The sequence below is a fragment of the Canis lupus genome, chromosome 2, assembly GCF_003254725.2.
Source record: "Canis lupus dingo isolate Sandy chromosome 2, ASM325472v2, whole genome shotgun sequence".
Taxonomy (NCBI): Eukaryota; Metazoa; Chordata; class Mammalia; order Carnivora; family Canidae; genus Canis; species Canis lupus.
Window position 1 is genome coordinate 41,626,480 of NC_064244.1, and position 1,153,433 is coordinate 42,779,912.

General features: G+C 38.9%; 7 protein-coding genes, 6 long non-coding RNA genes and 4 pseudogenes across 38 annotated transcripts; 9 read left to right on the plus strand and 8 right to left on the minus strand.

Moving 5' to 3' along the window:
* Positions 1–14,225: 14,225 nt before the first annotated feature.
* Positions 14,226–97,369, plus strand: DDX4 (DEAD-box helicase 4). 4 transcript variants are annotated; one of them, XM_025448173.3, is made up of 22 exons: positions 14,226–14,359; positions 15,158–15,251; positions 24,558–24,618; positions 46,833–46,910; positions 53,477–53,554; positions 54,967–55,014; positions 59,356–59,415; positions 68,905–69,006; positions 69,951–70,031; positions 71,545–71,592; positions 73,289–73,336; positions 73,435–73,482; positions 73,705–73,847; positions 74,471–74,623; positions 75,951–76,105; positions 79,902–80,031; positions 81,552–81,718; positions 85,256–85,401; positions 94,988–95,087; positions 95,839–96,109; positions 96,265–96,375; positions 97,051–97,369. In XM_025448173.3, the coding sequence occupies exons 2-22, from the start codon at positions 15,180–15,182 to the stop codon at positions 97,135–97,137; spliced, it is 2,187 nt and encodes a 728-aa protein (XP_025303958.1). In that variant the 5' UTR covers positions 14,226–14,359; positions 15,158–15,179; the 3' UTR covers positions 97,138–97,369. The 4 variants fall into 4 exon arrangements, with proteins under 4 accessions (XP_025303958.1, XP_025303959.1, XP_025303962.1 ...); XM_025448174.3 differs by lacking the exon at positions 53,477–53,554; XM_025448175.3 differs by lacking the exon at positions 68,905–69,006 and having other exon boundaries at positions 14,227–14,359.
* A 3,953-nt stretch (positions 97,370–101,322) lies between these two features.
* IL31RA (interleukin 31 receptor A) lies at positions 101,323–186,295 on the plus strand. 6 transcript variants are annotated; one of them, XM_049102719.1, is made up of 16 exons: positions 101,323–101,578; positions 125,217–125,278; positions 132,171–132,261; positions 145,141–145,258; positions 148,990–149,171; positions 151,688–151,839; positions 156,108–156,273; positions 162,199–162,278; positions 164,709–164,925; positions 170,702–170,884; positions 171,770–171,871; positions 172,698–172,844; positions 174,811–174,951; positions 177,005–177,098; positions 178,217–178,298; positions 179,924–186,295. In XM_049102719.1, the coding sequence occupies exons 3-16, from the start codon at positions 132,204–132,206 to the stop codon at positions 180,386–180,388; spliced, it is 2,187 nt and encodes a 728-aa protein (XP_048958676.1). In that variant the 5' UTR covers positions 101,323–101,578; positions 125,217–125,278; positions 132,171–132,203; the 3' UTR covers positions 180,389–186,295. The 6 variants fall into 6 exon arrangements, with proteins under 6 accessions (XP_048958676.1, XP_048958688.1, XP_048958677.1 ...); XM_049102731.1 differs by having other exon boundaries at positions 132,183–132,261; XM_049102720.1 differs by lacking the exon at positions 125,217–125,278.
* Positions 186,296–193,612: 7,317 nt separating this feature from the next.
* Positions 193,613–194,317, minus strand: LOC112660545 (60S ribosomal protein L19-like; annotated as a pseudogene).
* A 7,828-nt stretch (positions 194,318–202,145) lies between these two features.
* IL6ST (interleukin 6 cytokine family signal transducer) lies at positions 202,146–236,166 on the minus strand. The gene is given in 16 exon segments (XM_035713538.2): positions 202,146–207,234; positions 208,012–208,093; positions 211,007–211,103; positions 214,372–214,512; positions 214,828–214,974; positions 215,407–215,508; positions 217,222–217,404; positions 218,081–218,291; positions 219,083–219,165; positions 221,086–221,245; positions 223,156–223,310; positions 223,896–224,062; positions 229,788–229,860; positions 229,863–229,907; positions 230,780–231,085; positions 236,045–236,166. Coding segments are annotated over 16 exon segments (2,754 nt in total). The 5' UTR covers positions 236,109–236,166; the 3' UTR covers positions 202,146–206,496.
* Positions 236,167–264,539: 28,373 nt separating this feature from the next.
* LOC112660357 (uncharacterized) lies at positions 264,540–298,329 on the minus strand. 6 transcript variants are annotated; one of them, XR_007406533.1, is made up of 6 exons: positions 298,182–298,329; positions 295,748–295,894; positions 291,053–291,165; positions 273,140–273,425; positions 267,902–268,055; positions 264,540–264,809 (listed from the first exon to the last, which is right to left on the minus strand). It is a non-coding gene; the product is annotated as an uncharacterized LOC112660357 (long non-coding RNA). The 6 variants fall into 6 exon arrangements; XR_004813859.2 differs by lacking the exon at positions 267,902–268,055 and having other exon boundaries at positions 264,544–264,809; XR_003136873.2 differs by lacking the exons at positions 264,540–264,809; positions 267,902–268,055; positions 273,140–273,425 and adding an exon at positions 276,308–276,430.
* A 152-nt stretch (positions 298,330–298,481) lies between these two features.
* On the plus strand, positions 298,482–312,210 carry LOC112660586 (uncharacterized). Of its 2 annotated transcripts, none has more exons than XR_004813860.2 (4): positions 298,482–298,826; positions 298,917–299,034; positions 308,622–308,707; positions 311,924–312,210. It is a non-coding gene; the product is annotated as an uncharacterized LOC112660586 (long non-coding RNA). The 2 variants fall into 2 exon arrangements; XR_004813861.2 differs by having other exon boundaries at positions 298,482–298,821.
* Positions 312,211–326,071: 13,861 nt separating this feature from the next.
* ANKRD55 (ankyrin repeat domain 55) lies at positions 326,072–894,138 on the minus strand. Of its 3 annotated transcripts, XM_049102766.1 has the most exons (28): positions 893,939–894,138; positions 864,273–864,338; positions 841,599–841,718; positions 836,526–836,649; positions 835,546–835,660; positions 667,991–668,158; positions 667,255–667,456; positions 643,628–643,873; positions 640,020–640,125; positions 603,299–603,392; positions 601,505–602,536; positions 600,699–600,745; positions 594,663–594,750; positions 591,325–591,395; positions 576,467–576,623; positions 507,373–507,475; positions 501,792–501,912; positions 410,560–410,650; positions 389,325–389,447; positions 375,742–375,872; positions 372,098–372,207; positions 362,297–362,357; positions 352,120–352,248; positions 345,100–345,284; positions 341,272–341,439; positions 337,446–338,107; positions 329,819–329,911; positions 326,072–327,796 (listed from the first exon to the last, which is right to left on the minus strand). In XM_049102766.1, the coding sequence occupies exons 18-28, from the start codon at positions 410,615–410,617 to the stop codon at positions 327,675–327,677; spliced, it is 1,842 nt and encodes a 613-aa protein (XP_048958723.1). In that variant the 5' UTR covers positions 410,618–410,650; positions 501,792–501,912; positions 507,373–507,475; positions 576,467–576,623; positions 591,325–591,395; positions 594,663–594,750; positions 600,699–600,745; positions 601,505–602,536; positions 603,299–603,392; positions 640,020–640,125; positions 643,628–643,873; positions 667,255–667,456; positions 667,991–668,158; positions 835,546–835,660; positions 836,526–836,649; positions 841,599–841,718; positions 864,273–864,338; positions 893,939–894,138; the 3' UTR covers positions 326,072–327,674. The 3 variants fall into 3 exon arrangements, with proteins under 3 accessions (XP_048958723.1, XP_035569434.2, XP_025302997.2); XM_035713541.2 differs by lacking the exons at positions 501,792–501,912; positions 507,373–507,475; positions 576,467–576,623; ... (12 more) ...; positions 864,273–864,338; positions 893,939–894,138 and adding an exon at positions 441,219–441,273; XM_025447212.3 differs by lacking the exons at positions 501,792–501,912; positions 507,373–507,475; positions 576,467–576,623; ... (12 more) ...; positions 864,273–864,338; positions 893,939–894,138 and adding an exon at positions 410,809–411,033.
* LOC112659964 (heterogeneous nuclear ribonucleoprotein F-like) lies at positions 521,929–523,593 on the plus strand (annotated as a pseudogene).
* LOC112659965 (uncharacterized) lies at positions 540,939–554,997 on the plus strand. Its single transcript, XR_003136616.3, has 3 exons — positions 540,939–541,052; positions 546,338–546,464; positions 553,078–554,997. It is a non-coding gene; the product is annotated as an uncharacterized LOC112659965 (long non-coding RNA).
* On the minus strand, positions 708,397–709,570 carry LOC112660342 (cyclin-dependent kinase 2-associated protein 1-like; annotated as a pseudogene).
* Positions 894,139–922,146: 28,008 nt separating the features above from the next.
* On the plus strand, positions 922,147–1,000,740 carry MAP3K1 (mitogen-activated protein kinase kinase kinase 1). 2 transcript variants are annotated; one of them, XM_025447150.3, is made up of 20 exons: positions 922,147–922,647; positions 966,050–966,200; positions 969,823–970,023; positions 973,853–974,053; positions 974,400–974,516; positions 974,883–975,031; positions 980,710–980,831; positions 981,422–981,503; positions 981,620–981,803; positions 983,839–984,117; positions 987,099–987,220; positions 988,767–988,858; positions 989,500–989,689; positions 990,012–991,290; positions 991,654–991,806; positions 993,303–993,465; positions 994,915–995,046; positions 995,908–996,050; positions 996,779–996,910; positions 998,127–1,000,740. In XM_025447150.3, the coding sequence occupies exons 1-20, from the start codon at positions 922,166–922,168 to the stop codon at positions 998,274–998,276; spliced, it is 4,524 nt and encodes a 1,507-aa protein (XP_025302935.1). In that variant the 5' UTR covers positions 922,147–922,165; the 3' UTR covers positions 998,277–1,000,740. The 2 variants fall into 2 exon arrangements, with proteins under 2 accessions (XP_025302935.1, XP_048958742.1); XM_049102785.1 differs by lacking the exon at positions 922,147–922,647 and adding an exon at positions 923,644–923,668.
* On the minus strand, positions 987,434–1,050,447 carry LOC112659923 (uncharacterized). Of its 3 annotated transcripts, XR_003136579.3 has the most exons (6): positions 1,050,172–1,050,447; positions 1,002,634–1,002,730; positions 997,668–997,752; positions 997,315–997,422; positions 988,893–988,984; positions 987,434–988,062 (listed from the first exon to the last, which is right to left on the minus strand). It is a non-coding gene; the product is annotated as an uncharacterized LOC112659923 (long non-coding RNA). The 3 variants fall into 3 exon arrangements; XR_003136578.3 differs by lacking the exon at positions 997,668–997,752; XR_003136580.3 differs by lacking the exon at positions 997,315–997,422.
* Positions 992,036–992,217, minus strand: LOC112660695 (small nucleolar RNA U3; annotated as a pseudogene).
* An 18-nt stretch (positions 1,050,448–1,050,465) lies between the features above and the next one.
* On the plus strand, positions 1,050,466–1,077,708 carry SETD9 (SET domain containing 9). Of its 3 annotated transcripts, none has more exons than XM_049102812.1 (6): positions 1,050,466–1,050,632; positions 1,052,048–1,052,415; positions 1,053,856–1,053,979; positions 1,054,228–1,054,343; positions 1,055,231–1,055,336; positions 1,055,878–1,057,007. In XM_049102812.1, the coding sequence occupies exons 1-6, from the start codon at positions 1,050,535–1,050,537 to the stop codon at positions 1,055,990–1,055,992; spliced, it is 927 nt and encodes a 308-aa protein (XP_048958769.1). In that variant the 5' UTR covers positions 1,050,466–1,050,534; the 3' UTR covers positions 1,055,993–1,057,007. The 3 variants fall into 3 exon arrangements, with proteins under 3 accessions (XP_048958769.1, XP_025302940.1, XP_025302939.1); XM_025447155.3 differs by lacking the exon at positions 1,055,878–1,057,007 and adding an exon at positions 1,077,441–1,077,708 and having other exon boundaries at positions 1,050,467–1,050,632; XM_025447154.3 differs by lacking the exon at positions 1,055,878–1,057,007 and adding an exon at positions 1,057,220–1,057,658 and having other exon boundaries at positions 1,050,473–1,050,632.
* MIER3 (MIER family member 3) lies at positions 1,061,092–1,139,140 on the minus strand. Of its 5 annotated transcripts, XM_035713543.2 has the most exons (15): positions 1,138,880–1,139,140; positions 1,136,204–1,136,299; positions 1,125,617–1,125,667; positions 1,112,182–1,112,247; positions 1,087,719–1,087,864; positions 1,079,033–1,079,167; positions 1,077,512–1,077,632; positions 1,076,514–1,076,599; positions 1,076,234–1,076,306; positions 1,073,879–1,074,030; positions 1,072,229–1,072,310; positions 1,070,738–1,070,832; positions 1,065,441–1,065,568; positions 1,065,215–1,065,357; positions 1,061,092–1,065,109 (listed from the first exon to the last, which is right to left on the minus strand). In XM_035713543.2, the coding sequence occupies exons 3-15, from the start codon at positions 1,125,621–1,125,623 to the stop codon at positions 1,064,652–1,064,654; spliced, it is 1,692 nt and encodes a 563-aa protein (XP_035569436.1). In that variant the 5' UTR covers positions 1,125,624–1,125,667; positions 1,136,204–1,136,299; positions 1,138,880–1,139,140; the 3' UTR covers positions 1,061,092–1,064,651. The 5 variants fall into 5 exon arrangements, with proteins under 5 accessions (XP_035569436.1, XP_035569437.1, XP_025302938.1 ...); XM_035713544.2 differs by lacking the exon at positions 1,125,617–1,125,667; XM_025447153.3 differs by lacking the exons at positions 1,112,182–1,112,247; positions 1,125,617–1,125,667.
* LOC118354015 (uncharacterized) lies at positions 1,109,328–1,112,476 on the plus strand. The gene is made up of 3 exons (XR_004813864.2): positions 1,109,328–1,109,833; positions 1,111,542–1,111,624; positions 1,111,776–1,112,476. It is a non-coding gene; the product is annotated as an uncharacterized LOC118354015 (long non-coding RNA).
* A 48-nt stretch (positions 1,139,141–1,139,188) lies between the features above and the next one.
* On the plus strand, positions 1,139,189–1,139,729 carry LOC112660629 (uncharacterized). The gene is made up of 2 exons (XR_003137103.1): positions 1,139,189–1,139,281; positions 1,139,471–1,139,729. It is a non-coding gene; the product is annotated as an uncharacterized LOC112660629 (long non-coding RNA).
* Positions 1,139,730–1,153,433: the final 13,704 nt, after the last annotated feature.

Genomic DNA, 1,153,433 nt, shown 5'->3' on the forward strand with positions numbered 1-1,153,433 from the left:
CCATGCCCTCCTTAATGCCTGTCCGTTAATGCCAGTTAATGCCCACCTCTCCTTCAGCAACCCTCAGTTTGTTTCCCAGAGTTAAGAGTCTCACATGATTTGTCTCCCTCTCTGATTTTATCCCATTCAGTTTTCCTTCTCTTCCCTTATGGTCCTCTATACTATTTCTTATATTCTGCATATGAGCCAAACCATATGATAATTATCTTTATCTGACTGATTTATATCACTTAGCAAAATACCTTCAAGTTCCATCCACATCGATGTAATGGTACGTATTCATTCTTTCTGATGACTGAGTAGTATTCCATTGTATTTATATACCAAATCTTAATCCATTCATCTGCCAGAGGACATCTCAGCTCCTTCTGCAGTTCGGCTATTGTGGACATTGCTGCTATGAACATTGGGGTGCAGGTGCCCCTTCGTTTCATCGCATCTGTATCTTTGGGGTAAATACCGAGTTGTGCAATTGCTAGGGCATAGGGTAGCTCTATTTTTAACTTCTTGAGGAACCTCCACATTGTTTTCCAGAGTGGCTGTACCAGCTTCATTCCTACCAACATTGTAAGAGCGTTCCCCTTTCTCCACATCCTTGCCAACTCTTGTTTTTTCTTGTCTTGTTAATTTTAGCCATTCTCACTGGTAAAGTGGTATCTCATTGTGGTTTTGATTTGTATTCATGATGCCCCCACCTTTGGTTTTCTTTTCCAACATTCCTCTGGCTATTAGAGGTCTTGTCTGGTTGCATACAAATTTTAGGATCATTTGTTCTAGCTCTTTGAAAAATGTCAGTGGGATTTTGATAGGGATTGCATAGACAATTCCGATTGATAGGGTGGCAGACATTTTAAATATTTATTCTTCCAATCCATGAGCATGGAATGTTTTCCATCTTTTTGTGTCTCCCTCAATTTTTCATAAGTGTTCTGTAGTTTTAGAGTACAGATCCTTTACCTCTTTGGTTAGGTTTATTCCTAGGCATCTTATGGTTTTTGGTGCAATTGTAAATGGAATCAATTTTTTAATATCTCTTTCTTTAGCCTCATTGTTAGTATATAGAAATGCAACTGATTTCTGTGCATTGATTTTGTATCCTGCTATGTCGCTGAATTGCTATGTGGGTTCTAGCAATTTTGGAGTGAAGTCTCTGGGTTCTCCACATAAGGTATGTCATCTACAAAGAGTGAGAGTTTGATTTGTTCTTTGCCAATCGGAATGCCTTTTCTTTCTTTTTGCTGTCTGATTGCTGAGGCTAGGACTTGCAGCAATCAGACAGCAAAAAGAAATGGCTATGTTGAACAGTAGTGGGTAGAGTGGCCATCCCTGTTGTGTTCCTGACCTTAGGGGAGAAGCTCTCAGTTTTTCTCCATTGAGAATGATATTCACTGTGGGTTTGTTTTTTGTTGATGGCTTTTATGATATTGAGGTATGTTCCCTTTATACCTACTCTTTTTTTAAAGAGTTTATTTATTTATTCATGGGAGACACAGAGACAGAGAGGCAGACACAGGCAGAGGGAGGAGAAGTAGGCTCCATGCAAAGAGCCCGATGTGCGACTCAATCCTGGAAATCCGGGATCAGGCCCTGAGCCAAAGGCAGACACTCAATTGCTGAGCCATCCAGGAGTCCCACTATCCCCACTCTTTGAAAAGTTTTAATCAAGAAAGGATGCTGTGTTTTGTGAAATGCTTTTTCTGTATCAGTTGAGAGGATCATCTGGTTTTTGTCTTTTCTTTTATTAATGTGATCTATTTTTGATTTTTTAAAAAAGATTTAATTTATTTATTCATGAGAGACAAAGAGATAGATGATAGATAGATAGATAGATAGATAGATAGATAGATAGATAGATAGAGGGGTAGGGCAGAGATACAGGCAGAGGGAGAAGCAGGCCCCATGCAGGGAGCCCGACCTGGGACTTGATCCTGGGTCTCCAGGATCAGGCCCTGGACTGAAGGTGGCGCTAAACCACTGAGCCCCCCAGGCTGCCCTGTATTTTTGATTTGTAAATGTTGAACCACCTTTGCATCCTAGGGGTAAATCCCACTTGGTCGTCCCACATAATCCTTATAATGTACTGTTGGATCCTATTAGCTAGTATCTTAGTGAATATTTTGACATCTAAGTTAATCAGGGATATTGGTCTGTAATTCTCCTTTTTGATGGGGTCTTTGTCTGGTTTAGGGATCAAGGTAATTTTGGCATCATAGAACAAGTTTGGAAGTTTTCCTTCCATTTGTATTTTTTGAAACAGCTCAGTAGAATAGATATTATTTCTTCTTTATTTTTTACTTATTATTATTATCATTATCATTACTATTATTATTTCTTCTTTAAATGTTTGGTAGAATTCCTCTGGGAAGCCACCTGGCCCTGGACTCTTGTTTTTTGGGAGGTTTTTGATGACTACTTCAAATTCCTTGTTGGTTATTGGTCTGTTTAGGTTTTCAATTTCTTCCTATTTCAGTTTTGGTAATGTATAAGTTTCCAGGAATGCATCCATTTCTTCCAGATTGCCTAATGTGCTGGTATAGTTGTTCATAATATGTATAATATGTTCTTTTTTGTTTCTTTTTTTTTTATTGGAGTTCAATTTGCCAACATATAGCATAACCCCCAGTGCTCATCCCATCAAGTGCCCCCATCAGTGCCCGTCATCCAGTCACCCCCACCCATCTCCCTTTCTACCACCCCTTGTTCGTTTCCCAGAGTTAGGAGTCTCTCACATTCCTTCTCCCTTTCTGATATTTCCCACTCATTTTTTCTCCTTTCCCCTTTATTCCCTTTCACTATTTTTTATATTCCCCAAATGAATAATACCATATAATGTTTGTCCTTCTCCAATTGACTTATTTCACTCAGCATCATACCCTTCAGTTGCATCCACGTTGAAGCAAACGGTGGGTATTTGTCCTTTCTGATGGCTGAGTAATATTCCATTGTATACATAAACCACATCTTCTTTATCCATTCATCTTTCGATGGACACAGAGGCTCCTTCTACAGTTTGGCTATTGTGGACATTGCTGCTATAAACATCGGGGTGCAGGTGTCCTGGCATTTCACTGCATCTGTATCTTTGGGATAAATCCCCAGCAGTGCAATTGCTGGGTCATAGGGCAGATCTATTTTTAACTCTTTGAGGAACCTCCACACAGTTTTCCGGATAATATGTTATTAAAATTGTTTGTATATCCTTGGTGCTAATCGTGATCTCCTCTTTCTCTCTCTCTCTTTTTCTTTCTTTCTTTCTTTCTTTCTTTCTTTCTTTCTTTCTTTCTTCTTTCTTCTTTCCTTTTTTTTTGATTTCTTTTGCATTCATGATTTTATTAATTTGGATCATTTCTCTTTTCTTTTTGATAAGTCTGACTAGGGTTTTATCTATTTTATTAATTCTTTCAAAGAACCAGCTCCTAGTTTTGTTGACCTGTTCCTATTATTCTTCTGGTTTCTATTTCATTGATTTCTGTTCTAATCTTTATTATTTCTCTTCTCCTCTATGGTTTAGGCATTATTTGCTGTTCTTTCTCCAGGTCCTTTAGGTGTAAGATCGGGTTGTGTATTTGAGATTTTTCTAATTTTTGAGAGGGGTTTGTATTGAGAAGCATTCCTTCTTAGGACTGCCTTTGCTGTATCCCAAAGGTTATAAACAGTTGTGCTTTCATTTTTATTAGTTTGCATGAATCTTTTAAATTCTTCTTTAATTTCCTGGTTGACCCATTCATTCTTTAGTAGAATCCTTTTTAATTTGCAAGTGTTTGAGTTCTTTCCAAATTTCCTCTTGTGATAGAGTTCAAGTTTCAAAGCATTGTGGTCTGAAAATATGCAGGGAATAATCCCAATCTTTTGGTATTGGTTGAGACCTGATTTGTGAACCAGTATGGGATCTATTCTGGAGAAATTTCCATGTGCAGTTGCTTTAGAATGGAATGTTCTGTATATGTTTGTGAAGTCCATCTGGTCCAGTGTGTCATTCAAAGCTCTTGTTTCTTTGCTGATCTTCTCTTAGGTGCTCTGCCCATTGCTGTGAGTAGGGTGTTGTAGTCTCCTACTATTAATATATTATTATCTATGTGTTTCTTTACTTTGGTTGTTAATTGGCTGATATAGTTGTCTGCTCCCACAGTAGGAACATAAATATTTATAAATGTTAGATCTTCTTATTAACAAGAAGTATGAGATAGTGTCCCTCTTCATCTCTTACCACAGTCTTTGGTTAAAATCTAATTTGTCTGATATGAGGATTGCTACCTCAGCATTCTTTTGAGGTCCATTTACATGGTAAATGTTTCTCCACCCCTCATTTTCAGTCTAGAGGTATTTTGAGGTCTAAAATTAGTCTCTTGTAGACAGGATATGGATGGGTCTTGCTTTTTTATCCAATCTGATATCCTGTGTCTTGGTTGGAACATTCAGTCCATTTACATTCAGACTAACTATTGAAAGAGATGCATTTACTGCCATTGTATTACCTGTAAAGTCACTGTTTCTGTAGACTGTCTCTGTTTTTTCCTGGTCTATGTTACTCTTGGGCTCTCTCTTCACTTACAGGATCCCCCTTAATATTTCTCGCAGGGCAGGCCTGGTGGTCGCATATTTTTTCAGTTTCTGTCTGCCTTGGAAGCTCTTTATCTCTCCTTCCATTTTGAATGACTGCCTTGCTGGATAAAGTATTCTTGGCTGCATGTTTTTCTCATTGAGTACCCTGGATATATCATGCCAGCCCTTTCTGGCCTGGTAGGTTTCTGTGGATAGGTCTGCTGTCATTCTAATGTTTCTCCCTCTGTATGTTAAGAATCTCTTGTTTTGAGCTGCTTTCAGGTTTTTCTCTTTATCTCTGAAATTTGCAAGCTTCACTATTACATGTTGGGGTGTTGATCGATTTTTATTTATTTTTGGAGAGGTCCTCTCTGCCTCTTGGCCGTGAATCCCTGTTTCTTTCCCCATAGGGAAATTCTCAGCTATGATTTACTCAAATATACCTTCTGTTTGCACCCCTCCACCCTCAGGCACTCCAATAATTCTGATGTTGGTTCTTTTCATAGAATCACTGATTTCTCAAAGTCTCTCCTCATGAATGGTTTTCTCTTTTCCTCAGCTTCCTTCCTTTCCATCTATTTGTATTCTATGTCTCTTACTTTCTCTTCTGCCTTATTTACCCTAGCTGTTAGAGCATCCAATTTAGACTGCATTTCAGTTCGAACATTTTAATTTTGACTTGATTAGATCTCATTTCTGCACTAAGAGATTTTCTAGTGTCTTTATGCATTTTTCAAGCCCCACTAGTAACTTTAATTGTTATCCTGAATTCCATCTCTGACATTTTGCTTAAATCCATATTGATTAGATCTGTGGCAGAGGGTATTACCTCTAGTTCTTTCTTTTGTTGTGAATTCCTCCTTCTAGTCATTTTGTCCAGAGAAGAATGAATCAACAAGTAAGAAGAATAAAAAATATCAACCATGACGCAAGTAAAATATACACTAGATAAATGTGATGAAATCAGAGAGCAAAACAGAAAAACAAAAGAAAAAGCAAAAGAAAAAAGTGGAGGGGAGAGAGAATATAATATCACAAGGTGGACAAAGCAGGGTAATCCACTTGTTTCTGAGTATATTTTGATCTCTGTATTAGAAGACACTAAATCCCAAAATTATAAAGAAAGTATATATAAATATACTGGAATGGAATTGAATAAAGTGAAAGGAAGACAAAAATGAAGTATATATCTATAAGATGTAAATATAAAAAATGAAAGTTAAAAAGAGACTTAAACAGTAAATAAAAAACTAGTTGAAAATGGAAAAGGGGGAAAAAGAAATAGAAAATTTAAAATTGAAAGATAAATGATTAATCATGAGAAAAAACCTCTAATTCTTTTCTTCTTCTTCTTTTTTTTTTTTTTTTTAGATTTTTATTTATTTATTCATGAGAGACACAGAGACAGAGGCAGAGACAGAGGCAGAGGGAGAAGCAGGCTCCATGCAGGGAGCCCAATGTGGGACTCCATCCCTGGACTGTTGGATCATGTCCTGAGCTGAAGGCAGATGCTCAACAGCTGAGCCACCCAGGCATCCCCAAACCCCAAATTCTATATACTATTTCCCCCTGGAGTTTTATAGTCCTGTGGGGTCTATAAGTTTGCTGTTCCTTGTTCTTCCTGCTGGTCTTACGGGGGAGGGGCCTGCTGCGCTGCTCCTCAGGTGTCTTTGCCTGAGTAGAGTAGCCCTGCCCCTTGCCAGGGGGCCAAGATTCAGTGTAAGCTGGTCCTCAGTGTGGCTTTTGTTCCCTGAAGGCTTTCCACGCCCCTTTAGAGGATCCAAATAAAAATGGCTGTGCCCTGATCTCCAGCCCCAGAACGAAAGATCATGGTCCCTTGTCTTCGGGGAAACCCTCAGAGATAATGATCTTCACTTTGGTGTTTGCCACAGTCCGCTGACTCCTACAGTGCGTGCAACACTGATCCTCCGAGGGGAAGGCAGAGCGTCTCACCCCACTGCACTTCGTAGGGCACTGGCACTGAGAGCGGCAGCCAGATTGTGTTCACATCTGCTCCACCCCTCTGGGGGAAGTCAGAGTGTTGCCCAGGATTATCTTTTGTAAGGGCTTTGCCCTGACAGCTGTTGTCGGGTTGTGAGCGCATCTGCTCTGCCCCTCCCAGGGGAGGGCAGAGGGTCTCCACATTCTAGTCCTTTGCAGGTTCCCCAGGGAGAGAGCAGTCCCTTGATTACTAGTGGTCTGTGGCAAACCAAGTTGAGAGCGACCTCCTGGGCTCGCTGACCCCAACCAGTTTCCCCATTCCACTGCTTGGGAACTCCACTGGCTCAGGCCCTCGTTAATTCTGTGACTCTGGGGATCCTGAGACTACGCTGTCCCACCTAGAACTGAGCACTGTTCAAGCAGGGATGTCTCACAGTGGAGCAGATTTCTAAGGGTTCTGATTTTGTCCTCCAGGGCTATAACACTTTCCACTAGTGGAGCCCCCCTGCCCCACTTATCTTCCGATGTCTCCCCTTAGGTTCACTTGTCCACATCTCCTACCTTTCAAAAAGTCATTGCTTTTTTACTTGTAGAGTTCCAGATATTCTTTTTTTTATAACCCTTGTTGAATTTATGGATGTTCAGAACGCTTTCATAGTTATCTAGCTAAATTCAAGGAACCAGATGAAGAGTCCCCCACTCTCCCATCGTCTTGCCTCTCTCCTGGCATACTATTTCGAATTAAATGTACTCGAGAAGCAGCTGCTGGAGGAAGGACTCTCCGAGCTTCTTTTGTGTCCCCAAAAACATATGAAATGTTATCCACCACCCTCATACTGGGAAGGAAGAATGGATCCTTATCACCAAAGATAGGGAACTTAGGGCTGAGAAGGCTATATAAGCAGCGTTTGTTATTTCTTCATCAATTTACTACCTTAGGTCCAAATATTTTTGTCTTGTCAGTGCTTCACAGATTTATTGCTTATCTAAAAGGTATAAAAGCTTTCTGCTTTGATCATTTCTTTGAATCTCTTATTTTTATGGGGTCTTCTCTACATATGAAATTAACTTGTTTTTTCTCCTGTTAATCAGTCTTATGTCAATTTAATTGTTAGACCAGCCAAAGAACCTAGAAAATAAGTGGGAAAAATTTTCCACTCTGCAACTACATGGGTGGTATTCATCTTGTTAATTAGAGACTTTTGAGTTTTTCAGTCTTTACCTTTTAGTTCTTCAATTAATAACTTTGTGTATATACCCTTTTTACCCTTTTATATTTTCTGACAGTGTGTGTTTGAGATAAATTCCAGGAATAGGATTACTGGATCCGAGGGCAAATGTGCATGTAATTTTGATAGATATTGACAAATTACCTTCCCTCAGGACTAGGCCATGATGCATCACCAGCAGCAATGCATAACGGTTTCCTTGCAGCCTGTCTGATACAGTACATTATCAAATATTTGTCATTTTAATAGGTGAAAAATTGTATTTTAGTGTAGTTTTAATTTGCATCATTATTGAAAGAAATCAAGCATCTCTCTGTATTGTAGATATTAATCCTTTTTCTGGATTATGTTGGAAATAATTTTTCCCAGTTTGCATGTGCTTTTTGCTTTTCCTTTAATTTTTTTGTAATGAAAAGTTTTATTTGTAATATTTATGTAGTTACATTATATAAAATTATTGCTTCTGGATTTTGAATTGTAAGTAGAATGTTTTTCCAAGTATAGAAGAATTCACAAAGGACAGCCTGGGTGGCTCAGCGGTTTAGTGCCTGCCTTTGGCCCAGGGCATGATCCTGAGACCCGGGATCAAGTCCCAGATCAGGCCCCCTGCGTGGACCCTGCTTCTCCCTTTGCCTGTGTCTCTGCCTCTCTCTCTCTCTCTGTGTCTCTCATGAATAAATAAAATCTTTAAAAAAGAAGAAGAAGAATTCATTAAAATTTTCTTCTAGTATTTGCAAGGTTTTATTGCTTTTACATTTGAGTTTCTTATCCTGTTATATGGTGTGAAGAACAGGTCCACTTTTATCTGTTTCCATATGGTTATCCAATTATATAGGGAGTATTTTTGTAAAGAAGAAGTAGTCAACAGTGTCAAGGATTGATGAAAGATCTGTTAGGTTAAGAATTGAAAACTTTAAGTTGGTTTTAGAAACAAAGGCGTCAGTGCTGCTATGACCTTGCCAATACTGGTGAAGCAATGGAGCAAAAGCCAGATTGCAATGTGTTCAGGAATGAAAGATGAGTAGGTGGAATAAGCAAGTATAGATAACTCCATGTGAGTTCATAACAAATAAAGTCTTTTTATTAAGCACCACTTAACAGAGTTACAATTCTAAAATATAGATTTCGGGGTATACAGATGCTTTTGTGCAGGGCCTAAACCTACATAACTCTATCTGTTGGCTCTAGTTATCCTCATTTTACAGAGTGATAAAATAACTTACCCATGTAGTTAATGAATGACAACTAGAGATTATCAATACTGACTTCTCAATCAAATGCTAGAAATTTCTTCCTTCCTGTTTGAAAGCTCCAACCCTTTTATCTTAGTAGTGGTAGGTAGAAAGAGATTTATCCCTGGCTGAGGTTCATTGACAGGACCTGGTTGCTACTTCTCTTGAGTTGAAATACTTCCCTCTTTTATACCCAGGAAGAGTGAGTGATAGTGATGACTTTTACAAATCACAGTTCTTTTGCCATTTGGGACACAGAAAAGCCAGTTTTTTTTTTCTTTGTTGTTGTTGTTGTTAGGTATAGCTAACATCTAATGGGAATGGAAAAGACTAGACTTTGGAATACTAACTTTCCTCATGATTGTTTACCATGTTCTAAAATTCACTGGTGAAACACTGTCTTACAGTGAAGGGTCAAGAAGATCCCTTAGTCTAAGAAAGGATTGTCTAAGGTACTCTGACACAGTATTTGACTTGTATCCTACAATTACTTTTAGCTCTCCTTAAACACACTTGTGAAAGTACTTAGGGACTACTGAGTGAATTATGTCCTCTAGGAGGTCTGGTTGATTACAGTCAGGATCTTTCAGGAACACTATTTAAACAAGACTGATAGCTAAACTGGATTGTCATTGTTTTCATAAAAGGGAGCAAATGAGGCTTATATGTTTTATAACTGCACCTCCTTTCTTAGTATCAAAATATTTGGGAAAGCTTAATTATTGATTAGAAAGTTGCTAAGTGAGCATAGAGTCAGAACAGGTGCTGATGAAATATCTTTACCTCACAATAGAGGAAACCTGTCTAGTGACCAGTGCCCATATCCAATGTCTTTCTTATTTGCACCAATGTTTTCCCAATGTTTGTCATTTGAATACCACTTTCATGAGTTTTGTCAGTCCTGCATGCTATTAATATTTAGTTTTTCTTTAATTGGATACATTTTTTATCTTAACTCTTTAGCCTCATTCTAAGCAATTATATTTCTGAAATACTAGGTTTGATATGATTGTTAGTTTTCTAAAACATTAAAATAAATATTAAGTATAAACACTCAAATAATTATTATAATGAAAGTTGCCTATAATTGCCTGAAATTGGTGGTATGTGTACCACACTTCGGTAAATACTGCTTATTTTTTTTAAATTTTTATTTATTTATGATAGGCACACAGTGAGAGAGAGAGAGAGAGAGAGAGAGGCAGAGACACAGGCAGAGGGAGAAGCAGGCTCCATGCACCGGGAGCCCGACGTGGGAATCGATCCCGGGTCTCCAGGATCGCGCCCTGGGCCAAAGGCAGGCACCAAACCGTTGTGCCACCCAGGGATCCCTAAATACTGCTTTAATACATTATTGGAAAAATAGAGATTTTCATTTCTCTGAATCCTGCTTAATATGCTGAAAACCCCTCTTTAGTGACTTTCTTCCTTAGATGTGTTACAAGCACCATAGTATCTTGGAGAGGCTATTAACCTACCCCCTCCTCCATTTTGTGTTGATTTACAGGGCTCCAATCTGTAATATTTATTTTTAAAAAAATCTTTTGTGTGGTTATGTGTGTAGTAAGAGATTCTAAATATTTTTAGTACCTAGGAATGAATATCTATTCTCCCCTATTTGCTGTGACCCCTTTTTGTCCTATTGATAGTTTAAAAGAATAATTTAACAGCCTTGACATGATACTAGTCATAGTTTACATCAATTAAAAAATCATTATTTGAATAATGCGGAGATCATACTGAAAACATAAGAAGTCTAAAATATCAGTTCTCTTCAGAGAATTTAATGCCTCTTTCCAAAGTGTAAAGGATCTTAATAGCAAACTTTGATTCTAAACTGTGAAACATCTTTGAGGAAGCCTTGTTACGTGGGATATATAGATTTTGGATAAACTGTAAATAAGCTTTACAGTGAAGCTTCTGAGACAGAAATCTTAAGGTTTTATATTCCATTAGCTATTGCCATTCTTTTCCCTAGATTGTTCCTTGAGAAATTGGCTAGTTTTACTTGCAGCACTTAGCATAGTACCTGGCACACACCAGGTGTTCATTTAAAACCTATTTAATAACTAAATGAATAATTAAATGAATTCCTCCATTTTCCCTATGTTGCAATTTAGTACTGTCACTATTTTAAGATCTGTCAGAGGGAACATGGAAAATAGAACATATGGGTGTTCTCCACTATCTGAAAGTGGAGTATTCTTGTAAAACCTTCCACAAGTCACAATAATGTAAAGTGAAGAAACAATTACCATGAATCTATATGAAAAAATTTTGACCCTTCTCAAACCAAAAAATTACCTCTTTTAGACTCTTCTGATACCTGATGATGGATCTTGCTAATGGATGCACAAAATAAATTGAGCTAAAACAAAGATGCTCACAGATATAATTCAAAGCTGTAGTAGCTTAATGCTGAGATGCTTAGTTCTTGCAGAAGGAACTTGGTGCTACTCACTGCCTCTATAATGCATCACTGCAGAAAAAACACTGAATGCTATTTTTTTTTCTTTTTCTTTTCTGTAAAAGTAGAAATCCTCTGGATTTTTCTGTTAGTGAGGACAGGCCCAAATGTAGGTCTTTCATAGAACCAAAATGGCAGAATGTGAGCTTTCAAAACACTGAAGATACTTATACTGGCTTTACTTTCTTGACACACACATCATGGAGCAAGTTTTTACTTAACTGTTTGTCTTTTTTCACTCTTTATGTTCAATTTTTGAATAATATTATTTTCATCCATTGCTCATTTATCCTTTCCTTAACATTGAACTTAAGTTCTAATTAGAATTTACTTTTTCTTAACCAGGGATAGCTCTCAAAAATTATGTAGAATGTTTCATAAACAACTCTTTCATTGCAATACCTGAAAGCAATAACAATCTAAGACTGAATAGCAGAAAATGTTTGTTTTCTTTAACTCAAAGAAAAAACACTAATTCATAAAGATATATGTACCTTTCTGTTTATTGAAGCATTATTTACAATAGTCAAGATATGGAAACAACCTAAATGTCTACTGATAGAAAAATGGATAAGGAAGATGTGGTATTCCAATGCACAATGGAATATTATGCATCCATGAAAAAGGATAAGACTGTGTCATTTGAGACAACATAGATGGACCTAGAGAGTATTATGTTAAGTGAAGTAAGTCAGATTGAAAAAGACAAATATCAAACAATTTCACTCATATGTAGAATCTAAAAGGAAAAGAAACAACAACAAAAAGCAGAATCAGATCTTTAAATACAGTGAACAAACTGATGGTTGCCAGAAAGGAAGAGGTTGCAGGGGATGAGCAAAATGGGTAAAGGGGAGTGGGAGATACAAGTTTCCAGCTATGGAATGAATGTCATAGGAAGGAATAAAAGGCATAGCATAAGGATAATTAATATTATTATAGTGATATATGGTGACAGATGGTAACTTTACTTGTGAACATAGCATAATGTATAAACTTGTTGAATCACTATATTGTACATCTGAAACTGTGACAGTGTGTGTCAACTATTCTACAATTAGAAAGTTATTATCTTTAGATCAATTACAAAAAAAGTTCAGTTTAGAAAATCTCTCTCCAAGTTTTCTTTTTTTAAAAAAATATTTTAATTATTTATTCATGAGAGACACAGAGGGAGAGGCAGAGACATAGGCAGAGGGAGAAGCAGGCTCCCTGCAGGGGAACTCGATCCTGGAGTTCTGGGATCATGCCCTGAGCCGAAGGCAGATGCACAACCACTAAGCCACCCAGGTGCCCCTCTACCAAGTTTTCTATATCTAAAAAAGATTCTACTTGGTTATCATTCTATCTATACAATTTCATATCTTGCTCTTTTCACTTAATATTTTCCCATGACATAAAACATTTTGAGAGAACAACATTCAATGCAAAGTGAGTTAAAATACCTCAGAGGACCCCTTCTATGAATTCAGGGCACTGGGAGTACTTGGTGGCTCTCCACTACATACACAGTGATTTAAGGTACTAGCCTCCTCAAGGATATGATGTGAAAATTTGGCTTAAAAATGGAAATTATCAAAAATGACAGTTATGTTAAAATGTATCCTGGTTTGATCTTTGTTAAATATAATCTTTTAAAAACAATTCACCTTGGGGCAGCCCGGGTGGCTCAGCGGTTTAGCGCCGCCTTCAGCCCAGGGTGTGATCCTGGAGACCTGGGATCAAGTCCCATGTCTGGCTCCCTGCATGGAGCCTGCTTCTCCCTCTGTGTCTCTGACTCTCTCTCTCTCTGTGTCTCTCATGAATAAATAAATAAAATCTTAAAAAAAAAAACAATTTACCTTGAAAACAGTGCTAACTAGATAGTGGCATATTCTTGGTGGAAGAGACAGAAACAATAATGGTAGTTCTAAAGATGAAAAACTATGAAGCTGAACCCATAAAGTGCATCATCCTCTATGCCTGAGTGTCAGACTATGCTGGGATTTTTATTACCCAATGAAATATTCAGGAATTTCTTCAAAAATTCAGAGAACAGAGAATGATGAAAATAAAACATGGAAACTATACTTTCAAACAGTCCACTGTTAGGCTTTTTGGTGGAATAGGAAAACACCGAGGAATTTACTTTTTGTGAGGCAAAACCAGAATATCTGATTGGTGAGAGCATTAAACATGGAAATGACCCTTGGTTACTCTTAGGTATGGCCAGTACCCTTAGGGGTATAGACAGGTGGACCATCATTTCAAGCCTTGTTGAAAGACCTACTCTAGCACAATATCTGTGTTCCTTGTGCACCAGAGGGCATCTCTTTCCCAAAGAGGTGGATCCTTGAGTCTACACGACAGGCTTTCTTTACCACAGCGAGACAGAACCTTCTTCCAAAGGTCACTGGAAGGAAAAGATCTGCCGGCTCCAAGGGCCTACGCTCCGTGTTGAAGCAGCAGGAATCCTTAGATGTGACATAAGCACCACAGGAATAAAGAACCAGATGGGGCCAACTGCCAGGGCCTGCAGTGGGAAAACTGGAAGAGAAAGCTCAAGAGGTTGGGGCGTTACCCCTTTTCCCTTTTATTTTTGGTGTTAGGAAAAGGAAGGTGGACGTCCTGGGCTTGAGGTACCCGCAGAGAGGAAAATCGAGGGCATCCCCAGATCAAAGACCCCCCACCCAAGACCCTAGAGAGAAGCGGCTCACACCAGCCGCATACCGCCCAGGCCCAACGGGCCGCCGCGCCAACTAGAGAGCGGGTCTGACTCAGGGAACGCGCGGCTGGAGGTGGGCGGGGCGACGCCGACTGTCCGAGCGCTGATTGGCTGGTGGCGCTCGTCGCCTGGTGCCATTTGTTGCTGAAGCCGCGCACCTGACGCAGTCCCGGCGTCCCGCACGTGCAGCCGTTTAAGCGGCGTCGGCGCCTGTGAGGACCCCGGGAGAACAGGCGGCGGAGAGGTGAGTGGCCTGGCCCCTCTCTTCGCAGCGCGGGCCTTGACCTGCCGGTGTGGGCTCCCCGGCGGCGGCGGTTTGGCCCAGAGAACAGATGGGGCAGGCGAGGCTAGGCCGTCCTTTGGGGCTTTCCCCTCTCTACCTGTGTAGGTCGTAAAGCCCGGCGGACGCCCGGAGGGCTCAAGGCCCGTGGAGGAGACGAAGGAGCGTTTTTGCGCAGCCCCTGTGAGGCCTTTTCTCTGAACAGGAACGGTGGTAGTGTGATTTATGTGCCCACGCCCCGCGGAGAAACTGGTTGTCCATTGTTGGGAGGCCGTGGGCCGCCTAGCCCGTGTCCCCTCTCCTGCCTCGGCCTCAGCTCCCACTCTCTCAACAAACTATCAAAGATTCCAAATCAAACATCTTTACCTTTGAAGGGAGGTGCGGGAAGAGAGTAACTTTGGGTAGTGGTTGAAAATTTTCCCTTACCCTTAATATCCAAGAAGCTGCTTGGGGACCCTTGGAAGGAGAGGATAAATTCAATGGATAGGTTTTGGGGGGAAAATCCTAGACATCAGTAGGGACATGGTGATTGCTAGAATGATCAATTAAGTTGTTCAACTCATTTTTAAAGGAAAAAAAAAAGATATAAGGTAAGAAAACTTCCCTCTTTTTGAAAACGCTTTTGGGGAAGACCAGTTATTTCAGTAGTTTCAGGAGGTGTATGTGACATTATGATAGTTTATGCTTTGAGATCTAGGATTCTGATCTAACAGAGGCCAAATGTGTCTGTCTGTTGTTTGCTTCTCCTTTTTTTTTTTTTAGATAAAAACAACTGGAAGCCACCATGGGAGATGAAGATTGGGAAGCAGAAATAATCAAACCTCATATGCCTTCGTATGTTCCTGTATTTGAGAAGGTAGTAACATTGAAAGTTTGTGGTTATTAAATGCTACAGATTTTATCAAAGTTGAAAATCACTGTGGTGGAAAAGTTAAAAATTACAGTCTGTTTCAGTATGCTGTGCCTACCTCCATCTATCTGATTGTTATTAACTATCTTAAGGGCTGTGAGAAAGAGGCACTCTGGGCTTCAAATGGAATAAAATCGGTAATTTGATAATTAGAATAAATGTAATACTATTACATACTTACTGTGGGTGGAAGCAGGCTGGTACAAATGTGGTTGGATATGTCTGAGAGACACATATTAAAAATTGAAAATACTGTTTGGTTTTGGGTGATGTTTTGAATTCTTAAAATTGCTTTAATACATCTTATCTCAAGATGAACATGGTAGGCTTATCAGTGCTCTGCTTTTGAAACGTGCGAATAATCAGATCTTTTTCCTTAGTGGTGTCAGATCTTTTTCCTTAGTGGCATTTGGAGAATTACATTGTAATTCAAAAGAAGAGGCCTTGGAGTTGGTTTTTGGCTTTCGGTTCTGACTTGAAAATGGACTTAAACACACACACACACACACATATTTAGAAGTTAATATATTTTAAGGGATTTTTTTTTTTTTGTGTGTGTGTTAACCTACTTGAAATTTCTCCAAAAGTTGACTTTCTTTTCTTTTAGAATTTTTTTAAAGATTTATTTATTTATTAGAGACAGAGAAGAGAGAGAGCCAGAGACACAGACACAGGCAGAGGGAGAGAGCAGGCTCCATGTAGGGAGCCCAACATGGGACTCAATCCAGGGTCTCCAGGATAAGGCCCTGGGCTGAAGGCGATGCCAAACCGCTGAGCCACCGGGGCTGCCCAATTCTTTTAGAGTTTCTTTTTTTTTTTTTTTTAATTGGAGTTCAATTTGCCAACATATAGCATAACACCCAGTGCTCATTCCGTCAAGTGCCCCCCCCTCAGTGCCTGTCACCCAACCCCCCCAACCCCCCTTCACCCACCTCCCTTTCCACTACCCCTTGTTCATTTCCCAGAGTTAGGTGTCTCTCCTGTTTTTTCACCCTCACTGATGTTTTCACTCATTTTCTCTTCTTGCCCCTTTATTCCCTTTCACTAATTTTTATATTACCCAAATGGATGAGACCATATAATGTTTGTCCTTCTCCAGTTGACTTATTTCAGCCTAATACCCTCCAGTTCCATCCACGTCGAAGCAAATGGTGTTTTTTTTGTCATTTCTAATAGCTGAGTAATATTCTTTTAGAATTTCTTGTTTGCATTTATGTTGGTCCATTTTGTTACTTCAGATGATATCTTGGAAGTTCTTATATCACACAAAAATATAAAATATGTAGTCCTTTATTTGTTTTAGTTGGATTTGATATGTATGTAAAGTTTATTTCAAAATACAAGATGATAATATGAATTTATCATTTTTTTTGGAACTGACATCTTTCATGTGTTACTTTTTTTATACTCCTTTATCATAAAAATTTCATTACAACATTGGGAAAAGAAGAGAAATATTGCTTAACAGTCTTGCTTATTAGTACACTTTTGTAAATTTTTAATAGATTTTCTTCTTTTTTCTCCAATGGTAGTACATAAAAGTGTTTTTGATTGCAGCTTTTCATTCTTCAGCACTAACTATTCTGTATTACTCCTAATTTCCTAGAAGTAATTTCTTGCTGTTGCATAATATGTCATGGAATGGATCTACCATAATATAATTGATTTCTGTTGGTGGAAATTTAAGATGTTAGCTTTTCACTGTAATGTCAAGAATATCTACAGTTTTTTTTTTTTTTAAGATTTTATTTATTTATCTGACAGCACAAGCAGGGGGAGTGACAGGCAGAGGCAGAGGGAGAGGGAGAAGCAGACTCCCCACTGAGCAAGGGACTTGACTCAGGGCTTGATTCCAGGATCCTGGGATCATAACTGAGCTGAAGGCAGATGCCTGACTGAGCCACCCAGGCATCCCTACAGTTTATATTTTGATTTAATTTGGGAGTATTTTTTTTCAAAAATGGAATTACATGGTCAAAAGGCATTTTATGGTCCTTTTTACCCCTGGTTCTCAATAGACTCATTTTATTACAAAGTTTAATTCACAGATAAAGATTTTTCAGTTGAACTTTAATAGTTACCTAATTTTTATTTCTTCTTGGTCTGAGATTTTTATCTTCATTAAGTTTTCTTCAAATAGTACACTAGACTGTAGCATGTTGTGTATATTTATTGCATAGGATGTCTGAAATTGGGGATGGTTGACTGTGAGAGCTTTCATATTTACTTTTCTTGAAATATTTTTGCTATTTAGTAACAAACCTTGTTTCTTAGAATTTAGGAATTCTAAATTGAGGATACCTTATGATTCCTAATACATATTTATGTGGGGCCAATTTGTAAATTTTTTGCATCGTCTGCAAATAAGTTTAGAATTAAGATTCTTCGTGCTGGTTGTGCAATTAGTTATCTGACCCTGTTGACTTGAAGGAACATAGTGCAATAAATGACTGTGTGCCTTGGTTGAAAAAAAAAGTGCAGAAAATGAGGATGAATACATGATATGTATGTGTGGGAGAGATGAGGTCTTTTGTTCAGCCTAGTTTCTTTTAAAGGCACTTCTTTGGTTAGCTGTTCTGAATTTCTGTTTCAAGAGACAGCCTGACTTTTGTTTTTTAAAATTTGTCCTGGCTCTGCAGCTGTCTTGGATTGATACTATCTTTAAAAATATCTGATCATCCTGAATATTTTTCAGGATCTTTTTTTTTTGAAATTTAATATTTACCCATGCTTATATAATTATGAACTAATATGCTGAGTTTCTGATAGCTGTTGGAACTTCCTAAATATAGGCTTTTGAAGTTGGTATACCACCTGGGTGTCAAACAGTGAAAGATGTGAGGTTAAGAAAAATTTGATTATCTAGTAATTATGTAGTCCAGACATCTCGGTTGTTAGGCATTTGCATATTGCATATAAGCTTGTTGGGATGAGTATTGGAGTGGATGAGTATGGTGAATGTAACAAGTTAGTGGGTTTGCTTACTAGCTGTGTAATGAATGCTTCTTGTTAGATGACCATGGGAGTAAGTCTCCATATTGATTGCTTCTGTCTCATCCTTTTGCCTTTTGGTAGCACATTTCAGAACACAAATACTCTTGTGGTTAAAGTGGACATAGCTTGAGATAATTGGTTCATACACAATAACAATTTTTAAGTAGGCCCCACACCAAATGTGGAGCTCAGCACAGGGCTTGGGCTCATGACTCTGAGATCAAAACCTGAGCTGAAATCAAGAGTCAGATGCTTGGAGGAGGGCGGGGGTGGTGGGGATGTGGTGGGTGGGGGTGAATGGGTGACAGGCACTGAGGGGAGGGCACTTGATGGGATGAGCACTGGGTGTTATTCTGTATGTTGGCAAATTGAACACCAATAAAAAATAAATTTATTATTAAAAAGAGTCAGATGCTTAACTGCCTGAGCCACCCAGGCATCCCCACAGTAATAATTTTAATAAGCAGTGCTAGCAACGTTTATAATTGTCTAGATAAGAAAATAAAGTTTGGGACTTCTCTGTTCACATTCATAGTATGATTCTGAAGTAACAGGAAGAAATGTGGCCCTTGGACATCATTGAGTTGGCAGCCTCCAGAAGTTGAAATGCTACAGCCTGTAGAAGATTATGAGCAATTTCTGCTTATAATCATCACTGGGATGTGGGAGGATACTGTGTCCCTTATTAGAAAGCAGGGAAATTCTTATATGCTAAATACGTGCAACTTGTGGAAGCCAGTTAAAATGGTTCCAAATAAAAGCCCAGATGGCAAGCTTGGAGGAAAGAGCTGTGACATCTTTGAAATCGAAATAATAGAGTTGAGGATACAGTGCTAAAAAAAAGGTATGAGAAGGTGGAGAGAAGGCTAAAGAGATGGCAGAGATGTTGATGGACCAGGTCTGGAAGAGAGAAAAGTGAATCCTTTTGAAGATCAACAGTTTACAGCCAGTGGATTCTAGTCAACTGATAGATATTGTGTGATGCCAGAGAGAAGGTGAAACCTAGAGAGTTTTTTGCTTTCTTTTTTTTCCCTCTGTACTTTGTCCTTATTGCACTAGGTTTCTCTCGTAGTATAGGATAGATGATTTCACTATGAGTTTTGATTGTTAAATTTCTTTTTGAAATAACTTTTATTTGGAAGATGCTGTCATGTACAGAAATTAGGGCCTAGATTGTATGCTTTTGCAGCAGTCACATTGGTTCCTGGCTTTGGTTGTTATTTCTAAATTTTGAGGTGCTTTGCTCTTTCTTGTGATATGCTGGCTAGCTCTCTTGAACTTTGGGTATGTGTGTGATACATGAGACTCAAAGTTGGAGTTGTCGAGCCATGCAATTGCTGACGTAGCTGCAGGAATTTAGAAGATGTCTCCATGTAGCAATTGCTGAAGAAAGAGAAGTAAAGGACCAGACTTTAACTGAGGATATGAATGTGGCTGATCTGGCTAGAACTGATCAATCAGAAGAAGGGATAGAGGATAATATTGTTTGTATTTTGGAACTTTAATTTCTACATTAGACCAAAGGAAGTGACATTGTTTGAAATTTAAATTTTATGCAGCACACTATCTGATATAAGCTGTCAGTCAGTTTATTTGGACAACCTATCTCAGCTATATGTGGCATGGAACCTAGAATAGGAAGTGAGATCTTGGTATTCTGTATAAATTGATACAATACTCTGATGCATTTCAGGAGATTCTGGGTATAAAAATGAAAGGGCAGCCTGGGTGGCTCAGCGGTTTAGCGCTGCCTTCAGCCCAGGGCGTGATCCTGGGGACCTGGGATGGAGTCCCACGTCGGGCTCCCCGCATGGAGCCTGCTTCTCCCTCTGCCTGTGTCTCTGCCTCTCTCTCTGTGTCTCTCATGAATAAATAAATACAATCTTAAAATAAAATGAAAGAGATATTTGTTAAGGACTTAAAGGGGCTGGGGAAAAAAACATGGAGCTGTCTGCATTAGACTCGAAGGGGCTGGGGAAAGAAAACAGGAAACTATCTGCATTGGACCCCTATTGGACAGGGAGGAGGCATCTTCAGGGTTCATAAACTGTCCAGCTAGAAGTTCATTTGAATAGCAGATCTGACAAGTTTTTGAGGTCAAAACCTTAATACAGTAAAATGAGAAAAACAAAAACAAACTTCCCATGTTGATAGAGGAATTCATTTGCTTAAAAAAACAAAAGACCTGAAAAGAAATTGTGATATTCCAGAATTGAAAATATTAAGAGTACATACAAGGTCAAAAGAAATGTGCTCGCCAAAATGCAAATGGATTATTTGCAGCTGCATATGGGAACTCTTAAGTGTAAAAACATTTTGAAATTTCTAAATTGGCTTATTTGGATAGTTAAAGAGGTTATAAATGGTTTACACCCAAATGTTCTACAAGTAAGCAAATGACAAGATCTATGAATCATCCAGTGAATTTTTATTGAGGCCTATTAGGTACTGGGGATAGTGATGAACATGATAGATAAAATACAGCAAGGTATTAGTTTGCCAAGGCCAGAAGTTAGCAATCTAGGCGTCATCAGGGCTGTCTTCCTTCTCGAGGCTCTAGGAGAGAATCCATGCCTCCTCCAGCATTCTGGTAGCTATAGCATTCTTTGTCTTTTGGCTGCAACTGTCTCTGCTCTGTCTTCCTGTGGCTGCCATGTGTGTCTTTTTTTTTTTTTTTTTTGCCTCGCATAAGGACCTTTGTGGTGACATTTAGGGCCTACACAGGTGATCCAGAGTAATCTCCTCATTTCAGAATCCTTAATTATATTCGCAACAACTCTTTTCCAATAAGGCAACATTTGCAAGTTCCAGAGTTTATTACTTAATATATTTAGGTGGCCGTATATCAGCCTACTATAGGTAGTATGCCTAAAGTACAGTGAGATAAGACAAGAGTGGTGAAAGATGAAGTCACAGAGGGAAAGGGGAGAGAAAAGGGAGAGAAGACTGAAGATAGTTGTGGACTTAGAGTTAATAGGACGGGTTTGATTGGATATGGGGAGTGAAAGTAATCAAAGATGATAGCTAGAGTTTTAAGTTTTATTTATTGATGTTATTGAAGTATACTTGAAACACAATGTAACATTAGTTTCAGGTGTACAACAGTGATTTGACAAGCCTGTATGTTATGGTGTGCTCATGCTAGTATAGCTACCATCTGTAACCATCCAGTGGTATTATAATGCTATTCACTGTATTCCCTATACTGTAGGGAAACAACCACAGGTTGTTTAAGCAACTAGATGGTTGGTGGTGCCATCTGCTGAAATGGAGAATCTGTTTAAGATCTACAAGCTTGGGAGGGGTCAAAACAAAGAATGTTTATTTAGTTTGTTGTGTTCAACTTGAGATGCCTATGAAAACATGTAAGATACCAGTCAGTAGGTTATAGGACTTTATTGCCTAGAAGAGGGATCAGGACTATAGATATAAATTTGATAATTATCTGTATATTAATGGATTTAAAGCTTTGAGATTGGGTAAAGTTGCATGGTGTAAAACAGACTTAGAGGGCTTTATTCTGAGTATTCTCGATTTCAGTACCTTAAAGGAAAAAAAATGGGATATAAGAAAGAAGAGGCAGCAACTGTAGACATTTTGTTTCAAGAGGAGCAGAGAAGTGGTGCAGTAGCAGAAAGGAATATGAAATTAATTTAGTTTTAAGGAAATGAAAAAGGTTAAGAATTTTTAATGTATTTTTTAAGATTTTATTTATTCATTCATGAGAGACAGAGAGGCAGAGACATACGCAGTGGGAGAAGCAGTCTCCTTTGTACGAAGCCTGAAGCAGGACTCAGTCCCCGGACTCTGAGATCACAACCTGAGTCACCTAGGCACCTCTGCCCTGAATTTTTTATGTTTTACTTCAGAATTTGCCTTGGAATTTTAAAATTCAGTGTATGTGGGATATTAAATTCCACAACTTGAAAATCATCTAATACTAATAGTTTTTAAATTCTTGAATGCTACAGTGTCTCATTACCTTTATTAGCTTTATAGCACTGAAATCAGCCTTTTTTTGGATTTTCTTTATCCAATAATACTTTGGCCACTAGAAAAGAAAAAAAAAGTCTTCAGAATTTCACTTTAAAGAAGAATAATTCTTCTCCTCCTCCTCCTCCTTCTTCTTTTAAAAGATTTTTTTAAATTTATTTTGAGAGAGAGAACACAAGCAGGGGAGAGGCAGAGGGAGAAGCAGACTCCTCACTGAGTAGGGAGCCTGATGTGGGGCTCGATCCCAGGACCCCAGAATCGTGACTTGAGCCGAAGGCAGATGCTTCACCAACTGAGCTACCCAGGCACCCCTGAAGTGCTCTTAATTGTTTTAATGTCTGTGGTAATGATAAATTGGAACTTTTAGCTGTAGTAATTATCAAAAGCTCAGGGCATTTCAAGGATGGTATATTGCCTTTCTGTTCTTAATAACTCAGAAAATAATTAAATGACTCTTGAGCTTTATAAAAGTAGTTTTTAAAATCACTTAGTGTCTTTTGTTAAATTTTAGGAAGTATTACTAATGCACTCCCTCTAGCTTTCGTTTTATTTAAAGTAATTCGTTTGAAGGAATGTTGTGACTATTCTAATGTAGTCAGTTAACTAAGATATCATCTGTAAGTTTTAGGTCACCTTTCTTTTTAAATTATGAAATTCTGCTTTTCATGTACAGGAATTTGAGAGCTCTCTTCTCTGAGTTATTTCCTAAGTAGAGGAAGATTATGGAAGGGGAAATTAAGGGAGTCGGTTAACAATAATAAGGACACCCTGGGAGTTCCAAGTGAGAAAAAATTACTCAAGTTTTCATTTACAGAGATGCCCTGAGAAATGTTGGAAGATTCCTAGATTAATTTGACATTTAGCTGTTCATTTAATAACAAAAGTTGGATTTTCTGAGCCCATCAAAAATGCAGATATACCACTGCAAATGTAATACATACGCATTAATAACGAATGCATATTTTTGAGACCAAGGTAGGGAAAATGGGACAGTCAGTGTTTGAGAGCATCAGTGACAGTCTTCAACTGTTGCTGTGACAACTTTGATTAAAATTAACTATGAATAGGGATGCCTGGGTGGCTCAGCGGTTGCATGTCTGTCTTGGGCTCAGGGTATGATCCTGGAGTTCTGGGATCGAGTCCCACTCAGGATCCTTGCATGGAGTCTGCTTCTCCCTCTGCCTATATCTTTGCCTCTCTCTTTCTCTCATGAATAAATAAATAAAATCTTAAAAAAAATAATTATGAATATTCTGTAGCTGACATGAGCCACTTCTTTGTACTACTTGCAATGTACATTTATAGGATATTGTTTTTAGTGCATCAGTGATGTTAGTCTTTATTTTAGAGTGAGTTCCTTTTTACAAATTGTGAACACATTTGTTTCCCTTAATATGAGCATAACTGAAGTTATAACAATAAAATCCTGTAGTACTTTTATGCAGAAACTGTTATCTATTACTCTCCTTTTGTGTTCTATTTTATACAGTATTGATGAGTATATTGTAAAATACTGAACTTTTGAAAATATACTGTATATTGGTAGGCATTGATTTATTCATGTGTTACTTTGGTCAGATTTTATTTATGTAATAATAGTTCTTAATTATAACTGGGTGCCTGGGTGGCTCAGTCAGTTAAATGTGTGCCTTCGGCTCAGGTCATGATCCCCAGGGTCCTAGAACTATGCCCCACATTGGGCTCCCTGCTTGGCAGCATGCTTCTCCTCCCTCTGCTGTTCCTTGCTTGTGCTTGCTCATTCGTTCTCTCTGTCAAATAAATAAATACAATAAAAAATAGTACTTAATTATACTTTTCAAGTATATGGATGGGTAAACTTTTAAGTCTAATGTCTGCAGATTCTTTCCATAAAGGGCTAGATAGTAAATATTTTAGACTTTGTGGGCTTAATTATTCTCTGTTGCAACTTGACTGTTGTGGTGGGAAAGCTGCCATAGACATATCTAGATGAATGAGGGTAGCTTTGTTCCAGTAAAACGTTATTTACAAAAACTGGTGGCCCACCAGGTTTGGCTCATGGCTGCAGTTTGCTGATCACTGTTTTAAGTGATATATAAATATGCTATGCATTCAGTGTTAAAGTGAAGAGGTTTTAAAGTAATAAAGGAACGAATGATCCAGAAAATCTTTGAATCTGCTATTGTTTTGTTTGGAACAAAGCCTGGTTGTTAAAATTTTCTGGTATTTGTGATGACACATTTTTATTTTCAAAGTAGAAAATGAGTCTTTTCTTCCCTCTTACAGGATAGGTATTCTTCTGGAGCAAATGGAGACACTTTTAACAGGACTACAGCTTCATCATCGGGTATGTGTTAAAGGAAAAAGTTATAACCCTTTTTAGGTTAAGGGCTTCATCTAGTGAATGAAGGGCAGACTAGTAGACATCTTGTAGAGTGTTAAATTTCTGTGAGAATTTATTGTTTGGATGTCTTAGGATGAGGGCCACTTCTAGATAGAGGAAAGGAAAGAAGAGAGGTGTAATGCTATATTATTTGATTTTGTGGGTTTCCCGTAGAACCTTTGCCCAACCTGGAAGTTGCATATTTGGCTTTCAGGCTGCTAGAGAATTGTCAGGGTTCCTGACATAAGGGAGTAGGAGATAGAATTGTAAGACTGTTGTTTGTTTTTTACAGTGTAAATATTAACACTACTGTACAAGCAGTGGACCAAATAAGAAATCAAATGGCAAATCAAAATATGTCTCAAAACAAAAGAAAAAGAGGGATGCTTGGGTGCCTCAGTGGTTAAGCATCTGGCTTTGGCTCAGGTTGTGATCCTGGGGTGCTAGGAATGAGTCCTGCATCAGGCTCCCCATAGGGAGCCTGCTTCTCCCTCTGCTTATGTCTCTACTTCTCTGTGTCTCTCATGAATACATAAATAAAATCTTAAAAAAAAAACCAATGAAATATTCCAAAACCTATGGGGTGAAGGAAAAGCAGATATGAGAGTGAAATTTATGCTGTAAATGCTTGCATTAGAGAAAAAGTTCAGGGAACCTGGGTGACTCAGTTAGTTATATGTCCAGCTCTTGATTTGGGCTCAGGTCATGATCTCAGGGTTGTGAGATCAGGCCCTGCAAATCATGAAGCCTGCTTGAGATTTGTCCCCTATCCCCATGCTTTCTCTTTCATAAATAAATAAATAAAATCTTTTAAAAAAGAAAAAATTTAAATAAACATTACATTACAAAGAACTAGAAAAAAGAAGAAACTGAAGTTTAGTAGAGGAAGGAAATAACAAAGAAAATCAGAAATAAGTAAAATAGAGACCAGGGTAAACAATAATATAATGTTGAAAGTAATGATCAGTTTTAAAAAAAGGAAAGAAATTGGCAATGTTTAGCTATGCTGTTAACAAAGAAAACTACTCAAAAATCAAAATGAGAACTATAACAGATAACCACAGAAATATGTAGTGTGATAACCGATTACTATATAAACAGTTAAATACTAACAAATCAGATAAGTTGGTAAACAAAACAGATAACTCTTAAAAACCACACAAGTTACCACGATTGAATCATGAAACTTGAATCCAAGAAATAGGAGATCTTCTTAGACCAGTAAGAAGAATTAAAGTTAGGAATCAGAAATCTCCCAGCCCAGAAAAGCCCAAGACCACATGGTTTCCTTGGTGAATTCTAGCATTGAAAAAAAAGTTAGTGATACTCTTTATCGAAATTTTACAAATCATGAAATAGAGGGAGTGTATTCAGAATCATTCCATGAAGCCAGTATTACCCTGATGCCAAAGCAAGATAAAAACAATACAAGAACAAAAAAGTCTAGTCTGTCTTATATAAGTATTGCTACTCTGACTTTGTTTTGACATTCATTTGTGTGGTAAATGTTTCTACATCCCTTCACTTTCAATCTGTACGTGTCTTTAGGTCTAAAATGGATCTCTTATAGGCTATAAGATTGTTGAAGCAAGTTGCAGTAGTGGTAACATGTTAGGATAATAATTGTCCTGGTCTAACTAATCTGCTCTAACATCAGGATATCATGAGTTTCTTTGGGATCTGAAAATTAATTTAGGAAAGGTCATAGAAGAATAAGAGAAACAAGTCAAGGTAAGGGAGCCACTGTTTTTTTCCCCTACCACTTATTTCTAGCTAGGTTGCCTAAATATTTCATAGAGTAGATGCAGATGAAGGGCACAAGTGATAGGACTTAGGTTAGGAAAAACTCATGGCGGTAGTCTTTGATTTTTGTTGAAATCCAAAGCTGGCTGAAGTGCTATTTCTGATGTATCTTTTTCAGTTATTGTGGTAAAATACATGTAACATAAAGTTTACCACTTTCACTATTTTTAAAAAGATTTTATTTATCTTAAAGCAAGAGAGTGAGAGAGAGCAAGCAAGCATGAGAGGGGCAGAATGAAAGGGAGAAGCAGTTTGAGGGCTCTGTCCCAGGATCCTGGGATCATGACCTAAGCCAAAGGCAGATAGTTAACTGACTGAGCCACCCAGACACCCCTCACCATTTTTTTTTAAAGGTTGATTGATTGATTGTTTGATTTATGAGAGAGAGAGAGAGAGGCAGAGACAGAGACAAGCAGAGGGAGAAGCAGGCTCCATGCAGGAGCCGATGTGGGACTCAATCCCGGGTCTCCAGGATCACACCCTGGGCTGAAGGTGGTGCTAAACCGCTGAGCTACCTGGGCTGCCCTCCTCCTCACCATTTTTAAGTGTACATTTCAGTGGCATTGATAAGTACATTCACATTGCCATGCAGCCGTCACCACCACCCACCTCTCGAACTTTTTCATGTTCCTAAACTGAAACTTCATTCTCGCTAAACAGTAACTCCCCTGTCCCTTTTCTCCTCAGTTCCTGACAACCGGTGTGGTACTTCCTGTGCCATTTCAGTTACTATGAATTTACTGAGTCTCTGAATTTGTGTAACTATCACTTTTAAGTTTTGCTGTAGTACAAGAGAGAGGGACTAATGGCACCAGATAGTTTCATTGTTTATTTCTTCAAAAGTTAGTGGAAGAGGTAAAACATTTTATAGTCAAGGTAGCTGCCTGGTCACTGAGGCCTGTTCTAAAGTGAAAAAAATGTGGAAAGATAGTTTCTAAAATGTAAAGGAGAATATGAGAGAGAGTTCATCGGGGTAAAGCAAATTTAATTCCCCTGTTCATCTTCAGTTCAGAGTAATTATCTTGATAGAAGTTAAGTTTAGAAGAGATGCTTTTGCTATTGTCAAGATCCATTTATCTTTCATAAACATTTAAATGCAGCGATTTAACATAGAATATTCAGATTATGAAAACTTGATTAAACTGCTGCCTGCTAAAACCCCAGCAGAAGACTAACTTTGCTTCCATCCTATGAATCACATGCATTCATGTGTACTTGAAATATACAAAAAAGTTGAATAGGTAAAACTAATCTGTGTCTATTTGGATAAATTACTTTGTAATCAGGAGAAACCTTGTTCTTTGAATTGTTGAAAGCTAGTTTTTGTAAAGGAAATAAAATTTACATCTATAGTATATCAAAGCAGAACATTGTTTTGTGGTGAAATCTTCAAGAAGCTAGATTGAAATAGCCACCAACCAAAAACAAGGACTTCTTTTAGCATGTGATCTCTGAATGTTTAGGCAAAGGAAATGAAATTAGGGGGCAGCCCTGGTGGCTTAGTGGTTTAATGCCCCCTTCAGCCCAGGGTGTGCTCCTGGAGACCCGGGATCGAGTCCCATGTCGGGCTACCTGCATGGAGCCTGCTTCTCCCTCTGCCTGTGTCTCTGGCTCTCTCTCTCTGTGTCTCTCATGAATAAACAAAATATTTTTTAAAAATGTAATTAGGTAATGGAATATGTTGTTCAGAGGAAGGTAAGCAGACAATTTACAGGTACTTTTGTAGCTCTTTTTAAATTAAAAAATTTTTTTTCATAGAAATAGCCTTTCTAAATTGCAGAAATGCTTATCAGGCTAATGAATATATCTAAGCCAATACCAAAATATGCATTTTAAAGAAAAAACAACTTAAGTTGCAGAGACAAAAAGAAAGAAAATGATTTGAAACTTTGGGCCCTGAATTAAGCCCCCATTGGTAGTATGTTGTTGAGTCTGATGTTTTAATCTTTGCATATATTCCCACATACATAATTATATTGCAGTGGCATATTATATACATGTTTTGCTTTTTTATTGAAATACTGTTGACATACAGTGTTTCATTAGTTTCATGTATGCAGTAGAGTGATTCCACAAGTTTATACGTTATACTGTGCTCACAAATACAGCTACCATCTGTCACCATATAATGCTATTACAGTACCATTGACTATATTCCTTCTGTTCTACCTTTTATATCTGTGATTTATGCATTCCGTAACTGGAAATCAATTACATCTGTAATAATCTTACTTCTAACTAAGGTCGCAGTTTGAAGTTGCAGAAAGGACATGAATTTTGGAGAGACATTGTTCTGGATTCTCCTTCGATTTCCAGTGCTCCATGTGTCTGTCTCTGCACAAAATAATACTGTACTAATTCTTTGGGCTTATAATAAGTTTTATTATCTGCTAGGGCAATTCCCCTTTCATTCTTTTTTCAGAATCATATTTTTGACCTTTATTTTTCCAAGTGAAATTTAGCATCTGTTTAAAGTCACAAAAATCTTACATTTTCATAAAACTGCAGTAAATTTATATATTTTGGAAGAAAAGTATCTTTATTGTGCTTAGTCTTTCCATCTATGGGCCTCATTGTCTCCTGTTTATTTATAATTTCTCCATAAAGATGTTAAATATCTTTTAATATTTAATTCTAGGAATTATGTTTTCTTGGTTGAGAATGCTATTTCAAAATTAACCTCATTATTTAGTAATGAGTAAAAATGCTCAATATGAAAGTTTGTTATTAAAAAAGACATAATAAATGACCATTCCCTCTAAACCTCAATTACAACAAAACATTAAATATTCCAATAATGCGTACTCTGCTTAGGTTCTTATATCCTGTTCTGTTCCTTCCAACCTGTCTTCATTCCTTTCTTAACACAAACTGTAACACTTTAGTGTCTGAATTATATTTAGGCCTTTGCCAGACATTTCAACCAAAGTCTTAAATCTTTTAAAACACTTGTTCTGAGTTCAGTAACTGTGATGTAAAATTGACTGAGCTATAATACCCATCACAGGCACCAGACCAATTTCTCTCCTTTCCCTTTTCCACGCCTGCCACCTCTGGGCACCCCTGGCCCAGGCTAGGCCCACCTGCTGACAAGTTGGCCTGATCCACACTTGATTTGTTCAGGAGTGCAGCCACCAGCTCTCTCCAGGGTACAGATCCTACACTTGGGGTCTAGCATGGCCCCCAGACTCTGTTCCACCTATTCTCTGTGTCCAGAGAGGGCCCTTGATGGGTGTCTGCCATGCTGGAGCCCTGAAGACCCACCTTAAGCCCTGAATCTGGGTGTCTGCTTGGGGAGCCTTTCTTACCAGAGCAATAAGAGCGCTGTCCAGCCCAAACCCGGCCTAGTCTGTCTTTTTTATGGGTGGCTTTCTTCAAAAGCGTGGTTATACTTGGGTGCCTTTTTGTATTTGAGTGAAACATTAAAAATGCTGATGAGAAATCAACTTTGTGTGCATAGTCACAGCTTGTTGACTGATTGGCTCTATTGTGGAGTATTTGGGCCCGGGCCAGGCCGTCTTGTTGGGCAGAGCTGTTTCCCTAGAGAGGAATCCAGCCAGTGTATATCTAGAGGATTTAAGTTTTTTGAACTGGTTTCTGTGTCATTTTTCTATTATGTTCTTTCTTCCTCCTTCATTGTATTGCATGGATCTTGTACTGCCTTTGCTGATTTTTTTCATTACCCGTTTTTGAATGATTTGAATTATTCCTAGACCAGCTATTTATGTGAGGCAGTGTCAGGGGCTTCTCATTCTGTTTTTTTCCCAAAGGAACTATTTGTGTGTGTGTGTGTGTGTGTGTGTGTGTGTGTGTTTTAAGATTTTATTTATTTATTCATGAGAGACACAGAGAAAGAGGCAGAGACATAGGCAGAGGGAGAAGCAGGCTCCATCCAGGAAGCCCGATGTGGGACTCGATCCCGGGACTCCAGATCATGCCCTGGGCTGAAGGCAGGTGCTCAACTGCTGAGCCACCCAGGCGTCCCTATGTGTGTGTTTTAAAACATGTTTTGTGGGACACCTGGGTGGCTCAGCGGTTGAGCATCAGCCTTTAGCTCAGGGCGTGATCCTAGTCCCGGATTGAGTCCTGCATTGGGCTCCCTGTGAGGAGCCTGCTTCTCTCTCTGCCTGTGTCTCTCTCTGTGTGTGTCTCTCATGAATAAATAAATAAAATCTTTAAAAAAAATATTTTGTGTACCAGTTTTTTCTGTGTGCACATATATTTTTAACTTAGAAAAATGTAACAGATAAATATCTCATTCTCATCCACCCACTGCTACCTTTAAGATCTGTTTCTAATTGATAATTGACATCGTTATTTATTACTAGTGCAAGGTATCTCATACACTGTATCATGAAGTTTTATTTACCCTTATACTACCATGATGGACACTAAGAAGACCTCCTATTACCTTCCACTACCACAAGGAAGAACATTTCTGTATATACCCTTTCATAGGCTGGAGTGTTTTTGGGTAATGGGCTCAGGAAAGGAGTTACAGTGTTGAGTGTATATGTACTTAGTTTGACTAAATGTTTAACAATTATTCTCTGGAATAACTATACCAGTCTATATTCCCATCAGTTGGACATGAGGGTTTTTATATCTCAATTTATATTGGATGTTATTGAGTCTTTTAATTTTAGCCAGTCTTTTGGCTTTAAAGTAAAATCTCATGTTTTAAAAGCATTTATCTGATTTTTAAGAGCTTACCTGTCTCTTCATGTGCTGTTATTATTGTAGGTTTCCACTTCTATAAGTTGCCTTTTCATATTTTTAGAGCATTTTTCTATTATTCATGCTCTGTTTCTCTTGTTGATTGGTAGGCACTCCAGTATTTTAGATTTTATGCTCTTCTGTCATCTTTGTCCATGATTTGCCTTACTGATCAAAAACTTTCTTTTGAAGTGCTTAAATATTTTTGCTTTCTGATTTGCTTTTGCAGTTTTAATTAAGAAGCTCTTCCTCACCTCTATGTCAGAAGTAATCTCCTATGTTATGCTTAGAGTTTTACCTTTCACATTTAGCTTTTAATCATCCGAATGTTTTTTTTTTTAATTCATGGTAACCATATTTATTTGAGTGCTAGCCAAATCAGAATGTAATGCATATAGTATGAATGAAGGTTTTTTATGGTAAAATAAACATAACATAAAATTTACCATTTTAACCATTTTTTAAAATTAAAAAATTTTAAGTAAGACTTCATTTTTTAAAAGCAGTTCTAGGCTCATAGCAAAATTGAGGAGAAAGCATAGAGATTTCCCATATGCACTTATCCCACATCTGCATGGCCTCCCACATTATCAACATCCCCAGCCAGAATGGTACATTTGTTAGAATTGAGGAACCTACAGCAATACATTATAATCACCCAAAGTCTGTAGTTTACCGTTAGGGCTCACTCTTGGTATTGTATAGTCTGTGGGTTTGGATGAATGTTTCCATCATTATGGTATCAGAAAGAGGATTTTCATTGCCTTAAAAATCCTCTGTTCTCTGCCTATCTCTCCCCCTTCTCTTTCCCCTAGTAACCAATAATCTTTTTTTTTTTTAATTTTTTTTCTTTATTTATTTATGATAGTCACACACACACACACAGAGAGAGAGAGAGAGAGAGAGAGAGAGGCAGAGACACAGGCAGAGGGAGAAGCAGGTTCCATGCACCGGGAGCCCAACGTGGAATTCGATCCCGGGTCTCCAGGATCGCGCCCTGGGCCAAAGGCAGGCGCCAAACCACTGCGCCACCCAGGGATCCCACCAATAATCTTTTTATTGTCTGCATCGTTTCACCTTTTCCAGAATGTCATACATTTGGAATCATATAGTATATATAGGCTTTTAAGATTGGGCTCTTTCACTTAGTAATATGCATTAAGTTTCCTCCATGTCTTTCCATGGCTTGATAGCTCAGTTTTTTTAAAAAAGATTTTATTTATTTATTCATGGGAGACAGAGAGGGGCAGAGACACAGGCAGAGGGAGAAGCAGGCTCCACACAGGGAGCCCGATGTGGGACTCCATCCTGGGACTCCAGTCCAGGATCACGCCCTGGCCCGAAGGCAGGTGCCAAACTGCTGAGCCACTCAGGGACCCCCAGTTGTTTGTTTCTCAAAGCAATGAATAATATGCTGTTGTCTGGATGTACAACAGTTGTTAATTCATTTGTCTCAGTAAGTATCTTGGTTGCTTCCAAGTTTTGGTGATTAGAAACAAAGCTACTAGAAACACACCCATGTGCAGGTTTTTGTGTGGATATAAGTTTTCACCCCATTTGGGTAAATACCAATGAGGATACTTTGCTGGATGATGTGGTAGGAGTATATTTAGTTTTGTTGGAAACTACCAAACTGCTTTGCAAGATATTCATACCATTTTACATTCCCATCAGAAATAAATAGGAATTCCTGTTGCTAAATGGCCTTGCTAGTATTTGATATTGTCAGTGTTAGAGACTTTGGCCATTCAGAAAGGCAAATTGTGGTACTTTATTGTTTTAATTTGCATTTTTCCGATGTTAAGGTCTTGACCGTTTTTAATTAGGTTTGTTTTCTTATTGTTGAGTTTTTAAGAATTCCTTTTGTGTTTTAGCTAATAATCCTTTATCAGATGTGTCTTACAAAAATATTTTCTCCTAGTGTGTGGCTTGTTTTCTCATTATTTTGACATTGTCTTTTGCAGAGTAGAAGTTGTTTTTGTTTTTTGTTTTAAAGATTATATTTACTTGAGAGAGAGAGGGAGCAAGTGAGCAAGCAAGAGCAGGGGAAAGAGCAGAGGGAGAGGCACAAGCTGACTCCATGCTGAGAGCAGAGCCTGAGGTTGGGCTGGATCCCCTAACTTTGAGGTAATGAGCTGAGCCAAAAATCAAGTCTGACACTTAACCAACTAAGCCACCCAGGCACTAACCTCCTCACTCTCTCTCTCTTTTTAAGATTTTAGTGAGTGGGAGTTTTTAGCTTCAGTGAAGCTTAGCTTATCAGTTATTTCTTTAATGGATTATGTTCTTGGTGTTGTATCTAAAAAGTCATCTTCATACCCCAGGTCATTTAGAGTTTCTCTTACGTTATCTTCCAGGGGTTTTATAGTTTTACATGTGTATTTAGATCTGTGATCCATTTTCTTTTCTTTCGATCTGTGATCATTTTGAGTTAATTTTTGTGAAGGGTGTAAGGTTGGTTCTATGTTCTTTCTTCCCCCCTCATGTGGATGTTTAGTTTTAGCACCATTCATTGAAAAGACTGTGTTTGCTCTTTGTATTGCCTTTGCTACTTTGTCAAAGATCAGTTGACCATACTTACATGGGTCTTGGTTCTCTATTCTGTTTCATTGATTTGTTTATTCTTTTGCCAATACTATACTGTCTTGATCATAATGGCTTTAGAGTAAGTATTTAAATTGGGTAGTGCCAGCCATTCAACTTTGTTCTTTTCCTTCAATATTATGTTGGCTATTCAAGGTATAGAATGTAAACTCTCCATGTAAACTTTAGAATCAATTGGTCAATATCCACAAAATAACTTGGTAGGATTTTGATTGGGTTAGCTTTGAATCTAGAGATAAAAGAATTGATATCTTGACAATAAAGAGTTTTCCTATCTATGAGTGTGAAATATCTTTCCATTTATTTAATCCTTTGATTTTCATGACAGTTTTATAGTTGTCCTCAAATAGATCTTCTGTACATTTTGTTAGATTAATACCCACCTATTTCATTTTTGAGTGCTAGTATAAATGGTAATATATTTTTATTTTCAAAGTAAATTTGTTTGTTATTGGTGCACAGGAAAGCAATTGGTTTTGTCTACTAATCTGGTATCGTGCACTTTTGCTATAGTTGCTTATTAGTTCCAGGAGTTTTTTTGTCATTATTTTGGATTTTCTACATAGGTGATCAGTTATTTGTGAAACAAGACAGTTTTATTTCTTTCTTCCCAATATGTGAACCTTTCATTTTCTTGCCTTATTTCTTTAGCTAGAACTTGCAGTATGATAATGAAGTGATGAGAAGGCACATCTTTGACCTGTACTTGATTTTAGTGGAAACACTTTGTGTTTCTCACTATTAAGTATGATGTTAGTTGTAGGTTTTTGTAAATAGTCTTTAAGAAGTTGAAGTTGTTTTCCCTGCTTAACCATTGTTTAAGGAAAGATTTATTTATTTTTAGAGAGCATGTGCTTGCATGTGAGCAGGGGTTGGGGGAAGGGAGGAGTGGCAGAGGAAGAGAGAGAGAGAGAGTCAGGAGCAGACTACTCTCCTAGCTCGATGCAGGGCTCTATCTCACTACCCTGAGATCAGGACCTAAGCTGAAATCAAGAGTCAGCTTCTAGACCGGACTGAGACACCCAGCTGCCCCCTCTTTAACCATTTTTAAGTAGACAGTTGAATCCATTTTTTGAATATGATGTAAAATAACCTATTTTCTTCCCACATAAAATAACCCAATTTTCCCCGCACTCTCTGTTAAATACTGTCCTTTCCCTATTGATATGTGATGCAAATTTCATCTCTTACACAATTTTGTCATTTTTTGGTCTTTTTTAAAAAAAGATTTTATTTATTTATTCATGCGAGACACCGAGAAAGAGAGGCAGAGACATAGGCAGAGGGAGAAGCAGGCTCTGTGGGGAATATGATGCAGGATTGATCCCAGGACTCTGGGATCACGCCTTGAGCTGAAGGCAGAAGCTGAACCACTGAGCCACCCAGGTGCCCCTTGTTCTTTTTTTTGTCTTAAAGCAATGGATAAAACCTACCATTCACTAAATAATAGTAAAAATAACAAGCATTTAGACTTTTCTTCGCTTCAATGAGAATGCTCCAAAATTTTTAGAATTAAAATATAATGTTTGCTTTAGGCTTATTTTAGTTGATTTTTTAAATTGTGCTAAGGAATTTTCTTTCTATTTCTGCTCAAATACTTGTTTTGTTTAGAAATGGCAGTGAAGGGGGTGCCTGGATGGTTCAGTTGGTTAAATGTCTGACTGGATCTTGGCTCAGGATATGATCTCAGGGTTGTGAAATCGAGCCTCATGTCAAGCTTTGTGCTCAGTGGGGAAAGCCTGCTTGAGATTTTCTCTCCTCTCCCTGTGCCATTCCTCCTCTCTTTCTCTCAATATAAAAAAAGAAAAGGCAGTTGAATGTTAACAAATGCCCTTTTTTTGAATTCCAGATTTCTGTTGTTCCTTTAAATCTCCTAATATTCTTTAAACATGAACTAATTTTGTGTTCCTAGGATAAGCCCTGCATAGCTATTTTATTGCAGTATTCAATGAAATGAGATATCTTATTTAGTACTTTTATTTAAAGGAGCCAGATCTCTCTCTTTTAGGGGGGAAAAAAAAGGAGTGTGCAGGCCAGGGGTAGGGTGATCCAGGACAGAGGGAGAGGGAGAAGGAGAATCTCAAGAAGGCTTCATGCTCAGTGCTGAACCCAGTCTCACGACCCTGAGATCATGACCTCAGCTGAAATCAAGAGTCAGACGCTTAACTGACAGAGCCACCCAGGAACCCCTTTTTAGTGCTTTTGAATTAAGTAAGATTGGCCTCTAGTTTTCTTTTCTCATGTTCTAATTCAATTTTCGTTTTATGCTTTTTATCTTTTTTAAAGAATAAACTTTGGAACATGTAAATCACCTGTTTATTACAAGTTTAGTTGCCTTTGTCTACATATCTCTCTAGGCCAGGTTCTTCTTATTTTTTTAAAAAGAAAAAAAATTTTTTTGAAGCATGGTGCACACACAGTTTCAATATATATTTTTTAAGATATATTTATTCATGAGAGACAGAGAGAGGCAGAGACATAGAGGGAGAAGCAGGCTTCCCGTAGGGAGCCTGATGTGGGACTTGATCTCAGGATCCCAGGATCCCAGGATCATACCCTGAGCTGATAGCAGACGTTCAACCTCTGAGCCACCCAGGTGTCCCCAGATTGAGTATTTTTATTTTTATATTTATTTATTTATTTATTTATTTAATTTTATTTTTTTATTGGAGTTCAATTTGTCAACATACAGCATAACACCCAGTGCTCATCCCTCCAACTGCCCCCCTCAGTGCCCGTCACCCAGTCACCCCAACCCCCTGCCCACCTCCCTTTTCCACTACCCCTTGTTCATTTCCCAGAGTTGGGTGAGTCTCATGTTTTGTCACCCTCACTGATATTTTCACTCATTTTCTCTCCTTTCCCTTTATTCCCTTTCATTAATTTTTATATTCCCCAAATGAATGACACAATATAATGTTTGTCCTTCTCCAATTGACTTATTTCACTCAGCATAATACCCTCCAGTTCCATCCACGTTGAAGTAAATGTTGAGTATTTGTCGTTTCTAATGGCTAATATCCCATTGTATACATATACCACATCTTCTTTATCCATTCATCTTTTGATGGACGCTGAGGCTCCTTCCACAGTTTGGGTATTGTGGACATTGCTGCTATAAACATTGGGGTACGGGGTTCCAGCGTTGCACTGCATCTGTATCTTTGGGGTAAATCCCTAGCAGTGCAATTGCTGGGTTGTAGGGCAGATCTATTTTTATTTTATTTTATTTTATTTTATTTTATTTTATTTTATTTTATTTTATTTTATTTTATTTATTTTATTTTATTTATTTTCAGATCTATTTTTAACTCTTTGAGGAATCTCCACACAGATTGGCACACAGGTGGCAGGAAGTTCACACTCCCACCAACAGTGCAAGAGGGTTCCCCTTTCTACACATCCTCTCCAACCTTTGTTGTTTCCTGTCTTGCTAATTTTCCCCATTCTCACTGGTGTGAGGTGGTATGTCATTGTGGTTTTGATTTGTATTTCCCTGATGGCCAGTGATGCGGAGCATTTTCTCATATGCTTGTTGGCCATGTCTATGTCTTCCTCCGTGATATTTCTGTTCATGTCTTTTGCCCATTTCATGATTGGATTGTTTGTTTCTTTGATGTTGAGTTTAATAAGTTCTTTATAGATCTTGGATACTAGCCCTTTATCTGATAGGTCATTTGCAAATATCTTCTCCCATTCTGTAGGTTGTCTTTTAGTTTTGTTGACTGTGTCCTTTGCTGTGCAAACGCTTTTTATCTTGATTAAGTCCCAATAATTCATTTTTGCTTTTATTTCTCTTGCCTTCATGGATGTATCTTGCAAGAAGTTACTGTGGCCAAGTTCAAAAAGGGTGTTGCCTGTGTTCTCCTCTAGGATTTTGATGGAATCTTGTCTCATATTTAGATCTTCATTCCATTTTGAGTTTATCTGTGTGTATGGTGTAAGAGAATGGTCTAGTTTCATTCTTCTGCATGTGGATGTCCAATTTTCCCAGCACCATTTATTGAAGAGACTGTCTTTTTTCCAGTAGATGGTCTTTCCTGCTTTGTTGAATATTAGTTTACCATAAAGTTGACCATAAAATCTTGTCTCATATTTAGATCTTCATTCCATTTTGAGTTTATCTGTGTGTATGGTGTAAGAGAATGGTCTAGTTTATTCTTCTGCGTGTGGATGTCCAATTTTCCCAGCCCATTTATTGAAGAGACTGTCTTTCTTCCAATGGACAGTCTTTCCTGCTTTGTTGAATATTAGTTGACCATAAAGTTGAGGGTCCACTTCTGGATTCTCTATTCTGTTCCGTTGATCTATGTGTCTGTTTTTGTGCCAGTACCACACTGTCTTGATGACCACAGCTTTGTTGTATAACCTGAAATCTGGCATTGTGATGCCCCCAGCTGTGGTTTTCTTTTTTAATATTCCCCTGGATATTCGGGGTCTTTTTTGATTCCACACAAATATTAAGATGATTTGTTCCAACTCTCTGAAGATAGTCCATGGTATTTTGATAGGGATTGCATTAAATGTGTAAATTGCCCTGGGTAACATTGACATTTTCACAATATTAATTCTTCCAATCCATGAGCATGGAATATTTTTCCATCTCTTTGTGTCTTCTCCATTTCTTTCAGAAGCGTCCTGTAGTTTTTAGGGTATAGATCCTTTACCTCTTTGGTTAGGTTTATTCCTAGGTCTCTCATGCTTTTGGGTGCAATTGTAAATGGGATTGACTCTTTAATTTCTCTTTCTTCAGTCTCATTGTTAGTGTATAGAAATGCCACTGATTTCTGGGCATTGATTTTGTATCCTGCCACACCCCCGATTTGCTGTATGAGTTCTAGCAATCTTGGAGTGGAGTCTTTTGGGTTTTGTATGTAGAGTATCATGTCATCTGGGAAGAGGGAGAGTTTGACTTCTTCTTTCCCAATTTGAATTCCTTTTATTTTTGCTGCTCAATTGCTGAGCCTAGGATTTCTAGTACTATGTTGAATAGCAGTGGTGAGAGTAGACATTTCTGTCATGTTCCTGTAGGGGAAAGGCTCCCAGTGTTTCCCCATTGAGAACGTTATTTGCTGTGGGCTTTTCATAGATGGCTTTTAAGATGCTAAGGAATGTTCCCTCTATCCCTACACTCTGAAGAGTTTTGATCAGGAATGGATGCTGTGTTTTGTCAAATGCTTTCTCTGCATCTATTGAGAGGATCATATGGTTCTTGTTTTTTCTCTTGTTGATATGATCTATCACATTGATGGCTTTACGCTTGTTGAACCAGCCTTGCATCCTGGGGATAAATCCCACTTGGTCATGGTGAATGATCTTAATGTACTGTTGGATCCTATTGGCTAGTATCTTGTTGAGAATTTTTGCATCTATGTTCATCAGGGATATTGGTCTATAATTCTCCTTTTTGGTGGCTTTGTCTGGTTTTGGAATTAGGGCGATGCTGGTCTCATAGAACGAGTTTGGAAGTATTCCATCTCTTTTTATCTTCCTGAACAGCTTTAGTAGAATAGGTATGGTTTCTTCTTTAAACGTTTGATAGAATTCCCCTGGGAAGCCATCTGGCCTGGACTTTTGTGTCTTGGGAGGTTTTTGATGACTGCTTCAATTTCCTTTCGGGTTATCAGCCTGTTCAGATTTTCTATTTCTTCCTGTTCCAATTTTGGTAGTTTGTGGTTTTCCAGAAATGCGTCCATTTCTTCTAGATTGCCTAATTTATTGGCATTTAGCTGTTCATAATAAGTTTATAAAATCGTTTGTATTTCCTTGATATTGGTGGTGATCTTTCCTTTCTCATTTGTGATTTTATTAATTTGAGTCTTTTCTCTCTTCTTTTTAATAAGGCTGGATAATGGCTTATCTATCTTATTAATTCTTTTAAAGAACCAACTCCTGGTTTTGTTGATCTGTTCCACAGTTCTTCTGGTCTCTATTTCGTTGAGTTCTGCTCAAATCTTTATTAATTCTCTTCTTCTGCTAGGTGAAGGTTTTATTTGCTGTTCCTTCTTCAGCTCCTTTAGGTACAAGGTTAGCTTTTTTTTTTTTTTTTTTTTTTAAGGTTAGCTTTTGTATTTGAATTCTTTCTAGTTTTTGGATGGATGCTTGTATTGCAATGTATATCCCCCTCATGACTGCTTTTGCTGTATCCCAAAGATTTTGAACAGTTGTATCTTCATTCTCATTAGTTTCAATGAATATTTTTAATTCTTCTCTAATTTCCTGGTTGACCCTTTCATCTTTTAGCAGGATGGTCTTTAACCTCCATGTGTTTGAAATCCTCCCAAACTTCTTGTGGTTTAGTTCTGGTTTCAAAGCATTATGGTCTGAAAATATGCATGGGACGATCCCAGTCTTTTGGTATCGGTTAAGACCTGATTTGTGACCCAGTATGTGGTCTATTCTGGAGAAAGTTCCATGTGCACTTGAGAAGAATGTGCATTCAGTTGCGTTTGGATGTAAAGTTCTGTAAATATCTGTGAAATCCATCGTGTCCTGTGTATCATTTAAAGCTCTTGTTTCTTTGGATATGTTGTGCTTAGAAGATCTATCAATTGTAGAAAGCACCGTGTTCAAGTCTCCCAAGTATAAGTGTATTATTATCTAAGTATGTCTTAACTTTGGTTATTAACTGATTGATATACTTGGCAGCTCCCACATTCGGGGCATAAATATTCACAATTGTTAGGTCCTCTTGTTGGATAGATCCTTTAAGTATGATATAGTGTCCCTCTTCATCTCTTACTACAGTCTTTGGGATAAACTTTAATTTACCTGATATGAGGATGGCTACCCCTGCTTTCTTTTGAGGACCATTTGAATGGTAAATGGTTCTCCAGCCTTTTATTTTCAGGCTGTAGGTGTCCTTATGTCTAAAATGAGTCCCTTGGGATCCCTGGGTGGCGCAGCAGTTTAGTGCCTGCCTTTGGCCCAGGGCGCGATCCTGGAGATCCGGGATTGAATCCCACGTTGGGCTCCTGGTGCATGGAGCCTGCTTCTCCATCTGCCTATGTCTCTGCCTCTCTCTCTCTCTCTCTGTGACTATCATAAATAAAAAAAAATAAAAAAAAATAAAATGAGTCTCTTGTAGATCTGCCTCTCTCTCTCTCTCTCTGTGACTATCATAAATAAAAAAAAATAAAAAAAAATAAAATGAGTCTCTTGTAGACAGCAAATAGATGGGTCTTGCTTTTTTGTCCAGTCTAAAACCCTGTACCTTTTGATGGGATCATTAAGCCCATTCACGTTCAGAGTTACTATTAAAAGATATGAATTTAGTGTCATCATAATACCTATTCAGTCCCTGTTTTTGTGGATTGTTTCTTTGGACTTCCTCTTTCTTTTACGGAGTTCTCCCTTAATATTTCTTGCAGAGCTGGTTTGGTGGTCACATATTTTTTTTCAGTTTCTGCCTATCTTGGAAGCTCTTTATCTCTCCTTCTATTCTGAATGAGAGCCTTGCTGGATAAAGTATTATTGGCTGCAGGTTCTTCTCATTTAGGACCCTGAGTATATCCTGCCAACCCTTTCTGGCCTGCCAGGTCTCTGGAGAGGTCTGCTGTTAACCTAATACTTCTCCCCATAAAGGTTAGGGATCTCTTGTCTCTTGCTGTTTTAAGGATCTTCTCTTTATCTTTGGAATTTGCAAGTTTCACTATTAAATGTCGGGGTGTTGAACGGTTTTCCTTGATTTTTTTTTTTTTTTTTTTGAGGGGGGAATCTTTCTATCTCCTGGATCCGAATGCCTGTTTTCCTTCCCAAGTTAGGGAAGTTCTCAGCTATGATTTGTTCAAATACATATTCTGGCCCTCTGGCCCTTTTGGTGCCCTCGGGAACCCCAATTAAACATAGGTTTTTCTTCCTCAGGCTGTCCTTTATTTCCTTTAATCTATCTTCATGGTCTTTTAATTGTTTGTCTCTTTTTTCCTCAGTTTCCCTCTTTGCCATCAACTTGTCTTCTATGTCACTCACTTGTTCTTCTACCTCGTTAACCCTTGTCTTTAGGACCTCCAGTTTGGATTGCATCTCATTTAACTGATTTTTAATTTCGGCCTGATTAGATCTAAATTCTGTAGTCATGAAGTCTCTTGAATCCTTTATGCTTTTTTCTAGAGCCACCAGTAGCTTTATAATTGTGCTTCTGAATTGGCTTTCTGATATTGAATTGTAATCCAAATTCTGTAACTCTGTGGGAGAGAGGAGTATTTCTGATTCTTTTGTGGTGAATTCTTCCTTGTCATTTTGCTCAGTGCAGAGTGACTAAAAACAAGTTGTACTGGAAAAAGAAAAAGAGAAAGAAAAAAAGGGGGGGAACAAACAAAAACAAAAGGTGGGGTATCCTGTGATTCTATATACTGTAAGTCCCTAGACTTCCCCTGGAACTTTCCAGCACTGCTTGGTCAAGAACTTGCTCTTCCCCTGTCCTTTAAGCTGGTCTTCTGGGGGAGGGGCTGCTGTGCTGATTCTCAGGTGTGTGCACCTGGGGGAGCTGCCCCGCCCCCTGCCAGGTGCACTGCTCAGTGGGAGCTGTTTATCCTGCGAGGTCCCTGCTCCCTGGCGGCCCTGCTCAGTCCCAGGCACAAGGTGACACCAGGAGGAACAACAACAGTGGCAGCGGCCAGCTCTCCAGCTCTAGAGTCCGCTCCTGCAGTAACTACCACAGTCTCCCAGTCCACAGGGTCCTGAATGCTCCGGGGGCGCCGATCTGCACAGCTTGGGGGGTCTGGGGGCAGGAGCGTCCTTGCTGTCCTGGGTCCTCCCTGCCCCCGCGTGTCCCGGGGGGAGCGCTGGATATTGGGCTGTGTCCCCTGGTGCCCTGGGCTATGGGGTCTGCGCCCGCCCCTGGAATCGGGCTCCCGGGGCCATGCAGCCCCCTTCGTGCAGAGCCTCCACTTGAGCTGTCCCTGGGCCCCCTGGGGCGCACACTCCAGCCCTGTAGGGAGCTCAGCCCGGGGAATGTGGCGCACTCTCCCCAGGGGCACATCTCCTCTGTTAGTGACCCAGGGGACCTGGGGGGCTCCACTGCCCTTCCTGGGATCCTGCCCGAGTTCCCTGCAAGCGCCTTTCCGTCCGGGAAGGCTGGTAAAGCTCCTGCTTCTCTGGGACTGGGGTTTTGACCCGCTCCTTGCAGGGCCCCTCCCCCTTGGATGCTTTTTTATTTATTTTTTTCCGTCTTCCTACTTTGATAGAAGCGGGAACTCTTCTCACTGTAGCATTCCAGCTGTTCTCTCTTTAAATCTCAGGCCAAATTCGTAGGTTTTCAGGATGATTTGAAAGTTATCTAGGTAATTTGGTGGGGACAGGTGACTTGGGGACCCTACTCTTCTACCTTCTTTCCCTGCCAGATTCAGTATTTTTTTTATTTTTATTTATTTATGATAGAGAGAGAGAGAGAGGCAGAGACACAGGCAGAGGAAGAAGCAGGCTCCACGCACCGGGAGCCTGATGTGGGATTCGATCCCGGGTCTCCAGGATCGCGCCCTGGGCCAAAGGCAGGCGCTAAACCGCTGCGCCACCCAGGGATCCCAGATTCAGTATTTTTAAGGTATACATCATAAATGTACAGGTCGCTGGATTTGAACAAGGTGAATACACCTTCGTGTTCACCCATATCAAGAACAGAGCATTAGTGGAACTCTAAAAACCCTTGTTCAAGGCAACCATCACTCTGACTAGGAGTAACTGCTATTCTAATTTCTAGCAGCATAAAGTTTTTCCTGTATATACAAATTATATAGAATTGGAACCATACATTAAATTCTCTTGTGTTTAAGCTTCTCTCCATTTCTCCATGGAAATAGTTGTAGGTTATTTATGGATATAACATAGGACATTGTATTAATGGGCATGTGGATAGTTTACAGTATTTTCCTATTTTGTAAACTTCTGTTATGTCTTTTGGTGGATGTAAGAATATTGTTGGCAGACCAGTAGCATTGGTGTTACCTGTGAACTTAGAAATGCAGAATCTAGAGGTGGCTAAGTTGGTTGAACATCTGTCTGCCTTCAGCTTAAGTTATGGTCTCAGAGTCATGGGATAGACCTCTATGCCAGGCTCCCTGCTCACCGGGGAGTCTGCTTTTCTCTATGCCCTTCATCATCCCTCATCCCCCTGCTTGTATGGACTTTCTATCTCAAATTAAAAAAAAAAACTTGGAAAAAAAATGCAGACTCTAATGTTTCACCCACAACTACTATATCATAATCTACATTTTAACCAGATTTCCAGGCAATTTTTGTGCACATTACTTTTATAATTACATGATCTCTGGTTGGAAGACTGAAGGTTGATGATTTATAAATGTGTAGTCCTTGAGCTACTTGAGATAATGAAGGGCATTAGAGATTAATACAGCTGGCAGCCCTAAATACTGAGAAGTTGTTTCAGAACTTTTTGCCACTGAGTCTTTTTCATCTTCTCTTACCCTTTTCACTTTGGGTTAAGCAGATGACGCTGGATGAAGATTGGAAGATTACAGGTGGATTAGAGCTCGAACTAAAGTCTTCTAGTTCTTGTTCTTTTTCTTGGTGGTTAAATATGTGGATTTTTTTTTAAGTTGTTCATAATTTGCTCCTTCTTTCTGAATCTGGTCTGATGTAATTACATGTCATTTGGTGGGAATTGCTTCCATTAATCTAATTTCGTTTTAAATGGAGTTTCTTTTCATTTCTTTTGTTTTGTTTTGATAGGCTTCAGAGCACCAAAGGTAAATAGCTATACTCTATCATTTATTAGTATCATGGACTTCTTTACTGATATTTTTCCAACTATGTATTTATTATGATGGGGATTGAACCTGATAAAATTCAGTGATGGTATATCATTAAATTAATGAAAGTGAGAGCAGCAATCCCTAAAACTACTAAAAAAAAAAGTAAAGAGAGTAATTGCCTATTTCCTTTTGACTGCGTGCTAAAAGCAAAGAAGACAAGATGAATTAATTCTTTATTAGAACCTTCAGTTTTTGGACCATCATTTTTAGACTATACCTTGGGATTTTTAAAAATTTTGCATGCTGTTTCCTTTAACTCTTAAAAATATTTGTATCTTTCCTGTGTTTTACTTTTCAGATTTGAATGACTAATGGGGTGTTGTCCAAGATTATTTTTAAGTTTGTCCTTTGATTTACCATCTAGAGATGTTAAGGTGCTTCTCTTATAGATGTACTGTGGAGAATGTATACAGGTCTCCAACAAGTAGGGCTTTAAGTCTGATGATTGGATTCAAATTGAAGTCCAGTCTTCATACTGGCTGGATGACCTTGGTGAAGTTGCTTCTCTAAACTTTAGGTTCTCTAAACTTTAGGTTCTCTAAACTTTGTTTTCTCATTTTAAAAATGAGGATAATAGCTCTTACATTTTTAAGTGTTAAATAAGCTAGTTAATATATACAAAGGCCTAATATAGTGTAGTGCCTGATATCTGTGGTGCTCAAATGATGATTTTCTTGTGCACATGTGATAACAATTATCTATCTTGAATTTGACCACTTGTTTTAGTTGTCAACTAATTTTATTTTGATGGTAATAAACTACTTGAATCTTAAGTTTTTTCTTTTTGGGTGTTAGCTTTTTTTTCTTCTTATGTCTGCTGCTAGTTCAGATCATTTAAATTGTTTTTGCAGTGGGTATAATTAAGCACAGTTTTGGGATGGAAATCCTGCTTTCTAGGCCTAGCACATATAGGTTCTGTTATTTTGGGGTTTTAATTTTTTCTAAAAACAAACTCAGCAATACCTACCCTCATTCCTAACAGGGTTATTATAAGGATAAAGATCAAATGAGGTGATGAATGTAATTTTGTAAAGTGTAAAGTTGTATACCATGTAGAGTGCTTTTTTTGAAGGAGACAGTACTTTGTTTTGTTTAATTAGATCTATTATACTTTAATTTTTTTGGCTAAACAGGTCATACTATATGTTTATTTTCTTCTTGACTCACATTTGAATTATTTCCTTTTTGCTAGTATGAATAGAGCTGCCATGAAAACCTCTTAGTTTGCTAATATATATTTTTGTCATAAATCATGTTATTTTTAGAGTGCTTTTTAAAATATTTACTTGAGATAGAGGAAGGGGGGGGAAAGAGAGAGAAAGAGAAAAAAAGAAGCAGACTTCCTGCTGAGTAGAGGACACAGACCTCGATCCCAGGATTCTGAGATCATGATCTGAGCCCAAGGCAGGTGCTTAACTGGACTGAACCACCAAAGTGCCCCCATGTTGAGTTACTTCATGTACTTTTATCTGTAGAGATAGTTTTTTTCATTTTGATATGTTAATGTTGTTACTTACCTTTTTAAGATGCTCTGTTGTTTAAAATATCCTTGCATACTGGAATAAACCCCAGTTGGTCATAATGTTCTATTTAATTTCCTATTGGATTTGTTTTGCTAATAATTTTTATGGAGATTTTGCATCTACTTGTGAGTCAAAGAGATTTTCTTCTGTCCTTGACTTGTTAACGTTGTGTTGACTTGGTAGAAATGAGTGGGGAAATATTTCCTCTTTATGTTTCCTGGGACGGTTATATGTCATTGGAATGATTTGTTCTTTGAGAGTTTGGTAGAGCTCGCCTGTTAAAAAAAAAAAAAATAAAGAAAAAACAACTAGGCCATGATGCAGAGATTTAAGTACTGATTTAATTTCTGTGTGACAATTTGGTTTGTTTATCCAGAGAAGAAATGAATATACATTCAAAAAGCATGTTCTTTTAAAGCTAGGATCAAGATCTAATTTGTAGCTTTACTATAGTATATGATTTGTGCTTGTTTCCCTATGCCCTTAACTGTTTTTGGTATTAGCAAACTTAAAACTATTTTCCAGTCAGTCATATGATTGAAAAAAGCTGTCTTCTTCCTTTGATTTCCATTTTGTTTAACTGAGTAAGATTTAGTCATCATTTATTTTTCCTTTGGAGAACTACCTATCTAAAGCTACTAGGCTGTTTGTCTTTATTGATTTATAGAATTCTTCCTTTATCATGGGGGATGGCACATTGAAAAGGTTTAATGTTTGTACCACAAGATACCTTTTTGACTTGCTTTAAATTTACTTGATTCAGAAATGAATGATGGACCTTCTCGAAGAGATCATTTCATGAGAGGTGGATTTCTCTCAGGGAGGAGTATGGGAAACAGAGGTAAGTATATTTGTCTTTCCATAATCTTACTAACTGCTCAGTGGTGGAAAGAATAGAAACTATTATAGCTGTTTAGTGCAAAGCTAAGTCTGTTGTAACTCACTGCACAGTAGACTTTGGAATAATGAGTTTATTGTTTTTTCACTTAGCAGTTTCCTTTTTGCTTTTTCCTTTGGGATAGTAGGAGTTAAATTGATAAACTACATTGGTTAAGGATGGCTTTATAGGGATATTTCTTGATGTGTTTATGATTATTGATATCCCACAATTGGCAGGAGAATGTTTGTAAAAACTTCAGAGATTAGGGTAGGAAGGGCCTCTTTTTTAAACTTTTATTTCTCAAAAAAAGGCAATATAGAAACATTTCTGTAAGTTTATTAGTATTAAGAGGTTATTTCCCCAAACTTGGAACTTTTTATTTTTAGAACAAGTACTTGATTTGACAGGTAATGATATAGCAAAATACCTTCCTACAGTCCATTTTTAGATTTGATATTACAATGCTGAAAGTATTTTACTTTATGTTTTAGTATAGTGCCATAAAATATTAAAACTTAAAATTTATTTAAAAATCCACATGACTGTTTATTTCTTTTACAGGGTATCATAAGTTAGGGCTAATTGGTAGTTTTAAATACACGTAGTGCTTAATCTTGAATTCATTGGATGTTAATTGAAAAACTTTATTTCTAGGTATTTTTATTCATTGGAGACATTAAAGATTGTTGTATGGTATTTCCTTTGATACTTGGAAAACTTTATTTCTTGTTTAGATTCAGTTAAGATTTTATTTATTTGAGAGAGAAGAGAGTACAGTGAATATACAAGAGGGGTAAGGGGCAGAGGGAGAGGACAAGCAGACTGCTGCTGAGCAGGGAGCCCAATACAGGGCTGGGCTCAATCCTAGGACCTTAAGATCATGACCTGAGTCCTAGGCAGATGCTTAACCAGCTGAGCTGCCCCAAGAAATAATTTCTTTAAATATGCATTTTTATTGTGTTTTTAAAGCCTGCATAGTAAGAGACATTGATGATTTGCTAAAAGGTTCAAGTGGGGGTTTTGTTGGTTACTAATAACATTAGAGATAATAAATACCTGAAAATTATTACACTTAGAGGAACATTTAATACTTAAATGTATTCTAAAAAATATATTTTAGAGTAGATGTTTTAAAATCTAATTTTAGAATTTAATTTAGGTGACACTTTTTTGTTTTTGTTTTTGTTTTTTTTTAAAATATTTTATTTATTTATTCATGAGAGACACAGAGAGAGGCAGAGACATAGGCAGAGAGAAAAACAGGCTCCACGCTGGGAGCCTGACGTGGGACTCGATCCCGGGACTCCAGGATCACGCCCTGGGCCAAAGGCAGGCACCAACTGCTGAGCCACCCAGGGATCCCCTAGGTGACACTTTTTGATGCGGATTTCAAAATACTAATGAATAAAGCCTTTAAAATTTTTTTTATTTTTTAGAGATGAAGTGGGGGGGAGGGGCAGAGGGCGTGCAAGAGAGAGAATCTCAAGCAGGCTCCATGCCCAGCACAGAGAAAGCTCCATCTCAAAACCCTGAGATAATCACCTGAACTGAAATCAAGAGTTGGATGGATGCTTAACCTAGTGAACCACCCAGGCTCCCCAGAAATGTTTTAATTAGGTATTTTTAAATTTTCAAATTCAGAAAGTATATTCATATATCTTGTTAAAGTTTTGCATTAATTGAATGCTTTTTCCTTTTTTTTCTTTTTTAAATTGAAGTGTAGTTGATGCACAATGCATTACATTAGTTTCAGATATACAACGTAGCGATTCCACAACTATACTCATCACTGGTATAGCTACCATCTGTCACCATGCAAAATTATTAACAATACCAACGACTATATCTTCTATGATATATCTTTTATCTGTGTGACTTATTCATTCTGTAACTGGAAGCCTGTATCTTTGAATAAAGGCTTTTTTTTTAAATTTTCTATTTATTTATTTATTTAAATAAAGGCTTTTTAAATGAGAAAACCGTCACTGAGACCGATTTTACTACACACTGTTAATTTCATATGTGTTAGGTTGAAAAACACATTAATCTTCTGATCAAAACTCTTGGCTGAATGTTAATACTTTAAAAAGTTATCATTGTACTACGAATAATCTTAGAAATTCATAGACCAATGAATATAACTCCTTTCCCTTATTGTTAATGGAATACTTTAGTTTCAACCTCTATATTTTTTCTCAGAGCTTGTGTAGCTAGCAATTTGTTTTTGAAAATGACCCTTCCTTAAAAAAAAAAAAAAAAGGATGTATCTTGCAAGAAGTTACTATGGCCGAGTTCAAAAAGGGTGTTGCCTGTGTTCTTCTCTAGGATTTTGATGGAATCTTGTCTCACATTTAGATCTTTCATCCATTTTGAGTTTATCTTTGTGTATGGTGAAAGAGAGTGGTCTAGTTTCATTCTTCTGCATGTGGATGTCCAATTTTCCCAGCACCATTTATTGAAGAGACTGTCTTTCTTCCAATGGGTAGTCTTTCCTCCTTTATCGAATATTAGTTGCCCATAAAGTTCAGGGTCCACTTCTGGATTCTCTATTCTGTTCCACTGATCTATGTGTCTGTTTTTGTGCCAGTACCACACTGTCTTGATGACCACAGCTTTGTAGTACAACCTGAAATCTGGCATTGTGATGCCCCCAGATATGGTTTTCTTTTTTAAAATTCCCCTGGCTATTCGGGGTCTTTTCTGATTCCACACAAATCTTAAAATAATTTGTTCTAACTCTCTGAAGAAAGTCCATGGTATTTTGATAGGGATTGCATTAAACGTGTATATTGCCCTGGGTAACATTGACATTTTCACAATATTAATTCTGCCAATCCATGAGCATGGAATATTTTTCCATCTCTTTGTGTCTTCCTCAATTTCTTTCAGAAATGTTCTATAGTTTTGAGGGTATAGATCCTTTACCTCTTTGGTGAGGTTTATTCCTAGGTATCTTATGCTTTTGGGTGCAATTGTAAATGGGATTGACTCCTTAATTTCTCTTTCTTCAGTCTCATTGTTAGTGTGTAGAAATGCCACTGACTTCTGGGCATTGATTTTGTATCCTGCCACGCTACCGAATTGCTGTATGAGTTCTAGCAATCTTGGGGTGGAGACTTTTGGGTTTTCTATGTAGAGTATCATGTCATCGGCGAAGAGGGAGAGTTTGACTTCTTCTTTGCCAATTTGAATGCCTTTAATGTCTTTTTGTTGTCTGATTGCTGAGGCTAGGACTTCCAGTACTATGTTGAATAGCAGTGGTGAGAGTGGACATCCCTGTCTTGTTCCTGATCTTAGGGGAAAGGCTCCCAGTGCTTCCCCATTGAGAATGATATTTGCTGTGGGCTTTTCATAGATGGCTTTTAAGATGTTGAGGAATGTTCCCTCTATCCCGACACTCTGAAGAGTTTTGATCAGGAATGGATGCTGTATTTTGTCAAATGCTTTCTCTGCATCCAATGAGAGGATCATATGGTTCTTGGTTTTTCTCTTGCTGATATGATGAATCACATTGATTGTTTTACGGGTGTTGAACCAGCCTTGTGTCCCAGGGATAAATCCTACTTGGTCATGGTGAATAATTTTCTTAATGTACTGTTGGATCCTATTGGCCAGTATCTTGTTGAGAATTTTTGCATCCATGTTCATCAGGGATATTGGTCTGTAATTCTCCTTTTTGGCGGGGTCTTTGTCTGGCTTTGGAATTAAGGTGATGCTGGCTTCATCAAGATAAGAAGCTTTTGCACAGCAAAGGATACAGTCAACAAAACTCAAAGACAACCTACAGAATGGGAGAAGATATTTGCAAATGACATATCAGATAAAGGGCTAGTTTTCAAGATCTATAAAGAACTTATTAAACTCAACACCAAAGAAACAAACAATCCAATCATGAAATGGGCAAAAGACATGAACAGAAATCTCACAGAGGAAGACATAGACATGGCCAACATGCATATGAGAAAATGCTCTGCATCACTTGCCATCAGGGAAATACAAATCAAAACTACAATGAGATACCACCTCACACCAGTGAGAATGGGGAAAATTAACAAGGCAGGAAACAACAAATGTTGGAGAGGATGCGGAGAAAAGGGAACCCTCTTACACTGTTGGTGGGACTGTGAACTGGTGCAGCCACTCTGGAAAACTGTGTGGAGGTTCCTCAAACAGTTAAAAATATACCTGCCCTACGACCCAGCAATTGCACTGTTGGGGATTTACCCCAAAGATACAAATGCAATGAAACGCCGGGACACCTGCACCCCGATGTTTCTAGCAGCAATGGCCACGATAGCCAAACTGTGGAAGGAGCCTCGGTGTCCAACGAAAGATGAATGGATAAAGAAGATGTGGTTTATGTATACAATGGAATATTACTCAGCTATTAGAAATGACAAATACCCACCATTTGCTTCAACGTGGATGGAACTGGAGGGTATTATGCTGAGTGAAGTAAGTCAGTCGGAGAAGGACAAACATTATATGTTCTCATTCATTTGGGGAATGTAAATAATAGTGAAAGGGAAAATAAGGGAAGGGAGAAGAAATGTGTGGGAAATATCAGAAAGGGAGACAGAACGTAAAGACTGCTAACTCTGGGAAACGAACTAGGGGTGGTAGAAGGGGAGGAGGGCGGGGGGTGGGAGTGAATGGGTGACGGGCACTGGGTGTTATTCTGTATGTTAGTAAATTGAACACCAATAAAAAATAAATAAATAAATTAAAAAAAAAAAGAAAGAAAATGAAAAAAAAAAAAAAAAAGGAAAGAAAGAAACTGACCCTTAATTGCTCATAATAGAGTATTGATCACTTTTCATGTTCTGTGAAGTATGACCTAAATAGCTTTATTTATTTTTTTTTAATTTTTTATTTATTTATGATAGTCACACAGAGAGAGGGGGAGAGGCAGAGACACAGGCAGAGGGAGAAGCAGGCTCCATGCACCGGGAGCCCGACGTGGGATTCGATCCCGGGTCTCCAGGATCGTGCCCTGGGCCAAAGGCAGGCGCTAAACTGCTGCGCCACCCAGGGATCCCCTAAATAGCTTTAACTTCTTGAATCATACACATCTTTAGAATCTGATGAAAATACGGATAATTGCTCATACACAATTTTGCACGTGGCTTGAGGAGTTTTGTAGATCTTTAACTTCCCTGTATTAGGTTATTGTATAGTTAGGTAAGACACAATTTATGAAGACCACAAGAAAATGCTTTAAATTTTTCTAGTGATAGTTTAAAGTGTCAGTTTATATTAGTTTGTATGTCTTTTGTCCAGTTTTTTGGCTTAAATAGCTATGCTTCTTGCCATAGCAACTCTGTCTTCAAAATTCTTAACTGGTGGTAGAGAAACACAAAGAAAGTAAGTGATAGTATGTTGTGGGAATGTGGAGGAAGGATTGATTATGACTGAAGTCTGAAAGAAGACTTCATAGAGGAGGTGGCCTTTGAAATGGGGTTTTGCAGAGTGAAAAGAATTTTGATAGGAAAAATAGAAAAGCAGGGAATGCCTTGCTTAAGGACCAGTGTGTAGGAAGGTAGAAAATATTAGAAGTTAACAATGTGGATTATGGCAAATAGTTTGGTATGAGTTAAAATGTTGGATGCTCATCATTGTGAGGATAAAGTTCACAGGATAATATAAGGAAAGACCCGGAGTGGTAGAGATGTGACTCAGGAAGTGGTAGTTCAGCTTTTATTTCTTTATTGTGTAGTTCCTTCCTAATTTGAGTTTTAAAAGTAGAAAGATTGAGAGCAATTTAAATGCTAACAAAATGATTAAGTAATAATAATTTTAAAAAAGGTCAAGAGGAGCACCTGGGTGGCTCTCTGGTGGGGCACATGGGTGGCTCTGTGGTTGAGCATCTACCTTTGGCTCAGGTGGTGATCCCAGAGTCCTGGGAGCCCGCTGGGAGCCTGCTTCTCCCTCTGCCTATGTCTCTGCCTCTCTCTCTGTGTCTCTCATGAATAAATAAATAAAATCTTAAAAAAAACCACAACAGGATAAGAGTATAAAATTTTCAATAGCAGGACTTCCATGCAGAAGCATAAATAAGTGGCTTTCTTCAGGGTGAGGTTTCAATATACAGAAAATCACAGAGTTGAATTTCCTGATAAAAAGTTAAGTAACAAGTAGTAGTAGAAAGCTGTATTTCACCAGTAGTATGTTTATGTTTTTACTTTGGTATTATAATTCAAGAGTTTTTAAATAAAAGTTGCAGGATATTTTATTTTTATAAGTTTCTGTACTACTTTCTCCCTATCCTTGGAAGTCCCTTTACAGAAAAGATTGATTCATTCTTTCATTTTAAGATTTTATTTTTAAGTAATTTCTACACCCAACATGGGGCTTAAATTTACCATCCTGAGATAGAGTTGCATGCTCTACCAGCTGAGCCAGACAGGTGCCCCGCCTCCCCCTTAAAAAATTTTATTTTTAAGTAATCCCAAAGATTCATTTAATTCCTAGTTTTTGATGACAGTTAATTTTATGTTCTAAAGAGTTTTAACTCTGAACATTTTCAGATGCTGGTGAGTCTAATAAAAGAGAGAATACATCTACAATGGGTGGTTTTGGAGTTGGAAAGAGTTTTGGAAACAGAGGTAAACTGCTTATGATACTTTATAATCACAATTTTAGTGAACCCTAGTTTTTTTTTTCTGTACTCAAGACTCCCTTCCCCTGTGCCTCCCAGTAAGAGATCCATCTTACATACTTCCAAAGGTAAATTTGAATCTTCATCTAGTTGAACAAAGAACGAGTAGAAGCTTTGAAGTTCTTTTCTTCCTTAAAAACTTTAAAAACTGTATATCAGAACTGATGCAGAATTTAAGATCAAGACCAGTACTGTGTAGGTGGAAGACTTCTGAAGCATTTTGGAAACCCAGCAGTTAAAGAGGATAGAATGGAGGGAAGGGGCAGTTGTAGAGGGAAGTAGATAGAATAATCCTTTTCTGAACCAACTTGAAAGATTGCAAATCTTGAAATGGATTAAATAACTCAAAATTTAGGTTTCATGGTAATATACTCTTTCTGTACAGATTGTTTTTATTTTGAAATTATTTATCTTTTCAAGGAAAACCTTTTTTGTCACCTAATCCTATTGGTACTTATTTTTGTATCATAATTATGTATTAAATTTCTGTGCTAAAAGCGATGTTAGATTTATGAACCTGAGATATTAAGTAGCTTTATGTATACATTCTGCATATAAATTTAATATGTCAGACAGTAATTGGTTTCTGTATTGCAGAAACCATGATTTAATACATTTAATATTTTATAATTTAGCTTAAATACTGATTGACAGCCATCTTATAGGGACATTTAATTTTAATGAATATTACTCTGAATATCTTTGCACTAAAGATCATTTTTTAAGATCCAACATTTAATACTTTTGTGAAATACTACTGATAATGCATTTAAAATTAATTTTAGAGATGTATCTGTATGCTCCAGAGACACATAAATCTAGATACAGGTTTTTATTATATGAAAAATTTGAAAGCAGAGATAAATGAAAGATGTAAAAAAAATTTTTTTAACAAAAAATGTTGGAAGAATTTCCTTATTATTGAGATGGGAAGGATTATTAAAGATTAGATTATAATTTGGTATTGTCCACTGGTGGATCAAGAGATTGAGTTAATTTATAAGGTTTTAAAAACTTTGATCTTTTGAATAGAAAATATATAGTGTTTATGTTGATATATATACCCCTATTCTGACCATCTGTATATAGAAGCATATGACATTTGAGGTAATATAACATTGGCTGGACATTTTACCTTCATTAATTGACACAAGGCAGAAGTCATAATCCAACCTGTGTTGGTTTTCTTTCAGTGTTTATATATAGTTCTTTGTGGTTTATCCTATTTTAAAGGGTCATCATAACTAATAACTAGCAGTCCCTTTTTTGTTTGTTGTTTTTTTTTTTTTTTTTTTTGGTTTACCATAGAGGTATAGGTATTGTCAGAAGTTTACAAGTTTAATTTTCTCTTTTGTATAGGTTTTTCAAATAAGTTTGAAGAAGGTGATAGCTCTGGTTTCTGGAGAGGTGAGTTCAATGTTTTTTGTAGTAGCTTTTAAAATGTAATGTTCAAAGTACATGCTAAAGAGAAACTAAGATTAAGTGTCATAGTCTTTTTCAATTCTAATTTATTTAAACCTGATTTTACAAAGCAGCTGTAGGGGCATTTGGGTGGCTCAATTGGTTAAGCATCTTTCTCTGACTTAGGTCATGATCCCAGAGTCCTGGGATCGAGCCCAACACTGGGCTCCCTGCTTGGTGGGAACCCTTTTTCTCCCTTTACATGCTTGTTCTCTCTCTCTCTCTCTCTCTCTGTCAAATAAATAAAAATCTTTAAAAAAATATATAAAGCAGCTATAGCCAGAGCCTTAACCAAGGATTCAGGTGTCCTAGTTTGACCTTTTGCAACCTGCCTTAGTTAATCTATGAGGTGCAACTTTTTTTTTTTAAACTTTATTTTTTTTTTAAGATTTTATTTATTCATGAGAGAGAGAGAGAGAGAGGCAGAGACACAGGCAGAGGGAGAAACAGGCTCTATGCAGGGAGCCTGACATGGGACTCGATCCCGGGTCTCCAGGATCAGGCCCTGGGCTCGAGACGGTGCTAAACCGCTGAGCCACCCGGGCTGCCCGAGGTGCAACTTTTGAATGGTTTCTTTCCTTAAGAAAAAGTGGATAATGGAAAGAACAAAACTCCATGTCCATATATACATACAATTTAGGACATGCAGGTCCCTCTTCAGCCTCACGTAATTTTTAACAGTGGGAAAAGATTCATGAGAATGTGGATTACTGCTGAAATCAGGACATTTCTGGCAAAGGTACTAACCAACTGGTTTGGAGGAATACAGAGAATGATGAAAGTAGAGTAATGTTATCAGAAGATAGATTATTGTAAGTAATAGTGCTTTTAAGTAGATTTAAGTAGATTTGGGTGAGAGTGCTTTTAAGTAGATTAAGTAGATTTGGGTGAGACCTTGGAACCTATATTTAAAAAGCATCACTGGTGATTCTGATGTCTTCTTATTGGTAATCACTTATCTGTGGAATGTTTTTTCTTTTTTTTAAAAAAAGAGGAAGAGGGTGGGTGGGCAGAAGGGGAGAGAGAGAGAAAGAATCTTAAGCAGTCTCCATGCCCAGTGCAGAGCCCATGTGGGGCTCTGTCTCATGACCTAAGCTGAAATCAGTAGTCGGACACTTAACTGACTAAGCCACTCAGGTGCCCTTATCTGTAGACTCTTAATAACATAATATACTTTGGAGCTGCAGACTTTGTTTCCTGTCCCTGCTATGTGAATGACTAAGAGCAAGTTGCTTAATTTCTCAGAGCCACAGTTTGTATTCTGCAGAATGGAGGACGTCTGTATTATAGGTTGTTAGGCAGGCTTAATGAAAATATGAAGTTTAATACCAGACACATTCATGGTAAATGCCATCTATCTTCATTAAATATTTGAGAGTTAATCTCATTGTACTTTTAACAGTGATTCTCAAAATCAAAACCAAGCCTAGACTGATCACCATAAAACCCTTTGGAATTAGATAGGGTTTTAATATACCTATAAGACTGTTTCTTTCCCTAAGCCATTGTCAGTCTCATTCTTCCTGATTTTCTGTGCTTTTTTCATCTTATTCAAATGAAAATATACCTAACATAGAACAAATATTTGATGGAAGGAAAAAATGACCATTTTAATTCTTTTCCATTTCTATTTTACTTAATCTTCCTTTTTAAAATCATTGAATATTCAAGATCATTTTCACTTAGCCCAGACCTTCTTCCCTTGTTGATTTTTATCAGTGGTAGGCCAGAGCACTTTTGAACGCAAATTCTAGTTTCTCATGGAACCTGAAAGAACTTTCCTCCAAAATAGTCTTTCTTCTTTCTCAAGCTTACTTCCCCTAAAAATAAAAAAAAAATGTATATGGATTGAGTTCTTTCATTCTTAAAATTGTTGTTGATACGATGAGGAACAGATTCTGATATCATGATAGAGCTTTTATTCTACACACAAATAGCATCTTTTGTGGTTATTTTCCCTGCAGTCTCATTTCTTCCAGCTGGTTTAGTTAGTGATAAAGACCTTTAATTTTGGATTTAGACACTGTAGGTTTAAGACCCAAATTCTCCTCTTCTCAGTTATGTTACCTTGAAAAAACATATTAAGCTTCTCTGTATTTCATTTTTTCTATTTATAGAAAGAATAATACCTATTTTACAAGGTTTTTGTGAAGATTTAAAAAGTACATGTTATTCCTTTAGAACAGTGCTAAACCATACTGAATTCTGCATTACTATTTTAAAAATTATGTGTATAAATATGTTTATATTGGATATCTAATATATTTACATACTAAATATATATTTAATATACTTAATGTATCGTTATTTCTGTTTATATGTTTAAGTATTTATACTTTACATGTTATGTATATTTTGCATGTTTTCTATAATTAATTTTCATGTAATATATGGTCATAGCTAATCTTGGGATGATATTTCTTTTTTGTTTGTGCTTGGCTTTATTTCCTAACTTTACAGAAATTCTTTTTTTTTAATAACTATTTTGAAATAGTATGAGCCTCATTACAAGTTAGAAAAATAGTAGAGAGTTTCCTTCCCCTTCTCCTATTGCAATTGTACTCTTCACCCAACTTCACCTGATGTCATTTGCCTATTATAATTTCCAGTGGGGTCAAAATACAGGTTTGTTTTAGGGGAATAACTGGACAAAGACACTGTGAGACCCCTTTGTCCTTGTCAGATCTCAAATTAATTTGTAGATTTTTCTTATATAAGGCAATAAATGTTAGCTGTCCTCATTATTCCAGGGATGGCCAAGCTTTCCAAAATTCTTTCCTTCCTGTTAAGCTCCCTTGTAGTGTTAAAGCCTCCTTCCTGGAAAGTTGTCAATATTAAAAGGCTCTTTAGGAAATATTTGGTATTTGTTGACTTCATTTCAAGTAGGAGCCTACAACAAGAGCCCTGGGTTATTTCTTTAAAATAATATTAATTGTTAAGTAGATTAGTACTTTTGCATAGGAACTTAACTGATATCTTCTAAGCTTTCTAGATACTTGATGTCATTACTATGACATAAAGGTCTCGGATTTTAAACAGTAATGACATGTAGCAAGGTCTCTTGAAACTGTTTCTGTAATCCCCAAATGTGGCTTTGTTGGAATCTTCCAGAAAGCTTAAAGTTATTACTTAAAGTCATATTACTAACATATTTTTAAACTTTGAAAAATTATTTATTTGTTGCTGATAAACATCTCTGGGTGTGGATTCTAGGAATTAGTTAATTTATTTTATTTTTTTCTAGGAATTTATTTTTAACAAACTTTCTAGCTAATCCTTAGGCAGCCTTCACTGTAGTGATTCTTATTCCACTGGTTAGAAAATGGTAATGTTACTTGATAATGTCATTAAAAACAGAAAAAACAAGATATCCCCCAATTGTTTCATTAGGATGATTGGGGAAAAGTTTGCATATGTTTAAAAAAAACCACTAATGCCTAAGATTTAGTAAGAAAGGCAAATTACAGACATATTGATAGCATTTTAAAAAGAATTGTCGGGGATCCCTGGGTGGCTCAGTGGTTTAGTGTCTTGCCTTTGGCCTAGGGCGTGGTCCTAGAGTCCTGGGATCTAGTTCTGCATCAGGTTCCCTGCATGGAACCTGCTTCTCCCTCTGCCTGTGTCTCTGCCCCCCACCCCACCCCCCATGTGTCTCATGAATAAATAAAATCTTAAAAAAAAATTGTCATGTATTTCTCATGGTGTATGGCCTACATTTAAGAACCACTTGACTGCTTTAATAGTTTAGATATTTCTTTTTTTAAAATAAATTTTATTTATTCATGAGAGACACACAGAGGCAGAGACATAGGCAGAGGGGAGAAACAGGCTTCTCTCAAGGATCCTGATGTGGAATTCGATCCCAGGACTGGGATCATGCCCTAAGCCAAAGGCAGATGCTCAACCTCTGAGCCACTCAGGTGTCCCTTGTTTAGATAATTCTGAAACCATTTTCAATCGTATCAATATTGATGACATTCTTATTTTTTTACTTGTGTGGAGCACTTGGGAAATAGTGAGTTCTCAGTTATACACTTAACATTTAACATTTAGATACGTGAAATGATTTGTATAGTTGACTGAATAATGTCTTTTTCTGTTGCTAAAATTATTTCAAGCATTAAAATGTTCAAAAAAATAAAACTAAAAAAAGAATTAAAATGTTCATATTTTAACTTAATACTCATTTTCCTCACTAATTTATACTGTGATAGTGCTTTTCTTTAGGTATTACAACTTTAAAGTTAATTATTTAGATCCTATTCACATGTTAAATTTTTATTCAAGAATCTAATAATGACTGTGAAGATAATCAAACACGGAACAGAGGATTTTCCAAAAGAGGCGGTAAGGACCACATTTTGGAATGATTTGTACTTAGACTTTCTAAGGTCACTGGATTTTTTTTTCCCTAAAGATCCCCAGAATGTGCTGTGAAGTACAGAATAGGGACTGTGAGTTCTGGTCAGTCACAATATCTATGAACTGGGATGTCTCTCTGAATAGAATATTTGGATTTGTGGGAGAGTGAAGACCCCCATTTTGTTCGGGTCTGGCAGTGCTCTACCATACTCTGCTGATTCGGCCTCTAATGAAGTTGAGGTGAGATGGTATAAACATTACTATATTTAATTCTTGATAATTTCTGGGTAGACATGTTAAAATAGCAACAATAAAACCCATGAAAACATAGTGAACTTATAAAATTTTTAAAGTTGTGCAAACCTACTTATGATAAAAGAGTTTATTCTTAGGAACAATATATGATAATCAGATACATCATTTTACTGTATTGAGAACATCATTTTCTTTTGCCCATTAGATAGCCCATTGAACACCAGGCCCTTCCTAGTACAGCTAGGACTCGTATGCCCTTCAAAATAGCCTTCTTAGGGCTGTGAGGTGGGGAAGAATTTGGTGAATGAGGGTTAACTATTTGTCATAAATTGGGATGTTTTTTAATGATTGCAGGGGGATGTGTAATGACGAGGAGAAAGTTTAGCTAAGAAAAAGCCAGATTCTTCTTTTAGAATTGCCTTTTTCCCCCTTTAACAAGCAATTTTTAACATTTAATGTTCCTCAGACATTGTTCTTAGTTTTAAATATTTGGTTGTTTTCTGCAGCCCAGTATCTTCCTCAATATTTTCTTTCTTTCTTTTTTTAATATTTTCTTTAAATTAGTCTAATTCATATTTAAGTGAGGTAATCAAAAGTCAGTTGCAGATCTTTATGCTTAATCCTGGCTTAATGACTAATATAGAATGACTGGCAGGGAATCGTTCATTTTTGCACATCTCTGATGGCTATTCTATTTAATTATATATATTTGGAGGTAGAAAATTTGCACATAGTGGTCACTCAGTAAATTACCAATATGTATGCATTAATATAAGCATATTTAAGTTTATATTGAAATATGACATATATATATATAGCACCAGACATGTGCATACCTCATTCGTACCTGTGTAGCTCAATGATTTCTCATTAACTGAACACACTTGGGCTTAGTGTGTTTATAAGCATCCAAATCAAGAAATAGAAATTACTGGCACCTCCAGAAGTCCCTTTAATGCTCATTTTCATTCACTCCCACTCCATGGTTAACTTTTATTGTGACTTATAGCAACTTAGGTTAATTTTCTGTTTTTGTACTTGATATAAATGGAATCATGCAACATACTCTTCTCTGTCCATCTTCTGCTTAATGTATTTGTGAGATGCATTCATAGTGTTGTTTGCAGTTGTAGATCATTATTGCTATAAGGTTCTTTGGTTCTACTGTTATGCTAATGATGGCTGTTTGGATGTCTTTCAGTTTTAGGCTATTTTGAAGCTGCTGCTGTGGATGTTCTAGTACATTTCTTTTGGTACTATTGGTATATATTCAGAAGTAGAATTGCTGGCTCATAGATTTTGTATATTTTTTGCTTTAATAGCTATTGTCAAATGTTTTCAAGATAGGTGTACTAAGGTATACTCCCACATCTTCACCAACGCCTGGTATTTTCTTTTTAAGTTTAACCATTCTACTAAGTTTGTGGTGATATATCTTATTGTGGTTATAATTTGCCTTTTCTTGATGGACTAATGAAATATGCAGTGCTTCATATGTTCACTGGCCATTGCACATCATCTTTTGTGTAGTGCTGACTCAAATCTTCTGCCACCTTTTCTGTTGGGTGTTTGTTTTTACCTTTTCATTGGCAAATAATTTAAAACTTAGAGAAAGTTTGTAAAGTAGTAAAAATAACTCTTGGATGACATTTATATTGGGAGTCTCTTTGCTTCCTCTAAAGTCATGAAGAGAACTCTCTTCTATTTTTCTTTTAGAATTTTATCTTTTTAGGGATCCCTGGGTGGCTCAGTGGTTTAGCGTCTGCCTTTGGCCCAGGGCATGATCCTGGAGACCCGGGATCGAGTTCTGCATCAGGCTCCCTGCATGGAGCCTGCTTCTCCCTCTGCCTGTGTCTCTGCCCCTCTCTCTCTCTGCTTCTCTCATGAATAAATAAATAAAAATCTTTTAAAAATAATAGAATTTTATCTTTTTAACTTCCACATTCAGATTGTAATTCATCTGGACTTTATTTTTGTATATGGTGTAAATAAGGATCAAGGTACATTTTTTTTTTTCTCCATGAGGGCATCCGTTTGATCCCATATCACATACTGAAACACTTTTCCTTCCACTCTAAACTACAAGGCCTTCTTTGCCCTAAATCAGGGGACAGTATATATGCATGACTGTTCCTGGACTTGGTTCCTTTCCACTAGTTAGTTACTATATTTTGGCATCTTTGCTATATAGCCTGATTAGTGCAATTCATAATAGATCTCAGTATCTGGTAGGCTAAGTCTTCCAAGTTCATTGTTCTTCAGTATTCTGGGTTATTCTTAGGTTTTTGTTTTTGTTTTTTTTTTTTTTTGTATTTCCTTGTGATTTTTAGAATCAGTTTATCAATTTTCAGGAAAAAAACCTAATGACGTATTTTGGGGATTGCATTGAATTTGAGTGGAATGACCATCTTTACAGTATTGAGTTTTAATCCATGAATATCCCCGTTCGAGTAAATCTTTAGTTTTTCCTAGTTGTGTTTTGCAGTTTCCGCTAGAGAGTTATTAAACATCTTTCTTTAAGTATCTGATATTTTGTGATGCATATGTTTTTTATTTATCTATTACTCCATATAACATAGGTTTCACCATTTCAGAGATATACCTCAGTAGTTTTAAATATATTTACTGTTGTATGCCCATCTCATCATTTAATTCCTGAACATTTCCTTTCTCCACCCCCCCCCCCCCCAAACCCTGTGTCTATCAGCAGTTATTCCCATTTCCCTTTTTTTCTCCATTCTTTGACAACCATTAATCGACTTTCTGTAGATATGGATTTGCTGATTCTGGACTTTTCATATAAATGGAATTATGTAATATGTGGTCTCTTGTGTTTTCTTTCACCTAGGATGATCTTTTCAAGGTTTGTCCGTCCATGTTGTAACATGTGATAGTACTTAATTACTTGTGATGGCTGAGTAATATTTCACTATACAGTTATACAACATTCTGTTTATCAGTTGATTGATTACTGGGTTGTTTCTATTTTTGGGTTATTATGACTAATACTGTTATCAACTTCTGTGTACAAGTTTTATGTGAACATATGTTTTCACTTTTCTGGTACATATACCCAGGAGTGAAAATGCCAGATTATTTTTCACAGCAGCTTCACCAATTTATATTCCTTCCAACAGGGTATAGGTGTCCCAGTTTCTCTGTACCCTCACTGATCTGTGTTACTGTATGTCTTGTTGGCAGTAGTGATTTTTGTGGGTGTAAAATGGTATCTCATTGTCATTTCGATTTGTGTTTCCTGATGGCTGGCTGTATGTTGAACAGCTTTTCATATGTGTATTGGCTATTTGTATCTCTTTTGAAGAAAGGTGTATCCAGATCATTTGCTTATTTAAAAAATTGGTTTGTCTTTTAAAGAATTCTTTTTATCTTCTTGATACATGTTCTGTCAGATATATGGTTTGCAGATATATTCTCCTGTTACCTTTTTGTTTTCTTGATGGTGTTCTCTGAAGCACAGAAGTTTTAAATTTTGATGCTGTCTAGTTTATTTTTTCATTTGTTGGTTGTGCTTTTCTTGTATCTAGAAAACCTTTGCCTCTTACGGGGTCATGTAGATTTCACCTATGTTTCCTTCTAATACTTTTATTATTTTGCTCTTTAGTCCCTTCTGAGTTCATTTTTGTATGTGATATGAGGGAGGGTTCCTACTTCATTCTTTTGCAAGTGACTATCCCAGTACCATTTGTTCATGTTTTATATTGTTAGGTATAGGTGTAAATCTCTTTAAATTTATCCTATTAGGAGTTGATTAAGCTTCTTGGATGTGGGAATTAATATTTTTTGTCAAATTTGAGAAAATAACTATGACATAAAATCTGCTATTTTAATTAAATTTAACTGTATAATTAAATGTCATTAAGTACATTTACAGTGTTGTACAATTGTCACCACAGTTTCCAAAATTGAAACAGAAACATAAGCAGAAATCTGTATCCATTATATAGTCCCTTTATTTTCTTCCTCTGAGTTCCTGGTAAACTCTATGTTTTCCTTGAATTTGCCTCTATTCTAGGTATTTTATACAAGTGGAATCATACATTTTCTCTTTTGTGTCTGGCTTAATTCACTTAGCATGTTTTCAGTGATTGTTCATGTTTGTAGCATGTATTTGAACAAAGAACATTTCTTTTTATGGCTGAATAATTATCCCTTGTATGTATAATACCACATTTTATCCATTCATCTATCGATGAACATTTGGGGTTTTTACTTACTTTGGCTATTGTGAATAATGCTCCTGTGAACATTCATATATATGTGTCTGTTTGAGTCCTTGTCTTTGCATCTTTTGATATATGCCTAGAAGTGGAATTGCCAGGAGATGGAACTGAAGTAAGTTGAAATATGCCACAGAGTTCACTGTTTCTTGCTGAGAATCAGCTTTTATTTTATTTTATTTTATTTTATTATTTATTTATTTATTTTTTTGAGAGAATCAGCTTTTAAAAAATAGTCTCTGGATTACTGCAAGCCTGATTAGTTTTCATTTTGGAAAATGTTAATTCTGATAGTTTTTGTTCATTTTTTTTTTCTTTTTTGGAGAAGCAGAATTTGGAGTTTCTCACTTTGCAGTTTTTGCTGATGTTAGTGATCTATATCATTTAAAATTTTTCATTTTGTTTGCTAGTATATAGAAATAAAATTGAATTTTGTATATTGAAGGTTGAGTGACCTCGCTAAATTTATGGTAAGTACTTTTTGAAATGAAATATTCATGTTTCTTTTACACAAAGTTTAAATGATTTATAAAATTACTCTTTAAGAGCTGCAAGAGATTGTCAGTTGTCACTTCTGAAATGCAGAATATACTTCATGGAAGGACTAATGTCACCTTTAAAAATATATTAATGTTATTTTATGAAAAGTGACATTTAAAGTAAATTTTGAAATATTTCAAGAACTCAGAAAAGCACAGAATATTCTAAACACTTGTATACCACTACCTGGATTTAACAGGAACTTTTTGTCATATGTTACTTCATATATAGAAAAAAAAATCCACAATTGTTGGAAGACCCACCTTCCCTCTGTATTTTATATATCATTTTCCCAGAGGTAACTTTTTAAAAACATTGGTGTGTAGAGTATACTCCTATTCATACTTTTAAAAAGTTTATTATACCTAGTTTTTGTGATTTTTTTTTTAAAGATTTTAAGTAGTCTCTGTACCCAGTAGGGCTCAAACTTATAACTCCGAGGTCGAGTGTTGCATGCTCTACTGATGAAGGCAGCCAGGCACCCCAACCCCCATTTTTGTGACCTTTTTATTCCAAGTTTTTAAAGATTTATATGTTGAAGTATAGTTCTAATTCATTTATTTTAACTTTTATAATGTTTTACTTACCTTGTCAATTTATTATTTTCTATTCTTAAAAAATATTTTATTTACTTATTCATGAGAGACACTATCGGGAGCCTAATGTGGGACTTGATCCCAGGACCCCAGGATCATGACCTGAGCCAAAGGCAGATGCTCAATCACTGAGCCACCCAGGCGTCCAAAAACAAATTATTTTTAAAACCATGTAGAATATGTAAAGTTTCTATCCCTACCTTCTAACCAGAAAGTCATGCAGAATTTTAATTCTGTAGGATATCCATGTTCTTTTTACCTCTAATTATTAGGCTCCTTATATAATTAGAAACTGGCATAAGCTTTGGGGAAAAAAAGAGAATGTTCATTTAAATGTGTATCTCCTGTGTATGGAATTAAAAGCTATAGATACTGGAGATAGGGAGTCATTATATAGTCATTTGCTTAGTAGAGAAACTATTTTTGAAAAGGCACCAAATTGAATTTACAGAAAGCAGTAGTTATTGATTGAAAACATAATAGATTAAACAGATTAAACGAAGATGAGTAGAATAAATGAATCCAAAGATAGATCTGAGGAAATTCTGTTTGAGAATGGAAAACACGAAAGCATTTAATTGATATGGGAGATAAAATAAGAAGCTCTGTTATTCTAACAAATGTCTAAGTATCACTTGAAGAGAGAACAGAGAAAATGGGAGGAGGTGAAGCAGGAAAAAGAAGGCTATTCAGAGACTAGTTGAGAGACTTTTCCAGAGTTAAGGAGGTACAAGAATCTTGAGCAAATGAAAAAAAAAATTCCACCCTTATCTGTATATTGACATTGCAAAATTACTAAGATAAAAATAATTAGAACTAACAGAGAAAAAAGACAGATACACCTGTAAAGGAACAACAGAGAGCAGAATTTTTTCCCCATAAAGGTGGAGAACATAATAGAGTAGAATTTAGAATCCTGAGGGAGAGTAGTTCTGAATCCAAACTGCTATATCCAGATAATTTAGGTGTCAGAAAACACCCAGATAAAGATGATGTTGAGTACTGTCAGGCCACTGAGGAAAGAACTACTTAATTATGGTATTAGCAGGAAAGAAACAATGCAACAAGAAAGAAGTAGGAAGCAATGATGAGCAAAACTAAATAAACACACATTTTAAAATTGATAAACATATTGGTAAACAAGTAAGTCTGACTCTAGAAGATTGTAGTAATGTAAATTAATTTAGGGGTTTTAGAAATAACTAAAATACTAGCAAATGAAAATACTTTAGTTCTTTGTCAACTCAGTAGGAAAGAGAACAGATTGAAACTAATTTCAGAATTTCTTAAAAATGGTAAAATTGAAGGATAATAAGAAAAAGGATGTAATATATAACCTACTAGTGGAAGAAATCCAGTAGAATAGAAGGCTAGGACTTTGAGGAAGGAGACAAGGCTGAAAATAAATACTTCTTATTTATACTGAAATTGAGAATAAAGCAAAAACATAAAATGCAGCGTTTGGAAAATCGATTGGACAGAAAGGAGAACAAAATACATTAAAAAACTCAGGGTAAGGAGAACACAAAATAGGGTGATAGAAGTAAAAAATGGATATGTAAGTAATCATAATATATGTTAACAGTAAATGTAATTTCAATGTAGAGTTGAAAATAGAAAAAAATGTCAGTCCAAGATTAACCCCAATAAACTGACATAGAAATGGGAGACAAAATAGACTCTAAAGCAGACATATTAAGAATAAAGAAATAATTACTTAGTGATAAAAGTCAAGTTTACTGGGAAGTTATTATAGTTTGGAACATGGCTTGAAATCTAACAACATATTTTTAAGTATTTAAAGTAAAAGTAAACATAATTATATGGAAAAATTTGCAAATTCTAGTTAAACCTCTAATCCTGGATTTAAATAATTTTTCCCTTAGAATTGACAGAATAAGCAGACCAGACTGATTAAGACTGTGAGATCTATGAAGTTTTGAATACCATTTATTAAGCTTGATTTAATATTTGTGCTTGGAATAATATGCCCCATATCATAAATTACACATTTTTTTGCAGCATATGGAAAATACTATAATTTTACCATCAGTTAAGGCGAAGAGGTAGCCCCAAAATATAACAGAATTTATCACAAACTGTGTCCTCTTGTTAAAGTATCATGAAAGTAGAAATCCATAATGAAAAGCCTAACCCTTGAGATTTGGAAACTGAAAATTTCAATTTATGAATTAAAATTCATATGGCAGTAATAATGTATTTAGAACTGAATTGGCAGTAAAAACATCAAAACCTATTAAGCAGCTAACTTTTTAAGGAAAGTTTATAGTCTTAAATATATGGAGTAGAAAAGAAGTGAGCTAAGTGTTCAACTTAAGTAATTAAAAACTTAGTAGAAGCCACTTAAAAAGATAATAAACATGAATGAAACAGAAACAATGAAGTATTATTCAACAGTAAAAGTGAAGTACATTTTTACAAATCAACAACAACAACAAAGGTGGATAAAAGAAGCAGGACCAAGAATATATTCTGTATAATTCCATTACATAAAGCTCAAACACAAAACTGACCAATATGTTGCATAAAGATATGTACATGGTTGCTAAAATTAAGAGCAAGGAAATTAAAAATAATTTAGGATATTGGTTGAGAAAGAAAGGGAAATATTATAGAGAAAAAGACTATCCATGGCTCCAGAGGTATTGAAAATTTTTTGTTTTAAGCTGGGTAGTGAGTCCATAGGTTTTGATTTTATTTTTTAAACTTGTGTGTGTGTGTGTGTGTATATATATATATGTATATATATACACACACACACACACACACATATATATATACATATGTTTTATATATTTTATTTATTCATGTTCACACACCAAAGTAACATACCTTAAAAAGAAGTGGATCAAAAAGATAAACTGTCTCTTGAAAAGAGATAAACCCCAACAAAGTTTATTCAAAGATAAAGAGGCACAAATAAATTAGAATTAAAAGGTGGATATAATTATTGACAAAAAGATTATTGCCAGATTGAGGAATCTAAGTTTTAAGTAGTAGATGTATAACTCTGAATTTACCTTACATTAAGTCTGCCCTTAAGGTTTTAAAAACACATGTACTTCAATAGCAAGAAATATATGGAGAATTTTTACCTTTATTGATCAGTTTCTTTGGGTGTAAAATAGTGACAGATTCATAAACTAAATCTCAGTTTCCTTATTTTCTGCCCAGTTGACATTTTGGTTTTGAATTGATCTTGTTTTGCTGCAGGTGGGATCAAATTTTACTTGAGCTGTTTATTCTGATTTTTGGTATTCAGTTGAATTAATACATTATAGCAGGAAATCAGACTTTATATATGCCTATATATCTGTGCTTTAAGATGTTTTACTATTTTCTGTAAAGAATAAATAGAAGTATAGATTTATCTAATCCTTCTCTACATTGTAAAAATCTTGTTAATGATCCAACTGTGGCAACTTTCATTGTTTTACAAGTGACACTTTTTCCTTTTAGTCATTTTTAGTTTTTTTTTTTTTTTAAGTAAACTCTACCCTCAACATGGGTTTAAACTCAAGACCCTGAAGCCAGGAGTCACATATTCTACCAACTAAGCCAGCCAGCCACCCCTAGTCAGTTTTAGTTTTTTCAAAGCAAGCATTGTGTTTTTTTTTTCCTAAATTGTAGCTATGTTTGTTTATGTTAGTTAAGTTGAACCCTTATAGGTCAAATATGGCAGTTCTTTTTAATAACTATTAATGTCTTAAAATGTTTAAGGTCATTGAAATATCCAGGGCTTAAATTAAATTTGGCCACCATTTCTCCAAGATTTTTGTTGTTGTTTTGTATTGTTTTTTTGTGTGTGTGTTTTAATACTATAGGCTTTCAAGATGGAAATGATTCAGAAGCTTCAGGGTCATCTAGAAGAGGTGGAAGAGGTAGTTTCCGAGGTTGCCGTGGAGGATTTGGTCTAGGAAATCCAAGTTAGTAGTGAATTGCAAACGGTGTGCTTTATCTATTAGGTTTTATTTTTCATCATTTCCTCCTTAACACATAATATTGTTGAGAGGATTATATGAGAATAGCTTTTCAGACTGGTACATAATCACTACATTGTATATAACATTATTTTTTAGATCCATATCTAATTGCATACTTGTTAGTTGGAATATATGAATCTTTCTAGAAGTTTGTGTGACTCAGCTCTTTAATCTTATTTAAGTGTTTTAGAGCTCTGATGATAATGACCAAGCTTAGAAAGAGATGGCCTTCTCTAAGTTTCTACCCCTCATTGTACATTTACTAATGTGGCTTTCTCCCTTAAATTACTCCAGCCATCATTCTTTGGAGCTAGGGGTATTGACTTCAGAAGTCACTGTTGGATTGCATTTGTCTCTTAATGGTTAGATTAGTGGTTTTGGAAGTTAAATTTGTAATAATGATTTAATAAATGTGTAAGAGATTAGTGAATTGTCACATTTAAAAAAGAGTAGGGGTCTAGGGGTTGTTGTTCAGGACTTGAAAGCTTTCATTTGGCAACAGTGGGAATAAGGGGGTGCTATTCTGGAGAGTAAGTAATGAGATTATGTAATTCTGAAATTTTGGGGGCAGTAACAGTTTACTTTTTGGAGGTTCTTTAACTTTTGCTTATATGCTATTTTAACATAGCATTGGCCCTAGCTTCTTTTATAAAATAATTTTAATAAAATAAAACTTTGAGGACGTAATTTATAATTGAAAGAAATAGTTTGTGGAGAAGTCCTTTGTATGGTACTTAGAAGAATGCTTATTTTGATTCCTGTAAAATTTAAACTGTTTTGCCTCACATCTTTAATTTCTGGCACTATAATTTGATTTTCTTTTCTTTGCTGTATGGTTTTAAAACTTCTTAAAAGTAACAATCTCATTTTATTATGTACAAATATAGATCGTGAATATGAACAAGATGAGGGGACACAGCGCACTGGTGGCCCTTTTGGTTCTAGAAGACCAGTATTAAGTGGTGCAGGTAAGAAATAGAATTTCTTATTGAATGTTAATAATTTATATATGATTTTAGCTCTACAGTTAGTAACCTAATATGTTTAAGTATACTAGGTTAGCTCATGATTTTCTCTGCTTTTTAGACCAGCAGGCAAAAATTCATGGGCAAGTTTGCCTTCCTTACAAAATTGTGCATTGTGAATTACTTCTTCTCTCTTATCTACCAGTTAATTTGAGGTGTAAATTATAGCTTTAATTGGGGGAAGGAAAATTAAATTTGCAATAGTTTCTAGTTTCTTTTTTTTAAAGATTTTATTTATTCATGAGACACACACACACACACACACACACACACACACACAGATACACAGGCAGAGGGAGAAGCAAGCTCCATGAAGGAAGCCTGATGTGGGACTTGATCTGGGACTCTGGGATCACGCCCTGAGCCGAAGGCAGAAGCTCAACCGCTGAGCCACCCAGGTGTCCCTGCAATAGTTTCAAAGACAGAACTCTGAGTTAGGGGATTTGAAGAGAAAATGAAAACCAACCAAACAAACAAACCACAGTTGTTGATAAAAATGTGCAAATGTGGATAAACTGGTATATCAAGACAATAGAATATTATTGAGCACTAAAAGGAAATGAGCTTTCGAAGTATGAAAAGATAAGGAGGAACCCTAAATGCATGTTATTAAGTGAAGGAAGCCAATATGGATAGGCTACATACTGTATAAGTTCTAACTTTACGAAGTTCTGGAAAAGGAACAACTCTGGAGAAGGGTAAAAACATCAGTGGTTGCCAGGGGTTGTGGGGAGGGATGAATAGCATGAGGATTTTTTAGGATAGTGAAAATACTTTATATGATACATTAATGGTGGATACATGTCATTTTATATTTGTCCAAATGCATAGAATGTACAACATCAAGAGTGAGCCTTAATGTAAACTTGGATTATGCCATGTCAGCTTGAGTTCATCAGCTGTAACAAATGTACTACTCTGATGGGGGATATTGATGATGAGGGAGGCTCTTCAAATGTGGGGGCAGGAGGAGGTATATGGGAAATCTCTGTTCCTTTCCTTCAATTTTTCTGTAAACTCGAAACTCTCAAAAAAAAAAAACAAAACCAGGAAGTCTTTGAACAATGTTCAAATGAAGAAAAGTTTTAAAATAAATGTAGAATTAAGAGATGGATAAATGAAGGGACCAGGAATCCTCAACACTTAATACTTGAATAGAAATAGCTATATGGTTTACATGTTCAAGGAAGAGACCCAATAGGGGCACCTGGGTGGCTCAGTCAGTTAAGCATCTGCCTTCAGCTCAGGTCATGATCCTGAGGTCCCAGGGTAGAGCCCCATGTTGGGCTTCCTGCTCAGCGGGGAGTCTGCTGCTCCCTCTGCCCCTCTACTCACTTGTGCTTGCACGCTCTCTCTCTCTAATAAATAGGTAAAATATTTAAATAAAAAAGGAGAACTGTGTTTAAAAAAATGAGCTGAGTTTTCTCAAAATAATCTGCAAAAAAATGCATTACAGGTAATGGTGACACTTACCAAAGCAGAAGTGGCAGTGGAAGTAGACGAGGTGAGTTCTTACTTGGTTTACCTATAAATGGTTAACATTATGGAATCTCAACTTAATTTTTAAAGTTAAAGGTAACTGTTACTGCTTTTATATACTTTGAGAAGTAGACATTTGTTCCACCTGTTTTGGAGAGTTATTTAATACTTCTCAGTGTAACAGTTCCATTATAGGAATTATATACCATAGATGTATTTGCTCAATGTATGCACAAGGGTGTTGTTCACCGAAGCTTCATTTATAATAAATAAAACCTGAAAAGCAACCAAAATTCATTGACAAATAATGGTTTAATAAATAATATAACCATAAAACGGGATACTGTCCAGATGTTGAAGATTGAAATATGTCTATATGTACATGTTCTTATAATAAAACAATGCTTTTTCATGAGATAGTTATTTAATTTGGCATAAGGCATAAAGTTTCAGTATACATGATTTTGTACTATGAAAAAATTTTTCAGAGTTACAAATGTTTAGATTTCATAATATAAAAGTTAAAATGCTTTCCAGACTAGGAAAATAATAAAACTTGTTTGATGTCTCTGAAAAATCCTCAGTGATCTTTAGTAGTCTGAGAGCATTCAAATAGATGACTCCCTGGAACTGTCTTTATTTCTCCCCTTGATTCTTAGATTCTTCATTATAGAAGGAGGTTATTAATGGCTAGTTAAACTATATCTACAAATGCTCAAATCTTGTTGGGAAAAGGATTTCAAGACCTGTGGATGTTCAGGACAAGGAAGTTAGAGAGCTTGCATGTAAATATATATCCAGTTAGATTTTCAAATAGAATGCAGTTCTTACTCTTTTCTGTGATAATACCAGAAAGTGACTTTAATAGATAACTAGTTATCTAAAACCATGAAGGTAGTATATGGAAAAGAGTTAACGTGACAGGGCTGACTGCTATTCTTCTAATGTCCTGCTTACAAGGTTGTTTTTTGCTTGGCATCTGGGAAATTGGATTTGGGAAGTGTTCTCATCACCCAACTAGTTTTAAGAGTGGCTTACTGTGTCTGGAGTATTTGTACAACAATGTAGTTTTAATACATGCTTTTCATTCAGGAGTGTGGAATATTAGTATGTGCCAACCAGAAAATGTCTACATTTTCAACCTCTAATAAAAACCATGAGTACTGTGTCTCTAATGAGCTTCTCAGGTGGGCAACAGTTTTAACATGTTGTCACAACTTGTTGCTTGGGAAATTAACTGTATCCTGTATGACACCAGTGGGAGAGGACTCTTGGAAACTTGTGTCTAGTTAACTCTGGACTTTGCCCCATGCTGGTTCTCCCTTTCCTTTCACTGTAATAAATCATAGCTGTGCGTATGACTATTCTGAGTCCTGCTGAATCATACAACCTGGGAATGGTAGTGGGGATACCCAATACAGATGGACTTTTAGTTCATTTAAAAAAATGCATTCCTTTGCTGAGGAATATAGAAATGAGGAAAGGGACAGAGCAGCTTAAGTAAAAACTAGTAGTATGAAACAGTATAATTTACATAAAATCAGCATTTTGAATATTAAAGAAACTTAAAATAGTTAAGAATTCTGTCTTGTCTTATTTGTATGAAGGACTTTAAAAATGTCCATTTTTAGAACTTGTTCTCTTTGAAGATAAGCAATGAAAATAAAGAGGTGCATAGCCTTGTATCTTGATTAATTGTCAATATGGATTTCTTTAATTAGGTGGTTACAAAGGTTTAAATGAAGAAGTAATAACAAGCTCTGGAAAAAGTAAGTTTTATTTTAGATAAGGTATTTGATTTTTACAGTGAAAGTTCTTTCACCCCTCAAATAAAAATATATTTATCTCTGGTTTGATTCCCTTTAAGATTCTTGGAAATCGGAAGCTGAAGGAGGAGAAAGTGGTGACACTCAAGGTATATTAATTTTTGTGTGAACCACATGAACGTCTGTTGCATTATAATAAAAATGAAAAATAAGAACAGAGTTAACCTTTTTTTTTATTTGAAGTGAAAACTTTAATGGTAAACATTGGGAAGTTCTTCAGTATTTAAAATTTGATTTTCAGGTTTTGTTTTCCCTCTTAATTTTCTTCTGATCATTGTAATGTAAGCTCTATCTTTTATTTGAATTCTAAGGACCAAAGGTTACCTACATACCACCTCCTCCACCTGAGGATGAGGACTCCATCTTTGCACATTATCAAACAGGCATAAACTTTGACAAATATGATACTATTCTTGTAGAAGTATCTGGACATGATGCACCACCAGCAATTCTGGTCAGTATAATAATTATGTATTGAATATATAGCAAACTTTATGTATAAAATATATAGTATATTTTTGTAAGTTGATATTAATACAAAAATTTCATTTTTCACATATAATGGTTTAGATTAAAAATTGAGACATATCTACCATGTATTACTTATGGAATTAAGGGCTATGTTGAAAGAGTATTAAATTTCATCCCACATTCCCAAACTAGTAAGAGAACTTCCTTTAAATTTACTAAAAAGGGTGTTTTTCCTAGAGATTGAAGATTTCTGCTTCCTAAGTATATAAGAAAAGTCTCCCTTAGGAGAATGATATTCTAAGGAGTTGGTTGGTGCCTTCAGTAGTCTCTGGTTAATGATCATTGTGTTTGTATTTCACAGGTTCTAAGAGGCCAGAAAAAAATGTCTTTAGAACTAGTATCTACAGAGAATATTCTTTAATTCCATCAAGAAATAGTATACAGGCTCTAGATAGTACTTTTGTGCAGGGGCGTATTGGTAAAGTAACTTTAGTAGATAAAGTGGAATTAACAAAAACTTGAGACTAACTCAAATGAAAGAAGTTTATGGAATGATCTGCATAGGATATATGGAATTTAATCATATTCCTCCCCTTTTTGTTTTAGACTTTTGAGGAAGCTAATCTCTGTCAGACACTGAATAACAACATTGCTAAAGCCGGTTATACTAAGCTTACTCCTGTGCAAAAATACAGTATTCCTATTATATTAGCAGGACGAGATTTGATGGCTTGTGCTCAGACAGGATCTGGAAAGACTGTAAGTCCTTTTCCCACATGTATTCTGCCCCATAATCAAACTATTAGCAGTTTTTGAACTTTAGTTCTTATGAAGTAGTTTGAATATTTTTTGTTGGATGGAAGGCTGATGATTTTGATGTCCTGTCATACTGAGTTTTGCTTCTGAATTCTGGTTTTATTGGGGTTTGTGTACTTCTCAAAAAAGAATTTTGAATTGTTTCTGGAGCAATGTTGAAGTTCATAGATGTTTAGTCTGTTTTAAAACAACTCCTTCTGGAACATGGTAGTATCTAAAACAAAACAATTGAGGGGTGCCTGGGTGGCTCAGTTGGTTAAGTGTCTGACTTTTGATTTTAGCTCAGGTCATGATCTCAAGGTTATGAGATTGAGCCCCCTCACTGGACTCTGTGTTGGGCATGGAGCCTGCTTGGAGTTCTCTCTCCCTCTGTCTTTGCCCCTCCCCCCTCAAAAAAAAAAATGATTGAGGGTCAAGGCACCAGAGGTTAGGAAATGCAGAGAAAGAGAGAAAATAAGTTACATAATAAAGTGGATAAAATTTTGGAGTCAAAAGAATGAGAAATAGCAATATGCATTGCACCTGGTCTTTAATATGAAGTAACTTCAGGTTATGCTATCTAAAAGACTGATGAGATCAGGTTGCTCTTAGGACTTACCTCTGGAATCTGTCTGTTAAGTAGGGCTCTTGAGATGAGTCTTAATGACAGACTGTCGTTTCTGAATCATAGAACTGTAGTTCATGCTCTTTTGGTTTTAATCAGCCTCTGTAGTAGAGTTGAAGGGATAATAAATGAGTTGTATAATACAGCAGCTGATGTATGACTTACACATGATTTTGGAGGTAGATTTTAGTGTCTAATTTGCTTAATGAGAAAAACTATAGCACAAAATTTCTTCTGCCACAGTAACTTGACTAAGTGTGGGTAATCCAAATGATTGATTTCCCAATTTTTGTTGTTTGTGTACCACTTTTGGCAGGCAGTCTGAGAATTTTATCTCTACTCCAAAAGGAATTCATTTAGAATAATTGCTAAGTGCAGTGATTTGTATCAGGTTATGTGTACATTATCCTCTGTAAATAAGTTAAAGTTAATTATTTAGAATTGGTGGGTATGATGTGCTTTTCAATTAACGGAAAAAATACCAGCATAAAAGCTAAAGTGTTAAATATTCACTGAAATAAAAATTGTTTTCCTCTCTAATTTTAAATTTATTAGCAAGGTGTAAGAAGAATATAGAGGCTGTAAGGGAGTAAGGAATACATTTACTTCTACAGGGAGAAGGATGATGTATTAAAAAATTTGTAAATTATGTAATTCAACTTCTAGGCAGCTTTTCTCTTGCCAATTTTGGCACATATGATGCATGATGGAATAACAGCCAGTCGTTTTAAAGAGCTGCAGGAACCAGAGTGTATTATTGTAGCACCAACTCGAGAATTGATCAATCAGATTTATCTGGAAGCCAGAAAATTTTCTTTTGGGTATGTACATCTGGAATGCCACTCAAAAGTTTTTCTGTAGAGACTTTTTTCACATATTTTGGGAAGAACTCAGTGTAATCGTGTAATTAGTGTTACTTGATTTAAGTGTACTTCTTCATAGTTTTCTTTATGGAATTCCCTATTTATTTTTATTATAAGAAGCATGCTTATATTTTAAAATAAATATGCATATTAAAAATCAGTGGTAGGAATGCCTGCATGGCTCAGCGGTTAAGCATCTGCCTTTGGCTCATGGCGTGATCCTGTGGTCCTGGGATTGAGTCCCGCATTGGGCTTGTGCATGGAACCTGCTTCTCCCTCTGCCTGTGTCTCTGCCTCTCTCTCTGTGTCTCTCATGAATAAATAAATACAATCTTAAAAAAAAAATCAATGGTAATAGAAGGTTGATAAAGTAGTGAACATATTGGTGGCATATTTTCTGGTATTTTGAATGTATGTATAATGCACTTTGGGTGTTCCTAATAATAATGTTTACATACAACTTCGTGATATATAAAAGGCTTATAATCACCCAAATTTTTTATCATTTTAAGATTGTTTATGTGTGTGTATTTTATTTCTCTCTTTTGTGGCATTTAGGTTTCTAGTTTGGGACCTACTAGAAATAAAATTATAATGAATAGCTGGCTAAATAAACTCTATTTTTATGTTTTAAGTATTTCCTTAGAGTAGGTTTTTAAAAGTTTAATGTTAAAGGGTATGAACTCAAAACTTTCACCAATATATACCTTTCTATCAGCAGTATATAAGAATGCCAATTTCACTACACATTTTGTCAACATTTTGTATTATGTTATCTATTGCTGCCTAATAAATTACCTAAAACCTAGTTGCTCAAAATGATAAATATTACCTAATAGTTACTGGGGATTAGGAATTGGGGAACAGTTCAGCTGAGTGCTTTTGCTTGAGGGTCTCTCATGAGACTGCATACAAGGTACCAGCCACAGTTGTAGTCATCTGAAGGCTTCACTGTACCGCTCCTATGAGGATCCTTGGTTGTCCTTAGGAAGTGACAGCTGGCTTGCTTAGAGAATGAATGAGAAAGAGCAAGGAGGAAGCTATAAGTGGCTCTTATAAAACAGTCTCAGTCACTTCTGCCATATTGTATTCATCACTCAGCAAATTACTAAGTCTACCCCATACTCAGGATTACCTATGTCACTTGCTGGAACCAGTGCAAAATGAAAATGCAGAGTCCATTCTGGACTTAAAATTCATAAGAATTAAAGCATTAAATCAAGCTAAGGGCTCTTCTTATCTTGGGACCCTACGTGACTGCACAGGTTGCTCACCTATGAAGCCAGCCTTGCACACACTTAAGGGGAAAGAGAGGATATTTATTTGAAGAAAGGAAAGAATATGGAAGAACTTCGTGTATATATTTTAAAACCACCACAGCATCTTCGTTTTTTCCATTTATTTGATTATTAAGAGTTGAACTACTTTTGGAATGCTTAATAAATTTTTCTTTGTTAATTAAACATTGTTATTTACCACTTTATCTGATAGGATCTTAATGTTTTCGCAGTTTTTTCTTTAGAGCTTTCTATGTAGGAATTGTTTACATTTTATTTTCTGTGAATCTGTTTTATTTTATTTGGAGCCCATTATGACAGCTTGAACTCATGACTTTGAGATCAAGACATGAGGTGAGGTCAAAAGTTGGATACTCAACTGAGCCACTCAGGTGCCCCTTGAATCAGTTTATTTTATTTTACTTTTTATGTTATTAAAAATATTTAAATTCAATTTGCCAACATATAGTATAACACCCAGTGCTCATCCCATCATGTGCCCTCCTTAGTGCCCATCACCAAGTTAGAATCAGTTTATTTTAAAATGAGAAGAAAAACTAAAGTTATTAAAAATCTAATGTCAAGCTTAACAGACTTTTTTGGAAAAGGTGGATGATATGTATTGCTTCAGCCAGTGTTTTTTCTTGATAGTCCTTGTGTACTATGTTGCTTTTAGGCTTTTAAATCAAGTAAAAAAATACCATATTTTAAAAGAAATGAAAACATGTGCATGGTAAATTCAAATAATATGTATGCACAAAATGAATATTTGTACATGGAAATTTGTTGTAATGTTGTGGCAGAAGACTGAAAAGTATCAAAATGTCTATCATTCAAGACCTAGTTAAGTTATGGTACCCTTAGAATAATAATGGTAATAACTAAGTTATTGAAGCCTTAGCATTTGCTAAGTTACAAGTATTTTATATGTACTACCTTATTTAGGCCTAGAAATAGGAGAAAAGAAAGAATTCTTTTTTTTTTTCAAAGAATTCTTTTAGAGTAATGAGTTTATTTAATAAAAATAAAGTTTTGGGGGTCCCTGGCTGGCTCATTGAGTGGAGCATGCAACTTTTTTTTTTTTTTAAAGATTTATTTATTCACTTGAGAGAGAGCAAGCACACACATGCTAGTGTACAGTAGAGGGGAGAGGGGCAGAGGTGGAGGGGGAGAGAGAATCTCAGGCAGACTCCACGCTCAATGCAAGCCTGATGTAGGGCTTGATCTCATGACCCATGAGATCATAATCTGAGCCAGATTACAAATTGGACACGTAGCCAACTAAGCCACCCATGAGCCCCACGCATACAATTCTTGATCTCAGTGTCAAAAACTCGAGCCCCATGTTGGGTGTAGAGATTACTTAAATAAATAAATAAACTTAAAAAAAAACCATAAAATTGTCCTGTACTCTTTTCCCTTCACTTATTTAATTCTCCTCTTTAAAGTGAACTCTTTATAATTTTGTGTGATTTAGTGTAGAAATAGCTGGTGCACATGTATGCACTTTAATACTCTTCTTAGCAGATGGTAGCATACTAAGCTATTGTTATTCTTTTTTTTTTCAATAGTAAATATTGGAGATAATGCTTAATCTGGAACTATACCCCTTTTCTTTTTATGAATGCATGGTATCCCTTTGGATGGGTGGACTATAATTAGAGTTTTTCTACTATTAGACACTTAATTTTCAGTCTCTTGAGGCTATAAATAAAGGTGGCAGGGAATATTACTGTAAAGTCAACCTTCCCCTTTGTGGGGACATATCTGAATGGTAAATTCATACGTATGAGTTTATTGGGACAGAGAAGTTTTTAAATTTTATTTTCTTTTAAAAAGGATTTTATTTATTTATTTATGAGAGACACAGAAAGAGAGGCAGAGACATAGAGGGAGAAGCAGGCTTCCTGCAGGGAGCCCGATGTGGGACTCAATCCTAGGACCTGGGATCACAACCTGAGCTGAAGGCAGATGCTCAACCAGTGAGCCACCTAGACATACTGAGAAGTTTTTAAAGTTTAAAAGAGATTAAAATTGTGAAAGAGCCTGTTTCAGTTTATCCATTTGAGTGCCACTTTTCCCACACCATGGTTAACATGGCATTACTACAGTTCAGGAAAAATGTGTTAGTCTTCATTTGTCTTCATTTTTAAAATAATGTTGACTTTAAACAAATGTTTAAAAGCCATTTATATTTTTTATTAACCACTTGTTAATGTCTTTGGCCAATTTGTATGTGGGTGCTATTGGTGTTTACTATTGTTTTTGAAGAGCCCTTTATTGGATAGATTTTAGGGTTTTTTTTTTCCCCATCATTTATCATTTGCTTTTCAGCTTCTTCCGAGGAATAATTTAATTTTTTAGATACTTGAATGTATTAGTTTTTTACTTTAATAGATTTGTTTTCATATTTTGTTAGAAACAAATATATAATTTTCACATAACTAGAAAATAACATGAATTTTTCTTGTTAATAGGACCTGTGTAAGAGCTGTTGTTATATACGGAGGAACCCAGTTGGGGTATTCAATTCGACAAATAGTACAAGGCTGTAATATATTGTGCGCTACTCCTGGGAGACTGATGGATATCATAGGTAAAGAAAAGGTAGGCTCTATACAAGTAATACAATTATGGATTGATTAATAATTTTTTTGTATGGGACAGGAAAGAATGATGCAAAGAGAGATATATTTATTAGAGCATAATTTATGTTAGCCTCCATCAGATTCTTTGAATGCATTCTTTTTTTTTTTTTTTTTAAGATTTATTTATTTTAGAGCATGAGCATGGGATGGGAGGGGCAGAAGGAGAGGGAAAGACAGTCTTAAGTAGACTCCACGCTGGGCAAGGGGCTTCATCTCACAAACCTGAATCCATGAGCTGAGCAAAAACCAAGAGCTGGATGCTTAACCAACTGCACCACCCAGGAACCACTCTTTGAATGCATTCTAACATAATTCTTAAAATAATTCCAATAGGAGATAAATAGTATTTCCTATTTTTGTATTTGAAAAGACAATGATAAATAGTATTTCCTATTTTTGTATTTGAAAAGACAATGAGATTATATAATTTATTTGAAGTCCCTCAGGTACCTCTAGCAGTAGAGCTAGGATTAGAATCTGGATCTGACTCAGGTTGGTATCTTATACTCCACCATAGTAGGAAAAATGGAGTAAATGATTCTATATAGTTTCATATAAGTTGTGATATGTTTTCTTCCTGAAAGAAAGCCTGGTGGTATTAGCAGTTTTGTCTCCTGTTAAAGCCCGGGAATGATGTTAGCCAGGATTATTAAACTTCTGAGTCTTTAAAAAGACATTTTAGGCTTATGTACTTATTTTAGGTATTCATATACCTATTCATTAAATCAGTGCTTTAAGTCTACTTTGATGAACCTCATTTGCTTTTTTTTTAGGCTCTTCTCTAAAGAGATTACTCAAAACATGGTCTGTCTTCATAAAAGCACTTTTCTTAGAATACTTATTCAGACTATCCAGAGAAATTCACCTTGATTTTTCACTAGATAACTTTACATGGTTGTGCCAAATTCATTTGTTTTCCTTGAAAATGTCTGCTTCTCTTTCTAGTAATAAGTGTTCATGCACAAGTGACAGAAGTTTTTCATTTGTTCGTAAGTGATTAGAGAAATGGAGAATTTTTTTTTGAGAAATGGAGAATTTATGAAGAGTTTAAGTGTTAGAGCTTAATTTACCACTTAAAAGACATTTGAATATGTTATGCTGTTAGGAAATTTCAAGTCTGACTTTATCAGATAATATGATCTATTATCTATGTAGTCTAGTATGGTAGTCAGTAGCCACATGTGGCTATACAAATTTTAAAATGATATAAAAAATTGTTCTTTAGGCATACTAGCTATGGTTCAAGTACTTAATAGTTACATATGGCTAATGGCTAACATGTTAGTGAAGATCAAAGATCCATCAATACTGAGATTAAGAGTATGTTGTTATCTAAGCATAACGGTTCTCCTTTTATGCATTGATTTCTAATCTTCATGCCTATGAATAAATTAGTAGTTGGAATGGTTGAGAACATTGTAGTTTAATATATTGACTAGTATGCATTTTCTGCTCTAACTCTTGCAAATATTCTTAAAGATTGGTCTCAGACAAGTCAAATACTTAGTTTTGGATGAAGCTGATCGCATGCTGGATATGGGTTTTGGGCCAGAAATGAAGAAGTTAATTTCCTGCCCTGGAATGCCATCAAAGGAACAACGTCAAACCCTTATGTTTAGTGCAACTTTTCCAGAAGAAATTCAAAGGTGACATTTTTTTCTTCTTAAAAATAATTGTTTTGTATATAAATGGTTTAGTGAAAGGAAAAGCAATTCAAATATATTATTTTTAAGAGTTTTTTTTACTTTAAGATTTTAACATAGTTTTAAAAAGTGGATGTATTCCTAAAATATGTACTATATTTTTCATTGTTTTTTGCCTTTATCTCTGGCTGTCCGTTAGTGTCACATTTTATTAAAATGTGTATGTGTGTGTGATTACACAGCACCTACCTAGGATTTAATTAGTGCTTACTAAATGAAGTTATTTTTATATTTATGCCTTCTCTTCAAAATCATAGGGCTTGGGAGAATTGGGCCTTTTTTAGAAAATTCATGTACCAATTGTTGACATGTATTGAGTATCTTACTATATATACTCTATGGCTTGGTGAATTCTCAGATTAGGATGACACACCCTTTCTAGAATTGTGACTCTTCTTCCTGCTTGCTGCTCCCTTGGCCACAAGGTGCCTCAAGTGACCAGACAGCAGCTTGAGCTTGTAATTCACTAATACTCCTGCCTTTGACTCTGACAGAACTTTTCTCTCTTGGGGAACCACGACCTCCATACTTCCATACCTATAGCTTAGTGGGGAACAGATTTCTTATGTGAGTCACTGGGAGGGATGGTAAGGGGGCCACTCTTGCTTGCACCCCTTGGCTCTCAGACCAAATGCATGATATAAAGATTTCTGATTGAAAGTCACTGTGCCTTGTTGAATGATGTGCTGTCCTTGTAAAGAAACACTAAGTTGGCCTTTGAGCTGTTCTTTAAGAGTATATTCCACTTTCTGTGAGGCTGACAGCTTCTGGGTGTTGTGATATGATACGACCTATAAACCAACCTTATGGTTATGGGCATGCTCAGTTATCTCTTTTGCTGTAAACTGCCTCCTTGTCTGATACAGTGTTACATGGGATCAATACTTCTCAAGTCATCAGATAGTGGGGGCTGGCTATTGATTTGGTTTACTTAAGGGATGTTATAAAAAGTCTTTTTGTAATATTAAAAAGCTGTTTTTTGGAGGAGAAAGTCTAAATTATAAGGAAGAATTATCAGGACTTTTTGTTTTTAGTAGCACATAAAATAATAGCTTATATTAAATGATGTCTTAAATTTGAAAAGTGTTATCTACATTTCCATCATCATATTTGACAATTAATAGTGGGTAGATAATTACCTATCTAAATAGCAGGTAATATTCTGCTGCCTGTCTGTTTTTTGATTTGCCCTGAAATAGGAAAGTATTTGGATATTGGCCAAAGTGACTAATGTGTGCTCTCATCACTAATATTTGTTGAGGGTTTTTTATGAGCCATATTTGATTATAAGTCCTGGGGATATATGATAAACAGAATAGAGGACCTGAGCTGAGGACTCCTCACTTGCTTTACTCTCTGCTTTTAAATGTTACAGGCTGCCCATTATCGTATTGAAAGTACACTTTTGTCATTGTGCATATTGACTAAATCTTTGCAGCATCCATTTCTTCGGCTTATGTTTCTTTCTGTAACTGTCTGAAATTTATTACTTGTGTCCCTAATCTCTCTCCTGAGTGCCAGACTTAAGAATTTAACTCTTTAAGAGTATTTTCTTAGAAGAATTACTAGTAACTAATGTTCATTGTGTCTAAAGTAGAAGCTATTCTTTGGTACCCTCTTTCCTATCCAGTTTTCCTTATTGGCAGCATGGTCTTTCTAAGCCAAAATCCTTTGAATCGTATTGATTCCTTCCTCACATTGCTTTAACTTTCTGCCCTTCAAAAATAGTCATTTTGGTAGTTACCTCTAAAATATTTCAAAACTGTTCATTTCTCCTCTGTTTCCCACCTTAATTTAAGTCCTTTTAGGTTTTCCTTTGCTCATATTAGTAGCTTTCTAACCTGTCTCCCTTGACTCTAATCTCAATTTTGTGTTAGTAATTCCAAAATAAAGTCTAGGATTTTTAGACATTTATTCAATATAAACCTTACCGTGTTTTCACATCTCCACAGACTAACCAGCTTTCAAACTCTAAACGTGATGTAATCTGCTTCATCTGCTACTTTATTACTTGGAATCATATATTTCTTGTTGGCTAATCAGGCCAAATTCTGTCCCTCCTCATTATCTGTTCTTGTTTCTTCTTTCTTTCTGCTTAGAATGCTTTTCCCTGATCACCACCATTCTACATTCTTGCTTGCTGTTGCTCAGATCCAGGTTCATACTTTGAAGATTCTTCTAAATATACCTCATCTCATCCATCTCCTGCCCTTATATTTGTGAAACTATTTTAAACACTGAACATTTTTGGGAATATAGTATGTGTTCAGTAGATGTTAATTATTAAAACTAAAGTATTGAATATATTAAATATTAAAATGTTTAATATGATTATGCAAATATTAAAACGTTAAACACTTTAAAATACAGTAATTATTTTTATATAACTGTTTATCCTGTTGATGCAAGCATCTCAGTGGCAGAGACCATCATATCCATCTTTGTCCTTGCAGTACCTTACGCCATATGTGCCTGCCACAGATACTCACTGAATGGTTTATCAAATGAAAAGGATGATGTATAATAAAGAATTGCAGATGATTTTGAGATTTGTGCTTGAGAAGGTGCTTGACTCTAGAAGGAGGGATGTCAAAAAGAAGCTTTTCTTTTTCTTTTATTGTAAGAGCAGATGCGAAAGAAGCAGCAGTGATTTATTAAAATTCTGGAAATGATGAGTTTGAACTATTTTTATGATATTTTAGGAGACAGCTAGAAAGTAAGGAACTGCTAAATGGGAGAGAAGAGGAGTGATGATAGATTTAGATCTCCTCCTTATTCTCAGAAAGCTAAACTATTTGATTGGCTGTTCCCTTTCTCCCTTTCCTATGTTTCTAGATGATCTAAAGCAGACCTTAATTGTTTGCTGTCAGTGAATCACGTGTGTGTCTACATGCTGATACCCTTAACCTTTTGAGTGAGCATCAGCCCAAGGACCCTTCACCTCCTGTCTGACTTTTTTGCTCAGTTATGCTCTATAAATATTATCATTTTTTATATGTGTCATGACACAAAAAGCACTGACCTAGGATTGGTTTGCTCATAATTGTTCAAAGTATAGTAATTTAACAAATAATATTATAAGAAAATAAGCTCTTAGCAGTAATATACGTAGAAGCATTTGTGAAGAACAGAATTTTTGCTCTAGGCTTGCATTTTAGTTTTTTAACAAAAATTCTTGTTTGTTGTAGCCTGATACTTAAGCATACTTTTATTATAACGTACACATTTTATATAGTTTTGCATGACTACCACATCGACTTGAAATGACTGTATCCATAATTTGATGCAAACTTTTTCACTAACAGTTATTGAATATTTTATAAAATCTTAACATTTTATACTGATCTTTGGAATTAGTACTTGGATGACATAAGTTACTTTCTTATTATAATTGTTACAATCTAATATTGAAGTAACACTTGCAGAAATTCAGTATTAATGGAAGAAGATAAGTTAAGGAATAATCTTTTGTCTTTGAAGGTTGGCTGGGGAGTTTTTAAAGTCGAATTATTTGTTTGTTGCTGTTGGACAAGTGGGTGGAGCATGTAGAGATGTTCAGCAGACCATTCTCCAAGTTGGCCAGTACTCAAAAAGAGAAAAACTTGTCGAAATTCTACGAAGCATAGGTATCTTACATTGATATAATTATTTTTTGTTATGGTTTTGATTTTTTAAAAATGACAATTTAAAAAAATTACTCTAAAATTGTTTGGTATGAGGTTTTGCATAACTGTTTTCATTGCTCTTTCTCTAAAGCTCTCTTTATAAAAGGTTTTATGATTCAATTTCCTGTGTAAATTATGTAGCAGTATAGTCTTTTCTTCATAAAGATTAAAAATAGAAAGTATCTGAGACTTAAACAGTATTTGGCTAAAAACTATTCCATAAGAAATACATATTTTTTGATTTAAGAAATAAAAAAGCCACTAATATATCTTTATATCAAACTGTATTTACTCCAACACAAGTGAATTCTTTGTTTTTATTTCCCAGTTTTTGCTTCCTAAGGCTTCCCATAATCATAGATTCAATGAATTTTAGAGCTGAAGGGAACTTTAAAGATGTAGTTGTGTTTCTTCACAATACCCATGAGAAATTTCTCTCCCCCCGACCCCCCCAAAAACCACAATTTTTAGAGGAAGTCCTATTTCTTTGTTTGATTGAGATAGACTTAGTTTGTGCCTGGAAATAAAACTTTTTAATATCACCATTTTATTTTTATTTTTTTAAAAGATTTTATTCATTTATTCATGAGAGACACAGAGAGAGAGGCAGAGACACAGGCAGAGGGAGAAGCAGGCTCCATTCAGGGAGCCTGATGCAGGACTGGATCCTGGGACTCCAGGATCACGCCCTGGGCCAAAGGCAGGCGCTAGACCACTGAGCCACCCAGGGATCCCCCTAATATTACCATTTTAATACCTTCTTACTACATCACAGACTAAGTAAGTGTACTTATATGCTGTACATTCCTTCGCCCCTCTTTCATTATAGTAATTGTTTCAATTTTTTAAAAAAATATTTATTTATTCATGAGAGAGAGAGAGAGAGAGAGAGAGGGGCAGAGACACAGGCAGAGGGAGAAGCAGGCTCCATGCAGGGAGCCTGACATGGGACTCAATACAGAGTCTCCAGGATCACACCCCAGGCTGAAGGCAGCGCTAAACCACTGGGCCACCAGAGCTGCCCGTAATTGTTTCAATTTGGATGTTGCTGTTGGTATGGAAGAATAAGGGAAGGCCGGAAACTATATAATTTCTGACAATGAGAGGGAAAAAGAGGAAGTTGATTTAGAAAGCACTTTTAAAGGCGTCTAGCCTTTAGGTTTTGCTGAGCCTTTTTTTTTTTTAAAGCCAAACATCTTGAGTTTGAGGAATATTACTGGTTTTCTTCATCTCATGTTTCGTAATATACCCAACAGGGCATATAAAATTAAAATGATAACTTCTATTGGCTACGTACTGTTCTGATCATTTTACATGTGCTAACTCATTTAATTCTCAAAACAGCCTTCTGAGGTAGGTTTTGTTACTACATTTTAACATTGATGACACAAATACAGAGAGGTCAAATAACTTGCCCAGTAGTAAATTGAAATTCCGTATGTGGAATGAGCAATATGTAGTTTTGCTGGAGTTAAAGCACATTTCTAATATAATAACCTTAAGATTATTTTATTTGTGAATTGTGAAATAAAGATAATTTTAAGAATAATCCCAATGATAATTTTTCAGAAGTGCAGTTTTGCCTTTGAGAAACCTTTGAGGTCATTGTATGAGCATTATCGCTATATTCTGTATTATTTAAACTGTTAAATGTTTTGTAGTTTAGAGTTCATTGTTCTTGTAGTTTATATATATATGTATATATTTAAAAATCTGCATAGAATTCAGTACATCCCCAAATTTTACATATTTTTTCTACTCTTTAAGTTAAATCTGCTAGCCAGTCCCCTGCACCTTTAAATTGTATAGGTATCATTATTTTATAATAGTATAACCAACTGCCTTTTTAATAATTTAATTTTATTTGAACATTTATCAGAGATTTAATAGAACTAGTAAGATGTTACAGCCAGTTCGAAGAATTCAGAGAACCAAGTGTATGTGGGGGCTATTAGGAAGGCTCAAATAAATTCACACTTAAATATAAAATTGATAAATATCCACAAAGCAATATTCAGCTGCTTTTGAGGGGAAAACTTTATCAGTATTTTTATTCATAAGAATCATTGGCATTGCTATCAGTTGCAATAGAGGTATAACAGAAAAAAGACAGTAAAAGATGTATAACCATGAAACGTGCTAGAGAGTAATCTTTTTTGCTTGTTTCAAAGTTTTTTACAGTTTTTCCTGATGACATATATCCTCTCATGATCACAACAATCTTAGAGATTATTCTTGATCACAAGAAAGATTGTTTCATTATGTTGGGCTTATTTGCATGGATGCAGCAAGACTGTTAATTAACAATATAGGCCTCTTTGAGTTTGTCTTGCAAATCTAGAGCCACACACTATTGCATAATTATTAAGATTACACACTTCTTTTTGGAAGTTTGCTTAAGAAATCTGACATTGACCTTTTAAAAGCCTCTATTATTTGCTTAGATAGGAAAGTGAGTCTGGGAAACTCAGTCAAATTATATCTGTAGTACATAGAAATTTGAATGAACTCCTGTTTTCTAAAGGTCCCCCTGTGATATTTCATGTAATTCTTGTTCCATTGCACCTGTTAGCAATATGCCTTCATGATTCTGTCTGCTTCTGAACTAGTCTAGAAATTCTGCTTGTCCAGTGATAGGATCTGAAAGTTATTAAAGTCATGTCAACATAGAACCTTCTATCCAAGACTATTCTTTTGAAATATAGGTAGTTTGAAGTGCCTGATACAGTTTTTATTTTCTCCACAAGGCCTGGAGTCTATCCTTTGTGAAGATACAAACTGTGCTATCTAGTTTATAGCACAGCCTTTCGGAAAACACCAAAAGAAAACAAAAACCGTGTATAGTTGACAGACTTAGTGATCATGGTTAATTTATTACTGATAATTGTTAAACATGGAAGATTTGATGAGGGTTCATAATAAAAATAATGCTACTTATAAGGAAATGTGGTTGCTTGTCTGGCATGTAAAATAAAGGTAATACGTTATTTTGGAATATTTAGCATACCAAAGAAATTTTAGAAGAAATGTCTCTAATGATGATTAAGCTTGTTTTCAAAGAAGTATATGAATGTCATATTTGATTTATAAAAATGGGTAGGCCTGATTTTTCATACCAAAAATATCCGGTAAATATTTGACACAAAAAGTGTCAAATAGAATCTGGTTATGTGTATGTTTACAAAATGCTATGATTAAGTCTGGGATATATCCCCATTTGAGAACCACTAGCCTAGAATGTGCTAGATTCAAATGAAGAAAGAAGTATAGTCATAACCAAATATAAATGTCTTAAGTAATAAGTGAAATGATGACTAGCGACATTATGTTGTTATATTAGACACTGTACTTCTAGGCCTCTGGTGAATATAGAAAAACTTTACTTATTTTATAAGTGTTTTACTCAGTTTCTCCTGAAGGTACAAACATAATATATATATTAAGGGAATTTATACACCTCCAGGGATTTCCCATGAAGTATACATTTTGAAAGTATTACCATAAAGTATATATCTTACCTATACCTTTTAACTAAGGGAAAGCTTAGTATCTCTTTGATTTGATATCTCTTACTATGCAACTTTAAAATAGTAACGCATCAGACAAGCCTAGTTATTTTTAGCCTCTCTTTTATAAGGTGAGATAACAAAACTTTGTGCTCCTCCTGAGGTTCTCTGAGAAGTCTCAAAGGTAGTTTGGGTGTATTTCTTTTTCTGAATTTATTTATTTATTTATTAAAAAAATTTTTTTAAAAAAAATTTTTATTTATTTATGATAGTCACAGAGAGAGAGAGAGAGGCGCAGAGACCAGGCAGAGGGAGAAGCAGGCTCCATGCACCGGGAGCCCGATGTGGGATTCGATCCCGGGTCTCCAGGATCACGCACTGGGCCAAAGGCAGGCACCAAACCGCTGCGCCACCCAGGGATCCCATCTTTTTCTGAATTTATGAGTGTACTCTTAGAAAGGCAAAATTTGAGTTGTCAAAGGAGAATTAAATACTTGATTAGTGTAGGATCATTGGTGCCTGAGAAACAATACTTGGTTACCAATTTAATTGAAGTGACAATAAAATATTTAAAAGTAAATATAGGGGCAGCCCGGTGGCTCAGCGGTTTAGCGCTGCCTTCAGCCCAGGGCAGGATCCTGGAGACCTGGGATCGAGTTCCAAGTTCCGTGTCGGGCTCTCTGCATGGAGCCTGCTTCTCCCTCTGCCTGTGTCCCTGCCTCTCTGTCTCTCTCATGAATAAATAAATAAAATCTTAAAAAAAAAAAAAAAGTAAATATAGAAGGCAACATGACTGTAAAGAACTGTAGCTCTTTCATAAATATGGGACCTTTGCTCTTTTTTCCTTTAAATAATCAAAAACATAATAAAGTCAGAACAGTCTCTGCTGTATAAACTGATTAGAAGGAAAAGAAAGAATAACCTTTCATATTATAAGTATTAATCATCAATAGTAAATCAAGAAGTAGTTACTTCCCAGTTGATTGAATTTTGCTAAGTTTTTAATATACTTCATAGCTCTCTTTAAAAGACTCACATAGTATAAATCAACACAAATAAAACTCATTTTCCAGATTTTGTCCTTTACTGTGCTTTTTAAAATTTTCTGGAGTAAGCTGTCAATTCAGTTTAAGACAAAATGAGCCTTCTCCAGGGCCCCTGAGACCTTCTCATGGGGTATATGAGGTAAAATAACTTTATTATTACACTAAGAATTATTTACTTTAGCATAATACATTTAAACAAATATTTAATTTTTTTATTGGTTTTAAGTTTTAATATGGCAAATTTCAGTAGTTATAACCCACTTAATCGTAAGTCTTTGGGATTGTCAATAATTTTTTAAGAATTTAAAGGGGCCATAGACCAAAATTTTGAGAGCTACTCCTTTGAGGGAAAAACTACTCCTTTTTTTTTTCCTTGAAAAACAAAAGCACATATAGTTTTTATTTCTCTGTCAATATTACTTCTCCTGTAGGGGCACTTGGATGGCTGAGTTGGTTAAGCTTCTGCCTTTGGGTCATAATCTCAGAGTTTGGGGATTGAGCTCCATGACCCACTCCTTGTTCAGTGGGGAGTCTGTCTCTGCCTCTCCTCCTGCTCATGCTCGCTCTTTCTCTTTTTCTCTTTCAAATGAATAAATAAAAAATTTTAAAAATTATTACTTCTCTGGTAGTCTCAACTAGTCATGTTAAATATAACTTAGAATCATAGTTTTTCTTTTTCATAGAAGAAACTGGAGGCAGGACTGAACATTTGAGAGATGTTAGACACAAGCACTGTAGCTATTAGAGCTCATGAACTTTTTATACTACTTTCTATGGCACATTTTGTTAAAATATAAAAGTGTAAAGTGTTAAATTGGCAAAAATGATCATGTTCATTAACATTACTGAAAGATACTGCATATGAGAAATAGGCAAAAGAATATAAACTCAAATTTAATAATTAATGTGTGAGAACTGTGTTCATTGATAATTAATTTACTCAATATAGTCTGCTGTTTTAAGTTACCTAAAGCTAAAGACCTTGGAAATTATCTTCCAAATTATGCAAAAGGAAAATACTGTTGAATAATGAATCAGTTTATTTAAACATAGATTTACTTTTTTATACTCTTAAACATTATAGAGAATATTAGGTTATTTTAGTTGCAAACCTATATATGCTTAGAAAAACTCAAGGTGTCTGTACTAAACACTGATAAATCAGAGAAGAGATAGGGCTATCTTTTTAAACCAAAGTTATTAAATTACTCTTGAGTTTATCAAAGATTCAACTTATATGTACTTGGAATCTTAAGTGTTTCAGATTTAGTTCCTGTAGGAAGAATTTTTATCAAAACATTTAATACAGTAAAAGTTTTAGGAATTCAATTTCTTTATTTTCTGGAAATTTTAGGAATGCTTACCTCTATAAATTATTGTTATTATTATTTAACTCAACAAACCAAATTAGAATTTATTTAATAGGGATCCCTGGGTGGCGCAGCGGTTTGGCGCCTGCCTTTGGCCCAGGGCGCGATCCTGGAGACCCGGGATCGAATCCCACATCGGGCTCCCGGTACACGGAGCCTGCTTCTCCCTCTGCCTGTGTCTCTGCCTCTCTCTCTCTCTCTCTCTGTGACTATCATAAATAAAAAATAAAAAAAAAATCTACAATTTATTTAATAGAACTTTAAGAGACTTTTCTAAAGACGCTCTAAGAGACTTTAGCATTTTTTTCCTAGTTCTGCATTTCCCCTGTTCCATTATATTCTTCACATTAATTAGATAATGCTAGATCTTCTTATTCCATTATCTGTATTTATTAACCTTATTTTCATATTTTCCACTTGTTCTGTGCTGCATTCTAGATAGTCTGGGTAGTTCTTCAGATTTACCTTCACTTTTACAGAAACAGATACTTGTATAATGTGTGTATAGTTCTTTGCCATTTTGCTTCATGGTTGGTAGATTTGTGTCATTAGCACCAACATCAAGATACAGAACTACTACATCACCACACAGATACTCCTTGTGCTGTTTTTATAGTCAGACCTGCCATTCCTACCCTTACTCCCCATCTCTATCCCCTCAAAACAACTAATCTCTTTTCCATTTTTATAATATTATAATTTCAAAAATGTTATATAAATGGAGTCATACATTTGTGACCTTTGAAATAGGCTTTTCCCTTTCATTATAATGCCCTTAAGTTCATCCAGGTTTTTGTGTGTATCAAAAGTAGATTTCTTTGTATTGCTGAGAAGTATTCCATGGCATGGATGTACTTGTATTTTTTTTTTTAGCCACTCTGCCAATTTTTTGCCTTTTAATTGTTAAATTTATACCATTTACATTCAGTGCACTTATTAGAGGTTAGGACCTAACCATTTCATTTTTATTTTCTTTTTGTTCCTTCTGTTTTTCTTTTTTTCCCCCTTTTTCTGTCTTGAACATTTTTTAGAATTCAGTTTTGATTTTCCTTTTTTTTTTTTTTTTTTAGTTTTGGAGTATATCTTGGCATAGCTTTGTTAGTGATCATTTGAGGCATTGCATTACACATTCATAATTTATCACAGTGTGTCAGTACTGATGTCAGTATCTTACTAGTTTGAAATGTAGAAACTTTACCTCCTTTTATGGCTTTTCATCTTCTCCCATGTATTTTATTCATGGGATAAAGTGAATATTCATGATAAGTGTACCCTTTAATCCCCATTACCTGTTTAATCTGTCCTCCCACCTATCTCCCCTCTGGTAACCATCAGTTTGTTCTTTGTAGTTCAGAGTCTTTCTTGATTTGTGTCTCTCTCTTTTTCCTTTGTTTTGTTTCTTAAATTCCACATATGAGTGAGATCCCATGGTATTTATCTTTCTCTGACTGATTTTGCTTAGCTTTATAGTTACTAGCTCCATCCATGTTGTTGCAAATGGCAAGATTTCATTCTTTTTTTATAGCTAAATACTATTCCATGATGTGTGTGTGTACACACATACACACGCGCACACACACACCCCACATCATCTTTATCCATTCATCAATCGATGGACACTTGGGCTACTTCCAGAATTTGGTTATTGTAAATAATGCTTCAGTAAGCATAGGGGTGCATGTATCCTTTTCAATGACCGTTTTTGTATTTTTTGGGTGAATACTCGGTAGTGCGATTTTTGGATTGTAGGGTGGTCCTGTTAATTTTTTTGAGAAACCCTCATACTATTTTCTACAGTGGCTACACCAGTTTGCATTCCTACCAACAATGTAAGAAGGTTCCTTTTTCTCCACATCCTTGCCAAGACTTGTTGATTGTTTTATTTTAGCCATTCTGACAGGGGTGAGGCTTTTTAAAGAGGCATTAAGAGACTTTATAATTTAATTTGTTAATATTATCCATAAGGTATTAACATAATGATTACACATGATAAAAAAGCCCTTTCTAAATTACATATGCATAAAGAGCTTATAGCTTCAGTCCTACCACTTCAGCCACAGTTCAAGAATTCACACAAATACAAAAAACTACAATCTAGCAGAATTCTTTTTAGATTTTTAATTGATTTTATTTAGATCACAGTGGGCTAATAGAGACTAACAAAATGTATTCTTTATCACTTCTCACCCAACAGAATAGAGAATTAAAATTCATCAATTTATAGAGATCACTGAATGGTCTAATCATAAAGCGACATTTGCAGTTATTGCTGACACCAGTGATAGTATGGCTTATTGTCTGAACTAGAACAAATACAAAATCAATAGGAAAAATTTTAGAGCAAGAGAGACAAAGTTAAATTTTTATTGCCACTTCGGTTCATATTGAGAACCAGGAAAAGAGAACAGGGCTTAAGCTGCTCAAGAGTGTTATGTACTTTGTACTTGGCTCTTTTCTGTTTGTTTTTGTTTTCTGTTTAGCACATCAAGAACACCTGTACCTCAGAACCTTTATATTTTTCCTGCCCTATGCCTTGTAATGTGCTTCCCCAGTTATCTCAGGAGTTTGTTATTTTATTCTTATTTATACTCAGATATCATCTGATAAGGGTATATCTGAAGTAACTCTCTTGAGACTCTTTATCCTTGTGGGGTTTTTTTTTTCCTTTTTAGGACTTAATGTGTAACATTAGTTTATTATTTGCTTCTTCACAATGAGAGCCAGGGCTTTATTTTATTGCAGTATTTCCAACACCTGGAATATAGTGACTGAAATCTCTTACGCACTATATATTTGTTGAATAAATGAAGCTAACTAATAGGGAGATGGGGGAGAGGGATTATGAACAGTAATACAATCTTCTTTCCATTTCTGTAAATTATCCTCTTTCCTCTCTAACATAGGGAAATGTGTGAAATAATCTCTGTGGCCTAATAATTTTCTTAATATATGATACTTTGAATTAAGAGAGAATGTTGGAACATAGAATATTGTAGAATATGTCAACCCTAGGTTGGATGCCTTATGAATATCTAGGGCAATCAAGGCAAAATGAATGATTTGATTATCTTGGGAGTTAAGGAGCAAAGGCATTTATTGAACTAGAGAGGGAAATTAAGGTCTTGAGATGAATTTGTAACTGTTTAGAGTTGGCAGATAGATACCATTTATCTTGCCCTAAGTCTCTACCATGGTGTTGGCCTGGGAGGGCAATAGGCAAGCTAATTTTCTTTTTTGTCTCTAAAGTAGGAGAATAGTCCTTGATTCTTTAACTTTGACATTCATTCATTCAGGAAATATTTAACTTTCGGGGCACCTGGGTGGCTCAGTGGTTGAGTGTCTGCCTTTGACTCAGGTCATGATCCCAGGATCCTGGGATCAAATTTTGCATCTGGCTCCCCGCAGGGAGTTTGCTTCTGCCTTTGCTATGTCTCTGCCTCTCTCTGTGTGTCTCTCAGGAGTAAATAAATAAATAAAATCTTAAAAAAAAAAAAAAAAGGAAATAAATCATGGTCTTGGGAATACAGTGGTGAATGAGATCATTTCCTATTAACACCTCCCTGCCGCCTTTTCTTTTCCCTAATTTTGTAGTTTGAATGTTAATCATTGTTTCATTGTTTTGTAGGTGACGAAAGAACTATGGTTTTTGTTGAGACTAAGAAAAAAGCAGATTTTATTGCTACTTTTCTTTGTCAAGAAAAAATATCAACAACAAGTATTCATGGGTGAGTAGATTAATAGGATTTCACAGTAGGGAGGACACTTGCATTTCTCATTTGTTAAGAAATACCAGTGTATATAACTAACATCACATAATCCTAGGATTAGGATTCAGAGTTCTCAAGATCTAAACTGTTATTTTTTGTTTTGAGTTTTTACAAGAGTTAGGTGTTAGGAGTAGGTGAGTTAAAGGTCTGTGTTAGACTCCTCATGAGGACTGGTAACTACTCAGAGTTCGCTTAAGGCTCTCTGATCCTTTGGTGTTAAGTTGTTGTTCTGAATCCAGTCTTTCTCTTGCTTGACAATTTTTTTTATTGAGTTGCATGAAAATGTCATATTAATACAACTTTATTGGTAGATCTAAAATATTAATCAATCTGAGATTATATGTTAAAAATTTTTGAGGAGATATTCTAATCAAATAGTTGTATATTATTTGTCAGAACGAGAAAGAGATTATTAATAGATTTGATGTTTATCATACTGAAGTCTGTGTTTTAGCTCTATGTACTACCTGTTTGTTACCTTACTTCCATATGCAAATAGGGATAACTGTTCCACCCTCAAAGTATTGTCAGAATGAAATGATGGCTTGAAAAGAATTAGTATAACTAGTATGTAAGAAGTAGATAGCAATGTTAAATGCTGTTATTTTTTACTAAACTATTAAAAATAAATATATATGTTGAACTTCAGTGGTTCACTGTAATAATTTTCTTAAGAGCTGTCCTAACACATGCTTGCTTTTATTTCTAGTGACCGAGAACAGAGAGAGAGAGAGCAAGCTCTTGGAGATTTTCGCTGTGGGAAGTGTCCAGTTCTTGTTGCTACTTCAGTAGCTGCCAGGGGGCTAGATATTGAAAATGTTCAACACGTTATCAATTTTGATCTTCCTTCTACTATTGATGAATATGTTCATCGAATTGGACGTACTGGTCGTTGTGGAAATACTGGCAGAGCTATTTCCTTTTTTGATCCTGAATCAGATAACCATTTGGCACAACCTTTAGTGAAAGTACTGTCAGATGTAAGTTTTAAACGTTTAAAACCAAATGGATAGTATTCTGACCTTATCGTTGAAAGTAGATATTAAATATATTTATGTATATTCAGGATAAGTAAACTGTTCCAATCTTTGAGACTTGCTGCATGTTGTATATGAAGTTAATTTCTTTTTTAAAGGCTCAACAGGATGTTCCTGCATGGTTGGAAGAAATTGCCTTTAGTACATATGTTCCTGGCTTCAGTGGTAGTTCAAGAGGAAATGTATTTGCATCAGTTGATACTAGAAAGGTTAGTTGAGGGGAAAAATTCCAAACTTGGCTTCCAGTTTACTCTTGGTGAATGTGAGTTACTCTTGGTTAATAATGTAAAATAACTAACATTCAATAATTATCTAAACCATTTTTTCTCATCTAGGAGATTAATATTTCTTAAAATTTTATGTATGTATATATTTTTGGTTGTAAAAGTGAGCAGTTAACAGTATTTATGCTCAAACATCCTTTCCCAAACTTGCTGGCATTTAACATTCTAATTTGGATTCTTTTAAGCCTTCTATTAAGAATTCTTTGTTTTTAGAATTCTGATGGTATTATTAAGACAAAAATACTAGAAATGAGTGTCTTTTTTGATGTGTCATTTTATAGGCAGCACCACTTTTATTCAGAAACATTGAGTGTACTAATCATTAAATATTATGCTTATTTATGAAATACAGAACTTTCAGTTCCATTTGCCAAAACTACTGGTGTAAGAAAGCTTTTTCTTGAAATATTTTGTGCAATTTAGATTTCAGGTTGATATGGGCCTTTTTTCCCCAATGGATTAAATTTAGTGAGAATCAAGTTTTTTTATTATCTATTTGGGGAAAACATGGTGGGAAGCTTGAGTCCCTTCTCTGAGTCTGGGCAATGTAACTTTAGAGATAACATAAAATTAAATGTGTCTTTCTTTTTTCTTTTTAAGAATTACCAGGGCAAGAGCACTTTGAACACAGCAGGGTTTTCTTCTTCACAAGCTCCCAATCCAGTAGACGATGAGTCATGGGATTAAAGCTAAAACATCCTTCAAGTCTGTGGTATAGTTTTGATGCAGAGAAGAAAATAGTTTTGATTTTTGAGTTTTTAACAGAAGTGTGAAACTTGACACTCTCGTATCTTCTGTTCTTCTGTTCTCCCACCCTTAAAAAAAATTCTTACTAGTTATGTGAAATGCTAAAAATTACAACATTGCAGTTACTGATACACATGGTGTTAACTGGAAAGATTAAAGCATTCTAAATGTCTTGCTTATTTCTAGTGCATTCTTCAGGGGTTTTAGACATGTTTCATGTCTAAGTGCTTAATCTTAGTGTGGTGTTTATTTGACCCTATAACAAGCAGTAAGATTTATGACAAACTTGTTTAGAAATAATTGAGTCTCATTTTTTACTTAAAAGGAGCCTTTAAAGCAATAGTATGTCACTGAAACAAGGTAACATTTTCAGGTAGCAGACGGTGAAAGACATAAGCCTCTTAAGGTGACTTTTATTTTAGATCATTAGATATATAATGCAAATGGAAATGCAATGTGAGCTCTGTACTCAACAACATAACAAATGTTTGTTTTTATTCTATATAGACTTTACTTGAAAATAAAGGATGAAACACGTTTCCCCCCCTTAGTTTTCCAACAGTACTTTTAATTTTTCTTTATTGGCATATCATAGATCTGTATTTCGAAATTTTGAGACTTGTAAAACCAATGAAATGAACAAGGTCTTACGTAAATATGTATAGTATACATTACTACACAGATGTAATGGTGAAAATCATTCTTTGAACTCAAACTATATCAACAAAATACAATGCTGTTCACTCTTGCCATAATTAATTTTCTGGTATTTTAAGATTAGTGAGGGAAAGAATCCTTTTTTCATTTACTAGTGTATATCTTACATTCTTGACATACTAAGGTTAAGTAGTTCTTAATAAATCATTAATGAACCGAGGTACGCGTGGGTGCCTCAGCAGTTGAGCATCTGCCTTTGGTTCAGGGCGTGATCCTGGAATCTTGGGATTGAGTCCCACATTGGGCTCCCTGCATGGAGCCTGCTTCTCCCTCTGCCTATGTCTCTGCCTCTCTCTCTCTCTATGTCTCTCATGAATAAATAAATAAAATCTTTAAAAAAATTAACCAAAACATTAAGACATGAAACAAGTGAGATATAAATATTAGGGAGACAAAAAATGATCAATTATCAATGTTTGTTATTGTTAATTTAAAAAAAATCCAAAACAACATGTCCCCAAAATATATCTTGTTACATGAATTTGGTTAATAAAGGAGGCATCACATATGAAAAGAGAGGGTCATTCAACAGATGTTAGGACTAATTAGATGCCTGCCCCAGCCATATTCAAAATCTGTTCCGCATGTATTATTAAACTACAAAAAACATGGCTAAATATGAAACCTTTGAATTGGGATTGAGAGTTGATTTTAATCTCAAGGGTCAGAAGTCATGAAGGAAACAACAAATTCAGGCCCAAAAAGGGAATTTATTACAAGGAAAAATATTACTGTGACTATAATGGATTATCCATGTGTAGTTTTTTATATGTGGGTATATAGGAATACCAGTAGAAGAATGCACAAAGAACAGACAACTTCAAAGGGAAGTTCAAGTAATGAAAACACGGGAAATATTTAACCTGTATTCTGTAATCTCAATTCTGGGAAAGGTTAAATGAAGAAAGCGTTTGGGTCGTTACTTGCAGGACCTGTGTGTCTTAATTTTCTCCTCCACTTTGTTTTGTTTATAAAGAATATTTACAGCCCATTTGTCTCCCTCACCTTTCCCCATTTCTTTTTTTTTTTTTTTTTTTTTTTTTTTTTTTTTTTTTTTTTTAATTTTTATTTATTTATGATAGTCACAGAGAGAGAAGGAGAGGCAGAGACACAGGCAGAGGGAGAAGCAGGCTCCATGCACCGGGAGCCCGATGTGGGAATCGATCCTGGGTCTCCAGGATCGCGCCCTAGGCCAAAGGCAGGCGCCAAACCGCTGCGCCACCCAGGGATCCCACCTTTCCCCATTTCTTAAAGAGCTTTTTGGTCATAGCTGCCTAATTACTTTTAAAAATTTTTTGAATTTGCATGATATGTCAAATTACCATAATAGCATTACTGAATCAAATATAAAAAAGGAAAGAACATTGTACCAAATATCACTGTCATTACAAACCAACTGTAAATGTTCCTATGTTCACTTACGTTCTGCATTTCTAGGTATACATGTGAATGATTTCTTTAAAAAATATTAAAGTAACAGATATAGGTATGATTAGAAAATAAAATGCCACAGAAGAGTTTATAATAGGAAGCAGTAGTCTGTGTCTCCCTTTCCTAATTGCTCATCCACATCCCACATTCAACATCCACAACCCACTTTCACCATTTCTGGTAGTTGATATTGTATGTTTTATTTTTGTCTCACCAAATTTAGATTTCTCTCGGCTTTCTATATAATAGGTAAAGATTTAACTTATTCTCACTTCCTTGATAACTTTATTAAAGTTAGAAGTATACTTTATGAGATGATGATAAAAGCACCCTTTCTCCTCTCTTTTACGACTTTTATACTACATCATCTGTAAACTGTACATTTATATTTCCAGAGCTAAAAATGTGCATTCTATTCTATAACCATAAAGTCTCTCTTCTTTTATTTATATGTTGATTCTAAAATTGGCAATCAGTAGAAAGGGTTTACATTACATAAATATTGTTTGCTGAATGGACCAATTAACAGCCTGATTTCCTTTCTTCTACTCACTTATCCAATTTTGTGATCTGTGTTTCCAGAGAATTATACATGTCAGGGTCAAATGAAAATTGATCAAAACCATTCCACATACTATTTTGTTTTTTTTTTTTTTTTTTTTTTTTTTCCACATACTATTTTGATTTAAACTTGCATCATACTCTTTTTGAGTAATTTGTTTACCCTGTAGTTTGTATATTTTTTTTTCTAGGAGAAGAAACATGCTCTTTTTACCTTATTATTACCTTTCTAGGTTCAGTGTTACTGTATTGATCCCAAAAGATCTTGATGTTTTTAAATTTTATGAGTGGACTTTTTAAGTCTGGCTAGTATTCGCTTAGGACTTTAAGAATATTTTTTTTAATGTTAAGTATTTGTTTTTCTGCTGCTTGGCTTCAGAATCAGAAGGCTTTATCAATTTATGAATTATAGGTCCCTTGAATGCTAGCCTCACTCAGATTCAGCAATCTGAATTTACATGGAAGCCCTTATCGTCTAAGTGCTCCTTTGTCTCTCTAACTCTACATCAAAGCTTTCTCTCAAGGCATAGGGTTGAGATGTGAATAATGAAGCTTAGTTTCTCTTTCCTAGAGGCTTCTGCATTTTTTAATGAGCCAAAAGCTCTGGACTAAGCCAAAGTAGGAAGCTCAAAATGTGGAATATCAAGCATCCTGGGAAGGTTTGGGAATAATGGTGATGTAATACCAAATAAAGGTGAGGAGAGGTCCTGATTCCACTTAGGGTAGATTTACCTAGGTACTCCCGTCTGTTCCTAAGTTCTGGGAGTAGAGGAGTTACGGTTTTTCAGATTTTTTTCAGCATTGATAACATTTCTATGTAGAAATGCAGCAGCACTGGTCAGAAGTTTGCCCCTCCCACCCTACCCTTGACTTTACCCAGTTTGCATTGTTATTTTATTGATCCTCTGATTTGGGAGAAGGCAGCTTTTCATTTTGTTTGGTTTGTATGCTCGTCATAGATTTATTAAATGTGTTGAAAACAGGGCACCTCTCTAGTCTTTGATTGCTGAGCCCCTTTCTCAGTCGCTTAGCAGCGTGTGGCTGCTATGTGTGTGGTTGGCCGACGCTGCTCCTGCTCACTGTCGGCTCGGTTCCTCCACCGTGCCCCACGCCGAACTGCGTGCTTAGAAAAAAAAAAAAAAATTAGTAAACATGAGTTCGTGAGGAATCTCACTGTGTCCGAGGCAGCGGCAGGGAGGGCGGGCGCGCTCTCAGATCCGGCCGGGAGATAGCTGAGCCTGGGCAGTGCGGCGCGGCGGCGGCGGCGGCCGCGGGGAAGCAGATGCCGCCGGCGTCCGGCCTCCGGGGCTGCTCCCGGGCGGCCCCCACCGCGGTCCCTCCGCTGCCCCGGACCTGGCGGAGCTCACCCCGCCGCGAAGCCGGGAAGCCAGCCCACAGGCGCTGGGGCGGAGCGGGAGGTGGGCCCGGGGGACCCCGGAGTCAGCGTGCCGCACCACGGGAATGACGGAGCCCACGTGTGCCCTCGGTCCCACGGGTCTTGTCAGCCGCTCTGAAGCCCACTCGGGCCCACCGCGGGGGCTCGGAACCGCACACTGACTCCCCCCTGGGCAGAGGCGCGCGCCCCTAGCCGGGCCGGGGAGCTGGGACCCGCGGTCGTTGGCGGTCCGAGAGAGCAAACGGACGTCCTCTAGTTTGGGGACAGGTGGTTCAGGTAAATTCCTTAATCTTTTAAGTGATTCTTTAATTGTTTTGCTGTAATTTAGGGGATGATTGCGAATTGTTGCAGCAGAGTATTGGATTTGCATTTTCTGTGTGAGAATTCCTCGAAGGAATTTTTTTTTTCTTTTTTCTTTTTTTTGGTCTCCATTAGTTAGTGTTTACCGCATTTGGAGTCCAATGTATTTGTGGGATTCTTTTTCACTATTCAGGAACAAAAACCAGCTTTGCTTCTTCTGAATAGATGAACTTATTATCCCAAAGTCTTGGATATTTAAATTTGATTTTTGTCTTAGTTTTGGGAGGGGAGGTTACCATGTGGGGTATTAAGACATTCTCAACAGAAATCCAAACACTTTATTAAAAAACTTTTATGTATAGGAGGGGAAGCTCCTGTGTAACACGGTGGGCATGATGCTATATAATAAATAACTAGTTGGAGTAACCTTAACTTTGGCTTTATTGACTTGTGTGATGCCTAGGACAATCGGTGATCTGCTTTAGGCCTTGGTTGGCTTATATATAAAAAGAAGGCAGTAACTGGATTTTTCTCCCTGTTCATCTCCAGCTGATGAAGAAGTCACACAATGCATACAGTACGATATATTTTTTTTTTTAAAAAGGCAGCCTTGTTTAAGAATGCAGAGTATCATAGCTAAATATTGGTACACTTATAATGTTCTTATTCTAGTATTGCACTAGCTGCTTTATCAATGTTAAATGAGTAGTTGAGAAACTAGTCAGATCACATTTACAACTATAGTGGCTGAATCTCTTGTAAATATCACATGGGCATGAGTGATGCTTGTTAACTGACGATTTTGGCATCTTACTGTGTACCTCATCTGTTATTTTTTTCATCATTCTTAAGATGTTCCATCCCTGGAGATTTATTCATGATTGTTCACATGTGGTAATCAGTCAGTGTGTTCTTGCCAAGTAAATGCAGTGCAGGTTCTGACCGTTTCATCCTAGTATGTTTGTTCTTCTGAACTATCTTACTGTGTTGCAGTCATCTGGAATTCTAGAAGACTTAGTTCCAGTGATTTACTTCAATTTTGTAAACAGAAGTACTGTTGTACAGTGCCACAAATATGAGCATTTGAAGTAGAATGCAGTGCCAAAATAAGTATAGTTTATCGTAGTGTGGATATAGGAATAAAATAGAGTGATGCTAGTCACCTATTTAAACCAAGTGGTAACAGAGGGTTGTAGTTTTCTCCTCTGTGTATATAATATGGTAGGAAAATGAATACTACCATAATGAAAAGATTCAAGTTGACCTAAGTTGGAACCCCATCTCAACTTCTTGCTAATAGTTGTGTGCTCTGGGACGAGTTAGCTTTTTAATTTCTGTATTTGAAATAAAATTTACATATAATAAATGCATAAATCTTAAGAGCATAGCTTAAATTTTTACCTGTGTATACTTCTAACCATCACCCAAATCAAGATATGTAACACTTTTCTCACCTGCTTTCCCCCTTCCAGTCAAATCCCTGCCTAGAGATAATTACTATTCTGATTTTTATTACAATGATTAGATTTGCCTGTTTTTGAGCTTTATATAAACAATTATAGAGTATGCCATTCCTTAGTGTTTGGCTTTAGGCCAACATAAAATATGTGAAATTTATCCATGTTGTGTTTTGTGTATCAGTAGTTCATTCATTTTTTTGTTGTGTAGTATTGTGTCATGAATATATTACAAAATTGTTTTTCTGATTTCCTATTGATGGGCACTTGGGTTGTTTCTAGTTTTTTTTTATGAATAAAGCTCCTATAAATATTCTTTTACAAGTCTTTTGGTGAACATAAGCACTCAATTGTCCTAGGAGTGAAACTGCTGGGTCATAGGGTAGGTGTGTAGGTTTAACTTTGTTAGAAACAGCTAAAGAGTTTTCCATAGTGGTTGTACCATTTAACACAGCCGCCAGTGTTTTAAGAGTATTTAATTTGTTCCATATATTCACCGTTACTTCGTACTGCCAGTATTATTAATTCTAGCTATTTACTGTGGTTTTAATTTATATTTACCTGGTGATCAGTGACGTTGAGTGCCTTTTCATATGCATGCAGGGCATTTTTGTCTTTCTACATCTGTTTTTCATATTTACCTAGTCAGGTTGTGCAGACTGTACATCTTGAGTGGTAAAATTTAGTGTGAGATAGAATCAAGACATGGGGTGCTACCTTGCTGCTCAGTGGTGACACCAATAGCTGTGAGAATCTCTTCTCATATTCCACTGTTTAGAACTCAGATGAATCTAACCATAAAGGAGGCTGGAAAAAGTAGCCTTATCTGTGTGCCCAAGAAGCTTGCAATTAGCCAGCAGTTTTCCAATAGTGATAAAATGTTATGTTTTCAGGAATAGTAAATAGATTTCTGTATTAAATTGAGTCAGGAAAAGACTAACTTCTTTGTTAGCTTCAAATAGCAATGAATCTGTATAAACTGCTAAGGAAGACACCTACCATTCTCTTTGTGTGGCCTGAAAATGCTGTAGGAGTTGGAGAAGGGACTATTAGAAGTACAGATAATGATAACTTAATGAGTCCATTCTGTGATGGCTAAAATGCTTTGCTGAAAGATCTTTTCCATTATAATTTTATTTTTTAATATCTGATATATTTATAAAATAAATGTAGTTTAGAATAAGCTAATTACCTTATCTTTTATTAATATGTTAGGACATTGTGATTTTAAAACTTATTTTTTTTAATCTTAAAACTCAAAAGTGTTTAAGAGGTTTTTAGTGGCTTATTTGAAAATGACTTCTGATACTGTCCATGGGGAAATGCGAAGCTTGTTTCTTTGACACCTTTCCTGAAAGTTCCTAAGATCCTCTTAATATGTTAGAGTTGCTAAGTCATTCCACTGTTTCTCTCTCTTTTTTTATTTTTTTAAGATTTTATTTATTCATTAGAGACAGGCAGAGATATAGAGAGAAGCAGGCTCCCTGCGGAGAGCCTGATGCCCAGGACTCCGGGATCACACTCTGGGCCAAAGACGCTCAACCACTGAGCCACCCAGGTGTCACTCCATTGTTTCTTATCGTTAATAAATTTCGAATCAGGGCAGCCCTGGTGGCTCAGTGGTTTAGTGCCACTTTCAGCCAGGGGCATGATCCTGGAGACCTGGGATCGAGTCCCACATCAGGCTCCCTGCATAAAGCCTGCTTCTCCCTCTGCCTGTGTCTCTGTCTCTCTTTCCCTGTGTCTCTCATGAATAAATAAATGAAATCTTAAAAAAAAAATAAATTTTGGATCAGTAAGAGATGGATTGCCTTGAATCCTCTAAACCCTAGGTGAGCAGTCTGTAGCTCTTAAGAGTCCAGTGCATGTCACTGTTGGAGGAGGAAGAAGCAAACAAGGGGAAAAAAGAAGAAAGGGAACAGAACAAAAAGGAGCAGGAGTTGAGGTACACGTAGTAGAGCTTCCTAAATAGCCCTGTGTTTAAGATTTCTATGGGCAAAGCTTGATTTAGAGCTGTGCTGTACTTTAGTAACACAGTGTGAGTCATATATGTAAACAATGCATCCCAAATATTTCAACATGTAATCAATATAAAAATTAATGAGATATATTTTACTTTTTTTTGTACTAAGTCTTTGAAATCAACTGCACATTTTATAATTACTTCACATCTCGTTTTGTACGTGGTTTTCATTGGAAATACTTCAATAGTAGTTGAAGTAAAATATACATAATACATAGTGATTCACATATCCAGTATAGGTTCACATACTCAATTTGTGCCAAACATATTTAAAAGTTTTCCAATAACTAAAGCAAGTCTGTTTTAAAATTTAAATTTAGATTAATAAAATTAAAAATTTCTCAGTTGCACTAGCTATGTTAGGAGTGTCCTGTAGCCACATGTGGTCACTGGCTTCTGTATCAACAGTGCAGTTCTAGAATTCTAGACTGAATTTGAAATCTAGGCTCTAGGGAAAGCACAAACTTTTTTCTGGCATCAAGAAAGTACTCAAATATTTGTGGTTTGAAAATAATATCAAAACTATTTTCAATTAAGTGGAGTTGAAAGTGAGGCAAATTGAATAAGCTAATTTAATTGAACAGCTGGAGGGAAGCCAGGCTTCTTTTCCAAAACTCTGTTATTCCTAGTTAGCTTTCGAAGTGCAGCTATTTAGACCAGAGTGGCTACACCTTATTGGAGGATGCCTCTTTCCAACCCAATGGCTGGTAACTGGTCAGATTGCGTATTAAATGCCACATAATGGATTAGGTAAACAACTATGGCAAAATATTCAAGATACACTTTCTGTAATCCACTACTTTGGGTTTGGAGTATACAAATCAAAGGAAAATGTATGTAGTCAAAATAATTTTAAGACTGCAAATATGAAAAATAATCATATATCCCATTCCGTGTCCCTCTGTAGAGGAAAATACTTTGTTGTTAATTTACAAAAAGAAAAAAATCTAACCTGGAAAAATTTCCTCAATGTTAGAAAAGGACCTTTATATTCTTTGAAAATGGGAATATTAGGGATCCCTGGGTGGCGCAGCGGTTTGGCGCCTGCCTTTGGCCCAGGGCGTGATCCTGGAGACCCGGGATCGAATCCCACATCAGGCTCCCGGTGCATGGAGCCTGCTTCTCCCTCTGCCTATGTCTCTGCCTCTCTATCTCTCTCTCTCTCTGTGACTATCATAAATAAATAAAAATTAAAAAAAAAAAAAAGAAAATGGGAATATTATATTCTAATATGTATATGTTTTGTCCACTAATTACCCAAATTGTACTAGTTCAGTGCTCTACCAAAGATGCATTTCTTCCACAAAGCCTTCCTTGATTACCATAGTTGAGGTAACTTTCTTCTTCCCTTGAATTCCTTTCTCATGAGAATCAAGTAGTTTGTCATCCAAATACTGATTTACGGAGTTGTGAATTGTTTCCATTTGATTAATAAGTTTTATCATGTGTAGCAATCCAACTCAGTGTTTTAATAAGTAGCAGTTGATCAACATTAGCTTGAGTACACAGAAAATGAGAAGAATCTGGGAATTCTGGCTAATAAACTTCTTAGGAACCTCTGACTGTTGCCATGCTTTGTGTTCAAATTACTTTCCTGCATTCTACATGACTGATCCACAGAAGCTCAGCTGAGCTGCCATGTGCCAGAGTACTGGATTAAACAAGCCAAAATAAAAGTGACAGTCAAGTTTTATTGGAGTTCGATTTGCCAACATATAGTATAACACTGTAACACCCAGTGCTCATCCCATCGAGTGCCCCCCTCAGTGCCCATCACCCAGTCACCCATCCGCCTGCCCACCTCCCCTTCCACTACCTCTTGTTTCCCAGTTAGGAGTCTCGTGTTCTGTCACCCTCTCTAATTTTTCCCACTCATTTTCTCTCCTTTTGCTTATGATTCCTTTCACTATTGTATTCCCCATATGAGTGAAACCATATGGTTGTCCTTTTCCGATTGACTTACTTCACTCAACATAATACCCTCCAGTTCTATCCACTACAGTCAAGTTCTCACTTACTGTAATTGTATAAACAGTCTACACCAGAGAAAGACTCCCCCGTTACACTTCTCCCTATGAATTGGCCTACTAATTGGAGGTCATTAGCATCCGCATGAATATGAGGTGTTGGCTCACTGTTGAGTAAGCCACAAAAAGGCTTCTGCAGATTTACAGACTACAGTGGAAGGAAGAGGAAAAGGGAGGATTAGGAGTGGGAAAGTATTAAGTCAAAATGGAAAAGTATTAAGTCTTCCAGTTTTCCCCCATATGGAGACCTCCAAATGGAGTCACCTAGGTCTGAGTCTTGCAGCAACTTGGAGAAATTGCAGTGGGCTGGCTTTATACCATATCTGAGTGGAGAGGAGGACAGCTTTCTCCTGTGAGCCCTGCCAGGTAAAGTGTTTGTAATTGCCTTTGGTCAGTCCTGAAATGTCATAGAAGTTTTGTTTTGTTTTGTTTTTTAAATTTGGACAGAAGCTGGACTCCTCAAGTACAAAATCACTGCTGAAGACTTGAAATTACTTTGATCTATTGCAGGATGTACATTTTCCTAGGTTTTAGTATCTTTGAAATCAGGATGCATTTTATAGTTGATGTCAGCCAGATAACAGTTGGGATCTAATTGTGTGAAACCTTTCATTGACACTTTTGGGTAGAATCAAAAGTATCAGCATCATAAAGTCTTTGGTTTCAGTGTCTTTTCCCCCTTGTATATTATTGCCTCCTGTATTGTAGATTAATTGATTGTATAAACATGGGTTTATTTCTGGACCTTCTTTTCCATTAATCTTTATGTCATTTTTTTTGTGCCAGTACCATCTTGTTTTTATTACCACAGCCTTGTAGTAAGTATATCTTGAAATCTGGGATTGTGATACCTTCAGTTTTGTTCTTTTTTCTCGAGATCTCTTAGACTATTTGGGGATTTTTGTGATTCCTTATAAATTTTAGTTACTATTTTTTGTTCTGTGAAAAAAGCTGCTGGTATTTTGATAGAGATTGCATTGAATCTGTAGATCGCTTTGGGTAATGTGGACATTTTAACAATAGTAGTCCTTCCAATCCATGAGCATGAATATCTTTCCATTTGTTAGTGTCATCTTAAATTTCTTTAATTAGTGTTTTATATTTTTCAGAGTACAAGTCTTTCACCCCCTTGGTTAAGTTTATTCCTAGGCATTTTATTCTTTTTGATGCAGCTATAAATGGAATTGTTTGAAGAGATGTGGTATCTTTTTATATTGTCTTATCTTCATAAACTACCTATATCAGGTCATGAATTTGGCATTTTATGTCTTTGGCATCTACATTTTAGACCTTCCTAACATGTTCTGATGAGATAGATTTTAAATATAGGGTATAGATTAAGAAGGGCATATAATGGGAAATTCTGAAGCAGAGAGGTTAATATCTGAATGATTGTTCTTTTTTTTTTTTTTAAAGATTTTATTTATTTGAGAGAGAGAGAGAGAGAGAGAGAAAGAGAGGCAGAGACATAGGCAGAGGGAGAAGCAGGCTCCATGCAGGGAGCCTGACGTGGGACCTGATCCCAGGTCTCCAGGATCACGCCCTGGGCTGAAGGTGACACTAAACCGCTGAGCCACCCGAGCTGCCTTGAATGATTGTTCTTTAATGGTTGTTACCACATATTTAAGTATGAGAGCTTCCCATAATTGAGTAAAGTATTTCTTAGCTACCTGAGAAGAGTAAGTTTTCTGATATTTTTTTCTGACAAAAGGCCTTTAGATCCTATAAAGGTCACCAATAGACTAAAAACACCTATCTATCAAATTTATGTTGTTTTTTTTCCCCTCACTGAGGTTTATTTACCTTTTGTAGGGATTGTTTGAACCTAAGTATGCCAGCCTTTTCTGGAAATAACTTGAAATCTTGCTTAGTACTTTTGGGAAATATGACATGACTGAAAATGAAACTTGCCTCATTTGGTAGCTCATGATCCTGAGGGAGTTAGTTGTAAAGATACTACACACATGAAGTGATATCTCTTTGTACTGTGTCAGGATTGCTGTGAGCTGTTGCATAAGCTTTGCCAGGATAGAATAAATGAATTAAACAAGGAATGTTCTATGAGCTTTTGTAGGATCACTTCGAGCCATTTCCTAAAATCTGACTGCTAAAGCTGTCCCAAAATAAGGTCTAGGGATAAGATTCTGATGATATCTTAGTGGAATCCTTCTTCACTCTGATTTGTCTTCCATGCAGCATAGAAACCAAATCCAGGGCAGCGGTTTAGCGCCACCTTCAGCCCAGGGCCTGATCCTGGAGACCTGGGATCAAGTCCCATGTTGGGTTCCCTGCATGGAGCCTGCTTCTCCCTCTGCCTGTGTCTCTGCTTCTCTCTCTCTCTCTCTCTCAACCCTCTGTGTGTGTGTCTCATGGATAAATAAGTAAAATATTAAAAAAAAAAAAAGAAAGAAATAAACCAAATCCAAATGGGAGATAGGAACAGGGAACCAAGGAATCTTAAGGGACCATTTAAGGAATGTCCTAAGCCAGGGCCCTTTAACAAGGAGATCATTGTCCTGGGACAATGGCTCTGACAGCCTCAGCTGCCTTCGACTGAACTGAGGCATTGGAATCTCATTGGAACAAAGTGGACTTTGTCTTCCCTTTTTCTGTTACCTCCACTTTGCTTTTCTTCTATATTTCACCATTCCTACATTCCCCTTAGCCCTGCCTTATTCTGATATGCACCCTTGCTTAAGAACTACTGGCCAACTCTGGAAAACGGTATGGAGGTTCCTCAAAAAGTTATACAAATAGAGCTAACCTGTGACCTGGTAATTGCACTACTGGGTATTTATCCCAAAGATACAAATATAGTAACCCGAAGGGGCACCTGCAACTCCAATATTTATAGCAGCAATGTCCACGATAGCCAACCTATGGAAAAAGCTGAGATGTCCATTGACAGATGAATGGATAAAGAAAATGTGGTGTATATATACAATGGAATATTACTCAGCCATCAAAAAAAGAAATCTTGCCATTTGCAATGACGTGGTTGGAACTAGAGGATCTTATGCTCAGCAAAATAAGAGAAAGACAATTATATGATTTCACTCCTATGTAGAATTTAAGAAACAACAGTTATGTAGGGGAGGAAAAAGTAAAACAAGATGAAATCAGAGACGGAGACAAACCATAAGAGATTCTTAAGCATAAGAAACAATCTGAGGGTTGCTAGAGGAGACGGGGTGGGGGAATGGGGTAACTGGACAATGGACATTAAGGAGGACATGTGACATAATCAGCCCTGGGTTAAGTAAGTAAGTAAAAAAAAAAAAATACTGGACAGGACTCCTGGGTGGCTCAGTTGGTTAAACATCTGTCTTCAGCTCAGGTCATGTTCCCAGGGTCCTAGGTTTGAGCACTGCCTCAGGCTCCCCACTCAGCGGGGAACTTGCTTCCTCTCCCTCTACCCCCGCCCCATTCATGCTTTCTCTTTTTCTCTCTCAAATAAAATTTAAAAAAGAACTACTGTCCAGACCTACTTTAGAAAGAAATACTATGTGTAGATAGATGTTTACTAATAACTTTCCTACTTGAAATCTGTTTTAGTTACTACTGCATAATAAATTACCTCCAGGGCAGCCCAGGTGGCTCAGCGGTTCAGTGCTGCCTTCAGCCCAGGATGTGATCCTGGAGACCCAGGATTGAGTCCCATGTCAGGCTCCCTGAATGGAGCCTGCTTCTCCCTCTGCCTGTGTCTGTGCTTCTCTCTCTCTCTCTCTGTGTCCCTCATGAATAAATAAATAAAATCTTTAAAAAAAATAAATTAGGGCAGCCTAGGTGGCTCAGCGGTTTAGTGTCACCTTCAGCCCAGGGCGTGATCCTGGAGACCTGGGATCAGGTCCCACGTCAGGCTCCCTGCATGGAGCCTGCTTCTCCCTCTGCCTGTGTCTCTGCCTCTCTCTCTCTCTCTCAATCTGAATAAATAAATAAATCTTAAAAAAAATAAATTACCTCCAATTGAGTGCCATAAAGCCACATTATTTCACTGTTTCAGTGAGTTGAGAATCTGTGGCTTAGCTAAGGCCTCTGTTTCTGGGTGTTTAACAAAGCTGTAGTCAAGGTATTGGCTGGGATTTAGTCATCTCAGGACTTGGCAAAGATCTGCTACAAAGCTAGCTCAAATTATTGTTCACAAGATTTAGTTCCTCTCAGACTGTTGGCCTGCCTGAAGGCCTCCATTTCTCACAACCTGTTGATCAAAGGCTGCCCTGTGAGTTCTTTGCCATGTGTGCATCTCTGTAGCACAGTTTACAACATAGCTGCTGGCTTCTTTAGGACAAGTGAATGAGCAAGAGAATGTGGGAAAGAAGTTAAAAACGTGATCTCAAAAGTGACATCCCATCATCACCTGTACTGTTCTCTATTAATTAGAAATGAGTTACTAGTTCCAACCTGAACTCAACAGAGCATTACAGAGAGTGTGAATAACAAAAGGCAAGATCAGTGGGAGACCTTTTAGAAGCTGTGTACCACAGAATATATATTATTACATAATGATAAAATTGAAAACAAGGATAGGAATCCTGTTCTATACTCTTGAATGTAATATCACAAATTAAAAATTCATTTTGAATCTTTCATTTATCTGATTGGACTAGTAGGAACCTTATCTCAGTCATTATTGGGGATCACTCTCACCCAACACATAAACTTAGAGTTGGCTGAGATTCTAGGTCATGAGCACCACCAAAGCCCTGGGCAGGCCCTTCACATCAAGCTCATAGAGCCTACAAATTCTTTTTTTTTTTTTTTTTTTTTTTTTGAGCCTACAAATTCTTAATCTATTCTCAGTCTGAGGATGGGTAGGAGCTTTCTTACCCTTACTCTCTGCTGCTCATCAAGGCACTCCCTCTCCTTTCCCTGAGGTACCTTTTCTATTAATCTGGGCTCTCCCTAAAGACGAAGAGTCCTGTACTTCAGGTGGACATTTCTAGTTTGTTGACATTCTTAAGTCAAAGAAATAACAGTGGTCCTGGTTTCTTGCCAGTAATATGGAAGAATGGAAAGATAAGAGAGTGGAATATTAACATCTCAAAACTATCCTGTTGGATGACATATAAAAAAAACTCCGTAGACATGATTTAAATATTTTTCACCAAGCTGTTCATATAATTATTAAAGTTTCCATTTGATAGCTCCAATATCTGAGTTATATGTTAGTTTAATTCTGCTAACTATATCTTGACACATTTTGCTCAAATTCCAGTTATGTGTAGAGACTCAGGTAAATACTTTTTATATCTGAAAATAGACGTACTTGTTCTGGCAGGCCATCAATGTGTCTTGAGTACTGGGTGAAAGGATTTCCTGCCCTCTTCCACATTATTTCACTGTTTCAGTGAGTTGAGAATCTGTGTGTGGCTTGTGTAGCAAGACATTAACCCCAATTTAGGGACTTTTTAGCAAAATCCAGAGGGTTTGCTTTTATTCCTCCTACAGAGGCAGTGGAGTTTTGTCTGTGCCCTGTGGTGAGAGTGTTCTTTGTCCTATGATGCCGATAACTGAGGATACCTTGCCATTTGCTTCACTGAGGAGGGGTTGGGTGTGTGTGAGATCAGTTTCCTGCCCCATCCCCAGTCTTTCTTGTGAATACTCAGTGGAGCACTCTCTGATAAAGAGCTTGTTTGTGGCTGGCTTCTCCAACTATTTGAAAAAGACAAGCTAGCCCACACTTGGCATTAAGGATTTGTTTCAAGTCTTGCTTGTAGGGTGGCCAGTTCTTTCTCCTGTTCTTGTTTAAGGTAAAGCAATTTGTCTGTTCTGCCTCTCCTTGCAGGAACTTGTCCCTCTTTAGAATTCCTTTTATTGGTTGCCTTAGGGTCTCAGCTCCTTTATGGGCTCAAGAAAAATTTTTGTGTATCATCTGGCTGTTTTTGTTGTTGTTAAGGTGGAAGTGACATTTTCTTGCAATTTTCTACATTCTAAGCTTGAGGCTAAATTCAGTGTTCTATAACATTGAATTAGCAATAATACTTTCCACAAACACAAGTCATCTCAGAAGCAGAGGTCATGTTACAAAAATAACACAAAAGTCTCCCCACTTTAATGTAGAATTTCATAGAGTGCTGCTGCAAAAATAAAAGTAGCAGCAGCAACACACATCTTGTAATAAGATGAGGAGTATACATAAATCTGTCAGGAAAGAAACCTTTATCCCAACTTGGTTATAATGTTTCTATTTGTAATGTCTTTGCAATACCTATTATCTACATAAATATTTTTCAGTTTTTTGGTTTGGTTTATCCATCATATAAGATGCTATCTGTGTCAAATATTTTTCCATTTTTCTGAATACTTAATTAAATTGCAGAGGATTCCTGTGGTCTCTGGCTTCACCTTTAACTTGCCCAAAGCTGATTTGCTGACATGAAATAAAATAAGCATGCCAATAATAGTACAAGTTGTATGGATCCTATGCTTCTCTAGTGCCTAGACTTTTATTTATTTTTATCTGCTCCTCTGGGCCCTTAAAATAAATGCACAGTGTGTACATAATGTGAATCAGCTCTCATTTCCAGATTATGACAGGACCTTTTGGGTAACAAATTTTTTCTTCTTCCCTTTCCCCTCACATATACTGCACACTTCCAGAACATAGATCCTAGAATTGGAAGAAAAATCCAGAAATTAATCAATGAAAAAAATGATACTTTGATTCAGTAGAATAAGAAGTGGAAGAATGCAAAGTAAATTCTGTTAAGTTTTTTAGTAACTAGATGGAAATGAGACCGCCAAGGCAAGCGAGGGTCCAAGAACAGATTTTATTGCAGGCACCCTCGGGCGAGGTTCCACGACTCACAGGGGAAAGAGAGTGAGTCGAGGAAGTCGCGCCAAGACAAGGTGGTAGGGGGTTTACATAACGTTGTAAGGAAGGATTGCAATCCAACCAGTCAGAGTGACCCTCACTATGCAAAGGAAGGATTGCAATTCGACCAGTCAAAGGTGACTTCCTCCTCTGGGGTTTGAAGGGCATTGGGTTCGGTTGGGGAAGTCCAAAGGAGAGGTGTAAGGGTCTGCTCAAGCTGTCGTCCCAAGTGGAGGTGGTGACAGGAACCTCAGCCATTTTGGCGTATCCGCCATATTGAGGAGTTTCCCTTCCCGCCTGGCCCCAACAAATTCCATATGGAGTAGGTATTTAAATATATAAAGATTTAAATGTATAAAAAAATCTCAAAACGTCTCAATCAATATTGTAAATAAAGAAGCTATAAAAGAAAAATTGAAGGGGTTTAAGAGTGCTTTTATTATGATGAGTACTTGATACTTTATAGAATAGTTGACTCATTATTTTGTATGCCCGAAACAAAGGTAACACTGTAAATTATTGTAATTGAATAAAAAGGAAAAAAATAAATTGAAATATTTAGTAAATAAGGTTTCAAATAGAAAAACCATAATGTTTTATATGATAAACTACGTTGTTATAAATAACTGATATCCATAGATGATGGTTGAGACCTCTGAGGAATGAGATGTAGAGAAAGAAGAAAAGGCCTAGGACAAAACCCCCAAAGGAGTCAATATTTAGTGGATGAGTAGACAGATTTCCCAGGACGTAGAAACAATTAGAGCTTGGAGTGATCAATTACTAATACTATGAGTGACCAAGTAATGCCTTTCCTACTTAAAAGCCATCAGGAGCTTTTTTGTTTTGTTTTGTTTTTTTGAGTAGAACTTATTTAAAGCAATGTGATTAGTTATGAGGTAGAATTTGTACCATGGACTTTTTCTTAAATATGTGTGTCTTAAGAATTATACATGTACAGATCCCACCCCATACCTCTTAAATCAGAATTTCGGGAGGTGGGGCCCTGTTATATATATTTGGGGAAGAATGTCTTTCACTGATGATTTTGATTGCTACCCCCTCATTAAGAACCAAATCTGCCGATGAGACTAGCTTACATAATTCACAGGGCTTTATGCAAAATGAAAATGCGGGGACCCTTGTTGCAAAATAATCAAGAATGTCAAGACAGTAGTAGCAAGACATTAACCCTAATTTAGGGACTTTTTAAGAGCAGGGCCCTCTGTGATGGAATTATGTAAGTGGCATGCCTTGTCTAAAGAAAATGAACAAGTAAGAGATGAAAGGTTACAAAATAACTGGCTGAAGAAAAAGATTCATTTATTTAAAACTAAAAAGAAGACTATTATTTTCATGATACAGATTACAGAAATAAATTTAGACCAAATTTTCTTGGCCTCGTGGGATATACAGAGAGGATTGATGATATCTTCGATATGTGAGATTTTCAACTAGAGGAGTCACTGTGCTGTTTCTACAAAGGAGAGTGAATTACTTTTTTTTTTTTTTAATCAAAAGTGAGGGTGGATTTGTAAATTTGGAAAACACTACTATAGAAAATACATAATTTGGTTATGAAAGATTGCTCTGAGATTTCCAAGGCAGACAGCTGTATCCACTTGTTCAACTAATAATCTATGCAGTACCTAATATACTGCCAGGTGCCAAGCTGCACATAAACATGGAAATTTTGTCTTTATTGTGGGAATTTACTGTGATTGCTTTACCTTGGGCATGGCATGTTTATCAATGCTTCTGAAAGGAAGGGATAGGAAGCAGGATTTGGCAGAGGGATAATTGGAGCTGAGATGATGCAGGCCTAACAAATCCTGATGATTTGCATTTCTAAACAAGCTAGTTAATACTCACATGGCTAATTCCTAGACTCTACTTGGAAAAACCAGGTTCTGGCACACACTGACTAGTTCTCAGCTGATACTAACACAGAAAAGAAAGCATGACTATTATCTGTGTACATCATTTCTTCTTTTGTATAATGATTTAGATGTAATGATGTGGAAAAATGATTTGGTATTTGTGAGACATATTTAGTTATATGAAAATACAAATAATGTTTTCTTTTATTCATGGATCTTAAACATTTTTGAAGATTAATTAATGAGGTAAATTCTTGAAAGGCTTGTAGAATTTCGCAGAAAGCACAATACTGCATTAACTCTTGGCATGATAATGTAATGGATCCATTTCTAAGAGTCTCCTTTAAAGTTATATGATTCTATTTCAGAAAAATAGATTTTAAAACTCCACTTTATTTTGTATTTTTTAATTTTTTTAAAATTCCAGTATAGTTAGCATATAGTGTTATATTAGTTCAGGTGTACAATATAGTGATTCAACAATTCTGTACATTATTATATTCAACAATATTACCATCTCCTGTTTTTTTTTTTTTTTTCCTTTGCTCATTTGTTTTGTTTCTTAAGTTCCACATTAGAGTGAGATCATAGGTATTTGTCTTTCTCTGACTGGCTTAGTATTTCACTTAGGATTATAATCTCTAGTTCCATGGATATTGTTGCAAATAGCAAAATTTCACTCTTTTTATGGCTGTGAATATTATTCCATTGTGAATATACCACATTTTCTTTATTTATTCATTAATCAGTGGATACTTGGGATGTTTCCATAGTTTGGCTATTGTAAATAATGTGGCATTAAATAAAGAGGTGCCTGTATCCCTTTGAATTTGTATTTTTTCTAATCATAGGGTACTTCCATTTTTAACTTTCTGAGTTAACTCCATACTGTTTTCCATAGTGGCTGCACAGTTTGTACTCCACCAAGAGTATATGAGGGTTCCTGTTTCTCCACATCCTCTTTTTTTCTTGTGTTTTTGATTTTAGCCATTCTTTTTTTTTTTTTTTTTTTTTTTTTAGCCGTTCTGACAAGTGTGACTTGATTTCTCACTGAAGTTTTGATTTGCATTTCCTGATGATGAGTGATAATGAGCATCTTTTCATCTGTTGGCCATCTGGAGGTCTTCTTTGGAGAAATACCTGCTCATGTCTTGTGCCTATTTTTAAAATGAATTATTTTCATTTTGCTGAGTTATAGAAGTTCTTAATATATTTTAGATATTTACCCTTTATTGAGATGTCATTTGCAGATGTCTTCTCCCATTCAGTGGGTTGTCTTTGAGTTTTGTTGATTGTTTCTTTCGCTGTGTTGAAGCCTTTTATTTTGGTGAAGTCCCAATAATTTATTTTAGCTTTTGTTTCCCTCACCCCAGGAAACATATGTAGAAAAAAGTTGCTATAATCAATGTCAGAGAAATTACTGCCTGTGCTCTTTTCTAGGATTTGTATGGTTTCAGGTCTCATAGTTAGGTCTTTAATCCATTTTGAATTTATTTTTGTGTATGGTGTGAGAAAGTGGCCCGGTTTCATAGTTTTGTATGCAACTGTCCAGTTTTCCCAACACCATTTGTTGGGAGAGGCTATATTTTTCCCATTGCATATTCTTGCCTCCTTTGTCAAAAGAAAATTTCTCCCTGTTTCAATTTTGGGAGGTTATATGTTTCTAGGAATTTATCTATTTCCTTTAGATTGTCTAATTTGTTGCCATTTAATTTTTCCTAATAGTCTCATAACGTTTTGTATTTATGTGTGTTGATATTTCTCCTCTTTTATTTCTGACTTTATTTATTTGATTCCTCTCTTTTTTTGATGAGTCTAGCTAAAGTTTTATTGATTTTGTTGATCTTTTCAAAGAACTGGTTGCTGGTTTCATTGATCTATTTTTTTTAGTTTCTATTTTGTTTTTTTCTGCTCTGATCTTTATTATTATCTTTTTCCTTCTACTGGTTGTGGATTTTGTTATTCTTTTTCTAGTTCCTTTGATGTAGGTTAGGTTGTTTATATGAGATTTTTCTTGCTTCTTGAGGTAGGCCTGTATAGCTGGATTCCTTATTTTTTTGCCATCTATTACTTTTTATTTTTTATTTGTGATTGCCATTTGGTTTATATGTAACAACTTCTGCATATAGCAGTCTATATTAAGCTGTTGGTCACTTATTTTACAACTCACTCTTTACTACACTCCCCTCCATGTTTTGATACCATATTTTACTTCCTTTTACTTTATGTTTCTCTTGACTGATTTTTACAGATAAATTTAAATTTTGCTTTTGTGCCTCTGATATTTATTACTCTGTGATTTTTGTTTTCCACTTAAAATTTTCTGCTTAACATATCTTGTAGGGCTAGTTAGTATCAGAAATCCACTTTAAAGTGCCTCATTCACATCATCATTCCTCTGGAAGTGAGATTGTGCACACAGCAGTTTTGGAGTTTTACTATAGTTTTCCTTTGTTAAATTAGTGGAATTATACACCATTCCTTCATTAGCGGATTAAAATCCCAAACCCTGGAAATGGGATCATTGCTTCTTGCAGGTATAGAGTTAAGAACTATAGAAAGGGGGTGTGCCTGCATGACACAGTTAAGCATCCATCTCTTGGTTTCCACTCAGGTCATGATCTCAGGATTGTGAGATTGAACCTTACATCAGTCTTGCACTCAGCTCAAAGTCTGCTTAAGGTTCTCTCTCCCTCTCCCCCTGCCCTTCCTACTTGTGCTTTCTCTCTGTCTCTCAAATAAACAAACACATCTTTTTTAAAAAAAGAACTATGGAAAGTATAACTATGCAATTTAGGAATTTATTTTGAAAATCAGAATTTATTAATCTAAAGGAGTGTTAATTCTTCAGGGTGTCAATTTATAAGATCACCAATGTATTTTAAGAATACTGTAATTGAAAAAAAAGAATACTGTAATTGCTCAAAATTCAGTAATTCCAGCTACCTTTTTGGATATCCACCTCAGTTGGTCTTTCTCAGCTGGAGTTCTGTGAGAGAATTAAGCTAATACCCTGAAGGCATCAATTGTATGTAATATTATATTGTACATCTTGTAAGTGAAGTTCTCTTCTGTCATCTGGATTGGTACTAATTATTTTCATTCTTTGTGAAGTGAAATAGTCATTTAAATTCTGGTTTGCAGTTCAGATGAGGAGCCTAGATGAGAAAGGCTGCCAGAGATTCTTATAGTTTTAATAGAGTTAATTTGCAGATTACTATGTAATTATCTCGTTATAATTATTAAAACAGGAAGAGGGAATGAGTCAAGAGTTTATTAAAGGAAACAGTAATGGAAACAGAAACCTTCCTTTGATCTGTGCCTGGAACATATTCCTTGATTTTACACTATAGTTCTTTTCTCTTGAAATAATAAAGAACTGAAGTCTTCAGATAAGTGCCACAGAAATCTGAGGATGTTTTTTACCAGTTCTCATTCTTCAGCCATGTAGATCCTGAGTGCCACTTAGTTATCCTTGTCCTCAGCAGGATCTGGCCCCTGGTGTGCTCCTTTCATGAGGTAAATGAGATCCTTAAATCCTTTTCTTAGCAAATGGCTGTTTCTCCTATTTTGATGGGGAAGATTGAGGCTGTCCGGTGGAAAGGACTCCAATCTACAGATACATCCAGTCAAGCCCATTCTTAATTCTGGGAGGACAAATAAACACATGCCCTCTCCTCTCCCTTGCATCCTACCAATGTGTCCTCGTCACAATGTTTATTTCAGAATTAAGCTTTTCAGGAGATGTGCTGCTTCCTCACTTCCTGTGCACTCCTCCTGTTGCATCCACCTCCTACTGCCAATACCTCATTGTAGCTGGTTCCAATATGCTTCATAAGGAAAATGGATTTATTTAAAAAAATATATGATGAAAAATTTGGATGATTTTAGTATGAGGTGAAGGTGTAGGTTCCTCATATCACTAAGAAAAGAGAAAATAATAACTTCAGGAAAAAGAAAAAGCTCTAGTAGAAAGTCATTGTCCAAATAGGAGGAATAAATGTGCCATAATTTTGAGGAATAGAGTTTAGGAAAAGGTAATGCAGTTGACTTTGATTCTTGAAATATACTCAATCGAGCAAGACCATTTGAGGGACATGGAATTACATTTATTTTTTCTATCTGTGCAAAACACTACTTGATTCTTCTGTGATTACCAATCATATAATCATAATATTGGATTATTTTATTAATGTTTAAGTTTTAAGATCAAGGTAAAGGAAAAGCATGGATTACTTAATGGAAAATTTACAAACTTTGAGAGTATAAAAATATAGTTGATTTTCAGAAGAGTGGGGGAGGAGAGAGGCTGAGGCAAGGCTGGATTAGAACTAGAGCAGCTATAGTTAACAAATATAATGCAAGCCTTGTTTTAAAAAGTAAAAGAAAGTAGTGGCACCTGGGTGGCAGGCTTAGTTGTTTAGGGTCCAACTTTTGATCTCATTTCAGGTCTTGATCTTGGGGTTGTAAGTACAAGCCCCTCATTGGGCTCCATGCTGGGCGTGGAGACTACCAAAAGAAAAAAAAAGTACAATTATAATATATTTAACTCAATGCATTTAAGATGTTATTTTAATATTTTAATATATAATCAATAGAAATATTGTTAATAAGAATATTACTTTCTTTTTGTAGTAAGTCTTCGAAATCTGGTGTTTATAGTACACTTCTAGCACATCTCAGTTTGGAATTGCACTTTGCTTGCTTAGCAGCCACCTGTAGCTAGTGGCTACCACGCTGGACCTACCACAGTCCTTGGCACATAGTACATACTAATAGATGTTCAGAGACTGAAAGAATTGAGCAATTGGCATATCAGATATTGAGAACTAATCCAAGGCAGAAGGACCACAAGACCTACCCTGGGGAAGGATGTGAACTGTGGTTAGTAGACCTGTATTTGTTTCAGTCTTTGTTTGGATATTCTCTCTTTTTCCAACTTCTCCCCTGATGTGAATATTTACTCTGGGGCCTGAAACCATCAACATTGTCTTTATGAAAGAAAACTTGCTTGCTTTCTTTTCAGTGTGCCTTTTTATTGGTAAAATTTCCCAACTGTTAACCTTTTCTTTCCTAATCAGTTTACACTTTGAAATAGCTCATTTGTTTAGTAACTGCCATTTTATTTCCACCTCCTTTTATTTTCTTAAAACCAAGTTACTCCCAAGCATCCTTGTTATATTGGGGATCATTTGGTTGCAAGGAACAAAAACAGATTGAAATATAACTTAGCAGCATAGTATTGGAATGACATAGCAGGTAGTGTCATGGATATCCACAGGCAGAGAATGCACCGGAATCCCATGTGTTCCACATAAGCAGCTGGGAAGTTGGGTACTGAACTTCCCTCACATGATCTTTCTCCTTTGCTTATCTCTTTTCTTCACTGTCTTCCTAACCTTCATTCTTTTCTTACATGTCTAGAACATATCTGCCAGCACTTACGACCTGAGAGCCTCATTGTCCACCGCAATCTAGCTGATTCAGTTTCATATTCTTAGATGAAAGAATTTGATGGGCCAGACTTGCCCTTGCCTTGGGTTAGAGGAGTATGTTAGTTTCCTTGAGCTATCTAATAAATGACCACAAATATGGTGGCTAAAAATAGGCATTTGTTCTCTCACATTTCTGGAAGTCCAAAATCAAGGTGTTAGCAGGGTTGGTTCCTTCTGGAGGCCCTGAGGGAGAATCTGTACCATGCCTTTTTTGCTTCTGGTGTCTTGGCAGTCTTAGGCTTCCTTGATTTGCAGATGTATCACTTTGATCACTTTGACTGTCTTTCTAGTCACATAGCTTTCCCCTGTGTCTCTCTGTGTTTTCTGTCTCTTCTAAGGACACTGGTCCTTGGTTTTAGGATCTACCTAATCCAGGATGATTACATCTAGAGATCTGTATCTTAATTATATCTGCAAAGACCTTTAATCCAAATAAGAGCATATTCTGAGGTTCTGGTTGGATACATCTTCTGGGGGTCCAACAGTCAACCTGCTTCAAGAGGTATAGTGAAGGGATACCAGTATGTCTTCTAGATCTCATCCCAGATGTCAGCAAATATCTATTACACATCTTTGTCCCAGAAATGTTTATAATACATCCATGTATTGTATTCCACTAAAAAGTCCCTTTTTTATGGTTAAAGTTATTTTTTTAACTTAAATTAATTAACATATAATGTATTATTATTGGTTTTAGAAGTAGAGGTCAGTGATTCATCAATTTTGTATAACACCCAGTGCTCATTACATCACATGCCCTCCTTAATGTCCATCACCCAGTTACCCCATCCGTCTCCTCTCCAGTAACCCTCAGTTTGTTTTCTATGATTAAGAGTCTCTTGTGGTTTGTCTCCATCTCTGATTTCATCTTGTTTTATTTTTTCCTGTCTTCCCCTATGATCCTCTGTTGTGTTTGTTAAATTCCACATAGAAGTGAGATCGTATGATAATTATCTTTCTCTGATTGACCAAAAAAGTCCCTTTTTCTTATTTATTTTCTGGGATCCACTTCCCTTAGCATAGAATTAATGGCTGGCTCCCTTTTGTCATTTTCTTTTTTTTCTTTTTTTTTTTTTTTTAAGGTTTTATTTATTTATTCATGAGAGACACAGAGAGAGAGCAACAGAGGCAGAGACACAGGCAGAAGGCTCCATGCAGGGAGCCTGACATGGGACTCGATCCCAGGACTCCACGATCATGCCCTGGGCTGAAGGCAGGTGCTAAACTCGCTGAGCCACTCAGAGATCTCCCTTTTTTCATTTTCTGTAGCACTTTATACATGTCTCTTTGGCACCCCTTGCCATATTGGTTTACAGCATTGTGTTTACATGTCTCTTTTCCCAGTTAAGTTGTGAACTTTTTCTGAGTGGGGCCTCTTTTCATTTCCACAGTGCCAGCACAGGACCTGATGTCAAATTAAGTTTGTGGAATTGGGTTGAAAGGCTGGAGTGTGTGGATTGAGTCTCTTCTCCAACCTCAGTGTTACTTTATTCAAGCTTAATTAATGATCTGTTCTAGTCACTTATGATATTGTCCTCTGTTGTGGTCTGGTACATGCTCAGATTTGTCCATGTTTTCCTCTTATGTGGCTACCGCATCCTTTAACCCTTGTCATCATACTTCTGCTGCCATAATGTCAGTGAGCCTTGCAGATAGGTTACTCTCCTGCCTCCATTTACATTAATCTTCATTGTGGCACAGATGTTATTTATGATAATTATGTTCTGTGAACTCTCTGACAACACTAAATTATTGAATAAGGAACCGTTCTCTCTGGGGGGAGGTACACAGTTGAGTTCATGCAAGCCTCTGGTTACAATGATTTCATCAGTTGATCATTATATAATCTTGTTTTATGTGTGTTTTGGCCTAAAGATACCTTATTTAATATGTATAGTTGATGCATTAACCTTGAACTTAAAACCAGTAGCCATGTAATTCATGCCTAAGGTCAGTAAATACAGGTATTTTCTTTGTAAGGCACATTACTTCTTCCACTTGGGGACACTAATGAGTGCTTTAGCATTGTTCTTAGGGATCATTTTAAACAACAAAACCAGCAACAAAAATGCAGAAAACATGGCTCTCAATAGATTATGAAAAGGATATTTGTGTACAAGGATGAGAGCAGAGTGCTCCACCTCCGCTGGAAGTATGTGCATCAGGTGGTTCTGGTGTTTTGCCAGTGCACATATTTGCAAATGACTGTGAAAGCACCTAGAGTATTAATTTTGGGGGTACAGATTAGAGAGTAGATCTGCAAACAGAATCCATGAATAACAAGGATAGGTTATGCCCATCTCGTGTCTCAAATTTGTGAGCCATTATGAAATTCCATGACATAATTCTTGTTGGCATAATTCTTCTCTTAGGCATTTTTAGCTTTCAGCTCTCTCATTTTTACCAGCTCAGTTACCACTTGATTCATTTCTCATTTTCCAAAAACTTGTTGACATCTTTGATTTCATGTGTAATTGTCTCTGCTCCCATTTGTTTTGTTCTGTGGCTCTATACCTTTCCTATAATTTTTGTGGGTTTTCCTGAGAGAATACAGATAACTGTATATGTTTAATCAATAAATTCTTAACCAGAATTTAATTTCACACACATCTTTAGGCAGATGTGACACATATAATAGGGGTTTATTAAGTACTGGTTGAACAAACTAAAGAAGTGCTATTTTATGCATAAGTTTAGCTATGCTAGATAATACTTTACAGTGGGGTTTTTAATATGTCATAATCTACTAGGTAAGAGACTACCTCTCTTCTTATTTTTGCTAAACTCTTTTATTTAGTGGAACATTGCCTGAGGAAGGTAGGGAATGGGTTTAAAGTAAAACATGAGGTTGGAAAACATATCATGTTTTAAAACTTCCATTTCTGAGGTGCCTGGGCGGCTGCGTTGATTGGGTGTCTGACTGTTGGTTTCATGATCTCAGGGTCCTGGGATCAAGTCCTATGTTTCTGGCTTGGAGCTCAGAAAGGATTCTCCTTGTCCCTCCCCCTCCTTTTGCTCCTCCTCCCCACTCACACACATTCTCTCGCTCTCAAATAAATAAAAATCTAAAGATAAAATCTTATGTTTCTTTCTCTTTGCATCATAATCTTTTCCTTAGTCTATGTCCTTTATGATTTTGTTCATTGCAAAAGAACGTAGAACTATAGTGCTCACAGGAACCCCAGAGATCATGTAACTTAAACTTTCAATTTGTAGGAAACTGCAGATCAGGCTGCCTTGGCTCATTTCTTGGCTCTACTACTAACTTTGGACAAGTTTCTCAATTGTTTGGACCTCAGTTTCCTCCTCTGTAAAATGGGAATAAAAATATTATCAATGTTTTAGGAATGTTGGAAAATCCAAGGAGGTAAAGTTTTTAGTACTGTGCCTGACACACCATAAGAACTCCACATATTATTAATCATTATTGTCATAATAAACTGCTAAATAGGAATCTTAGGTGGCTTAGTTTGGGCTTTAGACATAAAAAAGAATTATAAAGAATTATAAATCTCTTTTCTGAGCTCCTATTATTTTCTTCCCTTCATCTCTCTCTTCGTTTAAAGCCAATCACATGATTACATATTTCTCTTTTTCAGTTAAAGATATTCTCAGCATTTCACCCATTACAACATTTGTAAGGACTTCCTGAATAGAAAATTTCAAATTTAGTAGTTCCTTTTAATTGTTTATGACACTTTCAGATGGCATTTTTCCTGTAAAGTTGAGTAATCTCACAGAAGCAGATTTTTTTTTCCAGTTACAATAATGCATCTCACTTCCCAGCATAAATGGGTTAAGTGCCACCCGTCTTGGGTTTTGCTTAAAAGCAAAGAGAAAGCTTCCAGACAACCAGAGAGGAAATACACATCTCTAGATAAATTCCAAATTCCCTCTCTGTCCTGACTTGTGCTGTAGGGAACAGAGCACCTTTGATGGGGATCCTTTGAACCAGCAGGACATCTGGACACCACAGGGAGGTGAGTGCCATACTCCTTTAGAGAAGTTTGATAAACCCTTGCAAATTAGGCCTCTTTTTCAATTATGTGAGGGTCTTTTCTCCTTAATGAAATTATGGGTCAGAACCCACCATATGAATTACTCCTTAGATTGGTTTTTGATAATTATGGGAATATGACCCACTTTTAAATTGCTGAGGTAAGGCTGGGGAATCATGGGGATCAAAGGTCAGGGGCTGGTGGAAATATATGAATATATATAATGGATTTCTCTTTCTGGAAACTCTAGGCTAGAGAAAATTAGGAGCTTCAGGGGAAGATCCTTTTGTGTATTAGTGTTTCGTGGCAGGAGATCTGAGGGACAGAAAATCATTAATAGCTACTGTTTGATTTTTGTGGAAAGAGTCTAGGCTTTGGGATAAGACAGTCATGGGTTAGAATCCCAGCTATGCCATAAATGGTTTTTGGACTGGTTGTATAATATCACTGAGCCTCAACTTCCATATCTGTGAAGTGGAGTTAATAATACCAAGTCCACAGGGATTTTTAGAAGGGCAGGATATGGGGTGCCAGGGTGGCTCAGTCAGGTAAACGTCTGCCTGGAACTCAGGTCAGGATCCCAGGGTTCTGGGATCAAACCTGTTGCTCCCTCTCTTTCTGCCCCTCCCTCCTGTTTGTACATGCTCTCAAATAAATAAAAATCTATTTTTTTTAAAGGCAAGGTACCATTTTTTGTAATGTGTCAGTGCTTTGTAGACTCTCACTATCACATCACAATTCTGATTTTGCCTATCTTGATGCTGGCATCTCAAAATGTTCTTTGTGTAAAGGCATCCTGCACCTCAAGTGGGTTTACAGACTTTGTGGGTTTTTTGACAGCTTTTTTCCCCACATTTATATATAATTGCATATAACATTATATTAGTTTTAGGTGTACAACATAATGATTTGATACTTGAAAATATTGTGAAATAATCACCACAACAAGTCTAGTTAACGTTCACTACCATGCATTGTTAAGGAATGTGGGGGTACTGAATGAGGCTGGGTAGCTCCCTGTTTGCTTCCTCTCTCCCATCAGTAGAGTTCATAGATTCTTAATTAAACTTGTGGCCAGAGTTCTGTACTTAAAATTTATTTCTTCTTTGCCCATCCTTTAATAACCCAATTCCATAGTATGCACGGGTCCTGGCAGAGAATGAGTATCAACATACATTAGTTGAGTGAATGTATGAATAAATGAATGAATGAAAGTAGGACCAGCCCTGGGAAAAATCACATAGTGGTACTTTTTTGTACAAATATATTCACATGAAACTTTGTATCCAGGATGCAGCCTTGGCTGGGAATTGTTGAAAGGCCAAAGGATAGTGTGTGTGTGTGTGTGTGTGTGCGTGCACGTGCGTGCCTTCGGTCAGGGGTGTGATCCTGGAGACCGGGGATCGGGTCCCGAGTTGGGTTCCCTGCGTGGAGCCTGCTTCTCCCTCTGCCTGTGTCTCTGCCTCTCTCTTTCTCTCATGAATAAATGAATAAATAAAATCTTTAAAAAAACACAGGTTACTTAAGTGGTATCACTATATATTTTCAGAGTCCTATAGTCCAATGTGGAATATTCATAGTTGTTTGAGATTTCTGGGTCTCCATTAAATGCTGTATTCAAATGAGGTCCCTCTAATGAGAAACTGTATTTCTAGGAAGTGACCTTTTACTGAAGATAGTTGTTCAAAGCTGCTGCATTTAGATGTTAGGGATGATGACCCAGAGAATGCAGGAAATTGTTTGATTTCCTCCAGAACATGGCATAATATTTGTGAATTTCCTGTGGCCCAGGGTCTTGAATACCCCCCAGAAATTGCTCAGATTTTGTGAGGCTACTTTACCTCATTTAAGACTGCAAGGAGACTGATGTGTTGTTTTTTTTAACACGAATTTTCACAAAGTTACTCTTGTGCCCAAATTCACATATTTGCTTAGAAAAGGTAGCATAAAAAAAAAAGCAATACATGAATCTGTCTTCACTTAAGTACATACCTTCAAGCAAATTTTAGAAGAAAAGTGGAATTAGGGTCTCCAGAGCTTTAGGAGTCCATCTTCCCTTTAAGTAGCAATCACGTTCTAATGAGAGTGATGTGCGATACCAATCATGTCCTTCTGGTAAACTGTCCAAGTTCTCTCCAGTTTGCCAATAACTGTGCTAATACACTAAAGCACAAAGTCCCCTGCTACACAGTAGATCCATTCACCACAGGCAATTAGGGTGCAGCAAACAAAATCACCACCACCTCTCTTACCAGAGCTGAAGCTTCTGATCTGCCCCCTGCATGTTCATGATGACCATTATATTTCATCTTTTGCACACCACAAAGTGCTCTGGGATTTTGGGAAGCAGGATCACACTGTTGACAGTGGTATCTCCCCTCAGTGCTGCTTGGGATTTAAAGGTATTTGAACATTCTGTAGTCTTCATATTCTAGATTTCCTCAGTGCTATCAGATGGCCCACTAATAAAAAGTCCATCTCATGTAAAAGTTGCTTCATTAACAAAGGAGGAATGGCCACAGAATTCCTTCAGGGTTTTCCCAGATTTTAAACCATTAATTCTAATGGTCTTGTCAAAGGAGGCACTAAGGATATGACTGCTTTCAAGAAAAGCTTCGACAGGTGACACCTTTACGGTGCCCAAAGGGAGTGGGGAGGATTTTTTTTCTTTTTTTTAAAGATTTATTTATTTCAGAAAGAAGGGAGCATGGGTGGGAAGAGAGGCAGAGGGAAAGAATCCTCAAGCAGATTTCTTGCTGAGTGTGGACGCCACCCCACCCCCGGCAACTTGGGGCTTTATCTCACACCCTGAGATCATTACCTGAGCCCAAATCAAGAGTCAGTCGTTCAACTGACTGAGCTACTAAGGTGCTCTGAGGATAGTCTTCATGTCCTTGTTCAGGGTCTCTTCCCTTAAATTAATCATCATAGAAGTCTTCGCAGAATCATAGCAATGGTGGAAATCTTTGGTTTTGAGTTTTCTTTCATCAAGACTGTGGTTAGGTCTGATGAGTTGCCTTGTTCAGTACAAGGAAATTTCATCATTTCCTCCAGGAGATAGTACGGGATAAACTCTGCCAACTTCTCCCTTCTTTAACCATCAATATTTTAAAGTCTGAGGGGACCTGTCCTTTGTGTTCTCAAAGTCTCCTCCCACTTAAGATACAACTAGTTGAGTAGTTTCTTGCAACTAAATGATGATAATGATTTTCCAGATCCACTTGTCTGAGAATATGCCCAGATTTCCTCGGCGGGAGTTTAGAGTAAACTCAAGTTCTTCAACTGCATTTGACCTCTACCCACTGATTTACACTCACAGATAACTAGATTGGCCTTTGTGCACAGATTTTGCTATTGAACTCCCAATTGAACTTATTTCTAAGTCCCTGGGAGGCACCTCAAATTTGTTCATGTTTACTCCCCATAAACAATCACTTTGTGGTGGTCCTTTGGTGTGTGTGGGGAAAGTGGAAAAGGCACTGGAAGACGGGCAAGTGGTAGAATGAGGAGTATCATCATTTAGAACCACTTGTTGACTTTCTATAGTCATTGGCTCATTTCTCTCCTTAGATCCTCTGTGCTCTTTGTTGCACTATTATAATTACAGCACTTACCATGTGGTATTTGCTATTAGTGTCTGTGCTTCTGTCTCTGCAAGTGATCCATGGTTCTCAACTCTTTTTCCTGTTTTCTTAAACCCATTTGGAGGAATATGATATGGACCCATCAGTCATAGTAGCTCACTCTGGATTTTAGCATCCTCTCCATCCTCTGACTCCCTTTTCCTTGTTAAAAAAACAAACAAACACTGAACTAGAGTGAAGTTAAGGACAGGATTATCTTTTATTCCACACACCTAATGTGTGGCTAGGACACTGCTGAATGAATATGAGAATACCTGAGGGGGCACCTGAGTGGCTCAGTGGTTGAGCATCTGCCTTTGGCTCAGCTTGTGAACCCTGGGTCCTGGGATTGAGTCCTGCGTCAGGCTCCCTGTAAGAAGCCTGCTTCTCCCTCTGCCTATGTCTCTGCCTCTCTCTCTGTGTCTCTCATGAGTAAATTTCTTTTTTTTTTAAAGGGAATACCTGGGGTCACCAGATGATTCAAAGGAGTGCCAGGGCTAGAACTCAGGCTGTGTCAAGTCCTAGAATACCACTCTCTTCAACTACTGCAATTTTTCTAGTTTTGTCTCTGAGTATGTTTTGGTACTGCTGATTGTTTTGAGGATTTTTTTATAATAAATTTATTTTTTATTGGTGTTCAATTTACCAACATACAGAATAACACCCAGTGCTCATCCGTCAAGTGCCCCCCAGTGCCCGTCACCCATTCACCCCCACCCCCGCCCCCCTCCCTTTCCACCACCCCTAGTTCGTTTCCCAGAGTTAGGAGTCTTTATGTTCTGTCTCTCTTTCTGATATTTCCCACTCATTTCTTCTTCCTTCCCTTATATTCCCTTTCACTATTATTTATATTCCCCAAATGAATGAGAACATATAATGTTTGTCCTTCTCTGATTGACTTACTTCACTCAGCATAATACCCTCCAGTTCCAACCACGTTGAAGCAAATGGTGGGTATTTGTCGTTTCTAATGGCTGAGGAATATTCCATTGTATACATAAACCACATCTTCTTTATCCATTCATCTTTCGATGGACACCGAGGCTCCTTCCACAGTTTGGCTATTGTGGACATTGCTGCTATAAACATCGGGGTGCAGATGTCCCGGCGTTTCACTTCATCTGTATCTTTGGGGTAAATCCCCAGCAGTGCAATTGCTGGGTCATAGGGCAGGTCTATTTTTAACTCTTTGAGGAACCTCCACACAGTTTTCCAGAGTGGCTGCACCAGTTCACATTCCCACCAATTGTTTTGAGGATTTTTTTAATTCACAAATAATATATGAGTATTCTCATTTTATTTTTTATTTTTTATAATATTTTATTTATTTATGATAGACAGAGAGAGAGAGGCAGAGACACAGGCAGAGGGAGAAGCAGGCTCCATGCCAGGAGCCTGACGCGGGACTCAATCCCAGGACTCCAGGATCGCACCTGGGCCAAAGACAGGTGCCAAACCGCTGAGCCACTCAGGGATCCCCGATTAGTCTCATTTTAAAGGAGAAAGCAGTAATTACCATAAATTTTAAAATGTTTTATTCAACAGTTAATATTGATAAGATTTTAAAAACATAAAACCCCATGTCAGAATAACAATTTTAACTTTCACATCCATAATTATTCATTTGTTGATAATTTGAGCACCGTAGTTTTTATAGAGTTTTCATGGTTGGGCCTCTATCCTTTTCCAGAATGCTTTTAGGACCAGTATAAAGGCATGTCTCCTAGCTACAAAATGGAGAAAATTAAGACAATGTTATGAATAATTAGGCACTGACAAATACTATTAGTATTACAACTAATTTTAAAGAACACATTCCTCATTTTAAAAAGTTAAAAATTTCCCTTTGATTTGACTCCTTTAAATCAAAACCGTTATTTCCTAAGAGAGTAGCTACTGCTGTTGAGTTAACAGGTGGTTACTATTGCTGTTATGTAACCAGTCTCATACTGTTTCCTGATGGCATTTTTACCACTATAGACTCAAATTTTCATTCTGCTTTATTGCCGTAGGCATTTTCAATTAGTAAGACTTCATTTAGTTTGTATATGAGAAAATTTTATTCTGGTGTTTTTTTCCAGAAATGATGCATATGAATTTTTCTCAAATGGTTTATTTTGTTGAGAACTCTTTCTTTTTCTTTTTTTTCCCCCTCTAATGATCTGTCAGATGAAATGTGGCATCCTTTATTTCTTCCAAAAATGAGTTACTGCTTTTCCATTTGCTTCATCCTTAGATTATCCCACCATCTCTCTGTGGGATGAGATGAAGAGTCAGCAAACTTTTTGTTCTAATTAATTCCATTAACAGTATTTTATGTCTATCATGTACCAGTAGGTACTTAAATTCTTAGCTTCAAAGAGGAATAAGAGAAGCTTCACTATTCAGAAGCTCTCTCTACATAGAGAAGCCAACTGGTAACACCATTCTGTCTGGCACATGCAATAGGATATGTTGCAGGGTGAGGGGTTGGTGCACAACTCCATCTCTGGGGTAGGGAGAAGTATAGAGGTTAGCCTTAAGGATAAGTCTGGAAGACTGAATTAATTTGCCAAGAATGAGGGGAAAAGGACATTGTAGGCAGAAGGAACCACATGAGCAAAACATGGGGATGTTGAAATACCGTGGCACTTTTGGGAGATTAGGAGTCATTCCATTTGGCTGCAGGGCTTAGGGCCTGAGGCAGAGACAAGATGATGGTCTCAGATCTCTACAACTCACAGTACTTTTTTTTTTTTGGTGGCTGGTATTCTTTTCAAGTTATAGAGTGGAATGAATTATGGACAAATTAAATATTGAGTGGGATTGATGAAGTAATTGTGAAGGGTCTATGTGATAACTAAAAGTATAAAATAAGAAAAAAAAATAAAGGACTCTTCCTTAAAAACCCCAGAATATGCTTGTCACTGGAAATAGAGTTGTTTAAAGGAGAGGAGGATCATAGGGGAAGAGAGGAAAAAATAAAACAAGACAGAATCAGGAAGGGAGACAAACCATAAGAGACTTTTAATCATAGCAAACAAACTGAGGATCACTGGAGGGGAGTGGAGTGGGAATATGGGGTCCCTGGGTGATGGACATTAAGGAGCGCATGTGATGTAATGAACCCTCGGTGTTATGTAAAACTGATGGATCACTGACCTCTATCTCTGAAATAAATAAAACATTATAGTTAATTAATTAAATTTAAATACAACTTAAAAAAATAAAAACAAAAGAGGAAACTAACTTTTGACCAGTGACATTTTCAGTTCTCTTCTCAGCCTTCCTGCATTAACTTGGGGATGATGTGGGCCAAGGTACTATGGATGCTCCTTCTACTCTGTAAACTCAGCCTGGCAGGTAGGTTGACTTTTTCCCTTTTATAGATTATCTGATTTTTATTAACTTCTTTGTACAAGAACTATTAATTTGAGTGCAAAGGGACACCTGGACCATGGGCATAAGTAGATGAGCAACAAGAGGTTTTTGAACTCCCTGAATTTGTGTGGATAGGTGTGTGCATGTTGATGTACACATATCTGTGTGCAAATTTGGCAAGATGGCCTATCATATTTTCAGAGGATAATATGACCCCCCCAAAAGGTTGAGATCCACTGTTTTAGCATGATAGTAAGTTCTTATCTCAATAGTTTTTGTGTTAGGAGGAGTGGTTTCATGTAAAACACACACATAAAAACAAAAATATAATTTTCACAGTATTTTCAATAATTCCCAAGGACATAAAGGGAAATGATGAAATAACACATTTTCACAATGGTCTAACTCAAGACTACAGGCCTAATATCCATAGAGTACATAATGGATTTAATATCCATTAGTTTGATTGCATCTAAGTATTAACAGCAGAGAAGAAAAGTGGGGACTGGGGACTGGGAACATAGAAAAGGCATCATGTCATGTACCAGTTTACACACTGAATGGCTTAAAAGGCAGAAATTTATTTTCTCATAGTTCTGGAGGCTGGAAGTCAAAGTGCCCACAGGGTTGATTTTCTGACACCTCTCTCCTTGGTACATAAGTAGCATTCCTTTCCATGGCTTTTCATATGGTCATCCCTCTGTGTGTTCTAATCTCTTAGGATTTTAAAGAACACCAATCAATTTGGATTAGGGAATACCCTAATGGCCTCATGTTAACTAATACCTCCTTAAAAACCCTATCTCCAAATAGAATCATTTTCTGAGGTAATGGGGGTTAGGGCCTCAACATATGCATTTGGGTGTATATAATTAAGACTGTAACATTTGGTAATTGAAGGTGACCAAGGGGCAGTAGTGATCCACAGAAAATATCTTCCAGACGTCTTCTCTGGGACGGCCTGCCTTATAGCCACCCCTGGGGTATACCTGTGGTGCTTAGGAGTTTTATAGACACTATAGGCATGTAGGCCTGTATCTCTCAGTCTCATCTAGCCTCTCCTCACCAGCTTAGAAACCAAAAATTTGCCCCACTTATCCAATTTACAGTTCAAAATATGTGTATCATGGCTTTCATCAACTCACCCTTCCCCTTATCTTTTTCTTCTATCTCTGGCTTCTTCTCTTCTTATTACCTTTTACTTAAACCATGTTCTGTGCAATTGGTCCAGTTTCCACCTGACTTCCCTTCTAGAATATCTTTCCCTAGGTTTCTGATCAGCCCTGTTCTTCTTCTTTTTCGAGACATTTTTCAAAACACTAACTTGCAACAGTGCATCAGGAGCATATAGGGAAGAAGGGAGATCAAAGATATTTAATTTTGAAAAATATTCTTTTTTCATGTGGGAAATTCTCTGATAAACATGAATATTCTTCTCATCTTTCTTAGAGGAAAGCTAATGAATATTTCCCCTTAGTTCTAGACATAGGAGAAATAGATAGTCTTAGAAACATAGGAATATAGTTAAAGCTTCTTTTTTGAACATGTTGGGGAAGGATAGATATGCAAAATGGCAAATCTAGCCTTCAGATGCCCATTTTTAAAAAATAAAAATTCTGGCTTTTTAAAAAAAATGTTTTATTTACTTATTCATGAGAGACAGAGAGAGAGAGAGAGAGAGAGGCAGAGACATAGGCAGAGGGAGAAGCAGGCTCCATGAAAGAAGCCCGACATAGGGTCTCCAGGATCACACCCTGGGCCAAAGGCGACACTAAACCGCTGAGCCACCCGGGCTGCCCAAAATTCTGTTTTTGAATAGTCTTAGATTGATAGAAAACTTGTGAAGATAGTACAATTTTTGTATACCCCTCAACCAACTGCCCCCATTGTTAATACCTTATAATACATTTGCCAAAACTAAGGAAGTGATATTGACACATTATTATAGACTAAATTCCAGACTTTATTTGGATTTCACTAGTTTTTTCATTAATGTTCTTTCTGTTCCAGGATTGAATTCAGGGTACTATATTGCATTGCATTGTCACATCTCTCTGATCTCTTGTGGTCTGTGACAGTTTCTTAGTTTTTCCTTACTTCTCATGATCTTATTAAAACTTTTGAGTACTTGCCAGTACTCCTGAGCTTTTATAAAAAGTATAACAGAGGTGAAGTGCCCTTTGTGCCCTATCACATGTTTGTAACAGTTTTCAGATATAGAGTTGATACTAGAATTAGGGATAGTGGATAAGACTTAAAATCAGTACCCTGTATGCCAGTAAGGGGAAAGGGAGGATGATAGAGATGTAGGCTCTGTGAATACTGGTGGTTCTACTACATACATAAAGTAAAAGCTGTTAGGATATGCGGGATCACACCAGGTAACTGGCAAAAATGTAATTGTAAGTAAAGCAAGTATGTTAAAGTGAAGCCTAACATTATTTGTTATCTGGTTCCTTATTCCAGTTCTTCCCATCCCCAAATGGTGATAAAACTAATCTCAAATGGCCTAAGATACATGTGTAGAACTTGAATTCATGAGGACACATGAAGAGAAGAAAGAAAACTACTGATTAAATGAATTATTCTCCCAAGTCTTAGCATCCTGGATTTTTAAAGCAGACTGTCTCTTTTTTCACATTACTCAGGGAAGTCGTTCATGCTGTGAAAATCTCAGTGTTTAAAATGGCAAATTCTATATGTCTATCAGAAGTAGGCAGGAGCCCAGGGTGATGAAGGCTCTACCATCTTAAGACACTATCATCTCAGCATGAATTTGCAGAGTGTGCAGGAACAGAGGAAGGAGAGAAAGGAGAATCATACACCAGAACTTAAACGCTCCTCTTATGTCACTGGCCAGAGCAAGTCATATGGCCACACCTAATTTCAAGGAGGCAAGAAAATAAAATCTTGCCATATGTCCAAGAAGGGGAGATATTGATAAACATTGGAAACACAACTGAACATATATTTTATTCATCACAGATCTTTTCTGTAATACCTGGGTAGGGGATCAGAATATTCCCTTGCAAAATATGCCACTTTGACGTGAGGATTATTTTGATATGGAAACACATGATGAGAATCAACAGATTCAGAAATGAAGGCTACTCCATGAGTTTCCTACCTGTATTTACCTTCCTGTAGTTTACTACCCTTAAAAACCTAAATTCCAGGGATCCCTGGGTGGCTCAGTGGTTTAGCACCTGCCTTCAGCCCAGGGTGTGGTCCTGGAGTCCTGGGATCGAGTCCCACATCGGGCTCCCTGCATGGAGCCTGCTTCTCCCTTTGCCTGTATCTCTGTCTCTCTCTTTTCCTCTCTCTGTCTCTCATGAATAAATAAATAAAAATATTTTAAAAAGACTAAATTCCTTTTCCTTTGTTTTGTCTCTTCTGCACAAATTTATTGTATTTTTGTTAAGATACTGTGTGAGCCTGTGATCTAACCACCTCTTTGAGTTACTCTTCATTGACGTTTCTCCTGTATGAATTGTGCTTCATGCATTAATAAACTGTTTTTCTTTTTTTTAATCTGTCTTTTGTTAATCTCATCTTTAAGGTTCCAGCTGCAGAACCTAGGAGGGTAGAAGAAATAAGATTTTTTTCTTCTTAAATTCCAATATCTTTATAAGTATATTGCTTTCTGGTGCTTGCTTTGGCAGCACATATACTGAAAAAGAATATTGTTTTCTGGGATGCCTGGGTGGCTCAGCGGTTTGGCACCTGCCTTTGGCTCAGGGTGTGATCCCACAGTACTGGGGTCAAGTCCCGCATTGGGCTCCCTGCATGGAGCCTGCTTCTCCCTCTGCCTATGTCTCTGCCCCACCCCTCTCTGTGTCTCTCATGAATAAATAAATAAAATATTAAAAAAGAATATTGCTTTCTTGTCCTATTCCAAGCAGTAAGGATAAGACAAATGTAGTTTCATTTATAATAAGCTCACGTAGAGTAGAATATCATTCTTTTTTTTTAAGATTTTATTTATTCATGATAGACATAGAGAGAGAGAGGCAGAGACACAGGCAGAGGGAGAAGCAGGCTCCATGCCAGGAGCCTGACGTGGGACTCGATCCTGAGACTCCAGGATAGCACCCTGGACCAAAGGCAGGTGCCAAACCGCTGAGCCACCCAGGGATCCCCTACAATATCATTCTTAAAACAATTTTTTCCTGATACCCATGGAACCAGATGTTTGACTGAGATGCAGTAAAAAAATGGAGGCTCTAATTGCTAGGATAAACAAGGCAGAAGAGACAGTGATATAGAAGACAAAATGATGGGAAGTAAGGAAGCTGAGAAAAAGAGAGAAAAACAACTAGTGGATCATGAGTGGAGAAATCAGTGATTCTGTAAAGCACAATAATATTCTAATAGGGGTCCCAGAAGATAAGCGAAGATAAGGGAGTGGGGGGGTGGAGGAGGTGGGGTCGGGGCAGAAGGCTTATTTGAACAAATTATAGCTGAGAACTTCCCTAATCTGGGGAAGGAAATAGGCATTTAAGTCCACAAGGCACTCAAAATCAATAAAAATGGTCAACACTCTGACATATAATAATGAAGCTTGCAAATTTCAGAGATAAAAAGAAAATCCTGAAAGCAGCTCCAGGACAAGAGGTCCTTAACCTATAAGGGTAGAAACATAAGGCTGGCAGCAGACCTGTCCACAGAGACCTGGCAGGCCGAAAAAGACTGGCATGATATATTCAAGGTGCTAAATGAGAAAAATATGCAGCCAAGAATCCTTTATTCAGCAAGGCTGTCATTCATAATGGAAGGAGAGATAAAGAGCTTCCAGGACAAACAGAAACTAAAAGAATTTGTGATCACTAAACCATCCCTGCAAGAAATATTAAAGGGGATCATTTGAACAAAGAGCCCAAAAATCACAAAGACCAAAAAAGAACAGAGTCAGTCTACAGAAACAGTGGCTTTGCAGGTAATACAATGGCACTAAATTCATATCTTTCAATAATAATTCTGAATGTATATGGGCTAAAAATGCTCCAATCCAAAGCCAGAGTATCATACTGGATTAAAAACAAAACCTATCAATATACTGTCTACAAGAGACTCATTTTAGACACACAGACACCTCCATATTGAAGGTGAGGTCATGGAGAATGACTTATCATGCTAATGGTACCTCGGTCTTTTTAAGCATTTGGACTTAGAGATCACTGTCTTTGTCATGGTTTTTAGCATGCATGCAGTAAAGACAGAAAATCTTTTTAAAAATTTGTTGTATTTTAATTACAATCTAGTTACCATACAGTTATATTAGTTTCAGGTGTACTGTATAGTGATTCAACAATTCCATATATCACCCAGTGTTCATCATGACAAGTGCCTTCTTTAATCCCTATCACCTATTTCACCCATTCACCCACCCACCTCTCCTCAGGTAATCATTAGTTTATTTTTTAAGAGTCTGCTTTTTGGTTTATTTCTCTCTCTTTGTTCCCTTTGCTCATATGTTTTGTTTCTTGAATTCCACATATGAGTGAAATCATATAGTATTTGTCTTTCTATGACTTATTTTTCTTAGGATTATACTCTATACCTCCATCCATGTTATTACAAATGGCAAGATTATTTTTTATGGCTGAATATTATTGTATTTATTTATTTATATCACACTTTATCTATCATTGGACACGAGCTGCTTCATATCTTGGCTATTATAAATCTGCAATAAACATAGGGGTGCATGAATACTTTTGAATTAGTGTTTTGTATTTTTTTGGGTAAATATCCAATAGTGTGATTACTGGATTAGAGGGTACTTCTATTTTTAACTTTTTGAGGAAGCTCCATACTATTTTCCACAGTGGCATTCCTAGTTTGCATTTCCACCAACAACAGTACAAGAGGGCTCCTTTTTCTCTACATCCTCACCAACACTTATTCTTTATTGTTTTTGATTTAGCCATTTTGACAGGTGTGATGATAAGTGATGTTGAACATCTTTTTATGTATTAGTTGACCATCTGGATGCCTTCTTTGGAGAAATGTCCGTTCATGTCTTCTGCCAATTTTTTTTCTGCCAATTTTTTAATTGAATTATTTTCTTTTTGAGTGTTGAATTGTATCAGTTCTTTATATATTTCAGATAAGAACCTTTTATCAGAGATGTCATTTGCAAATATATTATCCCATTCAGTGGATTGTCTTTTGGTTTTGTTGATTGTTTCCTTTGCTGTGCTGAAGCATTTTATTTTGATGAAGTCTCAACAGTTTATTTTTGCTTTTATTTCCCTTGCTTCAGGAGACCTATCTAGAAAAATATTGCTACAACCAATGTCATAGAAATTACCACCTATGCTCTCTTCTAGGATTTTTATGGTTTCAGGTCTCACATTTAGGTCTTCAATCCATTTTGAATTTATTTTTGTGTATGGTGTAAGAAAATGGTCCAGTTTCATTCTTTTGCATGTTGCTGTTTAGTTTTCCCAACACCATTTGTTGAAGAGACTGTCTTTTTCCCATTGGATATTTGTTCCTGCTTTGTTGAAGAATCCCTGACCATATAATTGTGGGTTTATTTCTAAGTTTTCTTTTTTTTTTAAGTCTTTATTTAGTTCAGAGAGAGAGAGAGAGAGCACCAGTGGAGAGGAGGGTCAGAGGGAGAGGGAAAAGTAGACTCCCCACAGAGCAGGAAGTCCAATATAGGGTTCGATCCCAGGACCCTGAGATCACAACCTGAGCTGAAGGCAAAGCTCAACCAACTGAGCCATGCAGGTACTCCTATTTTTAAGTTTCCTATTCTGTTCTGATTTATGTGTCTATATTTATGTCAGTACCATACTATTTTGATTACTACAGCTTTGTAGTGTAACTAGAACTCTGGAATTGTGATGCCTCCAGCTTTGCTTTTCTTTTCCAAACAAAATTGCTTTGACTCTTTGAGGTCTTTTGTGGTTCCATACAAATTTTAGGATTGTTTGTTTTGGTTCTATGAAAAATGTTGTTATTTTGATAGGGATTGTATTAAATGTGTATATTGCTTTGGGTAGGATAGACATTTTAGTGGTATTTTTTCTTCCAGTCTTCCATTTTTTTGTGTCATCTTCAATTTCTTTCATTAATGTTATATAGTTTTCAGAATACAGGTCTTTCACCTCCTTGGTTAAGCTTATTCCTAGGTACTTTATTATTTTTGGTGTAATTGTAAATGGGATTGCTTTCTTAATTTCTCTTTCTGTGGCTTCATTATTAGTGTATAGAAATGCAACAGATTTTTGTACATTGATTCTGTCTCCTGAGACTTCAGTGAATTCATTGATCAATACTAGTAGTTTTTTTGTGTAGTCTTTAGCATTTTCTTTTTTTTTTTTAAAGATTTTATTTATTTACTCATGAGAGACACAGAGAGAAAGAGGCAGAGACACAGGCAGAGGGAGAAGTAGGCTCCGTGCGGGGAGACCCATCCCGGGTCTCCAGGATCATGCCCTGGGCTGAAGGCAGGCGCTAAACTGCTCAGCCACCCGGGCTGCCCTCTTTAGCATTTTCTATATATAGTATCATGTCATCTGCAAATAGTGAAAGTTTTACTTCTTCCTTACCAATTTGGATACCTTTTATTTCTTTTTATTATCTGTTTTCTGTGGTTAGGATTCCCAGTATTATGTTGAATAAAAGTGGTGAGAGTGGACATCTTTGTCTTGTTCCTGATCGTAGGGGAAAAGTTCTCAGTTTTTTCCCATTGAATAGGATGTTGGCTGTGGGTTTTTCCATATAAGGCCTTGTTATAATGAGGTATGTTCCCTCTATATCTACTTTGTTGAGAGTTTTTATCATAAATGGGTTATACTTTGTTAAATGGTTTTTCTGCATCTATTGAAATGATCATATGGTTTTTATCATTTCTCTTTAAATATGATGTGTATCACATTGATTGATTTGAGAATATTCAATCACCCCTGCAATCTTGGGATAAATCCTACTGGATTGTGGTGAACGATTTCTTTTAATGTATCATTGGATTCAATTTGCTGGTATCCCATTGAGGATTTTTACATCTATATTCATCAAAGATATTGGCCTGTAGTTCTCTTTTTTTTGGTGGATTTGTCTGGTTTTGGTATTAGGGTGGTTCTTGCCTCATAGAATGAATTTGGAAATTTACCTTCCTTTTCTATTTTTTGGAATAGTTTGAGAAGAATACATATTAACTCTTGTGTAAATGTTTGTTAGAATTCACCTGTGGAGCCATCTGATTCTGGACTTTTGTTTCCTTGGAGTTTTTTGATTACTAACTCAATTTCCTTTCTAGTAATGAATCTGTTCAGATTTTCTATTTCTTCCTATTTCAGTTTTGATAATTTTATGTTTCTAGGAATTTATCCATTTCTTCTAGGTTGTCCAGTTTGTTGGCACATAATTTTTCGTAACATTCTCTTACATTTGTTTGTCTTTCTGTGGTGTGGGTTGTTATTTCTCCTTTTACATTTGTGATTCTGTTGAGCGCTCTCTCTCTCTCTCTCTCTCTCTCTCTCTTTTGATGAGTCTGGCTAGACATTTATCAATTTTATTGACCTTTTCAAAGAACCATCTCCTGGTCATTGATCTGTTGGATTGTTTTTTAGTTCCTTTATCATTTATTTCTGTTCTAATCTTTATTATTTCCTTCCTTCTGCTGGTTTTGGATTTTATTTGTTATTTTTCTAGCTCCTAATTTAGGTGTAAGTTTAGATTGTTTATTTGAGACATTTTTTGCTTCTTGAAATAGGCCTGTATTGCTATAAACTTCCCTCTTAGATCCCATTTTTCTATGTCCCAAATATTTGGACTGTTCTATTTGTAACTTTTTTTCTCTTGCCGCTTTTATGATATTTTTCTTCATCACGACTTTTTACGATTTTAATTACTATGTGTCTTGTGTGGATCTCCTGCATTGATTTTTTTTGGGGGAAGTGGGGTGGTTCTCTGTGCCTCTTGGACCTGGATATATGTTTCTTTTCCCAGATTAGGGAATTTTTTCAGCTATTATTTCTTCAGATAAATTTTTGCCCCCCTTTCTACTCTTTTCTTCCCTGCTATTCCTATAATGCAAGTGTTAATCAGACTTGATGGAGTCACTGAATTCCCTAAGACTGTTCTCAAATTGCATAGTTTTTTCCCTCTCATTTGCTCAGTTTGGTTACTTTCTATTACTCTGTCTTCTAGGTCATTAATTCATTCCTCTCTTTCATTTAGCCTTCTATTTATTACATTAAGTGTATTTTTAATTTCATTTATTGTGGTCTTTATCTCTGATTTATTCTTTTTTTTAATCTTTTTGTTAAGTGTCTCACTGATACCCTCTACTCTTTTCTAAAGTCCAATGAGTATCTTTATGGTCATTACTATAGATTCTCTATCAGGCATATTATGTCTGTTTTGCTTAGGTCTCTTGCTGTGTATTGGTCCAATTCTTTCACTTGGATATATTTCTCTGTCTTCTCATTTTTTGTAATTGTCTGTGTCTTTCTATGTGTAAGGTAAGTCAGCTATAGCTCCTGTTCTTAAAGGTAATGGCCATATGAAAAAGAGGTCCTAAAGTGCCTTGCAATGCACCATTCCCTGCTCCCCAGGACCTAGCTCTTTAGGGAGTTTCTCCTGTGGGTATTGCATTTGCCTTGTTGCATTCTTATCTTTTTTTGCATCAGTTTAGTTGTCTGAAGTGGCTCTCTCTGCCTGTTGTGAGTAGTGTTTGGTTCCTGGCAGGTGTAGCCTGCATTTAAACAAAGTACATGCTGGTCTGCCTTCTACTTTAGACCTGGAGCTGCTGCTATTGGTACTGGCCAGCCTAAGCAGATCTGCAAAGGACACTGTCTGAAGGTCTTGGACTTTTAATAAGGTGTGCCTTAGGCTTTTTCAGAGTCTGCCGCCATCATGACCAAGGCTCTGCAAAAGGCACAGGTTAAGAGATGTAGCACTAGTGAGGTTTATATTGATCTTTTGTGGGAGGGGCTCCACAGTGCTGGGACTGAGGCAAGTGTGACTGGAAAGGGCAGATCCATTGAAGCATGGGGTGGGGGACTTGTTGCAAGCAAGTTAGGTAGGGAGTGTGGGCAAATTACTGGTTCCCATAGGTGGCTATGAGTTTATGCTGGGAGGCAGGGGTGTGAAATGGTGCCTACCAACTCCTTTGTTACTGGAGGAGTCTTTCTGAAGTCCCTAACTAATAGGTGCTTCAAGGATGGAGTGTAGCATTCAGAGGAAAGCAGCTTCTCAAGAAACAGCTGGGAGTATTGACACAATATGCAGTCACCAAGCTCTCCCTCATTCTTATTTATTATTCCCAGGGGCTACTTTACCCATGTGGACAATTCTCATTTCATAGAACAAATATATGAATAAATATACAAATTCAAAAATCCTAGACTTAAACAAAACAGTGAATGCCATCCATTCTGGAACCATTTATTGCTTGCTACCTTTTTGTTAGAAGTTAATGCCTCTGACAGAGGTGAAATAAATATAGTGTGGGTTAGGTGTGCAAAGAAAATAAAACATCCTTATAGTCTATGATCAAACTAATCAATTCCAAAAGTTCCTTCTACCCTGGAAAGCCAGGCAGAGTTGAGAGGAGGAGGGGAGAGTGGGCAGCACTCTTATTTGTTAACTTGGCTCAGTTTCTTCTGGTTTGTAGTGTCTTTCAGCTAATTTAGTCTCTCTGGTGCAAATGCTCACTTTCCAGAGTTCCTGCCTTTCCCCTGCTCCTCTTTAAGATGGTATCTGGGTATATGATCAGAGTTTATATGACTGACTGCAGAGCGTCTGGTAAGGGATTGTGAATCTATGTAAGAAAGTCTTTGTGTTGCCTTCTGGTCTTCTCTGGACTGCCTGCTTTGGTCTCATGCTTTCTCTGCTATCTATTGCAGGACAGGTGGCTTTGTCTAGACTTTGAGGCATCAAATTAGCACCTGTTCCTGAAGCTCATGTCCCATTTGTTTTCCTGTGCTCCTGAAGTCTTCCGTGTGCAGAAGTTTCTTCATCTAAATCCCAGGCCTGGACCAACATCACACATCTATACCCACTCCCCACCCTGAGATACCAGGGACTTCAGGATCTCTGCATGCCCTTGCCTGTATAGAGCTGCTGCCTCAGCTTACACTGTGCCATTGCAGTGTTAGGACTTCTGCATTATGCTGGAGTTGAAGCTGAGTGGAGCATAAGTCTTCTTTTATTTATTTTTTATTTTTTTATTTTTAAAATATTTTATTTATACATAAGAGACACACAGAGAGAGAGAAAGAGAAAGACAGAGACACAGGCAGAGGGAGAAGCAGGCCCCATACAGGGAGCCCGATGTGGGACTCGATCCCGAGTCTCCAAGATCATACCCTGGGCCGAAGGCAGTGCTAACCTCTGAGCCACCCAGGGATCCAATAAGGCTTCTTTTAGATTAAAGGCTTGTGACCTGCCCCAGGCTGTGCCTGATGAAGTAGGTCACCAGCCCAGATGATCTTGTTTCACAGATCCATCTGTGTGTTTCTACTGCTCCACCAAGAACACTGACATCTGAGCTCCTTGCTCTACCTTACTTTCATTGTCTCTCCACCCATCCCCATGAGTATTTTACTTGCTAGAAGTGATGGGCTTTTTCCTATTTCTTGTCTTGCGAGGACTTCTTCCTAGATGCACTGAAGCTTTACTTTGATATGAAAAGGTAACCTAAGTTGTCTTCCTCTCCCAAAAATGCCTGCTTCTTAAAATTGGTTTTACTAAAGACTCAAAAAGAAGTTAGTTTCAGTCTCAGAACTGAACATTGCCCTTAGTTTAGATTTGCCTTTGTTCTTAATTATGTATGTGTATATGTCCATGGATGAGTGTGTAGATTAACCCCTTGTCATTTGGTGAAATGTCTGGACCACTTCTCAAAATAATATGTGGGCAGCCCGGGTGGCTCAGCGGTTTAGCACTGTCTTCAGCCCAGGGCCTGATTCTGAAGACCCGGGATCGAGTCCCACGTCAGGCTCCCTGCATGGAGCCTGCTTCTCCCTCTGCCTATGTCTCTGCCTCTCTCTCTCTCTCTCTCTCTCTCTCTCTCTCTTTATGTGTCTCTCATGAATCAATCAATCAAAAGAAAAGAAATAAGAAGGCCTAATAATTACTTTAATTATTAGTAATAGTTACAGTAGTATTTGATATTTTCAAGGTATTTGCAATAAATATAAATATAGTATGAAAATACTCTTTTGATGGTGACATCACAAGTAATGATTCAACTATAGATTGTTGACCACATTCATGATGAAAGGAAATTATTAATTTCAACAATAAACTAGTGAAAATATTTTCCTCTTTAAGTTCATGTACCCATAGATTGTATCTCTGGACCCTTGCAGGGTCTAGATCCATATTCTAGATTGTATCTGATTTTCCTATGAAGGAATAGGTATTACTAGGTGAGAAACTACAAGGAGCAAGATTTATAAGCTATGAAAATACAGATAAGGATATTTTAGAAATTTTCTCTATTAATGCAGTCCTTTAGGGAAAAATTATTGATACATAAGTTTGAAGTGTGGTATAGTTGAATGTTTTGTGTTTTTCTCTTTTCCACATATCATCCATTGCCTAATTACCCGGACCGGTTCTAGCATATGATGCTTTATTTAGTATTTAACTAACACTTTATATTTACCTGGTATTTTAATATGAGTTTTGCTTCTCAAATATTATTTTTGAGTAAGATATAAAAAGTGTTTTTTAAAAAGTAGAAATCTAGTTCTTTGAGGGGGATATTTGAAGAGAGGGAGTTAGATTCTTTCGTTGGCCCTGAATGGGAGAATCTATTATCAACTAATCAAAAAAGACCAGCTTTGATCTGCCTATTTTCATGAAATGATTGTGTGTGTCTTTGTATTTATTTAGTTCTGCCAGCTAAGCCTGAGAACATTTCCTGTATCTTCTACTATGAGGAAAATTTTACTTGCACCTGGAGTCCAGAGAAAGAAGCCAGTTATACATGGTACAAAGTGAAGAGAACTTAGTAAGTATGGGAGCTTGTGTGCTATCAGTGGGAGTAAGGGAAGGAGGCAGAGACTCCTGGTTCATTCTTGGTTCTAGTCAATTATGAAGTGAAGTTTTTTCTCCATTACAGCTTCTTGATGACCCCTATTTGCGTTCATTGTCTGGGGTGACATCTTGGCTACTGTAGCCATGCTGACAGGATCTGTAGCTACAGAGGGAGAGGAGGTGTAACTTTATGATGACCTCCTCTGAGAAGCCCTGAATCGGCTGAGAGTAGTCACCAGTGGAAAAAAATCTGTTTGTTTACTATATTCAGCTATATTTGTCCTCTTTCCATAACGTGTCATAAAACTGTTCCTTTTTTATGGATCTAATTATAGTAAGTGAGGTTACAAACCCAGAACTAAGAGGCAAATTTTTCTCAGTTTGCCACTTATTTGCTTGTGACACTTGTCAAAAAGTATTCCACCCGGACAGTGATTCACACATTTGTCACTACCTCAAGCATCCCTTTTTATTCTAATTCTATTAGGATAAAAATTATAAAATTTTTATTATAATTCTAGCCAAAAGCTAGATGTTTTAGTGAGCATTTGCAGAGAATTTTTTGAAAATTTAAAAATAGCTCATAAAACCCTTTATGTCCTTCATGTTCCCCTAAGAATAAGGAAGCCCATGTTAGGAAATATTGAAAGATGATCTTTAAATTTTTTATGTTTCAAAAAGAAAGTCTGTAATTCCAAGTTTCTGTTTTGTTTTGTTTTTCAATACAAGATCTTATTTATATGTATTTTCCCTCTACCCCTTGGAAATTGGTAACTAGTGTTGTACGGAAAGTATACGTCATTTTTTATGGTAGGATAAAAGGAAAAAAGCAAACACTATCCTTTGCAGTACTCATATATCAATGATATGTCAGAGAGATGATTTAAAACAGAGGTCAGGAAACTTTTTCTATAAAGGGACAGATAGTAAATATTTTAGACCTAGAGGAGATTGTGTCTCTGTGAAAATATTTAACACTCCTGCTATAGCAGGAAAGCTGCCATAGACAATGTGTAAACCAATGGACCAGACTATTGTCCAGTAAAACTATTTGTGAACACTGAAATTTGAATTTCAAATAATTTTTACATGCCACAAAGTCTTTTCTTTTTATGTATTTTCCCCAACCATTTAACAATATAAAGCCTGTTTTTTTTTTTTAAAGATTTTATTTGTTTATTCATGAGAGACACAGAGAGAGAGGCAGAGACATAGGCAGAGGGAGAAGCAGGTTCTCTGTGGGGAGCCTGACATGGGACTCGATCCCAGGACCCCAGGATCACGACCTGAGCCAAAGGCAGACGCTCAACCACTGAGCCACCATATGTCCCTATAAAACCTGTTTTTAACCTGTGGGCCATACAAGAACAGGAAGTAGGCTATACTTGGCCTGCAGGCCTACTTTGCTGAGCCCTGCTTCTGAAAATGAGTGATAAAGGCCCAATAATCCATGGTCCAAGTGTTTTTATCTTCCCCCAGATTTATTAGTTCTAGGCCCAGTATTGAATAGAAAGTACCTGTAGAATGAAAATCTGGAACCTTAGTAAGTGTACTCCTGTTTTTTCTTTTAAGGAGTCATTCGACCTCTTCCATCACTCCCTGTGCATTATCATTCTCACCCATTGGTCATGTAAAAGTAGGAAGCACCTGGTTGTGTTTTCCTTAAGATTTTATTTATTTATTTCAGAGAGAGACAGAACACGAGCAGGTGGGGTGGCGGGAAGGGGCAGAGAGAGAGAGGGCCTAGCTGACTCCTCGCTGAGCAGGGAGCCCAATGTGGGGCTCAGTCCCACTACCCTGAGATCATGACCTGAGCTGAAGTCAGGTGCTTAACCAACTGAGCCACCCAGGTGCCCCAGGCCTTGGTGTTCTTAGGCCTGTATACAACCCTTATTGATGGCTCAGGCCTGCTGGGATCTCCAGGACTCCCAGACTGTTTGTACTTTTCTAAGCTTATCACTGAGAATATCTCTTCAAGGTAGAATGGGAAGATTTCTTGTGGATGGGATGATGTTGGGTCAGTGGTATGAACAAAAAAACCTACTGATGATCAGAAATGATAGGAATGGCTTTTTCCTTGGGAAAGAATAAGAGGAGTTGGGATGCCTTTCTGGAGGTAGTGACTTTTGAACTGAGAGGTAAAGGAGCTCTAGAGGTGCAGAAAAGGGAAGAAAGGGTATTTCTTAAAGGTTATAGCATGAATAGATGCAAAAATATTCAATTATAGTAATAGTACTAATAACAATGATAGTAACATCTCACTTTTTGACTAAGTGGCTGACATTTTAAAAGTACTTTATGTATATCAGCTTATTTCATCCTTCTAACAGTGCTATGTTATAGATATATTACTATTCTCATTTTAAAGATGAGTAAACTCAGGCATGGAGAGGTTAGGAAACTTGCCCAAGGCATAGGATTCAAACCTGGCCAGCTTTCAGAGCTTGTGCTTTTAACCACAAACCAATATTACTCTGGAGGCCATTTTTACACTGCACAATAACCATAGAAAGCCTTTAAAGTCTTTTTTACTTTCAAAATTTTATTATTCTATATATTTAAGCTCTGCTCCTTTGCCCTCAACCCCAGCCAACATTGGCATCTTGCAAAGTGGGGCCTTTTCTATTCTCTGCCTATTTCATCTCTGATATCATTCCCATAGCCATGGAGACTCTGACTATACCCACCCATCTGATTCCTACCAATCTTTGTACTTGTGTTCATTAAGTTGTAGTTTGATAGGATTTAAGTTACCTGTATGTCTAAGGAAAAAAATTTAATGAGTTGTCTGAAAACAATATATGCCAATGGTAAAAAATTCAATCTGAAAAATAAAAAGAATGTAAAAAAAACCTTGAAATTCCATCACTAAAGGTAATAACTTTAACATTTTGATGAATACTTTTCCAGACATCTCTAAGAATAGTTACTTTTTTTAAATGACTTCATTTTTTTAAAGATTTTATTTATTTAATCACAAAAGACACACACACACACAGAGAGAGAGAGAGAGAGAGAGAGAGAGAGAGAGAGAGGCACAGGCACAGGCAGAGGGAGAAGCAGGCTCCATGTAGGGAGCCCGACGTGGGACTTGATGCCGGGTCTCCAGGATCACACCCTGGGCCAAAAGTGGCGCTAAGCCACTGAGCCACCTGGGCTGCCCTAAGAATAGTTATATAAATATATAAGTTTATATATATAAATGTGATTATTCAATACTTAATATGCATCCTTTTTTTTCTTCTACCACCAGTAAGTGTACGGGCATCTTTCCATATCAATAACTATAGATGTGTTAAAAACTATATTTTAAATTCTGTTTATATATCTACCACTCTTTATTTAACAAATGCTCTTTGATTTTTCTTTTTAAGAATAACTTCTCAAGGCTAGAATCTGGGGTTTTCAGGATCCTAGTCAGTATTTCTTACCATTAGGAGATGTATTACAAGCATAGATTTTGGTGGACTTACAGAGTTGCAAGGAAGTCTCCATGGCTCATAGCATCTCAGGCAAAAAGCAGGTAACTGATCTCTCCTGGGAAGAGATGAGGAAGCAATTTGGAGAGAGGCATCATATTTGGGTCGATATAGTCCTCAGAGAAACCCAGAATGAAACTAATAAATACATGCTTAATATGTTACGTATGACTTTGTTTCCAAACTGCTGTACTAAACTCATGTTGAATTGCTTTTTCCTTCAAAGCTCTTATGGATATAAAAGTGATATTTGCTCAACTGATAATTCTACAAGGGGAAATCATGCTTCTTGCTCCTTTCTTCCTCCAACAATAACAAACCCAGATAATTACACCATTCAAGTAGAAGCTCAAAATGCAGATGGTATAATGAAATCTGATATAACATATTGGAACTTAGATGCCATAAGTAAGTATCATTTTTATTCTTATATACTCATTTTTTTTTCTCAAAGAGGTGAAGACCCAAAAGTGATTCAAAACTCAAGGATATGGTAGGTATGTGTTAGGGGTATACCTAGAGTTATGGATATGTATGAGGGTTCCTTTTTCTTCACATCTTCACCAATGCTTGTTATTTCTTTTTCTCATACCATTCTGACTAGTATGAGGTGGTATCTTATTGGGGTTTTGATTTGCATTTCTCTGATTATTAGTGATGTTGAGCATCTTTACATGTATCTCTTCACCCTCTCTTTGTCTTTGGAAAATGTCTTTTTCAGGTCCTCTGCCCATTTTTTAATTCAAATTGTGTGTGGGTTTTTTGTTTGTTTTGTTTTGTTTTGGCGTTGAGTTGTATGACTTTATATATTTTGGATATTAGCCCCTTTTTGGATATATCATTTGCAGATTTCTTTTTCCACTCAGTAAATTGCCTTTTCAATTTGATGATGATTTTCTTCACTGTGCAAAAGCTTTTTATTTTGATGAGGTCCTGATAGCTTATTTTTGCTTTTATTTCCCTTGCCTGAGGAGATATATCTAGAAAAATGTTCCTAAGGCCAATGTCCAAGAGGTTGCTGCCTGTGTTTCCTTTAGGAGTTTTATGGTTTCAGGACTCATATTTAAGTCTTTAATCTATTTTGAGTTTATTTTTGTGCATAGTGTGAGAAAGTGGTCCACTTTTATTCTTTTGAAGTACTATCCAGTTTTCCCAGCACCATTTATTGAAGAGATTCTTTTTCCCCAGTGTATATTCTCGCCACCTTTGTGATATATTAATTGATGATATGTTTATGTTTATTTCTGGACTCTCAATCCTGTTCCACTGATTTATGTGTCTGTTTTTATGCCAGTACCATGCTGTTTTGATTGCTCTAGCTCTGAAGTGTAGCTTGAAATCTTGGATTGTGATACTTGAAGCTTTATTCTTGTTTTTCAAGATTTCTTTGATTATTTGGAGTCTGTTGTTGTGGTTCCATACATATTTTAGCATTATTTTTTTCTAGTTCTGTGAAAAATGTTGTCATTTTGATAGGGATTGTACTGAATCTGTATATTGCTTTGGGCATCATGGGCATTTAAAATTTTTTAATTCTTCCAATCTATGAGCATGGTATATCTTTTCATTTGTTTCTGTTGTCTTCAGTTTCTTTCACCAGTGTCATAGGTTTCAGAGTACAGGTCTTTTACTTCCTTGTTTAAGTGTATTCCTAGGCATTTTATTCTTTTTGATGCAAATGTGAATGGGATTGTTTTCTTAATTTTCCTTTCTCCTACTCTGTTACTAGTGTATAGAAATGCAACAGATTGCTGTATATTAGTTTTATATCCTGCAACCTTATTAAATTCATTGTTTGGAAGAATTTTAATGCTAGACAGTACATACTGATTGAATAATGTTATTTAAGAAGACAAAGGTTTTAGTTAGCATAATATCAACTTTGTTTAACAAATAGACAAATAAGGATCCCTGGGTGGCGCAGCAGTTTGGCACCTGCCTTTGGCCCAGGGCGCTATCCTGGAGACCCGGGATCGAATCCCACATCGGGCTCCCGGTGCATGGAGCCTGCTTCTCCCTCTGCCTGTGTCTCTGCCTCTCTCTCTCTCTCTCTCTCTGTGACTATCATAAATAAATAAAAATTAAAAAAAAAGCAAATAGACAAATATTTACATAGAAAAGCCTGGAAATACACTAGAATGTTATAATGGCTCTGGTTGATGGAAGTATGGATGATTTAAACTTTTTCTTTGTATTTTTCTATATTTAATATTTTTTGGAATAAGCATATGCTACTTTGAAAACCAGAAAAATGTTACGTATTTTGAAAGAGAGAGACTTAGGGTGAGAATATTCATAGTGTTCAAGGGAAATGAGAGGTGCTTTCTACTAGACACTTTTGGGAGTCTAGGAAAGAGAGGTTGAGGGGTGTGGAGAGTAAATAAGGGAAACAACACATTTTCTAGTCATGTAGTCTCTTCATTTGACCTCCTTTCTTGTTGGCATAAGATCTGGAACCAATCAGTAAAAGGTACATTTGTAGAAAAATCAGAGGAATGTTCTCCTCACTGGCCATTCCTTTTTATGGTGGGGTGGGGGAGTGGGAGAAGCAAGGGTGGCACCATTCCTTTTGTACTGCCTTCCTCTTTCTTTTTTTAAAAGATGTTATTTATTTATTCATGAGAGATGCAGAGAGAGGCAGAGACATAGACAGAGGAAGAAGCAGGCTTCCTGCAGGAAGCCTGAGGAGGGACTCCATCCCAGGACCTCAGGATCCCTACATGAGCCAAAGGTAGACGCTCAGCCACTAAGCCACTCAGGTGTCCCTTGTACTGCTTTCCTAATGCCATCTACATATAACAGATTACAAAATACGCATTATGATTTCCTTTCTAGTTTTCTTTTTTTTTTCAATTTTAGGTGGATGTTATTGGCACCTTCTGGTCTTTTTGCAAATATGAGAAATTTATGACTTTTATTTTCAGTGAAAATTGAACCACCTGAGATTTTCAGTGTGAAATCAGTTTTGGGCATCAAACGAATGCTTCAAATAAAATGGATAAGGCCTGTGTTGGCTCCTCATTCATCTACTTTAAAATACACTCTTCGATTCAGAACAATAAATAGTGCCTACTGGGTAAGTTATGCCTTTACAATGTTTCTATTAGTGAGCCCAAATAAGAGAATTATTGATAACTAATTTTTTCCTTTTTCTACCTTGAAAAAACAGAAGACAGACCATAGTAATACTTTTCTTGCCAATTTCCTATTTGGGCCTTTTAGATCAGACAAGTGTTTCACTTGCATTCTGGGTACAGGGACATATTAAAGAGTGAGAAATTTACTTTTGCATTCCACTCTGGTTGTGTCTAGATGTGTTGGTGGTCAAAGAGTCTATGGCTTGGCTATTTCCTTTTTTATTTTTCCAACCTTTTATGAAATTGTGATATATGACTTGTACTTAGAAAAGTGAACAAAACATAAATATTACATTTAATAAATTATAGTAAGTCAGCACTTATGTTAGAATCAGTGAGGTCTAAAATAGTATACCAAGGTTCCCTGCCTGCATTTTCCTAATGACAACCCTCATACCTCCTTAAAGCTGTTATCTTGATTTTTCATGGTAAATAATCCTTCACTTTTTATTATGGATTTACCATTTAAACCTGCATCCCTGAACAGCATGGCTTGAGACATTATGTAATAGAAATCCATACATTTTGTATTTTTTAAGTATTTGGCTTCTTTCAGTATTGTACTTTTAAGGTTCATTCATGTTATATAATGCTGGAGTTTATACATTTTCATTGTTGTATAATTTTACATTATACAAACACAGTGGAATCATGGCTTTAATTTGCATTTACCTGACTTTTAATGAGCTCATGTACCTTTTCATGTGTTTATTGTCTGTTTAGAGTCCTTCTTGTGAAGTGTTGATTTAAGCCTTTTGCACATTTTTTTTTCTAGTGGGTGGTCTGAATTTTAAATGGACTTGTAGGGGTTTCTTATATATTTCATTTCTGAGTTTTTGTTTGTTATGTGTGTTGTAAACATATCTCACTATGTGGTTTGCCTTTTCACTTTCCTAATGGTTACTTTGGATGAACAGAACTTCTTTATTTTAATATTATCACATTTTATCAAATTTTATCTATTGCATCCTTTCTTAACCTAAACCTTTTCAGAAAGGAAAGTTGGTTAAATTTCACTTGTCTGTGTTTAAGACAAAAGAAATAAAGATGTTCACTCTTCCTCTTGGTTTTCTTTCTATGCCAGCTTTGGAACCATACTCCTAGTACCTGACTACATGTAATGTAAGATTACTAATTTGTAGTTTTCGAAACCCAGAAGGTAACCCTTAAGCAAGGTAATTCCTGGCACAACATAAGCTCATCTTCCTTCACACCACATTTATTGTTTAAGTAAAGCTAAGGACTTGCTAGGGTGATCTGCCCTTGATTTATTCTGTTTGTCTGAGCCCAGAGTCCTATGGCTGCTGAATAGGATTCAACAAGAAAAATAAACCAGAATCTCTTCCTCTAGAAAATTAATAAGCCATGTACAACAGTGAGGGCAGCAGGTGTAAACTACCCCAGCATTCAGCATTCTCTACACCACCTCTTTGACAAACTCACCTACATCTTCACGTATCTTTGCTCTATTCCTTCCAGTGTCTGAGGTAAGAGGTCCTTCTTCTTCTCTCCTGAAGGAAATGAGAAGGGAAGTGGAATATGTATTTAGTATCTCTCTGCTTTCAGCTTTCAAATACAATCAATTCTAAATCCAACTATAACAACCCAACTTTTCTACAGAAAAGGTCCAGATCCTTACCCCTCCAAGATGTGGCCCCTACCAAACTCTCCAACCTCATCTTTCATCCTGCCCTTGTTTCTCTAATGGCTCTAAATTGCTGGTTTCCCTTATGTCATGTCATTTCACTATTCTGTCTCTCTGCTTTGTACCTCTCCTCCTTCCCACAAACTTGTTAAGTCTATTCATGTCTCAGAACTCAGTTCTGACATACTTCCTTCTGAGAACTTGAGAGAGGTACTCCTCCTCTGTCACTGCACTTAATAATACTCAGCACTGTCATTTAAAGTCATCTCTCCATGCATTAGACTATAAAAAAATCCCAATATGTCCATATCAGGGAGACTTACATTTGTATGATGCTGTATGGGTTGCACAGTGCTTTCTTAATACTCCAGGCTATTTAATCCTTGCATATACCTTTCAATGAGGCATCACTATTATTATTTTTACAGATTAGTAAATTGTGATGTATAGAGCTTAAATCCCTTGTCCAAGATTTAAAGTTTTATAAGTTGCAAAGGTTTTCTGACTCCAAGTTGTCATTCACTTGACCATATTTTAGCAACCTCCAGACCATCTTCCTGTTGCCTATTCTAAGGAGTTTCCACTTTTATAAAATGAAACCATATGAGCACTCTGCCAAAGGATCTCAAGACTGTTTTAAGAGTTTAATTTAGGATTTGTACCAATAGTTTTGACTCATCTCTTAAAACATAAACACTTTGGGCGAGCTAGAATTTGGCATAAAGTATAGGTTGTTAGAAACAAACCTGATGAAGTTAACCTAATGAAGTTAATTAGTATTTTGTTAGGAGTCCTTGTCTGTGTTGAGCTGGGGAAGTTTTAGTTAAGCATGTATAGGGAGGATCAATTGAGGGCCAATTGATCTTGGACTTGCCTGGACAAAAAGCCAAACTAAAAGAAGCCTTTCTGGCAGGCACATTGTTTAAAAGACTGAGCAGATTTTTCTTTTTCTTTTTCTTTATTTCTTTTTGCTTTGGGAGTAGGGCTGGAAAGAACATGCTTGCATAGTTACATTAGAGCTCTCTAAGCATGAATCCGAGGATCCCCAACATATAGGCCAAGTGTGTGCTTGAGGATACTAGTAAAGCAAGAGAAAACTTTGAAAGATTATTTTAAAAGAATATTACATATTTAAATGAGCATAAAAGGAAAATAGAACTTTATTAGACTTCTTTGCATCTATTTTTTTGGTTAATATGGTTTTTATTTTGATTCACATAAGGAAGGCACCATATGTATGATTGGCTTTCTTCTAAAGGTCTTAATCTTGCTTCAACTCTCCCCGTAACTAGGCTCAGTTGGGGAGGCTACACTCCCAGAGATGATGGATTATCCTAGTGACCCTGTTCTGCCATTGCACATTTCCAGAGGCTGTTGGAGGAGGGTGATCAGGGAACTTTGGATTTAGCTGTGAAACCTCTAGTTCCTACCTCCTTTTCCCAGCACCATTTTACTAGCCCGGCAGTACAGAAGTGTCTATCTGCAGCTGGGATGCTCAGCTTTTTGCCACATATACACATTCTCATTTTGCTCAATTTCCTTTAGGCCCAATACCTATAATTATGTACTTATTTTCACAGCTGTTATATACACATAAGAAATGTCATGACTTCCCTCTCTCATAAGGTTTTATGGGACTAGTGGGCATACTCTCAAAATAGACATGCCTATTAGTGCAGTTTATTAATCAACTGAATATGAGTTTATATAAACGAACACCTAAAAGTTCTTATAGCAGCAACAGTAACCATGCTCAAAAATAAATATCCGAATTTTTAGTTTTCTTGGAAATTTGGATCCACAAGGGACTTTAGAGATTATATAAGGCAATTTTACCAATAAGGAAACTGAGGTCTAGAAAGGAAAAGTGATTTGTTTACTTTATTTATTTATTTATTTATTTATTTATTTATTTATTTACCTCTCCCCCTCCACTCTTTCAAGAGAACGTCAAAATGAATTCATGCTGAGATCCTTAGCAGCCCTATTGGTCACCCAAAGACCAGTAATTTGCTGTGGAAGATTTTGGTAAAGGGAAAGTGTCTAGGAGGGAGGAAATCTATGTTCTGATCCCAGTGTTGCCTATAACAAACCCTGATGTAGTCCATGGTCACTTAACTTTGTGAGGTCTTGCCCATGACCTGAGGTTGAACTTAATGCCACTAAGATCTCTGTTGCCTATTATTCCGTATTTCGAAGTGTTAGAGTCACCTGCCATGTTTAAACTGAGGCCCAGGTTGCCCTGTGTCCCAGGACTCCACCTTGTATTTTCCAAAACAAGACTGCTCATTCACACCCAGCCCAGGGGCAGGAATCTCTGCTCTCCAAACTTGGAGACAGGAAACCGGGAGGGTGGTGGATGACTCACATCTGTTTAGGTGCAAATAATTCCTAGGCATGCATGGAGGTTTATTTATGAAAATTATACTTTTTTAAACTTAAGGTACAATGCTTCTAGTTCTGAAAAGGTAAGATAGGGTTGGGGAGTGGAGAAGAAAAATAGAAAGATAACAGGTGGTCTCCCATCCAACTCAGAAACTCAGGGTCATCTCTGTCTTTTAGATGGAAGTCAACTTCACCAAAGAAGATATTGATAGAGATGAGACCTACAACCTCACAGAGCTACAGGCTTTTACAGAGTACGTCATGACTCTGCGATGTGCCCCGGCGGAGTCTATGTTCTGGAGTGGCTGGAGCCAAGAGAAAGTGGGAACAACTGAGGAAGAAGGCAAGCTGGTCCCCTGCAATTCCTTCTCTGCCTAGCGCTTTTGGGTGGCCTGGGCCAAGCCTGAGTGGGTTTTGTCAAGCTCTGTACTTGAGAATCATGCGCTCTCACAGTCTGTACATTCCCTCTCCTCAGGGCACTCACTGTGCCCACCTGAGCCCACACGGTAAGCCAGCCCTCCTCAAAGGCAGAAGATCACATCTTTAATATTCTTAAAACTTCTTATACTATATGTGAAGCGGTGTAATATTATTCAAAGGTATCCTATGATAAAGCTATATATTGTAAGCATAAGCCATGGAACTGCTACTAAGAGATAAATAAAGGTATAATTAATAAGAAAAAAAAATTCAGATTCTTAATGATAGTGATGGAAAGAAAAAGGACCGTACAATGAATGAGCGCTCATTGTGACTCAGGAATGGTCATTTAGAGCAGTACTTTAACTCTGTGGGCTTGGCGAAATCCCAGCCTGGCTGTGGAGTGACTTTGGGTAGACACCTAATCTCTAAGCCTCAGTTTTCTCATTATTTATTCCCCTTTTCCATAATGGAATATAATTTATAAAATTGAGTTAAAAGTAGTCCCTACTGTTTAGTGTTATTTTAAAAATTAAATGAAAGAATGTACTTAGCTCGCAATAAACATTCAATACATGCCAGGCTTTCTGTTTTATTAAATCTCCTAGGAGCCCCATAAAATATGTGGAACCACCCCCATTTATTTGGAGGTGAAGGATCTGGGTTTCTTAAGTATTAGCAGATTGCTCAGGATCACTCAGCCTGTGTTACCATTTTTTGTAAATCAAGAGTCTTCCCAATGCCTGTCCCTCAGTAGTCAATAAATGTTTGCTGAATGTATCAGTTTCTTATGGCCACTGTGACAAATTATCACAAATTTAATGACTTAAAACAACAAAGTTTTTTCTCTTACAGTTCTGGAAGTCAGGAGTCCAAAATTAGTTTCACTGGACTAGAGTCAAGTTGTTGGCAGGGTTGTTACCTTTTGGAGACTATGAGGGTAGAATATATTTTCTTGCCATTTCCAGCTCCCGTGGTTGCCTGTATTCCTTGGTTCGTGGGCCCCTTCCCGCATTTACTAAACACATCACTCTGGTATCTGCAACCATCATTACATTACTCTTTTTTTCTCCTCTTCTGTGTCAGATTTCTTTGTTCCACTCTTATAATGACCTTTGTGAAAACATTTAGGGCCCACCCAGATAATCCAGGATAATCTCTCCAATTCAAGATCCTAATGTAATCACATCTGGGCAAAATCCCTTTGGCCATATAAGGTAACCTTTACAAATGGCAAGGATTAGGATTTAGATCTTTGGGGTACATTTTTCAGCCTGATACCATGAATGAATGAATGAATGGGTAGTCGAATACTTGGTATGTCCACACATCTTTTGAAATAAGGAGAAGAAATGCAAAATGCTAATCCTTCTAACTTTCTGAGGCTTTACTGTCATTTGTTTGTAAGACACACAGGTTCTAGACCTTAAATTTCCCCCACTCACACATTCAGCCATAATTTCAGTCATATTCTTGTAAGTCTTATTCAGTCTTACAGCCAAGTATCATAGAGATCTCAGATAACATTTGCAGTCAATTTCTGTGCTCCTTGGTCCATATGACAATTTATTCCTCTGGATCTTGGGTGAGTTTCCTATGAGACCAAGTTGGTATTAACAGATGTTCAGCACATTTGCCCAGATGGTCAGATGTCTGGAAATAATCCAGTGTCTTCTGAGTTTTGTAGCCCCCACTGGAGATGTCCATGCTAGTTCAATCTAAACTACCCTTTGATGGATGTGGTTGCACAACAGTGGTTCATGAAGCACATGGGAAACTAGGCTAGATGACTTCCTGTTTTCTTTTCTTTTTAAATTCACTTATTTGAGGGAAATATATATATATATATAGAAAGAGTGAGTGCAGAGGCAGAGGAAGAGGGAGAAGCAGACTCCCCATTGAGCAGAGAACCTGATATGGGACTTGATCCCAGGACCCTAAGATCATGACCTAAGGGGAAGGCAGATACTTGCCCAACTGAGCCACTCAAGCACCCCAGGCTGAGAAGACCCTTTTCACCCCAAGACTCCATTCATCAATGTCATTCAGGCATCTAGTTTTCTATGCCAGGCTCCAGCAGTACAAGAAAAAGTCGTAGAGAATCCCAAATCATTATGTCTTTATGTACTTCTAACAGTACTACAAATGATAAGGCTATTTAAATTTTACATCAATAGAAATACAGAAATGATTAAAACAAAACTAGTCAGATTGGTTGGTTGGTTCTTATGTAAGAGTTACATAAGTTACATAAGTTACATAAGTTCTTATGTAACTTTTGATTAAAATTACATACAATTTTTGAGAACTTATTTGCATTCTACAGACATCACCTCAAAGTGTCAAATGAGTACAGATACAATAGTTTATAAATACAAAACAGCACATAAGTTACCCAGCAAAAAAGAGCCCATTGGTTATAATCTATTGGAGTAGTCGTTGTATTTTAACTGAGCCCTCCCTTTTAAAAGATTAGAAGGCAACGCACGCAGTGTCATTGAGCAAAGTGTCCTCTGCCTTTGCTACACCTTTCAGCAGGCAGTCTAGGAGGTTAAGTTCCACTTCAGGTTTTGCACTTCCCTTCTCTGCACTGTAGCTGGCAGTCTTCTCTCCAGTGACCTTCTGAGGCCACTATGGCTCCGGGTCTTCAGTCAGCACATGACAGCCCAGCCACTCTCTCATGTCAGCTTCAGTTCCATCCACTTGTTTTATTGCCAGAAACAAGATTTACCATTTCAGCTGATGTATTATTTTGGCTAACTAGGCTAGGATTTGTTAGCAGAACACTAGATGCCTGTCTGATAAAGCAAACCACTTGTTTATCAAAGTCATCACTATAGAACTTTTGTTTTTGTTTCTCTTCATTTTTTCAGGATCCCAGTGAAAATCGATGAAGATGCACCCCCTGGCCCTTAGCAAATCCTGATTTCCCCTTTTCCAATTCATAAACAATTTGTTTCTCTATTTCACAATGAAATGCCAGTTGTTGAATACGCATCACCTCAAACCATTTCTAACTGAAATTTTCTCTTCTAAGTTAAATGTGAAAATTATTTATTTTCATTTGGATTTCCATAGATTGATTGTTAGGGTTATTTGCCCACATTTAAGCATATAAGTATCTACTATATGACACAGATGTAATTATATTCTGATCCTGGCTTTATTACCTAAAAGCTTATAACACTGAAAGAGGCTTCTCTGTGTTTCAGAAATAGTAATGATGATAGTACTGTACCTAATTGTAAGAGTGTCAAGGTTAAATGAGATAAATCAGGTAAAGTGCTTAGTAGAGCAACTATATACTATAAAATGCTAAAAGTTAACTATTCCTGTTACTGGTTTTCAGCAAGGGCACCAGGATGTGCCTGAGGTGTCTGACTGGTGGTGGTTGTCAGTCTGGATTGTAATGGAAGATTGTAATGGAAGCAAAATAGTATCAAATTGTTGCTAATGGGTTCAAAGAATTGATGCCTTTGAATATGTAGCTGTAATTTTTATGGACTTGGAAAAATTTAATTTTGCTCTTTTACAATACAGAATTAGTACTTTTCTAACTTTGGTTATACTGCAAAGCCATTACTAGCGCATGGCTAATGGAAAATTGCTGTTAATTGTAGAAGGTTTCCGTGCTACTCAGGCAGTGGTTTCAGTAAAAGCTGCATCTGTGGGAAGTCAGTAGCGAGAAGACTGTTCCTCTTTGGACTTTATCTACAGGAAATAGTGGCTTCAAGTGAAAGGAGAAAATATCTGATTAAATTTCTTTACCGTCATCATCTACTATAACTAAATGGCTGCCTGTGGGATAAATATAAGGAGAATTTCACTCATATTTCTAACCAAGTACCTGGAATGATTGATTATCTAATAATCAATTTATTTTGCCTTTGTCCATCAGATGACTATTTGGAGCTGGATTGTAATACACACTTTGCCTTTAGATTTTTTTCTTTTTTACCCTCAGTGCTATTATCCCTGAGTCTGACTGAACATAACTGGAACGGAGAGACTCTGCAAGTGAGAGATGGAGTGAGAGTCCTTCCGATTCTGTGGGTTACCTTTGAAGATCTTGTGACTTTGGAGCTTTGTGCTAAAGCTATCTGCTGGGAGGAACCCTGTGTTCACATCTTATTGGTTTGTAGACGGGTGGAAACCAGCCTCTTGTTCTCTGTCTGAGAATGGTAGCTACAGGCTGTCTTCTGATTTCTTTATTGAAGAATCAATTTGAAGATACTGATATTGAAGAATATCGATTTCTTTGGGAAATCAGAAAACTTCTGACAGAGCACATAAGACAGTAAGACAACATCTTAGTGGAGCACAAATGAAGTTATGTTAAAAGTCTAAACAGTTCTAATTTCTTGATATGCAACTTAACATAGAGTTACAGTAGATCTCATTAAGATTGGGTCCTACCAGTTAAGCTGTTTTACCCGCACTTTAGCTTCTGCATGAGTAGTTGTAGAAATGTGGCTCTCCATTTATGATAAAACAGGCTACTGACTTAATTACCCTTTGGCTCATTTTTCTACGTTATGAAGTTGTTTTCAGTTGAAGTTCAGCAATTTCACCTTAAGACACCCCATCTCCCAAAGTGTGATTTCAGATACTTGAAAACAGTCTGGCAGTACTAAAATAGCTCAGATCTTGGCCTGAGTGGTTGACCCCATTCTCTGCAGACCTACTTACCTTATCTTCAGCCATGTGGTTTCCTCAAGAAAAATTCAGAACTCATCAGCTGCATCTTCAATTAGAGGCATTTGATTCCTTCTCTAAGTTACAGGCAGTGCACTAGCTTTCTGGACAGTTCTTTAGAATTCTCTGCTTTCTTCTCATTGCTAAAGTGCATAGGTCATTCTTAAACCAGAAACTCAGGATTTTGAAATTATCTCTGTGTGGTTAAATCATCAGAAGCTAATACAACTTGAACTGTATTGTCTTGGATTATGTTATTCACTGGAGAAATGTACAAATCAGGTTTAACATCATGCCCTTGCATTTTATGGAACATAAATATGAAAAATACATATGCCATTTTTTGTGCTTTTGCTCAACTCTGATAGCAGACATTGAACTTTATGTTACCCATTTTTTGAGAAGATCCCCATTATAAATTCCATTTATTAATTCATTCCCCTAGCCAGAAAATACTTGCTCCTTCATATGGTTGCTTTTTATCAGCCTATGAGAAACGTGCAATTCAATATGATCTTTTTGGCTTTTTCTGCCACGAAGATCGGCATTGAATTTAAAGCTCAGGGAATGACCTAGTAAAGATTATTTCTTGGCTCCTTTCTTCTTTAATTCTTTCTTATATTTTATAACATTTTAAGTATACAGTTTTATCCTTATTTGGAATCAATCTTGGTCTCTCTTTCTCCCTTCCTCCCTCTCCTACTCTCTCTTTTCCCCACCCTGAAATAGCATATATAATATAATATATCTCTATCTATGTGTCTATCTCATCAGTTATTTCTGTTATTCTTAGCTTTAGCATATGTAGATGTTTTATCTTAGAGGACATGAGATGTTACATTTCAATCCGGATTTCAGTGATAAGTTATATTACAGTAGTACCTATTGTATTTTTCTTTTACCTTACATTAAGTCATCAGATCTGAGAGCAATTTTATTTTTTACTTTTGGTTGATGTCAATCTTTTGGCCACAAAAGAAGACATCATTGGTTGTTGCAATGCTGCCTTCCCTCCACCAATCACTTTTCTCCTACTGCATTTCAGCAAATCCTTCCCAACTGCATTTCTAACAGGCAGCCCAGCTAATTTCCCCATATTTTGTTTCAGCTCCCTTCTGTCTTATGTTGACACCCCACTCTTGTTTCCTTACAGCTCCATATGGCCTGGATCTGTGGAGAGTCCTGAAGCCAGCCATGGTTGATGGAAGAAGGCCAGTGCAGTTGATGTGGAAGGTGACTTGCTTATATATATATTTTTCTGTTTAAAAACCCTTGGCCTTGGGATGCCTGGGTGGCTCAGTGGTTAAGCGTCTGCCTTCAGCTCAGGGTGTGATCCTGGAGTCCTGGGATTGAGTCCCGTGTCGGGCTCCCTGCACAGAGCCTGGTTCTCCCTCTACGTCTCTGCCTCTCTCTCTCTCTCTGTCTCTCATGAATAAATAAATAAAATATTTAAAAAAACAAACTCTTGGCCTTTACACCTCTAAGAACTAATTCTTGAAATTTACCTCCTGAATTTCCTTCCCTCAAGGCTTTATAATGCCCCAAATCTTACTATGGTTTTTCCATTTCCGAAAGCCACATAGGTCATCTTATAGATGGCCTAAATGTGCATTATAGACCCTGTCTCCTCTCTTCTTTGGTCTTAAAAATTAACATTTAGGACAGGTACAAAGTTCAAATGCAGGCAGCACCTTGACCTTCTGGGAACACCCCCCCCCCCACCCACCCCTGCAACCTGCTGGCTACATTAGAAGGCAGTGTAAAATTGTATAGTACCCACCCCGACATGGGAGAAGAACACTGACTTGTGGTCAGCTCACGTCCTCATGTCATTGAAAACATATATTGTATATATGTCCCTTTGAGCACTGGTATAGTGGGGTACAAGGACAGAACAGGGGCCAAATGGTCCTTTCTAGGTTGGAGGCCTGGGATGGAGGAGCAAAGGAGAAGGTGGGGGCATCATGCAGAGAAAAGAAAAAGAGGTAGGATAAAGGACAGAAAAGGAGGGGAAGAAACAATAAACAGGAAAGGAAAGGGACAAATATGAGAAAAAAACAACCCAGCCAGGAGCCAGCAGATTAAAAACGGGAGAGTTTGGGAGAGGAGAAGAGAGGAAGGAGAGCAGCAAGATGTCAGAATTCTTTAGTAGTGTCCAGAGTTCTCAGGGGATACTCATCATATTATTTCACACTTGCTAAAGTCCAGGCAAGTTTAAAATCCTTCTGGAAATGGAGAAATCACCTGCTTTATAAAATGATATTCTATTTCCAATTATGTCCTCTACTTTCCCCACTCGCGTCAAACCCTAGGGCTATGGGACGCCCTCTGGTTGCAGAGGCAGCAGGCCAGGGAGCACACAAACAGGGACACTGGGAAACCTTTGAAAATCAAGATTGTGAGAATCCCAGATGTTGTGTTTTCTTTCTCAGTGATTAAGTGTGGAAACAAATCACTCAGTCAACATATTTTGGGAGAAGGAGAGCAAACAGTGGCACATATTCCATCTGTGGTCAGCCACAGAGTGTTGGGTCAAGTAGGCTAACATGTGAGGCTGGTGAAATGGACTTGAATACCTTCCTCTTTCTCCCCCTCACCTGGGGAGGTCTTTCTTTTTGCCTCAGTAAGAGATTTTTCTAAGAATTAAAGTTAGTTAAAAAGATTGGACCAAAACTGAATGGTGGTTATGATTGCGCAGGTCTGAGAATATACTAAAAAAAAAAAAAAAAAAAAAAAATCCCTAATTGTATACTTTAAAATAGTGAATTTTATGGCATCTGAATTATATCTTAATAAAGCTGTTGTTTACAAAAGAGAATGCATTGTCCTAAGAGGTAAAAACCTCCCAGTCATTAGGAAGTTTCAGTCAATTCCTGAACTGGAAAGGCAAAGGGACAAAGTGACTTCTAAAGTCCTGTTTGACCTTACATTCATTCTATTCCATCTGTGTGTGTTATCAGTAACATAAAGTGAACAACTGGAAAGCCTTATAGTTCCTGGGAAATACTCAGTGTGCTGATCCCTAAGCAAAACATAAGGTTAGTAGGTTCAGGTTCAAGGCTGAAAAGAAGAGTTTGGCTTGGAGTCCCTGGGGTCACCTTAGGCTTCTCACCACAGATTTAGATTGACAGGGCAACCCTGAATATTTTAGGACTCTTAGCTGGGATTTCTGGTATGCCTGGTCCAGAGAAGCTAATTCCTTTCTCAAAGAAGGAGGCATGCTGCTTTTTATGCAGTAGCACAAGTACTTTTCAGCCCTTGGAAGCTTCTAGACAGGAGATGACCCAAGGCCAGAACAGAATTGGGATTCTTAGAGTGAATGACTCACATTTTTAGCTTATACTGTCCTATGCATGTGGGAGAAGGAAAAAAAAAGATAAGCATCAAAAGGTTATGAGGGTGACTTGCTTACATTGGCTTGGACATTCTCCTAGTTAAAACTGCCTCATGGAATTAGACTATTTATCAAATCTCTTTTGGCCCTTGAAGGGTTAATATCACAGCACAGATTGTACTGTTCATCCCAGAAGGGTGATAACCTAATTGTAGTTTAGCACCTAATAATTAACATTACCCCGCACCCCTCATCCTCACCATTTATCACTGTCTCAATGCTTGTCTTTTCTTGTTTCTGGCAACATGTTTTGTTTCCTTTGGGTTCAGAAAGCAACTGGAGCCCCAGTCCTGGAGAAGGCACTTGGCTACAACATATGGTACTTTCCAGAAAACAACACTAATCTCACAGAGACAGTGAACACCACTAACCAGACACATGAACTGTATCTGGGAGGCAAGACCTATTGGGTGTATGTGGTTTCTTATAATTCTCTTGGAGAATCTCCGGTGGCTACCCTGAGGATTCCAGCTCTTAATGAAAAGAGTAAGTACAGTGTAAACTTCTTACTTAGATGCCCTGTCCCAACTAGTTGGCCAGGAAGTCCACTCAAGGATGGCTATTTCCCTCAAGTCAAAATGCAAATGAAGTGGAAACCTTTTAGGTTATGGTGAGGAAACCAAAATCTTGTGGTAATTAATGAACTCATGAGATACAATTCCTTTAGAACAAAGCCTGTGTTAAAATCTGAGACTTCATAAAGTCATATGAGACAAAGTCATACACCTAGAAGTTTTACAAGCAGTTCATATTTGTTTTGGTCTGAGTGAGCCATATAAAACTGTCAGATAAATCATGTTTGTCCTCAGTGGCAGAAACTTCTCTTTTGAGCTCTCCTTCTCACAGTATTGACCATATCCCAGCCTTTGTCTGCTCACTCTTCTGTGTTCTTTTTTTTCCCTTTTCCATGTGACTACTCAGTTGGGAAAATTTCTGATGTTTGTACTTGTCAATTAAATGCTCATTATTGCACTGGGTGTTATGCTATATGTTGGCAAATTGAACTCCAATAAAAAAAATACAAAAAAACAAATAAAAATAAAACCATTCAATTTAATTGAAAAAAAAATGCTCATTATACTTTTGGTTAAGCAGTTTTAAACATTTTACTGCTCCCAGGCAAACACATATTTTATATTGCATATTGGAATAAAATACCTTCTTTGATTCTTATTCAAGGAATTGCAGGCAAGGGATTTCTTCTTTCTTTTTGTCTATAAATCTTACTGTTTCTTATTCTATAGATTTTCTCATTTATTTTGTTTATTATCTATCTCTCTGTCAGTTGGATGTAACTTCCTGAGCACAGAGATTTTTGTCTGTTTTTCTTTTCCTCCTCTTTCTCTTTCTCATATCACTTCCCCCATCTGCAACACCTAGAACAGGCATAGAGCAGTTGGCATTGAAAAGGTACTCAGTAACTATTTGTTGAAACACATCATAGTTAGATAATGTACTCTCCAGTTTCTTACCTCTCTTTATATAGACGTAGACCTCTCTTTACATAGACCTAGACTGATTCAGTCCTTTGTATTATCAGCCCTAGACTTGTTTGTCTATACTCCCTTCTTTCTCTTCACCTCAGACTTAACCCATTTCTTCCCTTTTGCCTCATTTTAGAACTCCTATATACAGTTGACCCTTGAACAACATGGGTTTGAACTGAGTGAGTCCACTTAAATGTCAGTTATTTACAGTACAATACTGTAAATGTGTTTTCTCTTACAACTTTCTAAATAACATTTTATTTTCTCTAGCATACTTTATTGTAAAAATATAATATGTAATACATGTAACATACAAAATATGTGTTAATCCATTATTATTAGTAAGGCTTCCAGTCAATAGTAGGCTATTAGTAGTTAAGTTTTGGGGGTGTCAAAAGTTATACACAGGTTTTCAATTGTACATGGGGTTGGTGCTCCTAACCCCCATGTTGTTCAAGGGTCAGTTATATACAAAATCTGTGTTTTGAGCTACAGAAATCTAGATACCATTAAACTTGGGCAAGTTATCTAACGTCTCTAAACCTCAGCTACTTGTGAAATGGAACTATTATATAGTAACACCTCCTTCACAGAGCTGTTGTGAGGTTGAAATGAGAGTGTGTATTTAAAATAATTTGCCTAATTCTAATTATTACTATTTTCATTCCTTTTTAAAAAAGGATTTTATTTGTTTGTTTGTTTATTTGAAAGAGAGAGCGAGAGCGAGGGGGAGGCCGAGGAAGAGGGAGAGAGAATGTGAAACTGACTCTGTTGAGCACAGCCCAGTGCAGGGCTCATTCTCATAACTGCAAGATTATGGCCTAAGCCAAAACCAAGATTTGAATGCTCAATGGACTGAGTCACTCAGGCACCCCACTATTGTCATTCTTAATAAGATGTCTGATTGATTAAATTTTTATTAGAGAGGGATTATCAACTTAAAAAATACTACAAAATCTGATTTTAACTAAAATTAGGCTAAATTCCCATAGAGTTTTTAATTTTTCCCAATTCAGAAGGTACTTGCTTTGTGGCAGAAGCATCAGTGTGATCCTCAGTTATAATGGTCCCAGACCAGAAGTGGGCAAGTTACAGTTTATGGATGAAACCTAGCCTGACATCTGTTTTAGTAAATAAAGTTTTATTGAAACACAGCCACACCTGTTTGTTTACATTTTTTTATGTCTCCCTTTGTGCAACAGTGGCAGAGTTGAATAGTTGTGACAAAGACCATGTGTCCTATAAAACCTAAAATATTTACTATTTGGCTTCATACAGAGACTGTTTGAAGACTACTGTTTTAGACATATAAGAAAGTAATGCTTTACAGAACTTTGGTTAATAAGGTAGGTAGAGTCAACTAGAGAATAGTTATAATAATAATTATTATTATAACAATCACTAAGAACACTAAGTGTTCACTAAGAACAATCACTAAGTAAGTGTAATTATCATATACTGTCTATTAGTATATGTCATACATTGTGCTAAGATGACATAGGTTTATTTAATGTTAGCTGTGAAGTGGTCCATGAGGTAGATGCTATTAGAACCATTTCATAGATGATGAAGCTGAGATTCAGGAAAGCTTAGGAATCTGTCCATGACCACTCAGGTAGAATTCAAACCCAGGTCTGCAGGTTCCAAGCTTGTACAATATACTTTATTCAGAATCTTGGACTTGATGCTATTTGACACTGAACATATACCTCTGAAGGCCTCCATTTTTACCATCTTTAAAATAAGGGTTTGGAATAGATAGACCTTCAGATTCCTTCCAGCCTGAACCTCCTTTAAGTTTTAAAGGACCTTAGCCAGCAGGTGGCTCTGGAGTGATCTGAGGCAGGGCCCAGAAGAGCACAGCCACTGTGTGGTGGGGGATGAGAGGTGGTCAGGATTCTTGGGGCAGAGCTGAGGGTAGGCTCAGACAGCTAAGGTGAGGCACTGAAGCACCCAGGGCTGTCCTTGATGGTCCACAGTGACTGCCTTCATGTAAACCACAAGAACTTCAAGGTGTTAGCAGTCAAAGCTCCTCCCTCTTTCAGGAAGAATATGGATTTTTCTACTGCACCTGGGGGTATGTTGTATTTGGAGAAATTGTTTAGAATGTTCTCTTTTTAAAGATTTTATTTATTTATTCATGAGAGACAGAGAGAGAGGCAGAAACATAGGCAGAGGGAGAAGCAGGCTCCCTGCAGGGAGCATGATGTGGAACTCCATCCCAGGACCCCAGGATCATGACCTGAGCCAAAGGCAAGTGCCCAACTGCTGAGCCACCCAGGCATCCCAAAATACTCTTGTTGAATAATAGAAGGATTCAGGAGTTACTTTACATAAAGTGGAGTGATGATTTGGAAACTTCTCTTTCAGCACCCTTGACAGTTATGGCTTAATTGAGCCTTTTCCACACCTCCCATGGCCTAGAGACTGGGCTAGTCCCTTCATTCCTGCAGCATGTTTGGCTCTTTCAACCTGACTCCTGATCCTCAGACAGCTAGTGTTGGTAAAGTAAAGGAGTGTGGGCTTAGGAACCAACACTCACTCCTGTGTTCAGGTCAGGATTTGTGTGCAAGAAATTATTACGAAAGTGCCTCCAGGGAGTCCAGAAGAGGATGTAAAGGAAACAAGGCCGGGGAAGGGGAGTTGGCCAAGCCAAATGTGCTATGTGATTTTCCCAGGGCTGCTGTAACAATGTACCATAGACTGAGTGGTTTCTCAACAGAAATTTATTGTCTCATTGTTTGGAGGCTAGAAGTCTAAGGTACTGGTAGGGCCGTGGCCCAAGGGAGGATCCTTCCTTCCTTCTTCCAGCTTTTGACAGCCATAGGCTTAGGCTTCGACAGTATAACTTCAGTCTCTGCTTTGATCTTCACAGGGCCATCTTCCTATGTCTTTCGGTCTCTGTGTTCACATTCCACTTTGGAGGACACCAGTCCTATTGGGTTAACTACTGACATCTGCAACAACCTGATTTCCTGATAAGCTTAAATTCTGCAGTACTGAGGATATCTTTTTTTTTTTGTGAGGGACACAGTTCAACCCATAATGGGTACAATCTGTAATAAAAATCTTAGGGAGGGTGGTTCCAGCATGACCTGCAAGGGGACTCTGGAGTGTGGAGTTACATCACACAGTTCTTCCAACCAAAGAGAACACACAAAAACAGTCAGAAGGAATTGAGAAGATCAGGGAGCATGAACAACACCTGCTACAGGAGGCTAGGGAGGGTTCCAGAAGCCTTTTAGTCTGACTGGAATGGTAACTAAGGATACTTAGAGGTTATGAGCAGATGTAGGGGTGATAGAAGCTCTAGGGATCACGTGGGGTTGATACCCTGGCCCCCGCCCCTCCTCCACCTCACATTTCCTTTATGCCTCAGGTGCATTTCCTGACCCTTTCAGGCTGACAAATTACCTGGCCTTGTTCTTGGGACTAGCAGTTGGAGTGTCTCATAAAGGCCCAGTTTGGGAAAAGATTCATAAAGTGTAGCCTTCAAGAATAGAAGCTTCAAAATACGCACACAGCTATTGAGGCATGTTGCCTAGCAATAGCAGGATTCAGCACTCCTAGACCCCTCCCAAATTCCTATACTTGGCCTAGGCTTCTAGCTTCAGAAGCTCTCTGATTTGTTTTTGTTTTTGTTTTTGAAAGACACTGTCTACTGTCTTTATCCAGGACTATCTTTAATGTTCATTGAAGTATACTTTCTGTTAATTCCAAGTTTGAAGCCTTAGGCATGTGGCAAGGAGCAGAGAAAAGGGGAGAGTGGCATCCTGTGATCTTCTGGGCCCCACCCCTTTGTGCCATGCTTCCGTACCACACTGCCCTCCAGTAGTTCTCCTCAATTTTGCTTATTTAGAACATTTTTAGTAAGATAGCTCTCTGGGCAGCACCTGGGTGGCTCAATTGGTTAGGCATCTGCCTTCAGCTCAGGTCATGATCCCGGAATCCTGGAATTGAGCCCTGCATCAGGCTCCCTGCTCAGTGAGGAGTCTGCTTCTCCCTCTCTCTCTGCCTCTCCCCCTGCTTTGCTCTCTCTTGCTCATTCTGCTCTCTCTCTCTCTCAAACAAATAAAAAAATCTTAAAAAGATAGTTCTCTGATTCTAATTAAATCCTAGGTATTGTATTTAAACCCCCATGTTCAAATTTCTAGTAAAGGAGTCCTTGTTGCCCGTTTCCAGACATGAGGGTTTTTTTTTTTTTTTTTTGTTATGCTTGTAGAAAATGTTGTCATTTGCATATCAGTCCATACCTAGGTGCTTTGGAGAGTGTGTATGCATCTTTCTGGTACAGATACAATTCTTACCACGTTGGGGATAGGAATCCATAGCCAGGTTGTGTGGGGCCAGCCTAGACAGTCAAAATTTGAAGCCACCTCCCAGGTATGACTGTAGGGACACCATCTCCCAGTTCCCAGACGTAGAATTACTGATACCTGAAATTTTGTGAAGATTCACTCGTTTCAGACTTGCTTCCTTTTACTTGCACTGACATATGTGGAAGGGAAGTCTTGTGAGTCTAGTGAGATCCTTTCTTGGAAACAGGTAAATTGTGGGGATATAAGGAAAGATTAAGAAGGTAATTAATCATCAAAGGTGAGGCGCAAGGAAAAGTGATACAATACAAAGGATGGAAACAGCACCATAAGGGAGACTGCACTGGAGATCTTGAACTTTGACCTTCTTTGATTTGGGCAGTGAATGGATGCCAGTGTGGTTATTGCATTTGGAGAATGAGTTGAGCAGCTTTCTCTTTTCTTTTTTCCTTCCCTTAGCATTTCAGTGCATTGAGGCCATGCAGGCCTGCCTCACTCAGGACCAGCTGGTGGTGGAATGGCAAAGCTCTGCTCCAGAGGTGGACACATGGATGGTTGAGTGGTTCCCAGATGTGGACTCAGAGCCCTCCAGTTTTTCCTGGGAATCTGTGTCTCAGGCCAGGAACTGGACAATCCAGAAAGGTAGCCATTGTGGATCCCATAGTCTCCCTGTGTATAGGATTCGGTTTCATTTCCATTAGTTTTAAAGTCTTTAACTTTGACTTCAAAGGTGTAGATGTGGTTAATAGTGTTTGGCACAATGAGTGCAAGCTTAGTGAAGTGACATACTTCTTGGCATTTCCCTTAGGCTGGGTTGGGAAGCCATGGGTATCAGACCAGGTATTTGTCCCATTTCCAGGTGGAAACCACCATCAGAGAGTCCTTCCTGGATTCTTGATCATATAGATAACACTAGAGTTTGTATCCCACCTGTTCTGTCCAGGCTACCCTTTTAGTTGTGGTTTCCTGTTTAAGATCTATGTCCCTTCTCCAGGAAATAGCCTTCTTTTTCAAAAAAGTCCCTGCTCCTTGAAAGACAGATGAGTGAGGCTTCACCCTCCCAATCCTGTCAGCCCAACCATTTCTTAATACTTGATAGCATCTATATAAAGAGTTACACTCTTGCAGAGATTCAGGCAGACAGAGGAGCTGGAATTCATGGTATCTGAGTTCTCAGGGTGACATGTTGTTAACAGAAGGATTACATTTTATTCTGCTGTGCTTCCAAATCGTGTAACAAAATCCACGATGGAAGAGGGACTGGATCTCTTACGTTTCCCTTCCTTGATGGCTCTGTCATCTCATCAGAGTGGCACAGACTTAATTCTAAGAATTAATTTTAAAAGCTTAGAACTGGAATAGGCATTGGAGACCATCCAACCTAATCTCTTTATTTTCCAAATGTGGTACCTGTAGAGAAATAGAGTATCTTCCCTAAGTCATAGCTGTAACTGGGTCTAGTGGTTCTTCTCCTTTGCCAGGCTCTGAGCTTAAGACTTGTTCTCTCTCTCTCTCTCTCTCTTACAGATGAATTAAAACCCTTATGGTGCTATAACATCTCTGTGTATCCAGTGTTGCGAGACCGAGTGGGTCAGCCATATTCCACCCAGGCTTACGTCCAAGAAGGCAGTATGTATGGAAAAGCCATGTGGAGCGAGTAAACACTGGGGCCTGTCAAACATCCAGATGAGGCTATGAATGTCTGTAGCCTATTCACAGTTGCCTCAGTGCTTAGCTGTGCTGCACCTTCAGCTTGTAAACTACATATTCTTGACACAGTGTGGGCAGGCTGTAGGTTCACTGAATTTCAAAGCTGGGGTAGAAGTTAAAGACCATCAAGTCCAAGTCCCTCATTTTACAAATGGAATATCAAGGCTCAGAGAGGTGAGATAGTTTGCCCAGCCTCACAAAGGAACTTTGTGCAAATAGCCCTATAAGCAGAAATAACGTTTATTTAAGACCAAGTTAGGGACTTTACAGATTTAAATCATAAGTCGGAGATGCTAAAAAATTTTTTTAATTGTGCGGCAGTAATCAAGGTTTGTACTGATGAACTGCTCACGCTTTATTTTTATCTTTTAGTAGTTAACTTTTTCCAGATTCAATGTGAGAAAATAAATCCTGTCACTCAGATGTAACCCATGGGGACATGTCCTTCAGCTATATTTGATAATAGTGATTAGTGATATGAATGAAAGCTGAATGCCAACTGACAGTGAGGGCTCTGCAAGAAAGTACTTTTTTGTAGGCCTTTAATAGTGCTTTTATTCTGTTCAAGATGGATACTGCCAGAAAACTGTGTTCCCAAACAAGGTGATACATCGTGTCCCTACTCTGCCCCTATCTTCCACCTCTGGCACCGGTTTTGCTTTGAGTACTAGCCACAACCTTTGTGGAGAAAGGATCTACTCAGCTGTGATTCAGTGTTTATTGGTTTTCTCCCTGTCCTGTAAAGTTCCATCAGCAGGTCCTGTGACCCAGGCAGACAGCATTGGTGTGAAGACAGTCACAATCACATGGAAAGAGATTCCCAAGAGTAAGAGAAATGGTTTTATCAAAAACTACACCATATTTTACCAAGCTGAAGATGGAAAGGAATTTTGTAAGTGTGCTTGTAGACAAGTCGGAAAACCTCCAAATCCCAAGTAGATGCTATGGATACACCTGCCATAAGGGCTGGTGCTCTACAGTCTGCATCAGTCACTTCGCTTCTTTGACTCTCTCTGATAATGAGACCAAGAGCACCTACCTCTTGAGTTCTTTTGGAGTCAAATGAGAGTGAAGTGATAGTATTTAAGCATCCTGTAGGAACCACAGGAGTTGATACAGTTTGTCTTTGTTAGGCTGTAAACAAGTTGGCCTCCTGGGAGCTTCCCAATCATTAATGCAGAGTGGGGTTATCCTGGATTAAAGAGTAGAGTGGTGGCACTTACCTCAGTGCAGGACCCATTATCCTGACTCCTGCTGCCCACTGCTAAGTCATACTTTTGTCTTGATCCACAATAACTACTCACATCCTAAATTCTGGACAAGGCTTGGATTCCTATTTAGGCTAACATTTTGTTGTTGTTGCTGTTGTTATGGTAAAATACATATAACAAAATTTACCACTTGAAACATTTGAAAGTGTATAATTTAGTGGCATTAAGTGTATCAGGAATGTTTTGTGACCATCATCTCTATCTGTTTCCACCCCGAATAGAAACCCCATACCTATTCATCAATCACTTCTCATTGTCTTCTTCCCACAGTCCCTGGAAACCACACAATTGCTATTTGTCTTTTTGGTTTTACCTAATTCTGGCTATCTCCAATAAATGGAATCATACAATCTAAGGCTTTTTGCATCTGGCATCATGTTTTCAGAGTTTATCCATCATGTAGATTGTATTAGTATCTCATTCCTTTTTATTGCTGAAGAATATTCTATTATTCTACATTTTCATTCATCAGTTGATGGGCATTTGGGTTGTTTGCACTTTTTGGCTACTGTAATTAGTACTGCTATGAACATCAGTGTGCAAATACTGTTTGAATCTCTGCTTTTAATTCTTTGGGGCATATGCCTATGAGTAGAATTGCTGGTCATATGATAATTCTAGTTTAACTTTTTGAGAAGCTACCCAACTATTTTCCATAGTGGCTGCCCCATGTTACATGCCTACCAGCAATGGATGAGAGTTATAATTCCTCAACATTCTTACCAACACTTATTATCTGTTAAAAAAGTTATTATGGCTATTCTAGTGGGTATGAAATGGTTTATCAGTGTGGATGGTTTGTTTTGTATTTCCTTAATAACTAATGATGTTGAGCATCTTTGCATGTGCTTATTGGCTATTTGTATATCTTCTTTGAAAAAATCTTTTCAATTTCTTTGCCCTTTTTACAATTTGGATTGTCTTTTCAGTTGTTGAGTCATAAGAATTTTTTAAATATATATTCTGGATAGAAGTTCCATATAATATACATGATTTGTAAATATTTTTTCTCATTCTGTGGTTTGTCGTTTCACTCTCTTGATATGTCTCTTGAATGTCTTTTTTTTTTTTAAAGATTTTATATACTTATTCATGAGAGACACACAGGCACAGAGGCAGAGACACAGAGGGAGAGTCAGGCTCCTCGCAGGGAGCCTGATGTGGGACTTGATCCCCAGGCCCAGGATCATGCCCTGAGTCAAAGGCAAATGCTCAACTGCTGAGCCACCCGGGCATCCCTCTTGATAATGTCTTTTGATGCACAAAACCTTTTAATTTTGGTGAAGTCCAGATTAATCTATTTTCTTTTGTTACTTATGTATTTGGCATCATATAGAAACCACTGCCAAATTCAAGGCCACCATTTACCCTATGTTGACTTTTAAGAGTTTTATAGTGGTAGCTTTTATGTTTAGGTCTTTGGTATATGTTTATAGAGTAATTTTAAGCAGAACATGGATAGAGAGATTGGGATATGTGATGGACTGGCTTGGGAGTACAGGTTCCATTACTCTTATTTTACTGTTCTAAAGCACAGTTTTTACTTGGGCTTGGCTATTGTATTTGACTTCTATATTTTTCCTTTAGCCAAGACAGTCAATTCCAACATCCTGCAGTACAGACTGGAGTCCCTGACACGAAGAACCTCTTATAGTCTCCAAGTCATGGCCAGCACCAATGCTGGGGGAACTAATGGCACCAAGATAAACTTCAAGACATTATCCATTAGTGAGTATTTCCTTTACACCTTGGCTAGGTCTTCCTGGCATTTCCATTAGGCCAGTTAAAGATGATATTTGCCAAAGGCAGGGGGAAGCCTAACATAGAGGAAGTATATAAGTGAGAAGAACCATCTGCCCTCTGGCTCATTGACCTTTCTGGAAGGCATATGGGTGAGGAGAGAGCAGGCACACTGAGAAGTGATTTTGAAAAGACAGGTCCTTTTGCTCCTTCTTCATGGATACTACCATGTCCTCTTGAGGAGAGGGGATCAAATTAATTCCAACTTCACTCTCAGTCCAAACCAGCCCCTGCTTCACAGCTGTCCCCAAGGTCATAGTCACCAGTTTCTGTGTGTCAGAGGTTACTGCACAGTGGGGCCTTGGAGGGAAAGCCTTGGTTGAACAAGCACTGTTGTCCCACAGGAAGGAACTTAACCTCCATCACTTGTGAAGATTTTTGAGCAAAAAAAGTACATACTATGTTCTACTTACCAGCTTTTACATGAAAAAATAGAAATAAAAATTTAGTAAATAACAAAATATGAAATATAATATAGTGTTATAGGATGGTTATGGGAAATAATCAAGAAGAAAAGAAGAATGAGAAGAGAGATGAAGAGAGAAAGAAGGGGAATGAGAGAAACAGAAATATGTTAATTTTTTCAAGTCTTTGAGGGGCAGAGGTTTGGTGTTAAGCATATACTAGAACTGTTTTAAGAACTATTTATATTAAAAGTGAAGAGACATTGCCAATTTTTGCAGTAAAAACTGAAAATAATCTGGTTTAAGTTCTTTCTCTCTCTCTTTTTTAAAGAGAAAGTGTAGGTGGAGGGTGGGGAAGAGCAGAGAGAGACAGAGAGAGAGGGAGAAAGAGAATCTTAAGCAGGCTCCATGCTCAGCATGGAGCCCGACGTGGGGCTTAGCTTCATGACCCTGAGATCATGACCTGACCGGAAATCAAGACACCCATCCCACTGAGCCATCCAGGTACCCGTGGTTCAAGTACTTTGGAAAGCCTCTTACTCAACATATTTTCAAAAGAAAAATATCTTTAAGGTTCTGGAAACTATAAGTATAGTATGTGTATTTACACAGAAAACATGTTCTGTCTTTAAGGACTAATACTGCCTTTTCGGAGTTCTTTTTGATATTATTCTTTAGAATCTTTTAAAATCATACTGTATTTTCATAGCACTAGGCACAGATTACATTATCTGCTAGAATTTTCTCCATGGGTCAAATTTAGGCAAGAGCCTACCTTGGAGCCTCAATATTTCTTACACTTGTCTGCAGATTGCAGATCTCTCTGCTCCTATCTTTATTCCTCTGCAGTCTATTCTCCACACGGCAGTCAGAGTTTAAAACTCTAGCCTTCTGCTTGAAACCCACCAGTAGCTTCTGTTGGGTTTTAAATAAAATGCAAATACCTACCCATAGCCTTCAGGATCCTTCATGAGCTTTGGTTTATTGAACTCACCTCCTACTGCTTTCTGCTTCCATCTGTGCTCTCTGACTTCTTCCTGCTTCAAGGCTTTTGCATCTGCTTTTCCTTCTGTCAGGAATCCTTTCTCCATATTTTTGCATGAGTGGTTTCTTTTTATTATTAACATTAGCTCAAATTTCACCTCTCAGAGAAATCTTCCTTTGCCAATATGGAAAGTTACTAACTGTCCTTCCACATTACATTTGATCATCCTGTTATATTTGAAATAACCTTTTTTTATTGTCTGACTCCTTGTACCAGAATGTAGAGTAGGGATCTTGTATTTCTTGCTTATTGCTGTTTGTTTTATTACCCAGAATAGTGGTTGATAAATGGTAAGTGCTCAGTAAATATGTACTAAATGAACAAGTTGGAGAATAAACTTGGTATTATTCAGGCAGAAGAGAACTGGATGAGGAGCCACAAATACCATGTTTCTTTTTATAAATAAATTTTAATTGAACTGAAAACTCCTAAGCAATGTGTTGCTGAAACTACTGGAAGAAAAAAGATTAATTTTTGTCAAGAAAGTGAGGAGGCCATCCTTTTACTGACTTTTGTTCTCCTATTCCCAAAGGTGTCCTTGAGATTTTCTTCATAACTTCTTTGGTTGGAGGTGGCTTTCTCATTCTCATCATGTTGACAGTGGCATATGGTCTCAAAAAACCCAAGTGAGTTTATAGGCAACAGCACATACCCTCAAAATCAGGGATCGAAAGGGGTGGGAGATGTCATAAGTGGAGAGGGTACTCTGTTATTAAGAGGGTATTGATTCATTTATTAATCTGGTACATATATACTGAGTTTATTATATTGCCATAGCCTGCTTATCAGAATTCTGACCAAACAAGATGACTTTCACTTCTCGCAGCCCCATGCAGCAGGCTTACGCCAGGGGATTACCAGCTGCCCCATAGGCTTTATCTTCTGTATCTGGCATCTGAAACTAAAGTTAGGGAGAAGGTCCTTTCTCCCAGTGTCTGGCAGCAGCAAGAGGCCTTAGGCCACTAGCTGCTTTTCTGGGTAGAGAGGGAACATACCCATGGAATTAGAGCACTGGCCAGTACTATGCCCAGCATAGACTTGCTCCTTGCTCGTGGTGCAGTGTTGGAGGCCTGGCTGCAAGGACATTTGTCCTGCCTGCCCTGGCCACTGTGGAAAAGGAAGCTCATCTTCAGAGTCTTGTGCTTTCTCTCCCCAGAGAGCCTCATGCTATCCTGCTGGTCAAGGGCTCCCTCCCCAGTAGACCTCTCTCTCCAGAACTGCATAGTTCTGGGCCTACTCTGCCACACAGCTGTGCTTGGTTATAGTTAAAGGAATGTCAACCTTATTTCCCAACTATAGGTAGAAACCAAGTGACCAACCAAACTCTTGTTTGGCTGACAAACTCCCAGGTGATGCTGCTGCTGGTTGAAGCCACACTTTGAGAATCACTGCACTAAAGTGTGGGTATTGTATCAGGCTTCGAGTGGTACTCTTCCTGGAGAACACATCTCAAAGACATGGTTCCGTGATGGTGTGATTTCCAGCATCAGGACCAGTGGTAGAGATGCAGGGGCAGGGGAAGGTAGAAAAGGTGTCTTTCCATCACATCCCATTGATGACTTGCAGTTTCACTCCCCAGACTATGTGTTCTCAGTTTCTGTCAGGAGGTCAGAAGCCTGCCATTGTTTAACAGGGAGCCATACAATTCCCCGGAGCAAAGCTTCCCTCTTCTAGCATAGCCAGGCAGTGTAAGTAACATACTTCTTGAATTCGCTTCATATTTTAAAATCTCATTTCTTATTAGCAAATTGAAGCACTTATGCTGGCCTGATGTCCCCAACCCTGCTGAAAGCAGTATAGCCACATGGCGTGGAGATGATTTCAAGGTAAATGCATCTGTTTTTGTTAAGGAAATCATTGAGCAGGCTGGTTGCAGAAGACAAGGAAGGGCGATGGAGGTGGGGAGGAGTCAGTCCAGGGCTGAGATTTGTACAGGGTTCACATAAACAGAACTTGAGGTATGGCTGGCATGACAGGTGGAACCAGCCTTCCTGAATCCACTTTGGCCTTAGTCCTCTTGGACGAGCAGAAAGGACTTCACTAGGCTCAGAGGACCTAGTGTGTGCTGGGGATGGAGCTGGTCTACTGGGGATGGTACTGAAGGACACTGGCCCTACCCTGAAGGACCTGACTGCCTAATTGGGGAGCAAAAGAAAGCCTGGCTATAAGATTCAAGACTATTTAAAAAGCAGTCAAGAGCAAGCTAATCTAAAGACCACCAGAAACTGTTAGGGAATGTTGACATATGAAGCTGTCCAAAGGCTCACAAGGCTGCCTCCAGTTTTCCCCAGTTTGGAGGAGTTACAGCCAGATTTTAACTGGCAATCGGGTTTTTTAGTGAGTTATCCATAAGTAGAAAACTTCCTTTCTTATAAGTTTAAATTGAAAACTGTTTTGGAATTTTTAAGGTATAATTTCTTAGTAAAAATAAGCCCTTTCAAATATAACCATTAATTTAATTATTGAAAAGTCTTTCAATAATTATATTATATTATATAATATATTAATTATATTATATATATTAATTATATTATAATTATATAATTTATAGTATTTCTTTTATTTTTAAAAAAATTTCATTTATTTATTCCTGAGAGACAGAGAGAGAGAGGCAGAGACACAGGCAAAGGGAGAAGTAGGTTCCCTCTGGGAGCCTGGTATGGACTCAATCCCAGGACCCTGGGATCATGACCTGAGCCGAAGGCAGACGCTCAACCACTGAGCCATTCAGGTGCCCCTGTTTCTAGTACTTCTTGATGCAGGAATTTTTAGTATTAGCGCTTGTTTCAACTCAGAAATATTTTCTAAACATGGACATTTTAATTTATCTTAATATTTGTTATTTGTTTTCTTCTCTCCTTTATCATCTGTGTGTTACTCTATTTGCTACTTATTAAAAGTCGTGAAGAGAGTAAGTGAATTTATAGGTAATATTGTCTGATGTTTAAAATGCTTTTTTGTATAATATAGGGCTGACTTCCATAGCAAGCACTTATTAATCACTCACTGAATGCCAAGCATTGAGTTAGGCTCTGGGGACACAAAGATGACAAAGACACTGCCCCTGCCCACCTTTGATTTTCTGGTAATGTTGGGTAAGGTCACTTGTCTTCATGATTATAATTTTTCATCTGTAAGAATTCTAATTTTGATGCTCCCATCTCAACTAGAGTTTTGTGAGCTTATGATTGTGTAGAAAATATCCTTGAGCTCTCTAGAAGAAAAAAGTTGTTTGAATATCATATGCTGTTTCTCAGGAGATGGGCCAGTCTTGCCAGGCTTCTATGGAAGGGCATATGGAGGTGATTGGCCATCACTTCTGGTCTCTAGAAGGAATGTAGGGGGAGCTGGTCAAGAGGTTAGACATTGGTAATCCCTAACCTAATGAACTGTAGAATACTTCATGTGTAGCTCCCAAATGATCATAGGGGGTGTCCCTTTCTTTTTTCAGGATAAGCTAAATCTGAAGGAGTCTGATGACCCTGTGAACATGGAAGAAGATCAGGTTCTAAAACCATACTCTGCCCCCACTGACTTTATTGACAAGTTGGTGGTGAACTTTGAGAATTTTTTGGAAGAGGTTTCCACAGAGGAACTTGGAAAGAGTCAGGAAAACATTTTGAAAGAGGAAAAGAATAAGCATGTGACTTCTCCATATTGCCTTCATCATCCTCCCATTTCAACCGAGATTCCACAGAGAAAACCCCAGCAGCTGTGTTCTAGAATACCAGAGGGGACCTGCTCAGAAACCAAAGAGCAACTTTTCTCTTCTGTTCAGAGTTTAGGGCCAGACCATCTCTGTGAGGAAGGAGAACCAAATCCATACTTGAAAAATTCAGTGACAACCAGAGAATTTGTCTGTCTGAAAAACTTCAAGACCAAGCCTAAAGAGAAGTTTAGTGTTGCTGTGGCTTGAATCTCTATGGGTCTCAGTGTGGGTGACTCTTGCAGAGAGAATGTATCATGACTTGCCAGAAGAGCTTCTTTGGCTGTCTCCCCACCCTTGCTTGTGTTAGAGAAACTCTCACATACCCCCAAGGGGCTTCTTGAGCTTGGTTGGCACAGACATGTAACTTGCCTGAGAAGGGGTGATGATATGTCTGAGCACGTTGCCCAGGAAAAAGCAGTTTATTTTTTTCAATTTCACCCTGAGGCCTCTGAAACTGACTTTAAGGAACAGTGGGGCTTCTAAGATGGATATATCTGGCCTTCCCTAGGAATGAGGTCATTGTCACAGCTTTTGCTGGAGCTACTCCTCAGAGTTCCAGCAGACTTTCCCAGTTGTAAGAGGACAGAGGTCTGGTAGGAAGTGAGAGTCTCTCCTTATACCTTGATCTCCCCTGAGCTCTGGCCTCCACCTCCAAGGCAGCACTGAAATCTCACTTTTGAGATTTTGTTTGTCCCTCAATATAGAGGTAGGGGAAATGGAGTGGCCTTTCCTGATGGTGTGCCTGCCTGAGGTTTCTTATTAACCTCATAACATCTCAAGTGTTCTGCAGCAGTACCTCCACTCAGGATTCTTGCCAGTAGCTCACAGCACATTGGCTGCTGGTTAATCAAGGAATGTGGGGAGGTCTCAGCAGGGCACTGGGGAGTAGACTCTAGGCTGGGCCAGAAGGTCCACCCCAATCTTAACATTGCCCAGCCCTGGAAACAATTCCTGGAGGCCTTTGCTGCCACTTTCTCTTGCACCCAAGCCTGGGAGTAGGAAGGCACCAAACACTGCCTGCTTTTAGACAGCGACTCTGGGCCCTCACACTGGCTCGAGCCTGGGAATGCTTCCTGAGCACAACCTTCAGGGCCTCTTCCCGGAACGACCTGAGTAGGGTGTGGAAACATGCTGCTAAAATTTTGCTGCTCCGTCACCAGGACTCCTCTCTCCTTTGCCTTGGCTGAACACAGAACTTATGATAGTCAAGGGAGCCTTTAGGCCAAGTGCTAAGGGCAGGCAGGATTCAGTTGTCAAGACCTGGCATCTTGACCCCAGTGGTGCCAGACGACTTCCTAGTGTGGGCTTTGATTCATCTGGTGGTTCAGGGAGGTGGCAAGAGCCTGGTGAGATCGGGGGAGGCCAGGCAACAAGCGAGCAGCCAAGGGGCTGTGAATCTGGCATTTACCGGCCAGAAAGGCTGACGGTATTTTTTTTTTATAAGAGAGCATAAGAAGTCAGTACTTAGGTAGCAGGCATGCACTTCACAAGCCACCAGTTCAGATGTGCAAAAATATCACTTTACTTTCCAGGATGCTGGAATTATAACTGAAATTAATTTCTGGCCCAAGCCCTTGATATTTGGAAATAACCAATTTGGTGATTTTTGAGTGGCTTTGGGTTTGAACTCAGTCACATTCAGGATTTTGACTCCCCTGTCCAACCTGGGGCTGATTGTGAGTGCCACAGGGTTATTCAGTGGGACCGCAGGGTTTTCTCTCCCGTTTGGTGTCTGCCTAACTCTGGTCTGGGGATGTGCCTATGCCCCCACCTGTTGGGTCACCTGCTGCTTTCCTCAGCCAATTGCTGCATCCTTACCCTGGGCACAAGCAGATAGTGCTGTTCTCCATGAGTTTTCTCCTCATGAAATCTCCAGTGTCTGCAGCACCCTTCCACACACTACGCTGCCCCCCACCTGGAACTCTTCACGCCTAGTGTACTGAACAGTGGCTGCTGAGAAGGCAAGGAGTGAGGGAGGCCTGGGGCAGGAGGCCTCACTGGGGAACCTGCCCCTTTGTACTGGGAGTAGAACAGAGCCAAACAAAAGGGATACCCCAGATCCAGCTGTGGTAGGCTCTCTCTGCTATCTTCCCACCCTATCTGTGGTGACTCAGGCACTTCTATGGACCCCTGCCCTCCAGAGTTTCAGATGGAGACCTTTCCACCTGTGCCTTTGGACTTGTGCACTTATAGGGAGACGCTGGCCTTGTACCCCACAACTGTCCTCTTTCCCGTGGCCATCTGCCCACTCCCACTGAGAGATCTTCACAAATTTTGTAGGGGCAAAGTGGAGGAGGAGGGGAGTGCCTGGAATGAGTTCCCCTAATCTTGTCTGTTTCACACCTAGATGAGATTTTTTTTTAATGTTTGTTTAAATTCAGTTTGCCAATATACAGTACAATACCCAGTGTTTTGTTTTTTTTTTTCCAAGACTTTTAAAATTTATTAGAGCAAGTGAGCACAAGCAGGGGGAGCAGCAGAGGGAGAGGGAGAAGCAGGCTCTCTGCTGAGCAGGGAGCCCAATGCGGGGCTTGATCCCAGGACCCTGGGATTATGACCTGAACTGACGGGAGATGCCCCTGGATGAAGTTTTTTAACCTAAAACTCAAGAATGAGATGTCTGAGGAGAAAGGAGAGGCCCCAGATGGCTCCTGTGAGTGGGTCTCAGAGACGAAGACATTCCCCTCTGCTCCTCCTCCCTTATTCATTAAAGCCTGAAGTGTCTTCTGGTGGACAGTTGGCATATGCCACGCTCCTGGTCCTTCCTCTGCTTCATGCCTCCCTCCCTTCTTGCCTCCTGTCTTTGGCTTTCCTGTCTCTCCCAGGAGCTGTTCATATTTTTAACAGTTACTCTTTTTTTCTTTCTTTTTTTAAAATGCATTTTATTTAAATTCAGTTTTTTCTTTCTTCTATCTTCTCTTTTTTTCTTCCTTTTCCACTAGCCTCCTTTTATCATTTTTCATACTGACTTTTGCTGTCTTGAGGGCTAGGGAAACGGGCTCTTTGTTGTGTTCTAGATGGCCTGAGATAGGTCATGGGAGTCAGTGTTTCCTGCCATAAGGGGAGCAGGAACCCCAAAAGCTTCTTCAGCAGGCCACACACTGCTCTCCAGAGCAGATTCATAGGACGCAGGCCTAAAAGCTACAAGGCCACAGTGGCCTTTCTTTCCTTGGATTGAGTCACAAATTGTCCCCACTCCCAGCCTCCTGGGCTGACTCTGGCCTGAAAAAGCCATCTGCATTTTCTCTGTTATATCAAAGAGACAGAACACAAGCAGGAAAACTTGTGTTTCAGTAAGGTCATTAAAAACTGTTAACATTCCCAATGAAGTTTTCTGGGGCTCTGGGAATCATGTAAACCGCTATGTCCGTGCCTTATTAATGGCTTTTCTAATAATGCCAGAAAATGTTAAAAGATTGGCAGAAAAGCCACTGTGTGGCTGGGGAAAAAAAAAAAAAAAGTGATACTCTCATTGTGGTTTTTCTGGAGGCAGCAAAAACCACACCCAGTACAGACACTATGGGGCCGGGAGGTAGGTTTTGAAAAGAGACAGCAGATGGGGAGAGGGAGTTGGGAACGGAGAGGCATCTGGTGTGGGTCGCAAGATGCCCACTGCTGTTCCTCCCTTGTGTGGAGGAAGCCTGTGCCCGGCTGCCCAGACACCCTGAGGGCTTTCTAGCACCCTCTCCTGGCACACCCCTAGTTGTTGCCTACTGTCTGCAGATTGGCCCTCGGGCTAAAGCTGGGCCTTGTTTTTCTAAGGCCCATGACCCAGAAATGATGTTGATATTTTTAAAGGCTGGATAACAAAACCAAAGGAAAAATAATGTTTAATGACATGTGAAAATTGTATGGAATTCTAATTTCAGGGTCCATAAATAAAGTTTAATTGGAAAAGAGCCATGCCCATCCTTTACGTATCCTCCGTGTCAGCTTTCCTCCCACAAAGGCAGACCTGAGTTAGTTGTGAGAGAGAATTTCTCCCACAAAGCCTAAAATATTCACCACCTGGCCCCGTACAGGTAAAGTTCGCTCACCGCTGGGTAGCCCACAGACAGGAGGCTCGGACCGCACAGTGTTGGCCCACAGAACGTTTTAACTTTGAATTAGCTGCTAATTAAACAAAATGGTCATGATCATTCTGGATTTCTGAGCAGGGGCTGCTTCTGTAGGAAGGGCACACACTCTGCTCCCAGCCCAGGCTTCATAACTGCCCACAGCTCAGGTGGAGAGTTGGTGGTTGCCTATCACTCACCCCAGTGGTTCTTGATACAGTTTATTTGGTTTCCCTCCAACTCAAGGTATTTGGCAATGCCTTGAGGTATTTTGGGGAGTGTGCTGCTGGCATCTAGTGGGTAGGAGTGAGCAATGCTGGTAGAGACCCTGCAATGCACCAAATAGCCTCCACAACAAAGAATTATCTGGCCCAAAACCTCAGTAGTGTTGAGATTTAGAAATCCAGGTTGAGCTACCTCTGCCCGCTTGCACGGGTGCTACTCATTGTCCATAGCTGATCCCCTCCCCGCTTTTTGAATTTAAAATTTGTTTTGGACTCTCCTGTAACAATACCACCATCAACAACAAAAATCTCTAAACACCAATAATTTGTATCATTTTTTTGTCCCTTCCTGATATGATCTGTGTGTACTTATATACGTGTTCATCTCACTGCGTGTTATATATTGATTCTATTGTATTTTACCTTTACTTTCACTTACTATTTCATGTTTAAAATTTCACGCGGGAACATAGTCCATCATGGTAGCATTATGAATGGGCACTCAGGACTCCACGGTGTCCCTGCATACTATGGCTTGCTAAGGCCCCGTATTTGATAGGATTGTTTTAAACATCATCTTTGTATAGAGAGCAACTTCAGTAGATGTTGTTCTTTGCACACTTCCCTTTCCTACCTTTGTCCTAATTCCTCGGGGGCTCTTTCTTAAGGTAGATTTACTGGATCAAACTTTTATAGTTGTTGTCACCTATTGCATAACTCTGTTCCCCAAGAAAGCTACAATGGTTTGCAATATCGCCTGGGGTATCTGGGGTATCCTTTGACTTTGCTATTGATAATCAACCATTTACTGCTGTACACTGGATTTTGTCAATTTATTGGATATGGTTAATGACACTTCATAGTTATTTGTGTTAAGTCATTGTGAAGACAAAGTTTTCCCGTGTGTATTTTACAGTCTGCTTGTCCACCTGCTGACATTACAGAATGTTCTACCTCCAAGCCATTGGGGCATTGAGAGACCAGCTGAGCTGCTAGGCATTTGAAGCCCTCAGCCAAACTTTACAACAATGGGTTGACTTTGTCATTTGGTTGACTACTTAAAATAATGTGGGTTTTGTAGGGCATTCAAAAGGAAATTTCACACTGATGTGTTTCCTATTAGTGACAAGGCCTATTTGTAATTGTAATACGGGACATTATCTGTGTCTTGTGCTTTTGGGGGGTGGACCAAGTATGACAATGCCATTAGCAGTTCTTGTCATGTTGCAGCTTTTACTCAACGCTGGGGTCAGCGGGGAGCGAGTTTGCTCAGAAGCGCAAACTGCCCCAGTCCATGTTGGTGAAAGCCTGGAGGTGCATGGCCCTTGCTGCTGAGAATGGTGTGAGAGAAGGCAAGGGGAGGAAGCCCACGAGAGTGCAAAGGCAGCAGTCACAAGCCTCAGATGGTCATTCAAGGGAATCTAGGCGCACATACTACCGATTTCATTTTTAGGAACGGGATTCTCTGTTCTGCCCAACCTCACTGTGTGTGTGAGCTAAAATGCCAGGAAAGTAGCCTGCGGCCTGGACTTTGAAATAGAAGTCAAAATGGGCGAAGCAGAATGGACACGCAGAATGTTCTGAATGATTGTAATGCAGAAGGCCGGACCTGTGTGCCAAGAGGACCACTCTCTCTAGGCTCTGCATGCTGTCTTTCCCACGTATTGTTCAGAAATCGATACCGTATGTAATGCATGTGTGTGACAGTTCGTCCTCCTAAGCAGAGTATGAAAAGGGGGTGCTATAATTCGAATAGCCTTTAAAATCCTTTACGGTAAGCACATCTGTATTTCAATCTTTCAGGCAATAAAACTGTAATAACATTTTCATGTAAAGCTATGCTACTGTTTTAAAGTTTTACCTACTCCGGTGTTTAAAATGAGACTTCAAAATGTAAATATCCACCTTTGTTAAAGATCAAGGGAGTCTCTTGATGACGGACCCACAGAGGAGCAGGAATCAGACATAGGGAATTGCTCCTGCCAGCATACCTCCCGCCGGGGATTCGGCTGCGCCTCACCCTGCTTCTACTTGATTCCCAGGGGCAGCATTTTCAATCCTAGCTCCTGAAGTTCCCTCAGCATCTCCCCTCACGGCTCTCAGCAGATGATGTGTTTCCCCTACTCCACAGGGGATGCACCAGCCCATCTGTCCTCCCCTCAGGCCAGACTTCTGGGAAGGTCTCCGAGGCAGAGGGGGCCCTGCTTGTATACCTCCCTCCCTCTGGCTCTCGTTACTTTCAACTTCTCTCTCTCTCTCTCTCTTTTTAAAGATTTTATGTATTTATTAGAGACACAGAAAGAGAGGCAGAGGGAGAAATAGGCTGCAGGCAGGGAGCCCAGAGTAGGACTCGATCCCACAACCCTGGGATCACGCCCTAAGCCAAAGGCAGACGCTCAGCCACTGAGCTGCCCAGGCGTCCCCCAACTTCCCTATCTTGAGTGAGTCCTTCCCATCAGTTTCCATAAACATTGCTCAGGTCACTTCTGTGTTAAAAGACAACAGAGTGTGCATCTGCTCTGCACCTCTGGCTGCCTGCCGGTTCTCTCCAGGGGTCAGCCCGTGGTTTCGGGGGAGATCAGGCCATGTCCCACGTAGCTGCCCGGGGGGGCGATGACCGACGGTAGAGGCTCTGGGGCATTGGCACGCTGGCACCCCAGCTTCGCCAGGCCACATTCCGGTGGGATTCGGACAGAGGCCGATAACACAGCAGGGATTCTCTGGCTTATTCTCACCACCAGGGCTCCAGAACCAAGCAACAAAGCCCTCTTTTGTAGGGTTACATGGCTACCTGGTCGTCCCTCGTGCCCAGGGCTGCCCCCGGCTCCTGAAGGGCTGTGCGGAGCCGGGGCTGTGGTAGGAGCCCAGCTGAGTGGGACCGAGGCGTCTGCCCGGGCGTGGGTCCTGCCGCGACAGAACCCCCAAGTCCCAGTAAACCCGGGTAGTGTGATCCTCTCCTGTAGCAACTCGGGCCTCTTGCCTCGTTTAAAGTTCTGTGCTTGTGCGGGTGTTACCTTCCGTTTGCCGGTGCGCTTGCTCCCAGAGCCTCAGGCGGCTTGTGCTCTGTGACAGCACCCTCGGGGAGCCCATCCTCCAACCGGGGCATAAGCTGGTGTGGTGCGCGGGGCGCTCCTGGTCCGCTTGCTCCTGAGGCTCATCGGCCTCCAGTAAGGCTCCAGTGTCCCTCCCTGTTGCCATGATGCTCCTTGTGACCGCAGCTGGCCCCGTCAGCACATCTGGTCATGTCACAGAAAATTGCCCCGTGACACATTCAGTCCTTTTTTTTTTTTTTTAAACCAGCAACAAAATGGGATCTCCTCTCGCTTCACTCCTATAGCCAGGGTCCATTCTAACCTGCTTTTGCCACTGATCCAGCTGGGCGTGGGACCACAGACCTCAGGATTTGCTCTGTTCCATTTCCTAGGATGACCTAGGCCCCCATCCTTCCTGAGCGGCACTGGTGTCCTAGAAGCATCTGCTCTTCCCAACAGACCACAGCCCTGCCACGCCATTGGCAAAGCCTGCTGTGAGCAAGCTTGTACTCCCCTTGGGGCTGTGATGAGCCCCCTCAGATTAGATCGGTCAAATCCCTTCCCCTGCAGCATGATGACAAATAGGTTCATTTCTGGCTGGCCTGCCAGCATTGTGCTTCAGCAGTTGGGGCCTGTTGGTTGGGGTTAATACATATCCTAAAACCTGGGCCTCCTGAGCTTGCAGAGACGTTAGGGAGCCTGCATACTGTCAACTATATCGAAGCTTCCACTCACATTACATTTTTTTCCATAAACATTTTGTAAGGGTTTTTATGTTTTGCTTTTGAAATTACTTGACTATATGTAATTTTATTATATGATTACATTTCTCAGCAATCATCCTGTATCTATAGGGATTCTTTTTTAAAAATTTTTATTTATTTATTCATGATAGAGGGAGAGAGGCAGAGACACAGGCAGAGGGAGAAGCAGGCTCCATTCCATGCAGGGAGCCTGACGGGGGACTCGATCCTGGGTCTCCAGGACCACACCCGGACTGAAGGTGGCGCTAAGCCACTGAGCCACCTGGGCTTCCCTCTATAGGGAACAACATAACATTTTTATAACTTCTAAAATAATGAAGTTGATATTTTGTTTTATAACCACTTACTCAAATACCCTTCAATTTTCAACTTAGCAATGCTCTTTTCTTGCTAAGGATGTGTATGTTTTCGTAGATCCTTGAAAAACTCCCCGGCCTTGGATACTGTATCTCTGGTGATCAGAGTATAGACTATCTCTGCCTGAGTGTTGTAAATGAAGATACACAACTGGCATCTAATTAGAAACTGCTGTGGACGCCAACATCTTAAAAATGGAACCTGAAACAAAATGGGGCACCATTGTTTCCTTGGGGCAGGGTGGTTCCTGGTGGAGGGCCTTGGGGTCAGGAGTCAGCTCGTGTTGTGGGTGGGGAAGCAGGAGAGTACTGCGCGGCTGATGGGATCCAGGTGTAGGTTCTCTTCCGTCCACATTTCTAAGTGAAGCCTGGCTGTTAAATGGTTGCATAAACAAGTTATGCTGATGGGCCCTTTCTGAGTTGGATAAACTGGGGCCTGGTGAGCGAGTGTGAGCCTTTGTGTGAGTCTGCCTCCGCCCATCACCTGGGCCCCCCTATCTCTCTCTTATTTGGGGCTCACTCTCACCCCAAATTAAGGCCACACCCATATGGTTAGAGTACTGAAGCCTGCATCTGTGCAGGGTGTGGGTTGGGGTGGTATCTGAGATTAATTCCCCAGAAGCAAACACTGAGACACAAGTTCAGGTGACTAATTTACTAGGGGCACATTCCCAGGAAAAACTGGTCAAGGAGTGAGGGAAGGCTTAGAGGGAAGGGGAAGAAACCAAATATGGTGGGATTTCAAATGCCAGTGGAGGGCAGAGTCCTCCCCCCCACACCCACCCTGATTCTGGGGGGACATTAGAGGTAAGTAACTGGGTTCCTGGAGTGTGTCGCCAGTCAAGGCAAGGGACTTGAGTTTTCACACTCCTAAACCCCTCAGTCACTGCTAAGGGCTTCTTCACTGGATGTGTAACTTTTAGGCACTTTTGGCTCCATATAGAGGTGGAGGAGGCCAGCCACCCAATGGGAGCTTCGGGGCCAGGTGACAGAAAAAAGCTCTCAGATGTTGGATGCTGGTAGGTTGGGAGGTATCCTGGTAAGGCTGTCAGATTTAGCGACTAAAAATGCATATGTTTTGTTTTTAAAGAAAGAACACGCTCACAGGAGCATGGGGGAGGAGCAGAGAGGGGGAGAGAGGGAAAGGGGAGTGGGAGAGAGAGAGAATCTTAAGCAGGCTTCAGGTCCAGCCTGGAGTCCCACATGGGGCTTGATATCAAGACCCTGTGATCATAATCTGAGCCGAAATCACGAGTTGGATGCTTAATGGACTGAGGCATCCAGGAGCCCCCAGGATGTGTTTTCTAACATGCAGCAGATTCTTTGGTCTGTGTGTGTTGGTCAAAGCTTGTGTTATTTAATATTCCCATGGCAGTCCTGTAAGAGCAACCCTCTATTGTTAAGATAGAGTTCGCAGCAGAAGCATTTCCGTTAAACTGCCTCAGCTTTGCTGCTTGCTCATCTGTCTGTGGTCTGGCACGAGCCCCTCAACCTCAGCTTCTTTAATCTATAAACTGTTGGGGGGGGGGGGATAGTAGTAACACTGCATACAGTTAAGGAGAGATGAAATGAAGAAATGATTGGAGCTTAATGGAGGGCATGGCACACAGTACGTCCCCGGTGAATAACATATGGTTATTGTTGTTTTTCAAAATAATAAGCTTCTGCATAGTGAAAGAAACAACAATGCTAAAAGGCAGCCTATGGAATGGGAGAAAATATTTGCAGATGGCATACTTCATAAAGGATTAGTATCCAAAATATATAAAGAACTGACACGACTCAACACCCCAAAACCAAATAATCCAATTTAAGAAAGGGCAGAAGACACGAAAAGACATTCCAAAGAAGACATTCAATGGCCTCAATACCTCTTAACATAAGGGAAATGCAAATCAAAACTGCAATGAGATAATCACTTTACACCTGTCGGAGTGTCTAAAAAAACACAAGAAACATCAAGTGTTGGTGAGGATGTGCAGAAAAAGGAGTCCTCTTGCACTGTTGGTGGGAAGGCAAACTGATGCAGTCACCGTAGAAAAGTGTGGAGGTTCCTCAAAAAGTTAAAAAGAGAACTACCCTATGATCCAGCAATGGCACTCCTGGCTATTTATCCAAAGAATGCAAAAAACACAAATTCAAACTTGACACACTTGAGGCAAATATGTTGTACGTTAACCAGTCTTCAATTAGAAAATGTTCAGAGGGAGCTGGGTAGCTCAGTTTGTAGTGCATCTGGCTCTTAGTTTCGGCTCAGGTCACGATCTCCTGGGTCCTGGTGATAGCCTACTTTTGTTGAATTTAATGCGAGTTCTCTGTGCTTCTTGGATTTTGATGTCTGTTTCCTTTCCCAGATTTGGGAAGTTTTCAGCTATAATTTGTTCAAACAAGTTTTTATTTCTTTTCTTTTTCTGGGACTCCTAGGATATGAATGTTACTAATTTTTAAGGAGCTGCTGAGTTCCCTAAGTCTACATTCATGATCCAAAATCTTTCTTTCCCCTCTTTTCAGCTCTATTATTTTCCATAATTTTATCTTCTATATCACTGATTTGTTCCTCTGCTCCATCCATCTTCCTTGTTATTGCATCCAGTTGGCTTTGCATCTCAATTATAGCATTTTTTATTTCAGCCTGACTAGTTTTTAATTCTTTTATTTCTGCAGTAAGGGGTTCTCTAGTGTATTCTATGCTTTTTTCAAGTCCACCCAGTATCCTTATTATTGTCATTTCAAATTCTGGTTCAGGTATTTTACTTATATGTGTATTGATAAAATCTCTGGCTGTTACTTCTTCCTTTTCTTTTTTGGGGGGGTGATTTCCTCCATCCTGTTATTTTGTCTAGGTCACTGTTTTTGGGTCATAGTAAGGAAAGCCTGTTCTAGTCCTGCTTCTGAGACTGACTATAGTAGGAAAGGCCCTAGCTGGTCTTGGGCCTGGTGCTTCAGGAGGTGTTCAAGAGTGTGCACTGCTGAGCCACCCAGGTGCCCTGGGAGGTCTTGCTGTGCTGTGGCCAGTGCACCCCAGAAAATGGTCTGTGACCACACGGTGGTTTGTAGTTTATATGCAGCAAGAAGCCAAGGTGTCTTTGTTACTTTGCTAGGGAACAGGGTGACATGTTGGCACCACCAGTTCTTTTGTCCCCAGAGAAGCCATGTCACCACTCCCAAAAGCACTCCAGGAAGAGGAAATCTGTTTCCCCATGTGATCCAGTGGATTCTCTGCCCACACTGTCCACTCCCAGGTCTCCCCTCTCCTTCACACTGGAACATTACTACCCCACCAGGCATGACTCTGGCCATGGACAGACTTTAAAACTTTAGACTGCTCTCTGCTGCTTATAAAAACTTGCTGCAGTCAGTTCCTCTCCTTATCCCAGCCAGTAGTTTTGAGGAAGCCAAACTAGTAGTTTCCTAGCACAATCTCCTGCTCATGCTTTCCCTCTCTCTCTCTCTCTCTCTCTCTCTCTCTCTCCTTTCTGTGATCAAGGCTGCCTCCCCTCTGCAGCACCTGCAGCTCTTTTCTCCCCTAAATCAACTCCACAGCTCCTCCCTTCAAGGGAGGAGAAACCTGTGTTTCTCCCTTGAATTGTGCAGTTTGTTTTGTTCTCTCAGTCCTCAGGTCAATTTCTTGGGTGTTTAGAATGATTTGATGTTTATCTAGCTGTGCTCAAGGAATGGGGCAAGCTTAGGGTTCATCTACTGCTGTGCCATCTTAACTCGTCCTCTTCAGTCTGTTTTTTTTTTTTTTTTAAGATTTTATTTATTTATTCATGAGAGACACACACACACAGAGAGAGAGAGAGAGAGAGAGAGAGAGAGAGAGAGAGACATGCAGAGACACAGGCAGAGGGAGAAGCAGGCTCCATGCAGGGAACCCGACGTGGGACTGGATCCCGGGTCTCCAGGATCACGCCCTGGGCCGAAGGCGGTGCTAAATCGCTGAGTCACCCGGGCTGCCCTCCTCAGTCTGTTTTAAAGTCAATTTTATCTGATACAAGTCTTGGTACCACAGCTTTTTCTTTTTTTTTTCCATTTCAATTTGAGTTTAAATATCTTTTTCCTTTCCTTCAGTCTGTTTTTGTCTTTAGGTCTACAGTGAATTTCTTGTAGGCAGCATATAGATGGGTCTTGTTTTATTTTTTTTACTTCATTACATCAACCTGTGTCTTTTGACTAGAGTATTTACACCATTTACATTTAAAGAAATTATTGATTGTTATGCACTTACAGCCATTTTGTTAATTGGTTTCTGGTTGTTTTTGTAGTTCTGCACTATTTCACTCTTGCTCTCCTTCTTTGGGATTGATTGCTTTCTGTAATGTTACTCTTGGCTTTATTCTGTGTATCGGTAATAGGTTGGTTTTGTGGTTACTCTGCACCTATGTTACATCCTAAGTACACAGACACCTCTATTAAGTTGATAGTCACTTAAATTGAAACACATTATAAAAGCAATACATTTTTAATTTTTCTTCTCCACATAATTTGCATAGTATATTACATTACATACTTCTGTTTTGTTGAATCCTCTATTTTTTGATAAAATTGAACTTTTACTATTTTTGTCTTTGAACCTTCACACTAGCTTTGTAAGTGATTGATCTTCTACCTTTATTGTATATTTGCAATTACCAGTGAGATTTCTCCCTTTCTAATTTCCTTAAATCTAGGTAGGACTTATTTTGGTTAAAGAAGTTCCTGATAAGTTCTTATAAGACTTGTTCAGTGGTGATGACCTCCTTTAATTTTTTTTTTGTCTGGGAAACTCTTCTTCAGTTTGGAATGACCATCTTGCCGGGTAGGGTATTTTTGGCTGTCAGTTTTTTCCATTTTGCATTTTGAATGTATCCTGCTTCTCTCTTCTGGCCTGCAAAATTTCTGCTGAAAAATCAACTGATAGCTTTATGAGGTGTCCCTTGTGCACAACCAGTTATTTTCTCTTGCTGATTTTAAGATTCTCTTTTTAAAATTTGTGCCATTTTATTTTATTTTATTTTTTTATTTATTTTGGGGGGGTACATAAAGATGTGTTTTATCGAATAACTGATTTTTTTTTTCGAATAACTGATCTGATTAATGCTGAGGCCACTACGTACAGACAAGAGAGAGGGAGTTTTATTTCTTGGTCTCTTCCTCCTTGGACAGAATCTTGATGATCTCCTCCTTTGTGGCCTGAAGCCACTCTTCACGGTGCTTGCGGGCCTCCTTGGCCTTAGATCTGCAGGCTTCAGTCTGGTCAGCCAGAAGCTTCTTGCGATCCTTGTCTGCCTTCAGCTTGTGGATGTGTTCCATGAGAATCCACTTGTTTTTGAACATGTTACCCTTCACTTTCAGGTACAGGCTGTGACACATGTGGTGGTCAATCTTCCTAGATTCCCGGTATCTTCTGAGCAGCCTGTGCAGAATTCTCATCCTCCTCATCCATGTTGCCTTCTCAGGCATTCGAGCATTGGCAATACCTTTTCTCTTACCAATGCCCATATGCCTCCCCGGTGGGCCAGAGTGTTTTTCTGGCCCCGAGCCTGGGAATGGACAGTCGCAGGCTTTCAGATGATCAGCCCACCTTTGATCAGTTTTCGTATCTGCTGATGGGAGTTTGCATTGGTGATTTCATTGGTCTCATTGGGGTCCAACCAGAGCTTCTTTTTGCCACAGTGGAGGTCCCTGGAGGCAAGCCTCTTCTGAAGCCTGAGCATACTCATGGCTGTGGCCGTAGTGCTGAAAGGGAAATTTGTGCCATTTTAATTATTATGTGTCTTGGTGTGGCTCTCCTTGGGTTCATATTTTTGGGGGCTCTCTGTGCTTCTTGGATCTGGATATCTGTTTCATTCCCTAGATCAGGGCAGTTTTCAGCTATTATTTCTCCAATTAAGTTTTTTCCCCTTAGTCTTTCCCCTCTCCTTCCGGGACCCCTATAATGTGAGTGTTCACATGCTCGATATTGTCCCAGAGTTCCCTTACCCTATCATTATTTTTAAAAATTCTTTTTCTTTTTACCATTCAGCTTAGGTGCTTCCCTCTACTTCCTGTTTTCCACATTGCTGATCTGTTCTGCATCCTCTAATCTGCTGTTGATTCCCTTTGGCATGTTTTTAAAATTTCAGTTGTTGTATTCTTTAACACTGACTGGTTGTTTTTTATATTTTCTGTCTCTTTTTTAAAATTCTCACTGAGTTCATGTACTCTTCTCTCATGCTGAGTGAGCATCTTTATGACCATACTTTGAACTCTTTATCAGGTTAATTGTTTATCTTCATTTTAAAAATTGTTCTTCTGCAATTTTGTGTTGTTCTTTTGTGACCTATTCCTCTGCCTTTTCATTTTGTTTGACTTTGTTCCTATGAAATGGGTGAAACATCTACTTTTCTGTCTTAAAGGAGTGGGCTTGTATAGGAATTTCCTTGTGTGGACTACATATGCCTGGCAGCTTTGACTAGTTGGTTGGATCTGGGCATGTGTAGGCCAGGGTTCCGGGCCTTTCCATGCTGGAGCCACCCTGCTGCGATGACTAGAGCTTCAGGAAGCATGAGCTGGGGCATTCCTCACAGAGGGTGTCATGTTGAGATGGCTGGAGCTGAAGTGGGTATGGCCTGGCAGATTCTAGGGTGCTCCATGCCAGGGCCACCCTGGCAGGATGGCTGGAGCCAGGAGAGACACTGGCCAGTGGTCACCTGGCAGAATGGATGGGGTTGTAGTGGGCATAGGCTGAAGATTCCCTGGTGTGCATTGCACCACGGCAGCCTTGGTGGGATGGCTGTAGCTCAGCACAGGCGGGGGCGTGTGTTGAGATGATGATGGGCTGGTGTGGGCTAGGTGCCTGGGGCCCATGGAGGCAGCAAGTCAGCTAAAATGCCCGCACCCTGCTTCCACCTGTTCTGTCAAGGTGGAGGGGAAATGCAAACCTACCACTCATCAGCACCTCCAACCCTGGAGAAAGTTGAAGCAGCTCTCCCACCGTTTAGGGGATGGTCTAGGGTTTGTTAAACAGGTTTCCTTTACTGACAGTCTAGTTGCCCTTTAAACAACTGGGGTTTTGTTTTGTTTTGTTTGCTCTGCCCCAGGTCAAGTGAATCTGTACGTGGGCCCCTCGGTGATATCCTTTCCTGCTGAAATTTGTAGCACTGGGGCTGGGGTTCCTGTCATAACTGTCTCCATGTCTCCTGCTGTTCTCTTTGTGATCCCTCTATCCTTTGTTGGGCAGAGGTGGTTTAGTCAGCTGTGAGTTCTTCAGGAAGAGTTGCTCTAAATGTAGGTAGATTTGGTGAGTCCATTGGAGGAGGTCAGGGTCTTGTTACACTGCCATCCTGGACCCCTCTTAGTAAGGGCTTTTAGCAATATTTTTCCAATCTATGAGCATGGAATACCTTCCCATTTACTTGTGTCATCTTTATCTTTCATCAGTGTCTTATAGTTTTTAGAGCCCAGGTCTTTCACCTCTTGAGTTCAATTTATTTATGGCAATTGTAAATGGGATTGTTTTCTTAATTTCTCTTCCAGTTTGTTACTAGCATATGGGAATGCAAGAGGGTTTTTTTATATTGATTTTCATATCTTGCAGCTTTACTAAATTTGTTTATTCTAACAATTTTCTGATAGTCTTCGGACTTTCTACATACAGAACTATGTCATCTGAAAATAGTGACATTTCTACTTCTTCCTGTCTGATTTAGGTGCTTTTTACTTCTTTTTCTTGGCCTAATTGCCCTGGCTAGGACTTCCAATACTTTGTTGAATAAAACTGGCAAGAGTAGACATCCTTGTCTTATTCCTGAAGAAAAAAAGATTTCAGATTTTCACTGTTGAGTATGATATTAGCTAGGCGCTTGTCATATACAGTCTTAATTATATTGAGGTATGTTTCCTCTGTCCCATTTTGTTGAGAGTTTCTTGTTGTCAGTGGATGTTGACTTTTGTGAAAATGTTGATCCTTTCTGGCATCTCTGGAATAAATCCTGTTCAGTCATGGTGTATGATTTTTTAGAACATTATTAAATTCAATTTGGTAATATTTTATTGAGGACTTTAAGAGTTTTTATTTAAATTCCAATTATGTAACATACTGTGTAATGTTAGTTTAATTCAACACTTCTCCTATCCAAGTACTAACCAGGCCTGACCCTGCTCTGCTTCTGAGATCAGACAAGATTGGGCATGTTCAGGGTGATATGGCTGTAGAGCTGTTGAAGATTTTTGCATCTATGTTCATCAGGGATATTGGCCTCTAATTTTCATGTAGTGTCATTATCTGGTTTTGGTTTCAGGGTAATACTGGCTTAATGATATAAGTTTGGAAATGCTCCTTCCTCTTCTATTGTTTTGGAAGAGTTTGAGAAAGATTGGTATGATTTCTGCTTTGAATGACTGATAGAACTTACTAGAGAAGTCATTTGGTCCTGGACTTCTGTGTTTTGGGAGGTTTTTGATTACCAATTCAATCTTCTTACTAGTAATCAGTCTGTTAAGATTTTCCATGCATGATTCAATCTTGGTAAATTGTGTGTTTCTAGGAATTTATCCATGTCCGGTTGTCCAGTTGGTTGGTGTATGCTTATTGTTGTTATTAAAATGAGGGTCAGAGAAGTGGTACCAAGTTAGTGTGCCTTCAAAGTCCCTGCTGATTCTAATGGGTAATCTTGCAGTTTGTTCATTTCTATGTGGGTCAGAGTGTGTAATTGCGGATGGCTAAATTCTGGGGTGGGGGGAGGGGGTGTGAACTTGGCTGTTACTGAAAACCTGGGGAGCAGCTGGGGCAGGAGTTCCACATTTTCCTACCCCCTTCTCTACCATTTTTCTTGATGCTTTCCACAAACAGAATCTCAGCTGAGGCCTGTAGTCTCAGGGCTGTGCTCTCAAAGGCTAGTCAGTGGATGCTGGAACATAGGAAGGAGGGATACAGGTAGATATTGATTGGGCAGGGGTATTGACTACAATTGTCTTAAAAAGGGAAATGAGCTCTTTCTCAGCTCCTGGCCATTAGTGATTGCATGGAGATACCCTTGTGAGGTTTCCTATCTAGTCACATCCAGGAAACGCTTCCTTCTTGTTGGCTTCACCCTCTCCAGCTAGTGGGCACAGCCAGAGGCATAGCATAGACAGGAGCCCCTGCAATCAATAAAATGGCCTCCCCAAGACAGAAACCTGCCAGTACTACTACGGAGGGGAGATAGGGCCTGGTGTCATAAGCCAGGGACCTAGATCCTTAGGCTTCACTCATTATCTGCAAGATGTCTCTCCTTGGGCACATTATCCACAGCATCAAAAGAAGTATAGCCTGTGTCTCACCTTGTGGCTCATTTACCTCTTTCCTGTTGGGCAGTGTGGTTTCTGGGATGTCTAGTGAGCTGTCTTTGCCTTCCTGTGTCACCCTTCATCAGCATCAACAAAGCTTTTTGTAACATTTGTCCTCCCCCAGGCTTTACTCTCTCTTGTCCATTCCTTAACCAGAATCTCACGGTCACCCCACTTGCCCAGCTAGAGAACCTGGAATACTCCCAGTCTCATGAGTTGACAGAAATCCCAGAGCTACACCTTCTCCAAGCAAGATGGGAACAAGGGAGGCACCTGCTTACCCTTAAGGCCATGCACATGCACCCAGAGTGCCTCTTTTACTGACATATCCTGAGTGTCAGGATGGCCTCAAGCCAGGCCTGTCACCAAGCTCCGTCTGTCCTGCTCATTCTTTTTTCTAACTATTCCCTTTGTGCTATGACAGGTCCTAGGGAGGCTGTCTGACATTATCAAATCCTGACACTTGGATTATCATGGGGTCAGGAGAGACTCTCACCTGCAGGATTATTTGCATAGAGCCTTGTTGCTTAGAAATGGGACTGGTTTGCTTTCCATGATTCTTTAGGAGAGGAGAGAATCCTGTTCAAATGTTGCCTCAAAATCAGTAAAAAGCTTGCAATTGGATATTTGTCTTGAACCTTCCTCAACTGTGGTCAGAGATCCATGATTAGAAGGCCTTCCTATTTCTGTCCTGGGTGAAGAAAAAGTGCAGGATGCTCTCTGCCTTGCACAGGACTGTGGATTGCAGATCAGCCTGACCGTGGCCAGCCTGAGAGTAGTAGTGTTAGGACACTTAGGGTCCTTGCTTGAGAAAGTCGCACTTTTGGCTGTGGGCCGGAAGTAGGGCTGGTAACATCTGGGTGTTGCTAGAAAGGTCAACAAAATTCCTTTGAAATTTTGATCTCCTATTACAGTTTTGGAATTTTAATATCCTACTACAAAAAAAGAATTTTTATTTTTATTTTTATATTTTTTTTACAAAAAAAGAATTATGGTTGACTTAGTTTTGAAATTTAAATCTCATATTATAAAAAGAATTACAGTTGAATCTGACCCAGAGAAGAAAGGCAGCATTAAGTTGAGAACAGTGTGCACATACTGATCTCTCTTCTTTGATCCATCCATGCCCATCACTTCTTCAAAGTTTTATAGAAAGTTCTTTTCTTCCAGGAAGGCATGCCTAATGAACAGATTTTTGCCTGAATATGAAATGAGTACTTTCCTTAAAATCATTTCCAGGGAAAGGAGGAGTCACCTAAAAATAAATTCCCTGCAAAGTTGCTCTTATTACATGCTCTTTTTCAGTTTGAAAATAGGAGTGTTTGGGAAAGACTCATAAATGGAAAAGACCTCAATTAGGCTTAGTTTGGAAGTTTTAGTGGAGATCACCAGAAGAATTGCCATAAACAGAGCCAAAGGCAAACCCCACAGATTTAGTAATCACTCCCATGGTATGAGCTCACTATTAAATATATATGATTTCATTTTAAGGAAGTTTTTTTTTTTTTTTTAAAGACTCTCTTAAAAAGCAAAATGGTAAGCAGTTACCTTATGGGGATAATGCATATCCACTTCGGAGGCAGTTGGGGAAACTGTCAATATTACACAAGTGGGTACTCAGGACTGGGAGTCTGTTTCCCGACAGCTGCATCACTCTGTGTCTCAGCTGTGTGGCAGTGACACGGATGAGCTCTGGAAAACTGTGCTAATACTTCAAAAAGAGGAACTGGTGATGACAAGGGAAAACCCTGTTGTCCATGAGCACAGAAAGATTTGGATAGAATTATTTCATGAGTGAAAAATCAGTACTTTGTCCTGGTGTATTGGATATTGTCTGATTTAAAATAGCAACTAGAGGCAGACATGCAGCTATTTAATCAACATTTATAAAAGGTACACATTCGTGTTCAAAAATTTTCTTCAGGTTTTTCTTAAGGGAAAATTGGGAGATGTCTCTTTATTTGGGGCTGCCTTATATTCAAGCCCTGAGGTAACCGAGAACCTGGGTTCCCTAGTCTGCACTTAATGTTCCTTTTCTGATGTACTCTTTTTTTTTAAGGCTAAGGCTCATCCAAAGTGTTTATTTCATCTTCCTCTCCAGAATAACTTCTGAGGACAGGGCTGTTGTCTTTTTCTGGTGTAATCACCCCCAAATTGAGTTTTGCCCTCCTGTGGTGTGGCAATGTTTGTTGGATTGTCTTCTCATGGTCCTTGTCTGAGGGATGAGGAGATGGAACAAGAAGCTGTAAGGATCCATCCCGGCTTTAAATTTTTTTGGGGGGGAGGGGGGAAGTTGTTTTTTGACACATCGAGTATCTGTGTTGCTTTAGAAAAGCCTTTAAGCCCTTGCTGGTTAGAGGTGGGAATCAGGGGGTGCTTTCATGTTGGAGGTGGAGGAGAGGCAAGGCCCTGACTGCCTGGGTACCACGCACCCTTGGGCAAAAAGAAACATGACACCTGTGCTAAAAAAGAATTTGACTAACGAATTTGGAAATCTGCTCTGATACTCACGCTTTGATTTCTTCCTCTAAGCAAGATCTACCAAGCACCTACATCCACCTGACATACTAGGTGCCAGGGACTCGGAGATGAAACAGGGAACCTGCCTCCAGGGGTGTGGCTCCTAGGTTGGAGGCAAGCACTGGCCATCAGTGTGGTCTCGGGACGCGGAAGGCCATCAAGCCTGGGGAGAAAGAGGAGTGAAAGATCCCACCCAGGAGGATCTAGGGGAGTCTCTCCTTCATCAATACGTGAGAAATTTTCTAGCTAAACAAGAGACTGGGCCTAGGAGAACATTTTAGAAGAAAAAAAAAATCATGTGTGTAGCCTGGGAGGTAGGAGAAAACTGTGTTCCAGCAACTGGAGGGTATAGATCTGGAAAGGAGGCTACACAAGCATGGAAAGAGAGGCACAGCCCGACCAGGAAAGGTGATTGAACCGAAAAAGCCAGTGTTTGGCCCTAGGCTGCGAGTCGTTGGACAGCGGCAGGCCTTTCACGCCGCCAGTGCTGCCCCCTAGCGGCTCGGTAGGAGCCGGGCGGGGCCAAGCCGGGCGGGTGCGAGCCCGGGGCGCCGGCGTGGGCGTGGGCGGCCTGGCAGGACGGCGGGGACAGGACGTGTGGGACCTGGGCCCTCAGGAAAGGGCTCCTGCCCCCAGAGCCTCTTGTCACGAGCTGCTGTGCGCCGGGTTCCACCTCCCCTCGAGGCCCAAGAGGGAGCAGGCGTTGGGTTAAAATGCATTCTGCTGAGGAAGGAAGGACCCTTTTGCTTCCCTTTCCTCCTCTCTCCCTTCCTTCCTGTTTCTGTTTCTTTTTCTTGTTTTTATTTAAGTTCCAGTACATTTACCTCCCTTTGGGGTGCTGCTGTGTGTGCTAAGAGCAAATGCAGGGGCTGGCGGGGGAAGGCAGGCTTCTGAGCTAAATCATTACAGACAGCTCAAAGTTGTCTCTGCCCCTGAGCTAGGGGAACGGAATGCTGAGGGAAGTCTGTAATCTTCCTGGAAGCAGGTATTGGATGCATAATATAAATGACATAAATGACAAGAAGTGCTACTAAGAAGTCAGACTGAGCCTGTTAGGGTCAAATGAGGGATTTTAAAACAGGAACACTTAGCCCAAAGCCAGATTATTATTTTTGTAACCTGTAGTACGTATGTGAGGCGATGAAGTTAACTTGGTTTGTGGATTTAACTCCCTGCATATTTTAGACAAAATCACAATGAGAAGATGTGCAAATCTAATAGCGTAGGATTTTCCAAGTGGAACTGTTGACTTAGATTTACATACTACTACTCAGCAACCTCAGGGTAGCAGTGGGATGCTGCGTCTTCAGTTGGCTTCATGCCTCTGCCAGTAAGGAGACTCTAGAAGTGTGGCTTCGGCCAGCCACTAGATGGCGCAGTACCTCTGCACTTGGCTGGTCCGCCGGCAGCCCAACAGAAAAACCAAAACCAAAAAATAAAACCTACGGGGAGGCGGTATGATGGTTGGATTCCAGAACTCAACTTCGGCAAATTCATTTAACAGTTTTCCAGATTTACAAGCTCTCAGTCCATTCCATGTTACTAAGACCAAGATAATGTACTAATTTTCTTCTAAAACCCATTCCATTATGCTAAATGAACATTTAAAAAGCCAAAGAAACCTCTAAAAGCATCTAGTTTACAGTAAGACCCAACAACAGTAGTGACAAATAAGTTTTCTCAAACATTACATGCAGTTACATCACATTAGTGATCACGCAGAAAAAAATTTAAACAAGAATTTATTTCTTAAATTTACTTGAAAGATTAGAGCTGATACATTTACAGTAACATTTAGACTTGTTAACATAAGACTGATAACTACGGTAACAATTGGCACATGCAATTCACTACACAAGTGAAAATACGTACAATACTCTCTAGGCAAGCCTTCTACGTGAAGGTAGACTAGGTGGGGGTAAAATAGCAAGTGAACTTGAAAGGATTGCACTTACAAGTAAAAGGGACACAGCTGGGATATAAAGAGGATACATACCTAATGCTAATCACTGTATTGTAATACTAGCAAATTGCACACTTATTTAGAGTATATTCAATAAACATATATTAAGACAAGAATTTTCAAATATCTGCTTTTAAAATACCCATTTGACATCACATTTTGGTATTCATGTTATAGCACTTGAAACATGTAGTTACCATCCAGACGAAGCTTGTTTTTAAGGGATAAGAGATCTAGGACATGTATCTCCATTGGTCTTCAATGCATTTTCATTATAATCAACTTTAAAGCATTGGGTAATGAAGTGAAACTAACCCACTTGTAGGAGCTGCTGACTGCAAAAAGCCCTTAAAAATTTACGAAAAAAATGGACACCAATTGAGCTCACACTAAGTTCCCTTCTTTCCTTTTTAATGCAGTGTAGACCAAAATACCACGCTAATGCATACTAGGAGCACGTGTGACAAAAAAAGATTGAAAAGATGGTACGTTTGGCTCTGGAAAGTCTGTTTTGACTTACATCTGAATTCTGTTTAGAAGTAGTCAGCAGTTCTGAAAAGGAACTGCTATCAAAAGACCAGCCAAAAGAATTAGGCTCTAAGTTGTTAGTTTATACCATTTTCGAAATCCATGAGGATGACCAATTTTATTTACTTTATTATTTTTTTTAGTAATCTCTACACCCAGCGTGGGGCTTGAACCTACGACACTGAGATCAAGAGTCGCATGCTCTTCTGACTGAGCCAGCCAGGTGCCCCAACAATGAACAATTTTACATTAAACAGCTTGCCATTTTATGGCTCCATAGTCTCAATACATAGAAAAGTGCAATGAATTTTTTAAAGCAGTATTACTCAGGCAACAGAACTGAACACGACCTGCAACAGGAAGCTATCCCAGTAACTTTTAACAGTTGAATTTTAAAAATTTTATATAGCTTATTACATTGACATACTACCCCTCTCAATGAAGTAACATATATATATGGTTTAAAAACTTCTTAAAACCAAACATAGGAGAATGATGTGGAATATAACAGAAGGGAGGAAGAGCTCTCCTACTTATACTTGGTTGATACATGCCAGTTAACAAGTTTTAGAGAATTGTATGTATGATTATCCTACTTGTACATTCTCTGCCATGATTTTAACTAGTTAACCCTGTGGAGAGAACACAGACATTTTAAAAAATTTGATTTCTACTTATGAAACTATTTAAGATGTTCTACTTAAAGGATGAGCTTTCATAAATAAATGTTTTACAAGTATATTTCTACTTCATGAACCATGAACTTCACAGTACGCCAGGAAGATTAGGTAACTTCATGTGTAAGGTTGAAATTAAATGAACAGACAGGTAGAGAACTGATATGAACACATAACATGTGAATTGTTTTGCTTTTCCCCCTGCTTCTACTTCCATGTTGGGTATGTTCCTGGGTGCTGACCTACTGATCCAAGTTTTAAAAAAAAAGTTTTAGATTTTAATGGGTTTGAGGTTTGGGTGTTTCCCCATAGTTGCTCAGCATCATGCCTTTATAAGGGGATGGGATACCCAACACGCCAGGAACAGTCAAACTACAGTGGCAATACATGTGACACACTTGTATTTTTTTAATCCCATCCGAGGGCAAGTGCATCAGAAGCAGTGCATTAGTTTTGTCCATTGAGAGGCTCTGCCAGCATTACTTTACAGGAAATTTTTAGATACTCAAGAGTTAGTAACACAGCCACTAACTCATAGACTCATTTTCATATAAACCAGATTTGTTTCTATGCCTACCTAAGATACAATTTCATGCCTCAAAACAAATTACCCTGAAACTTGAAGAAACCGCCCCTAACCCCAATTTATCCTAAGACCTGGCTTAGGAAAGTAGTTTTGTACTGTAAACAAGCTTGATGAATGCTTTTCTCTTGTCGGGCAAAGATGTATATCACATATTATAAACGAATCTAGGGCTATTTCCTGAATGGATTATTTGTATAGCAACTATTTAGTATGTCTAAAGTGGCCTGGCAGCTGGGGGACACCCAGGGCACCATGTTCTAGACCAGTTTCAGCAGATTTGCTTATACAGTGTTCTTTCTTCAATGATTTCATTCTCATTCCCTTAGATTATGAGTTAACATTTTCTAACTGCTCCTATGCTGCCGAGTACATGTCACACTGGAATTCTTCCTAATGCTGCTGTTTATCATGAGGAAGGGTAGAGCTGACCATGATTATAATAACATGACTACTTACTTGGAGGAAATGAAAAATAAAATTGATAGAAATTTCTTGACAGACTCCTAGCAAGATCAGTGAAATCCTGGTTTGGACCAGGCTTTGACCAACCTAAATGGTGGTGGTGCCATTATCCTGTAGTGTGACTTTGGGGTCCTTCTGTCCCTATTTGGCTTCTCTGTGCCCAGTCTTCATCATGTGCTTCCTTGCCAATCTCATGATGCCTCTGCCCCATCTCACCAAGACCATGTACGTGAAAGCGCTCTGAAACATAGCAGGCAAGAATACACAGGATATCTTGTAAACAGGAGGTCTAATATGGACAATAGTCTCATAGTACTGAATAAAATTAGATTTCAATTGTCAATGTATAGCAACTTTTCTTAGCCTTTTATTATTGAGTAACTTCTACAAATTATCTGAAGTTGGCCTGGTCTTTGTGAGTTAAATACGACAGAAAACCAAAACATACTTTCTGCAAATCTACTCGATAGCACTAGTCAACCACTAATGATTAATGAAAATTTCTTCATACTTCTTGTTCCTGTCTTTTGCCTGCCTCCTCGTCAAATGTGGTGGGTAGGTAGAGTATGGCATAAATGTGAAAGTGGAGTTAGTGCTAACTCTGGAGTCCTGGCTAACTTCTCTCTGGGAAGAACAGAACATGTGGGGAGACGCTTAAAATCTAAATCACAATGGGGAACTAAGTTCCACCTACCTCAGAACTGGCAGACACTAAAATACTATCCCTTCATTAAGTGCCTTTACAACAAGGGTATGCACTGTGATATTTACGAACATCAACACGTACATTTTTGGATGGTGCTTTATTTTGATAAGTAGTGCCCATGTCCTCTTAGTTTGCTTCACACAATTAGAGAAAAAAACAACAACCTTCAAATCTTGGCCTACTTAAAATCAAAACCAAAACCTATTAAATTAAAACACATTTTAAGGTGAAGATTCATTGTATAAAGTGCTTCATCAACCAAATTCTCTAGCCTTTTAACAAAAAGGGTCAATAATGTTTATAGAAAAATGTTAATAAATAAATTTTCATAAATGGCAAAGAATTTTTTAAATGGTTAACACAGTTTGGCATTCACTGCTACCTCCAAACTGGGCAGTCTGCTGAGTTTGTAATAATGTAATAATGACAGAAAGCAAATTTTGAAAATTTAGTTAGATTATTTATGATTATATAATGTTCAAAAATATTTTTTTTAATTTGCAAAATTCAGACTCTAGAATTCCATTTTCTAGTTACTGGCAGCATCATTACCAATGGAAGAGAGGAAGAGAATGTCCACTACTTTCTGTTGATAAGATTATAATTAAGCCCACTTTTTGGGGTGGGGGGGTTTGAGTTTGGTCAGACATCAAAAACTGGGTTTGTAAAATTATGCCACCTGCATCTCTTTAAGCTGTCAGCCGAAGTAGAGTCTAGATCTTGCTCAGACTAAGTTATTTTTTATCTTAACTCTATCTCAGCCAATGTGTTTGGTGACTATTCTCATTAAAATCAGTATAGCTGTGCTAAGTATATCACTGCTTATTATTTAAATACCCTCTGTTTTCTAGCTACCAAAACAAAGTTTTACTTTATAAATTTCAGACAAGCTTTCTGTTTTTCTTCAGTGCAAACATCCTGAAACAGCACAAAATCATTCAGCTATTCAGAGGATGAAGTCAGTTTATGTAGTGCTTGAAAGTAGAATCCCAGATATTCTGGAAGAGAAATAGCCCATGTGGGAGGACAGTTTATTGTTGTCCTCAAGGGCAAATGATCATCTTCAGTGAGTGAAGATTATTTTTATCTGAAATAACAGATAAAATTAGCTTTAGTTTACAGGTACTGCTGAAGTTGTAACAGGAACTAGTCTTTCACTGAGGCATGTAGCCACCTCTTCTGACAGTCTGTGGTAGGTAACTTTTAGGCATTCCTTCATCAATTGCGGCCTCCATCCCAACTGTTTCAAATCTCTCTACCTGTCCCTCAGTACGTGGGCCAAAAGCATCTGCTACAGAAATTTCCTGAAACATTTTCATTTGCCCAGATCCATAGGGCTGTGAAATATCTGAAATCTGCTGTTTGAGTCTAACAAAATCTTCTTCATTGACTGATGAAACTTGCTTTGACCTTTCAAAATGTGAAATATCTGGACTGGTTTCATGTTGACTGCAGTTCTGTTTGAAATACTGTTGCCTGGGCAAATTGCCAACACTGCTATCTATGTTATCTACCAGCTGTAGATCTTCTGGCCGCTCCTCAGAATCTAACAAAGGCTGGGTGGACTCGGATCTTGAGAAGACTTGGACCGATGGAACCTGGTGTCTGTAGCCACTGTGCACCACTGTGGAATACTGAACAGTGCCCGAGGTGTTTTGTGCAGACTCATTTTCATCGCTGCTAGAAATGCTTGGCCTAGAGGAGGACATGCATGAAGACCCTCCAATACCACTGCTGTGTCCTTCAGTACTAATTTTTTCCTTCTTGAACAGATCCAATGATTTCAGATCTTCTGGAAAAGGCTTTTTGTCATTTGCTGCTTCTATTTCCACAACACTTACATCAGTGAAATTACCATCTGAATACATTTGATCTTTTGAATTAAAATTATGCTAAGAAAGAAAGAAAGAAGAAGGTATTATCATCTATGGCATATGTTCATTTAGAAACTCTGAAGCACATATGTCAAATTCTAGTTAAAGCCACAGAGAAATGCATCTCTGAAACTTCTCAGTAATTCCCATGGTGCAGAGATAATCTATCAGTAAGCCCTGTCAACTAGATGAACTGCAGATACTGTTGGAAATGATTCTGAGAAATAAGAATCAGTCTGTATTTCATCAGAATTCCAAATCAACACTGTTGTTAAATTTTGATAAGCTACTGGTGTACAGAGTATTTCATTGCTAGAGTACAGAGCCTAGGATTAACAGGACAGAAAAACTAGAAAACATGAGAAATCAAACTCAAATGACTTAAGTCTTACAGAAGATTAAAATGTGTTACACAGTTTAACATAAAATTCAAGAATTATTAGAAGGTAATATAGTTCAGTTATTGTGGCTTTAGAGAATTTCAAAGAATTTAATCTAGGTTTCTAGAAATTATTTCAACAGTATTAAATTGGATTTAAATTTGGTTTTAATATCCAGTCCAAATGCTTGCCTTCTAACACAGTTGCCATATAGTAGTATTTACACATGAACTTTTCTATTTGCAAGTTCAATCAAGTACTTTTCATGTTTACTGACTAGACTAAGGAATATCAGAATATGCTGTGATAATATCTTACTATCATTTACTTTTCAATTTGGTCTCATCATTTGGTCAACTCCTTAAATGTACCCTTAACATGCCTGTGTATAAACAAGTCAGAAATATTATCTTACCCTTGGAGGTGTATGAGGTGACCATTGGGCAATATGACTCTTTGAAGGATCTGGAACATTAGGCCAGATATGTTTCTTAATGCTGGAGAAAAAAGAAATATAATGTCTGTAGAATTACATGCAATAAATAATAGTCCCTAATTCTAAACATGAGCTTAATCTAGTCATAATAAAAATCTGTTAAATATTCAATGTAAAAAAACTGAAATAAAATTCTGCAATAAAAACCAATTCAAAGTTGAGCCAAGTCACAAAACTTTATAGTACACCCCTTCCCAACAACAAAAAAAGCAAAAGTGTTCCATTTCCAACTAAAATCAAATAATAAATTATCACATAGTTACCAGATAAAACATGATAAATTTGGTTTTTCACAAGATTATTTCCCTTAATATAATTCCTAGCCCAAAGTTAAAGGTCCCTAAGTGTATACTAAGTATACAGGAAGTGAGTCATCTTGAGAATAGGTTCAAATATAAAAATAAAAATGAGTAATAAGATCCTAACAGACTAGACTGACTGTCCTGTGGAAACTACTATAACAATCTGGGTGTAACATAAAAAGCAATAAAGTTAACAACCTAAACAAAAAGACCAACCTGTCAATAGGTGAATTCCTGGAAACGGACTGAAAGAAAATCTGAGTTAAATTAACCTTCCTCCCATAGGAAAATTTCAGGCTCAAATGGATTGGTAAATTCTAGCAAACACTTAAAGAGAAATAATATGAATCCTATGTAAACTCTCCCAGAAAACAGAGAAGGCAATGTGTCCCCATTAATTTGATGAGGCTATTCATTTTATGAGGTAATTACTATTACCCTGATTTCAAAAGTAGATAAAGACACCACAAAAGAGACCAGACTAACATCACTCATGAAACATAAATGCAAAAATTAACACAATGAATCCAGAAAAGTCTAAGAAATGCAAGGATGGTTTAGTACATGAAAAAAAAACAACGAATAAAATTCACCATATGTGTAGGAAGGAGAAAAATAGTATGATCATCTCAGCAGATGCCAAAAAAACACCTGACAAAATGTAGCACTTACTGATGACAAAAACTCTCAGCAAAATAGAAATATAAGAGAACTTTCTCTATTTATTTATTTATTTATTTATTTATTTATTTATTTATTTATGATAGTCACACAGAGAGAGAAAGAGAGAGAGAGAGGCAGAGACATAGGCAGAGGGAGAAGCAGGCTCCATGCACCAGGAGCCCGATGTGGGATTCGATCCCGGGTCTCCAGGATCACGCCCTGTGCAGGCGCCAAACCGCTGCGCCACCCAGGGATCCCAACTTTCTCAATTTAAAACCACATCACATATAATGATCAAGACTGAATGCTTTTTCCCTTAAAATTGGGGATAATGAAAAGTTACTACTCAATCAGTATAATAAAAGTAAATGAAAACATAAACATCAGAATAACCATCTTTACTGGTGAGCATTGAAAATGCTAAGAAATCCAAAAAGGTATAGAGTAGATGAATGTACCCAGGTCTTAGTATATAAGGACAATATATTTTTAAAAATTGCATTTCTAGCAATGAGTGACTAGAAAATAAAAATTTCTCAAAATGCCATTTACAATTATATAAAAAATATTTAGGAATAAATTTAACATAAGATGTATAAGGCTCATTATCCACTGGAAACCACAACACACTACAAAAGAAAATTAAAGAAAATCTAAAGAATTAACATGTTCCTGGACTGAAAGGGTGACTTATAAAGATGCAAACTCCTGTTCAGATTACATTTCTTTCTCTGAACTGATTTACAGATTCAATAAAATCTCAGTTTTTAAAGGAAATTCCTTTCCATAAATATTATAAGCTTATGAAAGAACCTAGCCAAAATAATTTTGAAAAATATTTTAAGAATTCTACTAGCTACTTTCAAGCTTATTATAGAGTAGTAAAAATCAAGACAGTATGGTATTGGGATGAATAGACATATAGATCAATTGAATAGAATTGAGAATCCACAAATCCAGACTTACATGGATAATTGATTTTGGCAAAGATATCTAGGCAATACAAGTATTTTCAGCACGTAAGGCTGGAGCAACTAACTAGTTATCTATGACAAAAAAAGAACTTTGACCCTGATCTCATGAAATTCTGATTAGATCACAGATATATGGCTAAAATGATTATAGTTCTAGAGGAGAACAAAGAACGTATTCGTGACACTGACTTAGGAAAAGATTTCCTACACAGGACATAAAACAAGAATCACAAAAAAATTGATAAAATGGACTTCATGACAATTAAAAACCTTGTTTTTCTAAAGTCACAGTGAAGAAAATGAGAAAAGCCACAAGACCAGACTTTCCAAAATACATTTGACAATAATTTTGTACTCAGAATACATAAAGAAGTCCTAAGTTCAATATTAAGGCAAATAACCCAATGTAAAAATGGCATTAACACCAATAAGAAACTAGCTAAAATTAAAAACCCTGACTGTACCAAGTGTTGATAATATGAAACTGTAACTCACAGAGCTGGTGAGACTACAAGATGGTATATCTGCTTTGAAAAATAGTTTGACAGTTTCTTATAAAGTTAAATAGGCACTTACTATATGACCCAGCAATCCCACTACTAGCTTTTTCACAAGATAAATTATAAGATATGTCCACACAAAGCTCTGTAGGTGAATGTTCATGGCAACACTATTCACAATAGCCCCAATTCAAAGAAACAACCCGAATTTCCATACCAGATATATGAACAAACTTTGATAAATCTATAGATTACTATTCAATAAATAGAAAAATAGGAGTATATGCAACAATGAGTCTCAGAAACACTATATAAAAATAAGACTACATATTATTTGACTCTCTATGAAATCCTAGAAAAGGCAAATCTACAGTCACAGAAAGCAGATCAGTGATTATATGGGGCTAGGGGTTGAGGGAGAGAACAGAGCATAAACCCAGGAAAAAACACCAAAAATAAAAATAGGGGTACTTACAGGTCTCGCTTATTAAAGCAGAACAATACTCCCAAAAGGGTAGTCAACAGGAATGCTAAGCAAACAGGTACAACTATGGCTTCAATTTCTCCTTGAGCTAAAAAACAGAGATAAGAAGGAAAAAAAAAAAAAAAAGAAAATAATTGTCAGCACATGTACTAACACAAATAATGAAACTTCCCAGCCAGAGAGGACTGTTGAAAAGACAAAATACCATCCTGTTTTTATAGCCCTTTCAAACTTAGAGGCTATTTTCTCCCCTTCTTTCCTTGGTAAATGATATCCTAGCCCCTTATACCTTACACAGTAACCTGGCCACAGGGTAAGATAAACTGTATGTTGGTTAGGGGAATAAAATGACTAGTTTATCTTACTGGACAATCTACCAATAAGTTAAAGCTTCCAAACCTATTTATTACATTTATGATTTCCCCTCAGCAGAGCCTTAACAAAACCTTATCTTTGAGGTCTGTTTGAGTTCTGTGGAGAAGTGGAAAAGTTGCACTGTGATTCTCTATAAGAAATAAAGGTTCAAGCAAAATTTTTAGTAGTTATTTACTATTTTGAAATAGATGTCATTGGGGCACCTGGGTGGCTCAGTTGGTTAAGCGTCTAACTCTTGATTTTGGCTGAGGTCATGATCTCAGGGTGGTGGAACTGAGTCCTGCATCAGGCTCTGCACTCAGCAAGGGGTCTGCAGGAGATTCTCTCCCTCTTTCTGCTCCTCCCTCTCCCCCACCACATGCTCGCTCATGTGTGCTCTCTCTCTCTCAAATAAGTAAGTAAATCTTAAAAAAAAAAAAAAAAAAAAGATGGCATATCTGATAAACGGCTAAGGATTTATAAGAATCTTTTTTTTCTTTAATTTAAGACATTACTTATTTGAGAGACAGAAGAGAGCACAGGAGGTGAGGAGGAGCAGGAGAGAGAGAAACAGGCTTCTTGCTTAGTGGGGAGCGCTAGACAGGGCTCGATCCCAGGGCTCCAGGATCATGACCCAAGCCAAAGGCAGATGCTTAACCAACTGAGCCACCCAGGTGCCCCAGAATTTTTAAGAATCTTAAGCACCAGGAGTGGAAGCACCTAAAAACCAGTAAGCATAAGATTTCTAAATAGCAGATGATCCCTAATCTGCATTTAAAAGAGGGCTGACTTAATCAAATGAATCACTAATTGGATAGTTTATATTGTGGAGATATTTTTTAATGATTTATCTTCTGGTTGTCTCAGGTTAACTCCTCCAGTCTCCTTCTAATTAGTATTTTATTGGAAAAATTTATAAAATATTGGAGTCACATACTATTCATTTACTCTAATCTTTGCACCACACATATCCCTTTGTAGGGAACTTGATTTTCTATGAAGCCTAACACAAATCAGTAAATCAGATCAACAGACTATAGACCGGCATATACTAACTCTTGTACACTCAGGTTTCATATATATACCAAATTGAATTCAGGCAGAACCTTTCTTTACTGCTGCTCAATTTACTATGTTCTTATGTCTTGGACCTTTGCTCATTCTGTCCTAAGATGCCCTTCTCCTCCTATTTGTCCACATCCTAATCTTGAGGCTCAAGTACTCTCTCCTTTCTTTGAAGATGAAACTCCTCCCCTTTAAATTCCTACTCTATCTACTGCCTACACAGCCCAAATGCTTTTCCATTTAATTATTTTACTTATGCTGTATTTCTTCAAATAAGCTGTAAGGTCCTTTGGGAGCATGTTATATGACGTCATAATAGATCCATAAAACAATAAACAGATCAGAGAAAACAGCAGATGATGAAGTAATCCTAACACATATGCTCTAATTTTTAGAAAAAAATGTATGCATAGAAAATACTAGAAGAATATACAAATATGTTAAGAGATTATTCTAGATGAGGGATTAGAAGTGATTTTTCTTTTCTGTATTTTATGGTATAGTTTAGAGGACAATATAGGATGCAGTCTACTCCCATTAATGAATGTTACTTTCATAATTTGGATAATATTTTAAAAGTTTATTTTTTTTCTAAAGATCAATTTCAAATATTACTTGTTACATATATATTTTGTTAATATGTCACCACAAATCTTATTCAGAAATTATATTAATTACTGGCTATCCCAGCAAAGCTCAGGATCTTTTATCATCTATTTTATGTAATTATTCATTCATTTTCTCTTTCAGCAACCATTCAATCAACAAGGGATATGGAGTTTCTATTTATCAATTGCTGTGCTGGTACTTGGGGGTGGGGGTTACAATTATAATAAAATAAGGTAATTTCTGTAATGATTAAAAATGTAGTAGGACTAAAGAATGCAGCTTCAGTCTGCCTTAGGGATGCTACAGGAACAGGCAAAACAAGAGAAGGTGAGTAGGAAAAGACAAAAAGATGGAGAAAATCATGAGAAGCTTAGGGTCAAGGAAAGAGACTATGAAAGGGCATGCAAAAGCAGTAATTAGAAGACATGATCAACAGGACTTTATACTTGGCTTATGTAAGCACAAAGAAAGGAAGAAATTTACTATATCCTTATCTAAATTTCTGGCTTTGGCAAAGACTTGAATGTGGCAGGGAAAAGAGAAATGTATTCGGGAAGGAGAGAAAGGATGGCTGAAGTCATGGACAGGGAGTGTGAACAGGTAGATAATAAAATAGGATTGAGAACAGAGTTCTGGAAAATACAAACCATTTTTAAAAAGAGCGAAAAGGAGGCCAAGAAGGAAGTAGAGAGGGAGAAGACTCAGGAGAAGGAGAATAAATTTGCTATTACAAAAAGAAGTTAGAAGAACCAAGGGAAGAGGCAGTTTCAAGGATGGAGAAGCCAAGAGTCAAATGCTGAGAAGTACAGAAAAAAGAAGACTAAAAACATGCTCTGGAGATCATAACTAGGAGGTCTTCCCTGAGTGACATTAGGGAGATTTCAGTGGAGTGGTGGGTTGGAGTCCTGTTTTTAGCAAGTTAAAGACTGAGTGGAGGAATGGAAGTGGAGCCTGCAAGGGTGGACTCATCTTTCCAGCAGCCTGCCTATAAAAAGAAGCAATAAGAGAAGGAGGAAAGAGACCACAGTTGACTTTAGCCAGTGAATATATGAACCACTTAGAAAGAAACACAAATTCTTTTGGCATTTATAGAGTATAGATGAAATCAGTCAGAAGCAGTTCATGAAATAACAGAGGTGAGTTTTGACAGTTTAAAGAAACAACCAAAATCAGATAAACAGTACAAAGACCATTATTTATGGACAGTGCATTTCTATGAATCCAAAGACGCACTTTTAACAAAATTTTAGCTTATTAACTAAGCTGGTTTTTAGTCTGATTAAATTTTAAAAAGAAAAAAGAAAAGAACAAACATCATTATTTCTTACCAAACTTTGGTGTAGTAAAAGTGAATTCTGGGCCATCCTTTCCACCTTCATCTGTGTATGCTGCCATTCGTACCATGTACAAAGTGTCACTGGTCAAAGAGGACAGTGTATATTCTGTGTGGGAAGAATCCACATTCACAGCTAGAAGAAATCAAGAAGTGTGCTTTATTACTACTCAATGTTTCTGTTTGATTTGGCTTTTATTTGACATTGCAAAAGTATTAAAAAGGAATAAAAATATATTTTTCAGAAAACTTTTGTATCTGACAATATTTTACAATCACAACACAGTATGTCTTCAATATAACCATGAAAGCCACCACAAGGCATGTTCTCAGGTGTCTCTTTTCTGAGGATAATATACCCTACTAAGATGTATAACATAAGGTGAGACTTAATATCTAAAAGCTTAAGAAAAACCCCCCAGTAATTCTTAATAACTGATAGTTTCATTACCAGTTTCATTTCCAATGATTGTTCTATAAAATATAGTATAATTTCGGATAAATCCATTCTGAACATCAACAGGAAGTTGGTCCCACTCTAAGACAGCTTCATTTTTCCCCACTTTTTTTGTCCGAACAGTAGGTCCTTTGGAAGGTGCTAGAACAGAATAAAAGTATTTGATAACTGAAAATCATTACGATTCAGTCTATCACTAAAATTTGCCAAAATTTCATTATGATATTTGAACATTATGAGACACCCCCTTATTTTAAAAAGATAAAATGTCTTTGTTAACAGAAATTTCAACACATTTCATTTTTTTTAAAGATTTTATATATTCCTGAGATATATATATATATATATATATATATATATATATATAGAGAGAGAGAGAGAGAGAGAGAGAGAGAGAAAGAGATAGGCAGAGACACAGGCAGAGGGAGAAGCAGACTCCATGCAGGGAGCCTGATGTAGGATTCAAACCCGGGTTTCCAGGATCACGCCCTGGGCCGAAGAAGGCAGGCGCCAAACCGCTGAGCCACCCAGGGATCCCTCAACACGATTCAAAGAAAATGAGTTTGGACTTACGAGCTTGCTTAAGGTAAGCTTTTATGGACTCAGTGCTTCCTGGCCCATCAGCATACACTGGAGTAACTGTTATCAAATAACATTTGCTCTCTGCTAGGTTTCCTAAAGAAAGAATAGGAGAGTAAGCATTTTTTCCCCCCATAAGAAAAGAGTCTAATTCCATTATTTATTTTTACATTATAATTTCATGGTTATTGAACTTTCTTTTCTAACTGCAGTTTTTAAAGTAAGCATTGCTTTTTGTGTAATGGATTCAAGCTTAATAGAGTAAAGCTGTTTATGAAAGTAAAAGCTTACTTTTATTGCCAATATGATGTATATAAAAAATATACTGTCAGTAAAAGTAATTATATTTATATCCAGAACTTCTAAAATACTGATTTCGAATTATCCTTGGCCTTATAGCTTGACAGTGTTTGTATATATTAACTAATTATCTGAGAACTGCCTAAAGACTCACTGGTAAGAGCTAGGAAAATGGTCCTGGTTTGTCAGGCAACTGGGAAAAAAAGAATTCATGTAATTTCCCCCAGAAAGTAAAAAAAGTTTCAGAATAAAAAGTTATCTTGAATATCTCTTTATAATCTCTTCAAATTAACAAAGTATCTATTCCTTTAATATACAATAGTAAAATCTTTTTTAATCTTTCTTTTTATATAGAATTTTATCTGTCCATAACAGAAAATAAGGTATTTGTTATACTGAAGCTTATACATTCAACAAGAACTTTTATTTCCTTAAGTATTATTCATAAAGTTATATATGCTCTTTTGCTTTCTTAAACAGAGTAATTTTACTTTTTCTTGACTCAATATTATCAGGAAGATAATGATTAAGTGTTATATTCTGTGATGTTGTAAGAGCTATTGAGCTTTGGGGCTCCCTGTGCAACCTGAAGGTCTCTGGAGATTATGCCATGCTTTCTTAAAAACATTTCTATTGTCCAGTTACTATCAACATGTATCTTCTCTCTAGCTCCACCTGGTTTTTAATTTGATAAGGCTGATAAACAATAAAATTTATTAAAATTGTTTAATAAATAAGAGGTTAATGAGGGCCAAATAGCCTATTTTATAAATAAAACTCACAAACTTTATGGCAGATATGTTCTTGTTTTACAACTTTTCTCTAATTAATCCTGTTATTCATTGCTGAATTCTAATGTTTATCCTTCTTCACTAAAAAAACCCCAAAAAACCAAAAACCCAGATTCAAGCAGAATGTTTTCTCTTTAAAGTTGTTTTATCACTTTAAAATTATGTAGTAAGTTGTACCTTAAAACAAAGAGCAATCCACCATTTTGGAGCTCTACAACATCATTACTTTCTGTCCTCCATTACAACTTACAGTTAAAAGACATAAGAAAATCTGAGTTCTAGTTCTGGTTCCCCTATTCAACATTTTTAAGAGGTTAACAAGTCATTCAGATGCTACAAGAAATTATTTTCTCACTGCAGGAGGAGGGAGTTAAATCAGGTACAGAAAACATGCAACTAAGTACCATCAGAGGTCAGATTAGATTTCTCTTCCTTTACCATTAAGTGTTTCTTTGATGATCAAAATACTTAGTTATAAAAAGAAGATACTACTAACCCCATTTTGTTGATAAACAGACCCTACAATTGAGAGAGGTTAAATGTGACAATGTGAGAGTCACACATCTAGAAAACTAGATGTAACCAGTAACTGCCATAAATTGACAATCTTTTCAATGGACCACAACATCTATAAAGCATGAAAAAATATGTAAAAGAAAAATCTATCTGAAGAGTTACACAAAGGATATCAATTTAAATTTCTTCTAGCCGGGTATACCTCTTAAATAGGTGCGGTGTACAGTACCATCTTCTTGTTGCCAGTCTTGGATACAAGGTGCTTTATCTGATAATACACACCACTCAAGTATGTATTTGTTTACAGATTCATTTGGAGCAGTCCATTCTACCCAAAGCATATTATCTTTGGGAAATGCTTTAAGATCCGTTACAGGGCGAGTAGCTTTAAAACAAAGTTTGAATACTGATATGATAAATGAACATTTAAAAATTTAAATTTTGATATTTTACATTTGCTTGACCATGTAACCTTGCTATCAAATTTTGTAGCCTATAGTATTACTATGTATTTTCATGAATAAAAGCACTTTATTATAATTTACACATATAATTTATTTTGAAACGAAAGTTTTCTCAAAATTCTTCAAATCTTTTCTATAGGTAAATGGCAATTTTTCTTCTTTAAAGCAATAAACAATATATCTCAGTGATATTCGTCTATGGCTCCCAGAGCCTTAAAGTAATATTTAAAAAACCAGATAAGAAATCAGAAAATTACTTCAAAGTTTAAGTGAGGTGCATAATAATGGAACAAACTATGTGGCTGTTGACTTAGAATCATTATGTATTATGTCTTAGAATATCTTATATATATATATATTTTTAAAGATTTTATTTATTTATTCATAAGAGACACAGAGAGAGACAGAGACACAGGGAGAGGGAGAAGCAGGCTCCAGGCAGGGAGCCAGATGTGGGACTCGATCCCAGGTCTCCAGGATCATGCCCTGGGCCGAAGGCGATGCTAAACTGCTGAGCCACCCGGGGTTGCCCCGTCTTATATATGATCAACTGCCATTTTCCACCCATAAGTCCGACTCCATCTCACAGACACAAACCTTGAAAGTCATAGGCAGGGATAGTTAAAACAGCTGCATTTGATTTGCCAACCAGATTTCTTGCTGTCAGAGTCGCTATATAACGATCATTTGTGATGTTTACTGTCCATTTTGTGTCATTAACTGTGTAATTCTGCAAACGTGATTTCCATCTTGTGAGAGTCACTTCATAATCCAAAATTTTTCCATTAGCTTCAAAAGGAGGCAATGTCTATAATAAGATAGTTTATTTTTTAAAATATGTTTAACAACTCTTTAATAAAGCTAATCATTTTTCTCGATGTTCACAAATTTTGTTATGTCAAACCTCTAAATGTTTAACTGAAAGGTACTGGCAACCTTATTTACAACTCACTATCCTAAGTAAAACTATTACATAGTAAATGAGTAAACCTATGACTTTGACTAGGCAGGAAAGTAGCACCATTTTGTTAGCTTTTAGTTCTATATAGGTTTCTGCACTGTGACTATCTGGCCCTAAATTATTTTATGTTTGAGTATTTTTTTTTCTTTTCTTTTCTTTTTTCTTTCTTTCTTTCTTTCTTTCTTTCTTTCTTTCTTTCTTTCTTTCTTTCTCTTTTTCTTTGTATGATACACTTGCATTTATGGAGTTGACAATAATTCTTTATTTCCTATTACTGGCATAATTTTATATTTCCTATTACTTGCATACATATTATATTTCCTATTACTGGCATACATTTTGATTACTCAAAACCTCTAATAATTATTTTCTATGAAACTGAGGAAAGTTCAATGATAGACAAGATCCTTCTTATAAAACTTCCATAGAATTGTCCTAAATTATCTATGAGATATAACCTGCAGCTTATGCTCTTTTATGTAGTAGTACACATGAAGCTTTGTGTTTGTATGTTATCAAATGTTTTCCTGATATTAAGATGAATAAAAATTGAAGTTAAAAAACTATACTCATAATGCCATATAAAATGTATTTATGTAAGTGAAAAAGAATATAAACATGCAATTTTTGTTTTTTACCTTCCATATGAGTTGTACAGATCTATAGCCATGAGTATGAGATGGCTCTATCTTATACCAGAAACTTGGTGCCTTGGATGGTCCTAAAGAAATGATATAAACTTTTTAAAATAAAAGTTTTTAACATTAAAATATAATCCCGGAGATTATTCTCATTTTGTTCTTAATATTCTTGCTCTTCAGTCACATGGTATCTCTCTTTGTTTAAACTAGCATTTTTCCGCACCCTAGCATGCTATGTATGCCTGGGTCTTCCTTTAGTCAGAATGACAGATAGCTTGATAATTTAATTATGCTGGAATGCTTTTCTAATCTTAAAATTGTAAAGCTACAAATATATCCTAAGGTATAACCAAAGATGCATCACCATTTCTTACTGCTAAAAATCAAGTTGAAAAATTATATTTAGATATATACTTAAAACTCCTGAATTCATATATGTAAGAATACAAAACAAAATAAATGGGGTAAATGTGGGCCAAGTTTATTACCTTATGTTGGGATGATTGTTTATAGGATATAATAAAGATGAATTCACAGCATTTTCTGATAATCACCAACCAATGTGAAAAATGAAAGTCCACTTTATAAAACCAAGTATCAAATGCTAGTAATTAGGTTTTAAAAATTCCTATGGAATCAAGTGATTTTTCAAAATTTTTATAAATGCAATTATAAGATATGGCACTCAACAGAATAAAAAAGGATCTGAACAAAATCTAAGCAGTGATATGCTGATTATAAAAAGGTAATTATGGAGGACAAAATAGAGAAAAAAGGCAAGGCAGATGAGGGAGGCTGGGGCCAAGGCTGCCAGTACAGGTGGGTCAAACAGATATACATACATGAGTATACAAAATAAAGACCAAGAAACTCTAAGAAATGTTACAGGCCAGAAAGACTTCCTAACATAAGAAGAACCTAGAGGCATCATTCATTAAGTTGAAGAAATGCTTACTTAATTTAATGGTTCATCATTTTCCAAGTATCTCTTTGATAAAGATTATGTAGTACCATCTCTCCAGAAAATACATATAGGCACTAACCATAACATTTTGTCTACACTTTAAAGTAGTTCTGGAACCCACCCCTCACACTCCCCAGACTGACCCACTAACTTTCAACGCCCCAATGATTCCAGTAAGAATTCCTGGCCAAGACAAAGAAATCCGGTTGAGAACTCCCAAATCAGCAATAGCAGAATTGCTTTCTTTCATGTCATTTACGAGAATAAAAGAAAATTCTTTGTGAAGAAGGGCACTTTACTTTTCTACCTTTCACATGTTGACTTCACTATCTAGTGGAGCTGGAAATGAAAGAATAGAGGTGGTTATAGGAGGATTTACAGACATAGCTGTTGCCATTGACACATGAAAGGTGAGACTATTAAAGAAAAATGTTCAAAAAGGAAAATCTTTATGCCACAGGACTATTTCTTGACTGCTACAAAAGAACTCAGTGATGTTAACTGCTCTGGGCAGGGAATCTTACCTTAGACCCTATACCCTTTAGGATTCTGTACTATATGCCCTATATGATCATGGAGGGAAAAAAGGAAAATGAAAATAAACCAACCAAAACTCCAGGGTCCTTTTCAAGGGGTTTAAGTGCTGGTAGAAAAAAACATAATAGTATAAACATATTTATGATAGTGAGGGACTATGGTACATTTTGTTAGTATGATTTTAATGACTCAGGATATGATTCTCTATATAGGGACATCTCTGAACCACTGTCCTTTAATAAAATGTTCTATACTTAACTGTTAGGTCAACAGTTTTCTCATGGTCATTCCATGATAATTTTCTTTATTAAAAATCAAATAGATTTATACTATCAATGTACATTTTATATCTTGATGCCCTTAAAATAAAACTGTAACATGTAAATTTGAATAAAATAATCACAAAAATAAAGCAATGAGGTCTTAATTATTAAAGCCAGGCACAATGCATAGCCGCAATTCCAAAACCTTTATTTCTTCATATATCTTAATTACTTACTATCTTCATATGTGATACCACTTGCTTCTTCACTCCAGTCACTCCAGAATCCTTTACCATCTTCCTTCATACAACGAATCCTAAACACATATTCTGTAAAAGGTTTAAGGTCCTGGACAGTGAATGAATATCGGGTGGATGCTGTATCTTCAGGAGGAATCTGAAATCAAAGCACATCAGCCAACAAAAAATCCAGTGGTATTTATTGTAAGGGTCCTAAATTCCCTAAGATTTTAGAAAGTGATTTAATGAAATGAGAATAAACTCAAGCTCTAGAAAGAAATAAGTGCAAGTCCAAAAGCAGTCTAAATTAGTGAAGTTAATAGATTTAGGAAGTATGGAAGTATCTATTATTAATCATTTATTTTTATTTCTTTCTTCCATGGGGCCTCTACCACTTAGCAGGAAAAAGATGGTATGTTCCAATTAGAATTTAATTCAAGAAGAGTTTACTAAAGGAAGTATGGGCAGAATGGAGGGAAACCTTAGACAGTGGTAAGGACTTTGGGGCTTGTAGCTATTATCACCCATAGGCCCAAATGAGGCGAGGTACCCGAAACTGGAAGAGGGTCAGTTGGGATTAACTTGAGAGGAGCAGTGGCCTTAGGTTGAAAGACATGGGCAGCTCCAGGAAGGAAGCAGGGAAAATAAATATGCTGATCTCACTTTTCTTCCCTCCTCTTTCATCAGACCCTCTGGCTCTCATTAACCATATTCATGAGGAAACCAGAGAGAATGTGAATCCACAGATGAAATTCATACGGATCAGCATTCCAAGACAGAGTAAAGTAGGGAAGAACAGAGTACAGCTCTGGATAGGCAAAAGGAAGATATCCAGCTCAATCAAGAAAAGCAAAAGGTATCATTGTATATAAACTTGGTTTTCAGGAAAAGAGAATATATAGATAACTGATTGTACTACTCTGAGATTTCAATATTGAATACAAAATAGGTATATCAACTTTTTTGTATCAAAGAATTAAGATTCTATGATATTAAAAAATATTTTGAAGTTCAGGTATGTATACTCTCTGTAAAACAAGAGGCATTGAGCCATTTTCATTTGTTGCTTTTTCTAATTTTATTTTGAGTAGCCTTTTAGATAAGTGGAATGGAGAGCAGAAGTATTAAGGTCATGGGCTCAAATCCCTTATGAGCTCATTATTGCAACCAGAGAAAGCAAAAGCATACTGTTAGTTACAAATGAAGCTATAACAAAGAATATCGTTGGGGAGCACAAAGCTATGGTGATCATCTTTTAAATAGTTCCAAGCACTTCTTTTGATGACAGCATCATCTTTGGTTCACTGTTCCTTTTCAGTCCTATAAGTTCCCAACAACTCCTTCCTTTACTAAGAGCTTGACAAATTTTCTAAAAATGGCTAGATAGTAAATACTTTAGGCTATGGGTCAGATGGTCTCTGCTCTAACTACTCAACTTGTGCACTGTAGCACAAAATAGCCAAAGACAATATTAAAAAAAAAGAGTGTGGCTGTGTTCCAATAACATTTTATTTATAAAAACAAAGCAGGCTGAAATTGGCTTGCAGATATAGTTTGCCAACCTCTGCTCTACTTGAGTTATATAATCTCTTCATATATTCCCCCACTTAATATGCTTATTTTTTATGTTCCTTTAACCTTCCATCAAAAGTATTATTTCTGGGGTACCTGGGTGGCTGAGTCAAAGGGTCTGCCTCTGGCTCAGGTGAGGACCTCGGAGTCCTGGGATCAAGCACCACCTTGGGTTCCCTGCTCAGTGGGGAGTCTGCTTCTCCCTCTGCCCCTCCCCCCCAGCCCATATGTTTTCTCTCTCAAATAAATATATAAAACCTTAAAAAAAAATACTATTCCTTATCACCTTGTATCGCTTCCATACTTCACTTAAAAGCTACTGTACTCAGTAAAACTCTATTTTTTATCTGAAAGTCCTCCTGTTTGCCCTTATGAAATATAGAACAAGAGGAGATGTCAAGCAAAATATTTCATATAACCACAATCTTAGGACACTGAGACTTTTAGGTTAGAGGGATGCAAGACTATTTGCATAAACAGTAACTTGCAATTTACCTGGCTCCAAGTTGAGGCATCTCTGGTCCTATACTGAATGTTATATTTCAGTCCTATAAAACCCTGAATACTTGAGTTGATCCATGTCAATTTTAAGATACTGGACAGTTCCTCTGAGTTGCTTACTGACAAATTATGTGGTGGACTGGGCTTCACTAAAGAAAAAAAATAAATCTGAATGTTTATCGTGGTTTATTTTTACAACTTCTTACATAAAATCAAACATACTCCTTATATTTTCTTTATTTCACAATATTCATTCTTACCAAATGAACTAATTTTTTTGAAAACAATGCAATGTCATACTAATATAATGAAGAGCAAAGGTTTCTAAAGAAATCTTACTTTTCTTTGTCAATTTATTATATGCTCGTTAATCTTTTTAGGTTCAGTTATCAAAAGTATTTATGATATATGTATAGAAAAAGACAATAAAAATCAAACATGTATACTATGATTACTATGTTATAAAATGTTTGAAAATTGCATAAATACTAACAGGTAACATTCAAAGTGAAAACTACTATAAGTACAGTTAGATTATTGAGATTTTTCCAGATTATTTTTAATGTTGTTGATAAAATGAATTTTTAGAAGTCACTAAGATAGTAAGTGCTTGTTTCTATATTAATTAAAATCTAAAAACCACTTTATTTATTTATTTATTGGATAAAAACCACTTTAATTAATAAGCCACTCTATATATCCTAATAAGTTCTAAAATTCAGGTTTATAACTACCTTTATCTACAGGATCAAAATTTATATGATCTGACGTAACCTTCCCAAGGGCATTCTCTGCTTCTACCCAGACTTCAATGTTGACAAAATACACAGGAGAATAATCAACAGTGCATGAGGTGGGTGTGTCACGTTTTGTTTTACAATCAGCAAACTTCTCTGTTGCCCTAAATACAAAAATGGAAGAATCAGTCATTAAAAATAGATTCTAAAAAATTAGAGTGAAAAAGGTTACTTGATGAGACCCAGATTATTACAACTTGAAATAAAATTTCTTAAAAATATGCTTTCCTTTAAAACTGAGTTTGATCTATATTTTAAAACACATTATTTTTGAATTTTTACTCCAAGAACACTATTACATTTAGAATACTGTGCTCTATCCCCAATGATACTTCTCTAAAAATCATCTATTTCCTGTAATCTTACTACTATTTCTTTCCATTCCAGAAAACTACCTGCAATGCCTTTCTTTAAGTACAATATGTTTTTTCTAAACACAATATGCTAGGGGGACAGGGATAAAAATTTCTGTCAACCCCAGAAAAATCCCATTAGCCTCTTTGCAGTCAAACCAAGGCAAAAGCTTCCTGATTTCTATCACCAAAAAAGTTTCAAGTGATACTACTATTTACTCATTCATATTTAAATTATGCATCAGTTAAAAAAAATACACATAGTCTTTAAATAAAAGAGCAAGTCAAAACCACAAAACAGGAAACTTTTATGAATCACTATGATGTACACACACCTGAAACAAATAAAATATTGTATATCAATTATATCTTAATTTAAAAATTCCTAAAAATCAAAAGTAAAATGAACAAATGAACTCTTCCATTGAGTTGGTACTATAACACATAGGAAACTATTTTAAGTATATTTAAAACAGTAATTTAACTATATCCTTAGTGGAATAAAAACAATCTTAAAATTCTTTTTAGTATTCATATTGTTGGTGCTGTTACTGGCATTACTATTCTGCAGCTGTTATGTTTACTATGAGATAAAGCAAATGAATTATATTGGTGCTGTTGGAGAGGTTTTCAGCATAGAAAAAAAGAGATGTAGATGTTAGATGGATGAAATTAAGTAAAAACAGTCCAGATTTTAAACTAGAAACATCAGTATTAGTACATGACATATTTTACCTTAAAAACATTTTCTAGGTTTTTCTGCTGAAAAAGCTCAGAAAGAACAACCCAGTAGCAGTAAGCTCCCCTTGCACCCAGACAATAGATAGTCTCTAAATAGTATTTCATATTAAATGGAATCATGGCTACTTGGGAAATGGTTGATTTTAGGTCTGGGGCAAGACATATATACGAAGATGAAACTGGAAAATCATGTCATATCAGAAATGAAGGAAGCTGTCAAGACTAATGACTGAAGTCAAAAGGAAAAGCCAATCTGAGTAAGTTCCTACAAACCAAAGATGGGACAATATAAGTATCAATAAAAATAATGGTAATGGACTGAAACACCTCAAATATATCTTAATAGGAATTCAAAATGAAGGGAATAACCATCATCTACCTGTGGAGGATGCTAACTCATTATAAAACTGGTTAGAAAGGGAAAACATTAATACCATTTTGCTTCTCTATATGAATGTACCTCAGGATAACCAACAGGTAATAAAAGAAAGTTTTAAGTATATCAGGTTTTAAAAAAAAGAAAAAAAAATAAAAAAAATAAAAAAAAATAAAAAAAAGAATACCACTATTTTGTACCTCATATACAAATAATGATCACTGATGATCTCAAACCTTTAAGTGAAAAACTAATGGGAAGCAATATAGTTAAATCCCCAAAACGTTTTGCTGAGTCATAACCTTGCACAGAAGAGTATATACTGTGTGATTACATTACAGGACATTCAAAACAAGCAAAAATCTACAGTGAAGAAAATCATTTCAGTAGTTGTCTTGTGGGATGACGTGAGATGGGGGTGGATTCGACTGGGAAGGAACAGGAAGGAACTTTCTGGGGGTATGAATAATGTTTTATACCTTGGTAAGGGTCTGAGTTACATAACTGTACTAGTCAAAAGTTACTGACTGATACACATAAGGTATGTAAGTATATTTTAAGATACACATAAATTTTACCAAAAACCAAAAATGTACATGTAAATATCTAGTTAATTACATCTAATTAGTGATGTAAACACCAAAGTGTTTAAGGATGAATTATACTAATGCCTGCAAATCACTTTAAAATACAGTTAAAAAAAAAAAAAAAAAGATGGATAGGTGGGGAGAAGGATGCATAGATAAACATATATATGATACAGCAAATATAGTAAAATGTTGTATGACATATGTGATGGATCTGTGTAAACATTCACTAAAAAGTTCTTCCAGCTTTTATATTTGATAAAAATTGTGCCAAGAACTGTTTGTTTATGATCAATTTGTACTAGGGTATGCAGAATGTGTCACTCATGTCAAAGCCAAGTCCAGGGACACTTGAGTGGCTCAGTGGTTGAGCATCTGTCTTTGGCTCAGGGTGTGATCCCATGGTCCTCAGATCTAGTCCTGCATTGGGTGTCCCACACTGGGCTCCCTGCAAGGAGCCTACTTCTCCTCTGCCTATGAATCTGCCCCTCTCTCTGTGTCTCTCATGAATAAATAAATAAAATCTTAAAAAAAAAAAAGCCAAGTCCAATAAACAGAAACTGTCCTTGCAAAAAAAAAAGAGAAATTTTATAACAAATGGATCAAGCTGACAACTGAAACCAGTGCTCAATCTTAGTACCAGAAAAACAAAAAATATCAACCAAAAGATTTGTTAGAAATAGGAATAAATCGGCAGCCCAGGTGGCTCAGCAGTTTAGCACCGCCTTCAGCCAGGGGTCTGATCCTGGAAACCCAGGATCGAGTCCCACATCGGGCTCCCTGCGTGGAGCCTGCTTCTCCCTCTGCCTGTGTCTCTGCCTCTCTCTCTCTCTGTCTCATGAATAAATAAATAAAATCTTAAAAAAAAATAGGAATAAATTTAACTAGGGAGGTAAAAGATCTCTACTCTGAAAACTAAGACACTGATGAAAGAAATCATCAAAGATGCAATAAATGCAAAGGTGCCCTGTGTTAATGAATTCAAAGAATTGATATTGTTAAAGTGTTACTACCACCAAAAGCCATGTATAGATTCAATGCAGTCCTTACCAAGATTCCAATTTTTTACAAAAATAGAGAAAAACACTCTGAAAACTTATGTGGAAACGCAAAAGACTGAATAGTCAAAAAAAATCCTGATAAAAATAAATGCCAGAGATATCACACTACCTGATTTCAAGCTATACTACACAGTTAAAGTCATCAAAACAGTATGGTACTATCATAAAAACAAATGGACCAACGGAACAGGACTGAGAGAAATAAATCCAAGCATACTTCAACTAATTAAGCCAATTAATATTTGACAAGGGAGCCAAGAGGAATACTTGTGGAAAAGAGCCTCTTTTCAATAACTAGTGCTGGGATAATTGGATATTCACATATAAAAGAATGAAATATACCCCTATCTCATACCATTCACAAAAACGAACTCAAAATGGATTAAAGACTTAAATGTATGATCTCAAACCATGAAACTCCTAGAAGAAAACACAGGAATAAAGCTCTGTGACATGGGTCTTTGTACTGATTTTTTGAATACAGCACTCAAAGCACAAGCAAAAATAAAAATAGACAAGTAGAACTACATGAAACTAAAAATCCACATAGAAACCATCAACAAAGAGAAAAGGCAACCTATAGAATAGGAAAAAATATTTGGAAGCCCTAGACCTAATAAGGGGTTAATATTCATAATATATTAAGAGCTCATGCAACTAACAGCAAAAAAACAAATAATTCAAATAAATAATTGGCAAAAGACTTGAACAGACATTTCTCCAAAGATCTACGAAAGGGCAATAGGTACATGAAAAGACACTCAACATCACCTGTCATGGGAAGAATATTAATTAAAACCATAATGATGTATCACCTCAAGCCTATTAGACTGGTCATCATGAAAAAGATAACAAATGTTGGTCTGCATGTGGAGCATAACGGTTCCCTTATGCTCTGTTGGTGAAACTGTAAAGTGCTATAGCCAGTATGAAAAACAGTATGGAAGATCCTAAAAAAATTAAAAATACAGTGGCCATGATCCAGGAATTCCACTTCTGGGGAATACATTCAAATGAATCAAAACTGCTAACTCAAAAAGGTATCAGCACCACCACCACCACCTCCCCCACCGCAAGCCCCATTCATAGCAACATTACTTCCAACAGCCAAGACATGAAAACAACCTGAAGCGTCCATCAATAGATAAATGGATAAAAAAGTGGTAACAATGTACTATTTATTCAGCCATTAAAAAATGAGGAAATCCTACATTTGCATTAACAGAGATATACTTTGAAGACATTATGCTAAGTGAAAGAAGAGAAAGCTACTGTACAATACATAGGAAAGATGTTAAGGGAATAAATCCTATGAGTTATAACAAGGAAAAAGTTTTCCCTTCTTTTTTTTTTTATTATGTCTATACGAAAAGATGGATGTTAGATTAAACCTACTGTGGTAATCTCTTCACAATTTAGGTAAATCAAACCACCATTCTCTATGCCTTAAACTTATACAGTAATGTATATCAAGGATTTCACAATAAAACTAGAAAAGATTAAAATGACTGACAAAAATAGTAGACATACATTGTCTAATTGCTTATTATTACTCCACTTTAAATTGTGATAAAATATGGTGTGCGCCTAAAAAAAAAAAAAAAAAAAAGGCAGCAAAAGGGGAGAAAAAAGAATCAAACACTATGTCGTGTTCCTGATTAGAAGTATACACCACCCCTATGAATTATTTTTGGGGAAAAAAAGAATCCCAAATCTGATCAAGTGTCTAGATCTAATAGCAATTTCTAGGAAAAAAAAAAAAAAGAGGAGTATGTTAAACAATGTATAACTGTTACTTGAACAACTGAATTGTAAAGAAAAAGAAAGAGAAATGCATGGAGATTACTTAGATTTACATTATCAATTTGCAACGCATGGAGATTATTTAGACTGTGATTTGGTAACTTGTAAAAATATATACATATATTCATGATACAGCATAAGGAATAGAGTCAATAATATTTTTTTTTAATTTTTTTTTTTTATTTATTTATGATAGTCACACACAGAGAGAGAGAGAGAGGCAGAGACACAGGCAGAGGGAGAAGCAGGCTCCATGCACCGGGAGCCCGACGTGGGATTCGATCCCGTGTCTCCAGGATCGCGCCCTGGGCCAAAGGCAGGCGCCAAACCGCTGCGCCACCCAGGGATCCCGAGTCAATAATATTTTAATAGTGTTATATGATGGCAGAAGCTATGTTGTGGTATTGCCTAAGACATAGAAAAGTTGAATCATTACATTGTACAGCTGAAACTATTATAACATTGTCAACTACAGCCAAAGAAAAAAATTTAAAAATATGTATATACATCTATTCATGAAACATCTGAGGAAAGAGGAGTACTAAATGAAATGCAACAATTAAAGTATCTTCAATTATATTTTGGTATAATGGTATATAGTTATGTGTTTTAAAAAAGTATCCCTATCTTTTAGAGATATAAACTAAAATATTTATGGATGAGATGATATTTTTTAAGATAATTTGGGGTGGGGTATATAAGACTGGTCATGAGCGGATTGTTACTGAAGCTGGATGATGAACCCATGGGAATTTATTATACTTTCTATTTTTATATGTTTCAGATGTTCTAAAATAAAAGCTTAAACAAAAATATGCATTTAATATTTCCACTTGAAGAAAAAGAAACTCCAGCACAAATTACTAACTTTATAAGTTTAACACACACAAAAATAAAAAACAACTTGCCATTCAGATTTTAAAGTGAAGTTTGTTTCCAGGTATGTTTCCCTTCCAGGATCCCACTGACACATCATTTTCTTCCTTCATTCACAATGCAACTCAAATTTGTAGGTTTTTCTGGTGGCACTAAAAGGGAAAAATGAGCAATTTTCAAAAAGCTTTATATCCACAAATAATATGCAATTTATATACTACCCAAGACATTTGTAACCTAAATTAGATGAAAAAACCAAACATGAGCAAAACGTATGGACACAAAGAAAGATTAGTGATTAAAAACTTAATCTTTTCTATTTTTAGGTTAATACACATTTTCTATAACTATCACTAACTAGCATGTTTCAAATTAATTTTCTACATAAAATCAGCTTTCATTTATAAGTAAGAATATTTACTGATTCTCAATGAAGTGTATTTTAAAAAGTAATATACTGCATGTTAGTAAGAGGCAATTAAATGGAAATATATGATTCACTTATACTTCGCTTCCTATTGTTTTCTGAAACTCTGCTGGAGGAAAAGCAAATACCAAATTATGGTTTTGGGGATCCAAAAATTTGACAGTCCACTCTTGGATCATATTATTTATTCTGACACAGAAGGACTTTGTCCAGTATTTATTCACTTTCTTCAGATAGTTGCTTTAAATGTGAATCTTCTCAGCAATTGAAGGATACTAAAAGTTACTATGAATACACTCAGAAGTTTCAATTTAACACTGCTTTTTTGCAGGTCTCATGTAAAAACATTTTTCTAGAAAACTGACAGATACTTGGCTTTCAGGAAAGATACAAATCTTATGTTACTCTTCAGGCTTTCTGTATATTAGTGATGCAAATGGAGTCCTACTTCAAAACGTATTTTTTTTAAAACAAGTATGTACAAAAGCCAATGAATCAACAAATAAATGCATTACCTAAAGACCAACCAGACATTACAAACGCAATTCAGTAGTCATAACAAAGTTTGAAATGAGACAAAAACAAAATAAAACTTACAGCCTGAAATTATTCTGATTCCATAAACATTCTGATCAATCTGTCCAAACGTACGAATGTTGCAAGTGAGCTGAATATTTAATAAAGATATATCTGTAAATGTGACACTAGATGCTGTTTTGTTTATGATGGTATATTGTTCTTTGGGAATAGTAACATGGTTTGTTTTCCAGAAAATATAATTAGCATTCACATGAAAATAATCCATACATTTTTCTTTTAGCACACAAACTGCAGTGAAATTAGAACCAAGTTGTACAATTGGAGATTCAGGTTTGATATAGCCACATGGATCCAGAAGTTCACCTGAAAAGGAACAAGAGAAAATATAAAAATGGACTGAATTATTCTGGTATAAAATGATACTTCATATCAATGCAGTCCCTTAATCTTCACTAAACTACCTCTGAAAGACAGGGAAAAAGAAATACACAGTGAAAAAATAATACGGCCAGAATTCAGTGCCTTGATTTGTAAAGAAATATACAAATTATAAGGCTGATGAAAAAAAATCTATCCTAGCTTTAGCCCTCTTTATAATATCTAACTTTACTTTAAGGAAACACAGACTGTCTACAGCATGATTCATACTTACTCCACCACCAATCCTGTTCCTGTCCCAGGGTCTAAATTAAACCCACCCCCAGCAAACAGGCAGTGGTAGGCTCTGTTCCTCTCTGGTCCTGAATGCTGTTGGATGTGGATGGCGCCAGGGAAGATATTATACATTGTTCATTTATCAAAATTCAGACAACAAAGGAAACAGCAAGGGAGCAACAAAAAAAACATAAGAGAACAAGATGGTCAAATATATTAGTTTTAACAATAAATGAATGGGGTAAAATCCCATATTAAAAATCAAAAAATCAGCCTGTATAAAAAATAAGTATACCACAACTATATGCTTTAACTATCACCTAACTCCATGCTGATGATAACTATATTCCTATCTCCAGCTCTAACTTCCTACTGCTTTCAATAACCTGTGAGACACATCTATCTGAGATAAACCCTAAGTACTTTAAGATGAACACATCTAAAGGGTGCCTAGGTGGCCCAGCTGGTTGAACATCAGGCTGGTTTTGACTCAGGCTTTCATCTCCTGGGTGGTCGGATTGAGCTCCACATCAGGCTCTGTGCTCAGTGGGAAGTCTGTTTGAGATTCCCCCTTTGCCCCTCCCCCCACTCACCCATCCACTCTCAAATATTAAAAAAAAAAAAAAAAAGGATAAATACATTTAAAACTACAAGCATCACAGTCCCTTTCAAACTTATTCTTATTTCGCTACCTCTGCTAACAGCACTATTTATATCCAGTCATCTAGGCCAGATATCTTGCAGTCACCTTCTACATCTCTTCCAACTTCCAACTTAACAATATCACTTGAAATCTTGTTGGTTCTATATTCTTAATATGTCTATCAACTTCTTTACCCCCAACCATATTTTGCTTACTGAAGTTCAAGCCATTATATTGCAGTCTGACCTCCTTCCAGTTTACCCTATATACTGCTATCAGAATTACTGTTCAAAATGATCATGCCATTTCCCTATTTTAAATTATTTAATGGCTACCTACTACCATCAAGATAAAATCCTAAGTACTTGGCATGATTCTAGCCTCACTGCCCAGAAGTGTAAGGCAGCTTTCCCTAGCGAACCCTATTTGCCAATGGGTTCTTCGGTGATTACCCATTCTAACTGAGGTTCGGTTTTTTCACTTGGAAAATGAAGTTAATAAAAGCTATCTTAAAGAGTTTTGAGATTAAAAATTACTTATGTAAAGCATCTATAACAATGCCTGGTATTCAGCAGTCTACCAATAATAAATGGTAGCCTATCATCATTATTATTACTCTCCAGAGACAATCAAGTCACACTGATTGGGTCTGGAAGGTTCTCTCAAAATCAGCAGGAAGAATTAAAAACAGTTTTTTAGGTCAAAACTATACTCTCAAATGGAATCCCAGAACCTCTCATAAAACCTATAATGCCCAGAGTAGGAATGTGTATTTCTCTATTTCAAAACTTATGGGCTGTTTATATGACCTTACTATTATTTACATATGTCTACACTAAATCCCAGTGTACATATTACTCTACACAGCCAAATGTATGCAACTTCATCTTATGGTAAACTAATAAGTTACCCTGTAATACTGAGCCGGTCCTTACAACTCCCTAGACCTCACTTTATTCCTTGGTAAAATCACTCTTATGATTTAGAGAAAGTAATAAGGAACAGTAAATATGAAATATAGTTTAAAATACTAAAGAACATAAGATGTAACTACAGACTTAGTCATTTTTAATCACACAGAATAAGAGAAATACTAGAAATGAGCAAATGTTCCAAAGTGAAACACAGGCTCATTAATCATCCTATGCCAAATTTATCTAATTTTTACAGGGCTATCAGGCTATTTGAGATTAAATTATAAAAAGAGCATTTTAATTTTATTGATTGATTGATTGATTTTATTTATTCATGAGACACACACACACACACACACACACACAGAGAGAGAGAGGCAAAGACATAGGCAGAGGAAGAAGCAGGCTCCACGCAGGGAGCCTGATGTGGGACTCAATCCTAGAACTCCAGGATTTCACCCTGAGCCAAAGGCAGACGCTTAACCGCTAAGCCCACCCAGGCGTCCTGAGAGCATTTTAATTTTAAAAAAGCATTTGATAAAGTTAGTTGGGGTAATTATTCAGACAAGATGAAGAAATATAGGTTAGTATATACCATAACAGATAACAGCTGAACATTACAAAACTGCTGATATCTGGCTGTCCTTGGTCTACAAAAATAGAAATTTCATGGGTTTCGGATGCCTGGGTGGCTAAGGGGTTGAGTGCCTGCCAATGGCTCAGGGCGTGATCCTGAAGCCCCAAGATTGAGTCCTGCATCTGGCTTCCTATGGGGAGCCTGCTTCTCCCTCCACCTATGTCTCTGCCTCTCTCTGTGTCTCTCATGAATGAATGAATGAATGAATGAATGAATGAATGAATAAATCCTTAAAAAAAAGAAATTTCATAGGTTCAAACTAAGAGATTCTTAATTGGTTGATAACTCATATATAAAAAATACTACCAAAAAAAGTCAGAGAGGTCTTAAGTAGAATATGCTGAAGTCCTTGCAGTAGACTATATTTTCCAGACATGGTCATACCTATGTATTTACTCCATACCACATGCTCTTCTTACAATGTGACCGATACCCCCAATACAAAGAAATAGGGTCAATATTCCCCTTCTGCCCTCAGATCTGTGTGGGTGCTTATGTCTGCCTCAGCCAATGAAATGTGCTATGTGACTAGCCAGACTATGAAAAGAACACAACTTTCGACTACCGTTCTTTTTCTCTTGGGACATCTGTCCTTGGAACCTACCCACGTTACAGGGAAGCCAAGGCCACAAGGGGAGACCACATGTAGTGTTCTGGCCAACAAGCCTAGCAAAGCCCTCAGCCTACAGCCAGCATTAATACTAGACATGTAAATGAATGTGCCTTCAGATAATTCTAGTCACCAATCTCTGAATATTCCAGCTGAGGCCTCGGACATCACAAAGCAAAGATGAAACAGTCCAGTTGTGCCCAACTTTATTTCTGACACACACAAACCCTGAGAAATAATTACTATCATTTTAAGCCATGAAGTTTTTGAGTAATTTGTGAGGCAGCAATAATGTAGTCCTGCTATTCTGAACATGTTTTTAATAATTTGGCAGAAAACAGACACATATACACACACACACATCAAATTAGCAAAGGACAAGACTATGAAGAATTGCCAACACTTTGGATGGTAATACTAGAATTAAAATTATTTTAAAAGATTAGACCAACAGGCCAAAACTAATATAATGAAACTTGCTAGAGAGGATAATATCTCTTACTCAAGCTGAGATTAAATAAACATACAGTAAGGGAGAAATGGCTTAAAAGTAATCCATGTGAAAACCTAAGAATTTTCACTGACCAGTAGCTTACCATGAAACTATGGTCTATCTTAGCTAGCAAAAACTATGCTGATTAAATAAAAATGATGTTCAGATCAAAGTAAATAATAAAATCACTATATTCAGACCATGTCCAGTTCTGGTATATTAAATTCATTTTTTTCTTAAGTGCATTTTATTCAAACCTCAATAATAATCAGATAATTACTATCCTTTTTATAATGTTTACTGTGGGCCAGGCACTGTCCAGATGTCTTCAGTATAGTAACTCATATAATTTTCACAATATCCATAGGAGTCAGGAACCATTATTATCTCCATCTTATAGATCAGGAAACTGACACAAATCAAGCAACTGGCCTAGTCCTACAGCTGGTAAGTGTGAGAGGTGTGATGGTCTATTTCAAATGGGCTATGGGCAACCAAGAGAAGAATCAGGAAGGGTAATCAGCATATATAGGGTTAGAAGTCAAGTCCTATAAAGAATAATTAGGACACTGGGTAAGTTTAGTTTGGGCAGGAGATGCCTCAGAGACACATGAAAGCAGTCCTTCAATATTTTTCAAGAGCTGAACAGTGGGAAGAGAAAGTGGGACTACTCTAGAATTAAGGATAATGGGAAAAAATTACAAGAAGGAAAATTTGGGCTCAAGAATGAGGAAAAAATTTCTAAATAACAAAACTTTTCAAAATAAGTTTTATGTCACTTGAAGTGTTCAAAAAGAAGCTGCGTTCCCGGATTTAGAAAGGGTTGATTTATGGCAGTGCTTTTCAAGCTATCTGTGATGAAAGATCAGTTTGGTTTTTTATCCTCAATGTTTCACAGACTTATACTTTCGCTCTATACCATGTTTGATGAGATAAGTCCAATGATCACATGTTTGGATGTCACCGCTATGTCAAACTGTTAAGAGTGTCTAAACATTTTTTCTTAATTTCTGTACTTATCTCATTGTGAAGTAGTAATAAAGGAATCATCAGGCTGTGGACCAGTCTGAGCAGTACTGCTTCAGACCTTTTTATTCTGCTAAAGGTGTCACTGAGCACTGAACAGCAGTGACACCTTTGGCCATTAAAAAACAAAGCGCTAAAGGTTAACAGATTTTCTCCTATATATTAAACAACCAAAAAACCAACAACATATTTTCCCCCTCCCACCTTAAAGTTATTTTTAGTATACCTAGACAGAATTTAGGATTACTGGGTGACTTTTCATGTCAAATTATAATTACATAATTATATAAAAATATATAAACCTAATTTGTGAGGTTGGGAGGTAGGGTATTTCATGAGCCTTACCTACAGATTCAGTGGTGAAGAAAATAAACAATGCTTGCACTATCCAAATCTTCAATGTCAACATCTTGCAGTAGGATATTTCTGTAAAAGACACATATAATATTATTTTTATTAATTTTTCTCTTATTACACAAAGTAAGTAAAGACTCGATTTCTAAAGCTCTTGTTTCCATTGTATAAGCTATCTTCTAAAAGGTGGTAAAATTTTAGAGAATGCAGAAAACACATTTAACTCTTCAGAATATTTTTCTTTATTCTCACTGGAATTATGGTTACATAAAATAGTGATGAAACACAACTTATACTCTAAGGTTAATTAAAAGAGCAATCCTGTTTCTTTATCATGTGAGGACTTATGCTATTAGCAAGTACTTCAGAGAGACAAATTTCTTTTAGTAGGCAAAACCTACCAAAAGCAACCTCAAAAGCTACTTGCCAAAATGTAAAAAAAAAAAAAAAAAAGTTTGTAATTCATACCATGACCAAAAACATCCCATCATATGAAGAATGCCTACAAATCACTAAAAATCTCCAACACCTAAGAGAAAAACCAGCAAGATGAGCTGAATAGGCAATTTATAGAAAAGGAAATACAAATAATTTAAACATATGGATTGATACTTTCAACCCTACTCATAATGAAAGATGCAAATTAAAACTACCCCAGAAAGGAATGCAAGAGGATACAAATACTTTGGAAAACAATTTGACAGTTCTTTACCAAGTTAAATGAACATAATAATAAGCTGCAAGAATGTATTCAAGAGAACTAAAAAAACATGTCCACATGAAGACTTATACTCAAATGTTCACAGCAGCTTTATTCATCATAGTTCCAAACTATAATCAACTAAAATGTCTTTTAACTGGAGAAAGAATAAACAAATACTCAATATCTAAACAATAACATCCATATAGTAGAATACCACTCAGCAATAAAAGGGAATGACCTAGTGATACATGCAAGGGCATGAATGAATCTCCAAAGCATTAAGCTGAATGAAGGAAGCCATGCATAAAAGGCTATGTACTATATAATTCCATTTATGGGATATTCAATAAATGACACAACCAGGGTGACAGAAAGCAGATCAGGGGCTGGCTGGGGCTGAAGTGGAAAAGGGAAATAAATGTAAAAAGGTACAAAAGAACTTTCTAAGGGTGGTAAGAATGTTCTATGACCTCATTGTGGCAGTGATAAAACTCTAAATATTTGTCAAAATTCACTGAATTGTATCAAGAATTGTGAAAGCACTGAGATTTTACCCTATTTGCAAGCTAACAATTTAGCCTGCTAGTTCCATGGATATTGGCCGAAGACACAAGACTCTTGTGTCAGAGACAGAAGACTTTATCACTCATACCAGGAGCAGCATTTTCAGAGTATTAGCATTTTCTTGTGCTGGCTGCCTGGGCCCGTTTCTGACAAAGCGCTGTGAAGAGAGACTGGTAACACCTGTACACCCAGTGGGTCATGTTACAGGGATGAAGACTGAGCTTAGGAAACCAGGCCTTTTAAAATGGGCGTAAGCATGTCTGTCTTTTACTCTAGAGAGAGACATTATCTCTATTTTCTAAGCCTCTAAGAAAATCTTCAAGAGCCCTATGAGGAATTGTTCCCTAAAAACTGCACACTAAAAATGATAGATTTTATTCTTTATAAATTAAATGCTAATTAGATTAGATATTAAATCAACCAAATCTACCCGACGTATGGAGTCAAAAGAAATGAGTGCTTCACTCCTCCAAAAGACATGTACAAGAATGTACATACAAGTTTTATTTCTAAGTACTGAAAAGTAGAAGCAACCAAAACCACAAATATAGTAAAACAGAAAAATTCAAGTAACTCAATTACAGCAATGAAAATGAACTACAGGTACTTACAACATGACTGAATTTCATATATAACAGAGAAGAAAGAAATGAGACACAAAAAAATTATACATGATTCCCTCTATATAAAGTTCAAAATCAGGCAAATGTCATCTGTGGTGATAGAGATCAGAACAGTGGTTATCTTTTTGGGGGGTTGGGGAAGAGGGCAGAAGGGAGCCTTCTGGGACGCTGGACATGTTCTATACTTTGAACTAGATGGTGATTAAAACTTACTGCGATTGGGATGCCTGAGTGGCTCAGTGGTCGAGCATCTGCCTTCGGCTCAGGGTGTGATCCCAGGGTCCTGGGATTGAGTTCTGCATCGAGTTCCCCACAGGGAGCTTGCTTCTCCCTCTATGTCTTTTACCCTCTCACTGTGTCTCTCATGAATAAATAAATAAAACCTTAAAAAAACCCAAACTTACTGAGCTGTAAACTTGTGATCTGTGGACTTTATTGTATATTAAGTTGTACTTAGTAAAAACACTAAACAAAAACTACCCCAGTATCATTTCTAGTTTTGGCAAAAATATAAAAACTAAAAAATTATCAACACAGTATTATGAGACTATGACATAAAGGCATTCTTATACACTGCACAGTATGGTGTAAAATGGCATAACCTTCCCAACAAACTGTGGGAATTTATTATTATTTTTTTTATTTTTTTATTTTTTTAAATTTTTTTATTTATTTATGATAGTCACAGAGAGAGAGAGAGAGGCAGAGACACAGGCAGAGGGAGAAGCAGGCTCCATGCACCGGGAGCCCGACATGGGATTCGATCCCGGGTCTCCAGGATCGCGCCCCGGGCCAAAGGCAGGCGCCAAACCGCTGCGCCACCCAGGGTTCCCCAAACTGTGGGAATTTAAAAGTGAATTTCATTGTTTGTAAATTAAAACTCAATTATAAACAAAGAACTACCCAGACAAGGTTTATGTCCAGTTTTACATTATCAATCAAAATTAAAATATATATACACATTTGAATCCAATGATTCTACTTCTAGTATTTTATCCTATAGATATGAGCAAAACAATACATACAAGGTTATTCACTACAGCACTGTTTTTGTTTTTTTTTTAAAGATTTTATTTATTCATTTGAGAGAGAGAGAGAGAGAGAGAGAAAGAGAAAGCACAGGGAGGGACAAAGGGAAAGGCAGAGGAAGAAGCAGGCTCCCCACTGAGCAGAGAGCTTGATCCTGTGACCCTGGGATCATGACCTCAACGGAAGACAGACACTTAACTGACTGAGCCACCCAGGCGCCCCCGTAGCATTGTTTTTAATAATAAAAGGTTGACACGTGAATAGGGGACCAGTTAAATTATGGTATATCCAAGTATAGCATACGTGTAGCTACAAAAAAACCGAGGAAGCTCTAGATCTCTACCTAGAGGTGTGTAATGATATCTAAAATAAAATATTATTAAGGCAGAGAACAGTATATTTGTTATTTGTGGGGAGAAGCCCAAAAGGAGCTAAAACACACACTCATTTCCTTATATAAGCATAAAATACCTCTAGCAGGATAAAAATAAAGACTGGCTGCCACTGGGTGAGATGCCAGGGTAGAAGGAAAATCCTCTACATATACTCTTTGCATCTTTCCAATGTTGTACCATGTGACTTCAGTACTTAGTCAAACCTAAATTTAAATTAAAAAATACTTGAGATGTAACTTCTTTAGTACTTTACAAAACTATGAACTTCTTGATGAGGGCTTCACAGTACTACATCTGGAATATGGTATTCTTTTATTAAATATCAATACTAACTTGACCCGCTAACCATGCAACAATCACTCTATAAATTATTTGCTCATCACAAACTGTTCAGACTATTCCAGGATAAAGGATTAAAGAATTAAGTTGCAGGACTATTTTTCTCCACCTGTTTTATTTCTTAGTTCCTAACTTTAAATAGTCCCATATTAGAAAAATCCACATAATTCAACTGCTCATCAAGACAAAAAGAAGAAAACATCTGAGCATACTGGGAGAGTACTATGTGGTCATGCCATCCAGACCACCTACACCAATGAGTTTGTTCACAGTGTAGGGAAGATTCTCTGTGGTTCCTAGAGACTGGCAATCTTTCTCTTGCTGCACTATAATCTTGTAACAAAACTCGGATACAAAGAGATCCCATAAAAGTATTTATAGTTACCACAAAGCAATTAAATTTATCTAAGCAGGGCTGTGAAACAAAGTATGTAAAAGAAAAACAGGCAAAGGTAGGTTTCACATTTTAATAGTTAGTAATGTTTCCTGGGGCACCTGAGTGCCTCAGCTGGTAAAGCAACTGCCTTCAGCTCAGGGCATGATCCCAGGGTCCTGGGATGGTGTCCCTGTGTTGGGCTCTGCACTTAGCAGGGTCTGCTTCTCCCTCTTCCTCTGCCCACCTTGCTTGTGCTCTCTCTCTCAAATAAATAAAATCTTAAAAAAAAAAAAAAAAGCAAGCAAGCAGGGGTGCCTGCGTGGCTCAGTCAGTTAAGCATCTGCCTTTGGTTCAGGTCATGATCTCCAGGTCCTGGGACTGAGCCCACATGGGACTCCCTGCTCAGCAGGAGTCTGCTTCTCTCTCTCTGTCTCTCTCTCCACTTCTGTCCCTCTCCCTGCTCATTTTCTGTCACTCAAATAAATAAAATCTTTTTAAAAAAGTAATGTTTCCTGATTTTTAAAAGATTGTCATTGAGATGTGAAGAAACATCTATTAAGGAACTTAATTTCATAGTCCCAACCTAAGATATGGAAACACAGTAGCACTACCTAAAATATTAAATGCAATACAGTCAACTTCATTTTGGGGCTTGTTTTAAAATGGACCAAATTGACAGTATACTGCTTACTGTTCCTCTCCTTTCATTTTGTTGGCAATACATATTCAACTTAAATTTCTATTATTAGCCTTATCCTCCTTCATCTCTGGCAGAATTTTTCACGTATATATTTCCATGCATATAACCACATATTGCATACAATGATTTTCCTTGAATTCTGCATATATCTTACAAGATTCTATAAAACCAAAATATAATTATTAACCACATATACAGAAGGTTTATTCCAAGCACTGAGTGGTTCTTCTAGAGTGACAATTCCCCAACTACGGTGGTTCAACAAGGTAATGTGTTGAAAGGTGCTATAAGATGCATCACAAGTGGAGGAGGAGGGGCAAGATGGCGGAAGAGTAGGGTCTCTAAATCACCTGTCTCCACCAAATTACCTAGAAAACCTTCAAATTATCCTGAAAATCTATGAATTCGGCCTGAGAATTAAAGAGAGAACACCTGGAATGCTACAGTGAGAAGAGTTTGCGCTTCTATCAAGGTAGGAAGACGGGGAAAAAGAAATAAAGAAACAAAGGCCTCCAAGGGGGAGGGGCCCCGCGAGGAGCCGGGCTGAGGCTGGGGCGAGTGTCCCCAGGACAGGAGAGCCCCGTCCCGGAGAAGCAGGAGCTGCACCGACCTTCCCGGGCGGAAAGGGGTTCGCAGGGAGTTGGAGTAGGACCCAGAAGGGCGAGGATGCCCTCGGGCTCCCGGGGACACTAACAGAGCAACTGCGTGCCCAGGAGAGTGCGCCGAGCTCCCTAAGGGCTGCAGCGCGCACGGCAGGACCTGGCGGGACCCGGAGCAGCTCAGAGGGGCTCGGGCGGCGGCTCCGCGGAGGGGGCTGCGGCCCGGGAGCGCGAATCCAACAGCGCAGGCCCCGGAGCACAGGGCGCCGGGACACAGCCCAGGATCCGGCCTCCCCCCGGGACAGGCAGAGGCCCAGAGGGCCCAGGACAGCGAGGACGCTCCTGCCCCGAGCTGAGCAGATCAGCGGCCCGCCCCGGAGCCTCCAGGCCCTACAGACGGAGAGCTCCGGAGTTACTGCAGGGGCTGACTCCAGGGCTCCAGAGCTGGCCCCGCCACTAGGGCTGTTGCTCCTGGGGCCTCACGGGGTAAACAACCCCCACTGAGCCCTGCACCAGGCAGGGGCACAGCAGCTCCCCCAACTGCTAACACCTGAAAATCAGCACAACAGGCCCCTCCCCCAGAAGACCAGCTAGACGGACAACTTCCAGGAGAAGCCAAGGGACTTAAAGTACACAGAATCAGAAGATACTCCCCCGTGGTTCTTTTTTTGTTGTTGTTGTGTTGTTTTGTTTTGTTTTGCTTTTTGATTTGTTTCCTTCCCCCACCCCCCTTTTTTCTTTCTTTCTTTTTCTTCTTTTTTTTTTCATTTTTTTTCTTCCTTTTTTTTCTCTTTCTCTTTTCTTTCCTTCTTTCTCTCCTCTCTTTTTCTCCTTTTCCCAAAACAACTTGCTTTTGGCCACTCTGCACTGAGCAAAATGACTAGAAGGAAAACCTCACCTCAAAAGAAAGAATCAGAAACAGTCCTCTCTCCCACAGAATTACAAAATCTGGATTACAATTCAATGTCAGAAAGCCAATTCAGAAGCACTATTATACAGCTACTGGTGGCTCTAGAAAAAAGCATAAAGGACTCAAGAGACTTCATGACTGCAGAGTTTAGAGCTAATCAGGCAGAAATTAAAAATCAATGGAATGAGATGCAATCCAAACTAGAAGTCCTAACGACGAGGGTTAACGAGGTGGAAGAACGAGTGAGTGACATAGAAGACAAGTTGATAGCAGAGGGAAACTGAGGAAAAAAGAGACAAACAATTAAAAGACCATGAAGATAGATTAAGGGAAAGATAGATTAAGGGAAATAAACGAGCCTGAGGAAGAAAAACTTACGTTTAATTGGTGTTCCCGAGGGCGCCAAAAGGGACAGAGGGCCAGATATGTATTTGAACAAATTCTAGCTGAAAACTTTCCTAATCTGGGAAGGGAAACAGGCATTCAGATCCAGGAAATAGAGAGATCCCCCCCTAAAATCAATAAAAACCGTTCAATACCTCGACATTTAATAGTGAAGCTTGCAAATTCCAAAGATAAAGAGAAGATCCTTAAAGCAGCAAGAGACAAGAAATCCCTGACTTTTATGGGGAGGAGTATTAGGGTAACAGCAGACCTCTCCACAGAGACCTGGCAGGCCAGAAAGGGCTGGCAGGATATATTCAGGGTCCTAAATGAGAAAAACATGCAACCAAGAATACTTTATCCAGCAAGGCTCTCATTCAAAATGGAAGGAGAGATAAAGAGCTTCCAAGACAGGCAGCAACTAAAAGAATATGTGACCTCCAAACCAGCTCTGCAAGAAATTTTAAGGGGGACTCTTAAAATTCCCCTTTAAGAAGTTCAGTGGAACATTGCACAAAAACAAGGACTGAATAGATATCATGATGACACTAAACTCATATCTCTCAATAGTAACTCTGAATGTGAATGGGCTTAATGACCCCATCAAAAGGTGCAGGGTTTCAGACTGGATAAAAAAGCAGGACCCATCTATTTGCTGTCTACAAGAGACTCATTTTAGACAGAAGGACACCTACAGCCTGAAAATAAAAGGTTGGAGAACCATTTACCATTCGAATGGTCCTCAAAAGAAAGCAGGGGTAGCCATCCTTATATCAGATAAACTAAAATTTACCCCGAAGACTGTAGTGAGAGATGAAGAGGGACACTATATCATACTTAAAGGATCTATTCAACAAGAGGACTTAACAATCCTCAATATATATGCCCCGAATGTGGGAGCTGCCAAATATATAAATCAATTATTAACCAAAGTGAAGAAATACTTAGATAATAATACACTTATACTTGGTGACTTCAATCTAGCTCTTTCTATACTCGATAGGTCTTCTAAGCACAACATCTCCAAAGAAACGAGAGCTTTAAATGATACACTGGACCAGATGGATTTCACAGATATCTACAGAACTTTACATCCAAACTCAACTGAATACACATTCTTCTCAAGTGCACATGGAACTTTCTCCAGAATAGACCACATATTGGGTCACAAATCGGGTCTGAACTGATACCAAAAGACTGGGATCGTCCCCTGCATATTCTCAGACCATAATGCCTTGAAATTAGAACTAAATCACAACAAGAAGTTTGGAAGGACCTCAAACACGTGGAGGTTAAGGACCATCCTGCTAAAAGATGAAAGGGTCAACCAGGAAATTAAGGAAGAATTAAAAAGATTCATGGAAACTAATGAGAATGAAGATACAACCGTTCAAAATCTTTGGGATGCAGCAAAAGCAGTCCTAAGGGGGAAATACATCGCAATACAAGCATCCATTCAAAAACTGGAAAGAACTCAAATACAAAAGCTAACCTTACACATAAAGGAGCTAGAGAAAAAACAGCAAATAGATCCTACACCCAAGAGAAGAAGGGAGTTAATAAAGATTCGAGCAGAACTCAACGAAATCGAGACCAGAAGAACTGTGGAACAGATCAACAGAACCAGGAGTTGGTTCTTTGAAAGAATTAATAAGATAGATAAACCATTAGCCAGCCTTATTAAAAAGAAGAGAGAGAAGACTCAAATTAATAAAATCATGAATGAGAAAGGAGAGATCACTAGCAACACCAAGGAAATACAAACGATTTTAAAAACATATTATGAACAGCTATACGCCAATAAATTAGGCAATCTAGAAGAAATGGACGCATTCCTGGAAAGCCACAAACTACCAAAACTGGAACAGGAAGAAATAGAAAAACTTAACAGGCCAATAACCAGGGAGGAAATTGAAGCAGTCATCAAAAACCTCCCAAGACACAAAAGTCCAGGGCCAGATGGCTTCCCAGGGGAATTTTATCAAACGTTTAAAGAAGAAACCATACCTATTCTCCTAAAGCTGTTTGGAAAGATAGAAAGAGACGGAGTACTTCCAAATTCGTTCTATGAGGCCAGCATCACCTTAATTCCAAAACCAGACAAAGACCCCACCAAAAAGGAGAATTACAGACCAATATCCCTGATGAACATGGATGCAAAAATTCTCAACAAGATACTGGCCAGTAGGATCCAACAGTACCTTACGAAAATTATTCACCATGACCAAGTAGGATTTATCCCTGGGACACAAGGCTGGTTCAACACCCGTAAAACAATCAATGTGATTCATCATATCAGCAAGAGAAAAACCAAGAACCATATGATCCTCTCATTAGATGCAGAGAAAGCATTTGACAAAATACAGCATCCATTTCTGATCAAAACTCTTCAGAGTGTACGGATAGAGGGAACATTCCTCGACATCTTAAAAGCCATCTATGAAAAGCCCACAGCAAATATCATTCTCAATGGGGAAGCACTGGGAGCCTTTCCCCTAAGATCAGGAACAAGACAGGGATGTCCACTCTCACCACTGCTATTCAACATAGTATTGGAAGTCCTAGCCTCAGCAATCAGACAACAAAGAGACATTAAAGGCATTCAAATTGGCAAAGAAGTCAAACTCTCCCTCTTCACCGATGACATGATACTCTACATAGAAAACCCAAAAGTCTCCACCCCAAGATTGCTAGAACTCATACAGCAATTTGGTAGCGTGGCAGGATACAAAATCAAAGCCCAGAAATCAGTGGCATTTCTATACACTAACAATGAGACTGAAGAAAGAGAAATTAAGGAGTCAATCCCATTTACAATTGCACCCAAAAGCATAAGATACCTAGGAATAAACCTAACCAAAGATGTAAAGGATCTATACCCTAAAAACTATAGAACATTTCTGAAAGAAATTGAGGAAGACACAAAGAGATGGAAAAATATTCCATGCTCATGGATTGGCAGAATTAATATTGTGAAAATGTCAATGTTACCCAGGGCAATATACACGTTTAATGCAATCCCTATCAAAATACCATGGACTTTCTTCAGAGAGTTAGAACAAATTATTTTAAGATTTGTGTGGAATCAGAAAAGACCCTGAATAGCCAGGGGAATTTTAAAAAAGAAAACCATATCTGGGGGCATCACAATGCCGGATTTCAGGTTGTACTACAAAGCTGTGGTCATCAAGACAGTGTGGTACTGGCACAAAAACAGACACATAGATCAGTGGAACAGAATAGAGAACCCAGAAGTGGACCCTGAACTTTATGCTCAACTAATATTTGATAAAGGAGGAAAGACTATCCATTGGAAGAAAGACAGTCTCTTCAATAAATGGTGCTGGGAAAATTGGACATCCACATGCAGAAGAATGAAACTAGACCACTCTCTTTCACCATACACAAAGATAAACTCAAAATGGATGAAAGATCTAAATGTGAGACAAGATTCCATCAAAATCCTAGAGAAGAACACAGGCAACACCCTTTTTGAACTCGGCCACAGTAACTTCTTGCAAGATACATCCACGAAGGCAAAAGAAACAAAAGCAAAAATGAACTATTGGGACTTCATCAAGATAAGAAGCTTTTGCACAGCAAAGGATACAGTCAACAAAACTAAAAGACGACCACAGAATGGGAGAAGATATTTGCAAAGGACTTATCAGATAAAGGGCTAGTTTCCAAGATCTATAAAGAACTTATTAAACTCAACACCAAAGAAACAAACAATCCAATCATGAAATGGGCAAAAGACATGAAGAGAAATCTCACAGAGGAAGACATAGACATGGCCAACATGCATATGAGAAAATGCTCTGCATCACTTGCCATCAGGGAAATACAAATCAAAACCACAATGAGATACCACCTCACACCAGTGAGAATGGGGCAAATTAACAAGGCAGGAAACAACAAATGTTGGAGAGGATGTGGTGAAAAGGGAACCCTCTTACACTGTTGGTGGGAATGTGAACTGGTGCAGCCACTCTGGAAAACTGTGTGGAGGTTCCTCAAAGAGTTAAAAATAGACCTGCCCTACGACCCAGCAATTGCACTGTTGGGGATTTACCCCAAAGATACAAATGCAATGAAACGCCGGGACACCTGCACCCCGATGTTTATAGCATCAATGGCCACAATAGCCAAACTGTGGAAGGAGCCTCGGTGTCCAACGAAAGATGAATGGATAAAGAAGATGTGGTTTATGTATACAATGGAATATTACTCAGCTATTAGAAATGACAAATACCATTTGCTTCAACGTGGATGGAACTGGAGGGTATTATGCTGAGTGAAGTAAGTCAGTCGGAGAAGGACAAACATTATATGTTCTCATTCATTTGGGGAATATAAATAATAGTGAAAGGGAATATAAGGGAAGGGAGAAGAAGTGTGTGGGAAATATCAGAAAGGGAGACAGAACGTAAAGACTGCTAACTCTGGGAAATGAACTAGGGGTGGCAGAAGGGGAGGAGGGCGGGGGGTGGGAGTGAATGTGTGACAGGCACTGGGGGTTATTCTGTATGTTAGTAAATTGAACACCAATAAAAAATAAATTAAAAAAAATAAATAAAGCTAATTGGAGGAAAAAAAGATGCATCACAAGTAATTGACTATTAAAGCAATAAAGTCTATAAATGGTTTTTAAAAATTAGAACACATTCAAGATTATCCCTATAGTTGATCACTCTTATTCATTTTCATTCTCATGGATTTTCTTAAGTGGGAATTATAATTAATAAATATTTAATAGTTATGCCCTTTATAAATTATTTTTGTTACTTATGGATTGATTTTTGAGTCTCTTTTTCTTTTTGACGGAAGGACAGAAGAAAAAGTATGAATAATACATTTAGATACAGATTTCATGGGAGGAAGAATGTCAATATAAACTTAGTTACTATAGTAACGTTACTCCTATAATTGTAGAATGGTAGATGAAGTACAATTGCCAAAAAAGAAGGCAAAGTAATGTTTGTTGAATGAGTAAGCTGGGCAGGGATAAGGATGGGGACAATTTAAATATGGTATCATATATACACATTACAGTGTTACTTTGAATAAATATGCAAAGAGTCAGTCATACCCTACATTATACTAATTATTATCTTAAAAATTATCCAACTCTGCTCTATTCCATTATTACTAATTATTAATTCATACTAACACTTACATACTATGACACATTACACAAGTGCTTTTATGTAAATTACTTCAGTTGATTCTCCTAATATCCTAGAAAAGGAGGTGGGTAGGGCAGGAATCATTATTTCATTATTTTAAAAGTTTATATTTTTAGAACAGCTTTAGGTTTAAATGAAATTGAGAGGAAGGTACAGAGAATTCCCATAACTCTCTGCCCCTACACATGCATAGCTTCTGCTATGGTCAGTATCACTCACCAGAATAGTACATTTTACCAAGGATGAACTTATACTGACACACTTGAATTACCCTAAGTCTACAGTTTACCTTAAGGGCTTGATGGTGTTGTACATTCAATGGGTTTCCATTGCAAGGATTAATTACTGGAACTTTACAAAAGAAAAATTCTGACAGTTTAAGTTACGTACCCAAATCACAAAATTAAGAAGTGAAGAAACAGGGACTTGAAACTAAGTCTTCTGTCTCCAAAGGTCATGCTCTTTTCATCAGGTCTCACTATAAAGAGAGGAGAGCCTTGTTCAGAAAGCTGGCTTTGATAATATTTATTATAAGCATTCTTCTTAAATCTTTGCCTGCTATAAGCATTTCTGAAAGTATCCCATTTTACATACCCTTGGATCTTCAGTAGAAAACAATCCTATAAACACCTATATAACAATATTTAAGCATCCTAGTCCTGTTTTGAAAAATACTTGGAAACATTATCAGCCCTCCATGTCCAGTCCAAACTTCCCTGATGTTGACATAATGTCACAGAGACATGAAAGGGATATTTTGTTGAATGTGACAAAGGGAGTAAAAGCAAATTATTAACAGAATCACACCTTTTACCCTTTCACTAGCAGTTAAAGGCTACTGACTCTTCAACTGCCATACTATTTTGTGCACACAGACATAAAAATTCAGTTTAAAATTCAGTTCCAGGTTAAATTCTAGTGTGAGTGATGGTGGTTCCTCTTTGAAATATAAAAGATAACTTCAAACTTGGGCAAGAAGTTGAATCCTCCATTACTATTTCACACGTATTAAGCCTTTGATGTAATTTAATAATACATAAGAAATTAAATTTATATCAATGAGATATTAAAATGCAAAGGAAAAATTATTTTTAAAATTTCAAATGAACAGAAGTTGAAAATACATCATATACAAGTCTTTTTTCCAAAAGTATCCACCAAATTGTTCACATTAGTTATCTTGGTGGGATTATAAAAGACTTTTTCAATTTGTATATTACAACATTATATTGTATAAATATATGCATTCTTTTTTTTTAAGATTTTATTTATTTATTAATGAGAGACATACAGAGAGAGTGAGTCAGAGAAATACACAGAGGGAGAAGCAGGCTCCATGCAGGGAGCCTGACGTGGGACTCGATCCCGGGTCTCCAGGATCAGGCCCTGGGCTGAAGGTGGCGCTAAACCGCTGAGCCACCCGGGTCGCCCAAGTATATGCATTCTTATTATACAAAAATGGGATCACAAAAATGTTCTGTAACATGCATTTTTCACTTATATTTGGACACCTTTCTAAGTCAATACATAAAGATTAATTCCTTATAGCATTTTCTTAAATTCACCTTCTCAAACAGGTCTTCCCTGAGCACCCAGGATTGCTTTTCCCCCTTTCCTATTTTTTTTAAATTTATTTTTATTGGTGTTCAATTTACCAACATACAGAATAACCCCCAGTGCCCGTCACCCATTCACTCCCACCCCCTGCCCTCCTCCCCTTCTACCACCCCTAGTTCGTTTCCCAGAGTTAGCAGTCTTTACGTTCTGTCTCCCTTTCTGATATTTCCCACACATTTCTTCTCCCTTCCCTTATATTCCCTTTCACTATTATTTATATTCCCCAAATGAATGAGAACATATAATGTTTGTCCTTCTCCGACTGACTTACTTCACTCAGCATAATACCCTCCAGGTCCATCCACGTTGAAGCAAATGGTGGGTATTTGTCATTTCTAATAGCTGAGTAATATTCCATTGTATACATAAACCACATCTTCTTTATCCACTCATCTTTCGATGGACACCGAGGCTCCTTCCACAGTAACTCTGAACGTGAACGGGCTTAATGACCCCATCAAAAGGTGCAGGGTTTCAGACTGGATAAAAAAGCAGGACCCATCTATCTGCTGTCTACAAGAGACTCATTTTAGACAGAAGGACACCCCTTTCCTATTTTTTTTCTCAATGGCACTTAACACTTTCTAAAATGATTTGGCAAACATTTCTTGTAAAGGGCCAGACAATAAATATTTTAGGTTTTGTAGGTATTAAGGTCTCTGTTGCAATTTTTCAACTTTGTTATAGATAGTAAACAAATGGGCATGGGTAAATTCTAATAAAATTATTTATTACGATAGGATGCACACTAGATTTGGTCTGCAGACCATAGTATGCCAACCCCTGCTCTAAAATAATATTTAATTTACTTATTTTATTGGCTGTTATGGATTGAATTGTGTTTTCCTCTTGAAAGATATGTTGATGTCCTAACCCCCCAGTATCTCATCATGTGACCCTGTTTGGAAATAGGGCTGTGACTGATGTAATTAGTTAAGATGTGATAAAGGAGTAGGGTGGGTCCTTAATACAATATGATTGGCTATCCTTATGAAACACACAGGCACAATGCCATGTGACAACACAGGCAAGCATTGGAGTGATAGAGCTATAAGCTAAGAAATGTCAAGGGCTAACTAAGAACCACCATCAGAAGTAATGAAAAGGCAAGGAAAGATTCTATCAAGAGTTTCAGAAGGACTTCTGGCCTCCAGAACCTTTTTTTTTTTTAATTTTTTTTAAACTTTTATTTATTTATGATAGGCACACATGAGAGAGAGAGAGAGGCAGAGACACAGGCAGAGGGAGAAGCAGGCTCCATGCACCGGGAGCCCGACGTGGGATTCGATCCCGGGTCTCCAGGACCGCGCCCTGGGCCAAAGGCAGGCGCCAAACCGCTGGGCCACCCAGGGATCCCCCTGGCCTCCAGAACCTTAAGAGAATAAACTCCTGTTATTTTAAGTCATCCAGTTTGTGGCACTTTGTTACAGCCACTCTGGGAAACTAATACATTGTCTGTGCACCTAAAACAGAATGCTAGCAAATTAGGCAAGAAATTTTGTTGTTTTGTTCTCTACTGTATTCCTAGCATCAAGAATCATACCGGGCATAGTAAGCACCCCAATATATTTGTTGGATAAACTGACTTCCTTGTTATAAGTAGGTGCATAATGTATTAGTGGAATAAATACACTATATTAGTCCCAAGTCTTTGCATGGACATAGCTTTCATTTCTCTTGGTAAAATACTGAATAGCTAGGTACTATATATGGTAAGTATTTATTCATATTCTTCTTTGGTGATGTGTCCAAATACTTCGCTCATTTTTAAATTGGGTGTGTTGTTTTCTCATTAATATGTTTAGAAAGTTTAAAAAAAATAGAATGCTAGATATAAGGTCTTTATTAGAAAATCCTTCGTAATTTCTCCCTGTGGCTTATCTTCCCATTCTTTTAACTGTGCTTTCTAAAGAGGAGACATTTTCATTTTAATGGAGTCCAATCTATGAATTAATACTTTTAGTACTGTATCTGAGAAATCCTTGCCTAACCCAAAGTCTCAAAAGTTTTCTATGTTTTCTCGTTGTAAGTTTTATAGTTTTAGGTTATATACTCAGGTCTATCAACTATTTTGAGATAATTTTTATATATGGTGTAAAGTAGGTATTCGAGTTCATTTTGTTACATACGGATAGTATCTAAACTATTTGTAGAAAAACTATCCTTTCTCAAGCGAATTGCCTTTACACTTTCATCAAAAATCAGTTGTCCATATATGTGTGGGTCTATTTAGTACTCTATTCCACGGCTGGGCAAACTTTTTATGTAAAGAGCCAGAGAATAAATGTTTTAGGCTTTGCAGACCATAATGTCTGTTGGAACTATCCCATCTGCTGTTTGTAGCACAAAAGCAGCCATAGATAATACATAAACAAATGAATGTGGTTGTGTTCTAACAATACTTTATAAAAACAGGAGGCACCCTGGATTTCACCTGTGAGCTCTAATTACCCAATTCCTGCTCTATTCTGTTTCATTGATCTATCTGCTTATAAGTCTTGAAATCAGTGTTCTGTGTGTACTTAAAAAACATGGCTGTTGCAGGAGTGTTATATAAATGTCAATCGGGCCAATCTGGTTGACAGTGTTATTCAAATCTTTTTTTTTTTTTTCCAAATCTTTATCTTTAGTCATTTTCTGTCTATTTCCTCTACCAATTATTGAAAAGGAGGTATTGATATTCCCAAATAGAACTGTGGCTTTATTTCTTCTTCCACTTCTTTTAGATTTTGCCCTGTTTTGAAGCTATGTTATTAGGCACATAAATATAAGGTCTTGATGAAGTGGCTCTTCTACTATAGTGTAATGATGTTCTTTACCAATGGTAATATTCTTTGCTCTGAAATCTATTTTGACATTATTACAGACATCTAATCTTCTCTTCCATTAGTGTTATCATGGTTTATCTTTCTCCATTCTTTTATATTTTATCTGTTTATTTCTTCAGATTTAAAGAGCACTGTGTTTTTTGTTGTGTTTTGTTTTGGTAGGTAGCATATAGTTGTATCTAATCGGACAAAGTCTGCTTTTTTTGGGTGTCTAGGCCACTAATATATTATTATTGATACAGTTAGGTTTAAAGCTATCATCTTTTTGCTTTCTACTTATCTAATCTCTGCTCCTCCTTTTCTTCTATTTCTGCCATTTGTGTTGAGTATGTTTTAGGATTTCTATTTTGCCTTCCTTCCTGACTTATAAGCTATTAATTCTTTATTTTGTTATCTTAGTAATTTAAGGTTTATAGTATGTATCTTAAACTTTTCAGTCTACAAGTGATGTTATAGCACCTCATGCACAGGAGTAGACATCTATTTCTCTCCTCTTAATCTTTTTTTTTTCCTCCTCTTGATCTTTATGCTATTTTCGGCATACAAGTTACTTTTACATATTTTATAAACTTCAGATGTACTTTATATATGTTGTAAACCATACTGTTACTGTTTTGGTTTAAACAATTATTTTAAAAGAGATTTCTGGGGGATCCCTGGGTGGCTCAGTGGTTTAGCACCTGCCTTCAGTCCAGGGTGTGATCCTGGAGTCCCGGGATTGAGTCCCACGTCAGGCTCCCTGCATGGAGCCTACTTCTCCCTCTGCCTGTGTCTCTGCCTCTCTCTCTCTCTCTCTGTTTCTCATGAATAAATAAATAAAAGAGATTTCTATAATATAAATATCTTATGTATATATATATACATGTCAGTAACATTTCCAGAGTTTCAAATCCTTTGTTTAAGGTCTATATTTCCATCTAATATTTTCTTTGCCTGAAGGATGATGATGATGATGATGATTATGATGGATTATTATTTGCAGTGTGGTTCTGCTAGTGATGAATTCTTTAAGTTTTTACATACCTAAAAATATTTAGGTTATTTATCCAAAGAATACAAAAATATTAATATAAAGGGATACATGCACTTGATGCTTATAGCAGTGCTATCTACAATAGTCAAATTATGTAAATAGCCCAAATTATGGAAACAGCCATTGACTGATGAATGGATAAAGATGATGTGTTATATATACACAATGGATTATTACTCAGCCATCAAAAAAGAATGAAATCTTGGCATTTGCAATGATGTGGATGGAACTAGAGAATCCTATGCTAAGTGAAACAAGTCAGGGACAAATATCATATGATTTCACTCATATTTGGAGTTTAAGAAATAAAACAAGCAAAGGGGAAAAAAAGAAAGGCAAACCAAGAAAGACTAAAGAAAATGAACTGATGGTTACCAGAGGGGAGATGGGTGAAACAGGTGATGGGGATTAAGGAGTGCACTTGTGATGAGCACTGGGTGTAATAAAGAATCACTATATTATACACCTGAAATTAATATCATACTGTATGTTAACTAACTGGAATTAAAATTAAAACTCAAAAAAAAAAAAAAAGGTACACTGGGTGAGGTTGGAGCAGTGCTTATTCTAGGGTGATTTATTTATTCCCTACTACTGAGGCAGGATTCTTCTGTACCTCTATCAGTGTCCCATGAGTCAAACAGTTCCCACCCTGGCTGGTGAGGACAAGTACCTTTCCTGACCCTATGCAACCACCAAGTACTGTTATCTTTACCCCTCCAGGAGGTTCTTTCTCTGGCCTATAGTAATTTCTTTATATGCATGCACTGGTCAGTATTCAGCTGAATCGTTTAGGGGACCTTTGAAGCTTTCAAGAGTCCTCTAGTATTCTGTTCTGTGAACTCTAGCTCTTTTGATATTGCCAGCCATCTCCACAGGTCAAAGAGAATCCACGGAGCTTACCCTGGATTCCCACTACCTGTGTCATGGCCTGGAAACTTTTTCAAAATAGTAGGCTAGTGCAATCATATGTTTCATCTTACTTGTTTCCCACCTATCAAGACTAGTGCCTTTCATTATCCAGTGTGAAGTATCTTGATTATATTGTCTCATGTGTTTGTTTTATGGTTGTTTCAGGCAGGAGAGTAAATCCTATCCTTATTATCTCATTTTGGCCCTAAGTGCAAGTTGCATAGTCATTTGGATACCAAATCAAACAAGGAGTACATAATAAAACCATTGTCAAACTGTTATGCATACTGGTGTGAAATATCCTAATTAAAGCATTTGCAAATTAATTTTAGCAGAATACATGAAAACAACAACAAAAAGCCCATAAATTCTAACAAGTATTTAGCCTAAAAATACAAGTATGGTCCAGTAAGCAAAAAGATAACAATATTAAATATTACCCACTCTATTTATTAAGATAAGAGAACTATAAAATCATTCCAATAGATGCTTGAGAATCATATGACAATGATAATATTCAACAACTATTCAATTCAAATTAAAAAATAACAACAAAGTGTCAGAAAACTAAGACTGAAAGAGACCGTCCTTATCTTGATGAAGTACAACAAAGAAGAGGATGGATTATGAAATCAGATTGCCTATGTTCAAACCCGGACTCCTTAATTTTTTTGTAAAACATCTTAGCTAAGTTATTTGATATCCCTCACTTTCATTTTCCTTATCTATAAAATGAGCATAACAGCACCACCTACCCACTTATTACCTAGGACTTGTGTGAAGATTAAATAAGTCAATAAACATAAAGCACTTGGAATCTACCTGCTCATATTATGTACACAATACATGGTAACCTGTTGTTACCAACACAGCTTTTGCTGTTGCTGCCATAGTCCTTTATCAGAAACCTAGCGTAAATGTCATATTCAAAAATAAAAATTAGAAGCATTCCTATTCAAGTCATAATTCAAACAAGGTGCTTGGAGTTATCACTTATTCAACACTGTTCCAGAGGGCTTAACCAAAAATAGAACAAACAAGTAATATAAAAATGGAAAAAGAAAAACTTGTAGATGATATTATCTATGAAAAAAAAAGAGAGAATCAAATGACAAACTACTACAACTACTGAAAATTTAACATTAGATTTAAGCAAAAGACCATCAAAATATAGAGCTCTCCTATATACCAGAATCAATTAGAAATGTAAAAGAAAAAATTCTATTCATAATAGCATCAAAAACTGTAACAGCTAAGAAAAAATCTAATCAGAACTACGTAATAACTTTATACAGAAAACTATAAACCTTTACTAAATAGCTCATCATTTAAGACTTAAATGCCATGGAATGAAAAACAAACTATATGTAGAGACACAAATTATACGTAGACACAAACTATACGTAGTTCTTCACAAATTAATATAGTAATGCAATATAATTTTAATCCAAATTGCAAAGTGGTTTATTATAGAACTTTACAAACCAATTTAAAATTTCATATAAAATATTAGATAATAGCCAAAAGCCAATTTTCAAAAGGAATAAAGAGAATACTTGCCCTATCATCTATGAAGATGTACTAAAACATTATAGTAATTAAAACATGACATTGCATATGAATAATTCGATCAATGGTATAAAACCAAAAATCCAGAAAGAGATCCATATATACTTAAGAATGTAATCATCTGATTAAAAAAAAAAAAAAAAAGCACTGCATATCACCGGGGAAATAAAGCAGCATTTAATAAACAGTACTGGGACAACTGGCTCCACAAACAAAGTTGAAGAGCTCTATTTCATTACAGATAAATATACTCCTGATTAAGGATCTTCAGATTAAGAGTATTAGAAGAAAATACAGTTAGGTTTATGACCTTAGAGTTAGATAAGTCCCCCTACATATTATGACCAACTGTTTTAGACCTATGAAAAAGGTTTAAGGAGTATTTTTGATACCACCCACATTCTCAGTACAGCTTCAATAAAATATAACAAACACAGTTGAGCCAAATAAACACATCTTGCTCTCAAGAAGTTCAAAGTTCAGAAAGGTAGAATATGCACAGAATGCTACAGAGGCTTGGAGAATAGCCCAAGTCCCAAAGGGCCCAGGAAGGCCCAGAAATGAAAATACACATAAAGATTTTTTCTAAAGAGAGAAAATAGCATACACCTGAGCTATATGTTATCTTTGACTCTAAATGCCAAATGAAGATTATATTATCAATGGCAAAATCCCAGCACATACCAGTGTATAAACCAGAGCTGTGCTCTCTGACACACAGCTCTGATGAGTTTACTTTGTGTTAGGGAATGGAGGTGAGGGCATACATACAACAGAACATACAAACAAAAACAGGTTGTGTAGACAACCAATACAAATGCCTCAGAGCACAGGATGAAACCGATTGGTTTGAGTAAAGAGAAAAAGAAAGTCTGGAGGCAGAACATCTAAATTTTAAGAGGGCAACAGATTTATTGTGCTGAAAGGAATAAAACTCCGGCTCTGGATATGTATACAGACAGCTTTAAAATAATAATCTACACTGCAGCCACATTTCAACACATAGAGCTCTCTTAGTCATGATCCATTAGCTAACTAGTATCTCATTAAATCTCACTGAGCTATACTAAACAGACATAGAAAAAGAGACTGTAGCCATTGTAACAATATCACAAATGTTTCTGAAACATTGTTGACCATGTTTGCTTCTTGAATTTTCTCTCCTGGTTTCTATGTAATGGTTTCATGTGGTTGAATTCTTTTACCTACTTTATTGTCTTCTTCACTGAATTCTCTGCTAGGTTTTACCTCTCGGCTATGAATGTACCTGAGTATTTGGAACCTACTATTTTTTAAAAACTTTAAATTTTTTTTTTTAAATAACAACTTCTTTGAAGACATATGACTTGAACTATCACTATTTCAAACAAAATACTTTCAAGAACTCTGGTTGGGACCTTTCTTTTGATTCCAGTTACGTATCATTGTCTTGGATATTCTGCCTCTAACTCAAATAGAAAGGTCTAAAAACAATACACACATGTATATATATATATATGTAACCGCATGCGCTTCTAAAAAAAGTCACAGTACTTATCTTTCCCCCATCTAAGACCACCTTTTTTGAATTGCTAAAGTCAATGGGATCCATTAAATTCTAGCTTATCCAATCTTCTTTTATGCTGTCTTTCCCATTTGTCTCTTCTTTTCTACCCTCTACCATGACAAATGTGATTTAGGCACTGATCATCTTAATACTTATCTGCCTTCCTGCTTCCAGTCTCTTTCCATCCTCCAAATCATTCTGACATTATAGGTGAATGAATACACCTAAAACACTACCTTAAACTTGTCACTCTTAAGCTCAAAAGTTTTTCCAAGGGGCAGTAACAATGCCAAATATTTTAGCTATTTAAGAACCTAAAAGTTTGGCTTCATGTGCCTGTCCAAATTATCTTTTCCAGTATTTAAAATCTATTCTAGAGGAGCCTGGCTGGCTTAGCTGGTAAAGCAAGTAACTCTTGATCTAAGAGTTTTGAGTTCAAGCCCCACGTTGGGTGTAGAGATTACTTACAACAAACAAACAAATACTAAAGACGACTCTAAAAAGCTCTCTACTCAAACTGTTCCCTAAGCTACCACTTGTAGCTGTACATCTAAAGAGAATAGTGAACAATCTGTTGAAATTATTAATGTAGTTTCCCAAATGCAAAGCAAATATCTTAAGCTTTCATTTTTCTTTGACCTCATCACGCCATTCATATTTTGGTCTACTTTTTATCATTTCCTACTCCTACAGACTAAGCTCACTCCCACAGACCAAGCTCAAGACACAGCAAACTACCAGACTTTCTCTAACACATTTTGTTATTTAAGAGTTTGTACTTCTACATATGCCATCCCCTAACTCTACAATGTCTTTCCCCAGACTCTGATTTGCCCCGTGTGTAACTCAGATGAAACATCATGTCTCCTAAGGAAATCCCCCCCATTCCCACAAACATCTTTGCTCCCAATGCACTTGCGTACAATTCCATAATAGGAGTTCAAGCCCTGTAATATAACTGTTTCTATGTCTCAATATCCTCAGAATCCAAGATACTTTGAGGCATGACGAGGGCAATTAAGAGTGGGTTTTAAAAGACCTCCTGGTATGGCCATATTATTTTAGTCACTGCCTTTCAAATATACTATATGAAGAGGGAATATATGCATCACAGTTAAAAGCTCAGATTCTGAAGCCAGGCTATCTATGTATGAATTCTAGATCTACCCCTTATTCAGCGTGGCACTAGACAAATTAACCTCTCTTTGCTTTGGTTTCCTTCTTTGTAAAAGGAAGATGGTAACATTTACCTCCTAAGGTTATGAGGATTAAAAGAATTAATACAGGCAAAGTGCTCAGAACAGTGACTGGCACAAATAAGCATTATTTTTGTACTGGCTATTGTAATTAATATTTTTTTTTCCTGACTCTTTCTACATAGACCTCTATTTGGAATGGGCTTCTTTCATTTTTCTCTTTATCCAGGTCTCACAAAGGTTTCAGGTCTGACCTCTGCTCAATCCTTTGATTATTCCAACTCTTTAATAATCACTCCTAATTTATTATTTTTTATCACTCCTAATTTAGATATCTATAGCAGTTTCTGCATCATTCTACACTTAATTAAAGCTGCCTTGCATCCTTGCAATTTTTCATACATTTGTCAGCCCAATTTCTATAAGCTCTATACATGTCCTAACAATATCTCATGCATATTTGTGAATTCCTGTAGCCAGCAGTAAGTGGTTACTATTTATTATGTAAAATAACAGAGTAGAAACTTCAAATCTGATCATACAGCCTTTGCAATCAAAGAAATGGAGAAGACTGTGAGAACATTCCACACTTCTCTAGGAGCCAAGCTGCAAATATATTAGAGCCAGGGAGTCCTGACTCCTGTTAAAATAAGAAGCTCTAAAATAGCTTCTGTGGAGGAAAAAAGCCCTCCCTGCAGATCAGTTATGGGGAGTCCATAAGTGGCCAAACTAAACTGTAGTAGTGGATCCTCCATGAGAAGTGTGTCAGTATAACAGAAAGACCAAGTGAGAGTACAGGGGTTGGAATTACACAGATCTACGGTTCAAAAGGACCCTGAGCCTCAGTTTCCTTCTCTGTAAAGTGGATACTGAGACATTTTACTTCAAATGTATATAATAATCGACATTCACCCTAACATTTAACTGCAGTGCAAATGCCCTTGGGAAAACCTATAAATAAACTGAAAACACTGCAAGTCATAAATAAAAATGAGGACACTGTGCACATTTTTCATTACATAAGAAAATATGTCCGCAGTATTTAGAATATTCCAAATTACCTATGAGAAAACTAAACATGTTGTAGCACTGTCAATTATACAGACTTGAAAAGAGGGGAAAATTCCACCATGAAACTTACTCCCCTTTTCTCACACTTTCTCCATCCTGTAACTTTCTTCTTTCACTTGTAATTAAAAACAAGTGTTCAAAAACTATCCCCCGAAAGAAATAACTGGAAAACAGGATTTAACTTAGTATCCAGTTGGCTTTATAAACGTAGAGTTCTATTTACAGTTCAAAAATACTTCAAAATGGGAATTACCATGAATTTAAGAAATTAAGATAATGGCGAACAGCTCCTAGGATGATCTGAGTCAGGAATTTCAAATTAAGAGTTGTTCCAACTTGAAGCTGGCAGTCACACGGTCTAAAGGGTTTGTTTACAGCTCCGACTTAACCAAAGACTCCAATCTTTTAGAAGAGTCACCCTGGCATTCTAATCACTAATTATTTTAAAGCTTAGTGTAACTGCTGAAATGCCCATGACTACACAAATTAAGCCGAAATGGGTGTTCTGAAGTGGGGGGGGGGGGGGAGGGGGGGACACGACAAAACCCCAACAACCTCCAAGTGGCAAGTCTTATTTCTAATCTGATATTTTTTTCATTTGGAGTTATGAATAAAATGCTGTTCATCTACTGAAAAACAGAACCTTGCCGCTTGGAATAACCTTTAAGCTTGGGGGAGGGGTGAAGTTTTAAAGATGGATTTGGTACTTTTCAGATACAGCGTTAAGGTGGGATTCTTTAAGGGCGGATACATGTGAGAGAGAAAAAGAAGAAAGAAGAGGCTGTGAGTTGAAAATGTTTGAATTAAGGTGAACTTTCAACAGGGTTGAGACATTATGATTTCAGGATGGAAAGATGGCTTTGCTGAGGAGCTGCTAACTTCCAGGGAGAAAGTGAAGAGTCAAGTGCGGGGCCGGCGGAATTGAAGGGGAGACGGAAAGGAGCGAAAAGTGGGGCCTGGGGGGCGTGGGCCTAAGAAGGGTGTGTGTGTGTGTGCGCGCGCGCGTGTGTACCGGAGAAATATAGGTGACAAAGTTGTGGGAATCAGATTCCGGGCTGTGTGAACACGGAATGGAAGGAGGAATGCGGGGGTTTCCAGGCTGGAACTAGCAAGCTGGGGACGCGCGGCGCTGGGGCGCCCCTCTCCCGCGGCAGGGCGGCCCCCTGGAGGGCCCGGCCCCAGGCCCGAACGCCCCGACCTAGCCCTCGTCCTCGCGCTACGCGGCCCTTCACTCGGTCGCGGTACCTCCTCACCTCAGGCCTCGGCGCTTCACTCAACCGCATCCGTACAACGCAGGACTCCCCCGGCGCCAGGCCGGGCCGGTCGGCCGCACAGTCGCGGCCTCCAGCTCAGCTGCGCCCGGGCGTTCCCCTCGCGGCTCCGCCGGCCTCTCAGCTCTCAGCTCCGGCTCCGGCTCGCTCCCGGTTCCTTCCCGCAGACGCGGCACGCGGCCCTCCTCCCACCGCGGGGCGCTGCGCCCCCTGACCCCGCCTCGCAGCGCCCTCGCCGCGCCCCGCCTCCGGATTTAGGGGCTGTATGCTGATTGGCTCCGGCGAGACCCGGCGCGCCCGGGCATTGGTCGGGAGGCCGCCCGACGGCGAAGGGGCGGGACTCCGGGCAGCTGCGATTCCCGTAACGCGGCTCCTGGCGTCCGGGATTCCGGCGGCTGCGCCCGCGTCGCCTTTCCTAGACCAGATCGAAGGGTTCCCCCCGCCTCTCCTCTGCGGGCGGAAGGAGCGGAATGTTCCATTTTTCCGTGGAATAACAGGCTCGTGAACTGAAGCCCGGTGCTTCCTACGCCCGCCGCCGTCCCGTCTCGCTGCGGTGCCCCGGGCCTGCCCTCGCGGCCTTCCCCGAGGGACCGCCGGCTCCCCTGGGGACAGGGCAGGCGTGGGAGTTTCTCAGGGAAAGTGAAGGACTCGATGGTCGTGACTCGACACGAGGTGACCGCAGACCGTGGCGGCGGCGGCCTCGGTGCGAGTCTACCATAAACGAACCTTGCCACGATATGTATTTCCAAGTTTGGCTGCGATTGATCGGTGAACCCCCCCAGAGCTGGCGTGACCTGCCAAGAAACTAGTTCTTCCTTGCGGTTTGTACCTCTCAAGCTGTGATAAAAAAATACCTAGCAAAAACTAATTTCGTTACATGCCTCCCCCGCCTGAGAAATGGACCTTCAGGCTCGCTGTGATTTTTTTTTTTTTTTTTACTCCCCCACCGAGGGCATGGAGAAACTTGTAGGATAAGCCGTGTGCGCGTGCGCGTGCGCGTGTCAAGAAACACCCAGAGGCCAGGGCCTTTTGTGGAAGAACGGCAGGCCAGGCCGTAGGAGGGCAACAAGGGTTTAACAGACTTAGAACACATTATACCCCTAAATGAAAAATTACAAAGTTTGTCATTATATTGAGGATTCAGATGCAGAGAGAATAAAACACAGGACAAGTTACAATCTCTTAGTTGTTGATCAGATAATTTTGAAGAGACACGGAAAAGCAGATCTAGGGCTAAGGGACTCCCAAGCAAACCCGGCGACGGTGCTGTAAGAGACGCAGAGCTCCACCGTGTTCAGCTCTCGCTCCTCCCTGTCAGGCTACAGCTAACCTACAGGGTATGATGGAATTGTATCCTAGTCCTGCCATTTATAGGGGTGCTGAAAACAAACGTAGAAAAGATTTAAATTAAAATGTTTATTTAGAGCTAGCAAACATTTATTTAGAGGCAATGGATAGTGGTTAAGTGTACTTTCTGGTTCCAAATCACCTGAGTTGGCATCCTGTTGCTGCCATTTCCTGTGTCTGTGACAGTTGGTTGGCAAGTTATCTCAGTTTCTTTATCTGCAAAATCAGAATAATAGTACCGACCTAATAGGATTGCTGCAAAGGTGAAGTAAATTATATACCAGACATGAAGTGTTTGGTATACAGTAGGTGCTCAATATATGCCAACTGCTTTTGAATGTCTTCTATGTCGGTGCTTCCCAAACCTTTTGCGTTGACGCATATATTGAAAATGATGATATTTCACTGGTACAGGGAATAAAGATGGAAGGAATCAATATCTCATAGCACACTAGTCTGCCTTGTGCACTGGTCAAGAGAGCAAAAGACTGAGTCCTTTCGTGGGTATCTCTGTATTGGCTTAAACCAGCCCTAATGTCTCAGAAACTCACATTTTATGGGGATGGTTGAAGTCCTGGGCTAAAAGAATAGATCAATATTGGAGAAAGATTTTTCAAAACAGGAAGAGCCTCCTTCCCTTCCCGGGCTGGAATTCCATGACTTTGCAGACACCTCTTTAGGGTATTGGCCCTGCAATGACCACTTTTTGGTTAAGGATTTGTCAGGAGAAAACTCTGTCAAAATGCAACAATAAGTGGAAAAAGTGACATAGCCATCGAGAACTTTCCATGTATGCCTTAGGATCATTTGGGATTTCACATATGTCAAAAGCAGAGGAAGTGTACAGTGAGAGCAACATGAGGATAATGAGGTTAGTCGAGAGTAGGTGAACAAAACTAGAAAAAAAATGCTACACAACAAAGGTAATATATGCCAAAGACAAATTTGGCCTGCTTGTATTTTCATATAGTTGGCTGTGACCAAGATAGCCATTTACTTCCTTGCCTGTGCCCAACGTGCTTCTGAAACTCTGTGTCAGCCTTGGAACTATCTGCATGTCCCGTCCCAGCCCAATGATTCTAGCATCCATGATAATGACTCACTTAGAACCCTGACCTCCCAGTTTCTCATCGTTCTTTTCCAATCATCTCTTTTTTCATCTATATCAAAACCCACAGATGTAGTCACTCCTTGAATCCAGTCATCAGATGAAATTACAACACCTGCAAATTTTTCTATTGTAAGTTTCTCTCTACCCAACACCACCTACTCTTGTACCTCTCTTACTGGCTCACTCCTATTGAGTCTACAGTTTGTCCTCAGCATGACCTCCAGTCTTTGTTCTCAAAGTTTATCAGTTATTTCCTACCTTTGCTTATCTCCCTAAACTGTGGGAACCCTTTTATTGACTTTTTAAACCACACTCTCACTAGTATCCTCAATTCCCTTGACTTTCAGCCACGTTTACCTTATCAATGCTATTTCTCATTTCCCTTGTCCTTGAACTACTAGCCCTAACCCAACATTCTATTCCTAGTACAGAACCTTGTTTCATTATTCCCTGGAAAAAAATCAGTACCATCCTCATTTGTGTGCAATCTTAACTTTTCTCCAATTTAGGAGGAAACTGTATACCCTTCTTTTCCCATTGCCTTACTCTTTTAAAGTTTTCCTCCTTCTGCATTCTTGGTCCTACTCTTACCAATTTCAGTCCCCTAGTTTTATATTTTTCATTATTAGCCTAAAATACCTTAAGAAAATTTTAAAAATGAAATATTTAATCAATGGTGAGTTGGGGACGGCTTTTCTGTATGTGTTAAAATCTTTGTAACCTAATAGCATCTAATTCACCAAGCAGAATGAAAAGTAATTCAAAATAAATTTCAAAATGAAGCAGTTTCAGCCACATTATAACCTGCTTAATAAGTTTGGGATGAAGTATGAACTTAAATCAAGTTGTACCTAATTTAAAAACTCAAATACATGACAAATTCATTTCATAGCAACAAAACTAGGCAACAATGTGACTCTATTTCAAAAATTTTACATTATATCTGGGCATACTGTAAGAGCACAGCTTGAAAGTTTTTCACAAACTGAACAAAGCCATATAATCAGCATCTAGATCAAGAAAAAGAGCAACACCCCCCAAAGGCCCCTCTTGCTTCCTTCTAGTTATTGGAAAGCCACTGGTGACCCCTATTGTGACTTCTAACATCATAGTTTTATGGCTATCGTTTTAAAAATGAGAATTTAGCAGAAACTTTTTCATGTTATTAGTATTTGCTTATTTTATTGCATTGTAATGGATAACTATAGTAGAGTGTTCTGCTCTATATAAAATGAATACTGCTCTCTATAAAAATTAAACACAGATGCAAATTGACTTTGTTGAAGCAGAGGGCATCTAGCTTCTCGTTACTCTAGACCTCTGGGAAACCCTGTCAAATGGCCCTGGGCTTGTCAATGATCTTGAATTCCCTCATTCACAGGGAGCAGGAAAGGCCAGTGTAGAAGTGTGAGCAGCAATGAGGTGGCATCTTATTCTTAGACACCTGCATAGATAGGATAAGGAAGTCAGGTATTGGGACACTAACTTTGCAACAGCCTAGACTAGCTTCAGAATATCATCTTGATGATTTTTACCATAATTTGCTTTTTGTTAACTCTGACACAACTCTTGAGAGAAGCAAAAGTTTTTCTTTTGTTGACCTTCATATGCGAGAATACTGTTTAGTTACAAAATAGATTCCTTGGCTCCAAGTCTGATACTTACCAGATAAATAAGAAAGTACCAACATGAATGTTTTAAAAAATATATTTTATTTTGTGGGCTTGTATGGCCAAGAATTCCCAGCCTTTTGCCTAGAATTTGGATAAAGATTTGGTACTAACTGTATTAAATACTGGCTTAGGCAAATGTGAGTCTGTCTCCTCAAGGGAAGCTGGCGGTACCTACCAAAAAGGCAAACGTTAAGTGAAGATACTTCTTCAGACAGCTGAAATTTCTTGAAAATGGTCCTTTCTGATTTTTCTGTAGAATTTTAGGGTTTGATCATTTTCCAGGATCAACAAATAATAAAGGGAATTTAGTGTCAGAGTCAAATGAAACTCAGAATGAAGCTAATCTAGCTCATATTTCAAATTATGAGAATCATTATTTTGCTCTAAGTGGGCATGATAGACTTTTAATGTAAATTCTTTGACCTCTTGCTTCTCCGTGTTCTTTGTGTGGTTTTCTCTTCATGATAGAAGAGATGCAGAGGACTACGTGATGAAAGATTACGGTGCCCATCTTGCTAGTGTCTGTTGTGGCTTTGAAAAATCAAATAGCCATGTTGTAGCCTCTAAGTTATATGAAATTGTAATGCTTGTCTGGTGAGGAGACTCTCTTCCTTGCTGGCTTTGATGAAGCAACCTGCCATACTGAGAGCTGGCATATGGAGAGATCTAATGAAGGGTGGCCTCTGGCTAACAGCTGATTAGAAACTGAAGCCTTCAGTCTTACAACTCAAGGAACTGAATTCTGCCAACAAAAGCAGATCCTGCCCAAGTCAAGCCTCGGATTAGACAACATCCTCAGCCAACAAACTGACTGTAGTCCTGTGAGACCCCAAAGCAGAGAACCCAGTCAACCTGTGCTCAGACTCTTGACCCACAGAAACTATGAGATAATAAATGTGTGTCATTTTAAGATGCTAAGTTTGTAGTAACTTGTTCTGCAGCAATAGAGAACTAACACAGCGGGCAAAAGTCAAAAGCTATTTACATATATGTTCATGCAGACTGTTATTTGTACACATTCAAATCCAGCATTTCTTAAGTCAATAAGAAGATCTAGATCTGGGAAAGGGAATTATATCAAATAGGAACTTGCTCTGGTGTTCCAAAGAACCAGGAATTAAGGGGACCCCAATTGTTCCAATTTATTCAGTTCATTTATTCCATAAACAATTACTGAACATCCACTATGTGCCAGGCCCTTAGATATGGATCTGAATTAGACATGTGTTGATCTTGAGAATCTCAGGGATGCCTGGGTGGCTCAGCGGTTGAGTGTCTGCCTTGGGCTCAGGGTGTGATCCTGGGGTCCTGAGATCGAGTCCCACATCAGGCTCCCTGAAGGGAGCCTGCTTCTCCCTCTGCCTATGTCTCTGCTTCTCTCTCTCTCTCTCTCTCTCTGTCTCTTATGAATAAATAGAAAAAAATTTTTAAAAATCTTGAAAATCTCAAAGTGTAATGAGATAGCCAGACAAGTATGGCCATGTCATAGTGCCATGAGAAAGGTGTTAAGAGAACATTTGCAAGTGCTTGTGCAAGAATACTTAAGGAACTAGGGGTTATAAGAGTTATGAACTTCTCTCTACCTCCAATCTCACATCTTCTCACTCTGTGGTGGGTTAAAGATGGCCACAAATTCTTTGATACTTCTCTGTGGAGGGGTGAGGTTTATTTCCCTTCCTGGTGAATTTAGCTAAGCTTGAGTATGGCGCTGATCCATATGGTACAGAAAGTGACTCTATGCCTAACATTTAAATCTTTTTTTTTTTAATTTTTTAAAATTTATTTATGATAGAGAGAGAGAGAGGCAGAGACATAGGCAGAGGGAGAAGCAGGCTCCATGCACCGGGAGCCCGTCGTGGGATTCGATCCCGGGTCTCCAGGATCGTGCCCTGGGCCAAAGGCAGGCGCTAAACTGCTGCGCCACCCAGGGATCCCTATGCCTAACATTTAAGAGAAGTTTTCACCTTGGTCTCTGGAAGTCCTGGGCCACCATGAATAAGTCCAACACTCTTGTTAGACCATATGGAAAGGGTTGAGATGACACAGAGAGGAACAGTGACTTGACTGCCCAGTTACCAGGCATGAGTGTAAAACCATCTTATAACATCCATACCAGATCAACTGGCAGATGAATACTACTGGGGTGCCAACCAGTGCATATAGAGCAGAAGAATTGCCTAGCTGAGCCCTGCCCAAATTCCTGACCTCCAAAACTGTAACATGTAAAAAAATGTTATTTGAAATCACTAAGTTTTGTTAGGAATAAACAACCAGAATTAAACCCTCAGATCCATCATGCACAATGTTGAAAATCCAACCCTTTCAATGCCTTTATGTCACGTAAGCCACTTTTGTGTGTCATGAAAGTCCTCCAAAAGTCCTGACCTCTACTTACTTCTCCAACCATATCTTCATCATAACCTCCAACTCCAGGCTGTCATATTACCAATTTGCTAATGGTTCCTGGGCTAGCTTCCAATATACTGTTTCCTACTTCCATGCCAAGAAAACACAGCTTTACACTGTTCCCTTGGCCTATCATTGCCTCCTTCACTTTCTTCGCCTATCTTGATTACCGTCTTTCAATATTCGTCTTAGGAGTTATTTCCTTCTCCCAGAAATATATCTGATTTCTCCCTGCTCTAGGCCATGAGAAACACACAACAAAAGAATGCAAATGATTCCAGATGACCTCCTCTATTTTCTTCTCTCCAGAGAGCTAACTTCTGGGGGCAGTGGGAAAGGGCTTCTGTCCCCAGTCTTGACATGGCCTGGCTTCTGCTGAGATGACCAACAGCCCACTGTGGTTCCTGGGTGTCACGGCTGCCACATTAGGTTACCTGTGGAGATGTTCTTGACTCACCTGGACTCGTGATGTGCACATTCCATGCCACTTCTCACTTTTATGACTCACTGTTATGATGATAAGACCACGTGGGCTCTTTGTCAGCTAAATTCTGTGCCCTTCTTGGTGTCTAGGGGCCATTCAGCACTTCACCTGTGCCTCTCTGGGGCTGCTAGAGATTCAGAGGGGCTGTGTTAAGCTTTTCCTACTCACGGCACTCCATGTGGCCATCTTTAACTTACTACTGTCAGAGCATTGTGTGCTAGGAAACACTGAGAGGCTATTGCTTCCCAAGATTTCACATGGTAACAGATCCCCAATATCATCATGAGCCTCCATCATCCTTCCCCACCGTAGAGCTAACCTCAAGGTAAAGGACATGGTAGACGATCCTTTCTTTTTTTTTTTTTTCTTCACTACTTCTACTTCTTTTGCTTACACTCATTTATCTACTTCTGCTCTCCCCAGCTTGGGAAGGCTTTCTCTGGCCTGGAGGTGGGTGTGGGTGGGAGGCTGATGTTTGCAGGAGGGGCAACAAAAACTGGCCAGCAAACACTCTTCCCAAGTCCTTCTTACACCTGACCAAGTCTTTTGAATTTGAAGGCCAAGAGTTTTATACCTTTATTCCTGACTAATGCTGTGATAATTTTTCTAAAGAAATGGGGGAAAGTTAGTAAAGGGGAAGTGCAAAGAGAAAAAACTTAATTTGGAATGAACTTCACTAAAATACTTGTCATACCAGAAGAAACTTTTTAGCTCTTCCAAACCTGTGCTCTCTCCTCTCACATCTGCCAAGACAGTCAGAGGTAAGAAGCCCCAAGTTAGAATAAAGAGTATCTGCTGTCCTAAATGTGATTTTTGCTACGGAGGGAATGAGAAGAGGGGAGAGATCAACCCGGTGAAAACTCACTTTCAAGTACCCGGGGCCAGAGTTTAAAACAAGGCTTTTTCCCAAGGGTTGACTGGCTTGGGAACTGAGCCTCAGAGGTCATGTAGAAAATTTCCAGGGACATTCAGGGCAGCTCACACTCTTGATTGTGGTAAATAAAGGGAACAACTAAAAAAGCTGTGTGGCATTGCACTTTTTGTGTCCAGCTCTGGTTCTGCTTGTGGATCTGTGCGAGAGAGGGTGGCCAATGTCCCAGTGTGCCGCCACACATCATACACTACCTTTTTCTGCATGCATGAAAGCAGAACAGGAAATGAAAGAATGGACAATTCCTCTCATGTGTTTACCTGTAACGGTAGGAGGTAGGGAGAAAGGAAACCCAGTATATCTTTACATCTCTAGCATCTAGCTACCAATGGACTAAATGATCCAACCTTATATACAGAAAACTGTTCTAAATAATGTAGGCTGTGATTTTGATTTTAAAAAGAAGATAAAGTGATTTTTCTTGCAAGTAGGATTAAGTCATGCTGTTTTCTCTAACTGATCAGAGACAAACATCCAATGCCTAAATAACTAGTCATTAGGCCACCCTTCCTTGAGTGCCAGCTGTGTGACAAGATTGGGCACTCACTATATTAATCTTTGCAATGAACCAGTGTGGGAAGTGTTGTCATTCCCATTTTATATATGGGGAAGCCAAAGCTCTGAAAGTTTAAACAACCACTCAAGGTCACACAGCTGGAAATTTGTTTATGGGGACTGGGGCCTAAGTCTTTATCGTTCTCAAAAATCATGCTCTTTCATGATGCCACATTATCACTTCACCATGTTTCACAAATACCTTCTAATGATTTTCATTATTTTGAGCTTTGTCAAAAATGTAATGGGACAGAGAGGATTGGAAGAAAAATCTTTTCTATCCACAATGCTCTGTCACACTGCTGCCTCTGGGGATTACTGTGTGAAAATCAGGGTGATAACAAACACTAGTGTTTACCACAGGCTGGACACTTTTCTAAGTGTTTTATATCTTAATTATCAATTTTCACAACAATTCTGTGCAATGAGTATTATTATCCTCCTTTTAAATCTCAGAGTGGTAAAGCTACTATCCCAAAGTCTCATTGCTACTAAATGGGAACTCTGGGATTTGAATCCTGAGACTGCTCTTAAATACTATGGGAAAAGCTACTCATAAATTACAGAGTAAAAAGTTACTTTTATAATTTAAAATACAGTCAGTATCAATTTCTGTATCAACCAGGGCTTCTTATACTGCAAGCAACAAAATAACCCGATACCACTTCTGAGAAGTCCAGAGGCTCCAGGCAAGCTTTGGTCCAAGGGCTCAAATGATGCCACCAAGAACCTGGCTTCTCTGTCTTTACTCAGAGTTGACAGTATGGCTGGAGCTTTGGGCTCTACTCAGTGGTCACCGGAGTCATTACCATGCTTTCACTCTGACAAAATGACTGCTGCAGTTTGAAACTTAGCATCACATGCCATTTCAATAGGAGAAGAGTGAAATCTGCCTTTCCTTCAAATTCTAGCAAACATTTCCTCATGTCTCATCGGCTCAAATTTGGCTAAATGTCCATGCACAGACCATGGTAGGAAGGATGAGATGACTAGCTTTAATCCACTGGGTCCCACCCCTGCAACTTACCCAAGATACTTGTCTGAGAAAAAGGGGAAGGTGGTTCAACAAGGCAAACATAGGGGATAATTTCCTGGAGGGAGAATGTGTACTGGGCAGGATACAGCAGTAGTCCACAGTATTTCCAGCCTAGTAGTGTTAATATTTTGTGTATTTTCTTCAAATTTTATTGTCTAAGAATATTTTTTACTTACATATTCCTTTTGTTTTATTTCTTCATTTACCATTATGGCTTAAGCAATTTCCCACATTGTTAAAAGCTCATTTTACTGAATACACTTATAAAGCTTTTATTAGCTCAATGAAATCTTCCAATAGATTTCCCATATATAGATCTTGGCAGTAGACATGGCCGGAGGGTGTGATTACTTCAAGTGAGCCTGGGTCTGGTCTTGGAAGGGGCAGATACCAGACTGCTCCTCGGTACTCTTGCCTCTCCTACAGCCATGCCTCAAGCCCCTCTTTGCAAGGCTTCTGGGGCTTGGCTTGTGAGGGAGAGGATGAGGGGAAGGAAGGCTCACATGTGCCAGAAGCATCTGGCCCAGTTTGCTCGAGCCCCACATTCTCCAACATAAAAACATTAGATACCAACACACACCCCCTCATGACCTGGGAAACTTGCTACCCTGGGTAAAAAGACCAAACAATGGGAAAAAATTAATTAGAAGTATGGCAGATCATGGGTAGAAAGAGCTGCCATTGCATGACTCTGAAAACCCTCATCATGGCTCTGGCATCATCTCTAAAAACATATGGTATTGCCTCTGTGCAAGGTGTTTTTCATTTTGGTTAGAATTTTCACTTTTAAGAGGGCCAATTTCTTTAGGATTTGGTCAGAAGACTTTAGATCCTGAATTTTTGAAAGATATTATTTATTTATTCATGAGAGACACACAGGAAGAAGTAGAGACATAGGTAGAGGGAGAAGCAGGCTCCCTGCGAGGAGTTCCATGCAGAACTTGATCCCAGGACCCCGGGATCATGACTTGAGCCAAAGGCAGATGCTAAACCACTGAACCACGCAGGGGCCCCTGATCCTGAATTTGTGCATCTAAACTCATCTGTGCTTATTCTAAGTAGAACAGTCAGGTTGAACTTGTAGATCAACAATCAACATTGTGCCAAACAAAATATTTTCTTCTTTGAGGCAAGTAGTGAGTTCCAATATTTTTGAGCCTTTCTCACACAAGGAAATGGATCACATCATTGAAGCTGCCCTAAAGGAAAATCTACAGTAGCATTTGTAAAGCTATAACATTGTAGAAGAAAGGGGAAAACATCAATATAGAGAATTATTAATTGCTGTTTTGTGCCTTCCGATGACTTCACGTTTTGTGTTGGTCTCTCAGTAGAGATCCCAATCATCACATTACACGTAAGGGTGCAAGGCCCTGATCGTGGGGTGGGGTGGCTGCTGGTTCTGCTTTCTGTTCTGTCAGGCTTTGGTGGAAGCAACCAGTCAGGCAGCTAGAGGCGGGCACAACCCCATGTACGTGCTGAACAGTTGGAAATGATTTGCTATTTAAGATGATGGGGTGGAGAGGAAGCACAGGGTGAGGAGACTGAAGGCCACATGGTTCTAGCATGTATTTGCTCTATGATTTTAGGGGAGTTAAATGTCTCATCTAAGTCTCCAGTTCTTATCTTAATATGGGAATACAATTTAGTTCAGCAAGTTATTATGAAATCAAAACATGTAAAGTTGCTTTTTATGGAAAAATAATATAAATGGGAAGGTGTGTTATTATTGCTTTATGATTATTTTTAACTATTAAGCTCAATCATGGAAAGACCTATATACTGACTAGTGAACTGTGATAGCTTCGTAGAAGTCTGTAGTTTAAGGTCCCAAAATAAAACGAAAACATAAATGTCAGATCTTTACACACACACACAGAGCAATTTGTTTAGTTGGTGAGCTTGGTAAAGATGAGATAGGTTTTTAAATTTTTTTATTTTTATTTTCTAGTTCCTGCTACCTATTCACCAAGCAGTGAAGGCAGGATTCTTTCTAGATTCCAGAATCACAGCTTTAAGGAATTAATGGGTAGAGACTGTAGAAAATATACTCTATGTCCAAACTTTTTTGCCGATGAAGAAATTGGGACTTGTCAATTAGTTCCAATTAGTACTTGCATGAAACAAATAGTTAACGGCAGAAGTGGGATGACATCAGACTGATGACATCAAATAAATATGCTACAAGAATGAATGACTTAGAACAGCCTAGATCTGATGTTAAACCCTAAAGTGATCTCGTCACATGCAGACGCAGGATCTTATGTCTGCAAATAATTGAGGTTCCTGAGTAACTGGCTGCACCTGATGGAGGCCAGAGAGGGATTGAGGACAACCAATGGATTTTTGCCATTTTTCTGATTATCATTAAATTATATTATCTGTAAAGATACTGTTTAGAAAACACTGCCATGGTATAATTCCTGTGAATTGCTTAAAATAAGAAGTCATACCTACCATTTATCAATCACCCAGTATGTGCCAGGTACTTCACTTAAATTGGATAACTTAATCCTCCCCCTCTCCCCCCAGTCTGGAAGGTTGGTACCACTCTCCCATTTTACAGATGAAAGCAAAGTTCAGAGAGGCTAGGGAAGTTACTTAAGGTCACAGAACTGGTAAACTTCAAGAGTAGGATTCTACATCAGGTCTGTAAGATCCTGAAGTCCAGGCTCTTTATGTCACTTACCGTGGTGGGTATGGATGGCTCAGAGACTAAGGCTGGCCGATACATTCTTGGCCATGTTTTCAGTTCTTTGCCACTCTTACAACAAGACTTCTGCACCACAATCAGCTGTCCCACACTGGAGTTGCTTGCTTAATGTGATTTACACTAAGATTCTCTGTTTCAGACAAGTGCTTAGAATCCTTCCCTTTGGGCAGTGATTTCACACTGTTTTGACCCCAGATCTCTAAATCTTTCCAACTGATTTTGTCCTCTTCTTGCAATTTCCATAAGCACTTCAGGTTCCTTCCTTGAATAAGAAGGGAAAGCAAAGAATCACAATAGATAGGCAAATATGGGAACCTTTTTTGCATTAACAAAAGTAGAGCTTTGGGTAAACACTCAAGTGAAATAGGATTTGGGTCCTGCTTGCTTAGGGTTCAGGCATGACAGTATATACTTTTTTTTTTTTTTGAAGGTTTTATTTATTCATGAGAGACACAGAGAGGCAGAGACATAGACAGAGGGAGAAGCAGGCTCCCTGCGGGGAGGCCAATGCAGGGCTCCATCCCAGGACCCTGGGATCATGCCCTGAGCCAAAGGCAGATGCTCAACCACTGAGCCACCCAGGCATCCCTTATAGTAAATACTTTCTGCATAACAAATTGAAAGCAGACCTGTGGTCTCTTTTTCTTGGGAATCATATACATACTTGAACATTAAGCAAAGGATCCTGGAGAGAGAGGTGAAAAGTTTTTCACTATTTGACATTTGGCCGAATAATCTTACATGTAGAACATATGAATTATGCTTTTCTTTGGAAAACCTTATTCCATGTACAGGGCATATGGGTCATGAAGGAGGCGGGCAGATGACTAAGAGTGAGAATATCTCTGAGTCCTGGCTCTGTAACTTCCTGACTCTGAAGTCTTTGGCAAGTCACACAATTGCTCTGATTCCTAATGGGTAAAATGGGGCCAACAGGGGTGATCCCTGGCTATGGCACAAGGATGGTACGAGGGCCAAATGAGAGAAACGATGGGAAAGGGCTTTCTAAACTGTAAAGTGCTGGGTAAATGCAAGGAGTTAATATCAACCACAGAACATCCCTGCTTTGCCTGTGACTCCCTGTGAGGGTGGTGGCTCTTGAAGGTGGTGCGAGAAAGTGTTCTGCTGAGGAGGATATGGGTCAGTTTTATATTCAGATGCTAAACCACAGCTGCTGGGCAGGCAGAAAGCCAGGGCAAAGACTGCTCTCTCTAGCTGCATTGAGATTCCAGTTTCCTCCCTTTACTATTCACTCACTGCCCTGCCTACGAACAGGGAAGTGCCAGCCACCCCCCTCCTCCCACATCCACAGGGAGGAGGGAGGCCAGCACAGAGCCACAGAGAGGTTGGGTCACTAACAAGAACTACTATTTATTGAGTGCTTACTGTATACCAGGCATGATGCTAAGTGTCTTACATACATGATCTTATTTATTTCTCATGTCAGAAAATGAGGTATAATTAGTACCCCCATTTTACAGATGAGGAAACTGAGAGTCAGAAAAGTCAAATAACTTGTCTAAGATTATAAGTAGACAGTAGACTCTATGAAGAGTCAAATCCAGGTGGTCTGATTCTATTTTTAGTATATGTGCTGCTGAAGCGAGCACCAGGTGGTCTGATTTTGAAGCTCACATCCTCAAACAGCCTTCTTAGGAGCCAGAGTAATCTCTTCACTCTCAGCTTCCTGCCACCAGCACAACTCTGTTGGTGTATCCAGTTTCTGAAGAGAGCAAATGCCGAGAAGGGTGCTAATGATGGTCTGGCAACTCCATTTCCTACTCACTGCATAGACCTGCTTCAGTGCCATCAAGTCCTGTTCTGTACAGGTGGCCGAGCATTAACCTGGTAACCTATCTCTTTTTGCTCTTGGAGTTTCTGTCTCATAGATGTCATAAAGGTGTCTAATTTTAGGCCAAGGCAGAATTAGAGTTGTAATTAAGGCAGGGTTTGATGTGGTGGTCATAGCCAAGGAACACCTGTGACCTGGGAATGGCAGTTGCTAACAGTGGCAGCAACGGGTGCCACACCGAATCCCTCATCTCCATGGACCAGTGGAATCACCATCTATACCAAATAGTTCCTGATATCCTGGTACATGGATCCCTATGCCAGGTGCCATGTACTCGCACATGACAAGGCACTTAGGAGACAAAGCAGTAGGAGGTAGGATATGATGAAAACAGACCAGTGCTTCAGAAAGCAAGTGAAACTGAATTCTGAAGAAGAGACAAATTGGGGCAGAGCCTTTATGAGGGAGGCAGTGAACTAGACTTTGAAGGAGGGGTAGGATCTGACTAGGAGACAAGGAGTGGGGATAGGAGGGAGAAAAGAGAGGATGGCATTGTGGGAGAAGATAATGGTGTGAAGGCAGGTTCAAGACAAGTGGGAATGGGTGCTGGCATAGAAGGATGCTTTCAGTTGGTTGAAATAGAAATGGCTTCAACAAATAAATTCTTTCACATAGTCCAGAGGTTGGATAGACGTCTGGATTGCTTGATCCAATAGCCAAACAGTGCCAGTGTCTTTTCAAGTGTCTGCTCTACAGTTCACAGAGAAAAAAAAAAGTCATTTGTCTTCAATCAGTAAGGCAATATATCTCCTTGTTCAACAAGAGAGAGATTGACTGATCTTTCCCAGAAATCCCCAGCTAGCCTCTTTTTATATTTCATTGGCTCAAACTGGCTTTAGGCTTTCCTGTTTTTAAACCCATCGGTGATGAAGGAAATAAATATTATGATTGGCTTACACCAGTAGATCTCAAACTTTAGCCTTCCTTGGAATCAACAGGAGGGCTTCTAAAACCCACATACTGCTGCCCTGCCTACCTCAGAGTTTCTGATTCCATAGGTCTGGGGGTCAGAAGTTACATTTCTAATAAGTTGCCATGTGATGCTGGCACTGCTGGTCTGGGACCAGACTTTGAGGACTACCATCCTCGAATATCATTTGGGGTGAAATGGAGGTTGGAGCATCAACTGTAATGTGTCCGATGATATGGCCACCAAATATCCTGGTTTGCCTGGGACAGTTTCTGTTTATGCCTATTAAGCTAATATAATTATGCTCCCTTTCACTTTCAAAAGTGCCTTGGTCATCTTCACATATAAATTACATGATTATCTTACTATAGTAAACTATGAGTTCAAGTCAAAGACTCCTCTTTATAAGTCAGCACAGGCTTATAAATCCTAGTTCATACTAAGATTCATCAATAAAATATGTGGACCAACTTGGAGATCTCTTCTTTGTCCTGTGTTCAAGGACCTAAAATAAAGGAAGAAAGAAAGAGAGAGAGAGAGAGAGAGAGAGAGAGAGCAAGCCATCACTACGAACCATATTTTATGCTGTTGGATCTTGACTGTTGTCTTTTGGAAGCACTGCTCTTAATTTGTATGGAAACTATTCTCTACTAATCATAAATACAGCTTTTGATATTCTTTTTGCTAAGCATTTGTAAGAGTATAACTCATTTTACTAAATAGTAAGGCATCAACTGCAACTAACTCCTTTTGTCTTAGGCTCATTGACATAATTTTTAGGAAAATTCAAAGCATATTTTGTATTAAACTAAACTATCATATTTTTAAAACTTTGACCATAATGCAACTCACAATAAGAGAGAGTTCAGAATTAATAAACAGTGTTGGTTGCCAAGCAGTTTTGGTTCATCCAGAACTAAAAGTTTTTATTGAATATTTACTACATCTGGCAGTCATGCTAGGATGCCATGTAATTTCTGGAAGAAAAGTAGTGAAAAAATATTCCTATTTTTCTTTCTTAATCTAGTTTCTTTTTCTTGGCTTTTTCTACCTAAAGGTTACCAAACACTAGGTATGAAATGATCTTACATATTAGACACCTCCAATCTTGTTCATGGAATCCAGTCTGACCTCTCCGAGTTTCTTAAGAAAGCAACTGAAAACTAGCAGTGTTTGGGATGCAGTTTAAGAATTTTCTTAAACCACTTCCTCCCAACCCCACACAAAATCATAACCCCGAGCAAGTCCAGATGAGAATCATAGATATATCGTTGCTCTCTGCAAAACCAAGAATTGTGAAATTTTACTTAATCCAAAATTGTTTGAATTTTGTTGTTTTAAGCCTTTTACTGAACTTCTCTTCTTATGCCAAAATAACCACATATGGTTTCAATCCTTTGAGAGAAGGACAAATAAGGGTGTATCCAGTAAAATAGCAACATTTTAAAAGTTTAAATATGGTAGAATTTTTGAGCTGCAGAGACCCTAGTAATCTTCTGTTCTAAACTTCCATTCACAGTAGGAATCTCCGCTCCAACATCACTGAGAGATGGTTCTTTGAGCTGAATTATGACTTCCAGTGATAGGAAGACCGCAGTTTCAGAGGGTTGGCAATTGGCTTCATGGTTGAACAGCTTCAGCTAGAAAGTTTTTTTACACTGGTTACAATATGCCTCCAAATATATTTACTTTATTTATTTATTTTTTAAAGATTTATTTTTATTTATTCATGATAGACACAGAGAGAGAGAGGGAGAGGCAGAGACACAGGCAGAGGGAGAAGCAGGCCCCATGCCAGGAGCCCGACACAGGACTCGATCCCGGGACTCCAGGATCACGCCCTGAGCCAAAGGCAGGCGCGAAACCGCTGAGCCACCCAGGGATCCCCCTCCCAATATATTTACTTTAGAGGGCTACAGACTACTGTGGATTAAATTGTGTCCTCCCAAAATTTGTATGTTTGAGCCCTAACCCCCAATGTGACTGAATTTGGAGAGAGGGGTTTTGGGAGGTTAATTAAGGTTAAATGAGGTTATACAGGTGGGGTCCTAATCTGATAGGGTTGATGTCCTTATAAGAAAAGGAAGAGAGGGAGCAAGCCCTGCAAGCACTGAGAAAAGGCCATGTGAGCACACAGTGAGCACTCTGCAAGCCAGGGAGAGAATGCTGCAGAAACTGAATAGGCTGGCACCTTGATGTTGGACTTCTGGCCTCTGGAACTGTGAGAAATAAATTTCTGTTAATTAAGCCATCTAATCTATGATATTTTGTTCTAGAAGCCTGAGCTAAGAATATGTGTACTGACTTTTCTATACCAGAACTGTCAACTATTATGAGCACTCTAACACTTAGTCTTTAAAATGAAAATTCACAGTGAGTTCCATTTTTCTTTATCTGATAAAATTTCCAGATCACTGTCTAGCCCCCCCCCCCATTTTTTAAAAAAGATTTTATTTACTCATGAGAGACAAAGAGAAAGAGGCAGAGACACAGGCAGATGGAGAAGCAGGTTCTTTGCAGGGAGCCCAAGACAGGACTCAATCCCAGGACCCCAGGATCATGACCTGAGCCGAAGACAGACACTCAACCACTGAGCCACCCATGTGCCCTTAGCCTGCCCATTTTGAGATCACTCCAGCATGTGCCTGTCTCATCAAAATAATGTTGTCTAGAACAGAGCATAGAATATCCTAAGTTCATTCAGACCAATGCAGAATACATTGAGACATTATTTTCTGTGAGCTGGATTCTATATGTCCTTGTAGGCCACATGGAATATAATATTGGCTTTGGTTTTTCAGAAACACATTGTATGCCAGTTAAACTTGAGGTCCTCTAAAATCTGCATTTTTTTCTTTTTAGATGAGCTTCTTTCCAGGTCCTGTAATCCAGAAGACTTTTAAGTTACCAAATATGAAATCATATGGAAAAATGTAGAATAATAAAGAAATAATGATATTTCACTATACAAATGTGAACTTGAAGCATTGGTTGGCTTACATAATATAAAGTCAGCTATATATATACTATATTGGCAGGTGCTAAATGCTATGAAAATCAAGAAAAAGTAAAGCAGGATAGGGGGTGCTGGGACTACATTCTTCTGGTCACAACATGGCAGGAATCACTGATCTCATTAACATGGTTGTCCCTTCTTTGATTTCTGCTGTCTCAACTCTAAGTACCTCACCCTGTTTTAGCCTAGCCATGAGTAAACTGATTAACTTGGAAATTTACTACATATTTTACATATTTAATATCTCTAATGTAGAATCATTGTAGACCATGGTGATTAATTCAGCTTAGGAAGTATTCATTGAGTTATTCATTTAGAATAACAGCTTGTGATTTTATTAGTGGTACATCTGATTTTGAAAATGCCTTCATTTAATCAATTGATTCATCACCTGTCATTTAGTCAACAAATATTTATGAACTGCTCTCTGTGCAGAAGTCTGAATCATATGTACATGTATTAAAGTATTGCTACAGAATTATGAACTCTAGAATTCCTCGGTGTTTATAAAGGTGGAATTAGATATGCGGAAATACCATGGAGTGAAAATGGCAGTATTTTCTAATCCAAAGAATACAGCATGAGCATTTTTCTTTTCTCTTCTTTCTTTTCTTCTCTCTTTTTTTTTTTTTTGCTTTATGATTATATAAGAACATGTAGTTGGTCTGACAAGACTTCTCTATTAGATAACTTAGCATGTTTTCTAACTGTATACGTGGGGGAATTGAGATTCTGGGAAGATCAATGGCTTATCCTTAGTCACTGATGGAGTGTTAATACTAGAATGGAAACTTTTGGCTCCAGGCCTTCTTGTGAGCCAGGAGGCTTTCACTGTAACACCCACTCAGATCTCACCTGTTTCTGGGGTCCACATCCTTGATGTCAAAAGGACTCAGCTGTGAGTTCTCAGGGTGCTATCGGCTTGTCTTTGCTATTGGGGTTCAGCCCTCCCTCTGGTCCAGGTATCAGCAGGTACAAAGGAGGGTATATGGGTAAAAGTGGGGGCAGGAGAAGAGGCCAAAGAAGGAATCAACCATGTTTATTTCAGCTCCTTTACCTTACTGTGGCTCTCAACTTGCTATGTGGCCATCTCCTATGTGATTATACGGAGGGGTGGGGGAAGGAAAATGATAATCACAAAAGAATTCTAGATATGTGACCCTGACCATTTCACTTTTAGGAATGTCATGTGGACATTTTGTCTGGAGATTTTCAACCTGGTTACAAAACAGGCAGAAGGAGTCTTACCCTATAGAAATGTATCAAAACTATGTGCGAGGAGGGTGTTAAACCATGAATCTCTGCCTAGACCCTCACACCCCCGCCCCTGCCCCCACCAAAGGATCTCACCTGAGCAAAGGTTCTTAACCCTGACTACACATTAAAATTATCTGTGGAGGGGCACCTGGGTGGCTCAGTGGGTTAAGCATCTGCATTTGTCATGACACCAGCATCCTGGGACTAGCCCAGTGTTAGACCCTTTGCTCACTGGGAAGTCTACTTCTCCCTCTCCCTCTGCCCCCCACTGTTAGTGCTCTTTCTCTCAAATAAATAAACAAACAAACAAATAAATAAATCTTTTTAAAAATAATAAAATAAAATTACTTGTGGAATTTTTAGAAATTACCCAGACCCGGGTCCCACCTCTAGGCATTCTTAATTTTTTGGTCTGAGGTACAATCCTGATTGATATATTTTTTTAAAAACCCCATGTGCTTTAATTTTTTTAAAATTTTTTTTAATTTTCAATTTTTATTTTTTAAAGATTTATTTATTTATTTATGATAGACAGAGAGAGAGACAGAGAGGCAGAGACACAGGCAGAGGGAGAAGCAGGCTCCATGCCGGGAGCCCAACGTGGGACTCGATCCTGGGACTCCAGGATCGCACTCTGGGCCAAAGGCAGGTGCCAAACCGCTGAGCCACCCAGGGATCCCCCCGTGTGCTTTTAATATGCAGCTAGGATCACTGCCCTGGTGATCCCCTATTACTGACAGGACAGCATCCCACCATCCCCAGTGTCCTACCACCAGTAGTGTTAATGTGGCGAAGAAAGCATGAGAACCATCAGTCCAGTCATTCTCAAGGTGTTTCACACACCAGCAGCATCAGTATCACCTGGGAACTTATTAGAAATTCAAATTCTCTAATATTGTGAAAATGTCAATGTTACCCAGGGCAATATACACATTTAATGCAATCCCTATCAAAATACCATGGACTTTCTTCAGAGAGTTAGAACAAATTATTTTAAGATTTGTGTGGAATCAGAAAAGACCCCGAATAGCCAGGGGAATTTTTTTTTTAAAGATTTATTTATTTATTCATTCAGAGAGAGAGAAGAGAGAGGCAGAGACACAGGCAGAGGGAGAAGCAAGCAGGCTCCATGCAGGAAGCCGGATGCGGGACTCGATCCCCGGTCTCCAGGATCACATCCCGGGCTGCAGGCAGCGCCAAACCACTGCGCCACCAGGGCTGCCCAGCCAGGGGAATTTTAAAAAAGAAAACCATATCTGGGGGCATCACAATGCCAGATTTCAGGTTGTACTACAAAGCTGTGGTCATCAAGACAGTGTGGTACTGGCACAAAAACAGACACATAGATCAGTGGAACAGAATAGAGAACCCAGAAGTGGACCCTGAACTTTATGGTCAACTAATATTCGATAAAGGAGGAAAAACTATCCATTGGAAGAAAGACAGTCTCTTCAACAAATGGTGCTGGGAAAATTGGACATCCACATGCAGAAGAATGAAACCAGACCATTCTCTTACACCATACACAAAGATAAACTCAAAATGGATGAAAGATCTAAATGTGAGACAAGATTCCATCAAAATCCTAGAGAAGAACACAGGCAACACCCTTTTTGAACTCGGCCACAGTAACTTCTTGCAAGATACATCCACGAAGGCAAAAGAAACAAAAGCAAAAATGAACTATTGGAACTTCATCAAGATAAGAAGCTTTTGCACAGCAAAGGATACAGTCAACAAAACTAAAAGACAACCTACAGAATGGGAGAAGATATTTGCAAATGACGTATCAGATAAGGGCTAGTTTCCAAGATCTATAAAGAACTTCTTAAACTCAACACCAAAGAAACAAACAATCCAATCATGAAATGGGCAAAAGACATGAACAGAAATCTCACAAAGGAAGACACAGACATGGCCAACACGCACATGAGAAAATGCTCTGCATCGCTTGCCATCAGGGAAATACAAATCAAAACCACAATGAGATACCACCTCACACCAGTGAGAATGGGGAAAATTAACAAGGCAGGAAACCACAAATGTTGGAGGGGATGCAGAGAAAAGGGAACCCTCTTACACTGTTGGTGGGAATGTGAACTGGTGCAGCCACTCTGAAAACTGTGTGGAGGTTCCTCAAAGAGTTAAAAATAGACCTGCCCTACGACCCAGCAAATGCACTGTTGGGGATTTACCCCAAAGATACAGATGCAATGAAACGCCAGGACACCTGCACCCCAATGTTTATAGCAGCAATGTCCACAATAGCCAAACTGTGGAAGGAGACTCGGTGTCCATCGAAAGATGAATGGATAAAGAAGATGTGGTTTATGTATACAATGGAATATTCCTCAGCCATTAGAAACGACAAATACCCACCATTTGCTTCAACGTGGATGGAACTGGAGGGTATTATGCTGAGTGAAGTAAGTCAGTCGGAGAAGGACAAATATTATATGTTCTCATTCATTTGGGGAATATAAATAATAGTGAAAGGGAATATAAGGGAAGGGAGAAGAAGTGTGTGGGAAATATCAGAAAGGGAGACAGAACATAAAGACCCCTAACTCTGGGAAACGAACTAGGGGTGGTGGAAGGGGAGGAGGGCGGGGGATGGGGGTGAATGGGTGACGGGCACTGAGGGGGGCACTTGATGGGATGAGCACTGGGAGTTATTCTGTATGTTGGTAAATTGAACACCAATAAAAAAATAAATTTATTAAAAAAAAAGAAATTCAAATTCTCAAAAAAAAAAAAAAAGAAATTCAAATTCTCAGGCCTAACTCTAGACATACTCTCAAGGGTATAGTCCACAAACCTGTTTTAAAAAGCCCTCCAGGGGCAGCCTGGGTGGCTCAGCGGTTTAGCACCTGCCTTCGGCCCAAGGTGTGTTCCTGGAGTCTTGGGATTGAGTCCCAAGTCAGGTTCCCTGCAGGGAGCCTGCCTCTCCTTCTGCTTGTGTCTCTGCCTCTCTCTCTCCCTCTCTCTCTCTCTCTCTGTGTGTGTGTGTCTCATGAATAAATAAATAAAATATTTTTTAAAGCCCTCCAGGTGATTCTGATGCATAGTAAAATATGCAATCCTAACTTAATGTATAGCATTCTAAACTTGTAACTTGAATATAACTGAGTTAGATACTTGTCCTTTCTGATGAAGAGAACATTCTAGTTATAAACATGAGCATAGGGAGGGCTCCATTTAGCTTAAAATGTTAAGTGTGGCAACAGAAATGTCAGACATTAACTAGGGGGGACTCTAGGTGTGAGAGCAGAAGTTGTATTTTTTTTTTTTTTTTTTTGAGATATAGGCTCCTTCTCAGGAAATCATATCTTATGGGCAGCCATCTTTTCCCATTGAGCTAAAGCTCTTTTTGTATTGCCTAGGAGTTTATATTTTAACCTACTATAGGCAGGCTCTTCCCCATAATCAAATAATGTTCTCAAAGACAATGAAGATCAATAAGGCCCTACACTAGACAAAGGGGCTGAAAAACATCCAAAGCCACCTGACCCAAGACGCCTGCTAGGAATCTGTTGGGTTCTCAATTACAACAATAACAGATGATGTCATGCCAGACCACTGTGGTCATGAGAGTTGGGGCAGAAGAGTGAGGTGTTGCTACCCATTTTGTCCCTCAATGACCCCTGTGGCTTTGAGAGAACCTTTAGATATGAGTCTATGAAGGAGGGATGACAATGTGGTTTTGGACATTCTTCATATCATCTTATTTCCAGCTTTCGAGCACATCAATGAGGATGTGAACAATGTCCCAAAGTAGAGCTGAGATGTCATAAGAAAAGCCTTGTAGTTGACAAACCCAAACGTAGATTCAAAATTCTTCCTTGTGGAGAAAGCCAGTTTACTATCAGAAACCCAAAGGTGAGGTTGCTTCAGAGCCCACCTCTTTCAAGTTGCTCATAAATTCCTGAGGAATAAATCACTGTTACTGGGACTAAAGACATGCTTAAAGTCAGAATGTGATGGTAATGATTCACTCTGAGATTTCATATCAAAGCCACAGGAACTAAAAATGCAAGTATATTTCCCAATGTTTAACATGACCTGCAATCTGAATCCATTTAACTTCCTCAAACCCTATTACTCAAAACACCCTATTTCTTTGTTGAGTAGAGATGGATTTCCTCTGTGGTAACCGTCACCATTTGACCCAGTGATATGTCCAGGCTCACCACCTGTGTGTTCTCCTTCAAGGAAAGGTCATCAAGCAAGCAGAATGGGTCTAGTTAAGGGCATGTGCTTGGGACCAGAATACCCATGTTCAAGTCAACCAACATATCTTGTTAGGAGTGTATATCTGGATGCATTTTTTTTTACCTTCCTAAAGTACAGTTTCTTTACCTATAAAATGGGGAAATAATAGTACCAACCTCATAGTACTAGTACAGGGTCTGGTCTACAGGGAGTGCTCACTAAATATTAGTTTTTATTTGAGGAGGCTATAGCATAATGGTTAGGAGCAGGATTTTTTTTTTTTTTTTTTTTTTTTTTATGATAGTCACACACAGAGAGAGAGAGGCAGAGACATAGGCAGAGGGAGAAGCAGGCTCCATGCACCGGGAGACTGACGTGGGATTCGATCCTGGGTCTCCAGGATCGCGCCCTGGGCCAAAGGCAGGCGCTAAACCGCTGCGCCACCCAGGGATCCCTAGGAGCAGGATTTTAAGGCCAAACTGTCGGTTCAAATCTTTAGAGGCAAGTTTCCTAATCCCTCTGTGTTTCTATGTCTTTGTGTGTAAAATGAAGATAATAACATTATTTTATAATTTGTCAGATCAAGTGAGTTAATATATATAAAGGGCTTAGAACAATAACTGGCACATGGCAAGTCTGGATTAAGTAAGTATTAGTTAATATTATGATGTAAGAATCATTAACAGAATTCCTGTCAGGAATAGTAGTGAGTCAAGAACCTGATCTCAGGTAGAATTAGACTAATATTACTCTCCTTAACTTCATTACCTGATTAACACTGGCTAATTCATCAGAGTAGGAGTTGAAAAGAGAGTCCAAAGAAACTGGGACAACCTGCCACCAGGTCTGCACTCACATTTGGAGGGTACTGGGAGAGAATGTAATAAATGTAGCCCACCTACCATATTTTAAATATTTAGAAGTTATATATCAAGTTAAAATCTGTTAAACGTTTTCTATCCTCCTATCTTGACAAATACACCTCTCAACAACCTGGAAATTCAGGTTGGGATGCAGAATTCTCAGAGTTGCATGCCAGAAGAAGCTGGAGGGACAGAGAGAGCCAGTGTCCAGCCCCTGGTCTCCAGGCCCTGGCCTCTACCCTCTTCCCTTCTTGCCTTCTTCTTCTTCCTGCTTCAGTGTCCAAGGTCAAGCCCAGAACTCCCACCCCATATACATCCCAGTGATGGCAATGTGCCACCTCGCTCAGGGAAATCTCAGGCAGATATTGTGCAATGTGGCCTGAGCTCTTTGGGCAGAAAATTCCATTGTCTTGGGTACCATGAACTATTCAGGAAGGGGAGTGTTATACACTGAATATCTGTGTCCTCTGCCTCCAACTCCCAAATTCATTTATTGAAGTTCTAACTCCCAATATGGCTTATTTAGAAATGGGACCTCTAAGAAAATAAGTAAGGTTGAATAAGGTTAGTGGGCTGGGTCCCTGATCCGATGGGATTGGTGTCCTTATGAAAAGAGACAACAGAGAGCTTGCTCTCTCCCTGTCTTTGCACGGAGGAAAGGCCATGTGAAGACAGAAGGTGCCCATCTGCAAGCAAGAAATAGAGTTCTCACCAGAAATTGTCCTTATTGGCACACTACTGATTGCAGAATTCTAGTCTCTAGAGCTGTGAAAAAATAAATTTCTGTTGTTTAAGCACCCCTGAGTCTGTAGTATTCTGTTACAATAGTCCAAGCTGATAGTCCAAGTCCCTTGGATAGTCCAAGTCCCTAATACAGGGAGTGTAGAGTGGGCTCCTGGTGGGCATATCCCTTGGCCTGCTGACTCCTTGATCTGTGTGGAGCAAGGCATCCAGAGAAAAGCTAGAGTCCCTCTAAAGAGACATCCTTGGGGCAAGGATCCCCTTGAGCTCCAAGGATGGTCACCTTTCCCCAAAGGAACTCAGGAAAAAGTGGAGAAATTGAAATTTTTTGTAGTACTGGTCCAGATAGAGAGATTTGGTGTGGGGAATTTAGGTCCCTAAGGGTTACCTAACCCTCATTTTACAGTTGGAGAAACTGAGGTCTACAGACTTTCCACAGGTTACATAAAACTTTGCTGAAACCTTGGCTGTCTAAAATCTTGGGCATATACCCTTTTATTAGTTAGGTTAATATGTCTCCCAATTTGTGGATTAATTGCTGGAGGCCTCCTGAATGTGCCAGGACAACTCTGGAGAATGCTTTAGGAATTCTTGCCTCAGTGCAGCCTCGATCTTGCTCTGCCTGGCTTATAAGGCACAAACCTTTGGTTAAAAAACACACATAGCCGCCTTGTAGGTATGTTTCTCTTCACACTTAGTAACTAAAGAAGAAGTGCACAATAACACTTGTAGGGTGAAGCTTTAGATATTTACAGGCTGTTATTCACCCCAATGAGACAAACATATGACTAACAGCAAATACAGTCCTCTGAGGCTCAAACACAATGTTTATTTGCCTTAAAAGTCTATTCAGGTCACATGAAGGAAGCACTTTGAAACCAGGCAAAAGTGACCAAACTGTGGCTCAGGAATGGAGCTCATATGCTCTCACATCCCTGAGGGCCTACGGCTCCGGGAGAAGGGCTGGTGGGCTTCACAAGATCAGCCCACGGACGCGGTGTTGCTCTCTAGCACACCTGTACTTCCCTGCGGCTTCTGTGCGTCCTGGGACAATGGACTAGCAGTTCCACAGTGATAGTCCTTCCAGGCACAGACCACGGTCTAATTATATCAGAATTTCCCTCTCTCTGGCTATTTTCAATTTCAAATGACTCCTACACATTGGAGCACATTTGAGTCGACTTGCCATGCACTTTTATTAATCCTATTTGAAAAGCGACCATATTAAGATTCAGAGAGCCTAATTAAACGCTTGGCCTAAAGTCATAAAGCTGATAAAAGAAGAGTTGAATTCATGTCTTCTGGCTCCAATTCCTCTGTAGCATGCGTTAAAAATAAAACAGCCAGAATATAAATCTATCTTACTTGGGCTTGGCTGCACTAAGGAAGTAAAACTACTTTGTTTTCTCTCAAAAGGGCTGTAAGTGTGGACATCCCTTGCTCACGGTTTGGGCAGTTTAGGTGGTCCTCGGCTGTCTTTCTTTAATTTCCAGAAGAACAGAGGTGTGGTCCCTTTCTTAGGAATTCCAGAAGGTTTCTGGTTTCTGGTTGAGTCAACTGGGTACCTAATCAGATCCATTGGAAGTAATGTTAATCTTCTCCAAATAAATTTATCTCTTATTTCTATTTCACGGATACTGTCAGTTGCTGAAAATATGTGGAAGATGCCAAAGTCTAAAGCAATCTGTCCTTCCTTGTTCCCTCCGCTCTGACAACAACCAGAGCAGAGGCCAAGTGGAGGTAGGGAGTGGAGAGTGGAGAGAGATGATGCTTATCTAAGAACAGGTGAAGGAGGGCTCTGGGTAATGGTTTCTGTAGCTCTGAGTGCTGGCTCTGGCTGGGTTGTGGTCAATCGTCTGCAACCTTCCTTCTTTCCTTTTCCTCTGCCCGAGTCCTGATCCTTTCCCTTCCTCCTCCCTCCTTGAGGACATGGCAGTGGCCAAAGCCTCTACACTGAGGAGAGAAGTTGCTAACATGCTTCTTGTTCCAGTAGGAACTTGTCGGTCTTTGGTCAAAAGATGGGACCTCGTATCACATGCAGAGGCCCTTAGTACATCTTGCCTGTACTAGATGAATGAAGATGAATCTCCTCCCTCCTCTTCATCTTTTCTGCTCCCACCTTCCTCAGAGCCGCCAGCAATGCCCACTTTGATTCCTACCATAGCTTTCAAAATGCCGCCACTCCCCGCCCCGCCAATCCGTTCTCACAGGCTACTCAATCTTCAGAAAATCCCTCTATGGTATTATAGTCTGAGTGTGAAACATTTGGGATGACTTAGTTCAAGTGGTATCAATATTTTATAGTGAGGTTGGTCATGTGGTAGTGACTAGCTCTCAAACCCCAAACACCTACTCAGCCTCAAAAACCCTAACTATGATGACTCCTTTTTATCACTTGCAAGAAAATAAGAGTTAATCTTTTGATTTTCATCTTCTGAGCTTTATTCCCCAGCAAGTGAAACCAGCCATAGTGTTGTCAACCACTGAGACTTCTTTAAATATTCAGTGGCTAGCTGAGGGACAGTTTAATTCATTATTCTTCAAGGACTAAAAAGTGTGCTCACTAAACAAAGCAAAAAAGTGTACACACTAATTGAACAAATTTGTAAAACACTGTTACTGTGGGCTACATATAAGTGTATGTCCTTTAAGCATTAGCACCATTTTCTAACTATTCCTAGAGAGCATCTCCGTCCAACAGAACTTTCTGAAATGATGAGAATGTCCTAGGTCTGCGCTATCCAATAGAGTAGCCAACAGTACATGGGACTACCAAGCACTTAAAATGCAAGAAATTGCATTTTTTATTTCATTTAGTTTTTTAAAAAGCTTACTTATTTATTCTTAGTAAGTTCTACATCCAATGTGGGGCTCAAAATCATGACCCTAAGATCAAGAGTCTCACGCTCTTATGACTGAGCCAGCCAAGCACCCCAATTTTCATTTAGTTTTAATGAATTCAAATTGCCATGTCTTGCTAGTGGCTCCTGGTTTGCACAGGGCAGTTATTGGCAGTAAATGACATCTGGATACTCTACCAATGTTTAGAGTCATCAAAAGTTCACTTATGTGCAGCGTCTCTGTGAACTTCACTAATTCAGTAAATTATTCTGAGCTTGTTTATTGTACCCAAGGTGACAGGGATAATAGATCATGGCATTTTCTTCCTCTCTAAGCTTAGAAGTGGCTTTATAATCTTTCTCACTACTAGGCTCTAGAAAGTCACTGAGAGAAGTAAGCAGTATGCTAATATTTACTGTGGACTAACTATGTGCTGAACATCCAATCAAGTGTCACCTCAGAATTAAATCCTAGTCATTCTAACAACAGATCTGCATTTTCTTCTTTGTCTCAGGAACCAAGATATTCTTCTTCATTTTTTTCCTACCATTCTGAGAAAGAATCTCAGGGACATATTGTCAGAATGAAGGAATAAAGAAAATCAGTAGGTATTTGCCAAATCTGCCCCAATAAGCTTATAAGCAAATGATGAAAAAGAGGTAAGTATATATTCGACATAAATATGCACAAAATGATTAAAACCTCCTAAAAGGGTGTGAAGGTTGAAGTTTCGACTTTGCATTCCAGTGGCTGGGAGAGGGTGGGAAATGGTGAGGAAAAGCATAATTATGAGTTTAAGCTGTACTGTGTGAGGAAGAACTGCCAGAGGCATACAAAGTCATCAGGGGGGGAAAAAAAAGGATACCACTATGCTCTTTCAATATCTTGTTCTTAAAAAACAAAAGTAATCATTCCTGGAACTCTGATAAGAAAGGTTCCAGTAGGCAGGTCAGCTGAGGTTCAGCCAGGAAGGCTATTTACTTAACAGTGTGCTGCCGGGATTGAAGGGAAAGAGACACTCTTATTTTGAAACTCAACCGAAACTATAACCCATGGGAAAAGGATTCACACATTTTCTAGGGAGAAGCAGATGTCATCAATAATAATAACAACCCTACATAGCTACTGGGGTTATAAGATTCACGGATGAGAACTCCTACCATATTCATATATGATAAATGCCATCTTTCTCTTTACATAAAGGTAATAATGCATTTTCAAATCATCAGATAGCTAAGAAATATATGATCTTTCAAACCTAAGTTAGGAGATGAATTCTCTGAGGCTAAAAGGTGCTCATGTGAGGCTCTCACAGGTACAGATTTCATTTTGTTGCAACAAATATGCATGAAGTGGGTGCCAGGCACTATGCCAGATGCCGGGTGTAAATTGGGGGATGAAAGAGACACAGTCCTTGTCCTCATTGAGCTTAGATTCTAGCAGGGGGGACACATCTAAAAAATAAATGCCATAATAAATATCTAATTAATGCCTTAAAGGGAAACCACAGCATGCTATGGGAGACAAAAAATGGGGAGAATGTAATTTAGGCTGGACAGCCAGGGGAAGTATAGATCTCCTAGTTTCTCTCTCACTGCCAGTTAAACAGATTCCATTCAGCTGTCTATCAAGGATTTCTCCAAGCAAAATAATTCTGTAAGCATCCAAGTCATTTAAGTATTATTTAAGGATTTTGTGGTCAGAAGCATTATTCAATTTCCATCCTTGACATGTGAGTCAAAAACTTTTTTCACTCCTAGCACTCTGTACCACAAAAAAATAACAACGCAATCCATATGCCATTCCCTTCAGATCTTGATAAGGTTCCTGAAACCTCCCTTATTCCATGCTCTGCAGAAGCCAAAGTCCATTCCAACACTTTGCAAATTCCCAAGGAGTTTATGGCCTCATGGTCACCTCTGGCCTCAAACTCCTGCTTTTGCCGTCGGTTTAGATTATTGAATATATTACTCCCTGTAAATGTGGTTTCTGTTCCACGCCATGTGAACCCAGCTGTGGAATTCAGCCTCCTTTATGATTGCTACAGGACTCCCACTCTCACAGGACATTTGTGTGTATTTTGAAGATCTGAGGGGGTAGGGGTGAAAAAGTTTGCATTTGTCAGCATAAGTCAACTGCTATAACAATCAAGCCTCAACGGCAATAACTTAGCAATAGCAAAAGGATATTCTCTTACTCATATCATTGTCCCATGGAGGTGGCAAGGGGACAGACAGAGCCTTCGTGCATCTGGTGGCTCTAAGTTCAGCTGGGGTCATGGCGCCCTCCACTTGGTCTTCTACGGCCAGCCTGCAGGAGAGGGAAGAGAGTGGAGGTTACAGGGGTAGCTGTGTAAGCCAGGCCTGGAGGGGGCGGCCCCACCCCTGCCGGATCCCATTGGCTAGAACTAGCCACGTGACTGTACCTAACTGCAAGGGACGCTGGGAAACGTAGTCCAGTTTCCAGCCCATGAAGAAAACGGGTTTGGTAGAGCACCTGATCTGTCCCTGTCACAGGACCTGCGCCGCGGAAACACAACTTCAAATTTAATGTTACATCGCCTAAGTTTAGGAATTCCTTGGCCTTTTCACTACTGGGGAGTTTTTAATGTAACGTCGAGCCTCACGCTGACATTCTTCTCTCTCCCTTCCTTCCTTCTACCCTTTTCTCTCATCCCTAACCCAACACTAATTAATTAATTTTTTTTTCTAAAAAAGTTTTGTAACTCTTTCTCATCGCCTCGATCTCCCACAGATTCCTGAAGCTCTCACCAACCATCAAATGTCCTATCGGAGAAAGAAGTGTTTCACTGGGGAACTCCATGGGCCATCGAATTCGAAGCATCTGAGATACCACATGTGTGTCTGCTTTTCAAACGGACTTAAATGTATTCTGGAGAATATGAAGCCTCAAGATAAAAATAATCTACTTCTGGCTCAGGACAATTCCCACAGGAGCCACCTCTGTGCTCTCCTTCTTCTTTTGGGGGAAGAGTTCCTTTGTACCCCATTTCTCCAATATGCTGCCTAAATCCTACAAATATGATTGGTGTGTGTGTGTGTACAAGCATGTTACATTCTTTCTTTTCTCTTTGCTGGTGAAACTGAACTGTGGGTCCCCAAATCCTGCCATGTCCTCCACTTGCAGACAGAAGCAGAAGCAAGAGGCAGAGAGGAAAAGTGAACTAGGGGTTTGGGGCCCCTCAGTCACTCTTTTCCTGGTCCTTCCTGGTTATATGAGCCAATAGGTGCCCTTCCCTCTCTGACCTAGTGCACATATATCTGTCACTTACAGACCATATGTGGCAATTTTCCTGAAGAGTCATTGTTTGCTATCAAATTTGTACAACCGGGCAGCCCAGGTGGCTCAGCGGTTTAGCCCCTGCCTTCAGCCCAGGGCCTAATCCCGGAGACCTGGGATCGAGTCCCACGTCAGGCTCCCTGCATGGAGCCTGCTTCTCCCTCTGCCTGTATCTCTGCCTCTCTCTCTCTCTCTCTCTCTGTATCTCTCATGAATAAATAAATAAAATCTAAAAAAAAAAAAAAAGGACAAATTTGTACAACCCCCCAAACATTATTTTTATTTTAAATCATATATATATAAATATGTAATATATATAATATATTATATACGTGTGTAAAATTGGATAGAACCCTGCCTAGGGATGCCTGGGTGGCTCAGTGGTTGAGCGTCTGCCTTTGGCTCAGGGCATGATCCTGGGGTCCTGGGACTGAGTCCGCCATCGGGCTCCCAGCATGGAGCCTGCTTCTCCCTCTGCCTGTGTCTCTGCCTCTCTTTCTGTGTCTCTGATGAATAAATAAATAAAATCTTGAAAAAAAAAAAAGAACACCTGCCTATAGCTAGATGCCCAGTTCTGTACATACTCCTCCTCACTTAGAGGTGCTTAGATAGCAAAGATGAAGAACACACCCTATTCTCAGTTTGAGGAAGGGTCTAACTCCTTCATGGAAGAAGTTTTGCCTGGGGACCCATGACATAATGAGCCTTTAATGCGCTTTCTAGCTGGATGGACTTTTGGGGAGTGGGGCAATAGAAGCTGGGATATACAATGGAGTATACATCTGAAAAGTCTGCTGAGCCATGTGGCGTCAGGAAAACTGGTCCTGTTTGCTTCCTGGAGGTTGTGATAAAATTTATAAATAATTTACAACACAAGGACTTCAAGAGAGGCTTATAGGAAAGAAAACTCAGTGCTATCTCAAGCTGCTGGGAGCAAGCTGCTAGTTCTCAGCTACCTACCTCCCCCACTACAAGTGCCAGTCTTGAATGGAAAGGAAACACTTGTAGCTCCATTTCCTCCCTCTTGGGCACAAGCAGCTCTAAAAAAAGAAGCAATGTGAACAGAATGCCTGAGAGAGAGCTGTAGCTAGGGTTTGCAAACTGATGAGGAAGCAATAGTGTTAGAAATAGTTTGAGATTAGGGCAAGCAAAGAGATTGGCAAATTAGAAAATATATTCTACAGGGACAGAAACATCAGATAGGATCTACCTCACTACATGTTTTGTTTTGTGATGTTTTTCCTTCCTTTGTCTCACAGTTGAAATTAGCATTATCTTTGCATCTAACCATTGCCTGCTTCTTGCTTTTTTCTTCTTATACCTGGGAGTTTCTATTTGTATTTTAGCCACCTTGTTTGAGTAGATAGATGATCAGCCACAGCAGGATATGGGTGGTTTTTTTTTTTTTTTTCAAGTGAGACTGAGCACAAGTCTAGCCCCATAACCAAGGGGGGCTGGTGTCCCACATAAACATCTGCCCATGATTTTCATTTGTTTTCCACAGATTTTCACAAATAAAGGGATCCAGGGCTCTGTGAGGAGGCTACTGTCAAATATGTCAGTCTTATTTTCCTCTATGTGAAATTTGAAAATCAAATTTTAGGAAAATAACCAAAATGACTTACATTGGTGTTGGTTAGGATCATTGGGTTTATCATATAAAAACTTGTTTTTGGTTTCTGATTTGGGATTGATTTTAAAAATAAATTGTTAAACATGATGTTTCAGCTGTTACATGTGATGTTTTTGGAAATTCATAGGTTGTATTCTAATCTCCATCACTGTAAATGATTTCCATATTACTCTGATTATAATTAATCTAAGAGAGAAAGTAGAACTCATATTTTTAAAGAAAGCTCTAAAGTCACCACATTTGCTGTGGTGGTTTTAGTTTGGCAAACACTGTTATAAAATCACTGCATAGCCCGTGTCCTGTGATCTGCTAATACTCAGATATATACCATACTCCTGGGCATGGCGACTTACTCCTGTACTTTTAGTCTGTGCAAAATCCAAATACTGTGATAATAACCAGAGAAATAGTAATGGTAAGTTGGCTGGTCCCAGGTGTCCAAAGTGCAACTCAACTGGGTTATAGAATAACTAGGTTGTCCAGCATTATCTATGTACTCATTTCCCAAACAGGCTACACATCATAAACACCTAGAGAGGTTTAAAATGTTTAAAATGTTTCCTAGAAAAAAAATAAAATAAAATGTTTCCCAGTTTATTTTTAAATTTAAATGGAGTAAGGGGCACCTGGGTGGTTCTGTCGGTTAAGTGTACAACTTGTGATTTCAGCTCAGGTCATGATCTCAGAGTCATGGGATCCAGCTTCACATGGGATTCTGAGCTCTGCAGTGGAGACTGCTTGGGATTTTCTCTCTCCATCTGCCCTGTCCCTCCCCCTGCTCATGTGTATGCTCCTGCACAGAGTTCTCTCTCTCTCTCTCAAAAATAAATAAATAAATAAAAATCTTTAAGTAGAGTAAAAGTCACTTTTCAGTGTCAAGTTCTATGCATTGGGACAAAGGCTCGTTACTGTCATCACAGTCAAGATCCAAAACTGTTTCATCACGCCTCCCCAAATTCCCTGTGCTATTTTCCCCCCCCTTCTTTTTTTTAAAAGAAGATTTTATTTTTTTAATTCATGAGAGACACAGAGACATAGGCAGAGGGAGAAGCAGGCTCCCTATGGGGAACCTGAAGCAAGACTTGATCCCAAGACCCAGGACTCATGCCCTGAGCCAAAGGCAGATGCTCAATAACTAAGTCACTCCAGCACCCTATGCTATCTCTTTTTACCCAAAACTACCTACCCTCCGCCCTTACACTCTAAAAAACAATGAATCTGCATTTTCCAGAATGTCATATAAGTGGAATACAGTATGGAAAGTGGATTCCTCCACTAAAGGTTCATCCTTGTTTTTTTTGTTTTTGTTTTTGAGAAAACATGTGTGAGCAGGGGGAAGGGCAGAGGGAGAGAGAGAAGCTTGAGCAAACCCCATGCTCAGCATGCAGCCCAACATGGGACTTGATCTCATGACTATGAGATTCTGACATGAGCCAAAATCAAGAATTGGGCACTTAATGCCCTGAGCCACCCAGAAGCCCCTCATCCTCATTTTTGTTCAAAAACTTATCCCATTTTAATTGCTGAGTACCATTCCATTATAGGGATTTATCACAGTTTGTTTTATATCTCCAACTGAGAGATACTTCAGTTATTCCCAAGTTTGGATGATTATGAGTAAAGCTGCTATAATCATTCATATATAGATCTCTGGTGGACACACATTATCATTTCTTCTGGGAACAGAATATCTAGGAATGGGATACCTGGAAACTTGTAGAAAACATTTCTATACTCACTGAATTACAATCACTTGGGTGTGAGGCCTTGGAATATATACTTTTAAAATGCTCCGCAGGTATGAATTCTTAATGGGTGCAGAGTGTCCTTTCAGGGTGATGAAAAGGTCTTAGAAAGAGATATAGGTTATGGATACACAGCACTGTGAATGTATGAAATGCCACTGAACTGTACGCTTTAAAATGATTAATAGTTAATATTATAGTATATAAATTTTACCTCAACTAAAAGCGATGCTTCCCAGGTGATTCTGATGTTGGGAAGTCCTGATCTTAGGAGGCTTTCATATTCAAGTTGTCTGTATTTGTTAGACGCTGGCCTCAAGATAACAGCCTCGGAAGTGGGCCCTATCTTCAACTCATGGATCTGTAACAAAAGGAATTTTCTTTAGAAAGTTTGGGGAGTCTTAATAACTTTTGGTGGTTAGAAGGTAAACCTGTAGTTTAAGTGCTCTTGGAGGGTGCTCCTGGTTGGAACGGATCTAGAATTCTAGGTCACCACAATTCTGCTTTGGTGTAAGCAGAGCTCTAAGGAATTGGCATTAAGCCCGGGTCCAGCTTCTCCTGGAGCAGAGCTGTGTGGCTGGCATTCTTCTCACGGAAGGTTACCAGGGACATGCCAGCTCTAGAGTCTGTTGAGACATTTTACAGAATAACTGTGGATGCTTGCGATTGGCTGCCTATCAATTCCCATCCCCCTGGGGTTTTTACTTTTCATCAGCAGAGATAGAGCTGCTTACTGCAACAGATGAATAGACCACACCTCATTACACTGGCACAAGATAACCTTACATTCATAGCCCTGACTGTGCTCGAGTATGTCTAGCCCTGCAGATATGAGCCAAACCAGTCAGACAGGGTATGAGATTAAAAAAAAAAAAAAAAAAAAAAAAAGCATAGGACAATGAAATGAGTGACCTTAGTCTTAGTTCTGGATTTTTCTTTTGCTGGAAAGACTGAAGTGGAGGGACAAAGAATAGATTCTCTGGGTCTCTTGGGTCCTCCATTTCCTATTCAAATCCAGAGTCTACAGACTCTGTTTCCCTCAAAATCCCTATATCCTTATGCTTTCTGTTTTTGTTTTTCTGTATCACTTGTGTTTCTAGCCACCTTTGAAACCAGAGGATCATCCTACATGAACATCTTCTTCTGGGATTTGTGTGTTCCCAGCTGTTTCGTCAATGAGGGGACAAGCAGAGAGAGAAGATAGTTGGGAACTGGAGCTCAGAGTCGAACTCAATCCCTCAGGGTTTCCCTAAGCCCCAGTGAACTGTGGAAAGTCCTTCCGAAAGGCAGGCGTCATCCCAAGCTCCATGCATCTCTGGGAGGACTGAATCTTAGAATCTGAAAAAGACACACTTTGGCCTTTTTCTTACTAGCTCCAAAGAACCCTGTCTAGTATGTCAGGGGAGTCCTTTCTCTACCTTTTCCTTTCTCCCTGAAATAGAAAGATAGATTGGATAGAATGGATAGATAGATTGGTCTCAATACTGCAGAATTTTTGACACTTGTCTTTTACTCGTCTGGCCATCATTGCCTTTTCCCTATTAAGTTTCATGAGCTGAAACATGAAGGGGAGAAAGGCAGATAAGACTGTACTTGAGATAAAGCAGAGGTGGAAGGATGGCCTGGAGAAGGGGGTGCTTTGTATGATGTGGGGGAAGGAAAAAGAGAGATTGGGAGGGGGGGTAGTATCACAAGGAGGTCACAGTTCAGTCTGGAACCGGTGAGGAAGAGATCACTGACTCAGCTTCCTGTCTACCTAGACTGCATCTGATCATGAGAAAAAATGAATTTACAGCCCTCCCCCGCCCCCACACCTTGACTTTCTTGCCCGGGAGCGGTTACTACAGATTGGTCATGGGGATGAGGGACAATCAGGAAAACTTGTAGGCAAGACCATTTGTTTGGCTGACTTTTTATCTTCCTTCCTGGACTTCTTCCCCCAGAACTCAGTGTCTTTAGAGACTCCTAGGGTGGAGAGCTCTGGGGCTGTCTACCTCAGCAAGACTTTAGGTACTTCACCATTTCTGATCACTCTTCTTTCCTCAATCTTATTTTTCTTGTATCATCTCTTCCCTTTAGAACTGGTATGAAATTGGGCTGAAGGTGTGGCAAATGGCACAATCTTAAGATGTTCACTCTCTCTCTGCTTCCACGTGATATTTTCTTCTACCCTCACTATTACCCGAAGAAACAAGCAGGGCAGAAGTGTGAGGAAACATGGTAGTGATTTTGGTGGAGATATATTTTTGGATGCGGGAACATAATGTGTATTACATAGGAAACTGACTTGACTCTATCGACTTGTATACATGAAAGGTCAAAATTCTGGAGTATTTATATGGAAGCATAAAGTTAACACGCTTATACATCCGTCTATGCATTCAATAAATATTTATGGAGCCTTCCTATGCACCCACTATTGTTCTATATGATTACTATACCATATGCTGGAAAGGAGAGGAGGAAGAGACAAAGAGAAGGGAGATAAATAACTGCCTTAAGGTAGTTAACATCTGGGATTCATGCGAGAGAGATTGAACATCTTGTCTGGTGCACACAATGATGATCCCTAAGGAAAACAATACAAGTGCTTCACTGCCTATAAGGGAGACCAAGAGAGTACATAATGACATCTTGGCAAATCATACCTCAAGGAACATTTCCCACAAGGTTGTGGTTATCTGGGTCCACACCCCCCCTTGGTTGTAACGGTGGTGAGCAGACCATGTTCTGTCATTAGTAAAAGCTCTTTTTGTGGGAACAGTGGTGTACTTGTGGACAGAAGTTCACGGTGAGTTCTATTTATAGCTTCTGATGACTCATTAATATGTTACCTTAGCAAAGGCTAGCTCCAGAGCCAGGCTTCTATTACCTCTGAGTCAAAAACATTCTCACTGGAATATTCTGATGACATAAAAAGCAAATTGTCTGTAAAAAGCCCCAAGCAATTTGCGCGTCAGCCTTTTTAAGTTGGTGTAATATTAGCCACACTTACACTCAGTATTGTAAACTACAGTTGTCAAAGGCACCTGCGTCTCCCAGCGTTTACCAACATTTAGATTTTGTGTTAAAGAAAAAAGAAAAAAAGAATTCACTGGTAATCTTCTGAGGAGTTAAACCAGAAGTAGATCTGGAAAATATGTTAACCAGTCTTCAAAAGTATTTCCGTTCCCGGAAGTCTTCACACCCTTTGTGACTATGCCTTTTGTGACATTTCCACACATGTGACCTTCACACTCACCACGTTGATTCCAACAGACAAGTCGTGGTCAGGGTTTTATAGAGATGGTAAGGTAAGACTTTGAAGCTGCTGTACATCATCAATTCAGTCTGAAAAACAATCTCTGTGGTTAAGCATGTTAAATCCCCTTGTGCTTTCACAGCAGCTTGGCTAAAGGTTACTACTATGAAGGCTCAGAGGGGGAGACCGAGTGCTCTCGCTGAAGCGAATTCAGAGGAGTTACTCATCTTGTATGCATTTCCGTGGAACCTCATCATCAGGTATCATTCTATGCTTTATTAAAAATATAGCATATAACAAAGGCTACCAATGCCAAGTGCTAGCAAGGACTTGAAGCAACTGGAACCTTCATACGTTGCTCTACATTCCTGGTACAGCTACTTTGGAAAACAACTGGGTGGTTTCTTACAAAGTTAAACACACACTTAGCATAGAAAATAACAATCTCATTCTTAGGTATTTACCTAAGGGAAATGAAAACACATACCCCTGGTGGGGAGTGGTACCTGTGGTGGAAACAGAGCATTCAGGCAGATGAAATGGCACCTTCAAGAGCATGATAGGTTGGAAGACTGAGGATGTGGAGCAGCGAGGGCAGGAGAAGGCAACGAGACGAGGCTAGAGGCATATTCAGTGCTGGGTTTTGTGGGCCATGGTAGGCATTTTACTCTTCTGAGACTGATGAGAGACTATTAAAATGTTTTATGCAGGAGAGGGGCATACTCAGATAGGACCTTTAAAGAGAAGTCTGGCTGCAGGGTGGAGAAGGCACCAGAGGGAGGCATGTATGACTGTGGGAAGCCAGTTGGATTGCCATGGGCTGGTCTGTAGGCTTGAAGATATTCTCTTTTCTTTTTTTTTTTTTTAAGATTTTATTTATTTATTCATGAGAGACACAAAAAGAGAGAGGCAGAGAGACATAGACAGAGGGAGAAACAGGCTCCCTGCAGGGGGCCTGATGCATGATTCTATCCCCAGACCCAGAATCACGCCTGAGCCAAAGGCAGATGCTCAACCACTGAGCCACCCAGGTGTCCTGAAGATATTCTCTTTTATCCCGAGATAGTTTGCACTGATGCCTTTTATATAACAATATTTCTAATAGAAACAAGAATGATGAATGGTTCCTCTTAAAATTTGTTGTTATAAAAATACTCAATAGATAAAAAAGAATTCATGTAACATTAAATTATAAGGAAAAATCCACAGGCATCTCCTTATTTCAGGACTAGAACATTATCATTATGAAAACCCTCTTTAAACAAGGACCACAACTCTAGTTAATTTAACAAAATAACTGTGTGCTCAATTTTAAAAGGGGATTCAAACTTTCCTTGGAATGCAGTGATATCAGGATTTTCTAATAATCAGAGCTTTTACACAATAGGAGAGGCTGCCTTGGGAGGCCATGGAAGGCCCAGGGAGGCCAAGGGGCAGCCTGTGTCAGGGTGTGGGGGAAAGTGTCCAGGGAGGGTAGGAAAGCTGGTAGTGACTTGGCAAAGGTGCCAATCCTAAAATATTCAAATTCTAAGAATCCTAAAAATTTCAATGCCAATGAATAGAATAAATATATTAGGAGCAAAGCTTTCAAGGGAGCATTTAAAAACCTTGGGTGTGGCTTCTTAGAGTAAATGTGGAAGTACGGCTGTTTTTTGGATAATTCCTTGATATTTGAAATAAGATGGAACCATGTGCATACATAAATTCAAATACATAGCAATTTATGTGGCTGAGGTATTTTGAGTTCTTGAGCCCTTGAAGTAGTGAGTTAGGAGCAGAATGAGGGGTTAGTGTTTTGAATTCAAAGAAACAGTGGCAATAACTCCAATTCCTATTCTGTAGCATGGATTGGCACATGACTGCTTTTGGGCCAAATGATGATTGTTTTTGTTCCATGAGCTAAGGATGGCTTGTACATTTTGTGTTTTGTTTTGTTTTTTAAAAGATTTAATTTATTTATTCATGAGAGACACAGAGAGAGAGGCAGAGACACACAGGCAGAGGGAGAAGCAAGCTCCAGGCAGGGAGCCCCATGCGGGACTCAATCCCAGGACTCCAAGATCATGCCCTGGGCCAAAGGCAGGCACCAAAATACTGAGCCATCCAGGGATCCCCTGGTGTGTACCTTTTGTCTGACTGACTCAACTTTTAAATTTGAGATAGTTGTAGATTTGCACACAGTTATAAGAATACAGAAAAAAGTTGATAAACTGGATTTATTTAAATTTAAAATTTTTGTGCATTAAAGGACTATCAAAAGTGTGAAAAGGCAACTCACAGAAATGGGGAAAATACTTGCAAATCATATACTTGATAAGTGATTAATATCTAAAATATACGTTCTTACTCAACAACAAAAATCCCCAGACAATCCTATTAAAAACATGGGCAAAAGATGGGGCATCTGGGTGGCTTGGTCAGTTGAGTATTCAACTCTTGATTTCAGCTTAGGTTATGATTTCAGGGTAGGAAGATTGAACACCTCCCCCCATCCAGCTCCGTGCTGGGGGTTAAGCCTGCTTGGGATTCTCTCTCTCCTTCTACCCCTCTCCCACTCCTTCTCTCTAAAAAAGGGGAGGGGGGCAAGGACTTCAATAAACATTTCTCCAAAGAAGATATAAAATGGCTAATAAGCCCTTGAAAAGATGGCCAACATCAATAATCATTAGGGAAATGCAAATCAAAACCACACCAAGAAAAAAAAAAAAAACAGCAAGAGACCACCTACAATCATTAGGATGGCTATGAGAAATCAGGGAAAAAAAAAACTTCAGAAGATAGCAAATGCTGGCAAGAATGTGGAGAAACTGAAACTCTTACACACTGCCGGTAACAATGTAGGATAGTGTAGCTGCCATGGAAAACATTATGGTGGCTGTTCTAAAAATTAAAAACAGGGACTCCTGGGTGGTTCAGCAATTAAGTGTCTGCCTTTGGCTCAGGGCATGATCCCAGGGTCTGGGATGGAGTCCCACAATAGGCTTCTGCAGAGAGCCTGCTTTTCCCCCTGCCTGTGTCTCTGCCTCTCTCTCTCTCTCCGTCTCTCATGAATAAATAAAATCTTAAAAACAAACAAACAAACAAAAATCCAGAGCTACCATATGATCCAGCAATTGCACTTTTAGTTATATATACAAAAGGATGAGAAGCAAGGACTTAACCATATATAAGTACACTTAGGATCACAGCAGTATTATTCACAATAGCCAAGACAGCTCAAATGTCCATTAAATGGATAAAAAGATAAGCAAAATGTGGTATATACATACCATGGACCATTATTCAGCTTTACAAAGGAATGAAATTCTGGGAGTACCTGGGTAGCTCAATCGGTTAAGCATCGGACTCTTAGTTTCAACTCAGGTCATGATCTCAGGGTCATGGGATCAAGCTCTGTGTTAGCTCTGTGTACAACACAGAGTATGCTTGGGATTCTCTGCTTCTTCCTCTGCTCTGCTCCTTTCCCCACTCATGCACTCTCTCTCTCTCTCTCTTTCTCTCATAAATAAATAAATAAAATCTTTATTTTATTATTATTTTTTTAAATGGCATTTATTTATTTATTTATTTATTTATTTATTTATGATAGTCACAGAGAGAGAGAAAGAGAGGCGGAGACACAGGCAGAGGGAGAAGCAGGCTCCATGCAGGGAGCCTGATGTAGGATTCGATCCCGGGTCTCCAGGATCGCGCCCTGGGCCAAAGGCAGGTGCCAAACCGCTGCGCCACCCAGGGATCCCCAATAAAATCTTTAAAAGGGAATGAAATTCTCATACATGGTAAAACACAAATGAACCTAAAAAAATATGCTAAGCAAAATTAACCAGACACTAAAGGACAAATACTGCGTGATACCACTTATTCTAAGGTATCTAGAATAGTCACATTCATAAAGACTGAAAGAGAGTTGCAGGAAAAGAAGAATGAGGAATTGTTTTTAAGTGGCTACTGTTTCATTTTGGAATGATAACGTTCTGGAGATGGGTAGTGGTGATAGCTATATAACTCTATAATGCCACTAAACTCCATTAAATAATAAACTTAAAAATGGTTAAAATGATACATTTTATGTTATGTGTATTTTACCAAGATTTGAAAAAAAGGAATACAAAGAGATCCCATGTATACTCCAGTTTCTTCTGAGGTAAGTGTGGTATCATCTTAAAAACTATACATCAAAAAAAAAAAAAACTATACATCATATAACCAGGAAGTTGACATTGGTATAATCCACTGATTTTGTTCAGATTTGCCCTGTTTTCCATGTACTCATTTGTGCAGTTTTTACGTTTTTTAAATGTTTGAAAACAATCAAAAGAATAATAATGTGTGACAAGTGAAAAGTATACATAATTCAAATTTCAGCATCCATAAATACAGTTTGATTGGAACACAGCCACACTCATGGATTTGCATAATGTCTATATCTACTTTTATAGCTACGGTGGCAGAGTTAAGGAGTTGGGACAAAGACATATGGCCCACAAAGCATAAAATATTTACTACCTGGCCCTTCACAGAAAAACTTACTGACTCCTGTTCTAGAGTGTAATTAGCTGCCCCCACCTCCAAAAAAAAAAAAAAAAAAAAAGCAGTGAGTGTAAAATAACTTGGGAGAAAGCCACTGAATAATATGCATAACTTTAGGCAAATGAATCATAATGAAAATGATAAATTGTCAAGGTTGTATTTATAAAATGTAAGTTGGTGTTATTTGGCCTTGCTGGGAATCTTAATTGTTCCCAACATACATACTCTTAGCTCTTCTCACCAGGGTGAGTGTTGAGTACTGGTATTTTTTTTTATTGGTTCTTATATTTTTTGTCATTATACCAATGAATATGCTTTTGATTTAAGTAACAGAAAACAGAACTGAATGTAGTTTAAATAATAGGAAAATTGTATTATCTTTCATTAAAATGTGAGAAACACAGGGACTCCAGAGTTGACTAGTTCAAAGGCTTTAAGATGTAATCAAGGAGCCAGGTTCTTTCCACTTTTCTGTTCTGCCATCCTCAGTTTATTTTCAGGCACACCCCCTCATGTTCTCAACATGGCTGCCATAGCTCACTGTGTCCTAAGGTTGGAAGAGGGGAAGAGGCATGTCCCTTCCATGTGCCATTGTAAGGATGATGTAAACTCTTGCAGAAGTCCCCTGACAGACTCCCTTCCTCAGTTGCTTCATAATCCTACACTAGCCTTGGTAAGAAGAGAATACCATGACTAGCCTAGACTAATCAGAATTCATCCCTGGGATGGAGAAGAGTCCTGTGTTTCTGAAACATGTGGTCATCTAATATGTGGACCAAAGGGGACTTCATCAGCAAAGGGAGTGTGGGAGTGTGGGAGTGTGAATACTGGGAGGTAACAGATATGTCTGTCATTTAGTTCGGGTGTCTACAACCTTCGTTGTGGAGTGGATGAACCAGGAAGTGGGATTTCACCAGACATCAGATCTGCCAACACCTTGATCTTGGACTTTCCAGTCTCCAGAACTATGAGAAATGAATTCCTGTTGTTTATAAGCCACTGCATCTATGGCTTAGCAGCCCAAAGTGACCAAGACATCATTCAACATTGCTCACCATCTCAGTCTTAGAGTACTTTTGAATGGTGACTTCCTTTCTTAGGTGACAGAACTCAGTACTAGTCATCTCAATTTGTGGGTGGAAATAAAACACTTACATCATCCTGATTCATGAAGACTTTCAAATTTACCCACAGTCAACCCACCCCCTTTTTAGGAATAGGAGGAAAAGTCTGAGAAAGGTATGTCTGATTGAAACAGAGGAAAGAGGTCAGTGTTATCAATGAGATGGGTGGGGGATGCTGCAGGAGGGGGATCTGAAAGCTGAATACCTATATGGTGGGTACACTTGGGGCAAAGGCCATCAGAACAGGAAATCTGGAGTAACGGTTATGCCTCTCTCTCCTTTAGATTCAGTGGACACTCTCAGCTGAATCTGAAATCCTGAGTGATTAGAAGTTTCAGATGGAAGCTATTGGGGGTGTCTGGGTGGCTCAGCTGGTTAAGCTTCCGACTCGTGATTTCGGTTCAGGTCATGATCTCAGGGTCATGAGCTCAAGATCCATGTTGGGCTCTGGGCTGGGTATGGAGCCTGCTGATACTCCTCTGCCCCTCCCCACCTGCTCTCTCTTTCTCTCAAAAAAAAAAAAATTAAAAATTAAAAAAAGAAAAAGAAAAAGAAATAGAAAAGAAAAAGATGGAGACTACTAAATTCTTCAGACTGGTCCAGAGGAAGACTGTCCTGGCCTGGGTTAACCCTAGCAGACTTAACTCCCGTCCTTGTCAAGCAGCAGCTCTCTCCACCTTCAGGCCACCAGGGTGTATCAATCTTTGCCTGCATCTTCCAGGAGGGCCAGCATGTCTACAACAGTAGCTAAAGTCTTGCAGGGAGTTGTAGGAGGTTGGGCCTACCGGTCCCTCAGTCAGATCTCTTTCCTGTCTGGTTTATTTGTGATGTTCTTCCTAGAGCCAGAATGCCCTCACACCCTTTTTCAGACTTTGGAGAACTTTCCCTGAAACTTCTTTTGTATCCATCTGCTCTGAGTACATTTGATTGATATCGTGGGTACAATTTGGATCTTGGTAACTACTCTCGAAGCATCAGGGAGCTTCCAGGAATGGGATGGTGCGCCTGGGGGGGGGGGGGGGCAGGAATAAATTCTGAGTGTGGCAAGGAGGAATCAGAAAAAGTGCCACCATTAGTGCCCCTGGATGTTCAATAACAGAACACTGGGATGATGCAAAAAGCACACCTGCCACTCTTGGTGAGCAAGCAGAAGTATGAATGAGCAGAGGTGGAAGTGGGAACAAACGAGAAGAATGCTTCATATCTCAATTACTTTCCCTTTGAAATCCTTGTATTTTCTGGTGTGGTTAGTAAAGAATTTTTGCTTCAAATTCATATACCTGTACCAAAACTGTAACCAGAATGCTTTGGAGAGAATCTTTTATTAATTCATATCCCTATTCTCTAGAGAAAGGAGATAGAAAATCCAATTGTATAGCATGAATAATTATTGGAAATAAAGGGGGGAAAGACAACATTAAACAGAGACAAGAACATGATTATAAAAGCATGTCATAAGCACTAGGCATGATTCAGCTGCAAAGTGAACTCCAGGCTTCCCAGCAACCAACTCAGATTGGAGAGTACTGCTGGTTATACATACAGTTCATGTAGCTGATAAGATGAACAGGTCAGTGGCCCCAAACAAGTAAATCATTCTTGGTACTAAGACTAGACAAATGCTTTAGAGAGTCCCCTGTAACAGGACAGTGAAATGCTGAACACTGTGGTCAACCATATCTTTACAGGAGATCCAATGATAAGTTCTTTCTAATAGCATCTTTCTTTATAGCAAATCTACTGAGGGGAAGGGTGGGTGGTGGTTGTTTCTTTGAAACGTCAGTGTGTGTTCATAACTTTGGAAAGCCAGAAACATATTGGCAAGTTAAGAAATTTCGATGTTTCAGTGAGAACAAAACCTAAGAGTCTACCTTCTAGAAGAAAAAGAAAGTCCTGTCTTCAGAAGCCCTCCTCTCACTGTTCCCCTCCTCCATCAACACACACACAAACACATGCACACACACAGACTTCTCTAAATTCTCATTCCATGGCTTGGCTGGATGAAAGAAAGATAATACTATAATAACTCTTTTTAAAATTAAAAAGAAGCTACCAATTAAGGAAACCAGGCAATAAATTATAGTGAAAAGTGATTCACTCTTATATAATAGTAAATCAGATTTTGTGGGTCCTGGAGCTTATACAATGTTGGGGAGCTCTCTTTAAGGAAAATAATACAAAATTATGAATATAAAATTGTGTGAAAATAAATATACGTAAAATGAAAATAAATCACAACAAATTACTGGCGCCATGGAGATTTGAATCCTTTTCTTCTGAGATTAGGTAATTTACCAGAAATGCTTACAAAGAAAAGCTTCCTGATTGCAAACTGCCCTCCCCTTCCCACAAGCAATGAACTCCCAGCACTTGCAGGGGCCTGGGCAAGTGAGGGGCCCTGCAGCTTAACCTTCATTAATTCATGGCTTTATAGAAAAGTCTTCAGAGTTCCCATCACTAAGTCTACCAGCTTTTCCTAGAAGAGGAAGCTTCTCTCCTCCTCTGATAATGCAAACTGTGAACTGTTATTGACAAGACCCCAAAGAAATCAATGCCTTTATTTCTTTAAAAATGACTCCCTATCCATCTGGAAGAAATAATAGCTCTAGTCTTGCTCTTTTTAAACTGATCATTTGCCCTTAATCACATGTCAGGCTCTAAATATGGGGTATCCTTGGCTCTCATGCAGCAGAATTTCCAGAGAAGTGTTTGGGGCCAAAGAGGAGGAATGTGAGATCTGTTCTCCTCTGTGAGGCAAACAGCAGGAAGTTGGGAAAGTCTGATATTTCCAAGCGTATTTTCTGTACGTCTTGTCCTCTGTTCAAATCAATTTTACTTTTTTTTCTTGGATGAAGAGCTATAATCAAGCTGCCACTGCAGAGCTGTGAGAATTTTGACTTCAGCTTTGTTCCTGATGAATTTTCTAAGTGGAAAAGCCAGATGGAAAAACAATCTCCAATCTAAAATCTAAAATCTACTTCAAGACAAATATTGCCTATGACTCAGAAAAATTAGAATTCAAAAATGAAACCTCAAGGACACAGGTTTTGCTGAGATTGTTTCCTCTTTGCTTCTTGTACTTTTAATCTGGAATTTAAGCACTGTTAGCATATTTGCTACACAATAGATTTCCGGTAGTAAGAGGAAAGAGTCATAGGTTGAGTTTAACTGAAGGAAGACACAGGCCCTCTAATGATTAACACAAAATGTAAAGTGGTCGGATTTTTAGAAAGTCAACAAATGGTTTAACACAGGAAGGTTCTCTTACATGCATGTGTGGCGCCTTTGAGTAACTGGGCTCCTGGCCGTCGCTGAATGTCAGTGATTCCCTACAGATCCTCTGCAGGTGTGTGTGATGGGAAACTGGGTGAGTGTGAGTGCCCAGGGGGAGGCCGGGCTCTGAGCCAAGCCTGGAAAGCAAAGCCTGGGGTTCTCAGAGCTCATTAGTCAACCTCCTGGCCCAGGGGGCTTTGGAGAAATTAGGGAAGCCTTTTAGAATTGACGTCTTTGCTTAAAAGGCTGTAGAGCTGCCAAGGAGAACCTACCAAGCTGATCCACAGGATCTCTGTGCACGGGGAAAAGAATGGGAAATGAGGCATAAGAAGGAAAAAGAGGCAGGAAAAGGAAGCAAATAGAAGTTCAAGCCAAAGCTGGAGAAGAAATACTGATGGACAGCTCTGGAGCATACAGTGAGCTCTCAGTAACTCAGAATAGCGTCAAAGAAGTCTGATGTGGATAAAAACATAAATTATGTGTTAATTTTTAAAATAAACATAAAGTTATTATTTTAAGGCATGTTCTTTAGGAGTTAAAGAGCTGAGGAAGCAAGTAGAAATCCTCCAGGGAGTGTTTATCTGCTGGGGGTGGGGGATGCAATTGGGTCAATTAAGTGTTATAAAATAGATGTTAAAATCACTTTAAGTACTTGAGCACAGTTTGTTTCCTTCAGGAGGCTAAACATGATTTTAGCATTTGTTTTGCAAATCTTGTTTTTCAAAATATTGCTTTGATGGAGTCTATCTCTTGAGCTTTTTCTGCACTTTTTCTTTTTTGCAGGTGAGGAAGAATGTGGTTTTGTCCCATGTGGAGTATGTTAGTATTGCAGCAGTAATCGCATAATGCTGGTTCCCGTTTTGTACTTACTATAGACCAGGCTCCTTATTGATGATCTCTTTTTGCATCTGCTTTTTGAGGTTTTCTTAAGAATTGGCAGTCTCCATCCACTAAAACACTGAACACTGAAAAGAAACTGGAGTGCACAGAGTGAGACGTCCATAAGGTAAGTCTTCCATTTGTGTTCCCGAAACATTCTGCCCAGAGTCACCGCAGCTCACCAGTCCCCAGTGTTTGTTTGCCTTCCAAGGTGGTGTGCTGAGCATTTAAAGAGCATCACCACAGTTAATCCTCACTACAACCTTACACGGCGACTACGATTACTCTCTTCGTTAATCGACGAGGAAGCTGTGGCACAGAGCGTACTTGCCCCAGATCACAAGAAAATAGGAGAACCGGGATGAGAACTCACATCCGTTTTATCACGGCTGTACTTCCTTCCCATTATCCTCACTGCAGATGGCCTCAAAGCCTGGACTTTCCCCTCTCCCCCATCTGCTTGTCCAAATCCTAGCCATCCTTCAGGGCCCTGCTCAGGATAACCCTACAAGCATTTATTGAGTGCTTACTGTGTGCCAGGCTCTCACATACTCCATCTTCTCTAATCCTCATGAAAGTTCTACGAGGTATGCACTATCGTTGTCCTCGTTAACAGAAGTGAAACTGAGACTTCGAAAGTCACACAGCTAGTAAGTGGCAGAGGCAGCGCTCAGCCAGGACACCCTCATCTGAGGCCCTTGCCTCCCTGCTGGGACACACGCACACCACAAAGCCCTCCTATATCCCCAGCTTGTAGTGATTTCACTCCTCTGGGGACGGCCTTAACACTTCTCATCATGAACCAAGAGGTATCTGCTTGCAAGTATTCTAGAATCTTCTCTTCCAATGTTGCTGTCACTGGCAGAGAGCAAAGACGCTATTTTTAATGCTTGGTCATAATGCCTGGCAAACATTAAGTGTGCAATAAACAATTGGTTTATTATTAAAAAAAAAAAGTTTTAGCTCCATGAGAGTGGTTGTAGGGATCCTACAATCCTACAATTTCTTGTAGTAGAACAAGAAATTGGACTAATGCAAATCAAACTCTTTAAACCTCTGCCTGGAATTATGTCATCAGCATTTTTAACTTCTCAAAAATCAAATATTTGATTTGTGCCCTAGAAAAAAGTGAGAGAGGAGAAGGGGCGACTGAACAGTGGGGTGATTCGGCCCACCACTGTTCTCCTGGCACCCTGGCCTCCATGTGGGCATGCCCCAGGGGGTGTGCACCTTCCAATCAGGCAGGGAACCTGCACAGCTCCCTCTATAGCTGCCAGCACAGCCACATGAAGACCCAGAGTCCATAAAACATGCTGAGGACAGAGTCCTTGACCTTGGGGCTCTGAGTCTTCATTATGGGTAGCAGCACTCAGGGGCCACCGTTTTTAAATGAAATTAAATTCTCTCCTCCTAACTTCCATGAACTCAATGGCCTCTCAAATCCATCCCTCGTTTCCTTTTTTTTTTTTTTTAAAGATTGTATTTATTTATTCACAAGAGACACACAGAGAGAGGCAGAGACATAGACAGAGGGAGAAGCAGGCTCCATCAGGAACCTGATGTGGGACTCGATCCCAGTACCCCGGGATCACGCCCTGAGCCAAAGGCAGACGCTCAACCACTGAGCCATCCAGGCACCCCCATCCCTGTTTCCTAAGTGATATAAGGTCCAGCAGCGCCACCCCCGACCCTCTTGCTCCAGACAGATGGTCTGTCTCCAGGCAGTAAATCATTCACACTGGCTGCTCCTGGCGGAAAAGAAAAAGTAGAAGAAAAGAAAAAAGACATTTCCATTGATTGAACTGAGAAATAGGAGGGGTTTTGTCCATAGTCTCCGCCATAATGTCTGCAGGGAATTGTCTTGGCTGAGACACTCCAGCAAATCATCCAGGAAGAACAGGATCTACTTTTCATTTCAGAGGAAGAGGAAGAGGTGGGCTGCTTGGGGAAGGGAGAGAATTGAGTTGGTGGGAAGTTTTGGGACAGCTGGGTGTTTAAGAGTCCCTGGGCCAAAGGCAGCCAGAGAACGTGAACATTTCAGGCTTTCAACAGAGAGGAATCCTAAGACTGTTGACCCCTCTTTAGGCAAAGAGGGAATTGGACAAGGAGTCATGAAAGCAGGGCATGTGAGCTGGAAATCCTGAGGGGACAGTCTTCTCCACTCTGATATGAACATCTGTTGGCTTTGGCTCCATTTGTGTTTTAGGGTTTTGGGCTTTGTTTTGTTTTTTTAACAAGGAAAATCTCTCCAACAGCTACATTTCTAGTGCTGCAGTAGGTCACATTTCATTCTTCCCGAACAGGGTTGATAGGCAACAAAGGGGAGAAAAGAGACGACTTTAGACTTCTATCCAAAATTCTTAATGTAGGGGTCGGTTAAACCGTTTTATTATTTGGTTCTTCCTCTGAAGAATTCTGTTTCCTGTTTTCCCTGTTGGCAGTGGTGCTCTTCCTTCTGCCCTTCTGCTTCCCACTCCCCTCCACTCCCTTTCTCTACTTTCATTTCAGTGGCTGGCAAAATCAGAACGTTATTTGGTTTTGAAATCGTCACTGCGGAAATTTATGAAATCTCTTTATCCACAGGTTTTACTAAAGCGGGTGGGAGCCTCTCTTTTTTTTGGCAACAGTTTGTGGAGCCTATGTGTGTTGGGGGAGGGGTTGGTGCTGGAGACAGACCAGGGGACCTCTCAAGGACTCCCCTCCTTGTGGTAGAGAAAAAACCCTGATCCTCAGAGTAAGAGCAGAGCATGGACATGGGAAAAGCTCCTCTGCTTCCTCCCCAGGAGCCAGCAGGAGGCCTGGTCATTTTGGCAAATAATGGTGGCTCATCGCCACCACTTTATTATGTGGCTGATCTGGAAAGCAGATTGCAGAGAGTGTCAAAGGCGGGCAGAGCCTTGAAAACAGCTTTTAGGTGTCCTGACGACACTCCCGGATGGGGTCTCGGGCACCTGTGCCCGCAGGGGTACCTGGTCTTCTGGGATCAGCTGTGTGGGGTGGACAGTCCCCTTCCTGTGGAAAGCTGCACTGGTGGGGGGACGGTGGGGGGGTGGATCTCAGGTGGCTCCGGCTTTCTGAGACCATATTATGAAAGCAACTAAATGACATGAAATAATCACTTGAGCTGTACAGCAGATTGGCGCTTGATTGAAGCCACTAAGTGCAGAAAATGGTCTCAAGGATCCTAAAACAAACAGAAAGCTGAGGGAGGAGGAGGGAGAGAGAAAAGCAAGCGTGCATCTTCAAAATCTGGACGCACCGCACCGCTTGACTGTGCAGGTCTGAGAGCGGACTGCACCGCTGCTGCACTTCTACCGCTAGGTTCTTTCTTCCTTCCCCTTAGCCTCTGCTTCCCGAGCTCCAGGACCTGAGGCGGCGCCAGGACTGGTCCCCGGGGCCCCAGGCGGGGGGCTGGCCCGGTCCTCCAGTGGGTGGCTGGGAGCTAAGACCCACCTTTTAAAGGAAGGAAAGAGGATGACTGGATGACAAGGTCTGTTTTGTCATGTTTTCTACTTATAAGTGAAACCACGTTCGGAGAAAATTTGTGACCGTAAAGTTGGCATCTATCTATCTGGGTTTTTTTAGTCAGTGGCCTGTTGGGGGATTTTCTCTCTACTTTTTAAGAGAAAATAAAAGCCATTGGAGAGAAACTCCCTCAGGTTCTTGCCACACACCTTTCTTCCGCCCTTCCCTTCGTCTGCTCCCTCCACCGCAGCTGAAGAGATTGCTCATTGCCACGGTCAGTTTCCCTGGTAGCCTGATGGATTTGGCTCCCTTCTAGTCCCTTCCCCTTCCTGCTGCCTCTTGCTACTGCTTCATTTCATCAGCATTTAAACCAGCTTAAGTTTCTCCCAGCCCCCAAACAATGCCCTCCTTTGTGGCCACATTCCTTTCCAGTGTATTAACTATATTTTTGTAATTCTGCATTCTTGATGCTCTAGGATCTGAGGCCTTGTTGACCAGAGGGGCGGGGGTTTGCCTCTCTTCAGCTTAGCTAACTCCTAGAGACATAAAACAACTCACCTGAGAGTGTGTCTGTCCTGTGCAAACTAGCCAGTTAGGAACCCATACCCTAACCACCTCTTTTATGTAGCTCTCACAGAACCACTGTACTTGGCCCACTTCTTCCTACCCTAACCATCCCAGGGCCAGATATCAGACAACTACAGACAGCCCCTCTGCCCAGAGCCTGCGGGAATCATTCCCACTAGCCAATCCTAAGCCTGTTCACCCCACCTTGCCTTTGGTCCCTGTAAAATCCACAATCAAGTCTTCTGTCCATGTTTCCCCCCACCACCGCCCTGCCTCCTGGTGCTCCCCCCAAGTGGCCCTGTGTGGCCCGGTGTGCCCCTCCTCTTGGGAACTGTAACAAACTATGTATTCCATGTTTCCATCTCCTGATCTGCTAACTCCCCATTACTGGAATAATAATGAAACTTCATTTTCTAATTTTAAAATATCAGCCTGCTTCCTTATCTGTTTATTTTTGGTTTCTGTCAAGTATATTGAAACAGGTGTCTATACTCACCTTCACCACCTCCTTACCCTCTGCTCTGAAAATCTCCTGAAGTTTAGCTTCTCTTCCAGCACTCCTCTAATACTGCTCCTGTCAAGATCACGAATAATCGTGTTGCTAAAATGTAAGGTAACTTTTCTGGCATTGTTTGATTTAAGCTCTAAGCAGCATCTGATACGGGTAATCACTGTTCTCTTGAAACTGCTTTCCTTTGGCTTTAGTGATATCTATCTTTTTTACCACAGTTTCTTAGAATCTTTTGTGGGTTCCATTTCTGTTTATCTGTTTACTGCAGAATCCATAGAGAATTCAATAGTATACTTGTCATCTCCACGTGGATATCTACTGCATTTTAGAATGGGGACATCCTAAACTGAGATCACAGCTCCACCCCACGCCCCCTCCCCACTGTACTCCCTTTCTCAGTGAAGGGCACTGTCCTCCCTGTTGTGGTTCCAGACAGAGTCTCGATGGCGTCCCTGGCTCCTCCCTCTGCCACATTCCCCACATCTAGTTAGTCACTGAGGCCTATCAGTTTTACTTCTTCAGTTTTTCCAATCTATTTATTTCCGTCTATCTCCATGGTCGCTAATAGTTTCTCTGACTCCAGTTTTGTCCCTTTCTTCCATTTTTCACATTGCAGCCAGCGCGCTCTCTATACATGTGCATCAGAATACACAACCGCTTTGTGGAGACTTTGTACCCCTTTGATTGTGCCTCATTACCCTTGGGATAAAGGCCACATTTCTCCACATGACCGCCAAGGACTTTCTTCTTGAGTTCTTCTCAAGAAGAGTGCTTCTCTTGTCTCATTTCCTATCATCCCTGCTGTTACCCCATCATATGGAACTGTTGGCAGTGTCTTAAATGCCCTTTCTCATCTCTTAGCCTTTGTCTGTGCAGTTCCATGGATTCTCTTTCCTTCTCCTGTTCCTGGCGCACTCTAGCTCATTATCAGATCCCAGGTTAGAGATATGAATCCCACCTCTTAAAGCCTTTTCTGATTTTTAGGTGGCTCCAGAGCCAACAGAGTACCTCAAAGATCAAAAGTCTTACCACATTCCTGTCAGTGTCTGATAGTGGTAAGCACCTTGAGGGCAAGCCCATCTCTGGCTGACTATACCATTTCTAACACCTTGCACAGTGCTGACAAAAATGCTTGCTTAATAAATGACTGTGATTCCAACCAATGCTTGTGGGCAAGAGTGGTTCAGTGAGATGGCCTGTCCTGAGAACACTAACATTATTGTTCTCATGCTCCTTTCGTCATCAAAAATAATATTCACTGAACGCTAAATACAGGTCATGCTATTTTCCAAGGGCAGGGAAAATAGCCAGACGACTTCCTTATTTATTCCATTGAAATGGTATTTAAATAAAGTCACTTTCATTTTTTATTTCAGTGGTGATTACAACTGAGATCATCCTTGTAGGGGCCAGTGTATGGAAGCCCAAAGAACTAATCACTGACCTTAAGCAACACTAACCTCAGGGGGATAGATTTCCCAGCTATCCATGATATTTTGACCATGTACATCTAACTATTTAGGAGAAGCTGAGAAATGCTAAGGCCAAATCATCACCTCTTAAAAATATACTTGTTTAGGGTTTGTTTTTCAACTGTTTGACCTGGACCACATGTTTCCCATCTCTCATTCTCATAAATAATTAATAAACCAAAGCCATCTTTTGGTTTGCTTGTAGAAATGCAGTTGCTAACATGATATGCTAATATTAATGGCTAATATGGGAAAAAGGAGGTCATTGTGAAGCACAATGAGGTCACTATTTATGAGTTAGTGGAATTTCTGATGATCTCCTAGAGCAAAGAGACATTCCTACATCTGAAGCTTTGAGCATATCTGGCAGAAACCATAAATAGTATTGTAACTTACACATCTGCTCCTGGCTGGCGATTGCCATCTCCAGAGTCTTCACCCACATTTGTTATAAAACAGTTGCAACGCCCTAACAGGGAAAGCCAGGCCATTCCTGGATGAAATTATTCCATTTCATCTTCAGAGAGGAGAAATTGTTATATTTCAGGCTTCCTTATACTACTATTCAGACTGGGAGGAGAGGTGTTGTCTTCACCCAATTGGGCTCCTATACCAAGTCCCAGAGACTGTTAGAACAACAGAAATCTATTTCTTACACCTTTCTTGGTCTGAACAGACTAAGACAAATGGATCTTGCCGAAGAGAACTTCTTAGAGTAGAGAGGGGACCCCAAAAGAAAGGTGGGCAGTTAGGATCTTTGCTCCCTCCTCTCTCCATAAGGTGACCCTGAGTGGTCCAATACATGGGCCAGGAGGTTGGAGAAGAGATAGATAAAGGAGGAGGGAAGAAGCTAACGGCATCTACTTCTCCACAGCAGGCCTCCAAACCTAAAGCCAACTTGCACTAGAACTTCAGATGAGGATTAGGTTGGAGTTAAGATGTTAAACTGCTCTGATCCTTGAACATGACAGACTGTTCTTACGCCTGAAAACCTATGGGACCTGCCAGAGATTTTATCTAGAGCCTAGAAAAATGGTCTCTGTCTACTAGGAAGTGATGGGCAACATTAAAATTGATTTCATATTCACTGTTGATTGAGACTTACTTTTTTTTTTTTAAATTTTATTTCTTCTACAGAGAGAGAGAGAGAGTGAGAGAGCACAAGCAAGGGGCATGGCAGAGGGAGAGGGAGAAGCATCTGGACTTGATCCCAGGACCCTGGGAATCATGACCTGAGTTGAAGGCAGATGCTTAACTGACTGAGCCCACCCAGGCACCCTGAGACTTCTTAAAAGAAATGGGTCTCAAAGGCATTTGGGAATCTTTGCTAAAAAAAAAAAAAAAATCAATTTGATACTTAATGGCTTCTTTTTATGTGGATGTGGGTATGTATGTATATACATATCATACATACATAATCATAGACTTCTACAGTTGGAAGTATATTTAAGGATGTTCTAGTCTAACATGCTCATTTCATAAATCAGGAAAATTAAATTTCGTTAAGATCTCTTTCAGTTCCAAGGTTCTGATTTTACAATATTGACAGCCACTTACAGAAGTTATTGAAATAAACCAAACTTTTTTTCTTACGGATATGGATAGACTATCTTAAAACAGAGTGAAGTAATCTCTGGTGTCGGAGAGGCACTCCAGACACCAGCTGGTTCACTGCTTCTGCAGGAGATGCAAGGATGCTTGCTTTTTCTTTTTCTTTTTCTTTTAATAGACTAGGGATCTGTCAGCCTATGAATAACTGCAATATCTGACCAACAGCCAAGCCTGGGCATCCAAAAACAGAGTCCAAAATTGCCCTTGTTTTAGATAAGATCAGTTGACCCAAGTATTCAGAGAGCATTTGGGTCCTGCCTGCTTAGAGATTTAGGCTTGCTGGCTTATAAGATGGCAGTCTTTCCACAGAATGTTGCTTCTGCATCCCTGAGGTTTTCTCCCCACTCCAATTGCAGAGGCAAAGGTGGAAAGATATTTCAAAGATCTTTAGGAAAACAGAAGAGCAGACAATGACCATAGTTCATTAATCTCATTCCTTCTGAGTTGTCCCTTTAATATCAGCAAATTCTCTCCTTTACCACTCATGAACCACCACTTACCATGTGTACTATGGTGATTGGCGGGATTGGGAAGATACGAGTACCTTCTTTTGTAGCTTGGCAAGCATTCTGTGGTTGCCAAAGCACCAAAAATCCCAACCCCACTTTCCTTCTTAGGTCTGGAAGGTCTAGAAGTAGATGCAGTGATTGAGTGGTTAAAATATCAGAGGAAAGAGGCAATTGTTGGTAGCTGTGTGTCAGGACCTTGGATATTCAGAAAAATACTGAGGGTAGTGAGGAATGTGTGGAACTTTCCCTGAGAAACCTCTTGGGCAATGCACAGATAGAACCCAACGGTGTCTCAATGACCTGGCAGACTGTAAGAGGAGGAGGCCTGAACTGCAAGACTTCTCTTTTGGCCTTGGGGATCCTCTGGCACCAGTTCAGGTTGACTCTCTTAAAAGATGCAGGTACCAGCTCTGGCTAACAAGCCTCCTTGGCCTCCCAGAGTGTACAGGTTTCCAGAGTATATTTCCCGGGTTGTTGGTCACCAAGAATTCTGAAGTGTTAGCTCTACAAGCAAAGCCAACAGCCAGTCCGCTAGTTTGTTGAGATTCCCTATTCAAGATGACAAAGAGCTTTTCCGTGAAATAAAAGGAGTCTTCACAGCAAAAAGCCACTATTGTAGCAACTCCCAAATCTCAGTGATTTAAGACTAGACAAGTTATTTCTTGAAAACACTGAAGTCCCTTTGGGTCTTTGGCATTTGGACTCAGACCACTTCCAGGGAGTGGTTTCACCATCTTCTATGGCCTCAGAGTTCTCCACTGGGTCCTCCACATCTTAGTCTCAGCGAGAACATGAATGGACCCATGAGAGGTTTTAGGGAGTTCAAACACATCACAGCCACTCACTTTCAGAACTACCCCATGCCTCACTCTGCTGCAAGGGCACGGGACAGGTAGTTTTGCAGTTGACAACTGTAAGGCAGAGTAATGGTCCTTGTCTACTGGGATTGTTGGGAGGGTTACCCAAGAGGCTTCCCATGAGTTCTGGACTTAGGACAGTGGCTATACCATAGTAGGGACTAATGGGTAGTAGCTATTTATGAATGGGAAGCACTTTAAACCAGGCCTAACAGAAGAACATGAGCTGCCATTGTTTCTCCTCTCTCTTATTGACAGCTTCAACTAAAAATGTTTTCTTTTTTTTCTTTCTGTTTTTAAAGTAGGTTCCATGCCCAGTATGGAGCCCACATGGGGCTTGAACTCACGACCCTGAGCAGAGATCAAGAGTGAGGTGCTTAGCCCACTGAACTACCTGGGCTCCCCTAAAAATATTCTTTTCTAATCTTTGAGATCCTTCACTGACTTCCATCTACTTCTCCTTTTCTTTCCTCTTTTCTTCTTTGCTGCTGCTTTGGATGGCTGTTTCTGTTCGGGATTCTTATCTCCTCCATCAGGCACCCTCCGGCTGCAAAAGCCCCCTTTGCTTCAACTCCATCCTCTGGCCTCCAGTTCCCTCCCCACTATCAAATACCTCCTGAAAACCTCCTCTTAATGGAACTTTGTCTTTATTGCCTGTTTAAAGAAATGCAACGTTTTAGAGAAAGAGAAGCTTTCTAAATTAAGTGGCGTAGTCCCCACTGGTTTTCTACTTTTCTCCCTGTATATTTTGTCAATTTGCACAGGCAATATACCCCAGGAGGAATAGGGCTATTGGCAGCAGCTATGCCAGTATTTGGCAATCAGATTTGGTGGATTTCCTTGGACACTGATGGGACAAAGTCAGAAAACAGAACCTGAGATAATTAACAGTCTTTGTCACCGTCTTGCCCATATAAATGCAATCTGGGGAATTTTGGTTGGCATCCTCATTGACAATGAGCTTTACAAAAAGCAGCCATTTTGTTTTATTCACAACTGTAGCTTCCTCACCCTAGAATGATGTGCATAATGAGTGTGCACAACGTTTTTTGCTGAAATAATCAATCTTTGTCTGGAGAAGGGAGAGTTAGCAGCAGAAGGTAACTGGTAAATGAAAACAAGGAGGCATTTATAAAAGACTGCATAGTTTCTTCTGATATTCTCTGCCACAACTTTTTATGGAATTCTTAATTACAAGACCAAAGTCATTACTAAGAAGTAATCTTCTTTGTATCAAAAAATATATTAGTAGTGTTAGAAGGGCCAGCACATTTTATAAAAATGTATGTCTTAGGATCTAAATGGCCATTCTTCTTCATCACATTATTCATATTCTCTTAAAAGCTGTCAAAAAGACACCTACTCCAGATTCACTTTAATTGAAAAAAGGCAATTACCCATATGTTCTTACCAGGAAGATTATAAAGTAAAAAAAAAAAAAAAAAAAAAAAAAACCCTCAGAGCAAAGCATTATGTTCTATTAGGTTTAATCCTGATTTTAAAATGGTTTGTACAGTTAGCTTTCAAATGTTGATGATAAAACACACTTGAGAAGCTTCCTGACATTTTGTTCTAAGTTTCTTTTCTCAAAAGAACCAGCATCACATTGAAAACACAGAAGAGGCAGATGATTTTTAACTTTATGCTTGATGTCTATATGTACACATACTTGGGTCTATGCTACTCAGAGCCAGTTCTCTATCATCGGGGGACTGCTTTGGACGTTGACAGGTCTTGCAGGCCTCTTTCCTTCTCTTTCCCATAGTTTATGAACGCACCCACAGAATGGCTAAGAGGTTAAGAGAAATGGGATCACAGAAATCAGTTGTTTGCCTCTTGCGAGAGCAGCTGTGTTAAAACAGTTTGCTTCGAGAGAGAGATAATGGATAAACCATTAAAAAAGTGGGCCTCAGGAGTATCAGAAACACCTCCCTACTCTTTGCTGGGGTAACTACCATTGCTTCTCCTATCCCTCACCTGGAGAATCTCATCTTGGCCCTTGGGTTAGGCTGGGCATGGCAGAGACGGGATGGTGAAAGCATTAGCTTCAAAGTCCACCCCCACCCCCTCCACCATCCTTTTCTCACTTCCTACAGAGTCTCAGCAGTTGGCTATCCTTTCCTGAATAGATCTACTGATGAGGAAATGAGGTCAAATTAGCTCGAAGTATCATTCTGAGAAAGAAATACTTGGCAATGCCAACACTTTTCAGAGCAGCACAGCTTTATCAAGTATGTCAGGTTTTTTTCTTTCTTTCTTTTTTTCCTAGCCAGTAAGGTTACCATTTTATAAGATCCGGTTCAGATTTCCTATACTCTGACCTTGTACCAGCTTTACAAAAAGACTCTGGCTTTCATCTTTGGGATCTTGAAGAGGTACAGCATTAATACTCTGGATTATCATTTCATTAAATTGTTACTTTCCCACTATGGGAATCTTTAACATGAAAATGTATTCTATGAACATAAACATTTTCTTAAAAAAACTAAAATGCTATAGAGGAACCCAGCTGGCTCTGACAGTGGAGCGTGCGACTCTCGATCTGGGAGCTGTGAGTTCGAGCCCCATGTTGGGTGTAGAGCTTACTTAATAATAAAATCTTTAAAATAAATGAATAGGGGATGCCTGGGTGGCTCAGCGGTTAAGCATCTGCCTTCGGTTCAGGGCAGGATCATGGGACTCCAGGATCAAGTCCTGCATCGGGCTCCCCACATGGAGCTTGCTTCTGTGTCTCTGCCTCTCTATCTCTGTGTCTCTCATGAATAAATAAATAAAATCTTTAAAAAAATAATAAATAGGTAGATAAATAAATAAATAACATGCTATATATTAATTAAAAAATAAAAGTAGAAAAGCAATTTAAGAGATAACATTTGGTTTTACTTGTGAAAAGAATAAAGGACACCTCATTTAAACTGGAGTTGGGAAACCCTGAAGGGGGAGCTGTCACACACTACCACTTGCCCCTGTTTGCAGACCCCACTAGAAGCAAGCATGGCTGAAGCTTACTTTACCACCCTGTAGGAAGAAGGAAGTTTTATCCTGGCCCAGAACAGTCCAGTCAGTGACAACTATAGCAATTTAGCCAATGAGAAGCTGCCCCAACCGGGAACTCTTGCCCTCTTCCAATGGACTTTTATTCCTGACAGGTCTTCCCAACACCCTACCCATTCCTACAAAAGAACCCTCCTCTCCTTAGTTCCCTGGACTTGCCTATGGTTGCCATAGTTTTTATGTTCAGAACTGCAATTCTTCTATTCCCAAATAAACTCTTTTTACTGCTAAACTGGATAGTTTTTTTTAAGGTTCACATATTAAGAGATAATGTATTGGCTCCAAAGTTTTAAAATGAGCAAAACAGAGAGTGCACAGTTTAAATGGCTTTTTTCTTCTAACAAATGCAGGAAAATCCTCATAACTTAACCTCATATAAATCTGCTTTAGCCTTTATACTTTATACATTTTTTTCCTACAGCATCTACTACAGGGCAAACAGTCCATAAATGCTCGCTGAGAGCATGAATGACAGCATAAACGCGTTACAAGCATCTGCTTCTGATCCAAAACAAGCTAAGGCAAGAACAGAGAATAGGTGCTGGAAATGGAGATAATTTCCAGGTGTTGATATTAGAACTGAATACAGGAGAGGCCTTCCTGCCTCTGAGTGATGTCTGAGTTCTCAGGTCACATGGTTCAAACTAACCTTTCTCTTTACCAACAAAAGTGACGGGTTATGCAACCAGCCAAACAATTCAGACCCATGTATATCCATTTCTTCACAAAAGATGGATAATTTGCCTGGCGCACATATATAAGGAGAACCTTGTTTATTCCCTTGATTCTAGGAGAGGTGGCCTAAGGAAAGGCACGGTCACATTCATTTCCTACCTGCCTTTCACCCCTTACCTTGGCTAGTATTGATCTCTGAGCTAGGAGGGCAGTTAAGGGGGAAACTATGCATTTCTCGAGGATTATAGGGGGTAACTATAAGATCAGACATGAAGTTATAGAGAGTTGCTGCCTACATTACCACAGGCTACGCACCTTGAATAGAAAAATGGACTAAATTGAGCTGTGAACTGTTAATAGGCTCACAAGGTAGGGCGGAGAAACAGCATTCGCCCATGAATACTCATAAAGGTGTGCTCGGGCTCAGGAGGAGCTCTCAGAGGAAATCCCATTTTGGTGCAGTGTTGAGTCATGCATACACGTATTACACGGGTTTCATTAGCCCCTGGATTATATCCTATCCCATAAAATATTACAATTTAATACAGTAAAACCTAGGCATGATTCCCGTGCCTCAGCATCAGTGTTTGCAAAGGGATATATTTTAAAAATATCGCAGTCTGCTGCACAGGTCCAGGTATGTCTCTCGCTTCAACAGTGTTTGGAAGGAACAGGCCCGGGACGCCCCTTCCTCCGGCTTCCCACACCCTGCAACCTCCTTTCCCGTGGCAACCTTCTCGGGGTGCCCCGCCTCCCGGAGCGCCACCCTGTGTCCCCAGCACTAACCCCGGCGGCCCGCAGAGCGGGGCTCCCGTGGCCCGCGGTTACTCCCCCCCGGGGGCAGGCCGCGCCCCCCTCTCGCCCCGGGCCGGCCGCAGCCCCCACCCTGCGGGCCCCTCGCCAGGCCCACCTGGCCCCGCGCCCCCGCACACCCCCATGGCAGCCCAGTCTCTCACCACCCCCCCCGCCCCCCGGCCCCGCCCCCTCCCCGCCCCCCCACGGCCGCCCAGCCCCTCACTCCCCGCCCCACCCCGTCCATCTGGCCCCTCCCCCCTCCTCCCCACCCGGCCCACCTGGCCCGGGGACCCCTCGCCCCACCCCCTGCCACCTGGCCCCTCACCACCCTCTGCCTCCCCTGGCCCCTCACCCCTCCCGGCCCACCTGGCCCCGCGCCTCCCCCCCCACAGCCGCCCAGCCCCTCCCCCCCTGGGGACCCATGCCCTGCCACCGGCCCCTCACCCCCTCTGCCCCACCTGGCCCATCCCCTCCCCGCCACTGCCACCTGCCCCCCCCCACTCTCCACCTCGCCTCCCCCCCTGCCCTCCCCCCCCCAGTCTCGGGGCCGCCCTTCCCCGGGAGCACGTGCTCCGCCGCCACCGGGAAGCCCCGGGTCCCCCGCGCCCTTGAAGGTGCGCACCGAGCGGGCGGCCGCGCCGGGGGGAGCCCGAGGCAGGTCCCCCATCCCCCCCCGGGGTGCAAGCCTGGCCCCCGCCCACGCCGACACCCCCCCCCCCCCCCCCGGGCGCCCGGAGCTCGCCTCGCGCAGGTGCCGCCCGGAGGAGCCGGTGGCCTGGCGACCCCGCGGGCGGCCCGGGCGGGGCGGGACGGCGTCTCCTCGGCCCCTCAGGCCCCTCGGGGCTCCGGCCTGAGCCCCTTCCCCGGCCTACCGGGAGCCCCCTCGCAGGCCACAGGCCAAATGGAAACAGTGAAGCTTTTGCAGAAAGCAAAATTGAAGTGCTCTTAAATCTGGAAGATTACCCCCCAGAATGTTACACCCAGTGGTATGCTTGTAAACCAGATCTCAAATAAAAGCCCTGATTTGCAGTGTTTTCCAGTTTCCATGGTGGAAATGTTCCTACCAGGGCCAATATCAAGCCATCAACGGTTGAACAACCAGTTCACAGAATTCTTGAATTCTGGATTTAACAATCAACTCTTACAGGCTGGTAAGAGCTGGCTCCAGCATATCCAAGGAAGCAAAATCTTATTTATTACATAAGTCTTTGTTAGAACAGTACAAAGGGCTTTATGGAAATTTGACTCTTCATCCTTCACTGGTGCAGTGTGGCAGCTCCACTAATGGAGACTGAATGGCCTGGCTCTCAGAAACTCAGGAACTCAACATTCAGTGGAAGGGAGATTCTTTAAATCTTTTCCCTTTTCTTTGCATTTCTATTTTTTCCTCCTCAAAGTCACTTATTCAGAGAACATGGGGGTAGATATCTTAGAGCGAGCTATTTTGACACAGGAGAACATTAACTTCTCTGGAATTCAAAGGCTTGCTTGGCTTTGTCATAGATACTTGAGAAAACTCCTCTGGTAGCCTCTGTTTCGCTGTAAACCACAATGCTGATTATCCTCACCATCTATTTGTTATTCTCTTACATACTTTCAAGATACTTTTTCTTGTCTAGCTTTGCAGCTTGAATAAGTTATACTTTCAAACATGGTTAGTGTTTGGCTCAATAGTGATGCTCCTGAGCTTTTGATATTATTTCTTCATTGACTTTTCGTATTTGGACTTTGGGGATTTCTTGGAGCTCAGCTGCCTAAAAGACCAAGATTGGATGGATTAAAATCGAGGTTGGAATGGGAAAGCATTTTCTTTGAAAAGAATAGTTTTGATGGAAACGTTTGTTGACAGTCTTCACCTATCAGTATTAATATTTCTATGCCAATATCTAGGAAACATGTGAATCTGATAGAATTTCCTGATTTTATTTTATTTTTTTAAAAAAAGATTTTATTGATTTGAGAGAGAGCACAGGCAAGTGTGCACTAAGGGAAGAGTAGAGGGAGAGAGACAAGCAGACTCCATGCTGAGTGTGGAGCCCAATGCGGAACTCAATCCCAGGACCCTGAGATCATAACCTGAGCAGAAATCAAGTTGGTTGCTTATCCCAGCTGAGCCACCCAGGTGCCCCTAAGGAGAAAGATCATTTTCCCTGAAGGCAGTAAGAGAGGCTAACTACTACATGTGATAGCTGCTTTCATGTTTTTTATTTATTATTAATTTGATTTTTAACTTGAGTGTTGTATTTTATGGTAAGGTCAAATATGTTCCTTCTTAATTACCCCCATTTGAGCCCTATGGTAGATTCCAAGGGGTTGTTTTCAAAAGACTACCTTTAAAATGCCAGGATACCCTTGCTTAGAGACATGCGTTGGTAAACTTCAAAGAGTAGGGGCAAAAGCAAAATCACTAGTTATGTTTGTCTTTCTGGGAGGCACTGTTTCTAATTGGTCACTTGGTGAGGCTTTCTAAAATTTTGTATCAAGCTGTGATTTAATAGAGTTGGAAAGGATAATAAGCTAGAGCCACAGAAAGCTATTTATGTTGGCTGAATCTATGAAATGAGAACATTAGCGTTTAGTGTTTATGGGGAGAAAGAACACCTGTGTTACACCAGGTGATCACCAAAAGGAAGTAAGAAAAATGGGGGGGAAACCCTACCTTCCAACAACTCTAATTGGTTAGCACAAATTACTGAACTGGTGGACTCTTGCCACAAATATTAATATTAGCTCCATTATGCCTCTACAGCTTTTAGGCTGAATGAATAAATTCAGAAAGTGACACTTTGCCAAAGGTGTATCACACCATTGAAACTTGTGGAACAGGAAAACAAGATATGGGAATTATGTATGTGGACTATGTGACTAGAAAGACTGCCATTAGCTGTGTGACTTCAGGCAAATTAGTTAACTTCTTTCTTTGCCCTGGATTCCTTGTCTGTACTTGGAGAATATAAATTGATGTAATAGTCCCGATGAAATAATGAATGAAAAGTTATGATTCGTGTGTAAATAAATGATATGTTCTTAGCAGGGAAGGGGAATATAAGAGGTCAAATAAGAGAACTGTCATTTTAGAAGAAAAACTCGCTTGACATTTTTTTAAGTTGGGCACAAATCAGTGATTACCTAATATCTGATTTCATCAGTAAAATATTGGCTTGAGGATAAATCCACCCCAAACAAGCAACTTTTCTTGGTGGCAAAAGGGTAACTGCTCTAATTTTAAAAGGTGGTGATTGGTAGAAATTACTTCTTCATATCTAACAAAAGATCCTTAAATCCACTTCAGGGGAAAGGCCTAACACTAGAAAACGCTATGTGTGGGGGCACCTGAGTGGCTTAGTTGGTTGAGTGTCCAACTCGGTTTCAGCTCAGGTCATGATCTTAGGGTCATGGGATTGAGCCCCACATCAGGCTCCCTGCTCAGCAGAGTCTGCTCATGATTTTTTTTTTCTCTCTCTCTCTCCCTCCCCCTCTGTCCCTCCTCCCTGTGCTCTCTCTCCCACTCTCTAAAATAAAATAAATAAATCTTAAAAAAAAAAAAAAAAGAAAAGAAAAGAAGTACAAGTGCTGGGGGATGGTGGGTTTTTCCCCTAGCTATAACAGGTATGGTTTGCTTATTTGTCTTTTTAATTGCTTTGGCCTCTTAGCTATCTACTTGGTAAAGGGACCTTAAATGATCACTTAGGGACTGAGCTTTGGTTAGTGTGGTAATCTTTTGGATAATTCATAAATATTCCAATTCTCCCCTTTCCTGCCCATGGAAGGATTGCATTTGCTTACCTCATTTGGACTTAGGCATGTCCATACGACTTGATTTGGCAAATGAAATGTGAAAGGTAGTGTGAGACTTACCTTGCACTTCCTCTGTTCTCGTCACCAAGGAGGTGGATGCTGAAGTAGAATCTACATCAGCCAACTCTGCCAGCTGGTGTGGGACATGTATTGTGAATGAGAACTGTCAGCCGGTGAGATTTTTGGGGTTGTTTATTATTGAAGTAGAGGCTGTCCTATCCTGATTAAGCCAAACAGTAGATGGCCAGGTATCTCCTGCAGGTGAACAGAGATTCAGAAGTAACCAGGTGACATAATAGAACCACCTAATTAATATGATTATGAATGATTCACCTAAATCATTCTCACAGGGAATGATTTTTCAAATATGCAGTGCACAAACAAAAGAAAAGAGAACAAAACAAAACATAACAGAAAACCCCTCAGAATCTATGTCCTGAGAGCTCTCCCATTTGCACCAGGATTTGTCCTCCCTACCAGCTACTGTCTAGCTTGGATGACTGGCCATGGGCTTTCTCTTCTATAATCTTTAATTCAGACTACTATCATTGTCAAAATGAGACTGTGGACCTCTTTACTATCACTTCCTATGTCTCTCTACCTTGCCACCTTCCTCTCTACATCCCTACTTTCTTCCCTTCCTTCTTTCCTGGAAAAAAAAAAAAAAAAGACTGAGTGCCTGTTATGTGCCAGGCACTGTACACATTTCTGGAAGTGCAAAGCCAAAGAACTATGATTTGGGCTCAGAGGAGCTTCTATTTAGTTAATGGCACAGTCTGATCTCTCTCAACAAATAATGCTAATACAAAATGCTAAGTGTTGTACTTGAGATAATTACAGAATGACATATAGGCTTAGAAATAACACAGAATGACTATGATCTTATACATCTAGGCCTTGAAATTTAAATCAGTCCAAATAACACATAAACATCTTAGTGACTTAAGATCTACAGTTAGTAGTAGTCTTTTGAACTTTACTACATCATAAGTTTGGGAATGTCTTGAGTAGGCGGAGACCATTATTTCAAACAGAAAAAAGAATGATTAAACACACAGAGTATTTGAGGAATGTATGAGAAATGCCTATCTCATTCTGTTAGGCCAGGATGTAGATGCTTCCAACTTACATGATCTTCTCACTATTAGAACAACCACATCTGGAAATGACAATAAGTGGAAATAATCAAATAACAAAGAAGATACATAAACATTGGCAAATAATTTGGGCTGTAGCCAGAATCAGAAGATGTTGGAAAATACTTTACAGAAGCTTATACATTTAAAAGCTATTAACTGTGACTGATTAAAGGAATTTGCTACTTTAATTTTACTTAAGTTTCATGAACCTAGGGTAGAATTATAATAAATGTGAAGAGAAAGTATGGAATATGCTTTTCTGTTGTTTTTTTTATTCAGCTAAGCATACATTTTTTAAGACAAAATCATTCAGGAAAAACAAAACAAAACAAAGACAAAAACCTCTGTTGATGTCACAACGCAAACCAAACATAGCAGAGTTTCCCTGCTGATAACAAATCCTGACTTTTTATTTTGGCATGGAGACGTTACAGAAACTCACAGACTTAAAATATATATACAATCAAAGATTCTAAGTGCTTATTTGGGAAATATCATTGGAATAAGGAGTTATAAAACCGTGAATGGCTTCTATAATGCAATTTACTAAATCAGTCTTGGTTCTCACAAACTAGAGTACTCTCATCCTTTGACAGTTGAAAATATATATAATCTATATTTTTACAGTCAGCGACCCACAGTTAATTTTCTTCATTGGTGGGATTGGCAAAGTTTTCACTGTCTTCAGCTGGCATGCTCTGCCCCCGTTGGCTTGGAATAGCAGGAAGCACTCGGTTTGTCCGCAGAGGTCCTCCAGATAGAACTGGGGAGAAAGAACAGAATGAAAGCCTTTCAAGGGTTGCTTCTCTCAGAGTCCCAGGAGGAATGGTGTTGGGAGAATGATGTTATCTCTAAAGGAGTGGAGGCATTTCTACGGAGCTTGTCTTGGTGAGAGCTCAGCTGCAGGAAAAAGTTGTGTCTGTATCTACTCAGGCTTATCACATGTCATCAGGATGTCAAATACGCACAAATACAAGACGGGGCCAAGTTTGATCAAAACATGATTGGACTATGCTTGCCTGGCACAGCTCTCTTTTCCTGGGGTGGAGTAGCTGTTGATGGCCAAGTCAGCACAGTGCTCTAAATGAGCCCCAAGACATCTGTACTGCCTTTTTATGCGATCCTCAAAAGGCAATTGAGTTTCTTTTAGGAAAAGCCCTGTGTACCTTCGCATTTCTTTTTCATAGAGCTAAAGTTGATCAAAGATCTTTATCTTCCCTTCTCTCCTTAAATTTAGTTGTGAAGAGCAAAGCTCCTGGGCTCTGCCTATGAAAATCCCCTCTCTGGCTTCTCCAAACCCCACCAGGATTCAAGGCTGAGAAACTACTTCATTAGATAACTTTGTGAGTCATTTCTGCTTAAAGACAGGGTCGGGCTTGAATTTCATCAGTGATTGAATTCACACCATCCCAAACTCTCACTTTATACAAATCAGTAAAAGCAGAGGAATGGATCTGTTAAGGAAGAGATTTTGTTTTTTGCTACTAATTCCTTGTGTGAGTTTGGAAATAAATCTGCATCTCTCCCTTTCCTTATTTGCAAAATGACAGGGTTATACTAAGACCCTGTGATTCACTGTTTTTACCTAAGAAATCCTAGAACTCTTGATTGGTCCCTTCCACACTACAGCCTGGGGCTGAAAAGACATACTGGGTATTTATTCTGTGCAAACAGTTGCCAGTGTTTTCCATATATTACCTATATTGGATGTATAAATATATTTCCATATATTACCATGTAATCCTTCAAACAACCTTTTTAGGCTGGCACTGTTCTTATAGGCTAAGGGAGGAAACTGAAGGTTAAGAAACTTGTCTGAAACCAGGCAGCTCCTAAATCATTCAACCTCTGCAATTAAGGGGATATGGAGAGAGAGAGAGAGAGAGAGAGAGAGAGAGAGAGAATGAGAGAGTATGTGCATGCTTACATACATGTTATAAATGACAGGGCTGGGATAGAAAGAGAAGGATGGAAGGAAATTAGAATCCAGTAAGAATTGCTTGTTTCCATGAGGCAGCTGACTCAGTGTCTTATAGTTTTGCTCCTGGCTCTGCTACTTACTACCCAAGTAATGCTGGGCAAATCATGCAACCTCTGTGAGATCAGTTTTCTCATCTGTACAATGGAAATAATAATAAAATCTGCCTCCTAGCACAGATATGAGGATATGCAAACTCGGAATTTCTGGGTGTGGAGCCCAGAAATCTACTTTATAACAATCACCCCAGGTAATACTTGAAGTACACTCAAACTTAAAGATCACTGACTAATAGAATATATTTAATATTTTATGTTGTGAGAAATTTTTGTACAAAATATTATTTAATAAATCAATAATGTCAAAAGTAACATGGGTGAACAGCATCTACATAATTATTCCTTTCCGTTTAGGGATGCATAGCCTCTGAGTAGAGGGATGACACATATTTGTACCTGTTCATCATAGTCAGGAAACCAACGTCAAAAGACCAATCTTAAGAGAAAAAATTTTAAAGCACTTTCTTACACACATTAAATAGAACATAACAAAATAAACATTGGTTATTGTTTTTATAATCCAAACACAAAAATTCCTCAAGGGAGGGAGTATTTTTTTTTTTTACCCTAAACAAGCATTACCAAGTTGGACAAAACTTTAAAGACTGTCTCTATTCTATTTTCCTGTAATTTACAAGTTTTGGCGCCTGATGTTCCCTTGAAAAATGAAAGTAAACTGAAATAACAGTTAGTTGTGTCTAGACATGTTAACTTGCAAAGGAAGCTGAAGAAGATTCATAATACTTACATTTTTGGTCTGGTAGGGGAGCTAGGTTGTTCCGGGTGAAAGGAAGATCCCTGATCTGGGGTCTATTTGGGGAGACATGCTGAAAATTTTGTCCTAGGGACAAACAAAATTGTGTCAATTATCTGAGCATAACCAAGTGCAAATTATAAAATCCAGTGGATAAGAGAATCATAAAGTTGTTAGAGATCACTCAGTTTAAGATGCTAACAACAACAAAAATCATAATAGCTACACTTCTTTGAGTTTCTATTATATACCAGTCACTGTTTTAATGAAATAAAAAGACATCGGAAGTCATTTCTTGAATAAATGAGTTGAAATAAAATTTTATAAACAAGCACAGTTGGCCACTCACTCTATAAAACTTAAAAGTTTGAGGGATGCCTGGGTGGCTCAGGGGCTGAGCATCTGCCTTCGGCTCAGGGCATGATCCCGGAGTTCGGAATCGAGTCCCACATCGGGCTCCCTGCAAGGAGCCTGCTTCTCCCTCTGCCTGTGTCTCTATCTTCTCTCTGTGTCTCTCATGAATAAATAAAATCTTTAAAAAAACCAACTTAAAAGTTTGAAAAAGTAAAATAGGGTATACAATAAAATATATCAGTCAAATCTGTGGTGAATGACACATAAGTAGGATATATTCTTCTCGATCAGTGTTTTTCAATGCTGGTTGCACATAGGAATTGAATTATCTCAGGAGTTTAAAAAAAACACTGTAGCCCAGCCAAACTCCAGATCAATTAAAAGAGAATCTCTGGGGCTGGAATAGGGCATCAGATTTTTATCACTTCCCAAGGTATTCTAATGTGCTGTAGGATTGAGTATCATTGACCTAGAAGATGGGATCTGGGTGAAGTCACCTGGCATGTGGCTATTCTCTAATTTAGGCTATAAGCAGTGCTATGCTGGAGCCATGTGTACTGGCTCTTGGGAACTGATGGTTAAAATTTCAGGAATTTAGTGAGCTCTTGACATCACAGTGGTGGCTTGGCGTCGGTCATAGAAGTATTTACACCATGGAAATCAGCAAGCACTGAGTCAGCGGTTAAATATTTATCAATATACCACCAATTACAAGAGATAGACCTAAATGTCTGAAAATAGAAAGGAATACCCAAGTTATTTATGTCCCTTTAAATAGTTGACCATTTGGTCAACTCCTGGGACAGGAGTAGACTTGTCTGCCAACTTGGGTAAGAGATGCTCCCTCTCTAAACCTCAATTTCCTGAAATACAAAATGGTGAAAGTAATTGTATCTGTCCTTTTCACTTGTCATAAAAATTAAATAAGAGACCAAATGTAAAGCATTTAGCTTACAAGGTGAACACCTAATAAACATTAGTTATTATGACAGTTTTATTCTGTGGAGTGTTTAACACAATCTCCCAGAGAGTGGGGAAAGTATTCATTTGATCTTTTGCCTCATAATTTTGTAAGAATCAGAACAACTATAGGAACTGCTGATAGGCTTAATTCTTCTGCTTGGGCCAGACAGTCCTTAGAATAAGGGAGAAAAAAAGATTAGCCAAGATCCACTGTCTATCTGCATAGGGCATTATAAGGGCAGCCCTCTGAGCATTGCCATTTGATGAAAATTGAGCAAAATTTACAGTCTCTCTGGTGGATATTATGTTTTTATTCCTTTGTATTCTAAAGGTCAAATAACCTCATAAGCTACTATTTAAAAAGAAAACATCCCTGAGTAGAATAACAGTAAGTAATTACAGTAAGTACCCATATCAACTCATACCTTATTTATCCATGAACATTTGAGCAGAAATTTGCAAAACCAAGAAATGAGATAATGATAATTATGGCTAAAGTTTACTGAGAACTTACTATTGTAGGGACTGGGCTGGATGCTATGGGCATAATTTCATTTAATCTTAACAATCACTTTTCCTTGTGACATAGATGCCATTATCATCCACATTATGCAAATGAAGACACTGGCTTGGAAGAGTTCTCAAATGTGCTCAAGGTTACATAATGGAAAGTGACAGAGCTTGGGCTCCAACTTTGGTCTGACATAAAACTCATCCTGCCTCCCTAGCAGTCAAAGCAATTTTGACAAGATGAGACATGGGCAGAAAGGGGTGGGTGGTGATTTGGGAGATGGGAGGAGAGCCCAACTTCATTCTGCACTGGCATTGGGCTCAGTTTTGAAGGACAAGGTGGATCTGTGCGCAGCCCAAAGCTCTGTTATGTGTGCTGCAGGCATCTCAGGGAGTGTCAGCCCATCAGGATAGGATCAAGGACCACTGTCCTAGATTCAAAGGCGGAAGGGTTTTCACAGTTCAACAATGGAATTCAGTCAAGCAATTAAATAAATTCAGCATTCATCTATTGTGTATCACCGTATTCCTGAGCCTAGAGCGCAAAGAGGACAAGGCAAGGTGCTCAGGAAGGGATAACTGTATGTTGGAGGAAAAACAGGTTAACTTCTATTTTGAAGCCTAAGAGCAGTGGTGTGAGGGTATCACATAGGAAAGGGATGTGGAGAGGTGTGTCTTGAATCCCACAGCACTCGAACTTCTGCTTCATCACTTCCTGCCCAGCTCTGTGACCTTAAGCAGGTGGTATAATCTCTCTATGCCTCAATTTCCTCATTTCCAGAATAGGGATTAAAAACTCCTCTCCAGCAGTGCTGGCAAAAGGGAAGTACGCGCTTTGTTATCTGCCTCTCAGGAGGCTCAGCAAGTGGAGCCATTCTATGGTTCACAGTAAGAAAGAGTCTCAGCTCCTAGAGAAGTCAGGGGGACTTCCAGGCAAGGTGGCTTTTGAGCTGGTTCTCAAAAGATTGTACAAATCTGCCAAGCACACAGTAGACAGAAGGTAAAAATAACACGGGCACTGATGCCATAGAGCGAAAGGTATGGGGTGTTGGGGCCCTGAGACATATTCAAGGAAGTGTTCAAGGGGATGGGGGAAAGGATTGGAGATGTAAGGCCCAGATGCTGAGAATGGAGCCCAGCCATGCTGGGAGCATTTTGAGGCCCAGCCATGTGGGAGCATTTTGTTTATCAGCTCAGGAGTCTGGTCTTTGTCCTGGAAAAGATGTAGCACCTCTGATGAGTTTAATCAGAGGGGTCACAGGATCAGACCTACACAGGAAGGAGAGCACATTGCTGCTGGGATAGTCTAGCAAATTGGGGAGAAGGGAGTTCTCTCTTGAGGAAGAAGGGAAGCGAGCACTTTCTTACTTTTGTGATGGCTTGAAAATAACCAGGCTGGTTGCAAACACCACAGAGCTTTCTGTTCCATTTTCTCTGAAAGCTGCTCGCAATGAATTAAGCTGATGTGCTCCAAATTTCCTCATTAGGTTAAGTGCCTCATCCCGCATCTCTCCATCTAGCCCACTGACAGGTCTCAATGAATGTTAAGCAATAATCATTACGGCTAAATGTTCAGGGTTGCTGATGTAAGCACAGGATATTGGCTGCCAGGAATTCAAACAGTAGTACTGCTAGCCCTATTATTTCTACTAAACCCAGGGCAGGAAAAGAGAAAATCCACTGCTAAAGGGACTATCCAAGTTCAGACCAGCAGTGCTGTGGTATGATTTGCAGTATCTAATTGCTTTACCGTATTATACTTCCATATCAAATATGGGCGCTCAATCTAGAAATCTGCTAGACTAACAACTTAAACCACTTAAATGAACCCTCCTAATTGTAGTCCAGAAGCCTCAGTAGTTCTAAAAACATTTCAAATTGGGTTAAAAATGTCCACAAAAATAAAATCTATAAGGCAGGGAAATCTTTTTGTTTTGGGAAGGACAATGTCATTTCTAAGAAAATTGCAGTGTGGGTAATTGGTAAGTATACTAACAAACTTGACTTTGAGATTTAAGGAGAGAAACACATTGCCACAGTGATACCTTGCTATTTAGGGGATGTGGGTTGGAGTGCTGAGAATGTCACTAATTAGTTGTAAGACTTTGAGTAAACCATTTTAACTATTCTAGGCCATGTGAATTATAACTGAAAAGGGCCTCATGAGACATAATGGCCCCAGCCTCTGCGTGAGTAAGAAACTGGCTCAGAGAGACGACATGTCTTGCTTTATCAATCAGGGCTCATCCAAGAAAAAAAGAGACCTCTCTTGGTCTTTCAAACAGAGGGAATTCCCTACATATATTTGTGATAGAAAAGCTAAGAAGCCAAAACTAAGAGAGAGTAGGACAATCCAGAGATTAGCTGTTGCAAAAAAAAAAAAAAAAAAAAAAAAAAAAAAGGCAACCACCCCTAGGCTGGAGAGATAAGAGGAAGAGATGGTGTTATGAAGGCCTACAAGCTAGTAAAAGCCAGAGCCACAGTGAGCAGCTGTGTGAAGAAGTGGGAGGAGTTAGAAGCACTGTTGGGGCTTCCAGAAGAAGCAGAGGGACACTGTGTACAACTACACAGCTTTCCTTCGTTCTCCTACTCTTCCTCTTCTGCCAAGTGCCTCCTGGTACTTGGCCTAAAGTACCTGGAAGCAGCTGCAAGGGAGCCTAAGAAGTGTCGTTTCCTTAGAGACAGAATGGACCTGGGGGGAAAAGAGGAGATGTGAGAGCAAGCAAGCAGTTGACTAGCAACAGGTACTTAAATTTCGTCTTTAAAGCAAGGTCACTTCTAGTTTCTGTCTAAAGCATACAGCCTGGCACATGGTTCTTTAAAAAAAAAAAAAACAAAACTTTTGTATGTGTATAACATTGTGTTCGAACCACTGTTCTAAGTACTCTGCATGTATCACCTCTTTAAATCTTAACGGCAACTCACAATCCTATGAGTTAGATATTTCCTCTCAGTTTTTTTTTCAGGTGAAGAAACAAAAACCCAGAGAGATTAAGCAACAGCAAATAAGTGGGAGAGCCAGAATCTGAATCCCGGTGTCTTAACCGCTGGATGATTCTGCGTCTTGACAGATTCCAAAGACCCTCTAACCATTTAATGAATGACTGGATTGCTAAAGTCCTCTCTATTTAAAGACCCTATAATCTTGTATCTAAACATGAGAAGAAAGTTGCTTTAAAGTCAGTTGCAGAATCATTCGAGCAAATCTATATCTTTAAAAAGTTCATTTATAGGCTGAAGATTCTTGGGAGATTTATCTTATCACAACTCAGTTGCCTAGGATGGCTCCTAGTTATTATCAGCGCTTAAAAACATTGGTTGGAAAAAGAAATGCTTTGATGTGCCACAGCTAATTATTCAAGGTTTTCTTGGAGAATTTTGCTTCTTCTTTTCTGCCACCCCAGGACTGACTATTCAAATTATTTCACTGGCAAATGAAGCAAAATTTCAAATGAAGCAAGTTTATTGAGTTTCCTTTTATTTCCAGTAATATAGCAAGTTTAGATGGTTCCAGTGACAGAGCGTACTAGTTCTTCATCCAATATCTACTCTCTTAGAAACAAAAATTCTTCTCTCTTAGAAACAAAAATTCAATTTTTGAGGGACAGCTATGTGCTGAGATTTAAAATACTACAATTCACAGTCTCCCTTGTAGTGAGGCATGACCATGTGACTAGAGTTCTGGCCAATGAGATGTAAGAGAGACATGGGTACTTAGTGGAGATGACATCTTAATGGGAGCTGACTCAGCTGGGGCATATCCATTTTTTTGGCCTCTCTGTGCTCCTTTCCTCCTTGTCTGTTAGCCATAATGCACTGTGAACTAAGCTGAACAATGTTATCATATGGTGAGCTGTGGAGCACACAAATGGAAGGAACCTAAGTCTTTGGTGATGCTGGAGCTACCAAGCACCTGGGAACTACCTACTTCAGACTTCTTTCCTACAGCAGCACTGAATTTCAATGTTGTTCGAGCCATTGTTGCTTTGCTTTCTGTCATAGGCAGCTGAACTCAATCGTAACTGATGGAGAAGAGACAGACTAAGACTGTTTTGGGAAAAGAAAAAGAAGGAGATTTTCACAAATTTCAAAAGATTTTCAGAAGAGAAGGTATTAGCCAGGACAGGACCAAATCCAGAAAGAAGACTGCTTTGAGGCCCTGGAGGCCACTAAAATTAAAAAAAAAAAAAAGAAGATTAATATCTTTCCTTCCTTTATCCTTCTGTTGAATAAAAGCAAAAACACTACCTATGCCACTGACCACACACTTTAGTGCTTTGCGGGGGAAGTAAATGTTGGGTGGAGTTATTCTCAGACACCGGGAAATAGCCTTCCTGTGCTTATCCATATTTATCCTGTGCTTAAATACATATAAATTTATACGCGGGGAGCCATACTCACATGTTTCAGACACCAGGCAAACAGAAATGGGGGAAGAGAGCCAGATTCATGCTGTTTTAAACAGGAAGGAATACTCTACCTTTTCAAATACATATATTCCTCCTCCACTTCTTACCATACACATAGCTCTCTTGGTCTTTCATTCTGTGTTTGACAGAAATAGGGGTTCAAGATACATCATTCCCCCCCCCCCTTAACCCTACCATAAGAAAAACAACAGAAACACATTGATCACAAACAACTGACATGACACAGAGAGACACTGGAAAGTGTTGTGGATGGCGTTGACCTGGGGACCGTGATGTCCAACTGGCGTCAAGGGGGCTGTGGTTATTCCTAACCAGTCCATTATTACCAAGTAGAATTTGGGTTCAGTGCTGCCAGGAGTTTTAATTTCTCAAGAGAAGCTGAATCTTCCATTTTTTTGTAAAACTTCATGATTTTTAAATATTAGCAATTAACTCGCTTGAAGACAAAACAAGATACTATGGTAATGAACTGATTCTGGAAGCTGTTTTGTAACCTCTGTTTTAGAACAATAGTTCCCATTCTCTGGGGTGCATCAGAACTACCTGTGGGACATTTAAAAAATGAAAAACAAGTTTTAGTGTGATACATTTATTTAAAAAGGGGGAATCAGATACATATATATTGCTTGTATGTGTATAAAAACAAATTCTTTAGTGAGATACATTTATTTTAAATGGGGGATATTTGTTGGTGTATATATATTTCATGTGAGTGTGTGTGTGTGTGTGTACATACATGTGCATAAAACATCACTGGAAGAATAAATAAAAAATAACATCAGTAGATTTGGATGAGTGGCGGCGCTGTGTATCTGGGAGAAGAAACAGGAGGGAGAAATGTAGTGTAAGCCTTTGGAATGTGTGGAAACTCGAACCATTAATGTGTGAATATATTTCCTTCCTACGCATATACATAGAAGGCATTGCCATTCTCCTGTCTCCCTCACCAAGATTTTGTTTCGGTATGTTTGGAGTAGGGATTGAACACCTGATTTTAAAAACAAGCCATCACATAAACATTTTGACCCTTTCTCATATTGCCACTTACCCCGGTTAAGAATCTTTGCTACCGGAAATACCAATGTTCCTGCGCTAATCTGCCAGTCACTGCACATATTTGCTAGGTAGATGAGAAGGCACATACTTTAACTTGATGATTGCTTTCAGGGTGGAAAAGCCGAATGTTTCCACAGGCTGGAGATCTTGAATCCACTAGATTCAAGGGAAATAATGGGCCTTAATCATCCATTTTGTTCTGGCCCTGCCCTCTGGGCTACTGCCGCTCCAGTTCCTCATCTAGAACCCTATGAAACATTTCTCATACAGAGCCTGCCCAGAATGAGAGAAGGAAGCAAGGACAATACCTGATGAAGGATTGTGTAGATGAGGAAGATGGGGCAGCCCCAAGCCCTCCTGGTGCCCAGACCTGCTGGTGAGCAATCTGTCCAGCAGCTTATCAGAAGAAGAAACAGTCCAAGCCTTGCAGAACACCTGGTTGGAATCACCTCTCCAGGGGTTATCTAGCAATGCTTGGCAGCCAGTTCTGTTATGCAGTAAGTCCTGCTCACTTCGGCTTTTCTGAGATCGATGGGCCATATGATGGGTACCGGAGCTCAGGCCGGCATGGGAAGTGGCCCCCTGGGAAGCCGTCAGGAAGTTATTGCCCAGGGTGATGGGTGGGAGGCTCTGCGTTCTGATTGGTGGAAGCCCCTTATGGGCCACAGGCTTCTTTTCTGGCAAGAGATATTTTGAATTGTCTGAGGTCCGCTTCTTAAAGTCAATCATAGCCACCTGGTCACCAGGCTCTTCTTGGCAGTTGGTATCCACGATGCTGTCAAAGGTGGTGATGATGTCATCGACTTCCGAGGTGCGCTCTCCTCTAGGTCGGTCCTTGCTGGGATCCTTGTGATAGGCCCCCTGCTCTTCCTTTTTGTTTTTGCAGAAGATTTGGTTGAGCATGCTGAATCGTCCCTCCTTCTTCTGGGGTCTGCTGTTCTGGGAAGGAAGGGGTCGAGTAGGCTCTGTCCTATGGGAATATAAAATAACAAGGATGCTATGAGAGGATAGGAAATGGAGACGATCCCCAACCTCTCCCTCCCCTAAAAAAAGACTTCCTTGTGTTCTATCTGCTTGAGAAGGTTGTCTGAGGTCATCCAAAGACACCCCAAAGCTGTCTCAAGTCAAAGGATGTAGAGGAACTTCCAACACCCTTTGTGACTCCCTTCCTTGCTATGGTCAACTCTTTGTCCAGGTAGACTATTTCTTAGATCCCTCTTGGCCCCACAGGAGCTGTCCTTTCAAAATTTACCTCTAGATAATCTATTTTCACCAAGGGTTTAGTAAACTAAACTAAAATAGCTTAAAACACTGTTCTCACTTCTCAAGGACAGTCAGTAGGCCTGTAAGTTTTATTATGTCACAGAGATGAAGGCCAAGAGTGAGGTGAGGCTTCAACTAGAAGTAGGGTGGTGCTTGTAGAGGTGGGGGATGTGTGGTTTCAGGCTTTCTCTGAAAGAGATCCCAGCAGATCCCGGCAGAGCTCGGACATTATCTACGTCGGGAAGCCGGCCTATTTTTTGCTACTTGAATGTTCTTCACTTCCCTTTTAATTTTTACTAAATCTCCCATTGAAAAAAATGCTTTTAAAAAAAATTGTACTAAAGGAAACCAAGGGAAGAAGCTTCAGTCTGGGCTTCAGCTGCACAAGAGGAAGTGTGTATGCCAGAGATCGGGCGTGGCAGCGCAAGAAAAGCGAGCAGTGCCCAATGGGCAGGCAAATTCTAAAGAAATAAAGGTCAGCAGTTGTCCGGCTAGCTCCTCTTGTGTGGAGAGTTTCCCTGAGGCACCATTCTGTTTTTGTTCCTTGGAAAATTCTGTTATTCCCTTTTGAGGCCAAAATTGACTTTGCTTTCTGTGGTAACGAGTTAATGATGAAACCTGATGAAACCTGACCCATGTGCGCGTCCTAAAAGCCAGATTGCAACATTCCTCTTCGGAGTGAGATATTGTCATCTGTAATTTGAAAAACATCACCACTTGACGGCCTATAATTAATGTTGTTCTTCACAGGCCACACAGTGTGTAACTGAATAAGATTCAGTGATGTATTTCCGTGATGTATTTTTATCTTCCTTCTTTCACCTTTCAATAGGCTTTCTGAACTACTGAACACAACTTCTGAATCCCTGATACTACCAGAGAGCCCCAGGGGAATCTCTAACATTCTTTCAAGTTGACCTGTATAGGATATGCCCTGGTGTGATTTAATCCTACTTGAGTACTTCTACAATCTCTCATCCTTCTGTTACACATTGTGATTTAGGCCAGTGGGTTCTCAGAGTGTGGCCCATTGAACCCTGCAGGTGGGGCCCCTAACGGTGTTCAGCGGTTCCATGAGGTTAAAACTATATTAATAACAATAATATCAAGATGTCTTTTTCACTGTGCTGCTTTTTGCTCTAAGGGTACAATAGAGATAGTGGGGTGAATATGGCCCCTTGGTACAAATCACGATAGCAGCATCAATGGACTTACATTTAAAAAATTGTCATCTGACTTATTAATGCCCAGTAAATGTTATTAATTTTGTTAAATATTAACCTTTGAGTATACATTTTTTGACAAAACAGGAAATACTCATAAGCACTTCCACTATATAATGAGGGTTGACAGTTGTCTTCAGGCAAAACACTTGTGTAATTGTTTGAGTTGCCAGCTAACTCAGACATTTTTTTCCCCACAGAACACAATTTTTATGACTCACAGACAAACTATGGTAATTTGGTTAAAGTTAGATATTTGCAGAAATTTTCACGAAAATGAATAAAATAAACCTGTCATTTCAAGGTAAACAATTGACAGTAACTGCTGCCAATGACAAAAGTCCAGTTCTCAAGCAAAATTAAAAGTTTGAAAAACCTGTATACCATAAGCTTGACTACTTCCTGATACATAAAGGCTTTTCTGATAGGATCAGTGGTGATATTAGCAAATGCAATTTTAAGAAATTGTATAATGAGATGTGTCATTTGGAAAATATTCATAACTGAATGAACCAGTATTTTCCGAATGATTATGCACAGGTATGAAACTCATTTAAAGTGCAATAGACTGGGATGCCTGGGTGGCTCAGTGGTTGAGTGTCTGCCTTTGACTCAGGGCGTGATCCTGGAGTCCCAGGATCAAGTCCCACATCGGGCTCCGTACATGGAGCCTGCTTCTCCCTCTGCCTATGTCTCTGCCTCCTTTCTGTGTCTCTCATGAATAAATAAATAAAATCTTAAAAGAAATAAAGTGCAATAGACCAATTGATTTTAATACAACAGGGTAAAAAAAGTTCATTGATATGCTGATAGTCCACATTGCAACTAACTTTTAGGAAATTAACACTTGTCAAGTTTTGGTGTAATATCAAAGGAAACGTATTCATAATAATCTGAAAATGTTACTGAAATATTCCCTTCTCCAACTACATGTCTATGCAAAGCAAGATTTTTTCAAACACTTCCATCAAAATAATGTATTGCAACAGACTGAATGCAAGAGCAGATGTGAGAATTCAGCTGTATTTATTGTAGTAGGTTCCTATGAAGATATCAAAGAGATTTGCAAAAATAATGTAGAGCTATGCTGTTCTTCTCATTACAACTTTTTTTGGTTTCAGAGAATAGGTTATTCTTAACTAAAACTATGGTACTTGTGTCAACATGTAAATGTCATGGGTTATTGTTGCTTTAAAGGAATAACTAATTAAATATTTTATTAAAATTTTGTTTTAACTTCTAATGCCATAAATATTGATAGGGGTAGCTCACATACACAGAAGCACTTTGGGTTTCGTGAGTTCTGAAAGTGTAAAACAGCACTGAGCATAAAAAGTTTGAGAATTGTTGATTATGGAAAAAAAGGAAAAAAGATTAAGAGAACATGGCATAAAGGGAAGAAGAAAAGAAGAAGAAAACAGAAAGCAGAAATGAAAGTCCAGTGGACGTTAGGCTGATGGATTTGGGCTCACTACTACCATTTTGCTCCACAAGGTAGAGAGAACATGTCCCATTAGATACACTAGACAACGGCAAACACAATATTAAGTTAGTGCTGGCTTTGTGTATCAGTAAGTTAAAGAATGTCAACTGATTTTATAAATTCCCTGAGAGGAAGAAAACAATGAGTGCCTCCTGGTACACTCACCTGCTCTCTTGGGAGAGGAGTCTGATGCAGGCTGCGTGGCCGCAGTACAGGGCGTAGGCCAGGGGTGTGCTCTCCTTGGTGTCTCGCAGGTTGCTGTCTATGCCCAGCTCCAACAGTGACTGCACACAGTCTGCCTTCCCTGCAGCTGCAGCCCAGTGCAGAGGGGTCCTGGGGCACCACAGGGGAACAACACAAGGGTCAGAGCACAGAAATGGCCCAGGTTGCTTAGCCAGTGACAGCTCCCACTCAAAGTCTGGGCCTGGCCTGCAAAACATGTTGCTATTTACACTGTGAAGGTGGTAAGTATTAGACGGGGCTTTGGGGGTGATGGTGGAGCCTCATTGGAGCCTGTCCTCTAAGCTCTAAGCATTCCTTGACCTTTTGCCTTCTCTGGACTTCCTGAGAATGTCCTAGAAGAGGAAGTAGTGGGGCAAAGGCTATGGATAATTTTAAGGCTCTTTATTCTTAGTGCCAAACTGTCTTCTAAGAACACTGACTCAATTTATCCACCTACCAGCTGTGTCCCTATTCCTTCCCTCAACTGAGTGTTATTATCACCTTTAAAAATCTCTGCCAATCTGGTAGGCAAAATGATACTCCAGTGTTGTTTTCTTTTGCATTTCTTTAATAGCAAGGCTGAACTTTTGAAATATATTTTTGCCATTGGAGTCTCCTCACTGAAATGACTCTTAATGCCGTCTCTTAATGCTATTTTTCTTTTAGATTGTTAGTGTTTCTTACTAATTTATATAGGCTCTTTAGAAATTAAAGGTATCGATCTTTTTGCAAATATTTTCTCTAATTTGTTACTTGACTTTTAATGTTTTAGTGATTTTCCATAAAAGTTTTTTAAAAATTACCACATTTAATTATCTCTTCACTTTTCTTTCATAATTTTATGTGTAGAAAGTCCTTCATCAGCCAGAAGGTAGATACATATTCATCAGTACCTAAGCCTTTATTAAATTGTAAAACCAGGATTTTCTCAGGAAAAGAAAGCAAGAGACTGGGAGAAAATACTGTAATTTGTAAATTGTCCTGGGAAAGGCTTGATCCTGAGGCAGGAAAGGAGGGCACGGAAAGCTCTTGGCTTTATGCTGGGGCCTCAACCTTGGGCAGAAAGAAGGGCAGCCAAGTAGTCTCTCAGGAGGCAGCTAAGGGGCTGCACAGATGAGGGCTCAGTTGGGGTTATCTGTCCTTAATATTTGCAGAGTAGCCTTGTCCCCATTGTGGCCAGCACCCCGATGTATGGATTGTGTCTCTGGTCAATCAAGCATTCTTCTCCTCAGGTTACGCTATGGGCAGCAATTTGAGAACACTTACTAGGACCATGTCTTTTTTTTTCAATATAGTGATCAATCACGGTGCTTATTTGAATATGTGTCAGATGTGATTCATTCCACTCTCCTTGAGAGAGGTCTCCAGACAATATTTATTATGAAACAGGACGAGGCACCAGTCAGATTATGCCATCCTGTTGAGAGGATATATTGCCAATAAATTCAGTAGATGAAGGGCTGGACATCAATTTTGTCAGGTTTACTAACACATGACAACCCACTTTGGAGCAGTGTGAAATATTTCTTCACAACAATTGTGAAGACTGTTTTAATTCTTCTGACTACCAACATGGAAAAAAGAGGTCCAGAAGAACAGGAGGGAAACTTAAATTGTTTTGCAGAGAAACAAGGGGGAATATATGAGTAATTCTTAACTAGTATACATAGAGCCTTTGTGGACAATCTGTAGTATCCAATCTCAAATTATCTTGGCTATAATTCCTTTCTTTATCTTTAAAGATAAAGAAACACAGCAAACACAGCAGATTGGTTTCAGCTATCACAGTTCAGGGTTCAGGGGTAGGAGTTTATGATTCAAAGAAATTCATTAGAGATGGCTGAGGAGGTAGTCTCTGAATGGCAGAAAATGATGAGTATAAGCATGCGGCAATGGTTGAGGTATCCATAGCTAAGAAATGATTTATAGGACATGTAAACATTCCCTAGAGAATTCCCAGAACTATGTAGGGAGGAGAACTTGATAAAAGACTGTATTTCCTGAAGATGGAATGGGTTGGATATTAAAGTCAAGTCTGACTTCACGGGCTGATGAAACTTGGGATATTTACACTACTTCTGGGTTTCGTGTGCTGTGCCATCCATCTTAGGCTAATTTACACCATGTTTTGAACATCATAGATCTACAAAGTACTTTAATACCTAGGAGGACTAGGGCCCCCACATTTTCCCTCTACTCCTCTCTCTCTCTCTTTTTTACCATTGCCTTATTTTCTTTCTTTCTTTGCTTTAAGTGCTTTCTCTCCACTAAGAAAGAAAAGATAGGAAATCAGTTACTATAAATTCTCAAAGCACTTACACCTATGAAAATTTTGAAGAATTCTACTACTAAGACAAGCTCACAGTTTCAGTGTAAAGGCACAGGTGCATGAAGCAGGAAACGTGAAACAAAACGGAGGACAGAATTTGTCAGTGCAGGCAACTGGTGAGCTGAGCTTTGGAGTAGGAACTAGATTCTTCTTGATTTACTTCAATTTGAACTCTCCTAGGACCTTATCTTCTGTATTTTTATTTTTCTCTCCCCTTGATCTTACTTCCTTCCCTGAGGCTTGTGGAACGGGATTTTCTTTGCTAAGTGTGTGATCATGCAGAATGGGAAACAGCCCATTCAGAGTTGGTTCTAAAAGTATTTTGAATTAGGCAAACTTTTCACCTGGCCTCCTTTTTAAAAATGTGTTGCTTTTTTTTTTTTTCTTACTCTTTTTGGATTATTCACCTTTTCTCTTCATGTAACTTTAGTCTTGCTACTGTCTTACCTGCTAAGGATCAACATCTGCTGTTAGGAAAAGGTCTACTTTCAAGGATCTATACTTTAATTTTAATTACAGTCATCAGGTTAACCATCTCCAGCTCCTGAGACTAATGAGCAACACAAGATTCTCCCCCTGTGTTATTAGGATTTCAGGTATCAGGGAGTAGGAGGTGCTTCTTGGAGTTTATCTAAAGTTAGGAATAATAGGTGGCTAATTTTGCACCTCAACAGAAGAGAGTTTAAAAAAAAAAACATACGTAGTGTGTAAGCCTTTTACTTATTTTCAATAGTCTTGTTTGTTGTTATATTATTCTTGTATTTCCATTGAATCAATGCCTAACCTAAACTAAGATTAGATATACAGTATAATTGAAAAACTCCAATAGTTGATTATGGGTGAAAAGCAATTTAGATGAAAAGTTCTATGTTTGGAGGACAAGGGTACAAGTCTTCCTCTAATTGCTAACTACCTCTGAGATAACTCTCTTCCCCTTTCTGAATCCACCCTCCTTTTCTATGCTGATATATTTTTAATGATTGGGTAAAAAACCTTGATAAAGTCATATCTAGTTCTGAATACAAAACCTCTATTATACTCTTGTCTGGATAACAAGAAATTGTTGACTTTATGATATAATCCAGGAATGAAGAAAAAAATAAGAGTTACTGTTAAGAATAAAAGTGCGTATAAAAAAAAAACCAAAAAAAAAAGTGCGTATAGCAGGAAGTTGACATACAGAAAGCCTTCTGAGAATGTTTAGCAAAAAGTGGAAAATCTGACAATACTGTACAGTCACAGCGTGTCTCTCCATAACAATGATTTTTCCTGCCCTGACTAAAATAGAGTAGTTTTTATTGTCACAAGTACATGTGTAAACATTACTAGCAGTAAGGATATAGTCATATAGGATAACCCCTTAACCATGTTCTTTATCTTAAGACTAACTTTCGGAGAAGAGGTCTGGTAGTCCCCAACGCTTTTAGAGTCGCCATGAGTACCTGTCATCCACATCCAGAGCCTGCAGGTTACATTCAGGCACTCTTGCTAACTCGTTAATAATGTCACTGAAGCCCGCTGCTGCAGCGATGTGCACGCACGTCTTCCCACTCTCGTCATCATAGTTGATTATGGACGGACCCTGGTGGTGGCTCAGGATGATCGAACACAGAATTCTATTTCCACTCTGGAGAAGAGGGGTCAAAGGAAGCTCATTATGTACAGCCCAGGACTCCTCCCTGTCTATGCAGGTTGAGATAAAATACAAGGGGGAAAAAATCCAAAAGAGAAAAAGGAAGTAACCACATTTTATCAAACCCTCTGACAAATTCCCATTTGTCTCTTGTCACTGCAGGGATCTTTGTTTCCCAGAAGAGCTAAATTGTCTTCTATGATTAACCAACTAAGGAGGACTTAAGTTAAATACAGGTATAGTTGATCAACATTGGAGCTGGCACACGCAGAGTTTACCTACACAGTAGCTTGCTGATCACATCTCTGTACTTTCCTTCCCTGACTGCTCCAGAGGCTGACCACTGAGAAGCTGAACTGAATTTTAATGTTAACAAAATGACCATGATAAGTACTCAGTGGTGGCATAATGATGAACAAGATGACCTGGTAATGGTCAAATGCCTATAAATTACATGAAATGTAATCTTCAAAAATCTTTGGTGACAGGAGATGGATCATAATTTAGTAGCTAATCAATAAAAAAATCAACAAATACGTGAAAGAAAGAACTTCAGACAACCACATAAACTGGGTCTATCTCTCTGTGTAGATCTGTAACAAACTTTTCATCTTATCTTTGAAAGGAGGCTTTCTTTTAAAAAAATTTTTTATTTATTTATGATAGTCACAGAGAGAGAGAGAGAGAGAGAGAGAGTCAGAGACACAGGCAGAGGGAGAAGCAGGCTCCATGCACCAGGAGCCCGATGTGGGACTCGATCCTGGGTCTCCAGGATCACGCCCTGGGCCAAAGGCAGGCGCCAAACCGCTGCACCACCCAGGGATCCCGAAAGGAGGCTTTTCTATCTACACTCTGTCCCAGCCTTAAAAGCCACCAATTCTTCCCTGAATGTCCTATATCTCTTCAACTTGCCCAAATAGGTGAGTAAAATCTGTGTGTATTACTGGTGTGGAATATCTTTTATTGACCTGAAGGAAAACCCAACAAACCCCCCAAAACCATTGCATGAACATTTGCAATGTAAGATGGCAATAAATCTTTAGGAGTAAAAGAAATTCTCATTTTATAACACACAACAGGTAGTCTTATCTTTCAGATTCTCCTGATATCTCTGGGAAGATCATAAAACAATCCAAATAATCCACTAACATTTTAATTTTCTCAGTGAATCCACAGAGAGACCCTGTAACTCTATGCACTAGGACTCATGGGTGGAATGGAGGTCCCTCAGAGGCATGCAGAGCAAGTTAAGGAAATAGGAGAAGCAGGTTGTTGTTCTGGAAGCCGAGTGTTGGGCCACGTGCTAGGGTCAGAGACCTGGGCAAGATAGTTGGATTTTTACAAAGCTGCAATTCTGACATGCTTCAAATGCTGTTCAACAGCTACCTCCTGATACATTTTTCCATGTAAAATTTCCTGTTGGTCTTCTTCCCACTGTGTTACCCTGTTTATGTGACCCCAGGGTTGTGTTCTAGGACTTGAGTCAGTTTTACACAATTCCATGGAACAGCACTTATGTATTTCACCTTTCTTCTTCCTTTCCCTCCCTTGCCTCTGTTTGTACCCTTGGCTCTCTGGCTCTCCGGATTTCCCATTACTCAGCTTGCTGCTGGCTTCACAATGAGCCATTGCACAGTGAACCCTGGGGTGTGCTTCCAGGGCATGAGGGGACAGCAGCTGATACCAGTTCTGAAACCTCTTGCAGGACCAAGAGCCAGGAGCCCTCACAGCTCTCAACTTTGAGGTGTAGGAAGACTGCCGAGTGGGTGTTAAACATTACAACCAGGGCCAGATATAAAATGTCTGAGGCTCAGGACAAAATGAAAATGTGAGAGGGCCCCTATTTTTTTTAACATTCTATTTATTCATGAGAGACACATAGAGAGAGGCAGAGACACAGGCAGAGGGAGAAGCAGGCTCCCTGTGGGGAGCCTGATGTGGAACTCGATCATGACCTGAGCCAAAGGCAGAAATACTCACCCACTTGGCCACCCAGGTGCCTCTGGAGCCCCCTATTTACATGCCAGGAAACAAGCTTATTCCCTTCCTTGTTTTTCTTGACACATCACGGTGATTTTTATTTGTTATTTAGGGCTGTGCTCCTTTGGGCCGGAGAGTCTCACCACTAGCGAAACCCTCACGGGTCCCTGGGGCCCCTCTTGCAACCAGGCACATGCTTGATGCTGGCCCTCGCCAGGTTTGTGCCCAGATCCCTTGTCTGTGGGCCGAGAATTTTCCTAAGGAGGGAGGGAGGCAGGACTGTGTGGGCCATGGTGCCATTGTCCTATCCGACTTTACTCATGAAATAAAAATTCAAAGATAAAATTAATGAGAATTTCCAGATGGCGACCACAGAGCATTATACCCCATGTACAGGTCTCCCTTTGGGCATGGGGCTCACTGGTCCCATGCCCATTAAGCGGTTCCTACCCACAAGCTTCTCCCTTCTTTTCCACTCGCAGCCCCTCTTTCTGCTTCCACCCTCCATCCTTCCTTTGCCTAATGACTTTTAAATTATTTGGATCAATTGGTGAAGTTCTTTGGCATGCCTTTTACCAGAAGTCTGCTACACTGAACACATCCAAGCTTTTGTGCTTGCTCTATCAACTTTTCTAAAATTCTTTCAGCTGCTGTTACCTAAACATTTCGAAGGAGTCTAAAGTACACTTGAAACAATCAAGAGCCGTCCACCTGCATTGCCAACACACACACCTCTTAAAAAGCTACCAACCATATGAGAAGGAAAACAGAAGCAAAGAGTTGTCAGTTCAATGAATTTATTCTGTTTACAATTTCCTGGAAAAGCAAAGGAATTCGGGTTGCCAAGGTGATTCAAAGGGCAAAATGCCCTGTGACGATTCTCCCTTTGAGTGGAAGAGTGAGCATTAAGGACAGATAGAAGAAACAAAACCCATCTCCTCATTCCTTGTCCTCTTCCCTCTCCGCCTGACCCTCGGAGCAGCCATGTGGAAGTGGCACACAGAAACCCGGGTGGCTTCCTGGGACCTCTGCACCTGCCAATAACCCACTCAGCAGTTTCGCCTGGGGGCTGAAGTGTCACACACTCCAGAACTCCAGCCCCTTATCCTTTTGCTCCCAAATGCCCTCTGTATTGAGTTTTCCAGGCAACTTGTCTCCATACCCAGCTCTCACTTATACAACATTGTCACTGTATTTCTTTTTCTCTGATAAGAAGATACTCCAAGGAATAATGGGGACAGCTACCTTCCCTAAGTGAACATCGTGTGCCTGGCACTGTTCCAAGCATTTTCACTTACCAGTTCATTTAATCTTGACAACAACCCTGTGGGGTAGATACTCCTATGATCCCCATATTGTACAGCAGAATATGCTCTTCCAGGTTTACTCTTTCATCTTTTTCCATCCTGCTCTTCAAGCGTTAACCTGTATAAATTGCATCAAATGGGCTCCCTTGCTCTTTGGCTTCTGAGTGGCACTGACAGGAGATGGGTGTGGGAGGACAGAGATAAGAGTGTTTATAGTTCAGTCTTTTCCATGCTAGCTATGGTTTGGTCATTCCACCAAAGGCGACACCTACTGTCGTGGGCCCTCTCCTACAGCTCCAGCTTTTGCTGTCTTTGTAACTCCCCCTTCCCATGCCCTCTTAGGCCCAGATGCCCTAGTGGCAACCTGCTATGGTGTGTTAATAGCCTCTTCATAAATCTCTGCCCAATTTATCACATCATGAATAGGCTATGTTTCCTGCTGTGACCCTGACCTGTACTGGTGGGGATAGAGAGGAGATGACAGAGATGTGAAAGCTGAGCAGATAGAATTGAGGGATCTCAATAACCAACTAGACATGAAAGGTGATAAGGAAGGAGTGTTATCATGCAGAGGCTTTTGGCTTGGGCTATGAGGAGGACAGGAATGTGATGGGAAGGGAAGGCCATGGGCTGAGTTTGGACATGTCCAGTTTGAAGTGTCTGAGAAATGATGTGGAGATGCCCAGAAAGGCCAGAAATATGAGTCCAGAACTCCAGAGATCAGATCTGAGAATCTTCTCGATAGAATGATAGTTGAAGTAATGGACTTTTTGAGGCAGAGAGGAAGAAAAAGCCTGGGGACTGAACTTCTGCAGGGTCTCATGGACAGATGAGGGAGGTGAATGAGGGCAATAGGTCCACAGGAGGCTACCACCAGCTAGCTACCAAGGCACCTGAGAGATGGGGAGAAGCCCAGTTTCAAATCACTTCAAGAGCCAAATGTTTCCAATCTTTCCTGCCTTAGTTATCTGGGTCAAATACAGAGGCTTTATTATTTTAAAGTGCTATAGCTTTAAACATGGTCTCATGTGGTCCAAGAGAAAAGCAGGAAGTTTGGGAAAAGGAATAAATGACACCAGGAAATAGACTCATTCATGTGGAAAAACTGTAAAGGGAGCATAATGCTGGTGCTGTGCCATAAATGAACACGAAGGCTAAAGGCGGCAAGCATAATCATGGTTTCAGCTGACATTTGGAATTACCTAGTCTTCTCTGCAAAGTAAAGGGCAGGACACACCACTTCTGAAGTGTATTGCTAACCACAAGGACAGAGAGGGTGCACGGTTCTTCCATTTTTTAGAGGTTGTTACCGATCCTCACTGAGGAATTGAAGAAACTCATGGATGACTTTTTCAGAAAAATGTATGCTAACATATTCACACACTCACACATAGCATATTTCATACAATTGTAGGGGTTTTAGAAGGGGCCTGTCTTGTTAATCCTCTTTACCCCCAATGCCAGATACTCAAGAAATGTATATTAAGCAGTTGAGTAAATAAATGAATGACATAGTAGGCTTATGCCAAATCATGGTCAAAATGCAAATATGTTTAGGTAGGAGTAGATAAGGTTTTAGCACCCATTGATATGAATTCATTGATCATAGCAGTTTTCAACTCTTGCCGCACATTACAATCTCCTGGGGTGAAGGAAGCTTTAAAAAATATGGATGCCTGGGCTCTACCCCAGAATAGATGGCTGAAATCTAAGGGTGTGGGGCCTGTGTATCAGTACTATTTAAAAGCTCTTCAGATGGTTTTAAAGTGCAGACAGGACTGAAATCAATGTCGCAGGTTAAAAGCCCTATTTAGTGGAGAGAAAGAATAAGAAGATGTGGGTATGATAACTCAGCTGTTGTGGAGGAAATCAGGAACCATAATAAAAATGGTTATCTATGCTAATTACCTAGCACATGACATATTGCTGTCATATGCACACTTCATTCATCCACCAAAGATACATTGATAGTTAAGCCAAGAAGAGATTGGTGATTTTTCTCAGATCAAAACCAGGTCTGTCAATGCAAACAGATATTCTGAGTTGAGTACTGAGTGTTCTTTTCATTTTGCCAAATGACCTCTTGGAGGATAAGGGCAGGTGTTCCCACCCCTGAAGAGTCCAAACTGGTAGGTCTGGAGCGGGGTCTGGGAACCTAGCACTTTATAAGCACTGTGGCTGATTTCATTGCAAAGTCAGGATTAGAGCAGCAGCTCAAAACTGGGGGTGGGGTGGAGGATGTGTGAACAGAGACGTGAGCCCCATCCCAGATCTGTGCAAACAGAATGCAAGGGTGATGAGGGTGAAAACAAGAAATGCCTGATTTGGATTCCACTCCCACCTCCACTGAGCACCAACACACATGGTTGTCCAGCCAGAGGACTGGGCAGGGACTGGCATCTGGGAGGCAGAAGCAGAGATTAGATACTGAAAGTACATAGGAGGATGCTACAGGCAGGTGGGGAAGACAAAACAAGTTTTGCTCACTTCATGGTTTTGCTCAGGGCTAGTTCTGATACAGAGTAACTGAAGTCAAAGAGGCACAAAACCAGAGCAGTTTCCAAATCACTTCTGTTACAATTTTACCTCAGGCCTGAAAGTGCCAGGTGCCCGTCTCTGGTATACTCTGCACGTGAAACAAGTGGGCGAAACCGCCAGCAGGGCAGGCAGGAACCTCTTACAAGGATCCTGGCAGCAGTTCAGCAAGGATGCCTTTACTGGGGTGATAAAGATCAACAGTGGAGGTGTCTGTGCTTGGCTCTCAAAAGACAGAATGGGCTAGCAAGCTTGATGCATAGTAGCACTCTCCTCTGAAGGATGTAGTAGATGTCTCTTAATTAATCATTCCTCCCGAAAATAGAAAGCCTGTCAATCGACGTTAGCTATGGGCATTCTTTCACCTTGTCCTCACTTTCCTTCTCTTGGGGCTAGAGATTTCTTGGGCCTATTCTGACTTATTTGGTCATGTATACAGACAGAGACTCCCGTCTGTGATCATGGGATCATGATTTTCAGTGTTCAGCACAGAACTCATGGTCACCCGGAAGAACTCTGTTTTGCAGGATTTGGAAGAAGAGAAGTATGGTCCAAAGACTTTAAAGGTATTTTCATAGTAAAACTTTGAAGGTTTATCCTGGTGCACCATGAGCTACTTGGCAAGCATGGGGACAGAGAGAGAAAGAGAGCAATCGAGAGAAGTGTTATGTGTGTGTGCGCGCTCCCGGGTGCATGCACGTGTGCATGCGTGTATGACAGCCAAAGCAGGCTCTCTTCCCCCTCTGTATCTTGGCAGGGTTTCCTTCTCCACAACTGATGTACCCAAAACCTCCGAAGTGACAGATTTGCTGTTGCCCTTTGGATGTGAAGGGACCAGAGGAGGGCAGTGTGAATCTTATTTGCTCTAGCACACATAGCATCTCCATATCAGTGCAAGTGGCTACACCTTTGATAATTCCATCTTTCAGGTCTGATACACTCAGAGAACTTGTAACATTGCTTTATGCCATCTACACTTAAGACAAGTTTACTGACCAATTTCTCACCTGGACTGCCCAGTGGAGAGCTGTCTTAAAGTCTTTATCCACAAGGGTGGGGTCTGCTCCCTTCTTCAGCAGCATTTGAGTGTGTTGAGGCCGGTTGTGGAACGCTGCCCAGTGGAGTGGTGTCATTCCCTACAAAACCAGTAGGAAAGGGGAGAGGTGAACACAGGCTATCAGGAAGGAAAATGGAGCTCACTCTCCCCCAGACCCGAGGGTCATCACCAGATACGTTGGTCGCTGCCTGTCAGTTCATTTATTCCTTAAGCCATTCAATTAACAGACATCCATTGAGGTTCCGCTTTGTGCCAGGAAAATAGGTATGGAGAATACTGTAGAGAATTAGATAAACAAGATCCTTGCCCTCATGGGAACTGCAGTGTGGTAGAGGAAGACAGATAACAAATGCAAATGAGCAAAAGGATTTTCCAGATTGTGCGATGCTATAAAGAATGCATTCGGGGTGCTGTGAGAGAGAAATTGTGGGTTTAATCACTATTCTACATGGGCCTCCCTGAGCCGGCTGGGGGAACAGGGCAGCAAGTGCCAAGCCACAGAGGCAACCACTTGTGACTGGGGTCACGCTAAGCTGCCATATCCCACCACGAGGGGAGATGCATTGTCCACAGTATCCCCAGCGACTACAACAGAGACTAGATAAATAGCTGTTGAAAGAAAGAATGAATGCAGAGGGAGAGAGTGCCATGTGAGATGAGTCTGGAGAGGAAAGCAGGGCTGATCCTGAGAATGTGGGATGGAGGGATACAAACTCTGAATAAAGCATTTAGATTTTATTCTAAAGTCAATGGAAAGAGAGTGAAGGGTTTTAAGTAGATGTTGACACAATCTAAAGTGTGTGACCTTAAACTCTGAAAGAAGTTGGGTTTCACCAGACGGACTCATTCAAGCGGCCACAGCTTTAGGCATCATTCAATAATAAAATGAGCTTATGCTGGGAAACAGTAACCACGAAGACCCAGCATTATTTGGGAGTGTACTATGAAAGGGTGGCCTCTTCTCCTTGCTCACACCTCTCAATTACACAAAATATCTCTAAAATGACTCTAGATTAAGATGACTCTAGATTAAGATGTAAAGAGTATGGGCAGCTTTAAAGTTGTTTTCATAGTCCTCTCTGCAGATAACATAAAGGTAAGAGTCTAATATTGATCAATCCAATGAGTTGAGTTATGAGTTGTTATGTAGATTATTTGACGGAATCCTCCAAACAGTCTTCTGAACAAGGTACTGTGTTGAAGTCCACTATGAGTTCACCAAACTCTATTTCCTCTTCCTCCAGGGCATACAGGGTACATTTCCTAGCCTCCCAGCAGAGAGATGTGGTCAGGAGACTGACCACATTGTAGACATGAGGCGTGGAAGCCCCTAGCAGGCCTGCCTAGAAAACAAAACCCACATGGTCTTTCACACCTTCTCTCTTTCCTCATCCAACAAGTGAATGCAGAGAACAAGACTGAAGAAGATGCTGGAACCATGTAATTATGAAGCCTGGGACTCTGACTGATGAAGATAAGGCTACTCCATCAACAAATATTGGACTATGACTCTAGTAAGATATAAGCTTTTACTGTGTCAGGCCACTGAGATTTTGAGTTGATTGCTATAACAGTTGGCCAATTCTGACAGGTACTGCTGTCCTTCTTTTTATAGAAGAGGAAGCTGAGCTCTAGAGAAACTCCCAAGTCTGTGAGTGAGCACAGAACTGAATCTAGGGTTTGAGGTTTATGAGGCACTGGGATTAGAATGTTAATTCCTTTGACTAGTTTGAAAATTCTAAATCATTATATTATGGTCTGCTTTCAAGTTGGAAGTGTCATATAAGTGAGATATACTCTTGGGTATATTTTAAGAAATTGGTTCCATATGGAAAATAATGCTGATACAACATCTTATTCTGACAGCTGAATATTTACTGGGGATTCAGAATAACTCAATGTATTTCAATAAGTCCTCTTCATTACAAATTTGGCCCATTGGAACTAGAAATCTGGACTCAAGGGAATCAGATTCTTTTAATTATGTATGGATTTCCCCTTCCCAATGCTGAGTCCCATTTGCTTCAGACTCACTGGCTTCATCATGGAGTGCTACCAGTATCCAGGGTTAAAGACATCAAAGAAAATCTGAAGTCACTGCCATGTAAACTTCATGAAGGTAGGTTCTTGTTTGCTGTCTGAAGCCGTGGAGCTTAGAACAGTGCCAGGAACACTATAGGTGCTAAGTAAGTAGTTACTAAAAATGAATAACTTCTTAACTATCCTTGATTGAACTTTTTTGCTTTTGTAAAATCTAGCTTCACTTTTTAAAAAAACACATAAATTTAAAAAAAGGCAAAACATGACTTCTCCTTTATAGAAAATCAATTTGTCAGATATGGTCATTACTAGCAACTCTTCAACTGAAACCTGAAAGAAATTTTGATGAGTTCTCCAAATAGGTATATGGCAATACTATATGCCTAGGTATGATTTACTGATATGAGAACTCAGTGTGAAAATATGTTTATGAATTAAATTATGATTATGCACTGCTAATCCTTATCTCCTAAACACAACCACTAAGCTTCAAGAGCTATTTCCTTAAAACAACCCCACCCCCTACCAAATCCAACTTCTGTATGCTTTGGTGAAGTGGTGGGGTGGGGGAGGAGCACTATCATTTTTTGTATACCTACTTTCTGTCAATAAATTTATATATATATATATATCATCTCATTGAATATTTATATACCTACACAATCTTAAGTGGCAGGCATTTTTAGGCCCATTTTTAGGCCCATACAGATAGGGAAACTGAAACACAGGTTAAGTAATTTGCCTGAGGCCAAGGATACATGCCATAGTTGAGATTCAAGTCCAGGTCTCTCCAGCACTGGAGAATAACATTCTTCCCAGACATCATGCTGGTAGGCTTTCATTTTGGAAATGAGCTCAAATGCTGGAGAATTCTTTGTGATTTTAACTAGATTCAGGTCCTCTAACTCTCATGGAATGGTAGTTTTTATTAGTGTAAGGGTTGCCATCCTATATTATTATTTGTTTTATTTGGCATTGCCTCTAGGCTTTCACTAAAAACACAGCTGGCAAGTATTTATTTTTGTAAGGTATTGAACTATATATTTCCTCCCACCCCGCACCCTAGAATTTGGGTGATCATGTGTTCCTAAATCAAGACTTGAATCATTCATTCTTTCTTGAAATAATAATTATAAACACACACACATTGTTTATATTACACTAGAGCAGGTTGCAAACCATCAGTCAAGTCAAGGGAACTTTAATGTTGCTGTTTTTTCAATTGGGCTAGTGAGAAATAAAAATAAATCCCCTTAGGGTTAGTAATATGAAAACCAAAACTTTCAAAATCAGCTTCAGTGCAGCCGCTGGTATTGCACAACATACTTTGTTTAGGAAATTAGACTTTTTTTTCAAGTGTCTCCTTCTCTTTCCTCCAGCTTCTGTGGAGCCGGAAGGCATCCTAGTTGTGTTATGTTAAGACCAGTGGCCATTTAAGGGGCTGACTTCGGGCTCTGAGACTGGTATCTGCCACTGAGTGGTGGCAGGTATTCAGCTGTGATGCACTTAAAGGTAGACACTGTGACTTATTTGACGTGGTATGTCCACAGCAGTGAGCGCACAGTAAGTGTTCAAGAAATACTCACAGGAAGAATTCGTGAATTACAGGTTATCAGGGCTCCCCTGGACTCATGGAGAGTATAAACTACCAGAGTCTGTCCAATGCAGGGCAGCCCTCTGTGTCCAAACTGTGGAGATCTTTTCTACCAGCTTACTCCCTGAAATTTCATTTAGGACTCAATTGGGCCTTTGAAGCATCGAGGGGCTGAAACCCTAAGAGTCATTTGCAGACATGTTGCAGCAAACACTCAGATGGCCCTGGTGACAGAACTCCACCTTTTTGGAAAACAAAAAATACTGGTTCAAGACTGAAAAGTAACCCACATTCAGTTAAGACCACAGCTCTCCAGAATGTTTTGAAGGGAAATGTTCAGTTTTAGCTGGCTTAGAATCCATTTCAAGATTGCTGATGGGACTAAGTGTATGTCATAACTGTTGGGTGCCTATCAGGGTTGCTTTGAAACAGCGGTCTTATTCAGATGAGTAATTCTGTGCCTTGAGTCTGTGTCGACGAAATTTTAAGGGCATACAAGACCCATCAATGTCTCAGAACTCCCCACCCCACACCAGCCAAACCACTGTAACTTGTGTGTTTTATGAACCAGAAATCTGGTTAAGTGCTCAGAATGGGAACTTTAGATTGGCTCCAGCAGACACTGAAAGGCAGAGAGAAATGTGTGATATGGCCAGGTGCTTGCTGCATCCCTCATTTTGGTACCCTGGAGGATAAAATTATAGCAAGTGCTGAAATGTCAGCAAGGAAATCTTGATCTTCTAAAGGATTTAGAATTTCAGAGAAGTCCAGCTTGGCTCTCATTGACATTTTAGAATTCACATACTACTATTAATCTCCCAATCACATATGACTACTTCCACAAACGTTGTCTCCTCTAGACAAAAAATAGGAATACACGATGTGCTTTAAAAGATTTTTTAAAAATAGATGGTTAGAAGTGCAGGAATGAAAGCTATTTTCTTTAATTTTTATTTTGGAAATATTTTACAATCATAGATCAAAAAGATTAACAAATTATTTCATTGTCTTTGTTTTAGAGTTTTCCAATCCAGACAAGTTGTGCACATAGTAACAGCCAAAGATTATAACTGAAGACTAAAAATAATTAGATGTTGGATTTTAGGATGGTAAGAATGGCCACTAATGATGAAATACTTTAAAAATGCTCACTCTCTTCCTGTAATAAAGATAAAAACAATGTATCTAACAAAAACAAAAATCTTTAGGGTGGAGATTTTTATAATTTAAATGAGATACTAACACAAGAAAAGCAATATAGATTAATTTAGGCCATGGAAGTAGAAGAGCAAATTTTAACAAGAACAAACTTCTAAACAAAGCCTTTGGAATAGAGACCTAAGTTGTATTTATTTTTCAACTAAACAGAACATCTACATTCTGCATTAAATTGTGAACTATTTGAGCAAGAATCCAGCCTATATGAGACAAGGTAGGTACTTAAATATTTTTTAATGAATAAAATGACTATTTTCCCATTTCAAGGAGATCACCTTGGGAGACCTATAATTATTTCATTTGTTGATGAAAAGGTTTTGGAAGATCCTTTTTTCGAATTACCACTACAGCAGGGGTTCTAGCCACTGACAGAAAACAAGCTTTGTGTGAGCTTAGATCAGAGAAATAAATTACATCTTTACTGTCACTAACTTCAAAGTGAAATTTAGCATCTTCTTTAAATATGAATTTAGGCAACAACACACAGTACTGTTAACAATACCTGTGACTTTGCCAATGATATAAATCACAGATATTTTCATATTGCATTAATTAGTGCAGATACCTCAAAATATTGTTTGTATGTGTCACTAGCACAGTAGTTACTGGTCCTACCACTAAATCTTATTTAATGCATTAGCAAACAAGCTTGCATATTACCTTTACAAACCTGATCTTTATAATATTTTGGTAATTGTCAAAATACTGGTTTCTTTTGTAATCCTACGTATTTTATTTTGTTTCAAACATTTTTCTGCAGAGGGATCCATTGGCTTCGCCAGCACATCAGAGGTGTCCATGTCATAAAAATGAATGAGGGATCCTGGCCTAGAATCTAGAGTACATTTTTTGAAGATCCCAAATAATATAAAATCTTTTTTTTTTTTGAGAGTAGATTTTGGCAATAATTAAAAGTCACCTGCAGAGCCAAGTCTGATAAATAAAATGGGTAACTGAGTTGGATCAACAAAACAAAGAGAAAGGGCCAAAAAAATAAAATAGGACTTTTCCTGAAATTTAGTAATTCTCTAACTATAATATATACACATATACACAAGTCTATATTTGGAGTGAGGCCTCTACTATGTGCAAGTTACTGAGCTAGAGTATAGGGATCCAAAGATAAAAAAGATATGGTCTGCCTCTAGACATTCACAGGGAAAGGGGAACGTGAAGGTTCCCTAAGTAGCAGTGACTCTACTCCATTTTTTTTAAGGTGTTCATTTTTAGGATAAAAATTCTAGAGCATTAAAAAATTTTTACTTCATAATTTTACCTTTTGCTAACTATAAGGTAAAATGATTTCTAGAGTCAGGCACTGTTTCTATTGATTTTGCCTTTACAGTGCACCGTCTCTACTTACGGTTATCTTAGGGATGCTGTAAGAGAATTTAGTGTTAAGAATTATATCCAAAGGTTCATATCTGTTTTCACAACTTGGATTTATTTTCTCACAGTACTGTAATAATGAAAGTTTAGTTGTCAGGTCACTCACATAAATCTACTTATATCAGAATTTGCATTCAATATAGGATCAACAATATATCCTAAATACAATAAAAAACAGTGCTTCTCTGGGTAAATGTGTTCAAAGTTCTAACCCAGATGCCATTAGTTTATAGCCCCTTTTGATGGGACAATCTTTCTGTCAAAGCTAAAATGCCAGCAAGAGAGGTTAGATTCTAGGAGTTTAGCAACTTCTTAACTCCCTGTAACTATAATAGACTGCTTCTCTCTATGTCAGTGATTCCTCTGAGGTCCGGAAGAACAAAGGCACAAAGGACAATCTGACCCATTTTGCCTTTCCCACAGTATTAAACTCTGTAGTGTGGATAGCTTGTAAATAAGTCACTTTACAATTAAGCTCTGTAGTCAATGAAACAGGAAAAATAAACAGATCGTTAGAACAGAACAATTAAAAGAAAACTTAGCATAATGTAGTTATGTCTTGTGGGGTTAGGGAGGGCCTTCTTTAAAAAGACATCAAAGGCAAAAGCAGTAAGGAACAAGAATGATCACTTTGATTATATCATATTTTAAAATTTCCGTACTAGAAAAGACATCACAAGCAGCTCTAAAATGAGCAATGGACTGTGAAAAACTATTTGTGACCCAACAGCAGACAAAGGATTAATGTTCAGAATGGAAAATAAACTATGAATCCATACAAAAATGACAAAGTAAACCCATAGATGAATGGACAAAAGATCTATATAGGCAAGTCACAAAAGGAAGATATAAAAATGGCCATTATGCCTGTGAAATGGTGCTCAATCTCATTAGCTATCAGGGAAATGCAAATTAAAACAAGAAAACATGACCAGCACACTATTCAACTGCAGGTGGAGCTATAAATTGATATAGCCATCTTAGAGAAGCACCAGGCATGTGTATTAAAAATTAAAATGTACACCCTGGTGCCCAACATTGGTTTTCTAGAGAAATGATTGTATAAAATACTCAAGGAGGCTTGTGTAAGAACACTCTTTAGAGGAGTGTTTGTGATGATGAAAAACTGGAGACAACCTAAATATACATTCACAGGAGAACAGCAAACTAAAGGGAGGTATTTCCATTGTGTGAAACATCATGAACCCATTAAAAGAAATAAGCCAAATCTATATGTATCGACATGAATAGAGCTCTAAGACATACTGTTAGGTGAAAAAACAAAGTTGTAGAGCAACATATGGAGTGTGATACCTTCTACGGTACAGTCCACAGTGTCTGTGAATATATACAAGACATTGGGAAGGAGACGCATCAGTAATTAGCTGGGGGCTAAGGTGGGAGGGTGGAAGTAATCAAGGACTTACTATCATTACTTGTAATATTTACATTTTTTAAAAGCAAATGTGTTCACATATTACTCATACAAGTAAAAACTAATAATGTAAAAACATTGTTTTAAGTCCCTGAGCTCGGATCAGGACAGGTGCTAAAGCGATAATCACTTCCCTGATACAAAGTACTACATCATGTTTTATTTTACTTGAATAGTTATAGGAGACAGGCTTTCTTTCTTCTTTCTCTATTCTGTAGTTTCAATTATAATCTAATCTATCTTTTAACAAAGTTAGATTTCTACTCATTGATCCTCTAATCTTTAATCAATATTGTGATAAGCTTGGGAGTCCTTCAGTTATTCTGGGAATATAATTTATTCAGACTATGTAGAGGTATGCCTTGCTCTTTCCTCTTGTATTAGAAAACCCTAATGCTTCACTAGCAGCATTAACTTACCTTTTCCCTCATTTCTTTTGCCTTTGATCTTTTCTCTTTCCTGTTTTTAGCAGACACAGGGTGTGTGCCTATGCCTACACTTTGTTATTCCATCATACATAATGGAAACTGCATTGTGCCTGGAGCTTATTGGCAAAGTGATTAAGGAAGGGGGAGAGCAGGCCATCGCTTGCTCAGAACACTCAGAAGTCGTAGGCAGGAAATCTACCAAGGTGGTGAATGAAAAAAACGCCTTGGCTGTGTTCTTTCCATGTCCGAATTATCCTTATTTCCCAGGGGTAAAGGGCTTCTAGCCCCTATACATTTATACTGATTGACTCATACTAGCAATGATATCTACATCATTGTTGTGTGTGTGTGTATTTTAAAAACACAGGCAAGTATTAGCAGTAGGCTTAGGTGGGTTTCAGACGAGCTGTGACATGTCCCCAAGAGGAAGCTGCAACATTGTATGTAAGTGTCCTATTTGAGGTCCTGCTCTCTGCACACAAAAGTCACTGGGCCACAACGCTGGTGTAAGAGTGGGAACAATCTCCTCTGAGAGGCTACTTTGCATGCGAAGGAACTGGAGACATTTCTAATATTCAGTGCATATTATCTGAAAAGTGTAACAATCAGCACTGTTAGATCTGGGTCTACTTTCACTGTCCCCAGCAGCCAGGGGCCTCCCAGGGTGAGGAAGAACAAGGAACTATCACTTTGGTGGAGCATATTCTTTCAGCTGAAGGCTGAACAGAGTTAGAGGTCTATAAGAGGAGTCAAGCTTTCGGGTATAAATGACTAAATTTGTGCCCTTTCTGGGTGAGGGTGGGAGTTGGAGGTGGATGAAGCATTTGTCAACTTTGCCAAACTCTAAGGAGTTTGTGATCTGTTGACATAAACTGCACCACTAAAGCTCCTTTTTTTCACACTATGGGCAGAGTGGTCAGAGTGTGCGCTCTCATCACTGGTTCTCATTTTTAAAGCAGAAGTTTAAAACAGTGCAATTCTCTCTTTCCTCTCTTTGCTTTAAACCCCTGAAGACATGGAGAGTGAAAGCAGCGTGTGACCACTGAGTCAGGGTGGTGTCCAACCTCAGATTGAGGTTGTGAAGAAGGGGCTTTTTCAGTGTGGTCATTAATGCCAAGCTAGCTGGGAGGAACCAGAAAGCTCAAGAAACAAGGGGCCCAGCCCTTGTTAGGGGACTTCCTCCCACACTGTTGTCTATGGCTACCTGGCTTCCTTGAAAACACTGTAATCTGGGATTTGGGTGCATATGCATTTTCAATGCTATCACACTTTGTCAAAGTGACCAGACATGCTTAGTAAAGTGCAGCCAAACCAAGCACATAATTATATATTAAAAAAAAAAAAAAAAAAAGCTAAAAAACCAGGTATTTAAATCAGTTTAAAGAAGCTTGCTAAAGAAAACAGGCTAGGTAATGAAAATCAGTCCTGCTTTTTAAAAGAGTTAAGTAGCTAGAATAAGATCCTAAGTTATTCTGGGGCAGCTCTGCCTGGTATCTGGTAACACTCCTGCAGGAATTTTGTTTGAGAGTGCTGTATTGTCTTCTTGGAGGCCTTATGTTGTCTCTGCAGCATGGAAGAAACAGCAATTGGGATCACTGGTGTTAATAATGTGGCCTCCGGAGCATGGAGCCTGGAATTATCACCTATCATCTTTCCCTCAAAAGAAGAGCAGTGGCAGTAACAGCTTGCCCTTGAAGTTTCTGGGACTCAAGAAGACAGGAAAGAACAACAATTTGTTTCTCAATATCCAGAGGGAAATTACAAAATTTCAGTGGTATGATAGACACTTAAGTACTTAATCCAAGAAATTATTCCCTAGTTGAAGCTACCCATACCCAGGGTGGGGATAAATTTCTGCCTGAGGGTCAATAGTAAAGACACAGCTCCCCTGTCAGGATAGGAGCCCCAAAATGTGCTCCATCCCTTTCTGAACCTTTATGATAGGAAGCGCTGGTTGAGAAAAGCCCTTCCTCCTACCCTAACAGGTGCAATGGCCAACCATTCCTTGAAAGGGCAGGCTCACCTCATTGTCCTGGTGATTAATCTCGCTGAGGTTTGACTGTTGCACCAAGACTGTTAGAAGCCTGTGAAGAAAAATTGGAGAAGAGGCTCAAAGGAACAGAATCCGTATGAAAAAATAACATTAGAAAGATAGTATCTTGAAGGACTCCAAATGAAGACGGGCCCTTTCTGTTTATCTAGGGGAAAGAGTCATAGAAAAGAAGACAGTGTGATCCATGAGAAGTCACCTGGCAGGGTTGCTCTATCTCTTCTTCCACCTCCTCTCCATCTCAGTGCCTCGGGTGCGGGTGAGCACAAAGGGAATGGAGAAAGTGTGTCTTTAGGCTCATCTGATTCACCAGATCTGTGTATCTATGATTGCACTTAAAGAACTGAAGTCCTCTAGTACTTATTCTTTATTCTTTCACATAAATGTATGCGATGCTTTCGAATTGCTTCACCGCTCAGTACACGTGTCACACTTTTTAAATGTATAGCTTATATTAGGAGACAGCATTTACAACTTGGCTTATTTTTTTTTTTTTTGTAAAACATACAAATATCTAAGCATGAAATGATACTCATCAGTGTGAAGCAACTATCAATGATTCTCAAATTCAAGTTCTTTATCTCACTTGGGTCCCACACTTGGTTGACGGAAGTCAACACTGTGGGAGAGAAGTGGTTGAGTGTAGTGGTTAGGAAGCGAGACTGCATGGGTTCACATCCCAGCCTTGCTGCTAAGCAGCTTTGTGACGGAAGGCAAGTACCTTAATCTCTCTGTGCCTACATCTTCTCATCTGTAAAATGGGGGTAGTAAAAAGTGCTCACCTTATAGCTCAGTATGAGGATTAAAGCGTAACACAGCAAATGTTATTTGTAGAACACTTAACCCTAGAAGTTTTAACCCTGGCTCCATCCCAGAATGTCCAGGGGAATTTTTTTTTTTAAACCACAAATACCTGGATCCTTTATTCAGTGTTTCTGACTCAGTAGGTCTGGAGAGAAGCTCAGCTTTCACAGTTTAAAAGGGCTGTTCAGGAAATTCTGGTAAACAGGTCTGAAAACCACTGAGAAAGGTATTGAATAAATTAACTAGTGGATACTCATTGCTATGAACTAACTTGTGTCCACCCCCTCCAACCTCCAAATTCATATGACTCTGGTCTCCAGAGCTTTAGAATGTGACTATATTTGGAGACTAAGCCTTTAAAGAGGTAAAGAGGTAATTAAGTTAAAATGAGCCATTAGGGCGAGCCCTAACCCAATTTGACTGATGTTCTCAGAAGAAATTAGGGCACACATGAACATACCACAGGTGCAGGCTTCCAGAGGAAAGACCATGTGAAAAGGCAGCAAGAAGGTGACCATCTGCAAGCCCAGGACTGAAGACTCAGAGGAAACCAATCCTACTGACACCTTGCTTGTGAACTTCTAGCCTCCAGAAATTTGAAAAAATAAATTGTTGTTGCTTAAGCCATCCAGTCTGTGCTATTTTGTTATGGCAGCCCTCGCAAACTAATATACTCATCAAGATGATAAAGGATTGTCTATGGGGCGACAATGAAGGAAATTATTTTTGGGAAGAATTATTTGAAAAAAATGAAATGGCTTAGCCTTTCCCCCAGACAGATCATTGTCTCTCAGCTTAGATGACCTGTAGTCCTGAGTGTTAAACTGCTACCTACGATAGAAGAAAAGAAAGTGGGACAATAGAAGAAAAGAAAGTGGTCATGTGGCATTAGTGGTAAATGTAACACAAAGAGAGCTTAACTAAGGAAGCACTTTGGTTATTTGCTGTGGAGGTAAAATAACCAGGAAGCCAAAGGTTTAAATCTAGTTTTTTTTTTTTTAATCTAGTTTTATCACTGTCCTTTGGGGAGCCAGGATAATGCTCGGATTTCATTCTGCCCTCACTGCTGTGTGACCTCTCTGAGCTTCTGTATCCTTACATTTCTCATGGGTGTAACAGGATGGGGTAACAGGTGGTAAGAACGGAATACCATAGCAGGCGTAAAGCTCCTAGCACACAGACTTGAAAAGAACAGTGGCTCTGAATGCAAGCTTTCTGAATTCTAAAATTCCTCCATCTAGAGGGAGGAGGCTATAAAAATAATTGCACTTTTGGATAACACTGTTTTTATCTTTGTAATTATATTTCGCTACTGGATATATTTGCCCTTAGAGTTGTTTTATAAGGCTGGAGCGCAACTGGCAACTGACTTTCTTCTCTCTCTTTACTGGCCACTGTTTAATCTCAAGGCTCATTTGGTCTGAAATATGGAGGGAGTGGGAGGCAAAGGCAAGAGGTCAGTTGTGGTCCAATCTGGTTATCCTCGGCTAACCCTGAGTAGACTGAGATCATATGTAGCCAGACAGCATCTTCTGGGGGCTGCTCTAGGGCAGTGATCACATTGAGGGAAGTCGGGCTCTGACCAGATGGGAATGAGGGAGGAAGAGCAAGACCTCTTGTCACATCCTGCGGATGCCTTCAAATGGTCATGGGATGAATCCTGTATCTGGATATTTATTTTCTTCTCAAATCCATTCACTGCCCTGCAATGTTCTGCTTTGAGGTTGACCCACAATATCTTTATCATGCAGGCTCCCTTGCCCTCTGACTTCTTTCTGGGTTTGGCCAGGAGAACTGGCAGGAGAACGGAGGGAAGCCACTTCCTTTTCTGACTATGACTTTTACCAAAGGCCATGGCTCCTGCAGGTGGATCCTCTTCTACAGCCAGAGCTCTCAACAAGTTCCAATAATAGCTCCCTTCCTTGCCCCTCCAGCCTAGGGGTGGAACATTTTCCTGTTTTGTTTTTTCTTTTTAAGGTGGGGGAGTGGATGTGGGAAATTATTTCACCATCTCTTATTAATTTTCAATAGTCTTCCATTAAGCTTGCTACAGTTATCTTCTATTATTCCATTAGTTCCCTGTTATGACCCTGATTGATATATGCCAATCGATACTCCTTGATTCCCTTTGATTCTTGTGTCTCAGATTTGTCAGTCTCCAAAGATAGACACAAATTTACAGATAAATATGATCTCTCTCTTTTTCTCTTTATTCTCTTTCTTCACGTCAGCAAATGACGTGAACCACTATCTTGCTTGCAGGGCCATCATGTATTGCCTTGGTGGTGATCCAGACTGGACTAGAAAGCAGGTGTTTGGATTCTAGGCTGGGACTTCCATGCTGTTCCATGGTACATGACTAACCTGCCAGATGCTTGTTCCCCATCTGTCTTAATTACCAAGGGACTTGCAAACCTCTTAGTTTTGTTTTTTCACAGTCCTTGTTCTGTGCTGAGGTGGCTCAGTAGTATTTCTTCCACAACCTCCAGCTTAGTCTCTTTTTAGCATCAGCTCTGTCCTGTTCTCAGCTCTCTAGGCACAAAGCCTACCTTATCCCAAGTAGCAGGACAGCAGGCACAGATGCCCAGCAGGAGCATTCACAGACAGGCAGCATGGTGAGTGGTAAGACAACAGATGCTGGGGCCCGACTACTTCCATTAGAATCCCTGCTTCATTACCAACCAGCCAGTAAGCTAAGGCAAGCTAGGAAACTCAGTGCCCCTATTTTCTTATCTTTGAAATAGAAATAATAATAGCAGCTATTTATTAAAGATCTGTTGTGATTTTAAATGTGTTAATACATACAAAGCAATTAGAATGACATTTATATGTCACAGTAAGTTCTGTGTAATTTAATAATTTTTCTTTTAGACAGAGAGCATGGGGGCAGAGGTGGGGAGGGGGAGGAGGAGACAGAAAATCTCAAGCAGGCTCCACACCCAATGCAAAGCCCAATATGGGGCTCAATCTTATGACCCTGAGATCATGACCTGCACCAAAACCAAGAGTAGGATTCTTTTTTTTTAATTTTTAAGATTCTATTTATTTATTCATGAGAGACACACAGACAGGCAGAGACATAGGCAGAGGGAGAGGCAGGCACCCCGAGGGGAGCCTGATGTGAGACTTGATTCCAGGACCCTGGGATCATGATCTGAGCCAAAGACAGATGCTCAACTGCTGAGCCACCCAGGTGCCCCAAGAGTCAGACTCTTAACCAACTGAGCTGCCCAGGCATCCCTAATTTAATATTTTTTTTAAAAAAGCTCTTACTCTTTATATTTGGAGATTCCCTGATCTCCATAAGGTGATTGGTAGGTCAGAGAGAGAGAGAGAGAGAGATCAGCTAGATGTGTGCTGGGGGGTAGAGTGGAGGGGAGTTTGTTTCTGTTGGCTTCTCAGTTTTACTGGCTCCTTGGGCTCACAGCCTTGGATCTGGCCAGCACAGTGATGGTTGGGGAAAAGGGTCCCTAAGCTAGTTGTCTGCCCTTCTATTCCTGAAGCTGCTGATGTGAGAGTATCCTGTAATACTGTAATATAACATCCATACACAGGTTAGAATACATCACCTGGTAACTAGAGAGCAGAACCTCAAAGAAATAAAATTTCCTTCCCCACTCTGTCATTAAAAGCCATGAAAAGAGGCAGATCCACTGGCACTCTGGCAGGGGGAAAAAAAAAAGAATCTGCCAGTAACTATGGAGACTATGAAAAAGATCTGCAGAGAGCCCGGTGGCTGCCTTCAGAAGAAATCGCTGCTCGCCTTCCAATGCTAGCATGTGAAGCATTGTACAAACACAACTCCTTCCTCTTTGGAGCTTCATCGTAATGATCATGTCCCCTCTTTCACACTGGTGCCCCCTGAATGTCCAAGCCAAGGAAGCAAGAAATGCCATGAGGAACTGAAAGGGAGACAACCTAGACCTGCTGAGAAGCTGAGGGTTCAAAGCAGAAAGGGAAACCTGTGCACTTTCCTTTTGTACATCCAACTTGCTTTCCTGTTCATAATAAGAAATCCTTTATTCTTGTATCAGCTTAAGTCCCCACTGAGCTGCAGCTTAGCTTAGGCTGTGTATTGGAACTGGCTAGTTTGTCTGTGAGTTGTTTCCATCACAGAATCTTGCTGGGTGCAAAGGGCTAATTGAGGTGTCCCCTTGGCTTGTTTTTAAGCAGCTACAGTTTGGGGCTTCACTCTTAAAACCCCCCAGTTGAGCCCTGAGTAGAAGGAGCATACTATTCAGAAATACAAGAGTTAGTAGATTTTAAAATGAGTATGAATACCCAAGTACAGGGATACAATGTGGCCTTATAATTATAATTAGGGGACAAGTAGAGATTTTTTTGCACTAGCAAGGTAGGGAAGGAAGTTTCAGGGGAACTGAACGGTCGAGTTTGATGTTCATTGGATTCTAAAGTCTAGCAACAGTCTTGTAGGGGCCAATGGCAGGCCACCCCAAGATGGGCTGCTTTGGTATGGAATTATTTTGAGTTAAAAGTAATCAAAACTTAGTAGATTCAGAAAAAGCTTTTTATCTCCCCCTCAACTGCCTGCCTCTACCAGGAAGAGAACTATTAACAGAGATTCCCTTTTACCTAAGAAACTTACCTGCCTAATAGGGTAATCTTTGTTTTTCAAACATCTCCTCTCACCTTCCTTCTAATGGCCTTCCTCCCCTTGGTATTCTCAGACCCCAACCCTTCTCCTTAGCCCAGATAAGCCTCATGTTACCTTACTATGTCTGGAATTTCCATGTCTGTGTGGGTTCCCAGTACATACGCTACTAAATTTAATTTTTTTCCTGTGAATTGTCTCCTGTCTCATGTCAATTTGCTGCTTAGACCATCCAGAAGAATCTTGAAGCTTAGAGGAAACTCCTCCTCCCCAACACATCTGTATGGGTGACATATTTTTTCTAGACTTGTGTATGCTAAAGTGAGGAAAGCTGGGGTGAGAGTTGGTGCGGTGGTAGGAGCAGGGATTCATTCTTTAGCACTGATCTGTGGTATTTTTTTTTTTAATTTCTATCTACCTTCCATCATAATCACTACTACTGCCATCATTATCACCAACATTTATTGAACACTGATGATTAGCAGTGTTCCATGCTTTTCACATGTTTTCTCATTTACTTCTGCCTATTTATTCTGAGATAAATACTGTATTATTCATACTTTGTAGAGAATGAAAGCTAGCTGAGCTTTGACAAGTTAATATGGTCATTAAGAGGAAGACCAGACTCAAATCCAGTTGGTCTGACTCCAGAGCTGGCACTCCTGGCCACCCTTTACCTCAATCCAAAAAGAAGTTTCATTAGTTTTCAGGTACATATAGTAAAACAAGGTTACAAGTGAAGAAACCAGGCAAAGAAAACAAGGGCAGGACAAAGAAGATGTGATTATGATCCTTCCTACATGTGTACCAAAGGTGGGACATAAGTTGGGCTTTGAGTTTTATACAGAGAGAAAAACATAATCCTAAGTCACAGTGTTCACATAGTACAAATAAATAATTATCAGGAGCAGCACAGCAATTCCTCCTTTAGGAGAAATATTTTTTTGCTGTTTCTCATTTTTTAGATGCTGTGACGAAGTATTTTCTGACAATGAGACAGTAAGGAGTTTTGTAAAGGTAGGGCTTAATGACAGAATGTGGCCATTAAAGTACATCCTATAGGGTCCACAACAGTGGATCCTAGGAGCATATCAGGCCCACAGGGCAGGTTACTTATCCTCACACATGCACCAGGGCAGTAAGTTATCTTTTTGGTACCTCAGCTTCCTTATCTGTAAAATGGGGATAGAAATACCTATCACATAAACATGTGGTCAAGATTAGATAATACATGGAAAGCACTCAGAACTCTGTGTAGAACATGGTAAATTATGTGCTGTGTGTTCTCCTTTTCCTCATCATTGCAAATGCTGCTTATATACTTTGTGGTTAGCCAAACCAGCCTAAAGTTGTATCCATTTAGGAAAATTAAACAGACAAGTTTTCATGGCCTAATGGAAGGTCACTCCCTCTGCATTATGCCTATCAGGTTAAGAGTACCCACAAGCGAGACATATATATATATATTTTAATATATTTATATATATATTAAAAAAAATATATATATATATATATTTTAGAAAACTATTACAATTACAATTCCACAAACAAGTGGAATAAAGAAGGCCAACATTTGTGCCAGAGAGCATGGCTTAACTACTTTCTGCTTAAAACACTGAATGCAGATGCTATCAAACACTGCCATGGCTATAACATTTCTCATAAAACAATGATAAAATATCTAATTTTAAGCAATGTAATTCCATAGGGAATTCTTTAAGGCAAGCTAGTTTCTAAACGTTCTCTAGGTAACAAAGCCAATTGCTTTGCTATATGGGTTGTTGAGGTTTAACCCAATTCATTTCTGGAGAACATTTATCAGAAATGATTATTTTGATTTTGGAATACTTAACATTAACCTTTGGGTTTTCCTAGTTACCACAGTTAGTATTATCATAACTCAAGCAGAATATTATCTTCCAGAATCAGCTAAGTGTCCATTTAGGACAATAAAACTATATCATCAGCACATAGAAGGATGTTTATTTTTCTGGCTTCAGCTCTTCCGAAGGTGGTGGCTGGGTCACTAGGTATAATTTCAAGAGAAGGGGAAACTGCAACTCTGTGTTATCTCTGTTATAGTGATGTAATGTAGATCCTAGAGAGTCTAGGGCCACTGCTGGGAGTAATAAGCAATATTAATATGTCCACAAAAGAGGAAGTACAATTGGATTGGTTTTCAATTTATTACTGCAGTGATTCGAGATGATGAGCCTAATCAACTGACCAAATTGACCTTGAGTGTGATTTTGACTGACAAAGCTTAGTTTACCCGTCGGTTGCAATGGCATGACAGAGTCAGCTTTCCACCAAAATTCATTACCCCATTTCTTGTATTGGAGCCATTGCCAGGAGATGGATTCTATATTCCCAAGTGTTCCTTATACCCAGGTGTGGCATAGGACCAGTGTGGTAAGAGACTAGTCCTTATTAAAAGAATATGATCTAAAGTGAATGATATCAAAGGCTGAGATTTTAAAGAAACAAGGAGGGCTTCTCCACACTACTATTTCCACGTTTCCAGGCTGAACAAAGAGGATTCTGTGATCCTAGAGGATGGTGGAGCCATAAGATGGAAGAAACTTAGATCCCTGAGTTACCATGTGGAGGGGAGCCACCCCAAACCAGGAACACCTACATTGGACAAAGAATTTCTTGTGTTAAAATATGGAAGCTTTGGGTTTAATTTGTTACAAATGCTATAATCACCACAAGAAAGGCATTTATCTTCTAGAATCAGGCAAATTTTGAAATGACCGCTCAGTGAGGCAAGTAAGACCAAATAGAGCCAATCAAGGCAGAACAGTCTTAAAGTTACATTTTAAATATATTTTTAAAAGATTATTCTTGGGAAAACAGTGTGATTTTGTGACTATTTTTGTGGATTGTCCAGAAAATTCATTCTTTCTTTTTCCCAGTTCATCAAAAGAGAGTCATCCCTTTATGATGTCTATTGATTGTTAGCTCTGAGCTTGCTATTTCTTCTCCAAACTTCCTTGTTTTGTTGGCTTTGAGTAAATCCTAGTTTTTTATTATTCCTGGATATAATCCAATGATAATAAGAGGCAATGCTTAGTTGGGAATAGTTCTGGAATTTCCCAGAGCCTTTTAGTGTAAAACAGAGTGAAATGAAGAAATCAAGTTACCTCTCAACCTTGGTCTCATGAACCCCCGCAGAGCCTTAGGTTTAGTTTTGGACACAGGGTCTAGAGGATGAGGCTCCCAGAATGCACCCCTGTGGTACTGGCCTGCACCAAGCTCTGGGGAATCCTAAATTCCTATCAGAGGCATGTTCTGTGCTACAGAGATTAAGGAAGTGCCCAGAATGTTGCTGATGCCACAGTGGGAAATGCTGTTATTAGGTGCTCCAAGGGGCTTTTGAAAGATTGTAGACTGAGGCCTTTTAGATACAGAATTGGGGAAGCTACACTTAGTCTGGACAAAACTTTTTCCTATATTGCTCAATTGTCTTACAAAAATGTGACCCTCTTGATCATCTAACTTACTTGAATATATTTCTTCATACAGCTCCCTGCAACTCACTGACCTGGTTTTCTTTCTAACTCACTCATTTCCCTGTATCACTCTACTTTGCTGGGTCCCTTGCCTCCTTCCAACCAACAAATATTGGCATGACTTTAGGGCATCTGGGTGCCTCAGTTGGTTAAGCATCCAACTCTTGATTTTGAGGTCATGATCTCAGGGTCCTGGCATAAGCCCTACATCAGGCTCCATACTCAGTGGAGAGTCTCCTTGGGGGTTCTCTCCTTCTCTCTCTGCCTCTTCCTCTGCTCACTCTCTCTAAAATAAATAAATGAATATTAAAAATGAATGTTGGCATGACTCTGACTTCAGAGTCCAGTCAGTGTTCTTCCACTCCCCTCCTCACTATTTGAAATTATCCTATTCATTTTGAGATTATCCTATTTATTTGTTTACTAGTGTGCCACTCAGCTCCTTCACTAGAATGTAAGCTCTGTGAGGTCAGAGATGCTATAATGCTTACTGGGAACCCCTAGGGCATACAATAGCAGTTGGTCCATGATAAGCACTCAACATTAATTGAATCAATAAATGCCTGATTAAATGAATGAATATAAGAATTCAGATGATGAAAAATAGGATTTCTTAAATCAGAGATTAGAAGAAAAGGGTTTTATTCAATAGGAGGGGAATGAGAGTAGAGCTTAAGAATCTTCCAGGGTATTTTGATTTACCGAGATGTGGTCCTGTCCACTACAATGTCAATAAAACTGGATGGGTTTTGTTTTTATTCACTGCAGAGGGTTGATTAAGTGACATTTTAATCCAAGTTAAGTCCCTCCCAATGTGAACATTGTGTGAACCTGGCTACTTACCTCACATCAGGCTCAGCAGTGGCAGCGTGCAGTGGCAGACGGCCATTTTTATCTGGGATATTGTGCTTGGCACCATTTCTAAGCAGACTCACACAGCCTTCCAGCCAACCCTGAAATACAAGAGCAACTGTGTCATTATATAACACAGCTTGGTATAACATAGACCAACAAGCTTTCTCTAATTTTCTTTCTCTTTTTTCTTTGGTATGGCTAAAAACATATTTTATTTTATTTGAGGTGGCTCAGGATCACAACAATTCCAATTTAGGCACTTCAACAGAGGACTAACGGTCTTGAGGTGTGGATTCCTGAGTTTCCTAGATTCCCTTATCTGTCTCCCATTCCCCATTTCTTACTTGCTGTTTTTCACTTTTATACTGAGTTGCTGGGGCTAAATGTGGCACATGGTACCTCTAGCCTTCTCATTCTATGGGTTTAGCTCCAAATGATGCTTGTCAATGGTCTGACACAGGTGCCATGATCCAATTCCAAAAATTGGGCTCCTATGTCATTCTTGAGTTCTAGCCTTTACTCTGTGCCTCAGTTTATCTATATCTGATAAACAAGCTTTGGTCCACTTTTCCAAGTTCCCTTTCTATTAACCACAAGCATAATATTTTGCTTATTCTAGTATGTCTTTTCCCAATGTCTAGAATCCTAACCTGAGCCCTAGTTCAATGGCTGGGACCCTGCCATCTTGTTGACCAATTTTTCTGATGCTGAATATGGGGGTATCACCAGGATCCTTTAAGGGTTCCCTATTGCTGTGTTTCACTCACTATGAATTTCTCAAGAAACTTTATGCGAACTCTCTTCTGTCCACTAATTCTCCAGATTGAGAATAGTATTACTGCACCTCATGCTTGTCTCATTTCAAAGAGCAGGTAAAATGGCAGGCTAGTTCTCACTCTCTTTCTGTTCTTTACTACCTTAATGGACTCAACCCTACTGATAACCAACTTGGCCAAGAAGTATGCCTCCTACATTCATCTAGAGCCATTGGAGTTACTTATTCAATTGTAAGTAGACATATTAAGTAGATGAGGCTATTATTATGAAGAATAATATATTATCTCTCTCTCCTGCCATTCTCCATTCCTATATAGTTAAGCATCAAGACTACGCAGTCAGATGAAAAAAATTACTGATTTTCCCTCACAATACCGGAAACAATGAAAGTGTTACTAAATTAACGGAGAAGAGAGATAGTAAGAAAAGAAACTTATGGTTCTGGAAAGTCTGGAAAACAAATCTTTCAGTAAAAGCACATTCTCATAGGTTCTAATATTGAATATTGTTTTAAATTGGCTAATAATATCTAGGTCTTAAATAGAAGCAAATGTTTTTCAGCCTTGAGTTACAGTTCAATAATGTATTAAATCTGGTTTTAGTTTCTAAGGTCCGAGTCATCAAGATCTCTGATTAAAAGGAAAAAATATGACCCGGAGACCCACAAGAAAGGCATGCTGGACAAATTTGAGAGTTGCCTAAGTTTTACAGTTTTTGAAAAACAGATCTTCTCATGGGGGAGGGTTTGAAACATTTTAATCATTTTGCAACATTTCCTGGAACTATGTGTATGTGGTTTTCTTTTTTTCTTCAGAAATCAGAAAATCACTGAATACAATTGAAACCAATGGTCACTGTTCAGAACCAACAAGTACATTTTTTACTCACTGTGTGCTGGGTAGTTCCACATGTGTTTCTCTTTCTCTTGTGATAAATGTGGGATATTATTTTTACTACATTTTACAAATGAGGAAGGAGGTACAAGGAAGTGAAGTGATTTGCCTAAGCTTACACATCCACGGTAAGTATATTTGTATACTAAGTTTGGAGCTGTGACAGACAATTTCTAAGTGCCCTTTTTGCCAAGTTTCTCTTTAATACTTGAATTCAAACGCTGCTAGAAGGGAGTGGTGGGCTCCATGGTGCAATCCTCAGGACCAACCCTCACCCTTCCCAGGGAGCCACAGAAGAAACAGGGTGGGGTCCTTCCTTGGGTTACCACAAAGAAGAGGGGGCATCATTAAGAGAGTGATACTACATCCTGTCGTGCAGGCATACTTCCCTCAGGTAGCTCCTTAGAAAGAGTTGTCTGCAAAGGTAGCACCTCTCTCTTTAGGCTCACTACAGATCTAGGCGATCTACAGGATACCTCTTCTCAGTCCTGAAACTTCAGAATTTTGAATGAAGTGCACCTTGGTTTCAGTCTATTCTCTACACAAGTAGCAGTCAACTCTAGAAACCATCACTATTCTCTTTCTCCATGCTTGATCCAAAATTTGTCTTTCCTCAGCTCAGATACCAGGAAAACAACAAACAAATAAAATCCATAGCAGGAGCAGTTATTAGGGCATGCTGGGCTATTGGGAAAGGGGCTGAGAGGGCATTCCTGTGTCTCTCTGAGATATGAGATTCCATCTAATACTCATAGGCCAGTGGCTTTCAAACTTGATTGGGTATAAAAATACCCAGGGAGGTTTGTTTAACTTGCAGACACCTCCTTCCCACCCTCTACCCATGTCTGCTCACGGTGTCTGACTCAGGAAGTCTACGGTGTACTCCTGGAAAGTGTATTTGAAACAAGTATTGCAATACTTTGAAAAATTCTTCCCAGTTTCATGTCTAAGTCCTGGAGAAAGGGGACATGCAAATAGAAAAAGAAAAAGTAGTTTCTAAAGAAAGTCTCTGTAAGAATTAGGCAATGGCTCAATGTAATCTATGCTACATCATGGCAGGAAGGTGTGGCGTATGGGGAAAGGACATGTGCCTACTTCAGCAGGGCAGCTGCAGGACACAGTGGGGCTTGTCCAGGGCAAACCCACCACTGTCAATGGGAAGCAATAGCAAATCCAAGAATCTGCTTTGGTAGCAACAATAGTTATGGCAAGGGTTTCCAGGAGCCTCACTGGAGGTGAAGGAGAATGATGATCCATGTGTGGTGCTAAGAACTTGCTTGCCCTAGACTTAATGTAGCCATGGAGTTCCCTAGAATGATTGCACGGAGGATCTGAAAAGAGAGGGGCTTGAAGATTTCCAGCAAGGATTACCAAGCTTGCTCTAATGTTGGGAAATGCTGAACTGAAATCTCTTGATGAAGACACACTCTATACAATTTTCATAGTGAGTACTGATTGTAGATGGAGTCCTATGCTTGGTATTGCCCCTTAATAGTCTGATATTTCTCCCCTACTGCCACCCCTCACTTTTCCCAGCTCTCAATATCCCCATATTCTCCAGCTACCACTCAACTCATCTTACTCTGCAATGTTACTTCAGCTTCAAGGGCCACCACTCACTCTGCGTATTAGCAGACTGCATTCTTAGAAGTAGTACCAAGTAGGTCCAGAAATGCCCCAAGGCAAATTCTGATGCAATCAAGATGGAAAATAATAATATATCCGTAATGGCAATGTCACCTCTATCTTGAAGGATTGTTAGGAAGATCCAAAATGACTGAGATCCACAAAACCAAATCTTTGTAGTGCTGTAATTGTCAGAAATGATTGGAGCAAAGCTTCAACTTCTACTTCCGCTGGCTAGGTGCATAAATCCAAGAATACTTTTCTGCAAAGGGGGACCCCATAACAACACATTCTGCCCTCCCCACTCCTTGACCACCACAGAAACATTGTGGGTACCAGATAGGTTGCCAGGCATAGACTCGTGCGGCCATAAGCATCCTGCATGTTAATATTGGCACCCATCTTCAACAGCAGCTTCACTGTGTCCACTTGACGTCCAGAAACTGCATGCATCAAGGGTGTACATCCTGGAATGAGATATTTCATCAGCTTTTAATATTTGATTTGTGAAATTTATGGGCAAACTTTATTTACCTGTTCACTTATTATGTTCTTTATAGATAAATGAGCTGTCCTCAACACAAACCCAGCTGTTGAGCTACACGGGACTCGGGAGAAATGAAAATCATTGTTGCTACATTTATAAAAACTATGTATTTTTTTCTGGCTCTATTAAATCTTCCATAATTTTGCAGTAATCGGTTGATTAAAACATTTTGTACCAATGATTTAAAAAATTCCTCTTTACTACCTTGAGAATTAGCACAATTTGGGACATAACAGGCAGTTTTATCCTGGCTTGGCCTGAACAATGTAGAATCTGAAAGTATCTAGAAAGCAACTCCAGCCAGGCAGACAGGTCCAACAGACTTTTATTAGAGGTGGTGGATGATAAAGGGCAGTGATGGCAGTCTAGCTTTGGCTTGTACACATTATTGAGAAAAGGGTCTACCTTTGTTGAAATACTTCTGTTTTGGTTATTAATATAGGCCAAAGCATTTGGTTCCTCATGTGTTTTCTTTATGAATAAAAACAGAGCTGAAATTACACATTCTGATTAACTCGTAGGCCTGCCTGATGAGACAGAATCCAGGGGCTTCCCACTCTTTCAGGTGAAGAAACCAAATCTCACACACAGTCCCTTGCTAAGCTGAGACTTGTTTACGTGTCTTATCATTGGTGGTTCCACCTTCTTCCAGTGAACTGCAAGCTAGGACCCTAGGAGATCCCTGAAAATGGACAAATGGCAGGACTGCTGTTTTCCCCGAAAGACTAATCCAGTTTATCTGCAAATCGCCCCCTTCTAATGCTCTTTGAGTAAAAGCAGCAGTGAAACTTTTGTCTTAAAAAGTTGTGACAGTTCCTTCTTTATTTCTTCCTCTCCTTTTTCCCCCTTTCCTCCCTCTCTCCCACCCTCCCTCCTTCTCTCTCTCTCTTTCTTTTTTTTTTTTTTTTTTTGTTTGCCAGTGTTGAATTGCTCTAGCACCATTTGTTGAAGAGGCTTTCTTCCACTCTGAATTACATCTGCACTGTTGTCAGTAATCAGTTGAGTATATTTGTATGAGTTTATTTCTGATTTTTTCTTCTTTTCCATTAATCTATGTGTGTATCCCTCAGCCATTACCACATAGTCTTGATTCCTTAGCTATATAATAAGTCTTGAAATTTGGCAGACTGATTTCTCCTGCTTTATTCTTTTTTTAAAAAAAATTTTTTTATTTTAATTCCAGCTAGTTAAGATACAGTGTGATATTAGACGCAGGTGTATAGTATAGTGATTCAACACTTCACTTGGTGCCCATCACAATCAGTGCATCCTTAATCATCATCACCTTTTTAACCCATCCCCCCACCCAGCTCTCCTCTGGTAACCATCAGTGTATTCTCTGTATTTAAGAGTCTGTTTCTTGATTTGTCTCTCTTTTCCCCCCCTTTGCTCATTTCTTTTGTTTCTTAAATTCCACATATGAGTGAAATCATATGGTATTAGTCTTTCTCTAACTGACTTATTTCACTTAGCATTATATTCTCTAGCTCTGTCCATATTGTTGCAAATGGCAAGATTTCATTCTTTTTTACAGCTGAATAATATTCATATATATACATATTATATATACAGAGATGAATGGGTAGAGAAGATGTGACATATATATATATATATATATATATATATATATATATATATACATACATAGTATTAGGCTGAGTGAAGTAAGTCAATTGGAGAAGGACAATCATTATATGGTTTCACTCATACGGGGAATATAAGAAATAGTGAAAGGGATTATAAGGGAAAGGAGAGAAAATGAGTGGGAAAAATTAGAGAGGGTGGCAAAACATGAGAGATTCCTAACTCTGGGAAATGAACAAAGGGTAGTGGAAGGGGAGGCGGGTAGGGGGATGGGGTAACTGGGTGATGGGCACTGAAGAGGGCACTTGATGGGATGAGCACTGGGTGTTATATGTTGGCAAATCAAAATTCAATAATAAAAAATATATATATATATACACATATATATGTGTATACACACACACACACACACAAACACACCACATCTTCTCTATCCATTCATCTATTGATGGAAACTTGGGCTGCTTCCATATCTTGGCTACTGTAATAATGTTGCTATAAACATAGGGGCATGTATTCCTTTGAATTAGTGTTTTTGCATTTTTGCAGATCATAGGGTAGTTCTAATTTTAACTTTTTTGAGGGACAAATGAACCGAAAAAGGCCTAGAATGAACCAACCTCCATACTTTGCTTCATAGTGGCTGCATCACTTTGCATTTCTACCAACAGTACATGAGAGTCCTTTTTCTCCACATCCTCACCAATATCTGTTGTATCTTCTGTTGTTGATTTTAGCCATTCTGAAAGGTGTGAGGTGATATTGCATTGTAGTTTTGGTTTGTATTTCCCTGATGATAAGCGAAGATGAACAGCTTTTCATCTGTCAGTTGGCCATGTCTAAGTCTTCTTTGGAGAAATGTCTGTTCATGTCTTCTTCTCGTTTTTAAATTGGATTATTTCTTTTTTAGGTGCTGAGTTTTATAAGTTCTTTATATATTTTGTATACTAACCCTTTATCAGATATGTCATTTGCAAATATCTTTCCCATTCATAGGCTTCCTTTCAGTTTTGTTGATTCACTGTGCAAAAGTTTTTATTTTGATATGGTCCTAATAGTTTATTTTTGCTTTTGTTTCCCTTGTCAAAGGAGACCTACCTAGGAAAAAGTTGCTACAGCCAATGTCAAAAAGGTTATTGCCTATCTTCAACAATTTACATTTTGGTTTTTAATCCATTTTGAATATATTTTTGTGTATGGTATAAGAAAGTGATCCAGCTTCTTTCTTTTGCGTGTTACTATCTAGTGTTTCCAACACCATTTGGTTTTTTATTTTTAAAAGAATTTATTTATTTATTCATGAGAGACACACAGAGAGAGGCAGAAACATAGGAAGAGAGAGGAGAAGCAGGCTCCATGCAGGGAACCTGATGTGGGACTCTATCCCGGGACCCCGGGGTCATGCCCTGAGCCAAAGGCAGACGCTCAACTGCTGAGCCATCCAGGCGTTCCTCCAATACCATTTGTTGAAGAGACTATCCCATTCCCATTGGATATTCTTTCCTGCTTTGTCAAAGATTAACTGACCACATAGTTGTGGGTCCATTTCTGGATTTTCTATTCTGTTCTGTTGAGATATATATCTATTTTTGTGCCAGTACCAGACTATTTTGATGACTATAGCTTTGTAATATAACTTGAAGTCAAGAATTATGATGCCTCCAGCTTTGTTTTTTCGTTTTCCAGATTGCTTTGGCTATTCAGGGTCTTTTGTGGTTCCATATAAATTTTAGAATTATTTGTTCTAGTTCTGTGAAAAATGCTGTTGCTATTTTGATAAGGATTGCATTAAATGTGTAGACTGTATTGGGTAGTGTGAACATTTAAACAATATTTTTTCTTCCCATCCATGAGCATGGAATGGCTTTCCATTTCTATGTGTCATCTTCAATTTCCTTCATCAGTGTTTAACGGTTTTCAGACCACAGGTCTTTTACTTCTTTGGTTAGGTTTATTCCTAGGTATCTCACTGTTTTTGGTACAATTGTAAATGGGACTGCTACCTTAATTTCTCTTTCTGGGTGTTTCATTATTGGTGTAGAGAAATGCACCAGATTTCTGTCCATTGATTTTGTACTCTGCAACTTTACTGAATTCATGTAACAGTTTTGACAGTTTTTTTGGTGGAGTCTTTGGTAGAGCTTTCTATATATACTATGATGTCATCTGCAAATAGGGAACATTTTTACTTCTTCCTTACTGATTTGGATAACCTACATTCCTTTTTCTCATATGATTGCTGTAGTTGAGACTTTTAGTACTGTGTGCAAGAGAAGTGGTGAGAATGGACATACTTGTCTTATTTCTGACCTTAGAGGAAAAACTCAGCTTTTCCCCATTGAAGATGATGTTTAGGATTTCCCATAGATGGCCTTTATTATGTTGAGGTATGTTCCCTCTAAACCTACTTTTTTGAGGATTTTTATCATGAATGGTACTTTGTCAAATGCTTTTTCTGCATCTAATGAAATGATCATATGGTTCTTATACTTTCTCTTATTGACGTGATGTATCACATTGATTGATTTGTGAATATTGAACCACCCTTGCAACCCAGGAATAAATCCACTTAATTGTGGATGATTTTTTAAAATATTGTTGAATTTGGTTTACTAGTATTTTTTTTTTAAGATTTTACTTATCCATGAGAGACACAGAGAGAGAGGCAGAGACACAGGCAGAGGGAGGAACAGGGTCCCCACAGGGAGCCCATCTGGGACTCAATCCCAGGACTCCAGGATCAAGCACTGAGCTGAAGGCAGAAACACTCAACCACTGAGCTACCCAGGTACCCTTGGTTTACTGTATTTTATTGAGGATTTTTGCATCTATGTTTATCAGGGATTTTGGCCTGTAGTTCTCTTTTTTAGTGGTGTCTTTATCAGGTTTTGGTATCAGGATAATGCTGGCTTCATAGAATGAATTTGGAAGTTTTCCTTCCTTTTCTAGTTTTTGGAATAGTTTGAGGAGAATAGGTATTTTTTTAGTTTATTTTGTTATAAATTTATTTTTTATTGGTGTTCAATTTGCCAACATATAGAATAATATCCAGTGTTCATCTCATCACGTGCCCCCCTCAGTGCCCGTCACCCAGTCACCCCCACCCCTCGCCCACCTCCCCTTCCACCACCCCTAGTTTGTTTCCTAGAGTTAGGAGTCTCTCATGTTCTGTCTCCCTTTCTGATATTTCCCACTCATTTTTAGGAGAATAGGTATTAACTCTTTTTTAAATGTTTGGTAGAATTCACTTGTGAAGCCATCTGGTCCTGGATTTTTGTTTCTTGGGAATTTTTTGAATACTGATTCAATTTCTTTTCTGGTTTATTGGTCTGTTCAAATTTTCTATTTCTTCTTGTTTCAGTTTTTGTAGTTTATATGTTTCTAGGAATCTATCCACTTCTTCCAAGTTGTCCAATTTGTTGACATATAGTTTTTCATAATATTCTTTTATAATTGTTTGTATTTCTGTGGTGTTGGCTGTTATTTCTCCTCTCTCATTTGTGATTTTATTTATTTGAGTCCTTTTTCTTTTTTTCTTGATAAGTCTGGCTAGAGGTTTATCAATTTTATTGATTTTTTCCCCCAAAGAACCAGCTCCTAGTTTCATTGATCTATTCTGTTAGTTTTTTTTTTTTAGTTTCTATATCATTTATTTTTGCTCTAATATTTATTATTTTCTTCTTTCTGCTGACTTTAGGTTTTGTTTTTTGTTCTTTTTCTAGCTCCTTCAGGCGTAAGGTTAGGTTGTTTATTTGAGATTTTTCTTGCTTCTTGAGGTAGGCCTACATTGCTCTAAGCTTCCCTCTTTGAGCCACTTTTGTTGCATCACAAAAGTTTCGGCCCATTGTGTTTTCATTTTTATTTGTTTCCATGTCCTTTTTAATTTTTCACTTATTTCCTGGTTGGCACATTTATTGTTTAATACTGTGTTACTTAACTTCCAATTATTTGTGGTCTTTCCAGATGTCTTCTTCTAGTTTCATGGCATTGTGGTCAGAAAAGATGCATAGTACAGAGAATGTTCCATGTGCACTTGAAGAAGAATGGGTATTCTGCTGTTTTAGGATGGAATGTTCTAAATATATCTGTTAAATCCTTCTGGTCCAGTATGTCATTCAAAGCCATTGTTGATTTTCTGTTTAAATAATCTAATCACTGATGTAAGTGGGGTGTTAAAGTTCCTTCCTATTATTATATTATTGATCATTTCCTTTCAGTTTGTTATTAATAGGTGCTTCTATGGTGGGTGCATAAATATTTATAATTGTTGAATCTTCTTGCTGGACTGTACCCTTTATTATTATATAGTTTCCTTCTTTGTTGTTAACAGTCTTTGTTTCAAAGTCTCATTTGTCTGATATATATATATATATATATATATATATATATATATATATAGCTATTTTGGCCTTTTTTGAAAAAGATTTTATTTATCTGAGAGAAAGGGAGAGCAAAGAAGGAGAGTGAGAGGGAGAAGCAGACTGCCTACTGAGCAGAGTCTGATGCAGGGCTCTATCCCAGGACCCTGAGATCATGACCTGAGCCAAAGGCAGATGCTTAACCAACTGAGGTACCCAGATGCTCCTCTGGCTTTCTTTTGATGTCAGTTTGCATGATAGATGTTTCTCCATCCCCTCACTTTCAAACTTCAGATTTCTTTAGGTATGAAATGAGTCTCTCAGAGGAAGCATATAGATGGGTCTTATTTTTTTTTAAAAGATTTATTTATTTATTTATTTATTTATTTATTTATTTATTTATGTGTGTGTGTGTGAGAGAGAGAGAGAGAGAGAGAGAGAGGCAGAGACACAGGAGGAGGGAGAAACAGGCTCCATGCCGGGAGCCTAACACGGGACTCGATCCTGGGACTCCAGGATCACACCCTGGGCCGAAGGCAGGTGCCAAACCACTGAGCCACCCAGGGATCCCCGGGTCTTATTTTTTTATCCATTCTGTCACCTTATGCCTTTTGATTGGAGTGTTTAGTCCATTTACATTCAAAGTTATTATTGATAGATATGCATTTATTGCCATTTCATTACTTGTTTTGTGGTTGTTTCTGAAGATTTTCTCTGATCCTTTCTTGTCTTTCATGTTTTGCTGATTTTCTTTATACTATATTTGGATTTCTTTCTCTTTATTCTTTGCATGTTTATTAGTGGTTTTTGACATATGGTTTGACATCTAGGTTTGTATATAACCTCTTCTGCATATAGCAGTATATATTAAGTTGATGGTCATTTCAGTTTGAACCTATTCCTTTCTCTTCTTCTCTCCACATTTTATTATGTTTTACATCTTTTTTTTATGAGTTTGTTGACTGATTTTTTTTAATAGAAATATTCATTTTTACTGCTTTTGTGTTTCCTGTCATTATAGTGTCACTTTTGGTCTCTCCTTTTCATACAGAGTCCCCTTTAATATTTCTTTTTTTTCCCTTTAATATTTCTTACAGGGGAAAAATCTTTATCTCTCCTTCTATTCTGAATGATAACTTTGCTGGATAGAGCATTCTTGGCTGCAGCTTTTTCGCATTCAATACTGAATATATCATGCCACTCCCTTCTGGAAGTTGCTGTTGAAAAATTTCCTGATAGCCTTATAGGCTTTCACTTGTAAGTTACTGGCTTCTTTTGTCTTACTGCTTTTAAGATTTTTTCTTTATCACTATATCTTGCAAGTTTATTTACAATATGTTTAGGTGTGGGTCTGCTTTTCTTGATTTTGTTGGGAGTTCTCTGTCTGTCCTGGATCTGGATATCTGTTCCTCAGAGAAGTTTTCAGCTATTATTTCTTCAAATAAAATTTCTGCCCCCTTTTCTCTCTCTTCTGGGACTCCTGTAGTACAAATGTTACTTATGTTTAATGGAGTCACTGAGTTCCTATGCCTATTTATGTTTTGTTCAATTCTTTTTTCTCTCTTTTGTTCAGCTTGATTACTTTTAATTACTGTCTTCTAGGTCACTAATTACTTCCTCTGTTTTTTCCATTCTGCTATTCATTCCATTAAGAGCATTTTTCATTTCATTTAATGAGTCCTTTATGTCTGTGATTTATTCCTTATCTTTGTATTAAGGGTCTCACTCATGTCTTACACTCTTTTCTCAAGTTCAGTGAGTCTCCTTATGATCATTGCTTTAAACTATCAGTCATGTTACTTAAATTTGTTTCACTTAGATCTCTGGCCATAGCTTTTTCCTATTCTTTCAGTTAGGATAAATTTCTGTCTTTGTTTTGTCTGCCTGTGTCTGTCTCTCTGTGTTAAGAAAGTCAGCTATGTTTTTTGTTTTTAAAAGTAGTTAACTTTGGGCAGCCCAGGTGGCTCAGTGGTTTAGCGCTGCCTTCAGCCCAGGGCCTGATCCTGGAGACCAGGGATCAAATCCCACGTTGGGTTCCCTGCTTCTCCCTCTGCCTGTATCTCTGCCTCTCTCTCTCTCTCTCTCTCTCTCTCTCTGTGTCTCATAAGTAAATAATAAAATTAAAAAATCTTAAAAAAAAAAAGAAACTAGTAACTTTATGAAAAGGAGATCCTGGAGTGCCCTGCAGTGTAGTGTCCCCTGTTACCACTATCCTGTGTGTGCTCTTCATACCTTGAGTATTGTGTCTGAGTTAATTTTCCTTTCAGTACCGTTGTCTGCAATGACTCTCTGTGGTATTAGTGGGACCCAGGCAGGGTAGCCCTGAGGGGGCATGCCCATTGGGGAACTTGGGAGTGGGGTGACAGTGTTAGCAAAATTCGTGTTGGGCCATTAGTCATATCTGGATGTCCTGAAGTGCTGTGGTGGCTGGAAGCTGTGCCCTGGCACCAGGAGGCAAGTGGCTGGCTGGGTGTAGTGCTGTGGCTGGGTGGGGCACAGGGTGGCAGTTGTGTACCTGGCCACTGGGCAGAGCATGTGCACAACTTTAACAAAATTTGCCTTGAGCTCTGGGCCAAGGCTACAAGTGTCTATGTAGCCCCACCTCCCACAGGTGGCTCTGTGTTTATACTGAGGGGCGGGGCGGGGGGGTGGGGAATGGTGCTGCCAGTTTTCTCATTTTCAGAAATCACTATGAACTGATCTTTCACTTGCGCCTGCTGTTATGTAAAGTGCCGTTTTTGTTGTTGTTGTTGTTCCTTCTCCATATAATCTGCTGATTCTTTAAGGGTGGCAACCCAGCTATCACTCACCCTCCTGGCTCACCCAGAGCTGAGTCAGCTGACTTTTAAAGCTTTAGGCTCCAAGACCCACTGGTTTTAAAAACTCGCAGAATCCAGTCCCTCTGGTTTTTAAGGAAAAAATGTTATGGGGATCAGACTTCCATGAGTGGCTCCCCGTGTAAGGGCCTGTTTCTCTGTCCTCTCCATGTGCAGCTCCCTCCCTCCTGCAGGTAGGCTCCATCTGCCTTTCTGACCTTCCTAACCTTTCAGACGCAGTTTCTCTATATTTAGTTGTGGAGTTTGTTATGCCAGCCTTTGGATCACTCTCCAGTTTATTGACTTGGATGTGGATGATATCTAGTTGTAAACATGCGATGCATGAACTAAGGTTCCTTTACTCTTCCATCTTCCTAAATTCTCCTTTCCACTTTATTCTTTTTCAAAATTGATTTAACTCTACTAATTCTTTGGCCTTTCTATATACATTTTAGATAATTTTGTGTATATCTACACAAAAATCTTGCTGGGGTTTGATAGAAATTGAATTAAACCTGTATATGAATTTGAAAAGCACTGAATATTTACTACCTTGAGCCTTCTAATCCATGAGCATGATATGTCTCTCCATTTATTTAGATCTCTTTTGATTTCTGTCATCAGCATTTTATAGTTTTTGGTATAAAATCTGGTACATATTTTGTTATATTCACACTTAAGTATTCTTTGGTTGAGCAATTTTAAATGGTATTGTAGTTTTTTTTGTTTTGTTTTGGGGGGGGGCAGAGGGAGAGAAAGAGAAAAACTTAAGTAGGCTCCACACTGAGTGTGAACCCAGATGCAGAGCTTGATCCTGTGACCCTAAGATAATGCCCTAAGCTGAAATCAAGAATTGGACGCTTAACCAACTGAGCCACCCAGGCATCCCAAACTGTATTATAGTTTTAATTGTGATATCCATGTATTCACTTCTAGTATACAGGAATATAATTTGTTTTTCTGGATTGATCTTACACACTGTGACCTTGCTGAACTCATTGAGTTGTAGACGTTTTTTTGGTAGCTTCTCAGGATTTTCTACGTGGAAAATCAAGCTGTGCAAAAGGGGAAAGTTTTGTTTTTTTTCATTTTCAATAGATATGCTTTTTATTTCATTTTCTTGCCTTTTTTTTTGCACTGGCTAGAACTTCCATTATTATGCTGAATATAATTAAGAGTGGACATCTTTGCTTTGTTCCTGATTTTAGAGGCAAAGTATTCAGTCTTTTTTACCACTAAATAAAATGTTAATTCTAGGGGTTTTATCTTCTTTTGTAGATCAAATGGGGGAAGTGCCCCTTTATTCCCATTTTTCTGAGTTTTTGATCATCAATGTGTGTAAAATTTTTTCAAATGCTTTTCTGCATTCATTGATATGATCATATGATTTTTCTTCTTTAGCTAGTTAATATGATGGGTTACATCGATTGATTTTGAAATACCAAATCACACATTCATATAACAAATCCCACTTGGTCATGGTATATAATTCTAGTTCTAAATTACTGACTTAAATTTGCTAACATTTTGCTAAGGTTTTTTATATCTACATTCATAAGGAGTATTGGTCTTTAGGTTCATTTTTTTATATCATCTTTTTATATCACCTGTTTTCAATGTCAGGGTAATAATTAGCTTCATAAATGTAACTGAGAAGAGTTTCCTTCTCATTTTTTCTGGAAGAGGTTATTTAAAATCAATATTAATTATTATTTAAAAGTTTGAAGTTTCCAGAGAAACCATCTAGGCCTAAACCTTTCTTTTTCTGGGAATTTAAAAATTATGAATATACTTTCCTTAATAGTTATAGGGACATTCAAATAGTCTATTTCCTACAGGATGAATTGTGGTTGTTTACCTTTTTTGAGGAATCGAGCCATTCATCTAAATAGTCAAATTTATGTGCGTAGAGTTTTTTTTTGTTGTTGTAGTTTCTTTTTATTGGTTAGATGTCCACAGGGTCTATAGTGATATCTTTGGTTTCACTCTTGATAGTGGTAGTTTGTGACTTTTTTCATTTTGTGTCAGTACTGCTAGAATTTTGTCAATTTTATTGATTTTTTTCAAAGAATCAGTTCCTTCATTGATATTCTTTATTGTTTTCTGTTTTTAATTCCATTGATTTCTATTCTTTCTTTATTCTTTCTTTCTTTGGGTTTATTTTGTTGTTTTTCTAAATTCTTGGGGTAAGAACTTAGATTATTGACTGATACTTTTCCTTTTTTCTAATGAATATATTCAATGCCATACACTGCTTTAGCTGTGCCCCACAAATTTTAAGATTTCATACATTCATTTCTACTCAAGGGCCACAAGCTAGGATTGAACCCAGAGTCTGGATCTTGCATTATCATACAAGTGGTAACATTCATCTCTCCTCATTTTCCATTTCTAGCCCCAAAACATATGTACAAGTAAGTCTGATTTAAAAACAAACAAACAAATAAAACTACTATGGATAATTAGGGGCAACTACTCACTTTATAAAACATTTTATATACATTTATGAAACATTTTGCTGTCATTTTAAGGGACTCCCAGCTCTTATTGGTACAAGTACACTGGTTAAAAATCGTTAATGACTTTCCACAAGTACTAGGACAGAAAAAACAATGAGAGAACTTTTGTTACAGTCCCACGGGTTCTTGATATTCTTTTTTTTTTTTTAAAGCCCATTTTCTTTCAATTGTTCATTCAGACTGGCTGATTCCTGTCATTCTATTTTCAAGTTTCTTGATCCTTTCCTCTGCTTCCTCATTCTGCTGCTGAGCTTATCTATTGAATTTTTTTAAAATTTTTATTTATTTATGATAGTCACAGAGAGAGAGAGAGAGGCAGAGACACAGGCAGAGGGAGAAGCAGGCTCCATGCACCGGGAGCCCGACGTGGGATTCGATTCCGGGTCTCCAGAATCGCGCCCTGGGCCAAAGGCAGGCGCCAAACCTCTGCGCCACCCAGGGATCCCATCTATTGAATTTTTAATTATAATTATTGTATTTCTTAGTTTCAAAATATTCCAATTTGTTCTTCTTTATGTCTGTTATTTCTTTGTTGAGGATTCCTTTTTTTTCATTTGGTTCAAGCACATTTGTAATTGCTCGTCGAAGCATTTCTTTTTTCATAGCCTCTTCAAAATCTTTCAGATAATTCTAACATCTGTTATTTCAGTATTGGTAGGTATTGTCTTTTTTCATTCATTCCTGTTTCTTTTTTTTTTAAATAATAAATTTATTTTTTATTGGTGTTCAATTTGCCAACATACAGAATAACACCCAGTGCTCCTTGATATGACAAATGATTTGCTATTGAAACCTGGACATTTGGGGGTATTGTGTGGAGTTGCCTAATCTTACTTAAACCTTCTATTTTATCTGACATTCTCTGACACTGCTCCAAAGGGGAAGTAGGGGTGCATGTGTCACCTTATTATTGCTAGGTGGGATCAGAAGTTCAGGTGCCCTATTTGGCTACCATTGACATCTAAGGGAGAAGACTCTTCATTACTGGGTGGTGGTAAAAATACTAATTTGTAGAAAGGCTTCCTCTGACACCACCCCGACAGGTATGGGGATGGAGGCTCAGTAGTTGGAGTGGAGGTCCAAGATCTCTACTTGGTCTTTGTTGGAATGGTAGGGCTAGGACCATAAGTTTTTATTTGCTTGTTTGTATTTGTGTGATGTTTGGTTGGAGCGGACTCATTATTGTCTAAAAGTTTTCGGTCTTGCTATGTGGTCCCATTCCTGGTTCTTTGGCTAGAGAGCAGGCTTTTGTTGGGGGCTGTGTGTGTGTGTGTGTGTGTGACTATTGGCCTTTCTGAGCTGTTAGATTCTTCAACTCCAAGTACGAGATATAAGAAGCAATAAAAAAAACCGAGGAAACTTACCAACATGTCATTCCTTAGGTCCCATGGTCCTAGCCAGTCTGTCATTTTCTTTCCACTTTCCAGTGTGTTCTTATGTTTATATTATATACAACATCCAAGATTTTTAGTTATATTTAGCAGTAGGAACAGTACATCTACTCCACCTTCTGAGAAGCAAATCTTTGCTTTCTGGCTTTAATAGTAACACTTTCCCAACATCCAATGCTACCAAAAATAGCCCTCTTTCCATACTTCTTTTTTTAACTACTTGGCCTATCTACTTTAGTCATTCATACAAAGAAGTTGAAAGAAAACCAAACCAACTGGCTTCATTATACAAGTGATATAGAAGAATTAGAAGATTTATGTCCAAGACCATCGTTTAAAAAACTACTAAGAGGGGATCCCTGGGTGGCTCAGTGGTTTAGCGCCTGCCTTTGGCCCAGGGTGTGATCCTGGAGTCCTGGGATCGAGTCCCGCATCGGGCTTCCTGCACGGAGCCTGCTTCTCCCTCTGCCTGTGTCTCTGCTCCCCTCTCTCTCTCTCTGTCTCTCATGAATAAATAAATCTTAAAAAAAAAAAAACTACTAAGGGACCTTCAGCCTCAGGCAGGATACTCCTTGGCCCTCTAGTATCAAAATGATTTGTCATATGCAATTTTATAAATATTGCTCACCTCTGAAGGCCATCTCTAAAAGAATAGAGCAGAACCTTCAGGAACCTGCAGGATTCAAAATGCATAAATAGCTCACCTTCACTGTCACAGCATTCCAGGATGGAAGGGTCTTCCCGAATTACTGAAGTCAGAGCATTGACATCTCCATTAGAAGCTGCTTGATAAACCATAGTCAGGTCAACTTCCTCAGATGAGTCACCTTCATGAATCAAACAGAGATACTCTTAGTGTGTGTACCAAATTCGCTGAAAGAATAACACCCATAACATCACCCATACAAGTGACTCATGACTTCTCTGATGAATCTGGGCAGGAGGCTGAGTCATCCTCCTCACAAGCACCCTAAATGCTTCTTAAGAAAGGTGGACCCCTGTGGGCCATGTTGTAACATCACCATTTATTACGAAGAAATTGGAAGGACTAGATGTCCTCTGAGATTTTATGAATCTGTGTAGGCTTTCAGGCTACTCAAAATTGGTGAGACCAGAGTGGAAAATGGGACCCTTATGTTGGTTTTAGGTTTCCCTCTTTGGTCTGAAATATATTAAACTTTTCCTCTCAGTGACTCAGTTTACTTAACTCTGATAGAGATATTGCGTTATTTTCTGTTCTCCTGATGTATTCTCCACCCTATTCCCTCCTGCTGTGTACTAGTAGGAACTTTGGCTGCATTATTTGTTTAGTAAACAGACTGAAAGAGGTGATAGGCCTTTTCTGTTCTTAACTGGTCAGTGTCATGTTGAGGTCTATGGCCTGCAGATTTAATGGGCTCTCAGTGGCTGGAGAACACTCAGAGAGACCAGGATAGATCCCATTTGTGTCACCTGAGGAACAACTGAAGAAATAGATGTGTTAACTCCAGAGATTATTCTATGGGACCATGATAGCAGCAGCCTTCAGATATTTGAAGACCCTTTTTTTTTTTTAATTAAAAACTTGTAATGAAATGTATACAACATAAACTTTACCATTTCAACCCTTTTTAAGTATATAGTTCAGGGGCATTTTATACAATCACCTTGTTGTGCAATCATCACCATCAATCATTTCCAGAACTCTTTATCTTCCAGAGCTCAAACTCTGTACCTACTAGATAGTAACTGTCCATTATTCCCTCCTACAGTCCCTAGAAATCACTATACCACTTTCAGCCTCTATGAATTTGACTACTCTAAGGAATGTTATGTAAGTGGAATTAACAGTGTGCTTTGGTCTTATTTTACTTAGCATAATGTCCTAAGGTTCATTCATGTTGTGGCATTTGTCACAATTTCATTCCTTTTTAAGGTTGAATAATATCCTATTGTATGTTTATACCACATGTGGTTTATCTATTCATCCAGTGATAGATACTTGGGCTGTTTCTACCTTTTGTCAATTTTGAATAATGTTATCATGAACATGGTACTCAAAAACTGCTTTGAGCTTGGAGGAATGCCTCGATGGCTCAGTGATTGAGCATCTGCCTTTGGCCCAGGGTGTGATCCCGGGATCCTGGATTGAGTCCCACATCAGCCTCCTTGTAGGGAGCCTGCTTCTCCCTCAGCCTGTGTCTCTGTCTCTCTCTCTCTTTCTGTCTCTCATGAATAAATAAATTAAAAAAAAACTGCTTTGATACCCTGCTTTTAATTCTTTTTGCTATAAACTTAAAAGTGGAATTCCTGGATCATACAATAATAATAAATAATTCTATTTTTAATTGTTTAAGAGCCACCAAAATGTTTCCCATAGCAGTTGCACCATTTTATATTCCTGCCAACAGCACATGAGGGTTCCAATATTTCCATGTCCTTACAGATACTTGTTATTTCCTGTTATTGTTTCATGTGTTTGTTCTAATAATAGGTGGTAGTTTAATAGATGTGAAGTGGTATCTCATGGTTTTGATTCCCATGGCTCAATGATTAGGCATGTTGAGTATCTTTTCATGTACTTACTGGCTAGTTATATATCATCTTAAGAGAAATATCTCCTTAAGTCCTTTAACCATTTTTAAACAGGTGGTTTGATTTTTGGTGTTAAGTTATAGAAATTCTTTATATACTCTGGATATTAGCCCTCTATTAGATAGACATATGATTTACCTATATTTTCTCCCATTCTGTGGGCTGCCTTTTCATTCTGCTGGTACACAAAAGATTTTAACTCTGATGTAGCTCAATTTGCCAATTTTTCCTTTTGTTGTCTGTCCTTTTGTCATCAAGTCCAAGAAATCATTGTCAAATTTAATGTCACAAAGCTTCTCTCCTAGGTTTCTTCTAGGAGTTTTATAGTTTTAGGTCTTTGGCTTAGATCTTTGATCCATCTTGAGTTAATTTTTATATATGGTGTTAAGGTAAGGGTCTGATTTTTATTCTTTTGCACATGGCTATCTAATTGTTCCATCAGTATTCTTCCCCGTTGAATGGTCATAGCACTCTTGTTGAAAATCAGTTGATTTACATTTATGGAATGTAATGTATTATAGAAGGAATTCACACAGCACAGGGCAGAGCATAGCGGGACCAGAAGATGAGTGAGGCAGAACAAAATCTACTTCAGAGTTCCTACTAGTCCTTAGCTATTATACTAAACAATGGGGCCATTAAGATATAAGAAACAGAGGACTTTGTGGATCTTTCTTAGACTGTTTCTTGCAGTGGAACCGATTGCCTGTGAAGAGCTGAAGTTTAACGATTCATCCATTTACTCAACATCTACTGTATGCTAGTGAAATTGTGAGGGCAAAAGTTGCAGAGTCTCTGTCTTTAAGAAAGACATACCCTAGTGGGAAGACAAAATGTGTATTGACAATTGAAATATACCAGGGAGGGGTCCTTGGGTGGCGCAGCGGTTTGGCGCCTGCCTTTGGCCCAAGGCGCGATCCTGGCGACCCGGGATCGAATCCCACATCGGGCTCCCGGTGCATGGAGCCTGCTTCTCCCTCTGCCTATGTCTCTGACTCTCTCTCTCTCTCTGTGACTATCATAAATAAATAAAAAAATTAAAAAAAAAAAAAGAAATATACCAGGGATATGGCAGGGCAGAGGAAGAATCACTTAAATGAATAGTTCCCTGGGTATTCTCTTAATTCTGATCTCTCTGTCCTCCCCCAGGATTATCCTAGGTGTCTCAGAGACAGTAGAGAAATTCCATTTCAGGGGTTGCTTGGAATGACCTCTCCATAAGGTAGCGAGGCCTTCTACTTTTAGGGAGGATACCAAGCCTACACTGTACCTTGATGGCACCATGTGACAATATTGCCACCCGCTGGTGATGAAGAGTCCCTGTGGGCCTTGACTTGGTCCCCAGACCAGGATGGTACCAGTTCTGCTGGTTAGGATTAAAAGCCAGTCTGGAAGTCTCTGGCAGTGCAGAAACAAGTTTAAGGTCATTGATACAGTTGGCTGGCATTGAAACAAAAGTCGTTTCATATGATCCATCATGTGACACATTGCATACATACTTGGAGGCAATGTAGAAAAATGCTAAGAGCATAGACGCAACATCCAGCGTTTGAATCCTGGCACTGCCACTTACCTGGTAGCTGTGTGATCCTGGGTGAGTTATTTAACTTCTCTATTCCTTTTCATCACTTGTCAAATAGGATAAGAACAGTAACTACCTAGGGCTGTTTTGAGAGCTAAATGAGTTAATCCATGAAAAGTGCTTAGAGTAATGCCTGTACAGAGTAAGTATTCAAACCAAGCCAATTATTATGAATATTACTTCTTTGACATAGATAGGGCTCTCTGTCTTTGTCCTTAATGAGACCCCCTTTGCATTGCTGAGCAGGCTACGGAGATCTTGTGAGCTGAAACATTTTGCTATTTCTCCTGTTTTCTCCTCCAGTCCCTCAGGGTATATTGGCTGAGGCTTTAAGAGTATTTTATAAAGTGCTAGTCATATGTGAGGAGGAAAAAGAGTTTCTTTCTAACATTTTAAAGAGAAAAATAGCTCCAAGCTTTCTGCATATACCAGCTGAGAGAACAAGTACTCAAAGGAACTTTCATGCCCTGGGAGTGGAAAAGGGGATTTCATTCTCTGGGGAAGAAGTCTTGCAACAATATTATCTCTGGGTAAATATCTGGCCACAATCAGACCTTTCTTAATAACTGGATTTGTGATGTAGCACATGTTGTATTTCTTTGAATCTCAGCATCACTGTGTTCCTCAGGGGGCTTCTTCTGATTTGTGAATGCCATTCCACAGTTGGCATCTCTACTGGACATCAGGTGGTAGTGGGGTGGGGGGTGAGGGTGCTGGGAAATGGAATTTGCCATTTTAAGAAGCATGTCTATGTTGAACTTCAGTAATGATGCCACTCTAGAATGTATTTTCATAAAATGAACTTCATTTTAATAATACTAATTCTTTTTTTTAGATTTTATTTATTTCTTCATGTGAGACACAGAGAGAGAGAGAGGCAGAGGCACAGGCAGAGGGAGAAGCAGGCTCCATGCAGGGAGCCTGATGTAGGACTCGATCCTGGGACCAGGATCACACCCTGGGCTGAAGGCAGGTGCTAAACCACTGAGCCACCCAGGGATCCCCGAGATCTCAATATTTAATGCATAGGGCTTTGAGTATATGTACAATGAATGGATTGATTGATTTAGCATGCATGTTCAATGGGCTTTCTCATCCACTGGAATCTTGTGGAAATCTCTTGATGTTAAAATACTGTGTCAATAAGTTCTTTGGCAATTAGGCAGGTATAAATTTTAAATGAATTTTATGAAGGGCTGTACTAGCCTAGTTGGTCTTTGGAAATTGCAAAGGAAGCCAAGTGTTGTTATTTCAACCACACTTCTTCCAATCTTCCTAACTTTCTTCTGGATCAAATATATCACTCCACCTTCATCTTACACTTCCCAGAACTGACAGATTTCCACATCAAGTATTTGCTATTTTAACTGGGGACTCTAGAAGCTGAGGAACAGGTGAGGAGATAGGATTTGTTAGCTAGGAGAAGACATGAAAACTGTTTTCAAATACTGGAAAAACTGGAAGACAGTTTGGACTTGTTTTCTGTAGATGCACAGGGAAAACTAGTCCTGATGGGTAGAAATTGAATTAATTAAGACTTTAAATGACTAGAGTTATTTAGAACTTGAAGAGATTATCTTGTGAGCTAAGTGTGCTTCTTATCACTGCTGATGTTTGATCCTGGATCCTGGATCCTCTATTGATCTGAATGGGTTCTGACCAAACATAGCTTGGGATGCTGTTGATTAAACAACTGTGTTGAGTAGAAAGTTGACCTCTAAGATTCCTTTCATGACTGATATTCTACGTGTCTTTCTCACATCTGTGGAGAACCAAATAACCTTTTGTTGATGAATAATGACTATTGGGCTAGAAGGGATCTGGAGAAGGGGATTTTCCTTGGGTCCTCTAAAAGGCATGCTTTGAATGGCCCTCTACTGTGGCCACTTATAAAAATGCTCCTAGTGCCTTGATCCACTGAGAAAAGTTTAAGAAAACAAATATAGTTTGAGTGGCTGGTCCATTGCCAAAGACCAAACAAGTCAATCATTCCCTTTGCTATGTATTTCTCCTGAAGCCCTGCTGCAGACACATTCTGTCAGCTGGCCTACCACGGCTGTTCTTGTTGTCTTGATTCTGTTTTCTCCCCCTTTATCAATAATTCCCAGATTGGATATGATTCCTTACTTCTTTAAATTTTCTTTAAAATTGCATTGTCCCGGGATGGCTGGGTGGCTCAGCGGTTTAGCACCTGCCTTCAGCCCAGGGCATGATCCTGGAGCCCCAGGATCGAGTCCCACATCAGGCACCCTGTGTGAAGCCTGCTTCTCCCTCTGCCTGTGTCTCTGCTTCTCTCTCTCTCTCTCTCTCTGTGTGTGTGTGTCTCTCATGAATAAATAAATAAAATCTTTTTTAAAAATTGCACTGTCCCTGAAAATGTCCATACTTGCTTTCAGTCCACAGTCACAGATGGACAATAAGTTCCTCAATAGCTGCCTCATTTGTTTCTAAAGATATTTGAAGGAATGGAAATGGAAGAGTGGCAGAGTTCCTGCCATAGTTTCATTACTACTTTATAAAAGGCAGAGAATAAGACCAAACCTAGTGAATAATCACTCTTCATGTGATTGCATTAGAATTTTGGCTGTATAGCTTTGTCTTCATTATAGGAAAAAGAATCTCTCACATTATATAGTAGAAGCTAGAGTAGCATTGGATATATTGTAGATACTTGATAAATACATGCTTACTGATTTAATCAGCATATTCTTTTCCAATTGGCAAATTGAAGAGAGTAGATATACAAACTGAAGTCTCATTTTTCATAATCCCTGGGAACAGAGTTAGGAAAAATGGTAGAAGAAGGAGTCTTCCACTCCTTTAAACAATTTTATAAGACATATCACTAAGATTTTAAGTAGAGTTGAGGTAAATGAACAGCTTCCATCAACTGTCATATATTATGGATATATGGTTAAAGTAAGAGTGTTTAAACTATATTATTAGAACTTTGCAGCATGTAATACTATGAGGTCTAAAAGACTGACAGCAGAAATGACTTCTCAGTAATTAAGAGATCTGACTTCTCAGTTAAATCTAAATCTCATAAAGAATCCTCTTTTTGAACAATGAGCATATTAGCCAAGTATGTTATGGTGAACCACTATGGGTTCAGCTGTGTATTTTGTAAAATGAGAGGTTGACTATATACCTGGATCTCAACACTGGCTATACATTAGAATCACCTTGGTAGCTTAAAACACACACACACACACACACACACACACGGATGCCCAAATACTATCCCCAGATATTTTAAGTCATTGGATTTGTCATTTTATATGTTATTTTATTTATAATTCTTGCTCTATAAAAATTACAAAAATAGAGATAAAAAGAGGAAAATATATCCTCAAAGATAATCACTGTTAAGATGTTGGTGTGTTGTATGTACTTAACTTATGTGGCACCATGGGCTTCCTCCCCACCTGCTTCCTTCCTGGAACATCTGTTCCTCTACCTGTCTATGTAAAGTAATAAGGAAGCATGGAAAAAATGCTAGCAGTTGAAACCTGGAAGCCTGAAGGATCTGGTTGCTTCAGAATGAGCAGTTGTGAACCTCTGCCCTTTCCACCTTATTCTTCAAAATCTGAACTGTCTCCTGCCCTCCATTCTGTACTCAAAATGGAGGTGACTGAAAATGAGTGGTAACTCACAGGCTGTATAAATGAGAAGGCAAGTTTCTGAGGAGCAAGCAGAGGGGATAAAAGATCCAAAAAGCTGTGAGGAGGCAAAAATCAGGAGGGAAAAAGTTCTGGAAGGTGCAACAGCACCCTGAGGTGCTGAGCCTCAGGGATAAGGCCAGTGGCTTTGTGCCTGGGGCTGCTGGTGCAGCAAGACTAGCTGACCAAGCTACTGATGCAAATCTTAAATCTCTCACACTGTGATCTTTCCATGGATTAGAATACAATGATAGAACCTGAAAAAAATGACTAAACTTTTCGAAGATCCAGCATGAGTTTGGTTAATAGTAAGGGCATTTTGTTGCTTTTTACTAAGTGAATCTCTGTATCTCACCCCACCCCAAAGTCCCCTTCCATGATAAAGGACCAGGTCAAGGGTGATATTAAGAAGATCTAACAACTGGTTTATCAGAGCTTCCATCAGTGGAGGCATGCCCCACAACTGGAGTGGTATCTGTAACTTTTCAGCTACTAAATTGTTCATAATATGCATGTGTTCCTGGGGAATGACTGATACAGGAGGATGGGTGGTCTCTATTGATCTGAAGATATAGAAACGTTTTAATATTGTAACAATAAATGATTAACAGTTCTGAGTATAGTGCTGGAATTATACATATCTATTTATTCTTTACAAAAATAAGATCATGTTGTACACATAATTTTTATTTTTGCCCTTTTTCATTTAATATATGATCATAAATGTCTTCCCAAGCCGTAAGGTAAGATTTTTAAAATGTTATTTATAAAAGGTGGCATAAAATCCCATTGACTGAACTTATTAGCACAACTGATTTCATCATTTTCTTATTACCAGACATTTACATGTTTTCTCTCTTTTTTTTTTTTTTTTTTTTTGGAGAATCACAAGTTTTGTGGCTATTCTAAATAATGCTATAATATTGCATATATTTTTCCACATTTTTGGCTGTTTCCTGTGGATGTATTCCTAGAAGTGAATATGGGAGTCAATGCATTTGACTCTTTGTCAAGTTGGCCTCCAGAAAGTTTAAACCATTATAATCTCCCCAAGCAGGCCTTGTGAGCATATACTTCAACTTTCTTAATGATACCATACATCATTTTTTTAAATTAATGTTGTTGTGAAAGCAAGAAAATAGTATATACTTTTCAATGGCTATTTCTTTTATTCTTCCTAAAAGTTTTTTTCATCTGTTTATGGCCATTTTATGAATTACTTATTAGTCTCCTTATATCTTCTTATTTCAAGGCATTTATTTTTTTCTGATTGATTTGAAATACCTTTATATACAGTAGGTACACCAATTTTCCACCTGTTATCTGTGTTTCAGTTATTTTCCCTGTTTGCCACTTAAGTTTTCAGGTATTTTGTTGGTTTTTGAAAACCACATCTTCAAAATTTATGGATATTGCTTTTACAAAATTTATTTCATTACTTTTATGATTAGAGAGGTCAGAATTTGTGGGACCTTTGGCTTATATATATTTAAATTATATTTAACACTTAAGTATAACTAATAAGAAATTTCTTTTTTTTTTAAAGCATGGGTTTTCATTTTTTTTTATTTTATTTTATTTATTTATTCATGAGAGACACAGAGAGAGAGAGAGAGGCAGAGACACAGACAGAGGGAGAAGCAGGCTCCATGCAGGGAGCCTGATGTGGGACTCGATTCTGGGTCTTCAGGTCACACCCCAGGCTGCAGGCAGTGCTAAACCACTGAGCCACCGGGGCTGCCCTAATAAGGAATTTCTAAACTTTATTTTTATATGCTACAGGTTTTCCCCCCAATAGCCAATTATTGAATAATTTTCTCTTTCCTTGCTAATTTGTAATGGCAACCTTATCATACACTAAATCATTACTAACTCCCTACAGGAGGCTCTTCCTACCTCCTATTCACTGAAATGGTGGCTTGGAAAGCAGGAATCCAGAACTGCCCTCTCTGCAAGTGGTGTACACATGAACTTGGGGATATAGCCAAAGTGCACCTCAGGCACATTCCACAGAGTCTTGTGGTTAGTCCACAGTCAAAGTTCTGAGCTTTTTTGTGTTTCCAGCAGAGTTTTGAATTCTAGAATTTTTGAAGGAATTAAAAAACTTAGAGCAACCCTAGAGTTAGCAAAACCTATGCTACAATCACTTCTACAGGACAACAATGTCTCCCAGTCCCTATGATAGTATCCACTGTCAATGTACTCTTCATGTCTCTGTCACTGTCTGAAGAACAATCATAATGATGGTTAATAACTATTAACCTATTAACTAATAACTAGTTACATCATTTTTATTATGTATCAGGCAATGTACTAAACCCTTTCTAGAAATCAATTAATTTAACTTTCACCTTATGAAGTAGGTACTACAAATTATCCCCATTTTACAGATGGGGAAACTGAGACATAGGGCAGGAAAGTGATTTACCCAAAGTCATGCAAGTAGTAACTGGTGAAACTCAGAAAAGGCTGCAGGCTGTCAGGCCTCAGATTCCACTGTCTGATCCATGTGCACTATTGTATATAACTGCCCTTTGACTCAGAAGGCAAAGCTCTCACGTATTCCAGCAAACGAACTTGTGACCTTTCTTTGGCACTAGATGGTCATTCTATGTTCCATTCTCTCTAACAGAGCCTATGCCTGGCTCTCCACTCTGCTGTACAAGCTGCATGGCTCAGCATTCTAACAGACACCACTGTCCTGGAGTTTAAATTCATTTGTAGCAAAAATAAAATTTACACATTAACTGAAAATTGGAAATGTATCTAGTTGGTTGTACACCAGGGAGAGAACTAAAGTTTGTGGTAATAGCATAAAGATTCTAAAGTGATGTTGACTGAATTCTTTTATCATGTTAAGATAAATATCAAATGATCAAGGAAAAATAATTCTTAAACTGAAACACAGAAAAAGCATGAAATTTTGCTAATTTCTTTTTTTAAAAAATATTTTATTTTTAAATAACCTCTACACCCAACATGGGACTTGAACTCATGCCCCAAGATCAAGAATTGGATGCTCTACCAATTGAGCCAGTCAGGTACCCCCTCTAATTTATTTTCTAATGCCAGCAAAACCAATAACACACACACACACACACACATACATACACACACAGAGGCACCTACAGAAGAATTCAATTTGTGAATACAGAGTTCTAAGTTTTAAATTAAATTTTACCAGATCAACTTCAGTTGGATATTGAAAGAATAATGCATCATGATCAAATAGTTTATCATTTATAAAGATGTTTTGATTTCTTGACATCTATTAATAAAATATATCACACCACTAGAACAAAGGAGAAATACATGATAATGTGAGTAAAGAATCTAAAAAAATGCTTAACAGCTAAAGGTTTACATTCCAAGTATGGTTAAGCACTTTATTTCTAATCAATTCTAAATATCATATTTAACAGTAAAACAGTAGAGGATGAAAGAGGACAAACTTTACCTAATGCAATAAGTATGAAGCAAAAGACAGAGAGAGAGATAGAGATAATAATCACAAAGGGAGAGCAAAATTATCATAATTTTAATAATAGCTAACTTTTACAGATGATTCATGTTCCATGTACTGTCCTAACAGTATCATTTGAATTAGGCTATTTATTTGCCTCAACAATTTTATGAAGTCATATCTTTATTCCAATTTATAGAAGAGGAAATTGAAACATAGAGAAGTTTAATTATTTCCCCATAGTTGCACAGCTATTAAGTAGCAGAACAGAATTTGAAAACACTCCATCTGGTTTTATCCTGTGCACAATGATGGCATAAAAGAATTAATGACAAACTCATTAGAAGTAGTAAGATTTGATTAAGTTAGATTTTAAAAGAAAAATAAAACTAGATAGTTCTCTGTAATAAATAATATAAACAGAAAATAACTCATTACAATGAAAATATAAAATGCTCAGGAATAAATATTTAAAATCTGAGGAAAACTACGGATTTTTAAAAAAGATTTTATTTATTTATTTATTAGAGACAGAGAGAGAGAGAGAGAGAGACAGGCAGAAGGAGAAGCAGGCTCCATGCAGGGCGCCTGACGTGGGACTCAATCCTGGGTCTCCAGGATCATGCCCTGGGCTGAAGACAGCACTAAACTGTTGAGCTACCCGGGCTGCCCCCAGATTTTTGTTGAGCAATATAACAGAAAAGTTGAATTGATGGAGATATCTGTCATAGTCCCAGAAAGAACAACTAAATAGAATAATACATTTTAATTATTACACAGATTCTTTTGTATGTTTAATGTGATTTTAATAAACATTTCAATAGTTTTCTGGGAGGTGGGATTTTTACAAATGATTCAACTTTTTATTTGTAAAAACAAATGGGTAACTTTATACTTTAAAGAAGAAAAAAATATTAAACTATTTGCTTATCTATACATAGAATCTCTCTGGAAGAGTACATAAGAAACTGCTTACATTGTTTTGCTTCCAGGGAGGGGAATTGGATGGCTAGAGAGTATGGCAGGGTGGGAGATTATTTATTGGATATTGTTTTACATCTTGAACACATATTAATGTATTGTCTTTCAAAAGCAAAAATTTAAAAAAAGGAAACAGAAAAATGACTAAGGAGATCCAATAAAATTGAAAAAAAAGTACTGAGGCAATTTTCCTCTATCAAATAGTAAAATATGATAAAATTATTAAATTTTTAAAAATGAGATTCTGTCTAGATTCCCAGAACCTTATAGAGAGCCTAGAAGCCTGCCCGGCACCAGCATGGACACTGAAAGCTAAAAGGTAGACTGGGCTTTTGAGCAAAGGGAAGAGTTTTATCTGGAAGGCAAGTCTTAAAGGACAGAACACCAGAAACAGAGGACAGGCAAAGTAGAAGTACTCCAGGTTGTGTGAGCTTTCCTGGAGAATTCATTTCCTTCTGACGTGGTTTTCCTGCCCCTTCCAATTTCCACAAAAAAACAGTGGTGATATGCCATGTATTCATTACCAAGGAGGATCCAACTTAAAGGGTAGATGTTTTCTTGACCTGGGAAGACCAGTTGTCCATGTGACATTATGTGAATCATGTTAAGAATCATCGGTATTCACTGAGTGATTACTCTGGGCCATGCATAGTTCCAACTGCTTTGTATGTATTACTTCATTAAATCTTTACAATAATCCTTGTTATAACTATCTTTATAACAATCCTATAACCACAATTAGCACTCACTGAATTATGAGCCAGGCATGGTTGCAGGGGCTTTGTATGTAATCATTAATTCCATCTATATAAGCAATCCTTTAGAGTAGCTTCATCTTAGTTTACAAGGTAGGAAAGTAAGGTGTAGAGATGTTAAACAGCTGGGTCACACAGTAAGAGGTGGAACTGGCATTGAACTCTTCAGTTTGGCTCCACTGGCCATTACAGCATTACACTCTATCCCCTTCAATACCTCTGTGTTTCAGTCTTCACATGTAAAAAGTGAGGGAATTGGATTACACACTCAGTGAGGTGCCTTCTAATTCCAAAATACTGCTATTCTAAGTCAAAACACTTGCAGGATCTATCCTGAAATTGTTTTCTGCTCTGACTACCTGAAATCAGAAGCTTGTGAACCTATCTTAACTCTTCCTTAGATCAGTGGTCATGTGTTGGCCAAGTTGTGGCCAAAACTCTAGAACACTATTTTTAAATAGCACTAAGTAATCAGAAGGACAAAAGTGTCAATTCAGATGAATTTCAGGTGTCCCTCTCACAGTTCTTAAAAATAAGATTTGTTTGTTTTTGTTTTTTTTTTCTAAAAAAAAAAAAAAAACAGCAGACTGTGCTCTGATTTACTATGGTGAGTTACAGAACAGAGAAATGGTCTCAAGGTTACTCACAATCAAACCATAGGGTATCGATGTCAAAATAATTCTTTTTTTGTTTTTATCAAATGCTGTTTATGAGTGGCCTTGTTTATTGGCCTGAGCTCCCTAAATGGTCTTTTGGAGAAAACATTCACAGGTTGCTGCACAGAACAAATGTGTTCAGTAGGAGTATAATAAAGAACCTGGCTTCTGAAGCTTCTGTGATGAAACCCAAGCCTGGACCTTGCGAATGATACCCAGCTTCTATCATATCAGCTCCGCAGGTCACATTTCAATGTAACCCCAACCTGTTAGCCACTGACTCCTCTCCTAGGATCCTAGTGCCCTTCTCTGCTCCAAAGGCAGCCTGCATTCGAGACTGGATCCATCACTACCCAGGAAGAGGTCAGGCTGTCACCATGAGTAGACTCACTGGGCAGAGCTCATTGCAACTGAAAGTTCAGTGTGGGGTAGCCACTTCAGGGTTATCAGTTCCTGCCAGTCCCACTTGAGGTGTCACTACCTCTCTTTTCCTTCTTGTGCTAGGATTCATGAGTGGTAGATGGGGTAGGCTATCAGAACCCACAAAGTATAACTGTGGGGAAGGAGAGTATGAGAAGGGCTTGGGTTTTAGAAGCTAGAGTTAAAATGGCAGCTGCTCTTGTCCTATGTGGCCCTGGACAGGTCGTGTAACCTCAGACAACTAAAGATGCAACGTATCTCATAGGTTCTGTTGAGGTTTAAGTGACATAACAGGAGTAAAAAGTTTAACACAGCGCCATCACATGGGAACTGCTTAATAAACCATTTATTGCTCTTCTGATTAATGATACTGGTTAATACTCTTGGCTTGATCTCCTTTATTTCCTTTTGGAAGCTACTGCTCAGACTCCACATGGAGAGTGATTTTATTATAAGTCCATCTTGGTGGCTGACAAGCTGAGGACAGGCTAGGCTCACAGACTGAAGAACAGGCCATTTGCTAGCTATACAACACTCATTTTGCTAGAATACAACAGTTTTATGCTGAAATCCTTTTTGTATTGCTTGACTACTTTGAAGAAGGTGATATTAATTTTACAATAGGAAAAAATCTCAATATATTTTAAAAAACATTGTAAGAACTGGTTGATATGTAATAGTATAACACCTGTCACTTCAAATTACCATTTAAAAAGATTTAAATGATATTATGATAACCTGAGATGGAGACATCACCCTATGGTACCTTGGCTGGGAATGTATTGTCTAAATCTAATCATGAGGGAGCATCAGACAAACTCAGAAAGAGGAACTCAGTATTAAAAGAGAGAGAGATAGAGAGAGACTGTAATTTCAAAATGTCAACGTCATAAAAGACAAAGAAAGTGTGCAGAAATGTTCCAGAAGAAAGGAGACTAAAGACACATGACAACTAAATGTAATACCTAACTTAGACTGGATCAAGTACTGGAGGAAATGCTATGAAAGATGCTACTGGCTCACTAGACAAAATCGGAATGCAGACAGATTAGATAAAAATACACACACACACACACATATATACATATACAGAGAGAGGCAGAGATAAGGAGACACAGGACAGAGAGAAACAGAAGAAAGCCAACAATAAAGTAAATGGGGCAAAACGTTAACATTAGGTGAATCTGAGTAAAAAGACAGTCAAGTGTTCTTTATACCATTTTTACAACATTTCATTAAATTTGAAATTATTTTCAAACAAAAAGTTTACAAAGGATTAGAATGCTATTAAATATTGTACATGTGTATTTTTAAATTCTGAGGAACATTTAGAAATAGAAATATTTCTATGTAAAAGGACAGCCTTCCCGTTTTTTTCCTCCCCAACAGATCCGATAAAACAAGATCACTGATGAGCAAGTGACATTTTTAAGTTTTAAAAAGAGAAAACTGGGATCCCTGGGTGGCGCAGCGGTTTGGCGCCTGCCTTTGGCCCAGGGCGCGATCCTGGAGACCCGGGATCGAATCCCACGTCGGGCTCCCGGTGCATGGAGCCTGCTTCTCCCTCTGCCTGTGTCTCTGCCTCTCTCTCTCTCTCTCTGTGACTATCATAAAATAAAAAAATAAAAAAAAAAAATTTTTTTTTAAAAAAAATAAAAATAAAAATAAAAAGAGAAAACTAAGGGCCCTTACTAAACATACAATCTATTTATTAGTTGAAAGCTAATAAGTCTGAGGTAAAACCACTATGATTTTAAGAGATAAATCAGAAAAGCTAAGATGTAGGTCATTCTTGATGTGAGTGGATTCTCAGAATCAGCTAACACTTTGCACTGACTGCTTGATGGGCTTCCTGATAGTTACAAGTACTAAATATGACTCCTGGTTGGATGTGGTCTTTCTGCAAGATGGTATATAACTATATACATCTTTTACACCAACCTTGCATGTATGTGCAGCTAGACCCTCATCTTCTCATCTTGTCTTCTCTGTCTTGGCGACAGGTGAAATGTTTGTTTCGTATGTGTCTGGTAATAAACATAGCTACACAGGTAGTAATTTTTCTTTCAGATTCCATTAAAATATCCTTGCATCCAAATGGTTGGATCAAAGAGAAGATACATGAATATCAATTACTCAACACAGTTGCTTAATAATTGTTAAGGAAATGTGGAGTTAATCAATAGAGGTGGCAAGAAAAGCTCAGTGTGGTGACCCAGACGATTTCTGAATAAGGGGTTGAACAGAGGGTTGGCTTCCTGAAATTGATCTGGCTAAGTTGCCAGACATAACATTAGGGTTGACTCAGGAGACCTATGGGACCCTGTGTACCTCCATTCCCTCTGGCTACCACTCCTGGATTCTCCTTGGAATATATACTAGGGCAAGAGGCCCCATTCCCAAGGGCAGTAGGGCTGTTCTATGGTGGAGAATAGTGATAATGACACCACTCTCCTAATCCCCAACCCACTGAATCACTTGCATTTTCATGCCTAAAACTGTGAATGGTAATTGTTTGGGTAAGTTAGTCGAGGGCTTCCCTTCAGCTAGACTCACAAGAGGAGCCAGGAGTGGACTGCTTTGTCACAACCTTTCCCAGGAGTTTGGTTGATGGGAAGGACTTTCCTGTGCCAAAGAGACAACAAGGAAGCAAGTAAGGTTGAGGGGTAGGCTTCCAGAAAACTTGTTTGACTAAACTTGGTCTTGAGAGGGCACTGGAAAAAAAAATTCTCTCATCTCTCATTTTCCCTCCTCTTCTCTTTCTTTTTTTTTTTATTTTTTTATTTTTTATTTTTATTTTTTATTTTTTCGCTTCTCTTTCTTTACAAAAAGAGAGAGAAAGACCAAGCATTTCTCAGAGGCAACAGATATTCTGCTTCTAAACCTGCAGATTGGTGATTTACCAGCTAATCTTCCTTTATCTGGACCATCAATCTGAGAACTAATTACAGTATTCTCCTCAGTGTTCCTGAGTTTCATTCTAGGTACCCCTTCAAGGTTTTTCAACCTAAAATCATCAAATGAGCCCAAATTATTCCCTCTCCAATTTGTCTCTCCTTTGCCTGACTTTTCTCTGTTCTCTTCCCAAACCTCTTCGAAAATTTGCTTATTCTTCCTTTGGAGGCATCTGGTTGTCACACAGAATTTTCACTTTTGCTTTTTCAGCAAAGTGCAAATATGCACACGCTTAATTCTTTTTGTTTTATGTTCCCATTTTAGATGAAAAGTTAGAAATTAAAACCATCACATCTGTGTGTATGACATTTAAAAATTCACAACACAATAGAAGAACAGCTGGATTGTGAAAATACCACTTCATTAATTTGAATTTTCATTAATCTCTACTTCTTCATTAAAATATATGATTGATGAAGGAATAGTACTGTCTAGATCGAACATGGCTTTTGAAGTCGAGCAGATTTATACTTGAATCTCAGCATTGCCATTTTGTCTGTGGTAACCTTGAGTCAGTCATAACCTTTTAAAATTCCCTCATTGGTAAATGGAGGGAAAATAACAGTGGGGCAGTTGTGAGGATTAAATGATCTAGTCTGGGGATCCCTGGGTGGCGCAGCAGTTTGGTGCCTGCCTTTGGCCCATGGCGCGATCCTGATCGGGCTCCAGATGCATGGAGCCTGCTTCTCCCTCTGCCTATGTCTCTGCCTCTCTCTCTCTGTGTGACTATCATAAATAAAAAAAAATTTAAAAATAAAATAAATAAATAAATAAATAAATAAATAAATAAATAAATAAGCTAGTCTGTATTCAGTCCTGGGCACAGAGCCTGGCTCTGCTAAATGCTCAAAAAACATTTATTCCTATCAAATGTGATCTATGTAAAGTACCTGCAGAGTCTGTATCAAATAGATGTCCTTCCCATCTTTCCCTCCCAAAGACTAAATATCCCTCTACCTTAAATAAGAATGGATTTTACCCAAACCCCAGTCATTATACTTTCTGTCAAGGGACTTGAGATTTGATACCTTTTCATGCCATGTAGCAGGCTGAATGGTGGCCCTGAAGATACATTCATGTCCTAATCTCTGGAACCTGTGAATTTTACTGTATATGGCCAAAAAGGTAGATGTCGCCTTATACATCAAAAGATGTGATCAGGTTAAGGATGTTGAGAATAGACGTTTCTTCCTAGATTATGTAGGTGGCCCTAGATGTGATATATGCATTGTTACCATGAGAGAGAGGCAGAGAGAATTCTAAGACAGATGCACACAAGAGAGACACAGGCAGAGGACAAGGCCATGTGAAGATGGGGCACAGACCAGAGTGGAGGCACAAGCAGCCAGAAGCTGGAAAAACTAAGGAAGGATTTTTCCCCTAGAGAGTCCAGAATGAGCAGGTGTCAACATTTTGATTTCATACTTCTGCCCTCCAGAACTGTGAAACAATGCATTTCTGTTGTTTTAAGTCACCCAACCTATGGTACTTTGTTATGCAGCCCTACGACACTACTGCAGTGATTTAATCTGCACTGAAAGGCCCGGCCCTCCACTTACTGTCTCAGCAACTCTACCAGTAAAAAAGCCTGTGGGGTGGGCCCCAGCCCCCTCAGGTGCCCACAAACACACTGCTCATCAAACATGTTGCCTCCTAGACCCCAGGCAGGGCCAGGTGTGGGCAACATCCTTGGGACCACTTGTCTAGCTCCCATTCTCTCTCTGAGGTCTTGGGTTCCTCCTTCAGGCACAGCAAAGCTTTTCTTCCCACAATTAGAGACAAAGCTTAAAATGCAAATATCTTCAGTTACATAACATCTCCACTGCAGTAGGAACCTTTGTGTTCTGTAGTAAGTGAGTTTACTACAGGTCCCTTCCTGCATGTGGGCTTTGAGAGGGAAGACAGCCAGGAAGAGCACGTGGGACCAGAAGCAATGTTGCTATGGTGAAAGCAAAGAGCACAAAGCAGGAGTGGAGAGCTCTGCAGACCCAGGCTTCCTGCGTCACAATTTCACAAAGCAAGCCAGAAACACAGCTCTAATGCCTTTGGCCAGTCAGATAACCAGATCTTTAAGGCTCCCAGCAACCCTGCACATTTTACAGACAGAGATCAGCTTGCCCAGGTGCATACAAATGGCAAGAAAACTGAGACAGAATATGAGCAAATGCCATCCTTCCCTATGCCCCTAGCATAAGGATGCCTCATTACCCATACCAAAGAGAAATAAAGAAAAATGCCAGTGGAGGGATTCAGACTTAGCACATCTACATCATTTGAGCCCTGATGGTCATTCTGTGTCATATTTTTCAAGTGCATAATGCTAACCATTCTCTGGGAACTCATAAACCAGAGTTGCTTGAGTCCTACCACCACTCCATTGTAGCTATGGAGGCCAGAGACCACCCATGAAAAGAAGTTTCTCATTGTTCTGTTGTCTAGATAGAGAACACCTGGGCCTCACTCCCCTCTATGACTTGTTAGCTGGGTGTATTAGTACAAACAGGGTCCATCTTTTAACTTCTCGGTGCTTTACTCTTCCCATCTGAGACTTTAGGGAGATGGGTTGGATGCATGCTACTCAGTTTATGTTGTACATGGGATCTTCCTGGGGAGATTCTGTTAGGCCACACCCATACCAATTAAACTGGAGATCTAAGCATAAGCATTTTCAAAACCCGTCCATGTGATTCTCATGTGCAGCTAAGCTTGAGAACCAATGGGTTACATGACTTCTAAGATCCTTCCAGATATCATGTCTTTCCTAAACATCTGCATCTACTAGAATTTTGATTTTCTAAATATTCAGGATTCATGGAAAGCCTTCAAATAAAGCCCACATTTAACTTTTAGAGAGAAAGTCAGTTTGTCATGGTTTGCCCAACACCACCATATTGGTATTTAAAATCTATATAATGGTCTAAACCATTATGGCCTTTCATGCTTTTAAGAGGATGGAAGGGTTAATGTGATAATAGAACTATTCAGGTATCATTTAATTAATTACTATTCTAGGGGATGCTCTGAATGGTACACTGGAATTCTGAAAAAAAATAAAGTTTTCTAGTCAACTAGTATTAACTAAATTATTTGTTCTGAGGACTGCTAAATTCAAGCTGGAGATAGAGAAGTGAAGAGCCTTTTACATTCGAAGAACTCATAGTCCCCATAGTAATAATTATAATAGCAATAATAGTAACAAAAGCAGCCACAATTTTGAAGTACTTATGGCACGTTAGGCAATGTGACTGCTGCTTTTTGTATATTATTTTATATTCTCAAAGCAACTTTGCTAAGCCAGCATCATTTCCTCCATTTTATTGCTGAGGAAAGTAAGGCCCAGAGAGGTTAGGTAATGTTCTAAGGTCACTTCGCTAAGAAGTCGATCTGCCATTCCAACCTATGCTATTTCCACCATACCACAGCATCTCTTAAAGAAAGGATTGAGAACTAGAGATAGAGATGGTAGGGAGAAGGTTAACTTCGATGAGGGAGAGTTAGGACTGGGATGGAGGAAATGCTGTGAATTGTTCACATGAAAGGTACTATAAGAAAATAAATATTACAAATTAATATGTTAACAGTCTTATTTTGCATAACTCAACAATGTCATTTTTTAGACAGTATTAGGTCTTGGATTTAGGCATATTTTCACTTTTGGATGGCAGTAGGCATAGCGTAACAATCACTTTCTCTACGGTGTTCATCTTCAAATGCAGTTTGAACCAACACATTCTGAAGGTACACACATACACACACACACACACACACACACACATACACACACATTTCAAAGTGAGTTAAGATGTGGAGATCAATCTACCTGTGTGTGTGTGTGTGTGTGTGTCCCTGTACATACAGTTACTCAGAGATGTAAATGTAGATCTAATATTTGAGAAAGCACTGAACTAAAATAATTCACCCATGAAACCAGATGTAGCTTGAAGGATAGTAAACACAGTATGGCCTAGAGCAGGAAAAGGGAAAAAGAGAGAAGCAGTGAATTTTCTTAATGAGGCTTTCACAAATCACCATTTTCATGCTGTAGCCAAAACAAGTAAATGACCAAAGGACTTGAAGATCCTGAAGAATACTCACAGATGACAGAAAGTGGTTTAGATAGCAGGTATTTTTAAAAATATTCTAAAAAATATTTATGACATTTACAGAGTGGAAATTTCCTGTACATCCACAGAAAAGATGCACAGTTGCACAAAAGTATTATGAATATGTAAACACTTCACAGGCAAAATGTCTACATGTAAACTATCTGGCTGAATACATGCTTTTTATGAGGATGAGTTGATTTCACAGCAATCTTTTCACGTGGAAAATGACCTCTACTCTGCAAATTATGAGTAGGAAATCTATCCTGTCATTACAAATAATAACATAGTGATAAATCATACAACCCCAGATGAGATAATAATCTACTAGAGCATAAATCTAGGTAACATCTATTCTTAAAAGGGAATCAAGAAGTATTTATAAAACTGTAGCAATGAGATATTGGGTTAATAGATTGAAAAGAGACATGTAATTTGTTCTTTTTATATTACTTACTATAACATTATTTTAGAAGATCTGAAAAAAATCAAATGAGAATAAAGATGATTGTATTTGAAATAGCTGGTGTGCTCGGAACCCAGTTCTTAAAATTTGTAGATTAAAATATTTTAACAAGACAAGCAAACCATAAGCTTATTTTTCCCTTCCAAATGCTTATCAAATGAGAAGTGAACGTTTAGAACAGGTTTGTTTTCTATGTGAAATTTTCTTTCCATATTACACACACACCCAAACACACACATCTCTCTTTTCCCTTAGAATTGCAAAATCTCTACTACTGAGATGAAGATGCGAAGAACCAAAGGATGAATTAAAGCATTTTTACCTTTCTGCTGATCAAACACAGATGGAGTGCTGAAATCCATGGTTGCCTGTCTCATCATTTACCATCAGAATGGCAAAAAGCATCCAGGTTTCTAGAGAGGAAAAAAACACCATCTCACATGCTACAGTCAACACATCAGTCAGATACAGCATCACTTGCCAAGACCTCTGTTTGAGAATGAAACATGCATGAGAGCTGCAGGTTGTTGTCAAGGCAAATGATGGCAATAGGTAAACGTTATTCCTATACCTGCCAGAAAAAGAGTTACTTCTTGTGGCTCCATTCATCAGCTATGCTTGTGGGTATTTATTATATACCTTCCGACCCCCAACAAATAAACAAAAAAGCTCAAATTCTAAAATAAACACCATTTGCAGGGGGCCACCTGCCTTGGATTTGAGCCAGGAAAACACTGGAGGTCACGGAGCTTCAGCAGCTGGAATGTTGCTTTAAACCTACAGAAATCTCAATGGGTGAGTGAGGATTCACAGGGCTAGACGGAGCATGTGCAAAGCTGCCAATGCAGTTGGATTCAGCTGTTCTTGGTGGAGTGAGAGCTGCATTTGGGTCATGTGAGCAGAGAGTGCCATCTCAATGGAATAGGATGTAAATAGTGTAGCAGGAAGCTGCTGGCCATGTGCTGTATGGAGTGATTATTGGCTCTCCTAGCTCATCTGCAGTCTCCCCCTTCAGCTTCATTCTCCAAATGACAGGGAGGATAAGGGGAAGCAAGTAGCATTTGAAAGGTTAGATTTCAAGGCTCAGATACCGAAGACAATGAAATTCAAACAGTCTGCAATCACAAGGGCGTTCAGTGCAGTATTATATGTGGTGGACGATAAAACCAGAAAAGAGCAGAATGTGTATCATTTGAGGTACAGCTGAATAAAAGATAGTCCATTCATACTCAAGATTTTAAAAATGTGAGGTAAATCTCTATATTCACCTGGTGGGATGTCTCTCATCTATTGTTAAATGAAAAAACAGTTATATACTTCATTTGTTCACATTTTTATAAAACCGAAAACCACCCACTCTATATGTAAATATGTTTATATATGTTCTAAGGAACATCAAGGAAGATGTAGAAAGATATCCACTAAACTGTTAATATTGATTACCTCAAGGGGTTAAAGTAGTAGATTTCTAACTCCATCCACCTTTGTAGTTTTAGTCTTATTATAACAAACGCCTATTATTTTATTTTTGTCATTAAAAATCTGATGTAATAAATTCAAAGCAAACTAAGAGAACTCTATACTCAATCAGATTTTTGGGTAAGTCACACAGCCATATACCAGATGCTCACATAAATGCTCTTAATAATGATAGTATTTTCTTTTTAACCTTGTGTGTGCATCTGGAAATGAAAGCAGAAACCGTTTTCCTTCATATGTATGACCATAATTTGTTTTGTTAATGGACTGATATAATTTAGGACATGTGTTCTTCGATAAGCAAGTTTCTTTCTTATTTTTTGCTCCGCCTATTTTCTTACTGCCTTACCATTTGTTTTCCATTAAATGCATCATCTGGCCTCAATTCCCTGTGGCAATACTGCTACTCATTTACCTTCCCCACTTTAGTCCCTCTCCCCAAAATGTCCTGCATTCTTTTTATTTAAAACATGGGCAGAACCTACTTCCTATAAATCGTTATGCAAAATGTGCTCCATAGGTAAATCTCTTATATTTCCTGATGCTGTTTTTTTGTTTTGTTTTGTTTTGTTTGTTTTTGTTTTGCATTAGCCATAAAAGCTGAAACAAGAAGGCTCAGTGGATTGGCAAATAAAGTGACTCATGCTAGCAAATACTCAGCTAGAGAAAGATGGCTCAAGCTTGCCCAAATGAGGCAAAAGGATTTAGATTAACTTCCTTCTCATTCATTTGCTCATTGATTCATCAATTGCTGTGGAAGGATTACCACACTCCAGTCATTCCTATAGGCTCTGATGATGCAGATGTGAGCAAGTTCTCTACACTCAATGAACTTAACACTCTTGGGTGCAGCATCTGCTTCTGGCCATGCTGGAGTCATAGGAACTGAATTTACCTCCTATGTAAACAACTAGAAAACTGGGCAAAATATCTGAAACAATGGTTTTCAGATATTGGTTAAAGATCCCTGGTAGTCCACAAATAAGCAGAGTCTGGTAAGTCCCCAGCAGACTGCCTAGAGTTCTAAGGTTAAATGCAGGGAAGGTATAGTAGGCTCAATGGTGGGCCCCCAAAGACACATCCACATCTTATTCCTCAGAACCCGTGAAAGTGACCTTATTTGGAAAAGGGGTTTCTGCATATGTAATTAAGCTAAGGATCTCAAGTAGAAATCATCCTACTGAGTGGGCCCCAAGTCTAACAATAAGCGTCCTTAGTAGAGCCACACAAAGAGAAGTCATATGACTAGAGATTGGAATGATGCAGCCACAAACCAGGTATACTTGGAGCCGCTAGAAATTGCAAGAGGCAAGAAACAGATTGTCCCCTGGGACTTCAGAGGGAGTTCAATACATTCACTGATGATTGATTTTGAACTTCTGGCCTCCAGAAATGTGGGAGAATAATTTCTGTGTTTTCAGGCAAGTTTGTGCTAATTTGTCACAGCAGCTTCAAGAAATGAACACAGAGGAGGAACTCTCAAAATAAATGCAAAATCTCTATAATTGTTACATTCTTGCACCCATTTATAACATTACCAAAAACCAAATTCAAATATAAACAATTTCATGTGGGTAAAAGGGCTATTTGGGGCTCATTTTGAAGAAGGGCAGTCAAATAGAGTGAAAGGATATGACTTTGAGCTTGCTTCTCCTGAGCTGTAATTTAAGCAAGTTATAGAACTTTCTGAGCCTCAGTGTCTTAATCTGTGGCAAGAAAACTCCACCCCCTAGCTTCTTATGAAACCTATTATAGTTAAGTCTGCTTCCCGGGCTTCAAATATAGAGAAAATTCTTGCTATCCAACTAAAGCCAAGAGTAAGATAACAGTTGGTTCTTTCTTCAAGTATATTTCAAATAAGGCCCTTATTCAGACATATGGGGTGCCTGTGGTTCATTAACTATTATCTATTCTGTAGGAGGGGAAGAGAGAAGAGGTCTCTATGATTGCAAAACCTGGCTGCTGGCTTCCCCTGCAGCTCATCTCTCTCCACTTTTCTCAGTTCTCACATCCAGCCACACCGTTCTCCTTTCTGGTCCCTGAACATGCCAGGTCTTCCCCTAACCTTGCAAAACTGCCATTGTGCCCCTCCATTTGGAATGGCTTTCTCTAGCTCAAATGTCACCATTTCAGAGAGACTTTGCCTGAACACATTATCTAAAATAGTCCTCTAGTCCTTCACCCTACCAGTTACTTCCTTCTCCAGAATGCTATTCAGTGGATTTATGATGAGAAATACCCCTGTTAGGGGGATTGGGCCACAGTGTTTCTCAGACTACCTGTGCCAAAGGGCCAAGTTTTTAAATTTCCAAAGCATCATGGGTTGATACATTAGTAAAATATGATAGTTAATAATAGAAAAATAAAAAGAAAAGTTTACAGAATGCCAGCCCAAATTTTTATTATTAGATTCAGCAGGTATAAGGTTATATGTCAATAAGAGATCATTGAAACAGGGATGCCTGGGTGGCTCAGTTGGTTAAGTGTCTGCCTTTGGCTCAGGTCATGATCACAGGGTCCTGGGATGGAGCCCCACATTGGGCTCCCTGATCAGTGGGGAGTTTGCTCCTCCCTCTGCACCCTCTCTCACGCTCTCTCTCATTCTCTGTCAAATAAATATATATATAAATAAATCTTTAAAAAATTAATCAAAACAAACATAGAATAAAAAAAGAATTATAAAAAGTGTACCCACTGTTCACTGAAAGTACATTTAGGTATCAATACACTGCACTGTCCATTAATTATGGTAGCCCCTAGCCATATGTGGCTGCATAAATTTAATAACAATTAAAATGAAAAATCTATTTCTTCAATCACTATGGCCACTGGATTGTATCTTGCCATAATTAAAAACTTCTGCTCTTTGAGAAATGCCTGTAAGAAAATGAAAAGACAAACCACAGAGAGGGAGAAAATATTTATAAAATATACCTGTTAAAGGACTTGTATCAAGAATACACAAAGAAGTCTCAAAACTTAGTAATAAAAGATAATCCGATTTTAAAAAGGGCAAAAATTTGAAAAGGCATGTCACCAAAGAAGAGACACGGATGGCAAATAAATACACGGGAAGTGGGGATCCCTGGGTGGCGCAGCGGTTTAGCGCCTGCCTTTGGCCCAGGGCGTGATCCTGGAGACCCCGGATCGAATCCCACGTCGGGCTCCTGGTGCATGGAGCCTGCTTCTCCCTCTGCCTGTGTCTCTGCCTCTCTCTCTCTCTGTGTGACTATCATAAATAAATAAAAATTTAAATAAATAAATAAACAAATAAATAAATACACGGGAAGCTGCTCAACATTATCAATTATTAGAAAAGTGTAAATTAAAATCACAAAGAAATATCACCACATACCTATTGGAATAGCTTTAAGAAAGCTAACAATAGACAAGGGTGGGGAGTCTGGAGGACTGCAGATGGCCACCTTGGAAAACAGGTCACCCATTCCTTAGACAGTTCAACATAAATATGGCCCAGTGATCCAACTGCCTGGCATTCACTGAAGAAAAATGGAAACATCTGTTTTCATAATACGAAAGAATGTTTATGAATGTTTATAGCAGCCTCATTATCACTCAAAACTGGCAACAGTTTGCATGTTCATCGCTGGTGAAGGAACAGACCGTGGTGCACATGATGACGGAACACTACTCAGCAATACAAAGGAAAGACAGACATACTGCTGCCTGGAGCATGTGGATGAATCTTCATGGCGTTAGGCGAGGGAAAGAAGCCGGGCACAAAACCCTACACGCTGCATGGCTCCACTGATAAGGCATTCTTGCAAAAAATACAGAGATAGAAATCGAGGGAGTGCTTTCCAGGAGGCAGGGAATGGACTATCAAGGGAATGGAGAGAACTTTCGTGGTGATAGAAATACTCTATATCTTGATCATGGTAATGGTTACCTGCTCTATATTCCCTTGTCAAATTCCTATAACCTAACACCTCAAAGGGGTGATTATGTATATCCTACCTCAATAAAACTGAAAGAGTTAACAATACAAATTTACCTCTATAGTTTAATAATGTCATCCTAAATTATGAAACATATTTGTCAAAAATTAAACTGAAAATAGCAAGTTTTATAAATAAGCGTTTCTATTAGATATTTGTACACTTTTAGATTATAGTTGATGAACTAACCTTAAAATGTCACATGTGTAACATTATCCAACGGTGCATAACTTTCCATGCAAGCTTGACAATGCCCAAACAAGTCTGCACAATGTTCAATGAGACAAATCCATCATCTTAGGCTTAGAAGTTGTGGCAACATCGAACTGTTATATCCAATTCTAAATGGTTACATTTAAAAGTGCTCTCAATTTTTGTACTTACCTTGTCTCCAACTGATGACAAGCAGTTCCTGGACTGGCACTAGCCATGCCCCATATTTTGCCTAGGGCTGGTCTAATTTCTCTTCCCCTGACCCTTCCATAGCGGGCTTCTTCTTATCCTAAGGTCTTAGCTCAGAGGCCTTACTGACTTCCATATTTTACCTAAAGTAGCAGCCACATCCCTGCACCATCCCAGTTACAATTAATACAACGAGCTCATTTTCCCTTTTATAATTATCACTACCTGTAATTAACTTATACTTCAGTATGTCTTCATTATCTATCTCCCTGGAGCTGATCCTGTCAGTCCCCAGACTTTTCAATGTGCTTCAGTTTCAAATTTCAAATGCCCATTTCTGTATTTTTGGTCAGAGGGAATTTTCTGGGATTCAGAAGGCCGCCCTGCCAGCTCTCAGGGTAGGTCAGAAGTTCCAGGGCCTTAATCACGCCCTCCCCCAACCAATAGTGGCCCTTGACCAATGACTCTTGGGAGCTGGTGTACACCTACCAGCTGTGTTGCCTTTGGATATAGTGATCCTGAGGCCTGCTGTTTTATGCCATTTTCCTGAGTTTCCCTTTTAGGACTAAGCTCCGTTGCTTCTTGTGTTAATTGGTTTAACAACACACTTTTTATGGGCTCCTGGTCCCTCCCCATATGACTTCCTCATTTTCCTACTGGTATTTCCTATGCTTTTCAGTAAGCCACTTGCATTGGAATCATTGTCTTTGGGTCTGCTCCTAAGGAAACCCAAAATAAGACATTTCACCACTAGAGGGTAAACTTCATAAGGGCAGGGCCCTTGTCTGCTTTGTCCATTTTGTGTCCCTATAGTCTAACACAGAGCAGGACACAGAGGAGGTGCTCAATAAACATTTAGTGAACGAAGGACTTCACTGAATACACTTTGAGAATGAAGAACATCATCAAATGACTCTCCCTGCCAAAGCTGATAATGTTATAATAAAACCCAATTAACAATCACTCATTGGGGGAAATTCCATAATAAGTACTTTTATTGATTTTAATGATTTCTGATTGTGTTGTAAACCAAAGGTGAACTCTCAGAAAAATATTAGATAGTTCTACATTTTATCCAGGCAAAACCAGAGCTTCCCCTGCAACGTGCTCAGGTTTGGGAAGTGAGAGCTGTAACGGTAGCAGCACAGGCAGGCTTTAGGGCCTTGGGCGTCAGCCAGCCTCGAGTTTAGGTCCCAGTTCAAGCACATTTCTAGCTCATTTGTGATACTGAGCAAATCATTTAATCAATGAGGATTAAAAAAAATACCCAGTGTTGTAAGAATTAGGACCCAATAATGTATGTAAAATAATATTATGGGAAATAGAAATCATGCCCTGGTTGTAAAGAAATTTGTTTAAGTCACTTACCTATATTACTAAAAAATGCCTTTAGGTTTGTTTCTGATTTTAGAAGAATACACATAATCTTTTTTTCCTGGTTGGGTTAATTAAAACTAGGCCAAAGAAATCCATTAGTAGGTTAATTATTCCTAAGTCTGATGAAAAATTAACCTCTCAAAATGAACATGGTTTTAACTTTAAATGAGCAATTACAGCTCTCCACCATAAACTTGCTAAATCCTGCAGTTTCTTGTAACAAATAAAATGTTATGAAGTCAAAAATCCTTGGATCTTTTAAATAAAACTTTCAATAATGTATCTCTTTCTCCCCTTAGTAAGCAAATTCAACTTTATAATGCCAATATGACACCTAAGTGTAGATTAAACTTAAATTTTATGAAAATTGGCACATAATTTTTTTGACCTTGTTATTTTAAAATCTACTTAGAGGTGAAAACTAACTAGCACTTGCATTCTTTTTTTTTTTTTTTTTTTTTTTAAGATTTTATTTATTTATTCATGAGAGACACAGAAGAGAGAGGCAGAGACACAGGCAGAGGGAGAAGCAGGCTCCATGCAGGGAGCCCAATGTGGGACTCGACCCTGGGACTCCAGGATCACGCCCTGGGCTGAAGGCAGATGCCCAACCACTAAGCCACCCAGGCGTCCCATGGCACTTGCATTCTTAAAGTACTCAGGTCAACAACTTCTTTAAAACTTTCCATTATGACTCATGGTGTGTAGTTTCAATTATAATTTTAATTAATACTGACTTAAATAATTCAAATTTCTTTCATAATTTTTTCCACAGTACTCATTGTAGATGAATGTGGGTTTTTTTCCCCCAAATTCATGTGTTGAAATCTAGTCCCCAGTATGATGGCATTTGGAGGTAGGGGGCTTTTGGGACATGATTAGGTCATGAGAGTGGAGGTGTCAGGAGTAGGACTAATGTTCTTGTAAGGACTTTTTTTTTTGAGATTTTAATGGATCCTTATAAGCAATCATTTCAGAGCTTCTAGAGCTTCAGTGTCCAATACAGTAGCTATCAGCTAATACATCTGGCTATTTAGCACTTGAAATATGGCTAGTCCAAAGTGAGATGTATTGGAAGTCTACAATTTTGAAGCCTTATCTGAAAAAGATAATCTAAAATGTCTCCTTAATAATTTTTGTAAAAGATTTTATTTATTTATTTGACAGAGAGAGAGAGAGAGAGAAAGCACGCACAAGCAGGCGGTGTGGCAGGCAGAGGGAGAGGGAGAAGGAAGCTCCCTACCTAACAGAGAGTCTGATGTGGGACTGGATCCCAGGACCTTGGGATCATGACCTAAGCCAAAGGCAGACACTTAACCAACTGAGCCACCCAGGTGAGCCAATAATTTTTATAAAACTTTACATTATGATAATATTTTAGACACACTGGATTAGACATAGTATATCATTAACTTAATTTCACCTGTTTCTGTTTACTTATATTTGAATATGCCTACCAGAAAATTAATATTACACATGTGGCTTGCATTTTATTTCTACCAGACATTGCTATTTTATAGGGCTCCATATAATCTTAAGGAAAAGCTGTTTAACCGACTGGCTCAGCTATATCACTGATTTCCAGCAGGACTGAAGGGGCACAGTTTGGAAGAGGGTAGAGGAGGAGAAGAAATAGAACTACACTGAAGAACACGGAGCACTGAAGAGCCCCAAGAAGCTATCATCATTTTCATTAGTACCATTATAGTTATATAACATGAGCATTACCTTCCTATGGTATCAGTCTACAGGCTGCTTTAGTTTATGTCCCTGTGGAATTGGGGTTGCTTCTTGGTGTTTCTCTTTACCACTCCCAGATGCTCCCTTCCCACCCCCACCACTCCCATCCTGCACCACTTCTCTCCCTGATATCACTCCCCTGCTGGATCCTTGATTAGATGCTTCTGTGAACCAGCAGAGTTGGGGATGAAGAAGCAGTGGCTGCTCAAGAATATTATCAGCTTGGGGATCCCTGGGTGGCGCAGTGGTTTGGCGCCTGCCTTTGGCCCGGGGCGTGATCCTGGAGACCCGGGATCGAATCCCACGTCGGGCTCCCAGTGCATGGAGCCTGCTTCTCCCTCTGCCTGTGTCTCTGCCTCTCTCTCTCTCTCTCTCTCTCTCTGTGTGACTATCATAAATAAATAAAAATTTTAAAAAAAGAAATTAAAAAAAAAGAATATTATCAGCTGTGGAAAAGAACTGTGGACCATAGGACAAAAGAGTCTTTGCTGCTATCCCTGGAGTCAAGGGGTTTCTTACACTACTTCTGAAATCAGTAGATACTGTCTTAGTATCTAGAAGCTTATCTAACCTTTCCTAAGGATAATCATACACTTAAGAGTTCCCAGTGTTTTACTCAGAACTATATTCTTGTCTGAAATCCTGGAAGAACTGAAAATTGATGCTTTCTATCACTTTGGGTCTCCAACTATTTATTTATACTCTACCTACTCATTTCATGAAGCTGTAATATGAACTTTGTCCTTATAAAATATGCAGTATACTTTATATATATATACTTTATATGTATATATACATTATTCTTAAAACAATTTTCATGTTACTTTGATCTTATAACTTGTACCTTTTAACACTCATCTTCTTATTCATCCATACAAATAAACATTTAGCACTTACTAAGTGCCTGGGACTCTTAGAGCTTAAATTATATCTCCCTTGCAAAGACTTCTTTGATCATTTAACATTCATTACCCTAATTTGCACTTAATCATAAAAGACTGATATTTTGCACTGCATTAGAAAATTTGTTATATAATCATGTTAGACTTACTTTCACAACTAAATTCTAAGTTCCCAGAAGGTTTGAGCTGAGTGATAGGTCTTTCGTCGCTCTTCTGGTTTGTTAAATGCCAAATGCTAAATGCCCAAATGGACAAATCCAACTTTGGGCAAAATGATGAGTTAGGTGATGGAGCCTTCTGACCCCACAGTGGGTGCCCCTATTCTCCAGAGACAGAGAAAGCACAAGCAGGAGGAGGGGCAGAGGTAAAGGTAGAAGCAGACTCCCTGCTGAGCCTGAGCAAGGGGGCGGGGCTAATGGCAGGCTTGATCCCAGGACCCTGAGATCACGACCTGAACTGAAATCAAGCATCGCATGTTTAACCAACTGAGTCACCCAGGTGTTCCAGGTTACCTAACATTTTACCTTCATACATATCATGATGGGAAGTTGCTGAGTATATACCTGTCATTTCTAGCATTACCTGGAGGCTAATCTGGAGAAACAGCTTTATTCATTCACCCATCATATGATAAATATTTAATGAACACTAATTATGTGCCAGGCAATGGTGCTGGTGCCAGGGGCATGGTGGTGACCAAAATAGGCATGTGGTTCCCATTCGTAAAAAGCTTTCAGTTTAGGGATGATTTAGGAGGCTACCTTTCATGGCTTCCTGGCACCTCAGAGTCCATGGATGCTATTCTTAGTCACTAGAAGCCTGAAGAAATATCTCTGAATGACCACCTTCTGAAAAACACAGTAACCCTCCCCACAGCAGACAGAATGCTTTTCCTTCTATCCTTCTGTTGAATAATGCCGCTCTTCTGGCCTCTAGAAAGCATGTTTGCTACTGTTCTTTGGCCAGATGAAAAATGCTAAAGGATTTTTCACCTTAGTATTCCAGTTGGATATATTTAGCCTAGTACTCGATGATAAGCACTCATATTACCACGGATGTCCACAGATTAGAATAATCTTGGCCTTTATTTTAAAATCCCAAATAGATGTTTTTAATTTTTTTTCCTCTGAACTGCATTTGTTTCATTTAGATTTCCATCTCAACTGGAAACCGTGGGGATTTACCTTCAATTACATCTGGGTTGTGACCATTTCCTCAGCAACTTGATGGTTTGGGAAAATACAGAAAACAAAACATAACAGGAACCCAAACCATGATGCTTTGTAAATGTCTGTGCAGGGGATCCCTGGGTGGCGCAGCAGTTTGGCGCCTGCCTTTGGCTCAGGGCGCGATCCTGAAGACCCGGGATCGAATCCCACGTCGGGCTCCCGGTGCATGGAGCCTGCTTCTCCCTCTGCCTGTGTCTCTGCCTCTCTCTCTCTCTCTCTGTGACTATCATAAATAAATAAAAATTTATAAAAAATAAAAAAAATTTAAAAAATGAATGTCTGTGCAGATGGAGAATTTACTGAACATCTCAAAAATGTTTTTAAAAGTTCTAACTTTGGCCACATATCCTTCCCTTCTATTTTCAACTCATGAATGATTGGCCAAGTTCAAATGAAGTCCTGTGGTTTGAATTAAGTTAGCATGTCAAAGAGGTCTGGCTCCAGCAAGCTCACTCCTCCCCACCACTTCCTGACAAACTCTCAAGTGTTTAGAAGTTATTTTTCTTTGCATTAATTTTTCTGAGAGGAAATCCTTGTGAGGAATCTAGTTGAACTTGGCTCTCCAAAGTTTCTTGTAGAATTAGAAAAACAAAATTTGAGGTTACTAAGCTGGTTAATGGAAGAGAACCCTGTCGCTGTTTGCTCAGAATAGTTGCTAATGGGACAAGTCTCACTCTGTAGAGTCACTCTGTTTTGTGACCACAGACTTTACCCTTAACAACCACAAAGGGGATGGGATATGACAGAGTGTGTTATATCAGTGCCAGTCACTGCCAACTGCAAAAACAACATATAACATGACACATTCTTGGTACATGAAAGCCCCAATATCATCGTTGTAGGCTAAGGCAAAGCTTCTTGAATTTTAATGAGCATATATATCACCTGGGGATCATCTTATGGAGCAGATTCTGACTTAGTAGATCTGGGCAAAAAAAAAAAAAAAAAAAGAAAAAAAGAATCTAGATTTCTACCAAGTTCCCAGATGGTGCTGCTAGCTGGTCCATTCCTTACATGGCAAGGGGCCAGAACATATTTCAAAGACTAAGTAAAATATACACTTAGTGGACTTTTACACCAAGGTTCTCTACTGGACAGTAAAGACCTAGAAACAGTAACTAAGACCCAAGGGGCAGCAGAAAAATGCATTTGTAAAAGAAGCCAGCCAGAGGCAGGAATGGTTACCACCTTGAATATCTGTGGCTGTTTTTTTTTTTTAATTTTTATTTATTTATGATAGTCACAGAGAGAGAGAGAGAGAGAGAGAGAGAGAGAGAGAGAGAGGCAGAGACATAGGCAGAGGGAGAAGCAAGCTCCAAGCACTGGGAGCCCGACGTGGAATTCGATCCCGGGTCTCCAGGATCACGCCCTGGGCCAAAGGCAGGTGCTAAACCACTGCACCACCCAGGGATCCCTCTGTGGCTGTTTTTTAGGTTAAAGAGGTATACAGGCCTATAGCTAGATGTTATTAGGGTCATATAGGGTCATGTTATTAGGGCCTCAGATTCCTTCAGAGTTCTGTCCCCATTCTAGTTCTGTGCTCTTAGGCAAATTATATTTCTCCTAATATGTACACTGGAGATAATAGTGGTCCTCACCTTAAAAGGCTGTTGGATGAAATGGGGTAACCAAACACAGTGGTGTGCTGAAGTCAGCACATACTGGCTCTCTAGAGCTAACCATTAGGTACCAAGGAATTTTGTGAGGTGCTTTGGTACCTTGAAATTAGCAATGGTGGGAATATTTACACCATGGAAACTGGCACATGCTACTAGTAGAGGCTATTTTTTGTTTTTTTGAGAGCTGCTTTACCAACATATCACTTTGTGTAAATTACCTAGTGCCTAAAGAGCTTGATAAATATGAATACTATCTTAGCTACCTTATCTGAATTCTAGCACTTGTGGTTTGAAACACATCATTTAGCACTGGATATTTTATAACAGTTTCCTTTTCAGCAAACTCTATAATTGGGTTCTTCTAAGACTGGGTCTTTTGAAACTGGAGGCTTCAGAGGTATGACCATACTCTGCCATATGCCATGATTGGTCAATGCCTTGCTTTTTGACTTCTCCAAGGAAACTACTGAGCATAAGTTCAGAATTTTTGGAGTTCATTACTCCAACAGCTTTGATTCCTTTCACAGGAAAAATCAGAGTCCAAGCTGTATGGTGTCAGGATAGATCCCAAGAATATTAATGTTTCTTCAAAGTTCGTCCAACAATAAGTGAAAGTTAAAACAGGGAGAAACAGAGTGCTATAAAATAGGTCTGTGTCCCAGTCACAAGTTTTCACACATTTGTTAAGATAATCATAGCTGGTAGACTAACTGGGAAATGGAACCTGCCACAGTAAATAGAGAGGTAATGTCCCTCTGTGTATTTGTGCCAACAACATAGATCTGAACGTAAGAGGTCTTAAGAATCAGCCGAGTTATCTAATGTGAATGCCCTCAGCTATCCTCTCTTATTCCTCCAAATTTCTCTATTCCTCCCTCTAGCCTCTTGTCAATTCCTTCTGCTATAAAGAAAGAAGTGTCTTTTCTCTGTGAGAATGTGAGGCCACCCTTAGTGTATCTCATCCTATGTAAAAACTTTCCCTAGAGAGCAGATGTGCACAACCATTAAGAGCTTGACTGGAGCCTGACTAGCTGGGTTCAAGTCTTGCAACATGATGCTGTTTAAGCTATGCCTTATTTTCCTCATCTACAAAGTCAGAATCATAATAGTTACTTCCCATAAGGTTTCTGAGTGAATTAAAATAATTTAAATATGCAATTCTTATAATGTATATAAGCAATATACATTATAAATATATATAAGCAATTCTTATATACATTTACTATTATTTCCACCCATTATTCCATCCCTTTTACAACTTCATCCTTTTCCCTCAAGATCCTTTTCCTTAGTCTTACATGTAGGCTCACATCTTTCCATCCTTACAAAACAAACTGCAACAATATGAAACAGAACTGTGATGTTTCTTCCAACAGGTTTACTTTTTCTTTCCCACTGTACCTTGCGGGGGGGGGGCGGGGAATAAAGCCTTTTTCCTTCCTGACCACCCAATCTTTCCTTGGTCTGTTTAAATTTCAGTTCCATAGCTGCTCAGCATAGGCCCTAATGTGCAGGTACTCTGTTGACTGGATACGGGTTCTGATGGAACTGTAAAGATTCGCTTTACCTAGGGCTGCACCTATGACTGGTGGAGATGATCGGTAATGCCTGCTATGAAAAACAGGCTTAAATAATATTTTCCACACATCTCTAGGCTTCTACCACTTAAGTATCCAGGATTATTTTGGGGGTAGAGGCAGGCTCTTGGCAGTTTAGCCTAGGCAATGTGGTATGGTGGAAAGAAGGATGAACTTTGTTATCACAAGACCTGGGCTCAAGTTCTCATTCTGTTCTACACATTGTAAATCATTATAGCTGCTGCAGTGAATTATTTCCAGCGAATCACTCAGGACTCTTGCCTTCCTATTTTTATGCTAATGTATCAGTTATCCAGGTTGGGTCTGACTCTGACAGAGCCTGAACGGAGGCTGTGTGTCTGAGCCTATAAGTCAGGCTTCTATGCGCAAGAGTGAATAAACCCAGGGGCTTTGAAAGGATTTTCTCTCTGAAGGAAGATTAAGGCAGGAAGATGAAATTGGTCACAGGACCCAGATCTGACCCTTTAAATAAAGAAATGGGGCTCAGATGAAATCCTCTCCTGCTTGAAGCCAGTCTGGTCTTTCTCTGGTATATCATTTCTAATGTACCTTCTCTCTTTCTAGCTCTGCCTCTAATCTCTTTTTTTCCTCTCAGGAGAATCTTAACCCTAGAATTCCTCCTGTCACATGTCTTGAAAAAAATTCTGAATGTTCAGAGAATCAGAAAATACAGTAGAGCAAAAAGTTATCTTAACCATCCTCATTTTACAAACAGACTCAGAGAATTGATAACTAAACCAATAATCATCGAGAAAATAATTTTCTTGCATTTGTAGGAAGAAAAATAAGGAAGTTTGGGTTATTGCTCAGCCAGTTGAGGCGACACTCCCATTGCATGAATACAGCATCAACAATTTAATGACATCAAGGATTTGGGGGTTTCCTTTACACATAGTCCAAAAGGATGTTTTCACATGAGCTTGTGCCAGATAACAGTTTTGAAATGCTGAGCTGATATCCAGCAATCCTTTTTTTGATTTCACAACATTTTTGTAAGACACATCTGTTTTCTTCTCCACTGAAAGTGGCATTGGAGCAAATAGATTTATATTAAGCTTATAAAGCAGAAAATTAAAACTTTAGCCAAACCATCATGTATTTTATTTGGTCTAAATTATGCTAAGTAACTAGTTTGATAGGCTTTGAGTCCCTAAAGTAACCATCTTTTTGGTATTGTATAGATCTAGGCTGCATGTTTCTGCTTGAAACAATGCCCGAGTCCTTCTTTGGCCTTATTTGTCCTATTTGTCAGTGAGAGACGTGCTGTTGAAGTTATACAGGCAGCAATATATCAGCCTTTAGGCAACTTTTGCTTAGTGGAACATTTCATCTGCTTGCAATATTGAAGCTTCCAGAGCTTATATTCTGACATTTCCCCTTCCTTCCCTCAGGGAAAGAAATTCTATTGAAATCCAAATAGAGAAATAGGAGGAAAAAAAGATCTTAATTTGCAGCATGGGATTTTAGGCACGATCAGGTTTAAGGAAGCAAAACAATAATTTTTAAGAGCTAAATCTGAATTAATCTCTGAATCTCCAATCAGACAACAGGCTTAACCTTTCTTTCATCCAGTTAAGCAAACAAACTGAAATTCTACGGGCATAGGAATACAATTGTCATTTGATTATATACTCTCTTTGTTATAACTTAAGATACAAAGAACATATAGGGAGAGACTCTAGCTTTCTGCTTGATAGACTGAGATGTGAGAAAAGTGATTTTCATTATCAGGCAACTAATAATTGATGGGAATAAGAGGTGGCTATGATGATCTCTGAATCCTTCTCTGGCAATGATGGGCTCCACAAGAGGAAATCAGCCTGTTTAAGTGCTATTCATGTAATTTTCTGTTTGCATGGAAACATACTTCTGGGTGTTAAATGCTATGCTTACTATGCACAAATAGAGATCCAAATCAGAATTCTTAAGTTTTTTGAGTTAAAAACCAAACAGCTGAATTAGAATGATGTACTAGAAAAAATCATTCATTGACTACTGATCAAGAAGTATGTATTGGATACTCACTGAGTGCCTGGCCTGATGTTTGGTGCCATTACTATCTCAACATACTTCATCAATGAGCTGCCTATTCTCAGACCTACTATACCCCTAAACTCCTAACAATCAAAATAAATAAATAAATAAATAAATAAATAAATAAATAAATAAATAAATAAACTCCTAACAATCAGAAAGAAGTATTTTTAAGTCCACTTTTCTCGGCATGGATAGGTATAAACTAAGTATACATTTTGTCCCTTCTGCTGGCTCAGGAGTCTCACATATGACCCCTTTAGACCACTTTCCAGAGCAAGTCCTGTGTGTTCAAAACCTCTCTTGCCCCTTGGTTGGTTATACTTACTGTTCAAGGCCAGCCTCTGTGAGTCAGGTGCCAGGATTATCTAGTCTAAGACCCAGCTCTATGGTTACAATATATTCACCCTCCCAAATAAACAGATTCTTTCAGATAGCCTGACACCAGGAAGACATCCAGTCAAACATCCTGATTTTACAAAAGAGAAAACCAAGGCCACAGAGCTGTGTTGACCCAGGCCAGCACTTTCTCCACTGCTCCATGCTGCCTCTTGCTTTGTGAAATCAACATTGATTTACTATCACAGGTGGCTTCTGGGGATGATCTCCTAGCCAAGGACTTGCAACTTGAATGGGCAATGTGAGGGACAAGGATAATTTATCATACTTTTCAACACAAAGATAGGTCACTACTAGGTCTGGGTCAGCCCTGATTATCTCATTGGGCCCCTAAGTCTGAATTTGCCTTGAAGGGGCTAAACTGACCCTTTGACTCTCCCACCACCTTTTCAATTCCCTTTAACTCCCATGATCCCTAGTTGCTATCTGGCCACAGTGTTTCACTCAAAACTTTCATGGATAATAATATGTTCACAATTAACAGATAATCTGCATTAACAGTTCATTATGGGGCAGATGCTATGGCAAGCTCTTTATGTGTATTTTCTTCTTTTAATTCTCACAGGAGCCCAATGAGGTAGGTAGTATTGATAGCTTCACTTGCAGATGAGAAAATTCAGGTTCGGAGAGGTTAAGTCACTTGCCCAAAGTCGAAGAGCTAGATTTTGAATAGAGGTAGTCTAACTTCAGGCCTAAGCACTGACTTATACTATTAATAAACCAACTCAATACTTTGAACATTGACTATATGCAAACCATTCAGCAAGGGTCTATGAAGGATGAGGCTTCTAGCCTAGATGAGGTGGTCTGGACATATGAAAACATGTTTAGCAACATATTATGTGATAATACATAGTAAGTAATAAGCCAATAATAAGCTAGGTAGGATGGGAGCTTAATCTTTGTTTTCAGTGTGTGTGTGCCAGGGACCTCTTTGGCAGTCTGGTAAAACCTATGGACTCCTTATCAGGAGAAATGCATAAAATAAAAAAGGACAGATTGCAAAAGACACTAGTTACGTAACAACATAGCACAGAAAGTATTAAAATGTTGTCATGTAATGGTATATAAGCTTCTATACTAATACATCATAAACATCATCATTTTGAGAACCAGTGACATGGAGGGGCCAGAGCTAGAGGAAACCAAGTGGATGTGGGTCCAAACTGCTTTTCATATCTCTAACAGCTCACCTAACCCTATGCTTCATTCCCAGAGATTGTAAACTGTATTTTCATTTTGCTATGCATGTCCACGTGTTTTTCTCACCAGTCTATAACAGATTTTCTCACAGCTCACTAAGTAGACACATTCTTGCCCTGTTATCACATCTATTGATGCTAAAGTCCCACAACTCAGAGAGGGATTTTAAAAGATGGTGTAGCTAGGTTTCTCCAATGTTTTCTTCATCAAAAAGCAATTTTAAAACCACAGTTTTAAGTATCAAGAAATGAACTTGGAAAGATTTCAGTAATTGCAAACAGTCACATTTAATTCCAAGAGTGAGGTTTCTGTTACAGGTTTTCACTTTTTGTACTAGGCTGGCAAAAGTTTATGTAATTACAATGGGGAATTAAAATTCATTTCACTGCAACATGAAAACCTTTTAGAGAAACCTCACTCTTTGAATTAAACTAGGCTGTTTATAACTGTTAACGCTTATTCTAATTCACTTTCTGGTATTTAGAGCGATGGTTTTGCAATTGTTTTTTCAAGGAGAAATACTGGTGTTTCTGGACTATGAGCAACATATGGTATCAAGATGTGGTTTTAATTTGCATTTCCCTTGTGAGTCATGATGCGGAGCACCTTTTCATTTGCTATTTGACCATTTTGATACCCTCTTTTGCATAGTGCCTGGTCAGGATTCTTGTCCAGTTTTTAAAACTGTGCTATTGTTTTCTTATGGATTTATAGAATGTTTAAAAAGATATTTATTTTTTAAGGTTTTATTTATTTATTTGAGATAGAGAGAATGAGAAAGAGAGAGCACAAGCAGGGAGAGCTGCAGCAGGAGAGGGAGAAGCAGGCTCTCCACTTGAGCAGGGAGCCCGATGCAGGGCTTGATTCCAGGACCCTGGGATCATAAACTGAGCCGAAGGCAGACGCTTAACTGACTAAACCACCCAGGCACCCCTAACAAGATGTTCTTGATATAAATCCTTTGTTAGATGTATGTGAGTGAGTGTGTGTGTGTGTGTGTGTGTACACGCCAATCTAAGGTTTCATTTTCCATTTTCTTAACAGCATCATTTATTGAATGGGATTTCTTAATTTAATTAAATAAAATTTATCAGCATTGCCTATGTCCTATTTAAGCTGTGGCCTCCCCTGAGGTCCTGAAACTATTTTTTATGTTTTCTTTTATAAGTTTTGTTGTTCTACATTTTCACCTTTAGGATGAACCATCTTGTATTAATTTTTGTGTATGGTTTGAAATAAGGGCCAAGCTTCTTTTTTTTTTCCACTTGAGCCAGCACTGTTTATTGAAAAGACCATCCATCTTTCTTCCACTGAATTGCTGTGGTGGTGTCATGAATGAAATGACTAATCATATGGGTGTGGATCTATTAAACTCTATTCTATTCCACTGTCTACTGTCTATTCTTATATTAATACCACACTTTTAATCACTCTAACTCTAACTTTGATATCTGGTTTTGTTTTTCTCCTTCAAGATTGCCTCAGTTCTTCTAGATCCTTTGTATTTCCAAATACAGATTACAAGTAGCTTGTCAATGTTCACCAATTTAAAAAAGCTGCTAAGGTGTTTACTGGGATTGCACTGACTCCAGAGATGAATATGAGAGAGAATATCTTAACAATGTTACATCCTTGAGTCATATGTTAATGTTATATTCCTTCATCGATTTAGGTTTTCTTTTACTTATCTTTTTTTCTTTTACTTTTCTCAGTACTTTTTTTTGTAGTTTTAAGTGTAGAAGTATTGTATATCGTTCATTAGAGCTATACTATAATTGATGTTTTTGGTGCTTTAAAAATTTTATTGTCTAATTGTTTGCTTCTATTTATTTATTTATATATTTTAAAAAGATTTTATTTATTTATTCATGAGAGACACACAGAGAGAGGTAGAGACATAGGCAGAGGGAGAAGCAGGCTCCCTGTGAAAAGCCTATGTGGAACTCAATCCCAGACCCTGGGATCATGCCCTCAGTCAACGGCAGACACTCAAGCACTGAGCCACTAGGCATGCCTGTTTGCTTCTTTTTATTATTTATTTATTTATTTATTTATTTTATGATAGACATAGTGAGAGAGATTGAGGCAGAGACACAGGAGGAGGGAGAAGCAGGCTCCATGCCAGGAGCCTGAGGCGGGATTCGATCCCGGGATTCCAGGATAGTGCCCTGGGCCAAAGGCAGGTGCCAAACCGCTGAGCCACCCAGGGATCCCCCCTTTGCTTCTTTTTAAAAATAGATTTATTTCTCTGTTGAAATTCTCCAATTTCTCTTCTGGCTGCCATTTCCTACATTTTCTTGAACATATTAATAATCATGATTATTTTAAATTACCTGTGGGCTAATGTGAATATCTGAATCACCTATAATTCTTTTCCTATTATCTATATTTTTTACTTGGTTTCGGTAGTTTGATCCCTTTTATTTCTTATATTTTCACGAGCATAATAATTTTTGGTTAAATGTCAGATGTCATCAATGAAAAATCATAAAGACTTGAGATGATTATCAAGTTATCCTCCTCCAAAGTTAAGTTTTCTTCTGGCAGTAGATAGTTAAGATCTTGAGAAAACTTGATTTTATGCTTTTTGGGGCTAGTAGACTAGATTTCAGGGTTTTTTTTCCCTACTTATGGATTGGTCCTTATTCCTATAAGTATGGCTCTTATTCTTAGGACATGACTTTTCTAGGGTATTAGTTCAAAGCCTGGGATTTGTACCAAGCTATCTCCACCTTCGTAGGCTTTAATTATGACTTTTGGCTCCCTAGTTGTACTGAAATCTCTGATCAGCTCTTTAGGTCACCAGCTTAAGGTAATGTGTATGCAGAATTTCAGTGTCCTTCTCTACTGACCTCCTTCCTCCAGACTTTGCTCCCTAAGTAACAAAATCCAAGCTACTTCAGACTCTGACATCTGCCTCTTCAGTCCAATGAGACAACGGTTGTATGCCCTTGTTCTGCAATTTGTAAATGTCTTTAGAAAAATACCTGGGAGGAATGTGGACCTCACATCATGGGCTTTCCTTCAAGTCTGGTCTGTATTTGTTGTATCCCGTGCCTTCAGACAATTGCTTTAAATATTTTGTGCAATATTTAAGTTGATTTTGAAGACCCTATTAGTATGATGCCAGCTATTTTTGCAGGAAAACAAAACAAAACTTGTGCTAATTCCCTTTCTCAGATGGTACCAACTCATCTAAGATTGGAGGTCGGGGTGGGATGTAGGGAGAAATAAGAAAGATCAATTGTTATTCATTCAGGATGAACTGTGCTGGAAAATGGAGATTAGATAATGCATAAATAGCTTCCTAACCTTTGAAAACATGTCGTAAATTATATTTAAAGGATTAACCCTGATGACTTTAATGAATCAAAACTCATGCTTCTTCATACTCGTTTTCAAAGGAAAAAATGATGAGGCCATATATGGCTCCAGAACTTTCCTCTGAAAATTGTTTTTAGAAATAAGTTGTCATGTTTTTATTTCTTAGTTGGGCATATCCACAGTGTTCAGTGTTGGTCAAAAGTAAAAGCATTTATAACCATAATTGTCTTAGAATTTTTGTGATAAAAGTAATTCACAACAGTCAACTCGTAAGAATTCATGGCAAGATGATTTTATAAGCAATGCAGGGAGGAAGAATCAGAGGGAAAAAAAGCAGATAAGAAATTCTTTTTAAAAAATTATTTTAAAGACTTTATTTCTTTATTTGAGAGAGAGAGAGAGAGCATGAGCAAATGAGAGCGTGAGCAGTGGAGAAGGGCAGAGGGAGAGAGCCCGATGAGGGCTCTGTGGAGCTTGATCCCAGGACCCCAAGATCATGACCTGAGCTGAAGGCAGACACTTAACCAACTGAGCCACCCCCAGGTATCCCAAGAGTAGATAGAAAATTCTTAAGGAGGTGGGCTTCTCAGATCTGGAAGAGCACTGGTATAAGGAATAGGCATGGCTATAAGAGTTATCTCAGGAATGATCCAATTCAGTTTTCTGTGTCTCCTCCTCTTCTAGTCAGTGACTCTTCAGAGGTATCAGGGTCCTGATGTCACCCAGGGTTCCCACTCCTGTGTCCCCAGGCCTGTCCAGAGGACCTGAACTGGGGATGAGGATGGGGTAGGAGGTGGGGAAATTAAGAGGTAGATCTGCTATTTGCTGGATGTGTGAAGTTCACCAAGTTATTTAATCAAACTGTTAAGAAGCTTTTTACTGCAAACAATAGGAATCTAAGCCTCAAGGGCTTAGAAAGAAGAGTAACTCGCTATCTCATATATTAAGAAGTCTGGGATAGAACTCCTTTAGGATTGGTTGATTTAATAGCTTGAAAATGTCAGGAAGAACCCAGGTTCTGTCCATCTTTCTACTCAGCCATCTTATGTATTGGTATTGCCTTTAGCTATTTGGTTTCCTGAGTTACATCCAGGCACAATAACTGAAGGAAAAAAATGGTAAATTTCCTTCCTGTGAATCTCTTTTTATTAGCTAGTGATCTTTTCCCAGGATCCCCGCCCCCCCCCCCCGGCAGACATCATTTCATGATTTATTGAACATAACTAGGTCTCTTGTTCCTGCCTAAGCTAATCTCCAGAAGAAGAATGTGATTCCTGTGACTGGCCTCCAGAATCTGTACACAAGCCAAAGCCACCTGGGGAGAGATGGGCATTTGAATAAAAGTGAACTCTACCCACAAGGAAGGAGGGTATTAGGTAGATAACCACTGGTGTCCACTATACTTGAATTTGCTGAGCCTTATTTACTTTATCTGCAACATGAAGAGATAATAGTATTTGGCTTTTAGGACTGTTATAAAGATTAAATGTAAGAACCCGGGCAGCCCGAGTGGCTCAGCGGTTTAGCAACGCCTTCGGCCCAGGGCGTGATCCTGGAGTCCCGGGATCAAGTCCCGTGTCGGGCTCTCTGCATGGAGCCTGCTTCTCCCTCTGCCTGCCTTCTCCCTCTGTCTCTGCCTCTCTCTCTCTCTCTCTCTCATGAATAAATGAATAAAATAATAAATAAAATAATAAGAAAGTAAGTAAGTAAGTAAATATAAGAACCCATGGGTTATTGCTCCAAAAATTCCCACTAGACTTGTGGGGATATAGTATATATATCCTATATAACTTCTGAAACCATGCCCCATAGAGTTTTAAGGAGGTCGAGACTAACAAAATTTAAGGCTTGTTTTTCTGAGATTTGTTTCTTCTTAATCAGCTACTGTTTCTTTTCAGATCCCACTAACAAATCCACTAGCTGTCTCCACAGAGGCCTGGTCTGCCACAAATGAAGGTCACTGATACAGTTCTAGCCTATGAACAAGCTAGGCTCTGCATTCCTTCCCAGAAATAAGGAGCCCTAGGTCCCATCCAGTTTATACTAACTTGTGGAGGCATGTACACAGCCCTCTCCTTGTCTTACAGATCACCTCCTGATGTCAGGAGCCAAATTTTGCCTCATTTTAATGTTAAATCTCTACCTCAAAGTGAACATGGGAGGTATGTTTTCTTTCCTCATGAATAGTATTAAATTTCCCTCACCCTTTTCTTTAATATGTATATAATCCCAACCCTTATGATTGTAAAACTTGTTCTAGTCTCAGTCAGGGGAGGATTTGAGGCTTGCCCTTCCATCTTCTCATATGGCTTGTTTCTCGAGATAACCCTTGCCTTGCTGCATACTTGATGTCTCAGCGATTAGCTTTGCTGCATGTCAGGCATATTAACTTAGGTTTGGTTACAATTCTGCTCTATCCGTAATATTTCCTAGCTACCATTAATTTTTGTCTTGGTGTCAGATGCTACACTAGGTGCTTTATATATATTTTTTCTAATCCAACCACCAAATATGTATTCATGCATTCTCTTTATTCATTCATTCAACACATATGTGATTGCCAAGAATCTCATCTTACAGACAATGCAACCGGTTTAGAGAAGCTGACTAGTATCTTTAAAAATGACACAGCAAGTGGCCAAGTTAGATACGTGTTAGGTCTGTCTGACTCCACAGTTTGAAAAACCTCTATGACTTCCTTTCCCATAAGCCTCCTCAGAGTCTCATGTCACCAAGCTTAACCTATTAACGAGGGGTGGCTGGGATCAACTATGGCGTGTCAACTCACACTCTAATGTCTAAAGAAGAGAACAATCTTGTTAAGACTGCCCACTCCAGCTGCTTCCCTGGAACTTCAGGTTAGTTCTGCTTGGCTCCAGCAGGTGGCGGGGTGGTATCAGCACTTGCCTCCTCCACTTGGAAGAGACTGAAGCGGTGAGAAAGACTTTCTTGGCGAACTGTACAAATCAGACTCATCACTTTTTGATCCTACTCTGTAGGAAGGGCAGCTGGCCTTTTTCAGCTATTTCCAGGCATGAAGTGAGAGATGAAATAAACTGCATGTGAATTAACCTTTTTACTTTTAAAAAGTGCTCTCATTTTTATATACACATTCTTGCCAATTATGAATGTTGAGATGCTTAGAACAGACTTTCTCACTATCATTATCAATTGTATTGCTTTATTTACTTAAATGCTGTGAGGTCCCTAACGTGGTGGATAGAGTGACTTATCTCTGGACAACCAACATGAGGCACACGGTGTCCTGTGACTACTCAGTCAATATTTGCAGTGTGTGTTTGTGAATGTCCTGGAGTGGGGTGATCTGGGTTTGAGCTTTGTCTTGGTTATTTCCTATTTGGGAGATTCTCAATCATGTGCTCTCTGAGCCTCATTTCCCCCATCAGTAACATGGTGGTGATGATGATGAGGAGGAGGAGAACGACGATGAGATGATGATGATGATGATGATGATAATTCCTAAGCTCATTTGTTTGACAGTGACAGGTATATGAAAAAGACCTAATAAAGTACCTGTCAGAAATACTTTAGTTTTTTTAGGTGAATGTGCCAAGGTTGTAAAATATACTAGTGGTTGATACTTCCTGATAGGGTTAGAATATAAAGTGCCTGGGCCAGAATTTAGCCAGGTCCCACTGGGGACATCTCATCTCTGGTTGTCATTTCCTGCCCACAGCTCAAGAACTTACCTTCATAACCTCACATGGAGAATCACTGAAGTTATCTACTTATTGTCTGTCTTGGCTCCAATTCTACCTTTTTCAACCCGTTTCTAAAAGTGTTATTCAAAGAAGTCCTTCCATTACCTGCCTTCAATCTGTTTTTCCCAAGGGACCATTTGCCACTCATGTACCTGCACAAAGCATCTATAGCAGGTGGCAGGTTTACTCCTGGAAACCCGACCTGCCTTGAGCATCTTCAGTTCTCTGCCTGTGTATACTCTCACTCCCTCTCCTTCTCCACGATGTCCTCCCGAACCACACTCGTCACTCTTGCTGACTCTTCCTCCAAAAAGCCTCCTCTCGCCCATATTGATCTCCTACCTTAGAACTCCCATTGCTCTCATGAGGCAGTATAGATCGCTGGATAGCTAAAGGCATGGTATTGGGTGTCAGACAGGCTGGAATCAAATCTTGGCAAGTTACTTAAACTTTGTGTGCCTCAGTTACTTTATCCTTAAAATGAAAATAATAATAATACCTACCTCATAAAGATGTTTTGAGGATTTAATTAGAAAACATATAAAGCATTTAGCAAAATGACTGGAAGAGTAAGCACTCAATATACAGTGGTTAGTATTACTACCATCATTATCATTAGATTATTTGATACTTCGTTGTTGGTTTTTGCCTCTTCCAAGTAGCCTGTTGTGTTCAAGGACCATATTTTGTGTTTATTTATAGCCCTTGCCATTGCCTTGTGCACTCCCTGAACATGGTATGTATATTACAGCTTTTTATTCCTCAGTCTTACCCAGTATTAAGAACCAAAACTGACCCACAAGTTAATTTTTAGCAAAGCTATATAAGACACTGGTGGAAGACGCCACTGCAACATGCCAGGAAACTTTATAGTTTTCTGATCATTGGATGCTGGCCATTCAAAACTCACAGAGTAGTTTGTATGACTATAATACACATTTTGTTAAGTTGAAGAGAATACTTTTATACAATTTGGGGATTATCTACAGGATAGGAAGAAACAGAACAGCGAAAAATGTGACAGGTGACCAAATAACATCCATATAAAGTTTATCAACCACCATGAGCTTGAGTTGGTCCCTGATCTCCTGAATATCTCTGCTCCCCACACCCCAGCCCTGAATTTTGTGATGATGATGATGATAAATAATGGCCCAGGTCCAGTGTTCTGCTGTTTTCTCTTTTCATTTTTACGATTCTCAAAAGAAGCACTAACCTGCTTTCTCTCACCTTGCCAGGGGTGGATACGGTTGCAAAGCTCTTCTCGGCCCCAAATCAAGAGTACTTTACCCATGGTTCCAGGAGATGCGGCTCTATTTCTCAAGCCTTTTGTTGTATGCTGGGAAACCCTCTGGTGAAATGTCAATTCTCTGGAGAGGTAGGGGATCTTTCACCACTTCAGAGTAGCCTAATCTCACACACTTACCCTGGGGCCCTCTGCTGGTCAGCCATGAGAAATAAGACAGAAAGCAGTTCTTAGGATAAGAAGTCATTAATTTTGTCTTTGAGAGTAATACACACAGAGACCAGAATATTGCTGTTCAGCAGGAATAGTCACATTTGGATTATGATATAAAACAGCGAGAGAAGACTAAGCTAGAAAGAGCAGTAAAAACCTCCTTCTAGAAAGAGGATTAACAACCAGATTCAGGTGTCAATTCAAAAATCAAAATTAATTTAATACAGAGTAATAAAAAATATCCTATTGGGGATACATGTAATGTACGATTGTTTTGTTTTTAGTACAGAGTCAGCAATCAGTAGAGTTTGCTAAATTGGTTTGAGTAAATCTACTGGAAAGTATGCTCCTTACCCACCAACACTCTGCCTTTCCCTGGGCTTGCTTTAACGCATGCATTAGATTACCAAGGTATCACAGTGACAGATGCCATAGAAATACCAAAATGAATAGATGGAATCAGACACTCAAATGTGCTTAGTAGGTGAGGCACCCTGATTACAGACTGGGCTCTGTGGCCCTCTGACCCCAGCTTTTGTTAACCACCCTTGCCCTGGCTCTCTACAGAGATTTAGCGAGTGTTTTGTGTCTGTGGCCAGTGCTTTCGCTCTCCCACAGGGAGCACAAGAGAGCAATGGGCTCAGGACTGACCCAGCCAAAGGGCTTCTCACAAAGAAGCAATACCTGGTGTCTGTCACCCAAAGGACCAAAACAAGAAAACCCAAAACCAAATGTAACAACCTCAAACCTTCTCTTGGCTCATTTTATGATCATGTGGAATGAAATCTATATACAATATAATGATAGCAGACATTACATACCACTCCAGAGGAGATACAGATGAAGAGTTTTAAAAATTTAAAGAAAACCGATGAGAAAAAGATAGCACCATGTAAGAAATACTGACAATAGAGCCAAAAATAAATCAGTTTGGCAACATGAGGAGAACTCATGCTACTGCTCCTTCATCTGCATGTGTAGTTAGGGAACCAGCAGTATTCTCAAGAGACCTGGCCATCCCCCAAGATGCAACACTTGCCAGCAGCCAGTGGGGGTCAGAGGTGCTCTATGTCTGAGACAGAGTCCAGGCTGAGTCTACAGTGTGGCACCTTTAACCTCAAGACCTACAAATCCTGCTAACAGGAACCTGGCTGGAACTCCCTCTGAGTTCACACTTGTCTTCAGGAGGAACAGAACCATGAAAACATAGGAGGCAGCTGATTTCAGATGCTTCACCATACAGATTAATTTTGACCTCAAAGCAATTTGCTTATTTTGGTTTTTTTTGCATTTGTTCTCTTCCGACCCTGCTTCTTCCAGCAACAACCCTTCTGCTGGACACGGACAAAGGGCGGTCATCTCTCAGAGTCAAGCATGTAAACACACTGAAGCATTGCCTCTAGTCTACATCCCTAACCCGTATCTTTTCAGAGCACAGAACTTTCCTTCTAAGAACTTTTCCTTCCACAGCAGTTTGAAGACTGCTTAAGTGGATGGGTAGATCTAACTGGTTTATAGGCTACACAGACACCAGACTGGAGGTGCTTACTCATGAGAGCCAACTGTGTACATCTCTTCCTACCACTTACTTAATGATGTCATGTTGGTAGCTTCATAGTGGCCATGGTGAGAGTATTTATACCACAGAAAAGAGCAAATACTGCAAATCAGGGCTTTTTCTCCTGGAAAGCTGACTTTGTTAAACATATAAGCACATCAATGATTCCAGGGCAGGTTTAAGAGTAAATCATTTAGCACTATCTAATCTATCATGCTCAGACCAGAATGCATGTAGTAAAGAGAAAAAGGAACAATATCTGATTAGCTAGACGATCTTCCAGTATGAGCCATTCCTGAAACTATGGTCAACAATTCTAATGAAGATATCTTTCCTATCAAGGGCTAGCAAGAAATTAAATAACATATTCCTAAATAGTTTTTAACATTGAATTGCAATGCCAAGAGGTGCACCCATGACCACATGTATGCTTTTTCCCTTTCTAACTTTGGTCCTTGGGGAAAATGTGAGCCTCGTTAGAAAGTCGATAATATCCAACTTTGTTTCTACAAACTGAAAATCTGGAAGAAAACTGTCTCTCTTTTGTGGCACACCAGGAGCCACTGAACCATGGGTCGTATTATACATTCACTGTACAAATCACAGATTTATTTAAAAAAATTTTTTAAAGATTTTATTTATTTATTCATGAGAGACACAGGCAGAGGGAGAAGCAGGCTCCATGCAGGGAGTCCGATGTGGAATTTGATCTGGAACCCCAGGATCACGCCCTGAGCCGAAGGCAGATGCTCATCCGCGGAGCCACCCAGGCATTCCACAACTCACAGATTTAAACCCACAAAGTAGGGACACCTGAGTGACTCAGTGGTTGGGTGCCTGCCTTCAGCCAGGGTGTGATCCCGGGATCAAGGATCGAGTCCCGCATCAGGCTCCCTGCATGGAGTCTGCTTCTCCCTCTGCCTGTGTCTCTGCCTCTCTCTCTCTCTGTGTCTGTCATGAATAAATAAATAAAATCTTAAAAAAAAAACCCACAAAGTAGTCAGCTTTTCTTAGAGAAAACACTTTTCAGAGCCACAAGGCTTTCACCTTAACCCATCAATCAAAATTACCTGAAGAAACAAACATATTCAGACTCTGTAGTACCATAATTTTTGTAGCATTTTCTACAAAGGAAATGTGTTCAGGCTATTAGTGCACAGCCTATATTATTATCATTGTAATCGAATGTTTAAATGAGAGTAGTGGTCTGCTAGAACTCTGGCAACCCAAAGAGGATGCCCAAACAGGGGTAGCAGCTCATTGGGTTTGGGAGACAGATTAAAAACAGAGGATAAAGAGGATTTTAGAAAATAAGTCAATATAATAAGGTGATGAGAACTAGGTTTCTCACTAGAGAAGGGGGTAATAAATTAAGGGAGAGAGCTGGAATGAACTATGTGGCTTAGAATTACAATTGGAAGTTCTGTATAAGTAGAGTTCTCAATATGCAGAATTAGATACAGGAACAATACTGATCTACATTTCTGTGTATGCATGCAAACACATCTGTATCTCCATATGTATGCATATGCATACACATGTACATCACACATAAATACATTTATTTCCTAGCTCTATCCCTGAGAGAGCTTGGGAGTAATGAAACCCCAATAATGAAGAGTCTACCTAGAGCCCAGACCTTGGTTTCTCAACATCAGCCTCCATTAAAAGGGAACAGTATTGATTTCAGGGCTGAAACAGGAAAAAAATAAGACATGTTTAGAACATCTCATAATTCCAGAATAAGCAAGTAATCAAAGAGTGATGGAGACATATCCAAAGGACACAGAAGATTGCTCAAAGTGGTGCCAAGTGGTCCATTTTGGAATGATTTAATATGAATGAAATCATAGCATCAGATTAAATATCACTGACTGAAATGGGCATCCATTAGATTTTCCTGATATTAATAAGTAAATGAGTATGTAAGGGAAAAATAATAATCTTCCCTATAGTATAATGCCAGCTAACAAATGTTCAAGAACTTATGGAATTAGAAAAGCATAGCTTGAGATCCATAGTGATCATTATTTTAGGCAAAAAGTATCAATAGATTCTAAAACTAGTGGATAAAAGTTGGAGTATTTACATGACCTCAAAATAACTGCCCATAAAACCTTTATTAATTTCAAAAGAGAAAAAGAGTAACTGTACAATAGAGAGCCCTGGTAGATATGATGCTATTTCAAGAGCTCAAAGTCTACATCACCAGTAATGGGATAAAACCAACATCATATGTTATGTTATGGGATGCCATGAAAACACTACATCTGTGGTATTCCTGTCCAGAATGCATAAATTTCACTTTAATTTAATCATGAGGAAGTATAAAACAAGAGCCATTTCTTGAAATAAATCTCCTTAAGAGGGTGCACATGTACACACACACACGCGCGCGCGCGCACACACACACACTATTAGTTCTGTTTCTCTGGAAAATCCTTCCTGATAACAGTAACAAGTTTGGATTCAGAAGCTTTTGATCATTCAGTTTGCTTATTTTAAGTTTCTGCTCAAATGTCACATTCTCATAGAGGTCTATCACTGTATTGAAAATGAAAATTAATTATCTCTGCATTCCATATTCTTTTTTTTTCATTCCATATTCTTGACCCCACTGTACTTTCTTCCATAGCAATGTCACTTTCCACACACTGTGCTACTATTTATTGTGTTTATTTCCTATCTCCCTTTTCTAGTATATAAGCAGGTGTAGGACAAGTTCCTTGGGAAAAACCTCTGGAGATTTGTGTGCAGGATGCTTATGGGGGTGGGTGGTGCTCCCAGGAAGAGCAGCCATAATGGACTGAGGAAACAGGGCTGGGTAGAGAATATAGTTCTCAGCAGATCCCCAGGGGAGCTCTGAAGCTGGGGTAGGGCTTCTGGCTATCCTGAACTGAAACAAAAGGGGCTGGGCCTTTGCACCCCCATAGCAATCAGTCATTGGAAGCAGGGTGCATCAGCGAAGGGGAATTACCTTGGGTAACACAGTTCCCTTTGGCCAAGGGCAATTCCTAGGAGGAGTCAGTCATGGATCAGCAGCTGGAAACACTCCTGGAACCTAGGAAATGAGCAGTGTGATCCTGAATGGGGAATCTGGGCAGTGCACCCTAACAGTAGCTACTACAGCAGGATCTTTGTCTATTACTACTGTATCCCCAGCTCCCAGAAGAGGGCCAGAATTGTTGACCAGATGGGTGAGTACATGAATAAATGAACAAATGAATGAATGAATTCCTTACCCAAAAGGTCAGCATGCACAGACAGGATGTGGCCACTAGTCTCAGTTGACAAGCAGAATGACAACAGTGTAAAAAGAGAAAATAGGCCAATGTGAACAGAGAAACCTTTAAGACAATCAGTATAAAACAAAACCAGCAAATGGGAGAAGAGATGCATAGGACTTCTGGAAAGAATGGTAAGGCTGGATATGGCATCGAAGACATTTATATTTCAGGGAGTTTCCAAATCTTCCATGTAGATTCTGAGCAGTTATTGTAGGACCTGGGTGTGCTGTTGAAGGCCTGAGGGGCCCAGGGTTAAAGAAAGCATCCTGCTAACACAAGGAGCAACTGGCTCCCGTGACAGAACTTTTAACAAGCCTTTTCTCATATCTGTTGACTTAACGCAGACCAGGGAATTCTTTGAAAGGCAACATGGCTATAAATCAGCAAGTCCCGTAACGTGCATTCCAGGGTCTTGGAGGAAAAAGCGCACACAAAGGCACCTCTTCTAAGTCTTTAGGAATGCTGTGGTGAGTGGCCCTGGGAGTCTTGGGGTTAGACTGGGGCTGGGAATGGAAAACATCCAGAAGGGAGGAGCAGGGAAGCACCAGTGACAGTAACACCACAGCATGTTTTTACTAAAACATTGGGCACCCAAGCACCTAGCTCAGGGCCTAATACTAGTGGATAATTAGCACTCAAGGAATTTCTGTTGAATGACACTAAATCATAGTCAGTTGTCTTGTTTCTGGCCCTGGTTCTGTCATTCACTAGCTGTATGACCTTGAGGAACTCCCTTCTCTGAACTTTGGTCATCCTGTGAATAAAACGTTGGGTTTGAATACAAATGGAATCTTTGGGAGTGAATGGCCCATCAGTTCCTGAGTTTTAAAGAGCCCTGAAAGAGGTTCGTGAAGCTGTGAAAAGGAAAAAAATACAAAAAACCTACATGTCAGAGAACACTGCAGCTTCCTGAGCTAGCTTGACCACCTGAGATGGTCAGAACCTGCTAAAGGAAGTAAACAATTCCTGCCAGGGCTGCTCCTCTCACCCCCACCCCCACCCACCCCAGGGGAATCTGCAGGGGCAGCAGGAGACTGCAGCGTTCACCACTCCAGGAGAAGTGCCTCTTCCACAGCTAGCTCAAACACAACAGATCCCCCGAAACACACACACAAAAAATCCCCTTTGGAGCAGTCTGATGCCAGGTCAAGGGGTAAGAGCAGATGTTTCTGATGCCCACTGGAACCTCCATTATATCTGGGGCAGACCATCTCCTAAAGGCCCCAAGGCAGGCAGATTCAATTTTAGTCAATTGCCTGCTTACTTCCATCAGTAGCCTGATGTGGTGGGAAGGACAACAGGCTCCCACTAAGAATACAGGAGTTCAAATTCTAGCTTTCCTGACACTTACAAACTTGACAAGTGACTTGATTTCTCTGGATCTGTAAAATCGGAATGATCAAATAGTTGATTTATTAAATCAGCATATTTATTTCCCCTCCCAACCTGTCCTCTCTCCCTCCTTCCTTCTCTCCTTCTCTTTTGTGCAAGTCAGCCTAGTTAGAGCAGAGTACAAAACAAGGCCAAGGGCATGATAAGTGTGATGCTTATATAGGGCCACATTCCTGCTCCTTGTCTTTGCCCTGTCAGTTCTAAAGAGTCAACTTGCTAATTGTGTGCTTATACCTTCTCATCACAGAGCAAAGGCAGTTTGCCACTGACCAGTATCACTGTGGACAAATACTATTTACTCAGCAAGGATGCCAAGCATTTTTAATCCCTGACTCATCAGGAAGAGGAATTTGGCAAAAGCAGGATTGGGGTGGGGAATGAATGAGATGAAACTGAGTGAGGCCAGAATGTAATTATGAGGGTCAGATTCCACCATTCTGGAGCACAGAGGAAGAGGGGAGGAGATGGTCCTTTCCCTTAGAAGAGCTGAAGCGACCTCAGTTCTCCCTTTGGAAAACTAAAGAAGAGATGACTATAAAAGATGTTTGGGGTTCTTCTTCTCTCTTTCAGAGTTGGACCTTATGCTGAACCAGGGCCTCTGAATCCTTGGGCAGGCTGCTGACATCATTGAAAGGGGCCCTCAAAATCTACATTTCTACTCAGCAGTATTTGTGTACTATGGAACTTTAAGTTCAAGTGCTTTCAAAGAGGACTTTTGACTTACTATCTGGGTCCTTGTATTCAAATCAGTTGGATTCAGACCCACTGCAGCCAGGCCTAATCGCTGAGTCTCCATTTCTCCAGACATCTCTCTCCATCTCTCCATCTCTGGAGAGATGCCCCATCTCTCTCCACACTTGGGATTCAGCAGCCTAGCTGTGGGAACAAACCACAGAGCAGCTTCCTCCCCTCTGCCTAGGGCCTACCAGCAGTAGGCAGATATGGCCTGCCTGGGCCTTCCCCCTCAATGTTAATCCTCTTGGAGCTGAATCTGAAGCAGTACTTGGCTTCTCTGGGTATCAAGGGACAGTGACTCACAGTGACAGTCCATTTGCTTACTCCACTTTGACTGATGGTCTTGCTAGACCTACTCCTTTTATTGTTTCTAGCCCTTTCTTCCCGTTACTTGACTCTTCATCATCTCTTCCTCCCCCTTTTAAGATCCTAAAGACAGCCTTGTTGTCCCTTTGCACCTATCTTCCTTTCCCAAGATCCTTGCCTTCTCTTCTAAGTCTTTCCTCTGTAGGTAAGCCATGAGGATTTCCTCCTCTGTGGTGCCATAGGATGCTCTGAATACCAGATTGTACTCCGGTGGGCACAGCGAATCACCCAAGGTGAGTGGATATCGAGAAAAACTGAACAAGTCTCAAGAAAGAAAGAATGGCATCAATTGAGCCCTGACTGCAGGCCAGGGAATTTATATGCAATGTATATGTAGTCCTCACAGTACTCTTATGAGATCCTTTTACTCCTATTGTACTGGTGAGCAAATTATGGCTCAGAGAAGTTAAGTACCTAAGCTAAAGACTCAGTTAGCAAATGACAGTCATAACCTTCCCCACATTTGTCTGAATCTGGAGCTCACTCTTGTTTCCACACTTTGGCATCTTACTGACTCCACAGTAATCTTCACATCCACCTCTGGCTGATGCAATGTCATCTTGATGCTCAAGGAAATCTGATGTGTCAGGTTCAAATTTAATCACAACATCCTATAAATTATAGTTAGAGAAGCAGAAATAAATGTGTCAAGATGATTTATAGGATGAGACATAAGCTCTGATAATTTGACCTGAGTTGAAAGATGTTAAGTCTGTGTGAGTGTATGAGAGACAGAAATAAACAAGCTCAGCACATTAATAAAAGCATCAGTGTAGGGCGAGTGGTCCCAAATGCTGGAGCACAGTGAGAGAGCAGCTCAGGGAATGATTTTAATAAACAGAGACTCTGGCCTCAAAGGAATACCCAGAATTAGGAAAACCCTAAACTTTTCTCATTTCATGTTTTATTGTAAAGAAATACTGTATAGAATTTATTATTAGTAAGAATTATTGAATAAGGGGTCTTTAAACAAAACACACATAAAACAAGACTATGTATTGATCAGTTGACAAAAATGTGAACAGAGGCTTGTAGGAATCTGACCCTGAATTTCCTCAAGGAGCCATAGCTTAATACTTGCTGATTCAGCGTTTGTAGTGACTTTATAGAACATAATGACCGTGAATCATGAGAACTGACTGTATGGGTTTTTTGTTTTTGGCTTTTTGTTTTTTGTTTTTGCCTATTTATATTGTCCCTCTCACTGGACAGTATACTCCATGAAGGTAGGCATCATGTTTTCCTCACTTCTTGATTCTTGCAATCCCCTGGATTAATCCCACTATGGCATGTACCAAATAAATGTTTTTTTGGAATGAATACATGGATTAGTGAAAGTTAGGAAAAGAATCATGGAAGTTTAGAATCACAGAAGTCAAGAGAGTTTTGAGGAGTGAGTAATCATCCATGTAGCCAAAGCAGAGGGATTGGATGGGTAGGGAGGAGCAAGTATCCACTGGGTTGGCAGGCAGGAGGTCACTGATGGCCTGGGAGATCTGTTTAAGTTGTGAAAGAAGGACAGAAGGCATATTGCAGTGGGCTAAGGAACTGGGAGTGAAGAAAGAGGTAGGCTACATTTTTTAGAAGTTTAGGTAATAAGGGGAAGAAATAGATTCAACAGAAGCTAGAGGAGCCCCTGCTCAAGGAGTGGGTCTTTCAGGATTGGAGAAGTGTTTTCATAGTCAGAAGCTGAGGGGAAGTAGCCCAGAGAGAGGGAGAGGTTAAGGGTATAGCAGAGAGAGGTGGGAAGAATAGTATGTCATTCATGGCAGAAGTCAAACTTTGAACAAGAAGAGGGAGATCTCAGCCTTACAAGTTAGAGAAAAGGAAAAAAGGATGAATGCAGATACTAATATATTGATAGTGAAGGGGGCAGGAAGTTGAAGGAGATCATTCCTGATTACCTTGATTTCTCTCTGTCCAGTAGGAGGCCAGTTAGGACATAAGGGAAGGAGAAAGAAGACATCTGTACACTGAGCTGGGGCTTAGAGATTGTGAAGGAGCATAGTCCCAGATAAATCCAAGGACTGATGGGTAAAGGAGCACTGGAAACCATGATGCTGCAGTGGCATTAGCAGTCAGGGTAAAAAGAGCCCCCAAGGCAGATTGTTGTGTTTCTGGTCAACTCTTGGGTTTTGCTAGGCAAGTGCAATGGAAATACTACAGAGCCAGGGAGCTGAGGAGTCTATGAGAGAAGAGTTCAGACTGGAACAGACTGATGGATGTGAAAAAAAGGCAGAAGATGAAGGATTTATGGTCCCCATGAAGTGGAAGAACAGGTATGTCAGGATAAGGATGGGAGTGGTCAAGATCAGAGGTTCATGAGGGAAGTTCTAGGTAATGACTGAGCCTAAAGTACTGCCATGTGAGTGGGCAGCTGAAGATCACTAGAGTTCTGGCTTTAAGGATATCCAGGGGTTGCAAGATCAATGATTCAACTAGTCTTGTATTAATTTAGCAAGTTGTTTCCTGAATAAGCTTCTTCAAGTAAGCTTTTGCTTCAAGCAGCTTTTCGGCCTTAGCAAGGTGACAGTGAAGCAAAATATGATGAGCATAACATAAATGAGGAAAATGGAAATATTAATCTCATAAAGTTAGACAAATCAAATCCTCCCTTCCTCTACACATATCACAAAACCTAATGGATTATTTATTTGAAAGAAAGTTGAAAAAGGTTTTACTGATATGGAAATAGTATGGTAATAAAGAAAAAACTCTGGGCCCCAAATTAAGGTAATCATATATTTCTTGATTCTAGATTCCCCATTACCAAATGGATCACTAAACGGTGATTGAGTGGACTTATTAACTGTTCTTAATCTTCTTGACTTTGGGAAGAATGGCATCTGGCACTGTGGGCCATCCCCTCCCCAGATTTTGCCTTCAGCAACACCACTTTTGAGATTGCCCTACTTCTCCTCTCTATGTCCTTCTCTGGATCCCCTACCATAAGGATCTACACTTAGCGGCCTCCCCTTCCTCTTTCCACACTTCGTCTCTTGGCATTCTCTTTCCTTTGCATAGTTTCAATCAGGGGATTTAGTTCTTTATCTTTAGCTTTGACTTTTGTCCCTTGCTTTAGACTAACTTTCCAAATACCTGTGGACATACCTACCAACATATCAAGTTTATATCAAAATGGAATGCTAACATGGAGAAGACTGAAACTGTACCACTTCCTTACAGCATACACACAAATTAATTCAAAATGGATAAAAGACCTAATGCGAGACAGGAAAACATCAATCCTAGAAGAAAACACAGGCAGAAACCTCTTTGACCTCAGCTATTAGCAACTTCTTACTAGACATGTCTCTGGAGGCAAGGGAAATAAAAGCAAAGATGAACTACTGGGACTTCATCAAGATAAAAAGCTCTGCACAGTAAAGGAAACAATCAACAAAACTAAAAGGCAGCACATAGAATGAAAGAAGATATTTGCAAATGACATATTTGATAAAGGGTTTGTATGTGGAATCTAAAAAGAACTCATCAAACTCAACACCTAAAAAACAACATTCAAGATAAGAAATGGGCAGACAACACAATAGGCATTTTTCCAAAAAAGACATCCAGATGGCCAACCCACACCTGAAAAGATGCTCAACATCACTCATCATCAGGGAAATACAAATCAAAACCAGGATAAGATGCCACCTCACACCTGTCAGAATATCTGAAACTAATAACATAGGAAACAACAGATGTTGGCGAGGATGTGGAGAAAATGAAACTAATAACATAGGAAACAACAGATGTTGGCGAGGATGTGGAGAAAGGGGAACCATTCACACTGTTGGTAGGAATGCAAACTGGTGCAGTCACTTGGAAAACAGTATGAAGGCTCCTCAAAAAGTTAAAAATCAAAATATCTTATAACCCAGAAATTGCCCTACTAGGTATTTACCCAAAAGATACAAAAATACTGATTCAAATGGGGCACATGCACCCAATGTTTATAGCAGTAATTATCAACAATAGGCAAATTATGGAAAGGGCCCAAATGTCCATGACTAATGAATGGATAAAGAAAGAATACTACTCAGCCATCAAAAAGAATGAAATCTTGCCATTTGCAACGATATGGATGGAGCTAGAGAGTATTATGCTAAGTGAAACAAGTCAGTCAAAAAAAGAAAAATACCACATGATTTCACTCATATGTGGAATTTTGGAAACAAAACAGATAGGGCTGCTTGGATGGCTCAGCGTTTAAGCGTGCGCCTTTGGCTCAGGGCATGATCCTGGAGTCCCAGGACTGAATCCCACATTGGGCTCCCTGCATGGAGCCTGCTTCTCCCTCTGCCTGTGTCTCTCATGAATAAATAAATAAAATCTTTTAAAAAAACCAGATAAACACAGGGGAAGAAAATAAGAGAGGGACGCAAATCATAAGAGACTCTTAGCTATTGGAAACAAACTGAGGGCTGATGGAGGGGAGGTGGGCAGGAGGTGGGCTAAATGGGTGATGGGTATTAAGGAGGGTACTCGTGTTGAGCATTGGTTATATGTAATTTATGAACAAAACTAAAAGGCAGCACATGGAATGAAAGAGGATATTTGCAAATGACATATCTGATAAGAATCCTGTTCTTCCACTTCCTTTAAAATGGAAGCAGGTATGGTCTTTGGACTGGAATGGATCTGTATTTGAATACTGGCTTAGTCTTTTGCTTGCTGAGTGACCTTTGGGGAGTTACTTAACTCCTCTTTGCCTTGGTTACCTTTAAAAGTTATTGTTAGCATCACTTAGATGATGGGTGTAATGTTATTAGTCAAGGACTTAGCACTTATTAAATGCTCAGTGAATGGTAATTATTATCAAGAATTCCACCTCTTTATTTTTCAGATGGTGAAACTAAGGACCAGAAAGGTAAAAGTGATTAAATAATACTTGAAAGAGTTGGAACTAGGAACCAGTCTGATAACTTTAAGACCTGTGTGTCTTCATGAATCTTAAGGCTCTTTATACATAAGCTAAGGGAGTAATAGAAACAGTAAGAAAACTGTCTTTGGAGAAGCCTATTTTTACATCATTACTGGGGGAAGGCACTATGTCTCTTTTGCTTGCTGTCAAATCTTAATTATGTATGCTAGTTGGGACCAAGGAAACTTGGTTAAATGGAAGGAACTCATAGTGTCCAAAGACCATTTAAATAACAGCTTTAGCTTTTTCCTCAATTACTGTCTATCAATTCATTGGAGGTACTACATTAAATGTGGAAACCGAACATGAAAACCAGCTTGAATCACGGGTTTCTGAGTTTCAAAATAGAGGCATAGAATCACATAAATAACTTCATCTCCAAAGAAATCTTGAAGGAGATTTTGAAAAACAGAAATGGAATGAGGGCATTGTGGTAAATAAAAATAGACAAATTAAATTTCTTATCTATTGTTATCAATGTCTGCAAGAGCTCCATGCTTGGGAGGAAATTATTCCCTGCTTCCTAATGCTGTTTTTCATTTTACTTATCTTGTTAACTTTATTAAACCCAACAGGAAATAATTTTAGCATAACAGCTAATTTGTTTTGACGTGTCTCAAGAGACCTATTTTTTTCTTTTAAATAATGCCTGCTGCTTTGTATCAAACCATGCCCCAACTGAAGGGGCATCTGTTATTGGAATGTCTTTTCAAAAATAACAGTGGAGTCTGAACGTCTGGAAGGTTTACAATAAAATCTTCTATTTGGAGCCCACATTTGTGATGGGATGCCTGAGTACATTTTATTTTATTTTTTAAGTCCTTCCAGACTTTTAAGAAAGTAATCATGTATAATCATGTTTCTTCAGCTGAACTCCATCGATTAAATCTGACTCAGTGAGGGTGGGATGGCATTAACAGCATATTCTGGATGGATCTAAAACCTACAGGCTGGGATGTAAGTTGAGATCCATGATTTTTAAAGAAATATCCTCACTTATAGTCAATTTCCAATGGCACCTATTTTGAACAGACATAAACCAGTTTGATCATCAGCAAATTATCTAATGTTCTTTTGATATACATTCATGTTATTATAGCATCCAGTGTAAGACGCAAGTATAGGAAGAAGTATATAATCCCTTACTGACAACCCCACTACCAGAGAGTATGGTATGTTAAAATGATAGTGATCCAATTCTGGGAGATACATTACTATTTAATTCATAAGTCTGAAAAACAAATGCAGAGATATTTCAAAGGCAGAATGGGCCAGCCTTGTAAGAGGGTCATGCTCTTTATGAAGTTAAAAGATGCATCTTAAATCTTTTTGATTTGAGATATGACACTGGGCATGTGTCAGACTCTTACTCCTAACTGATCCCCTATCTTTTAATGCTAAGTAAGAAACCCACTGGGGTAGATTAAGACAAATTATATGAACTGCTAAGCAATAGTTCTGAAAGGTATTGATTCCCAGCTGGGGTCCTCAAATGTTTTAACTACCTCTAAAGGGTATAGTGCTCATTAGTTACTTGAATGTTAACCAGATGCTGCTAAATTGCTAAACTTAAATATATATACATCACACTATTTGCAGCCAAATACAGCATCGCTATTCTCCCCACCTCCCAACCTAGACACCACAGAGGCATGCGTGTCATGCCCAACTGCCTTGCCCATCAACAGATTCTGACAAGCCTAACTGATTAATCATCTCTCCAATTTGCCTTCTTCTGTTATCTGCAGAGGCACTGGCTTAGTTTCAGTCCTTATCGGGAACTCTCCTTGAACGACTTTAACAGCCGTCCAACGACTCATTTTAAGCTTTTTCTCTCCCTATGGTTCATCCTTTCTCACCCTAAAAACAAGTCTGACCTTGTCACTCCCCAGCATAAAACCTTCTGAGGACCCACACTGCTTATTGTGTAATATCCAACCTACCTAGAAGACCTCAAGCCACTACCCACATGGACCCCTGTGGTCAAGCTTTCATAAACTTTTCACAATTTCCCATGCATTTGACCTGACTTATTCTTTAAGCCACTGGTAGATGCAGGTCCTCCCTGGTTTTGTTACCTGGCGAATGTTTTTCCTTATTTGAAGGTCTCCTTTATGTCACCTCCTCTATAAACGTTTTAGATGTTTGTTCAGGCCTTTGGGCTTCCACAGCCCTTCCTGCTTACATTCATCGACAGCAGCTATTGTGTTGTGGATGCTGGGGCTATCAAATACAAGACAGGATGCCCAGTTACATTTGACTTTCAGATAAATAATAAAGAATTCATAGGTCCCATACAATATTCCATAACAATTATTTGTTACTTACTGAATTTCAAATTGAACTCTGCATCTTGATGTTTGTTTGCTGAGTCTGGAAAGCCTAGCTGTGCTGTAATTCAACTGTGTACAACTTTCTTTCCTTATTCTGCCCCATGAGCTCCTTTGAGGCATTTGTATCTAAGTGAGAAGCTAGACTCCAGGCCTGGCACCAAGCTCCTATTCAATAAATGTTACTTGAATAAAGAAGAAAAAGAAAGGTCAAAAAAGAAATGTCACTGCTTGTCTTTTCCCACTTAGGAAAATTAAAAACAACAACCACTACCACCACCACCACCACCACCACCACCTTTGGGTGACTTGATTAGTACAGATCATAGGGCTCCTTGTACTTAGCAGTGTTTCAGAAGTCAAAAACTGTTCCAAAATGAGGCATGAAAAAAATAGGGACAGGGTGGATAGATATTTTCTAGCATGGAAGCCAGAAGTTATGCCTAATGTACAGATGTAAAAATAATAATGATGACTAAATAATGTTAGTTATATGGAACACATGCCAATATACTTCCTGGGCATCCCCAATGAATTCTCACAGATCCTATGAGGCAAGTGGTCACTGTGAGGGGCTGGACCCTTTTGCTTTCAAGTTTAGTGCCCCGTTAGCTCTGGTACCAAACACTGTTTCACTTCCTTCCCAAAGACACCCAGGGGAACTGATTCAGTAGGAGAAGTGTTCAAAGCCCCACCTTATAAACGGAAAATAATGCATGAAGTTGCCAGGTTTCTGTGAGGGATTTGGACTGAGTCCCATTTCTTCTTTGGGAAGCTTTCTTTGCCTATAAAGGATTCTCAGACTTACACTTTTGTTTCAGTCTTGTGGTCATAAAACTGCCTTGACGAAAAGTTTGTTTTAAGGGCTTATGACTTGAGGACATAAAGAAATGTTTGAAGAAGGAAAAGGGATAACAGCATGTGAGTTTCTTTATGGAATGGACGATATGGAGCCCCCTCCACTTCCTTTCGTTGAGCCCATGGTGGGAGAACATTCAAAAAGCCAACAAACTTGGGTAACAGCCTTTAAATCGACATTGTTTGAGTATGAATGGATCCAATTGGCTTCAGATGTTTTGTTCCTCACATAATTCCTATTTTAGGCAGATTGGTTACTATAGAGACTAGAGCCACCTTAATTATGGATGGTCAAGAGAGGACATGTTGACTAATGGTTAGAGCAGAGGTCTAAGGTCCAAGGTCCTAATCTTAGCCCAACCACACACTCACTGTGAGCCTGTCTCACTTAGGCTCTGTGCTACAATCTTGCCTAACTAAGCAGGAGTGAAAAATATCTTTGCTGGAACTCTCTGAGGACTGATATATATATATATAAAATTTTTTTTTTTTTTTAGATTTTATTTATTTATTCATGAGAGACACAGAGAGAGAGAGGAAGAGACACAGGCAGAGGGAGAAGCAGTCTCCATGTAGGGAGCCCAATGTAGGATTTGATCCCGGGTCTCCAGGATCTCGACCTGGACTGAAGGCGGCGCTAAACCGCTGAGCCACCTGGGCTGCCCTATATATTTTGTTTTTAGAGGAGTGGGTGAAATAGAAGAATTGGGAATGAGAGAGAGAGAGAGAGATTCTGACATAAAATAGATTTAAGAAAATATTGAACTTGGAAGGCTTTGTTGACCTGCTAAGTAATCCACTGACAAATGGGAAGTGACTACTTATCACAGTATCACCTCTGGGCATGAAATGTGGGCAACAGTGTTTTGGGTATTTAAAAAAAGTATGTGTATGTGTACTTCAATTTCTTAAAACTAAGACATAAAAGCTACAATTTACAAATCTATATAAATGATGATTTGTCCCTTTAGAATTATTTTATTTTCAAGCACCCCTTTGTATGTATTTTAATTTTTAAAAATAACTTCTTATTATGAAGATTTTGAGACACAAAGCGGAGATGCTACTAATGTAAAGAATACCCACATATATATTATCCAGCTTTGACTCTTATCCACATTCTGTCAGTGTTCTTTCATCTCACTTAGCTCTATTTTTTTTTTTTCCCTTTTCTGGATTATGTTAGAGAAAATCCCAGACAACATATCATTTCACTTGTAAAAGATGAAGGTTTACTTTCTTCAACAGAAAAAGGCTTTTTGTCCCCTATAACCATACTGCAGCATTATCTCCAACAGAATTAACAATTCCTTAACATTATCTAATACCCAATCCATTTTCAATGCTCCAGATTATCTTTAAAATATCCTTTTTTATAGCTGGTTTGTTCCAATTAAGATTAAGACACTGCACAGACATTACATTTATGTCTCTTAAGCATGTTTTAATCTATAACAATTTCCTTGTCATCTCCCTCCTTATTTTATTTGGAAATGAAACAGAAAAGTTGCGAAACAAAAAGCAATGAAGATTCATTCACCTTTATGTTTGATATATTTGCTTAATTCTCTCTTTCTTTTATGTGTATGTTAGGTTGTTTGTTTGTTTGTTTGTTTGTTTTTTGTGCTGAACCATTACTGAGGTGCAGACATCATGACACTTTATCTTTAAATATTTCAATGCTTTTCCCATAAGAATAAAGTCATTCTCCTACAAAGTTACATTATAAATGTCACATGGAAGAAATTTGACACTAACACAGTATTATCTATTATTCATTCTATATTCAGATTTCTCCACTTGTCCTAGTACTGTGCTAATAGTGTCCTAATAATAATGTAGCTTCTTGGGGCACCTGGGTGGCTCAGTCAGTTAAGCATCTGCCTTCAACTCAGGTCATGATCCTGTGGTCCTGGGATTGAGCCCGATGTCGGGCTCTCTGCTCAGCAGGTTCCCTGCTTCTCCCTCTTCTTCTACTCACCACCCCCTGCTCATTCTCTCACTTTCTCTCTCTCTCTCAAATAAATAAAATCTTTTTAAAAATACTGTAGCTCCGGGCAACCCCGGTGGCCCAGCAGTTTAGCACCGCCTTCGGCCAAGGGCATGATCCTGGAGACCCAGGATCGAGTCCAACATCGGGCTCCCTGCATGGTGCCTGCTTCTCCCTCTGCCTGTGTCTCTGCCTCTCTCTCTCTGTGTTTCTCATGAATAAATAAATAAAATCTAAAAAAAATACTGTACCTTCTTCTTTTTTTAATCCAGGAGCAAGTACAGAACCAAGTATGGCATTTAGTCATCATGTTCTTTGGTTCCTCTAATCTAGGATACTCTTCAGCTGTCTTTCATGACACTGAAATTTTTTAAGTGTTTTGGCTAATTGTTGGGCAAAATGACTCTCAGCTTGATTTGCCCAATTATTTTTATTTTCTGTGCATTCCCTACTCATTATTTTACTTTGGAAATGTCTGTCCTCAGACGGGCATTTATGTCTTATAATTTTTATCTCCCTAAATAGATTAAGACTAAAGTTTATTTTCAGGGGCTTCTGTGGGGTTCTAAGGATGCATCTGAAGCATTATTCTTTGTCTTGTTCTTGAGACTCTCCTTTTTTTCAATTCAGAGAACAGCAGATATGTGTTCAACTGCAGTATGGAAAAGACAGAAGGTAGGCACCAGACATTAATCTCCTTGAAACAAAGCCTAGCCTCTCCCACCTGGAAATTTGGAGCTTTCCATACTTCCTACAATGTGGGAACAGAAGGCACAGGATCCTGTTCCAGCCAGCGGTGCTGTGTCTGCATGTGTCCTTTGGTCTTTGGTGTAAACTCTGTCCTAGCCAAAGTAACTGGCTTGTCTTGGTCCTCGTAGCTACATATCGCTTGTGTGGGTGAACCATGGAGGAGCTGTGTATTTTCTGGCCAGATGTTCTAGAGCTGCTTTTTGATATTGAATTCAGAGTCCCTAAAAGTGGCTGGCAGTGGGGCACACCCTGGTAAGGTCTGACACCTCCACAAGATCCTCTGTGTCTGTGCCAGCAGCCTCTCTCCTTTCTTTGCCATGGGTGTGGATTCTGTGGGACCCTCTCTCCCCATCACCAAGGAGACTGCTAGTGCTGGGCTGGAAAAGTGTAGAGGGTGCTTTAAGCTCAGTTCCTAGTCCAAGTCCCTTTGTTTCTTGACCACAGAACTGTACCTCACCTTTCAGGCCATTTAGTGGAACGATATGGGAAGGAGGAGGTTGGGACAGGAAAAAATGCTTTCTGATAGCATTACCAGTGAACAGTTTTGAATCCCTAGGAGATCCCTCCTTCCCATCCACTCTTGATCAAGTATCTCCTGTACCAGACTTAGACAGCTATGCAGATATTGCTTTGCTCTCTCAAAGGTAAACTGGGTACCTACCATGGGACCCAAAGGCAAAGCTGCATTGTTTCTGTTTTTGAAAGCTTTACTGGGGTTATGTCCACATAGAGTCAGAAGATGGAATTGAAAGGGAGGTAACATAAGAAAGGAGAAGGATGGTCCCAAGTATGTGAGAGGCAGCTAGTGGACAAAGGCCTGTCAGTTCCCAGTTTTGTAACTCCCAGCCCAGTAGAGCTCCAGCTTTTGGCCTTTATGCAGGAGGAAGGACCCTGAAGCTGGGCCAGAGGTCTGGCCAGATTAGAGACTGCATCTCTCAAATGCTAAGGAAAAGGGATTTTTAGAGTTTCAAGCCTGGGAAGTTGATTTAGATGGACTTTAGCATACCATAGGTATCTCCATGGCTATCTTCATTCATCTTAGTCCTATGTGTTCCTGGATATTATATTCCTATGCTCTAATCTTTGTGGCCAAAGGATTGAAATGCTATGTCTTGGCTTTCTACAGCATGTTTGGGCAGTGGTTTTATCCCAGTGACCATCATCTATGTGTTATTGCTGGGGAGACACAGACAATTTGAAATCTGTAGCAGAAATAGCAGGATGGAGTCTCTCTTTTTCATGCCTTTTCTAAAAGTGTCCTCTGTGGCCAAAACATCAAATTGTTATGGCAAGAGGCTCAGGACTCAGAGAGATTATTCAAATCCCCTATTTTCCATTTACAATTTGTCCTTGGCCAAATTTCACAGCCTCTGTGAGCCTCAACATCCTTATCTTGTAAAATGTGAAAAATAATGCCTCCTTCCCAGGCTTGTGAGGCTGAAATGATAGAATGTGTGCCAAAATGGCTCGATTTGTTCCTAGGAGTGTGAGAGTTGGTTTCCTTCCCCTTCTCTGTCCTCTGCATACTCATTCCTTCTTTTTCCCTTTTGTTATAGTTCAAATTAGCACTGTGAAAAAAAAAAAAAAAAGCAACAGAGAAACAAAAGGCATTATCTGCTTTTTATTTCTCCTGAAAAGGCTGTGTAAATTTAGCATCTTAAGTTGATGATGCTTAGGAGATAAATGCTTATGAGAACCATACCAAGGAATAGGACAGCCTCTTCCTATCCAAACACTTGTTTACCAGAAAAGGAGATAGACAGCTTGGCCCAGCGAAATGCAGGCCAAGGAAGAGAAAAGACACTAACAGAAGCCTCAGGATTTCCTCACCAGGTAGAACCAAGAGGTTAAAAGAGCAGGACGTTTCCTAGACATCCGTTTCTCTTGGGGCCACAGCGCTGATCTTTGCTTCAAGGATCTGAATGCCTCATTGCTGGAGGCAACTCAAAAGAAATTCAGTCAGTAGAAGGCAGAAACAAATCAGTAGACAAGCTGGCTCAACGGAAATGCCCTCCACTAGAATTCTCTAGTTGCCTGAGTTGGATTTCCATCAGAACAGATATTTAGTAAGATAGTGGAAAGCTTTTTATATCTGGACTGAATAGAAATCCAGTGCAGGAAAACTACTAGAAAATCAAGGAAGGCAAATAAAATGCTGAAATTTTAATGTAGTCCTCGAGTGAATATTTTTGTTTCTGTTCCAAAATTCTGTGTTTCCTTCAATAAATCTGTAATGATTTTGTAACAGAAAGACAATAACAATGACTGGTGGAGCAGAGACAGAGGCAGAGAGGAGAAGTAAGATGTGTTCTGAGTTAGAGCTGTATATTTAATACCGTAGATTTGGAACTTCAGAGTTTTGAGATATAATTACATGAAAGTAATACCGTTTTTTTCTCTCTGTGTGTGGTACATGTGGCAGGGGTATAACGGCTTTTGCAGCAAAGCAGAGCCTTTAAACAAGATGATAAAACCACTCTGGGTGAGACCCTCACGTGAATGTCTAAGCTGTGGTGAGAGGGTTCACAGCTTTGGAATCAGAAAGCCCTTTGGAATCCCAAATCTTCCAATGACAAACTATGTGGATTTGGGCAAGATTCTTAGTTTCTCTCAGTTCTGATCTTTAAAATGTGTGATCTTTAAAGGATTTAAAAGTAAATCCTTACTTCACAGGATTGTTTTGAGATGTAAATAAAATAATGTTTTTATTAGAAGTTTTGTTTCATTCAAAGAACTAGACCCATTTCTTCTGAGCATCTTTTTCCAGGTCTCTCTCAACACCTCAAATTATTCTTCTACCATTTCCTTTTTGACCAACCAGCAAATATTGACTAAGAACCCATGATACATTCTGTAGCCCCCCAGCCTTCCTGAACTCAAGGTAAACAAACCAATGTTTGTCGGGGGAGATATCAGGGGGTGGGTGCTAGGACTGTACTTGGCTCAAAGCGATGTACAACTGGAAATGGTCTTTGGCATTCTGCTGTCTCCCTTATAAATATGAGCTTCTTTCTTCCCAGGGAAGGTATTCATAGTCTATTCAGTGCCATTCACTCCACATTTCACTACCTGATTTTTGTAGTAGGTGAATTTGCTTTGTTATTATGAAGGGTAGGCCTCCTCTAACCTCAGAAGAATGAGTCATGGTTACTCTAAACATAGGGTAACCTTATTCCCCTCTGTCAGTGATTGGCTTAAGGGAAGGGAAATTATCCAGTTCTGACAATAAGATGCAAGGAAAGGTCTTTTTGCAGCTTCTGCTAAGAATTTCACTTTCCGAGTAAAAGGCACAGACAAGGCTTGTGAAGCTCATTCATTTTCCTTCCATTTTCAAAGTGGGAATGATGCCTGAAATTGCAGCAGCCAGCTTGGGGCCATGAGGCAATAAGCACAAGAATAAAAAGCCAATAACCAAAGATGGAGATTGCAGGGATAGGACAGAAAGAAGACAGAAAGAATCTGGGTTCTCCATGATATTATAGAGCTGTGAACTGCTAAACTTCTTATTAGGAGAGATGAATAAATATTTTTATTGCTTAAATCACTTTAATTGAGTTTTCTGATGCTTGCAACTAGAAGCATTCTTATTTAATATTCCTTTCTTTTGAACAGTATTCTTTTCTGAAGGGTCATACTGCAACCCTCCTTATAGCCCAACTGCCATTTTTGTTTCTAAACGGCTTCTAAGGAACCCTGCTAATTCCTGAAGATCATGGTATTAGCTGGGCATGGCATGATTTCATCAAAGATATTTGCATTTTAACAAAGAATTCCTGGGATGAGAAAAATTTCCAGAAAAAAAGCATAAAACCATGATGGTAGAATGACAGGCTGTGGAACTGATACTTTGCAAAGGACGGGGAGCCCTGATTTCTGCCCCTTCAAGCCTAGGGTATAAGTGGTCACCTGGTCTACTTAGGCATGTTTCCCAGAGCTTTTAACTCAAAATGTGGCCTACCAGCAGGACTAGTAGCGCTTGTGGACTTGGAAAAATGCAAAAATCTCATGCCCTGGCCTATATCTACTCAATCAGAACCTTTATCTTAACTAAGATCTCCAAGTGATTCATAAGCACATTCAGGTTTGAGAAGCACGGCTCCAGAGGACACGGAATTGCTAGAGTTAGAAAAAAAGCTCAATTTTCTCCTATTAGATGACAAAGCAAGGCATAATGTTATAAGAAAAACATCTCATATCGTCATTTTATCTGACAGAGATTTGGAGTAGACTAGATTTATTGAATAAATAAATATAATTCTTTCAGAGTCATCTGAAAACAGAGACCAGAACTATTTAGCACAACTCACCTCACATGTTTCAAGATTATACTATTTTTTCTTTTTTAGTAAACTTTACACCCTATGTGAGGCTCGAACTCATGACCCTGAGATCAAGAGTCACATGCCCTAGGGACTGAGCCAGCCAGACGTCCTAAGACTATAGCTTCTATATCTTATTTCTATAAGAGACATGAGTTATACAGAGATAGTGGTATGGTCTAAGGAAGGGTCCACTGCATTTAGATACCTCCTCACATTACAGGCCTTCAATTAGATCACTTCATGCGAGGGTCCATCCATTTCCCTGAAGACTCAGAATCATTATTGGCAGTGCCTGGTAATCAAGCTTTAAGAGTTATCCATACCAGGAGCACTTGGGTGGCTCAGTCAGTCAAGTGTTTGTCTTTAGCTCAGGTTATGATCCCAGGGTCCTGGGATAGAGACCCATATCAGGCTCCTTGCTTATCAGGGAGCCTGCTTCTCCCTTGCCCTCTGCCTGCTGCTCCCCCTGCTTGTGCTCTCTTTCTCTGTCAAGTAAATAAAATCTTTAAAAAAATTTTAAAAGCGTTATCCATGCCAGTAAAAATAAACATTAGTTTGCATGAGACTCAAGGATGTCAAAAAATGTATTTAAATGAAATAATGTATAGATATCAAATGGACAAGAAAGCTCTCGTTGGCGTGGTCCAGAGAAATTCTTCCTTGTAAGAAGCTTCCTGGGAACCCAAGTCATAATCAGAAGTCATCTCACTGATTTATCAGGAGACCTCCCTATTTCAGGAACCAAAACACTTGAAAGTCCCTAAAATAAGTTCATTTTGCCCCCTAAAAAACATGGCAGACACAATTAAAATGAGAAGGATGCTTAGAAGATTTAGATAAATGTATACTAACAGCATCAGGCTGAGATAGCTGGGCATATCCATCTCACTACTGGCAGAGTCCTGATAAAGGGAGGAATGGAAGTCTAAAAACAAAGTCCTTCCATCCCTAACTAGTCTTTGCTGATATCCATTCCACCATTTTTCAGATTTCTTTGCTGATGATTATTTCTTTATATCTCCTGTTCTTAGTCAAGTTATAATCAACAATGTACCTGGGCAACATGTTATTTTTTTCAAATGATTGTATATCCTTCTTCTGGCCTAATACAAATTTATCTTAACATTTAATGTGCAGAAGGCAATATCATTTCACGTATTTCTCAATTCTTAGCAGGCATCTCATGGTCATCTGTTAAGTACTAGCATGGTATAGACAACAAGGTATAGCTGCAGTTCTACCCACTGCCATTAATGGGTGTAGTGGGATACAGCATCACAGTCCTCAACTTGTGTGTCTCCACCGGAATGAGTTACATGTGTGCCCAAGTAATTGACTGTCAAAACTCTTGGGAATACAGGCATGTCCTGGGTGCCTGGAGCCATTGGGTTGTTCTCTTCCCACAGCACTCTATTATAAACTATTATAATTTTCATATGTGTCAAAATATCAAAAAGGCTGGGAACCCATAGTGCAGTGTAATGGTCCTGAAATCAGGGCACCACTAGCTGTGTGAGTAGCCCCAGGCAGGTCACTACCCACTACTTCCTAATCTCTCTCAGTAGCCTAATATCTGACTAAAAATTTACTTGATGCTAAACTAACAAGGTTACTTACACTCACTTGGTGTCTTAGTCTGTTCAGGCTATTGTAACAAAAATACCATAAACTGAGTGACTTCTGAACATCAGAAGCTTGTTTCTCACAGTTTTTGAAGCTGGGAAGTCCAAGATCAAGGTTGCTTATAGATCTAGGTTCCAGTTCTTGGTTTATACACAGTCATCTTTTCACTATAACTTCACAAAGGAGAAGGGAATTAAGGTGATCTGTAGGGTCTTTTTATAAGAGCACTAATTCCAGGGATGCCTGGGTGGCTCAGCGGTTGAGCACCTGCCCCTGGCAGTCCCCAGTCTCAGGATCGAGTCCCACATCAGGCTCCCTGCCTGGAGCCTGCTTCTCCCTCTGCCTATGTCTCTGTCTCTGTCTCTCTCTGTCTTTCATGAATAAATAAAATCTTAAAAAAAAAAAAGAGCACTAATTCCATTCATGAAGGCTGTACCCTCCAAAGACTCCACCTCCTAATAACATCACATTGGGCATTAGGTTTCGACATAAGGGTTTGTTGGAGACCACAAGAATTCAGACCAGAGCACCTGAGCCCGAAATAGGCTTCACCCTTGAGTGAGGGCAGTGCTGAGCCTGTAGGTCGAAGCTAAGTGGTTCCAGCTGTGGGCCTGCTGACTACAGAGGCAGAAGCCAAGGCCTCTTGTGGGATTACAATGTGGGTGGCTTCCTCAGTGCTATCCTATATTTCTGTCAAAAACTTTCTAGAAAGTTTTATTTTAATATAACTATATTGGTTTGCTAGAGCTGCCACAATAATGTATCATATACTGGGTGGCTTAAGCAACAGAGATTTATTTACTTTCTCATAATTCTGGAGGCTAGATATCTGTGACCTAGGTGTTGACGAGGGTTGGTTTCTTCTGAGGCCTGTGTCCTTGGCTTGCAGATGACCATCTTCTCATTGGGTCCATACATGCTCTTGCCCCAGTCTATGTATGTTTCCTAATCTCCTCTCCTTCTCTAAGGAAACCCATCATAGTGGATTGGCCTCATTTTATCTTAAGCACATCTTTAAAGGCCTCATTTTATCTTAAGCACATCTTTAAAGGCTTTACCTCTAAATATAGTCATATTCAGAGGTATTGGGGGTTAGGGCCTCCATATATGAATTTGGGAGTAGGGGGACACATGTCAGCCCATAACATTCACAAATACAACTAAGATGAATCTGTGGCTGGCTCAGTGCTGTAGGGCTAAAAAAAGAAAAGAACGATGTAGGTCACAAGATTTAATTACACAAATAGCACACAGTATTTTAGAATAGAACAGGTCCTCTGGAAGTTCATGTTATGCTATCATTTGACAGATTAAGAAACTAAGGCCCAAGTTGTGATATGACATCCCCAAATCTGTATAATTATGAGACAACATAATAAATAACCCAAGGGTGAGGCATATAGTCAGAAGTTTGTCAGAACTGACTTTGCATACATATTCTTGTTTATAAAATCAGAATAAAACACACTGTCTGCCTTGTGGCCAGAAAATACACTCATGGAAGAAGGCCTACTTATGGTCCTGCCAATTGGTCATTCACCTCTGGTGACTTCTTTCCTTGAATCCTGGAGCGTCCATCTGATATATTCATTTCTAACACTGATGTGGCTGTCTGCTGAGATGCTCTCTGCTTGCTCCAGGGCCAGCAGCAATTTCCCGATCTTGGCTTCCAGGTTGACAGCCACACTGCTTCTTAAGACTTAAGAGAGCTGGTGACAAAATCACAGAATGCTGGCTGAATCCAGTGCCTCAACTATTCTGACACATCCCCAGAACCTGCTTCCCAACAGGATTAGCAGCAGGGAGATAGCTTCTCTCTCACCTCTGTGGTTCAGATTTTGTCCACATGTGTCCAGCTGGTGAAAACTAGTTTGCATCTAGAACCCTAGATGCAAGAGTCTGGAAAATACAGCTTTTAGTGTTCCAACTGTCCAGTACAGGAAGGCACATAGAAAGAGGTGGAATCAATTCAAAGTGCCAATAAACCATATCTAGCACCATTATGCCTTGGGTTTTATGGATCTTAACCAGGAGAATGAATCAGCTGAAGACCACTGGAAACTCTGAGCAGAGAAGATTGTCATGTTTCTTTAGTATGGAGCTGAACTCAGGCCAAGGGGAGACTATTTTTTAAAAAGGGTAAATGGGTCACTTTTTCCAACACACGTAACTTTTGCAACAAGAGTAGGCATGCAATACACATCAACACATAAATCAAAGATAACTATTTTCAAGACTTGCCTGGGCACAAAAAGTATTTGTGTCAGAGACTGACACCCTACCCCCTTCCCATCCATCCTCTTTTTTCCTTCTTTTTAATAATAGGAACACCTATCGTTAAACATAAATACGTAAACAGACACATGGCCATCCAGCTAGTGAAGGAGTTGGCAAATGATAGCCAATGGGTCAAACCAGACACTGCCTCATCATGTAAATGCAGTTCTATTGCAACATAGCCACTCTCACTTATTTCCATATTGTCTAGGGCCACTTTCACACTCCACTGACAGGTAATTGCGCCAGAAACTATGCAGCTCTCAAAGCTGAAAAGATTTCCTACTTGGCTCTTTATAGAAAAATCTTGCAGACTCCTGAGTGGAAGATGGTATTTTCTGGCCTCCCTTGTAGCTAGGTAAGATCATGTCATCCGAGGAGCTATGAGTGAAAGTGACACATACCACTGTTATGCTTGGCTTTAAAATATCAACTGTGTATTCTTCCAATACTCTTTCCTCTTCCTGTCAGCTTAACAAACTTTTTCAGTGAAGGGCCAGAGTGTAAATACTTTAGAATTTGTGGGCCATCAAGTCTCTGTTGCCACTACTCAGCTCTGCTCTTGGAGCACAAAAGCAGCGGTAGACAACACATAAAGAAGTGAGCATGGCTGTATTCCAATAAGACTCTGTTTACTAAAGTAGGTGGCAGGACAGGGTTGACCTAAGGGCTGTAAGTTGCTGACCTCTGCCTTAGGAGATGGCTAAGTAACACAGAAAAGGAACTTGAATGACCACATGGGGAAAAACCACAACCTGGACTGTTTACCTCAAGCCTGGTTTATGAGGAAAACAAACAGTGTGACTTACTTAAGCCACTGTATATTTGAGTCCCTTTGTTATGCAGTTTAGTCTTATATAGTGATTCTTGGGCTTGTGAATGACATACAAACTAGGGAGATACTTTCTAATATTTGCTCAACATGTTGCTCTTAATGTTTACAATTCAATGTTATCTGAGTACCTGCTGTAAGCTTGCACTTGTGCAAAGCATAACAGGGGATGAAACAATGAGGAAGACACATTCCCTCCCCTCACAAAGTACAATCCTTGTGTTAGGATTTGGTGGTGGGTTGTAATCAGTTATGAAGTCATCACTAACAATTGATAACTTCAAAATTAAAGTTCTGAAGTATGTGAATGATGTGTTGTGTGAGGGGTCCCCAAGATTACTCCAAGGCTTCATGAAGTCTGTTAGGACTCACAAAGCTCAGAAACTGTTATGCTCACAGTTATGGTTTATTAAAGTGAAAGGACACAGATTAAAATCAGCAAAGGGAAAGAAGCATAGAGTAAAGGCAAGGCGAAACCAGGTACAAGCTGCCAGACGTCCCCTCCCAGTGGAGTCACATGGATGTGTGCTTCATTTTCTAGCAATGATGTGTGAGAACACAAAGTGCTGCCAGCAGGGAAGCTCCCCAAGCCTTGGTATCTAGGTATGAATGGTGTTTGAAGTAGGATCTCCAGCAACCAAGCTGTTATGAGACAAAAATTAGTGAGAGCCTAAACTATGGTTGTGGATGTGGAAAGAAGAGACTTACTAGAAACAATTCAGACAAAGAATCTATAAGAATGAACTCTAAGAATTTGGTAAATAGTGACACGCCACAGAGAGGAATGGAAAAGAGGTTAGGAGTCACATTCCAGGATTTAGAAACAAGGTGGTCGGGATGATTCTGGGGTTACTGTAGGAAATGGGAAAATGGAAAATTAGCACTGGAGTTTATTTGAAGAGGAGCTGGAGACAAGATATATAGTCTATTAGATTTGGAAATGGCAAATGAATACCAATAAAAAGTCCAAATGATGTCCATCAGGGCATTTAAGAAATGTGTTTATAGCCTGGGAGAGGGCTGTGGGCTTTAGAGCCCTTGGCATCAAATTCTGTGGAAATAAATGACATTGTCAGGGAAGATGATACAAAAGGAAAAAAGCGTCTGATTGGAGAACGGAGTTTGAGGATGCCAAGAGTTAAATGACAGGCAAGGAAGAGGCATGTGAGAAAATTAGAGGAGCACAGAGGTGAATCAGGTTGGAAGGCAAGGCAGCACAGAGAATCCAGCAGTCTGACAAGCTCTTGAGAAGCTGAGCAGAATACATGAGAGACAGACTGCTAAGGCTGGCTGGCAGCAAAGAAAGGTAATGTTCCATGACCTTGAGGGGGGCATTGGCCCAATTTCAGAGATTAGGGAATAAGTGAGTACTGGTAAAGTAGAAGAGAGAATCTCACTTCCCCATGCCTCTGGCAGAAGCAGGAGCTCCTGTGGATGGGAAGAGAAGGGCCTGGATAGGACATAGGGGTAGGCAACTAAAAGCAAAATGCTGACTGAGTGAGCACCGCAAAGCTTTGAAGCAGGCTTGAAAAGCAAGTTGCCCCAAAGGCCACAGATGATGACAAGCTGTTTTTTCTCATGAAGTTGGAGCAGCTACGTTGATAAGGCCCCTTTAAATGCTAGTGGTACTGTGAATGTCCCTCAGAGACCACAGGGAAAATGGCCCCACAATCAATTATCATCCGGGTGCTCTGCACTAGTCAGGGAAATTGGTGGGCACTTGGGTGTTGTTTTCCAGCTCAGGATCTCTACTCTTCAGATTAAAGAGTCATAAGTCTGTTTATTTTAGAAAAGATTAATGGCTCCCCCTCCTCACTTCTCAAGAACAGACTTTCGTCTGTCTAGAGTGAGTCATTAAATATATCAGCTCAACTGCTCTGCCTGCAAGATTACAGATATAAAATCATCTGATTTTGACAAAAAACAGCCACAGCTTTTCTTATTCAGTCTACAATCATTTGTGGATAGAGATAGATAGGAAATGTTCCATAATAGTAAGAGTGATACAAGCCCTCCATCCTATCAGCAATCTTCCCAAGACCCTCTAACTTGTCACCTTCACCAAGATGTCTCTCCGTTAATTCATGTCAAGTCAATTTAACTCAACTCTACCAACTCTCACGAGCTACACACATGGATATTGTGGATTACAAAAGATGAACTAAGAAGGAATATTTATGCTCAGGAATTTTATAGTCTATATGGTGAGCTAAACAAAAACCTCCAAGAACTAAGACTGGTTGTGGTTAAGTGTTGTGGTAGAGGTGTTTGAAGAAAGAAATTCTAGAAAGGCAAGCTCAGCCCTCAGGCAAGCTTTTCTGGAGGACGTGGTGCTGGAGGTGATCTTGCAGGACCTTGACTTGTATGTTTGCGCGTGCATGTGTGCATGTACACACAGGTTTACAGGGGTAAACTAGAAGGAAAGTGAAACATTCCAGGAAAAGATATGTTAAAACACATGGAGACACAGAATTGCAGTGCATGGGGAATGTGTGGGAAAATCAGAGTTGGAGGGAGTTTTAGGTCCAGATGTTCACAAACTTTGATGTGTGTTGGATCCACCTGGGCAGCCTGTGAACAATTCATCAGTTTAGGCCTCACCCCTGGATTTTACAAGCCAGGCTCCCAGGGCTTGGAGATGTTAATGATTAACCAGGGTCACACTGCTCATTAATTTTAGCAGTTGAACCAGCTGGAGAACCTCTTTTCAGGGAAGAACAAGCATTTTTTCCCCCCTGAAGGGACCTGAAGGTGTAAGATTTGTGAAGGGAGTTATAAAAGAGAGGACTTGAAAAGTAGGTTGCACTTAGATTATGGATACATTATAGATTATGGATGAAAGGTTAAGAAAACTAAGATTCCTATCAGCACACAAAACCATCAAAAGCTTCAGAGGGAGAAGTGACATGGTCAAACTAATCAGACATGTGATCTAAGAACAAAAACTTAAGGTTGAGCCCATTGACTGGAAGTGGAATTACAACTAGCTTACAGGTTCTGAATTCCCAGCCAGTTAGGCCCTCTCACCTTCATCTGAAGCACATTCCTTTTAAGCCCTTAAAAACAAGGTTATGCCTTCTGCTTACATAAATGACAAAATATCCATGAAGAAGTATCAGTTCATCAAACATCCTCCAAAGCAGCTCATCAAACCAACAGATGCAGAGTCAGTGAGACGAATGCAAATACTCATCTAGCTCCTGGCCCAAGGATGACACATGCCAATTCTCCTCTCCCTGCTCTTGTGTTCTGCCCCCAAGTCGCCAAGTAAAGAAAAAGGGAGAGTACAGATGGGTCACCATGGCCAGAGCAGCACATTAGGAGCCTGCTCTACAGATGTTGGAACTCCCAGAGAACCTATCACCTTGGAACAAAGATAATGGTAAAATAATCCAGAATGAGGAAAACCTTTTTTAAAGAATTATCTATGCCATGTATACATCCATCTGTATTTTGTGTGAAAGGCAGATCAGAGGTAACATAGCTTTGCTTATGCTGTGCTCAAAAAACAGTGTTTCTCCATAGGGCTGCTACTGCTAATGTGACAGTCCTGTGTTATGCAGAATGTCCCCACACTGCAGGAAGGCCAGCATTCCTAAATGCCAACAGCACTGCTCAGTTGTGTCAAGTTAAAAATGTCCTGAGAACCATTGCTCTAATATTTCAGAGTGCATGGCAAAATCATTTTCTTGGATCAGTATAAAGATGTAAAATATTAATTAGCACCATCTTTACTCTTTAGATGATGAACTGAGAGTCCAAATGGATTGCTAGCTTTTTCATGTGACTAGTGAGGGGAGTTACTGGCTCGAAACCCCAATGGGCTGACTCTAAATTCAGCTCCTTTTCTAAAATATCATGCTGCCTTTTAATGAAGGCAGAGACTCAGCCTTGATTTCAATCAACTAATAGATACATGCAACTGAATTTCCATATTTCTAGCTATTTTCTCAGGAGCATGGATCTCATTATATAGAGGACACTTAGTTCTGTAAGGTCACTGATAGAAGGGTACAGGTAGGAGTCAAGGGAACTGCGTTCATTTGCTTAACAGAGGGAAAGGATCATGGAGCTCCCAAGGACAATAAGGGAGGCTGGGGAACAGGATAGAGAGGCAATAGGACCTTGTGCGTCCTTGTTATGTGATAAGACCCATCCAAATACTCTGACCCTTGGGTTGCAAGCCTTCAGTACAATGTATTATTCATGAAACACAGAGTGATTTGTGTGTGTGTGTGTGTGTGTGTGTGTGTGTATATATAACATATATATATATATATATATATATATATATATATATATATATATGGCAATTGCAACTGGATTGACAGAGGCTGATGCAGGGAGAGCAAACATGGTCCCAGAAGTCAGAGATAGGAAGGTCCACGAGAGTGTACTGATTCTCCTTCAAGAATCAGCAGAAATCTAGGGCCGGGTGTAGGTTCTTCACAGATGTAGAACTGGTGAATTTACACAGACAACTGATACCATGGGAGTACCAGTTCACATCTGAAATATTGGCAGCTCAAGTGAGGGCAGAAACATTGCTAGGTTCTAGAATAGTTTTCAGGTACTGCAGGGAGAAGAACCAGTTTGTCAGAAATAACCCAACTTGAAGCTTTATCAAAGGCAATCTAAAGATTCATCTTCTTATTTAAAATTCACACAATATTTTAAGTGACTGATGATTTATTTCTCAGTCTAGTCAGGACCGTGACAATCATTCTTTGAATACAGTTAAAACTGGTCAGTGTGGGATGTGACAGAGACCCAGAAATAAATGGCTTATAGCTATATTCAGCTAGTGGCCCTAGAACTGTCACTTCCATAAGCAGGGAGAAGCCAACCATTCCAGGTCATGATCTGTAATAAAAACAAGATGGTTATAGAACTCCAGATGACATGAAAGTAATAAAATCACAGAGAATTACTGAATCCCCATATGAAATGAGGACCAAATGTTAAGCATAATTATCTAGTTATGATTATTATACCTTAGGATTCTCATATAAACATCCAGTTTGTTCTCAATAAAAATTTGGTGAAACCTGGCTTGTATTCCTTTGGACACACCAGTCTGTTCTTGTTTCATGCTGATGTGCTCTGGCTCACTGCTTTCTTGTATTCAAGACAAAAATATTATTACTGCTTGGAAAATGTTCCTTATCTTTTGCCTGTGCACTTTCCGTGAGAGGCAGGACAGAGTGGCCCCTGGATGCCTGCCCAAGGTTGCAGCTGGGAGTCTCACTAAGATCTGTACCGAGTGCTGCCCCCCAGGGGCTCCCTGCTGCATAGCCTTGCAGCCCTCTGGAGTGTGCTGACCCACTCTAGGCCAACCGGTTGCCTCCATGGCTCCCAGGGGTTCAAATAGTTCAGAGAGCAGAATAAAAGAAAATCCATTACTAATACCAAATTTTGCTATCTTTTTCTACCCTGATGCTTCCATGGTGGGGTGGGGGGGGTGTGTGTCTCTCAATTTCCCCTCATGGTCCCAATCATCTTGTCTAACTTTTTCCATTAAGACAGATTCTGGCCTGACAGGTTCCAGACACAATTAGTCAGTGGTCGACTCTCATTCAAACAATATTTTTAAAAAAATCAGATGGGCATTGTGTTCTTTGAAGGTGAACTTGATAGGCATTAAATCTCAAAGGAAATCCTGCGGCATGAAGCCTAGGGTCCTCAGCGGGTCTCTCCCTGACTGCTGGGCAGTGCTTGCCTATCACAGCCAGCACAAGATGAAGGAACATTCTACCAAGCTTGTACCCTTGCCTTAGTGGCTTTGGATTTGCAACCTGTTCAGGATCCAGTGTTTTATAACGAAATGCCACAGAAAAGGAGCATAATTACTGCTCAAGAAGCAAACTGGCAGGGCCCCAGAATTTAAAGGAGTTCAGAAAGTATCCCAGAAATCACAGAAACATAGTGATTAGCAACAAGTATAAAGGCCCCCAAGCAGTTCTAACAATTGAGAAAGGGATATTTACGGAATACAATCAGAGTCCCAAAATTCCAAGGAAAAAATACAACCTTACGCTAAACATCTTTATCTAAATAAACCTTTCATATCTTTAAGTGAGTCCTTTCTGGACTTTGGAATATAGATTTGAAATTTGCATGCCACAGCAAATCACCCAAGCCAAACTGGCTTTCTGGGAAATATAAAGTTTTTCTAGTTATTGTCAATAGCCTCCAGCCATTTAGAAGGGTGGAAGACTGGGGGAGCTTATATGTTCTTTTCCCCACAGTCGTGCTACCAGGAGTTGTAATTTAATGAAAACAAGTTTTAGACATTATTCTGACAACACCTAGATGGGCTCAAAAATACTCTGAAGCCTGCTGTGTAGCTGAGAAGTCCCACCCTTTACCCTCGGGCCCTCTCTTACCTGGGCCTTCTATTTAGCCTTTCCCATAAAAAGGCTTAACTGAATTTGAGGCAAGCATATTCTGATGGCAGGTTTGGCCAGCTTTGTGCTGTGTCAGGCACAAGGTGCTCTGGGAAGGGGAGGAATGCAGGGCCAATTCAGAGGTCTAGACCTCAAGTCTGAACCATTTGTATTCATTCACATAAGGGCGGTGGTTACTTCATGACGCTACTATCCAACCACCCTTTTTGAATACTTTTTTCACCAATTAAAAACTATTTTAAACATCCCTTATGCTAATTGGTAAGCCTTCGAACATAGGTTTGCCTAATTATATTTACAATGCTAAGTGACCATCTTAGAAGATGTGCGTTTTAGCTAGGGTACTTCGTCTGTTGGTTAACCACTTCCACAGGGTAGCTCCCTGATAGCTTCTATAAAGGCTGGCTAACTGCACTTGGAGGATAGGCTAGAGTTAACCTGTAAGTACGACTACCTCACTATGTTCATATTGAAATATTTTATTTATTTTTTATTATTTATTTATTTTTTTTAAAAAGATTGTATTTATTCATGAAAGACAGAGAGAGAGAGAGAGAGAGAGAGAGAGGCAGAGACACAGGCAGAGGGAGAAGCAGGCTCCACGCAGGGAGCCCAACGTGGGACTCAATCCCAGGTCTCCAGGATCACACCCTGGGCTGAAGGCGGCGCTAAATCACTGAGCCACCTGGGCTGCCCTGAATATTTTAAAATAAAATGCCACACAGACAGTAGAACACGTGAGAATAGTAACAGGGCAACGGACAGTAGGCTAGAATTGGAAGCAAGAGAAACATTCTTGACTAGCTGACTCTCTCCTTTGTTTTTAAGAGCATGAATCTGTTTCAGTAGATGATGAGTCTCATGTAAGCACAGGGTTTTCTTTGCTGAAGTTTGATTTATTTGATAAGAAATAGACCTTAATTGGCCTGAATTTTTTTTATTTTGAAGATGAGAATTCCACTGGCCCAGCACTATTCAGAATAAATCAGATAACTGTATTTAGAGCTTTCAGAAATTTAGAAAGAGAATGTGAGACAAAGGTCACGGAAATGAGTCTGTTCTAACCAATTGGGCATCACTACTCTCCCCTGTTGCTTCTGAAAAGCAATTTTTAAAAACTCTAGTAGAAAGACATCTCAAGATGAAGTAGCAAGTTTCAACTGTGTTATCAAAATTCCACTGATAAATAGAAAAATGTTACTAGTGAATCCTGGTTGAAAGGTAACACTTTGCCAGTATTTTAAGACATTTACCTTAATCTGTAAAACCAGTGTTCTTGCTGCCTCAAATCCTTTGTATGGTAATTCAAATCCTTATGGAACATGGAATATAAATGAAAAACACACATGGTCACATGCACACACACATTCTTGTAACTGTCACTGATATGCTATTTTAATATAAGGTCTAAGATGAAAATCAGGCAATGAAAGTTCTACAATAATTTCACATTAAACCATGATAGTTTTGAAATTATGTACCATCAAGTGCCAAGTACCTGAAATTTGAGATGAAATCTCTTCTACCAGAACACAATTCAATGAATCTTTCCCAATTTGAGTCCTTTTTGGAACAAAGTGGGGTGGAAATAGATACTATGAAAACTATAAAATAATAGTAAATAGATCAATGCCTCAGGCTTAGGAAATAGCTCGGCCAACCTATAAACACTTTGTCTTGCTCGGCTTTCTTTCAGCAGCTTTGATCTCCTAGATGCTGTATGGCTTCTGAAAAGTGGCGGAAATAAATGAAAATGCAATACAAAAGGTACCAAAGACAAGAACAGTGATTGTGTCTTTGATTTCACTGAATTAAGACACTAGTATGCTCTGGCATTAATCTACCTGCTGGTGCTGGGATAACCTTTTCAAGCATCAGAGTTTCTAATTTTTAAATTTTTTTCTTAAGATTTATTTATTCATTTGAGAGAGAGGGAGAGTGCAGCACACACAAGCAGGAGGGACAGAATGAGAGAAAGAAGCCTAAGCAGACTCTGTGCTGAATTCAGAGTCCAATGTGGGGCTTGATCCCACACCCTGAGATCATAGCCTGAGCCAAAACCAAGAGTTGGATGCTCAACTGCCTAAGCCACCCAGACACCCCTTGCATCACAGTTTTTAAAGAAACAAAACCTCTGTAACCAGAGGGGCAAGATATCCACAGATCATGTGCAGGGCCTGCCTACATGGAGGTCTGTGTGGAGTAAACTTTATTGCCTGAATGATATGATTTCTATCATATCAGCCCCCAGAAAACCCCTGTCTTCAGAATATCTTCCTCTGTTATGGTTGCTTGAGCTTCTACCATGAAAGATTTTATTTGTTGGATAAAATAGTGATTTTCTAACCCCTTTACATTGTCAACCCTCTTCCTTTCCATAAAATTGTATTCAGAGGGCTCATAAATAAAACATAAAAGCAGAGATGCTGTAGTTGAAGTAGAAGACCTTTTGAATCATGCCTACTCACTTTCTGAGACACATCTGCAGACTGCTACAGCTCACTGAAGCTCATTTGCAAAAGCGCTGGGTTAAGACAAAGTTTCCAACTGATGTGCACAGAAGGATTCTACAAGTCGAGAAATATTGATCCCTTTGAGCCCTCTGTGGCCTATTGCCTCTCTCTTTCATGTATTACAGTGTATGGAAAGCTTTGCTCTATGTGCCAGACATGAAAATAGGTTGGGGAGAACTAAGCTAGAACAGTGTGCTCTGATGGAGGTTGTCATACTAAATACTACTGGTTATTAATCCTTTAAGTGTGAACTCCCCCCGCCCACTCCCCCCCCAGTTCTCAAAGTAAAGGAAATCTTGGTAGGGAAAATAAGGGAAATATGGGTCATAAACCACACTCTTAGGAAGGAAAGAATTGAGTGGGAGGCCATAGGAGAAGACCAGAAACAAGAATCCGGATAGCCTGAAAGCCAAAGGTATGACATAAAGACATGAGAAAAGGACACTCTGAGGAATGAAGAGGGCTCTGAATGAAAGCCCTGCTCTCCCTCCTGTCAAGGATCTGCCCTGCTCCGGGTCTGTGGGATCATGTACACACACACATATTTTACTTCTAAGAGAGATTTTTCACATTGGAAGCACTCATTTGGGAGACCCGTAGAAGTGACTTATTCACCTGGAGGAAGGCAGACTGGAGTTTCGAAAGGGTCGATGAGTAATTTCCAGTGGAGACCCGTCACAGAAGAAGACAGGCCCTGACAACCTCCAACTGACGAAACAAAGCTGCTTCCCACCTCCTCCCTCCCCAGCATCCTGTCCTCTTCCTCTGTTTCTCAACCTCTTTTCCCATCGTTGTGACTCACAAGTGTCAGCCACTGGAGCGGCTCCCCATTTCCCAGCCCTCAGAGATCTCATTGTGAGCCGTTTCTTCTCATCCCCATCCACTTAATGTTGGGCAGTGATCCAGACACGATCCCCTTTTCCAAAGGCGCCCCCTGAGGTGCAGCTTCCTGGCAGGCACCTTCCACAGGCAAAAATGATTTGCCTCTGAGGACTGATGCGCCAGACGGACAATCTGAGGTTTATGGTTTTCCAGCAAGGGGTTTCACAAAGCCTTGCCAATTCCCCTTTTGCCATTGGCCAATTCCCTTTCACTGGCTCTCCCTGCCTGTCATCTGCTTTGTCAGCCAAATCCCTTTTCATTTTTCTCAGCTTCATCTTGGACTCAGGCCTAGGAAGGCCTGTCAAGAAGATTCCTGACGTATGAAGTTTTATGACTCTTCCACCACCGTCCTGAGAGGCACCATTTGTTCATCACCTCCAAATGTTTCAGGGGAGTGCATTCTCACGTCCTCCGTAGAGCATGTTTGACCAAAACACCAAATGAATAATAGCACACGTATTATTTTCAAACAAGAATTGAAATCCAAACATGTAACAAAACGATGGAAGTAGAATCCTCGAGAGATTTGGGGGAAGGGAGAAACAAGTGGAGGAAATACTAAAATAGGGAACGTCCTTGTAAAAAACTGAAAATCTTTAGGGAGAAAAAAAATTATACCAGAAATGCCGCAGTTGTTTTCGATTCAGGATGCCTTGATTCTTGTCTGAGTCCACTCATCATCCAAGCCCTTCTTCTGCCTGCTCTGGGCCTGTCCCAAACTAACTTGCCCTTTTCTTACCAAATTGCTCGTGATTTCTCAGCACAATCTCTCCGTCTTAGCAAAGTATACTGCTCGCCGTTGTTCACACACAACTTGCTATATCCATCCGAGATGCTTGCCAAATGCAGTTCTCTTCCCATGGAATGGGCCTGGGGCCTATTTGGTCTTTGTTTAATTGAACATTTATTGAGGTTTATAGGTGCCAAGCATGTTACATGTGTTATCTCATTTAATTTTCATAACAACTCTATGAGATAGGCATCATTAGTGTCCCCATTTGAAAATAAGAATACATGGGAAATGAGCTGAGGAAATTTAAGCCAAAGGCTTGAGGACTGAGTGACAGAAGCAGCCCTCTAACTCAGGTGTGTGTGACCTCAGAGCCCCAGCTCAGAGCTATGGCATTCTCACCATCTCCTCCTTTGCTGATTGAGTTTAATGTTTAATGAGTTTAAGTTTAAACTATTTTGCAATTTGGGGACAGAAATGATCGCCACCCAGTTTGCCTTGGAAAATACAACTCTCAAGCCCACTGCCATTCGGATCAGCAGGAAAACCAATCTCTTTTCTTAGCTGAGCCCCTCATGCAGAACAAACACCTTTCCAGCTGCTTCTATGGAAGCTGGAGGCAGCTGAATGAAGCCCAGTGAGCTGTGGGTCTGCAGAGTCTTCCTGAACACAGCCAAGAGTGCTTCCTGGTGGTGGCGTGGCTGGGCTCTGCTGCCCATCCCCCATAATTCAATGCAGTCTTCTTCAGAGATCAGCTGCAACAGTTCTTCAGGAGGAAAAGAAGATAATTCCTCATCCCCACCCTTTGGTGCTACTCTCGGTCAAGAGGTTTCCACACCAACCCTGGCCTGACTTGAAGTTTGAAACTGGCTCAGATTCACTCCCAGTCATGTCCTGAGGCTCCAGTCTGCCCCATGGAGAACAGGTTCCTCCGCTGCTCTCCTTTCAACCAGCTGGCTCATGGCAGGACCCAGCCCCTCCCTCTCATCTCTTTTTTTTTTTTTTTAATTTATTTTTTATTGGTGTTCAATTTACTAACATACAGAATAACCCCCAGTGCCCGTCACCCATTCACTCCCACCCCCCGCCCTCCTCCCCTTCTACCACCCCTAGTTCGTTTCCCAGAGTTAGCAGTCTTTACGTTCTGTCTCCCTTTCTGATATTTCCCACACATTTCTTCTTCCTTCCCTTATATTCCCTTTCACTATTATTTATATTCCCCAAATGAATGAGAACATATAATGTTTGTCCTTCTCCGACTGACTTACTTCACTCAGCATAATACCCTCCAGTTCCATCCACGTTGAAGCAAATGGTGGGTATTTGTCGTTTCTAATGGCTGAGTAATATTCCATTGTATACATAGACCACATCTTCTTTATCCATTCATCTTTCGTTGGACACCGAGGCTCCTTCCACAGTTTGGCTATTGTGGCCATTGCTGCTATAAACATCGGGGTGCAGGTGTCCCGGCGTTTCATTGCATCTGTATCTTTGGGGTAAATCCCCAGCAGTGCAATTGCTGGGTCGTAGGGCAGGTATATTTTTAACTGTTTGAGGAACCTCCACACAGTTTTCCAGAGTGGCTGCACCAGTTCACATTCCCACCAACAGTGTAAGAGGGTTCCCTTTTCACCACATCCTCTCCAACATTTGTTGTTTCCTGCCTTGTTAATTTTCCCCATTCTCACTGGTGTCCTCCCTCTCATCTCATTCTTCCCTCAAAGTAGTTTTATTTCAGGGATTTCCTTTCCTTTCTTGTTTCCAAGTGGTGGCCATGCTCACCGACTGACCTTTAGTTCACCTCAAGAGATTTCAGTCACTTTGAATCATATGGAAGAGGGATTGGGGCTTTAGTTTCTTCCCCCACAGAAGATCCCTGGACTTCTCAGGCAAATTTGCTTCCACCACTCTCACTTCACAACGGTCTTTTTTAAAAAATCAAACTTCACCTCACCCTGCTACAATCAAAACTCGATTCTCAGGGGGAACTACTTCACTGTTCCTTCACTTCTGCCACTTAGCTCTTACACTAATTTTGGCCCCACAAACAACTTGAAGTTTGTGAGGCCCTCCACGGCTGTTAGTACTCCTGAGAGCCCAATAAACTGGTGTTCACTGACTAGGGCCCTGGAACAGTCGTTCTGTTCCTTTTGTCCCTTTTCCTTTTCTTAGCAATGTTGGGAGCAAGGATGAGTTTATTATTGGCAAGGCTGTTTGGACTCTTCAAAGAAGGTATGTCAAAGGCAGGATCCTGTGGGGGTAATTATTTTATTCTCAACCATCCTTTCGTATGTAATATTATAATGTAGCTGAGTCATATTTCTAACAATTTTATCTTCATCTGCATCCCCATAGGGAGCACAGACTAAAGACTCAGGATGAGCCTGGGAAGGTTCAGGGGCTTTAAAAGTTGCTGATTAGCATAGCATTTGGGAGAGATTCTCTTCCCCTCTTTGCTTTTCTTTTCATCTGATCCCAGTTGGCCTCAGAAGGCCAGCCAGCTCCCAGCCTCCTGGCCCAGCTGTTGCCCCCATTTGGATAAGTAGGGGCATTGTATAGGGGAGGGGTATATACTATTTCTCTCTTACCTCTGCATCCATCCTGCCTGATTACCATATCCACTGGTGGTAGGCTTTGCATTGCCAAGGCTAGAATGTATCCAGATGTACTTTCCCCTTTGGTTATACTATGTTTTGAAAACAATGAACTGTCAGGAGAAAGCACAGGTAATAAAAATTACTTATTTTTTAACTAACTTCTGTTGCCAGGAACTTTACATACAGGGTCTTATTTATAATCCTTATAAAAACACTGCAAAGGAGATTTTATTCCATTTCTCTAGGAAATTAAGGATGAGCAAGGATGTCTAGCATAGGCTGCAGCAAATTTTTCTAGATATGTATCCTAAAGCAAGGGAAATGAAACCAAAAATACTGAGACCACATCAAAATGAAAAGCTTCTGCAGAGTGAAGGAAACAATCAACAAAACTGAAAGGCAACCTACTGAATGGAAGAAGATATTTGCAAATGGCATAACCAATAAAGGGTTAGTATCCAAAGTATATAAAGAATTGATACAATTCAACATTCAAATAATCCAATTAAAAATGAGCAGAAGACATGAACAGACATTTCTCCAAAGAAGACATACAAATGACAAACAGACACATGAAAGATGCTTAACATCATTCATCATCAGGGAAATGCAAATGAAAATCACAATGAGATATCACCTCATACCTTTCAGAATGGCTAAAATAAAAAACCACAGAAACAGCAAGTGTTGGTGAGGATGTGGAGAAAAAGGAACCTTTGTACACTGTTGGTGAAAATGCAAACTGGTACAGCCACTCTGGAAAACAGCATGGAGATTCCTCAAAAAGTTAAAATAGAACTACCCTACGATCCAGTAACTGCACTTATGGATAGTTACCCAAAGAATACAAAAACATGAACTCAAAGGGATACATCCACCACTATGTGTATAGCAGCATTATTTACTATAGCCAAATTATGGAAACAGCCCCAGTGTCCAAAGATAGATGAATGGATAAAGAAGATGTGGTACATATACAATGGAATATTATTCAGCCATAAAAAGAATGAAATCTTGCCATTTCCAACGGCATGGATGGAGCTAGAGAGTAAAATGCTAAGTGAAACAAGCCAGAGAAAGACAAATACCATGTGATTTCACTTATATGTAGAATTTAAGAAATAAAAGAGCAAAGGAAAATAAAAAGAGACAAACAGACTTTTAAAACTCTTTCTTAGATACAGACTCTTAACTACAGAGAACGAAGTGACAGTCACCAGAGGGGAGGTGGGTGGCGAGATGGGGGAAATAGGTGATGGGGATGAAAGAGGGCACTAGTCATGATAACCCTGGGTGATGTATGAAATTGTTGAATCACTATACTGTACACCTAAAACTAATGTAACACTGTAGGTTAACTATACTGGAATTAAAAACAAAAAAAATTTTTAATAAATTTTTTTTTAAAGATAAATAAGGAGCACCTAGTAAAGACCTTAGCTAGCTAGCTAGCTAGCAAATAGTGTAGCAGGAATTAGAATCTGAAGTCCCACAGTCTTCCCACTGCTTGACTCTCCCTAGTAGGTGGGAGCCTCTCATCTGAGCTATGGCCTTCCCTTGGGAGAGTTCACTGAGTCAAAATCAGGCTAGACTTCTCTAGTGGACTGTTTTTCAATCATAAAATATAAAAGAGAGTAAACCTAAGTATTATATAATATTACAATGTCACTTCAGTGGATGACTAATTTTAAAACAAAATGAAACATTTCCCAGTGTCATTAATTCAACTCAATTTCTCTAAGTAGGATAATGTCTCACAGTTTAATAGCTTCTGAATTTCCCACTCACTTGCAGATTTTCAATTTGGAATCTCCTCCAGTTTCTCTTCATCACTAGAATGTTCTGCAGCTTTGGTATCACCATCACACTGTCAGCATCTCTACAGTTCTTCTAAGGTGGTTAATCTCCTAAGTGGAATATTTTCAGGATTAAATAAGTAACTAGATTCAAAGTATTTAGATTGAAAGATCTCAGTTAATTGTAAGTATTATTATTAATAATGTTTTCAGCTGTCCTAGAAAAAGAGATGCATCTATGACTCCCTTCTAGGACTGCTGTTCAGTTGGCAGAAGACAATCCACATAGCCCCTTGAGCTATCCACTCAAGGGGTTATGTGGAACTGAGGACAGTTGCACAGTCCCGTTTTGGGGCAGAAGACAGAATTAGTGTGGACAACTGGGCACTCCTTGTCACTATAATGAGATAGGATTCGAAGGAGAAGGAGACTCTTTTGATCCATCCCTAACTTTATAATACAAGTTATCACCTTGTTATAATAAAAAAGGATCAAAATACTGTCTTTCTAGAGAGGAGGAGCATTTTTAATTTCAGTAGCATGGTTCCAACCATGGAAAGAAAACTGTATCTTATATTGGAAGAAAATAAATAAAAATATTAGTAGTATTTATCTCTGGATCGTAAAACTACTGCAAATAGTTTTATTTAGTTTTGGGGGGCACTTCTCTACAGTTTCCAAAATTTTTGATGAATATACTTGCACAATGAAAGAGTTTTAAAAATAAATTTATGGGAATTATATAAATTAATACCCAAGGTTCCTTCCAGCTTGTCTATTCTCTGTGAACATTTATTTTTATGACAGTGCTTAGGTTCCCCCATCATTTTCTGTTGGATACACTAATGAGATGCCAAACTTAATGCTTGTCTTGGTAAGCCTAGTTTCAGGAGCAAAATATCATTCTTTACTTCTCTTCTGACATTATGCCTCTGGCTGAGACTAAAGTAGGAGAAACTGGGCAAATTCTAGGAAAAACAATAGAGTTTATTATAAATAAAAGCCAAAAGAAGCACAATAGTACTCAGCTCTAGTCCAGGAAACCTAACATTATTTGTTTGGGTTGAAGCTACACAAGTGAGTCAATCTAACATCATCCCAATTTGTAACCTTTTGCTCAAACATTTAATCCTTCCTAAAAACAAACTGCATTCTATTAAATGTCTCTATCTAATATTTTAAGGACATGTCAGCCTGCAGAACTCTTCCAAATCCTAGTAAGACAAACTGAAGTTTTTGATTGAATAATGAGCTCAAAAGACATCAGAACCTTCAGGATCAAATGAGAAGCTAATGTAAGACTTTAAACAATGATCCCAGGATGCCTGGGTGGCTCAGCAGTTGAGCATCTGCCTTTGGCTCAGGTATGATCCTGGATCCACAACTGAGTGCCACATCAGGCTCCCTGCTTCTCCTGCCTGTGTCTCTGCCTCTCTGTGTCTCTCATGAATAAATAAAATCTTAAATAAATACATACATACATACATACAACAATGATCCCTTCTCATTACATTTAGGTTTTTTTTCTACACTTAATCTAGAATGTTCCTGTTTAGAAAACATACCCAGAGGGCAGCCCCGGTGGCGCAGCGGTTTAGCACCGCCTGCAGCCTGTGGCGTGATCCTGGAGACCGGGATCGAGTCCCACATCAGGCTCCCTGCATAGGACCTGCTTCTCCCTCTGCCTGTGTCTCTGCCTCTCTCTCTTGCTCTGTGTCTCTCATGAATAAATAAAAAATCAAATCCTAAAAAAAAAAAAAAAAGAAAACATACCCAGAAATGCTCAGAATCAGTGACTGATTAAAAAATGCTTCTCTAGAGGAGCAAGTTCATTATTTACCCAAATCATTACTAAATGATAAACAAGTGAGGTGAGAGTAGTTACCATGAGTCATAGTGCCACCTCAGGAATAATTATAGGTAACATTTCTGTAGTGTAGACACTAGTCTAAGCACTTTACACATAATTAAATCATCTGGTCTTTGCAACAACCTTGTGAGAAAAGACTTTGTTGCCTTCCTGTTACAGGGGAAGAAAAGGAGACCCAGAGAGATTGAGGAAGCTGTTCAATGTCACAAAATCATCAAGTGGTAGAACTAGGATTTGAACCTTAGGCAGGCTGGCTCTAGAGTCTGTGTTCTTAACTACTAGGTTATGTTGCCTCGACTTGATTGTCAAAGATGGAAAAGGGGATATCTGGACTACTGGACAGTGCCAGGGCTCTGACACATCCCCAGCAGCTACCACCACCGCCACCACCAGCAACAGTCCTAAATACTGTATACATATCCATGTCCTAATTGCTGAACTATGAATGTTACTCTGTTTGGAAAAAAAAGGTCTTTGCAAATGGAATTAAATGAGGGATCTTGAGATGAGGAGAGCACCCTGGATTAGAGAGTAGAGTCTAAATTCAATAACAAGTATCCTTCTAAGAGAAAGGCAGAGGAAGATTTGAGACAAGGAGAACACAAAGAGACCTGAAAGAGGGAACACAGCCATGCAGGTAGAGGTTGGAGCAAAGTGGCCTCAAGTAAAGAAATGGTGACAACCACCAGAAGCTGAAAGCAGCAAAGAACAGATTTCCCCTAAAGCTCCCCAGGGGAGGAGAGGTCCTGCTGGATTTCAGACTTCTAGCCTTCAGAGCTGTGAGAGAAGAAGTTTGTTATTTTAAACCACTCATTTTGTGGTAATTTATTACTGCGGCCTCCAGAAATGAATACAAATATATAGTGCTTTCCAGCTTTCAAAGTGCTTTGGTATATGTGATCTCATTTAATCCACATGCCCCTACACTTCATAATGGTTGAGTTTGGTGAGCCAGCTCCACCAGCAAATGACTGTAGGACCTCGTGCAAGTCACCAGCCTCTGTCCTCTATCCCTTTATTTGTAAAATGGGGCTAATAACAATGCCTACCCTGTGCCCTTCACAAGGTGTTACAACGATCAAAAGGAAATAACTCATGTGATTGTACTTTCTATACTGAGAAGTTCCCTTTGACTCGGAGCTATTTTTACTTAAGAAGTCTTCATGTGACAGCTCAATCACTGCCTGGATAAGGATGTGGGCGCTGTGAACATATACCTGCTGGGCATGGGCATGCTACTGCCACTTCGTTCTCCAAGACCATCAGCAGTTTGAATCCTCTCAAGGCAGGGAAGGGAGAGAATGGAAATCATGGGGAAACTAGGACAGGGCCAGAAATGCAGCAAGACAGAGTTCAGTCATTGCGTGAGCTGAAGATTAGCGTCATAAGGCTGGCTGGCTTCTCAAGAGACATTTGCTGTAAGAGCAGAAAGGCAGAGACCCTGTTCCCCCAAAGCCCATGCTCTCTGCATGATCAGAAGCCAGGGGCTACCACAGAAGGTGTGAGTGGAGGTTCATTTTCCTGCTGATCTTTCATTTCTGAGCCTTTGGGTGATGATGGCTCTGAAAGGTGGTAATTAGTACCAATCGGGGTGATGTTTTTGTGAAGCTGACACCTCTCCATTAGGAAATGGGCTACAGCCAGGGGACCAGCCACTCAAGCAGGGCACAAAAAGCTAAATGATCAATGTGTGGCCAAACCCTGCACAATTAAGTGTCTTCCCCCAACCATGCTCTACTGCACAATGGAAACCCTTGCAAGGATGGAAAATGGGAGCTATAAGGTTGAATGGCACCCTAAGCCTTGGAATAGAAATATAAACAATGACAAGGAAGAAGAAACACAATGGGGGAGAGAATAGGAATGGGGGCAGGGCAACTCGGTGTGCTTGTATGGGAACAGAATAAGCCCAGATGGGAGAGAAGAGCATGTAAATCAAAGGCACTACTCTAAATTCAGTACAAAGCAAATTCATGATTTTTAATAAATTCTGTCACTTGCATTATGTCAAACTTCTTGCCTCTGTTTCTTCCACTCTTTATTCAGTCTCTGCAGGTACCTAGAATTCTACTTAAACTTGGCATCATTAAGGAACAAAAACTTCACTCAGGTTATTACAGTATCTTCTAACTTTCTCCTCTTTTCTCTTTAGCTCCAACCAAACCTTCCTCCATACCTCCATACTTCCATACCTTTTTTAAAAGACAAATTTCAATGCGTAACTTTCCTGCCTAAAATCATCACTGGCTTGCTATTGCTAGTGCATACTTAAATAAAATCTAAGATCCTCAGTACAACCCACCATATGTTCCAGTCGCTGCTGACCTCCCCAAGGCCAACCTTGTGCAGCACTCCCTGTCACTTTGTCTTGTCCTTTGCACTTTTCTTTTCTGGCTCAGGGTCTTCAAATAGGTTATTTTTTTGTACATATAGGAATATGTCTGTGTGTCTATGTATATTTATGCATATGTAATGGAAACAGACAACCAAATGTAATATGTATCTAACCAAGTGAGATATATTCTCTTTGCCTAGGGAGCTCTTTCTCTTGCCCTGCGCATGACCAACACCCACTTCCTGTTCTTCCAACACACAGTAAGATCTTCCCAGACCCCTCCTCCTCTATTTTAATCATGTTCTCTCTGTTACTCTGTCTTGAAATAACATTATTCTTTCTCCTTTTCACCACAAGTGTGAGATATATATATATATATATGAAATATAAGTGTTCCATATACATTTTTTATATATAAATGCATATGATTTCTGTTTGCCTTTTTGCTCTCCCACTAAATTGTTAGCTCAAAGAGGTAGGGACATATATACTTTGTTCCCAGCAATAAAGCCAGATACTTTACCCCAACTGCTGATATTCTAAGATTCAGTTAGTCAGAAATAAGGGCAGAGACAGGGTTGGGACTGGCAGTTTTTCAAAGTTCATCAGGTAATTCTAGTGTGCAGCTAAGGTGGGGACTGTTTACCCATCCTTTTAAGAAGGAAGGAACTGAAGCCCAGAGAGGTCATGTGACTTGTCCAAGGTCTTTTGGCTGCTATTAGCAGTGGAACTGAGGACTCAGTGGAGTGCTTTGTCTCTCTCTCTCTCTCTCTTTTTTTTAAGATTTTATTTATTTATTCATTAGAGACACAGAGCGAGAGAGAGAAAGGCAGAGACACAGGCAGAGGGAGAAGCAGGCTCCATGCAGGGAGCCTGACGTGGGACTCGATCCGGGGTCTCCAGGATCACGCCCTGGGCGGAAGGCAGTGCTAAACTGCAGAGCTACCTGGGCTGCCTGCTTTGTCTCTTTATACACTATAATGTTCCTTCACCTAACTTGGAGAAGCTTTCTGAAAGAGAAGAGAAAGATTCTTTCTTTCTTTTCTTTCTTTCTTTCTTTCTTTCTTTCTTTCTTTCTTTCTTTCTTTCTTTTCTTTTCTTTCTTTCTTTTTCTTTCTTTCTTTCTTCTTTCTTTCTTTCTTTCTTTCTTTCTTTCTTTCTTTCTTTCTTCTTCTTTCTTCTTTCTTTCTTTCTTTCTTTCTTTCTTCTTCTTCTTCTTCTTCTTCTTCTTCTTCTTCTTCTTCTTCTTCTTCTTCTATTCTTGTAAAGTAACTTTTGTACCTTTTTCCTTGAATTTCTCTGGTTTTAGCACTTAAAAAAAGGAGAAATCATGCTTCACGCACCATTGTGAAGGTTAAATAAGCTAGTATTTGTAAAGCACTGAGCACAAAGCCTGGCGAGTTTTAAGAGATCAATTACTGTTAGCTTTTAAAGTGTTATAGGAATCTTTGGGAAAAGGCATGCAAGGTAGAAATACCTTTTCTTCCTTCCTTCTTCTTTGCTTTGTCTTTTTTCTTCATACAGGTGTAAAGAATAGAGATGTTTCAGGAGGTCTACCAATTGCTAGAGCAATAAAATACATTTTTTTTTTTTAAAACCAGCACTCATTACTGCCTGTTAGCTTTAAATGCCCCCCAGACGTCTCTAGGTAGTATAATTTCACCCTGCCAAGTGAAAGCATTTCAAGGTGCTCAATCATTAAACAGCTACTTAAAACAACTCTTTCAGGGCTTCTCCTTCCCTTGGGCATCCATGCTTGTTACTCTGTCAAAGTGCCTATTTCCTGGAATTAGGCTTCAGCTGACTGCCTAGATGTTGGTATGCCAGACTAATTATTTTTCCAAGACAGCACTGGAATCCTTGGGATACCAATTGAATTTGCTCCATATGGTAGCCCTGAGAATCACAAAATGATGGTTATGTGGAACTTAGTCTCCTGCTATTTACTTACTAGTTTATTTTCTGCATGGGCCAACCAAAAGATGAATGTGGGGGGCAACTCCAAACATGGTAACTGGAGTGTTCACTTAGTCTTATCTTACCAGCACTGGCTTTGTGTCCTTAGCAAATCCATATTAGAAATGATGGTTCATTTGTAGGATCATGTACTAAGGCAGAAATGTAGCAAAATTAGAGAATTTTTCAGAATGGGACTTTTGAGGATTACCTCATCCAACCCCCTTGAGAATATTATTCATTTAATATTACATTAATGCAACATTTTGCAATCTACCAAGAAATCCCTCTACAATTATCATTGCCCATCAAACGGTGACAAGAAGATTTCGGAAAGCTGCAGATTTTGATATGGTAGGGCAGTGGGTAGGTGAGGGAAAGGGGGATAAATCTTGTGTGGTGACAATCCAGGGAGCCAATCAGCAAGGAAGGGACAGTCTAGGGCAACTGGCAATCAATAAAACTTTATATCTACAAAGCTATAAAAAAGAACTACTTTTATATATAATAGGGATGAATATCAAAATAATTATATAGAGACAAAGAAGTCAGGCAAAAAGACTACATACTGTATTCCATTTACATACAGTTCTCCATATCTAAGAGTAAAAATTAAAAGTAAAAATTAATCTTTTGTGATAGGAAGCAGATCAGAAGTTGCTTGTGACTGGAGGACCACCATTCATCTGTTTCCTCTAGTAAGTGACTTGGCATCACCCTTGAACCCCAAGCAATCAACTCAGTTACAGGTCCCATAGATTCCACCTTTTTTTTTTCTTTAAGATTTTATGTATTTATTTGAGAGAGAGAGAGAGAGAGAGAGAGAGAGAATGAGTAGGGGGGAAGGCAGAGGGAAAAGGAGAAGCAGGCTCCCCAGTGAGCAGAAAGCCTGACATGGGGTTTGATCCCAGGACCCTGGGATCATGACCTGAGCTGAAGGCAGACATTTAATGGATTGAGCCACCCAGGCGCCCCCAGATTCCACCTTTTAGAGTTATTCATAATCACTCTTTCCTTGCTATTCTCGTGGTCCCTCTCTTAGGCTAAATCTTCAAACATCTTATCTATTTTTAGTAGTCTCCAACTGATCTCTTTATCTCTGTTTCCTGCCTGTTCTAATCTATCCTCTGTACTTTTATCAGAGTAACTATTAAATGTTTTCTCTTTTTATATTGAAAACATAAAATATGAAACATTTAAAAAATGATTTTAAAACATGAAATTATAAACACCTATGAGTCTATCACTCAGAATTAAGAACTGTTCACATTTTGGAATTTCTACTTGGTATATTATTTAAAAAGAAAACTTACTATGAAAACATGTTTGTTTTTCCCCCTATCTTCTACCCCACTGATGCTTTCCCGTTTTTAACACTGTCATATATCTGTATGGATCTATTTAGTCATGTCTTTATATTCTTACTAAATATCTGTATTCTTATGTTAAAAATTAAATAAATGGTACCCGCAACTTGCTTTATTACAAGTCTTTGAGATCTATGTGTTTTGATATAAAGAGGAAATGGACCATATATTGTTATATAATATCCTATCATATTAACAAATCACACTTTATCCATTATCTTATTGGTAGGGCATTAATGTTTCTTTCCTTTTTTTTTTTTGCTATTAACAGCAATTCCTAATAAACATCATTGTCTATGTCTCTGTAGTGAGATGAATGATATTCCCAAATATTTGTTCATGTCCTAATCCCTTGAATCTGTGAACATTACATTATATGGCAAAATATGTGTTTAAGTTAATGACTTGAGAGGAAGCTCTTATCCTGGATTATCCAGGTGGGCTCTAAATTCAATTATATGTATCCTTGTAACAGAGAGGCAGAGGGAAATTCAACAGCACACATAGAGGTGAGGGTGATGTGAAGACAGAGCAGAAAGAGACATAAACACACACAGCCACAAGCCAAGGAAGAGCAACAGCCACCAGAACCTGGAAGAGGCAAGGAAGAAATTCTCCCCGGGCCTCTGAAGGGAGCACAATGCTGCCTCCACCTTGATTTCCAAATTCTGGCCTCCAGAACTGTGAGAGAACAAATTTCCGTTATTTTAAGTCATCAAGTTTGTGGTAATTTGTTATAGCTGCTATGGGAAACTAATAATGTACTATGCATAATCATTTTCTAGCATTTACACTTAGGAGTCGTAGAATATGTATATTTTATACCTTATTTAGGAGTTTGGAGAGGATTCTAATTTATATTCTCCACAGCAATACATAATATTTTCCATTTCCCACATCCTTGCCAGTTGCTGATATTGTTGGAGTTCAAAATCTTGGTTATTACAAAAGCTATAAAAGAGTATTTCATTATTATTTCATTTGCACCTCCCTGATTACTTGTGAGGTTGAGAAAATGTTTGTATGATTCTTGGTCACTTGAATTTCCACCTCAGTGAGTTTCCTATTCATAATCTTCATACACGTTCATTGGTTTGTTTATATTTTTCTTATTATTTCAGTAGTCCTTTACATTTCTGAATACTAATCCTCAGTCTCTTACCGATAGTTCAAATATTTTCCATAAGTCCTTGTATCTCTTAACAATGATATATTCTGAAGGAGAGGAGCTTTACAATTTAAAGATTTAGCAGATTTGTTCTTTATGAGTCATATTTTTTGTGTCTTGCCTAAGAAATCTTTCTCTACTTTCAAGTCAAAGGCTTTCCTATCCATTTTTTTTTTACATTTGTCTTAAAGTTTAGTTTTCCACATTTGATGTTCAACCTAATAGGAACCCATTTTTAAGAATAGTTTAAGCAGTAATATAATTTCATTTTTTTCCTTTATAAAAGTCACTTACACCATTTTCCCACTGGTTTGTAATACTACCTTGATCACATAAAAATCACATAACCTGTCATTTCTGGGTCTCTAGTGTCCCAACCTGCAGATCTATATGCCTATATCAATGCCAGTGTCACTGTTGAATTCCTAAGGGCTCAGGAAGGAGCTGCATATGACCTCCAGAATAGAGATGCATCTGCCTGAGTCAAGAGAACACAGGAAGGATGTAAGCTCTAAAGGAACTCATGATAAGTTCCCATGGAGAGAGATCCATTTTGAGCATCTACTGAACCCAAAAGTGCAATGTTACCTGGTAAACTAAGAATTGCCTTCTTCTTTTACTTCTCTCTCTCACATCCTTTTCAATCCTGGCTGGGTCAGAAAGAAGAGCTAGTAAATGGGGGAGCAAGTGGGGACGCAGAGAGAACTGAATCAATCACACCCATATTGCCAGAGGCAGGCAACCATTAACTAGGTCTTAGCACAGTGAGTGGGGAGAAGTCCTACCTCTCAATGAATCTGAAAGCCCCTGTACTGGACTGGACATTCTAGAAATATGCAGGCAATGAAATCATGATTTCAGACCTTATGTCCTTTGTAGGCAGGTGAAAATTATCCCATTAAATAAATTGGAAGGGTCATTGGTAGGGAAAAATAAAGTTGTATCCAATCACCTCTCCTAAGTCATGCAGTCAACCCCTTAGTTACATGTTATTCTCATCTCCATCCACTCCTTAAACCTCTCTTCATTCAGTTGTTGAGTCACTACAGTTCCTCAAATCAACCCACTGGTTGATGCCTCCAGAATTTTGCACATGCTGGTCTCCCAGCCTATAATGTCCTCTGTCCCTCCTCCTTCTTCTCTACCTGGGTAATTCCTAGTTATCTTTCACAACATTGTCTCTCCAACATCACCTTCTCTGAGATACATTCCTCTAACCTCCTCTTTCCCAGCCATATTTAGATGCATACTCCTATATAAAACCTCATCACATTATAGTTGTTGAAATTATGATATATTGTTGATTTCATGTATGCCTCCCCACCCCCAAATATGTCTTATAATATCCTTTATGCTTAGCATAATGCCTCCAACATAGTAGGCAGTCAGTAAACAACTGCCAATGGCACGTGGTAAGAGTAAAGAATAGATTAAGAGCCCACACCCAAGATTCTTTTGGGAAATCCCCAAGCTTTTGGAGAAGAGTAAAAGACCTCTGGAAGGTATACAGCAGGCAGGAATTAGAAGAAATTAAACTGGTAGCAGAAAACAGGAGAAGGTAGATCTATTCATAGACAACATGGGCATAGCATGCTTAGAAGGATCATCTTTGAAATCTGAAGGATTTTTCCTCCCGTGTGGACCTTGAAATTACCCCCCCTTTTTTTTCAGGTTCCCTGGAAGTTTGAGTTGGAGAGGGAAGTATGGAAAAAGCTAGCATTCATAGGCATTATCAAGATTTTTGTTCAGTTGAACTTGAGTATTGTGAGATGAAACGATGTGGATACCAAAAAGATATATTCCCAAGGTTCCTAGAGAGACACTCAAGTGAACATAATTAAATGAAAGGAAATTGAAATAAATGTGTAGGATGTGTCTGGCACTGTTCTTGGCATACTACTTCACTCAAGAAAGAATTCTGAGGATCCTGAAGAAAACAACAAACATTTCTTTTTTTTTTTTTTAAGATTTTATTTATTTATTCATGAGAGACATACACAGAGAGAGAGAGAGAGAGAGAGGCAGAGATACAGGCAGAGGGAGAAGTAGGCTCTATGCAGGGAACTTGACATGGGACTCGATCCCGGGTCTCCAGGATCCCACCCTGGGCTGAAGGCGGCGCTAAATCGCTAAGCCACCTGGGCTGCCCAATAACAAACATTTCTGATAGAAATTCTACATGAGGAAATCCCTTAGCTTAGAACATGGAAAGACAGACAAAAAGAGATATGAAAATCTGCATACATGCACACACACATTTGTATCAGCATTTCATCACTGCCTCTCATGAGTAAGTGCTACTTTCTTGACTCTTTTCCCTGTAAATGATCCTGCTCATGATGTTTATAATAAAATGCAGCAGTAATAAAATATGGTGAAAGATGAATGGATGTATTTAAAAAGTAGTTATACAAAAGACTGTTTATGTTGCGTGGCAGACCATTTTTCATACTAAAAGTGGCTAAATTTATCTACATAAATCATGATCATGTTCACTGCTTTTTCCTGTAAAGACTTACTGAAAATGGACTGACTTCTCTAAACTCTTCCAGATTTAACCTCTAGTCTTTGTATGTTGAGCACTGGATATCAACAGTTAGCTTATTGTTGGTCTTACCTGAAGGTGAACCACTTCTCTCTGGGGAAATCCTAATTCCTGAGAAGCCCACTAGCTGCAATTTTTTTTTTAACTCTTAGTATTCATTTTCAGCTTTGACATAAAACAGAATAGTGGATTTGGGAGCCAAAAGACCAGAAGTGAAGACTCTTAAGAGATTCTGTTTCTTCCTATTGTTATGGAATAAAAAGAGCGTCAGGACTGGCCTTTGCTCCTTTCTAGGCCTTCCTTTCTCAGGTTGAAGTCCAGTGAGGAGGAATTACTGTTTGTTTGCTTCTATACCATCAATCTCTCTCATCTTTTCACATCCCCACCCCTCTCCAGCTGACTACTGAAATCTGAAGACATTTGTCAGAGATTTTTCTTGCTTGTATTAAGGTTTTTGGTGGGGGAAATCAGAACAAATTTGTCATATATGTAAGTTTTATAATAATTGTCATCATCATCATCATCATCATCATCATGGATTCCAACATCTTCATAAATAAGAACATTATAATAGTCTCTATCTCTTATTGATCATTTACTACATTCTTGGAAATGTCTAAGAATGTTTCACAAATTATCTCATACAATATTCACCACTACTTCATGGAGTAGGTAATGATATTATTTTCATTTTATACATGAGGAAGTTCGAACTCAGAATTTTTAAATGACTTGCCCAACGTCTCAGAGAGTGAGAGTAGCAGAGCCAGGACTGAAATCAGGGCTCTCTGATTCCAAACTCATGTTCTTTACCACTGTACCATATGTATGCACACAGCACAAAGTACTCTTCATTGTTTATGGCTTTTTACTTTGGGAATTTTTTCCCAAAGATGTTGTTTTGGCAACATCTTAATCCCAGTCCTAACTTTATAGCCACCCAAAAGCATATACATATCCTACAAACTCATCTTAAGGTTGTTCTAAGCAAAATATAATTACAAATTATATTGTGGTAAGTAATTTTTTAAAAGTAGTTATTCAAAATAAAATATGCAGCAGTTCTCATGCTCTCTAAGGGTGACTTGTGGAAAGTTGATTCTTTATAATTTTAATTCTATATTTTCTGTTCCTCGGTTCCTTTTCTAAAAAGTCTTTTTAAGAAGGACTAAATCAGAGGGAAAAATTAATGTGATTTTAAGGGCAGATTGGTTTATGCTGATTTTTAATTTTATTCCATTTCCATATTTGAACATCACTTAGTAAGCAAAATAGTAGTAATATTTTTCTTGACAAGGCATAAATTATAAATTCCCATATTCCCTAAAAGAGACTTTACAGAAAGAAATTTCACTGATATGAAGTTAATTTGAATCCATTTACAAAAAAATTCATGAGGTTTGCATATATTTGACAAAAATGTACAGAACTTGTACAATGAGAACAATAAAACATTGCTGAATTAAAGTACAGAAGATCTAATTCAGTAGGAGAGATATACTATGTCTACGGATTAGAAAACATTGTTCAAAGGCACTATAGTGAAGAAAGAGGTTCAGAGTATGCCACTCCAAAATATGCCACTCTGGAATAAAGATTATTTTGAGCTAAATGCAATTAAGAAAAAGTAGACACAGGATGAGCTCTCTGCCCCCTTCCTATTGTGTGAAAGCAAAACATAAATTCCCATTGTGGAGGTGTCCTCCTCTCACTTCCTTACCAGGATGGGAGAACAACCTTATATTTTGAGATGAGATGCCACTAGAAGTCTACAACAAACAAAACTTACTAACTAGCCCTCATCATCCATTAGCTTCTCTCTATATTTACCTTCCCACAGTATGTCACCCCTAAATGCCTAAACTTCTTTTCCTGTCTTGTCACTTCTCTACAAATTTATTTTCTTTTGTTAAAATTCTATCTAAACCCCATGGTCTAACCACTCCTTCCATTTATTCATCACTAAGTTTCTCCCACATGTATATGCACTACTTGTTTGTTAATAAACTTGTTTGTTTTTCTGTTGTTAGTCTATCTTAGTCTTATCAGTTACTTTTCATGGTCACAGATGTGGAACCCAGAAGAGTAGAAGGAAAATTTTTTTTCTCTGCTATAGGGTCAAAAACCTATGGTCCATGGACCAAAGCTGCCTGCTTTTGTAAGCAGTTTTATTGGAACATGGCCATGCCTATTCATTTATCTATTGTATGGCTGTTTTTGCCCTCCCACCTTGCCAAATTTAAAATATTTACCATCTAACCCTTTAGAGAAAAAGTTTGCCAACTCCTGAATTGTAGATTTAGCATAATCTCAACTAAAATCCATCAGATATTTTTGGTATGTAAAAACTGAAAAGCTAATTCTAAAATTTGCATGGAAATGCAAAAGACCTAAATTGACAATCTTGAAAAAATGACAATATTAGAAGACTGACAGCAACTGATTTTAAAGTCAATTTGGACTGCTTAGGGCTCTGCCACCTGGCTGGCATTTTTCCTAAACTTTGGACCTCCTCTTTCTTGATTCTGACTTTTAAGGAAGTCTCTTCTTGAAAGGACCCATTTCCTTGATGGGTTTGTACAGGGAAAGAGATGATCTTCATTCCACAGCTTGTGTGACATATGCAGTTCTGATGAAAGGCTGAGTGTGTATGAAGGTAAAAGAAAACAACTTCACCTACTAAACTCAATGCGCTTCACGGCTGGTACACATGAGTGCCACTCCAAGGGAAAAGTCTTTCATGGAATGATTTCTGAGTCAAGCAGTCCCTTGACTTGAGTGTCTCCCACTCCGTGGGATTCTACTTTGACCTTTTCTGCTATAACCACTTATGAATCCACTATTTTTTTAAAGATTTTGTTTATTTATTTATGAGAGACACAGAGACAGAGACACAGGCAGGGGGAGGAGCAGGCTCCATGCAGGGAGCCTGATGTGGGACTCAATCCTGAGTCTCCAGGATCAGGCCCTGGGCTGAAGGCAGCGCTAAACCACTGAGCCACCCGGGCTGCCCTGAATCCACTATTTCTCCCTCTAGAGTTCAAGTGTGGGCAAAACCAAAATCCTCTTCTTTTTCTTATTCCTTTTACCTCATGCATCATCTAGGGTCCTCTACCCCTTAGCCTCAAAACAAGCCAGTTAAATAATGTTCTTATTTTTAATTGGCAAAAGACTTCTAAAAGCTATGAAAACCAAAAGCAGAATAATCAAGAAAATAATGAATCCCACAACTGTCCGATTTATAAAGCTTGGCTTGTCGGTCTGATAGGACTAAAATTATGTTTAGGATACTCAATTTTGGTTTGGTTTCATGCTTTGTCTCAGATCTTTGTCATCCTCAGGTCATTTCCTAATATTCAGAAACTGATCTAGATCTTCTTGGACAATCCTTCATATTTTGCTCAGTCTAAAGACTGGCAACCAATGCCTTAAAACAATTTTTTCATGTTTCTGCCACCTGTATTTCCTAGGGGTCTCTAATTCAACGTCTGCTTGGAGATATGAGCCTAGTTCAAAAGTGACTTAAAATGCGGTGGTGGTTGATGCTTTCCATTCCCAATAATTATGTAGCATTGTTAATATGGTCTCATAGTTAAGACAAAATGATTTTAAAATCACACTGTCTGGTTTTAACTCCTATTTCCACTTTTGCTAGCTCTATAACTTCGGGCAGGTCACTTAACCTCTCCATGCTTCCATTTCCTCATCAGTAAAGTGAGGATGATAGTGCTTACCTAGAAGCCCTATTTTGTAAGGTTATGTTGGGTATACATTGGGATGATAAACAAAATAGACTAAGGAATCACAACTATTTGTCTCTACTTTATCACTAATTTTTTCCAGGCCTCAGGTATCAGTTTTGCTCACCTCTGAGTTAACATTGAATAGGTGAGGAGGCAACTCATTTTTCATGATGCCCACAGATATAGGGAGGGTGCATATCCCTAAAAGAAATAGACAATAATCTAAATTAGGTGGTAGACAGTGTGATGAGCAGAGCAGTAGAGTGATATTAGTAGAGATATACTCTTCAGATGTGAGCAAGAATGCTACAGGAATGCCCCTCTAGCACTGGCCAGCCCACTGTCTAACTCAAATTTCCAAAAAGTGAAAATTAAGCTCATTTCTTTCTTTCTTTCTTTCTTTCTTTTTAAAATTCTTATTGGGGGATACCTGGGTGGCTCAGTCAGTTAAGTGTCCAACTCTTGATCTCAGCTCAGGATTTGATCTCAGGGTTGTGAGATCAAGCTCTCCATTGGGCTTACAGTAGGAATGGAGCCTACTTAAAATTTTTAAAATATTTTTAATTTGAGTATAGTTGACACACAATGTTACATTGGTTTCAGGCATACAATATAGTGTTTCTCTTCTCCATATGTTATACTACGCTTACCAAAAGGATAGCTACTATCTGTCATCATACAACATCATTGACTATATTCCCTATGCTGTGCCTTTTATATCAATGACTTATTCATTCCATAACCAAAAGCTTGGATCTCCCACTCCACTTCACCTATTTTGCTCATCCTTTAATCCCCTTTCCCTCTGACAGTCATCAGTTTGTTCTCTGAATATATAGGTCTGATTCTGATGTTTTTGTTTTGTTTTTTTAAAGATTTATTTATTTATTCATGAGAGACACAGAGAGAGAGGCAGAGACACAGGCAGAGGGAGGAGCAGGCTCCATGCTGGGAACCTGATGTGGGACTTGATCCCCAGCCTGGGATTATGCCCTGAGTCAAAGGCAGCCTCTTAACCACTGAGTCACCCAAGCATCCCTGATCCTGATTTTTTATTGTCTGCTTATTCATTTCTTCTTTTTTTTAAAAAAAATTCCACATATAAGTGAAATCATATTGTATTTGTCTTTCTCTGATTTATTTCACTTGGTATAATACCCACTAAGTCCATCCATATTGTTACAAATAACAAGATCTCATCCTTTTTTTATGGCACATGGTGTGTGTGTGTGTGTGTGTGTGTGTGTGTGTGTGTGACCATTTTTTTTGGTCTTTTTTATTTTTATTTTTTTATTTCTTCTTTATTGGAGTTCAATTTGCCAACATATAGCATAACACCCAGTGCTCTATTCATTTGTTTATTAATGGATACTTAGGTTGCTTCCATATTTTAGCTACCATAAATAATACTGTAATAAACATAGCGGTGCATGTATCTTTTCAATTAAGTGTTTTTGTTTTTTGAGGGGTAAATACCTCATAGTGAAATTATTGGATCATATGGTATTTTTTCTTTTCTTTCTTTCTTCTTTCTTTCTTTCTTTTACCTCCGTACTGTTTTCCATAGTGGCTGTATCAATTTACATTTCCCACCAACAGCATATGATGGTTCTTTTATCTCTAGATCCTCACCAACACTTATAATTTCTAGTCTTTTTGATTTTAGCCATTCTGACGGGTGTGAGGTGACATCTCATTGTGGTTTTGATTTGCATTTCTCTGATGATTAGTGATGGTAAGCATCTTTTCTGATGCCTATTGGCCATCTGTATCTCCTGGTGTCCATTTTTTTCTTGTATGTTTTTCCCTTTCCAAAGAAAGGAAGCAAAGCCCTTCATACAGGTGGAAACTGTGGCTTAAGTTTTATTTCTTCAGGTAGATCCTGTTATCATTCTCTTAATCAGATTTGTGAGTCTCCTCTAAACTTTCACCAAGTACTGCATTTTCTTCTGCACTATGAACCACAGCTGGATATGACATTCTACCAAGGTCTGACTTATGGTGATTATAAAAAGATTAGCACTGCTCTATGGTGCTCTCTTACTACCCCATTTGGTGCCCAATGTAATCACAAAACTACATCACTACTTTCTGAGTCTACAAGTATTTTATTTAGATATAATATGTACATGCCCAGTATACTAATTCATTTGAAAATGTCTATCATTGGGATGCCTGGGTGACTCAGTTGGTTGAGTCTCTGACTCTTGATTTTGGTTCAAGTCATGACCTCAGAGCCCTGAGACTGAATCCCACATTGGGCTCTGCACTCAGCAGGGAAGCTGCATGAGATCCTCTCTCTCGCTCTCATTCCCTCTACCCCTCCCCTTGGTTGTGCACACACACCACACACAGAATTAAATAAATAAGTCTTTAAAAAAAAAAAGAAAATGTCTATCATTATTACAAAGGCTACTTTGCTGAGGTTTTTTCTCTCACTATGTTCCAGTGGATAATGGAATTCTTCATTCTGACAATGAAGCAGAGAGGGGTCATAAAACTTCATTCTGCAATATTTTCCCTATTTGCTATGTGTGCATTCCTTACTGATTTAGAAATTACTCAAGTTTCCAAAAGAAGGAATGATTTTAAATAGGAATCGTTAAAACATTCTGATGCATTAGTATTTCTCTCTGGGATGAATGTTAAAAATAAGAGTTATGTAGGTGGAGACAGAAAAACCAAATGTAGGAGGGAGAGGGAGGACGGACTATAATTTCTACTCGACACATGGCTATTCTGGCTATTCAAGAAGTGATGAGATTTTAGGTCAGCCAAAAATGCAAAAGATAACCTGAAGAAGAAAAGGGCTTACAGATATGGTTGTAGAATGCAGTTATCTCTAACTCACCCTGTCTTTGCTCCAGAGCATTTTATACAGAGAGAAGGCTTATTATATCTACCAGTGAAGTTTCTTAATGAAAGCAGTTTGGTTATGAAGACATACTCCCATTTGTGATCTCAAAAAACACCAAAGTAGACTTAAAATATTAGCATTATTTCTTCATGTACTATGTCAGCACACAAAAAATATTTCATTACTTTTGAGGTTTTGCTGCTTAAAGAACAAATTGGGCTAACAGTTCCCCCTTATTGACACATAATGGAGAAATTCTTAAACTATATCAAAATCAGCTAAATGAAAAAAAAAAAAAGAAAAAATCAGCTAAATGTTGTAAAACCCCCAATATTTCAAGGGCTTTTAAAAAGGTTTATTTCTTCTCTCACAGTCCAATGCAAGGTTCTTTGAAGTGGAGGAATGGAGCAGGAAAGTCTCCTCCTTGTGGGTGTTTGGGTCCTTACATCTGGAAGTTATGCCATTTTCTGGGACCCTGGGGTCACCCTGGATCCTCAGGCATGGGCTGGCAGAGAAGAGAGGGAAGGAGTGGAGGACAAAGCCTAATAGTAATAGCCATTGCTTCCACCCACATTCTTTTAGGCAGACTATAAGGGAGACTGAGAAATATAATTTAGCTGTGTGCTCAGAAAGGAGAAGAAACAAGTTTGGTCAGCATTCAGCAAGTGTCTGCGATATAAATTTAAATTAAAGATCACATATTAACAGGACGGAAGCTGAATGTTGCCCCCAGTTCTGAAGTTCCTTCAGGCTTGTAGCCAATCCTTTAAAAAATCGAATGAGTTTAAAGATTTGAATATGAGTAGAGTTCACACTTAAAAAAAAACTATTATTTTGGGGTTCTCTTGAAAAATCAAAAGATTGAACAGACTTCTGAACCTACATTTCTACTTGACATGAAATGGCTGGAATGAAGTAGCAGCTGCCCCCTTAGCCAGAGGCCAGCTCTCCAGTTTATCCTTCAGCCTGCTTCACTCACCCAGCTGCCTGGCCTCCTTGCTTTCTCTGGTCTGCATAATGATTTCATCTTGTTGATATTTTATATCTTGTCATTAATACATTAATAACAACAATTTACTTCAATAGATTGATTTGGGTGAGCAATTGTTAGACTGTGTTTTATTTTTTTTAAAGATTTTATTTATTTATTCATGAGAGACACAGAGACAGAGAGAGAGGCAGAGACAAAGGCAGAGGGAGAAGCAGGCTCCATGCAGGGAGCCTGATGTGGGACTCGATCCCTGGTCTCCAGGATCAGGCCCTAGGGTGAAGCCAGTGCTAAACCACTGAGCTACCTGGGCTGCCCTAGACTGTGCTTTAATTGTGGTGAAAACTGCTAGTCAACTCTATCTGAAACCCCCTTTCTCCACAGAGATCATGGTCCAATTAAGAAAGAATTGAGATACATATTTTATTTTTAGCTTAATCATTTGTTTAGTCATAATTCATATTCTGAATAGGATGATAATCTATCACGAGCACAGTTTGTTGAATGTGAACACTTTGCTTTCCTATTTCTTCTGGATCAATGCTTGCTGGGCTTGTGATTTCCAATTCCTTTTTATGGATTAAGAGCACTTTACAGACACACAGGTCTCAGGCAACACAACAAGCCTTGGGTTGATAGCAGAACAGTTTACAGAAATATAACCTACTTTACGGTTGTTGATCATTTGCTATTTGGGGGAGAGGAGTGAAGTAAGGTAGATTTGGTGTGTAGCTATGAAAAAAGAAAACAACAAACCTACCTTAAATAGAAGATTGATCCCAATATAGCTCCTTTGTGCTTCTTTTAAGATGAACATAAAATTGTTCCACAATTGATGTTTGGAATATTAACTACTTTGAAGGAGGAGATTGTTGGGTGAATTTTAAATGACAATTATAAATGAATTGTTTCTTTGGAGAACTCTGCACAAATATCTAAGGGTTGACTGTCAGAAGTCTGTATATCATTCTAAAAAGAAGGAAATAAGTTATCAAACTTAAAATGGATCAAACTGTCTACAAGAAATTATCTCTTAACACCCTGAACAGGTGAAAAAAATAAATATAAACATACCTAAGGCCAATTAACACTCACAAAATAAAAGCACATTATATTGAGAGCTTTATCTTTTTTGTTTGCTTTTTTCTTAATGGAGCAGAGATTAAAGTATTATTTTTTAGAGTCACCTGAAGGTTTTAATGTTCCTGGGAAATTTACTTATGTATGTAATGGCAGCCTTTCTATTGCTTTTCAGTTTACATGTTTGCATTTACATAGAATTTACATAAATTCTGAGCAAGAGAAGTTTTAAGTGGATTTATAAAAACACCAACAGAAGTACTGACATCATTTTTAATTTTTATTATTGATTTGGATGAGAGGAATAAGCTATAAGCTACTTGCTCAATTTTAGGCTTAAGTCAGCTCTTGGTATCAGGAAATAAACAGTAGCATAATTACAAATCCTAGTGAAGACAGAAAAAAATCTCTCTCCTGAGATAAAATATGAGAGGAATTTTTTTTTAATCACCTTGAAGGACTATCAAGGGAAGCTGTCCCTGGAGAAAAATAAGTTATTGAATGATGTGGGCTGCAAGAAGCCCACTGGAGAGGATCAGCATTGTCCTCACTCACCCAGCTACAGATTCCCACCCAATGTTAGGAAATGGGAATTATCCTCTTGTCCCAGATCAGGAAACTAAGGCTCAAACAGGTTGATCGACTTGCCCAAAGTCCATAAGCTAAATAATTAGGGCTGTAGGAATTCAAGTTCAAGGTCTCCAAACACCAAAATCTGAATTGAGAAAAGCAGACATGAATATAGAGAATAGCACACCAAGAGAGAGACTCAGATTGCACAAAAATGGACAGCAGCTTAGGTTTTAAATGTGGTTTGCCAACTAGATGACTAAAAGGAAGAAGTTTCAAAAGACCTGAGGCTAAGTGGGCTGAGGGATATAGTAATTCTCTCTCCAACTCCCAGAGACCGAAGACCGAAGCCTTAACCAGGGCACTTTGGTACCAGAAGGATACATGCTGGACAAATTCCAATAGAGCAATAAAAACAATAATGGGAACAGAGATTTATCTGTTGGAAAAATACACAAATCTAAGTGCCTCAAGCTTGCTCAAAAGGGCAGGAGGGTACTATGGACGGCAACCCTTTGAAGTGTGCATAGTACTAAGGAGAGAGTGTTCTGCTGTGGGGGTGTACTTGGGGGTTGGAAGAGATGAAACATGGACAAGAAACCTCTAAGCTGATAGCAGTAAATGTTTTTTTGGAAAAGTTACAGGGTAACTCCTTCAGGCTCTGATGTTTAACTTTCCCTGACTCACTCCTTTTCTGAGATTCCAATGTCTCCTGAAGAAACTCCTGTCCTATGCAGCCCCCACTGCTGCATGAGGAGCGCTGGCTGGATTGGCCCTCAGGGATGCTGCTCCCAGGGGTATGGCCACGGGAAGATTCAGATGGGCTGGGCAAGGTGACTCATTTGCTTTTCCTTCCATGGTCATTTCTATGAGTCACATACTTTTATCCAGTCCAAAATACAGGAAAGTAACATCAAAAAGCCTAACATGTTGTTATCAAACGTTTAATGAAAAAGAAAAATCCCCTCTCATATGATCCTTAAAGAAATGTTTATTTAGTCTTTCCATGTTGTTGCTATTTCTTTGATTTATCAGCATCCAGGAGGCAGGGTGAGGAGAAGGGAAGTTCTAAGACAGAGAAAGATTAAGGCAACTCTGCACTGCTGCTCTGAGGCAGTGACCAAGCTGCTGACCCTTGAAAAGAAAGGTCCAGCTCTTTTTCAATAAAAAAGGATTCCTTTTCTGAGCAAGATAGGAGTTCTAGTCAACTGAGTATTCTTCAGCTCTGTGTTTGTAAGAGCACGATGCCCACATCTAGTTAGCTGGAGACAGGGTAAGGTGGCAGGCATGTAGAGCATGGACATGGACATCAGATGGATCTGGATTTGAATCTTGGATCTGTCATTTACTAGCTATGTGATCTCAGGCATGATCCTTGACTACTCTGAGACTTACTTAGCTTTCAGATCTATAAAATAACCATTATACTAAAAACAATAGTAATGATAACACTAACATGTCTATCACTGCTGGAACTTGTATTGAGCAGGTATTCTTCTACAGACTTTACATATATTATCTCATGTAATTTTTACAACAACCTTACAGAAAGGTATTAATATTATCCCCATTTTCCAAATGCAGAAACTGAAGCAAAACCAGTTTTCTTTCTTTAAAAGAACTTGCCCAAGGGAATAGAAAGTGGTAAAGGCAACATATCTGCCTCCTCGGGTTGTTGTGAGGCTTACTAGAGGTAAAGCAGCTAAAGGTATTAGTTCTAACTAAACAACAATATACATGCTTTTTAAAAACCAAAAACAGGGACGCCTGGGTGGCTCAGAGGTTGAGTGTCTGCCTTCGGCTCAGGGTGTGATCCTGGGGTCCTGGGATCGAGTCCCATATCGGGCTCCCTGCATGGAGCCTGCTTCTCCCTCTGCCTCTCTCTTTCTGTGTCTCTCATGAATAAAGAAATAAAATCTTTAAAAAAAAAAAAAAAAAACAAGGAAAGGAGAACTCCCTTTCTAAATGCCCCAATTGTTACCTCTTTCTTTTTAAAATAAATGAATGAGCCTCTTTACTATCAACATCCTATGTAAGAGTAACCCACAGTATTCCTTATATTTGAACCCAAATTATCTATAAGTTGATGTAGATTATTTGCAAAAAAAAAGGTGTGAGCAACATTTGATACTAGGCTAGTACTTACTTCCCAGCTTTATTCAAGAAACCACTGTGTTCTTCCAATCAATCAAAATAAACATGCAGAAAACACTGGAAATTTACTCTTAGTAAACATGTTTACAAATCCAGGAGCATACTTCAGAGCAAAATAAAATGTCTTCTCTACACACACACACACACACACACACACACACCTCTAATATGGTGTTCAAGACCGTCTTTGAAGATGATGCTGAATAAAACTTTCTTATCCTGCATGTTAATCGGTGTATTAGTCTGGCTGCCATAAAACACCACAGGCTGGATTGGCTTGAAAAACAGAAATGTACTTACTCACAGTTCTAGAGGCTGGAAAGTTCAAGATCAAGGTTCTAGCAGGGTTTGGTTTCTGGTGAAGGCTTTCTTCCTGGCTTGTAGATGGCTGCCTTCTCACCATGTTCTCACAGGGCCTTTCCTTGACACATGTGGAAGGGATGAAGAGAGCCTTATAAGGCTATATAAATCTTATCAGATTAGGACCCCTATCCTTATGGCCTCATTTAACCTTAATCACCTCCTAAAAGCCCTATCTCCAATTACAGTCACATTGGGAGTTAGGATTTCCACGTAGGAATTTGATGGGGGACACAATTTAGCCCATGGCAGTTGGTTAGTCTAATCTGAATTTTGTGTAGAGGCCTACATATTTCAGAGACTCATTCATGACTCATTAAAATTTTCTATAGATTGTGGTCACCACTAGACCAGTAATGGTCAAAGGGCTGTGAATCAGGTGTTTGTGTAGTACATGAACAGATTAAACGTAATAGATAAGATCTCTTAGTAAAGCAGAATGAAAAGAGTCTCAGAATATAGGGTGGTGGTGTTCTTTCTAAAAATAAGTCTTGATGGCTATTGTGCTCCTAACACTGAGGGTTTTTTGGAACATAAACAAGTTACCTAAAAGCAAAAGTTAGATCTGGAAAGGAAAGGGCCCATTCTGCAGAAGGAACATGTTCTTTCCAAATGGTTTGCATAATTTCCTATGTAGCTTTCATGTTACAGAAAACAAACAGGTGTTTTGGATGACTATATAGACCAAGTTTCCATGTCTCTGAAATCTTACTGGGGCCAGATTAGTTTAAGAAGTCTTGTTAACTTTCCTTTCACATGTCATTTTAAACTCCAGAAGATATAAATGGGCTATTTTCTTGCTTTTAGACTTATTTTCTCCTTTTGACCAGGCATGCTCAAAAGTGGTGGTATCTTTGTGCACGGGTCTCAGTGGGGTAGTAGGGAAATGGGAGGGGTTGGATAAAAAACAAAACAAAACAGACTTTTCCAATTATGAAAATCCAGATAATAGCTTCTGGTACTCAAAACAGAACCTATTCTTAAGGCTATTGTCTTGAGAGTAGATTTTCAAGAATAAAAATTTATATTTCTCCCTTTAAAAGCCAAGATTTGGAGACTTGTCTTCCCATGGGGTAGAAAAGAATCATTCTTCCAGGACATCGAGGCCATGAATTTGCTGTTTTATGGTGGAGGAGTGATAGGATGCAGAGGGCATAAGTGAGAGCCCTGTTCCATATAGGGGGTGGGGCCCAGGGAAGAGTCAGATAAAAAGACCTCTGTAGCCTTGGTGGTATTTGAATAGGTACAGGGAGGAATGATGGCAAAGAAAGCTGGCTTTCACTTTCTTAGGATCCCAGAAAGAAACTAAATTTCCATCTGCCACGAAACCAGGCTATAGCATAAAGGATCAGACAGTGGAGGCCCTGAGGTTTTGTGCCTCCGTTTCTGTGTGGAAAGACTGTGAGCCTCCTGGGGCCCTCTCTGGTGCCATGAAGGTGATGAAGCAGAGGCTAGGTTTGGATGGAAGGTGCTACAGAGGCTCAGAGGGCTCTGGGGTGGCAGGCAGTGCTTGCTGAGGAGAGTCTGGGCCAGCCTTGGAGCACACCAGGCCTTGATCAACTTGAGAGAGAGACCAGATCACCAGATCACCTGCTCCTTAGACCAGAGCAGCCAAGTGACCCCCACCACTAAGCTCTGTCTCTTCTTTTCCACCTTACCCAAATTTTGTTTAGGCTGTTGTAAAGACATGTTACGTTCAGCAGTGCTTGCTGCCTAGAACACTGGTCTGCTCTCCAGCTCACTCTTTTAATCATTCATTAAATCCCAGAAATGTGTCCACTCTCTGTAAATTTTCCAGACCTCTTTGACTCCCATTCATTCTTCTCTCTTGGGGACCCCACAACACCCACTGAGTGAGCAACTAGTTTTGGCATTTAATCGTGTGCCACCTGGACTACTATTTCCACGTTTGGATCTTTTCTCTTTTCAAAAGCAAGATACCCAGTTTCTGGCATGAAAGTACTTTTGTTTTCTCATATATAAGACTTCAAAGGAAGAAGATATTTAATAAATTCATATTGAACAAATGAAGGCACTTGACTGCCTCAAAGGGATGGCCCCAGAGTTAATTTGATTCAAAAGAAAAGTACAGGTCAAAGGAATGCTTCTTGTTTTGCCATTTTCTTGGAGTGGAAAGTCCCAGCCAGTTATCAATTAATAGTGAGTATCAACACAATTAATCTAGTGTTTAACAGAGGGTGACTTCTGAAGATAACTCCACAGACAGAGCCTATTGTGAAACAGGCTAAATTCTGCCACAATTTATTTCCCTCTCTGGTGATTAGTCTGAGGACTAATCACTTAACTCCTGTAATGCCACACATGGAAAATGTACTCTGTCCTCAGTCTCATATGAATTAACAAGCCTGTGTTCCACCTTCCAGAAACAGAGCAGGTTGATACAGGGCTCCTGGCTTTGTGAGTTTATGGGCTGAAGGATTTTTGGGTGAAAAGCAATGGTACAAACACAAAGGAACCATTATTAGGGTCATCATATTGATGTTCTTGTATTATATCAGGTCAGGGGAGGATGAAACAAGGGCAGGACTTGGGCAAGTGACAAGACAGACTAGCAGTGGGAGCAACAGTGCTAGGTAAACAGTTGTAAATCCCCAAGGCTGGACCTTGTTAACATTTTACAGAATGCTTTGTCTCTTTTAAGCAAACTACAAAGCAAGAATAAATTCACACAACTTCTTTGGAGGTCAGTGAGATTTCTCTGTTTCTGTGGGAGATCACTAATTAATGACAAACTAATTTGTAGCTTGAGGTTCACCAAGTTGGATTTAGAAACCACACACCATTTTGCTTAGTAGCTTGGAGGAGACAGCTTAGGTAGAGGTGGCACACACATAAAAATGGTTTGCCCAGTGCCTGAAAGGCAACCCCACAGTTGGGTCAAGAGAAGCTACCCATCTCTCTTTCTGGTGCCCTTTTGGTGATTTGTTTCTGTTCTCCCTGCCTATTTGGCACCTTGGCACCAAGATTTCCAAGGTTCTGAAGAGCAGCATATCATGGGTCATTTCTCCATGGGGGTAACTGAGGAAGGAAGGAAGCTTATTCTCAAAGTACATGTAGCAAGGGTGTGATTTGGGAAAGAATAAAAAATATTACTATTTTGTTGAACATAAATGGTCAAGGAGCTAATTTCAGTAAGAAATTCCAGGCAGAAGTTTCAAACTGTCATGGCTGCCAAGTATTACGGGGCAAGATATCACTAATTATCAGTGGACCAAAAACACTGTTAATTTTTCTTAGGAACATTTCAACTTTGGAAAGGGTATCAATTTAAAAATACAAATTAAAATGCTGTTTTTGAGATGAAATGAAGCCATAAGGAATTAAACAATTGGTCAATAAGTGGTATTTTTCTCAAATAATTGTTGAACTGTCTGTTCTAGAAAGGACTACGTGTACAGCAGAGAGGGAGAAGGATAAGGAGGACAGCAGTTGAGGAGGAGGATACGTCTGAGGAATGTGGCCTCAGGACATTGAGGAAAATTGCTACAAAGGAAAAATCTGACAGAAACTGAAGAAGTGAACTTTAATCTCTTGAGGTGTCTGGGCCAAAACACATTTTATGACTTTGATGATAAAAAAAAATCTATATATTTTGAATGTTAAGATAATGAAGATCAAAGCTACAAAATTTGGATGAAAAGAGGATTGATTACTGTCATGTTTCACATTTTGGAAAAGAAATGATAGGATAACCTTTGGATCAGAGTGGCTGAAAAGTGGATATTTGGTGCCTGAAAAAAAAAAATCTTGCAAACATTCACATAGAAAATTCATCATAAGAATGTTGAAAAACACATGAATTCATGCTCCATGGAATGAAGCTTAACGCAGGAGTCTGCCATTAATGAAATAGCTACTATAAGTAGGATTATTTATCCATTGTTTATAAATCCATAAGATTATTAGATTTAAAAAAATCCCACCTTAAATAATAAGACTCTTTCCCATCTAGTTACTTAAGGAACTACTTTAATATTTATTGTCTAATTAGATTCACATCAATCCTGAGAAATGGGTTAGAGCAGGTTTTATCCCCATTTTATATAGTTGGGAAGTCAGGGCACAGGGAGATTATGTAGCTTCATAAGGTCAAGTATAGTTGATAGCATTTCCCAGACCTTGGTCTCTGGACCCGTTAACTGGGACTCTCCACCAGACTATAAGTTGCCCCCAAACCAATTCCTTTGAAGTGCTCAAACCTACCGATGAATGAATATCAAAACAAAACTTGAAAGGGCCTCAAGTACAAAGATCACCAAGAAATACTAACTACAGCCACGCTCAAGTCTTCTCCAGGCTGTCTTCAGGATGTTCGAATGAATTTCTATGAATGGAGAGGAATTTCTATGAACTACCTGGGGTCTGAGACAGGTAACTCATTGACTCACTGTCTGCTGGGATGTCTTTTTGAGAAGTCATTCGACTTCAGAAAGCAGGGCCTTTAGGGTATAGGATGAAAGCTTTGGGGAACCATGGGTAAGACACCTCCAACATGTCAGACTACTGAGACCAAGCAACTGAGTGAGATTCTAGAGAGCTCATGGGCTCCTGAGGTAGTGCTTAGAGTTTGATGGAGAGAAGCACCTCAAAATGGGGATGGGCACAGAAAGAGGCAGTTAGAGAAACCCTGAAGAGGGTTTTTGTTTGTTTTGACTTCTGCCAGTCCTTGGGAACCATGGGACTGTAATAGCATAGGTCTTGAGGACAATCCATGCTGGGATTTGGAAGACCTGTGTGATTCTAGACAAGGCATATGATCTTCCTGGGCATTCACATCTTCATTATAAAAAGAAGAAATTGGACTCAATGATGTCTTTTCCACTTTAATGTGTTAAGTCTTAATTTAGCACTTAGAAAGATCTTCGGCTCACACAAAGTAACCCCATCCAGAAGGAAATTGCCTTTACAGTCTGTTTCAGGACTTGTGGAGGGATTTACAACAGTTAGTGATGGCCTTTGTTGGCTGCCAAATGTCTGGAGAATCCTAGAGCACATGCTGGCATTGTCCTAAGTTGGATAAGTCAGGAAAGAGCTGCAGAGGCAAAGGAGGGACACTGTGGGAGAAAAGTGATTCAGAAATGAGACTGTTCTCTCCATCCAACTCTCAGTCCCCAAACTGGGCTCCTATTGTGGAAATTAGACCTTTGAGCAGTGTTCCATGTGTTTATTCTACTTGTATCAAAGAGGCTTTCATCTCCCTAGAGCAAATTATTAACACATTCCACCAAAGATGTGAGGGTGGAGGCCTGGCCTTGGGAAAAAAAAAAATCACATCATAATAAAAAGCTGCCCGAAACATGAACTTAAGAAAAACTAACATAAAAGCCCCCACTTTTAATGACAGTGGTTGGCTAGATGCCAAGGTCCTTGTGCCCAGAGGAGCATGGCTGGCTGATTCCTTGTCTGTAGGCTGACCCTTCTGTGCCCAGGAATTTTCCATGCCACGGCCAGTGGTATGGGAGGTGGGGCCTTTGCAGGTTCAACAGGTTGAGGCACTCACAGTCAGTTGCCTTCAACGTTAGCTGGAGACCAGATTTTGTTGGCTGAATGAACAGTGACTTTCAGTTCCAGGCAGTAAATCTTTGCTTTTTGAGATTATCTGGCTGCGGGGTGGGGAGAGAAAAATAAAGAGTCAAACAAAAAACACACAAAAAGACCAACAACTTTCAGGTACATCCAAGAGGAGAAACGGACTTAAACTAAAGAGCAATGCCAGTTTCACTAATTATTATTCCCCAAGGCAAAAGGCTGTGGGGAATAGTTTCTAGATAGAGATTATACCATTTTCTACAGCAAGTTCCTTGATTTACAGGAGCCACTTGGTCCTGAGGCACATCCTTTAAGATATAGCTCAACTATATGTGGAAAAGGGCCTCGTGTGAAAGAGAATAGAGGGAATTATTTACTGCTGTTGAAAACCAGGACCCAGGGTCTGACTTTGTTTTTGTTTGCCTTTTTAAAAATGTTTCCTAGTAACACCAAGATATATGATATCACAAATCTCTTGTTCAACAATTATGACAACCAAGATTATGAACAGCCACAGACATGTTGTCTGACATTAGCATTAGCTTCCCCTATTGGGGATAGAGGAGGAGCAGAAAGAATTGAGAAGCTGAGAATCAAGAGGGATCTGAAATACTTCATCTAGTTCAACAGCCAGAGCAACCTTGGGTAAAAGTAGTCTAGGATTTGGAGCTTGGCTTCACCATCTGAAATTGAGCATTTGTGTGTGGGGTGAGGAAGACCTGCCGACCCTAGTGAAGATGGATGAATATCCTTTGTTAATGATCCAAACCACTTCTATAACAAGAAAGGCTCTAAAAAATCCCACAATTTCACCTATAATACACAAGGACTTTTTAACTTGGTTAATCATAAGAAATACCATTTGCTCAGCACTTGACTGCTTCAGAATGCCTCTTAAAACAATATGTTACTGCGATGATTTTTTGCAATTAATATATTCAGAAACTGAATATAATTTTCCCAAGTGTCCCCCTCCATCATCATTACTCTATAACCTGAGGTTCTCAATGAGGGACCCTTCTCCACCACTTTCCCTGCCCTGGGGCTAGGGGAGAGCTTTGGTGATATCTGGAGCCATCCTTTTTTGTTGATGAAGGGAAAAAGAGCCATTGGCATCTAGTGGGTGGAGGCCAGGGATATTGCTCAACATCCTAGAATGTACAGGCTAGCCTCCCTCCTCCCCAAATTATAAAGAATTAGCCACCCCAAAATGTTAATAGCACCAAAACTGAGAAAACTCGCTCTACGTATTCTCATCTTATAGTTCCTTTTTTGACTTCAATGACCATTTCTGTACTGACAAATGTCAAATTCATTATTTTTATTATTTTTCAAACTTAATATTCCTATTTTTTTTAAGATTTTATTCGTTCATTTATGAGAGAGAGAGAGAGAGGCAGAGACAGAGGCAGAGGGAGAAGCAGGCTTCATGCAGGGAGCCCAACGCGGGACTCGATCCTGGGTCCCCAGGATCACACCCTGGGCTGAAGGCAGGCGCTGGACCACCAAGCCACCCAGGGATCCCTATTACTTATTTTCTAATTGAGAAACTTTACCTGGTTATTATGTGGGAACCTTAAACACAACATGTCAAAAACAGATCTCCAACTTCTATATTCTGATCTCAATCACAGGCCCTACCATCTAGGGTTTCTCAAGTTAAAAACATGATTGCCATTCTTGACCTTTTCCTTCCTGTTCTATTCTTCACTTGCTCCATTCCAATCATTTGGTAAGCCTTTTAAATATACCTGAGAAACATCTCTTGCAATTGGCCTTTCCTTCCCATTGACATCATTTTAACATTAGTCCTTACCATCTCAGGATAAACTGTTGCCTTAATTTGAAAATCATGCCAGGCACTATTCTCAGCATCCATGAAATATTGTTATCATCTTCATTTTGCAGATGAGGGGAAAAGGTAGAGAGTAAAGCTACCTGGTTAAGAGAACAGGGGTTGATCTCAGACAGACTCTTTGCTGTCAACTACTACACTCTGCTGCCTTCTGATTCATCATCTTAAACTTGTCTTCCATCTTTTCCTACGTGAATAAAATGTTCCAATTACCCTGAAGATCTCCTTCCTCTTGGAACTTTCTAGAGCTTTTCATATTTCTGTGTCATTGAATATATTTCCCCCACCTGGCCTACCTTTTCTTCTTTCCTACTGGCTAGCTCCTGCCCATGCTCCAAGGGCCAGCTCAGGTAAAAGATCTTCAAAGCCATATATCATGACTTATACATATCTTCAATCTCTAGCACTGTATCTGTTTCATAATAGGTACCCAAATATTTGCAAAATAAAATTACTTTTTCTTTCTACTACTTCCAAAGCAAAGTTACCTTGAAAATGTTGTCTAGTGAAAACAACTCCATCAGTATCCCATCCCCCCTCAAGGCAACTTAGAAGTTAATGCTTACATATAGGTATATACAAAGGTGAGCTTCTTTAAAATATATTCACTCTATGAGTTGGATATATATATATATATTTTATTGACTATATGAGTTTAAAGAGATGGCATCAAATGTTCTGAAAGGCATTAAACACTTGTAAGTTTTGTTTATGACCCCAAACTTCTGCTCCAGTTTGAAAATAAATCTCTTGTCTTTGACCTGATAAAACAAAAAATTTGTTACAACAGAGTGCTGTGTTTCAAATAATTCATTTCAGAGTAAAGAAGAAATTCAAAAGATATTTACATTGGAAAGTCTACCCCAAGTTCACGTTATTTTAACAACTTTCCTCTCCCTCTCCCCTGTCCCCTGATACCATGAAAGCTTGAAGTAAAGACACAATATGGTGCAAGGATTTAAGGTCATTCTAATTTCTGTTTCCCTCATGACTAGCATAAGGCATATGGGAAGACAAATATTTCCTGCAAGCACCATTTTTGTCATCAGCAGAAGAGGGAATTATATAGTGTAGAAAAAAATTCTTTAGCAAGACCATAAAGCCTTTATGCTTAGAAACAAAACCTGTTTATCCCTTGGGCCATTAATTCTCCCAAACCATTAGCAATTGGAAGACAAGAACAAAATGGAAAATAAACAAAAAATGTTTAGAACTAGGGGAGTGGAGATTTGAACACCAATCAAATTAGGCCCCAGACATGATTAGAGTATGAACAAAACTTTCTTCAGAGGCTGTGAGGGTTAAAATGATTACTGAGATATGGCCTTCAGAAGATAGGGGGAAATGTAATAAAGGTCATTTTTTTTCCTGTAGCTTTTAGTAATATTAGAGTCAAATCCTGCATTTTTTTTGTTAGCATGACATTTTTTACCTCTTTTCTCACCAAATAGGGTAACAATTCAGGATGAGCACCTTTTTATGGATAGTTTCAGTATCCTCTCCATAGCATCTTTGTCTCTGAAAACTCATAATCAAGGTGGAATTATATTCATTAGTACCCCTTTTGAGGGCTCCTGAGGTATCAATCCCAAACACATTAGTTACATGTGCAAGAATCGCAAATTAAATCTGTATATACTCAGGGAAGTGAAAGGTTGTTATGTACATACCCAATCAGTCACAGGGCAGTACCAGCTTTGTATGAAGGTGTGTTTTCTTTAGGTCATTTCCTATACGGCTTTGTGGGAAATTAGGAATGTTCTTCTTTTGGGCATAACTCCTTCACTCTAAAGAACAACTAAAATGGTTGTAGAGGCTGCTCTTAGCTTTCTAAAACCAGGATTTCCATATTAACTTGTTTTTCATGGCTATTCTCATTGCCCAGAATGTTCCCTCACATCCTTCTGTTTCTCACTTCATCTAGTTCATTATCACTTCAATCTCAACTTAAAATCACTGCATTTTGTTGGCCTAAAAGATAAACTAGGTTATAGTTTTTGTTTAGACCATCCATTGTTAACCTCGGCTACACATAAAAACAACCTGGGGGAGCTTCTAAAAACTACTTATTACCAGGCCCACCCTGGATCAATTAAATTTGATTATCTAGGATGGGCATGGATAGCAGTACTTTAAAAAATAGCTCTGGTGGTATTATGTAGCTCATGCTGAGAACTTCTGTCTTAGAGCATAACTCTCTTTGTATCTCCATAGGAGTTCTAAACTATTTGCAAATATTGGTTCACTGTCTTCGTCACTATATCATATAATAAAGTGGGGAATTTTGTTCACCAGGAAATCCCAATGTGAGAGAAAGAACTCATTTTCCAGGTGTGTGGTCCCCTCTCTAGGAGCAGGAGGGGGAAACTAGGTGGTGAGATGCTTCATGGATCTTCTGGGTCTTCTCTAATCAGACCACAAGAGACTATTAACTCTAGGAAACAAACTGAAGTTGCTGGAGAGGAGGATGGTGGGAGGATGGGGTAACTGAGTGATCAGCATTAAGAAGGGCACTTGATGGAATGAGCACTGGGTACTATATGCAACTGATGAATCACTAAATTCTACCTCTGAAACTAATTATACACTATATGTTAATCAAACTGAATTTTTTTTTAAAAAGCAAAGATCATTTTTAAGTTTAGTTTGAGTTGCTAACTGTGTTTGTTTGAAGGTTACTCCATGAAGAGACTGTATAACACGGATATTGAGTCAATAAATGAGTGAATAAGTGAGGGAGGAGGGAGTAATTGAGAAAGAAATACTTTTTACATCTGATTCAACCTCAAGTTTCCACATATAGGCTCTCATCATTAATACATTTTTTTTAAAGATTTTATTTATTTATTTGAGAGAGAGAGGGAGAGAGCAAGAGTGAAGGGGAGGGGCAGAGCAAAAAGCAAATTCACCACTAAGCAGGGAGCCTGATGCAGGACTTGATCCTAGGACCCTGAGATCATCACCTGAGCCGAAGGCAGATGCTTAACCAACTGAGCCACCCAGGCGGCCCTCCTTAAGACTCTTTTAACAGACCTTTTTTTTTTTTTTTCATTCCTCACAGACATTGGCACATGTATCTAACTGCATATTGAACCTCTCCACTTGGAAGTTTAAAAGATGTTTTAGACTTGAAGTTCAAAACTAAGGAGGATTGGAAGCTCAGTTTTAGATGGATTTATTTGGGTATTTGTTATGGACTTTCAAAATACTGAATCCCAAATCTCAATTTTGGCTTCTCAAATAGGCAAGTTCTAACATGAGCTAAGAATGGCAGACAGACAAATAAGCTTAAGACACAGAAGAGTGGATTTGCCACTAGAGAAATGTAGTGTTATGTAATATGAGGTATACTTCTAATCCAAGGACTACCCTTGCAGACTGCCACTGGAATGTGGTCCCTCCTTCTGCCACTTCCAAGAAATATCAGGTATAAGAAATAAGTAGCAAATGTAAGCTAAGAAGGGAATGAGACTGAGGAATGAGGGAAGGAAAGCGTATACTGCTCTATACCTCTGTACTTCCTGCAAGAAAGAACTTGCTATTCCTCGTTTCATTAATCCAGTTAAATAGTTCTCAGGGCCTTCCAAACGTCAGACTATGTTCTAAGCATTGGGGACATCATAGCAAAAAAAAAAAACAAACAAAATTCCTTACCTTATTCTCATTGATCAAACATTCTAATTGGGGCAGGAGGAAAACAAATGCAGCACATGGTGTAATGGAAGAATTATGGAGGATGTACAGCAGGGACAAGGGATAGAGAACGTAGGAGGCACTGCCATTTCAAGTTGGGTTGCCAGGATAGGCCCAAATGAGAAGGTGACAGTAGAGTAAATTCCCAGGGAGGTAAGGAAGTAAGTTATGTGGACATTTGGCATAAAATGTAGGAGCAGAGAAAACAGACAAGTCCAAAGGTCTTGAGGTAGGAATCTTAAAAGCTCTAGAAGGTAGGTGTTTGGTTTCTATTCTGAGTGAAATAGGGGGCTTTGGTGGGTGAGTGATGTGATCTGACTCACACTTTATTGGGATCGCTCTGACTGCAAAGTTGAGAACTGAGTGATGGGGATAGGAGTAAAAAGACCAAATGGCGAGGCTGGTACAATATTGCAGGTGAGAGATGAAGATTAGGGGGATGAAGGTGGTCAGAAGTGTTTAGATATGGGATACACTTTAAAGGTGGAGCTGACAGCATCAGCAGCTGGATTAGACAAAGGGTGTGTGTGTGTTGGGTGTGTGTGTGTGAGAGAGAGAGAAAGAGAGAGGGATCAAGGATGGCTTCAATGTCTGAGGCCTGAGCAGCTAAAGTGGGGAAAGCTCTGGTAGGAGCTGGTACTAGCTCCGAAGCTGAGTACTTTCTGAATGTCATGGGACACATGATGTGCAAAGAACTTCTCAGCCAATTTAGGCCAACCTCTTCACTGAGGGAACTGAGGTCCTAAATAGCAGGAGGTAGCTGGGTAGCATGATAGGCACTGAAATCAAATGTCTTGTGAGTATTGCTCAGGGACAGTTGGTCTAGAGTAGAGACAACATGCCCCCTTAGGTGAATACAGGGTTAGCAGATGCTATTGTGGTGGGACCACAGAAGCCTGGCAGGCAAACCACTTCAGGGAAAGCAGAAACCACATATTTTAGGGGGCTCTGAGTAAGTCTTCTCCAAGTGAAGCTGTCAGCATGTCCTGGGCTACAGTTCCCCTCCTTAAGGGCTGAGAATAAGAATAAGTGCATGATGGTGAGATTCTGGGTAGGGAGAAGAGGTTGAAGACCTTTAGGTGAAACAATGGATTGGGTGGAATCTTCCTGAAAGTCAGAACTGCTTGTTGTTCCTGTTCCTGTTGCAGTTGTTCTAGACAACGGTACTAAAGAGCTGAGTGTGGGTGTGTTCTTTCTTGATATTGACAATGAAAATGGCCCTCTTTTTAAATGTTTTGGACTGCTTCATCATTCCTTGCACATAAGCATTTTGAATCTTCTATTTTTGGTGACCTCTAGCCAACCTAAGCCCTCCCATTTTTGCACAGTTGCTTCCTGGCTTGGGTTGGAATCCAACATAGCAGAGGCAGGGAAGAGACTTGCTTCACAAGGCTAATCTTCTGTCCTTGAAGCTCCCTTCAGTCCTCCCCCATGGTCTTGCCTCTCTGCCACTCCAGCTTCCTGGTTAGGCACACTGCTTTGTCTGGGGTTCTTTGCTGACACAGGACAAACAATAAGGGCACTGAGGCCTTATGGATGAGGGAAGGTGAATGCTTTATTAAGAGAGTGTCTCCCTGTGTCCATGCCTCCTCGTGTCACCATTCTCTTTTGCAGCTCAATGACTTTCAAGGTCCAAAGCCATCAAGAGGCTTCTCCAGGAAGCCAAAGCAAGCCTGTGCAAGCTCAGGATGAGCACACACAGATTTGGCATTCTTGGGATGTTCTTCAGTAACACAACAGGATCTGAGCTGGATTTGATACCTCATCCCATAGTATTCTTATCTTCAAGGGTCTCAAATGAAGGCAACACAGCAACAAAGAAGAAATGCTGGTAGTGGGCTTCAGAACCATATATTACCATCTTCTTTTTGGATTGATTGTGGCAGATTCCAAGGGAAACTCAAAGGGACTGAAAAAATGAAAGGCTAGGTTTATTGTTTTGTTCTGTTTTTAAAGATTTATGTATTTGAGAGAGAGAGTGCATGTGTGTGGGGGGAGGGGCAGAGGGAGAAAATCTCAAGCAGAATCCCTGCTGAGTGCAGAGCCCAACTCTGGGCTTGATCTCATGAGCCATGACATCACAACCTGAGCCAAAATCAAGAGCTGGACATTAACTGACTGAGCCATCCAGGTGCCCTTGAAAGGCTAGGTTTTTAATGAAGTATGTAAGTAACTAAGATAAATAATGTCAAATGAAAAAGATGTAAGTCTGTTTTTAGTATTTTTTAAATTCATTAAAGGGATTACCCAGAGTTTAAGAACAAAGTAAAAAGAGAATGGCTTGTATTAGTAAAATGAACAAATATGAAAGGGTATGTTTAGTATTTATAGAAGTTTCTAGGAGAGACTTCTGGATTTATATCTTTAGTGATATACTGATATATAGATTTAATGCAATCCCAACTATCTTGAAAAAGAACAAAGTTAGAGGATTCACATTTCCCAATTTTAAAACTTACTACAAAGCTACAGTAATCAAGACCATGTGGTACCAGCGTAAGGACAGAGATATAAACCAATAGAATAGAACTGAGAGCCCAGAAACTGTTATGTTTATAGCACAATTCGTGCATCCATCCATTTGTTCATGATATTTGGGTGGTTTCTGGCGTCTGGATGTTACAAACAAGGCTGCTATGAACATTTTTATATAAGTCTTTGTATGGACAAGTCCTGTCATTTCTCATGAGTAAATACCTAGGAGTGGAATGACTATATCACATAGTAAGTATGTTTAATTTTTTCTTCATTTTTATGGTTAAGAATACACAACATAAAATTTGCCATCTTAACCACTTTTGAGTGCAGAGTTTAGCAGTGTTAAGTATAGTCACACATTGTGAAACAGATCTCCAGAACTTTATCTCGCAAATCTCAAATTCTGTATTCACTAGACAACTCCCTTTTCCCCCTGGCCTCAATCCCTGGTAACCACCATTCCACTTTCTGTTTCTATGAATTTGACTATTTTTAGATAAGCAAAATCTTAAGTATTTGTCCTTGTGTGACTAGCTTATCTCACTCAGCACAATATCCTCAAGTTTCTTTCATGTTGTAGCATGTGACAGGATTCCCTTCCTTTTTAGGGTTGAGTAATATTCCATTGTGTGCATAGACTGCACTTTGTTTATCTATTTACCTGCCGAGGACATGTGTGTTGCTACCACTTTTGGCTACTGTGAATAGTGTTATGAACATGGGTATGAAAATATCTCCCAGTATTTTTTAGCTTTTTAAGTAACTGCCAAAGTATTTCCTAGAATGATTGTCCCAAATTACATCCCAAGGAACAGTGCATGACAGTTTCCATTCTTCTACATTCTCATCAACATTTGTTATGGTCAGTCTTATTAATTTTAGCCATTCTTATAGATATGTAGTGGTATTTCACTGTAGTTTTAATTTGCACTTTCTTAATGACTAATGATGTTGGATATTTTTCCATGTGCTTATTTCTATCTTTGTATCTTCTTTGGAAAGGTTGAGAACCTTTAGGTAAAACAATGGATTGGGTGGAAACTCTCCCCAAATCAGAGCTGCTCGTCATTACTATTCCTGCTGCAGCTGTTCTAGACAATAGTACTAAAGGGCTGAGTGTGGGCGTGTTTTCTCTTGACACTGATTGTGATAATGGTCTTCTTTTTAAATGTTTTGGACTTCATCTATTCAAATCTTCTATGCATTTTGCAATTATTTATTTTCTTATTATTGACTCTAAGTGTTCTTGACATGTTTCTAATGCAAATCCTTTAAGAGAAATGTATTTTAAACATTTTCTCCCAATTTGTATCTGATCTGATCATTCTGTTAATGATATCTTTAAAGAGCATAGGCTTTAATTTTTATGAAGTTTAACTTGGCAGTGTTTTCTTTTATTGATCAAAATTTTTGCCTAACCTAAGGTCACAAACATTTTCTCCTGTGTTTTACTCTAGATGTTTTGTACTCTTGTAGGTTTAAACTTTAAGTCTATGATCCATTTGAGTTAACTTTTGCATATGGTGCAAAATGTGGATCAAGATTCATATTTTTGCATCTGGATATCCAATTATTCCAGCAGTCTTTGCTATCTACTGAACTAGCTTTGTAACTTTGTTGAAAGTCAGCTGCCCATATGTGAGTGGGTCTATTTCAAGGTTCTCTATTCTATTCTACTGATCTATCTTTATACCACTGCCACAATATCTTCATATAGTAGCTTTCTAAGTCTTGAAATCAGGTAGCATTAGCCCTCCAACTTCTCCAACTTTCTTCTTCTTTTTCAAAGTTGCTTGGTTATTTTAGGTCTTTGCATTTTAGGATCAATGCATTAACTTCTCCAAAGATATCTGCTGGTATTTTGATTAGGACTGCTCTGAGTCTATAGATCATTTTACAGAGAATTGGTATGTTTACAAATTGAATCATCTGATTCATGAATATGATGTATGTTTCCATTTATTCTGGTCTTCTTTAATATCTCTCAGTTTTTAATTTTACTTAGCTTTTTTTTTGTTTTTGCACAGATCTTACACATCTTTTGCCAGACTTATCCCTATTTTTTCATATTTTTGGATGGTATTTTTAAAAATTTTCGCTTTCCAATTATTCATTGTTAAGCTGGTCTGGTTTTTACCTTTAACATTTATCTTATCAGATTCTCCAGTCTCTTTTCTCGTTGCTGAATGGGTGAGCAGCTCAAAGTTGCTTGTGTATTTTGAGAGATTTGTTGACTAAATCTTACTTGCACAGGTCTGAGAAAGGAACGATTTGCCCTGAGCTGCTTCTCATTACCTTTGTATAGTCAGAATCCTTACTCTGCATCTTTGGATGAGGAGAAAACTTCTCTGTAGTTCTTTTCTGGAACTTCCTGATTCTCTGTCACAGTGAACAAAACCCACAGAGACCAAGGTCCTGGCACAAATGCTACCAGTTTTCTAATCACTTGGCATTGGCCACTGAAGGTCACAGAGCTTCCTGGCAGGAAGTGGGGCACAGACGGCAGGTGGCCCTGCCAGAGCAGCTGAAAAAAAAGCTCTATTCATGGCAGATTGTATATCACCAACTCGCTGTGACAGCACCACATACCTGCCAGCCCCAGAGCAGGCTGATTAGGGTAATTTAGGTTTTGTCTTCAAGCATAATCATTAGAGCTGTCAACAGCCTCTGTGATACTAAAAGGAAGAATCATGTCCACAGACTGAGAAGATGCAATGGGTGCGCAAGCAGGCATGGAAGGCTAAGAGGCTACAGATTCATTTCAACCTCAGGACAATACGGTTTGGGAATAAGAAAATGCAACCATGTTCAGTGGAGTTCGTGGTGCTCTGAAGTTATATAAGGATGAACACTCAGAGGTGATCTTAGGAGTCCTGCAGGCGAGACTCAAAGAAAGTGTCTATTTTCTAAAAGCATCTGACTGTTTAAGAACAGAACACATTGAGGCTTAATTACTAATGTGCTGGGCACAGTGGCTGCCCACAGAAGCCCCCAGGCTTAGCAGAGAGTTTCACAGAGGGCATAATTGGCTTTGTAAAACCTCAGACCTAGGACTAGAATCCTTATTTTAGGTAAAACTGCAGTTGTTAACTTAGTGTAATTTCAGGAGCAACGCTGACATTTCATGAATTCCTTTGCTTTCTTTTCAACTACTGAGATGCTAACACCTTTGGTGGGAGAGTAAGTCATTAGGCCTAATTAGTCATTTACATTGGGGTGTAAGCTCTTTCTTTTTTTCTGGTCCTCAGAAGGTATAGATAAGAGAAAGGAAGACAATAGAAGAGAGTGAAGAAAAATGAAAAGGGGCAAGACAGAAGAGAGAAACACTGATTGACTAAAGATATTCCTTCAAATTTCACATGGGGCAACTTTGTAAAACTTTAAAACTCACACAGATGTAGCAAAGGACACTGTCCATAAAGTGAAAAGACAACACACAGAAAGGGAGAAAATGTTTGCAAATCATGTATCTGATAAGGGCCTAGTATCTGGAATATATAAAGAACATTTACAACTCAACAACAGAAGAACTAAAACTCCATCTAAAAATGGGTAAAGGGGATCCCTGGGTGGCTCAGCAGTTTGGCGCCAGCCTTTGGCTCAGGGCACAATCCTGGAGTCCCAGGATTGAGTCCCACGTCAGGCTTCCGGCATGGAGCCTGCTTCTCCCTCCTCCTGTGTCTCTGCCTCTCTCTCTCTCTCTCTCTCTATATATATATATATATATATATAACAAATAAATAAATAAATCTTTAAAAAATAAATAAAAATGGGTAAAAAAATGGACATTTGGCCTGGGTGCATTTAAAAATATGATAAAAGTGGGTGCACCTAGGTGACTCAGTCACTTAAGTGTCTGCCTTCAGCTCAGGTCATGATCCCAGGGTTCTGGGAGGAATCCCAGGAGCCTGCTTCTCCCTCTCCCTCTGCAGCTCCCCCTGCTTGTGCATGCTCTCTCTCTGTCTAATAAGTAAATAAAATCTTTAAAAATAAATTAAAATGGGTAAAAGGGCTTGAAGAGACATTTCTCCAAGAAGATACACACAAAGTCAATAAGCACATGAAAAAAAATTAACATTGTTAATCATTAAGAAATGCAAGTCAAAAGCACAATAAAATACTTTACATCCACTAGGATGTCTATAATAAAAAAAATTGGAAATTAACAAAGTTTTGGTAAGCATACAGAGAAAATGGCACCCTCATACATTGCTAGTAGGACTGTAAAATAGTGCACCTGCTGCTGAAAAAAGTTTGGAGGTTCCTCAGAGAGTTAAACAGAATTACCATATGACACAACAATTCTATTCCTAGGTATAGACACAAAGGAAATGAAAACAGATGTTCAAACAAAAGCTGGCGTGTGAATATTCACAGCAGCACCACAGTATTCAAAAGAGCTAAACAGCCCAAATGTCCATCAACTAATGAACGGATAAACAAGACTAGTATATCCTTATAATGCAATATAATACAGCCATGAAAAGGAATGAAGTACCACTATATGTTACAATATGAATTCACCTTGAAAACATTATGGCAAGTGAAAAAAGCCAGACAAAAGGCCACATTTTATGTAATTGCATTTATCTGAAATATCTAGAATAGGCAAGTCCATAAAAACAGAAAGGAGATTAGTGGTTGCTAGGTGTTAGGGGAAGGGGAAGTTACAGCCTAAGGGGCTTGGAGTTTCCTTATGGAGTGATGAAAATATTCTAGAACTAGACAGTGGTGATGATTGCACAATATAGTGAATGTACTAAAAACCACTGAATTGCACACTTTCAGATGGTTAAAATTCAGATGGTGAATTTTATGAATATGAATTTTACCCAAATAAAAAAATAAATAAGCTACATAGAAACTCCATAAACCTTTTGGCTAATTCTAGGCAGACTCAATCTTTGCAAGTGACCATTCACAGCGAGACAATCCTGTGTTATGAGTGATGTCTAGAGAACACCCCACCAGCCCAGCTTCTGCAAAGCCTAGTTAAGCAGCAGCGCTTCAAAAGTGTAACTCTTTTTATTTTATCTTCTGTACTGACTGTCAAGCTGCAACATAGGAATTAGAAACAGATTGAAGTGGAAGGGGAGGTGGTCAGGGGAATGGGGTGACTGGGTGATGGGCACTGAGGGGGGCACTTGATGGTATGAGCACTGGGTGTTATACAATATGTTGGCAAATGGAACTCCAATAAAAAAATATATATATAAAAAATAAATTTAAAAAAAGAACCAGATTGAGGGAAGATGGGCAAGGGAAACAGATTTCCAACACTAGATACGTGAAAGTTCTGAAGTAAAATCAAAGCCTGAGCCATCAGAATTTGTCATAGTTGAGGTAAGTGCCAGGAACAGACCTCAATACAGGATAAGCAGAGAAAGCATTGTTGACCATCCCTGAAACAAATGCTTTCTTTTCTGTCATCACCTCCTCCAAGTTCTCAGGCATTAATGTATACACACACACTACTTCCACAGAATTCAACTATATATAGGAGTATATATAGTTATAACCCGAAAAGATGAGGTTTGTCCAGATATTGGAAAGGTTCAGTGGTTGATTTCCCCCTCTCTTTCCTTTTCTAGTCATGGTTGAGACATTTTGTTTAATTGGGAAAAACAAAATAAAATTCAGTACTGCTGAATCAGAAAGAAAGTTCATTGCAAATGCTTTGACTAAATTTGGTAATGCAGCTAGTGGTTCCATAATTTAATCTCTACCGATAAACCACAGTTAAAGGCACTGCATAAAAAAGTTGTGTTTTTTTACATGAAAACTGATTGGCTGGATCATGATGAATCAGTCAAAAAAGGTCAGGTCAGGTGGCTGTATGGATCACTCTTTTCTCTCTTTCACGGCCTCAAACTGCCATCTTGAAAACAATACCACATCGGTTTACCATTGAGGCTAGAAGAAAGAAAGTTTTAGATCTTGATGACAGACTAATAACTGTCATCTTTATATGTTAAGAAAGCATGAATTTCCAGGCAGCAAATGTTAGGTTCTCAACATATTTGTGAGATGAATGATTCGGGCTGTGAAGACAGGATGAAGGATGTTGGAAGAGGATGCTGCAAATTCTCCATTTGAGATAAAATTATTTTTCCCCCAAATCAGCCCAGTACTTTAGTCCACTTCTGCCATAAAGACATTTTGAATAGCAGCAGGATCAATTTAAAGTTGAGAGTACAAGCTTAATTTGATGGAAGTTGAAAAAAATGGTGTGCAAATATTGGTTTAAATGTTTAACTATGTTGGGAAAACTTCCCCCTCAAGTCAATTGAGATATCTTGGAGTGCACCATGTCTTCCTGGAAAAGAAGGGGCTCAGAGGGATAACTGAGGTGCGAGATGTGAAAAAGAGCGGGAGCATGGAGACTTGGAGCCCAAAGTTAGTAACAAAAGGAGATGCTCCAGGACTTTCCACAGAGTTCTCTGTGTTTTTAAGTGTCAGATGGAACTGGGGGTCCTTTGGCCATAAATTGTGCTTGTTTGATGAAATTATAAATTGGTCCGGCTCCCTTCAGTGTACAATTTGTTAGCTACCAGAAGTGTCTCTGACTGTGTGCATCCCCCTCCCCACTTCCCTGGGTTGTCTTTAATCCACAAAAGTTGCACCCAAGCTTGTTTGACGTCTGTCCTCTCAAGTGTTCATGATGCTGGGTCTCAAGGGAGGTGTAGGTTTTGCGGCCAAGCTCTATAGCCTGCCCTGGTCCTGCTCTGTTGAATTTCCTTTCTGACTGGACAATTCATGATGGGGATGCAGGCATCCATTTCATCAACACTTGAGAAGGCAAACAGGAGTGGTAAAGCTTTTGTTGAACTTGAATCAGAAGAGATGATGTAAAAATGACCCTTAAGAAAGACAAGGAAAGCATGGGATACCAGTACATTGAGGTATTCAAGTTCCACAGAACCAAGATGGATTGGTGTTGAAGCACAGTGTACCAAATAGTGTCTAATGTTGGCTTTGTGTGGCTTTGAGGACTCCCATTTGGATGCACCAAGGAAGAAATTCTTCAGTTTTTCCTGAGGTTGGAAATTGTGCCAGGCAGGATCACACTGCCTGTGGACCCCAAGGGCAAGATTACAGGGAAATTCTTTGTGCAGTTTGCCTCACAGGAATTACGTGAGAAGGCCCTAGGGAAGCAGAAGGGAAGAAAAGGGCATAGGTATACTGAAGTGTTCAAAAGCAGTCAGGAAGAAGTTAGGCCATACTCAGATCCTCTGAAGTTCATGTCTGTATAGTGACTAGGCCTTATTACCACCCTGGTACAGCCAGGAGGTATATTGGTACTGTCAAGCAAGTGGGCCTAGAAAGGAGGAGGTAGGGTGTTTATAGTACAGGGTATGGGGGCTACGAGGAGTACAGCAGCCACCACTCATCTGTTTGGGAAAGACTTCAGTTACTGTCTCTCGGACATGTATGATCACAGATATGGAGACAGAGACTTTACTGTCCAGAGTACCACTAGATACTATGTCCACATAAGAGAGCTGCCACAAAAAGCCACAGAAAACAACACTTACAACTTCTCTCCACTCAACCCTGTGACAGTCTATCTTGAGTGAGATTAGCCCTGATGGAAGAGTGACAGGCGAAGCCAATGTTGAGTTTGCCATTAATAAAGAAGCTGTGCCAGCTATAACCAAAGACCTGGCCAACAAGCAACACAGATACATAGAACTTTTCCTGAATTCCACAAATGGGGCCAGAAGCAGGGAATACGCAGCCAGATGATGCAAGGCATGGGGGTGTCAGCCCAGTCCACTTACAGTGGCCTGGAGAGCCAGTTTGTGAGTCACTGTTACAGGGCTGGCTATGGTGGTCAGAACAGCATGGGTGGATATGACTAGTTTTGTAGAGTTATTGCAATAAAATTTCCACAGGCAGCCAACAAGCAATGAAAAACAATTATTACTCTAGAGGAAGCTGTGGGACCCATTTGCACCATGAGTTTGTGAAATCTGTATCTAAAAATTACTTCTTCAGTGTTTTCTCATGCAAACATTCTTCTAACATATGATATTGAGTAAACTAAAACCATTTTCAGCTTTTCTCAGTTAATATTTTGGTAGTGTACTTCAGAGAGATGTTATCTGAGTCAAGGTAGTTTTAAATACATTAAATGGATCTTTTATACCACCTCACCATAATACATTGGGGAGATGTGTTTTTTTTTTTTTTTAAACTCAAGGTCCTAGATCCCTAATTCAAAGAGGATCATTTCTTATGTTTGTTCATTCTAGTTTATTTTCATTTAAAATCTTTCAGCTTAGGATGCCTGGGCAGCACAGTGGTTGAGTGTCTGCTTCCAGCTAATGATGTGATCCTGGTCCAGGGATCTGCATCGGGCTCCCTGCGAGGAGCCTGTTTCTTCCCCTATGTCTCTGCCTCTCTGTGTGTCTCTCATGAATAAATAAATAAAATCTTAAGAAAAAAATCTTTCAGATTAAGTTTAAGCTTTTAAAAATAAGTTCATTTTGAAAATTGAGACACATTACTAATGCTATAGGAATTAGTGAGGCCTTGTATTAAACTTTCTTTAAAAAAATAAAAATAAAACTTTCTCTGTTGAAGACATTGTTCTCAATAAATGGTACTGGGAAAATTGGACAGTCACATGCAGAAGAAGGAAACTGGACCACTTTCTTATACCACACACAAAAATAAACTTAAAATGGATGAAAGACATAAATATGAGACAGGAATCCATCACAATCCTAGAGAAGAACACAGGCACCAATCTCTTTGACCTCAGCTGCAGCAACTTCTTTCTAGACATATCTCCAAATGCAGGCAAAACAAAAGCAAAAATGAACCAGTGAGACTTCATCAAGATGAAAAGCTTCTGCACAGCAAAAGAAACAATCAACAAAAATAAAAGGCAACCTACTGAATGGGAGAAAATATTTGCAAATGCCTTATCAGATAAAGGGCTAGTATCCAAAATCTATAAAGAACTTATCAAACTCAACACCCAAAAAGACAAAAAATCCAGGCAAGAACTGAGCTGAAGACACGAACAGACATTTTTCCAAAGAAGACATACAAATGGCAAATAAACATACGAAAAGACTCTACATCACTTGGCATCAGGGAAATATAAATCAAAACCACAAAGAGATATAACCTCACACCTGTCCAAACGGCTAAAATTAGTAACTCAGGAACAAGAAATGCTGGTAAGGATGCAGAGAAAGGGAAACTCTTTGTTACCATTTGCATCAACGTGGATGGAACTAGTGGTATTATGCTGAGAAAAATAAATCAGAGAAAGACAATTATCACATGGTCACTCATTTGTGGGATATAAGAAACAGCACAGAGGGGAAGGGGGGAAAACTTAATGGGAAATAATCAGAGAGGAAGACAAACCATGAGAGACTCTTAACTATGGGAAACAGACTAAGAGTCACTGAAGGGGAGGTAGGTGGGGGGATGGGTAATTGGGTGATGTGCATTAAGGAGGTCATATGGTATTATACACAACTGAGGAATTATTGAGCTTTGCATCTGAAACTAATGGTGTACTACTGTATGTTGGTTAACTGAATTTAAATTTTAAAAAAAGTTAGAAATAGAGCTACCCTGCAACCCAGCAATTGCACTACTAGGTATTTATCCAAAGGATACAAACATAGTGATTTGAAGGGGCACATGCACCCCTTTCCGTTAAAGTTGTGGCAACTTTTTTTAGTTCTGGGCCCAGTACATGATTCTGGTTCTACAATTACCTGAATTCTAATTTTCTCATCAATGAAACAGGCTTCAAATTTATTCTTCCTTCTCAATTCTGTGACTTTTGACATTTACAAAAATAAAAAATACAGGACAGTTGTGAATTATTTCCAAAAACGGGAATTGCACTTGTCAAATGAGTTCCAAACCAGGAAACCTAGCAAGAACACTCCTAGGTGTCCCCTGTATCCAGCCTACCTAACATCACACACAAATAATCCAAAGCTATAGCTTCCTCCCAGAGAAGGCTATGTCCAGCCAAAAGGCAAGAAAATTCTTCAGGTCTTTACAAAACTTTTTCACAGACAATACATACAGGACAACTCATTGTGAAGTTACATTAGTGTAAATTAATCTTGACTCTCAATGAAATCTCAAAATACCGTCCTTAGAATCACGTTTATTTGCTTATTGTTGATTTGATGGTCAATAAGAAAGTTCAAGAGATCCTAGGAAAACCTTCGCATTTTTCTTTGCATTTAGCCACAAAAAGTCTAATTAATTTAAAACTGTACTTTGAAAGCAAAATAAATAAAGCTAAATAAAACATTTAAAGGGTTATATATGATGATTTCAGAGAGGACTAGATATGGAATCCATAAAGACAGTGATACATTGCTAACGACTTTGTCTTTCCTAGTCTTCCCATGCATTTGTTGAATGAATGGCAATGTCTGGCAGTACAGAACTCCTTAGGCACTGAGTGATGCTAAGGAAAACTACAGTTTCTTGGGTGAGAAAATTGCTGCGATTTGGGAAGATTTGAGAATATGAGGGTTTAAAAAATGTAAACACAGCCCCAGAGACTTTCCAGAGTTAACTTTTTAAATGGGAGGAGGGGCAAGACAGCGGAAGAGTAGGGTCCCCAAGTCACCTGTCCCCACCAAATTACCTAGCTAACCTTCAAATCATCCTGAAATTCTACGAATTCGGCCTGAGATTTAAAGAGAGAACAGCTGAAACGCTACAGTGAGAAGAGTTCACGCTTCTCTCAAGGTAGGAAGACGGGGGAAAAAAGAAATAAAGAAACAAAAGGCCTCCAAGGGGGAGGGGCCCCGCGAGGAGCCGGGCTGAGGCCGGGGCGAGTGTCCCCAGGACAGGAGAGCCCCCCCGGAGACACAGGAGCTGCACCGACCTTCCCGGGCGGAAAGGGGCTCGCAGGGAGTTGGAGCAGGACTCAGGAGGGTGGGGATGCCCTCGGGCTCCCTGGGACACTAACAGACACCTGCGCCCCGGGGAGAGTGCGCCGAGCTCCCTAAGGGCTGCAGCGCGCACGGCGGGACCCAGAGCAGCTCGGAGGGGCTCGGGCAGAGGAAGAGGCTCCGAGCGGAGGGGGCTGCGCGGCTCCGGGAGCAGCTCGGCGGGGCTCGGGCGGCAGCTCCGTGGAGGGGGCTGCGGGCCGGAGCGCGAATCCAACAGCGCAGGCCGGGAGCACAGGGCGCCCGGACACAGCCCAGGATCCGGCCTCCCCTGGGACAGGCAGAGGCCAGGAGGGCCCAGGACCGCAAGGACGCTCCTGCCCCGAGCTGAGCAGATCAGCGGCCCCGCCCGGAGCCTCCAGGCCCTGCAGACAGAGAGCTCCGGAGTTACTGCGGGGGCTGAACCCAGGGCTCCAGAGCTGGCCCCGCCACTGGGGCTGTTCCTCCTGGGGCCTCACGGGGTAAACATCCCCCACTGAGCCCTGCACCAGGCAGGGGGCAGAGCAGCTCCCCCAAGGGCTAACACCTGAAAATCAGCACAACAGGCCCCACCCCCAGAAGACCAGCTAGACGGACAAGTTCCAGGCTAAGTCAAGGGACTTAAAGTACACAGAATCAGAAGATACTCCCCCGTGTTTTTTTTTTTTCTTTTTGATTTCTGATTGCTTCCCCCACCCTTTTTTTCCCCTTTCTTTCTTTATCTTTCTCTTTTTCTTCTCTTTTTTCCTTTTTTTCTTCCTTTATTCTTTTTTTCTTTTTCTATTTTCTTTCCTTCTTTCTCTCTCTTTTTCTCCTTTTCCCAATACAACTTGTTTTTGGCCACTCTGCACTGAGCAAAATGACTAGAAGGAAAACCTCACCTCAAAAGAAAGAATCAGAAACAGTCCTCTCTCCCACAGAGTTACAAAATCTGGATTACAATTCAATGTCAGAAAGCCAATTCAGAAGCACTATTATACAGCTACTGGTGGCTCTAGAAAAAAGCATAAAGGACTCAAGAGACTTCATGACTGCAGAATTTAGATCCAATCAGGCAGAAATTAAAAATCAATTGAATGAGATGCAATCCAAACTAGAAGTCCTAACGACGAGGGTTAACGAGGTGGAAGAACGAGTGAGTGACATAGAAGACAAGTTGATGGCAAAGAGGGAAACTGAGGAAAAAAGAGGCAGACTATTAAAAGACCATGAAGACAGATTAAGGGAAATAAACGACAGCCTGAGGAAGAAAAACCTACGTTTAATTGGGGTTCCTGAGGGCGCCAAAAGGGCCAGGGGGCCAGAATATGTATTTGAACAAATCATAGCTGAAAACTTTCCTAATCTGGGAAAGGAAACAGGCATTCAGATCCAGGAAATAGAGAGATTTCCCCCCCCAAAAAAATCAATAAAAACCGTTCAACACCTCGATATTTAATAGTGAAGCTTGCAAATTCCAAAGATAAAGAGAAGATCCTTAAAGCAGCAAGAGACAAGAAATCCCTGACCTTTATGGGGAGGAATATTAGGGTAACAGCAGACCTCTCCACAGAGACCTGGCAGGCCAGAAAGGGCTGGCAGGATATATTCAGGGTCCTAAATGAGAAGAACATGCAACCAAGAAGACTTTATCCAGCAAGGCTCTCATTCAAAATGGAAGGAGAGATAAAGAACTTCCAAGACAGGCAGGAACTGAAAGAATATGTGACCTCCAAACCAGCTCTGCAAGAAATTTTAAGGGGGACTCTTAAAATTCCCCTTTAAGAAGAAGTCCAGTGGAACAATCCACAAAAACAAGGACTGAATAGATATCATGATGACACTAAACTCCTATCTGTCAATAGTAACTCTGAACATGAATGGGCTTAATGACCCCATCAAAAGGTGCAGGGTTTCAGACTGGATAAAAAAGCAGGACCCATCTATTTGCTGTCTACAAGAGACTCATTTTAGACAGAAGGACACCTACAACCTGAAAATAAAAGGTTGGAGAACCATTTACCATTCAAATGATCCTCAAAAGAAAGCAGGGGTAGCCATCCTCATATCAGATAAACTAAAATTTACCCCGAAGACTTTAGTGAGAGATGAAGAGGGACACTATCTCATACTTAAAGGATCTATCCACAAGAGAACTTTACAATCCTCAATATATATGCCCCGAATGTGGGAGCTGCCAAATATTTAAACCAATTAATAACCAAAGTAAAGAAATACTTAGATAATAATACACTTATACTTGGTGACTTCAATCTAGCTCTTTCTACCCTCGATAGGTCTTCAAAGCACAACATCTCCAAAGAAACGAGAGCTTTAAATGATACACTGGACCCGATGGATTTCACAGATATCTACAGAACTTTACATCCAAACTCAACTGAATACACATTCTTCTCAAGTGCACATGGAACTTTCTCCAGAATAGACCACATACTGGGTCACAAATCGGGTCTGAACCGATACCAAAAGATTGGGATCGTCCCCTGCATATTCTCAGACCATAATGCCTTGAAATTAGAACTAAATCACAACAAGAAGTTTGGAAGGACCTCAAACACGTGGAGGTTAAGGACCATCCTGCTAAAAGATGAAAGGGTCAACCAGGAAATTAAGGAAGAATTAGAAAGATTCATGGAAACTAATGAGAATGAAGATACAACCATTCAAAATCTTTGGGATGAAGCAAAAGCAGTCCTAAGGGGGAAATACATTGCAATACAAGCATCCATTCAAAAACTGGAAAGCACTAAAATACAAAAGCTAACCTTACACATAAAGGAGCTAGAGAAAAAACAGCAGATGGACCCTACACCCAGCAGAAGAGAGTTAATTAAAATTCAAGCAGAACTCAATGAAATCGAGACCAGAAGAACTGTGGAACAGATCAACAGAACCAGGAGTTGGTTCTTTGAAAGAATTAATAAGATAGATAAACCATTAGCTAACCTTATTAAAAAGAAGAGAGAGAAGACTCAATTAATAAAATCATGAATGAGAAAGGAGAGATCACTACCAACACCAAGGAAATACAAACGATTTTAAAAACATATTATGAACAGCTATATGCCAATAAATTAGGCAATCTAGAAGAAATGGACGCATTCCTGGAAAGCCACAAACTACCAAAACTGGAACAGGAAGAAATAGAAAACCTGAATAGGCCAATAACCAGGGAGGAAATTGAAGCAGTCATCAAAAACCTCCCAAGACACAAAAGTCCAGGGCCAGATGGCTTCCCAGGGGAATTCTATCAAACGTTTAAAGAAGAAACCATACCTATTCTACTAAAGCTGTTTGGAAAGATAGAAAGAGATGGAGTACTTCCAAATTTGTTCTGTGAGGCCAGCATCACCTTAATTCCAAAATTTCTCACCAAAAAGGAGAATTACAGACCAATATCCCTGATGAACATGGATGCAAAAATTCTCAACAAGATACTGGCCAATAGGATCCAACAGCACATTAAGAAAATTATTCACCACGACCAAGTAGGATTTATCCCCGGGACACAAGGCTGGTTCAACACTCATAAAACAATCAATGTGATTCATCATATCAGCAAGAGAAAAACCAAGAACCATATGATCCTCTCATTAGATGCAGAGAAAGCATTTGACAAAATACAGCATCCATTCCTGATCAAAACTCTTCAGAGTGTAGGGATAGAGGGAACTTTCCTCGACATCTTAAAAGCCATCTATGAAAAGCCCACAGCAAATATCTTTCTCAATGGGGAAGCATTGGGAGCCTTTCCCCTAAGATCAGGAACAAGACAGGGATGTCCACTCTCACCACTGCTATTCAACATAGTATTGGAAGTCCTAACCTCAGCAATCAGACAACATAAAGACATTAAAGGCATTCAAATTGGCAAAGAAGTCAAACTCTCCCTCTTCGCCGATGACATGATACTCTACATAGAAAACCCAAAAGTCTCCACCCCAAGATTGCTAGAACTCATACAGCAATTTGGTAGTGTGGCAGGATACAAAATCAATGCCCAGAAATCAATGGCATTTCTATACACTAACAATGAGACTGAAGAAAGAGAAATTAAGGAGTCAATCCCATTTACAATTGCACCCCAAAGCATAAGATACCTAGGAATAAACCTAACCAAAGAGGTAAAGGATCTATACCCTAAAAACTATAGAACACTTCTGAAAGAAATTGAGAAAGACACAAAGAGATGGAAAAATATTCCATGCTCATGGATTGGCAGAATTAATATTGTGAAAATGTCAATGTTACCCAGGGAAATTTACACGTTTAATGCAATCCCTATCAAAATACCATGGACTTTCTTCAGAGAGTTAGAACAAATTATTTTAAGATTTGTGTGGAATCAGAAAAGACCCCGAATAGCCAGGGGAATTTTAAAAAAGAAAACCATATCTGGGGGCATCACAATGCCGGATTTCAGGTTGTACTACAAAGCTGTGGTCATCAAGACAGTGTGGTACTGGCACAAAAACAGACACATAGATCAATGGAACAGAATAGAGAACCCAGAAGTGGACCCTGAACTTTATGGTCAACTAATATTCGATAAAGGAGGAAAGACTGTCCATTGGAAGAAAGACAGTCTCTTCAAAAAATAGTGCTGGGAAAATGGGACATCCACATGCAGAAGAATGAAACTAGACCACTCTCTTTCACCATACACAAAGATAAACTCAAAATGGATGAAAGATCTAAATGTGAGACAAGATTCCATCAAAATCCTAGAGGAGAATACAGGCAACACCTTTTTTGAACTCAGCCACAGTAACTTCTTGCAAGATACATCCACGAAGGCAAAAGAAACAAAAGCAAAAATGAACTATTGGGACTTTATCAAGATTAGAAGCTTTTGCACAGCAAAGGATACAGTCAACAAAACTAAAAGACAACCTACAGAATGGGAGAAGATACTTGCAAATGACGTATCAGATAAAGGGCTAGTATCCAAGATCTATAAAGAACTTATTAAACTCAACACCAATCCAATCATAAAATGGGCAAAAGACATGAACAGAAATCTCACAGAGGAAGACATAGACATGGCCAACATGCACATGAGAAAATGCTCTGCATCACTTGCCATCAGGGAAATACAAATCAAAACCACAATGAGATACCACCTCACACCAGTGAGAATGGGGAAAATTAACAAGGCAGGAAACCACAAATGTTGGAGAGGATGCGGAGAAAAGGGAACCCTCTTGCACTGTTGGTGGGAATGTGAACTGGTGCAGCCACTCTGGAAAACTGTGTGGAGGTTCCTCAAAGAGTTAAAAATAGACCTGCCCTACGACCCAGCAATTGCACTGTTGGGGATTTACCCCAAAGATTCAGATGCAATGAAACGCCGGGACACCTGCACCCCGATGTTTCTAGCAGCAATGTCCACAATAGCCAAACTGTGGAAGGAGCCTCGGTGTCCATCGAAAGATGAATGGATAAAGAAGATGTGATTTATGGATACAATGGAATATTCCTCAGCCATTAGAAACGACAAATACCCGCCATTTGCTTCAACGTGGATGGAACTGGAGGGTATTATGCTGAGTGAAGTAAGTCAATCGGAGAAGGACAGTGTATGTTCTCATTCATTTGGGGAATATAAATAATAGTGAAAGGGAATATAAGGGAAGGGAGAAGAAATGTGTGGGAAATATCAGAAAGGGAGACAGAACATAAAGACTCCTAACTCTGGGAAACGGACTAGGGGTGGTGGAAAGGGAGGAGGGCGGGGGGTGGGGGTGAATGGGTGACGGGCACTGAGGGGGGCACTTGACGGGATGAGCACTGGGTGTTATTCTGTATGTTGGTAAATTGAACACCAATAAAAAATTAATTTATTAAAAAAAAACTTTTTAAATGGAAGAAAAAGGGTATTTATAAGAAGCTCTGTTGGAGAAAACACTATGAGTTAGGAAAAATGGTCTTGGATGTTCTCATCGCCCGCTGGGAGTTCCTCAGCATTTATTGTTCTGAAGATTACTCTAATCTTTCCTGTCAAAGTCTAATTTCAGAAAAAGATTTGACAACTTCATTTTCCCTGAGTTTCAGTAACTGAGTTTACTGTGAAACATTAATCTATTTTTAACATACTGTAATAGCTCTTTACTTTCTATAGAGATTAATGCCTTAACCCAATATATTTCTTTTTTTTAACCCAATATATTTCTAATGTAGAATTAAAGACATCAGTTTGATGGAAAGAGGTAATTTTATAAACAAAAAATACTTTCTAGCAGAATTAGACTGCTTACTTCACTGCTTTTTACTTAAGGCCCAGTAATCATTTAGTAGTACTGCAGTCATGTTACATATCAAGAATACCTATCACTAAGCAAGGAGATAGATGCCTGTCATCGAAATAGACAATCCCTAATGTACCAACAAATTTCACCTGGCAAATCTTATAACACCTTGCCGAGAACTTAAGCTAAGCCAGTTATGCCAATACCAACTAACATACAATTATGTTAGTTTCAGGTTTACAATATAATGATACAACATTTATACTGGTACTTTTTAGAATACTGTTTATAGTATTATGGATACATTTTCAATGTTCCATGTTTATGGATACATTTCCTATCTCTTCAAATTGCTTGTATCTAAGCAACTTAAGCAACTTAATGCCCCGTCAATGTATGTTTCATTTCAAAATATGTCCAGAAATGTGTGTGTTAGAAGCAGACTGGTCCTTTGAATACTGTAAACGGGCCCCATTTCTGCAAATCTTTCCTTGCAGTGCCTTGTGCATAAACTGTGTTGCAGACTCACAAACTGCCTGCCATATATAAGCCTGATCTCCTCATTTTGTTTTAGATTCAAAATTCCCAACAGGGAAGTAACCATTACAGTAACCAACCTCAGAGGCTTGTTTGCTTTGCTTTATAAATTCCTAACCTTTTCCTGATGTAGCAGAAAAGTATGCAAGGCTCAGGTTAGGTCAACAACAGAGTCAAGGTTAACTGTGGGAGAGTTAAAATATCAACAGGCATCTTAGACCAACATTAAAGTTAGCCATCACCTCAGTACATGTGCACTTAGTATATTTTGTAAATAGATTCTAAAACTCTTAATGTCTGTTTTTTCCTTTTGCTACAGAGAGGGGATTTCATTGCTCTTAAAGTGCTATGGCTTCTGATGGGGACAATTCTGTTCTTGGCCTCTGGAATAGTTCATAAATTATATCTTCAGAATTATAGAGTACAATAGTTAACAAAATGACTTCCTATTCCCATAGGCAACCCAGTTAGGAATAGCTACTTACAGGAGTGACTAAGTGTAAAACTTGCTGTAGGCACAGGGCAGCAGTGGACTCATGACTCATGACCTTTTTTGTTTACATTTGGAGTTTTGTTTATTTTGGCTCTATGAATTCATACATCTGAGAAAAATGCAGCCCCAAGCTTATGTCACCAAGGTTCACTGTAGAAAAGAGAGATGGGGGCAAGCTTAGGGATCACAGTCTCTCTTGGCCATATGTCCATCTGACAGAGCCACTGTGCTATTCCAACCCTACTCTTGTACTTAAAGGAAGAATACCTTCATATGTGGGATAGAATCATAAGAACACACTTGGCTTCACTCTCACACAGATTTCCGGCTCAATGTTTGTCAGGTTAACTTAAGCTCAGAGGATTCCAGTGTGTTCAAGGTAGGAAAAAATGTTTATAATCAAATAATTTGGGGAACCACTGGACTGAACAAAATGGCAAATAATTTTCTTTATTGAAGAGCCATTAATAAATACGCTAGTAGCCACTGTGACTCTTCAAGAGTATATGATTATCTTCTAAAAATATTTAACCTTGGAAGACTTTTCTTTATGCAGATATCTCTCAAGGAATCAAGCTAGTCAAATTTTAATAGAAATCTCGTTTCAGTCACACATACTCACTCTAGCACAAATCAACCAACCTTGCTTTTGGTTAGTTGGTTGAATTCCATGACTGATGTCAATACGGACCAGATTCATAGCTAGTTCTAGTATCCTATTACACATAAGGCTGTCATCAGGCTAGGAGATAAGGTGCACACATGAGCTTGTTAAAATCTAAAGCTCATAAAAAACCTCAGAAAACTTGTTATTTGATAACTAAAAGCTTCAAGCTGCAGCAAAACTGAAGATTCATGGGAGAAAGAGGAGTCTATGGGAAAGCAAAGCATTTATAGTGACAAATTCCTTGAAATATTAAGAATGAACTCTTATTTCCTGGCTTCCCTAAAGAGCCCCTTATGAATATGTCACCCAGGCATTTACCTAAGTTTTTATACCACATCTCAGGGATACTACAGCGTGAATACTATAATGGTAAAAAAAATTATTTTGCTTATTTGAATGAAAATGATATTATTAATCTTGAAGAGATACCAAATTATTGTGGTTAATGTTTTCTGGGATAAAGAAGTTCAAATTAGAAGAGAATAATGGATCAGGATGCCTCCTGATAGACTCCAGGAGGCAAGAGTTAGAGGCTGCTTCCTCTTCTGCACCCACAGGGCTGGAAGAGAAAAAAAAGTAATAGAAAGGTGGGACAACTCACCAGTCTAACCAGGTCAGGCCAATTCTAGCCACAGGTTAGCTGAATTAGAACTGGCAACTTAAAGGACAATGGCGTGCATACTTTGGTCAATTTTATCAACTCAGTTATCCTCCTTTAAGAGGATCGAGAGCTACCTATATCTGAATTTAGAACTGGAAGATATTTAGAGATAATTTAGTGCAAACTCCCATATTAGAAACTAGGAGACGGTGACCTAGAAAGTTTGTGAGATGTCCTAAGGGTAGCTTCTGGACTAAAGTACAGTATCTTTGAAAGTAGACATTCCATGTGTTTTTCCACTATAACAATAAACATGTTTCCTAAAATAAATAAATTTATTTATTTATTTATTTATTTATTTATTTATTTGAAAGAGAGAGCAAGAGTAGGGGGGCAGAGCAAGAAGGAGAGAGAGAATCCCAAACAGACTCCCTGCTATGTGGGGAGCCCAATGCAGACTGGATCTCATGACCTAGAGATCAAGACCTGACCCAAAATCATGAGTCAGAGGGTTAACCAGCTGAGTCACCCAGGCACCCCCCTGATAGCAGAACACAGATCTACAGATTTCCTATGGGTTTTTATAGCTAAGACAAACCTATGTATTTACTACAAATCATCTTACTTTAAGAGTCAGAGAATGGCTAGATGAAGGAAAAATGTGAAAAGATATAAGGAGTAGCTTTGGCCAGAGATGCAAACAATACAAGAAAAAGCTGACAGTAGTACTATGATTTGTACACAGACTCAATAGCTTCCTGCTAAAAGTAGGTGGTCTTCCCAAACGAGTGTCTCTCAGACACTTGGGTTAATAACAATCTCCTTTGAGATTTCTGCTTCTGGTCAGGATGTAGAAGGACGCTAAAGAGTATCCCTCCTTTAGTAACAACAAACAAGTCCCAGAAAAAATAAAAATTATACTTTTCTATGGGGCAGGGGAAGGAGGATGCATTCAATGAAGGCTTGATGAAGTTAATTCCAAGGGAAATAAGCTTTTCATAGGTAAGTAGAAAGCTGTGACAGCTTCTATATCTACGGATACCTGGTATAAGTATAGACAGAAACTGGGTGCAGTTGGAGAGATCTTCCAGGGATGGAGGGAAATTGGCCAAGCATTATAAAACAATGTGTGCTGGCTAGAGGGTCTGGAATCTGAAGAATCCCAAAGGCAAGAACAGAACACTTGGATCAAAAATTCTTCTTCCGATACCACCACAATCCACCATAAAGTTTGCTGAGAAAAATAGCAATTGGGGGAGTGACTGTTAAACAAAGAGAAATTGTACAACTCTGCACATTCTGGAGCCCTGCCAAAGTTTTGTCCAAAGGTAAACAAACTAAAAATATCTGAAACTTCAGCCAATCCTCACCCACCTTAACTACCAACAATATCAAATAGCAATTTGGGAAGAGTTAAATACAGGTGAACTTGATACAGTTAAAGCTGTGAGCCAGCATAAGAACATTCATATACAGTGTCCCAAAATCAGAATTATATTCATGCAAGAAAGCAAAACAAAATAAAACAAAAAAACCACCAAACTACATTTAAGAAAAAACAGCCATTAGAAACAGATTTGCAGATGACAGTTATTGGAATAGGCAGAGAAGGACTTTAAAACAACTATTATAAATATATTAAATCATTAACTTAAAGGTGATTATGTTGAATAAAAAATGGATAAAAATACTTTTAAAATACAAAAAAAGGATAAAAATTAAAATTCTAAAAAAAGAATCAAGTGGAATTCTAGAGCCAAAAATCTAGAATCTTTAAAGGTTAAAAATCACTGGGTAAAATTAACACTAAATGGGAAACTGCCCAAGAAAGGATCAGTAAACTTAAAAACTGGTCAAAAGAAATTATTCAAAGTAAAAATGAAAGAGGAAAATTTTAAGGAAAAAAGAGGATGTCAATAATTTGTGGGATAACACCAAAAGATCTATAAGCAATTAGAGTCCTTGCAAGAGTGGAGAAAAAGAATTAAGCAGAAAAAAAATTTGAGGAAATATGGCTGAAAACTTTTAAATTTTTGAAAATTATCAACCCACAGATTTAAGAATGTGGTCCAAGAAACTCAAAAAGTCTCTAAAGGAATGATGCAAAGGAAACTATATCTAGGTATATTATAGTCAAACTTCTGAAAACCACAGAGAAAATTTATAAAGCATTAAGAAAAGAAAAAAAAAAGACACATTACATACAAGGTAATAGCAACGTAAATGACAGTTAATGTCTCATTATAAATAATGCAATTTAGAATACAATACAAAGAAATAACATCTTTAAAGTATTGAAAAGAAAAAAATAAAACAAAACCTGTCAACCTAGCATTTTATATCCAGGAATATATCATTTTAAGATGATGGTGAAATTGAAGGTATTTTTGGATACATGAAACCTGATATAACTTGTCACAGTATACCTGCACTATAATATATATATATATATATATATATATATATATATATATATATATATATATAAATTAGAGAAAGATCTTTAGGCCAAAGGGAAATGATACCAAATAAAAATTCAGATCTACAGAAAGGAATGGAAAATGACAGAAATGATGATTACATGAGTAAATATAAATGATGTCAGTTTTCTCTTAGTTTATTTGAAAGACGATCTTTGAAAACAAAAATTTTTTAAATGCATCATAGGGTTTATAAAATAGGCAGAAGTTAAGTGACAAGAGCAATAAAAAATTGGAAGAAATAAGTCAAGTATACTGTTGTAAATTCTTATATGCAAAGTAACATTATAGTAATTCAAGGCAGACTGGCAGATGTTATTTTTTTCCATTTCATATATAAGAAAGCTGAAGCTCAAAGATGATCTCCTACTTGACCAAGGTAATAGAGTTAGTGGCCAAGTGTAGCCTAAGAATGAGGTTTGCAAACTCTAGTCTATTGCTCTTAAAGCGAAGTTGGGATTAAGCTTGGATGCCTGGTAGTTAATCCAAGGCTTTACATAACTAATGGAATCTTATTTCTTAGTTCCCAAGATTTTTCTCTGTAACGGCTCATTTTATTTATCTAAGATTCCCCTTCTTTCTCTATACCTGGCATATTACTTATGAAATGTATAAATAAAAGGAAAATATGCATAGTTCTGTTTCCTTTCCAGTTTCCCTTCTCTGCTTAGTCTCTCTCCAAAGCAATTTAACTCCCCCAACTAAGTCCAGTTATCACTTCCCATGTCAATCAAGAACAAATGAAAAAAAGTAATGTAGGCATAGGAGAAATCAAGCATAGGGCCTTTAAAGGTGTATTCACACAGATGCTGTAAAAAGTAATGAAAGCTCTTTTAGAGTAAGAAAACTGTGCTCCTTCATGTTTCATTGTAATAATGTGTTTTCACCTCTGGGTTTGCATCTAGTGTATCTTGACTTTGATAGCTGATTATGACATCCCATCTCATCAAGTCAGAGCTTAGCATAGAATAGGATGACTTTCGGCAACCAATGGCAAAGTATGAATAATAGTGACATTTATTCCATCCTTGCTGCTATTCCAGATGCTCTCTGCTTGTCCATTAGCAAAAAGCACTCCAGCTGATAGCTCATTTCCAAAGCAAAGAACATGGCAGAGCCATCCTTACTAGTTCTCAGCTCTTGGCATGAGCCAAGAGGAATCCTTTGAAACCTAGGCTGCAAGAAGAGCCTATTCTGATCTCAAATCCACCCATATCAAATGGCACCTTTGACATAACGAGGGCTTCCAGGGCAGAAAAACTGTAAATAGCTCCTCCACAAATTTGAGGGAAAGCAGCTCCATTTTTGTCTTAGCATAGAGTGCACCTTCTTTGTGGGTCATTTACAGGCAGGGCAGCCTGGTAGACAGATCAGTCCTTCCAGCTGGGCTGATAGAAGAATTTAGAAGGCATGAGGAGTTTAGTGGCAGGGATATTTCAAATGTGTTAATGAACTGCATCTAAGAACTGGGGTTCAAGTGATTCCTATGTCCATACAAGATAATAGGAAAGGACCACAGAGAGTTCTTGGTTCACCTTGATTTAAGAATCAGAGCAGCATTCAAAAAGAACTATGGTAGAATAGCCAAATTCATAGAGACAGGAAGTAGAATCGTGGGTGCCAAGGCCTCAGAGAAAAGGAAATGAAGAGCTATTATTTAATGGGGATGAACTTTTAGTTTGGGAAGATGAGAAAAGTTCTGGAGATGGATGAGGGTGGTAGATGTACAACAATGCAAATATACCTAATGCCACTGAACTGTATGCTTCAAAATAGTTAAAAAGGTAAACTTTATATTATGTAGGTTTTACTATAATTTTTTTTAAATGAAAAAAAAAAAACATGATGAGTGAGTTAATTAGCTGTTGGCCCAAATTTGTTTGGAGAAATTTATAGGTCAATATTGGTTGTAGCATCTGGTAAACCTCATACACTTCCCTAGGGCATCACCCAGATTCTTTCAGCCACTATAAATATAAAGGATCTACATCTGTTTGAGGGGGGAGAAGGGAAGATTGGGAGATCAAAAGATCAGTAAAACTAAATATGAAATTAGTATTAATATTCTGTGCCAGGCCTCATACTACCATTTTATTTATGCAGATACCTACTAGTCTGATTTTAAGAAGAATTCACATGTAATACCTGAAACCCTTGCAATCAACTTGATTAACATGCTTCAGGAGTAGCAGATATGTGTTGGTGAGACTTTGGGTCAGCTGGTTGTGAAAAAGGTAATTAAAAGTGTAGGTCACGTTCTCAAATTTTGAAGTGTAAGGATTTTTTTAAAAGAATAAAATTTTTCTCCTACCCCTGAGAATAAATCCATAGACCCTAGTTTGATGAACACTAATTTATTTATTTATTTATTTATTTTATTTTATTTTATTTTTTTTAAAGATTTATTGATTTATTTATTTGTTTGTTTGTTTGTTTGTTTTAGACAAAGAGAGAGAGAGAGCAGGGGGAGGGGTATAGGGAGAGGAAGAGAGGGAATCTCAAGCAGACTCCATGCTGAGCACAGAACCTGATGTGGATCTCAATCCCAGGACCCTGAGATCATGACCTGAGCCAAAATCGAGTCAGCCACTTAACACACTGAACCTCCCAGACACCCCAAGAAAACTCAACATTTAATTAATCAAAAGAAAAATGTGATGAACACTAATTTAAACAACTGAAGCCTTCTTTCATGAAACTGCTGTGCAATTGCAAATTACCAGGCAGAAAGGACGTTTCGTCTGATAAAGACAAAATTTTAAATTACCATTGTAATGAAAATACAAAATTTAATTCAAAAAAAATTTATAATTCATGGACAACCCACTCCAACTCTGCTCAAGAACATGTTTAGGGACCTACCACTGTTTAAGAGATACTTCTAAAAAGTTTTGGGAGTATCTGACAGCCATGATTGATGGGGGGGAAAAAGCAGAGAAAAGAATTAAAGGTTTTGGTAGTGATGGTGATTCTCAACCAAAACACATTATTTTTAAAATGAATTTATGTCTTGAAATGGGAAGTAGGGTGAGGAAATAGATATGAGTATATATAGAGGGTGAAATAATTTTTAAGTGGTTATTTTATTTTCAGTAGATAGTAGGTGGCTTGATTTAGCACATTCAGCTATTTTACAAAAATGGTACCACTGAAAATATTCTTTAGCAACAAAACTTGGGGTATCTCCATCTCAGCACCTCCATTCTTCTCAAAAAATTTGATTTGTGGCGACTTGTTTTGGAAATTTAGAGAAAACTGCCTTGTAAGTATTTATATGAGCAGATTTTGTTTTCCCCTTGGGCTGTACAGCTGCCAGCCATTTATTATTGCCTCCTGGTCCATGGGCAGGTTTTTTTTTTTTTCTTTCCCTTTCCCTTCTTGTGGTTCCTACAATAGAAATAATCATTTTTTAAAATGGAAAGGAACCCACTCCCTTTTCATAATCTCAGCTACAGATCTGCTTTTGATTTTGCATGCTTCATTTTGTTCCCTGAAGGATAATTTGGAGGTTTGAGTAATTAACCCAAGACTCATAGGAGGCCGTCTTTCCAAGGCGGGCAATTTTGCTGTGGTGGAGTCGGCTGCTGTCAAGCATTAACTTCTTAATAATAAAGCCTTTCAGACCCTCGACTATCTGCACAAAGATGCACTTGAAGCTAGTGGCTTGGCAGAGTGTAAGCGGACTACTTCTATTCTTTCTTTGGACAAAATAGTCCTCTTGATCTCTGGGTTGGAGCTATTTTTATTTTACTTCGGTTCTTTTCTGCTTTTTAACTTGGTGGGCAAGTCTTTCACTTATATTTTGATCCACTGCTTAATCTGTTGCCTTTTTTTCAAAAAGACCTGCAAAAAGACACCCTTTCTGATATCCAGTGACTAGCTCCCTCTTTCAGTATATTTAGATTCCTCCCTTTTTAGAAGAGCAGTGACTCAACTCCTGAACCAAATAAGAGTTTGCTTCTCTGATCACAGTACACTTCCTGCTATTAACATGAAATGGCTCTGGTGCAGCACTGGGGACCATCACACCTGCAATTAACAACCAAATTAGGATGTATCTTTTCTTGGCAAACGGATCCACCAGAAATTTGAGGACAGCAGCTGCTCTCCCTCCCATTCCTACTCTCCTTTTAGTGCCCTCTCTCAAGCTCTTAGCAGAGAAGTGAACCAGAAATTTTTGTATTCTATTTGATAAATCAGTGTATTTTAACTGATTTGGCAAATACCTACTGAGTGCTTACTATGTAACACTGTGGCAGGCAGTGATCTTTTATTCACTTGTCCTCAGGGGTACTGTGCCTGGGACTTCTGAGCTTTGCAAAAGATTATGAAAATACTAAACCTAGTATATTTATATTATATTGTATATAGCAATTACTTATATACATATATATAACAAAATTAATAAAACAGTTAATTAAATGTCCACCAGTAACATCAACCTAAAACATTAAAAAATCCCATTACATTCAAAAGCAGTTTATAGGTAGATTTCAGTTTATAGATATTTTTTCTCACTTTTCTTTTTTTAAGATTTTATTTATTTGAGAGAGAGAGAGAGAGGGAGGGAAGGAGGGAGCTCCAGCAGGGGGAGGAACAGAGGGAGAGGGACAAGCAGACTCTGCACTGAGCTCAGAGCCCTATGTTGAGATTTGATTTTAGACCCTGAGATCAGGACCTGAGCCACAATCAAGAGTTGTACACTTAACTGACTAAGCCACCCAGGCACTCCTAGATTTCTCTCACTCTTCAAAGATTCCCAAATATTCTACTTGTAAAGAAAATTAATTTTTCATGGCCGAATAATTTTATAAGCATATTTATTTTATTTTTAAAACTATTTCCAAAAAATTGTTTAAATTATAGTTACTGTGAGATGTATAGGTATCAAAATGCTCAATTTGGTAAAAGTTGCTAAAGGCTTTAAAGAAGCCCAGTGAGAGCCTAGGTGAGCTTCAGGGGTGTCAAAATAGGAGGCCTCTGCCACTCAGACGTTTTTAATCCCAGGTGGACAGACATGGCTAGTGCACTAGTAAAGGGAAATACAAAAGATGTATTCTACTTGAGGTCCTAGTATTGTCTGTACAACTTGATATCCTTTGGAATATTTGAAGACAACTGTCATGCCAACCCAAAAGGCCTTTCTTTTCCCTTCTTTCTGTTCCTTATATAATATCATTCTGGTTACTTCCTCTTGATCATACCCCAGCTTGTATCTCATGTAATTCGGTGCCCAAAAAGGAAAACCACACTCCAGATGTGGTAAAAACAAGTACAAAGTATGTGGGAGTCTTGCCACCTCATTCAAGTTTTATTCTTATATTAATTCAGCCACAGTGTGTTTTGCATGAATACTGGGTTTGTCCGCAACTGAAACACAACAGCTCCCAGGTCCTTTTCACATCAGTGGTGCCAGGCAGATTATCCTCAACAGGTATTTGTGAAGGTGGCTTTCTAAAGGTTTTTGCATTTATACTTGCTAATTCCTCCTCCCCTCAAAAAAACAAACTTTGATTTTGTTATCTGGCATAGTTATTCTCCCTCTCAACTTTGTGCCAGCTTAAATCTGGTAAGCTTGCCTTCTGTACTGGAGAAGACAGAGATGATTGAGTATAGAATAAGGGACTATACCTTAGGGATCACCCAAAAATTATGTCAGTCCCTGTGGTTAGCTTGTACTGTCAGCTACAAAATTGAACAATGGTACAATTCTCTATTTTGGCAATGGAGATACCAAAAATTATTTCTTTAATGCTTGACTGAAATAACAACATTCTGACTTTCAAAAACTATCCAAGCAGGAATATTGCTTCTGTAGTTTTGATCTGCAGTTTAGTGTTCTACATCACATATAATTTTAACATTACATGATCCAGAACTCATAGGTACTGACTCATTATTACATTTCTTTATAGAGACAAAATGTCTGAGTCTAGGATGATGAATTAAAATTTATGTGATGCCAAAAAATGGATCAGTATAGATAATGGCACTATACCACTCATGGTATAGAGCTGGATGGGACTTAAACAGGTCATTTCATCATCCCTGTGCCCCTGATTAAGTCAAACCCCAAGTCTGTCTTCATCTCCCTTAGGTATTTGTTTTTCTATCTCCTTCAAAATTCTGTGTAAATGACACCATTTTCAGAGTGGTCACAGACATCCTAATTTTTAAAGTTTTAAGAATAGTGTCCAATTCAATACTCCTTGTCTGGCTTTGCCTTTTGACCTGGATCTAAAGTAATTGGATCTCTGATAAATACTTAATGGCTTTGGGGACATGCAAAGAAGTGTGGGTCCTGCTCTGGATTAAAGGGCTCAGGAATCCAGGGAAGGCGCCACATTCCCTGGCTGTGTTAATTAGCCATGCCTGTTGCTAATAAGTGTCTGGGGATATTTTACAGGATCACAGAAGCAATTTATGATGCCCCGAGTGGGAGGGAGAAACATCCTGGCTTTATGAATCTCATAGAAAAGAACTTTGCCTTCTCTACAGAATCATTCTTCTTATAATTTAGATTTTTTTTAAACCAGAACAGCAGAATACAGAAATCAAACCTCTGTAATTCAGAATGAATTATGAAAATGTATTTCTCTTTCCCCAGTTGTGTAATTCAATTTAGTGTCCTTATCCTTCAACAAAACCCTGACTATTATTAGCTGAAAGCATGAGTTTATAATCATTTTTTAAAATTCTGTGGACCTCATCCATGGAATTTATTTGCTCTTCAATACTATCTTTCCCCTGAGGGATTCATTACTCATTTACACATCTAGAAAATAAATAATGTGCCATTAACTGGGGGAAAAAATGTGGCCTCCAATTCAAGGCACCAGGATATGCTTTTTTTCCTTCTCTTTCTTCTACCCCCCCCCCAGCTTTTTTTTTTTAACAAGACAAGCATTTGGAAACAGAATACTTTAAAAGGAAAAGATCAGAACTTGTTTTTCAATGAGTTGGGAACAACAGGCACCATTGTAGCCCAAAGCAAGGGTCCCATATTCAATTCAGGGGGGGAAAATCCATAACGAACTATTATGTGTAAGCTTCAAGATTTAGATTAAATATTCTTAGGTTCCAGATGGATTCCAATTTCTTTCTTCAGGGTATATCTATTTCCAAATTTAATCATGACTTTTTTTTTTTTTTAAGATGTTGGTATTCTGATAAATTAAAAACATTGGTAGTAATCATTTAAGGAGAAATAAGGGCATACATCCACAACAGCTATTTGTCTGTGGCCCAGTTGGCACCATAGGGAACATTCTTCCCAGCATTCTCTGGGTTGGGGAGAACAGGACGTAATCTGCTTTCATCAAAGGATCAGGATCTAGCTTATCATAAACTACAGCATGAATTCTGTCTGTGTATGGCCTCTATATCAAAGGACAGGCATTCCCAGACATATAATCATTAATCTTGTAGGCATCTCAGGAGTGCAAATGATTGATTCCATCTGTGTTGATTGAAGTGGCTACCCTGGGCCTCCCTGGAGACAAGGGTAGAACTACTGAAGCTGTCAAGTTTTGTTCTCACAGAGGACCAGGGATGATGTTAAAAATAATAATATCTAACATTTAGGGAAAATTTATTTCATGCCAGGCACTGCTTTCAACACTTTATGGATATGAACACACTTATTCCTAACAATGTGTTAGGAGGCACATGAATATTCCTATTTTATGGACAAGGGAACAGAGACACAAAGAAGTTAGACTACTTCCCAAAAGCAAGAGATTAGCGAGAGCCCAGGTGGTCTGACTTTAGAGCAGCATTATTCAAAAGGTACATGTGAGGCACATATGTCATTTTAAATGATCTTGGGCACATTAAAAAAAAAAAGTAAACTGACATTGATGAAATTAATTTTAATAATATGTTTTCTTTAGTTCCGGGTATCCCAAATATTATCATTTCAACATGTAACAACAGAAAAATTATTAATGAGATATTTTATATTTTTAAACTAATTCCTTGAAGCCCCCTGTGTATTTTACACTTACAGCACATCTCAGTTTGAACTAGCCATGTTTCAAGTGCTTGATGCCACATGTGGCTGGCGTCCACGGATCTTGAGCCAACTTTCTAAATATCCTCTTTTTACTGCAAGTAATGTATGTTGCCCTGCAGTATTACTCTTCTCTTTAGTTGGAGGCAGCTTCTAAATGTGTGGTTTCTGGGAGAACTGGAAGAATCAGACCCCTTCTATCTATTTGGAGTCTCTATGGATGTTAGAAGAAGGCCTGGCTCTAGGATGACAAAGCCCCTCTGGTTGATAGAAGCAGTTTCCACTCACCCCTCAGGCCACAAATTCCACACCCACACATGATGGCCCTGCATTTCCTTCTCAAACTCTTTGTGGGCTCCCTGGGAACATAGGGCACACAGGAGAGACTGACCCTACACGCAGTTCTTGGTTGTGTGCACTTGGCAAGGTCAGGTGGGCTCAGCCTGGGTGTTTCTGTCAGAAGGGAAGTGAGAACAGGACCTTCAGGAGGTGTGTCCTGGGTGGTCCTGTGCCAGCCGGAGACTGTTCTGGACAGAGAATGATGTTCCATGTGCTCATCACTGCTAGCATAAAAAAGGCAGAGAGGCAGTCTCTAGTCCTTAGTTCCGTGGGTGGTATGAGTTATATTTTTCTCTCTGTTTCTCCTCTTTTTCTGAAGATAGTCTTCTCTGGGACTCATTGGTTTGCCTTCAGGTGGTAGTCTCTATAACTGGATGTCTTACTCCTGGAAGGAGAGGGCTGCAGGGAAGTGAGTGCTCTGATGGACCAGGTGGGCTTTTGAGGACAGGACACTAGGCAGTGGTCAGGGGACCAGGGTAGTCTCCCGAAGTGTCCTAGGTGGCTGACGGTTAACTAGTAGGGGAAGGTCAAAGAAGTGTCAAGAGGGTTCCTTCCAGTCAGAGAGAGCAGAACCTGTTACTGGATCACCGGCTCTTTTACACCTAACAGGTGCACACTCGTTCTGTTATGCTCTGAAGCTGTTTCAGAAGCTGTGGTTTCTGCCCCTACCCTGACCTTCTCAGCCCTGCTCACAGCTGTACATGGAGGATACAACAGGAAGGAAAAGATGATCGGGGTAGGTAAATGTATTATTTCTGTATTTGTATCTGGAAAAGTATTTTCAAACTTCTTTGACTATAATTCACTGTAAGCAACATTTAAATTGGTACAACAATTTTGAAGAAACTGTTAGACAGTGTCTACTAATGCTGAAGCTTCATAAACCCAATGACCCAGCAATTTCATTCCTCACTAGATCCCCTGGCCAACAGAGACATGGACATATGTCTACCAAAAGACACATCGTAGTAAGTTCATAGTAGTACTCTGTAATAGTAAAAAAAAAAAAAAAAAAAGTGGACACGACCCAAAGATCACCCACAAGAAACTGGTTTGAACAATTATGTGTGGTCATACATTATGCAATATGTATATTGTATACAATTCACTACTGAGAATGAGCAAATCACAGCTATGTTATATATTATATGATTATATATCTCAAAAATAGAGCTGAGCAAAAGAAGGTAGACACCAAAGACACAACAGAACACATATGACATCATTTCATTTACACAAAGTTCAAAAGAGGCAACTACTCTGTCACATATCAGGCTACAATACTGCAATCAACAAGTAACATATATAAATGAATTGAAAGGATAAAGAATTCCTATTTCTACTTTATGTAGTATACGCTGATTTTTTTTCCGAAAACCTAGTTGCTACCCACTCAATGGATTTTATAATCTTTAATGGACTGTCACTTGTAGTTTAGAAAACACTGGTATTAATGTAGGTTAGGGTCTCAGACTAGCCCAGAGGCTACCTAATTTCTCTATGCTTCGGTTTCCTCCTCTATAAAATGAGGATAATAATGGTACCCTCTCATGGGGTAGCTGTGAGGATTGGATGAGTTAATGCACATTAAGAGCTTAGCACAATGCCTGGATGAGTTAATGCACATTAAGAGCTTAGCACAATGCCTGGCACATGTTTACACACATGCTTTTATTAGTGGTTTTATTTCTAATACTTTCAGGTGTTTCCTCAGGCAAGTAAACTTTTCAAATCCCTGCTCCATACTGATAATGTAAACTAAACTAACTTCCAGCAGAGACTTAGATATGACTCTTTGCTCCAAGGAAGCCAGGTTCCCAGTGATTAGGACTTCTAGGATTTCCATCTAGAAGTGGGCTTCTTTAAAAAATTGTTTCTGTGTTCCCACATCACTTTCCACTGGGCTGCTTTCTTGTCTGCTCTGATCTTTTAGGCAGAGCCTGAGATCATTTGAGCATGTACAGTGCAACTGTATTTGCACAACTCTTGTTTTTTAAGAAGTCATCTTAGCTTGGGAAGTGTTGGCGACAGCTAAGAGCAACCCTCCTATTTGGCCAGGGGATCTGACCAGCCCCCATCGCTTCCTTCAACAACAAGCGCTTTATGCTCCATGCAAAGACCAGCTGTCAGTTTAAATTTCCCTAATCCAGCCAGATCCCAACTCGGCCAATCAACAGTCGCTATCTGGGGGAAGCCCATCTGTGAAATGCAGCAGTGCCCTTACTGGAATGACATGTCATAAAAATTAGTTTGGGCACTAATCTAAGGAAGCTTTGTGCTGAGTGGAGGGACTGCAAGGTCCCGGCTGGTGTCCTTCCCTTTGCCAAAAAGCTGGACCCAGATGAGGAGTGCAGAGCTTGAAAATAAAGCAAGAGCCTTCACCTCCTGCCCCATCCCATTTGATGTCTTCAGTGATAAAGGAGAAACCTTAACCACTCCCTCAAGTGTTCTCTCCCAGGCAGCCCATACTCTGTCATGCAAGGGGGTTGGCTAAAAGGATGAGTGGATGGAAATGTATCAGCATTGCTAGGTTTCATTTTTTTGGGGGTGGAGGGGTGTTGTTGTGGCTCTCCGTTGTTTTCTAGCTGCATGGTTACACATGCCAACACATGTTGGCCCAATTTGTTTAAAAAGGACACACAATTTCATCCTAAGAAAGATTCTTCTGGTGTGACTTTCCCTTCTCACCTCTGGAAGAACAGTTGTTCCCAAAATATGTTTTCTCAACTATTGAAAAAAATAAAGACTTTCATTTTGCTATATCTTAACGGTCCAGGTAACTTTTTCCTCCTGAGACCACCTCTCCTAACCTGTTTGCTTTCTCTCAATTTATACCACACCCTGCCTTTACTTCTTCCCCTTTTTAAAAAATTTCCTGGACTCTTTCCTCCTTTCAGCCTCCATCACACAACCATAGAGAGACTTTGGGGATGGGTGGCCAATGGCTTGGCAGGGGGCAGAACCAAACTTGATATGCCAGGTTTACCAGTTCTGGTCCAGGCATGCTGGGCATGGCCAGAAATGAGAGGAGCCCCACTTCAAAGATCCTGCAAAAGGGGGTGGTGGTGAAGACTGAGGAGATAGGAAATGGTTTGCACATGTGAAATGCTGCTATTCATGGCAGAGTATGAATGCATATACATAGAGGGCACCAGCATAGCAAAGGCATGGAATTGGCATACAACTCCACATGCAGTGTTTGGGAATCTTCTTTCTACTACTTCTCCATGTTTGAATCACATGTATTCAGTTTTCCCAAGATGTTTATCGAGGGTGTCCTACATTGTCTGCATTGTTCCAGGTGTCTAGGGATACGTTTCGTCAAAGACAATTCATCAGTTAGGCTGCCTGGAAGTGTGCACAAGGCTGACTCTGACCAATTAAAACGTAAACTTTATAGAAAGGAGCTCAAAGGATCTGGAGCAGGCCTCTTTACATCCTTAATTGACTGAATAATGTGCTTCATCTGTGCCATTTTAAAAAATCACCACGCCATGAATCACAAATTTTGAATTGTATTTTCAGACAATCACATGAGCATTTTCACACTTGCCCATTTTTATGTAGTTTAACTCCCACTTTAAGAGATTTGGGGACCTTTCCTGAAAGTACAGATCTTGTCCAAGAAGTTTAGATATATGAGTTTTAGAGTAAAACTAGAAAAAAAAGAAAAAGTTTATCACATTCTTATATTAAAAATAAAAACTTACAGATTTTCTTAGACATCTTTTCCTCATAATATTCAGAACATTTTCTAACTTATTTTTTTATTTTAAATTAAGCTTTGGAATAAAGAGAACTAAACAATGTTTTGGCCGCGTCTTTTCTCTAAGGCGAGGTAATTAATCAGATTGCCATTTTAGGTCAGCCAACTCTGGGCAGCCAGCTTTATAGTTTGAGGGATCCAGAGAGTATTTTCTAAGAACTCTGTACACACATTACATATTAGACCAAAAGACAAGCAATCAATCTGTGAGTTAAAACCATATGCTAATGCAATTTTACATGGTGAAATTTGTTTGTTTATTATGTTAAACTAAAACTTTCATGACATTTTAGAAATAGATTATAACATCATCTAAAGCAAGACTGAAATGAATTAAAGCCAACGGGTGGGAGGAGCAGGGGAGAAAGGAGAAAGAGAGGCGATAGACACAATGTTTAATCTCAGGGTGGAAATCTAGTGAGCTTGGGGGAAGACTAGATTAAAAAACCTTTTTATTCATTCATTCATTCATTCATTCACTCACTCATTTGCTTCTTCACTAAACACCACTAAGGCCTCATTAACACAGTACCAGACAGTGTATGCTCAAGTAATGTAAGCCTAATATTTCTCCTAATCTCATGTGATCCCTTTCAAGCTACCCTTCCATCCCTTCCACTACAGCTGACTCTCTCTCTCCTTGGATGCGGTCCTTTTCTCAACACTCCACTCAGTTGCTCCTAACCTCCTCTACGTACGCTACCTCTCTAACCTTTGCTTCATTATTTTCAGTTCATTTTTCCAGACTTCACACTTCTTTTCCCAGCCCTAGCCACAAATAAATAATTTGTATTGAGCTCCTAATCTTATACCTAAAAGTAGGAATCTTGAGGAATGCAGAGCTCCCTCTAGCTTATATGTGGTAACCCACATGAAGTTCACTGGTTTCCTTGCAGGAAGAGTGTTCCCTCCCCAAATGTAAGACAGAATATCAGAAACAAAGTACAATCTCTGGGGTGTTGGTTTTGGAAATAAAATGATAGGTTTGTTTTTTAATTTGTTTAGTGTTGGTTTCATTTATTTTTATACAATAATGTATTTCTAATAATATACTGGCCTTTAATGGAGAATTTGATTTCAATAAACTTTGCTTCTTAGATATTTTTACAGCAAGGCTTACAGTCATCCAACAAGAGATACATATATCCATTCACTCATGCACATCCTACTTTCAAACTAATCTTCTCCAATGTATTTTTCAAATGCTTGAATTGTGTTTCTTTCTATTCAGGAACTTATGTGATGTCTAGTGTATAAGAAGAAGTATAAGATGCAACCAGGAGCTATGATTCATGGAGGGAATTTAGACAACATATCACAGTGCACAGTGCATAGTACCAGTTGGCTGACCCATGCAATGAAAGCTACAGGAGTTTGTGGGATGAAAAACCACTGGAAGTTTTTTTAAGGAACTGAGATTTAAGTCTTGAGACCAAGACTCAGGTAGTTATAAAAGAGAGCAGAGACAGTCTGGATGAATGTGAAAAGCTACCCACCTCAGGAAAGCCCGCCCCAGTGGTTGTTGATTACTTGTAGTTCTGTGAGTACGTCCTGGGCTTAAACAGTCTCTATGTCGGCGACTTGAATGCATGTTCTTTAGCACAGGCTTATAAAAACAAAGATGAGCCAAGGTATGTTTTCAACTTTTTGAAACTGATTGACAACTCTTAGAAGTCTGACTTGGTATTACAGGTTTAATGTACTCATTAACAAACACGTAGGTAGTGATTTATCTCTGGTAATATTAAGAACTCCTGAATCTTGTAATTATCATCAATAATTTTACATAGGGTATTTTATCTATCTTGATACACAGTAACCTTGGAAAAGATAACCAGAAAGAAGTGACATTTGTAAACCATTGAATTTTGAATAGGGTTAGCAACAGAAACAAATAATTTTCTAATTTGCAAGAAATGTTGTTCCACTATTCTGCAGAACTAGTCTTTCTTACACCCATGGGATTGTGAAATTCTTGCAAGCCGTCGAGTCAGGAAGCATTTCAAATAGAAAGAGGAACTTAAAAAAATGTATCCCTGGGGAAAGTTTTTTTCCCTCCCCCTGCTCCGAAAGGACACATAATTCATTTCAGCTGCTCTGTATTTTCATGGCATCATCAAATAAAAAAGTAAAGAAAAACTGAGATTTTAGGGAAAGGCATCAACTGTAGAGGCAAAAGTAATTTTGCTTTGGTGAGGTCTAATGAACCTTCAGTGTAAGATAAACAAGATTTTATTAGTCACCAATATTTTGTGGGAATCTTGAAACATCTGAATTAATTTTTTTCTTAAAATTAACCTGAAGCTAGCCAATGAACTGATTACTTTAAAAGATTTTGACAATATTGAATTAAGTCTTCCAAACTTTTCCTATATCCAATTAGTCTTTCTTTATAGAATATGGTACATGTTTTATGGTTTGAAATCACTACATAAAGCAATTTTGAATTTGTCACACCTATGAAAAAAGATTATTGAGTTCCCACCATATACAAGAGTCCTGATAAAAAGACTACCCAAAAGGAATTAACAATTTAGTTGGAGAGGAAATAACCAAATAAAATCCCTGTATAAAGGACATAAGGGTACATTTTTGGTGTGGTTAGAATATAGTTTCTGTCTTAGCAGATCTTGATCATCTTTGGGCTATAGCCAGATAAAATATGGTATGGCTTCTCTTACCTAGGATAAGGCATAGCTTCTGAGTGTTTGGGGGCATGAGGTTAGGATTCCTACGCTAGGATTGATTTTTCATAGGGACCATTTGAAAGACAGACTGAAAAACGGCCAAAGGGAATAGGCTGAGATTGGTCACATATCTCACTTGTTCATTCATTTAGCAACCATATTCCACGAACTGATGGGTCTTATAAAAGAGGCAGAGCACCAACTAAGTGCCTAGTATATAACAGGTATTCAATAAACATTCACTAAATTGAGTTAAAGATTCATTTTTTGAGTTTCATCCAAAAATGAGCCTTGCCTTCAGAGAGTTTATAATCTATGAGAGAGGCTGCATTTAGTCAAATAATTGTAATACAAAGAAGAAAGTGGATTCCATGAAAGAGATACGGATAGAGAACTTGGTGGATACTGGGAGAGCCAATGTTGCTTCTAGTTGGTACATCAGGCTACACTTTGGGGACAAAGAGATATGTGAGTTGGACATGGAAGGAGGGGTTGGATGTTGATATACAGTGACGAAGGGAGGGACTCTGTAGGTAGAAGAAGAACATGAGCCGAGGCTCAGAGGTAAAACAATGTGGGACTTGAATAGGGAAGCTCACTTTGGGTATTAAAAGAATGGAAAAAAAAAAAAAGCTTGAAAATGTATAGTAAGTTCAAATACTGATAGCTCCTAATACCATACAAAGAGTTTGAACCCAGAACTGAAGACAAAGAAACATTACTCAAGATCATTTTCTATCTCTATGTAATAGCTTTCTATTTCTAACAGAGAAAAAGTTTGTATTGTATATTGAGTTTCTTTAAGCATCCCTATAAGAAATCTCAGTATGTTGGTTGTATTAGGTTTTTTGGGAAAAATCTTGTCTTAGAATCCTGTGGTTTCTGTGTTCCCTTAGAATCACCTTTGGCCCTAAGGAGTTCCAGCTTCAGCCTACTCTGCTCACAAGGGATCTAAGGGATCTACCATTCACTCTTCCAAGAAAATTGCTGCTAATGTTTTGACTATAAAAGATATGGGTGTCAATCATCATTCAATGTCTCTAGCAGATGAGAGACTTCAATTCTAGTGTAAGTCTTTATACTAGGTTCCCTGACCAGAAGTGGTTCTTCAGTAATGAAGGTGAATTGCCTTTTGCTCATGGTTGGTCACTGTGGACCTTTGTCTGCAGTGCTATTGGAGAACCTCTGATGCTCTTCAGTCACTGTGCCACTCTGATATATTCTCCTGCTTTTAAAGCTGACTCTCCTCAACCTGATAGTAATTATATGTTGATTACCTATATATTATTGAATTGTGGCAGCAGCTACATCAATATTAAATAACTACTGTTTACTAAGCATTCACTGTATCCTAGGTTGCTGACAGGGCATAATCACCCAACAAGACAGAGACAAGACTATAACCATTATCCACATTTATCAAGGACAAAAGCAAGGCTCTAAGACTGATGAAATGTGCCCATAGTCCTACAGAAGAAAGCAGCAATTAGGCCATGGCATTCTGATGGGAAAATCTGGGCAAACTACCTCTCTGTAGACAGAGAGATCTTCCAACTGCTATCTCTAACCTTCCCACCTCCAATTCACTTCTACAGAGAAGTAGATTGTGCAACTAGAACACTGGCCTGGGCCTTTGGTCCCACTTCTTATCTGACAGCCAGTTATCATCTACTTCTCAGGAATGTCTTTCTATACCACTGCTTTCAACATTTCACAACCAAAAAGCAATGGAGTTTCTGTGATGCCTACTCCTGGGACCTAGAGACCACAAATCAAGGCTGAACTTTGCCTGATTGTTACTGTCAATTCACTATTTTCTTTATAATCTACTAGCTTTGGGGGACTTTAAAATCTTAAGATATATCTTAACCCTTTTTCCGGAGCATTTAATTTTTTCAGACCTTTAAAATAGTTTTGTTCTTTCTTTGTCCTTGATTATCTAAACTTGTACAACTAGAAATGTTTTCCCAGCCTCAATCCTTATCCTTCCTAGGACTTCATTGCTTTAGTGGTTACTTTCTGAAATCACCTAATCTTTCTATATATCTCTACAATTTGGGGGACTAATACCCAGTAATGACTATAACTATTCTAGTGGAGATTCCAGCAACTGTGTCCAAAAAGGGATCTCTGTCTTCATATCTAAATTCCTCATATATGGCTATCACTTGGCAAATCCAACCTTTCTTGAGGCTTTTCTTCGTATCATCATCCCTAAGTATCACTGTCATTCTCATCTTTCTTCTTTTGCCAAAATAAGATGATATTCCTCTAGATTTATTTATTGAACTAATCAAATATTTCTATGCACAGTGAATGGAAAACACATTTAATTAGATACCTAAGACACAAAAACAACAAGAAGAAATAAAATATCAGAAGTATTTTCCCAAAAAGATCAGATGAAAAAGTTGTCTTTTATCAGTTCTTTTTTTTTCTTCTTTTATCAGTTCTGAAGGTAATTTACCATACCTACCATAAAGTCTCTGCTTGATACATAAAACATTTGGAGTAATCATAATGGAGCTTCACTTCTTCTCATCAGATTATGGGCCCAAGAGAGCAGGAAAAGCTCTGCCATGCATATTTACACTCAACAAAACTCCATGGCCATTTCTGCCTTCCTTTAATCCATCCCATCTGTTTCTTACTCAATCATGCCTTCTTTTAGTCATTCAACAAAAAATACATGTGTATTATGATCCAGAAACTATATGCTAGTTTGTGGTATTACTCTAATAATGCAAGATGGCCATCCTTCCACTGGGTAGAATCACACAGGATCTTAGGAATCTGAAACCTCTTTTAAAAGGATTAAGGGGGAGAGGGATTAAGGATAAAAGACCACAAAATAACCTTTTGATTAATAAAGAGATTTTTAAAAGTGTTTCATGGTTATTTTCCATTCATTCTGGAATTTAAAATGCCTTAATATGTGCATAGCATTTTTATAGGCTTCAAAGGACTTTCATTAAGCACTCTATAGTTAAAGATCTACTTACAGAGTTTGGGTAAGTTTATAAAGGTCTTCCTCACTATGAGAAGGTCTTCCTCATAATGAACTCCTTGAGTGGAGACAGTTTTTTTTTTTTTTTGAGACAGTTTTATTAATATTTATATCTCTAGAATCTGGCTCAGGGCTAGGTATGGCATTGGCAATCAGTAAGTGATTTTTGAATGAATGTCTTCACATTACATGTATTAAATTATTTCCCCTACTGGTCTGTAATTGGAGGCTGTTTCTACTATTCCCTTTTCATGTGCCCAGCACTGTTCTCATTAGACAAGGCACTTGGCTGAATCTCACCAAGGAAAAAAAGTCAGGATGGATTAAAGCATGAACTGGGACAATGCCATGTTATGTAGCCACATCATTATTCCTTGAAGCCATAACCCAGGAGGCTTCCTGCTAGGTGGGGCAAATTGGAGAACTAAGTTTCATGTTGGGGGTGGCAGTTTCATAATGACTATGATGAGGGTTTCAGAAATATTAAAACATATTTAAACAGAAACCCTAAGATGGCACCTACAGCAAGCACTTAATCAACATGCCTTCTTGGACTGTGCCCTTTCATAGGGGACTTAGGAATTATTTTCTCATCTACATGCCAAATGCATGGCTGCTGGTTAAAAACACTAATCCAGGGATCCCTGGGTGGCGCAGCAGTTTAGCGCCTGTCTTTGGCCCAGGGCGCGATCCTGGAGACCCGGGATCGAATCCCACATCGGGCTCCCGGTGCATGGAGCCTGCTTCTCCCTCCTCCTGTGTCTCTGCCTCTCTCTCTCTCTCTCTCTCTCTGCCTATCATGGATAAAAATAAATAAATAAGTCTTTAAATCACTTACAAAAAATTTAAAAAAAAAAAAAAAAAAACACTAATCCATCTAATGAGCATAATGTAAGATACAACAGGAATAACTAGCATTTTGGTTTCTGGAAGAAAGCAAGATAACAAGGCTGTAAGTTACCCATATTAGAAGCAAAGGACAGATATGAATTTCAAGAGTGTTAAGGTCTTAGTTCTGACCTTGTGGTAAGATAATTTCTTGCTATTTCCATCTTTCCCCATCAGAGATCTTAAATAGCCTGATTTTTAAAGGCCCTATATATGAAAACAAAACATTAATAGGAGATAACCCAAGACTAAGAGGTTGAAAATGTAGCAGTACTTGGGTGGCTCAGTTGGTTGGGGGAGAGTTTGACTCATGATTTCAGCTCAGGTAATGATCTCAGGGTGTGAGACTGAGCCCTGAGTTGGCTCCCTGGTGAACATAAAGCCTGACTGGGATTCTCTCTCTCTGCCCTTCTCCTCCCTATACTCATGTGCTTACTTTTTTTTAAAAAAAAAGTATGTCAATAAGATGAATATTGGCAAAAAAAAATGTTGAGATAATTTTAAATACCTAAAACTTAGATATTTTCCTACTGATCTTGGAAAAGTCACCTAACCTCTCTAAACCTAAGTTTTCAAACTTTGATAGAAATATTTTAAAATTGTTTTATGAACGTTGTAGGAATAGAGCTAATATAGATAAAATACTTGCAAAAATTAAGAGACCTATTCAAATGTCTACCATTTTATTTAAATGGTTTATTTTTCCTTTTTTGGTCCAAAGTCAGCTCTAAGTAGAAAAAGTGGCCATTAAGAAAAGACCGAGGGGCACCTGGGTGGCTTAGCGGTTGAGGATCTGCCTTTGGCTCAGGTCATGATCCTGGTGTCCAGGGATCAAGTCCCACATTAGGCTCCAGACAGGAATCCTGCTTCTCCCTCTGCCTAAGTCTCTGCCTCTCTCTGTGTCTGTTATGAATAAATGAATAAAATATTTTTTTTAAAAAAAAGGTAAAGTAAAAAGAAGAAAAGGAAAGAAAAAAGACAAGACTGAACGAGTCAAATCTAGAAAAGTTAGCTCCAAATCTAAGAGAAGTCTGAGTCTGTCATCAGTCAGGCAGTAAATTTAAAACAAATTAACCGCATAACCTCAGCTTCCTATTCCCTTTTCTGTTTGATTTTGATGAGTATCTATGTGGATGGGGTAAACTTATGTGTCTTCCTTGGTAATAATATTGTGAAAATATGTAAAGAATGAGTTGCTTCAGTAAATGTGAACTGAGTTTTTCAGTCTTGGCAGAGGCCAGTAATTCTTGAAACTTCAGTGTTTCTTTTACATACATGCACACACATGCACATTTTAAATACAATGTGTATATATATGTTGAACTCCCACGATGTTCCAGATAACTCTCAAAACAATGAGATTATGCTGTTGGATGAGAAATACATATGTACTGCTTTCAGAATGCTTACATTCTAGTGTAAGAAATAATATAATGAAGTAGCAGGAACCAGATCATATGTAGTTTTTTACTCTCTGAACTCAGAGTTTATTCCCCGGGGTAATAAGAAACACTTAGTGGATTTTGAAATACTCTTTTATTTGTGGGTCAATGTCTTTCAGCAATTTCAGACAATTTTTAGCCATTATATCTATAAGTGTTTCTTCTGCCCCTTATCTCTTTCCAATCCTTCTGTGACACAATTTGGTAGTGTCTCACATACCTAGAACATTCTAGTCAGTGGTGGCACTATTTTTTTCAATCTTTTTCTTTGTGGGTTCAGTTTGGATCATTCTATTGGCCTGTCTTCAAATTCATTGATTCTTTCTTCTTCTGTGTCCAGTCATATAGTTAAACACATTGAACTCCTTCTTCATTTCTGATACTGTAGTTTACAGCTCTAAAATTTCTACTTGATTCTTTCACAGAGTTTTTATTTCTATGCCAAAGTTCCCCATCTCACAAAAAGTAGTTTTCTAAAAAATGTTTGCTATGTGAATGAACTGGTTTTGTTCACCCTGTCAATAAGAAAAGTATTTGGGGATCCCCGGGTTGCTCAGTGGTTTGGCGCCTGCCTTTGGCCCAGGGCACGATCCTCGAGTCCCAGGACCGAGTCCCGCATCGGGCTCCCAGCATGGAGCTTGCTTCTCCCTCTGCCTATGTCTCTGCCTCTCTCTTTTTGTATCGTTCATGAATAAATAAAGAAAATCTTAAAAAAGTAAAAGAATTTTTAAAATATAGGGAAAAATCATATTTAGAACACACATTTTATCACAAATTAGCTGTCTTCCATAACCAGGTGATAGCCATCCTCACTGGCATACTTTGCAAATTTAACCTTACTTTAGGGACAGCTAATGTTTTTTTTTTTTTTAATTTTTTTTTAATTTTTTATTTTTTTATTTATGATAGTCACACAGAGAGAGACAGAGAGAGAGGCAGAGACATAGGCAGAGGGAGAAGCAGGCTCCATGCACTGGGAGCCCGACGTGGGATTTGATCCCGGGTCTCCAGGATCACGCCCTGGGCCAAAGGCAGGCGCTAAACCGCTGCGCCACCCAGGGATCCCGGGACAGCTAATGTTATAATGCACTTTCATATTTAGTTTCCTTTGGAAGCTCATGAGACTACACCCACAAGCATATGAACACTAAAGCACTTTGCTCAATAATGCAGAACTATAGCAACTATAATAAATGTCTCCCTTTTGCAAATTCTTTGAATAAAGCCAGAATGTCTTAGTTTGTTTTTCCTATAGAAAAAAAGACAAGTCATTCTACTAGCATGATATAGAATATGCCCCTTGGAACAGATTGCACATGACTTAAATTCCTTCTGTCCAGAGAACAGCTTTGGCAAATCTCTCTATGTGCAAAGGTGAAAGGAAGATAGGCTTTTCACCTGGAGAAGAAAACCCTGGAAGTCTGTCCTGCAAAGAACAGACAACTAGAATTGCAAGAAACCCAGAATTTAACAGTTATGATTTTTTTAAGTGAAAATGAAAAGAGGAAGTTTCCAGTAGTCCATTAAATATTTCTGGACCAGACAAAACAAAATAATAAGGCAAGGCTGTGGAACTCTACAGTAAGAAAAACAGGAATGTACATTTTTCAGAAAGCACTGGACTCCCACATAAACTTGAAGAGACTGATGCCTCTGGCAGGAGATTATGCATAAGTTAAAATCGTTGTTTTATTAGTGCTTATTGTTATTGTGGCCTAACATAATGCTACCTGCTGCTCTGAGCATGTTTCAAGGGTAGGCAAAAATCCAGATTTCCTTAATGAGGTGCATACTGATCTATATTACAACTTTATTACAGTGTTCATACATGCACATGTATACATACACATGTGCACACACACACATACACACATACTCAAAGCAGCCACTTAATATCTCAGTAGAAATTTAGACTCTTTCATATTCACTTGTACTTTCTAAACATTATGCAGAGAGACAGATATCTGAATTTGGCCGGTGGGAGAGTTGCCCAGTGATTAATTAGATCAGTGCATAGGCTGGATATGCTGACCTTTTCTGTCCCTGCTAAGCCTAAGGCCTCTGTTTCTGATTGGTTCCCTCTCTACGAACTGTAACAGCAGTGTTCCTTTCCACATGCTTCACAGACTTTACTTCCCATTGCCCCAAGGAGAGGCCATTATTAGTCTCTTTGCTTTGCTGACTGGAGTGAACTGACCTGCTTAGGGTCCAGTGGGAATTAGTATCTAAACTGGAATTACAACTTTGGTGCCTTTAGACCAATCCCATGCACTGACTACCTAGGACAAGTCTGTTGCGCCTCTTTTCTCCCCTTGCCCTATCTCTGTGGAGGTAACCTACACTAAGGGCTCATTCTAATCTGTGAATTTTGGTTTTGTCATATATATGGTATTTTTGATGTTGTGAAGTTTATATGTGCTATTTATGATGCTGACAAAGGTTTATTGGTGATTAAAACTAAGGAACTGGTCTGTGTCAGGATCTATACATCTTAGGACTTGAAAAAACCAGACAGATGGGTAATGCTGGATATTAGTGAATGGGTTATGGAGACTTAAAAAAAATCCTCATGAATAGCTGATGAGAGAGATATTTTTCTACTCACATCTCACAGACCAGAACTTAATCCCATGGCCACTTAACTGCAAGGGGGCTTTTGAATGTCATCTTTATTTCAGATAGCCACATGTTCTATAATAATGCTATAATAAAGGGCACTTTTACTATAGAAGAATAAATCATACTAGAAGAGAGCTAAAGTGCTGTCTCCCATGTTGGATTTTTTTCAAAGTATTACTAATAAGCAAATAACTAAGGAGAGGGAGCATTTAATAAATCTGTCATCAAATATTTACCTTTTCTATACTCCTTAAAGTGAATATTTGAGATCTTTCATTGGTTATTTTTATTATATTTTTTAATTTTACACACTTGTATTGGATCTTAGATATGGAGGGCTGGTTGAATCAGCCTCATTTCATGACATATTAATCCCATTACTCATGCCACGTTCCACTCTTGTTTCATTTTAAAATGCATTCTAGGTAGTCCTTAACTACCTCAATCCCCATTCCTACATTAACCTATACCTTCAATGGATTTGACACCTAACTTTGAAATTTTTTCCATGTAAATTGTCCAGTATTTTTTGCATGTGTGTATTTTTGCTTTAGTTAAATTATATAAATAAAACTTTGTTCTTTTTTTTATTTTTGCAACCTTCATTATGTTTTCATCATTTATTTGTGTCTCTAGTTTGTTGCTTCTAAATACATAATGTATTCCATAATTCACTACTCTTTTATCATTTCCCTGTTATGTTACAGATTCCTAATTTGCCCCTCAACTCCCCATGCCCCAACACATGTTATTTATATGCTTAAGGACTTGTGTGAGAATTTTTCAAGAGCAAAGAGTAAGATACATACTACACATTAACTGACTAAGCAAAGCCACATTCTTCTCCAGAATGTCTGAACTGGGCTATATTCTCACCAGCAGTATACAAAAGTTCGTGTCACCATATTCTACTTTCCCCTACAATATGAAATTTCTAATTTATGATTTATGATTTGATGGAAATACAGTAGTATATCATGGCTGCTTTAATATGCATTACCCTGATTACTATTCATTTAATCATGTCTTCACATATGTGGTAGCCATTTGAGTTTCTTCTTATATGACATACTTTTTATATTTTATACCTTGCCTATTTTTCTATTGAATTTTTTGTCTTCTTATTGACTTGCAGGAACATTTGTATACTCTCCATATAAACCCATTGTTGATTAAGTCATTATAAATATTTTGTTGATGATGGTAATCCTTCCCCCGATCTGCTATCCATATCTACTCATTGTGGTTGAAGGTTTTGGGTCTTTTTAGAACCCCTTCATTCTGAGCCACAAAAATATTCTATGGTTTATTTTACTAGCTGTATAGTTTTGCGTCCATATTTAGATATTTGATCCAGCTGAAGTCTTCTTTTATATTGGCATGAAGTATTGATCCTGTTTTATTTTTTAATGTAGTGACCTAGATTTCCTAACACCATCACTAAACAATCTGTCCTTTTTATTGATTTGGATTAGCACGATTTTCATAGGTCAAGTTCCCCAATATAGGGTCTATAATCTCTCTGATGTCTCCATTCCATTCCATTTGTCTATTTACCTTAGAATCTTGAATCAGTTCCATATTTTTAACAGTATATAAAGTATGTCTACTCTCTCTCTCTCTCTCTCCTGTATATTTATAATGAAGCATTATCCTAAAGGCTGATTTAACTGGACAAGCTGGAAAGTGTGGGATTTGAGAAGCAACTCTGTATGCCACATAAATGGCAAGAAAATGGGAAACCAAAAATAAACCAGGATTCCTGTATCTATCTTTGACCCCAAGGGTGATGTCTATGGTGTCTATATCCAGCTTGCATTCAGAAAGGGGCTTGCTTCTCTGCTCTAGATTTCTTCTTACTCCTTGTCCACAAATGTATTTTCTTTTCTCCTATTTCATTCAATCTCAACAAAACATTGGGAATGTCTTATATAAATGCAATTAACCAAGCAAAATATAATATTACTAAAAGAGGTAAGAAAAAGAAGCCAAGAGAAAAACAAAAATTGTGACTGATTTCATTTGAAGCCCAAGCTAGTTTATAGCAATGTCAGCTCACCCTGATCTTTTATCCATTTGTAGTTTCTCTCTTTCTAAGTTTCACAACGCTGTTCAATCTTTTGGTTTTATCATTATGTTATTTGGAAGAGGGAATGAAAACCTCCAAAGCTCCACATTTTAAAAGGGTCCTGGAAGAAAGAAGTCTATGTACATGGGGATTTCCTAGACCCTGTACAGTTACCTGATATGGGTAAAAAGAGTCTGAAATAAAGAGCAGAGGCTCTGATCTAGGGGACCAGGGCTCTTGTCTCTGTTCTGCCAGTGACTGACTGTGACTTCAACTCAAACACAAATCCTTCTTAAGTTTATAGTCCTCAGTTGCCAGAGGAGAAGGCTGCCCTCCATGGTCTCAAGGTTCCATCCAGGACCAGCTCTGATTCTGCATGGCAGCTTTTACCTCTGGGGACATCAATCAGTGGCTGTCCCTGAACACATTTTACAACTAATAGCTATTACTCTTGTAACTAAGAGAGGTCACTCTTAGAAGGTTAATTAGCCTCCTCTTCTGGCTCAGAATAATTACTCCACAACATTCACATCATTTTCTTACACCAGGAACTCCTTTCCATGAACATACCTTAAAAAAAATATTTTATTTATTTATTCCTGAGAGACATAGAGAGAGAGGCAAAGACATAGGCAGAGAGAGAAGCAGGCTCCCTGTGAGGAGCTCCATGTGGGACTCGATCCTGGAATCCCGGGATCATGCCCTGAGCTGAAGGCAGGTGCTCAACAACTGGGCCACCCAGGCCTCCAGATATATAGCTTATGCTTAAAAGAGAAGGAAGGCCAAATGTATACCACTGCCCTGCCAAGAGGAAATAACTCCTATAAACTGTATATTTCAGCAAATACCAAAAACAGTCAGTCACAGAATCAAAGAAACTAAACTATTGTCATTCAACTCTCTTTTGGTCTTCTGGCCTTCTTTTATTACCTCTTTTTTTCAGTAATCAAATGAACCAATTCTGGCCCCCATTCTACACTGACTGGTGGAATTCAGTCACCTCCCATTTATATCTGAGATCCACTGGGAAAGAGATTCTGATAATTACCTGACATTTCTGCAGCTCCTTGTCTGGATACTTGGGTCATCCCAGCCATTTCATAACTTGTTGTCCCATTCAACTCTGGCCTTACTCAAGGTAACCTTATATGTTGTAGTTAATAACACACCCTTACTCACTCACATCCCGAGGGAAATTCATGCCCAGCACATAGGAAACAATTCAAAATTGGATTTTAGGCCTACAACCACCCTGAGAATCCACTGACCAAATATTTTAATATGGATTCCTTTATTGGCTATTATGGACTGACTTGTATACCACCACCTCAAATTCACATGTTGAAGCCCTAACCCCAAATATGACTATATTTGGAGATACGGCATATAAGGAGGTAATTAAATTTAAATGAGATCATATGGGTGGAGTCCTGATCTGATAGGATTAGTGTCCTTAAAAGAAGAGACACCAGAAAGTACTCCACATGATCTGATCCCTGCACCCTCATCCCCTACTTCTCTCTTCTCAGTCCAACACTACAGACACCCAGGCTTTAGGTAATCCCTGAAGAAGCACTCTGCCCTCTCCTACCACAGGACTTTCACACATGCTGTTCATTCTGTCAGCAATGCCTCTTTCCTCCCCACTCTACCCATTGCTTGTTCAACTTCCTTACTTCTTTAGATCTCACCTCAGGTATCACTTCTGAAGGAAGCCTTCCGGTCCTCAGTGCCTAGGTCAGATTCCATTGTTACACACATGCACAGAACCATGTTCCTTTCCTTCCACAACTTTAGCAACACATAGAGGTAATAGAGACTATGGTTTTCTCAATGGCCTCATAGGTCTCTAGTTAAATTCTAAAGATTTTATTTATGTATTCATGAGAGATGCAGAGACATAGGTAGAGGGAGAAGCAGACTCCCCACGGGGAGCCCATGTGGGACTCAATCCCAGAACTCTGGGATCATGCCCTGAGCCAAAGACAGAGACTCAACTACTGAGCCACCCAGCATGCCTCAAGTTAAATTCTAAATCAGGCTTTGAAACTTGGATTCCTTTGCTTCCCCCTCCCAACCCAACCAAACCAGAATAGTGAATGTTTTTCCCATTCATACCCACCTATCAAATTTAGAATGGGATAAAAAAAAATTACACTGTAAAAAACAATAAGCTCAAATATTAAAGGTCTGTTATCAGTCAAAATGTCAAGGATTCCCATCCAAATGGATTAAGTATACTTCCTGGTAAAGTTTGTGATGCTTCTCTTTTAAGAGGAAAAGTAAATTTGAGTGGGATATTTAACCTTATGAAAACATTTTATACAATTTCCCTTAAAATTGCTTTGTGGCAAGATAATTCAAGTCTTCCTGTAAATTCTATAAATGTATTGATTAAAAATAATAATACAGTCTTGGGTCTCTTAAAGTCTCCTTCTTCTCTATTAACTGGCTATCTACCTTGAGAGGTAGCCAATTTGGATTTATATCTGCAGAAAAAAGCCTGAGAGGAATATTGCTATGATTGAGTCTGGGCTGACACTTTTGGTTGTTTAACCAGGAAAGCATTCCCCCTCTGTCCACTGGGCTCAGGTACTGGGGTCAAAGTGGTCAGGGAAGAGCAACTGCTCCCCTGGGCCAAAAACATTGAAAATGTTTTCAGGGAGCCCCTGAGGGGGATGTCTAGAGTCACTTCCATTCAATTTACTAAGCACCTATGTGCCAGGCTGTATGCTAGGTACTGGGAACTTGAACATGAAAAAGAAATAGTTTCTTATCTACAATTCCTGGGTAGTAAAATTTAAGGGAAAGGCCTGAAACTTCAGAAGTTATTGTATTTTGTTGGAGAAATAGGATTGCTCTGCCCCAAACTGCTAGATTTAATGTGCTAGGGTTGGGAAGGATGCTTGAGAAGCCATAAATAATAAAGACCCCATAATAATACCTATAAGGAAGGATTGGCTGTAAAATAAGCTGACTGGCAGGCACCTAAATGGCATTACTTTGGAAGCTCTAAAAATTTTTTTACACCAGAAAAATCCCCCCTGATACCTAAACCCTACTTCTTGAGAATCATTCCTATGGCTTATGGATTTATCCCTTGCTAAATTCCAAGTACCACTTAAAAGCAATACATTATTTTTTCCCCATCAGTTAAGAGGAAAATTAGTGCTATCATGAAGGTTCTGAGGACCTGAAGAAAGGTGGGTAGAAATGGAAGAAGAACTGGGGACCCATAGGAGTTTGGGGGGATACTGAGGTGATTCACATTTTAGCTTAGGGTCAGTAGTCCCTAAAAGGGCACGTGATCTGTAATTTTTCTGACTATTCCTTTTGTGGCTTGGCTTTTCTTGGGATTTTGCTAAATTAAGACTTCATCCCAAAGAGTATAGATGTTTTCAGATTAAGATTGAATTGGCCACTCTGGTGTGGAAATCAAGTAGAGGAAGGTCAGGGGAGAGAAGCCTATCCTGCTATTCATAGCTCTTCCAAATAACCCCCCAGGGAAACAATAGGGAGAGGAGAAGCCCTTGGCATTCCAGCCCCTTAACTGGAAATACAAAATTATGCAATAAAGGTAAACAAAAAATTACTCAACTGAGAGGGAGGCCAGAGAGTGGTTTTACTGTGGCTTGAAGGTTCAGGTTAGACATTTCTAACTGTCTCAAGACTCCACTTGCAGAGCATTACAATACTATCCCCCTATCTACACTTCCTCACCCTGACCTTTCTCCCCTTGTCTGCAACCCTAACATCCTTGCATTTCCCTATGTTTCCCAATGAATCTCTGCCCAGTGTCTGTATGGTGGTTTCCTCCTAGATGGTCTGTCTATAAAGGGATTCAGCTTCTGATCTAATCATTGCAGTCAAACTGAAGCATAGAATAGAAAAAATGTCATGTGCAGATATGAACAGTACTGACTTGTCTAGGTTAAATGCAAGTTTTCCCTTAATTATCTAAAGAAGGCATTTTCCTTCTTCTGTTAGTCAAGATGCACTGATTCTTCATTATTCATTTCCTTCTCTAAGCATTTTTTGGGCTCCTACTATGAGTTAGGGAGCAAGGTAGGCATGCAGGTAAGCTCTGTAGGCAGTCTCCTCTCTTGAGAAGTTTTCACTCTCCAGAGAAGCCCCTGAAAAAAGTGTAATAAGCGTTAGAAATTAGGATTCTTGGAATGTATATCAGGGAAACCATAGAGAATGGAGATGTGTAGTTTTCTCAAAGGAGCAGCAGGTGATGTCATCAGGAGAGGAGGTAAGGGACATCAGACAAATAAAACAGCAGCCAGTAGCTGTTTACCTTAATCAGGGGCTCAGATATATGCATGGACTGACTTAGCTAAGAGAGCATCCAGTGGGGGAAATGAGCTGGGAAGCAGGTTGGAGTCAAGGCAAGGCTTGGCTGGGCCAGAGGCAAAGAAGAGATGGGGTGCTCATTCCAGGCAGGAGAGAGAGGCCTGAAGGAAGGCAGAGAGAACAAGCACATTGCAGCAATGGATAGCAACGGGGCCTGCCCAAGAGAACCCCGGGGCCAACAAGAGGGAGCAGTGGGAAAGAAAGTGGCGTGGGCAAGTACAACCTGTAAAAAAAGTGTTTCGAATTCAATTACCTATAAAAAGTCTATCTTTTTTCTAACCACAATGTCTCAAATGTCGGATATAGGGGCATTAGCTTTTTACTTATGATGACTACAGGTACCTATGGATGATTTCATCCCCGTATGCCATGTGTACCTCTTCACTAGGTGAATAGGTAAATAATCTCCCACTTCTCCTTACTCATCTGGACAGTAGAGGGAAAGGGAGATGGAGGATCCCAGGAATAAAAGACCAATTCCTCACCTCTTGCATGGAGTCCTGCAGCCACTCCCTCCAGCCTACTCTCTGGCTTTAATTAGCAAAAACCTGTCTTTAATTAGCGAAACCGTCTTTCAGGGATATGCCTCTTAAAGGAACACAAGAAAACGCTACTGAAGCGTTAATGTATTTTTAAAGAGCTGAAAACACATAAAATCTGCAAATTTTACAAAAACTGAGAAAAACATGATGAGAACCAGAACTTCCAGTAAGAAAATCTGCTCAAACCCAGTGCTAGGCTGCCGTTCTAAGAATTATTAGCTTTGCCAGTGGAAAAGTTTGTGAAGTCCATGTGCATTTTCCTGCCATACACTTCAGGTCCATTTCACCTGCAGCTGTTCATGAGTTGACATGCCTTAGAGGTACCAAGCAAGAGGGGGAATCTGGCTCTTTAAAAAAAGGAATACCCTCTCCCAATGTTCTAGTCGCAAAGAGAATTTTATGATTAAATTACACAGAGATGTAAGTTCACCACCTGGAGTACTAGGTTGGCTGGCACTTGGTTTTGTCCCTGCCCATGACTTCTTTGCGGACCAGGGATTTTCTAGACCTCTTGGTATTGGGGTTTAAAGCCAGTGGTATTCTCTAATGAGATGGAAGTGGCTTGGGGCACTGCAAGGGGGTGAGGACAGTGGGAGGATATGAGGATCTGACAGGGAGGACAGGAATCTGCCATTCTCCTGAAGGATTTCTCCCAGATACTCTCTCTCTGGACACGAGGACAAGGCATCCAGCACAAGACTGAGTCTGCAGCTAGTTTGGAAGCTGGCTCTTCCAGTGACTAGTTTAGCAAGTCATTTTTCCTATCTGGGCCTTACTTTCTCATTTGCAAAATTATTCCTCTGACCAAAGAATGCAGCTCTAACATACTCTGATATCATGACTTGGAGGCAAATTCTAGAGCTACTGGTACAAAGGAACAGTCAATATCCTTCCACCTAGAGTGTGTTCACAGGGCTCAGAGCATGTGGCATTTATGATGGAAAGGCACTTGGAGGCAGCAAGAGCTGATAAGGCAATGAAGGGTTTGTAAAGTATTACCAGATGGGGAAGGCTTAAGAGGGCATATTACTTTCCTCCCTTAGAATGCCCACCAGGTGTTCTTTTGCGCTAAGGCCCACCTGTGCATATCCAGTGTCCAAAGCAGCTACCCTTGATGAAGTGATCATCAAAGGTGCTGTACATAGCACTGGGGCTCCTTTAGTATCTTGAAAACGTGCCGCTGTTTTCTATCAGCCTGAAGAGCCTGAGTTGACAAATGCTTTCTTTTCAAAAGCCCATGAACATCTACCTCTCTGCCCAACTCTGACATTATTCTAATAACAAGCCTCTCTTTTCCTAATTATCTCCTCTTGTCCTCTCTGAAAACCAAGGAAACACTGAAAGCCTAGGTCTGAAAGGGTAGCTGTCACTCCAAAATCTCAACCCAGTTTAATTTAGACTGGAATAGGGCAATCATTTTCATCAGTCACCAGGCTGAGTCTCACTACACCCCAAAACAGTTGCTAAAGAAGCAGTACAAGTAGATAAATTAAATCATAAATCCTGGTCAACCTTCATTATAAACCCACCTCACTCATTATTTCCTTATTCAATTTTTAAATCTGCTTAGCTTAGGGCCGGGTCTCAATGTTTGGGGTACAGAAGGTGTTTGCTTTACTCTTGGGACTGTGTGTTTGTTCCCTGAATGTGAAACCTCCTGAAAAATCTCCAGCAAGCCACATACACCAAAGATATATTCATTCAAAGGTACACATATGCACAAGTTTGGGAATGGTGGAATAAATAGTTTCCATTTGGTCATTTCTCAAAATCACTGGGGGAAGTTATTTTCTACGTGCCTATTATGATTGGTCTTATAAAGGGGCAAACCAATTGCAACCTGCAGGATAGTAATGGGTGGATGCCTTCCAGTGGGGAAAAGGCCACTGCTTTTAAAAATATTTCCCACTGTCTCCAACATTGCTCAGTTAGGTGAATCTCCTCCTTTTAAATTTTTGTTCCTATTACACATGGTTACACTCAGGGCAGCAATGAACAAATTTTTGTACAAGGGCCAATTCAAGATAAATAAGATGCTTAGGAGTTAATTACTTTAAAAACCTACAATAGGAATGAAAGTTGTGTTTTTTTTTAATCAGGGAAATTCAATAGCTGCAAATGTACTGAAGCATTTTAGAGTTTCATCTTATAGCTAAAAGCTCAAGAACCATATGATTAGTCTGCACTGCAGAATCTGACTTCAATGTACTTTTGAATAAATTTTATGCTGAGTAAGACCATTTGGAGTGGATTTATCTTGCCTTTCTAGAGTGAGTTCATAAGTTACTTAGTTCCTTTCTTTTACCTCTAAATTTTGTCATCTTTAGTTGTTAAATGCAAAGGACTACATAGCAGTGCCTTCACTTCCAAAGAAGTTTTTCTCATGCCCATTTATTCTGAAACACATCATTTTAATTAGTTGCCTTTCTCTTCTTGTTGGCAGGCATAGCAGGTACTTAAAAAGTTATTCAGAAAAACAATCCTCTCCACTTGTCTCAATGTAAATATCTTTAAAAAAAATAAAACCAAAAACTTCTCAGATTAAGTCAGTTGGTCACTTGGTATTCACCAACTACCTCCCTTCTGCAGATAGGTGAAAGAGATGGTATGTACATCTTCAGCTTTATTAGATACTACCAGATTTCTCTCCACAATGGATTTCTCTCCAATGTATGCCCCACCCACATGCATAAGTCTTTCTGTTTCCTGACATCTTTGCCAATTTTTGTTGTTTGCAACTTCACAATTACTTGTGAAGTGGAGCATCTTTTCACATGTTTATCAACCACTTATATTGCCTCCTATGTGAACTGTTAATATCCTTTCTAATTGTATTGACTATCATTTTCTTATTAAGTTACAAGATTCCTTTTTATATAGGGTGCAAGTATCCTCCTCAGACTATTTTTTTCTTCCTTTGTTGTTTGTGGTATTTTTTTTCCACGGAATTTTTTTCATTTTAATAAAGCTTGAATTTATCCATCTTTCTTCTATGGTTTTTTATTTTTGTGTCCTTTACTTGAAAATCTACCCCCATGGTGAAAATTCCCCTATGTTTTCTTCTAAAAGTTTTAAAGTTTGCTTTTCACACTTAAATCCCAATATATCTGGAATTTATTTTGTATACAGAGTGAGGTAGGGATCTAATTTTGTCTTTTCCATTCTGCTCACTCTTTCTTTTTGTAAGTGTCATTTCTTTTCTAATAGTTTGGGGTTTTTTCTTTGTCAGTCCTTAATCACAAAATGATTCAGGTTAATCCAGTTATTAATCAAATTATTAGGTTATATGAAGTTTTTATTTTCTAATCCTACTGTATGTTTTGTGCCTAATTCTATCCCTTGGAGGACTGTCGCCTGACAACTTGTAATTTTAGAATGTGAACTCATCTTCAGAAGGACTTTGAAGGTATATCTTGTTTTATTGTGCTTCATTTTACTATACTTTACAGATAATTGTGCTTATAAATTGAAGGCTTACAGTTATCCTATGTTGAACAAATCTTATTGGCACCATTTTTTTTCAATAGTATTTGCTCACTTTGTGTCTCTGTGTCACATTTTGGTAATTCTAATATTTCAAACTTTTTCATTAATATTACATTTATTATGGTATCTGTGATCACTGACCTTTGATGTTACTATTGTAACTTTTTTTTTGCAGTGCCACTTTTTTTTTGCAGTGCCAAACTTAATAAATATTGTGTATGTTCTGATATCTCCACTGACCAACAATTCCTCTCCTCAGGGGCTCCCTATGCCCTGAGACACCACAATATCGAAATCAGGCCAATTAATAACCCTACAATGGCCTCTAAGTGTTTGAGTGAAAGGAAAAGTTGCATGTTTCTCACTCTAAGTCAAAAGCTAGAAATGATTATGCTTAGTGAGGAAGGCATGACACAAGCCAAGAAAAGCTGAAAGCTAGACCTCTTGCTCCAGTTAGCCAAAGTGTGAATGCAAAAAGTTCTTGAAGATAATTAAAAGTGCTACTCCAGTACATACATAAATGATAAGAAACCAAAACAGCCCTATTGCTGAGATGAATAAAGTTTTAGTGGTCTGGATAGAAAATCAAGGCAGGCACAACTTTCCCTTAAACCAAAGTCTAATCCAGAGAAGGATCTGACTCTTTATAATTCTATGAAGGCTAAGAGAAGTGAGGAAGCTGCAGAAGAAAACTTTGAAGCTAGCAGAGATTGGTTCATGAAGTTTGAAGAAAGAAGCCATCTCTACAACAAAAAAAGTACGAGGTGAAGCAGTAAGTACTCATGTAGAAACTGCAGCAAGTTATCTAGAAGATCTGGCTAAGATAATCCATGAAAGTGATTACACTAAACAGCAGATTTTCAGTGTAAATGAAACAGCTTTCTATTGGAAGAAGATGCCATCTAGAACTTCCATACCTAGAGAAGAAAGGTCAATGCCTGGCTTCAAAGCTTGAAAGAACAGGCTGACTCTCTTAGGGGCTAATGTGGCTGATAACTTTTAAGTTAAAACCAGTGCTCATTTATCATTCTGAAAATTCGAAGGCCCTTAAGGAACTATGTTAAGTCTACTCTGCATTCTATAAGTGGGACAACAAAACCTGGATGGCACTACATCTGTTTAAAACAGCTTACTGAATATTTTAAGGCCATTGTGAAGACCTACTGCTCAGAAAAAAAATCCCTTTAAAATATTATTGCTCATTGATAATACGCCTTGTTACCTAAGACATCGGATGAAGATGTGCAATGAGATGAATATTGTTTCCATGTGTGCTCACATAAGATTTATTCTGAAGCTTGCAGATCAAGGAGTAATTTCTGCTTTCAAGAATTATTATTATATAAATACACTCCACAAGTATATTTTCCACAAGTACATTTGATTATCTGTGCAAAGTAAATTAAACACCTCTGGAAAGGATTCATCATTCTAGATACCATTAAGGAACATTTCCAATTCATGGGAAGAGGTGAAAATAACTTTAACAGACTTTGGAAGAAGGTGATTCCAGCTTTCATGGATGACTTCGAGGGGTTTAGGACTTTAGTTGAGGAAGTAATTGCAGATGTAATAAGAAACCCCCAGAGAACGAGAATTAGAAGCAGAGCTTGAAAATGTGATTGAATTGCTGCAATGTCATGATAAAACTTGAATGGATGAGGAGTTGTTTCTTATGGATAAACAAAAGAAAGTGGTTTCTTGAGATAGAATTTACTCCTAGTGAAGATGCTGTGAAGATTGTTGAAATGATTACAAAGGATTTAGAATCTTATATAAACTTAGTTGATAAAGCAGTGGCAGTGTTTGAGAGGACTGACTCCAATTTTCAAAGAAGTACTACTGTGGGTAAAATGCTAACAAGCAGCATTTTATGCTAGAGAAATCAGTCATGAAAAGAGTCCACTGATGCAACAAACTTTATTGTTCTCTTATTTTAAGAAATTACCTCAGCCACCGTACCTTCAGCAGCCACCACCCTGATCAGTCCTTCCACCAGCAAAGACCTTGCACAGCAAAAAAAGATTATGACTTGCTGAAAACTCAGGTGATGGTTAGCCTTTTTTTTTTTTAGCAATAAAGTATTTTTAAATTAGGATATGTATATTGTTTTTTAAAGACATAATGCTATTGCACACTTAATCAACTACAGTACAGTAAACATAACTTTTACTTGCACTGGGAAACCAAAAAATTCATTTGACTTGCTTTATTGTGCTTTATTGTAGTGGTCTGAACCAAACTCTCAATATCTCCAAAGTATGCCTGTACCTCTGTAAGGTAATATCAGTGTACCATAGACCCAAGACCAATATTTAACATAATATTTCACTTAGAGTTTCTAAGACTATATGATATAAAAATAGTTAACCTCAAAGGGTGGAGGTTTGTGAATATAAATTATCAGGAAAACTTTTGTTTCCACATATACCTCTGGCAGACACAGAGAAGCTTCCCTGTGCTGGTCAGTGTGATTTCTTTTCCTGGTTCATTTTTTCACAAGCCCTTTGGAGTTCAAACTACACACCACTGAGGATATTTACAGGAAAAAGACAACCACTTGGTAAAAAGATGGGTATGTAATTAAAGTTACTCAAGGGCAACCTTACTTTATGAGCAATGAGCTAAACAAAGATTTTCTGTCTCATAAATTAAAAACCAGTAATTGTATTGTCAAGTGCCACATCCCAGGGCTTGCTGCTAAATTCAGAAGATCCTTGTCTGTTGGTTTAAAAAAGATACCAAAACTCACTTTATTCTTGAAGAATATTTTATGGTCCAATAGAGTCTTTTTCACTCCCTTTGCCATCCTCCAAGAACCTTCCACACACCTAACCTTACCATTATGCAACTGCTACGGGAAACACTTAGCAAGAGGTTGCTTAGGAGAAACCTGTGTGAGAACACGTCCTCTTGTTTAGGTATAAGAATGTCTACAAGTAGGGACACCCATCTAACAATCTCTTCTAGAGATGTACTCCCTGTTCTTTTAGGAGCATATTAATCACTTTTACTCTCTCCTGACTCCTAATCACAGGCGTTTTCAGTGTTGTCAAAACAGTGCCTGCCTACTTCTGTTTTCTACTATTGGCATGGGTTCCAGGAAGTGTTTATGAAAGAGGAACAGAACAAAAGATTGACAGCCTTGCGTTGACATTTTGGGGCTGTTTGGAAATGAAAATAATCCAGGTTTGATGTTGTAATTCCTCCTTTTAAGGGCAAAAGTAATGTCTCAGCATGAATGAGCATAACTAAATACACTGGGACACACCCCAGACACAGTATGCACTCCCGGAACACTCACTGTGCTTTTTTGGTGTTGCTGTTGTATGACAAAAGGCAGCAGACAATTTTTGCTTCCCCACTTCCAAATCTCCTACTCCAATGAAATGAATAAAACATCAGACTTAAAGGGAAAAAATTCCCTGATTCATGTGTATCTCTTTTTTCTCTCTTTCCCAAGCTACACAATCCTAGTCACCACTCATCATAATAATGAATTTTTAATTACATAATAGATTCTCATTGATAAAATTAAAACAATACAGGCAAAACAAAACTTCTCTGTGCCTACTCACCTACTTTGTTCCTCAATTGTGTATACTTATCATCCATTCACTGTGTATCCTTTTAGAATTTTTCTAACCACATTCACATATATATTAAAAGATGAGAAAGCATACAGTTTGTTTGGTAAGAATTTCTGTTTAATGCTTAAATTGTGCCATATTCTGTACGGTATACTACAACTAGTTTTTCTTAAGTTGGACATATTTTTATATTAGTACACATTTATTGGTCTCATTCTTTTTAATGGAAGCATAGTCTTCTACAGAACTGATATATAGTAGAGTTTACTTGATTATTTCTAAAAAATGGAAATGTAGATAGATTATTTAAATTTTTTTCAGTATTACAAATAATGCTATGATGAATCCTCTTTGTAATACTTTTTTGACCACCTGTGCTAATGTTTTGTCCAGCATCGGTCTGTGAAGTGAAATTTGGAGGCTTAAGGGTAATAGTTGCTCCTTTAAAGCAATAATCAAATCTATCTATCTATCTATCTATCTATCTATCTATCTATCTATCTATCATAACAAATACTATACTGAGTGGTTTAAACAGCAGACATTTATTTCTCACAGTTCTGGGGGCTGGAAACTCCAAAATCAAGGTGCTGATAAGATTCAATTCCTGCTGAGAGTCCTCTTTCTGGCTTGCTGATTGTCACCTTCTCACTGTGTCCTTACATAATAGAGAGAGAGTAAGCTCTGGACTCTCCTCCTCTTTTTACAAGGACATTAATTCCACCATGGAGGCTCTACTCTCATGACTCATCTAACCTAATTACCTCCCCAAAGATGCCACCTCCAAATACCTCCAAAATATTGGGGGTTAAATCTTCAACATATGAATGGGCAGGGCACAAGTATTCATTCTATTATCTATCAATCTACCTACCTACCTATATCTATCTATCTAAATAGGTAATAAGGCCTATGGTTAAAAAAAAATCAAAGCCAGGATAAAGTGGCATCATAAATCCAAAAGCAGGCACGAAAAAAAAATATGATGGATTTTTTAATTCGATCATATCAATAATCACATTGTAGGTGAATGCTCTAAACATACCAATTAAAAAACAGTGTCAGTTTGGATTAAAAGAACAAAGCAAGATTCAACTATATGTTACCTAGAAGAAATCCACTTTAAGTTTAAAAAGACAGGTAAATTAAAAGTAGAGAGAAATAAACACTAATCAAACAATAAAAAGAAAGCCAAAGTGCCTATATTAATATCAAAATAAACTTAAGAACAAAGAATTATTACCAACGATGAATGGACATTACATTATGATAAAGAGGTAGATTCATAAAAAAGACATAATAATCCCAGATGTATATGCAATTAACAAGACAGCTTCAAAATACATGAAGCAAAAATTGACAACTGAAAGGACAAAGAGGCAAATCCACAATTACAGTTAGAGTCTTTAGTATTTTTTTTCTCAGTGACATTGGTCACTGAACAAATAGAGAATTAGTAAGGATGTAGGTGACCTAAACAGCACTATCAACCAACTTAACCTAATTGACATTTATAGAACACTTGGCTCAACAACAGTATCTCAAAAATATTAAGATTTCTGTTCATAATAATATTAAAGAAGAAATCAATAATAAAATATCTTTAAGATCCTCAAATATTTGACAATTAAGCAATATTTTTTAAATAACTCATGAGTCAAAGAGGGAGTTACAGAGAAAATTGGAAAATATCTTGAATGGAAAGAAAATGAAAAAAACAATAGACCAAAATTCATAAATATAGCTAAAGCAGTGCTTAGGGGGAAATGTATAGCATTAAATGCTTATATTAGAAAGGTTACTGGGAAACCCAGAAATAGAAAGGAAGAAACAGAATCATGACATGCAAAAACAAAGGATGAAGCTTGTAACGAGGCCCAGAGCCAATGTCACATCTCCCTCTTGTCCTTCAAGAGTGCCACTGCATCAGCTGAAGGCCACATCCCATGCTGCCCAAAAGTGTCTAATGGCTCTGGAAATTGGCTTTTATCATTCCAGCTGCTGCCACCCATAGAATGTTTCTTAATCTTTTTGTTTGTTTGTTTGTTTGTTTGTTTCTTAATCTTTTTTCTTACTTTCTAGTATCACTAACTCCCTTTTCAAAGCCCATGGCTTATGAATCTGATTGGCAGGACCATATATCTCTACCCTAGCTGCAAAAGTAATTGGGACAGTAACTGTCTTAAGTGTTCAGTTTCTATGATAAAAAAGTAGGCTATTTCTCCCATAAAAAATTTGGATCTGGAAATCATTAGGAAAATGAGCTAAGCTTTTCCTGATACCATACCTCTGGTCAAAAAAATCCAGACTTGAGAACAAAGGGTCCTCTGCATTTAAGGAAGATTTCTAGATACCTCTCTTGGGATTTTTCAAGAGGCTAAAATACTGGATCTTCTGCTGCAACCATCATCCTAGCTCCACTCTTCCCAGTCTATACAAAACAGCTGGTGAGGAAAGAAAATGAAAGAAATTAGAGTTCTACTTCTGCTGAGAGGGGACAAATGGATGCTCTATGTCTCGCCTTTTTAAATAACAGTTCTAAATCAAAATCTTTGCAGGTATATCTTACTTATGGACACTATATTATATGACCTCTCACTTGGGATATGGAAATTGCAATACAGTACTGTTTATTATTCTACATGGAAAACATTTAAATTGTGGGAAAATATTAAAATGTAAAAAAAATTTTAATAGATATAGAGCAATGCAAATGAGAGTATCTACCACTATAGCTATTATTGGAAAAAATGATTTTATATTAAATCACATGGAGCTGAGACTGTAAAAAACTGGTTAAAGGAATATATAGCATTGATCTAAATCTTTATTTTCTCACTTAAAATACACCTATATCAATTACACATAAATCTGTTTCATTTTGTTAATGGCTGTATTATATTCCACTGTATGGATGGACTCTAATATATACAGTTCTCTAATGACAGAAATTGAGGTTGTTTCCTAAATTTTTCTGTTATTTTTTAAAAGCCACAGTGCAGATCCTGGAAGATGGGTAACAATCCTTCATGATCAGGTCCCTTCCAAATGACAAACTGGCATTTCTTTGCTTTATTGTTGTTGTTTTCCTAAATTAAATAGAAGAGGATTTTTCCCCTTTCAAGTGAATGTACTATTTACTCTAAAATCAATTTTTGAATAAAGTTACAGCCATATAAACAGATTCATGGGAGAGGTAGCTTTCACACCAGCTATCTTTGTGACCTCCAGCAAGCGACAAACTCTTTTGGGATTAATTTCATTATTTGTGAACTTCAAGGGTTAAACAATGTGATCTCTTAGGTGTGGCTATTAAACTCTGTAGTCCTGAGTAGTGTCATTGAGATATCTTATGTTGCTTTAACCTTTTAGACAAAAACTATTTGAAAGACCTAGAGAAATGAGACCCATGACTGTTTTTTTCTCGTGTCTCCATCCTTCTCATTCTCCCAGCAACAAAAGCAGCACTCCAAATACAGTAGATACTTACTAAATTAATTACAGAGTAATAGGGCACTACCACTGAATGAAGTGCTCATGACAGATGTGAAATAATCATTTTTATGCCTTGATCACATTTAACTTCTTGAATGTTCATGTCCTAAGAAGCTCAATACTTCTTATGGTTAAGGAACTGACATACCCCTTCCTGATTCCATTCTCTGTGAAGGAACTATGTGCCTTTTATTAATCAACTGGATTATTTTGTATTGTAAAGTATTTTTATGAGATAAGTAATATGCTCTTGGGCAGCCCTGGTGGCTGAGTGGTTTAGCGCCGCCTTCATCCCAAGGTGTGATCCTGGAGACCCGGGATGGAGTCCCATGTCAGGCTCCCTGCATGGAGCTTGCTTCTCCCTCTCCCTGTGTCTCTGCCTCTCTCTTTCTCTCTCTGTCTCTCATGAATAAATAAATAAAATCTTAAAAAAATAAGTAATACGATCCTTAAATTTGTTTTGTCAATATATACTTTTTAGTCCTTTGGAAACTTTGGAACCCTAAGGGACTCAATTTCCTTCATGGAAATCAGGTAAAACATGTTTGGAAGAATTTGTCTTTAGTGTATATGAAAGTATTTTATAAATGTCATACTTTTTTCTGCTCTATGACTGTGGACAAAATGCAGAACCCTGGAATATGACTGGACAATGGGTTATAATGAAGTGGATTACCTTGCAACACGTCAAAAACAGCATATAGGCTTTGTCAGGTGGTCCAGGATGTAAATTGGCTCAGCCTCACTGGCTATGTAGCCTTAGGGTAGTCATTTGACCTCTCTGGGCCTCAAGTTAGTTATACTTTCTTTGCAGTGCTATTACAAAATTTAAAAGAGTATATGTAATATGTTTGTCATATGCTAATTCCCAACTACGGCCATTGTTAGTATTATTACCTATGCAGTGATGTTGAGAATATAAAAGACATTCAAATGGTGTACTGAACACAAAGCCACATGGAAGGAGGCAAGCACAGCCTGGGCTAGATATTAGGGCTACCCTCTGGTTTCCACAAAGCTAGTGATGTGGAATCACCTGCTAAGCAGACATAATCTCCAAAGGCTTATATCAAAACCAGTCATACTTTAATATAGTCCATAAAAAGACCAGTTACTGCCTCTTGGTGTAATCTCTATGCCAAAAATATTACCTGGCTATTCTTGCAGAGGTACGTGCAGTATGTTGGTCATTCTGGATTGTCTCCTTATCTTTTACCACATACAAACTACCAGCTCTGCATTCCTTCCTCTCTATGCCAACCCTACCTTGGCTCCGGCTGTACTGCTTGTTTGCTGGATTCCTGCACTTGCCTATTCTCCAGTCTCACTCCCTTATAAACACTTGTTAATCCTGCTGCCAGAGTGATAGCTCCACTGCCTCCTTGTTGTCTAAAGGATAAATCATATTCCTCCATAGCCCATACAAAGTCCTCCATCATCTCTCCCATCCACCTCCAGCCTAATCTTCCATCACTTCTTGCCATCATGTCCCCCATGCCAAACTCTAGTCCCCTAAGAATACTGACCTATTTAGAGGTCTCAAACACTCCATGTTCTATATTGCACATGAGGTTGGTTCTTTCTGGCTGTAATGCCCTCCACTAACTTGATAACCTGGGGAACACTTGCTGAGCTTTCGTGAAGCCTTCTCTTCACTTGGCTAAGGTGCCCTCCTATCTACCCTATGTTCACCCCACCTTCTACAAAAATTTTGCTAAAGAAATTGCCTTATTGCATTATAACATTTGCCCATTAGTTCTCCCAGAATTGGAGTATAAGGACCTTACAAGGCTTTTTGATAATAAGAACTACAAATATTTTCATATTTGTGCCCCTAGGACCTAGTACAACATCTGACACATAGTAGGTATTCACAAACTATGGTAATTGTCTGTATCAGTTAGAAATAAGTTTGGCTGCAAGTGATAGAATAGTTGACTAGAAGTAGCTTGAAAAAATAATGAATTATTTTCCATAGATAACAAGACTTCTGGAAGCAGGCAATTACCAGTGTTGGCTTAGTGTTCACAGATGCCCGTGGAGACCTTGACTCTATCTTTCTTCTTTCAATCTATCCTCAACACAATAGCCAGAGTGATTTTCTTAAAATATGTCAGACCATATTACATCTCTATTCACAACTCTACAATGATTTGCTCAGAGGAATATCAAAGCCCTTATGTAAGCATCTGAGGCCCCACCCAGTGTATGTCTGCTTTTCTGTTCTCTATAGCACTTATCACTATGTGACATACTATATCTTTCACTTATTATATAGTAAATATTATCTTTCTCTCCTATCACCACTAAAATGCAAACTTCAAGGAAGCAAAAGATTTTGTATGCTTTGTTCACTTTTATATCTCTAGCAACTAAAACAGAGTAGACACTTAATAAATATTAGCTAAATAAATGAATGGATCCTCAAGTAAAACCACAAATGACAAAGGAGAAATAACAACCAACACCACAGAAATACAAACAATTATAAGAAAGTATTATGTTGATGGGATGAGCACTGGGTGATATGATAGATGTTGGCAAATTGAACCCCAATTTAAATAAATAAATAAATAAATAAATAAATAAATAAATATTAAAAAAGAAAGTATTATGAAAAACTATATGCCAACAAACTGGACAATGTAGAAGAAACGGATAAATTCCTAGAAATATAATCTTCCAGAACTCAAACAGGAAGAAACAGAAAATTTGAACAGACTGATAACCAGCAAAGAAATTGAATCAGTAATCAAAAAACTCCCAACAAATAAAAGTCCAGGACCAAGGGCTTCACAGGCAAATTCTACCAAATATTCGAAGAGTTAATATCTATTTTTATCAAACTACTCCAAAAAACAAAAAATGAAGGAAAACTTCCAAACTCATTCTATGAGGCCAGCCTTTCCCTGATACCGAAACCAAATAAAAACACCACAAAAAAAGGAGAACCATAGGCCAGTATTTCTGAACATAGATGCAAAAATCCTCAGCAAAATCCAACAATGCATTAAAAAAAAATTCACCATGATCAAGTGGGATTTATTTCTGGGTTGCAAAGATGGTTCGATATTTTCAAATCAATCAATGTGATACTTCACATCAATAAGAGAAAGAATAAGAACCATATGGTCATCAATAGATGCAGAAAAAGCATTTGACAAAGTACAACACCAGTTCATGATAAAAGTCCTCAACAAAGTAGGTTTAGAGGGAACATACCTCCACATAATAAAGGCCAACTATGAAAAACCAACAGCTAATACTATTCTTAATGGGAAAAAACTGAGAGCTTTTCTCCTACAGTCAGGAAAAAGACTGGGATGTCCAATATCATCATTTTTACTCAAATAGCAGAAAAATAAAAGTACTGGAAGTCTTAGCCACAACGATTAGACAACAAAAAGAAATAAAAACTGATGCACGAATTCAGGAAAGGTCACAGGATACAATCAATATACAGAAATCTGTGCCCTTTTTCTCTTTCTTTCTTTCTTTCTTTCTTTCTTTCTTTCTTTCTTTCTTTCTTTCTTCTTCCTTCCTTCCTTCCTTCCTTCTTTCTTTCTGTTCCATTTCTATACATTAACAGTGAGGCACAGGAAGAGAAATTAAGGAATCAATCCCAATTACAACTGCACCAAAAATAATAAGATATCTAGGAATAAACCTAACCAAACAGGTGAAAGACCTATACTCTGAAAACTGTAAAACACTGATGAAAGAAACTGAAGAAGACACACAGAAATGGAAAGGTATTCATGCTTATGGATTGGAAGAAACCCAAAGTAATCTACATATTTAATGCAATCCCTATCAAAATACCAAAATACCAACAGCATTTTTCACAGAGCTAGAATGAACAATCCTAAAATCCTATAGAACTACAAAAGACTCCAAATAGCCAAGGGAACCTTGACAAAGAAAAGAAAAGCTAGAGGCATCACAATTCCAGACTTCAAATGATATTATAAAGCTGTTATAATCAAAACAGTATGGTACTGGCAAAAAAAAATAGACATACAGCTCAAAAGAACAGAATAAAAACCCAGAAATAAACCCACAATGATGTGGCCAATTAAACAAGAAAGAATATCCAATGGAAAAAAGATAGTCTCTTCAACAAATGGTGCTGGGAACTGGACAGCCACATACAAAAGAATGAAACTGTACTACTTTCTTAAAACATACACAAAAATAAATTCAAAGTGGATTACAGACATAAATATGAGACATGAAATCATAAGAATCTCAGAAGAGAACACAGGCAGTAACTTCTCTGACATTGACTGTAGCAACTTTTTTCTAGATAGGTCTCCCGAGGCAAGGAAAACAAAGATAAAAATAAACTATTGGGACAACATCAAAATACAAGGCTTTGGCAGAGTAAAGGAGATAATCAACAAAACTGAAAGGCAATGTATGGAATGGGAGAAGATATTTGCAAATGATATATCCAGTCAAGGGTTAGTATCCAAAATATACAAAGAACTGGTACAACCTAGCACCCAAAAAACAATCCAATAAAAAATGAGTAGAAGACACGAACAGATATATCTCCAAAGAAGACATCCACATGGCCCACAGACATATGAAAAGATGCACAACATAACTCATTGTCAGAGAAATGCAAAGCAAAACTACAGTGAGATATCACCTCACACCTGTTAGAAAAGCTAAAATCAACAACGCAGGAAACAAGTGTTGGTGAGGATGTGGAGGAAAAGGAACCCTTGCATACTGTTGATGGGAATGCAAACTTATGCGGGCAATGTGGAAAACAGTATGGAGATTCCTTACAAAGTTAGAAATAGAACAACCCTATGATCCAGCAATAGCACTGCTGAGTATTTACCCAAAGAATACAAAAACACAAATTCAAAGGAATACATTCACCCCAATGTTTATAGCAGCATTATCTACAATAGCCAAGATATAGAAGCAGTCTATGTGTCCACTGATAGATGAATAAGGAAGATGTGGTATATGTGTACAATGGAATATTATTCAGCCATAAAGAAGAATGAACTCTTGCCATTTGCAACGACATGGATGGAGCTAGGTATAATAATGCTGAGTAAAATAAGTCAACCAGAGAAAGACAAATACCATATGATTTCACACATGTGGAATTTAAGAAACAAAAAAGCAAAGGGAAAAAGAGAGACAAACCAAGAAACAGACTCTTAACTATAGAGAACAAGTAGATGGTTACCAGAGAGGAGGTAGGTGGGAGGCAGGTGGGGGGGATAGGTGAAATAGGTGATTCCCATTTCGCCATTAAGGAGGGCACTTGTGATGAATACTGGGTGATGTATGAATTGTTGAATTGTTATATTATACACCTGAAACTAATATTATGCTGTATATTAACTAACTGGAATTAATTTTTAAAAAATATATATATAAGTACACACATAAATGGATCTTCCTGTTCACTTTGCTTAGAGTCTTGTCTTTGTCTTCATCTTTGTTGCCTCTTGGTTACATAATGGCTGTTGCTTTCCTGACATCATGCCCATGTCTAAGGCAGAAAGAAGATGAGATGGGAAGAGTGATGCCAAACACACGGGTCCCTTCTTAGCAGGAAAACAAAACCTTTTCAAAAGTTCCAGTCTCACTTCAGCTTATATCTTACTGGCTCAGGTAACATCATAAGCTTCTTCCAGCAGTAAGAGAGGCTAGAAAAGCAAGGCAATAAGTGGGCATATTGCTTCTCTGAAGAAACCTGGGAAGAGTGCAGGGTTGAGTATAGAATAAGTAATTAATAGAGTCTGCTATGAAACTGCTGAAGGAAGACCCCAAGCCTTAGTATCAGAGTGGAAACACACCACCTTCTCCTTGAATCATCTCTGTGTCTCATCCGTTCTTTTCCCAGATGGCCTGGCCCCAGGCCACTGGATTAACATGAAAGGGGCAGGCAGTCTGTGGTCAGGGGCATGGAGTTCACCGGAGATACTAGTGTCTGCTTCCTCAAAGCTTACCAGATAGCCAGCATATTATAGTGTTCAAATAATTATGTCTCTCAGGCTCATAAGCACGCTTGGCCTTGTGCAGGCAAATAACACCTTCAGAGCCTCTGAACTCAGTCACCAATGATCAGCACTGTCCAGCCTCTGGGTCCCCATACTGCACATTGATGAAGAAACTCTGGCAAAAATTAAAGTGCCTAAGATGGGTCTAGTCAAATATTAGTAGAAATATTAATGCAATGTTCTCCAAGCCTGCTGTGTGGTTTTTCTAGAAATAAGTGCCTTTCTCTGACCAGCCTACCTGTGTTGCTCTACATCCTCCAGGAGGTGACTGAAACTCATCTGAACTAGGAGAGAACCGTGTAATGCAATTTTGGGCCATGGTTCTCACGATATGTGTAGCAAAAGGCATTCCAGAGAGAAAAGTCAAGTCAACAGAGGTGCCAGGACCTTGAATGTTTAGGCCTGCAGCAGGGCATCATGATGGAATTCCCTTCGGTGATTCCAGGTCTCACCTGGATTCTGTCAACACTCGTAACTTTGTTCTTCACAAGGTTAGGGGCTCCATAAGGACAGTGACTGTGCCTGGTATTTCTTTTACCTCTAGCACTGTTGAGTACATGGTGGGTGCTCTACAAATGGGCACTGATGAATGGATGACAGATTGTCTAGAAACAGAATGTGCCTGGAGGGGAGGAAGAAGGGGTTCAAGGGAACCTCAAATACATGTACGCTGTGGGCTGCACAGCATTCCTCCACAGCCTCTGCTTAAAACCAAAAGATTATACCCAACTTCAAACTTAGACACTTAGATTTTCTTTTCTACTTTTGCTGACCTAAGCTCATTAACTTCAAGATTTTTTGTCCATGGTTGCCATTGAAAAGAAAGGAAAAAAATGTCAGATTGTCCATGGAATTTGAGAAGTTATCAAATAGTTTTATATCAAGGTATATCATTCACAGTTCAAAAATTCCATTATTCTGTGATTCCTCCTAAGCTTTTTATTTTTTAAAAAAATTTTTAAAAGATTTTATTTATTTATTCATGAGAGAAACAGAGAGAGAGAGGCAGAGACACAGGTAGATGGACAAGCAGGCTCCATGTAGGGAGCCCAATGCAGGACTTGATCCCCAGACTCCAGGATCACATCCTGGGCCAAAGGCAGGTGCTCAACCACTGAGCCACCCAGGTGTCCCCTTCCTAAGCTTTTTAATGTGAGAATATTTACCATTCAGGGGAAGAACCTTGATGGGAGAGAGCTTGTTAGTATAATTTCCAAATATCTCTAATTAAACATGATTTCTTTTAAAAAGTAATAGTAGTATCTTCAGTAGCTAATCTTCCTTTTACTTAAAATATCTGTCATTTTCTTAAATGTGACATCTGAGCCTAGAGCCCCAAGCCTTGCTAAAAGGGGTACCCAGGTGGCACAGTCAGCTGAATGTCTGGCTCTTGATTTTGGCTAAGGTCACGATCTCAGTGTTGTGAGATCAAGCCTGCCTTAGGCTCGATGCTCAGCAAGGAGTCTGCTTGAGATTCTCTCTCCCTCCCTCCGCCCCCCCCCCACCAAAATACATAAATAAATCGAAAGAAGAAAGAAAGAAAGAAAGAAAGAAAGAAAGAAAGAAAGAAGAGAGAGAGAGAGAGAAAGAAAGGAAAGAAAGAAAGAAAGAAAGAAAGAAAGAAAGAAAGAAAGAAAGAAAGAAAGAAAGAAAGAAAGAAAGAAAGGCATTTTCCCTGTATCATAGTATCATGTCCTGGAGTATTTCTAGGGCTTATAATGGTAGAAAGAAGATCCTTTCCTGTCTACTATGTCAGCCAGTGGCATTCTGTCCAGACTGTTCCTACACACTCCCACTCAAATGGACTGTATTTAAAGAGAATAGGTTCTTAACCTGAACACTCCATTTGATTTATAACTTTCTTTCCTGGCCCCAAATTAAGTGAGCAAGCAAGAAAGCAAACAAATAAAAGAAAAGCTATGATTATAATCCTTCACAATCATGACCATCCTTAGCCTTGAGAAGTTTTTTTAGTGTGGTAGAAGAAGAGAATTGCTTTTCAATTGCTGCCATGTTAGATATCCAGGTGGCCACTGTCTCTGCCAGCTTCCTGCTGGAAGAGGTGCGGGAAGGAAAAGGTGCATGCGAAGTCACCAGCTACACAGGATTGTCCTATGTGATGCGATGCCATGATCTGGCTGCCTCTTACAGTACAGCTTTTCATTCCAGGATAGCCCATTGTGCTGGCTGTTTTGGATGCAGCTTGGCATGAGCACAGAAAGTCCATACAGCCACCCACAACTTGATCTACTAGTTGTGAACGGAAACTTTTGAACACGTTCCACCAGCTGCACAATGGTACCATTTATTACTTTATTCTCAGGGGAAAACATTTGCTGTGTGAATAATGCCAGAGACTTATGTAAGCCTCTTCATTTTCAGGGAGCTTTATGGGTGTCAGCAAATTCACACAACACCGTGGTAAGGTAGCAAGGTATTGTTATGCCTTCTTTACAGAGAGAGAAACCAGATCACAGCATCAGATTTTCCCAAGACCACATGGACAATAAAGGGCATGGACTCATTTCCAGAGAGACCCAAACTCTTCTGCTAGAGAGCAAAACTTCCCACTTACAGAAAGACTCCTCAGGGTTCTATTCTGGATCTAACACTTGAGGATAACTACTCCGACTTTTGATACTTCTAATGTTGCCTCATTCTTTGGTTTTGTCCAGATGTACAAAAAGGGAAAGACAAGATGGGGCACCCATATAGGATAGTGTGGAGGTTTGTCATCTCTCATATACCTTATCATTGAGGAATTGTCCAATGTATAATCACAGGATCATGGTGGGGCAGGTGTGGACTATTCATAAAGCTCCCTGAGGAAAAAAAGGAACTTTTCTACAATATAGGATGGATTTATTGATTTTAATTGCTACCTTTGAGATTGAGAAAGAGTCTTCCTTATCAGCTCTGGGAACATGTTAAATACCTCTGGACTAGATTGAATTGTGGCTTCCAAAAAAGTACGTACAAGTCCTAACCCTTATACCTGTGATTGTGACCTTATTTGGCAAATGGATCTTTGCAGGTATAATTAAGTTAAGGATCTCAAGATGAGATCATCCTGGATTTGGGGTAGGCCTAAATCCAATGACAGGTGTCCTCATAAGATAAAAGCAGAGAGAGATCTGAGATACAAACACACAGAAGAGAAGGCAATGTGAATACAGAGGCATAAACTGGAGTTATTCAGTTAAAAGCCAAGGGAATTTTGAGAGTTGCCAGCAGCTACCAGAAGCTAGGAGAAAGGCATGGAACGGATTCTCCCTTTGAGCCTACAGAAAAACCAACTCTGCCAATACCTTGATTTCAGGCTCTAGCCTCCAAAACTGTAAGAATAAATTTCTGTCTTTAAGCCACTTAGTTTGTGATAATTTGTAACAGCAGCCAACCCTAGGACACTAACTAATACATCCTCTTCAGCTTCTTCTTCCAATCCTCAGAATCATGTGAGTTTTAATTCAATCCAAAGCTAAAAGGTAGGGGTGCCTGGGTGGCTTAGTCAGTTAAGCATCTAACTCTTGATTTCAGCTCAGGTCATGATCCTAGAGATTGAGCCCCATGTTGGGCTCTGTGCTGGGCATGGAGCCTATTTAAGATTCTCTTTCTCTCTCTGCCCCATGCACATGGTTGCTCCCTCTCTCTAAAAAAAACAAAAACAAAAACGAAACACACATACACACAAAAAAAGAAAAAACAAACAAACAAAAAACCCAATACATACAACAAATCTTTTAATGTGGGTGCACCAGTGTTAGAGGGTATTAAAATTTTTAAATGGCTGAAAATTAGTCTCCTAGATAACCAATATTAGTAGATGAAGAATTGAATTGTCTTGATTTGCTCCACTGTGAATGTAAAAGGGACATCATGAAGAAACGAAAAATCAAGAACCAATGGAGTGAATTCAATTTCTGATCACCAAGTAATAGTTTTCATTCCTTATCTTCTCTAGGCCACTTGCCCCAAGGAACACAAAGCAAAGCATGGTACAGCCTTTAAAAATAACAAGGTTATAATTATTATTAATTTAATAAAAACTTACTACACAAATTCAACTATTACAGAAATTCATAATGTAGAAAATGACAATCTCCAATATGGTCCAACTTCCGCTAACTTTTTTCTCTCTAAATACATAAACAGTCTCTGTCTCTCTCTCCAGCCTTTTAAAAACTGGAATGGAGAATGTGTCTGCAGGATAGCCTCATGTTTACTAGATTTGGGGCCTAATTAAGTCAGATGAAAGGAAGGCTTGCTAAGTGGTCCTGAATGTAAGTCCTATTTCTTGTCAACCTTGGGTCAGGCACAAAACTCTGGGTAAACATATCTGATGTGACATTATATTTTTGATTAGAACACAGGTTGATATACTTTTCCAATAAAGAGCTAGGTTGTAATTATTTTAGGTTTTGTGGGTCATATGGTCTCTGTTGCAACTAAAGACTGCTAATACAGTAGAAAAGCAGTTATAAATAATATGCATGTGAATGATCATGGCTGTTTTATTACTGTTTTATTGCTGCATAGCAAATGACCACAAACTTAGTGACATAAAACATTTATTTATTATTTCTAGTTCTAAAGGTCAGAAGGCTAGGTGGGCTTGGCTGAGTGCTCTACTTAGGGTCTGACAAGCCTGACAGGAAGGTGTTGGCCAGAAGGGCTCTCATCTGTAAGCTCTGGGGAAGAATTTGCTTCTAAGCTCACTCAGAGTATTGGGAAAATCCTGGCCCTTGAGGTTTTAAAATCATTATCCCAGCTTCCTTGCTGCATGTCGGGGAGAGGGGGGCATTCTCAGTTTTTAGAAGTCTTTCTCAGGTCTCTCATAGGCTGTTCATAGTATGAATGTTTGCTCTCTTCCAGACCAGCTGGAGGACATCTCTCAAACTTCCTCTTTTACTCCTCGTCATGAAGAACTCTTTACTTTGAAAGTGCTCATGTGATTAGCTTAGGCCCATCTGAGTAACTTCCCAAAGACTAACCCAAAGTCAATTGATTAGTAAGTAACCTTAATTACAACTGCAAAAATCCCTCTTATCATATGTAACATAATCACCAGAGTGAAACCTCATTGTATTCACAGGTTTTGCCTGCACTTAATGGGAGGAGATCTTACAAGAAGGAATGCCATTGGGGGTCATTTTGGAGTCTGCCTACCACAACTGTGTTCTCCAGCTTTATCTACAGACACTGAAGTCTGAATCGAGTAAAATGTTCACATCTCTCAAATATTACACCTTTAAATTCTTTTCCAACCATTTAAATATGTAGAAACTATTCTTAACTTGTAAGGTTGCATAAAAACAGGCAGAGGGCTGCATGTGGTACAGGACCTCTGGTTTGCTGACCTCTGGGTTAGAGGGTCAGATAAACCTTATAGGAACACTAAAAGATTAATTTTCATAATATTCCACAAAGTGCCTTCTTCACAGTAAGTATTCAGTGAGGGCATGAATGAACAAATACTGGGTTCTAGAAAAGACTGAGGAAATAAAGTACACCCCCAAAATTCTGGTATGGAGTCCACTGCTGTGAGTAGAATAAAAACAGTTATGCTTTTGATTATGAGACTAGGCATGGCCTAGGGGAGGCCTAGGTGGCCCAGCGCTCAGCCAGAGCACCATATCCCTTGGGCTCCAAAGTGAAACCCTGTAATTACAAGGGTTATGTAACAGTTAAAGTCTATCCAGCACATTTTATCTGATCACTGGACTAAAAAGCCAAGCAAAACTCAGCAGTCTCTCTCTGAAATGCTGGGCTTTGTATCAAGGTTTGGGTCTCCTTAATGACTGGTTGGCTTATCTGGCTAAGCAACAGTGCCATAGTCCAACTGAATGTCATTGCATTTCTTGGTAAATGAATAAGGTGGGAATGGCTTGGACCATGCTGAGAGTCAAATGCATTGAAAACACAGGGCGGAGGAGAAAACTTGGCACTGCTCGGTGAGATCTCTTACCCAGTACTAAAGGATCCATCCCCGGTATTTTCTAAGTTCCCTGGGATGATGGGAAGAGTCAGAGTATTGGCTGAGGCCATATCAGAGGAATAGTATTCATTATGGAAAATCTGGGAGAGTGTTCTAGTCTGTAAACTACCCAGAATCCCAGATTCACAGAATGTCACGATGAGAAGGGATCCCAGGGACCACTTGCTTCAACTCTCATGTGCGGGAAGAAACCAAGTCTTAAGACATTAAATTACTTTCCCAAATGTCCCAAGCTAGTTAGTAAGAACTTAGGAGAAGCCTATTTATTGTGATTCTCAATAGAATACTATTTGTGTTCCATTTTCTCTTCTTCATTTGTCCCAGGCTCTTGCATATTTGTGCTGGTTATAGCATTTTGGCCAGAATTATGCCAGAGATTATTGTTCTTTCCTGCTCCTCCCACTGTCACAACACCACCCTGGGATGTTGTCACTTTTTACCTTGTATTTTAGAACACTGAAGAATGTGCTCCCTACCTAGATTTTCATAGGTCCTTCTTGCCTGGTTGGTATTTTACATAACATATCCAGGTTGCTGGTAAAGAATCAGAGCCTTAGAAGCAGCCTGTTTTGGTTTATAGGCAGTCTACAAACTGGTCAGAGCAATCCTTCCATTAAATATCAACATCCAAGGAAGGTGGGAAGAGGTTTCTAAAGTATTTATTTGTATTTATAATTTGTAGCTGTTTTCCTTAAAAGGGAGAAGTCTGACTGCTCTGTGCCAACTTAGCAATACCCTAAGTCTTTGGAGAATATGCTTCTTGTTGGATCCCCTGGCAGTGAACATCTTTCCTTGTCGAAATTGTCCCCAATGTCTTAGGAACCCCCATCCCCATGGTTTCTCCCCTATTCCATGTACTTAGCCCTATCACCAGGTCTCTTGCACCCTGGGCCGGAGGCAGGCGCCAAACTGCTGAGCCACCCAGGGATCCCCCTCTCTTCCTTTTAATGTTAAAACTCACTTGTTAGATCTGCCTAGGGCAGCCCGGGTGGCTCAGAGGTTTAGCGCCACCTTTGGCCCAGAGCCTGATTCTGGAGACCCAGGATGGAGTCCCATGTTGGGCTCCCTGCATGGAGACCACTCCCACTGCCTCATGAATAAATAAATAAATAAATAAAATCTTTAAAAAAAATCTGCCTCGCTATGATTCTGATATAGTCTCCTATGTCCCCACTCTTACCCAACTCACTCTTTTTGTTCCCTAGAGCCACTGCTCATGAAAACTGTGGGACTAGCATGCTTGGATAGGTTCAGAAGGCTCTGTACAATTGATACCATAAAGTCACCTACAGAGAGCACTCTCTCTGCTAAGAGTTTCAGGAATGAACTCAGGTGGGGCCTCTGCCCCCATCATCTATGCAGGACACTATCAATGGAGATTAGGAAGCAGTCTCTGTCCCCCATCCCTCCCCACATGCATCACAGATGTTTCTTGAGGAAAACTACTGTAGCTTCATAGCTACCAGCTCTGAAGATCCTAGGACCCCCATTCTGAGGCTCCTTGCCGGACTCCCTGACCTCAATCCTCCTTCTCTTTACATTTTCCAAGGACAACTGCATTCATGCAATTGAAAGCAATGCCTGTATTTGTTGAAACCATGGCTATCTTCATACAACACTTACCTTTCTCTTCCAGATTCTATAACATGGGTCCTGAATATACCTTAGCAAGGGGACTCCTGTCTCAGTTCATCCTACAGGAGAAATAAGGCATTTCCTGTTATTATTTTTGCCCAGAGCCTTTAAAAAAGGCTTTGGTTTTTAAAGGTTGAGGCTTTAAAAAAAATCCTTTTACTCTGTTATATACAAAAATGATATGCTCAACCACCCAGAAAAATCTTGACATGACCTTCCTAGGGAGATGAGACCCTGTCCCAATCAGGCACACCCTTTGAAGGCTCACTCACTGATGCAGATTCTCTCCGGCTGCATTTGTCAAACTTTACTTTGTTCACTTATATTACAGGTATAGTAGATTTATCCTGTTTACCAAGTTATGAATTCTACTATAACATGAAACACCTTTTTTCCCCAAAGTATACATACATGTCCTTCTAGAAATGCTGATACACATCCATAGGAACCTTACCCATTTGAAAATCAACACTATAAAATGTCAGGGAACAAAGGAAAGGTGTGAAGGTCACACAAAGAACAACTCTGTGGGACCCAAAGAGAAAAAGAAGAGTCTCATCATGAAACTACCTTTCAGAATGCTTTTCTGGCCAGAGTGTTCTCAGAAATGGGTATATGTTCTGTCTTAACATGCACATCATACTCATTAGGTGATACAGCCCAAATGAAAATATTTTTCGCCCCAACTCCAAAAAAGTCCTGCTTTATAAATTTCTTGTTTCTCATGCAATGTGTTCTCTCCTATACCAGCTCATCAGTTTTGTGATTTGCCATTAATAGATCCTTGAAAAGCAATGCAAAAACCTCTAATCCATACAGCCCAGCTACAGGCATATGTATGAACTCAGAGCCCCCAGCTAGGAGCAAGGAAGGGCTATATGTGTGTATTCTGGATGTAGGGAGTGGAATCCCAGAGATCACGGGTTGCAGGACTCTCTTTGAACATGATCATTTTTAAACTTTGCCTCTCCCTGAGCAATAATGAGGTCCAAGATACAACATAATCCCAGGATATGACTAGGCATGAGACTTCAATTGCTCCAACTAGCGGAGGCAAGAAAAGAATACCAATAGGACAACTCCATAGACATAAGGTATAAGGGATCATTACACAAGCTGGTCAACTCTGTATGGTCTTATCTGCCTTAGCGCCATAAACTACCAGTGTGTGATTTAACATAGCTGGACCCACTCTTCAGAAACACACTGCAGTGGCTAAAGTTGTGCTGAATGAAAGAAAAGAAAAATAGATGGTATTAATGGCTCCCTTTCATATCAACAGGATTTAATGAAAAAGGAGGCTTACTCATTTTTTAATGCCCCCAGGATGTGGGGCAGGATATTTTGGGTTCTATTTAATATTTGACTTGAGTTTTAATTATTTTAGCAGCAAAGTAAAAGCTGAGTAAATCACATGCAAGAAAATCCTGAAAACCTTACCAAACCTAAAGATAAGAATCAATAACTTTTAGCCTACATTTTTCATCAGGAAAAACAAATGTTTCAAGAAAGTGTCCCAAATTCTTAGACAATTCAGAGATAAGAAGCTCCCACCAGCAACTTCAGTGTTACTGGCCCAATTTAGCAGTTTGGGCCTTGGCAGCAGTCCCACTGACAGGACAGAGGACTCTTTGGGAAGACAGGCGATTTAAAATGCAAGTGTTATTTATAAATTATCTCCAGATGGTCCAGTTCCTACAATTCCTAAATTGCTCAGATTTTCAGAGTGGAAATTTTAATCACAGACATTTGAGGTTGATTTGGTCTAAGCTGGGGACAATTTTGAGAACTCAAATGACAAAAAGAAGGCAAAAGAATCTCTCCTGGGATTGCTCAGGAGACTTGCCCTTGCTTGTGATGTCTTAGTTAATCACCATTTGCATTCTGTTTTACAGTTCACAAAGCCCTTTTCTAACACTCTCAGAGAGGGCTTGCCTTTTGCACCTGGGAGGAACTGCTGAAAACATCTTCTAGGGAAGGAACCAAACTGAATAGTCAGTTGACTGTTAGAGCATATCCTTCTGTCTAGCAAAGGATAGGTATTAGAGTTCCAATGCTACCTGTTCCTCTTAAGTACTTCCTCATAGCAGGAGCTAGGTCTGATCTATACTTGGCCATTTCTACTACTTTATTCTCACACCTCCCTCACTCTCCTTCCTCCTTTCATTCCTCCCTCTTTTAATCCCTTCTCGTTCCCTTTTCTCCCTTCCTTTCTCCTTTCTATCCTTCCACTGTTCTTTCCATTATTTTTTTCACTTATCCAGTAATTGTTTATTAAGCCCTTACTATGTGCCAGGCATGGGGTTGGATACTGATCAGAGGTCAAAACACACATTCTTCAGATGCCAGGACAAAAAATAGGACCTGAGTCCACTCTCACCATAGAGCTTTGTAGGATCACATAAATTTCAGCACATGAGAGTCCATGGATGCAAAGAAAAAAAAAATCTTACCATTTCTACTTCTACCAATGATGAATTCAAGACTCTGAGGAAAGCTGATCTGCCCAAGAGAATAAAATTACAAGTGAAGATGGTGGGGGTGGGGAGCAGTTCTCTTAGGCCTCCAGACACACTGGCTGTGACTATTCTGTGTATGTTTTTGGTTTAGCTGAGGAAGAAAGAAGAAACAGAGGGATGGTGATGTGTTACCAGGCCTATTCAATGGACCACAGCTGAAGGAATAGCTTTGAATTACAGACAATGCTGGGCACAAAGCAGGCATTTGATGACTTTAGAATAAGTGATCCAGAGGATCGTTAAGAAGGAATGTCATTATTGCCCAGGTTCATTGATTTGTATGGATAAAATACATAAAAACCAGATAAGAACAGTTTACCTAAAGAAAAAAAATGGCTGATATAGCAAGGACATCATAAGAATATAGATATGTTACTTGTTGGAAGGCATCATACACACCTGTATAATTGATTTACAAATTAATTCTCTAGGAAGAATAATACAGTGGTTATTTTAGCAATGATGGTCGCCAAGAATGCAATAATGAAGAAAGTAGGACAAAGAGAGGTAGCCCAGGGGCTTTCAAACTCTAGTACACATCAAAATTACCAAGAAGGCTTGTTTTTTTTTTTTTTTAATTTTTTTTTATTTTTATTTATTTATGATAGTCACACAGAGAGAGAGAGAGAGAGAGGCAGAGACACAGGCAGAGGGAGAAGCAGGCTCCATGCACTGGGAGCCCGACGTGGGATTCGATCCGGGGTCTCCAGGATCGTGCCCTGGGCCAAAGGCAGGCGCCAAACTGCTGCGCCACCCAGGGATCCCCCAAGAAGGCTTGTTAAGACATGCATCAGTAAATAGGCTCACCTCCAGAGTGTCTGAATCAGTAGGTGTGCGGTGGGTCCTGGGAATTTGCGTTTCTACTTAGTTCCTAGGTGAAACTGATGCTGCCCCTCTGTGGGAATACAGTGAGAATCCTGAGTTAGACAACAGCTTGGGGAAGAGCATGAAAAGGCATGGCATAGGCAAAGATGGGTGCAAGAGGCCCATGGCTGAATGTAGTGGACATCCTGTGTCAGGGACTTGGAAAAAGGATGATGTGGATGACATAGAGAACTCTGAGCCAAGGAAGGAAGAGGAGAAGGAAGGAAGGAAGGAAGGAAGGAAGGAAGGAAGGAAGGAAGGAAGGAAGGAAGGAAGGGAGGAAGGAAGGGAAGGAGGGAGGAGAGGGAAGAAGGGAAGAAGGAAGGAAAAACTTTTTAAAGCAAGAGAGAGACATTAAACGTTTTGATGAGAAGCAAAGTGGATGTCACAACCTGTGTTTCAGAAAGGTAACTAATGACAAGGTGAGAGGTTTGGGTCACTATGAAAGCAAAAAATTTGTCTGGGCAGGATCTGTGGCTATTCTGTATAATTTCATGATAGAGTAAATTGAGAGAGAAATTTAGTGAAATGATACAAAATAAATGGAAATAATTTTTTAACTCTAGGATTATAATCTAACAATATAATGCTATTGATTTATTTTTAAAATATATTTTAATTTAAGCAATATATATATACTTTTTATTAAGATTTTAGAAATAACAAAAAAGAAGAGGAAAAAATCAGTTATCCATATTCCTATCACCTCCACACAATGTCTAATAATTTTTTAAAATTTTATTTCTTTTTAAGTCTTTTTTTTTTTTAGCAATCTTTACACTCAAAGTGGGGCCTGAACTCATGACCCCAAGATGAAGAGTCACATGCTCTTTCAACTGAGCGAGCAAGGAACCTCAACCCATAGTAATTTTTTAGTGTATTGTTTCTATTGTCTCTTCATCATTTTTATGTACAAGAGTATTTTGCTGTATTGTGACCATTCTATAGATAAAAGTTTTCTCCTACCTTGTTTTATACAAATTATTTTCCGAAGTCATTGTAAGCTTTTGCCAAACACAAGAATTGCCAAACACATATGCCATAGCACATACTGCTGTTTGCCTATCTAATAATCAGTCTTATTCCAGATTTACCCAGCTGGCTAAATCCAGTACTTTTTGGTTCAAACCTCCCCTATTTTATGTAAGTAAATCTTCATTAATATAAAACAATCAAAGTAGTTTTCTCTTACCAATAATTAACTTAATGGGTTTCTTTCCGAAAGCGTCAAAGTTTTTTACTTTAACAAAGTTTTCTGTGACTATAGTAAGTTGAACAGTGGGCCTAGGGCTATGTGGTCCTAATCCCTGAACCTGTAAATGTCACCTTATTTTAAAAATGGGTCTTTCCAGGAGTGATTAAATTATGGATCTTGCTGGATTATCTGGGTGGCCCTAACCACCATGATCAGTATCCTTGTAAGAGAGAGGCTTCCACAGCACACATACTAAAAATGGAATACTGTAGAGAAGACAGCATGGTCCCATAAAAAAATGATAAGCAAATTTGTGAAAAGTTCCACATTTAAAAGAGAGAGAGAGAGGCAAAGGGAGATTTCACATAGGCACACAACGAAGAAGGCAATATGAAAATGGAGGAGAGACATTTGAAGACTGGACTGAGGTGGCCAATGCCAAGGAACATCAACAGCCCCCAGAAGGTAGAAGAGACAAGGAATGAGTTCTCTCCTAGAATTTCCAGAGGGAGCACAGCCATATCAATGCCCTAATTTTAGCCCAGTGACACTGATTTTGGACTTGTGGACTCCAGAACTGTGACAGAACAAACTTCCATTGTTTTATATCATCAAGTTTGATGTTTTAGAAGCTTCGGACAACTAACACAGAGACCCAAGTCCAAACACTTCTTGAAATGCTCTGTCCCAGTTCTGGTCAATAAGACATTGTCTATGGGGACGCCTGGGTGGCTCAGTGGTTAAGCATCCACCCTAGGCTCAGGGTGTGATCCTGGAGTCCTGGAATTGAGACCCACAACAGGCTACCTGCATGGAGCCTGCTTCTGCCTATGTCTCTGTCTCTCTCTCTCTCTCTCTGTCTCTCATGAATAAATAAATAATATCTAAAAAAAAAAAAAAAGGAAAGAAAGAAGAAGAAGAAGACCTGGTCTGTGAAATGGAAGGCTCTTCTTGGAAAGGTTTTCTTGCTCTTAGAAAAAGAGATGTGGGGGACGGGTCTAATTTTTCTACTGCATGTTGTTGCATCTACCTATAACATTAGAACTGTGGCAGCCACCTTGTGACTATGAGTTAGGTCAACCTGAGAACAAGCCAATGTGCCAAAGGTGGGAGAGCAGAAAGATGGAAAAAAACCTTAAGCCTTTGATGATATCATCAAACTGCTTTAACTAACCAGCCTTGGGACTTTCCTATCATGAGATGTCTTGTTATGCAATATAATCTTCTTACGTGAGGTTAATGTGATTTTTAGGCTATCTTTAGTTGGGTTTTTCCTTACTTCTGGCTGAAAGCAACATACCAGATGTGTGCATCAAATAGATTAGACCATAATTAAGAAATTTGCATACTACGGGCCTGAAGCCTACTGCCTGGCTTTGTAAATAAAGTTTTATTGAAACACAGTTGCATAGACTACTGTTGTCTTTTGTACTACATGAATAAAATTGAGTCATTTGATGGAGACTGAGACCTACAAACTTAAAATTATGCTGCCAGGTTCTATCAAAAAAAGTTTGGAAACTTGCCATTCTTGAATATGTCCATTCCTTTATTGTTGCATATTGTTTTTTCTAGATTCTCTGAAAACTGTCTTTACATAAAAATTTTAAAACCTGTCATTTGACCATACACAACAAGTGTTATATATAAAGGGTTCAATAAGAAAGTAAATAACACACTCACGGAAACAATTTATAATCATCTCCCACTTCATTTGTGATCTTACCAGAGTCTGCCAAAGGTTAGGATCAACACATGAGACTGCATTTTCTGCATAGGTGATTACAACAACTAATACAAAACTGAAGCCTAATCTAGAAGAAAAACAAGGAAAAAAGCTTTTCTCTCCCTTTTTTAAGTTTAAATCAGCCAAACTAAACTTCCTCCAGGGCTGAATGAGGTTGATGGGATGCACATCACAGTGAATGTTATTACAGCTGGAAGAGAAGGGCCTAAGCAGTCTGCTGTAGGCCAGCCTGAAGCATCCCACTTTATGGTTCCATCCCATGCAGGGAGAAAGCTCTTATTCAGTGACTAAGGCAAGACTCAAAGCTTGTCATATAAATGCAGCCAATTGTATATTTAATTGATGTTTTGACTCCATGCCACACTCTCTCCCTCTCTCTTTAAGAAGAAAAAAAAAATCACTTCTTTTTAGAAAGTTCCCTACAAAGCACTGCACTCTGAAGGCACCTTCCTTTAAATGATCTGGGTGGCAGGCAGTCCTGCTGTTAAAATTGTGGCTGCATACAAGCGGGTTGCAGGAGGGAGTCACTGACCAAATAACCTTTTGAACTTTGTGGGGAGGTCAAGCTGTAGCTGCCCCAGCCATTTCTACTTGCTTCCTTAGAAGCTGCTCAGGAGGCTCTCTTTGGGCACTGAAAGAGCAAAATGTTCACATCTCCTAAATTCTTCTGGGGGCTTGCAGGATGCCCCTTGGGGCAAAACGCAAATAAACTGGCAAGGTGCATAATCTGAATAATCTTTGAGGATGAGCCAAGCCTTGTCCTTTTGTCATGAGGAATCATCTAGAAGGCGTCTGGCATCCTGGAGGGAGTCCAGAGTAAACAGCCCCTGAAGGCAATGCTCTATAAATGCCCAGGATCTGGCTGTGCTCTAACATACACACACACACACAACACTCACTCACTCACTCACTCACTCACTCACTCACTCACTCACACAATGCAACATGCAGCAAAAATGCCACCACCAAATCCTCAGGAAAACAACCAGAAAACCATTGGCTGCAGTGTGCCAGACACAGAGAATGGACAATCAGAGGCAGAAAGTTTCAAGTCCATGAATATTCAACAAGAATCACTGTAAGTGCTTTTGGAAAGCTCCTCATTGGCACTTTCAGCCTATTCCACAGTTACCTTCTTTCCAAAACATCTGATAGGGAAGCCTTCTACTTCCTTTCCCAAAGAATGCTGGATGTGTGCTACATATTCCATATCAACTGTGCAAAACAGTGACCCCCCCTTCCAACCCTGCTTCTTAACTGAGACAGATATTAAAATCAATGACTGAGAAAGCACTCCTTTTATTGAAAGACGTTAGCTCTTATAAGATTTAAAATAATAATGATAGTTAATAAATAACTAAAGAAAATAAAAATTTTTATTTAAGAAGTGAGGATAAGAGCACATAAAACTTGAGTATTTTTGCTTTTATAACTTCAAAAAGTTTGATACATGTCTGCTATTGCACATAAATTTCAATATAGAGCCCTATAAAGTGAGAGGGATGGGGTTATTTATTCAATTGCAATGGAAGCTCAGTGAGTAAAAGACTTAGAAAGTTTGGATTGTTTTCTTTTAACCAGGTTTATGATCATTATTAAAATCATCTATGCTTCTTCTTCTTCTTCTTATTTTTTTTAAAGATTTTATGAGACACGGAGAGAGGCAGAGACAAAAGCAGAAAGAGAAGCAGGCTCCATGCAGGGAGCCCGATGTGGGACTTGATCCCAGTACACTGGGATCATGTCCTCAGTCAAAAGCAGACACTCAACCACTGAGCCACCCAGATGTCCCTAATCATCTATGCTTCTAAGTAAACATAAAAACTTAGAAAAATTTAGAAAATTGCTCTCATCATTAAATAACAAAACAGAACTTCCAACCAAGGAAAAGAGACTGTTTGGCAGGAAAGTACTATCAGGCAGATGTACATAACTAGCCGGGGCTTTGGAAAAGCCACCTGGCTCTCTCAGTCTCATTTCATCATCTGTAAAATAGGCATAACAATACCTGCCATGCAGGATTGTTATGAGAATTAGAGATAAAATATTCAAAGCCCTTGAAATATGGTGGAGCCATAATAAATTATAATTATTCACATTTGGAGTATTTTCTTTCAAGAGTAGCATTAATGCATCAGTCATTTGGATTTTATATGTAATTAAAAGTATTTTTTATATATAATGTCCTATAACATCTACAGACATATACTCTTTATACACAAACTCTTTATAGATGTACACTGCGTAATAGAAAGTGCATATATCTTCTTCCACCTAAACAATTCCCACTGTCAGACATATATACATAGTCTACCACTTCCACTCCTACAAATAACATGGTGATTAAAATTTTCATGCTAAAGTTTCATCTGCACTGAATTCTCAGGATCAATTTCCAGAAGTAGAATTACTAAGTCAAAGGCCAATGATCCTTGTGTTCTAATTGCTTTCTAAAAGGATTATAGCAATGCTCACAATAAAGAGCAGTGGAAAAGAGGGTCTGCTCACCTCACTCTTACTAGTTTCTGCCTCCATTACTATGGAAATCTGTGAAAATGTGATCACAGAGAACAACTTTCTGGTTCTGATTTATAGTTCCTTGAGTATTAGTGAGGTTGAATTTTTCCAAATATTTCTTAACTTCATTTGCAAATTATTTATTCTTTTCTTTCTCCATTTTTAATTTTTTTAAATTTATTTATGATAGTCACACAGAGAGAGAGAGAGAGAGAGGCAGAGACATAGGCAGAGGGAGAAACAGGCTCCATGCACTGGGAGCCTGATGTGGGATTCGATCCCGGGTCTCCAGGATCGCGCCCTGGGCCAAAGGCAGGCGCTAAACTGCTGTGCCACCCAGGGATCCCCTCTTTCTCCATTTTTAAAGTCTTACTGTTTTCCCTACAGATTTGTAGGAGTTCCTTACTTATATGAAAAATGCTAACCCTGTCGAGTGCCACCTCAACCAAATGGGCAGGGACAAACAAGGCAGAAATGACTGTAAAAGAAAGACCATATTATAGGTCAATGACAAACCTACTAGGTTCTCAGTAGAACTGGTCACATGATTTCTTCAACTCTCTGAGACTGTACAGCATCCAGAAAGTAAGAAAATAGGAAGACAAGTCACTAACATGTTTTGAATACTAAATGTGACTCTTCAATCTTTTATGCACCAAATATTTACTGAGCAACTACTCCATGTCAGGCTTTGCACTAAATTCCAGGGGTACTATAATAAAGAAAAGAGACAGGGTCTCCACTTTCACAGAGCTTCCTTATTGAATGGTTCCTAAATGTCAAGTATATTTCTAGAGGCCTTCTCATCTCTGGCCTCAAGAACTCTATGCAGTAAATACAATTATTTTGTTTTTCAAATAAGCACACTAAATCTCAGATAGGTTGGTGTATTTGACCAGCAGTGGACAGCAAGCAGTTCAGTGTTAGTTTAAGGATGGCAACCCCAGCACACAGGATCTGAAGCCCAGGTGGTTTTCATGTTCCTAACAAGATAAAACCTCAAGTGCACAGTCCTTGCACTGTAGTGCAGTACTGTAAAAATGACGTGCAAGCTGAAATTATAAAATGATCTTAATAATTGCTGGGGAAAATTACAATTGGTCCATGACTTTCAAAAATTTTTCTCAAAATAGTTAAAGCTGTCGATTATAAATGTATAGGGAAATGAAGAAAACAATAAAACAAATATTTATTTAACACACTGTAATTTACCTGGTTTGAAATACTGAGAATTAAAGTGTTTTTATTTCCTGGTAAAAACTTATCTAGAGTTATTAGAGTAGTGCCTGCCTTCTTATCATATAACTTACCATACAGAGCAAGTACCTTTTCCATGCTTTGGTAAATTGTCAGTCTCCTTCCTAAATTTGGGTTAGCTTCACCATTTTATGCTTTTTATTTTCAATGCTGTGAAATATCTATGTGTCCCTTTAATGTGAATTTTTTTTTCTGGCATCAGGTCCTCTGGAACATCTTCATTTTTTGGCAATTTTCCTCATTTATAGTGGTAAGTTCACAAAGTTCCTTTTGTTGCTTATCTCGAATCTTTAAAATGGCTCTGAAGTCAACCTTTGCAGGCTCAGTTATATTTCCTACACCCTATTTACATTCAATTTGAATTTTACTTCCTACATTATCACTTTCCATTTCTTTTTTCTCTTCCATTTTTGTTGGCCAGTTCATTCCACTGATTACCTGTAAACTATCACATGGGTTATCACTAAGACAAGGAGGCAACACAACTATGTAATTTGCTGTCTGTGGGTGGGTAAACTGAATAATAGATGATCAGTGACCAATCACCAATTGTGTTTGAAAGAAGTGACATAATTGATAAATAACTAATCATGATGACATATTTAAGAAGTGATTTGTATACTGACAAGTTAGCAGCAAAGCTCATACTCTATGCCAGTACTTACTCACAGTTCACATGCCATGATAACTGAAATTTTAACTGTGTTGTTGAAGGAAGCTGCTTTTGTTTCACTACACTAACTAAACTGTATGACTGAAATCCACACATATTGGAATCCTGCAAAATAAGTATTACCTGTATTATCTTTTTGGCCTCTTGGAACTGGGTCCTGCATAAATTTAACAGTGAAATGATAGCACATTTTTAAAAAGGCAACATTGATTTTATCTTGCCAGGTAGTCTCCCCAACACCTTGTGTAAAATAGCAGGATATGGCCAGAGAGAGCACTGTTGTTTAATCATTCAGTTGAAAATCCAGCCCACATATCTTCTCTCCCTGCTCCAATGGGCCTGCTTTTTAGGATTATTCCATCTAGTTCACAAAGCATAGTAAAGATATTTCCTGTCTTCATGAAAAACATTTCCATCCTCTCCTTGCCCTAGGGAGGAAATGGGAAGAGAATGCTTATCCATCACAACAGGATGTAGAGCTGTGTACCTGGGTCCACCCCCATATCTCAGATTTAATGTGCAATCATAACCCAGGCACAGATCTAAGCAGTATGCCATATGTGCAGACCCCAAGAGAAATCAGAACAAGCCTGAAGGAAGTTAGGCAGGGCAGCTAGCCCCAAAGACATTGAATATTTTTTACCACAACATTCCATTTCCTTTGTGGCCTGGTTTTTTTGGGACTCTATATATGACAGTGTGGGGCAAGGGGAGGACAGCAGTTGATGGGCAGAGGAGTCTTCCTTTGTCTCATTCTAGTACAGATGTAATTGTTAAAGTGAGAAGAGGGAAACCACAGATGGAGGTGCATGAAAATGGAAGGGTTAGGGCTGCCAGGATCAGAGTTCATCCTAAGACCACTGCAGTTGGACAAAAGTATGTAGTAATGGCAAAATGTCTTAGATGGTGTTTCCCAGAGGCCAATTCTGAATATAGGTAGTTAATTTGGGTGGTAATGCCAGGAAAGTCAGGAGAGTGGGAAAATGAACCAGGGAAAGCAAGGAAGCAATACAGAATATGCCAATGAGCAGGTAGCTAATGTGAGGAGTCACGACTCAGTTGTCCTGGGACCTCTATTGGGTGACAGCCTCAGAGCTGTCTCACCCAAGGAACAAGAAAGCCATTGAGGATTGTTCAACCTCCTGATTGAGGGCTACTTGCTATCTTGTAACAGATACAACAGATCTTACCCAACAGATACAGGTAAGGCATCAACAGTATTTGCTACGGTTGAAGTGTTGTTCCAAGCACTTTGCATGTCTTAACTCATTCATACATGTAAGCCTACAACAAGAAAAAAAGGTAGGTACTATTATCATCTTTTTACAAATTAGGCACAGAGAGGTTAAGTAACCTGCCCAAGCTCACAGGCTAGCAGGCACCAGAGGAAAAATTGTAAAGGCTCCATGTAACCTCTATATCATACTTCCAACTCCCACTGTGATACATGCTTGATCTTCTCTACTTCCTTTGTTTTTCCATAAACTCTCTCAGACATTTAAGACTTACTGTATGGCTGTGGAACAGGTTCATTTTTTAAATAGGTCAACTGAAGAATATTTAGAGGATCAAGGCACTTTACATGAGCAGGGTCCCCAATATAATAAGGCACCAGCCAACTCTGGACAGGACACCTGAGCTTCCATGTAAGAAAGGAACACTCTTATGTAGGCCACTGTGTTTGGGAATATTGTCATTACAATGGCCCAATCTATATACTCATTAATATATAGGATAATGTTGGAGCTTTAGTGACAGCTCCCAGACACCAAACACAAAAGATACGTGTAACTAGCCCCACCACAACACTAAGATGTTATACAGGAGGTGCTGAGTTAGCATCCATATACCTGCATTCCCGCCCCAGTCATGCATGTTTCTTCTCTTGTTTCAACTAAAAGAAGGGCCCAGCCCCTTCTAGAATTTCCTTTCCTTGTACAGGTTGCTGGTACAAGAGATGACATGACTGAGTCCTTTGGCTCCTTCACGAGTCACTGCTTGATTCTGAGTCTGTCTCACCGAACCAGTCCTGAGGTCTCAGGGCCCAGAGCTGTCAGCAAACCTCCCACTCTCTGTTTGTGTTGGCCTGTGTCACTGTGACACGCTGGTGGTGCCGGCTAAAGCTGTTTACTGGCTTAATTGAAAAACACCTTGAGGTGTTCTTAAAATTCTGCTTTACACAGCAATATGGACAGGAATGGCAATGAAGCAAAAAAAAAAATAATGAAGGTAAATAGAATGTGACAGAATTGTGTTGAAATGACATGGAATAGCATGAAGGAACTTTTGAAAAAGTGATAGGTTATTTAGATCCAATCTCTCTCACACTCACAGGTGTATATGTACATACACACATATATGTACATGTACACACATATATAATTTCAGAAGATCTTATCATTTGTATGGAACTCAGCCATCCATACCACACACCATGTCTCACTCAGGCTACGTGCCACTCTGTAGCATATTCCTCTAGGTTAAGAAAACAACCAAAAAACAGACTCAAAATATGAGTTTGATGTGCTTGAAAAACAATAGTATCTAAAATCAGATTCCTGTTGCAAAAGCCATCACATAAGCTTCCCTGCTGACTTTTGTAGGGTCAAGGACCATCAGAGAGTGAGATGTGGGCAGAACCAGACCATACAAAGTGAAGAGCTAAAAACCTGCTGATGGAGAATACCAACTGCCCAAGTTAGAAAACTGTCCAATCTCCGGGGAACAGGCTCAAAAAGATCACACACTAGCCAGCAGCAGAATCAGGGCCCAGATCTCCTCTCTTCAACATTCCACAATGCTTTCTGGTCTCCCTATTCTCACTCTTACTTTACGACGGTGCACTGCAATACCACATGAGGGTAAACTCCTGAGACATAATCCCTCTCTCTCTACCACTGTTTTAAAATTTCCTAGTCATGCTGCCCTGCCACCTGCCTTACCCAACTCTGACCCACAGGGCCTGGTCACATGTCCTGGTCCTTGCAGGTTGAGATTAGTAAGAAGAAGTTAAAAGGGATGTCAGGAGAGGAGTGGGGGTGTGCTCTTCTTTGCAAGTGGGGAGGCTGAAGCAACAGTGACTGGGGCACTGCTGCCCTTCCACAGCCCAAGAGCAACATCCAGGTGTCCACATCTCAACCTCCCTCTCACGTGCTGACATAGGGTCTCTTTGTCTTGGATTGAAGCTCTCAGCACTAAAACCCATCATCTATGTCATCTTTTCCCCACAAATTGAAAGAATCTAGGAAGTGTTTCTAAGAGTCACCTGAAGAGAGGCTTATGACCCAAACAGAGGAATGCTTTCTGGGTTTTGTTCTTTCTCTGGAGTGACTCCAGGAGAGGAACCTGCTGGAACCAAGGCACTGACATTCTCCAGTGCCTAGGTTGGCACAAGTTGTCTAATCAGAGTGACCCCCACAATGCCAGTATTGATGAGACAAGAGTTCTTTCTACTTGGAAAAGAAGGGCTTTACCCCCAATAAGCTAGAAAGGGACTGACAAATTTGGAAGATATAAAATGGGTACTATATCTGTGCAAGTCTGAATTTAATTCATTCATTATTAAAAGGGGAAGATTAAAGAAATAAAGTATATTGGGTGATTACTATGTGCCAAGCACAGTATAACTTATTTGATAATCACAACAATCTCATGTGCTAGGTGCTATTATTAATCCCATTTTGCAAACTGGAATGACTAGCCAGGTTTGGTACTGGCTTGAGGTCACTGAAGTACTTACGTGGCAGAGTCAAGAAGTGACTCAAGAAAGTCTGACTCTGGACTGTAATCTCTGAACCAGTATGTGATATTGCCTCTCAATGTCTAAAATATTCTTAAACATAGCATTTTTGAAATGTGTTCATTCATATGTATTTAGTGATGGCGTGTCTGTGCCAAGCATTTCACGCCAGTTGCTGAGGATACAAACAGTTGAAAATGACCAAGTTTCTGCCCCTTGGAGTCTACATTCTAAATATATAGAATCCGGATTTCATAAAACAAAGAATAATTGTAGAAATAAATAAAATTAATATAAGTTGTTATAAATGCTGCAGAAATAAAATGAAGACCCTAAGATATTAAATAATGTAGATGACTCTTGATACCTAAGTTCTCCTTGAGAAGCTTGGCCAAGGATTGCATGCAGGTAATTTATTCTGGGAAATGACCCCAGGGAAAAGAATTGGGGACTAGGGAAAGGAAAAGAAGGAAAGAAGGAAAGCTGAAACCAGGATAGAGTTTCAAGTTGGTCACTGCTGCAGTCCATGGAGTTGATCCTGCTGGGACACTATGAAACTGTAGAAAACTCCTCAGAGCTGTCCATGTGAGGGACAGAAAAGAGAAGCCTTGGCCCATCAGCTTCTATTGCTCAGAGGTTGTCAATTCCCTCCTATTCCCAGGCTGCATATGTGAAGATCCTACTGCAGCATCAGAAAAAACCTGGAGTCTCTGGAACCCTGGAGCAGAAACTGAAAGAAGCTGAGTATAGCTGAGGCTATCAGGTGACACCTGAACAAGGCTGTTGCCACCACAATAGCTAGAGTAAGAGGTGGGTTGAGGGGGTCTGAGGTATGCACAGAGATGATCTGCTAGGTGGGTGAGTCAGAGTAGGCCTCTTGGGGGAAGAGGCTTCAAGCCTGAAATCTTAGGAACAGAGGAGCTGGGAGGAGAGCAAATCTAGGCACAGGAAACAGCATGTAAAAAGGCCCTGAGAAAGAGCTTGTGTCTTTCAGCAACTAAAAAACCAAGGTAGTTAGGGTAAGAGGATGAAGCAGCCCAAGATGTGATAGTAAAAAGGTCACAGACTAGATCATGCAGAACCTTGGAGGGCATGATAAGGATTTTATTCCAAAATCACTTATATTTTATTCTAAGTGAATATGAACTCAATAAAAGGTCATAAAAATGTACCCTCCTAATCTCCAAGAACCACAGGTATGAAGCTGAGAAGGACAAACTGGTTGATAGTACGACCGACCAAAGATCCATACTAGGGCCAAAAGTGAGGGTATGGGTGACAGTTTGTCTTGGGCTATACTGCCAAACTCAACAGGCAAGATCCAGTCATCAACACATTGTCCATGAGAACAACTTAGAACCAAAGCTGAGATAGGACCAGGAGCAGGATGGACAAATACTGTTTGGGGAACTCTTAGGAGTCAGGGTGTCTTAATTTCCTTTGTCTGGTATAAGTATTGATCATCATTTTAGAAAAAAGTCTTAAATTCCCAAGACCTAGAGGAACAAGAATTCTGAAAGGAACTCTGAGGAACCTGGGGGGCTTGGTCAGTTAAGCATCCAACTCTCGATTTTGGCTTAGGTCATGATCTCAAGGTTGTGGGACTAAGCCCTGTGTGGGGCTTCTCGCTCAGCAGGTAGTCTGCTGGAGATTCTCTCTCCTCTCCTTCTGCCCCTCCCCCCAACTAAAATAAATAAATAAATAAATAAATCTTTTTAAAAAAAGAGAAAGAGAGAGAAATAAAAGAAAGAATTCTGTACTGGGAGCTCCTGACTCTCTCCCTTTGAGGTGCATTTTCATCCTCCCTTGACAAGTCTTTCTGATTTCTGTTGCAACTGCTATGCTCGGCCCAAAAGGAGGCATTAACTATTCTGATCCAAGCCTCAGAGACAAAACCTCTTTCCCTTGAGATATTTGTTGAACAGGAATTGCTTGTCTATGTTTATTTAAACATATTTGCCACATGATTAATGAGTAACATGAAATGCTTACACCTGGGAATCATTAAACATTTCATTTCCATTTACCTTGCCTGTCTGACCTTTCCTTAGCTTACAGGTACAGCACTACATATCCTATCCTGTCTCTGCAATACCTTTTATGGTTGTGTTACTCAGAGTAGGCTAATTGCTAAAAAGAGTAAAATTCCAGTGGCTTAACCAACACAGTTCCAGGCAAGATTGCAATAAGTTCCATGCAGTCATTTAGGGATCCAGGCTCATTTCTTCTTACAATTCCACTTTTCTCTAAGTCTTTGGAATCATCTCCATTTGGCCAGCAGAGAAGCAAGGACAGCTTGTGGAAAAGCTGCTTGGTCTTCAGTGAGGCACATTAACTCTAGTCTCATCTCCCAGCCCTGCTTTTGCCCTGATGCATAGGGATTAAGAAGCATCATGAATGGGAAATCTAAGAAGAAGGGACCTTGGATACGACTGGGCACCAGCAGCCTCCACCATAGTGATGAAGGAAAACAAAGCACCTTCTAACTTCTGTGACAAATATGGAAACTGTAAATGTGCTTTATCATATAATAAAGGGCAGGAACAAAGAAATATGGTTGGCTTCATAAAATGCATATAGCAACAATACAGAATACTCAAGTACATTTAAGTATCTTTTTTTTCCCTCCATGACACTATAGTTGTGAAAGTTCTGAGCCTACAAAGGTTTTTTTAACTAACTTTTATTTTTAATTGTGGTAAAATACACATAACACAAAATTTACCATCTTAGTCATTAATTGTACAGTTCAAAAACTACTAATCTCAAAAATTCAGGGTAATAAATTAACATTCAAGAAAACTAATAAGGTCTATGCTTGTGATTCCCCACATAGACTGTAAACATTTTTTAAGAGTTCTGTGACAATACTGTTATTTTAAGATCAATTTATAGTATATTGATCATTAGAGTATTACTTAATCTTTTGGGTCTTTTTAAGATTTTATTTTATTTATTTGACACACACACACACACACACAGAGCATGCACACAAGCAGGGGGAGAGGCAGGGAGAGGAAGAGGGAGAAGCAGCCCCCCTGCTCAGCTGGGAGCCCAATGCAGGGCTCTATCCCAGGACCCCAATATCATGACCTGAGCAGAAGGGAGACATGTAACGAATGGAGCCATCCAGGTGCTCCTTGTTTGTTTTTTAATTGTGATAAAATATATGACTCAAGAACCAGCCTCAGGTGAGGCCAGAGGACCTGCATAGACTGGAGAGGATGTAGAAAGCTCCATAACTGAATCGATCTCTGTTACGCCACCTGAATAAATTCTTCCCTGACTTTTCCATAGTTCTTGTTTCATAGCATGATAAACTATTTGAATTGAAAGGGACCTTAACTCATCCAGCTTCTGCAAAGACCACCATAGGTTTCTCTCATACTGCCTTGAATTCAGGTTTGTACATAATCCTTTACTGGGCTGCACAAGCCTGTGGGTACAATGGAACTACCACCCACTGCAATCATCTGAATTTACTCGCTCTTTGTCCACAGCTTACCTCCAAGTGTCACCTTACAGGGAGTAAGCAAGCAGTCCCTCAGGCAGGCTCCCCATTCTCCTGCTCTAGACCTTAGGTAGGCTCCTCTGGAGCCTCTCCAGTGACTTCACTGCTGCTACCTGGACCTGCGGACAATACTAAGATCCATGTCCTGGAGGGCCATCACCTAGGATATGCTCCCCAGGCTGTGACTCTTCCTAGCCAACAGGCTGTTCTTCCCTGGAATCAAAGCCTGACCATGATCTGGCCATAACTGCAGAGCGGGGCTCCTTTCCATATCTCCTAGAAGCTAGAGAGCCTTCTCCCCATAGGACTAATTTCCACCCCATGTGGGAAGCCTGGAGAATAGCCACTGGCTTGATCTCTTTATCCTTCCTTCACCCCCATCAACTCCCAAGTACTGAACACAAACCACACCCTTGTTTGCTCTCTTCCCCCAAAGCAAAGAAGCTCAGGCAGAGAGTTCCCTATGCTTCCAGCCCCATCAGTCCTTCATGCAGCCTCTGACATTTCTGAGTCTTAAGTTCATGTGCTTTTTGATCTTTTCTGGACATCATAAGTTCTCTGAGGACAGATGAGATTGTGTCTTCTGTGTGCACAGCACAGAAAGCACCACAGCTATTAACTGCCTGACAATGAATGAATAAAGGAACAAAGATGCACACTACAGTTTCCTTGGTGACCTAATCATTCCACAAGTAGTAGGAAGGTGTCATATTTGTTTCTAAAGCAATCATTTTTATACATATAGGGGTTTTATTTATAAGACTTTTTATGTTTCTGATCTCTCCAAATCTGACATATTCCACTTAACAACTAACTAGGTTAATATTTACCAGCACTAGGATGAAAAACATTATCGGATTTCACCAGAATGATTATGTTTTCTACTATAATAATAATAATAATAATAATAATAATAATAATAATATTCTTTTTTTAAAAGTTCAACCAAGATTGCTCCTTCTATGTACTGTGGCCCAAGCAACAATTGAGAGCCTAGTAATCAGACACCTTGAGCTCTTCACAATGTAGCAGTGAATGATTCTTTTCTTTCTCTGTTTGCTGGTCTTTTCTAGTCTTGCTTTCCATTTCACAGCTTTGTTAAACATTCAGGTCAAGGTCAGAGCAAGGAACTATTTCAGGGTGGGAGGAACTGAATTTGGCTATCAGGGCCTCTCCTCACTGAAAACACTTAGCACCCAGCCAAGGAGTCTTGTCTCTAGATTCCAGCAGAGAAAAAACAAAAACAAAAACAAAAAACAAAAACAAAAACAAAAACAAAAAAATCTCCCCCAAGAAGATGTCAATTTTGCTTTGTTTTGCCCCAAGCTAATCCTGTTTCAGGTTACAAAGCTGCAGTTCCTTGCAGAGGGGAAAGTACTAAACCTGAATTCTATTTCTAGCACTCACTCCAATGCTCTGTGACCTTATCCTGGCCACTCCATCAGCTTTGCGCCGCCCTCTGCCCCATCCCGGCTCCAAACTGCCACCCTCAGGCATTCTCTCCTTACTGTAATGTTGTGTGTGAGTGGGTAAGACTCAGGAAGATTCTCTAAAACTTCAAACCCAAGTGGTCTTTATTATAAGGAGCCACTATACCAACCAGCCTAGAGGGGTCTCTGGGAATGAGCCTCAAAAGTGTGGCTTTCAGCACTTGTGGCATTAAAAGTCTAAAACTGACTGGTAAGTAGTGTGGACATGGGAATACATAGTCTTCCATGGAGGTAGAACTCACCCCTTACCTGGGAGGGAGGAAAATACCCACAAAATCTCCTACAGGAATCCATGGCAAACCACTCTGTACCCAGCCCACATTTTTGAGGGATTTCCTCTGGTCTTATGGAAGCCATTTGTATCAATAGGCTATCAGGGCCTAACAAATAAGTCTGATCCTACTAGTGAGGATAGGAAAGAAAAATTCCCTTTTGAAGAGGTTGTTGAAACAAATAAGTTTGATCCTACCAGCATCAATAGGTTGTTGAAACAAGTCTGATCCTACTAGTGAGGATAGGGGAAAAAATTCCCTTTTGGAGATGCCAGTCCCAGTGTATTTTATGAAAAGAAAAGCAATCATGAGAAATAGTAGAGGCCATTTTTCCAATACTTTGCACCAACCATGATTACATATGGTGTCACAGCCACGTTGTTGGAGGCAGTGCAGGCTTCCTTGAGAAAGCATACTTTCGAGAACAGCTGAATCAAATAGCTACTTTACCTCTTAGGCACTGTAGGACCTTGAGCACACATATCATGTCTTGGCCTCAGTTACTCCTATACAATGGAGTTTCTGCATGGACCTAACTGATCATATTTTGGGACAAATGAGAAAATGCCTAGACAATGTTTTTACTCTGTATCTGAACATGCCAATTACTTTATGAATGTTTCCTATTAACAATAATAAGGCTCATGAAGAAAAATGTCATACCCAGGGAACTCATGAATGATGAGCAGAAGAACTGACCCTATTAAGTCCTTTTGTCCCTAAAACATCCTAATAGATACTTCTAACTTAGCACCTATAATATGTCACTGTATACTTTGTTTACTTGTTTATATCCCCACTATTCTGAAAGAACCTCCTCTCTTTCATCATCTTATTACAATATCTAAGTACATGTCCTATAGAATCTTTGTTGAATGGAAAATCAAGTCATAAATTAATGACTGAAGGAGTAAACAAATGAAAGAATATTCTTTGGAAGGGAAAAATTTGTCTCATTAAGCCAAAACAATTGTTTCTTACACAAACTATTTCTAGAAAAATAGCATATTTTGTTTACTTATTGTGAACTGTTTTCCCTTTTCCTCCTCTGTCTATCAGGAACACCAAGTCCCAGATTCAGAGCAATTTCCCAAGAGTTGTTTAGGTGCTAAAAGTGTTAAACACAGCATCCAAATCCATGAAAAGTTTTTGATGAGATGAGTCCATTTTCAACTCTGTTGTGTGGCCTGCAGATGTGGAAGCTAGGTATTTCAAAGTGGATAAAAGAAAGAGAGGCAGTGACTCCACAAATGAGCATCTTACTATGGAAATATCTGGGTCTTTGAGGGGTGAACATCCTCAGCTTTCTAAAGGAAGGACTATTAGCAAGCAGAGAAAAACAAGTCCTGCCTGGATGCTTGCTCCTGTTCTGGCAGTGGGTTGTTGAAGCTCACTACAGATGTGATGCCAGGGGGTACAGTTTAGTTTGTAGAACACTGTCTAATCCATCAGAACAATTGCAGTGCATATATTGAAAAGTAAGAGAATCAACTTTAGCGGTTTATCAACTAACGGCAGACCATTATCTCAAATTGGAACTTAAGAACTTATTCAAACCTTTATTCAAGACTATTCAAACGAAAGTGAGCTACTACACTAACAGGACTAGCTATGTAATTTGCAAATCCAAATGCAAAATGAAAATGCAGAATTCTTCAAAACTTATTAATAAGCCTTGTCAGCAGAATAGTAGCCCAAGCATTGGTCCCCCTCTGAGTAAGGGATCTGTGCAATTGCATAGGTCAGAGGCTCTAAAACCAGCCTTGCCTGCTAATGACTACTTAATAAGTCAAGCACCAGCTATGTACAACTCCTCCCCAGTAGGCCAGCTGCTGCAGGAGAAAAGCAAAAAACTGACACCATTAACACCTCAGTGGCATCCCTCTCTAAAACTACCACACTGCCCCAGGGCCTCCATCAGATGCCAGTTTCCAGTAGTGTTTCCCCTTGCAAGACTTCAGTGTTCATACAGCAATTAAAAAATATCAAACACACACACACACACACACACGCAACACACACGCAACACACACACACACACACACACACACACACACACACACACACACACACTGGATCTAAAGCCCTATAGAATTACCTCCCCAATATTTGCAGTTGGTGTAGAATGATGCACTGAAGTGGGAGTGTCAAATAAAATCATCACACATCAAAGCCAAAGAGGCTAAATTCAAGGTTGCAAACCCAAATCCCAAGGAAACACTGTGAGGAGACACGCGCCTCCCCCCCCCCCCAAGTCGGTCTCACACAGTCCGCTGCACAAGTAAACTGCTTTCTGAATATTCCCTTCAAAACTGGGGAGGGGGGAGTGTATGTGGGGGGATAAACCCTGAAATGGCTGTAATTGCAGAGAGTGAAAAGAGAAGCTGAGATAACAGGCAGCAGGGGCGGAACTGCATTCTCGCTGGTGGATAATTTGATAAGAAACCTGGATTCTGAGCGGCCGCACAATGGCCCATTTATCCAGCTCTCACGCACCGCCCGCAGCCCGGGCTGGGAATCACGGGGGTGGCAGCCGTCCCCGGAAAACGGCGGCGCTCCGGCACAGGAAAGCCAGCTGATAAACTGATCTGCAGACAACGCTTCTTCCTTCCTGGGAAGCAGCCACAAAGGCAGCCAGCTGACCTCGGCTGAAAGCGGTTCCTGGGCAGCGGAGGGCGGGAGGTGGGAGGAGGGAGAGCGGCGGGGGGGGGGGGGGGGGGCAGGGAAGCGCCGACCGCCCCCGGCTGCCCAAAGTTTCCCTTGGCAGGAGCTTCGCTCGGCGTGACTCCGGCAGGGCCCGCGCCAGCCCAGCTCGGCCCGAGCCTCTCGGACCCGGACCGGGACCCGGACCCGGCGGGCGGGCGGCGGCCGCGTCCCCGCCCCCACCCCCACCCCCACCCCCCTGCCCGGCCCCTCCGCGTGGGCTGCGGCCCTCAGGCCCTTCCGGCGGGCTGGCTCGGGCTGGCTCGGCCCCGGCTGGGAACGAGTTTGGTGCGGGGAACGGGAACCAATTGGCAAGGCCCTCCCCGACAGTTCCCTGGGGTGGCCCCTCCCTACAGCCCTTGGTCAAAAGCGAAAAGAAACACAGACATTTGTGTCACCCTATTAAGCACACAGGGCTTTGAGTGGTGCACCAGGCGCAAAGAGTTCTCATCCTCTCCTTGGCAGGGTGGCTGGGTAAATACAATAAAAAAGCAGGCAGAAAGTTCCTAAAATTTCCCCCTGAACTTCCCTGGAGACAGAGAACCTTAATAGTTAATTTTTTCCCTTTTCTTCTTTCTTTCTTTCTTTTTCTTTTTTCAAGTGAAAACATCTTATTTTCATGCAATTTTTTAAAAGACAATTAGAAACATGGGCAGGAGGTCAGATGGAGGATTTTGAGATGCTCCAGGCACTCCCCAGGAAGCTCTGTTTTGGGGAGAGTTGACCCAGCAGCTGGTCCCTGCTGCTCTAAGATGTGTCCTTTCACTTTTTCACTCCCCAAACAATTTGGTTTGGAGTCTTGAGAGCCTTGGAAAGAGCTGCCTACAGAGGAAAAGGTCTGGAAAGGGCAGTCCCCCAGAGAGAAGAAACCCAGGGGAAGAGGAACTAGCTCTGTGAACTTGGGACCTCTGCCTGCTGGCTTGGGATGGGGGGTCTTCAGGCCTCCAGACCTTCAGGCTGCAAGTGGGGTGGTCAGCTGGGAGCCAGGATGCCCTTGATCTACTTTCCAAATTGTACATAACTCCCACAGGGGAATTAAGGCATGGAAGGCGTCAGATCTTTAGCTGTTTGTATGCCCTGCAGCAGGAGGCACTATTTATTATCAGTTCACTGAAGCCCTACTCCAGAGGACTCCAAGGAGTCCACATCTCTTCCCTCCAGGAAGGATCCTGGACCGCACATTCCATCTCCTAAACTTCTCTTACTCAGTAGACTACCATCTGGGCTTGAGCTCTGGAAGGAATTTCCTCCAATTTAGTGCCTGCAAGGAAGTGCTTTGGAGAGCAGGATAAGGTATTCCACACCTAAGAGCACAAGGTCTCTAAGCTGACTCTTCCTTGAACATTGCTCCTTTCCAAGGGACAGAGTTATCTCTTCACCTAGAGAAACAAATAAGTTACAGTAAAGACCCCTGACGTTCTATGATGTTTAGGAGACCTAAATTCATTAGCCCTACTAAGTAAGGCTTTCATTACCTACCACGAACTGCCTTCCAGTGAGCCTGAAGGTCCTGGGACCCTTCCAGATCCCCCACACAATTTCCCACATCTTGGGGCGTGGTAGAGCTTGTAGCAGAGAAAGATGTGAGAGCAGCAAGCAGTGGTCACTTTTGGCCTGAAATGAACTTCTTGAGGTTTTTATATCCATCTATCCACAATGGGGTATCATACTTAAGGAAAATATGGAAAAGGAAGTATGGTATCATACTTCAGGAAAATGAGAAGTACCTCTTTCCAGAATAAACTGAGAACCTTGTTCGAGATCTAGTTACTCATATTATAGTTTTGGACAATAGAGAAAAGAATATGAACTATGGTGACTATTTTCAGATGAAGGAGACTCTGCATTTGCAGGTCATAAGTTTTATGATTTATTCTTGGTATCAGTATCTTTGCAAAGACATCTGGGTAAAAAAAATCATTCCCTGAACACTTGTTTAGTAAGCTCTCACGGGAACCTGTTGAGAAAGTCTGTTCTTTGCCTCCCAGGCTCTACCTTTGACTGCGGGGGTGTGTCCTCACACCCCCAATGGGACAATCTCTAAGAAGAACGAGCTCTAAGCATTCCAATTCCATCCATAGCCAGTGCCTCCATCCAGTACCCTTGTCTTTGCCTTTATTGGATTGCAGACCTGACCCCTGACTCCCAATATGTCTCCTGCTCCCACTCTGCCCTTAACCCTCAGTTCTAATGGCAGACATGCAACTTACCTGGCTTTGTCCCTCCACAGTCTCCCTCAAGTCCTGCTCTTCTTAGTAACTCCCATGCTATACCATTGGCCTCTATGGTAGGTGCACCTAGAAGGCCTGATATGCTTCTGCCCCGCATCAGGGGGTTCTGACACATGCTGCCCTTCAAGCTGCTTATAATACAACATCAGACAGCAAATACCTAAGAGACTTCAAGGTTGAGGTCAATTACTACTATGAATAAATTATACAAGAATACCACAGTTCTCTTACAAGAAAGTGATTAAAACCATCTGCAGAGGATCCCTGGTGGCTCAGTGTTTTAGTGCCTGCCTTTGGCCCAGGGTGTGATCCTGGAGACCTGGGATCAAGTCCTGCATCGGGCTCCCTGCATGAAGCCTGCTTCTCTCACTGTCTGTGTCTCTGTCTCTGTCTCTCTCTCATGAATAAATAAAAAATCTTTAAAGAATGCATATGATATCTCTATAGAATGGCCTCTTGTTTAGAGTTGGTCATCTTCAGTCTTCTATACAGTCATCTACTCTTTCCCCTCCCATTTCCCCAAATTTAGTACAGCGAGCTTTTGCAAAGGGCAGTTAGTGCCTTCTTACAACTAAGGTTTAAAAAGGCAGCAGAAGGACACTTGGGTGGCTCAGTGGTTGAGCCTCTGCCTTCAGCTCAGGGTGTGATCCTAGAGTCCTATGATCAAGTCCTCATTGGGCTCCTACCTATGTCTCTGTCTCTGTCTCTCTCTCTCTCTCTCTGTGTATCTCTCATGAGTAAATAAATAGTATCTTAAATTTTTTTAAAAAAAGGCAAGCAGAGAGGTCCAGTTCTCAACCTATTGTCCCTCCAACCCACTGGTCAGTCTCTTCACTCAACTGGCCAATCTGCATCAGAAAGAGTAGAATTCCAGCCACCAGGAGTATTTTTCAACATCAAAGTCCTCCTACTGAATACAAAGTAGTGTAGCAGCATGGAAAACATTCTGATAACTTCTCAGGTATTCAAATGCAATGTTCACATCAGTGCTATTCACAGTAGCCAAAAAGTACAAACAACCATAATGTCCATCAATGGATGAATGGATAAACAAAATGTAGAGTATTATTCAGCCTTAAAAAAGGGAATGAAGTACATGCTAACAACATGGAAAAAATTCCAAAATATGCTAAGTGAAAGAAGACAGAAACAAAAAGATTATATTACATGATCCCATTTATATGAAAGGTCCACTTCAGTCCAAAGAGACAGAAAGTAGATTAATGGCTGTCAGGGGCTGAGGGAAAGGGAAGAATGGGGAGTGATTGCTTAATGAATATGGAGTCACTCAGGAGGTGATGAAAATGTTTTGGAACTAGATAGAAGTGATAGTTGCACAACATCTGAATGTAGTAAATGGTACTGCATCGATCACTTTAAAATGGTTAATTTTGTGTTATGTGAATTTTATCTCCATTAAAAAAAATCCTCCACTTTTGAAGGATCAGTTTATTCACATCCTTCCCATCCTAACGGGCACTCTTTGGGTAATGGAAGACCGAACGGGGAGAAGTTAGGAGGAGGAAAATGACAGATGTCCACTTTTATCATTTGATCATTGTCATGATGATGACAATGATTGTAATGGTAATTTATGATGAAAATGAAGAAAGGAGGCTTAAAAGGGGTCCCACAAGTGTGAGCAATATAGTATCCACAGCTTGCCTGGAGCAGGGCCATACTCCTAAGCATTCCTAAACCTTGAGCCACTGTGCTTCCATTGTTTCTGCAGCCTTGCCCAGAGTCAGGACTGGTAACCAGGATCTGCATCTGTGTCTGTCCAGTAACAGAGCCAAAACTACTTTGACTATACTACTTGCAACTCCTAAAGTGGTGGGAGATAATTGTAACAATAGCTCTGGGATTATTAGAAGACCTTTTCCCTAGACCACCGTAGCCCTGTGAGCTAGGCACTATTAGTATCTCCATTTCATAGATGAAGAAACTGAGGAGCAGAGAGATTACAATCATGCCCCAGATCCCATAGCTATCAGGCAGTGGTGTCTGGACTGATGCTCAAAGAAAAGGCTGTTGACTACGTGGCCTCTATAAGAGCTTGCTGTATGGGCACCTGAATGATTACTCCTGGCTCTTCTTCTCCCTAGTGGAATTCCAACATAGTTTTCCTTTGTTCTTTTCAGGAGGATCATGTCCTCTAACATCTGGCTATGCTGCCTTTGGCACCAAATCTATATACATACCCTGGAGCAGAGACTTACTGAGTTTCCTTAACAATATTTTCATGCTGTTTCCTACCTTTGGGATATAAATATAAATGTTTCCTACATTTGTCTTTCGTTTGCCTTTGCTATTGTTTGTGTGATGAGCTCTCAGTGAAACGGCATTGAGACAGTAAACAAATAGCTTTGGCTCCGAAATTAAAGGCTTTTCTTTGCTGCTGCAGGAATCTCTCTATTAAAAAGATTCATTCTTTTTCTTGGGGACTGGATGCAGGAGGCTGATTAATGATTTTGTTTTATTAGTGAGTTCATAAAGGCCTGGGAAACTCATTTTAGTGTGCCATTTTGCTTTTCTCTTCCTCCCCTTCACTATCCCCCCAAAAGCAGTAATACTGTGCCATGGAGCCATGAATCTCCCAATGAATTCAGGGTATTGAGAATCTATTTGGGGAAAGAGACTATGAGCCTGAGTAGGAGCCAGATGTGGCCTCAGTAATATCTGCTCTGATACAGTCCCCTTCACAGTTGATAGATAAGGAACTTGAGCCACAAATAACAAAAGAGATGGTCACATTACTAACTCCTGGAGCAGGGCCACAGAACTTAAACACTGGCCAACCTTCTAGTTCCACATCCAAAGTTCTTCCCTGCTTTGCCACCTTTCTCTTGAAGCTGCCCCTGAAAGCAGCAGAGCACTGTTAAAGGAGTCCATGGATGCCAGGTTTGCAACCTGGCAGAGGTTAGGTTAGCAGCAGATATCAGAGGTGTTAGAAGTCTCAGGAGGGCCAGGAGCAAGGTTCAAGGCAGAGATAATAAAGCAAAGTGTCTGGTCTTCAATCCAGTGGGTCACCACTTTCAGGGCCAAGTGGTCCCAAGTTCTTGATGGTTTCTTAAAAGAATAATTGCTCTGGATATCATATGAGATAGCTGAAGGTACAAAGTATGATGCTCTCTCACTGAGTACCCAGAGTATTCCTTGGACTGGACAGGGAGCTTTCTGTGTATCATCTTATTTAATTCCCCAAAGAATACTAAGATGTATGTTTTATTAATCTTCTTCTTCTCTCACAGATGAGTAAACTAAGGCTCAGAGAGGTTACACAGCCCCCAAATATCATATACCCACAGAGTTTGACCCTAAGGCTAGGAGACTTTCCACTAAGCCACAGAGCCACCCCAAAATGAGCCTGGGGGTTCTTATCTCAGAATCCTGAACTTCTGTAGTGGGCTCTGTCTTCCAAAAGGAACTTTTAAATTGTTACTGGCATAGTATCCACTTTATTAGATTTAGTCCCAATAGGACCAATCAGAAATCCCTATGGGAGGGCATGGCTCTTCCTCTGACCTCATTTAAGACACTCTGGAGCCATGTCTATGTTCTTAAGGCACTTAGCAGACCATTTGGAGGGCAAAGTGGTGGGCTTGTCCTCTCTTTCACTGAATGGATCATCCAAAAGAGACACTCTGGTAGAGAGGCTAGGAGCAGGAACTCTGGCATCACACTACCTGAGATGAATATTAGCTATCATTTACCAGATATGGATTCTTGGACAGGACACTTAACCTTTCTATGCCTCATTTCCCTTATCTGTAAAGTGGGGTAGTAATATCACCTGCAATATCATAGGATCATTGAGAGAACTAAATTACTTAATATATACAAAGGGCACAGAGGATTTCCTGGTGCACCATATGTGAGTATTAACTACTAATATGCTTTGGGGAGTCATTTCCTCTAAGTCTTGGGTAGGCCTGAATAACAATCAGAATCCTGGAATCAGCTACCACTTTTGAGAACCTAATATCTTCACTAGGCATGCTTTTTATATACTCTAACTCTTACAGAAACCTTATTAGATAAGCATTATTATATCCATTCTACAAATGAGGAAACCATGACTGTGGATTATTATATCCATTCTTATATCCATTCTACAAATGAGGAAACCATATCAACTGATTTGTACCAGAAAAGTGGCCTAGCTGGTGTCTAAATATATGTCAGTTAGACTACTGGGTCTTTCCACCAGCTCAGCGGTTTCCCTAAGATTGGGTTGGTGGTCTCAAGCAAAAGCCATCTTTAAACATAGTGTCTTTTATTATTTTTCATTTTATTTTTAATTTTTGGTGATAAGGAGAGTTAGATTAGTGAAAATTCAACAGAGTATGAGCAAATGTACCCTAACAAGCCTCTTTGAAAACAAAATTAAGGAAAGAAAACATTATCATTTACCAGCTGCTGAGGCCAAAGAGTAGCCATGCTGGACTGTACACCCTCTTGTTGTGAGTTTATCCTTGACTGACCTAACCTCAACCCACATCTATGGTAATTAAGCGGAATGAGATCCTTGACCAAGTAAATATATTTTCATGGATTCAGGACCCACCCCCTCAGAGAAGAGGTTCAAAATGATCTTTACCCAAACCTCTTTGTTCTAAATGTTCTGGTATAGGGAGCTGGCAATAACAACAACAACAAATGGTTACTAGAGCTTGTGAAGTGCTGGGCACAGTGTTAAGTACTTTAAATATATTATCCCATCGAATCCTCACAACTGTCTTTGATAGCCCTCTTTCATGGAGGAGGAAATCAAGAGTTGAATATGCAAAATCCCCCCCCCCCCCCCAATAAAAGAAAGAAAAGAAAAACCTGTAGTTCAAGATCACATAGTAAGACATGGAATCAGGATTCAATTTCTGCCTGACTCCTGTTCTAAAATCCTAATAGGCCATATGACCACTGTGCTCTTTGGAAGGGCTTGACTACTGCAGGGCCTATTTATCAGAGGCTAGGTGTGAGACAGGTCTCTCATCTAGATTAAAAGGGACAAGCAAGACTCTAGTTCTTCCAAAAGGAGATGAAGCTATTTATTACCTCTATTCTACCCTGAACTTTTTTTTTTTTTTTTAAGATTTATTTACTTATTTGAGAGAGGAAGAGCAGAAACAGGAGAGGAATGAGATTCTCATTCCCTCTGCAGATTCCCCACTAAGCACAGAGCCCAGTGAGGGGCTTGATCTTATAACCCTGACAGACCTGAGTTGAAATCAAGAGTCCAACACTCAACCATCTGTACCACCCAGGTGCCCCTGTGCCCTGAATTCCTGAACTATGGTGGAGATGGCAGGTTCTACCTGAATCTCCCAAGTCCTTTAGAATGGAAGAACTGGGACTTCAAGTACTAGGGTGCCTGGCTAGCTCAGTCAGTGAAGCATGTGATTCTTGATCTCAGGATCGTGAGTTTGAGCCCCACATTGGGCATAGACAAATATTAATCAGATGACAAACATTTACGGACCTAGTATTTTCCTAGTACTGTGTTAGGGGATGCTGAGAAGGAAGAGAGAAAAATAAATGACAGTCCTGTCCTCAAGTTGCTTGCAAATTTGCACGTACTGGTCATAGATCTGATTCTGCCAAATCCAAAGAAAAAACCCTTCCTCTAGATCCCCAAACTAAGATCAGAAGAAATGCAGTGGCATGATTTTATTATTTGTAGAGCTTTCAGGGTATGAAAAACAGGAAGAGCAATTGCCACAACTGTAGGGTTCTGTTAAGGCATGAATCATAAACCAGATCAACAGGTACAGCGAAGGGCTTGTCAGCTGAACAGTTGTCTCTACAAAAAGACAGCTGGTTGGTCAGAAAGAAATGTGAATGATCTCCCCCCACCTCAACCTTCTTCCACATGAAGCCCAACCTCTCTGAGCATCCCTAAAAGGGTTCTCCAGTTTGTTTTGATTCCCGGTCCCTCCCTCCCTAGCTCACCCTTGCAGGGAGAATGAAGCCTGCCATTTTGCACACAGTTTTGCCTTTTCTATTGTTTATTTTGTTAAGACTCTTAAACCTGTCAGCGAAGCGGTTTCTAGCCTAGTCTGTGTGGTAATAATCTCCCTTTCTAAGAGATAAGCACCCTGAGTAAGGCATATTGGAAGACAGACTAACACACCAAAATTGCTGAGTACACACAACTCTTTGAAGATGCCTCACCACTCAGGCTTTATTAACTTCAGAGAAAAAGAAAAAAAAATCTGGCTTGAAGGTTTCAGAAACTCATTTAGAAATTACTAGAAACTGCTTGGAGAAAAATGCCAATACATATTAGTGTGCCCAAGTCAAATGTACACTTCTTGCTGCAGAGGAGCAGATGGAAAAAGACAAGAAGGGAGAGCCTACTGGAGACTTACAGAGGAAAGGAACTTTCTGTCAAGGCTAAAGTTTACTCAGATGTCCCAATTTCTAACATGTATACCAAACTTCTACCTTTAGGACAGGAAGATATGAATTTTACTGCCCGAAAATTAAACAAAACACTCAGATGAAAATGTCACGTTTTTATTTTCTAAAGTCAAATTAACTCCTATGCTCCAGGATAGGACATTTAATCTTATCGTTCAGAAGGAACTTCCTATCAAAGATAATGTGCAAGATCTCTGTGATAGGGATCTTGTCATCAGTCCATGGCCTGTTCAGCAGCCATATATATCATGCTTCCTCTTTGTTGACAGAACCCAAATTTTATACCAGGGTTGGACAATAATATACTCAAGGAAGTGGACCCTTCCCCAAAACCCAGGTGAATGGAAAGTAATTAGTCTAAGTCTATCCCAGCAGAACTACTCCCCCTCCCTATTTATATAGTGTGGGATGGGCAGGTGACAGTGAATTCTACGATCTTCAGGGGAACAGTTTCCACCTAAATCAAAATAAAGGCATGTAAAGCAAAGCTCCATTCTGTCTTCCCTTTGAACCTGTCCATGTGAAGCATGGTGCGTGGATCTACAGCAGTCATCTTATTTTCCTGAGAGAGGAGCAAGAGCATCACCAAGCCAGTTGGTCCTCAGAATTACCATTGATTCTGCCTACCTCGAAACCTCTTGACATATGCAATAATAAAACTCTTCTCCAAAACTGGATTCTGTTCCCAATTCATTCACTCAGAGAGAAACCAGGGCCTTCGGCAATGAAGAGGACAGGCTTTAAAATGATACCTGAAATTCAAAGTAATGTCTAAAGGACTCAGTTCACCTTTCCAGTGCCTGTAACAACTCTACTCGTTTCAGGATCTATACAAAACTGTTACTGATGCATCTGCAGTGCTCCCTTGTTCTAGCACAAAACATCTGCCCTCCAAGGACTTGCTGAGTGGCCCAGAACTTTTTGTAGAAAATTGAATAAAGTGCCTATTTATCTTGAAAAACTAACCAGTGAGTGAACTGAAGGGAGGCCAAAAGACCTGTACAGGTGGATCATAGGGTGAAGATTCTATCCCTCCAGAAGTTTTCTCATGCTACAGCTTGGTTGTACACAGCCCAAGGACCTTTCTAGTTCTTCAAAATGCTGTTTTTAAAAGTGGAGTTTTCAAATGTCAATAAGCATAACATTCACAATAGCCAAACTGTGGAAGGAGCCTCGGTGTCCATCGAAAGATGAATGGATAAAGAAGATGTGGTTTATGTATACAATGGAATATTCCTCAGCCATTAGAAACGACAAATACCCACCATTTGCTTCAACGTGGATGGAACTGGAGGGTATTATGTTGAGTGAAGTAAGTCAATCGGAGAAGGACAAACATTGTATGTTCTCATTCATTTGGGGAATATAAATAATAGTGAAAGGGAATATAAGGGAAGGGAGAAGAAATGTGTGGGAAATATCAGAAAGGGAGACAGAACATAAAGACTCCTAACTCTGGGAAACGAACTAGGGGTGATGGAAGGGGAGGAGGGCGGGGGGTGGGGGTGAATGGGTGACGGGCACTGAGGGGGGCACTTGACGGGATGAGCACTGGGTGTTATTCTCTATGTTGGTAAATTGAACACCAATAAAAATAAATTTATTATTTAAAAAATGATAAAAAAATAAAGAGTTAAAAAAAATAAACATAACATTCTCCCAAATTGTGTGTGTGTGTGTGTATGTGTGTGTGTGTGTGGTTGTATCGTTTTGTTTATTTGTTTTTAGCATATTTCTGGAGCCAAACTTCTTGCAGTTCCAATTTCTCAGCCCTGGGCAACCTCCTTTGGACTAAGCCCAGGTGATTCTGACATGGAGAGTTCACAGGTCCACTCTGAGATGCACTGCTGTGGACTCAGAGCTGGGCACTTCATCTCTCAAAAAGCAGCTTCCATCTTCTTCTAAGTAGTCTGGACTAGTGTTCTCTAGATGTTTTTGGCTGCTTTATAAACCTTGTCTCACATTTCACAGTTCTCCCAGCCTGGCAGGGAATGACCTAGGGGAGCGCCTCTATGCAAATGAATAGCCTGCCTTATCTGGTCCTCAGAAGTTCCCTTTTCAATGAAAACCACTCTAAAGTTGGTTACAGACCAGGGTCTGCATTAGAGGCCCAGCTGGGCAAGTACCTCTAAGTAAACAGAATGGGTCACATGATTTATCGGGTGATGAGTGTTTGCTGGAAGGCATGCGGTGTGAGGTTACTGCCCAGTCAGAGGAAGAGGAGAGGGGGGATAAAAACCAGAAAACTCCTACTTGCTTTTGTTTTTAAGGGAAATTCCCCTCCTGTGTGTATACTCCCTGGGAGATTCTTTCTGAACCAGTGCCTGCAGGCCAAGAGTGGCCTGCAAGCCAAGAGTGTTTGATGTGGTGGCTGAGCTAAACTAGACAAGGTACTCTGGTAACCCACTGGTCAGGTAGTCATCCATGAGTGGCAGCTCCCTGGTCAGTGGGGAGTCTGCTTCCCCCTCTCCCTCTGCTCCTTCTCCTACTCATGCTTTCTCTCTCTTTCTCTCTCAAATAAATAAATGAAATCTTAAAAAATAAAATAAAATAAAAAGATGGTCACTTTTCATTTATAATGAGAGAAAAACAGAGAAGCAAAAATTGCACAAACTGGAAGGAAGTATAAAGGGGGCTTCTGGGCTATAGATTCTGTGTGTTTCTTGAAATGGGTGTTCATTATAGAGTGTGTTTAATTTGTGAAGATTTATTGAGCTGGACACTTTCATTAAATATACTTTTATTAGTATATGATAAATTAATTAAAAAATTTAAAATTACATAGGGATTCTATTTTTTACCTAATAAAGATAAAAATGTTTGATAACACGTGTTGACAAGATACAGAGAAACAGACATGCTCACATATTGTTAACAGAAATATAAAATGATAAGTGTCTCTGGAGGGCAAATAGGCAATATCCATCAAATATGCAAATGTACATACCCTGTGACATAGCAATTCAACTTGAAAATTTATCCTACTCACCCTGTACATAATGATATGGATACAATGTCATTCTCTATAATAATGTTTATAATAGCAAAAGATTAGTAACAACCTAGATGTCCACTTTAGGAAACATGTTAAATAAATCAGTGTACACCTATAAAATAGAATATTATCAATTATAAAGGACGGATTAGAAATCTTGATGTACTACAACCGAATACTCTCCAAAGTATACTGTTGCATCAAAGGAAAAGTATGTGCAGTAATTCTATCATTTGAATAAATAAGGGGGTAATTAACTACATTCACGCTGACATATAAATAAACCATCTTTATAAAAATATGAAAGAAAATGGTAACATGACTTCCAGGTAGGAGAACTGGGCAGATGGGAGACAGAAAGAGACTTTTGATGTATTCTTTTTGTACCTTTTAAATTGTGAATTATATGAAGGTATGAGCTAGAAAAAATAAATAACATTAAAAATTCCAAGCATGTGTTTTCTGCTGTATGTAATATACTGATTTAAATTGTTACTTGGACTCCACTTCCATAGTTTCTTTCTCTTCCACCTTTTCAGTTTTAAGCTAACCTATCAAATCAATTACTTCTCCTTGGGGAACAGGGAAAATTCAACTACATCAGATCTACACACTGATTATTAAAAGACCCATTTTGACTTCAGAAATGTTCAGGTGGGAAAAGCACATACCATCCAGGAATGAGGAAGCTGATTAAACTGCTTTGCTAAATACTCACTTACCAGGCCCTAGACCATGAACTATGATCAAAAGGCAATCATTGACATTTTTTTCATGTTCAAAAGTACAGCCATTCCCAAAAACATTAGGAAATACCTAATGAGAATGAGTTCTAGCAAGGGAAATCTATCTGGAGATGATGCTAAATCACCAAGGAAGAGTGAGAGTTGACTCCAGAGGGAAGGAACTGCCAGAAAGCTAAATGCAGAGGGGACCCCAAATGTCCCACTTTGGCTGAAGGCCAGAGCTAAGGAAGCCACTCCCAAAAATAGGACTAAAGGAACCATTCTAGGGCCTTGATGGTTTAGAGGAGTTCCTTTCCTCTCAGTTTAGAGTTAACCCTGCAGAAGCATTTCAAAGAACAACTTCCACCAATGAACTCCACCCTTGGCTGTACATTATTTTCTAATCAGTGGCTGATGGAAGGCACAGCACTTTACTCATGTTGAAATCGCTGCAGAGTAGGATATATAAAAGCCACTCCTGATTGGATATATTCCAGTCCAGCATGTAGAATAGTGCTTGCACCATCTTTCAGGAGGTCAGAAGAATCTTACTTGGGGAATAATAAAACCTTGGCTGCTCTCAGGTCCCTCCTGGTGCTGGCAGCAATATAGGCTGGTTACGGCACCTCCTTTGCTGGCCAGTTGAACTCCAAGGCTCAGCTGCGAGTCAGAAGGACCACAGATACTGGCCTAACCCTTTACAAGGAAGGATCTTGTGAGTAAGACATGACCATGTCTTGCAAAGTAAAAACATAGCACCACTCAAATTTAGAGCCTTGTTTTGTGGGATTTCTCTTTGTTCTGTGAAAGGATTTCAATCTAAAATGGAACCAGAGGATATGAAACAGAGAATCTCATGTATGTGCCCTTAGAAGAATAGAATGTAAGATCTAAGAGACTGATTTCACATAAATGCCTGCTTTACAGAAGACAGAGACTAACTCCTGACCAATGAGACATTATCTGCCGAGAATGTATCCTAATCTCAAGCCAATGAACTTACTGCTTGAACTCTGACTAGACTTCTCCCTTTTTGCACTCCTTGGCCATAAATACAGCTTGCCTCAAGCTCTCTGCAGATTCACCTGCAGTTTTCTACAGAATATTTTCCAAAGTGCACTTCTACTGCTATTCCCAAATAATTTCAATTTCTGGTCATTTGAGCTTGCCTCAGTTTACCTTAAGTTGACATACCATCTCCTGTTTGTTTACAGGGACAATAAATCAACACTTTTGGATTTGGATTTTGTTTCCCTCCTGTTAGGGGCTGGTCATTGGGAAAGTCTCCTTCAAAAGATGACAATAAAATATTTTTACTTTCTTAGATGACTAGAAGAAACCTCAAACATGTCTCTTGGTCTATCTCTTAACCCTCAAAGAGATGGGCTCTACTTGAACTTTAAAAACCTCTAAGGATGCAGTTTCCAAAATTTCATAAATTCCACTAGAAGTTTATTTAATAAATAAATTAATCATCCTTATGTTAATCAAGAAGGTTTTCATGTTCTAGAACTTTCTGGATTGTGAAGATAGAGAGTCACTGAACATTTTCCTAGAACTATCTCGCTAAATTCTGGAACTGGGGGCTAAGATCTGACCAGTCATCTTAATCTGAACTATTCATTTTATGAGCAAGCAAAGTGAGGCTCAGAGCAGAAGGACAAAGACGACCCAGGTCTAGAACCTGGGTTTCCTGAGTCCCACTCAGTCCAGCACTTTTAGTTACAACTATGCTATGGTGTTTCTTACACATAAAAAGCTGTTAAGTTCCTACTCTCTTCTCCAGGCTAAAAACTTTTATTCCCTAAACTCTTGTAATACTTTTTTTCTCATCAGTATCACTTTGTAAGTAGCAGTTACATATAGCTATCCCACTAGCTTTTGGTCTACTATGACTATCATTTTCTGCTATTCTCCCTTGCTTCCTGAATAGGCTCTTACTTCCTTATTTCTGGGTAGTATGTTTATTCTCTCCTCCATTGTACTATCTCCTGTGTCTCACTAATGAGCCTCATCCTGTTTTTGACAGACCATTCTGTTTTGACAAGGTATAAAATTGATCAGTGAATTAAACACATGTGAAACATCTTTAAATACAAACTCACTGCAGGGGAAGATTTGAATGCTGTCCATTTCCTTGTAGATAATAACTTGGAAGGCGATTTTCATAGCCAGATGAATTCTGAATGGAGAGCTCTGTTTAAACTTTGTGTTCCATAAATAGAAACAAAGTGCAGACATCCTGCCTCTTGACTTCTTTAGTCATTTAAAGCTTTCAGAAGTACGTTTTTGTTTTCTTGATTCTTTTCTTCTGCACATTAGACTGTAGCCAAGGAATGTCCACACCACACCGAGGGCTGGAATAATCTCTTACCTCCCTCCTGCATGCAGATCCCCTAATGAGACTGAAGTCAACCTTTCACTGCCTTTTGAAGCTAAGCCAGGTGAACCTTTCATTCCTGTCACCCACATAATCATGGATTTTATAGCTTAACCCCAAAGTGAAATATTCTATTCATCCAAATGGACATTCTGTATGAGCCAGGGTAGGAATTCAGGTGATGCAAGATTCTGAAATTGTATTATTAAGTTCGACTCATAAATTTTCAGAAAGGCTTTAATATTTTCAAATTTGGGATTGATGGTTAGGGATCCTTAGAAAGCTCCAGCATCCATGGGTAGATTCAGGGACTGTATTAATCAGGATGGGCTAAATAATGCTATGGTAACAAACAATTCCAAATACCTCAATGGCTGAAAACAACAAAGGCTTATTTTTTTCTCACGTCACACAATAATCCAAGGTAGGCTGCAGACTTAACTGCTGTACCACTGTCATTCTCATTCCTGGACCTGGTGAAGAAGCCACTATAAAGAACATTACTGGTTTTAGTGCAGAAAGAAAAGAAAGCACTGCTCTTAAATCCTTAACCCAGAAATGCCACTCAGAACTTCTCACATTTGATTAGCCCATGCCTGAGTTAAATGGGTGAAGAAGTGTAATCCTCCTGCAAGGAAAACTGTATTAGAGAACTGTTTACTGAAGGGTCCATGAATCTTTGAAATTATATGCAAAATTACATGTGAACAGGCATAGGTGCTTATTTCTGGAGAGTAGCTCTACAGTTTTCATCCTATTCTGACAAGGAGACTTTGACCACCAGCCCTCACCAGCGCCTACCCCCACCCCACGCCATCACCACCGAAGTTAAGAACAAGTGTCGTAGTCCAAACTTCTCGTTTTACAGATGGAAGAACTTGAAAGCTTATCTTTCAACAACTTGCCAAAAAACCAAAACAACTTCCTTGAACTAGCCAAAATAACATTTAATTGGGAGCACAACCAGCCCCTAAGACTGCATTAGGGAGAGGCCACAATTCCAGGCACAGCAAAAGGCTCCAGCTTCTGCTTAACCAGCTTTTTGCATCCAAAGTTAATTTAGGGAGGAAGAAAGAGGTCATGGGAAGGGGCTTCATTTCCTGTAGGTTTCAAATCCCAAATGGAAGTTGGAAACTGGTAGAGGATCCTCCTTGGAAACTTCTGAAAAATAACTCAGTTGAAAATACTTCAATGCCAAGAAAAACGTGACCCCTGGTCCTTCTCCCACACTGTTTGTCTTTCCCTTTAGCCCTCTTTCCTCTTGTCAGGTAACCTGGGCGCCCATCGTATCCTTCCAGCTTCCTCAAATGAGTTTCCCACTAGGGCCCAACAAAAGGCATTATCCTGGAAGAACTGGTTTTCTCATCTCTTTTCATAACTCCATTTCCTTTTCGGAAGACCATGTGTTTTCCTTAATTCATTTCAACTCACCATCCTGTTACCTCCCTTTTTACTTTACCCCACTTCATCTCAGGATGGAACATCACTTAGCTTCCCAACCAGCATGGCAATGTTTTATTTCAGCTGTTAAAACAAACTTATTGGGGATCTCCTTCTCTGAATCTCTAGGCATAAAGACCATTACTAAGATGTATGAGATAACTTGGCAATTTAACTATCTTTTCAATCTTTTTTTCTCTTCCTCTTCACATAATTTAATATTTTCTCGTTTTCCCCATTTCCCCCTTTTCGGGGTTCAATTTGTGTCAGGTTGTGGTAAGGGACCAGGAAAATCAGCTTTTGTATGAAACCTAGAAATTACTGAATATCAGGATGGGAGGAAAATTTTAAATGAGATTAAGAATTATGTGAGAGGTAATTTCAGGAGGATTAAAATCCAGGGGTACCTGCCCAGGTTTTGCAGAGCCTGAAGAATATGGGGACTTCCAATAAGAAAAATAATTTTGAATTGCAGCTCGTTTTCTAAGTAAATATTTATTTAGAAGTGAATTCAATTACAAGTGAATATTTATTTAGAACTCCCCAACCTCACCCCAACCTCAACCTCTACAAAAAGACAGTTATAAGAGAGGGGATATTAGAGTTAGAAACAGAAGCTATATCAGCCAATTAAAGTAGAAACATCTCACATAAGATATCTTGCAAAACATACAAACATGGGAGCACATTAGTAGGGCAACCTCCCAAAGCTTTGGAAGGGGCCTCAGGAAAGGTACATTGCCTCTGAGAATCAAAATTCCTTAGAGACCCACTCAGCTAGACTATCTGAAATGTGAGTCAAATCAAGGAACCAGTAATCAGGCAGCCTGGGTGGCTCAGTGGTTTAGCACTGCCTTCAGCCCAGGGCCTGATCCTGGAGATCCGGGATCGAGTCCCACGTTGGGCTCCCTGCATGGAGCCTGCTTCTCCCTCTGCCTATGTCTCTTCTTTGCCTCTCTCTCTCTCTCTCTCTCTGTGTGTGTGTCTCTCATGAGTAAATAAAATCTTAAAAAAAAAAAAAAGGAACAGTAATCAGTAGCTCAAGTCTGAAGGAAGGTCTATACATATACATTTTAAGAAAGGCCCTATGAATTTTTCTAGACCTCAACCTCTAAAAAAAAGTTTACTGTTTATGGTTTAATACTCTGGACTTCTAAGGATTTACTTTTTGACAAGAGATAACCCAGCTGAATAGAATCCTCTCCAAAGAGGTGATTTTAGGTATCACCAATATTGAAGGAGTCTTTTTCAGAGTTCTTCCAGTCACACTATGGCACCCTGGAGATAGGATGAGGAGGGTTAATGAGGCTCTGCGTACAGAGTCTTGGATAACCATTAGATAAATTAAGAGCATGGAAGCCTCCGTTGGGGTGGGGAGGAAAAAAGGACAAATTCCATTCTTTGCCTGCTGGTTGATGAATGGCCCTGAAAACATTTTACAGATGCTTCCTTTTCATTCCATATTTTGATCTATTCTACTCTGAATCATTACGTGGATCTTCCCATTCATAAGGTTAGACAAAGGGATGTCCTTTCCTTTCTCTACAAGAATGGGTGAGAGTAGGAAGGATCTTAGAAGAATCTTATTCAGTGAAAATGGTATAAAGAAGGAAAAAATAATAACTCCTTTAAGCCAGCAAGGAGAAATATTAAAAATATTTGGGTTAGACATCCATTAGAATCCATGATTCTTTCTAATTCATAGATTTTTTTTCTAAACCTGATATCAGACTTTGATTCTTATCTAGAACAGATAATTCTTTAGTACCTGCTCTTTAAAATTATGTTAGAGCTGTTACACTATATTTATTTTTTTAAAAATTTATTTATTTATTTATGAGAGAGAGATAGAGAGAGAGAGAGGCAGAAACACAGGCAGAGGGAGAAGCAGGCTCCATGCAGGGAGCCCGATGTGGGACTTGATCCCGGGTCTTCAGGACCACAACCTGGGCCGAAGCCGGTGCTAAACCGCTGAGCCACCCGGGGTGCCCTACACTATGTTTAGAACACTCTTCCTGACTAAAATGGACCAGCATTCTTATTAGCACACAACAATGGTGCTTGCTACCACCTACAAGCACCCAAGCTCCCCTCCCGTCCTACCTCTATAGCCTGCTCTAATATATAAGAGTGTATGTAAGCATCCATATGCCTATAATCTGACCATCAAAGTCATGGTTATTCCACCAGCTAACAACTTCTACACCTCATAAGCTTTTAGCACCTATTCCTTCACAGCAAGAAGACATCAACTACATTTGGTATTCCCCTGTAAGAGATTCATTAACTCACTTAAAAACAGTCTCGTTGCTAGGCAATGGAAAGAGGTTTCCCCCTCCAATCTAAATATAGACACAAATGAGAAATGAAACTATGGACTGATAACAATACTGTGGTTAATTCTTTTAAAGAGGCTATCAGCAGTAAGAACCAATGGGAGTGTCTAGTGGAGTGAGAGTGAGAGAGGGAGAGTGTCAGAGAATGAAGGAAGTAGCTAGGTCTCAAAGCCAGAGGCATTTTTTAACATTAATCCTGTTCTGGAAACTGACTGACTTCTAAATAAGGTCCATTTTTATTCTGGAACAAAATTACTCTTGTTCCTTTGGGAAAATATTTTTTATAAATTAGTTAAATAGATTATCAGTTTCTGAATAATCCTTAAATTTGAAATGCTATGGTAGTTTATGAAAACAGACAGGTGGAGAGTATATTAAAAATAGATCTAATCCTAGGCTAAAAGTCACTCAGGACTCTGCCAGTGGATGAGGAAGGATATCTCCTTTTCCTCACACCAACTCATTCCTCACATCTTAAGCCAATCTTTTGTGTCTGGCTGAGCCCTATTCATTGCAAAGACTGCCAGATGAGGGGCCTTTATAGTATCCTGGGACTGGGAACAAAGTCAGGGAAGAGGGAATTAAACTATTTCCTGTATTAATAACAGAAGCCAAGACCATAAACTAGACCTACTTTCCACTATTTGTCCTGGGGTATCTCTGAACAAATTTGCTAGTTCATGCTATTCAACATCCCTACAAACACAGGCAACCAGATGAGCAGACCTGGATATAACCTGGGGGTAAAGAGGGGCTGGCTGACCTGCCAAATTAGAAGCCCAGACAGGGTGAGTGTCAGGGGATTGTAGTTTAGATACAAACTCTGTTACTCATTAGCTGTGACACCTGAGACAACCAATGCCTCGTTCTAGACCTGTTTCTCACTTTGAGGGTAGCACCAACAAGCTAGATAATGTTGAAAGGATGCTCCAGCTCTAAGGTTTTGACTCTGATCAGAAAGGTCCAGATGGAAGGATATTTAATGCTGAGATGTTTGTTTAGACCGTAAGACCAGTGGACTGTGAGATGTTGTAGAAAAGGATTAAATAATAGATCATGAATTAGGAGCTATTGTTATTGTGATTACAGCTATTCTAAATCCTTCCTGTGTCCTCAGGGTATATATATATATATATATATATATATATATATATATATATATATATATATATATTCACAAGTACAGATAAAACTCCAGTAAGTGTTAGAGGCGATGAACTGAATGGATGGATGGCCTTGTCTAACCATCCATCAGGACCATTCCCCATGGTTCCAGGATTCTCCCCCAAGAAAATGTAAACAAGGTAAGGTTAAGGATCTTCAAGAAAAGGGTATCTTTGTTTCTCTTTCTTTTTTCCCCTCTTCATTTTAAAAATTTAGATTCTCTGGGGAATTTGTACAGTCCTATTGGATTAGGGCCCTACCCTTAGGAACTCATTTAACCTAATTACCTTCTTGAGGCCCTATCTCAAAATACAGTAACATTGGAAGTTAGGGCTTCAATATATAGATTTAGGTGGGGGGACACAATTCAGTCCATTAGACACTAATTCCCAGTCTAAGGTTACTTCCATAACAACACACTGCATGCTACCAGCAAGAAAAATGCAAGAATGATGTGAGTATAGGGAAAAGTAATTTGTTATCAAGTTGTGAAAAATGGTTCATCAGTGTTTTTGAAGAGATTTCAAATAATTATGACAGTCTTGAGGATTCAGAAGCATTCAATAAAAGGTAATAAGTGAATAGATAAAATGTTTTCCCTTGCTGTGATTTTAAGCCCATTTTAAGGATGGCTCAAGGACCCATTTTTTGGCAATTTACAGAATTAACAGATTTCAGTATTTCTACAAGATACTTTAGCCTAGAAGAGAGGAGGCTGAGATATAAAATATTAGATATTTGAAGGACTGTCATGAGAAAATCAGAAATGGATTACATATCACAAATATTTGGCCCGTGACATTATTTCCCCTTCTTCTACCCTTGGCAGACATTACTTACCAATCATGGCACTCACTAAACAAAGCCTCACAATATATTCAGTACAGTGCTCCAAAAAAGCACTTAAAAATAATTTGTATATAAGATGAAATAATAAAAATAAAATTGTCAATAGCTAACATTCATTGAGTGCCTACCAAATACCAGACATTGCTCTAAATTTTTTCACACACAAACTCATTTCTTCCTGATGACCACCTTATGAGGTAGGCACTGATAGAATTCACATTTTTCAGGTAAGGACACTGAAACACAGGCACTCAGTGAAGATGGTAAGAAACTTGGATTTGAACTAAGGCCATGTGGCTACAGAGCCATGATCATCATTACTATTACTCTCCTATGGTGTTCACCCATCCTGAGTTGGATTTATTGTATATAACTAAAGAGGCAGAATAAGAGCCAGTGCGGGAGATGTTGCTTTCAAGTTGCATCGACATAAAAAAATAAATTTTTAAAAATTAAATTATTCTAATAATGATATCATAGTCACCTGTAATATTGAGTACCATATCACTGGAGACATCTAAGCAGAGTTACATAGCTACCTATTAGAATTGCTGTGCAATAGATCGCATGAATGAGAGGGTGGGTCGGATGAAAGCATTTCAACTTCCCATCTAGTTCTAAAACTCAAGGATTCCTTGACTTAAGCAGTGCCAACAAAACTAGAAGGAATCCACAAGTGACATCCTTCCTCATTCTTTCTTTTTTGCCATCTCCTTTAACGTCCAACATTGTCAAGCAGAAAGAATGTCCAGGATTTGAATAAATCACACTGAATTTTAAAAATAGACACTCAATAGATGGCATATAAAGCCTACACAGCCCCAAGATATAAACAGTAGTCTTGGAAAGACTACTGAATTCTATAAAACCATTGTTTTTTAATGGTCTTAGCAGGCGTATTCCACTTCTTATCATCACTTTCTGGGAAGGGAAACAAAGTTACAGCAACAGTGAAAGATATGTAAGTTTGTTAGCTGTTAATGAAGTTGACAATATCTTCAAACATTAACTCTCTATCTCTCCCCAGGAATGGTATGCCTTGCAAGGCAAGTATCCTTTTCTGGAATGTGACCTTGGCCATTCCTAGCAGCAGCAGAGAAAAATGCCATCCCTATGAGGTTACCATTTACTGATGGGAAAGAGAATTAATGGCAGGTGCCAAATCATTTCACATGAAAATTCACATAGGTCAAATACTAAGAAGTCCTTTAATTTATTATGTATCATTCCTTCCAAGCTTTTTACCTGAAAGATTCTTCTATGCTTCTGCAAGTCTGTGCCATTACACTTAAGCCAGGTATGAATGGCCTATGTTATTTTTGCACAGGTCTCAAGACCTCCTGTTTTAAGACAAAGCATGACCCTCCCCTTGGACTAGCCTCAATACAGACTACAGATTTACCTCCTGAAACTTAAAAAAACAAAACTCAAAGAAGAAGTCTCTTCTTATTGACTCTCCAGTGTACTTCAGTGGATTGGCTACCAGAATCAGCTTTAGTTCAAACTCTACTACTGAACCAAAATGTATAAGTTGGACAAATCACTTATGACTTCACCATCTTTGTCTCTTAGTTTTTGATATCTGAAGTGGAACTAGTGATCTTTGATCCTGGCTAAATCACCAAAAATTCAGATAAAAGAAAACTCATTAATGCATTAAGCATTAAGCATTAAGGCTGATTAGCAATATAGCCATTACATACACCCAAGGGCAACAGAGCATTCTTTCAAACGTGTCTCTGGTAAGTCCACAGTAGGTGTAGTTATAACCAATAGCTGCTATTATTTACACAGGAATGGTCAAGACCTATCCTCTGGATTTAAATATACCACAGTATTTAGACAATATCCAGGTTTGGGTGACTATGAGAAAGAGATGCAGAGTTCCATTTAGGGGAAAAGGTTTATGCTTTCTTCTAATATTTTTCCAAACATATGCTCTGAGAAAGATTTGACAAATGAGTATAGAAGGAGCTAGCAATCTTCTACTTAATATGTAAACCTAAACCATTTAAAAAATAGTATCATTCTAAAAAAAATAGTATCATTCTGAATGTTGGAGTTTGGATCTTAAGAGAATTTGGAGGGATAGTAAGAAAGATGTTAGAGAAATGTGTCTCCTGATTAAAAAAATTATGAGTTAATACATAATAATAATAAGAATGACAGCTAATATTTCTGAGTACTTGTGCGTGCCTTTTTAAAGCCCTTTACACTTATTCAGTCACTTATTTCTCATAGTAACCTTCTAAGGAGGTCACATCATCATCACTATTTTATAATAAGTGAAGGCCACAATCATTCTTGTCCTGCTCTTGTCAACCATTATCCCTCACACTTAAGATAAGCCTGTGAGATATACATTATACATTCTCTAGGTAGTTGGTTAAGGAAATTGAGGTTCAGCAAAGCTAGTTACAGACTGGCAGTATCAGAACATGATTCTGATCTTCTAACTTGGAGAACTCTCTCTCCTACCTTGGGATACCTCACATTTGAGTCACAACAACATCATGAAAACCCTTCTCTAAAGCCTTGCTGAAATGCGATTTGCTGTAATGCATCACTTAGTGCCTTGGTTCTACACTCATCTTGTCAAGTCAGTCACATCTGGAAGTGGCCAATCCTAAGCCCAACTCTAAGCAAAATGTTAGGTAAAGACATGGCACAGGGCCAGGATTAGGTCTCCTTGATATTCCCTGTCATTTTCCCCCTTTCTTTTCAAGTATCCAGGTACTATTGAGCCCTGAACTGTCCAGATTACTGTCCTATTATTCTTGAGGATAACTTGAGCTATCCAAAATAAATTTCAAAGAAGCAACTAGATAAAACGGCTTATTGGCAAATTGCTATTTGTATAGCAATGAGTAATGTATTTTCTTTCTTTTCTTTCTTTCTTTCTTTCTTTCTTTCTTTCTTTCTTTCTTTCTTTCTTTCTCTTTCTTTCTTTCTTTCTTTCTTTCTTTCTTTCTTTCTTTCTTTCTTTCTTTCTTTCTTTCTTTCTTCCCTCTCTCTCTTTCATTTTTACAGATTTTTTTTTAACTGAGGAAATGCTGACACCCTTTTCTGGTTCTCTGATCCAATATATTCATGCTCTCAGGTTTTCTATTAGACTAACAAGTAAATAAGGTATGCCCACAGATTTGATAACTTAGAAGAAATTGAACAATTTTTTGAAAAATACGACTTACCAAAACTCATGTAAGAAATAGACAATCCAGGGCAGCCTGGGTGGCTTAGCGGTTTAGCACTGCCTTCAGCCCAGGGCCTGATCCTGGAGACCCAGCATCAAGTCCTACGTCAGGGTCCCTGCATGGAGCCTGCTTCTCCCTCTGCCTGTGTCTCTGCCTCTCTCTCTCCTCTGTGTCTCTCATGGATAAATAAATAAAATCTTAAGAAAAAAAAAAATAGAAATCCATATAGACCTATATCTATTAAAAAATTGAATCAATAATTAATAACCTCCCAAAACAGAAAGTACCAGGCCACAATGGATTTGCTGGTAATTTCTGCCAAACATTAAGGAAGAGGCCAGAATTACCTTAATACCAGAACCAGATAATGACATTACAAGAAACAAAAATTACAGAACAATATCTCTCATGAATAAGGCTATAAAAATCCTAAACAAATTATTATTAAATAAAATTTAAAAAAATATAAAGGGATTGTATACCACAACCAAGTGGGACTTATCCCAGGTATATAACACTGATTCAACATTAGAAAATACATTAATACAATCCATCACATTAGTATACTAAGAAGAAAAATCATGTAATACTATCAGTAGATGCAGAAAAAGCACTTGATAAAATCTAACACTATTCATGATAAAAACTCTCAGTAAACTAGGAATAGTAAGTAACTTTCTCAACTTGATAAAGTTACCAAAAAACCTGCAAGTAATATCATACCTAACAGTGAGGAACTCCCAAGTTTTCTCACTAAGATCAGGAACAAGGTAAGGATATCCTCTTTCACCACTGCTTTTCAACATTGTACTAGAAGTCTTAGGTAATGCAATAACACAAGAAAAAAATATACATATATACAGCTTGGAAAGGAAGGAAAAAACACAGGTGCCATGATAATCTTTGTAAAAAATCTAAAAGAACTGACCAAAACAAAACAAAACAAAACACCTGCTGGAACTAATAAGTAAGTTCATTTATAGTAAGTAATAGCAAGGTTGCAGGTTACAAGGTTAACATACAAAGATGAGTTGCTTTCTTACATATCAGCAATGAAAAACTAGATATTAAAAACATGATACATTTACATTAGAATCCCCAAAAATGAAATACTTAGGCATAAACCTAATAAAAAATGTGTAAGATCTATATAAGGAAAACTACAAACCTCTAATGAATGAAATCAAAGAATTAAATAAATTAAGATATATTCCATGTTCATGGATAGGAAGATTCATTATTGACAAGATATCATTTATTCCTAACTTCATCTTTAAATCCAGTACAACCCCAATCAAAGTCCCAGAAAATTATTTTACAGATATTAACAAACTGATTCTAAAGTTTATATGGAGAGGCAAATGACCCATAATAGACAACACAATATTGAAAAAGAACAAAACTGGAAGATTGGCACTACCTGACTTTAAGCAACAGCAATTGAGATATTGTGGTATTGGCAAAAGACTAGACAAATATATCAGTGGAATACAAGAGCCTAGAAATATACCCACATAAATATAGTCAACTAATCTTTAACAAAGGAGTAAAGTAAGTCTTTTTCCATAGATGATGCTGGCACAACTAAAAATCCAAGTGTAAAAAAAAATGTAGGGATAGAATGTATACTTTTACAAAAAAAAAAAAAAAAAAAAAAAAGGATCACAAGAGCAACTGGGTGGCTCAGTTGGTTAAAAGTCTGACTCTTGGTTTCAGCTCAGGTCATTATCTCAGGGTCCGTGGAGTAAGCTTGAGAGGGTCTCTTTCTCCCTCTCCCTCCCCCTTGGCCCTAACCCCTGCTTGTGCTTTCTCACACTCTCTCTCTCTCTCTCTCTCTGTAAAATATATAAATAAGATCTTTTTTAAAAAAAAGGATCACAGACCTAAATGTAAAACACAAAAATATAAAACTCCTAGAAGATAGGAGAGAAAATCTTGATGACCCTATGCATAGTAATGACTTTTAGATACAATACCAAAGGCCTGATCCATGTAAGAAATATTTGGTAAAAGATGAAGTGGACTTCATTAAAATTGAAAACTTCTGTAAAACATAATATCAAGAGAATGAAGACAAGCCACAGAGCGAGAAAATATTTGCAAAAGACACTTCTGAGAAGGACTGTTATCCAAAATATACAAGGAAGTTTTAATTATAAACAAACAACCTGATTTTAAAAATGGGCCAAAGACTTTCTCAGATACCTCACCAAAGAAAACCTAGATGGCAAATAACCATATGAAAAGATGCTACACATCATATGTCATCAGGGAAATACAAATTAAAACAATAATGAGGGACTACTATGTACCTATTGGAGTGGCCAAAGTCAAGAATACTGACCACCGAATGCTGACAAGGATGTGGAACAAGAGGGAATCTCATTAATTGTTGGTGGGAATGCTAAACGATACAGCTACTTTGGAAAACAGTTTGCCAACAAAACTAAACATATACTTACCATACAATTCAACAATTGCACTCCTTGGTATTTACCTCAAGGGAGTTGAAAACTTATGTTCCCCCAAAAATCTTCACATGAATGTTTACAGCAGCTTTATTCATGACTGTCAAAAGAAGCAACCAAGATGTCCTTCAGAATGGAAATGGATAAATAAACTGTGGTATACCAAGAAAATGAAGTATTAGGATAAAAAGAATGATCTATCAAACCAAGAAGACATGGAGAAAACTTAAGTGCGTATCACTAAGTAGAAGCCAATTAAAGGGCAAATATATGATTCCAGCTATATGACATTCTGGAAAAGGCAAAACTATGGAGATAGTAAAGAGATGAATGGTTATCAGGGTTTGGGAGTGAGAGGAGAGAAGAACAGACAGAGCATAGAGAATGTTTACTGCAGTGGTAATATTCTATATGATACTATAATGATGGATACATGCCATTAAGCATCCAACTCCACAGAATGTAAATGGAAAGAAGGAACCATAATATAAACTATGGACTTGGTTGATTATGATATAACAATGTAGGTTCATCATTTGTAACAAATATACTACTCTGTCAAAGGATGTTGATAATGGGGGAGATTATGAATATAGGGAAACAGGGATACATGGGAATCTCTGTACCTTCCTCTCTGTGAACCTAAAAACTGTCCAAAAAATTAAATCTTTAAAAAATATATAATTAATACTCATACACTTGCCAAGTTTTTTCCTTTATTAAAGCAGTTAGCTGACCACTATACACCCCTGAGATAGTCACTGTGATAGTATGCCAACCTTGAGGTCATAAAGCGTTTGGGAACAGGGCAGCCCGGGTGGCTCAGCAGTTTAGCGCTGCCTTCAGCCCAGGGCCTGATCCTGGGGACCCGGGATCGGGTCCCACGTTGGGCTCCCTCCATGGAGCCTGCTTCTCCCTTGGCCTGTGTCTCTGCCTCTCTCTCTCTCTCTCTCTCTGTGTCTCTCTCTCTCCCTGTCGCTCATGAATAAATAAATAAAATCTTTTAAAAAATAACCTTAAAGCATTTAGGAACACTTTAAGCAAAAGAGGAACTCAGGCCAGGATGTGGCCACAAGAAGAAGCAATAATCAGGACTTAAAGTTTTATCCATTCAGCTTAATTGTTCTTCATCTGGATTTATAAAAAGTTCATTCAAATAAGTGATTTGATTGATAATAGAAACCAAGCCTCTTTCCCTTCAACATTTTTAGTTGGGTCAAATTTATATTCAATTAAGTTTGAGAAGCGCTGCTTACTGAATACTCCCTCTTTGAAATTCATACTGTTAAGAGACTAAAGAAATCTTTTGAATTTCAATTGATCCACTATACCAAATACATGACTACAGATCCTTTATTCTTTGTTAATATTCTATATATTCAGGTTCTACACATCATATTTTGAGAATATTATGCTAAAGGCACTCTTAAGTTAAAAAAAGCTACTATTTCAATTTCTCACACAAACCCCAAACCTGGAGTCTAATCCCAAACTCTTTAGTCTGGCTTTTTAAGGTCCTCCACAACATTTTCTGAATCTAGTTTTGCAGCCTCATTTCCCATTATTCTTCTCATGAATTTTCTGCTCTAACAAAACTCTCTTATTCTTTGTTCCCTAAATAGTCTGTGTCCAATTCTGCCTCCCTATTTATATACATATTCTTTAGGAGGGTCTTGAATTTCATTAGAACTGGAGGAGATGTCAGAAGTTCTTAATTAGTCATTTAACAAATATTTATTGAGTGTTTGCTTTAACACTGTATCTCTTGGGATGCTCTGTTGCAAGCAACAGAAATAGGCTCTAGCTAATTTAAGAAGAAGAGGAATTTATTGAAAGGACATTCGGTAACTCAAAGAATTTCTGGGGGTCTAGAGAATAAGGCTTGAAGACTGTGCAGCCAGAAACACTACAGTAAGTCCACTGCACGATACATCCAGGGAAGATAGCATACTTGCTATCCTGTGTCCAAAAACTATACCTTGCACTACCAGTACCAGCAACGCTGGTCCCTGCTACCTCTGGAAACTGAAGTAGTTGCCTCTGTGTCAAACACTCGTTGGCAGCATGGGTTCTGTATATTCTCTTCTTTCTACCAATAGCAGATTCAAGGACTGTCTGATGGTGGAACTTGGACATTTGTCCATGTCCTAACTTTAAGGAAGACTGGGAAATCTGGCATCTGGCATTTTCATCTTCAATAGAAGGACCTGAGCTCTGCCTTCTAAGATAAGGGATTCCCCAAAGCAAGGAAGAAACTGTAGATGATGGGTGGTCAAAAAAAAATGACAATTGTTAGCTATGGCTATAAGATAGATTACTGGGAAACACAAGAGTCTTTTCTATAACCTCCAAAAGAGTTTACCTAAGTGCACAAGAAAACAGATGAGATGATCAGAAAATAAGATAATTTAAAATAACGTAATAAATTAGACTGCTTAATTAAAAAATACTAAAATTATTTTGAATATAACCAATTGTTAGAGACAAGTGTATTTGTACTTTATAGCTCCAAACCCTTCCTTTCTCAAGAGATTTGTTTCTAGAGCAAAATTTATGTAAATAAGCTCTGTTTCTCCCTGGAATCTTTCCACACATCCTCCCAGCTCCATTTTCCAAGTTTATCTGCTCAAAGACAAGCTCCTTGGTCACCAACAGGAATGATGCCCAGAATCGAACCCTTTATAAATAAATATATATATATATATATATATATATATATATATAGACTTGGTTATATATATATATATATTTGATATATTTGATATATTTGATATATTTGATTACGCAGAAATACCAACTCTATTTCTCTCCCCTGGGAAGACAGACAGACCTTAAGGCTAAAGAACCAGAAAATAGTGGCAGAAACTTAGGAATGGTTGTAAGTTCTTGACCTGGAGTCAGACAGGAAGAAAATGTGCCTGGAGTCCTGGGAAATGCAACAGCACTCTTCTGCATTGTGTTTTTGCCTCCTTTCCTAAGGAAGGGCAGTGCTAGGCTGCACTGGGGAAAATTCATTGCAGAGCCAAGAGTTGAGTGCTTTTCCAGTGCTATGTCAAGGTCATTGCTCTACAGTGCGTTTGGAGCTCTGCTCCAGCGGTCAGCCAATGGCTACTCAGACTTAACAATGGAAGCCATGTGGGCAGAACTGGGGAAAAAAATGGGTCATTTAACTGCTTAAGGGACATCCAAAGTCAGTTTTCAGGGCCTCCACCCTCAGCAGCCACCCGGTCCCCAGGCCTTGCTGAATCTCCATTTTCTTTTTGATGCCATACAGCCTTCTTATTCTTCACCATCCTAGGAGTCAATTAGGCACCCAGAAAGAGGGGGAAAGTGAAGATAAAAACAGACAGAAATAATTGAGTGACAGCCTCACTCCTTCAAGGAAGAAAGGCCTGTGCAATATGACAGAAAATTGACTTAAAAAAAAAAAAAAAACTAACTTAACAGATTTTTCCATTTACTAGCTGGGTGACATTTGGTAAGTCACTCTTCTTCCCTATCAACATCAGTAAAATGGGGTAATGTGAGACAACTAGTACAAAATTACAACAAACTGAAAACACCAGTGATCCCTCTACCTACAACTAGGTTAGTTCAAATACCATTTACGTTCTCTGTTTGGGAGTGCTTGCAGTTAAAGCTGCAGGTGATGAACAGTCGAAGGCCTTTTGCTCTGGCTCTTGTCTTTGCTTGCACCCATGAAGGTTCTTGAAGAAAAGTTCTTCTTTCCTCATGTTAGAGGGTATGGTGGAGCAAGAGGAGCTGTCCTGTAGTCTGGGATTCTACTTCACCTGCTTGGATTCCCTCCTTTCCACATCACACACATTCTCTCTTCCATCCACTCATCCCTGAGAAAACATGATGATAGAGTAATAACTAATATTCTAACAAGTGCAATATAAGAGTATGCTCAGAATAGAGACCCTGAATGTAGATTCCCAGATGTGGAAATCCTAATTCTGTAATGTGCTTGCCCTATGACCTTAGACACATTATTTTACCTTTCATTACCCCAGTTTCCACATCTATAAAATAGGATAATCATAAACCTAACATAGAGGGTTGCTGTGAGGGTTAAATAAATTAATATACATAAAGCACTTAGAACAGGATCCAGCATAGAGCTGTTATTTTACATCATTAGCTAATATTACTATTATGTTCACACACCAAAATGAATGTGGTTATATACAAAGTATCAATAAAAAAGAGGAAAAGTTATTGTGTATATGTATGCATGTGTACATAAACATGGTTTTGTTGAGTCCTTACCTTAACTTTCAATCTCAGCACTATTACTGACTGATGGTCAGACAGGTTAGGTAAGATATCCAAGCACTAAGAAGTGGAGAGTTGAGATTCAAACTCAGGTCTCCTGGCCCCCAAACCCCTACAATGCATATTTTCCCTCTCCTGGGAAACCACCACTATTACTCAAAATATTCAGAATTCCTCTTTGAGACTTTCTTTCAGAGATCAATGAACTTGTTTTGAATTTCCTCAGCACTGGGAAATCTTCTTTTGAAAAAGATTATCAGAAGGTTATCAGAAATTTTCAAAAGTCATTTATTGCTAAGGTGAATAGCCCAAATAGGTCATAATGTTTTGTTTTGTTTTTTTTTTTAAGATTTTATTTATTTATTCATGACAGACATGGGGGGTGGGGGCAGGACAGAGATACAGGCAGAGGGAGAAGCAGGCTCCATGCTGGGAGCCTGATGTGGGACTCTATCCTGGTACTCCAGGATCACGCCCTGGGCCAAAGTCAGGCGCTGAACCACTGAGCCACCCAGGGATCCCCAGGTCATAATGTTTTGAGCTAAAAATAAGGTATAATTAATGTCGTTAGGTGTCTGGTAAATTGACTCTAGAGACTATCCCCAGAGAAAAGTTCTAAAATGATTCTGAAAAATTCAGTATTATAGGAAAACTGCATTTCCCAACCCTCATGTGGTTACTTTGGTTCTGATATGCTTCTGTAGATGGGGTTTTTAACAGCTTGGTTGTAAGTTCTTGTATGCAAAAGAACATAGAGTAAGACAGTCTTACAGACTGTAAGATCTGAGGTCTGTGTTGCCATAGTGATGACTTCCTCTGTGGTCCCTGAAATATTCTTATGTCTCCAAGGTTCTACAAGGCCCAGGATCATTGTGGAGGTCAGAATGATAGTGGAAGAGGTACAACATTAAGAGTGGCTCTTCTGGGCAGCCCTGGTGGCTCAGCGGTTTAGCGCCTGCCTTCAGCCCAGGGCCTGATCCTGGAGACCTGGGATCGAGTCCCATGTCAGACTCCCCGCATGGGGCCTGCTTCTTCCTCTGCCTGTGTCTCAGACTCTCTCTCTCTCTCAATCTCATGAATAAATAAATAAAATCTTAAAAAAAAAAAAAAAAAAAAAGATTGGCACTTCCTCAAACATTTGAGTGAAGTGTTATCCCACTTAGTCCTTGCACCAGCTTGTTTCACTGAGAGGAAACCTAAGGCCCAAAATGGGTCCACAACCTACTGCATGTCCCACAGCTAGATGCATGGCCCTTGTGTCCAGATTCCCCTTCTTCCCTATCTGTGGCTGAAGCAGTGTTCTAAAAGCTCAGCCACAAATGCCTCTGTACTGGGTCCTTCAAAGCAGACTAGATTCATGGGCAGAGCAGTATAAGCAGGGGTATAATTAAGTAATTACTGAAGCTGTTCAAGGCAGAGCCAGGCCTCCTCACCCACTTGTTCCTGGCTCCAGCAACCTGTAAGATACCGAGAGATCATCCCCTTTCTGGAAGTGGTTTACTCAGAGGCCTGCACTCCAATGAGATGGAGCCCTTTGCCACCTCCTCCAGCCTCCAGGGCTTATGCTTCAGAGACTCTATCCCCACTTCTCCAGAAGTAGGCTGCCATGGAGAAGCTGCTGGCTGTGTTTATGCCCTTGATAAAATACACATTAATTTCAAGCTCAGCCAAATGGGCAAATTAAAAAGGGAACCATCCTCTTCTCAGATTCCATTTTATTTTATATCTTATTTACCACAGATGAACTTATACAGAGAAATGAGGAAAGAGAGGTGTGGGGGAGGAAGAGAAAAAGGGTAGCCAAGTTTTTACTTTAAAAATCACAATTATTCCAAGAAAAAAATATTTGTAGATAAGAGCACATGTTCAAAAACTAGTTTGTTCCAAACCACATTAACTATTAAATTTGTTATCTGTCCACCTAACCTCTAGATTCTTGACTTATTTCGTTCCGCAGACTCTTTCCACCTTATAACTATTATAATTCACCTGTTAAAAGAAGAGCTTTGAAGTCCTGTTAATATGTGACTCTAGGAAAATCTAAGGTAGAGAGAAAACTTCAAGTCCTCAACCACTCTGGGGAACTTGGCTCTCTAAGGAGACATTGTTTTAAAATCAAGAACAAGCCAGAGATCACCAAGATTAAGTTTCACCCTTTGATTTCCAAATCCTGATCAGTAATCCATTAGAGCTAATTTTCCATACTCTTTTTTCAGTATATACTGGGGCATGAGGTGGGTTTCTCTTAGATGGAAGAAGAATCAGGGCATTGGTCATGAGGAAGGAAAAAGAGACCCATTTCATGAAGCTGTCAAAAAAAGGTCATGCCAGTAATAGCACGTATGATACAAACATGCTCCTGCATGCAGAATCATCATCTGTATGGGAAGTTGCTTATAAAGATGATGACATTTAATGTTTGGCATCTCAGCAGTTTTTACTTTTGATTTTGGAAAATTGCCCAAAGTAAATAAGTCATTCACTATCTGGCTTGCTTGCCATTTTAATTATTGGGGGGTGGGGCAGGGGGAGCACTTCGCCTCCTATGTATGTGGTACCAGAGGCCTACTTAATGATCTAAAACTAACAAAATTGGTAGAACCCCAAAAATCTGTGATTAAACAATAACAGTCCACAGTGACCTTTTTTAAATTCCATATACAAGCCGGCAGCATACTCAGTTTGACAAATTTTAAACCTCTTAAAATGAAGTCTGAAACAGAAATTCAATAGGCTCTTAATTACATTTGCCCCGAAGGCAAAATGAACATTGTTCTGTTCCTCACACAGCTCCAGTTAAAGCTGGATTCTCACTACGCTGAGCCATTCTGACTTGAAGTGACGGCTGGCAGCAGCTCAGGTTTCTCTCACCTCCACTCAGAGGCTCTGAAGGTGAGCTGAGGGGAGAAGGAAAGCGGCTGGAGTTCTAGAACAGCAGTTCCAGGGGGTAAATAGGGCCCTTTTGTTCTGGGTAATTGAGTGGGTGATAGGAGGCAGAGGACAGAAGCCCAGGTAGCTGGGATAAGTAAGTGGAGACAAGGAAGTTAGGAGGACTTGGAGGAGATACTATGAGGACAACTAAATGTTTCCTCTGCTCTTCCTTTCCTTCTGAAAAGGAAGTAATGCACATTGCTCCTTGTTGCACATTCGGGCTTGGGCAGTAACACTGTCACTGAGAAGAGCAGCTCAATCTAGATGCAGAGTTTGACCTATGGCTCCAACAACCATGACACCTAGTGAAAGATGATAGATCAAATCTTTGCTGATACAAAAAGAAGATTTTAACTTTTTGATGAAACTTCAAAAAAATTTCTTAAATTGTTGGACAATCTTGAAACCAAAAGCATGAAAAATATAGCTTTAGTTTTCCCCCATCGGACAGGGAATCATGCATCTAATAATAGCTGGATATCGAGCATAAAAGCCTACTCCCCTTTGCTTTGACTCTGGAAAACTCTGAAGCAGCTGCCTGGCTTTAGAGTGCCCCATGAGCTCAGCTGAGGCCTTCAGTGCTGGTGCATGACAGCCAACTTCTCCCTCCACCCCTGCCTCCTTCCTCCCCTTCCTTACATAGGTACCAGTTCCAAGAGCATTGCCTAATAAACCTCTAGTCTGTCTACTTCCCAGGGAACCCCATCTGCACAGGGACTTCTTTCACTGAGTTCCCCTCTGTTTCTCACATCTTTGAACTTCCATTCTCATTTCTCTTTCCTCCTCAGCATATTCTATGCTCTCCCATGTTTAAAAGAAACTCAGCCAAAAAACATATTAAGCATTCCTAAATTCTGTGTCATCCTCAAGTTAGGGCTGTTTTTTTCCTACATCCAAATTTCTTGTAGAACTAAATTGACATTGCCTCCACTTTGCTTTCTAAGTATAACACAGTGTGCCTTCATCCATCATTTCTTCTCTAAAATATATTTTTACTGAGGTCACCAGTGACATCCTATTTTTTAAAACCCCATGGTCACTCTTTAGCCTTCCCATACTTGACTTGGCTGTTGGCAGTGTGACTTTCTCCATCCTCCTTTGAAACTGTTGCCTGGCTACAATAGCATTCATGATTCTCTTTGCCCTGGACTTCCATGTCTCTCTTTGGCTATTCCTTTTCAGTCTTCTTCATGGGCCTTTGTCAGTGAGTGAAGCCTCTTTTCAGTCTACACTCTTAGGGCAAGTTGGCCATATCTACAGTTCCATCTACCACCTATGTGCTGATGACTCCCAAATCCATATTCCCAAACTCTACTTCTGTCTTGGGCTCTGAACCCTATATTTCTAACTATTGAGTGTTTCCCCATTTATTTATTGCCTTATCTAACACTGATTCCCTCTCACAGAAGTTCCTTCTTTCTGAGCTGATACCACAACACCATTCTTCCCACCAACAGAGCCTATGATGATCCTCTACTCTTCTTTCTAACCCATACTGCCCATTGCTCATCAGTGGTTTCTTTTTTGTAAATAGTGAATTCTTAAAAATATCCCTACTTTTCCTATTTTACTATTTTATTTCATACTTTTACTATCTCATATATTTCACAGAATGATGAATAGTACCTACCTGGAAGCTGAATCACCTAGACTACACATTTCAAAGGCCTCTGCTTTGTCCTTTCTCTGGTCACATCCCTAATCCCATGTCAAGAAGTACCCAGGGCTAAGGAGACATTGCTGCCATGGGCCCACAAACCCTAATTCTAGGCCAAGTTTCTGTACCCAGGCCTGTAGATTCCCTATCCAAATGACCCAAGCCAACTTACGAAGGATTATTCCATAGATCCACCCTCCCAAGAGTATACTGCATCACTGGAGTACACATCTTAAAGCCTGAAGATGGCCAAGATATACCTGCCTCTAGTGGAGTAGGGAAAGAGGTGGAGGTTGTCTACAGGGGCTGGATTATCCACGTACACATATGTGAAAAATTCCTGTGGTTCTAGGCTGAGGGAGCTATGAGCTTGAGGCCTCTGATTATACCTTCTCCCCCAGTTCTATAAATGTTGGCAGGAGGATGCTGGTTATGAATGATGTTTTATATGTATCAAGCAAAATGATGGGAACCAAAGATGAACTAGACATAATAACCACCTTCAAGAAGCTCAGAAACAAGGTGCCTTGGTGACTCTGTCAGTTAAACATCTGAGTTTAGCTCAGGTCATGATCTCAGAGTCCTGGAATGGACCCCTGCTTGGGCTCTCCCATTCAGCAGAGAGTCTGCTTATCCCTCCCTGTCTGCCCCACCCCCATTCATGCTCAATCTCTCTTTCATATAAAAAAATAAAATCTTTAAAAAAGAGAGAGAGAGAGTTAAGAAACATACAAGAGGGGAACATTATAAAACTAGATGAAGTCCATTTTACCAAATTCATGTTTAAGAAGTGGTGTAAGGAGGGAAAATCAAGCTCTGCAAGGTAACATGGGAAGACTTCCCATTTGGGATCGCATATGAACTAGAAATTAAAGCTTGAGAATAAGTTTTTCAAGCTTGAGGAAGCCTACTATAGCAAAGGAAACAGCAAATATTCAAGAAATAATATGAACTGAGTGAGCTGGAAGCATGGAGTGCGGAGATGGCTGGAAAGGTAGCAAGGACAATCATGAAAAGTATTTCTCAAAGAGCTTCTTACTCATTCCAGAAGGTAGTAGGGAATCTAATGACTTAAGGCAGGGGACTGATATGCTCCTGCCCTTACATTTTGAAAGACTTATTTTCTAGACTAGCCTCTTAAGGGGTCTCCTGTTCCCCCCCACTTCTATTACTCCTTGAGAATCTAGCCACTATGCTGCTGCCAAAATGATCCTCCTAAAAATACATTTTGGGTGCTATCACTCTTCTACTTCTTCCCATTGCCTACCGGTTAGAGTCCAAACTCTTTAATGCAGTTTCCAAGGCCCTTAATGTCCTACCTCTGCTTGCCCTTCCAGTCTAATCTCATAGCACTCTCCCACATGCTTCTTCTATCATAGACATATCCAATGACTTGCGCCATCCAAAAAACACCTTGATCTCTGGTTACTTTGCAACTATGCCCTTCCCCAACTTACTGGCCTGAACAACTGCTTACCTTTTGAGCAGCAAGGTATAGAGAAAAGAACACAGACTTTGATGTAGATTGATCAGGACTATATCCTGGCTCTACCACTTCCTGGCTCTACAATCTTGGGTAGATCATTTAAATTCTGAGCCTTGGCTGCCTTGCCTCTTTTATGGATGTAAAACCCATTTCCTAAGACTACTGTGAATATTAAATGTAGTAACATAGGTAAGTACCTGACATGAACACAGCAGGCTCCCCTTGGACTAAGCCCTCTGGATGCCCATGTTCATTAAACTACAGTCTTTTCCTACAAGTTATGCTTGCCTATTTTACATACCTGAAGTGTGCCTTGGTCCTTTGCTCTGACCCCAGCCTCATTCCTGTCAATATTCTTCATTCCAAAGGAGATCCTTTTCCCTCAAGCCCCAGCCACTGGCTAATGTCCTGCTCCAAACTCAGGGGATCCCCTGAAAGCACAATTCTGCCATTTGCCCAATGACCAGCTGGATCCCCCTCCTGAGGATCCACCATCTCCACTATCACACCAGCCCCTGCTTGGAGGCATACGATAACACCATTATAAAGGAACTTATTGCACCCTTTGGGTATGATTTTGATTTGGTTACTATTCACCTAATAAATTGTCTTACCTCCTAGTCCCAAATTCTGCCTACTTTCACCTTATTTCTATCCCCCCACCAACCAGCAAAAGATAAATTCCATGCTTTATGTCCATAAATAAAGTATAATTTATCTTTCAAATCACTATGATTGTGAGACTAAAAAGGCACAGTAGGGGTTAATTAGATGTGTATTCACCAATACATAAACCAAATAGCATCAGTCCTTTTTTGGGGGAGATGCAACAGAAACCAGGAAAGAAATTTCCTTCTTTATCCCATTTCCTCCATGGACTGTGGTTATATTGCCTTCAGCTGTAAAGATGTCTATCCTAATTTTAGTTTGTTTTACTCAGCTCCGTCTGTTGTTGTGGTTCACCCAGAGGAGCATCCAGTCACTAAAAGAGAGAAAGAAAAACAGTGTTCTGCTGCCTGAAGTGCCCAAGGCAAAGAGAAGCTTCTGGCTGCTTCTGCCAAGGAGCTCTGCTGTGACATGGTACCAATGCTAGATGTGGGTGGAAGGTGAGGCAGCTGCATTTTGTGGTGCTTGTCATTCTTATTTGACAACTGTTTGGGTTTTAGAAACTCCTGGCATTGGGTTACAACACCCCACCCACTCTGTGTTGGTAACTACCACTTGTCCTCCCTATAAGAGGTCATGCCAACTCTGAGATGAGGCAAGGCCATGCTCAGCAGCCCTGGATGGCTCCTGCTCTGGCATGTGAAGGGCTTTCTCTTGCATCTGGCCAAATCCACAGCTTCCTGTGGTCCTCAGAATCAAGCACTTATGAGGGGGTTCAGGGGTCAGAATGCTGACTCTTCAGAGCCTGGCAACAGGAACAAAAACTTCCTTCTGCTTTTAACAAGTATATTGAATGTTAAAATGATCCTAAGTCATGTGCATTGCTGTGAGAGTCTATGTGTGTGCACTAGAGAGTGTGAACATATTTCTTCTGGCATTTGATAATGCATCACCATTTAAAGGAAATTCCCTTCAGCCTTTTTATTTCGCCATCATATAAGGCCTTCAGCCAGCTCACCGCATGAATCTCTCATGAGTAGGGTGAAATAGAAAAAAGGAACCAGGCCCACTTTCCCCTAGAAACATGACAATAATCAGAGAGAAAGGGTACAAAAATGCCCCGAGGGGCTCAAATATACTCACTAATATGTCTCCTCATGTTTTGCCTTAACCTCAACTTTGAGAATTATCCCTATTATCTGCTTAACATCTAAAAAAAATTAGTAATCACGAAGAGCTGCTGTGTGCCAACAGTTTCTAATGTACACAGTCACCCTCTAAGCCGGCACTACCATCCTAACTTTCCAGATGGGGACACTAACGCCCAGAGACGACTAAGTGGTGAGAGGCAGGACTCAAAGCTTGGTCTTTCAGCTTTGTGCCTTGTACACCATACAGCATTCCTCTCAATTTTATGCTATAGACCGCTGGCACAACAGAGAGATTCAGCCCTTTATAGTTCCTCCATTATAATGACTGGTACTATAGGCAGAACAGGCAAGGACAAAATCTCTACCTCCTACCTTTAAAAAAATACATAATTGTCTGTCCTGCGAGGTGAAATGGAGGAGAGAGTGGGAGTGTTTAAATGAAATTATGAGGATGTGACAGACTAAGGAAAAGAAATCCCAAATCTTTGGATGTTTGCTATTGACATTATTATTGAATTGTGGGACCCTAAAACATGCTTAGAGTTAATCCCAAAAAACTTGCATTAAGGAAAATGGCATTTGAATGCAATTAATGAAATGAAAAATTCTAACTCATTATTAAAAATTCTCCACCTGTTTCAAAGATATATTTTAGGCCAATTTGATATATAGGTGTCTAAGATTACAGAATTCATAAAACAAGGCATTCAGTATGGAATCTAAACTTTTCCCAATAAAATATACTTGCATTGGACAATTATACCCACATTTAGGTGTAATATTGCAGTCCTTGCTCTAGTATAAATGAAATCATAGGAATCAGTGCCAAGAGCTACTATCATCAGAGACCCTTACAAATTTGATGAAAGGCAATGGAAAAGGAAAGAGAAGGAAGGGGGGGCTCACCTTACAATACAGATTCCAAGGTCAAGAGAGGACTGTGTAACTTTCTGAGCTATGCCCTCCCCAGGCCAGGTCTCGACAGTTCTTGCCAAATGTTTTCAACCCAATGAATCAAGAACTGGCCTTTTCCGTTCCAGCCTGTGGGAATGTGCTTCTGATTTTATAACAGAAGTCAGTAGAACAATGGGATTTGCTTCTTGAAAATTTGCTTTTTGGACACCAGTCCTGCAAAAACACCTATTTCTACTGGCTCCCCCAGTGGAGCTCCAAAAATTCTTATTTTTAAAAAAACATTAGGTCCTTGGTAGATAAATATACCTAACCTCTCCATAATCAGAACCAAGGCCGCCTCCACATTTGGAACTCAAAGCCCTGGCTGAAGACTGCTGTTCTGATTTATACATGAGTAAAGGCCACATAGAAAGCATAGAAGCAAGCAAAAAGAAAAACAGAAACCATGGAAGGCAAGTTCGTCTTTGGGTGCTTGGTCCAGACCAGATAACACAATGCCTAAAAGCCTGGGCTGTGGAGGGAAACAAGTCTGGGTTCAAATTCCAAATTGAACACATAAATTACTTGAACTCTTCAAACTTCATTGTCCTCATCTGTAAAATGGGGATGTCAATTGCACTACTATTTTATTTGTGGTGAGGATTAAATGAAAAAAAAAATGCACAGAAAGTACCAGCCACAGGGAATGTGGCATACAATATACACACAATATGGTTATATTGTATACACACATAGCAATGCTAAAACAGAGAACTCTTGTGTCTATGGAATGAATGTGGTGAATGAATGTGGTACTGTGTGAGGCCAACTCCAAAGGGTTCACTCTGATAGGCTTTGTTGCTGCCTCTCAGAAGAACAGTCATGTGTCTGAGAAAGCTGGCTCCAGGAGGGCCTCTAGACATAACTGGCCAGGAAGCTAGAAAGTGATCCTTGTACATTCTCTAGACTCAGGTTTGAGGCAGGTCTGGTAATACACTCTGGCTTTGATTAGGGCAGATCAAGCTGACCAAGCTCCAGCCAGTGACTGTCACCTCCTCAGAAGAATTTGCAATCTTTTTCTAAATAATTGGCCAATTAAATTAGAAGTCCATCAATCTTTTTCTTAAACCTTATAGATTTTTATTACTATTTCAAAATATCCCGGATGTGTAAATACAATTATTTATAGCCTTGTAAAAACACGTGCCAGAAGAATAGAAAAGACTGCTGGTTTAGTTTGTTTTACTCTCACTCTGGTACCTCATGTGGTTTAGAGCTATTGCTTTCTGCCTGTTGTTAGCAACTAAGTATTTTCCAAATAACCAATTATTAGAATTGAGCCTCTTTGGTTTAATATACATGCAAAGAGAGTTGTGTATACAAATATAATTTAAAAGTCCCTCCATGGGTAAACATGAGGGTCCATCACAGTCGAAGTATTTGTTTCAATGCTTAAGTTATAGTTATGTGATCTTAGGCAGAAAATTTAGCTTTTCTGGATATCAGGTTTCTGAAATATAAATAAGTAGACTGACTTAGGTTCACAGATGTGTTTAATTTGGCCAACATTATTTTAGAAATGTGAGTGACTTTTCTAAGTATGCACTTTCCAGTTCCCACAGCTTAACCACCCCTAACATGGTCCAGCTGACTGCCTTTTCACATTTGCTTCACTTGCCCAGCTCTTGAAAGCATTTGGACTGCAGACCCTGGATGAGATGATCCAGAGGGCTTCCTCTAGCTACGAGACTCTGCTCTGCTGATTCTATCAAGTTGCTGAATTATTTAATTTCTTTGTCTGAAGAGTAAATAAAATCCTCATTCTTTTACAGTTAGGCTTGTGGACTTATCGGGAACAATTGGAGCATGGCTCAGACAAAAAGAAAAATCATTAGTTTCTGATAGGAAATTGAAGTTAAATCTCTTTGCAAATATTTTGGAAGATCCCTGCTCTTTAAGTCTAGATTGTTATCTGCAAGATATCGTATATTTCAGCCAAGCAACAACTATCTCTCTTTTTAAAGATTTGTACCTAAGACTCTCCCAAAAGTTTGTCTTTCTTCCTTTGTCTTTGGCTCTCTTATTAAGGATACTGGACAGATATCCCTGACAATTTAAGCTCTGAATGTGACAAGCAGAGATTTAATTTGTGCGATTAAGCATCATTCCACAAAAGGATAACCTGAGCTTCTAGTTGCTTTGGGCTTATAGCCAACAGAAATTGAGCCAGACCCTCCTTTCAAATAAAGGCTTGAGCACCCAAAGCTAGAACTGAGAAGGGCAAAAAGGTCTTCGCTAGTATTTTTTCTCAAAGAATGCAATACGCTTCCTGCCAAACCAAGCTTAATGGCTCTGCCATACAAAAGCCATACATTTTATTGATCCAACTGGAATCCTACTGTGAGAGCACAATCTGGCCCACTTTAATATCAAGAATAATACTCTTGAGGCAGTGATTTCAATTTTGGTTCCATTACCAAACTGCTGGAAATTGGGGGCAGTTACCTCAACTTCCTTCACCTGAATCTCATTCATCATTAATAGCAGAGCCACTGCTCTAAAACTGACAATAGCCTGGAACAATGCACCTAATCACCTAGAGATTGTATTGAAATATTGATTCTTATTCATTGGGTCTGGAAGGGAACTTGAGATTCTGCATTATGACTACTCACAGCTGATGCCCAGTTTCCTGGTCTACAACAACATTTAGAGTAGCAAGGACCTAGAGAGCTTTGTTCATTTAAATTAGATGTTTATTTGCTTCTTAATGCCAAATTCTGTTCTATGCCCTGGGAATACAAAGATGCATGTGACACAATCACTTTTCTCAAAGAATTCACCATTTAGTGGAGGAAGCAGACACATATATATCTAGCTATGATATACACAGTATTGTTGAAACAGGAATAAAGTACTCCAGAAGTCAAAGAGAATGAGAAATAAAATTATAACTACAATCAATGCACAAATACTCTTATCTCTAATGGATCTCCTTTTCTTCTTTGCCTGTGCATGCTCCAATAGGAAAAACAGACCTGTAACATAAAACCCCAGATAAAACCCCTTCTTCAACTCATATTCCCAAGAGGTCAAGCTTTGCACAAACTGCATATAAACAGACACTTTCAAAACAGTAATTTTCAAAAAGGCAAAATCATGAGTCTCAGGCAAATACAAAATTAATGTGTGTCAAATATTTCAGCAAATTAATATCACTCAAAGAACATTTGAGAAGCTATGTATTTATAAGTAATGTTAGGATAAGATTGCTGGATAGATTAAAAAAAAACTGGTCAATGTCCAACAGAGCCATTAACTGTAAGATTTTAGGTTATTTGTTCTATTAGAAATTATTTGTATCTCTAGCAGATAAAAGCCTACTAGTTAGCATCTCCTTCTCTAAAGTTGTAAAACAGCCCAAATAATAGAAAGCCAAGCCCAACTCTGAAAGAATCCCTGGTATTCTCTTTCACTTGTTTTCAAGTTTCAGATAAAATTTCTGATTGTATACGCAGCCTTTCGAAAATTAACATGAAAGAAAGATCTCCCTTCACCTCAACCACTTCAAAAATTGCTCCAGGATCTAAATCTTCCTCTAGTTTATCTTACTGGATCTCATTCCCAGATAAAATTATCTACAGTAATAATAATATCCACAACTTACTGGGGTAACAGGTTATGTGTTTTAGGTACATTATCTCTATTTTCACACCAGCACTTGAAGTAAGTAGAACTATTCCTACTTGAAGAAATAGTCTCAGGGAGGTTAGATGATTTACACAATGATACTCAACTTATGGTAGAACTAGGGTTTAAATACAATAATACAACTACAAAAACAGTAAGTATTTAGAAAACAAATGTGAAGCTATCTTGCTAGATAAGAGAAAGCTGCATTTGGGAACAATGTGATTTGAAAGATTTTTTTCCACAATGCACAACATTATCAGCATTAAAGCTAACCTTTTCAGGTAAAGGTGCTGCCCTCAGAATTCATATCAAAAATAAAATAATACTTGATAGAAAATGAGTGGATACACATGAAGAGAGTAATGCTTAGGGGACAGATACTGGGACATACTGCCACAGAGGGAACTGGTATATCAGACTTGAGAAGCCTTAACAGAGCTGAGTAAGGCAGGGTCTGCTCATATAATCTCCATCTCCAGCTGCCTCCTTGCTTCTGGCTGCATAACCGGTTCAGGTCTTCTGCCACCACTACACCTATTTCTAAGGACCTGAGATGAATTATCTAATTGACAATGATCCTACTTTCTGGAGGAGTACTTCCTGTCTGCTACCCAGCCACCTTCTCTGGATAAGGTTCCCAAGGGCCTTTAATATAGTTTTTCTTCTTAGGGTAAGTAAAGGAACTCTTAAAACAACAAAGAAACGCTGGATAGGGCAGAGGGAAAAGATAGTCTCTATCACACAAGAGCTACATGGGTCCTGGCAGAAAAGGGGATGCCACTTTGGTGGCAAAATGGTCACTCCTATTATTAGAGTTCTCTTAGACACTCGTTAAAATGCATTTTCCTGCGCCCCATTCATACTTACTAATCAGAAACTCTAGGATGGAGTTCAGAAATCTTCAATTTTTAATAGTCTCTCCTGGTCATTCAATCTGAAAACTTTTTTGTCTTCAATCACTAGTTGTTACCTGGCTTCACATGAAAATCACCTCGGCACTTCCCAAAACAGCATGCCTTTGCTTGAGATCTGCAGTTTTTAAGTTCCCTAGGAGATTCTAAAGTAAAGCTAGGATGGAAAAACCATTGTTTTAAAATTTGACACGTCTCAAACTTCAATGTGCATTCAAATCATCTGGGAATCTTGGTAAAATGCAAATTTTGTTGCAGCAGGTCTCGGGTGGTTGTGAGAGCCTACATTTCCAAAAAAATTCCCTGGTGATGCAGATACTGCTGGTCCTCGACAAACTTTGAGCACCAATGCACTACTCCATCACTGATTCTTCACTTTGGCTGATTACAAAGACTCACTTACAGAGACTATATTAGTCTCACTTACAGAGACTATATTAGCTTCCCATGACTGCTGCAACAAACTACCACAAACTTGCTGGCTGACAACAACACAAATTTATTCTTTTACAATCTAAAAGTCAGATCCAAAATCACTTTCACTGGGTCAAATGAACATGTCTGTTTGGCTGTGTTCCACCTGGAGGCTCTAAGGAAAAATCTGCCTCCTTGCCTTATTCCAACCTCAAGAGGCTGCCTATATGTTCTTTGGCTTGTGGCCCTTTCTACCATTTTCAGTCTCTGTTTTTATGTCATTCTCTCTGCTTCTGACGCTTCCTCTTTTAAGGAATTTTGTAATTATATCAAATAATCCAGGATAATCCCCTCATCTCAAGATTCCCAATCACATGTGCAAAGTCTCTTTTGCCATATAAATAACATTCACATACATACCAACTCCTCTCAAACTATTCCAAAAACAGGAAAGAAAACTTCTGAACTTATCCTGAGGCCAGCATTACCCTGATATCAAAACTAAATGAAGACTCCACTAAATAAAGAGAACTATCGGCCAATATCCCTGATGGACATGGATGCAAAAATTCACAATAAGATATTAGCAAATTGGATCCAACAGTACGTTAAAAAAAATCATTCAGCATGATCAGATGGGATTTATTCCTGGGCTACAAGGGGGTTCAAAATTCACAAATCAATCAGTGTGATATACCACATTAATAAAGGAAAGGAGAAGAACCACATGATCATGTCAATAGATGTAGAAAAAGCATTGACAAAGTGCAACATCCATTCATGATAAAAACTCTCATATGTGGAATATAAGAAATAGTGAAAGACTATAAGGGAAAGGAGGGAAACTGAGTGGGGAAAAATTCGAGAGGAAGACAAACCATGAGAGACTCCTAACTCTGGGAAACAAACAAAGGGTTGCAGAAGGGAAGGAAAGTGGGGTGGGGGGCTGGGGTAACTAGGTGATGGGCACTAAGGAGGGCCTTGATGGGATGAGCACTGGGTGTTATACTATATGTTAGCAAACTAAATTTAAATAAAATATTACAAGAAAAACTCTCAACAAAGTAGAGATAAAAATAACATACCTACAAGAATAAAGGCCATACATGAAAAAACTACAGCTAATAGCATCTTCAATGGGGGAAAACTGAGAGCTTTTCCTCCACATTCAAGAACAAAATAGAGATGTCCACACTCACCACTGTTATTTAACATAGTACTGGAAGTCCTAACCTCAGCAATTAGACAACAAAAAGAAATAAAAGGCATCCAAGTTGGCAAGGAAAAGTAAAACTTCCATTATTTGTAAATGACATGATACTGTATATAAAAATCTCCAAAAGACTCCACCAAGAAATTGCTAGACCTAATACATGAATTCAGTAAAGCTGCAGGATATAAAAGCAACATATAGGACTCTGTTGCATTTCTGTACACCAGTAGGGAAGCACAAAAAGAGAAGCTGAGGAATCAATTCCATTTATAATTGCACCAAAAATAATAAGATACTTAGTAATACACCCAACCAAAGAGGTGAAAGATCTATCTGTACTGAAACTATAAAAACTATAAACTATAAAATAATGGTGAAAGAATTTGAAAACTATAAAATAATGGTGAAAGAATTTGAAGATGACACATAGAAATGGAAAGACATCCCATGCTCATGGATTTAAAGAATAAATATCGTTAAAATGTCTATACTGTTCAAAGCCATCTACACACATAATGCGATCCCTATCAAAATACCAACAGCATTTTTCAAACAATCCTAAAATTTGTATGGAACTACAAAAGACCCCTGAATAGTCAAAAGCAACTTTGAAAAAGAAAAGCAAAGCTGGAGGCCTCACATTTCGAGACTTCAAGTTACATTACAAAGCTGTAGTGACCAAAACAATATGGTACTGACACCAAGTTCAATAGAACAGAATAGAAAACCCAGAAATGAACCCATAGCTATATGATCAATTAATCTTCAATAAAGCAGTAAAGAATATTCAATGGGAAAAAGTCTCTTCGCCAAATGATGTTAGGAAAACCAGACAGCTACATACAAAAGAACATAGAAAAGAAATGGGACCACTTTCTTATACCACACACAACAATAAATTAAAAATGGATGAAAGACCACCTAAAATGTGAGCACGAAACCACAAAAATCCTAGAGGAGTACACAGGTGTAACCACTATGACAATGGCCATAGCAATTTCTTTCTACATATGTCTCCTGAGGCAAGGGAAACAAAAGCAAAAATAAACTATTGGGACTTCATCAAAATAAAAAGTTTATGCATAGTGAGGGAAATAATAAACAAACTAAAAGGCAACCTACAGAATGGGAGAAGATATCTGCAAATGACATATCCAGTAAAGGGCTAGTATCCAAAATACAAAGAACTTAGAAAACCCAATACCCAAAAAACGAATAATCCAACTAAAAAATGGGCAGAAGACACAGACATTTCTCCAAAGAAGACATACAAATGGCCACCAGACACATGAAAAGATGCTCAGCATCACTCACCATCAGGGAAATACGAATCAAAACTACAATGAGATACACCTCACACCTGTCAGGCTAAAATCAACAATACAAGAAACAACAGGTGTTGGCAAGGATGTTGAGAAATGGGAACCCTCTTACACTGTTGGTGGCAATGCAAACTGGTGCAACTACTGGAAACGTACAGAGGTTCCTCAAATAGTTAAAAACAGAGCTACCCTACAATCCAGCAATTACACTAAGTATTCACCAAGAGCATACTAAAAACACTACTTCAAAGGGACATATGAATCCCAAATGTTTATAGCAGCAGTGTCTACAATAGCCAAATTACAGAAATAGCCCAAGTGAATGCATCAAGAAGATATGGTACATATATACAATGGAATATTACTCAGCAATAGAAAAATGGAATCTTGCTATTTGCAACAGCATTGATGAAGCTAGAGAGTATTATGCTATGTGAAATAAATCAGAGAAAGACAAATTCCATATTATTTCACTCATATATGGAATTTAAGAAACAAAACAAATGAGCAAATGGGAAAAAAGAGAAAAAGGCAAACCAAGAAACAGATTCTTAACTGTAGAGAACAAACAGAATTACCAGAGGGAGGGTGGGTAGGAAATGGTTAATTAAGGAGGGCACCTTTGTGATGAGCGCCAGGTGTTTTATGAAGTATTGTATCACTACATTTTACACTGGAAATTAATATTACGCTGGATTTAACTAACTGGAATTTAAATAAAAAATAAAATAAAATAATAAAATTACATTCACAGGCTCCAGGGATTAATATGTAGATATCTTTTAGGGGTTGGCAGGCATTATGCAGGCTATGATAGAAGATTTTTTTGTTTTTAATTCTGAAGCCTGGACCTTACAGTAAAGATTCTCATGTGTTTGGTTTAGGAATGAGGCCAAGGCGTAGGCTATTAAAAGGTGAAGATGGTGATGCAGAGGAGTTTTGACAAACACCATTCCAGGTGGGCCAGCGTGTGCTGCTGCTGGGCCTTCCATCTCTCTTTGCCACTGATTACTCCTTGGATTTCCACTCAAAGACCATGACACATAAACCTAGGCCTTGAAGGTAAGGCAAGGAAGGCAAATTTTAGTTATTCCTCCTCCTCAGGAGGCCTTTGCAACTAGAAGTCAGATTCCTGCCCTTTGTCCCAGGAAATAAAGACATGGGGTTGACTCAATGCTTTTTCCTGAACAGGTCTTGCATGTTGGTGAGTTTCTTTTTAATTTGGCATTTATGGTATTCCCAGCCACTTCTCAACCCTTCTAATTACAACCCAGATCTCACTCCATTTTTTCAGCTAGGGTTTAAAAGCTAAGAATTCTCTTGAAGCAGCCAACTATTAAAATTTCATAGCCTTTTACAAAATATCAGTTGACAGAGGTTATTATGAAATACTGCCTAGTATAATTAAAATTACACTGCAATTGTCAACACCCATGAGTCAAGAACACTGTGTGAAGTGATAGTTAGGATCGCACAGTCTGTTCCCTAGCTGGCTAACCAGGCCTGGGACTTTCCTAATCTATCTCTAAAACCTGAGGGCCTTGCCATCAGCTACAAGGTGCAAAGGCCAGCCACTCCACCAGAAATTGAGCTGGTCCCACTTGTGACTTATGCTGTAGTGTTCACATCCAACAGTAATGCTAGCTGTCTACTATACCTTCCTGGTGGACTTCAGGAACAGCTTTGAACAGGGGCCAGGTGTTCCATTTCTCCTTTATGACTTCTGCTACAGTGATGAAAACAAGCCTTTGTTTGTGACACTCAGCATGACTGTGTCTGAGATGAGCATGGTCTTGACTGTCATCCTTGAGAATATCCTATCTTTAGCCTCCTATTACCACCAAAGTTCTCCAAGAAGGGTGTCTGGATATTTCAAATCCCCCAATACTGTAGACTAACTTAAGCTGCCATCCTCACCTCTATTCTCTTGAAGATCACCAATCCTATCCTTTTGGCTGACTCCCATTATCTATTTTCTATCCATACTCTCTCTTTAAGCTCTGTTTTCAGTTTCATGCTGTTGACCTTTGCAAAATGAAATCCAAATTTCATTTTGAGGGCCTACAGCAGCATCTGGGCCCTGCCTACACTTCTAGTTTTATCTCACATGCTTTTCCTCCTCAGTCTCTAGTCTTCAGTCTCCCTGGCTACCTGCCAGCACTTCCAGCCTTCCGGGCTCTTCTTCCCTCTGACAGGAGGCTTACTCCACCCTTTTCATACAGCCAAGTTCTTCTTGCTGCTCATAATCAGCTGAAATGACACCTGGTAAAAGAGGTCTTCCCTAATCCCTCTAAAAGGACAAGTCATGGACTCTTAATATCGACTATCACAGCATCCACCTTATCTTCTTCATCAATGGCATTATTTGAAGTTACTGATTAGTTTATTTATTCACTTGCTCCATTTGTTTTTTCCAGGAGATGGTGAATTCCATGAGGGTAAGGAACATATCTTTCTTGTTTATCAAATAAGATCTAGCAACAGAAGCTGAATATATAGACTTATTGATTAGCCCACTCTGTATCACTTCTCCTCCCTTGGCTCTGAGGTGTTTTATTCTTCTGTTCTTCCCTTGAAATTCCTTCCCTTCATCTGTCTCCTTTGCCATTTCTTAAGATTTACCCTCAGCCCCCACTCTTCTCAGGAACTTGGTTCATTCATGAACAACTTCCTCTTCAGCTCTGAGAGACACATCTTGATCCCACTACTCCCTAGTGGCTGACATTCAGCTCTCAGTGTCTCCATTTTGTTGTGCTGGACATTTCTATCAGGGTGGTCAGCTTTTCCCCTAAATTAGCTTTTCTCCTGACTTCCTTATTTCTCCTCATGCTGTCTCCACCTCTTTGGTCATTTAGGCCAGAAAGCTCAGCATCATTTCTAATTTCCATCCTCTACCTCCATCCAATTAGATAAAGGGCAGCACAATAGCTACCCATTTACCTCTGCCACCGCTCCTGTTCAGATCCACATCACCTATTCCCCGTACTATAGAAATCGCCACTGAACTGATTCCCAGCAACAGCTTCTCTGCATCATGATTTATCATTCTGTAACTGGATTAATCAACATGAACTCACCTTCACTGTATGACTCCAAATCTCAAAAACTTTCAGTGGCTCCCCACTGACTGCAGTAAAGTCCAAACTCTTTGGCCTGACGATCAGGCCCCAGGTTCCCTTTCTCACTGGCTATTACTGCCCTATCTGCAGTTTCCTTGTTCTTATTAGACAGTGTAGCTTCCCATTTCTATTTCTCATTCCGTCTCCAAATTCTCCCACCTCTAATTCTTTGCTTTTCTCATTTTCTTCATCTAAAATGCCCTCTTCCATCTTCTCCTGACAGACTATTTCAAGAGGCACTTCTAAGGCTACCTTGTCAATAACAATTATTTTTCCTGATTCTGTACAGCAAAGGTGATTACCTCCACCTCCTGACTGGCACGGCTACCTTCTATGCCACATTTCTGTGAATACTAGTTATTTGAATACCTGTGTCTCTTTGGGACTATATTTACATTTTTGAGCATTAAAAAAAGCAATGACTTAAATATCATCACTCCTCTAATACACATGTGCATACACACACACACACACACACACACACACACACAGAGGCATGTTGAGAGTCCTTAATAAGAACTGTAAATAATAACCATCCTCAAAATAGTCTATAGAGAACTTACTGTCACACAAGAAAGGATGGAGCAAGTTTACATTATACGGATGTCAGAGTAATGCTGTGGTTTATTCTCTATAGAGCTTGGACTTCTAATCCTAAACTAAACTAAACCCTAAAAAGCCCATGTGATCATTTCTCCAACCATGATTTTACTACTAAATTCACCCTGAGATGAATTTATGGAAATAAGCCAGTCTAGATCTAGAAGAAAATACACTGTTTACCTAAGAGGTTAGACACAAAGCCTGAGTGAGCACAGCCTTCATCAGTACTGACCCAGTGAGGTTGTATAGGCAGCATGACATGGAGTGTTTGCCAGAGGAAGCTGAGGACTTTCATCAGCAACAAATGTTTCTCTCACCTCTGAACTCATGTGGCACTTTTCATCATTCATCTTTAGGAAGCTTAAACAGAGGACATGTCAAATAATCAGTGTTGTCCCCACTGGCTAGTGCTCACCTGATACATAATGGACGCTCAATATTTCCTTGAAGAAAGAAAGAATGAATGAACTTCTCTACCCCTTCCCACCTGGCAAAGTCCATATATTCTAATAATATAAGATACATCTTTTCTTCCCACTAGTGACATCCCACCTGCAGCCACTACTGCTCACTTGGAAGTTCTAACCAGGGACCTGGCATTATAAGGCTCTTGCTCCACATAAAAAGTTTCTCTCGACCTAAAGTTCTGTATGGGGGGTAATGAAAAGAGAAAAGAATTTAAAATCAAAGTGACCTAGTGCTACGTCCCAGTTCTGTGACCTTAGATCTATGTTGTCCAAAATGGTAGTCACTGGCCACATTGACTATTTAGATCTAAATTAATTAAAATTAGATAAAATTAAAAATTTACTTCCTCAGTAGCATGAGCCACATTTAGGTGCTCAATAGCCACATGAGTTTAGTGGTTTCCATAATGGACAGAGTAAAGAGAATATTTCTTACGTTGCTAAAAGTTCTATTGGATAGAACTCCCACTGACAAGTCACTTAACTTCTTTGGAGCCTCAATTTGCTTATTTTTGAGCAGCAATTTAGTGGGACTAGATGGCACCTCACACTCTTTATTCCTCTAAAAATTTTGGAAAGTCTAGATTCTAGGACTGTTTCTTTTGAAGCTCTAGAATACAGCTGGTTTGGAATGGAATGGAATGGAATGGAATGGAATGGAATGGAATAGAAAGAATAGAATAGAATAGAATAGAATAGAATAGAATAGAATAGAATAGAATAGAATAGAATAGAATAGAAAAAATGGCCTGAGAATAAGGGCAAAAGGAGTTTAACCAACCAACAAGCTCAGGGCAAGCCTTGGGGAAAGTGGAGAAGCTGGCTTTGGTGAAGTGCCTTGCAGCTTGCACCTCTCTCAAACCTATTCTCAGATTCAAAAATTAGATTCAGCTCTTTGGACCTGCTCTCTGCTAGGAGACAGCTGGCTAATCTGATCAACTAAATACCACTGCATTTTAGCATTGATGCCTAAAGGGTCCAAAGTCACTGCTCATATGCTGCAGGGCATGAGCAAAAGGCAGATTTAGCAGAGCTCAGAGCTAGCCCTTAATCAGTTACTGCCCATCTATGTAACTTTTGATGAATCACATGATAGGGTACAATTTACTTATGTATAACATTATGCAAGTCTATGGACTCCAAGGACATCCCCAAATCCAAGATTCCAGATTGTAGCATTAGATTTTCCAAACAAACAATAGGCCCATAGGGAAGTTGCATTTTGAAGGTAGAAGGAAAAATTTGCACTGGCTTTAGGAGAGATTAGCTAGGTTGTCCATGGAGAAATGGGGTGAGGAAAAAAGGGGTATTCTCCTTTCTGAAGCCTTAGGCTAGGTACTACAAAACAATCTGTCTTTGTTTCTGGTTGAGCTCCCTCCTGGTGATGAGTCATATGGCGGAAAAGGTGTGTTGGGTGCCTGCCTGCCATGTCTGGTTAATGCAACTCCTTATATGGTATTTGTTTTTCTGACAGGTGACATGTTCCTGGACATGGAGCTTACTTTAAGGCAGTTCTTCAGGTGACACTCAGAGAATGTCTGTCTTCTTTTATTTAGTTTCACAAATAGCCTTTCACTGGAAGTTTCCTTCTGGACATGTCCAGCTGCCAGAGCTCTTAGCACCACCAAAGTAGCTCAGATTTAGGGACCAAAGCTAGGGTCCCTTCCTCTCCCATAAACAGGCTCATGTTCTCTGAGAAGAAAGCATTATGAAGGTGGGAGTGTTTTCTATTTCATGTGTAAGGGCCAGTTATGGTGATGACCATGTTATGTTTCTTGCCACGCTGTCTCTAAGCCTTACAACTGACCTGCAAGGTAGGCATTATTACCTTCCCTACTTTACAATTGAGGGGAGTGAGGGTAAATAACTGACCTAAGGCTACTCAAGCAGACATGGCTGACCCAAGACTAGAACCAGTTCTAGGAGGCTTCAGTACCCATGATCTGGCTCCCAAAATACTGGAACCCTAATAGATGAGTGTAAGGTCTAGCCATTGGAAAGTTTGAGGAAAAGCCTATCAAAGGAATATATTAATTTCTTATGGCTGCTGTAACAAATTAAACAAATTTAGTGACTTAACAATACCAATTTATTCCCTTAGAGTTTTAGAAGCTAGAAGTCTGAAATCAGTTTCACTGAGTTAAAGTGTGGATAGAGTCAGTTTCTTCTGGAGGTTGGAGAATGAGAATCCATTTGTCTGCCTTTTCCAGCTGCATTCCTTCTGTACCTCACTTTAACCTCCTGCTTCAGTCCACAACATCTCCTGCTTGCTCCTCTGACCATCTTGCTGCCCTCTCATAAGTGCCGTTATGGCACATGTAGGGGTTATTCAGATAATCTCTTCCTCACCAGGTCCTTAATTTAATCGTATCTCCAAAGTCTCTTTTGCCAGATAAGGGAACACATTCACAAGTTGTAGGGATGAAGACATGGACATCTTTGTGGGGGGCATTTATTCACTACCACAGAGAATTTTTCATTTACCTTCACAACTAGGAATAGTTGCTGGAAGTACTTTTCGGTTTTGTCCTTCAACTCTGTTCAGTCTTTTTTGTCTCCCCTTGGATGGGAAGCAAGTCAAAACAGGTCCCAGAGGTCATGAGGGGGTAAGTAGAAAAGACCCTGGTATAGAGGTTGTGAGTAGATGCACTCAGGTCTCTTCTTGCTCTTGTGTACCACATTCTCCCTGGGGAGGAAGTAGCAGTAGAGTAGGAGGTCAGTATTATCAAGCAGTGGAGGGTAAATATATTATCTTTGTCCACCTGGAAAGACTTCTCACATGGAGGAGGCCCCATTTCCTCCAAACTGTCCCCTATCTCACACTCTGACCTGGAAAAAGATCTATTTGCTTTATCTACCTAGTGTCCCACTGCACTTGGACAATGTCCAGTTTCCTTCTGTGATCTACTCAAAGTCCCACAAGATGAAACTCCTGCCCACATTTCCCACCTCAATTCATTATCTATTCCCCTCCCATCCACTGTGTTCCAATTACATTGGCATGGTTGACAAACAGGAATGTTCATGATTTCAGCAGAACCAACCACTGTTTTTTCTAGTATTGCTTGATGATAGGACATGTCTGCAGTGGTTCAATTAGTCAACTTACATTAGAGTTGTGGTTTCTATAATGTATAGGCTTTCCTTGAAAACAGAAATCTTATCTTAGCAACCAGCCCCCTAACAGAATTAAAAAATATATATTTATGTGAACTAATACCTTTAGGCCACTCAAGTAGTAGCTAGAGAATATTTGAAAGTCTTCTTCCTTCAGAAACTAATGTATATCTTGCTAAACAATTTTTTCATCGTTATTCAATACAGTGTGTCGTCAGAGGGTGGATAATAATAATAATAATAATCTTCACTTTATAGATGGGAAGACAATCTAAAAAAAAGAAAGTCAAACCATTTTTAAATGACAGTCTTAAGAACCCATTCTTTCTGATTCAGAGTAGACTACTTTTCCCCTCATGTGCTAGGGCTCAAAGGCTTGAAGATAAATTCATATGGTACACTATAAAAAACAAAAGCAAATAGAAAGGTCCATAAAATGATAAGCAACACAAATTGGCTGTTAATTGGATGTTACTTAAACACAACTAAAAAAATATATATCACTGTAGGGTTTGGCTTGGCTGAGAGAGGTAGAAGTCAGAGAATGAGAACTTCCCATAGAATCCCAGCCTACTTGACCTACTATTTTCTGCCCATATGTGCCCTGCACCCTTCATCCGCTTCCTGACAGTTTACTTACTTCCTTTCCAACTCCTCACTCTGACTTTGAGGTGAGGAGGCAGCAGCTGAGGCCACTAGGAAATGGGATGGGCAGAAGGGTTCCTAAAACTGTCTTCTCTCCATGCTCTACCCAGTCCTGACAGCCTTCTAAAAGCAATTGATTAATCTTGGCCACGTAGTCCCTGGAATGCCAAAAGCTAGCTGGCAAGAACAGAGGCTCTTCTTCCAGGGCTTTCAATGGGACAAGCCTTCCTAAAATATTTTCAGGGGTGCCTGAATGTAAATTTTAAAACCAGGACCAGTAGCCAAATGCTATGTTTTCTGTTTCTAATGCTTAGATCATATAGGGGAACATGAACTCTGCTTTTGAACCAACAGGCTCCAAGCCCTACACCATCTTAGGCAGGTCAAAACTTACTAAGCCTTATTTTTTTAAATCTGTGTAACTAGAAGAATAGTAAAGATGAGTTAAGCTAAATGTAGAATTCAGAGCAGTTTTTTCAGTAAGCTAGAGTTATAGGATTCATCATGTCCACCATCTTGAATACAGTAATGTTCACTAGATATCTGTTCAATAATTGAATAAATGATACATAAAATCAGGATAAATCATGTCATCAACATTGCACACATGAACTCAAGTCCTGGCATTCTATTCTCCCTTCTCAGGAATAACTTTAATTTTCAGGACCCAGGTAAATGCTCACTGTGGGGATGATGTGTATTAGCAGTCAGTCTCACTAACCTTGCAGGAGGATCCAGCAGCCCTTTTTCTAACCAGGCTACAATCATTAATAGATATCAACCAATATGTAAAAAAATAGTTTTGAATAAAAGAATACCAGTAGTAAGAATATTACTCCACTAAAACTTTGTTTTCAGGGTGCCCAGGGGGCTCAGTCAGTTAAGCATCTGCCTTTTAGCTCAGGTCATGATCCTGGCATCCTGGAATCAAGCCCCACATCAGGCTCCCTGTTTCATGGGGAGTCTGCTTCTCCCTCTCCCTCTGCCCCTCCACCTTGCTCATGTGCTCGCTCTCTCAAATAAATAAAATCTTTTTTAAAATTCTCTTTCCTTTTAATGTATTTATATATATATATTCACATACGTATGTGAGTATAGCATACTGAATTTAATGCTATATAGTTCCTATTGTGGATTGTAATCCAAAAACTTTAAGAGACACTATTTTTGAATGGGCACAGCTTTTTCCCAATTTTCAAAGAGCAATAGTTACTACTGATTGTCTATTTTCCTGACTTTTTGGTTGTGTACTTTGACAAGAGGAAACAGCAACAGTGAGTGTGAATATAAGAACTCAGGGTTTGGGGAAGATTCATGTGCTCAAGCTGCCTTACCTAGGTTAGTAACCACATCCCTTCTTTAGGGAGCAGTGTTAATGGTACATTTAAACTAGTAGAACCACTGAGTGACTGATGCTTAGGCAATTAATGTCAGTGGGGATATGGTCAATGACTGCTTGCTGGCACTGCCACTGTTCATGTGTATGGCATAGGTTGGACTTCAGAGAAAGATCACAGAACACAATGTTCTCTTACATTCCTTGCCTGGCAAACTACATCTCCAGTTCAGCTCCTGACATTTCCTGAGCTGTGTAGGAATGCTTACTATGCACAAGGAAAGGCTCAAAGCAGCAAGAAAAAAACCTGTGGTGGAGCTAGAAAGCAGGCAAGCATTGGGTGATTACCTATCCTTTGCAGGAAATTAATGACCTTTCCTGGTAATGCCCATAATTATTCCATGCAGTACCCTATTTCACAGATAAGTATTTGTGCTGGTTTGCATTAGATAGACCTGAGAGAATAATAATAACACCCATCTTTCTGGGATTATAGAGAAGGCTAATTAAGTTAATATGAAGTTCAGGGTAGTTTGATGATGACAAAAGATGAGCAGCTTTCTCAGGGTAAAGCAGTAGGGCTCAGGAGAAACAGCAATGGCCCAGGAGTCAGAAGGCCTACCATGAAATCCCACTAACCAAATTGTCTCTATTACATACCATAACCTCTCTGAGTTTCAGTGTCCTCATCTGTGAAATGAAAGAATTAGTACAGGTCATGGGCCAAAGCTAGGAGAGGATGCATTATTTAAATCAAATTAAGGGGGCACCTGGGCAGCTCAGTTGTTTGGGCCTCTGACTCTCAATCTGAGCTCAGGTCATGATCACAGGGTGGTAGACTCAAGGGCTTCTTTGGGCTCTGCCCTCAGCAGGGAGTCTACTTCTCTCCTCCCTGTCTGCCCTCCTCCCCCATGCACATGCTCTTTCTCTCTCAAAAATAAGTAAATATTTAAAAAATAACTAAATAAAATTAAATTGTTTATTTGCTGAAAAATTTTACATCAAGGTACAAAATAGAAAACCCATCAAAATGAGGCAACTCTGACTAAAGCAAAATGGAGTCTAACCCCACCTACATTACTTCTATGGTACACAAAATTCTAAGATGGTCCCTAAGATTCTCAGACCTACTACATACACTTTCTCCTAGTTATTCAGTCAAACATGAACCTGAGTATTGTGTAAAGGAATTCTGAGAATATATTTAAGATTCCAAATCCATCAAACTCAAGGGAAATAATTTGAATGGGCCTGACCTAATGATATGAAACCTTCAAGAGTGAGTTTGTTCTGGTTGATGGCCAAAGAGGAAGATAGAGACCTGAAGCACAAGAAAGATTCAACACATCATGGATGGCTTGAAGACAGGGAGGTCATATGACAAGGAATACTGGTAGCCTCTATGAGCTGAGATTAGCCCCCCTGATAGTCAGCAAGGAAATGGGAGCTCAGTCCAAAGACTGTAAACAGAGTGAATTTGAAAATGGACTTTTTTCCAGAGCCCCCAGGGATCTCAGCCCAGTCAACACACTCATTTAGCCTGTGACACCCTAAACAGAGAACTCACTCATGCCATGCCAGACTTCTGACCTACAGAACCTTGAGCTACTAAAATGGACATTGTTCTAAGCTGTTAAATATATGGTAATTTGTCACATGACAACAGAATTCTAATACACTCCCCTCATCCTATGGTGGCTGACAAAGACCTTCATAGAAGGCCATCTACTTAGGAGCCCTTTGGAGACCTCTGAACTGGATTGTCCCTACATCTCTCCTAGCTCGAAGTTCCTATAATTCCCCCATACTACTGCATTCTGAGAGCATCTTTACAGAAATCATATTTGAAGCTGTGAGCTATAAGAAATCTTCATATTTTTTGGTTTAGTGATTAGGAACCATTGGAAAGAAGAGTGAATTGCTAAGCAGTAACTAACTGCATAAACATGGAGTAGGGAAATAAACATTTTTCAGGATTTGTATAGCTGATGATAATGAAAACATTGGTACTCCATAGAAGCAACTTACATATACACCTGGGTAGGCAGCTGACTATAGGAGTTAATTTACCTTCTACCTAAATATGTAATCTGAAAGTGCCAGAGGAGTTTCTCCTTTGTTATCCTGGTCATCTCATGAAGGTATTACATTGAGAGAGAGAGGAGTTGGCCCAACTAGGCCACTCACACACAGCAAGAATGAGAAGAACTTGGCCTAGGAAGCTGGTGGAGTCCATCTGTATCCGTTGGGTTGTTCCCTTTGAATGTTTTCTGATGCAAAGGAGGAAATTCATGAGTGACTTTAAATCTCACCAGTGTTCCAATGAAAACAGGAATATTGCCTGTGGAAACACTTCCTGACTTGGAAAAATAGTTATGACCTCTAAGACCCTAGTTATCATCATCACGTCTGAATACTCCTTTTGGTGGAACTCCCCTTTATCAATATGGAGAGACAGCATAATAGTAAGGGACAGAAACTTGGGTTTCAATCTTAGCTCTGCATTTAACTAGCTGTATGTCTTAGATAAGTTACATGTTTTTGAGCTTCAGTTTCCTCATCCACAGGAATGAAGAAGAGTGCCTAAGTAACAGCATTTAATTTATAAGTTCTATTGAAAATTACACAATATAACATACACAAAGGATCTCATACAGTAATCAATAAATATCAATATGGTAGGAGTAGTTATATTTTTATTATAATTCTTCCTTGAACACTTTCCATATGCAAGCTCTCCTGGAATCACTTCTTCCCTTTTGGGAAAAATTATCATCCTGCCCTTGGCCTTGTACTCATTCCTGCAGAATTTATAGAATGCCTATAATATAGCTAGGACTCTCCTAATAGCCAACATCAATGACCTATAAAAAATAATCATTATTCTCTAGCAATAATTCTCCAGTATGTTAAGAACTGAAAGGTTCTGTTGTAGCAATAAAGTTGAGAAGTTTCTGTAGGTAAAGAGAGACTGCTTTAGAAAGCCTTGACTATCACAATTGAGTGACAAGAACTTAGCAGTTAAAATAGCTAACAGAAAGCCACTTATATTGTTTAAAAAATAGAGCATGGTAGGTGGAGAGTGTTCTTTGATGACTAATCTCAGGACTCTGCAGCAGCATGCTAGGTGCTCTACTGGGAAGAGTGAAGGCAAGGAGGTAGGGGGAGGTTGCTCTCAAATGCCTTCCAACAAAGGTGAAGGCCTTTTCTAGGGCAGAGCTTCTCAAACTGCAATGTGCACTAAAACCCCCTGGGAATTTTGTAAAAATGAATATCTTGATTGAATGTCTGCATGGAATATCTCCCAAGTGATGCTGATGCAATTGGTCAGGGACTACACTTTGAGTAAACAGGACTTAGATTCCAAGAATCACAGTAGAAATGGAGAGAAAGAGGTGTACACATCAAAGGAAGATTTGATAGAAGTTAGCATTTGATGAAATACCAATACATGCTACAACATGGATGAACTTCCAAAACATTGTGTTCAGAAAGAAGCCAGACACAAAAGAATACACATTATATGATTCCATTTACATGAAATGTACAGTAAAAGCAAATGTATAAAGACAGAGAGTAAATTAGTAGTTGTCTAGGCCAAAGAGAAGAAGAGATGGCATGAGGCTTTTTAGGAGCTGATAGAAATGTTCCAAAATTAGATAGCAGTGACAGTTGTACAACTTTACACATGCACTAAAAATAATGGAATTGTGTCTTAAAATAGGTGAACTTTATGGTATGCAAATAAAGCTATTAATTTAAAAATATTTAGGGGATCCCTGGGTGGCGCAGTGGTTTAGCGCCTGCCTTTGGCCCAGGGCGCGATCCTGGAGACCTGGGATCGAGTCCCACATCGGGCTCCCGGTGCATGGAGCCTGCTTCTCCCTCTGCCTATGTCTCTGCCTCTCTCTCTCATTCTGTGTGACTATCATAAATAAATAAAAATTAAAAAATTTTTTAATTTAAAAATATTTAATAGACAAGTTTGTGTTTGAAGCATAGAAAATAACAGAAAGGATACAATACAAGAAAAAACTAGTATGTTAAACCTATGCCACAGAAAGGCTAGTCCCTACTCTCTCTTGTAGCAAGTGTGGAGGGGGCTCAGACCTGAGCTCAAAGGTAACTAGGTATTTTAGACACAAAGCTAAGAAAATCCTTTTAATGGCCCCAAGTCATACCTTGGTTAGAACTACCTTCACTGCAGGGTAATAATCTGGAACGTATCAAGGAAAAAGACATAAATCATTGGATAATTAATGTAATAATATAAATCAATAGCTTATCCATTAATTTTTAAATACTTATTCTATATCCAGATCCTAGTAATATCTGTCAGATTGGAAAACCATGTATCTTGAGGTTTCCAAGCAGAAAATTGTACACAGAAATTGCATTGCTTTTATCACAATCTGTATATTCTAAACCTTAAGATTCTAGATCAGTATGGTCCTGGGACCAGCAGCATCAATATCACCTGAGAATTTGTTAGAAATACAAATTCTTGGTCTCCTTTCTAGACTTGGAGAATGAGAAACCAAGGATGGGGCCTAGCAATGTGTTTTAATAAGCCTTCCAGGTGATTGTTTACCTGTTAATGTTTGAGAACCACTCTCCTAATAAGTACATTTATCAGCTGCACTTGGGAGATATATCAATTCAAAGACTAAAGCTACAGTGCTATAAATGCAGAAGTTATGGCATATATGAAGCATGAGGGAAACATTTCTATCTTTCCCCATGTATGCCAGTCACCACTGATCAATCCTTGGACAATGAGCAAGGGCAGCAGAAGCCTTGAAATAGTCTTTCTGTTTAAAAGTCTGGGAGGAGACAGTTCCACCAGATGCCCTGTACTAACATGAGATTGGGTGAGGGAGGCTAAAGTAGAAGGTAAGAACCTGATATGGTGTCACTGATTCTCCCAGTCTTAGGTGGCATTTAGGAGATTCAGAATGTCCTATTGCCCAAAGGGTGGACATATACTAAAAAACTGGTGGAACAAACAAAGCCTGGAGTTCAAAGAAATAAATTCACAAATTTCCAGTACCTCAAAACCAGAATTAATGGCAAAGTGTCAGATGTTAACATGAGGTCTCAAAAGTCCAGTGGAATCACCCATGTCTGTTAGAAACCAATGTAGGTTGCCAGGTGGCCAGAAAGGATAAGGCATATCTCAGGAGAGGTCAGAAAGGACCTAGAGGACTGCTCAAACCAAGGAACCATCTCCCAATGGCCATGTTCAAGAAGAGTAAGCTTCCTTCTACCAAAAGTCATGTAGGGGAAGGAAAGCTAGAAGGGGATTTCCTTGAGAAGAGAGAGAGGGTCCAGATAAGGAATTTGAACTCTGACACACCCCAGGATTTACCCAAAACAGACAGATGTAAACTGGAAGAGATTGGGTTATCTGTGAGACTGTAAGCTAGATAGCAATTTTAGATCAATTACAAGAAATAAAGTTAAAATTCTTTGGCAAGCATCTGATTTACAGCTGTTCATAAAGCTACCTATTGAAAGGTATGGATTCAAAAACTTTTATTCTTGGATGAGTGCCCCCTGGCCCAGCTAAAACAAATAGGGGTGGGAGGCAGAAGCAAAGGTTGGCCCAGGCCTTGGAGAGTTAACCAGCTCCAGGTTTCAACACGAGGTGCCCTTGTCCCATTTCAGAATGCTTTCCCTTCAGCCTAAAACGTTTCAACAGTTAGTGCCATTTGGTCCAGTCACACACTCACAGCTGGTAACTGGAGAAGTGAACATGTGCTTCCAACATTCACTTTTCATAGAATCATTAGGTCAAAGATCATCTGGCCAAATGCTCTCATTTTACAGATGAGGAAACCAAGGTCAAAGAAGCTAAACTAAGTGTAGAAAGGCTGTAGACAAGGCCAGACCTAGAATCCAAATTGCTCTGACTCCAAATCTACTTCTCTTCCTACCACATCGAACTGTTTACAAACCAGAAGTGATCAATTCCACACACTGTAGCTATATATCAAAACCCAAAGATTCAAAATAATATCTTTCTTTCAAGTACCTATTTATGTTTGCTTCCTTTCTTCCTGAATTTGTTTTGAGAGATGTTAAGAGTCTTCTGATGAAAAGCTATTCTGAGAGAAACTAAGACAAAGTGTCCATGATCTATGGCTGCCAAAGTTAGCTCCTTCACAGCTGTACCAGCACACTGGAGGCTGTGAGGCAGCCAAGCTGTCTTTGGTACTGTATTAAGAGGTGTGAGTGCCTGGAATTCTGCAATTCAAAAGGGACTTCTGGGTGGCAGCTGCCTTCTCAGAATCTTTGAAGGACCACCCTGGTTTGACTGAAGAAGACTTTGCATGTGTCATGGGGCATGACTTTCAAAGAGGGCTAGAATCCGGAGTCTTGACTAGTCTATGGGAACGTGGACAAATCTTACACAGGACTGGGTGACAATGTGGTGGATATCTTATTTCTTCCATCACCTACAGAATTTTGTCTTTAATTTGTATGGGGAAGAAAAATGGAAATCAAAGCACTACCTGGATAACTTAATCCGAAATTCTGGAATGACTATTCAAGACTCAATTCAGTTACTGTGAAATGAATGTCATGGGAACGTGCCTGGCTCAGAGCACCAGTTTGGAAGCCTCCTTGCAATTCTCATCCAAAGTAACCAGAATCTTCCCAGTTGCCCAGAGCAAAGGATCCCCAAACCCCTTCTTTGTCAGAGACAATGAGAGAACCATCTCCTTAAATTACATTTTCAATATTGGTTTTATTGTTGGCTGCTACCATTTGTATGTTTTTAAATTTTTTCTCTCCACACACAGGTTTTGTTCCTCCACAATAACTGGCAGAGTGAACAAATATGGATGATTTTTTTTTCTTTCTTTCTAAAGTATGCCTCTGACTTCTATTGGTTCTAACAGGAGGGAGGCAAATAAATTCAATATAGTTTACACTAAGTCTTGCTTGTTATCTGCTATTAACTTTAATTTTATGATTACTTTTGGCATTGAGGCCATGTGTATCTAGCTCTGCAATTAATGGCAATTCTGAAAACATCTCTACTATCAATTAACATGCTTCAGATTTTCCACATTTTAAGGTGAGAAGATGAACAGTATTATCTTTGTCTAATGGTAAAGTCTGTAGATATTTCAACATCAAAATTTCCTCAGCAAATGCGAATATTGCCTGGTTAATACCCAGAATTTCAATTTAAAATTCTTACATTGGTCTGAACAAAACTGTGAAGTCTTTCTCTCCTCTTATGTAAATATTCTTTCTTCCTTGCTGTCTAGAAATGAAAAAAAAAAAAAAAAACCCACACATGCACATATCTCAACCCTCTTCCTTTTTCTCTCCTACTGCCTAGGCCCATTACTCTATCCTGTAACACTAGGTGGGCAAGTTGACCTTAATTTCATCTTACTCCAAGTCCCTAGAAGGAAGTTTGGGAAGGTTGATCTGAGCTGGAAGTCTTAGGGAAAGCAAGCAGTATACATTTGCTCAAGAGGGCAGATTTCCTAGACACAAGTACCTTTATCTGCTCACTTGGGCTGTACTTCTCTATACAGTGTGGAAACCAATGTTTCTGGAAGGTATTGTGGAGCAGCTGACAGCTCATAGCCACCAGCAGATGGGCTTCCAGGCATATTCGTGCCTCAAGAGCTGAATCCTTGGAATAGATAGTACCATGATAAAGAGCAGAGGAAAAAAAAAAACCCCACCCCAGGATATCAGGGCCAAATCCCCAGTGGTAAAGGGTTACATACCATCATCTGCACTGGTGGCAAATAAGCAGGTGCATTTTACAGAAAGAGTAACATTTGTTTCTAAAAATTCTACTGTTTTTTTCCATAGACAATATTATTTGTACAAGTGAAGCTTTTTTACAAAAAATTTCTACTCTAAATAACTTTCATGTGAGAACCATATACTTAAAGAATTTAGAGCTAGATAAGATGTTAGCTCTCATCTAGCTGAGCACTCTCATTTTAACAAAAAGGGAAACTAGGTCTAAAAGCTTAAATGGTCTTCCCAAGTTCCCAGACTAGAGGAGCTATGTTTATAACTAACTATACCTAACTTAGAAGTACAATTTTTTAAATAATTTTAATTATCAATAAAGCAATACATTTTGAGAGAGAGGTAACAAATGATAGCATACAAAAAGGCAAAACATCATAGCAGTGTTAAAAACAATACAACAGGCCCAAGATGGAGCCCCTTATACTAAATCACTTATGTTTATGCTAAGCATCATGCTGAGACTTATAGTTTCCACTCTCCCAGATGTGGACTCTTAAACCAGTCAGTCACTCACAAATCTTCAGATCAGTACTAGTTAGGTAATCTGACTGACAGACCCCTGCCATCCTCCAGATGAAAATAACTTTGCAATAACTAATACATTTTGCACTTAAAATAACTTCCTTGTTCCTGCTCCCTCCTACCAATGAAAGTCTTCCATTTTGTTTAGCTTTTCAGAGCCCCTTTCTACCTGCTAGAGTGGACACTGCCCAATTCATGAATCACTGAATAAAACCAGTAAGATCCTCACAATTTACTCACTGAATTTTGGTTTTTAACAGTGGTTAAAGCATAGACAGGCTTTGTGTGGTAAGAAGATCTAATTTTAAAGCTCAGTTCTACTACATATTAATCATGTGTCCTTGGCGGAATTTACCAGACCTCTTTTACCATGTCTCATTTGTAAATATCTGGACAATAGTAGTATAGCAGACAATCAGTAATCTAATCCACTCCTTCCTTATTTGTAACATAACTCTGATCCTGGTGATGAAAGTAAGGGGACAATTCCCAACCTATGGTCCTTGAGGAGGCCTGAGGCAACCTCAATATGTACCAATGCAAATTCCCTAAGAATACTCTCAGTCAATTGCCCGGTCTGGGTATGGGTTTGAAAATGCTTTTCCTCTGGCTCAAAACTGCTCTCTTAACACTAAGTGATTTTTTTCCCAGTTTTCTACCTTCTTCCTCCATATGCTTCAGGGAAGCAATGAAGCTTAATTGGCCTGGAAGCCAACGATGGTGGTCCTTTTCTCCTTGCAATGGATGACTGGTTTAGGCATGGGCATATAAAGCAATTATGTGTACTATCTTGAGAAGTGGGGGCTTCTGGAGAAGATTTATAATAAAAGACTCATTGGGGAAGAAACTGGTTGTTGCCACGTGTGGATGTGATGCAACAGCCATCTCAGGAACACGAGGGGAGCTTGCTTGAGGACCTCCTGCCATGTTAACAATGGCAGAGCAAAAAGAAACATCAGATCCTAGTATCTCTGAATTTATCACCCCTGCAGCTACTCTACTATGGGATTTTTAGCAACTTAAAGTAATAAATTTCTTTGTTGTTTAAGGCAGTCTTCTGTTACTTACAGTTGAATCCATCCACATTGGCATAGCAGTACTTATCATTAGCACTTATCATATAGGGTTACTATTAATAGTAAATGAGAAATGCAGTAGGAGAAATAGTATACATAAACAAGCACCAAAAAAGTATTAAGCACTACTTTCATTGTTGTTGCAGTTATTATTATTATTATTAAAGAATATAAAGTTAAAATAAATATCTTCCATATTTACTCATCCTTTTCTCTAGTAATAAAAACTTGGTAATAATTTCTTGTGTATCATTACGTCTATTGTTAAAAAACAAAAATAAACTACTATACATTTTTTCAATTCCAAGAGATTTCCTAATAGATAAGTTAATACCCATAGTAATTTGCCAACTTAGATAAGAATTACCTCTAATCCGAAAGAGTGTGCTTCACTTAATCTTCCAAAGATTTGGAAATACTGCCTTATAGCTAAAAACATTTGGTTTTTCAAAATCCTCCTTTTAAATGCAGAAGAAAAAAAAATGGACATGTCAAAAGACATAAATAACCAGCATAGCCCTCATGCACATTAAGAGCCAGATGCTAAGAGCCTGACCACCCTGACAGGTGATTTCTGTTAGAACTGAGTTTTATAAGCAACTGAGTGGCAGTTATTATATGGGACTCAACTGAATGTCTGGATAGCAATGTCTAGATCTGTTTCCAAAGGAATGTCACACTAAGTCAAATGATCATCAGGACACAAGTTGAAGCTCTTATCCTCTAAAGGCCATGCTCTATTTCTTATGGTAACCAAGTGGGGCACAGAAATTCAACCAAAGTTCAGGAGACCCAAGAGGAAATCACCAAGCAGGGTGGGTGAGAGGAAGCTGACCATTTCTGGAGGAAATGATGGGCAGTCAGAACCATTTCTGACTGATTGAGATTCAGAAAAGTGAGGGTCTAAGAGGATCTTTTCAGATTTCTCTTCCCTTAGACTTTGTAATAACAAACATTTCCTCTGAGCTTGATAGACCATAGAAACATAAAAATGCTTGTCCACTGAAAGGAGTAAGAGAAGTGATTAAAAATTTCCTGTCCGAAAACTTTCTGTTTTTAAAATGTGGGTTGGGAAGCATTTTCTGATACCTCAATGAGAGAAAATCTACTATTTGGGTAGAAACGTGGTGTAATATGACTTTGGAGTTAAGCCAAAAGTTTTTACCCAGCTGTTCATACAAGAAGTTTTTGCCTGAAATGCTGACACCAGGACCCTAAGCAAGCTAACAATTAAATCAGAATCTCTGGGATTGGGATTATGCATATCAAAGAATGTGGTTATTTATGTATGCATATATGAGTTTTCTAAGCTTTTCTAAATCCTGGAGTGAGAATTCACTGAAGTAGGCCCAGAGTTAAATCCTGAATTCCCAAATCTAAATTGTGTGACCATGGACACATTATTTCCTCTCTAGGCCTCAGTCTCCTTTTCTGTAAAGCAGGGATTACAAGAGTATAATAGAGTAAATGATGCATGTGAAGAATTTAGCCTAAAACTCAGTAGGTCATGTCAGGTCCATCCTCCCTATATGGGACTGTCACTGCATTCCTCTGCAGAATGAGGTTAGCACTGGCAGAAAGAACCAGCAGAGTGCTGGGGAAGTTCAATGGGAAGAGAAAGTGCCACTTTCTCTTATCTTGCCCATCAACTGAGTTTGTGAATTCCTGGAAGAAAGCAAGTGTCCTGAAATAGCCACTTTAAATGAATGCATTTGAAAGAATTACACATTGAGGCAAAAAAAATTATTTCCTTCTCTTCTCCCTATTGGCAGTCGCACAAGATGATGAAAGGGCTACCATGCCCTGCTCTGGACCTTGGCCAGCCTGTCACAAATGTCTACAGGCAGTAAACAACCATCAAAGTGACCCCTGACATGAAAGATACAGAAAAGCAAGAAAGACCAGTGTTTACCTGGCATCAAACATGACCAGTGAGGTGCCACTGATAACAGGCCAGGATTTCCATGAGATTTAATGTTGTCTGTCTATCTTTACCATTTTACTTAGGATCTCTGAGAACCAGGGATGATACTTTTTTTTTTTTTTTAACAATAGCCCTTTACTGAAAGCCTTCCAAGTACCAGGCATATACATACATGTATAATCTAATTTATTGCATTTAATGTTCCCAACATTTAAGGGAGGCATTGCTGTCCCCCACCGTAAAGAGGAGAAATCTAAGGCTTAAGAAGGTGAGTAATTTGCCTAAATTAACATAAGTCTTGAAAATAGCCAACTTTGAATCTAGGTCTTTGGCTCTAAAGATTTTATATCTCAAGCTTAAAAAAGTGCTGGACATATGGTATACCCTAATGTTTGATGAATGAAGGAAGTTGTTTCCTCTGTAAGAAAAGCAGAAGAGCTGGAAGTCAGCATCCATATCACCCTTACAATCCCCACTAGCCTCTACTGATGTCTTCTGAACCATGATAAGGAATAAATCCACTGAGGGAGGAGCAAGGTTGCTATGGATTTTTGTTTGTTTGTTTTTAGTCAACTTGAAAATATCAGACTTAGTGACTCATAATTTTTTTTGTTAAAGATTTATTTATTTATTCACAAGAGACACACAGAGAGAATCAGATACAGGCAGAGGGAGGAGCAGGGTCTCCATAGAGAGCCCAATGTGGGACCTGATCCTGGGATCCAGGATCATGCCCTGAGCTGAAGGCAGATGTTCAAACACTGAGCCACCCAGGCATCCCAGTGATTCATAATTTTATTTGAAACATGAAGGTAAAACTAACACATATGTATTTGTCTTATCTCCCCAAATTGATTGCACACCCCTGAAAATAGAGTTATGCATAATACAGTTTGCATTAATCCACAACTGAGACATATGTGTCATTTTTGAAAAGAGTTCAAGGGCTGGCTAAAATTCTGCTGTGAAACTTGACCTTTTCTCAATGTTTTTTATCCATGTGGAATCAAATTAAAATGAGCATTAAGAACAGCCTAGAAGGGGAGAAGTCACAATTAGTAGCATGAGGCATGGATGTAAAAGGGCAGAGTAGCCCTGCCAACCTCTGAGCTGTGTGATGGTGGAGATTTTAATCAATTTCACATCTGAGTGTCCAGTATCTCTAGCACACCTCACTGGCTACACACCTTCTCTTTTGCTGCCTCCAAAGTCCCATCTTTAAAGTTAAGTCAGTTCTACAATAGGGAGAGGGGTAGGAAGAAGAAGCAGGTTACAGTCCATGAACATAGACAAATTTGGAAGCATTAAATCAGAGGAATTTTGCACTTAAAGTTCCTTAGAAAGTACAGAGTCAGGCCTGGTTTCATAGACAAGTGAACTAAGACTTCAAGTCAAGAACTAATATGCTCATGGTCATATAATCAAACTAGCACCAGGGCTGGAATTTGAGGCCTGGCTCCTGGCTCCTCTGCTCTTTTGACTCCCCTAGGCTACCTCTTTGCAAAGTCAGTAAGAAAACAGCCTACAGACTGGCTGGGTACAGACAAGAGGCTGCCCAGGGGCAGAGTGGCAAGGGCAGTGTGGACAAGGAAGCCAAGTGCAGGCTTGCCTAAGATGCTCCACAAGACAGTCCAGTCTGGCCCTTCTGGGATCATGATTTCCCCTGCACACACAAAGTTAGGTCAAGGTCCATTCTCACTGAGATTTCAGGAAGGAGTGGTTTCTGACCATGTGAACTTGGCTTCATTAACTACTATATGGATAAAGTAAGTTGATCAACTACAGTCAAGAAAACCCCTAAATCCAAGTTTTTAGAAATTGGAGCCCTCCTATTTCCATATAATCAAATCTAGAGAGAAAAAAAAGTTTTTCAAATTCTGGACTTCACAAACTAATCAGGAAAAGACATTTGTGATGCCAACACACGCATATAATTAATCTTCTTTACTGCCTACTACCAACAAAAGAAAAAAGAGGACAAAATTACTCATGTGTAGATGTGAAATCAATAGCTTCATAAGTCTGAAAAAGTAAGAGCTGCACAGAGTATCCAGAAGAAAAGCTTTCTTTCCTTAAGCCTCAAATACTTAAATCTTTTCTTCATGAAATTCTGTCCAATTTAAACCTTTCTTCCGTTGTCCCAGAATACCTTTCTTGGTAATCTGTGTAACCTTGTATGTGTCTTACTTTAACAAATTTCCTACTATTAGCAAACATATTTCTCACTCTAGTTCACTGCCAATGCTTCTCTCTTATCAAAGAGCATATCGTGAATAGGCTTCACTCTCTTCACTGGCATCTCTTTCTCATGGCTGTGCTGCCTTGCTGTTGAGCCATCAGCCTTCTGATGAGTTAGGCCTGAAAGGTACCAGAAAACCAAGCACATGACCAAAGTTGGCTGGCTCAATCTGCTGCTGTGATTGCATCTCACTGCTGCTATTTTGGAGAGACATGAACAACCAAGTTGAAGCCACTGTCAGTACCTGCCTGATCTTGAAAGATCTTGGCCAGTCACATGTTCTCCTGTTTTTCTTGCAATACCAACTTTCATAAATGATCTTGTAGTTTTGTTTATCTTCTGGCGCCACAGCTGTCAAGCTTTGTAGCATAAATTCATTCCTATTACAAGATCCACATACCCAGTGAAGTTGGCACTGACCACTAAACCAAGCCATCACATGTAAACTGTATGCTTGGCCTCCAGTTATAACACACTCACTCGAATCAAATCTTTGAAAAGTCCACTTGTGCAGTGGGCCACAAAGACACTAAAATGGCCCCGCTCCCAACCCACTCAAATAATTTCTATTGGAGTAGGAAGGTGGGGATTTTCCCTCAAATCATGTTCACAGAGATGTTCTCTGGGAGTTAAGGCAGTACCATATCAGGAAGCTAATGGAATTTTCATAACCTCAAGAGAAGGCAAATCATTTTGGATCTGAGACCAAACTCTTTAAATATCAGATTTTAAGTTCTTATAGATACTTTTATTTATCTATGTTGTGTTTTGAGTTTAAGCCATGATTAATGACCCTCCTTGTGTTTTCCTTCTCCAGATTACATCAATATTAGACACTTACTATGTGTGAGGCCTTTTGCTTAGAGGTTTAAAAGCTAATATTTATGTTTTGGGATCAGACTCTAACTTTCTAAGCAAGTGCTCTCCCTCTAATGGTTCCACCAAAGGGACAAAAAGTGTGGGTAGAGAAGAGTGGGACTGAGGAAAGGGATGTGTAGGGATGACCTTAGAGATACCATCCTCAGAAAAAAGAACTGGAAACTCATAGTTTCATTTCTCCTTAGAGTACCCAATGTTTTTATTGTCCTATTTTTTTTTTTAATTTATGATAGTCACAGAGAGAGAGAGAGAGAGAGAGAGGCAGAGACATAGGCAGAGGGAGAAGCAGGCTCCATGCACCGAGAGCCCGATGTGGGATTCGATCCCGGGTCTCCAGGATCGCGCCCTGGGCCAAAGGCAGGCGCTAAACCACTGCGCCACCCAGGGATCCCATATTGTCCTATTTTGAACCTAATAGTTTTGTCCTGTCACATCATAACAATTGGGGTATTCATACATGAAAAAACGCTTTTTTTTTATTGTCCAGAGTTTATTCTCTTACAAGCTTCAAGAGAATACTTTGATGAAATTGTCTGTGTACACACTATTCTAACCTGTCAGATGATACAGACTATTCTTTCACCATATATCCCAGGAATACACTCTTTTCTCCAACTTCATTTTAAGTATGAAAGGCTAATTTTTATTTAAAGGTCTTGATGATGCCACTGACACTGAGCTCCTACATGTGCCTTCATCTGCCTCTTTGCTGTGCATAGAAGTAAATGTTGTAGATTTTGCAGTCCTATTCAAAACAACACTGACCACATGATGCCTTGTATTGTCATTTATCTTTTGCATGGATATCCTCCATCTTCAACCAGATTGGAAAGATAAAGCTATCTTCCCAACTTTAGAGAAAATGGTTCTGTTCTTCTACCTCTTTGAATACTTGGTCCCTTCCTCAGAGCCCAGATGCTACTGTTCTTGATGGTCACGATGCTAGTTTAAACCAAGTATTTTCCAGATTTTAATTGCAATATCCTCTCTCAGATGTCATATGTCTAAATCTCAAATCTAAAACCTCTCAAAATATCTCCTTCAGAAAAATGATCAAAGAACTAGAATATTATTACATTGGGAGGAACCCAAATATCCACCGGGTCTATCAACTTCATCTTAGAGTTAATGACAGTGAAGTCTTCCTGAAAGGAACTTGAATAAAATCTCCTGTGACAATGCTTGGAATTGGCTATTCATCTTTGATGGAGTTAACTACCTTAGCAAAAAAATGTGGAGATGAAAAAAATTCTAGGCCTTTTCTCATGCCCTAAGGGAAAGTTTCTACACCTCACCTCACAACAAGAATAAATAAAAACCATTATCTATAATGAATGGATGTTCTTCCAAGGATCTCAGAGTGGAATGTTATTAGGGAAGAATTTTTTTTCTAGCCTTTTAATTTGGGGGCTAATAGCATCTCTATAATGATTATAGAGGAAGAAGCAAATATGCCTGCAATGTGCCTAGCACTGTACAGTATACTAAACAGCTTCACTAAAAGAGTACTTTTCTTATAAACCTCAAATATTTGATAAAGCTTTAAACAATATGGGAAATTCCTCTATTTTAAATTCAATACAATGAATGAAAAAAAGTAGATGGATTAATTATATACTAAATAGTTAACTAATAGGCTCCAGGACCAGATCCTTATTTGAAGGATTCAGGACAGAGTTCCTAGATATGAAACTGTACTCTATAATCCCATAATGAAAGTCCAGTGTGACTTTTTTAAAATTTCTAAGTATTATGGTAGTTTTAGAATACAATCTGGTTAGCAGCAACATAAATGGGTACAAATATTCTGAAAAACATTTGGAAATATGTATCAAGAGTCCTAAAAATATTCACATAACCTGACTCAGCAATTCTACTTCTGAGAAACCACTCTTAGGAAATTAAGCAAAAACTAAAATTTTAAGCAACAAAGGTTTTCAAGACAGCATTATTTATATTAGCCAAACATTAGAAACAATCTCAATGTACACTAATAGGGAAATGGCAGTAAATTATGGTATGAACACTCAATGTGCAGCACCTGGGCGGTTCAGTCAGGTAAGTGTCTGCCTTCAGCTCAGGTCATGATCTTGGGGTCCTGGAATCCAGCCTTCCAGCAGGCTCTCTGCTCAGCAGAGAACCTGCTTCTCCCTCTCTCTGCCCTTCCCCCCTTTCCAGCTCATAGTCTCTTTCACCCTCTCTCTCAAATAAATAAGCTAAAAAAACTTAAAAAAAATTTTTAAACAATTATGGTATGAACACTCACTGGTTTTCAGTAAACATGATGTTTGTATGATTTTTAATGACATGTAAAAATGTTTATGATAAAACTTTAAAAACAGCAGAACACAAAAAATATATATTGTACCTGCATATCAAGAGACTTGAAGACAACACAACAAAGAAAATACAAACAAGCAAAAATATTTACAGGCAGGATTCCTTTAATCTTTATTTTCTTTATACATTTCTATGTTTTTAAAATATTCTACCATTAGTTATATTCCTATGAATAAAAAATAATTTCAAGTTTAAAAATCAAAGAAAAGAGTAAACTCAAATGAGTGATAAAGTATACAAAGATGAGTTACAGCTATTTCTTCTTATTGATTCTACACTTATTTTATTGAATGCATGAATAAATGTATGAGTGAAGGGAACATCTGTGCTCTGGGATGAGCATGGCTGGAACAGCAAATCTGATTGTTGGGCATCAGGAGCAGACCATGCTCTCCACTTGAGCTATCCGCCACAGTATTAACAGAGAAGTTACTGCTTTAGTTGTATAAACAAGCATCTACTGTAAATACATTGATGGGCAAGTAGCTATGAAACTACAGGAGTAAGTAGACATGATTCTAGCCCTCAGTATTATGTGGGTGAGATAAACCTACTTGGGTGATCATAGTTCAACACAGGTGTGCTAATGGCTCTGGTGGAGGTAACTGGGAAAATGATGTGGGAATGCAGAAAAGAAATGAATTCAGACACACTTAGATGGCAGTGTTTTTTGTCCATGCCTATATATCTGTATAAAAGCAATCCAGTTTATTCAGGAAAACATTTTTGTCTAGTACACGGAAACTGTAATAGTCTTTTTTTGGGTGGGGGGGGACTGTAATATTCTGTAGCCCTGAGAATATTTTGCTTTTACAGTGTTCGTGATATTTTTAGAGCATCTTTTAAGGTTCTAAAAGGACTTTCTTTACCCAGACATTCACAAAAATCTCAATAGGCTCTTCATACTAGGGTAGGACCTGCCCATCATCACCAACAAGGAGACAACGACAAGGAGGTTTCTGTTGAGTCATCTTTCTCCTAACTGCTGTATACTTATCTGGAAAGTAGAGTTAGGAACTCAGTCTCTGAGCCAGAATGAGAGCCCAAGTTTGTTCCAACACTTTCCATTCACACAATTTTTCTGCTGAGGCAATTAATCTCCAAATCTATAGAGCAACTTCTGAGTCTTGATTTAAAAAATAATAATAAAGCCAGAGTTGGGGTCAGTGGGGTAGGATTCAGAAGACTATCCTAACCAATCTGTATCCCAATCTTGAAACTCTAACTCCCTCCATTCCCTGATAGTTTCCAACCTTGGAAAGAATGGAAGGAGAAGGATCATGGGAAACTTGATCTCTATCTGTCTAGGAAGAAGAGCAATAAAATCAAAAACCTGGAACATCAGACTCAACTGCTGCCTTCTTTTCCCACTGTACCCACCTTCCTCATTGCGATAACTTTTGGTATAGGGGCCCCTGAGTGGCTGTCACTTAAATGTCATCCAACTCTTGATTTTGGCTCAGGTTATGATCTCACCATTGTGAGATAGAGCCCTGTGTTGGACTCCATACTGGACATGGAACCTGCTCGGAGTGCCTGGGTGTCTCAAATTGGTTAAGCACCTGCATTTGGTTCAGGTCATGATCTGGGGTCCTAGGATTCAGCCCCATGTCAAGTACCCTGATCAGCTGGGACTCTGCTTCTGTCTCTTTCTCTGCCACTCCCACCCTCCCTCTCCTAAAAAAAAAATAAAACATTTTTTAAAAAATTGGCATAGAAAAAAGAAAGGACTTCAATGCCTTAAGGAGAGACATTCTAATAAGATAAATCTCAGGCTGTGCAATTATGCCTTATAAACCTATAGCCACAAGTACAACAGGACACAGCTGTCTGAGACACCCACGTATTTACTATGGATACAGCTAATGAAAGTTAGTCCATAGAGGCTTTTAAAAAGGTGGAAAGGTCTGGGTTTGAGCAGAGGCAAAACATCATGTTTATATTAAGTGGAAGTTAAAAATGTCTTATTCAACTTTGATTCAAAATCAAAGATTCTGAAGGTCTAGCTTTGGTTTCAAGCTAAGCCAAGTTCTGTTGTTTTAATGATGCACTTTAGAAAATAAGGGGAAAATGGAGTAAAAGAGAGGCCTCTGGTCAATTTAAACACAAGTAAGATTGTGATGCTTTAACATGGTTCACTATGTCAAAATCTGCTCCAAATATTTTAATTCTGTGTGTCCTTGAGTGTCTGGGTGGTCTGAGCTCGTAAAGTAGCTCAGTGAAGACACAGTCCCTCTTCCGTTTCTCAGGACTCAGCAGTTGCTTACCAGCCATACTGTTTGAATGACATAATGGCCAGATGAACCTTAGTGATACTGCAGAGTAATTACTTTAAAACAGTCCAATTAGTTTTAGTCTCATGTTTAGTTAAAATCATGCCCTTGGAAAGGTCATGTGAAAGACTCAGAAGAAATTAGTGGAGTATTTGATGAAGCCCAAGTTCTCAAAAAGCCATCAAGTCAAAGGAGCTGAAACCACTCCCTCCTCTCTCAAAATCGTGGGTGGACCTTCATTCACCAAAGTATTTTTAACTGCTACCTGGTCATTCCAGTATAAAACAGCATTGTGGAAAGGGTTTACATGAACAAAAAACCCAGTGAATAAACATCAAGCCTTGTATTGTGCCTTAAAAAAAGTCACCATTGAGTAACATGCCAAATCAGAGAGGGAAAAGGATTTTCACATCCTGCCATGGCACCAGCATCAGCATCAGCATCAGCTCTTACAACTGTTTTACATCTAGGCTTCATTTCCAGCCCAGGAGTCCATCCAGTGCCTTCTTCACCTACATCTCTGCTGCTTTTCCTCATTATACCCTCCATCTGGGCAAAGAAAACATATCCATTTCTCCTCCAGCCCTATTTGATCTTTCCCCTCCAGTTTCTTCCATTCTTACTCCAATTAAGACTGCTCTTCTCCGTAATGAATCATCTTTGCAAGCCTGGAGCTTATTTTCCATTCTATTGAGAAAGATAGGTGCTTTCCTTGTGGTTCTCTCCTCTAGAAGAATTCCATTATCCCAAAGACTGGAAGGTAAAACATGAATTTCTAAAAGTCCCTATGGGTTACCCTTTAGTCTTAGTAATATAAAAGTTAAGGTGATAAGCAAGTAGAAGCATACTCTTTGCTAAACAATATGGCTGCTAAGAAACTAACAGCAGAGGGCTAGAATCATCTGTAGAGATGAGTCTTCAAATTTTTAATTATATTTGTTTAATTATATTTGTTTTGTTTTGTTTTAAAGAAAGAAAGAGCACAGAGTATAAGGGCAGAAGAAGAGAGTGAGAGAGAATCTTAAGCAGGTTCCATGCCCAGCATAGAGCATGGCTCAGGGCTGGTTCACATGACCCTGAGATCATGACCTGAGCCAACATCAAGAGTCAGATGTTTAACTGACTGGGCTACCAGGTGCCCCTAATTTTTAATTATAGTTTTAAACGGTAAGTCCTAAAGTGAGTTTTGCAGATTTTCTATCCCCTCAACAAAATTATTAGAACCCTAAGACAACCAAGGCAAAGAACAGTTAAATAAAATAATAAAGAAAGAACTTTGTTCCTACTTGTATTAAAAAAGTTAATCACTGACTTAAATTATACTTTTTTACAGAAGTCAGTAGAGAAAAACCATTATTTGAGCGCTGGCCCTCAGTATGAAGTTATCATCTGCAAAACCTCAGCTAACTCATCTCCTATTCAGAGAACTGTGTTAAAAGCTAAAAGGTAGGGGTGCCTGGGTCACTCAGTTGGTTGAGCGACTGACTCTTGGTTTCTGCTCCAGTCATTATCTCAGGATCCTGGCATTGAGCACCCCACCAAGCACTGAGCAGAGGATACACTTGCACCATCTCTCTGAAAGAAATAATTAAAATCTTGAAGGAAAAGCTAAAATGTAAAATTCAAATGTAGGTAGAAATTCACATCCTACTATTTACTTGAGAAACTAACGATTTTGATAAAGCTTATCTAATGCTTAACGTTAGCTAGAGAAATATAAATGAGAATGATCTGTCAGTTTGCTAGTGGTTAAAGTGCAGCATTTGATCAGAAGAAGATACTGAACATATATTGGTGCCTCTCCTTTCTCAAGTGAGGAGGCTAAGAAGAAGGGAATGTCCTTGGGCTGAATTCCTTCTGGCCTTGATTTGATGCTCTCTCTAAAGGTCCTGCTGGCTCTCTTATCTCTCTGGGGATTTATCTATGGGATTTAACTCTAGCCTTTTCAAGACCCTTGGGCAGATTTTCTTTCTAGAAGAATTTCTCCATTATTGGAGAAATTGGCTTCCCAATATATTAATAAATCCAAACCTTATCAAAGGTGAAGGACCAAACTTTGGTTCCTTTATCTCTTTTCCTGTCCTCTATTTCCTTCTCTGGAAACAATGACTCTTGTACTCTATGTTCTTGAGATTCTGTCTCTGAACATCAAGAGGACTGAACACTACATTTACTCCCACCATCATGTTCTCTATGGCCTAAATCCAAAAGCAGTAGACACAATTTCAAACCATCAGCCCATTAGAGACATTCCAACCAGCACACCCTAAATGGCAGCCTCACATGGGTCCTTGAGGTCAATGTGCTAGTTCACACTGCTCAGTCTTTCTTACATAGAGCATCCCCCACAAAGGGCATTCCAACTTAGTCACTTCTTTTATAACCTTAGTTCCAAATCATTTGCCTTGACCCAGTTTTAGTACTCCATTTCCTTGTCTCTGGATTCTTACAACCACCATCCTTTCTATGCACACTCTTATTTGTATCGTTGATCTATCCTTTAGAATTAATGCACAGCATCATTTTCCTAACTACAACATTGGCTCAGTCCAACAATTAGGTTGGTTCTTCCTCAGCCACACTGCTTGGGTAATGCCTGTTTTGATTCTCCTGGAAGCTTGGTACCTCCTCAGGTCAGAGCCACTTTCTAGGTACAACATATTTTCTCCCTAATACAGCAAATGAAACAGAGTAAGAAAATTAAAGGATTACCAAGTTATAAAGGAACAACTGAGGCTCTTTTATTTAGCACAATCAGGATAAGGTAATAGGTCAATCAATTAAAACTCAGAGGGAGCAGAAGTACTGAGCTTTTGACTGCTAGAAGGTAAGAGTATCCTGTACAGAGAGAATAATGAGTGTCAGCTAAGCTAGTGAGCAGGTTGAATGGACGTCAGTAGATAAAGCCTCTCCACTCCAATCCTCAATTTACTCGATTTCTTTATAACACCCACCAAAATTTACCTCCTAGGCTAAAAAGAAAAGAAAAAGAAAAAAAGGAAGCATAATTTATGTTAAACAATCAATTTAATCTTGTTATATGACATTCCCTGGATCTGCAGTTCCAGGGAAGTGGCTTTTTTAAAAGCTCTGTTCCATTCACCTGTGACTCAGAATGCCTTCTAAAAATTATCAGTAAACTTGACTGGGAATTTCTGCCAAATGCAGAAGACATAAGGCACAAAAAAACTCAAATTCAAATCTCAAAGCAGATGGAATATGAATAATAAAAATCATGTTTGATTAGTAACTCAATAGCATCATATGATTGGACCAATTCACAGTGGTAATTGCAGCTTGGTACGTTATTCGTTCATTTATTTGAAATTTTGGAAGAGACTGTGCAGCACAGTTAGGAGGCTTTGAGAGGCTGGAGCCTTTTCTGTTGTCTCAATAGTGCCAGCCACAGCATGTTTAAACACTGCTGTTGCTAGCTGGGTGCCAATGTAGTTTCACTAGCAAGTATGGGCAAAGATATTTTTTTAGAAACTGAAAATAATTTCTGCCAAATCATGAAATCAATTTCTATGTCTATCAATTCCTAAAACAAACAAACACTTTTATTCATATTTAGAGATTCTGTGTAAAAACCATTCTTGTCACAAACACTTAATTCAAGGGCCTTACTGAGGAATCTCTTGGTGGGGAGCTTAGAATTATAATCAAAACAAAGTGATCTCTCCACTCTCTTTCATTCAGCTACAGCCATGGCAAGCCAACAAGATGGATTCTCTGGAGTATATTCAGATGAATCTGAGACACTGAGAGGAGATCTAAGTAAAAGTGGACTGCCTGGGAAACAGTTGTCAACTGTTTGAAGGGCATTTATCACTAAAAATGTTTGCTTTGGAGGTTTTTGTTCATAAAAAGAGAAGAAAGAGAATAAGTTTAGAGATGCATAAAGCCAAATCCATAGTATTTGCATGATTATAAATACTAAAATGTGTACATAAATCAAGTACATAGATATGCTACTCTTCCTTCACTCCCAGCCCATAACTAAATTATTGATTTCTCAAGAGCTAGGACATTGCCTTCTCATTCCTTGCCATCATGCTTAGTTTTCCCTGAGACTTTATTGATATATATACTCCACACAGGACAGCTGCTCAGTAAGTGTAATACAGTGTAGTAGGCAAGAACAAGCCAGATTGCCCGAGGTTCAAATCTCAAGCCTAATACTTGCCAGCTATGACCCTGGGCATATAACCTCTCTGGGTCTTACATTCCTTAACTAAATGTAAAGCACTTAGAGGAAATGATTGGTATTAGTAAGTGCTCAATAAACACTGGCGATTATCATAACTACAACATGTTAACCTTTGTGTGCAAGTGACTCACTGACTGCTTCCTAGAAGAAGAGACTCTAGAATGGAAATGCAACTTTCAATTACTAATAAATAGTCTTTCTTCAAACTCAAGGACATGGTATCAGAACATGGATAATCTGGAGTCATCAAAGTTGTATCCTCAGAAATAAGTGATAGATATGTTATGTCTCCTGCAAACTAACAACCAGAGAGGATGCCCTGTGGGTCCACAGGTCTTAGTGACCACATGGAAAATAAGTTAATGTACAAATTTGAAGAAATTCAAATTGTAGTATACTTCTGTCCTTAACTATCTGTGTGACTTTGGTATAATCATGTTACCTCTCTGGATTTCAATGTTTTCATGCATATAATAAGAAATTTGATCTAGCAGTGCTATTCAGTAGAACTTTCTGCTATGAAAATGTTCTGTATCTGCATGGTCAGGTATAGTAGCAACTAGTCCCACATGTGGCTATTGAGCACTTAGAGGGTAGTCAATGCAACTGAGGAAATGCATTTTTAATTTTCATTTTATTCATTTAAAATTAATTTACATTTAGTTTTATGCAGCCACAGATGGGTTGTGGCTACATATTAGATAGCACAGATAGGGTATTTTCTAAGATCTTTTCTGGTTCTAGCATTCTGTGATTCATAGAAGTTCTCTAGGTAAAAAATGTGGAAAACAAGTGTTATTATAGTGGATCATTAAACTTAATCTCTAGGGTCTGTATACTTTGGGAGGTGGTTAAAACAAAATATATAAAAAGGGACCTTTAAGGGGGGCTCTTGGAGGGATGAGCACTGGGTGTTATGCTCTATGTTGGCAAATTGAAAATAAATAAATAAATAAATAAATAAATAAATAAATAAGACCTTTAAGAACATAGGTCTTGAGAAAGTAAGAGCACTTCTGCCTGGAGAGAGTGGAGTACTCTAATGGCCTCCCTTCTCATTTTTTCCAAGTCCTTGACTGTATCTGACTTGAAAGTCTCACTTTCTAAAAAACACTCATCAATATTAATTGACATTTATTATTTATTATAGTGTAATTCATTTAATTCACAATAATCCTGTGATATAGATACATTATTATTATTATTATTGACTTACAGATGAAGAAAGTAAGGCAAAGAAATGTTAAGTAACTTGTCCCAGGCTATCCAGCTAGGAATGAATGAGTATACCAAGATATGAGCCCAGACAATTAACTCCAGAGTCTGTCTTTGTAAAAGTGAAAACAAACTTCTTAATGAATAATAACACACATATAGAACAGTGCTCAAGTCAAAAGTATACACTTGATAAATTTTCACAAAAATACCCAGATCATTGCTAGAACATTTTCAGCATCATGATCCCATTCAGTCACTGTTCACCCCACCTCAACTAAAGGATACCAACTATGCTACTTTCTAACACTATAGTTCAGTAGAACATATACTTTAACTTACTACATTGTTTATCCCTTAAGACAGTATTAGATGATCACATCTTTGTAACTAAGAGAAAAAAACAAACACACACATACAGCAAGAGTAATAGCTATTTGGTGATCTCAAACCCAACAGTAGTAAAATGGACAATCCAGAGGGAGGAAAGCTACTCACTCCATCAATATGTATTTTTTGAGCACTTATTATAAGGCAAGTACTGCACTAGTCAGCACTATTCAACACTGATCAAAACAGACAAGGTTTCTGCCTCATACAGCATTTAGTCCTTGGTCCAGCTCATCAACCAATGGTCAGTTTAGAGTGCTCAGTTTGACAGGCTCAGTGGCAGTGCCAATGGGGCTGCCAGCAGCTCAGAGAAGAGTTTCCCTGGCTTTGGTCCCTAGAATTTAAGCAGAATGCCCTTCGAGCCTCCTGGAATTTTGGAAAGGTGACAGTTGGAGCTCATTGCATGGCTTCACACTAAAAATAACTTTATAAACAATTTCTAAATACTGTCTTTATAAGCAAAAACTTGAGAAAAGTCTGCAGGCTTAATGTAACCGAGAGATTACAACATGAGATGGGAAATGTGGGAATATTGTGTGGACAGAAAAAAAAAAAGGCCACCAGGGAATTCCACTCCAGCTGATGAGGAATGATTGCTCTACAATGACAAGCAACTGAGAAACTCTCACTAATATTTTCCAGAGCAAGAAAGGGGCTGATGCAAGACAGTGAAGAGGGATACTTCCAACAAACATATTCTAGGATATCCACAAGCAAAGGGACCAGTGATAGTAAAAAAAAAAAAAAAAAAAAAAAAGTTCTCATGCATTACTGAATGTTGAGCTGTGACCTAGGCATGTGTAGTATGCCTGGGGATACTTCAGTCACTGTCCTCCTCTGGCTCAGGGAGAATGTACATGAAGTCAACTCTTAAACGCACCCGTCTTACTTTTTCCAAAGTCAATTTGATCTCCCTCTAGAAATGCATATGCTAATATGACTTTGGGGAATTGTGCAAACCTACCAACACACCACAAGTTCAGCTGTTTAGACACTGTTGGGTTTTCTTAATGCTGAGAAAATAGCATGGGAGCCCTGCAGGAACTGTGCCATCACTGTGTTTTTCTTATCCAGGCTCAGTTCTCACACTAGCTGGAGCTCTTGCATCTACTGTACAATGAAAACATACTGTGGGAACAACTGAAATTGCATCTCGGGGGAGGAGATGGGGTGCATTATCTCCTGTTACCCAACTCCATACTATCCAACCAGTGTTACCCATCCTTGCGTCAAATCCACATAGCTAATGGAGCATGACTGACCCTGAGGGCCCCAGTCTATTTATTATAAACAGTGAATGGGAGTGAGCAGTAAACAGGACTTCCCACCACAAAAAGCTGATTGGGGCTGTGCAGAGGGCTTGTAGGGAAGCCCAAGTCCAGAGAGAGCAGCTAGCGTGCAGTGAACTGAAAGAGTGGCTCCAGGTTCTTTCCTGTAAATGAGCAATAGGCAAATTCCCAGGAGCTTTGCGGTGCCAATGAGGAGCAGCCAGGATTAAGCAAGGAATTCCGCATGGCTCAGGAAGTTCTGCCTCAAAGAAACGTCTGAGCAACAGAAGTCACACTTTCAAAAAGAAAATGTTAGGACATCTAAATCCACAGCTCATAATCTCTCCTTGCATTGATCTCAGCTTGAATACAATGTGACCTGGCAATCTTCCCACTTGTGTCTTGTGCCTTGACAAACCAGAGTACAAAAACTAATGCTTTATCTTTAGACTATGTGGAGCACACCCAAGGCTACTTTGTAAAGGTCTATGCACTGACCTGCTCCCTAGAACCCATCCAATACTGGTTAGGAAGTTCCCAGAGCCTGCAAATGGTAATTTCTGCCTCTTTGGCTGACAGTCAGTGCTCTAAAGGACGGTCCTCTTGGTTTTCCCTTCCTATGGCCAAAATCTCTTTACTCTGCATCCTGTTCTTTTCTTCAAGGAACTGGGGACTAGACTCTTCTATTCATTAATTCAATCCTCAAATATTTACTGAGCATCTACTATGTGTTAGGTGCCTTTCTATGTGCTGAGGATAGAGTACACTCAAGACAGACAAAGTTGCTTATTAGATTAGATTAGATTCTAATGAGGGAAAAGATGAAAGACAAGTAAGTAAATGCATCATTTAATATTAAGCAGTGATAACCAGCATGCAGAATAAAGAAAGCAAGCTAAAGAGACACAGAGTTATAGATAGGTCAGAGAAAGTCCCTCTAAGGATATGGAATTTGAGGAGAAACCTAATGATGTAAGCAAGCCATGTGGATACCAGGGAGAAACATGGCCTAGGAATAGCATAGTAGTAGGAATAGAAAGTACAAGGACTAGAAGGTGGAACCATGCTCAGCATGTAGGAGGAACAGCAAAGAGACAGGTATGGCTAGAATACAAGAAGCAAGGGGGGAATAAAAAACATGGTATCAGTATCAGAGAGGAAGGCAAGTGCCTAATCAGGTAAGATTCAGGTAAGGATTTTGCATTTCATTCTAGGGGAAAGGGAAGTCATTTGAGCATGGCTAAGATATGATCTTTATTTCTAAACTTCGTGACTCTCAGTGGCCGCACTCAATCAGAGTGGCCCCACAGTAAGACTGAGAACCAAAGTTCTAGCTGGAGAATACACAGTGAAGGAAAGAAAGACATAATGCCACAACAGTTCCAATGGCTCAAAGCTTAGATGTGACAGTGAGACCATGAGGATTCTTCAATACAACCTCCTGTCCTCTGCTCTTCTCTTTAAAATGACCCAGTTGCTACTCTTGGGATCTGGAAACATTCTGGGTCCATCATGTCTGTACCCTGACTAGCCACAGGTCCCTGGCATGCACATGTGCCTATGCTCAGCTTTCCACTTCCATTGCCTGCTATTCTCATATGCAGCCAAATTTCCTGTCATAGTGAATTATGCATCCTCCTCGACTCTGTTATGCCTCTATGCCTGGAATGTGCCCATTCTGCCACTTCTCTGTCTAGTATATCTGAGGAAACACCCACTCATCCTTTAAGAGTCAGCTTAAATAGTATCTTTTCTGTAAAAGACACACTGTGTTTCTGTTAACATGAATCACACTACTGAAGTACAGACAGATGACCATAGATAAGATAAATTATCCAGACTTGGGAGGAAAAGTACCTATTTTGAAAGATGCTATTTCTGCTTGTTGGGGTGGAGAATGTACAATACCACTGGGGTAGAAGAGGTAGACCACTGTAAGGGAAGATATGCTGCTAGCATCCTTCATCAGAGAGGAGGTCACTTCTGGGGTAGGAATAAGCAAACCAGAAAGGGAAAGATTTCTTAGGGACTGAGGAAATTTGGTTAGATGCTCATTCGTGGAAACTCTGAACTTTTATCAGGAGCTGATCCTGGCCACTGGGGTTAAGCATGGAGCTGGCCCAATGTGCTTCTGGGTTTATGTGCAATTTCTATCCTGCACATAAATTCACCACTGAATTGATTAAAAGAACGAAGCTTCCGCTCCCTTAGGTGAGAACTATGAGGAGGGCTGCTCCTCTATCAATGAGGACAACAGAGAAAGAATTGGATGGCTATCTGTTCTAGTTTTTTTTTCCTCTCTACAGCAGTAATAAAGCACAGAAAGTAGCCTGTTTCTTGGGTATGAAACTTCCAATCTGACATCCACAGATATTTTTTGTATGTAGGGAAATAAGTACTGGATTTATTAGAAAGACTTAATAGTATCTAGTACTATCTAACCCTTTTGAAATAATAAATTCCTCAAGATTCTTGGACATCTTCAGGGCAAGAAAACTGGGAAAGGTTTGAATTCTCACTCTGAGGGACAAATAAAGGGTTAGGATTGTTGAACTTTAGGCCACCAACATCAACAGACCCAATACCTACAAGACTGGACTCACAGGTTATGTCATTTTTGGCTTCTCTGCCCCATTCCTCCAGAACAGAGAAGGCATGTTATCCATCTCTTTTCTCCTGCTTTGCATTTAGTAGATGCTAAATAGATGTGCAATGAAAACTCACATGAGTGGGTAAATAAGGCAAAGGAAAGGAGATGAAGGAGAAAGCCAGGCAAAACTGGTCATATGGGAAGGTATATATATATTCAGACCAAAGACCTGTGTGCTTTCCAACACTTTCCTGAGTCCATAAAGGCAAATGCTTCACCTGTAAAACCATATACCACCTTTGATATATGCCATAAGAGGTCTTTCTATATCATTTATAGAAGAAATGCTTGCCAACCTATTCTACTACTATAGAACCAGCTCCACAATTTACCAGTAGATAAAGAATTTGTATTCCATCAAATGAGATGTTAAATAAAGTAGCTGCCCTGCATTGTGGACAGTCTTAATTCAGGAAGAAAACAGCAATCATAGCCTATCAAATGGTAATCCATTGCTTCTCATGACTAAATTGAGATTAAATCCCAAGTAGCTCCTTGTATAAGACCAAACTTGCTGAAATTCCAGAAAGGCAACTAAATTCTGAACTTCCCATTGACTCTGCTCATCAACTAAAAAGATTATAATTATTATTTTAATAACTGGGAGGAACAATGGGTTTTGTATAAAGGACATGAGTTTGAGTCCTGATTGCCTCCATTCAACTGTGAGACATTGGCCAAATCATTTAAGCACTCTGAAATTTAGAATCCTCAACAGTAAAGGGAAGATAGTAACAGTTAACTTGCAGTGTTGCTGTGAAAACTAAACAAAACAGTGCATGTGAAATAATTGTGAAGGACTGAACACAATATGAACATAAGTCATTTTGGATACAGTTCTGTTATTAGAATAACAATGGAATGAACCAATATATTTACAACCTATTTACTTTATTGTTATAATTTAAAAATATAGTCAAGGAGGGACGTCTGGGTGGCTCAGCAGTTGAGCGTCTGCCTTTGGCTCAGAGCATGATCCCAGGATCTGGGATTGAGTCCCACTTCGGGCTCCTTGCAGGGAGCCTACTTCTCCCTCTCCCTGTGTCTCTGCCTCTCTCTCTCTGTGTCTCTCATGAATAAATAAATAAAACCTTTAAAAAAAAAAGACTATAGTCAAGAAATAACATTAAATTTTATGCAGGAATCTGTATTCTAATCAACATATATGAAAATTCTTGAGATGTTTTCTTTAGTATCATTAATCAGAGTTACAGCAAATGAAAGAGCCCCTGGGAGAAACATAAAGTCTCTAAGACTATTTTTATAATTTATTGCCTTTCATGTTTTTCTTTCCAAATCTGCCTCAAAATATTGGTTCCCTATAGCCATTCATACTTTGTAAAATTTTAACTGGGCAGAAAAAATTTATCTGGCCAGGCATAGCAAGGTCAGAAAGTATAAATACAAAGATGGACAGAAATGACATAAAAATTCTAAATGTCAACAGAGCAAGAAACCAAACAAATAAATTAAAGCACAATTGAAAGATTACAAAGTGGGGTAAAATGTAGCATGCAGAAAATAGGTTAAATTCCTGCATTTGTAAGTTTTTAATACAAAAATTATAACCAATACAATGGCAAAAATGGTCAAATGGCATAGAAAGATAATTCATATGAGGAAAACACAAATGGCCAATAAGAAGAATGTCTGAGGGGCGCCTGTGCAGCTCAGTCAGTTAAGCATCTGCCTTTGGCTTAGATCATGATCCCAGGATCCCATGTCAGGCTCTCTGCTCAGCAGGAAGTCTGCTTCTCTCTCTCCCTCTGCCTGCTGCTCTGCCTGCTTGTGCATGTGCTCTTTCTCTCTCTAATAAATAAAATCTTTAAAAAGAAAAAAAAAAGAATGCCTCATCTCCCTAGGAATTTTTTTTTTAAGATTTTTATTTGTTTATTTGAGAGAGAAGCAGTGGGGAGAGTCAAAGGGGAAGAAGGGAGAAGCAGACTCCCTGCTGAGCAGAGAGTCTAACAGAGGGCTTGGCGCTGGATTTCAGGACCCTGAGACCATGACCTGAGCTAAGGTAGACACTTAACCTACTGAGTCACCCAAGCACCCCTGATCTCCCTAGAAATTAAAAGAGTGTAAAGTAAAACAACAAGAAGCTATTTTTCACTTATCAGATGGGCAAAGGTTTAAAAGAATGCTAATACCCTTTATTGGTGAGGGTGTAGGAAGTGGGCCTCTCATTAAATGTTGGAGGGATTAATCTTGCTACAACCTTACTGAAGGGCAATTTGGCAAGACCCATAAAAATCTAAAATATGCAAACTCTTTGACCCAACTCTTCCACATCTAGATATTAATTCTAAAGAAATCCTGAGACAGATGCACAAGAAGTCTGTACAAAGTTATCTCTTGTGGAGTTGTTTATTACAGAAAACTCTGAAAGCAACTTAAATATCCAGAGGATTATTTTGAATAAATGATGAAATATACACACCATGGAAAAAAACACCATCACAAACAGTGATGTTGACCTACTTACTGATGTGGAAAAGCAATTTGTAATTAAGAGACAAAACAGTAAAAAAAAAATGAATCTGGTTATTGTCATTGGGTGAAATAGGGTTGATATCCACTCTATAATTCTCTCAAATGTTCCATTTATGTTTTTATTATACCAAGCATGTAATAACAACTACTGTTATAAGAGGTAAAAGCTATTTCCAAAATGGTTTTTGGTCAAAGCAATATAGCTATTTTCACAATAACTATTTTACATCACACAATATTTTAAGTACTTCCTTTTTTCTTGGAGTTCACAACTGAAAAATATTTGAGACCATTCCAACACAATATTCTCTCTAGGAGAGCATAATTTGTTTTCAGCCTCACAATTTGATATGCTGACGTAAAATCTAAAATAATGAATTAGCCTCTTTCTCCCCAACCCCCACCAGGAATTGTTGCCTCCTTTCCTACTTTTCTATTGCTAGGACAAACCTCAACTCCAAATCAAAGAACCCAACTGCATGCAATAACCTTCTCACACAAGGCTGTTATCACTTCTCTCGTTTTTGCTTGCCCATCTCTGAGGTGACCAAGGGCTTGGGCCTGGAGTTACTTTATTTAAGAATAGCAGTGTAATTCCATTTAAAAAAGCAGTCAGTTCAATAAAAAAAAATGTATTCAGGACCAGAGCTTAGTTGATATAGCACAGCAAATGGAACATACTGTGGTTCTAGAATAAGGCTGCACAGATTTAGATTTTACTTACTATCTGTGTGACTTTGACAAATTACACTAAGCCTCAGATCCCCCACCTACACAATATGTTCATGAATATCTTCTTCATAGGATGATTATGAAGATGAAAAGAGAAATCACATATACAACACTTAGCACAGTACTGACAAGTAGTTAACACTCATGGATGCTGATCATTAATATCATCATTTACTTTAATTATCTGTTGTTATATAATTATTCCAGTTTCGGTGGATCAGGAATCTGAGGAAGGCTTGGCTAGGTTTCCTGGCTCTGTATCTTGCACAAGGCTACAGTCAAGGTGTCAGCTGGAGTTGCAGTGATCTTACTGATAAAGGGGGGAAGGATCCACTTCCAATGGAGTCAAGGTACTGAATTCGCAAGATTTAGCACCTCGTGGGCTGCTGGACTAAGGTCCTATTTCTCAGTGAAGTGGCCCTCAGTTCCTTGCCATGTAAGCCTCTCAACAGGCCAGCTGAGAACAGGGCAGGCAGCTTACTTCATTAGACAGAGTGAGTAAAAGGGCAAGAAGGAGTGCCAGCATGAGGGAAAGTGCAAGCAAGATGGAATTCATAGACTTTGATAACCTAATATTGGATGTAACAGCTGATCACTTTTGTGATCATTTTCTATTACTTAGCAGTAAGTCACTAGTCCCAGCCTACAAACGAGGGGAAGGAATTATACAAGGGAGTAAATACAAGAGGTAGGGATCATTGATGGTCTTTAAAAACAAACAAACAAACAAACAAACAAAAAACCTACATCATTTTTCAATGTTTTTCAAGAAAATGCTAACATCTGAGAAGTATATTGTATGACTTTAGTAGACTTATACAAACCCAAACAAATTTCAAAGTGTCTAATTAGAGTTAACAGATCATTCTGTATGAACTATTATCTATTTTAACATGGCAATTTGGTAGTTCACAGAGACCTCCTAACTAATGGATAGAGTTGGTGGTACAGAGGTCTTCTCTGTTATTGATATTACAAAAACAAAAAGGTTTTTTTCCTATTTGTTTTCCAAATATAATCCAACTCTCTGCCCTTTAAGATACTCCTTAACTAAATAAAATCTTTTTTTTTTTAAGATTTTATTTATCTATTCATGAGAGACCCAGAAAGAGAGAGAGGCAGAGACACAGGCAGAGGGAGAGGCAGGCTCCATGCAGGGAGCCCAACGTGGGACTCGATCCCGGGTCTCCAGGATCACACCCTGGGCCAAAGGCAGGTGCCAAACTGCTGAGCCACCCGGGCTGCCCTTTAACTAACTTTTAAAGGGATTAGTCACCACCTCTGCTCTTGGGGTCACTTTCCTCCTAGAGTAAAGAAAGGTGGGCCCACACTTTGAATCCATCTAAGTCACAGTCTACCTCTTACTGTCTTTTGATTCCTAATGGCCCTGGGGCTGTTGTTGATCTTCACAATTCAGCCTAGTTTGTAAGTACCCCACTTTCTTTACTCCTCAAAACCCCAGAGAGACTTTATCACTTGATTTCAAAGAGCAATTCAGTTCTTCTTGGGTCTTTCAATTCTCTTTCCAGATCATACCTTATACTACAAAAACAAAAACAAAGCAATTTTCTCCCTAATTGGAATTTTATTCTCTGAGAAGCACAGCTACCTTTCAAAATTGTGTTTTCTTTTTCATCACACAAATTATACTTTAATATTAAATATTTTCTTCCTTTTACAATGACCTAAATAAATCTATCTATATATATGTGTGTGTGTAGGTGTGTGTGTCTATAAATCCATATATATATGTGTGTGTGTGTGTGTATATGTGTATATACACAATATAATATTTATGGAGTAGGAAAAATTCATTTGTCTTTCAACTGATTTATTAGATTCAATGCAATGTCAATCAAAAACTTAGTAAGCTCTTCTAAAAGAGAAACTGACAAGATAATTATAAATATAGGACACCTGAGTGGCATAGTCAGTTAAGCATCAAGCTTGAGGTTTTGGCTCAAGTTGTGGTCTCAGGGTCATGAGATGTAGCCCTGGATCTGGCTCTGTGCTCAGCTAAGAGTCTGCTTCAGATTCTTTCTCCTCTCCCTCTGCCCCTCCTGTTCATGCTCTCTCTCTCTCTCTAAAATAAATAAATATTTAGAAAAATATAATTCTAAATATATATTTATATATATAAAAAAATGAGAAATGAGTTATATATATATAAACAAAAATGAGAATAACCAAGATAATCTTTAAAGAAGAAACAAAAAGCTGGAGAACTTGAACATCCAGACTTCAGGACTTACTATAAGTTAATAAATAGTGATTAAGATGAGGTAGGGTTGTCACTAAGACAAAATAAAGAATTTGTGGGAAAGAATAAAGAGACCAGAAATAGAACCACATACATACAGATGTTTGATTTCCAATGAAGTCATCAATCAAGATCAGTACAGAAAAGAAGGATCTTATAAATGATGTGGGAACAACTGCATATCAAATGAAAAACTATAAATCTTGATCTCTACCTCACACAACACCAAAAATTAATTTGAGATGGACATTCACATGTAAGCTTAAAAATGATAAATGATAAAGCTTCTAAATAAAAACATGAAAAAACAGGGCATCTGGGTGGCTCAGTGGGTTAAGTGTCTATCTTCAGCTCAGGTCATGATCTCAGGGTCCTGGGATCCAGCCCTGAGCCCTGTGTTGGGCTCCCTGTTCAGTGAGGAGTTTGCTTCTCCCTCTCCCTCTGCCCCTTCTCCCACTTCCCCTACTCATGGTCTCTCTCTCTCTCTTAAATAAATAAAATCTTAAAAAAAACCAAATACTTGAAAATATCTTCAATAACCTGAAACAGGCAAAAAGTTCTTAGATGCCAAAAGCATTCATTATGAAAGAAAAATTGATAAATAGTTATTTTATACAAATTAGTAATTTCTACTTATCAAAAGATACTGTTAGGTGACAAGATATGACAAGTCATAGTCTAAGAAAATATGTACAATATAATATCTAATAAAAGACTCATATCTAGAATATATTTTAAAAATCAGTAATAAAAAGACAGACAACCCAACTTAAAAATGGGCAAAATACCTGAACAAGCACAGCATTTCACCAAAAAATAGCACCTAAATGACCAATAAGCATAAGAAAACATTTTCAAAATCATTATTCATGTATGAAATACAAATTAAAATCACAATAATATATCACAATATACCCATCAGAATGATGAGAGGGTAGAAAAGACAATCCCAAGTGCTGTCAAAGATGTAGAGTAACTGGAAATCTCACACACTGCTAGTGGAAATGAAAATGTTATAACTACTTTAGAAAAACAGCAATTTCTAATCAAGAAAAACATCGTTTACCCCATGACAATTCTACTATTAAGTTTATACAGATGAGAAATGAATACATACATTCACAAAAGAATGCTCATTGAGGTACAAAAACTATAAATAACAGAAATGTCTATTAAGACAAGAATGGATAAATAAATTGTAATATTACAATGGGACTACCTTCCATGTGTGGAAGAGCACACAGAAGTGAAAAGAAACTCATTGGACTGCAACAACATGGATATATTTTCAAAAAAATTACGTTGAGTAAAAGAAGACAGCCACTAAAAAGTACAACTTTAGAATTTTACATGACTTTCAAGAATAGACAAAACTAGTCCATGGAGGTAGAAGTAAGAATAAATGTTACCCTCAGAGGGGAGGTGGGATACTACTGAGTGGAGAGGGGACATGAGCTAACTTTCTGGAGAGATAGAAATGTTTTAGATCTTAATCTAGGTGATAGGCATATTGGTATATAAATATGTGAAAAAAAGTTTTTGACCTGTACACTTAAGATGTCGGCATTTTGTAATGTGCAAATCACACCTCAATAAACACTGAAAAAATTAAAATATTGAAAAAGCTTTTTTCTCATTAGGCAGAACCTCCTACTCCACTATCACAGAACAACCAGAAAAACTTCAATATCCTACCATGTCCTGTTTGGAGAAGTATTATCCTCCCATCTTTCCCTATTGGGAACTACCAAGTAATTCATTAATTCGATTGCTATTTATGCAGCATTCACTATGTTCTCTTAGAGCAGAATTGGATTTATGGAGCCACAGCTGTGGGAAGAACTAACTACTTCATCCCTAGAGTACACTTGCCCCAGTGATTGGCTCAGGGCAGGCAGTCTGGGCTCCTGAGTGGCACCGGATGAGAGCCAACTCCTAATTATACACACAAACTTCTGGTTCAACTAGAAATTCAGGGGCAGGCGCCTCACATACCAACCGGTGAGTGAGTGCAGACATGGGAGCTCCTTGCCTCCATTTAATCCCTTGTCCTTTGTCTCATGAGCATGCTAGACAAAACATGTGATGGGGGATTAAAAGAGGGGGCTAATCTTGACAAACAGAAGGTTGCCAAACCACCTTCAAAGGACTTGAGATAACTCAACAAGAATTTTTTCTTCCCTGAGGAGTACCAAGGAACTGATGGCATCTAGGGTGGTTGTCTAGTTGAGGGTGGAGTCAGAGCCAGCATTGTAGATAAAGGGAGGGAGGTTAGTAAGACAGGTTTTCCAACCACATGGGAATATGAGGTGGAGAAGTGGCTTGGTTTGTTTCCAGAGTCAGTGCCAGCTGAAGGTATTTACTACCAAAGTCTTCAGGTAAATTCTCCTAAATATCTTCCAAGTTTCTATTCTTTGAAACAGAATTAGACCAGGATTTGTTGCTAAGGCACAATTAGCATTTCACTGGTGTTCATCAAGAATTGTACTCATTTTTTTTTTCTAAATGAGCCAACAACCAAGGTTTTTTTGAAGAAGTACAAGCTTCAATGTAGAAAACCAATGTTATGTATAAAATGTGAGTGACTCCCATACTATTGTTCTTTGTTCACTGCCTCATTATCCTCAACTTCTAAGGATGCAGATATCTTCTCTTACCTTAAACATTCATAGCCTTACACCAGAAATACCAATGACTTTTAAAACATTATGTATTTGTGGCATTTTTATAATAATGCACTTTGCTGTTTAAGGCTTCTAGGAACAAACACTCATACACACAATTGTTTTTGGTCAGCTTATAATACAAGCTGTTAAAAGTATGCACATAGAATACCCTAGAGTTAGTAAAAATATGAGATAAATAAATGCATATCAATTTTAAATTAATATTGATTCCTTTAAAATAATATCTAGGAATATACTTATTCCAACAAAAACTGGCCATCCCTCCTCTCTGTAAAATAAATAAATAAATATATTTTTTTAAGTCTGGTAAGCAATGGCAGCATTATAGAAATATGTGACAAATATCCCAGGCTATTCTTTAAAGGAGACAATAGTCTTTTTTTTTTTTTTTTTGACAATAGTCATTTTTGATAATAAGACCTTTTGTGAAATTTTTAAAAAGGAGAGAAACCCACCCAATCTCATTCCAGTGCTATCATTCCTCTACTGATGAGGACATAATACATTTAAACCATGTATCTCACCATCACTATATGAATGAAACTTTTTAGATTTTTAAAATAAAATTTAAAGAACCTCCCTGTTAATAAATTAATCAAAGAGTTCACAGAAACACAGAAGAGTATAAAGAAAATATAATCACCTATTATCCCCACCACTGAGAGATTAATAATTTTAAAGGTGAGTTTTATATATTACCTTAAAAGGGATTAGGATGAAGCTGAGATTTTAGTTTATAAAAACTAAACAGTAGGAGAGAAAAATCAAGTTATAACATTGTCTCTAAAGTCAGTCCTCAAGTAATCAATGCCAAATATATAAGAGCCTTTGGTGTTAGAGATTCTTAGCCTATCATCTGAAGAAGTAGTGCCTTTTCCACCTCAGAAAGCTGTGTCTCACAGAATCGAACAAGCCAAGGGGTATTTATCTTTCCAAGCAAATTTGGCTCAGTAAGATGGAACAGGAGGTACTATTAGCTTTATTAAATACAATTGGAGCCACTGAAATCTTTTATCCATTAGCTATGGTCAAATCCAAACAATCTTGTCAATATCTGGACTCCAGAAACAAAGGGTTGTATTCTTCCCAAGGGCCTGAACTTTACCTATGAGGACCAAGGTAAGGAAAAAGGCATTCTTGACAAAGTCCTAAAGTATAAACATAAGTTTACTACCAATTATTGTAATTGTGAGCCAACAAAGATATATGGCACCTGAATTCCTCCATTTACATTTCTAGAGTCCATATAAAACCAACTGAATGAGCATTTCCTCTTTCCCATCTTCCTGTATGTCTTTGGTCAGGCTGATGTCCCTCCTCTGTGTCTCAGCCACTAAGCTGACTCCATGAATCTGGAGCAAAGTGGGAACTAGTCTGGGTTGGAGAGGCAGACCACAGTGAAGGCTGAAGTAATAGGACTAAATCACATCTCCAAAGAAGAGTATGTAAAGTAAGAAAAAGGAAAGACCACAACAGAGACCTGAGGAATCCTTAAAGTTTGGCAAGACATGGTGACTGACAAAAAGTAGGGGACAAGGAACAGGGGCATGTACAATGGTATCTGGTTTTTTGTTTGTTTGTTTGTTTAATGAAAATAAGCTTTATTACATCAAGTAATAAATACATACAAAGATGCAAACAGTTTTAGTCATTTTCTTCCAGATGTTTGGATCAACTTACAGGAAAAGCAGAACTGAAATCCACACAGTCTTAGTAGGAAAATTTTGGTGGGGGAGGAGGAGTTCTTGTTAGGTTAGGTTTGGTAGGTTGCTCTTTCTTCTGTATTTATAACTTGTGCATTTTTTAATTTGACCTCAAAGCACTAATAGTCATGCAAGCAAATGCTTAATTAAGCTCAAAAGAAGTTACATTAAGCAGAATCCACACCATGTGGCAAACTTACGCACTCAAAACAAAACCCTCAGAGTTGTATTAGCTTATGAAAGATAATGTAAAACAATCTGAGTAACTTAAGTGTACTCCAAAAAGAAGATGAAAGGAGCTGGGATATCTGCTGTGAGATAGGGATCTTTTACGTGCATCTTTTAAATCAATGCTTAAAAAAAAGAAAACAAAAAAATAAAAATGCTTAAAAAATAAAAATAAAAACAAAAACAAAAAACCCTGGGTAATTCCTATTTAAAATGTAAATCCTAGTCAACTGCAAAGTATTTCTCAATCTCAGAGCCTCATGAACCATGGGAGGGACACCGGAAGGAGAAACCAAACTGTTACCATTTTGAAAACAAGAGTTTCATCTGAACATGGGAGATGAGCTGTAACTTCTGGTCTTGGAAGAAGATGGAAAACCTTCCACGCTGATAGGCAGCTAGGACCTGGGATTCCGTTCCGTCTCAGCCAAGCACTCTCGAACCAGTCCTCTGGCGTGAATGATGCCTCGTTTTAGTCTCTCCATGGCGCTCTTGCTCCCTGCATAGGTGGGTCTAATCTCTTTCCCCAACTCTTCAATGATGGCCAGCAGCTCAGCATATTTGCTTTGGGTACCTGGCTGTTCCCAGTTCCCTGGGTATAACCTAGAGATGGTGGCCCGTAGTCACTCAGCAGCTGGCGGTACTGGGAGGATGTGGCCATTCTGGTGGAGGGCGGGTGGACGCTCCCAGCGGCGCTGAGGGAGGCGGCGGGCATGTGCGCGGCCAAGTTCGGTTTGTAAGACATCCCCGCGAGCGGCGGGGCGCGCAGGGGCGCCGGGGCCAGGCCCGCGGGGGCGGCGGCGAGGCGGCCCGGGCGTCCGTGCGCCCGTCCGTGCTCCCGCGCACTTTTTGGTGTTGACGGCTCGGGCCGCACCGGCAAATATGGCCGTCCCTCACCCTGACACCCGCTGCAGTATATCACCCATGCATCGGGCGGGCGGGCGCAGGGGCCGGTATCTGTATTTTGAACGCATACTATATCATTATCTGTTATAAAGATCTCCTTTATATTGAATATCTCAACAGCAAGAACTTTTTGCCTTATTTATCTTTGAATCTTCTTTAGCATCCAGCAGATGCTTAACTCACGACTACAGAAGAGAGAATAGGGGGAGGAAAGGGTAGAAGTAGAAAAGAAGGAAAAAATGGAACAGGAAGGAGAAAACCAGCCAAAGAGGTAATATTTCCACAAGGATTCCCTGTCCATCCTGCTGTTACAAACTTAGAATTGTGGTGACCAAGTCAGGCTTGGAACTGAAAGAAATAGAGCAAGAAGCTTAGATATACACCATTTCAATGCATATACAGCAGAATTTACTGCTGAGGAAACTCTAGGCTAACTCTAGGGAATGAGCCTCCAGAGCACAGATGAGGATCCCTGCTCCCACTCAGAGTACACAGTGCTTTTACACGTACACAGAAAAATAATGGTAACTTTAGTAAAGTCAAGGCTTCTGAAGTGAAGGTATCTTCACTGGTTCTTAAGTATGCTGAAAGAAGAAGCAGTAGAATATATCTTGGGAACCCAGTTGGCTCAATACTAAAAAGAAGGCACAAAGAACTTAATAGCAGCCAGATAAATATGTGTTTATAATTTTTCATTTACAGTGACTTGCAGGAGGTCACAAGACTACGAGGTGGCAAAGGGAGGGCAGAATGGTGGCTGGTTCAGAAGGCATTCATACTACCCTGCTGATGGATTCCCCACAAGGACAGCAAATGATAGTTCCTCAAATGGCTATGGTCTGCATCATCTAAAAACTCCAACTTATTTTCTTCCAACCAAAGTTAATCTCCATTTGACTTTGTAGGTCCTTGAAGCTAATAAATTATAGAACTACTTGCCCAGAAAAATATTTTTTATGGAAAGAATCTATTGTAATCTAGAGGAAACACTCATTGTCTGAATTCCAACAAACCTGTTCATGATATGTTTGAGTTCTCACACTCTGCTCAAAACCAAGAGACATACCATGAATAAAAACAGTTTATGGCCTATGATCCAAGACTCACACTGTACTGCAAATTCAGTATTCTAAATGGAAGGTGGGGTGAGGACAGGAAAGTTCACAAAAATCTTTTTATCTGGCCATACTTGAAACTCTTTGTTTAGTCTGAAGAAATCCAAATGATACAGTTCTTAAGATTCTTTTTTTTTTTTCACTTTGGCTTCGTTTGTGTTTGCTGCATACACCAAAAAATTATCAAAGTACAGAACTCATTTCTAGAGCAACTTAGAGTTAGCCCACACCAAACAATGAATTAAAAGAATGTGTTGGTTTTCTATAGTTTCTTCTGAGTACAATATTAATCTCCTGGGCACTTATAGGAATTTCCTTAGCAATTCAGTCAGGTAACACTTGCCCCCATTTTCCAAATGAAAAACTATTTTTGAAAAATGGCATAACATAGCCTATTCGTTTTTATGGAGTTCTCATTGCCTACTAATTTTCCCCTTCACTTACCTTCCTGTCACTCCTCTCCAAGAGAGGCATGAAACACCAACCATTTCTTTACAGCATTCATACATATACATACACACAAGCATAGATACCCACTGTGTTACTACACTTTATTTTCTATAGTCTTAATACTCTGGCATTTGAGGTATTGATCTTAGAAAGACTACCCCTCTCAGGGCTAACTAATTCCTGGAGATGACACTTTACTTCCCTGGGAGTGAGCCTTTAACAAAACCAACCAATCTAGAACCCATAACTCCCAACCATCTCCTTTATCAAATTCTCAAATATCAAGCCAATAATCCCTTTGCCTTTAATTACCCCAGGGCCAGGTACCAGCCAACTAGGAACCACCCCTATAACCCTGAGCTCACCAAATTATACAAATTATTCAATCCTAAACTTAGTGTACCTTCTCTGTCTCACCCATTTCTTCCCACAAAAATCCCAGTAAAGTCTCTGAGCCTTACTCTGCCCTCCACCTCTCTGCCTCCTGATTAATCCTGTTGTTTCCTTATATTGCTCTGCATGGCCTGATATGCTATGCCTTGTGTTCCTAGGGATCTGTGAGTATAAAATTCTTCCTCTATAACAATCATTTCTGGGTCTGTGTGTCTTACCACATCTGATAAAGAACAAATTGGGGGTACATTTTTAACTTATCCACCTTCTGAGAAAACTCAATAACCTAAGTGCTTTAAAATTCACTCACTTTTACTAGGTCACCTAAAAATAGAGGGACAAGGATGAGAAATTCTAGTTCAAGCCTCTAATAGGTAGGGAAGAAAGCATCCTCTAATCTCATTCTATCTAACTGCAAATGAGAGTCCTTACTTTAAGTGCTATGCCTATGAACACAATCGTATGTTTATTGTGTGTATTAATGTGTATATACATATGTGCTGTGAGCTTCCCAAGGCCAAACATAATGAGTCACACTTTTTTGCTTCTCCTAGCACAGGGAAGGATCACATTGTGTAAATGGTATTTTTTAGTGATTAATACATGGCCACTGAAGTTACAGTATGGATCAAATTGTGGATCTGTCACTTATTACCTTAAGTAAGAAGTTAACCTCATGGCTTAATTTCCTTAACTATAAAATGTATAAAATGATATGGCATACGTCATACAATTAAATGAATAATATACGTAATAAACTTAGCAAAATACCTAGAATATATAGAAAGCCTTTGATAGAGACACCTGAGTGGCTCAGTCAGTTAAGCATCTGACTCCCGATTTTGGCTCAGGTAGTGAGATCGAGGCCTTTGTCAGGGTCTGTGCTGGGTGTGGAGCCTGCTTAAGAATCCCACTCTTAAAAAAAAAAAAAAGAATCCCACTCTTGGGGATCCCTAGGTGGCTCAGCGGTTTGGCACCTCCCTTTGGCCCAGGGCGAGATCCTGGAGTTCCGAGATCGAGTCCCACATCGGGCTCCCGACATGGAGCCTGCTTCTCCCTCCTCCTGTGTCTCTGCCTCTCTCTCTCTCTCTCTCTCTCTCTCTATGTCTATCATAAATAAATAAATAAATAAATAAATAAATAAATAAATAAATATTCCCACTCTCCCTAGTCCTCTGACCCTCCCCCACTGCTTGCACATGCAAGCTCTAACAAAGTCATAAAAATTAAAAATTAAACAAAGAGAGCCTTTGATATATATTTTCTAATATAATTATCGTGGTCCTTTAGAGTCGCAAGTTAAACAGCATTTAAGACAAAGTCAAATCTTACTATAGTAAGATACTATATAACGTTTATACCTACTCATCAGTTTAATTAGGAAAAATAAAATAAGAGTATTTGTTAAGCATCTTCTGTAAGCCCAACACTGACCTAGACTCTTTGTTTTATTTATTTCATCTAATCCTCACACAAACACTTTGAAGTAACATCGTATCTGCTTTACAAATGAGGTGACTAAAGCTCAGAGAGACCAATCTCTTCATGATAACCCAACTTTTAAGTAGCAGAGTCTGGATTTGAATAAAAACCTATCTAATGGGATCCCTGGGCAAGGTGGGGGAGGGTTAGTCCAGGTTAGTCCTGGAATCCTGGGATTGAGTCCCTTGTCAGGCTCCCTGCATGGAGCCTGCTTCTCTCTCTGCCTGTGTCTCTGCCTCTGTGTGTGTCTCTCATGAATAAATAAATGAAATCTTAAAAAAAAAAAAAAAACCTAATTCCCAAGCCCACTGGTCCTTGTTGCCTTCCAAGTAGAACTGTAATCCAACATCCTGGGAAACTTCAATTATTATAGGAGTTCCTGGGAACTGGCAGAGAACAGAGATAATATAGTGATGTGCTTCTTAGCAGAGAAAATATCCAGGGTTGCCCCTGTAAACAAAAAACATGGAGTAGAGATACAAGCACTGAGAGGAAATATGAAAAGACAGAAGCAGATGAAGTAAGAATTGGAAGAATTTAGAAAAGAAGTGGAAAAAACATATAGCATCACAAAAATGAAGTTTACATTAAATTCAGCATAAGGAGAGTAAACACTGACACAGATACAGTAAATCACATGAAGGATGTGGTTAGAAAAGTGAGGGGGGGAAATGGAAGTAAAGAAATGTTTAAAAAAGAGTTCAGAGAAGAAGATGAAAAATATGGAAGAAACTAAGTAAGAAAACACGAGTGAAAGTGACATCCCTGAAGAAGAAAACCCAAATAATGGAATAGTAAAATATTTCAAGATACAATTCAAACTGACATCTACGCACTATCTCAGGTAGCATCCTCCCAGGACAGTTTAGTTCTTGCAGGGGAGCTCTGCCATTGTCTATAGAGTTAGATCAAATCAAGCTCTTCTTCAAATTCAGCTCTATCAGCCAATCCCAGGAGTGCAACGTTTTGAATAATAAAATTGAGTCCTCAGGTATAAAAGCTATACATTTTTTTCCAAAAAGAAAGAAAGATTGATCTACAAATTAAAATTAAAAGATAGGGCAGTCTGGGTGGCTCAGCGGTTTAGCGCCGCCTTTGGCCCAGGGCCTGATCCCGGCTGGGATCAAGTCCCATGTCAGGCTCCCTGCATGGGGCCTGCTTCTCCCTCTGCCTGTGTCTCTGCCTCTCTCTGTGTGTGTCTCTCATGAATAAATAAATAAAATCTTAAAATAAATAAATAAATAAATAAATAAATAAATAAATAAATAAATAATATGTCTCATCTCTAGGAAAAAATATCAGAACAATTGCTCAACTTCAAAGATGAAAAAGAATCCTTTTAGTAGTCCCCTCCCCCCCAAAAAAATATCAAGTAACTTCTAGAGGATGAAAAAAAAATCAGTGCTAGAAAACAATAAAGCAATGCCAACAAAGTCCTCAAGAAAATAAAGTATGATCCAAGAATTTTATTATCCACCAAGATAAGTGTAAAAACTATAGTTAAATACTTCTGAAAATGCAAGAGTGCAGTGGCTATAGTTTTTCACTTTGGAAACTACTAGTAACAAAGTATTACATAACCAAAAGAACTGAAAGGCTTCACTAAAAGAACTGTTAGTTATATTGTGCATTTCATCCAGTTAACCAAAGGAGAATAACTAGAACAAATATGGGTATTTATTTACACACAAAAAATGGTAAATGCGAAGATAAATCCTGGGAATGTATATGTGATATAATTTATAACATTTTTAAGGTAAAAAGGAAGGAAGATGTGTGGTGACTTCAGTACAACTGTGTTTGGCCCTTGTACAGTCAGAATTAAAGACCCCAAATATGAATTCAAGAGGAGGACCCTGGAAGCCAGGACACAAGGGGAAAGTTGTACATAACTTTCTCAGAAGGCTCAGTGATAACAAGAAAACTGTGGTTGGAGGGTCTCAATGAGGGAATTCTATGGAATTTTCAATAGTGTCCCAGGGAAGTGTCAGTATTTGGACATCTGCTGTCTTAGGTTGTGTTACTGAAAAGCAGACCTTAAAATGAGGGTCCATGTGCAAGTAAGTGATTTATTAAGGAAGCATCCTCAGAGAATCTAGTAAGAGGGTGAGGGGGATAGGATAAGGAAAGAGAAGAAGCCAAGGGAGAATGAGAATTTCAGCATCATCTCAGCCTCATGCTGATCTTGAAGGGAACTGTGGAGCATGAAGGGAACTGTGGAGCATAAATCGTATCTCAAGAGTTTGTCCTCTTTTGTGGCAAGGGAGTCAGGCTTTCGTTCTCCTGTTGCAGTCACTGGCTATGAGGGAAAGAAGGAAGACATAAACTCCCAGACTACCAGGCACACTTAGATCTCTACACTTATAGGTAAAGAGCCTGCAGTAGCCCAAGGACTCCCTCTAAAGAAAGTAGCAGAGGCAAAGGCAACCCCCCCAGCCCGCCAATCCTGGAAGAGCCAGAGAAATATGGTGAGTGTAGAGGAGCAGCTGAAGAGCAAGGCTGGGAAATGTGGGAAGGCAGGCTATGCCCCAAAGCACATCTGAGCCAGAGCCAGGTCCCAGCTAACTAAGAGAAGATATTTCCAATGGGAGGAAAGAATGATATTTTGATTCTATATTAATTCATACTTTTTAAATGAAAGTGAGACTATTAATACTTGGAAATGACAAGAAAAACTAAGGGATATACTAGAGAATTCTTCCATGGGTAAGCAAGAAAACAACAGAGTAAATTTCAAGAGTTGGTGATGAGCAGAAATAAAGTTACTTGTTCATACCCTCCAATTTCAACTCATTCGACCAACTGCTTACACATATGTACTATGTACTCCATAAATTTGCTTATATTCACATAGATTAGATCTAGAAAAACACACAACAAATCAGTAACAGCAGTTGCCCCTGGGGAAGCAAACCAGGTGACTTTGAGGCAGTCAATAATTTATTTAAAAAATAAAACCATCTGGGGATCTCTGGGTGCTCAGCGGTTTAGCATCTGCCTTCGGCCCGGGGTGTGATCCTGGAGACCTAGGGTTGAGTCCCGCGTTGGGCTCCCTGCATGGAGCCTGCTCCTCTCACTGCCTGTGTCTCTGCCTCTCTCTCTCTCTCTGTGTTTCTCATGAATGAATAAAATCTTTAAATAAATAAATAAATAAATAAATAAATAAATAAATAAATAAAAGTAAAACCATTTAAATTCAAAATCTTTTAAATAATAAGGAAAGGAAAGTAAACAAAATCAAATAGGAAAGTAAGCTGGAGCCAGGTATGTTAGGTTGCAAAATGAATAGCACAGAGTCTCATCAACTTGCTATGAGGGCAAATTTGGCTCTAAGTTCTTGGCTAGCAGTATGAAGAAAGGAATATCAAGATTCCTGGCATCCATCAGAGGAAAAAAAAAAAACATTTATTTGGAAAAACGTTGTTTTCAACCAAGATTAGAATTAAATTTCTCCTATGGGTCCTCTCTTTTGGTTCCTATAAAGGAGTCAACATTTTCACTCACCTCATTATTATAAACAGGGGCAAACATCATAAAGTCCCAATCTTATGATGTTAGTTATCTTTAGTAATAAGAACTAAAGGTGATATGAGCCAGGGATCATTACTGGCTTCCTAGGTGAAATAATGAAATCACAGCAATTATTAGGCTTTAGTAAGAGACATGGAAAGAAAATTAAGGGGTCTTCAGCACTGAATCATTAGGCTGCTGCTTGAAATTCACTTAATCTTCTGAGTCAGATGCAATCAAATATGTACCAAGGATTACATTTCTCAAGTGTTCATCTCCAGAAAATATTTGAGCTTTGAGTCCTATCTATGCACTACACAATAAATGAATAGTATTCTTGCACAGAACATTGACATAAATATCCTCACTACAACCCAAAGTAAATGGGAACTGCCTACCACTACACATCTATGGATAAAATTACAAAAACTGACCATACCAAGTGTTGGCAAGGGTGTGGAAGAACTGGAACTCTCAAACACTGCTGGTGAGATTATAAGATGATGCAATCACTTCAGAAAACAGTTTGACAGTTTCTTTAAAAAATTATACATTCACCTACCATATGATCTAGCCATTCTATTCCTAAGTATTTACCCAAGAGAAAAGGGAAACTATGTCCACACAAGACTTACACAAAAATAGTAGCAGCTTTATTCATAATAACCAAAAAATAGGAGCAACCCAAACATCAAATCAATAGTTGAATGGATAAATAATGGAAGAGCCATACCATGGAGTACTTATCAACAATAAAAAGAAAGGAACAATTAATACATGTAATATCGATGGTTGAGTGGGTCTTATGGGCTGGGCGCTTTACACTGTTTCATTTTCACCTCATAAGCTAAGCACTACTCAGGACCTCATAAGCTAAGCACTACTCTATAGAGTTGAGAAAACTGAAGCTTAGGGAAGTAAGCAACTTGTCTGGGCTAATACAGCTGGACACAGACCAAGTCCGTCTGACACAGAGTACTTCACACACACTTTACTCAGCAAAGAGTGCTTTGAGTTCCTTCAACCCATCAACCTCTTCAAGGTGAAGCTGTACCATCCAGGAGATGACCTCCAAAAATGAGAAGGGGTTCAGAGTTTGTGAGGAGAGGGTAACTGTGAAGGAGGAAGAGACTTTTTCTCTTTACAGATAATGCCCCAGAGGACTCACCCTTTCTTATCACTCAGCTCCGAATCCTCAAGTCTTAATCTTGATGTATCAGATCTGGGGACCCATTGGAGTCCTCCCCAGAGAGGCTGCCCTTCTGTCTCAAGACACAGGTCCATACAAGCAGCAGCTCCACCTGGGTACCTATTACTGAAGCAAGCTGCAATTTGATATTCTTTTACTGTTTACTTATGCCTTAATTACAGGGTGGGGGAAAGAGCACCTAAAGTTTGCCAAAAACTTCGGTGATTTTTTTTTTTTAAGTTCCTTCCTTTCTTTCCAGTTGTTCAACTCTGTTGGGAAAGGCAAAAGGAATGCTTTCAGAACTGAGCTCGCTGCTGAGTTGCCAAGGTTTAGAGATCTCTGTAAAGGTCATTGTTTTCTGTAAAGGTCATTGTCTTTTCATGAAAACCCCGGCAAAGCATGCCAATGCAGGAAAACTACCAGCTTGCCAAATGTCCAGTGTCCCAGTCACCTGCTCTTCCTGCCGTAGGAAGGATGTGGATGATCTCTGGAGTAAAGACATCGGGTTGGTTTTGTTCCTTTCTTGCTCTTAAATCAGCTGCAAAATGCATGAACAAAGCACACACAGTACAATTCTCAGAGCCCTGTGCAGCCTCCTCGTTAAACACCAGCAGCTGCTGGGTGTTGCATAGACCAAGATAAGCAATATGACATTTGTGGCCGTTCTACACTGCATCCTGAGTGTAGATCATTGTGCTCTCAACGGGATTTCTGGGGTTTCAAGCCTTGAAGAATACCCCACCAGTGAAAATGCAGAGCCAGGGAAGCTCTGGGCAGGGGGTCCTGGGTGGGGTGGGGGTGTACAGCAGGAGTGGCAGGCAGAATCAAGAAACCCAATCACGAGTTACTTGCTCTTTGGAAAAGCAGCTCTGTTAACAAGAGAATTAGGGCAGGATGATTTTGGCAAGCTTCATGTTATGTTAGCTGCACAAACTTTTCCTTTCCTCTCATGCAGCCTCTTAATAATTGGGTGGGAGCTTCTTTTCACATTTGACAAAGAGGCGATTCCAGTCAGATGTTTTTCAGAGGGGTTCCACCTTAGGTTTGCCAAACACACACAATTCCAGATGCAACTCTGAGTCTATTTAGTTTGAGAAGATTCAAGTTTGCAGCTTCCTTGCCATTGGCAGGGTTTTTCGCTCTTCTCACAGTTTTTTCACATTACTTCAAGGGGATCTTACCCTTATCTCCATACCAGGTCTTCATGAAAAATATAAGGGAGTGGAGAAAAGACTCAGAGAGTTACCAGAGGCAGTGGGCATCTAGCTGGAAGCTGGCACACCATATAAGAGTCTCCTAATTGGAGACATTCCCCTTCCCCACATTGGGTGACTCTAATTTACCTCTCTATAGGCAGATATTAATTTTCATACCCATGGTGGGGCTTGATAGAGGAAATTACTTCAACTACTTCCCTTCCATCTTCCTGCCTATTCCAATAGCCTCTTTGTCTCCTTCCCTTCCTCCTACAGCCCCGCCTCAACTACCCATCAGCAACAAATATAAATATAGCTCTCAGTGGTGTTCCTGCATCTAAAAGACAGGTCTCCATAAACAGTCTTCACAGACCCCATTCCAACCCCTGCACCCAGGCCACTACCCTGAGAGAGTTCTCATCACCATCTGAGGGCGAGGGCCAAGATGGGTACCTTTAAATATTATAGGGCTATTGTGGAGAAGATGCTCCCATATTGATCATGTAAAAAAAGAACAAGAAAAAAAAAATGAAAAAAAAATCTTCTCCAAAGGAAATATCTCAAGAGAAAGTTTGTTTAAAAGGTGACTAAACATATAAAAACTTCCATTTACTACAGATTATTTAAATATATGTATACATATCCTTTCCTCCATCCCATTCATTCATTCATTTAATTTATACCCATTTAGAGCATATTACATGCCAATTTTAGGCACTGGAGATTCAGCAGGAAAGAAACTAAATTCCCTGTCCTGGGATATGAATAAAAAGTAAGTAAGGAGGGGGACAGAAAGTGATGGAGACTGGGAATGATGTTTTGATGTTTTGGATAGGCAGGCAGGCCCTCACTGAGAAGGTGACAGCTGAGCAGAGACCTCAAGGAAGTGAGACATGAGCCATAAAAATATCTGAGAAAACACTCTAGGCAGAGGGGAAAGCAAGTGCAAATTCCTGGGGTGGGAGTAAGCTTGGTACATTCAAGGAACAGCAAGGAAGTCATTGTGGCTGGAGTAGAAGGAAAAAGGAGAGAGGAATAGGAAACAAAATCATAGATGAGGGAACCATGAGTAGGCTCAGAATCAAAGGTAGGCTCAGAATGAGATGGGCAAAGTCTGGCAGGTTCTGAGCAGGGGAGAGATGCCATCTAAATAATGGTCTAAAAAGATCTGTTTGGCTGCTGAGTGGTAAGAGATTGGGTGGGCAGGGACAGAAACAGGGAGCTCAGTTCAGAGGTAACTGCAGTAATCCATGCAACAGGTGATGGTGCTGGGCCAAGGTGGTAACAGTGGAGATAGGAGGAGAGGAGAGTTTTTGGATATAATGAGAAGACAAAGCTACAGGAATTGCTGATGCTCTTGGTACTGAAACATTAGAAATGGAAGCCTCCTGAATTCTGGTGCTTAGGCAAGGGGCAAAGGCTTCATTTACTGAGCACCTGCTATGTGCCAGGTGTATCCTTAGGTACTCTCACAGAAACTTCCTCCTTAGAAGTCTACAGTAGATTTAATTATTTCCATTTCACAGATGAGTAAAGGGATAGAGATATGAGCCGTGTCTGCCAGAACCCAGAGCCCATCACCCTGAGTGCCTTATAGAGGGAGAGCCCCTGGGGGTATGCAGAGCAGAAGGCTTCGTCAGTGTCTATGAGCTCAGCAGCACCGGGCACCAGAGTTAGGGAGAACTGACATCCTCCCTGGCTGTTGCAGCTTCTCATCAGAACTCCAGGGTGCAGCTGCAAGTCCAGAGTCTGACCCAGCCTTGAGCTTCCCAAAGGAGAGCCAGGATGCAATTGCTAGGGCTGCAGTTGCCAGAGGAAGGAAGGCCTACTGGGTAAAGGCAGGGGATCTTCCAAGCTCAAGGCTAACCTTCCTGTGCAGACAGGGAGGGCACTACTGGCTGCTGGCAGCAGCCCCTGTAGGCAAAGCTGCCTGAAATTCAGACTTTCCACATTTCAGTTTCCACACCCCAAAACTTCAGCTAGCCATCCTGGGAGGAGCCCAGAGGTTGCTGTCTGAAAGCCAGCAAGGGCTGTTTAGAGGAAATGGGCCCACTCAACCCGAATGCACCTGCACTGGGCGTAGTGTATTTCTCCTCTGGTTGCCAGAGCGACAAAAACAACAGTGACTACTGAAACCCCCTTAACACCACAATTCAGGCTGACCCTGATCAACGGAAGCCAAGTCTGCATCCTGGTCTCTTCCCTCTTCTCCCACCCACCTACATGTATCTGCTCTGATACCAAGAACTTACTCTGAAACTGTTCTCAAAGCTTGATCAGCTGTGCTCTTCCTGACATGCCTGGGTTTCTCTGATCCCCAGACCCCAGAGAGAGGGTGGAAGCCTGGATCCAGCTATAGATCAGAATGTCTGTCTGAGGGAGGACTCCCTGAAGGCTCCTCTTTGGAATTGCTGCACAGGCTACTTTATTCCAAACCCAAGCAGAATGTGCAATCTCCCTAGGTGTGGCCATTACTGTAGACTCCAAAGCTTGTGGCCCTACACATGTGGGTCTGGCTAGGTCCAGCCATTTTTGAGGGAATTAGTATCCTCATCCCATACAAGGAAGTTCTTACTTTCAGAAGACAAGTTATTTATGGTAATTTATGATACCAACCTATTGCTAATGAAAGTGCCTGGGGAATGGACAAGTTGCCCTGCCTGTTAATTCACAAATGGGCATCAAGAGCCACAGACATACTTCTGAAGCAAAATATACAGCCCAGGGTCAAAACCATAGTTACAGTGTGCTTAACTGGTTCACGTTTCCTCTCTCAGGCTGCAACAGAGCATCTCACGCTGCACCACGAGACTGGATATCAGGGTCCTTCCCTCCATTCTGTTAGGATCCACCACAGGAATTATCCTGAGGGTAAGGGAAAGGGATCTCTATGCTATTTCTTTGTCTCTGAAATTCCACAAGTTAGATATAGTGTTTCCTATACATTAATTACAAAAGAAAAAAAAAATCAAAGTTCAGAGAGATTAAGTGACTTGCCTCAGATCACAAACCAAGCAAACAGCAGGACCAAGACTTAAATTCAGATTTCCTCTTAAAAAAGGGGCCCTGGGTGGCGCAGCGGTTTAGCGCCTGTCTTTGGCCCAGGGCATGATCCTGGAGACCAGGGATCAAGTCCCACATCGGGATCCCTGCATGGAGCCTGCTTCTCCCTCTGCCTATGTCTCTGCTCTCTCTCTATCATGAATAAATAAATAAAATCTTTAAAAAAATAATAAATAAATAAATAAATAAATAAATAAATAAATAAATAAATAAATAAATTCAGATTTCCTATTCCACACTATACTCCAGTGGTTTATTGACGGGCTAAAATAAGGAGCTCCATTTCTTGATCATTCTACACAATAAACCACAGCATATATGCCAAGCCGTACCTTTTAAATTCCCTTTTTCAGCTCTTTATATAATGTCCTCTGTTCTTTAAAAGGCACTTCAATGAGTGACAAAATGAAAGAGGGCTCTTACTGAAAATCAACTTTCAGTTTCCATTCTTGCAAATTTTTGCAGACCATCTCTTACGTACAGAACACTTCGGCATTACAATGCCATGATTCATAGCTCCTCTACTCATCAAACTTGGAATGGGGCTGGGAAGATAAGACATGAACCCAAATAACTACCATTCCAAGCAGATTTGGTTTGGACCCCAAGAGAATGATGCCCTGTAGGGTGCTGAGAAGTCCAAGGGATGAGACATCACTTCTGTTTAACATAATCAAGAAAGGATTCCTGGAGGGGTGACTTTGAAGCTGAGCTTTAACTGTCACAGGGAATTTTCAGAGAGATTGAGGATTTTCACTTTTAAAAAACATCCAATTGCACATTATATTCAAATTTTTGCCCGCTACACCCAAAATTTTGATATAAATAATAATAATAGTATTTACAATATCATTCTGCAACATGTCCCTTGAAAAGGAACATCTCTCAAGAGAGAAAAAGTACCAGTACCCAGAGAAATAGAACCCAGCAGCCCAGTTCATATGACTCCATTCTAAGCCCGTGCAAAAATAAGTGACAGGCTTCCCCGCACATTGTACCATCCTCTCTTCCCTTCTCACTGTCTGGTGCCTGCCTGCCTGCCTCTAGCAGCCAGTAAAAAGCTTGGAACTGCTGTGGAGGGCTTTGCATTCAGCAGGGTGCTCATTTCTTAAGACAGAACAAGACAGGTCTTGTACAGACAGTTGATTCCAGGACCGTTTTCCCCAAAAAGCAAGGTTTTTCTCCCGTCTTCTACTATGACTTTGCAACGCTGATACTTTCTCTTTCATTGATCTCCAGTATCTCTCTTGCACTTTTTTTTTAAGTTTTTATTTAGCTAACCCCTACATCATATATGAAGCTCAAATTCATGACCCTGAGATCAAGAGTCATACACTCTACTAAATGAACCAGCGAGGTGCCCCTCCTGTATCTATCTTTAACGAAGCAGATGACCATTTAATCTAGAAAACCAGTTTGCTACCCTGGGAAAATAAGGTATCAACCAAGTATCTTGCTGTGTTCTCCTAAGAAAACCCTGTTCTTTTCTCTATTCAATCTAATTATTTCCTACCTAGTCACTGAACTCTAGCTCAAAGGGTACCCTTGCAGGGAAACCATTTCCCCTCCACACACCTATATCTATGTCAGGTTTCCATGTTGCAGAGTCTCATTTTAGCTCTCTTTCCTACTTTGTAGTTTTCTGTGAGTGTATATCTTCTACACTAAATCTTAATCTCCACCAAGGCAGGTATCACCTAGGATTATCATCATGTCAGACCCACAGAAGCTACTCTACAAATGACTGTGGACCAAACCACTGAGTGATAGCCTGACACAGTGATAAATGGAGTCAGACAGACCTTGGTTGGAATGTCAGCTTCAACACTTACTAGTCAATTAATTATATCATACATGTCTCAGCTTCCCCTTCTGCAAAATGAGGATTAAAATATATATTTCACACAATTATTATGAGAAAAATATATATAAGAGTATCTAGTTAGAACTTTGTAAGTGTTCACTCAGTAATATTAATTTCTTCACCTGCTTTATGAACTCAACTGGATTGCCATGGCTCCCAGGGTACTGCTGACCTCGACCCTTAGGCCACAGACCTTTCTTCATAAACCCCAAAGCCTACCCTAGAATTAAAGATTAAAAAATGTTCTCTGGGGCCATGTGAAGCTGAGTCAAGAGGTTCAATTCATCCTCTGTGTCTTTCAGGATTCTAAGCTGACATTTAGAAACCAACTCTTGTTCATTTAAGCAGAAAAGTAAGTTATGAAAAGCATGGAAACTCAGAGTTCCTAGGATAGTGAGAAACTAGGCTCAGAGGCTGAGCCTAAATTTAATTTTAAATTTAATTTTAATTTTAAATTAATTAAAATTTTAATTTAATTTTAAATTGGGCCACAAGGCTGGTCTAGTGAGGCACTGCTGTCATCACTACTTGCACGGACCCCATAACAGGTATTATGTGCATTGCTGGCACTGGACACTGGATGCTGGCTATAGAACTACAGTCCCTGTTGCCTCCAGAAACTAAATATAGTGTCACTGCTCTAGACACCAGAGCACCAGAATGAGATCCACTGGGTGCCTGTTTTTACTCTGAGTCAAAGTCTAGAAAAGATACTTTCTGATTGGTGGAACCTGGATCAACACACCAGAACCTAGCTGCAAAGTAGACTGAGAAAACATGAGTCTGTTGTGTTCAGCTTCTCTATGAGAGAAAGCTCTGCCTTACTGGGTAGGGAATTTCCCTCTAAAGGAGAGAAACTCAGTCACTGTGATCCAAAAGGAATGATAATTGCCTAGAATTTGCCCAGGCAAATTCCTGTCTCCTGAGTTTCTCCATGCCATACCCTTGCCATCCTCGTGGACTAAGGCCCCTAACAAACCAGTCCCCACATACAAGGATTTTCTAGGTGACTCCTTCCTGTTCCATATTCCTGTTGATTGAAAATATTTCTAAAATACTATATAAACTTGAAATTGTTTTCATTCTCTAAGTTATGTTTACATAGTATTTTAGGGAAGTGTTCTTTCTCTCAAGTGGTCACCTATGTCAAAGTCTGAAACAGCCAGTTTTGCTGAACATTATGGCCTTAATATGGTCCTCAAAAAAAGTGACTTTGGCTCAGATCACGATCATGAGGTCCTGGGATGGAGCCCCTGGTGGCAGGCTCCCCACTCAGTTGGGAGTGTGCTTGTACCTGTCCCTTTGCCCCAGCCCCTGCCACCCTGGCTCATGCTCGCTTTCTCTCTCTGTCTCTCAAATAAATAAATAAAATCCTTTTTTAAAAAAGTATTCTTTGGTCAGATAAATTTGAGAAAAAATGTCCCTATGAGAGGCACGACGCACATTAGCCAATCAAAGGCTCTGAGAAATCAATTAAATAAAGCAACTTGAATTTTTCAACCCAACAACCCTGAAGCTTATTTGACTACAAACCACATTTTTATGATTGTCCTTATAACACCAACATCATTTCACAACTAAATATGCTAAAAATAGAGATTCCATAAAATCTACTCACAAGATTTTTCATACTCCCCTCTTCTTGTCTGTCCTACATCCCTAAGTAAAATTATCCCAAAGCAAATTAATCTTGACTGGGCTTAGAAAAGGGGAAGAAAGACAATGTGGGGAGGCACAGCATAAGATTCTTGCTATTCAAAGGGTGCTCTATCACCCAGAGGCTTGGAAAATAGAGAATTCCAATCCCCACCCCAGGTTTTCTGGTTTTCAGAAAACCAAAATCTATATTCTACCAAGATCCCCAGGTGATTCCTCTACACAATAAAGTTTGACCCACACTGGCATAGATCATTTCTATGCCTACAAACTATAATTCCCTGTAATGAACACTAAGGAATTAAATTCATATCCAAATTCTCTTTACCAGATAAATGTGTCTATACTCCTGATTTGGTCCCTTTCCCCTTAGGATTTTACAGAGCTCAGCATTCTTTCACAGGGAGGGGCTGTGGGATTCTGGAACTTTAAGGAAACCTTAGCATTTTGTGGTTTGGCCACAAAGAAGCTGAGCCTACTTCTATGATCTTCTTTAAAACATCCTGTGGGAGCCCCTGACCCCCTGCACTGAAGGATGTGCTGTCCACACCACTGTCTCCTTGTACACCCAAGAGATACTATTAAAACTGGTTAGCCAGGATGCAACTGGGGAAGTTATTCAAGTCAGAGAGCTAAAAGCTATCAGTAAAAGGAAAGTAGGGGAAGAGTCAAAAGTGGGGAATAAATGTGCTTGGTTTTGCAGAACCAACACCAAGAAGACACTCACCTCAGTTTTTCAGTTGATAGCCCCTTATCTGAGCCAGTTCAAGCCACACTGGAGCTGAGAACCTGTCCAGAAGCCCCCCATGAGTTGTCCTGAAGTTACCTTTAGTCCACTATAATACTAAGATCTCCTATATGGTTTTTCCACCATTTTTTTGAACATACGATCTATGCACTAGCATGTTGACAAATTAGGAATGCATAACTGAACCTTAGAGTGCTGAAGAAATAGATGATGTAGAAATTCCTTAACATATATGCAAGCTCCCTGCCTCCTGCCCTCAACACACTAAATAAATGCTTCCTGTACTAACACCACAGAGAGACAATGCTTTGAGGGCTATCTCCCCATCTCCTTACTTTTCACAAGTAATTAAAAAGGTTTTTGCTCTCAACTCTTCCTTGGGTTATGTTCAGTTTAATGTACTCTAGCAGTGAACCCCTTGAGTTTGGTTACATAACTACCTGCAGGTTTGGTAGCATTTAGAAATCCAATTCTGCGGAGTACAAAAGGAATTCTAAAGAGGCACTCAGTTTTCTGCAAAAACTAGAATCACTCAACCACCAATATGAGTGTTAAGTTATGGAGGAGTTTTTTGGGGGAAAAGAAAGATATGATGGAGTCTTTAAAAATGTTAACTTAGACCTAGACCTCAATCTGCCTCCCATCTCATTCACCTGCCTTAGGTTACAAAAGGTCTTACTAGTTCCCATAATGCCCAGCTCTTCATGGTAAGCTTTCAAGGGATTTGGAGTTAGAACTAGGTTCAAATACTGGCTCTGCTACTTACCAATTTCAGTAGCATCAAACATTTTACTTTACCTCTCTTAGCTGTGGATTCTTCCACATAAAATGGAATATGAGAATTCAGCACTTCACAGAGCTGTTATAATGAGGACTCCATCAGGTAGGTGTGAGGAGCACCAGCACAGTGGTTCACTAGTATTAAAAACTCCAACCACATCAGACCCTCACATGCCCCCAAGGCCACTCCAAGCATCAGCTCAGAACTTCCCACCTGCAGGCCTCCAGGCTGAGGTGACCACCCTCCTAGTCCTGCGAGATATGGAAATGACTACCTACATCGTCCCTCACACCTCTAACACCTCACCTTTACCCTGCCACTTAACGACAGACCACAAGCTCCACAGACTGCCTGGAATTTAGCAATTTTCTTTTCGATCTCCTCAGCAGCCTTGAAGGTCTCTCCTAACCTTGGAAAGGTTTGGGGAGGAGGCAAAGGAAGGGAGTAGGGGAGGAAATGGGAAAGGAAGCACTGGGGGTGTCCCTCCTCCAGAAACCTATAATCTGGGGTTCATCCCCCCCCCCCACGTCTGAGAAATAAAGCAGAAAAGGGAAAATTCAGCATGCTTTTCTCTTAAGCAAAGGGAATAAGGTAAATAATGAACCTGATTTCTTCTACTTAAACCTGGAGGTAGGAGAAGTCGATTCTATTAACCAATTCTCACACATGGATACATGGATACAGATTCAATCTTTGTGGGGTATGATATTGTGACTTACAATAAGAAAAATACATTTGTTCTTCTTCCACTATTACTGGCTCAGAGCTTCTAAAACTCTTAGAATTTTCTAGGTGGCTAAAGCCTCAAGAGTATTTTTTGTTATGTTAACTGTGACTTTGTAGGAAGGATGGGGGCTGGTTGCTAGGAGAACCAAACATGTGACTATAAGATTAGTTGTTTCAGTTCCTCCCCACCTCCCAACCCTCCAGGGCTCCAGGGAGTGCATGGGGGCTAGAGGGCCAATGATTTAATCAATCATGCCTCTGTAATGAAGCCTCCATAAAAACCCAAAAAGACATTGTTGAGAGTTTCTGGGTTGGCCAACAGGTAGAGATATGGGAAGAGTGGCACTCAAAGAACGCACAGAAATCCTGTGTCTTTCCCACATTGACCTACATATACATCTAGCTGTTTCTCTGAGTTCTCTGAGCCACTCTAGCAAATTAACTAAACCCAAGGCAGGGTCACTGGAATCTCCAGTCAATAGCCCATTAGAAGCACAGGTGATAACCTGGGAATGTGACTGGCATCTGAAGTGGGGAGTGAAGGGCAGCCTTGCAGGACTGGAGCCCTTAATCTAGGGGATGTGATGCTATCACCAAGTAAACAGTGTTAGAATTGAGTTGAATGGTAGAACACCCATTTGGTGTCTAAGAATTGCTTGGTGGTATGGGAACCCAACACACACACACACACACACACACACACACACACACACACCAGAAATTGGAATCACTCTAGGGAGGAAAAGGGAAAATTATTTGTAAGTCAACTATCCCTTACAGATAAGAGACAGAGATATGACCATCAGATAATCAGACTCTGACATGCATGCTGAGGTCAAAAAAGACCACAGTCCACTGATTGATGCTTGTTCCAGATCCAAATGTGGGCTCACTCACCAAAGGACCATTATTGTTAACCATCACAGATATGAGTGTTTCCCAGATGAGATAACTTGTTCTGGGGACAGAGAGCACACACATTAGCAATACTAACAAGCTGAAATAATTGGCATTTCTAAATAGCAAGCCATATGCTTAAATGCATTGACGGGCAAAAATGTACAATAAGATCATCTTCTGAAATATGCTCTAAAAATCACTATAAATAGACAACAAATTATTTTTAAAATTCAGTAACAATTCTCAGTTTCCTAAAGTACTTGAAGGAAACCCAATTTCTATACCCAGGTCTAAGGATGGGCCACTAAAGGATTTAATGTAGGTCCCACAAAGAGGACGAATCCACAGCTGCATCTCATAGAGCTACTCAAAATGTGGTCCATGGACCAGAAAGTCTGACATCACTGGGCACTTGTTATAAATGTAGAGTCTCAGGCCCCACCTCAGAGCTACAGAATCAGAATCTGCATTTTAACCCAATTTGCAGGGGATCCAGGTGCTCATTACAGTTTGAGAAGGGCTATTTTAAAATACCAGAAATAAAAAGGGTTATTTTGTATCAGGTTATTCCCTAGGGGGGTAGTCAGGAGAAGACAGATTCATTCTGTCACAGCCATGAAACAACTATTAAGGGACAGTGCTTTGGCGAGGCATTACTCACCAAAGCAGGAGAATGACACCTTTGTTCAGAGATCCCCTAACACACTCCTACTTGGGTAAAGTAATGGTCCCAATTCAGTGATGGACTGTAAGGCAAGAATAATCAATTCATATGTCAATATACCCAAGGATCCACATAGCCTCTACAAGAAATCTACAATTGTGCTCAAGGACTCACAAGTCCTGGAAGGTACGCTTTTCTTATTGTTCTTGTTATCTATGGCCACACTCATTAACTTTCAGCCATCTACCATATCACATGGATGTGCTGGAAAATGCAATAGTAACAGATTATTAGCATGGAATGAAGCATGGGATAAAGAATGAGGAGGGAGTAGAAGGGGGTATTTCACAACTTCTTAAGAATCATGCCATGACCAGTATGATGTGTCGAGTTTCAGGCTTGGGATGGGGATAGAGAAAAGTAGAGAGGGGTTAACAACAAAAACTGGTTTTTGATTTTTATTTAATAAATTCAAGTGTGTTCATAAGGCCCTTTGATTTTCTGAAAACTTCTCACAATTTGTGATTAGAATGTTTGGTGAAATACTTTAAACCAAGTAAAAAAATGTCTATACCAGAACACTGTTGTCATATTTTTTAAAAGATTTTATTTATCTGTTTATTGAGAGAGAGAAAGAGAGACAGAGCATCAGTAGCAGGGAGGAGGCAGAGGAGAGGGAGAAGCAGACTCCCCACTGAGCAGGGAGCCTGACACGGGACTCAATCCCAGGACCCTAGGATCATGACCTGAACTGAAAACAGATGCTTAACTGACTGAGCCACCCAGGTGCCCCCACTTTTATCATATTTTTAAATGCACCCAAAGTTTGTGTATAACATATAAAAGTAGTCATAGTTATCTATGTGACAGCATACTAACTCAAAGTATGTCATCAACAGCCCACCTCCAGCAGTACTTCTTGGTCCCCATTTTGTCTTGCCTCTCTGAAAATAGCCAAAAAATTTATAATAGTCAAATGCATTAACACCATTCTACTTCCAACCCTACAATAAGAAATAAAACTAAACTTCCCAGAAAACTGGGAAAGAACTGAAAATTCCCTTTTAGAAAGGCTGATGGTGGTTTCTTACTCTTTTGAAGAGTCTGTTTACATGGGGAAAAGGACTTTAAGGTTTAAGATTGCCAGTTGGTGGTACTTACCCAGATTTTATCTTCCGTATGTACTCACATATCTTCGACTTCAAAATCCTGTCTCAAAATTTCCAGAAAAAATTTAATTCTCCAATTCTGCTTCATCCCCAAAGGAAAAATCAGGGTCCTAGGGCAGCAGCCCTGAAAGGTCCCTGATTTGATAAAAGGAACTGAACAATGTATAATAACATACACAATTTGCATGGCCTTTCCCCTTTATAAAGCTCTTTTAACATCCATCATCTCAATATTCTGAAGAGGTATGAATTGCGTTTAATTAAAGCCTGGGTGATAGAAGTGGAAAGAAAGTTATTTTGAGGTTGTTCACATATCTTCAGCCCCTCTTATCAAGCTTTCAGAGCTCTATTCTAAAAGGTTAGGGGGTGGCAATTATGTCTCTTCTCTAACAGCTGCCAGAGATTACTGCCATCAGAGTAATTATCACCAAATAATTGTCCCCTTTCTTCCCTGCTGACAGAGCAGAAAGGGAATAGAGACTCATCTGAAATAGATTTTGTACTTGGCTGAATACAACTTGGATAGCTCAGGTCAATGGGCACCCACTGAAGGATTTCAGCATGATGCCTGTTGACCTTGGAGAAAAATTAAAACTCATCTTATACAAAAGGAAAAATCATCAAATGTCACCTGCTTGAGGTTAACCAGATTTCTTGAAGTTGAGCAACCATGGTTTCAGACTAAAATAAGTGCTTATTTTAGCCTAAAATAAACTCTCCTCTGCTAAGGAGGTTTTCAGAAGATGGAAACAAGAGGAGTATTTTCTGGATCCCTAAACTTTGACACAAGTACTTGGTTTATCTCTGTGGTGGTAGTTGTGAAAAAGACAGCACTAACAACTCCTATTCCCTTCTTCTCTGCCTTTATGATATTCACAGATTAGTTATTAAAATCACATACATGGCTGGTCTCTAGAGCAGTCACAAAGTCCAAATTCTTCAAGGGATTCCTCAAAGTTGTCACAGGACTAAAGATAAGACAGTGTATAATATGAATGAAGGATGCCACAAATTCAGGTCAGTTAAGTTTCTGCCTTTAGCTCAGGTCATGATTTCCAGGTCCCTGGATCAAGCATGGAGTTGGGCTCCCTGCTCAGCAGGGAGTCTGCTTCTCCCTCTCCCTCTGTCCCTCTGCTAGTGCTCTCTCTCTCAAATGAATAAATAAAATCTTTAAAAAAAAAAAAAAAAGAATGCTACAAGTTCAGTAGTGTCATTTTCAGGCTACTGTCTACCCAGGAATGCCCTAGACTACTAAGAAATGAAATGTTCCATACAAATATTTATGGGCCATTCTATGCAGGTTAGTGGGCAAGAACAAAATAGAATGGATGATCCAAATCTGTAAAGATCTGTTAATGTGAAGGTAGGAAGGTGGACATTTCTTTATCTTCTCACATTGAAAGCCTTTAGTTTCACTGAATAAACCTGCATTATTGCTTAATGTGTACTAGATATTGTGCTAGGGGCTGTGGGGGCAGGGAGGCACCTGAAGTAACCAAGACAACCTCTCTACCCTCAATGAGAGAGCTCAAGCAGGGCAGAGGGGTAGAAGGAGAGGGATACGCAATTGACTCTTTCATGCCTCAGCTTCTTCTCCTATAAACTGAAGGTAATGATACTCGAACAACCTACCTCACAGGATTGTTGTGAAGACCAAATGAAACTGCGCATGCAAAATCTCTTATAAATTCCAAAGAATTATGTACATATGAGCATTATTATAATTGTGGGTCACAGTGAAAGAGCTGTTAGAGTCCTAAAAACAATGGCACCTACTATATAAACAATAACCCTACCACGCAATTCTCATTTTCTAAATCTCCTAAAAAATCAGCACATGAGAAAGGCAAGCATGCTTTCCTTCAAAGGCAGAAGGGTATTATAGACATTTGTGTGGCCCTAGTGCAAAGGGCACAGCAGATACTCAAAAAAGGTTGAAAAAACAGAACTGCTATTGCTATGGGACTCCACAGTCAGATCAAAGAAAAGGAAACCAAAGAGCCTCCCATGGCTGCTGCTAATAGGAAAACTGGGTTCAAGAACCATACATCTTCATGGTCCCAACTAATCAACTTCTCTTTTTATTTAATCATGCAAATATGTCAGTAGTAATAGTTTACCACAGACCAGTCATAAGAGATTCCTCCCCTCCTCCCTCACCACCACAAGATTCTTGTTAGGAGCTTACATTGCTGCTTAAGTTTTGCCTAGACCACAAAATCTTAGTAGGTAGCTTAGAGACAATGTTTGAGAAAACTACTGAACCGGGAATTCTTAAATAATTGGAAGTCAATTTCAAAGGTATGAAGCATTAAGTAGGAAGAGGATTGAGTGTCAAAGTCTAGGTATGTAGGAGCCAGCAAAATGCTTGAGACATATCAAATGGTGGGGCACTGATTTTTGAAAAAGATAATGCTAAGTGGAGTTGCAGTGAACATGGTTCCACTTTTGATCCTTTGACAAATAGCTTAAATATTTTCATCTACATTTTCCAAATCTGTAAAATGTATATACCACCTTTTTCAATATACTATAAACACAACAATAAACATCCTTCGAGACCATTAAAAAGGCGGGGGCGAGGGGGGAGAGTAAGAGGCTAGAAAAGATCATTTAGGTTGAGACTGAAACTGACCAGGAGGAAGGGCGTGTTGCTGACTTGGAGAAACAGTACAAGAACCTAAATGGGGGTAGTAGGAAGCTCGCCCACAATGAAATTCCCTGTGTGTAACTGTGAAACATATACCTGTAATTAGGGGATTGTGCTCAGGATAGACCAAAGTGCTCCTTATAATAAATGTTCCCACACTACTACCACCAATAGAGAGACCCAGTTACATGTGTGAAAGGATCAACCAAGAACCCCTTTTTCTTGGCCCTGCCATCTAAGCATTAAAATTGATGACAGAGATGCCAGGATGGCTCAGTGGTTAAGCTCTGCTTTCGGCTCAGGGCGTGATCCTGGAGTTCAGGGATCGAGTCCCACATCAGGCTCCCTGCGTGGAGCCTGCTTCTCCCTCTATGTCTTTGCCTCTCTCTCTCTGTGTGTCTCTCATGAATAAATAAATAAAATCTTTTAAAAAATAACATAAATAAAATAAAATTGATGACAATGTCTGAGTGGAACTCTCAAAGTGCAGAAACCTGGGGCATCAGAGTGGGTCAGGTAAAACACTTGGCCCACATAGTCCCCTTACTCTCCTTACTCAAGCACAGCTTTTACTTTTCCCCTCTGCCATTCTCCACAGGATAGAATATTGGGAAGTTCCTTTAAAAGGGAAAATTATTTTTAAAAAGGGGGAGGGATTACCTTGAAACCAATATATTCATTTAGACTTGAACAAAGGTGGTCATTTTGGAGGAATACAGGAAAAGAAACAACTTGGGAGAAGGTAAAGGAAAACAGAAATAAAGTCCGACTCCAAATAGTTTTGATCAAAAGAATTTACAGAAGGTTACATAATTTACAGCCTTATCCCTATGGAGGCAAAGACAACCAAATGTGCTGTATCCAAGCTCTGCCCTACAGAATATATAGGCATGGCCCTCCTGGCCAGCTCCTGAATCCAGCCTCTCCAAACCCAATCATCTCACCTTACATGACAGAATTCCAGGAGCTATTTGAAATGGCTTGGCACAGACCTTGTTTTACAGGTGAGGGAAGAGGTGAATGGTGAAATGATCTGCCCAAGTTATCAGCACTGGTGAGTTAAACCTGAGGTCTTGCAATACTTTCCACCAACTCCTACAGGCAAAAATCGGTGGACAAGGTTATGTTTTATTTTATTTTTGTCTTCTAGGGGAGCTGGCTTCATTTTCAAAAGAAACTTCTCCAAACTGTTAAACCCAGTAAAGGGATTTGCCATTATTTTTCAAATCTGTACACCAACAGTGCCTCTGTTACAGCACCTAACAGAGTACCTTAAACAGATCCCAGAAATGGATCTCATCATCAAACAAAACCATTCAGAAAGGGACAGGTGCATGTAGCAGATCCTCTCCACCTGCCTTCTCCTCTTTATTTATCATAGGCCCCCAGGCTCTGGGAGACTACCACACCCAGTCATAAGAGGGTGTGCTTAGAATTTGTGTTGACAAATTAGAAAAGCACTAGTTTCATATAGTGTTTTGCACTGTTTCAGTTGTGGCAGGTAACACACACACACATACACACACACACATACTCTTCAAATAAATGAATGTAAAGCAGCTAAAACCAGACAAGTTCTAAATCACTGAGGCTTGAGACTCAAATCTAAGATTGTATTCATAATTGGCTGCATTGGCATGGGGTCCCAAGCTCTTCTCCTACTCTCTGCCCCCCACCTCTCTTGGATCCTGCCCAGATATGGCCCAAGTGCCCACAATCAATCCAGGCTTTAGACACTTCTGTCCCAGGTTATCAATACCTCTTCCTCATCCCTCTCCTGAAGTTTTCTGTGGCTTTGAATCTGGAAGCCCTTTCTTCCACTACATCACATTCCCCCTCTGGTCATTTGTTCTGTCTGAAACATGGGCTCTTTCTAGTCCTCAATCAGTTCCTTCACCTACAGGTCTAAACTTACATTTCTACTTCTCTACTTTGAGCCTTTCTACAAGGCATCAGCTCCATTTCCTAGCCAGAAGTATAGTTTCATTCTACCCCCCAATTCAAAAGCTTCACAAAGCCTCAGGTTCACCCACAGAATCCTGTTTCATTTTTACACACCTCTCCAGAATATTCATTTGAAGAGCAGAGGGAACAGGTTTTGTTTATTGATTCTCATTCTCCTTGATGACCTACTTATCCTCTTCTACACTTTTTCATGTTTCAGAGTTTTTGTGTTCCCCTGTAGCACTTCTCTAAGGGAAGGGTTTAGCTGTTGGTCCCAAGAAAGTATAGAAAGGGAATGTAAAACAGGGAAGAGAGGAAAACCACTAAAGAGTGTGCTAAGAAAGGATAGATACAAAAAAAAAAAAAAGAAAGAAAGAAAGAAAAGAAACTATAGTTACTCAAAAAAAAAAAAAAACAACAAAAAACAAAAAAAAGCTAAGCTGAAAGAATCATGACCCCCAATTTTAAACTATATTAGAAAGCTACAGTAATTAAAAAGGTATGGTACTGACACAAAAACAGATACACAGATCAATGGAACAGAATAGAGAGCCCAGAAAAAAAAGAACACATGTATTTGGTCAACTTATGACAAAGTAGCCAAGAATACACAATGAGGAAAGGTATCTCTTCAATAAATGGTGCTGGGAAAACTGGACAGTAATATGCAAAAGAATGAAACTGTACATACACCATACACATAAATTAACTCAAAAGTAGATTAAAGACTTGAACATACGACTGAAACCATAAAACTCTTGGAAGAAAATACAGGCAATAAGCCCCCTTACATCCTAGCAATTTTTTTTTTTTTGGATCTGATACCAAAAGCACAAGCAATGAAAGTAAAAAGAAACAAGTGGGACTATATCAAACTAAAATGCTTCTACATAGCAAAGGAAACCACCAACAAAATACAAAGGCAGCTTACTGAATGGGAGAAAATATTTGCATATCACCTTTCTGATAAGGAGTTAGTATCTAAAATATATATAAAAAAACTCATATAACTCAATAGCAAAAAAAACTGATAAAAAAGTGGGCAGAGTATATAAATAGACATTTTTTTCAAAGAAGGCATGCAGATGGCCAACAGGTACAAGAAATGGTCAACATCACCAATCAACAAGGAAATGCAACTCAAAACCACAATGAGACACCACCTCACCCCTGTTAGAATGGTTGTTCTCAAAAATGTAAGACATGAATGGCAAGAATGTGGGAAAAAAAGGGAACCCCCAGTGCACTGTTGGTAGGAATGTAAATTGGTACAGCCATAATGGAAACATTACAGAGTTTCCTTTAAAAAATTAAAAATTGAACTACTATACAATCCAGCAATTCTACTTCTAGATATTAATTCCAAAAAAATGAAAATACCAATTCAAAAAAGTATATGCACCTCTGTATTCACTGAAGCACTATTTATAATACCCAAGAAATGGAAACAATTTCAGTTGTCCATAGATGGATGGATGGATCAAAAAACTGCAGTATATATATACAGTGAAATATTGTTTGGCCCTAAAAAAGAATGAAATCTTGCCATTTGCATCTACATGGATGGCCCTTAATTAAGGGTACTAGGCTAAGTCAATCAGACAGAGAAAAACAAAAAACATATGATCTCACTTATATGTGTGATCTAAAACCAAAACAAAAATTCAAGCTCATACATACAGAGAAGAGATTGGTGGCTGTCAAAGCCAGGAGGTCAGTGGGTAGGCAAGATGAGTAAAGAGAGCCAAATACAAACTTCCAATTATAAATTAAGTTATGGGGGTATACTGTACAGCATGGCAACTATAGTTAATAATACTGTATTGCATATTTGAAAATTGCTAAGAGAATAAATCTTAAAAGTTCTAATCATAAGAAAAAAGAAACTCTGTAACTCTGTAGTGACAGATATTAACTAGACTTACTGTGGTGATAATTTCACAGCATGTACAAAATATCACATCACTATATTGTTTACCTAAAATGAATATAATGTTGTATGTCCATTACATATCTATTAAAAGGAAAAAAAAAGAAACTGTTGGTAAGTAGAACTTATTGCAGTAGGAATTCTCTAAGAGACTGTGTAGAACATTCCTCAAAGTGAGGGCAAGGATGCTGAGTTATTTGTCCAGCTAGACCTCTACCTCCTTGCCTAAAGGTTACTCCTCAGGTAATAACTCCTTGCCACTCAAAGCTTAACCTGGGTGCCTCCAAGCTCATGTATATGACCAGAGAATGCCCTCAGACACAGAGAAGCAGGAGGCTGTCAGTTTGTACCCACAGTTGAAGCCTGTGGCATGTTTTACAAAGACGGTTGTTGTTATCACTCAGAGCCCCCCTTTGCGTGAATTCAATCTAATTTAATATATATTGAATGATTATCATATATAATGTGCTACACTAAACTCAGGTAAATAGAAACACATAAGACATAGGTCTTCCCCCTCTGTGGAATTTTAGATCTGATGTAGGAGATAACCAGAAATAAAAGTCACAATAGAATAAAGTAGACTATGGTAAGTGCTCTAATAGAGCCACACAATATGAGAGCTGGAGGAAGATGAGATTAATTTTAACTAGAGGGAAAAGGCTATCAGAGCAGTTTTCCTCAGCCAAAATATTTTAAACATATGCTACATCGACAAATATCCAATTCCCACCAAAAGCTAGCGAAGAAACATTCTTTCACAAAGCCTCAAAGCCAGAAAACAGCAAGAAAATTAGGACCATTTTATCTCAACTCATAGAAGGAAATGAGTCACATATTTCATATCACCCAGTCTTCTAGACGTAACATTTAAAATCAAATCACAAGAGCAAGTACTCCTGCTCCATTTAACCATGCATTTTAAGTCTGTTCTCAAATTTTTTCTTTTGAGTTTCTTTTTAAAAATTGTATCTCTTTTTAATTATTTAAATTCAACTTAATTAACATATAGTGTATTACTAGTTTCAGTAGAATTTAGTGATTCATCATTGCATATAACACTCAGTGTTCATTACATCAAGTGCCCTCCTTAATGCCCATCACCCAATTATCCCATGCCCCCACCTGCCTCTTCTCAAGGAACCCTCAGTTTGTTTCTTAGAGTTCAGACCTCTTATGGTTTGCCTCCCTCTCCATTTTCATCTTATTTTATTTCTCCTCCCCTTCCCCTATGTTCATCTGTTTTGTTTCTTAAATTCCACATGTGAGTGAAATCATCTGGTATTTGTCTTCTCTGACTGACTTATTTCACTTAGCATAATACCCTCTAGTTCCAACCACATAGTTGCAAATGGTAAGACTTTTTTATGATGGGCTGAGTAATACTCCATTGTATGTTTGTGTGTGCATGTGTGTGTGTGTGTGTGTGTGTAAATATATATACACCACATCTTTATCCATTCATCTGTCGAAAGGACATCTGGGCACTTTCCCTAGTTTGGCTACTGTGGACATTGCTGCTATAAACATTGGGGTGCATGTGCCTCTTCATATCACTATGTTTGTATCCTTTGGATAAATACCTAGTAGTGCAATTGCTGGGTCATCAGGTAGCTCTATTTTAGCTTTTTGAGGAACCTCCATACTGTTTTCCAAAGTGGCTGCTCAAATGAATTATTAACAGTCTTTGTGAGGCTCTCAAACTCAACCAGTATGCCCTTCTCTTGTTTCGCCTGCAACAGGCAGTTACTTTCCATGTTCCTGCTTTTGGTGGACAACTTGATAATGAGGCTTAATTAGATCTCAGCAGTTTTCCAAATCCAGGTGAAGAAAGTAGACAACTTCAGCATAAAAGACAAGGGCTCGGGAGAAAGGGCAGTGGTGGGGAGTAGAAGAAAGTTGGATGTGTCTGCCTCCATTCATGGAAAGATGAGATTTTATTAGGAGAATCTCAAGCTTTTGTTTTGTGGTTTTGGGGAGCTGAATTCCCAAGTTCTAGTTAAACGTATAAATGTCATCATGAAGGTATTTCACAATTCCTTAGATCTGGAAGAGGTTCTATGAATAACCTTTAAATGGGAGGAAGAAGGGGACAAGTGTGGAGAAGGAATAGGAAGAGAAGTGAACATCTTGGGCCTCAGGAAGCTGGCAGCTATCCAGCTGCCAGGGATTCCACCCTCCAGTTCCAAAACTGGAGTACTACAGATAGAGAGGAGTGAAAATGGAAGGGTAGGGTGGGAGCTTTTTTCCTTTTTGTCTAGGTCCTGCCTTCCTGACGCTTCTGGCCACTCAGCTCTAAACTAAAAACTTGGATATGCAGCTGTGGTTTGGGGACAGAGCTAGAAGCAGCAACTATATCTCCAAAGAACATCTCAAGTTCTAAATGGCCATGCCCCTGCCACTATCTCAGAAAGGAAATGCCAGTGGACAACCACAGGGAAGGCAAGAGTTGTGTGGGTCTATGGGAAAATGGCAGATTTAACCTACCATCTTTTGCTGTTACTTCTTCAGCTGTCAGCTGGGAATATTCAGGGAGATACTCTTTAGGCTCTTTAGGATCAAAGGAGATCCCCTACAGAGTGACTCAGGAACATTATCATGTCCAAACCAGCTACAACCCAAACACTCTACTGCCAAAAGGAGATTTTGCCAAATACCATCATGTATTGTCCAGGGGTGCTGAGGTCATGGGAAGGAATGTATGTATTCTGGAGTGAAAAAGAATGCCATATATGGGATATGGGATATCCAAGTTAGAAAGAAATTTGGGGTCTTGAGCACTTCTCAATGTTGTTCTGTGACTTAGCTGCCCACTGTTGCTTAACAATCACAACAGAATCATCCCTAAAAGAGACAAGCTAATTATTGGAGCTTGATTACCAATACAGAAAAGTTCTAGGTTACTGGAATTTAAGATCCAAGCCTGGCCTGTCTCCTTTTCTGCATTCATAAAACATTTTACAGTAAAGAGTAATAATGAAAACGATTAATACATATGATATTTGAAGACATCTAATACGCCAACTTCTCCAAAGTCACTACTCTGGATCACAATAAACTCTGAAAGGTAAATACTATCATCCTCTATCTTACATGTGGGCTCTAAAGATCAAGAATAAGGAAGCTGTCCCAAATTACACAGCCACTAAATGGTAGAGACAGCTCTGAAGCAAACTCAGACTGACTGCAAAGCCTGTGCTGCTTCTTACTCCAACACACCACCTCTTCACTGCCTTCAGTAGCACACACTACTAAATATTTGGACATTTACGTCTGAGAAGCAGAGGCGAGGCTGGTTGTCAGGCAGCCTAGCATCTCTTTCCACAGTCTGTTATGGGAATTTTGCTAAGGTATTTTGCTCCTCAGACCTCGGTTTTCTCATCTGTCAATAGGAAAGAATATATTACTACTTATGTCATAAGGGTGTTAAAAGGTCTAAATGATATGTTGTTTGTAAAACACTTAGCATGACACAAAAGCATGTAGTCATACTTAATGTGTTTTTCTCAAGATACTTGATAAATGTTAATGATTATTGTTTTTAGTGTGTGTACTCAAAAGTCCCCCAAGAGGACTTTTATTTATTTTTTACCTTGGATGTGTAAAATCAAATGAATTATAATCTTTGATATATCATTAATCAATGCACAGCCCACTTCATTAAATATTTATTTTATACTAAATACCCAGGAAACTACTATTCAACATGAAAACTATACAATTCACAATAACTTATACACTGTATATGTACAAGAGATTTCATAGTTAAACAATATGTATCTTTATGTATACCCCATACCATATTTAACAGCATTTTAAAAGTACTTGATGTTCACTAAACAGATGAAAGAATCAATATATGCAGTATTTCTTCACTTATCTTTTGAATAGTATAACCAAGTATTAAGGCAGAAATCTTTTAGTTTCATTTGGGCTGAGCAATCCCTGGGTGGCTCAGCAGTTTAGCGCCTGCCTTTGGCCCAGGGCGTGATCCTAGAGTCCCGGGATCGAGTCCTGCATCGGGCTCCCGGCATGGAGCCTGCTTCTCCCTCCTCTTGTGTCTCTGCCTCTCTCTCTCTCTCTCTCTCTATGTCTATCATAAATGGATAAATCTTTTTAAAAAAAATCGTATCATTTGGGCTGAGGGACCAGACAGTTGACACCACACTCCAAAAGAGGTATGAGAGCACAAATCACTTTTTAAAAAGCATTAGCCACCCTCCCCCCCGCAAAAAAAAATAAAAATAAAAGCATTAGCCCTTTACCACATTAAGAGTATACCCTACTAAATTAAAAGGTGAATGGGCACTTCAGAGAGGAGGGTTTTTGGAGACAGCCTTGGGGGTGCCATGAGTCCCAGTCCTTCCCCAAGGGGGAGAGGTTGTAGGTGCTTCTCCTTTAACTGAAGTCAAGGGAAGGGGGCATAAATAGTCCACTTTGAGAGAATGATACACGTGGCCTGAATATAGAAGCCACAGCAGACTGCTATCTCTTGTGGCTAAGGCATGTAAAAGGCAAGTACTAAGGAGGTTACTGTCACATGGAATAAAAGAGGGATGACTGCACCGTGACTGGATGGCACTTGCCAACAGATTAGAAGAAGCCTGAGTGTCTCCTGGGGATCAGATAGTAGCCACGCAGGACATCTGACCTGAGATTATCTTAGAGCCTAAACAAGAGGACTGTCTGGTAGGACAAAGTGATGCCATAGGAAGGTGGGTCACCAGAGTCCCAAGGGGAGAAAATCTAAGCTACCAGCAAGAGAACTGCATGAGCCATCATCAGCATGCGGAGACTATTTCTGCAGAACTCATAAGGATCCTCCCAGAAGAGCTGGCTTTAACCACCCACAGGTTCTGATAAATCTGGCAGTGTTAAGCAAGAACATCCTACTTTGTTCCCTCTTCACCTTCCCCTTGCTTCGAAACAGAAGGAGCCAGAGGCAGCCTAGAGAGTGTATGGGAAGGGATGAGAAACACAAAGGCAGCACCATGAAGAAGTCAAGTGTCCCCCTTCTCCACTGCAGGTCTGAGTTTGGGGTGGGGTGGCAGTGACAGGTCAAAACTTAAACTTACTACACTGAACTAGGCATAATTATTATTTTTAAATGTTTTATTTATTCATTTATTTGAGAGAGAGAGAGAGCACAAGCAGAGGGGAGGAGCAGAGGGAGACCGAGAAGCAGACTCCCTACTGAGCAGGGAGCCCGATGTGGGACTCGATCTCAGGACCCCAAGATCATGACCCGACCTGAAGGCAAAGGCTTCACCAGCTCAGCCACCCAGGTGCCCCATAATAATTATTAAACTCAGACTGAGTTTCTGATTAGGAGTGACCATAGCACTTTTATGAGAGCGTCCAGCCTCCAGAAAGGACTTGAAACAGAGGAGGAAATGAAATTAGCTATGTTCTGTGTAAACTCTGTGAGTCTCACTTGCTAAGAGTAATAGTTATAATTGAAGGGGTTCAACTGAAATTGTCTAAGACATACCCTAAGCTCATCAAAAATTCTCAGATCCAGAATGGAACCAGGAGCCCTATTTTGGATCTTTTCCTCTCCATCTATAGTCTCCACCCAGGGCATCCAGAGCAATCAGGGTTTGATTTGTTTCTAGAAAATGCTGGAAGACCCTCTAAATTTTCCTCAATGTGGTCAGCTCTGAGATGCTCATTAGCCACTGAAAACCACTAGCTATCCTGCTTTCATGCCAAGGCTGGAAGCCTTGATGAAAACAAGCAGCCAGTTCCCTTAGAGGTCTTACTAGCTCTCTCAGCTGCCAGGAATCACCAGAACATTGATTCTCCTACTTTGGAGATGCTCCTCAAATTCTGTTGACTCTGTGGTTTGGGGAAACCTTCATCTACTTTAATGCTTCCAAGCACACTTGCCTATTCCTCCCCTTCCAGAACTCTCTCACTGATATCCTCTCCGTGAACATTTAGGGACAAACCTGTCCTCTTCCTCCAGAACCTGCACTTGGAGGAATAAGGTGTGCAGCAAATTCTGCTCTGCTCTACCCAGATCTATGTGCTCATCCTCAGCTCTGCATGCTTTACTCCTAAATGCCCTCATTTGCAGTCTTCTCAAGAGACCTACCTGAGTTGTCAGTGTCACTTAACCTGGAAGCAGCCAGAGCCAGAAGTGGTGGGGGAGGAGGGATTTACATTCCCACCATCCAGGGACACATGGTGAATGACTGCCTGGTACAAGAGGGTGAAGGCCCAGCTCTCTTGCCTTCAACTAGGACAAATTCTGCAGTATAATTGAGACTTGAGGGCTCCTCTGGGGATCAGGCTAAGGATGGGACCTAACCCAAAGTCACAAACTTGCTTGGGTTTTTTTCCTTTTAGCTGTCCTGCTTCCTGCATTCCTTTCCTGACTTCCCCTCAGAACATTTTATTACTAAACCATTTACACTTCAATCCACTTCTTAGGGTCTACTTCCACAACTGACCTAAAGCACTAGACTCACTCAGATTAATCAGACTGACACAATTACTAACTTTATACTGCAAACTGATCCCCAAATAGCACTGGAAGAGGACAAAAAAGGTAGGAGGAAGCTAGGAGAAGCTTGGTGAGCTAGAGTACCATTTTACCTTGAAAGCACCCTCAATCTCAAACAGCAAACCTCCTAAGAAGTCAGAATGACTTCTTTACAATGCCTAAACTCAAAGACATTAGTCACAAACAAATATTTATTCAAATTTGTTTTGACTCTCCCTCTCTGTTTTTAAATCTATTTTGACTGCCAATCTTTCCTTTGGACCTGAGGAGACTGAATAAACATTCCACTTAAAAAGCATGCATTTTAATGCTGAATACCTATTCAAAGTTAAGAGACCATACAGATAAGGGTCAAGATAAGCCTAAAATGGAACTCTCAGTGAAATTCAATACACATTTCTTTCTATGGAATGGTACAAACCTAAGTTGATTGAACTGGATGATAGAGCAATCATCAACAGAAAAATCAATAGAGGAACATTGTGCACCCACTTACAGGACATTAACCCATAAAAAGACCTATATAGCAAAGTTCATAGTCCTAAAACAAATAAGGAAAGGGCAGTTACTTAGAAATCTACAAGTGGAGGACTCTAATTCCTGGATGGGCCTCACCAATTTGGATGCACCTGCTACTTCCTGATGCCCCACTGAAAGAACACTGATGAGTCACAAAGACCTCGACAGGCCCCTCTTTGACCATTTGGGACAGATCAGCCTTCTGACTGTGCACAAGAATAGTATGACCCTCAACCACTCCAAGCAACTTTATAGGAGAAGAGAGTCAATTAGGAAAAATGATGATCACAACCCATAGCTCCCCATTTAACCTTGGCCTTTTTCTCCCAGGTTGCTCACACTATCAGCAAACACCTAAATTTATTTTTTTTTCACCTCCTTTCTCTACCATCTGAGTTAAAAGTAATAGTGGGGCAAGTGCTGACGAAGACTTCAGATCTGGGTAGAAACCACAGGAAAGTATTTTTTAAATATATTTTCATCTATTGGGAAAAGCATCGATGAAAGAACATTCAGTGAGAGGCAAAACAGCTCAGTTAAAAGATTAGGTGCTGGAGGCAGACAGCCAGTCAAGTCCAACACCAATGCATACCAGCTGTGCATCCCTGAGCAAAGATCTTCAACTATATGTGCCTATTTCCTCACTTGTCAGATTAGGAGAATGACAGTAAGAGTACCTATTTCTTTGTGTGAGCATTAAAGGAGTTCATTCTTGAGCATTAAAGTAGTTAATTCCTGAAAATTACTTGGACAAATACCTAACACATGGTAAACACTCACCAAATGTACCCTGTCAACATTGCAACTGCTGCTGTTATTTATAGCATCACCGTCTTGTCATTGCCATCAGCCAACCCTTTCCTGACAAAGTTACAAACTGAAAGCAATGTCTATCAAATTGAAAATAAACAACATCTACCCTACCCTCTACTTCTCCAATATGTGAATAAATCTCACAGATTTTTCTCTACATGTGTCTCGGTCTAAAAGTCTATTTTGTAAAACTCTGAAGTCAAATATACTTACATATACATAATATGCAACTCCTCTGATGCCTCAGAAATTCAAGAGATTCAGAATAAGATTATTTACACGCAGTAAGAACAACATCAGTCCAATATATCATTTCAGTGCAGAGACTTGCTCCTACTGCTTCTTAGCTTTAAACAAAGTCAAATATTGAATACTTTTAACTGTTTTTCCCTCCTGTTTTTCCACCAAGCTAAGGTTATTTTATGTCAAATGACATAAGAAAAATGTGTCTCTCTTCTTTCATCCCTTGCCTTCTTCAGTTGATCCAACATGCAGCCTCAAATATATCAATGACCTGGGTCATCTAAATCCCCATCTTTTCAAAGTTCTGCTCAATGCAGTTTAGATGGAGCATGGCAAGGACACAAGGGGATACTCTTTCTGTTTATGTCAGGATAGCAGAGGTTGAGGTAAGACAAGGATATAGCAGAGGCATGGAATGTGCTTATGGGTGAAGCTTTCAGGTCCTATCTCAATGGACTCCCACCCCAGTATTTTCCCTATTTATTTGCACTCCCACTGCCCAGAAGATCTAGCTCTGGTGTGTAGAGCTCTGAACAGGTAGGTGAATTGTGACTGTGGCTATTTTGTTTTTACAGGCTTATCTGCCTTTACCCCATTTCTCCACCACTGAAATCTCAAGATGTAAGGAAGAAAGATTAAGCTTAGAGTTAGAGTCAATTTTAAAACCTAATCTTGGCTCTCACCGCTGCGTGACCCAGAGCAATCACTTCTACAAGCTTCAATCTCCTCACCAAAAAATGGGATAATGAATACCTGCCCTAACTACCTCACACGATTATAGCAAGTCTCAAATAAGATACAGTATATAAAATCCTTGAAGACAGACCTGTGCCACATTCACTCTTCTTCATTTTTATCTCTCTAAACATAGTACATGGTAAATATTCAAAAAATGTTCAATGAATGAAGAAAAACCAATAATCACTATAACATCAACATGTCTAAATCCTGAGGGCAAAGCCTGCATCCATTTTCTATTCTAGTATCAAAATGTTACAAAGTACCTTCCAAAGAGTATAAGACTTTTCCATTATTAACACAAATAATGATTCCTCTTTTCTTCCTTTGGGTTTCAGAATTATGAGTACAGGCACTTTAAAATTCTTTCCCATTTCCACTCTAATTACACAGTATCATGAGCCAAAAGATAGACCATGAGATCCTGATGTTGCTACAACTTGCAAGTGACGCAAATTATCATTAGCAAACTGCATCTGAAACTGAGAGCACTTCACCCAAAAAGATCCCAGGAGAAGCCGCCCACTCTAATGACAGTAAAGGCTGAGTTCACAGCTTAAGGAACACATCATGACCAACCTGTAGATGTTTTAAAAGCACTCATTACTGCTACAGCAGATCATAGGGAGACTAAACCAACTGCACTTATCTGTTATGATTAAAAAAAAAAAATGCAACCAACTAACTTCACAAGTGCTGCAAACTCCAGGCTAAATTGGTTGCAAGACATAAGCCATCAGTGCCTTCAAAGAAATAGTCTCTGCAATTATCACTAATTAACCAGCCCTAACAACCGGGAGCCAGTTGGAGAGGTTTATGCTAAAATGTAAATGAGGGAGGATGAAACTGTTGGAAAGAAATGGTGTGGTTATATTTGTTTTGTTTTGACTTCTTTCCAGACATATTTCAGTTTACATAAATATTTGAAGGTTGGATCAGACAGGTTTACAGCACAATGGTAAAAGGAATGTCTCTATAAAAACTTTTATATGGTCTAAATTAGGTTTCAAGAAGGAGGGGCAGCCGTTAGTATCTTTTTCAATACTTAACTTAATGCCCCGACCAGCACCTCATATCACTTCATAAATCACAGGTACCTCTGTCTTAGAACAAGTGTTCCCATGGCTTCAGGTTTAGGTATAGATTTTAGAAGGACTGGACACTCCCTGAAGAGAGAGCTTGCCAATCTTCTTGCTTAAGCACTTCATGTGTGACCTTTGATTGACCTTGGGTTCTGGGATTTGAGGGTTAAAGTTGTCTTTTGGCATTTGAGCCTGATTTTTTTTTTTTTCTCTGAAAGTCTTTAGAGAAATAAAAGATGGCAAGCTGTTTCCTGTAGAAGTAAGTTAGTGGCTACCTCAGTTATTGCCCCATGAAAAACACTTCTTCAGGAGAGTACTTCTTTCTCAAGAGATCTGTTTTTCTCTTTTAGCATCTAAATTGCAAAGAACTTGTGTAAAATTAGCACATTCTTCTGCATAAAGGCAGATGAAACAAAGGCAATGCATGAAATGCTAAATTCTACATGTTTTCAAGGTGAAAGTCAGACTTGAAACAGGAACCTGACAGGTTGAACCAAATGAAAAGCCCTCCCTCCCTGGAACATGAATTGTTTTAGCACAAATTCTTCCCTCCTAAAGGCAGATGGTTGAGAGACAGGTGGGAACCTTAAGCTACATAATCATCTCTTCAATAAACACATTGTTACTGAGCCTGTTGTTTGATTAGGGGTATACAATAAAATATATTAGCCTATTTCTGAGTGAAGCAAGAAAGCTTTCATAGACAGGTTTTATTGTTTACATTCAATGAAAGGAAGAGTCTGACTTGAAGTACTGAGATTTAATCTCTCTCTGAATTAAAATGGTTCTATTGTACTATAGTTGCTAGTGTTGTTAGGAAAGGTGAATCCAGGATTTTTGCCCAGCCATAGAATCCTTTTCTACAAGAGAGCTATACATGTGGTCACAAATAAACAAACATGCCTGTTTTTTTGGCAGTTGTGCTCAGTGCAAGAAGAGTTTATTTTCCTTTAGGAATCCACAGTTGAATAATGTTCTGGTGCCTTGGCTGTTTCATAACTCTCCATGTAATTAAGTAGTTGGCATGACCTTCTGTAGCAAGATAATAATAGGAGTTAAGCAAAGGTAGGGCTTGTACACAAGGACACTTTGGACTGCTCAAGCTCACAAGTAAAAGCTTTCAAATAAATGAGAAACTGTTTTTCAGATTCAAGGAGTTTTCCCACCACAGTGACAACACCCACATACACACACACATTCTGCAAGTGATCATGGCAAAACTTCCTGTACCTAAAGAACTGCAAGGTATAATTCAAAAGGGGGTTGGGGCGGAGGCTGGGGGTGGGGGTACAGGCACTGGCTATCATTTCTCACACACTGCCTCCACTATCCAGATAAGTTTAAGGATGAATACCAAAACTAGTCACTTTAGACTAGTTTGCAAAAGGCAAATCAGTATAGTATGCCAAAAGTTAAGGTGATTTTATTTTATTTTTTTAATTTTTATTTATTTATGATAGGCACACAGTGAGAGAGAGAGAGAGAGAGGCAGAGACACAGGCAGAGGGAGAAGCAGGCTCCATGCACCGGGAGCCCGACGTGGGATTCGATCCCAGGTCTCCAGGATCGCGCCCTGGGCCAAAGGCAGGCGCCAAACCGCTGCGCCACCCAGGGATCCCAAGGTGATTTTAAAAAAAGAAACTATGATTTAAAAAAAAAAAAAAAAACTGATTAGAAACACAAATTACATGGACACTGAATATCAAGTAGTTTAAAACCAAGATCCAGTAGAACATATGTGCACTTTTCAATATGAAATCTGAGGCCTGCTGTCCCTCTGAAAAGGTCAGTAAACAGGCACAAATAGGTACTCTCCAAAAGCCTTCCCCTTCTACACACACATGCTGCTTCTCCCATCAAGATGTGAAGTCTAATTCCATCTTTGAATCTGAGCTAATCTTGGTGACCAGCTGAACAATAAATATGGCAGACATAAAGCTTCATGACTTTTGCTAGTTCGTTAGAGCCTTGCAGCAACCCCTAGGTATTTTGGGACACTTGTTAGTGGGATGCTTCCTCTTGAATGCAGCCTTCATACTAGGAAAAGCCCAAACATCATGAGAAGCCATATGTGGGCACTCTGGTGAAAAGATCCAGCTGGACTGCCAACCAATAGTCAGTAGCATCTGCTGGCATGAGTGAGCCATCTTGGATGTGCAGCAGCAATCAACAACTGGCTATGACTGTTTGAAAGACCCTAACTAAAAATTGTCCAGCTGAGCCCAGTTAACCTACAGAGCAATGAGAGAGAACAATAAATTGTGTGTGTGTCTATGTGTACCAAGTGTGAAACTCCTTTGTTCACCTTTTGCTTAGCAATTTATAAGAAATTTTGTAAATTAGAGATATTAACTCAGGATATTGTCTGACATTTCAATACCATACATTTTCCCCCTTTTGCTATTTGCCTTTCCTCTGCGGCACAGTTTATTTTTTTATTTTGACGTAGTCAAATATTTCAATTATATGCTTTTATGACTTCTACTTCCACATACTATTTCATAGGCCTCCCCACACCCAAACCATACGATTTGGCCATATATGTATTAATTTAATGAATATTCACTGAGTACGTAGGTTGTGCCAGGCACACTGTGTGTTGTTAGGTATAAAATATGAATAAAATAGAATAGAACCATGCCATTATCAAGCTAAGAGTCTCCTAAGGGATGGGGAGAAGAATTTGAACACAGAACTGCTATAAAGGATGTTATCTGTAGTGATGGAGAAAGTATCAGACGCTATGGAAGCCACTAACACTTACGGGTTTCCAGGGAGCTCAAGGAAAGCTTCCTGGATAAGTAAGGTTTAAGCCAACTCCTGAGAGTTGGCTCTATCTCTTTCTCCCCTGAGAGACAGATAAACTTTACATCTAATTATTTGATCTATCAGTAGTTAATTCAAGCTCAAGTAAAAATGTACATAGGCAATATGACATAAATGTAAGCTATTGTTTTTACATACTTGAGTCTGTTTCTAGGCTCTGTATCCTGTTTTAAAAATCTGCCTCTTTTTGTCTCATAGATATTCTCCTCATAATTGGTCTTTTAATTTCATATTGGGATGATATAAAATCATCTTTTTTCTATTGATGCTTTTACTCAATTATTTTTCTTGATATGCACTTGTCTTATTGTCATTCTATTATAAAAACACTATAATCACATTTCATAGTTTTTAGTTTAACTTTTTAAAATATTTATTATTTAAAAAGAATTTATACTAAAAGTGTACATAGTATATAGACTCCACAGAATGAGGAATAATAAAATGGTAAGATAAATAAATAAATAAATAAATAAATAAATAAATAAATAAAATGGTAAGCACACACCACTAAGCTGTGGGTGTGCTCGTTCCTGGACTATCCTTTTTCCACATCCTTGAGTTAATCCTGTCCTGAATTAGCATATTAGCATTAAGCATTCTTTTACTTTTCTTTTTTATTTTTTTAAAGATTTTATTTATTTATTCATGAGAGACTCACAGAGAGAGACAGAGACATAGGCAAAGCCTATGAGCCAAAGGCAAAGCCTATAACGCTGAGCCACCCAGGTGTCCCTCTTTTACTTTTCTTTATAGTTTTACTACCTGTGTATTCCCTTAGTCTTTATTAGTCACATTCCCCTAGTCTTTGAAAGTTCCTAGTACTCCACATCCTGGCCAACACTTGATATTAAGTATCTTTTTATTTTTTGTTATTCTGGTAGATATGAAAAGAATGCCATTATGTTTTTTATTTACATTGTCTTGACACATAATGAAATTAGTATTTTCACATATTTATTGGCTATTTGTGTCTCCTCTTCTTCCAAAGTAACTGTTCATGAAGAGAATTCATCTATTCCCATCCTTAGGAATAGATAGTATTTCAGATATGAAATAATTCCACAAATTCTAATTTCAATTATTACATCCTATTTATGAAAGGGGAAGCTAACGTGCAGGGGAGGGAGCTCTCTAAAAATAGCTATATAAATAGTTCTCTTTGTATTCTGGATACTAGTCTTTTGGTTAGTGCCAAATGGTTATACAAGCAAATGTCTTCCCTTTCTTTATGAATTTTATTTTCTCTCTTTATAGCATCTAATGAGCTGAAATTATTTAATTTAATTAATTTATTTATTTCAGAGAGACAGTGTGTAAGAGAGAGAGCACAAGCAGCGTGAGGGGCAGAGGGAGAACAGACTCCCCACTTAGCAGTAAGCCTAATGAGGGGCTCCATCCCAGGACCCTGAGATCATGACCTGAGCCAAAGGCAGACACATCACTGACCGAGCCATCCAGGCACCCCACGAGCTGAAATTCTTGATTTTAATGTAATCAAATATACTAATCTTTTCCTTTATCATTAGTTTCTTTTAGTATCTCACGTACTAAATCTTTCCCTACCCCTTTTTCTTTTTCTCATCTATTGATTGTTCTTTCCTATGTCTTAGATCTTCAATGGCTATTCTTTGTATCGGTAATTTCCTTCCTAATCTCTTATAAGTCAGTACTTTTCCTTAGTTGTTTTTATGATTTTTCTCAGTCCTATCCTTCATTTCACTGATTTTGGTGCTTCACAATATCAATATTGTCCTTTTACTGCTTCTAATGTAACTTAAATTTCTGTAACAAAATGGCAGTGCTAGTCAGGCTGCAGTCATGAATACTCTACAGCATTTCGGATTTTAAATGCCTTAAAATCTTACAATTTTTTTAAACTTCTTTGAGGAGTTTAACTCAAGAAAAAGTATAACTCACTTTATTGTAAAGGGGGAAAAAGTATAAGTGTAAAAGGATAAATTGGCATGTGTAATGTCTTTACATGCTCTCATTTTGTTTCTTTTCTCCAAATGCACATTCCATTTTAAGAAAGAATTTAGGAAAATAGCCAAACGTGAGTAAGTTTGGCCACACCCAGACTGAACTGACAAATTCCCTTTCCATTCTACAATTCTATACCATATACTGTTCAGATTGTTAAAAAATTTCATCAACTCCTCTGACATATCAAGGATATTTGTATTTTTTTTCTTTTTTAATGAAATAACCACTGTTTTCTATCAAAGTCAAGACTGCCCCTCCCAATTGAATTCTGTCCAAAATATCAAAAGAAAGATATGGCAGCCATAGTGTTTTCTACCTTCAGGGTCTAAATGAAACACAAAGAAATCCCAGAAAATAAGTACCTTCTACACAGGCTGAAAGAATCAGACCAGATCACTTATCCCATCCTTAGGAATAGAATAGTATTTCAGATATGAAATAATTTTACAAATTCTAATTTCAATTATTACATCCTATTTGTGAAACAGGAAGCTAAAGTGCATGGAAGGAGCTCTTTAAAAATAGCTAGCAAAGTGAGATTTGAATAAACACTAGACTCCCTCACATATCAATATATTTTTTAAAGTGCATATGAAAATATATGTGCAAGGATACTCCTACCCCTTAAGAGTAGGTGGAACTACTATTGCAACATTGTCATTTTCAAGGGAAAATTGCGTGGGCAGCTTCCTTTATGCCTGGACAAATTAGAGCTGTGCAGGAATTTGCTAATTAGTATGTGGTGATGGCTCTACTGGGTAGCCCTGGCACAGGGCTCCAATAGGGATAACACAAGAATTTTTTAAAGTCATTTCTCCAAGTACATATTTAAAAAAAAAAAAAAGAATTAGAATTCTTTAGCTTAATAAGGAAGAATTATTTAACTTAAGAAGAGAGAATGCCAAGGACTAAATTTATTTTCAAGTACCTCAGAAGTACAATTCTTTGTGGCCTTTAAACAGGAAAACTAGATAACTGTGGCAAAAAGGGTTGAATTACATCAAAAAACAAAAAGTCTCCAATTACAACGACTAGAGAAAAAAAATCACCAAAGAAATGACAAAATAATAATAATAATAATAAAACTTACCATTTATTTAGTATAATATGTTGATTTCTATTTTAAACATTTCATAAATGTTATCTTATTTAATCCTCATAATAATGTTCTATGATAAGTATTGTTACCTTCGTTGAACAGTTATTTATTTATTTAACAATTACTTTTTTAGAGGGCCTACTCTGTACCTCTAGGGCACTATTCTTAGGCTATAGGATTAAAGGTTTGTAACACAAGCCAAAGTTCCTTGATTTATGAACCTTTTATTCTAGTGGAGAGGAGGCTTACAATAAACAAAGAAATAAACCAGAAAAGTAACTTAGGGTGAAAAGTATTATGAAGAGAATTAAAACTACAGGGATAAGATACTCACTGGGTAAATTAGGCAATCAAAGAAGGTATCTCTGAAAAGGTAAGATCTGATTGACAAGAAGGAGCCAGCTAGGAAAACAGAAGTGGCAAGAACACTAGTGACAGAGAGAGCAAGTAGAGACAAGGACCAAAGCCAGGAACAAATTATATGCTTGTGGAAGACAGAAGACCACTGTGACTTAAGTATAGCAGATACAGAAAAATGGCACAAGAAGACAACCAAGGGGAGGTCAGAAAACAGGTCATGGGGCTTTCTGAGATGTCCTGGGAGAGTTAAATAGGGGAGTGAAATAACCAGATATATCTTTTTTAAACATCACTTTGGCTTCTGTGTAGAGAATGGTATATAGGAAGGCAAGAATGGAAGCAGGGAAAAGCTTCTCCTGGGAAAATGGATGCAGAAGGGGACCTGGTCATTTATCTGTTCTATAATTTGGTCATAGGGATTAAATTCTCCTACTCCACAGTAGTTAGTGTCCATGAGAGCACCGATCTGCTAAACAACATTCCAGTTGACAAATACAGTCTTCCTTCTTTTTTAACTTTTAAGTCTTTGCAGCAGTTAACTTACCTGCCAACACACATCCCAATTCCTACCCACCCCCCAAAAGGGCAAACAAAGCGAAAAAAATTCCATTTCTGTACTGTCTTTAGTCATGTGGAAATGCCCTAAAATGTGTCTTCCATGGAATTATCTGACTGGGAACAACTGTTACCTATAATACAAGGCTGACTCTATCCAAAAAATCTTTTGTGTGTCTTTCTAATATATGGCCCAGAAGAATTAATGTAAAGGAGGTCTTAAGGGACTGACTCCTCATTACACTGAGGAAACTCACCCTGCCAAACTTTAAAGAAAAACAAGTTTTGATTAGGTTATCCCTCAAATTTCATCACATAAGGGGAAATAAATAATGTGACATACACATTTCAGTCCATTAATGAAGGGAAAAAAATCAAAGGAATCATGAACATTGATGTATCCATCATGAAATCATCTATATACATCTCTCATTCTCCTACAACTGCTCAAGTCAAAAGAATGATACCCACTGTCTATGTCCAACATATGAACCAATAATGGAAAAACAAATCCTAATTCAAGATGGCAATACAGGAGGATCTTGGGCTTACTTCCTGCTATAGAAATACTGAATCTACAGCTAAATATGGAAGAATGTTCTCTGAATAAAACCTAGAAACTGAGCAAACAAGACAAGGCCCACAATGAAACAGGTAGGAGAAACTGGGACAGTCTTGCCATAAACCCCACAGTGTGGTAGCCAACAGTCAAGAGGGAACTCAAAACCTGGAGCTTCTCCCTTAGGAGTAAAGGTTTTGAACCCCACATCAGGCAACCCAACTTTTAAGACAAGCACGAGATAAGCTCAAAACATCTAGCTTTGTAAACCAATGGGTCTCATGTCCACCAGACCCACAAGGCTACACTGATCTGAGGACCTGACCATCTAAAGGGCTCACACTGGAACTCACCTGTCCCACGGCCCAGCACAGAAACAGCTAAAAGAGCCATCCAGACTTTAAGTGAAATAGGCTCGTTTTCTAATCTTAAAGTGCTAGCCCGAGGGGCAGGCATCTAATTGAGCATACAGCTAGGTGGTGGGCACCACTTCATGCTTTCCCTCTGCCTTGCTTTAGTCAGCAGGCACCACTTTTTTTTTTTTTTTTTAATGCAAGGTTTTCTTTTTCCCTTTTTTTTTTTTTTAATCCTGCAGGTACCATTTATATGCTGTCCTCCCTCAGTTGAGAGTAGAGTGGCGTTTTTACATGTATTTGATGCCCCAGTTTTTGTGGCTACTACCCAGGAGATGCCTCTTGATTGCCTGGCTGGGGGCTGGGGCGGGGTGTGGGGGTTGGGAGGGTAATGCTTGCATTCTTGGGTCACACAGAATTTTAACAACTGGGGAGACTGTTTGTGGCAGTCTAATACACCCAGAGAACTACAGAGCAGGCAGAAATACATCCTATCTTTCTGTGAAAGAGGCTCATTCACTTGTCCTGGAGCTTTAGCTTGAGGGGCAAACTTCGGGTTTGGCACACACTGAGGTGCATGTGGAGATGCTCTCAGGGAATACAGGCCAAAAGATCCATCTATGCATTCTCCCTTACCTCACTGCAGTTCACCAGTTATCTTCCAGGAGGAAGTTTATACACTTGTCTGGAGCCCCGATTTTTGAGAATGCTGCCCAGGGACACCTCCAGATCAGCTGGCTCTGGTGGCGAGTGGGGCTTATCCTTGTGAGGCTTGTATTTGTGGCCCCACAGGACTGTATATATTTGTATACACTAAAAGCTGTTGCCTGAAGGTCAAGCTTCCAATCAGCCTGCATCCATGTGCTGACCAAGATCCTCCCCTCAGGGTAAATGACATGTCTTGACACATCCTCAACTATTGGGAGCTATTAAAAGTAAAATGGGCTGTACAGACAATCACAAAAGTTTGAGAGACAACAAAGAGTGAGGGAAGGATTGAACAATAAGGTTTATCTCCTACCAGAGGTCACACCTTCAAGACTGGGAGAGGTAGCTGTTTTATCTAATGCAAAGAAACCCAACACAGAGAGTCAAGCAAAAGGAAGAAACAGAGGAATATATTGCAAATGACAGAACAAGATAAAATCTCAGGGGAGTAAAAAAAACAAAACAAAACAAAACAGAAAATCTTAATGAAATGGAGATATGTAAGGAAAAGCACAAGTAAATAAAATCTTAAATGTCAATGATTTAAAGAAAAAGTAAAATAGAAATATTTGATCTGTTTCTTGCAACAAACAGGCTACTACTCACATCCTGTCTACTATAGGACATCGTTATGATCTGCAGACACAATGATTTGGTAGTAATAAAAAATAAAAATACCAACAATAATAACAATATTTACTGAGAGCATCCTGCAGGTCAGACACTGTGTCAATTGCTTCTAGATCTTTTCCTAAGGATGAAGATGCTTCTTATCTATTGGAGACATGTGTTGTCAGAATTGAATGAAATCTCTGCAATATTCTTTGGAACTCACTAGAAACATTTTCCCATTAGGGTAACTTGTTAAACAAAAATGATGCTTGATTATCTGCTTCTCTACCCAACAAAGAGTTGAAAGGATTTAGTCTGGATAGAAAGAAGAGCTTCCTAAAGCTAAAAATATTAAAAAAATAAAACACATGTATCATTTAAGTCACAAAGATTTCGTCTCCAAACAAAAAGAGAAGGGAAAAATATATATTAATAGAGAAAGTATTTAATTCCTTCTATTTTTATGTAAATGGTATAAATGGTGCATTTTGAACATAACAAGAATTGATGAATCATGTGCCTAAAGTCATTATCTAAGAAATCTATGAATACATTCAAAGCAACAATAGTATGCTTTCCCTCAGTACTTAAAAATTAAGGGCTTTGGGCAGCCCGGGTAGCTCAGCGGTTTGGCGCCGCCTTCAGCCCAGGGTCTGATTCTGGAGACCGGGGATCGAGTCCCATGTCGGGCTCCCTGGATGGAGCCTGCTTCTCCCTCTGCCTGTGTCTCTGCCTCTCTCTGTGTGTCTCTCATGAATAAATAAAATCTTTAAAAAAAAAAAATTAAGGGCTTTCACATGAAGGTAATCACTACAAAAAATAATGCCACTTGTTCTAGTCCTTAGTAATGGTTAAATGTCACATTTATATTATTATCATTCCACTTTTTCTGATTTTAAATGTAGAATTTGTTCATTAAAGAAAATCTGGGAAATTAAGAAGATTAGGAAAATGAAAAGAGAAATCCCCCATTATCCCAGTATCCAGAATTAATGACCTTAATTTTTTTTGTAGATTCCATTCCAGCTTTTTTCTTGAACAAACTTTATATTTTTTTTCAAACTTTATATCTTTACACAGTTAAGAAACAACTATATGTAAACTTCTTTAAACTTGCTTTTTTCATTTAGCATTGTACTATAAGCACTTTCCCATGTCATTAAAAATTCTTCATAAATATTAATAGTTACAAAATACTACATTTCTAACTCTCTATTTTTGAATATTTAGTCTGCTTCCAATGTTTTCTTATTATAAAAAAACACTGAAAAATGTAATATTAATGATATCACAACACAGCTTTAAAAAGAGTAAAATAGCTCCCATGCCATGAATAAGCAAGCAGAAGTGGTATTCTTCCCCTACGTTTTCATCCTCCAATCTGAGTCATAAAGCAACTGAAAGAAGGACAGACCAGAAAAAACTCCCTAGGTACAGCATATTGATTAACAGGGCAGGGCAGCCCTGGTGGCTCAGCGATTTACTGCCGCCTTCAGCCTGGGCCGTGATCCTAGAGACCCAAGATTGAGTCCCACATCGGGCTCCCTGTATGGAGCCTGCTTCTCCCTCTGCCTATGTCTCTGCCTCTCTCTCTCTCTGTCTCTCAGGAATAAATAAATAAGATCTTAAAAAAAAAAAAAAAATAGGGCAGAAGACCTCACCAGCAACATGAATGTTGTTCAGTACTTCTTTTGACCCATCTCTCTATCAGCCACCATTTTCCATCTCTCTAAGAAAATTCAAAGTCTACTGGCCAGAGAGGTCTGTTGAATATCCAGAAACATCTCTGTGCATTAGAACCCCCAACCAATCTCCCAGAATTCCCAGCATAGGCCTAGAATGTACCTTTTCCCAGGACTACTGGGTTGCACAACCCCAGAGGTACCACTTATATGATTTTCTATGTAAAGTTCTCCCCTGGAGTTTTTCAGCATTGCCCCAGAGTATTTCTTTATATTAATACATGAGCAAAATGAAAAACAGAAGGACAGAAGCATTCTCTGGCTTTTTAAAAAGTCTTTTTGTTGATCTTACCCCAGTGCTAATGTTGGAGTATCCTTTGGTTTTAGTGCCCAAGGCTCCACTTTTCAATTAGTTTGGACATATTTTTTCACACAAAAAGGCTTGTTCAAAGGCTCCCAGGGATGTAAGGATACAGGGCCTATCTATGACAAAAACTGAACCGGGACAACAGAGAAATCCTTGTTCCCACCACCACCACAGGCCAGCATGCACCAAGTAAAACAAGAAATGGGAGTCTGCTGTTGGTTGTAGGTCAGGAGCACAGAAAGAAACCTTCCCTGTGGCACAGGAGCACAAGAATGGTTTGAAGTTGAACATGGAGCAAAAACATTGAACCCCCCCGCCCCCAGTAATTCAGCCACCACTCTATGCACAAGATATATTAGAAGAATCCAAAGCCAGTGATATATTGAAGGTAACTATAGCAACAATAAAAAAAAACCACAGTTCTGTATTTGATTAGACTAGCTCAACACTACCACCCTCTTGCCCCACTAATGGCCTAAGAGAAGGAATGTGTACTTTTCTAGGCACAAAGATTATTTATCTCGGTCTCTACTATTCCACACATAGATTAAAGCACTCAGCTAAAAATAGAAGATCTATAAAACGTCAAGGAAAAACAATTCATTTTCAAAAGACAAAGCAACCAACAAAAAAACTCAGAGATAAAATAGATATTGTAACTATTAGAGAACTTTTAAAATAACTGATTAGCTGCCTTAAGAGAAAATGGTGGAGTAAGAAGACCCTGGCCTCACCTCATTCTACAGATACAACTAGATAACACCTACATCAGTGTAAATAATCCAGAAAATGACTCCAAGACTAGCAGAACAGATTCTTCACAGCTAAAGGCAGGAAAGAGGTCACATTGAAGAGGGTAGGAAGGATAGAAATGCAGTCAGGAAATAAAAGGATCTGCAGAACAGTCTATGAAGGAGGGATGCTGCAGGTGTGGAGAGGGGAAAGCATATCCTCAAACCAAGCAAGCACCCTTAGCACAAGGAACCAACACACACACACACACACACACACACACACACACACAAAAGGGCCATAATTTCTCTATAGTTCTTACAATCCACAGAGTTTAACACCTGGAACTTTCAAGGTCACCAGGCTAGCAGGGAGGGCAATAGGAAACCTAGCCCCTGCTCTTAGAGAGACAGCTAAACCAACAACCCTGAGGAGAGAGAAAAAAAACAAAAACAAAAACACAGAAGCAGCAGTTTGAGAAATGCCTGGAGTATGCAGGATGGAGATTTGTTTATTAATCGTAGGGCATATGCTGGAGGAGCAGAGATTGTAGGGAAACTTCTCCAGAAACAAAGGAATTGATGGCTGTCATTTCCCTCCACTGTCTTCCTGCCTAGATACATAGATGCTTACCAGAACCAGCATCATGCCAACACTCCGTATATAACTTGCCAACAGCCTGCCTGACCCCAGGTTCTCCTATGGACTTCCCCCTGCCACCCCCACCCAGCCAGGCCTCAGCCCCAGGTTCCCTCCCACAGCAGACCTGGCAAACCTCACTAAAACTATGAGCTCCCTCCCAGCAGCACCCCCTCCCAATTCTCCAGAAGATCCGTCCCCTACAATACATCCATGGCTGGAGTCCATCCAAAGCAGTGCCACAAGCCTGGCAGAGTGTGAGCAGTCACCAACCAGGGACCAGCACCACTCCAAAGTGACTCGGACCCCATAGAGTAATGAAGAAAACCACATACACCAGTCCAACTGCAGCCCCTGTAGTGGGCTGGGGGCAGACATCTAATCTGACTTCAGGCCCCACCTATGAAAGAGAGCTTCTAAGGGAAAAAACACAAGGAAAGCACCCAGAGCTACCACATCTCTAACAACCCCTTGGTCTGATTCAACTCAAGCCAAAGGCAGCCTGAGACTGACCCACTAATACTACAGGGACCAACTGCTGTCCACAACAGGCAAAGAGAACCACTGCAGATGACTGGAATGGCAAACACAGCTCATCCACAACAATAGGAAATATGCAACACACACAGGAGACACCCATGAAGCACCAGGTTTTAGTGAACAGAGGACATTGCACTGCAGGGCACTACCAGACCTCTTCTTTCAAGAGCAAAAGACATACCTGTCTTTCTTAATACATAAAAACAGATGCAAAGAGTTAGACAAAATGAGGAGACAGAGGAGTATGTCTCAAACAAAAAGCACAGGACAAAATCTCAGCAAGAGAGCTAAATGAAACAGAGGTAAGAAGTATGTCAGATAGATAATTAAAAGTAATGATCATAAACACACTCAGTGGATTTGAGAAAAGAGTTGAGAACCTCAGTGAGACTGTTAACAAAGAGATAAAAAAACATAAAAAAGAACCAGTCAGAGATGAAGAATTTAGTAACTTAAATTAAAAATACACTAGATGGAATAAATAGTGGACTACAGGAAGCAAAAAACAGAACAGCTATCTGGAAAACAGAGTAATAGGAAGCAATCAAGCCAAACAGGGGAGAGAAAAAAATAGTAATAAACCTAAGAGAACTCAGCAACACCATCAAGCATAACATTTACACTATAGGGATCCCAGCAGGAGAAGTGAGAGGAAAGGGGAGAGAAATTTTACTTGAAGAAATAATAGTTAGAAACTTCCCAAATCTGGGGAAGGAAACAGAAATCCAGATCCAAAAGGCACAGAGACTCCCCAACAAAATCAACAACTCAAGGAGGTCCACACTAAGACACATAGTAATTAATATGGCAAAAAGTAGTGATAATTTTAAAAGCAGTAAGAGAAAAGAAAATAGTTATATACAAGGGAAACCCCATAAAATTATCAGTTGATTTCCCAGCAGAAACTTGGCAGGCCAGGAAAGAGTGGCATAATATATTCAAAATGCTGGATGAGGATGGAGCACAAGCTGACACCCTGCAACCTCCCCACCCCAAACTCCTGGGTGGAATATGTGTGACATTTCTCCAGGAAACATCCAACTATCTTAATGTTGATGCCCTGCTGGAGGGGAAAACAACCTTGACTTGACAATGGCAGGGCCTCTAGTGTCTTGAAGGTCCTCTTTGGCATATGAAAGTTCTTTTGAAAACCTTCCACTTCCTTATCTCTCCCAGCTCCTGAAAGTATGATCAGCCACATCTAACAACCTCAGGGCAGGAGCTCTTTCTGCCCACAGGTCCTGTACCTGTGCTTTAGTGAAGTCACCATTTTATACCAAAAGAAAGGGTGGGGAGGTGATGCTGGGGGAAAAAAACCTTACAGCCAAGAATATTCTATCCAGCAAAGCTATCACTCAGAACAGAAGGAGAGATGGAGTTTTCCAAATAGAAATTAAAGGAATTCATCACCACTAAACCAGCCTTACCTGAAATGTTAAAGGGGACTCTCTGGAAAGGAAAAATAACACGAGTAAGAAAAACAGGAATCACAAAAGCAGTAAAATTAAGTATACTTATAAAAATCATTCAAGGGATTCGCAAAATAAATGGATGTAAAGAATGACACCATATATCTAAAACATGGAGGAGAAGGGGAGAAGAGTAAAGAATGGGTTCAAACTTCATTGATCATCAACTTCATATAAACTGTTCTATGCATAAGATATTATATATAAGCCTAACGGTAACCACAAATCAAAAACAAGTAATAAATATGCAAAAATTAAAGAGAAAGTATATCACTAAAGAGTGCCAACAAATCATGAGAGAAAAAAAAGAAATGAACAGAGAACTACAAAAACGACCATAAAGCAAGTAACAAAATATCAATAAGTATATACCTATCAATAATTACTTTAAATATAAATAGAGTAAACAATCCAATCAAAAGACATAGGGTGATAGAATGGAGAAAACAAGGAACACTCATCTATATGCTACCTACAAGGGACTCATCTCAGACTTAAAGACGCATGCATATTTAAAGTGAAGGGATTGCAAAGCATTTATCATGCAAGAGGAAGTGAAAGAAAGCTAGGATAGCAATACTTACATCACACAAAATATACTTTAAAACAAAGACAAAAAAAAAACAAAAAAAAAACAAAAAAAAACAAAAAATAAATAAAACAAAGACAAAAAAGTACAGACTATAACAAGAGACAAAGGAAACTATATAGCCAAAAAAAAAAAAAGAAAAAGAAAAGAAAACTATATAGCCATAAAGGGAACAATCCCACAAGAAGATATAGCAGTTGTAAATATTTATGCACCCAACATGGGAGAACCCAAGTACATAAAACCGATAATTACAAAAAAAAGAAATAATTAATAGTAATATAATAATAGTAGGGAATTTAACACCCCACCTACATCAATGGATAAACCATCCAAACAGAAAATCAACAAAGAAACAGTGGCTTTGAATGACGCACTGAACCAGATAGCTCTAACAAACACATTCAAAACATTCCATCCTTAAAACAGAAGAATATTCATTATTTTCAAATGCAAATGGAACATTCCCCAGAATAAACCATGTATCAGACCATGAAACAAGTCTCAACAAATTCAAAAGATGGAAGTCATACCATAATCTATTCTAATCTCAATGCTATAAAACTAGAAATCAACCACAGGAAAAAATCTGTAAAGAACACAAATACAATGAATGAGTCAACTAAGAAATCAAACAGGAAAAAAAAAAAAAAGAAAGAAAAAAAAAAGAAATCAAACAGAAAATAAAAAAAATACACAGAGAAAAATTAAATGAAAACACAACAGTCCAAAATCTTTGAGATGTAACAAAAGCTTTTCCAAGAGGTAAGTTTTTTTTTCTTGCTTATTGAGGCCTACCTTAATAAGCAAGAAAAATCTCAAACAAATAACCTTACCTTATACCTAAAAGAGTTAGAAAAGAACAAACTCTCAAACCAGTAGAAGGAAGGAAATAATAAAGATGAGAGCAGAAATAAATAAAATAGAAACTAAAAAAACAACAACACATCAATGAAACTCTGAGCTGGTTCTTTGAAAAGATCAACAAAATTGATAAACCTTTAGCCAGAATCATCGAGAGAGAGAGAGAGAGAGAGAGAGAGAGAGAGAAAGACTCAAAATAACAAAATCAGAAGTAGAAGAGAAATAACAGACACCACGGAAATACAACAGATCATAAGAGAATATTATGAAAAATTATATGCCAACAAATTGAACAACCTGGAAGTAATGTATAAATTCCTACAAATATAAAACATCCCAAAACTGAATGAGAAAGAAACAGAAAATTTGGACAGATGATTACCAGCAATGAAATTGAATTGGTAATCAAAGAACTCCCAACAAACAACAAAAATTCAGGACCAAATGGTTTATTTGAATTTACAGGTGAATTCAAATAAACATTTAAAGAGTTAATACCTATTTTTCTCAAACTTTGACAAAAAACAGAAGAGGAAGGACAACTTCCAAATTCATTATATGAGGCCAATATTACCCTGAAAAACGGAGACCTTTTCCCCTAATATCAGGAATAAGACAAAGAGTTCACTCTCACCACTTTTATTCAATATAATACTGGGAAGTCTTAGCCGCAATCAGATAACAAATAGAAATAAAAGGCATCCAGATTGGTAAGGAAGAAGTAAAACTTTCATTATTTTTTTAAAGATTTTATTTATTTATTAATGAGAGACAGAGAGAGAGAAAGAGAGAGAGAGAGAGAGAGAGGCAGAGACACAGGTAGAGGGAGAAGCAGGCTCCATGCAGGGAGCGTGAGGTGGGAGTTGATCCCAGATCTCCAGGATCAGGCCCTGGGGTAAAGGTGGCACTAAAGCACTAAGCCACCCGGGCTGCCCAAAACTTTCATTATTTGTAGATGACATGATACTATATATATAAAACCTGAGAAACTCCACCAAAAAACTACTACAACTGATAAATGAATTCAGTAAGGTTGCAGTATGCAAAATCAATATATGGAAATCCATTGCATTCCTATACACTAATAATGAAATACTACAAAGAGAAATTAAGAAAACAATCCTATTTACAATTGCACCAAAAATAATAAAATACCTAGGATTATTCCTTAACCAAGATGGTGAAAAACCCATACTCTGAAAACTATAAAACACTGATGAAAGAAACTGAAGATGACATAAACAAATAAAAAGATATTCCATGTTCACGAACTCAAAGAACAAATACTGCTAAAATGTCCATTTCTACTGAAAGCAATCTATAGATTTAATAGGATTCCTATCAAAATACCAACAGTGGGGATCACCGGGTGGCTCAGCGGTTTAGTACCTGCCTTTGGCCCAGGGCGCGATCCTGGAGCCCCAGGATCGAGTCCCGCGTGAGTTCCCAGCGTGGAGCCTGCTTCTCCCTCTGCCTGTGTCTCTGCCTCTCTCTCTCTGTCTATCATGAATGAATGAATAAAATCTTTAAAAAGAAAATACCAACAGCATTTTTCACAGAGCTAGAACAAACAATCCTAAAATTTGTTTGGAACTACAAAAGAGGCCAAATCGCCAAAATGATCTTGAACAAAAACAAAACTGAAGGTATCATAATCCCACGTTTCAAGACACACTACAAAGCTGTGGTAATTAAAACAGTATGATACTGGCACAAAAACTGACACAAAGATTCATAGAACAAAAATGAGAGCCCAGAAATAAACCCACTAGTACAGGGCCAATTAACTTTCAACAAAGGAGGCAAGAATATGCAATGGGGAAAAGGCAGTCTCTTCAGCAAATAGTATTAGAAAAACTGGGACAGCTACATGCAAAATAATGAAGCTGGACCACCTTCTTACACCATAAACAAAAATAAACTCAAAATAAACTCAAAACTTAAATTTGAGACCTGAAACCATAAAAATCCTAGAAGAGAACACAAACAATAATTTCTCTGACATTGACCATAACAATAGTTTTCTAGATGTTTCCTGAGGCAAGAGATATAAAAGCAAAAATTAGCTACTGGGACTACATCAAAATAAAAAGCTTCTGCATGGCAAAGGAAAAAATCAACAAAACCAAAAGCTTACTGAATGGGAGAAGATATTTGCCAATGACATACCTGATAAAGGGTTAGAATCCAAAATATATAAAGACCTTACACAGTTGAATAGCAAAAAACAAACAAAAAAAAACAAAAACAGTGCAATTAAAAAATGGGTAGAAGACATGAACAGATATCTCTCTAAAGAAGACATACAGAGGGCCAATCGATACATGAAAAGATGCTCAGTATCACTCATCATCAGAGAAATGCAAATCAAAACCACAATGAGATATCACCTCACACCTGTCAGAATGGCTAAAATCAAAAACACAGGAAACAACAGGCATTGTTGAGGATGTGGAGAAAAAGGAACCCTCATGCACTGTTGGGTCAGAATGGATGCAAAGCCACTGTGGAAAAAAGAATGGAGATTCCTCAAAAAGTTAAAAATAGAACGACCCTATTATCTAGCAATCACACTACTGGGTATTTACCCAAAGAATAAGAAAACACTAATCCAAAAGAACATCTGCACCCCTATATTTAATGCAACATTATTTACAAGAGCCAAACTATGGGGATCCCTGGGTGGCGCAGCGGTTTGGCGCCTGCCTTTGGCCCAGGGTGTGATCCTGGAGACCCGGGATCGAATCCCACATCGGGCTCCCGGTGCATGGAGCCTGCTTCTCCCTCTGCCTGTGTCTCTGCCTCTCTCTCTCTCTCTGTAACTATCATAAATAAATAAAAATTAAAAAAAAAAAAAAAAAAACAAGAGCCAAACTATGGAAGCAGCCCAAATGTCCATCAATAGACATTGTGTGTGTATATGTATATACACACAATGGAATATTATTCATCTATAAAAAAGAATGAAATCCGGCCATTTGCAACAACATGGATAGATCTAGAGAGTACAATGCTAAGTGAAATAAATCAAAGAAAGACAAATACTATATGATTTCACTCAAATGTGTAATTTAAGAAACAAAAGAAACAAAGAAAAAAAAACAAAAAACAGACTCTTAACTATAGAGAACAAACCGATGGCTACCAGAGGGGAGGTGGGTCGGGGATGGATGAAATAGGCGAAGAGGATTAAGAGTACACTTATCACAATGAGCACTGAATAATGTATAGAATTATTGAATCATTGTATTGTATATCTGAAATTAATATAACACTGTATGTTAACTGTACTAGAATTAAAGTTTTAAAAATTATTTTCATAAAATGACAAACTAAAAAAGTAAATAGATAAAATAACTGATTAATATCTTAAAGACTCTAGTGGAAAAGGTGAACAGCATGCAAAACAGGATAGAACATTTCAGCAGAGCAATAAATACTAGAGAGAAAAAAAATGATACAGATTTTTAAAAATCCTAACAAGGGATGCCTGGGTTGCTCAGTGGTTGAACATCTGTCTTTGGCTCAGGGCATGATCCCGGGGTCCCAGGATCGAGTCCCACATTGGGCTTCCCGTAGGGAGGCTGCTTCTCTCTCTGCCTGTGTTTCTGCCTCTCTCTCTGTGTCTCTCATGAATAAATAAATAAAATCTTTAAAAAAAAAATCCTAACAACTAAAGAATGCCTTCAATAGGCTGATCAGGAGACTCAAACAAGCCAATGGGAAAAAAATAAGTGAGAAAAAAAACAGTGCACTTGGAAACAGGTCACTAGAAACACAAAGAGAAAAACAAATGAAAAGAAGCAAAAGCTAAACAGAGCCATTAGAACTGTGGGTATAACATATGTATAGGGTAGAATAAATATTTGAAGAGATAAAATTTGAGAATTTCCCCCCATAAAATAATGATAGATATTAAGTCACAGGTCCAAAAATCTTAGAGGATTCCCAAACAGGTAACAAAATAAAGGACAATAGAGAGAAACAAAACCCACACCACAAACATATATCTAGACCCCAAATACTCAAATACCTTAAAACTAAGAGAAAATCTTGAACATAATCAAAGAAAAAAGAAATATTACATACAGAAGAACAAAACAAATGACTGTAGGCTTTTCATCTGAAACCATAAAAATCAGAAGACAGAAGAATGATACTTTCAAAATGATGTGAGGGGAGCGGAACTATTAACCCAGAATTAATGCCCAGTGAAAACATATTTCAAAAATGAAAGAGAAGACTTTTGCAAATAAATAAAACTTGAGAGAATTTGTTACTAGCAGACTTACACTACAAAAAAAAAAAAAAAAAAAAAAAAAAAAAAAAGTGCTAGGAGAGGCTCCACAGGTAGAAGCAAGATGATACTATATCAAAACTTGGAATACAAACCAGAGACCCAGAAATGGTTAAAATACAGATTTTCCTAGCTTTGGGTGAGTGAAATTCTTAATATAAAAAACTCAATCTAGTAGACTCTGTTGATGCCCTACCTAGACCCGCTTTATTCTCCCAGTTGCCCCAGCAAAAACGAGGGTGAAAAGGGCTGCTATCATCTCAAAGCTGCATTCCACTGCCTAAGAATTGCCTTTGGCAAGTGACAGGCCCTGTCCCTAAGGGGGGGCTGCATCCCGTGACTAACAGATATGGGGTACCATGAAGACTTGCCGCCTTACCTCAATGGAGAGTAACTCTGTAGTACTATTCATATTTTGGAGTTCCCTGAATCCACATCTCTGCCTTACATTTTCTCCTGTCCTAGCATGCTTCCTTTCCTTTCTTACAGATTTCACCTGAGAGCTCTCCTTTAAGAGTCCCTTTCTGAGTCCCTGTTTTTGAGGACCCTGAAGACACTCAACATCTCACCACAAATGAGACCTCAGCTATAGGTTTCTCTAAATGCTGTTTATCAAATTAAGGAATTCCTTCTATTCTTTGTTTCCTAAAGAGTTTACATCAAGAATGGATGCTACTTTTTGTAAAAATTTTTCCCCACATTTATTTATATGATCACATGATTTTTCTCCTTTATTTTGTTAATGTAGTAACTTTTGTACAGTAACTTAGAATTCTTTAAAAAATGGAACTTGATAATTTTTAAAAGAATTCCTTAATCTATTAACTTAAAACAGTTCAAACTGTAAAAAACAAGATTTTCTTATTTTTTTTTCTTTTTTACAAGAGTTCTTCCATAAAGATTAAAAAGAGAAAAACTCATTGAGACTAAGCAGGAGCAGAAGGAGAAAAACCAAATACATTTAAACCTTCCAAAGCTGCTAAGGGCAAGAGGAATATTGGCACATTTCTTATTCAATGAGTTTACACCAGGTCTGCAAAAGGAATAGTCCTGCCTGCAGGCAAGGGTGGAATGAGAGGGTCTGTGGGTACCCATCAATCTTCTGGCTTCTAAAACCACCTTTTGCTTGAAAAGCCAATAAAACTCCTCGCTTCAGCTTTGGGCAGAGCCTTTCTGAGGATCAAAACGCATGGCTCATCAATCCCACAGGATTATGGGAGTAGGGAATATAAAAGGAATCCACAAACTATCATAGAACCTTTCACAGGATAGATTTTCAATAAATACTGGCAGATTCGTAGATTTCTATCACCTACGTGTCATAGAACACCTTTCTCATCTTTGTTCCTTTAAAAGCTGGAGGTACTTGAACCCAATTGTCAATCATTTCATCACTAAATATTTATATTTATTAATGAGGAAATAAATAACCAATCAATATTCTAACTAGAAAATACAAGAGTCTTCATGTATATGGAATGAAGACACCAAAACTCCCCAAATATACAAGCTCTGGAATGATGAGATTACCCTGGCCTATATAACTCATCCACTCCCTCTTACGATCCTTATTCCTGAGATGGCTTGAATAGCTGGTGACATAGTCTTTAGTTGTTGTAAAATATAAATGTAAATGTAAAATGTTTTCCACTGTCTGCTAAACTCTACATTCCTCCAAGGCTGTGAATGTGTCTTTTTTTTTTTTTTTTTTTTTTTTTTGTCTTTCATGGCAAAGTACTAAGGACACAAGAGCTCTGGTCAATTATTATTGAATTAGATACAACTGGACCTTGACTTCACTAACATTATTCTTTAACCAGGTATGCTCCTGAAATAAGTACTCAGGATGGTACTGAAGACAGAAACACTCTACCAAAATAGAAATCCTAAAAAACTCTTAAATCATCACCTATCTTTAAATTTTTCTATCATCCTTCCATTTTTTAATGAGGCCAAGTGCTTATTGGATGTCTTTAACCTTTATGGGCTGCTAAAAGTACTTTTGAAACAGTCAGTTATGAAATAAACACTCCTGATCATCTGATAGTTGCTGACTTGTGAATTGGTTTTTCAGGGAACTCTCCTATGGCTCATTTAACCATTTCACCAAAGAGGTTGTGCCACACTGTCAGCTCAAAACACTATTATTAGGAAAAACTGGTCTCTCTCTCCCTTTACTCTCCCAGACCCAATCTGTTCCTTGCCATCCTTTATAAGCATATTTTCCTGAATAATTTTATTGATGATCCAGTTAGTATTGACTTTAAAATTGCTCCATAGCCTTAAAATTGCTCCATTTGAGGTGGCAACAATCCTTGGAAAAATGGCCACTATTCCTTACATTCTTTTTACCAGGTGCTCTGACCCTAAGTATTTTGGCTTAAATGGCATTATATCGAGTTGCACCGATTAATTTTACTACCTAGATCTCAGAGATTTTCAGAATTTTGGAGCTAGAAAGAACCTCAATAATTAACCAGTCAACTCCACTGTACTTGAATTGAGCTCCAGAATAAATGCCTTAGCCTACATCTATAGACAATTCAAGAGGAAACATCAAGTCTGGCCCCTTTCTAGTGAATACACTGTGTTACCTTAGATGTGTAAACCAAATCTGAGGAAACAAGATCATGAGTTCATGCCCAACAACATGAAAATGTTCCCAATTCTTTAGAAACAATGTGATAAATTAAGCAAGCAAGACTCCACTCCAGGTTCCCACCAAAATGAAGTAGCAGAGCTGTTCTGAACTGGGGAATTTCCTGCTATATCCCAAGAAAGGAGAGGGTCATTTTGACAGATCTTTTTCACATTCCTAATCTACATACCCTGTTATTTCCACATTTATTAGGGTTCACTGTAATAGGTCTCAAACACCTTATCAAGCAATATTTTGAATCTTTCTGGGGTATTTTTCCTGCCCATTCCAGTCTTGTACCTTCTCCTCTAAAGATGGCTGCACAAAGATGGGGGAGAGTAGAGACAAGTTACCTCTAGAGTCTAAGAAGAGAAACTGCTAAAACTGCCTCCTTCCAGTAAGAAATTGTTTTTTTCTGACCTCTGTGTGAATAGAACTTGAAAACTTGAACTTTGAATTGTGATTTGATACCTGAAATTCCTTTCATTCCACAGTTAAAGATAAGGCATTCAGGGTAAACATAGCAGAACTAAGCATTCTCTGGACTCACTAATGCACATAAAGGGATAATTGACCGACATGGGTCAATTCCTAGAGCTAATTTTGGAAAGAGAAGAGGAAAAGGAGAGGTCAAGGGGACTGAAGTGAGAATGAACACAGGAAAAAAGAAAGGATGGAGGCATCAAAGAGAAAGTCTGCGCACTTCACCATTTGCCCTGAACACTGCTATGTTTAATTGCTTCTAGATCTGCTCTTCACTTTTTTAAAAAATCCGCTTTGATGGTAAAGGCAACTAATTATTGGTTTTCAATGGATAAAGATATCTTTAGGTGGCATCTTTCTAGATGAAGATGTATGAGCAATAGATTCTTATAAACAGGCATACTAGAAAAATATGTAATACACTTTGTATACTTAACTGTATTACCTAATCAGGATAATATATTAGCATGGTTCTTTTAAATAAGTAGCTCATAGTGGAAAAGGTAGATATATAGAAAACAGAAAACTCAGCTCCCCATGTCCCCACTAGAGTGTTGTCTATATTAAAAGTCACAAAAAAATGAAAGATAAACACTCATGTTAAAAAATTTTCCATACTGGTATGACTGCTTCTATAAATGAAATACTGGAAGCAGTGATGATGTTGAGTCTCTTTTTATTTTCTAGGGGAATAAAGGCAGAGAAAGAAAAGGAAAAAATAGTAGATAGTACTCCCATTTATACACTGCCTGGGTCAATATGTAATGTTTACAACTGCTTAATAATTGCCCCTATTGTTTACCATCTGGATGGTGGCTAACGATCTTACCATTCTGCCCACCAATGAGCATGGGTTTGTATGGAATGCAGTAAGTGACAGTAGGGTCTATGTGCCAGGTGTAACCTAGCTGAAGAAGACATTCAGGAGGAAGTGCACAGGGAGATCTGCTGATGTTCTCAATGGTGAGGTATGTCTCTGTACTTGGCAAATAGTATTACTTCAAAACTGCTACGCTGAGTTGTGGCAGAACCAGAGCTAGGTTGGGCTCAACCGAACTCCTCCATTTGAGGAGACAAAAGGAAAACTCTCAAGATCCAGAGAAAGGTCTCATTTCTGTCCTCTTCAAACTGCTTTAAAAAAAAAAAAAAAAAAAAAGCAGAGCATTCCCTTGGTTGTTTCCTTGCACTGACCCAGGATGTGCTGGGAAGTACTCACCTTTTATGTTTGTTTCATGTTGCAGATTTGCAGGGATGTGAATAAACCATTCCTCCTCCTCTTTTCCTGATCCACTTTCTAAGCTCCTACCTCTTGGCCTTCACAATGTGAGACAAGCAAACAGACCAAGACTTTTAGTCATGAGCTACGGAAAGGATTTCCATGGAAAGATGCCACGAATCCAACTGCTATGGTGCTAACCTTGTCTCATCTTGCCTCTCACAAGGACCAGGATGGTTTGATATACAAAAACAAGGGCTGAGTAATTTATTCTCACATGGCCTTGTTCTGGTCTGGGTCATAAGTGTTCTTCTTGATTACCCTAACTTTCATGGGTTTCCACATTTTCTAATAAATCAAGTTCAGAAACCTGACACCTGAGGAGGCTCTCCTGGAGGCTAGTACTAATACTTCCCAACTTTCCCTTCCACTCCAACTTACACTGCTTTATTGTGTTGCTCCAACCTTTCTTCTGCTCACCTAGATATCTCCCTCTGCCCACTCCCTCTCCATTTAAATCCTGTCCCTCTGCTGCAAACCCTTCTGTATCTCCCTATGACACACTCATATACCTTGTCTTTTTCCTTCAAAACACTTATCCTTAAGGCCATAAAATACTTATATGTGTAGTCATCAGTGGGGTGACTTTCTTCCTCACTAGACAATGAGTTCCCTGAAGATAGAGACAGCATGTATTATGTTCTTTGACATACATGTAGCAGCAAATCAATAGTAGGTGTTTAGACTGTTAAGTTAATAACTATATTAATGAAGGTAAACACTAGTTGGAATTTCCACTTCCCTCATGAGCAGGACCTTTATCCTCTCCATCTGGGTATACTCTTGTTAGTCCTCATCTGAAATAATAGGTGGACTTTGTGCTTCGTGCTGGCACTATCATTTTCCATGTTTTGTCAGCATTATCTGGATCTTAGTCTTATCTCCTCTGTTATTCTAAGGCTCCTTGACAGCAGGGACTCTCATTCATTCCTTACATCATTTATAACTTCAATCACAAAAGTTACCTAGATGGGACTCAAAAACTATTGTCTGAATGATGGATATATCTTTTATGTATTCACTTATGTCTATAGTCTGATATTCTTCCTACAAAAGAGTAAAAGAAAAAAAATAACTAGTCAACAAATCTTTTCAGCATTTTAGAGTTTCAGCCATGTAGCATATGCTCCTCCCAAGGGCATTCCATTATGTTCTAAGAAGTCTTGAGTTTAAAGATATGAAGGCAGGGCATTAAGGAGTTCTAAGTCTTTGGCCAGAGACAACAGAGGCTGACGCAGTGGGAAAATACAGAGTGCAGGAGTTAAGTACTTGAGAGAGATGGTTTAGGTGGAAAAAACTGTAAACTCCAAGAAAATCAAGGGAGTGAGGGCTTTGAGCTTAAGCCTTTATTGTACATAAACTTGAGCTAAAGTCTTTATCCTATACGTACTTCATCACTTTGGGAAAATAATTTTTCTCCCTGGATCCATTTCCACATGAGTGAAATGACAAATGATACTTATCTTTCAGATTGTTTTTTTTTTTTAAGACTTTATTTATTTATTCATAGGCACAGAGAAAGAGAGAGGCAGAGACACAGGCAGAGGGAGAAGCAGGCTCCATGCAGGGAGCCAGATGTGGGACTCGATCCCCGGTCTCCAGGATCACACCCCAGGCTGCAGGCGGCGCCAAACCACTGCACCACCAGGGCTGCCATATTTCAGATTGTTTACGGGATTTATATGATAATAAGTGAGAAATTGTTCTATCAGCTCAAAAGAGTTATGCAAGTAGTATAACCTAAATGGTGCTTAGGAGTGAGACAGCTCAGAGGGCCTAGGAGCCCACAGGCAGAAGCTAATGTTTCACTGGGAGTGTAAAAGTATCATCACCCTAAAGCCCCTACAGTAACTAGTGATTAAAAAGTTAAATAGGGAGGAGATAGTCAGAATTTGAGGAAGGAATGTGGGAAGATGGGGCAGAAAGAGCAACTAAATAGAGTATGAATTGAGGCATGAAGCATATAGTGTTGAAGGTCAGACCTAAAGGGTCTTGGGGAGAGGTAAGAGGGGGATACCCAAGGAAAGGGGAGAGCTGGGCACTGAAGAAGCTGAAGTGAGAGGACAGGAAGCTTAGTATTTGTCCTGTGAGATAGAAGATACATACAATGAGGAGAGACTGAAGAGAGGGAATCCAGGATACAACAGATGCAGCATTTAGAAAAGGCTGAGTATCAAAGGGCTCCCACAGAAACTGGGCATATACATCTTAAACTTATTGATATGTCCATTATATCTCAATAAATCTTCAGAAAAAAATTAAATTCTTGCAACTACCTACTTATCAGATCCAATCACCATAATGTCATCAATGTGGTATGCCAGTGTGATGTTTTTTGGAATAAGACAAAAAAGATCAATTCATAGAGTTGGAAAGGAAAATGGTAGGGGCTAGAAGGAAGGGGAAAATAGGGAGTTACTATTTAATGGATACAAAGTTTTTGGTTTTGGCAAGATGAAAAAGACTCTGAAGATGGATGGTGGTGAAAGCAGTGTAACAATGTGATTGTGCTTAATGCCACTGGACTGTATACTTAAAAATGGTTACAATGGGAAGTTTTATGTTAGGTATATTTTACCACAGGTTTTTAAATAAGTGAGTAAATAAATAAAGAAAATGAAATTTAAGGAGAGTCAATTGTACTCTCTACTAAGATATAAGAACAGGAGCCTTAAAGGTGTCCCTGAAGAACTGAAAGGAAAAGAAACCACAGAAACCAAAGCTAGAGAAAATGTCTAACCCAGGCTATCTTCTTCCTAGACATGCAATACATTACATTTTCCAGATTTCTTTGTAGTTGGGTGTGGCCAGGTGACCAAGTTTTAGCCAAACAAACATGAACAGAATGCTATAAGCCACTTCCATAATCAGGTACATAAAAATGTTCCATTTATGTTCCTCCATGCTATTTTCCCATCTGAATGTTGGGTGCTCATGCCCAGGGTACTTTGGAAGCCACACATTAAAGATAATGAAGCCACAAGGTATAAGGAGGTCAGGCTCCTGCATCACTGGTTGGAGGATAGGACTCTAGCAATCAGGACATCTATTTTAACTATTAAGACATCTATTTTAGACTTAGCATCAGCAAGAAAAAAAAAAGAGTATTATATTCAAGCCAACGTACAATTGGGGGTGAATTTATTACAAGAACTATCATTTTCTTAATTAACACGGCATGGATGAAGCTGGGAAGGTGACCGAGGAACCCACTGGCTGCATTTTTTAATAGTGAAGTGAGAATTTTAAGAGGAGGAAGTGGAAACATCTGGGAGAAAGAAAATAATGGCAGATGGTATCTATGGATAGTCTTTGAAGCCACAGTCCAGGGGAAAAAAATAAGTCCAATTGTGGCTTTTAATGAAGCATGTGTTATTGCATATCATGACCTAGTCAGTCCATATCCATCCCTGTTTATTGGCTCTCCTCTACTCTATGACCTTAGCTATGGTACTTAACCTGTCCACTAACCTGACCAGATTTCCATAAATGTTTTTTTAGAACTCCAAGTTCCTTCTCTTGCTTTCCCTCTTTATTTCCCAAATAATTTTTAATTGTTTAATGTGGGAAAATGTTTTATGGGAATTGCATTCCTTTCTGAGCCACTGCCTGGGTCATTTAAAAATAAACAATAGACAAAAGGAAACATTAACTTGGGGGGACTTTATAATAACAACCTCCAGGGCTGATCCAGCATTAGCTAGGAAGATAAGAGGGGTTAGAAAATTTGTGGCTATCTAGGCTACATAAAAATAATATTCAGCTTTCCCTTCTCCTACTCCCCAACAGGTATGCTCCAAATGGAGATGATGCCTAATTAATTCTGTAGTCCTGTCAGTTCCTGTTATTGTTAAAATTTCTCAGGTGCTCAGATAAGTCATAGGCCAGTGAACTAATATAGTTACTAAAGGTTAAAGTTTGCAGAAACTATGAAGCCATTCAAGCAAAGACAAGGTGTAAACAGGATTTACTATAATGACCATTATTATTTTTATTATTTTAAACAGATAAGTCTATCCAGGACGTGTAAACTTAGCTTTTGAGTCTTGGTCATAAACCTTTAGGCACTTTTCTAGCCCCTGTAATAGCACCAATGAGAGATTAAACTAGAAAGCAAATCTACAAATGAGTAGCTATCTTATAATTAGTAAGCACTCTGCTTCATATAAAATTCCATGACAGTCTTTAATAGCCATACTTTATACTCACCTAGAGCCTTTCATCTGAAAAGCTCAAAGCACTTCTTTCTAATACCAGTGCCAATTCTCTCAAAATGTTTTTAAGTTAGGGAGCTAGAATTTCCACGTACAAAGTATTTCAGCAATTGCTGAGATCTGAGCCCTCTGTCTCCATCCCATGTAGTTGTGGGTGACACTCCTTCCCCAGAGCCCAACCCCACTCCCAACCCAACTAAGAGGAGAGGGATCCTATCAGGGCAGGAAATACTAGTTTCAGCTACATTAGAGGCAATGGGAGGAAAAGAAAAGCTCAGCCTTTGGAATTATACCTGACTACACACGATAGCTTTAAATCATTAAAGAAGATCAGAAGTTAAATCATTTTAACTTCTCTGCACGTCAACTTGCCCATCTATAACCAAGAATGCAAAATTCTACAGTTCTTGGCACATGGCAGGCACTCAATAAATGCCTGCTTGGGAATATAAGACCATATCATCCTCCATATCCCTAATTTCATTGGATCTTAATTTTTCCCCATTGGATCTTTAAAACTAAGCAATGTTTTATCTAGTTAATACTTGGTTGAAAGTATGCATGGGAATACTGCCCATGTAAGCACTGAATAAATGTTAGCAGAATTGTCTTGTTATGGAAGAAGTATATATCTAAGGCCCATAAAAACAAATCCAATATTATCTCATATAAATGCTAATCCCTGGGTACTAAAGATTTATACTAGTGTAGTTGTAACCCTATTTTGTACACTGGACTGATTTTCCAAGTGCCTTACATCCTCTATCTATAAAAAAGGTGAATAATGTTATGGATTTTAACACTTTTAAAAATATCAAATGGTAATGGTAAGTTATTAGTTACAGAGATTTGGTACAAAAAAAAAAACTTATGTTGTATAAACTTAACTATGCTTATTAATATGCTTTCCAGATTTCTTTGGGTTATTTTTAGAAGGCAAATACTTAGTACTATTAGCTATCTTAAGGCAAAATTGTATACCTTCCATTATAAATATCACATTTTCATTATATTCTTCATAGCTTACCAAAAGTGTAGCCAAACCATTTAGCAATCAATAACTATAAAGTCGGGACGCCTGGGTGGCTCAGTGGTTGAGTCTGCCTTCGGCTCAGGGCATGATCCCATGGTCCCTGGATCAAGTCCCACATTGGGCTCCCTGCATGGAGTCTGCTTCTCCCTCTGCCTATGTCTCTGCCTGCCTCTCTCTCTATGTCTCTCATGAATAAATAAACAAAATCTTTTAAAAAAGAAAAAAAAATAACTATAAAGTCAAAAGGAGTCCCTATTCCCTGGATTTGAAAGTATTAAAAAAAAAATCCTGGGGGCGCTTGTGTGGCTCCATGGTTGAGCGTCTGCCTTTGGATCAGGTCATGGGATCTAGTTCCATATCAGGCTCCCTGCTTCTCCCTCTGCCTATGTCTCTGCCTCTCTCTCCATGTCTCTCATGAATAAGTAAATAAAGTCTTTAAAAAAAAATTCTAGAGGGTATAATGCTAAGTGAAATAAGTCAGTCAGAAAAAAGACAAATACCATACAATTGCACTCATATGTGGAATTTAAGAAAGAAAACAAACAAGGGGGAAAAAGATTTAAAAAACAAATTCTTAATACAAACAATAAACTAGTGGTTGCTAAAACGGAGATGGGTGGGGAGATGGATAAAATAGATGAATGGGATTGAAAGTACATTTATGAGCACTGAGTAATGTACCAAATTGCTGAATCATTGTATTGTACATCTGAAACATATTAATATAACACTGTATGTTAATTATACTTTAAATTAAAAAAATAAATTATTAATTTACTTGTTAAGCCATGATATTAACATTACTACTCTGAACTTGTCTAGCAACCTCAATCAATTCAAAACGTGGTACTGATCAAACAAGGACAAAAGTTGGGAGGAGCTTCTGAGTAGGCAAAGTAGATATTAAGAACATTTGTACGTAATAGTCATGAATTTCATTCATAATAGATATTTCAAAATATCGGTGAAGGCTAAGTTACCCTTACTTTGTCCCCAATTCTAACAAATTTTCATTTGATTTCTCCTATTGTCAGGAGATAAAAAACAGCAAATCAGAAGTGTGTAGACAGTAGAAGGAAGAAGACTTCTTACAGTTGTCAGCCAATAATCCAACAAGAATGGTAACTATATTCTGGCACTTTAGTGGATTTTAAGAGACAGATAGTAGAAGTTATTATCCTTGCCCTCCATAGCTTATACTTTGGTTGTGGGTAGAAAAGAGCACCACACAGGAAACAAATAAATTATGTAGCACTGACCATAGCTTTAAAAATGTCAGAGAAGAGAGAAATCAGCATGGGAGAGAATAAAAAAGATTTCTCTGGGGCCAAATCTCTCTCTTTTTAAAATTTTTTTAAAGAACACCAAAAAAATATTAGAAAATTTAGAACAAGCCCTGTGTCTGAAAGACAAAAAACAAAATGTCTGAAAGGTGATGCATTAGAATCACTGTGGGAGACATTTAAAAGTTAAAAAAAAAAAAAAAAGTTTTGCTCAGAAGAGAAGGTAAACAGAGAATTAGGAAGTTTCAAGTATCGAACACAGTGATTTCGAAAGACAGTGTTTATATCTAGAAAACCAAATAAGGAGAAATCAACTTATAGTACAGAAGCAAAGACTTAAATAAGGCATTGGAATGTATTTATAAAAACAATTGCTTTTTAGGTTTTCTTCTTATATACTGATCTTTAAATGGTTTCAATGAAATAGCACAGAGGCAGAGTAATGGGTGCAATGACCCATTCAGTAGCACTGGGTTGCATAACCTGTGTAAGGTCAGTCTTCCCTGCTCCCCTCTACCAGCTCTGCAAACCTATAGGATCACTGACACCTTCCCAGCAGCAATGACCCTTCTTCAAGGAGTTTCACAGAGATCATAATCTGTAATCAGGATTCTGAACAAGAACTTCATAAACTGCTCTATTCATGACCCAGGTTCAGAAAGAGGGCCAAGTCTGTCTGCCAGCATCGGTGGACAACAATGATGATAAAGACCATGGGCCAAAGATTCTGAAGGAGGACAAATGTGCACACACCACACTTGCTGTCTGACTCCTTGGAGATAGACAGATGCTGGCTTGGATTTGAAGGGCATCAAGAAAACCCCCAATTAAATCTCTATTTACAAGAAAAGCAATACAGTATGGTAAAGAGAAGATAATGGTTATTTCACCCCCAAGTAACATACAGGCAATAAAAACAATAAAGTTCCTACCAGCCTGAGATAAGGAGTGACATAAATTCCAGGTAAGTGGCCATTTGCAAATCTGTCCTAGATCAAAGACAGCAGAGAATAGTCTTCAAAAAAATGAAAGAATATTTTCTCATATTCTTTGATGCCATTTACAATGTAACAAAACAGACATGACATATTTTTCCATTGGGTTTGCATTATCAACATTTTCTCTATCAATTTTTAAAGTCTAGACTCTAGACAATCAGCAAAGCATTAGATCAAGCCCCAATCTGCAACATTTGTGAATGTCTATGGTTTAAGTACTTCCCCCAAGGCCAATTTCAAGCTTCCAACATAACATCATTGAAAACAGAGTTGGGAAAGGATGAGAAACAGCCCACCACTATATAGTGTTTCTATCACAAAGATACAATAGATAGAAGAAATCTCAAGAGCACAGAAATCTCAAAATGCAGTAAAATAATTAGGAAGTGATGAGTTTTTTGGATGTATTATCTTTAAGTTTAATATAATTTTTAGTGATGAGTTTATCTAATTTAACTTTTAATAATGGCTACATATAATGGCACTTACAAAATTCCTAAAAATTGAACAATCAGCTCTCAAGAACAGTATGAGGCAGATCCAACACAGCATTGGTTCCAATCATTCCTGAGACCTACCTATATTCCCATCCTGATTCCAGGAACTGACAAATGCCCTTGTTTGTACAATCTATATAGATCAAGTTGTTTTCTGGCCACCTGCAACCAAAAGAATCTTGGCTTATTAAAGAGATCCCTGACAGCTAAAGCAGATGAGGATGACTTCATCTAAGAGGCAGGGCTGAAGCTAACACCTCTGAAGGTCAATCTTCCAGGCTGCTTAGCTTTTTCTTTCTCTCTTTTTTTTTTTTTTAACTGGGCTTCCCACCTTGTTAAATGGAATGTCCAACTATGAAAAACCTGGTCATGCCACGCAATGGTCCCTTTAAATGTCTTCTCCAGATGAAGAATGTTTAATCAGCTGAGCAGAGCCTGCAGGCCCCACAGGAGTTGGGAGGATGTTAACAGCTCACAACCACTCCTGCATTCCCAGAGGCCACAGCATCACTTTGTGAAACTGCACAGGGTGGAGTCTCGGCTTTTCCCTGGGGAGGAAGTGGCTACTGAAATGCCAGATGTGCCATTCCCACGGCAGCTGGTGGAGGGCCCATCTCTCCCAGGGTGAGAAGCAGCTTCTGCAGAGACCAAGCCCCGGAAGTCTAAGAAATTTCCACACACTTTCCGGGAGAACCCAAGCTGCATGGGGTCTGAGGCAACACAGGATGATAAATACATCATTATTCAGGACTGATGCTCCCACCCACCTCCTTTGTTTCCGTCCACCAGTGTTTGGAAAACCTGTTTAAAGAGTTATTCCAAGTGTTTTCAAACCTCTAATCTGTCTTCAAAAATATCCTTGAAGAGGAAATAAAGGTTGCTTGCTAGCAGCGAATGGGGTGAAAATGGCTAGGAAAAGTCTTTTCAGCACACCTAGATGAAAGCCACAAATTAGGGTTGAGGAGAGCTTGGACAGAAACCAGCTGTCTACCAGTCTGCTGTGCTCTGCTTATCCTGCATTTTTAGTAAGAGGGGCAACTCAAGTCCACTCCTCTCTGTGAAAGCTGGAGGTGGAAAGATGAGGGCAAAAGGGAAATGGGGGGGCAGGGGTAGAGAGGCTACAGATGATTAGAAAGGGGAAAAGGGCTAGACATGGGAAAACAGGAGGGAAATCAAGTGTGTGGTTCATCCAAAATCTTGTTTAATGTACATTTTCTCAAGGGGGTTGAACTGAACCCTTCAGCCATGCATCCAGAGTTGATTAAAAAACCTGAAATTTCCTGTAATTGGACCTCATTAATAAATTCCTCAGGGTTCCAGGAGGCTCTGAAGAGGTAAAACAAGGGTCTGGAGAGATGAGAGCAACAGGAGGTTGTAAGATCCCAGACATGGAGTTAATTCCATTTAATCAGCCTGGAAAAAGTCTGCATTCACAACAATCCCCAGGACATGCTGAGCCCTCCTGCCCATTTCAGCAAGGCGGTATTTTCTCTCACTCATTGCACCCTTACTTTTTAACCCCTATGTCCAAAATGGATAACAAACTGCCCCACAAGTTCTGCAAGTCAACTGTTAGGAAGTGATGACTCTTCTCACAAGGAACCTCACTGCTGCTATGGCGGGTGTGATTCCAGTAGCTGAAGCAGAGACGCTGCCACCTTCCAACCTCCTCTGTTCATTCCCATCCACGAGGTCCACAGCTGCTTTGCCAGAACCCATCTCCTCCCCTCTTGCCTTTCTTCCCACCTCTATCCCCAGTTGTTAGCTTGATCCCAAATTCGCACATAATCCCAAACCTTTATTGAGACATTAGCATTGGCTTGTTACCATACATTGGCTTCTTGAATGATTAATAAAGTGGCAAATGTACTTGGTGTGAAATGTACCTTCTCTGTTTCCTCTACTGGAGTGAGTCTGAGCTACAAAAAGCTCAAGGATCAGAAGTCTAGGGAAAAAAACAAGAAGCAAAGGGTAATGTCCAATTAGGAAGTCAACTTCCAAATGGGAAAGGACAGAATCAAATGCAGATTTTTGCCAGGATTCCAAAGGGCCCCTTCTTATAGTTCTCTATATCTTGCAATTTCTCCTTCCCTCTCTGGGGATTTCAGTGAGAAGTGTCATTTGGTAAGACCAGAATGGAAGAGGCATAGTAATATCACCCTCCATCCCCAAGAACCCGAACGTCACTGGTCCTCAGAGCAAGACTCATCCCAAGGCAAGGGCAGAGTATCTTCTGTAGGATGTGATTGATTTCATTGTCCAGACTAAAGTTAAGGTGCAGAGAAAAGGGATAGAGATGGAGAAGAGAGAAAAGGTCAACTTACCAGAGACAATGGATCCAGAAGAGGTGGTTAAGGCAGATTGGCAGTTACCTTCCTTTGCATCCACCCACAGACATCTTCATACCCCAAATTTGAGCTTGGGAACATAAGAACAAGTTGCTCCTTTCACTTCTAACTTAAACTCTATTTTCCTGTTCCCTTACCAGGCTGCCTTTGGAAATGTTCTTCCTCTCAACTCTTCTCCATCCCTTACTCTAACATCTCTTCACCCCCACCCCAATGTAGAAAAAAAGAAGCTTCTTTGCACTACTCTTCCTTACAATTATAGAGAAATCTCAGGTGACCCAGTGTCTCCATCATATTGACTGATAACTAAGCTGTAACTCTCCCTTTTTTTGAAAGCCATCTTTGTGTTCTTCCTCACAGCATGGAGCATTATACTCTGGCCATCATAAAGGAAAAGACTGATGAATGTGTCTACAAAAAAATAAAAATTAAAAAATAAACTTCTATAAGGCAAATATGGTGCAAATCACAAATGAAATCCAAAGACAATGGGGATCCCTGGGTGGTTCAGTGGTTCAGCACCTGACTTTGGCCCAGGGTGTGATCCTGGAGTCCTGGGATCAAGTCCCACGTCAGGCTCCCAGCATGGAGCCTGCTTCTTTCTCCTGTGTCTCTGCCTCTCTCTCTCTCTACATCTATCATAAATCAATCAATCAATCAATCAATCAATCTTAAAAAAAAGAAAGACAGAAATCCAAAGACAAAAACTGGAGAAAATTTCTTGAAATATATCTGACAAAGGTCTGGTTTCTTAATAAACAAAAAGAATCCTTACAAATCACTGGGACAAAAGAGCAAAGGAAATTAACTATCTACTCATTAAGAAAAAAAGAGATATACAATAGGTGTGCAACATCACTCAACATTAAAAAGATAAAAATCAAAACAAGCCGCTGTTTTTCCCTATCAGATTGGAAAACAGTAAAGGTGTGGTAATTCCCCAATGTTGATGAGGATGGGGAGAAACAGATAGTTACGTACTATTGGTGAGAGTCTCCATAAGAATAGCTCTGCAAAAGTAAATTTGGCAGCATCTAGCAAAGTTAAAAAATGTACATACACTCTGACCCAGAAATTCCACTATGAGAAATGTATTCTACAGATATAAAAATACCCAAAAATACTTGTACAAAGATCAAAGAAACTTAATTTGAAATTTTAAAAATTATCCATATATAGGCCATTATTATATATATTAAGATTTTATTTATTTATTCATGAGAGAGGCAGAGACATAGACAGAGAAAGAAGCAGTCTCCTCACAGGGAGCGCAATGCAGGACTCAATCCCCGACCCGGAATCACACTCAGCCACCCTGAGCCAAAGGGCAGATAGATGATCAATTGCTGAGCCACCCAGGCATCCCTATATTGTTTTCTTTTAATTCTAGGAAAGAAAATGGTAAAGGCAGGTATCTTAATCCATTCAAACTACTATAATAAAATACAGCAGATTGAGTGCTTATAAACAAAAGAAATTTGCTCACAGTTCTGGATGCTGGAAAATCCAAGATGAAGGCAGTAGCATGGTCGCCTCCCAGTGAGAGTCCCTTTCCTGGTTCACAGGACAGCAACTTCTCACTACATCCTCACACAGTAAAAGGATCTCTCTGCAACCTCTTTTACAAGGTACTGATCCCATTCATGAAGCCTCTGCTCTCATGATCTAATCAGTTCCCAAAGGCCACCTTCTAATACTATCATCTTTGGAGGTTATGACGTTGACATATGAATTTTGGGATGACACAAATATTCAGACCACAGCATTAGGACTGGAGGTAAGAAGAGAGGCTTTTATTTTTTATCCAAAATTTATCTGTCTTAATTTTTTACCAGGTGTATTTTTTTTTTTACAAAAACATTCATTTTTAAATCAAAAACCAAACAAACACACACACACACACACATACACACACAAAACCCTCCAGCTGTACCTGTTGGTTGCTAACTCCTTTCTGGTGCTCAAGAACTCCCCAAGACAAACATGTGATTCACCTAACCAGTCCCAACTAACCAACGCTTCAAATTGAGCAAAACCTTTGATGGAAACACCCTGCATCAGAACAGTTGACAAATGACCGTCCCCCCCCCCCAAAAAATTAATTTCTTGATGGTTTCTTTCCAAGTGACTGGTTCAGAAACAGTAGAAAGAGGCTAGGTTATAGACAATCAATTGGGATTTTGGAGTAAGCAGCCACCAGCTTCACCCTGCTCTCTCCTGGTGGGGGCTGGCCAGGGTGGAACTGGGAACAGATCAGCAGGGAGATGAGTAATCTCAGGGGCACCTACTGCTCTGACATCAAGTGGTCCTGCTCTCTCTACTGTACCCACTGTCAGGCAGAATCAAGGAGGCTTAGAATCCTGCCCCAAAGTATGATTCCAACCATATGACATTCCGGACAGTAAAAAAAAAAAAGATCAGTAGTTACTAGAATCTGGGATGGGGGAATGAATAGGGAGAGCACAAAGAATTTTTAGGGCAGTGAAACTATTCTGTATGACACCAAAATGGTGGCTACATGTCATTATACATTAGCATTTGCATGAAGCCACAGAATCGACAACACCAAGAGTAAACTTAATATAAACTATGGGTGATTATTAAGTATGGATGCAGGTTTAAGGACTGTAACAAAGGTACCACTCTTGTGGGGGACATTGATAATAGGGGTGGCTGTGCAGGTATGGGCACATAGGAAATCTCTGTACCTTCCTCTCAAAATCAAACAAAAAAAAATGAGAGAACAGATATTGTTTAACATAGGTTTGTTAGATGCTAAGTAAAAGCAAATCCTGCCCCAGGCATTGTTATCATAATCACTGGGAGGAAAGACAGACTCTCACCTGCTTCCTACAGCCCAGGACACTTTTCACCCTTAAGTGGACTCTTTAGGGCTTGGCCAGGTTCCACCTATAATTTCACTTATAAACATTTGGGGATAAAGTGAAGACTTTTCATTTTTCACTCCACATATATTTATAACTTGGAATTTTACAGTAATAATCATCAAGCATTGCTTCTATAAAAATAAAATACATAGGACTTTGCAATATCATATTAGTTAAGTCTCTGATTTCAATTATAAGCCAGATGTCTGCTCAAGTCTGCCTTCATTCATCTTCCTCTTTGTCTTTGCCCTGCTGCCTTCCTATGAGCTGTCTCAGTGGAATCCACACCATGATATCCTCAGTTCCCCCAAGAAGTGCATTTAGTAAGTTTAGTAACTCTTTGGGGAGTTATGAGAAGTATAGCAGGGCTCCATCCCCAAATGCTTGCTCCCTACCATTTTCAGCTGGTGGGGAGTGGAGTTCACATTATCTCACTACCTGCCTTCCTCAGTCCCCCTTTGGAACATTAATGAATCCATTTCTTTCCATTTATACAAGGATATGCACTAAGGATATAGGGAGTCTCAGGAAATTCAGATGGACTGTAAGAATTGGAAAGCCCTGGGCAGGACTGTCTCTGTATCGCCCCTCTCTGCTTATCTATGTGCTGCATTCTTCTTTATATATAATGCCTTTCCTCTGCTTGTCCATCCACATACGGATACATGGCTACACCCTGGTTACCAAGTATCCAGCTACAAAGAACAATAAACTGGCTGCCTCAGAACCCCAAGCCCAAATTCCTGGGAAAGAGTGTCAGATTGGCCCTTGCCTATTATTGTAGCCAGGAGAAAGAGGGTCTTATGGCAACAGGTCACATGAAAGGTGAATGGCTCATGGCTAGGCACCTCTCTGGTCTTTAATTTCCTTGTCTAGGAAATCAATATAATTATAAATCTAGAAGGTGGTTTTGTGTGTGGAATGCTCAAATTTACCTAAAGCATCCACTTCACAGTAGGTTCTAGGAAATGCCGACTCTCTTTTTCCTTTATTCTATTCTTGATGGAGTGAGACTAATCATTCTACACCTTAAGACTTGATGAAGTGAGACTAATCATTGATGTCGTAAGCCTTGATGTGGCTCCCCAATAAATCCTCAGAATTATGTCCTATCTCTTCAGGATAACATAAAAGGTCCTTAAAATCTCTCTCTTCTCCACACTATTCATTCCCAATCACATCTATCACACCTATGCCCCTGCCATACCAAGCCATATATAGTTCTCAGCAACCATCAAACTGTCATTGTTCCTCTTCTCCCCACTTATGCTTCCAATCTTGTCTGTCTACTTCTTCCTTGGCTGGCAAGGCTGACCTAAGACTCTCTCCCATTTACTCCTGCACAGAAACCTTCCTCTGCTTTGCTGGGAACCAGACTTCCTAGTGCTTTAACAGTTTTAAAGGCTGTGTACTTCAAGGCAGCCCATTCTACAGCTAATTTCTAGAAATTTCTACCACCTTTATCCCAAATGGCAAGAGAACTGAAAAAGCCTCCCCAGAACTCCTACTCAGTGGTCATAGCTTTTACCCTGGAATAATGTTCAAATTACTGGAAGCTTGGGTCAGTTACTCTCTCCCCCACTTCCTCAAACTTCTCTCTCCATTCCCTTCCACTTAACCTCAGGAGGTATAGTTCAGAGAACATTCATCATCCCATGACATACTCTGGTTTACCCCTATTTTTCCCAAAGCCTGGTGTTCAAAGGTGAGTTCAACCACCACCACTTCCCTCATTTTGGATTCTACAAAATTGTGCAGCCTGAGTTACTGAGGCAAGCCACTTACCTAGGTTCTGTGGAGCTTCTAGTCAACCACACATACTCCAGATCCCTATCATATATTCTGCTATCTTGCCAAGTTCCATATCTCCCCACCCCTGGACTTAACACAAGTGACTGAAGTTATCCAACAAGTCAAGGGCAGAGACCAGGAGACATCTCAAAATTTATGATTTTTAATCTAGCATGGTTCAGCAATACATCTGTTCACAATTCTTTGAACTGATGGCCATATGTTGAAAATATCAGTAAGTGTGGCCACTGAGGGTCTACCCTGTGTCAGGCTCCGAACTGACCAGTACACATCCATATTCTCATTTAACCCCCATGGCAAGTACTTAACAGATGAAGAAACTGAAGTCTACAGAGATTAATAAATGTAATCAATAGCTCTATAGAATGGAGGTCAAGTTAAACAACAAAGTAGAAAGGTCTCAGAGCATATCAAATATGGAAGCCTTAGATGCCCATATTTCTGTCCCATAATTAGGACTGTGGCAAATTCTTGTTCATATATTTAACACAATTCTGAGAGTTCTTTATATTTAATTTTTAAAAGTCAAAAATTAGTTATTATTATAGGTAAACCATGAAATGAGGAACTGACGACGATTGGGTTGATTCCAATGTAAAGAAAGGATCATAGGCCTAGTGGCCTTCTGGTGACACTGATCAACTTGACAGGCAGATAAAGAAGTCTTCAATCACATCACTTCCCTTGTAATCACTGTATAATGATGAGAGATTTGTCCACCAAACCTCTTACCCAGTTCTGGAGCTCAGGAGGACCAGAGGCTGTCAGCCAACATCCTAGGCAAGGGCTCCCCATGGAAAATTTCTGCTGGTCTAACTCAGAACTTGCCTTGCTTGTTCTGAAGCAGGATCAAACATCTGACTGCTCACTGTGTGGCTTCCCAGAAGATTCAGAAACATGCTTGATGTGGGTATGAGATGGGGACAGGGGAATTCTTGTGGCCTACAGGGTAGAGGAGGGTTCCAAACACAACACTAGGGTTTGGCAAAACCCAAGAACATCATGCCAAGACCTTTTCCCTTCACTTTTGAGCCCATGTGCATTTCAAAGGGAACTTAGTCCTTATTTCAGGAGTAACTGAACAGTTATCATCAGTATTCAGTAATTATACCACTAAGTCTTAATATGTGAAATGTCCACCTTTTTATTTCTTACCTAATTTCTGTTTATCTGTCAGAATCCAGTTACTTTCCACCAAGACTTCTCCATTAAGTCTTCAATGAATACTCTACCCCATAGTAACCACTAGCCTATGACAACATTATGCCCATAGCTAGCAGGATGTCTCTGGACCATGTGCAACCTATAGCATCTTTCAAATTGCTTTATTTGCATATACATACATGTATCCATATACGTGTTATAACTTTTAATGTACTTACTCAAAAATGGTTTACTGAGAACCTGCTACTGCCAAACCCAACTTATAACTGAGGATGCAATGGAGAACAAGATAAGCAGGCCTTGGGCCTTCCAGACCTCACAGTGGGGAATCGTATCAGTCAAAATTCAGCACAGACAAGAAAACTCGCTGTAGGTTATTTCCAACTGAAAGGGAATTAGTGTAGGGAACAGAGTGCTTATAAAACCACTGGATGGGCTAAACAGGAAGTCAAGGGACTGCTGGACAACATATTTCAAGAACATACAATTCTAACTTGGATCTTGAAGTAGGGCACATGCTACAGCTACTGATACTGTGATCTCCCCACAAGTGAATCAGTCACAGAGCTGGAGACTAGACATGGAATGCTTAGTCTATTCACCACAATTAACTCTAATGTCTACATGGCTTTGCTTACCAGCAAAAGAACTTAAGGTATTTTTTAAATTTTGGAAAGGGAAGAATGAGAAGAGTGGTTACAGATTGCTGTGTTCTGAACTGTAGAGCACACCAGTCAGGCATATGCTAAATACACAAGACTGAACTGCCTTCTCCATTCTGTAGATGATAGATTTTTAAGTCAGGCAATGTTTCATAATTGACATTCCTCTCTTCAGCTGAACTGGTTTGCTTTTCGTACATTTCATTTTAGCTACAAAACCCCCTTTCATCTTTGAAGAGACAGCTCAAGCATCACCTTTTTTATGAGGTCTTTCTCTGTGCTGCCAAGATAAGAAATGCCACTCCCTCCTTGGGCCTCATGGAAGCAGACTCTCATCATGGTATTTGCCATACTTCTTTCTACTCATACCAACTTTTCTGCTTAACTTTCAGCTCTTTAAAGCAATTCTGTAGCACACAGTATATACAGAATTAATGACTGCTGAATGAATGGGCAAGGCTAGGGTCCTTACCATAGACTCACAAGTAGGTAGTGATTCCAGTGGTGCTTGTTACCCTACTGAACCAAAGAACTGAGTGAGTGGGTCCTCCTGTTTTCATGAAGGCTGAAATTTTGGACAAGGTTAGTACATCTTAGTACAGCTCTGTTTGGGACAATTGTAAGACTCTGGGATAGTTTGAACAGGGAGTAAGAAGCAGAAAGAATGCTTAGTATCTATTAGTATTTTTTTCATTGCATTTGAAAGAGTTGAGCTAACAGAAACTAGTTGAGCTAACAGAAACTCAGCTCAAATAAAATTTTTAAAAAGGGTGCAGGGAAGGCACTCACCAGCATACCTGAAAGGTCATAATGCTGGTTTCAGGCATAGCTGGATCCAGTATATACTTTATGTCATCAGGGGTCTGTCAATGTGGCTCAGTTTTCCTCTGTGGCATATATTCTGACTCTTCCCATGTGGTGATCACCACAACTCCCAACTTATACCCTACACAGTCAGCAACCTCAGTGAAAACAGAAGGTCTCTTACCCAATACTTCCCCCCAAATTTTTCAAGATTGACTCTGATGTAGCCCAGGCTGGGTCCCAACTGTCCTGGACCCAAAGCCAGGAAAACAGAAGATGTGCCAACCCTGAAACCCAGGGGCCTTCGCAGTCTGGTTAACCTCACCAATGCCCATGGAAGGTGGTGGCCTATTTAAAAAAAAAAAAAATCAAGGTGGTGTTATGACAAAGAATGAGTACAGATAGTGGGCAGGAAAAATAATACATTTCCTGCAGTAACCATCTAGTACTTTGCTATCTCCAAAGCCTTACTCTTCATTTTAAAAGAGACTTTCAACTATTCAGAGGATCAAGAGCAACAGCAAAACTATAGCCATTCTCAGTGTGCTTCTCTGATGGGCTATCCAAGGAAACTAGTACAAAACAGAAAAATCTGACATAATTTCTAAGTTTCAGTTGAGACTGGGGAGAGAAAGGAAAAACCCATCAGTTTCAGGTCTTGAGTAGTAAAATGAGAGTGAGAAGGAAGAGGAAAAATGCTTGGGATGTAAATGTAATGAACAACAGAAAATAATTGAAAAGGAAGTGGCTTCCTCTCGTGCGTCACTTGGGCCTTGTGAAGAACAAGAGAAGTACCTTTTCTGGAGCCTCAGCTGCTCTGCTGCCTTTCCAGCCTCCTCCTTGGGAAGAATGAGGCTTTAACAACTAGCATGGTGTCAGGGCTGGCTTCCACCCAAGCCTGAACAGTGCCCCCATTGAGGGACCCCAGGGACAGCCCTGGAAGCCTCTCCCTTCTCCTGCTCCCCTCAATGGGCTATTTGTGGGACTAACAAGGACCGGGAGACACACTGCCCATCTCCTACAAGACCCCAGCAGCTGCAGGAATCCTCAGGAACTCCACAGGGTCCCTGTACATCTCTGGAAAGACATAAACAACAGGAATGTCAGATTCAGAAAGGGGTCCCCAGGGGCCTTCTGGATGAGAGAGAAAAATACTCTCCAGTCCCCTCTCCCTTCCAGGTCTTTCTTTCATTTTCTAAGATGGGAATCTTAGGAATCTTCACCCCCAAAATATTTGATTTCTTGCCTTCTTTGTGGCACTGATACCTTCTCTTTTCCACCCTCCTTGCTGACTGGGAGAGAAAAAAGAGAAGAGAAATAAGCTGAGAGTTTACAATTGCAGCCATATTCAAACACTGTACCTCTATTGTCCACTTCCAATGCTGAGATAAAGTGACCTCAAGTAGAATAGGAAGTGGTGGAAATTCTCATCAAATACAAAACTTCTGTTCTTACTGATCTTTTAATCCCACAAGAGTACAAAAGGACAGTAGACAGATTCTAATTTTTCTAATTTTTCTGTGCCCATTAGGTAATGATTGCTACTACCCTGGGAAAACAGACAAACATATGATCCAGAACATACAGGTGAGAATGCATTGTTTCTGGCTTCCTATTTCCATAGGATATAGAAGCGTGCCTATATGTTCTCATTTAAGAGGTACAAGTTGACCCCCTACCCAAATCTCTCCCTGTAGCAACTTCTTATTGCACATGAAAATCTCCCATCCTTATAACGTTCTTTTTGTTTGTAGGCTGATGAAAGTGGTGGTCTGCAAGAATAGAAACATGCTTATTTGGTGGAAATTTTCAAAAGCATAAATTTCTCTGGGCTCCAAACATCAAGTCCTATAAGTGATAAATATGATGGGATACAGGTGATCCTAAACTTTCCCAGAGTAATAGCTGGAATAAAGAGGAGAAAGGACAGCTCCAGAGACCAATTCTGACTTAGCAATGAACAGAATCTGAAGAGTAATCCAGTACAACTTCACCAACTTCATCCTTGAATTCCTCCACAACCTCCTTGACAGAAAGTTGATATCTGGTCATATTCTTCAGTATCAGGGGACTCCCACTTCCAACGCCACTCCATTCCACTTTTGGTTTTTTGTTTTTTCTTAAGATTTTATTTATTCATTCATGAGAGAGAGAGAGAGAGAGAGACGCAGAAACACAGGCAGAGGGAGAAACTCTCCATGCAGGGAGCCTGACATGGGACTTGATCCTGGGTCTCCAGGATCACACCCTGGGCTGAAGGCGGGACTAAACCACTGGGCCACCAGGGCTGCCCTCCATTCCACTTCTGAACAAACCTTATTCACCCGAGAATTTCCAATTTCATAAACAATTTCCTTACAATATCCAGACATTGACCTGGGTCCTGCCCCAGTGCTACATACTCTAATCCAGGAAATCCTCAACCCTTCAGATAAACATTTCTATGCGGCAATCCTGAGCTTTTCCTTTGTGTGCTAAATCATGGCTCCTGCAATTCCTGCAAGTTTCCTATGAGAACTGTTGCCTGATTTTTACCACCTGGTTGACTGTGCCTACACAAAATCCAATTTGTCTTGGACCCTGTAATGATAAGGAACTCAGCTGAGGCTTGGCCGAGATTAAAATACAGGACCATTACCAACCCTTGACAGGAGGATTCTACTTCCATGGATGCATTCTTGGGTTGATGCCTGTCAGAGGATACAGGGCTCACACTGAACTTCATAGTGATGAAACTCATGAGGCTTTTCACATGGACTTCTGTTAAGCCAGTCATCTCCAGTCAATTAATTGTTGTAAATCTAAGATCTAATACTGATTAAATTTTATCCCCTTACATTTCAATCCACCAATTTAATACATACAGATCTTTTAAGGATATTTATTCAGGTATTAGAACCTCCCAAATTTACATAAATATCCAAATATATTTTCTGTAATTTCATTTAAATTATTAATAAAAGTGAAGGCAAAACTGAGAAGCTGAGGTAAAGAGCATTAAAACCCAGTGTTAGAGATTTTTCAATGCCACGTTCAAAACCGTATCAATACAACAAAATGGATTCTGGCACCCTGAGAGCTCTGTCCTTCTTTCCAATCCAGAGAAACCTCACATAAAAGAATATCTGACTACTTGACATAAGGAAATATTTTTATGTTTTCCTTAAGTTGATTTTGGATAGGGGTGGTCAGTATTGTTTTTCGTATTATACAAACACAAAATTCTATGGAGATAAATCATAGAAGCAGTGGCCTTTTAACCTACCTTATGCATTAGGTAATGAGTCTCAGTCTTTAAAAAGATTGCTTTTAATCAAGAAAGGATACTATACTTTGTCAAATGCTTTTTCTGCATGTACTGAGAGGGTCATACAGTTCTTGTCCTTTCTTTTATCAATGTAGTGTATCACACTGGTTGATTTGCAGATGTTGAACCACCCCTGAAGCCCAGGAATAAGAACCCCTTGGTCATGGTAAATAATCCTTTTAATGTACTATTGGATCCTATTGACTAGTATTTTAAAATGGTGAGAATTTTAGCATCCATGTTCATCAGGGATATCAGTCTGTAATTCTCCCTTTTGGTGGGACCTTTGCCTGGTTTGGGGATCAAGGTAATGCTGGCCTCATAGAAACAGTTTAGAAGTCTTCCTTCCATTTCTGTTTTTTGAAACAGCTTCAGAAAAATAGGTATTAATTCTTTAAATGTTTGGTAGAACTCCCCTGGGAAACCATTGGACCTGGACTCTTATTTGTTAGAGGAGATTTTTTTATTACTGCTTCAATTTCTCTGCTGGTTATGGGTCTGTTTGGGTTTTCTATTTCTTCCTGTTTCAGTTTTGGTAGTTTTACATCCTAGGAATGCATCCATTTCTTTCAGATTGACTTATTTGTCAGCATACAGTTGCTCATAATATGTTATAACTGTATTTCTTCCGTGTCAGTTGTGATTTCTCCTGTTTCATTCATGATTTTATTTATTTGGGTCCTTTCTCTTCTCTTTTTGGTAAGTCTGACTAGGGATTTATCAATTTTATTAACTCAGAGAACCAGCTCTCAGTTTCAATGATCGGTTCTACTGTTCTTTGGTTTCTATTTCATTGATTTCTGCTCTAATCTTTATTATTTCTCTTCTTCTGCTGGATTTAGGCTTTCTTCATGCCAAAATCCTATATCCTCCTTTTTAAGGCCTCTAAATCAATGCTAATCCAATCAATATGACAATAAAAAACACACCAAAACCTTATCCCTTATTGTGTTGGGGTTCTCCAAAGCTGCCCCCAAGAGGCACTATGTATTCATTACTCATAGAAAAACAGAACCATTCTATACGTTATTTGCAGATAATAGCATGAATCTTATATCTGAATTTTTGCAAAGCAGATTTGAATATTCAGCTAAGGCAGCTCTAGAGCGAAAGCCTCTGTTTGAATGCAGAAACCCCGTCTGGCAAAGTCATGTGAAAAATGCAAGCATGTCTCAAATCAAATGTTTTTCCTAAGCCATTCCCTAGCTTCATGTCTCAAAGAGGTTGAGTGCGAGCTGAAAAATGAATTGGATAATAACATGAGAATAAATAAGTCACTTATTTTGGGATTCTAATGGAAAAAATTTTTGCCAAAAAAAAATTCACAGCTAAGTTCAGGTTTTGAACTAGTCTAATCCTGGGATGAACCACCAGAAAGAAAACTCAAGTAATTCTATTACTTTTTTAGTTCATAGTAATCCCTTTCCTACATGGTCCTATTACAAATAATAACTTGGATCATAGCTTACCTTGCCACAATTCAGTCTTACAAAAGGAAGTTTACCTCTCTCCAGAAGTTGTTTACCTCTCTCCCTTTCCAAAAACTGTTCAAAATATCTTGTATTCTTCTCATTTTGCAGTTCTGCTGTGATGAAATATTACTTCCTTCATGCAGTTCTAATGCCCAGCACCTTCCTACACATCTCACCAAATCCTTCCTTCACAATATCTCCTCATTCATTCTGTCCTTTGTTTTCCCTTATTACTTCCCATTAGAAGGAACTATACTTTCAAGGTGAAGGATCACCTTTTCCATCAATAACCAAATAGCAGTCTTAGAACCACAAGAAGTGTAGTACCCATTGCAGTATTTCAGAAGACCAGCCACAGGATGCTACTTCTGGGAACTGCCAGCCACCTATCTCCCTAAAACCCTTGTTCCTGGCACCTCTGAATCCATCTGCCCCACTTGTCTACTCCTTACAGTCGTTTGTCATTCACACATACTCTAATCTTGCCCCTTCCTCACACAAGGCATTACTAACATAAGGCCATACTGTATAATACTTTGGGAAATTTTGGAAAGGAATTACAGCACAGCATAAAATTTAATTCAGTCATCACTATTGTTAATGTCTACCCATAGAGTAGACAAGTTACTGGTCAAGTTACTGGGCCTGTGCTTGGAATGGAGTCCCAAGCATCATTTCCTCTTTCTCATCCACCAAGGGAAAATTCCATCTTCCTTGACATTAAAAAATACAAACAAAAAAACAAACCAGCCAAAAATCTACAATAATTCAGCAATCTTGAAGCACAAATACATCTGTAGTCAGGTTTGTTTTTTTGTTTTGTTTTGTTTTGTTTGTGTGTGTGTGTGTATGTGTGTTTGGTAGCAATTTTTTAAATTCAGCAAGCAAAAAGTATTTTTTAATGACAGAGATGCAAAATTACTGGAGCACTTTTTAAATCATAGTACATCCATATGATATAATAGCACTTTGTTCTTTAAAATTATTATGCTATCTCTAAAGGAGCAGATGTTTGTAACTTCTTTCAGTTGTGGGAAAATTGCTTATTGTGAAATGGTACAGAAAATCAGGACCCCAAACTGTAAATAGAGTATGATTTCAACTGTAAAATATCTGGAGGAAAGCATGCCAGATTATCAACAGGGATTACACGGGAATGGGTGATTCCTATGTTATTGTTTAAGCTTTCCTGTGCTTCTTAAAATCCACTGGATAATCAGTTTTTTATGACCAATGTAGACCACTGAGTTTACTTACATGGACACCTTCCTGGCTATTTTCATGCTGGGGCTTACCCTACTCCCAGGGTAATATCTTATTCTGTAAGATTCAGCTCAAACATCACCCATGAAGCCCTTTATACCCACCCATCTTCCCTTCTCACTAGGCAGGTGGTTGCTTCCCCTACTGTCAACCTCTAATACTCTGAACAATCTTTCTTAGTATTTCTCATTTCTCTATCAGTAGGGTCTCAGCAAGAAACAAATAGCACTCTTATACTGAAGACAGTTTATTACAAAGACTCTTTAAAAAGAAGCAAAGTATATGGAAATTATAAAAGATAGTGCATACCCCAGAGAAAATAAGAGGGAGTTCTGTAACCACTCTTAGCCTGAAAAAGTAATGGGAGAAAGTGGCTCCAGAGCCTGGATAAGAGATGCAGCTGCCACCATCGCTAGAGGGATGCAACTGGCCTATTACAAATCCTCAGGAAAAGAGCCAATGCTCTCTCATCCCTCCCTCCAATTATCTACTGATGCTCAATATTGGCCATTCCAGCTGGAAGCCAGGGTACAAGAGAGTCCTTTGATGTGGTCTATACAGGGCAGCCTCCCAAGAGGAAAGCAGGGAGAAGAATGGTGAATGGATCTGGAGGGGCAAATCAGAAATCCAGTACAGCAACATAACTACTGATTGACAAGTGTGGCCCTAGTGTATTGCCTGAACTTGAGGTGACATTCCATGCCCTGCAAAATCCAGACCCAACACCCTTTCCATCTACTTTCCAAAGTAGCTCAGAGGGGAGGCTTCTCTTGAGCCAGGCCTTGCTACATCCTGCCTAGTTCCTTTCCCTAGACCACTTCCTCCCATGCTGGACACCACCCATCTTCCTTCCTTTTTCTCAAATCAGCATGAATTCAAGGATTATTGTATGTATCTGACTTTTAACTAAAGGGTAGAGAGTAGAGGGGGTAGCAGCAGCACAGCATAAGGAACAACTTTAAAACCTTTATTACTTATCTCTTTCATAAATATTCATTAACCGGGATCCCTGGGTGGCGCAGCGGTTTGGCGCCTGCCTTTGACCCAGGGCGCGATCCTGGAGACCCGGGATCGAGTCCCACGTCGGGCTCCCGGTGCATGGAGCCTGCTTCTCCCTCTGCCTGTGTCTCTGCCTCTCTCTCTCTCTCTGTGACTACCATAAATAAATAAAATTTAAAAAAATATTTTAAAAAAATATTCATTAACCATTCTCTACTATGAAGAATTTCTTGACTATGCTCACCATCATCTTCCAGGGACTCCATCTTCCCAAGGGCTCTCCCCAAAGACAACCCTCCAACCCTAAACTCTTGTATACAACTCTTTGTCTAAACCTTTAGATATTTTACTGTGTTAGTATTGAAAAAATCAAAATTGGCAAATTTTATCGTTTTTTTGGAACCAGGGCCAGAATTAGGGTGAGGAAAGTAAGGCAAAATCATACATATGCAGGTTCATATCTTCTTTTTACACAAAATTTTCATAGTCCTGGCTCTGCCAGGGAGGGGAAAAAGGGGGCAGAAGCAGAAGGGAAGAGGCAGAGGCTCATCTTTCTACATTAAATATGCCCATTAAGGTGCTTTTCCAAACCAAAAGATAACTTCTTTTCCCAAGCATAGTTTTCCCTTCAAACTCTTGCCAGTTTTGAGAATAATTTTTTTCTTGCTATCCCTCCTCCACTAGACCATGAGATCCTTCAGGATAGAAAATGATGCTTCATCTAGTTCTTTTATCCCCAGTGCCTAGATTTAGATGCATTAAAAACATTTACTGAATACAAGGGTCTAGTGTAAAAATTCATAAGCAAGTTCAGTTTTTAAAATGTTGAATCTATTTAGAGCTTTTCTTTTTTGCATTAAAATCCAAAGTCCTAAAAAATTAGATGGCAAAGGCCCAAAGAGATCATCTAATCTATAATTTTTTATTTTAAACATTAGGATACTAAGGACTATGTCGATGGTTATATTTATAAGCAAGTTGCTCAGGATTTATCCAGAATAATTAATATTTCCCATGTTAGGGAGCCATCCCATATGAATAATTTTTTTAAAGATTTATTTATTTATTGGAGAGAGGGAGAGAGAGAGTGTACGCAAGCACATGCACACAAGAGGGGAAGAGGGAGAGAGGACCTCAGCTGACTCCACACTGAGTGCTGAGCCTGATGAGCCGGAGAGCCTGATGCAGGGCTCAGTCACAACCCTGAGATCACCAACCTGAGCTGAAATCAAGATTCAGACTCTTAACTGACTGTGCCACCCAGGCACCCCTGAATAATTTTGATAGTTTCCCAGTAGACAGAACAGAGTAAAATTCCCTAAACATGCTATTGTTTCTCCCAACAGAAATCTCAGGCCATGGAAAGGGGAGCTTACCAAGTGAAAACACACAAGAGATGCAAAATAAGGAAACTACTACACTCAACCAATGACCTGAGTCAGAACACAGCTTTTATCAGAGCCAGATATAGAAATACTAATATCAAGGAGAAACTGGACTTTTAAATCAAAGTCAGAAAAACGTATTTGCTAAAGGTAAAGGCATGTGTGAAAGATTTACAGAGAGAAGGACAACGATAAGGAAAGCTTGCTTCTTTACAATGAACTCATTGTATCAAACTCGTGAGACACCCAGCAAGCTGAGAAAGGTCCCTTCACCCCGTGTCCAGGACAATTTGGCCAAAGGACATTTAGGGTGACATGCCTCAAACAGTCAGCACTAATCTCTCATCCAGGAATAGACCAACAAACCAGTCGAACCTGACTGGCTGACTTTTAGAAACACCTTTGGAATTCTTTGTTCAGTCCTGCTTGGTTTACACTGGATGGCCTCTTCTGGGGCTTCTCTGATGACCTAATCTTTGCCAGGACAACTTCCCCAAGAAGTCTACCAGCCCCCCAGATCTACCCAGCAGGTGACAATAATAAGATCTAATTAAGAGCAATGCTTTCAAAGCAGATGAGGCACACATTTACACATAAGTCAGAGCTGCCAGCGTCACTTCTTCCTCACAATATTCTCCTGGCAGGAAAAAGGTCAAACTGACCTTGAAGAAGAAATATCCTTTTTTGACTCGTTACCAAGACAACACCAACTGTCTCTCTGCAGGGTACCTGCCTGTGGGGTTTGCACCTGCCAGCTGGTAGCAAAAGTGGCCCAGTAGCCTTAGTTCCCTGTCACTGGGCTCATTTCACCAACAAAGGTGCCAGCAGTGCCAGTTGGCTTCGTGAAATGGATACCTGCCCACTAAGCATTGGCCCAGAGATCGGGGACTTTCACAAAGGCCAGCCAACAGCTGGCAGGCAGGCACCGCCAGGTCATTGTCATCCTGGGCTGAATAGGAGACAAAGGCACTGTCTGTAACACGGTATCCCTCCCTCTGTATTTTATTTTCAGCTCCAGGTCCCTTCCTATGGGAAGGCCTTGTAGCTGAAGGTGCCTTTCTTGGCTTTTTGTTGTTGTTTCTTTAGCATTACCCTATCTATGCATGCTGGTGTAGAAAAGCCTTCCCCATCCCATGTCTTGTTTTATTGCCAATCAGAAAGCTCACTATAAGTCACCTAGAGCCAGTGACTTCTAATGTGGAGCTGTAACCAGAAGCTGCATCAAACTTTTTCCCCTGGCTTCCCACTAAGGCTTCTGAGGATTCCTTGTCACATGAGGTTAGTGTAGTTTCACATCCTCTAAAGCAAAGCTCTGTTGAAACTTTCTACTCTCACATGGCTTCAGCTCAAAAAAAACCGCCCCACTCAGCTGTCTTTCTGTTTCAAGCAGTGAGTCAGGAGACCTGGGTTCCAGTTTCAGCTTAATCTATATGACCCTGAGCAATCACTGGTCCTCCCACCACTTCTTAGGGAATATTAGGGGCCAACATAGCTGTCACTAGGGTCCATTTCAACTTGCATTCTTTAAAAACAGAAGAGACAAACAAAAAAACAAAATCCTTTATTTTCCTTACTGCTTTCTATAGAAGCTGCTAATTCAAGAATTTCTAAATACTAACAAGAGATTACTTTGGCTTAAAGAATAAATGGGGGAGAAGGGGCGTCTGGGTGGCTCTGTCATTTAAGAGTCTGCCTTCGGCTCAGGTCATAATCCTGAAGTCCCGGGGTTGAGCCCAATGTCAGGCTCCCTGCTCAGTGAGGAGTCTGCTTTCCTGCTCGTGTTCTCCCTCCCTCTCTCTCTGTCTCACTCTTTCTCTCTCTCAAATAAATAAATAAAATATTAAAAAAAAAAAAAGAGGGCCACCTGGGTGGTCCAGTTGGTTAAGGGTCTGACTCTTGATCTCAGCTCAGGACTTGATCTGAGGGTCATGAATTTAAGACCAGTGTTGGACTCCATGCTGCACATGGAGCCTACTTAAAAATAAAACAAGGGACACCTAGGTGGCTCAGTCAATTAAACATCTGACTCTTAATTTCAGCTCAGGTCATGATCTTGGGGTTGTGAAACCGAGTCTCCCCAAAATGGATACACACAACAAACATGGATGAATCTCAAAAATACGATTTGAGCAAAAAAAGTATCATAAGAAGTTATAAAATAGGTAAGACTAATTTACACTAAAAGAAACAGGAAAGTGATTGTCTTTGGGGGTAGGGTGATAGCAGGGATTATCTGGAAGGGTGCATGAAGGAACATTCTGATATGGATATTTTATTTTATAGCTGGATAGGGGTTTGGATCACACATATGATAGTTGCTGTCAAAACTCATAAAATGCTACTCTTAAGATGGACTGATAGAAGGCCAGAGAAATAGCTAATAAAATAATTATAGCAAAATGTTCATTGTAGAACCTAAGCAGGTATATATGTGTTCACTGTGTAATTCTTACAACTTTCCTATATGTATGAATATCTTCATAACAAAATACTGGAGGGGAAAAAAACACTCTAATCAATTGCAAAATTATTCCCTCCCTCTTTCTAGACATATGATCTTTTTTTCCCACTAAGTGAGTCAGTGGGAATGAGAATATTCATTGATTCAAGCAAACAAGTTGATGGTGCCCTGTGGTGACTAATTACTTTACCATTGCCTGTGCTCTTCAAGAGAAGAGGACACAAGTTCTGCATATCCAGAACGCACCCTTTGACCTCATATTCCTCCACATAATTACCAGAAACAGGTTTCCTGGGAGACTGGCTACCTGCCCACTTGAGTGGTTGGTCTCTCATCACCCTATGTACACCTCAGCTCTCTGATTTACCAGTATTCTTAATAACCTACAAAGAGTAGGTTCCAATTAAGACATTTAATCCAATGCCAAATGTAATGAGGAAATACATATTTAGAGCCACTCTAGGAGTAAGTCAATTACCAAGGGACATAATACAAGTGACTCTTTCACTAGACTCGTTACACTGTTACCCATGATAAATAAAAGTATCATAAAAATATGTCTCTAAAACATCGACTTTCTTAACCACTTTCTTTTAAGACTCTCAAAACATACTCTTCTTTGCTCCTCTCCAACTTGATTTCTTCTTCCTAAAAATCCTCAAGCCACACACCCACAAAGCACCTGTTACTATGGTCTACACATGAACTAGCAGACACCTAATTCACTAATTTCATCTGGGGCGGGGGGGGAATTACAGGCAAGAAGCAATTACTAGGGGCTCCCTGGGTGGCTCAGTGGTTAAATGCCTGACTTCGGCCCAGGGCATGATTCTGGAGTCCCAGGATCAAGTCCCATGTCAGGCTCCCTGCGTGGAGCCTGCTTCTCCCTCTATCTGTGTCTCTGCCTCTCTCTTTCTCTCTCTCTCTCTTTCTCTCTCTCTCTGTGTCTCTCATGAATAAATAAATAAAATCTTAAAAAAAAAAGCAATTACTAAGAAAGTAGAGTAAATCTATTTCTAGGGGCAGAATTCATGACTCTTGTCCATTTTTCTCATTGGTAATTTAATCAAATCTGATAAAAACACACATTTACTGAATACCAGGCATCTTCAAGGCCTTGAGTGATCCCAGGAATTAATTTCTTTCCCCCAAAACAGTGTGTAATCTAATCTAGCAAAGGAGATAAAATAGAAACTCACACAAAGTTAAACAATAAAATATCCAGATAATCGTTTCATATGTCTGTGGAAGAGGTATCCAAGCTCCATACACAATGAATTGATGAATGAATGGGGGAAATGCAAAGAATTTAAGAAAGGAATATAATCTCTAACAGGAGTGGGGGCAGAGGCCTCACCAGGTGAGATTTCAGCTATGTCTGGAAGAATAAGTAGAATCTGAGGAATGCAAGAAAGGGAGAGACCACTTTGGGCAGGTAAAACCAAAAACTAAAGAAGTACTATTATTCACAATGCTTCAACACTAAAGCATCATTCCATGTGTAAACACCCTATGATTCTGAGTTCCTTGAAGGAAATGGTGCCCAAATTCTCTACTCACTGTTCTGGGGAAATTCTGAAATAAAGTTGAATCCTTTAAAAATCAATCTCCATGTGCCTTAACATTTCAAAGCAAACAAGGATAGATCACTTCATCAAACTGAACCACTGAGACATTAGCTCATCACCACTCAGAAGGGTTGTCTCAATTACACCCCAAAGGACACACGTGAGAGAATATTAGTTCTAGGGGGATCCCTGGGTGGCTCAGTGGTTTGGCGCCTGCCTTTGGCCCAGGGTGTGATCCTGGAGACCGGGATCAAGTCCCGCGTCAGGCTCCTGGCATGGAGCCTGCTTCTCCCTCTGCCTGTGTCTCTGCCTCTCTCTCTCTCTCTCTCTCTCTTTCTATGTCTATCATGAATAAATAAATAAAATCTTTAAAAAAAAAGAATATTAGTTCTAAATGAGCCTTTATCCATCATTAGAAAGACGCCTATGAGCCATTTTTCATTTAGTCACATCATAGCAGGGAAAGATGAGGCCTAGTGTTCTTCACAGTTATGGTTAACTCGTTGACATAAATGCTTATTTCCAGGATAATTCTAGATTACCATAAGCCACTCCACAAAAAAGGAAAAATACAAAACCATTCTAAGCAATCAGAAAGTTTTCACTACCTTGATTTCTCACAGTTTTTATTTGACAGCAGATGATTTATACTTGTATAAAAAGCCAAATTAAATCTGCATAGGTAAAGTCAATGTATATTCAAATAAACACAGTAATTTTCCCAGATTTACTGAGATGTAATTGACATTTAATATTGTGTAAGTTTAAGGTATAATGACGATATGATAAAAAAATGTTATTATTGGGATGTTTTAATTCAACATTTTCCCCCATATCCCCATCACACCTATTGGGGAATGAGCAAAGGAGATGAAGACAGAATATGGGGGTTTAAATTCCAACTTTGAAAAATAAAAAAATTCCCACTTTTTTCTATGTGACTTTGGTACAGTCTCACAACATTTCTGAGCCTCCATTTCTTTCGATATAGGTCAGGAAAAGAATAGCTACCTCAAAAGGTTGATATGAGACTAAAATAGAACAGCAGGTGTAAAGGGCTCGGGCAGATAATGCTGACCCATCACAGACATTTGATATACAGGGCTGTCAACTAGAATTTAGAAGAACCTGTTTTGTGAAGAGAGAATCATGTTAAATTGGTCAAAAATTGGATTTGAACTCATTATTAATCAGCTATGCCATCATTTTTTTCCATTCCAATAATTCTTCCTAAAGGGTTTCCACCTATAAAAGTTTGTTAGAAAGGACTGTAGAAAAAAAAAAAAAGGACTGTAGATTTGATAAGCATCTTTCAAAACCCCTATCCCCAACCCCAACACACATATTTGCTAAAAATTAGCATTCAGTCCCTTTTGTGAAGCTTTTATCAGGAAATCTCAAATATGGTACCTTTGAAAGGAGGAAGTACATTCTATGTCCTCCATTTCTTTGTACTTATAGAAACTGAGGCACAAAATTAAGCTACAGGTGTGACCAGGCCTTTTGAGAAGTTCAGCTGACTGAATTGCTTTCAGGCCAGAATCATTCACCCAGGTACCCTAAAACAAGCCAAAGGAATGGGAAGTAAGAGAAGAGGAAATATAATTTAAAAAGATTGCAATTCCAATATAAATTGACCAGAATTAAGTTAAAGACAGCAGGTTTTTTGACACAAAAAAGGGTCATTTTCTGTCCTCTCACTGTCAAGTTTAGAGCATAAAACAAACCACAAGGATGTATGTTTGCTCCATAATCTGACTCAAGGCACCTGGTACACCAAAGGCAAAATACATACACTACATCTACAAATGTATGTGACACAGCCTCACATTGTGTGTGTGTGTGTGTGTGTGTGTGTAACCACAACCTCAAAGAAATAAAAAATGCACCCCCCCAAAAGTATTTTTAAGTTAAGAGGTTTAATTTCACCAGAGTTAGGAAAAACAAACCAAAAGTACAATGGGAGCAAAGAATGTTAGACTTAGGGAAAATCTTACAGTCCGTTTTAGCCAAACAGAATACAAATTGGACTCCAGAGAGATTTCCAATTTAAATAGAAATTACATCTGAGAGTCTGAATCTGAGACCTTTCATGGTAGTACCCAAAGATAAGATTGGAATTAACCTTATAAATAATGTATTCTGGAGCACCTGGATGGCCTTGTCAGTTGAGCGTCTGGCTCTTGATTTCAGCTCAGGTTATGATCTCAGGGTCATGAGATCAACCCTGCATTGAGCTCCGTACTCAACCGGTAGTCTGCTTGAGATTCTTTCTACCTTTCCCTCTGTCCCTTCTGCTCATGCTCTCTCTCTCTATCTCTCTCTCACATAAATAAACAAATCTTTTAAATAAATAAATAATATATTCTAAGTTCCTCTCTTCACTGGTGAGGAAACTGAGGCCCAAAGAAATGAAATACCTACTTTGAGGTCATCCAGTTCCTTGGTAGAACTAAATCTCTTATGTTTGTGCTTCTCAGGGAGAAAGCTTTGAAATTTTCCTTCCCCTATCCCAAACCCCATCCAGCAGCTTTTACCACTCTTTCATTCTATAAGATGGACAACTGATGTCTTTTACACATCAAAAATGTTTAAAGACCTACATCTCCTCTCCAACCAGGCCAGTATTTCCTTGTAGAAATTCAGGAATCGCCAGTTAAGACAAGCCCAGTGCAAACAAGGTCAGAGAGCATCCAGGCAATTTAAAGTATCTGTTTGTTTTATAACTACTCAAAGTTGGTCAGCCTTTAGGAGATCAACTAGGAGATCAACATTTTCCCATATGGCATTCTGTCTCTATTTACCAAAATAAACAATTAGGGTACTGAAAGATTACAATAAACAAAGATATTTTTACCCTCTGTTACAGTGGTTGTGTTGATCTTCTGCTCTCAGTGGTAAATACACTGAGATAATATTACCGAAATTTAATCAAATGCAGAAAGTTGTAAAAATTCTATGTGGTCCTGTAGAGAACTATTTTATTAGGAATTCAGAAAGACTCACACCTTAGAGCCATTTGTTTCATTCATTTAATAGTTTGACAAAACTGTTTAACATGTACCTAGAACTTTTGAGGTGCTAGAGATATAGCAGGGAACAAAGTTCCTGCCTTCTTGGATCTTACATTCTAATAAACAAACAAGTAAAGCCATAATAAGTTAGTTAATACATGCCACAGAGGGAATAGAAAGAAAGAGAGGTTAGGATAATGCCAGGCTGAGGTAGGGAGGGTGGTTGCTATATATTATATTTAAGACGGCCTTGCTGATAAATAGAACAAAAGAAACAAGAAAGCAAGCTTTGTGTATAACTGGAGGAAGTGCTTTCTAAAGAGAGCCAACAAAGGTAAAGGCCTAAATCAGGAGTAGCACATTCTTGGAACAGCAAGAAGGCCAGTATGGAGAGCAGAGAAGTTAGGGAGGCAGTGAAAGGAAATGATGTCTGAAAGGTGGTTGAAGTCAATTGTGTGGAGTCTTATAAGGCATGAGAGGGGCTATAACTAATATTCAAGGTAAAATGGAAAGGCAATGGAAGGTATGGAACAGAGAAGTAACATGTTCTGATTTCCACACAACAAATCACATTGCCTGTGTTTTGAAAAACAATTGTAGCCTATTACTGGCTTTTTCAATAATAGGTAAAAATTGATGGTTGCTTGGACTATGATAGTAGTGGTACAGATGGTAAGAAGTAGTAAGATTCTTTGAGGTAAAACCCACAGAATTTCTTGGTGAACTAGATATAGGTATGAAGAAAAGAGAATTTATGACTTCAGGGTTTTCCACTTGAACAACTATTGGGTCAAATGAAGAAGAATATGGGAGGAAGAGGTTTGGGTTGCAGGGAAAGAGGTTATTAATCAGAAGTTCAACCCTAACTTTGTTGGGCTGAAGATGCTTATATTAGATATCCAATTAGATACATTCTGTTACAGACACATCCTATTAGAGATGTGTCTCAAGAATACAGTTGAATATGCAGCAGCATTCAGAAAGGGGTCCAGTCTGGAGATCATAAATATTGGCATTGTTAGCATAGGAGTGATATTCAAAGCCATGAGACCAAATGAGGTAATCTAATAAAGGTAGATTAAAAAAAAAAAAAAGAAAAGAAGAATCCTGAGACACTGCAATGTTTGGAGGAAAATGGGAGGAGGAGGATCCAACAAAGAAAATGGAGAAAGGACCCACAGAGGTATATGAAGATGAGAGACCAGTATTCCCAAGTCAAGTGAGTTAGTAGTTCTATCCAGTCTTGCATATAAACTTTGGAATTCTGGATACAATCTGAATTATCATGGGAAAAGCAAAAAACAGCTTCCTGTGTCTCCTGTTATCATACCTATAGGCCTCCTGTTAATAATACTAACAAGAATAGTAATCATGGAGAACTACCACCCACTGGTTATCTTTCAAATCTCAAGGATTGTGCTTTGGCAAATCTCACATGCCAACTTTGATTGGTTGAAAGTAGTTATCTAGAGCATTGCATTGAGTAATCTGAGACTGCCTTTTAGCTTAAGGAAAAAGATTGAGTTGTGTGTGGTTTTTGTCATTGACACAGAATGAGGAATTGGCTTCATATTTACTGTGTGTTCATGATCCCTGTAGTAAGACTTTATATACATTACCAATAGGGTTCGTAGCACTTCAGTGGTAATGTAATTAGCCCCATTTTACAAATGTTGAAATCTAGTTCAGGGACATTTACTACCCACCCTGAAGTGGCACGGTTAGAGGTAGGAAAGGGGAGATGGCACAAGCCAATTGACCCTCCACATTTGTAGTTTCTCTCCCGATCCCCACAAATAAAATGCACAGAATTTCAGATTGGTAGAATGTACCTCTTCTAATTTAAACCTATGACAAAGAAAGCATATAACCTAACTCTGGGAAACGAACAAGAGGTAGTGGAAAGGGAGGTGGGGGGGGGGGGGTTGGGGTGACTGGGTGATGGGCAATGAGGGGGGGCACTTGGCAGGATGAGTACTGGATGTTATGCTATATGCTAGCAAATTGAACTCCAATTAAAAAACAAGGAAAGCATATAATCAAACATATAAACTTCAAAGGTAATAGCTTCTTTATGCTAAAAGAAAATACGGTACAACTGATTCAAAAACTGATTTAAAGAGGTATGTTTGCAAACTTCTATACAATAGAAAAAGAAAACATGAGACAAGAGTAGTCAAATGATTCAAACGAAAGTTTTGCAACCTAGGGCAGTTGAAGATGACACAGTACGAACAATCATTAAAAATATGACTATTATTTTGTCTTCATCATTCCCATGGCAACTGTGTATTAGTCCCTGCCAAAAAATTACTCTGTAGGCACCAAGAATTCTTAGCCTCTCTTTTAGCACCAAGCTCTTCCCACAGTCATTTGTATTAACATTTGCAAAAGATTTATTTCCCTTTGATTCAAATAATTTCACATTCCCAAGAATATCTAGACTGGAGCATAGCCAGCTGCCTGCAGGGCCTGCAGCCGTCTCCCTGGTCCTGGGTAGCTCCCTGGGTGCCCATGAATGGCTCATTGTTAAAGACAAACCCACTGCAGAGAACAGAGAAAACACAGAAAAGGAATCAGTGTCATGTCCTGAAGACTGGTCTGGATTTTGAGCAATGAAATGGAGTGGGAGTGGCAAGCACCTAAGGCTGTTATGAGTCAGTGATTGATGCCTCCTGGAGCAAGGTTCCTCTGAGATGCTGCCTAGGTCACCATCAACATGTTGTCAACTCACTTCAGAAGATTCTGAATCCAAATCACTCCATGTGACCCAGAAGAGGAGAGAGCAGGCCCCAAAGTGAAAATCATCTTCATTACCCCCAAGCATCTGTTAACCACTAACTATGCAGGAGTAAACACTGGGTTTCGGAGAAAAGTCTATTATCACCTTCAAATCATGTGTACAGCTTGAGCAACTGGCTAAAAATCCAAGAAAAGTGTGACCTCTAGATTCTTATATGATGAAGACTAGGAACCCATATCTTGCTCTGATTTTTGCTACCAACTTTTTGCATATGTTCTTTTTATCTATCCCAGCTAACTAGAGAAAGGTCCAGATATACACTTCAAATTCCACTCAAATCAAAGATAAAAAGTTCTATAACTTTAGCATTTCTTGGGATTAATCAACCTTTCACTAAATTCAAATTGCAGAGAGAATTAAATGTTTTCCTGATGTAAATTTAGACCACATTTATTATTTCAAAGACGTACTGATAAACCTCACAATTAATACTTAATAAGTATAATTTAGTAGCCATAAGCCTATAGTTCAGAATATGTTCATTTTCAAAAAGTTACACCTTCTGGTACTTATTCAGGTCTTTTATTGTTCTCATTTGAGCTTTTTAATAGTCAGAAAACTACTATATTTCAAGATAAAGTTCTCATTCTGCTATACTCCCAGCTCTCAAAAACCCACCAAAACATACCAGAGGAAAGTGATGAAGTGATCCAGGAACAATAGACCAATTCAATTATGGTCATAATTAACCTATCTGCAAAAACAATAGCTATATCTGCTCAAGTGAAAATATATCTGACTTTATGCCATGGAGAAAAATAAATCCAACTTGCTAGGACATGCTTTTATCCTTCAACTGCTCTACTTACCATTCTGAAAATAGGCAAAAGGCTACATAGAGTCTGAAGACACATCTTAGTCTTCATTGAGGCCATTAATATAATAAAAACACCGATGAAGGGCTATTTGTTGGGTAAAGTCATTTTTCCCTTGACATTTATTATCAGTAGAAAAGTTTTCTGTTTTAATACCCACATTCTGGCATATAATTACTGTAATAAAGTCTACTTCTTCACTCTGGGTGACTGCTGCCAGTATTATGAAATCATGGCAATGGTTGTAAAAATAAGGGAGGTCACAACCTTTCCACACACACACACACCCACTCTGCAGCTGATATTAAATAGCTTTGGTGGGAAAATGTAGACCTTTAAACTTTTTCTACCAAACTCAATGCATTCTGTATTTAACTTCTTCTTTAAAACAGTTTGTGTTGTAAGAATTCAAAAACTGCATATGGTCATGGAAAAAAAAAAAAAAGGAGCTTATACTTAATTAGCTCCTAAGTCCAACTTGGACGAAGCACAATAACAACTATTTCTTTGTACTAACCATTTTTAATGATATGCATTACATGCATTGGCCTGTCTACTGCCCAAACTGTTCCAGCATCAATCCTCCTTTACTCCTTTAGTGTTATGCTTTTTGGCAAAGGACAACATGGGGAAAAGTCTCCATTTCAATATTTTGTCAATTTGATTGGGATAATAACTCTTAACAGCATGAATTCCCTCTAAACCTTAAACCACCACCGCGGTTTCATGCCACAAGACAACTGACATCCAAATGTATCAGATGATGTATAAATATTCTCCTTACAACTCCAGCAATACTCAATATTTTGATTCATCCTCTCACTTTAAACTGCTTGAATATTTTAATCCAATTGCTTTCAGCTATTTTTTTACATAACTATTGGATATAATTCTTCTACTTCTAGCCAAAACCCAAGTCAAGCTAATTCAGGATCATAACAAGGACAGATAGGCCCAAGAGGGAGTATTTGTGCATTTAAATTTTTTTTTCTACTTCTTCACAGAATAGGAATTTCCTTAGGGAGGGTCTAAGGAAATACCTATTTTAAAAGTAAAATCTTGAGTTTCAAAAAGTAATCCTAAGTAGAGATGCTATTTGGGGGTTGGAAGGTTAGGATTTCTTCCTGCCCTTGAAATGGGGAAAATGCTGGAACCCATTATCTTCCAAAGCAACACAGAGAGTATATATAATGGAATACTGGAATGTTGGAAAACAAGGTGTGTTAGACAACACAAAAAAGTGCCAAGAGAACACCATACAGAGCAAGTCAACCCTAGGACTGCCACCCTTGTTTCAAACAGAGTAGCTAGCTCTGCTGTCATCTACTTTATTTCCTGGCCTGATGCATCAGATTTTATATTATAGCTATTATAAACACACTGGACAACAGTTTGAGGTGTACATGCCCTGTGACCAGCAATTCTGCTCCTAGGTATCTATCCTGAAGTAATTTGTATATATGTGCCCAAGATTGACTGTGTATGAATCACAGCGTTGTTGTCCATAATGGTTCCAAATCAGAAGCAACCCAATGTCCATCCTTATTACAATGGATCTATACATTGTGGTGAATTCATACAATGGGAAACTATATCATAGTAGAAGTTAATAAACCAGAAGTTTGTGCCACAACATAGATGAATCTTGCAAACACAATATTGTATATAAAAAGACACAAAAGAAAACAAAATTATCCTATTTATATAAAATTTTAAAATAATAATAAGCTATATCTGTTTTTTTCTTGCAAGATTTTATTTAAATCCAATTAGTTAATATACAGTGTAGTATTAGTTGCAGGGATAGAATGTAGTGATTCATCACTTGCATATAACACCCAGTGCTCTTTACATCAAGTGCCCTCCTTAATGCCCATTATCTATTTACCCCATCCCCCCACCCACCTCCCCTCCAGCAATCCTCAGTTTGTTTCCTATGGTTAACAGTCTTTTATGGTTTGCCTCCTCTGTTTTTATCTTGTTTTATTTTTCCTTCCCTTCCCCTATGTTCATTTGTTTTCTTAAATTCCACATATGACAGAAATCACATAGTATTTGTCTTTCCCTGACTTATTTCGCTTATCACTACACATTCCAGTTTCATCCATGTCATTACAAATGGCAAGATTTCATTATTTTTTGATGGCTGAGTAATATTCCATTATACACACACACACACACACACACACATATGACACATCTTCTTTATCTATTCATCAGTCGATGAAAATTTGGGCCCCTTCCATATTTTGGCTATTGTGGATAGTGCTGCTATAGACATTGGAGTGCACATGACTCTTCAAATCATTATTTTTGCATCCTATGGATAAATATCTAGTAGTGCAACTGCTGGGTCACAGGATAGCTAAGCTATATTGTTTAGAGATGCAAATATAGACAATAAAACTAGAAAGAAAAATAAGTATATGATTTTCCTTAAAGTATTATGAATGTGGGCAGCCTGGTGGCTCAGCAGTTTAGTGCCGCCTTCCGCCCAGGGCGTGATCCTGGAGACCCGGGATTGAGTCCCACGTCGGGCTCCCTGCATGGAGCCTGATTCTCCCTCTGCCTGTGTCTCTGTCTTCTATCTCTCAAGAATAAATAAAATCTTTAAAAAAAAAGATTTATTTATTAAAAAAATAAAAAAAATAAAGTATTATGAATGTTTCCTTTGTGGGGTAAAAGAAAGGTGGTAATCAGGATGGGAACAAGAGGAAATTTTGGGAATGCTCTTAATGCTCTTTTCTCATCCTTTAAATTTAATATTTTATCTCTTATTTCAAAATTGAAAAAAAAAAAAAAAAAAGAAAGCACCATGCCTGAAAAAAAGAAAATTTGAAAACTCACTGCTTCAATCCAACTTCTTCATGGTAAGGGTAAGGAACTGGAGGCCAGAGAGATTATATCAATTGCTCATTTCTCCTATCACTCTAATGTGTAGCTCCTGGGTCTGGGGCTATCACAGAGCTTCATCTCCAGTGCTTTAAGAGGTCTAAGTCTGGAGGCTCAGAGGGTCTGTCATTGTCCCACAGGCTCTTCAGTCCAGCTTCTAAACTGACCCATTCCTCTCCCTCCTTCACCTCACCACTCCCACCCATCATGGCCAGCCCCTAATATTTAGTCTCTCTGTGGGCCCACAGCCAAGATCCTCCTCTAAGGCCCACTGGACAGATGCACATACTATATAGGCATCTACAGATAGATACACATGCTCATTTTTATCCTGTACACTCTCTTGATTACATGTCTCCCTGGCTTTCCAATCCTATGTAGATAATATGTAATATTTAATCTATAGCCTAAAAGCTACTATACTTAATATTTTATAGATGTTAAAAACCAAAATCAAGTTTATCAACAGCAAATATTAAATATATTGCTCTACTGACACTTTTCAACCATCCTTCCAATAAAAAGTGGAAGTTGCAGTGTGAATTATAGACTTGCCACTTGTGAGGAGGCAGGGTGTCTTTTCCTGAACTACTACTCCTTGCGCTGCACAGAATATATTCCTTTTATAAGGGAGCTTTTTTAATATATATTTTTACTATCCCCTTCCTTTAAAAACAAAATCAGCTGCTGAGAAAACATCTAGCTAGAACTTTGTTTAGAAAGTAAAAGTATGACTTAAGAAATTTCACGAGACATTTGGGAAAGGCATCACATGCAGATATAAATAATATGATTAAACAGGAGTCCATTTACTAGATTTCTCCAATTCAGGGGCATTCTTGAATTTTTTTCCTATTTAAGATAAACAAGAAAGAAGTGTCATTTCAAGAAAAACTGGCCATGGAACAAAAGGCTTCTGTCAGAAAAACAGCAATATTTCTAATCTCCCACCTTATCTGTAGGAGGCCAATGTAACCAAAAACACCTGAAGAAGTAAAAATACTCTATGTGTCACATTGGTATTATGCCAGTAACAGATAAAACCAAGCAAGAAGGGTGATTATTCTTTTCTTTGAACCAACCCCCCACACAATGACTTGATTTGCCTTCTGGTGTGCATCTTCAGTGGTATGAAAGCACTTAGTTAAAATTCCAGACCTTATCACTTCTTTAAAAGTCATTCCCAGCAAATTTGCTCTCTGGTCTTTCTATGTCTGCTCAGTTGTACTCTGGTGCTGTTCAAGCATAGAAGCCCACAGCAAGAGTCTCGGGCCTCTGAATTCCTAGAACATTAGCCACGCATCACTCATTTAGACTCAATTACATAAAATACTACATAGCGGCTTGACCATTCCCCAAGTGTGCATGGTTTTTTTCCTCACCCAGATTCAAAGGTCATGGAAGACAGACCTCTTCTGTTTTCTTATCCATCCTCTATCACAGTGCTGTACTCATAGTAAGTGCTCAAACCTTCCCCAGCAGTTCATTCAATCCATGCTGCCTTCCTCTCCAGAGGTCAAGATTATCACCAGAAATAAATTCCCTTACAGCACTACCCATCATGGCAGCCAAAACTTCCCGTCTCTGTTATTTCAGTGTCTTCTCCTTCTTTATTTTGCTGTAAGCAGATGATACACAGAAACTAAAAACAAATTCAAGTCAGTGAGTGTGTATTTTATGGAAAAAATGAGTCTCTCTACACTAGAATACAGGTCAGATCACCACTGAACTTTAATATACCATGATGATAACCAAGTTAATAAACAGGTGACAAACATGGACAGGATTACTGTGAATAACATACAAATGCAGGGAAGAGAATGAAGTTTTCATAATAATTTGGAACCAGATTCTCAAAGATTTTAACAGTAGTGTTTGTTCTGCTATAATGTGATATGTAGATTCCTAAAAATAACCTGGTCTATCAAAAATTGTGATATTAAAACAGCAGTTTTAGCGAAAGGAGAAGATATTGAGTATTTCAGAGATGACAGCCAGCAAGAGAGGAATTTCATAGTTATAAGTATATGTTATTACTATATGTAATATATATGTAATATGTTATTTACTATAATCTAAAGTGTATAGATCCACTAATCAAAGTAGACAAAACAAACCCCAATGTTTCATTCTACACACTCAGGAATTTTGTAGTCTTTTCCAAGTCCTTTAGCTTTTATTTTATGATTATGTTTGTTGCCCTCTATCTTAAAATAAGGAATAAAGAAATAAAAGTCAATCTTCAGAACACCTCACCAAGAATACAAGCAGCAGCATCTTCCGAGGCTGTGCAAGGCTGTGACGTTTTCCTTGGGGTCCTAGTCCCTCAGTAATCACTAAAATCAAAAGTAGTTGCATAATGCAAATGTGATCCTTAATCAGAACACTTCATATCTCATCTCCAGTATGAAAATTCCCAATGTATGAAAAATAGTTGAACTCCAGGCTCAAAATTAAATTTCGGCTTTTCATATCAATCATTGACTTTGTGGGGCCATATCTGTGATGTTTCTCCAAGGGGGCTATGGCCATAGGTACATTAACTTTGCCCGTTCTCAACCAGTCCCTGAGATTAACTTTTTCCCACCAATGCATAACAATGGTTATTGCCCAACAAACAAAATAAAAAACCCAGTAGAGAAGGTCAGGTGTATCTTCTAAAGATATAATAGGTTCCTCTCCATAGGAACAATGATTTTGGAGATGAGATTGAGGGGGCCTCTTCATGTTATAATGGTTCATTGAGATACAGTTTCTTAAAGGAATGTCATCAACAGTGAAAACTAGCATATTTCTGAGGAAGATGAGAATAAAAATGCAATAAGAAACAAATCATCTGGTTCATCTTCTACAGAATCTACCAAATCCATCCTATATGAGTAGATGAAAAGTATGTCACCAATCAAGATCATTAATCCCTTCCAGAACTGATATGTTAGTATGATCTTACTGGGGACTTGACTACAAATCTTATACAAGTCTTCTGATGAGCTCATTCTAAGTTTTTCTGAGGCTTTAGTAGAGTCAAATTTGGATTCTAAGTGTTCTACTTAATGACATAGTCCATCCTTACTTACATTTCAAGAAAGACTTCAAAAGCCCCATTTCAAAGATGAGGGAATTAAGGCTTCAGAAGTTTAAGTATCCTACTCAAGAACATGTGTCTGGTAAACTTAGTGGAAACAGGATTCAAACAATTAACCACTACGTCACACTGCCTCTCTTGTATAAGCCACTAGGACAAAGAGTAGAATTCAACGTGGGCGATTTGTTATGCTCAAATTATATCCCCCTAGTCCATATCTGATTTCAGCCACAGTTTTTGGCAGAAAGCTCCACGAATCTCAGGTTGATATTTTTCTTTCCTGCCTCAGGATCTCTTCTGAAAGTGCAGAAGCCCATTCAGCCCATATTCAAGTGGGCTTTAAGGTCTTCAAGCAATGCGGCATGGAAACCAGGAAAAATGCCTCAGCTTTCCAGCCTTCCAAAGAACAATCCCAGAGATATCCCATATGCTTCTCAGAATACAAGTGTATGGAGCTTCTGTTGCCCACAGCAATACACCCTTCTATTGGCTTTTCTCCTTCCTGCTACTCTCTTCACATTACCTCACTCATGCTTCTGAGTCCCATTTCCCAAATAAATGACTTACACCTAAGATTTCCCCCTGCTTTGGGGGGAACCAAACTAAAATATCTGACCTTTATGGCATGACTAACTAGACAGGTTCTTGTGGCTCCTCCTTTCTAATCTATTACTCAGCAACTTTAAATCACTTCAAAAATCTTACACTTAGCCTTAAATGAAGTTCATCAAGGCAAACATTCCAGAAGAAGCTAGGGCTACTGTAGAAATGTGGAAGCATAATCATGGAACGTTCCCTCATGTTATAATTTACCAGGATGTGAACAGCTAGATCTACATTTCTATCTAGGCCTGGAAAGGCTCATTCTACTCACTAGTCTGTACAGAAGGCATAACATAATCTTGTATTAAATAATCCAGAAAAAAGAGTTCTGGTCCTCATATTTTAATCTGCATGTATCCAACCAGACAGATCTTAAAGCCCAATTAACAGGTTCTCCTCATCCAAGCAGTAATTTTTTAAGGCTAAGCCCTTCCTAATTATGTGACCAAGGGGACATATTTATGACCATAGGGACAGTCCCCAGAAATCCCTGGAAGTAAGCCTAAAGGAGTAGGGACAGGATGAGAAGAGATACAGGTTCAACTAGTACAGCCCTACCTTTTCACAGATGAGAAAAGGTAATTTCTCAAAAAATTGTTGACTTGTGTGCCATGTCCCACAAGCCAGTAAGGACTAGAAGGAGTCCAGGCCTCCCCACACTGTGCTGTCTCCTCCACAGAAAGCCAATTGCTGACAAAATCTAGCCTAAAAAATTCTTCATAGTCCCTGTCTCTAGTTGCCCTATATCAACCTTTTGAAAATATCATAAAGACTCCTATTCTACCTGTGTGAATAGTAATGAAAAGCCAGAGTTCCTCAGAAATATTCCATGCTGTCAGTGCTAAAGAAAATATCTGTATAATAATCACAGGCTTGTAGAGTGGTAGAGCTAAAAGAAGTCTAGTTGATGGTTGTTCACTGTGAAGTGCCATTAATTTGAAAAAACTATGTATTTCTATCTAAGAACTAGCAAAATGTCTTTTTTTTTTTGCAAAATGTCTTTTAAAAAAAATTTCTCTAATAGTTTATTTTTCGTGAGAGCAACAGCAATAATAATTAAGACTTATTGTGTGATTATTACACTAGCTGCTTTAAATATATTATATATTCCTTATGTTATTGTTCCCGTTAGCCTCTAAATATGCACTATAAACTTAGAGTAGTAACTTAACATTCAAGAAGAATAACAATTTCTATATTTGCAATTCCCCACATAAAAAGACAATGTAAACATTTATTTAGAGTTCTGGGACAACGTTATTTTGGCCTATTTTCAGTACATTATTCAGATCATTATTGGGAAATGTTACTTGTTTGTTGTGGTAAAATATAAATAATATAAAATTTACTGTCTTAACCATTTTTAAGAACACAGTTCAGTAGTGTTAAGTATATTTACATTGTTGTGCAAACCAATTCCACAACTTCATCTTGCAAAACTGAAACTCTGTACCATTAAACAACTCCCCTCTCCTCCCTCCCCCAGTCCTTGGCAACAGCCCTTCTATTTTCTGTTCCTATGACTCTAACTGCTTTAGATACCTCATATAAAAGGGAGTCATATTTGTGACTGGCTTATTTCAAGTAGCATAACGTCCTCGAGGTTTATTCATGTTGTAGCGTGTGTCAGAATATTCTTCAAAGTTTAATAATAATAATATTCCATTTTGTGTATATACCATATTTTGTTTATCCATTCACCCATCAATAGACACTTGGGTTCTTTCTACTTCTTGGCTACTGTGAATAATGCTGCTGTGAACACGAGTATACTAACAAATTGCTATTAAAATAAACTGAGGAGCATCTGGGTGCCTCAGTCAGTTAACCAACCGACTCTTGATTTCAGCTCAGGTCATGATCTCATGGTCCTGGGATTGAGCCCCAGGTTGGCTTCCTGCTCAACAGGGAGTCTGCTTGTCTCCCTCTCCCTCTGTCCCTCCCCCTGTCCTCTCCTCATCCCCTCCCTCTGTCTCTCTTAATACATAAATCTTAAAAAATAATAAAATAAACTGATTATATTCTGCAGTGTTTCTTCCAGCTCATAGCCTTAGATTCCTGTTCTCAAGAAAAGCTATCTCATTCTTTTTTATCCAGCTATCCACACCTGGAATAAGCTTAGCTAGTTGGCCAGAGTCCTGACCAGGTGTAGTCATTTATCTCACAGTACAGAGGAAAAGGCAATCTGCCTAGGAGGATAGGCTCACCAAACACTGGCCTTGCGAAACCCATTTCATGAAGTGGTGACAAAGTTCTTTAAGGAAATTATATAAGCATAGTAATTATAAATGTGAGTCTGGGATCAGAAATTCCAGCTCTAGCACTTACTTACTACCTGTATGATCTTGAGAAAGTTATTTAACCCCTCTAAGCCTCAACTCTTAATCTCTAAAAAAAGGCAGTGATAATAGTTCTTACATCCTAGGGTCATAGCAAGGAATAAATGAAATAATCTGTGTAAATAATTTAAATTATTTGTGTAAATAATTTCCAGCATACATTAAGTACACAATAGTTGTCACCTTTTATTCTGTGGTTATACGTCACCAGTTGCAACTACCTCAATTAGAGATCAGGATCAATAAGAGGAAGGAGCATGCACTTCTGCCAATACAGCCAAAGAGTTCTGAATAGACAAGAGACCCCTTGTCTGACATGAAAACCATAGTGATAAGGGATTTACACTATCTTTTTAATCATAAAAGCCTGGTTGATTTCAAAACTCCAATTAAAAAAAAAATCACTTAACCTAATGTTGACCTTTCTAAGCCCACAGGCTTAAAATTAGGAGCTAAGAAACAGGAACTGAAAAAGTTAAAAAATAAAATCTAAGCAAAATCAAGTAAACATCACAGACACACCTTTCTGCTAGGAAAATTCTTGACCTTGTAAGTGTGTCTTAAATTATGTTGAAAAGATATTTGATTTTCTATTGCTTTAGCATCAAATATGGACCATCACAGCCATCATGCAAAGACCACTACATTTTAAAAAGCCTCCTAGCTTCTGGGGCACCTGGGTGGCCATTGGTTTGAGTTGAAATCAAACTCTTGATTTCAGCTCGGTCATGGTCTCGAGGTTATGGGAATGAGGCCCACATTCAGCTCTACACTTAGCACAGAATCTGCTTGGGATTCTCTCTCTCTCTCTCTCTGCCACTCCCCTTGCTTGTACATGCACACTCTCTCTAAATAAATAAATAAAAATAAGTAAAATCTTTTTTAAAAATTAAGAAAAATAATAAAAAGCCTCCTAGCTCCAGTGTCCTCTCTAAGCCCCTGGACCACAGCACCTGTCAAGTACATGGTGTTTCCTCTAGCAGTCTTGGACAATTTAAGAAACCCATGTGGCCCTCCTCCTTTGATCAGATTGATATTCCACAATATCCAGGGTTCACAATGCATAGCAACATTAACAATTTTTTTCTTTTTCATACAACCCTGCTTAGCTCCTGCTCACTGTTGATACACTCAGCCCAAGAACCATCCAGCACATGAGTGGATAGCAATGCTGGCTATACATTAGAATCACCTGGATCACTTTTTATAAAAGTGTGGATGCCTAGATGTTATTATCCTGGAGCATCTAAAGCTAAAGTTCTGAGGATGGAGTACAGAATTCAGCAGTTCTCAGGAGCTGTGCAGGTGACTGTAATGTACAGTGAGGTTGAGAACCTCTGCTATAACCAAAATAGGAAGTCAAAGTACACTGTCAGGCACTGAACTCTAAGCAGGCCATGCTCAAGATGATGGTTGCCACACCAAAGATTTAAATTAGCAACCCAAATTCACCATTAAAAGGGGAAAAGTCTTTCCTCAGCCCGCCTAGAAGTCAAGCCTGCCAAACCATTTCTACCTGGGGCTACTGAGGGCCTGATCCCACACTCTAGCCAACGTCATACCCTGAGTGTTCATCTTATCTGGCTGAACTCTGCTCCCAGCCTTTCTGCAGAAGTTTCTGCAGCACAACTCAACTTTGCTGCAGAGTAAGCAAAGTTGGAGAGAACCCTCTACAGTCATGGCTCTAGAGGAGATCTCAGGAGCCACCAGCAGAGTTCTCTATAGGCAGTAGGATCAGTAACTGTGAAATTGTCAAGACCTAGAAAGCAGGCAGACCCACAGAGCTAAAGTGTCATCAACAAAAGATGGAGGCAAACATGCTGAGGGTATTCAACAGCAGGACTGAAAATAGAAGGATGTACAGGAGGCCTGTTCCTGTACAGCAAGCATGGCAGATAGAGAAACAAGGCAGAGTCTGAATGTAGAAGCAGGGCAGAGAAGCAGTGTGACATAATGCAACTGGGCTTTGGTAGTAAGCTGCCTGGATTGAACTCTGGCTCTGATTCATGATTTGAGGCAAGGGGGGAAAAATCAAAAAAACAAACAAACAACAACAAAACACCAGACTCTACAAATTGCTGGTACTCAATCAAATATTAGTCATATTATTATGAAATAAAGAGGTAGCTCCTAGGACCTAAGCAGAGGTTTAGGCAAAAGGAAATAAGATAAAGGCCAGTTACAAATCAGAGTAGACCCTAGAGTAGAGCTGAGAAACTAGTTCACCATAATAGCAATGAACTAGAACTCTTGGTTCTAGTTTCTTTATAAAAACAGGCCTTAGCACCAGAGTCTTGGGCAAACCAGGCAGCTATGGCTTTAGCTGCAAAGGTTAGAGGCCTGGAGACTGAGGGCACCAAGCCAACTACTACACTGACTGGCCTGGCACAGGTTCAAAGGCAAGTTCATCCCTGGGACTCCAAGAGTCCACTTCCCTTTCACTCAGCAGGTCCTTCCCAGGGTGGCCATTACCTTCAAGAATTACTTCTTCTTGTTATTTTCAATAACTCCTACTATTTTTTTACCTCCAACTCCAGGTCTTCATTCCTGCCCTGGCCAATGGCCTCCTTCTTCCTGTCCTCTATCCTCTAGTCATTTTGTTTTCCTTCACACTTTCCCTGTTTTGTTCAGTCTCCCCTCCAGCCTTCATTCTAGGCCCTTCAACATGCCCAGAGTCCCCATTGGCCAAAAGAAGTCTTTCTTCCCTTTTTCTCCACCCCCAATTGGTCCCACGCTCTGCCTACCATCAACCAGCAAGGGTCTCATTAGCCTCCAACTCTACCTCATAAAGCCTTCATTTAAGAATTCTCCTACATATTTTCATGTTAATAACACCCACCATCTTCCCCGGAAAGTTCCCATTAGCTTTTCCTTAAACACTGAAAATACAGTAAGACTGCACATTAACGTCCTAACACAGAAACCTCTGTCCTCCTGGCAGGAGGTTCAGCTCACTCTCACTGGGGGAAAGGAAAGCATTTGACCATACTCTGAAAATAAACCAAACTGAGAAGTGGACAAAGAAGAACATTTTCTAAACATGTTTGTTTCTGATCTTCCCTCTCCACTCTTACCCCCCATAAAGCTGATATACCCACCAGATTGGACCAGCACTCAAGAAATTCTCCCACTGCTTCTCACTGCAGCAAAGAGATCTTTGGAGTCTGTTCCCAACACAGAACATTTTTTTGTTGCTTTCCAGGGTCAAAGCTTAAGCCTTTTTTTTTTTCTTTTACAAATTCAGTTATAGATCAGTTATAAATCTGTCACAAGGGGGATCAAGAGCATGGAGGCATCCATGGGCATCAATCAGGGTGGCTGAAGATCAATAGTTCCAAGTGGCAGGGCCTAGTAGAAGAAGGCCAAGAGGTAATTATCCATCTGGCAGAAAGTAATCCTGTGTCTACAGGGTACTACCTTCTGCTTATTTTCTGCACTTGTGCAGAGGAACTGAGGGAAGAAAACTGAATGATGATATTGTAGTCAGTTGCACTGTCAGGTTAGCTAGTACTGGAGGGACATTCCCATTTTATAAAGATACCAACTATTTGACTATTTTAAATATTTGACTATTTGACCAACTATTTGAACCTCAGGAAAAATCTCTTTAACTGCTTCATCCTAGAGATGAAGAAACTGAGATCTTGAGAAGTGAATGGACCCACCAATGGTCACCAGAGCAGAACCGGCTGCTCTCTTCTGTAATGTATCCATTGCACCATACTATTCCTTGGACATCTTCATCTTGGCAACTTACAAAATGTATTTTTTAAGCGTAAATATGTGACAAGAACTGAAGAGCATATGAAGGGACTTTTCTCTTGAAAAATATTTGTCAGGCCACAATATTTTTACAGCATACATACCTAAATTGTTCTTAGAGAACAAACAACTAAGGAAAAAAGAAGTTATTTAGTGGCAGAGAAGGAAAAAAGAAGGTCAGGTGAGATAGAAAAAAATCAAGATGGGAAGTTTAAATAGTATGAAGACTAACTAGGATTGAGGAGGGAAGAATGGGGCTGAAAAAAGACATCCATGGAAGGATATGAGAGAAGAAACACCCCCAGAGAATCCTGAGAAAGTATTTTGAATGGTAAAGTGTGAGAATTCTTAAAGTCAGAGATGGAAAAGTACAATGGGGAAATGATTTCTGTTAAGCATGTGATATACATATTCTCTCATTTAATCTCACAAAAATCCCATGAGGGGTTATTAGTACACCCATCTTACAGAGGAGAAACCATGTCTCAAAGAAGTTAACTTGTTTATAGTCACAAAACTAAAATGTAGTAGAGTCAAGACTCTATTCAGGATTGATGCCAAAATTCATCTAACAATCTAGGGCATGGCTTCCTTTCCACTGGAAACAGTTACACAAGTTATGGTACAGAGATAAAACCTTTTCTTACAGCTACATTCAAAAAATAACACTGGCATGTCATAGTAGGCTTCTGATATCATAGCCTAGACTAACCTTTACTTTGGACCAGAAGAATTATCTCCGAGCATTGTAGGACATTGAACCTGGGTTTCTGGGCAATCAAAAAAGTGATGAAGATTGGGGGTTCTTTAATTTGCTCAAGTGATAAGATTGTGTCTCCATTTCAAAGAGAGACAATGTAAGTCCTCACCTAGCAACCCATAATTTATTTTTCTCCCTCATTTCAATTCAGATTAGGTTTCAGAAGTCTTAATAGATATTCAGTTTTAATTCCTTCCTTGTTACGTATTTGTTAAGTTTGATCACATTTTTAATAAAATGTAGCTCCAAAAATTCTCATAATCTTCTATTAAAATATACCACTAGATAGCCATGCTAGAGAAAGGCTCAAGAACTGATTAAAATACAGATTCATTTGCTCCTGTATTCTATTCCAAGGAAACTGGTTGGACATATGACAGTAACTTCTTTAGAAGATACATTTTGCTTTCTTTTATGACTACAATACAGATGGAAATTAATTTAAGTGATCACTTACATCAGTTTCTCCCTTTATTCTACAAATCACTTCCAAATCCTCCCTTTCTAAAAAAATACTATAACATCAAAATAACTGAACTGATATCATTTTTTAAAGTCCTAACATGAAAAAAAAAATAAAGTCCTAACATGACAAAAACATCAAATTGCCAGAAGAGTTTCTTCAGCAAGACAAGTCTTGTGAAATCTTTTTTAAACCACAGATTGAATTTGCTTTTTATTCATTTCCACATCAAATTATAAACAACATATTCTGAGGTGTTATTTTTACATGTTTTTAATTTGTCTAGTCTAATGCACAACCCCAAAATTTTCCATTTAGGGTGTGACAATGTTTAAAAACAAAACCAAACAAAACCTTTTTCCTGTTCTCTTTAAGGTGGGTGGATCAAAGAATGTCTAGGCAGATAAGAGAGCTTCAGATACTAAGCAGTCCCAGTTACTGAGAAGAGTAAAAAGGAGGGTTCTTGCAATTATCCCTGTGAATATGCCCAAAAAGACAAGAGAATTCTCCAAACAACTGTTTGTAAATGTTCCATTTAGTATGCTATATTTCATATCTTCTCAGTCTTCAAAGGCTACAAATTTGAAATTTTGGGGGGTAGGAAAGTTTTGAAATTCCAGTTCCATTTATTCTTGGCCAAATTCAGCAGTCTGATTCCTGGGATGGTGGGGGTCGGGTATCAAACTGTTGAAATAGCTTCGTAGGATTTCCCCATCACTAAAGCTCCCCAGAGAAAGAGTTAAAAATGTTTGCTGCTGTTTTTAAAGTATGAGTCTAAAATGCAACTAAAAAAAGTGTTTTGTGTTTTAGATGCCACGGAACAAGAAATTCTCATTCTGAAAAAATGAGTGGGAAATATCAGAAGGGGAGACAGAACATGAAAGAATCCTAACTCTGGGAAACGAACTAGGGGTGGTGGAAGGTGAGGTGGACAGGGGGTGCGGGTGACTGGGTGACGGGCACTTGACGGGATGAGCACTGGGTGTTATTCTATATGTTGGCAAATTGAACATCAATAAAAAATAAATTTATAAAAAAAAAAGAAATTCTCATTCTGTAGATTAAGTCCCTCTTGTCTTCTTAAGTAACTTCTCACTGAAATCAAGGGTCTTCCCCACAGTGATGGTTTAAAAAAAAAAATGTGTTCACTGTCATCTGGAACCAAGACATAAAACCTATCCTAAAGGGCCAGTTACAGCTTCAGTACCACACAAGGTAGGTACTTAAAGGGTCATTAATGTAGCTTTTTTTTTCTTTTATGATGGTTCTATCTCACAAATATGAACTTAATTTGACTTTTCATAATACAAATAAGGAAGTCACTCTGATATCTTCAGTTTGACTTCTACGTGAGCTACTCTATCACCCCCCCAGTACTCCCCAGTACCCCCCAACTCACCAGTCCTCAGGCTGCCATCACATTTGAGATAAGGCAGGTAAAAAAAATTGTCAGAAGAGAAATGTAACCTCTAGAGAAAGAACTGAACAATCTTTCTCTTGCCCCCTGCAGTGCTATATTCAACACAGGGTTGGAAGTTGATATCTCAATGAATAATAGTATTACCTCAGTTTACAAACTCTCTAGAAAGAAGCTCCTTTATGAGCAATGCATTGTGTTTAAACAAACAGAAAGTTGATAAATCACTGCCGCTGCCTAGCAAATCTGTTCTGTACCATCTTCCCTTGCCCCAAAAAGATCCCCCTTAGACAAATCCAAGCCACCTCTCGTTTTCCATCCCATCTTCAGTTTTAAAGCCCATTTCCTCCAACACTTCCTTCAGGGCCCAAAGCTCTCTTTCTTTACATCACCCTCAATCATATTAAATAATGGGTATAAAATATGTAGTACAGTGCTTGACACTGCACTTATGAAAAACAAGAGTTCATTTCCTTCTCTTTTTACACAGCTCTGATTCTCCCTACTTCCAGCTTTCAAGCTTCACCCCAATCTCCTGTAACCTTATTATTATCTCCCTTCTCCTGTTATATACACCTCATCTTTCTGTGCTGATCCTCATCTGCCTTTTTCTTGCCCTCACCAAAAAAGACCCATAAACATTTGCTTTTTTCCCACAATTCAGTTCTAAAGACATTTATTAAGGACCCATGTCAATGGTTAGCAACTGCTAACACCACCATGTTTGCCTTTTCTACATATGACCTGTGGTATCAGCCACTCAGTATCTTTATTTTAATTAACTCCACTCTTGAAAACTAAAAAAACAAAACAAAACAAAAAAACAAAAACAAAACCACTGTTCTAGGCATTTAGCCTCCAGAAGTACGAAATAATCAATTTCTATTAATTAAGTCACTCAGCCTGTGGTACTTCTCAGCCCTAGCAAACTAATCCAGTGAACTAGTTTCTTATTGCCCCCAATCAGTGTCCACATGGCCCTAGGTAAATTTACTCCCATGTTGCTCTGAGCAGACCACTAAGACCCTCCATGCCTCTCTGCTGTTCTCAACAGGATTTGCAAGCTGGCACCTGCCTTGCAGCAGGTTTAATTTTGCCTATTTATTTTTACAAAATTTTATATTAGCTCCACATATAAAGTTATGAGATTCCCCATTAAAATCTGGATCACTAACTTCTTTTGAAAAATCAGAAAATATGGCAGCAAATTCAAACTCAGTAAGATTCTAAACCACCTTTCAGCACATTAGCTTATCTACCTTTAGTTATTTTTTACCTGATTTTCCCTCTTACAAACTTAAATGAGTCTCACTTATCTATCCTTCCCCTACCACAGAGGTTCTCAAACTTCAGCAGGTATCAGAACCACCAGCAAGGCTAGTTAAAACCCAGATCAGTGGGCCCCACCCATAGTTTCTGATTTAGTAGGTCTACAGTGAGGCCAATTATTTCCATTTCTCATATTTCCCAGCTAATGCTGCAGTGGCTAAAACTAGGATCACACTTTGAGAATCACCTCAAAGTGTGCCTACCTCACATTCCCAAAAGGAAGTTTACTTTACACACCCCAGCAGGAGGAAGGAAAGAATTTCTCCTTGCCCAGGAACAGCCCACACATTGGGCATCTGCCACACTCAACCAATGAAAACCCATAACAGCCCCTTCCAGCTTCTGCCCTTGGCCTATAAAAGCAAGCCCCTCTCCTCTGTTCTCCAGACTTGCCTATGGTTCACCATGGTTTGCTTGTCTCAAATTGCAATTCTATACTATTCCCAAATAAACTCATTTTGCCCATAAAAGAGCTGGCTTTTGTTTTTTAAGGTCAACACTGTATGTCAAGAGCTATTATCAATGTTAAATGAGATAACACATGTAAAATTACTGCATTTGATAGTCCTCTGTAAACTTTGGCTGTTATTATTATTTCCAGGGTGCCTGGGTAGCTCAGTCAATTAAGCATCTGCCTTCAGCTTAGGTCCTGGGATCAGCCTCCAATCAGTAGAGCTCCCTGTTCAGTGAGGAGCCTGCTTCTCCCTCTTCCTCTGCCCCTCCCCCCAGCTCATGTACACACATTCTCCTCTCAAATAAATAAAAATACTTAAAATAAAAATTAAAAAATTCCCTCTTTTCCTAATCTGTAAATTTGAAGCCAGAGTCTTCCACTCATTTCATGTAACCACCTACCAGGATCCTCTAACACTGTGCCTCACACATAATAGGTAGTGAATAAAGATTTTTCTGAATGAATAAATGAAGAAACAAACTAATGCACATCCAAATCTCATGGATTTGAGGACAGCCAAGCTCAGAAGGACATTTTTATATAGACCTTGTAATTACAACACAAAACAATTAAAATGGGTATTTCCGGGCAGCCCCAGTGGCTCAGCAGTTTAGCACCGCCTTCAGCCCAGGGCGTGATCCTGGAGACCTGGGATCGAGTCCCACAGTAGGCTCCCTGCATGGAGCCTGCTTTTCCTTCTACCTGTGTCTCTGCCTCTTTCTCTGTGTGTGTCTCCAATAAATAAATAAAATCTTTTGAAAAAATAAAATAAAATAGGTATTTCCACATTTAGTGTAAACTCAGAGTTGATTGATAGGTCTAATGATTCCCCAAGGAGCAGTAACAGCTAGTGTCTATGCACACTTACTCCATGCCAGGCACTGTTCTCTGTCTTCTGTGTGTACTCATTGAATCAGTCTTCAGTTAATGAAAAACCTCAGGTCGATCTATCAGTTAGAAGTTGTACTTGGCTTCTCGTGACAGATAATCCAAAAATAGTGACCCAGACACAAAGGTATTTTCTCTTATAAGAAGAAAGAAAGAAAGAAAGAAAGAAAGAAAGAAAGAAAGAAAGAAAGAAAGAAAGAAAGAAAGAAAAAGAAAGAAGAAAGAAAGAAAGAAGGAGAAAGAAAGAAAGAAAGAAAGAAAGAAAGAAAGAGAAAGAAAGAAAGAAAAAAGAAAGAAAGAAAGAAAGAAAGAAAGAAAGAAAGAAAGAAAGAAAGAAAGAAAGAAAGAAAGAAAGAAAGAAAGAAATCTGGAGGAAGCAGGTCAGGGCTGGTATGATGACTCAGCAAAGTCTCCAAGGACCAAGAATCCTTCTACCTGTTCCACGTCTCAACAAATAGCTCTGTCTTCAAGGTCACCTCCACATTCAAGATGGCAAATTGGGGTGCTAGCCTCATATCAGCGTTTCAGCTAGCAGGGAGACAGGAAGTACCAAAGGCAAAAGTGCCCTCCCTCCTTTTTAAGAAGTCTTCCTGGGGACACCTGGCCGGCTCAGTCAGTGGAGCACGCAACTCTTGATTTCAGGATTGTGAGTTTGAGCCGAGATCAAGTTGGGTGCAGAGATTACTTAAAAATAAAATCTTATAAAAAAAAAAAAAAAAAAAAGCCTTTCTGGAAGTCTCACAGAGTACTCTGCCCAACTCTAGTCAGCCAAAGCCTGGTCACACAGCCACACCTACCTGAAGGGAAACCCAATCTTTGCTGAACACATTGCTGTCCTGAGAAAGCAAGCTTCTTTTGGTAATGAGAGAAGAAGAGCCTATATTGGTTTAAAGCATAAGCTATGTCTGCAACACAGGACTACACACACACATACACACAAAATCAGTCTCTCTCTTTCTCCCCAAACCCCACCAACTCCATTCTTGGCTCCCACTGAACAACAAAGAACACATTTGGAACACATTTCAATATGTGTTAAGTAAGCTACTGTGAGAGTAGACCTCACTCACACATTTTTGCTATCACATTTTTGATGAGGCAAAACATGAAACTTAACCATATCTCAGCCTTGGAGAAAGCAGCTGGCCAGACAGCAGGGCCACATGGTGCTTATATGCAGAGTGTAAATTTGGATCACACACACTGTGATGATGCTGGCAGTCAGGATAAAAATAAGTACCTCCCAACACCCTCCACATTGTGATTATAGTATTCAAACTGTGAGCGCAAGGGTAGTGAAAGCAAACAGTGGGAAAATGAACTCATTGTAAAACCTCCCTCAAGGAAAGCTGATAGGGTCTGAAAAAACTTTAGTAGAAAACTCTTCCTTCTCTCTCAGCCTGTGTGTGTGTGTCTGTGTGTGTGTGTGTGTGTGTACGTGTGTGTCTATCTCTATGTGTCTCTTTCTCTTTTACTCCCTCTTCCACCCTACCTAAGATGTATCAGGACTGCAGTGTTACTTAACTATTGTGAGCTAACTGTAAAGCACCTATATACAAACCTCCAAAGAGAGGCTCCCTCCATTAAAACACTTCAAGCCATTGACTAACCTGGATTTGCAGTTTCTCTCAGTTTGGAGCCTCACAAGGCAGACAAAAACTCCTTTATAAAGAAGCTCGGAAAGAACTGAACTCTGAAACGATAGGGTCTCTGTGTTCTTTGTGTAGGTAGGCAATTTCCCAGCAAGGTTTCGGGTTTTGCAGTTAGCTTTTGTGAATACAATAAAAGAGAGATAGTAACCTTTACAGTGAGTCGCAGCAGCACCCTAATACTAGGCTCTGTGAAAACAGATCACATTACCTGGAGCCTCACACTGCAGCCTGGGGTTATTGTGCAAAACTGGGTTCTGTTGTAGGCATCCAGGTAGTCTTTCTTCATCGAGGCAGGTCATTGTACCTCTGCAAAGCTGATTTTTTTCATTAAGGGAAAACTGTCCTTCCCCCAATTCAATTGACATTGAAAGTCACTGCTAAGTGGACTTGTGTGGGGAGCTCTGTGGGTACAGGCAGAGAGGGAGAAAATCTTGTGAGGGGCAGGAGAAATGTCCACAAGCTATGTAAACTACCAGGTAAATCACCTCAGGGGCACAACTACCATAGACAATAACTCAGAAGTATAGCTACCTTGACCAAGACACCAGACCAACAAAGTTTGGAAATTGCTGATGCCTTCCTTAGCATGAGAATGGGTGGTATTAAATTAAGACCTGTCTTCACCTCTGAAGACTTTCTTCTAACTTGGTTCATGAGGCAATAGCATTGCATACAGCTATATCCTATCTAATAAAAATCAATATTATAAATCACACCCTAAAAGAAACTTGTCCTTCAAGCTACACCTCTACTAGCAGAAGAATTTCAAAGCACTGTTCTTATCTATCACAGTTAACTGGTGTTCTCCACATTACCATAGAGAACTCAAGACTATACAGAAGAGGCAATGTGTAATGAATATTTGGTGGCAATAAAGGCTGTTCAGTTGACAAAAGACCTAGAAAATGTGAGTGAGGAAAGCATTCAATCAAAAAATCTTTGTTGGTTGCCAGCTATATGCCATTGTAAGACACTATTCTAGACTTAGACACTGTTCTAGGAACTAAACAGACCAAATACTTGCCCTGGTAGAGCTCACGTTCAACTGACAGGCCATATAGGCAAAGTTTCCCAGAAGGCACCATTGGGGCACAAAGATCAATACTTCACAGCCAATAATAAATTCTCACTTCTCTTACATCTAATGAGGGAGATACCAGTACTACATTAAGAGCTTTACCGGAATACTGTCTGGGCTCAAAGGAAGTATGCATGCATGTGAAGTGGTCTGAAACTAATAAACTTGCAAAAGAAAACCAAAACGGCCCAAATTGGGTAGTGCTAAGGAACTACAGAAGGAAGTATGGTAAGGTGAGGCCAACCCAGAAAGAAAGTTTAGATTAAGCTGATTTTGAATCAGGAGTTTAGGGCTCTTAGTCCCAGGTACCTGTTATAACTTACAATAAACTCCTGTTGGACCTAATCAGGCCATTCACTGGGGGCCAGAATGCATCATATCTGGAGCCCAAGTGGCTAAAAGTAGGTACAAGGGCTATCAGAACATTTTGGGTACATATATGTGTCCCACTCTCTATTTCAGGCTTTCTGAAGGACTGAAAAGTATATACCTCAGAGGTCACAAAGCAACCCACAGAATTATTTTGTTTAGCCTGCAAATTATTAGAAAAAAAATACATTTCTGTGTGCCAAGATGTAAAAATCAAAACATTTTGCCTGCTAAAATGGAGCTTTGCAGCTTCTTTAAAAGAAAGGTGAGGGGATCCCTGGATGGCTCAGTGGTTTAGTGCCTGCCTTCGGCCCAGGGCATGCTCCTGGAGACCTGGGATCAAGTCCCAAGTCGGGCTGCTCCCTGCATGGAGCCTGCTTCTCTCTGTCTGTGTCTCTGCCTCTCTCTCTCTCTCATGAATAAATAAATAAAATCTTGAAAACAAAGAAGAAAAGAAAGAAAAGAAAAGAAAGAAAAGAAGGAAAGGAAAGGAAAGGAAAGGAAAGGAAAGGAAAGGAAAGGAAAGGAAAGGAAAGAAAAAAAAGAAAAGAAGAAAAGAAAAGAAAAAAAAGAAAGAAAAGAAAAGAAAAGAAAAAAGAAAAGAAAAGAAAGAAAAGAAAAGAAAAGAAAAGAAAAGGCTAAGGGGGCACCTAAGTGGCTCAGTCAGTTAAGTGTCTGACTCTTGGTTTCAGTTCAGGTCATGATCTCAGGATCCCTGCTCAGCAGGGAATCTGCTGAAGATTTTCTCTCTCTCCCTCTCCTTTTGTCCCTTTTCCGCTGTTCATGTGCACTCATACTCTCTCTTTTACTCTCTCAAAAAATAAAAATAAACAAATAAAAGAAAGAAGAATATATGGCAACATTGGGCTTACACTACTGAAATACAATAAGAGGCCAGAGCTGGAGAGTTTTCTGACCCCCACTCCATCCTTCTGGGTACATGGGCCTTACACCCCCACACACAGAGTCCCTACAACTTCCCGTGGCCTTCCCTAATCTAAATAAACCCATCAGTTGCCTTTTTTTTTTTTTTAGATTTTATTTATTTATATATGAGAGAGAGCACAAGCAGAGGGAGAAGCAGACTCCCCATTGAGAGTGGAGCTGGACATGGGACCCAATCCCAGGACCCTGAACTGAGATCATGACCTGAGCCAAAATCAGATGCTTAACCAACTGAGCCACCCAGGCACCCCCCAGTTGCCATTTTTAATGGCATTACAATATTCATAATTCACAATCAAAAAACAACTTCTTCCCATGTCATTATCAAGTATGGGGACATGAAAGACCTGAGCAACTATATATCTTTCATGAAAAAAAAATCACTTTCCTTCATTCTACAAGTACTAATTGACAGCCTATTAGAAGCCACATACTGTTTTAAAGTCTACAGATATAGCAGGGGTGGGGGGAAAGGGGGAATATGTCTCTACCCTTGTGAAGCTGTTTCCTATTTGTGAGAGATAGATCATAAACAAATATACAATATACCTTCAGGGAGCTATATGTAATATGAGAATGAAAAAAAAAGCAAGGGTAGGGTTAAGGGTAGAGTGTAGAGATGGAGTAAAGAGTTAGATATATTGGTCAGGGAAGGCCACTCTGATGAAGTAGCATATGAACAAAAACCTGAATGACCTGAAGGAGTGGGCACTGAGAAAGTATATCTCTGTATAGAAGGAAAAAACATTTCAATGTATTTAATATGCAAGGGGCATTTGTGCCAAAAGAACCTAAATAAACCATGAAATAAACCAAGGTAAAAACTATGGAACAGCACACAGAAAAACATGCATTTGTGCCAAAAAAATCTAAATAAACCACGAAATAAACCAAAGTAAAAAACTGTGGAACAGCACACACACACACACACACACACACACACACACACACACGGTCCAGTCTTTAAGAAGCCTGCTTTTCAACCGATTTTTTTAAACATCTATATTTTAGATTTTTATAATCATTCTACTGGAGAGAAAACCAAAATCCAGTTTATTTGTTTTTTTTTTTAATTTTTATTTATTTATGATAGTCACAGAGAGAGAGAGAGAGAGAGAGAGAGGCAGAGACATAGGCAGAGGGAGAAGCAGGCTCCATGCACTGGGAGCCCGACGTGGGATTCGATCCCGGGTCTCCAGGATCGCGCCCTGGGCCAAAGGCAGGCGCCAAACCACTGCGCCACCCAGGGATCCCCAAAATCCAGTTTAATATTAACAATCTAATTATATTTCAATCTTAGTGACCTCTAGGGATAAGTAAGAAAATCTCCATTCTACAGATGACAAGGCTCAGAATGGTTAACGTCCTTGTTTACAATAATATGGTTACCAAGTAGCAAAGACAATACAAGGCTATCCTGACTCTAGTTTTAGGGTCTTTCCAAGGCTAGTCCTTTAATAACTTCCTCTGAAGCACCTGCAACAAGAGAGACTGAAACAGAAAGAAGTGAGGGAGTCCAGAGGTTTAGAAGTCCAGGAATTATTTCCAATCAGCTGTAAAAAGAACTCTTCAGATTTTATATTATCTTTGAAATGTATACATATTTTATGTTTATTCTATAATTTATCTGTATTTTTTCAATTTTGATCAAAGAAACACACCAAAGGAAGATTAATGCTAATTTATGGCCCAACTTTTCTTGTCCTCCCCCCAGATACAGTGAACCCCCTCTTTTTGAGAATAATGTCAAAAGTCTGCAGAATTTCACTAGCAGACCAGTAGGGAATTAAAGATGCAGCAGTGTGACAGACCACAATATTCTTACATCAAATGCATAATTACTGAGATATATAAAAGTGATTAAAATACTTTTTATATTACAAACATATGCATGCATGAATGTATTACAAAGTGGTATTCAAATGTCAAATTAATTTTATTTATTTTATTATAATTTGCAAGATGATGTGCTCATCTGTAGATAAAATAGCATAATCCAAGAAAACTGGGGAATGGTACCTTCTAAAAATAAAGTTATAGTCATTAAGCTCAAATCAGTGGATTGTTAGGACAAGTTTTCCTTTAGAATAATAATATATTGTTTCATTAAGGATAAAATATAACTGTTCTGGGAATGTATCACATAGATGTTTCCAATTGGTGTCTCTGTACTCTTCTAGTCATGAGTTGTTACAGATGTGTCTCTGGGGCTTCTACAGGATGAAAATAACTATTCCTTGCCTTGACTTTCAGTCTTTATATAATTGCAAGCCTTAGCAACTTAGGAGTTTTTGGCTCATCTATAATGGCAAGACTCTCTTCCATGACTTTTCCCTGAGGGACTATATTTATATTGCACCTGATATTTTACCCAATCTCGAAGGATAAGGATGAATTTGGAAAGCATCTTTGCTCAAATCATTCATCACTCTTGAAAATGGCTGGCGTGAGTCCACATTATTTCTCTCACATTCTAATGCATGTTGTTCCAAGACATCTTTTCATGTACCATGTAGGAAAAAACTCCACAACAAGCAGAAACACCCAAGGCATCTAATGATCTGTCCAAAGACCTACTAAGGAGATACTGGTGCTGGTTCACTTGAACCAAAGGCTTCTAGAAATAAATCTGGGTGTGAGTTGGCATGAGACTTTAAAAAGGAACACAGACTGTCCTTTTAGGGCCCATATCAGCGGTGGGGGGTTGGTATCTGTTTCATCTGTGAGCCATCTGAGGAAGCACCTGACAGGGTAGTTCTCCTTTAAACACTTTGTTGTGGTCTATCAGAAGAAAAGCTGCCACTTCATCCCTTCTCTTCTGGCCTCCTAATCCTGTCTCTTAAAAGTACTGATTATGCAAATCATTCTACAAGTCCCCACTTGCTCAAATGTCAGGTTAGGCTGTCATTAGTCCTCTCCCCCATTTCTGAAATGGCCTCCTAATTCATCTGTCTACCTCTGGTAACTCCTCCCTCCAATCTATCCTTCCCACTGCCATCAGAACAAAGTAAAGCACAGATCTGATTCTCTACTGACTACAGTCTTGGAGGCTCTCGGCTTCCCTTTCTCTCTCATCTCTGGTGGTTCCCTGTCTCTTGCGTTCTGGGCCTTGCTCTTCTTCACCTGCTAGCCTCTCCAAAAGGAAAACCTTTCCCTCCTCTCTGTCTCTCTGACTTCTATTCTCCCTTCATGATTAAGCTCTCCTCTCTGATACAGTAATTCCTCCAGCACCACTCACTCAGTGCACCTCAAACACACTTTAATGTAGCAAGTATGTTTCAATTACTTGTTTTTTAAAAAGATTTATTTATTTATTCATGATAGAGCGAGAGAGAGAGAGAGAGAGAGAGAGAGAGAGAGGCAGAGACACAGGAGCAGGGAGAAGCAGGCTCCATGCAGGGAGCCCGATGCGGGACCCAATCCCGGGACTCCAGGATGGTGCCCTGGGCCAAAGGCAGGCGCTAAACCGCTGAGCCACCCAGGGATCCCCCAATTATTTTTTTTAACTCTACACAAGCCTCATCTTCAGAGGATAACTACTAGGTCTTCATTATCTTTAATATACCCACTTCCATCCTGGAGAGCATTAACTCCACAATACACCCAGTCTGCCTTGCCCTGAAAAAAACCCCAAGGAAGAAAGCTGAGAGACACTGCAGCTTGAGGCACTGCTTGAGATGCACCTCCAGCAGCAACACCAAGACCTGTCCACCAAAGCTGCAGCAGAAATCAGGGACTCAGGGGATGCATCTCAGGGCGAAATGTGTCTGCTACAGGCTCACAGATTTGAATCACTGTGGAAATTCAGAGTAGGGGAGCACCTCAGAGGTCTCCTGGTTCAGGCTCCCACTCAATGCAGGGATGCTCTTACAGATCACTGACAGGTGGACTCTCCCCCAACCCCACTCCATAACACAGGCAAATGATAGTATTATACAGCTCATTGCTTGGCATTTCTGCCAAAGATAAGTTGATCCAAATTTAATAATAATATTTAAAAATTAAATAATAACATTATCAAGTGCTTATTAAATGCCAAGTATTATACTAAGAGCTTGGCATGTACCATTTAATCTCTTCATAAGTACCTCATGTGGTAAATACAATCATCATCATCTCCAGTTTCTCGGTAAAGACTAGCAAATGCCAGTACCCCCATTTTAGTGCATGCTGGCAGGACTCCCCAATGCCTGCACCTGCTTCTGTGGGCCAGAAACCATTCTCTGGTACCAGAGCACACCTTCCTGCAGTATATTTAGCCAGAAGTGCCAGAGAATTAACACTCCCCAGAAGCATCCTTCAACCAATGACTGTGAGGGCTGCCCATCAAGTGGCTTGATCTGTAGTAAATGGTCTACAATGACTCCCAGAGTTCCCCAGCAGGGGAGAGCTGCCATTGCCCACACTTGTAGCATGCTTGATAACTCACCCTTTCCTTCATCAGCTCACTTTCCCACTCCCTACTAATATTTCTTGGGATTACCTCCCAATATTTGCACTTAAAATCTGGTCTCTGGAGCTTCCTTCTAGAGAAACCCAACAAAAACAAGGAAGTGAAGGCACAGAAATTCAGGAACATGCCCAGGATAGGATCTCCACCTCAGGGCCCATACTCATCTCCACTGCACTATACTGCATTCAGCTATCCCACGAGAGCAAGAAGTGCATCTTTTCCTGCCTCTATAGACAAATATATGAAGACAGACAAAGCATCTCCTACTCTTCCACCATGACTGTTTTCATACCCACCATCCCCCTCTCAGGGCACCGTATTTAGCTTCAAATTTTCCACTTAAAACTAAACATATGAAATTATTCTGTTTTAAACCTTTCGTAATTCCATCCATCTGTTTCTTAATCTTGTGTCATTATAGAAGCAGAGAACTGAAAATATGTATACTAAGCTATTCAATTTTAACCCTGTTTTAATACAAAAATTCCTAGAACTATTTCTGTGTTCCATATGGCATCCATGCAAACAAAATTCAAAATTTTATTGAACTGGCTAAAATGAATCTGATTAAATCTTACAATATAAGTAATAATTATGTTAATAAGTACTTATCAATTTAGCAAGATGTAAATACTAAATACTTACTATGTATTCATTAACAAAATAACAACAAACATTCTAATAGACTCCTCCTGTATATCTTGATCAATTGCAACCTCATCCAGAGGTATCTCTATTTTTTTAGAATCTTCCATGTCAGCTATAAAATAAAAATTCAAAGATCATAAATTGTCTACCAAAAACATTCCCAGAAGTAAACAACTCCACAGCGAGATGTGCAAAACATATTTAAGGTTCCTGAAGCTATATGGAATCAATCTAGGTACAACATATTCAATGTAAAATGATTGATAACTTCAGGAATTCTAACATGTTATAAACAGATTATGAAATGAAGATTTATAGAATTTTAGAGCAAGAGGAACCTTAGGAAACAATTCATATTTTGATTTCTTCTTTTGTAGAAGGCTTTACAACTAAGCAGAGACATAATGAGCAATAGAACCAGGTTTCTTAGCTCCTAATTCAGTGCTTAGTTGGTTTACCACAGTTTGTATCATTTTCTGAATAATTCACATAAAGTATCTTTCTATATTGAATCACTAGTTCATCCCCATGATAACCAACTCCAAGCTTGAAACAGATAAATGAAACTAATCAAATTTATGAGTCAGGAATTTAGAATTAGGATAATGGGGGACTAAGTCAGAGGGAAAGTACTTGAATTGAGAAGTCACACTAAATAGTACAAAGTTAACATTGGGTGCTACCTTGGGTATATGCAGTGGCATAAGGTAAACCACTGCAGAACCCCCAAGAGACAGAAAATAGCCTGAGTCTCACTATCCCAAACTGCCTCTTCTGGGGGCCTGGTGATATTTGGACTTCATGAAGCTTGTTTGTATTTTTAAAGCCAATATCCCTCAACCATTCAAGCTACTTGAATGAACCAACTTAAGTAGATTTCTCTTCCCTGTAACAAAAAGTGCCCAGGGCAGAAGACTCTTCCCTCCTCTTGCTATTAACAAAACAACTATAAAAAGAAAATGGGTGTTGAGGAGCACCTGGGTGGCTCAGTGGTTAAGCGTCTGCCTTTGGCTCAGGGAGTGATCCCAGGGTCCTAAGATCAAGTCCTGCATCAGGCTCTCCATGGGGAGCCTGCTTCTCCCTCTGCCTGTGTCTCTGCCTCTGTGAATAAATAAAATCATGAATAAATAAAATCTAAAAAAGAAAGAAAGAAAAAGAAAGAAAGAAGGAAAGACTGAGAGAGAGAAAGAAAGAAAAGAAGAAGAAGAAGAAGAAGAAGAAGAAGAAAGAAAGAAAAAGAAAGAAAGAAAGAAAAGAAAGAAAGAAAGAAAAAGAAAGAAAGAAAGAAAGAAAGAAAGAAAGAAGAAAGAAAGAAAGAAAAGAAAGAAAGAAAGAAAAAGAAGAAAGAAAGAAAGAAAAGAAAGAAAGAAAGAAAGAAAGAAAGAAAAAGAAAGAAAGAAAGACTGAGAGAAAGAAAGAAAGAGAAGAAGAAGAAGAAGAAGAAGAAGAAGAAGAAGAAAGAAAGAAAAGAAAGAAAGAAAGAAAGAAAGAAAGAAAGAAAGAAAGAAAGAAAGAAAGAGAAAGAAAGAAAGAAAGAAAGAAAGAAAGAAAGAAAGAAAGAAAGAAGAAAGAAAGAAAGAAAGAAAAAGAAAATGGGTGTTGAATAATGGAATAATAAAAATGGCCATTGGAATCAGCATGAAGAACTGGAATAAAGCAGGAGACCAAGTTTATTCAAATGCCAGCTGTGGTTAAAGAATGTCATTCATTGTATGGGAAAAAGAAGCTGAGATCCCTCTCTAACTTCTTAAGTCAGTTTAGGAGCAGTCCCTTGATATTATAAATGTATGAGTTTTGAATGGGGATTTTCCTGCCCTCCTCCTCTTTTAGACTTGCCCTGGTGGTTCTAGACCAGAGAACAAAGGAACCTAATCCAGGAACATGAAAGGGCATTTTCCCTCTTCCACAAGCTACTCTTCTGACCATGAATTTACAGTCCTTCTGAGCTCCCTGCTACTCCCACCTTTTGGGGATAGCTCAGAACCTTAAGTCAACAGGGCCTCTTCCAATTTACTACTGGTTCTATTGGTTTCCTATAGCTTCAAGACAATCACTACACCTAAATTAGTAAAGCATTTTAAAAGTTCTTCTCCCAACAGCATTAAACACAATTGAATTAGCACTATTTATTTTCAACCAGCAGCCATTATCTTAACTATTTGTTGACAAAACCCTGATTATCCATTTGGCCATATCCCCAGCTCATTAGCTCAGAAGAAAGTCCAGATGAATTTCAGATATTCAAGACAATGCCATTCCTTTGTCAATGATTTGTAGAGGCATGGGCATGTAACATAAATCTAGCCAATAAGATCTCGGTAGCTAATATTTATTGAATGCTAACTCTGTGTCCTGGTCTAAGTGTTTCATAAGAATTCATCCTTTTTTCCTTCATTACAACTCTGTAAGCTAGAATCCATATTGTCCCTATGTCACATCTTACATGAAATGTAAGATAAGCCATTTTGATTCAGATTTTCTGTTACCTGTCACTGAACCAATCTGAACCAATACTCCAATTAACCTGTCCTTTTCTCTTTAGAACCACACTTAAGCATGAATGCAAGGACAGCAAGAGAATATATAAATGCCATACATCCTATTGCAATTCTTCCCTTCCCAGTTCCTGTAAAGGTTTTTCTTATACTTTACTATGAGTAAAAAAAAAAAAAAAAAAAAAAGACTCATTCTCATGTATTAAGTTTATTATTAAAACACCTTACTATTGGCTTGTTTTATTCATGAAAAACCAACCTTGTAAACAAATGTAACAAATGAACATAAGTTTTCAGTATAAGCTCTATCAAAAAGATAGACAAATAGCCTTTTCCAAGCCTGTATTATTTCACTTAGGACTATTATTTGCTGAAGCAATCCCAGTTCATCCCAGGACTTCCGATTGCATGGTTATTGAATTAAATCCAATCTTCTGCTCTATCATAATTTATATTTTTATTATTTTAATTTTGGACCCTCTGAAATCACTGCTCACTACTCAAACCACTGCCTCATAAAATAATATTTTTATTATATGTTTCATGTTTCCAAGTTCCTTGGTTTTATGTCTACATATTTTTGGAAATGTAAGGAAAATTATTTTTAAGTCCTTTAGTAAATGTATTAAATAGCCATTAGTTAGGCTCTTGGCCATTAAATTTCTAATATTAAATTACTATTCAGGTGTTTCCTTCTTGCTCTCTGGCCAAAAATAAAGCAACTCACTTTAACTGTCTTTATACAGTGTTAAAAGTAATTCAGTTATACTGACATAGTTTAATATAGTGGCAGAATCATATGTCAATATGTAAATGCTGTGTGATTTATTTTCTTTGTAACATTGGGAAAGTTAATATTTGTGCCTCAGTTTCCTCACATATAAAATAGAGATCATACTAATAACTAATTTTTAGAGTTGTTGTGAAGATTAAATAAACCAATACATATGAAGCACCTGATAAGTACCAAGGACACAATAAGAACTCTAAATATGATTATTCCTATTATTATTATCAGGGTTAGCTGGTAATTAACAGAGAACTTGATTAACAGTGACTTAAACCATTAGAACATATGTTACTTACTAAGCATGACACTTGTTGGCTCTAGGGTTGGTTCATAGCTCAAAGATGTCATGAAGGACTGAGGCTCCTGCCACCCTTCTGCTTTGCCATTCTCAGTGTACTGGCAAAGTGTCCCTCATAGTTATAAGACAGCAACTCATTACAAGTTCTTCTAACAACAGTAAGGTAAGAGGATGAGGGCAAAACTAAAAAGGGAAGAAGGAATGAACTTTCTCCTGATAAATATTTATCTTTTCAGAAGGAAAATATTTCCCAGAAATGGCCCAAAATGTCTCATGTCTTAATGGCCAGAACTGGGTCACATGACCATTTCTAAACCAATTACTGAGAAAGAACAGAATTACTATGACTGATTTAGACCAGTGACAAGTCATTTTCTGAGGCTGGAACTTTAGCTGCATGATCAAAACCAGGTTTCCATCACCAAGGGAAAGAAGAGAATAGTCACTGGGTATGCAATCAATAGCGTGTGTCATCAACAAGCACTCATTTTTTGCATACTACGTGCTTAGCTAGTGCTCCTACTAAAACTATAGAAACTGTCAAAAGAACGAATGACATCTTCTTGGCCCTTTTGGTCCTGTTTACTTGGCATCTTTAACCTGAAGGCTATTCCTGCTAAGGCCTGCCAAGTAACTAAACCAGAGCCTTTAAGGCCTCCTTCCTAATCACTCTGGGTGGCTTCACCTATTCTCCCCAAATAAGTTTGATCTTCCTTTTCCTGGTCACATTCTTGTGTTGCATCTTGAAGTGTTTCATACTCTGCATTGCTTGGCCACTTTCAAGTAATGATAACTGAAGGATGGCACAGAGTTAGTAATTCAAAATTCCATGATTAGAATCTCTGAGCACCCCAGATACCCAGGAGCAGATTCCATTTCTCTCTTTTTTTCCTTCTCTATTGAGGGGCTACTGTGAGACAGGCACTTTGATAAATTCTTTCCACTCATTCCCACCAAAAAAAATTCATGAAATATAGGATTCAGATAAAAGCAAAGGACATAAAGACAGTGATTTGCACAAAACCAGTGGCTAGAAATAAGAAAACTATCCCTTATTGAGCCTATGCTACATATGAGCCAAACACTGCCCTCAATGCTACATATGAAATCATTCCTTTAATTCTCTTAACCACCCCATAAGGTAAGCATTCACTCACAACAAATACTTTCCAAGTACTCCCTACCTGCCATTCTATAGGTAAGATATCTGCAGCTTCAAAAGCTAAGTAAGTTCAAGTTCATCCAATTAGAAAGTAACAAGTATTATTAAAACTAGATCTAATTTTAAAAGCTTTATGTTGAAGCCTTACCCACCCCACACTGCAGGAATTTGAACCAAGGCCTCCTTTAGGCCCATTCCATAACTGCTAAATCACAGATGGAACATGTTTTATTCTATCTACTGTTCATGTTTTATTCTATCTACTGTTCTGTGAGATGTTCTCCAAATAGTTCAAGACTGGCCTAGCTGTCCAAAATGAAGTTGGGAATCTCTCAGAAAATATTTAGCAAATTAGTAACTCCCCTTTTGCCTTTCGAAAGTAGAGAGGCAGCTGATCCCTGTTGAGTTTAAGTAAAGGGGCTTCTGGGGAGGTAGATTATCAATATTTATCACATTTCCACTCTGTCATCAAGCCACAAATTAAGTGTTGTAACTTGGATTAAGCAAAATCTCTTGCACATGCCTTTTCCAGCAAAAGGTGGGCATATTCAGAGATACAGAACTAAATGAGACTGTTGCCCATTTTACCCAATCTAAATTTTGTTAGCTGGTCTGTTTTAGAAACAATATGGCCAAGAGATCTGCTATAAACCATTAAAACCTTTATTCTCTGTCGGCCCCAGATTACAGTTTACCAGGAAAGAGATTTAACAATTGGTAACTGCTCCAAATTTCCCCCTAAAGGAAGACTTCTGTCCCTGTTTCTCTCTTTGGTGTAACCTTATTCAGGTAGTTTCCTACTCAGAAACCAATTGGAGCTCTATCTGTAGAAATATGCAGTTCAAAAGATCTTTCCTTGCCTGTTTCTAGCACTGTTAGAGACTTACAAGAAGAAGGAAGTGTAGAGACATTTCTTGTGTTCATTCTGTTTGTTTGTATTCATTATTTTGCTTCAGGTACTCAGGTTTAAAACATGCTACAGAGCAAAATATTACCAAATCCTTTCTCTAAGTGCATTTATTTTCATGAAGGAGTGAAGTTTCAGAAAGCAAAACCTGACATCTGAGCTGCTCTAACACTCACTGCATCACTCTCCAGAGCTAGTCCCCAGGAGCTGCAAAATCAAGTTGTTGGGAAGCATGTATGTGCTGATCAACACAACTATATAAACCCAAGTTAAAATAAGGTGGATATGACAATCCCAGTGACCATGATATTTCAAAATCATGAAATAATATGCTTTTGAAAATATTCAAAAGCTCCAAAGGATGACTAAAGAAAACAATGTAATAAAGTAATACTTACAGTTTTCTTTCATTTGGATACAACACACACACACACACACAAAGCATAATGCAAACTTTGAAGTCCTTTCATGAAATGAACATACTGAAGTCTTCTTAATTCTGAGTCCCAATTTTCTCTCTGTGAAAGAAATTTTTGATGAAGAATTATCTCTAAGGTCAAAAAAAATAGCTTCTTCATCTTGCATCCCATGCTCTTTACAAATCCATCTATTATGGCACTAGTTGCATCCCACTGCTCTGTAATTAGCAAGGACATCTTTCTGTCTCCTATCGCTAGACATGAAGGTACTCTGTCCTAGGCCAGGTATTAACCTGGATACTGGCCTAGGACATGGTTTATTATGAAAATGTAGCCAATGTTCATTAAAATAAGAGGGGTCTATGGTTCTATACATTTCAAAGCCTGCATCCAAATTTTGAATGCTATTGCTGTAACAAAGTTTTCAAAGTCACCACTATTCCACAAGTTCCCAGAAAGCAATCAGCCAACTATTACTAAAAACTATTTCAATAATAATTGGGATAAGACCCTGGGCACTTATCTGACATTTGTTGAATACAATTATAACACATATAACCTTGCTTTAATGAGATGATAAATCAATGGATTAATTTTTAAGTGATTTTCTATGGGATTATGGCAGCCCATCCCAAACCTTTCCCAGTTGTTCTTCCATATATTTCTTCCCTCATTGGAACTACATAAATTTCAAACACTACTAAATCACTATTTCTCATAATTCATTCTATGGACCCCTGTATCTGAACTACCCAGAGTGTTTGTCACAAATACAATTTCCTGGGCCTTCCTCCAGCCCTGCTGACGTAGACTCTCCAAAGGTGGACCCCTGAAGCTGTATGTTTCATAAACCCCACATGTGATTCGTATGCAGACTCAAATATGAGAACCACTGCTCCGGACCCACAAATTAAGATTGAAGGGCAAACAGGATAGGACTGTGAGCATCTGCTGAAGCAATTAAAACAGGCTGAGCCTCCACAAGGTTATAAGATTACTTTGAATCTAGCACCTAAGAGAAGCATCTTGATTCCTGAGCCCACTATCCTGTACTTTGACTCAGAAGTCTATTACCACCAATAATTACATGATCTGTTTTCACTCTGCCTTTCTTTGGAAGAAAATCATCTCTATATACCTGGTAGTTAATATACATTTTATATTTAGAAAGCAGCATTCCTTCACCCCTCACCTCCCTTTCACATTCCCTATGACTTTTACCAAACCTCACATCTCTGCCTTTCCTATAAAGAAGGGAGGCATTGTTTAGGCCTCTCCCTCAAAGCCATGTCACCCAGGGTTCTGCTCCATGGTAAGGTGCTCTCCTCTAAGCCAAAAACAAAACCACCTTATTTAATCGAGAATAAAAACTCCACATTAAGGAGAACATATCTTACTGAAAAGATAGGTGTTTTTAAAGTTTTTAAGTGACCACACAAAAACACTGTTTTGGGGTAAAAATAAGCTTTTTGGTGAAAACAAAACAAAAATTGACATTTATAATGATTGTGCCATTTGGATGGATTTTCCTCCTGAATAGTATTGTTCCAAAGAGAAAAAACACAGGACTTCACAGAGACTGATGAGAAGACCTTCCAAAAAAACTGTATATTATGGAATGTTCATTGATCTCTTGCACATGCCTTTTCCAGCAATAGGTGGGCATATTCTGAGATACAGAACTAAATGAGACAGAAAGCTTTTGTTCTCTAAGAAATCAAGTGCTATTACAGAATGGTTACTCAACAACAACAAAAAAAGGCAATGGATGAAAAAAAGGTTTATTCCTTCAAAAGAAAACACAAAACAATGTACAGAAGAAAGAAACGGGGGGGGGGGGAGGGAAGAAATGAGTAAGGAAGGCCCTAATTCCATTCGCTGGAGAAAACCATCACAAAACAAAAGGAGGAAAGAGGATGGATTTCAAGAAAGAGCATGATATAATGGGAGACCTAAGAAAAGCTAGAGACTCTGTTCATCTTTCTACTTCTCATGAGTTGGAAGAGGCTCCCTGAGCAGATTCCTCATGACCTGCAGGAGAGGCTCTGAGAAGCAGCTCTGCCAAGGATGTATGGTTCTTTGAATTTTCCTTTTCAACTGCTAGATAGCAGCTATATTAATGAAGGAATTCACCAAATTTCATCATGTTAGTACCCGCCCAACACAAAATGGAATGAGTGTCTTCTTTCCAAGAGAGATAGGCGTCCTCCAAATCTTCCCAACGCTAAGATCCTGTCTGGATTGGATCACCTCCAAGTCTCTACATTAAAAATAATAATAATAATAATAATAACACACTGAGTGGGAAAGAGGATTGTTGTTGAAATAAAACATCTATATCTCCAGATCATTTGCCACATCCTTCTGGCCATCCAGAAGAAATCTGAATTAAGCCCATCTCTTAATTAAGATAAATTTTCTGGGTCATTGCATAGCTGAGTCATTCCATAAAGGCAAGGTGGGGAAGTGGGCAGCAGAAAAAGGAGGCTGCAATGATGAGACATGTTATGCATCACCATCCTTTCCCTATGCCCCATTCCTCCAAGAGAAAATGTTCTTTGTAAGGAGCTCAAAATGTGAATAACAAAAACCTTAGAATTGAGACAGACTCTTAGTCTAAAAACAAGAGCACCACTGCTATAATTAAAACTGTTTTTCGGGATGCCTGGGTGGCTCAGTGGTTTAGCGCCTGCCTTTGGCTCAGGGCCTGATCCTGGAGTCCCGGGATCGAGTCCCACATCAGGATCCCTCATGGAGCCTGCTTCTCTCTCTGCCTGTGTCTCTGGCCCCCTCTCTCTCTTTCTCTCTCTCATGAATAAATAAATAAAAATATTTTTTTAAAAAAACTGTTTTTTAACACAGAGGAAATACTGTCCAGTGCTGGCCAACTTACAGCCCTAGAACTTCAGCTAACCACAAGGAGTTAATATTTATTGAGTGTTCACTATATGGGCTAAGCATTTGCATGCATTATCTCTTTCAAAAATCATATTTGCAACAAAGATTTGTTACTTTCATGCCTAGAGCACAGAATCCATGGGTAGAGAAATCAGAGATTATTACTCTTTATGCTTAGAGAAATTATTTCACCAAAATAATTACAACCACTTTATTTTCAGTTGCTTTGCAAACCCTGATTTTTTTTTCTTCAAGCCAAAAGAACAAACAACAATACCCTAAACCCAACCTTGAAGTTGTCCTTGTCTCAATCTCATGGTCTTGTTCACAAACCCTGCCTTTACATAAAAGGCCAACCTTGTTGGGTGTGGCTGGCATGCCCACACAGGAGATGTGCACATTTCTTTTTGGGGATCAGCTTTTGGGGCAACCTCAGAGCAGTGTCACCATGTGGCTATCACCCAAATATCAGGATGAAAGCTGAGGTGCTGAATAAGAGAATATCTCAGAAAAGAAAAAAAAAGAGAGAGAGAGAGAGAGAAAGAGAGAACCTGACCACAGGTTAATGCGAAACAACTGTCAATTCTAGAAGTCAGTTCAGGCTGTAAGGAGGCAGAAGCATCATAGTGACAGCATGATCATGATAGAATCAGACTTGGATTTTCCAATGTGTCCACTGGTATACTGGGAAAACCCGGAAAGCCAATGGCAGCACCACCACACAATACCAGCTCCAGACAGTGGAGCTGCCCAAAAAAGGGGCCCATAAAGCAACTTGTACAGTCAGCAACTCTAAAACAATACTGTTTACAAATGCAATGCCAGTTTGGTCACTCTGCTAGGAGCAAATGTGATCTTTCTTGCAATTACTTCAGAAACTTGCCTTTTTAAGATTAGAAGAAATCAGCTCTGGAGAGATTGGATGCAGTCACAGAAAGAACATGCCTTTGGAGCTTTGGAGAGAAAGTTGTACATGCACTTGACCCAGTTACAATCTTCCTTTCTCTTTTCCTCTACCCACTGTTCAGGAGCCTCTTCCCTTACTTCTAAGGCTTTTTTCCATGGCAATTTATTTTCCATCTTAGAGTTAGATTGCATTTCATTCTTTTCTCCTATACTGTTTTCTTTAAAAAAAAACTTCTATGAAAAGAAGTTAAAAGTTGTCCACTATAGGATATACAAAAAAAGCGAAGAAGTGGAATATGCCAAAAAATACAAAGAAGCAAAATAAAATCACATCTAATCTTACCACCTGGATGATCAAAATCTTTATCAATTCAGTATCTTTTAATTTTTCTTTGTGTCTATGTGTGTGTATATGTATGTATATATATTCAGTTATTTTACAAAACTGGGATCATTCCAAAATACAGTTTTGTTATCCGCTTCTTTCTAATTATAATGGCAGCATATTCTCAAGCCATTAAATACCCTTTGAAAACACATTTTTTAAATGACTACATAATTACTATTCTTTTTCACGCTTTGACACTGAGTGCAGTACATTAAATAGAATAATATATGGATTTTTCCCCTTTTTAATGTAACTGAACCATTTGTGTTTTATTACATTCACTTTTAATGTACTTCTCTATTGTTTTTTCAAGATCAGACACTTTAAGTGCAGCCAATTAAGTTGAAAACACTTAAGAACATCAGGAAAGATTTATTGGTGGTATAATACTAAAGATATCTAAGCCAGCTACAGTTCTCAAAACAGCCCTTATATCTACAATCAAATAAAGTTCACTTCCTATGAATAAGAGATTGCTTGTTTCTTACAATTTCAAATATTAAAATAGGCTGGCTTAGTTGTGTTGTGAATTGTGATGGCACTGTATCCCCCGCCCCCATTGGCCATTCACTTGCAAATATCTTAAACTTTTTATCCCATTAGATGGCATTTATTAGCATCACACCATCTAGTCATTTAGAAAACTCTGAATAACTGACTGCATTATCTGTAGAACTTAACTTTCTAACAACTATTACTCCCAATGTCTGGTTTCAACCTGGTTGTTTGGAGCTCTCAGAAAATATTCTCCCAAAGAAACAAGCTCTAAGTGGTAAAGAACTGACAAGGGCCTGACACACAATATGCCATGCTAGGAGTACCATGTTGCAGTGTCACAGTGATACTGTGACAATGAATGAATTCAGAGTACAGTAGTAGGATCAGTGACTTTCTCACTTTTTGTCTCAGTTACCCAGCAGCAGGAGTAAAGATTTCAGAGGGCAACTTCGGGACACTCAAAGAGGCAGAGCGTGACAGGAAGACTCCAGGGCACCAGAGAAACAGGTCTCTTTCTCAGTGTGGGTCAGCTTTCACTCTGCACTGAGCACCTGCTTCAACTTTCTACCATCACCATCCTGTGACACCCCTCAGGCTTTGCCCACTTCCCAATTCTCTCAAGCTTTCTTTTTCCTATATGCAAGTTCAGAATCTCTTTTGAGGTTTTTTGTATGTGTTGCTGAGAATACTAAAAAAGTTAAAAGCTCCCTCCTAAATTCAACCCTTAATTTTAATATCCTATAGTGAAAAACAAGGGTAGCAGTAAGGGAATAGGGTGGCTTCAGAGTACACAGACACCTAAAGAAAAGCAGGCAACTACATTTCAGAGGAGCATTCCATTCCAATGACTCTTTTGATCATTGGGGCCCCTGGAGAGTAAGGAGGGGGAATGAGAGGATAAGGTAGAGATGAGCATTCCTCCATGCCAGACCTCAAGAATAGCAAAGGGAGAAAACCTACATAAGAATCAGCTTCGAGTCCTCTTTTCCACCTTGATATTTTCATTTCCACTATTTGTGTGGATGGAAAATAGGGTATGTTAAAAAAAGGAAATGAGCATTTCTTAAATTCGTACCAGGGTTCAGGCATTGGGATTTTATGAATGAGAAAACTGAGACTCAAGGAAGTCAGATGAGGAACAAAGAGAAGGGAAGCAGGAAGAAGGTGCAGTTCTTAGCAGGAGCAAAGATAGGGAAGATAGATGGAAGTCCCAAAGAGTGTCAACTGGGAGTGGAAAACAGCCCTCTGTTCTCCGACTACCAATTTCTTATCCCTGACTGAAATGGGGATGACATTCTGAAGACTATTTCTACATATGGAATAGATGTAAGGCACGCATCTGTATTCTGATTTCCATTCAGGTGTTTTGGCGTGTACTCACCACCATGGCCCGTTGCAGTTTCTACCAAAACAAGAGAGACTCAGAAGAATTTATACTTTAATGTTTGCAACCAGCCAGCCACCCCACCCTCTCCAGCCTACACTGTCAAGCTCTGAATTTGGTTGAAAGATCCATCCTACTCCAGTCTACAGTCTTCAATCCTAAAAATAAATTGCAATTTAAACATGAATTTAGGGATCCCTGGGTGGCGCAGTGGTTTAGCGCCTGCCTTTGGCCCAGGGTGCGATCCTGGAGACCCGGGATCAAATCCCACGTCGGGCTCCCGGTGCATGGAGCCTGCTTCTCCCTCTGCCTATGTCTCTGCCTCTGTGTGTGTGTGTGTGTGTGTGTGTGTGTGACTATCATAAATAAATAAAAAATAAATAAAATAAAATACAATAAAATAAACATGAATTTATTATTTTCAAACAGAATGTTGCATGTCTTACTTTCAATTATTCTTATGTGAACTAACAGGCTTTTTTTTCAGGGAGCATTCAATTCTAAATTTCATTTCTTCTTTCGTATCCCTCTAGCTGCTTCTATCATTTTTTTCAATGTTTTAACCTCTTCGTTCTAAAGCTTTCCAATAAATCGAAGTTGTAGACACTTTCCTTACGATCTCTAGAAAAGCAATCTTTCCTACAGTAACTTAGTCTTCTCATTTTAATAAATCACTTAGCATTTGTTGTTATTCTCATCGATGAACAATATTATCAACAAAGACAGCAACCATAAAACCATTCCTAAGCAAAGGAGATGGATTGGAAAGTTCAGGCAAGAATTGTTAATATTCTCTCATACTTGGGAAATTCCATGTTATTGATCAGTTCAGAATGTGGCATTACAAATGTTGTGGAGACAAAAATATGAGCATTCCTGGGAGAGTTTTGTTTTAAAAGAGTAAGAAAACATTTGACAATCATGCAGAAAAGGTCTAGACCTTCCAGAAATAAAACAGGAGGAAGGTATAGCTCTTACCAGCAGTGAAGCCAACAAAAAGGTATATATGAGAAGAATCCTTGGACTGTCCATTATAAAGCAAAAATTCTTTGGGCTACTTCCTTTGCCCAACTGTCACTTCAGCAAAGAATATAAGCAACTGCTTTATTAGTACCACCATCACTTAGAAGTTCTTTACAATCTAAGCATAGTAGACAACTTTATTGCTGAAGGGAAGCAGGATATAGTTCCTGGGTAATAGCCATGTCAAAATTCAGAAGTGAAACAAGATTTTCTTCATTGTTCTGATGGGACACAAGATGTTTCTGAGGTTTAGAGTTCAACTTTTACAGGCACCTTGTTTCTGCCTTAGAATTACTTTATATTTACATGGTACAGTCACTTAATTTCCACAGGCAAATTTATTCCCTATTAAAGAGTCAAAAAGTCAAAGATGTTTAAAAAGTTCACAGACTTCAGTCCTGAGACTTATGAAGACTTTGGATTTGATTTATATTTTCTGTGCCTTGGTGTTATTTATTTATATGGGTTAGGTTATTATGGATAAAGAGAACTTGTTCTTAAAATTAGATGAATGGATAAATGAATAAAGAAGATGTCATTCATATTTCATATATATATACATATATATATACGCAAACACATATATATATGAATAATTTTTAGCCATGAACAGAATGAAATGTTGCTATTCACAACTATATGGAGGGACCTTGAGTGCATTATGCTAAGTGAAATAAGTCAGAAAAAGACAAATACCATATGATTTCACTTACATGTGGAATGTAAAAAAAAAAGAGAGACATAAATACTGGGAACAAACTGATGGTTGCCAGAGCATGGGGAGTGGGGGAATGGCAAAATAGGTAAAGGGGATTAAGAGATACAAACGTTCAGTTACAAAATAAACAAATAATGGAGATGAAAAGTACAGCCTAGGAAATACAGTTAATAATACTGTAATAACTTTGTATTGTGCCAGATAGTAACTACACTTATTGTTGTGAGCATAATATATATAATTGTTTAATCATTATGTTGTACATCTGAAACTAATATAACACTGTATGTCAACTCTACTTTAGTTTAAAAAATACATAATACATAAATAATTAGGTGAACAGGAAATCATTACAAGTATATTGGCATACTAATACAGACCATTGCTTTAGTTTCACTAATCACTAATAATTATATTTTAATAAACCCTACCTTTCATCATGTGTTATTTATAAAGCACAATTTCAATAGCTATACTTTTCCTTTCTAAAGTTTTATGTGATATTTTTCAAACAAACAAGCTCTCTGTTTTAGTATTCATTCCTTATAATGTTCCCCTAATTTTATTTTTCATGATTTTTTTCACACCATCTTTTTTTTCAAAACTTTTTTTTATTGAAATACATTAGAAACACAATGTTACATTAGTTACAGGTATATAAAAGTGATTTGACAAGTCTGCGCAATATGCTATATTCACCACAGTAAGTGCAGCTACCATCTGTTACTATACAAAGGCATTATAATACCACTGATTATATTCCCTATGCTGTATCTCTCATCTTCATGACTTATTCATTCTATAACCAGAAGTTTGTAACTCCCACTTCCCTTTACTCATGTTGCCCATCCCTCACCTCCTATTTCCTTCATTATTTTAAACATACTTATTTTATAGTATCCTAAATTTCACAGTACTTTATTGAGTTCCTGGGATAGAAATTTTCCAAATTTTTATTCCCCTATTACTTCATTCTATGGCACATGTGTGTATGTATGTGTCTGTGTGTGAATTTTGTATGCTGTGAACTGCAGAAATGTACTTTGGGAATGATTTTGAGTTTTCCTATAAAGGAAGCCCCGGGGGTTTCATTACTCTACAGTAGTTTGTATATTGATTTTTCAGCTTGGGATTCCCGGAGATGCTGGTAGGGTAAATTTGGATTCTATAACCAGGCACAGCACGCTCATGCGGATGTATTTTTTTTCACCAGAACCCAGGGTACTCATGAGCTGCATCAGAGCTTTGCTGGACCAATGGAGAGTTTTTAAAGTTCACTTTTTATTGAAAGAGAAGGCATGGGCCTAGCCTCATGCTAGGATCTCAAGAGCCTTGAGTAACCCAAGGATAGATCTTTTGGCATTAAAACCCCACCATCGGGATCCCTGGGTGGCGCAGTGGTTTAGCGCCTGCCTTTGGCCCAGGGCGCGATCCTGGAGACCCGGGATCGAATCCCACGTCGGGCTCCCGGTGCATGGAGCCTGCTTCTCCCTCTGCCTGTGTCTCTGCCTCTCTCTAGCTCTCTCTCTGTGTAACTATCGTAAATAAATAAAAATTTAAAAAAATAAAAAAAATAAAAAAAAAAAAATAAAAAAAATAAAACCCCACCATCTACCTAGGCATTTGGGTCATATATCAAGGTCTAATCCTCTTCTGGGCCACGGTGACATCTGTTCATTAGCTTACCACTCTGGATTTGTGTTCCCTCTTTGTTTCTGGTACTAGGAGATTTCCCTTTCTTCCTTTTAAGTACCACTTTCTATTTCTAATATTTTATGAGTTTTTTAAAATTAATTATTCCCATGTGTTTGTTGTGTGCAGGTCTTCTACAATAATCTGTCAGGGGATCCCTGGGTGGCGCAGCGGTTTAGCGCCTGCCTTTGGCCCAGGGCGTGATCCTGGAGACCCAGGATCGAATCCCACGTCAGGCTCCCGGTGCATGGAGCCTGCTTCTCCCTCTGCCTGTGTCTCTGCCTCTCTCTCTCTCTCTCTATCATAAATAAATAAAAAAAAAAATTAAAAAAAAAATAATAATCTGTCAGGATGCTGGAACAAAAAATCCAAAGAACTTTTTTTTTTAAGATTTAGTTATTTAAGAGAGAGACAAAAGGGTCACATGCATGGAGGGGAGGGGCAGGGGAAGAGGGAGAGAGAATTGTAAACAGACTCCACACTTTTTTTTTTCAATCTTGTATCTTTATTGAGTAAACCATTCCTGGGTAAAGAAAAAACAACACTAGGTTTTGCGACAGCAGTTAGGAAGGTGAGAGAAGTCCCCTTCCCTCCTCTGCCCTCACACCACAAGGTCTGGGTCACTTATAAAACTCATGCTCCTGCTCGTCCTTCTTGATGACTGTCTTGTATGCTTTCTCAAAGTCCTTTGCCAGAACAATGTAGTGGTTCTTACAGATGGCCAACACTGTGCATGGCCAACACCCAACACATGGCTCAATCTTACAATCGTGAGATCGTGACCTGAGCTAAAACCAAGGGAAAGATGCTTAACCAACTGCACCACCCAAATGCCCCAAAAATCTAAAGAACTTTTATGTGATTTTCCCATTTGTTCATCACAACAGTGAGGTAAACAGAATTAGTTCTCACAATTTTACAGATGAGGGAATAGAAAGGCACTTAGACCTATTAAGTCAAAGAGCCAGTGCATGATGAATCAAGGCCTACAATATTTAGACCTACATTCTTTCCACTCTGCTAGAGACTCCTTTTTTTTTTTTTAATTTTATTTATTTATGATAGGCACACAGTGAGAGAGAGAGAGAGGCAGAGACACAGGCAGAGGGAGAAGCAGGCTCCATGCACCGGGAGCCCGACGTGGGATTCGATCCTGGGTCTCCAGGATCGCGCCCTGGGCCAAAGGCAGGCGCTAAACCGCTGCGCCACCCAGGGATCCCCTCTGCTAGAGACTCCTAAACAGGAAGTCCTTTAATCCTTTTGGGTCTAGGCATTATCTTTAGGCTGAATAAACAATGCCTTAACATATATATTCTACTACACTTTAAATATCTAGATTTTGTGATTAATAAATATAACTTGATTAAAAGGAGAACTCCCCACAAGTCCACTTCTTGGTACCTATCCCAAAAATGGCAAACTATACAATCCTAAGGAGGCACATATATACAAAGGATGTTTTTCTGCAGCACTTCTCATAATAGCAAAGTGTTAGGAAAAATGCAAATGATCAACATTAGGGGAATAGATAAACAAACAATGGTATTACATATAGTTTAAAAAGAATACGTGGGGTTCTCTATAAACTGACATGAAATGATTTCCAAGACAGAGTTGAGCTGCAGCATAATACATACAGTATGGTACAGTGTGTGTTAGAGAACATATGTACCACACATAGAAAGCAGCACCAAATATATACAGATTTTTATTTTTTTTTTTTTTTTTTTTTTTTTAATTTATTTTTTTATTGGTGTTCAATTTACTAACATACAGAATAACACCCAGTGCCCGTCACCCATTCACTCCCACCCCCCGCCCTCCTCCCCTTCTACCACCCCTAGTTCATTTCCCAGAGTTAGCAGTCTTTATGTTCTGTCTCCCTTTCTGATATTTCCCACACATTTCTTCTCCCTTCCCTTATTTTCCCTTTCACTATTATTTATATTCCCCAAATGAATGAGAACATATAATGTTTGTCCTTCTCTGACTGACTTACTTCACTCAGCATAATACCCTCCAGTTCCATCCACGTTGAAGCAAATGGTGGGTATTTGTCATTTCTAATAGCTGAGTAATATTCCATTGTATACATAAACCACATCTTCTTTATCCATTCATCTTTCGTTGGACACCGAGGCTCCTTCCACAGTTTGGCTATCGTGGCCATTGCTGCTAGAAACATCGGGGTGCAGGTGTCCCGGCGTTTCATTGCATTTATACAGATTTTTATATATTAATAAGATAGCAGGAGAAAGGTATGGATGGATACAAGTTATAGTACTAATACCAGTTTCCTCCAAGGAGAGGCCCGGAAATGGGGCAAAGCTCAAGAAGTGAGAAGGAAGGTACAGCTTTATGAGATATATCTAATTTACCCAGTAAAAATGTAGACATATATTAATTATATAACTAAAAATTGATGAACAGTTATATATACATTTAAACAGATACCATGTACCTGAATTTGCAATAGCTTTTTAAATTTACATTTTGTAATTTCTCAATCAACAGATACTAAAAAGACATATGTTAATGAAAATTGTTGAAACATAATGGGCCTCACAATCACATAACTGCAGGCCTCTGTCCTTAGCCACATGCCTCTTTTAGGTAATTAATGGCTATGCTGCTGAGGATGGAAAAGCAATATGGCATTATTGTGAATTGATAAGTCCTGGGTATGTCAAGTCCACAACTAAGGCTAGTAGATCACAATGAGGTGTGCACTAAGCAAGAAAGTGTCAAATGAACCTGCCATTGCCACAAAAGTTAATGTAAGAAAGGCAATAAATATATTAGAGGCCCTCACTGTAAATTCTCACATGGAGCAATAAAATGGACCAAATGCTCAAACAACCAAAAGCAAAATACACATCTTTCTTCTGTCTTTATCACATTTTATTTTCCGTCTTTGAGATTCTTGCTACCTGACATGGGTTAAGCATGCTGGGTATTTCTCCTACCACTGAAAACATAGCACTTATCTTGTTTTTCCCTCAGCTTCTTAAAGTTTTTGTTTAAAAAAAAAAAAGAAAAGGAGGGGGAGGGGGTTAAGTCCAAACCTATTGAAACCTAGCCCTCCTTGTGGGAGAAATTCTCACAAATACAGACTGAAGGACCTTTAGATTCAAATAAATTTGTAGCGACTAAAGACTCCATGGTACTTCAGAAGGGCTCATGGTGAAGAGGCCTAAGAAAACATAACAGGGAAAATGTGCAGCCTTAAACAATTAGACATCAACTGTGAAACAGCAGTGCATGAGCCGATGTATACCCACTGCTGACAAATGGTTCAGCCTCCCTCATTCCAATAAATTTTTTCAGAGCACCACGAATGTACCTCTGTCAGGAATGAAAAAGAAACACTGGCCAACATGTACCTTTAAGATGGGAAATGTCTTTAAAATGGGAAGGTCAAATTCTTCCATAAATACAAATCCATTTATAGATCTGGAATTAGCCAGAAAGAAGTTCTACAATGCCAAACTAAAGCAGTCAGGTAAAATTTGACTCCTGCAATGATCTGCAAACTCCTCTTTAGAGTATCAAGAAGCCTCAAGAGCATGCAAGAGTCTAGCCTATCTGACAAAACCTCACAGAGAACCACTCTGCACTTTGAATCAAACCAAGTAAAAAACAAAACAAAAGATCAATAGGCAAATCAAAACATTCATGGATAGCAGTGCCTTTAGTGAGATTTAGACCCATGTTTCTGAGTGAAACCCCAACACAACAGGATTTAGAGAAAGTTGTTCTTATTAAAAGAAAAGAAACATGTTCAGAAAGCATGGGAGCAATTCTCCAAATGGTTGTTTTAGGAAACAATTTCCCATCATTTTTTTAAAATCGTATTTCCTGGTATATGAACATTTTCATACAGATTTAAGCACTTTATTCAATTTGCAAATGCAGCCAAAGTCATTTCTCAGATCTTGGTAGATGAACACGAAGACTTCCATACCTCATGGGACCATGGAAGTGCAAAAAAGCTCTGTTTTTTAAGATCCACTAACTTTAGAAATGTCAACCGGGCAAAGCCCTTAGCTGTTTTTTCAGTTTCTCTATAATAAGCACCATTGTACTCAAACTTTAATGAGTTTTAATATTATCCCTTCAAGCAAGGACAAGTCTTATACCCACAAAACATCCTTATGAATATGAACAGAAGTATCTCAATTACTTTCACCCACTAGATAGCATTTTGGTTCAAAGATTACAAAGAAAAGTCATATCATGTAGGGAATTCAGCCTTGAGTTCTCATCCTTTCAATATGGCTTAGCTGTTTTCAGCCATGCATAAGATCTCCACCTGATGTCAAATGGGTTGGCAGTTTTGCTAGATATGGCTAAGTACAAAATGGGAGTAAGAATAAGGATCAGGATTCCATTAAAAGCATGTGTCATCATGCAAGTCAGACTACTCATCACGGGAGTACCAAGGTCCTTACAGATCTACCTAATTTTTCCATCTGACATAGAAGGAAGGAGACTATAACCGTAGCTATCATCAGTCAGGCATTTTGCTCTAGTGCGTTCTCTGATTGAGTTCTCAATGCTACCTTGTGAGAATATCTTAATCTAAGAATATCCGATACTATCATCCCAATTAGAGACAAGGAAACTGTGGCTGGAGATGACCAAGGGCTTCCTTTGGATCTCCACTCAAACGTCATCTTATCTGTGAGGTATTACCCTTGCAAAATAGCAATCTCTCTGACACTCTCCCTCTCATCCTGCTTTATTTTTCTCCCTGCCACTTATTTCCATCTGCACATTTATATTTTCACTGTCTATATCCCCTTCTAGCATATGAGCTTCATGGGGGCTTTGCTTTGTTCACTGCTGTATCCCCAGCACAGAGAGTACCTGGCACATAGTTCATACTCAATAAATATGTGTAGTTGATACTCATAAATAAATATGAATAAAAAAGTTATTAAAGAAACCTGCCCCAGGCCACAGAGCTTGTAACTGGTAGACCCAGAATTTGGACCCAGAATTATAATTCTCAAGCATGCACTTTTAACCATTTTGCTGTTACCTAACATTACTTCATTTTCTCTATGGAATCAGCTTACTTCACATTAAGATACTTTGCAGGAATTCCACACCATCTTTAATTATCTCTGGTTATTCCACCTTGCTGTGGCTTTGCTATAAGTATACTTCTTTGAAGGAAAGAGGAACACGAGCTGGTGGTCCTAGAAGAAGCATCACGTTTAACTAACTGGTTATTGAACCTTTCTACATATCACTTCATCAACAATGAGCATTTTTTCTGCTTGAGCTCTAACTCTATTCTAAATTCTTAGAACAAGTTTTACAATGTGCTAAAGAATAGTGATTCCCCAAATGATGGCAGAAGCCTCCTAATCCAAATTAATTTTAATTGAATTAAAACTTTAAAATAACTGTGTACATTATACCCACACTCTGCCTGCCCAAGACCTTCTCTGACAAAATTTTTTTAAAAAATTTTAATTCTTGATAGAAAAGTCTGTATGAAAATACAAAAAATATTAACAGAGGTGGTATTTGAGACCAGTAATGATTTTTTTCTCACTCTTCTGTATTTGCCAAATTACTTTTTTTTTTTTTAAGATTTTATGTATTCATGAGAGACACACAGAGAGAGAGAGAGAGAGAGAGGCAGAGACACAGGCAGAGGGAGAAGCAGGCTCCATGCAGGGAGCCCGATGTGGGACTCGATCCTGGGCCTCCAGGATCACTCCCTGGGTCGAAGGCGGTGCTAAACCGCTGAGCCACCCCGGCTGCCCCCAAATTACTTTTGTATTGTAAAAATATACCTTATTTTAAAAATAAATCTAAAAGTAAAATAAAGGTATATTCGATATAATTTTTAAGGCAAATAGAGTTTTATCAAGAATGCAATAATTCGGGATCCCTGGGTGGCGCAGCGGTTTGGCGCCTGCCTTTGGCCCAGGGCGCGATCCTGGAGACCCGGGATCGAATCCCACGTCGGGCTCCCGGTGCATGGAGCCTGCTTCTCCCTCTGCCTGTGTCTCTGCCTCTCTCTCTCTCACTGTGTGCCTATCATAAATAAATAAAAAGTTTAAAAAAAATTAAAAAAAAAAGAATGCAATAATTCGTTCATTCTATAAGTTATTAAGTATCATTATGTGATAGGCACTAGATTATTCCTTTGTGTTCATCTCCCAAAAAGACTATCAGTCTTTAATTTATAGTAAGTGTACTAACACCAAGAGTCCAGGATAAAAGATTTTGCTGGATTTTTCTTCACTTTACAAATAAGTTAGACTTAATGATAAGACAGGAAAAAAAGGGACTTGGCCACCTACTCTGACCCATAAACCCCCTAGAACTGCCTAGAGTTTCATTCTAATTCAGGTGATCAATAGATTCTAATTCATGTGAAGAGTCAACATAATATTGGATCAGTACTAGAGTAAGCCATGGATCTTAATCAGAAGCTGGATACCTTTCTAATATTGGGTGGAATTCTCAGTTTAGAATCCTTTCTCCTTCCCTTTTCCCATTCTGGAGGTCCCCCTGACCCTCTCATTCTCCTGGTCCCTGAGTGTCTGTCTGCTCACTCTGATATATATTTTTTATTTTATTTTTCTATATTTTATACTTTATTTATTTATTTATTTATTTATATCAACCAGTGTTCTCAATTCTAACCAACAGCCAACTTCACAGTGCCCATCCTCTCAGATTTGGCCAAAGCAGAACAATGTGATTAATATGAAAAGGAGCAAGAAGAAAGCAGTCAGGTTTTTCTGTAGCCCAAATTTATTGAGTCATTAATGGTCTTGGTGTCACCTAGTCTTCCAAAAACAACAGGGCAGTGATTAGCTTGGCTTGGCCAGTTAGCAGCCCTCAATAAAAGGCAATAAAATGGAAAGACAAAAAATAAAATAGGTTTACAAGCAACATACCTTTAAACATTTTATTATCATTTAAAATGAAAAGGTTTAGACTTTTAATTACATAATTAATAGCCCAAGAAGCTACTTGTCTGGACACAAGGCATACCAACTTCAAGCACCAGAGTGAGGGTGCCTAGGAGCAACTGGGCACAGGAAGGTGCAAATTATAAATTCTTTTACAGACAGCAACAATGTCTAAAATCCTCTGATCTTCCTCATGAATCTTCTTCCAGAGAGAAATAAGTGTTCTGCTGTCCCCAAAGGAGCTGCCAGGCCTGGCAGCCTAGGCACCTCACAAGGCAATTAGCAGATAATCTTTTACCTTCAGTAAAACAATACTTTATTTTTGGACTTGGTGCCCACTTCACAAACACCCCTGTAATGTTTTCAGTAAATATATAATTTCAGTACATATGTATTTATACAAAGATACATATACATAAGTATTTTATAACACCCACACATATCAATACATGAACCAACCACAAAACCAAACATAAATATCACTTCAGGTTAGCATCAAATTTCAGTTTAATTACTCAGATTTTTTTTCTGTGCTCATCTTATCTTGACTTACAATGTTACAATGTAGAACTAAAGAAGCCTTAGATGTTTCAAGCCAGAAGTGAGACAGTTGGGTATTCTCAAAACCACTGTCTAGTTCATCTCCAAATCTTTACGAACAAAATGTTACCATTGTTATTAAGAATGGTGATGGTCCTGGTGATATTGTCTCCTCATTGTCACATTTGAATGAGTACTGCTACTGCAGTATCTTGAGTGAGGGTAGGAGCAATGAGTTGTGCTGAGACCCTAATGCCAAACCAAAGGGAAGAGAGAGAAACCCAAGAAAGGAGGGAGCCAAAGCTAAGGGAATATGACCAAGTAAAATGTAAGCCTTAAGGGGAGTGGCCAGCAGTCCAAACTAGAGTGTGCAAAGAAGCAAAGTAATCTCAAGCTCAATGTAGAGCAGTATGAATGATGCTCTGAGATGCTGAGTGGACACAGCACCTGGAGACCCCAGACAGACAAGTATCAACCACGAATTCTAGAATATCTTAGTTTAAAGCAGAATCTAGAATCTAGTCCAGGGAAAAGGTCTCTAGAAAGAGTTAAGGAAAATGTGTAGGCTCCAGCTAAGCAGGCTTCAACCCTAGTTCTTTTTTTTTTTTTTAATTTTTTTAAAGATTTTATTTATTTATTCATGAGAGACACAGAGAGAGAGGCAGACACACAGGCAGAAGGAGAAGCAGGCTCCACACAGGGAGCCTGATGAGGGACTCGATCCCAGGACTCCAGGATCACGCCCTGGGCCGAAGGCAGGTGCTCAACTGCTGAGCCACCCAGGGATCCCTCAATCCTAGTTCTAAGAGAACAAAAAATAAGTAATGAGAAGAACAAGGCCAAGGCTCATATAACAATGCTTACTTAGGCTCATGGCTGTAGGGAGGGCAGGGAAAGTCAGGTATAAGACAATGAGAACTCTAGTGGCTAATACCTTCAAAGCCTTAACCAAAATTGGCTCAGAACTGGAATGTGTTGGTAGAAGTTTCCTGATATTGTATCAGAGCTGAGGAGGACTGAGGGAAATCAGGGACTGACTTGGGATTCACTGAAATTCATGGGTGAAGGTTCCTAGGACTCTGGTATTAAGTAACTGAAAAGCCCTAATGGGGAAAAAATGTATTACAATAACTATGATACAGTTATTAAACTCTGGCATCTACCCTAGCCTGAGGATTGGTGGGAAACTGCTTTTAAACTTTTTTGTGTTTCCTAAAGGTGACCATTTGTGCGAAAATCAATACTCTGAATTCCTCAGTATATTTCTGCTATAATAGACAGGAACATGATTCTTCAGAGTATAGGCCTGGGTACATCTCCTTAGATACCAAGAAGATCCAGGGCAAGGGCAACTGTCTTCTAAGTTCTACAAGGAGCCACCCTCTAAAGCCAGAAAAGAATAGTTGAGACTAGGAATTTTAATAAACTATCATCTTGACACAAGTGAATCCAGTAGTTATATCTGCTCCTGGCCAGGAGTTCCTAACCAGCTTCTGGATAAATGCTTAATTAACAGTATTTTCACTCTGTCTGGAATCTGTGGTTAAAAGGTTAGTCATGTTTTGTTTTACAATACGAGGGGAATTTGGTGCCTTGGAAACACAGAGGCTAACACAGACCATAGGCCAGTGGTGTTCAACTCAGGCAGCATATAGAATCATCTGGACACTTTAAAAAAAAAAATTAGCAGTGCCAGGGCTCCACCCCTAGAGATTCTGACTTAATGCATCTGGGATAGACAATATGCCAAGGAATGTTTTAAAAGCTGCACAGGCGATCCTTCCAACCAGGTAGGTTAAAAGCAGCTCTTCTCAAACTCTAATAGGCATATGAATTCCATAGGACCTTACGAAATAAGCAGATCTTGATCCAGTAGGTCTAGAGTGGAGCTTCCTAGGTGATGCCCAAGCTGTCTGCAGGCCACACACTGAGATGTTTAAAAAGTAAGGGGAAAAGTGTTAGGAAAGAGGGTCCACACTCATGTCCTCCCAGAAGTATTAGTAGGTGAGCCCTCCCTGACCAAGGCAGAACACACCCTCACTCCCAGGTCTGTGGTTCTGCCCAAATTGTGAAGTTGAGCAGATGTTCCAGAGCTCAGAGATGACCTTCTGAGTTATGAAAATAAGCAATTGTCCAAACGTCCAGTAAGGCCTCAAATCAATCAGGGCAACACTAATGGGAATCCCAGAATGAGCAAATAAGAGTCAAAGCAATGAACTTAAAAAATGAATCTGCCTTTGTTTCACTTTGGCTCTGTGTTTGTGGGGAAACTCCACAAGCAGAAGCTTGTGTGGCCCTAGTTTAGTCAGATGGTGTGCACGGACTATAAGGGAGGAAGGGAGACACCAAAGAAGGAAGGCTCTGTTTACATAGAGTGTCTTAGTAGAACACAACACAGAGTCCACTAAATTCCACAGACCTAAGTCTTGGTCACTGAAGAGCAGACCCTGTGATGTCCTCCTGCACTGACTGCCATTCTTTTCTGTCTTCACTTTCCTGACATCCTGCTTTTCTCATCTCCCTTACCTAATCAGAAATGTCTAGCAAATGAACTCCAAACTCTATGTGACCTCTAGATCTGTATAACTCCTCAGCCTTACCCACCAGGACATTCTTCTTTTCTTTCCTTCCAAACTCAGGGGTCATCTCTGCATCAGGGCTGTCAGCATATTTCCCCACCTAGAATAGTTTCCTTTGCACATTTCCTATTATTGAAATTCTCCCACTCTTCTCAAGGCCCAGCTCCAACCCAATCTTTCTTCTCATGGCTTCTCTCACCCTCCAGCCACCACACCTTCCTGGCCACCTCCAAAGCTTTCCCTCATAGTCCACACATTTTACTTGCTCTGCTGCTCCCATCTTATCTTTTCATAAGAATATAGTGTATCCAAAAAAAAAAAAAAAAAAGAATATAGTGTATCTTTCTAATCACATCATAAACTTCTGGCTGGCAGTACTGTACCTAAACCTTCTTGTGCCTCCGATACCCAGTATGGTTTTATGTAAATAACAGATGCCGCAATAAGATTTGTCATCCGTTTACCAGAGAGCATACCACAGCTGATATAACTGAGATTCCCAGAGGCAAGATTCTCAAGAGTTTCCAATCACAGACAAGACTACCCACAACTAACAAAAGTGTCAGTTGCCTCAATGCCTCAGATCCCTTCCTAGTCCAGTTATGTTAGCCATTATGTGGCACCAGACAGTCCCTGTTCTGGATTCCCTCAAGGCCCTATGCTTTACACTTTTAGAGTCCTCATCCCCAGCCAACCCTTGTGCTAGAGTATGCATCCAATCCTATAACCTAATCTTCAGGCCTGCCCAATTTTCAGTCCTTGTAAGGAAGTCAAAATTCCTTTCAGGATCAGGCCCTCAGTCTATTCCTCTAAAGAGAAAAACAGTAGGGTGTGGTCAGGAGAAAAGTGGAGACCCAGCCAAACAAATGTCTCCTAGAAAAACTACTCATACAGCTAGAACAAAAAGGCATGGCCACTCCACTAGCTCTGATCAGAATTATGCCAATGCAAGGCTGTAGATACATACAGTAGAATGCTGTCCAATACCATCTATACAGGAAACACTGAACCTTTCTATGGGGGGGGGGGGAACCTGTCCAAAAAATAAATAAAAACAATGGAAACTATGGATGTGATCTTGAGAATGTATCAATGTGATCATTATCATTCTCTTGGGAGACACAATGCTTTCTTTCTGAAAGTAGACCTTGCCGAAGGGTCTTGGGAATATCCTAGTGTACTGGCAAGCCTTCACAAAGGTCAAAAGAAAAATGAGATTTGTTTGCTGTATGTTTTGTTTTCTCCCCCAGGGCTCAGTGCATAAAGGCCCTGCTCCTTTCTCCCCCAGGACTCACAGCCAAAAGTGCTAGTCTCAGTGGCACACAAGGCTTGCCTTAGCTAGGTTGTGTTGGCCTTGGGCACCACAGGCTGCTCTGAACCCTCCCCCACTGCCCTCAGGATCCTCTTTTGTTTCTGTCATACTTCTCTCAGGTCTCTGTCCATCGCATTTCAGACAAGTAAGAGAGTTAAGTTCAAGAAGGGAGAAGACTTTGCAATTAAATTGCTAATTGAGGAAGTACCAACCTGAAGAAGCTAATTTGCACTGACCTATTTAAAAAATCTAGCAGCAGATCAGGCATGAATTGAGGTACAGCCCTTTTATGCATCAGCCAACTGGCCTTCTTTCAGAGTAGCAGCTATCAATAATTCCATGCTGAGGACCATCTGATAGGAAATCAACCACAGGCCCCTGGAATGTCAGCATTCCCCACTGCTCTGTTTTCCCAGTTGTCAGATCTGTTTATAAATTGTCCATTTATAGCAAATCCAGCACCTGCTATGAACACCTCATCCTGCCAAGTGTTGGAGTGCATCTCAGGAAGAGCCACTATAGATTTTTTCAGTTCCTTTTAACCTTTCCCAACCCGAGAGTTTGAATATTTGCCTAGGAATTCTGAGGGAGAACATATTGTATATGGAAAAAGCTAGTCTATTAAAAGTTAGCATTTTGCTCCACTAAAAAGAAAAGAAAAAGAAAATTATCATTCTCTTGGGAGACACAAAGCTCTCTTTCTGAGTAAGTCTGACATTGGGACACATTTAAAATAACCCCTAAAATATTCAGCAGGGTAAAAATGCTCTGGGGAAAAGTTAAGGGAGGTTTTCTTTTTAACTCTATTATGTAGCTTTTTAGCTCACTGTCAATACTTCCACTTAGCAGACAATGGAGTCTGCTGCTCCAAACCATTATGTAAAATATATTTAAAGACACCTTCCCAGTGCTGAAAACCCAATATATGGCATAGATTTGGTTTTTTTTCTTGCCAGTTATACATTTGCAAAGTGCCTTGAATTAACTCTCAAAGTTCCATCCTTCCCCCAATCCCAAGATCCTTCTGTTCATTTTTTCTTTGCAAAGCAAAATAGAATCAATGGTATACATATAATATTTGTGGAGTGTGGGTTCACAGTTTCTAGAGAGTTATGAAATTCAACCTAGATGCCATCATGGACAGAAATGTGTGGGTAACCCTCAGGAGTTGGAGTGACCCCTGGATGCTTCAGTTTACACCTTCCCTCAATAATCCTTCTGAAGCATAAGACTGTCACTTTTTTTTAAGCCATAGAGGAAGACCCTAATTAAAAGCACATGGCAGAGGCAGGTAGTCTGAGGGGGTAGCACTTTTGATCCCCAGTGCTGCATTCAGCCAAGACGGTAGCCCCACATTTTTATAGGAGGACTTGATCACTTAACATTTCTTTTTAAAAAAATGCTGAGGTATCTGGATATAGAAAACAATTTTTGCAAGGTAATTATCATTAGTTAGGCAGTCATGAGATCAGGCAAAACAGAAGTGACTCAAGAAACAAAATTAAAGGGCATGAAATTAAACACCTGTGAAATTAAAAATGCTTGCTCTAGGTAATGGGTTTTCCTTTGCAGGGGCCAGGGGGCTTCAGCATTCCAGTCTGGGATAACTTGTAGCTTTTTGCTACAGTTTATATAGATTAAGCTAATCTTAGATTACATATGCATCAATTATTTCTTTCCAAGATGGAATTGTGCTTAATCCGTTATATGCCACTCCAGTGCAAATCATCTTTGCTTACTTTCTGGTCATTTGATGGCCATCTGTTTTACCAACCTGGATTCTTTCACTCATCACAGAAGTCAGTCCCCATTACTTGAGATGATCTCTGAGATGCCCCTGCTGGAGAAAGGAATGTGCAAATTAGGAGACTACAAATCAGTTTGAAAACTCAATGACTCCTTCCCATAAATCTGTGTCCTTAATATTAAAAATCATTTGGAGGTGCTGAAAAGAGAACTGATAGCTAACAGAAAACAGCAGCCCTACTCTCTTCAGGGCATGGATTAGCAGCAGAGAGGGACTATGCAGATCTAAATCCATATTCTGCTACCAAAAATAGAAAAGAGGAAACCTTTGAAGCCAAAGAAGGCCTAAGAATAACTGTCAGCAAAGAGGGAGAGCTCCATGGGCAGGAAGCAATGTTCAAGTGGCCGTTTTGTGCTGCTTTTTTTTCCCCTCCTCGGTGGCTTTCACATTTATCCTGTTAGAAAGATAGCTTTCAAAGACTTCCCTTTAACACAGACACATAGGCCTTCACAACCCGCCTTTCTACAGCAGCTCAGGGGTTTGGCGCTGCACATCACTTCCACACAGCCCTTGGTTTTGGTGGATTTCCCCCCAAGAGTCATTTCAATCTGTTTAAGGCTGAACAGTGAACTCTTCATAGACCACGTTACACAGAGAGCCTCAGTAGGAAATGGCTGGCCGAGCAAACATTTGTTTCCTGTTTTGCTTTTTAAAATTTCACATTTCAACTCAACCTAGCTTTCATCCTTTTAATTCTTTTTCTAGTCACAGAAATCAATGTACCAAACCAGTTAAGTCTAACTCATCTGCTTTGAATGACACTAGAAAAATGCACACTTGAATCTAGCTTACAAAAGGTATCCAAGTTAGGAGAGGTTTTTTGGAAACAAGACAGTAAGGGTGCTTTAAAATGGCCTGTGGGACAGATGGAGAGGCACAGAGGCTGAGAGGGTTACTAGAAGGAGATCTGGCCAATGTGTGGTGATAAGCAGCTTAAAGGCCAAGCAAGGAATGGAAAATAGGGTATGGAGGGATCCCTGGGTGGCGCAGCAGTTTGGCGCCTGCCTTTGGCCCAGGGTACAATCCTGGAGACCCGGGATCGAATCCCACGTCGGGCTCCCAGTGCATGGAGCCTGCTTCTCCCTCTGCCTGTGTCTCTGCCTCTCTCTCTCTCTCTCTCTCTCTGTGTGTGTGTGTGACTATCATAAATAAATAAAAATTAAAAAAAAAAAAAAGGAAAATAGGGTATGGAGAACTGAGAGAAGTAAGACATTGAGGAAGACAATACAGCCTCCTCTAGCCAGGCAGCCCTTATGCAAGTTAGGCAAAGGCACCCCTTCTGAGCACATACAAACTTATGTGAAGGTGCATGGCTGGATTTCAGCCTTCACTCTTCCTTATCCTTTGGCCAAATACCCTCTGCAAGGCACAGCCTACACCATACCATATCTGGGGTTTGGGGAAAATGTGGGCAGGAGACTGAGAGGCTCAAATGAGGAACTTTAGACAAACTGACAAAAAAAAAAAAAAAAGAAAGTCACAGATGCTTCTGGTAGCATACAGGAAATCCTGTTTTGAATCAAAGAATTTTGCTGGCAAGTAGTGTTGGGGGAAGATGGCTGGCATAACTGCTTTCTCCAAACTAGCTCTCTCAAAACATGTCAATGGAACATTTTATCTTTTGTCATGTTTCATACCATGCATGTATTGTTCAATTTAAGAAAGCTTTGTGTTCATCACATCTAATGAGTATCTTCCAGGATTGATACAATTTATATTTATTTGTCAGGATTACAATCTGTGCCCAAACACAAATTGCTAGAACTAGTTATAATATGAGCATAGTTCATAGAATGAACCATTGGGGATGCTTAACTGCCTTTATCTCAAAGTTTTTAAATGTTTAATTGAAACAACTGACTTTAGCCAAAAGAAAAAATATAATCACCCCCACCACTCAGACAGATTGCTTTTTCAAGGTCATGGCCTCAATTTGTACTATGATCCTTTATCAGTCTGCCTGAGTTAGGTCCATGGTTGCATCATAGTCAGCAAAACTAAAATGGGCAAAAATTATAATCTCATAGAAAACAGAGAATCAAAGAATAAACAGTAAAATATGACATTTTGCTATTATTAAAATATAATCAGTATGTATCAAATGTACACTCTTGCTCTTGCTCAGGACCTGAGCATTCAATGACTATGAGGGAACCATTAATGATTATAAAAATGTACAGGTTTTACAATCCTCAACAACTGTAACATGCATCATCTCAGTGAATCCTCAAAAAAGTCCTTAGAAGTGGGGAGTCAGGGTGGCTCAAGGGGTCAAGTGAGGAGTCTGCTTGTTCCTCTCCCTCTGTTCCCACACTCCCACCCCTCTCCTTGAGCATGTGCTGTATCTCTAAAATGAATACATAAAATCTTTTTAAAAAATCCTTAGAAGTATGGTTTTGTCATCACATTTTGGTAGATGAGAAAACTGAGAATTCAGACAAGATGAAATCAATCAAACAGTAACAGAACCAAGACTCAATCCCAGGCCTTCTGGCTGAAAGCAATGATCCTACTAGAATACTGGTTCTCTGGTTCAAACAGAGACATCTCCTGATAGCTTTCTGCATCACAGACATGTCTACCTATTTCTAGGATGACAGCCTGAGTGGTGATGGGATCAGTAGTTATTCATTCTAGAAATCTCAATGACTTAGCTTTTGAGTATCTATTTTATTTTCTAAAAATTTCTTCTTCATGCACTCGCTCTGCCAAATACATTTTTGGAGAAGTTAGAATGCTAACTGATTTCAGTTAATAACTGCCTCTGAGTTATCTGCTTCTATAACCCCGTATCTCTCAATTCTATGAAGATTTCTGATTAAAAATGCAGAACTATTTTTTTAAAAATTAAAAACTTTTAAAAATTAAGGATACATTTGTACTTATAATTGCATGTGTCTGAAACCAATATGATTAGCTTCAGAGTATCAGAGTCTCAAGTTGTCTAACAAGTGACAAAATAATTTGGGAGGTTTTAAGGTCAAGGCTGTCAGTGATCCATCAGAACTACTTCCTAAGAGATTTAGCCATGTGACCAAGTGATGACACCAGATGATCAAACTCATCCATCATCACATTTTTACAATAAAAACAGCATCCCTTAGAATAAATCTATTGGAAATGGCATATATAATCTAACCAATTACCTAATGATAGTTCAAAAAATGGTCCCTTACTGCTTATATCCAACTTAGTCCTAAAAGTTTAGGTTACATCATTAAAGGTATCATTCCCCAACCTACTCTCTAGCACCAGAAATTCTACTTCTGGTTTTCTACCCTACAAAAAATCTTGCACATGGGAGATGTACAAAAATGTTTGTGGCAATGCTGTTTGACATTTTTCAAAAGTTAGAAACAACGTAACTGTCCCTCATTGGAGAAACAGATTTAGATACTTATAGTTAATGTAAATACAGCAGAATGCTATACAACAAATAAAATGGGGACATCTGGGTGGCTCAGTGGCTGAGCATCTACCTTTGACTCAGGGCATGATTGAGTCCCACATCAGGCTCCTTGCAAGGAGCCTGCTTTTCCCTCTATGTCTCTGCCTCTTTCTGTGTGTCTCTCATGAATAAATAAATGTAATCTTAAAAAAAAAACAAATAAAATGAATGAACTGAATATACACATCAGGATAGATAAATCTCAAAATATATTGTTGAAGTTGAAGAACAAACTGGAAAAATTTATATTTAGTATGCTAGTTGTCTAAGTCCATTTTGGCCACTACCACAGACTGGGTAGCATATAAACAACAGAAATTTCTCACAGTTCTGGAAGCTGGGAAGTTCAACATCATGGTGCCAGCATGTCCAGGCCCTGGTGAAGGTGCTCTTTCTGATACAGATTGCAAACTTCTTGCTATGTTCTCACATGGTAGAAGGGAAAGACTCTCAAGTCTCTTTTAATCTCATTCATGATAGCCTTCATGACCTAATTACCTCCTAAAAGCCCCACTTTCTAATACTATCAATGTAAGGAGTTAGAACTTCAACATATGAGTAAGGGTAGGGACACATATATTCTAACCATAGCACTAGTATTTAAGTAAAAATTTAACACAAAAAATAAATTATAAATGGGTAGATACAAAGACATAATAAATATAAGACAATATTCATGAAAATTATACATACTGACTTCACAAATGGTCACCTCTCTAGAGATGGAAAGAAAGAAGAGAGCTTTGTACTACCTGTAAATATATCTTCAGATAGATTTACATTTTTTTTTCACAGTAATCAAAATGGTATTCACATAAAAACAGGCGTATAGACCAGTAGAGTAGAACAGGGAGCCCAGAAACAAACCTTTGCATATATAGTCAAAGATTTTTGACAAGGGTGCCAACATCATTCAACAGGGAAAAAAGAGTCTTTTCAGCAAATGCTGCTAGGAAAACTGGATATTCACATGCAAAAGAATGATATTGGGCTCATACCTTATACCATATATTAAATTAGTTCAAAATGGATCAAAGGTACAAACATAGAAACTAAAACCATAAAACTCTCAGAAGAAAATAGGAAGGAAAAGCTTCCACTATGGAAGACAATATGTTGATTCCTGAAAAAAATAAAAAATGAAGTTACTATCTGATCCAGCAATTCCACTTCTATGTATATACTCAAAAAAAGTTAAAAGAGGAACTTGAACAGATATTTGTAGAGCAACATCTTTTCATCTCAATAGAAATTTTTCTTCAGAGGGGAGAAAGAGGTGAATCAAATATGATGAAATCTCAAAATTACTATTTCTTTAAACCCAGTGGTAGATTTACAGATAGTCTATTAGTTTCTGTACTTTTTATGTACTTGAAGGGTCTAAGCTTAATTTTTTTTTTTTTTTTAAATTTTATTTATTTATGATAGTCACAGAGAGAGAGAGAGAGGAGGCGCAGAGACAGGCAGAGGGAGAAGCAGGCTCCATGCACCGGGAGCCCGATGTGGGATTCGATCCCGGGTCTCCAGGATCGCGCCCTGGGCCAAAGGCAGGCGCCAAACCGCTGCGCCACCCAGGGATCCCCTAAGCTTAATTTTTGTTAATTTGTAGGTTTTGAAGAAAAATTTTCATAAAATTATTCTGACTCTCACTGTTAAGTAGAAGGATGAGACTCTGGGATAAGGTACTAAAAGCTGATGGCCACCTCTCAAATTATTTGATTAGTATCCTGTGCTGTAGAACAGTGCTTCTCAAATATAAAGTGCATACAAATGATCTAGAGTTCCCATTAAAATGTAGATTCTGATTCAGTTGATCTAGAAAGGTCTGAGTGTCTCCCTTTTTTTTTAGTCTCCCTTTCTAATAGGCTCCCAGTTGATGCCCATGCTGCCAATCTACAGACACATTTTGAGTAACAAGGATCTAATGAACGATGGCACTCTACATATATTATCTTTCATCTCAAGTTTTCTTAATTATGTACTTTTGGATGATAAAGAGCTGAAGCCAGCATTGAGTACTCTTAAATGGAAAATTCATCATCTTATAATTTGTTTGATAAAGACTACCATAAAGCAAAATAAGAATTAAACCCTAAACATCACTGAATATATTTCAGAAAGACTACACCTCTTTTAAAAATACTAAATTAGAGGATCCCTGGGTTGCTCAGTGGTTTAGCAAGGAGTGGCCTGTCTCCTCATTTAACCGGCCCTTTCCCAATTCACCCTAAGACTGCCGGGGTCGGCTCCCTTGTAACCAGCCCTTGTGGGCAAAGAAAGCCTGGAACATGAACTTGCGGTCAGGAACTTGTAACAGAGCTACAACTAAGAAACTTAGAGCGGTAGTAGTCACGTATTTAAGAGTACATTCAGGTAAACAGCCAGCCGCACCCTGTGTACCCCTTCAGTGGCAAAGAAGCTGTTCCAGTCTCCTGAAAATGATCACTACAAGTGCTATAATTCTGAATGTAATGTCTCTTAATTAGAATTCATACAAGAACCTAAATAAATAATAAATAAAAATAAAAATAAAAAATTCGCCCCCAGGGCATGATCCTGGAGTCCTGGGATCAAGTACCACAACAGGCTCCCTGCATGGAGCCTGCTTCTCTCTCTGCCTCTCTCTTTCTGTGTCTCTCATGAATTAATTAATTAAAAAAAAATTTTTAACTAAATTATAAACTTTGATTCAGCTATCCAAATATATAATAAATGTATGGTTTAGGACATATTAATCCCTCTTCCCCAAACAAGTTGTGGAATAGAAATTTCTATAGCACAAATTTCCACTGATGGCATGTTACTTCACTTAATTACACAGTCCTTAAATAGCCTCTTTTTACTTTGTAAATTCCAGGATAATCCTAGGTTGGGAGCTAATAATTTCACCTACTATAAAATGACTGATTAATTGCCTAAAATTTTAAAAGCCTCTAGGACAAGATTTCTTGCCAGAATGGTTTAGAATCTAGTCTGTCTGGTGGGCCCCAAGGTGCCAATCTAGTTAACTGAATTAAAGCTTCGGGAGATACACTGTTCCCAGAATTGGCACAAAAGTGACCCACCCCATGCCAAAAAGGAAGAAATCCTCTATATCCTTCAGTTAATCAACAGACCATCAAATTCCTCCTTGAAATCAAATAGTACGGTTCTCCAAATAAATATAGTTGATTAAGAATAAGCAGACTTCAGGCATAATGATTCCACTGCTGAGTTGGTTTTAAATAACGTAAGACTATAGTACTTGCAGCATACTAATCTTTCATCAGCCTCTCACTTCAGAGGCATGAATTGTCTTTAGTTCAAACTGAAAATTTTGACATATTTTCTAGGTCAATGGTTCTTTGGAATCTGTATCATACTCTTCCAAAGTAATAGTTATTACAATAGTAATATATACATAGAACCCACTAAGTTTCATGGTACACTAACTCTGTGCCAAGGTCTGTTCTACATGGATTATTTACATGGATTATCTCCTTGAATCTTTATAACAATGCTGTGAGACATATTATAATATCCAACAGATTCAGAAAATTAAGTAACAAGTCCAAAGTCACAAGTGAATGGCACTTTCTGACTCAGGAATACTGTTCTTCACCATGATGCTCACTTGCTGACTTTGTTGTTGCTATTCCCCATCGTGAATAGTGTCAAATAAGGCTGCTCCAAACTGCTTATAGAACTACAGCAAATTGGAAGAATGGCCCTTTCTTATAACAACTATCCTCCTCTATGTCTTTATTCAATCTCATTTGGAGTAGTCATTAGAAATATATGGGTCTATGGCTAATACAGCCAAGAAAAAAAAAAATCATTATTTTTGGCAGAAAGTCTGCAATATTTAAGTGGAAGATCAGGGATCCCTGGGTGGCTCGGCGGTTTAGCGCTTGCCTTTGGCCCAGGGCACAATCCTGGAGTTCCAGGATCGAGTCCCGGGATCGAGTCCCGGGATTGAGTCCCGTGTCGGGCTCCCGGCATGGAGCCTGTTTCTCCCTCTGCCTGTGTCTCTGCCTCTCTCTCTCTCTATGTCTATCATGAATAAATAAAAAAATTGAAAAAAAAAATAAAGTTAAGTGGAAGATCACTCATACCTCTTTTGAATCACTCAGTTCAGTTTGCCTACTTAAAGCAGCGAGCAGCAGAGCTAAAACTTAGGGGTGTGTTGAGGTTTCTTTTTGAAGAACTGCTAGTTCTAATGGAAGCCTGAAAATAAAAAGCTGGGTTTGGGAAAATATCAGCACATTTTCATTTCTAAGGCAATTTGAATTCCCTCGCAAATGACTTATTTCCCTCCACAATACTAGGCTCTTAACTTTCTGGGCTTGATATACTTCAGTGAGTTGAGAGTAGTTCTATATACATAAAAATATTAACAGCCCCAAAGGAGGTCACATGGATTCAAGAATCATCTATTTACTGTGCCAGTGTCAAAAAGCTCACACTGGGTGAGTCAGAGGAAGAAAGGGCCAAGGGATATTGACACTATCAAGTCAGAAATCAGAAAGCCCAATCTATTTCAATCCCATTTGCAGTCTTAAATCACAACTTTTACTGACAAAGTCACTATTTCAAAAAGACATTTCTCAATAAAATGTAATTCAAGGGCAATTTGCTTGCCAGGGGCCAAATGGCTAGCTTATTCTACCAGACTGGCATAATGCATTTTCCTAAGGACCTGAAGGCAATAAAGATATATTTAACTTGAGAGAGGAAACCAAGAGACCACAACACTTCCTAAAGATACAGAAGAATGAGTGATGGTTCTTTTAAAATTAGCAATTGCAAATCAAACACTAGCAAAGAATCAAAGAAAAGCAATTATGTCATTAATCACAGTGATTAATTATAAAGGGACCTAAAGTACATTTGTCTTATTTATCTTCTTCCACCTCACAAACATAGGGAGAAAATAGCAAAGCTAAAGGTTGCATCATGAGTGGGGTCAGAAATACAGGATGACCAATAAGTATGAAACAACTTTTTTTTAACAGATTAAACCATTTTTGATTATTTCTTTTTGGTTATACTAAAAGCATGGGTTTACTTAGTAAAAAAGCAGAGTCACAAATCATTTGAGACCACTCATCTGAGATGCCTGTGCAGAGATTTATGTAAATATCTGATTAATGCACAGGTTCATTGTGGTTTCGCACAGAGCACTGGACTATGTATTGCTGAAGAGAAACAATACAAAGAACTCATCATATCTCATAATATAAAAATTATCTATTATGTGTACTTGCCATATTTCCAAACTTAAGGATTGCCCTACAGAATTCAACCAATTATTCTAACAGACTAGTGCTTGTAAAATATTTTAATCTTGGGAGTTTTTCACACTGTTAAAGACTAATGCAGACCTCAAATAAATTGTTTCTATGTTATATCTATCAAGATTTACTATATTGGAAACTTAAAAAATGAGAAAATTTTAAAATACTTATTCATTAAAAAAAACATTAAAAAACAGTAACTATATTTTTCCAAAACAAAAATTAGTGTGAAGAGTGGCACTGTTTAAATGCTTGTCAATCTTTTTGATGTCTGACTTCATAGACAACCGAGTCCTCCTTTTATATTCAATCTGTTCTGATATGTTTTGGTTAAAGTATATGAAAAAGATACACTCTCAGACACTTACACAGGTGGAAAAGAGAGGAGCATTTTAATAACCTCTGCAGATAATCGTGAATATTCTTTTTGATACTATACTGAAACACAATAAATAGTTTTTTAAAAATTAGTTGCAATGTGGAATCTAAAAACCCTATCAACAAATTTTTCATACTGTTGGGGCACGTCGGTGATGCAGTCTATTAAGCATCTAACTCTTGGTTTCGTCTCCAGTTATGATCTCCAGGTCATGAGACTGAGCCCTACATTTGGGCTGAGCTCACCACGGTCTGCTTAGGACTCTTTCTCCCTGTCCCCTATCCCTCTCCCCCAAGAAGCGTGCACCCACTCTCTCTCTCTTTTTCTAATAAATTAATAAATAAATCTTTAAAAAAATGTCATACTGTTACACTAAAATCCATTGGCCTTATGCATTTTAATGGGTCTTTTACCCAGGTTATAATGTAAAACTATATACTATCATTTGGAAAGTGTTAGTTCACTAGAGTTACTAAAATCTTCCAAATGTTGACATATTTCTTTATGCAATAACAAAAGTTAACATTTGTTGATTATAATCATGCTAGCATATAATATTCATTAATGTAACACCGATCTCATAAAAAAATTTTTTTAAACATTGGGAAGCTATCAAGCTCACAGTGACAAACAGGCTTTTTAGAATTTTTGTTGGTTTGAAACCTCAGGTTTTTAGCACTGGCAAAAATACTGTCAGTTGTTTTTCTGAAAGTAGCAGAAATTTACCCAAATTCAAATATCCATGGTTTGCCATTCCTTCAGTAAAGATGGTGTTCCAAATTCAAAAAATTGTATAACTTCCTTTTTTCAAGATGATGTACTTTATAAAGGAGATTTCCATTTGATCACAATGGATATTAAAAATTGTGTCAACAGTGTGTGATGAATAATAAATACAACTACAAATAGTCCAATTTGGTGCCTTTATTTCTGTTGAGACACTAGCAGTTTTACCAACTACTACTTTTGTGCCATCTTTGCAAATGTCAACACAAATACAAAGTAAGCTCTTACTTTAAAAACAATAAAGTATTGACCTTGCTGGCTCCCTGAAGAAGTCTCAGAGACCCTATTGGCCTGTGGGTAACACTCTGAGAAGCACTGGAGGAGACTACAGCTCACATAAAAACTCATCATGTATAAACTGTGTACTTTAGGAAACAGTAACTGTGCAATTCTGGAGTGTAGTTTCTGAACAGAAGGCCTCCCAGAATGAACTCTTGACTGAGAATCAAATATTATACGTCAAAGTGTCATTTTCGTTTCAAAAATTGTGTTACTCTCTTTGAATGTCATCATATAGTAGATGATAATAACCATGACTGTAGAGAGGGATAGTTGCAGAAGATGGTGAGGAAGATGAGACTGGAACAACCCAGGAATCTCAATGACAGACCTGTTGGAGCCAATGCCCAATCACCCAATCACCCAATGACCACATCTGGTAGGCAGTGGAAATGCCAGGAGCCCCAGGAAGGGAAGAGAGGCCTGGTATTTGGCATTCCAGATAGATGCAGCCAAAAAAGGAAGTTGGGCAGATATTGCTAGCATCTGTGAGTTATGTATTTCCAATGAAGACACCGTTATGACAAATACCACTGGGGTTCCTCTCCTTGTCCCTCTGGCTTAGCTGGCAAGACTTCTTTAACATCTTTTTAGATCTCTTTCAGCACCTACATCCACGCTCTAGTCCCATATTTACAACAAAGTTTCAAAAGGGGAGTTAAGTGGCTCCTTACTTTCCTACATCCCAGATCTTGAATAAACATCTTATTGTATCACTCCAAGAATTCATGTTTATAGTATAACTTTGTACTTTTCACTTTTTATGTGAATCTTTTGTTATGCTATATTTTTTAAATCCTCATTCTTATTACTCAGAAGTGGCATCTCTTGTTCTATTGATTCTGATGAGATTTTTGTTGGTGCTGTTTGGGTAACAAGAAAGAACTCCTGGGGTCAGACAGGGGTATACAAGGTCTTTCGTGTTGTGTACAGAAAATACTAAAGAGGCACTGTAACTAAGTTTCCCCACATATCCTACATGATTTATCTATCAGCAATTCCTGTGGTATTAGTAATATCTGTAATTTCACTTTATAGGTGGAGAAAATGAGGAACCCAAGGTTTAGCTAACTCAGTTAAATCAGCGGACACATTTAAGATTTGGATACTCTCAACCTGATGTATTTTCTCCTAGGCCAGTGGGTCTGGGGGATTTCAGCATCCAGGCTCATGTCCCACCTCTCTATCCACCACCAATCTTACACTATAACCCCACCAAAAAAAATCCACGCCATTTTTTAACCATTTGTTGTTAATATCTGGGTAGTTAGAGAAAAGTGATAATGACAGCGAATACTGAATAAGTATCAGTAACAAGAAAGAAAGAAAATAAGCAAAAATTTACTAGAAAAACTTTTCCATGCTGGCTTTTAGTTATAAAAATATGTTCTAAACATGAGCTTGTTTTTTAAAAATACATTTTGAATATAGATTCACTTGCCCATTTCATCTCACCCACCAGTATACTGATATCTATAATTAATGACTGGAAGCAGAACTCTTAACTTCTTTCAATTTGACTGTTAGGTCTATATTTGTATTATAGAAAGTGCTCTATAATTTAATACTTATTTTTTTAAATGTGCTGCCTTGAATTGATCTGTGACCCCAGTTGCCTTGTTTTCCCTGTCTTTGTTCTATAAGAGCTTCTGTTGGGTCCTAATTTATAGAACTAAATATATTCTGACAGAAGCATAACCCAAGCCCCAATGTTATTAAGGCTTCATTCAATTATAGGTAGGAATGAAATTAAGAAGCTTCCTGTAGTGCAGAGAACATTCATATTGGGCAAACTATATTATTAGAACAGTGGCAGTTTCTACTATTGCTTATTTCTACCTTTCCACTGGACCCTCCATCAGCTCATTATGGATACTTGAATTATTGATAATAACTACTTGGCACTTAATTAGGGCACTGTGCTAATGAGGCCAAATTGCAGCTGTGTGTCTGTGGCTATGATTGGTTTCACTCCATTTGCCCCAACTTCAGCTCACTATCTTGCATTATGCTTTCCACCAAGTTCACAAACGGAACTTAGCAAGCAATCAAGAGTTGACTCAATAAAAAACTAACAACTGCTGTCAAATAACTTTCAAAATGCTTAATCTATGATAAGGAATCAAAAGCACTACCTAAAATTACTGTGTAATTCTTATTATGTCTTAAAGTTGTACAAGGCATTTCAACTAATGGAAACTAAAATACTACTGAAGTTACTTTAAATTACCTTAACAAACACTCAGTGTCTATAATGTTCATAACATGCTAGCCATGGTAAGTGATAAAAAAAAAATGGATAAGGCCTGGTCCCTAGCCCAAAAGAGAGGTGGGAAGATAATTATAATATGTATGTCATTATTAAACTGTATGTTGAAGATAATGTCCTAAGCACTGTATGTACATTACCTTATTTTCTCCCCAATCATTTAGGTAGGTATTATTATCCTTATATTACTAACAAAGAAACTGAGGCTCAGGAAGAGTAAGTGATTTACCACAGATATTAAATGCTTGAGCTATAATTCAACTCATGCCTCTTTGATTCCAAAATCTTAACAATTAACTACAATGCTACAAAGTATAAAGACTCAAAATGGTAAAACAAAGCACACAAAAAAACCTACTTAATATAGTTCACATTCCTACACTTTGCCAGTCCATTGATGAAAAAAAAAAAAGTCACAGAAACATCAATACTGTACAAATCCTGTTTTTTGCTTCACCTGCAAAAACCACAAAGGAGATGCATTTTCATATGTGCTCACAAACCACTCTTCCAGTTACAGTCCTCAGGAGGCACCTAACTGAGGCATTATGTAACATGAAGAGTTTGTATTGGACTTTTTAGAGGCAGAATCTTACCCTAGAATGGAGGAAATAGAAACTGGCTATCACAATGATGTTTAAAGAACACACAAATAATCCCACTAATATATATTTACTTTTGGGATTCCCTCAGAGATGGTCACTCACATACACACTCAGATTGAACCTGGTCCCTTAAATCTCTCAGTCATTACTAAGGGCATTCAAAGGGTTATGTCTGCAGCTTGAATCGAAAACAAGCATATGCAAATGTGTAACTGAGAAGTTGCTTTTTTTTTTTTAATAGGGAATTAGGGGTTTGATTTCTGTTACATAGACAATACTATATGTTCCCTATACTATTTTTTTGTGAGTACACAGAATGTATTGCCTAGATTTCTCTGCAGATAGTTTGGGAACTGGCAGGATTCAAAAGAAAGTACTGAAGCCACTTGTTACACTGGTCATCAAAAACATCTCCCTCAATAGGCTAGCATTCTTTTTTCACTTTGTGGTGATCTGGGAAACCGTGTGTCTAGATAACATGGTCAAATGAGGAAAGTCCTACTGCATCCTTGAGTTATAGCCCCAAGGCAAGCTGCTAAGAAACACTACCTGATCTGAGTTAGACTCTTATGTGAGACAGAAATAAATCTGTGTTCCACTAAACCAGTGAGATTTGGTGGGTTATGTTACTAAAACATTGCTTAATCTATCCTGACTGATGATTGCCCCTTAGTGAAAGCTCCATGACTCTTAATATAAAATATATCAACAATTTTTTTCCCAATGATATCACTGTGTTTGAGATTTAGGATAACAAACAATGGGTTAGGAACTATGGAAGACAGAGTTGTGCCACCCAAAAACCCCATGGTGACAAACTGAAAAGGGAGGAAAGGGACTATAGGGACTATACCATAAAGGACTGCCAAGAACTACTATATGTACTGGTAGGTCCAGGGAAGGACATGGATTATGGGGTAGGGATTGGATTATGAGGTACTTCATCAAGGGGGCTGGAACATAAAATTGGGTAGTGGATAGTAAACGGACTAGGGATTGTTTTTCTGAGATGTAGGATTTAACACTTTGGGGAAGACCCTAGGAAATGGTAAACCCACTACAATGATAGCTCCCAGAAGTTTGGAAAAAGGTATGGACATGCTGAATGAAGTTGAAATGCTAGAGTTACCACAGTGGATGGTGAACAAAGGGATTAAGAGGCGCAGGGAAATGGCCATACTGGAACGGATATATTGTTTATGGTCAGAAGACTCATCAGAATATTATGTTACACAGGAAAGCCCAAAGGACACACAATTTTTTTTCAGGACACACAATTTGTAAAGCCATAAAGCATACACCAGTGAGAAGGGGAAAAAAAAAAAAAAAAAAAAACAGTATTGGCTCCTCTTTGTAGGCCAGGGCTGACTAGGGTAAAAGATACCATTATAGAACTAGCCTGACTGACAGCCAAGGAGATAATAGGGCTCCAAGAGCATACAGTCCTGAACTGCCAGAACCCAGCACTTTACAGTCATTGCAGGAATCAGTAAAACTGAGGTGGCAGTCAAGGGTGCCTAACTCGGAGCACAGCATCCAGAGGAGCAAAATAATAAATGACAGACAAAAATACTATTCAACGGGCAGCCCCGGTGGCCCAGCGGTTTAGTGCCGCCTTCAGCCTGGGGTGTGATCCTGGAGTCCCAGGATCGAGTCCCACATCAGGCTCCCAGCATGGAGCCTGCTTCTCCCTCTGCCTGTGTCTCTGCCTCTCTCTCTCTCACTCTCTCTCCTTCTCTCTCTCTCTCTCTCTGTCATGAATAAATAAATAAAATCTTAAAAAAATACTACTCAACTTGTACCAGCAAAAAATTAAGGACAGATAACTGGCAAGAGAAGGCATACATCTTAATAAAATGTCACAGTCCTTGCCCAGTTTCTTGACCTGAGGTATTTTTCAGATCTAAACCCATGACTGAAGATGTGAACAAATCCACAGGAGAAAGGACCACCATGCTACACCATTAATAAGGAAGCACAAACCTGGTGAACCTCTTGAGGTTCTGGAGACAAGGGCCCACATGCAAGAATACTTTGTCAACCTACATGGGTGATACAAAAGGCTGTCAGATTTCTGGGTGGCCTAGACAGAAAAGGCTCTATGGCAGGTCCAGGCTATGGTAAAAGTAGTCCTGCCACTAAGGCCATATGGTCTATAAACACTATGGTGCTGGAACTATCAGAAATAGGAAAAGATACCATGTGGAACTGATGTAAAGTCTCAGTGGAAGAATTATACTACAGAGAACTACAGGTTTTAATTCCTGTCTCGTTGTCTATTTCCAGCGAACCCAACCCATGATCAGGGTAAATGGGATACTTGGAACCTTGCCATGTGATGAGGATGTACTACAGAAAGAAACACGAAAAAATATAAAGTTCATGAGAAGCATATATTGGTATATCTCTATGTTTCTGCATTTTAAAAATAGCACCCCAAAACAGGCAATTCATTACTTTATCCATGAAAAACTTTCTGAAGTGTATTGCCAAGATCCACTCCACGCACCTTTCATAGGAGGAGGCCACTATTCTCCCAAAGGCACACAAGACCCAACACTCAAGTAGCAGTGCCAAAGCCTGATCCTTGTATTCACTGAAGAAGAACACCAAAAATATCTTGAAAATTAAAAGGATTTTGTTGGTCTTTATTCTCACTGGTAGACATCATACTAGGGAAGTGTCTAATAAGTCACTTTCCCACCTTCCTTTGCAACTATGGCATGGAACCTATGGAAAGTTTGCCGAGATCTTCTATGAAAGGTTTCCTCCCTGATTAAAAAAACAAACCTCACAAGGAAGTATACTCTTGACGCCTGAAACCACAGCAGCCATCTGTAACCATCAAGAGAGACATCAAACTAAAGAAGATAGTACGATAAGACAAAAGTCTGTGTCCTTGATTATAACACTGAGCTGTTGAACCAATCCACGAAGTAATCTTAAGTCCAGAGTTTTTATTTTGACATTATATATCCCTTATTTTTAAAGCCATTTTTACTTGGATATTATGATTTTCAGGCAAAAGTCCTCTGTTTTGGCATTATCTAATCCAATAACTTTGTTTCACGGATAATGAAACTGAAATTCCAAGTAAGTAAGCAACTTGCTCAACACTTACAGTGATTAAGTGAAAAAGCTACAGCTCAAATGCTGGTGCCCTGATTCTTGGACCAGGGCACTTTCTACCAAACCTTGGAGAACATTCTAGTTGGAATCAAAAGGAAATAGGAAGACCAAAGAAAGCGGCCTGGTAGGCTCTGAAAGGAAGTAAAGGCACTCAAGATTTGTGATAGAAAGTACAGACTAAAGGGACAGGATTCCAGCCAATTATGAGTGACTTCCTTGTCTTGTTTCTGACCTCAGAGCCCACCCTTGTATCCCCAAAAGCCAATTAAAAATAAGCACTGACCATGTCACTGTCCTAGATACATAAAAATAACATTACTGTACATGACCAAAAGTGAACCAGATTCTCTGAATTTTTTTCCAACTTCCAAAAATAGTTAGGACTTTCTGCCAAAGACAGTGGGGCTTGAATTCCCATGAAAAAAAAAAAATCAGCCCATGGCATTTGCTCCAGTGTAGAAATAATTAAATACACACTCAAGAATGGAATTCTCCATGCTCTCTTACCCTACTAGCCTGTTTTCTGAAAACAAAGGGGGAAAAGTGGCAACCAAGATGTAGTGAAAAAAGCACCAGACTTGGAATCAAGAAAACTGGGTTCAAGACTCTAGGAAACATTTGCCATTCTTTTTAGTGAGCCAGGAGCTAGTCTTTCCTTTACAGGCTTAAGGAATCTCTCACCTTACGATATGGAACCTATCTCTTATATAAGTTTCAAAGGCCAGAGATATTTATTATCCCAGCCTCCCTTGCAGCTAGAATTTGGGCACATGATGGCTCCACTGTGATAACTTACTTGATGTGTCAACTTACTGGGCCACAGGCTGCCAGATATTTGGTTAAACAACATTCTGGGTATGTTTGTAATAATATGCCTATGAGGGTGTTTCTGTATGAGATTAATATTCCAATCCACGAAAGAAATAAAGCAGATTGCTCTCCAGTGTAAGTGGGTCTTGTCCAATTCATGGGAGGCCTGAATAAAATAAAAAGGAAGAACAGAAAAAATTTGTGTTTTCTTCCTATCCTTCCTCAAGCTGAGACATCTATCTTCTCACATCCTAGGCTCAGACTGGAACTTAAACCATTGGCTTTCCTGATTCTTAGGACTTTGCGTTGGAATGAACCTATACCATTAGCATTCTTGAGTCTCCAAGCTTGCCAACTACAGAACTTGAGACTTCTCAGCCTCTATAACTATATGACACATTCCTCATAATAAATCTCATTCCTTATTACCTAATTCCTTACAATATATCATATATATCCTACTGGTCCTGTTTCTCTGGAAAATCCAGACTAATACATCCACCAATCAAAAGCACCAACCACAGTTTTTCAACAAGAAGTCAGTGAGGCAAAGAAGGATCCAGAAAGAGGGGTTGGTGAAGAGAAGGGGAGGGAAAACAGACAATTGATTAGATCCTCTTAGTTGAGATTTGACCTGGAATCACAGGAAACAATCCTCAGACTTTACAAGAAACATGTAGGGTGTGGGGCTTTTATTTCTCGGTGTTGAGGCAGTGAACATCACTGATTCACAAGTCAGCCTTTAACTCTTGGCCAGACTGCAAGCTCCATGAAGAAAGAAATCTTCACTGGCCTATTCATCACTGTACTCTTGCACCCACCTCAGGCCTTGGAGCTAGTAGCTACTCAAAACTATTTGTTGAATGAAGTCATTTTCGTAAAGGAACACATTTGATTTGCAAATAGAATCATTTTGCTTTAAGATTTTTTTAATACTGACCAAAATCAAATATTGTCCAGTGTAGGAACTTTGGGGAAACCCCAGCTAAAAGAAGCACAATAATAACCAAAAAGGTTTGAATTTGGACTTAACCAGATTTGACTGTGGTGGGCAGAATTCACAACACTAAACATTTCTCAAACTATGAAGGATCTAGTGACTGGCACTTTGGCTGGGAGGCCATAACCTCCAGCTATACAAATTCTCGTAGCCCATGCCAAGATGAGCTGGGATACAGGGTGATAAGACCTGCCTGGACCACTTTTTGACTAGACAATTGCACCAGGGGCTCAGCTCACCTTCTAGTCTTGTATCTTGATGTTGCTATCAAAGGGCAAAAGGAGGATCAAAGGAGCAAGTAGATTCCCCCTTTATAATCTGCCTTGTAATCTAATCTCTAAATCTAATAATGCCCTTGATGTGTTTATTATATTACAAAACAGCTTTAGTTCAAAAGATAACAGAAGCCTACAGTAAAATATGTATAAAAATGGAAAATGTAGCTTCTTTTGTCAGAACTATACTTCAGGCCACTGTATGGAGGTGGCAGCACACTGGAAGGGCACAAACAGATACTCGACAGCGCTTAATTGGAACAGAAATTTCTCCCGGCTGATGCCAGGCATCCTAACAAGCTGCAGAGGTACAACTTACAAGCAGATATTGTATGTGGGTCACTATCTAACTTTACATGTACTAACTCAAATAATCCTCACAAATCCCAGTGACTATGTTACCATCATTTTATCATTTTACAGAGGAGGCAAAGCAAACACAGAGAAGTGAGTAATTTACACAAGTTCACACAGCTAGGTTGGGAAGAACTGAGATTCAGACCCAAGCATTTGGCTCTGGTCTACGCCCTTAACTACTATACAAGTGAACACTAACTGAAAAACCCAGTACTTCCTGCCATAGATAACATGGCGCTCACTGCCAAAAGATGAGCCAGGGCTAAGAATTAGTGAGTGAGGAAGGGGCTGAGGAACAAAGAAGAAGTTTAAGGCCGTTAAACACACACACAAACACACACACACACACACAGACCAAAGTCACCTTCAGTTTATTTACTGATTATAAAATAATATACTTACAGGAGAAAAATTTGGAAAATATTAAGTATAAAAAAATTAAAGTCTCATCTCCGTTTGAGTCTTTTATATTCATCCACCGATCTTGTTCATCCATCTTACCATGTGGCCTATCAATTATTCAGTATACTTTTGCATTGTGGTGTGTGCCTGGCTCTGTGGAGCAACTGTAAGTCATAAAAACAAACTCAGCTTGGTTTAGAACAAGAAATAAAATTCACTTATGAAATGTCTATTACCTACAATTTTAGGAAGGTTGTTATTAAAAGTGATACAAATGGAACACAAAGGGTTTAAGGCAGCAAAACTAGGCTGCATGATACTATAACAGACATTTGTCAAAACCCAGAATGTACACTACTAGGCATTAATCCTAATGTAAATTATGAACTCTGGGTGATAAGGATGTGTCAATTATAGATTTATCAATTGTAACAACTGTGCCAGTCTGGTGAGGGATACTGATAGTGAGGAAGCCATACATATTTGGGGAGCAGAGGATAATGTGGATATCTCTGTACCTTCTGCTCAATTTTGTTGGAAACCTAAAGTGCTCTAAGACAATAAAATCTCTTTAAAATTCAAAAAAAATTTTAAGTTTGAAAAATTGATACAAAGTTAAAATAACTAATGCATTGTGTTTATTGTGCGCCACACATAGTTCTAAAAAGCTACATGAATTAACTCATTCAAACCTCACTACAACCAAAAAGATGAGACTATCCTTTAAATCCTCTTTTTATAGATGAGAGAGCCAAGGTGCAGAGAAACTATGTAAGTTGACAAAACTCACAGGTATTAAGTGGTAGAGGCTGACTTTGAATCTGAGCAGGGAGCTCCAGAAGCTCCACCCCTGATTTCATGATGACTTGGGACAGCAAAGGATGGTGGGATTGCTTCGTTGAAGGACATGGGTGAAAAGAAGGGGGGAGCTCTAGAGTGGTAGGAGCAGGGTGGAGGAGGATTTGAGGCAGATGAAGGAGGAATCCTCATTTTCTTGTTTCTGGAGTATTTCAGAGCCTCCCAATACCTTGTGGGTTCACTTCCACCAGGGCACAATGCTAGATTTCTGATCACTGGGTGGAAGGTCACACCAAGCAAAATGACAACCATTTCCAGAAAGACAGTCACAGTGGACTTATGCTCACTGTTAGATAAGCACTATGGAAGTACTGTATCTTTAAGCCAGAGTTGAATATCTCTGCCTCAGTCACGTGGTCCTGTGCCTGCCCCTTCCCTCCCCTCATAGCCCTATCTCAAGTCTCTTTCCAGTGCCAGCTTGCCCTCCAGGCCTGCCCCAGAACAATGTTCTGCCAGCATTCCCCACCTTTTCTTCGGGCACTGCTGCTCAGGTTGAGGTTTGGACCTGGAGGTCTACACTGGACAGGGACAGCCTGATCTGAACTTCAGATAATGAGAAAGTTCTGTGTTTGCTCGAGGCATGACAAGTCATTCAACAGAATTTCCTAGTAGTTAGTACTCCACTCCAGCTGTGCCCTCACTGTATCTTTAGGGCTGCTGAGCGCAGCCAATCTTGACAGGCCTGCTTCTTTACTTCATTCTTCTTTAAGGGGCATTACTAAGATTTCTTTCTGACAAAAATTTCTTTCTGATTTTATGATATTTCAACCACTTCACAAGTTTGCTTAAAACTATACCAAACTATATTTGAATACATTTTCAAATGTCATCTGGTAACTTGAGTCCAAAGTTACTGCCATTAATTCCTACCCTCCCAGCAGGTACACACCACCTTTCTTCCATCACAAACTGTAATCTTAAGAAAACAAAACAAAACTGTAATCTAGGCTGGTTGTTACTGCTTTCAATAACAGAATATGCTAGAAGTGACATTGTGCCAGCTCTGGCCCTGGCCTTGAAGGGACTGATAGCTTTCCTTCCTACTCTCGGAGCCCTGAGTGCCATGGAAGAAATCTCGGCCACTTCACTGGGGAGAGGCCATGGGGAAGAGCACAGAGACACTAGACATATGTAAAGAAGCTCTGTTAAATGTCCAGCCCACTGAAGCCTTCAGATGACTCCAGACCCTGCCTCCACCTGACTGCATGCGATCAGAAACTAGAACCGTCAAGTTCAGCTCATTCAACCCACAGAATCATGAATGACAATAAATTTTTTTAAGTCTCTTGGTTTTTGGATCAATCTGTTCCATAGCAACAGATAACTAAATTATGATCATTCATTTTAATCCAGTAATTCTGGCAATCTAGAAAAAAATTCTGAAATATGGACCAAGATTCATTAACAAAGATGTTTAATATATCATTGATGCTTGCTATAAAAAAGTAGAAAAATGTAGTATAATAGTCAAGTAAACTGTATTTATAATTTATTATGTAGCCTAAGAAGAGTTCTTAATATAATAAAATGCTTAAAACATATGTATCAAAAAAAGGAAAGAAGGACAAGAAACTGAGTTCCCCAAATTGTACATACTCTATGATCACAGACATATATAGAGAGATGAGAGAAAGTAAATCGGCCAAAATGTTAGCATTTTTAACTAAGTGGTAGATATAGAATGACTATTATTTTCTTCTTTATACTTTTCTGGATTTTCCAAATTTTCTACAGTGGACATGTATTTTATTTTTCTTATCATAAAAGTAATACATGCCTATTTTAAGGAAAAAAATTTTCAAATACAAAAGGTCATAAAAATAAACTGATAATTAACCAAAGCCCACCTTATAGAAAATAACCACTGTCAATATTCTGGCATTAACATTTAGGATTTACTTTCTTCTATACATTTCCATGCGTAAATGCACATTTTAAAATAGGCAATGATAACATACCACATCTAAAATAGCAGTGTAAAAAGTTTGCCATTAAGCAGTAATTTATATATGTGAAAACTGATATTTAGCAACTTGGAGAAAAAGGCTTCTTGCTGCTCCTTTTTCCTTAAAGTTGCTTTGGAGGATCTTGAACCTGACAATGACCCACAGCAACTGAAGCCTGTTTAGCAAAGAGGTTATAGGCAGAGCTATGCCCAGCCAGCCTGATCTGGCTTAAACCCCACTGAGACAAACAGGATTTAGTCCTTTGACTAATCCACCAACATTAAGAAAAAAAAAACCAATGGGCAGAAAACATTACACATTATATAATATATATCTAATAATGTTCCACAGGGGTGCCTGGGTGGCTCAGTCGGCTAAGCCTCTGACTCAATTTTGGCTCAAGTCCTGACCTCAAGGTCATGAGACCAAGCCTCATACTGGCCTCTAGGCTCAGGGTGGAGTCTGCTTCAGATTCTTTCTCTTCTGCTCTCTCTGCCCCTCTTCTCACTCAAGTATATACTCTCTAAAATAAGTAAATAAATGAGATATTTTTTAAAAAAGAAATGGAAAGAAAGGGTAACATATAGGTTTTTATACATTTTGTTAGGCATTAGATATAATAATAACAAGAGTAAGAGAGGAGGAAGAGACCAGCTATAATTTTTGCAAGCTTTCCATGTCAGGTAGCATACTGAGGGTAGTTAAAATACCAAATGCTCCTTACAAGTATTTTTGCCCCCATTTTACAAAATGGGAAAATTGAGGCTTAAGGAAATTAACTTGCCTGAGAATACACACCTGGTAAATGGATTTGAACTCAGTGTTATTTAATTCCAAACCTCTGAGCTCAACCACAAGGATAATCTTCCCAACAATTCCACCAAGCAGGCATGAGCTGGAGCGTTACTCAAGGTTAACACCTAACAGTCTTTCCACGCTGGAATTTACAAGATCTTTCCTGGAATAGTCACTCTCTGAAAACCTACCTGCTAGTTCCCTGATCAGAAGCTGATTCCACAGCTGCATGGACAAAATCACCTGGACAGGATTTTGTTTTTTATTTTTTTGTTGTTGTTGTGTTTTTTGTTTTTTGAGAAACAGCAGGGAGAAGGGGCTTAGGGAAAAGGAGAGAGAGAAAATCCCAAGCAGGCTCCACACTTAGCCCAAAGCCCAACAGGGAGCTTGATTTCAAGATCCTGAAATCAAGAGTCAGACACTTAACCAACTGAACTATGCAGGTGCCCCTGGACAGGATTTTAAACACAGCGAATCTCCCTACAGAGATTCTAATATAACTGTGTCTGTTGGCCCCAAACTCAACTTAGCCCAACTGAGCCAGCAGAGAGAAGCACTGCACTAAATGGTGCCAGAAGCACCCACGGCTTCAGAATGGATTCTCAAGTGGTTTCCCCATCGCCTCAGCTCCCCAGGATTCCAACTGCATCCAGCAGCACTTACAGCTCTTGTCCTAGGTTTGCTCTTCTCTCTCTCTCTCTCTCTCTCTCTTTCTCTCCCCTTCATTCTCTACTCTGTCACCAATGACCTTAAATCACTTCCCTGGATGATCTACTTCCCTCCTCACCCTTCCAAAGTTTCCTAGAAAGCTTTGGTGAAAGTATGTTCTATTCCTTTGTTCCAGTGAGTCTGGGAAACGACTCTTTCTGTGGTTTCAACAACAACAACAACAAAAAAAGGGGGGATAAAAGAAAATAAACTGAAAAAAAGAAGAAAGAAAGAAAGAAAGAAAGAAAGAAAGAAAGAAAGAAAGAAAGAAAGAAAAGAAAAGAAAAGAAAGAAAGAAAAGAAAAGAAAAGAAAAGAAAAGAAAAGAAAAGAAAAGAAAAGAAAAGAAAAGGGATCCCTGGGTGGCGCAGCAGTTTGGCGCCTGCCTTTGGCCCAGGGCGCGGTCCTGGAGATCCGGGATCGAATCCCACGTCGGGCTCCCGGTGCATGGAGCCTGCTTCTCCCTCTGCCTGTGTCTCTGCCTCTCTCTCTCACTGTGTGCCTATCATAAATAAAAATTAAAAAAAAAAAATTAAAAAAAAAAAAAAAAGAAAAGAAAAGAAAAGAAAAAAGAAAAGAGGGAAAGGAAAGGAAAGGAAGGAAAGGAAAAGAAAGGAAAGGAAAGGAAACGAAAGGAAAGGAAACGAAAGGAAAGGAAACGAAAGGAAAGGAAGAAGGATGCTCAAAATCATCATTCCTTGTTCCTGGGAACCTATCCTGTAAGTGATTTTTAAGAATAAAGAAAGGAAAACTTGTCGATCTCTTCTGCTCCAAAATTGCCTGATAGGAATTTTGTTGGTTTCTTATGTGTTTTTCTGAATACAGGATCTTTCAGTATCTTGGGGACCGAGTGACCCTGAGAGATAGCTTCTTTTTTCTAAAAGTTACATTATATAGTCTGTGGAAGACATTTATCATATGGTTCTTACTGCTCAAAGAGTGTTCAGTTCTTGAAAATTTCAGACCTTCTAGCTGCTAAAAGAAAAACCACACTGATTTGTTTAACAGTAAAAACATAATAACATATGGCCCAAAACGGACATAACTAGTTTTTTGCTTAAAATGATATACCACTCATTACTACTGACTATTTAATCTTTTTGTATATGCATGTATGGAACACAATTCTGAAAACACTCCTTTTAACCTATCTAAATCTTTATCTTCCCATTTTATTTAACTCCACCTCAAATCGCTCACAGAGGCATTAGTCAATGTAAAACTTTCACTTCTTTTCATTGACAAATCCATAAAAAAAGACTTCTGAGATGAAGTGACCATTCTCTCCCCCCTCCATCTTTGACAGTTTAACATCTATTGTTGCCAAAAGAAAAAGCCTTAAGTAGCTCAACCTTCACCTCTGCTTCTAGTGAGAATCAGGAATGAGAATGACTTTGTCTGAACAACCTGAAACAGATTTTAACCTCTAAATAAGGCTTTTGCAGTTTTGCATCTGAGGTTTTAAGTAGAATGTAAGAAATGAAACCATGATATTTCTGTAGTCTCCTCTTGAAAGGACTTTGGCTTGATTTATGTGCATCTCATTATTAATTTAGCTTTTGATGGAGAGACGGAAAGAAAAATGCACAAGCACCAAATCTCAAAGAGGCCATACTGAAAGAAAAGGACAAGGTTTACCCTGTTTCTGGAAAGGTGTTCCAAAGAGCACAGAATTAAGAATAAATTGTTTCAGCAACACAAGGCTGCTTCTTGTCCAAATTGATCTTAAAAACAAAACAACACAACAACACAGAAAAACAAAAGTTAAACTATGGCTCAAAAAAATCACAAAATTAAACAAATGCAGCTAAACTGGAATAAGCAGTTACTTAGGGATAACTTACTGCTTTGAAACATAGAATTCTAAAATCCTAATTTACAAATTATATAAATTATTAACTATAAAAAGTCACTCAAAATCATGTTTGTTATAATTATCACCTTTTGGAAAAGACACAATAAAATGAATGAGATGTACTCAGCTTTATAGATGATGTGGAATAAACTGAAATTAGAATTAGTTAACAAGTAAGTGGATGAGGTCTATTTTCTTATCTAAATACATTTGTTTAAAACTTCTCCATGGAGGGGCTCCTGGGTGGCTCAGTCTGTTAAGCATCTGCCTTTGGCTAAGGTCATGATCTCAGGGTCTTGTAATCAAGGGCTCTCTGCTCAGCAATGAGTCGGCTTCTCCCTCTGCCTCTGCCCCCCACCCCTGCTTGTTCTCACACGCACACTCTTTCTCTCTAATAAATAAATAAAATCTTAAAAAAAAAACTTCTCCATGGATACAAATATATCTGTATGTGTGTAAGATATATACATACAACTTTTTCTGGTAATAATTATGAATACTTTTAGTTTTCATCTCACATTTAGTTTAAAGCTGTCCAATTGAGTTTTTAACCATACACTAGTGAGAGTTCTCTTTAATAAAAAAGAAAACCTGGGCAGTGAGGATATAGCCCATTTTAATTTTTTTCTGTTTTCTTGGGTTAAAAGCTGAATACATACTATTTTAAAATTAAATATCATTATCTCTTCTATTATTTAAAAAACTGGGGAAGGGGGCAAGGTCATCACATTAAAGTTAGAGCTGGTTTAAAAAAAACATGATTCAAGACATCCTCTGGGTATCCAAACAGATTTTTTTTCCTGTTCACAAATTTCACTGTCCATTCATATCTGGACTTTAGTTTTATATTATATTCTAGTAAAAAGAAAAAAGTCTGAAAAAAAGTTCCTCAAGACCTACCAAAATAGACGGTTTTTATTTTATTTTGTTTCCAATGCTAACAAGTTATTACATGGTCTTATTTTAAGTAGAGCCATGGGTGTGTTGGGGGAGGGATGTGGGGTAGGGGTTGGCAAGGGATCTACATTTTCATGAACTGTACTCAGATTTCGAGTATAGTATGCTGTTCCTCACAACTATGGGTACTTTTATACTTCCTTTTCCTCACAAAGTATAATTGTTTCATGTTTTCCATTGTCCAGCCCCCAAGAACCTTGACTAAAGAACCAGCAGTCTGTGCCGGGTTTGAATTCATCATTAGCACCCAGGGTAACCTCAGTCCACAGAATGTAAGAAGACAAGTGAGGCAATGTTTGTGGAGTCCAGTGGCTGAACCCGCTCCACAACAGAAGAAATGCCCCGATTGTCCTTCCTAAGCAAAAATTGCCATGATTCCCCATAAACAAGCAGTTGTCCGTTGACTGTTATAAATAGACTTTAATATATAACCAGCTGTCTGAGAAAGAGTTTATAACTGTTGACCAAAGACACAGTAGGGAAGAGAAATGGGAGGTTTCCACATAGCAGGAGAATGGCTTGTCTGCAGTGACTGAGGGTGCACACAGATCCCTCATTTAAAATATGTTAGCATGCCTGATTTCAAGCTAAAATTAGGAGATAGCACAATGGGCTTCATGTGGGAGTCTTTTCAATAGAGGCTGTATTCTTCTCTGATGGGCACCCTTGAATTCAGGATTGTGAAATAAGTAGGAGTTACCAGCAGACATCCTATAAAGTGCCGGTCAAAGGAGATATTTCAGAAGATGCATAGCAAGATGCACCAATTTGGCTGTGATAAGAACTAACTTCTGTTCCTCTCTTCCCCATTTCCTGTACTGCTTTTATCTTTTCCCAAATGACTGTCCTTCTATGCCTTCTTTCCCAACCTCTCCAGATAACAACTCTGTGAGAGTGTTCTGAACAGTTTATTTTAACCAGGCCCAATTCCTGGGGCAAGATACAGTCTCAAAAATCTGATGGGCTATGACAGAGAACAAGGCCCAGAGCAGCCAGCCAGGGCACATGTCTCTCTGTACTGCAGCAGGATCCCACCCACGGCTGCTCTGAGTTCTGATCAGCCAGCTGGAGATAACTGGATGTGGCTGAGGCTGAGGCTGTTGCAAAGCTCAGTAAAACTAAGCAAAGAAAGACTAACATGCCTCAGAGAAGTATGGAAATAGAAGGGTGGAGACAGCAGACAGACACAGGAAAGCAGAATCTAAAAGGAAAAGACTTATCAGAATATTTCTCCCTCCTGTAAAATAAGTAAGGATGAAGAAAGGAAAGGACATTTTAACACAAAATAGTACAATGTGTACATTTTTAAATGTACATTTTTTCCAAATGAATTTCTAGTTTGATCCACACCCTCTAAAAAATTTTAAAGGGATAATAAATGTTTCAAAACCACTTAGATTAAAAAAAAAAAAAAAGACTATCGTAATTGTTTTTGAACTATCCAGAGCTAGCACCATTCTATGATCGCAGCTTACCCTCAAATTTACATAAGTGGGAAAGTTTGGTTTAAACTGGATAATTATTTTTCCTTCTGGTTGAGACACATGTAATTTAACACCAGGTCTTATTTAAGGGTTACAAGTTCTATTTTAAAGATTCTAAAACTTTAAACTGAGTAGGCAAAAGAATATACCAGTAGAGATGTATACCGCGAAGATTTGAAATATTTGGTGTCTCCTACTACAAACTTGTAAATGATTACTCTTTCCTTGGAAATCACCATTCCTCAATTTCCTTTCATAAAGCAGCACTTCCCTCAGAATGTTGTAATAGAGCTAAGCGAGTGGGAGAGTGCCTTGCACATGGCACTCAGCAGCATAATATAGAACAAATTTATACTCTTTAAAACTTGCCACTGTTTTCTTTTTCTTTGCACTTTAAGATTCAGACGCAAGCGCACGTCAGTTTACAGCCTAATGAATTTTCACAAACTGAACATATCCATGGGACCACCACCCAGATTAAGAACATTCCCCATACCTAGAGAGCTCCCTTCATGCTCCCCTGGGGCCACGACTGCCCCCACCTGCCAGCTAACAGTATCCATTATCCTAACAATATCATTTTTGCTTTTTTTAAGATACATATTTTTAATTGTGGTAAAGAGAATAAAATTTGCCATCTTAATCATTTTTTAAGTGTACAATTCTGTGACATTAAGTAAGTTCACATTGTTGTGGACCATTATCAGCTTCCATCTCCAGAACTCATCATCATCCCTAAACTGAAACTCTGTACCAATTAAACAATTTCTCCCTACTCCCTGGTCTTCCCAGGCCTTATCAACCATCATTATATTTTCTATGTCTATGAATTTGACTCTTCTAAGGTACCTCATATAAGTGGAATAATATATTATCTACGTTAATGTAGCCTAAGAGATACATATCCAATGTTAAGAGACCACAACTCTGGTACTATGGTTAAAGAAGGTTATTAATGATAATTAAAAACCTACTATAATAAAATTAAGGAGTCATTAGGAAGATCCTTAAATGACAAAGAGAAACTTAACCTTTCTATGAGACCAAAGGCCCACCCCTCAACCAAAGATGGGTGTTGGGCAACATCCTCCAAACCCAGAGATTCCCAGGCTCTCAACTGACACTAATAGTTAATGCCTTAGTGTCCTGCACCCAAGCTAGCCCATGACAGAGTCCTCCAAAGGGGTTGGGCATGCTAGATGGTGAGGAGCCAATAGCCCAAGGTCCAGGTCAGCTTTGGGCCAGCCCAAGGCCTATGCCACAAAGAAGGACAAGAACAGGGGACTGGTTGTATCCCAATCAGAGACCTGTTTGACAACAAGTTTTACCCTCACCCCAAAGGCAAACACACCCATTCCAGCTCCTCCTTCCCAACCTAAGTGACCTTGAAGGTGGCACCAGGCCTGGCTAACACATAATCCAGGGCAGAGCACTAGGTCAGACGCTCAGACAGAACAGGCCCAGCTCCCCGCAGTGAGGGGGGTGATGAGATCAGCACTAGACGGGCCTCCACCGTATCAAACACAAGTGTCCCCTGAGGCGTTACTCCCATAAATTCACCCATTTTTGAGAAACAGAAACCCAATTTCACTCTCCCTCCGAAAAGCTCTGGTCACGATGAAGACTCTCCAGTCCCTCCCTGAAGTCCTGAGACTTGAGCGGCTATGGGGCCACAGGGAGCCTCCAGAGAATGTCAAGGCAGCCACACTTTTCTATCAGGCATGTGTTCAGGTGGTCCACACACGTGTCGGGTTTGTCATCAGGGAGAAGAGTCTGACCTAAGGGACGAGGACAGACCTGGGGGAGCCAGGAGCCGGCAGGAGCGCCCCTCGAAGCAACACAGGACACGAGCGAGGGCAGCACCGCAGCCACAGCCCATACTTACAGCATCGGTAGACTAGGTGGTCATTTACATCCCACTCCCCCCCCCCCCGCCCCCACCAGTCCACGAAAGGCTACCGGGAAGCTCTGGAACATTCCTGACCCCTGACAGGGACCAGAGCAGCAGTTACTTACCTGCGGACCTGAGGGAAAATGACCTGCCACGTCATTGGGCAGAAGAGCTCCCATTCACCTGGGAAGGCTGGGGTAATCCAACGGCTCCACCCCGCAAAAACGCCTGACCAAAATCTTCAGCGCCCCTCCCTCCACACCAGTCTCGGGTGGTGCCGCGTCGGACATGGCAGCGCGGCGACGACACTGCGAGCTGCCCCGGAAGGCGGCGTGCGCATGCGCACCTGCTGCCGCGGACAGCCGCGTGCGGGACAGCGGCTGCGCCAGGAGGGCAACGTGGGCGCCCTGCGCCCGGCACGTCCCGCCTTCCTTCTTGGGGGCCGCAGTCTACTTCCTCAAAGGCTTTCCGTTCGGAATATCCTGAGGGCTCCCTGGATGTAAAACCCATTGCACGAGAGGAGGTTGAAACCAAGAAAGCCCTCAGGAGCCAGTGCAGGAGACCAGCGCGCAACATCAGCTGCAGGCCTGCTTACGACCAGGACGGCCCAGATGCAATCCTTCCGTTGCTCCACCTTGGAAGTACCTGCCGCGCTTGCAAGTGCGAGCTCTTGGCCAACCCGCATATCACAGCCCTGCCATATGTCTCTCAGCGGACATTGGAATCCTGCATGGTCCACCTGCGGTACAAATGGATCCCGTGTAAGACAGTCACACGGCTGACATTAGCTCCCGCTAATTTTAAGAAGCAGTAGGCTTCACTAAGTCAGGGAAAGGGGAAGCAAGGCTGGGGTCCCCCATTCACACACCATCTGCGTGCATGGCTTACCTAATGAAGACCAAGAGTTCTGCCTGAAGGATGCCTTTGATTACATCAAGCAGAGGAGGCGTGCGGTCTTCCCCAAATTTGGCTTCATAGGCCAGCAGCTCCTGCGATAGGAGTCTGAGATCCTGCCTTCCACACCCACTCCCCAGGATCCCTCTGCCAAGGAGAGGCAGCCAGCTCTTTATTCATGGCCCATTTGCAGACGCTGAGCCCTGATATGCAGGGTTCCTACTGCACATTCCCTACCTCAGTGATGGTTTAGGTGCCCATCCATTCAGCAGGAGCCTCGTGGCCACAGCCACATCCTACAAAAACTGGGCTAGGGGAATTAGCCCAACCCCAGCAACTGCGATTTTATTTTTTAAACTCAGACATTTCATACCTTTGCAATACAGAAAACCTCACTCTTTTCTACTATGAGTGATAGTAAGTAGTCACCAGGCCTGCGAATGAACTTCAGACCAACTTTAGGGATAGATTTTTGGGACTAAAGGAAGGTCAAGCTATTATGAGAGCACAGCATGTGCTGACTACTGTACTTCCAGACCAGGTGCCTTCTCAGGACTGCACAGTCCGTACACCTCCTAGTTCACCTTTTCATTTCAAGCTTATGGCAATAGATAACTTCTAGCAAAATGGAAAAAAGCAATTGCTAGATTAAGGAAAAAAAGTGGTCATGAAGCCAATTCATTTTGAAGGAAGCATAATTTCCACCTTACTTTAACTTTGGCAATCTCAGAATCTGTTTCCGTTGCTTCAGGGCACACAAGCTTATCATTATCCAGTCAGGAAACTAACCCAACAGCATTTGTAGGGACAGTCTATATACTGATTTGAAACCTCAGATGTTTTTGAGACTCCTTCATGGGCCCAATGGAGGCAACTGGTTGAAGTAGGGAGACATGGACCTTTCTGAGTGTCCTGTCCCCTATAGATTCTTCCCCGATTTTAAACTTTGTGTGATTCTTATTCATACTTGAGTCTTTCTTATTGCACCTCTCCTCAAACCATCTCTTGTCTCATTTGAAGATTGTTCTTCAGACTTTAATCCAAATCAAGCCTGTGAGGTGGTCGCAGCAGGTAGAAGGAGAACAAAAGTACCTACTAAGTCAGGTGGAATTGAAATATTCGTTTCCCCCAGCTAGTTTCCCCCAGCTAGTTGTCCTTGTATGTGCTTGTCTCATCTCTTACAACAGGCATTTTCTTCTCTGCCCCCAGGGTTGTCTTCAAGCTGTTGATTTCTGGGATTTACAGATGTGGTACTACTATTTTTTTTGTCTGCAGGTTATTTCTTCAAAGGTAAAAGCAGTAATTCCATGAATATCCTTCTACACAGATGTGGGCCTTTGTCTAACCCCTACAGTGTAGGACTGATTATGAATCCTAGAAGAATTGAATTTAGGTAAGAGAATTTTACATTCCCAGGGCGACATCAACACCTACTCCTGCTTATAGAGGTGCAAGAAGTAATAATACAGAGTGCTTCTTAAATTAAACCCCAAAGCACAAGTATATCACAGTAGATAGAAGGTGTTCATTGACAGACTATATCAGTTCAAATGCTGACAGCAAACACAGATGTGGACAGTTTACAAGTTATGAACACTCTAACCCAACTCTCTATCCTCCAGAGCAGTGCTTCTTGGACTTTAGCAAACATTAGAATCACCAAGACGATTTGTTAAAGCACAGATTGCTAAACTCCCTCCTCAGAGTCCCTGATTGAGAGGTCTTGGGTGAGGTTCAAAATTTATCTATCTAACATGTTCCCAGGTGATGCTGGTCCTGTGACTACACTTTGAGATCAACTAACCCACATTACCAAGAACAGGACTAGTAGAAAAGTGTTCACTCAATGTATTAATTCATTGACAATAGGCTATGCCTGGTGTGTTTTGCAGCTCTGGAATTTTTTTTTATTTTATTTATTTATTCATGAGAGAGAGAGAGGCAGAGACATAGACAGAGGGAGAAGCAGGCTCCCTGTGGACCGCAACCTGACCCAAAGGCAGAAACTCAACCACGAAGCTGCCAGGTGCCCCTGCGGCTCTGGAATTCTTAAAAAAAGAAATCCAACAGGTAAAAAGGATAAAATTTACTAAATCTGGAAAATATCAAAGGAAATATCCATGGAAAGAATATAGCATTTGTAATTCATACTCCCAACATTCTTTTGTTCAAGAAGAGGAAAAATTTGGATCTCCAAATATTAAAAAACAGCAAAGACATAAGAAGACAGTTCAATCCTCTTCATGCTTCCCAACACTTACTGCTTATTCTGAATATCATAGAAATAGTCTGTTAATTAAACATTCAAGGTAAGTCAAATTTTATTAACAAACTGACCGGCGGTTCACAATATTTGTTTTTCTTAGAAGATCAAATCACATTGACACACATATACGAAAGAAACTTGAGGTCTATTTATTCTCATTAAAAATTTCAGAGGAAAAAAAATTTCAGAGGTCTATTTATTCTCATTAAAAAATATCCCAAATTATATAAATAAATATATCAAAAGTAATGATAATCAGTACATTCCATCTTTAGAAATGCTTTTACCAGCATTAGCTAATGAACTCACACAGCAAGCTTATGAGGTAGGCATTATTATCCTTGTTTTGCAGTTGGAGAAACTGAGGAAGGAAGCGGTAATGACTGCCCAAGGCAAGCATGAGTCAGTAGCAAATGCAGAGTAGACTCTAAGTTAAGACAAATGCTTTGGATTTTTGTCTCTTAAAAGTCAAGACATACAAAACAAAACCAGAGAATAATTCAATTTAGGGAAATGAGCTTTGGTAAAGGGACTGGATTTTTTGTTTTTTGTTTTTTTTGGGGGGGTTTTTATGGGGGTTTTTTTGTTTGTTTTTTACTGAGAACAGAATCTCCAAAGCAAATAATTTGTATGTCCCAAAGTTTCCCACTAATTACCACCATCTCCTCTGTGTTATCTTTCTAGTAAATGAGAAGTTGATAACTCTTTTGGCTTGAGAAGCTTTGGTTTTTAATGAACAGGACCTTATGGAACCTGAATTAAATGAGTAGTGAGCTTATAGAATTTCTAGCAAACATGGCTTTCCTTTTGGTTACATAAATTAATCTTCACATTATCAGTGAAGGAAGAGGAGGTTGCTCCTGTATAATCCCCAGATCTTCCCTAAATGCCTTCAAAAGCTATATCAAGTGTGAATGTATTAAGTGAAATCCTTCATGAATTTGAAAATTGCTTTAAATAAAGCCCTTCAATAATAATTTTGCAAGAGAGGCTTGTTTTTGTAATTTATAGCTAAGCAGCTGTTGTTTTGGTGGCATCTTCAGTTTCTTTTACACAAATCTGAAAATGAGTCATGTAGTCAGGAAGACCAGATTGTTTTATATAGTAAATGTTTTTGTATACTTGCCTCTTAGGACTTTTAAAATCTCAAGAAAGTAAACACCAAAAAAAGATCATTCATTACCCATCATGCTGGAGAAAATGTTAAGCAATAATATGTGCAGCTCATACTCCAATGGATTTTTGTATTTCATGAGTATTGCCATGCAATAGCTGAGTATGTATGCTGAGCACATAGGCTAGCAAAATACAAAACAACTTCTTTGAGGCCCTTCAAAGACTAGCAAATGCCTCATCAAAGGTGTAGGGATTGACCTCAGATCATTTACTCTGGTATGCCTATGTCTGCACCATTCACTTTTGTCCACTTGGATGTGGCAAGAATCAGAAGCTGATAAAAAGTACATAGTTACTAATATGCTTAGTATATTCCTGGCACTTGAGGTGATATATGTAAAGATGCTTTGAAAATTATAAATTACAAGTCCCTTCTGTGGACAGAAGTGTCATATATTTGAGTAATGGGATCATCTCTAAGCTTCTGAGTACCAGTTACAAGAAAGTAACATTCATTGCAATATCTATATACATGTTAATTCATTGATTAATAAACTATATATGTATATTTCTCTACTAATATATTATACATTTTATAAGACATACAAAACTAGAAATTGAAAAGGGATAGATAGTAGAAATAAATAGGAAAGAATTTCTAGTATTTTCTTCCTGCTTCCAATGAGATTATCTCTGGAGATTACTACTCTAATGGAATGTTTAGTCTATTTTGAAAATAAGGGGTGATAATCATAATTAACATTTATATAGTATCTATAAACACTGCTAAATATTACTAATTCTAGTGTTTTACATATATCAACTTGTTTTATCTTGGTATCAGCCTTATGCAAGAAGTGTAATTATTATCTCCACTTTACAAATGATGAAATCAAGCCACACGCTAGTCACCTAACTTGTCTGTGGCCACACAATTGTGAAGGAGAAGGGATGGGATTTAAATACAGGCAATCTAGAGCTAGACTTTAGCTAATCTGAAACTCTGAATGCCTGGCATATTATTATTATACTAACCAGTAAGTAAAGGGGCTCTTATGCATTAGTTTCCATAATACCTTCATAATGGCATGTATCTGACCATATTATAACTTTTGTTTTGAATGTTTGGTCTCTCCCACTAGAGTGAAAACTTCTCGAGCTCAAGGACTAAAGTACTTTTATATTTGAATCATAGCTTTGATCACAGTGCCTGGTATCTGGAAAGCATCTGTTGAGTAAATGACTATATGAAAGAAAAAAAGATTTTAAAAATGGGCATATGGATGAATTTACCCTAAATTACTCTATATCCTCTGAAATTTGTATGTCCTTAAAATAGGGATAGGAGGGTATCCTTTCAACAAAGGTCTTCTCAGACTTTCCTCTTAATGGGATATTGTTCCATTGCCAAACCAACACGCAGAAAAAAATAACTTTATATTATCTGAAGCCCGTTCAGGTAGGAATACTGTCCTACCCATGGCCCTTCCAATCCTTTGATCCAAGAGAAACCAAAAAGGTGAAAGTAGAAAGATAGGAATGTTATTTATAGAAATAATGTCTCTTGGGAGCCTCATTCATATTTCCTCTCATAAAAAACAAAACAAAACAGAAAGAATCTGCCCTCGTGCTCTAGAATCAATAGGAAACCTATTTCAGTACAACCTTAGCCTGGATATCTGCAGGGGAAAACAAACAACAACAACAACAACAACAACAACAACAACAAAAAACAGATGAATGAATGATGATGAACTGTGGCTTCTGTGATGTGGAATCCAGTTATCCTGGTCTCAATCCAGTCTTAATCAAGCATATATGATTATACTTCCATTAGCAGTATGATTTATTACAAGTTATCCAGACTGCAGGACTGATATCCCCAAACCACGACATTTCATATGCTTCCTCTTCTTCATTCTGAGTGATGCAAACCAGCACCAGGATGCTAGCCAAATCTTAAAATTTTCCTTCCTATATTGGAGGTTGAAAAAACTTCAAGGCGCTCTGACCGAAACACACACTCTAATAAATGTGTGTTATTTTCATCCCAGTTACTTGTCTATAGCTTAAGGTACGAAAGCCTCTGACAAAACAATGACCGTAGAATTGCTTTAACAAATCTAATGTACTTAGTGTAATGTAATGGGTTTCATCTAAATACTATATAATTTTGTCTTTTTTTTAAAGATTTTATTTATTTACTCATGAGAGACAGAGAGAGAAAGAGGCAGAGACAGAGGCAAAGGGAGAAGCAGGCTTCACGCAGGGAGCCCTATGCGGGACTCGATCCTGGGACTACCAGGATCATGCCCTGGGCCACAGGCAGGCACCAAACCGCTGAGACACCCAGGGATCCCTAATTTTGTCTTTTTTTCATTGCTTTATAAGCTTTTTATGCTAGATATTCTTGCTCTATATTGCTTCATATGTTTCATATTGCTTTATATTCTTTCAAATAAAAGATGATTTTATAGAAGTTGGATTTTGGACTTTCTTGTAATTACATAAGTAATATAATCATACATATTAATATTAACTGTATATAGATATTACATATAATATGATAATATAGTATGATCTCGGGACTCCAGTGCCAGGATCGAGTCCCACATTAGGCTGCCGGCATGGAGCCTACTTCTCCCTCTGCCTATGTCTCTGCCTCTCTCTGTGTGTCTCTCATGAATGAATAAAATCCTTAAAAAAAAGGCTATTCTGTTTTTTCAAATGGGCAAAGGATAGGAACAGATACCTCACACAAGAATGATCAGTAAGTATGTGGAAAAAAATTCTCCTCATCAGCAAACGGAAAAACATTTCATACACAATTTAAAAAAAAATAAAACTCTAATAAATAAGAAGAATGTGGGGAAGCAAGCACCTTCAATGTACTCTATAAAATTTGCTAGTAAATTTTAGTAAATATCTAGTGAAATTAAAAATGTATAAATCCTACAAACTAGCAATTCTACTTCTAAGAATTGATCTAGAGTCCTTCATTCCCATCTTCACTGGAAATCTATACGAGGATATTCCAGCTAGCATCCCTTACTTTAGGGGAAAAATGGAAGCTATCTAAAGCTGCCCTTTCATTGATAGGGCAATAGTTTAAAAAAAAACTGAGGTAAGGGATCCCTGGGTGGCTTAGCGGTTTCGCGTCTGCCTTTGGCCCAGGGCGCGATCCTGGAGCCCCGGGATCGAGTCCCACGTCGGGCTCCCGGCATGGGCCTGCTTGTCCCTCCTCCGGTGTCTCCGCCTCTCTCTCTCTCTCTGTGTCTATCATGAATAAATAATAAAGTAAAATAAAATAAATAAATAAATAATAAATAAATAAATAAATAAACAAACTGAGGTATATTTACATAATGGAACACAATAGAGTCTTACAACATAAGAGATAGTTCCACATGCTTCAACATAATTAAATTTCAAAAAGAACAAATGTCAAAACATTTCAAGATACATTCATGAAAATTTTTACAAACCATGAAACTATTATATTTTGTTTATGGATGCAAACACATGCAATAAAAGCATAAAATATAAACCAGCTTCAGGACGGTGATTACCTTTGGGGTTCAGGGAAGGTAATAGGAAAAACAGACCTTCACATTTATTTGTTATGTCTTATTACCTCAAAAAAAAATATTTTGTGAAGCAAGAGCAGCAAAATATTAGCACATATTACATAGTATCTAACTCTACTATTGTCACCAATTTTGTAATTTTTTTGATTTAATACAAAATTACAAGAAATAAAATATCATAAGCTTCATTTATTTATGTTCTTAAAATTTTGTTCCAAGTAAAGTCATCAGCTAAATTTACAAGCATATATGAGAAAAGTATTCTTTAAAAACTGATGATAAAAAAAAACTGATGATAAAAAAGTCACAAACTTTATTTTTCTCAATTGTCACTGCGATATCAGAACTATAAAATCGTGAAAAAAAATTTTAAATGTACAAATAAAAACATTTTTAGATGATTTTGGAGTAAAGTGAATGGCAAAGAGAATTATCTATATCTTTATACTACTTTATACTACTCCTCATCCGCCTCTGTCTGGCTCCTGGCATCCACTAATTAGTCAGTTAAATGCCTATTTTGTTTTAGTTTACTTTTAGTTTATTAATTGATTTACTTATTCCCTTTCATTTCCATGTTTCACTCCCTTTTCCCTCTTACCTCATAGACAGCCATTCTGACATATTTAACCTGTTTAAAATAAACCCAAAGGATATAAGGAAGAAAAGAGGACTATAATTTATTTTCATGGATCCATCTAGAATGCACTGCTTAAATGAAGCTAGAAGCGGCTGTCCAGAGCATCAGAGCTTTTTCTAGAGGACTTGAGTGACTTACTTAGATACTTAGCTATTTGAAGCAGGATAACAAACTTTCAGCCACATCTAGGACTTCATTCCAATGGATTTTTTTTTTTTCTGGTAGGAAAAGTTTCCATATGCCCAGCTGCTAAAATCTTATCTCAATCTCACCTGCAAAAATTAACTATCCAATTTACACATGGGGTATTAGAGAATTTTCACTTGCTTTTTACATACTATATATGGCTTCTTGGAACTAGTGCCCTTTGGAGATTGAAAAGATTATGGGCCCTCCCACCCCACTCTATTGGTAATTTAAAATTTTATACTGACACAAAAGCTCCATGAATGCCAAAATAACGAATTCTTTTCTAGTGAGTATAACATAATGTATAAATGTGTTGAATTACTGTGTTGTATACCTAAAACTAATGTAACACTGCATCAACTATACTTTAATAAAAAACATTTTAATAGCTAAAATATAAATTTAAAAAATTTAAGAGTTCTTTTCTATGTTTTTGAATGTAAAATTCTGGACAAAAAATGTCAAAGGTAACTTAGTTATTTTTAGGGAGAGGGTGCCCTTTCATTGCTGCTGCCCTAAACACGTCATAATCTGTTGGTTAGTCCCACACTATCTCAATAAACTAAAGGGCTCTTTAAGGCAACTCATTATTTTACACTTTCTAAGTAACCAGGAAAAGCTATTAGAGGTTGTTAAGTGTTCTCACTGGTTTCAGGACTCAGATTCTAGTCTGAAACAGCAAAGGCTCACATAATTAAATGAGTAGTACCATGTGGCTGAAACCTAAGATAGTATAGAAATTTTCATTTCTCACCCTCTCCCACAAAACTAGATGTAAGACATCAGTGGAATTCGGACTTACAACCTTCTGAATATGCTACATGAACCCTTTTTGAAAAGATCATCATCTTCAGCTTTGGGACAGCTTTTGTTGTGTTTGCTATGGTACTGTTATTAATATGAGACTGCTGAAATGCCTTTCCCAGTCAGCGCTACAGATCTTTGGAAATAAAAGTCTTTTAGGAATATGTGCACCCAGGTTTCAAAAATAAGGTTGCTTGTAAGAAGTGTGTATGGCTTTAACACAGTTAATCTTAAACTCATGCAATCTTACCAAAGAAAGGGCTTTGTATTTTTATAAACTTATTTAGCAAACTCAGCAAGGGAAGATTCTATGATTCTCTATATAGTCCCCAAATAGGTGGATGGATGAACTGTTCATTTGTTAATTGCAAATTATAACAAGTCACTTGTTTTCCAGTTCTTTAAAGACATTAAAAGGCATATATGCTAAAATGCACATAAATCTAAATAGGTCAATATACTGATTTTTAGAAAGTAATTCACCAAAGGAATCATACACAATAGTAAAGTACCCTTTATGACATTTTTTAATCTTTTTTTTTTTGAGACTGACGTTTAGTAAATCCAAAACACAATCTGTCAATTTATCAGTGTTATGGAGTCCCTGTTATATGAAAAGAATCATGATAGTTACTGTGTGAAATATTAAAGAGCACAAAGTATGAGTTTTTCCCTTAAGAGTTTTATAATTTGGTCAGGAAGAAAAGATTTAAGTACATTAAAACATAAATTACAATATATGAAAGCAACAAAAAAGCAGACAGAAGGCAGTTCATGACCAGTCATCCAGTCAGTGATGTAAACTCTAAATAAAAGTAAAGCTTTCATAAATGGAAGAAATAATTACAAAACAAAATTTTGTACATGAGAATTTCATTATTTAACCAAAAAAAAAAAAACACTGAAGAACAGGCAAGTCACAGACCAGTTAGGCAAGAGCATTTCCTTACCCTAACGTTAAAATCCAACTCTCAGTTAAAACTATTTGCAAATTAAAGGTAGGGCCAGGGTATAATCTCAGGAAGACCAAAAACACCTATCACTTGAAATATTAGAAATACAGTGCCATTAAACTCAGTTTTTAAGCTTCTCTTTTTTCTTTTTGAAGCACTGGGGTAGATGGCTGATTTAATCATACACCTTGGTTCATACACACTATCATTGGACCATGCAACGCCCCTTGCTTATTTTGTTTTAGTTTACTTTTAGTTTATTAATTGATTTACTTATTCCCTTTTATTTCCACGTTTCACTCCTTTTTCCCTCTTACCTCATAGACAGCCATTCTAACATATTTAACCTGTTTAACATGTAAGGTCACATTTGCATATGTTCTTACAAAATGGATATTACTGTTTTGTCTGCATGTTTTTTTTAAGAGCCTTATCAAGATATACTTCGTGTACCATACAATTCACCCACTTAAAGTGTACAATTAAATGGTTTTTAGTATATTCACAGAGTTGTGCAACCATCACTATAGTCAACTTTACAATACTTTTATTGTCCCAAAAAGAAACTGCACCTATTAAGGAACTACTCCTCATCCCCCTCTGTCTGGCTCCTGGCATCCACTAATTAGTCAGCTTTCTTTCTCGATGGACTTGCCTCTTCTAGACGTTTCATGTAAGTGGAATCATAAAATGTGTGGCCTTTTGTGTCTGACTTCTTTCACTGAGCATAATGCTTTCAAAGTTTACCCATGTTGTAGCATGAATCAGTGTTCCATTCCTTTTTATGGCTGGCTAATATTTCATCATATGAACATATTTGTTTTATCTGTTTATTAGTTGATGAACGTTTGGGCTATTATGAATAATGCTGCTATGAACACTCATGCACAAGTTCTGTGTTTTTTAAAAAGACTATTTATTTGTTTAAGAGAGAGAGAGCACAAGCAGGGGGGAGGAGCAGAGGGAGAAGGAGAAGCAGAAGCCCTGCTGAGCAGAGAGCCCAACATGGGGCTCCGTCCCAGAACCCTGAGATCATGACCCTAGCCAAAGGTAGATACTTAATGTACTGAGCCACCCAGGTGCCCCACATATACTAAGGTTTTGTGTAGACTATGCTTCCAGTTCTTTTGGATATATACCTAGGAGTAGAATTGCAGGGTCATAAACTCTACATTTAGTATTTTGAGAAGCTGTCAAACTTTTTCAAAGTGGCTGTACCATTTTACATTCCCATGGCAATTTCTCCACAATCTCACCAATGCTTGTTATTTCTATCTTTTTTATTATAACCATCAGTGGATATAAAATGGTATTTCATTGTGTTTTTTTTTTTTAAAGATTTTGTTTTTAAGTAATCTCTACACCCAACATGGGGCTCAAATCACAATCTTTAGGTCAAGAGCGGTACACTCTACCAACTGAGCCAGCCACATGTCCTCTCATTGTGCTTTTGATTTGCATTTGCCCTACAGTTAGTGGATAGGTATCTTCTCATGTGCTCATTGACTACACGTATATCTTCTTTGGAGAAGTGTCTATTCCAATCCTTAGCCTGTTTCTAAATTGGGTTGTCTTTTTATTATTGTGCTGTAAGAATTCTTTATGTATTCTAGATACAAGTTCCTTATCAGGGTTGTCCCTTTAATTTTTTTGTACTACCCTGTGAAACAAAAAAGTGACTCATTTTGATGAAGTCTAATTTGTCTAGTTCTTCTTTTGCTGCTTGTGCTTTCAGTGTTATATATAGGAAAACAATTATGAAATACAAGGTCACAAAGATTTACTCCTATGTTATCTTCCAAGAGTTTTATGATTCTCTTAGACTTGGCCTTTGATCCATTTTGAGTAAATTTTTATGTATGTTGTAAGGTATGGATTCAACTTCAAAATTTTGCATGTGGCTGTCTGGTTGTCCCAAAACCATTTGTGAAAATGCTATTCTTTCTTCCATCTAATTACCTTAGCACCTATGTGAAAAATCAGTTTACCGTAAATGTGAGGATTTATTTCTGGGTTATCAGTTCATTCCACCTATCTGTATGTCTGTTTCATATGCCAGTAGCATAATATCTTGATTACTGTTGCTTTATAGTAAGTTTTGAAATCAGGAAGTATGAGTTTTTCAATTTTATTCAAGGTTGTTTTAGTGCATATATTTTTAAATTTATAGCATGTTTCATTTTAATAATTGATTTTTTTAAATTTATAACTCATTTTGAAACAAAGTCTTAGTGATAATCCCATGTAAAACTGCCTGTTCTTTGTGGAGGTGCTCTGCCCTTCTCTGGGTTGATTAAAAGGCAAGGTTCCTCTTGCTGAAACTGACTAAGGCAATGTTTGCAAACAATGCTCTTCTGTGAGGTTTGGCAATTCTTCCTTCTTCCTCAAAGTTTCTCATACCAGGTCTCATCTCTTTGGATTGTTTTTTAAACTCCTGAGACTTTTTGAATAAATGCTCTATTTCGGGTGATTCCAGTTTAAATGCTCAAATTGAAACAGTGAATATTGTAATAATTGGCTTTGGGGGATATATTTTTTAAAGCTTGTGTATACAAAGCATATACACAGAGACAAGCATGAGTCATAATGGTACAAGAGTGTACATTTATTTTTAACATATAAAAGATACTATGATAGATGTATATATAGAGAGATAGAGTTATCTTACTTTTTTTCACAGAAGTTTCCACACACAACTTTCATAATTGACAAAATGTGAGCTTGGTTTCACTCTTTTACCAGAGTAGAGTATACATCTTAACTTAAAAACAAACAGACCTTCCCTCTCTAGGCATCAAGCTATCTCTGTTGACTGTTTTTGTGTCTTGAGGAATACAAGTTCCCTGATGCCACTACACTGCCTATCTATGCCACCAACCCTGAGACCAAATGCAGTTGCCTCCAAGGAGGGGGGAGTGGTGGAAAGGGAGGCAGAGAAACACTGTTTTTATAACAAAACTCATGGATCTATTTGAGTCCTTTAATAATTTTTATTGATAAAATTTTTTTTAAAAGAGGAAGAAGAAGGGAGAGGAGCTTGGAAAATAAATCAGTGAACAATTATAATAATCCAGGAACAACTGAATTCTAACAGAAAGGGTGGAAATGGGGAAAAAGTAGAAGAGAATTGCAAGAAGTTTCTTAGAAAAAAAATTTTTTTGTCTTAAGATTTTATTTATTTCTTTATTTAGAGAACACAAGCAAGGGGATGAGCTTAAGAGAGAATCTCAAGCAGACTCCCTGCTGAGCATGGAGCCCAGCCTGGGACATCGATCTCACAGCCCTGAGATCATGACCTGAGCTGAAATCAAGTCAGGCGCTCAACCAACTTTGCCACCCAGGTGTCCCTTCTTGGGAAAATTCTTAGGAATTAATGCCTAAATGTGGAGGAGAGACACCAAGAAGGCCAAAATCTTAGTTTACTGGGAGAATAGTGTATATTTAGAGGAAAATAAACTACACTATATTGCATATTTTGTCCACCTCTTACGATCAGTGCATCATTATACATAATCATGTTTTCTAATTATGTAATGGTAGAATTTAGCACCTGTTTGTACAGGGCTGTCATCTGCATGAACAGCTTCACGTTCATATCATCATTTTTTAACAATGCTAAAACCTTTTTGCTCTATATTACTTTCAAATGCTTTCTTGGTTCCACATAGGTAGGGATATTATAGATACTCTATAAACAATCCATAGTCAATTGATGATGTAAGGTAGAAAAGACAGGTTTTAAATGTTGGAGCCTGGTAATTAAAAAGAAATCCAAATCTATAATTCTAAAATTACTTTATAAGTATTTTATATGTGATATTTTATATAGAAGTAGAATAACTAACACTTATATAGTATTTTCTGTGGTCCAGACACTATTTTAAGTGCTCTATATGTTTAAACTCATTCACCCCTCTTACTGATCCCATAAGGTAGCTATCACTATTATGCCCATTTCGTAGTTGAGGAAACCAGTGCTCACAGAGATTAAGTAATTTGCATAGTTATGCAGCTCCAAAGTTGCAGAATCGAGTTGAAACCCAGACAGTCTTACCCCCAGTTTACATTTGCATATATATATGTCATATGTTCTTACCAATATGGTATGATACTATGATGTGGTATAAATAAAGAATAGCACAGCATATCATAATGTACAGTATGATTCAGAGAGAGGATATTCAAGCAACCAGAGAAGAGAGAGGTCCTTATGAAGGAAACGAGTGGAAAGGAATTTCCTAAGGAAAAATGGTATGAGCAGATCATAGGTCAGTTTACCGTAAGTCAATATACCAAATGAGTAATTTGCCAAATGACAAATTCGCTGAAATTTATCAGAAAATTCATCGCAGCTATGTAACTATACAAGCCACCCGCATGGCCAGGAGCAGAAGGGACAGAGATACCAAAATTGTGAGACTGATAACCAAAATTGATAATTTGACAAGTCTAACAAATCTGCAGCTGTAGAACTATAGAAAAGCTTTAAGGAAACAAAAATAAAGAAAAAGTCACCAGTAAGGCAATGAAGTAACGAGTCCATGAATAAATCATTCATGGAATGGATTTTCAGTGAACTGGCATGTGGTGAATTCATTCACTGTCAATGAATAGACTTCTGCCACATGGCCCTGACTCAGCATGTAGAACTGAAATGTATAAATGTACGTTAGGTCCTACGGTCCCCACCACAATGATCTTGAATCCCACTTTATTGCAACCTATGGTAAGGAATACACTTTACAGTGGGGCTGCATACACACACATACATGCAAAAGATTCATGTTGCCCTTACTCCAGGCAATGCACTCTGATATATTCTAACCTATCGGGTTTTTTTAAATAATAATTACAACCCAATAACATGATCCTAGTCATTTAATTGGTTTTGACCTGCAGTTTAGAAAACCTTGTAACAGAAAATCTGTTGTAACTTTGAATACATAATACAAGGTAAATAGTCCTATAGCACCAATCTAACATGTCTAATACTGTTTTGGAGAAAATGATGGATATAATTCTAACTCAGTGTTCCAGGATACAACTCTTCTCTGCAAATAAATGTTCTATCTATTCTAAATCCTGTTGTGGGACTGTAGGGAGATCTTGCAGCTCCAAATTGCTAATATGGAGCCCGGGCCTGATAGGTCACCAAGGAGCTAGTTAAAAGGCTGAAAGGAGAGAGAGAACTTGGTCACAGATGCCCCACTAATGGAGCCCTTTCTTTTCCTCTACCAACTACCAACCTATCTCTTTCATCTTCAGCTGCCAGAACTTCCTATCTGCTGCCCATAGGAATTATTCTCTCCCTTGTTCACTAGTAAGCCAAATACCATCTTACGCTTTTCACTTCCTCTTCTGTTCTGTCAACAACCCTAGAGGCTTCCTAAGGGTATCATGCTGGCAGTTAGAATGTACAGATGGGGTAGAAAAGATGCCTTTTGTTTTTCCCTTGTGCTGGCCAGGAAAAGCCAGAATTGCGCATAGATACTTCTGAGTTTTTAAGTGCAGCAGCATTGATTTATCTTCATTTTAAGGAAAACCGGACTTGGGTTGTTCTGACTGAGCTTTCAGGTCATCCTAAAACTACTTTTTATGATACTGCTTCTAATTCAGTGACATAGAAATATTGGAGGGGAAAATGATAAAAACATATGCCGTATGCTATTGTATAATGTCTCATCATTTAGCCATGCATTTAAACAAATTAGATGCTGATTATACTTCAAGTGTAAAATGCTGAGGGCCTCTTCTGCCCTTTTGAGTTCAATTAAATTTTTAATTACTTGGTAAAGGGAAGCACTTCAGGAAATAGAGGTAACATTTCACCCCAAGGCTTTCGTAAAATTAAGAGTTGAAGAACAATGATATTTTTATCTACTATTATTCACTGATGGCTAGCTAATGTTTTTGTTTGGTTTGTTTTTAACCATCTCCACATATCCATCCCCAATGGACTTGTGTCAGCCCTCCTGAATGGTAATAAATAGAAAAGATTAGAAATCAAGGATGAAAAATAAATAAAAATCTACCTGTTTTCAGGTATTTGCAAACTTCTGGGACTCATCCTTTCTCACTAGAGCTTTCCACATTGAAGTCAGTCCAAAACTCAATTTAGGAAGAACATGTGATTAGCGTTCCTTCAGTTATGAGGCCTTTATAAAGCAAAGTATTTTCTTGGCATCTTTTTTAGATTTTTTTTCTTCCTTGTCTAAAGATGCTCAGCATCTTTAGAAGATGAAAATGAAAGAGCTGAACTTCGAAACTAGGAAGGTAAATGTGAAGTACTTTATTTGCAAAACTGAAAAAATACAAATCTGAGAGTGTTATAACAGTATTTGAGTATCCTGAATGCCTAGTGTGTGTTGGTAACTCTTCTGAAATGCCTAGGAATCTGTTATGGAATTTCAGGCCCACCTTGAAGACCCTGATAATTTAGTGAGTTAGAACATAATGCTAACGAGCTGAAATGACAGTCATGGTCTTTGCTTGAGTTACTCAGCATCATTGAAAAAAATTTTGTTACTTTTACCACCCACTAAACTTCTAACCTCAGTGACCTGCTAGGAAATTTTGTGCTACTGCTCAAAATAGGAGTGGTTGAGAACCATGAGTGATTACACTATCGTTACACAGAAAACTTTCAAGTGCCTGGTACCTGATAGGGATTTGATAAACATTTGTTGACTGATTAGAGATGCCTGATTGTTATACAAAGAATACATTTATTCTTCCTGGAAACAGTGATGTATTATGGTTAGAAGACCAAATTTAGAGTTAGCAGCCTATCCTGCCAATTTTCCAGTTACGTGATTTGCAGCAGGATAAAAAATATCTCCCTATGGCTCAAATTCTAAGTCTGTATAACAGGGAGAACTATGTGTCCGAAAAGATCTGGGCAAATGTTGGTTGAATCGAATCCTACAAATCTCATCGTCACAATGAGTTTGTCCTTAATTTTAGTCTTTCCACCAATAATTTTAATCTATTTGTTTTGTTCTTTGGATTATATGTTCCTCCTCTTATCGTAAAAATAACTCACTTTTGGCAAAGTACAGGTACAAGCAAAGATAATAGGAATATTAAATATTACAGTGCCAATGTAAAGGATTAAGACTGACTTTGAGGTATTAGTAAGCTCACAGAGCGGCCCTATGCTCCTGAATGTGTGGAGTGGTGAAGGAGGCAGCGAATTCAATAGTAACTGCCCTGGTTAAGGACAAGTTGCAGCATTTCACAGAGAACTCAGCTGATGATGATTTTATGCCATCCTTTCATCAATGACAGCCTCTAGGCGGTTACCTAAGCTGACATTGCTATTGTTGATTAGATTAATATGGAAAGTTATGGCAGATTCTGTGATACTTTCCTTCAAAGAAAATGAAAATAGAATTCAGAGAGAAGGGAAGAGATACAGGAAAGGAGCCAAAAATCACCTGAGTTAGAAGGGGCCACTCTGAACATGTGCTTGGCTTCTGAGGAGACTGACAGCTCCAGTACGAGACAGGCCAGACTATCTGAGAGCTGCCCCTTCTCTCTGCCAGACCTGGTGATCAGTAACTGTCACATGAATAGGTGGAGCTGGGCTTGGCCCTGAAAGCACAGTGAGGACACTGGTCCCAGGCAACAAGCCTACAAAGCAGTTGGAGAATAGAAAAATGCAAATGTCCTGTGTCTCCTCAACCCTCAATACACAGTTCCAAGATATGGTCAACTGTTTCAGAAAGGTAAAGAATTACTTTTAGGAGAATCTGGTAATTTAAAAACCAGGTTAGGAATGTTCTTATACTTCAAAAGCTTTTAATCTCCAATGATATTTCCATATAATTTTCATCTCTGATCATTTTAATACATTTTTTTTCAAAATGTCATTTATTTATTCATGAGAAACACAGAGAGAGGCAGAGACACAGGCAGAGGGAGAAGCAGGCTCCATGCAGGGAGCCCAATGCGGGACTCAATTCCAGATCTCGAGGATCACGACCTGAGCCAAAGGCACATGCTCAACTGCTGAGCCACCCAGGAGTCCCATCATTTTAATACTTGAGAAATTAAAAAAGAAACAAAGCCTAAGTCTTCAAATTAGTTCATTTTGTCAATATCCTATTTCGAAATAAAGAGAGGAATCTTTAAAACATAACTATGAGACCCTCTGCAATATGAAAAGTGATTTAAAATAGGATGAAAAGTTTGCTTCCATGGTCTTAGCCTGTCTAGTCCAGTATTTTCTTATCTTAAAGTAAGTTGGCATTTGAATGTTTTCATATATACTAATAAGGTGGAACAACAATGCCCACCCACTTTACACTGATTTCTTTAGCAATAAAGAGGATGGTTCTGTGGTTTTTGCCACCATTTGGAGTACTTCTCAAAGAAAAGCCATTGCTAGTTTACCTTTTCCTCTCTCAGACTGGGATACAACCCGATTTGCTTTGTAGTCTACAAACTGGACGAGAGTAAATGCTTCCGCTTAGCTTCTTCATCTTGCCATGTTCTCCTACAGCCTGGCCCAGCAGATTCTCTGCCAAAAACCATCTGAAGCAACAGATGCATCCTGGAATTGCCAATAAATATGTGTGAAGGCGAGAGCTCTCCAGAGAGATGGCCTGTGTTTTAGAGCTGTTGATTCGATGACACTTTTTCATCTCAGAAATTATTTTTCCTTGTAATTTAATTAGAGATGGAAGTTAGTGATAGGTGTCCCCTAAGGAAATGCAAAGAGCCACTAAACTAGTCCAAAAATGAAGATTGTTGCCCTATCTGATGAGTTGTATTTCCTTTTTAGTCTTTTTTTTTTTTAAGTTAGCAAAAAACACTTAGTTACTTACTGTGCTGAAAAATATGCTGTGTCCACAGCATATAGTGAATATATTGCAAGGATTAGTCTTCAGTGTTGTGATTTCAGCCTGAGGAGCAAAGACTTCGTAACCAACTCAAAGTTTCACCACTAGAATTTGGGGAAAATAAGTCAGTAAAGTTTTATATTTCCAAAAGGGAACCTGACAGTCTAGCATTTAATGTCACCCTGACTATTCCTCTACCCAAAATGTAAACTTCCCAATTTGTGTAAATTAATGGACTTATTATAGAAACACTTTTATTTTCAAAAAGGAGGCAAGTTATAGGACTCTAACTAAAACTTAGCCAAAACAAAATCACTGATAATAAGGCATATCTTTTTGGAAAGACTTATTATTTCATATTAGTATGTATTATTTAAATTTATTATTGAAAAAAGATCTGTATCTATTTTTTGTGGGTTTTTTTAAAGATTTTATTTATTCACGAGAGACACAGAGAGAAAGAGAGGCAGAGACACAGGCAGAGAGAGAAGCAGGTTCCACGCAAGGAGCCTGATGCGGGACTCGATCCTGGGACTTTGGGATCATGCCCTGGGCCGAAGGCAGGCGCTAAACCTCTGAGCCACCAGGGATCCCCACGTATCTGTTTTAAGATGGAAAAACAACATAGAAGTAAAAAACTGAAATTCCTTCATCTAACTCCCAAGAATTGCTATTAACCATTTTATATGTATTTGAAATAAATAAAAATGTGTCATCTTACATTAACATCACATATATATAATAGGTATTGGCTTCACAAAAATGGAATTTTATTATATTCTGCTACTTGCTTTTCCACTTCACTACATCTTAGACATCTTTGTCAATACAATAAATAGGTATAAGTTATTTCACTCTTCTCCATGAGTGAATATTCATTTAGGTGGCATAATTAAAAAAAAATCTAACCACTGCCAATTGGCATCTGGTGCACTGTTACTCTTTCATGAATATAAACACTGCTCTAAAGGACATTCTCAGTTTTCTGTAGAATAGAAATGGTTTGGGCAGCCTGGGTGGCTCAGCAGTTTAGCGCCGTCTTCAGCCCAGGGAGTGATCCTGGAGACCTGGGATCAAGTCCCATGTCCAGCTCCCTGCATGGAGCTTGCTTCTCCCTCTGCCTGTGTCTCTGACTCTCTCTCTCTCTCTGCCTTTCACGAATAAATAAATAAAATCTTTAAAAAAGAGAGAGAATAGAAATGGTTCTCTGCAGTGTAGAAAACTATGCTGACTCAAAGCATAGTTTTATTTATATTTTTGCAAGCTATTTCACATTGCCTTCTATGGTTTTGTATCGGATGCCTCTTGTTCCCACCTTGCATCTCACCCACCTTTTTTTCCCATTATTGCTGCAGCTTTCTGCAGCTGTCTGCAGTGTGACAGCACCTGGCTCTAGCCTGACCTCATTATCTCTCATTTCTCCCCAAGGTTTCTCAAGGCTGTGTGATCAATGCCTGGGAACATTGATCAGCTTTTGCACATGTGCACACCTTGAAATGTGAAAGGCTAACATAACACTTCTTGTTGCAACTCTTATCCAATGAAGAAGACAAGGGCTGGTGGGTAAATGCTCCCCTCCCCTCTCCCATTCTTCAGGTGGGCAATTATGAGGCAAAATCCACATAGCTCCTCAGAAGGTCCCTGAGGGATCCAGCCCAGACTGCCTACAAGAATGGTGACCAGCTAGAAAAGGCTCCCCTGGACTGGTTTTATCCTTCCCTTTTCACTCCCCCACTCCTGTTCCCCTGTCTCAGGCTCTGATTTGGGGGAACCTCAGTTAACATGGGTGGTGACTGTTTCTTCTTATCCTCAGTCACATCAGGCATTGTCCACCTTTTTTTTTTAAAGATTTTATTTATTTATTCATGAGAGAGAGAGAGAGAGAAAGAGAGAGAGAGAGAGAGAGAGAGGCAGAGACATAGGCAGAGGGAGAAGCAGGCTCCATGCAGGGAGTCCGATGTGGGACTTGATCCCGGGACTCCAGGATCATGCCCTGAGCCAAAGGCAGATGCTCAAATGCTGAGCCACCCAGGCATCCCCATTTTCCACCTTTTTAAATGTTGTCAATCTTCTAGGGGAAAAAAATAGATTTTACTGGTTTATTTGCAAGTCTGAATAATAATAGTAAGTTATGTATAAAAAATGCTTTAAAACATAAGTAAACCATAATCATGAATCTGTCAGTTCTTCTAGCACTAAAACCCTAAGGAAAAAACACTTTATTGCCTTTTTTCCCACAGATGAAGTTAGTAGTTTCTAATTTTCACATGGTAATTGATACAATAACGACAATAACAAGTATACAACAGAAGTAGAAGTCTTTTCCTACTGTCTTATAGCCCTTGACATATTAAGACAGGACTAGAAAATTATGGGTACATAATCTGAATTGGGGCTTTTGGTCCATGTGTGTCAGACTCTGATAAAAAGCTAAACTTTCACAAAATGCTAGAGCTGAAATAGGTGTTAAATACCATCTTGTTCAGGATCCTTACTTTGAAAATGGGGACGCCGGATGCCTAGGTGGCTCAGTGGTTGAGCGTCTGCCTTCCACTCAGGGCGTGATCCTGGCGTCCTGGGATTGAGTCCTGCATCAGGCTCCCCACGGGGGGGCTGCTTCTCCCTCTATCTATGTCTCTGCCTCTCTCTCTCTGTGTGTCATGAATAAATGAATAAAATCTTCAAAAAAAGAGGAAAGAAAACAGAGACCCTAAAATCCAGGGAAAGGAAATGACTGAATGACTCACCCAATAAAGAACTGAGACAGGAAAGGCAGCTAATAAAAGTTGTATTTCCAAGCTGGTGATCACTATGGGTAACTGGAGCTCAATTCTGCTGGGAAAAAAATCTGGAAATCATTGCGGAGCACACTCCTGAATTATCCACCCCAAGGGTAAAAAATTCTGGTATATTGGTCAGTGTTTAACAAACTGCTCTGGTAGAGGATGGGAGAGTTCTGATTTGTAGCATTTGCTGATAATTCCCATGGTATAAATACACCTATCACAGCCAATTTTTAAGTTTCCAATGTGACATCACTGAACTTGCAGTTGGGAAGACACATGTACTCCAGGTTCTTATAAATTGGATCAGAGCATCTGCAACCAATGTACAGTGTACAACACTGCAACCCTCACACTGGTTAAGGACTGCTCAGGATAGAGGTGTGGGGCCCACCTCCAGTAGGTTATATAGTCAACAAAGTGAGCTTCAAAGGCCAGAGAGGTGTAGTGCTGGCATGGAAATCTGGATGGTGCATACCAAAGTATCGGTAACAGTGAGAGGAGAAGGGGGAGGCTCCAACAGAAAATCCCCATGTTTATGATGACTAAAATGTGTGCAACTTGCCAAAGGTCGTGTAGCTCATAATGGAAGAACTGAGATTCAAATGCCAACCAGGCTGATACTGAAGTCTTCTTGTGTCTGTGTATTGCTGCTTCTCCTACTGGAAGTAGTAACACAATGCATCAGTGAACAAAGAATATTACGTTGTATTATTTATGGTAGAGTAAATTGTTATAACAAATAGATCTAAGTAAGTATGACATGAGACAATAGAATTTTAATCCTGTGAATGAATTCAGGTTATCTAGAGGGGCTGTCCTCTACATAGTCCTTCAGAGACCCTTTCATTCTGTGACTCTAGTATCCCATGGGGCATTGTAGTCATCTGTATACAGCCAGTGCCATTTCTTTAAAAGCCATGCGTTCACATTCTATTGATGAGAACCAGTCACATGGCCATATCTAACTGCAAGGATGGCTGGGAAACAGTTCCTAGCTGGGCAGCTGCTTCCCAGTTACAACCTTATTGGGTGACCCGATAAGGTCATCTAGTAGATGACACTTGCAGGCTGAAGCCATGGCCTCCGGACAGGGTAAATGATGACAGCCGAATAATTAATGATGGAAAGCAAAAGGAAGAGATAGAGAGGTCCAGGAGGATGGAAAGCAAGTCTACTTCAATCCTATGGTATTCTTGGGCTGTATATGGTCTCTAGCACACAGAAATTAATGCATTTAATATCTGTTCAATGAATGAAAGAAGGAATTTAGATTCTATTTTCTATGTAATGCGGAACCATTAAAGAGCTTCAGGAGAAGGGACAGAATCAGAACTGTAGTTTAGAAAGATAACTGACAATCGTGCCTAAAATTTATTTGAAAAGTTAACCACTGGAAATAGAAAGTAATTTACTTATTATATGTCACCAATTTCTATCTGTGGTGATTTTATTTTTTGAATACATAAATGTGGATATTTTTAATTATACCCCAAATCTGGCCTCACCAGGCTTTTAAGAGTTCATAAAACTCATAAGTGTTAGATAGAATGGCTCTGGGACTGTGCTGTCTGGTGCACAGCCACTAACTATATGTGTCTTTTGAGCACCTGAAATGAGGCTTGTCCCAAATGACGTCTGAGATATACTGAAGTATAAAATACACAGTGGATTTTAAATATCTAGTACAAAAATAAATGGTAAAAGTTATCATTAATAATATTTTATATACTGATTACATATTAAAATAGTAATATTTTGGATATATTATGTAAAATAACACATTATTGTAATTAATCTCACTTGTTTCTTTTTATTTATTTATTTTTTTTAAGATTTTATTTATTTATTCATGAAAGACACAGAGAGAGGGAGAGAGAGAGAAAGAGAGAGAGAGAGAGAGAGAGAGGCAGAGACACAGGCAGAGGGAGAGGAAGGCTCCATGCAGGGAGCCTGATGTGGGACTCGATCCCGGGACTCCAGAATCACGTCCTGGGCCGAAGGCAGGCACTAAACAGCTGAGCCACCCAGGGATTCTTTTTATTTTTTTAATGTGGCTACTAAAAATTTTCAATTACATACAGTGATTTGCATTTGTGGCTTGCATTGTATTTTATTAGCACTGCTCTAGTAGATGCCAATTTTGTACTCCTTCTGAGCAGCTTTCACCCCAAAATAGTGCAAATCAATTGCAAAGTAAAGATGCAAATGTTGCAAAAGATGCATAAGTTACCTAAGCCACTGGAAGTGGTACTGAACTTCTCAGCTCACATATAAAGCCTTTTCAGTGTAGGATTCAACAGAGTTGAACCAGCAGACCACAAAGTAAGAGGAAATCAACAAGGACATCAATTCAAAGAAAATAATGGAATATTACAGGAGGACCTTGGGATAATGTAAAGCATTAAATTAACAAAACATGGGTATGTGAATGCAAAAAGAATGCTATTCCAAAGAAAACTAACTTAAATGTTTTGGAAAATGAAAGAAGGTAAGACACTGAAAAAAGTCTCTATTGGGGTGCCTGGGTGGCTCAGTTGATTAAGCCTCTGACTCTTGATTTTGGCTCAGGTCATATTTCAGGGTCATGAGTACCTACTTATTTCTGCAAAACATATTTGAAGATTTTACATTATCAGTTTAATAGTGTTTAATTAAATTTCATAAAGACAGTTATAATAGGTGTAATCAGATTTGGGAAGAAGTACGATAGATTTTCTTGGGGCTCACAATTCACCTGGAAGGTGAAGTATACAGGTGCCATGAGCATTCACTGTGCTCTGGCATCCCTCTGGTACGGTGCTCACCATGCTCACCACACCGGGAAATGTTGCCGGATGAGTCAGCTAAATGGAGGCTGCTTAAGAAACTTTCTACTATTCAGTCACCTACAGTGTCCTTGTAGGGGGCCAATTACCCCCTAGATGACAAGATTTCTTGACTTAGAACATCTAGAAATACCTGAAAGTATGGTATCTGAAAAGTATGGATAAACCAAATTTTAGCCCAACTTTCCTGCAAGTATACTGTATTAAATATATAAGTATATATAAGCCTGATAGAACACAAGCTTTTGTACATTCCCCAGGTTACATTCATACTCTTTATGTCATCCTAAGACATAGATCTTACAAACAACCATGAAAACACACATATACACATGCAAACAGGGATCTGAAATCCTCTCAGAGTCAGCTCGATAAATACCTAATAAAAATATTTGCAGATAGGAATGTTTTATTTAATTTTTCAGATATGAGAAACAACATACAATATCCCCAGAGAAGAGGGAAAATCCTTGAATGTGCATAGTAAGCACCAGGTCCTTAATAAATCTATGATGAATGACGTACAGTCTGAAATAATTCTACCAGTCATACGAAATCTGCTCATTCTAATGTCAGTGACATTTATGCACAACCAAGAAATGCCCCAATATTTTTTTTAATTTTTATTTATTTATGATAGTCACACACACAGAGAGAGAGAGAGGCAGAGACATAGGCAGAAGGAGAAGCAGGCTCCATGCACTGGGAGCCCGACGTGGGATTCGATCCCGGGTCTCCAGGATCGCGCCCTGGGCCAAAGGCAGGCGCCAAACCGCTGCGCCACCCAGGGATCCCGAAATGCCCCAATATTAAACGAGATCCTCTAAATGAATGTGTGTAGGAACTGAAGTGTGGGTTAGGCGATTCCCAGAAGCACTGTATAGAGGCAGTGATCTGCAAAGCACTGGTACAAAGGTTAGCAAAGTCCTTATGGCATAAATGTAATCACTGCAATGCTTATATCTGAGAGAGGCTAGAACTAGAGTGCTTGGGAACAGTAATTGGAGTTTTCAGTACACAGGCAACCTTTGAATAGACACAAGTCTCCTTTATATTATTAAAGAAATCACCTTAAGGCAATTCAAGAAATGCAATTCAAGATATTCAAGATATGCTTTAACATAAAGCAGGATCCAACAGCACCAAAACCAGAGCTAGAGTCCTAACCATGCTTAAGACAGAGAAAGTACAGTAGCAATCCAATGGGTTAAATTCTCCTCAAAGGAGACTTTGTATTAACATATGGCAAAGGAAGAACATCTTTTGCAGTCAAGCATGTCCTTTGATTATTTCTCTCTCCATCTCTTTCTCTCTCTCTCTCTCTCTCAAAAAAAAAAAAATCAGTTTGTCAGTGGATAGATGCATAATGACAACCCGAATATTTATATAAAAGATCAAGGGCAAAATGACTTAAAGCATCAAAAACAAGGCAAAAGACCAGTACTTGCGTTTCTCCGTGGTGGTGCAGAGAACTGGGGCTAGTGTTGAGTGTTGGTACAAATAAAGACTCCTGCTGGAATCCTGTTCTACTTTGCTACTATGGCCAAACTTTAAAATTGGAACAATTTTGAAAGGCTAGGGCATCCGCTTGCTTTTCTCTTTTACAAGGTACCTGAATATGTGTGTGCAATTTAAAGGTTTTTCAATCTAAATAGGAAAGTTTATCCTTTTCAATTTAGGATTTGGTGGGTGTGGCAATCTTGGAAGACCTGGGAAACAACTGGTGTTTAGTTTGGATGATACACTTGGCTACCATTAAAAGTGTATAATTATAGCCTATATGTAGACTTTAAATTTTTAACAGATTTATCTAAACTTTCAAAATTTGTACCTTTGAATATAACCATCTAAAACTATCTTGCGGAAGAAGATGCAGCAGTATTCAAAAACGTTGAGCTAATATAAAATCAGAACCATTTTTTAAAATCCCTCGAATACCACCACCCTCCTCAGTTAACATTTATAGTCAGGAAGGAGGCTTTCATTTTATCGAGTTCCAAGAAGTCAAATGAATTATTTTGCAGAGTTCAGACCTAATGTCTAATTCTATGAAGACTGACAAGATAGTCCTCTTTCTGTTCGTGAAGAACCCTCCCCCTCCCTCCTACCCATCCCCATGTCTTGATTAACATTTTGCAAAATAAATCTAGGGATGCGTGTCCCGAGTTGTAGGAGCCTCCCCCCCCCCCCCAACACACAAATCAGCACAAATCAGCTGGAGGAAAATAAGAGAGGGGAGAAATAAACGCCTCACAGAAGAAGCTCTACTCGCCAGAAGAAAAAGGTCGAAAGTCATTAACATGTAAATGGTGCTTTTCCCATTCCAAGGCACCTTAGCGCCGAGACTGCCCCGGGGACTGGACGGGCTCCGAAAGCCACGTTAGGCAACTCGGGGGCGGGGGCGGGGGGAACCCGGCCGGTGGCCAGACCCTGCCGGGAAGAGGGACGTGCCGCCAGGGGCACTGGGTTCGGGGAGGGCCGAAACCTGGCCGAGGGTGACATTGTCGAGCACTTTCCGGCACAGCCTAGGTTCCTTCCCCCTAACGCGCTCCGTTGGTCCTGTACACCGTAGCCTTTCCCAAAAAAAGAGCGCAGGAAAAAATAAAGATGTACAAAGACTGCCGCTCCTCCTCGCGTGTCTCCAGCGGAGGCGGAGGAGGAGGTGAGAAGGGTGTCCCCCATCGCTGACTCCAGGTTGTAAACAAGATATCCCAGGAAACTCTGTGAAGTTTTATTTGTATATGTTGGGAGAGAGGAGGACAAAAAGGGAGAAAAGCTTTAAAAGAAAAACACACACATTTTTTATTTATTTTTTTGGTTTGCAGCTGCACGTCTGCTGAACACTGGGTTTCTTTCGCTTTGCACCAGGCAACGACCCTGGACGCCACCTGCGCGCCCCGCGCGGAGTCGGGGGTGGAGGGACGGTCCTCGCCCGGGTTCCCCGACGCCCCCTGCAAAGGGCGGTGAGAATGACAGGCCGTACGCCCTCTCGCCGGCACCCGCCCGACGCACCAACACACCGAATTTCGAAACGCAACCTCCCGACCGGCCGGGCCGAGATTGCGGCCGAGAGGAAGCGGCGCACGGCCGCCGCGGAGGCTCCTCCTCTCGCCGGTGCAGCCCGGGAGCACCTGGCGGCCGGGCGAGGGCGGCACGCAAAGCCCAGGGCGCCTTTGCGGCGGCTGCGTCCCCGCCCGCCTCGCCCGGCCGCGCGGGCGCCGGGCCCACTCGCTCCACCTGCTCGGCGCCGGCCCCGCTCCTCCCCCGCGGCCGGGCCCCGTGCGCCCGCCCGGCCGTCCGGGCCCAGCGCCCGGCGGGCCCCGCTCACGCAGTTGGCGCAGGCTGCCCTACGCCAGCGGCGCAGCGCCCGCCGGCCCGCCCTCCCCCTGCGCTCTCCCCGCCCCCTCCCTCCCTCGCAGGGGCCGAGCGAATGTAGCCCGCGAGAGAAAATGGCGGCGGCGGCGGGGAATCGCGCCTCGTCGTCGGGATTCCCGGGCGCCGGGGCGGCGAGCCCCGAGGCGGGCGGCGGCGGAGCGGCTCTCAAGGCGAGCAGCGCGCCCGCGGCAGCCGCGGGGCTGCTGCGGGAGGGGGGCAGCGGGGGCCGCGAGCGGGCTGACTGGCGGCGGCGGCAGCTGCGCAAAGTGCGGAGCGTGGAGCTGGACCAGCTGCCGGAGCCGCCGCTCTTCCTCGCCGCCTCGCCGCCGTCCTCCTCCCCTTCCCCGTCGCCGGAGCCCTCGGACGCCGCGGCGGGCGGGAGCGCCTTCCAGCCTCTGGCGGCGCCGCAGCCGCACGGAGCCGCGAGCCGTGGCGGCGCCCGCCCTCCGGAGCCCGCGGCCGCCCCGGACAGCGGCGCCCCGAGCCCCGCGGGGGCCGAGCCCGGGGAGAAGCGGACGCCCGCCGCCGAGCCGCCTCCTGCAGCGGCCCCCGCCGGGTGAGCAGCGCGGCCGGGGGCGCGGCGGGGCCCCGCGGGGCGGGCGGGCGAGGCAATGAATGAAGCCCGGGCCCCGCGCCGCCCGTCGGGATCCGAGCCCTCGGGGACCCCCTCCGACCCCCTCCGGCGGCGGGCGGCGGCGGGCGGCGGCGGGCGGCGGCCGGGGCTCGGCCCGGGGGGCGGCCCGGGGACCCGGGGCGGGGACGCGCCGGAGAGTTTGTTATTGTGTGCGGACATGTGACAGGCGTGCGGGCCGCGCCGCGGGGACCCGTAGAGATGAGGTGAGGGGCCCGGGGCCCGGGGCGCGGGACTCCCCGAGGTGACCCGGCTCGGGACCGCGGCGCTGCGCTCGGGGCTGGGCTGGGGGGCGGGCAGCAGCTCGGCGGCGGCCCTGGACGAGAGTCCCGGGATCGCGGGGGCTGAGGCCCGAGCCTGCAGGCTGGCGGTGGCCCGGAAAGGGGCGGGGTGGGTGCGGAGCCCAGGCCGGGGCCGGGGGCCGGGGGCCGGGAGGCGGGGGGGCGGCGGGGGACGCGGTGAGGTCCTCCCGACCTTGACAGGCGGAGCTCCTCGGCAGGTACCGGGCCGGCGGGGACCCGGACGCCGGCAGCCGGGCCGCGCGGGGCTCGGGGCTGCAGGCTCCGTCCGCCTGTCAAAGCGGTGCGGGCGGGCGGGCGGGCTGCGGACTCGGGGGCTCGGAATATCCGAGGACTTGGGTCTCCCCTCTGCGCCCTCGAGGGGCTCCGCCTGTTCTTGGGAATGCGCACAGCGCCACTGAGATTTGAGTGACTTCGGTTTGGAGTTTGAATCTGGCCTTTGAAGTGTGCGTTCGGCGAGCGGTGCGAGAGCCGGACCGGATGCGTCAGCCATTCAGTCGCCCCGCGGCGGTGCCCGCTCCCCGCAGCCTGTGCGGCGCGGCCGGGGTCCGCGGCCCGGGTGCGGGGCGTCCTGCGGGCTGCGGCTGCGCGGGCTCCCCGCCGGCGGCCCCCGGGCCCCGCTAGTGCGGCGGCGCCTGTGCCTCACGGTACGTGCGACCCAGAGGACCCGCCGTTCCAGGCCTGACCCTTTCTGTACAACTGAAAAAAAAAAAAAAAAATCTTTATTTTAAAGAAAATTCTTAAGTGTGACAGCCGTAATCCTTTTTTTTTTTTTTTTTTTTTTTTTTTTTAAAGGAAATCTGGGGAGTGTTTGCACAGCATAGTCCTGATGAGTATTTCGAGTTGCTGGAAATGTTTTTGTGATACTTAACCGTTGCCCCGTGGAGTCTCCTGACCTTTATTCTGGGTATTTTAAACACTATGCCTTATATCTGTTTCCCTTGTGAGACGAATTTGGCGATACGAATCCTTGGTTTGGGTTAATTATCTGAAGTGCTTTAGCACTTTGTTGAGCTCGATTTCTTTATTTATTTAAAACCGCAGTTCATTTATTACCAGGAAGTTGCACCCCCCCCCCCAAAAAAGAAACCCTAAAAATTATGGTCAACGCTGGGGCGTGGCAATCTTGAGAGGAAAGGAGATTTGTGGCTGTGATAGTTTACTGTGTGCACTTGTAAATATAACTTAGTCTAACAAGAGTTAGGTTTCTCTATACTTTCCTACTTCTGTGAAGATTGAATTAAAACCTCACTAGAATAATTCTTTGAAGGCAACTTATAGTACAAATGAGCTCCAGATAAAAATATTAGGCATTAAATTTTAAAAGTTAATTGCGTCTGTTCTCGTGAGAGCAACTTTAGAGCATAATGTTAGAGCATAACATTGCATCTGTTCTCGTGAGGGCAACCACACACCATAAGAGGACTAAGGTGGAGGCAGATCGAATTCAGGACGGAGTAACCCACGCTTAGTTTTTGCATTTTATAACACAGGTTTTTTTTACCCCTCTTTGTAAAGGAGCTATTTGTTTAATGAGGTAATCAGCATTATCATTTTTAAAAAATGAATTTCATTAGCCAGTATGCTAATGTCATACCTACAGACTTCATTTATAGTAAAATGTTGATTCTCTAATCTTGAAAATACAGTGATTTCTCCTTCCATTCCTTGTCTGTGGGATTGAAATTAATTTGCACCTATTTGTATGAATACTTTGATTATAAAGAGTTCAGTAAACTTTACATTTTACTTTTTTGACAGTTTTTTTTAATATTTTATCTATTTATTCATGAGAAACAGAGAGAGAGAGAGAGGCAGAGACACAGACAGAGGGAGAAGCAGGCTCCATGCAGGGAGCCCGATGTGGGACTCGATCCTGGGACTCCAGGATCACACCCTAGGCTGAAGGCGGCGCTAAACCGCTGAGCCACCTGGGCTGTCCTTGACAGTAGTTTCTTTTGTACTTCCTAGAGGAAAATAAAGCACTGATATTTTGAAGTATTTTTATGTTTCAGTAGTAGTATAGATCTGGAGCTCCCTTCTGCCTAAAGACTTACCGTACTTTTTAAAGAGAATTCTATTTTAATTTCAGAATTTACTTCAGTTTTTTTTTATCTTTGATGTAGAAACTGAAAATGTAGAAAATACATTTGCAGAGTATAAATTATGTAAGTTATACTCATATTAAAAGATTTTATGTCCCCCTCTCCTTTAGGGTAATAATTGAAATCAATGAAAGTTTTGTGCCTGTAAGTGGCGCCCAAGGGTTTGGAATTTTAACTTCTATTACAGAATTAGGAACTTTTTCTTCCTATTTATTGTCTTTGAAGAAAAATTACAGTGTTACTCTCCATTGAACAGACTGTTGTGAGTTTGGTAGATATAATTACTCTATCCTATTTTTGTGACTTAAAAAAAACCCTAACTATCAATTTGCTGGCCCCATGAAAGAACAAGATATGCTGTGCTTGTTAATGTTAGTTTTTGCTTAAAACTAAAGCTATTTCATAGGCTGTTTTTATATCCTCATATAGCCTTCAGCTTTCACTTCCTTTTAGAAGCTGCTAGGTTAAAAATATAATTTAGTGATTTTTTACTAGAGTAGATATAGGAACTTTATTACCCAAAAATAAGTTATAAAAAGTTAAATTGATGATTTTTATAAAACAGTAGAAGTAGTTACATAAAATTAACTTAAGTGAATTTGTAAGTTTTGTGGTTTTGAATTGTCTCAATTCTGTTTTAAATCAGGTAAGAAAATCAATGCATTCTTTATTGTATTTAACCTTATTAAATATAATTCTGAAAGAAAAATGTCAGAGCTGTAGTTGTCGCCAACTTTTATTTTCTTTTCATATCTGATTTTGGCAAGGGTGACTGGTTAACCAACATTCCTTAATGTATGATTTCCAATACTCTATAATAACTCCATTTTGTTAGATACAAAGCCCAGGAAGTAGCCCTGTTCATTGATATTCTTTCCCATCTTCTATCGTACCTCACGCATATGTGGCATGTTTTAAAAATGGTCATTGACTTACTGACTTGAAGATTTCAAAATAAGAAAGGAGTGTTCTTTGTTTTCAACAAGAGCAAAATAACCAGCTACAGCTTGCCTAGGCTGTCTGCTCATCAGTCCTTGACACTGGCTGTGAGCATTCCAGAAGAAGAAATAATGGGGTGGCAAGGCAGTTATAGTGAATGGATTCCCCTGAGGGAAGATATGGGGCATTCAGAAGTGCTCTGAGTTAGAAAAGCACAACTTTTTCATTTGTAACCCATTTTCTTGGGTTGAGAAGTATTTTTCTCTGTAAAGAAGGCAATAGAAAAACTGGCATAGGAAAGTAATAGTCTCCAGAGGCTGCTTAAGAACTACACCATATTGCACCTCTAACCTTGGGAATACTTTGTGTATACCAGATATACCAAGTATATCCTTAAACTTGGTTTTTCTCTGTCCTTGCCTTTTTATATCCTAAGTCAGAAGTCAGAGCTACTTAAAAACGTAAATGGGTAGAAGATTAATGTGAGGAAATGTGCAGTTTAGGAACAGACCCAAGTTGTCTTTAACCAATAATTTAAGAACATTTTTAAACATGAAAGAAGTAATCAGGAACAGAATTAAATGGTTCAGTGCAAAACAGTGAGATTAGTCAGGTGCTCTTCTTATAGCAAGATTATAGGAGGATTTTAGCTGTGGCTGAAACACATTTATTGAGCATACAGATACATTTGGATTCCTTTTATGTAGTCACCTTTCTTGCCTTCTGCAGGTCAGGCTAGTTAGTTATATATAGTATCTCATTTCATTATCACTACAGCCCTCCAAGGCATTGTCATTTCTATTTTCAAGAGATGGAAACTCAGATTTGATGCTAAAGCCCTGTGATCACATAACTAGAAGAAAGACCTAGATCAGTCTGACTCCACAGTTAATTTCTTTCCACCTTCTATGCTGCTTTTATTTTTCCAAATTAATAATAAGTTGATTGGTAATTTTTTAAGTAGGAAGTTGTTCTGCAGGAATCCTAACAAACATAATAAATAGAACTCTACTCAGTGCCTTAGCCAATATAGTTGTTTCTTTGTATGTGTATATATTACATAGTTTTCTGTAACGTGTTAGGCAAGGAGAATAGTTGATTCATGCTCAGTGTTTCTTAGATTTTTTGATTTGTGCTATAAGTGGGGGAAAATAAAGAACTGAAATTAACATCAGTCATGAATCTAAACCATCACACATGGAGAGAAACTATTTCAGTATAGCTGTACCTTGAACCTTTGTTGTTTTTTATTTCATTCATCCAAAGTTTACGAATCTCTGGAAGACGACGGTCTGGGTTGTAGAGAAAAAGATCATTAATGCATGGCCTCTGTTTCTCTTGGTGGGTTCTAATATGAATGTGTTTAATAGAACCATGTTAAGTGCTTTAAGAGAGACACCCAGATTAAAAATTAGTGCTCTGAATCTCATCCACAACCTTACACACTGTATACTTATACTGAATACAGTGGTATCTCCCTAACTTTCTGAGCAATTAATTGGCCTTCCAGGTTAATAGTCAAGGGTAGTGGCTTTGTTCTGATTTCTGCTTGTATATTTTGGTCTACTAGTTTTTGCTCCTGTCCTTTGGTCTCTTTCCCCTTTCTTAGGTTAGGTCTGTGCTGTAGTTTTTCCATTTCTATAATAATGGAAAAAGGAATCTAGATACAGATTAATTTCAAACTATTTCTCCTTACACTTTTAGGAGGAAAATCATGAAATTGCAAGTTCAGATGCGATTTTTTAAAAAGATTTATTTATTTATTTATTCGGAGAGAGATAGGCAGAGACACAGGCAGAGGGAGAAGCGGGCTCCATGCAGGGAGCCTGACTGGGGGACTCGATCCCAGGACTCCAGGATCACGCCCTGGGCTGCAGGCGGCCCTAAACCGCTGTGCCACCGGGGCTGCCCGCGATTTTTTTTTTTTTCCTTAAAAGAACATTGAGAGGGGTTATAGGGAGCAAGAAACTCAATATATGCCAATGGTGGTTTTAAAACTTAGTCTTTATTATTAGTAACAGCAACTCTGCTAGTTAAGAAAACCTTAGGAAATGTCAAATATGCTCTAGAGTATAAGATAATAAAAAAAAAACCTTATCTTCATTTACTTTATGGCATATCACAGTTGGTTTAGATATATTAGGTATGGAAGGGGGTTCTGTATTGTTAGTGATTGTGTCCTTTGGAATACCAGTCTGGTTAGTTTGGTTTAATAGATTGAGATGTCATACAGTACAAAGGACTGTTAAGTTATTAATACCCACAAAGCACATATTTCTGGGAGTAAAGTATGACACCCGGGAATTATTAATGAGGCCATCGGACCTCTTGAAGACTGGTGGAAGTCCTTGGAGCTTACACAGTGCTATAGTTAGTGCATTAACTATGTTTATCACATGAAAGTATAGTGATGATGAGTGTATATGGAGTAAGGAAAGAGTAGATACTGGGTAGAGACTTTACTGTTGACAAACAGACTGGATCATTACCTTTTGTAATTGCCTATAGTCATTTAACTGGTATATTATCAAATAATCTTCAAACTGGTCTTACAGCATTCTAAATACTAAATATCAGTTGTTAACAAACAAGGAACTCTTATTATTCATACCATTGCCCAGTACCTAGACTAGTGTCCAACACCCATGAATATTAGGTGCCCATAAATGTTAGGATGAATTAATTTCCTGAAGTGATTATTTTTAAATTAGTGTATCTGAAGATTATAGTAATTTACTTCGATATGATTTTAATCATCATCTAGTTTAAGGTAAGTTTTGAAGGCAGGGACTGTTTCTTATGTAGTTATATATAACAGTAGTTGGTATTTAGCAATCAGTGGTTGATAATATTGAATGTATATAATGTATAACTTAAATTAGCTTAATAGCTAAGTGTAGTTACAAAGAAATTAGAGCCATGCTCAAACTGTCAAATACTAAGAAAATTGAATTTCTGATATTTGAAGTGGTTAGTTATTTGGGCCAGTGGGTAACCCTCCTAATTTTCTTCTTAGCCCTGGCAATTCTTCCTTGGGGGCCCATCATCACCATCTTGAACATTAATATGAGAGGATCCTTAGGGTGATCCTAGGGCTTCTGTCATTGTGTCTTCTTCATCCCCACCACTAATGCCTTTAGATAATTATTGATCATTCACAAGTGATTGCCAAATTTATTTTCCTAGCCACAATCTCTCCTAAACTCCACACCTATGCTTGTCTGTATGAGATTTCCATACTCAGATATCTAAAGCCAAATTCAGGGTTTTCTCTACACCTGGTCTTACAAATATATTCTCTGCTCATGAAATGGCAGAACCAGAACCTAGGAGTTACCCTTGATGACTCCTTGTATTTAGTCCACCATCACAGGCTGGGGATTTGACCTTTTTACCACATTTCTAGGCCAGGGTTCCATGATCCTATATTTATACTGATGTAGTCGCCTCTTGACTTGTTCCCAGTATCCTTTCTCCCTTCCAATCTGTTCTCCATATATATTTTTAAATTTTATTTATTCATGAGAGACACAGAGAGAGAGGCAGAGACATAGGCAGAAGGGAGAAGCAGGCTCCATGCAGAGAGCCCGATGCAGGACTTGACCCTGCATCCCTGTTCTCCATATTATATGGCCAGAGTAATCATTGTAAAATGTTAATTTGATTATAACAATGTTACTCTAGAAAAGTAAACAAGATTAAGTATAAAAACTTTATTTTTTTAAAGATTTTATTTATTTAAGAGAGCAAGAGAGCATGCGCACGTGGGAGAGAGACAGGCAGAGTATGTGAGCAGAGGGAGAAGCAGACTCCCCGCTAAGCAGGGAGCCCCATGCAGGGCTCCCTGCGGGGCTCTATCCCTGGACTCTAGGATCATAACCCAAGCCGAAGGCGGACGCCTAACCAATTAAGCCACCTAGGTGCCCCCAAGATTAACTATAACAACTTTGAAAAGGGGCGCCTGGGTGGCTCAGTTGGTTAAGCATCTGCCTTGGGCTCAGGTCATGATCCCAGGGTCCTGGGATTGAGCCCCACCTGGGGCTTCCTGCTCTTCTCTTTGGGGAGCCTTCTTTTCCATCTCCCTCTGCCTGCCAATTCCCCTGCTTGTGCGCTTGCACTCACTTGCACTCTCTCTGTCAAGTAAATTAAAAAAATAAATAAAACTAAAAACTTTCAGAAGCTTGCCATTTGGTTAAGGACCAGGGAATCCTTAACTTCCCCTACCCAGTCCCTGCCCTGTCTGGCCCCTGCCTGCCTCTCCAAGTCTATCTCAGATCGCACTTGCCCTTGTTCTCTGCAGGATTGCCTTCTTTCATTTCCTCAAACTCAGCACACTACCTCCTGCCATAGGGCTTTGGCATGCACTGCATGCTCCCTCTGCCGGGAACACTTTCCCCAGTCCCAGGTCAGTACTTGATAGTTCAAATCTTAGCTCACTGGTACTTCCGCAGGGAAGCTTTTCTTCCCTGATCTCTCAGACTGGCTTCATAGCAGTGTCCCTACTCTCAGTGTTGTGGTTTTACATTTGTTATCTCATCTGATGAATGGCTGCCTTCTCCAGAAGACTGTAAGACCTGAGTGGAGAGTGCCTGTGGCTGGACAGGGACTCAGCACCTAGCAAAATGCCTGGTCCAGAGTAGCCCCTTGGTAAATATTTGTGGAATAAATGAGTAAGGATAATAATGACACAACAAGTTCAACTTAGTAGGTTGTGTGTTCTTCACCTTTGGTCAGTTGTAGTCTGGGACCTAGCTGAGACAGGATTAAACAGCAAAAGGCTTGATGATTGGTATTGCCACGTTCTCAGTTTATGATAGATTCATTGGGAGGTGTCTAGACTAGAAGACACGTCAAGTGTTTTGAGTAAGGTAGGACAGCTTAATGTGGTATGGAGGAAATAGCTATATAGTAGTCCCTGCCTCCCATTTCCAGTTTCACTTTCGGAGGCTTCAGTTACCTGTAATCAGTCACGGTCTAGAAGCAGACTATCCTCCTGACACTTCATCAGGAGGTCACTAGTAGCTTAATGCTACATCACAATGTTTATGTCATTTATCATGTTATATCATCACAAGAAGGGTGAGTACAGTATAGTAAGATTTTGAGAGTGTGACCAAGTTCATATAACTTTTATTAAAGTATATTGTGATAATTATTATTACTATCTTACTGTGCCTAATTTATAAATTAAACTTTATTGTAGGTATATATGTATAGGAAAAAAACATACTATACATAGGGTTCAATATTATCTGTAGTTTCTGGCATCACCTGGGGTCTTAGAATGTGTCCCTTGTGGAAAAGGGGATACTGCTCTATTGCATGATAATCTGCTGTAGGTTAGAAGAACTTACTATCTGTATGTAATTCTTTTGTACTTACTAGGAGGGTGAAAATATGTGTGTATGTATATTTATGTATATGTGATATCTATATTCATGTTTATACTCATATATACATAAATATACACATAAAGGTATTATGCATTAATACAATGATTCATTTTTTCAAATTCTTAGAATGTTATGTAAACTTAAGATACCATTTTAGGATTCTTATCCCTTGCGTATATTTATATTTTGTGTATTTATATTTTGTGTATAATTATACTCAAAAGTGTTATGCTTTAATTTTTCTCTTTTAAGTACTCTTAATGTAAACTTAAAATACCAATTCTGGGATTCTTATCCCAATAATCCTATTTCATGCAAAATATATTAATTTTTTATTAATAATAATTCATCTTGGAATAAATAGTTCACATTTGCATCAAAGAAAAAATTTGTGGGAAGCCCGGGTGGCTCAGCGGTTTAACTCCGCCTTCAGTCCAGGGCATAATCCCGGAGTCACGGGATCAAGTCCCACATCAGGCTCTTTGCGTGGAGCCTGCTTCTCCCTCTGCCTGTGTCTCTGCCCCCCCCCCCCCGCCCGTGTCTCTCATGAATAAATAAATAAATAATTTTAAAAAAAGAAAAAAATTTGCTAGGCAAATACTGTGTAAGATTTTACGAACCAAGAGCCCACGTTAACAGAAAACATTTTAAAATTTACTGATAGTAACTAAACCCTGCAACCTCCCTTATCTAGAACATGGTTTAGCACTAAGAAGTAAGGAAAAAAGGCTCTCAGCTGCCAAAGGGCCTGTAACAAAGTCTGTCCTTTGAAGTTCCAGGGGCATTGGCTCAGGATTCACGGACACTTATTTAAGATATTATTCTTGTAGTCTTATCCATTTGGTATCTCCCAACACACAGCAATCAAAAAGCAGCCAATTAGAAGGACTAACAGAATGAGGAAGGGACAGGTTCCCTGATGGCAGCAGTATAGTCAGAGAGAGAGACTTGACGGCAAGAGAGGAGAGGGTGGGGAGAAGAGGACCATACAACCTGGCTGTCAGGGGACACCTGGTATGGGATCTTTCATTTCTACATGTCTGGATAGCTTCTCAGATTATACATTTTATTTGTTTGTTTGTTTATTTAAAGATTTTATTTATTTATTCATGAGAGACACAGAGGCAGAGACATAAGCAGAGAGGGAGGAGAAGCAGACTCCATGCAGGAGCCTGATGCGGGACTCGACCCTGGAACTCCAGGATCACGACCTGAGCCAAAGGCAGACTCCCAACCATTTGAGCCACCCAGGTGTCCCAGATCATAAATTTATTAAATGACAGAACTTTCCATATTACTTTTTGGGTTTTGGGTACCAATTTCCTTATATGTAGAATGAGTGTGATCAGGGTTGTGTTTTGTAATGGTGAGTGTGGTGGCTCATCATTGTAAGGTTGTGGTGTTTCTTTCTACTTGGTGAACTGAATTAGAAGGCTTATTATATATCAAGATTTCCATTCAAGATAATTGTAGGAAGTATTTTGATCCTTAATGTGGTAAGCTTCTAAGTTACCTAGAAGAGATATTCCTATGACCTTGTTGATACTGCGTAAATGAAATGTTCTTTAGAATTGCATAAAGTTGGATGGTACTCATTAGAAATGTCGTGTGGATTGTCTGTGGGGAAAATCTTTCTTGCTTTATTTGTTGGTCTGAGTCACCTTATAGCCTGCAGTTTCTTTAAGAAACTTGTTAATCACCACCACCACCACCACTGGTATACACTGACCTTTCTCCTAGGAAGACTGAGGAGTTAGGCAGTAAACTCCAACTTTGTAACATTGATCAAGTTACTTGATGACTGCAAGATTTTTGGTTTAATTTCTTGCAAAAACATTCCTCATGTCTGTATGCTCTAAGATGATAAGTGTTTTGAAACACATTTCACATTTCTTCTTTTTGCTCCTTCAAAATAATGAGTTGATTGTATCTCATGAAATTTCCAGGTTTCTATTAGTATTCTTAAATTCTGCTTTGGGTAGTAAGTAAGATTATTTTCATTAAAACTTAGATTTTAGAGATTCCTGGGTGGCTCAGCATTTGAATGTCTGCTTTTGACTTAGGGCGTGATCCCGGAGTCCCGGGATCAAGTCCCACATCAGGTTCCTTGCATAGAGCCTGCTTCTTCTCCCTCTGCATGTCTCTCTCTCTCTCTCTCCCTCTCTCTCTCTCTCTTTCTCTGTGTGTGTGTGTTTCTCATGAATAAATGAATAAAATCTTTAAAAATAATAAATAAATAAATAAGTAAATAAATAAAACTTAGATTTTATAAAAGATGTGACAGATTAATGTAGATATTAACATTCCTGAAAAATTTTAGTGTTATAAGTTTATTTTGAATCTTGAAAATATGTTTCACTTCTGATGCACTGACATCTCTGTGCCATTGTACAAGGTCCTAATGATGTTTCTGGGACTCAGAATTTACAGAATTAAACTTCATTAATAGAATTATTGGGCAGTCCTTTTAAAAGCAATAGAACAATTAATTTTTAAAAATTTAGATCTTTATCATTTAACAAAAAGGACTATACATTGTAGACTACTATACAATTTGCTTTTTTTCTTGACAGTGTTATCTTGATAACAGAGCTGTCTTTTTAATGACTGAATGATATTCTATCATGTGAATGTCACATTAGCCAGTTTCCTATTTTTAGACATTTATATACTTTGTTTTCGGATTGTTCTGTTAAGCTTCAGTGACTATCATTGTACATACATTTTCAAATATTTGTGCATTTAGTTCTATAAACCAAATATTCAGAAGTGGAATTGCTGAGTCAAAGAACACACATATTTAAAATTTGACTCCAGAGCTCAGTTGCCCTGTCAAACGGTGTACCAGTTTATATTTACCTCACAGTATGTGAGAGTGCCCATGGCCCCACATTTTGGCCAACATTAGGTATCATCGATCTTTCATTTTTTTTTGCCAGTCTGGTGGCTAAAAAAATGGTTTCTCTAATTTGTAATTCTTAGCTTTTTAGATCATTGTACAATTTGTCCTGTTTATTACTAGTTTCATATTTCTTTGGTATATTTCCTTTCACACATGGGTAAGAATTGTTCATTTTTTCTTACTGGTTTGTAATCATCCTTTGTATATTAGAATTTAGGTCTGATATGTATTATAATTGTTTTCCTCCACTTTTGTGAGTTATGAATTTCAGTTACAGTATTTTTCCATAAAGAAGCTTTAATTATTTTTCCAAATTTCAGTTCTTTCTTTTCATTATTTCTATTTAAGTCTTATAGAATGGCTTTCTAGAGATGCAGTGTTGTATAGTACTCAGGAGTACAAGTACATGAGTTCTAGACACAGTTTCACAACTACAAGCAGGGTAACTGGGCAGTTACTTAGCTTCTTTGCACTTCAGTTTTCATAACTATGACATGAAGATGCCACTTCATAGTTGTTGCAAAGACTGTATTTGTATAGTTCTTCAAACAGTGCATGGTGCATGGGGAACACTATGTAAGTAATAACTGTTATTATTCCCTAATTGCAGAATTATCACACTTCATCAGTGTTTTATAATATTTTTATGTATTTTTTAAATATATGTATATTTATTTGAGAGAGAGAGAGCACAAGCGGGAGGGGCAGAGGAAGAGGGAAATGAATCTCAAACAGACTCCATGCTGAGTGTGGAGCCTGATGTAGTGCTCGATCTTATGACCCTGAGATCAGGACCTGAGCCCAAACCAAGAGTCCAACACTTAACCAACTGAGCCACCAAGGCTCCTGTTTTTATGTTTTTAAAAAAATAATCACTGATCCATCTGAAGTTTAAGAGGTGACAGAGGGCTCTAACTTTATTTTTCCCAAATGACTAACAAGGTGTTCCAGTACTATTCATTGATGAAAAACATCCCCTTTATCATATACTAAATTTTCAAGCATTTGGAAATTCCCAAATACATTCCTTTATTCCAGATCTTTTCTTATTAGGAGCCTAAACTCCTAAATAACCACATTTCAAGTTTTTTACAAAAATTTAAAAGAAACTCATTGACTAGAGAAAGAGGAGGTATCAGGAGACCATTAACTGTATCTTTGCTGACTCATTCTGATGGGTATTTTGGTTCCTGAAATGTCTTGGCTTCAGTGACAGAACCCTGCATCCAACTACCTCTGGGATGGTTTCTCTAGAAGATGCAGCTCTGGCAGTCACTGCAGCTTCCACGTTTCCAAACTGATTACTTGTCCTCTCCAGCATTCCCATCCTTTCCCTCCAATCACTTGGTTGTTCTGGATTCCTGTTGGTAATGCCTGCTACCATCTCCCAAGTTGCCGTGCTCCTACTCTTCTGGCTTTCTCCTTGTCAGCGTCCGAGCAGCCTCCGATTCTAGTGTTGCCAGTTCTCTGCGGGCTTTGGAATCTACACCACAGCTGCTAACCCGGGGTGATGCCACTGTCACCTCATCCTGATTCTTGCAAAGCGTCCTTCGTAACTAGTCTCCTACTTTTAGACATGTCTTCCTGTCTTTTCCCTACACCGCAGTTAGACTGAGGCTTCTACAGTTCAGGTCTGACCTTGACACTTCTGTCCATGAAACTTTCCTTCATCTTCAGAATCAAGTTCAGGCTCCTTATTATAGCTCAGAAGCCTCTGGCGACCAGCTCTGCTTCCCTCTTAGGTCCCCCTTCCAGGACACCCTGCTCCAGGCATTCTAGGGCCATGTTCATATTTTTGTTTTCCCAGCTTGCCCCTTTTTTCTTGGTGTGCTGTTTCCTCTATCTGGAATACTCATTTTATCTCCACTGTGAGATTTTTTTAAATTGTTTTTTTTCCCTTCGTAACAAAGAGTTATTGGTATTCTGCTAAATATAAACGTGGCTATTTGTAGAAGTCAGTACTGTGTTGTAAATTTTGCTGAACTCTTTTGTGTAAAGTTCTTCAGTATCTGTGTTAGATTTGCTACTTTTAAACCTCTTCAGTTTTTCTTCTGTCATTGTGTTGTGGTCATGTCTTAACTGAACAACAGTGTTTTACAAAGAGTTGTTTGTAAAGTGCACATTTTTATAAAGTGAGCCAGATTTTTCAATTTGTATTAAAACTTCAAAGGTGCAGAGTTTGGAAAATATTTTGGTACCATGCAATGTATTACTGTCTTTGAGAATAATCCCAAACCATCATTTAGAGAACAAACATGCTAAAATGCTGCAAGTACAGACAGGGCTTGATTGTGTCCTGGGCACATCATCACAAGGTTTAATATCAGCTGCCTGGCCTCCTTAGGAAAGGTCCCAAGGTGCTGACGGGCTATAGGAAGACAGGCATATCAGATGTGGGAAATCTCTTTTGTCTGGTCTGTGGGTACTCTCTCTAGAGAAACCAAAAGACAGAGCAGTAAACATGCCAAGGTGAATGCCTATTGCCAGTACTCTTATCCCCCTCCCCCACCTTGACACTGCCACTGTCAGTGCCTTCAGGAGCACTCCGAGGCACTGCTGTGAACCAGGCATCAAGGTGCTGGGAACCCAGCAGGGATGATGCCTGTGAAGGAGTTTAACAAGTTAATGGTCTTCTGATGACACGGGGTGTGCAGGCCTTAGTCAGCTGGGAGTAAGGCCGGTATAGGGAGGGTGTTCTGGGAAATGAGAGGTCTGTGCCAAGTCTCAAAGAATGCAGAGTTATTAAACAGGTGAAAGGGTCTTGCAGGGAGGTTTCATGACTGCAGCGAGCAGGCCCTCTGCTACCATGAAGAACTGCAAGTATAGTTCAGATAGCTCTGGGTGGAGGGCAGGGTGTAGATGGGGCTCAGGAACGAAGCTGGGGACAAGATTTCTGTCTCTGTTAGAGAGGCATGCAGAGCTCCCTGCTTCCATATTGCTCTCAATGGCTAGTCTTTACATTTTTGTGCATAGGACAAAACTTTTGTAGTTTGACAGGTTATCACAGTTTGCTAGGAAGTGGATCAGGAGACCCAAAGGAGTTGCATCAGAGCTGGTGCAAGATAGTCTGCAGCCACCTTTGCACTGCCAACAACTCCCACAGTTTCAAAAGTTCACAGATTGGGAGGTGTTCTCTTGCAAAACAAATTCCATCCACTTTGATCCTGAATGTGGTTTTGGAACTGCACATTTATATTTCAGAGATGGCACAGCATAGTAATTAGGAACCTGCATCCTAAGAGTCAGATCTGTTAGCCATTTACTACTGTTGGTCTCCAGGGAACTCACTTAACTTCTCTGAACTTCATTTCCTACCTCAGAAATGGTGTAAGTGGAGTGATTAGATGAAATAATGAAGCATGATTCTTGACCCAGAAAAGTACTCAGGAAAATTAACTGTCAGTAACATCACTGCAAGTAACCATGAAGACTCACTAATTAATAATTTGTGCAGATGAGGATAAGGTTAAGAGATTCAAGGTTATCTTACTAGCTACCATTAGTTTAGCAAAGGTAGTGTGTGTAGATTATACATCATCTTGAGAGCAATTTATTTTTCCTTATTATTTTGAAATTATTTACTAGAATACATGAAAACATAACTTTCAAAACTATATAAAATGGTATAAAGCATATCACTGGTAGTACATAGATCTGGAATCTCATCACTTTATGAGGACATAAGGCTAGTCTCCTAGGTTTGGTTTTTCTCATCTGTGAAAAGAGGAGGTTGACTTACATATTCTCTTGGTTCCCTCAAAGCTCTAGCAACTTCCCACTAATTTAATTTAAAAGTTACCCCAATTATTGAAACAACAGTTGGTTTTTTGAACTTACAAACTCTTAGAATTTTAAACCTGGATATCAACTCTAAGGAGAAATAGTAAGGAAAATCAGTGAAGGCTCAGAAAAGAGAAATCATATTTGTTAAATGACCTTAAATGATGAGAAAATATTTACTGTTTTAAAGCCTATAACTATACTGGGAGAATAGTGTTTTACAAAGTCAAGAGAAATTAGGACTGAGTGGTTAGCATGTTTGTGTTTAACAGATACTGTTAGAGAGTTTTGAAAATAACTTTAAATATAATTTTTGGTAACTAAACTGTTAAAAATGGTCTTTTTTAAACATCAGCTTTAATTGTATAAGGAACAGATATCCCCAAGGATAACCTCTAATAAGCAAGGCCCTCCTTGGACTTTTTTCTGTGTTTATAAAGTTCTTTCCATAAATGCCCATATGTATACATACTTTCTTTTTTACTTAAAACTTTATTTTGTGTTGTTTGGTGACACTTAATTGTATTTTTTCCTGATTATGAAAATTCAAATTTAATTGTACGGGGTGGGGGGTCTTTTCACATAAATTGGATAGAGTTGGCAATTCTTAGTAAGTATGAATTTTACTATGAATTTTTTAATCTAATAATTTGGGGCTCAAGTTATAGAAAAATTAGACTTTCAAGTAGATTTGGAATAGGACTTTTTAACTGACTTATCATTGTGATTGTACCTAATTGAAATGTATCTACAGAAAACTCTTGCCCATACACAGAACTGAAGCTGCTTTAATTCATTGCTGGGTACATCCAATACTAATTACTGTTTGTCTTAGATACCTGGTAGTGAGGAATACTTGACCCTTTCTGCTTCCATCACAACCCGTACATTTAGTTCCAATTGTTGGGATCAGTTATTCAGATATTTGGGAGTAGTTACTACATGCCTGTAGGCTCCTGATTTATTCACAGACACAGCTGTGATGAGAAATAAAGGAAGTTCTTTTGAGTCTCGGTTGCATTAACACCATTATTCTAGGTTATTGTGACTGATTGTGATAACTAGCAATAGTTTTTGTTACCACTAATAAGGTAGGTAAGATTGTCATTTGCACAATGCAAACTCAAATCATCCTGCAGTTTTATAAGTGCATGGTGGAACATTCCCTCCACTGCAGGAGGATTTGCTAGGGGTTTTAAATAGTGCCAAAGATGCATGAGAACAAAGCCTTCCTTCTTGGGGCTTAGATCCATAAAGACAGTTTTGGCACCAAAGAGAAAAGGTTTATGCTCAAGAACTTCTTGCTTTTTCTTCTCCCTCTTCCTGGGCCAAGTTTTGGTGATAAGACATAAAACCGTTGGTGTCTGAAGTCAGCTTATCTCTAAATACAGCAACTTGGTAAAGAAATGTGCTCAGAATTACATTGTGTAATAAAATGCTTTATTCTTATCAAAGGTTCTCCAAAATACTGAATGTCGCAGATATTAATTACTAAAAACAAATTAGTAGAAGTTTCTTATCTGAGTAGAGAATATGGTTGGCCAAACACTGAGCCAAATGAAAGTATTTTTTCTGAGTTGTGTCTGTTTCATATTCCCCTGCCTACAACACATACACACACCCCAACCCCTCAAACACACACATGGGTCTTGCCTTTTCTTTCACCCATACAGACAAATTGTTCTGGGATTTGCTATTACAAGATCTTCAGTAAGCCACCTACACTGAATTCTTTGCTATATATATATATATTTTTTTTTTTTAAGATTTTATTTATTCATGAGAGACAGAGAGAGAGAGAGAGGCAGAGACAGGCAGAGAGAGAAGCAGACTCCTTTCAGGGAGCTGGATGTGGGACTCGATCCCTGGTCTCCAGGATCAGGCCCTGGACTGAAGGCGGTGCTAAACCACTAAGCCACCCATGCTGCCCGAATTCTTTGCTATATAGCAAGGTTCCTATAATGCCACTGTATTCACACATTTTCTTGTATTTCTCAGTTCTTATTAAAAATAAATCTTACTTTATAAATCATTTATTGAGCATTGATAGGATTTGCCTTTGTGATCAATCTGCTCGGCACCTTGAATTACTTATACCATACTTTTACTACTAGGCTGATTATCTGTTCTCATGTTATCGAGTTACTTCTGCCCCAGTATGTTACTTCGTGGAAATGCAGAGCACAGGATCTACATTTTATACTGGCTGAACCCGGATTGTTTTTAAATCTGTCACAGAAGTTAGCCCAGAGATCTAGAAAAATATGGGCTATCAATTATTGATTTTTTAAAATACCTAATCTAGGGTTGATTTTTTTTAAATTGTACTAAGGGAGATTGCATGTATTAAAAACATAGATAATAGCACTTCTATTTTGTTAAAAGTTTCTACTTAAGGGGTATATTTTAAATGTTCATATTTTCCCATATGCTTCATGACCCACAAGTGTCAAATCTTCTTAAGTACAATATGGTATCTTTTTCCCATAAACCATTGAAATATCCTTGGAAATTTTATAACTTTACCATTCTAGCTCTTTCTTCTACAACTCTTTACCTGTGAAAATGGGACAAAATCTTGGGTTCTTAGGATGATGTGTAAAAATTTGGGGTTTGGACACTGTGAGGACCTGATAGCCATCACCACCTCTCCTCCAGGATTATATGTCATGGAGGAAATGGTGAAATCAGCGCTTTTAGCTGTTGTGGCTTTCACTTTCTGCCCAGCAGCCCAGTAGTTATTTTGGGGTCTCCTATAATCTGGGAAGTGAAACATTATTGAGTCTCACCCTGGATCTTGGGCAAAGAAGGGTCCTCTGCTATGCTACAGCTAAAGCCAAGTAGACTGCCTAGCCCCAATGAGTTCAGATACCACAGAACTGCTGTTAGATAAGACTCACTCAGGATATTGACTTGTTCTGCCCTGCTGGAGCATAGAGGCCGCCAACCAGACTTTTTTAGGAGACTGGATCAGGAATAGGTGGAATGGAGAACAGAAGGGACTGTTGCTAGTGGCAGTGGTAGCAGCATCAGCCAGAATCAATGTTTACAGCCCGTGAACTACAAAACTTAATCACTTATTATAAGGTGATTAGACTCTGACAGAGGGAGATGGACCACAGAAGACCCAGGCCTTAATTTTTTTGTTAACCTCTGATTTGTAACCCAATGTTTTTCTAATTGTTCCTTTTGTAATTCAAGTTCATTCAGACTAAGTACTAGTGGGCCTTTTGACTGTCCTTTCAGAAACTTGGTAGCTTGGTAGCTTGTTCATTTCACTTATTAAATAATATTTGGAATCATTAACTGTGTCTTTCTCTCAAAACTTTAAACATTTAAAGATTTTTCGTATATTCTAATCTATTTCGAGATATTTACAATTGCTTATATAGGACTAATTAGAAAAAAATAGGAACAAATGAATTTGATAAGAATTTTTCTTTGACTTCTCAAGAGTCAAGTAGCCCAACATAAAGGTGAAAAAAAAAGGTAGAAAATACTTTGAAAACCAAAATTATTCTGGTAGAAAACTTCAGTTTTCTTTCCTGTTTCAGTTAAAATGAAAAGCCTAATCAAATTGCAGTTCAAATTCAAGATTTCTTTATGAACACATCTGATTCCTTCTTTTTCCTTTCAGCTATTGTATAGGGAATTTTCTCATGTCTAGTTGAAAGGTATTTAACCTGCTGTCCAGGAGCTGATTGTGGTAGACTAAGTTTTAGCATTGCCTCACACCAGCTGGCCTGTCCCCAATACCATCTTCCCACCTCTGCAGGACATTGAGTCAAGTAGTTTAATGACTTTGAGTTTGTCCTTATCTGTGAATTGGAAATAATACCTTTCCCACTTCGAGAATTTGAGAAGATCAAATGAGATGATGGATATGAAAGTGCTTTCAAAGGGTAAAAATGAAGCACTAGGATTTAGGGTCCCAGCATTTTAGAATTCCAGAGTGCAAGCACCTGCCTCTCTAAATATCACAGTGGCATTAGAGATGTTCAGTCACCAATGGCGGCGGGGAAGGGGGGGGGGTTGCTGAGCGAAGCCATGGAGTGCAGAGCTGGGGTGGCTGGCCAGTGCTGATTCCCCTCAGCTTGTCCTAGTTCAGCAGGGTACTCCCGTGTGCCGATCTTATTGGAAAGAGCAGTAATAATTCACTTCCTCTATGCCTGGTCCACTGGTTTCTCTCATTTAAGCCTTGCTCTGTCCTTGTGAAGTGCAGTTTTATTCCCATTTTACAAGTGAGAAAGAAGATATTGTGAGAGGTGAGATGACTTGGCAGCTATTAGGCAGTGAAGCCTGGATGTGAATTCTTTTAAGTTTGAATCCAAGACTGTGCCCTTAACTTTTATAATAATCAATCTTTCTTTCTTTCTTTCTTTCTTTCTTTCTTTCTTTCTTTCTTTCTTTCTTTCTTTCTTTCTTTCTTTCTTCTTTCTTTCTTTCTTCTTTCTTTTTTTTTAGATTTTATTTATTTATTAATGAGAGAGAGAGAGGGGCAGAGACACAGGCAGAGGGAGAAGCAGGCTCCATGTAAGGAGCCTGACATGGGACTTGATCCCCTGTCTCCAGGATCAGGCCCCGGGCCAAAGTCAGCGCTAAACCGCTGAGCCACCTAGGCTGCCCTGGTGATAACTTTTTAAATTATGTTTAGGTCTCCCAAAATATACAGGAGGCATCAGTGAAGCATGTTGATACTTTTCATTGTGATATGAAGTTCTTATAAAATAAGGACAGTTGTAAACACAAAATCTTTTTTTTTTTCCTGTGTTTACTGTCCTAGAGAAGAGAGTTGGCTCTAGGCTGCAAATGTGGTTGAATTCCTTAACACACAGACCTTTGCCCACAGAATGGGAGATGTACTTAAGGTGCGTGTGCATTAGAAGTGGTCATTGTTAACACTGGAACCTTCACCCTTAAGAGAGTGCATGCACAGACTTTGTCTCCCCTGTACCCTGTGAATAGCCCTCATTCCCATTTTGCAGTTGGTGGGAATACCTCAGAACAGCTAGCCTCTCCACACAAGTGAAGTAGTAAGAGGCAGAGTGAAAAATCTGACCCTGTTTTGTATATATACACACACACTCCCTCCTGTGCTGCTTTTCCTCAGCTTACACCTGAGTGTCCTAGAGTGTTTCAGACGTTTTGAAATCTCTTTATACCTAAATGTAGTTATTAGAACTCTTTATAAGTGAGTCCTGAAAAAAACTGTTTTCATGTCCAGTGATTTTAAATTACAGCTCAGTCAGACTTCAGCATTCTTTTAGTTGATATATTTTAATTGTTGGTTATTCCTATTTACTAATTTGTGTAAAGATGTCAATATCTAAGGCTAACATCTAATACAGAGGTACGCCTAAGTGAATTTTAATTTACTTTTTCCTTTTCTAAAATTTAAATTCAATTTGCGAATATACAGTATAACACCCAGTGCTCATCCCATCTAAGTGAAATTTAGTCCATTTATTCGCTTGTTGATATTTGTTCTCACCTAGTAATATAAGTTAACAAATACCTGCCTGCCAAGTGTGGGATCTTTAGTTTCTGTTCAGCAGGTAGCTTCTTTGATAATTAAAAGAGCTTAGTGGCTTTGAGAGAAATCAGTAATCTCCCTGACCTGTGCTTCCCCCCACCCCCACCCCCAAACAAAGGAGATTATCTTTGAGTTTAAGTATAGAAAGGCCACTCAGGTAAAAATGAAGCTCCTGCAGGGCAAGAAAAATATCTTTGCCCTTAACTGTTTTCCCCTTATTTTGTTTTCTTAAAAATAATAGTAATGTGTTTGCTGTCCTGTAAATCTTACATATGTGCTCCTTATATAAACTTACACTATCACTTCAACTCAGTCCTTGTTTACTGGTGTACTATGTACATACTGCTGTGCTAGGAACTCATTTGGGAAGATAAAGAGATGATTCAATTCTTGTGCAGTCTAGCCAGTTATTGACTACTGATAGCTAGTTTCAGGAGAGACTCTTGGAGAAAAAAAGTAGTTGTCCATTCTACATGGACTTGACAGTATTCATGTATATACTAGGTATGAGGACAGCTTCATAAATGCTGCCTGTTGATTATCCTTTTAAGGTACAAATGATGTAGGCAGTAAAGAAAAAAAATGAAGAAAGAAATACTGTTAGGCTTTAAGAAAGCCCTCTTAATAAAAATGTATGTTGGCACACACAAACACACACCCCAGAAAAAAATGAAGAATGATGCAGTGTCAAACTCTTGAAAATGATTTTATTATGTATATTTTATTTGTATACATCTTTTAAGAAAATTTCTTGTGGACAGTAAGATAGGCTTAATCTTACATCTTATTACGGTGATGATTCCAGCTTTGGGAATGAAGTTTCAAGGCTTCTCATGAGTGTTTCTAAGGATACCTTTGCTCAGCTAAACCCTGGGTTATTCAGAATCTTTCACAGTTGCTGAGAATTGAGGAATGAACTTGGTGGGCAAGTTTAATTCCTTTACAGATAGGCCCTGGCTCATTTCTGGACCTCTGAAAGAGTAGTAGGGAAACTGTAACTCAGGTTCCTCCTTCTGAGGAGTGCCAGGATTTCCTAGAAGAGAGCAGAGGAACCTGCAAAGGAGCCTGAGATATCATAAGACACACACCCGAAAGGCAGGGGAGAGGACATTGTCTAAGGAGAAAATGGTCAGCAGTAGCAGTGCCACTGGGCAAGGAAATCCAAGGGTGGCAGAGTATGTCTCCTGACCAGTTTTTGTGGAGTGAGTGGTGGGCATCCGAGCCACTGTGCTTTGTTAGGGGGTAACAAAAGTGAGGAAGCACAGGCTCCACTTGAGAAGCTAGTAGAGGACAGAAGGGGAGTGAGGGGAAGGCCTAAGGGCTAGCAAAGGCAAAGAAGCATTTTAGAATTGATTTGGTTTGTTTTTATAGAAGGCTAGGAGAGGGAAGAACGCATATAGGCTAAAGAGATGGAGGAATGAAGGTTTTGTTTTGTTGTTCAAGTAGCAAGTGCGCCTTTTTTTTTTTTTTTTTGCAAGTGTGCTTTTTTGAAACACTGACATTTCTCCAGGAGGAGGCTTGGAGGGTACTTGACTGAATGATGAAGAGGAAGCCAGTCTGTGATTAAAACTTTGCCATAGTTATGAAATATGTAGATAGGCATTTTTTTCTGTGTTTAAATTATTGTAATTCATGATGTAACAAAACACTCAACAAATTTATTAAGAACTGGTTATGTGCCAGGTACTAGGACTACACCAGTGATGGAGCAGACAAAATCCCTGTTCTTACAGAGATTATGTTCTAACAAAACATGGTTGTAAGTGTGCTTGGAACCCATTTCGTGGTTTCTACATGCAGAGTTTGTTCATGTTTTATGGACTTCTCTGTGGATGGCAAGAAACACTTTTTTTTTAAGTGACTTTCCCGCCACAAGGGTTCAGAAGATTGTTTTTTTCCAAGCCCTCTTGGTGACTCCTTACATTTCTTGGTACTTTCCTAGAAGTAGTGTCTTTATCCCATTTTTAATTTGGTCAGCACACATACCTGACTGCTAGCCAGTCAGATTTTGATGTTTGAAGGTGTAGTGTGGCTGTGCACTTGGGGAGGTGATCCAAGACTACTTTCTTGGTAATAATAAAGTATCAAAATTTTAAAGTATTTTTAGAAAAATAGCTTAGGACAGATTTAGAAATATAACTCTAACTTATTTTGTTGCATAACTGGTAGGCTTTCTTGAAAGTGGTAGAGAGATGGTTTTTACTTGGCAAGTATGTGGTTTATCTTATCTCTGCCTCAGGTAAACGGTGACTTACTGCTTATCTATGGCTGATTGCTCTGTCATTGACAAATTATGCCCTCTAAACAATTTTTTAAGTTTTGTATCTTGTTTATGTAAACATTAAATTGTGATTGGAACGTGGTTGAGAACAGCTACTTATGTAGCGCATCCATGAAGACTTTGGCCATCTATTCAGTTCTGTTGAAGAGAAAGAACCTAGGAGTATCCCGTGCAATCTGCCATCCTGAGAATGGTTACTTGGAACAATGAACAAAATTGATTATCAAGTCTCTAGTTTCATGGTTTACATTAATTAATTCTTTTGAGTTTTATGTTTTAGTCATCTTTGTATTTTTAACAGAGCTTTAATTGTACTATTCTCCCAAATCTTAAAATAAAATTGGCATTCTAGAAATAGATGGTCTGTTTTTCATTCAATTCCTGTGGCTTCAAATGCATCCTGCCAGCTGTATCCCCCTAAACTAGGAGAACCCAGGTTTGAGAAGTCTGGGCTTGGGGTTCCAGCACTGCCGCTTTCCTGGACACACCCCATTTATTGGCTTCCTTAGCTAGTTCCCTCAACTATGAAGGTTGCTTCATAGTAAGATGTAGTCTTACGGCTTCTGCCTCCCCTCCCAGGAACAAAACCTGTTGGGGTTTCCTTCAAGACTTCTTATTCTTATTAACCATGGGGAAATCAACAGGCATTAACAAAATAGAGTCATGGACAAGTTCCAAAGTATGGGAAGTTTTTTCACTGAAATATAGATGTCTAGGCTCATGATTCTTGGCTTCTTTTACTGGAGATGAAATCTTTCACTCCACAAGTAGTGATCCCAGCTCTGCTTTCTTTCTGCAGCCCCTAGAGATAATAGTGTGTACTTGGTTTAAACTAAGGCCTCAGTGAAGCTTATTTACATCCTAGAGATCTTTCTGGTCTGGAGGCTTTTATTGAAAAGACATTGCTTCCTCCCAGCCAGCCATGTGCAGGTACCAAGCATTATAAGCTCCATAATATTAAAATGGAAAACCAGTAAGACGTGGGCCTTATCTACAAGAAAAATAGAGCATGAGAGGAAAGATCAATCTGTTCCTTTAGTAAGCACATGTTTCTTAAGTACGTCCTGTATGCCAAGCTTTCTGCTGGGGCAAGGGACATGTTGAGACCCATTTCTGCCCTCAAAGATCATTTCTTGCCCTCACAGTCAAGTGTTGGAGACAAATAAGAGGCCATTATAATAGTGCTATTTACTCAGGATAGAGGAATCCACCCCTCACTCCAACCTCAGACTGAGTTAGAGGGACTGTGCCTGGTGGGGAAGGCTGAAAACAGCATTTGGGATAGTTTCTCTAAGGTAGAGATGACTCTAAAACTTGAGTGCTAAGGTGGCAACTACAGGGCATTGAGAGCAAGAGATATGCCTAAGGAAACTAAACAAATTTTACTTTTAATTTTTCCTTTTTCTGTATAGTAGATAAATTATGTTTTATTATCAGCTTTGTTTCATTTTTCAACTTAAAAGGTTTGAGGTTGAGTATCAGCCAGAATGGTAATGAATTGAGTCAGAGTTATTCCAGGAGAATATTCACATGCATGCTTATGAAAAAGAGACACTGCCACGATTTAAAACAGGAATAAACACAATAATACAGTTTATGTAAGTAGAGTCTTTTGCCCCATTTCCATTCAGATTTTTATAACTGAATTGATTAAAATTAGAAATGGTTATGACAATCTTTTTAAGCATATACTAAACTAAGTCATAAGTCAGAACCAGCTATTTTAAAATGAATGCAATTATTTGGTTCTACTGAATTGTAGCTTTTTGCTACAGTGAAAAGAAATTGTCATCTTTATAAACATCTCCAGAATTTTGTTGAAATGAGGGAGATATTATTTAGGTAGGCAGAAAGTAATGATTCAGACTATATCTGGGACAGGATATGTCAGAATTAATGTGCCTTCTCTTTAAAGTGATTAGTAGTGCAAATGACATCTTTGATATTAATATTCGCTTAAGTGACATTTTTAAGGAAAGAGTGCCACCTACTGAATGAAGATTTTCTTCCTTGCCTGTCATTCCATTCTAGAATGTTCAGTTTCATTTTGAATTCTTAGTTTTTTCAACAACAAATAGTTTATGCCAGCCAATAAACAAAGAATTTACGTTCATTTCTGATCTCACCATCCAATGGATTAAAATAGGGTAGCTAGTATTCTTAGGCGAATTTTGTGCCTCCAAAAGTAGTTGTAGAGAACAAAATATAAACATAAATATGATTCAGTACTTCACAAGTTTCAAAACCTTCCCATGATTTTAATGTATTCATTGACCCAACGGTTTTTGTTTGTTTTGTTTTAAGATGGGTATGTGTACAGTCAGTGAGTGGGAATAGGTGAGCAAATAGCTGGAAAGAAATTATTCCAAGGAATAACTGACAGGGTTTTATAAGAAACATATTACATTAGTGTACATCTAGTGGAGAGACTTCAGTAACCTTGAGAATAATATTAGTACAGACATTATTTGATCACAACTTGGCCATAGGTCGTTTGGGGAGATTGCTGAAGTCAAGTTGGAAATCCAAATACCTATTTCACAATAATCTATATGGTACTTTTGGTAGTTATTAACAAGATGTTATCTTAATAGTGAAAGGTTGAGAACATGAACAATTAGCAAGCACACCAGTAACAATTAAAAGATTTTATTTGAGAATTTTACATGGCCATTATTTATGGTTTATTGGCACATTTGTGGTGTTTGGCTTAATTTACTGCTGGGCATCAAATGTTCACAGCTTTTTCCTTTTGTTTATTGGACTATGTAAGTAGAGAGTGATTTTTTTTTTCAAGAGGAGCTAAACTGTATGACAGATTGGTGTATACTTGCTGTTGTAGAGTGATTATACAGCCCACTGAAGAATGATATTTTGGGTCAAAATCCTGAACTGAAAAACAAAAATACAGTGTAGGGTATTAGAATTTATTCCATATAAAATGTTTTTGTCATCTAATCCAGAAATGTCAAGCTTGTGTTGTAAATACCAGATTTAATAAACCACAGGTTAGTTATCATGTTTTCAGTTTAAAAAATAAATTGGCATCTAAGATAGTAGATCTTTTAAAAAGAAAAAGTTAATTGTAGTGATATCTACTCTTATATAAATAAAGAGTAATAATTGGCCAAGTGAGTGATAGGCATTCTCCGAAAACAGTTTTTTTTAAAGATTTTATTTATTTATTCATAAGAAACACACACACACACACACACACACAGAGACATAGGCAGAGAGAGAAGCAGGCTCCATGCAGGGAGCCTGATGTGGGACTCAATCCTGGTACTCTAGGATCACGCCCTGAGCCGAAGGCAGGCGCTCAACCACTGGGCCACCCAGGCATCCCCGTAACTTTTTTTTTTAATTTGAGAGAGACAGAGAGAGAGAGCACGCTCACAAGCAGGTAGGGGAGGGGTAGAGGGAGAGAAGGAGAGAGAATCTCAAGCAGACTCCTTGCCGAGCACACAGTGCTCTAACCCATGACCCTGAGATCATGACCTGAGCTGATATCAAGAGTCAGATGCTCAACTGACTGAGCCACCCAGGTGCCCCTCAGAAAACATAATTTTTAATAATACAAAATAAAACTATTTTAGCAGTAATTGGGTTTTCATCACTCCAAATGACACAGTAAATATTAATGTATCGGGCAGCCCCAGTGGCTCAGTGGTTTAGCGCTGCCTTTGGCCGGGGGTGTGATCCTAGAGACCTGGGATCGAGTCCCACATCAGGCTTCCTGCATGGAGCCTGCTTCTCCCTCTGCTTGTGTCTCTGCCTCTCTCTCTCTCTCTCCCTGAATCTGTCATGAATAAATAAAATAAATAAAATCTTTAAAAAAAAGAATTATCCAGAAGAGAGATTTAAAAAAAATATTAATGTATCCTAGATTTTCTTCATTTTAAAAAAGCAAACTATCACTTTTGTGACATAGATCAAGAAGCATTTCTGAAATGATGACATCACATGATGAAAAAAAAAAAACACAAAAACCAGGCTGTGTGGCTGCAGAGAGTTCTGGAACCATGGGAGTTATAATTCAGATTGAGCCCTTGTCTCCATTGCTGCTCGAGACTTGGCCAGAAAGCATTCATGCTTCGTTTCTCATTTCTGGCTACTACTTCACATCTTTTTTACTTACGGAACTTAAATATGCAAAAGTGGTTGTGTCTTTTAATAAAGAGAAATTTATGGTTAATTTGTTTTAAAAAAAAAAAAACAACTAGAAGAGTTTTTTTTTTTTAATTTTTATTTATTTATGATAGTCACACAGAGAGAAAGAGAGGCAGAGACACAGGCAGAGGGAGAAGCAGGCTCCATGCACCAGGAGCCCGATGTGGGATTCGATCCCGGGTCTCCAGGATCGCGCCCTGGGCCAAAGGCAGGCGCCAAACCGCTGCGGCACCCAGGGATCCCTAGAAGAGTTTTTAATGTAAAACAACCTAAAAATCCATGTTTTGTGGTCTCTTCTTTCTTGAGTTTTCCTCCTGACAGTTGTTTGACATTTCTAAGACAGCTTTGAGAGAATCTTTTAAAAACAATACTCCCCCCTTTTCATAATTAGGTTTAAACTATTTTATGATAGTGACCATTGAGTATATGGAGGCTGAAAGTTTAGTATTTCCTAGCCTAAGTTTTCACAGGGTTTGTGGATCTACATATGTACTTTGCTAATGGTGCTAATGATGTTAAGAAAGGATTCTCACATTTTAATATACTAGGAGCCACTAGTTGATAGGAGTGGCAAAGAATATTTTATGCAAATAAACTATTAGGAGGTACTCTCTAGATTTAACAAATAGGGGAGTTTATGAGTCATGTTGAGCTTTCTGTTTTTTGATATTATCTTTCCCTTGCAGAACTGGAGCACATATATAGTGGCATATTAATAAATAAGTCATAATGTTCACACTGGATGACCCTAATGTATTGCCTTGTAGTCTGATCTGGTCTGGTAAATTCTGGAATTCCAGAAAGGTTATGAATTACAGACAGTCTTGTCACTGGATAATGGTACAGTTAGGACTTGACTGTGAGTTTCCAAATTCCCCAATCCTATTTTTCTTTGGTTCTTGAAGCCTCCCACAATGTGGAGAGAAGTAGTATGGCCAAAATCTTTTAAAAAGCACATGGTACTGAACATGTACAGAAAAATACAGAGGGAAAATATTAGGAAATAATATGATGAACAGCCATAAAACTTGCCTGTATTTAATAAATGTTAATATTTTATCATACTTGCTGCAGTTTGGCGTGTGAATGTATGTACTTTACAGGAATAAATACTAAACAGTTGGAGGCCTCCTTGTCCCCCTGCCTCCATCCCGGCACCTCACAGATAGCAGTCTACCTGGTAGATTTGTATAGCAATTATCTCCTAAAACTAGAAAAAAAAATTTATTTTGCTGGTTTCATCTGTTTTTCAACTAACGTATTATTTAAAAAGAAAGAAAGAAAGAAAGAAAGAGAGAAAGAGAGAGAGAAAGAAAAGAAAAAGAACCAGCATAGTGTATAAGGGGAAGGATGGGACTTTGAGGCCAAAGAAACCCAGTTTTAAAACTCAGAATTTGGGCAGCCTGGATGGCTCAGCGGTTTAGCGCCTGCCTTCGGCCCAGGGTCTGATCCTGGAGACTTGGGATCGAGTCCCGTGTTGGGATGGAGCCTGCTTCTCCCTCAGCCTGTGTCTGCCCCCCCCCCCCTCTCTCTCTCTGTCTCTCATGAATAAATAAATAAAATATTTAAAAATAAAATAAATCTCAGAATTCCCACTATGAATTCTTTTTTTTTTATTAAAGATTTTATTTATTTATTCATGAGAGACCGAGAGAGAGAGGCAGAGACAGGCAGAGGGAGAAGCAGGTGAGCCCAATGTGGGACTCCATCCTGGGACTCCAGGATTACGCCCTGGGCCGAAGGCAGGCACTAAACCGCTGAGCCACCCAGGGATCCCTGACTATGAATTCTTAATCCAAGTTAATTGATCTTTCTGCAAGAATTTCTTTGTCCCCACCATGAAGTTGGTGTGCTTCACCTTGTAACCACTGTGAGGATTAGAACCACTATATGGACAACATCTAGCATAATACCTAGTACAGAGGAGGTGCTCCCTAAAGAATAGCTTTAATCAATATCATCATAAATAATAATAGTAATAGTTTTAGTAGTTACATTTATTGGGTGCTTACCATGTAATTGGGACTTTTTAAGTGTTTTATTCATGTTCATTCACTTTAAAACTGTGAGATGAGAACTATATGCAAAGGGCTTAAAACAGTGAAAGACACAGGAAAGTGCGTCATAAATATTACCTATCTCCATTTTGCAGCAGAAATTAATAGGAAATTAGGGAGGTTAACTTCCTTTTAGGCACTCTACATATATGTTAATTTATTTAATCCTACTAGTCCTCTCTATAATAGGTATTACTATCCCCATTTTACAGTGAGGAAGTTGAGATATGAGAAGTTAAACAACTTGGGCCAAAGCCACAGCTAATAGCATCAGACCTTGGATCTGAACCCAGGCAGTCTAACTCCAGAGTTCACTGCCCTTATCACTGTGCCATACTTCTTATGTATGTGGCATGACTTCTGTATCTCCCGTCCTAGAAACATATCCTTCAAATTATGTCATCTCTGGTGAATAAGACACCTTTTTGGTTTTGTTGTGTGTGCAACCCAGATTTTACTGGTTCGAGTGCCTATTGTTCCCATCAGTACTCCTAAGATATCCCACCCAGCCACCCCTTGCAATACTTTTAAACTCCCCAGTGTGGGTCTGACATGGCTCGTGAATGCATTTGGTCTGTAGCCCTGTAGCTGTCTCTGGACAGCACTGCCTCCTTGTCCATTGCCTTTACCTCCTCCTGCTACACTGGTCTGACTGCCTTCCCACCAGTTACTGCCAGGAACAAGAGTGCTCCCACTGTGCCAGAGCTCTGGGAGTTTGCAGTGAAGTGGACTTGTGCCCCGAGTCCCTTTTTTATTTCATATTCTGGGACTGTAGTCTAGGCATATGGAGATTAGAGAAAATGGCTTGTGGGTTTTTTTGTTTGTTTGTTTTCCTTTGGCTGATGTCTCATCTTCACCCAAGACCTAAGTCCATTACGAAGAGTAAGTAGACGGGCAAATTTTAGTGACAAACTCTGGCCTCTGCTAACAATTAGACGAGGCCAAGTTTGAACGTCTGACACCCACTTCTCTTAGGATGGGTTCATATTGGGTGATTTTATCCATCTCTAAAGCTGGCTGTCAAATAATCTTTTCCCCTCATATTTTGAATTTTTAGAGCATTTGTTGCACTAAAGACATGCTGAATTTTGTGATAGCTTGAGAAGTCTTGTATTAAGACAGTAAGACAGCTAGTGTTATTTCTTCTCTAGATTTTTCTTAGACATACTAACTTGAGCCAGAAAGGACTATAAAGATGATTCAGTACAGATTCCTCACAGTATATCCTCCAAACCACTACTCTATCAAAGGTGTTCTGCTAAGAGGGACTTCTGTGCCAAATAAGTGTGAGGAATGCTGTGTACCTTTTTTCCTCTCTTGGAAAATTAAGTGCACATGGGTTTTTAAATAAACCTGTTTAACTTCATTTTATCTCCTGTTTCCTAACAGCAGGATCATAAACTGTTTAGTATTTTATAGAACTTTATTTTCACCAAAGTTATATCTTTTGTCTTTTAAAATTTTCAGCCTTTTTCAGCTCCATGCCTGCCAAACCTGTTCTTCCCTTGAAAATTAGCTTCCTCGGATCTTTCCAGGACTCCCCTAGATAAAATAAAGGAGGAAGATCCATTCCATCGTTGCAATTATTTATGATATATTGAAATACTTCTATTATAACAGAGATGGCATAATATTTTCTCTGTTGTGCTAGACTGAGCACCTGGAGGGATAGAGAGCCTTTTTTATCTTTTCGTTTCTTTATCCTGTTTTGTATTTGTACATCTCTTGCCTAGCACAGAGCTTACATGTAGTAGATGTGCCAACATTCATTGAACAGAGTGGTTTTCTAGCATTAAAAAAATAGAGAAGAAAAGCAGCATTTGTCAGGAAGTCATTCTTCCTCATTCTGAGCATCCCAGTTAACATGCCTTTCCACCAGCTAGAAGGAAGTACTATAGAAATAGTATCAGCTGTTCTGCCGCATTTGAAAGAAATCATTCTCCTAGCAAAGGCTGTAAGAGGGCTTTGTGCTCTAATCCAGTGCTATATCCTCTTCTCCATTAATCTGGGAACATTAAAAACAGCTCAAGGGTTTTTATTAACATAGATGGTATTCACTCAAAATGTTATATTTTAACTGTAAACCAACTTTTCTTACAAGAAGGGAATATGTACAGTAATAGACCAATTTCCCAATTATTAGCCTTATTCATTTGATCTCTTAAGAGAATACTCAAACTGAGCTGCCATGGTTTTTGAAAAATAATGGACTCTGTAAAAATGTAGTTACACACCCAATGGAAAAGGTTCCAAAGAAAAACATACACCAGAGCTCCCAAATAACATTGATTTGGGACTTTTTGATAAAAAGCAAAATGGTGACGGAACAGCCATCCCTTCCAACAAACCCTTGCCCCTTTATCTGCTTTGTACCATGAACTATATACTAGATGGAGGACAGAACACAGTGCTTTGCTAGAAACTGTCCCACAGTAGTGGTGTAGGGAGTTCCAGTGTACTTCTCTAATGTATTGTAAAAGCTCACTATACTTACACATCATTTGTCATTTAGACATTCTCTACCCTAGACTTGTTATGTAGCACAAAAGGGGAATTCTTAAAAGGAAATACACATTTAGCCAAATACTATAAAATATTAGCATCCTTTTCCTTGCTTACTGGTCTGTGTTCAACAATTAAGGAAAAGGATGCTCATACGTCCCATTTTTTTCTCAAAGGTTTCTAAAGGTTCTTCATCAAATATCAAGGACACACAAACGAAGGAATAAACAGTGGAATTTTTAGCAGTGAATACCAAAAGAATACAAGCCTATGGGATTAAACGTTTTTGAAGCTTTCATGGGTTTTTGTTGGAAATGAATGAAAAATGGGACCATATTGGTTTTAAACTCCCTCTGTAAACATTGGCTCTCAGAAACTAGTTTACATTAAGCCTGGTAGATCTCCCAATTTGTGGTTGTGAAGAAAATAATAGCGTGAATCTTTCCCCCTGGAAAGTAGAAAGGTAGTATTATTTAGAAATATTGTTACAAAGGTCATTACTTTGATGAGTAAAAAAAGTATTTTTGAAAAATATTTAAGTAATAAACATTCCCTGGCAGCTAGTTAGCTTTTCAGTCCATTTGTTTTGTCTGTCATTGTTCACAGAATAGCATTCATTGTTTTTCTGTCAATAAGATTTTCATGTATTTTGTGAATCGATGAATCTTAGAAAATCACAAAACTCATTTCTCTCCAATTCTAGCCAATTTTGTAATTTTCACATGTCTACCATAAATATTACCATTTCAGGACACCTGGGTGGCTCAGTGGTTGCGCATCTGCCTTTGCCTCCGGGCATGGTCCTGGGGTCTTGGGATCGAGTGTCGCATCAGGCTCGCCTGCTTCTCCCTCTGCCTCTCTTTCTGTGTCTCTCATGAATAAATAAGTAAAATCTTTAAAAAGAATAAATATTACCATTTCATTTTAGTTCATAATTTATGTGACAAGTCAGTAAATTTCACTAACTTGAGTCATTATAGAACTGAAAGCATATTTCAGTTTCACTTTAGTCTAATTTGTTTTTTTTATGCCCGTACATGAGGGGTGTTACCTTGAAAAGATGTCTGCCCTTACCATCTGCTTTTTTTCTTTGAGTGTTTACAAATGTATTTTATAATTTCAAATTGCTAATATTGTAGGATTTTTATTTCTTTGCTAACTTGATTACTGACTTGACTTGTCTTATTTCCTTTAGTTTTCTTTAAATTCGTATTGCCTCTTGGCAGGTTTTAATGTCTTTTGTAGACATTTTCTTGACCAGTCATTACTTGTGATTATTATCTTATATATTATCTAGCTTGATAAAATATAATTATTTTCATTTGATATAAATTGATTTTCAGATTCATCTGTTAGTACATTTAGAAGGAAGAGTAATTTTTTCCCCCAGATTTGGATAGAATATCCCAACTCCATTACCACATGATGTCATCAGTAATGCATATTAGACTGATCTCTTTGTGGTAAATTAACTTGAATATGGTAGTTTTTAATGGAATCTGCCAGCTACATTTCTGAGAGATAGGGATGTACCAAGGAAACCTCTTAACCAAGTTTTTGCATTGCTGTTTTATATTCTTCCTGGGACTAGACAAGTGTTTGAAAGATATTTTCCATTGTATCTTTTTCTTAGTTTATCTTGTTCTTAGGCATAGGAAACACAGCCCCTTTAGTTTGATGATATTTATTCATGAATAAGCATGTCTACCTGAATGTCTAACTTTGGTGTTTTACCTTCAGTATGTCAGTAATTTTGGAAGCTACTGAAGTCCGTCCAGAAGGCTTGTGTATTAGTTACACAAGATTTACTTTTCCTGCAAAGCAGTTTTATCAAATTCATATTTGAATATTGCTATGAATATTTGTGATCAAGAGGTGCCTTTTAATCATAAAACAGTTTCGAGTCGAATTAAACAAAAATGCGGTTTATAAAAGAAAACAACCTAGAATTTTTTCTTTCTTCACTTAATAATGCATCCTCCAGGGGCACCTGGGTGACTCAGTGATTGAGCTGTTTGCCTTGGGCTCAAGGTGTGATCCCAGGGTCCTGGGATTGAGCCCCACCATCAGGCTCCCTGCAGGGAGCCTGCATCTCCCTTTGTGTGTGTCTCTGCCTCTCTCTGTGTGTCTCTCATGAGTAAATAAATAAAAATTTTTAAAAAATGTATCCTCCATTCATCATGATATTGTCTTAGTTGGTAGTTTTCAATATGTTATGTACATCTAAAAATACATTTTTGGGGGATCCCTGGGTGGCTCAGCAGTTTAGCGCTGCCTTCGGCCCAGGGTGTGATCCTGGAGTTCCTGAATCAAGTCCTGCATCAGGCTCCCTGCATGGAGCCTGCTTCTCCCTCTGCCTGTGTCTCTGCCTCTCTCTCTCGGTGTCTCTCATGAATAAATAAATAAAATCTTAAAAAATAAATATAAAAATACATTTTTAAAAGATTTATTTATTTATTCATGAGAAAGACCGAGAGAGAGAGAGAGAGAGGCAGAGACATAGGCAGAGGGAGAAGCAGACTCCTTGCAGGGAGCCTGATGTGGGACTTGATCCCGGATGCTGGCATCATGACCTGAGCCAAAGGCGGGCACCCAGCTGCTGAGCCACCCAGGCGTCCCTCATTTAAAAATATTTTTAATTGTGTCTGAATTTATAACAGTTATAATTACCAGTATAATTGGTTTCCTTACCAATCCCTTAGAGTTTATTCAAAATATTTTTTTAAGATTTTAAAAATTTATTCATGAGAGACATACAGAGGCAGAGACACAGGCAGAGAGAGAAGCAGGCTCCCTGAGGGGAGCCTGATGTGGGACTCGATCCCAGGACCCTGGGATCACACCCTGAGCCAAAGGAAGATGCTCAACCACTGAGCTGCCCAGGCGCCTCATGGGGCTTGAGCTTAAACCCCAAGATCAGGAGTCCCATGTTCCACTGACTAAGCCAGCCAGGTGTCCCAAAATACGTTTTTCTTTTTAATTCACTTGAATTCTCTAGAAGGAGCCTATGAGGCATGTAGTTTACTCTATAGACTAGGTCATAGGTAATTGACTGCCAAAAAAAATTCCATGTGGAGTTGCTACCTTTATAAATACTTCGATGGTGGGGTGGCTGGGTTTTGGACTTGGTTAAGTGTCCAACTCTTGGTTTTGGCTCAGGTCGTGATGTCACGTCAGGTCATGAGATCGAACCCTGAGTGGGGCTCTTTGCTCAAGGTAGAGTCTGCTCTCTCCTCTCCTTCTGCTTCCCCTCTCTAAAATAAATAAATCTTTTTTTTTTTTTAAAGAATGCTTTGATAGGTATTGTCTAATAACTCTGCTTTTTTGGTAAACTCCCTGTTACTGTATTTGCACAATGACTAGTAAGCTAATATTTTACAGATTACTAATTTAGAAGTCAAAACCTTTTGAATATTCTTCTTGTTCTCTTTGAAATTGTTTTTATGTCTAAGAGACACTATGGTAGAAGTTATGGGTTAAATGTGCTATGTGTGTCTGCTGATACAACTTCTGCACAGTGTTATTTCCCAGATACTTGTTTATTAGAAGTGATAGCCAACTACTTCTGATGAATCAGCAATTGTTTGTGGAGTCCGTGGATGCTCTCTTGGTAGCTGCAGAACATGCCAGGGGAAAGGTCCTGCCCTCAAAGCACTTGCACTTTCCTTGTCTAGGTTGGCTTAAGTCAGCTAGTTAGCAAATAGTTACAGTATGATTACCCATTAATATATTATGTTGGTTTAATTCTGATTAATTTCATATATACTCTTCATGTTTCTATACTATATTCAATTTTTCAAAATTGCTGTAATTTTTGCTGAATATCTTTAATCTTAAAACCTGGATTAGGTGACATTTTAATAGAAACTAATCCATGATATCAGATACACTAATTTTTAATATGTACAGATAATTTGGAATAATTTTTTTAAAGATTTTACTTATTTGTTTGTGAGAGATATAGAGAGAGGCAGCAGAGACCTAGGCAGAGGGAGAAGCAGGCTCTGATGTGGGACTTGATCCTGGGACTCCAGGATCACAACCTGAGCCAAAGGTAGACGCTCAACTGCTGAGCGACCCAGATGCCCCTGGAATAATTTATAAATAGGAATCAATCAAAACACTGAGGTGGTATTACACTACTTACAATCATTGCCGACAATAAGTTATATTATCGTCTTTGTTATTTGGCTTCCATATTATTTAACTTTTGATGTTGTTAATTAGAACATGAGATTTTGAGGGGGAGATTCTGTGCCTGTATCTCTCGAAGGACTAATTAGGAAGATTTGTGTAATACTAGAAATAGCTGCCCCCCCATAAAGACTTCAGATGGAAATTCCACATATTATAAAACTGATTATACCATGGCCATATCCATATTAAGAAACCAGTAGTCCTTTGTTGTGCCAAAGAAAATGGCTACCCCTTATGGGGAAAAAGAAAAGCGATTGCATGTTTCTCATTGTAAATAAATAGCTGTGCCACTGTGAGTTCTCAGGGTCAAATATTACTGAGCATAAGTTGGAATAAAATCTTTTGGGGACTAATTATCATACATACGTGAGCCATTTCATATACCATTACTTCTTATGTAAAATTGGGTATGTTGCAATTATTGTATTACAAAATGGAAGGGTTGGACCAACCATTGATTTTATTTAATTCTTCCTGCTTAGAATAGGGAAACCATCAGTAGTAGCCTGTGTCTCTTGAGAATTATCTTATGGGAAAATAGAGCTGTTACGGATAGTTTGGCTTCAGATCTTGGCCAACAAATTTTAAACACTTGTAAATACTCATTTTCGTTCTGACCTGTAGGGACTGTGGAATCATTGCTATCTGGGTTTAAATCCTGTGTTTTTCACATACAGACTTTATCACCTTGGACACATAACTTAACTCCTTGGGGGTTTTTGGTTGTTTTTCCTATCTGCCAATGGGATAGTAAAAATCCCGTCATGAGAATTGACTGTGGTGACCCATGTGGTGCTGTTAGCACAGTGCCCTGTCCTTGGTTAGCGTCTGTTGTTAGCTTTATGCTTATTTGTTAGCTATGTTGTTAGCTCTTAGGTTTACCATATACTCTCCCCATTCTTACCTAAATAATTTCCTTCTCTTGACTTTTACCTGGAAACTCAAACTTTAAGGGTCCCACAACAGAGTAGTTTTGTTTTGGAAGATAGTTCCTCTCTTCTTCTCCTCTGCCCTTGGTCACAAAGCTTGTGGATTTTAGTATATGAATTCCTCCTCTCATGAGAACTTCCCAAGTGGACCTCAGTTGGGTGGGTCTGAATTATGCCTATCCTAAACAATTCACTGTGTTTTTCAGGGTTCCTTGAGATTCCTTGGACACTGAAGAATTGACTTTCTTTCTATATAAGTTGCCTATAATGTGAACTGTTCTGGAAATCTATATATACTAAAGTTCAACTTCATTAATCTCTAGAAAGGTTTCATATGATCATTATATACTCTTACTACAGGGAAGTGTTCTATTAATGAAGACAATTAATGTGCTTCTTTAATTCTTAAAATAATCACCATTGTAAAAATGGCTCTTTGTATTCTCATCAAATAGATAAACAGCACAGATAACCTCCTATTGAGTCATTGTAAAAACAAAATTAGAGTTGACAGTGACCTGCCATAGCAGTCAGAGTCAGACTGACCAGGATTTGAATCCTGCCCCTGCCCCATATATACTGTGTGACCCCAGGCATGTAAATCAGCCTCTCCAAGCCCCAGATGGTAATAACCTCATAGGCTTATTTGGAGGGTGAAGTACATGTAAAGCACTTAATACCATGCCTGGCATGTAACGTTAATTTTTCCTATTATGACATAAGTCTGGCAGTTATTTCTCCATATCACTAGTAGTTGACTAATAGACATTTTCATGCTAAAGATGAACCATTTAAGAAATACCTTTTAAAAATTATAATTAACTTGGTAGGATTCTATTTTTGAGTGTTTTTAGAATAACTTCTGTGTGCCATAGCAAGTGTGTTGTATTAGTGCTGTAGTCAGGCTCTTTGGAGGTGCAGGGAAGAGAGACCTATTAGGGTTTATTTCAGCGCTATGTAAAAAGGACCCATGAAGTTTCCTTTCCTCCATTCAGCGCATACATTGGGCCTCTGGAGAACTTGGTTATTCACCACCCAGGGAAGTTTAAAAGTAGTCCTAATCGTGTAACAGCATATCAGGGTACTTGGGTACAACTCTATGTTTATTTGCATTGCTTTTTCCCTTCTCTCCATCGCTAACCATATCTTCCTTCGAATTTCTTTTTCTTCTCCCTTATTTCTCATTATTCCTACTTATTGCTTTGCTATTTTTCTCTATTTTGATGCCATTCTTCCTGCAGTGACACTATCTGTGTATCTTGCAAACACCCATAGTGGGCAGATCTGGTTAAAATGTACCATCCAGTATAGAGGGTCTTTGGACCAGGGTTCATTCTTGCACTGGCCAACTGTGGACTGCAGGATGGGTTCAAATGTATAAAGCATCATGCCCCCCAAACATCAAGCACCACCACCCTTGGAAGAGGAGGTGGCTGTCGCTGGTTAGGGCCCCTGGCTTCGGTTCACATGCCTTTTGTTGAGGACATTTGCCACTGATGATAGAAAAATGAGTAAAATGTTGTAACCTGTCCCAGAAAAGCTCTTGTTGGGATGAGGGAAGAGGCAGATATATAAACTAATATTCAGCTTTCTGCTGTATTATAATTATTGTGAACTAAGCGGGGGAGAGAGTGGCAACTGCTATAAAATGGTAGTAGGAAATTCTTTACTGAAGGCATGTAAGATGATAGGGTAATTCTGTCAGGGAAGAAAAATCATCTGCAATAGCAGCTATGAAATGCCTTGGGGTGCTTAAGAAGAGAGTATTTTAGTGCTTTGAGAAATAGTGGTTAGTTTTTTTTTTTTTTTTTAAGATTTTATTTATTTATTTATGATAGAGAAAGAGAGAGAGGCAGAGACACAGGCAGAGGGAGAAGCAGGCTCCATGCCGGGAGCCCGATGCGGGACTTGATCCTGGGACTCCAGGATCGTGCCCTGGGCCAAAGGCGGGCGCCAAACCTCTGAGCGACCCAGGGATCCCCAGTGGTTAGTATTGAAGGGGCTCTGGGAAGAGCGTCTAGTATATGACACCAGTGAGGTCAATCAGAGAGTTAGAAGCAGAACTAGGAAAAAAATCACCTCCTGGAAGTTCAGGGAGAGGTGAGCTGGAAGAGTGACAGTCCAGTCAGTAATAGCTGCTACCACAGGGCGTCAGCAGAGAGAGAACCGAGTGGCTTCTTTAAGAAGTGGCCATTGAACTATCTCATCTGTTAGCAGATAAATTCTGTAGATCTAGAGAAAGGGACCAGAACAAGAAGCCTAATAACCTCAGAAGAGAAAGGTTCTTTGAACCTCTACGTTGATCTTGGATTCATTCTGAGAAATGTTTAGAACCCCAAAAAAGCAAGAAACATGTTTTCTAAATAAACAGGAAAAGAAGATAAAGCTTAATATGTAACAATATTTAAGTTTCTTATATTTGTCTGGCTAAAATTTCATTTATTTTTAAAGTCTTCAAAGTAGTTTCTCAAAATATGTATATTTTGTCAAAGAGTCAAATAAAAAAAAAAGTCAGAAATGTACAAGCTCTTACTTTAGTTAAAATAACAGGTATTGGTTTTAGCTACTAATGCAAAAATAACTCTCCAAAACACTCATGTTTAACCAAAGTGAATTAGAGGCCTTCTAGTCTCCTGGTGATTTAACAACTATCTGTTTAGATTAGTTTATGTTAAAAAAAAAAAAAAAGATGTTTCCTATTAGAGCTGTAGTTTTAATTGGATAGACATGACTGCTATATACATACATGCATGATTTTTTTCCTAGCAAGTAGAATAGGATTTACTGTATATTTCATTGAATCTAAGATTTCATTGGTTATAAATTGAACCATTACCTTATATAAACCCTACCATAATTTTTATTATTATTATTATTTTACTTATGATAGATAGAGAGAGAGAGGCAGAGACACAGGCAGAGGGAGAAGCAGGCTCCATGCACCAGGAGCCCAACATGGGATTCGATCCTGGGTCTCCAGGATCGCGCCCTGGGCCAAAGGCAGGCGCCAAACTGCTGCGCCACCCAGGGATCCCCCTACCATAAATTATATTTGATTGCAAGAAGCATTCAGATTTCACAGATACTAAAATGCAACAAAATATACATTTCAGAATTAATGATCTATGATTATTATTTATGGTTTATATTTGCATATTAATTTAGGAACAACAAAAATTCCTCTACTTAATATCTAAATTGCAAATGTAGTCTTAATTAAATGCAGGATGTAGTCATTAAATTTTAAAGTTAGGAAGGTCCTTAGGGCTGTCAAAGATGTTCACAAATGATCATTTAATATATGCTTTGAAACCTACCATAAGCCAGACATTGTTAGATGTTGGATATATAATGATGAATAAAACAATGGTCCCTGCCTTCAAGGAGTTTATAGTTCATGGTGGGGAAATAGGTTTGCAAATTGCAATGAAGAAATTCCTGACTGAGATTGGGACCACCTCCGAGGTATAGAACAATAGTTAAAATGAGTAGAAATGAACGAGATGAAATTTAGACAAGAAGCAGTCTGTGCAAAAGCCTTGAGCAGGAGAGATGTGGGAGTATTTCAGGTAGTGAAATAAACAGGGATAGGGTGGAGGTCTAGGTGACTTGAGTTGAGGTAAAGACCTTATAGTGCATGGCCACGTAGGACCTGTTAAACTGTCAGACTTTTGGTCTAAGCCCAGGGAGTGCCACTGGAGGATTTTAATAGAGGAAGTGACCCTGGCAGCTCTGTAAAGCCTGGACTGGAGTAAGATCAAAGTGAAGAAGCCCTGGTAGGAGTCTGTTGTTAGTACAGACAGGCTAAGTTGGCAACTTGACCTGGGGGGTTGTGAGTAGAAGATACATTTTCTTGACAATAATTTGCCAGTATTACCAAAAATCTTAATTTGTGTTCAATTTGACACAGCAGTTCAGTTTCATGGCATCAGTTTTAAAGAAATAATCTTAGATATATGTAAAAGTTGAGCTACTAATATGCTCATCTCTATTACTTATTAAGAAATGGGTTTAAATTACAGTATTTTTAAACAAGTGGAAAGGAAAGAGGCAAATCATGCAGACTTTAAGGAGGCCATATCACTCATTTGTTTAGACAGGGAGAGTCTTATTCATGTTTGGGTGAGTGCCACTGAGAGAGACCTGAAAATAGAATGGAGAAGAGATACTCATAAAACAAATTTAGGGGAAGAGAGACATTTAGGACCAAAGGGAAGATAGGTTCCTTTTGTCCAGGAGTGCTGGGGCTTCTGGGGTAAAAATGCACTGCAGTTCTGCACTGTGACTTATTTTTTGAGAACTAGCCTGGGAACATAGCCACGCCTTGCAACATTGTTACTGGAGGGAAAAGTGTTTGCTTTTCAAACTGGGGAGTTGTAAGTGAATTTTTGGTTATGCAATCAGCCCATAAATTGGGTTGCCTGTAAATCCGAGCTTCCCTGGGTAAGTAGTAACTGAACAGGATGAAATTTGAGGAAAACATTTCTCTACTTGCCCTCCCCTTTTCCTTCTCTTTGCTCCCCCACTCCTCATTCCTCTTCTTTTCTTCTCCTTTTCTTTCCCTTTCCCTTCCCTCCCTCTTTTCATTTCCCTCTCCTCCCTCCCCCTCTCCCAAAAGTTTAGTTTATACTATATTTTATAGTATACTATAAAAGTTTATATTTTATACTATAATCAGAGCAGGAAAAACAGACAGGCACTTGGGATCCCTGGGTGGCGCCCCAAAAACAGACAGGCACTTATAAGTAAATAAAATAATCTCCTTCCTTCCTTCCATTCTTTATTTACTTTTTTTCTTATATAGCCTCTTTCTCTTGGACAATTTTTTTATACCTGTGTGGTGGAAATATTCTACTGTATCCTCTTAATGCCCATTTGCAAGTTTCAGATATTTTGTGCTCTTTGCATTCCTCAAACTATCTAGACCAGTCTCTGCACAGAGGGGTTTAACTTTTTGATTTCCACTCCCCTCACAGAATGGATGCTTCAGGAAAAGCAGTTAACCATTTCCTTTCTAGTGCATATTTAGTTTTAAGTAGGTTTTTTGCTTGTTCTCTGAAGATACTGCTGCTTTGTGGTTGTAATTAGCTGGAAAATTCCTTAGAGCAGTTTGCATTTGACTTTTTAGTAAGCTTGCGGTTATCGTCTCTGGTATTTCCTTGAGTATTTCCTTTTCCTATCTGTGTAAGAAAAAAAAATCACTGTTCTGTAGCTTTATAAAATGTCCAAAATAGTTATTGAAGCTAGCGTAGTATTTTTTAAATTGTTACTTCTCCCAGAGTGCAAAACTTTCCTTATGAATCAGGTTTTAAAATCCATGTTTATGTATATTGTATTTATTATATATATATATATATCTATATATAAAACTATATATAACTATAGTTATATAGTTATCTATATATATAATTTCAAATATATCCACATGTGGATGTAAGTATATTTGAAATTAGCAGATACTTTACTACTTAGGCTCTGTGGCATTAATTCTCAAAAGTATTAGCTTACAGATTATTTTATTTTCATAACTCCACACTATATTGAGTAAAGGTCAAGTGTTTGTACCAGTTTTTACTTTTTATATACAGAGTATCCCCAATGCTTTGATGTGGAATTATTGTTGTGAGAATACAAATTTAATCATTTAGGCTTTGAACAAATATTGTGGAATCATAGAAGATGGATTAGGTTATACTTAGCTTATTAAATATTTAACTTTTTCAGAAAATGATCATATCCAGATTCAGTCTGTATTGACTTAAATTATTATAACTGTTTGGATAAATTATTAGAAATCCTGGAAATCCTTAAATTATTGGAAATCCTACAGTAGTAAAATACTCTTCTAAATAACTGTCTTAAATACTTTAGGATGTGCGAGTGGTATAATTGGCAACAATGCAGTGCTCATGAATGTGTTCATAAATGCCATGCTTAATGTCTTGGGATCCGTTTTGTTAACTACCTGGAAACAAAGATTCTGCATTAGTATTATTAGTAAGTCTGCACCTTCTAAATATATTTTCTTTTTAAAGGCATTTTTAAACCACATTATCATGCAGTGTTGAACAACAATACGGGGATGATTCACAGCGATACTTTATTCTTGGCTTAAATCATTTGAGGGTTTTTAGCAGTTATCTTTTTAGTTATATGTCCATTGAAAGTATAAAGTACTATTTGCTCTTGGAAATTATTCTTTATATATTAACCTCATTCTTGTTTCTCCCTGCATTTTAGTCGTGAGATGGAGAATAAAGAAACTCTCAAGGGGTTGCACAAGATGGACGATCGCCCAGAAGAACGAATGATTAGGGAGAAACTGAAGGCAACCTGTATGCCTGCCTGGAAGCACGAGTGGCTGGAAAGGAGAAACAGGAGAGGCCCTGTGGTAAGTCACTTGGGTTACCTGCTGTAAGGAAAAAAGAGTAGGAGGAAATGGGAAATTAAGTATCCACAGATCCTCTTGTAAGCTTTTTTTTTTTTTTCTTGATTTTAAATGCAGTTGTTTCATTTGCTTGATATTCTAGCCCCTTGGAACAAAATATAGCTAAAATTATGCTCACTAATCATCTTAAACTGTTCGAGAAACTAAGCTGGCTGGGTTGGGGAGGTAATGCTTAAAGCAACACTGCCCTCTACTGTTAGTATCTAAAATCCTTTTAGTAAAGATTTATATTGTACCTTAGAAAAAGAAAAGCATTTTTTTTCTCATTTTATTTTATTTTATTTTTAAAGATTTTATTTATTTATTCATGAGAGACACAGAGTGAAAGAGAGGCAGAGAGACAGGCAGAGGGAGAAGCAGGCTCCATGCAGGGAGCCCGATGTGGGACTTGATCCCGGGTCTCCAGGATCATGCCCCAGGCCAAAGGCAGGCACTAAACCGCTGAGCCACCCAGGGATCCCTCATTTTATTTTGATAGTCTGTCTCTAAGGGAGGATCCAAAGATCTGAGTTCCAGAAATCAATCCAGAAAACCAAACAGGTTGAATAGACTCATAGGGTTTGAGGTAAATTTAAAAGATACCCAAGGTTTGGGGAAAGAAAATCTAGATCCTGGGATTAGGAAAGGCATACTCTATACTTTGCCATAGTTATTTTCTTCTAAAGCATACAAATACTATGAAATGTACTTGTCTTTCTTTTTTTTTGTCTTTCTTATAAAGGATGTAGATCTTGATTGTTAAGTGACCCAGTTATCTGTCTGTATCAGCAGTTTTTTTTTTTAAGATTTTATTTGTTTATTTATTTATTTATTCATTCATTCATTCATTCATTCATGAGAGACACAGAGGCAGAGACACAGGTGGAGAGAGAATCAGGCTCCCTCTGGGGAGCTTGATGTGGGACTTGATCCCAGGACCCCAGGATTACGACCTGAGCCAAAGGCAGATGCTCAACCAGAGCCATCTAGGTGCCTTGTATCAGCAGGGTTTTATTTGCTTTTTGTTTGTTCTGTAAAAAAAAAGATGACAAGTTAAAATTTATTACATTTGGGGGAGGGCAAAGGGATGGTGGGAATAACCATAAAAGTTATTGAGTAAACTATTCATTTGACATTTCCCTTAGCTATGTGATCATCTAGGCCTATATTCATCCTACTTGCCTTTATTTTTTTTAAGAGGGGGTGGGAGAAGCAGAGGGAGGAGAGAGAATCTTAAACAGGCTTCATGCATAGTGCAGAGCCTGACATGGGGCTTGATCTTACAACCCTGAGGTCATGGCCTGAGCTGAAATCAATTGTGGGATGCTTAGCCAACTGAGCCACTCAGGTGTCCCCCACTTGCCTATTTAAGTAAAAATTTAATTCCTCAGCCACATTAACCATGTTTCAGATGCTCAGTAGCCACATAGATATACGTCATCATTGAACTGCGTTAGTGTTGCACATTTTACCCACTGGTGCTAACCCAGGGACCTAATATAGAATATAACTGTTCCTTTATATACCAACTTTTTAAGCTAAGCTACCACATTACCCATGAGTCTTTTCCTTTCCAGCTAAGCTTCCACATTTCTTCCATTTGTTTTTCATGTGAAGTAGTACGGTGAGAACTCCCTACAGTTTCAATAATCATATCAGAGGATTCAGATGAAGAAAGAAATACAGAATTTATCTTAGAAAAGAGAAAGTTCTAGGGATCCCTGGGTGGCTCAGTGGTTCAGTGCCTGCCTTTGGCCCAGGGCGTGATCCTGGAGTCCCGGGATTGAGTCTCACATCAGGCTCCCAACATGGAGCCTGCTTCTCCCTCTGCCTGTGTCTCTGCCTCTCTCTCTCTCTCTCTCTCTTTGTCTATCATGAATAAATAAACTAACCTTTAAAAAAAAAAGAGAAAGTTCTGTTTAAACAGTTTATAGAAGGGGTAAATTTCTGCCCAATTAATATAAAGAACTTTAAGCCATATGAAGTTTGAATATGCTGCTTTCTGGAGCTCCCTGTGGTGGTGGAAAGTCTAAGTCTTTTGAGAATACCATAAAGCAGAAATCACAACTTTTTGAAAAGCCAGTTCTTTATTACATATAAACTAAGGACATTCACTTATCTAAGACCAAATTTTGTTTTTTCTCACTGAAACCTTTTTGTCAAATCCTCAAGTATGTTACCTGTATGTAGGACAGAGGTAAAGAGGGAAGAGATTCGTGGAATAAGACACATAACACGTAGTCCTTAAGTTCAGTTATACTACCCTACATCTCATAGTTTACAGATTTCATATTACCCTTTAGAAATTTATAATCTACTTGGAAAGTCTGATTTTGTTTGTTTTTATTATGTTTATATATATATTAAATCAGGTCCTTGAAACATAAGTGATGTACAAGTATCTCCAATTATGAAAATGTAACTTATTAAATAAAAACAAAAGCATGAAATATCACAGAACAGTATGTGACTGAATGCAAAAAACAAAAAAACAGGGATCCCTGGGTGGCGCAGCAGTTTGGTGCCTGCCTTTGGCCCAGGGCGTGATCCCGGAGACCCGGGATCGAATCCCACATCGGGCTCCCGGTGCATGGAGCCTGCTTCTCCCTCTGCCTGTGTCTCTGCCTCCCTCTCTCTCTCTGTAACTATCATAAATAAATAAAAATTAAAAAAACAAAAACAAAAAAACAAAAAAACATGTGGAGTGGGCAGAGAGTAGTAACAGATTAGAAAGAAGAAAAATGTGTTAGGCTGATAGAGTTAAGTGTGCATTTGTAAAGGGAGTTAACCAAGATGGCAGTTTTCACCAGGTGAAGGCTAGAGTGTTCTGGTGTGCTGCAAGCTAGAGATGTGGATTAGGAGGGAGAGTAGGAGTGGAAGCCCAGGAAGAGATCAGGTTAGTCATGTTTGGTAGGCATAGCAGCTGGCAAGTAGAACAGTAGGAGAGTAGTGGAAGAAAGGCAGGGAAGGTTGGCTAAGGCTATAGTCACAGCTAGTTTAGGTCTGTTGAGAAACAACAGACCTTGCAACCTTCATTTCTGCTTGACAGACTGCTCTTCAAATGTGTAGCTTCTTTTAGTCATTCTGAAATATATGTCCAAACTATTGTCATAAAACATTGCCAAAAAAGGCAAAATATATTAATCAGACTATTTGGGCACTTAAATTATGCCCATTATTGTTTTCAAGATCCTGCATTTTGTCAATACAAATGAATAAGAAAACGTCTCCTTGAATCTAGTTGAATAAATTAACTGTAGAAGGTAAAAGTACTTATTTTTCACATTTGTTTACTAACCTATGATTGTTGATTTTGAATGTTAAGTAATTTAGGGCACATGATAACAGATTGTACTAAATTCTAAAATTATGTATAACGTCTTAACTAGTGATGAAGCCTAAATGAATGAAATCTGTGGATAAAAATAGTCTTAACATTTATTGCTTGAAGTAATACTAAATGAAAGTTGATATACTGTTACATTTGTATAGCATTGTGTAATGAAAAGGACTTTATTTCTTTGTTGTATTTACTTATTTTTCTTATATTTTTAAGTAACCAAACTAGTAAATTTGTTTAATTTAGGTGGTAAAACCAATCCCTACTAAAGGAGATGGTTCTGAAATTCACAATCTGGCTACTGAGTCTCAAGGAGAAGGCCAGGCAAGCACTGCATCACCCACTGCTAAAGGCCGACGCAGTCCTTCTCCTGGCAGCTCCCCATCTGGTCGCACAGTGAAGTCCGAATCTCCGGGAGTTCGGAGAAAAAGAGTTTCCCCGGTGCCTGTAAGTTAACGTTTCAACAAGTTTGTTAACTTTCTACAACTTTACAGAAAAGTTTGACAGCAATCTGTTAGAGCAGCATTTCTCCAGGTGTGGCCCACAGACCCTTGGTTCGGGGAGGAAAGCAGGTCCTGAGACCCTTCCAGTGGATCCATTAGATCAAAACAAATTTTCTTTTTTTCTTTTTTTCTTTTTTCAAAACATATTTTCTAAGAAAACTGAGATGTTACTTGCCTCTTTCACTGCATTAATATTTACAGTGGTGGGTAAAGCTGATGCATTCATCTAAATTAAAGCTATAACAACAGAAATTGTAGCCTTCCTGGGGTATTTGTGGCATACTTAAGACAAGTGAAGGAAGGAACTTCAATAAAGACAACAAATTATTTTTCACTAGTGAGATTTATTTTTTTAAATATTTTATTTATTTATTCATGAAAGACAGAGAGAGAGGCAGAGACACACGGCAGAGGGAGAAGCAGGCTCCTCACAGGGAACCCAGTGCGGGACTCAATCCCAGAACCCCAGGATCGCGCCCTGAGTTGAAAGCAGATACTCAACCACTGAGCCACTCAGGTCCCTTCACTAGTGAGATTTCAAGCAAAAATTAGAATTTCAGGAAATTCATATCTACTACTTTAAACTTGACAGTTTCCCAGTACTTAAAAGAATTTTATAATGAGATTAGTGATGCTATCAAATGTGATTATTTTTCATATATAATCGCACAGTAGGAAAAGTTGGTTGGTGTGGTTTCAGATTCTACATCACATTCTTTAAGAAACCATTTCTTGGGAGTTATCAAAGAACTGCATTCATAATTATTGGAAGAGTCTTTTAAAATACCTTTTCCAGCTACATTTATTTGTGAAGCCACGTTTTCTTCATGTATTGTAACCAAAACATCATTATCACAGCTGGCTCACTGTAGAAGCATGGATGAGAATCCAGTTGTCTGTATTAAATTAGACTTCAAAGAGATTGGCAAAGTGATAGGTGCTGACTTTCTGAGAGAGAGAGAGAGAGAGAGAAAGAGTGGAAGAATGGGACTTCTAGTGGCAGAAATGCAAGTTAAAATTTACTTTATAAACTTGAAGAGCAAATGAGTGGATAATAGAATGATTATGATCATGACCACAAGGGGGAGATTTGGTTTTCCTCAGATCAGCGCATAAAAAATCCTTTTAGAAGTAGCAGCACCTGGGTGGCTCAGTCATTTAAACTGCTGCCTTTGGCTCAGGTCATGATCTCAGGGTCTTAGGATTGAGCCATGCTTCAGGCTTCCTGTTCAGCAAGGGGTCTGCTGCTTTCTCTCGCTATTTCTGTCTCTCAAATAAATAAACTCTAAAAAGAAAAAAAAAATCCTTCCAGAAGTAAATTTTAAGTAAATCTTTTTACATTAAAGCCAAAGATACTAAATAAATAAATAAATAAATAAATAAAGCCCAAGATACCCAACAGTATTTATTTGCTTTATGTTGACACATCTTTAAATGAGCTATTTTTTTAAAGCTTATAAAGTCTTTATTAGCTCATGAATCTCTAAATTAGGTGGAACTCTGCAGGAATGACTTCTGTCTGTTCCCCATCGTACCTGCTGAAGCTGGAATATCCAAGATGCTTCCTTATCATGTGTCTGGTACTTCAGCTGGGATGCTAGAACAGTTGGAGGCTGTTGGCATCTCTTCTTCATAGCATGGAAGCTGGGTTGCAACACCACGTTTTGCAAGCCAGGAGAGCATATGGAACAGATTTTTTCTTCGTCCTCAGAGAGAACCCTGCTGACACCTGTTTTTGGACTTCTAGCCTCTGGAACTATGAGACAAATTTCTATTAAGTTCCCCCACCCAACCTCCCCCAAAAAAAAGGCTATCAAGAGGGCAAATCCAGTCTGGAAGCTTTTATGAAGCCACTTTGTTTCCTAATGCCTTATTGCCCAAAAGTAGTAACATGCTAGTTGCAAATACAGAATTAGTGTGGTGGGGGACCACACAAAGGTATAAATGCTGGGAGGTGTGGTTTATAGGGGCCATCAAAGTATAAAAGTCTACCACAAGTATATACGGAATTGCATTTCCCCTTCCCTCCCTCACTTTAGGATATATGTTAGTCAAAGTTATCCCTCATTTTTTTTAAACACCAAGTTAGCATTTCATTATCTGGATAAATCATAGTTTATTTAATGAACTATACATACTAATGGATATCATGCATTTTCCTCTTCATTACTAAAAAACAGTATTGCAAACATACTTTTTATATATGTATCATTTTACACATCTGTGAGCATATCCATAGTCTGAATACTTAGGTCTATAGCATGTGCATGTGTACTTGTTTCTTCTTTACTTTTTAATAACTGCCCATTAAAAAAAAATCAGTATTTTTTTTGGATTGAGATATAATTCCTATACTATACAATTCACCTTTTTAAATTATACTATTGATTGGTTTTGGTCTTTTCAGAGTTGTAGCCAGTCATTACAGTCAACTTTAAAACATTCTCATCACCCCCATAAGAAACTCCAGGCCAATTAGCAGTCTCCCCAACCCTAGGCAACCATTACTCTACTTTCTGGAGTCTATATATAATTTGCCCACGCTGGTTATTTCATAAACAGTAAATGGAATCATGTAGTGTATGTGGTGTTTTGTTGGCTTCTTTCACCTAGGATCATGTTTTGAAGGTTCATCTGTGGTATAATTTTATCAGTACCCCATTTGTTTTTGTTCTGTTTTCTGGGTTTTTTTCCCCCACAAACTATGTTTATTAATCAGTGTATACATTGATTTTTGCCATATACATATATATTTTAAAACAAAAGTTATCTATGCCATATCATTCTTGTTCTTTTTGTTGGTTTAACATTCAGAATAAATTTCCAATCAACATAGTTCTCTAATTATATTTGGAAGTACTCCATTTTTAGCTATAGAATAACATTCTTTTGTATGGATATGCACATCTGGTTTGTCCATTCATTTAGTTGGACTTTTGAATTGTTTCTATTCACGGTTATTATGAATAATGCTGTTGGGAACATTTGTGTACAAATCTGTTTGTGTATATATCTTTTCACTTCTCTTGGGTTTATACCTGGAAGTGGAACTGCTGGTTCATGTTTTCCAAAGCAGCTGTACCATTTTATTTTCCCACCAGCACTGTATGAGGGTTCTAATTCTTTGTTCTCACCAACGTTTATTATCTTTAAAAATTAAGTTAGGCATAAAAAGAACTAGAATTTCCACTGGGCATTGATGGAAAAACCCAAGTTCTAGGAGAATCAGTGAAGTGGAATGAGTCGTATATATCACCTTTACCACAGGTGTTTTTGTCAGCCTTCAGTAAAATAAATGCCTTAGTCTGGGGAGAGTCACTTGCCATTAGTTCTCTATAGAGTCTACCACAGGAGGAATTCCATGTTAGTGTTTATAAATTACCAGTTGCAAAAGAGCATTTAGTAACACCTTAAGTGGAAGCCAGGAAATTGGATTTTAATTTTTATCACTAGAAATAAGTCATCTTTATGCTTTTTTATCTTGGTTTACATAATACTTTTCAAAGTACTCAAATATTTACATTTTGTAAAATTACCACATTTGTCTCAATCAGCTAAGTATCATTAGTTACAGGGATAACTGAGATTTTAGAAGTTTGTGATGCGGTATGTCAGATAAAAGCATTTGTAAAATGCATTTTGTTCCATTATACTTTGGAGCATTTTTTCAGAATATAAAATGCCACATGGCCATCTGGTATGACCCTTTTTTAGGTAATTGTGTCTTATCAAGAAGTAAGCAATTTACTTAATACAAAAACAATGTTGTGAAGTTTCAGAGTGGGAGAATCACACCACCTCGAAGAGCCCCTTCACCAGATGGCTTCTCACCATATAGCCCAGAGGAGACAAACCGCCGTGTAAACAAAGTTATGAGAGCCAGGCTGTACTTATTGCAACAAATAGGACCCAACTCTTTCCTGATTGGAGGAGACAGCCCGGACAATAAATACCGGGTGTTTATTGGGCCTCAGGTAGGATCTTTGACCATTTTACATTTTATTAGTATCTGGTATTAACTCAGATGTATATACCATAGCATTCTTAAAGTTACATCACTTAATTTTCTTTAGTAAACTAAAGTGAATTTAAAATATATTTTGTGTTTACTTAATAAACATTTTTATTTAATGTACTTGTGAAGGTCTCTAGTATACTTAATATACTTAATATACTTTTCTTGCATATCCTTACATATCTTACCATATAAGAATAATGAAGCAAATTAGTAGCAACTTTGTTAAACTCAAAAAGATAAAAAAAAAAGTGATCATCTTAAAACCACAGATTTATTACTCATAGGTTCTCTTTTAACTCTAGAACTGCAGCTGTGGGCGTGGAACATTTTGTATTCATCTGTTGTTTGTTATGCTCCGGGTATTTCAACTGGAACCTTCAGATCCAATGTTATGGAGAAAAACTTTAAAGAATTTTGAGGTAACTTTTAATAAATGCTTTAGAGTAAAATTACTAACAAATTTTTATGGCTCATTCTTGACAATTTTCCATGAGGTGTAAATTTAATTAGACAGTAGTCATTTTGAAGGCATGAAGATATTTAATTATTATTTGAGGCTTATCTCTTATAATCCACTAATTAGTTTTTTCTTCCAGACTGTAAAGAAAGTAAACACTGACCTATAAAAATACTGTCTTTAGTAACCTATATATATTACTTTTGAAGCTCTTAAATTGGCTTTGTGAAAAATTTATGAAATAAAAGACAAATAATTCAACCTCTAGAACTCTTCATATGTATATTATGGCACGAATATCATTGTTACTGTCTTTTTTCAATGTTAGGTTGAAAGTTTGTTCCAGAAATATCACAGTAGGCGTAGCTCAAGGATCAAAGCTCCATCTCGTAACACCATCCAGAAGTTTGTTTCACGCATGTCAAATTCTCATACATTGTCATCATCTAGTACTTCTACATCTAGTTCAGAAAACAGGTTAGTACTTTTTAAGGAATTAAAAGCATTAATCCAGTGTTACTTTCTAATTTTAGAGGTATTTTTTTATATCTTCTTGTTAAATTGCTCTAAATTAATTTACTTATTGAATCTTGACTTTTAAAGTTAAAATCAGGGGTAAGCAATATTAAAGGTCATCTAAGTATGTGTGTATATACACACATATATGCATACATATATAGGGACTTTTTATCCTGAACAACTACACTGTTGAAAACTGGCACCTTAAATATCAGAATATAATAGTCATTTCACAAAAAAAGTCAGGTGGCAAGTATAAAATATAAGTGGCTGCTGTTTATCTGTCATTACTTTGTGCCAAGCACCTAAAATGGTGTCTAATTCTGTTCATATACCAACCTGATTATCACTCTTTTGCAGACAGTGAAGTTGAAGCACTGTATAAAAAATATTCTATAGTTCTTTTATAAACAAATCATATACAAGCCAAAGTGGTTTTCCAAAATCACTTTCAAATGTAGGACCTTTAAATTGAATGACATCACTTCTTTTAATGATCTTGCCAGAGAATTCTCATTACAGGCTATTTTACTTGTGAGAATACAAGGATGCTCTTCTAAACAGACTAATCGATAGTAATTAAGAGATAAAGTAGCCATTAATCACAGTTATTTAAAATCTGCGCTTCTCAAACTCTTCCATTTCCTAACTGCTGATAAGAATGAACACGTAATGCTAAAGGGTCTGAATGAATATGTAATGGTGAAGGATTTTTACACTCAAAATGACAGGTGTAAAAAAAATTTCAAATCTGTAGTATTATCAAAACACCTGTGAATTTTCTTTCTTTTCCAAGTTCTTTATTGGGTTTCTTCATTGGTTTTAATGTAAAAATGAGTTTTTTAAATTACTCCAGAAAGGAGTGCTGCTTCTCTTAAAAGGGCACTTCTGATATGTTCCTGAGGGACCTGTTTGAGAAGCACTAATCTTAAGTGATTAAATCCCATCTTCATCCCATCAGTTTTTTTTAAGTGTTGTAACTGCTTCAAAATTCATGAAGAATAGAATGTAATCAGGCCAAGGGATTTGTGAAGGAAAGAATGGAGAGACCTATGGGAAAAGTAAAAGTTTGAATTTTCTTATTTTTGATTAAATGAATTGATTTTAGAATCAATTGTTTTACAAGTTTTTTGGGAATTAGAGATTTCTACTTCACATGGTTCGGTGATAACTGAAGCCAAAAGAGATCGTGCAACAGCTCAGTTGAGTAAAGGCAGAATCAGAACCTCAGTATCTTGACTTCTTGTTCAGGTCTCTTTCCCTTAACTCCTTATCTCTTCAAAATAGATGAAAAAAAAAATGAACTTTATTTGTTAAGCTTCCTGAGCCAGACTTATTCTGGAACCATCCTCCCTTTGATTCACATTCCTGTAGTTTTTTATTTTGGAAAAAAAAGTTTAAAACCAGGTAGTCAAAGTCAAAATAGAAAGTTTCTCGCTAAAATGAACAAAGATAACTTCTAAACATGGGCTAGTCATAATATGGAGGTTTTATTAATTTGTTTGGTTTACTATATCTGTGGGGGGGGAACCACAGAAGCTATAATCTTGATATACTGGGATTATGCTGTGTAGCTAAGTAGATTAATGTTTCATGTAATTGGAAATTTTTATATCTAAAGACTACAATTTTTTTTTAAGACTACAATTTAAAAAACAAAACAGGAAATTTATCTGGAGACCTGACTGCATTGTATTAATTTTAAATTATATAAGAAACAATTAAAGCCAGAATTTGGACAAATTGAATATACTTTAAAAATTTTGATGCAGTAAGTGTACTTTTAAGAAAAAAAAATTAATCTGAGAAATGCAAAAGATTTATATATATATGACTCTTTGTCACAGTATAATACAAAAAATTGAAATACCCAGCAAGGGAATGGTTAAAATATACTCATATCAGGAATAGTTCATACAGATATTAAAATTATGCTTCTGGGGTGCCTGGTGGCTTGGTTAAGTATCAGATTCTTAATTTCAGCTCAGGTGTCCTCTCAGGGTTGTGAGATTGAGGCTGTGCAAGGCTCTGTGCTCAGCAGGGAGTCTATTTGGGATTCTTTCCAATTTTTACCACCCTTCCCTCGGCTCACACTTGTGCTCTCACACTCTCTTTCTCTCTCAAATCTTTTTTTTTTTTTTTTTTTTAATTTTTTCATGAGAGAGAGAGAGAGGCAGAGACATAGGCAGAGGTAAAAGCAGGCCCCACGCAGGGAGCCCAACATGGGACTCGATCCTGGGTCTCCGGGATTAGGCCCTGGGCTGAAGGCGGCGCTAAACCGCTGAGCCACCCGGGCTGCCCTCAAATAAATAAATCTTTAAAAAAATTAATGCTTCTGAAAAAAAAAATGCTTCTGAAGAATACTGAATGGCATGAAACAAAATGTAAGTTATAATACCGTATATTACACATGAACCCAGTTTTTACATATAAAGGTATTGTGGGATCCATACATATTTAATGAACAGAAATTTTAATGGTTCTTAATAGGTGGCATTATTATGAGTGACTTTTATACTTTAAGTACTTGGGGCTTTAAGATTCATCAGGTCACAGATTCATCTCTGTCACTACTCACCTCTGCCCTTGCAGCTCAGATAGCCACAAAGGATAAGTGAATGAATGGGTGGGGCTCCGTTCCTGGAAAACTTTATTTACAAAAGCTCACAACAGACTAATTTGATCTCCTTGTAGTACACTAATACCTGCTCTCTACTCAAATGACTTTACTTCTGATAAAACTTGCTAAAAAGGGGATCCCTGGGTGGCTCAGCGGTTTAGCGCCTGCCTTTGGCCCAGGGTGCGATCCTGGAGTCCCGGCATCAAGTCCCACGTGGGGCTCCCGGCACGGAGCCTGCTTCTCCCTCCACCTGTGTCTCTGCCTCTCTCTCTCTCTCTCTCTATGTCTATCATAAATAAATCTTTTTTTTTTTAATAAATCTTAAAAAAAAAACTTGCTAAAAAGAAAATGTGAAATGTAGAAGTGAGAAATGTTTCTACTGCTTTCTTAAAATATGAAAATACAGGAACAGTTCATGTCCAACAATAAATGGATGCTGAAGTCAGAAAAGCATTTAAGAAATAAGTTGTACCTGCAATTGGACTGAATTATGGAATTTTCTTTTTTCTTCTAAATCTTTTGAATAAGCTCACTTTGGTATAATTTGAAAGTTACTTGACCTGGGATCATCTCTGCCATTAATATTTTTATTATAGATTGTTGTGTAAATCATTTCTGCAGTGTTTTTTGTTAATTTTTATCATTACTGCATGCATATTTTGCATTTCCTCACTCAATATAGCTTCATTATCATGAAGAGAGCTAGAAGGGGCAAATGAGCAGGAGGGAGAGAGACTAGTACGTGTGCCTTTACCTCAGGAATCATCCATCATGACTTTGCTCGGCCTGTTCAGCTTTTATGAAAGTTTTTCAGGAAACTGTTACTTTGCTGTCAACTATTCAGACCTGTTTTTCAGGAATTATAGCTTAAAGTTGTAGAAGTGTAATATTAGGCTCAGAGAAAAGCCTGAAGTTAGTAGAGACTCAAATTTGTACAAGTAAGTAGATTATGAGTTATTCTCCTGAAATTAAGCCTACCATGAAGTGATTTTATGATCTTTGGCAGCTTCTTTAGCATTTCAGAGCCTAATCTTTATATTATAAAGGAAAATACTGATTTTTAAAAGCTACTCATGACATCATGAAGTGGTTCAACAAAACTTTATGAAGTAGAAAACAAAACCCCTGTCTCTAGTCTGAGCTGCATACAAAACTACTGTTTAACAGTTTAATACAACTTTTAAAAATTACATAAAGAAAATCGAATTCTTCTCTATACTATTTGTTTATACTCACACTACTACTACTCTCATCTTTGTTTTTTAAACAAATGTAAAAGTCATGCTTTATATTTTGATCTGAAACTTGCTTTTTTTTTTTTAAAAAAAAAAAAAAAAAAACTTGATACCTGGAACAATTTTCCTGGGTCAGTACAAAAATAGACACTACTTTTTTTTCATGGCTGTATAAGATTATATAGATATGCTACAATTTATTTTGCTATTGCCATAATTAATGAACATTTAGTACACCTCTAATTTTTTGCCTATTAAATGCAACAAATTTTCTGTTTATGTATTCCAAATATCTCTGTAGGATAGCATCCTACAAAATAGGTTTTTTAGGTCATAGATATGTTATATTAAGTAATTTAAGAAATACTAGCAAATCCCTTTCCAGAAATTTCATTTTTTACTTCCACTAGCAGTGTATATGAGAACTTGCTTTCCTATGCCAATACCCAGGCCAGATGTGACCAACCTATACAATTTGTGTCAATCAGGTTATTTAAAAAAAAAATTTTTTTTTCATTAAAATGCATTTTGTACTTCATTTTTCATACTTACTGGCTATTGGTATTTTTCATTTCAATTGCCTTTTTATCTTCTTTGCCATTTTACTATTAAATTACTAGTATTTTTCTTGCTGATTTTTAAAAGCACTTTCTGTATTAAGAATAGTCTAATACATAGAGTATCCTTCACATATACCTGATAAAGTTGCAGGTTCACCATAATTGGAATCATTCTGTACAAATTAGAATTCTGGCATGGTATCTGATGTTCTTCACCACATAGTATGTTGTGGATGTATGTTTTTGTCATTGTTTGTGAATGTCTTGGAGACTTTTTTTTTTTTTTTTAAGATTTTATTTATTCATGAGAGAGAGCGCGCGCGGGAGAGAGAGGCAGGCAGAGACATAGGCAGAGGGAGAAGCAGGCTCCATGCAGGGAGCCTGATGTGGGACTCAATCCCGGGACTCCAGGATCACGCCCTGGGCTGAAGGCAGGCGCTAAACCGCTGAGCTGCCCCCAGGGGTCCCGAGCCCGAGCCCTTTTCTTTTTTTTTTAAAGGCTTCACAGTGTGTGAGTGTACTGCTTTTTAAACTTTTTGATGTTCATTTGGTTAATTTTTTCTTTATGCTAAATACTGCAGAGAACATTCTTTCATACATATATAATCTATTATATAGATTATAATATAAAAATAATAAAATCTTATTTTGTCTCTTTATTTTCTTATGATATATTCCTAGAAGTCTAGTTGAAAGGTTTTGTATATTAACAATGTAACATATGTTTCTAGCTTTGTTTCTAGGAAAGTTGGACCAGTTTATGGACCCACACAAAGTGCTTCTGATGGGCCTTCAAACTTAACATGGAGTAGATGAGTTCTAAGGTCCTCTCCAGTAATTGCAACCTTAGAACTATTGGCATATAGCATGTTTGTATATAGTCAAACCTTACAACAGTTTGTTTAAAAGGTACAATAGCAGAATTATGGGGCTACATGGGTCTCTTATATTGTACTTCATATATTGAATTGTATTCATAGCAAGAAAAGGTTAATTCATACCCACAACCTATAAATATTTAGTGGTGTGAATCTTATTTAAAATTAGTATACTAATGAAAGAAATAAATACTTCCCAAAAAGTTCTATAGAAAATGCTCTTAACAAGCATTTCTAATTAGTTTTTTTCATATTTAAAGAACCCAAAATTGCTTTTAGCTCTGGTGTTAATCCTTTATTATATTCTTTTGTGTCTAATGCTTTCCTCTCCCCTTCCTTATAGTATAAAAGATGAGGAGGAGCAGATGTGTCCTATTTGCTTGTTGGGCATGCTAGATGAAGAGAGCCTCACGGTGTGTGAAGATGGCTGCAGAAACAAGCTGCATCACCACTGCATGTCAATCTGTACGTGGCTCTTCTCCTCCCCGTGCTTACCCAGCACAGTTAGCATATGAGCCCACTAGTGATTTAGGGTTCTAACATGACTTTTAGGGAGACTAGGGAGAGAAGAAAAATAACTTTAGGCCCTTATTTAAAGTTTTCACTAGAGTTGAGGATCTGTTAGGAGATGAGGTGTGTGAGCAAAGAAATGTAATACAGTGTGATATGTGTAGTAACGGAAGGCAGGCACAGAATTTAAAACAAAATTCTGGTCTGGAAGATGTATGTGGAGGTGAGGAGGTGAGAAGATCTTGGCAGGCATGACAGGGTAACATGAAAGCAAGTTTTGGAATAACATAACTAGGTAACCAAGTAGGCAGAATGTTTTCAAAAACAGCAAAATACATGTTGTAACTTTAAAAAATAGCATTTGCAGAAGGTACACATTAGAATAATTTGCCTCCTGTGTTTGCCTGCTTCTACATAAATATATGAAATTATTTTTTGAGATTCCTTCAATATAAACCTATACTAGCCATTAGCAACAATTATTATATGTAACTACTTGATGTTAAGCATTTGCATTTTTTTAAGTGTTTTCCTTTAATTTTCAGGGGCAGAAGAATGTAGAAGAAATAGAGAGCCTTTAATATGTCCCCTTTGTAGGTCTAAGTGGAGATCTCACGATTTCTACAGGTAACAATTTTGAATTAATGAATTGGATATGTTTAATAAAAAATAAAAATGTTCTCTGGGTGTTATTGAAGTCTTTTAAATTTTTTTTAACAAGCTTTTGTTAATTTTTCGTTTAGCCATGAATTGTCAAGCCCTGTGGATTCCCCTTCTTCCCTGCGAGCTGCACAGCAGCAAACCATACAACAGCAGCCTTTGGCTGGATCACAACGAAGGAGTCAGGAGAGCAATTTTAACCTTACTCATTATGGAACTCAGCAGATTCCTCCTGCTTATAAAGATTTAGCTGAGCCATGGATTCAGGTAAGTAGTTCTTGTTCTTCATTTCTCAAATAAACCTTTACAGACCAATTAATGTAGCTGTCTACCACTCGTTTATAATTTAAGGAAATACTTTTGCTTGCCTCCCTCATGACTGATAGTTTGATCGAAAATTTTACCTTTGGTGTTAACACTCTCCTGCTTATTATAGAGCTTAAACTTTGAAAATTCCTGGAGTCACACCTCCCAGCTCTAGAAAAATCTCTTTCTAAACAATCAGACATAAAGGATTATCTAAGGATAGACACTAGACCTCTTCAGTGCTAACCTGTTCAAATGTTTAATCCCATTCCCACTAAGAATTTCTATCATTTTTCTTGTTTATTACCATTTAAACTCAATCTTGGCCTCGGTGGCTCAGCGGTTTAGCGCCACCTTTGGCCCAGCGCGGGATCCGGGAGATCAGGTCCCATGTCAGGCTCCCTGCATGGAGCTTGCTTCTCCCTCTGCCTGGGACTCTGCCTCTCTCTCTCTGTCTCTCATGAATAAAGAAATAAAATCTTTTAAAAAATAAAATAATTAAAATAAACTCAATTTCTTTTTTCTGTATTCTCATGGCATATAATAGGTGCTTGATAATTGCTGAGTGGATGAATAAGAAAAAAAGTATAGTATTTGCCTTATATTAGCTAGCCATTTTTATTTGTAAGGGCAGTTTCTGTTCCTTCACTTTCTCTTCTGATGAAATGCTTTTTCTTCCACAGTAAATTGGAATTTCTTTGGTGGGTTGGTGGGACTCTAATGATTTTCTTTGTCGTTGCCTACTTTGTCTATTATTTTTAAAAATGTAGAATCCCAAACCAATCTCTCCAATAAACAATAGTGAAGTAAAATATTTTCAGTAATCTGTTAAATTCTGTTCAGTACTACTAAATTTGGAAACAGAGACACTGACTCAGCTTGTATATCATAAGGATTTGTTTCCTTTTTCTTTTTATGATTTGTATCTTCCTGTAGCTTTTGAATTCTCTTTTCTCAGTAATGTGTTATGAATCTAATAAAATCTGCAAACTTAATAAACACAAATTATTTCTTTCATCTGGTTCACTAATGGTACTAAACATAAACCCTCACCTGCCCCTTCAGGAGTCCTCAAGAGAACTTTCAAGTTGATACTTAACTATTGGATGCTATCTTTCAAGGTAGTGGTCTAATCAGTTTTGCTTAAGCTTTAGGTTGGACTGTGCCTATATACTCCTTGTTTTTTTATTGATGCGATACAAGACAGAATTAAGCCTTAGATTATGGTATGCTATTTAACAATGAGTGCCAGCCATATAACAAGTTGACTGTATTCTAGTTGACTTATTCTCCTTTACTATCACCTTAGAACACATTTAAATAAATCATCATTCGTTTTTCCTAAAATTGTGTTTATTCATCTCTAAAATTCAGAAATTTTTCATATAAGTTATGTAGGGTATTAAGTTTACTTTTAGCTAATGAGCCCATAATGTCAAGACCATGTACCCTTTCCTTGATTTAGGGACTCTGGCATTGCAGGCATGGTAATGATGACTGTAATGACATATAATTATAGGCATAGCACTATTCTTTGCAGATTTGAACACAAGAGTTTTTTTCTTTTGTCTTTAGATTTTTCCACTCCATTTATAATAGTTCTATTTTGTTGGGTGTTTCTTTTTCTTTAACCTTTTTCTACAAGACAAAAAGCACATTAAAAGTTTTTGACTTAACTGTTGTCATCTAGAGGAGAAACAGTGCCTTTTTTGGTCTGGCTTTATCTTGCTTCAGTTTCTTCTCTGTAACTACCTTAATACAAAGTTTGGATACTTCATAGATTTTTTTTTTTTTGTCATAAGCATAGGAGTACAGAAGCATATAAAAATATATATGAATTTTAAGTGGCTGGACATATTTGAAACTGTAAGATTGGTGAAAATTTGAGAAATGTCCACAAGTTTCCTTTCATAATAAAAAATCATGCTTATTCCCAAATACTTTAGGTTCATTAGTTTTTCTTCACATTGAATTTATTGTGTTTGTTTGATTATAGGTATTTGGAATGGAACTTGTTGGCTGCTTATTTTCTAAAAACTGGAATGTAAGAGAGATGGCTCTCAGGCGTCTTTCACACGATGTTAGTGGGGCTTTGCTCTTGGCAAATGGGGAGAGCACTGGAAACTCTGGGAGCAACGGTAGAAGCAGTCCGAGTGCTGGAGCCAGCAGTGGGTCTTCCCAGACCAGTATCTCAGGAGACGTGGTAGAGGCATGCTGCAACGTTTTGTCAATGGTCTGTGCTGACCCTGTCTACAAAGTGTACGTTGCTGCTTTAGTAAGTAGCTTTATTACATAACTAAAGCATTATGGGTGGTTTTTTTTAGAGCTTGTAGATATCACTCTTAAGATGCAATGAAACTTACTTTACCTGATTTAATTTTGGAAAATCCAAATTTTTATTCCATAATCCCAAGAAATTGCAATTTTCCATTAATCTCTTCATTCGCATTTTACTTGTTTTAATCTATTCAGGTTTTAATCTATTAAGGTTTTCTTATACACTGTTTACTTTTCTCCCCTAAAATAGCCATGTCTTGCTGGTCATCTCTTTAAATTTTCCTTACACCTTACACATGGTCAAATTAAAAACGCTTTATGGGATACCAAGTGATTGTAGTTACTTTGATTTTTAAAAAATTTTCTATTAGTTAGACATTAAGGAGAACTGGTTATTAATAAACATTGTACAGAAATTCAGAATCCTTTTCACAGAGGAGGGCTTCATGACATAGATGACTGAGTTTTTCTAGTTGAAGCTATTAGAAGTTGTCTTTCATGAGTGGGATGGAATGATGAAGAGGTTGTTTAATTTGCAATTTTTGAGGCTAATTTGACTTTCTCCATTCTGAGTATCCATATCTTAAGATAGGGTTTTTCGATCTTAGCACTATTGACATTGAGCCAGATAATTATTTGTTGGGGGCAAGAGTACTGTCTTGTGTACTGTAGGATGTTTAGCAGCATCCCTGGTCTTTACCCACTAGATACCAGCAGCAAACCTCTCTTCTCCCTCCCATCCCCTTCATGACAACCAAGAATGTGTCTAGGCATTGCTGAGTGTCCACTGAGGGTCAAAATTGCCCCAGTTCACAACCACTGCTTTAGAATCATTCTTACCTAGTTAGTTTTTAAAACTCCTTAATCTCTCTGCTTATTCTGGCTTTTTCTAATCCATTCTCTAGCAACTATGCTAATGCATAGCCTGATGGTTATGAACATGAATTTGGAGTTAGAACTGAATGATCTCATAATTTATCATCCTGAGATACTTGAATAATCTGCTAGTTAAACTAGGACTAGCCTAGGCAGTCTGAACATAAGGTCAAGATTATAGAGACCTTAATTCAAATTCTGGTTCTTCCATTTGCTAGCAGTGTGACTTCAGGACTCTTTAAATTTCAGCTTTCTCACCTATAAAATAATGAAAATATTACCTCCTTAAAGACCACTTTGATTATTTCCTAGCTTAGAATCCTTTAAAGGATTCGCTTGCTTTAGCAGCACTTCCAGAAGTATATTTCATGACAGTTTGGCAGGATTATGAAAAGTTCCCTGAAGAAAGTTCTGAGTTAAAATTGATGAACATTGAATTATAGAAGTTCAGTGAGTCTGTTCACTGCCAGGCTCCCAGGAACCTTCAATAAGCCAATGTACATTAGGAATTTATAAGAGCAAGAGGTAGAATGCATTATTTCCCAAATCTATCTTTACCGTGGTTTGTTTTTTCATGTAGAATATCCAGGGACCAGCATACTGTAAAGACCAATGTTTTGGGCCCAACTTTTGACCTGTTCTTGTTACTGTTTTCCAATACAAACCTTCAGACACACTTGACTGTTCAATGTACTGCCTTACTGTTGGGTTTTCTTCTTAAGTTCAGATGGTTTCCCATCTAGTTTGTGAGCTGTGGGGTGAAGGGACTCTGAGAATCCTACTGTATTCTGATTCCTCTATAATTAGTGTGCCACACATAATGGAGGCAGAAATGGCTCCTTCCCTTAAAGCTCTCCATTCTCTTTCTCCTCTCCTTTTTGTCCTTCCTCTTTTCCCTTTCCCCTCCCTCGCCATATATAATTCTTCGCTGAACCACTGAGAGTTAAAGGAGTCATGACATGACATTTCACCTTAAATATTTTAGCATATATCTCTTAACAAATACATTCTTCCGTATAACCACAATGCAATCAGCAGACTCATGAAATTTAGCATTAATAACAATACTCTTATGTACTTATAAAGCCCATATTCATATATCCCCAGTTGTTGCAACCATGTCTTTTACAGCTAAGTCGCAGATTTTACTCAGTTTTCACCAGTTTTCTCATTAATGTCTGTTTTCTATTTTAGGGTCCAGTCTAGATACTCACATTGCATTTAGTTGTCATGTTCCCTTAATCTCTTTCCATCTGTGACAGTTCCTCAGTCTTCTCTCATCTTACATAGATCTTGACACTTGAAATGTGCTGGCCACTTATGTTGAAGAATGTCCCTCATTTTTGGTTTGGTATTTTCTCATAATTTGATTGAGTTTATGCATTTTTTGTAAGAATACCAGAGATGATATGCCATTATTAGTGCACTCTATCAAGGGTACATGATGTTACTGTCTTATTATTGGTGATGCCGTCATTTATCACTTGGTCAAGGTGATGGCTATTGTGTTTCTTGCTATAAAATTACAGTTAATAAATGTCTTAGGAGAAATACTTTGAGACTAAGCAAATACCCTATTTCTCTTTTTTGCCCATTGATGTTAGCATTTGTCAGTGGGTCTTGCCTACAGCAGTTATTGTGGTGTTCACTGGTGATTTTCTGTTTCCCTCATTCCTTCTAAATTGGAATTCTTCTATAAAGAGGAACTGTCTCTTCTCCATTTATGTATTTATTCAGTTTTTATTTTTTATTCAGTTTTTAAATTTCTAATCAATATAGGCTAATGGGTATTTATTTTCACCTATGGATTATAATCCAGGACTATCATCATTTAATTTGTTGCTTATATTATTCCAGCTTTGGCCACTGGCAGCTATTTTTTTAACTTACTTTGAAATTCATACTTCAAAAATAGCAGTAGTAGTTCAGAGAGCTGCTTTCTACCTCATGTTTTATTTGTTATCAGTATAGATTCATGGATTTTTTTTATTTGTGGGTTATAATCCTTTCCTGTCATTATTTTATTAAATTATCTCAGATGTTGCCAGGGTCTCTGATGTTTCTCAAATGCAGTTAAACTGACCTTCAGTTTTTTCCTCCCAGAAAACATTGAGAGCCATGCTAGTATATACTCCTTGCCATAGTTTGGCAGAAAGAATCAAACTGCAGAGACTTCTCCGGCCAGTGGTAGACACCATCCTAGTCAAGTGTGCAGATGCCAATAGGTAAGGCCCTATTGATGAACTGCTTCACACCCTCTTATATTAAAAGCCTAGCAACAAGCCTCACACCTGGTGAGTATTTGATAAATGTTTATTAAATGAGGCTCTGAATATTGTTTTCTAACATGAGATTTGAAATTAAAATATAATACTTAAAGCTGTTGAACACTAGGGAGAAGTACTGATGGCAAGTAAAAACCACGCTAACAAACTGCATGGATAACCATATTTTTGTGTTGTGATTTTCTTTTATTTTAAAATAATATTTCTTAATCTCAAATCCAGTTGAAAGAACAATAGCTCTTATATACATAATCTCATTTTAGAGAATGAGTTACACAGGATAGGAACCAATAAAATCATTACACCTGCTTAAAAAACCAAACCATTCCATATTTGCTGTGTTTACTGACAGTTTATGCTAAAAAAAACCAGCAACAAATTGCATATATCTGTGCAACATCCTCCAAAACTGACAAGGAACAAGAATAATGCTAACTAGAGGGGTAAAAACAATAAGGTAGAGAAGTGAGGCACAATTGTAGTGAAAATAAGCTCAAACTCTGCTTCAGTGGGACCACTGGTTTGTTCACTATTCATTTAATGAGGACAGCTCCTGCCAAAGGTTGTCAGTTGTCGGGCATTCTCACCACTTTACATCCTGCCCATCTGACAGGAGAGGAAGCACTGAATCGCCATTGTTGTGCCCCTGCCATTACATTCATTTGGAACTTGCTCAGTCACACGATGTACATTGTAGGTGTGTAGCCAGTCTCAAAACCTAGGTGCTTAGATTTGACTTCTCATTTCATGAAGTTTGTCTCCACTGTTTTCTCTACTCAAGCCTATGGATGGATTGAAAGTATTAGAAATTATCTTATTTAGAGAGAATACTATAATACCTGAACAACATTAAGCAAATTATCAAATAATTTGTAAGATGCATAGAAAAATTATAGTTTTTCAGTATTAGAGTACATATTTTTCTGAGAACATCACTGCTTTTGTGACATTTGTTGTATTGTGGGCTTTCTGGAATGCTAAAATTAGGTTGTTTACCTGGTCACTTCAATGACGGAACATTATAAAAAACAGAGAAAGAGATTTTAAAGTATTTGGAACTCACTCTGGCTATTTAAGAGAATATAAAGTTTTGGATGGGAAGGTTTTGTTTTTAATGTAAGAGACTCTTACTGAAAATTCAGAAATTAAAATGAGCCTTTTTTATTTTAAATGAATTAATCAAAATATGCCTTTCATCTGGTTTATTTTGATATCAGTATTTGTTCTCTAAGAGCCACTGCTAAAGATTCTGTGTTTATCACAGATAAAATTTATTTAAAATTTTATAAAATTATATAAAATTTAGACCCTAAATAATGAATACAATTATTTGTAGGGACATTGTTAATGTAATTTGAGTGGTGGAAAAACAAATACCTGTGGAAACTTTTTTTCCCACTTTTACACATAGCATCACATTAGTATTGTCCTTTTAATGTGTATTTTATCCAAGATCCAAATCTGACGTTGCTTCTTTCATTTTTAGTCGTACAAGTCAGCTGTCTATATCAACACTGTTGGAATTATGCAAAGGCCAAGCAGGAGAGTTGGCAGTTGGCAGAGAAATACTTAAAGCTGGTAATAACTTTTTACTTAATATAGCAGGTCTTACCATTTTCCTTAGCTGACTATCGAATCCTTTAATCTCTGATAGGGCAGTTGTATACAGGACTTTGGAGTAATTGTGTAAATGGATTTAGTCACCTAACAATAGAAATATGAATTAACCAAAGAAATTCTTTTTTAAAAGATTCATTTAATCTGGGGGGGGGGGGGGCACGTGCGCACATGTGTGTACATGCATATAGAGGGAAGGGCAGCAGGAGAGGGAGCAGACTCCCCACTGAGTGCAGAGCCAAACACAGGGCTTGATCCCAGGACCCTGAGACCATGACCTGAGCCGAAATCAAGAGTAGGATGCTTAACTGACTGAACCACCCAGGCGCTCCTAAGGAAATCTTAAAATAAATGTAATTAGAATATTATTCTTGGCATTATGCTCTTTTGATGTTTTGTTTTAGATTTTATTTATTTATTCATGAGAGACGCAGAGAGAGAAGCAGGCTCCATGCAGGGAGCCCGATGCAGGACTTGATCCTGGGACTCCAGGATCATACCCTGGGCCGAAGGCAGGTGCTCAACTGCTGAGCCACCCAGGCGTCCCTGTTTTAGATCTTAATATCACGGTTTTTCAGTTATTTTTACTTTCCTTTTCATAGGATCCATTGGTATTGGTGGCGTGGATTACGTCTTAAGTTGTATTCTTGGAAACCAAACTGAGTCAAACAACTGGCAAGAACTTCTGGGCCGCCTTTGTCTTGTAGACAGACTGCTGTTGGAATTTCCTGCTGAATTTTACCCTCATATTGTCAGTACTGATGTTTCACAAGCTGAGCCTGTTGAAGTCAGGTAATTTTTCTTCTGCAAATAGATTACTTTGTTCTTCCTTCCTGCCCCATCCCTACCCCCTAAGAAAGACACATTAGATTTATGAAAGACTCAAACTACAGAGCATATGTAAGTTACTAATACCTTAATCTTCAATTGACATAAAAACCTCATCTAGGCTAATTACAAATTTATAGATCCTCCACAAAAAATTATCAATCCTTTGTTCTGAAATGACATTTTTAAATGTATACGCTTTAAAGTAGTACCTTCTTTGTATGTGCGTACATTTTGCAGTAATTTTGACTTGTCTAGTAATTGAATGTGTCTTTTTTTCTTTCAGGTATAAAAAGCTGCTGTCCCTCTTAACCTTTGCTTTGCAGTCCATTGATAATTCCCACTCAATGGTTGGTAAACTCTCCCGAAGGATATATTTGAGTTCTGCAAGAATGGTTACTGCAGTACCCCACGTATTTTCAAAACTATTAGAAATGCTGAATGTTTCCAGTTCCACTCATTTTACCAGGATGCGTCGTCGTTTGATGGCTATTGCAGATGAGGTGGAAATCGCTGAGGCCATCCATCTGGGCATAGGAGACACTTTGGATGATCGACATGACAGCTTTTTGCAGGCATCCGTCCCCACCAGCTATCCAGAAGCCACAGAGAACAGCCCCCTTGAGCGTACAGACCATTTAGAGAAAACTGGAAAAGGACTGTGTGCTACAAAACTGAGTGCCAATTCAGAGGACATTACTGACAGACTGGGCAGCATTTCCGTAGGACTTCCCAGTTCAACAATGGAGCAACCAAAGCCAATGGTTCAAACAAAAGGCAGACCGCACAGTCAGTGTTTGAACTCCTCTCCTTTATCTCATCATTCCCCGTTAATGTTTCCACCCTTGTCAACTCCTCCTTCATCTGCCCCATCTGCACCACCTGGCACTGGAACAGATGTCTCTAAGCATAGACCTCAGGGATTCACTCCCTGCAAAATACCTTCTGCATCTCCTCAAACACAGCGCAAGTTTTCTCTACAGTTCCAGAGAAACTGTTCCGAAAACAGAGACTCAGATAAACTTTCCCCCATTTTTACTCAATCAAGACCCCTGCCCTCTAGTAACATACACAGGCCAAAGCCATCTCGACCTACCCCAGGTAATACAAGTAAACAGGGAGATGCCTCAAAGAATAGCATGACACTTGATCTGAACAGTACTTCCAAATGTGATGACAGCTTTGGCAGCAGCAGCAATAGTAGTAATGCTCTTATACCCAGTGATGAGACAGTGTTCACCCCAGTAGAAGAGAAATGCAGGTTAGATGTCAACACAGAACTCAACTCCAGTATTGAGGACCTTCTTGAAGCATCCATGCCTTCAAGTGACACGACAGTAACTTTTAAGTCAGAAGTTGCTGTCCTCTCTCCTGAAAAGGATGAAAATGATGATACCTACAAAGATGATGTGAATCATAATCAGAAATGCAAAGAAAAGATGGAAGCTGAAGAAGAAGAAGCTTTAGCAATTGCCATGGCAATGTCAGCGTCTCAGGATGCCCTCCCCATAGTTCCTCAACTACAGGTTGAAAATGGAGAAGATATCATCATTATTCAACAGGATGTAAGTATAGTCTTGAAGAGATTAGAGAATTTCCTTGGAGCAAGCTAAAAGAAATCTAATTCAGAAATGATGCTTTTCACATGAGTTAATCATTAGAAGCAGTTTTTCACATGGAATTATACGACAGTTTTGTATCGTTGCTTTACCACAAACACTACTTGCCTATTTCAAAGGCATTTCTGATTGATTCTGTAATGGTGATCACTTCTGCTTTTGACACTGGTCACCAGCACTGTCCCTTCAGAACTTTATAGGTGGTTTGGGAAGCCAGACTGAACAAGAATAATACTTTGCCAGACTAATTTTACAAACTCTTCCTCTTTTAACTTAACAGTAAAAAGATTGCTTTCATTTAATATGTAGACACCGGAAACTCTACCAGGACATACCAAAGCAAAACAACCTTACAGAGAAGACACTGAATGGCTGAAAGGTCAGCAGATAGGCCTTGGAGCATTTTCTTCTTGTTACCAGGCTCAGGATGTGGGAACTGGAACTTTAATGGCTGTTAAACAGGTAAATATCTAGTGAGCACATAATGACTTAAATTATAAAAACAAAGCATGAGCAAATAAGAAAAAGGATGTGTCACTGTGTATATATGCTTTAGGTTCTTTAATTTTCAGAAACCCAGATTTCAAAATAAATACTGCCAGCACCAAAAGCATAATTAATTCCTTTTTTTTCTTTTAAGGTTTTATTTATTTATTCATGAGAGAGAGAGGGAGGCAGAGGGAGAGTCAGGCTCACTCTGCAGGGAGCCTGATGCGGGACTCAAGCCTAGGACCCTGGGATCATGACCTGAGCTGAAAGCAGATGCTCAACTGAGTCACCCAGGCACCCCTAAAAGCATCATGAATTCTAATGAAAAGCTGAAGCATGATTATTTTAACAAACTATAGAAATGATCCCTGAAAGTATAGTCTTGAAGCATGATTATTTTAAGATGCAACATCAGGGATCCCTGGGCGGCTCAGTGGTTTAGCACTTGCCTTCGGCCCAGGGCATGATCCTGGAGTCTCGGGATCGAGTCCCACATCGGGCTCCCTGCATGGGGCCTGCTTCTCCCTCTGCCTGTGTCTCTGCCTCTCTGTGTCTCTCATATGAATAAACAAATAAAATCTTAAAAAAAAAAAAAAAAGATGCAACATCAAGATGGACCTCCAGGTTCTTGGTCTTTTTTGTGCTTTTTATAAGCAAGAGTTATGGTTTCCTACTCCTTTTAGCAGTGTTACCAGTGCAATATCATCTTGGGATCTCTGTAGCTTACTTTTTATTAATGAGCATGTTTATGAAGATAAAGCTTTCATTTTTTTTTAAAGAATTTTTTTTTAATTTTTATTTATTTATGATAGTCACACAGAGAGAGAGAGAGAGGCAGAGACACAGGCAGAGGGAGAAGCAGGCTCCATGCACCGGGAGCCTGACATGGGACTCGATCCCGGGTCTCCAGGATCGCGCCCTGGGCCAAAGGCAGGCACTAAACTGCTGCGCCACCCAGGGATCCCAAAGCTTTCATTTTTTTTTTAAAGATTTTATTTATTCATGAGAGACACAGAGAGGCAGAGACATAGACAGAGGGAGAAGGAGAAACAGGCTTCCTGCGGGAGCCCAGTGTGGGACCTGATCCCAGGACTCCGGGATCATGCACCCTGAGCCAAAGGCAGATGCTCAACCACTGAGCCACCCAGGCATCCTTAAAACTTTCATCTTTAAATTCTGTTGGTTCTTCCACTAGGCTTTTCTTATTCTATCTTTAGACAGTTTTGGAGGATTGGCTATGTCCCAGTTTTTTCCCTATTTCAGTGCTTCTTAAGCTAGACTCTTTTCTGTAGAATATTTTGACTTGGTTTTTAATAAATTATCTACATTGCATCCATGAACATAAATGCCAACTTCTGTTAATATATAAACTGATTTGAATTTGTCCATTTCAGATCAGATTGTTAGTAAAAATTGTAAATGGAAATTCATCAGAATTCAAAACTTTGTAAACATGGTTATTAAAACAGGTGACATATGTCAGAAATACATCTTCTGAACAAGAAGAAGTAGTGGAAGCATTAAGAGAAGAGATCAGAATGATGAGCCATTTGAATCATCCCAACATCATTAGGATGTTGGGAGCCACATGTGAGAAGAGCAATTATAATCTCTTCATTGAATGGATGGCAGGTATGTTCCTGTTTTAAATTGCCAGTGATAGTACATGAATTTAACTTTCTGGCTGACATTGAATTTAGGAGAAACAGTTTAATGAACACTTGTTTTTAATAAGTAGTTTGAATTTCTAAAAGCAAGTCACCCCTACCTAACATAATATGAACTGTAAATACTTTGTTCTGTCTTACATTGATTGATTGATTGATTGATTGATTGGCAGCAAAGCAAAGTTTACAGAGTGATACTACAAAGCTCCCAAAGAGGGAGGGAACCTGAGAGGGTTGGGTTGCCCATTTGTCTTACATTTAAATAAAAATAAGATACTGTCTCTACCTTTCAGAGTTTTTCAGTGTTTCTTTTTAAATGATTGTATAGCACTGTTTTATAGGAATTTTTTTTAAAACCTGCTATGCATAAGACCCATATTTTTCCAGGCGGCCATCATCAAGGAGAGATGTTCTAACTTGACAGTATAAAAATGAAATCAAGATAGAACTTGGAAAACTTATTGTAGGTCAACTAGCACTGACAGAGAAAACTGAACCTTATTATCTGCTTGAACAAATACAGACTAGGTTTTATGTGGTATCATATCATACATACAGTAAGACAAGTAACTTAGGATGTATTGAACGAATAAATGCTTGGTTTAACTTCTTAGATTTTTTTTACATTTGAAGAGTAGATTTCTATTCACATATCCATTCTTTAGTATGTTCCCTGATGTTGGTTGTAGCTGCGTTGATAAGATTGACTATTATAAATAATTCTTAGTGAGATTTATTGAGTTTGTGACCTGTCCCAGGTCAGAGCATTCCCAGGAGAATATGAAGCCTAACGCTGGATCTTCTGGCTCCTCCCGTTCGCTCTACCTTCTGCTAAATAACATGTTTAGCACTGTTTACTTAAGTCTTATTTTTTAAGATTTTATGTGTTTGAGGGAAACACAGAGATAGCGACCAAGATAGCACAAGCGGGGAAGAGAGGGAGAAGTAGGCTCCCCGCTAAGCAGGGAGTCCCACTCGGGACTCCATCCCAGGACCACGGGGTCATGACCTGAGCCGAAGGCAGATGCTCAACTGACTGAGCCACTCAGGTACCCTACCCTGCAGCTTAAGTCTTATTACGAAAAGTATTTTATACATCTTCGTCAAAAAGACAGGTGAATTGTACATTGCAAAAATAGTCTGGTGCAAAACTGTTAAGTTTAAAGCTTTCTGAAATCTTGACCTTTCAAAAAAACTAGTTTGTGAAAGTTTGATGAAAATGTTTGACAGGTTTTGAGATGACTGGAATGTGTTAGTTTTTAAGTCCATTTCGCTTCTGATGCAGAGTATAAACTTAACATTTCAAATGTGAATGTCCGCTCTTATGGTGCAAGCTTATGTAACCAAATTGTAATAAGCGGTTTTAATTTTGGCTTAAGTTTATGATAATTAGTATTATATGTTTGTCTTCTAGGGGGATCTGTGGCTCATTTGCTCAGTAAATACGGGGCCTTCAAGGAATCAGTAGTTATTAACTATACTGAACAGTTACTTCGTGGCCTTTCCTATCTCCATGAAAACCAGATCATTCATAGAGATGTCAAAGGTAGGAATTCTTTTAATTACTACCTACTAACAATAAATAGAAAACAAATGAGAGTTTTACAACTTGGACCTTTATTGGCAGTTTCTAACTTAAGATCAACTCTATCGGATTGTTTTTCCTGAGTAACTCAAAATACTAGAATTATTAGAAGTGAAAGGAACCTTGGAGTCATGAAATCTGCCTTCCTCAGAGAGACTGATTTTTCCAGTCTCACTGCTAATTGATGGCAAACCAGTATAAAAATCAGGTTTCTGATTTCTTGGTCTCATGATCTACTACTGCCTCCCCAACCGTTCCTGTTTCTAGTTTTATTTAGAATAATTGGGGTATCATGAGCTTCTTTTGAGAAAAATCCTTTAAGATCTTTTGCAGTTTATCTTATTAAGAATAACTGGTTTTCTGACATGTATGTGTGACTAGTATTCAAATAATTTTATAACATTAACTTTTATGAGTTATAATTAAGGAATTATACTATTTTGAATTGGTCTAGGTGAGTATGTTTCAATAGAACTGTCTTAAAATGGAAACCACTAAAATTTTAACTTTGAGGGAAGATTTTTGTTGGGAACATTAAAGGTTTTCAACACTTAGTAACATTTCATTAAATGTCTGCCTTGATCTCCTTTTGCCTTGTTACTTTGATCTTTCCCTCTGAAGATTTGGATTTTATTTTTACATTGTTGATACCTGTGTGCCTTTTTAGGAAGAATGAAGTGAATCAAGAGGGGAGATTTCTCTGAACCCTTCCATGCCCACTTCCTTTGTTACTGTCCTATTTCATTAGTAGTATTTTACTGAGTTTTGAATCTATTCTTTTGCTTTTTAACATACAAGGTCATTTGCTCTTTTTGTTGACAGGTGCCAATTTGCTAATTGACAGCACAGGTCAGAGACTGAGAATTGCAGATTTTGGAGCTGCAGCCAGGTTGGCATCAAAAGGAACTGGTGCAGGAGAGTTTCAGGGACAGTTATTGGGAACAATTGCATTTATGGCACCTGAGGTAAGAAGCAGCTGTGAATGTGATGGCAAAGTAGCTGGCGTTCCATGTGACAGAATTATAGCAACTTAGGTTGCAGTGTTGTTCCGTATGCGCTTACCAATGAGAAGATTATGGCTCTAAAATAAGGTTTTAATGATATCCTTGATTTCAGACTCTTAATCCCTGACGTTCCATCTTTGTCTTGACAAAATTTTAAAAGAGCAGGCTTTAGTAGACTTGCTTATAAGACCGTTGCCAACAGAGAATTTTGGGGTAGTTGTACTACTTGTTTTATAGTATGCCCAAAGTACACATAATTAAAAATCTTAACAATTGCTCTCTCTCTATTCCAAAGGGAGATGAGCACACAGAAGCTAGTCTTCACAGTAGTGAAGAAATTTCACGTAGTATTGCTGTTCTGAATCAGGCTTCTTCAGTTGTGTTCCACACTCTTCATGTTTATACGTAGTGATAATTGGTTGTCCTCTGGCCCCACAGTGACTTAAGTACACAGGGGCTGCTTGGATATTCTGTGATCTGACTCCTTTTCAGAATCTCACAATTCTCCAAAGTACTTTTGTGCCACGTAGGAGATTAAGCTTGTTAATGAAATAAATGAGACATCAAGGTAGTCCATGGAGTTGCTGTCTGTACCATTGTTTTGGTCTGAAATAAAAACCTAGAATACATAACTACAGAATATTTTTCTCTTTTGTTAATGAGTCATATTTCTAAATTAACTATTTTAGGTACTGAGAGGTCAGCAGTATGGTAGGAGCTGTGATGTATGGAGTGTTGGCTGTGCTATTATAGAAATGGCTTGTGCTAAACCACCTTGGAATGCAGAAAAACACTCCAATCATCTTGCTTTGATATTTAAGGTAACTATAATATAAAAATTACTTTTTCTGCTGTAATTGGCAGGAGGCAGATTTTCATGGGTTCCCCTTAACTCTCAATCTAATGTCAAAGCATGTATCCTCCTTGAAATAAATATGCATATATGTATCTCTTGGAATTCATACGGTGTGATGAATGTTGGTGGCATGTACAGTCAGTCCTCATTTTTCAAGTAGTTAGGCTCTATAAAGTCACTTCGAACAATGAGTTAGCGAATAATGAATCATTGTTCTTAGGTGAAATATGTACTAAGTATATCCAACTTTCAAATGTAAAAATGTAGAGCTCTTTATGGACACAATCCACAAATCTTTAAAATCTGATTTACTATTTTCTGTATTTAAAAAATTTACACGAGTCAGGTACCAAATCCCGTCTGTCCTACCTTTCTGACAACTCTCAAATCCATTCTGTCCATTTCCAGTGGAGAAGAGTATAGTAGTTTAGATTTTTAGCTTCTGATCCAGACATGTGCCAGTTAAAAGCTCAGGCTCTGGAATGATACAGACCTGATTTCAAACCGTGGTTCCAGCCTTTAAACTTTAAAAAGCCATGTGACTCGGGAAATGACTCCGTCTGCCCTCTGTTTTCTTGGTTATAAAACATGTATAATTACAGCATCTACTTCATGGGATTAATATGGGAATAAAATCTCTGGGCCTGAGTAACTCGAAATCCAGTGCACCAGTACCTCAGTACCTCCCAGCACCTCCCCCAGTCCTTCCCACACTTCCATACCTTCCCCATTCAGTGCAGTTGAGTTTCTGATGTACTAAGCGGACTGGCCAGGTGTGGTCTCAGTAGCTTTGAATAGCTCTCTGTGCTGAATGACAGAACATGTATGATGAAGCAAGGATGACAAACCATCATAATGCAGAGTATGAGGAGAGCATATAGTATGAAGTGAATACTTTACCTGTCTAATCATTTTGATGTACTTAGTCATGTTCATTTGAGACAAGGAAAACCATAGATCCATCTGCTCAGGAAGTGTTTGATTAAATTCTGAAATCCTAAAATTTGAAGATTCTTAGAGGAAGCCTCCCATCCAGTGGGTGAGTTTTTCCAGAGACTCCCTGTCAGAAGCAAGTCCACCAATTTCAGCTTCAGTTCTTCTATGTACAGGATGCACGTGTACTTCTAGATCAGAAGCTCCTATTGTGGAAAGTTTAAACACACTGGTGGTTTTTCTTACAGATTGCAAGTGCGACGACTGCTCCATCAATCCCCTCACATTTGTCTCCTGGTTTACGAGATGTGGCTCTTCGGTGTTTAGAACTTCAACCTCAGGACAGACCCCCGTCAAGAGAGCTACTGAAGCATCCGGTCTTCCGTACTACATGGTAGCCAATTATACAAATAAACTATAATGGAGACAGGATGCTCAACGAGAGCAAAACTTTTGTGGGGAACCACGCTGATAATCTGCTGGCCTTCATGCCACTGAACAGCTATGAACAAGACCAGTGGGGAACCCTTACCTAAGTATGTGATTGACAAATCATGATCTGTACCTAAGCTTAGTATGCAAAAGTCCACAATTTGTGCACAAACTGTAAACCGTGCCTTTCAAAGAACTGGCCATAGGTAAACAGGAAAGCAACGAAGTTTTGCATGACTAACAAGCATATTTTGGTGTTTTTGGAGCACTTTTTCAGCAATATTAGCAGCTGAGGGGCTCAGGATCTATTTTAATGTTTCAATTTTTCTTCCATTTCATATCGTGATGACAAGCAGGGGGTTCTACAATTCCGTTCAGTTTTTTTTTTTTGTCACTGGCTATAAATCAGTATCTGCCTCTTTTAGGTCAGAATATGCTATAAGTAGCAGTAAATATATTTTTAAAAGTTGATAACTTCTTTATGAACCACAATTGACCTTTATTTTTTAAATGCCTGGGCAGTTGTGGTTCACTGTGCATTTTACTGTTGGCCCATTCATTTCGTTTTTGGAAATTATGGTTCTATATTTTCATTTTACCTTCATTTTGTTTAATATTCAGGGAAAGGTGATCTTTTCAAACCAGAAAAAAAAAATAGAACTAGGTGTGAACTAGGGTTTATTAAATATCTTGCTATTGCAAGAGGTTTTTTTTTTTTTAATACAGATTTAATTTTGTTTGTTTTAAAAATTGGAATATAATAAAATACTACCTTCACTGAGTCAGTCACTGCTCTTTTCATGCAGGTTAAATATAAATTAAGTGAAAATCAACATTCTCTGTGATGCAGCTCACAACCAAGATCAAGATTACCTTGAAATTGTTTTTTTTAATGTATTGGTTTCTTTTGTAGGAAACTTCACACCACTGAAGTCTTACTTTGTATGTAACAATCCATTGTTCATCATCACCACTAATAATATTATTAAACTGCTATTTTCCTTCTACCATGCATCATCTCCTTACAGTAGGCCTGGCTGATACTTAAAGGAAAATTAACTAATGACTCAACTACCAATGAGTAATAGTGTTTTTACAAAATAAATTTGCTTGTAACTTTGAAAACATGATCAGAAAGAAAAGTGAAATTGAATTTCACTTACACACTAATTATTGGATTTTGCACAATTATCTAATGGTTTTCATCTGAGTTGAATTCAGATGCATGGAATCCTGAAGGAAAATGGCAGCTCTTTTATCTTTTCGTAAGTCTTTTAAATCAAGTACTGATTAAATATTTAATACAACTTTTTGAGATGTTAAGTTTTAACTCTTCAGAAGCCAGTTGAATTATTGCAGAGTGAAACAGAATTGGTTATTCTCAAAGACTCAGGATAAACTAAATAAGCTATATAGAGTACATTTTAAATGTACATCACAAATTGGAAGTAAAATAAGTTACAAGATAAGTTTACAGGGATATATTGCATATAATTTTTAAAAAGCAGTTTTTTTTTTTATGTGAATGTGTCTCTTAGTGAAATTTTACATTCCTTTGTTTTGGAAGATTGGCAATATTTGAAGAGTTAAAAATAGTACCGAAATGTGAAGTTTGGTAGCTCTAAATGTGTTGTACTTGACTGTCTTTTTTTTATTTTCTTCTTTTTTGTGTGTGTGACTACTTAGAATTTTCACAACCCTAATAAGATTGTTTCCGAGTTTCTCATGTGCAAGCTTTAATGGATGCACTCTTGCCATTTTATGTACTGGAAGATCACTGGTCAGATTAATACTGTGTCTGACAGAAATGTAAACTGTATAAACTGAGGAACCTCAGCTAATCAGTATTACTTTGTAGATCACCATGCCCACCACATTTCAAACTCAAACTGCCTCTAGATGTCCAAATCCATTGTTTGAGTTTGTTTGCAGTTCCCTCAGCTTGCTGGTAATTGTGGTGTTTTGTGTTTTGTTTTGTTTTCAATGCAAATGTGATATAATCTTATTTTCTTTGGATCAAAGCTGGACTGAAAATTGTATTGTGTAATTATTTTTGTGTTCTTAATGTTATTTGGTACTCAAGTTGTAAATAATGTCTACTGCTGTTTATTCCAGGTTCTACTACCTCAGGTGTCCTATAGATTTTTCTTCTACCAAAGTTCACTTTCACAATGAAATTATATTTGCTGTGTGACTATGATTCCTAAGACTTCCAGGGCTTAAGGGCTAACTTCTATTAGCACCTTACTGTGTAAGCAAATGCTACAAAAAAAATCTCTGGGTTAAGAAAATTTGGCTTAAATGTATCCTTTGTTATTTTAAATATATCAAGATATTTTAATTAAAATTTTTACCCCATTGAACCAATTTTATAGTATTTGTACCTATTTTGGTGTTTGTCTTTATAGTAAATAAAAGTTTTTGAACAAAGGTTGGAATTTTGTTTATTTTGCCAGGTGCCCAGTTATGTCCTGTATAGCTAAAGGATCCAGACCAAGATCATGTGTTCCTCCTACTTGTCAAGTTTCTTCAGTTTCATTCAGTCCAGACTCATTCCTCAGTTTTTTCTTGACCTTCAGGACCTTAATATTTTTTAAGATTACAGGCTAATGTTTTATAGAGGTCCTTCGCTGGAGTTTGGTGCTTCCTCATGCCTGGATTCAGAGTATGAGTTTGTGACCGGAATGTGGGAGGGGTGACGCTGTGCTCTTCTTGGTGTGTCTTACCAGGAGGCGCTCCAAAGCCAATCTGTGCCAGTGCTGGTGATACGGTGATCATCTGAGTAGGCCTCACTCACCACTATCAAGTTACTGTTTCCCTTCATAATATCTAGCTTTATATTAAGTATTGTGCAGAGATGATACTTTGAGACTATGTAGTTTGTTCTTCATTCAACTTTAACCCTCTGCTCTTAGCTTTCCTGAATTCTGAATTACTACTCTGACACTTGCCAATTGCTGATTTTCTAGTTCTTGCATTCTTTCTGTATTTTATTAATGGACAGTTTGCTATAAAGAAGAGCTTCCTCTTCTCCCACTTATTATTCATTTATATAAAAATGGATTTGTGGATTCCTATTCAGTGAGAGAAAATCCATTACTGTCATCATGTATTTGCTCAAATTGTCATTCTCAGCCATTGGATGCCTCTTGAAAGCCAGCTTCTGTGTCCCAACTGGCAAGCCACCAGTATTCATTGCTCTTGGGTGTGCCTTTGTCACTGGCTCCCAGACCTTCCTGGTAGACAAAACTACTATATATATTCCAAGTAGTTTCTCTTGTGCACAGATGAGAAATATACATACATACATACACAAACCATGAGTTCATACCAATCTAATTTCAATTTACCACCACTATGGTTCTTCATTCAAGCTTCCCCTCATTCCATATTTTTAACACTTCCCTGGACAAAAAAAAACCTGACCCCCATGTACCTCAATATATGGTATATTAAGATCCATATATTAAGATCCAATATATGGATCTGTTCAAGATATATATATGATATATACATATATATATCAAGATATATATATATCAAGATATATTCATATATATGGATCTTAATCTGTTCAAGTCCTCCCCCTAACCCCCTGAGTAGCCAATCTTCCTGATGCCCATCAGGCTTCCTTCCCTGCATGGCCCCAACCCCTGCTGGACTGCCTTTGTTCCCATTTACCTGTGGGCTTTAATACATATTTGTTCCACATATTTTTTTTAAAGCCATCTTACATGTATATATAAAAGTTGTATTATACATATTGCAGCATATGTATACGATATATTTTATTTTTTAGAACAGTTTTAGGTTTACAGCAAAACTGAGCAGAAGACTCAGAGATTACCCATATGCCTTCTGGCCCCATTACTCACAGCCTCCCCCCCACTATCAACATCTAAGGGCTTTTTGACCAGAAGAAAAGCTCTTCCAAAAATTTTTGTTTTTCTTTTAAATCTTAAGTGAAAATTATAACTCTTCAAACAGTCTACCTTATATGACTTGGTATGTTACATACTTTCACATAAATACTACTACTATTCCAAGGCAGTATAGATTAAACTTAACTGATTCCATCCACACAACTCTTTTTATATTGTATGGAATTGAAAAAAACAATAAAAACTGCCCTCTTATGTTAAACTGATTAGAAGAGGAATGAAGAATTACTCACTAGCAAGTACTTGTCAGGCATACCTTAGAACACAGTGATTATACTCCATTTCACAAATGCAGAAATGAGCCAATTTCAATCATTCTGCAACATAAGCTACAACAGGGAGCTCCCTTGGCCTGCCCCACAGTTTCAGTCTTAGATTGTACCTGTGCTTGTGTACTCATTTCCACTTTATTCTTCATTTTTCTGCCAGTAGTCATTTCTCACAGGATCAAACTTAATCAGAAACAAGATGAATTAACCCTGCAAAATAGGTAATATCATGGAGTAAGTGTGAGTTCAGATAGCATTTTGTTTTAAAGTTTCTGTATAATTTGAAAATGCGCATCTTTTTTTAAGAGAGGAGGGGGAGCAGAGATGAGGCACAGGGTGGTGGTGGGGGGGAGGGAGAGAGAGAGAGAGAGAGAAAATAAGCAGGTTCCATGCCCAGTGCAGACCTTGATGTGGGGCTCTATCTCACAACCCTGAGATCATGACCAGAGCTGAAATCAAGAGTTGGACGCTTAACCAACTTAGTCACCCAGGCACCCCCCAAAATGTGCATCTTTTAAACAGGCTCTAGATATTACTATTAAAGTGTATACTTCTGTCATTTCCAGAAAACAATACCTTTGAGAACAGGTTTTTGCCTTAGAGGAATTAAATTCTATTGTTCTTTGATTCTATTTAAATGGCATTAATAATTGTGTAAAAGGCCCATATCTGCAATTTTTGGGTTTCTCCTTTCTTGATTGTAAGCAAAAAACTCAGGTTGAATTGACATAAAGGAGGAAAGGATGGGCCTTTTAAAGTAGGTCATAAAGATGGACCTGGAAACCACAGAACATGAAACATACCCTGGGTCAAATCTGGCTCTGCCACTTGCCATTTGACCTTTTGAACCTCCATTTATTTCTGCCTCTATAAAAGTGACAGTGTTGTGTGAAATGAAGAACCTATGTAGTAAATGGCCTAGAACATTGCCAGGCACGTTGGATGCACAATATATGTTTGTATGAGTGCATGAGTGACACAAAGGTTCCACACTTAAATACCTGTGTGGCTAGAGGTGTCCTTAGTAGGGTGTGTGGCCAGTCTGACAGTCCAAGCTAAACTCAGGTTCAAGAAGGTCCATGCTTGCCATGTTGGAATGGGAAGAAAAAAAAATAACAGTGCCCAAGCCTTTAAATTTTTAAAAGAAACTGGAAATCTATATTTTATCTACAGTTTTCTGGTATTTAAACACTGGGAGAAACTAATTTAAAATTGGGATTAGTAATTATAGGCTAACAGAACTCATATGCTAGATCTGACCTGTGGCCAACCACGTTTTGATCTCTGGCCTTAGTCCAGACTTATAAAACAAAAGTAGAATATTGGAAGAGAATCTCGGCTTTGGAAAAGTGGATCCGAGACTTTGACTTCTAAGAGCTACAAGAAGAGGGAAAAGTGGAGATGCTGATCATTGATGCTAGAGAAGAAACCTCTGAAGAGAGAATTAATGTCTAATTATATGCACTAATGTGAAATGTTTACCACGAGCCTTATCATCAGGTAGCAAGTTATGCATATGTAGCATTCAAATACGCCATCATCACCGTGATACAGTTGTCGTGAATTTTATTTGACAACAGATATTCTGTCTGTATTATGTGAAGAAAGAACTCCATCCGTGACTAAAGCCAGTCTCATCACCTTGTAGCCAAGCTGGAGTCACTGTAGCCCACGCCTCATGGCCCTCATAGTTTGCCAGTCACGTAGAGATAAAACGAGGATAGCCTGACGGTAGAAAAGGCAAAGCCATCACACCCCTAAGTAGCTTTTCTGACAATGCTGACATTCCTGTTATAGTTTAGAGGTAAATAAATGTTATTTTCCTTTAAAGTCAATTTGCTGAAGATTTCTCAACATGCATAAAGACATAATAGGAGGATGAGGGTGTATCTAGGATGAAAGGGAAAGAAGGAGAAATAAGATGGGATGGGAAATACTGAGAAATCCTTGGCAGGAAGGAGCATGAAAATTTTGTGAAGATCACTCTAGTAGCATCTTGAAGAAAGATCAAACAGGGTGGTACAAGAAGCAGAGACAAAGTCAGGAGATAACTGCAGTGTCCAGATAAATTACGAACGGGGGTGACTGGGTGGCTCAGCCGGTTAAGTGTCCGACTCTAGAGCTCAGCCCAGGTCTTGACCTTAGGGTGGGGAGTTCAAGCCCCACACCGGGCTCCATGCTGAGCTTGGAGCCTACTTTAAAAAAGAATTGTGAAGGGAGAGAGTGACATCAACAGCATAATAGGTCCTAACAAAACTGAATCATGAAGAAATAAAATGTGAACAGACTGATAACAAGTAAGGAGACTGAATCAGTAATTTTAAAACTCCCAAAAGTGAAAAGCCCAGGACCAGATTGTTTCACAGGTGAATTCTATCAAACATTAAAGAATTCATATCCTTCCCAAATTTTTCCAAAGAACTGAAGAGTAGGCAACACGCCCAAACTCAATTCATGAGGCCAGCATTACCCTGATACCAAAGCCATATGAAGACTCTACAGGGAAAGAAAACTACAGGCCAAAGTCTCTGATAAATATGGACTCAAAAAATCACATCAAAACATTATCAAACTGAATTCAACAGCACATTAAAAGGATCATACACCATGAACCCAAGAGGAATTTATTCCTAGGATACAAGCATGGTTCAACATATACAAATCAAAAAATGTGATATGCCACAGAGATACAGAAAGCTTTTGACAAAATGGCAATATTGTTTTATGATTTTAAAAACAAGCACTCCATGATTAGGGTATCAAAAGAACATACTTCAATATAATAAAGGTCATACATGACATGTACACAACTAACACCATACTTGACTAAGTTTTCATAAATGTAACTTCTTTTCCCTTAAAGTCAAGGTACATAAAGATATTTTTCAACCTTTATGTAAATATACTGACAGGATGAGGGCTGTATATGGTTGTGTAGATGAGAAGTTGAAAGCTTCTCCTCTTAAATCAGGAACAATCAGGGGTGCCTAGTCTCACCAATCTTACTCAACAAAGTACTGAATTTCCTGGCCAGAACAATAAGAAAAAAGAATTAAAAGGCATCCAAATCAGAAAGGAAGAAGTAAAATTGCCATTGTCTGCAGATAATATAATCATATGTATACAAAATCTTAGACTCCACCAAAAACTGTTAGAATAAATGAATTCTCTAAAGTTGAGATACAAGATCAATGTAGAGAAATGTGGCATTTCTATACAGTGTTAAAAATTAGCGGAAAGAGAAATTAATAATCTCATTTACAATTGCATCAAGAAGAATACTGAGGAGTAAATTTAACCACAGAGGTGAAAGACCTATACTCTAAAAACTATAAAACATCGATGAAAGAAACTGAAGATGAATTCAAGTGCTCTGGAAGAATTAATTTTAATTAATTTTAAGATGTCCATACTATTCAAAGCAGTCTATAGATTCAATGCAATCCCTATCAGAATACTAATAGAGGCACCTGGGTGGCTCAGTCGGTAAGCATCCCAGACTTGGTTATGGCTCAGGTCATGACTGCACTAGTTTTGAGATTGAACCCAGCATCAGGCTCCCCACTCAGTGAGGAGTCTGCTTGAGAATCTTCCCTTCTGGCCCTTCCCCTCATGTGTGCACTCCCTCTCTTTCTCAAATAAATACATCTTAAAGAAAAATACCAATAGCATTTTTCACAGAACAAGAACAAAGAATCCTAACATTTGTCTGAAACCACAAAAGACCCCGAGTAACCAAAATAATCCTGAAAAAGTAACTAAGTTGGAGGTATCACAGTCCCAGATTTTACACTATACAACAAAACTATAGTAATCAAAATGGTATGGTACTGGCACAAAAACAGAAACACAGATCAATGGAAGAGAACAGAGAGCCCAGAAGTAGAGCCACACTTATATGGTCAATTAATCTATGACAAAGGAATCAAGAATACACAATGAGGAAAAGACAGTCCCCTCCCCAATAAATGGTGTTAGAAAAACTGGACAGCTACGAGTAAAAGAAAACAATCACTTTCTTACGCCACATACAAAAATAAACTCAGAGTGGATTAAAGACCTAAACACAGGAGATAAATCCATAAAAATCTCAAAAGAAAAAATAGGCAGTAAATTCCTGGACATTAGAATTAGCAATATTTTTTGGTTCACTCTCCTCTGGCAAGGGCAACAAGAACAAAATTAAACTACTGGAATTTAAATAAACCAAAAAACTTTTGGACGGCAAAGGCTGCCATCAACAAAACAAAAAGACAACCTACTAAATAGGAGAAGATGTTTGCAAATGATATATCCAATGAGGGGTCAATATCCAAATATATAAAGAACTCATACAATTAAACACCAAAAAACAATATGATTAGAAAACGGGCAGAGTTCCATAGTATACAGAATAGTTATTTTTCCAGATAACATGTACAGAGAGCCAACACACATCAAGAGATGCTCAAAATCATTAATCATCAAGGAAATGCAAATCAAAACCACAATGAAGTATCACTTTACACTGATCAGAATGGCCAGTATCAAAAAGATAAGAAATAATAAATGTTGGCAAAGATGTGGAGAAAAGAGAACCCTTATGCACTGTTGGTAGGAATGCAAAATGGTGTAGCCATTATGGAAAATAATATGGAGGTTCCTCAAAATATAAGAAATGGAATTACCATATGATCCAATAATTCCACTTCTTAGTATTTACCACCCCCTCAAAAAAACCCACTAAACTAAAAGTATATATCTCTTATGTGTACTGCAACATTATTTTCAAAAGCCAAAATACAGAAACAACCTAAGTCTCCATCAATATATGAATGGATACAGAAGATGTGTGCACATGTACACATAGACACACACTGGAATATTACTCAGCCATAAAAATTATTTTAATAATAATTATTTATTATAATATTTAATATATAACATTTAATATAAATATTATTCTCATTATGTAATAATAAATGGTTATCTTAACCATCTGTGATAAAAAGGCTGCACCTAGCAGGTATACTATGCTAAGTGAAATAAGTCAGAGAAAGACAAATACCATATTATTCCACTTATATGTGCAATCTAAAAAACAAAACAATGAACAAATGGACTCATAAATACCAAAAACAAACTGGCAGTTGCCACTGAGGAGTAGGATGGTGGGGGTGAGGGGAGGCGATGAGCAAAAAAGATGAAGGGGATTAAGAGGTACAAACTTACAGTTATAAAATAAGTAAGTAATGGGGCTCAAAAGTACAGCATAGGAAATATACTCAATAATACCAAAATAACTGTTTGATGAGTGACTAATGATAACTATACCTATCATGGTATTTCAAAATATATATAAATATATAATCACTATGTTGTACACCTCAAACTGATACAGTATTGCATGTCAACTATACTTCAATTAAAAAAAATGTTTAAAGCTGCAGGATACAAAATTAATATACACAAATCAGTTGTTCCTATATACTAAAAATGAAACATCTGAAATAGTAAAAAAACCATCCTCATTTACAAGTGCCTTGAGAATAACAAAAGGCACAGGAATAATGTAACCATGGAGGTGTAAGATCTAGACACTTAAAACTAAAAAACTATGATGAAACAAGTAGACACAAATAAATGAGAAGATCATCTGTGTTCATGGACTAGAAAAATTAAAATTGTTAAAATGTCTATACCACCTAAAGCCATCTATAGAGTTGATGTAATCTCTATCAAAATTCTGGTGACAATTTTCACAGAAATAAAGAAAGCAATTCTAAAATTCCTATAGAACCTCTAAGGACCCCTAATGGCCAAAGCAATCCTGAGAAAGATGACAAAGCAGGAGACATCCCATTTCCTGATTTCAAACTATACCTCAAAGCTGTAGTCATCAAAAGGGTATGGTACTGGCATAAAAATAGATCCAATAACCAATGGAACTACATTAAGAGTCTAGGCATACACCCTCACTGTATAATATTTGACAAGGGAATCAAGAATATTCATGAAGGAAAAAATATCTCTTCAAAATGGTGCTGGAAAAACCTGCAACCATTTCCGGAATAATGAAACCAAACACTGCTCTTTTTTTTTTTTAATTTTTTATTTATTTATGATAGTCACACACAGAGAGAGAGAGAGAGAGAGGCAGAGACATAGGCAGAGGGAGAAGCAGGCTCCATGCACCAGGAGCCCGACATGGGATTCGATCCCGGGTCTCCAGGATCGCGCCCTGGGCCAAAGGCAGGCGCCAAACCGCTGCGCCACCCAGGGATCCCCCAAACACTGCTCTTATACCATTCAACGAAATTACCTCGAAATGGATTAAAGACTTAAACATAAGACCTGAAGATGTAAAACTCCTAGAAAAAAACACAGTAATAAAACTTTTGATGATGGTCTTGGCAACAATTTTTGGGCTGAGACACCCAACTGGAAGAAGCAACAAAAGCAAAAATTACTAAGTGGAACATGAAACTAAAAACTTCTATACAGCAAAAGAAAACAATCAAAATGAAAAGGCAACCTACTAAATGGAAGAAAATTTTTGCAAATCATGAATCTCATAAGGGGTTAATATTCAAAATACATTAAGAACTCACAACTCAATAGCAAAAATCAATCTGATTAAAAGATGCACAGAGGATCTGAATAGTTCGTTCCAAAGAAGACATACAAAGGTCAATAGATACATGAACAGGTGCTCAACATCACTCATCAGGGAAATACAAATCAAAACCACAAGAAGATATCATCTCAGGGAATGTAAGTTGGTGCAGCCACTATGGAAAAGAGTATGAAGTTTCCTCAAAAAATTAAAAATAGAACTTCCACATGATCCAGCAGTTCCATCACTGGGTATTCATCCAAAGGAAATGATATTACTATCTCAGAAAGGTATCTGTATTCCCATTTTCACTGTAGCATTATTTTCAATAGCCAAGACATAAAAACAACCCAAGTTCCATCAATTGGATGAATGGATAAAGATGTGGTAAATGTGTGTGTGTATGTGTGTGTGTGTGTGTGTCTATTATTCAGCTGAGAAAAAGAAAGAAATCCTACTATTTGCAACAATATCAATGGACCTCCAGGGCATTACGCTAAGTAAAATAAGTCAGAAAAAAAAACAGACTGTATGATCCAATAAAATGTAGCATCTTTAAACAAACTCACAGATACAGAGAGTAGATCGGTGGTTGCCAGATGTTGGGAGACTGTAGGTAGGCCAAATGGGTAAAAGTGGTTAAAAGGTACAACCTACCAACCAGGTATAAGTCCTGGGGATGTAGGTATTGAGTACAACATGGTGACTAAAGCTAATGATACTATATTGAATTTGAAAGTTGCTAAGAGAGTAGATCTTAAAAGTTCTCATTACAAAAATAAAATTGTAACTATGTGTGGTGATGGATGTTAACTAGTCTTACTGCGGTGGTCATTTTGCAACGTATACCTATATCAAATCATTATATTGTTCTTGTAAAACTAATACACTGCTATATGTCATTAAAAAAAAAAAACTTATGTGGAAATAAAGAGAAGTAGTCTAGGTGGCTTAAAAGATTCTTTTCATGGTCAACTTCTACTCAACTCTCATCTCCTGAACTATCGCCTTCTCAAGACCAAGGTACCTTCCCAGTCACTGCTATTCTCCAACACGGGGAACGGACCCTTTTATCATCATACTCCTCTACTAGGACATTCTGTCCCTCTCTTCACTTGATTCACTCCAACTTATTCTTCAGGACTTACTCTTAATTCCTCTACCCCTACCCATGCTGAGTCAGATGATTCTCTCCTGTAAGGTTTTGGCACCCATAACTAAGCTTTTTGGTCCTTCCCCTACTGGGCTATAATCTGTAAGAGACTATGAGTTTTGCAGCTGTATGAACAGTATCTTATTTATCTCTGTGCTCTCACTGACTAGTGCAGGGGCTGAAACAGACTCAACCTCACTTTGTTGAACTAAATGGCAAGGAGAAATCATTGACTTAAAAAATAGTTGATTTCCAACTTAAAATATTTATAGCTTAAATAACTGACGAGAACAGTTTTCTGACTGTATATTCTTGGTGGGATATATATACTCAAGAACAAAAGAAAGCAATTAAATGCTTGGTTTCGGTAGCGGTGTTGTAATTCTCAAAGCATTTTGTATATTGTAGGACAGAGTGAATTAGTAAATACATTGATGCCACTGAAACAGTGTTTCCAGTGTGGAATAAGGAAGATATAAATATGAATGGGAAAAGATGGTGGAAAATCAAATGCTATTAAATTTCAATTGGATACGAACTCATGGTTTTTAAAATATAGTTTTCAAGAGTACCTGGGTGGCTCGGTGGTTAAGCATCTGCCTTTGGCTCAGGGCGTGATTCCAGAGTCCTGGGATCAAGTCCTACAGCAGGCTCCCCGGGGAGCCTGCTTCTCAGGCTGCCCATGTCTCTGCCTCTATGTCTCTCATGAATAAATATATAAAATCTTTAAAATAAATAATATATATACATATGTATTATATATGTATATATATTATATATATATATATAATATATATATATAGTTTTCAGTAACAATGAGCATATCTAGCTTCTCAATCTTGGCTTCTAAGGCTGACACTGTAAATGAAAAGAAACAAGGCTCCTTATATAAATAACCAGTTTCAGAACTGGAACAATAAAATAGAAAGTGAACCTAGTACATAAGCTTAATGGAGCAAATCAAAAGGATACAACTTAACAGGGCTCCTACAGAACAATTTGGGGTAATTTGATCATCAAATGTTAGAAACACATCATTTCATGAACGCCAGTGTAGCAATGGACTCAGGCAAAAATCCTCATTGATGCTGAAACCACTGAGTGAAATATTGAGAAAAAGGATCCTCTCATGGCCACAGAACATCACTCTAGAGATTATTTAAAAATACAATGGGAAACCAATATCTTCCAGTGGAGGTCTGTTGTCACTAGAAGTGGTCACAAATAGCATCGCAATACCAGAACAGACTGAAATGCTGTGACTCTTGATGTGATGCAGTAAGAAGTATACATTATATATATCTTTATCATCAAAATTAGAAGTCTACCTTTTGCCAAAAGTGTCCAAGTTGAATTATGAAGAAACAATCAGAAAAATGTTGAACATAAAATATTATGCAAGACACCAGGTCTGATATCTTCATAAAAGTTTTATGTCTTGGAGCATCTGGGTAGTTCAATCAGTTAAGTGTCTGACTCTTGATCTCTGGTCTTGATCCCAGGGTTGTGAGTTCAGACCCCATGCTGTGTCCACACTGGGTATGGAGCCTACTGACTGACTGACTAAATAAATAAATAAATAAAAGTTATATGTCATGAAAAACAAATAAAAGCAGGATAGACTAAATTAGACCAGATTAAGAGACTAAATGCAATACATGAACTCTGATCCAATTTAAAAAACAAATAACAACTTGATGGGATGAGTACTGGGTGTTATGCTATATGTTGGCAAACCGAATTTAAATCAAATAGTAGGGACTCCTGGGTGGCTCAGCGGATGAGCATCTGACTCTGGCCCAGGGCATGATCCTAAGTCCCGGGATCGTGTCCTACATCCGGCTCCCTGCATGGAGCCTGCTTATCCCTCTGCCTGTGGTTCTGCCTCTCTCTCTGTGTCTCTCATGAAAAATAAATAAAATCTTTAAATAAATAAATAAAATATTTAAAAATATAATAATAATTAAGAAAAGAAAAAATAAGAAACAAATACCAAAAGTCATTTTTGAGACAAGAGAAATGTAAGTGTGGACTATATATTCATGATGCATATGATATTGGGATCACATAGGAAAATGTCATTCTTGTAAAGCTGATGCCTGGAACTTACATTCAAATGGAAAGGAAAAAAAGAGACAAAAGGAGGCAACGTTGCAAAATATTGACAACTGGTGAAACTACTTAAAAGGTTGTTCATTGTACTTTTCCATAGGTTAAAAATTTTCAAATAAATTTTGGTAAAATATGTCTAAGATTGTATGTTTTTTGGCTTGTCATCATTTCTTTTTTACATTTTACCTTGATTTCCTTCTTTTGCAGCTAAGTTCCCGCATTTGAGTGGCAATTCTGCCCACAGGAACTGACTGACCACCAGTTAAAGAACTACTTAGACAATTACAGAATATCCAGAAGAGGGCAGCAGAGTAAAATTTTTCTTTAATTAACGAATGCTTGGTGTGTTAACTTTGCCAATTATCTGAAAATCAGACTTTACTTCACCTCTCTCATGAATAAAGCAGTTGTGTTAGTATTCCTCTTAGAAAACTGAAAAACTCAAAAGGCAATCACTGAGACTTCTATTTTTCCAATCTAAAATCTAGACTCAATGTTTATTATCTGACAGGACATTCCTACTCTCCCATCCCCTCTGCTAGACAGTTACAACCAGACAGGTTATATCAGGACACCTGATAACTTTTTTGACGTTCTCCTGTTCTGAAGACCCCTCTTGCTCCCAGCTTTCCACCCCTGCTCTCACCCATCCATCCACCATCCATCTACCCACCCACTCACCACCTATCTGTCTTGGCAACCACTATTCCTCTGAGCTTCCTAAACTATTTCTGCATGCTAGTGCTCTGGAACCTTCAATGACTCCCTATCACCTACTACCTCAGATCTCAACATTTCCAAAGGTGTAATCTTACTTGGCCTGAAAACTTTATTTCCTACTACTCCAAAGGCAAATTTCTGCTTTACTCAGATCATTCTATTTTTGCTCTGTACACCGACTGGGTTCAATCCCATCTCTGTACTTTTGCTCATGCCAGTGATTCTAAAACTTCTTGGTCTCGTAATTTGGTGTGAGAGGTAGCTGAAACTAACTGCACTGAATCTTCCAGTTGATATTCAAAGATGCCACAACCAACAGTGTACCACACAATTCTTTAAGGCATCATTCACACTACTGTCCTAATAGATTTGTGTATTTATTACTTTCCACTAGATGGCAGTAAAGTGTCTGGAGGAAGCGGTGGCTTTCGCTAATCCAAAGACTAGCAGAGCTCATTTCTTTTCTTCTCCTTTTTATGGTTCTAACACTCGATTTGAAAAACATTTCGTCTTCAGGCTCTATTACACTTTTGAAAATTATCAAGAGTCCCCAGGGAGCTTCTGTTTACATGGGCTGTATCTACTGATATTTCCCATACTATATGAAAACTAATGCTTTAAAATATTTACCTGTTAATTCATAAAAATAAAAATTCAACATCTATTACATCTTAATATAGATCACATACCTTGATGAAAAAACAGCTAATTCTCCTCACCCTGCCAAGCAGTGAGAAGAATGGCATTTTTTATATTTTTTCCACAGGTATTTTATTTTTAGCTTAATAAAAGAACTAGATTCTCAAGACAGGGGAAGATGGCAGAATAGGAGGACCCTAGGTTCACCTCACCCTATGAATACAACTAGATAACTATCAGATCATCCTAAATACGCCAGAAATCGACTTTTAGGCTGGCAAAACAACTCCACAACTAAAGGTAGAGGCCACCCTGAAGAAAGTAGGAAGTGCAGAGACGTAGTTTGGGAGAGAAAGAGACTGTGGCCGCTGAGGTGGGGAGGGAGCCATGGTCGCAGAGAAGGGCTACAGACAAGTTAAAACACAGCGGAGGGCAAGGGAAAAACGAATCCCCCGTAGCAACTGGCATAGAAAGCAAGCAAGCCTGAATTTCTTGAGTTCTTCCAACCAGCCTGGCTTAAAGCCTGGAGTTCTAAAGGTCAGCATGCTTGGCTCCAGAAGAGCTCAGAGGACATTGGGGCTGCTCTTAGAGAAAAGTCAGGTCAAACATCCTGCAGACTTACAGCAGAAAGAGCAATCTGAAGAGCACCTGGGGCACACATGGTGAGGTTAGCTGCTCATCTCAGAGCATGTCACAGAGAGGCATTGTTCATGGTGAGACTCCTCCTGGTAGAAAAGAACTCAACAGGCACCATTTCCCATCCTGCCCCTCATAAGAAGCACAGAGCCACCTGCAGGAACCAGCACAGACACTACCTAACTTACTTACACCAAGCCCTGCATCCCCAAGCTTTGGTGGAGCTGCCCCTAACAGTCAACATTTGCCTCAGTTCCAGCTCAGTGGGCCCTTCCTCCACAAGACTAGCTCAAATCTATGCTCACACCTCACATCTCCTGATGTTATAGAGTTTTGGGCACCCTCAGTTCTGGTGGCACAGTGGCAACAGGTCTCTCATTTCACAAGCAGACCAGAGTACACCTACTTGAAACTCACCACATTCAGACCAGACACCAAACACTGCCCACAACAGGCAAAGAGCCTCTGCAAATGACTGGCCTGAAGGATAAGGCAGCCAGGACACGAAAGCAGAGCACACACAGCACACAATGGAGATACCCTCGGTAGCACCAGGCCTTAGGAAACAGATGACACTACACTGCAGGGACCTCTTCTTCATAAAGCCATTACTCTCAAGAATAGGAGCCATAGCTGACTTTCCTAACACAAAGAAACAGGCACAGAGACTTAAACAAACTGAGGAGACAGAGGAATTTGTCCCAAATGAAAAAAGAGGACAAGGCCACACTAGGGATTTAAGTGAAAAAGATAGAAGTAAACATGCCTGATGGAGAATTGAAAGCAGTGATAAGGATACTCCCTGGGCTTGAGAAAAGAGTGGAGACCACGAGTGAGACTATTAACACATAGATAAGGAACAACACAGAACAGATAAAGAGCTCAGTAAACAAAATGAGAAACACACTTGACAGAATAAACAGCAGTTTGGAAGAAGCAGAGAGAAAAGAATTATGCAAAATGAGAATAGACTTAGTGAACTCAGTGACTCCATCAAACATAGTATATTTGTATCACAGGAGTCCTAGAAGAAGAAAGAGAAAAGGTGGCAGAAACTTTACTTAAAGAATAACTTCCCTGATCTGGGGAAGGAAATAGATACCCAGATGCAGAAGTCACAGAGAACTCCCCAAAAATCAACAAAATCAGATTCACACCAAGACGTATTATAATGAAATGGCAAAATATAGTGATAATGAAAAGATATTAAAGGCAGTGAAATATGGGGCACCTGGGTGGCTCAGTCGGTTGAGTCCGACTCTCGATTTCAGCTTAGGTCATGATGTCAGGGTCCTGGGATTGAGACCACACCAGCTCTGCCCTCAACAGGAAGTCTGATTTTCTGCCTCTCTCTCTTTGCCCCTCCCTGTGTACATGTGCTTGCATGCATATTCTTTCTCTCTCAAAAGAATAAATAAATCTTTTTTAAAAAAGCAGCAAAAGAAGATAGTTATCTACAAAGGAAATCTCATAATGCTATTGCCAGATTTTTCGCCAGAAACTTTCCAAGCCACAAAGAAGTGGCATGATATATTCAAAGTGCTGAATAGGAGAGGAGCCTGGCTGGCTGTCAGTAGAGCATGTAGCTCTTGATCTCAGGGGTCATGAATCTGAGTCCCATAATGGGTGGAGAGATTACTCAAAAAAAAAAAAAAAAAAAGCAAGGTGCAAATGGGAAAATCCTGCACCTGCAAATAATCTATCCAGCAAGGCTATCATTCGAAATAGAAGGAGAGAGTTTTTCCAAACAAAAACTAAAGGAGTTGGTGACCATTAAGCCAGCCCTCCAAGAAATACTAAAAGGGACTCTCTGAGTGGAAAGACAAAAATGACAGTAAAAACACAAAAGCAGTAAAATTTAATATTTCTGTAAAGTATTGGTCAAGGAACTCACAAAATAAAAGTCTGCAAAATATACACCATATACCTAAAACATGGGGAGGAGATAAAGAACAAGTTCAAACTTAAACAACCATCAACTTAATATAGACTGCTATATGCAAAAGATGTTGTTTTTCTTTAAGATTTTATTTATTTATTCATGAGAGACACAGAGAGAAGCAGAGACATAGGCAGAGGGAGAAGCAGGCTTCCCATGGGGAGCCTGACGTGGGACTTGATCCCAGGACCCCAGGATCACGACCTGAGCCAAAGGCAGACGCTCAACCACTGAGCCACCGAGGCGCCCTGCAAAAGATGTTATATACAAACCTAATGGTAACCACAAATCAAAAACCACTAATAAATATGCAAAGAATAAAGAGAAAGAAATCCAAATATATCACTAAAGAAAACCAACAAACCACAAAAGACAGAACGACAGGAAAGGACCAAAGAAAATCTTCAAAACCAAAAAACAAGTAATAAAATGGCAGTAAATACATGCCTATTAATAATCACCCTGAATATATATATATATATATATATATATATATATATATATATATATATATATTTTATGTAGTCACAGAGAGAGAGAGAGAGGCAGAAACATAGGCAGAGGGAGAAGCAGGCTCCATGCACCAGGAGCCCGATGTGGGATTCGATCCTGGGTCTCCAGGATCGTGCCCTGGGCCAAAGGCAGGCGCCAAACCGCTGCGCCACCCAGGGATCCCAATCACCCTGAATATAAATGAACTAAATGCTCCAATCAAAAGACAGAGGGTGACAGAATACAATAAACAAATACAAGACCCATCTATGTGCTGCCAAAAGAGACTCATTTTAGACTTTTTAAAAACACCTGCAAATTGAAAGTGAGGGAATCAAGAAACATATCGTGCAAATAGAAGTCAAAAGAAAGTTGGAGCAGCAATATTTATAACAGACAAAACAGACTTTAAAACAAAGACTAACAAAAGACAAAGAAGGACATTATAAAATAATGAGAACAATCCAACAAGAAGGTATAACAATTGTAATTACTCACTCACCCAACATGGGAGCACCTGTTTATTAATATAAAACAGTTAATAACAGGGGCACCTGGGTGGCTCAGTGGTTGACCATCTGCCTTTGGCTCAGCTCACGATCCCAGGACCCCGGGATCGAGTCCTGCATCGGGCTCCCTGTGAGGAGCCTGCTTCTCCCTCTGCTGTGTCTCCACCTCTCTCTCTGTGTCTCTCATAAATAAGTAAATCTTTTTTTTTTTTAAAGGAGTTAATAACAAACATAAAGGAACTAATTGATAATAATTCAACAATAGTAGGACACTTCGACATCCCACTTGTATCAATAGACAGATGATCCAAACAGAAAATCAACAAGGAAACAATGGTTCTTAATGACACACTGGACCAGATGGATTTACCAGATATACTCAGAACACTCCATCCTAAAACAGCAGAATATACATTCTTTTCATGTGCACATGTAACATTCTCCAAAACAGATCACACATTATATATTCCATTACATCCAGAAAGCTCTCCTTCATCCCCCAGCTCAAGCCCCTGGCAACTAGGGGTCTGTTTTCTTCCCTATAGTTTTGTGTTTTAAACGATGGCCTCTAAATGAAATCACGTATGTAGATTTTGAGTCTGCTCCTTTCACTTAAGTTAATCACTTGAGATTCATCTACATTGTTGTATTATCAGTAGTTTGATCCTTTTAATTGCTGAGTAATAATCCATTGTGAACATACCATGTTTTGTTCATTCATTTACTAGCTGAAGGAGATTTGGGTTGTTTCCAATTTTTACTGATGACAAATAAAGCTGTTGTTAACATTCTCCTGAGGAAAAAAAAAGCATCCACAAAGCAAGCCTCAACAAATTCAAAAAGACTGAGGTCACATCATGCATCTTTTCTGTCCACAACACTATGAAACTAGAAGTCGACCACAAGAAAAAATCTGGAAAGACTACAAATAACATGGGGGTTTAAGAACATGCTACTAAATAATGAATGAGTAAACTGAGAAATAAAAAAACAAAAAAGTACATGAAACAAATGAGAATGAAAATCCAATAGTCCAAAACTTTTGGGACACAGCATAAGCAGTTCTAAGAGGGAAGTTTACAGGAGTACAGGCCTACTTCAAGAAACAAGAAAAATCTCAAAAAAAACACCTAACCTTATACCAAAAGAAACTAGAAAAAGAACAAACAAAACCTAAAAACAACAGGAGAGAAAAAGAAAAAGATTAGAGCAGAAGCAAATGATACAGAAGCTACAAAAAAAAAACCAACAGAACAGATCAATGAAACTAGGAGCTAGTCCTTTGAAAAAAAATCAGTAAACTGATGTAAACCTCTAGCCAGACTTATCAAGAAAAAGAAAAAGAACCCCAAAAAATCACAAATGAGAGAGGAGAAATAACAACACACACCAGAGAAATACAAACAAACATAACAGAATATTATGAACAACTATATGCCAACAAAGTGGAAACCTAGAAGAAACTGATTAAGTTCTAGGAACTTACAACCTACCAAAACTGAAACAGGAAGAAACAAAAAATTTGAATAGACTAAACCCCAGCAAAGATAAGTGAATTCATTAAAAACAAAAACAAAAAACAAAAAAACAAAAAAAAAAACTTCCAACAAACAAAAGGCTTCCCAGGCAAATTCTGCCACACTTTTTAAAGATCTTATTTATTTGAGAGGGCACACAAGCAGGGAGAGGGGCAGAAGGAGAAGCAGACTCCCATTGGGCGTGATCCCAGGGCCCCAGGATCATAACCTGGGCTGAAGGCAGATGCTTAACTGAGCTATCCAGGTGTACTCCATCCCTTGTGAAAAGATTTTAGAATTCTACCAAATATTTAAAGAAAATCTAATACTTATTCTTCTCAAACTACTCCAAAAAAAAGGGGGAGGGGGGTAAACTTTCAAATTCATTCTAGGAGGCCAGCATTACCCTGATATCAAAACCAGATGATGATACCACAAAAAAAGAGAACTATAGGCCAGTATCTCTGATGAACATAGATATAAAATCCTCGACATACTAGCAAACCAAATCCAACAATACGTTGAAAAAAAAAATCATTCACCATGACCAAGTGGGATTTATTTTTGCAATGCAAAGGTGGTTCAATATTCACAAATCAATCAGTGTGATACAGCACATCAATAAGAGAAAGGATAAAAACCATATGATCATTTCAATAAATGCATTAAAAGTATCCAACAAAGTACAACATCCATTCATAACAACCCTCAACACAAGTTTACAGGGAACATACCTCAATATAACGATCATATATGAAAAACCCACAACTAACATCACCTTCACTGGGGAAAAAAAATTGAGAGCTTTCCCCCTAAGGTCAGGAACAAAATAAGGATGTCTCACCACTTTTTATTCAACATAGTACTGGAAGTCCTACCCACAGCAGTCAGATAACAAAAAGAAATAAAAGGCATGCAAATTGGTAAGGAAAAAGTAAAATTTTCACTATTTCCAGATGACATGATACTATATATATAAAACCTAAAAGACTCTCCCCAAAACTGCTAGAACTAATACACAAACTCAGTAAAGGTGGAGGATACAAAGTCAACATACAGAAATCTGTTGCACTTCTAAATATCAATAAAGAAGCAATAGAAAAAAAAAAGAATAGAAAGAGAAGTTAAGAAAACAACCCCATTTACAACTGTAGTAAAAATAATCAAGTCTCTAGGAATAAATCTAAACAAAGAGATGAAAGATTTGTACTCTGAAAACTATAAAAAATAGTAAAGAAATGAAAAGTACACAAAAAAACGGAAAGCTATTCCACATTCCTGGACTGAAAGAACAAATATTGTTAAAATGTCTATACCACCCAAAACAATCCACACATTTCATGCGATCTCCATCTAAATACTACATTTATTATTTTACATTTACTACATTCACTGCATTTTTCACAGAACTAGAACAATCCTAAAATTTGTATAGAATCACAAAAGACCCTGAACAGCCAAAGCAATCTTGAAAAAGAAAAGCAAAGCTGGAGTTATCACCATTATGGACTTCAAGTTTTATCACAAAGCTGTAGTCATCAAGACAGTGTGGTACTAGCACAAAAACAGACGCATTGATCAATGGAACAGAATGGAAATTCCAGAAATGGACCCACAATTATATGGTCAACTAATCTTTGACAAATCAGGAAAGCATATCTAATGGGAAAAAGACAGTCTCTTCAACAGTGTAGGGAAAACTAGACAGCAAAATGCAGAAGAATGAAACCGGACCACTTTTTTACACCAAACAAAAATAAATTCTAAGTGAATTCAAGACCTAAATGTGAGCTCTAAAACCATAAAAACCCTAGAAGAGAGCAGAGGCAGTAATTTTTTTCACATGGGCCATGGCAACTTTTTTCTAGATTGGTCCCTTGAGGCAAGGGAATCAAAACCAAAAACAAACTACTGGGAATACATCAAAATAATGTGCTGTCCTCTGCACAGCAAAGCAATCAATCAACCAAACTAAAAGGCAATCTGTGGAATGGGAAAAGACATTTTCAAATGACATATCCAATAAAGGGTTAGTATCCAAAAAATATAAAGAACTTATCAAACTCAACACCTAAAAACCAAATAATCTAATTAAAAATGGGCAAAAGACGTAAACAGACATTTCTCCAAATTAGACATCCAGATGGCCAAGAGATAGATGAAAAGATAGTCAATATCACTTATCATCAGGGAAATGCAAATCGAAACTACAATGAGATATCACTTCACTCCTGTTAAAAAGGCTAAAATCAGGAACACAAGAAATAACAAGTGTTGGTGAAGATGTGCATAAAAAGGAACCCTCTTACACTGTTGGTAGGAATGCAAACTAGTGCAGCCACTTTGGAAAACGGTATAGAGGGTCTTAAGAAAGTTAAAAAAAGAACTATCCTACAATCCAGCTATCATACTACTGGATGTTTATCCAAAGAACACAAAAACACTAATTCAAAGGGATATATATGCATGCTTATTTTTATAGTAGCATTATTTACCAAACTATGGAAGCCTACCACTGATCAATGAATAGATAAAGAAGATGTGGTATAAATATACAATGGAGTATTATTCAGCTATAAAAAAATAATGAAATCTTGCCATTTGCAACACAAATGGCAGCTAGAGACTTTAATCCTAAGGGAAATAAGTGAGTCAGAGAAGACAAATACCATATGGTTTCACTCATATTTGGAATTTAAGAAACAAAAAAAAGCAAAGGAGAAAATGAGAGAGAGAGAGAGAGAAAGAGCGATACAGACTCTCAACTATAGAGAACAATTTGATGGTTACTGGGAGGGTGAAGTGTGAAGTAGGTGACAGGGACTAAGAAGTACACTTCTTTGGATGAGCACCAAAGGATTAAAATAATTTTTTAAAAAGAAAAGAGACTGGAGGGTATTATGCTGAGTGAAGTAAGTCAGTCGGAGAAGGACAAACATTATATGTTCTCATTCATGTGGGGAATATAAATAATAGTGAAAGGGAATATAAGGGAAGGGAGAAGAAATGTGTGGGAAATATCAGAAAGGGAGACATAACGTAAAGACTGCTAACTCTGGGAAACGAACTAGGGGTGGTAGAAGGGGAGGAGAGCGGGGGGTGGGAGTGATTGGGTGACGGGCACTGGGGGTTATTCTGTATGTTGGTAAATTGAACACCAATAAAAAAAATTTTTTTCAATAAAAAAATAAAAAAAAAGAAAAGAGAAAAAGAAATAAAAAATGGTCCATGTCAATATACAAATGGATCAACCATAAAAAAAAAATTAAGAGCTGGATTCTCCTATATGCTTCACCCAACGTGTAACCTCTAGAAAACTTCACTGTACCCTTGAGAAGATGGGAATAAACAAACACAAATAACATCTTAATACTACTATGAAAATCGTTTTGACCTTGCAGATCTCTAAAAAACCCTAGAGGCCCCCAATGTCCACAGGGTAAATTATGAGCACTACTGGCTTATACTATCCCTTCTCTTCCACCTCTTTTCTACCTATTTCTTTCAAGGACTCCTTAATTCCAATAACTCATACTATGGTAATTAATATTTAATTTTTCTAAATTATATGTTTTTCCAATCAAAGTATAATTTTTGGAAGCTGGATCTATGCACATAGTTATGGGTGAATAAATACTTGCTGGTTATATTACCCACATTAGACAGTGTTGGTATTCAAATAGCCTCCAGAATACCTCCCATCTTTAAACATCATCTCTCTTCCATCAGAGAACTGTTAGGTTCTGCCTCCAATCTACTGTTACCTTCCCCTTCAATACACCACACACGCACACGCGCACACACACACACCAATAAAATTCCATTCAGGGAACAAGGAAAAGAGACTAAAAATGTATCATTTAATTCATGCAAAATAAGCCTGCCTGTCCTCTAGCTTATCATTGGAAACACTGTTTTTGAGAGAGAGAGAACGCATATGCATGTGAGTCGTGGTGAGGGGCAGAGGGAAAGAGGGAGAATCTTAAGCATGTTCCATGCCCAGTACAGAACCAACTCAGGGCCCAATCTCATGACCCTGAGATCATGACCTGAGCCAAAATCAAGATTCAAATGCTTACTCAAACGAGCCACTTTGGTGCCCCAAGTTTGAAAAACTCTTCTTTCTTCAACAAACTCAAAGTTAGTGATTCTAACCATAAAAAATTTCATAAAATGTCAGGATATCTAATAGTATGTCAACATAAACTCAGTCTTTTCCTCATTTTCCACAGACAAAAAACCTAAACCCCCTCCTCTGCAAGTGGAGAAAGGGAATAAGACCCCTCTTTGGTTCGCCAGAATAGGACAGACAATGGTAGATTCACTCAAAGCAGCTCAGCAATTCCCTCCTGCATTTCCCTACAAGGTTGGCTTTCTCATTCTAGGCTATTTACATCTCATCTTCTCATCTCAAACCTCCCTTATTCCCCCAATAACTTCTCAGATAACGATTTTATGTCACAGGTTGCTAAGAAACTAGAAGCTATCAAACTTAGCCTCATCTTTCTTTAGTCAAACCCACAAATACACCTTCTTCTGAGCTCACATTTTCTTCCTTCCCTCTGGCTACAACTAAAGATGTGCCCCTACCCCTGTCAGAGAAAAACCTCTCCACCTGTGCTCTCATTCACCTCCCATCTTCTCAAAGATTTTATTCAGGAAACTATTCATACATCTTTATTGATTTCTTTCTCTTTGTTGGATCATTCTCATTGGCACACAAATATGCCAGAGAGGTTTTCATTTTATCAAATTCCTCTCTACTTGTAGCTCCATTTCTCTGCCTCCCTTTCAGTAAAACTTACCTAAAACGTTGTGGATGCTTCTCCTTTCCAACTTCACATTTTCTCCTCAACACCCTCAAACTTGGGCAGCCCCGGTGGCGCAGCGGTTTAGCGCCGCCTGCAGCCCAGGGCGTGATCTGGAGACCCTGGATTGAGTCCCACGTCAGGCTCTCTGCATGGAGCCTGCTTCTCCCTCTGCCTGTGTCTCTGCCTCTCTCTCTCTCTCTCTCTCTCTGCATCTTTCCCTTCTTCCTTACTACCATGTTCTAACCACACTGATCTTCTTTTCCTTACTTAAACATGTCAAGGTCCTCCCTTATCACAGTGCCTTTGCATTTCCTATCCAGAGACTCTTCCCCACAGATCTTCCCAAGTTTGGTGACTCCCTGTAATTTGGTCTCAGTCATTCATGTCACCGTCCTATCTAAGGTTGCTATTGCTATTCTCACCAGGTGAACCTTATAAAGACAATTAAGTCCCAGCAGGAAACAGATGATACACAAATAAGTTATCCATCATACTTTCTTGTCAGTACCCTGTCTCATTTTCAGGCCACTAATTACTTGCTGACATTATTGTTGTATTTATTTTGTATCTGCTTCCTATACTAGAGCCTTGAATGTAGAAGGTATTCTATAAATTACGTACTGAAATCTCATTTTGAATTCTAGAAGCTACAGTATGTCTAGAGACACATGCCCTACTTGTGGGTTCTTAGGATATTACTCACATAGATTATCTTTCTACGTGGCATTTTTGTGATTTATACCATAAATGGGCATTAAATGATAAAATATAGCACATGTATCTTATTCTTAATTGTGTGGGGTCTTTGGAGATTTGAAACAACAATAAGAAGTAAGGGTAAAGAATCTGAGAGAAGTTAGCAGTTTGGGACAGCAGCACATTTCCATACCTATCAATACTAACATTTCACTTGTAACGTATATTATAAAATTGTCCACCAGTCTGTTTCTCATTTATATATATTTCAATTCTTATGTAAATCATTACAGACACAGATGACATCTAATCATCAACACTATCAACCACCATGACCCAAAACACTAACAATTACAGAATATACACTCTTTTCAACTGTGCATGGTATTATCACCAAGATAGAATATTACATCCAAAGACAAAACAAGTAAAAAAATTTAAAATAACGGAAGCCATGCATTTTCTCTAACCACAACACAATTAAGAAACAATTACAATAGGATATCTAAGAAAGCCCCAAATAGGGATGCCTGGGTGGCTCAGCAGTTGGGCACCTGCATTTGGCTTAAGGCGTGATCCCAGGGTCCCGGGATCGAGTCCTGCATCCCAATGTGGAGCCTGCTTCTCCCTCTGCTTGTGTATCTGCCTCTCTCTCTCAGTCTATCTCTCTCATGGATTAATAAATAAATCTTAAAAAAAGAAAGCCCCAAATATTTGAAAATCAAAACACACCTCTAAATAATCCATAGATCAAAAAAGAAATTATAAGGGGAAATTTAAATACATTTTGTACTGCATGATAATGAAATTACAACATATTAAAATTCCTGAATGATCCAGAATAATGTTTTGAAAGAAAGTTATAACTTCAGAAGCTTATATCAGAAAAAACTGGATAGAGCTAAAATGGCAGAGTAGTAGTGGGACCCCAGGTTTGTCTTATCACTCAAACATAGCTAATTATTGAATCATTATGAAAACCTAAGAAATCAATCTGAGGACTGACAGAACAAACAGCCCAAGTAGGTGGAGAGAAGAGGCCACACTGTCAAGGTAGCAGGTGCAGAGATGTGATTTGGGGAAGAAAAGGATATGGGTGTTGTAGAGGGGAGGGAGCACTAATCACCCAGAGGCAAGAGAGAGAAAGAAGTGCACAGGGATCACACAAGGAAAAATTTCCCCAAAGCCATTCACTGGAAAAATGAGAAGGGTTGAATATTTTGGGTTTTTTATAATAAATTTATTTTTTATTGCTGTTCAATTTACCAACATACAGAATAACACCCAGTGCTCATCCCACCAAGTGCCCCCCTCAGTGCCCGTCACCCATTCACCCCCACCCCCCGCCCTCCTCCCCTTCCACCACCCCTAGTTCACTTCCCAGAGTTAGGAGTCTTTATGTTCTGTCTCCCTTTCTGATATTTCCCGCACATTTATTCTCCCTTCCCTTATATTCCCTTTCACTATTATTTATATTCCCCAAATGAATGAGAACATATGATGTTTGTCCTTCTCCAATTGACTTACTTCACTCAGCATAATACCCTCCAGTTCCATCCACGTTGAAGCAAATGGTGGGTATTTGTCGTTTCTAATGGCTGAGGAATATTCCATTGTATACATAAACCACATCTTCTTTATCCATTCATCTTTCGATGGACACCGAGGCTCCTTCCACAGTTTGGCTATTGTGGACATTGCTGCTAGAAACATTGGGGTGCAGGTGTCCCGGGGTTTCATTGCATCTGTATCTTTGGGGTAAATCCCCAACAGTGCAATTGCTGGGTCGTAGGTCAGGTCTATTTTAACTCTTTGAGGAACCTCCACAGTTTTCCAGAGTGGCTGCACCAGTTCACATTCCCACCAACAGTGTAAGAGGGTTCCCTTTGCTCCACATCTCTCCAACATTTGTGGTTTCCTGCCTTGTTAATTTTCCCCATTCTCACTAGTGTGAGGTGGTATCTCATTGTGGTTTTGATTTGTATTTCCCTGATGGCAAGTGATGCAGAGCATTTTCTCATGTGCATGTTGGCCATGTCTATGTCTTCCTCTGTGAGATTTCTGTTCATGTCTTTTGCCCATTTCATGATTGGATTGTTTGTTTCTTTGGTGTTGAGTTTAATGAGTTCTTTATAGATCTTGGAAACTAGTCCTTTATCTGATACATCATTTGCAAATATCTTCTCCCATTCTGTAGGTTGTCTTTTAGTTTTGTTGACTGTATCCTTTGCTGTGCAAAAGCTTCTTATCTCGATGAAGTCCCAATAGTTCATTTTTGCTTTTGTTTCTTTTGCCTTCGTGGATGTATCTTGCAAGAAGTTACTGTGGCTGAGATCAAAAAGGGTGTTGCCTGTGTTCTCCTCTAGGATTTTGATGGAATCTTGTCTCACGTTTAGATCTTTCATCCATTTTGAGTTTATCTTCGTGTAAGGCGAAAGAAAGTGGTGTAGTTTCATTCTTCTGCATGTGGATGTCCAATTTTCCCAGCACCATTTATTGAAGAGACTGTCTTTCTTCCAATGGATAGTCTTTCCTCCTTTATCGAATATTAGTTGACCATAAAGTTGAGGGTCCACTTCTGGGTTCTCTATTCTGTTCCATTGATCTATGTGTCTGTTTTTGTGCCAGTACCACACTGTCTTGATGACCACAGCTTTGTAGTACAACCTGAAATCTGGCATTGTGATGCCCCAGATATGGTTTTCTTTTTTTAAAATTCCCCTGGCTATTCGGGATCTTTCCTGATTCCGCACAAATCTTAAAATAATTTGTTCTAACTCTCTGAAGAAAGTCCATGGTACTTTGATAGGGATTGCATTAAACGTGTAAATTGCCCTGGGTAACATTGACATTTTCACAATATTAATTCTGCCAATCCATGAGCATGGAATATTTTTCCATCTCTTTGTGTCTTCCTCAATTTCTTTCAGAAGTGTTCTATAGTTTTGAGGGTATGGATCCTTTACCTCTTTGGTGAGGTTTATTCCTAGGTATCTTATGCTTTTGGGTGCAATTGTAAATGGGATTGACTCCTTAATTTCTCTTTCCTCAGTCTCATTGTTAGTGTATAGAAATGCCATTGATTTCTGGGCATTGATTTTGTATCCTGCCACGCTACCAAATTGCTGTATGAGTTCTAGCAATCTTGGGGTGGAGGCTTTTGGATTTTCTATGTAGAGTATCATGTCATCAGCGAAGAGGGAGAGTTTGACTTCTTCTTTGCCAATTTGAATGCCTTTAATGTCTTTTTGTTGTCTGATTGCTGAGGCTAGGACTTCCAGTATTATGTTGAATAGCAGTGGTGAGAGTGGACATCCCCGTCTTGTTCCTGATCAAGAAAGGCTCCCAGTGCTTCCCCATTGAGAATGATATTTGCTGTGGGCTTTTCATAAGATGGCTTTTAAGATGTTGAGGAATGTTCCCTCTATCCCAACACTCTGAAGAGTTTTGATCAGGAATGGATGCTGTATTTTGTCAAATGCTTTCTCTGCATCTAATGAGAGGATCATATGGTTCTTGGTTTTTCTCTTGCGGATATGATGAATCACATTGATTGTCTTATGAGTGTTGAACCAGCCTGGTGTCCTGGGGATAAATCCTACTTGGTCATGGTGAATAACTTTCGTAATGTACTATTGGATCCTATTGGCTAGTATCTTGTTGAGAATTTTTGCATCCATGTTCATCAGGGATATTGGTCTATAATTCTCCTTTTTGGTGGGGTCTTTGTCTGGTTTTGGAATTAAGGTGATGCTGGCCTCATAGAATGAATTTAGAAGTACTCCATCTCTTTCTATCTTCCAAACAGCTTTAGGAGAATAGGTATGGTTTCTTCTTTAAACGTTTGATAGAATACCCCTGGGAAGCCATCTGGCCCTGGACTTTTGTGTCTTGGGAGGTTTTTGATAACTGCTTCAATTTCCTTCCTGGTTATTGGCCTGTTCAGGTTTTCTATTTCTTCCTGTTCCAGTTTTGGTAGTTTGTGGCTTTCCAGGAATGCGTCCATTTCTTCGAGATTGCCTAATTTATTGGTGTATAGCTGTTCATAATATGTTTTTAAAATCGTTTGTATTTCCTTGGTGTTGGTAGTGATCTCTCCTTTCTCATTCATGATTTTATTAATTTGAGTCTTCTCTCTCTTCTTTTTAATAAGGCTGGCTAATGGTTTATCTATCTTATTAATTCTTTCAAAGAACCAACTCCTGGTTCTGTTGATCTGTTCCACAGTTCTTCTGTTCTCGATTTCATTGAGTTCTGCTCGAATCTTTATTAACTCTCTTCTTCTGCTGGGTGTAGGATCTATTTGCTGTTTTTCTCTAGCTCCTTTATGTGGAAGGTTAGCTTTTGTATTTGAGTTCTTTCCAGTTTTTGAATGGATGCTTGTATTGCGATGTATTTCCCCCTTAGGACTGCTTTTGCTGCATCCCAAAGATTTTGGATGGTTGTATCTTCATTCTCATTAGTTTCCATGAATCTTTCTAATTCTTCCTTAATTTCCTGGTTGACCTTTCATCTTTTAGCAGGATGGTCCTTAACCTCCACGTGTTTGAGGTCCTTCCAAACTTCTTGTTGTGATTTAGTTCTAATTTCAAGGCATTATGGTCTGAGAATATGCAGGGGACGATCCCAATCTTTTGGTAAGTTCAGACCCGATTTGTGACCCAGTATGTGGTCTATTCTGGAGAAAGTTCCATGTGCACTTGAGAAGAATGTGTATTCAGTTGAGTTTGGATGTAAAGTTCTGTAGATATCTGTGAAATCCATCTCGTCCAGTGTATCATTTAAAGCTCTCGTTTCTTTGGAGATGTTGTGCTTAGAGGACCTATCGAGTATAGAAAGAGCTAGATTGAAGTCACCAAGTATAAGTGTATTATTATCTAAGTATTTCTTCACTTTGGTTATTAATTGGTTTAAATATTTGGCAGCTCCCACATTCGGGGCATATATATTGAAGATTGTTAAGTCCTCTTGTTGGATAGATCCTTTAAGTATGATATAGTGTCCCTCTTCATCTCTCACTACAGTCTTCGGGGTAAATTTTAGTTTATCTTATATAAGGATGGCTACCCCTGCTTTCTTTTGAGGACCATTTGAATGGTGAATGGTTCTCCAATCTTTTATTTTCAGGCTGTAGGTGTCCTTCTGTCTAAAATGAGTCTCTTGTAGACAGCAAATAGATGGGTCCTGCTTTTTTATCCAGTCTGACACCCTGCGCCTTTTGATGGGGTCATTCAGCCCATTCACGTTCAGAGTTACTATTGAGAGATATGAGTTTAGGGTCATCATGATATCTATTCAGTCCTTGTTTTTGTGGATTGTTCCACTGAACTTCTTCTTAAGGGGAATTTTAAGAGTCCCCCTTAAAATTTCTTGCAGACCTGGTTTGGAGGTCACATATTCTTTCAGTTGCTGCCTGTCTTGGAAGCTCTTTACCTCTCCTTCCATTTTGAATGAGAGCCTTGCTGGATAAAGTCTTCTTGGTTGCATGTTCTTCTCATTTAGGACCCTGAATATATCCTGCCAGCCCTTTCTGGCCTGCCAGGTCTCTGTGGAGAGGTCTGCTGTTACCCTAATACTCCTCCCCATAAAAGTCAGGGATTTCTTGTCTCTTGCTGCTTTAAGGATCTTCTCTTTATCTTTGGAATTTGCAAGCTTCACTATTAAATGTCGAGGTGTTGAACGGTTTTTATTGACTTGGGGGGGGGAGGAATCTCTCTATTTCCTGGATGTGAATGCCTGTTTCCCTTCCCAGATTAGGAAAGTTTTCAGCTATGATTTGTTCAAATACATATTCTGGCCCTCTGACCCTTTCGGCGCCCTTGGGAACTCCAATTAAACGTAGGTTTTTCTTCCTCAGGCTGTCCTTTATTTCCTTTAATCTATCTTCATGGTCTTTTAATTGTTTGTCTCTTTTTTCCTCAGTTTCCCTCTTTGCTATCAACTTGTCTTCTATGTCACTCACTCGTTCTTCCACCCCGTTAACCCTCATCGTTAGGACTTCTAGTTTGGATTGCATCTCATTCAATTGATTTTTAATTTCTGCCTGATTAGCTCTAAATTCTGCAGTCATGAAGTCTCTTGAGTCCTTTATACTTTTTTCTAGAGCCACCAGTAGCTGTATAATAGTGCTTCTGAATTGGCTTTCTGACATTGAATTGTAATCCAGATTTTGTAACTCTGTGGGAGAGAGGACTGTTTCTGATTCTTTCTTTTAAGGTGAGATTTTCCTTCTAGTCATCAGTGCAGAGTGGCCAAAAACAAGTTGTATTGGGAAAAGGAGAAAAAGACAGGAGAGAAAGAAGGAAAGAAAAGAGAAAAAGAAAAAAGAAAAAATGAAGAAAAAAAGACAGGGAAAAGAGAAAGAAAAAGAAAGAAAGGAAAAAAAGGGTGGGGGAAGCAAACAAATCAAAAAGAAAAAAAAAAAAAACACGGAGGAGTATCTTCTGTTTCTGTATACTTTAAGTCCCTTGACTTCCCCTGGAACTTGTCCCTCTAGCTGGTCTTCTGGGGGAGGGGCCTGTTGTGCTGATTCTCAGGTGTGAGCACTTGGGGGCGCTGCTCTGCCCCCTGCCTGGTGCAGGGCTCAGTGGGGGTTGTTTACCCCGTGAGGCCCCAGGAGGAACAACCACAGTGGCGGCGTCCAGCTCTGGAGCCCTGGATTCAGCTCCCGCAGTAATGGAGCTCTCCGTCTGCAGGGCCTGGATGCTCCGGGGCGGGCCTCTGATCTGCTCAGCTCGGGGCAGGAGCGCCTTGCTGTCCTGGGCCCTCCCGGCCTCTGCCTGTCCCGGGGGGAGGCCGGGTCCTGGGCTGTGTCCCAGCGCCCAGTGCTCCTGAGCCTGCGCTGTTGGATTCGCGCTCTCTGCCGCGCAGCCGCCTCTCCGTGAGCTGCTCCCGGAGCCGCGCAGCCCCCTCCGCACGGAGCCTCTTCGTCTGCCGGAGCCGCCTCCGAGCTGCTCCCGGGACGCGCAGCCCCTCTCTGCGGAGCCGCCGCCGCCCGAGCCCCTCCGAGCTGCTCCCAGGTAATACGTGTGCGCGCTGCAGCCCTTTAGGGAGCTCGGTGCACTCTCCCCGGTATGCATTTGCTCTGTTAGTGTCCCAGGGAGCCTGAGGGCATCCCCGCCCTCCTGGGGTCCTGCTCTACCTGCGAGAGAGTCTTTCCGCCCAGTCTTTCCTGCGAAGATTGGTGAAGCTCCTGCTTCTCTGGGACGGGGCTCTCCTGTCCTGGGGGCACTCGCCCTGCCCTTAGCCCAACTCCTCGAGGGGCCCCTCCCCCTTGGATGCCTTTTGTTTCTTTATTTCTGACCCCCCCCCCCCCGCCCCCGTCTTCCTACCTTGATAGAAGCGCAAACTCTTCTCACTGTAGCAATCCAGCTGTTCTCTCTTTAAATCTCAGGCCGAATTCGTAGATTTTCAGGTTGATTTGAAGGTTATCTAGGTAATTTGGTGGGGACAGGTGATTTGGGGACCCTATTCTTCCGCCATCTTGCCCCTCCTCCAGGTTGAGTATTTTGAGTTTTGACAACCAGAAGAACTCGAAGAGTAGAATTTTAGAGGTCAGTGCCATGGTTGATGTGGAGCCTAGCGGACCCTGCAGCGCGCCTGTAAAGGAGGGCAGAGAGTCCAGTAGTGGACAGCACAATCTGAGGATCCCCTAGGACACACTGGGATAAATGGTCCCCTTCTTGGAGCACATTTGGAAGAGGTGGTATTGCCTTACCACGGACAAAAGGGCCGTTGGGTGCCATTACCTTCTCCTGTCCCTCAGGCGCACAGGCACAAAGACACCTATCAAGATTCCTCCAAATTCCAAGCTTCTATGATTTGGTGTGACTGTCCTTCTGGGAAAAACCTGCACCAGGCCCAGAACAGTGAGACCCTCCCACTGAGGACCACTGTAGGTCTGTCACATGCCAGGTCCTTAAAGTTTGGAGTTTTAAAACTCAGCCAGCCTCCCTGGGATAGAACACAGGTATACCATGCTGCAGGGCAGCAGACAAACCAGACACAGACAGGGTAAAGGCAGGGATCTGAGGGAGACCTGGGACACATGAGGGGAGATTGTTCACTCTCTTGTGAGAGCTTCCTGAACAGTGATGGGCACGAACTCCATTTTTCAGGGAGAAGGGAGAGGACCGGTGTCATTTCCCTCCCTACCCTCCTGTGGTGCAGCGAAACACCAACAGTGGAGGGAGGCATAAACCACTTATACCAAGCGGTTTACCCTCCCCCTGTATTCTGCATGTGCTTCTTTAATAGGACAAGTGTGCATGAGAACCAGAGCAGCAGGCCCCTCCCGCAGAAGACCAGCACAAACCCACCACATGCACCAAATCTACTGACCATAGAGTGCTGCAAAGCTTCAGCTCTGGGAGCAGTAGCATCAGGTCTCTTTGAACAAGGAGACCAGAGCACACCTAGTTAAAACTCACCACACTCTGGCCAAGGTACAAACACTCCCCACTGCAGGCAAGGAAAAACTCTGCAGAGGGCTGCTGATCAGAGGGAAACAACAGCCAAAACATAGCAGTAGAGTGCACAGAGCATACATCAGAAACACTTCCTGAATTGGCAGGCCCTGGACAGTTTATGACCTTTTCTTAAAAAGCCATTACTCTCGGGAGCAGGAAACATAACAGGCTTTCCTAACACAGAGAAGATGAGAAAGACCTACACAAAATGCCAACATGAAGGAATTCATCCCAAAGAAAGAAAAGGTCATGGCCAGGGATCTAATTGAAACAGATATAAAAAACTATGGTTGATCCAGAATGTATGTATGTATGTATGTATGTATGTATTTATTTATTTATTTATTTATTTATGATCCAGAATTAAAACAATAATCATAAGGACACTAGTTGGGCTTAGAAAAGTATAGAAGACACTAGGGAGTCTCTTACCACAGAAGTAAAAGACCTAAAAACTAGTCAGGCCAAAATTAAAAGAAAAAAAATGCTGTAACTCAGATGCGAAACCAACTGAATATGATGACCACAAGAATGGAAGAAGCAGAGGACTGAATAAATGATACAGTGATAAAATTATAGAAAATAATGAAGAGGAAAAGAAAAATATTGGATCACAAATATAGATGTAAGGAACTCAGTGACCTCATAAAAGCATAATATTCATATCATAGGAGTCCCAGAAGAAAAAGAGAAGGGAAGAGGGGCAGCTTGAGGAAATTATAGCTGAAAATTTTCCCTAATATGGAAAAGAAAACACATATCCAAATCCAGGAGGCACAGAGAACTATCGTCAAAATCAAGAAAGGCAGGCCAACACCAAGACATATCACAGTAAAATTTGCAAAATATAGAGATAAGGAAAAAATTCTAAAAGCAGCAAGGGAAAAGAAATCTCTAACTTACAAGGAAAGACAAATAAGGTTAGGAACAAATTTCTCCAAAGAAACTTGACAGGCCAAAAGAAAGTGGCATGATATACTCAAAGTACTGCATGGGAAAAATATGCAACCAACAACACTCTATCCAGCAAGGCTATCATAAATAGGAGAGAAAATGAGCTCCCCAGACAAAACTAAAGGAGTTCGTGTCTGCTAAACCAGTCTTGCAAGAACTATTAAAGAGGACCCTTCGAGTGGGAAAGAAAGACCAAATGCAGCAAATACTAGAAAGGAACAGAGAAAATCTTTAGAAATAACTACTTAACAAGTAATACAACAGCACTAAATTCTTATCTATTAATCATCACTCTACATGTAAATGGACTAAGTGCTAAAACAAGATCTATCGATATGCTGCCTACAAGAGACTCATTTTAGACCTAAAGACACTGGCAGATTGGAAGTGAGAGGGTGGAGAACAATTTATCATGCTAATGGACATCAAAATAAAGCTGGAGTAGCTATACTTATATCAGACAAACTAGACATTAAACCACAGACTGTAATAAGAGATTAAGAACAGCACTATATCATTACACAGTGATCTATCCAACAAGAAGATCTAACAATTGTAAATATTTATGCACCCAACTTGGAAGCACCCAAATATATAAAACAGTAACAAAGGAACTCATTGGTAATAAAACAACAATAGTAAAGAACTTAAATACCCCATTTATAGCAATGGACAGATCATCTAGTCAGAAAATCGACAAGGAAACAATGGCTTTGAATGACACAGCGGACCAGATGGACTTAACAGACATATTCAGAACATTTCAACCTAAAGTAGCAGAATCCATATTCTTGAGTGCATTCTCTAGAATAGATTACATAATGGGTCACATTATCAGACCTCAACAAATACAAAAAGAAGATTATACTGTGCATATTTTCTGATGACAATGCTATGAAACTTGAAGTCAACCACAAAAAAAAAAAAAAAAAAAGGAAAAAAAGACCACACATACATGGAGGTTAAAGAACATCCTACTAAAGAACGAATGGGTCAACCAGAAAATTAAAGAAGAAATTTCGGGGACCCCTGGGTGGCTCAGCGGTTTAGTGCCTGCCTTCAGCCCAGGGTGTGATCCTGGAGTCCAGGGATCAGGTCTCGCATTGGACTCCCTGCATGGAGCCTGCCTCTGCCTGTGTCTCTGCCTCTCTCTCTCTCTCTATCTCTGTCTCTCATGAATAAATAAAATATGAAGGAAGAAAGAAAGAAGAAAAGAAAAAGAAGAAAGAAAGAAAGAAAGAAAGAAAGAAAGAAAGAAAGAAAGAAAGAAAGAAGGAAAAGAAAAGGAAGAAGAAAAGAAAAAAGAAAAGAAAAGAAAAGAAAAGAAAAGAAAAGAAAAGAAAAGAAAAAAAGAAAAGAAAAGAAAAGAAATTTTAAAAATACATGGAAACAAATAATAATGAAAACAGGACAGTCCAAAACCTTTGGGATGCAGCAAAGGTGGTTTTAAGAGAGAAGTATATAGGAATACAGACCTACCTCAAGAAGCAAGAAAAATCTCAAATGCACATTCTAACCCTATACCTAAAGAAACTAAAAGAACAACCAGGAGAAGGGAAATAATAAATAAATAAAGTGAGGAGAAGAAGGGAAATAATATAAATTAGAGCATAAATAAAAGATACGGGAACCAACAAAAATTGGTAGAACAGATCAATGAAACCAGGAGTGGTTCTTCGAAAGAATCAATACAATTGATAACCCTCTAGTCAGACTTATCAAAAAGAAAAGAGAAAGGACCCAAATTAATAAAATCATGAATGAAAGAGGAGAGATCACCACCAACACCAAGGATATAAAAACAATTTTAGAAGAATATTATGAAAAAATTATATGTCAACAAATTGGGCAATCTGGGAGAAATACATAAATTCCTAGAAACATATCAACTACCAAAACTGAAACTAGAAGAAACAGAAAACTTGAACAGATCTATAACCTGCAAAGGAACTGAATCGGTAATCAAAAGCCTCCCAACAAACAGAAGTCCTGGGTCAGATGGCTTCCCAGGGGAACTCTACCAGACATTTCAATAAGAGTTAATACCTGTTCTTCCCAAATGGTTCCAAAAAACAGAAATGGAAGGAAAACTTCCAAACTCATTCTACAAGATCAGCATTACCTACATCCCAAAACCAAAGACCCCACTCAAAAGGTAAATTATAGGCCAATATCCCTGATGACCATGGATGCAAAAAATTCTCAACAAAATACTACCAAATTGAATCCAACAGTACATTAAAATTATCATTCACCACAGTCAAGTGGTATTTATCCTTGGGCTACAAGGGAGGGTTCAATATTTGCAAATCAGTCAATGTGATCCATCACATTAATAAAAGAAAGAATAAGAACCCTATGATCCTCTCAAAAGATGCAGAAAAAGCACAGGACAAAGTACAGTATCCATTCTTGATAAAAACCCTCAAAAAGAGTAGAGATACAGGGAACATATCTCAACACCATAAAGGCCATATGTGAAAAATCCACAGCTAATATCATTCTCAATGGGGAATAAGATTTTTCCTCTACAATCAGGAACAAGACAGGGACGTCCACTCTCACCATTGTTATTTAACACAGTACTGTTAGTCCTAACCTTGGCAATCAGACAGCAAAAAGAAGTACTAGGCACCCAAATTGGCAAGGAAGAAGTCCCAACTCTTCACTATTTGCAGATGACATGATACTCTATACAGAAAATCTGAAACACTTGACCAAAAAATTGCTAGCACTGATACATAAATTCGGTAAAGTAGCAGGATAGAAAATCAACATACAGAAATCCCGCATTTCCATACACCAATAATGAAGCAGCAGAAAGAGAAATAAAGGCATTGATTCCACTTAAAATTGCATCAAAAACCATAAGATACCTAGGAATAAGCCTAATCAAAGAGGCAAAGGATCTGTACTCTGAAAACTATATAACTTTTATAAAAGAAGTAGAAGAGGACACAAAGAAATGGAAAAATATTCTATGCTCATTGATTGAAGAATATTGTTAAAATGTCTATACTACCCAAAACAATCCACACATTTCAAGTAATCCCTATCAAACTACCATCAACATTTTTCACAGAACTAGAACAATCCTAAAATTTGTACAGAATCACAAAAGACCCTGAACAGCCAAAGCAGTCTTGAAAAAGAAAAGCAAAGCTGGAGGTATCACCATTCTGGACTTCAAGTTTTATCACAAAGCTGTATTCATTAAGACAGTGTGGTAGCAGCACAAAAACAGATGCATTGATCAATGGAACAGAATGGAAATTCCAGAAATGGACCCACAATTATATGGTCAACTAATCTTTGACAAATCAGGAAAGAATACCTAATGGGAAAAAGACAGTCTCTTCAACAAACGGTGTAGGGAAAACTGGACAGCAAAATGCAGAAGAATGAAACTGGACCACTTTCTTACATCAAACAAAAATAAATTCAAAATGAATTCAAGACCAAAATGTGAGCCCTAAAACTATTCAAAATCCTAAAAGAGAGTAGAAGGCAGTAATTTTTTTGACATGGGCCATGACAACTTTTTTCTAGACTGGTCCCTTGAGGCGAGGGAAACAAAAGCAAAGATGAATTATTGGGACTTCATCAAGATAAAAAGCTTCTGCACAGCAAAGGAACAATCAATGAAACTAAGAAAACTTTTTAAAAATGGGTTAGTATACAAAACCTATACAGAACTTATCAAACTCAACACCCTGAAACACATAATCCTGTAAAGAAATGGGCAGAAGACATGAACAGACATTTCTCCAAAGAAGATATACAGCTAACAGACACATGAAAAGATGCTCAACATCACTCATCATCAGGGAAATGCATATCAAAATTACAATGAAATAGCATCTCACACCTGTAAGAATGGCTAAAATGAACAACTCAGGAAAACAGGTGTTGGTGAAGATGCAGAGAAAGGGGAACACTGTTGGTGGGAATGCAAACTGGTGCAGCTACTCTGTAAAAACAGTTTGGAGGTTCCTCAAAAAGTTGAAAAGAGAGCTACCCTACAGCCTAGCAATTGCACTACTAGGTACTTACTCAAAAAATACAAAGATACTGATTTGAAGGGACACATGTACCCCGATGTTTGTAGCAGCATTACCAACAAATTATGGGAAAAGCCCAAAAGCCCACTGAGCAATGAATGGATAAAGAAGTTGTGGTATATATGCATACACTGGAAATATTAGCCATAAAAAAAGAATGAAATCTTGTCATTTGCCATGACACGGATAGAGCTATGGTGTATTATGCTAAGCAAAACAAGTTAGACAAAAGTCTATGATTTCATTCATATGTGGAATTTAAGAAAAAAAAAAACAGATAAATATTGGGGAGAAAACGGTAGACCATGAAAGGTAAACCATAAACAGACTCTTGGGACACGGCTCAGTCAAACATTAGACTCCTGGTTTCAGCTTAGGTCATAATCTCAGGATCAAGAGATCAAGCCCTATGCTGGGCTCCAAGCTCAGTACAGAGTCTGCTTAAGATTATTTTCCCCTTCTCTCTTCCTCTTCCTCTGCTCTTCTCCCTACTCTCTCTCATTCATAAATAAATAAATAAATAAATAAATAAATAAATAAATAAATAAATAAATAAATAAATAAATAAAATCTTTTTTAAAAAAAGTCCAAAAACCACTCTTAACTGAGGGTTACTGGAGGTGAGATCTGGGTGGGGGTATGGGCTAAATGGGTGATGGGTATTAAGGAGAGTACTTGTGATAAGCACGGGATGTTTTCTGTAAGTGATGAATCACTAATTCCACTTCTGAAACTAATATTCCACTATATGTTAACTAACCGGAATTTAAATAAAAACACGAAACAAAAAAAAAAAAAAAAGGAATAAAGAAAGGTCTAAAATCAGTGATGTAAGGTTCTACTTATAAAGCTCAAAAAAGAGTAAAACCAAAGTAGAATGTATAAAATAATAGAAACAGAAATTAACAAAATAGAAAATAGACAAACATAAGACAAAATTAATAAACCCAAAAGCTCTTTCTTTGAAAAAACAGAAAACTCCCAGTTACAACAATGAAGACAAAGGAAGACACAAATTACCAACATCAGGAATGAAAATGGGATTTTCATTAAAGATCAAAGAGATAGTAAGACTATATTAGCGAAAACTTTATGCCAAACAGTTTGCCAGCATTAATGAACAAATTCCATGAAAAATATCTTACCAAACCTGAAAGAAGATAAAACAGAAATTTTCAATAGCTTTCAAAGAAACTGAATTCAGGAGCGGGGGATCGAGTTGGCAAAGTACGAAGATCCTGAGCTCACCTCCTCCCACAGACATACCAAAACCCACAACTACATACAGAACTATCTCTGAAAACAAACTGAAGACTACCAGAATAGATCTTCTACAACTACAAAGAGAAAGCCACATCAGAATGGGTGGAAGGGGCAGACATGTGAATTAGTCAGGATTCACAGCCCTTGCACAGTGATGCCCTGGCAGGAGGTATAACACAAACATATAAACATTCAAAAAGGAGTAAGAGGTCCAAGCCCCACATCTGGATCCCCAGCCAAGAGACATGCTTGGGAAAGAGGAGCCCCCATAACACTTGGCTTTGAAAACCAGTGGGGTTTACATATGGGAGACCCAGATGGCAATAGGAAACCAAGACTCTGCAAATAATAGGCAGGTGCATAATCTGGGGAATAGCCCTGCACAACAGTGAGTCCACACCAAGTGCAGCCCAGGAGGGTACCTGCAGCTCAAATAGGGGAGACCACTAGGGAACCTTGCTCCAGTAATGGATTGGGGATGGGGTTGCACAACTGGGTCTGACAGGATAACTTCTGCATAAAGCCATGCAGATGGAAGATATGACTGATCTACCTACAAAGAAACACATACAGTTAGGCAAAAGGAAGACATGGAGGAATAAGTTCCAAACAAAAGACAAGACAATACCTCAGAAAAATAACTAAAGAAAAGAGAGATAAGCAATAAACCTGAAAAAAAGTTCAAAGTAATGTTCATAAACTCAGGAGAAGAATGGATGAACAACACTGAGAACTTCAATAAACACACACAAAATAAAAATAAATAAATAAATAAAAAAGAATCAATCAGAGCCCAAGAATAACTGAAACGAAGAACATATTAGAAGAAAACAACAGTAGATGAGATGATCCACAAAAATGGATCAGGAACCTGGAAGACAGGGTAATTGAAATCACCCAATTTGAAAAGCAAAAAGAAAAAAGAATCAAAAACAGGATAGTTTAAGAGACCTCTGGGACAACATTCCCAGCAACAGCATGCTGGGAAGCACAGAAATATTTGCATAATAGGTCGCAGAGGAAGACAGACATAAAGGGGCAGAAAACCTATTTGGAGAAATAATGACAGAAATTTTCCCTAACGTGGTAAGGGAAAGAGACATCTCATTTCAGGAAGCACAGTGTCCTAAACAAGATGAACCCAAAGAGACCCACACCAAAATATATTATAATCAGTGTAAACAGTTAAAGACAAAATCTTAAAATCAGCAACAAAAGCAACTAGTAATGTATAAGGGGACCCTCAAAAGACTATCAGCTGATTTTTTTCAGCAGATTTCAAAGGCCATTAGGAAGTGACACAATATATTCAAAGAGTTGAAAGGAAAACATTTATAACAAGAATACTTTACCTGACAAAGTTATCACTCAGAACTGAAGAGGAGAAAAGGAGTTTCCCAAATAAGCAAAAGCTAATGTTGTTTATCAACATCAAAACCAGTCTTACAAGAAACACTAAGGGAACTTCTTTAAATGAAAAAGAAAAGGCATTAATTAGAAATAAGAATATGTGAAAGAAAAAATAACACTGGTAAAGGTGAACACATAATAAAGATAATGGGCCAATCACCTACATAGCTAGTTATGAAGGTTAAAAGACAAAAGTAGTAAAAAAGTAGTAAAATCATCAAGACCTAAAATAATTAAAGGATACACAAAATAATAATATGTAAAATATAACATCAAAAACATAAAATGTTGGGGATGGGGGGACTGTAGTGTTTTTAAAATGAACCTAAATGGGTTTGAGCTTAAATGACCATCAACTTAAAATAGACTGCTAAATACTTAGGATGTTACATATGAACCTCATGTTATATATGAACCACAAAACTAAATACTAAAAATAACAGATACATAAAAAATAAACATAAAGGAATACAAACATAATACTAAGGAAAATCACCAAATCACAAAGCAAGAGGATAAGAGAAGAGAGAACAGCAAAAACAACCAGAAAACAATTGACAAAAACAGCAAGAAGTACATATCTATCAATAATTACATTAAATGCAAATGAACAAAATGCTCCAATGAAAAGAAATAAGATGGGGGTGCCTGGGTGGTTCAGTCGGGTGTCTGCCTTCAGCTCAGGTCATGATCTCTGGGTCCTAGCATGGAGCCCCGCATCAGGCTTCCTGCTCAGCAGGGAGTCTGCTTCTCTCTCTCTCTCTCTCCCTCGGCCCCTCCCCACTGCTCGTTCTCTCTCTCTCTCTCTCAAATAAAATCTCAGAAAAAAAAAAGACATAAGGAGGAAAATGGATAAAAAAAAACAAACAAACAAGACCCACTTACAGGCTGCCTACAAGAGGCTCACTTCAGATCTAGACACACAAAGACTTAAAGTGAAGAGAGAAAAAGATATTCCATACAATTAGAAACAAAAAGAAAGCTGGAGTAATACTTATATCAGGCTAAAACACTGTAACACACATGCTGTAACTAAAGACAAAGAATGGTGTTACAAAAGATAAAAGGATCAATCCAACTAGAGGATATAACACTTAAAAACATCTACGCACCCAACACAGGGGCACCTAACACATAAAGCAAATATTAACAGACACAAAGGCAAAAATGGACAGTGATAAAATAATAGTAGGGGACTTTAAAACCCCACTTAAATGGATAGATCATCCAGACAAAAAAATCAATAAGGAAACAATGGTTTTAAATGACATGTTATACCAGATGGACTTAAGAGTATTCTATTCCAAAACAGCAAACTACATATAAATAATAAATAAATAAAACCTTAAAAAAAATCACAGAGGAAATAATGAAATAGCTAGTTCTTTGAAAAGATAAACAAAATTGATAAACCATTACCCAGGTTTGAAAAAGAAAGAAAGAGGAAAGGAAAGAAAGGGGAAAGAAAGGGGAAGGGAAGGGAAGGGAAGGGAGGGGAGGGGAGGGGAGGGGAGGGGAGGGGAGGGGAGGGGAGGGGAGGGGAGGCCAAATAAATAAAATCAGAAATGGTACATATAACAGAGAAGGTACATATAACACCACAGAAATACAAAGGATTATGAGAAAACTGGAATTAATAGGTTAACAAATGAGATAACCTAGAATAGGTAAATTCCTACAAACATACAATCTTATGAGATTGAATCAAGAAGAAATAGAAAATCTACCAAACCCATAACTAGCAATGAATTTGAATCAGAAAAAAAACAAAAAAAACAAAAAGCCTCCCAACAAATAGGAATTCAAGACCAGATGGCTTCCAAGTGAATACTACCAAACATATTTTTTTAATTTTATTTATTAGAAATAGAGAGAGATAGAGGCAGAGACACAGGCAGAGGGAGAAGCAGGCCCCATGCAGGGAGCCGAACAAGGGACTCAATCCCAGGCCTCCAGGATCACACCCTGGCTGAAGGTGGCACTAAACCGCTAAGCCATTGGGCCGCCCCTCTACCAAACATTTAATGAAGAGTTGAAACCTGCCCTTCTCCAACTATTCCAAAATATTGGTGAGGAAGGAATGCTTCCAAACTCATTCCACAATGTATTAGCCTGATACCAAGAGCAAAGAAAAATGCCCTTAAAAAAGAAAATTACCGGCCAATATCCCTGATGAACGTGATGCAAAAATCCTCAACAAAATATAAGCAAACTGTATTCATTAATACAATAAACATGCAGCATGATCACCTAGACTGTATTCCAGGTACACAATATTTGCAAATCATCAATGTGATACACCATATTAACAAAAAGAAGGATAAAAATCACATGATCATCTCAATAGACACAAAAAAGCATGGGATAAGAATCAACATCCATTATGTTATGTTATGAATTTTTATGGTAAAAATTCTCAACAAAGTGGTTAAGAGGGAACATACCTCAGCATAAAAAGGGCCATATACCAACAACACAAAAATAACGTCATACTCAATGGTGAAAAGCTGAAAGCTTCTCATCTAAGATCAGGAATAAGACAAGGATACCCACTCCGGAAAAAAAAAAAAAAAAGATACTCACTCTGGACACTTTTATTAAACAAAGTATTGAAAGTCCTAATGACATCAATCAGACAAGAAAAAGAAATAAACAGCAACCAAATTGGAAAACAAGAAGTAAAAATGTCACCATTTGCAGAAATGTGATTCTACATATATAAAACATAATAATACCACCAGAAAACTATTAGAATAAATGAACCTAAAGTTGCAGGATAAAAAAAAATAATACACATTAATCTGTTGCTGTATAGAACAATAATAAAGTAGCAGACAGAAAAACTAAGAAAACAATCCCATTTGCAATTTCATCAGAAAGAATACCTAGGAATAAATTTATCCAAGGAGGTGAAACCCACACACTGAACACTATAAAACAGTGAATAAAAAATTGAAGACAACACAATTAATGAAAAGAAACTCCATGCTCTTGGATTGGAATAATGAGTTGTTGTTTTAAGATTTTATTTATTTGACAGAGAGAGAGGCTACAGATTCAGTGCAATCTCTATGAAAACACCAATATTTTTCACAGAACTAAGTTAATTAATCCAAAAATTTTCTGAAACAACAAAAAATGCCAAATAGTCAAAGCAATCTTGAGAAAATACAACAAAGCTAGAGGCATCACACTCCCTGATCTCAAACTATACTATAAAGCTATAATAATCAAAAAGTGTGGTACTGGTACAAAACCAGACACACAGATCAGGAGAAAGAGTCCAGAAAAACACTACACTTTGCAGTCAATTAATTGGCAACAAAGAAGGTTAGAATATACTATAAGGAAGAACCAATCTCTTCAATAAATGGTCCTGGGAAAACTGGACTATTATGATACATGTAAAACAATGAAACTGGGTCACTTTCTTACACCATATACAAAACCAAGTCAAAATGTGTTGAAGACTTAAATGTAAGACCAGAAACCATAAAACTAGAAGAAAACAGGCAGTAAGCTCGTGGACATCAGTCTCAGAAATATTTTTTTGGCTCTATATCCTCAAACAAGGGCACCAAGAACAAAAATAAAGACATTGGACTACATCAAACTAAAAAACTTTTCCATGGTAAAGGAAACCATCAACAAAATGAAAGTCACCCTACTGAATGGGAAAAGATATCTGCAACTGATAAGACAGATAAGGGATTAATATCCAAAATATATAAATAACTCATACAACTCAATATAAAAAAAAAACAATCCAATTAAAAATGGGTAGCAAACCTAAATAGTCATTTCTCCAAAGATATATAGATGGTTACCAGACACATGAAAAGATGGTCAACATCACTAATCTTCAGTGAAATGCAAAGCAATACTACAATGAGATATCACCTCATACCAGTCAGAATGTTGAGTCTCAAAGACAAGAAATAACAAGTGTCAGCAAAGATACAGAAAAGGAACACTTGGGTACTGTTGGTGGGGATGGAAAATGCTGCAGTTGCGATCGATAGTCTGGAGGTTCCCCAAAAAATTAAAAATAGAAATACCTATATAATCCAGCAATTCCACAGCCAGGTATTTACTGGAAGAAAACAAAAACACTAGAAGAGATATATGCACCCTCATGTTCACTACAACATTACATACAACAGCCAAGATATGGAAACAACTGTCCATCAAAAGATGAATGGATAAAGAATATATGGTATACAAATATACAATGGAGTACTAACTCAGCTATTTAAAAAATGAAATCTTGCCATCTGGACAACATGGATGGACCTAGAAGGTATTATGCTAAGTGAAATAAGTAGACAGAGAAAATCATCTATCACATGATTTTACTTATAACAGAGAGCCTAAAAACAAAACAAAACAAAACAACAAAAACAGAAACAGACTCATAGATACAGACAGTAATCCTGTGGTGCCACAGGGAAGACAGGCAAAATAGGTAAAGGAGAAGTTTGTACCAAAAAGGATGTGAGGCTTGATCCTCACATACGGATAAAGACAGATAAGATATAGGATACATAAGAAAGCAACGTACAGGGATCCCTGGGTGGCGCAGCGGTTTAGCGCCTGCCTTTGGCCCAGGGCGCAGTCCTGGAGACCCGGGACTGAGTCCCACGTCGGGCTCCCAGTGCATGGAGCCTGCTTCTCCCTCTGCCTGTGTCTCTGTCTCTCTCTCTCTCTGTGACTATCATAAATAAATAAAAAAAAAAAAAAAAAAAGAAAAGAAAGCAACGTACACCATAGGGAATATAAGTAATAATAAAGTTACAACTTTGTATGGTGACAGATGGTAGCTACATTTATGGTGATCACTTCCTTTTTTTTTTATATATGTGTGTATATATATATTTTATATTATTTATTTATTCATAAGAGACACAGAGAGAGAGGTAGAGACACGGAGGAAGAAGCAGGCTCCATGCAGGGAGCCCAATGCAGGACTCGATCCCCGGGCCCCAGGATCACGCCCTGAGCTGAAGGCAGACATTTAACTGCTGAGACACCCAGGCGTCCCATCCCTGGTGATCCCTTCCTAATGCATATACATGTTGAATCACAATGTACACCTGAAAATAATATTGTATAACAACTGTACTCCAATAGTAAAAAAATGAATTCATTATCAAAGAAAACTACAGGTTCAACGGTTACACTGGTGAATTCTATCAACAATCAAGGAAAGAATAAAAGCACTCATATACAAATTTTTTGCTTTTTTAGAAAGTAAAGAAGAAGAGAACACTTCTCAATACATTTAAGAGGTCAGTGTAAACAAGCCTAACACCAAAACCTGAAAACAAAACTACAAATAAACCATGAGGCTGAAAAATTTAAAATACACTTCAAAATAAATATGAGACAACAAAAGCAAATAAAAACCTATAGAGTATGACCAAAGTGTTACTCATAACTGAGTTAGCTCCAGACTTCCAGGATGGCACAACATTTGACAATGTGTCATTGTAATTCACTACATTAACAGAAGAACATAGAGAAATTATGTTATCATCTCTATAAACAGCAAAGAAAGCCATGTGATATTCAACATTTAATATTAAGACAAAAATTCCTGACAAATCAAAACTAAAGAGAACTTTTTAAACTCAAACTATTCCTACCAGAAAATTATAGTAAATATTAAACTTGATGGTAAAACTTTAGAAACAAACAGAATAATAAAGCAGAATTATACAAACTAGTATGGGGAGACACCAAAATATATTTCTGAATAAACAAAAGAAGTTGCAGATATTGATAGTTTTTTGTTTGTTTGTTTGTTTTTGATAGTAGTTTAAAAGCACACATATTTCTATGGTTTTCTGTAGGAATATGCACAGGTATATAAATACATAGAAATAAGACTTGCAGAAATCCCATCAGTCTGATAACTTCTGAGGAAACCAGGTGAGGACCAGAATTGGTGTAAGCATAGGTCAAAGGGAGTGGTTAAATGAGATTTTAGCCTTATTTACCATGTTTCTATTTGTTATTAGAAGAATGTTGTTTTTATGAATAACTTAGGTAATTAAAAAGTAATTTTAATACCATAAATTTAAGTTCAACATAATACTGGAGGTCCTGGCCAGAACAATTAGAAAAGAAACAAATAAAGACATCCAAACTGGAAAAGAAGTAAAACTGTCACTATTTGCACATTACATATTATATACAGATAATACATCAAGAAAACCTTAAAGACTCTACCGAAAAACTATTCTAATAAACTCGATAATGTTACAGGGTACAAAATCAGTATATAAAAATCTGTTGTTTCTATATCCTAAAAATGAACTATCAGAAAGAAAAATTAAGAAAACAATCTCCTTTACAACTGCATCAAAAAGAATAAAATAGAAGGACATCTGGATACGTCAGTTGGTTAAATGTCTGACTCTTGATTTTGGCTCAAGTCATAATCTCTGATGAGATGGGGTGGCACATGGGGCTCCATGCTGATTGTGGAGCCTGCTTAAAATTCTATCTCTTCCTCCCGCACCCCAAAAAAGATTTTCTCTCTCCTTCTGCCTCTACTCTCCCTCTCTCTTTAAAAGAAGAAAACGAAGAAAAAAAAAAAGAAGAAAAAAGAATAAAATAAGTTGAAATAAAATTAACCCAGGAGGTGAAAGATCTATACCCTGAAAACTCTAAGACATTAACAAAAGAAAATGGAAGAAGCAGCAAGTATAGGAAAAGATATTCCCTGTTCAGGGACTGGAAGAACTAATAGTGTTAAAATGCCCTTAGTACTCAAAGCAATCCACAGATTCAATGCAATTCCTTTCAAAAGTCTGATGGCATTTTTCACAAAAATAGAACAAGTAATCCTAAAATGCGTACAGAACCACAAAAGATCCCGAACAGCCAAAGCAATCTTCACAAAGATGAGCAAATCTAGAGGCATGCTCCTTGATTTCAGAGTATATTACAAAGCTACAGTAACCAAATAGTATAGTGTCAGTATAAACATAGATGATAAAGGGAAGAGAATACAGAGTCCAGAAATAAACCCACACCTACATGGTGAATTAACTTATGACAAAGGAGCCAAGAATATACAATGGGGAAAAGATAGCCCTTTCCACAAATGGTGGTGGAAAAAGTGGGCAGCCTTGTGCAAAAGAATGAAATTGGCCTACTATCATATACTATACATGAGAACAAACTCAAAATGGATTAAAGACTTAAATTTAAGGCCTGAAATCATAAAACTCCTAGGTAATAAGGAAAATACAGGTGGTAAGCTCCTGCACATCAGTCTTGACAATAACTGTTTTGTTAATCTAACACCAAAAGCAAAGGCAGCAAAAGTAAAAACAAACAAATGGGACTACGTCAAAGTAAAAAGCTTCTGCACAGCAAAGGAAACCATCAACAAAATGAAAAGGCAACCTATGGAATGGAATAAAATATGTCCAAATCATATATCTGATAAGGGGTTAGTATCCAAAAAATATAGAGAAATCCTACAACTCAACAGAAAGAAAAAAAAAAAAAAAAAAAAGCAAAGACCACAATCCATTTTTTAAAAATTGGCAGAAGACTTGAGTAGAGGGCAGCCCGGGTGGCTCAGTGGTTTAGCGCTGCCTTCGGCCCAGGGCCTGATCCTAGAGTCCCGGGATCAAGTCCTGCATCAGGCTCCCTGCATGGAGGAGCTTCTCCCTCTGCCTGTGTCTCTGCCTCTCTCTCTCTCTCCCCCTCTCTCTGTCTCTCATGAATAAATAAAAATAAAATCTTTTTTTTTTTAATTTTTATTTACTTATGATAGTCACACAGAGAGAGAGAGAGAGAGAGAGAGAGAGAGGCAGAGACACAGGCAGAGGGAGAAGCAGGCTCCATGCACCGGGAGCCCGATGTGGGATTCGATCCCGGGTCTCCAGGATCACGCCCTGGGCCAAAGGCAGGCGCTAAACTGCTGCGCCACCCAGGGATCCCATAAAAATAAAATCTTAAAAAAACTTGAGTAGACATTTTTTTCCAAAGAAGATATACAATATGGCCAACAGACAAATTTAAAGATACTCAACATCACTAATCTTCGGGGAAATTAAAATCAAAACCACAAGGAAATAACACCTCACACTTGTCAGAATGGGTATTCTGAAAAAGACAAGAAATAACAAGTGGGAAGTTCTCATGCACTGCTAGTGAGACTGTAAGTTAGTGCAGCTATTAGGAAAAACAGTATGGAGGTTCTTTAAAACATTAAAAAAAGAGAACTATCATATGATTCAGCATTCTACAGCTGGGTATTTTTCCAAAGAAAATGAAAACACTTACTAGAAAAGATATATGCACCCCTATGTCCACTGCAGCAATATTTACAACAGCCATGACATGGAAACCATGGAAGTGTCCATCAATGGATGAATGGATAAAGAAACCAAAGTGTGTATATGTATATAGACACATACAATGGACTATTACTCAGCCATTAAAAAGAAAATCTTGCCATCTGGGACAATAGAGATAAAGCCTGAGGATATCATGCTAAGTGAAATAAGACAGAGAAAGACAAATACTATATAATTTCGTCTATATGTGGAATCTAAAAAACAAAACAATATAAAACAAGCTCATAGAGAATAGATCGACAGTTGCCAGAGGTTGCCAGGGGCTGGAGGGTAAAGGATGGTTAGAAAATAAGAAAAAAAAGAAAATAAGATCTGGGGATGTAATGTACAGTGTGGTGATTGTAGGTGACAATACTCTACCGTATATTTGAAAGTTGCTAAGAGAGATCTTAAAAGTCCAAGAAAAAGGGACGCCTGGGTGGCTCAGTGGTTGAGCATCTGCCTTCAGCTCAGGGTGTGATCCTGGGGTCCTGGGATCAAGTCCGGCATCAGGCTCCACATAGGGAGCCTGCTTCTCTCCCTCCGCCTGTGTCTCTGCCTCTCTCTGTGTGTCTCTCATGAATTGAAAAGAAAAAAAAAAAAAAAAGTCCAAGGAAAAAAAATGTAACCATGTATGGTGACCAATGTTAGATCTATTGTGATCATTTTGCAGTATATACAAATATAGAATCATTAGCTGGACATGTAAAGCTAATATAATGTCGTAAGCCATTATGTATCAATCAATGAATAATAAATCAGGTCTACACAAAATGGTACTGGATGGACAACACAGATGATTACACTACATGATAAAAACTTTTAAAACACTGGAAATATATACAAAAACTGCTTTTAAAAAAAAAGTATATTACCACAGCTAAGTATTCTACTAGTTCTTTTCGGTTCCTTTTAAGTGTAGAGACCATAAAATCACTTTCTTTGAATGCTGTTTATCAACGCATCCTGGAACTGAATTGACTCCATTTAGCAAATCAGGTAAATCTGGGTGATGCCAATTTACCAAACACAAGCACCTGATCGCAGAGCCTCCGGAGTTTGCCGACATCCTTATACTATTATATTGGAGTGAAACAGAGACTCTAGCAGATATTCTTTCCTTCCTTGCATTCCTCTTTTGGAATTGAACAAATTGGTCCTAAAGCTACCTGCCTTTACCTGGATTTTCACTAGGTCTCACCTGTTCATTTTTAGACTTCTGTTTAGGATTTCACCTTCACTCTCTCAGGCAAAGTCTAGGAGAGCATTTGGCGGCCTGAGGAGAGGGCACCGACCGACACATGTTAATGAACACTTACGGATTTGCAGGTAGTTGGAGGTTCTCGTAGCCGGCGTCCACCGGAGCCGAGCGTCTGTCCTAAGTGGGTGCGCGTGTAAGTCCACGAGCGAACGGACAAAGGAAAGGCGGGGAGGGCTTCCCTCAGCCGCCGCACCTCCGACTCCGCCGATTCGGCCCGCGCCGCAACAGGGGCCGGCCCGGAGCCCGCCGCCCGCCGCAGCAGCACCCGGAGAGCGAGCCCCGCCGCCCCGGAGCAGCGCGCTCCAGGCGGAGGCCAGGAGGGGCGGGACGGCGTGGCCTCCGCTCCTCCCCGGGCCGGGGCGGGCCCGAGACCGCGGCCCTCCTCCCCGCGCTGGCCTCGTCACTGCGCCGCGGGACCGCCATGCCCGGCCGCCTGCTGCGGGGCCTGTGGCAGCGATGGCGCCGTTACAAGTACCGCTTCGTTCCCTGGATCGCGCTGAACCTAAACCACAACCCCAGGTGAGAGGGCGAGACCCGCAGGCCAGCGGCGCCATGTTTCGGCCCCACGACGCCGACCCGGCGGCGGGACGGGAGGCAAGTGGGCCCCGAGTGGGCGGGGCCCCCGGCGGGCGGAGCTTCAAGCGGAGTCTCAGGGGGTGGAGCTTCGGGCGGCCTCTGGGGCCCGAGGCGGGTGTGCCTTGTGGGTGGAACCTGGGGGGGCGGGGCCCGAAGGGGGCGGGGCCCGAAGGGGGCGGGGCCGAGGCTGGCGCCGTCGGAGGAGAGCTGGGATACCGAAGGGGGCGGGGATACGGGGGGGCGGGGAGCCGGAGGGGGCGGGGCTGTGCCCCAATCTCCCAGGGTACCCCGCGCCGCCGGGACCGCGAGGCGGGCGTTGCCCGCGGGCGGAGGCGCGTTCAGTCCTTTTTCGTTCTCAGCTGATCCCGGGCTTCTGTCCCGGCAAAAAACAGAAACTTGTCAAAAAGAACAAAGCTCTTATAGCGTGAGGGTGCGTGGTCTTGTCTCCGCCAGGGCACAGTTAGGCGCTTGAAATCCCTTAGAAAAGCCAACCCGAGGTTTATTTTCGCAGCTCCGTAGTTCATCAGGTGAGGGTAACAGCTTGGACTGACGCAGAGAAACGAGCAAAAGGCCACTAAAAGCACGTCGGAGTGTTGGGTTGAGGTCAGGGACGTAGCGAGCGGCGGCCCCCGGCAGCGGCGTGCTAGCGACCTGCATGACCTGCAAGAAGTTGGCTGAGCGCTCGCTCAGTGCCACGCCAGCTCCACGGAAGGCCAGTTCGTAACCAAAGAGCTTTTCCAAAGTTTCATTCGGCGGAAACGTGAGTTCAGGGCCATCCTTACCATAGCATTGTGAAGCGGGAATTGCTTTCCTTTAGTTAAGAAGTAAAAATAATACCATCATGCGCCGCTGAAGAAGTACGTACCCCCTCGGGGAGAATGTGACAAAGTGTATCATGTTAAGTTCGTCTTTGAAATTACACGCCTATAAAAAGAGCCATTGCAATAGGAGGATTCTTATGTGATGTTCACGTAACGGCTGTATAGTGGAAAAAAGAACTGTCTAGCTCTGTATGGGTTTCTGGCTGTTCCACTTAGCAGCTTTAGGATGTTGGGCAAGCTCCCCAACATCTCCAAGCCTGTTTCCCTGTCTGCAAAGAAGAGATCATGTAAGGACCCAACAGCATTTGGTACAGTTAGAGCCTTCACAGATACTGACTGCTGTTAGCTTGGGTAGGTATTGTCTGGAGTTAGGTAACAAGAGCTACTACCCCCAAACAACTTTTTCTGAACATCTTAGTTTTATCCTCTTCAGACACAGAATAATCGTCATTAAGGCCAGTTACTCAAGGCATGAAGGCGTAAAGCCGGGCTTTTATCAGTTTAAGGGTAGTGAACGGAAACTTTTCCCGTTTTCAGGACCCTCCGATATGTTCCAGAGGAATCCAAAGACAAAGTTATCTCAGATGAAGATGTCCTAGGAACATTACTGAAAGTTTTCCAGGCTCTATTCATAAATGATCTCAATAAGCAATCAGATATCTTGACTATGCTTCCAGAAACTGTTAAATCAAACTATCACGACCTACTGTCAGTTCAACATCCAAGGGTGAAACTGCTTGAACACAGACATCAACAGCAAAATAACTTTAAGCCAGAAGAGATTCTTTATAAGACATTGGGTTTCAGTGTTGCCCGAGCAACTAGCTCATTGATTTCTGCTGGAAAAGGTGTCTTCGTTACCAGAGGATTGGTACCAAAAGGCGCGGTTGTATCTATGTATCCTGGTAATTGCACAATTAGTGCTTTGCCAAGAGTTCCTGTTTGTTGATTAATATAAGTTCAAGTAAATACATAGCCCTGTAATCCTTCGCGTAAGCAGTTGAATTGGAAACTCAGACTTCCACAATTTTTAAATCTTGATTTGGAAATTAACCATAAATTATTTTATGTGTTAGAAAGCATCCTTGAATATTTGTTGGAATAAATGCACTTTTTACAGAGATTTTTCTAGTCAGTGTTTAAATATGGAATATAGTATGGCCTACTTTGATAAAATGAATTACTTAGAAAGCACTGTAGAATAAGTCAGTTGGCTTACATAATTGATAACTAAAGGTAAAAATAGTATGGGTTAAAAACAGGAAAGGTGGAATTTAAACCCATAAATCGGTGAATAAAGACCTTCCTGTCATTTCTACACTTGGGAAGTAAAGCAGCCTCTTGGCAAAAAGACCATTGTCTAGGATGCTCAATAGAGAAAGATGGTATTATTTGGTGTAGCACTTAATATGTGTGAATGTTTGAGTCAGACCAATATTTTCAAAAGGTCATTCTACTATTTTCTAATTTTACATCCCTAAGCAAGAAAGTTGGTTTCCTCCTACACAACTAATCTAACTTTACAAAGACTAAATGGAACAAGCTGGCAACAAATGAATACTAAAACAAATTTGGGCAGCCCTGGTGGCGCAGCGGTTTAGCGCCGCCTGCAGCCTGGGGTGTGATCCTGGAGATCCAGGATCGAGTCCCACATCGGGTTCCTTGCATGGAGCCTGCTTCTCCCTCTGCCTGTGTCTCTGTCTCTCTGTCTGTCTGTCTGTCTGTCTGTCTCTCTCTCTCTGTGACTCATGAATAAATAAATAAAATCTTAAATAAATAAAACAAGTTTAATAGATTAGCATGCCTGGTACACAGGACAAGCCCAGTAAATATTTATTTTCTCCTTTCCTCGATTGCCAGTGAAAAGAAAAATAACCTGAATGACAGGCTCATTTATTCCTGTTTTGTGTACATTATTTAATCGGTTAGTAACAAAATACATTTCTTAAAAGACTTTTTAATAGATGTCATATCACAGTCTACTTTAAAAAGCAAAAACAAAACAAAACACCCCCACAACTTTGTAAAACTGGACCTCAGATGTGGTGTTCACATTTTAATTAAACTAGTCACATTTTATTTGGCTGGGTGAGCAAGTTGGTCCTCTGCTCCATTTACTATTAAGCACTCTTCAAAGGAGGAAAGTAGACCAAGAGAATGTGATAATCTAGGCTGGAGGTGAAATATTAGAAAAAGGTAGAGAAATTAAAACACTTCCTTTCATGTTATGTTTCATGTTATGTTTTTCATGTTATGTTTCCTTTCATGTTATGTTTGTTTCAAAGAAAAGTCCATATGTTTATGATTTTTACATGTTGCTATCTCTTTATCTTATTGTGTAATAGGTACAGTATATCAGAAGTATGAGCCAATTTTTTTCCAATCCATTGGAAACCCATTTATTTTTAGATGCCTGGATGGGGTACTCATTGATGGAAATGACAAAGGAATATCAAAAGTTGTATACAGGTAAGTTAGTGCCCATGTTCAAACTTAATATAGGACCACAGCAAGATGACTATGACCACTGGCTTTTTCAATTTAAATAAAAATCTGTTCAAGCAGCTGCTCATTGGCAACTCAGTTGTCCTATTGGCAAGACAAAACTTTTTAAAGAGAAATTGAACTTGTTCGGTTCTAGGGCTAATTTTACACTTTGGGATTTTATTGTAAGATATAAAAGAATAATCCCTAACCAATGCTTTCACCTGTTTCAGATCTTGCAATGGGAGGGATCGACTTGGTCCCTTCAAAATGAGTGATAGTACTTGGCTAACATCAGAAATTTGTAACCCACTGGCTGTAGGGCAGTATGTCAACAATTGTTCAAATGGTAAGTTGGCATCATGGGTCTGTGAGACAGGATATAAATACAGCAGTTGGTAATTTTCTTCCTTTGCCCTATAATTGAGTGCCACAGGCAGTTAAATTTAACATCTCAGCTTTTCAAAGCCTGTAAGTAAACTATAACATTCTGGGGGCAGGTAGTAGAGAATTTGGGGAAGTAATGATATACATTAATTGAGTAAGTTACTGTTTTCTGGTTTTGCAACAAATGTAGACAATTGGTAACTGCTCTTTTGATCATCCTTATTTTAGCATTGTTTTAATAGTGAACTTAGAGATCATTTTGTCAGTACTTCAGTCGAGCCTTGTAAGTTAAACTGGTATCCTCTTTCTGCTGCTCCATGTCTGAGTCTCTTATCTTCCCATAGGGCTTGACTTTCCCAAAAGTCTAAGTTTGATTTGGCTACATTTAGCGTAGCTTTTGGTGTTAGGGAGATGTGAACTTGAAACCTGACTCTTCTACTTAATCTTTAACCTTTCTGAGCCTCTGTAAATAATAGGGTCGCCTGGGTGACTTAGTCCATTGAGCATCTGACCCTTGATTTCGGCTCCAGGCATAATCTCAGGGTTGTGATATTGAGCCCCAAGTTGAGACCCTAGCTGGGCCCTGAGCCAGGTAGGCAATCTGCTTGAGAGTCTCTCCTGCTGCCTCTCCCCGCACTCACACATGTGTGCACTCTTATCTCTAAAATAAATTTTTAAAGAAGTAAATAATAAAACATATAGATAATCTGGTAATGCCTGGAACATATTAGTGATTATTAATTTGAGCATGTACTTATGAGAAAACCACACATCAAGTGCCATAATTCAGTACTATTTTCCATGACCTTGTAAAATGGCTGTTGCTAAAAATGATGTACTTGTTCCTAGACAGAGCAGCTAATGTCTGCTATCAAGAATTTGATGTGCCTGCAGTTTTCCCTATAGAGCTGAAGCAGTATCTTCCAAACATTGCCTACAGCTGTGACAAACAAAGGTCAGTCTTTTTCTATCTCCTGTCTTATGCTGTACTTAAAAAGCATTTTCCAGGGCACCTGCGTGGCTCAGTCCATTAAAGTGTCTGACTCTTGGTTTTGGCTAAGGTCATGATCTTGGGGTCCTGGGATCAAGCCCTACTTGGGGCTTTGCACTAAGCTGCTAAGCTTGTCTCTCTCCTTTGCTCTCTGCTCCTCCTCCAGGGCCTAATATCTCTCTCTCTCAAATAAATAAACATTAAAAAAAAAAAAAAACACATTTTTCCAGAAAAAGCTATATATAACTGGAGGTAATTTTTTTAGCCAAAATTTATAACTTAAATTTTGATTTTCATCATACCTGAATGTGTTAATGTAGGCTTATTAAAAATTTTAAATTATCCATTAACTCCATTCATTCTGCTTATTAACCATCTTTATGTGGTCATTTAAAAGTATCAACCTTAAAAAAATAAGGTATCAACCTTAAAATTGTTTTTGTGATTCTGTGTTTTTCTACTTTAAAAAAATCTTCAAATACATTCTTACTTTAATCATTTTAAGGATCATGTTCTTCATCTCACCTGAGAGCACCCAGTTGAAGGAAAAAGCCAAATTACACTATTATTTCTCTTGCCAATTTCATAGGTTTGGAAACTTAACAATGAAAAAAAGATAAATATTCAGAAAATACGTATTTGTAATGTAATGTTTATTTTCTATTCACTAAGTGGAAAGTCTACTGAAAGTATTTGAGTAACAATTTCTAAATCTAATTATGTAGAGTATTAACAATGCTATAGGAAGATATAATGTTAATGCCATTGAGCTGCCAGTTGTTAGTAAACTTTATTTTGTATGGGCCCCATTAAATTGTAAGATTAATTGTAAGATTAAAACAGACTATTTTCTGTACTTAAAACTTGATAACTTCTATTTGTGTGTATTTGTATATCTAACAGTTTAGGGTTTTTAGCCATATATTCTGGAATATAATGTCATTACTGTTCAACAAGTATAGGAAATGTTAACTGAGTAGAAACATTGAAGGTTAAATATGTCTTATGATGTCCATAAAAGTATTTTTAACTTTAATAAAATATAATACTTTAATAAAAGTATTATTATTTTTTGAGAGGGAGAGAGGGAATCTTAAGCAGGCTCCGAACCCAGCACAGAGCCTGACACGAGGCTCATATTGACAAGCCTGAGAGTAAAACCTGAGCCAAAATCAAGAGTCAGATGTTTAACCAGTTGAGCCACCCAGGAAACCCAAAATTCCAATAGATTTTAAGTAATGTTTCCAGCTTTGCAGAATACAAGATACAAATTAATTTTAAAGTGCTAAACTATTATAAATGTCATTTCAAAATGCTTTTGTGATACCAGTTTTGGGAGCCTGAACATAAAAATAACATGTTCAGAAGTAGTTATAAAAACTTACTGACTTGAGGGATCCCTGGGTGGCGCAGCGGTTTAGCGCCTGCCTTTGGCCCAGGACGCGATCCTGGAGACCCTGGATCGAATCCCACGTCGGGTTCCAGGTGCATGGAGCCTGCTTCTCCCTCTGCCTATGTCTCTGCCTCTCTCTCTCTCTCTCTGTGACTATCATAAATAAATAAAAAAAAAATTAAAAAAAAAAACAACTTACTGACTTGTGGTCTTTTTAAATGATATAGAATAGACATAATGCACTTTAAAACATAATTAGTTAACTGATTAATTTTTAAAGAAAGAAAGAAGATAACCCCATCAGGGATAATCCTCATGGGAATCAACTAACTTAGACAGTGGTAAGGAATTTGCATAAAATTATGTCTGTAAAATCTGTATTGGTTATATTAAAAATATGAACTTGGATCTGTTAACACTTAGAACTTTTGTATATTTTGCTTTTTGTTTTCAGCCCACTTCGATGTGTCATTCTTGTAGCACTCAGGGACATCAAACAAGGAGAAGAGCTTTTTTCAAATTACTATACAATTGTCAGCTAACTGTGAATTAGAAAGTAGGTTTTCTACTCAGCTGTTAACTCTAAATGCTTTTGTTAATTTTATCTCCTAGTTCCACCTATAGAACAAATATTTTGAGGCCTAATTAGAATGTGAATTTTTTGTTATTGATATTGTGTGATAAAAGCTATTTGCTTCATTACAACTTCAAATTTGTAATGCTATTTCAATTTTAATTGGCTTTCCCCTACATAGTAGCTTATTAAAACCTACTGCCTGAACTTAAATTTTCAATTTTTCTTTAATTTTGTATATCTTTGTGGTGGTTTATAAAATTTCAGCCAAGCCATCATTTTAACTGTATTTTTATGTAATAAACTAAAGCCAAAAATATATGTTGTGTAATCATGAATTGTGTGTGTATGTGTGATTTAAAGATTGTTTTAGCTAGGTAAGGGGGAATTGGAATTCAATCTTATGTGAACATTCACACACATATACAAAGTTTGAAAGTGAGAGGTACTCTCTCTTTAGCATGGAAATACAGGTAAAAGTGTGGAGGTGTGGGAGGGACATGTATTCCCCATTCTCTTATTTCAGTGGGGAGCGCTGACATTAGTGAAGTTCCTGACCTCACTCTCCATCCATTGGAGGAGGAGTGATTTTCTGAGATCCTCTCTGGAGAAGAACTAGGCTCCCATGGTTCAAACCGCTCTAGTTCCTTCTCTGTGGGCTTTCTGCCCAGCCAGTGACAGAGAGAGTTTGGTTCAGAGGTGGAATATTAGTGAGCTGTCCACAGCTCTGAAGCCACCTTCTACAGTGAGTTTCATTCGTAATACTTACTTTGATCTCCATCCACCTGACTCCTGCATCTAACTCAGTTACAAATCTGGATGGAGTGGAGGTTTTACTTAATGGACCCCTCCAATCCTAACATGGAACCTGTATAACCAGATTCTAACCACCTGAACAACAGCTTTCCTCACTTCATTTATTGCAATTTCAATAGCCTTCTAATTGCCCTCCCTGTTTCCACTCCTGCTACCTCTACGAATGGATCACCAAGAGAGGTTCTTGTAACTCAAATCTTGACCCACCTCTGCTCAAAATCCTCTGATTACCCTTCAGATAGTGTAAGAAATGCCCAAGTGCTTCACATATATGATATAGTCACTCACCACCTCTTCCCTCATCTCTTGCTCATTTTACCCCAGGCACTTCTCCCTCCTTGCCACTCCTTGAAGCTGCTGGGCGCACTTGCACTTTGGGCTTCTGCACTGGTTTTCTCTGCCATGGTCTTCCCCCAGAGTCACGTGGTTCATTCCCTCCCTCCGCCACCTTGCCCCACCATCCTACTGAAATTTACAATCCCCAACTGCCAGCCCTGAAAATTCCCATTACACTTTCCTTCTTTGTATCAGATTTTTCATGCATGGACAGTAAATGTTTATTTGTGACAGCATCTGATTCTTTTTCTCAGCCTCAGCTTTTGAGTCACCAAGATCCTGGGAAAACAGGGAGACTAAGCTTATTACAAAAAAAAAAAAAAAAAAACACTCTACTTGACCAAACTTGACCAAGAAGATCCTGTTACCCAGAACCTACCATAAAATACACAAATACTAACTCCTGTGGACACATTTGCGGGGGCTAAAGTATTTAGGAGTGAACTCTTGCAATATTGAAAAATTTAAAACTAGTTCAGGAAAAATAAAAAGGCATGTTATATAAGAAAATAACAAGTAGGTTAAAAAAAAAAAAAAAAAAAGAAAATAACAAGTAGGGATCCCTGGGTGGCGCAGCGGTTTGGTGCCTGCCTTTGGCCCAGGGCGCGAGCCTGGAGACCCGGGATCGAATCCCACATCGGGCTCCCGGTGCATGGAGCCTGCTTCTCCCTCTGCCTGTGTCTCTGCCTCTCTCTCTCTCTCTGTGACTATCATAAATAAATAAAAATTAAAAAAAAAAAGAAAAGAAAATAACAAGTATGGTAAAATGTCAATTGTTCAATCTGGATTTTTCTTTATTCTGTTCTTTTAACTTTTGTCTTAAAAAGTTTTTCTTTTAAAGGTAGGAGCAAAGTCACCACTAGCATAAGGGTAATTTAGGTCATCATGTTTTTAGTGAATACCTACTATGTACAGGGTCCTGAGTGAGTCAAAGAATAAAACATGGTCCCTGCTCATAAAATGCTCATGGTGGGAGTATAAAGCTTGCCTAGTGTCATGATTTGGTCTGCACTGGAGAGGTGACCGAATTTTTTTAACAGAACATAGATATTTTAAAACAATCATAGATCTTTCTTACTAAAATGATTGTTCAGACTTACATTTCATTTCTGACATACTTCTGAAATGCTTTTTAGGAGTCGTATACCAGAAAACAACTTTGTGGCTTTACCTCTATAATAGCCATCTCATCAAAACTAAAGTGAATGTCAACTAGTGTATTAAATCTAGGAACACATGAGCACTTTTGGTCTAAAACCACAAATGCAGTGCCCCTGTGCACAGCTTTGTCAGAGAATCCACACACAGAAAAGGAGGATTTGAGAACACCTACCTAGTTGAGAAATCATCAGCAGTTTATGTATGTCATAGGGATGACGACAAAGTGTATATAATGAAATACCCAACTTACAGACGCTCTGAGGCCTCTGAGAAGTCAGTGAAGCAGCAAGCTCAAAGCCCATCACTGACAGACATTATGGCCAACAAGGATGTCTGTAAGTCACAAGACATTGTTCCTACAAGGCTTTCCTCCCTCCCCTAAAAGCCTGAAGTGCTTTGTAACCCTCACATGTTACTGGGCTGCACTCTTGGCTAGATTCAAAGCACTGGTGCTTGTCCCCACCTGAAGGCACTTCTGTGTTTGTGTCCACCACACAGTCTGCACACTAAGGTTCTGTGGTGGCTGTGCATGAAAGAATGTGGTTTTAGACAAGTAACCAAAGCAGAGGAGTCAGAAGGCTTGCTTTCATTTTATCCTCTTCATGTCCTTATACAAAATCTGGACCTTATGTGCAATCTGATTACTGCATATTAAGAATGGACTAGAATCTCTCTCCCTCTTCCTCTGTCCCTCCCCTCCATGCTCTCAAATAATTTTTTTTTTTTGAAAATTTTTAAAAGAACGGACTAGAGGGGATCCCTGGGTGGCTCAGTGGTTTAACGCCTGCCTTTGGCCCAGGGCACGATCCTGGGTTCCCGGGATCGAGTCCCACGTCGGGCTCCCGGCATGGAGCCTGCTTCTCCCTCTGCCTGTGTCTCTGCCCCTCTCTCTCTCTATCATGAATAAATAAATAAAATCTTTAAAAAAAAAAAAAAAGAATGGACTAGATAAAGCTCTGCTCAGAGCAAATGAAATGGGGACAAATTTGTGAAATTAGGCTAAAACAAGATCATCAGCTTGAAAAGATGAAGGTTTAGAGAAGATATTTTCTAGAGTCTACTAAACTATGAATACTATGGATAATAATGACTAATTTACAATATGTCAAATAATAAAGTCTGATCAAGCTTCAGATATGTCTTCCTAAAATACAAAGTTACCTAGAACAGTGTTTGAAACATAATAGACATCCAATAAGTATTTCCTGAATTAAAGTATAATAAGCCTCACTTTGGAATGGCTGCTTCATTATAGATGGAAATTTGTCATAGATGATTTAAAGAAAACTTATTTTTATCTACCAACTTTGACACTTACCTATCATATTTACTACAGCAAAAAACTGAAAAGTGGTTAAGTTTCTACCCATGTGTTATAGCTTAAGATCATTAAATAAAAATTTAATTGCCGCAAATACTCACACGAACCAAGAAAAAAAAAAGATTTCCAGATTTTTATTTCTGGAACTGTACACCAGGTATTAAAGTACAACAAATACAAAATAATGCTCAAAAAAATCAGTGTTTATGTACAAATATTAAAATCAATGCAACAATAGCAACTTCCTCTTGAACATCTGATACTAAAACTTGTTGTGATTGTCACTAATTAATCTCATACTCACAGGGTACTTATTTCAAACTGGGACAATTGGAATCACTGGTCATCTAAGAGGAATTTTTAATATCTACCATATTTAACAATAAAACTAATAGTTTCCTCCTTTTAGTGAAAAAATTAAGAACTTTTTAAAAAACATAGTAATGTCAATATTTTTATAAATTATTTCAATTTCCATTTGTAGACAATGTGCTTTGAAACTCTGGGCAAACAATCTCCTTGGTGGTCAGGTTTATTCATTAGTTTACATTCAAAGTTGAAATATTTACTAGAGACTTTGGTTAAATTAAATAGTATCACTATGCTCTATTAGATCTGACGTTCTCAAATATTTATGACCCTCAATTTTAAAAATTAAAAAGGAAACAATTGCACAATTCTTTGACCTAATTGTACACACTTTAGTATTGTTTAAACAGTATTCTACATCCTTCAAGTAAATTCAGCAGTTGACCATGACAAGAGGAAAACCAAACATTTAAAAAGCTAGCATGGAAAAGATGCAGTACGACCAACAAAAGTAAAGTATTGCTATAATCACAGCACCAGTTACACTTCTAAATGAATCCGCTGTCCTCTTCAAATTCCCTGTACAGAAAAGATACATCAGCCAACAATGCAACAGCTCACCATGGATTTTTGGTTTGTTCATAAGAAAATAATGTGACAAAAGAAAAAAAGAATTTATCACAGTTTGTTATAAGAATTGTGCTTAACACTTGATAATAAAGGCATTATTGTTTCTTCATAAAATTGCAAATCAGTAATTTTCATGCTCTCAAACGCAATTCTTCTAATAAACAGTAACAAATTCTCTGTTAAGATGCTTAACTGGAGGGGGAAAAAACCCAGTAAACCCAGCGTTCAAAAGAAAATTCAATAAATAGCTATTTTACATGGATAAAGTCATAGTGGTACAATTTATGAATGTCACATCAAGCATGCACAAAAATGGTATTATACATGGCAGAAGCAGTCAGAAAATATTGAATTAGATCTAAAAAGATATGAAGAATTTACACATATATATACAAAAATCTTGCAAATTATTGCCTCATTTTAACAAGGAATTAAAAGTAAACGTTACCAGCTAGTTAGCACTCTCTAAGAGGCTAAAATCAGATTGACATTTAAAAATCTATTAAACTAGCTGGAATTTATTTTTCTCTCATATCATTTTCTGGATTTTGGTCAAAAATCTTTATTTAAATAACTAAAGTGTCCATTCAACTTGCTGATAATCAAAACTTTAGATAAGAAACACTGTTTCCATCTTTTATCAAGATCCCAGCAATGCATAGATAAACTGAATATGTTACTGCATCAGCTACTGAGAATGGGCATGTTCATTTAAGTGCAACTGGTATTAGCATTCAGTCATCTTTGTGTAAATTACTTTATACAAACCAGCCACTGTAAACCCAGAGTGAAAATCAAAGTTAAAACAATGGAAGATTATGGCCAGTATCTTACTAAATTATAAAAGGTATACTGATTTTTAACAAAAGAAATAAGGTTCAAAGTTTAGCACAACACCACAGCAATAAGAAGCTGATAACTTGGATAAAAATATCTTAAAGCAACACAGAGCCCAGGCTACCCATTATTTACTGTGTGCATACAGGAATGCTAGACTTTAGATGTATAAATTAGAGACTGATTTTAAGTTATTAATTTAACTACTTTTGTCCACTGTGCTAAACTAAATTTTATAGTAAATATGCTACTGCGTAAACACTTCAAAGCAATCTTCATTAAAATGCTGCAAAGAAAAATAAGAATACACATCATCCAAAACTAAGGATGTCATTGCAGTTCACAGTTTGTATAATAAATACCCTCCCTTTTCCATCACTACTAAGGTCACTACAACCTATCTATTCATCAGCACAACCTTGAAGCAACTTATTCTTACAAATATAAGCACTGCAGCCAAACATTTAAGTTTTTTGCAAAGCAAGACAACTAGTAGCAATTGAAAATTAAGACGGTGCAAAAAAACCAAAACAAAACAAAACAAAAAAAAACCAACCCAAAGCAAAATTCTGTTTTAAACTAAATTCTAAAAGCAAAGCTTATTACACCCTAATACTGTATTACATATTGTTTGATTTCACCTTTTAACTTAAAGAGCAAAAAGGCCAAAGTTTAGGACAATGGCTTCTCATTCACAATGTCTGGAATAAAGATAAAACTGAGTCTGAGATGCATCTGAACGTCTCTCACTTTTTAAAACTTAAAGTGGTAAAGTACCATTCTATTTCAGATAGAAACTCACATTTTTCTTGCCAACTGTTCAAGCTAAACAAAAAAGTTTAAATATACTTCAAGGTTCTACTGCATTAAGTGTAAAATCTAGAAGTCCCTCCAAAATATTAACACTTTGAACTGCAGTGCTACAAACAACTTAAGAAGTGTCCCAAAATGTAAACCATTGAGTGGCAACATCCTAGGCTTTGTAGACTGTGTCCTGTAAGTCAGTTGCCTCAGGATAAACTAAATTATTAACGACCAGTATGATTTGTACAATAATAATCTTGACAATGGTGGACAAAACCCCATCTGAATACCACATCTTCAAATGCCGAATTTTTAGCCAATAAATGAAGGTACACAGAACTCTTCCCACAGTAAAATGACCGATTCTGTGTAAGGTAGCCCTGGTCTAGAATTTTTAAACAGGATCCAAGCAAGCGTCTTCATAATGTGCACGCGGTTCCTTGTGCTGGCTTCCATAAAGATGGACTTGCTGTTTTGTAAACTGAAGTGCTCTAGTTGAGTAACATGAGAGAAGTTTCCATTTAAAAAAAAAAATCCTTGCATGTTTGTGCAGTTTAAAGAAACCTACCCCTGCTTTTATTTAATTAAGAAAATAAAACCAAAAAATGCTACATTGAGCAGGGATTGGGATCGGTACCTGTAAACATTGTGATTCCACTGCATCCATTACGGCAAAAGGAATTTACACGAAAAGAAGCCACTCCATTCAGTTCAGAACATCTGTGCTGGTTTTGAGCTGGTGGCCTCTGTCTACAGGTTTAAAACTGGGAGTGAGGGCAGTGGGGAACAGAAAAGAATAGAAAAAGAAGGGAGTGGAGAAGAGGTACTGGGGGATGAGGAAGAGATAAGCAGAGCTTAAAGCTGCACCACAGAGTTCAATCTTAGTTCCCAACTCTGCTAATCATAGTTTATTTCCACATTTATGGATTGAAAAATGAAAATACTCTTGATAAATCAAGATATAGTTCTATACATACTGACATCACTGATGTCATAGTGAAAAAGGTTCAAACTTCCAGTGAAAGACTAAGCAAACCTGATCCTTTCCTCAAGTTTACTGGTACTGCACACCCACTGTTTTTGGGCCCTTCACTCCTGTCACTCTGAGTGAAGGGCGGCATGCTGATGCAGAGCATGGGCACCGATGAAACCATTGGTCTCACTGGCAGACAGACTGCCAAAGTCCGCCACAGAGACAGCCATTTTGGCACTGGTGATGTGATGCGTGTGATTTTCAAAGTCCACACCCAAATTATTTACAGAAACCTCATTCATAAAGGATTCAGGAACAGCAATGCCCATTTTCAATCTCTTTGCTGGTCTTTCTGACTCTTCACTGCACATGTTCATGGGGTTTAGCTCCGAGTGATAAAATCCAGTCTCAAATAAATTAAAACAATCACTTTCCCCATTGCTAGGCAGGGTGAGTAACTCCTCTGTTACCACAGGCACATGATTGACTTGTCCACGGGGTGTGTTGCCCAGTGGAGGAAAGCTATCATCCAAACAATTCACATCCGTAGGGTTGCACACAGTTGCCACACTGTTGGTCAGAGCTAAAAAGAAAGAGAAAATGGTTTAAATACATGGTCCCAAGTCATGAAACAAAGAGGACACAATTTTGCCCTAAGCCAAAGAAAAAAAAAAGATGCTCATTTTACCTGTCAAGTCACTGGCAGTGAAAGAGTTGAGAATGTTCAGCTGTTGATCAGGAAGCGGCTCAGGTCGATTAGAAGTTAAGGCTGAAGAATTTACGGTTGAACCCAAAGCTTCTGTTTCATCTACCAAACGATCCATATAGTCCCTAAAAAATGTACCCCAATAATTTCAAGACTGCATATCACAGTTAAAACCAGAAGCCTTTAAAATCAAGCCCACGGTACTTACGTAACTCCAGGGTGATGGTTGTATCGTTTCTTTCCAAATCTTGTCTGTTGAGCGAAGTAATCATAACGTTCAGATTTCTTCCACATATAGTAGAATGCTACACATTCAGCAACTGTTCTAGTTCTCACCTAAAAAAGTTAAAATTTTAAATAGAAATCAACAGACCTATTTTTAAGTAACTTTTTTTTTAAGATTTTATTATTTGACAGAGGGAGAGAGAGAAAGCACAAGCAGAGGGAGAGGGAGAAGCAGGCTCCCCAGTAAGCAGGGAGCCTGATGCAGGGCTCAATCCCAGGATTCTGAGCCAAACGCAAATGCATAACCAACTGACCTAACAAAGGCACCTCACTGGCTTGTTTTTTGTTAGTTTTTTTTTTTTTTTTTAACAACACTATAGCTTCAATCCATGGGTCTTATTTTCTATCCTCCCAATTATAAATTCTAAACATTTTACTTATAAAAAGTGTGCTTATATTTACACTATTTAATCATAAGGATACCTTCAAAAGCCCAAGGTTATTTAAGTCAGAATATGTTCATTTATAAAAATGTGTATCCAGAAATGATCTTCCACCTTTACTGAAAATCTTAAAGCACTGGCAGCCTTTACTTTTCCTCACTGAGTTCTCACTATGATTTTGACTGCCACAGGAGTTCTTAACCTCAAGAAGTCCATGAACAGAATTCACTGGTATCTATTAAATTTCAAAATTATATGCAGGTACACTTTCCTGGGGAGAAGGAATGCAGCTTCATCAGCTTATCAAAAGGTTCCATAATGCAAAAGAGATAAAGATGATTTGCTAGCTAAAGGGCAAGGTGTTTTCCTTCAACATGAGTTTGGTTCACAGCTCCAACAAAGTTTCTCAAAAACAACCACCACACAATAATAAAATTTGAGCCTTGACAACTTGGCTCCACATCCAGACTAGAGCTGCTCAAACTGTATATAGCTCCATGTATGAGTTCAGAAATACAAACTTCCGTGTCCTTATCTAATACACGCCTTCTCCACTGCTTAATCAGTATCCAATAAAGAAATTTCAGGGATGCCAGGGTGGCTCAGTCGGTTAAGCCCAGAGACCCACACAAATGTAAGTCTTCCTTTGGCTCAGGTCATGATCCCAGGGTCCTGAGATCAAGCCCCGCACAGACTCTCTCCTCTCCATCTGCCTACCGCTCTGCCTGCTGATCTGCCTACTAGTGCTCTGTCAAATCACTAGATAAAATCTTAAAAATAAATTATACATTTCAATAAACATCATTCACTGTGTTTGTGGTGAATGTAGGCTTCTTGGGGACAGAGACCTTTCCTGTCTTTTTTTTTTTTTTTTTTTTTTTTTTTAAAGGAGAGAGGGAAACAAGCCATAAGAGACTTTTTTTTTTTTTTTTAATTTACTTATGATAGTCACACAGATTGAGAGAGAGGGGCAGAGACATAGGCAGAGGGAGAAGCAGGCTCCATGCACCGGGAGCCTGACGTGGGACTCAATCCAGGGTCTCCAGGATCGCGCCCTGGGCCAAAGGCAGGCACTAAACCGCTGCGCCATCCAGGGATCCCGACCTTTCCTGTCTTATTCACTGATGCATCTCTAGCACATAAAACAATGTCTGGCAAATGGTAGAACTTAATTATTTATGGAATGAATGGATAGATTTCATAAATCACTGCAAAACTTATGTTTTATTTTGACTTAAACAATCCAGACTTCTTTAAAAATGTTTTATCTACTAATTAAATATTTCATCTCATCTTTGAAAAAACATTAGGTGTTCATACATACAAAAAAGGCATTAAACTATTCAACATCTTACAGGAAGGTCTAGCCAATTCAATAAAACAAGAAAAAAGAAAGGTATACAAATTGAGAAGGAAGAAATAAAACTGTCTCTTCACAGATATGATTGTCTACATAGAAAATTCCAAAGAATCAGCAAAACACTCATGGAACTAATAAATAGCTAGGTTACAGGATACAAGATTATTATGCAAAGGTCAACTGCTTGCCTATATACCAGCAAAAAACAACCAATATGTAAAATTTAAAAATACAGTAACATTTGCATTAGGACCCCAAATATGAAATATTTAGGTACAAATCTAACAAAGTACATGTAAGACCTATGTGAGGAAAACTATAAAATCATGATTAAAGAAATCAGAGATCTAAATAAATGGAGAGAGATTCCCATTCATGGGTAGAAAACTCATAACTAACTGTCAGTTCTTCCCAACCTGACATATAGATTCAGGGCAATCCCAATCAAAATCTCAGCAAGTTACTTGGCAAAGACTGACAAACTAATTCTAGAGCTTACATGGAAAGGCAAAAAACAGAATAGCAATACCATATTAAAAGAGAAGAACAAAGTTGAAGGACACTACCCAACCAAGACTTACTATAAAGTTACAGTAGTTAAGACAGTGTGCTACTGGTGAAAAAAAAAGACACAAAGATTAATGCAAGAGAATGGAGAGCCCAGAGACCCACACAAATGTAGTCAACTAATCCTTAACAAAGAGTAAAGGTGATGCAATGAAGGATAGTCTTCTAAACAAATGGTGTTAGAACACCTGGATATCCACATACAAAAACAAAAACAAAGAAAGAAACTAGACATAGATATTAACAACTTTCACATAAACTAAAAATGGAATATAGACATAAATGTGAAATGCAAAACTATAAAGCTCCTAGAAGATAACGTAGGAGAAAAGCTAGATGACCTTGCAGATAACAATAACTTTTTAGATGTAACACTAAAAACATGATCTTTTAAAAGAAAATTTGATTAGTTGAAGTTTAAATTAAAATCTTCTACTTTGCAAAAGACACTGTTAGGAGAATGAAAAGACAGCCAAATACAAGGAGAGAATAGCTGCAAAACACAAATGTGATAAAGAATTACTATCCAAAATATGTAAAGAGCACTTAAAACTCAACAAGGCAACAAATCACTCAATTAAAAAACAGGTTAAAGGTCTTGACACCTCATAAAGAAGATACACACATGGCAAATAGGCAAATGAATAGATGCTCCACATCTTATGTCATCAAAGAAATGCAAATGAAACAACCAAGATACATTACACACTTATTTTAACAGCCAAAATCTAAAACTCTCACAACACTGAATGCTGGAGGAATGTGTAACAAGAGGAACACAGTGCTGGTGGGAATGCAAAATGGTAAAGCCACTTTAATGGACGTTTTGAAGGTTTTCTACAAAACGAAACATACTCTTACCATAGAATCCAGCAATCCCACTCACTGGCATTTAGCCAAAGGAGTTGAAAACTTAAGTCTGTGCAAAAACCTTCATTCTAGATATTTATAGCAGCTTATAACTATCAAAACTTGAATGAGACCAAGATGTGCCTCAATAGGTGAATGGATAAACTAGGTATATCCATACAATGAAATAAAGAGAAAGGTGTTAAAACAAAATACACTATCAAGCCATGAAGACACAAAGAAATCCTTAAAATGCATATTGCTAAGTCAAAGAAGCCATTCTGAAAAGGCTACATAGTATAGGATTCCAACCATATGACATCCTGAAAAGGCCAAAGTATAGAGACAGCTACTGGGGTAGAAGGGAATGAGGAAGAGATTGGAACTGGTTGGAGTGCAAGGGATTTTAGGACTGTGAAACTATTCCATATGATGCTATAACAGTGAGTATCATTATATATGTAATGGTAAAGTTATTACACATTTGTCAGAACCATAAAACACAGAAAGTGAACCATTATGTAAACCATTATGTATCGAGACTTCAGTTAATAATATATCAATATTGGTTCATTAGTTGTAACAAATGTATCCCACTAATGTAAGATATTAATAATAGTGGAAGCTGCATATGTGTTAAGGGGTATATGGGAACCCTGTGTACTCTCTGGTCAATTTTTCGGTAAAAATTTGTTCTAAAAAATAAAATTAATGAAAAAGAAATATGATCTTGACCTACCCACCTACATACTTCAGAATCTCATGTTCCTTTAGGATGAAGAGATAATAATAAACAAAGCATATTTTAATTATTCCAAACTATTAGAATATACACATGTAGACACTTTTTTAAAAACTGAATTTATTTTTTAGAGCAGTTTTAGGTTTACAGCTGACGCGAGCAGAAAGCACAGAGTTCCTAGGAACCATCTCCTGCTTCCAAACATGCATAGCTTCCGCCACAGCGGTACATGTTACAGTCGATGTATCTACACCGGCATATCCTTAGTACCTAAAGTCCATCATTTGGATTAGGGTTCACTCAAGTATTAGACATTATAAGGTACTGACAAATATATAATGACATATATCCACCATTATAGTATTATGCAAAATAGTTTCACCATCCTATAAAATCCTCTACACTGTGTCTATTATTCATCCCTCCCTCTATGACAAATCTTGAAACCATTGATTTACTGTTGCCACCGTTTTGCCTTTTCCATAATATCATATAGTTGAAATCAAACAGTATACAGCCTTTCCAGATTGGCTTCTTTGACTTAACAATATGCATTTAAATGTTCCCCCATGTCTTTTTGAAGCTTGATAGCTCATTCCTTTTAGCACTGAATAAAATTCCATTGTTTGGATGTGCCACAGTGTATTTATACATCTACCTCTCAGGGTGTACTTACCCATCCACCTCAAAGGATATTTAATTGTCTCCAAGTTCTGGCAATTATGATTAAACCTGCTATTTGCATAAATACCAATGAGTACAACTGCTAGACCATATGGTTAAGAGTATGGTTAGCTTTGCAAGAAACCTCCCAACTGTCTTTTAAAGTGGCCACACTATTTTGCATTCTCATCAGCAATCAATGAGAGTTCCTGCTGCTCCACAACCTCACCAGCATTTTATGTTATTAGAACATTTATAGTCGGTTCTAGTAACCAATGTTTTCTCTTTGAGCAACTATAGTTCTAGCTGCTAAAGAGAAAACATTTTGAGGCCACAAACCTCTGAATAGCTTAGAAAGAAATCAAAGTCAAGAAAAATGGTATAAGGCTAAGACTACCTGCAAAATATAGTAAAGGGTAAACAATTATGAGTAAAGGGTAACAATTATGTATGTCAAAAGACAGGTGAGTACACTATCAGCCATACCATGAGCAGGCCATGGCAAATCCCAGTCATGTTTAGAGCAATGTTAAGAAATGTTAATGTCCGGAAAGCATTAGCAAAATCTTCCCTTTTTGCTACCCAGGTGACTTAAAACATATTTGCATATATTCATTGTAATTACTAAGCAATCTGTATGAATTTGCCTAACTTACCTTATTCTTCTGTATAAGATGAAAATCTTTTCCAAAAAGCATGAGTGCATGTTCAAAGCTCCGGCATTCATCTTCTGTCCATGCAGTCATTCCTTCTAAGAAATTTAAAAAGAAACTTCATTGGCCTCAGGGCTCTTTTATATGAATTGCTAGTTTACTTTCAGTACATTTCCCCTATAAAAGGCCATGAACTCTCTCTCCCTCAATCTCTCTCTCACACACACACACACACATACACACACACACAGAGTTCTATATGCAGGTTTCAGTTAGGATTACCAAAAATAAGCACAATACAAAACTTATTTAAAAACAACAATACCAAAATATAAACACTGGTGTTTTTTTCTCTGCATGGTAGGATAAGAATGTAATGTTTTTCTATAATTTATGCTCATTGTTTTTCTGATTTTTTTAAACAATGTGCATGTATTTTTTCAAATTAGAAAAAAAAGTTTATTTCCTTTATGAAAAAAAAAAGCCTATTTTGGTATTGTATCAAAACCATAGGCTTTTAACTAAAGACCATAAAAAATCAAAACATACTTATTTTAAGTCAGTTTGCAGAGTGCTACACTCTGGAAACCCAATGGAAATAAGAAACAGCCCATGCTCTCAAAAGACTAAATCCCATTCAACTTCTCAGAAGACACTAATGTTAGTGCCCTCAACTCTGGGGCAGAGGAAACTTGAAGTTCTTCACTCAAAGACACTGGGGACAGGTCTCCATTAAGAGTAGTCTACCATGAAGATAAAACATAGTTTGAACTAAAGAAAAACCCACATCTAGTTTTTGAGATTAGGAGGAAATAATTTTCTCAAAAGACCAACTTTTACGAAAAACAATTCAACAGACTATCTCAACCTACAAATTTAAATGTACGGTTTTCAGCCTATTTTTCCAGATCATTTATAAAATATTACTGAGTATCATTTCATTCTATATATACTTAATGAAAGCTATGGTGCATGCAATATATGACAAAACTACTGAAATTAAAGTTATTTTCCTTGATACACACAAAACAAAGCCTAAGCATTATAAAAATTTCACTACATGATTACTAAAAATACCCTTCTTATAATAAATTTGATGGAATATATTATACATGTTTTTTTTTTTATCTTTGATCTCCTTTTCATTTCCTGTTTGATTTAAAAAAAAGAAAAAACTTTTTTTCCAATGAAATCATAAAATCATTCTTTTTAATTACTTTGGATATATTGTCATCTCTGGGGTCTGCTTTGTTCTGTAACTATTTCTTCAAGAAAGTGGAGGTGACAGGGGGATAACTAATTTGTATTTGAACAATCTCTGGTACGTCTAAAAATAGAGGGCAAGAAAAGGAAAAAATTATTGGCTATGAAGATGAACAACGATCTTACAAAAGTGATACAGGACTGTTCCATCCTTTACAATACTTTGCTTATTCTAATCCCCAAATGAGCATCCCCTATCATTTCCCTGTCTTGATTCCAAGTGTTTCTTACCTTGAGATGCCTTTCCGTTGCAGCAGTACCTTTCAATTGCTTCCTTTATATTATGGTTACACTTGAGAAGTTCATATAATGCCTATAAGAGAAAGGGGAGGAAAAAACCTATTCAATAAAAATTACCAGAAATACACACTTAACAGCATTAAAGCAGGAAGAAAAACAAAACAAAAAGAAAAAACAAACAAGACTAGTAAGAGTCCTGACAAATACTGCCTGACATGCTCCCTAAATGCAAGACATTTGGAGCTTTTGCTTGCTCAAACATTTACTCTACTTAACTATCCTGGTGATGGCCTCTGGCATACCAGGGGTTTGTTCATTTTCACTCTACCCCTCAGAAGACACCCACCAGTATCAATCTTGACTTTTGTTTTTTTAATTCCCCGCCCATCTGAGCCGGGGCAAATTTCCCCATTGTAGATGATTTTTTTCTAATTGGGATAAATTAGAACTGTGGTCTTGTTTCTTGATATCACCTACTCCCTGCCTTTCAGAGTGCTAATAAAAGTGAACAGAAGCAGGCCTAGAATAAAAGGATGGTACTTGATGACTAGGGTTTATAATGGTCTCATGGTCTACTATGAAGGGTGTCATTTTCTAAATATTAGAATTTCTTCTCATTAAATGTTTGGAATTATAAATACACTAAATAGCAGCAGAGAGAACTTAACTGAGAGTTAAGTAATAATCTACCTTCCCAGGTATTTCCAAGGAAGGCAAAGATGGCTCAATATTAGTAAACCTATTAATACATCAATAGGTTAATGATCAGGACATAAGTAATCATTAAAATATAATCTAGCTGCTAAAAAAGCATCTGATAAATCAGTATCCATCTTTAATTTTAAAAAGACGATAACCATTATAAGTGTAAGTAGATGATTGCTATTTCACTTAGGATCACTGAGGTTGTTAAAGATACAGAGTGAAAAGTATATGAGAGGGAGAAAATGATGTCAGAAGACAAAACTAGGGGCATCCAAAAAAACCCTTATTAGGCAGTATTCCCAGCCCCATCCCACATACAATCAATAGTATCCTGCCTCTCTAGGTACACAGTGCTTAACAAAGCGAATTTATACAATCTTAATAGATAATACTTTCCAACACTTCTTGAATAAAGTTCAAGAATAATCCAAAAAATACCTTTATTATAAAATCTACAAGTCCAACCATAGAGAATGTTTAAATGACATTATAGCCACAGGATGGAACATACTGTCATCATTGAAAAAATTCTCAATGGCAAAGGAAAGTAAGTGATTCAAATTAAGGTGTGTGCATATGCATAGAAGAAAAAAACAGAAAAGAAAGCGTGAAACAATGTGGGGTGGTTATCATGAGGACTTGGGACTTTTTTTAAACCAGTATTTTCCAAGTTTTAAAAATCTCTCAGAAAAAAAGATATCCTGTTCACATGCAAAAAATATTTGAACCAAATATAAGAAAATTAAGAAGGGCACCTCACTGGCTTAGTTAAGCATCTGACTCCTGATTTCAGGGTTGTGCGACTGAGCCCTGAGTCACACTATGGGCTGGGCGGGGAACCTGATTCTCTCTCTGACCTCCCTGCCCCCTCCCCCTTAAAAAGGAAAATCAAGAAGAGACCAGTTAGCAGCTGTTTCAACAGAAATTGGAGTATACCTGTTCATTGTCCCTTGTGTGTGTTCCTGCAGATATCCTATCCATTATTTTTTCATTTCCAGTTCTTAATGAGGTCTCAACAAGGTACTCCTTAACTTTGCTCTCCAAAACCACACCAGGACGCCAAAGTAACTGGTCTTCATTTTCATACACTGATAAAGAAAATTCCATTAACACATTAAAAATAGTGAACACACTCACAGATGTATACAACTGTTCTTCCTTTTCTTTGATATGCTTTACACTGGAACAACTAACTTTGAGAATAACAGCAATTTGGTTGTCAGGCAAGGTGACTCTTGCCTTAGTGAAGATATAAAACATTTTTTTAACTTTATTAAGGGCCAAGTGTTTCAGTGGCTAGAGCAAGAGATTTTTCACGGTTGGATTTAACTAACCTATCAGAAGGCATCAATGCCTAGTAAAATCTAATGTAAACCCTTGAAGGGTGTTTTATATTCTCCTAATGAGGGGGTAAAAATAACATGTATAAATTCTTTAATAACCTCACTGGAATTTCTTGAGGTTATCTCTTAAACTCCCTAACTGCCTCTATGATGTGTATACAGATTTAAAACTGCAAACAAATAAAACAAACAAAAATAAATAAAAAACAAAATATCTGTGAATAATAAAATACCTAAGAAAGGTAGGTTTTTACTTTACTGATTTTCTCCCAAAGGGTGAATTTTACTTACAGGAGGATGCAGATTAATCAAAAATGGAAAAGAATTATTAACAGTAAGAGAAATAAACTTTCTAAAATCTCTTAAAGAGGTTGATATATTAATAAGTGAAATGTCACTAAAACAAGATGTATAAATCTATTAACGCACATATTGCTACCATACTTAAAGCATCTACTTCACACAATAAAGTAACATAGATGGCCAAGTATCTCATTGCTTCAAGTACAATGCATTCTTCAAGTATATGATAAGTACTAAATATAGCTAATAAAATAATTTACCGCACTATGTACCAAAGAGCAGGATAAATGCTTTATATATTCTCAACTGTGTGAGGCAGGCATTATTGTTCCCAGTGAGCAGGAAAGTTAAAAATAAAATGTGCCTGTGAACCAGTAAGAATGACTTTTAATGTAAATTTCCTTTCTTCTTTGTTAAAACTGAAATAGGTAAAAGAGTTTGAGTTTATTCCCTTCAAGTACGGAGAAGGTACACCTTCCCTCCTGAATGTGTACCACTGAGAGATGATTACCTCCATTATGTTTAATCTAAGAACTGAGAGCAGCTGAGCATGTTCTTGACTTCAAGGGTTTGTGTCATTTGGGTGGGGAATGGAGAGGCTGGTCATCTGAAGATCAGCTACTGTTTGCCTTCCTAGGACATCATTTCGAAAGCAGTTTAGGAAAATGTTGTTGCTAGGGGCTGCCAACGCTAACTACCCTAAGGTAGCCAGTCCTCCCTTCCTTTAAATGGAGGATAACCTAACAGAGCAAAGGAAGAAAGAAAAACTCAGGAAGGGTTGTGCAGCTATGCTGCGTTGGCCCCATGATGTCACATGGACAAATCGACTCTACAGAAAACACACATGGCCAAATCTTCAGGCTTCCCAAGTTCAGCTAGGGAAGTGTACCTGTATTTTTATTCTCCACCACACTTTCAGAACCAACTATAACTAAGATCTGACGAAAACGTGAAGAAATACTGATTACACTTAAGTAGGGGTATACAAAACATGAAACAGAATCCTTGTATTCCACCACCTTCTCTCTCAGGGCTTGCAGAGGAGAATTTCTTCTAGATTCTTTATTCATCAACGGTTTTCTTTCCAAGAAGATTTTATCTCCTATGTGCTATAATCTCCTATTATCTCAGGTCATAACATTCTACCCACTTCTACCAGACTGAGACACAGGCCAAGCAGATGCACACGCAGAGGCATTCTACTACTTTACTGGGGCCTTAGCATCCCTGTAAGGCTACGCAGCCTTACTACACAGGGAGAGAAGTGGTTCTGAGTCTCAAAGTTAATTGTGATATATTATTCCCAAGTCAGGTCTAAACCTTTGCTGGTTCCAAATCTATCTTTACACTGCAAGGTTGAGAGGCACCTGGGTGGCTCAGTCGGTTAAGCATCTGCCTTTGGCTCAGGTCATGATCCCAGGGCCCTGGCATCGAGCCCCACATTGGGCTTCCTGCTTCTCTTCTCCCTCTCCCTCTGCAGCTCCCCCTGTTTATGCTCTCTCTCTGTCAAATAAACAAATAAAACCTTTAAAAGAAAAATATATACTGCCAAGGATGGTATATTATCAGATAATTAAACAAACATATTAAGGGGTAACTTGGCCTAACAAATATTATCAAAATCAAAATCAAAAGCCTTACTTACCTTTCTCATCACCATCATACTCTCCAAGGTAAGGGGGGATCTCTGCCTGATATTGTAAACCGATCATTATTTCCTATAAGAAAATTCAGATGTAAAAACAACTTATAAAAATATACTGAAAAACAATTAATTAGTTATTTAACAATTAATCAGTTACTATGAGTCAAAAGAAATTTCATCTTGCAACAGCAAAACTAACTTAAATTACTTCACAAATGTTTTAAAAAGCTATTTTAGTCCAAACTGTCTACCAAGTTATTATGATGGTAACTCAACTTACTTTCCTCAAATCTTCAGGCGAGTTACCACTGTCCGTTTCAACATCTTCAACTTCTGATTCCTTATCTCCATCACATGTAGTATTTGCTTAAAAGAAGAAAATTAAATTTAAAAAAAGTTTTTATTGTCTATTTTGCAGTACCCAGAAGAGTGCCTGGCACATGGGATTTTATAAAAATCTGTCGAATGAGATCAGTACAAATATACTCAACTTGTAGTATGCTCACATTTTAACACTAAGCAAATTAAGACACTAAAAATACTAAGAAAAGTGTTTTGGTCTACTATCAAATAGTTTGGGAAGGCAAAAGGAAAACCACTACAGTCACCTTAAAAAAGAACAGAAGACACTGAGGTTCTTATTATGCTCACCCAGAGTTAGCAGATTAAGTCTATCAAAATTATGCTTTTGTACACATATACCTGCATGTGTATTTGCATTTGTTAAGTGAACAGTTCTTCCACAATCAAAATACATTAAAAAATAAGCAAGGTTGCAGATAAGAAATTATTTCACTTCAAAAGCCTTTTAAATATTGCTGATTTTTACATTAAGGGGCAACGCCAAGAACTAAAAAGAAAAAAAAGAATCAAATCACTAAAAAAATTTTTAAATACTTTTTAAGCACCTGTTTTCAAAACCAGGAAAGTAAAGGGTCTTTTAAAAGAAGTCCATAAAATTTCATGGTTGAAGAACTAAGATTGGTTACCATAGCAACAGATGAATCTTGGGAAAGAAAATACACAGCCTTGCAAAACTAACCAAATGTTTTAGGTTTTCAAATAATGTTGGTTCTCCTCTATCCCAATAAAAGGTTACAATCTTATTTGGATTGTAAGAAAATTGTATTTCCATTCGGCTAAACACTGAGAATATTCTGACAAAATATTTTTTTGTCTTTTTTTTTTTTTATGTCTGATAAACTAGTGAATACCATAAAATGTACTTGAGCCACAGCATCAGTGCTACTATTCATCACTAATGACTGAGCTTCTTACATCGTAAAGGCCGAGGGAAGAAATCAGAAGTTTCGTGGGAAGTCACAGACGGTGTCAGGTCATCCGCAGAAGACTGAGTTTCTTCATCATCACCCGACAACAGGTCTTTTGCTATCTCCTCCTATAAGAATTAAGAACGCAGCACTAGAGTTAGAAGTTATTACATCTCATTAAAAAAAGAAATTATACCTTACCAATTTCATCTTAGTCATAAACATATTATGTATTACAATACAATTAAGAACTTGGTGAAGTCCCCTTAGTTTTGAAAGAAGTAAATCTGAAATGCTCCCATAATGTACATAAATATTTTAAAACACTTAACATTTAATTATATATAATATTTAATAACTATACTATTATACATTTAAATAATCTGCTTAACTTACAGATAAGCAGAAAGCTTATCTGAACCTGTAGGCTATTTTTTAGTGAGTTTACAACAAAAGTCACCTTATTTCTAAGTGATTAACAATTAAATTCACTTTCTGCTAACATAAATAAAACCAAAAAATTCCCCAAAACCCCTCTCTTCCAAAAATTTAAAAATCTAATGAAAAACTCTGACTAGTTATATTATTTTAAACAAAACAAAGAAATGGGTCTTTTTAAGATTTTACTTACTTATTTATCCATGACAGAGAGAAAGAGAGAGACAGAGACAGAGACATAGGCAGAGGGAAAAGCAGGCTCCATGCAGGAATTCTAATGTGGGACTTGATCCCAGGATCACGCCTTGAACCAAAGGCAGGTACTTAACCGCTGAGCCACCCAGGCATCCCAAAGAAACGGGTCTGAATTAACTTGTATCTAAGTATATAGTCATCCGTGTACCTGGTACACAATAGGCACTCAATATTTGCTGAGTAACTATGGTGATTACGGTGTACATTAATATGATCTTTGCCTGAAAAGGGGGAGCAACAAAACTCACAGGAAGAGATGTGGATTCCTCTCCCTGTCTGAGATCTAAAAGGCAAGGAAAGCCTTCCAGAGACCACAGAAAGTTAGCAGAAACCACGGCTGTGTGAACCTTCCTCAGCAGGGACTATGCCTTCCCCACAACCAACAATGTTACAGACATATCACCAAGGCCTTGGCTGCTGTGGATGCTGTCACCCACAGAGCCCAAGAAAACAGAACTTCTCTCCAACCACTCCAAAACTAAGCCGGCTTGGTTTGAAGGCTTCTGGGGGATTTATTAACCAATGGATTCAAGTGTTCAGAGAATCAAAAAAAGTTAGGGCAAAATCTAAGTTTAGATACAGTAGGTCAACATAGGAAAGAAAAACTTCATGGGAGAACAGTCAAACAAAAATGTTTTAGGAAGCTATTAGTACTTTTAAAGCAGTGTAGTCAGAGCCAAACAATATTTAAATAGGTTGCCAAAATGATAAAGAGCAATGGGTCAATAAGAAGTTTGTATTTCAGAATTTTAAAATACTTTCAGTTAAAAAATGAAACCAATCAAATGCCAATGATAATGGATCTGGAATTTTTCTTTTAAATGCTTGTACTCACTTTGTCTAGTGTCATGTCTGGTAGTTCATCAGCAAGTTCACTTGGGGAGCTGTTTGCACTGGAATTTGCCACTGCTGGAATTGTAGGTTCATAGCCATAGAATGCCAGTAAATCTTCTAGAGGCATGTTTCCTTCCTATTCAAAGCCAGGGCACAAACATAAACTCAGGAGATATCACAATAAAGAAGCATAGATTAACTGTGATGCCCTTAATGTTCATAAAACACATTATCAAAACTGCAGTATCAAATCAAAGCCCAGTTTTAGTTTTTCTTTTTGTACTACTGCTAGAAAATAGGGTTAAACACTTAGGACTATTATTTTTTTTTTTAAAGATTTTATTTATTTATTTATGAGAGACAAAGGGAGAGAGGCAGAGACACAGGCAGGGGGAGAAGCAGGATCCATGCAGGGAGTCCGATGTGGGACTCAATCCCAGGACCCCAGGATCACGCCCTGGGCCGAAGGCAGGCGCTAAACCGCTGAGCCACCCAGGGATCCCCCTAGGGCTATTATTAATATATTAACAAAAGCCTAACAATTAACATCTTCATTTTTATTTCTAGTTATCATTTCACTCTTTAAAAAATTCCTCAAATATTTGCTTTAGTGATCTTTTTTTTTTTAGCATTCACATTAGTATAAAGATTTTCCGTGAAAGAATTTACAATTAATCAATCAATAACTTCACGTAATTTTCAGCTTGTTTCCTTACAATTAACAGTTGACCACTTAGTTTATCTTCATGTTGATGAGATGATATCTGAAGGGCAACCACTGCTGAGCAATCACTAACACCAACAATTATTTATATATTACTGTTCAAAATTATCCTTTATAGGGATCCCTGGGTGGCGCAGCGGTTTAGCGCCTGCCTTTGGCCCAGGGCGTGATCCTGGAGACCCGGGATCGAATCCCACGTCGGGCTCCCGGTGCATGGAGCCTGCTTCTCCCTCTGCCTATGTCTCTGCCTCTCTCTCTCTCTCTGTGACTATCATAAATAAATAAAAACAAAAACAAAAAAAAAAAAAAAAAAAAATTATCCTTTATATACTAGTACCATATCTCTATTCTGTACAACTGTTTTAGGTTTCTCCTCCAAAACCACTTACTGAAGTCTGTATCAATACCACCATCTTACAGGTGACAGAAGCTTAATTCTGGGTTCAAACCCCAGTACCACCAGTTCACTTAATGGCAGCAATACTTTGATAAAACTACAAACTCTGGCTGCAATGCTTCCTGTGTTTTACCTACGCGAGGCCACATTTTGGCCACCCTTTTCCCCCAACTAATTAATCTGAAAATAAGTTGTGTATTTTCTTTTTAAGAATATCTTAATTCAACTATTAAAGTGTATACAACCATTTACAATTATTCCGATATATAAATACAAAATAACATATCTATAGACTACTCAATTTGCTCTATGTTTTAAAGATGTTTATGCTCATCTATGAAAAAATTCATTAAGGTTGCTTATGGGTTTAGTTTCCCCTTTAAGATGAAATGCCTAAGTCATGAATCAAAAGCATGAAAGTGGTAAAGCAGAGTATGTAAAATATGCCCTCAGCTGATCACAAAGTGAGCTGAAATAAGCCAGTGATGATTTCTAGAAAGCCAGTGGTTGCTCACCAGGGCCCACAGGATATTCAGGCCCTAGAGTTGCCCAAGATTCTGGCCTTCACCCTTACAGGTCTAGAACTTTTATTTTACACTGTGCCTGATTAAAAGAGATCCATGCTAAATGAACTTAGAATAAGGTTTATGACAGAATGTGACTTTGTAAATTTGCAGTAGGAGACATGTGGCTTTCCAGTGACCATACCAATCATGTCACTCATGAAATCCTTTCAGCTTGGGATTGAAATCAGTTAAAAAGCTGCTTTGGTAGCATGGAGTCAGCACAAATGGAGCTGGGATGGTCAGGATGGCCAGAAGTTTGCCCGTGCCATGGGGAAACCTCGTGAATTATTCTTCTTCCAAATCAAAGTACAGAACCCCTCAAATGTACCCAGAACCAGATTCTGAGTCTCTCTAAACCTGCTCCTTGCAGATTCCATGCAGCCCACTCCCTGTGGCTCATACTGGTTCTAAGAAGAGATTAGGTTGCAGCTTTTGCAAACCACCTGTTTGTAGTATTTCTTCAAAACCTCATGGTCCATGAGCTGAGGAGATGTCAATTCTCACGCATTATACCCTAATAGCCCACCTTTCCATCAAACATTTACTGGGTTTTAGGTATTGTGCAGAGGTTGCTAGCTGTGGATACAGAAAAGAAATCTATAGAAAAATCCCTGTTCTCAATGAGTTCAGTCTTGATGGAAGAAACTGGGAAGTTAACAACTATAATACAATGTGTTGGTTGCAATCATTAATTCTGGAAATGGTAGTATACATTTGTAGGTACAGAGAAGGGAAGAACTACACTCTAGAATAAAGGCATGCATGAGGGTAGGAGGTGCCACATAGGGTGCAAAGACTGAGCTAAGTCTTGAAAGATGAATAAGCATTTGACAGATGAGGGCTGTGTACCAGGGACTTGTGGAGTGTCACAGAAACACTGACTGAGCAGTTACTGGGTGCCAGTAGGCCACTGTGCCAAGTGCCAGGATGAAAAATAGGTCTTACCCTTCTGCTACATACAGTCGGGGGCGGCGGTGGGGGGGGGGGGGGGGACGACAAATAATGACAATACACAAAAAACAAAACTGCCGATTAAATGAATGCAAAGGAAACACATAGGGTCCTGAAAAACAGAGTAATATAGAGAGTTTACTTTCACAGGGTCAAAGGGAAGACAGAGAGTGCTCCTTACTCCCAGGGCAATGGGAAGTAAATGGAGACTAAAAACACAAGTGGCAGGGGGCGGGGGGGGAGAGGGGGGGGAATGCCATGACTTTACTTCTTCTTAAATGTTGGGCAGCTACCTAAAGAAAAATCTGAAGAGGTGGAGAGACAAGAAAAGAGCAGGGAGACCACTTAAGGGTCTCATGATGAAATAAGGTAGTGATATAAACATGGAGACATGTAAATAGACGATATATATACTAAAGTGGAATCAAATGGGTTCCTGGATATAGGAGTGAAAGGGGGACAGAATGAGGTCTCTCCAGATTTCAATATGAGCAACTCCATAAACAGTGGTAACTTTTACTGAGACAGAAAGGACCAAAGGAAAGGCTTCTGAAGGAAAAAAATTAAGAATTCTGTAGGAAGACCCAAGTTTGAAAAGACTATGAACCACCTAAGTAGAAGAGTCAGGTTGGCCAGCAGCCTGGTACTCAGAGGATCAGGCTGAGCTAAAGATATAAATCTGGCATTCGTTAGCATCTAGATGTATCTAAAAGCCAAAGAAAGTGGGAAGGTAGACAAAAAAGAAAAGGGAATATATGCTTTCTTAGAAGTACTTCTAGATATATTACCCTACAGGCAATAGGATATATCTGGAAAATTTTAGGCATAATATGCATTTTGAAAGTAACATTCTAGGGGAAATAGAAGAATGACAGCCTCAACTAAGGAAGGGAATTATCTGAGCAAAATTAAGAAAAAAAAAAAAGAATGTTTTTCTTGACCTACTTGATAAAGTGAATAAAAGTGATGGAGGAGTCTAAATGGATTGCCTGTATCTGGCCTGGAAGGCTAAACACTTATAGCACCGTTATGAGGCAGAGATATCAGATAGATAAACTTGAGGGTGGAGAGCATGGCAGAAATGATAATTCAAGGCAGAAGCCAAACCAATGGCCTTGAATACGATCATCCAGAAAAGGCATATAGAATGAGAAGACAGAAGATAGAAACCAGGGGAATGCCATCAATTAGAACATAGGCAAAGAAAGAAAAGCCCATAAACACAACAGAGGGAGATACCAGAGAACTAAAAGAAAGCAGAATTACATAAGCTAAGGAAGAATCAAGTGTGGAGAGACCAGGGATATAGTCACTTAGGTCAAATATCAAAGAGAAAACAAGCAAAATAAAGAGAGACAGGAATTCTCTGTACCTGTCAAGCAGGAATTATTGGTGACCCTACAGCCTACTAGGAGAACCAAAGCTGAATCAATGAAAGGGAGAAAGTACATACACTATAAAAGGAGACTCACTAAGGGCAATACAGGGTTCAAAGAATCTCTTCCAAATTTAGGAAACAAAACGTATGAGTGGGATTTTCTATGCTGAAATAAAAAGATAAGTGGAAAGAACAGACTCAGGGATGGAATTAAGAGTCAGCCTAGGATGTGGCATATACTCTTGGAACTGTACAGAAAGAATGAATATAAAAATCAAGTTTGTACGTATGGGGCACACAGGAGATTCTAGGTAGTTACTCATGAAAACCTTACTTTCAAAAAAAAAAAAAAGAAAACCTTACTTTCTCTATAAAGACACAAGTAGGATCATCTGTTGAGGAAGCAGGTGACTACCCTAGTAAAACTTTATCAACACATTTAAGGAATGACACTAGTTACCTAATGGGAGCTGATGCTAAAACAAATTATTTGTACTAAAACTTGTATAGCAAAACTAGAAAAGATGAATCCAATCTCTGAAGCACTTCACAAATGAAACTTCTATTAGACCTAGTAATAAAGGCCTTAAGTCCTATGAAGCATAAGTTTTTTCAAAATCGAATGAGTAAATCTGTCTCTGAGATCTGCGGTGGCTAGATCAGCTTAGAAGTTTGATCCAGCATCTTATTCCAGGTACAAAGATTTTTCTCTTCTTTTTCTCAGGTATTATGTTGACCCTATTTTAATTTTAAGGGGCATATCTGAGTCTAGTCACACTTATAAATGAACTATTTTCTCACTCAAAAGTTTTATATCAGGAAGAACACAAAATCTAGAGGCAGAGGACTCATTAACTGCTATCCACTACCATAGTCAAATCACCTAACCCCTCCCACCTCCATTTCTTCATCTGTAAATAGAAAAGCCTCAAAATTTCCTTGATCCTATGATGCATAACTTCACATACCAGAAATTGGGATGCATTAGATTACCAATGTATAGATTTCCCACAGTACTGTTCCTCCCTGCCCCTATCTATATTATTTCTAAATATACCATACATTTCACAATCAACAAGACTTCTTAACCAAGGAAATAATGCTAATACTCATCTGATACACCTAATGGTATTCCTGGACTGATGAAAAGAAATTGTCTAAGTATAGGTCAATTTCACATAACACCAGTCTGATATCTTAAAATACGCATTGAGAAACAGTATAAAATTAAGTATAAACTTAATTTTTAAAAAAACTCACAAAACAGGAAGGATCTATACTAAAGTGTAAATGGTAGAAAAGATGATTTTTACTTTCTTATTTCACAATGAATATCAAGGGAGAAATCTACCTATTATTGTAAAGAACTTCCCTAAAAGTTATAGCTCTAGACTAGTAATTAAAGCCTCAGGAAACAGTAACATGAATAAACTAAAATATAGAAAGACAGGACATAAATCTTATTTTATACAGTTAATAACATAATCTAGTCACATAATGTATTCTCTACACCAAAATACTACTATACAAAAACTGTTTTTTTACCTCTTATTTTCCACAATACATAATGTACTAAAAATTTGTAAGCACTAAAACACACGCCATATTTATTTATTATGAGTATAAACACATAATAATTTCTAAAAACAAATATTAACATCAAGTCCCTAAGACTGTGAACATGTATGAATTCCTAAATCAATGTTCTAATAATAAAAGATTAACAGAGTACATTAAATGATATAGAAATAATTTTAGAAATAATTTTAAATTTCTTCTATAAATGATCTTTACTCTTTTTTTTTTTAAAGATTATTTATTTGAGAGAGTAAAAACAAGAGAGATCACAGAAGGAGAGGGAGAAGCAGACTCCCTGCTGAGCAGGGAGCCTGATGTGGGGCTCAATGCCAGGACCCTGAGACCACAACCCAAGCTTAAGGCAGACACCTAACCAACTGAGCCACCCAAACACCCCTAATTACCAGCATTTATTAAACAAAATGAAAATCATAGCAATAGGACTAGGTATTTTTGTTAATAGCTGAGAATTCTTTACTGTTCATTATTTCTCTAGATCTTTCCCAATGTCCTTTTAAAACCTACTAAACAAGGGGCACCTGGGTAGATCAGTGGTTAAGCATCTGCCTTCAGCTCAAGTCATGATCCCGGCGTCCTGGGATCAAGTCCTTCTCCCCCTGACTATGTCTCTGCCCCTCTGTGTCTCTCATGAATAAATAAAATCTTAAAAAAAAAAAAAAAAAAACACTAAGCAGGGGCATCTGGGTGGTTCAGTCAATTAAGCACCTGACTTTAGTTCAAGACTCAATCCCAAGGTCCTCAACGGGACCTCTGCTTCCCTCTGCCCCTACTGCCCACCCACCGTACCCCCACTCCACTCATGTGCTCTATGCTCTATTAAATAAAATCTTTAAAAACACCACTAAAAAAAAAAAAAAAAAAAAAAAAAAACACTAAGCAGGGGCATCTGGGTGGTTCAGTCAATTAAGCACCTGACTTTAGTTCAAGACTCAATCCCAAGGTCCTCAACGGGACCTCTGCTTCCCTCTGCCCCTACTGCCCACCCACCGTACCCCCACTCCACTCATGTGCTCTATGCTCTATTAAATAAAATCTTTAAAAACACCACTAAAAAAAAAAAAAAAAAAAAAAAAAACCTCCACTAAATACAGGTTAAAGTAGCTATTACTACAATCTCTAGAAACCTACAAGTCTGAAAAATAAAAATCTTACCAGCCCATAAAAATCTCAACCAGATTACATACTCAAGTAGTAACTGAGTTAACACATTAAATGAAATTTTAAGTTCTTATTTTACTGACAAAACAGCTATCTGCATGTCTAAAATGCAGTCCAGTTCATTTATACCATTTTCTTATTTCATGTTGTAACTATACTGTCTCCCTATGTTTAACAACAAACACGTAATCAAGGCAGGGGCCTTATGAGACCACCTGAAACTTTTGCCATGGGCCCAGGGTGGTCTTCTGACTTATAAATGTGCAGAAGAGGGTGCCTGGGTGGCTCAGTCAGTTAAGCATCTCCCTTTGGCTAGGGTCATGATCCCAGAGTCCCAGGATTGAGTCCCACATCGGGCTCCCTGCTCAGGGGGATTCAGCTTCTCCTTCTGCCTCTCTTGTTTGTGCTCTCCCAGACTTTCAAATAAATAAATAAAGTCTTAAAAAAAAAAATACAGGAGAGAAGTGTCTATTCTAAGAAGCCTTCCATGAACTTTCACACTAGGCTAAATACCATTTACTATATACATCCTTTCTCCCATAGCTCTCATCGCTTACTGCCTCCATATACAGTTAACGTATCATATGAAAAATCTTTGTTCCCTTTTGTCACTCTACTTTAAACTGTAAGCTTCTAGAGCTCAGACACATTTTCAAATTGCTCATTTTTGCAATCTGCTTGTAATTCTCTGTTATGAATGGTTACCCATTCATAAGAGGTAGGAAGGAAGTGCCTGAATAAAGCCAAGGCAGAGCTCAAGACTCTTGGGAATCTTATCAAAAAGCAACATTTTATCATCACCCCTTAAAGGAGCAATACCCAAAGTTTTTCTTCTTATTTTCCAACCATTTTATCTCTATATTCCCAAATCTATTTGACTATAAGCTGGTTTCGGTTTGTTTGTTTGTTTTTTAATGATTAAATCTAACAGCAATTGTGTTGGATTAATTTGCCAAAATTAGGAATCAGGTCTACCAGAGTAAGCCTGGTAGACCTGGGGTCTAGATCCTGAAGAATGCCTCTATTTCCCTGTCTATTAACATGAAGGGAGAAATACAGTAAAAACTCATCTCTGCCTCACAAGGACAACAGAAGAGACTATGTAAGAATGTGTCCTGTCTTCTTCAAGAAAAAGAGGTATAAAAACTCAAAGGATTAATCTAATTCAATATTATTCCTGAAAGCTTTTGTTACTCTGGGCTGATCAGAAATGTGCAAATAAGGTTAATTTATAGATAAGTATAAGCCTACATTTTTTCAAGTGATCCCTATGGAGACCTCTCTCTGTAGTCCTGATATAAATATGTGTTTAAAAATCCTGTTCATTTCCATTTACAATGATTTGGGGTTTAAGAAATTATAAATTACATTTACTCTTGTCAATTTTTTAAAAAATGAGGGGTAGAAAATGGGACATTATTACTTCACAATTAAAAATAGAGTAAAACTTTTTCAATGTTCTTTTAGTACTCTACCACAGTACAAGTTATTTAAAGGAAAAGACTTCTCCCTGTGTCTACTGCAGTGTTTAATTAAACTCAAGTGTGACTCCCCAGTAGAACAGTGTGGTATAATGCGCTGGGCTGGGCTACCATTCAGAAGCAAGTTTAGGGCCCACAGGTCTCTCTATCTCATTATTCTCACCTGTAAGATGACCAGATGTACTTCACTGTGCTTCAAAAACTTAAAAACCAGATTAAGAGAGAGAAAATAATTCTGAAAAGTCAAATGAAAATCTACTCATTTATTAGGCTTTCCTTCAAAATAATGAGAAAATCAGTGACTGAAAGTTAAGTCAAACACAAAGATGCAGATTCTATTTTTATTTCAGATAGATTGTAAAATAACTTATAACAGAATTTCAAAATCTTTACTATGAGTTTGCTATTAAAATATGAAAGTTAAATCCTTTACCTTTTCTAAGTCTTCAATTTCAGAACTGAAGTTTTTACCCTCATCCATCATTTCCTCTTCTTCAAGAGTTCTTTCATCATCATAGTCATGGACCAACATCTCAGCAGTGGGGTCAAAATCATGATCCTCAGAAGACAAAGACCCAACTGGAATGAAACAAAGTGAATCACTTTACACATTCACAACGTTACTTACAAGAGAAAATAATTTGTGTTCTTCTGCCAGTTCCTTTTAATGTTTATGTGTGAGCTTTATTAAATGCATTTACTATATACTTAACAGGTTATAAAGACCATACAGTTCTGAAAAGGTATCTAAATCAGCAAAAGAACAAGGCAGAGTAATTTAAAAACACTTTAATAAGAAGTCCAGTCCATGAGAACAAGACTTATAATGCCAGCAAAATGACTCCATTTAGGAGAAATACTAAAAAAATGTTTTAAAGCTCAAACCTGTTTGTCAGTTAGCTTAATGCATTTGTCCAAAAAGCAAGAGAAAAATGACAGAAGAATTATGAATGGAAGATTTCACAAGAATCTGTTTTACCATAAGGCTCAATACTTCAGGCAAAGAAAATATATAAATTTCACTCAACTTATAACCCTCAAAGGTATAAAACCCAACAGAAATCTGGTTCATAGAAAAACACAAGTTTTTGTGAAGCAGCTATACAGCAAATCAGTCTCTAAAGGTCTATGTCATTTTTCATGTCCATAACTGTATTTCAAGCTCTCCACACAGGCATTAAACTATAAGAGCATACTTTTCTTTAGACTACTAATAAAGCAATTAGTTTTTAAGATTCTGTGAAGGAAATACTAAAAATCATATCTACAGGTTTTTGAAAGATGTAACCTGTTGCAAGGTGTTTTGGCCAATTCATACTGGTTTATAAAATCATAATGCTTTTTAATGGCAAATGTGAAGTCACCAGAATATGCTGAAAACCAAGCTGAGAAATGAGTAAGATTCATAATGCCAAGATAATGAAATCGAATTTATGAAAAAATGGAATTTTCTCCATTTTACTCTAGTATCTAATTCAATTAGACCATTAACTCTCAGAGCAGGAAAACAAAGAGGTACCAGAATCTTGGTGTAGTGAAAGCAAGAGGTAGAAGGTCGCACTTTTTAAAAACTTTTTAACATAAAAAGGTTTTTTTTTTTTTAAGTAAAGCTATTTAACATCTTAAATTTCAAACATTTAAGGACAGTATGAGATCATTACCAAAACACTAATCTACACCAAAGATTTTTCACTATAAAAAAAAAACAAAAAACAAAACCACACAGACATAATTCAAAGATTTTGATTCTGAGTTTAGAGAACTCTAATCATTAGTCTTAAAAATAACACAATTTCTCTGTGGAACTCAATTCCTTAGGAAGCTTACATTACATTATTTTTTTAACATTGAAAGATATTATCTGTGTATTTCAAAACCTGTTGAAGTACAGATGGTTTAACTTAATTTTAAGGAGAAAGATGAATATTTATTAAAGAGCTCAAAAGCAGAACATCCACCATTATCGATTTCCTATTTTGAGGAATTCCTGGAAACCTGTGCGGTATACAAAGTGTCAGGGATGAAACAGATGGTAGCTTTTCCACCTCTTTGAGGGCAGAGCTCTCTCTGTCCTTTTTTTGTAATCCCCACATCACTGGTCACAGTGCTCTTCTCTCTTAAAATGGAAGGTATTCAGTAAAGGGCCAGAAATCAAAGGGCCTGAGGGTCTACTCCTGGCTTTGTCCCTGGCTTGCTGAGACCTGAGGCGAGTCATTTAAACTTTCTGGGCCCAGGTCCAGTTTTTCATCTGTAAAATGATTAGTGTTGGCTTAGATGACCTCAAGAGCCTCTTCTAAGCTCTAAAATTTTCTTTAAAATTGGCTACATGATTAGAAACAGGTTATAAAAGTTTGTTTAAACACCAAAACTACACTGTCTTCTTGCTCTTTAGATTGCAACTTCTTAAAAGCAGACAGTGATGCAAAATGGAAAAATTCCATTATCATCCAGATGTTTGGCATCATGTATATAAATATTCTCTTCCTGAAATCAGTTATGACAAAGAAATGTTTGTCTCAAAATTAGAAAAACTTTTTAAAAGTTTTTTTAAATGTAAAGATGTAAACAGCTACTTAAAAAATAACCACAGATTTCTTCTGCTTAATGATTATTTTATAATACCTTGAAAGATAATCAAGTGAGATCTTAAAAGTCAACTAAATACACAAAGTAATATGCAGGGAAATGGGCTGTTCACTCTAAGGCAACATGTTGTAAGGGAAGATTTGGAAGCTTTTCCAGGCTCTATTAACTAGGTGACTCTCAGTAGAGTTATTCAAAAGTTTTCTCAAGTGTAAAATAAAGGACTTGGAGTAGTTCAGAGGTACTTTTCCTGGAGACTATTAGAGGGAAAAGAGGCAGCCAAAAAAGGGCTGGAAAGAGGGTCAGAAATTGAAACAAAGCTGACCTGTCCATGATGGGATTCAGGGGTGCCAGAAACCCCAAACTGTATGCAATTATGCACACGTGGAGAATTCAGGAGATGATCCCTTGCTTTCATCAGAACCTGACGGTCTTTCCCATTTAAAAAAGGTTAAACCCTACTAGATGATCTAAGGATGGGTCACCTCAAAAATTCTGTATTACCACTTTTTTTGTGACAAACTTGAAAATCCTGTTTCTTTTAAGGTAGCTTTTACCTAACCCTCAAGTTCCAAGTTTAATACAACCTATAGTCATTCCTCAATTATGAAAAAGGTAGAAGACAAAAATAAGGAGAGACGAGGAGTCATGGTTAGTTAATAAGTAATACAAGTAATCCCAAAGTTTCAACAAATTAAAGAGTTGATTTCTCAAAAAAAAAAAAATTGAAATCTCAACTGACCTGCGAAAGTTAGTGGAAAGTTAATTTGGGATTAACTGTTTCAGGCTTGGAGAAAAAAGGATATATGATAATTAAAGATATATGACTTAAAAAAGAACACTTGTCTGTTGGCAGCTTGGTAACAAGGTTTTTTTTTTTTTTTTCTTCAACATGCAAGAAAAAAGAGAGAGAGAAAGTATAACTTGTTCCTTCCTCAAACAACTGCATTACCAAAATGTACGTTGAAACTTAAAAACAAATGATGCAAAATTCGCAGGACCAATTTGTGTGTGTGTGTGTGTGTGTGTGTGTGTGTGTGTGCGCGCGCGCGCACGCGCGCGCACGAAAACCTCTGGCAATAGATCTCTGAGCTCCCCATTATCCTTTGGGACCCACTGAAGAGGTAAGAAAATAGGACAGACCTGGGCTCGAACTTCCAAAAGAAGCCTAGGAGAGAGAAGAAAACGTGCGGTTAGATCGCGCAGCCCGGGGAAGAGGCAGCGCCGGCAACAGGGCGCAGAGGAGGCGGAGCGCAGGGCTGCTCGGCCGCTGCCAAAAGTCCGAGACGCAGCTCCGCTCCAATCGCTCCCGGCCCCCTTCGGGCCCCTCTTGGCCGCCTCGCCTTCCTCCCCGGGTCCCCCGCGCACAGACTCGCAGCCCCGGGACGAAGCCCAGAGTCTAGCAGGCAACTCCGAGCCGCCCCTCCGAGCTCCGCAAGTTACAAGGCGGAGAAGCAGAACCCCGAGCGGCCGGCTCACGGCGTCGGTCCCCGGCCGCCGGCATCCCGCGAGTCCCCCGAACCCCACCCGGCTCCCCACCGACCCGAACAGCGCCCCGCGGCGGGATACCCTGTCCTGGAAGGACAGCGTCCTCCCGGCACCCAGTCCAAGCTCGGGGGCCCGGCAGCCCCGATTCCGAGGCTGTCCTCCGACCTGAGCGTAGGCCAGCTCGAAACTGGACACCCGCCCCCAAGCCAAGGCGCAAACCCCCCATTCTCCCTCCCGAAATCGGAGACGCGGCCCCGCGGTCCCAGAGATGCTGGTTCCTTCCAGGGCGCTCGGTCCCTCCCTAGGCCCCCGGCGAGCCCCGGCCCCAGGGGCTCCTGCAGCGGCGCCACCCCCTCCCCCCAGCTCGCGGGTCCCGGGGGACCAGCCCCGGGCCGCGCCGCTCGCCCTGCCTCCTTCCACCGGGAGCCCCCGGGGTAACGTCCGGAGTCCGGGCCGCCGCCTTCCCACCCCCGGGGCTGCGGGGCGAGGAGTCCCGCTCGCCCCCCGCGAAGCCGGCGGCCGTACCTGCCGCTCGCCTCGGAGCCCGGAGCAAAGTGGGGCGCGAGGCTCGCGGGCGCCGCAGCCCGGACCCGCCGGCCGGGGCCCCGCGCACTCGTCCCGCAGGACAGCGGCGCAGCCCGCTCCGCGCGCGGCGATCCGGCCGCGGGGGGGGGGGGGGGCGGTTTCCACCCACCCCGGCCCCCGAGAGCAGCGCCGAGGCTCGGGCGGCCGCGTCAGCTGCCCGGGGGCGCCGCGCCGCGCCGTCCGCAGGCCCGGGCTCGCGGCCGCCGGGCGCCGCCTCCCGTCCGGCCCCACCGCGCAGCCGGCTCGGCGCCGGGGCCGGAGCCGCCGCGGCCTAGTCCCGGAGGGAGCCCGCTCCCGCGCCCGCTCCCGCCCCCCGGCCGGCCCCGCCACGGCCCGCCGCCGCCCCGCCGCCCCCGCCCCGCCCGGCGCCCCCCGCGGGCCCGCGGGAAGGGCCCCGGGCGCCCCAGGCCGGCGCCGGGCCACGGGGGGCCGCCGCAGCCCGCCGCAGCCCGGCCGCTCCTGCCCGGTTCCTCTGCTCACCTCCGCCATATTGGTACCTTTAGGGCGAACGAGCAGCGCCGAGCCCAGTCCCCGGATGGGGCGCCTGAGCCAATCGCAGCCGCCGCCGCCGCCGCCGCCGCCGCGGTCCGCCCGGCACCCGCCCGGCGGCGGCGGCGGCTCGGCCCCTTATAGGGCAGGGCGGCCCGCGACGCCCCCGGCCCGCTCGCACGCCCACCCCGCCCGCGCCCGCGCCCGCGCCCCGCGCCGCCCCCGCGCTCGCCGCCGCCGCCCGCTGCGCTCCCGCGCCCGCCCGCCCGCCGCTCTCGCTGCCGCGAAGTTCTGCCCAACTGGAGGCAAGTGGGGGACGAACGGAAACTAGGGCACGGGACGGACCCGCGTCCACGGCCGGGCCGGCGGGGCCGACGCGGAGGACCGAGCCCCGGACGCTGCGGCCCGCGGGGAGGGGGCGGCCGCAGGCGCGGAGGGGCCGCTCGGCTGACTCGCCCACGGGAGGAGACCGCTGGACGGGAGCGCCTCGGAGGACGGACGGACGGACGGACGGACGGACGGCAGGGTCGCCCCGAGTCGGAGGACGGCGACCCGGCACTTTGCGCCCCGCCCCCAAGGGATCTGAGGACTGCGGGGTGCAGACCTGCATACCCCGGCTCTTGGCCCGGCCCGTGGAAGTGGTATTTGCCTGTACAGAAGAACAGGCAAAGGATCAACAAGGCAAAGCGTTTGAAAAGACTTGCACGATTCAGAGGAGACACTCATAAAACATAAACTGCGCACGCACCCATAAAATCAGAACACTCCTAGGGGCTGTTAATTACTAAGTAGTCCAGAGCATGACCCAGGGGTGCACACTCGATAGCAAAATAGTCTGTCAGAGGCCCTGAATGGAGTCTCCGTCCGTCCCAGAAGGCCGAACGTTTGCTTAGGATCAAAAAGAAAAGTTCCATGGGCAAGCACATGGGTGGAGAAGAGAGTGGACGAGGCTTAACTCGGAACAGGTGCCTTCTGGCCATTTGCTCTTCCAGTGGGAGAGGTAAATCTAAATTTGTTCAAGAATACATGAGATCTCAGTTATGCAAAAATCATTTTCATGTGAATAATACCTACTAGTCCATCGAGATCTGACTCTTAACATTCCAAAGACCATTCAATTCGGAGTAGGGTTGCTGAATCAAAGGCCTACAGAAAGAAAGCATCAGTGAGCCAAATACCGTCAGACACTCACTCCTGGCAGATCCATATCCACGCTGAACAACTTTAAGCAAAGTACACAGAAATATTCACTAACAAGTCATGGGTACCCCACAGAAATGAATCCCGCAAGTTCAAGTCAATGGGCCAAGTGGACTTGGTCTTGAGGCAGAAAGCCGGAAATAACTACGTATGGAAAAGAAAGTTTAAAAATGTGGAAAAGTCTCCTTTAAGATCCATGGATAAATCAGATGTCAGATGCAAATACTCAGACAAGTGTGGCAGATGCTACAGAGACTTGCAGAGGAGAACGCTCTCAGAGCTTTTCTCCCAGTTGTTGCTAAAACATGTAATATTAAATGATGGAGCTGAGGTTTTTGCTCACAAGTTGAGAACCTTTATAGAACCTAAAACTCTCCATACTTTCAATGGAAACATGACAAGTCTGCTTTTATGCTGGGGTCACCTTTGATTCCCTCCTCCAAGAGAACATACAGAGAATGAGGCTGAAAACTGGAGGGAAAAGAGTTACTGTCAACATTTTTGCGAAGGCATCTTAAAATTCACATTACTCCACTGGTAAACGTTATTTATTTATGGAAATTTTGGGGAAAAAATCACTTCAACCATTTCAAAACATCGTAAAGACATGGAAAATTACACTTTCCCTGCTGTGAAAGATATCTTTTGACCTTTTGTCCAGCCAAAGCTGAACTTTGAAACCAGAGGCTTGGCACACGTTGTATGTACTGTCCTCAATGAGGCGTTTAGAGTTTTCAAAGTTAAAAAAAAAAAAAAAGGCAGCTTGAAATTAAGCACAAGTGATTAACTTTAGAAATGTTGCAGTGAGCATGCCCTGTGGACAGAGCCATTAAACAGTGCCCTGATCTGCTTGACCACAGCATGAGCCACCACAGACCAAGTCAAGGATCTGAATCATGAAGAAAGAGCCTCCAACAGCCTGCTTTGTACTTAACATTAGGAAACATGTTTTCTTCATAGCAAAACGTGGCTAATCCAAGCTATAAATGGAGTCTTAGATTCCATATTGCCACGTCCAAGAAGTATAGAGACTCATGCATGCACTTGCATGAAATTAGTAGAGTTTCTGCAGATTCTTTTTTTTAATAAACTGTAAAGATTCCATAGAAGTATTTATAATTTTGACTGTTTATATTCTCATAGTTTATGTAGTCCAGGGTATTAAATAAGGATTCACAGAAAAATAGTGAAGCTAAATTTTCAGTTTAAGGAAGCAGAGCTATTTTCTCGCCTTCTAATCACTAGAGAAAAAGTTTACTGCCCAGTCTTACATAACACATTCCTTTTATGATAAAGTGTGTAAAGTCTATGTACGTACCTGGATCTTCACTTTTTTTTGATGACAAGACTTCTAGGAGTTGGTACAGACAAAAAGTCCCCTTGTTCCATAGAGTGGAATAAAAACATTACTTTTTACTGTTGTTTTTATTAACCTGTCACTACACAACAGATGGTATTATAGAGAAAACAAATCCTAAGCTGAACACTACAGGATCACCATGAGATTCCTTGTCTCTGAAAAGCTTGTACTGTAACTGTATTCTTGTATGTGGCATGGATGGGAACAAGAGGAAGGAAAACTCAAAACTGAAACCATGGTAACCCTTTAAGGAGAACCAAAATGTAATAGATCCTCCAGCCATCTTTAGAAATGAAATAAATCAGCCTGGGTGGCTCAGTGGGTTGAGCATCCAACCTTGGTGATGACCTTGGTGTGGTGGGATCGCACTCTCCTCTCTGGACCCCTTCAGTTGTGATTCTCCTCTGCCTCACCCTCTGCTCCTCCCACCGCTCATGCACTCCCTCATAAAAAAATTTTTTTAAATAAATAAAAACTTAAATGAAATAATCAAGAAAAGTTTACAAATGTGTACTTTGAGACATTTTATTAAAAGATACATAAGATAAAATAAGAAAATGTAAATATAAAAAATGAGGACCAGGAAGTTAACACCAGAGAAAAAGAACAAGAATATTCAGATAATGAGATGTAACACAATAGGAGAGTTAAACCATAAATTTTGGCTCACAGCTTTTTGAAGACAAAGCAAGAAAATAAATAATTGCAGTTAGTTGTTTGATTCTCATTGTCTTTGAGGAGAAATATACAAATTTTTCAATGGCAACAAAGCTTTCCAGGACACTTTAAAAGAAAATATCTTGCCTGAGCCACATATTAACAAAATAATGTAGAGGTAAATACCCCCTACCAGATCCTCAAACTCATTAGCAGGTTTTACAACACTGTTTCTTTTAGTGACCATCCATGAAAGTTGGGGGTACTATACGGCTGTGTGGCCTACTGAAAGCAGTTTTAGTAGGTCCACAGTAATGCAATGCAAATATTTAGCTTTTTGCAGATTCCATCTAATCCAAGGGAAAATAATAGGCTATCCAATATTAATGTCTATGATAGTTAGACAGGCATAAAGAATGGGTGAAGTAGGCTTGTATGAAGGCAAAAGTGGGGGCAATAGCAAACCAATAGATAATAATCCTGTCTGAATGGGGCAGCCACCAACTGAGTCTCAGATGGGCTCTTGCCTTGTAAGAATGTGGGCCCAGTGCTTCTAGACATTTCAATTCTCCACAAACAACTTGAAAGTTGAATTTTTATGAAATCTGTTTTTAAAACTTGCCAACTGGGCTGCCCGGGGAGCCCAGGGGTTTAGGGCCTGCCTTCAGCCCAGGGCCTGATCCTGGAGACCGGGGATCGAGTCCCGCATCGGGCTCCCTGCATGGAGCCTGCTTCTCCCTCTGCCTATGTCTCTGCCTCTGTGTGTGTGTGTGTGTGTGTGTGTGTGTGTGTGTGTGTGTCATGAATGAATAAATAAAATCTTTAAATAAATAAATAAAAATAAAACTTGCCAACTAATTAATTTTTTAACACCATGTAGGCCAAATAAGTCTCATTAAATCATGCTGTGAGCTTCCAGTTTGCAGAACCTAACCTAGAGTATCCAATTAATATTACCTCTCAAAATGGCTTCAGATAAGACTGTCATGCCAACAATTCAGCTCTCCATTGGATCAAATTACTGGCATTTTTTTCTAAATATATCTACTTCTGTGAGATTCTCAAATATTTTTTGTTGGAATGAATGACTAGTCTCTAACAAGGCTAATTCATTTTTTTTTTTTTTTTGGCTAATTCATTTTAACAAGTTTTGACTAAGCAAAGATTGTTAACAGAGGAGAGATGCTCTTTGGGGAAAAAAAAAAGTATTCACAGAGATGAAAAGAGAGCAAATCCTCAGTTCATTAGAGGAGAAGAGAACCTGGTCCACAGACATGAGAATCTATCTGACCCATGAGTCAAAGCCATCCTTAAAATATGATGGATACATCATACCTTTGCAAGGTGTCTAAGGTGATCCAATTACATCTTCAAACTTGGTGACTTTAAATTTAAGGTATATTCTCAAAAGAATTGTGAATACTTACAGTCCTCTCCACATATCCAAGTTGACATTTAATTTTTTCTATTATAAGTATAAAGAGTTGCAAAGGATATACTTCCCAATGTATTGTAATGGTGGTCATTTAAAAATAAAGCCTTTATTTTGTAGGCAACGGGGGGGTGGCAGGATGGGGGGGTGGGCACCTTGGTCATATAGTAGGTTGAGCATCTGGCTCTTAGTTTCAGCTCAGGTCGTGATCTCAGGGTCATGGGATCGAGCCCGGAGTGGCGCAGAGTCTGCTTGGGATCCTCTCTTCCTCTCTCTCTGACCCTCACTCCCAGATAAATAAATCTTTAAAAAATTAAGAGGAAATGTGTGTAATGGCATCTAAATACCATAACAATTTGACATGTCCATCATTCTTTTTTTATAAATAGAGAATGTGTTTCTTCTTTAACAGTAGGAAATTTTATGATCCCCTCTTCTCTCTGAACTCATATTCCCATTCTATTTCATCCAAAGAGTTTTATCCCAGTGTAATATGTTTAAGCCTGAAAGTCTTTTAGTGATGCCCTGTCTTTTCTTGCAAAAAAAAAAAAAAATCTCTGTAAACTGACACTCAAAATTAATAATTTCCCTCCAGATTATCAATCCAATGATTATCTTTTAGTCCAATTATTAATTCATAATTGACCAAAACAATATATATATTATAAATTTTGATTAAAGCTTGTTGGACAAAAATCAAAATTGCACTGAAATCAATCTCTTAATAAGATAAATGGGACCTTTAAAAAATTAGTCCATGTACCTATGGATAAACTTTATGTAATGCTGGAATGAGAACAAGTTAACATCTGTTCCATTCTTATTCTTTATGTGTGTAGAAGTAAATTCCAAAAAACCGTATTCAAACAATAAGAGTTTTATTGTTAAACCATCATAGAATTCTTTGAACCTTTAGTAATATATCAAGTTGTAATCTTCCATCAAACATTATTGTTAATAATCTTATACTCGGGCAGCCCCAGTGGCGCAGCGGCTTAGTGCTGCCTGCAGCCAGGGGCGTGATCCTGGAGACCAGGGATCGAGTCCCACATCGGGCTCCCTACATGGAGCCTGCTTCTCCCTCTGCCTGTGTCTCTGCCTCTCTCTCTCTCTCTGTGTCTCTATGAATAACTAAATAAAATCTTTAAAAAATAATAATAATCTTATACTCTTATTTTGATTGGCTTCAATTTTGTTGAAAGCAAAGAGTTAAAAGCTACCTGATTCCAAAAGGATTTGTTACACAGTCCTTATAGTCCTTCACTACAATTCACTTCAATCTTGATGAATACCAAGAAATACCAAACCTTTCCTAAAGCTTATCAAATGATTGTATTGGTTATTTTTTTTTTTCTGTTAGAGGTGAATGTTGAAGCCAATACACTTAGAAAAGGGAGAAAAATGGAAATATTCTTAATTTTAATACTTTCTGGTCAACATAATATTTTTAAATAAAATCTTTTCTATCTTGTCACACATTTTAAATATATTTTTGTCAAAACCATGGAGCTATAGATTCAGCCCAGTTTGTGGAAAATATTTGCCAGACAAGAAGCTAGCAAAGACTGTCCCCTTTGTCAAACCAAACTGCCAGGTCAGATTTACTTTCTTTCAGAAAAAGTCTGACTTCACTTTTCAATTCTAATGAGCATGTTAAATCTTATTTTGAAGCATATTAAAAACCATTGAGAAATAAATCACAAACCATGTTACTACAAAATAGATTACTAGAAGCAGGCAATTCAAGATTAAAATGATGTAACATCTAATAGAATTTATTCACTGTAACATAAGTTATAAAAACAAGAGTAATCAATACACAGTTCCTCATTACTTATTTTCACTCAATGTAATGTGTAGCTAAAATTGATAAGTTATTTTTATTGCAAGGGATGTGGTAAAAGGCACAGTAATCCTTTGGCAAATGTGTACATGTGTGTATTGAATTTTGGTATTTGCTTGGGAAACAAAAGAATCATGAGTAAAAAAATTCAGAAATATTCCACTAATTTCATTTGTATTCAAACTTACGTATTTGATGATAGAGAAGGCTATGTGCTACTAAAAATAATCAGTCCAGGAGTTAGCCTTTCTTTTTATTCTTAATACAAAATGGGAAAATATTATAAGGTGAAGTTACATGAGGATCTTTATCTGTGAGTTTTATCTAATGTTCATAGAAATGTGGAAATCTGAAAAAATTTCAGTTTCCTCTCAGAGACATGGCCTACAATGTGCCTCCCACCAGGGATGCCTGGGTGGCTCAGTGGTTGAGCATCTGCCTTTGGCTCAGGGTGTGATCCCAGGGTCCCTCATGGGACTACCTACGGGGAGCCTGCTTCTCCCTCTGCCTATGTCTCTACCTCTCTTTGTGTCTCTCATGAATAAATTTAAAAATCTTTAAAAAAAAAACTAGTTGAAAATACTTGCTTAAACAGTGTTTACTATTGCCTATCAATGATGGTTTCCTTACTTTGCTCTTTCCAGAACCCTCCTTCAAGAGCAATGTATTTTTTGACAATGGTCAGGAGATAAAGAAAGTCATTAAATGAAAATTATTCTGCCTACATTCCACAACATACTCTCTGATATCAGAAGATCCTGACAAAGACCAAAATATTCCATTCTTTACACCATGCTTAACCTAAGAAATATATATGACAGGAAGATTTAACATGCATTAAATAAGTTCTATAAGCTTATTATATACCCTTTATTTTAATATGTTTCTAAAAATATAATGTGAAGATTTCTTCTTTTATCTTAATAATTCTAATTGTAAAAAAAAAAAAAAGGGGGATTCACTTCTTTAAGTGAATTGACCAAAAAGGTTGAACAAACCAATGTTTAAGTACTGACAAGTGCTTTGTAATTCTATGTTGTGCTGTATTGGCATGGAAACTAGAAAGAGTCTTGAAAAAGCTTAAGTTGACAATTTCAGAATTTCAGCATTAAGTAACAGGCAACAAATTTGGAGAACTGGGTTTGTGATGGAATGCACAGGGCAAGAATAAACAGGGTCTTCTCTCAATAGAGGATCATTAGCATCTCCCAGGGTATTAGCAGAACAAGATTTACAAATGATCTTGAAGAAAGAACGTACAATTCAAGGAATGCCAGTGACTTTGTTCTCCATCTCCACAATGAATATATTCAGGGTTTAGTTCTACGTGAGACTTGAATCTTCTATACTCTTCGTTGGCTTCTCACAATGTGAGCATCTTGCTGCACTAAGTGCAATTCTGGTGTTTAAAGATATAATTGAGGGAAGGGGGCTAGTATAGCTTGGCCTATAAATACAAGCCAACTCCTTCATCTGGTGTTTAACAAAAGAGATACCTAATACTGAAGAAAAATAGATGCCATTGGACTTTTTGAGAGGCTGTATTTCCATTTTCAATGTGTTAGTTTCCTAATGCTTTTTTTTCGGTCCAATTTCTTTTCTTTTTCTTTAAATTTATTCATAAGAGACACAGAAGGAGAGGCAGAGACATAGGTAGAGGGAGAAGCAGGCTCTGTGTCAAAAACCTGATGTAGGACTCGATCCCAGACCCCAGGATGATGACCTGAGCCAAAGGCAGACACTCAACTGCTGAGCCACCCAGGCATTATTCACTTCAATTTTTTAAAAATTATTATCAGGGCACCTGGGTGGCTCAGTCAGTGAAGCATCTGACTCTTGGTTTCAGCTCAGATCATGATCTCAGAGTCATGAGATCAAGCCCCATGTAGTCAGGCTCCAAGCTCAGCAAGGAGTCTGCTTGAGATTCTCTCCCTCTCCCTGTGCCCCTCCCCCTGTGCTCACTCTCTAAATAAATAAATAAATAAATAAATAAATAAATAAATAAATAAATAAATAAATTCTAAATTATTACGCAGGTGCCTGGCTCACTCAGTCGGTGGAGCACACAACTCTTGATCTTGTAGTTGTGAATTTCAGCCCCATGTTGGGTGTAGGGATTAACTTGAAATAAATAAAATATTTAAATAAATAAAATAATTATTATGAAGTGTTTCAGGAATATCAGAAAGTATGCCATTTAAGTAGCTTTTTATAAAACTTCCTTTTTCTTAATTTAGTTTGCACAAACTAAATGTAAATGCAGTGTGATTCCACATTATAAGCATATATTGAATGCTTATTAAGTGCATATTATTTCATTTAATCCTCTCAACTACTTTGGAGGTAGATGTTGTCTCTATATTACACATAAAGAAACTAACAGAGGAATTAAAACTTACTCAGCTTGTAAATGACAGAGTTAAATTTGGGGCCAAATCTGCCTGAGTTTTCTTCATATCAAATGTCAATGAGTACACCAAGAACTATTCTTTTTTAAAAAAGCATTTAGTTGAAACATTGATAATTGTGAATGAGACCAAGCAAACTCTTTTGGAGGAAAAAACAGCCTAAACTAAAGACCAACTTTGGGAATAATCCACAAAACTGGATAAAAGAAATAATGTGTATCATATCAACTTACTGTAATGATAATTCTGTTAGGTAAAATGATCTGAGTTATTTAGTGCTTAAAAGATAGTAAGCCGAGAGAGCATAGACCATGTCCATCTGAGTCCCTCTTTGCATGCACTTGGCCTAGCACACTGCTTGGCACATAGTGCACACACACTCAGTAAATATGTGTTGAATGAATGAATTAATGAATTAACGAATCAGGATCTAGTTCAACTATAGCCACTTCTAAAAGACCCAAGGTATAAGTATACAGTATGATGATAATAAGCAATGTGTCCTAATGCATCATTTGGAAGGGTGTTCTAGAGGCAGCATTCACTTATTGACCCATTTACAGATCACGTCCATGCCTGGCCTTTGGTTGGATTGGGTCTACCCATGCAACACAGGTACCAGGAAGTCCAGCCAGAGACATGGGCCCTCTGATTCACTGTGCATTCAGGCAGCCTTATTGCTTACCAGTTCTGACTTGTTGAGATCCTTCTCCCTCCCCCACCTCAGATATCTAACTGCCCTTGATGTCGCACCAGAGAGTAATGTCCTCAGGGCCACCTTACTTGTATGACTCACTAGAACATGCTTCCTTGGCTTTCACCCTCCAGGTTCCCTCTGGAACCTCCACTCACCCATAACATAACTGTAAGTTTTTCCTGGTCCACACAAGCTACCTCAGCTCTGCCTGGCCTTCCATCTGGAAGAGGAAGGGACATATTAAACTCACTGTGTTGAGATCTGTAAGGGGATTCACTACAAAGCTACAAGGCAAAACAGCTCTCCTCATTCACCAACTTGTATTTCAGCTTTGGAAATACTTACACCCTAACACTTAGCTTTATACACACAAATGAATCCACCCCACTACTGAGTGTATTTCTAGACAAAATTACCACGTCAAAGTTGTACAAGAACAAGCCTGGTTTTTTTTAAGATTTATTTATTTATTTATTTATTTATTTATTTATTTTTATTTGAGAGAGAGAGTGTGGGAGCATGCAGGGAGGGGGTAGACAGAGGAAGAGAGAGAGAGATTCTCAAGCAGACTCCTCACTGAGCATGGAGCCTGATATGGGGCTTGATATGAGACCCTGTGATCATGACCCTGAGCCAAAATTAAGAGTTGGATGCTTAACCAACTGAGCCACTCAGGTGCCCCAAGAAGAAGCCTATTCTTTGGGAGAACTTTTTGACATAGAAAGAAGGACTTCTGGAACTGGTTATATCAGAAGTAGTTAGGTGCTAGGGCTCCCATAACAAAGTACCACACACTGGGTGACTTCTGACAGCAGAAATTTATTTTCTCATAGTTTGGTTTCTTCTGAGGCCTTTTTCCTTGGCTTTTAGATGGCCACTTCCTTATGATGTCCTTACATGACCTTCCCTCTGTGTGCATATATTCTTGGTGTCCCTTTGTGTATCCAAAAATCCTCCAGGACATCATTCAGACTGGATTAGGGCCCACCCAAATGGCCTCATTTTAACATAATCACCTCCAAATACAGTCACATTGCAAGGTACCACAGAATTAAAACTTCAGCATATGAACTTGGAGGGACACAATTCAAGCCCTGACATGTGCCCCCTCAGATTCTTTCTGCCCAATCTGCCTCTCAGACTTGCAGCTTCTGCTATGGATGACCAATTCCACACAGGGAACTGTGTGCTGGTGTCTGGCTTCTTGTGCCACTTCTGTACTTGGACAATTTATAAGCTGCAGAGCACAGAATTTGGCTTCTTGAGTAACTGCTGGAGGGGGTGGATGGTGTAAGGCAGAAATGTGAAAGTGTCGATTCTGTATGAAACTAATTCTGATGAGTATGAACATGGGAGACTGAAGGGTATCAGGCAATTAAATTTCTTCTCTTCTTCCCTCGGATGGATGACTCTTGGGTGCTGGTTCTCCAAGCAACCTGTCCTAGGATGTCCAGTGTGGGTGAGTAGATGCCCCTGCTGAATGACCTGCTGGGCCTCCTGTGGCTTTGTCATGAAATAATGACCAACATAATTATACACCATCTTGCATTGCTTCCCGTGCTTCCCTGTTTGACTTCTCTTTTTCCTCACTCTTGTTGCCATGGCTTTGCATCACTCAATTATTCCCAAATACATCATTACTTAATCCTTGCCTCAGGCTCTGTTTTCTGGAAAACCTAGGCTACACCACTGGCATACTCGACAAATGGAAAATGAGACCAAAAGAAAACCCTGTGAATTAGAGACAAACATTGACAAGGAATCTTGGGCTGATTCTTAGGAGTATGTATTAATCAATAACATGGTCCCGCATTAATGTGTAGAGTTCAGAAGACTCATCATCATTCTTAATGATGTATAAGATAATACATCAGTCAGTTCCAAATAGAAAGACAGAAATCATTCTAAGATTTAAAACTCTTTTCCTCTTTTCTAAGAGGAAATTCAAATAAATAAATAAAAATAAAATAGAGGAAATTAAACTATGAGCTGAGGTTCCAAACAGAGGGCCGTCAAGTTGTCTGGAGATTTGCAAAAGCAGAAAGTGGTACCATTCCTAAACTGGAGAAACAAAACAAATAATCAGTGGTACCACAGCCCAGGGGCAGGTCAGTGGGGGAAGCTGAACTATGGTATGCTTGCCTAGCTAGAGCTGTACTGAGGATGTAACCAGAGACAGAAAGAGGGACAAATATCCTGGCTTCTCTCTTCCTCTCTGTGATTTTCTGGCAGTGCCACCCATTACCTGAACCCAAGAAGATGCCCCATGACCCAGGAGCCTGGGAAATAGAATTTCTGCCCCCCTGCCATATGGAGGAGTTCAAGGGAATTAATGGCACAGGCTAAGGACTAGCCCAGAAAACAGAATAGGTTGGCTTGGAGAAATTGTTAGAGGTCAATAACTTTATGGGCCAGGGAAGGGTACCTTGGGAGAAAAAATGTAACACGGATATAGCATAGCTGACATTGGAATAAAACAGATCTGAGTTTAAATGTTACTGGCATGTGACCTTGGACAAGTCATTTAATTTAACCTAACCTCAGTTTCCTCTTTTCACTCTATGACGCAATCCTCTCAGAAAGTGTGTGTAATACTTTAAAACTGTCCCTCTGAGGGATAAGGAAGCTGGAACTATACCCAATTCCCATCCCTGTTGGAAGCTAATTCCTGGCCCTAACTCTCAGGCACTTTTGTCCTGAGCTTCTGGGGTGCCAAGCGCATTGTCTCAGCCAGATACCATTCTTAGGAAGAGAAACACAGGAACAATGTGTGCCAGGCGCTGTCTGAAAGTGACTTTAGGAGAGACTGAGGAATGTGGATCAAGCACCAGCAGTACCTATTGCTGATGGGGATTGCTGCAAAAGCTCCAAAGATCCTATTAGGCCACAATCCAGCCTTAAATCAGCACAGTTGCACTTTCATGTTTCCCTAGACCAGTACTTTTTCAACTTTATTGACTAATACCCACACTTAGAAATACATTTTTTTGTGGGTTTTTTGTTTTTAATATTTTATCTATTTATGAGAGAGAGAGAGAAAAAAAACAAGAAGGGGGAGTTGCAGAGGGAGACGGAGAAGCAGGCAACCTGCTGAGCAGGGAGCCCGATATAGGGCTCGATCCTAGGACCCTGGAATCATGACCTGAGCCGAAGGCAGATGCTTAACAGACTGAGTCACCCAGGCACCCCTAGAGATATATTTTGACATTGTGACTCAGTACACGTGTGCACGTATATATACGCATATACAACTGAAACAAAAGATTCATAAAATTATACTTATTCTGAATAGCATATACTCTGATATTTTTCCTTTTTATTAGATTTTTTTAACAAAGGGTTGCAAGGTTTCATGACCCTCTAAAGACCCTTGGTTCATATCCTAGCTATGCAAAGCGTGGACTGCTGCCATGACAAATTAAAGAACTGGAGCCAGAATATGACTAGACTATGTCACTATATACTAAAGTCATTAAGCACTAAACTCAACTGACATTTTTTCATAGTAAGATATTCTCAGTGAAGGAAGCAGTATGTCAATTGATATTTTGAAAAGTAAAAAAAAAGGAAGTTTTCAAACATTTGCCCTTTTCTGTTATTAGAAGATCCCTAGCCTTCCAAAGTCTTGTTCAGTTATTTCTTGAGATCTCTAAGGAATATTTGGGATGCTGTCATCAAACTACATTTACAGAAGGTCCCCACCCTCTCCTTGATGCTGATGGCTAGAAGCAGGGTGAAAACCTCTGCCTGCTTTCTCTGCTCATCCCTGCAAGAAGGACCACTTGGCCCATACTCCTGGGATCCCTGCTCCTGGTGCCATCTTGCCTCATGGAAACAAGATTCAAATTCCATTTCTGTAGACTAAAAAGAGAAGGAAAACTGGGTTCGCACTACGACTCTGGTTTTCAGGTTGCAGATGAGTTCTGTGCAGTTACCATCTTCCAGGACAGCAGTTCTCAAATGGGAATATCCACCCTGGAGTATGTTGCTACTCAGGTGGACACGTGCCAACATCTGAAGACAATTTGGTTGTCACAATGTGAGGCAGGAGCTTGCTACTAGGATTTGGTTAAGGAGAAGTTAAGGATGTTGCTAAATACCCTACAATGCACAGGACAGGCCCCCATAACAAAGAATTAAACAACCCAACCCATCAACAGTGCGTTGAAGGAGAAACTGCCCTAACCACGCATGCGGTCTTCCCTGTGGTGAGCAGGCACAGACTGTTTGAAGCTGACTGGTTACATATCTTTATTTTTTTCTAAAGATTTTATTTATTCATGAGACACACACACAGAGAGGCAGAGACATAGGCAGAGGGAGAAGCAGGCTCCCTACTGGGAGAACAGTGCAGGACTTGATCCCAGGACCCCAGGATCATGACCTGAGCCAAAGGCAGACGCTCAACCACCAAGCCACCCAGATACCCTGGTTACATATATTTAATTTCCATTTGTACTGTTTCCTAACTTTGGTCTGCAACAGCCTGCCAGTTCTCCTTCCCAACCTCCCTTTCTTGGTGACCCTTCTTCCAAATCCCAAATATGCATGCCCAGGTCTGAAAATTTAAGAGGCACCTAACAGCACAGTTTGAAAAGGTGTGGCTCTCCCCTGTGCAGAGAAGCAGTGAGCCCTTTGTCCCTGAGGGCAAAACAGAAGAGCTTCATACGAATATGAAAGCATCAGTCCCTTGTTCCACGCAAGTAACAAACATCTGGCAAGTCTCTGAGTTTTATGCACCCATCTCTATGTTTTAGAATCAGAATCCAAAAGTAAGATAAATCTGTCACAGGGAGATATATGAATATTTTTATTCTAAGAGTTGATAAATAAAGTCCGACTTCTCCTGACTTGAAATTCAATCCGGCTAATTGGTTTAACAATGAAGACTGACTTTGCCATTTAGATTATACAGCAGGCATTTCCATAGATGAAATTGGTTAAATCTGTGGGCCAAGGTCCAATATATAATATACCAGAAATGACATCCTTTGCAATCCCTTAGATTTATAATAGAAAAATCTTCACGTTAACTTAAAAAATGTGAGAGGATGGTGATTGAAGTCAGAATACTGATTACTGACAGGACAGAGAGGGCAAGAATCAAGAAGTGAGTGTGAGGGAGCCTGCTAAGTGGGGAAATGTTCTACATCTCGATCTTTGTGGTGATAATGTGAGTGTGTATAAATATGATGGAAAAGTTCACTGAGCCATACAGTCAAGATTTGTGGATCTTACATAAGTTATATTTTAATAAAAACAACAACAAAAATAAAAGGGGATTTTCAAAATTCTTTTGTGAGACTATTCAAGCAAAAAAGTTTGAAGACCACTGCTGTAGGAGACAGAGAGGACTAAGTTTTCCTAAAGCCAGGGTTCAAAACACGTATCTCCTCTCCTCTATCCTCAGGACCTCTTCATCCTCATGTGTCTCACTTTCCTCCCAAACTCTCACCAAGTCCCTGGAAGTTTTACTCTGTAACCACACACCCCTTACATTTTTGAACCACTTCCCTGGGCATTTCTCTCTGTCACCTGCCTTAACTGAGATCTGCTTCTCTTCTTGATCCTCCCTTCCCCATCCACCCAGGACACCCTCCTTTCAGACTGCACAAACCTAGAATGAGGAAGTGAGGTCCCTGTCCTTGCTCCTCTGATAGGAAGTCAGGGTGCTCCAACCTGAGAATCCTAATATTCATCATACTGTCTTCATTCCTGGTCACTGTCATTTACTGACTACCTGGCCACTGCCCTTCACCAATGGAGGGTCTGGTATACATACCGCCTTCTCCACCCGGATCCCTGCTATTCTTTTGGTTGCATTTATACCTGAAGAACAGAAGATCTTAGTTCTGATGAAGTCCAATGTATCATTTTTTTTCCTCTTATGGTTGTCACTTTTGGTAGCCAATGTGATTTTTGTCTTCTCAAAGTTTTCCAAGATTTTCTCCAGTATCTTTTTTTTTTCCCCAAAAAATATGTTATATTTTTAATTTTAACATCTAGGTCTATGACCCATATTGAGTCAATTTTTATATATGGTATGAGCTAAGGGTCAAGGTTCTTTTTTTTTTTTTTCAATATAGAGATACACAGTTGTCCCAACACCATTTGTTAAAAAGCTTTCCCCTATTGAAATAACTTGGCACCTTTGTCAAAAATCAACCAAATATATAGATAGATAGATTTTTGATGGTTCACATATATATCAAAAAATATATTTTTCATTCATATATATGAAAAATTATATATAATACCTATTACTAGGTTTCATGTTTAATTTCATTGTTCTATGTCTGTCAAAAGGTAATTCTTGAGGGGCCCCTGGGTGGCTCAGTCATTTAAGCATCTGCCTTTGGCTCAGGTCATGATCGCAGGTTCCTGGGATAGAGCCCTGCATCCGGCGGAGCCTGGAGCCTGCTTCTCCTTCTCCCTTTGCCTGTTGCTCACCCTATTTATGCTCACTTTTTCTCTGTCAAGTAAATAAATAAAAATCTTTTCTAAAAAGGTAATTCTTGATAACTTATAATAATAAGATTTATAATAAATCTTGAAATCAGACAGTATAAACCCTTCATCTTTGTTCTTTTTCAAAATTATTTTGGCTATTCAATATTCCTTATTTCCATATGAGTTTCAGAATCAATTCATCAGTTTCTACAAAATGCCTGCTAATACTTTGCTTGAGATTGTGTTGTATCTATAGATAAATTTGGAGAGAATTGACATCTGAGCAACAGTGAATCTTTCAACCCATGAACATTACATATCACTCCCTTTACTTAGGTCTTATTTACTTTCTCCTAGCAATGTTTTATAGTTTTCAACATACGTCTTGTAAATATTTTATTAAACTTATCCCTAAATATTTTATAAATAAAATAGTATTTTTGATACTATTTTGGATGGCATTTAAAATTTTCATTTTACCATTGATTGTTGCTAGTATATAAACATTTAATTAAATTTTGTATATTGACCTTGTATCATACTACTTTGCAAAATTTATTTATATTTTAGTGGCTTTTTTGTAGACTCCTTAAAATTTTCTATGTTCACAAACATGTCATCTGCAAATAAATACAGTTTTACTTCTGTCTTTCTGACCCATATGCCTTGTTCTTTCGTTTGCTGTATTGCGATGGCTAGGACCTCCAGGACAATGTTGAATAAAAATATTGAGAGTATTTATTCTTCCTTGCTCCTGATATTCCTGGAGGAAAGCATTTCACCTTTCACCTTTTTGGTGGTTTTAGAAACATATTCACAATTTCTCTTATACTCCTCCCCTCAGAAAATGGAATCTTTTTCCTTTCCCTTGAATGTGAGCAGTAGTTAGTGACTTGCTTCTAATAAATAGATTCTGGTAGAAAGGGTTGTATGTGACTTCCAAAAGATCAGGTCATAAATGGCATTGTGACTTCCTTCTTGCTTTCTTTTTTTTCTTGAATCACTTACTCTGGGGGAAGTCATTTGCCAAGCCATGGGAACACACAAGAAGATTTATGAAAAGATCCATATGGTGAGGACCTAAGGCTTCCTTCAAATAATGAGTAAGGACCTGAAGCCTTGTCCCAACAGCTTTGTGAATGAACTATCTTGGAAGCAAATATTTCAGCCCTAATCAAGACTTCAAATAACTATCATCCCAGGTGGTATTTTTGGTTTTTTTTGTTTTTTTTTTTCCAGGTGGTATTTTGAATGCAACCTCATGAAAGAATCTCAGTCAGAACCACTTTACTAGCTTGCTTTCAAATTCCTAGCCCTCAGAAATAGTGAGATGATAAGTGTTTATTGCTCAAGCTGGTAAGTTTTGGGGTAGTGTTTTACACAGCAATAGATAACTGATATAGCCATTAAGTATCATGTTTCCTTTTATGCCCTTTATCATGTTAAGATATTTCCCTTTTATTACTAGTTTGCTGAGAGTGAGTAGGTCATCATGAATGGATCAAATTTTATCAAGTACCTTTTCACATATATTGAGATAATCATATTCTTTTTCACCTTTACCTGTTAATATGGTGATTTCCAATGTTTTTTCAACCTTTCATTCTTAGGATAAACTTTCTCATTTTGGTACATCCATATACTGAGAATAGTATCAAACAGTAAAAAGGCATAAACAACTAGTACATGCAACAGCACGGATGAATCTTAGAAACACTCCGGTTCCATTTACATAAAATTCACAAAATGGCAAAGCTAACCTAGTGACAGAAAGTATATTAGTGTTGGATGGGAATTGACAGTAAAAGACAGGAGGAAAGGACGATGGAAATGTTCTATATCTTGATCATAGTAGTGGTTATACAAATATATAACTAATTGATCAGTACCCTTAAAATGGGTGCACTTAAATGTAAGTGAATTAACTGTATCTCAAGAGATTGATGTGTAAAAGTTTATACATGAGGGGCACCTGGGTGGCTCAGTTAGTTAAGCATCTGCCTTTGACCCAAGTCGTGGTCTCGGGGTCCTGGATTGAATCCCATGTGATGGGGGGCTCCCTGCCTTTCTGTCTCCCTCTGCCCCTCTCCCCAACTTGTTCTCTTTCTCTGGCTCTCTATTTCAAATAAATAAATAAATAAAATCTTTAAAAGTTTATACTTGAGGGGCACCTGGGTGGCTCAGTTAGTTAAGCATCTGACTCTTGATTTCAGCTCAGGTCATGATCTATCGGTGGTGAAATTGAGCCTGCATCAGGCTCTGCACTCAGCTCAGAGTCTGCTTGAGATTCTCTCTCTCTCTCCCTCTCCCTTTGCCTCTCCCGACGGCACATGCATTCTCTCTTTCTCTCTCAAACAAATAAATAAATCTTTAAAAATAAAATAAAACTTTATACTTGAATTCTATAAAACTATGCAGGTTGAAAATGTATTTCCCAATCATGCCCATTAAAATAAAACTGGTAAAACAGTGGGTCTAGGTTATCTTCAAACATGGTTATCTGTGTTGCAACACTAGCAATTTGGTTAATAACCACAGTGAGGGAGAAAACACTAGCCTAGTTAATGGATTTAATCTATTCCTGAATCTAAATGGTTGTTAAGTAAAGGCTTCTGCTGTGTATAGAATTGTTACTGAAATAAGTGTGCTCACTGAGCCTGGTTTCCTAGGCTAAAATTCAGTATGCTTGAGAAATCCAAACCCAAGTCAATTTTCCAAACCAGAAACCTGTACTCAAGTTATCCTGGCCTAAGAAAAGGAGGTTAAACAGAAACACAATCCATGCCTTTTCTGATGGCTTTTCTCTTTGTGCTGACAGCATTTCTCCTTTAGCTATGATAATATTGAAATCTGTCTCACCCTGAATTGGGACTCTTCAGCCTGGAACACACAGAAATGGTACAAATGCTAATAGTTGTTTCTAAATAAACCAACCATAAAAGAGAAGTCACTGATAAGAGAAACGATTAACATTATCAATTGTAAGTTACTGTCAGTAAAAACAGTTAGTTATTATTACCATACCTAGGGCAGAGACTCCTCTCCCTTATCTTTCCTTTTGCAGAAAATAAAAAGAACAAAGGAAATGGGAGTCTACCTCTAAACTGATAATTGCACCGGCCATGCCATCATCCTTGGCACACTCAGGTTGGAATTCCAGAATGATTGCTGTCCCCATGTCAGCCCCTCCTTGGCCCCCCCAACTGCTCAGTCCAATCACTGGAGTAGAAGAGAAAGAAAAGCATTAGTGTCCTTCACATCCAACGTTCCTCTTTCTCTACTCTTATTTTGGAGGTAGAATCTGAGAACCCTAACGCCTGCAAGCTTTTTCCTCCCTGGATGAAGTCAAGGGCTAATTCTGCCATTGTGATGGAGAATCCCCTTTAGAGGAAACCCCAAGTGTCCCTGAAATCAAGGAAAGGCAGCACACCTGAGGTCAGTAAGCCAAACAGGAGCCCGGGAGCCAGCAGTGAGAATGAGGAGACCATCATCAAAAAGACAGATGATAGTGAGTGTTGACACGGATGTGGAAAACTGGATTCCTTGTACACTGCTGGAATAAATGTAAAACATGACAGCTGCTTTGAAAACCAGCCTGGTGGTTCCTCAATAGCTTGAGTATACAGTTACCGCATAACCCAGCAATTCCACTCTTAGGTGTAAACCCAAGAGAAATGAAAGCATATGTCCACCCAACAACTTACACACAAGTGTCATAGCAGCAATATACATAATGGCCAAAACCTGGAAACAGCCCAGATGTTCATCAGCTGCGGAAAGAACAAATAAAATGTGGTATATTCACATGATGGAATATAATTTTTCAATAAAAAGAAATGAAGCACTAAAACATGCTACAACATGGATGGATCTTGAAAACATTATGCTACATGAAAGAAATCAGTCACAGAAGAGCATATACTGTATAATTCCATTTATATGAAATGTCCAGAATAGGCAAATCTATCCATACACAAAGTTAAATAGTGGTTGCCTAGAGCAGGGTGGGGAGAAAGATAAATGGCACATAGAAGGGCTGGGGGTTGCCGTGTTTCTTTTTGGGGTGATAAAAATATTCTAAAATTGATAGTGGTGATGGCTGTCCATTTCTTTTGACTATACTAAAAGCCATTGAATTGTACATTTTGCTTTTTGTTTTAAGATTTTATTTATTTATTCATGAGAGACACAGAGAGAGAGAGAGAGGCAGAGACACAGGCAGAGGAAGAAGCAGGCTCCATGCAGGGAGCCCGATGCAGGACTTGATCCAGGGTCTCCAGGATCACACCCTTGACTGAAGATGGTGCTAAACCGCTGAGCCACCCGGGCTGCCCCCTGAATTGTACATTTTGTATGGCTGAATTGTATGGCGGATGAATTACATTTCAATAAAATTATTTAAGTGTCTGTGGGGTGAAGAATCATGGGACCAGGGCAGGAATGGAAAGCCCAGGAGCTAGCCAGAAGGGAAGGTGAGGAGAGAGAGAGTAGGCAGGTGGCAGGCTAAGGCAGTTCCTTGGCTAGTGCTGTGAGGTGCTGTTGCTAGTGGTCTGTATTTGCAGCAACTCGAGGCAGTGATAGGTTGAGCTAAATTTGAAGGACCAAGAGTGAGCTAGGTGGCCTACTGTTTTTAAAACAGAAGACTGCTTCTATAATTGGGATTCCAGAACTTCAAAGGGGGTGCTTCTGTATTCGGGTATTTTTTAGGGGGCAGATGGTAGGCACTACATTGACCTGTTTGTTTAGGTATTCAGAGTCACGAAGCTGAGTTACTCAGGCTCAGTTTGAGACACTTTATCTTCCTTTACCCCACGTAAGGCCTTTTTTGAAACATTCCTTTATGTTCATTCATTTTTAGTCCCATAACTTACCCAAGCAGCCTCTCTAACCGGCATGATGAATGTCTTTCGATTTGTATGTATACACTTGCATTTTTAAAAAAATATTTTATTTATTTATTCATTCAGAGAGAGAGAGAGAGAGAGGCAGAGACACAGGCAGAGGGAGAAGCAGGCTCCACACAGGGAGCCCGACATGGGACTTGATCCCGAGACTCCAGGGCCACGCCCTGGGCCAAAGGCAGGCGCCAAACCGCTGAGCCATCCAGGGAACCCCTACACTTGCATTTTGAGTGTTACTGTTTTGTAGGCATGCACTCTTAAATTTAGTAAATATTATTGTGATAGATGGCTCATTGTTTCTTCTTTTTCACTCTACATTGTCTTTTAGACTCATCCATGCTGTTAGGTGTGCCTCCAATTCTTTGCTTCAAACTGCTCACTGGTGTGTGTCCAGTACATATTACCTATCTAATCTCCCCAAGATTGACACACAGGTGGCTTCCTCTCCCTGCTACGCTCAGTGATGCACACCATCCATGAGAATGCTCCTCACAGGCCTCTAGCCCCAGGGAGTGTAAGTGACCAAAGGCCCCAGCTGCAATGCTCTGAAATCCATCTCTGTGTTTCACTTAAGATCATACTTCCCACAGGCTTCTCCCAGCCAGTGACTGAGTGAAGCAGGGACACTGAGACAGACCCATTTCTGGGTGACGTGGGATTCCTCTCAGAGCTGATTTTGCCTGGAGGATGTCCTGGTGGACTTGAAAAACCTTCCTTCAGCCACATGGCAAGCCAGGACACTTGCACCAACCTTCTTTCCCTCTCTCCTTCACTCAGGACCAGACTTGCATTATGGTATGATGGTCCTCCCAGCCTTCTCAATTTCCTCTCACAGGCATCTCTTCTAGTAACATCTTTGCATTTAATTGGTTTAATTCACATCTTGGTGCCTGTTCCTTGGAAGACCCAGGCTAATCTATAATGCTATACTGAGCATCCTCAAAATGTCCCCTGATAAAGTTGTGTAAAGATTTCTTTTTTAAAAAAAGATTTATTATATATATATATATAGATATAGATATAGATATATAGATATATATATATAGAGAGAGAGAGAGAGAGAGAGGCGGAGACACAGGAAGAGGGAGCAGCAGGCTCCATGCTGGGAGCCCAACATGGGACTCGATCTGGGGACTCCAGGATCGCGCTCTGGGCCAAAGGCAGGCGCTAAACCGCTGAGCCACCCAGGGATCCCCCTGTGTAAAGATTTCTTGAGGATTGAGATTGAGATTGAGATTGAGATTGAGATTTCTTGAGATTTCTTGAGGATGTACAGGAGGGAAATTTTTGGTCACCTGGTGGGGCCGCATTGCCCCCAGAAGGGGCTGCCCCCATCTCCATTCTTACCAGCAGCACCTCAGGGTTCTGATAGCTTCTCACACCTGCCTCCTTGTGATATTTTCCAGCTCATGTTTGCCCATCGAATGGACAGTTGTGTCTCTTTATTGTTTTAAATTTCTTTTTTCTGATCACTAAAATTATGGATCATGTTTTCAAATGCTTATTAGCCTTTAGGGATTCCTCTTCTGTAAGTTACTTGTTACATTCTTTGCCTATTCTTACATTGAGATTGCCTTCTTTTTCTTTTGGGTTTCAGACATTGCAGACATCTCTCAATTTACCATCTAGTAACTTTGTCCATGATGTTCTTGATTGAACACAAATCCTTGGTCAACTTGGGTGGCTCAGTGATTTAGCGCCGCCATCAGCCCAGGTCGTGATCCTGGAGACCTGGGATCTAGTCAGTCGTTGGGTTCCCTGCATGGAGCCTGCTTCTCCCTCTGCCTGTGTCTCTGTCTCTCTCTCTGTTTCTCATGAATAAATAAATAAAATCCTTAAAACACACACACACATACAAATCCTTAATTTTTTTGAAGATTCTATTTATTTATTCATGAGAGATACAGAGAGAGGCAGAGATATAGGCAGAGGGAGAAGCAAGCTCCCTGTAAGGAGCCCTGTACGGGACTTGATCCCAGGACCCTGAGATCACGACCTGAGCCAAAGGCAGACATCCAACCACTAAGCCACCCAGATGCCTCCATAAATCGTTGATTTTAATGTAATCAAGAGTATTTTGGTGAGGGGGAGGCAGTGTTTACATGTCACATGGGCAAGTTACCTCTCTATATTTTAACTTTTCATCTCTGAAATGGTGGTAATATAAGAGAATCCCACTCATCTGAAGTAAGTTGATATGAGGCAATTGATCAACTAAAAATGGAAAATTATAAGATGCCATATGTGTGTTAAACACTTTTTAAAGATTTTATTTATTCATTTAGAGAGACTGAGGCAGAAGAAGAGGCGGAGAGAGAATCCCAAGCTAAATCTGCACTGAGCACAGAGCCTGATGCAGGGTTCTATCTCACAGCCCAGGGATCATGATGTGAGCCAAGATCAAGAGTCAGACACTTAAGCAACTGAGCCACACAGGTTCCCATGTGTTGAACATTTCTTAACTTAAAACATATAAGTAAGCCTTTTTAAAGAGTGGGGTCCACGCTGGGTATGGAGCCCAAAGCAGTGCTTGAACTCAGAATCCTGAGATCAAGATCTGAGCTGAAATCAAGAGTCAGGTGCCTAACTGACTGAGCTACCCAGGCACCCCCAAATAAGCCTTTCTTTATACATCCTTATGTAATGCTTAGACCGTTTATTAGGCTAACTGTACTTCACATTTTTTTTCTTGTCTCATCTAGATCCATAAAACATTGGTAACCATTTCCAGTTTGAGATTCTTTAAGGTGTAAGCAAGAACTTGCATTTTCTAGCTTGTTACCATTTTTTTCTCCTATTATAATTGTTCTTATTTATACTTAATTACACAGAGAGGTTTTAAAATCATCTTTCCAAAGCATTCCAACTTAATTTTCTTCAGAACAACTCTTCACACTCATATTTAGTCAGTTTATGTGCCATTTAACCAAATTGTACAATTATAACAAATACAATAGGCACAAATAGGTTTGGAAATAAAGACAATTTTTTTGTAAACATATGACTCAACATGCCAGAGCAGAAGCACAAGGGTAAACCAGAGTCCTTGAGTGTAAACGTTCCATGTGCCTTTGGAATTCCTCCTTATGGGTCATGGAGGAAATAAATGAAGAGCCTTGGAGAGTCTTATGAGTTGTTCTAGTAGGATCTGCTTACAAATTTCCACCGTTATCTACCTTTTGGCTACGTGTGCTCAATACTGCACCTGGCACGCAGTAAGAGCTCAGTAATTGTTAATCATTAATAGTACTGGACGAGTGGTTCTCAGCCCTGGATAATCTGTCCCTCTCACCTCCCTCCCTCACCTTAAACACATTTTGCAATGTCTGGAGGCATTTTTGGATGTCTCAGCTAGAGAGGTGTTATTAGTATCTAGTGGGTAAAAGCCAGATATGCTGATACACATGCTACAGTTCCCAATACAGTCTCACAGCAAAACATCTATAGTGCCCAAGTGGAGAGCTCTTCAAGAGAACAGGAACCATATAGGTGTTTATTCATGATTGTATCTTTAGCACCTAACATACTTCATGGTCCACAGTAAATATTCAATAAATACATGTTGGCACATTTATGCAAACTGACTCAATGAGAGGAAGTTTTTTGAGATGAATGAGGGCACATCCTCAGAATCAGGCCCGAAGATTTCAAAGGGCACATACCCCTTTCCCAGAAAACTAATCCAAACCACTTCAGCAACTTAAGTGTCCATCAACAGATGAATGGATAAAGAAGGGGGGAGATATATATTTTAAAAAATGAAATCTTACCATTTGCAACAACATGGGTGGACCTAAAGGGTATTATGCTAAGTGAAATAAGTCAGCAGAGAAAGACAAATACCATATGATTTCCCTCATATGTGGAATCTAAAAACAAAACAAATGAACAAACAAAACAAAACAGAAACAGACTCATAGATACAAGAAACAAACTGTTGGTTACCAGAGGGAGGAGGGGTTGAGTGGGTGAAATAGGTGAAGGGGATTAAGAGGTACAAACTTCCAGCTGTAAAATAATCAAGTCATGGGATGTTATGCACAGCTAGGGAATATAGTCAACAATATTGTCATAACTTTGTATGGTGGCAGATAGTAACTGGACTTATGGGGATCATTTCATAACACATAAAAACATAGAATCACCATGACATACATCTGAAACCAATAGGATATTATATTTCAATTACACTTCAATAAAAACAAACTAGAACAAAACACAAATAGCTAGTGTGTTCCAGAGAGACTGGACCTGAACACAGGCCAGGGCTTTATCCACCAGGATACCCTGCTACTAATCAGGCTCGTTGAAGACACATGAAAATGATTTTGAGGGATCCCTGGGTGGCACAGCGGTTTGGCGCCTGCCTTTGGCCCAGGGCGCGATCCTGGAGACCCAGGATCGAATCCCACGTCGGGCTCCCGGTGCATGGAGCCTGCTTCTCCCTCTGCCTGTGTCTCTGCCTCTCTCTCTCTCTCTCTCTCTCTCTCTCTGTATGACTATCATAAATAAAAATTTAAAAAAAGAAAATAATTTTGATAAAGTAATACAAAACAATCACATTATAGAGAGGGTTGGAGGGACGCCTGGGTGGCTCAGTGGTTGAGCATATGCCTTCGGTTTAGGGCATGATCCCGGGGTCCCAGGATCCAGTCCCGCATCAGGCTCCCTGCAGGGTGCTGGCTTCTCCCTCTGCCTGTGTCTCTGCCTGTCTCTCTGTGTCTATCATGAATAAATAAATAAAATCCTTTTAAAAAATGAATAAGGAAAGAAGGAAAGAAAGAAAAGAAAGAAGAAAGAAAGAAAGAAAGAAAGAAAGAAAGAAAGAAAGAAAGAAAGAAGAAGAAGAAAGAAAGAAAGAAGAAAGAAGAAAGAAAGAAAGAAAGAAAGAAAGAAAGAAAGAAAGAAAGAAAAAGAAGAAAGAAAGAAAGAAAGAAAGAAAGAAAGAAAGAAAGAAAGAAAGAAAGAAAGAAAAGAAAGAAAGGATTGGCATAAAAGGGAGCACAGCACACATCCTAAGGACATTTTTAGGGTCACATTCCAGAATATAAAATTAGGAAATCATAAAAGTACACGACGAGTTGTCTTTTCTTTGCTTGGAGACATTTCGCAGAGAGAAGTTTTGCATATGGTCCTGAAATTTCTCTGCTCATTCAAAGTTTTGGCTCTCCTTTTTATGGTGTGGATCTACAGAACAACAAATGCCACAACCTTTAGTTCACGCATGACTGTCGCCTGTGTCACTCTGGGATTCAGCCAGGCCTGGCACTGCTCACGGATGGGTGGAAGGCGGAGAGGCAGCAGGCCTTGGATGCATCTCGGTTGGTCCCTAGGGGTCAAACACAAGGGAGGGAGACGGAACCCAGCAGCTGCAGCTGCAGTGAATTCTGGTTTCGCACGCAGGGCAGGCAACTGCAGACAGCCTGAGCAGGGAGCAGGGGAGCAGGCAGTTGAGAGGGAACAGGAGCCCAGCAGGTGTGTGAAGCCCCATACTGGGGATCACCCGTAGAGGTTCAGGACATCAAGCCAGCAGTCGGTCAGCCCTGGGGTATCCGTGATTCTGACCCCTGGGAGCTAGACTGGCAGGGCCAAGGAAGGCTTCTGTTCTAAAAGATAGGACACCAGCCAGGTTATTGACAACAGGCTCAAATACGGAAGCCCACATTCGAGAAATGGAGCCTGCAAAAGTAGGTGGAGAATTCAGGAACCAAGTAGTGGCTGCTGAAGGATCTCTATGTGGGTCAGTCAGAGCTTAGCTGGAGTAGAAAGGCTGCACTGTGGGGCGAGGAAAAAGAGGAAACCAGGCTCCAGACTGGACAAAAGGAGATGGGCAGTTAACAACTGTCAGGAGGCTGTGGGATCTCTGCTAGTTTCTGTTGCTCCATTGTGAGCACAGTAACAGGCAACCCAGGAGCCTCTGGATTCCAGAACATTTCCTTTCATATGCTACTATTACTCTACCTGGAGTAGACTCACAGGTCATATCACAGAGCTACTCTCTCAGTGGAGATTTTAAATATTTACAGTATTTTTTGCAACTGATTGTTAGCTAACTTCTTTTGCTCCTTGCTGCTACCTTACACCTGCACCAGCCACTAGAGCTCTTTCTGCACGGCCAGCCCTGACCTCTTAAACTTGTGAACAATCTCCTTGAACAAAGCCCATCAGAGATGTCTAAATAGAGAGAGGATGAAATAAACAGGAGAAGGGAGAGAAAGGGACCAGTTCTAGGTGAGGTCTATGATGGAAGAACACTGAAAAGGAAGTTGTGTAAAGAGAATGCTAGTGTGCTCTGAAGCATTTTGTGGTAGGATTAAGTCACCCTGTGCATAAATCTTTTCAATGCTCATCTATAGAGAAACAAATAAATGAATAACTGAATGAGCACACCAGTGAATGAATTGAAGAGTTAATGGACTGATAAATGAATGAATGATGATGATAGGAAAATGGCAATGAGTAGCCATCATTGCACAGATGTGTATGTGTGTATGAAAGGGGAAAAGATCAAAGGGTTGATGGGTGTAATCAGTACACAGAGGGCTACTCAGGCCGTTACAGAGGGATTGGTGAAAAATTATAGGAGATTGACAAGTCCCACAGGGCCTCAGAAACCCTCAACCCCAGGATGGTGACAGACATGTGTGGCAGGTGCACCCTCAAAACTGGCAGCTGTCACGTTCAACTCCCCCCTTCCCCCATCCAACCATGGGGTGTGAAGCAGAGAGGCCCAAGTCAAGGGACTCACCACTCACCCAGTCCTTTCTCCAACAATCCCTCATTTTGACTCCCTGACAATATGAGAGAAACAGAATCATTCACAGAGCATATAAGTAATGCTTTAATGCAAAAGAAATCCTGTGCCTCCGAAAGACCAGCTACCTAACATTGGCTATACTGATACTCTACGCATGTGCTACATGATGGATGGTGAAATTGAGGCTATATAGAGTTAGATGACCTCCAGCTTGATTTTATTCTAGCCAATCCATTGGAGAAAAAATGTGTCCTAATGATGTGTTGTGGCTGATCTTTTCAAAGTGCATATCAAGTTTTCAACTGATAAAGGGGGTGAGTACCAGGATCACCTGGGGAGCTTTGTCAAACTTCACATGCCCAGGAGTGCTGGCCCTGTTCTGTTTTACCCTGCTTGAGACATCAGCTACTAGACAGAGGGCAAGGAACTAGTTCTGAAGTTGTTTGCACTCAGTACAATGTCTACCACTCAGTGTTGGCTCAATATGTAGTTCCTGAATAAATGGATGAATAAACTAACCCTATTGTTTTTATAACTACAGAATTTGGGGATGCCTGGGTGGCTCAGCGTTTAAGCATCTGCCTTTGGTTCAGGGCATGATCCTGGAGTTCAAGGATCAAGTCCCACATCAGGCTCCCTGCATGGAGCCTGCTTCTCCCTTTGCCTATGTCTCTGTCTCTCTCTCTCTCTCTCTGTGTCTCTCATGAATAAATAAATAAAATCTGAAAAAAAATAACCACAGAATTTGGAGTTTGAAGAGATATTACAGTTCAGCTAAACATCTTATTTAATGACACTTCAGCCAAACAAGGTCCAAAGTAGTGAAGTGATTTGTCTAATATCACACATTTAAATACTTAGCATGGTTACTAAAATTGCAAGAGTATTCAGAGTAGTCAGTATAAAAATATAAATTAATCAGCAAACTTTTTTTTTTGCAAAACGCAAAGCACCAGTTTGAGAGCACTGGTCAGATGGTATGATTGAGAGAGAGAGAAAAAAACAAAAAGATACGTTAGGATCACACATCAAAAGTGGGACATCGGGGCCAAGGATCTGTCCTCTCTTTATGTTCTTCCCCTCCACAGTCTGAAAAGCCCAACTGCCAACTAAGTGTTGTCCTACAACTCTAAGCCTACAAAGTACAGCAGATGGACATGGTTTATCAGGAAAGTATCTCCTTCAGCAAGAGAAAAGGAACCAGTCTCACACGCCAATTAGGTGCTTCAAAGAAGATTCTGAAAGAAATGTTCATTAATTGGGAATGATTTAGACATTTCAAGACATAAGATCTCTATTATGAAAACCCTCACCACTACTGAAATGTCTTTTCCTGAAGCAACAGCAAAGTGTCAAGAACATGGTTATTAGTTTCAGAGGAAAGGCTACTTATTTCTACTGTGAAGAGCCAAGAAATCACTCAACACTGAAACAGCTACACCTTTTTCATTGTGCAAAGACCAAAATAAAAACCAGTCTCTGCTTGCAGGTTAAGTTCTTGTCAATACTCTGCACTCCAAGGATCTATGCATGAATCAACTTGGCTTTAGGTTGCCAGAGAGCAGGGTGTTATTTAAAAAAAAAACACCACCAAGAGTGATGCTTTCCACGGGGCCACTAAGACACCACCTAGAGAAGATAATGATGAAACACAATCATCTTCTTAGACTGTGCTCTGGTGATTGAGCAGCGGGAAGGAAACACTGATGTGTCAACCAAATGGCCCAGACCTTTAGAAAGCAGGAGCACTTTATGAAACCAGGCTCCATAAAGCAGTTCCATCATCTGTCTTCAGATTTAATCCATCCACCCAAATGGTTTAAAACAAAACCAAGCATTGCAATAAAAAATATTTTAAAAATATGTGCATGATCCTAATTAAAAATGTTTAGGGGAGGGGTGCCTGGGTTGGTGGCTCAATGGCTGAGTGTCTGCCTTTGGCTCATTTCATGATCCTGGGGTCCTGGGATCAAGTCCCACATCAGGCTCCTTCCAGGGAGCCTACTTCTCCCTCTGCCTATGTCTCTGCCTCTCTGTGTCTCTCATAAATAAATAAATAAATTATTTTAAAAAGATGTTTAGGGTAGTTTGTTCTTAGCCGCTGTATTTCCAAAAATATCTCTCGCATATGCCAACAAAATTGAGCCCACAACCTGTGTTATCTGTGACTTCAACCACTTGGACCATTCTTCATATTTGAAGCCAGCTGTTAAAAGGCATTAAGAGCAAGGTCACTTAGCCTCCAAAGAAGGTCATTTGACAATGACACACAAGGTCATCCACAGATGCAAAATAACAGTTTTTGCAATGGTGGGTGGTCTGCACCATTGCACAGTGTTATTGAGAGCAGAGACGTCACCAGGGACTCCTTTCTGAAATTAAAAAAATGCATTCTGCTGCCTTGTTTGCCCTGAGAGAACTGATTTTGAAATCTACCAGTCACATTAGATTTAAAAACCTTCAGATGGCAAGACTTGCAGCATATACAACATTCTATGAGTTCACCCTAAGATAAAAATCATCCTTCATCCCTCATATTTTCATCTAACTATGGTGTTAATAATTAATATAATACAATTTTATGGAAGTTTTAAAAAATCTCTTAAGTGGGCAGCCTGGGTGGGTCAGCAGTTTAGCGCCAACTTCCTCCCAGGGTGTGATTCTGGAGACCCAGAATTGAGTCCCACATTGGGCTCCCTGCATGGAGCCTGCTTCTTCCTCTGCCTGTCTCTCTCTCTCTCTCTCTCTCTCTTTCTCTCTCTCTCTCTCTCTGTGTCTCTCATGAATAAATAAAATCTTAAAAAAAAACTAAGTACTTAAGCAAATCTGAAAAAAAAAAGTTTTTTGATCAGAATGATTTCCACAGAATGTTAAATGCAACACTTATGTTACTATGTGTGTCTTAGGTTAATAGGTAGTTAACAGCATCCTTCCACGCAGACCTTGACATAGGAAAATGTGGAAGAATGGCAAGAAGCCTGTCCTCCTCCAGGAAAGGCTCACATCTCATTTTCCAAGGAATTTCCATTGTAATAAACTCTCTCTAAAAATATTTTGTGGACATCCACATGCAGAAGAATGAAACTAGACCACTCTCTTTCACCATACACAAAGATAAACTCAAAATGGATGAAAGATCTAAATGTGAGACAAGATTCCATCAAAATCCTAGAGAAGAACACAGGCAACACCCTTTTTGAACTCGGCCATAGTAACTTCTTGCAAGATACATCCACGAAGGCAAAAGAAACAAAAGCAGAAATGAACTATTGGGACTTCATCAAGATAAGAAGCTTTTGCACAGCAAAGGATACAGTCAACAAAACTCAAAGACAACCTACAGAATGGGAGAAGATATTTGCAAATGACATATCAGATAAAGGGCTAGTTTCCAAGATCTATAAAGAACTTATTAAACTCAACACCAAAGAAACAAACAATCCAATCATGAAATGGGCAAAAGACATGAACAGAAATCTCACAGAAGAAGACATAGACATGGCCAACATGCACATGAGAAAATGCTCTGCATCACTTGCCATCAGGGAAATACAAATCAAAACCACAATGAGATACCACCTCACACCAGTGAGAATGGGAAAAATTAACAAGGCAGGAAACAACAAATGTTGGAGAGGATGTGGAGAAAAGGGAACCCTCTTACACTGTTGGTGGGAATGTGAACTGGTGCAGCCACTCTGGAAAACCGTGTGGAGGTTCCTCAAACAGTTAAAAATATACCTGCCCTACGACCCAGCAATTGCACTGTTGGGGATTTACCCCAAAGATACAAATGCAATGAAACGCCGGGACACCTGCACCCCGATGTTTCTAGCAGCAATGGCCACGATAGCCAAACTGTGGAAGGAGCCTCGGTGTCCAACGAAAGATGAATGGATAAAGAAGATGTGGTTTATGTATACAATGGAATATTACTCAGCTATTAGAAATGACAAATACCCACCATTTGCTTCAACGTGGATGGAACTGGAGGGTATTATGCTGAGTGAAGTAAGTCAGTCGGAGAAGGACAAACATTATATGTTCTCATTCATTTGGGGAATATAAATAATAGTGAAAGGGAAAATAAGGGAAGGGAGAAGAAATGTGTGGGAAATATCAGAAAGGGAGACAGAACATAAAGACTGCTAACTCTGGGAAACAAACTAGGGGTGGTAGAAGGGGAGGAGGGCGGGGGGTGGGAGTGAATGGGTGACGGGCACTGGGTGTTATTCTGTATGTTAGTAAATTGAACACCAATAAAAAAAAAATCTTAAATAAAAAAAAAAATAAAAATAAAAATATTTTGTGGTGAGATATTGTAATTCTAAGTAATGAGACATTTTCTTTTATTGCCCATGATATAACAATTAAAGTTGGCAAACCCTCCCTTGGTCACACTTAACAATCTATGACATTAAAATATGGCTGTGGTTTGGTCAAGGCCAATGAAATTAGGCAACCCTGCACTAGTTGTAAGAATGGAATGTTAAGTTAGCAATTTCACTTTAATGAATTTATGTTAAGAAAATAAAGATATGAGCAAATATTAATATACAAAGATATTTATGACACGATTTGTCTTCTATGAAAAAAAATTGAGACCGATTCTAATTCTCAATAACAGGTCACTAAATAGACCATGATACTGCCATAAAAAATGATGATTGAGGGGTGCCTGGTTGGCTCAGTCAGTTATCTGCCTTTGGCTCAGGTCATGATCCTGGGGTCCTGTAATGAACCCCGGGCATTCAGCTCTTTCTGCTTAGTGGGGAATCTACTTCCTCTCCATCTGCCCCCTGCCCCACTCGTGCACACACACACTCTCTCTCTCTCAAATAAACAAATAAAATATATTTTTTTAAAAAGATGATTGAGGGACACCTGGGTAGCTCAGTGGTTGAGCATTTACCTTTGGCTCTGATCGTGATCTCAGGGTCCCGGGATCGAGTCCCACATTGGGCTCCCTGCATAGAGCTTCCGTCTTCTGCCTGTGTCTCTGCCTCTCTGTGTCTCTCATGAATAAATAAATAAATATTTTTTAAAAAAAGATGATTGAAATATAACAATTTTACATTAAACATTGAATAATGGAAACAGTTATAAAATACTGAAGACAGATGAACTTATTTTGAGAAAAAAAATTCACATACAGAGAAAATAGTCCAGAAGAATATATGGTATAATGATGGGTTATGTTAACTTTCTTCCTTCTTTCTAAGTTTTCAAAATAAATATGCAAGAACTTACAAAACTTCATTTTTTAAAAACCCATTTTATAGAAAAGAATAACATTGGAGGCCAAAAATGCTATTTGCCAGATGTTTGTCATAGATACATGCAAGACTTCCTTCCTACATGAAAAGCCAGGATGGGCTAAAAGGATGAAACAGATAAACCCCACATCTCAGTGACTAAATCCAATTAGAGGTTAGTTTTTATAAATGTGATGGTCCAATGCAGCTATCCCTACATACATACCTTTCATAGGTAACTTTACTTAGTACATGGAGGTGAGAATGAAGTATCCTCCTAAAACGTAGAAAATGAAGAAATGAAAATTAACCTAGCTGAAGCCAAACCAAATTTATCAAATTTCCACCTATTGAGCACAGAACAGAAGAGAATTAGATGGACATTAAAAAGGTGGGCATAGTCACCTATGTCCTATACTCCAGGACTTATTTTTTTCAACTACCAACTCATGATCACGATGCCAGAATGGAATGTTTCATGTGATCCATGACAGAGATCTAATAGATTGGTTAGATGCAGATGACTAAGGATCTGATAACACTCAGATTGAGTTGGTTGACTCAAAAAAATGATTGTAGCAAGAGACCTGAAATTGTGGCACAACCAAACATTAATGTAGTCAAATATTTTTTTTTAATTTTTATTTATTTATGATAGTCACACAGAGAGAGAGCAGAGACATAGGCAGAGGGAGAAGCAGGCTCCAGGCACCGGGAGCCTGATGTGGGATTCGATCCCGGGTCTCCAGGATCGCGCCCTGGGCCAAAGGCAGGCGCCAAACCGCTGCGCCACCCAGGGATCCCTAGTCAAATATTTTAACCTGAAACTGAACAGGTTGCAGGTTAAAATGTGAAGCACTCTATCTGAAGAAAGAGTGTTAATAGAAAATGATCTTCAAAGAATTCAGTAAAAGAAAAGGCTAGAAAAGAAGAAGAGTTTGGCAGTTTCTTCATCGCTGTTCAGGGAAAGACAGTAATTCATATTCCTTGAACCCTGTGGCTCTCATGCTTCTAAATATTTCACTCATATTGTATCATTTAATTCCATAACAACTCTATGAAATAGCATCTATTGTTACATCCTTCCAACAGATGAAGAAACAGGTGGTCAGGGAGTGCAAATGACCTGCTTTAAGTTTTCTTTTTTTTTTTTTTTTTAATTTTTATTTATTTGTGATAGTCACAGAGAGAGAGAGAGAGAATGAGGCAGAGACACAGGCAGAGGGAGAAGCAGGCTCCATGCACCGGGAGCCTGACGTGGGATTCGATCCCGGGTCTCCAGGATCACGCCCTGGGCCAAAGGCAGGCGCCAAACCGCTGCGCCACCCAGGGATCCCTGCTTTAAGTTTTCAACTTCTAAGTGTCAGAGTCAGAAGTCAGTCGATGGTTTCTGACACCAGAAGCTGAGAGTCAGTGAGCTCACTGACCCACAGGAGACATGAAAACCATGGTTACTCAAGAGGTACAAAAAATTTAACCTATAGAAAATTTTAATGTCACCAAGTATTCACGATCAAAGAAGGTCCCGATACCTCCCTCCTCGACCCAATGCCTCTCTGACTTGGGGTTCAGGCTTTGTTATCCATCTCTCACACTGGCTGATTATGTTTCAAGTGAATGACCCAAGACAGTGAGTTTGCCTAATGGATTTCTACTTTGTTTTTGAGACCTTTCCTTTGTGCAAGAATTGGTGAATGCTGGGTCAGTTGTTTATACATTAACACATTTAAATATTCATAAACAGTATCAGCTTTAGTGTTCCCAAACTGCTTCATGAATAATTCACATGTTTGACAGCAACCTATGTTATTCAATTTATTTAAAGACTACAATCAATATAGCATGCTGCTCCAAAACATAGCAACCAATCCTTTAACTGTAGTGTGCTTTAAAATTTCTTTCCAGTTATTTCTCCATCACACTGAACTACAAATATAGGGTAATTACTAATAATTCTATCTCCATTTTGCATGTCACCACAATCAACATATTGATTGCTTTTTGATTATAATAAACGGTTGGTTAAATTGAAGGTTTGCGATTAAGAATGTTAACCTCTGATATTTATTTAATTCAGCTGCACCAATTTAGGCTCTACATGGTAATTTCATAAAAGCTATTGAGAATCAGAGTAGTTATTTGAATCAAGTTATAAAGAGAGCCCAGTTTCCCCAGGAGAATCTGGCATTTGAGTAAATTACACCAAGTAGGGGTTTGGTTTTGCCTCTTAGAGCATACAAATCACTCCAGCATTATGCTCATTTTGATATGTAAATATCAAAGCAGAGAAAAACAGGAAATTTCTTAGGTTAATTTCTTATTTTAGGATTTACAGAAGAAAGCTTCAGAGAAACACTAAATGAAGTCTCATTTATAAAAACTTTGTCCTGGGCCCCAACTGGCTGAGTAAAGAGAAAAACAAGAATTATGAAAGAAATATGACTGAATGATCACTTTTATAGAGAATTTGAGAGGTTATCAAGATTTTGGCTGAAGCCAGGAAACCCATTTCGAAGGACTGAAAATCTTACATGTTGTAGAATCCCTTAGGAGGGGATACCAAGTTTTTGTTCAAAAACAGTACTGTGATTACAAAAAGCAGCCCAACCTAGAATGATCAGTGACAAGAAACTCTTGCTAACATCATGCAGACTTCACTTTCATCTCTTTCCTCTTATTCTCTTTGAACGGCCATCTCTCAATACCTTCTTCATTTATTAATTTAAGAAACGAAGTATGTTCCATTGAAACCTGTGTCTCCCACCTCTAGCAACCGAGAACGTGATGGTTATACAGAACCAGCTTTCATATTTTCTCAACTCTAGGGCGTGCATACTTTACACTATAATGTTTCTTCAATCAGAATGTGTGATTAATACATTCTTTCCTTATATCACCCTTAAAAGCTATTATTCCCTGCATGGTCTCATGATCCACACTGTCTTAAAATGAAACTATGGTACTGTTATCACTCATGGGCTCATCTAAACTAGCGTTCTCTTGAAAGTATAATCAGCCTGGGCCATGCCTGACTTTGTACAGAAACCCAAGTCCCTCCTATTCATAAAGCCACTATGGGGACTAAGTCTTCCATATATCCTACATTTAATACCACATGGTTCACTTCCATGTCAACTTTTTTGTCTCCTCTCTCCCAGACTCTTCCCTATACTATTTTGTCCTTCCTTTCTCTTGCTTCAACCACTCCTATTCCTCTCCCTCCCAAATCTTCCCATTATGCTCTTAGGAAACTATTTCTTATGCAAAAATTCCACAGGATTTTCAACATCAAAAGGTGTTGCCTTGCTATCTTGCCTAAACCAAAATCCAGACCTTTCCAAAGGAAACCACTTGCCTTGCCACCCTCTGAGGAGTTGCTTCTTACTTTTTCATATCCAATGTACACTGAGGTCAAAAGATTAGCTTGAGAGCATCTTCCTTAAACAATGATACATTCAGACCATTATTCTTCCATCCTTGAGTAAAATCTTCTTTTCCTTTAGGGCCCATAACCTGGCTTTGCTGTCCTCCCTTCCTCAACTCCCTGACTTGTTGACCTCCTCATTATGTCCCATTACTCACTATTAACCTTGCCTTCTTATCTATCATCTCCCTCTTCCATCCAGTTTGTTATCATTGATGGTTGCTTCAATGTTCATGTGAGAGACCATCCAGCACTTCGGTGTCTTGTTGCTTTATTTATTCAACTTCAAATCACTTCCACCTACTTTAAATGACATATTTTGGACCTCGCCACCACCTAAAATTATTTCACCTCGAAAATCTTCAAATATCCCACTAAAAGGATCATAATCTCCTTTCTTGTTCTCTCATTCTGAAATTCCCACTGTTTGTTCTTAACTCTTGTTTCTTCATCCTCTCTGCGTTTCCTTTTATATCTAATTTAGATCCCATAGCCCATCACTTCTACTGTTCTCCATCCAGTTTCCTCTACTGTATTCCTCTTTAATCCTTCCATCACATATATCCAGCAAAACTCCATGACTGGAGAATACAATCACTCTGTAGCATTTGACCATATTAACCATGTAATCCTTTTGAAGATTTCTTTCCTGCAGTCTGTGAAGCCATGGTTTCTTGGTTTCCATCTTACTTCTTTGGCCACTTGTTATCAACCTCTTTCCTGAGGCATCTCTTCTTCTGCCCAGTCTGTGAATGTAGGTGATCCTCAGAGCTCGTCTATTCTCCACTGGATGATCTCTGCTATTTCTATGCCTACAGTTATCATCCATACTGTGTCCGTTTGAGTTTTCTAAGAAGCATCCATCAAGATGTGATTAGATGTGCAAGAGATTTTTGGGGGGAGACATCTGTGAAGGATAAAAGGGAGGCAAGCAGAAGTAGGTTGGGAAAAGCAGATAGATCTGAAGTCATTTTGACACCTGTGAAAGAAGTGGGCAAAGGAAAGATCAGTAGGAAGAGTCTCAGATGGCCACGGAGTTCTAAGACAGTTTGATTCAGCGAATCTGGAACCAAAGTTGCCTATTAAGTAGTCCTGGGGCTATCTGGAAAGTGTGGCCTTGGTGTGAACCCAGTGTAAGATTCAAAGGGGGTGTCAGCTGGGTCTGTCAGTCAAGTGTGCCTCTCATAGCAGGTTCTCTTGAAGGAGGTCTGAATAGTGCACTTTCATGGCTATCATCCATGTCAGTAAATTTCAACCTTGGCAGGGCATCAGAATCCTGATGGAGCTCTTTAAATAGATTTGTACCTAGATCCTGCCTCCTGAGAATTTTGATTTAGTTAGACTTAGATGAAGTCAGACATGTTATTTGCAAAAATCTCCATAGGTAATTCTGATTCCTAGCCACGTTTGGAAACAAAGATGGCATGAATTGCTCTATTTAGTCTAGGTCTCCATCCTAAGGTCCAGACCCATATAATCAACAGCCTATTGGATCTTTCCATTTGGATGTCCCAAATTAAAGTCAATATAATCTGCCCCATGCCTGTTCCTTTTCCTGCATTCCCTGCTTCAGTGATTACCAATAACTTTCACCTTTTAGTGGTCTGAATCAAAAGCCATGGCATCATGATTGACTCCTCTTTCCTTTACTCCTCACCATCTCTTAGACACCAAGTCCTGTTGATTCTGCCCTCTTGATACTTCCTGAAAATCTCTCTCTTCCCTAGTGTCACTATGTTAGTTCAAGCTATCATTCTTGCCACCATTCTTGTCCCCTCCAATTCATTCTTTGAACCACAGCCAGTGATCCTTCCATAAAACACATTTGGTAGTGTCAATCTATTGTCTCCTCATGGCTCACAAGATAAAGTCCAGAATCTATTATAAATTTATTACACACAAAAAATATATAAATAAATAAAATAATAAAAAAAAAATAAATAAATAAATAAACTTATTACACAAAGCCATACACATTTGGACCCTTGTCTATCAGGCCTGCCTTAACTCTTGTCAGCATCCTACCTCCTGCTGAGCCACTGGCAGTTCTGGGAGATCTTCAGGTATCTGTATCAGCTCTAACTTCTTCCTGGAATATACTGCCTACTTCCTTTCCTTAATCCTCAATCTGTCAAAGCTCCATTTGAATTCACTTCCTTTGTATACCTTCCTTAAGGTCAATGTTTCTTTCCACTTCCACCAAGCTGAGTTAGATGCCCTTGCAATCCCATCCGATCCCACCATTGCATGTTTTGCAAAGATTAATGTGATTCTTCAGGCTATGAATGTGCCTTCTTCGCTAGCATATCCTCAGCACTTAGCACATTGGGGCTCTCAGCTATGTACCTTGTGGGCTCTGAGCCATAGAAAGAGCACAGGCTTCAAATTTTACCATGGCCTATTTCTAGATAACCTTGGGCAAGTACTTAATATCCAGTTTTCTCGTTCATAATCTGAAAAGTATCCCTCTGGATTGCTGTAATGATAAAATGGATCATTATCTAAAACATGGTGCCTGTCATCCGGGAGTATACCCCAAAGTTCCAGTTTTTTTATTCTCTTCACTTTTGCAAGATCTCTGCTTAACACTTCACCTAAATGAATCTGATATGCCATCTTCATTGTTTCCCTGTTAGAGCTGCTTCCTTCCTGTATATTAGACCATCTTCCCACAACTCATTCACATAGCTACCTTCCTCTTTTCTTTGATTCCTTCCATGAGCCAATTCCTGTACCTCATTGCTGAGGCAGACACCACTAATGGTTTTTGCAGAAACTGTGGCGTCAGACATAGCAGCAGATCCATAAGTTACTGCACATCCATGGGAGCAAAGGCTAGGGCTTGAATCCCCAGGTGGGAAATGATAAATATAATTGCTGAAGTGGACACCATTAATGGTTTTTGCAGAAATCATGCTGTAAGATCCTCCATCATATGGACACACGAACTCCCCCAAGAGCAACCAGGATAATAAATTCTGGTGTATCAGAAGTTCTTAGCCAGACCTTGGACATTAAAACACAATCTCGTGTAAGCTTTTGCTAGGGACAAAGCAAAAGCTAGATAACAAATCCTTCTCATTCATATGTTCTTAAAAAAAATGACTTAGGACTCTTATCCTACATACACTAATTAACTAACTAATAAATCCTCTAGTATTTACTGAGTACCTTCTATGTACCAGGCATTGTGAATGGTCTACGGATAAATATAGTTTGGAACTGAAAGTGGTTTAGCACAGTAGTTAAGAGCATGGGTTCCAGCTCCTGTCAACCTGAACTCAAATATATGTCCCAACACTCATTACTTGTATGACCTTAATCAGTGAACTGTGGTGTGCCTCAGTTTTCTTGTCTGTAAGTTGGGTATAATGATAGTACATTTCTAACAAAAGTGCAATGAATAAATGTGTTAACACATAAAGCTTACTTAGAACAGTGTCAGCCACAGCATAAATTTAAATATATTAACCATGATTATTGTAGGAACACAGAGGAGGGGTATCCAGCCTAGTCTTGGGGACCAAGAAGGGCTTTCTAGAGGAAAATGATGTCTAAACTGATACTAGAAGGATGATGGTAGGTGAAGGAAAGGATGATTTAAGACAGGAACTGAATGTACGACAAAGGTAAGCAGGTGTGCCACCTGTCTTCCATTTGTCCCTCCTATTTTCACTCTCCTCCACTCTGCTCTTTGTTCAGAGGCTAACTTCTTTGGATTCTTTTTGTGGCTCTTGCTTACTGGTTTCTAGTTGTTATTTGGCCACTGAGAATCCCTGGAAGGCCATTAGAAGGAGGTAGGAGAATAGGGCGGGCTTACTCCCTGGTTCTGCTCCCAGGAAGCCACAGCTTCTGCCAATCACCCCCCTCCTCATCCCACAACCTTTCCCAGGCATAAAGAAAGAATCCCAGCCCAAGAAAGTACCTGGGGAAGGAGGTCACCAAGCCTGATATTCTTTAAATCCCTAGATATTTCTAATAATCACTAGATATTTCTAACCCTATTCCAAGTATCAGCACTGAGGAGCAAAGAGAAAAAAAAAACGCTCTCTTTCTCTTTCTCTTTTTTAAAGATTTGATTTGATTTTACTTATTTATTTTTTAAAAAGTCTCCACAACCAGTATGGGGCCTAAGGCGAGGCTTGAACCATGACACTGAGATCAAGATCCGAGCTGAGATCAAGAATCAGATGCTCAAGCACCCAGATGCCCCTATTTATTTTTAAGTAGGCTCCATGCCCAATGTGGGGCATGAACTCACATCCCTGAAATCAAGAGTCACACATTCTACCAACTGAGCCAGCCTGATGCCCCTATCTTTCTCTTTTATACCCCCCTTTTTCCTTAAAATCTCTAAGGACCAAAAATCTCCAACTCAAAATAAAAAGTTTGATTTAATAATGGAAAAATGTCACTTAAAATTCAGCATTTAAACTTTACACTTTTTCTATGTTGTATCCTCTTTCTATCTTGGGGCAGATGTCTTCAATAGCTTAACCATTTGATGGAAGTAGTGTCTGCTTTATGCTATGACATTAACCTCTTTGTTCTGAATGCCTCAGGAGGGGTTCTGGAAATGGGATCCATGAGATGAGTTAGCCCACAGACTACCTGGGACAAAAATATACTGGTTCAATACGCTCATTATATTTTACCTGTTACACAAAGATTAGCAATAATGTATATATAAAGTACTAGATGAATCCTGGCACAAAAAAAGCACTCATACACTACCTGTTATTATTTCATAAGTTAAAGATGATGGCTGATGCATGATTATTCTAAATTCTTAAGCAGTGATGCTGAAGAGCTTTCTCTACTGCACCCAGATGACTACAGCCCCACTTTCACAGCTTTTATTCTTTCTCATTTTATATTTTTTAACTCTGTATCTGGGTTCTCTGTGTGGAGCTGTGGTAAGAGTTGTCTCAGTCCTATTACCACCTGCCACTATAATCTGTTGACTATTCTGGTTTCCACCATTCTTCTGCTCTGCCCTTGGGAAACACATTTCCAAGTAGGAAGGGGCCAGCCACTGCAGCTGTCCCTGATTCCAACCCTGCAAAGCTCTCACCAATATAACTTCCTCAGGGCCACCTGAACTTCAGCCTTTGCCAGACCTGAGAGCTGCTGGCACTACCAGGCATGGCCTCTAGGGGCACTCGGGTCTCTGTAGTCATGGGTACTGAAGCTGTCAGGTAGAGATCACAGGAACTGGCTCCTTTACACAAAACAATTTTTTGATCCTAATGTAACTAGAAAAGCACTAGACTGATTTTATTTGCACAGTAGTTCCCAGGTTCTGTGGAGTAGGAGGAAATATTTGCAATCTTGACAAATGAATAATATCTACAATATATAAGGATCTCTGAAAACTCAACAGTGAAAAACAAACAATCCAATTAAAAAATGAGCGAAAGACATAAAGAGACATTTCCCTGAGGAAAATACACAGATGGAAAATAAGCACAAGAAAAGATGTTCAACATCATTAGCCATTAGAGAATTGCAAATTAGAACCACAATGAAATATCACTCTACACAGCTAAAATCCCAAACACTGACAATACAAAATGCTGCGCTGTCTCCACAATATGGATGTGGAGAAACCCAATCACTCATATAACTGGTAGAAAATGTAAAATGGTATAACCACTCTGGAAAAGAGTCTGGCAGTTTCTTTACAAACAAAACATGATGGGGCACCTGGGTTGCTCAGTGGGTTGGGTGACCAACTGTTGGTTTGGCTTGGGTCCCAATCTGATGGTAGGATTCCTCTCCCTCAGGCTCCACCCTCAGCATGAGGTCTGCTTGTCCCTCTCCCTCTGCTCCTCCCTCCACCGCTCTGCCCCCTTACCCCTGCCCTGCTCATGGATGCAGGCATGCACTCTCTTTCTCTGTCCCTCTTTCTTGAAAATAAATAAATGAACAAATAAATAATCTCTTTTAAAAATGAAATATGCAACTACCATACTACCCAGGAGTTGCCCTCCTGGGCATTTACAACAGAGAAATGAAAAATTATGTTCACATAAAATATGTACATAAATGTTTACGTAGTTTTATTCATAATAGCCCCAAACTGGAAACAGTTCAAATATCCTCTAAAGAGTAAATGATTAAACAATCTGTGGTACATCCATATCATATAATACTACTCAAAAACAAAAGGAAGCAAACTAGTGATGCACACAACTTGGATACATTTCCATGAAATTATGCTGAGTGAAAAAAACAACCCCAAAGGTTACAGAATATATGCTTCCATTTATTTGACATTTTTGAAAGACAAATCAGACCAACAGAGAACAGCAGTAGGCAGGAGTCAAGGAACAGGGTAGCCAGTAGGAAGTCAGTTTGGCCACAAAAGAGTGACATGAGAAATCTTTGTGGTGATGGAAATGTTTTGTTCTGTATCTCAATTGTATCAATGCCTATACCTGGTTGTGATATTGTTCTGTAGTTTTGTAAGATATTACCACTAGGGATGAGTGGGTAAAAGGATTATGGAATTTCTGTGTTATTTCTTGCAACTGCATGTAAATCTCCAACTCAAAATAAAAAGTTTGATTTAATAATGGAAAAATGTCACTTAAAATTCAGCAATTGTTCAATATTGTCATAGTTTATCAGTATTGGTCATTAGCTACTTTGGATTTACCTGTTACGCCCTTATTAAAGTCATTTTACTCATTTAAAAATATGACCAAGCTTCCTACCTTCAGCCCGCATACACACACATAAATGTACACACATTTACCTAGATATTAAATACTCCTACTCTGGAGGTCTAGTGTGGTGCCTAGAAATCTATATTTCTAGCAATGAGATAATTCTGATATATACTGAAACATTTCTTCAGGTGAAATTTCCTTATTAATCTAAAATAATATTTCAAGGTCACCTATAAGTGACCATGCAGTGTCAGTGGTAAGATAGAAAAGTCCTTGAGCTTTGCTAGGCAAACATCTTCCCAGGAAGTCTGGCTCCTGCTATTTCATAGGACATGCTTCCTTTTGGAGCACATATCCTCCTATTTCCCATGTGCGTAACATCTTCATCTTTGCTCGCCTCTCCAGACTGCACTTGGTGACCTATTCAGTTTTACATGGAGGAAAAACACGGTATTGAGAGTCTTAGGGTCAAAATGAAGGTTTCTTGAAAAGTACAGATGTTCTTATTTTAAAATAAAACTCCTACTGTTACAGTTCTGGATCCTGCAAATGGTAAAAAATGAGAAGAAAGTGCCTTGTCAAAACAAAAGCTCTGGACTCGTGTAATCACACATTCTTGTCTTGGAGTAAAGGTTCACAGCTAAGCTAAGGGATAGCATTCCCTCCTAAAATCTATTTAAGGTAAACAGGGATTTTAAAAAGACATACAACTTACCTCTGGTACCAAATAGAAAGAATTGAAACCTGCACTAGACAGCTGCTTGCTTCCCAAAATGTCTGGGCAGGATCACAGCTGCAACTTTTCTGAAATCTGAGGAATCAAAATCAGAGAGAAAGTTGGGGGCTAAAGAATCAAGACTTTAGAATACCAAGGCATTAGAAAGATGAGAGGAATCCTCATTGACTAGGCAAATAATTCATGCCAGGTCAATTTATATCAAGGCAGGGGAGCAACGCAAAGTCTTCGGGAAAGGGGAGTGGATATACTTTTACATCCTAGCAACTTGAAGACTTTTTTCCAGCATATTTCAAAGTCAAGTATAGACTCTTCTATAAAGCCATTAGGCTTCCTCCCAGGGGACAAAGAGAAAAACTGTATGTTTTCTTCTCTTTGTTAGAGGCAGGTAGGAAAGAATGAATAGGGACTGGACATTCCTAAAAACTCCGCTTGTTTTTTGTATTGGCCAGAGGACTTGGTTTCACACAATGAAGATTTGGGGTAACTAAGCAAAATAGGAATGTATCACCAGGAAACCTGAAGAATCTAGTTCATAAAAGGAATGTGAACCAAGGTGGGCTTAGCTGCTAGGTCCACTGCCAAGGTCATGCCAACCTGGTTGGGTGCCATTGCTGCTGCAGCTACCACTGCCATATACTGAACACTGCCAATGGCTCCACTACCGTTGAACCCTGATGGGTACCACTATTGTCAACATCCCTAGGGAAGCTGTCTCTCCTGAGAACAGGATGAATCAGAACTAAAAGTCCTAATGATTCAGGACCTCCTGAAGTATAGCCTATAAATTTATATTTTATTTATTTTTTTAAAAGATTTTATTTATTTATTCACGAGAGACATAGAGAGAGAGATAGAGGCGGAGACACAGGCAGAGGGAGAAGCAGGCTCCATGCAGGGAGCCCAACATGGGACTTGATCCGGGTCTCCAGGATCACGCCCTGAGCTGAAGGCGGCGCTAAACCACTGAGCCACTAGGGCTGCCCTAAATTTATATTTTAAAATATAATACTCAAGGTGATTTTAAAGATCCCCTGATTTGAGTAGCAATTACTTAAATATGGAATATTAATTGTGTTATTGTTCTCCTCAAAGCTTCCCTGTTTGTTTCATGTTCAAAACTACTCAGTGGCTAATTATTACCTATGGAAAATAAAGTTCAGATTCCTTGGACTAGCATTCAATACCCCAGGTTCTCTGACCCTATCCCATTTTTCCAGACATGTCCTCCTCTCTCTTCTGTGTACCCAACACAGCAGTCCCACTGAACTGCCTGGATCATTCCACAGCTGTGCTGATACTCCTCTTGGCTCTGCTCCCATCTTTATCTGCTTAAATACTCTTCATATTTCAGGTCACCTCTACGACATTTCCCTTAATTACTTCTCAGCTTCCTCTGACACATTTCTCTTTTGACATATCACATTATGACTCTGATATAGATTTTTGGCATTTATGGTATTTATAGTAACAGATAACAATCTTTGCATCACCTATTATAGATAGAATAGTTCCTGATTCATAGTAGATATTCAATAAATAGATAAACAAAAGCCATCTTGGAAAATTTTCCATGCAGGTTATAAAGTACATTAACCCTGAAAAATGCTTCCAGTTAGGGGCAGGGCTTGCCACAAATTCTGGTATCCTAAACAATAATCTGTTTTTCAGATTTATAGATCATGATTCTTTAAGAGGGATAGATGATCACACTAAGTCCCTTCAACTACAAATATTGCTTATGTTAACACTGAATTGAATACCAATGAAACTGTGTTTTATATAGTTAGATCATGCCCCTGCCCTCAAAAGTTAAAATTAAGAATGTCTATTAACTTACAGCAACTATTACATAAAGATCATTACTGTGGATGGGAGTCAGGAGATAAATACTTCATTGTAAATATGTAGCAATGAATTTTAGATAGAAAATTTCAAAAACCAAATACCTATTTTTAAAGTAGTTAAACGCAAAGAAAAGGTTGCTCTTTTACCTCTCAGGTCAAAGTCTGAAGGCCTGGAGTGATTGATTGGCCTAATGATGTGTGGTTAAAAATGAAAAAGGACTAAGTTTTGGATTTTCCTGTGGTCACCTTATGTCAGACAGCCAGTGCTGTGAAATTATAAATACAGTAGTGTTTGCTTTCATTTTTCTCTGTGTCTTGAATGTTTCCTCTATCTTTTGTTTGGAAGTTATAAAACCAAAGCAAGCCAATATGAAAATAGAAAAACAAAGAGCTTAACTCCTTTGCTTTGACCTGGCAGCATATCAGAACTACATAAACATAGCGGTGAAATAAGTGTGGGGAGGGGCTTTATTGATGGAACTGTGAGGTGGTCAATGAGTTTGGAGATTCCATCCAGAATTCAATCCAGATTCAGGAAAGGATTGTAAAAAATAAGAATAAAAATCTCAACATAGGATGATCTCGTGACTATTCACTTATTCAACAAATATTTACTACATGCTGGCACTCTAGGTCTTGGAATAAGTAAGACATAATCTGTCTCCTTGTAGAACTCATCGTTCAGTGAAGGAAATAAGTAACAAATGATTGCACAGATGATTACCCTGAGGTGGTGGAAACAGTGACTACAAAGGAGCTGCACACAGTGTATGTAGTGTGTATAACAGGAGTCCCAACAGCAACTCACCTCTTGGCCTCCAGACTTTTAGTGTATACCTCTACTGTTTGTCCCCAATTTGTTTAGCTCTTCCTTTTAGTCTTTATAGTCAGTCTTGTCTATTCCAGCTCTCTCTTCTCCAGAGTTCTGGCAATCAATCATTAGACTTGTGTCACTTCTATGCATCCAAAATTTGGAAATACCAACGGTTATTTTCTGCATAGTATCCTAGTCTGGACAGAGCTAATTAGAAGAACTATCATCATGGATGATCGCAGACAAGATTCTTCAGATTCCTATCATTCTAAAACAGAATCAGCATTGTCCACAGAATGTGGTGGGAGAGGTCTGCTTTAAATGACATAATCTATGGCCCACCCCTTCAAGGACTCTGTTTCTGTCAGTGGCAATGAGGGTGTCATGATAGCCTCTGTGAGATGATACTTCATGTGAAATGCTCACACCCAGATTTTGTTTCTGTTGCATTCTTGGGGGTTGGAAGCATTATCACTGCTCAGGCATATTTACTCATCAGTATCTATAATATTGACCAGCTAAGACAATGCCAATAACCTGGGAAAGTTCTTGATTTTTACATTAGTTATTCTCATTTCCTTTTAGGTTATGAACAAGGAGACCTGCTATGACCAAAGACATCACAATCGTAGACATCAATTTGTGAAGAAGCAAAACTGGGGATGAGGGGGTCAACAAAGTTCTGTATAACCCATTTATTCAGACATGCAATATTTGTTCACCTCTTCTACAGACTTTTCTGGGTTGCATGCTAAAGAAGATTCAAGGTGAGGAAGATATAATTCCAATTTCTAAGTAATCAGTTGGATTGAACTTAAATAAAAGGATCAGCCTCAAATAATAATATTGCTGTTAAAAAAAAGTCTAACAAAAATTTTTAATATAACTTGAAAGCAAGTAAAGGAAACTCCCAGGTGCAGGAACACAAAACAGAAGTTGGAGCCAAACCTCTCGAGAAAATATTGATAAATCGATATTAGCATCAGAGGCCAAGGGCCGTAATAATAATAATGGTTTCACTGAGATGAGAGATGAGGATTTGAGCTTCCCACAAAAACCAGGCTCACAAGGTTATTTGGCTTATGATAAAGAAATGCGAGGACATTGACCACTGTCCAGGAAAGGGTCAATGGGACTATTTATCCACTAAGAGAAAGTGGCATCTGTCAGAAATCAGGATCCCAAATCTGGGTCACAAGTGTGGGAGGCCACATATTCAGACCACCTTGTGGAAGTGTGAACACCCAGCCAAACAATTAACCTAGAAACCTTTCTGGAACCAATGAAACCTTTAAGGCTCTAGAAGAGGCATCATAAAACTTTCTTAAAAAGATGTCTTCCATGTTGAAAGTCCCCCAAACCATGTCAAGGTTCAGTGATATGCTAGGAGGATACACAGGACTTAGCATATACTCATATTCATGGCTAGGATTTATTACACTGAAAGGATACAAAGCATAATTGGCAAAGAGAAAAGGCACATGGGCAAAATTCAGAGAAAAATAGTTATAATTCTTCAAGAGTCTGCTCCCTGTAAAGTCACATAGAACACACTTAACTCCCCCAGCAAGGATTTGTTACAACATATGAAATGTTGTCTACCAGGGAAGCTCATTAGAGACTCAGAGTCTAGGATATTAATTAGGCACTTGGTCAGGAAGTCATCCTCTGCCTATCTCATACCCAGATCCTAGACTCTCAGAAGGAAAATGAAAGTGAGTGTTCATCATAAACCAAATTGTACAATTTAAGCAGAGAGAGCCACTTCTGATCAGTCCTGATAATAGTGGGTCCACTCTTGAATTCTAGGTATAAAGTATAGAACCACAAAGAGACCTTAAATATTCTCATCACACATCCAAAAGTTAACTATCTGATGAAATGGATGTTACATAACTTGTAACAAATATTCTGAGAATATTTATACATATATACATACCACACATTTCAAAACATCACACTGTACACTTTAAATACATTAAAATTTTGTTTGTCAGTTTAATAAAGCTGGGGTGAGGGAAGAGTAGTAAAAACAAACAAAACTGAAATCCATTTCTGTTGGTTACAACCAAGAATCTTGATGTATATAAGAACAGTATGAAAGGGGGGAACCTGGGTGGCTCAGTCAGTTGAGTGTCTGACTCTTGGTCTTGGCTCAGGTCATGATCTTGGGGTCATGGGATCGAGTCCCATGAGGGGTTCAACAGGAAGTCTGCTTGAGATTCTCTCTCCCTCTGCTCCTGCCCCTGCCCACACTCTCTCTAAAATAAATAAATAAATCTTAAAAAAAAAAAAGAACAGTCTGAAATCCCTTTTCAGGAATTTATTCCTAAAATTATTCCTGGAATTATTTTAAAGTGTAATTTAAAATAATATGCAGGCTCAAGACAACTGGGTGGCTCAGTGGTTGAGCATCTGCCTTCGGCTCAGGGTGTGATCCCAAGATAGCAGGATTCCCACATTGGTTGGGCTCCCCATGGGGAGCCTACTTCTCCCTCTGCCTATGTCTCTGCCTCTCTCTCTCTCTCTCTGTCTCTCATGAATAAATAAATAAAATCTTTAAAATAATATATGGACTCTAGAACCTCAAGATTTGGGCACCTGGTGGGAGAAAATATGCATATAGGGACCTGACAATATATATAGTGTGAAAAGTACTGTGACAGACACACCTACAAATCCCTCTGAGAACCTAGTGGAGGGTATCTTTTCCATCTTGAATGGAGGAGGGGTCAGGGTCAGGCTTCACAAGAAAGTAACAAAACATGAACGGAGTCTCTAAAGGGCAATAAGATTTCATCATATAAAGAAGAGAGGAAAAAGAACTGTATTTAAGGGGAAAGATATGATCAAATGTATGGTAGGAGGAAGCTGAGACTAAAGATAAAGTAATTAGGATATGAGCACCATTACCTGTAAGGTTGAAGATAAAATAGAGTATCTGAAGAAGGCTGTGGGAAATTAAGGAGGCTAAATAGGTAGAACTAAGTTATAAAAAACGGAAATTGACATTCCAAAATGTTTGCATTGTTCTTGTCAGATTTCTTTTAAAGCCAAAGCATGTTGAACCATCATTTTCATGACCCAGGGGGAGAAGAGCAGGTCACTGAGATGGGGAATGGATTGGAGCTAGAGGGCAATATTCCAGCCCCAAGGCTAGTCACTGAAAACAGGGAAAAACCCAGTAAATTCTTTTAGACTTAAAACAGCCTTATTCACATAAAAGAGCAAAGAGGAAACTAAAACACACAGAGGACAAATAGAAAACAATTAGTGAGATGATAAACTTAAAACTATATCAATAATTAAACTATAAATGGTTTAAACATGCTAATTAAAAGACAGAGGTGATAATGTATCAATTTTGGCTCATCAGTTGTATTATGGACTGAATTTTGTTCCCCACAAATGCCTTTGTTGAAATGCTAATCCAGAGTGACTATATCTGGATATAGGGTCTTAAGAGCTAATTAAGGTTAAATGAGGTCATGTGGGTGGGACTCTAATTCAACAGAACTGTGGCCTTACAAGAAGAGGAAGAGAAGGTGATATTTGTCTCTGTCTCTCTGTCTCCGTGTGTGTGTGTGTGTGTGTGTGTGTGTGTGTGTGTAATTGCACCCAGAAAAGAAAGAAGGCCAACATCTACAAGCCAGAAAGAGGGCCCTCACCAGAGACTGAATGGACTGGGTCATTGGTCTTAGATTTCTCAGTTTTCAAAATTATGAAAAATAAATTTCTGTTGTTTAAGCCAACCTATGGCATTTTGTTACAAAAGCCTTACAAAAGAAATTGTAACAAATGTACTACACTAATGCAAGATATTAATAATAGGGAAACTGGGGTACAGGAGTGAAGGGGGATCTATGGAAACTCTCTGTAGGTTTCACTCAATTTTTTTTGTAAACTCAAAACTGCTCAAAAAAGAAATTATTTTAACAAAAAGGCAGAAACTGTCCAATTGGTTATAAAAGCAAGATTCCCTGTATAGTGCCTATAAGAAATGCACATTAACTACGAAGACACAAAAGCCTAAAACAGAGGACAGGTAAAGATATACCAGACTAACACAAATCAGATAAAGCTGGGGAGCCTATATTAATAATCAGACACAAAGCTTTCAAATCAAAGAATCTTTCCAGTGACACAGAACGTCAATTCACAATGATAAAATATCAACCTACCACAAAGACACAACAAGCTTCAAAGTTAATGCAGTAACAGAGCTTCAAATAAACATAAAGCAAAAATTGATAGAATTACAAAGAATGGTAGATAAATCCATAATTATAGTCAGAGATTTCAATAACCCTCTCTCAGTATTTAATAGAACAAATAAAGAAAAAGTAAGACAATGGAGAAGACTTGAATGCTACTATCAACCAATATGATCTAATCAATGTTTATAGAACACTCCAACGCAAAATAGCAGAAAAACATATTCTTTTCAAATGCATACATAAATTTACCAAAATGCCTCATATTCTGAAGCATAAACAAATCTTAATAAATTTTGAATGACTTAATTAATAATAAGCATATTTTCTGAACACTTAGATATTTTTTATTTAATTTAATTTAAAACCAATAACAGAAAGATCTTTGGGAAATCTCTATATACAATTGGTCATTGGATAGCAGGGAGGGTAGGGATAGTGACTCATCAGGCAGTCAAAAATCCACATATAACTTTTGACTTCCTCAAAACCGTAAATTACTAATAGCCTACTGTTGACTGGAAACCTTACCAAAAGCATAAACAGTCAGTTAACACATATTTTGAATGTTATATGCATTATATACTGTATTCTCATAATAAAATAACCTAGAGACAAAAATGTTATTAAGAAAATTGCAAGAAAGAGAAAATACACTTATAGTACCATACTGTATTTATTGAACAAAAGCTAAGTGGACCTGCTCAGTTCAAACTTGTGTTGTTCAAAGGTCAACTATAATTGGAAACTAACACACTTTTAAACAACAAAGGGGACAAAGAAAAAGAATCAAAATTAAAATTAAAAAATATTTTGAACTGACTACGAGTGAAAACACAGCATATCAAACTGTATGAGATGCCTGAGTGGTAGAATAAAAAGTGGTCCCCCAAAAAGTCTACATCCCAATCTCTAGAACCTGTGGATATTACCTCATATCACAGAAGAGACTTTGCAGATGTGATAAGTTAAGAACCTTGAGACAGGAAGATTATTCTGAATTATCAGAGTAAGCCAATGCAATCACGGTAATCCTTGTGCAGGAACCAAGGAGAGGCCATTCTGAGAGAGCAATGTGAACCCGAAGTAGAGACTGAAATGAGGTCCTTTGAAGATGGAGGAAGGGGCTTAGCTAAGGAACAGACAGCATTAAAAGATAAAAAAGGGGAGAGCCTAGGTGACACTCAGTTAAGCACTGACTCTTGGTTTTGGCTCAGGTCATGATCTCAGGATCCTAAGATGGAGTCCTCCATTGGGGTGCATATTGAGCAAGTCTGCTTGGGACTCTCTCCCCTCTCCCTCTGCCCTTTCCCACCATGTGTGCACACACACACTCTCTCAAATAAATAAATAAATCTTAAAAAAAAAAAACCTGGGAAAGGGGTGTCTGACTGGCTCAGTTGGCAGAGTTTATGATTCTTGACCTCAAGATTATGAGTTTCAGTCCCACCTTGGATGTAGAGATTACTTAAAATAAAATTTTAAAAGAGCAGCTGAAAAGAACAAAGAAACACAGTCTTACCTCAAAGATTCCAGAAGGAACCGGCCTTGCCAACACCTTGACTTTAGCTCAATAAATCTGAATTTGCACTTGTAACCTCCAAAATTGTAAGCGGACAATTTTTTATCGTTTTAAGCCACCAAGTATGTGGAAATTTGTTACAAAGTCAACAGGACTATGATACAGCCCTCAAAATACTACTTAAAAGAAAATCTAGGGGAATAAATGCCTAACTTTTGCCTTATGAAACTAGAAAAAAAGAAGCAGATTCAAAATAGCAGAAGAGGGGATTCCTGGGTGGCTCAGTGGTTTAGCGCCTGCCTTTGGCCCAGGGCGCGATCCTGGAGTCTCGGGATCAAGTCCCGCGTCAGGCTCCTGGCATGGAGCCTGCTTCTCCCTCCTCCTGTGTCTCTGCCTCTCTCTCTCTCTCTCTATGTCTATCATAAATAATAAATAAATAAATATTTTTTAAAAATAGCAGAAGAAAGCAAATAATAAATATCAGAGCAGAAAGCAATGTAATAAATATAAAAGTGAAAAACAATAGCGACAAATCTGTGAAACTAAAAGCTGGATCTTTAAAATCATTGAAATTGACAAACCTCTAGCCAGACTGATCAGAAAAAGAAAAAGAAGACACAAATTATCAATATTAGGAATGATAGAAGTGATATCCCTCCAGATACAACTAATGTTAAGAAAATAAGGAAGTAAGTATTCTGAATAACTTTGTGCTAATAAATTCAACTTAGATGAGAAGGGGGATAGATTCTGTAAACTGTGAAAGCTCATTCAAGAAGAAATAACTTGAATAGCCTTATATCTATTAAAGAAATTGAATTTGTAGTTAACCTCCTTCCTTCAAAGAAAATTCCAGAGCCAGTGGCTTTACCAAGTTCTACCAACTTAAGGAAGAAATAATACCAATTATATACAAACTTTTCTGGTAAATTGAAGAGCATGGAGTACTTCCCAATTCATTCTATGAGGCCAGCATAACTCTGATACCAAAACTAGACAGAAAAGAGGGACACCTGGGTGGTTCAGCGGTTGAGCATCTGACTTTGGCCAAAGGGTGTGATCCTGGAGTCCTGAGATCAAGTCCCACATCGGGCTCCTTGCATGGAGCCTGCTTCTTCCTCTGCCTGTGTCTCTGCCTCTGTATGTCTCTAGTGAATAAATAAATAAAATATTAAAGGGATCCCTGGGTGGCGCAGCAGTTTAGGGCCTGCCTTTGGCCCAGGGCGCGATCCTAGAGACCCCGGATCGAATCCCACGTCGGGCTCCCTGTGCATGGAGCCTGCTTCTCCCTCTGCCTGTGTCTCTGCCTCTCTCTCTCTCTGTGTGACTATCATAAATAAATAACAATTAAAAAAATACTTGTCACTTAAAAAAAAAAGACAGAAAAGAAAACCATAGACCAATATTCGTCATGAACACACATGCAAATACTCCAAACAAAATTGTAAGTGTAAATTGTATCAAGCAATACATAAAAATGATAAAACATTATGATTACATGGCATTTATCCTCATGTATTCCACATTACATGGGGCTTGAAGAATGCAAGAATACAAGATTGGCTTACTATTCAAGTATCAATCAACATCATTCACCATACATTTCTTTTTAACTAAAAATAAAACAATAACAACCCCGTGTAATCATGTAAATCCATGCAGAAAAAAATTGTTCCCTAATAAACTAACAAACAAACAAAAACTCTGAGAAAATCGGGAATAGAAGGGAACTAACTTACCAAGGCTGATAAAGTGCAGCTGCCAAAATATAATGCTAACATTATATTTAATGGTGGAAATGAAATGTTCATCCTCCATAAATTCAAGAATAAGATGAGAACATGCATTTCTGCCATTTCTATGCAACTTTATATTGGTGGGTCTAACCAGTACAAGAAGGCTAAAACAATAGATATCAGCCAGTCTAGGAAGAAAGAAATAAAACTGTCTTTATTTATAGAAGACATCATTACCTATACAGAAAAAGAGAGGTAATATACTTAAAAGCTACTAAAATTAATAAAAGAGTTTAGCAATGTTTCAGGATTCAAAGTCAATGTACAAAAATCAATTGTATTTCTATACACTAGCAATGAACAATTGGAAATTGAAATTAAAATATTTAAAATAGCACTAGAAATATGAAATACTCAGTGACTCAGTTGGTTAAGTGTCCAACTCTTGGTTTTGGCTCAGCTCATGATCTCAGGGTCATGGGATAGAGCTCTGCATCAGGCTCTGTGCTCAAGGTGGAATCCACTTTGGATTCTCTCCCTTTCCCTCTGCCCCTCCCTGACTTTATCTCTCCTTCTCTCTCTCTAAAATAAATAAATAAATCTTTAAAAAATATATGTGAAATACTGAGGGTTAAATCTGACAAAAGATACGCAAGATACATACACTGAAAACTACAAAATATTGTTGAGAAAAAATAAAGAAGACCTTAATAAATGGAAGAGACGTAGTGTTCATGAAAAACTCAGTGTTGTGAAGAGGTCAATTATCCTAAAACTCATCTACAGTTTCAACACAATCCCAATAAAAAACCCAGCAGGCTTTTTATAGGAACAGACAAGTCGATTCTGAAATTCATGTGGCAGTGCAAAGGACTTGAAATTGCGAAGATGTCTTTGAAAAAAGAAAAGCAAAATTGGAATGTTAACACTACCTCATGTGAAGATTTACTATAAAGCTACAATAATCAAGAGAATGTGTCATCAAGGGAAACAAATAGATCAATGAATCAGACTGGAGAATTCAGAAAGAAACGTACATAAATGAACAGCTGATTTTTTACAAAGGTGCAAAGCCAGTGTAGTGAAGAAAAGATCACTTTTCCCACAAATGATATTGAAGCAAGTGGATATTCATATACTCAAGAATTAATTCTGATCCATATCTTGTGTCATTAAAAAATTAAAATGAATTACAGGTAGAAAAGCTAAAACTTACATAATAACAAAACAGGAGAAATTCCCCGATTGTTGTGACCTCAGGTTAAGCAAAATTTCTTAGATAAAAAGCCAAGAAGGAAAAAAAGAACATTTATAAATTGTATTTTACCAAAATTAAAAATTTCTGATCTTCAAAACCCATTTGTCAGAAAATGAAGATGAAAAGCCCCAGATGATGAGCCTGGCTGGCTCAGTTGGTAGAGCATGCAACTCTTGATCTCAGGGTGTGTGAGTTCAACCCCCACATTGGGTATGGAGATTACTTAAAATTGAAATCTTTTGTTAAAAAAAAAAAAAAAGAAAAGCCAGAGACTAGAAGAAAATATTTGTGAATCAAATTGCTGATACAGGTCTTATGTTAACTATGTTTAGAGAACTCTAAAAACTCAGTAATGAGATTTAAAAGCAGAGACTCAGATATTTATACACTCTTGTTCATTGCAGCATTGTTCACAAGAAACGGAAAGGTGAAAAGTAACCCAAAAAAGTAACCAAGTGTTCATTTATGGAAGAATGGATTAAAAAAAAAATGTTACACACAATGACATATTTGGCCTTAAAAGGGAAAGAAATCCTAACACATACTATAATTTGGATGAATCTTGAGGAAATTACACTAAATGAAGTAAGCCAGCCACAAACAAATACTACATAACTCCACTGATAATGAGATATTTAAGAGAAGTCAAATTCATAGGGATGGAATGTAAAATGGTGGTTGCCCAGCTGGAGGTGAGAGAAAATAAACAGCTATTGTTTAATAGATAGAGTTCAAAAAAAAAAAAAAAATAGAGTTCCAGCTTATCAAGAAGAAAGAGTTCTGACAAAGGATAGTGGTGATAGTAACACAACAGTACTTACTGCCATTGAATTTTACACATAAAAGTGGTTAAGATGGTAAATTTTATATTAAATGTAAACTTTGCCACAATTTAAAGCAAACTCAAGGGGATCCCTGGGTGGCGCAGCGGTTTGGCGCCTGCCTTTGGCCCAGGGCACGATCCTGGAGACCCGGGATCGAGTCCCACATCGGGCTTCCGGTGCATGGAGCCTGCTTCTCCCTCTGCCTGTGTCTCTGCCTCTCTCTCTCTATGTGACTATCAAAAATAAATAAATAAAATTTTAAAAAAATAAATAAATAAATAAATAAAATAAAGCAAACTCAATAAGTAGAGAACAACCCAATTTTTTTAATTGGGCAAAATATTTAAACACATATTCCCCCAAAGAAGATATACAGATGGAAAATAAGCATATTAGAAGATGCTCAACATTGTTAGTCATTGGGGAAATGCAAATTAAAGCCACAATGAGAAATCGCTACATACCTATTAGATGACAAAAATTAAAACTACTGAGCATACTAAATTTTGGCAAGGATATGGAAATTTTGTAATTTTCATATAGTGCTGATGGGAATGTATATAGGACAATTGCTTTGGAAAAGAGTAGGGTAGTTTCTAAAGAAGTGAGACATACATTTACCATATATAATCTGGCCTTTCAATTTCTAAGTATTTACACTAGAGAAATGAAAACATATGTCCATACAAAGATTTAAAAAAAACATTTATAGCAATTTTATTTGTAATGGCTAAAACCCTGGAAACAACCCAAATTTCCATCAACAAGTAAATGTACAAATTGTGGTATATAAATGTATAAACAAATTGTGGTGTATCCATGTGAGACTACTACCTCTTTCCTTTTATTATTTCTTTTTATTAAAAAAAGGAACATGGATATATCTCAAAATAATTATGCTGAGTGAAAGAAGTCAGACAAAAGCAATAGTATATACGGTATGACTTCATTTACATACCATTCTAGAAAATACAAACTAATCTATAATGACAGAAAGCAGATCAGTAGTTGTCTGGGCATGAAAAAAAGGAAGGAGGAGGAACAGGAGAGGAAGAAATTAATTACAAAGGGGCACAAGCAAACATTTGGGGGTGTTGGATACATTCCTTATCTTGGTGGGGGTGGTTTCATGGATGTAGGCATATGTCAAAACCATCAAATTGTATACATTAAACATATACAGTTTATCGTATGTCAATTTACTTCAATAAAGATATTAACAAAATAAATAAAGGAGTTTTATAAGCTCAGACTTGATCTGCCTCAATGAATTCCAACTGTCGGTAGAGGCAAAGATTGAGGGGCATAACAATTTGGAATTTTCACTTTGGGAAATGACTAAGGGAGATGACCTGGGATGAGAAAAATAATATTGCTGAGCCACGTGGAAAGTTTTGAAGAGGTCAAAAAGTGTTCATTCTCTCTACATTTAATCAACATAGAAGGCCTCAGAGTCAAAAGATATTATTAGGGTGGAGTGCCTGAGTGGCTCAGTCAGTTAAGTGTCTGCCATCAGCTCAGGTCATGATCCCAGAGTCCTGGGATGGAACCCCACATCGGGGTCCCTGCTTAGCGGGGAGTCTGCTTCTGCCCTTCCCCCTGTGCCTTCTCTCTCTCTCTCTCTCTCTCTCTCTCTCTCACTTATTCTCTCTCTCTCTCAAATAAATAATCTTTATCTGTGTGTTTATTTAAATTTTTAAAAATTCAATTAATTGACATATTATTAATATATGTTATTATATTAGGGTAGAGGTAGAGGTATTATATTAGAGGTAGAGGTCAGTGATTCACAGTCTTATATAACACCAAGTGCTCAACACCTCATGCGCTCTCCTTAAATGTCCATCAACCAATTACCATATCCTCCCACCCCGCTCCACTCCAGAACTCTTGAGTTTGTTGCCTATAATTAAGAATCTCTCATGGTTTTTCTCTCTCTCTGATGACTCCCCATGCAGTTTTCCCTCCCTTCTCGTATGATCCTCAGCATTGTTTCTTATATACCACATGAGTGAAACCATATGATAATTGTCTTTCTCTGATTGACTTATTTCACTCAGCATAATACCTTTCACTTCCATCCACGTCGATGTAAATGGTAAGTATCCATCCTTTCTGATGGCTGAGTAATATTCCATTGTATATATAGACCACATCTTCTTTATCCATTCATCTGTCAGTTGCTTTTCCCACAGTTTGACTATTGTGGACATTGCTGCTGTGAATATTGGCAGGCAGGTGTCCCTTCAGATCACTGCATTTGTATCTTTGGGGTAAATCCATAATAGTGCAATTACTGGGTCGTAGGATGGCTATATTTTTAACTTCTTGAGGAACCTCCATGCCATTTTCCAGAGTGGCTATACCAGTTTGCATTCCCATCAATGTGTAAGAAGGTTACTCTTTCTCCACATACTGTCTTGTTAATTTTAGCCATTCTGACTGATGTGAGGTGGTATCACAATGTGGTTTTGACTTGTATTTCCCTGATGCCAAGTGATGTGGAACATTTTTTCATGTGTCTGTTGGCCATTTGTATGTCTTCTTGAGAAATGTCTATTCATGTCTTCTGTCCATGTCTTGACTGAATTATTTGTTTTTTTGGGGTGTCAGGTTTGATAAGTTCTTTATAGATCTTAGATACTAGCCCTTTATCTGATATGTCATTTGCAATAATCTCCCGTTCTGTAGGTTTCTACCCCTGTAGGTTAAGAACCTCTTGTCTCGAGCTGCTTTCAGGATTTTCTCTTTATTTCTGAAATTTGCAAGCTTCACTATTATATGTCAGGGTGTTAATCTATTTTTATTGATTTTGGGAGGGGTCTCTCTACCTCTTGGACTTGAGTGCCTTTTTCCTTCCCCAGATTAGAGAAGTTTTCAGCTATGATTTTTGAAATATACCTTCTGTCTCTCTCTCTCTTTCTTCTTCCTCAGGGACCCAAATAACTCTAATATTGTTTTGTTTTATGGTATCACTGATTTTTTTGAAGCCTCCACTCATGGCCCATTAGTTGTTTTTCTCTCTTTTCCTCAGCTTCTTTCCTTTTCATCAACTTGTCTTCTATGTCACTTACTCTCTCTTCTGCCTCATTTACCCAAGCTGTTAGAGCACCCAATTTAGACTGCATCTCAGTTAAAGCATTTTTAATTCCGGCCTAATTAGATTTTATTTCTGCACAAAGAGACTCTCTAATGTCTTTTATGCTTTTTTCAAGCCCAGCTAGTAACTTTATAATTGTTATCTTGAATTCCAGCCCTGAGATTTTACTTATATCCATATCAATTAGATCTGTGGCAAAGAATATTACCTCTGGTTCTTTCTTTTGTTGTGCATTCCTCCTTCTAGTCATTTTTCCCAGAGAAGAATGGATGAAAATCAATAATATCAACCACAATCCAAGCTAAATACACTAGACAAATCCGAAACCAAAACAGAAAAGAAAAAGCAAAAAAAGGGAGGACGAAGAGAGAATATAACCTCCCAGGTGGACAAAACGTGGTGATCCCACTTGGTCCTGAGTATCTTTTGGTCTGTGTTAGAAGACACTAAATCCCAAAACTGTAAAGAAAGCAAAACTTATATATGCAAAAATAAAATTGAATACAGTGAAAGGAAGCTAAAAATGAAGAATATATCTATAAAATGTAAATGCAAAAAAAAAGAAAGTTAAAAAAAGACTTAAAAACAAAAAGCTGATAAAATAGGAAGCTATTGAAAAGGAAAAAAAGAATAAAAAGAAAAGAACAATTCTAAACTGAAAAATAAATGAATCGTGAGAAAAAAGCCATGAATTCTATATGCTATTTTCTTCTAGAGCTGGAGTATTGCAGTCCTGTGTGCTCCCTAAAATTGCTGTTCCCTGTTCTTCCAGCTGGTCTTGTGGGGGAGGAGCCTCTGTGCTGATTCTTGGGTGTCTGTGTGGGCAGAGTTGCACCGTCCCTTGCCAGGAGGCTGGGCTCCGTGTAAGCTGCTTCTGGTTGTTCTATGTGGCTATTATTCCCTGAAGGCTTTCTGTGCCTCTTTAGAGGACAGAAATTAAAAGGGCTGCATTGGGATCTTCAGCCCTGGAGCTGAAAGATCGAGGTCCCCTTTCTTCGGTAAACCCTCAAGGATAAGCAGTGTTCACTTTTGAGTGTGAAAAACTCTTCAGACTCCTGTGGCGTGTGCCCACACCGATCTTCTCAAGGAAGTCAGAGGGCCACTGCATTTCTGTCCTCTGCAGGGCCCCCCTGCACTGATAGGTGTCTATGGATCTCACCAGGGGTTGTGGTCTATAGTGTTGACTGTAACCTGTTTCCCTGCCAGCCCAGCCACCCTGTTCTCTCTGTGACCCCAAGGATCCTAAGATCCTATGTCCCACCTAGGACTCTGCCCCGCTTCACCACCTGAGCACCTTTCAGGCAGGGACATCTCTCACTGGAGCAGATTTCTGCAGGTACTAGTTTTGTGTTTTGCTGGTCTATCACTTCCCAGTAGCCAGCTTAAGGAGGGTCCCTCCCCCCCCCACCATTTATCTTTCCATATATCCCCTCAGATTCACTTCTCCGCATCTCTTACCCTGCAAAAAGTGGTTGCTTTTCTATTTGTAGAATTCCAGCAATTCTTTTCTTACATTTCAGGTTGAATTCATAGGTGTTCAGAATGATTTAATAGTTATGTAGCTAAATTCAGGGGACCAATGAAACGAGGTCCTCTACTCTTCTGCCATCTTGTCCCATCCCCCTTCCCCTGATTTTAGATAATCTACCTTCCTACCACCTGACAGTGAAACACAAGCTGCAACCCTTTCAACATCTATGTCCACGAATTTGAAGTCTTTTTAAAGCCAAATGCCATATTTATTGTTATAAATTATATATTATTGTATATAAATTTCCCTTTTTTTTCAACTTGGAAGTGGTCACTGTTTAAGTGATCAGACTAGATTATAGTCATGGGAGTTACCTTAGTTCAATCTTCTAACAAGACTGTTTATCTGGTCTTCCCTGTTACC

Coding starts and splice junctions, on each gene's coding strand:
- IL31RA (XM_049102719.1), top strand. CDS start 132,204: ATGATGTGGGCCAAGGTACTATGGATGCTCCTTCTACTCTGTAAACTC. Junction 151,840..156,107: donor CAATAAATAGTGCCTACTGG/GTAAGTTATGCC, acceptor TCTGTCTTTTAG/ATGGAAGTCAACTTCACCAA. Junction 174,952..177,004: donor CTTCAAGACATTATCCATTA/GTGAGTATTTCC, acceptor CTATTCCCAAAG/GTGTCCTTGAGATTTTCTTC.
- ANKRD55 (XM_049102766.1), bottom strand. CDS start 410,617: ATGATGAGACAGGCAACCATGGATTTCAGCACTCCATCTGTGTTTGAT. Junction 352,249..362,296: donor TTAATCACCAGGACAATGAG/GTGAGCCTGCCC, acceptor CTGGTTTTGTAG/GGAATGACACCACTCCACTG. Junction 329,912..337,445: donor TCTACACAATCCTTCATCAG/GTATTGTCCTTG, acceptor GTTTGTCCCTAG/GACAAAATTTTCAGCATGTC.
- DDX4 (XM_025448173.3), top strand. CDS start 15,180: ATGGGAGATGAAGATTGGGAAGCAGAAATAATCAAACCTCATATGCCT. Junction 46,911..53,476: donor GAGGAGTATGGGAAACAGAG/GTAAGTATATTT, acceptor GAACATTTTCAG/ATGCTGGTGAGTCTAATAAA. Junction 73,848..74,470: donor ATGCACCACCAGCAATTCTG/GTCAGTATAATA, acceptor TTTTTGTTTTAG/ACTTTTGAGGAAGCTAATCT.
- MIER3 (XM_035713543.2), bottom strand. Junction 1,070,833..1,072,228: donor CAACGGAAAGGCATCTCAAG/GTAAGAAACACT, acceptor TAAATTTCTTAG/AAGGAATGACTGCATGGACA. Junction 1,065,569..1,070,737: donor ATCTTATACAGAAGAATAAG/GTAAGTTAGGCA, acceptor TAACTTTTTTAG/GTGAGAACTAGAACAGTTGC.
- SETD9 (XM_049102812.1), top strand. CDS start 1,050,535: ATGCCCGGCCGCCTGCTGCGGGGCCTGTGGCAGCGATGGCGCCGTTAC. Junction 1,053,980..1,054,227: donor ATATCAAAAGTTGTATACAG/GTAAGTTAGTGC, acceptor CACCTGTTTCAG/ATCTTGCAATGGGAGGGATC. Junction 1,055,337..1,055,877: donor TACAGCTGTGACAAACAAAG/GTCAGTCTTTTT, acceptor AATCATTTTAAG/GATCATGTTCTTCATCTCAC.
- MAP3K1 (XM_025447150.3), top strand. CDS start 922,166: ATGGCGGCGGCGGCGGGGAATCGCGCCTCGTCGTCGGGATTCCCGGGC. Junction 966,201..969,822: donor GAAACAGGAGAGGCCCTGTG/GTAAGTCACTTG, acceptor TGTTTAATTTAG/GTGGTAAAACCAATCCCTAC. Junction 974,054..974,399: donor GGGTGTTTATTGGGCCTCAG/GTAGGATCTTTG, acceptor TTTTAACTCTAG/AACTGCAGCTGTGGGCGTGG.